A 1,153,433-nucleotide genomic window follows, 5' to 3' on the forward strand; every position below is an offset into this window, starting at 1 on the left:
TGACTCACAGGCCATGTGAATTCTTGCCTGACCACCTCGGCCTGTGTTTTCTTGTAAGGGTGAGCATACATCTCTGCCTGGCTGCCGGAGTCCCAACCCAGGTAAGCCCTGACACTGTACCACCTTGGTTGGTTGGAGTGATGATTTCGCTCTGTTTACGATGAATCCCAATGATTCCAGTAAGTGCACTATGGATCTCGTTTGAGAACGAAGTCTGGATGCGGTCTCGCAGAATATTAGGATGTCGTCCAAATATATTAGGCAGTGGATGCCCTTCTCCCTTAGGTATGCCATTACCGGCTTCATGAGCTTTGTAAAGCACCAGGGGGCTGAGCTGAGGCAGAATGGGAGACAAGTAAATTGGCATGTGAGGTTTTTCCAGGTGAATCGGAGGAAGGGTCGGCTGACGTGAGCTATCGGTACCGCGAGATAGGTGTCTTTTAAGTCTAGCCGGGTGAACCAGTCGTGTTTTTGTAGTAGGTCTCTGAGAAGGTGGATCCCTTCCATTTTGAAATGCCTGTAGGCGACAAATCCGTTCAGTTGACGCAGGTTGATGACCGGTCTGTAGTCTCCTGTTTTCTTCAGGACCATGAAGATGTTCCTGAAGAAACTCGTATCATCCGGGGCGATCTCCACAGCCCCTTTGTCGAACAGGGCTTGAATCTCTTTGTCTATGATTTTGGTGTGTAGTGCCGACGTTCTTATAGGCGGTGGGCGACGGTTCTGTACCGGGGTGTCTGAGAACTCGATCTCGTAACCAGCCACCGTATGAAGGATCCAGTTGTCCGAAGATATCTTTCCCCATTCCTGTGAAAAGAGAGGCAGCCTGCCTGCAGTCATATGAGAATACAAAGAGGTTGTGTTGGGGTTGCTCACCTGCATTGAAGCGTCCGCGGGTGCGGGTGCCTCTGGAACGAAATGAGCCTCGTGGGAAGTTGGTTCCTGTAGATGGGAAGAACGCTTGAGATGTTTGAGTTCTGGGGCCTGTAGGCCAGAATCGGCTGGTGGCTCGGCCCCTTTGGCGACCAGCCCTGCCAAAACTCTGTGGCGTGGTGTGGTGTTGCGAAATACTTGTTTGATGGCCGTCTGTGCTTTATTAAGCGCAGTGAAGAGGTTCACGTGCTTTTTTAGTTCTGTTATGAATGAGTCCCCGAAGAGCTGGCCGTTCGCCAGTGGTCCCATCTCTTTCTTCCCCAGTTCCATTAATTTTGGGTCCATTTTCAGTAACGCTGTCCTGCGGCGTTCTGCGCACATTGCTGCGTTAGTGTTGCCCAGGATACAGATGGCCCACTGCACCCATTCACGTATCACGTGGGCGTCCAGAGCGGTGCCCTGGGAGAGGGCCAGGTCGGCCAGGTATAGTATTTTTGCCAGAGGGCCTTGGATGTCCAGGGGTTTGTCCTGGGATTCCTTAAGGCCCTTCTCTATCCCTTTCCGTGGGTCTCGGCCTGCGCGGGACATGAACAGGGACACGGTAGTGTCAAATTCTGGGGTCTTAGCAATCTTGTCTGGTAGCATGGGTCTTGGGCATTCTGCCTGTAGTCTTGCCCTCACTTCTTTTTCCATTGGTTTTCTTAGCCAGAAGTGGATGAACTGGGCCAGATGTTCCAGCAAGCCCCATTCTGTCGATCTTGGATGTCGGATCGTGCGGCGGTCGAACATGGCAACCCCTTGGGAGTCTAGGAAGGTGCCCTCCTGACGGTTGTCCCGTGAGTGGTGGGAGTCCTCCTGTGCAAAGTACGTGTCCTGTTCATACTCTGTATCGTCCCTTGGGATGTCTTGCCACTCCTCATGTTCTGAGCGCGAAGCCTCCACTTTCCACTCGTCCATAATTTCGAGCGATGGCGGAGGGTTGTGGTCATCGTCCTCCGAGGACGGAGAGTATGGAGGGGATGGTTCCCTTCTGACTGTTGGACGGCTCCTCTTCAACGGAGCTTTGCCTTTTGGTTTCTGGGTGCCTGAGCCGGTGCCCTTCCGTTGCCGTTTTATGGCGGGGAAGTCTCCGGTGAAGGTAGGCTCCTTTGTTTCCATGGTTGTTTCCGTGGCAGTATCTGTTTTTGGGTTCTGCACCAGCAGCTTGGCAATAGCCTTTTCCATGGAGGCGGCCACCACCGAGTTAATCAGCGACTGTAAGTCCGCTGGTGGTGATTGTGGTGAATCACTCATCTTGACGCAGCTGTGGATTCTGTCTGCGGAAGACAGGAGAGTGTTAGGTACCAAAGTACGTGCACTGCAGTCTAATTTGGCTTCCACTTATGACTGGGGGTCACCCAACGTTGTTTGCCCCGAGTGGTTTGGGGAAGGGGTTTACCCTCTGTGCGACCGGGATGAGCGGTCGTATAATTGGGCCACACCCGTTAGGGGTGGAGGGCCTGTGAGGTTAGGGTCAAGGAGGGAGTCACCCTCTGTGCGACCGGGGTGAGCAGTCGTATAATTAGTGGAGCCCGATTATTGTCAGATTTTTCCTCCGTCCCTCAGTGAAGGGTATGGATCACCCCAGTCGTATTGTGGGTACCATATATTAAGGCAAATATATTGCTATGATGATGTAGCAGGGCGAGCTTGTGCGCTGCGCCTCCTAGTGATTATAGTAGGGCATGAGCCTGCTTGCACTGTGAATCATAATAATATAGCAGGGGATGAGCCTGCTTGCCTTGAGACACTTAATAATAGTATAGCAGGGGATGAGCCTGCTTGCCTTGATACTCTTAACAATAATATAGCAGGGGATGAGCCTGCTTGCCTTGAGATTCTTAATAATAATATAGCAGGGGATGAGCCTGCTTGCCTTGAGATTCTTAATAATAATATAGCAGGGGCCTGCTTGCACTGTGACTTTAATTGTACAACAGGGGATGAGCCTGCTAGCCTTGTAATTCTAATTGTATGGCAGGGGGTGAGCCTGCTGCATTGGGGGTGAGCCAGCTGCACTGTGACAGCCTGTGCAACGTGGCTCCGCTTGGGAGTCACCCAGTGTCAGGGGGTCACTCCTATAACTACAATTGCAGTAGTGGGGGTCACCCCTGAATGAGGGGTATCACTTTATGAATACACTTATCAGTGGTAATGTAAGGTGCCACTTAGACAAACAATTTGCACAGTGAAATTTCAGAGGAGAAGATAAACGATGTGGATGTGTGAAGAGTGTTGGGCGGATCGTGTGATTCACGACCGCCAGGGGCGCAAGCGGGCGTCGTGGGTCTCGCGGACGCGAGATCCAAGATGGCCGCCGTTTGCGGCAAAATGACAGTGCGGTCCTCGACCGCGATCGTGGCCCACCGTCACGGATAAGGGCCGATCAGTGAGTCTACCGGCGGCTAAATAAACCTTCCCTCCCCCGCCCCCACCTCCCAGAGAAACCCCAGAGCTCGTCAATTGCCTCAGATTGCGCGCGGTTGCGGTAAAAATGCAGCGATCGCGGGTAGGATAGAGTAGACAATGTGAAAGGGGGAGCAGTACAGGGTGGAGAGGTAGAGGGTAGAGGGGACATTAAAATAAATAGACAATTATCAAAATAGTGTAAGATAATAAGCAATATTAGGTGAAAGCATTACTCTGACCTGTGCCTGTCTGGAAGCAGTAAAGAAAGAGGAATAGACACGCCCATCAAGGACTTATATACAGGCTATGTTGGCCTATGATTGGTTAAAAAGTTTTGATTGATTGTCTTGTGCTGCTGGAGGCATAAGTAAAGAAAGTTATGCAAAATAGGAAGCCTCCTGTCATGTGATAAAATTACAAATAGCAGCTGCAAACACTACCAGTAATGAGCACAATCCACCTTCTTAACCCCTAACACTCAGTCCTTCTCCTTACTTCGGCTCATTCTCCTTTCCACTAATTACCTACCCATCAGAGCAATGCTCTATATTCTCCTCCTCTCCTTCTCTCTCATCTCCCTCAGGATCAAAATATCCCCTTCCACCTACTTCCCTCAACAACACACTCACATTTACTTTAATCCCTCTTTGCTACACTCCCCCCTTCTCTCATCTCAAGCCCTGCACTCATTTCTCTATTCTCTCTCTCCTGCTCTAACCCAATCTCACCCTAGTCGCCGCCCATATAAAACCCATTCACACCTCCTGTCACTATCTCTCCTCCTACTTCTGACAGCTGGTGACGTCTCTCCCAACCAAGGCCCCTCACCTCATCTGCTCACACTAAAATAACCAGAAACCATGCAAACCTCCTCCAAATACCCTGCAGTTTATCCTCCTCTACCAAAATTCAGTGTGCACTCTGGAACGATCGCTCCATTTGAAGTAATATCAAATCTACAGCTATACATCATCTCTAACTCACTCACAATACTGGCACTCACTGAGACCTGGCTGTCCCCATCCGATACCGCTACTCCTGCTTCTTTATGTTCCGGTGGTCTACTGTTCTCCCATACTCCTAGACTCGACTGTAAAGGAGGTGGTGTAGGCATCCTTTTCTCCCCTCAAAGTACCTTTCAACCTATCCTCCCTGCTTCTGCCCTAATCCTTTACTTCCTTTGAAGTTCACACTGTATGCCTTTTTAAGCCCACTCCTCTAAGAATTGCCATCATCTATCGCCCCCCCCGGTCACCCTAAACTATTTATTGAACACTTTTCCTCCTGGTTACCCCACTTTCTTCCCTCTAGCACCCCCTTTCTCATACTTGGGGACTTCAATATCCCTATCAACAAGCTCAACTGCCCTGATTCCTCTCGTCTGCTCTCTGTAACCTCCTTCTTTGGACTCACACAGATTTCTTCCTCAGCAACTCACACTGCAAGAAACACTCTTGACCTCATCTTCACCAATCTCTGTACCAGCTCTGATCTTTCCACTGTTCCATTTCCCTTGTCTGACCACCATCTGCTAACATTTAACATCTGCATACTCCATACCAAAATTTCACCACCATCAACTCTCCAACCTCGCAGAAACCTCAACTCCCTCGATCTCCAGCACTTCTCCACCAAACTCCAAACACTCCTTTTACCCATCTCAAATCTCAACTGCCCTAACTCTGCAACCTCACTCTACAACTCCACTATTTCCTCTCAACTTGACATCATGGCACCTCCTACAGTTAAACGCAGCAAGCGCCCCCAACTACAACCCTGGCACACCAAGCTGACCCGTTACCTCCAAATATGTTCCAGAACTGCTGAACGCTGCTGGAGAAATTCTCACTTTGCATCTGACTTTGTCCACTATAAATTTATGCTCCGCTCCTACAGCATGGCTCTTTCCTCTGCAAAAGTAAACTACTTCAACACCCTCATAAGCACACTGTCCCATCAACCAAAACACCTGTTTCACACTTTTGATGCTCTTCTTTGCCCTGTGACTCCCCCTCCTTCCACCACTTTGTCCACCACAAACTTTGCGTGTCATTTCACTGAGAAGATCTCTACAATCGGGAAAGAGATCTCTAATCTCTCTCCTACCCCTATCAGTACATCACCTAACCCCACTGCCCCTGCCATCCTATGCTCATTTGCACCTGCTACAGCACAAGAGGTTTCTGCTCTGCTCCTGTCCTCCTGCCCCACCACCTTTTCCCTCGATCCTATTCCCTCGCATCTCATCCGCACTTTGTCTCCCTCTCTTGCTCTTCCTCTCGCTAACATTTTCTATCTCTTCCTTTCCTCTGGCACATTTCATTCACCCTTCAAACATGCAACCGTAACCCCGATTCTGAAAAAGCCCAACCTTGATCCCAACTCCCCATCCAACTACCGCCCTATCTCGCTACTGCCATTTGCCTCCAAGATCCTCGAGAGAGTTGTGTACGCCAGATTGACAGACTTTCTCGAATCCAACTCTCTTCTTGACCCCCTTCAGTCTGGATTCCGCGCTGGTCACTCTGTCGAAACTGCATGAAAAATACAAATTGTCAAATTGAAAAAAAAAAAGTAAAAATTGTTTAAAAAAAAAGTAAAAAAAAATACATTAAAAAATGCTCATTACCACTACTCCTGGAACAAACTAGTAAAAAAATGATCCAACGTTAAGGTTCAAAATATGTGTTTTGAATTATTCCAGGGTGTTTTCTTTAAATAATAGTATGTGTTTGTGGAGAAGTTTGAATAACCAACCAGGTAAACTACTCCGAAATGAAACATAAACACAGCGTAAAACTTCAAAGTTAGAAAAAAACTGAATGGCTGTGTCTCAACATCCACATATACCTGGCAAAGGTACATACGGGGGTATTGTTGTACTCAGTCGACATAGCTGAGCAATATATGAAGTATTATACAGTCATAGCATACACAAGGTTTGCAAAATATACTGTGCAAACTCGTTTTGTGTGTCAAAAAGGCAGAAAAAATGCTTATTACCACTACACTTGGTACAAGCTAACGGAAAAATGATCGCACGCAAAGGTTCAAAATATGCCTTTTGAAATACCCTGGGATGTCTTCTTTAATAAATGGTATGCCGTTATGGGATAGTTGGAATATATAGCCTGCTAAAATACTCCAAAATGGGACACGGACACATCAAAACCCTCCATGAAAATTCACACTTAAAAACCTGAACTTGTCCTGTCTCTTTAAAGCTCTGTAAATTCACAAAATAGTGTCTAGGTCATACATTGGGCATAGTGTTTTACTCAGAAGATGTAACTGAGCATAATTTGGTGGATTTTATGACAGTGGTACATATCAAGTGTAAGAAATACCCTGCAAAAAATGCAGCATATATGTCAAAATGCAATGTTTCTTTCCTCTCACCACAAACATTGACATAAATTAGTGAAAAAATGGTGACAGGTTAAGGCACAATATACGCCATATAAGATACCCCTGGGTGTCTACTTTATCAAATGGAAGCCTTTTGTGGGGTTATTTGAATACTCAGAAAAAGATAAAGCGGAAACCACCTTCACAATAATAATAAAATACAACCTGATGAATATATCCAAAATTGGAATATTCTCTATGAATATATTATACAATCTGAAATAAAAAAGTGTATATCATAGCGTAACACAATAAGATAATAATAATAAAATGTGGAGTAAGTAATGCACTCACAAACAAAAGTGTAAATCAGGCCTCTCACCCCCCTGGGGTATATGTAGTATGGAACTTGATAGTAGATCCAGATGTAAAAATGTCTTCAAAGATATGTAAAGAAAGAGCCATACATAGTGAAAGTACGTAAAAAGTATCAAAAGAGAATTTATTGGTACACTTACAAACATGAAGTGGTTTTAGGCATGTCTCCACTCTCAGTGGAACTGGAAGGCAGAATAGTAGATACCAGATGCAGATCCAGTCAGAGTAGCAGAGTACAGGAACAATAAAGGACCATAAAACAATTAAAATCCAGAAACAGTCCGAAAAAGTTCAATATCCAACGCGTTTCGTCCGTGATAAGTGGAGGACTTCTTCAGGGATATAAATGGATTCGGGTATGAGGGAACTTTTATATCCGATTCAATCTTCCTTGATGCTGTTCACCGGCAGCGTGCGTTCCACACTGGAACGCAGAGTAGTACTTCCTGTGACGTCCATCCGTCTGAATTGCGCATGCGTAATCCGAAAAAGAGTTCTAAACATATTATGAGGATCAGTGCCTAAACGCGCATGCGTGGGGATCTAAATAATAAAGAAAAATACATACACCTGGCGGAATGTCGCCAAAGAGATTAATAAAGAGTTGAAATCAGCGAAAAGGTGGCGAATTAACGCCACAGAATGCAGTAGTAAAATCAATTAAACAATATATATTGAATATTACACAAAGATATGGTAAAAAAGGCAGACAGATGGGGCATGGGAATTCCAATGCTCCAAATGGATGCCATACTATCAATCACCACACTAGTGTATAAATGTAGTAAAAAGCTCCTGAAATAACATGGTATAAAGTCTCAATATCTTATACACATAACGATATATTTAGAGTCATAATGTGGGTGTATGAGACAGAGAAAACCAGCCAATGTTAACAATAACCACATTCCCATATTATATTCATGACCTGCAAAGGTCAGAAATACAAATTAATAATAATATTTTAAAAATGATATTTTAAAAAATAATAATGTTAAAAAACAAGAAACATAAAACCCAAGGCGAGAGAAAAAAGGGAATACCTATGATCCTACATGCTTAATAGCTGGATCAAATTAAATTAAACCTGACAGGTCTATTTCCGCATTAAGACCATAATGCAATGTTTTAAGGGTATAAATCCAAAATGCTTCCTGGCGTATTAATGTCTGTAATTTATCTCCTCCTCTACATCCTAATGTAATGTGTTCTATACCAAACACTTGTAATTGTTCCCACTGAAAAAGAGGGCAAGTACTGCAATGTTTTGACACACTGTGATCTAATTTACTTTTTTTGATATTATTGAAATGTTCCAGAAGTCTAATATGGAGTTTCCTAGTGGTGCGGCCCACATATTGGGCTCCACACCCACATTGGAGTAAATAAATGACAAAGGTGGTTGAACATTGAATGTGTTTTTTAATTACATAGGTTTTTTTGGTTTGAGTACTTGTAAAGCTAGTTATTTTCCTTTTTTGATATTTACATGTGGAACAATGACCACAACAATAGAAGCCCTTTAAAGGTTGAAGAAAAGAGTTACTGGAAGTAGGTACAGACTGTATAGGGAGAAGGCTAGGGGCCAGTTTATTTTTAAGGTTAGAAGCTCGTTTGTAGATAATTTTGGGTCTATTTGGGATAATCTCCTTAAGTACACTGTCTCTCTGCAGAATATACCAATACTTGTTTAAGATTTTATGGATTTTTTTAGCATGTGGATTATATTGAGTTATGAACGCGAATTGGAAATCGTTCTTCTGAGATCCTGAACCATTATCAGATCGCTTTTGGTTTTTATTCCTATTTATCAGAAATTGTGTTCTGTCTGTGTCTAATATGTTCTGTATATCCGAATCAATTCGAGCTTGGTCATAACCTTTCTCCAAATATCGTGCCTTAATTAACTGGGCTTGTTGTAAAAAGATAGAATCGTCTGAACAATTTCGCCTAAGACGAATAAGTTGGCTTCTAGGAATGTTTGAAAGCCAGGGAAGATGATGGGCACTGGACAAATCTATTGCGGTGTTACAGTCTGTTGGTTTAAAAAATGTTTTCGTTTTAAGTTGATCATTTTCTATATAGATAGAAAGATCCAAGAAGTCCAATGAGGTTGGGCTGATATTATGGGTGAATTTGAGATTATAATTATTAGAGTTGATAAATTCAAAAAACGTCTCTAGGCTTGCAGCAGAACCTTCCCATACCAACAACACATCATCTATGTAGCGTCGCCATAGGACCAAACTGCCCCCAGAATGAGCACCCAGCCGAATACAACGCTGCTCCCAATGGGAAACGTATATATTGGCAAAACTGGGGGCAAATTTGGTACCCATGGCGACGCCACACTTCTGCAGAAAATATTGGCCACTAAACCAGAAAAATTTTTTGGTTAATACAAATGAGATACATTGCATCAGAAATTGGATCTGAGTCGACGAAAGGAATTGATGGTGTTCGAGTGTATCTTGTATAGCAGAGGTACCTTTATCGTGTGGGATATTTGAATAAAGAGCAGTGATGTCGGCCGTAGCCAAAATATATGTAGATTTCCAAGGCATATTATTAATATCTTGTAAAATATGTCTGGTATCTCCAATATAGGAATCACTCATGCAATCCCACTCCGACGTTTTTGCAAGTTTTGAAAGAACTTTTGGATCTGGGCTTAGAAAAAGGAGTTCTCAATAGAAAAGAGTATGATTTTATCTTTAATCCTAAGTGTAAAACCGCTACCTTTTATTTTTTGCCCAAGATCCATAAAAATCTCCAAAAACCCCCTGGCCGCCCCATAGTCAGTGGTATTTCCTCTTTGTCTTGTAACTTGTCTGAGTATATCGATTTCTTTTTACAACCCTATGTTCCCTTGAGTGATTCCTATATTGGAGATACCAGACATATTTTACAAGATATTAATAATATGCCTTGGAAATCTACATATATTTTGGCTACGGCCGACATCACTGCTCTTTATTCAAATATCCCACACGATAAAGGTACCTCTGCTATACAAGATACACTCGAACACCATCAATTCCTTTCGTCGACTCAGATCCAATTTCTGATGCAATGTATCTCATTTGTATTAACCAAAAAATTTTTCTGGTTTAGTGGCCAATATTTTCTGCAGAAGTGTGGCGTCGCCATGGGTACCAAATTTGCCCCCAGTTTTGCCAATATATACGTTTCCCATTGGGAGCAGCGTTGTATTCGGCTGGGTGCTCATTCTGGGGGCAGTTTGGTCCTATGGCGACGCTACATAGATGATGTGTTGTTGGTATGGGAAGGTTCTGCTGCAAGCCTAGAGACGTTTTTTGAATTTATCAACTCTAATAATTATAATCTCAAATTCACCCATAATATCAGCCCAACCTCATTGGACTTCTTGGATCTTTCTATCTATATAGAAAATGATCAACTTAAAACGAAAACATTTTTTAAACCAACAGACTGTAACACCGCAATAGATTTGTCCAGTGCCCATCATCTTCCCTGGCTTTCAAACATTCCTAGAAGCCAACTTATTCGTCTTAGGCGAAATTGTTCAGACGATTCTATCTTTTTACAACAAGCCCAGTTAATTAAGGCACGATATTTGGAGAAAGGTTATGACCAAGCTCGAATTGATTCGGATATACAGAACATATTAGACACAGACAGAACACAATTTCTGATAAATAGGAATAAAAACCAAAAGCGATCTGATAATGGTTCAGGATCTCAGAAGAACGATTTCCAATTCGCGTTCATAACTCAATATAATCCACATGCTAAAAAAATCCATAAAATCTTAAACAAGTATTGGTATATTCTGCAGAGAGACAGTGTACTTAAGGAGATTATCCCAAATAGACCCAAAATTATCTACAAACGAGCTTCTAACCTTAAAAATAAACTGGCCCCTAGCCTTCTCCCTATACAGTCTGTACCTACTTCCAGTAACTCTTTTCTTCAACCTTTAAAGGGCTTCTATTGTTGTGGTCATTGTTCCACATGTAAATATCAAAAAAGGAAAATAACTAGCTTTACAAGTACTCAAACCAAAAAAACCTATGTAATTAAAAAACACATTCAATGTTCAACCACCTTTGTCATTTATTTACTCCAATGTGGGTGTGGAGCCCAATATGTGGGCCGCACCACTAGGAAACTCCATATTAGACTTCTGGAACATTTCAATAATATCAAAAAAAGTAAATTAGATCACAGTGTGTCAAAACATTGCAGTACTTGCCCTCTTTTTCAGTGGGAACAATTACAAGTGTTTGGTATAGAACACATTACATTAGGATGTAGAGGAGGAGATAAATTACAGACATTAATACGCCAGGAAGCATTTTGGATTTATACCCTTAAAACATTGCATTATGGTCTTAATGCGGAAATAGACCTGTCAGGTTTAATTTAATTTGATCCAGCTATTAAGCATGTAGGATCATAGGTATTCCCTTTTTTCTCTCGCCTTGGGTTTTATGTTTCTTGTTTTTTAACATTATTATTTTTTAAAATATCATTTTTAAAATATTATTATTAATTTGTATTTCTGACCTTTGCAGGTCATGAATATAATATGGGAATGTGGTTATTGTTAACATTGGCTGGTTTTCTCTGTCTCATACACCCACATTATGACTCTAAATATATCGTTATGTGTATAAGATATTGAGACTTTATACCATGTTATTTCAGGAGCTTTTTACTACATTTATACACTAGTGTGGTGATTGATAGTATGGCATCCATTTGGAGCATTGGAATTCCCATGCCCCATCTGTCTGCCTTTTTTACCATATCTTTGTGTAATATTCAATATATATTGTTTAATTGATTTTACTACTGCATTCTGTGGCGTTAATTCGCCACCTTTTCGCTGATTTCAACTCTTTATTAATCTCTTTGGCGACATTCCGCCAGGTGTATGTATTTTTCTTTATTATTTAGATCCCCACGCATGCGCGTTTAGGCACTGATCCTCATAATATGTTTAGAACTCTTTTTCGGATTACGCATGCGCAATTCAGACGGATGGACGTCACAGGAAGTACTACTCTGCGTTCCAGTGTGGAACGCACGCTGCCGGTGAACAGCATCAAGGAAGATTGAATCGGATATAAAAGTTCCCTCATACCCGAATCCATTTATATCCCTGAAGAAGTCCTCCACTTATCACGGACGAAACGCGTTGGATATTGAACTTTTTCGGACTGTTTCTTGATTTTAATTGTTTTATGGTCCTTTATTGTTCCTGTACTCTGCTACTCTGACTGGATCTGCATCTGGTATCTACTATTCTGCCTTCCAGTTCCACTGAGAGTGGAGACATGCCTAAAACCACTTCATGTTTGTAAGTGTACCAATAAATTCTCTTTTGATACTTTTTACGTACTTTCACTATGTATGGCTCTTTCTTTACATATCTTTGAAGACATTTTTACATCTGGATCTACTATCAAGTTCCATACTACATATACCCCAGGGGGGTGAGAGGCCTGATTTACACTTTTGTTTGTGAGTGCATTACTTACTCCACATTTTATTATTATTATCTTATTGTGTTACGCTATGATATACACTTTTTTATTTCAGATTGTATAATATATTCATAGAGAATATTCCAATTTTGGATATATTCATCAGGTTGTATTTTATTATTATTGTGAAGGTGGTTTCCGCTTTATCTTTTTCTGTTTTCTACTATTGGTGTTTAGTGAGGTTCACCTGGAACCACTTTCAATTCAGCAGCTTTATTGCTTTTGGTTAGTGGGTATACTATTGCTTTGTCACTTTGATTATTTGAATACTCACACTGATATAAATACCCCAAAATAAGACATAGGCCCGTCAAATCCATCTATGAAAATTCTAACTATAGAAACTGAAATATCCTTGTCTCTTATATGGCATTGTAGCTTCACAAAATAGTGCCAAAGGCATACAATGGGGGTATAGTTGTACTCAGCAGATGTAGCTCAACACAATATGGGGTTCTGTGCAGGAATTGCACACACCAGCTTTACGAAATACACATTACAAAAACCTTGTTATATGTGTATATGCCAAAATAGATAAAAATCACAATTTTACTCCAATATTTAGCAGAGATTGACGATGAAATGGCTACGTAATAAGTGTCAAAATAACCTTAGGTTAAAAGCCTGTGATGTCCACTTTATAGAAATATATACTTTTGTGTGGAAATTTTGTTTTCTGTGATGGCTACTAAACCTACAAGACAAACATACAGACAAGTCATTTTAGTCCTTGTATTTTGTGACCTGCAACTTTCAAAATAAGCTGAAATCCTATACAGATTATGTAGTCTATAAATCAAGACACATAAATTAATTTATTTTGAATTACTTTTGCTAAGCTGGACATATTATGCACACGCTATTATTGCCAAAACTGTGAAAATAATGTGTTTTTTTTTTTTCATTTTTGGCATTTGTTTTATAATTAATAAGAATTCATCTATGTATATGTCACATAAAAAAGCCCCTCTTGTCCTCTAAAAAACAGTATATAGTATGTGTTTGGTGCAATAAATAACAGAGATGCAAATTGCATTTGAACACAAACAGCAAAAAACCTTAAGGGTAAGTCCAGTTTTTGATGCTGCATCCTTAAGGGGTTAAAAGGCTTTGAAGGGCATTCAGTTGCCTAAACATTTGTTGTTTTAACCCTAACTTTTCTATGTGACACCCATTTGGCTAATCACAATATACAAATGCAGTTACACATCTTATCTAGTCATTAATTCTTTTAATGATTATAGCAGTATAAAGCGGTAATATCCTCATATTCCCAAACGATTCTTTCTTTTTATTTTTTGCCCTGTGTTCATCGTAGTGTAACACTAACAGTGCACTAAGCTATTTTTGAGGACATGACTTGTGGAAACAGGCTGATGCCCTGTTTGTCTGAGATAAGCACAGTCTGAGTCTACCATCAATATTATGAAACCAAGCTGTAGTGTGTCTGCTAGCAACATATTCTGACTCAGCATGGCAATGTATATAGTCTGTCTGCTTAACCCAGTAAGTCCCAAAAGAATGTTACAGAGTGGAATAAGTTCTCCTCTTTGGAAGGTATAAAAGCTCCCTGTCCCATTTTCATATATGCATGCTTCTAAATGTAACTTGTCAGATAATTATTGGCACAAGTGAGAGGGTTGAGCTGGCATGCAGAGTGCCAAATACTGACTAACGAACTTGAAATCTGGCTTCTCTGTTTGTTGTTCTTGGCATATTGCCAGTGCAGAGTATAAATCTATAAGTTGCAACTAACCTACTATCCTTATGATTCATGTGAGTGTGAGCCTTTCTGCTCATGAACACAGATTTGCATTGAAAAGCTGCACGGATCCTTTAACCCCTTAAGGACACATGACATGTGTGACATGTCATGATTCCCTTTTATTCCAGAAGTTTGGTCCTTAAGGGGTTAAACTCGACTTTCTTTCTTGTTTGTATGCAAAAAGTTGAATCTGTACATTATGCTAGACTGCACATTCATTGAATTCTAGCTTTGACCAGCTGCTCCTCGTAAGTGGAGTAAGTAGTGCATATACTATATAATAAGAGATATAGTAAAATAAAGTTATTAGCCACAAATCTTCATTGCTGTCATAAGGTACTATGCAGCTCAGACCCTGCAATCTTTTGTAATCTGTCCTAGCATGTGGTTAAATTTGGCAAAGCGCAGGTTTGTACAAAACGGCACGCTACTACTGAATGGCCAGTTCTAAACACTGTAGGTCATGCCTGTGTCTATGTGTATTAGGTTGCCAAAAACTAGTGGAAAGACAATTGGACAATTCCTGGTTTCTTATGGTGCTTGTATTTCCCCCACTTATCTCAAATTTGGGGGATACCCCGTTAATTGACATATTAATTAACTAATAACGTTAAAATTAAAATCCATCCATATGGAATCAATTAAAATAATTAGAAAAGAAGAAATAAGAATATGTGTATTCACATAGTCGGCTAAAGAGCTGCTTATTCCTTACACTTTGTATAGAGTATCAAATGGAGAGTTGCTTGCATAATTGTCTATTTCCCCAATAGATTGTGTACATATGTGTCTGATACTATAATAACTTTTCAAAGTGAATATAGCAAGTGTTCAGACCAAAAATCTAAATAGTGGCTTCCTTGTATACAGTTAAGCTAAAAAAATTGCATTCCCTGGCAGAAATTGTGAAATGTTGACATTATTTTGAAAATATGACTGATCATGCCCCAAAAAAATATTTTATTTAAGGATAGTGATGATATGAAGCCATTTATTATCACATAGTCGTTTGGCTCCTTTTTAAATCATAATGATAGAAATCATCCAAATGACCCTGTTTAAAAGGTTATGCTTGAATGTTCGGCTTGTTACAGAAATACAAGGTGACACACACACCTGTGGCTTTTTAAATTGCAATTTGTCAATGAGTTTGTCAACTCTCATGTGGATGCACTGAGCAGGCTAGATATTGAGCCATGGCTAGAAGAAAATAACTGTCAAAAGACCTTCATAACAAGGTAATGGAACTATCTAAAGATGGAAAAAGATAAAAAAAATATATCCAAAGCCTTGAAAATACCAGTCAGTACTATTCAATAACTTATTAAGAAGTGGAAAATGTGTGGATCTCTTGATACCAAGCCAAGGTCAGGTAGACCAAGAAAGATTTCAGCGACAGCTGCCAGAAGAATTGTTCAGGATACGAAGAAAAACCCACAGGTAACCTGAGGAGAAAATAGGCTGCTCTGGAAAAAAAACAGCGTGGTTCTTTCACAGAGCACAAAACGATGATACTTGAACAAAAATGAGCTGCATGGTCGAGTTGCCAGAAAGAAGTCTTTACTGGGTCAATGACACAAAAGAGCCCGGTTACAATATACCCGACAACACCGTGACAACATCTTACAGCTTCTGGCACACTGTAATTTGGCATGATGAGACCAAAATAGAGCTTTATGGTCACAACCATAAGCGCTATGTTTGGAGAGGGGTAAACAATGCATGTAGTGAAAAGAATACCATCCCCACTGTGAAGCATGGTAGTGGATTACTGATGTTTTTTTTGGGGGGGGGGGGGGGAGGTGTGAGCTTTAAAGGCACGGGAAATCTTGTGAAAATTTGATGCCAGCATGTTATCAGAAAATACTGGGAGACAGTTTGCATTTTTCTGCATGAAGGCTGCGCATGGGACGCTCTTTTCAGCATGACAATGACCCTAAGCGCAAGGCTAAGTTGACCCTCTAGTAATTACAGCAGAAAAAGGTGAAGTTTCTTGAGTGGCCATCACTGTCTCCTGACCTTAATATTATCAAGCCACTCTGGGGAGATCACAAACATGAGGTTCATGCAAGACTACAAAAGACTTTGCAGTACCTGGAGGCATTTTGCCAAGACGAATTGGCAGCTATACCACCTGCAAGAATTAGGGACCTCAAAGACAACTATTACAAAAGACTGCACTCTGTCATTGATGCTAAAGGGGGCAATACACAGTATTAAGAATAAGGGTATGCAAACTTTTAAACATAGGTAATTAAATTTTTTGCTTTGTTGCCATGTTTTGTTTTATGATTGTGCCATTCAGTTGTAATCTACTGTCAGTGCTGTATTTAGCGCAAGACTGACAAGGCATTTGCCTTGGGCAGCACTTACGGAGGTGCGGCAAAAAAGGTACCCCCCAAACGCCCTGGCAGATGCTTTGTCAGCCGCTTATCCTGGGGGGCCTAGGAGCTGGTTGGCTGGCCACCTTGGGCCCCCCTCGAGCCTGGCATCTGCTTGGGATTGAGGTGGGCGGCGAGGGAGAACTCTCCTCATGAGCTCTTCCTGCTCAGCTCCTTTGCATGCACCGCAGTGATGCCGGAGCCAGAACGCCAGCCCCAGCATCATTAAGAGGCGCGCAAGGGAGCCGATCAGGGAGATCAGAGCTCCCTTGTGTGCCTGCATTGACTGCTCACCCAGCCACTCAGCAGCCCCACAGGGATATAGAGACTCCATGCCAGCACTCCCAAAGCTGGGAGGCTGGGTGGAGTAAAATTAAAAAAAAAAAAAAATTGTATGTGTGTCTGTCAGAGTGTATGTATGTTTGTCAGTGAGTGTGTTGTGTGTGTGTGTGTGTGTATATATATATATATATATATATATATATATATACATATATATGTCAGTGTGTGTATATGTGTGTCTGTGAAAAAGAGTGTATGTGTGTGTCAGTGAGAGTGTATGTGTGTATATATATATATATATATATATATATATATTTGTCAGTGAGTGTGTGTATATATATATATATATATATATATTTGTCAGTGAGTTTGTCAGTGAGTCTGTCTCTGTCAGTGTGTCTGTCTGTTACTGAGAGTGTCTGCCAGTGGGTGTGTATGTCTGTTAGTGAATTTGTATGTCTGTCAGTGTGTCTGTCTGTCTGTCAGCTAGTGAATGTGTGCGTGTCTGTTAGTGTGTGTGTGTCTGACACAGAGTGTATATGTGTATGTCTGTGAGTGTGTATGTGTGTTTGTCAGTGTGCAGGGCTGCCATCAGGGGGTGACAACCGTAACGGTTGTCACGGCCCGGCGGCCCTGGGGGGCCCGGCAGCCCGGGCCCCACGTGTGGGGCCCATCGGGTGGCCCACACACTTATGGCCACCCGATGAGCCCCCTCCTTCAGGGGCCTGGTCAGCGCTGTGGCCGCGGTATAGCGCGACCGGGCCCCTTTAAAAAAAAAAAAAAAAGCAGCCGCAAGTGCTGCTGGGAGGAAGTGATCACTTCCTCCCAGCACACTGTGTATGTGTGTCTTTCTGTGTATGTGTGTCTTTCTGTGTATGTCTGTCTGTATGTCTGTCTATGTATGTGTCTGTCTGTAAGTCTGTGTATGTATGTATGTGTCTGTCTATGTATGTATGTATGCATGTATGTATGTCTGTCTGTATGTATATGTATTTGTCTGTCTATGTATGTATTCATGTCTGTCTGTATGCATGCATGTATGTATGTCTATGTATGTGTCTGTCGGTAAGTATGTGTATGTATGTCTGTGTGTCTGTATGTGTCTGTGTGTCTGTATGTATGTGTCTGTGTGTCTGTATTCATGCATGTGTGTATGTCTGTATGCATGTGTGTATGTATGTCTGTATGTATGTGTATGTATGTATGTATGTATGTCTGTCTGGATGCATGCATGCATGTATGTATGTCTATGTCTGACTGCATATATGTCTATGTATGTCTGTCTGTCTGTATGTATGTCTGTGTGTATGTATATGCGTGTGTATGTATGTCTGTATGTCAGTATGAATGTATGTCTGCATATCATTATGAACGTATGTCTGTGTGTATGGATGTCTGTATGCATGTATGTCTGTCAGTAGGTCTGTATGTATGCATGTATGTCAGTCTGTATGTATGAATGTATGTCTGTATGTCATGAATGTATGTGTGTATGGATGCCAGTGTCTGTATGTCTGTATGTATGAATGTGTGTATGTATGTGTCTTTATGTCTTCATGCATGTGTGTCTTTATGTATGTTAGTATGTGTCTGTCTTTTACTATGTATGCCTGTGTGTATGTGTCAGTATGTATGCCTGTATGCGTGTATGTCTGTTTCCGTATGTGTGTCTGTTAGTATGTATCTGTGTCCTTTTGTATCAGTGTGTGTGTATTCCTGTGGGTGGTATATTATAACAGCTGCTGCTGTGACAGAGGTAATGGAGAACAAACAAACAAAAGGTTAACCACCAGGAATAGTAATGTGCTTCCAGTCTAATAAAGAACTGACCACAACTGATAGTAAATGAGAACACTATTCTTATATACAGAACCTGTGTATATTCTGTGGAACAGAGACATTTGCAGTACAATGATTTGTGTTAAGATAGAGGGAAATTGTAGAGTTCGATAATAGATGAAGTAGAACTAGAAGCTCAAGGTGTAAAATCTATGCATGTCTCCCTAACCATTAGTTCATCAAGGGGACTAGAGTTGTCCCCTTTCTTGGAAAAAATCCCAGCTATGCTAAATTGCTTAGTTTAACAAAGAATCACATTTTTGCCTCATTCCATTTTAAACATGGATTCCTTTTAATCTGTGTTTGCAGTATACAACTGCTTGGAACACAATTTAGGAAAAGATGCAAAGCCAGTGAACCACTCATGGACAGCCGTTTCGTTGTTAATGCAACTCATCAGCATGAGGCAAAAATGTGATTCTTTGTTAAACTAATTTGCATATACCCACCCAGAATCCTTTGCGGTTGTAACATCACTGCAGATTTGGGATTTCTGTGGGAAAAGCAAGTCATATGGCTTGACTGGTGTGCAGATTTTTGTTTAACATTATATATATATATATATATATATATATATATATATATATATATATATATCCAGGAAGTGAGGAGAGCACTCCAGAGGACTTTGTTGAAACCATTTATTCAGTGAATAAATGGTTTCACTGAATAAATGGTTTCAACAAAGTCCTCTGGAGTGCTCTCCTCACTGCCTGGATATCTATTTACGCTTTGCAGCACCGAGGCTTTTTTCCTGCATTAATCTAAAGGTAGAGTGCCAGACCTTGTACATATTTTATATATATATATATATATATATATATATATATACATAATATATAATAAAGAAAAAAAATGTTTCGTTTCCCAATCTACAGATGCAATCTAGGAGGCACTTCAGAGTTGGCTTTAATTGTGCAAACGTTTGTGTTAAAAAATAAAATAAGAAATAATTTAGAACCTTCATCAGGAAAAGCTTAGCAAACAACAATGAAACCTATGTTTATGCTAAAAATATTACTCAACCCACCATTCACAATGTGAACATGATCTGAGGATGCGAGTGTACATCCCCACCCTTATTTAAAACTTCCGTTCAATTACCAAAGCTTCTGGTTACTATAACAACCCTGGGTTAACTATTGAACTCGGTGAGAAAAACTGCTGATCAGTGAAATAATGAAAGAACCTAGAACAAGAGCTATTTGTAATCGTTCTAACTTGTTCATAGGTTTCTGCGTGTCGCAGAAAATGTTTCTGTTTACTGAACCAATTTACTGAACTGGAAGTTAAGCCAGCTGATTTTTAGCGTGATATGCAAAAATACAACTGTTATCAGGAAACATAGAATGTATCAATACTTTGAGGACCAAAACACTGGAGATCAGTCATGAAGAAAAGTTTTTAAAGGAAACTCCTAAAGCACTTTGGCTTGCTGACATGCTCGTTGAAATGCAAATCAATTTATAACTTTTTTGACATTGGTTTTTCTGGATATTTTTTTTTGTTATTCTGTCTCTCACTGTTAAAATACACCTACCATTAAAATTAGAGACTGATCATTTCTTTGTCAGTGGACAAACGTTCAAAATAAGCAGGGATCAAATACTTTTTTCCCTCACTGTACAAGACTTACCTATGAGATAACACACAGCAAACTTTCCAGATGCTTCTAAAAATGCCTAAAATGTTACACCAGTCATGTTTGTATTCTGTTTATAGGGTACACTCTCACTATTATGAATGTGTAACATGAGGCACAATTATTCACCTCTGGAGTATTATTATTGTGTTGTTTTTTTGGTTATAACCCTTCATGGAGAATTGTCCCCAGACTGTTAATGTTTACTGTCAGGAAGGGGTTGTGGCCCAACACGCAGAATCAAGTCAATTAGAAAAACATATTACCGGGCCTTAGAATGGTCGGACGTAAAAAGAATACTCGGAAACAAGCCAAAGTCAGGGACACAGACAGGAGCATAAACGAGGAGTCAAAGCCAAAGGGTCAGGGATACCAGAAATACAGATAATCAGAATAGGCCAATATAAAAAACCATGTATAATAATGCCAAACACACTCTCGGATAACCAAATAAGTGGAAACCACAACAGGGCAAAGAATAAAGAAAGAAATGGGCTTATATAGCCCTTCCCTATCATTCATTGGTGGACAGGGATCACCTGACTCAAGAACATTTGTGTTCACTCCTTGAGTGGCCGCACACGCACGTGTGCATGACCTCTAACCCTGCTGGAGGCAGGGCTATATCTTGTGCTGCTTTTACAAGAGAAATTAATGTTGAAAATAATCTGACACCCAGCACATTCCTATACAACCAAAGTAGCCATTCTGGAGCTAAAATTAGCTATACTGTCTCTACTAAGTGATCTGGTCATGTATACACTACTCAAATTACATGTAATAGAAATATTGCTATAGTGTTACAATAAATTATGCTTGCTAGGTATGCGTAAGGATACACAGCCATGTGCTATGCCACTCACTAGGTGCCCCTACCTCCCCAAGTAGGCACCGTATCAGTTTCACACCCTCTAAAACATTTGCCAGTGTTTCGGACACCAGATGGTCTAGCTCTGCCTCCTTTAGGTGTTATTAAAATATGCCCACCTTGTGATGTCATCATACCATTGCTGACTTCACTCATGTTTTGGGGCTGTGGCTATCAAGGAAATGCCACAGACATCTAAATGCTTGAGCTTTTCATCTGTACAGTGCCCAGTTGCATTTTGCATTCTGGTTTTCTGAACGCACATTTTTGATTCATCTCTGATTCCTGGTTTGTTGATGGCTTGTTGTGACTAATCTCAATTCTGTATCCCTGACCTGGGCTAGTTTATCGCTTCTGTGTATTTCTATAGTTCTTGACTGGCTTGTTTTTTGATATTCCTATCCCTTGTATTTTGCACGTTATCCTGCTCACTGTAAGGTTTGATAATATGTATTTACTGTTCTCCTTGTGGTTTATTTCTGTGTGTTGGGTTGTACCTATCCTGACAGTATGACATGCAGAGCCAAGGCTCATCCTCTCCATCTTCCCTGATCAGGCTGCAGGGAGACTTGATTGGGATTTCCTAAGATCCACTGTCCCTCCCCCTGACAGAGGGAATTCCTGGTGTTGTCAGATATAACGTCACCAGGACCGTGGCTGAACGTTGCCTGTGTTCAGCCACATGTGGGGTTACTACCAGTAGGGCCAGACCAGACTGGTAACTAAGAGGTCCCCCAGAGGAAGGCTTCACAGCCAAAACGTTGGGGTTTCATTTCTCCTGCTCTTGGTCAATATACATTTTTTAATGGGCTTTTGCATTTAGTACTTTACTTACATTGTGGTTTTGGTACTATATACTGGTTTAGCACTATACTATGGACTTTCTCTGTGCTATAATGATGTCTTGTTGTATTTTCTATGCATGAATAAATACTCATTTTATGTGCAAAACCGTGGTGTGCCTTGGGATCATTTATTATTTTTTTTCATTTTGGTAACTAAAAGCAGGCCTAGAAAAAAAATTATTTACCAGCATAATAATGCATCACACCAGCATAGTGTGCAGGTGTAGAGTTGAAAAAGATAACTTAAAATTGAAAACTGTTACTCCAGAAAAAAAATCTGATTTATTTTAAGCAGAGGTGTATTTGCATATAATCAATATTTCAGTCCAACTACCTTGATATATTAAGGAAAGTTTGGTAATAAAACTGAAATGGTAAATATATGCTGTTGCACAACTGTAAAAAAATGAAGTTCTTATTTATTTTGAAGTCCTTTGAGTGTGTTCTTTGAGTATGTTATTGTGCACCAAGACTGGGTCAATACATGCTCATTGCATATATGTTCTATATTAATAACATTTCTACATGTATATCAATATATATATTTTGTATAGGTACGGATTGGCCATCGTACAAACCAGGCAAATGCCCTGTGGGCTGCTATGGCCATGGGCTGAGGCTGGCAGGGAAGATCAAAGGATCCCCACTGTCAGTCCAGGAAGTGCAGCACTATATGTGCACTTTAACCTCTATTCGCATACACACACACAATGCAACCCCCTGCAGCTTCTAGGTACACACACACACACACACACAACACCTCCTAGGCAAATACACTCTACAGGCCTTATAAACACGCAAACACATACATAATTTAAAGCCCAGAAATACACACACTACAGCCTCTAGCCACACATAGTACACCACAATCAGACCCCTTTACACACTACAACACAAACCATTTCCTCTACACACATGCAATCCTACAAACAACCTCCAAACACATACAAGACTACAGCGATCAACCCCACACATGCCTAACACACAATAACAGCCCTGTTCCAGTTTTGTTCTCTGGTGTCCCCTTAGGAATTTCCTGCCCCCTTTTGTGTTTCTTATCCCCGCCTATTGATTGTACTCTCTTTATTGTTTCTTATCTCCTATTTTCCCCTTTGTGTGTCTTACACCACCTTGTGTGTCTCTTACAACCCCCCTTGTGTATCTCTTACAATCCCTCTTTGTGTATTTTTATTTCTTTATACTGGTTTTATACTGTTTTTTAAAGCTTTGTGTGTCTCCTTTCCCTCCAGGCCCTCTGTGTATCTCCTTTACATTAGCCCCTCTGTGTGTCTCCTTTACCTTAGCCCCTATGTGTGTCTCTGTGACGGACCGCTGGCACTCCGACAGAGTACCTCCGCCAATCGATGCTCCTAGCGCTTGCCGAGGACTCCGAGCACTCCAACCGACACATCAGCACTGCGGACCCCAATTCCAGCGATGCAGCTGCGCCGGGGTCTCACCGTCTCTCACCCACCCCGGATCCACGACCAGGATCCAGCTACCAGTGGGTGAACCTCTCCTAAATCCAGAGAGCGTAGCAGGAACAAATCAAGCTCTTACAAGAGCTTACTCTGGGGAGTAAGTGATTATAGCAATCCCTAGAGTGTAGGAATCCCTTCCCCCAAGCATGAGCCAAGGCTTCAAGAAAGGTGCAAGTAGGTCTGGTTTATTGAGGGCTACCTGCCCGGTATTTATGCAAGTGTCCACCAGGTGGACACTCCCCTAGGGGACCTGATGGAACAATGGGACACATATTGGATATTACCCAATCACAGACAATACAAACAAAACACTCCCACAGTGACATCACAATCCCTCCTCCATATCCTGGATATAATTGCGAAGTAAACTAATTATCTCCCAGGACATAGTCAAGACTCCATTAACCACATGGTTACAAAAATACATAAAATTACACAATGTTACAATTACTACATAAAACATATACATGCAACATATCCCCAGATAGCTTAGATCTGAGCGCACATTATTACAGAATGGCGCTCAGATCACCTACATACAGTTCAATCGCCATGGAGCCAAAGTCTTTTCCATAGTCTTTCGTTACACGAATAGGCTCCATGGCATAGCTATCTGGGGTAGCATTACTCACATACTGAAAGTCCCGAACACCCCGGCAGAAATACACAAATAAACCTTTCTGCAGGGTAAAATACAGCTATCAGCACACGGGTCATAGTTGGAAGGCAGGAGGCTAGCCAGTAGTCCCCTCCAGGCAGAAGTGATGAAGGGCACTTCGTCACAGTCTCCTTTACCTTAGTCCCTATGTGTGTCTCCTTCGGCTTAGCCCCTCCATGTGTCTCCTTCCCCTTAGCCCCTCCCTGTGTATCTCCTTCTTCCCTGCCCCTCTGTGTATCTTTTCCCCATCTCCTCTGTGTGTTTCCTTATCCCCACCAGCCCCTCTGTATATCTCCTACCCCCACCAGCTCTTCTGTGTGTCTTTCCCCCATCCCTTCTGTGTGTATCATCTCACCCATCCATCCCAGTGTAGGATGGGAAGACTACGGTGGAGAATCTTCTCTATACTCTACCTGGACTGACAGGATGCTGTTTGTTGCTTCCAGTGAGCACTTCCTGTCGGACTGTAGAGGTAGAGGATGCAGAATATCCTGTACACATAGTCTGCTCGGGCAGCTCTATAAAATGACTGACAGGAGGGTGCACCCTAGACGGCTGTGCGTCGGCCCTACACACATTGTGTGTCTCTTACAACCCTCTTTGTGTATCTCTTACAATCACTCTCTGTGTATTTTTATTTCTTTAAAGCCCCTTTGTGTGTCTCCTTCCCCTCCAGCCCTTCTGTGTGTCTCCTTTCCCCTGCCCCTCTGTGCGTCTCCTTTACCTTAGCCCCTCTGTGTGTCTCATTTAACATAGTCCCTCTGTGTGTCTCCTTCCCCTTAGCCCATCTGTGTGTCTCTTTCCCCTTAGCCCCTCCATGTGTCTCCTTCCCCTTAGCCCCTCCCTGTGTATCTCCTTCTTCCCAGTCCCTCTGTGTATCTTTTCCTCATCCCTTCTGTGTGTATCAACTCACCAATCCATCCCATTGTAGGCTGGGAAGACTATGGTGGAGAATGTTCTCTATACTCTACCTGGACTGACAGGATGCTGTTTGTTGCTTCCAGTGAGCACTTCCGGTTGGACTTTAGAGGTAGAGCATACAGAATATCCTGTACACACATTCTGCTTGGGCAGCTCTATGGAATGACTGACAGGAGGGTGCACCCTAGGCGGCTTTGCGCAGGCCCTAAAGGTTTGCCGGTCCAGCGTCAAGTTACCTGGTACACTTGTGGTCCACTCTAGCCCTGCAGCAGTGAAACGCTCTCTGCTGGTAAAATAATATGCAACTTAATTATTTTGTCATTGGTTCTTAAGGGAAGGGCGTCCATGACAGAATTATACCTTCAACGATTGTTAATCAATTAAACCAAATTAAGTAAAATTGAGTAATTTCAGAGTCAAACTTATTTAAATTCTATTCCCTTTTCTCCATTTTTTTTTACTTGATATAGTCGTGCAAATTTAAGTTGGCAACAATCCATATTGTACATATGATGTATGGTGAAATGAGCCGATACACTATGTTTCACATACTCTTTAAAAATAGGATTTTATAGGTGAAGAAGTGAATATGTAGAAAGAAAAAGATAGGACTGTAAGGTCCTAGGCAGGAGAATAATAGAAATGTGGAAGAGTCCCTACCTTTAATAGTCCTAAGGAAAAACCAGTATAAAATGAACAGGAAAAAATAGGGAGACAAGGGAAGAGATGTGTCAAAACACATCCAAACCCAGACTACTATCCAGCTAAAAAATGCCCAGACTAGTCCACTTGATACTGTGCAGGCCTAGGCTACATTAAATCAAAGCTAAAGGATAGAGAAAAATCAGGTAGATAGAGGAAAAACACACGTCACTGGGCTGATTGAGGGTTATAAGTAAATACCTCTTAAAGGGGGATAACCTCCCCAAAACCCAAACCCAAGCAGATACCACTAATGAAAGTGTCCTGTCCCTGTGTACCTTGGCACTGTGGTAAACCACAAGTACCTACCTGCAACCCTCTCCCTTCCTGTTCAGATAGCTAAAAACGAATTGATTAAATTAAATAATTCATAACTCCATAAGTGCTACCAAGGTGAACAAAGCAAATGAAAAAAGAAAATAAATGTAAGCTCGACGTGCGTTTCGGCGTTCTAACACGCCGTCGTCAGGAGCAATAAACGTTGGCATAACCTTGTATCAGTTTATATACTGATTGTAGCAATCAACTTGTAAAATGTTGACTGCTGTGTGTGCCCCACGTGTGCTTGTACTGCTGTGTTTCTTGCCTTCTGGTTGGTCTCTAACCAATAGATACCAACCCTGATTTGCTACAACGTCTGTCACAAGACATGTGATCAGGGGGCGTGGCGGCAGAATATGCTGATTGGACGATGCCCACGTGGAGGGACTAGCCGTGTGGAGTGGGAGTGGTATGGCCGCGTCACATGGTGATGAAAGCCACACCGCCTGAAGACCTCCCACTAGAGTGATCCCGATTGGATGCTACAGTTTCTAATCGGCAGGAGAAGAAGTGAATATAACTAGGTAAAACCTATCCTATACAAAAAATTTCATTATTGTTATCTATGTGCAATGCACAATTAGGGACACAAGTAGTTGGGTGCAAGGCTCAAGGTTCCACCTTAGGCCCACACAGCATACAAATAAATAATACAACTCTGCAACACCAGAAGTGCCAAAACTGTTGTTTATTTTCTTCAATAAGAATAAAGTACTTATCGATTTCTGGAGTGGCTTGTCTGGCAAGTTTGCAGAAGTAGCATAACAAGACGCTACTTAGCTCTGCAATTCATTACATTCTACTACTAACCGTGCAGAAAGTTAAGCATTTGAACAATAGATATCTATCTATACACTTACAAATACATATAAATAGGGAGATATCTGTTTTTATGGGTTATTCGCTGTAAACTTCGTTTCAGGGCTATTCGCCTAACCAAGATTAGTCAGGAAATACAGTTGGAAAAATTTACCAACTCATTTTTTAAATAATCTATTTCAGCCTTAAATGTAAAATTCTCTGGATGATGCCCAACTATTTACAGGTTAGTGAATAACCCTGACCTGCCATGAAGGGGTTAACAGTTCATGTAGTTAATCATTCAGCTGACGTAAATTGGCACACTGAGCACATTTTCAAAGATGTTGATTTGGGACTTTGAAACAGGTTTACTTTTTCCCCCCATACTTATAAATGGGACACTCCAGACTTCTTAAGCACTTTAGTGAGACTTTTATGAATGAACCTGGTTACATCCTCCTGGCTTTCAAGCAGACAACTGGTCCTGATCCTCCAGGCACCCAGACCACTTCTGCTCATTGGAGTGGTCTGGGTGCCAACTCCCACTACCCTTAACCCTGCAAGTGTAATTATTGCAGTTTGCAGTTCCGTGTGTATAGCATTGCTGGACATCCTCACGCTATGTGAGGACCTCCACATAGTTGTTTCAAGGGGACTAACACCTGGACTGTGGCATGCCGGAGGGGGATCCATGGCAAAACTCCCATGGAAAATTACATGCAGAGTCTGGTTTTAATCCATAAAGGGCATAAATCACCTAACATTCCTAAATTGTTTGGAATAACGTGCTTTAAAACATCAGGTATGATGTTGTATCGATCAGGTAGTGTAAGTGTTACGCCCGCTTCACAGTGACAGACCAAACTCCCCGTTTAACGCACTGCAAACAACCGCAAACAGTCAATTTGCACAACCGCAAACTCCCCATTTGCACAAGGTTGGATACCAAGCTAGCCATGTCCCGTTCCATGTCCTCACTGATGTCATTGAAGGTCTCTTCCTCCACCCAGCCACGAACAACACCAAGGGTCCCCGAAAGGTGACAACAAGCCCCCTGGGATGCCTGCTGTGTTTGGTCTTCCACCTCCTCAAAGCCACCTTCCTCCTCTGACTCCTCTTCTTCAGACTCCTCTCTCTGTGTTGCCTCTCTCTGCATTATTATAAGGTGTGCTAAGTAGTACTTTTCCTATCAGTTTAATCCCTGTTACGTCCCCTATCAGGGGACGTGTATATGGCATCGATTTTAGGAACCGGGAGATGGAAAAAGATGCTTGGTCGGTCCTCCTACTTCAAATTTGGGGCACTGCGCGTGCAATCTAATGTGCCACCAGATAGGAGTGGTGTGTTAAGTAGTACTATTCTTATCAGTTTAATCCCTGTTACGTCCCCTATCAGGGGACATGTATATGGCATCGATTTTAGGAACCGGGAGATGGAAAAAGATGCTTGGTTGGTCCTGCTACTTCAAATTTGGGGCACTGCGCGTGTAATCTAATGTGCCACCAGATAGGAGTGGTGTGTTAAGTAGTACTATTCTTATCAGTTTAATCCCTGTTACGTCCCCCTCATCAGGCCTTTTTTAGTCGAATGTATCGCCCACTGTCAGTCCCTTCGGGATCCATCCCTCATTCATCTTAATAAAGTTGAGGTAATCTAGACTTTTTTGACCTAGGCGACTTCTCTTCTCAGTGACAATACCTCCTGCTGCACTGAAGGTCCTTTCTGACAGGACACTTGAAGCGGGGCAGACCAGAAGTTCTATCGCAAATTGGGATAGCTCAGGCCACAGGTCAAGCCTGCACACCCAGTAGTCAAGGGGTTCATCGCTCAGAGTGTCGATATCTGCAGTTAAGGCGAGGTAGTCTGCTACCTGTCAGTCGAGTCATTCTCTGAGGGTGGACCCAGAAGGGCTGTGGCGATGCGTAGGACTTAAAAAGCTCCGCATGTCCTCAATCAACAACACGTCTGTAAAGCATCCTGTCCTTGCCGGCATGGTCATGGGAGGAGGAGGATTACTTTCACCTCTTCCCCTGTTAGATTCCCGTTGTGCTGTGACCACCCTTATACGCTGTGTAAAGCATACTTTTTAATTTATTTTGGAACTGCTGCATCCTTTCCGACTTGCCGTAATTCGGTAACATTTCAGGCACTTTCTGCTTATACCGGGGGTCTAGTAGTGTATACACCCAGTACAGGTCATTCTCCTTCAGGCACGACAGCATGAAAGACCCCATTTGCACAAGGTTGGATGCCGAGCTACTCATGTCCCGTTCCTCGTCCTCAGTGATCTCACTGAAGGTATGTTCTTCCCCCCAGCCATGTACAACACCATAGGTACCAGATAGGTGACAACGAGCACCCTGGGATGCCTGTTGTGGTTGGTCTTTCTCCTCCTCCTCAAAGCCACATTCCTCCTCTGACTCCTCTTCCTCACAATCCTCTTCCAGCGTTGCCGCAGGTCCAGCAAGCGATGCGGATAAGGCTGTTTCTGGTGGTGATGGTGACCACAACTCTTCCTCTTCCTCTTCACGCTCATCTACGGCCTGATCCAGCACTCTTCGCAGGGCACACTCCAGGAAGAAAACAAATGGTATGATGTCGCTGATGGTGCCTTCGGTGCGACTGACTAGGTTTGTCACCTCCTCAAAAGGACGCATGAGCCTACAGGCATTGCGCACGAGCGTCCAGTAACGTGGCAAAACAATTCCCAGCTCCGCAGAGGCTGTCCTAGCACCCCGGTCATACAAATACTCGTTAATGTCTTTTTCTTGTTGGAGCAGGCGGTCGAACATTAGGAGTGTTGAATTCCAACGTATCGGGCTGTCGCAAATCAAGCGCCTCACTGGCATGTTGTTTCGCCGCTGGATATCTGAAAAGTGCGCCATGGCCGTGTAGGAACGCCTGAAATGGCCACACACCTTCCTGGCCTGCTTCAGGACGTCCTGTAAGCCTGGGTACTTATGCACAAAGCGTTGTACGATCAGATTACACACATGTGCCATGCACGGCACATGTGTCAACTTGACCAAATTCAATGCCGGCAAACAAATTTCTTCCGTTGTCACAAACCACTTTGCCGATCTCCAGTTGGTGCGGAGTCAGGCACTGATCCACCTGTGCGTTCAGGGCAGACAGGAGTGCTGGTTCGGTGTGACTCTCTGCTTTCAGGCAAGTCAACCCCAAGACGGCGTGACACTGCCGTATCCGGGATGTGGAATAGTACCTGGGGAGCTGGGGGGGTGCCGTTGATGTGGAGCAAGACGCAGCAGCAGAAGAGGACTCAGCCGAGGAGGTTATGGAAGAGGATCAAGTAGGAGGGGTAGAGGAGGTGGCAGCAGGCCTGCCTGCAAGTCGTGGCAGTGTCACCAACTCCTCTGTAGAGCCACGCATTCCATGCTTGTCAGCCGTCAGCAGGTTTACCCAATGCGCAGTGTAGGTGATATACCTGCCCTGACCATGCTTTGCAGACCAGGTATCAGTGGTAAGATGGACCCTTGCCCCAACACTGTGTGCCAGACATGCCATTACTTCCTTTTGCACAATCGAGTACAGGTTAGGGATTGCCTTTTGTGCAAAGAAATTTCGGCCGGGTACCTTCCACTGCGGTGTCCCAATAGCTACAATTTTTTGGAACGCCTTAGAATCCACCAGCCTGTATGGTAAAAGCTGGTGGGCTAAGAGTTCAGACAAGCCAGCTGTCAGATGCCGGGCAAGGGGGTGACTTTGTGACGTTGGCTTCTTACACTCAAAGATGTCCTTGACAGACACCTGACTGTGGGAAGATGAGCAGGAACTGCTCAAGGCGAGAGACGGAGCGGTGGATGGTTGAGAGGAGGCAAGGAGGACAGCAGTGGTTGACGTGGCTGAAGATGCTGGACCAGGAGGAGGATGGCGGCTTTGAGTTTGTGTGCTGCTTGTACTCATGTGTTGATCCCATAGGTGTTTGTGATGTGCGATCATGTGCCTTCGCAAAGCAGTTGTACCTAGGTGGGTGTTGGACTTCCCACAACTCCGTTTCTTTTGGCACAGGTTGCAAATGGCATCGCTGTTGTCAGAGGTAGACACACAAAAAAAAATTCCACACTGCTGAGCTCTGCAATGACGGCATTCTGGTGGTGGCAACAGCATGCGTTGATTGGCGTGCTGTCTGGCTGACCCTGGGTGCCGATGCATGCTGTCTGACTGTGCCACTAGCTCCTTGTGACGACCTCCCCCTGCTTCCAACTCGTCTCCTCCTCCTCTCTGTCTCCCCATCTGAACTTTCCCCCTGTTCTTCTTCTCTTCTAGCGGGCACCCACGTGACATCCACGGACGCATCTTCATCATCAACCGCTTCACTTGTATCTGACAACTCAGCAAAGGAAGCAGCAGCGGGTACAACATCATCATCATCACACCGTACGTCCATGTGTGTAATGCTGCCTGACTGAGACATATCCCTGTTATCTACATCCTCTGGCAATAATGGTTGTGCATCACTCATTTCTTCAAACTGATGTGTAAATAACTCCTCTGACAGATCAAGTGAAGCGGCTGTGGTGCTAGTGTTGGTGGTGGCGGCAGGCGGGTCGAGTGGTAACTTGAGAGGTGCCTGAAGCTAAGCTGGAGGAGGATGGCGTGTCAAGGTTCCGAGCTGAAGCTGAAGAAGATTGGGTGTCCTGTGTTAGCCAGTCAACTATGTCCTCAGAACTTTTCGAGTTCAGGGTACGTAGCCTCTGAACACTGGGCATTATTCTAGGGCCAAAGGGAATCACAGCACCACGATCACGACGGCCCCTGCGGGGTGGCTTGCCTCTGCCTGTCATTTTTTTTTCGATTAGTGGTACTATGCGTGCAAGCTACTGTGACAACAGATATGAGTGGCACTGTGCACTGGCAGATGTTGGCAGAGTAGACGCTGTAGGCCTGACACACACGCTTGCAGACAACTAACTGCTATTCAATCTATTACAGTCAAATTTCTATTTTTTTTTTAATGTACACTACTGTTACACCAGATATGAGTTGCACGGGTGTGACACTGTGCCCTGGCAGACCCTGAAACACACACGTGTGAAGGAAACTGACTGCTATTATATTACAGTCAAAAAAGTTTTTTTTTTTTTAAATGCAAGCTATTGTGACACCAGATATGAGTGGTGGCACTGGGCAAGTGGGCACAGTATACGCTGTGAGCCTGACACACACGCTGGCAGGCAGGCAACTGCAATTAGATTACACAGGAAAAAAATAAATAAAAAGCAGACTGATGTTCTAGCCCTAAAAATTGCCTTTTGGGGTGCTGTCCTTACAGCAGAGATCAGATGAGTCCTTCAGGACTATAGTGGACACTGAATACACTAGCCTAGCTATCGATTTCCCTATTAAATCAGCAGCAGCTACACTGTCCCTCCTCTCACTAAGAATGCAGCTTCCGGGGGGCACGGGGCCTGGCCAGCATGGTGGACGGACGTGCATGAAGTGAGCTCCCTGCATACAGCCTGCAAAGTGACACCCACAGAGGGAATAATACCTTTGGAGGTTGCTCATTGAACATTTACCTGTTCCTGAACACCAGGGAGCCTTCCCGATCAAGTTTGTAGCAGCCTATGACTACGCACTGTCCTGTGGCCTATCTGCTCTGGGGGTTCTGTGGCAGGGAGAAGCGGCCGATCTCCCGGCCTGGAGCTCTCATCGTGTCTGCACCTCATATCTACAGCCCCGTTTCCCCCCCCTGTGGACCGGTGGGGGTTATCCCGGTCCCCACCAGGGAAAGTCTAAAGTAACCCACAAGGCTAAATGGCCACTACTCACCCTGACAAAACGAGCCATCGTGTCACAGCTAAGATGGCCGCAACTCCGACAGAGCAATCAAGCCCACACTGGGAAGCTCCATGCAGCCTTTGATGCTCTCTGTGCAGCCTTCTGGAATTGGATTGAATCACGGCAGAGGGCTTTGCTACTCACCTCACCTAGGATGGAAGAGATCTCCAGAGGTGCCCCAGCATTGTGCTCTCCTCCGGAACAGAGAGCCAGGGGGGATGGCACACCAACCAGCCACCCACGACTGAACAGGACTGATCCCAGAACCTCACAGGTTACTTATACTGAAGCTGGAGGGCTGGGGGGCGACCAGGCATCTTCTTCCACAGTGGACTGGGCTTGGGGAGCAAGGGTGCTGATGCGCTGACCTGCTGACCCTCATGGTCTGAGCGATCCTCTGGTGCACCCGGCAGGCGGTGGAAGCACTACTAAGCGGCACATGGATGCGAGTAGAGACGACCACTCTCATGTCAGAGGAATTGGCTACAACATCTCTGCTGCTGAGAATCTAAAATGCCCTTGTTATGAGGTGTAGTCAGTTGTCTAGCATTTAACAGCACTCACTAAGAGGTTATTTAGTCTACTTATTTCTAGTTTTGATATTCTGATTCACACATGTTGATCTATAACTGGTGGTGTTAATCCCCTTACTCCTCTTCAGTTCAAGCATGTCTATTCAAATTTACGAACACTCTCAACATGTCTGACGATTTCCCTATGCCACTTATATCGAGACAAGTTTACCTAGCATGATTGTTTTATATTTTAAAAATGTGCAGTTCCTCTTGACATTTTGTTTCATAACTCTAAGTCTGTATTCCAACATTTTGCATTGCACCATATGTCATTGTCACTACGTGTATGTTCACTGCACTTCAAAAATAAAGAATTAAAAAAAAAAAAAAAGAATGCAGTTTCCGAATGAATCTAAAATGGATGCTGTCCAGGAGGTGGGAGGGTCTGGGAGGGAGGGTCTGCTGCTGATTGGCTGGAATGTGTCTGCTGACTGTGGTACAGGGTCAAAGTTTACTCAATGATGACGAATAGGGGGTGGACCGAACATCGCATATGTTCGCCCACCGTGGCGAACGCGAACAAGCTATGTTTGCCAGGAACTATTCGCCAGCGAACTATTCGGGACATCTCTAATGGCAAGTCATATCACAGTGTGGTATCAGTAATATCAGTGAAGGAATGTACATTGCAATATTGCAGTGCATTCTAAACATATAAACAGTGTGGCGAGACCACTGGCTGCCTGTGAATTGCCCTCTTCTATATTTGTAGATTCCCCATTATAAAATGTGTGTTTCCCCATGTAGTTTTATTTTAACTGTGTAATATGCCTTTTGACTATGTGGGGGCGCTCCGGCACACGGAGTCCGTGTGCCTCCCGAACGTGGACCACCCAAGTGCCCTATTAGAACATTCCCACTAATTAATCAGAACGTTCGCACTTGCAACATAGGTGTGAAACCGCAAGTGAAGTAATTAAAGAGCACTCCCCCCAGAATCTGCCTCAGTGGAGGCAGCCGCTGGGGAGAGGCATGAGCTTCACAGCCACAGAGTCACCGCTGGCGGCCTGGAAGTCCGTGCTGACCAATGGGAAAAGACGCTCTCTTTCAAACTAGGTTCGCACCATTCTCCTGATTGATCGACACGAGGGAGCATTGATTGTTCACTGCGGGGCGCAGGCTACCAATCAGAGAAGGAGCACGTGCCAAACGGGGTTTAGCTCCTTTTTGTCTGATTGGGTGACGAAACCCCTCTCCTCTCTGAGCGCCGATTGGTACAACCGAGTTAAGCGCCCTTTCTTCGAATTAGGTGGCAAAACTCCTCTCCTCCCCGAGAGCTGATTGGCGCAGTTTGGTTTGCACCCTTTCAGCTGATTGGACATTGCTTGGTTTAGGCATGAAGTTTGAATTCACCGGACTAAACCAAGCAACTCCCTGAAACTAATTTCAGGGATGTACAGAGCCTCAAGCCCCAGACTTTAGACAATGATTTCTTGGGCTCTGTACATCCGATAGCCCCGCTATTTGCAGGGATCCCAGTGATGTGTCTGATATGTGTGACCCCTTCTCTGGGCACAGAGACCCTAAGTGTCCCCCCTGTATGTACTATGTTTTAATGTGTGCAACTATTGTCCAGCTGGTATCTTCCAGAGCGGGAGATGGTTATCTGCTGTAAGCCATCCCCCACCAGCCTGGAACTGAGGAATTGTACTGAATGAATGGAGACCCCCATGTGGTCTGTGCATAAAATAAGCCTGTTTTCAATAAAGATTGTCAGAGTTGTACCTCCAGAACTGTGTCTTGTCCAGTTACTGGGGGAAATGGGTGTCTTTGTATTTTAAATGGTTCCTGATCGGTTGAAGGAAGGGAATTAGCGAGGTAACCGGTTGGGTTACCAGGTGGTCCGCTACAAACAGTAATTGATATTACACTGAATTAGTTTTGGACCGGACTGCAATTTTGCTGAATTTGGGATATCTGACAAAAATATGTTTTTTGAACTTCCAGTAATTTGATGGAACCAACTTGTGCGAGGCCAAATATGTTCAGCTCAGTTTTTGATTCTGATTGCCATTCATTGAACCTTAAAAAAGAGGGATAGAGAATAGACTGTTTTTTTTTTTTTGGTGGGACAAATAAGTCATTTAGTTTACTATAATGAGAAATAGGTCTGCCCAATCAAGAGATAGCAACAACAACAAAAAAGAAGATGATTGATGATTAGGGAACAGCCACTAAATATTGATTTTATTAACTGAACAAGTGAAGTGTAGTGACCAAAAAAGGAGAGCAGTAAGACAATTATACTTCCTAGCAGGATTCTTCTAGACAATTTGACTTTAGTTACTGAGGGAGACAGACCAGCAGGAATCCTTTTGTACCTTTTGTTGTGCATGTGTGGGAGATAGTCTGGGCCATTGGTTCTAGAGTGAGACTAGGTTTTGTTGTATGCTGTATCTAGCTAGCAGCTATTGCCAGGAGCACTTGAGACAACTTTGAGTGGGAGATAGGAGATTGGCGGGCATTTTGTCATTGATCCTAGTGTGAGCCTGGCAGGTTATTTACTAAAGTAAGAATTGTCTGAAATTTAAGTGAATTCCAAATCTAAGGTCAAAGTAACTGAACTAGAAGCTTATTGGAAGACTGTTTGTAGTTTGGCCTTAAATTTGAAATTCACCTTGGCAATTCTATCTTTAGTGAATAACCCTGTAGGTTACCAACATGCAATTGTTAAAAGTAGTTTTTTTTTCATTTGGTTAATTGTTCTGAGGAAAGAAAATCCTCCGTTTGAGAAGTATGGCATTAGGAAAAAAAAGCCCTTTCTCTAGCCAAAGCCATGGATCCTAATCAAATTTAGCCTTCTGCTGTATCGATCTATCTAGCAGATACTAACAGAGGCACTTGAAACAACTTTGAGTAGGAGACGTAATGTAAATCCACCAAACAACAACCCGTTTTACTGAATAAAGTTGTGTTAGTTTGCAAAATAAACAATAATAATATTGATCACTCCTGCCACATGCTAAAATTATAGATGAAAAACCACGCTTCAGCAAACATATTGCAGGCAATGAGATTAATATCAAATAAGTTAAAAGAGTAGGCAGGCACCAATTTGCATGTAGGATTTGTGTATCTGGAGGAGCTGCTGCCATGGTCAAAGCTCTTCAACATCAATCATCTGTAGTTCTGCTCTGTTTGGCACACATTCTACATCTTGTAATGAAGGGTGGAATTCCAGAAGCAAACACAAAGGTGTAAACCATACTTAAGTGAATGTTGCAGTAGGAATGACAAGCATTTCCACCATAGTTGGAGGGCTAGCTAACACTTGAGGCTGAAGCAGGTGAGAAGCGGTCTTCCCACATACTGTCTATGACAGGATGTCTGCACGCGGTGGAACACCATCTGCTGGAAAGTGGACATTCTGGCAAGAATTTGGCATCAGCTGAGGTCAATCCATAATATTACCACTACTCAGGCGTTAACTCCCTCCTGGTGCTTGCGAATAGGAAAATAATATGTCAGGAAAAGTCAGTTCTTATTACATTGAATGACATGACAGAAAATTTGAGCCACAGTAAGCCTAGCTTGTGATAGGCCATCCCCTTGTTCACCCACTGCATAAACATGATGGATGACTTCATGAAAACAGGGAATTAATTCCTGGTTGCACACTCCTCACCAATGCAGCAGTAGAGACCAGGAACCTTAAAGATCTACTCAATGTTCATCTGAGCGAACATGTTGCTAATTGCCCATGCTAATATTGGCATTACTGTGTGATTCTAGGATAAAGGGTAATGTGGCACTCTGATCCAACAACCTGATTTTCTGAAGGGACAAACTTATTAAAATGGCCTATGATTTGCAGCAAAACAGAGGCATGACGGTCGTGGAAAATTGAGTATTGAGCCTATCATGTTGCCATGTCTACTACTCACAGAGCAGTGCCGACAACATAACCCTAAGACAGAATAGTGGAGCAGCTACATTTTTGGATTATGCTCCTTGCACTTTGGGAAGGTGAAAGTGAATAAGGAAGTAGCTGAAAGCAGACTAGCTCCTCTAAAATGGTCAAAGTTACCTGTCTGACCATGTTTTGCCTATTACTGATGACTCTCTGAGCTAATGGAATGAAAAGAAGAGTAGGAAACCTGCTTCTGGCTACCCAGCAGGTATTGTCATGCCCACTGTCCAATGTGAGTGTTTTCTGTTACTGGGTACAATCTGAATCTCCAATGCTCACAAATGTCCTCACAACTGATGTTGGGTTATCCTGATCATTACTTTGAAACTTGAGGCATTATTATCGGCTGACTGAGATCTGATTTGCCACTCACCTCTCCCTTCAAAGTTGTTTCTAAATGTGTAAAAGTATTGTAAAATCTGTAAAAAATCTAAATAAAAAAAGTCAAACAAAAGTTCTGCTGCTACCGTCCCCATTTTTTTCTAATGCATTTACGCAGTGTGGTTACCTCCACAGAAGCAGCTGGAAGGTACCCGATAGGGCATTTTTCCCCAACTCTGAAGGACGGTCAGTGATGCACAGGAAAGCTCTGTTCTTTTACGGATGAAAGAGGTGAGCATGTAGTCAATTGCCCACAGACTTATTCCTTACTTATTACTTTCATTTTTGGATTTTTTATTAACTTAGAATGGCTCCGCAGTTTCCATAAAAAAAGATAGCAAAAGGAAAAAAGATTACAATCAATCATTATAAAACTATTTTTTTTAAATCCAGATATATAACAACTAAATTTTTGCAACTTAGAAATGGCATTGCAAAAATGACTGATATTGTCAGCAAAGTCATAGGCACCATTTTCCCTGCTGTTTTTGGCTTTTCCAAATCGTAAAAATCCCAAATCAGCGGTATGAATTCAATTCTGCTGTACTGAATTTTAATGTTTTCTACCTGCACTGGTCTAAAAAGCATTACTAGGAAGACCTAGAATTAGAATACTGATGTAGGTCTCTATTTAATAAGCTTTACAAATTATACCATACTGTTAGAAAAATGTACAAATGATATATCTAAAAAAATTCCCATACATTTTAATGGTTACTTCTCTAGATAAATCACACGGACACCTTTCTAACAGTATTGAATCATTTTGGAAAGCATATAAATAAAAAACATTATATACTGTAATGTAGGTATGTTAATGCTAGTTTTTCCTGCTAAAGATTTTTAAAACTAGCATTAATTTACCCTCGCCACCAGCAGAATCCCAGAATCCTTGAGTCACCAAAGACTTGCCTTGATTGAATGGTTAAACAACAACCACAAAAAAAACCTTAATGAACTTTATTCATTCTTAGTAAATAATTGTAGATTATGCTAGCTTTAGTGTACCTATAATCTTAATTTTATTAATGACAGGAGGCGAGTATTTGCTTAAGTCTCTCTTTACTAGAACTCCACAGCAGCACAGAAAACAACCAATCAGAAAAAAGTTAGGTACTATAAAACTCCCCTCCCCATGCATCATTTCCTCTTTCAAGCTGCGACAAAACAGAATAAAAGGCAGAGAACATCATGGGGAAGAAACTAAGTCCTAGATACGATGAATATAACGATGTCCACCATCCAAGTGTAACCGTCGAACTAGATAGTGTAGATGGACTGTAAACTGAAACGAGATAAAAAACAGAATCGAACAGGTTGATTATCCAATGAAATGTACTCCGAATAAACATGAAGGTACCCAATGTAGCAACCAAATTAACCTAATATGTAAATATCCCAACCCTATGAATGGAAAAAAACAGACATAAGGAACAAGCGACAGGTAGCAGAGACAACAAACAGAGTTGCATACTTACCTGATAATCTAAACTATAACATAAAACAAGGGAGGGACAAGAATGGGTGGGAAATACTCGCCTCCTGTCATTAATAAAATTAAGATTATAGGTACACTAAAGCTAGCATAATCTACAATTTTATAACATGACAGGAGGCTTCGTATTTGCTGTTTGAAAGCTCAGTTCACCAATCCAACGCTGTTTGTGTCGCTGGTAATTATTCCAGGAAATATCAGAGTAATCCTAATTGGACATTCCAATACGATAAATCACAGCCGACGGGTCAAAGAAGATGCCAACCGACAAGGTATCTCAAATACGGAAAAAGGCACCCTCCGTCGGTAAATCCATTGTACGTGGCGTAGCAAACTGTTTCCTAGAAGTCGGTCCATGAGCTGGCAAGCTGACCTATTAGTCACATTCCTGTAGTTGTATAACTTCAAAATCCGCTCTATGACCTAGGGTCGCGAGAAGAAAACTGACACCAAGTCTCAACTCATGACCCATAAGGCGGCTCCACCGATCGTGCCAGGGCCATTCGGCGATGCGGCCTTGCAGGGAGATCTCCAATCTCAAGGAATGCACCGAAGACCACCACCAAAATCGCAATAGAAGCCGAGGAGGATCTTCGTACCTTCCTGTCCTACCCGGTGGGGTGACTCATGCGAGCATAAATTCATAACGCACACAATGAGAGTGTGGCCAGACCAGCCGTATACAAAGTGATTCCAATAGTCCAAACAGACCGTGTAAACTTCGGACGCCGTAGAGAAAAAGCTCCAGAAGACGTCCGTTCAGGGTTCCGAACTGAACTTGAGTGGAGGAACGGTGGTCGACTATTCTGGGAATAGGGAATCCCAGAAATCTTCAAAGGAATGGGAAGTGCAAACAGGAACGCAGATTTCCATCCTGAAATGCCCTCGTCCCAGAGTGAAAGATGTCTGTGTGAGAGTCGGGGTATACCAGGTACCACCATAAGGTCTCGTAGGTCTCCTCGACGATAGTTGAAAAGTAGGGTAGCGCGAATCCAACAAGATGGCTCCCGTGAGGAATAACTAGAGTATAGACGGAGGGTCCTCCATCTCCGAACCCTGATCACCAGGTATGCGTTTCGAGGAGACGGGGCAGTCCTGCCATCTTATCCCAAGATCTGAGGACCGGGGAGGTCAAGACAAAACGGGGGTTTCCGGTCGTACCCTGTGAACCATACGTACGGCTTTTTACCTTCAGAGCGGGTAATAGGCTCTCCTTAATCCTGTTACCCGAGCAAGGTAGAGCCCATTTGCTCCATGAAGGTCCCCGTATCTCCTGCCATCTAAATATGGGAGAAACTGTCTGAGCAGTTGTTCACAATGGTCCGGATATCCAAAAACAGAAAGCAATCCTCTGCTTGTTATGGTGCAGAATATACCCAAACCTGCACTCACATAATACCTGAGTTCCATCCGATAGCCGTACCATCTCCAGGAACGTGTATAAATAAGTGGGAGTCACCCTTCGTTATACCACTGTGAGAATATCCCTCCATTACAGGAGATAGACTAGAGGGAACCAGTCTACCTATGGATATCTTGCATGACCAGGCAGTCCTCTATATCGAAATCAGTAGCACGGACGCCAGAACTACTTGAATGCAGGAGGGACGCCCCTCCATGTAGTCATCGGTGTCTTGCACAGGTACAAGTCTGTGTGATGAACAAATGGATGGCACCGTAGAGCGTCGAGTGCATGAGAGAGCCGCGCTCTCTACTAATGTGATCAAATACCATGCTAACGTCCGGCTGATAGCCTGAGCGGGCCGCACCCGTAAATAACCAAACAGTAGAGTCTGCATCCGTGACCGTTCCTCTCTATGAGAATGCTTCCTCCAAACATGACCCCTGTATCCAGCTCAGTCTCCGGCTGAGGTTGAGGCGGGGGCTGCGCCCTCTAAAAACAAATCAGTGTCCGGTAACGTCTCTGAGAGGGGTTCGCTCTCTGCTCCAGCAGATAAAATATTCTCGGATGGAAGAGATGGAGGGCCGCACCCTCCTGTGATCCAAGCTAGGGTCCCTAGGGACTCAGGGTGACCAACTAAAGGGTACACCAAATACGAGTATCAGCATAAGGCTGAGGGCAATCTACGGGAAAAACGATGGAAAAAACTATCAACTGACCGTCCGGATCCCGTGCGCGCGCGCGCGCGGGGTCCAGGCGAACCGTTGGTAGTCTGAGGAAAGCTGGAGACGTTCTCCGCAATCCACGAGCACCCGGGAGGTCGGAGGAGGTCAAGTCAGGCCTCTCGACGACCCGAGCGAAAGGAAAAGGAAGTCATGAAAACGAAAAAGACAACAAAAACGTAGAGACGAGTAGAACGCAAATTCTATCTCAGGCAAAAGGCAGGCCGGAAGGCAAGACAAGTAAGCCCCACTGAACAGGGCCAGGAGCTAACCTTACGCAGGAATAACTACCGATAGTTATATGGACACCTGGAGACAGATACGGAGTTAGTTGATAAAGACAAGAAAAACACAGCGTTCTCCTGTAGGTGTCTGAGTACCGGTCCTTGTCCTTGCAAAGTTCTCCTCGGAGAGGTGCCGTCGCCGGACTGGCGCAACCGCGGAAGTGTGTCCGGGGTCTTAATAAGAAAACTTGCCCTTCAGGTCTGAGGTTTAGGGCCTTCACCCTACCTACCATATTCAGATGGCCGTATATTGGTGTCCTCTTGGGTAGTATGGCAATGGTGCTTGTCCGGACACCCGCCCATTTCCATGTTACTGGTGGGCACTGGCTTCTCCTCAGTGATATTCCCCCAGGCCTGCGGCCAAAAGGGGATAGAGCAGGCCCAACAGGCCAAACTAATGGACACAGAATAGTTGGCCAAGCAAAAGGCACCGACATAGTAGGCCATACAAATAGGCACCGACATAGGAGGCCAATAAATGGGGCACCGCCATAGCCGGCCGAGCTTATGGGCACAGAGGCCGTTCTTATGGGCACAGACATAGCAGGCCGTTCTTATGGGCACAGACACAGCAGGCCGTTCTTATGGGCACAGACATAGCAGGTCGTTCTTATGGGCACAGACATAGCAGGCCGTTCTTATGGGCACAGACAATAGCAGGCCGTTCTTATGGGCACAGACAATAGCAGGCCGTTCTTATGGGCACAGACAAAAGCAGGCCGTTCTTATGGGCACAGACAATAGCAGGCCATTCTTATGGGCACAGACAATAGCAGGCCGTTCTTATGGGCACAGACAACAGCAGGCCGTTCTTATGGGCACAGACAATAGCAGGCCATTCTTACGGGCACAGACATAGCAGGCCGTTCTTATGGGCACAGACATAGCAGGCCATTCTCATGGGCACAGACATAGCAGGCTGTTCTTAAGGGCATAGACCTAGCAGGCCGTTCTTATGGGCACAGACATAGCAGGCCGTTCTCATGGGCACAGACATAGTAGGCCATCCTTATAGGCCCAGACATAGCAGGCCGTTCATAAGGGCACAGACCAAGCGGGCCAAACAATGGGCACCGACATAGCAGGCCAATCCTGGGTTGAATATTATATCATATGAGTATCTGTTATTTATATAGCGCTACCCAAATCCACAGCGCTTTACCATGGGTCTTGGAAGAGTAATGGGGATCTCCGTAATGCCGTGAGAAAAAACTGAACCGGGACTGGCGGTCCCTGAATGCCCAGCAGGCAAAAAGCGGTATCCCAGCTGTATTGTTATAAGCGGAAGTAGTTTCAGTGATTACCCCGTCCACGAAAGTAAGCAACATGAGCGATATTCTCCTTAAACTGTGAATTGGAATGCATCTGCACACACAGATCTGTTGATGTTTCCATCATCAATATAGATACCATCATCATATCTGAAAATATTGTATAGTATCCGTCTGTAATTCACAGCAATCCGTGATCTACACTGTCGGCGTGATAAACGCTGTCAGTAAAACTCCCAGGAAACTGCGATATACATCAGCAAACACACAGCAAACCGTGATATACACAGTCATGAAAACACACAGTGATCTGTGATATAACTGACAGTAAAACATCCAACAATCCGTGATATACACTGGCAGCAAAACGCGCAGCAAAACTGTTTGCCATAATAGGGTCTGGTGTACCATGCGAAAAGTGGGTCAGACGTAGGCCCCTGATACAGTAGATATGTATGCAGTGCACAGGTTCCCACTGGAAGTAAGGGTATGAAGTAAGGAGCCAGTGGTAAAATAAGGTCTGTGTCACAGACAGAGCATAAAATGGATATTGTCTATAGGAAGTACTACAATCCAGAAAAGATATCATATAAACCCATATCACAACAATCATACACACACACATATATACATATATATACAAATACATACACCCACACATACATACACCTGGATATAGACGAACTCATGGTAAGTGTCAAATACAGTCCCATGTAGAAGGGGTCAGCTCAAGGCTGCCTTAGGTCCCCCAAAGCAAAGACTAACGTGCAGTGGAAGACGCTGAGCTGGTGGAGGCAGACCTCCAACAAGAACGCACCGACGGGGGAGGGACCGCGAGCGGTCGCACTCCCTCCCGGTTGAACTCTCCCCCACCCGGTCGGACACACGCGGTCCGCGGGCGGAGGCGGCCGCGGCCACGTGGGGAAGAAGATCCGGCCGCTGGGGACTCGTGTTGCGTACGCGAGTGCCCCCGCGACCGGGAAACCACATGGGACCGCCGGAGATGAAAACTCCGCGGTCCCGGAGCTCGGGGCCGAAGGAGGCAGGAGTAGCCAGCCTCCTGAAGCCCCCCAAGCGGCACGCACAGCGCCAGGCAAGGGCACATAACCGGGAAAAGCAGGCATAAAAAGAAGTGAAACGGACAGGGGGTTGGGCACAAATCTAAGTTTGGAAAGACAGCAAGGACCCCAAAGCCCCCACAAAACATACACAAATAAGGGAAAATACAGTGAAAGCCTGAAGTACAGGCATTAGAAAACCCCACAAGGAAATATAACAGTACATTGGAGTAAAAACCCACACAGATATAAAAACAGTATATAGGAGTAAAAACCCACACAGATATCTAACAGTATATAGGAGTAAAAAACCCACACAGATATATAAAACAGTATATTGGGATAAAAAACCCACACAGATACATAACAGTATATAGGGAAAAGAACCCACAAAGATATATACCAGTATATAGGAATAAAATCCCACAAGGATATATGACAGAATAGAAAAGAATACATCTAACAAGGGCAAAATAAACAACTGGACATAGATTAAATCCCACAAGGGCAATCTAAAATATAGAAAATAAATTACTGAAAATAAGAACAAAGACCCAAAGCCACCCACTAAGCAGGAGGCAGAGGTACTCTGACCTGTACTGGTGCGGAGCAGCAAAGAAAGAGGAAATGATGCATGGGGAGGGGAGTTTTATAGTACCTAACTTTTTTCTGATTGGTTGTTTTCTGTGCTGCTGTGGAGTTCTAGTAAAGAGAGACTTAAGCAAATACGAAGCCTCCTGTCATGTTATAAAATTCCCTTTTTGGTCATTCTTGGCTCCTTAGTTCTGAGTTTTATTTGGCACAAAGCGCTTCTTTAAAATCTCTAAAACTGCAGGTGTCTGTTTTGTTTACCTGACCCATGGTATAAAAGTTCTGTAGCCAACCCAGACGTAATCTCTTGATTTAATCACAGATACTCTCCATGATAGATTACAGTAATGTACTCTGATCTGTTTTACTGAAGGTCATTCTAAAATCATTGCAATCAATCACAGGCAGCTGTAGGAGATTAATGCTTAACTTACCAAAAGTAATTACTGCCTTACTTCTACCAGCGCTTTGTTATTAACTTCTTTTTTAAATAAACTTTCTATTTACTACAGTTTTTAATTTGTAGGATACATAAAAAAAGGAATTGAAGTGTAACTGCTACTTTGAAATATATTTGAAAGGCAAAGTGGAGGAGTTTCCTGTAGCAAAACTTTATTAAAAAATATAATAAAAAGTACGTTGTTGAGTAAACTCATTATCAGAGAGGCATAAAGTGATTTTACAAAATATCTGATTCCAGAAAAAAAGAGAATCAATGAAAATACTGCATAAAATGAACACACAGACAACAACAACAAAAAAAATAACATTAGTATACTGCAGTGGTTATTGCTCCAGGAGTGTCTTGGCACCCTATCACAGTAAGATGCCAAACTGGTTTAGCAGATTGACAAAAACCCAGTAAGATAACATAGTTATTTTATTAGGGGAATGTTATGTAAATTGCAAAGTAAAAACTGTGCCCAATATCCTATTCTTGGCTATCAGGAATGGAACCCAGTATGGTCTTCACCTTTACCTCATTTCAACCTCTGTATAATATATATTTGAAAGGCAAAGTGGAGGAGTTTCCTGTAGCAAAACTTTATTAAAAAATATAATAAAAAGTACGTTGTTGAGTAAACTCATTATCAGAGAGGCATAAAGTGATTTTACAAAATATCTGATTCCAGAAAAAAAGAGAATCAATGAAAATACTGCATAAAATGAACACACAGACAACAACAACAAAAAAAATAACATTAGTATACTGCAGTGGTTATTGCTCCAGGAGTGTCTTGGCACCCTATCACAGTAAGATGCCAAACTGGTTTAGCAGATTGACAAAAACCCAGTAAGATAACATAGTTATTTTATTAGGGGAATGTTATGTAAATTGCAAAGTAAAAACTGTGCCCAATATCCTATTCTTGGCTATCAGGAATGGAACCCAGTATGGTCTTCACCTTTACCTCATTTCAACCTCTGTATAATATATATTTGAAAGGCAAAGTGGAGGAGTTTCCTGTAGCAAAACTTTATTAAAAAATATAATAAAAAGTACGTTGTTGAGTAAACTCATTATCAGAGAGGCATAAAGTGATTTTACAAAATATCTGATTCCAGAAAAAAAGAGAATCAATGAAAATACTGCATAAAATGAACACACAGACAACAACAACAAAAAAAATAACATTAGTATACTGCAGTGGTTATTGCTCCAGGAGTGTCTTGGCACCCTATCACAGTAAGATGCCAAACTGGTTTAGCAGATTGACAAAAACCCCAGTAAGATAACATAGTTATTTTATTAGGGGAATGTTATGTAAATTGCAAAGTAAAAACTGTGCCCAATATCCTATTCTTGGCTATCAGGAATGGAACCCAGAATGGTCTTCACCTTTACCTCATTTCAACCTCCGTATAATAGTGTTGTAATGTGTTATTTTAATTACTTTTGTCTTCTTATCATCTTGATGCAGTTTGACCATTCTCCTCTAAACCTCTTTTATTAACAATGGCCTCAATGTAATATTGATTTTTTTAAAGCTTTCCAAATTAAATAATATTATTGGATCAACTTTTGAAAAGATCTCATATTATTAAAAATATTTTTAATTTTGTAGTAATTTGATATTTTTTTTTTTTTTTTTTTAAATTCTTTATTTTTGCATGTGCATATAAGTTACAATCAAGCGTGCAGGGCCACGACAGAAACTGCAGGCATATTCATGGCATTTCAATGAGTGGCATTTTGATACAGCACATTTTTTTTATATGAAACAGCAAGTTTTGTTACAGTCTAAACATACATATGACAATCCTAGGTACTTCTAGGTTTAGTAATATATTTAGTGGATTATCATTTAGCTGTTAAGCTAGGGCAACATCATTACTATCCGATTATTAGGATTAAATAGTCGCTATGAAACCATGTTAGGTTAGGGTAAGCATGCTAGTGAGGTTGTCGCTTATAAACCTGTTATGCAGTATAGTACACAGAATAGGCCATAGTAAATGCTCTGTACTGTGGCGTTAAGGATAGTCGCAGCATGGCATTAAAGCAAGGCATAATTAAGGTGTATGCATAGTGGTAGTATTGTAAGCTAGAAAACCCTCCGCTCTGCTAGTATTAGGTATCGCCAGCAGGGGGGCATACGAGAAAATGCTTTTGGGTTACTTTAGAAAAGTTGCTTAGTAGGCTAGCCCCTAAAAACAGACAAATACAGGTGGAGTACAATAGTCCATCGCTTGAAAGTGAGTAGCTTTCGTCATGCTTTTTTCCACCCCAGGGTAACCCCCCCCCCAGCTGCCAGACAAAGGCCAGTGGTTTGTCGCTGTGGGTTCTGCCTGTAAAGCATGTGGGTTGCAGAGTGACGGGAGCCAGGCTGCTGCAGTTATGGACACAGTCCAGGCAAATGGCTTGGTGACGGTCCCCAGGCGGCATACTTGCGGTTTTTAGTCCTGTGTTTGCCTCTGGTGAAAGCCAGGACCCTGTAGCTGTACTGGTTGTCGTGTTGAACTTCGTGGTTGTGGGCTGTCGGTCCGAGTGTGTCGGTCTCCGCTAGTTGCTGTGCTCAGCTTGCAGGGCTTCATCGCTGGGTGTAGCTCCTTATTTGGGCTCGCTTGGGTGGTGAGGGCTGTGAGGTCCTCGCCGGTCGCGTACTTTGCCGCCCGCCCTAAGTCAGTGTGATTTCTGGCTGCTCTTGCACCGGGCGGTTTGACCCAGGATGGTTCGCAGCTGGTATTTGCCGGTGTCTTCGTGGTTTATGTAGGCTGACTGTTAGGCTGACTGTTGTTGTGTGTCCTCTTTGGTGCAGGCTACTCGCCATGCGGTCGCCGCCATTTTGGTGCGGCCTCCGAGTTTTGTATCCGCACTGACGCCGTCTGGCGCGTTGGTGTGTCCGCACACTGGTGGGCCCAGGGTGGGGACCGGGATCACCCCCGCCGGTCCAGAGGGGGGGGGAAACAGGGCCGGACCCCCTTAGCCTCATGCTATGTTCCGACCGCTGGTGGGCAGGATAGCGGGATGGCGGCCGTCCACTCCACTCACCGCCCGAGCACTCCCCATCACGGGAGACGGAGAGATTCTCACCGAGGGACTAGAGCTGTGCTACAAGCCTCTCCTCGGCACCAGGGTGTCCCCTCACACAGGGCTGCCGTTATCGGTCGTTTGGTAGGCGTAAGATTTGTTTTTAAGGAGAAAAACTGACAATATTTGCAGGAGCTGTTCAGTTGTGCGACCAGCCAGCATGGCGGTCCGGCCCCGCCCCCCGTAATTTGATATTTTTTGATATATTCATATATATTTTTATATATTGTTATTATTATTATTATTATTATTATTATTGGTATTTACATTGCACCAGCTTATTCCGCAGCACCTTACAATAAGAGGGTATATATATATATATATTTTTTTATTTTTATTTTTTTATATGTTGAAAAAAGTTATTTTAAACGTTTATCCAAAAATATTAATTCATTAAATCAAAGCGTACCCTTTATTCTCCACATTATTCTCATGAGATTATTCTCAACAGTTTTTAAAGAACTTAAACCATCATGTCTAGCACCATGGTCAAAGTCACTTTGATCACATTTCATCTCCATTCTAATGTTTGATTTGAACATCAATGGAATCTCTTGACCATATCTGCATTTTTTTTTTTGCAATGAGCTGCTACCGCATGATTCGCTGATTAGATATATGCATTCTTATATTTACTATATATATATATATATATATATATATATATATATATATATATATATATACAAAATCTGCGATTCAGCTATGCATCTAAAACAGGGATAAATGAACAACCCATAGTAAAGTATATCAAAATATAAGAACTTTGCGCTGTAGATGTGCACTCACAAGAAAGTAAGTTTTGTGCCTTGGGGTGCCTCCCCTTGTTCAGACTGGGGAGCTAAAACCTTCTTGACCTCCTCCACATCACAAGTCTGGCCCAGTGATGGGAATAAGTAGGAATAAATTAAAATAACAAATCCAAACATAGAAACAATTACTTATTGTACTTGTTTTATTTTTGTATTTGTTATTTTAATTTATTTGTAAGCAATGCATTTATGCAAGTTATTGCAAGATGTTTTTCCTTTTGGATCCCACATTTTGTGTGTGTATATATATATGTATATATATATATATATATATATCTATATATATTTGCTGATAAGAAAGGTGGTAAATTAGGAAACCACAAGGGTAGCTGCATCATTCATATAAACGTATCACTCTGTGTGGTGTGTGTTACATGCTTGGATAGAGTGACGCAAAGGTGTTGGTGGCACACCAAATAATCTTGTGTTTATATTTACTAAAGCCAAATGCGGTTGGAATTTCATCGGCTATCAATGGATGAAGATGGATTATTTTTATTGCAGGATTAATTTTATAGCATGTCCACCCCCTGGTTCAATCAGAGTCTTTGAAGAAAATCATCTTGATTTTTAATGTTAAAGTTTTCTATAACTTGCACAGTATGGGCACCCCTTTATTTTTTTTATTTTCTAATGTATTTTTACTCACCCTTTATCCAATTACATGCAGCATCTTGTTGGGTAACCACTTCTCTTCTGAGTTCATCCAGACGGTCTTTGGTTCAATCCAACGATGCTTTTAGAAAAGCATTAGGAAACTACTGGACATGCAGGGCAATTTCCATGCTCAGCCATTTGAACTCTTCTTAACGGGAAGCATTGGATATAAGAAGCATCATTCAGCAATACTGACAGTAAAGACTTTCCATTATTGAAATCTTCATGAGAAGGTGCCTCTATTGGCTATCTGATTCACAGCTACATGGGGTCTTCTAACTGGCAAACCTAAATATTGCAATTTCTCACAAATGGTAATGCTTACATATGCCAGACTGCAGGGACAGCATCTAGGCACTAAGATCACTGCATGGAAAGGATAGTCTGATCACCAAAACCAAACTGTATACCAAAACCACTTAATTAAGCTAATGTCCATGTAGTCTCACTACTAAATTATCTGCCTTTTAGATATAAATAAACACATTAGCGTTTAAAAATACAAAGCACTACATCCATTGTTTTGCTGTTTGTTCAAATGTATTGTTTGTGACTAGACATTATTTGTTGGTAATTGATTAATACACTTTTGGAAAAGCTCTGCCTTTTCTCCAGTTTAGCAATTTTGGTCGAAAATGGGAAATTCCTTGGCAATTTCTAATTTAGTGAATAATTATTTTTGACTCCGGTACCACATCATATGTTTAGTGTAAAATAGTTAATATTAGCATTTCCACATTTCTCATTTACTGACACCGACATTTTATTTTTCTACACAGGCCTGTGACAAACTCTAGGTGATGCCTTTAGAGATGTCCCATCTTATTCTTTATATTACTTGATAGAGAGATCAAGTGTATGGCTCAGATTCCTATTCCTGTTTTCGAGTTCAATAAAACACTAGTGTTTGCTGCAGTTAGCTGCATTTTATTATTTGGGTAAGTAAACACATCAGTATATATATATATATTTATATATATATATATATATATATATATATATTTTTTTTTGCATAATGCTATGTTGACTATTATGATACACTCATGACAAATGTTATTGTGTTTATATTTAACACAAACATATGGTTATAAGTAACAGTACACTATCTACCCTATACAAACATATTTTAGATGCCTTTTCCAATCTGCCCCCACCCACTAGTACCCTTCCCACTGCCTGCTATCTCCCTCTCTACTACTCTTCATCCGCTTTTTACTCTCTTCTTCTCTCCTTCTCCTTTCTTTCGCTTAAAGGGATTCTATAGTGTTTGGAATACAAACATGTTAAAACACTTTAATTATAGGGATGTGAGATGGGGTGATACCCACAAAGTATATGCATCTGTAAAATGCTCTCTCTCTTTATCCATCATAGTTATCCTGATTGTGTGTTATAGTTATGTATCTCCTTATTCTGCCCAGCTATGTGTGTTATTTCTCTGTATGTTACTCATGTCATATATATCCAAAGTCAAACAATGAAAAAAAACTACTTCATCATGATAATAGGCAACTAAAATAGCAATATTTGGACAAAAATATGCAATAATTATACATGCTACACATATAGAAAAAAGAATAATGCTAGTAACATCACATTACATAATTAAATAAAAGCAGAATAAGAGAATCAGATTTATACATAATCAAAACAGTGCAAATATCATAATATCTTAAATACTTTTCTTTGTAACAATCTTATAATGTACAATACATGTTATGCCTAATTAGAAAAGACCCCACACATTGCAATTATCTGGTTAGCTTGAAAGTGAATTTCCTATAAATCTCACAAATTTAACAACAAACGTCAACATTGACAAAGTATTAAAAATATATTTTATGTAATTAAAAAAGTTATATTTAATATTTATTTTTTCATTCATATTTTATTTTTTAATATTTCTATTCTTCACTTTTATATTTTTCAATTTTGTTTATTTTTTATTCTTATTTTTTATTTCCAATATATTTTCTCTTAAGCTATCAAAAAAAAAAACCTGAGGTAAATTCCAATCTCTAATCAGGCCTCTAGTTCTTTTCTTTTCTTTTCACTATAATTGTTTAATTGCTCAATGTGTGAATGGTTTGCTCATCAAATTGTTCACTGATATATAGTTTTGCATAATGCAATTGACTATGGCTTGATAAAGATACACACTGTGTTGAAACATTGCTTGGCCTGTCTTTTATGATGGCTGAACAAACCCACTTTGCACCTTTCATCACCAAGTGCTGAAGACTTCATTTTTCAATATTAATCATTTTTCATCGCCTGGACCAGGGATCCAGACCCTGGCACGTGCTACATATCTATTTCATGTGTATTGTATGGTTATCTCTGTATTATACTCAGCTCTGTGTATTGTATGATATAGATATCTTTGTGTTGTGCTTAACTCTGTTTACTGTATGAATATCTCTGTATTATGCTCAGCTCTGTTTATTGTATGAGTATTTCTGTACTGTATAGGGAGGAGTAACATTCTGTGGAAGGAGTATGGTGGCCCACAATCATAAAACGTCACCTTCAGCCACTGCCTATAATGTTATTAAATTGTAATGTAAGCGTTAATAAAAATATATATATATCCAGGTATTAATACTGAAATGTCATTATTCTGGATTTTGTTCAATAAAATATAACATCACTAAACAAACCGTAGACAAAAATGATACTTTTTATAGAAATATATAAATAGCTGTTTCAACCTTTAATAGTGTGAAAACTACGGGAACCTTTACCATTTTAGGAATAGAACTTTGTAGTAAAATATTTGTAAATCATGCCCACAGGATGTTTGTATTAGCTTTGCTTTTTGTTGGCTTTTATGACAAAACTATGTTTGTTGTTATATGCACACCATTTATCACCACTCAGCCATGTATGTCTAGTAGTATAGTGAATTGAAAACAGTTACAGAATGTAGGCCAAAAATTAGAGCTGAAAAAAATTACTCTGTTTCCAACTCATCTTTCTGCTTACTGCAACTTACTGAGAGTAGCAGAGAAAACAACTCATTTTCTCTATTTCTCCATTGTGCACGGAATTTATACCTCTTTTAGTTTCCTTCCCTTTCAGAAACATTCTCCATTTAATAAATCACCTTATTACAATGACATCAAACCTATGGCACAAGAGCCACCACTGATAGTCAAAGGTAGTGACACTCAGCGTCAGCCTGCAGGGCTTTGTTGTACTAATGAATGTAATACACCATGAGGTAACTTTTTAAAGCTAGAACTGATATCCTTACACATTAAGTACTTTGGTGTTACAGCAACAGACATATAAGGAGAACCATGCTTGGAATTGGGAACAGGATGGAGCAAATATTATTTTTTTTTTATATATATATATATATATATGTATATATATATATATATATATATAGTAGAGAGCACTCTGGAGTCTTGGTGAAGTAAATTCAAACTGCTGCTTTATTAAGCAAACACTGTGATTAACACAATAGTCAACGTTTCAGTCTATGCAGAGGAAGGAGGCGGACTCCATGGGCTCCCAGGTGAGTCCCCAGACCGCAATCGCTGGTGTGGGATCACCGGCGGCCTGGTAAGTACCCTGGACGGCGGGGACGTACCAATATATACCATATGATTATTATAGGAGGCACTTAGGGGATTCAGAGAACCTATTTTCTAATGTATTGTGGTTTATCTCTTGTGGTATTTTTCAGGTTATTGTGTGATGATTTACTTCATGCAAATATATCTTTGGTGTGTATTAGCTAAACAGAGAAAAGAAAAATATCTGTTGTAAAAAAAAAACATTTATTTTTCTCTTTTGTTACTAGTTTACATGTTAATTTATATCCATATTTTAAGAAAAAGGCCAGCAAAATAAAAGAATGCATTAAAAGGCTAATTGGTACCATGACTATTTTTGGAATTGTTTTCTTTCTGTTCTTTATTACAGTGTTACTTCAGCTACCGTCTATGACAGTATTCTCGAGGACATGAATGAGTTTCATAAGGTAAAAAAACAAACAAAATAACGGGTGGGGCGCTGCTCTAAGAACCTCCACTGTCTGTTATAATACATAGAGATTGAGTAAACATGTATTTGCTGGAATTTAGAGACACTAGCATAATATAAAGAAATTGTTCAAGCAACATTTCTTATGTTTTACACATAACTTTATTTTATTTTACTTTATTTTAGGAAATTAAGAAGACAACATACTGGAGAAATTATACTGTAAGCATCTTTTTCATAAAAACGCATTAATTGTACACAGGGTGTGTAGTGAAACAAAGTTATATGTCTTTTTCATTCTTATTCCATCATACTGCATAGTGAACATTCTAACCTTCAGATTAAGCACATATTGAAAAAATATAAAAATTATCTGTATACACATGTACATATAACAATCCTAGGGAGAGATGACTGAATATTTTGAGGCACCCATGATCCTAGGAAAACTCCACAATGTGCTTAATCTATCCAAAACTAGCTGAGCCCTAAACTCAGTTTTCACTCTGTGGATAACTGAGTTCCCTACCAGTCCACCAAGATAAAGTAGAGTTCATTTTTGGTATGGAGGTGAAGAACAAAATCACATAGTCAGGGCTTGAGTCCTGCAGGAACGCGTGTGAACAGCGTTCCTGCACTTTTTTTACAGCAGGAATGCTGTTCCCGTTGCTCCTGCAGGCACACAGGGGGCGGCAGAAAATGCTGCCCCCAAATGTTTCCCCTGTCATGGTCACCTGATGGACCCCCCCCCGGTGGGCGCCTGTCTCCCTGGTGAGGGAGTTGTGTTCTCCCAGCTCTGCTCCCTCAAGCGCCTTTTTTTTCCCTTATTCTGGGAGCATCATATTCTGGCTCCCGGCATCAGTAGGCAGCCCGCGTGGCGAGAGGGAGCAGAGCTGGGAGAACACAGCTCCCTCACTGCATCTGACAGGGAGACAAGTGCCCGCGCATTGAAGCCCCACTGGACCCCAGGGACAGGTCCACGCCAGCTCTCCAGGCTGGGTGGACAGGTCCACGCCAGCTCTCCAGTCTGGGGGGACATTTTTAAATTTAAAAAAATAATAATAATTTGTGAGTTTATGTGTGTGTGTGTGTGTATGTGAGTGTATGTGTGTGTGTGTGTCTGTGAGTATGTGTCTGTGAGTGTATGTGTGTGTGTGTCTTTGATTGTATATGTGTGTGTGTCTGTGAGTGTCTGTCTGTGAATGTGTCTGAGTGTGTGTGTGCACCTGTCAGTGTGTGTGTGCACGCGTATATATATATATATATATATATATATATATACGAGGAAATGATGAAACAGAGCACTCCAGAGGACTTGTTGATTCGTTTTTATCGGTGTTGAAAAAAATCGACGTTTCGACCCGCAGGTCTTTATCAAGATGAATTAAACCGTGAGACAGTGATATTTATAGCAAAGCTGATTAAGAGGTAATCACTTACCCTAAAGAAAAAGTGCAGCCCCAAAGCCATGTGTGAACGCTGTGAGTTGATTAGGTGGTGGCATGTGGAATTCGTAGCTGAGTGATGACGTCAGGTGAGCGCGACCAACAAAGGTCGTGAAAAGGCATCCAGTTGCCATAGGAACCTAAAGTGAGTGAGCATGCGTGATGTGGATAAAACATAAGTAAAACCAATTGGAAGACTATGTGAAAAAGTACAAGAATGGTGATCGAGATATATACCACTATGAGCATGAATTACTATATAAACGTACAGTCCAAGACATAGGAAACACAAACCTACCTAGGAGAGGGTATGCTAGGAGAAGAGTGTATGTAATCTAAAGTAGTGAGGCAATATGAAAGGGGTGTAAGACGTGAGAACCTAAGACATAGGGACAAAAAATGAGACCTAAGAGAGGAAAGGAAACAATGAAGGGAGAATATGGTGAATAAAACGAAAAGTGATAGCAAAAAAATTCATATGTAACGAGGTGTCAACACGGAGTGAGAAAACACACTAGGAAGGGAAGAGAAAGAAAATCTGAAACACAGACAGAAGAGAGAAGTATGGACTATAAGTAAGTGAATATATACAAATTTGCAAAAAAGTATCTACATATATACAGAGCTATAACGATCAATGGAATATAAGATGGATACACCAATAAAGCATATTATTGAAAGCCAGATAGGACCTAAACAGATGAATGAAAGGAGCAGGCAAATACATTTTAGCATGAGCATTGTAAGAGTTGAGAGTAGAATAATCCTAAAGAGCAAGAGCAGGAGCTGGACCTGGAGAAATGAGTAAATAGAGATGACAAAATAATGAATAAAAATAAAAATAATAATAGATATAAAAATAAAAATAAAAAGATAAAAATAAATATAAAATAAATAAAGAAAAAATGAAAAATAAATATGAATATAAATATGAACAAATGAAATGAAAATAAAAATAAAAATAAATAAAAGTGAAAATAAATATAAATATAAATATAAAAATAAAAAATAAATAATAAATTAAAAATAAAATAACATAACAATAAAAATAATAATAATGTAGCAAAACTGTGTAATTAACGACTGTCCAGAAACGGGTGAAAATAAACATATTCGTTGAGGCCCTTTAGATGTACTGTGTCCAGTGTCTTGATCCAATATACTTCATGCTGAAGAAGACTTTTGGATCGGTCGCCCCCTCTGGAAAGCGGAGGAATGTGATCGATGGCTATGAATTTGAGGGTCGGAAGCCGATGGTTCGCCTCTAAAAAATGTTTGGCCACCGCTTTCTCAGTCTTGCCGTCTCTGAAGGCAGTCATAATCCCTGACCTGTGACCTCGCATTCTGTCTCGTAATGTAAGGTCAGTTTTCCCCACATAATAGAGTCCACAGGGACACGATATTAAATAAACCACATGATCGGTGAGGCAAGTGATGTGGTGTTTGATAAGGTATCGTCTTCCTGAATGTGGATGACTAAAAGAAGGGCCTGTAAGCATATGGCCACACGTGACACAATTGGTGCATTTGAAGTGTGTATATTATTTTTTTGTGGAGGAGGGGTGGATCCCACACTTTATTCCCCAGGACTTGACCCCTGCACATAGTACATCCAGTTCTTAGAAAAGTTGAACTTAAAAGAACTACAGGATGTACTTAAACTATACAAAACTAGTTGAGTCCAAAAATAATATAAGAGGACTGACGAAGGTACCTAAGCACCGAAACGCGTGTCGGACGTTTTTTGTTTCTATTTCTTTGTTCTCACATGGACACTTGACACTATGGGTGTGGAGCACTTTTGAAGATGCTCTAATTTTATACTATTGATTTTCCCTTTCCTATACTTTATCTGTCTAGTTAGTTTTACAAGGAGAGAGGCTTTATAAAGTTATTGTCAGTACATTTGTAACTGACCCCTTATTTCACTTATACTTCTCAGTCCCTGACGAAGGTGCAATACCTAAGCACCGAAACGCGCGCCGGATGTTTTTAGTTTCTATTTCTTTGTTCTCACATGGACACTTGACACTATGGGTGTGGAGCACTTTTGAAGATGCTCTAATTTTATACTATTGATTTTCCCTGTCCTATACTTTATCTGTCTAGTTAGTTTTACAGGGAGAGAGGCTTTATAAAGTTATTGTCAGTACATTTGTAACTGACTCCTTATTTCACTTATACTTCTCTCTCCCTGTTTTCTATCTAGTTCCCTACCTGTATTATCAGGACTCCTGGTGTATATATGTATATATATATATATATATATATATATCCACCAATGAAGAGGAGCACTCAGAAGGACTTTACAATCGTGAGTTTATTATTCAAGTAGTTTTACATCAGCATGTAAATCCTGTGATTCAACGTTTCGACCCCTCAGGGTCTTTTTCAAGAACAATTTACAAGTGAACTAAGCATGTAATATATAGGAGTGAAAACAGTGCACTCACCAATCTCGTGTGTGTAGCCGCCCATTCAAACCCGGAAGTGTCACGAAACCAGCCCCACGTGGTTTCCATAGCGTGCGTCAGTACGTGCGACGTAATTAGCGTCGTTGCTAGGTAATGTTTTGTCAACAATATGTTATATTCGTGTATACTAGCAACCAGACTTGGCAATGTGTTCTAAAAGAGTGAAAGATGTCTAATCGCTCAGGAAGAGATCCCTAAGTATAGAGTAAATCTTAAGTAAGAGGATCTCAAGGGATGAGTGTGTGTCAATATGAGACATGTGACCGAAGTGCCAGAAGTGCCAGATAGTGCAAAATAAAGGGCAAAGAGTGTGCTAAAACTATAGTGCCAAACAGAAAAAATTAAAAACATAAGGCAACATCAATCTCAAATATTGCAATTTAAAAACAAAGAGGGAGAGAAGTTCCTGAGTGTCGAGACTAGAAATATAATGATATTAATTATAATATGCAAACACTTAGTGAAAATACTGTATGTTATATTATCTTAACTAATAGCAAATAATTAAAAGATTAAATAGCGGGATGATGATCTGAGAACCCAACATATTCTTATTGAAACGACATATGGTTTAGCGTTGCGTCAAAGGAGTATTTAACAGAACATAGAGAATGAGATACATTCATTGAGTCCCTTGGGCATAACTGTGTCAAGTCGATGTATCCAATACGTTTCTCGTTGGAGTAATGCTCTAGATCTGTCCCCACCTCTTGGATTCGGTGGAACATGATCTATGGCGATGAGTCGTAAAGTGGGCAACCTATGGTTGGCTTGGAGAAAGTGTTTGGCCACCGGCTTGTCTGATTTTTGATCCCTGAATGCCGTGTTGATGGTTGATCTGTGGCCTCTAATCCTGTCCCTGAGCGTGAGATCTGTTTTCCCCACGTATGAGAGACCACAGGGGCAAGTGATGAGATATATCACATGGTCGGTGGTACATGTGATATATTGTGTGATGGGGATCCGAATTCCACTATGTGGGTGGACAAATGAGGTATTGGTATTCATGTGACTACATGTCACACAGCCGCTACATCTGTAGCAACCTTTTTTGATGGATCCTCTCGGTTTTTGGTAACATGAAATTGGATCACTTTTCACCAATAGGTCTCTCAGATTTTTGTTTCTTTTTAAACTAATCGTGGGTTGCTGCTGGAAAATTGGTGGCAGATTCTTATCTGAACGTAGAATACCCCAGTATTTATTTACAGATCTTTGGATCTGTGTGGTTCCTGTGTGTAACGTTAAGGGTAGGTACATTTTTGTTGCTTGAGAGGCCCTGTTAGCAGGGGATGTCATCCGTTTCATGGCTTTCTCTTTCGCCTTGGCTAGTATATCTGGATTATATCCTCTCTGTTGGAATCTGTCCGTCATTTCATGCAATTGTTGCTCACGTTTCTCTGGGTCGCTGTTATATCTCAATACCCGCATATATTGCGATATCGGGAGGGATTCTTTTAGTTTCTGAGGATGGTAGCTATTGAACTGAAGTAGCGTGTTCCTAGCAGTCTCCTTACGATATAGGGTGTACCCTAATCTGCCGTTGTCCTTATAGATCGATACGTCCAAAAATTGGATCTCTTGGGTGTTTGATGATAACGTCAATTTCACTGGGCAATCGGCTTCATTCAAGTCGGAGACCATTGTGTCTAGGTCAGAGCTAGTTCCTGTCCAAATTAGGAAGATGTCGTCTACGAAGCGATGATATGTGAGTATATGTTCACTGTATCTTTCCAGAATGGATTGGGTTTCGAAAATTGACATATAGGCATTGGCATATGAGGGTGCCATGGCCGCCCCCATGGAAGTACCCGTCAGTTGAAGGTAAAAGTGCTCTTCAAATTTGAAATAATTGCATGTAAGGGCTATAGATAACAGCTCCATGATAAATTCAACGGGCGGTCCGCAATATTTTGAAGAGTTACTCAGAATGTGTCGTAATGCTTGTATACCTTCTGTGTGTGGTATAATGGTATACAGATTTTTTACGTCCAATGTAGCTAATATATATCTCTCTTCTATCGAAGTGAGGTTCTTAATGTGCTCCAAAAAATCATTAGTATCTCGTAGACACGTTGGAAGGTCCATGACAGTTGTTTTGATGTGGTAATCGATGTATTTCGTAATTGGTTCAAGTAGACTGTCTCTGGCTGAGACAATCGGTCTCCCTGGTGGATGTTGTGTATCCTTATGAATCTTCGGTAGTGTGTATAACACCGGATGTTTCGGATGGTCTACGGTTAGGAATTTGGCCATATATGTATCTACGAACCCCATTTGCATACCAATGGTAATGGTACTCTTTATCCGGTTCTGGAATTTTTTCACTGGATCGAATGTTAATCTCTGATAGGTGTTTCTGTCAGATAGTTGGTTACAAATTTCCTCCTTGTACTTCGCGTATGACATGACTACTATCGCTCCTCCTTTGTCGGCGGGTCGGATAATAATGCTCGTATCTGTCATCAGATCTCTTAGAGCCATCTTCTCGGCTTGGGATAAATTCTGTCTATTGTCGGTTGGATTTTTTAGCATCTTGTGTGACTCAGTTTTCACCGACTGCATAAAAGTTTTAATGGACATATTGGCAGTTTTCTGGTCTGCTGTGTTTTTGACTCTCAACGGGTTCTTGGGTAGAGTAGTGTTGTCAGGCATAGTCGATTTATCTTTCCATCGTTCATGTTTGGTCAAAATCTGTTGTATTCTAAAAAATTCAATATCTGTTTGGAGAGGTGCCGGTTTGGATACAGGGACGAAAGTCAACCCTTTTGATAGCACGGATATGTGATGTTCAGTAAGGTTTTTTTGGGATAAGTTGAATACTAATGTCTCTTCCCTCTTGGGGGTTTGCCCTTTACTCCTGTGCTTCTGGTGCCCCTTCTGTCCTCTTCTGGTGACTGTGTTCTTTTTCCTCCTCTGATCTGCATTTGTGAGGTTCCTGGAGATTCGTAGGGTCGCATATTGGCCTCTAAAAAAGGCTGTTGCACCTGTGTATCTCTCACTTCTTTATTTTCCACATCGGAGGCTGATTCACCTGAACTGTTGTCAATGGTTTGGAACGTCGGCTTTCTAATACGATATTTGTATTTAGGGAACGATTCCCTGTTGGGTGTCTGAGTGCCGCTTAGCCATCTATATACCTGATGACATTTGTAATCGTAATTAACTTTGTCCAGTTTTTGTCTCTTAAACCGAACAAGTTCGTTCTTATATTTGTTTATATCATCCTGTAATTTCAGCATATGTTCAGTGGCAGCCGCTGAGTGTAGTATATCTGTATTGATGTTTTCCACCTCTTGTATCGATTGCTTAACTCCAATCAGTTCCTTGCCGACTTCCTCCACCACGATCACCATCCAATCCAGAGAGCATTTGTTGGCGATATTCATCCATTTCCGACAGAAATCGGGATTTTGCCTACCTATGGTTGGAGAGTTGCGAACTCTAAATCCCCTCGGGATCCGCTTGGCTCTATGGTAATCGGAGATAAAAATACCGTGTAGATCCAAATCTACCTCTCTTCTTTTCAATTTAATTAAATCATTGTATAAATCTTTGACGGTATTCGAGTGTGACAAATCTTTGGCTGTTCTAGACCATAAAATCGCTTGTGCCTGATCTTCAGAGATAGACAGGGTTTCAGCAGTATCAGCCATCCCACCCGCTCGCACTAGGAAATCATCCATCGTGACTGGCTTGAAGGTGTGCCTGAACGCACAGTAAGTGAATGCGGTAACAATGTGATTTCAACTTCGGGGGTGCCCAAAATGGTGTGACGCCACCATAAATATATAAACAAAATAATCCTTTGGGCACTCACCCCTGAATGGTGTGTAGATAAAACTTGCCTCCGGTGCTTCCAGCGTCGTATATATATCCACCAATGAAGAGGAGCACTCAGAAGGACTTTACAATCGTGAGTTTATTATTCAAGTAGTTTTACATCAGCATGTAAATCCTGTGATTCAACGTTTCGACCCCTCAGGGTCTTTTTCAAGAACAATTTACAAGTGAACTAAGCATGTAATATATAGGAGTGAAAACAGTGCACTCACCAATCTCGTGTGTGTAGCCGCCCATTCAAACCCGGAAGTGTCACGAAACCAGCCCCACGTGGTTTCCATAGCGTGCGTCAGTACGTGCGACGTAATTAGCGTCGTTGCTAGGTAATGTTTTGTCAACAATATGTTATATTCGTGTATACTAGCAACCAGACTTGGCAATGTGTTCTAAAAGAATCTCCAGGAACCTGGAATCTACGAATCTCCAGGAACCTCACAAATGCAGATCAGAGGAGGAAAAAGAACACAGTCACCAGAAGAGGACAGAAGGGGCACCAGAAGCACAGGAGTAAAGGGCAAACCCCCAAGAGGGAAGAGACATTAGTATTCAACTTATCCCAAAAAAACCTTACTGAACATCACATATCCGTGCTATCAAAAGGGTTGACTTTCGTCCCTGTATCCAAACCGGCACCTCTCCAAACAGATATTGAATTTTTTAGAATACAACAGATTTTGACCAAACATGAACGATGGAAAGATAAATCGACTATGCCTGACAACACTACTCTACCCAAGAACCCGTTGAGAGTCAAAAACACAGCAGACCAGAAAACTGCCAATATGTCCATTAAAACTTTTATGCAGTCGGTGAAAACTGAGTCACACAAGATGCTAAAAAATCCAACCGACAATAGACAGAATTTATCCCAAGCCGAGAAGATGGCTCTAAGAGATCTGATGACAGATACGAGCATTATTATCCGACCCGCCGACAAAGGAGGAGCGATAGTAGTCATGTCATACGCGAAGTACAAGGAGGAAATTTGTAACCAACTATCTGACAGAAACACCTATCAGAGATTAACATTCGATCCAGTGAAAAAATTCCAGAACCGGATAAAGAGTACCATTACCATTGGTATGCAAATGGGGTTCGTAGATACATATATGGCCAAATTCCTAACCGTAGACCATCCGAAACATCCGGTGTTATACACACTACCGAAGATTCATAAGGATACACAACATCCACCAGGGAGACCGATTGTCTCAGCCAGAGACAGTCTACTTGAACCAATTACGAAATACATCGATTACCACATCAAAACAACTGTCATGGACCTTCCAACGTGTCTACGAGATACTAATGATTTTTTGGAGCACATTAAGAACCTCACTTCGATAGAAGAGAGATATATATTAGCTACATTGGACGTAAAAAATCTGTATACCATTATACCACACACAGAAGGTATACAAGCATTACGACACATTCTGAGTAACTCTTCAAAATATTGCGGACCGCCCGTTGAATTTATCATGGAGCTGTTATCTATAGCCCTTACATGCAATTATTTCAAATTTGAAGAGCACTTTTACCTTCAACTGACGGGTACTTCCATGGGGGCGGCCATGGCACCCTCATATGCCAATGCCTATATGTCAATTTTCGAAACCCAATCCATTCTGGAAAGATACAGTGAACATATACTCACATATCATCGCTTCGTAGACGACATCTTCCTAATTTGGACAGGAACTAGCTCTGACCTAGACACAATGGTCTCCGACTTGAATGAAGCCGATTGCCCAGTGAAATTGACGTTATCATCAAACACCCAAGAGATCCAATTTTTGGACGTATCGATCTATAAGGACAACGGCAGATTAGGGTACACCCTATATCGTAAGGAGACTGCTAGGAACACGCTACTTCAGTTCAATAGCTACCATCCTCAGAAACTAAAAGAATCCCTCCCGATATCGCAATATATGCGGGTATTGAGATATAACAGCGACCCAGAGAAACGTGAGCAACAATTGCATGAAATGACGGACAGATTCCAACAGAGAGGATATAATCCAGATATACTAGCCAAGGCGAAAGAGAAAGCCATGAAACGGATGACATCCCCTGCTAACAGGGCCTCTCAAGCAACAAAAATGTACCTACCCTTAACGTTACACACAGGAACCACACAGATCCAAAGATCTGTAAATAAATACTGGGGTATTCTACGTTCAGATAAGAATCTGCCACCAATTTTCCAGCAGCAACCCACGATTAGTTTAAAAAGAAACAAAAATCTGAGAGACCTATTGGTGAAAAGTGATCCAATTTCATGTTACCAAAAACCGAGAGGATCCATCAAAAAAGGTTGCTACAGATGTAGCGGCTGTGTGACATGTAGTCACATGAATACCAATACCTCATTTGTCCACCCACATAGTGGAATTCGGATCCCCATCACACAATATATCACATGTACCACCGACCATGTGATATATCTCATCACTTGCCCCTGTGGTCTCTCATACGTGGGGAAAACAGATCTCACGCTCAGGGACAGGATTAGAGGCCACAGATCAACCATCAACACGGCATTCAGGGATCAAAAATCAGACAAGCCGGTGGCCAAACACTTTCTCCAAGCCAACCATAGGTTGCCCACTTTACGATTCATCGCCATAGATCATGTTCCACCGAATCCAAGAGGTGGGGACAGATCTAGAGCATTACTCCAACGAGAAACGTATTGGATACATCGACTTGACACAGTTATGCCCAAGGGACTCAATGAATGTATCTCATTCTCTATGTTCTGTTAAATACTCCTTTGACGCAACGCTAAACCATATGTCGTTTCAATAAGAATATGTTGGGTTCTCAGATCATCATCCCGCTATTTAATCTTTTAATTATTTGCTATTAGTTAAGATAATATAACATACAGTATTTTCACTAAGTGTTTGCATATTATAATTAATATCATTATATTTCTAGTCTCGACACTCAGGAACTTCTCTCCCTCTTTGTTTTTAAATTGCAATATTTGAGATTGATGTTGCCTTATGTTTTTAATTTTTTCTGTTTGGCACTATAGTTTTAGCACACTCTTTGCCCTTTATTTTGCACTATCTGGCACTTCTGGCACTTCGGTCACATGTCTCATATTGACACACACTCATCCCTTGAGATCCTCTTACTTAAGATTTACTCTATACTTAGGGATCTCTTCCTGAGCGATTAGACATCTTTCACTCTTTTAGAACACATTGCCAAGTCTGGTTGCTAGTATACACGAATATAACATATTGTTGACAAAACATTACCTAGCAACGACGCTAATTACGTCGCACGTACTGACGCACGCTATGGAAACCACGTGGGGCTGGTTTCGTGACACTTCCGGGTTTGAATGGGCGGCTACACACACGAGATTGGTGAGTGCACTGTTTTCACTCCTATATATTACATGCTTAGTTCACTTGTAAATTGTTCTTGAAAAAGACCCTGAGGGGTCGAAACGTTGAATCACAGGATTTACATGCTGATGTAAAACTACTTGAATAATAAACTCACGATTGTAAAGTCCTTCTGAGTGCTCCTCTTCATTGGTGGATATATATACGACGCTGGAAGCACCGGAGGCAAGTTTTATCTACACACCATTCAGGGGTGAGTGCCCAAAGGATTATTTTGTTATATATATATATATATATATATATATCCTTTACCCAGGATCTCTAGTCCCTATCTGGAGTCTCTTTAGTAGGACTCCACAGGGGGGTAGGTTTGGGACCTACACACTTTTGCCTGGAATTTTGGCAGATACTCTCTAGGTCCCAACCTTACATCTAGCAGAGGGTTGTGTGGCTATAGGGACACTAGGGGGAAGGATACTTTGTATGTAGCTATTTTCAATAAAACTTATTTTTTTTGTACTATCTACATCCTGGATCCCCCTTAGCACATTAAGCAGTACAGTTGTTCCCTATACCAAGTAATGTGGTAGTGAAGGGATTTGGTACTTTGTATATACTTTATTTATTTATTCCTAGCCCCCCCCCCCCCCTTTTCTTTTTGGGGGTTATTGAGCTATCCACTATCATTCTATATATAGCTATTTCTATATCCAGGTGATGCACGGGGTCTCAGGTTTTGTTCTATATTGAGACCCCCCAGGTTTAGTATAAATGCAAGTTTTATTTTTGCATTGATTATTGCCCAAGAAATCTCTGAACATTCAGAATTTTTGGGAGCAGCAGGACGCTATTTATCTAACAAGTAAAGACAGCAGATTGCAATGGACACCATTACACTGTTTCTTTGCAGATTGAGGTCAGAGCTTTTAAGAAATAATTTATAAAATAATATTCTATAGCTCACTAGACCATTGGCTTTTAATGAACAGTCGACACAACACTTATAAAATAGTTTGTTATACTGCACATTATAGCTGTGACGATATACAGGGTAAAAATGCTATTTCATTGTTTAATAGACTTACCCGGTATTTAAAGAGCACATGTTTCTTGCATGACATCGGGACTTTGAGGGAGGTTGTAACTACGTATTATTTACAGAAAGTATATTAATTGTAAAAAAATTTAATTTCTCTATCTTGGTCCACTGTTCACTGATCTCTCAAGTCTCGGTCTGGTGTTCAAACTGTTTTTCTTACGATACGTTGTCAATTTATGAGCCACAAACTGCAAATTGAAAGCCTGACAATGTAATATGTGTATGGACGTGCTTATAACAAAGTTTGGTCTCTCTCCTCACATAGTTGTTCATTAACAGGCACTTTGACACAATGTATCTACCAACTCTATTCTGTTAAAGTGGTCATGGCCGTCTTTAAAGCGGGGCAAACGGGGCAGCTGCCCCGGGCCCACTCAATCCTGGGGGGGCCCAAAGCAGCTACCCCGTGGGCCCCACTGTCCGCCAATTTTTTTTTATTTGCCCCCTGGGCCCGCCGGTGTTGCGGCTGCACCGGGAGCCCACACACTAAGAGGACCCGGTCGTGCGCTGTGGCCCTTTAACAGCGTGACCGGGCCCCCTTGTTTTACCGCAGCAGGCTGGGAGGAAGTGACTGCTGTGAGTCACTTCCTCCCAGATAGAACAAAGCCGCGTGGGATGGAGGAGGAGGAGGCCGTCAGGAGGGAGCTGGAGTGCAGGAGCCTCACACTCCCAACAACCTCAGCCTGCCACTGGACCCCAGGGAACCCATAAGGAAGGCTGGAGGTTAGCTTTATAAATGTAAACATTGCATGTGTGTGTGTCTTACTATGTGTGCATGTGTGTGAGTATGTCTGTCAGGGTGTCTGTGTGTCACCATTTGTGTGTGTGTCAGTATGTCTGTCAGTATGTCTGTCAGTGTGTCAGGGTGTCTGTGTTTGTCAGTATGTCTGTGTGTCTTAGTATGTGTGTATGTGTGTGAGTATGTCTGTCAGGGTGTTTGTGTGTGTGTCACCATTTCTGTTTGTGTGTGTCTTAGTATGTCTGTCTGTGTGTGCCAGTATATCTGTGTGTGTCTTAGTATGTGTGTGAGTATGTCTGTCAGGGTGTCGGTATGTGTCAGTATGTCTGTCAGGGTGTCTGTGTGTGTGTCACTATGTCTGTGTGTCACTATGTCTGTGCGTGTGTCAGTATGTCTGTGCGTGTGTCAGTATGTCTGTCAGGGCCTTTGTGTGTCAGGATGTCTGTCAGTGTGCAAAAATGTAAACTGTGCATGTGTGTCAGTATGTGTGTTTGTGTGTGAGTATGTCTGTCAGGGTGTCTGTGTGTGTATCAGTATGTCTGTCAATGTGTATCTCTGTTGTCAGTATGTATATCGTTGTATCTGTATTTAGTATATCTATGTTTCTCTATGTGGTCTGTGTGTATCTGCATGTGTGTCAGGTTGTGTATCTGCGTGTGTATCTGTACGTTATCATTGTATGTATTTGTATGTTGTCAGTGTGTGTACCTGCATGTGTATATCTGTGTGTGCATCTGTATATAGTCAGTGTTTTTATCTGTGTATGCATGTGTGTCAGTATATGCATCATTTTGTCTGAGTATCCATGTGTGTCAGTGTTTGTATATATGTCTATGTATGTGTGTCAGATTGTGTGTCTGTGTGTCTGTATGTGTTAGTGTGTGTATCTGTGTCAGTCTGTATCTGCATGTGTATTAGTGTGAGTGTCAGTGTTTATGTCTGTGTATCTGCATGTGTTTCAGTGTGTGTGTGTGTGTGTGTGTGTGGGGCAATCTCTGTGTACATGTGCATAAATCTCATCATTCAAATCGCCAACACTACACACAAGTGCACCCCTGCATTCAACCTTCAACACTACATACAAACACAGTCCTGCATTGAAACGTCAACAATACATAAACACCAAAAATATATATAAACACACCCCAGCATTTAAAAAAACAAGCAAAAAAAACTACACATAGATGCATGCTTGCATTCAAACACCAACACCACATACAAACACACCCCTACATTTACACAAACATACTCCATACACAAACATGCTTCCACTCAAACACAACTCAGTGCTAAATACGACTCTGCAAGCATGGGAAAATGGTTCCGCTACTGCGTTGGGAAGTGGAGAGCGTGATTGCATGTCAGGAAGTGGGGGTCAGGGGGCCCCATCAAATTCTTGCCCAGGGCCAAATCAGTTTTAAAGATGGCCCTGAAAGTGGTCACTAGATCCCAAGAACATACCCTATTTCTAAGTCTTGTTACAGAGTTTATGCTTGCAAGGATAACCAGATCTAATCCACCTGGCTATCCACATAAATACTCCTATCATTTAGAGGGGTTAATTATATAATAACCATTGAACGCAATAACTTGGTTGTTCTTCCTGTGAAGTAATGAGAAACTTGCCCAAAAAGCATATTCATGGCTAGGACAAGATCATATAAATAGAGGTAATGTACTTCTAGCTTCTGAAAAGGAATATTGGTGGCCCAATATGGGAAATACTGTAGTTCATGTTATTAGTAATTGTAAGCATTTGCTTACTGGTAATTAGCCAACATTACTATTGTACTGTTTATTGAAGTATCAATACCTAACGTACCTCTTGAATTACTATATATTGGACATTTGCCAACATATCATGGTCTAAATATGTTTTTGTATGTGTTGATGCATGTACCAGGTTTACTTGGTTATATCCTGTGTGACGCGCAACCTCTACTACCACGATTTTAGATCTCACTTTCTTAGTATGCATTGGTGCCAGGACCATCCACATGGATGGTGGTCCTGTATTTACTGCTAAGGAAACCCAAAACTGGGCAACCACATTGGGTTACTTTGGGAAATCAGTGCACCCAACCACCCTTAAAGTAGTGGGGTTGTGGAACAGAAAAATGCTGAGGTAAAATGATTATTAACCAACTTACAAGTGACCTTCTCCCATTCACTGGTATCTCCTTATTCCTATGGTACAGATGAGCGTTAACAACATACCTGATAATACAAATGGTGAGACAATCGTTGACAATCCTATTTCTGCACCAGGGACAGATTAAAACTATTTAGGAATTTTTTTCCAGCCCACCACACCATGCACCTCCACCTACTTCCTATTGTTGGCCAGTTTGTCCTGATACGGTGACTCAGAGAACATTTATTACAGAGAACAATCAGAGCCAACAGAGAAAAGTAAGTTTTGATATTTTAAAATCTGCTAAATACTTCCGGGATGTTCATAGAACCACTGACTGACACAATGGATGCTGTTAAAGAAGGCAAGAAAAAGAAACAAACAGAAAATTACCGAAATGCCACCAGAATCAAAGCCACGTAACAGACTGAATTGTGATCTGACATCTAAACCTGCAAACATGAAGGTGAAGGATGAACAGACAGACGTGATACATTTACAGTTAACATGGAATATATGAAAAATGAATCATCAACATCATTATCAGAAACACTCTGGAGAAAACAGACTGTACTTGAATTATCTTATACAGTAAGAAAGAAATGCAAAGATGAAAGCAAAAGGATGCTAGAAAATTGGTTATGGTGTCTCCTTACAATCTGCAGCATTATCATAACATCAACCCTAGCTGTTGTTTTAAAACTGCATTGGGATTATGTTAACAACCAAGAAGCACCTGAACTGACTTGGACTGCACATAATACTAGTTCTAGAATCGTGAGGACAACCTCCAAGTACCATCTCAAAAGGTGAGGCACAGCTCACAGTGAAATGATTGCTAATGTGACCTACACTGGAACAAGGAATCTATTGAAGATCATCCCAAAAACTGATTATACTTAAGGAAGATGTAATTGGACTATTTCAAATCCTAATAATGGACTAAACAATGATGGCAAAGCATGTTGGAATCAGAAAAAAGACGGGACAGATGTTTGTGAAAGACTTTGGATGCACCTATGAGGGTGATGCAAGAAAAGACTTTCCCATATAATTTATCTTTGAATGATTACCGCAAATAGCCTTCTTATGCTAAAAAGAATTACTATGCTAATTTTGGACATTGTCACTATGTTTCCAGACAGACGATGACCGTAAAAAGAAATAAAGGCTGATAACTGTCAACACCCAGCTATTTCTGAAGATGGAACATAGTCCTGAGAATACCTGATTGACTATCAAAGCACCTCACAGTACAATACTCAGATTGTTACCTACAACTCAGAAATGTGGTTAATAGGAAGGAGCAGAAGAAGAGGAATATAGATTTCCTACTGGAGTGAGATACCATACTGGCACTATATTCTGTAATAATGACATTTTACAATGACATTTGGAGGACTGTGAATTTGAATTCTGAAGAAACACATCAATTAACGAAAGAAACCTTGATACAACCCCTTAAGACCGCATACAACCCTTAAGACCTTAAGACCGCAGGGCGTTCTATGCCGTCCTTATTTAGATGGCTCTGAACACCGCAGCAATCTTTTGTACTTACCCGGTCGCCGGGGATTGCCGTATGGGGACTTACCTGGGAGCCCAGGGAGTCCCCCTCTGTCCTCCTCGGCCCATGTGATCGTGAGGTCCTTGCGAGGACCTCACGATCACATGGACGGCATAGCCAGCAGGGGGAGTGCCTGTAATAAAAGGTACTCCCCTTGCTGCCTGGAAATAAAATGAAAACATGTTAAAACAGTGTAAAATTAAATTATATATACTTAGATCATTTATTATATATATGATCTAAGTGTATATATATATATATATAATGGAAAATTTATTCATACTTACCGTAATTTTCTTTTCCTGGCTATTATTCATGGCAGCATATACACATGGGTTAGCTCCTCCCCTTACAGCCGATAGGACAGGAAAACCACCAAGGTTTTAAAAGGAGGCTCCATCCCTAAGGTCCTCAGTCAGTTTACAAGCTCTACAGTACATAAATAGAGACATTAATGGGTGGGAAGTATATGCTGCCATGAATAATAGCCAGGAAAAGAAAATTACGGTAAGTATGAATAAATTTTCCATTTTCCAGGCTAATCATGGCAGCATATACACATGGGGAATACCCACGCTTACAAAGGGAGGGACAGAATAGCCAATCAAATAATCAGAATAATTCAACATAGATAGAAGAATGAACTGAGTTAAGTACTTGAGTACCAAATTGTGCATCATAGACTGTTTTAACGAACAGTATGAAATGCCAGACAAACGTGTCTAAAGAGGTTCAAATGCAAGCTTACAAAAAGTGTCAGCAGAAACCATTGCCATGGCAACCCATGATGCTGCAACAGCATGAGAGGAGAGTGCCCTGATACCTTCCAGCACAGGTAGAGAACGGACGTGACGTCCAAATTGTGCCTCACGAATTACTTCAATGTCCAATATGTAATGCAGGACAAACTAGTTCAAAGAGGTCCAAATGCCAACTTTACAAAGTTTCAGCAGAGACCATTGCCATGGAAGCCCACGAGATGCTGTAACAGTACTAGTGGAGAATGCCCCAAATCCTTTGGTACAGGTAGAGAATGGCATTGAAAGGCTCTCACTTTAGGCAGGATCTCTGGTGCTACCAGCAAGACAACCATATCCTGTTGAAATTCAGTGAATGGGGGTACACAGGATCAAGCCTGGAGTTCACCCATTTCCCTTGCTGGGGTACTAGCCACGAGCACTTTCTGTGCTACCACCATGAAAGCACCTTCTAGAGGTTTGAATAATGGTTCAGTCAGGGCCCATGAGAGCAGTGGTACGTCACACATTGGCTTCACCACACTCCGTGGAGGCATGATTTCATTCAATGCCTATATGAAGCAAAGTGCAGCTAAGTGCACACATTCACCTTGCTGAGGTACAAGTCACCAGCAACAGCAACGTCTGGGCTAAAATCATGGAAGCTCCTGCTAGAAGTTCAGTCAGAGTCTGTGAGACCAGTGGTACGTCACATATTGGTTTCAACACCCTCAGCGGAGGCTTGAGTTCAATTGTTGCTTACATGAAGCAAAGCACAAGGGATATCAACGCTCAATCGGTACCCTTCAGTACAGGTAGAGAATGACCTAGATAAGCATTCACCATAGGCAGGATCTTCAGATGCCAAATGCAAGATGACCATATCTGTTGAAAAGTAGTGAAAGGGGGTTCACAGGATCAAGCCTGGAGTTCACCCATTTTCCTTGCTGGGGTACCAGCCACCAGCACTTTCTGTGCTACCACCATGGAAGCTCATTCTAGAGGTTCGAATAATGGTTCAGTCAGGGCCCGTGAGACCAGTGGTACGTCACATATTGGCTTCACCACACTCAGTGGAGGCATGATTTCAATCAATGCCTATATGAAGCAAAGTGCGGCTAATTGCTCCTCTAGAGTGTTATAACACAGAACCTTTCAAGGCCTGAACGAGGAGTAATTCCAACAGACAAAAGCATGTCAAGCTTAGTAAAGCCTGTATAGGATTGTAAGAGGATCTCAATGACCGTCTCAGGGATGCCTATACTAATATGGACCCCTGCATCAACACCAGAACTTGGATCCTGGTGTGTCCTTGGGCCTTGTAATAGGTCTGGACATACAGGAATTTCCCTTGGAGGTTCCAGAATCATCTTATTCATCATAGGAATTTGAGTCGACACGGTCTTCCACTGTCACCTTTTGCATTGCCTTCTTAGGAAAGTCAAAAATAGGAAAATATGTACATCAGACTAAAATTCTAAATTTGAGTCAGTGTATCCTGAACCTGAGCATTCTGGTCCTAGCATGTAAAAAATACTTCTGGACCTGGTAGGTCCAAGAAATGGCCATCAGATCTATGTAGGGTATCAGACAATCTGCGTCAACCCTAAGGATATGTCAGGACCTGGTTGCCAATCCACCTTGTCCACAGTTATTCAGCTCTAGCAAACAGCCATTGTATTCTGAGCCACTGGTTGTTCTTCTGTGCCCTGATTATGGGCTGGAATTCCATCAATACGTATCTGTGAGACCCATCTTGGTAAATATAGGATACAGTTGCATTGATTTTTGAGCAAATTTGGACCCACTAATTCTTCAGCAAGCATCTGAAGTGAAGAAGAACCTTGAAAATGACTCTTAGTTCCATACAAATGAACGGAAATATTGTGCAACATGTTCCAAACACTGTGCAACCAATCTTATAAAAACTGGAATTCGAGCTAATAATCGACCAATGAGGTTCTGTTCACAGGAAACTCAGAGATCTAATCCCTCTTTCAGCTGCCAGGGAAGGTGTAACTCCACTGATGGGGGACATAGTAAGTGGCTGACTCCAATAATCTTTCTCTTGTTGGATCAAGATAGGAAGGATCTGTAAGGAATCCAGAGATGCCATTGGGCCCATCTGACAAGTCTGCTGGTGGAAGCTAGGATTCCTAGTAGTTGTATCTATTTTCTTGCTGTTACCAAGCAGAAATGAAGAAACTGGGAGAGAAAACCTTTACAATCTGTGGAACTGTTCCTGAGATAGGGAAAAGCAGAGCATAGAATTTTCCACTCGGGAATGTCAACCACTGAGCTGGTCTGAAACTGCTTTTCTTGATATTCATCAAGCAGCCAAACTTTAGGAGTTATGAAAGAACTATATACCTCTGTGTGCCTGCCTTCTGAGGGTCTAAGGCTATCAGTAGATCCTCCAGCTAATGGAACCAGGTGGAGTTCTGGACTCTCAATAACACTATAAGCACATATAAAGATTCTTGGGGCCACATTGAGGCCAAATGGTAGGTTCTCTTCTGAGCTAATGCCGAAGATCTCTGCAGATTGGACTGAAAATAAGCATCCTTGAGATATATAGAGGTAAGGAAATTATCCTTCCAGATTGCTTGAGATATGGATCTGCTTGACTCCATCCCGAAGACTCTGACATTCAGCCTCTTGTTGGCCCCTCTTATGTCCAATGTAGGCTTTCCTGTGCTTTTCCTCTAAGCACCAGAAGAGAGGCGAAACTTGTCCCTGGAACTGCTCTTGTTCTGGGACCTAAAAAAAAAATATCACCTCTTCGTCCAGAAGGCTTCTTCCTTCAGTGCTTTACCTTTTGATTCATTGGTCTTAATACTCCTGTTGGTATGGGGACTCCTGTGCCCGTTAAGAAAAAACTCCAGTCTATATCAATCTGGACCATGGATACCACACAAGCCCCCAGAGTATGATGAGCCCAGGTATGTGTGATCAGAAAAATGAGGCTCCTAGTACCGGAGGAGATATGTTCATTGCTGAAGAGCAAAACGACTGCGTTATAGCTCCATTAGAACCTTGAAAGGCAGGTTTACCAACTGCCATGAGTCACCTCTGGAGTATTCCCTGCAGGGCCAGTAGCTCCATGTATCTCAGAAACACTGGTCACTGGAGGTTCTCCGGTCTGACTATGACTATGAGGAGCTGGGATCCTTGGAACTTCCATCCTAAGGTACCAATATCTTGCAGCCCTCCTTCGCCTTTTCAATGGAATTATCCAAAGTTTCCCCAAACAGCACCACCCCTTCAAATAGAATGGTGTAGAGGGCAGACTTGGAGGATGAGTCATCATCCCAGAAATAGAACCATAATGCTTTCCTAGCTGCTATAGATAAAGCCATTTGATCCAGAGAATATCCTAGTTACATCTAGGGAAGTTTCTGTGAAGAAGTCAGTTGTAACCTGAAGACTTCAGACTGCCTCTTCAATCTTGGCTTTTAATATCTCTCTCCATAGTAGCCTTGAGATCTTTAATCACATATTTCATGTTTGTAGAAACAGCAGCGGAAGTCACAGCTGGCTGGCCTCCTGCAATGGTAGGCGTAAAATTTTGGATAGGTCTGCGTCCACCTATGATCCATAAGTGTGCAACTTAGGTGGTGTAGTTCTGGGGTTGGAAATAACTTCCTCCACAGGGTAAAGCCTGGCCTCTTTTCTTACCCCTAAGGCCTCTGGAACTTACTTTGTAAGCCCTGCCTGCATGTCATGTGGCTGCACAGTGATAGGTCATGCTGACGCGACAACCTTCTGGAGGAAGTTAGTGCATAACCGATTCCTTCCACTGTTTTCACCTCATAACCAGATCCTGGTGAAGAATCAGACACCTGACAAATAATAATAACTAAATATTACCTGTGGTAAGTATTAAGAAAAAATGTGCACTGTTAAATTCTATAAGAAACCAGCGAAACAGCTTTAAAACAGGCTGAAGACAGCACTTATCCATGTCTGGAGACACTGAAAATACTTACCAAATAAGTGTGGTAGGTTTACTGTACTTTTCCCTTTATTTTAGGCACTTTCTGGCAATTGCCCTTATCCAAGATGGCTGCCACAACTTGTATTCCCACAATGCAAGTCATCTGTATTAGGCCCAATAAGGCACAAACTGCACACATGTGGGCCTATTCCGAGTGTGTTTTCTGTTTAGAGACCAGGGAGAGGACTCCTTCTGAAGCCTACATGGCCCCTAAACACCCAGGGTACCGGGAATAAATCACTGGGACCGAGGGGAAGCAAAACAGATAACAAAAGTGCCTGCAAGGGAGTTGAAAAGGCAACCACGTGCAAAAAGTCAAAGTTTAAAGGCACCACAGTCTAAAGGCCTCAAGATATAAAAGGTAACACAGTTTTCAAAATGTATCAGTTTTAAATATATCAGTCTTCAAATGCACTGCAGTTTTCCAAATGTACTGCAGTTTCAATACATGCAAAAGTATTAAATGCAAATTTAAATGAAACAGTTTTAAATGCCACACAGCTGAAATGCAACACAGCTTAACCCCTTAAGGACATATGACATGTGGGACATGTCATGATTCCCTTTTATTCCAGAAGTTTGGTCCTTAAGGGGTTAAATGCTTCCTAGCAAAAGCACAACCGCATAATGTACCACAATCTTAAAAATAAGGTACAGCTGTATAATGCACTAGTTTAAAGATATCAAAGCTTAAATGCATCACAGCATAAAAGTACAACTGCATAATGTACTACAGTAAAACAGGCAAATAAAGTAATGAAGATAAAAAACATACATGTCCGTAAGTTAAGGGAGCAAATTGCTCACGTCCTAAGGGCTGTAGGACAGGAAAAAGACTGAGGACCTTAGGGATGGAGCCTCCTTTTAAAACCTTGGTGGTTTTCCTGTCCTATCGGCTGTAAGGGGAGGAGCTAACCCATGTGTATATGCTGCCATGATTAGCCTGGAAATATATATACACACATGCACATAAATATACATACACTGTCTACGTGTATTTTAATATTAATATATACATAATTATATATATATATTAATATCACAATACATGTACAATGATATTGATTAAATATATATATAATTTTCATTATATATATATATTTATATATAATAAAAAATAAATATATATATAAATACGTTAAAAAATAAAATAAAAAAAGTAATAAAAAATAAATAGAACGAAATTACGCATGTATATATATTTTTTAACTGTATTTTAAAATTAATATATATATATATTGATATCAAAATACATGTAGAACGAAATATATATATCTATATACATAAGTATATATCACTATATATATACCTATATATAAATAAAAATAATAAAAAAATGTATATACATATATATATACATATAATACACAAGACCACCCCCCATGTTCTATATATATATATACATACATATATATATATATATATATAATAATTATATGTATATATTTATGTAATAATTTTACATAATTAGGTCATTTTATTAATTACAATTTGCAGGACCTGCCAGACAACACAGGCCGAAAGTTCAGGGAATTTAATTTTCTAGCACTATATCTAACCCTGTAACTTTCCAAGAAACCATAAAACCTGTACATGGGTGGTACTGTTTTACTCAGAAGACTTCGCTGAACACAAATATTAGTGTTTCAAAACAGTAAAATGTATTACAACAACAATATTGTCAGTGACAGTGATTTTTTTTGTGTTTTCATACACAAATGTCACTTACACTGACGATATAATTGTTGTGATACATTTTACTGTTTTGAAACACTAATATTTGTGTTCAGCGAAGTCTCCCGAGTATAACAGTACAGGTTTTATGGTGTTTTCAAAAGTTACAGAGTCAAATATAAGGCTTGTGTTTCAGTTTTTTCACATTAAAATTCGCCAGGTTGCCTTTAAAACCGTACGGTAGCCCAGGAATGAAAATTAGCCACATGATGGCATACCATTTGCAATAGTAGACAACCCAGGGTATTGCAAATAGGGTATGTTCATTTTTTTTTAGTAGCCACTTAGTCACAAACACTGGCCAAAATTTGTGTTCAAATTAGCATTTTTTAAATATTAACACTAAATCTGGCCAGTGTTTGTGACCAAGTGGCTACTAAAAAAGACTGGACATACTCCATTTGCAATACCTTGGGTTGTCTACTTTTGCAAATGGTATGCCATCATGGGGGTAATTCTTATTCCTGGGCTACCATATGGTCTCAAAGGCAACGTAACCAATCTGGCGAATTTCAATGTGAAAAAACTGAAATATGTAACATGCTATATTTGACCCTGTAACTTCCCAAAACACCATGAAACCTGTACATGGGGGGTACTGTTTTACACGTGATACATCGCTGAATACAAATATGTGTATGTTACTGCAGTAAAAGTAAACAGTATTTTGACATTCACACACAGTTAAAATGTCACGTAGAACTAAAAAATTTTAAAAAATTCTAATTTTCTCCCATTTTTAAAATATTTTTTTTCATATAAAATTATGTTTCATACCTAAATATTTGATGTTAAACGAAAGCCCTGTTTCCCCTGAATAAAATGATATATAATAAGTGTGGGTGCATTTAATATGAAAGAGGTGAATTACGGTTCGACAGACATATAGCGCAAATGCCAGGTTTTGTTTATGTTTTGTTTTGATCACAACTTGTACATTTGGCTGTGGTCTTAAGGGGTTAATAAATAATAACAAGACTGGCCTACTAAGAGCAGAATCCCTGCCAAGAGAATGGAATATATAAGGCCAGCAAAACTTTTCAGAAACTTGACATCATGGCACACTTGTACTAAAGCACGATTTGCAGCTTTTCTCAAACTCTACATACTATGTACAAACCTGTAAAAGCAAGGAACTCCTGTAAACATAAACACAGAGACATTGATACAACAAGGAATCTGTAATTGTTCTATTGCAGATGTGATCTACCGATACACTCCTTGCTCTTTTGGTATAATTATACCAATCAAATGTTAAATGGCTCCCTAGAACCTTAGACAAATGATTCTTGCTATATTCTGGACTCCCAGGAATTTAGTTTGCATGGACAGAAAAATTATAATTACTAAAGCAATCACGCAATTTTTTTTCCCCCTGTATCAGAAATGTGTCAGTGACAATATGTAATATAATACAGTTACTATAATTAATGGTATAAAAACACATAATGTGTTAATTGCAAAGGTGGATATATATTTGTTGTGAATATCCGAAATTTTATTGAAAAATATTGCTAAAATGTCATATACAACTGCGGTCTGGCCTATGAACAATATCTGTTAGACATAAAGTATAAGCGCATACCAGTTGATTATCCAGATGAATATACATTAATGCCTGTCTTGAAACAAAAGGAAATAGCTAAACTATGCAGATTCCTTTATATCTACTGGACATTTACTTGTGGATTAACCCCTTCAGGACCGCTGACGGTTCAGGACCGTCAGCGGTAAAACGTGCGTTTGGACCGCTGACGGTCCTGAACCGTCATAACGGTTTTGGGCTACTTACCTGATCGCCGTCGGTCCCACGGCGGCGATCAGCTCTCCTCCCGGTCCAGGGGGACTGCCTGTCTGCCCGGGCAGTCCCCCCTCGGCAGATCAGGACCCCACGGCCATGTGATCACTCGATCACATGACCGCAATAGGGGTCTTTGTATCTGCCTGCAGGGGGACTGTCTGTGCTGACAGGCAGTCTCCCTGCAAGTGAAAAATCAGAAATAAAGTTAAAAAAAACAATCAGTGTAAAAAAAATTATAATATGTGTATATATATATGATATATATACATGTATTATATCTATATATATAATATATGTATATGTATCATATATATAATGTCACACTAAGTGTATTTTTATATTTATATATACGTATATTAATATAAAAATACACTTATATTTAAATTACACACGAATATATACAATATATATAATAACTATATATATGGTATATATATATTATTATAAAATACAAATAATATGTTAATAAAAATAAATAACAAAAAATAAAAATAATTTTTAATAATTAAAAAAAAATTATATATATATATTCAATTTTATTCTAACAGTATTTTGATATTGATATATATATATTTATATCAAAATACACTTAGAATGTAATGATATATATATCTATGTATAAATAAATAAATAAAAATAATACGAAATATACATATGTCCACATACAAAATTACATTAATAATTTCATAAATATACACGTAGACGTCAAATATATAAATATGTATATATATTAAAATTCTACGTGCATATTTATGTAATATTTTTACCTAATTAAGTAATTTTAATGATTGCAATTTGAGGGACCTGCCTGCCAACCCAGGCCAAAAGTCCAGATAATTTAATTTGCTAGCACTGTGCTTAACCCTGTAACTTTCTATGACACCCTAAATCCTGTACATGGGGGTACTGTTTTACTCGGGAGACTTCGCTGAACACAAATATTAGTGTTTCAAAACAGTAAAACATATCACAGCGATGATATTGTCAGTGAAAGTGAAGTTTTTTGCATTTTTCACACACAAACAGCTCTTTCACTGAGGATATTATTGCTGTGATATATTTTACTGTTCTGATACACTAATATTTGTGTTCAGCGAAGTCTCCTGAGTATAACAGTACCCCACATGTAGAGGTTTTATAGTGTTTGTGAAAGTTACAGGGTCAAATATAAGGCTTGATTTTTTTTATTGAAATTTGTCAGATTGGTTAGGTTGCCTTTGACAGCGTATGGTAGCCAAGGAATGAGAATTAGCCCCATGATGGCATACCATTTACAAAAGAAGACAACCCAAGGTATTGCAAATGGGGTATGTTCAGCCTTTTTTAGTAGCCACTTAGTCACAAACACCGGCCAAAGTTAGCGGTTTTTGCATTTTTAACACACAAACAAATATAAATGCTAACTTTGGCCAGTGTTTGTGACTAGGTGGCTACTAAAAAAGACTGGACATACCCCATTTTAAATACCCTGGGTTGTCTACTTTAAAAAATATGTACATGTTAGGTGTGTTTCGGGGATTTATGACAGATAACGGTGTAACAATGTCACTATTGATACATTTAAAATATATATATATTGAAACAGCAATTTCCTACTTGTATTTATAGGCCTATAACTTGCAAAAAAAAGCAATAAAGCATGTAAACACTGGGTGTTTTTAAACTCGGGACAAAATTTTGAATCTATTTAGCAGTTTTTTTCATTAGCTTTTGTAGATAAGTAAAAGATTTTTCAAGTAAAAGTCCAAAAACATGTTTTTTTTTTTATTTTTCACCATATTTCATTATTTTTTTTAAATACAATATATGACATAATATAAATACTGGTATGTAAAGAAAGCCCTTCTTGTCTTGAAAAAAACAATATATAACTTGTATGGGAACCGTAAATGAGAGAGCGGAAAATTACAGCTAAACACAAACACCACAAAAGTGTTAAAACTGCTCTGGTCCTTAACGTACAAACATCGCAAAAACAGGCCGGTCCTGAAGGGGTTAAATCCAAGCAGTGGCCAGATTATTTGATCTTAACAATGTATCTTTACATAATTGAATCATGATAGTTAGATATTATATGATTACAATAACAACTGCAATTATTAATAATGTTTTAAACTTAGAAGAAAATGCAACATGTTTTTAATAAATCATGAACTACTCTGTATTTGTTTAATTTGCAGAGTGGTATGATTAATATAATCTAATTAGTATGAAGTACTTCAACAGTGAAGTACTTCAACAGTTAAATTTTAACTGAAAGAGTAGAGATAGGGAGGAGTGAGATAATGAAGAGGGGTAAGAAGGGGAAAAGGAGGAAGATATAATTAAAGAATTACATGGGAACTGTTAACAAAAAGAGCGTTAAAATAATTCAATACAAAAAGTCTATATAGGATATAATCCAGATCATAATTTTTCCAAGACCTTAATTGTGAATATAAGAAGGGAGCCAAATAATTAAATACAATATTTCAGGTACAGATATAGCACACAAATGAGCACTTAAGGTATTGGGAAAATAATGAGAGGGTAAAATAAATATACTAATTATTAATGATAAAAAGCACAGATATTAACTTTCTCAAATCTTATATAAATACATTATAGAGATATTATGATATTATTATATTAGGTAATATAGTAATGATGAAATAGGAATGACACAAGTTTAGACACCAGAAACTAGATTAACAAAAAGGTAATTACTACTATTTATCATGATTAAAGGGTACAGTGATAAATATAATTTTAAAGAAAGAAATAATGACAAAGTATTAATGAAAAATAAGGGTATCATGGTTAAGGAAATTAAAGGATGGGGATTCCAACAGATTTTTTTTCTTTTCTTTCCCTTTCCCCTTCTTCTTCGTTCTCATTAGAAAAGGAAGGAAACTTTGAATGGATTGTAACAGGAAGAGAAATGTATTATGAGACACATTAGAACAATCGTTATGGTATCTTTATCTTTTTTTTTTTTTATCAATAGATATCTCTTTTGAAAAATACTAAAATATTGAATTAATGTGCAGCATTATTGATCAAATAATTCCTTATGTAACTAAAGTTTAGAAACCTTAATATACTAAGATTATTTGCATGTTAGGGGCAAGTTGTATATTCCCCTCTCTTTCATTTGTTTTGAAAAAAAATTTCCCCTCTCCCTCATATATGTGCCTAATTTTATCTAACGCCGTAATGTTATTTTACACCTGGGCTGCAACACCACACCGATAGTATCACAGTAAAGAAGATACTATCAAAAGGTCCCAGAGGCTGGGGATGGCCTCAGAATCCATTTCCAAATTCCTATCTTTTAGATGGGGAAAAATATAGTCGTACTAAGTTTGTTCAGTTTGTTTTTTGTATGTGTGTGAAGATACAAGTTATTTAGAGGCAGAGGGTGTGGAAGGGGGTGGGGAGGAAGGGGGTTGGGAGGGTACGGTTTGAGGGGCAGGAGAAAAAGAGACAATAGTGAGATTGTTGTCTCTTAACACTCAGGGCCTCAACTCCCCTCAAAAAAGGAAACTCTTGTTTGATTTTTTAATAAAAGAAAGGATCCAGATAGGATGTATTCAAGAAACTTATTGGAGATTAAAGGATAAGATTAATTCTTCCATGGATAAACAAATTAGCAGGGGAAAAACAATAGATAAAAATGTAATAAACCAAGCAGCTAGATTCTCTGCTTGAAGAAGTGGTTTTATCAGAGTCTGTTCAAACAGCAACTAGATGCATACTTGCAAAAATAGAATATTTAAGGATATAATTTCTCAATGTAGGGTAATAGCAGCTTGATCCAAGGATAAATCTGACTGCCATTCTAAAGGTCAAGATAGATTTTTTTTCCTAGTTTGTTGCAAAATAGTAAGTGCTTCAAACTGGGTTTTTTTTGCCTTCTGTTGGATCAACAGCAAAAAACAAATGTGAGGAAGGCTGAACTTGATGGACGCAAGTCTCTCTTCAGCTATGTAACTATGTAACTATGTCAGACCCTAAGGAGGGCATCCCTGATAGACATTTGGAAGATTTTTCATCCTAAGGAAAGGATTTCACTTGTTTTTCCAAAACGCATTGTGCCTATTCCAGAATTATTTTTTAGGTGGCGCTAGGGCAACAGAATTAGCAAAATCATCAAGGATAATAACCATACCCTGGTCCGACCATAATGCCGTATATTTGGAACTGAAACAACAATTTTGTACGATAAGACCAGACTGGAGATTGCAGGGCCGGTTACTTATGCCGGAGGGAAATAATAAATAGATTGCAGATATGATAGCACATTATTTCTTAGAAAACTTGAACTCTGGAATTTCTCCAGACATTAAATGGTGCGCATTTAAAGGATCACTATAAGGGCCCCAAAATGTACTATTTAGCAGATTAGCAGCAAAACAATTAGAATGTTTACAAGTGCGCAGTAAGCGCACTATTTGACGCTTCTATTTGACTCTCAGATATGAAGTGCACCGCAGGCCCCAAAATTTACTATTTAGCAGATTAGCAGCAAAACAATTAGAATGTTTACAAGTGCACAATAAGCACACTATAAGACGCTTCGATTTGACTCTCAGATATGAAGTGCACGCCCTAAAATGAACTATTTAGCAGATTAGCAGTAAAACAATTAGAATGTTTACAAGTGCGCAGTAAGCGCACTATTAGACGCTTCTATTTGACTCTCAGATATGAAGTGCACCCCACTAATGTACTACCCCACTAATGTACTATTTAGCACCAAAATAAAAATTACTTTTTAAAACTCCGATGTAACCGTGGTATTTGAAGCTTCTATTTAACTCTCAGATATGAAGTGCACCCCACCCCACTAATGTACTAGTTTGCAGAATTCTTTCCTAAGCTGTCCCTATCAGCGGCAGCATCCTCTCCCTACACTAATAAGACTGCATGTGTGTGCGGCGCTACGCGACTCCAGCTGATATATAGAGTCTGAGTCACATGCTGCACTGGCCAATCACAGCCATGCCATTAGTAGGCATGGCTGTGATGGCTTCTAAGGGCACGCAAGTCAAACGCTTGTTGATTGGCTGCCCTGCAGGCTTTCAAAACGCGCCATTAAATCGCTGAACACCGAACTCCAACCCAAACATACAGTGATATGTCCGTGTTCGGGTCCAAAAAACCTAATGTTCGGTACGAACCCAAACTTTTAAGTTCGGGTTCGCTCAACTCTATTCATTATCTATACTTCGAACTCTTTTTTTTTTTAATCTTATATGTATTCTCTCTTATGTAGTGTCTTGTATATATGCTTGTATAGTTTATAATCAGGTTTTTTTCACCTGTGGCACCGCCTCCCCCTCCACCTTATTTTGCTTTGTCTACTCTATAGGGCCTGTGAGAGAGCCCTATTTTTCAAGTGTACTGCCTTATATTTATCTCTGTAAGGTCTAGTATATTAGCGCTGATCCTTTGTACATATTTAAATCTTGAGCCTTGCCTGATTGTTTACATTTTACATTTAGCCCCCCATGGGTGGGGGATGGGGGTGGACAATAGGTCCCCCCAATTAAGCGGCTACAAGATGCAGCTGCGGCACAAATATAATCGGTATTTCATTAATTCAAATCAAATTCCGATCCGAACAAAAAATTCCAAACTGCGTCCTAACTGTTCTCATTCTTTTAGGACAAAATTAGGTAGTTTTGCCAGCGTTCAAATGCCAAATGAAACAGCACGAGAACACAGGAGGAAAGGTGAAGTACTGTGGGAAATTGCTTTGACCACAGGAAATGGAGCAGACTTCTCCCTTGGGTCAAAGCTGGGCAAGGGTAGGAAAAAAACACAAGACAAAATAGTCCCTACTTTGTCTTATGTTTTAAAGAAAACTAGATCAGATAGGAAAAAATGAAGAACAGAGGGAGAGAAAAGGAAGTGATTGGGGAAAGGTAATTTCAGCATGACTGTGCCGCTTTACTGACTTAGAATTATGTGCCTACAGGCACTTGACATGTAAATCTGGCCCAGTGTGTGGATGCAAGGCTATATATGTGTGATTGATGGCAGTTTATGTGTATGAAAATGCAGAAAGGTGTTTTCCATGTATGTCTGTAGATACATGAACTATCTGCCTCCAAAGCACACTATCACTTGGGTATCTCAGTATCTCACTCACCCTCCATTGTCCTTCTCTGCCTCAATCCCCAGTTATGCCTCTCCTCTGTCCTACCCCTTGCCAGTTCCAATATCCACCTTCATCCATGCACAGAGCATTCACACCAAAGCTACAGTAGCTCAGAGTAATTGAAGCTGGCTGCATGTGTGCAGTAAGCGGAAATGGCCCACAACTTTATATGGTGCGGACCACTTGTTCACATTATGTAAAACCTGTGATTGATACTTCTGCAGTCTAGAGTGCTCAGTCTGCTCCTACTTATCCAGTTATACCCAAGTTTTTTTTTATCATTTATTTATTATTTATTCATTTTTTGACTATTATTGACAAAAATACAAAAACAGACATAGAAAAATTTGACCGTACAAAACATAAAATCATGCTGAACAGTCAATTTAAAAACACTCCTACCTTCCGTAAGATCACACATTTCCAATATGCTGCTTTCCTTTTTACTAAAAAGGAGGAACATATAAAACATCATACATGTCTGGCAGGGCAGCTTCTATAGAGATTGAATATCATCACATCTTATTCTAGGGTATTTATTTATCATGCTAACTCAGGGATCGATTTTATCGAAAGGTCTCATTTGTAATTCCTCTTCAGAGTAAAATTTTGGTACTTCTCTATTCCTTTTTCCATATTTAATTGGAAGAGGAGTTGATTTTTAACCTCAATCCATAATGGCGGAATACAGGATTTCCATTTTCTAGCTATACTGATCTTTGCTGCCAGCAAAATATGTACCACTATGTGATACTCTGCTTTAGGCATTTTGTGAAAATGTAAGTGTAATAAATAGGATTCTGGCTTTAATGGGAGTTTGATGTTACTTATTGCTTGGATTTTATCCTATATCTGTCCCCAAAACCTCTGAATCGGTTCAGAGGTTTCAACCATGTATGTAATAAATCGCCTTTCTGCGATTCTCATCTCCAACACCTATCAGTGTGGCCAGACCACATCCTGTTTAGATGAGTAGGAACCAGATAAATGTGATTATTGATCTTAAATTACATTTCTGTTAAATTCAGGCATCTTACTGATTTACAAATCTTTTAAAAAGCTGTTATTAATTATGTTTGAGTGAATTTAACTTGAATGTCTCTTTCCCATTTCTCTGCGGCTTTGGTTGGGCTTATTTTCTCCCCCAGTCTTAGCAGATCTTTACATAAAGCTAGCGTACCTTTTGATTCAGTCTTTCTTTGGATTATTTGTATCTTTGTAATTATTTCTTTGGGTTCTAGGCATAGATGTTTCCTAATGTATCCTTTTATTCGTAAAAAAGTAAAAATGTCACCTTTAAGTTCATGTGCTTTTTCAGAAATGTCTGTCAAAGTTTTAATACGTCTATCCATTAATAGATCATTTATTGTCCTTAGCCCATTTCTATGCCATTTGTGCAAATTAATTTCTAATATATATATCTTATAATATATTGTTCACTAAGTTTCCAAGAGAAGTATTTATTAGGACTTTGTTGCTTAACTTTATTTTCTTCCTAAATTTCTGCCAATTAGTTAAAATGTGCCTCATAAATAAACACCATCCCACTATTGGCCTTTTTGATGTTTCTGTTGTCCAGAATCCATGCACTAAGTATTTCTGTTGTGTTAGGTCTTTTTCCACCTTGTACAAGTTTTCTTCTCTTGAAGATTCCTTTTGTGTCATAAATGCATGCATCAGCATGCTTGCTTTATGATATTCATATATATCTGGCATAGACAAACCCCCTTGGGCGGGTCTCAATTTAAGACAATCTAATTTTTAACCTTGGTTTTTCCCTACGCCATACAAAGTTCCTAAATGCAGCCTGAATCATAGATAGTCAGCTATTGGGGACAGAAAGTGGTACCGTACGAAAAAGATATAACCACTGGGGAGGACATATGATCTTAGAATATTTATTCTTCCCCAGAATAGGAATTCCATCTTTCAACTGATTAGACGTTTGTTTAAGAAGAGGTAAGAAATTTTCTTCTAATATTTTATACTTGATGACCAAACAAATCTATATTTATTTTTAAATAGCTCTTCAGTTTGAACCGAAACGTTGTTCTGAACCCTTTAATCCTATAATTATCTCTAATCTGAGAAGCCCGCGGTTCCAGTGACATTATTTATACAATGGGGGAGAGCGGGCAACCCTGCCTTGTTCCATTTGCCAGATCGAAAATCCCCTCTCCCCCCCCGAGTACCCTTGCAGTTTGAGCTGAATACAAGACCATAAAGGCCTCCAACATCCACCCATTCAAACCAAATTCCCTTAAAACTTCCCTGGGGAAAACCCACCTGACCCTGTCGAACGCCTTTTCAGCATCCAAAGACAGGGTCAGGTGGGGTATACCCTCGGATTGCACTGCGTCTAAAATATCTATCAATCTCCTGACATTATTTATAGATGATCTTCCAGGGACAAAGCCCCCCTTGTCCAGATGGATCAGTGTGGGGACAATCTGCTTTAACCGTGCTGCCAGTACAGCAGAATATATTTTAATATCAGTATTAATGAGCGAGATAGGTTGATAATTACTAATCAATTCAGTGTCTTTTCCTTTTTTTGGTATTGTTATTATATTTGCTTGCAATAATTCTTTAGGTACATCTTTTCCTTCCGCTATCAAATTAAATGCATTAGTCAGGAGTCCCTTTATAACATCTTTCATTATTTTATAAAACAAATGATTAAATCCATCCGGGCCTGGTGATTTCCCCTCCTTCATCTTGCCTATGGCTATTTCCACCTCATTCTCTGAGATCTTTGTATTTAATATTTTAGATTGATTTTCTGTTAAAAAGGGTAGATTTATTTTATCCAAATTTGTTATTTGTTATTTGTTCTGAAATAGGTTTAGTTTGAAGGTTATATAATTGGTAATACATTTCTTTAAAGGCTATCCCAATCTTTTCTGGAATCAATAGTATTTCGTTCTTTGACCTTATTACCGTAATTATTCTCTTTGATTTTATTTTTTTAAATCTCTTAGACATTGTTTTATTTTATTTTTGACAATCTTTATTTAGTTACATTTCCATGTCAAAGGTGGGTAATAAACAATAGGGGTATACCGTTTGCTTTCATCCACACGCAGGTGGTATAATTGGTGAACAAAGTGGAAGCATCAGAACAACAACTGTAACTGTCTGGTATATTCCAGAGTGGTGTCATGCATCGTTGCTTAGCAGAAAGACAATCATCGGCCCGCTAAACAATCTACATTTATTTGTATTATAAACTATTATGATTGTTATAAATGTTATATTTTTTTTGTATTTTTTTTTTTCTAAATTATTTTCTGTCGTACAAAAGGTAGTGTGAGTTTCGTCAGTCAGGGAAAATACATTTAGCATGAGCAGGTAGCGCAACCCGTACAAGGCTGAACCCCTGACATAGCACCGACCCGGCAGCAAGAGCCTTCCCGTTGGGTCCCCAAGCTTGTGAGGTGTGTGCCCGCATTTTCTCAGCCCTCTAACGAAGTCCGGGTAGTGTCCCAGGTCTGTGCGGTGGTTATCCGTCAGGGGCTATCCCTCCGGTGGTCTGAGCTGTTTGGGGTGTCCAGTTAACGTTTGGGCCAGGTTATCTAGTTTCCCGGCGTCCCTATAAGGACCTGTCGTCTTAAAGTGTACCTTCCCCTCAGCAGACTTCTGAGAAACCTGTTAAGGTAGGCTTATCCCCTTAAGGACCAAGCTTCTGGAATAAAATGGAATCATGACATGTCACACACGTCATGTGTCCTTAAGGGGTTAAGGGAGGACATCTGAGTAGCCCAATGTCTGGGGAGAGCCTCAGTTTTACGCAGTGTCATTCTGCCTGCTGTGCATGCGCTATGTAGGGCAAGTCACGGGAGCATCGGGATCCGGCTATGTGCCGGGGACCTAGTGGTTCTGTTTCTCAAAGCCTGTGCTGTGCTACCGGTTGATTCAGGTTGTCAGTCCTGGACAGTTCCAGGTCTCTGCAATATGGGTGAGTAGGTCAGGTGGGAGTTAAGTCGTCTCGTTATCAGTCTAGGTCGTGGGGAAGACTGTCAGCTGTCAGAGAGGGATAGGTGGTGGGTATCTATGTCCTTGAAAGGCAGGGTGAGTGTTGTGGTGTACTGCAGGTTTCAACTAAGTTGGTGTGAGGGCCACCGTTCTGTCAGCCACGTACGTGGTCCATGGATACCAGGTCAATGCACACTGCTCCAGTCTCCCGTGTAGGTCAGCTGTCAGGGACTCCATTGTGTGTATGTCTTCTACCGTCGCTACCCACTGCCTCAGGGTGGGCGCAGTTGGCTGTTTCCACATCCTAGGGATGAGGGATTTGGCGGCGTTGAGGAGGGGCAATTCCAGGGATTTTTTGTATGCTTTTAGTGGGCTACGGGTGTGATGCAAGAGCATCGGTAAGGGTGCCAGGGGAATGTCGGAGCCTGTGATGTTGTTGATCTCCCTTCTAATTTGTTCCCAGTAAGGGGCGATTACTGGGCATGACCACCACAAGTGGATGTAGGTGCCAGGGTGTGTACCGCAGCGCCAGCATACGTTTGATGTGGCGCATTGCATGCGGTGCAGTGTGTCTTGCGTTCTATACCAGCGTGTGAGCACTTTATAGTTCAGTTCCTGAAATTTTGAGCTAATGGAGCATTTGTGAGTGAGGGTGAAAATCTTGTCCCAGTCTTGTGTAGTGAGTGTGACTCCCGCATCTCTTTCCCAGTGGTCTTTAAACCTAAGCTCGACATCCCTAGTCGTCCGGGCCATGAGTAGTGTGTAAAGAGTTGAGATACCCCTGGTGATGTGTGTGCGGTGTACGCACAGGGTCTCGAAGTCGGTTAGGGGTCTGTGTATGTGCCCCTGTCCCGGCAAGGAGGAGTAGTATGATTTAATTTGGCAATACCTGAACTGTTCTAGAAATGAGGGTGTTCTGTCGGGGCAAAGCTCTCCGAGCGTTTTGAGACCGTTGGTACTGAGCCACTGGCGTCGATATGGCCAGTCCGACGGCTGAAGTCCAGCTAGGTCCCCGCGCGTCAGCGTATCTGCCAAGTCCGGGTTATGTGTGAGCGGGGTTAGGGGGCTGGGTGCAGTGGTGAGTTGGAGACGGTATCGGGTAGCCGTCCAAACCCTCAGGGTTGCGTCTATGAAGGGATTCTTAGTTTGTAAGTCTGCGTGTGTGGCCGTGTGTAACCATAATTTGGAGGGTATACGCCCCTCCGACTATTCTAATTCTAGAGTGACCCATTGTTTAGTGGGATGCTGTGCGTGCCAGTCTATGAGTCTGTGTAGGTGTGCCGCTCGGTAATAGGACTCTATGGAGGGCAGGCCAGTTCCCCCCCGCGGTTTTGGTAGTTCCAGTGTTGTTCTTTTGATGCGCGTAGGGCGTGAATTCCAGACAAATTTGCGGATGGCGGTCATCAGGGAGCGAAAAAACGCTCTGGGGACCGCGATCGGCACTGTCTGGAATAAGTAAAGCAATCTGGGCAGTAGGTTCATTTTGACTGCATTAATGCGTCCAAACCAAGAGATATACTGTGGGGCCCATTTTCTCATATCTGCCTGTATTGTTTGCAGCAGCGGGTGGTAGTTTTGATGGTACAATTGGGTCAAGTCTTTAGGTAGCCAGATGCCCAGATATTTCAATTTGGCGGGGCACCACTTAAAGCGGAATTGGGTATGCAGCGTCGAGGGTGGGTCCTGTGGGGCAGGCAGGTGGAGGGCCTCCGATTTATCTGTGTTGAGCTTAAGGTTAAATAGAAGGCCAAACCTGTGGAATGCGGCCAGAAGATTAGGGTGTGAGACCCGCGGCAGGGTGAGAAAAAACAACATGTCGTCCGCGTACGCGGCCACCCGGTATTCTCGATGACCGACAGTGAACCCCGTGATACCCCCATCCCGTCTGACCGCCCCCAGGAAGGGTTCCAGGGAGAGGGCAAACAGGAGGGGGGACAGTGGGCACCCCTGACGGGTTCCATTTCGAATGGAGAAGGGGGCGGACAATGCTCCATTCACCCGTATCCGAGCTGTCGGGCTCGTGTATAGGGAAAGGACCCAAGCTCGCATGTGTGGACCAAATCCCATATGTGTGAGCGTTTCCTCTAAGTACACCCAGTCAACGTGGTCAAATGCCTTCTCTGCATCCGTCGAGAGCAGGAGTAGCTCCCGACGTTGCGACCGGGCTACTTGCAGAATGTTGAGGGCTTTGATGGTATTATCCTGTCCCTCCCTCTCGGGGATAAACCCAACTTGATCCGAGTGTACTAGGTGCGGCAGGTGTTTCGCAATTCGGAGGGCCAGGGTCTTGGCGAACAGTTTGAGATCGGCATTGAGCAGGGATATGGGGCGGTAACTAGCGCAGAGCGTTGGATCTTTGCCTTCTTTGGGGATTACCTTAACAATGGCCGCTAGAGTGTCGGTGGGAAACCGCTCCCCGTTATGTAGTGTGCCAAGACCTTGTAGGAGGTTTGGCAAAAGGATATCACGGAACGTCCGCAGATATGCCAGCGGGAGGCCATCTGGGCCGGGTGCTCTGTGGGCTTTGGAGACTTTTAATGCCGCTGCTAATTCGTCTATCATGAGGGGTCGTTCTAAGTCCTCTACCATCTCGGGGGTCAGTTGTCGTACTATGTGTTGGTCCAAGTACTCGGCTATTCGGTTGCGGCGTTGGGCCTGTGCGGCGCCCGGTGCAGGCTGAGGGATGTTATACAAGTCGGTGTAAAAGTCCACAAAGGCACGTTGGATACCGTCAGGTAAGCTGATTCCGGTTCTCGTTTTGAGTGTGTGTATGTGGTTGGACCTACGTCTGTCCCGGAGTTGTCGGGCTAAGAGCCTGTCGCTTTTATTAGAGTACTCAAAGAAGTGTCGGGCTGACTTCCTCAGAGTGCGCAAGAATCCCTTAGTTAAAATGTCCCGTCTCCGCTTCCTAAGCTCCGTCAGTTGGTGGAACTCATCGTCCCTCAGGTTTTGTTTGTGTGCCTGTTCTAAGGTGGCGATTTGTGCGTGTAGGTTGGTCAATTGTTGTGCGAGCTCCTTTTTGCGATGCGAGCATATTTTAATGTAGTGGCCCCTAATGACGCATTTATGTGCCTCCCAGACGGTGAGGGTGGGGGGGGTGTCCGGTATATTATTGGTGTCGAAGTATTGGGTCAGGACTTGCCTGGCTAGCTCCCTATCCGCCAGGTCGAGCAGTAGGGTTTCATTCAACTTCCATTGTCGTTCCGCGGGTTTATGTAGGGGGGACTGGATGCGTACAGAAACAGGGGCGTGGTCAGAGTCCGTTATAAGCCCTTTGTGGGCTCGCTGGAGCAGTGGCAGGGCCTCCTGTGCCATTAGGATATAGTCAATTCGGCTGTAGCGCTGATGGACAGCCGAATAGAAGGTGTAGTCTCTGGTGTCCGGGTGCGCCACCCTCCAGCAGTCAGCCAAGCCACAGCGGGCCAGCGCCCTCCCTGTTGAGCGTATGCAGTGGCCTGGTATCGAGGTTTCACCTCTGGATGTATAACCTAGCGTCCAGGGGCATGTTGAGATCCCCTGCCACTATCAGGAGGCCATCCCTGAATTTGTTTAGTGAGGCAAGTGTTTTAGCTAGGAAGACGTGTTGGCGTCTGTTAGGTGTGTACAAGCAGGCAAAAGTGTATGTGGTCTGTGCAATTGTTCCCTTAATAAAGATGTACCTACCCCCTGGGTCTGTCTTCTGCTCTAAGCAGACGAATGGGACCGTGCTGGAGAGTAGGATTGCTACCCCAGCCTTTTTCCCGTCTGGGTGATTGGCATAAAATCCTGTGGGGTATCGGCCATTTCTAACAGTCGGAGCGTCCGCGCCATGGAAGTGGGTTTCCTGTAGAAATGCCACAGAGGCACGTTCAGTCCACAGTGTGCGGAGTAGTTGGGACCTCTTTTCTGGGATATTGAGGCCTCGCACATTGTTGGACCATAGGGTCAGTGGCATCGGCCTATAGTTGGAACCCATCGCTGGCGGTGTGTAGTGTGAAGTGTGTGTGCAGGTGGATGTGCGTAGATAATAGGAGGAGGGAAGGAGGGGTAGGGTTAGTCCGAAGTCTAGGAAAGGGGAAAGTCTGTCCGAGAATAGGGCAACTCTGACTCGTCTCGGGTTTTGTCGCCTACCGGTGCCAGGTCCCTAAGGGGAGAGTCACCTCAGTGGCCTCCGAGTATATGTACAAGTGAGTCCGTTACGTGGGGTATGTGGTCCCTCTGGTCTGGATCGTCTGTAAATGTCGTGGCGAGCTCTTCCCTTGGCTCCCAGCTCACCAGTCGCGTCGGGCGGAAATTCTGTCCGAGCATGCACCCGACCCCGGGAACCCCACCCACTCCAGTCGTCCCCCCCCTCCGCCACCCATGGGCGAGCTACCAAGATGACAAGGGCCCCCAAGTCTACGTCAGTGTGCTACTATGTCTAAACATTCCGTACATTGCCTAAGCAAACATTAACAAACATATTAAAACCATATAACATGTACAGTAAACAATTGTGGAGCGCGGGTCCCCAACCCCACAACCCCCGTGTGTTCCCCGTATCCCCGCCCCAGCGACACCCCCCCATCACTGAGACTCCCATAGCAGTCCAGAAGGTGCATGAGTCCGGGTTATCAAACAGGCCCAACCGGCTAAATCGGTATTAAATCTTCTCGGCGGGCCGCCCCCCAAAAAAAAGAAACAACAAAAAACTTTTGCTTGGTGGTAGACCCCCGGATCCCACCCTCACTCCACCCCCCACCCAAAGTTAGCTAGTGATCCCGGCCGTGGTGGCTGAGCTAGTCTTAGCGTGGCATGTTCAGGCAGAGTCTATCCCATGGGGGGTACCCCCAATGGATATGAGGCTGCGGCTAGGCCACCCCTTGCTTGTGTGGGCCATAACCCCGGGTTTCGGGTGCGGGTCAGGGGGTAGAGTACATACCAAGATGTGCCGCGGCTTCTGTCGGACCAGTGGAGGGTTGGGTCCGTGCAAGGCGTCCAACTCCCACAGGTGCTTCCATGGGTTGGTGGCCAGGCCACCGGAGTCGTCTCGTGGTTTCGTCCTGCAGTGGCTGGGAGGTCACCGACGTGGGGGCAGGACAGCGGTCGGGGCAGCAGGGAGGGTGATTAGTGGCCTGTAGAGTAGGGCTTCATTATACTTCGTGGCTGTCCGGGCCGCCCCGCCGAAACCCGCTGCCTGTGAGGCCCATGCCCGGCCTGTCGTTAGCGGACCGTGGATGCTGTGGTTGTCGCTCCAGGACCCAGTTGGGGACTGCCACTGCGGGTAGGCCAGTGGCTCGTATGAAGCGCGGTACGTCCGCGGGCCTGCGGATAATGTGCCAGGTAGAGCCAACCTTCGCCTGCAGGCTGAAGGGGAAGCCCCATTTGTAAGGGATCCTCCGTTCTCTGAGGATGCAGTTAGCGGGCGTAGCGCCCTCCTGGCCTCCAGCGTGAGCACGGAGAGGTCTTGATAGAGCGATACCTGTCCGTCTCTGAAAGCGATGTGCTGTTGATTTCGCGCCGCTCTCATGATGTCGTCTTTTAAGGCGTAGGAGAGCAGGCAGCAGATTGCATCTCTCGGTGGTCCCTCAGTGGGCATAGGTCTCAGCGCTCTGTGGGCTCGTTCGATGCCATATTCTACCGGGGCTCTGTCCCCCAGAATATGGGTGAACAGGTCAGTTAGGAGAGCGGGTAGCGTTTCGTCTGCGTTTTCGGGTAGGCCCCTTATGCGGATATTATTTCTCCGCCCGCGGTTGTCCAGATCTTCAAGCTGTCTCCTCAGGTCTAGGAGGACATTGCCCTGTCTGGAAGTGGCTGTGTCTGTGGCTTGTTGGTGCTGTACAGTCTGGGCTCTGTCTGCTTCCAGGGCCTCAACCCGGTGTTCAAGGGCTGTCAGGTCTCTCCTCACCTCCATCACTTCCTCCCTGATTGCAGTCCTGATTTCAGCCAGCCTTGTCCGCCGTGGACAGCATATTGGCAGTGATCTGGGCCACATCTGCAGCAATTTTGGTTAGGGATTCCCCTCTGGGCGAGCCCTGTGTCTGGCTGTCTGAGCTGCAGGCTCCTGGGGATGCCGGCGCCATTTTGGCTGCGGCCGGCGCGGACCGCATGTCTCACGGCGTGCAGACATAGCCGTCCATGGGGCCCGAGGTGCGACCCGGGGAAGCGGCTTGTTAGGGACCTGGCGTGTGGGGTCTCCGGGATTTACCCATCCCGGCTCGGTAAGTGCTCGTTGATGGGTGCAAGTGTGAGCTGGGGCCGCGGAGCAGGCTCGAGATGCGACCTACTCCATTCCCCTTCAGGCCACGCCCCCCCCTGTGTCGACATTGTTTTATTAACCTTATTTTCTATTAAGACGTTCTAAGCCTCTATTAACTCTATCTAGAAGTAAGTCTTTTCTGTTTTTTTCCACATCCACTTTTTTTTGTGTTAGCTCCCTATCTGGGTTAAGTTTGTTCTGTCTAGTTAGCTCCTCAAGTTTAATATAGTAATCTGCTAATCCATAAGGATTTTTTTCTTTTCTCTCGCTCCCATTTTGATCAATTTGCCTCTAATCACACATTTATACACACACCATGTCATGGGGGCAGCAACCTCACTCTCCCAATTTTCCTTAAAGAAATGTTCTGTTATTTTTTTCAATTGTTGTTGATCCTCTTTATTTAGCAAAAGATTGTTTATCCTCCAGTTGTTTCATCCCCTTTTTTTGCATTTCCTTTAGTTCCAACACAACAGGATTGTGGTCTGAACACACTAAGGTTCTGATTTCTATTTTTTTAATTAGCTTAGGTAAGTGCCTTTCTCCAAATATCATATTTATCCTTGAGTAACTTAAATGAGTTTTCGAAAAAAAGCAAGTGTAGTCTAAAACCTTGGGGTGTGTGATCCTCCACATATCCAACAGAGCATTATCCCTTATAAGTTCCCTCAGTCTTTTTGCGTTGTTAATCACATTCCTATCTGTTTTCCTACAGGTACATATTTTTTTTTATCTAACTTTGGGTCCATTGTACAGTTAAAATCCCCCATAAGTAGCAAACTTCCTTGTTTTATTCTGTCAATCTTAATAAACATATTCTTTATAAACTTAACTGGAGATTCATTTGGTACATAGAGATTAACCAAAGTAAAAGTCTCAATACCAATCCTACAAATCAAAATCACATATCTAGCTTTCAAATCACTTTCCTGATATATTATTTCCGGAGATATATTTCTTGAAAAGAGGATTGCCACTCCTCTCTTTTTCTTGTTCTCCAAGGCGGCACTAAATATCAGCGGGAAATCCTTAGATATCATTCTTTTGGCCTCACCAGTTATCCAGGGGGTCTCTTGGAGAGCACATGTTGATTGTTTTAAAAAGTGATATTTTTGATTGTTTTAAAAAGTGATATAGCAGTGATCTCTTTTGTGGTGAATTAGTCCCTTGAGCATTCGATGTTGCTATTCTAATGTTCCTTTAACCCCTGTTTACACCTTCTCTCCATAGCTGCACTGCCAGACTTACAAAAAACACCATAAAAAAACATTAGAGACAACACAAAATAAAAAACTTCCCTACTGACCATACACACCCCCAGTTGAGTTTGCTGACAAATGCCTGTGGAAATTAATATCATAGATCTATGGCTATGGAGCCAAGACAGGTGCACCATACCTAGGCTCGGGCGCTTCTCGATCTCTACCTCTCTTCATTACCAATACTTAATTGTTTAGAATTGGTTTTGTTTTATTTATTATAACCATAATTCTAAGTATCGCTTACTTTCCTTTCCATCAGGAAGTTACCTCTTAAATTCCCATATTTCTTTTTGAATTACATAGCATTATGGTTAAATTCAATCCTGTTTCGATAAATATCCCTTAAACTTCTCTCCTTTTCCTCCCTTCTATCTCCCTTTCTGCAATTTATATCCAACAAACTCTAATAATATCCTTCAATTATAACAAATTTATATATATATAATTTTTTTAATTTATTTTTTAAAATTTGTTATAATTGAAGGATATTATATATATATATATATATATATATATATATATATATATATATATATATATATATATATAAATGCTGCACATTCTTCTTTAATCGTATTTGTTTCAATCCCTAAATTCTTATATTCTCTCTACGTGCCAAATCTATTAAGGTTTTTCCTTTTTTTTTTTTCTTTTTTTCTCCCTTTATTATCATTATTGTGTTGAACTTTAATATAGTAAAGTTACTTAATTTTGTATGAACATTACAGTGAAATATATCTTAAGTATGTGTTGTACTTTATTTCTAGGCAGAAAAAACATGTGCAATCTTTTTATATTAAATATACTTTATCTTATTATTACAGTACTTTAAGTTAAGTGACCTATGTTGTGCTTTCTCATGAAATATGTGTTATGCTCTGTGTCACGTGGACTCCATCCCATTACTTTACCCCTCAATTTCATCTACATTGTGTATTATCTTTGTATGTTACATGCTCGTTATTACAATTAGAATATACTTTTTAAATTAGACAAACCCTAACCTTCCTAAATATCTTGCATATTAGCTAAAAAAAAAAAAAAAGAGAAGTCCATTGAATATCAGTTATGGTAGGTTAGAGATTCTGTTTTCTCTTATCAAAATACTTAGATGTTCAGATGTTCAGGAGAGTCAAAGGAAAAAGTCTTATCTTCATATGTAATAGTGAGCTTGGTTGGTACACTTGGTACACCCCATTTGTAACGGATATTCTTTTTTCTCAACATTCCAGTAGATATTGCATATAATCTTCTTTTAGATCTTGTGTAGAAGGAAAGGCCGGCATTACCTTGATCATATCATACGGCTCTTGTCGAATTGTCTCCTGTTTAGCTCTAAGTATATTATCCTTAATTCTCGATGTGGAACAACACACAAGTATGTTTCTTAGTAGATCTTTGGTTGATACAGGGGGTCTCCCTATTCTGTGATATCTTTCCCAGATATATGGCTGGTCTGCTTGTAAAACTCAAAGTTTGATGAGGATTTCAGAGAGGGCATTTTCCATGTTTTCTTTAGTTATGGATTTGGATATTCCACGTATTCTCACATATTTTCTTCTGGAACGATCTGCCAAACCGGCCATTTTCTGTTCCATTTCTTCCATTTTCTTTTCATTTTGTTTATTTGTTTCTTTATACTTCCTAACTTGGGCTTCCAATATCTCCAATTTGTCCTCTTGATCTTTTACTCTATTGCCTAGTATAGAGATTTCTTTCTTTAAGTCCTTCATATTAATTTGAATTTCCTGTTTTATTTTCTCAAGCTGTGTATCTAGTGCGGTTATTAATTGCTCTTGTAAAATGGATTGATTTACTGAGGAGGCAGCATTTCCATTTCCAAGGACCTCTGTCAATTGTGTTGTTTTATCTTCCATTTCACTTGCTGTAGATTTTTCCATTTCTGTACTTGCAGAATGAGGGTGAAAAAAGGATAATCTCTTTTCAATTTTAGTCTCCTTTTTTTTTGTTGGTATCTTATTTTCAGATGTTCTTTTACCCGCCATGTTAAAACATTTTCCAGGTTATTTTTTCTCTTTTTCTTTTGCAGGTTTCAGATAGGTTATTAAAAAAATTGAGCTTAATTTAGGAGATCTACCCCTTTATCATCTATTTCTATATTCAGTTATACCCAAGTTATCATGAAGATGAGTTGAATTTATATTTCCATTCTTTTAAAAGTGTTTATTCCTAAACAATTAGTGAAGTAAATTAGTTGATAATTAAAAAATGAGGCCGCTGTTTTCACTGCACCTACGAAAATAATTTAGACATCATGTTTCCTTTTAATATAAAAATGCAATTAATTCTTTTTGGCTGCTTTGGAGATATGGGCCATATTTTGCCATCTAGAGACACATTTACAACTTTTAAAATTTTTAAATTATGCAGTCATTATTTATTTGTGGATCTGCTCTAAAATAAAAAGTCACTACACAGAACAATATTTTTTATTCAGTGTGTAGTAAATAGTAGGGTGTTTTTGCCCTTTGTCCATGGTAGTTTCAAAAAGCACCAAGCAGTACAATTCTTTTGTTTAGCAGTTTAAAGTGACAAAAAGAATAGAAAAATGCATTACTTAAGTTAGAATTATCCTCTTTATTGCAATGATTGCATAACAATGGGATCATAAAACACCTTTTTTTTTTTTTAAATTCTTTATTTTTGGTGCATAGGATAAACAGTACAAATAATCTGGCAATGCCCCAACAGCTGTTGCCGAGAGATCGTTTAACATAGATCAGTGTTAGTGAGGCATGTGTAACAATGCACATTTTGGTTTTTTTTTAAGTAGTGTGAACATTAGATTGTTAGTACAGGCTATAAAAGTAAACATCAAGAGTGTATTTCTGTATGCTTAAATAAATTTAACCACCAGGGGGCAGCAGAGCGCTAGGTTTTCCACATGGTCTCGCTTCATATTTGCTCTCTATGGGGAATTACAGAAGGAGATTCAGCTGCAGTTTACACTCGGGATTTTTGTAAAGGTAAGGTGCTGAAACACAGGGTTTGCCATAGTCCACAACCTTATACATACATATACACATGGCACATATAATATATAATTAGCCTCCGCTTGATCCTCCCTGCCTCTGTGCTGGATCGGTCAGTGTCCTTGATGTAGTCAGGTCTCTTGCCAGGGAGGGGTTAATCTCTTGTTGTGCTAGCTGCAGCTTCTGGTGTTTGAGAGAGGGAGCTTGTGACACAGCAGGGTTAGAGTCCCGATTGAGTTCCCTCTGATCCTCCGGTGACCATGGTGAGAGATTGCCTCATGTTATGCAGGTGTGAGCCTTCCTTACTTTCTGAGCGTTTCCTCCTTAGAGTTATTTGGTGTGCAGCAAGAGTGTGTCTGTGCCTGTGGGTCTCCTGTTCTGCCGCTGGTGATTGATGCGGCGGCCATTTTGTTTTTCGCCATGCGGTCCCTATTTGCGCCGTTTGTCACTGAGGCTACATAGGAGATTGCTGCTTCCCCGGTGGGGTCCGGGATAACCCCCCCGGCCCACAGGGGGGGGTGAACGGGGCCCTCGTTAAGTGCATGGGAGGTCCCGCCGGACTAAGCACGGGAGACCGGCCGCATCTCCCGCCAGAGCCTCACGACAGGCCACAATCCCAGCCATCCAGCGATCATCCTTGCCGGCAGGACGGGGGTCAGTATTCACCCCTTAAGTTGTGCTCGGGTCCCCCCTCGCCTTCTTGTAGCAGCTGTTCGGGTATTCAGGAGAGATTAGGGTGTTTTGCGCTGGATATTGGGGATTCTTTGAGGAGCAGAGGTGCCCCACGTCCAGCCAGCTCGGCGGTCAGGCCCCGCCCCCCCATAAAACACCTTTTGAAAGAGGTAGTTTACTTTTTTTACTAAAAAAGACAGACATTAAGACAGAGGGTCACAAATGATACAAATACAGTTTTCCATTTTGTGTTTTTACTTAACTCCCTCAGCAAAGATTTTCAATAGTGGTTTTCTATTCATGTTAAATTTCCATTGATTGCAGAAAAGCTTGCCCCTCTTACACATTTATTTTTTATCTGAGCATTTGAATCTCTTGTAATTAGTAATCACTTCAATTCAAATATCAGTGGATTTTATATTCCAGCAGGGAAAGTTAAAATTGGATACAATGCTCTGTTATTAAGAATTCAGTAGTATTAACTTAGTGTATATATGCACTTGGCCAATGTAATTTAGCTAGTTAATAAAAATTAAGAGACGCTCTATGTGTGTTTTATCATAATTTCATCCTGAAAAAAGCCTCCAATCAGAAATGCATGGATTGAGTAGACTGTCTAGTCTTTAACACTTTTAACATTTTAAAATCACCATATGTTCAAATGTGGGCAAATGGGCACAGTATACACATCATTAATTTCCATCTTTACCACAGTGATTAGTGCTTTCCAAGTTATGTATATATATATATTTACGTTTTTGAGATTTTCCTTTTGATTCTCAGTTATGTTTCCTTTCCCGTGCATTCTGCTTTTAAAAGATTGGTGTATACTTTCCATAGTACCCACGTAATATACTTGCCAAATATGTTTTCATTCTAAAGTCTTGATTTAATGTTTTTGGATAAATTACAAATTATTTAATATTTTTGATAAACTTTTTAAATGATTTATCTACAGGAGTCACCATTAAAGTCTATAGGATGTTGTGGAGATAAATCATTTGAAAAATGTATCCAAAAATATTAAATCATTTGAAAATCTTATGCAAAAATATACATCAAGGACTTTTTTCTTTAAGCTCTGGTTCTACTCTTTCTCCCAGTTGTCCCAGTTTTATTGTCTGTCAGGTTCTCACTTCTTTGTCTATACAGAAATAGGGGACATGGCTGATCCTGGCACCAGTGGGCTGAGGCTGAAGAGGGCATTGTGGTGTATTAACAAACTCTATAAATTATTATGTACACATACACATATAAACTCTGGTCCGTCTACTTTAACAAATATGTATTCAGAGACAAAACATCAACAACATACAAATAATGACACACAATCTAACTAACTATACCAACAACAACAACAACAACAGCAACAACAACCTAACTAACAATAACAACTAAATCTTATAAAATCACCAGATCCCACTCACAGTTCACCATGATAAAAATTAGCACATGTCTGCTTAAGGGTCTGCTTAGTAGCACAGCCAAGAAGGAACAGGAAGGAATGGGGATAGGGGGGAGTGGCTATCTCTTTCCTGACCTGTAAAGGTATTGAATTACCATATCAAAGGTAAAGCTTATCCCACTGTGAGAAAGGCATACAAGAGCTTGGTCACATGACCCCTGGTCACCATATTAGTTTGATGACAGAATGTCACCACAGGCATGAATAGAGACACCTCTGCAATTAGGTGAGTTAAGTTGCTGCCCAAGGCCTTGCACTGACTGGGGCCTCGTAGCCACCTAACTCGCCTTAGGCCAGACTGATCCATCAGGTCTTCGGTCCTTGACCAAGGGCTCGACGCTGGGAGGGGGCCCGGCGACTTGCTCTGTGTGCTGCCGCTTGCATGGCCCATCTACTCAGTCTGCCTGGGGGAGAGAAAGCCCAGCACCTCTTGTCTGCAGTTCAGCCAGGTGCAGAGCTGTAGTCCATGTTGTAGAGTTCTTTTGAGCTCCGGTCATTCAGAGTGTTGTCGATGGTTACCATGGCAACACATATTATACTTTAACCGCTAGAGGTTGTGAGCTCTCTACCACATGGTTTGCAGCTGGATATCTATCCCTTCAAACCACCAGGGTGAGAGATCACTGGATTGGAAAGTCATCCTTTGAAAGATTATCTTAGGTTGCTTCTCTAAATATTGTTGTTTCATGTTCATTCATTGTTAGCCATAAGTAAATACTGTCATTGGCCTTAATTTAATGTTTTTGGACAAGCTTTTCAAATGATTATAATCTGTTAGAAAAACATTTCAAATGATTTATATACAGAGGTAATTATCAAAGTTTTGTAGATAATAATTTTAAAAGTTTTTTCATTTTTTATTTTAATGGACTGTCATTATTTGAAAAGGGCCATGTTAGCTGTAAGTTTCCACCACCCTTCGAGCAATAAATATCTGATAAAGCATATCAGTTATGCTTGTAAGATAGTACAATTGGGCTTTGTAATAAGTCTACTATTATCATGATTCTAAGCATTTATAGGATCAACATTTTCCTCAGCACTTAGCCTTTTCAGTGAATAGATTTTTGTAATCTAAGTACAGAATTTTTTTAAAGTAAGATCCTACTATTAGCAAGGCACCCTTTGTGCAGGGGGGTGGGATGGGTAAGCGTTTTGATGTTTGGTACAAACTCCTTTGTTTATGCTATGTGCAGTAAAATGGATGATTATTGAAAAAAAAAACATGGATGGATGACTATTGAAAAAAAAACAATGATGTCATCTGTCATTGCCGTGTGAGCACCCTACAGGCTGTCAGCTTTCTGGTGCAAGGATCATAAAGTTATACACTTGTTACTTTCTTCTCTATCCCTAAGAAGAAATGAAGGAACAGATCACTGTGATTGTAAATGAACATCAATCATAATGGCTATATACAGTGGGCAAAGGGGGTAAAGAATAGACCTGAATATTAAAAGTTAATGTGCTAATTGATAGAAACATAGAATGTGACGGCAGATAAGAACTAGATGGGCCGAATGGTTCTTATCTGCCGTCACATTCTATGTTTCTATTAATTAGCAATATTATGTAGAAGTTTTATTTTAACTCTTCCTCTTGTCTTATGGCATTGATTTTGAGTTCTTAAATTAATGCATTTGTATTTTATGTTTGTTCATGAGCAACCACAATTTTTATGTACTGTAGCACTTTTTTTTTATTTTATTTGCCTTTTATTTATTAGAAATGTTAATCACTTTTACACTTCACAAATATTGTTAATTCACAACCATCGTTATACAGAATATTATATTGATTGTATGTATGCAACTACATCTGGGCATCGTAGTGACAAGATCACATATGAGATATTGTGGGATTATGCATATTGGCCACAAATGTTAAGAGATGTAACAACATACTGTCAGGGATGCTTGATTTGTCCACAATATCAACCCCATGGTCCAACCCATCGTGCACCACTTCAGAAAAGGGGGATGTCATTACCCTGGTCTGATATTCAAATTGACTTTATAGGTCCTGTAACAAGATCTTCAAGAGGTAACAAATACATGTTAACTGTGACATGTATGTACACAAAGTGGATCGAATGTTTGTCTTGCAAAGAAAACACAAGTACCATGTGTGCCACTTTTTCTTTTTCGGTCAAAGAATTGAGTCAGACAGAGTTAGTCATTTTACCAGCGAAGTAATGGCTCGGATGTGGAAAATCCTAGGTGTTAAACGAAAGCTACATATTGCATCCCGCGCTGCGTCTAGCGGTGGGGGGGAGAGGGGTGGAGGAGAGTTGAGCGATATAACCAGTCTATCGTTAATATTCTTATATTCTTAAAAAGTATGTTAAGGAGTCTGGGAAAGACTGGAACCTTAAATTGCCCTGAGTTTTAATGGTGATTCGAGCTACACCTAGTACTGCTACCAAATTGTCACCTTTTGAATTGATGACAGGAAGAAAGATGGTTTTACCACAGCATTTACTATATCGTACATCTGATCATAACTTGATCAATGCTGCCACTACGCACTAATACTTAAAAAAATTGGCCCAAGCACTTACAGCATGTGTTTGCTTTTGCCCAAAATAATCTAGAAAAAGCAGCGGCAGGGGTTAAGACCTATTACGATTTAAAAACCATGAAAAAGGAATATGAAATAACAGATCAAGTATATCTGTAGAACTTTGCACAAAATCAAGTCAAGGAAAATACATTTTTACCTTCTTGGAAAGGGCCATATGTCATAATTGATCAAATTTCGTACAAGATAAAAATTCCTAAGGATGGTTATTTTGAAAAGTGGGTTCACATTAACCAGTTGCACGCTTGTCATCCTAAATCTCAATTAAGGATTATAGGTGTGGATTCGGATGCAGAAGAGTGAACGACTAACCTGGATGAATGCTTGATTCACGTGTTATCGTATGATGTGACATGTTGTGATGTGTCATGATCTCATGTATCTTCATGTCATTAACCATTTCCGTTCCATCCAATAACTACTTTTTTCTAAGCAGGTTACTAGCTTGTTCAGTTGCTATAGGCAAATTTCTGAGGAGTCAGTAAAAAATGTAGCGAGGGATGAGTTTATAAAAATATAATAAACAGAATGAATAAGGTTGATGAATCGTAAATAATGTGTTGTCCAAGGCCAAGTGATTTCACATTGTTATAAGTTTGTATGCTTAACAATCCTTAAATCATTAGTAGATAAGTCTGAGACGAGTTCTTGATCCGTGACTGTCGAAAGATGTCCAAGAAGGATGTGGCGTGTTTCTGGATCGTACTTCTCCTGTGCCAAGATCTATGGACCGTTCCGATCACAGAGATGGGACCATCCTCTGGCATCCTGATTCAGGAGATGCCAGGGTTAATTTTGACAGAGCAGAGGATCCTGACCCAACGTGTGTTTCCATCGTGAAGGCATACAACATTTCATCGATGCAGCTTCCTGAGTTACTAGCCTGGTACCAGATGCACCTCCAAAGAGCACAGGACCGCTTGCGAAACATCTTGGAGCACGCCTGGAAACCTTTTGTATCCAGTACTATTTAGATCAGCAACCGAACCAAAAGGTTCCTCACCGCTATAATTGTTGCATTGGTTTGTGCCGCTGTTGGTGCAGTTGTCGCAACTGGAATGTTTTCAGCTAACTCTATTTCAGTCCAAAAACTGGATATGGAAATCTTTGCTCTAAAGCAACACATTAACGACATTCATCAGGTGTTAAAACAGCAAAGAACACTTCTCCAGGACATGTTAATTATTGTGGAAGACACAGTTGTTAGAACAAATTTGCATTTGGAGTTAATTGCCAGGCCCACTGAGTTGCACCAAAGTCACAACTTATTTAAGCGTGAACTTCTATTTCTGCATGACCCAATATTGTTCCACACACTGGCTTTTCTTGACAAAGTGCAAATCGGAATGATTGAATTGGCAGGGGGACGCATACCTCTGTATTTTGTATCCAAGAATATCAATCATGCGATGCTTGCCAATGTGGATGGAGATACAATTGAACCTATGCAATTAAATCGGACATTTGAGATGGGGAGTGCTCTACCTCTCTTAATTGACCCGGAACGCATGGAGATTTGCTTTTCATTGGCCATACCGTATGTAACTCCCAAAAACATTTTCCAAATGAAAACAATTTACAATGTAGGTAAATGAAAAGAGGATATCCATGTTAAGGTCCAAACCCCAAATGTTTTGGCTTTCCAACCGTGGGTACCAGACTGGTATTCAATACCTATTTTGAATGATTGCTAGAACTTCAAAGACAATAATTTCCAGTGTGATGGAAAACCTTTTGTGTATGATTCTATCAATGTGTTGTGTGGGATTGAGTACATTAAACATGGCTCTGAAACATGTCACTATGACTATGTCCAAAACCAGTGATAATGTCTTAGTACATGCTATCTTAGTAAAAGATAAATGGTTGGTTAGCACGTGTCTTAAAAACAAGAGTGTTTTGGTCACTGTCAACTAGTGATGTGTAGAGAAATTCTCCTTTAAAAATTAAGGACAAAGGAGAGAAAGACACTCTCGAGAGATGGGCTTACCCCTAAGACCTAAAAGCTAGCATCTAAGATCTGACATCTAGAGCCAAAAGCTGGATGCACCTAATTATTTGTATATTTTCCAACTAACACTTAACTTTGAAATTCTTTAAAATTCAGAACTCTTAAAACTTTTCTATTTTCACACAATTCTCTATACTCATACCTGAATTCACCATTTTTTGGGATACATATACAAGCCTGAAAAAAAATAATTCTACCAAGAGTTGGTAATTGTAATTGTTTTATTTAATTGATTTAAATGAATTAATTTTACTAAAAACAGAAATATCACTGGGTAAAGGTTGGTCAGGTTTCTAACTTAGAACTCATAATTAGCTAAGGAATATATGGTTATAAAAATTCCATTTCTGCAGGTGGAACAATTAAACAATATATTCGCTGGTAATTTGGAAAAATTAGAATACTGAACTTTTACCCAGAGATATTGACTTATCTGGATTAGGGATAGTCATCTTTAATTAGGAAAGTTAAAATTATGCAAATGTAAAAATCTGGTTGGAATTACTCTTATTGGATGGAAATATGAATGATTACTTGATCTGGTGTGAAAAAGATTATATTGTCATTGCAATATAAAATATATTCTGCCTATTAGAATTGTAGCCAGCAGTGAATGAGTTAATTCAGCGTGATTTAACTGTCAGACAAAGTTTTTATTGCTTTACGCTGTGCTGCTGTGAGATGCTGTGTTCCGTGGTAAGGAATGTTTAGCAAACTGGTTTCAAAGTGAAGTGTCTTTTCATAAATCTGTTGAAATTGGATCGAGATGGATATAATGTTGCTATTCAGCTATCTGTAAACTGTGTTAAACCATTGCCATATTGTATACATTTGTTATACCTAAATATTCACTGATTATTGTCACTCATGTTACATATTATTATTAATATTAATTATTGTCACAATAAATTATATTTTTATAATTAGTTTCTGATTAAAATGTGTGAAATTAAAATCCGCTAATAAAACATACTCCAGGATATAGGAGCATTAAAATAGTAGGCAATTCTCAACTTTAAATCACAATCATGGGAACAGTGCCAGTATATCAAGTTTTGATATAATACAATTATTAAATTAACTTTTGATACTTTTTATGAAAATATTATTTTTAATATTTATCACCCCATAAATATCCTCACAGTATCCCAAATTAACCAAGTGGTTAATACAAAATAAGAAATAAAGGAAGGTAATAAAAGAAAATGCACAAGGGGATGAGTAAGGGGAACTGTTGGGATTGCTTATCTTTTACCCAAATCCCCCAGCATTCTCTGCGACATTGAATGCTTGCAAGCCACAGGGTTTTATGGGTAGTTGAATTCGGGTCCGAAGATTATGTAAATCAATCTAATGAAGTACCAATAGAAAGTAAGTACTTCCTATATATGCTTACATCTCCCACTCCTGCTGTGGTTCTAGTAGCCCAAGAGTGCATTCCTTGTATCTCCTGTTCCTGGTTTCTGAATTTGTTCATTTACTCAAATCTCTTGATCTCTGGTATCCTTTCACCTTGGCTTGTTATAACGTTTATCCATATCTCTCCTGTCCTTGACTTCAGCATCTGATTCGTCTCTAAGAACCGGTGTAAGGCTTGTCTATTAATAGTGTTATAGTCTGCACCTTTAGGTTCCATGCTGAGCCTGACAGGAACAAACTCAGACATGTACCTTAGAGGAAGACTGCCAAGGATTGTTTTTTAAAAAGTATGATGCAGTATGATGTATTGTTTGCAATTCAAGAAGCCTTCTCCAGTTGAAATGAGTGGTCTGCAGTAGTAAAGAGTCCAAACCATACAAGGAAGTGGAATTGACAGCAAGTCCTAGCGATAAGTTACCTACTGGCTTTAAAGACTAAGGAAGACAGACATTTAACTCGAGTGTTATTAATGAGTGCCACCACTCATATCTGGTGTCTCAATAGCTTAAGCTTGCATTTAAAAACAAATTTTTTTCACTGTATTAGATTGAATAGCAGTTAGTTTTCTGCAAGAGTCTGGGTGTCAGGCCTTCAGCGTGTACTCTGCCAACCTCTGCCAGTGTACTTTGCCACTCATATCTGATCTCTCTATAGCGTGCCTTTAAAAAGAAAAAAGTTTTTCACTGTAAGCTAATAGCAGTTAGTTGTCTGCAAGTGTCTGGGTGTCAGGCCTTCAGCGTGTACTCTGCCAACCTCTGCCAGTGTACTTTGCCACTCATATCTGGTGTCACAATAGCGTGCCTTTAAAAAGAAAAAAAGTTTTTCACTGTAAGCTAATAGCAGTTAGTTGTCTGCAAGCGTCTGGGTGTCAGGCCTTCAGCGTGTACTCTGCCAACCTCTGCCAGTGTACTTTGCCACTCATATCTGGTGTCACAATAGCGTGCCTTTAAAAAGAAAAAAAGTTTTTCACTGTAAGCTAATAGCAGTTAGTTGTCTGCAAGCGTCTGGGTGTCAGGCCTTCAGCGTGTACTCTGCCAACCTCTGCCAGTGTACTTTGCCACTCATATCTGGTGTCTCTATAGCGTGCCTTTAAAAAGATAAAAAAGTTTTTCACTGTAAGCTAATAGCAGTTAGTTGTCTGCAAACGTCTGGGTGTCAGGCCTTCAGCGTGTACTCTGCCAACCTCTGCCAGTGTACTTTGCCACTCATATCTGGTGTCACAATAGTGTGCCTTTAAAAAGAAAAAAAGCTTTTCACTGTAAGCTAATAGTAGTTAGTTGTCTGCAAGCGTCTGGGTGTCAGGCCTTCAGCGTGTACTCTGCCAACCTCTGCCAGTGTACTATGCCACTCATATCTGGTGTCTCTATAGCATGCCTTTAAAAAGAAAAAAAGTTTTTCACTGTAAGCTAATAGCAGTTAGTTGTCTGCAAGCGTCTGGGTGTCAGGCCTTCAGCGTGTACTCTGCCAACCTCTGCCAGTGTACTTTGCCACTCAGATCTGGTGTCTCTATAGCGTGCCTTTAACCCCTTAAGGACCAAACTTCTGGAATAAAAGGGAATCATGACATGTCACACATGTCATGTGTCCTTAAGGGGTTAAAAAGGAAAAGTTTTTCACTGTAAGCTAATAGCAGTCAGTGTCCTTAAAGCGGGTGTCAGGCCTTCAGCGTGTACTTTGCCAACCTCTGCAAGTGCACTTTGCCACTCATATCTGGTGTCTCTATAGCGTGCCTTAAAAAGAAAAAAGTTTTTCACTGTAAGCTAATAGCAGTTAGTTGTCTGCAAGTGTCTGGGTGTCAGGCCTTCAGCGTGTACTCTGCCAACCTCTGCCAGTGTACTTTGCCACTCATATCTGGTGTCACAATAGTGTGCCTTTAAAAAGAAAAAAAGTTTTTCACTGTAAGCTAATAGTAGTTAGTTGTCTGCAAGCGTCTGGGTGTCAGGCCTTCAGCGTGTACTCTGCCAGCCTCTGCCAGTGTACTTCGCCACTCATATCTGGTGTCTCTATAGCGTGCCTTTAAAAAGAAAAAAAGTTTTTCACTGTAAGCTAATAGCAGTTAGTTGTCTGCAAGCGTCTGGGTGTCAGGCCTTCAGCGTGTACTCTGCCAACCTCTGCCAGTGTACTTTGCCACTCATATCTGGTGTCACAATAGTGTGCCTTTAAAAAGAAAAAAAGCTTTTCACTGTAAGCTAATAGTAGTTAGTTTTCTGCAAGCGTCTGGGTGTCAGGCCTTCAGCGTGTACTCTGCCAACCTCTGCCAGTGTACTATGCCACTCATATCTGGTGTCTCTATAGCATGCCTTTAAAAAGAAAAAAAGTTTTTCACTGTAAGCTAATAGCAGTTAGTTGTCTGCAAGCGTCTGGGTGTCAGGCCTTCAGCGTGTACTCTGCCAACCTCTGCCAGTGTACTTTGCCACTCATATCTGGTGTCTCTATAGCGTGCCTTTAAAAAGATAAAAAAGTTTTTCACTGTAAGCTAATAGCAGTTAGTTGTCTGCAAGCGTCTGGGTGTCAGGCCTTCAGCGTGTACTCTGCCAACCTCTGCCAGTGTACTTTGCCACTCATATCTGGTGTCACAATAGTGTGCCTTTAAAAAGAAAAAAGTTTTTCACTGTAAGCTAATAGTAGTTAGTTGTCTGCAAGCGTCTGGGTGTCAGGCCTTCAGCGTGTACTCTGCCAACCTCTGCCAGTGTACTTCGCCACTCATATCTGGTGTCTCTATAGCGTGCCTTTAAAAAGAAAAAAAGTTTTTCACTGTAAGCTAATAGCAGTTAGTTGTCTGCAAGCGTCTGGGTGTCAGGCCTTCAGCGTGTACTCTGCCAACCTCTGCCAGTGTACTTTGCCACTCATATCTGGTGTCACAATAGTGTGCCTTTAAAAAGAAAAAAAGTTTTTCACTGTAAGCTAATAGCAGTTAGTTGTCTGCAAGCGTCTGGGTGTCAGGCCTTCAGCGTGTACTCTGCCAACCTCTGCCAGTGTACTTTGCCACTCAGATCTGGTGTCTCTATAGCGTGCCTTTAACCCCTTAAGGACCAAACTTCTGGAATAAAAGGGAATCATGACATGTCACACATGTCATGTGTCCTTAAGGGGTTAAAAAGGAAAAGTTTTTCACTGTAAGCTAATAGCAGTCAGTGTCCTTAAAGCGGGTGTCAGGCCTTCAGCGTGTACTTTGCCAACCTCTGCAAGTGCACTTTGCCACTCATATCTGGTGTCTCTATAGCGTGCCTTAAAAAGAAAAAAAGTTTTTCACTGTAGGCTAATAGCAGTCAGTGTCCTTAAAGCGGGTGTCAGGCCTTCAGCGTGTACTCTGCCAACTTCTTCAATTGCACTTTGCCACTCATATCTGGTGTCACTATAGCGTGCCTTTAAAAAGAAAAACAGTTTTTCACTGTAAGCTAATAGCAGTCAGTGTCCTTAAAGCGGGTGTCAGGCCTTCAGCGTGTACTCTGCCAACCTCTGCAAGTGCACATTGCCACTCATATCTGGTGTCACAATAGCGTTGATTTAAAAACAAAATTATTTTTTTCACTGTTATAGATTGAATAGCAGTTAGTTGTCTTCAAGCGGGTGTGTCAGGCCTACAGCGTGTACTCTGCCAACCTCTGCCACTGCACAGTGCCAATCATATCTGGTCGCACAGTAGCTTGCACGCATAGTACCACTAATGCCCCAAAAAATGACAGGGAGAGGCAGGCCACCCCGCAGGGGCCATCGTGGTCATGGTGCTGTGATTCCCTTTTGCCCTAGAATAATGCCCAGTTTTCAGAGGCCACGTACCCTGAACTTGAAAAGTTCTGAGGACATAGTTGACTGGCTAACACAGGACACCCAATCTTCTACAGCTTCCGCTCGGAACCTTGACGCACCATCCTCCTCCAGCTTAGCTTCGGGCACCTCTCAAGATACCACTCACTCGCCTGCCGCCACCACCAACACTAGCACCACAGCCGCTTCACTTGGTATGTCAGAGGAGTTATTTACACATCCGTTTGAAGAAATGAGTGATACACAACCATTATTGCCAGAGGATGTAGATAACAGAAATATATCTCAGGCAGGCAGCATTACACACATGGACGTACGGTCAGGGGCGTATTAGCCGCGAGGCAAACAAGGCATTTGCCTTGGGCGGCATTTTCCAGGGGGCGGCAAAAAAAGCCGCCCCCCAAATGCCCAAGGCAAATGTCTTGTTAGCCTTGCGGCTAACAGACATGCTGGGCTGCTGCTGGGCGGTCGGGCGGCGCTGCTGGGCGGGCGGGCGGCGAGGGAGCACTCCCCCTGAGCTGTCTGCTCAGCTCCCTCGCGCGCCGCACAGTGAGGCTGGGAGCCGGAATATGACGTCATATTCCGGCTCCGCCTCCCAGCCTCACTGTGCGGCGCGCGAGGGAGCTGAGCAGACAGCTCAGGGGGAGTGCTCCCTCGCCCCGCCCACCAGCGCCACCCGACCGCCCAGCAGCCACTGGACCACCAGGGAAAAAAAGAAGCCCCCCCCAGCATTCCCAAAGGTAAGGAGGCTGGGGGGGGTTAAAGTAAAAAAAAAAAAGTGTTAATGTGTGTGTCTGTTAGTGAGTGTGAGTGTGTGTGTGTATCTGTTAGTGAGTGTGAGTGTGTGTGTGTCTGTTAGTGAGTGTGAGTGTGTGTGTGTCTGTTAGTGAGTGTGAGTGTGTGTGTCTGTTAGTGAGTGTGAGTGTGTGTGTCTGTTAGTGAGTGTGAGTGTGTGTGTCTGTTAGTGAGTGTGTGTGTGTGTCTGTTAGTGAGTGTGTGTGTGTGTGTCTGTTAGTGAGTGTGAGTGTGTGTGTCTGTTAGTGAGTGTGAGTGTGTGTCTGTTAGTGAGTGAGTGTGAGTGTGTGTCTGTTAGTGAGTGAGTGTGTGTGTGTGTGTGTGTCTGTTAGTGAGTGAGTGTGTGTGTGTCTGTTAGCGAGTGTGTGTGTGTCTGTTAGCGAGTGTGTGTGTGTCTGTTAGCGAGTGTGTGTGTGTCTGTTAGCGAGTGTGTGTGTGTCTGTTAGTGAGTGTGTGTGTGTCTGTTAGCGAGTGTCTGTTAGCGAGTGTCTGTTAGCGAGTGTCTGTTAGCGTGTGTCTGTTAGCGTGTGTCTGTTAGCGTGTGTCTGTTAGCGTGTGTCTGTTAGTGTGTGAGTTTGTCTATTAGTGTGTGTGTTTCTGTTAGCGAGTGTGTGTTTCTGTTAGCGAGTGTGTGTTTCTGTTAGCTAGTGTATGCGTATCTGTCAGTGAATGTGTGTGTGTGTGTTTAGAATGCGGGGCGGGGTAAAGGTTGGGTGGGGGTGGCGCGCGGGGGGGGAGGGCGCCTGAGTTTTGTTCTGCCTAGGGCAGCACAAAACCAGGATACACCACTGCGTACGGTGTGATGATGATGATGTTGTACCCGCTGCTGCTTCCTTTGCTGAGTTGTCAGATACAAGTGAAGCGGTTGATGATGACGATGCATCCATGGATGTCACGTGGGTGCCCGCTCGGCAAGAGGAAGAACAGGGCGAAAGTTCAGATGGGGAGACAGAGAGGAGGAGGAGGAGACGAGTTGGAAGCAGGGGGAGGTCGTCGCAAGGAGCTAGTGGCACAGTCAGACAGCATGCATTGGCACCCAGGGTCAGCCCGACAGCACGGCAATCAACGCATGCTGTGTCCACCACCAGATTTGAAGTAGGAGGACCGACCAAGCATCTTTTTCCATCACCCGGTACCTAAAATCGATGCCATATACACGTCCCCTGATAGGGCACCAGCTCGTTATTCTCTTGGGCGCCAGCTCGTTATTCTCTTTTTCACTTCACTAGGGACACTTTACTGCACTATGGGCACTTAGACCCACTCTTTGTCTTGCACACTGTTATTCCTAGCCAGCATCTGTGATGGGAAATCAGGCATCTAAACGGTTAGATTGAGCTTCACCCTTGAAGGTGTTTAAGGAGATTAGGGCTAGTTTAGAGGATTCTTCTTAGACCTCTCTGAGTCTTTATAGCCCTTCTACTTATCCAGCATTTCTGGAAACTAGCTAAAAGAAAGGGTGGATGTGTGTCTGTGATACATTTAACTTTATATCACCTTATTGACACTTTATCACTCCGGTCTCCATACTCTCTGCCTATACCCATCTATTTAGAGGGAATTTCCTTGCCCTTGCCAATATTATATAATAGGTAATAGTATTACCATTATTACACAATTAGGTCTCTGAGAACAGGTGTCAATCCATATCTGTCAAGTGACCCTATGTAGGGGGAAAAGTCCCTATTCTGCTCTGTGTCAGTGTGTATCAGGGATCCTTAGGATAGGTGTCAATCCATACCTGCCAAGTGACCCTTTGTAGGGGGAACAGTCCCTATTCTGCTCTGTGTCAGTGTGTATCAGGGGCTCTGAGGACAGGTGTCAATCCATATCTGCCAAGTGACACTATGTAGGGGGAACAGTCTTTATTCTGCTCTGTATCAGTGTGTATCATGATCTCTGAGGACAGGTGTCAATTTATATCTGTCAAGTGACCCTATGTAGGGGGAACAGTCCCTATTCTGCTCTGTGTCAGTGTGTATCAGGGGCTCTGAGGACAGGTGCCAATCCATATCTGCCAAGTGACCCTATGTAGGGGGAACAGTCTCTATTCTGCTCTGTGTCAGTGTGTATCAGGGTCTCTGAGGAAAGGTGTCAATATGTCAGGTGTCAATCCATATCCATTGTGATTTAGGAATGTTAGGGGATTTATGCCCTTTATGGATTAAAACCAGACTCTGCATCAACTGTGTAATTTTCCATGGGAGTTTTGCCATGGATCCCCCTCCAGGCATGCCACAGTCCAGGTGTTAGTCCCCTTGAAACAACTTTTCCATCACTTTTGTGGCGAGAAAGAGTCCCTGTGGGTTTTAAAATTCGCCTGCCCATTGAAGTCTATGGCGGTTCGCCCCGGTTCGCCGGTTCGCAAACGTTTGCGGAAATTCGCGTCCGCCGTTCTCGAACCGAAAATTTTGTGTTCGCGACATCACTATTAATAATTAGATAATGAACAAAAGGAAATTAAAGTGAGTAATATTATTAATTGTAGAAAATATATCATCCCACAAGGAGTGAATCTCAGGACATTGCCACATAATGTATTCTGAGGTAAACTTTTTGTGATTAAAACCTGGCGGCAACAACCCGTAGCATATTTAATATATGAGAGAGAGAGTATTTTGTGTAATGTATTTTTATTTTTCTAAACAAATTTTATTAACTGTGGTGTATATCTGTTTGTCTGTTAGAATGATCCATATTTTAAGTAATACAATGTCATTCCATTAATTTGCAATAATTAAAGTATTATTTATTTCAGATGACAATGTAGACACGTTTTACTCATTCAATTTTTCTTACTATTACAGGGAATGGAAATCAGACTTTATACTGCACGGATCCTCAGCAATGTGAGTGTCTAGACTATGTCTTCTATTAGGGTTATTACTATGATGACAAGGGACAAGTGAAGAACATACTCCAATATAAAATGACAATAGAATAATCAAGCATTATTTTATATAAAGTAACAGAAAATAAAATAAAATAAAATAAGAAGTACACCACAAAAAAACACAATTCTCCCAACAGTTTACCATGATGTTAAATTGAATAACGATGATACAGTCATATTGTATTAAAATATTCTAATGGCTTATTTTGAATAACCGAGTGACAGAGGTATGACTCAGAAATAAACACAATGCATATTAAGGAACAGTACTAGAAAAATGCAATCCAAATTAACTAACAAATCTGCTGGGAGCTTCAATCTTATTTACATGATTATATCTTATTTAAACAAGTTCACTTTAGCTACTAAAATTAATTTAAAAAAATAATTTCACTCAGTGTCTTATTTAGACAATTCTAGGGGGCCTGGACAAAGGGCGAGCTGGACGTGTCCAAGTAGAGCTCCGCTCCGACTACACCGCAGACAGCTAATAACAGCGTGCAAAAAAGTATAATTCACCCTGCTGCTCCGGCACTATGGACAAACGGCCCTCCAAAAAACACCCCAAAAAGAGCCCGGATCCAGGGGTCTCCGTGGCAGAGTTATTTACTGCTTTGCGCGCTGTGCTGACAGGCCCACAAGATGGTGGCGAAGCAGACTTAGAGGCCCCAGGCTCACCAACCCGATCCGCGTCTGCATCTGGGGGAGTCCCACAGGCATCGGAAACAGTGCAAATTCTGGCAAAACTGGCAGAAGTTAAAACGTACCTAGCGGGAGAGATTGAACGCGCCACACACGTCCTGCACGGGGAAATTCAATCCATTGGAGACCGCACCACTAGACTGGAGCAATGCCTGGAAAACACGATGATAGCGTACAACACGTCTATAAATCGGGTGAACCTTCTCTCCACCAGAATGGTGTCTGCCGAACTGGCAATAAAGATATGGCAAACAGATCACGTCGCAACAACGTGCATCTGCGAGGCCTCCCAGAGAAAACGGGGGAAGGCCCGATGGCAGAGCTGGTGACCTCTGCCTGAAATCCTTGCTACCATACCTGCCGGACCACCTTTGGCATATAGAGCGAGCCTAGAGGGGCCCTGCGCATGAGAAGGATCAAACCAAATGTGCCAAGAGATATAGTGATCAGATTCCTACACTTCCAGACTAAGGAAGCTTTGTTGAAGAGAGGCAGGGAAGGCCCGATCACTTATCGGGGCACAGAAATCTCTTTATACCAAGACCTGACCCTAGCCACTCTGCAACGAAGGCGCGAGTGGAAACCAATCACAGATGGCTTGAGATGGGCGAACATTTGGTACGCATGGGGATACCACTTTAAGCTACTGGCTTTTCAAGACGGCAAGATACACATCCTCCAACCAGGAGAAGATGTGGCAACCTGTGGCGAAACCAACCTCGCCACTGTGCACTGGAGAAGCCTGGTTGCTCGCCTGCTCCCTTTAGACTATGGCCCTGCAGTTTAAACCTTTATTTTCCCTGCAGAAAGGCTGGTTTGTGCCTTTCTGCGGACTGTTAAAGCCATGCTACCCCAGATAGCTATGCCATGGAGCCCAGCCGTATACTGAAAGACTGTATGAAAGACTTTGGCTCCATGGCGATTGAAGTGTATATATGTGATCTGAGCGCCATCCGGTAATAATGTGCGCTCAGATCTAAGCTATCTGGGGATAGGTAGAATGTCTGTATTTTATGTAATACATGTAACCTTGTGTATTTTATTGTATTTTACTGTCTTTTTACTGCCATGTGCTTAATGGGGGTTTGCCTCTGTCCTTGGAGATAATTTAATTACTTCTCAATTATCTCCAGGATAGAAGACTCTGTGGAACTGGTTTTGGCCATGCTGCATTTGATCACAAAGGACTTTGATCTATCTTTTGAACCAATGGACCAATTTGGATGATTTTGACATATGTTTGTATTTGGAGTATGCTGATTCGGAAAATGTAAATGTGATGCATACTTTCAAAGTTATAAATATTGTGTAAAAACTGTATTCCTCTGCCTGTGATAATGAGATTACCCATTGTGTTCAGTAATCATATCACAGGCAGAGGGGAGGATTTTGTGTGGGAGTGTCTGTGTGTATTGTACGGATTGATTGGTTGTTCTGTAATACCCTGTGGGCTGTACTGTGGTTGTGGATTGGGAATAAAAGAGACTGTATGTACCAGTACAGCCAGTTCCTGCTTAACCCTCAAAGTGAAGTGTCGTCTCATTCTTGGGGGGGAATTTGATTGTATGCCGATTGCCAGGAGTGTAAGCTGTTCATAGGGCTTTTCCTGTTCGGCTGCTTCCAGTGTTCGTGTGTCTCTTGTTCGGGAGTTGGTGAATTTGTGCAGTTTACAGTTTGGGAGATTGGTGATTGCAGTAGCTGCTTGTCTATCTGGAAGGGGAATATCACCTAAACGTTTTTTAACCTCTGGTGAGCAAAACGGTCTGTTACACAACCCTATTTACCAACCTGGGAATCCAAGCGCCACTTCACATTCCATCCACGATGATAGGCTCTGGAGAGCTCCAAAGTCTACCAAGGGAGTGGCAGAACGCCGGTGAAGGTACTCTGGGTATGCTATTAATGCCCTGCGCGGCCTGCACGAGCTCCTATGGCTTACATAACTGCCACGGGGCGAGGGGCCCTCAAGAGTTGGGGAGGTGGGACAAGGGGATCTAAGGACACATGGAATGGAACTGGGGAGACCACGGCATTCTCAGCTTACTTTCAATGGCCAATTGGCCATCCGCTAGACCTCCCTCCACACTATTATCTTGCATATATGCTCCCAACACTCCCGACACCAACTTCTGGGAGACCTTAGCTGCCAAATTTAATGTGCTGCTGTATGGCATACTCATCATGGGGGGGGGGGGTGATTTCAATGCAGTGCCGTGTCCAGCCATAGACATAAGCTTTAAGAGGGGAAGGCTGAGGTCCCAGGGAAGGGGGAGACATGATAAATTACTCCATGAATTCATCCAATCCATCGGATTGTTGGATGTATGGCGAGCGCAAACACCCTAGCGATGTTGACTACTCTTTCTACTCCGCCCCCATGGGACATATTCCAGGATTCGGAAACACAAAAGAAACATATATATAGTGTAACACTGTATTATAAAAATAAATACCGCAGGCACAAATTGCACTATAAATCGCAGAAAGGTGCCTCCCCTGATGATTATGGGGGGCTAATCCAGGACTCCTCTTTCTGTAGCAGTTACTCTGAGAGTATGGAGAGCCGGACTCTGGTGTCAGGTAAAAAAGACTGCGAACGCGAACAAGCTATGTTCGCCAGGAATTATTCGCCAGCGAACTATTCGGGACATCTCTATTTACAATACTTGTTGCAAGATCGTTGGAAGATAATTGAACCGTGAAGAACACTTTTGTCCAACTTGAACATTTTCAGTTAACTATTTTATGCACATTGTCTTTAAAATTATATTCTAAGCACCGAACAACTTTAGCTTAATGAAGCAGTTTTGATGTCCCTGCAGTCTCACTGCTCAATTTCCTGCGCCGGGGCCCATTGGGTGGCCCACCAGGTGGCATGTGCCAGCAAGGGCCCGGTTTGGTGCTGTGCCCTTTTAAAAGCGTGACTGAACCCCTTCTTGAAGGCATGATAGTCTCCATGATAGACTGGAGCTGTGGCCCACATGGAAAGAGGAGGAGAGGACTGAGAGGAAAGGTGCTGGGCCAGGAGAGCCAGACCCTAACTCCCAACCAACCCAGCCAGCATACCCGACCCCAGGGAAGACATCCTCCTGCAAAAGGTAGAAAAATGTAAGATGTAAATAAAAGTGTAAAGTTTGCATGTATTTGCGTGTCAGTATGTATGTCAGTGTGTCAATCACAGTGTCTGTGTCTGTTTCAGTATCTGTGTCAGTGTGTCTGTCACAGTGTGTCATTATGTCTGTCAGTGTGTATATCCATATGTTGCAATTGTGTGTATCTGTGTATCTTTATGTTGTCAGTGTGTGTGTGTGTGTATCTATATCTGTATGAAGTCAGTGTATGCAGAAAAAGGAAAGAAGAGAACAATGATATAAAGATTTTAAATTTGTCACAATCGTTTTTTTCACCTACACAAAGACACATTTTAACAAAAGACTTTACATTTTCACATAGCTGTGGATAAACAAATTTGATACATATTTGGACATAAATAAGTTCAAAAATGTTTAAAAGCAAAGAAAATGTACATATACTACGGGATTATAATAAAAAAAAGAGCTACGGAAGAGTTAAAAATAAAAGTGTGTGTGGGAATGGTGGTATAGTTATTTTACTAAAAGATACCTATCTACAAATATCCATAGAAGGAGACACTCAAAAGTACTTAAGACTTAATAAGGATCCAACTAATGATATTAAGGTAAAATATTAAAATAGGGAAAAAAGACTGGCACAGAGGGAAACATACTGGATCCACGAATTGGGAACATTATCCCCAAGAGGTTTAAATGTAGATGTGGATCTAGTGTGCTATCTATGATAACCCAATATTCTGATAATAGATTCAACTATATCAGTGTCAGGATCGGGACAGGGATCCAACACGCAGCGTACAAACAGTAGCCAGATACGTATAACGGACCTTAGAATGGCCGGACTAACGTAAGTAGTACTGAGAGAATAGTCAAAGACAAGCCGAGGTCGAGGGTAACAGAAGGCAGGAGAGCGAGAGACAAGCCGAATCAAGGATACAGAGGTAAGCAGAGTAGAATAAGCAAGCCGGGTCAAAACCAAAGGGAATAAGCAGAACACAAGCACTGAGTGACTAGAACAAGCTAGAACCACGACAGGGCAATGAGCTGACGAGAGAAGCTCCGTTAAATACCCTGTTCCGAAAAGTAACCACGCCTCTGAGGCGTCCTGATTGGTCCTGCAGCATTTGACTGACAGGTCGTTCCGGTAGTCTCCTGACGACTTCCGGACGTGAAGCTGTAAAAGGCAGTCACTCCCTCGCGGCCGGCTTTGCACGACCGGATAGACCGCGAGGAAGGAAGCCATCAGACCGTCCGGATGAAGGAACCGCCAAGTCTCTACCTCTTTCGGAGGTAGAGACCACAGGTACCCTGACAGTACCCCCCTCTCAGATACGCCCACCGGGCGGAAGACACCAGGGCGAGAAGGGAAGCGAGAATGGAAAGCCCTGCGGAGACGGGGAGCATGCACCTCCTCCTGAGGTACCCAACTTCTCTCCTCAGGACCATAACCCTTCCAATCGACCAGATACTGCAGTCTCCCTCGGGAGACTCGAGAGTCAACGATGGAATTGACCTCATACTCCTCCTGACCCTCCACTTGCACAGAGCGAGGAGGGGCGATTGCGGAGGAGAACCTGTTACATATTAGTGGTTTTAGCAAGGAAACATGAAATGAATTTGGAATGCGCAAGGCATTAGGCAACGCTAAACGATATGCAACTGGGTTAATTTGAGACAGTACCCTGTAAGGTCCAATATATCGAGGAGCAAACTTCATGGACGGCACCTTTAACCGAATGTTTCTAGTACTTAACCAAACTCTATCGCCTGGAACAAACACCGGTGCTGCCCTTCTACGTTTGTCAGCGTGTTTTTTTAACCAGCATGGAATTGTGCAGAAGGATTTGTCGAGTCTGATCCCACAACTTCCTTAAATTGGCAACATGAATATCCACCGACGGTACCCCTTGAGAAGAAGACTCCGAAGGAAGGATGGAAGGATGGAAGCCATAATTCAAGAAAAAAGGGCTAGACTGCGTAGAATCACAAATGAGATTGTTATGTGCAAACTCCGCCCAAGGAATCAAACCGACCCAATCGTCCTGGTGTTCAGAAACGAAACAACGTAAATATTGTTCAACTTTTTGGTTAGTACGTTCAGCAGCTCCATTGGACTGAGGATGATAGGCAGAGGAGAAATTCAATTTGATGCCTAGTTGGGAGCAGAAAGATTTCCAAAAACGGGAAACAAATTGAGAGCCTCTGTCAGAGACAATTTGGGAAGGTATCCCATGCAAACGGAAAATCTCCCTAGCGAATATCTCCGCCAATTCAGGCGAAGATGGGAGTTTAGGTAAGGGAATGAAGTGAGCCATCTTAGTAAATCTGTCCACCACAGTGAGGATAACCGTCGGCTTTTTAGAGATAGGCAAATCAACAATGAAGTCCATGGCCAAACAGGACCATGGCTTTTCAGGGACCTCTAAAGGATGCAGAAATCCGCATGGAAGCGAATGAGGTTGCTTAGTCTTGGTACAAACCTCACAAGCCCCTATGAATTCTTTAATATCCTTACGTAAGTCAGGCCACCAAAAATCTTTAGAGACCAGAGCATATGTTTTGCGGATGCCCGGATGCCCCGCCACTTTGCTGTTATGGAGACAGCGTAGCACCTCCAGTTGGAGAGTGGCAGGAACGAAGTGTCGATCCCCAGGAGTCTGTTTGGGTGCCAAATGCTGAGATTTCATGATCTCGGAAAGCAATGGAGAGTGAATCCTAAGATTCGTGTTTGCGATGATATTTCCCTTGGGAACTATGGAGGACAGGACTGGTTCAGTTATAGTGGATGGTTCATATTGACGAGACAAAGCATCGGCTTTAGAGTTCTTAGAACCGGGTCTATAAGTCAGTACATAATTAAAGTGAGTGAGGAACAAGGACCAGCGAGCCTGTCTGGCGGATAAGCGCTTAGCCTCCCCAATATAAGACAAGTTCTTATGATCCGTTAATATAGTAACAGGGTGTAATGTCCCTTCGAGTAAATGTCTCCACTCCTTTAAAGCCTTAATGACCGCTAACAGTTCCCTCTCCACGATGTCATAACTGCTCTCAGACCCAGATAATTTCTTAGAGAAGAAACCACAAGGGTGTAACGGTTTATCCACCCCTAACCTTTGAGATAGAACAGCCCCAACTCCTGTCTCAGAGGCATCGACCTCGAGCAAGAAAGGCAGAGTTGTATCAGGATGAACTAGAATGGGAGCCGAGGCAAAAAGTTCCTTGAGAGTTTTGAAAGCAACAAGAGCCTCCTTAGACCAGACCTTAGTATCAGCCCCTTGTTTGGTCATATAGTAATAGGCGAAATGATAGAGGAGTATCCCTTAATGAAGCGCCTATAGTAGTTGGAAAAACCAATAAACCTCTGGATAGCTTGAGTCCTTTGGGCAAAGGCCAGTCTAAAATAGATTGGAGTTTTCCAGGGTCCATTTTAAAACCTTCCCCAGAAATCACGTACCCAAGAAAGTCTGTCTGAGACTGATCAAAACTGCATTTCTCCAATTTGCAGTATAGACCATGTTGCAGAAGTTTGTGTAATACCTTTCTGACCTGTTTATGGTGAGTCTCAATCTCCTTAGAGTGTATTAGTATGTCGTCCAGGTAAACAATAACACAATCATGTTGAAACTCCCTAAGTACCTCATTAATCAAATCTTGAAATACTGCAGGAGCATTGCAAAGTCCAAATGGCATAACCGTGTATTCGTAGTGGCCATACCGGGTATTGAATGCCGTCATCCACTCGTGACCATGCTGGATTCTCACCAAATTGTATGCCCCTCTAAGATCTAACTTGGTGAAGATCTTGGAGCCCTTAAGACGATCAAATAATTCAGTAATCAGTGGGATAGGATAGGCATTTCTGACAGTTATTTTATTCAAGCCTCGGTAATCGATACAAGGTCTCAGCGTACCATCCTTTTTCTTAATAAAAAAGAACCCAGCCCCGGCCGGAGAAGAAGACCTCCTAATGAATCCTTTTTCTAAATTCTCCCGAATATACTCCTCCAGAACCGAGTTTTCCTGAACAGACAAAGGATATACATGGCCCCTCGGAGGCATCGTCCCTGGTAAAAGCTTAATCTTACAATCAAATGACCTGTGTGGCGGCAAAGAATCGGCATTCTTCTTGTCAAATACTGCCTTTAAGTCTAGGTAAAGGTCTGGTATTTGTCTTTCTGTGGACTGAGTAGGATTCTCCGGTATGTTAATATTAGCTAAGGGAGAAACCTTGCTTAAACACCTCTCCTGGCAGCCCTGGCCCCACGAGAGTATCTCCCCTAGCTCCCAATCAATAATAGGGTTATGTTTCTTCAACCATGAGTACCCTAGAACTATGGGAACGGAAGGGGACGAAATGAGCATAAGAGATAAATTCTCAACGTGTAGGATACCAACATTTAAATCAATGGGTATGGTCTCACGAAAGATAACAGGGTCTAGTAGTGGTCTACCATCTATGGCCTCAACGGCCAAGGGTGTCTCCCTTAGCTGGGTTGGGATGTTGTTTTTACTCGCAAAGGCCTGGTCGATAAAATTCTCCGCAGCACCGGAATCTATCAAAGCCATAGCCCTTACTACTTCCCTCTCCCAAGTCAAGGAAACTGGTAGCAGAAGCCTGTGATCTTTATAATTAGGAGTAGAGGACAAGCCGAATCGAGAGACAAGCCGAATCAAGGATACAGAGGTAAGCAGAGTAGAATAAGCAAGCCGGGTCAAAACCAAAGGGAATAAGCAGAACACAAGCACTGAGTGACTAGAACAAGCTAGAACCATGCCAGGGCAATGAGCTGACGAGAGAAGCTCCGTTAAATACCCTGTTCCGAAAAGTGACCACGCCTCTGAGGCATCCTGATTGGTCCTGCAGCATTTGACTGACAGGTCGTTCCGGTAGTCTCCTGACGACTTCCGGACGTGAAGCTGTAAAAGGCAGTCACTCCCTCGCGGCCGGCTTTGCACGACCGGATAGACCGCGAGGAAGGAAGCCATCAGACCGTCCGGATGAAGGAACCGCCAAGTCTCTACCTCTTTCGGAGGTAGAGACCACAGGTACCCTGACAATCAGCACTTCTTCTGTATGGTTTTTATGACAATTAGTTATCTGGAACCACTAATATTATGATCTATATGATAAATATACACAAAATGATTAATAAAGCACTTTAGTACCAGATTAGATCAATGTAGATTATATATGTAATTGAAAGTATAATTAATGTATCAGCACAATATGGATATGTAGTATGGTATTCACTGTACACTGTTTTATTTATTTTTAATGTTTTGTTAGCATTAACTGTGAAATATATTTGATAATAAGTGTGTCAATAGACAAATAGTAATGTTAATAACACAATTTAAATAATTCACATAACTGGCACTTCATCACAGTTTCACATGAAAATTGACTGAGTGAAATATTTTTGTTGTTTATGTTGTTTATAAGTTTTTATATTAACAAGTGGGATACTTAGATAGGGAGCCCCATCTTGTTTTTAAAATGTTTGAATCTTTTATATATACAAATTAAAAGGACGTTTAATGTGTAAATATACTGATACTGCACATTAATAGGCTTTTCATTTAGATGTATTGGTGAAAAATTCCTCTGGCGACCAGAGGGGGAGCTCGTTAGCTTTTACATATCCTTGCCGTTTGGAACGCACAGCCATATCAATTGGAACGCAAGCGGAACAAGTGTACCAACACGGAAGTGTTGCTAGAAGATAGGACCGGAACGCTCATCAAGCCGGTAACGTTTTACACAGAGAAAATCCACGAGCGAATAACGGAGTTCCTAAGAAGAGACGCCCACCTTTTTCCACCAATGGATTGTAAGGGATTAGCCCTATTTAAAGCAGTTTATTGAAGCGAAATGTTAGATGTTTTTTTTTATTATTGCATTTTATCAATTTGTCCCTGAGGAAGTTCATATATAGAACGAAACGCGTAGGACCTGTGGACTTTTATGTTTCATTTAATTTAATGTTTTTATGCATTTTGTAATCCTTCATATTTGATTTATCAATTAAACCGTTTTATGGGAGCTGTTTGGTGTGGCTGGATCATTGGATCATCCTAGTAACCGGGGCACCCTGCGGTCATTACTGAAGGAGGATTCTCAATTACCCCCCATCTACATCTTGGGGAGGCACATCTAACACGCTTTTAATACTTGGAATTTGTGAGTGTAATGGAATATTTTGTTTTATAACTGGTTCCAGACAATATTGCACTACGTTTTTTGTCCTTTATTTTAGGCACATCAGTGAGATCCCAAAAAATCCTATCTTATATATATATATATATTTGTTTGTGTGGTTGCTAACTGGGAGGCAACCGTGGGATGCTGTGTACCTATAAGTTAAGTTGTTTAAAAATATTTGGTTTTGCACTGATCACTTTTACACTGGTGGTTTGCAAATTTGCTATTTAAAGCTATTCTTTGTTTGAGAAAGTCTGAACTTTATAGATGCAGGTCTTTTTTCATCCTATATAACTATGCAACTATGGTGCCACACATCAGTCCTATAATATATCTACTAAGAATGAGTGCACTCGGGGGCAATAATAATAAACTAACTTCTTTATTTTAATCAGGCGTGTAGCAGCATACAGTTTCTTTTTTTATATATATATATATATATATTTAAGACGTGCACATGTCTTGTATATTTATTTGTTTTATCTGGTACTTCTTGTTTCAGGCCTTGATACTCTTGTCATGATAAATATCTCCTCCCCATCTCCTCCCAGCACTAGTTCTCCTCTCTTTATTTAATATTCTCCATTCTTTATTTCTTAAGTTTGTGAGTGGGAGAGGTGAAGGAAACCGAGGGGATAAATTAATTGAACCCTGATTGTTCTCACTCCTCCCCCCCTACCCTAACTCTGGCTTCCTATTATAGATTCTTGTTTATAAATCTTTCTTTGCTGCCTATCCTTGGAGAGAGACACCTTACGTCTAATGTGATGTAGTTAATTTTACCGTTCTTTTTGTCTGCCCATTTCTTAGGATCTGCTTCTTTTAGGGACTAAGGAGAAACTTTTGCCCAGTTGTAATAGTTGTTGAATTATAGCTTCCAATTTGTTTATCCATGTGTCCCAATCTTTTATTTGGATGTATCTATTTCCTAGGTTCACCAATATACCCCTTTCCATTTTGCTTGCCATATGATGTGAGCTATAATTCTTGAGTGTATGAGATTTTCTCTGTTTTCCAATTACATGCTAAGAGTAAATTAGCTGCCGTAATGATGGGTAATGTTACCATTTGTACTTTTTTTTTTTTACATTTTATGCCAATTTATGTTTAACGGGACCACTTCAGGCTTGAATTCTAGTTTCAATTCTGTTATTTGATATATTACTTTTTATTACGTCCTTCCAATATTGACTTATGGGTGCGCCTTGCCACCAACTGTGAATCAAATTGCCTTTATTGACATTGCATTTCCAATACCTGTCTAATGGATCTGGGAAGATAATTTTTTTAAGCATTTTGGTGTTAGATACCATCTATTAGAGAGTTTAAATTGTGTTTCCGTGAGGTTTAGGCAAGGTATATGTTTGTATAATTTATTTCGGGAGCTTATCCACTCTTCTTCTTCTATGTGTACTTGTAGCTCTTTTTCCCATTTATTAATCAGACCTATAGGTTTATCGGGTCTCCATCCGAATATAACTTTGGCACACTTTGCCAATAGGTTTTTATTATTCTTTAGTTCGAGAAGGTGTCTGAGTTTTATGTTTTTCTCCTCCATATTTTTAAGTAAATATTCTGAAATAAAGCCTTTGATTCTCAGATAGTTAAAAGTTTCTTTAGTGGAGATATCCATAATTTGGATCAAGGGCTTAATTTTATTCTCCACTAATATATTTTTATTTAATTCTTTATTTTTGGTGCAAAGGTAAAACACTTTAACATTGCTTTCATTGCCCCGACGGCAGTTGACAGCAGTTCCCTGATCATATCAATACAGTGGTGAGGCATAATAAACAATGCACATTTTTGGTATTAAGTGGGTTAGGTAGTCGGGTGTGGTCAGTTTGAGGGCACTGTTTCGTCTATGAGGCTGACTAGAGAGTGGGGTGTCTAACGGCTGGTTCTCGGTTCTGCTCGTTGATGGGTGAGCATCCACGGGTGTCTATGCTTGCTAATCGTGGATTGTGGGCCCTCCGTGCTTCCAGATGGGCACCTTCCTTGGTCACCCTGGGTGTCTGTGTTCCTCTCTGGGGTGCGTCCAGTGTGTGCGGGGTGGGTGTCGGTGTGCTATGTATGAGTGGGTCTCGGGTGGGAGTGTCAGTGTTGGGGTGGGTGAGTGGTGTCGGTGTTAGATACGTGAGTGTCATCAGTGCGATCTTTACCCTGTGATGGCCAGGGGGCCTAGAGCCTCCGCTTCTCGGGTGGGTGGGAGTGTGATCCCTGCCAGCTGGGGCCTTTAGGTGTCTCCGGTCTAAGTCTGCCCTCGGAATATGTCCGTTGGGGGTCGTCCGGATGTGGTGGTCAGAGGGTGTCTGAGTCTCGCCTGAATAACCCTGAGGCATGGAGGGGGAGGGGGGGATGTATGGACGTCCGTGGCCTAGGTGTTGGGGGCCCAAGAGAACAACAGAGAACAAAAAGAAACAATCTTTAAACTAAGGTGGCGTATTTTCAGCTGGTCGTCAGTGGGGTGAGGCCAGGTTGCTCTCAAGTCATGGCCTTGGCCCCAGGGGTTGAGGCTGATGCTCTGGGTACAAAGTCACGGGTGGCTGCGGGGTCCCAGCCTTGAGGATTTGGGCCTTCCGCAGTCTGTGTCACCTGGCTTAGTGAGTCCGGTGGGAGGCCCAGTGCCTGTAGGAACTTTGCTGTATCTTTCTGGTCGCAGACGGTGATGGTGGTGTCTTCTCGTTGGATTAGCAGCGTGCGGGCCTGGCCCCAGCGGTAGCTGGTGCTCTTCGTGCGTATTAGGGAGGTGAGTGGTCGGAGTGTTCGCGCCAGGCACGAGTTCCCCCAGAGAGGTCTGCAAAGAATCCGAGTGCCATCCCCTCGAAGTTGTAGGGTGTGTGCCCTCTGATTGCGGCCAGCAGCACTGCCTTGTCCTTATGATATTGGAATTGTATCACCAGATCTCCTGGGGCTGTGGGTGGTGCTTTGGCCGGTTTTGGGATTCTAAATATCCCATCCAGTGGCACTGTCTTTGCCTGTTTTGGGGTCAGGATGGCTGTTAGGAGGCGTCTGGTGAAGTGGGGGAGTTCCTCTGTCGGTATGTTCTCCGACACCCCTCTGATTTTCAGGTTCTTCTGTCTCCGTTTGTCTTCCAGGGCATCAAATTTGCCCTCTTGTGCTTTGGTCAGTTGTCTGAGTTCGTCCACCGCCTGTCTCAGTCATCTGCCTTCCGTGTTCTCTCGAGGTATTCTCCACCACACCGATGTGCATCCGCCGAGATTTTTAGTTGGAGATTTGTGATGAGTTCCCTGATTGCGGGTAACGTTGCTGGGGCTGTGTCGGGTGTAGGGTGAACGGGAGCTGTGAGCACCGTCGGCGGCTCCTTCTGCAGTGTGTGGTCGTTTTCCTCCTCCTCCGATGCTCCGTCGGAGAAGTCAGAGCAACCGCCATGGTGGGACGCCATCTTAGGCTCGTGGGCACTGTAGGTCTGGTGCCAGAGGTCTCCGATGTTCATACCTTGCCTGGGCCTGTCAGGTTTTTGTTTCTTTGTTTTCTGCCCATTGGGTAGTAGTTGGGGTCTCCCTGGTTGTTTGTGGGGTGTGGGTCAACCTTATTTTTCGTTTTTTGTCGTTTGTAGAGCCGGAGCTCAGAGGCCATGCGACTGTCTCCTTCGATTGTCAGGCCACGCCCCCTAATATTTTTGAATTCCCTAATCCCCCTGGTTTTCCAGGTATCTATATTTATATTTTCCAACATATCTGAAATGATAGAAAAGGGAAGCACCGCTATTATTTTATTTCTAAATCCTATATTGATTGTGAGTTTACAGGGAGTGCAGAATTATTAGGCAAGTTGTATTTTTGAGGATCTCACTATTTTTGACTTTTCTGAGCCTGTCAAGTCCTTCTTTTGACCCATTTTGCCAAAGGAAAGGAAGTTGCCTAATAATTATGCACACCTGATATAGGGTGTTGATGTCATTAGACCACACCCCTTCTCATTACAGAGATGCACATCACCTAATATGCTTAATTGGTAGTAGGCTTTCGAGCCTATACAGCTTGGAGTAAGACAACATGCATAAAGAGGATGATGTGGTCAAAATACTAATTTGCCTAATAATTCTGCACTCCCTGTATCCCACCAGCTTGTTAATTCTTTGAGTTTCTGTGATATAATTCCTGAGTACATCATTAATAAAATCCTGGACTACGGCTGGTGCGTTGCACAGCCCAAAAGGCATAACAAGGTACTCATAGTGCCCGCATCTAGTGTTAAATGCCGTTTTCCACTCAAGATTTTACTTGATTCTTACCAAATTGTATGCACTCCTGAGATCCAGTTTGGTAAAGATCTTAGCACCCTGGAGTCTATCAAACAATTCGGAAATGAGAGGAATAGGATAGGCATTCTTAACAGTAATCTTATTTAATGCTATGTAGTCAATGCATGGACGTAATTCTCCATCTTTCTTTTCTACAGCCAAGGAAAGCCTAATATGATAGGGCAAGAAGGAAATGCAATAAGTTGGAATATTATATCTTCCTTATGTAAGGTACCAATAGACATGTTAATGGGCAAGGTTTCATGGGTAATTAAGGGTTGAGAGAGTGGTCTCCCTTCAATAGCCTCAACGGCCAGAGGTGGTATTCTCTCCTTGATAGGTATAGCATTCTTTTTAACAAAATGAACATCAATGAAATTTCCTGCTGCACCTGAGTCCATCAGGGCCTTGCATGAAAAGTTATTTTTGTCAACTATGATCGTAATATCAAGGAGAAATCTATTTATGTTATTCCCAGAGGACGTATCCATTACACCTAAGACCTCTCCCCTTAAGGTTCTGACAAGTACTCCTCATATGTGCTTTTTTACCACAGTATATGCATAGACCCTCTCTTCTCCTATGTTGTCTTTCTGCCTCAGACAGTCTAGTGACCCCCCAACTGCATAGGTTCGGGTTCAGACTGTATAAAGAGGTCAGGAACAACCGGTCTGGAGAAATGAGGTGCTAATGGCAAAGCCATACGTCTGGTTTTATTTCTGGTTCTGAGTCTACTATCAATTAGCATAATAAACGTAATAAACTCATTGAGTTTTTTTGGGTATTTATTTGGTAGCAATATCATCCAACATAGTCTCAGATAATCCCTTTTTAAATGCTGAGATTAATCCGCTGTTAGTCCAGTCTACTTTGGAAGCCAAGGTGCAAAATTCTATGGTATACTCCGAGATAGACCGGTTTCCTTGTCTAATAGGCATTAGAGCAGTGGAGGCATCATCCTCCCTGCCTAATGGTTCAAACGTAAGTTTAAATTCCACAAGGAATTCCTGGTAATTGTGTGCAATGCTCCTACTACTCTCCCATAACGCATTGGCCCAAGCTAAAGCTTTACCTTTAAGTTGGTTCATTAGGTAAACAATTGTATCTCTGTCAGTGGGAAAAGATCCTGGTGAGGCCTCAAAATGATACTCAATTTGGTTAATGATTCCCCGGCATTCTTGAATATTACCATTGAAATGCAAGGGAGGCGTTAGGGAGATAGTAGGTACCTTATGTACTACAAGAGGTACATTAAGCGGAGGTGACACAGTTGGAGAAGCCGCAGGTTGCAGATGCGCTGTTCGAGTAAGGGGCGTACTGAAATCCTGGGCAAACTGATCCATACGGTGATCATTCTCCACTAGCTTTCTCTCGCAAGCAGCTATGTGCTGACACAATTCTACAGGATCGATGGCCATGTTGTAATGTCAGGATTACTAGTTGATCCAGCATGTAGAATTGTGTCACACAGATGATTAATAGGTAATGTATTACCGGGCCTTAAAATGGCTGGACTTAACATACCAAAGAGTAGTCAGGATACTTGCGAGGTCAGGGGATACAGAAAGAGACACAATGATACGGGAAAGCCAGAAGTCAAGGATACCAGAATACAGGGAAGTCAAAATCAAAGCCAAAGTCAAAAACCAGAAGAAACTTGAATCAGTAACGCGCTCTCGGACAACCAGTAGGGAAACCACGACAGGGCACTGAGCAGGATGAGAACTGGGCCTAAATACCCCTCCTCTGGATCTGACAGGTTGTAATCGGCCTTTGACCCCAAAGGCCGGTACTAGGTTCCCATTTGCATAATTGTTGCTCAGCACAAACCCTCCTGTGGATTTGATTGCTGCTCGGCACAACTTTTCCTGTCAGGACAGTAATGTTGCTCGACACAACTTTTCCTGTCAGAACAGTAAATGTCATTAATCACATTTTTATTTGCGGATGAATACGTGACATTTTCTTAGTGTTTATTTAATGTGCATTTATCGTGTACCAAATAACCATTCAGATAGTGAAAAAAAGTTTATATATGCTCTAGATTGGATAAACACTTCTCTATGGGCATATATTAAAGTGGAGCTCAAGTGATATATATGATAATTTATGATATTACTTACACATAATGTGGGTATAGCATGAAATTCACATGAAAAGAGAGAAAAACAGGGGGAAAATCACATAGTATAATACTGCAAGATAAAACTATCAAATAGTCGTAAATAAATGGGTTCAACTCCTTTGTTAGGACAGGCTCAAATCGCATTCGTTTCTGTGGCGTCTGGTGGCACTTTACACTTTAATCTTAAAGGAAATGGTCCTGAAGGAAAAAGCATAAAAATAGAGAACTCTCTGGTGAAGTATGTTGTAACTGTTATGCATATAAAACTTCAACCAAATGGGGGGCGTGGCCTGGCTACTCGAGAGAGTGGATGTGTGAGTGACCAGCTCCGTCGAGGGTGAACGAAAAACAGCGATTAGCAGAGCGATAGAGACACGAAACCACTCAAGGTGACTATCGGATACCTACCTGAGATAGCCATGTCCCAAAAATCCACTAAAAAAGCGAAACTGCGCCAGCCAGCGTTACAAGTTGCGGCCTTAACATCGCCACGACGAATCCCACAAGATGGCGCCGACGGCCCTTCATCTCCTGCAGCATGCTCAGACAGGAGCGACAACACCTCTGTCTCCCTAGACAATCTGACTCCTGCATCAGAGACCGCACTATTCAAAATGCTCAAAGATATGCAGCATACTTTACAAGCTGAATTTGCTAAATTAGCTCGAGATGTACGAAATGACATTAAAGAAATCGGTGAGCGCACCGCCAAATTAGAAGATAAAGCGGATGAAATCATAGAAGCTCACAATAATTTAGCAGACACTTATGAATCACTTGCAGAAAAAGTGAATTTCCTCACTGCTAAGGTGGCAGACCAGGAGGACCGCGACAGGCGCAACAATATCCGCCTGCGCGGCATCCCCGAAACTGTCACAGCGATGGAACTCAAGGCCTACGCTCAAAGTTTCTTTAAAACTCTATGCCCGCAACTTGAAGATAACGACTTATGCATAGATCGCATCCACCGACTACCAAAGCCACGATTTCTGGCAGATACAGTACCGCGTGATGTTATTGTCCGAATACACTATTTTACCACGAAGGAAGCGATTATGCGCAAAATCAGAGATACCACGGACTTACCAGCGGAATACACTGGGATCCAACTTTTCATTGACTTGTCCGCGGCCACACTTGCTAAGCGGAAATCGCTCATAACCATCACTAAAGCACTTCGCCAAGCAACTATCCTCTACAAATGGGGATATCCTACTCGACTAATAGTGAGAAGGAACGGCATCGAACACCAGATAAAAACCGAAGCTGAAGGGATTCAACTCTTAACGGAATGGAAAATCCCGTTTGCTCAGAATACTGGAGAAGATCGCCCTATTGAACACCGCAAATCACCGGCAAAAATCTCGAAGGACTGGATTCAAGTTCCGAGGCCTAAATGAAAGACTACTGCGAACAAGGTCGATAGACCCGCTAGTAACTTGCCTGTCAGAGCCGACTTGATCTGACATCACGTGAGATTCCTACTGTATATATGTATATGAGGATTGGTTGTGATTATGTTGTTTTATAGCCCGTTTGGCTACTGTACTGTCAGGCATCGGCAAGTCTCCACCGATACCGATAACAATGCTAACTGATAGTTTAACTCACCTATGGTGAGAACTTAAGGTAATATCAATACAGTACTGGTATAAGTCCCTACCTATATAACACGTTCACCCTCCCCCGATTTGGCTACATGTGGCCGATACTTCCTACTAAGACACTGGACGGTGAGTCCTGGAGTGTCTTGTTGTACTTAGTTGCCTTCTGGCACCTCAAATCCCTTCCTCCCCTACCGTTTCTCCACCCTTCCCCCTCTCCTTTAAGGTCCCTGAATGACCACAATGATTCGAAAGTTGTAAATTTGCGATGCAAACGTATATGGGTCAATAATGTATTATGGCACTTACAATGGTTTAATCTTCTTTTCCTAAGCCCCCTCAAATATACAGAGCCACAAGATAACTCACGAAACCACAAACAAAAAAAGGGCAAGGTATTAATTCAATGTTACGGTTATAGTGGCAGAGCTTTTATTTTGGGTAAGGATGAAGTTCCTCTCTTCACTCTCATGACCACTAACATGGGTGTGTTGAGACTACAGACCCCCCCCCGGAATTACTCCCGGGTTGAATACATTTCACTTTCTAGTAGACACTTTTCAAATTTTTCTGATGCCTTTAAACATACTCTCCCTTAATACTAAGGGTTTAAACTCTCCGCATAAGAGGAGATTAGCCCTAACAGAAGCCACAAAACATCAAACAAATGTAGCGTTCTTCCAAGAGACCCACTTTTTGAAATCACACATGCCCAAGTTCTCCTCTAAACAATTCCCGATTGGTTTCCATGTGGGATATGTAAAGAAAAAAAGGGGAGTCTCAATCTTGATAGGTAAAGATGTGGTATTCTCATTTCACCATAAGGTCATTGATAGAGAAGGTAGATTCTTATTGTTGCAATGTTATTTGAACAATGAGCCCTACACACTGCTAAATGTTTATAGCCCCCATGACAATCAACTGCAATTTGCTAACAAAATGATCGCATTGGCACAAGCGCACCCATTTGGAACATTAGTTATAGGAGGGGACACGAACTTTGTATTAGATGAGACGATAGATACGACTTCAACCAATAATGTAACACAGGCCACAGCCCGCAAACGTTCGATTGTGGCGTCCAATCTCAGGAAAGCTATTCATTCCTCGGAACTTGTAGATGCCTGGAGGGTACTCCACCCCTCAGACAAAGATTACACATTTTACTCGCAAATACACAATTCATATTCGCGTATAGATAGATTCCTAGTCCATTCCTCCACGATACCAAAAATACATGCTGTAAATATAGGGATTATTACATGGTCGGATCATGCGCCCATCACTATCTCACTGCAGGAACGTTTCCCCTCTAAGGGACGCGGCACCTGGCGTCTCAACGAAACCTTACTGAAAGACCCACTTATCAAACACCAAATAGCAGAAGACCTTAAGACATATTTTGAACTAAACACCACCCAAGATACCACTATAGAATCGATTTGGCAGGCTCATAAAGCCGTAATTAGAGGATCTTTCATCAAACATGCTAGCCGAGCCAAAAAACAAAGGGACAAAGAATATTCCACCCTCATTAATGAAATTGCGGCTCTTACGCACGCTAACAAGATAAGCCCTTCTGTAACACGTAGTGACGCACTTAGACGCCTTCAAATTAAATTAAATGATATCGATATAGACAAAGCGAATTTTATTCTCCAACGCTATAAACATAAGTTCTTTGCACATGGAAATAAGGCGGGCTCTGTATTAGCGGCCAAATTAAAAGCTAGAATGGCCAACTCTAGGGTGGCCTGGATTTATTCCTCAACGCACAAAAAATTAATGAATCCACAGGATATTGTGGACGAATTCGCTCGCTATTACAGTACCCTGTACAACCTTAAAGACGATAAAACCACTCCTACTCCATCCCTTTCCCAAATACAATCCTTTTTGAATAAGGTCGATCTGCCCACTCTACATCAATCTGAAATTGATTCACTCATCCAACCAATCTCTGAGCAAGAATTGGGCCAAATTATCAGACAACTACCCCGACATAAAGCCCCGGGCCCAGATGGTCTCTCTAATATTTATTATCAGACGTTTTTTACTACCCTAGCTCCCTCCCTGACGGAATTCCTTAACCACTGCTTTACTAACGGGGCTATGCCACCCGAAATGCTACAGGCGCATGTGTCTACGTTACCAAAACCGGGCAAACCGGCCACATCGTGCCAAAACTTTAGACCTATATCACTTCTAAATTGTGACACCAAGCTCTATGCTAAAATCCTAGCTGATAGATTGAAAAACATTCTAACTCGAATTATTCACACTGACCAATCAGGGTTTGTGACATCTAGACAAGGATCTGACAATACGAGGAAAATTCTTAATATAATAGCCCATATGGACTCATCTCACATGGAAGGCCTTCTCTTAGCGCTGGACGCGGAGAAGGCCTTCGATAGATTGAATTGGCTATATATGGAGCAAGTTCTAATAAAATTGGGCTTCCCCGACCCATTTATTAAAGGGATTCTGGCCCTCTATGGCAAACCATCAGCCAAGGTAGCTAATGCTGGTTTTATCTCACAACCCTTCTGGATAACAAATGGCACACGTCAAGGCTGCCCGTTGTCGCCCCTTTTATTTGTACTATCCTTAGAACCCTTAGCAGAAAGGATAAGGAAAAACAAAGATATAACAGGGATATCCATTTCCAACGCGGAATGCAAACTCTCTATGTTTGCGGATGACGTTCTCATTACCATGTCAAACCCGACCCACTCCCTACCTCATCTTATGAATACACTACAAGAATATAGTGCCATTTCTTATTATAAGTTGAACCAAACGAAGACACAGGCCCTACCATTGAGACTTCCACAAACCACTGTCCAATCGCTGAAAGACAGATTTTCCTTCGACTGGAGACAGGCACATATCACATACCTAGGTATAAAGATATCTACCACGTTAAGAGAAATCATTAAACATAATTACTCGACACTACCACGACTGTGTACTCAAACGATATATAAGTGGAAAGACGTAATGCTGTCTTGGTTTGGGAAGATAAACGTAATTAAAATGGTACTTCTTCCCAAATTACTATATGTGTTTCGGATGATACCAATCCCGATCTCTCCGACTCTAGGCAAACAAATCCAAAGAACTATAACCACATATATCTGGGGAGGTAAAAAACCCCGTATGGCTTCTAGTCTCCTCCAAGTCCCGACCTCAAAAGGTGGACTGGGCACCCCCAATATAATACAGTACCAAAAAGCGGCCCTGTTGGAAACAGCAATTAAGCTCCATGCAGCTAAGTCCACATTACAATGGGTGGACATAGAAAACAATTATACCCCACTGGGGTCCCCAGTAGAGATCATGTGGACACCTAAACATTTGAGGAAACATACTCACACATTGTTGCCACTATCTAAATTCTCAATTCAAGCGTGGGATAGGTTACACCATAAACACATACCTGATCGTAAGTTTCTGCCGTGGGCACCATTAAAGGCACTAGCCGCGGTTTCTCCTTGGCTGTCTATACACAAATGGAAGCAGATGGGTAATCCCCGAATAATTGATATTTGTAGATACGATGAGATCATACCATTCCCAGAACTCCAAACTCTTTACGACTTACCCCATTCATTTATATTTCCTTACCTTCAATTGAAGGACGTCATAGCTACTAGAGTAGCCACACTAGTAGACCTAACCCCAGGGCCAAGCAAGAACCTTCTTAAACTATATGATAGATGCTATAAATTCCCAATAAAAAACAAGACTTTGTCCTTAAGCTATCTTACCTTGATTGAGCAATCCCCTGAACCGAAGGCTGCTTATAAATCCCAGTGGCAGAAAGAAAACCCTCAAAACTTCACGGACGACCAATGGCTCCATTCGCTCATGGCATTAAAAGGGGTTACCTCCTGTTACTCTCATATAGAGTCTCACAAAAAACTTATATATCGGTGGTATCTCACACCGGACAGATTACACAACATTTACCCTAACGCTCCAGATAGCTGTTGGAGATGTCTCCAATCCAAAGGTACCATGACCCACATATGGTGGGAGTGCCCCCTTATTTTACCTCTATGGGAAGAGACCCAAAACTTATGGAATGAAGTAGGCTTTCAGCCCTTAACTCTGACATCACGAATTGGTATATTTTTAATGACACCGGATACTCTGTCACATACGGATAAACAGTTATTAAGCATATTAATCCTAGCTACCCGTAGTCTTATTGCTGCTAATTGGAAACAGACCACATGCCCGCACCCTAACTTACTACACCATAAGACTAGGCAGTTTCTAAGGTATGAACTAATGTCAGCACACTCGGCTACACAAATATCTACAGCCCAATATAACTGGAACCAATGGAACTCAAATGCATATATAATACAGAAAGATAAGGGCTCGTAACACAATTGTAACTCCTATCAGATATGTAACAGGTCAGAGAGCATTGGACCATATGGGATCGTGTATAACACACTCCGGCAAAGCTCGAAGCTCCTCTGAACCGCTAGACGAGGCCTACAATAACTATACACAACATCTACTTTAACTGTCTTATTCAATGTGTGCAATTTATGTACTCCACTACCGCACTATGCTCAACAGGGAACTTAGTATACGAAGATCGATTTGTTGGACGATCACTATGCTTCGTGGGTCTTCACTCACTGTGTCAAGGTATCCTCTTGTAATGTACCGTTATACCATACAGTATTGCATACCGCAATCTCTCCAAGCAAGGAACCATAAGACACCCATACCGTAACAGGAGAAACTAAATTGTGCCAGTAGCACCTTCGGGTACTCAACACTGTTATGAAAATGTTTCTAATGTTATGTTGTCATCTAGGAATGCTTCCAATCCACGGAACCTATTGTAATATGCTGTATGACTTTATGACTTATTGTATGCCACTGTTATGTATTCTACTGGACCTTATATATGTTTTCCCCTCCCCTCCCTTCTCCCTCTTTTTTTCTGTACCCTAATCCCAATGAAAATCTTTCAATAAAAATTCAAATTTAAAAAAAAAAAAAACTTCAACCAAATGGTTGCTCACCTTTTATAGAGCCCTTATAGCCTGGCTCTAGGTATAATCACTTAGGGGCCTGTGTAAGGGACACCACCCTCCTTGGTTAGAAGCTGAAACGAAGGTAGCCAAAATGGTCCTTACCTCCTAGTCACTTCCAGTTCATAGAAACATAGAAACATAGAATGTGACGGCAGATAAGAACCATTCGGCCCATCTAGTCTGCCCAATTTTCTAAATACTTTCATTAGTCCCTGGCCTTATCTTATAGTTAGGATAGCCTTATGCCTATCCCACACATGCTTAAACTCCTTTACTGTGTAAGAGAGAGAGAGAAATTCATTCAAATTAAATAAATCAATAAATATATATATATGAAAGGCAAACAAACAAAGGGATGGGACTGCGCCGGTGAGCAAAGTAAATGGAATTAAAAGTCCTGGTTGAGGTAATAATTTTGAAATAGAGTCCAGTATAATGGAACTTTGGTCCTATGTTGGTCTCTGAAGTTGTAGAGTATCGCTCCTTGCAGATATATGGAGGAGGGCGATGAATGATGAAGATAATAATGATAAAGGGTGATCCAAAAGGTATCCAAATAAAGTAGAATAGATAATACTCACTTTTTGTAGAGCCATGTTGCTTGAGGGTGTCCGGACGCAATGCTCCTCACCGGAAGTTACATTTCGGCTACAGCCGCATGTTACATTACTTCCGCATTCACTCCTACTACCCGCCGGGAAATGTAGTACACCGTGTCTCTCCTGGTGGTATAACACAATCACTCCCACAGAGGAAAAAGAAATGGAGGAATAAAAGAAAAATATGAGAATTCATTAATAACCATCTTCCTATTAAAACCTCATTATGGATCATAAATAATGTTAAAGTATAGATACATTAACCCCCTAAGTGTGGCTTCAAACTCATATCTTTCTCACTATATTAATATCCTATATAATAAAACAAAATATATACTCCATTTTCCCTCATGGTAATACCTGCACACTTATATTAATTATTCGTCTTATGTAAAATTAGTTTTTCCTATCATAAGGTAGTAATCTAATAGTGACATATCATTCATCAAAGGAAATGACATAATTCAAAGTCATTATTATGACCTTCTGGGAGCACGGTTTCTAAATCCAGCGCATCTCGCACTGTCCCATTTTCCTAGTGAGATCTTCACCCTTCCAGTTGGTCCTAATTAATTGTAATCCCATAAAGACCAAATCAGTAGGGTCCTGGTTGTGTTTTTCTTTAAAATGGGCTGATAGAGTGTGTTTGGTAAAACCATTCCTAATGTTTCTCACATTCTCTTGTGTCCTAGTTTTAAGGGGCCTAGCTGTTCCACCTACATATCCCATGCCACAGGAGCATGTGTTCAGATAGGTCACTTTTTTAGAGTGGCATGTTATAAGGTCTTTGATCTGATATTTTTCTGTTATGTCTGAATGTTTACTAAATTCTCTGTAGTATCTTCTTTTGTTCTTGGTGATACTAAAGGCAATACATGACCCACACCCATAAAATCCTGTTGGTTCCTTAAAAGTATGGAAGGAACAGCCAGAGAGGAAAAAAACAGACAGAAATCACAAGGAGTTTTAACTAACCTGCTTAAAAACTGTCAGGTAATCAGCTCAGCACTATGAGCAGAATTAAATGGACTTTAAATCCTTTCTCTCACTAGAAACTGTGAAGAAAATAGCATGCCATTCGGGACTTTTTATGTTTTATTGGTTCGGTAGCTGTAACTACCGAACACCGACCACCCACCTGGCTCATTATCTTCAAAAGAAAACCATCAATTAAGCGCTCTCCCTGTGTGGCCACCGTTCTTATAGACGAATGCCACGTGCAAGAGAAAACGGCGGCCATCTTGTTCGCACGAAAGGAGGCAGCGAGACTTGGTCGTCAAGTGTCTGGAACTAAAATCGGACACTCGACTTTCCGAACACCGATCAAAGTATACGAACGCCTGCTTCCTTTTCCTGAACAGCCAGCGCTGTTCGGTAGTTTGGTTCCCACGAACCAGGGGAACAATTGCTACTTTGAGCCAGGGGGTTCCATTCATGCATTATTTAGTTTTTATGACTTTTTGAAACAGACCGACCGCACAGCCTAAATTCATGGAACTGTTTATGGGCAGGAGCCTCGTGTGTGTTCGGTCCAAATGGGACTTCCATAAAATTCGAAAGCCCCTGAACTGATCTGGGTGATATTTGGATATATTAGTCACCCGGATCAGGGCTATCAGGGTATATTACATTCATGGGGATTTTATGTGTTTTGGGGTACTTTTTACGTTTGATGAAAAATGTGTTTTTTCTGCCTGGAGATAATAGAGTTATTACTTTATCTGACTCAATTATCTCACAGGCAGAGAGGAGGGAATTATCTGTTTGTATTGGGAGTGTAACACTTTGTCACTGTGTTGTTATTGGTTGTAAACTTGTGTCCCTGTTCCCCACAAGGTCCATGTGGGAGTCCCCATAAAAGCCAGTGTGGCAACCATTAAATCATTCTTGTTGTACCCTTCATGAAGTCTAGGCTCATGTTTGGGTAACTGTCTACTTGCTGTGGAGAAACTACTTGGATGCTGCATTCGTCTGGAACCGTTTGAATCTACATCCGAACTGCAGCTATAATCACTCAGGCTCAGCAGTTCAGGAGGAAATAGGCAAACTGGGTATCTAATATACCAGCGTTCATAACAGAGACCTTTAGACCTGACTATACATTAAACCTTTTGCTACTTGTGCGTTCCCCTAATTGTTATAGATGCGCCTTTGTTATGTTAAACACTTGGCTTTTTGTTTGTAGTGCTTGTCATTTCCTCCTGGAGGAGCTAGCTGTGTTGCATCACTCTGTCCGGTGCACAAGAACATACGTGCTCACGTTACGTCATCGCTCCACCCCCGAATTCTCCCTCGGTGAACAGCATACAGTTTCAGCATCATTACGGGACTTTTCTCAAGTCTTGGGGCAGAGGTTTTTACTGTATTTTCTTGAATATTGTGTGCTTAAAGGAACTCGCCATTGTAGAAAAAGTAACAATTTAGAAGATATGCCCACAAAGAAAACATGGGTGTAATTCAATAAAGAGAGTCTGGTGTTGAGGAGAGGGTATTTCACTACTGAATTGTAATTTTTTTTTAGTTTTTCTTCCCAATTTAGGCAAAGACATGCATTGTAGGGCAGATATAATATTTTCTCAGGGCTGCTTTTTATTGCCAGTCTAGCCCTGCTTGGCGGGCAAAGAAAGGCTGAGATTTGCCAATGTTCTCAGTGATGCCCATCGCTGCTTAGGAATTATCCTAAGCAGAAGATTAGGACTGGGCTGCAGGTGCCATCATAATAATCTCATACTAAATAGTAGAATTGCATTAGTTTTAATAAGTAAGTACAATGGAACCTCGGAATTGGAATGGTCCCATTCTCGAACAATTTTGAAGACTAACTAAAATTTTGTGTAAAAAATGTCTCGGTACGCGAACGATCCTCGGGAACCCGAACACATCATGCGGCATTCACCTCTATGGTAACCTCTTTGTTAAACTCTTTGGTACCTAGTTAGTATGACGCATCGCCATTCCCTTCTGTTAGGAAACAGCTCTCTTCTCTAAGCAAACAGCTGCATTCTGTCAGCAGAGCTTCATTCTGTCAGCAAAAGTTTTATTCTGTCAGCAAACAGCTCCATTCAGTCAGCAGAGTTCCATTCAGTCAGCAGAGTTCCATTCTGTCAGCAGAGCTCCATCCAGTCTTCCAATAGAGTTCAATTCAGTCTTCAAATAGAGTTCCACTCAGTCTTCAAATAGAGCTCTATTCTGTCATCAAAAAGTTCCATTCAGTCTTCAAATAGAGCTCCATTCTGTAAGCACACAGCTCCATTCAGTCTTCAAATTAATGCTGTCATTTTGGTGGTCTGGAATGGATTAATCAAATTTACATTAATTCCTACGGGAAATGTTGATTCGATTCTCGAACAAATCGGAACTTTAACAACCTTTTGGAACAGTTTAAGTTCGAGTTCTGAGGTTCCACTGTATAGTTTACACCTATAGCATGTATCAAGGAAAGGAAGACCCCTGCCTTGCTTTAACTGGCAGGTGAAATCAAGAATCAACATAAAATCAACAGAAAAGTGGTCCCTTGTATTGCAACCTTACACGTGGCTACATTTTGACCATGTTCTGCACTTTCTCAACCTAGATTTCCATTATAAGACATCAAAGACCTGCCTGATATTTCCTGAATTGCCCACCAAATAACAGTTCTTAAAAGCAGTTATGTTCAGAATCTGAAATGAGAAATCCTGTAAATATTTGAGAAATCTCTCAACGTGGAAACAATGACATGTGCAAAACATAGATTTACTTAACTTAGATTTCAAAAATAAGTTTGAAAGATAAAATACGTGGCATTTTCAGAGGCAAATTATATTGGAAATCATAGTCCATAGTAATCAGTAGTACATATCCACTGTGTTTTCCGTTCTTATGTTTTTATCTACAAATTCACAAAGAGACAAACCTTTCTTAATATAGATACTGGTTAAAGACAAGCAGTTTTAATATTATGATCTGTGATGTTTATACATTTCATTGTAGAGCACTGTGTAGGCCCTTGACTAGACATATTGAGTAAGGTCTGTTTTCCTACTGCAATTATGGAGATGAAAACTTTGATCAGTGAATCTTATCACACTATTTTTTTTTTTAGGACCACTGCAGTACATCAGTTGTGCAATGTTATTTGAAGGAGTTACATACCGTTGTGGAAGAGCTTAAATTGACTGGGGAGGACAGTAGAGAATCAGAAAATCGTCTTAATCTAATGGAAGCTAATCACAAAGTACGTTTCAGAGTGTTTTCTATGAACTGTTTTGTTCTCTTCAGGTCGGGATTGCGTCACTTAATTCAGGTATATGTAATGAAACTTGGGTTTACCAAATTGCCATTTATCATTGAGGTGTGAGCAAGAACGTGATGTGTGAATAGGATTTTTTAGTTCTCTTGATATGATACATTGGAGAGTAGAGGTATTAAAATCACAGTTTGAATATGACTCCACAGAAACTGACAATGTACAAATGCTGCATATTTTAAATAAACAAACAATAATATGTGAAGTACTGGATCTTGGGAACCCTAGATACGTAAAGTACTACGGAATCTGTTGGCGCTATATAAATGGCGGTAGTAATAATAGTACGTATAACAATTTCTTAAAGTGAGAAGCAATACACCCTACTGTGCTATGCACATTTGGTTGATTATCAAAATCAGAGGCATAACTAGACACCACAAATCCCTTGTGTGAAAAAAATGCCCTGACCCCCATGCATCTTCCCCCAGCCCCTCTAATTGTTTCATTTACACCCCCCAGCCCCTTATAGTCTTATTCACACCCCCCATGTGTGTGAGTGAGAGCATTGGGAGAGTTATTGTGAGCGTGACAGTGTGTGTGTGTGTGTGGGTTACAGATACACAGACACACAGGTGGATACAGAACAGCACACTGGCATACATGCAGATACAAACAATATAACAAATTCTGATACACAGACACACAGAATGACACACATTCAGATACACCGAATGATACACATTCAGATACATGCATACACAGACATACATATAGACAAATACACATATAGACACACATGCAGAAACAGATACACATACAGACACACCAACACACAGACAGACACACAGACACCTATGCGGACATACAGACACACATGCAGATACACAGACACACTTAATGACAAACAGCCAGATACATGACACTCATACAATGTGTGTAGTGAACTGAATTTAGATGGAGACGGTTCATGGAGGTTTTTTGGGTTTCAGAGAGATTAAATACAGCTGAAACTGAGATAAAGATGATAATCTTGAATTTGAGTAACCTGCGCAGGTGGGGTTAATAACTTACTGAAGATTCTGAAACAATGTTTGGGCAAGTCAAGTATAGTGGACCTGGAGGCAACAGACACAATAAGAGTGCAGTGAGAGCCTGACTGGGAACATATATAGTGAATAGTTTGATGTTACATTCCTCGGTCAGGATCTCATAAAGATACATTATATCAAACTGATAAAATATTGTATAAAATAATGTATGGAAAAGTAAAAATATAGGTAAACAACTATTCCTTCTAATTCCAAAAAAGTAAGGGAAAGAGAAAAACGGGTAAACACCAAAACATCTCTCTCAACTGGAAAAACAAGCCCCAATTAAAAGCCCAAAATAACTAAAATAAATAATATGCACAAAGAACTAAATCCTATTGCAATTCCAGGCGTGGTGTGCATTAAAAGAAAAAACACAATAAAAGCATGTATCTATAAAATGTAAATAAATAGATAAATATACACAATTATCCAATATACGGTAGATAAACTTTATGTCATAAAGTAGTCCACAAGTGGCCTTATATTAGCAGATAATCCTCTCAGTCCTTTATGAATAGTCTGAGATTTTACAAACAGCCACAGTCACTGAGTCTGTACTATAGCAAAAGCTGTATGGCAATGTTATACAATGTAGCAAATGACAGGATAAGATGCAACAGCTGGCATATGAAGGCTCCTGCTATTGTTCCAGCCTCGAGTCACTTAAAACGGGCTGCAATATTATAGAACCAAAAGAAGAACCCACTTTTTCAATGTTGGTATATAAATCTCCCTCATCACTTCAAATATTGGACCACTATATCAGGTCCTAAGATGTTTCCTTCTATTGCCAATCTATGAAAAAAGATGTAGTAGAGCCATAGTAGAGCCATATAACTCTCCATTAAACAGGTTTGAAAACAGGATTTAAAAATAATAATGGGTTACTTCCAGAGTAAAGAACACAACTCAAGGATGGTGGTTTCTTCACACATTGGTAGAGGATGGAACTCTCTCAACTTCTATATTGCAGCCGGCTTGGAAGGAGATCCAAATATTTGAGCTATTCACCGCCGCCGATGCGCTGTCTTTTCGGTATCCAATTCGTGTTCTGATGATCATAGTCTTATGTGTTTTGTGATACTTGAATCACTTCTTCAGAGGCTCACATCTCCTATTCAGTAACTGGATTTATAAAGCACACAGTCCCTAATACATCCGGGCTATTAACCCTTAAAGGTTATACTCAATGTAGTTAAGTGCATCTTATATACATATGTTGTGGATAATAAAATACATAAACATAAAAAAATGAAATAAAACAAATTGTAAGGAAATAAAAAATATAAATGAAAAGAAAAACGAAAAATTAAATAAAATGGAAAAATTTAAATAACTACCTACATCAATCTCTAAAGAACTCCAAATTACGTGAAATTTGTAGATTAACATCTCATTGGAATAATCATGAAACTGTCTTAATTAAATGCCCTTCATATATTTGTAATAGTTTTACATTGGGCTAATTAGTAAGAATGGGTCCAATTATAAAAATTCTAAAAATATTAAAATAGTTTAAACATTTTACTTAAGAATTTGCTTAAAAAGCAGAATCTAAAATCTGTATGCAGTATAGGAATAAAACTATAGAGATAAAAATAAATGTAAAAGAAAATAGTCTATAGATATAAAAAATCAAATTAACTAATCAACGTGGCAAATATATAGGACTAAATTTGATTAAAAATATGAGTGAGAGCACACTTGATAAGTATATGAATAAAAATACATATAATGCTAACCATATAAACTTGCTTTGAAAACAAGTATAAAACACACACATGCTATTTTTGATCATAAACTTTATATACAACCTTAAATATAAACAGAAATTAGACCATAGTGTAATCTGTATAAATTGATATGAAAACAAATAAACACAAAATGGTCCTACTCACATATTGCTGAGCCGCTTAATAGTAGGCTCAGACTTTCAGCGCCTTGTATGATAAATGTTGTTGAGATCAGGTAGGTAGAATTCCCACAGGATAATGGATGCTGTATTTCCAAAACTCGATTTGTAAAAGCCAAAAAAAAAAAGTGTATCAGAAAGTAACCAGGAAAAATGTACTGAATTTAAAATGTATAAAAACTCAAAGAACCCACTGCACAACAGCACCAACGCGTTTCAACAATACATGTCTTTCTCAAAGTGTAGATAATGTTAATTTCTGCTATGTCTGCTATTTAAATCCATAAAGGTGCACTTTTCCCTGTCCACTTGGGCGTTTGAAGTCATCACAATGTCTCGGGTACGTCATTTCTGGGTTAAGGGTCGGGACTGCGTCACTTAATTATAGCGCGTTTCTGGCAATATGGATTGCCTGGCTGGGTCCGATAAGCTGACCCCACTGTTGTCTCCACCGACTTCCTCCACGTCACGGATAGATATGATCGGGCATTAGTCCTGTAGCGGAATGCAGTGAGCCTGTCCTGCAAAATGCCTGTGTGACTATGTTTGTATATGTTTTCCCTATGTTGAAATTGCTATTCGTGTGTGTATTATGTGAATTGTATGGTATTCGGTAGTTTCCATCCGTACTATATACTTATGGAAACTACCGAACGGAGGGACCACCCCAGAGAGAAGTGTGCCGGCTATTAAAGTTCACATTCCTTCCAACCGCAAGTTAACCGGCTCATTAGCATTGTATCTGGGTGGCCGCCATTCGGCATGCGTACACGTGGCGGCGGCCATCTTACGCATGAAAATCCCAGCGGTGTTTGGTCGTCGAGTGCCTGGAACTCCAATCGGACACTCAAACAACCAAACACCGCTGAGACCTCCAGAGCTCCGTAACTGCCGAACGGAGAAACATAACGAATCCCCATTCGGTAGTAATAAAGTACCGAATGAGGGAATCACTATCTAGGTGAATGTAAATGTGGATGGCAATTATAAATGCCTGTTTTAACTGCCGAACGGAGACCGACCGCAGGGCCCATTCTCGTGGAACCCTTTTCGGATACCAACTCGTGTGCGGTCGGTCAAACTTCCCCTGCCTGTAACTACCGAACCCCTGGTCCGATCTGGGTGAATTTTGGATATTATATTCACCCAGATCAGGGCTACCTAGCGGTACCCTGATATTAAGGATATGTGATGGTTTAGGGGTACATCCAAGTTTGGGGTAAAGTACTGTACAACTTAAGGGGATTATGACTCACTCTGAGGGGAGGAGATGTGTGGGAGGTAACAAGAATGGTATTGGTTACTGTCATAATTACTGTAGTTCCCTCCCTTGCATGGGAGCAGGCTTTATAAGAAACCTTGGAATAAACGATTGTCAGTTCTACTCCTGAAACTGTGTGTCGTCCAGTTATTGGGAGTGCTGTGGGGATTTCGCTGAACCTTTTTACCTGCTGGAAACTCTGCTGTGGATTTACTAATGACTTGTTCCTGAGCCTCCCTTGGATCTAAAGTGGAGAATAGCTGCGAGAAATCAGCTCTCCGCTACATTGGTTGGCAGCGCTGGGATCCAGACTCACAGAGGAACAAGGATTAATGGAGATTGACCTTTCTACGCTAAAAAGAACCACATTGAAAGACCTTCTGGAAGCGAAAGGTGTTTCTGCCAGCAGCAAATCCAAAGCAACGCTTATCACCGAAGTAATGGCAGAATACAGAGCAGAGGAGGTCCAGGCCACGGAACAAAGACCTGAAACAGAACAGGAGGAGTTCCAAAGGCAGTTACAATACAGACTGGCCTTTTATGGGGAAAACCCACCCACAGAGATCATCTCTAAAACCATGACAGAGGTGCAGGAGTTTGTGAAGAGAAATAGGAGACCACAAACACCAGAAAGAAGTACAGCAGGAGCTGTGGCACAAGAGGGTAAGCCCAAAATTCCCTATCAAGCTTTTAAAACGTATGTGGAAGCAGAGGAGGATATAGATGCCTTCCTCCAGGACTTTGAGAGACTGTGTACACTGCATAACATACCAAGGGAAGAGTGGGTACCCATATTAGCAGGACGGCTGTCAGGAAGGGCAGCGGAAGCCTACCGCACTGTACCAGATGTGGAAATTAGGAACTATAACCGGGTGAAAGAGATTATCCTGGCCCGGTATGCAATAACAGCAGAGGCATACCGGAGACGTTTCAGGGAATTGAAAAAGGTGGACAAAGATTCACATGCAGAGTGGGCTTGCCGACTAGAAAGGGCAGCTCTTGGGTGGATGCAGTCGAGTAAAGCGAGGTCCATGGAGGACTTGTTACAAATGCTGCTGTTGGAGCAGTTTTATGAGGGTATATCCTCAGAACTACAGGAATGGGTGAGGGATCGTAACCCCACCACCCTCACCGAGGCTGCCAAAAAGGCAGATGACTTTATGGATGCTCGCAGACAAACCAAGGCAGTGGGTACCAAACCGGCCATGCGGCCACTAGGGGTAAATTCATTTTCTCCTAACCCTCAACCCCCACCAAGACCCCTTCCTCCACCAGCACCAGCAGCAGCGCAGCAGAGATACCGCACACCTGCTTCTGTGCAATGCCACCGATGCCAGAGGTGGGGACATTACCAGCGAGATTGTCCGCAGTCCAGGGAACGCAACACCTGGATCCGACCAGGGCCTCCACCACCACCACCAAGAGCAGCAGCACATCATTACCAGGACGAGGTACCACTTCCCTACAGCTCTGCCGTTCCAGTCACGACTGTGGAACAGTGGGAAGTGCTGCATGAGGCCAACCCCTTACAGGCACATGCGGATAACCGCCAGCACCATAGGCAGACCGTATATCTGGAAGGGAAGCCTATGCAGGGGCTCCGAGACTCGGGAGCCACTATCACCCTGGTGCAAAGCCATTTGGTTTCGGACAAGGCCAAGCTGAATAAGACTGTGGCTGTCAGGGTTGCAGGGGGAGCCGTGTATCGGCTAGACACAGCCAGGGTACATTTGCATTGGGGTGCGGGGTTCGGGAATGTGGAAGTGGGACTAATGCCGCAATTACCTGCTGAGGTGGTCCTGGGGAATGATCTGGGCAAACTCACCTCCGCATTTGAACCACAAACTACTGAAGAAGCACACCCAGTAGTCACCAGGCAACAGGCCCGCACCCAACAAAACAACGCACTGCCGGAGGTCCAGGTAAGAAATTCCTCCCCTTCCCTAGACTGTATCCCTTGGGCCCCTCCTGACGAGTTTGTAGCCGAGGTAATCACTGACCCTACCTTACAGGTATACCGAGACAAGGTCACCTCTATCCAACCGGGGGCAGAGGGGGAAAGATTTGTATGGGACAGACAGCTATTGTACCGGGAAACAAGTAAACAGATAGATGGGTCAGACCCCATTGCTACAAGGCAGCTGGTGGTACCTCAGAGGTACCGAACCGAATTACTCCGGATAGCGCACGATATTCCGCTATCCGGACATTTGGGGGTCAGCCGTACCAGATATCGATTGACCCAAAGTTTCTTCTGGCCAGGGATTAGCCAGGAGGTACGCAGGTACTGTAATACCTGCGACACGTGCCAGAGGGTGGGAAAGAGGGGGGATAAGCGTAAGGCGAGGCTGCACCCCCTACCCATAATTGAAGAACCCTTTCATAGGGTTGCCGTAGATATTGTAGGCCCCTTCCGGAAACCTAGCCCCTCGGGCAAACGGTACATCCTGACCGTAGTGGACTATGCCACTCGCTACCCCGAGGCGGTAGCTTTAACAAATATACATGCAGAGACGGTGGCTGAGGCGCTGATGCAGATTTTCTCCCGGATGGGGTTACCCAGGGAGATCATCTCGGATCAGGGCACTCAGTTCACGGCAGAGGTTACCCAACAACTCTGGAAGTTCTGCAAAATTAAGCCTATAATTAGTGCTCCGTACCACCCCCAGACTAATGGGCTCTGCGAACGGTTCAATGGCACCTTAAAACAGATGCTCCGAACCTTCGCCGAGACTCACCGAGACTGGGAAAAATTCCTGCCGCACTTACTGTTTGCTTACAGGGAGGTGCCGCAGGAATCTACAGGATTTTCCCCCTTTGAACTGCTGTTTGGGAGGAGGGTAAGGGGACCCCTAGACTTGATTAGAGAGCACTGGGAGGGAGACCGTAGCGTGGACGGTACCCCTATTGTACCATATGTGTTGGCCCTCCGAGATCGCCTGGAAGCACTCACCAAGACGGTAAAGGAAAACCTACAGGCAGCTCAGACGCGTCAGCGCACCTGGTACGATAGGGGCGCCAGGGACCGCAGCTTTCAGGTCGGACAGAAAGTTTTAATTTTAAAACCTGTCCGACACGATAAGCTACAGGCCGCCTGGCATGGCCCTTATAAAGTGGTAGAACAACGATGTGACACCACGTATATAATTGGCCACTGCGCAGGGAATGGGGGGCGACGCATGATCCATGTGAACATGCTGAAACCTTACCAGGAGCGTTCAGAGGAGGTGACAGCTATCTGCGCCCCCACCTCTGAAGAGAGCGACAGCCTACCCCTCCCCGATCTGTTAGAAGATGGACAGCTGGCTGGGGATTTAGGAGCAGTTGTATTGGGGGATCGGTTGAGCCCACAGGAGCGTATCGAGGTACAACAACTCCTGCAGGAAAAGCAGGAGACCTTTTCTAATGTACCTGGATACACCCCTCTGGCCACCCACCGAGTAGACACCCCCGGTCAACTTCCCATGCGCCAGACCCCATACCGCATCCCTGAAGCGGTCCGGGAGAATATGCGCAAAGAGATTGAGGAGATGATACAGTTAGGAGTGATTGAGCCCTCAGATAGTCCCTGGGCATCTCCAGTGGTCCTCGTACCAAAGCGGGACGGCACGACCCGCTTTTGCGTGGACTACAGGAGACTGAATGAGAAGACCGTATCCGACGCATACCCGATGCCTAGGATCGATGAATTACTAGACCGGATGGCCAGGGGACAATACCTTACCACGATTGATCTGTGCAAAGGGTATTGGCAGATTCCCTTAGCCCCGGAAGCCATCCCTAAGTCCGCCTTTGTCACCCCATTCGGCCTGTACCAATTTAAGGTCATGCCGTTTGGGATGAAAAACGCGCCGGCTACCTTCCAGCGGATGGTGGACCGCCTCCTAGATGGGTTCCAAGACTATACCTGCGCATATCTCGATGATATTGCCATATTTAGCGATACCTGGCAGGAACACTTGGCCCATATAGGAGCGGTTCTAGACAGGATCCGGGAGGCTGGTTTGACCCTAAAACCAGCTAAATGTAGTATTGGGATGGCCGAGGTACAGTACCTGGGCCACAGAGTGGGCTGTGGTAAGCAGAAGCCGGAACCCGCCAAAGTAGAGGCAGTATCACAGTGGCCTACCCCGACAACTAAAACCCAGGTGTTAGCCTTCCTAGGGACAGCAGGGTATTACCGGAAATTTGTCCCCAATTATAGTGCCCTGGCCAAACCCCTCACGGACCTGACACGTAAAAACCTTCCCCGCCAAGTAACCTGGACCCCGGAGTGTGAGCAGGCATTCCAACACTTGAAAGATGCACTTGTTAATGCCCCTGTCTTGGCCGCTCCCAATCCAACTAAACGTTTTCTTGTTCACACAGACGCTTCTATGTTTGGATTGGGGGCAGTATTGAGCCAAGTCGGGGCCGATGGCGGAGAACATCCCGTGGCTTACATCAGTCGCAAACTTTTACCCCGGGAAGTAAGCTACGCCGCCATCGAGAAGGAATGCCTGGCTGTGGTGTGGGCCTTGAAGAAATTGCAACCCTACTTGTACGGACAGGCTTTTTCGCTGCTCACGGATCACAACCCGTTAGTCTGGCTGAACCGGGTGGCTGGGGACAATGCCAGGCTGCTGCGCTGGAGTTTGGCGCTGCAGCCTTTTGACTTTAACATTCAATACCGCCCGGGTAAGCAAAATGGAAACGCCGACGGGTTGTCGCGACAAACTGATCTGGAGAAATGATCCGTGAGCACCCCGGTCATCCCCAAGCCGATCCGTGTGGGATCAGACTGTGTATGCCGGCTTGTGGGCAAGGGGGAGCAGTGTAGCGGAATGCAGTGAGCCTGTCCTGCAAAATGCCTGTGTGACTATGTTTGTATATGTTTTCCCTATGTTGAAATTGCTATTCGTGTGTGTATTATGTGAATTGTATGGTATTCGGTAGTTTCCATCCGTACTATATACTTATGGAAACTACCGAACGGAGGGACCACCCCAGAGAGAAGTGTGCCGGCTATTAAAGTTCACATTCCTTCCAACCGCAAGTTAACCGGCTCATTAGCATTGTATCTGGGTGGCCGCCATTCGGCATGCGTACACGTGGCGGCGGCCATCTTACGCATGAAAATCCCAGCGGTGTTTGGTCGTCGAGTGCCTGGAACTCCAATCGGACACTCAAACAACCAAACACCGCTGAGACCTCCAGAGCTCCGTAACTGCCGAACGGAGAAACATAACGAATCCCCATTCGGTAGTAATAAAGTACCGAATGAGGGAATCACTATCTAGGTGAATGTAAATGTGGATGGCAATTATAAATGCCTGTTTTAACTGCCGAACGGAGACCGACCGCAGGGCCCATTCTCGTGGAACCCTTTTCGGATACCAACTCGTGTGCGGTCGGTCAAACTTCCCCTGCCTGTAACTACCGAACCCCTGGTCCGATCTGGGTGAATTTTGGATATTATATTCACCCAGATCAGGGCTACCTAGCGGTACCCTGATATTAAGGATATGTGATGGTTTAGGGGTACATCCAAGTTTGGGGTAAAGTACTGTACAACTTAAGGGGATTATGACTCACTCTGAGGGGAGGAGATGTGTGGGAGGTAACAAGAATGGTATTGGTTACTGTCATAATTACTGTAGTTCCCTCCCTTGCATGGGAGCAGGCTTTATAAGAAACCTTGGAATAAACGATTGTCAGTTCTACTCCTGAAACTGTGTGTCGTCCAGTTATTGGGAGTGCTGTGGGGATTTCGCTGAACCTTTTTACCTGCTGGAAACTCTGCTGTGGATTTACTAATGACTTGTTCCTGAGCCTCCCTTGGATCTAAAGTGGAGAATAGCTGCGAGAAATCAGCTCTCCGCTACAAGTCCACACACATAGTGGCTGTAAAAAGTCTTTTGGCAGGTGCCATTTTGGTGAAGCCTATCGCTTAGTCCCCAAAAAATAGGAGAAACACATTTATAGTCCACTTTTTAAAACAATTATGGTCAAAAGTATTATTCCCAAATTCTTTTTTGATAAATAACTTGTGTAAAAACTTACACTTACAAACAAGTTTTTTGAGAAGAAAGCCTTAAGTAACAATTTGCTCAATAATACGGAAGGTTTTTACTACTGTAGAGACTGTGTAGGATGTAGATTATGACAGGATAAAAATAGAAATAATAAAGTTTTTTCATCTAAAGTGACTAATAAAGAATATAAAATTAAATCCCTCATTATGTGTAGCACCACATATGTAAATTACTTACTAACCTGCCCGTGTGGCTATCAATATGTCGGAAGGACCACCAGGAAATTAAAAGTGCGTATTGGAGAGCATATCAATAACACTTTTTGGAATTCCATGGAGGAAACCCAGAAGGATTACAGTTTGCAGGGATAGAAAAAAATGTAATTCCATAGGAGAGGGGGTGTAGGGATAGCTTAATTAATAAAGCAGAAATGAGGTGATTGTTTAATCTTGAAACTGTTGTTTAACCCCTTAAGGACCAAACTTCTGGAATAAAAGGGAATCATGACATGTCACACACGTCATGTGTCCTTAAGGGGTTAAATGCTCCCTATATCTCCCAACATTTTTTAGTCAGCCACTTAGGTTGCAAGCACTCATATAAAATGAACAGAAAATGATTTGAAATTACTTTCATGCATGCTTTCAGACACTGTAATTATATTAAAAAGTGACATTTTCTGTTTAAAAAAAAAAACAAAAAAACATCACGAGATATGTTTGCTAATATATCCTACGGCTGGGGACACAACTAATTTTCAGCAATTGCAAGCACTTATATATTCGGTTAATTTTTTTCTGAATCCCAATGAATTAGTTACTAACTTTTGATTTAACTATTGATTATTTCCATTACCCCTTAACAGCAGTTTGAAGACTCTCATGGCTGTCCAGAATGTGAAGATTATGAAGAAAAATATTTAGAAGAATTTATCAATGAATTTAGAAACCAAATTCATAAAATTAACTCAATAAAAAAAAAAAATAAATAAAAAAAATGAAAGCATTGTGATTGCATCAAAACTCTGCTAGAAATGTTGCTGTTCATGCTCTATTGTCTAGATGTTAATTTTCAAATACATACAGGACTAACATCAATTATAAATGATTTGTTTCCTAATATGTATTATTTTTCTAGACTCAAATTAATATACTCTTGTATATTTGGTCATTGACATTCATATTTAGTAATGTTTAAATATGTATGTAAAAATATATGACATTCATCAGGTTTTACATTCCTCGTTCTGCATAGTCTGATTTTTGAAAAACTTTTTTTACATACAAAGCAAGTAAAAATGGAACAGAAAAGATTGTGTGATTCTATTGCCACCCAAGAGAAACCCTTTCTAGCTCTCCAGATGTCCCACTGATAAATATTAAATAATATGTATTGCTTATAGAGGGATTCCACTGGTATTATTTTCATTCAAGCATTTCTTGGACACTGAGCATTATTTGAATTCTACCTCTTTGTTTTGCCATCAACAAGTACATCAACAAGTGCATAGGGCTTTCTTCATGTGTACTATGTAAGTATCTTTGCCTTTTTTTATTTGCCTGACTGTAATTGTCTGTTATCCACCATATGTAAGTATTTTTTATTTTTTACTTTTTAAGCTTTTTTTTGTTTTGTTTTATATTACATAATTAAATATATATGAATGGAATGCTAATGTAAATAAGTGAATATATTTGGTTCAGTGAGTGCAGTATTGTTTCAGAGGAAGATTCTAAAGTATAACATGAAAACAAAGGTTTAGTGTGGCTGCTAAATTGATAATTTATGAGGCACATGGACTGCAATAGCTATTGTATGGAATAATAATCTATATCTATCTAGTCTATAGCTCTCCCCAGAATGCAGTTTGGTTGAAATTGTTTCATGCTCTCACTAATGTCAAAATAATTTGATAACTCAATTATCTATTAAACTAAAGAAACACATAACTTTTAAGTTAAGGAGCTTCAAAATCTTCCTCATTTAGTGCTCATGTACGGATTAGGTCCTCCTGTCCAAACTATTTATCTGCAATCATTCATGCCTATTACATGGTGACTTGACTCTGAATAGTTGTAATCTTTGCTTTTTTCAATATATGTGTCTATAAAAGGCTTTTTGTTCCTCATATTTATCGGTATTTTACCCAAAAGAAGTAGCTTTTCTTTTGTTGCTTATGTGGTGCAATAGTCAAGCTCTGGATCCCTATAGTGAACTGAAACATGTTGCCAGGAATGGTGCACACCCTTGCAAACTCTACTTCTTCATTACTTCCTAAAAAGGATTGGGCTTGGTGACAGATTGTCACTAGCATAATAATATACCACAATAAAAAAAATACATGATCAGGATTAGGAAGAAGAATCCAAATTGTCAAATCCAAACTAGTTTCTAACAAATGTGTAGTTTGTGCATCAGGCAGACAGTTGGGGCTCATATTTGAACAATAAGTCCAGATGTCATGAAACTCGATGCCCAAAAGATGAACAAGTTGACAGTAGCTTGGATTAGTTGCAGAAAAGAAGTTCAAGGGAAGGAGTTGGGCACCTTTGCTGGAACAAATTATGGAGCAGGATTAAAGCTGCATCTGGAGACTGAGCATTGGCATCAGAAGGAGCAGGAATGGGATCATAAAAAATAAATAATCATGCATGAAGGGAGTAGAATTAATATAGTTAATAGGCCATGACTATGTTACTTAGGCAATGCGGTTGGAGTAATACCTGCATAACTGTCCATTTCTGGACGTCATGGCATCATTTGGTGTGCACTACTGATGTTTGAAGCATGAATGCCATCGGTCTGTTGCTGCCAGTGCATCAGTGTAAAATTGGACTAAATTGCTTACATGACCAGAGCCCATATAGGCAGCCTGGAGCAGTCCATAGTTAGCACATCAGGTCATGACAATGCAATATGGCAAAGACCAAAACAGTGACTCAACAGCGAAAAATACTTTGTCTGTCTATTGGGTAATCACTTGCCATCCGAGCTTAGTATCTCTGTTTAAAGGGATACAGGTGAGGTTCAGAGAAGGACACATCTCACCAGAGAGAGTTTATTTCCATCAGCCCATTTCCATTTGGTTTACAGATGACTGCATCTCATCATAGAGACTATGGGGAAAGATGTGACACATCCTGACAGGAGGAGGCACAGAAAAATAAACTTGGTGCTCTGGACTGCAGCCAATTTGCATTTTTGGTGCCACTGCAGTTAAAAGGTTCCCCATCACCTGTGTCCTTTTCGTTTTCTTAAGCTATTTACAATTCTTAAAAGTAACCTGTGAAGTCAACAGCAACATTATAAAAAGTGCTGTACCTTTGGCATGTATTGATGACATTGACTGCTTAAGTTTGTATTTGCATTACTGTCATGATCAATTTACTGTTACTACGTATGCACTACAAAAATAAAGAATATATAATACAAGTTCCCCATCAAACACTTAAGAAACTGAAAGAAAAACACGATACAATGTTTACAAAATAAACCTCAAATTGTGATGTGCATTTATATAAAGAGAGAATAAAATAATACAAAGATTGAAAGAAATTGGTGCAAAAATGGCTGGCTATTAAATCTCCAAATATACCATACATCATATCCCGTAGTGTCTAATTTTGGTCATGGAGTGCATTTATAAGGTAATTTAAACTGTCAATCTCCTACATTGCTTCAAAATGCTACAATGGCCCACCAAATCCATCAACATCAAAATTGGAATTGTAAAACCTAAAATAGTCAGGTCTCTTATACAGCACTGTAACTTTACTAAATAATGGCAAAGGCACACATTGGGGGTATTGTTTTACTCAGAATATTTAACTGAGCATAATTTGGGGGAGTTTGCTCATAGTGCTAAATATCAGATTAACAAAACTCCATCAAAAACACAATGCATTTGTAAAAAATGCAATGTAAAATTTATCACAATCGTTGACATAAACTGGTGAAAATATGGCAGCAAAATAAAGCACAATATACACCAGGGGTTCCCAAAAGGTAGATCCTCAGATGCTGTAGAACTACAACTCCCTTGATGCTTCGTTCACCTTTGGAATGTTTTAAAACATCTAGGGATCTACCTTTTGGGCACCCCTGATATACATATGAGATACCCTGGCGTGTCTACTTTCTCAAATAGTAGGCCTTTGTGGGGTAATTTGAACATTCAAACTGCTAAAATACCCCAAAATGAGACATAGTCCTATTAAATCCACCTATAAAAATTCTAACAGTAACAACTAAAATGGTCAAGTCTCTTATATTACTGTAACATCACATTATAGTGGAAAAGGCATACTTGGCGATATGGTTCTACTCAGATGATGTAGCTGATCACAATTTGGGGGGTTTGTACAGTAGTAGCACACATCAAGTTTACAAAATAAATGTTAACAATTTTTTTTATATATGTGCATATAAGCAAAACAAAACAAAATATTTTAGTACAGAGATTGACAGTTAAAGTGACACTCCAGCTTGCTGAAGGGCTTTATGTGAAGAATGTGCTCTCTTTTTTCATTTTACAAAAAGTGAAGATTTAAATAGTACTTTTATAAATTAAGCTTGTTACACACCCCCCTGAATAAACAACCAGTTATATTACTTCCTGGTTTGGTTAGCTCAGTGTCGCTAAACTAAAGATCTGGACAATTGTCCAGAGCATCTGCCTTGCACAGCTTTCTCATTGTGGTGCTTTAGGAAGTATGTGACTGAAGAGCCAGAGAAAGAAATTTACAGATTTTGCAAGCTGTTTTTTGTTTTATATATATATTCTAGCAATTAAAAAATGAATAATTAAATGCATACTTGTTTTCATTGTGGGCATATCTACTAAATATTGATTTAAAAAATAAAAATTGTATTTGGGGATTGTAGTGTCCCATTAAAGAGCCAAAATATCCTTAGGTAAATACCCTGTAATATCTTCTTTATATAATCATATATACTTGTGTGTGGAAATCTTGTTTTCTGTGATGCTGTCTTAGAAGACACACATATAAAATCCTAAAATTGCTCCACAATGAAATTGTATTTTACTACTACTTTTGTTAATGATAAATTAGCATTTTCATATGAAAGAGACTGCAGGTGGTAAGAAACACTTACATTGTAGTTAGAGGATGGGTTACAGAGGTAATTTGGGCATGACTCGCTACATACAAATTGAGAAAAAGAGAACTGATGAGGTTAGATTTCTACCTGAATCAAGAGGAAATCCAACCCCACTGGGATTACTTCTAATTAAAAAATCATTATAGGATAATAACCTTTATTGTAAAAAAATAAACACACAAACAGAACGAATACACAAAAGTGAATGTGCAACATATTGTGAAATAATCACAAAAGTGCTAATTAGAGTTTAAAAGGAATGTGCCCTCAGTGATGTTCTAGAGGGCTAATAGGTATATGTAAGTACATAGTATATTATAGATTAGACTCTTAAAGCAACATGAATAACAATGTAGAACTATCTCCCTGAAATATATACTGTGACGAAAGTAACCTCGTCACTGGCTTTTGGAGGGGGCCTGTTTGTCAGCCTCCTGCCCTGTGATTATGGTCCTGTGACAAACTGAACCTCGTAAACGGCTCTTGGAGGGGCCTGCTGGCCAGCCTATTGCCTCAGGACTATGGACCCTGCAATATACCTTGCCCAATGCACTTTAAAAGGCTCTGTAATGTGAAGTATGTACTTTTGTACTCCAGACAGAGAGACCGACCGTTAGCCCTAATTCACTGGAACTGTTTTGGGCATGGGACCATGTGCACGGTGGGTCAAAAATAAGACTTCCAGGAATTTCCTGAACCCCTGCTCTGATCTGAGTGATTTTTGGTTATGTTGTTCACCCAGATCAGGGCTATCAGGGGATGTATGGGGATATGTTGTGTTTTGGGGTGCTTTTGGTGTTTTGTAAAATGTTTTTTTTTTTGCTTGTGGATAATTACGTTTATACATTATCTACCTTAATTTTATAAAAGGCAGAGGGAAGGGATTGTGTGCTGTATGTGGGAGTGCCAGGCATTGTTACATTGTTTTTATTGGTCTGTACAATTTGTGTCCTGTGCCCCATCAGGTCCAGTGGGTGTTCCTCTGGCCTGAAAAGCTGTATACAAATCCAACCTGTACCATTAAACTCTCAGATCATCTTGCACCTTCATGAAGTTTCGGCTCATGTTTGGGGGATTGGAGAACTACACTCTGGGGATTGCTATAATCACTATACTCCCCTGAGTATAATCACTAAGCTCTTGTAAGAGCTGTTCCTGCTATGCTCTCTGGACTAGGAGAAGCCTACCCACGGGAACCTGGAGCCTTGTTGTAGGTCCAGGGTGGGTAGTAGACGGCGAGAACCCAAACAAGCTGTGGCGGTTCGTGGGGTTTGCAGTGGTTATGGTGCTCCAGCACAGTGCTTATGGTACTCGTCAGTACTTGGAAGCAGCAATTGATTTAGGCACCCGGTCAGGGAGCAGTCGGTCCGTCACATTTGGTGGCAGGGGCGGGATGGCGTCCTAGTGCGAGGAGAGGCATCCTGGAGACACCGGTAACATGTTGATCATAGTGAGGGTAACGCTAGCATGCATGCAGTGCCGATGGAAGCAGAGGTGTCCATTGACTTGGAGCAGGCAAGTATGGCATACGCTGACTCTTGCAAAGATTTTCTGGCCAAGGTGAGGCAGCGAGTGGCCTGGTATAGACCTGATGTGTCCATGGATACCTTCCAGACGATCTGGAACCAGGTAAGCGTCAAAAGAGAAGCGAAGAGGGACCAAGAGTTCCTGCTGGCTAATACGAGGAAAAGAAGTCTCCAATGAAAGGAGGTTAGCCTCTCTCCCCAGAGGCATCCACAGGTACCCAAAGTAGGGGACCTCATAGACTGGTCCTGTCAGGAACCCCAACAGGTAGGTGGCGATGGGACCGAATTCTCTCCAGCTGCCCCACAGGGATGCTGGGCAGCCGGCCCAGATACCCAGCTGCAGCCGGAGCTACCGGGAGCGGAGGCAGGTGGTCCTTATTCCCAAGTTCTGGGGGACCTCATAGACTGGCACTGGGAAGAACCTCAATTTGCAGGTGGAGATGGGACAGAGGTCTCTCTACTGGCCCTACAGGGATGCTGGGCAGCCAGCCCAGATCCCCAGCAGCAGCTCGAGTTACAGGGAGAGGAGACAACCGGTCTCTCTCCCCAGCAGCAGTGCATCTCACAGGGAGAGGAGGTACCCGGTCGGGGTGCAAGGCGGTCTTCCACATATACAATGTAACAAACAACTGTGAAGAGTATCCCTTTTAAATATGGAGAGTAGATCATAAAGTTAGAGTAATTGAATTAGATATTAAATATGTTGATCAAATAGAGCCAGAAAAGGTAAATTTGAATATGGGAGTTTAAATAAAAGGAGTACGTTGCAACTTACTAACTTTTTGGAATTGTGGTGAAGATGTATTCACTCAAACGTTTTTCAAAATTAACTTATGTTCTCTAAAACTTTTTTAGTTTGGTGTTTAGTAAAAATAGCCATTCATTTTGAGATATGTGTGTGCTTTAGGACAGACAAAATGTAAGGGTTGGAAATTTGGTGATGATTTAGTTGAAGATAAAAAATGTGGATTTACAAGATGTTTGTGGATTTGGGCCTAAACACGTATTTGAACCTCATGACATTAATACAATATCTGTTATCATTTTTTGTGGTTTATGTGTCAATATATAAATGTTTTACTCTCTTCTTTTCTGGGAATGATAGTGAGAGGAATTTACTGAAGATCCGTGTCTACATTTCTAGCTTAATCTAAATCTTAGATCTTGTCAGCAGTTGTTGGCATGCAGCCAGGAGGGGCCAACATGCTGTTTTAGTGCATTTCTATTTTGCTCTTTATATTTATAAACTTTCATCCACATGGAATATGTAAAACGTGGTTATAACCGTTAAAACTACAATTTGTAATTTTTTCTAATAAAGTAAACCGTACAATAGCTTTTTTTCATTAATACATGTTCATATACTACACTAATAAAATAAAATACCTTTTTAATATGGAATATCTTTCCTTTGTAAGTTTAAGTATCTACAACATTTATTTTTGTCATATTTGTTTGTTTGATGTCCCTTTTAGTGTCTAACTGTCTCTCTCTCATGACAATTTGTTTTTCTTCAGGAATTTGTGATTTTCCCCTTAATCACATTTATTTATTATTATTTATTAAAAATTCTTAAGAAACGCAGTCTTATTACCCATAGGGTCTCGATGCGCATACCAGCAATAAAACAGACAAAACAATATCCAGCAAACAACAGCATTATAATCACATGCATTTGAACCAGGTTAAAAGTTTCATGTCATCCCATACGCCTGAGCAAATAAAACTGTTTTTAAGCTCCGGCGAAACTTCAGTAGATCATTCTCAAGTCTTAATGTCAGAGGCAGGGAGTTCCAAAATTGCGCTCCCTGAACATCACTCGTTCTCCCTCCGCACTTTTTCTTTTTAAAATTTGGAATCTTCAATAAGGCTAAATCAGCCAATCTCAAGGATCGACTGGGAGTATAGCGTGTGAATTTATCCTTCAGATAGTCTGGTCCCATACCATGGACTGCCTTATATACCAAGCAACCATTTTTAAACAGAACCCGTTCACGAACGGGCAACCAGTGCAAGGCTCTTAATGATGGAGTGATATGGTCATTACGGGCAATTACATGACAATCATACTATCCCCTTCACCTCGGCATTCATACCATGCAATCGTGTATACACAATTTGCATAACAGCAAATAAAATTTGTTTATTGCTAAAGGATTTTGTTTGCAAATTATGCCTGTATTCCAGTTTCTAAAGTTCAGATAATATATCACATCCCCATGCTGAGTGTGAAACAAGCAGGTGAGCAGCAGCTGGCAGACAATGAGGGGCAGCAACACACCAGAGAGCAGTCAGAGGGTGGCCGAAGGTGAGAGATGAGGGAAGTAAGCTGGGTTGCGGGGGCGGGGGGAAGGGCTCACATACTAATAAAACAAGCAGCATTGTGTGTGAAGGGTGAGCAGGGAAATACAACTTACAATTTAACCCACCACACTCTCCTTGTCACACCAGCTGCCTCCACCACAAACACATGCAGTCACATCACCCCTCCCCTACACTCATGCTAACAGAACACCCTTCTCCACTACACACTCATGCTGACACATCATGCCTCTCCTCCACACACTCATGCAGTCACATTACGCCCTCCCCCCACACTCATGCTAACAGAACACCCTTCTCCACTACACAGTCATGCTGTCACATCATTCCTCTCCCCCACACACTCATGCTGTCACATCACCACTCTCACAAACACTCATGATGTCCCATCAACCCTCCCCACTCATGTTGCTGTCACATCACCCTCCCACATACACTCATGCTGTTACATCACCCCATTCACCACACACTCATGCTGTCACATTCCCCCTTTCCTCCACATACTCATGCTGTCACATCACCCACCTTCCCCACACACTCATGCTGTCAACGCTCCACGCAACATATTGGGCTCACGAGAGTTGGAGGGAGTAGCTGCTGAAGATGGCCTTTGCTGGGGCCCCTCTTCACTGCACAGGCACCTGAAAATATGGCAGCTTGCAAAATGCCACATGATCACCAGGGAATGCAATGCCTCTTTGATTGAACCCAGGTAAGAGGAAGAGAGGGGGAAATAAAATGATACATTTTTAAAATAAATAAATCACAGAATGCAGCCCCTATCCTACTCCCCCACATATATACATATACATACACTATATCCACTACACACACTGCATCCACTACACAAATCCGCATTCTGCATTCACTATATACACAGCATCATTTACACACTGCATTCACTACACACACTGCATTCACTACACATACTACATCCACTTTACACACTCTACATCCACTACACACACACACAGTATCAACTATGCACACAGTGCATCTACTACAAACACTGCATCAACTGCACACACCACATCCACTTTACACACAGACACTGCATCCACTACACACACACTGCATTCACAGCACATACTGCATCTACTACACACACTTCATCCACTACACACACACTACATCCACAAGTACTCCTCACACACAAAGCAGCCCCTCCCATACACACAACATATTGCAAGCAGCTCCCTCCACACATATGCTCCTAGACATAGAGATACATGTGCACCCAGACACAGAGATTCACAGAGACACACAGACACATATTTGAATTGCAAGCACAGTTATGGACACATATACACACAGATGTACATGATTGTAACAGATCCCTTATACTCCGGCATAGTATATCTGCTGTAAGTCTCCTAAATCCCAAGTGATGCAGTGATTATAGCTCCCAAATCCCCAAACAACAGCCTAGACTTGATGAAGGGTAAACCAAATCTGTTTAAACCATTGCTTTTATACAATACAGGGACACAGTAAACACACATATGACACGCCCACAACACACCCATAAACACGCCTACAAAATGTCCCCAAAATGCCATGTCACCATTACTAAGCATAAAATGACAAAATATGCAAAACACACAAATATTTATATTTCCCACATAGGAACCCCCACTGTCCATACATCCCCAGGTAGCCTGGATCTGAGTGCCCAACTTTTCTGAAAAGTGCTCAAATCCCACGAACACAGCCGAAGCTCCACCGTGGGGAAGTTCTGATCGGCCGTACACATGGTCCTATGCCAAAAACAGTTCCAACGTCGGGATTTCCGTGCAAATCAAATACTGAATGCACACTCTGTCTTCTTGGTAGTGTTCTATGAACCATAAGAACAAACCTACCGAATGGCGCTATCCTGACGTGTGTTCATATGTGTTCAGGAGTTTCAGTGTCCGATTTTAGTTCCACGCAATCGACACCCAAACACCGCTACCTGCATTCTCGCGAACAAGATGGCCGCCACACAGTTCCCATGCGTTCGTGCATACGAATGGCGGCCACCCAGCCGCACAATTAGAGCCCACATTGGTTGAAGTGTCAGGAGAGGTTAACAAGGGTCAATAAACTCAGTTTGTGGGTTGGTTTGGTTTCCGAACAGTCCAAGGGAATCTCACGAGCCAAGTCTTTTAATAGCCTTTTAGCATGGCCCATAGTCAGTGAGCAGGAGGCTAGCCTCCACACTCCTCCAGGAGCCAGTGACGAATGTCTAAGCAAAGGGGCGTTCATCACAATGATATACACTTACAGATGCACAAGGATACTCACTACCAGACATACACTTTCAGACACATACACACTACACAATGCCAGACATGCACACACAGGTATCAATACACAATGTCAGACACACACTGTTGTTGGGTGATTGTATATGTCAATGTATGTGTGTGTGCCTACCCAGATGTTAAACATTCCTAATGGGTGGTGCTTTTAGGAGTTATATAAGGGTTGTGGTCAATAGCTTGGCTAATATAGCTTGGTTGCTACATCTAAGGGCAACTTCAAAGTGTGTGATTGGAGATATTCTGGAGAGTTTTACAGGATCTTCAACTGTCTAAGATTTTGCTTAGAGTCTTACAGTTACAGGTGAGATTCATCTATAGGAAAAGGGTAATGATTGCACAAGGTTTGATTTCCTGTTGGTAATTGGTAAGGCATTTGATTAGCTGGGTGTTTGCTATTGATTGTTGGTTAATCAGCTATTGTTTGCAAATAGGCATAGGCCCACCGAGGTGTTAAACATTCCTAGTGGGTGATGCTTTCATGAGTTATATATGGGTTGTGGTCATTAGCTTGGCTAATATAGCTTGGTAGCTGCTTCAAGTGTGTGCTTGGAGATATTCTGGAGATAAACTGGAGTTAATCTGAGGTATACAGGAGGGAAAAAAGTTGAGATTTGTTTGATTAAAATTACTCACCTCATTAAAATGGCAGACTTAATTCAGTGTAATAGTTGTTATGCATTTGTTTTACATTCCACTTTTTTAAGATTTGGATGCTGTCTAATCTGTAGACAGTTCTCTATATTGCGGCAGGAGATTGTATTTTTGAAGTCTGAGATTTGTAAATTATCTGGCAAACAAACTCAGACTGGAACTGCTGCAAACCCACTGCAGCAGAGACGTACTAGGAATGGCAGATGGATCACTCTAGGATCTGGTAAACTTAGAGTTGTGGATAAAAGGCACAGTCAGTTGCTCTACATAATTCATTTTCAGCACTTTCAGAGTGTTATGGTGTTATGGAGACAGGTTCAGGCACCAAGTGTAGTGGTGTTATGGAGACAGGCTCAGGCACAGAGGGTAGTGGTGTTGTGGAGACAGGCTCAGGCACTGAGTGAAGTGGTATTATGAAGACAGGCTTGGAGACTTGGTGAGGCCTAATAGAAAGCAGTTGTTTTTCGGGGATTCTATCATAAGAGGTGTGGTGCTGGACAATAGTGGTCTTGTGAAATGTCTTCCCGGAGCTACTGCTCACAGAGACAGGAGACTTATTTGTAATATTGTTAAGCGAGCAAAGCAGGAAGGGGAATTGGATGTACTTGTCCATCTGGGGACAAATGATTTGCCTGGCAATGAGGTTTTAGAGGTAAAGGAAGTTCTTTTGTGTTTTTGCCAATGATGTACAGCAGGTTGCTTCCACACTGTCATTCTCTGAAGTTCTGCCTGTGCATAACACTCAGAATGTCAGGCGGATGCGTATTAGGGACTTTAACTTGTGGCTTCGTGAATGGTGTCGGGAGCAAGGATTTGGCTTAATTTCTCATTGTAGCTCTGTTTGGAAAGGAAATAAACTGTACAAAAAAGATGGTTTGCATCTTTCTCAAAAGGGAACAAATGTTCTCAGTGAGCAGTTCAGAGGTTGGGAGGTATTTAAACTAGGAGGGGGGGGGCAAAAGGGTGATAAAACAGCAATCCAATTGCCCCCGCAAAACAAGGACAGAAGGTAGCAAGTGTGTTAAAAAATTATGAGCTTAGAGTCATGTCTACAAATGCTTGCAGTTTAGTGAATAAGATCCATGAATGTGTGGCAATAATGGAGACTGATAATGTAGATTTAGTCACTGTTATTGAGACATGGTATAGTGAGAAAAATGACTGAGTCGTAGCAATACCAGGGTACTCTTTATATAGAAAGGACAGGGAAGGCAAGAAAGTGGGAGGGGTGGCCTTGTATGTTAAGGATAGCATAAAATCTAGCCTAATAAAAGTTAGTGAGGCGAACATAGAGTCCATTTGGGTTATGTTAGAATTTGGTAATCACACAGTAACTCGTGTAGGTGTGATTTATAGGCCCCCAGGCCAAATAGAAGTGAGATAATCTACTAGTTGAGGAAATAGTTAAACTGACAATGGAGGGGGAAGTTATCAGCATGGGTGACTAATCTTACTGATGTGAACTGGAAAACCAAAATAGCTGCTTGTGCCAGGAGCACACATATTATAAACTCCCTACTGGGATTGTCTCTAAAACAAGTCGTTGAAGAGCCAACTCCCAAAGAGGCCATACTAGATTTAGTGTTAACAAATGGAGATTTGGTATCAGATATTACTGGAGGTGAAAGTTTAGGATCCAGTGATCATCAGTTAGTGTGGTTTAATATAAGAACAGTGACTGAGTCACACCACACAAAACAAAAGTTTTAGACTTTAGAAAAACAGACTTTTCTAAAATTAGAATATGTGTAAAGGAGTCATTATCAGACTGGTGCAATTTAAATGGAGTCCAAGAGAAATGGTATTATTTAAAAGTTGCACTACTGAAGGCAACAGAAATTGCAAATGTCAAAAGCAAAAAAATTCAAGAAACCACTGTGGTACTCCGCAGATGTGGCCAAAATAGTAAATAAAAAAAAAGTTAGCATTTAGTAATTATAAAAAAAACAGAGTAAGGAAGACAGATTTGTCTATAAGATTAGGCAGAAAGAGGCTAAGCAAGTGATAAGAGCTTCCAAATCACACACAGAAGAGAAAATATCACAGTCAGTAAAAGCAAACAAAACATTTTTAGATACATAAATGAGAAAAGGAAAGTAAAACAAGAATTAGTTAGATTAAAAAAAAGATGGAAGGTATGTAGAAGAGGATAAATGTCTAGCTGACTGCCTCAATGAATATTTTTTTTCAGTGTTTACAGATGAAAATGAAGGAAAGTGGCCTCAGTTAGGAAACAGGACAAATGAGTCATGTGTTACATGTGAGTATACAGAGGAAGAGGTTCTATTTCAACTGTCAAAAGTAAAGACAAATAAGTCAATGGGTAAAAACCAAAGGAAAAAAAGTTACCTGCGCTCTCTCCTTAATCTCTATGTATATTTAGACAAATGGATGTCATTTAGTTACTCCAATGGCCAGGAGGGAATGCCCACCTGCCACCTGCCAACGTCAAGGCAGACCCCACTAAGCGGGTCCTAACACTGACCCTTCACCTTGCTTCCTTGATCTTCTGGCAAAGATATCTCCACTGAGACAGAGAGGGGTATTTTTTATATACACCCCTATATACTTATTAACTCTTAATAGGGAACAAAATACCCCTCTCTGTCTCAGTGGAGATATTGTTGCAGTACTTTACAGTACTCTCTGTCCTATTTTTACAAGGTTAAAAATTATTAATTTTTTTTACACATTCCTGATTAAAGCCCCGATAACCCTCAGCACTGGCTTGCGCTCCTCCTCTGCTGATGTCTGCCGATTTGAGGACCTAATGCGTATTTTCCTTCCCCTTAGGAATGCCTTCCTTATAGTGCCTCAATGCTCTACTATGGGAATTTTTATGCAAAGCGTGAAGACGTCCAGTGTCATTTTATGGAGTCACACTGGTAGACAGCAACTAGAGGCAGTCTTAACTCTAACTCTTAACTTTTCAAAAACTGCAGTGTTTTACATTACAGGGTATAGAAAACAGGGACACTAAACCCAATGAGATGAAGTGGTCTGGGTGCCTATAGGGTACCATTAATAATACTTTACGGTACTTTATATAATATACTTTATTGTTATAGGATATATAACATATATACATACTATAGGAAAATTCATATGACAAATTAAAATATTATATTTTCTTAACCCCTTAAGGATTGCGGACATACTAGAAATGTCTGCCAAAAAACGGTCCTTTAAGGACCGTGGAAGTACCTAGTAATTCCACGTCAAATATGAGCGCTGGAAGCGAAAGTGTTCACTTCCAGCCGCTCGAAGGGTATTGCAGCGATGCCTCGACGTCGAGGCATCCTGAAATGCCTCTGACTGCTGGGCCGCCGAGTGATAGTCTCTGATGAAGTGACATTGTTGAGTCACGAAACGTAAGGCTTTACGGCATTTGCTGTATGATCATTGCGTTATCGGGTTTAAGTGTAGCCCAGGCTTTGGACAAAGCGGAATGCACGCGAAGACTTCACTATCAGTCTCTGCGCATCACCTCCTCTAAGCCAGCCAGAGGGAAGATCAGCACCGATCCACTTTATCCCCCTATCCTGCAGATCCAGATTTCTCTATACATGAAGGCTAGAAAGAGACATGTTCACCAAGTTCAGCCTCACATCTGTTTTTGCGGTTGATCCAAAAACAAAAACAAAAACAAACAAACAAACAAAAAAAAAAAACAGTTTGAATCGCTTTCTTGGAAAATTATCATGTGGGCATTTACATTTTATACATGCTGGTATAAAGACAATGCATGTCTTTATTTTTCCTGAATATATACTTTTCATACTTGGGAGAAAATGGGACCTGTGCACATTTCAGCAAAACATGTACAAGAAATGTTTTATAAAAAAAAAAAAGAAAAAAAAAAAAGAAAACAAGCTGTATACACTGAAGCAAGGTATATACACAATATGCATAAAAAATGCATTAGAATATGTCTCGTACAATCTAAAAGACTACCGGTCACATTATGTAAGCTCATTTGAATTCACTATAGGTAATTTATTCATAGATAGGTAATTTTTCACTGACAGGTAATTTAGAGTAAGTATTTTGTTACTGGAATGCTAAAAAATATCCAAAGCACACATTATGTACTTTATTTGGTGCAACAGCTCATACGTTATTTCCATTTGAGACCAATTCTGCAAAGATTAATGCAGTAGTGGATACAAATGAGAAATTGTCAGTATTTTAGTCATTTGTCACAAAGAGTATTTTAACATTTAACAAGGTTCCTGGTGCACAAATGTTTCAATGGCTCATTTAATATTAGCGTGGAGTATACATAAAAGTGTAATACTATGGTTTATGATATTCACAGCTGTTTATATTTGTTGATTAATTGAAAGTTCAATAATAATTGTGATTATATTTGTTTTTAATTATGCATTATTTATGACTACTTGTTGAGCACAACACTAGGCAAAAATGAAGGCATTATTATTTTCCTAAATTATTAGTTGATGTTTTTTCTCATTGCCACCATCTGTTGCAATTGTATTTAGATTCCTATCAAAACAGCATTTATGGAGCTACTTGGGGTGAATCATTCAAGACGAGAAATGCACAGTCTAAATATGTTTCCCATTTGACACAGGAGTAGGCTAAATCATTTCTATGTCTTATCTCAAACCGAGATGTCTGAGCAGTAGTAGGTATAAAGAACTGCTGTGATTAAAATGAATAAGTCAACATGATGCGTTTATAGACTTGTGTATACATGAACAAGAAATAAATAAATTACCATGTTAGATTTTTCATTCTGTTTAAAAATGGACTTTAAATGTCTATTAGCATTTATATAGTGCCAACATATTCAACAGTTTAAGGGGATATTTAGAGGTGAAGAAGGCTCTGCTCAAACAAGTTTACATTACAAAGAAATTTGTGTTTTGCACAGGGCCGGTAAGGTCTGACTTGTGCTAAGGCAGTGATCTTACCACCTCTCTAACAACCCAATTAACCCCTTAAGGACACATGACGTGTGTGACATGTCATGATTCCCTTTTATTCCAGAAGTTTGGTCCTTAAGGGGTTAAACAAAAAGGGATGCATTGTATATAGTAACCCCAATAGCCATAGACACAATCACTGATCAGTAATCTTCCAAATAAACACAAATAAAATGAAAAGGGCATTACAAATTGAATGAAAATAGGTGAATGATGGATAAGAGTACAACTGAAAGTGCAATAAAAACAACAACTTTAACTTACACACAGGTAGAAATAGATCTTCCCATTGTGTCTCAATATACAGTTGTGCTCAAAAGTTTGCATACCCTGGTAGAAATTGTGATATTTTGGAATTGATTTTGAAACTATGACTGATCATGCACAAATAAAAAGTATTTTATTGAGGGATAGTTATCATATGAAGCTGATTAACAGAAATCGCCTAAATGGCCCTGATAAAAAGTTTACATACCCTTGAATGTTTGGCCTTGTTACAGACACACACAGGTTAAAATGGCAATTAAAGGATACTTTCCCACACCTGTGATTTTTCAAATTGCAATTGATGTCTGTGTATAAATAGTCAATGAGTTTTAGCTCTCACATGGATGTACTGAGCAGGCTTGATACTGAGTCATATGGAGCAAAAAAGAACTGTAAAAAGACCTGCGTAACAAGGTAATGGAACTTTATAAAGATGGAAAAAGATATAAAAGATATCCAAAGCCTTAAAAATTCTAGTCATTACTGTCCAATCACTTATTAAGAAGTGGAAAATTCAGGGATTTCTTGCTAGCAAGCCAAGATCAAGAAGACCAAAAAAGATTTCAGCCACAATTACCAGAAGAATTGTTTGGGATGCAAACAAAAACCCACAGGTAACCTCAGGAGAAATACAGGCTGGTCCGGAAAAATATGGTGTGGATAAATGAAAAAAAAAAAAACGAACAAAAAAGCTGCCTTTACCACGCCAATGCCACAAAAATGTGTTACATTATGCCCGAAACCTTAACACAGCTTGTGGTCATAGGCATGCGCACAGGGTGTGCCGGATGTGCCTGGGCACACCATAATCCCCGCGGCACGTCTATGGATTGAGACCGGCAGGGGAGATCTCAGGATCTCCCCTGTCAGCTCATGCAGAGCCGGCGCTATCCGAGCTCCGGCTCTGCTCTAAGCCTCCATGGGCTGGTAAGGGGAAATCAAAGATCTCCCTCACCGGCCCACAGCAGCATGGAGGGAGGCAGGAGAGGACCCAGGGAACTCTTGCCAGCAGCTCCTCCAGGTTCCTCTTGCGAGATCTGAGCGTTGCCATGGGCCCGCATCAACGCTCAGATCTCGTGAGAGTGAACTCTAGCCCCGCAGGCTAGAGTTCACACTCCACTGGACCACCAGGGATGGCAGCAGCACGGTCCCCCCTCCCTACATAAGGTAAGAAGGGAGGGGGGATATTAACTAACCGGTCCCCCTATCTCAACCCCCACAATCACCCAAACATACAGTACACCCACAGTACCCACACACATACAGCACACACACAGCACCCTTACACACACAGCACCCTCACACACACAGCACCCACACACATACAGCACCTACGCACATACAGCCCACCCACAACACACACACACATACAGTACCCTCACACACACACATACAGCACACCCACACATACAGCACCCTCACACACATACAGCACCCACACACATACAGCACACACACAGCACTCTTACACACACAGCACCCTCACACACACACAGCACCCACACACATAAATCACCCACACACACACAGCACACATTGATTCTAAATGTATTTTATAAATAAAAAAAGTTTTTTTAATTAAATATTGGGGACCTGTCTGATAACCCTAGCAGAAACAGATAATTTAATTTGCAAGCCCTATATCTATGTAAACGTTCCAAAACCCCATTAAACCTGTACATGGAGTGCACAGTTGTACTTGTGAGAAGTATAATGACAATGACTTTGGCCTCACACTTTGGCCAGGATGTGTGTCTACTAAAACAGGCTGGACATATCACATTTTAAAAACCTTGGGTTGTCTACTATTAAAAATGGAATGCCAAGATTGGGGTAATTGTCATTCCTGGGCTGTCATCTGGTCTCAAAAGGCAACATAAGCTCTGCAAGCTCTGCAAATTTGAATGTGTAAAAATGAAAATGGGCAAGCTCTTTCCAAAGAGTAACTGTAACTTTCCAAAACACCACATGGTGAGCACCATTGTACTCGTGGGACATCACATCCTACAAATATGTGTTTTATTGCAGTAAAAGCTAACAGTATTATAGAATTTACAGTTAAAATGCAAATCAGAAAAAAAAAAAAATCCCCACAAACCCCAAACATTTAATATCTCACACTTTTTATTTTATTTTATCTATATTAAAAATATTTGACATTAACAAAATTACATTGTGGATAAAAGTGAAATTAAAGAGGTAAATCATGATTAAAACAGACAGGTAGCTCAAATTGTAATTTATGTTGGTCAGTACAATTGCATTTGTCCTTAACGGGTTAAAGTACTTACTGATGTCTGTGTGGCCTGCAGGGCCGTCTATAATATGAATAGGACCCTGGGCAAAGAATTTTGTTGGGCCCCCTCGGCCCTGCGACCCTCTCAATCCACCAACCCCCCAATTACGCCCAACCCCAATCACACTGACATATTGACACATACACACACAGACAGACATATTAAAACATTCACAGATACATACTGACACACACATACACTGACACACAAATATATACTGGCAGACATATTGACACACATTCAGACATACTGACACACACACACAGACGCACATACATACACACACAGACACATACACTGACAGATATAATGACACACATACACTGACAGAAGTATTGACACACACACACAGACATGCTGACACACACAGGCATACTGACATACACACAGGCATACTGACATACACACAGACATACTGACACACAGACATACACACACACAAACACACACACAGACACATACACTGACAGATGTACTGACACACACACAGACACATACACAGACATGCTGACACACACAGGCATACTACAGACACACGGAAACACAGACAGACGTACTGACACACACACAGACAGACATACTGACACACACATAAATACTGACACACACACTGACAGAAGTATTGACACTCACAGAAATACTGACACAACACTGACAGAAGTATTGACACACACACAGACATGCTGACACACACAGGCATACTGATATACACACACAGACACACTGAAACACAGACAGACATACTGACACACACACAGACAGAAATACTGACACACACACACAGACATACACATACAAACATACTAACATACATTTAGCCACCCTCCAACCACCCTTACCTTTTCTGGAGGGTGGTTTCCCTGGAGTCCAGTGGCAGGCTGAGGCAGTTGGGAGTTCCACTCTGAAACTCCCCTCCTCCCTGCCTTTCTCCTCCTGTGCGGCTCTAATCTCCGGTGGGAGGAAGTGACGCGCGGCACTCACTTCCTCCCAGCCGGCTGCCGAACAGGAAGGGGCCCGGTCGCGCTGTTTAAGCGTAACAGCGCCCGACTGGGCCCCTGCTGGCACATGCCCACCGGGTGGCCCTTTGTGCATGGGCCACCCGGGGGCCCTCTTTAGCATGCGGGATGGTGCGGCTCTGTGCAGCCGCACTGCCGGGTCCAAGGGGGGCTGCGCAAATCGCGGGGCCCACGGAGCAGCTGCTCTGGGGCCCCTCAGGAGCAACTGGGCCCGGGGCAGCTGCCCCGTTTGCCCCGCGCTAAAGACGGCCCTGGTGGCCTGAATGATGGTATAAACCAAGCTCCCTTGTAGATATTAGGGTGTCCAGAGCCCTTGCTTGCGAATAATGCTCACGCATGTAAGAATACAAAATAAAATACACAAAAATAAAATACACATACAAAAAGCAAAAAATAAAATAAAATTTAGAAACCAACACCAATAGTAGAGGCATGTATGCACATAAACCTAATACCAGTGAAAAATTTAATTCATTCTTACCACCAAAGGTGAACAATGCACAGACTTAATTGTGAATATGCATACAGATTTAAATGCATGCAACCTGACCCATAGGTAAATCACAAAGTAATAGAACTACAAAAAGGCCATAAAATAACAGGCCAATATATTATAGTAGTATGGTGGAGTCATGTTTTGGGCCGGAATCATGGGAAGAGAGCTGGTCGGCCCCTTTAGGGTCCCCTGGGGTGTAAAGATGACCTCTGCAAAGTATGTGGAGTTTCTGACTGACTACTTTCTTCTCTGGTACAGAAGGAAGAACTATGCTTTCCGTAATAAAATCATCTTCATGCATGACAATGCACCATCTCATGCTGCAAAGAATACCTCTGCATCAATGGCTGCTATGGGGATAAAAGGAGAGAAAGTCATGGTGTGGCCTCCATCCTCCCCTGACCTCAATCCTATTAAGAACCTTTGGAGCATCCTCAAGCAAAAGATCTATGAGGGTGGGAGGCAGTTTACATCCAAACAGCAGCTCTGGGAGGCTATTCTGACATCTTGCAAACAAATTCAAGCAGAAACTGTACAAAAACTCCCAAGTTCAATGAATGCAAGACTTATGAAGCTGCTATCAAGTAAGGGGTCCTATGTTAAAATGTAATGGGACCTGTTAAAAATTTTAAAATGTTGTTATAAGTTTGATTGAAATAGCTTTTGATTTCATTAAATATGCTGCAAACACAACAAATGACAATTTTCAGTTCTTTACAACTTCTAAAGTGTTTTGAAACTTACTGTGCATAATAATTTGGAACAGTGCATTGTAAGTTTTTTATGTTTAAAACAAATAGTGTTATCATTAGGAGGTTTGTTAAATAAAATTTGAATTGTACTCTTAATAGTTGATAACATGAGAATTATGCTGACTGTTATTTACATCAATTATTTAGGTAAATGAGAAAAATATAATTTGCATAATAATTTGATACAGGGTGTATAGGTATGGGTTAGCACTTTGAATGGACTCCTATAGGATACATGAAGCCAATGTAAGGACTGACACAGGGGTGAGGTGTGAGAGGACCGACTAGAGAGGAAAATCAGTCTGGCAGCAGCATTCATTAAAGACTGAAAAGGAGAGGGTTAGCGTTTAATAACTTAAAAAGGCAGCAACTTTAAAAGGGAATCCCTCAAAACCCTTAAAACACAATGAAACAAGAAAATAGTCAAAGCTGCGCCAAATAAAACCAATTAAAAAAAAGTCAACAGATAAAAATAGTCCAAATAAAAAAGAAAGTCAAAATAATATAAGTAAAGTCTTAGCTGAATAGGTCTTCCTTAGATAGGGTAGTCTATGCAATATAGAATCAGGAACAGTGTCCTTGCTGTCCTTCCTCAGATGGATCCAATGATATAAAAAGATAAAACAGATGACAAAAAATAGTGTAATATGTTCACTAAAGAGTAACAAGTGATATTGAAAGATTAATATTGCACTCACATTTAATAGAGCTATAGCTAGCTCTAGTGTGGAAAGCGTACAGCGGTTTTTATCCCCGCTTATAGGATATGATGCAGCTCCCTTTTCTTCAGGGGTAGAAGTCACTCAAAGAGAATAAAAAGATACAACAATAGTGTTCTCTGTATAAAATACTGTAGAAATAAAAATAAATGAAACGGTACTCACAAGAATGGAGCAGGCTGACTGCTCCTTGGTGATAGCCTAGGTGGAATAATCCCCACCAGTGATTGCTTGGAGTCCAGAGATACAAATTGCCAGATAGAAGTAGAGTGTATATAAAGATTATTGGCACAAACAAAAAAGTGACCAAAAAAATCTTTAATAAATAAAATACACAATTTAAATGTCCATAGACCATAGACCAATTTTTGGTTGTGCCAATAATGGTTTGGTTGTGCTCCAATACGGTTTTTGGGAAGACCAATTAGGAGAAGGTTACTATAATCCATGCGGGAAATTACTAGAGCATCTTGCGTAAGAACGGGGCGGATGCTGGCTATGTTTTTAAGATGGAATCTACGGGATTTGGTAACATGCTGGATGTGAGGCTCAAAGGTAAGGCCAGAGTCAAATATGATACCAAGACAGCGCGCTTGCAAGGATGAACGGATGTGCATACCACTGACTTCAAGGAAGAGTGAAAGAGGAGGATCAGTATTAGGAGGAGGAAAGAAAATGAGTTCAGTTTTAGAGGGATTTAGTTTTAGAAAGCGGGAGGACATCCAGTCAGAGATGGAGGAAAGGCAAGCAGTGACACATTGCAGGACGGCAGGGGAACGGCCTGGAAAGAAGAGATATAACTGGGTGTCATCAGCGTACAGGTGGTAGTGGAATCCAAATGAGGCAATCAGTTTGCCAAGACAGGTAGTATAAAGAGAAAATAGAAGGGGACCAAGGATGGAGCCTGGGGGCCTCCAACTGAAACAGGACGAAGGGATGCGGTATCATTAGAAAAGGAGACACTGATTGAGCGGTGGGAGAGATAAAAGGAAAGCCATAAGAGGGCAAAGTCACAGAGACCGAGTGATTGAAGAGTTTGAAGAAAGAGAGCATGATCAACGGTGACAGGCAGCAGAGAGGTCAAGAAGAATTAGTATGGAGTAGTGGCCTTTGGAGTCAGTAAGATAGAAAGCTGGCATGTAGATAAGAAACCCTGTCCTTTGGTTACTAACCAAGTAATTATTAATATAGGGTAATTTATACACCTTTGCTTTTTGCATATACTCATCTGATGTGGAATGACGGAGGAGGAGGTTGAGGGGCCCTCAACAATATTGGGGAAGGCACCCTTTATGTGGTTATATATACTTCCTCTTTGAGTGTGTTCATAACTATATTGCACTATGTTATATCTTTTTTTTTTTTTTTTTTTAGATATCAGCGGCCTATTATATATTTGTTATATAGAACAGTTTAATCAGGTTCACTATGCTGTTCTAAAATTATAAATTCACTGTGAATTTCCAAACATTATTGGATAACACTAGGAGTGTTACTTTACCCCTTTAAATCCCAGGCTCATAAATAAGCATTAGAGTTATGATGGTTTAAGCAAACGAAATCAGGAAGCCCTTCTGACTTTCAGTTTGATGGCTAGAGAGCATGCCTAGATCAATTCTTAAAATGGAAGAGAAATTAGCACTCCACTAATTGTGACATGGGTGGCATGTAGCTGACATGCTTAGGTGTCCCCTTAGTGTCCCTTTTTCTCTGTATGCTTTTTCTATGCTGAATGCCAGGTGCAAAGGACAAAGCATATAACAATGATTGACAGGGGGATAAGTTGGAGGAGTCAGTTGTAGAATAAAGAGGTGGGAATTTGTATTTTTAATTTTATTTTCTACAAATACCCATTTTTGTTATATATAGGGATAAATAAACAGACTATTAAAAATATTAATATTAAAAATATTGAGAAGTGAAATTTTCTCTTTAAATTAATAATTTAAAACAGCAAAGACAAACAAAATCTTCCTTGATAAAGAATACTCCATACCTGCTCCGTATACAAACAAAAGTCTCATTAGGTGATAAATATGTTTTTATGGACAAACCATGAAAAAACATAAAAAGTATTTAGGTCATGGAGATAGTAAGTGGACGAATATTTTCTGTAAAGCATTGTTTGTTTCTGTTTTGATGAATAAATGTCTGTAAGGAGTGCTAAGACAGATAACAACAAAATAAAAATGATTTGTGTGTTGCTTGATACATTTTCAAAGACAACTGGCGTCTACACTTTTTTCCTCACAAATGGACCATAATTCAGTCACAAGCTTCTCTTTTATAGACCGAGATGAACTTAAACACTCATCATATATCTCTATTTTTCATGCATCACACTTACTTGTGCATTTAGCATTGGAAGATATGGTAATGTGTTTTCCCTCCCATTTCAGTCTCTAATGTAAGATAAAAATTAATAGGAGAGATGCTTACATTTAGGTAGCAGTGCTTACTTAACCCTTTAAGTGCAGAAGCAATTGTCCAACTTCTGAACCAAAACACATTATTCATTTTGTGCTATGTGTTTGTTGCACTGTAATTTAAGGGTTTCACTTGTACCCATACCTATTATATATTGTTTTTCAAGGACTGAAAATACTTTATTTTAATACCTATGTGTATGCCTAACAGAACATTAAGTATGGATAAAATTGTAAAAATAAAACTATAAAATGGTAAATAACAAAAACAGACATTTTTTTTTCACATATTTGCTTATAGTAATTTTTACATATTTTACAATGTTAGCATAATGCTTTTAGATAGTTCATCGCCTTACATTCCAATCTGCGTTCCATTCTTCCATTATAGCTATTGTTCCTCTTTATGTTGCATTTCATTGTGCATTGCACTCATGCGTGGTAGCATTGGGAGGATCAGTTGGAAAAGGAAAAAATACAAGATAAAGCACTGGCTGGGGGATACTGAAAAGGAGGAGCAGGGATCATACACCAATAGGAGAAGGAGTGGAGTACATTTTTAAATGGCCATTGGGAGGGATGGATTATATTTGTATTTATTATTTGTTTTTAATGTTATGGCTGATATAGGACCTGAGGAAGTCTTGCATGTGTAATGACAAAATGCCTGGGACCGGCTGATTACATACATTATTATTTTAGGTCCGTTGCCCATGCCCCAATTTGGACATTTCCACTTAGGGGTGTATTCACTTTTGTTGCCAGCGGTTTAGACATTAATGGCTTTGTGTTGAGTTATTTTGAGGGGACAGCAAATTCACACTGTAATACAGGCTGTACACTTACTACTTTACATTGTAGCAGAGTGTCATTTCTTCAGTGTTGTCACATAAAAAGATATAAAATATTTACAAAAATGTGAGGTGCTTTCTCACTTTTGTGAGATACTTTTCAATTTGAGCGCATTTTTTCTCTGAGTGCAATTCATGTCATTGCAGAGATTTTCATTCTAACAATATTACACTACTGTTGTTCTTTGCATGATTTTTCAAGAATTTAGATGAAACTCTAAATCTATTGTATATATGCATTTGTAAAGTGGGTTTTAAGAAGGAACCCAGTGGTAACTGCCACAAAGCACATACAACCAAGAAGTTACAAGCTACGTATTTGTTTATTTAGATTAAAAATAAAGTGTCTCTTTATTTGCACATTTAATATAGTGAGAAAAAAATGGATTTAATTTGCAGTGCTCTGGATTTTTCTTGGTAAGATAACTGTATTTCAATGAATACAAGCAATATGATAATTGTATTTGTTGCTACATTGATAAACAGTTGTTATTGATTGAGTTCATGGCCGGCCTTAGGCCGTTAGGTGCCCTGTGCGAAAAATCTTCAGAGCAACCCCCCCCCCCCCCCCCCCTCAATCCTCCCCGGTCATACACCTTCATCCATGTTTGTGTGTGTGTATAGGGGTGTAGTGTTTTTATATGGGATTTATTACACTAATAATGATTTAAAAACAAATATTCATTCCCCTTTTCCTGTTACCTTGCAGTGAGGAGGGAATGTTGATCTCTGGTGTTCCAGTGTGCTGGGAATCTGGTCTGCACCCTTCACCAGGTGCAGACTATGAGTAACTGTCTCGTTGGCTCTAGCTTCAATGTCAAGGCTTCAATGCGCAGCATTGCACTGATTGGTCGGAGCTTGGAAGACACCTACTTATGGTCTGCAGCCAATAGAAGTGCAGGCCAGAGGTATCAGACTGCCTCCCATGCATTACACAGCGGCAGACTAAGTATGTCACATATTACTGTGATACCCAATTACAGGCATACAGTCACACACACTCAGTTGCAGGCATACAGTCACACACATACACACACACACAGTTACAAGCAGACAGTCACACACACACACTTTCACACACACAGTTACAGGCAGACAGTCACACGCACCCAGTTACAGGCAGACAGGCAGACAGCTACACACCGTTACAAGCAGACAGTCACACATGCTCAGTTAATGGCAGACAGTCACAAAGACACACACTCAGTTACAGACAGACAGTCACGCACACTGTTACAGGCATGCAGTCACACACACATAGTTACAAGCAGACAGTCACACACACTACAGGTAGACACTTTTGCACACAGGCAGAGACAGACAGGCTCAGACACACGCACACACTCAGTTATAGGCAGACAGCCACACACAGGTACAGACAGTGACAGACAGTCACACACACAGTTGCAGTCACATACACAGGTACACACAAAGGCACAGTTACAGTCACACACAGACAGTCACACACAGGCAAACAGTCACACACACACAGTACAGTCGCACACCGTTATAGTCACACACAGGCAGACACTCACACAGTTACAGTCACACATAGGCAGAAAGTCACACACACAGTACAGTCACACACAGTTACACTCACACGGTTACAGTGACACACAGGCAGACAGTCACACACACACAGTATAGTCACACACAACTACAGTCACACACAGTTAAAGTCACAAACAGGCAGACAGTCACACACACACACAAACACACACACACATACACAGTCACACAGGCAGACAGTCACACACACATGCAGACAGTCAGTCAGACAGACACACACACACACACACACAGTCAAACAGTCACACACACCCTTACCATTATGGGCTGGCAGGGGGGGAATGGAGGAAGTGCAGTTCCGGAATTCTAGATGTTGGGGAAGCAGGAACTCCTTCCTGCTTCCCCCATCTTGTCCAGCAGTTATTACCAGGGGTTTCTGGTAGATTTAAGCTGCACCTCCGCTGCTTGGCAAGCCCCGCTGCTTGCTAAGCCCCGCCACTTGGTAAGCTACCCCCCCCCCGCCGCTTGGTAAGCTCCGCCCTTGCTGCCTCGCTATTTTTTTCATATACCCTATTGGAGAATAGTGAAATCCTCCACCCGGGTACTTGCATTAGCTCCCCTTGCACTCCTGTCACCTGGCCATGTGTGAGCTGTGTCAGCCGCATGGCGTCCCCTGCTCCATGGCGCCAGAGCGGCCGCACAGCTCGCACACCCCTAAGACCGGCCCTGATTGGGTTTAAACTTGGGATGGACAGCAATCTACTCATTACAGCAACACTCTGATCCTTAGCTGGGTGTCATAATTTAGTACCTTGCAATTGCAGGACAAGCCTAGTATATGATGCACAGATATGCTATAATCATATAGCGAAAAACCTGCTAATAGAGAAATGGTATTTGGTGGATACCAAATGCCTGTCACTTGATGATTTGTAACATGCTTTAGATATGTGGTAGTTGGTGTGTAAGGGTTTAGCAGAAGGAGCCCACAATGCAGCAGATAGCTGGTTTAAAATACCAAGGTCGTAGGACAAGCAGCGGTCAGTAAAAAGCATGATAAGGAAATCAGAACCAGTACAGGCAACACAGGTTCAAACAGGCAACAGCCAAATACCAGAGATCAGATGCACAACAGGACTAGAAGTAAAAAACACTAGGAGCACAGCATAACTGAGCAAAGATATTTCAGCGAACTGCTGTTAAAAAGGGAGGAAGAAGCACGCCCCCCCATGTCTCTTCCATGGCCCTCACACACCTTCTTCCTTAGGACTGGCAACCTTCTATTCAAAAGAGGACCATTCCGGTGCACGTGCTCCAAAAGAGGTTGGAAATTGCAACACCCACCTGCCATGCCACAGCGAAAGTTGCTATCCCTTTCGATTCAAGGGTCATGAATGGAATTCCGCACTGTTTCAGGTGAAGTGGAAGAGGCCTGCCACCAGTCTGTGGCTACGAGCAAGCCAGACAGGGAGAACAGAGAGTCATGCATTGGCATGGCATCTCTTTGAGGAGAGGGGAAGATGTCCCAGAGTAGTGTAAACAGCTCAAACACCTGTGAGGCATCCCCTTCACCTTCACACATACATATAATACTATGCAAAAAAAATAGGTGGAGCTGTAAAATACTTCCCTCTCTTCAAAATACAGCCGACAAAGCTGAAACAGAAACAGAGGGAAACAGAATAGTGCAGATAATTTTTAAAATACAAAGTAAATCCGGTATCTTTAAATAGCACACTCACAAAAATAGAGCCATAAAATAACCTGGCTCTGGTCTGGATATCAGTAGGATCCTTTAGGGGAGATCCAAACCACATTTCAGATGATAGGGAAGGTTTTCAAGTATTATGTTCAGGAATAATAAATACTTAGAATATCTATAAAAGTATATCATTTATTCCAAAAAACAGGTTAGATAAAACACAAAAGCGTATTGGTGCATAATACGCGTCACCAATACGCGTTTCGCCTAATAGGCTTCCTCAGTTGGTGTATGCTGTACATCAAAGTTCTTATAATTCTTTTATATCCATCCATTTGTTGTGGATTCGCTGTATTTTTCTCTGTGGAACGCATCCTGCGTTCCACCTGGTGTAAGCAATTGACTTCTGGTTCCGCTTGGTAAATTTGCCATCCTGTGAGTGGGGGACATGGTGTAAACTTTTTCAGATTCTAATAAATTCTTTGTATTTTTATTATATATATATATATATATATATATATATATATATATATATATATATATATATATATATGTGAGTATATATATATTACTATATATAAATGAAATTAAATAATGGCACTATATATCAATAATGGTCAGTCAGGGCCATGAGATTGTAATTTTGCTCATCTGCACCAAAGTTCAGTTAGAATATATCTAAAAATATTTTATATAATATATGGGATTTCTCAAGACAGCAAGACCAAGCAAAATACTTTTGAAATGTAATTGTTTTCTTCAGATACTATTGTTGATTTGCATTTCACTGTTCCATTAAATGTACTCTAGAGATTAAGAATGCATGCTCTGTAAGACAAAAGAGCAAACAAAAGCAGTATAAACTACTTATTTTATTTTACTGAATAAAATCATTTGCTTCAAAACCTCTAGAAATACTTAAAAGTATGAAGAAAATGGATTTAGTTAAAGAATGCCATATCAGTTTTCCTTTTGAGAGTTTGAAAAAAAAAATGATTACCTAGCTCATCTATTTTCAACAGCCCACTATAGCTACAGGACATTATAATAATATGTCCTTCCCATCACCCTTAACCTTGTTAGCCTATTTTACACATCGCAACTACTAAATTCACTTAAATACAAAGCTGTATTCCTAGCACTATAATAACATCGACGCTGTGTCAGGCTCCGCCTCCACTCCTCCTGCGGCGATGTGGGGGACCTAAAGCACATGCACGGCATCCATGATCACACTAGGACTTACCCATAGGAAAGCATTGAATCAATGCTTTCCTATGGGGTTTCAGCAAACTCTGGTTTCAGCCAACGCTGTGAGGACGACCAGTGTCATTTAGTGGACCAAAAGTCAGCTAAGAAAAAAGATACCTTTGACGATACATCTCACTTGTACTTACTCTCGGTACATTCTTGTTATAATATATTCTTGTACACCTATACACTATTACTTGTACCTGTTTTTATACCTGTTTTTGTTTTTAAAAAAAAGCAAAAAAAACTGACAGACAATGAACACTAACGCCTGAACATTCGTCTTCTGCGCAAGCCACTCACGGAAATGCTATTGTACCATTAAACGTTCGGCTTCTGCGAAAGCTACCTACTGAAATGCTACTGTACCATTGAATTGACTGTCAGTGAACAAATAAAGAATTTAAAAAACAAAACAAAAGTCAGCTAAGGACCTGGAACTGCCTCTAGTGGCTCTCTGGTAAAATAACAATAATGTCCACAGTGTATTCAGATAAAAACACATTTCACTTCCAAAACAGGGTTCCTCAGTCCATAAAGCATCCCTGTATTGCTAGTCTTTTAAATATCCCATCATTATGTCCACCTTCCAATATAGGTCAATGTTTCATGCCTCCATCCAGTTCCCTTTAAATCAAGGCATCTTCCAATCCTCTTTCTGAAGTCTGATGGCACAATGGGTCCATTTCTAGTTTTGGCCCAGTGGCCATATGTATGCATTTAACTGCATTCCAGCAATTGTGGTGGCCATCTTAACTCTGAATTGTCCTCTCCTCTTTTTTGACTACCCCCTCACCCCCACCCACTGGGCCCATTTGAAGAGGAAACTCTGAAAACATATGAGCAAGCTTGTAGCGCAGGAAGGCAGGGCTTTCGATCATCGAGCAGAGCTGAGTCCGGATGACGGGAAATAGGACTTTAACTGTCTTAGTGATCTCCCATACCCAGGGTCGGATTAACATAGGGGCTGATGGAGCAGCATCTCCAGGTCCATGCCCATGGAATAGGCGAATTGTTAAACAAAAAAACAAGTTTGTTTTACTACTCTTCACATGCTCTTGCTTAAGTATGGAAACTTAAGAGGGATGTAGGAGAACAAAACTGGTGATGACTGTCTGACAATAACATTTGCTAAAGTAAAGCTGCTTTGCTGGCAAATGCTCTTCCTGCTTCAGTCTCTCTAACACTGTGTCATGTTCCCTTTCTGCTACACTCACTATATACACTTTTTCTCTGTCCCAAACTGTATAACAGAAGCTTCTGCCTGCTAGTAAGAAGGTTAGGAGAGGACTGGACAAGTAAATGCAAGGGGACAGTCCTTAGGAAGCGTGGAACAAGCGCATCATTAGACATATTTATGCCATGTTCAGGCTGCTGTATGCATGGTATGCCCTTTGATGGCCAGTCTGCATGATTTGCAGGCAGCCTTAAAAGCATTTAAACAAGGCTGACCTTCTAATTCTTCAAGCATACACAGCCCATTTGTTCGCCCCTTTGGGCAGTTCTGGTTACATGATGTGAGTCAGTGGCCCACCCTTTTACCCCACCCACCAAAATCCTGCTTCACTGGACACTGCTGTTAGGGGGTATGTATAAACGTGAAAGATAAAAGTGAGAGATTAGCATAGGGTATTTGTTTTCTGATAGCTATATCCTGTGAGTTTCCATCCAGCACCACCTACACCAGATACATGACTGTTGGGAGGTATGACTGTTTTAGTGTTTTCTGTAAGAAAAAAGATTCTGTAATTAGGCACCAGGCCCAATGGGCTCTTAATCTGGCCCTGCCTGTACCCAGAGTACAGCTACATGACCACACTCTGGTACACAGGAGGGGATCATAAAATACAGTAAAGGACCACTGTATATTTATAAAAAACTGTAATTACACTATAATTAGAGTCCCGAATTTGATTTTTTTTTTGCACTCCACTACGTTTCTGATTTTAGTCATTCTTGATGTTATGGAGGCACTTGGTAGTGTTCAGCAGCCTATTAATATTATTCTTAATTCTTATAATTATTAAGAATAAGGTATCTAAGCACTCTTATACACAATTCACAATTTTTTAAATAGATTGATTGTAGATAGATAGATATATTAATATATAAATTGATTAATTGTAGCTATATAGAGATAGATAGATAGATAGATAGATAAAACACGGTACTATATATTAACGTTAAAGAGCTAGTAAGGAGTATGATCACCATTTGCCTTCAGAACATGATCTATGTTTTATATGTCATATGTGGTGGTATGTTGCAGACTATTCAATGTGAAAAGCATTCAGTACTTTGAGGAATGAAGGAAGTGGATATATACTGTACACGCTACACTAGAACATCCTATAAAGATTAAATAATATAACATAAACATATGGTAATTCTGAATACATGGCAATTTTAGGGATCAAATACCCATTAATGAATTATTTTATGTCACGCCCCAACTTGTTTGTGAGGTTTATTTTCTTTATAATACAGTCAAGGTTTCAGATACCTCCTGTCCACAGTTGCACCAATATATGTGTAATAGCATCAGCGGGTAATGGGAATGTTATTGTACTTACTAAATGTTTGCGTAACTGGAATTTTCCATTGTTGAAAATTCATTGACCTCAACTGCCTTAATTAAATTGTGCCTCACACACACCTCATAGACCTTTTAATGGTTTGACCTTACTAAGAGCAGTAGCTATATTTCGTGATTATCCTCTGTTGACTTATCTTTTATTACTGTTTATTCTATCTTATATTTGTTCATGTTCTCAGCTTGTCTTGATTACACTGTGTCTGCTCTATTGGCTTGTCATACATGTACTCTGTCTTTTTAATTCCCTCACTACAGCTTGTCCCTGTTTGCTTAAGCTTGTTTTAGTTACCGCCTTTTTAGAGGTGTATGTGTTTCATTAACTCTGGCCATGGTAATGTCTCAAAATACTAATTTCTATTCCTGTTCAAACTGGAGAATTTCCACACAGGGTTCAACGGGTTCTGTAAAATAAAAAATGGGAAATTAAATAGATTTTAAAAAATCAGAATAATACAATTTCTTTGTGGCTCTACATGGAATTCTACCGGAGCAAAAATATATAATTTTAATTATACATATTTATCGCTTTTTTTTCTGCATGGAAATTATATCTACACTGGGTTTATGTGTTTTATTTTTGCGCTCCACTTATATTCTGATTTTTTTTTTACACTTTGTACTTATCTGTGTTCATTAACGTCTGGTGCATAAGCACTTGAGTGTGTAGCAGCATCAATCAATATTTTTTAAATCACTTTAAACACTGCTTTAAAATATTACGTATTTTATTGTTTTTTCCAAGGAGATATTTTCCCCATTTTTTTTTCTCCTTCTGAATCCTTGTTAGCGCTCTTACAATTTATCCTTTTTTTACGGGGAAAAAAAATAAGTGTTAAAGACTATCAATTAAAATTAGAACAACGCACAGCAAAAAAACAGAAACATCAAAAGTATAAAATGTATTCCCACTTTACAAGATACCAAATAAAAACTAACAGAAAAAGGTTGTTAAGCACTATGTTACCACCTTGAGATGTTGTAAAATAAACCTATAACAAATAAAAATGTTCATAGTGTAGTATATCTTAATTCTTGTGAATGTGATTTTGGTGATTAGATTAAACTCATTATTTTAAGAGACACTATTTTTAGGTTCTGAACGGTGTAATAGGATGGAAACGCCATTATCACTTTCAACAAAGAACTTCTCCTTCTCTCCAAGTCAAATGTAATATGTGGATAATTGATATCATGCATTATGTTAAAACACAATATTAATTGCAGGTAAAACAGAAAATGTAAGTGCTTACACAGTATCATATTGGAGACATATTCCAATATATTAGCTAAAACTCACAAAAAAACTTTAAGCATAAATAGATAAAGTTATTTCTGCCCTAACCACTGCATTATGTCTACTCAGAAAGTCCATTTTCATTATGTACTGCCAACAGCAAGAACTGATGGTTTCCTCCTACTCTATAGATAATCCAGTAGGCTATACAGATGTGGAGATATATATAGATAGATTGATAGATAGATAGATGAGATAGATAGATAGATAGATGAGATAGATAGATAGATAGATAGATAGATAAATAGATGAGATAGATGAGATAGATAGATAGATATATAGATAGATAGATAGATTAGATAGATAGATAGATAGATGATAGATAGATAGATAGATAGATAGATAGATAGATGATAGATAGATAGATGATAGATAGATAGATAGATAGATAGATGATAGATAGATAGATAGATAGATAGATAGATAGATAGATAGATGATAGATAGATAGATAGATAGATAGATAGATAGATAGATAGATGAGATAGATAGATAGATAGATAGATAGATAGATGAGATGAGATGAGATAGATAGATAGATAGATAGATAGAATGAGATGAGATAGATAGATAGATAGATAGATAGATGCATACATACATAATTCTTAAAATGGCAAGTCTTACACTACTAGCAAGTCCTTAAAAGTTACTCGCCACTGCAAACTTCCATAAGGTCCATTTCAAATTGTAAGGGGTCAATTTCCACTCTCCACAGCTTCTCACTTGCCAGTGTATGTATACTTGTTCTGTCATGGATTGCTGCAGGCTGCTTTGTGTTTTTAATTTGGGGTTATATGATTGAGATTAGTAGTAAGAAGCTGTCAGTTAAATGGAGTCCCCACCAGGGCATAACTAAGAACTGCTGGGCCCTGGTGCCAGAATCAAAATGAGGCTCCCCTTGTATCTCCCTTAAACAATGCACCTGGATAGAGCGTGATTGTGTGGTAAATGACTGTGTTTGACTATTTGTGTAGTGGTTGGATGAGTGTGACTGTGATGGTTGGTTTAGTGTGATATGTATCTGTGGCATTGGCAGAGTGTGATTGTGTGTGAGATTGTCTGAGTGTGAGTGTGTGGGGAGTTGTCTGAGAGAGAGACACATATACAGAGAAGGAATGCAGGAGACAGCTAAAAAGGCAATCCAGAGAGATGAGTGAGAGACAGAGAGACAGGGAGAGATAGAGATAAGCAAGCAGAAAAGGAGAACCAGGGAGATAGATGCAGAGAAAACAGAAAGGGAGGGAGAGAGACACGCTGATAGAAGGAGAGTAGGAGAGAAGTCGATATCCAGGGAAGGTGAGTAATAGAGAGATAGGGAGCGTGTGCCAGAGACAGAGAGGAAGGGAGAAAGACAGAGAGACTGAGAGAGACTCATATGTACAGGGACATGTTGGGTCTTACTTAGCATTTCTGATTCATAAGTTCAGATGCAGGCTGAAGCTGGGTTTTAGGATTCTGCTGTACTTGCTGTCAGCTCGTCCGTGCAGCCTATGGGTTGTGTGGCTTCCTTGGCACTGGGAGAGGCACTTTCTGCACCATGGTGAATTGCACACAGAGTTAGTGCTCAGCCACAACTCACTGCCTCCGCACAGGAAAACATGAGGTTTTGCAATAGGGACCCTGTCTGGACTGGGATCGTCTAAACACCGATCGCAATAGTGACCACTGTGACCCTGGTAGTTCTGCCACTGATTCTCACTACAATCCTTTGATTGGGCTTCCAGGTGCCCCACTTCTAAACTGCCATTACTCTACAAAATGAATGAAACAAACTCTTGGCATTCCAAACAAAAGCTCAAAGCCAACTGTTATGAAATACGAGACTGTCACAATAAGGTCCTTGTAGAGAGAATACAATGAACTATTCTGTTCGATTTGATGACATTTAAAATGAAGGAATTATATACAATGAGTTAGACTAAAGTTTGATTTAGGAGCATGTCATCCATTCAGCATCCAAACTGTACTTTATCACATCGTATCTGCTATCATTAAAAAGTTTCATTTTAAATTATTGTTTTTTTGTCCAGGTTATCCCTGATATTGCTAGTGTGTACTATGCAGGATAGACATCTGCATTATTAATATCTTGCAAATGTAGAAATAACCATTTTCTTATTTTCTGTACTGTTTTACTTATATTATTATTATTATTGCCATTTATATAGCGCCAACAGATTCCGTAGCGCTTTACAATGTTATGAGAGGGGGATTTAACTATAAATAGGACAATTACAAAAAACTTACAGGAACAATAGGTTGGAGAGGACCCTGCTCAAACGAGCTTACAGTCTATAGGAGGTGGGGTGTAAAACACAATAGGACATTAAAGTTCAAAAACTAAAACTAAAAATATATATATAGCCTTCATTTTAAGCAATCAATATGCGTTACAGAAAGTATGTCATTTAAAATATGCTTTCCCATTTTTTTGTTAATCTATAACACCGGCAATACAGTTTGGTATCCATTAATGTGCGCAACTAAAAAAGAGATCATGGCGATCTATTCATTTTACTCATTAATGGGCGACCCGGTTATAGCATTTGGTGTGCGAATGATGCATGTTTTGTTATACCTAGTATGTCCAAGACAGGAGGAGTCTTATACTACAATACTATAAAAATATAGTCTACATTTTGCCCCTTATAAAATGCTTCCACCCAATAACATAATGCTACTGCAACATGAAAAAATTCAAGTTTGAGAATAGTTTAATTGCTCAATAATCCCAGTGCTCAGTGTGTTCTATCGCCCCACAGGCAATACAGCACTAGCAGAATCTATATACTCTCAGAAGAAGAAGAAGATCTAGGCCGAACATCTTTACATTACGAAAAGTGTGCTAACTGTGTTAATATTCATCTGAACTGTTTAAATTACTATACCTTCCAAAAAAGAAATGTATGCCACTAAATCATAAGCTGATATGTGTGAAACTGCAATACCTGATTGCAGTTTATACGCCTATGCCTAACTGCCTTTTATCTACTGCTATTAAAGGGCTACTCCAAGCACTAAGTCAACTTCAGTGATTTGACATAGTCATGGCGCTTGGAGTCTGTGTATGCAGCGTTTCACTATGAAATACTGCACATACAAAGAAAATTCACATTGCTCCACCTCTGGCAGCATCATTACGCAGTTAGGAACAAGCTGTCTTATGTTATCACAAAAATAAAAGGTTATAGACACTACCTACAATATAAGCGAAACAAGGGGCAGCAGTGAATCCCACAAGGATTCCCAAACCTAGTGTATTGCAAAAGAAATAGAGAAAAACAAGGATGCACCGCGCCAGACACCTCACTTAATATGTACATAGAACACTGGGATATTCCAATTGAATTAACCTAAAAAAATAAAAAAAAAAGAACAGAACAAATAATAGTGCAGTACAGTCTAACAATGTAAATATGTTTGATCAAATTATTATAGAGAGGTCATTAACCGGCTGTCACTTCCTCCCAGCTGGCTGGCAATATAGGGGCCGGTCACAATCTTAAAGGACCGCGGCACCTGACCCGCCCCTGTTCAGCAGTAAAGGGAAACTTTCTGCGGCATCCCTGTGTGCCCTGGTGCGCCGCGGCACACAGTTTGGGAACAGCTGATTTATAGTGTTTGTAGTGTTTAGAGGTAATTTCTGGGTTGATAGATAAGACATTTTCTCTATCACACATATTAAAAATGATGGTTAAGAAATGTTGTATGAACCTCCTTTTAAGAACACAATGACAACAATGAAGGAGAAAACAGTGGGTCTGTAGTGTTCACGGCACCCAAATGGAAATCAAATTATAAAAAGCAGTGAACAATTTGTGTGCTGCCTAATACACTCCTTCAAAATGGTTTCATCTCGGAATTCAAAAACCATACCTAAATTAAAAATATTCCCTCATAAATGGGGAATCTAAAGAGAAGGATAAAAAAATTAAAATATACCCTTGACTGGAAAAACTAAAAAACTGTTTTATTTCTTTAGCTTTAAAAAAACCCACACAAATATGTGAAATTGCTGCAGTACTGCAGTAATAAGAACTCTCCCAAAGTATCAAGCCAGAGACACAACCTCAAAGACTTTTATATCCAATGGGTGTACATATACCTTTGGGAGTATCAATGTAGCTCAATTATTGAACGTCAAAACCCCTCTGGAGAATCCAACCTCCTGCTACAAAAAATAGGCAAACAAGACTGTGATGGAATGCCGTCACGGAGTACCATGCCCACAGGTACCCACTTGCTTGCCTGCTACTGTTTTCCGATCCTCATGCTGGGGATTGCCCTACCTGCTCCTAAAGGAGCTATAATCACTGTTTTTCCTGAGGAGATCCAGGAACTTCATGCCTGCAGCCAGACTGTCAGCAAGGCGGACCGCGACTGCTGGGCCTCCCTACCCAGGAGCTATGAGTCCAAGCTAGTAGCTGCCCAAAGCGAGCTTTATCCGGTGCTACCTAAGTAGAGATATCTACCGGAGAGAGGTGCGAGCCCTAGAAGACTCCCTGGAACTATGACTCGGCTTCAAAGTCGCAGAGTCCCGCCGGCTGCATGGAAGTCAGTGCCGACCAATAGGAGAAGGAGCTCCCATTTAAAAATTAGGTTTGCCCCCTTTCTCCCCATTGGCCAGCGTAACACCTCCCCTGCCCGAGCGCCGATTGGTGCAAGTGGGTTTCACGTCCTTTCTCCTGATTGGCCATCACGTGGTTTAGGCACGACTTTTAAATCTAACGGCCTAAACCAAGTGATTCCGTGGTACTGTTTTCAGGTATGTAAAGAGCCCCACACCCAGACTTTGCATGATGATTTCTCAGGCTCTGTACATCCGATCGCCCCGATATTTGCAGGGATCCTAGCTGGATCCTGGGGCTATCCAAGCATGTATGTTTGATGTGTGTGCCCCATTTCCTTCCCACGGCACGGAACCCCCTAAGCTTTCCCCAATGTTTATGATGTGTCTTACTGTATGTAATCGTTGTGCTGTTGGTGTCTCCTAGAGTGGGAGATAGCTATCTGTAAACCATCCCCCTCCAGCCTGAGACTGAGGGACTTGTGCTAAATAGAATGGAGACACCCTGAGGGGGTCTGTGTATAACTTGGCTGTACCAATAAAGCAGTTAAGTAGTGTTGTACTCCCATAACTGTGTGTCATCCAGTTACTGGGGGAATGGGTGTCTATATACTTTAAGTGGTTCCAGAGTTGCTAAGGGAAGGAATTAGCAGAGGTAACCAGTCAGGTTACCCGTTGTCCGTTACAAAGTCGATGGCTTTTTTTGTGTGTCTTGCAATGTAAGTGTGTTTTTGTGTCTTCCTGTCAGTGTGAGTGTGTGTATGTGTGTGTGTGTCTCTGGAAGTGTGCGTACCTGTGTGATGTGACATTTTGCAATTAAATGTATGAGTGGTGTATCTGAGTGCAGTCAGACAGTCATTGTCTTTGTGTTTCTATTTTGCAGTGTATATCAGAATCTTTTTGTGTCTGTGAGTCTTTATCTGTGTGTATATCTTCTGGTATATTGAACTATTAACTGAAATATAATAGAGTATTCATAGGGAAATGCTATGAAACTAAACGACTTTAGCTCAATGTTGTGGTTTTGGTGTATGAATTAATATATAGAGTATGCCCATGAAGTCTTACCGCTCAATTCCCTGCTGTATAAACAGAAAGACAAGTAATTCAGCTCATAAACAGCAGAAACTTGCACACTGAGACTGCGGGGGCATGTGCTATACACCAAAACTGCTTCATTAAGATACCAATGCTTTGGTGCTTAGAGTGTATCTTTGAATAAAACTAAAAAAAAAGTCCTGTGTTACATTATTAAGTCTATAAACAATTTTAAAATAGCTCCTAACGCAATAATTTTTTTAAGGCTGCCAATACAATGAATAGTTTATAGACACGCTGCCTAAGTATGCTATTCAGGAGCTACTCCTCACAAAAAGCATTCACACTTTGATAGAAAACTATTTCCCAAACATACAATCCCTGTGGCTGTTTAAATGGTTTAATACTGGTTACATTACAGGCCAGCGGAAAGGGACACGTAGAGACAATTAAACTGGCTGCAGTGCAATACATATTATGAAATCACTTTGCCAACAGCCTTTCACTTTTTGATGAAGAAAGTATTGCTGGTTAGACAAACTTTTGTTTTATTATTTATATTTTTTTTTGCGTGTTCTTCAATGGCATGCATCACTTTTGAAGAAAAAAAAAAATGACTTTGAAGCATCTCTTTCCTTCACATCATTACAAATGTAAGGATGGCAAAAAGGATTTGACTCTATCTGAATCCAACAGACATTCAGATCAGAAGAGGGATGTCATGCAGTTATAATGAATAGACGCGGCTGAAGGGGCTTAGCAGCATCACACGTGGGCTTGCTGACTATTGATAATAGTCTGTGGGGTTCTATTTTATCATTTTTCCTCTCGTTTTTGCTTTTAAAAAGATTTGTTCAAAATAATTAGTGACAATTGTCTGCTTTTAAAGACATTTTCAGCTCCTGGTAACATTCTCATAGATGGGTGTACAGCAAACAAGTGTCACACTAAAATCAAAGAAATCAAACAGAATATGAAAAACGAGAAAGGAGCATCCGTGATTGCCTGGGGGAATTATATTTAATATTAAAATATGTGTAGCACTAAAAAATAGGGATGATGAGGTGAGGACGGAGATAACATTGACATTCGAAAGATTTAAGCTTCATAGTATGAGCTCACAGAAAGAAAGGTGCCAAAATGTTTTTCAGAATAGTGTTAGGCTATTCTAACTATAAGATAAGGCCAGGGACTAATGAAAGTATTTAGAAAATTGGGCAGACTAGATGGGCCGAATGGTTCTTATCTGCCGTCACATTCTATGTTTCTATGTTTCTAAGTGTTATATTTTTATGTAGAATATACAACCGTAAACTAGATAACTTAATCTCTGAACCATTCATTTATGATACAATATTATGGAAGTTACACAACAACTAACCATTTGTGCTAAGTATATTTGAGTGCAATGTTTATGGCAGGGAGTTATCACCGCAATTACTACTTGCATTTATGTACTGTAGTGCTAAAACTTTACGGGAGAGCGCTTGAAGCTCCATTTGCTCTGGCTCTGATTCTTGATAGAAATCTATTTTAGCTGAATGAAACCAGTGATATTACTGATCTGGCACACATGGGCAGAAAAACCAAGAAGCAGAAGCCCGACAAGTGCTGGCTTAGCATGAATATAGGTGATATGCTTTGACAGGTTCATGGAGCGGCTCTTATCACTTGAGAAAGCCTATGTTTGAAATGCATTGTGATTATATAGAAGGAATTTTTTTTATCTGTTTTTATTTTGTGTGGTATATTATAGTAAACATTGCTTTTACCATCAAAAATGTATGTTTATTTTTAAGGTAATTTTTTCCTGCATTTTAATAAAAACCTCCACATCTACTACATCCTTGGTTGGATTCATACCACCCAAGCTGATATCATTAAGCAAAAGGTGCTCTTGAAATTGTGAGTAGATTTTATATATTTTTTTAAAAGTACTATTGTTTAAAAGAGTGAGCACTATATCTGTAGAATATTACATATTCTATATGTTCCTATTCAAATACATATTATGGTGTGGATGTCTAATGGGTTAAAAAGAACAGATGGTGTTTGCTATTCTGTACCATGAGGACTCTGGAATGTGCTGTATAGGGAGATTGGGGTAGGGTCCTTATATGGGGAGAGTCTAAATGAAAAGTTATGACGTAATTTTGCCTATAAAGAACTGAGGACAAAGGATCGCGCTCTGTCTTTCTCATATGATCCACTCTCCTCTCCTGGTGTGTCCCTGACTTGCTGATACAAAGACAACAACTTAAGATCTCTCACTCTCTGTAACGTCGTTAAGAAATAACGTCTGTTAAGTTTGCTTTTGAAGTAGAATAAATGCATATTTTTTTATAAAGAACGTCAGATTGCGTATTAGTACTTTTTGGTTAATATAGATTTATATTAACCTGGTGGGCCTTTTGTCAAAGAAGATATATATATATATATATATATGTGTAACGGACCGTTTCACTTACAAGAGGATAAAACCCAGTTTAGGCGATATCCCCCTTTTCCATAGACCAACAGCTACTGCAAGCACCAATCTCCCGGACTGCAAACTGTACAAATCTTCCAACTCCCGAACTGGAAACACACGAACCCTGGAATAGCTGAACAGGAAAAGCATATAATCCGCTTACACTCCTGGCAGTCAGCATACAATCCAATTCCACAAAAACGAGACGACACATCGGTTTGAGGGTCAAGCAGAATCTCAGGTCTGGAACACCCAGCCTGCTTTTTATTACAGTTGTGCACATACAGGACACACCCAGGGGGAGGCATAAAACAACCAATCAAGTAACAGTACAACCCACACATCCCCTCCCCTCAGATAAGCAGTTAACATAATTTATTACATACAGTAAAAATACAGTTTCCACACATACTCTGTAACTTTAAAACCATACATCACATTCACATAAAAATACATATCCACAATCAATCCATTCAGGGGAACAACATATTTAAAATTGGCACGAATCAGACCAGGGGTTCAAAAGTTAGTAAAAGTATCTTTTGGGCCCTGGCTGGCAGCATGGCAAAATCTGGCTCAAACAGTAAAAGTAAAACACCCCCACAATGCATCCTGGCTTCCTCCCTTCTGCCCTGGAGATAATTGGAGAAGTAATCCAATTATCTCCCAGGTCAAAGACAAAACTCCATTACACATGTGGGGACCTACATACAGGATTATGTTTTAAAATATATAAAGTCACTTTTATTACACCAAGCACAAACATGTTACATATCCCCAGATAGCTCAGGTCTGGGTGCACATTATTAGGTGAATGGCACCCAGACCACACGAATACAGTTTAATCGCCATGGAGCTAAAGTCTTTCCCATAGTCTTTCATTATATGAATAGGCTCCATGGCATAGCTATCTGGGGTATCACCGCTCACACAGGGCAAGTACCGAATGGCCCCACTGTGTTTAAAGGGCCAGAATGAGTGACATGCACTCTGTTAGGGCCGAATCCGTTTTGTAAAAGGGCCCAATCTGCCAGGGCCATAGTCCAAAGGCAAGAGGTGGGCAAGCAGCCCCCTCCAAGGACACGTGGCGAGGTCGGTTTCGCCACAATATATATTTATATATATATATGGCTTATTCAACTGAGAAAAAACAAACCAGTTATCACATTGGCGAGCTGAGTAGTACAGAGGAAGAGAGAGAGGACAGATCAAATTAGTCTTTGTGAAAGCAGCTTGAATTGAAGTGTGTGCAACAAGAAAAAGAAACAATCTGTGTGTGTTTGTAAGAAGAAAAAGATTTTCAAATCACAAAGACTGTTCCAAAATTATTTTCTACAACAGACAAAAGCACATGTTATAAAGAAAGCAGTACAAGATACAACGTGTGTTCTGTAAGCAAGCACGTGGCAGAGGTTGGCAAGCATCCAGAAGAAAATCCACAGTGCGCAGCTGTACGAGTGAAGGCAGGATTTTGTTACTGATATTGCAGAGAAAAGTAAACTTGATTTTGTATAAAATAGCAGCTCTACAGATAGTCAATTGTGGGCAGGTTTGTATGAGCAGTGTAAACAAACCAAAACAGCAATTGATAATAAATTGTTATGTTTAAATAAAACAAAAAAGAAGATTAGAAATGTTTTAAAATCGGTAGGAACATTTGACACAATGATTCTTAGAACAGGAGTGTCTCTGAGAAAATTGCAAGTACCAAAACAAGTAGAGGTGAAAGTAGAGGTGGAAGATTTAAAAAGTACACAGACAGACAGTAGAGATAAATCTGTATGTGTAGACAGACCAGTTATTACAATATCTCTTTTTATTCCTTTCATATGCCATTTATATTGTGAACATCAAAAGAGGACAGCTCCAGATTTATCCTTGAGCGGGGATTGTACCGGTACAAGACCTGCATAGAAGCTCTTTCCTTATGAGTTAATTTTATCTTAATTTTACCTAAAACGTTGTATATACTGGATTACACTATTGGTGATTTATTTTGTGTTTTATTTCATATGAGACAGAATTCCTCATCTGCACTAAAGTTTTGTCTACTTGAACACTAAGAAGGATAACAGACTGACCTCCAAAAAAACACTACCTTCCAAAGGTTCTTATATCCAAAAAATACTTTTTCTGCTGGGACACTTTATTATTGTATTATCCTAATATTTTTATATATTATATTGTGTATACATATATATCTGTATAAGATTATCTAGTATTTCTTATTTGGCGCAGTCTGTTTTTTTCTGTATTCTTTCATGGAGCAGCTGGGCCTAAGATGACCGACTATCTTGGAGAATGCTCATATTCCTCAGGGGAGATCCATTGTATGAGGTGGTTGTAGACTTACCTGCACAGGCCCCAGCCCCTCTGGTCCTACAGAACCCAGACTCCCAGCCTGTCATGATGGGGGCACTGAAGGAACTGCTACCCGATCTATAAAAGACTATTCAAACAGATGTGACTTACCTTTGTACTAGAAACCTCTTAAATAGCCGCTCTAAAGAATATTGCGCTGAGCCTGCAACAGCAACACTCCCTGACTGAGCAGATGTTTGCAACCCTAGAAGATCTGAGGCAGTGCAAGGACCTAAAGATAAGGGTCATCCCAGAGGATATACCAGTGGAAGAGCTTCAACATCTTGTAAGGCGCTTGCTATTAACACTTAAAAATACCAAGAATGTAATCATGGATGGAGTCTTCCATATCCCTAAACCTAGTTAAGCCCTTGACACAAGCCCAAGAAACATGGTGGAACACTTCTAAGGAGTGAAGGCTAAATTGTCGTTAATGGCTGCTCTTAAAGAGACCACCCAGTATGCAATCGAAAACATGACACTTATTTTATGCAGACATCTCTGGCAGTACATTATCATGGAGAAGATCGATAAACCATTCACCTTCCTTCTCCAGGAACGTAATATCCCATATAGCTGGCGTTCATCCCGTACTCTTCTGCTCACACATAGGAGTTCTACCTACACAATTCAAGATATAAAATTGTCAAAACTTGCACTTTATGACTATTTATTAGCACTTTATGTCCTTTAAGCATTTTAAATTACATTCTACATGAAATTGCCCTGTTTAATGGCTAGTACCTCTTTCATTTACGTATAAATGGACTTTTGAAATTCCCCTGGCGAACACTAGGAGGTGTCTGCTCTTAACACCTAATTATCATCAACGTACAACCATCTTGGTTTATGACAAACGAAAGTGATATGTTTGTGAGTGCAATTTATAAACGTGTAACTTTATCCACAATTTTAACAATATTACACTATTTTTTTTAATGAATTATTCTTAGGAACATCAGCTGTATCCCAGATTGTGTATCTTGTATTACAATTCAAGATTGGCCTGGAGAGTCTGACCTCCTGGAGACCCTTGGCCTCCCATAGGATTCTCTATGACCATTCAGGCAAAGGAAGGCCCATGCAGAGACCCACAGATGGAACATCACTCCTTTAATTCCTCAGCGGGCTGAAACGGATGCTAACGCTGCAGCCACTACCTGATGTTTCACACAGCCTGTCTCACATTGTCCACCTTCCATTTCAGGGCTGTAGCTAGCCCACCATCTGTTAATTTATTTTACCTGTGTTTTACTGCAATGTATGTTTGTCTCACTAGAGTATAATAGCCCACCGTCTGAACTCAGTGGAGTTGACCTCATAGCCAACATTCCACAATGATGATTTTAGGATAGAAAAAAATCAATGCCTGTTCAACTACATCCCCTGAGTCTAGAAATAATTTGTAACTTGCAATTTATTGGGTAGGTATAGTGTCTAATTAGAGAACCTTTGACTGAGGAAGCATTGTGATTTGTAGGTGTTGCATGTAAACCAATCATTATTGATTAAATGCTCATCAAGCTGACTGGGTTTTGTGCATAAAGCAACTGCAGGGCAATGTCACTGCTGACATCAACGTGATCATAAGAGACTACAGAGGATATTGAATAAAAAAGAAATTTGAAATAACATCATGCTAAGGCTTTCTATCTAGCAAGCTTAGAGACAAATTCGATTTCCTAGGCAACCATACAGGGCAGGCTCTCCAGAGATTCCCAATTAAAACAAACAGTTTTTAAAGTTGAAGACTGACTTTTTTACATTTAGACCTACAATAATTTTATCTTGTCATGTTAGAATATTATCACAGGCCTTGTCTCTTTCTCTCCATTGGTTTAATATACCCTCGAACCCCATGAAAAGGAATGCGTTTAGTGAAATGACGCAGTATATTCTGTTAACACTCTTAATAAGAATTCTCTTTTTTAATTAATGACATGTTCTGATGACTTTTTCCTCATTATTTGGACAAACAAATTATTTATTAAGAGAATGGTGTTACATGTGACTGTCATTTTAAGTTGTTCTCCAGAAGTGGTGAATTGAAGTATTATATTTTAATGTTTTGATGCCAGCAGATCTTACAATTTAATTTGTAGTCTTATTATGATTATTAGCATTATTAACAATTATGATTGATACTCATGTAACCCTGTGAAGTTACACAGGCTGCATTATCTGAAATGCCCAGTAGATGGCACATGGCCCCAGTATGTTGTTAATAAAACATTGAGCATTGATCACATGACTTGCTGAAATCAGTGGGAGGAGTGTGGCATCATCAGTTCCTGGGAGGATTTCCTGCACAGCTCTGGGGAAGGAGGGCCTAAAAGGATTCTAGAAGGATGACATGCTGAGCTGAAATGGAGGACATGTGAGAGACTGTAAAAAGAGATAGAACCTGGCAGAGAGAACTTGTTTCACCCAAGATCACACCAGATGAGAGAGGGACCTGCTGGCAAAGACAAGCATTGAGCCCAGACGTTTGGTGAATCCAGTGAGAGGAGACTGCTACTGACTACCTGGTTAATTGTGTTGTGAGGGTAAGCCAAACCTCTCCCTGTATCACCACAGGGCACCTGTCTTCTCACTCACAGTAAAGACTCTGAGGTCCCGTACAGACATTACACATCTGAGGCTGTGTCAGTGACTCTGTGGAGCAGGACTTATTAGGGTTGCAGGAAAAATAAGGTGCGCTACGACTTTAAATAACTTAATAGTGTCCAATACAATAATAATTCTCAATATTATTGTTAAAAGTGCATGTGCAATGTGCAACACGTGAAGAAAATGGGGTAGCAAATCCACACTCACAATTTCAACGCCACTGGCGTGGATCACCCCTCAGGGCTATGCAAATATGTAAAACAAACACAAAAAAAAACAAAGATCATAGAATAATATGTTTTTAAAACTAAAAGTATATGTAAGGGGAAAAATTCACACTTACAAAAGTAGAGCAGTAAAAGTCTGCTCTAACTCTGATGGCAGAAGTCCTCTTATCTCAGGACTCAGAGACCTTTAGTATTCAGGACAGCAGACAAATCCTTCTGAAGCACTTTATTTGAATAAAGAATTTAAAAAGTAATTCACACAAAGTGATAAAATGTATAAAAATAGCTTCTAAGTCACCAGTCCAAATGATTCTCCTCGTCCAGCGGTCACGATATGTGCTGTATGTATCCGCCAGTTGATAAGTATTATCCCCTCGAGTCAATACTTCCGGGTTTCAGAGCGATCACGTGGTGACGTCGTGCGTGATGACACGTTTCGCCAGATTGGCTTCCTCAGATCACATGTTGGATCCTGCTGTCCTGTCGGTTTTATGACGATCTTTCTGGGCGTGGATTTCTTGAGAGAAAAGTCTATTGGTTCTGGTTCACCTGATGACTCCATAATTAAAACGTCCAGTCTCTATTGTTTTGGGCATATCGCCTAAACGGCACATTTGTGTTGAAATGAAGAAATATAAAGGCTAATAATACTAGCATTTTCACACTTGTCTGTGTAGGAAATATTATAAACACAAGCTAAACACAACTAAATGTAAAATAGGTACATATATTATTATTTTTATAATACAATTAAATAGAAAACCTCATACCAGATGTAGTAGCAGCTATATTGTAATGTCCCACATCCTACTAATAGAGCAAAATAGATTAAAAAAAACACATTGTAAACAGAAGTACAGATAATGGAAAAGTTCAGAAACATCAAAAAAAAATTTTTTATAAAAAATTAAAAAGATCAAATTCAATGTTAAGACCCATTGGTTCCAGGGTTCCCAATTTATGGACCCATTTCATTTCCTCTCTACCTATGTGCTGTATATGGTCACCTCCTCGCCAGGATTTTTTTACTTCTTGTATCCCTACAAAGGTTAGTCCGCTCGGATCTTTATTGTGGTATTTTTTGAAATGCGCAGACACACTATGTAGCTCAAATCCCTTGCGTATATTGTTAACATGTTCGTAAATCCTTTTATGTAGCGGACGGATCGTTCTCCCTACATACTGCAATCCGCAGGGGCAAATCAGCAGATATATAATATTTTTGCTAAAACAAGTGATAAAATCCCTAATATTAAACTCGTATTTAGAATGTTTGCTTTTAAATTTATTAATTCCTTTAAGGGTCCTATTTACACTACATTTACAGCCCACACATGTCCCGCATGAGTAAAAACCTTTTTTATTATTACTTAAAAAAGTTTCTGGCACTTCTCTTTTGGGGTGGTTAAACGTGAGTATTTGTTTTAAATTAGTACCCCCTCTAAAAGTGATACACGTTTTTTGTGGAATAATATTATTTAATTCTTTATCCTTTCTTAGTAGATGCCAGTGTTTATTTACAATGGATTTAAGTTTTTGTGAATCTTTGTTAAAATCTAAAACTAGAGGTTGAAGAGTATTGTCTCCACTCATTTTATTACTGTTTTTATGAATTAGAACATCCTGATCTAATTTATTTACCTCCTCATAGGCTTTGAGTAATAGATCATTCGGATATTCTTTTTGGGAAAATTTCTTCATTACAGTTTTCGCTTGTTCCTCAAAAATATCTTTATCTGTGCAGTTTCTTCGTATGCGTTGCAATTGCCCTTTGGGAATATTGTTGAGCCACGGGGTGTAGTGTCCACTGTTATACAGTACGTAGCTATTTGCATCTACTTTTTTAAAAAAATTCTTTGTTTTTAAAACCCCTTCCTCAACATAAATCTCCAGGTCTAAAAAGTTAATGTTCCGTGTGCTAAAATTACTAGTTAGTTGTATGCCCCAGGAGTTCTGATTAATTTCTTTTAAAAAGATTTCCAAATCAATTTGGGAACCTCTCCATATAAAAAACAGGTCGTCAATATATCTTTTGTAGGAGACCAGGTTCGTCCCCCAGGATCTATGACAGTAGATGGCTTCTTCTTCCCACCCTGACATAAATAAATTTGCGTAGCTAGGGGCGAACCTGGTCCCCATAGCCGTACCCTGTAGTTGTAAGTAAAATTTAGAATTGAATAAAAAATAATTATTTTCTAAAATCCACTTGATGCTATCTACAATAAAAACAACATGTTCATTAGACAATGACTCCGATTTTTCTAAACATTTGCGTATTGTATTACAGCCTAAAATGTGAGGAATTGATGTGTATAAAGCGGATACACCTGAGGTAACCAAGATATACCCTTCTGTCCACTGTACACTTTTTAAAGTTTTTATCATATCTGTCGTGTCTTTCAAGTATGAGGGCATATCTTTTACTATATTTTGCAGCCATATATCTACATATTTAGAAAGGTTAGATGAGATAGAGCCTATCCCAGACACAATCGGTCTTCCGGGAGGATGGTCTAGATCTTTGTGCACTTTCGGCAAAGTGTAGAAAACGGGTATTCTCGGAGATTCTATTTTAATAAATTTGTACTCTTTTTCATTTAAAATTCCTTCTTCCTTTCCTCTGTCTAATAAAATATCAAGAGATGATTTAAAATCTATCGTGGGGTCTTTCTTAAGTTCCATATATATTCTTTTATCTCCTAATTGACGGTGACATTCTTTTAGATAGTCTGATGTATTTTGAATGACTATACTCCCTCCTTTATCCGCTGGTTTTATAATAATTTCTTTATTGCTTCTCAATTGTTGTAATGCTCTATATTCCCTGGGGTTTAAATTGTCTTGAGATTTTTTCTTACAATTATCTTTATTTAATTTTTCAAAGTCTTCAATGACAGATTTCTCAAACATGTCGATAGCACTGGTTCTATAGTTCTTTGGATAAAATTGTGATCTATTTTTTAACATGGTATGGTTATCGCTTTTTTAGTATCTGCAAATTTATTTATTTCAAAAAATCTTTTTATTGTGAGAGTTCTGGAATATTTGAGTATATCTATGTATGCAGAGAAGGAGTTAAAATTTCTACTGGGGGCAAATTTTAAACCTTTATTAAGAATTTGAATTTCGTCTTTATTAGGTACAAATTTTGATAAGTTAATCACTCCCTCCAGTTCGACGTTCTTCCTCTTTTTCCGTCGTTGTAACCTAATTCCTCCTCTGCATCCTCTCTGTCTCTCCTCCTCTTTAGGGGAGAGAAAGAGACTTTCCCTCTCGGTTTCTCTAAAAAAACATCCTGCCTTTGGGCCTGAGCCAATGGATCATACCTATTGCGTAATTCTATCTCTCTGTTTCTAAGGGAATTTCTATTTTTATATGGTCTGAAATTGCGTTTATTATGGGGTTCCACTTTTGTCCATTCATTTCTTCTATTACTCTCTGGTGTTTTCCATTTAGGGGTATTAAAATCTGTATAAGAATGGTTGTCATTCCTTTTTCTGTCATAGGTATTTGTACGATACCTGGAGTGGTCTTTTCTGACGTACCTATGTTCTCCTGTTGGTTTATGGAAATTTCTAACTCTATTGTATTTGTAATCGTCCATGTCTCTTTTGTATTTTTTTGTATTTATTTTGTTTAACTTGTTCTTCTAATCTATTTAGATTTTCTCTTGTTTGTTTCGTTAATTCCTCATAGTCCCTGGTTTCCACTGTTGGTTCTAATATTTTTTGAATATCCTTAACCTCTTTATCTATATCATTTAACGCTTCACTTCTACAGAGTATCACAATATTCATCATCTCTCTTGAGAATCTTTCTAGAGCTTCATTCCACATTGTGACATATTTTTGATTTTTTTCATTCTCAAAGGTCGGGGTTTTAGAGAATCTCAAACCTCTTGGTGTAATTTTATCTTGTAAGTATCTTTCTAGAGTGGCTATCTCCCATTTTTATTTAATTTCTTTTGTCAAAATCTTTTCCAAATCATTAAATGTAATTTCAATATCATCATTATTGGGATTGTGTATATTGTCATACTGTGCATTATTAATATCATCAAATCCACATCTCATTTTATCTCTATATTCAAAAAGTGACATAATTTAAATGCAGCCTTGCCTGTTAAGAGCTATATAAAGAACACAGTATAAAAGAAATATCTACAGGCAAACAGTAGGCGCTATATATTTAGTGATAGTGAACACAAATATTTACTTATTACAAGTGAAGCAATATTAAAAAGCTGCACCTTAAAGTGTAAAATAGCTCAAAAAACACCACTATACATACATTGCAGGAAAAATAAGGTGCGCTACGACTTTAAATAACTTAATAGTGTCCAATACAATAATAATTCTCAATATTATTGTTAACCCCTTAACGCCGTTACGGCGTGCTATGCCGTCACGGGTTAAGTGGGCTTTAACGCCGTTATGACGGCATAGCACGCCGTAACGGCTTGCAGCCCCAGGAGGTAAGTTATACTTACCTCCGCCGCGATCCGCTTCGGGAGGACTGCCTCACAGCCCAGGCAGCCCTCCCACGGCAAATGAGGCCCCCGGGGGCCATGTGATCGCTCTCAAAGAGCGATCACATGGCCCTCTATAGCTGGCTGTGGATCTGCCAGCAGGGGGACTGTTTGAAATATCAGACAGTCCCCCTGCTGGTGGGAAGTATAAAAAAAATAATTAGACATGTGTAAAAATAAAATAAATGCATTTTTATATATATATAATATGTATATATATTATATATATAATATATATACATATTATATATATGTAACGTCATACAAAGTGTATTTTAATATTAATATAAGTATATATATTAATATTAAAATACACTTAGAATGACATTACATATATATAATATGTATATATATTATATATATAATAGATGTACATATATATATTATATATAAATACGTATAATTAAAATAATAAATAAATTAAATAATAAAATAAATAAATAAAATATTGAAACAAAATTTAATATAAATTATATATGCATATGTAATTTCATTCTAACTGTATTTTGTTATCAATATATATATATCGGTAACAAAATACACTTAGAATGACATTCTATATATATCTATCTATATATAAAATGCAAATAACCGCAAATATATATATATAGATAAATACATATAATTACATAAAAGATTACATCAGTATACACGTAGAATTTAAATACCTATAAATGCATATATATTAAAATTCTACATGTATATTTAAATAATCTTTTAACGTAATTATGTGATTTGATTAATTAAAATTTGATTGACATGCATGACAACACAGGGAGAAAGTGCAGAGAATTTAATTTGCAAGCACTATATTTGACCCTGTAACTCTCCAAGACACCATAAAACCTGTACATAGGGGGTACTGTTTTACCCGGGAGACTTCGCTGAACTCAAATATTCGTGTTTCAAACTGGTAAATTGTATTACAACGATGATATTTTAAGTAAAAGTGACGTTTTTTGCATTTTTTACAAGCGAACTGCACTTTTATGGTCTATATTATTGTTGTAATATGTTTTACTGTTTTAAAACACTAATATTTGTGTTTAGTGAAGTCTCCCGAGAATAACAGTACCCCCCATGTACAGGTTTTATGGTGTTTTGGAACGTTAGAGAGTCACATATAAGGCTTGCATTTCATTTTTTTTCACATTGAAATTTGCCAGATTGGTTATGTTGCCTTTGAGAGCGTATGGTAGCCCAGGAATGAGAATTACCCCCATGATGGCATACCATTTGCAAAAGTAGACAACCCGAGGTATTGCAAGTGGGGTATGTCCAGTCTTTCTTAGTAGCCACTTAGTCACAAACATTGGCCAAATATTAGTTTTTTGCTTTTTTCACACAAAAACAAATATGAACGCTAACTTTGGCCAGTGTTTGTGACTAAGTGGCTACTAAAAAAGACTAAACATACCCCACTTTCAATACCTTGGCTTGTCTACTTTTTCAAATGGTATGCCATTATGGGGGTAATTCTCATTCCTGGGCTACCACACCGTCTCAAAGGTAACATTACCAATCTGGCAAATTTCAATTTGAAAATGTAATGTTCTATATTTGACCCTGTAACTTTCCAAAACAACATAAAACCTGTTAATGGGGGGTACTGTTGTACTCGTGAGACATCGCTGATTACAAATATGTGCATTTTTTTTGCAGTAAAACCTAACAGTATTATGACATTCACAGTTAAAATGTCAGACGGAAATGCAAATTTAAAAAAAAATCTTATTTTCTCACATTTTTTTTACTTTTATTCATAATAAATGATGTTCCATATATGAATAGTTAATGATAGATTAAAGCCCTGTTTCTCCTGAACAAAATGATATATAATAAGTGTGGGTGCATATAATTTGAAAGAGGGGAACTACGGGTGAACAGACACATAGCGCAAATTCCAGTTTTTGTTTACGTTTTGTTTTGATCAGAACGTGCACTATTGACTCCGTCCTGAAGGGGTTAAAAGTGCATGTGCAATGTGCAACACGTGAAGAAAATGGGGTAGCAAATCCACACTCACAATTTCAACGCCACTGGCGTGGATCACCCCTCAGGGCTATGCAAATATGTAAAACAAACACACAAAAAAACAAAGATCATAGGATAATATGTTTTTAAAACTAAAAGTATATGTAAGGGGAAAAATTCACACTTACAAAAGTAGAGCAGTAAAAGTCTGCTCTAACTCTGATGGCAGAAGTCCTCTTATCTCAGGACTCAGAGACCTTTAGTATTCAGGACAGCAGACAAATCCTTCTGAAGCACTTTATTTGAATAAAGAATTTAAAAAGTAATTCACACAAAGTGATAAAATGTATAAAAATAGCTTCTAAGTCACCAGTCCAAATGATTCTCCTCGTCCAGCGGTCACGATATGTGCTGTATGTATCCGCCGGTTGATAAGTATTATCACCTCGAGTCAATACTTCCGGGTTTCGGAGCGATCACGTGGTGACGTCGTGCGTGATGACGCGTTTCGCCAGATTGGCTTCCTCAGATCACATGTTGGATCCTGCTGTCCTGTCGGTTTTATGACGATCTTTCTGGGCGTGGATTTCTTGAGAGAAAAGTCTATTGGTTCTGGGTCACCTGATGACTCCATAATTAAAATGTCCAGTCTCTATTGTTTTGGGCATATCGCCTAAACGGCACATTTGTGTTGAAATGAAGAAATATAAAGGCTAATAATACTAGCATTTTCACACTTGTCTGTGTAGGAAATTTAAAACATTTTAATATGCAATAATATTATAAACACAAGCTAAACACAACTAAATGTAAAATAGGTACATATATTATTATTTTTATAATACAATTAAATAGAAAACCTCATACCAGATGTAGTAGCAGCTATATTGTAATGTCCCACATCCTACTAATAGAGCAAAATAGATTAAAAAAACACATTGTAAACAGAAGAAGTACAGATAATGGAAAAGTTCAGAAACATAAAAAAAATTTTTTTTATAAAAAATTAAAAAGATCAAATTCAATGTTAAGACCCATTGGTTCCAGGGTTCCCAATTTATGGACCCATTTCATTTCCTCTCTACCTATGTGCTGTATATGGTCACCTCCTCGCCAGGATTTTTTTACTTCTTGTATCCCTACAAAGGTTAGTCCGCTCGGATCTTTATTGTGGTATTTTTTGAAATGCGCAGACACACTATGTAGCTCAAATCCCTTGCGTATATTGTTAACATGTTCGTAAATCCTTTTATGTAGCGGACGGATCGTTCTCCCTACATACTGCAATCCGCAGGGGCAAATCAGCAGATTTTGTCAAAATATACATAGGGATTAAGGAGAAAGCGCAGGTAACGTTTTTCTTTTCTTTGGTTTTTACAATATATTGGGCCTGATGTGTGTTGTAGTCCTTGCTGCTTAAGCGCAGGACTTCTCTTTTTGTATTTGTATTTGTATTTACTTTGCATCACACAGCCTGGTTACAATGCTGCTATCCATCCCATGTGTTCCCTATTAAGGGTTAATAAGTATAGGGGTGTATATAAAAAATACCCCTTTCTGTCTCATTAGAGATATCTTTGCCAGAAGCTCAAGGAAGCAGGCTGAAGGGTCAGTGTTAGGACCCGCTTAGGAGGGGTCTGCCTTGACGTTGGCAGGCGGGCATTCCTCCAATGGCCATTGGAGTAACTAAATGACCTCCATTTGTCTAAATATACATAGGGATTAAGGAGAAAGCGCAGGTAACGTTTTTCTTTTCTTTGGTTTTTACTATATATTGGGGCTGATGTGTGTTGTAGTCCTTGCTGCTTAAGCGCAGGACTTCTCTTTTTGTATTTGTATTTACTTTGTATCACACAGCCTGGTTACAATGCTGCTATCCATCCCATGTGTTCCCTATTAAGGGTTAATAAGTATAGGGGTGTATATAAAAAATACCCCTTTCTGTCTCATTAGAGATATCTTTGCCAGAAGCTCAAGGAAGCAGGCTGAAGGGTCAGTGTTAGGACCCACTTAGGGGGGGTCTGCCTTGACGTTGGCAGGCGGGCATTCCTCCAATGGCCATTGGAGCAACTAAATGACCTCCATTTGTCTAAATATACATAGGGATTAAGGAGAAAGCGCAGGTAACGTTTTTCTTTTCTTTGGTTTTTGCCTGTGGGATCAACACATGAGTACAAGCAGCACGCCTACTCTAAGCCGCCATCCTCCTCCTGGTCCAGCATCTTCAGCCACGTCAACCACTGCTGTCCTTCTTGCCCCCTCTCAACCATCCGCCACTCCGTCTCCCGCCTTGAGCAGTTCCCGCTCATCTGCCCACAATCATGTGTTTCTGTCAAGGACATGTTTGAGCGTAAGAAGCCAATGTCACCAAGTCACCCCCTTGCCCAGCGTCTGACAGCTGGCTTGTCCGAACTATTAGCCCGCCAGCTTTTACCATACAATCTGGTTGAGTCTGAGGTGTTCAAAAACTTTGTAGCTATTGGGACACCGCAGTGGAAGGTACCCGGCGGGAATTTCTTTTCACAAAAGGCAATCCCCAACTTGTACTCGATTGTGCAAAAGGAAGTCATGGCATGTCTGGCACACAGTGTTGGGGCAAGGGTCCATCTGACCACTGATACCTGGTCTGCAAAGCATGGTCAGGGCAGGTATATCACCTACACTGCGCATTGGGTAAACCTGCTGACGGCTGACAAGCAAGGAATGCGTGGCATTGCAGAGGAGTTGGTGACACCGCCACGAATTGCAGGCAGTCCTGCTGCCACCTCCTCTACTCCTCCTACTCCATCCTCTTCCATAACCTCCTCGGCTGAGTCCTCTTGTGCCGCTGCTTCTTGCTCCACATCAACGGCACCCCCCCAGCTCCCCAGGTACTATTCCACATCCCGGATACGGCAGTGTCACGCCGTCTTGGGTTTGACTTGCTTGAAAGCAGAGAGTCACACCGGACAAGCACTCCTGTCCGCCCTGAACGCACAGGTGGAAAAGTGGCTGACTCCGCAGCAACTGGATATCGGCAAAGTAGTGTGTGACAACGGAAAAAATTTGATAGCAGCATTGAAGTTGGGCAAGTTGACACATGTACAACGCTTTGTGCATAAGTACACAGGCTTACAGGACGTCCTGAAGCAGGCCAGGAAGGTGTGTGGCCATTTCAGGCGTTCCTACACGGCCATGGCTCACTTTGCCGATATCCAGCGGCGAAACAACATGCCAGTGAGGCGCTTGATTTGCGACAGCCCTACACGTTGGAATTCAACACTCCTAATGTTCGACCGCCTGCTCCAACAAGAAAAAGCTGTTAATGAATATTTGTATGACCGGGGTGCTAGGACAGCCTCTGGGGAGCTGGGAATTTTTTTGCCACGTTACTGGACGCTCATGCGCAATGCCTGTACGCTCATGCGTCCTTTTGAGGAGGTGACAAACCTAGTCAGTCGCAGTTGTGTGTGTGCGTGTGTATGGCTGTCTGCCTGTGTGTGTGTGACAGGGTGAAGATTTCTTGCACATGGGTGTGACAGGGTGAAGATTTCTTGCACAGGGCGCCCAAAGGCCTAAGGCTGGCCCTGCGCATGGGTCAGTGGCTCTGCACCAGACTTCCCTCCAATTGATCAAAGTTAAAGGATTTCAAGTGGACTGATTACAATTACAGGGCCTCTAAAGAGTCCTGTATTGTTATTTGTCGTCACTACCTTCCCGCGTCGGGAGTGGGTCATTTGCGCCCCTGCTGCCTTCCTTGCATGTGGTAGCTGTTTGTCAGGGATTTGTCAATCCATATCTGCCAAGTGACCCTATGTAGGGGTAACAGTCCCTATTCTGCTCTGTGTCAGTGTGTATCATGGTCTCTGTGGACAGGGAACAGTCTCTATTCTGCTCTGTGTCAGTGTGTATCAGGGGTTTTGAGGACAGGTGTCAATCCATATCTGCCAAGTGACCCTATGTATATCTGCTGTCAGTACACAGGAAAAGTTTAAATATTTCTTGTTCTACGTTCTCTGCAACTCCACGCACCGACTCATCCAATACGTGAAGATCTGGGGTTTCTCTGACTCTCCTCAGTAGTGTATCAAACAGAGTCTGCACTGTGGTAACACGGACATCTTCAGGACATAACTCAACTATTTGCAGATAGGCAGTCTGCAGCTTCTCTTTTTCACCTGTTCTCTTCTTTCTCTTATGCGTATTCTTGTCTATATGCAGGTGGTCTCTTGCCTTTCTTTTAACCAATTCGTTCCTTCCATATGGTTTCAAAAGATCTCTGGCATCATTACTTTCAACGCAAATAACGTCATCATAGTTAGTCTCCTCATTATTCACCGGGAAGAGAGTGTTTGCACTGACTACCCACAGCATGCTCTTGCCATTGCCTACTCCACCTTCAACGACAGGGTGCAAGTCCCAAGGAGAAGGATCATTCACTTTATTATCTGTCTTTATTTCACAAGTAGTGCCTGGAACATCCTCATGGGTCACAAGATGTAAATCTGGACTAATGTCAACCCCAGGGTCTGGAAAATCACCAATTTGAAATTTTTCGAATAATCCCAGTGGGCTGCCACATTCTTCCTCCTCTGATGGTATTAAAGTTTGCAGAGATTCACTATGGGGTGGTGTCAAGCATTTTGGAGAACAATTAAGCATCTCCATCCCAATACGTTTCAGATGTCCTATCAGCTCTTCCACCCTATGCGATACTATGGGCAGGCTACCCGTGACGTCATTACTCACGGCCCTATTTCACGCGGACACTCTGTGTCAGTGTGTATCATGGTGTCTGTGGACAGGGAACAGTCTCTATTCTGCTCTGTGTCAGTGTGTATCATGGTCTCTGTGGACGGTGAACAGTCTCTATTCTGCTCTGTGTCAGTGTGTATCATGGTCTCTGTGGACGGTGAACAGTCTCTATTCTGCTCTGTGTCAGTGTGTATCAGGGGTTTTGAGAACAGGTGTCAATCCATATCTGCCAAGTGACCCTATGTAGGGGGAACAGTCTCTATTCTGCTCTGTGTCAGTGTGTATCAGGGATCATTAGGATAGGTGTCAATCCATATCTGCCAAGTGACCCTATGTAGGGGGAACAGTCTCTATTCTGCTCTGTGTCAGTGTGTATCAGGGGTTTTGAGGACAGGTGTCAATCCATATCTGCCAAGTGACCCTATGTAGGGGGAACAGTCTCTATTCTGCTCTGTGTCAGTGTGTATCAGGGGTTTTGAGGACAGGTGTCAATCCATATCTGCCAAGTGACCCTATGTAGGGGGAACAGTCTCTATTCTGCTCTGTGTCAGTGTGTATCAGGGGTTTTGAGGACAGGTGTCAATCCATATCTGCCAAGTGACCCTATGTAGGGGGAACAGTCTCTATTCTGCTCTGTGTCAGTGTGTATCAGGGGTTTTGAGGACAGGTGTCAATCCATATCTGCCAAGTGACCCTATGTAGGGGGAACAGTCTCTATTCTGCTCTGTGTCAGTGTGTATCAGGGGTTTTGAGGACAGGTGTCAATCCATATCTGCCAAGTGACCCTATGTAGGGGGAACAGTCTCTATTCTGCTCTGTGTCAGTGTGTATCAGGGATCATTAGGATAGGTGTCAATCCATATCTGCCAAGTGACCCTATGTAGGGGGAACAGTCTCTATTCTGCTCTGTGTCAGTGTGTATCAGGGGTTTTGAGGACAGGTGTCAATCCATATCTGCCAAGTGACCCTATGTAGGGGGAACAGTCCCTATTCTGCTCTGTGTCAGTGTGTATCAGGGGTTTTGAGGACAGGTGTCAATCCATATCTGCCAAGTGACCCTATGTAGGGGGAACAGTCTCTATTCTGCTCTGTGTCAGTGTGTATCAGGGGTTTTGAGGACAGGTGTCAATCCATATCTGCCAAGTGACCCTATGTAGGGGGAACAGTCTCTATTCTGCTCTGTGTCAGTGTGTATCAGGGGTTTTGAGGACAGGTGTCAATCCATATCTGCCAAGTGACCCTATGTAGGGGGAACAGTCCCTATTCTGCTCTGTGTCAGTGTGTATCAGGGGTTTTGAGGACAGGTGTCAATCCATATCTGCCAAGTGACCCTATGTAGGGGGAACAGTCCCTATTCTGCTCTGTGTCAGTGTGTATCAGGGGTTTTGAGGACAGGTGTCAATCCATATCTGCCAAGTGACCCTATGTAGGAGGAACAGTCCCTATTCTGCTCTGTGTCAGTGTGTATCAGGGGTTTTGAGGACAGGTGTCAATCCATATCTGCCAAGTGACCCTATGTAGGGGTAACAGTCCCTATTCTGCTCTGTGTCAGTGTGTATCATGGTCTCTGTGGACAGGGAACAGTCTCTATTCTGCTCTGTGTCAGTGTGTATCAGGGCTGGGCTTTGAGGACAGGTGTCAATGTTAGGTGATTTCTGCCCTTTATGGATTAAAAGTAGACTCTGCATCAACTGTGCAATTTTCCATGGGAGTTTTGCCATGGATCCCCCTCTGGCATGCCACAGTCCAGGTGTTAGTCCCCTTGAAACAACTTTTCCATCACTATTGTGGCCAGAAAGAGTCCCTGTTGTTTTTAAAATTCGCCTGCCCATTGAAGTCAATGGCGGTTCGTGCGGTTCGCCGGTTCGCGAACATTTGCGGAAGTTCGCGTTCGCCGTTCGCAAACCGAAAATTTCGGGTTCGCGACAACACTAGTCTACGTATAAATTTATGTAATCATTTTACATAATCAGGTCATTTTATTAATTACAACCCAGGCCAAAAGTCCAGGGAATTTAATTTGCTAGCACTATATTTAACCCTGTAACTTTCCAAGACACCATAAAACCTGTACATTTTGCTGAAAGTGAAATTTTTTGCATTTTTCACACACAAATGGCACTTACACTGACAATATAATTGTTGTGATACATTTTACTGTTTTGAAACACGAATATTTGTGTTCAGCAAAGTCTTCGGAGTACAATAGTACCCCCATGTACAGGTTTTATGGTGTCTTGGAAAGTTACAGGGTTAAATATAGTGCTAGCAAATTAAATTCCCTGGACTTTCGGCCTGGGTTGTCAGGCAGGTCCCGCAAATTGTAAAAGGCCTATTTCTTGGAAATATTGTTCACAAATCTGTCTAAATCTGTGTTAGTGAGCACTTATCCTTTGCCGAGATAATCCATCCACCTCACAAGTGTGGCATATCAAGATGCTGATTAGACAGCATGATTATTGCAAAGGTGTGCCTTAGGCTGGCCACAATAAAAGGCCACTCCAAAATGTGCAGTTTTACTGTATTGGGAGGGTCCGGCGGGGTCCAAAAACCAGTCAGTATCTGGCGTGACCACCATTTGCACTTCAGCACTTCGGAAATTCGGAACTTCGGCACTTTGACACTTCGGAACATCTGAATTTCGGGAATTCGGAATTTCAGGACTTCGGCACTTCAGGACTTCTATTGCAGCCTCTTAGTAGATAACTCCCTAATTCCCACGGTATTAGGGAGTTATCTACCAAAAGGCTGAAAGACCTAAATTGTTCTTTCAGACAAATTTACTAATAATAAGTAAAAATGACTTAGTATTAGTACATTTTGCCCCTACTCGCTATACCGCGAGTAGGGGCATGGCTAGTAAACAGTGAGCAGCCTGTGGCTGCTCACTGTTTAAAAAAAAAATAGGCCCCCCTGCGGGTGGGGTCCGTTAAGTAAAATGATGGGGGGGACCTATTGTCCTCCCCTCCGGCCCCCACCCCTGAGCGGTGGGTGGGGGCCCTAAATACTAATAAGGAGGGGACCTAATGTCCTCCCCCCTGGCCCCCACCCCTGAGCGGCGGGTGGGGGCCCTAAATTGGAATAAGGGGGGACCTAATGTCCTCCCCCCTGACCCCACCCCTGAGTGGTGGGTGGGGGCCCTAAATACCAATAGGGGGGGACCTATTGTCCTCCCCCCGGCCACCACCCCTGTGCGGCGGGTGGGGGCTCTAAAAAAAATGTCCCCCCCAGGTGACTAGGGGTCCCCAAACCCCTAGTCACCCCTCCCCCCCCCAAAAAAATGATCCCCCTACCTACCCCCTCAGGTATATTATGGGCATACACAAACTGGTACCCAACTGGAGAGGGGAGGATCTTATTAAACGTTTGGGGCAATTAGAAATGAGGTGGATTTTTAATTTGAACACACTGACACCTCATGGTCTTAATAATGACTTTGAACTTTGTCATTTTTTTATCATCTTTTTATGCACTTGTATCACTACCTCTACATGTGGTAGAGATTCCTTTCTACACATGTAGTTTTAATCTCTCTTTACACTAAAAGTATGAGGGTGTCAGATTTTAATTGGTTTATTATCCACTCACTATGGTTTTAATTATTCTAATCGTTCTTAATAAATAGAATCTAGAACCCTTTATGCACTTTAAATATACAGATGAAATACACCTGTCTAAGGATAAACATAAACATATATGTACCTGTATGTCTAAGAATTGAATGCACCTTTAAGATCGTCACAACATTTGGATACATTCAATATTTGTTAAATCTGTATCTAATAAGTTTTTATGTTGCCCTTATTCTCCTGCACTATATCCCTATGGGAGCATTACTTTCCTATTAGATCGCTGCCATCAAACAAAATGGCGCCAATGGACTTAACAGAAAATAGGACTTTACACTAGCGATACGTCACTTCCGGGCGACGAGACCAGCGTGACATCACTTCCGGTCGCCGAAACCGGAACGAAAGGGAGATAATCATAGCAACAGCTGGCATGGAACCGGAGGGCGCGAAACCACCGACCAATGAAACCCACAGACAGCATTTAAAAGAAGACAGGGAACCAAGAGAAAGACACCGATTGAAAAAGCCGACCAGGCGAAACGCGTCTCGGATCATCTCAGAAGTTTGGACATTGCTTCTATATTTATACTATTTGTTGTTTTTATAGTGCTATACGCATATTTTTTATCAATAAATATACTTTTATTATTTACTATCTGTCCACCTGAGATTTTGATTAGTCTACATCTACAGTTCCCGCTTCAACTAAAGAAGGGTATGTGTCCTCTTATAGACACATTTGCCGAATAACTTAGAGCCAAGTCTGAGGCTCTATGCAAGGTGAGCAGTTCCATTTATCTATCTGCACACACTGGTATCCGGAATTTATTGCACCAGATTTTGGTTTCTATCACATTTTACAGAGAGAAAACTTAGAGAACCATCCTTTAAAGGGTCCGTGTCTCCTTAAGGACACGCCTGCTCGAGAGATCTGAGCCTGTCCTGTTTAGGCTCAGAACCACGTGAGTGAACCATTTTTTGGTTATTTCACTCAGATTGTATTAAACACTCTACACTATTGTATTTTATTCCCCCCTTAGGTTAACTGAGAGCCCCAAGGGGGGTAAGTTATTATATAGCGCTCCACCTTACACTGGGTTTTGTCGAGTATAACACTCAGTAACTTCACCATATTGTATCTGTGAGTGCCAAGCTGTGAGAGGACGGCACTTTAGGTGGTAGCAGCTTTATACACTTGTACTTATTCTAAGCGCCATTGTACACAAATTCTATACATTTTATTTTAGTAGATAGCTCCCTAATGCCGTGGGAATTAGGGAGTTATCTACTTATTCATTCCTGTCATTACATTGACTGGCCAAGTAACTTACATTTTATATGAATGTATGTTACTTGATTGTTGTAAGTGTTGCAAATGCTTACAGGTGAATCCTGGCTATGTTTGTATACTTTTTATTTAAAATTGTATACGATGTAACATTCTTCTTCTTTAACTGGGTAAGTATATTAGTACTTAGGCAATACTGTGCTTCGGAACTTCGGAACTTCGGAAACTTCGGAACTTCGACACTTCGGAAATTCGGAACTTCGGGACCTCGGTAATTCGGAACTTGGGCAATTCGGCACTTCGGCAATTCGGACATTCGGAACTACCCGAATGTCCGAATTGACCGAAATTTGTCCGAATACATATTCGGACCGAAACGAATTGCACGTGTCTAATATATATATATATATATATATTTGTGTGAGGGGCAAATAAGGCCGTAAAGGATATAAAAAGGGGGGAATAAGTCGGTTGTGGTGTGCCGGAACCGACGTCGTGGTAGGGCCTGTAATAAAAGAGGGCCCACCCATGAGGTGTAATGAAAAGAATAAATAAAGGGAGTGGAGGGTGGGGACATGTGAATCGCCGGAAAACGAAACGGGACTGAGGAAGATGAAGAGGGGGTTTAAGAAGGTAACATGCCCCTCCCACAACTGCAGGCCCAGCCTTCACATTTGTGTGAGGGGCAAATAAGGCCGTAAAGGATATAAAAAGGGGGGAATAAGTCGGTTGTGGTGTGCCGGAACCGACATCGTGGTAGGGCCTGTAATAAAAGAGGACAAAAAGCAAACCTGTATAAAAGCAATCAACAACCTAAAAATCTATCTGTATGGAGGCAGCTGAGTGTGAAAAAATAGGTGCCCGGCGCTTATAATGGATCGTCTAACTAGTGCAAGGGGAAGTAAGGAATAAAACATGTATGGCCATCTATCGCAGACTAAGTGTGGGGGAGAGAAGGTAATCAATAGACTGCATTAATAGGTGAGAAACTGTATAGCGTCTTGACAACTAGACTACCTAGTTACCTAGCTGACGGGGAGTAGGGGGCCCCAAGTCTGGCCTACCTCATGTCTGTGATTAAAACGGTTGATCCAAAAGAAGGCGAAAAACCCAGTTTGATGCGCTTTCCAATTTGCAACAAGCTAGGGAAAAAATTCCTTCTTGACCCCAGTATGGCGGTCGGATTATCCTTGGATCAAGCAGATATCGCCCTACATAGAAAATAGATGCCTGGTTCGTGATGACAAGCATGATTAGGACTGATTGTGATCGAAATACTAGGATGTTGATGGGATAGCTGTAAATTGAAAATTCCTGGAACCTGAAATGCCCTGCGTATGGGAAAATCTGGTATGAGGAGATGAAACTGCGTGTGAATGAAACTTGAAACAACATGTGAAGTTGTAGACTGGATAAGTAGAGTTGAAGCAAGTAAGAGGTGGCAAAAAAAAGCGAAAATCAAACACAGACAACAAAGTCGACAGAGACAGTAACAGTATGTGTGGGAAAGGAGCCACAAGGGGAAGAGCGGACCTAACACAGGCACCGTGAGTGCTAGAAAAAATAGAGCCAGACGTGAAACAATGACGACCCCGAGCCACCGAGGCTAGCAGTCCGCGATCATGCCTCGAAACGCTGGGAATGGTATCGGCTCCAGGAGAGGCCGAAGGCAGGGCCACATTTGAAAGAGTAGGAAGAGGCACAGGACCGATCGCACGAAAAAAATAGGCGCAGGGGTCCGGCATTGGATCTAGCCGAAGCGGCAGGTGTCAGTTGCCCTTAACTACCATCCGACACCGCCCCAAAGGTGACAGCAGTAAAGATAACCCGGGGGGCGAACGACGGAGAAGAACGAAAACTCGTGGCCTCCTCCAGCAACAGCGTTACCCGTGGAGGTAGACAGACACTGAGCACAGCTGACCGGAAGGCCGCTGGGGGGAGGGGGGAGAATAAGTAGACTCGCGAGAACCGCAGCAAGCGAGGAGGTGCCCAGGACCCGAAAAGAAAGTAGGAGTAACCGAAAACTCCACAGCGCGATGAACCAGACCTAGCCTAAGAACCCGGGCTGAAAATAGCACACCTACGGTTAGCAGCGGAGACCTGCTAGAAAGGAGACTAACAACAGCCCACAAGCGACCCAATGTGCGCAGGAGAGTGAAAGTGTGTGAGTGTGTGAGAGAGCGTGCTGGCATACTAGCTAATGCCAAAAGGCGAAGCAATTAAAACCTAGGTTTGGTGACAGGTGAGGCCCTGCTAGATGCCAAGCGGCGTGAGAGGCTCTATCTATGCATTGGCGCGAGGGGATAACGTGGCCACTGAACGTCGTGGCGGGGTGTTGGCCTCTCGGTGACATTTAATCATAAGATAGAATGGGAGTGACAGGTGAGGCCCTCTCTATGCCACATGCGAGGCGACTAACTATGATTTGGCCCGAGGGGCGTAGTACCTCCGAGTATGAGGATGGGTGTTGGCCTCGCGGGACCACTAGCCTAAGGCGAAGAAGCCGGGGGGGAATTATCAACTAGTGGACACCTAGGACCCTGACAGCCAGCCACAGCTAACTAAGAGGGGAAGAAAGTAGTGTGAGAAGATAGATTTGTAGAATGTGCATAGGAGACGAGAGTGTGGAACAAGGTAAAACCGCAGAGCCGACCGTAACCGAAAGCAGAGCAAGCACGACAGAGTCCAGGCAGATGGCTGAAAGGAGCGAGCCCGGCAGTAGGGAACAGAAACAGAGTTGGGGCAAACCCCACTGGGGTCACGAGACCCAGTGCGAGTGGCAACTGCTAACTAAGAGGGGAGAGGAACGAGTGAGAGGGGACGTACAGTGTGAGTGAAAAAAAAAAGGGAGAGGGGGTGGGGGTACGAGGAAGAACCGTGGGTCGACCGTAACTAGAGGGCAGAGTGAACCCGTCGGAGTCCAGGTGAAACAGGCTGAATGGAGTACGCAAGTATGAAAAAGAATGCACAAACGCGTGCAGAACCCACCTAACCACCTCCCCACCAGCACTTTTTTTTCTTTTTTATTATTTCTTTATTAGAAATCCCACTGGCAATGTCTGGCGTGAGGGGGCACAGCCCTATTCTCTCCAAGCATGACAATGCTCACATGACAAAAGCTTGTGCACAGGGGTTAAAAGAAAAATAGAGGTACCAGAACATGGTGTATAACAGCAAGTTAGGGGATAGTAATTTGCGTGTATGGCATGTTAGGTTGCTGAGCATGGTGCCCTGTGTAACCCATGTAAAATACCTCAGCAATACAGCTGAGGAATGAAAGAGGTTTCGTAGCCACATAACAGCCTGCTATCTGAGGTAGAGAGTGAAGCTGTGAGAAAAACGATGCAGGCAGTGAGGGGGTTAACCGCAAAGAGGGCAAAAAAAAACCGGGACGTGCAGCAAGCTGAGCCGCCAGTGGAGGTGAGCAGCGCCGTAGCCGGGCTGACTTCCACAAGAGCCAGGGCGGAAAGGGGGCGACAAGAAAGGACAAGAGGCAGAGCACCGGACAGAGCACTAACTACCCACACCCAGCCCTGCAGAGAAGTGAGCCCGCGGACCGCAATTACCGGAAACGGGAACTAAGGAGCAGCACTCTCCGAAACCATGCCCCTGCCTGACACGCAACCACGATGGAGAGCACAGCCAAGGACCCCTTCCATGGCCAGGTAAGCAATCACCTACAAACCAACCCCCCCCCCCCCTCTCCCCGCCACGGCAGACGGGAGCAAAGCGGAAGGCGAGACACAAACCCCAAACACCCACACCATGCCTCCGCGACAGGCCAGACCAACGAAACAAGCAACACCTGCAAATCCAACCCCTCCGCACCACAAGACAACAGAAAGCAGGAAGAGAACAGCAAATGCCAGTGCAGAGCCCAGAAGGACCGCGGACAAAAACGAGCAGCAAGGAAACAGCAGGCCAGGCAATGGAGCCACGAGGAACAGGCAAGAGGGGAGGCAATGACATGTGAATCGCCGGAAAATGAAACGGGACTGAGGAAGATGAGGAGGGGGTTTAAGAAGGTAACATGCCCCTCCCACAACTGCAGGCCCAGCCTTCACATATATATACTTAAAATGATGATCATGCTATAGCATAAATTTAATTATTTTGACTTGTTCTGGTAAAAGGAAAGTTGCACTGATTTAGGGTAATTCCCTAAGTGCAACACTCAATGTGTTCATTCCTGATACCACTATGAGCTTATAGAATATCAGTGGATTACATTTTCACCGTTCCAAAGATAATAAATCAGTTACTTCTGGCAGCAAGCAGCGCTGTTTATTTTAAAGAACACTCATCTGAATTAATTCAAGCATTTATCACTTCAACTGAAAAACAAAATTGGCCTATTACTTTGTATTATAAGTGATGCAAAACAAAATAGATGAGTTTAATTTATTGCTAAGGCAATTAAACTGAAGTGACAAGCAATTTAATGTAAAATAAATCCTGCTTAAGTGAATGATGCTGAGAAGATATAATGAGGAAAAAAATCTAAAAAGGGCAGAAGTGAAACTAATCTAGGCTTGTACCAATCTAACATGAAGTTAAACAAACAAGACACAAGACCATATGGACGGTGCAAATTTAATTTGAAGAAATGTTTCCCATTCTATCTTCTTCAATGACAAAGTCAAGTGATGACTTCAGTGGTGCAGAGATATGTAAAGTGGGGCTTAATGTTACCAACATGAAAAATGTAAACAAAAATTGTTAAAAACATACTTTCTAAAGGTGAAGTCTAGGTTAACCCCTTAAGGACCAAACTTCTGGAATAAAAGGGAATCATGACATGTCACACATGTCATGTGCCCTTAAGGGGTTAAAATCACATTTTTTTTTTCTAATGCATTCCAACAAGGAAGTCAGAAAATATATTCATTTATTAGTATTTCAAAATTAGTTTACTAATTCCCTAAAATTCTACCTCATCTGTAAGTTGTGCAGGTAAGCTGATTCACCCCCTATTTTGCCCATCACCAACTTCAGTGTCCATGCTGCACAACGTCCAATTACAAGCTTCTCACAGACAAACATTGTGGACAAATTGAGCACATCTGTTTCGCAATGGTTTGCCATCTTACCTGGTCCTGCTGGGCACTAAGCTCTCCTTAAAGGCTGACTGTAATGGGCATTTGGCTTCTGCAAAGCTAGATTCTGATCCTGCCAGCCATGTATTAGCTGATTGTGTCCGCTGATCACTCTCATCTAATTATTACAATTTCATACATAGGAATATGCACAGAACTGACATTAGTCAGCCTGGAACTCTGAATGTAGACTAGCTAATGGCCCCCAGTGATGCTGCCAAAGATGAAATTACACCTCAGGTAGTTGAAGGTTTCAACTCTGTATGTGCTTTATTTCATAGAGAAACTCACCACATACAGACTCAAGGCGCCATGACCACGTCAAATCACTGAGCTGGTTATAATGTTTGGAGAAACCTTTAAGTAGCTTTGGTGCACAAAACTGTCCATTTTGCCTGGCACTGTAAAACATTGCCCCTTCAGATTATATTTTAACCAAGCCACACCTCTAGTGGCTGGCACCAGAGGAATTTTCATTATCTTAATTATTGACATTACTCGCTGCAAGATGATGCAAACTACTGTACTCACTGCATGATGATGCAGACTACTGTGACTGTGATTCATATAAGAAGAATCTGATTGGCAGGGAGCAGTGATTACCATGCATGCATCATACGTCCTGAATGCTTGACTTATTGGATAAGGCCGAGATCATCACTTGTAATAATCTCAGAACAGGAAGAGCAGCAGCCTGACAGAGTTAGTCCTGGAGCTGGGTTACTGCTGTGCAAAACAACAATTTTATTTTATGAGTGGGGGTGGGAAGCTGTCTATTGAGAAAAAAAGGATATATAAAATATATTTATTTTGAACCTTAAATTATTCATTTAACTAGAAATGTGCTACATATCAGATTCTATTTAAAGCTATGGTATTCAACTAACTTGCAAATATTTCAACTCGTGCTTTGTCTCTTGGTAGGCATTAAGATGCCAGCAATAAAGTATTCTAGCTCCATAAAGGGGATATTGAAAATCAACTTACATGTCAAGTTAAATGTATTTATCTGCTCAGTATTTACATTTATGTGGCTCCAGAGGAAGTAAATACAATTGTGAATAATTTTCCCAACAAAAATGTATGCTCCAGTGTGAGCTCAATTATTTTTGTGCTCAACATATTTTGATTGTATTCATGCGCTTTTTCTTGGAGTTTTTTTCTATGTGTATTACGTAAAAAATAATTAAATAAAAAAACATATTGATATGCCATTCATTGATATTGCTTAAAAGATATAACATTGGATTAATTTGGATTAATAGTTGCAAAGTGGTTTACAAAAGAATAATTACTATATCATTTAAATACTACTTAATTAACATTTTGAAATCCCCATATGGTTTAGCCTTGGAGATAAGTTTTGGGCAAAACTACAATTTGGAAGAATTTGGTCCAGTCAGATAACCAGCTGAAATTTCGATATCCAAGTTGCCACATGCCAGAATCTCTATGCCGAACATACTCAGTAGAGTTCTTGGGTCGGAGTGCTGTTTCCTCACCAGAAGAAAAGGGGATTGGAATAGAGAAGGCAGAAGAGGCTGTTTTTTTTTTCTTGTGGGGGCAAATAAGCATCTTAGTTTGACATTCTGAAAAAGAGGTCTACCCAATTGTATGGGCTAAATCAAGAGGTAGCAAAACAAAGATGATTAATGAGAGTAAAATGGAGGAGCAGTCACTTGTATTTAGTCCAGTGTGTGCTGTGCATATGTGTCTGTGCATATGTGTGAGCACAGGGCTTCTTAAATCTACATTAAAAGGAGTGCTCAAATAATCACTACAAATGTATGAAAATGGAGGACTCTGTAAGAACAAAAATAGTTATGATATAAAGCCAAATTAATGTAATGTGGGTAACACACAAATAAGCACTGAGCTAAAGCAAAGACGATTATATAACCAGATGTAACACTCATTTGTTATGGGCCAGCTGGTGGCACAGTCACTTCAGTAAAAACACATTGGCATATATAAATGTTGAACTGTCATTCCATTCAATGCCAAAGGTCAAAGAAGACACCCCACTAAGAGCTATATATTTTGTCCTTCTAAAGACTTCAACAAGTGCCTTAGAATTTTACCATAATAACATACTTTGACCATACAATATGCCACATATTAGCAAGTCTTAAAAGTCTGTAAGTAAGTAACTGTAATGGAGAATATGAGTGCATTTTGCATTTTTATTCCTACATGATTATTATTATGTGAAGCGGCTGCCAAATTAAATGTATTATCCTTAGGACTGGCATTGTTGTAAGGCACAAATATATCTTGGTTTACACTGGGTTCTTATAGACAATTTTCAGTTGTGATACAAGGTGAGTTTAGAGCAGTTGTTTGGGTTTTATTGTGGTTACTAACCTATTTAGTTTAGAAAAACGTTGCCTGAGAGGGGATATGATAACATTATACAAATATATTCGGGGCCAATACAAACCATTGTGTGGAAATCTATTCACAAACCGTACTTTACATAGGACACAAGGCCATGCGTTTAGACTGGAAGAAAGACGATTTGGTCTAAGGCAAAGGAAAGGTTTTTTTACTGTAAGAACAATCAGGATGTGTAATTATCTGCCTGAAGAAGTGGTTTTATCAGAGTCCATACAGATGTCCAAACAGCTACTAGATGCATACTTGCAAAAACAGAATATTCAAGGATATAATCTTTCAATGTAGAGTAATAACTGCTTGATCCAAGGATAAATCTGACTTGATGGACGCAAGTCTCTTTTCAGCTATTTAACTATGTAACTATGTAACAGGTCCTCCAGTGGAAAATAAAATTCATATGAACTTGACTGAATTGAGCATTCTAATTTTTTCTAGGTTAGTTAAAGGGAATCTCTAGTGCCAGGAAATCAATCAGTTTTCCTGGCACTGAAGGTTCCCTCTCTCTCCCACCCCCCAATCCCCGGTTACTGAAGGAGTGAAAACCCCTTCAGTCACTTACCTGAGGCAGCGACGATATCCCTCGTCACTCTCTCCTCCTCCGCGCAGCTCCTCCTACTGGCTCCGTTGGCCGGTTGGCGAGACTGATCCCGCCCACTGGCCGAGGAAACCTAATGCACATGCGCGGCAATGCCGCGCATGCGCATTAGGTATCCCCATTAGAAAGCATTGAAAATGAATTTCAATGCTTTCCTATGGGCATTTGAGGGACGCTGGAGGTCCTCACACAGCGTGAGGACGTCCAGCGACACTCTAGCACAGATAATCTGTGCTATAGAGCAGGAAGTGACCTCTAGTGGCTGTCTAGTAGACAGCCACTAGAGGTGGAGTTAACCCTGCAAGGTAATCATTGCAGTTTATAAAAAAAACTGCAATAATTACACTTGCAGGGTTAAGAGTAATGGGAGTTGGCACCCAGACCACTCCAATGGGCAGAAGTGGTCTGGGTGCCTGGAGTGTTCCTTTAAGTCAAGCAAACTAACCAGCAATAATACAATAATATTGACAAGAAGTTTTAAATGTATGATAGTTTAGCAGTGTATTTTAACCCAATAGAGTGCCATCCTGCACTGTTCCTGGCTATTCCCAATGAAATCCAGTTTGGATGGAGATTGCTGCCGGGTAGGGACGATGCTCATTTGCTTAGAGAATTCCGCTGATACCCTAAGCCAATCTGTAGCTCCCCATTCATTAAAATGTATGTACATTTTCTAGATAAAAACATTAAATTGTAAGTAAACTTACCTGGATTGCATCTCCTTGCAGTAGCCCAATCCTCCTCCCGTGCTATCATAACTAATCATAACTGTTCCTGTAGAAGCATTGAGGATAAAAGTCACCATGAAACACCAATCACAGAGAAGCATTGGGCACGCAGAGCATCTAGAATCATCTTACTTTGCTTGCTGCCTACATATATCAAACAGATTGTTTGTGCTGTATAATATGTAGCTAGGGCCTGTAGTGTATAGGTGTGTTTTTCGGCTGTAAATTGTGTGTGTGTGTTTGTGTGTGTGTGTTTATAGGGCCTTTAGAGTGTGTGCGCCTACTGGTGTGTTGTCTTTGCATGTAAGGACTGTATTCTGTGTATCTAGGAGCTGCAGAGGATGGCATTGTGTGAATGCATATAGGCAGGAACGTGTCTTCCGTGAGGCAAACAAGGTATCTACCTTGGACGGCACTTTGCAGGGGGTGGCAAAAAAAGCTGCCCCCAAACGCGCAGGCAGATCCCTTGCTTGCCTCGCGTCCTGGGGGGTTCAAGAGCTGGCCAGCTTTAAAATAAATAAAAATAATAATTTGTGAGTGTTGGGAGAAATATGTATGTGTCTGTAAGTGTGTGTGTATGTGTCTGTAAGTGTGTGTGTCTAAGTTAATGTGTGTGTCTGTAAGTGTGTATGTGTGTGTCTGTGAATGAATGTGTGTGTGTGTTTCTGTAAGTCAATGTGTACGTCTGTAAGTGTGTATGTGTGTGTCTGTAAGTGTGTGTGGCTGTGAGTAAGTGTGTGTGTGTGTGGGCAGTGAGTGTGTATGTGTCGGTCAGTGAGTGCGTTCATCTGTCAGTGAGTGCGTGCATCTGTCAGTGTGTGTGCATCTGCCAGTGTGTGTCCAAGTAATAGTGTGTGTGTATGTCATTGTTTGTTAGTGTATTAGAGAGTGTGTGTCTGTCAATGAGTGTATGCGTCTGTCAATGAGTGTATGCATCTGTCAGTGAGTGTATGCGTTTGTCAGTGAGTGTGCGTCTGTCAAAGTGTGGCAGGAAGGGGTGGGAAGGGGCGTCTGTCAAAGTGTGACAGGAAGGGGTGGGAAAAATTTAAATTGGGGGGGATGCCCGAGCAGCCCAAATCCTAAATACACCACTGCGTATGGGTGTTGTAGTGCACATGTGTAACCACAGCTGGTTCCCCTATTTACCACTATAACTTCTTAAAGCATATAACTTAGCAGGGCTAACCATACAGACATCTTAGCCATAATTTTATTTAGTTAGTAAGAGATCCTCTATTTAAAATATATAAATAATTGAGAATACAATATAAATTAAGGATTGTCTTGGAAGCAATACAGTTTTGTCTTTTTAGATATTTATTATATAAAAATCTAAATATAGACATATAAAATCCATTACAATAACTTATATAGTTTATAAGATTAAACTAGATGCTTGCAATATCTTAATAGATAAGCATACCCTCCTGAACATGTCATCATGTCAGCTTCTCTGTCATTATAAGATGGAGTGTCTGTCACCAAATCTCTCCTGTCTGTGTCTTAACATTTAAAAGGTACACATTTTTATATCTTAGATGTTTATTTTAGGACCTCCCTTAACTTGGCAAAGATACAAGGCCATAGCTAAAATGTAAGTGCACATGTCGTTGGACATTCCTCAACTTAGGACAAGATGTCGTATTAAAGTCTGAACATCTTATATATTGTTTATACTAAAACGTAAGTGCACACCTCATGGGAAATTCCCGGATTTGGGGAATTTCCACTAACTTGGGACAAGATGGCTTCCTAAAGTTTGAATATCTTATTCACTGAAAATGGGTAAGAGGTCATTTATTAAAGAAACATTGTATGAAAAACAATATGTTTCATTCTAACACCTCGTCAGTTTGCAATATTAAAGACAAAGTACACAGTTAAAAATAAAATTTCGCATTCTAAAACTTGTAATATTTGCATTTGCCCATAACACATGTGTGTATTGGTGTGGTAATAATAGGGGTTATAGTGTGTGTATAGGGGAGTAGTGTGTGCATAGGGGTACAGTGGGTGCACAGGAGGTGTATATGGGCATAGTATAAGTGGAGGGGTGGGGTGTTTATATGTGGTATAGAGTATATAGTGCATTTGTATGTGTATATGCAGGAGGTGTATGTGTGTGTTTAAAGGGAGTATAGAGTGTGTGTAGTGTGTGATTGCAGTGTGTAGTTTGTATATAGTGTGTGTAGGTGCAGGGGGTGTAGTGTGTATGTATAAAAGTATAGTGTGTAGGTGCAGGGGATGAAGTGTGTAGGTGCAGGGGGTGAAATGTGTGTGTACATGGGGGGTATAGTGTGTGTAGTGTGTAGGTGCAGTATGTCTATAGGGGGTGTATATAGGGGGGTGTAGTTTGTATATGGGAGGTGTATATATGGGGTGAAGTGTGTATATAAGCTGTATAGTGCATGTAGTGTTTAGGTGCAGGAGGTGTAGTGTGTTTATAGGGGGTATAGTGTTTATATAGGGTATAAAGTGTGCATAGTGTGTAGGTGCAGGAGGTGTTGTGTGTATATAGGGTGTAGTGTGTGTAGTGTGTAGGTGCATGAGGTATAGTGTGTATGTAGGGGTGTATATAAGGGGTGTAGAGTGTATGAATTTCTTATTTCATTATTTAAATTAAAATAAAAAAACCTACACATTTATTACCATTTCCCTTTATTACCTTGCAGGGGGGAAAGGGAGCACGCTGCTGATCATCCCTGGTGATCCAGTCGGCTAGTGATGTGGTCTGTACCTCCACAGGGTACAGACCATGCCTTTCTCTCGCAAGAGCTGGAGTTTCAGAGCATTGCCACGGGTTACCACGGCAACGCTCTGAAAATATTGGCGATCGCGAGAGGGTTGCCCTGCGTGCCGCCGGGAGGACCTTTGCTCCTTAACCAAATTCCCTTCCAGCCCATGAGAGAACTGAGCTGTTAAGACCCTCTCTCGGGGTCAATCTGCTATACTTGGGCCTACAGGGAAGATTATTTGATCTCCCTTGCCGGGCTTGGCCCATGGCCATTTGCCCGGTTTGCCCGATGACCAGTCTGGGCCTGGGTGGACTAATAGACAAGTGACTGTAACTGTAACTAGAGGAATTTGAAGCAAAGGAACAAAGGGCATTAAGGGCCCAGCTCAGATGAGCTTACGTCCTAAAGGGAGTGGGGTACAGCAACACAAAAAGGAAAGTGTAGAAATGTAGGTTGCCAGAATAGTATCCACTAAGGACTTTTATTTGTTTGTTTTTGGATGACAGTGGCAACAGAGGAAGCGTTAAATGAAAATGCGAGAAATAAATAAAATAAAAATTCTCTTTTAGAATCAGAATAGTTATCATCATTTTATTTTATAGCGTTTATGTAACTTTATAAGAATCAATACATACTGAAGTATAGTATAGTATGTAAAAGCACCTGGGAAAAAAACTTACAATTAATGTATTTACCTCTTCTTCATATATTTAATATAATTTTATATAATTTAGTAATTAGCATTTATTGAAGTCCCTGAAAGATAATGACAACATAAGCAAAATTTACTTTTAAGTTTAAATTTAAAATAGTCAGTAAGTTTGATGTATGGGACAAAATAAATTTTGGGGGAATTTTCAAAATAACTACTTGTCAAAATATAACTGTAGGTAAAAAGAGTTGGGAAATATGTTTCTGCAGTTTTTCCAAGCATTAGCCTACTGCCATCATATTAAGCGGTCTTGGGTTGATAATTCACTATTAACCCGCTTTCCCAATTTAATGTTTTCCTTTTTAATATATTAAATGTTTATTTCCTCAGAAGTGATTCAATTAAATCATAAGAGTGTCTGGAGACTACATGTATTCATGAGAAGTTAGAAATGAATGAAAAGGTAAACAGAAATGTATTTCATTTCTGTAGACATACTATTACAATATTACAATTTCCTTCTATCAAAAACAATGTGATGGATGAAGGGGAACATTTTCAAAGCACAGTTGTTGCCTTTGATACTTTTCACTGCAAAGTGGTATAGGCATGTGTCTAGAAAGGGCAAAGAATAAAAGAAATACAATTAATTAATTAATGTTAGATTTTATTTAAAGAAGGAAGTTTACTTAATAAGTGCAAGTTGTTGCTCCGCCACCCTTTCTCCCCAACTACCTCTCTCCTCTCCAGCTCCATCTCGCACCTACCTCCCTCTCTCCTTTCCAGCCCCACCTCTCTCTCACACCCAGCTCCATCCCCCTCTCCCTTCAAAGCACCATCTCCCTTTCTACCCCTAGTTTACTCTCCCACATTCTCTCCAGGCTCCATCTGCAGCATTACAAGGCACTCCCTCCTGAACACTACAGCTCCCATGTGGTATGATGTTATGAGGGAGCACTACTGAGGAAGGAGAGGCTAATAGCATAATTTTACTTCTCCCTCAGTAGCTTCTCTCCACACAGTAAAGCAGCTGATCTCTGTGGGCAGGTAAGACCAGCTCATACACAGATACAGGGACTAGGCAGCTATTATGGTGCTTTTACCCCTCTGCAAATCTGTGGCTGGTAGAAAAGCTGCTGACTGCTGCTGCTCCTTGCACCTACTGGTGGTGGTCCACTACAAACATAACAGGAACTCAGTGCATCTCTGAGGTTTACTATGCCTTAGAGCAGGGGTAGGCAATCTTTACACTCCAGATGTTGTGGACAACATCTCCCATGATGCTTTGCCAGCATTATGGCTGTAAGAGCATTAGGGGATATCTACTCCACAACATCTGGAAAGCCAAAAGGTTGCCTACACCTGCCTTAGAGGCTTGGGCCCTTGATATATGTTCTTGAGCATATAGAGTGGTACAAGATGATAAGAGCGCTGCAGCGCCTTATGGATATTCACCGGTCCAGATAATAGTAAATACATATGTAAAATAAAAGGACAGGAAACACAATATGGTGTAGTATGTTCTTGTATTCTGTGAGGAAAATTATAGAAACTCACTTACCGTTTACTGGAGCTTCTAATCAGCTCCAGGTAGTAGCGCCTGGGTGGAATGATCCCTGCCTATGGCTATACTGGTACAGTGGAGACATGGCAAGAGGTGTTTCAGGATTCAGAGGTATAGGAGGAGTCACAGCATGGATAGCAGCAATTCACCAATGTGGATTTTGGATAAAAAAATAGAAACAGACAATAGTGCTCACTGATAAAAACAATATAAAAAAATATAATAAATATTAAAAAAGTGGTAATCACAAAAGGAGAGCAAAAGGGGGTTTTGTTCAATACAACTAGCATAGGTGGTATATTCCCTACCAGACGTGGCTCTCTAATTAGGCGATTTAGGCGGCCGCCTAAGGCCTCGCGCTGGCTGGGGCCTCGCGGCCGCCTAAATTGCCTTAGGGCAGAGATACATGACCAAGGACCTAACATCAGGGGGGACCCAGCGGCTTGCCCTTCATGCTGCCGGGTGCGAGGCCCCTTCAGTACGCCCGGAGAGCCAGCCTTCAGTATGCAGCTCCGCCGGGTGTGAGCTGCAGACTGAAGTGTCTCGCGATCCCTTGACAATCAGAGCATTGCCCCTGACTTCTGGAGATCACAAGACTCCTATCACGTGGTTTGCAGCTCACACCCGGCGGAGCTGCAGACCAGATAGGAGGCCCACCGGATCACCAGGGAGCCAGGACTCTGGACCACCAGGGAAACCTGTAAAGGTATTTAATTACACCTCCTTCCCTCACACTGCCACCCCTTCCCTTACTGACACTTGTCACCCCTCACTAAGTCCCCTGGACCCCTGACACCCCTCACTAAACCCCTGTCACCCCCTCACTAAGTCCCCTGACACCCCTCACTAAACCCCTGTCACCCCCTCACTAAGTCCCCTGTCACCCCCTCACTAAGTCCCCTGTCACCTCCTCACTAAGTCCCCTGTCACCCCCTCACTAAGTCCCCTGACACCCCTGTCACCCCCTCACTAAGTCCCCTGACACCCCTCACTAAACCCCTGTCACCCCCTCACCATGTCCCCTGACACCCCTCACTAAACCCCTGTCACCCCCTCACTAAGTCCCCTGACACCCCTCACTAAACCCCCTGTCACCCTTCACTAAATCCCCTGTCACCAATCACTAAGTCCCCTGTCACTTCCTCACTAAGTCCCCTGTGAACCCTCATTAAGTCCCCTGTCACCCCTTACTAAGCCCCCTGTCTGCCCCTCCCTCCCTGACTCTGTCCTCTGTCACCTGTCACCCCCTTACTCTGGCCCTCGTCACCCCCTCACTCTGGCCCTCACTCTGCCACCTGTCACCCTCCCCTTCCCTAATTCTGACACCTGTCACCCCCTCCTTCCCTCTCTCTGTCACCCCATCGCTAAGCCTCCTCCCCCTCCCTCCCTGACTCTGCCCTCTGTCACCTGTAACCCCCTCACTCTGGCCCTTGTCACCCCCTTACTCTGGCCCTCACTCGGCCACCTGTCACCCCCCCTTCCCTAATTCTGACACCTGTCACCCCTCCTTCCTTCACTCTGTCCCCGGTCACCCCCTCCTTCCCTCTCTCTGTCACCCCATCGCTAAGCCTCCTGTCACCCCCTCCTACCCTCACTCTGACTTCTGTCACCCTCTCCCTGCCTGACACTGCCACCTGTCACTCCCCCTCAGCTGCCTGTCACCCCCTCACTCTACCACATGTCACCCCCTCTTCCCTCACTCTGTCCCCTGACACTGCCACCTGTCCTCCCTTCACTCTGCCTCCTGTCACCCCCTAACTGTCACCCCATCCCTCCCTCAGCGACCTGTCACCCACTGTCACACTCTGTTATTCCCTTCCACAATTTGTCACCCCCTTCCACACTCTGTCAGACCTCACCACACTCTGTCAGCCCCCTCCACTCTCTGTCATGCCATTTCACACTCTGTCATCCCCTCCACTCACACACACAGTCACCCCTTTTGAAACCCTGTCACCTCCCTCTACACACCCTGTCACCATTCCCCCCACACTTACACACTGTCAACACACTCCCACACACACATCACCCCTTTAACTCTGCCACACTCACTTTAACCCCTCCTGTCACACTTACCCCCCTACAATCAAACCAAACTCACCTCCTCTCACTCTGACACACACACACAAATTCTGTTACACTTACCTTTTCTCTCACTGTCAAACTCCCCACTCCTCTTCCTGTCACACTCCCTCCTCCAACCCTGCCACACTCACCCTGTTGCATTAACACATATAATCCTGTCACACACACCCATTACTCTGCCACAATTACCCTGTCAATTAATCCCCTTAATCCTGTCACATTCACCTCCCCTTGCCCTGTTACAATCACTCCAATAATACCATATACACCCCAACCCTGTGATACTCACCTCCCCAACCAAGCCACATTCACCCTGTCACATAAACATAGCTTCACCATAGACAAAGTGCACAAAGACCACAGTCACCCTTCCATATACACAAAACCGCGCAAGCAGCTACCACACACATATGGTCCCAGACACAAACATACACATGCTCACAGAAACATACATTCACATACAAGGGTACTCAGTGGCGTAGCGTGGGTTGTCAGCACCCGGGGCAAGGCAAGTCATTTGCGCCCCCTAACCCGTGGATTTTTAGACACACACACACTAACAGACACACACACACTAACTGACACACACACACACACACACTAACTGACACACACACACACACACTAACTGACACACACACACACTAACACACACACACACACACACTCACACACACTAACTGACACACACACTAACTGACACACACACTAACTGACACACACACTAACTGACACACACACTAACTGACACACACACACACACACACTAACTGACACACACACTAACTGACACACACACACTAACTGACACACACACACTAACTGACACACACACACACTAACTGACACACACACTAACTGACACACACACTAACTGACACACACACTAACTGACACACACACTAACTGACACACACACACACACACTAACTGACACACACACACACACTAACTGACACACACACACACACTAACTGACACACACACACACACACACACTAACTGACACACACACACACACACTAACTGACACACACACACACACACTAACTGACACACACACACACACACTAACTGACACACACACACACACACTAACTGACACACGCACACTAACTGACACACACACGCACACTAACTGACACACACACGCACACTAACTGACACACACGCACACTAACTGACACACACGCACACTAACTGACACACACGCACACTAACTGACACACACGCACACTAACTCACACGCACGCACACTAACTGACACACACACACGCACACTAACTGACACACACGCACGCACACTAACTGACACACACGCACGCACACTAACTGACACACACGCACACTAACTGACACACACGCACACTAACTGACACACACGCACACTAACTGACACACACGCACACTAACAGACATACACGCACACACACACTAACAGACATACACACACACACACACTAACAGACATACACACACACTCAAATTTTTAACACATATTTTTTTTTTAAATGTAACCCCACCAGCATCCTTACCTTTGGAAATGCTGGGGGGGGGGTTCTCTTCCTCCCTGGTGGTCCAGTGGCTGCTGGGCGGGCGGCATTGGTGGGCGGCAGGCTGGCGAGGGAGCACTTCCCCTGAGCTGTCTGCTCAGCTCCCTCGCGCGTCGCAGAGTGAGGTTGGGAGCCGGAATATGACTTCATATTCCGGCTCCCAGCCTCACTCTGCGGCGCGCGAGGGAGCTGAGCAGACAGCTCAGAGGAAGTGCTCCCTCGCTGGCCGCCCACCAATGCCGCCCGCCCAGCCTAGCAGCCCGCCGGCATGTCTGTTAGCCGCAAGGCTAACAAGACATTTGCCTTGGGCATTTGGGGGCGGCTTTTTTTGCCGCCCCCTGGAAAATGCCACCCAAGGCAAATGCCTTGTTTGCCTCGCGGCTAATACGCCCCTGGCGCCCCCCCCCAGATGTTGCGCCCGGTGCAGCCGGCCCCCCTGCACCTCCCACGCTACGCCTCTGAGGGTACTCACTGTCAGACGCACTCTCAGGCACACACACAGACAGACAATGCCAGACACATTCAGAAATACACAAAGCCAGATAAACACATTGTGACTGCATGTCTGTATTAGTCAATATGTGTGTCTCTGTGCATCAGTGTGTTTGTTTGTGTGTGTGTGTGTGTGTATGTATCAGTGTGTATATGTATTTGTGTATTAGTGTTTAAATGTGTGCGTGTGTCTGCAATGTGGTTGTGGTATGATATGGGCAATACACAGATAAAGTTGCAAGCAACATATGACCCCTTCACACTGGCACTTATGTATACACTACTGCCAGGCTTTACAACCATACCCAGCAATCGTGTATAAATGATTAGCAATTTATGCCATATCTACAGTCAAAGTGCTCACAACGCAGCAGCATAGGGAGCTGCAGCAATGCAAGCTTCTGAAGATGAATACAGAGATTACAACTTGTATCCAAAGCTGCAAGCTCGCCCTGCAATATAGGTACCGCCCCTTATGCACACACAAGCAGGGCCGGCCTTAGGGGTGTGCGAGCTGTGCGGCCGCACAGGGCGCCATGGAGCAGGGGGCGCCGTGGATTTTTTTTTTTTTTTACATTTGCAGCGGGGGCGGAGCTTACCGTGCGGCGGGGGCGGAGCTAAAAGCGCCGGAAAACTGCTGCAGGGGAAGCAGGAAGGAGTCCCTGCTTCCCCACCAAACAGTCACCAGGAGCTGCACTGCCTCCACAATGAACTCCACAGGTAACTGTGGGATTGTCAGGTGAGTGTGACTCTCTGCCTGTGTGTGTCTGTGTGTATGACTGTCTGCCTGTGTGTGTGTGTGTGTGTGTGGATGTCTTCCTGTGTGTGTATGGCCGTCTGACTCTGTGTGTGTGTGTGTGCGTGTGTGTCACATACAACTAATACACGCATATCACACACTGTTAATACACCCATTACAAATATCACACATAGCATACATATCACCCACAGTCATCACACCTACTATCACATACACAGACAACACAAACATTACAGCATACATGGATGACGGGGAGGGGAGGGGGGGCGCTGTGAAGATTTTTCGCACAGGGCGTCAAAATGCCTAAGGCCGGCCCTGCACACAAGGCAACCCCTATTTTTTTCACTAATGGTGTAAGTGGGGGGGCCTCATGCTTGACTTTCGCCTAAGGCCTCTCAAAGTCTAGTGCCGCCTCTGATCCCTACCAAGGATATTGCAGGATTCCTCATGATAAAATCTTCTAAATATCTTAAAGGTGAAATGGCGAGAGAGAAAGAGGATGGAGAAAAAGACAAATATAATTATTTAAAGTTAGGAACAGGAAGTAAGATGTGCAGAAGTAATATCAAGACCACAAGGTCTTGGTATAAAAAAAAAAAACTTAGGGCTGCACAATAGCAGAGACATGGCTTTAACCTGGCTTCATCCCGCCACTTTAACCCCGTATGTCATGGTATTGCTTTGGATATGCTGTACCTCAGTAGCCATAGCAGCAGAGCAGCATATACCTTCTGAGAAGCAGAGTATCTATGGTTATATGGAGTACATGAACGAGCAGCAGTTATACAAATACTCACCCACGTCTCTTGTGATCGCTCACGACAAACCCGAATCTAGTGAAGAAGCAGGACTCTCCCTGTAAAAGGGAACCTTTCACAGTCTGCTGGATAAGCTCAGTGGTTCAACTGCTTAAAATTTAGACCCTGCTCCGCAAGGGCCTACCATGTTAATGTTCCTTCGTACATGAGCTCATATACACGGGACATTATCTTTAATATGTGTACGTTTAAGTTAAGGCCACACTGCTAATAGCTAAGCTTTATTATAGCCTCATGATACCAGATGGAGGCACCGCTTTTACCATAAAGGGATTTACAGTTCTCCCGTTTGAAACAGCAATCACCTGTTTATATATTCCTTCACTTACTTTGCATATTATTATCAGCTCAACTTTTATTATGTTCCTACATTTGATGTTCATCTCTCCTGCGTAGATTGTTGTCCCAGGCCTACGCCATAGTTCGCTGGTCGTGACCTACCACAGCCTTGTGATGCTTCTACGACACATATACTTAGATATATTAAGTCAGGTCGCCGTACATTAACTGACATGATAGACGTGCTTATTCACGGGTGACAACTGGCCTAGGACAAGTGTTTACACCGCGCTCATGCAACCATGCTACTAGATATAAAAAGAGCTTTTGAGCCAGGCGCAATATAATCAGGCGCAGTACTGACATAAAGTAGGTGTTATCTGAAACAAAAAAAAAAAAAAACCTGGGAAGTTTCTATACTCTTGATTTACTTATTTGCATGTTTATTAAATTACATATGTGGCTACACACGCTGAAAGCGCCATCACACACGTAGTTAGACATGGGTATTGCCCAAATGACTAATAAGCCAGTAAAATGCATTAATATACATGTCTAATGCCTTTGATATACCATATGATGCAAAGTCAATGTACATCCAAATTATTCTTTTGCTTGATTACTCCGATTTATATGCCTCTGCGCAGGCAACCATTTGTTATTTTCAGATTCATAAAATGTCTGCTCACGCCTTTTTATTTGCGACATCAATAAACATATTTAAAAAAAAAAAAAAAAAAAAAAAAAACAACAACATTTTTTACCTGATTCCAGCACTGATGTCCCTCAGCAGTGGGTCATGCGTATATGGCCCTGGTTTGCCAGTGTGCAATATTGTGTTTATTTTTATTTTACAGGGGCCATAATGATCACTAGAGGCAGTCTTAGTATTGCAATGTAAACATTGCAGTTTCTCTAAAGCACTGGATTGGACTCAAGATCATCTGGATGGATGATTTCAGAAAAGAAGGAGCGGCTAATTGACTAAGATGATAGTGCTGTTTTGGCAGTGTATAATATACTGTTATTTTTATTTTTTACGGGTTTGTAAAATTTTGAAACACCAACATCAAAAATAAATATATTTTATTTTAATATTAGAGTGTTCATTTAAATAACTGATTCATTTGCAACAATATTTCTGTCTCTAGTAAGGCAAACTCGTATGATTGCTTGTATTTCTATATAAAAAAATTCTTAAAAAACTGCATAATGTTATTCATTTGTATGTGTATTAGTATTCATTTTATTTACAGATAAGTATCCTTTCAGATATATAGAAGTAATATTGGAAAAACTGTTTTCTTTTTACATCATACTAATACTACCCATTAACCTGTGTTGATATTTCGATCGAAGCATTTGGCAGTGCTGCTGTTCAAAATGGTTTCTAAACATTTTTATCTGAAATTGCCTAAATTAACCCCTTAAGGACACAGCTTCAGAAGCTTGTCTTACGCTTAATGACACAAGCAATTTTTGCATTTTCTTGCTGTATGCGTTCAACTTCAATTTGCTTCTCTCTCGTTTATTGCACCGACGCATATTATATACTGTTTTTTAGAGGACAGAAAGGGCTTTAATTTGATGTAACATATATATATATAAATGCTTATTTATTATTAAAAAAATACAGAAAAATGAAAAAAAAAATGATAATGTGTGCCTAATTAGTGCAGGTTAAAGAAAGTAATTAAAAATAAATTAATTTAGTTGTTCTGATTTACAGAATATATACTGTAACGGATCGCCTGGCACCCCGACTGGGTACCTCTGTTATGGGCAAATGCAAATATTACGTTTTATTAAGTTTTAGAATGAAATGTTGTATTTCTTAAACTGTGTACTTTGTCTTTAAGAGATATTGCAAGTTGACAAGGTGTTAGAAATGGAACATATTGTTTTTCATAGATGTTTCTTTAAGCAATAACCTCAGTGCATAATATGTTTGTGCCATTTTGTCCCAGACGAATTACAATAACAATAACGCATAAACAAGTTTCAAGGCTATACTACGACTCTTTCAGTACACAATATACTGTGGTAACCAGGGCCGGCGCTACCTGTAAGGCGGACTAGGCAGCCGCCTAGGGCACCCCTTGGGAAGGGGCCCCGCCAGGAGCGCCAGCCCCCCTCATGCTGCAGCCACCCGAGCGCTCTGTAGAGAGCCTCAGGCGGCTGCAGCTCTGCCCGGGCTGGTGCGTCCATGAGGGCGCACCGCCCGGACGCAGCATGAGGAGAGGGGCTGACAGGAGGGAAGCGCTCAGCACTCCCTCCTGTCACTCCCTCACTGTAGCGTGGCCGAGCGCTGTATGGTCCGCGGGTACATCTGTCTCCTGTACCCGACCGGACTAACAGGAACTGAACACTGAGTGTTCACTTCCTTTTAGTCCGGCCGGGTACAGGAAACAAAAGCTCCCTGTACCCGCGGACCATACAGAGCTCGGCCACGCTACAACATAGGTAGGGGAGGGGGGGAGATAAATTGAATGGGAGGGGGTGGGAATAAATGGACAGGGAGGGGGGTGGGAATAAATGGACAGGGAGGGGGGGAATAAATGGACAGGGCGGGGAATAAATGGACAGGGCGGGGGATAAATGGACAGGGAAGGGGGTGGGAATAAATGGACGGGGCGTGGGGATAAATTGAAAGGGAGGGTGCAAGGAATAAATTGAAAGGGAGGGGAAAGAAATTGACAGGGTGGGGGGAAGAAATTGACGGGGTTGGGAGGGGGAATGAGAGTGGGGAGGGGAGAAGAGAGTGACAACGGGGGAGACGAGAGTGACAAGGGAGGGGGTAGAAGAGAGGGACAAGCAGGGGAGAAGAGAGTGACAAGGGAGGGGGGAAGAAGAGAGTGACAAGGGAGGGAGAGGGGGAGAAGAGAGTGACAAGGGAGGGGGGAGAGATTGACATCCATCACACACACACAATGCACCCCTTGCACACAGAAAACACACAATGCATTACACACACATACAAGCAATGCAACCCTTACACACAATGCATTCCTTACACCAGGGACGGACTGACAGCTTTCTGGGCCCCCGGGCAAAATTACATCCTGGGCCCTTTAACCCCTTAAGGACCAAACTTCTGGAATTAAAGGGAATCATGACATGTCACACATGTCATGTGTCCTTAAGGGGTTAAAGACCAAATATTAACTATTAAATAGGACACTATAGTCATCAGAACGACTACAGCTTAATATAGTTGTTCTGGTATCCACAGCCAATCCTTGCAGGCTCTTACATTACTGCCTAGGAACACCTTTAGTGGGAGGCACTGATGTTCAACGTCTCCACGCTCTGCCTGTAGACTTGAACACTTCCTATAGAGTTTCATTGATTCAATGCAACTCTATGAGGAGAAGCTGATTAGTGCAGTGTCGTGTTTTGCTGCACATGCGCAATTGCCTCTCAATTCTTTCCTATAGGAAAGCATTGGATTGGCTGATATCATGCAATTTGGATAGAACCAGCTGCAACGAAATTGGCGTGGCACTGGAATAAAAGTGAGTAAAAACACCTTTTACTTCTCTGATGGGGGGCTGGCCATCGAAATTATGTTTTCAAAACTATAGAAATACACATTTGTATTCCTGACACTATGTTAAATATAACTTTCAAAAAACACTGTCCGGATTATTCTCTTTAATGTGTATTGCTGGGAAAAGTTAATTTCAAAATATAGGCCTAAATAGTTGTATTATAAAAATTCCCCAAGTCAATTTTGTTGCTCAATTTCATTATGTAGGCATTCAATTTGAAATTCAGTTTCAATTTCAGGCAATTCTTTAGTGAATGACCATGTGTATATTCCTTGTGTCAAAGTAGGAGAGTGTGTGTGTGTGTGTGTGTAAATCCTGCAATATAATTTGTGTAGTGCCAGATAATATAATGCAGGCGTGTATGCAGCGTAAATGCATTGTTCTATGAGTAAGTAGAGCAGATATTTGTAAAAGCAGAAGTGTATTTGTATGCAATGTTTATGTGTGAATGTAAGGGTGTTATATGTTGAATGTGAATGCAGGAGTGTATTTTTGTGGAGGACTTGTGTGTGAGTTTTGGTGTATAAAAGTGTATAAATGCCAGTGTGCATTAGTGTGGTAAGTCTGCATATGAATGCCAGGATAGATTTATATGGATTGTCAGCATGTAAACGCAGTATGTTTGAGCAGTGTGTATGTGAATGCTGGAGAGTATTTGTATGTGTGCAGAGTGTAAGCGTGTGTGTGTGAATGAGGGGTGTATCTAAAATCTGTGTCAGAGTATGCGGTTGTATTTGAAACTTGTATCAGTGTGTATGTGAATGAGGAGTACATCTGAAATCAGTGTCAGCATGTGTGTAATGAGGTATATTTATATGCTCCAAGTGTTTTTGTTGTCTTTTGACTCTCCATCTTCTTCTGAGTTTGTCTCGCTCGATCTTCACCAATCTGTATGTGTGTCTTCCCACTGACTCCCTCTTTTATATGTCACTCCTTGCCTCCCCTTTTGTTACTCTCTAACAACAGTTGTCACCCATCTGATCAATTTCTGTCCCCCTCACAACCCACTCAGTTGTGCCTGTGCTGCACCTAACACTTCTTCCCAAATAACCCACATTTGTCTTCCATCTCAATTAAAAGGGACACTATAGGCACCCAGATCACTTCAGCTTATAGAAGTGGTCTGGGTGCACTGGCCCAGGTCCCTTGAAGGGATCCTATAGTGCCAGGAAAACAAACCCAGAATCCAAACGGACTTTTGGTCCATTATCTGACGCTGGACATCCTCACAGACCTCCAGTGTCAGATTTTTCCCATAGAAAAGCATTGAATGTTTTCCTGAGGGGAGGTTTAATGTGCATGAGGGCAGACTTAGAGCTGCAATGTAATCATTACAGTTCTATGGAACTGCAATGTTTTACATTGCAGCACTAAATGCAATAGGGAGACAGCACCCAGACCACTTTAATGAGCTATAGTGGTCTTGGTGCCTACAGTGTCCCTTTAAACCTGTAAAGGTAATTATTGCAGTATTTAGGAAACTGCAATAAAATCCTTTGAGGGTTAACTCCACCTGTAGTGTCTGTCTACTAGACAGCCACTAGAGGGACTTCCGGGTTGTTAGGCGTCTTTTGGTCGCCTGACACTGGACGTCCTTACATCCAGCAACATGTAAAACCCTATAGAAAAGCATTATACATACTTTCCTATGGGGAAAGTACTAATGCGAGCGCAGCCATTGCTGCACATGTGCCTTAGGTCTCAAGAGTGGAGGCGGAGCCTGAACTAGCGTCGAGTGACATAGGTGCTGGAATCAGGAAATTACAGGGTTGGAAACCTGGCACCAAAGTTTCCCTTTAAATTTTTAACCCACCCCATTAATTTTTTTTTATTTTTTTTATTTCATCCTCATTAAATTTTATACATGACACATTTAAATATTCATAAGCATAGGGAATACACTTAAACAGCAAAATAAGCATTATATAAAGGCTTGTACAAAAATTATTATGTAAGCAGGCAAGCAATCAATATCAGGTAATGACACCTTAGTTAAATAATAAAAAAAAAAATCCCCTATAAGTGGAAAACCTCCAAATTTATGATAAAAACACACACAGCACAAAAAATACGAAAACATTAAGAAAAACAACAACAAAATAAACAAAAAAAAACAAACCCCATCTTACCCACACCTCTATAAACCCCCGTGTGCCTCTGCCTTGTCTCACCCCTACATATGTTTCTGCACTTTTAACTCTTAGCCTGCTTACCTGCACCAGCTTGGGAGGATCTGCTGTGCCAGGCTCCTGTTCTCACTCTCCATCCATGCTGTGAGTGCTCGTGTGAGAGGGAAGCAGGGGGTGTGATGTCACTTCCTGCCCCTTCCCATCCTCACACTGAGCACTGAGCACTAGCTGCAGGAAGAGAGAGATAAGGGAGACCTGGCAGTGAGAGCAGGTAAGCTGCCAGGTCTCACACTGAGTGGGGGAATTAATTTGCTGAGTGATATGTTGCAGAGCCCCCCTGTATCATCCTGGGGCCCTGCAACCTTCTTTCTCACAGTGGAGATCTCTGATCTCCACTTCAGAAAGGGTAATGCAGCCGGGCCCCTGACTGCCTCGGGCCCTCGGTCCATGACCGATCTGCCCGAGTGGTCAGTCCGCCCCTGCCTTACACACACTCAATGCACCCCTTACACAAACTCAATGCACCCCTTACAGACGCACACACTGCATCCCGTACATACACAGAAACACACCTTGCAGCCCTTACACATACAAACACAGATTCACACAATGCATTCCTTACACACATATCAGGACATCCCCTACTCCACCTCCTGTGAACAAACTCATTGGTGGAACATGAAGGTGGACCCTGGGACTCAGACCTTGAGCTGTGTAAAGGGCTGTAGCGGAATGCAGTGAGCCTGTCCTGCAAAATACCTGTGTGACTGTGTTTGTATATGTTTTCCCTATGTTGAAATTGCTATTCGTGTGTGTATTATGTGAATTGTATGGTATTCGGTAGTTTCCATCCGTACTATATACTTATGGAAACTACCGAACGGAGGGACCACCCCAGAGAGAAGTGTGCCGGCTATTAAAGTTCACATTCCTTCCAACCGCAAGTTAACCGGCTCATTAACATTGTATCTGGGTGGCCGCCATTCGGCATGCGTACACGTGGCGGCGGCCATCTTACGCATGAAAATCCCAGCGGTGTTTGGTCATCGAGTGCCTGGAACTCAAATCGGACACTCAAACAACCAAACACCGCTGAGACCTCCAGAGCTCCGTAACTGCCGAACGGAGAAACATAACGAATCCCCATTCGGTAGTAATAAAGTACCGAATGAGGGAATCACTATCTAGGTGAATGTAAATGTGGATGGCAATTATAAATGCCTGTTTTAACTGCCGAATGGAGACCGACCGCAGGGCCCATTCTCATGGAACCCTTTTCGGATACCAACTCGTGTGCGGTCGGTCAAACTTCACCTGCCTGTAACTACCGAACCCCTGGTCCGATCTGGGTGAATTTTGGATATTATATTCACCCAGATCAGGGCTACCTAGCGGTACCCTGATATTAAGGATATGTGATGGTTTAGGGGTACATCCAAGTTTGGGGTAAAGTACTGTACAACTTAAGGGGATTATGACTCACTCTGAGGGGAGGAGATGTGTGGGAGGTAACAAGAATGGTATTGGTTACTGTCATAATTACTGTAGTTCCCTCCCTTGCATGGGAGCAGGCTTTATAAGAAACCTTGGAATAAACGATTGTCAGTTCTACTCCTGAAACTGTGTGTCGTCCAGTTATTGGGAGTGCTGTGGGGATTTCGCTGAACCTTTTTACCTGCTGGAAACTCTGCTGTGGATTTACTAATGACTTGTTCCTGAGCCTCCCTTGGATCTAAAGTGGAGAATAGCTGCGAGAAATCAGCTCTCCGCTACATTGGTTGGCAGCGCTGGGATCCAGACTCACAGAGGAACAAGGATTAATGGAGATTGACCTTTCTACGCTAAAAAGAACCACATTGAAAGACCTTCTGGAAGCGAAAGGTGTTTCTGCCAGCAGCAAATCCAAAGCAACGCTTATCACCGAAGTAATGGCAGAATACAGAGCAGAGGAGGTCCAGGCCACGGAACAAAGACCTGAAACAGAACAGGAGGAGTTCCAAAGGCAGTTACAATACAGACTGGCCTTTTATGGGGAAAACCCACCCACAGAGATCATCTCTAAAACCATGACAGAGGTGCAGGAGTTTGTGAAGAGAAATAGGAGACCACAAACACCAGAAAGAAGTACAGCAGGAGCTGTGGCACAAGAGGGTAAGCCCAAAATTCCCTATCAAGCTTTTAAAACGTATGTGGAAGCAGAGGAGGATATAGATGCCTTCCTCCAGGACTTTGAGAGACTGTGTACACTGCATAACATACCAAGGGAAGAGTGGGTACCCATATTAGCAGGACGGCTGTCAGGAAGGGCAGCGGAAGCCTACCGCACTGTACCAGATGTGGAAATTAGGAACTATAACCGGGTGAAAGAGATTATCCTGGCCCGGTATGCAATAACAGCAGAGGCATACCGGAGACGTTTCAGGGAATTGAAAAAGGTGGACAAAGATTCACATGCAGAGTGGGCTTGCCGACTAGAAAGGGCAGCTCTTGGGTGGATGCAGTCGAGTAAAGCGAGGTCCATGGAGGACTTGTTACAAATGCTGCTGTTGGAGCAGTTTTATGAGGGTATATCCTCAGAACTACAGGAATGGGTGAGGGATCGTAACCCCACCACCCTCACCGAGGCTGCCAAAAAGGCAGATGACTTTATGGATGCTCGCAGACAAACCAAGGCAGTGGGTACCAAACCGGCCATGCGGCCACTAGGGGTAAATTCATTTTCTCCTAACCCTCAACCCCCACCAAGACCCCTTCCTCCACCAGCACCAGCAGCAGCGCAGCAGAGATACCGCACACCTGCTTCTGTGCAATGCCACCGATGCCAGAGGTGGGGACATTACCAGCGAGATTGTCCGCAGTCCAGGGAACGCAACACCTGGATCCGACCAGGACCTCCACCACCACCACCAAGAGCAGCAGCACATCATTACCAGGACGAGGTACCACTTCCCTACAGCTCTGCCGTTCCAGTCACGACTGTGGAACAGTGGGAAGTGCTGCATGAGGCCAACCCCTTACAGGCACATGCGGATAACCGCCAGCACCATAGGCAGACCGTATATCTGGAAGGGAAGCCTATGCAGGGGCTCCGAGACTCGGGAGCCACTATCACCCTGGTGCAAAGCCATTTGGTTTCGGACAAGGCCAAGCTGAATAAGACTGTGGCTGTCAGGGTTGCAGGGGGAGCCGTGTATCGGCTAGACACAGCCAGGGTACATTTGCATTGGGGTGCGGGGTTCGGGAATGTGGAAGTGGGACTAATGCCGCAATTACCTGCTGAGGTGGTCCTGGGGAATGATCTGGGCAAACTCACCTCCGCATTTGAACCACAAACTACTGAAGAAGCACACCCAGTAGTCACCAGGCAACAGGCCCGCACCCAACAAAACAACGCACTGCCGGAGGTCCAGGTAAGAAATTCCTCCCCTTCCCTAGACTGTATCCCTTGGGCCCCTCCTGACGAGTTTGTAGCCGAGGTAATCACTGACCCTACCTTACAGGTATACCGAGACAAGGTCACCTCTATCCAACCGGGGGCAGAGGGGGAAAGATTTGTATGGGACAGACAGCTATTGTACCGGGAAACAAGTAAACAGATAGATGGGTCAGACCCCATTGCTACAAGACAGCTGGTGGTACCTCAGAGGTACCGAACCGAATTACTCCGGATAGCGCACGATATTCCGCTATCCGGACATTTGGGGGTCAGCCGTACCAGATATCGATTGACCCAAAGTTTCTTCTGGCCAGGGATTAGCCAGGAGGTACGCAGGTACTGTAATACCTGCGACACGTGCCAGAGGGTGGGAAAGAGGGGGGATAAGCGTAAGGCGAGGCTGCACCCCCTACCCATAATTGAAGAACCCTTTCATAGGGTTGCCGTAGATATTGTAGGCCCCTTCCGGAAACCTAGCCCCTCGGGCAAACGGTACATCCTGACCGTAGTGGACTATGCCACTCGCTACCCCGAGGCGGTAGCTTTAACGAATATACATGCAGAGACGGTGGCTGAGGCGCTGATGCAGATTTTCTCCCGGATGGGGTTACCCAGGGAGATCATCTCGGATCAGGGCACTCAGTTCACGGCAGAGGTTACCCAACAACTCTGGAAGTTCTGCAAAATTAAGCCTATAATTAGTGCTCCGTACCACCCCCAGACTAATGGGCTCTGCGAACGGTTCAATGGCACCTTAAAACAGATGCTCCGAACCTTCGCCGAGACTCACCGAGACTGGGAAAAATTCCTGCCGCACTTACTGTTTGCTTACAGGGAGGTGCCGCAGGAATCTACAGGATTTTCCCCCTTTGAACTGCTATTTGGGAGGAGGGTAAGGGGACCCCTAGACTTGATTAGAGAGCACTGGGAGGGAGACCGTAGCGTGGACGGTACCCCTATTGTACCATATGTGTTGGCCCTCCGAGATCGCCTGGAAGCACTCACCAAGACGGTAAAGGAAAACATACAGGCAGCTCAGACGCGTCAGCGCACCTGGTACGATAGGGGCGCCAGGGACCGCAGCTTTCAGGTCGGACAGAAAGTTTTAATTTTAAAACCTGTCCGACACGATAAGCTACAGGCCGCCTGGCAAGGCCCTTATAAAGTGGTAGAACAACGATGTGACACCACGTATATAATTGGCCACTGCGCAGGGAATGGGGGGCGACGCATGATCCATGTGAACATGCTGAAACCTTACCAGGAGCGTTCGGAGGAGGTGACAGCTATCTGCGCCCCCACCTCTGAAGAGAGCGACAGCCTACCCCTCCCCGATCTGTTAGAAGATGGACAGCTGGCTGGGGATTTAGGAGCAGTTGTATTGGGGGATCGGTTGAGCCCACAGGAGCGTATCGAGGTACAACAACTCCTGCAGGAAAAGCAGGAGACCTTTTCTAATGTACCTGGATACACCCCTCTGGCCACCCACCGAGTAGACACCCCAGGTCAACTTCCCATGCGCCAGACCCCATACCGCATCCCTGAAGCGGTCCGGGAGAATATGCGCAAAGAGATTGAGGAGATGATACAGTTAGGAGTGATTGAGCCCTCAGATAGTCCCTGGGCATCTCCAGTGGTCCTCGTACCAAAGCGGGACGGCACGACCCGCTTTTGCGTGGACTACAGGAGACTGAATGAGAAGACCGTATCCGACGCATACCCGATGCCTAGGATCAATGAGTTACTAGACCGGATGGCCAGGGGACAATACCTTACCACGATTGATCTGTGCAAAGGGTATTGGCAGATTCCCTTAGCCCCGGAAGCCATCCCTAAGTCCGCCTTTGTCACCCCATTCGGCCTGTACCAATTTAAGGTCATGCCGTTTGGGATGAAAAACGCGCCGGCTACCTTCCAGCGGATGGTGGACCGCCTCCTAGATGGGTTCCAAGACTATACCTGCGCATATCTCGATGATATTGCCATATTTAGCGATACCTGGCAGGAACACTTGGCCCATATAGGAGCGGTTCTAGACAGGATCCGGGAGGCTGGTTTGACCCTAAAACCAGCTAAATGTAGTATTGGGATGGCCGAGGTACAGTACCTGGGCCACAGAGTGGGCTGTGGTAAGCAGAAGCCGGAACCCGCCAAAGTAGAGGCAGTATCACAGTGGCCTACCCCGACAACTAAAACCCAGGTGTTAGCCTTCCTAGGGACAGCAGGGTATTACCGGAAATTTGTCCCCAATTATAGTGCCCTGGCCAAACCCCTCACGGACCTGACACGTAAAAACCTTCCCCGCCAAGTAACCTGGACCCCGGAGTGTGAGCAGGCATTCCAACACTTGAAAGATGCACTTGTTAATGCCCCTGTCTTGGCCGCTCCCAATCCAACTAAACGTTTTCTTGTTCACACAGACGCTTCTATGTTTGGATTGGGGGCAGTATTGAGCCAAGTCGGGGCCGATGGCGGAGAACATCCCGTGGCTTACATCAGTCGCAAACTTTTACCCCGGGAAGTAAGCTACGCCGCCATCGAGAAGGAATGCCTGGCTGTGGTGTGGGCCTTGAAGAAATTGCAACCCTACTTGTACGGACAGGCTTTTTCGCTGCTCACGGATCACAACCCGTTAGTCTGGCTGAACCGGGTGGCTGGGGACAATGCCAGGCTGCTGCGCTGGAGTTTGGCGCTGCAGCCTTTTGACTTTAACATTCAATACCGCCCGGGTAAGCAAAATGGAAACGCCGACGGGTTGTCGCGACAAACTGATCTGGAGAAATGATCCGTGAGCACCCCGGTCATCCCCAAGCCGATCCGTGTGGGATCAGACTGTGTATGCCGGCTTGTGGGCAAGGGGGAGCAGTGTAGCGGAATGCAGTGAGCCTGTCCTGCAAAATACCTGTGTGACTGTGTTTGTATATGTTTTCCCTATGTTGAAATTGCTATTCGTGTGTGTATTATGTGAATTGTATGGTATTCGGTAGTTTCCAGCCGTACTATATACTTATGGAAACTACCGAACGGAGGGACCACCCCAGAGAGAAGTGTGCCGGCTATTAAAGTTCACATTCCTTCCAACCGCAAGTTAACCGGCTCATTAACATTGTATCTGGGTGGCCGCCATTCGGCATGCGTACACGTGGCGGCGGCCATCTTACGCATGAAAATCCCAGCGGTGTTTGGTCGTCGAGTGCCTGGAACTCAAATCGGACACTCAAACAACCAAACACCGCTGAGACCTCCAGAGCTCCGTAACTGCCGAACGGAGAAACATAACGAATCCCCATTCGGTAGTAATAAAGTACCGAATGAGGGAATCACTATCTAGGTGAATGTAAATGTGGATGGCAATTATAAATGCCTGTTTTAACTGCCGAACGGAGACCGACCGCAGGGCCCATTCTCATGGAACCCTTTTCGGATACCAACTCGTGTGCGGTCGGTCAAACTTCACCTGCCTGTAACTACCGAACCCCTGGTCCGATCTGGGTGAATTTTGGATATTATATTCACCCAGATCAGGGCTACCTAGCGGTACCCTGATATTAAGGATATGTGATGGTTTAGGGGTACATCCAAGTTTGGGGTAAAGTACTGTACAACTTAAGGGGATTATGACTCACTCTGAGGGGAGGAGATGTGTGGGAGGTAACAAGAATGGTATTGGTTACTGTCATAATTACTGTAGTTCCCTCCCTTGCATGGGAGCAGGCTTTATAAGAAACCTTGGAATAAACGATTGTCAGTTCTACTCCTGAAACTGTGTGTCTGTGGGGATTTCGCTGAACCTTTTTACCTGCTGGAAACTCTGCTGTGGATTTACTAATGACTTGTTCCTGAGCCTCCCTTGGATCTAAAGTGGAGAATAGCTGCGAGAAATCAGCTCTCCGCTACAAGGGCGTTAAAAAAATGGTGCTGCTTCCCGTTCTCCCAGAACATTGAATTTTGTGACCACAGTTACAAACAGCCTCCAGAGAGCCTGTTCTACACCAGACCAGTGGAGCCAGACTGCAGCTAGAGCCCATCATCATCCTCATCTGGTTGTAAGTAGGCAATCTAGTATATTATTCGTGGCACTAATCTCTAATTTACCTCACATTAAAGAAACACTATAGTCCCCAGAACCACTTCAGCTTAATGTAGTGGTTCTGGTGTCTATAGCCTGTCCCTGCAGGCCTTTTAATGTGAGCACGGCGGCACTGCAGCACTTGCGTTAGTTAACATGGCAGATCATATGGGTGGGGCATTGTGATGTCATATGGAGGGGGGGGGGCAAATTTTACTTTTGCCTAGGGCGGCAAAAATCCTTGCACCGGCCCTGGTGGTAACCCCAAGTTAATGGAACTTCCCCAAATCCGGGAATCTCCCACGACTGTGCACTTACGTCTTAGTATAAACAACAGATAAGCTATTCAGACTTTAAGATGCCATCTTGAACTAAGTCAGGAAAATTTCCATTACGTATACACCCTTTAGTTATGGCCTTGTATCTTTGCCAAATTAAGGGAGGTCCTAAATTGATTTAAAGTAGACAAGTTACTTTTTCATATATGAACTATGGTGACTCTAAAATGACGACACTTAAGGTATAAATAGGTGTACTTTTAAAATGTTAAGAAACAGAGGAGAGACTTGGAGACAGACGCTGCTCCATCTTAAAATGACTGAGAGGCTGACATGATGACATGTTCAGAAGGGTATGTTAACCTATTAATGATATTTGCAAGCATTTAATTTCATCTTATAAACTCTGCTATAATGGATTTGATATGTCTATATTTATATTTTTATATAATAAATATCTAAAAGACAAAACTATTGCTTCCAAGACAATCCTTATTTTATATTGTATTCTCAATTATTTACATATGTTAAATAGAGGATCTCTTACTAACTATATAACATTATGGCTAAGATATCTGTATGGTTAGCCCTGCTAAGTTCTATGCTTTAAGACATTATAGACATTATAGAGGTAAATAAGGGAACACCTCCGTTAAAGGATGCTCCTAGCGTTTCCTGAGGACTCCAAGCACTCTGGCAGACACCACAACCACCGAATCGGAGAAGCGTATAAATCCTCTCAAGCCTCTGAATGCTGTAGACAGTTGAATAGGAACCATACGAATAGGTTTGCACTCCTAGCAGTCAAACTGGAACAGCATGCAATAGATCCTCCCCCAATAATGAGACGACACTTAACTTTGAGGATTAAACAGGAACTCTGGACTGGCACATCCAGCCTGGCTTTTATTACAAGTGTTGAGAATACAGGACCGCCCACAGGGAGGGACAAAACCACCAATAGCATAATGGTTACAACCCCCAGGTTCCCTCCCCTCAGATAACCAGTTAACATAATTATTACAGCCAGGGAAAATACAGTTTTTATACATGTGCTATAACTTTAAAACCATACATCATAACAATTACATATTTGGAATCAGCACACTTTAAACATAAACCCTTCCAAAAATCAGCCAAATCCCTCCAGTGGATCAAAAGTTAGCTGGAGGTCCCTTTGTTAAATCCCTTTGTTTATGAACCCTAGTCACACCTCCCTGCATGTGACTTGCACAGCCTTCCATAAACACTTCCTGTAAAGAGAGCCCTATTTAGGCTTTCTTTATTGCAAGTTTTGTTTAATTAAGATTTTCTTATCCCCTGCTATGTTAATAGCTTGCTAGACCCTACAAGAGCCTCCTGTATGTGATTAAAGTTCAATTTAGAGATTGAGATACAATTATTTAAGGTAAATTACATCTGTTTGAAAGGGAAACCAGTTTTTTTTTTCATGCAGGCTCTGTCAATCATATCCAGGGGAGGTGTGGCTAGGGCTGCATAAACAGAAACAAAGTGATTTAACTCCTAAATGACAGTGAACGACAGTGAATTGAGCAGTGAAATTGCAGGGGAATGATCTATACACTAAAACTGCTTTATTTAGCTAAAGTAATTCAGGTGACTATAATGTTCCTTTAACTTCTGGGTGGTCCGCCTGTGTGGTACTTGGTTCAGTAAGCCCTATTTACTGAACCAAGAGGGAGAAAGCCAGGGGCAAGTTATTTTACAGGTCTGGGGACATAGTCTTAAAGGAGCATTGTTCACCAAAGTTACAAGATGTCCCCAGACGGTTCTTAAAGGGCCATACACACCGAATAAAAGTCCATACGTTTTCAGGGGCCATAGTCTTAAAGGGTATTGTTACCCAAAGTCTCAATATGTCACCAGACAGTTCTTAAAGGGCCAGCAGCAGTACAATAAAATACCATTCACTGCGCTTAAAGGGCCAGCAGTCGCACAATAAAATACAATATGCCCCAAATAATCCAGGGGCCATAGTCAGCAGGTAGGAGGCGGGCAAACAGGCTTCTCCAGGGCCCAGTGGCGAGGTCGGTTTCGCCACATATACTGTGTCTGGGATTTTCAGTTTTTTTTGGTAGTTACAGGTCACAAAGCACAAGGAGTAAAATAAACTTTTAATATGGAGCGATTTTAGAATTTGGTATGTTTGTCTTGTAAGCCATAAAAGAAAACAAAATTGCCACACAAAAGTATATATTTATATAAAGTAGACATCACAGGCAATTGTCCTAAGGTTGTTTTTTTTTTTTTTTTTTTTTTAAATTCTTTATTTTTTGTCGTGTACAAGTTTAACAAAACAGCCTTGGTCCGCCACAACAGTGGTATCAAGGTATGCATAAGTACGTTACATAACATAGGTTGTGACATTCGTTAGACAGGCACGTTTTTAAGTTGAGCATAGTGACATTGTAAAATTACACCGCTAATTTTAAACTGAGTTGGTGATTAATTGCCCGCTCCCAGCTTAGTTTTAGCAATAGCTGCCAAAATATCAGCACTTGCGTACCATTGGTTAGCATGCCTGGTATGGGGTAACCTGGGTTGACACATTAAGAGTAGGTCTGAGCTATTATCGCAGCAGTCTCCTGCAGGATAACCCGGTATGTGCAGGGTAACCTTTTCTCGTTTAGTTTGCTAATTCGCTGCAGAAATATTAATGTCAGCGCATCACTGGTCTTTATAGCTATGAGGTAACATATATAAACAGTAGGGGTAGGTAAAGAAGATTATTTCAGCATCCTCTAAACAGATAGCTAGGTAGGAGCAGATTAAATTGTACTGTGAACAATATGGGTTCAGGCAACATGAGGTTATGGAGCCCCAGGATGGTAGCCCTCACCCAGCTCTCCTTGTGGGATCTGTGCGAGGGGTAAGTATTGAGTGTTCCCATATAACCGGGAAAGGGCACCATGCCCGACGCATACCAGACCGGACACAAGGTCCCATCCCCGGCAGTCCGATTGCGTTCTGGCCATGCTGGGAGGCACGCAATTACTCAGTCACGCTTGATTAGCTAGAAAGATGTTACATATTAAGCATTTGCACAATACGGCATTTGAGTAATGGTACATTTGTGGGTAAATGGTTATTCAGCGTTCATACAGTACTGTACAGGTGAGTGATGAGTATATAGTACAACATTTTTGGCTATAGATGCACGGGGATTAGACAGTGGAAAAGCCCAAACCTAGTGTGTGGAACAGGCGTTGTGTGTAACGTGGATGGAACGGTTCCAGAGCAGTCAAGTGTCGGTTGGCCTTCCTTTCAAGAGGGCACTGCACTAGTGTGGCATAATTGCTAGAAGATGTGCGGGATAGCGTGCCTATGTATTAGGGCGCTGTGAGGGTCGCATCGATTGGCCCGTTCCTGTGCACTGCTCTGGCGGTCTGTTTAATAAAGGGGCCCAGTCGGGGTCTATACCCTTGTGGGTCTGTCAAAAGCGTCCGGTGAGGTTAACTGGGGGAGTGTATGGAGCCAGTTGGTTCCATGAGCGCTTGTCAGTGTGTGATGCCTTATGTGTGGGTCTCGGGTGAGATCTTAGTGGTTGCTTGTTTGATCAGGTGATACCTCGCTGTTGGCATACGGGTGTACGTGTCAGGTGGGCCTTTGCGGCCGCAGGGAGATGACGGCCTCCAGCTGGTCATGTGTGCAAGTGAGTGATTGACGGTATGGGGGTAAAAATGGGGTCGCTCAGTGTTGGCGTTGCAGTATTATGGCCAACAGTTTTCTGGGCCTTGGAGTCGCTATGGCCATTACAGAGTGGTCGTGTACGTGGTGCTAAATTGCATAGCTGAGGCAGTGGTGGAACAGATAGCTGAAGACCGGGAGAAAAAAAAAAAAAAAAAAGGGGGGGGAGGGTTGAAGTAACGACTGTACGCAGCCGTGGTAACAGGAGAGAGACCCCGGTAAACCAATATGATATATAACATTTGTGTTGAACATCAAAAACAGGCGTCTCAGTAAAATTAAGGAACCATATAAGCGAAGATAACCTGTTAGTCCTTTAGTCCTACGTGCGGTTATCAGATTGTCCTTATTTTTCTAGCACTGTAGGCCAGAGCGTTGTCTTGTCTCTGCTAATAGAGGCTTTAGGACTATACCTCTGTGTTTCTCCGGTTTGTGAGTATTCTATCAGTCCGTGTCCAACTGAAGGGATGGAGTCCAGGGGTGCTTGGGGCCATGTGTTGGTAGGGGTCATCCCGGTTTCGCCGGGTCGGCCCTCAGCATGATCAGGTTGCGGCCTCAGCTCGGGAGGTGTGGGCCTGGACCCTGGGTACAAAGTCCCGCGTGGCCTCGGGATTCCAGCCGTGAGGGTTTATTGGGCGTAGCAAGTCCAGTGGCAACCCCAGCGCCTGCAGGTGATTTGTTGCATCTGGCAGGTCTCGAATGGTGATGACTGTTTCTCCGTGAGGTATTAGAAGTGACCGGGCTTGGCTCCAGCGATAGCTGATGTTCTTCGTGCGTAGTTGAGAGGTAAGGGGTCGAAAAGACCGTCTCCAAGCGAGGGTTCCCCCGGATAAATCAGCGAAAAAGGTCAGGGCCATCCCCTCGAAGTTATATGGGGTTTGTCCCCTGAGGGCCGCCAGCACGGCTGCCTTGTCCTTAAGGTTGTGGAACTGCAGCACTAGGTCTCCCGGTGCTCCGGGTGGTGCCTTGGCAGGTAGTGGGAGTCGGAATATTCCCACTAGTTGCGTTGCTTTGGCTTGCTTTGGCGTAAGTATGGCTGTCAGGAGGCGCCTGGCAAAATGCGGGAGTTCCTCTGGCGGTACCGACATCCCGACTCCCCTGAGTTTTAGGTTTGTCTGCCTCCGCTTATCTTCGAGTGTGTCAAATTTGTTTTCATACTTGCGGCTCTGTAGTGTGAGCTCTTCTACTTTCTGCTGTAGTTCGGTGATTTGTTTTGTGTGGGTCTGAGTGGTGTGTTCCATCTCACCGAGACGGCCTGTCAGTCCCCGCAGGTCTTTACGAAGCAAGGCCACATCCGCCGAGATTTTCGTTTGGAAATCCGCCATGATCTCCCTGATGGCCGCTAGTGTCACTGGGGCGGCATCGGGTGTCCTGTGCGGGGGCTCCGGTTTCGCTGCTGGCTGCCTTACAGTTGCCAGTATGTGGTCTCCGTCTTCCTCTTCCGACACTCCGTCGGAGAAGTCGGAGCAGCCTCCATGAAGGGACGCCATTGCGGCCTCCTGGGCGCCGCGTGCCTGCTGCCAGAGGTCCCCGATGCTTCGCCCTTGTTGGGGCCGGTCGGGTTTGAGCCTTTTCGTTTTCTTGCCCATTAAATCTGTAGTAGGGGCTATTTGAGTGCCCTTTGCCTCGATTTTTAGGGTTTTTTGCTGATCGTTTGGTCGGAGCTCAGAGGCCATGCGACTATCCGCTCCTGTGGTTAGGCCACGCCCCCCCTCCTAAGGTTGTTTTGACACTTTCTAAGTAGCCATTTCACCGCCAATCTCTGCTAAATATTGGAGTAAAATTTTGTATTTTGGGGTTTATGGCACACAAACTTATAACAAAGAACTTCTCATGTGTATTTTGTAAAGTTGGTGTGTGCTATTCCTGTACAAGGTTTTATTATGTGTTTAGTTACTTCTGCTGAGTACAACGGTACCCCCATTGTATGTCTTTGGCACTTTTTCGTGAAGCTACAGTGCCATATAGGAGACCTGTCCATTTCAACATTTACAGTAGAATTTTGAGAGGCGGATTTAATGGGCCTATGCTTCCATTTGGGGTATTATAGCAGTTTGACTGTTCAAAAAAAAAACTCACAAAGGCCTACCATTTGTAAAAGTAGACACCTCAGGGTATCTCATATGGTGCATATTGTGCTTTAACATGCCCCCATGTTTTCACCAATATATGCCAAAGTATGTGGTAAAATATAATTTGGGGCATTTTTTACATATGGATTACATTTTTGCTGGGCATTTTGTACATTTCATATGTGCCACTAAGTTCAAACTCCCCAAATTATGCTCAGCTAAGCCTTCTGAGTAAAACAATATGCCCAATGTATGACCTAGACACTATTTTGTGAAGTTACACTGCTGTAAAAGAGACATAACAAGTTAAGTTTTTTAAGTGTGAATTTTCATGGAGTGTTTTGATGCGTCCGTGTCCCACTTTGGAGCACTTGAGCAGGCTACATATTACAACTACACTATAAAGGCATACCATTTCTTAAAGAAGACATCCCAGGGCAATTCAAAAGGCATATTTTGAACCTTAGCCTGGGATATTTTTTCCGCTAGCTTGTACCAAGTGTAGTGGTAAAAAGCATTTTTTCTGCCTTTTTGACACACAAAGTGAGTTTGCGCAGTATATTTTGCAAACCTTATGTGTACTACGACTGTATAATACTTAATATGTTGCTCAGCTATGTCGGCTGAGTACAGCAATATCCCCGTATGTACCTTTGCCAGGTATATGTGGACATTGAAGGGGCACATTTGAGACACAGCCATTCCAGTTTTTTTTCAAACTTTGAATTTTTACGCTGTGTCCATGTCCCATTTTAGAGTATTTTACAAGGCTATACAATCCAATTACTCCATAAAGGCATACCATTTCTTAAAGAAGACATCCCAGGGTAATTCAAAAGGCATATTTTGAACCTTAGCGTGGGATCATTTTTCCGCTAGCTTGTACCAAGTGTAGTGGTAATGAGCATTTTTTAATGTATTTTTTTACTTTGTAAATCTTTTTTTACTTTGTAAAACTTTTTTTACTTTGTAAAACCCGTTTTTAAACTTTTTTTTTACTTATTAAATGTTTTAAATTTTCTTAACTTTTTTTACACTTTTACATTTTTTTCTAAACTTTTCTTTTACCGTTAACCCCTAACTAGCAGTAAGCAGCACTAACAGTAAATTCACCATTTTCCCATAACTCCCACCCACCCCAGCTAGCAAAATATATAATTATACAATATTTAAATGAATTAATTAAATAAATTGAACCCCTGAGGGTTAAAAAAATAAACAAAAGTTAATCCTCAGGGGTTAAAAAAAATTAGATCACAGTATAATACTGCGATCTGTATGTTGATCACTGTAGGCAGTGATCAACTGGCAGGGAAGGAGTTCATTTTTATTTAGACTGGGTAAAGGGGGGGATGGTATTTTTTTTTTTACATAAACGTTAACCCCTAGTTAGCCTAACACCAAATTCCCCAATTCCCCACTATCTTCCACCCATCCCAGCTAGCTAAATATATAATTTTTAAATATTTAAATTAATTAATACAATAAATTTAACCCCTGCGGGTTAAAAAAATAATAATTAACCCTCAGGGGTTAAAAAAAAAAATCAGATGACATTAAAATGTATACCCTGCCAATTGATCACTGTAGTCAGTGATCAATTGGCAGGGAAGGGGTTAATTTTATTAAAACAGGGGAAAGGGGGGGTGGGATTTAACTTATTTTTTTTTTTTTACACAGGGGGCAGGATCAGTGAAGATCCGTCTCCCTGCACTTCACACAGAACCCGGAAGTGCAGGGAGGCGGAAGGTGAGTATTTGCAGCACATGTGCTCGCTCTGACATGCTGTCAGAGCGAGCACCGGTGCTGGGGCAGCCCGATCGGGTGCTCCCGGTCTGCCTCTAATACAGAGGCAGACCGGAGCACCGTTAACCACGCGATCGCCGCGATCTGGGGTTAACTTTAGTAAATGACGGAAATTTTCCGTCAACGGTCCTTAACTGAAGGACAAGGTTGATGGAAAATTTCCGTCACCGGTCGGGAAGGGGTTAATACAGAATATAAGAGAAAGATTTAACATACACCAAATACACTTTTTTATTTACTATAATATCATTAAAAGAATAATGCAATAATTATTTTTTTTACAATGTTAGCTTGCTCATGTGAATTCTTCAGACCCCACTTTTGAAATACAGGTGGTCCTCATTTAGCAACCTACCTGTTTTACGACGGATCGCACTTACGACCAGACGTAAGTGCGAGCCGTCGTGGGGATTCCCTGCTCTTGTGCGCATGTCTAGAAAGTTTCCCCGAACATAGACAAGCGCACCGGAGTAGGGAATCCCTCAAATCTATGTTTGGGCAAATTTCTCTGAACATAGATTAGAGGGATTCCCTGCTCTGGTGCGTTCATCTATGTTCTCGGAAGTTTACCCGAGCATAGACGAACGCACCAGAGCAGGGAATGCCTTGACTCCTCACTTACTGACCAATTCGTTCTACGACCGAGTAGTAAGAAAACTGCAATAATTACACTTGCAGGGTTAGGAGTAGTGGGAGTTGGCACCCAGACCACTCCAATGGGCAGAAGTGGTCTGGGTGCCTTGAGTGTCCCTTTAAGGTGTTGCAGACACCCTCCCTGCTGTTTTGAGCAGTTTGACCAAAACCAAAGGTTCTTAAGGCACTCTTGGCTCTACTTCTGCAGTATCAGTTTCGCCTATACTTGTGTGGCAGTGATAGACCAAGCATTTTATCTAGCAGTAGCACATTTGTATGTTGTGTGTGTAATTTATACACCAATACTGGCATTGCATATTTGTGTAGTTTTTATTGTTAAATATTTAAAGAGATTAAAATGCTAGCAGATATTAAAGGGACACTATATTCACCCAAACCACTTCAGCCTATTGAAGTGGTCTGGGTGCACTGTTCCAGTCCCCTATACCCAGCAAAGGTAATCATTGCAGTTTTTAATTAACAGCAATAATTACATTTATGGGTTAACTCCACCTCTAGTGGGTGTTTACTAGACAGCCACTAGAGGGACTTCTGGTTCGTTGGACGACTTTTGGTAAGGATACTGTAGCGGATTGGTACCGGGCTGTCCCACAACATGTATGAGAATAATTGTATTTGGTCATATTGCTGGTTTAATGTGTGTGAACATGTATAGAAATCATGGTATCCAGTTATATTGACAGTTGAATGTATGTAAAGAACTGTATTCCTCTAGTTGTTCGGTAGAATCATTCAAATAAAACAAGGGAATGAAACTACCGAACAACCAGACCACCCTGTGTAAAGTGTGCCTTCAATTACCGTTTGCAACAATGTTGCAAACAGGTAATTACCTATTCGTGCAGTGTGGTCTTTGTCCTCTGGGTGGCCGCCATTCGGGATACGAACACGTGGCGGCGGCCATCTTAAACTGCCGAACAGCAGTGTGTTGCCGTCGAGTGTCTGGAACCGAAATCGGACACTTGACTAGGCAAACACCGCTGAGACCTCCAGACTCCTAATACTTCGTGGGGAAACTACCGAACGGCCCGCCGTTCGGTAGAAAGAACCCCACGAACTAGGGGATTCATCCGAATCCCCGTCAGGCCACTTAACAGCAATATTTCACCCGTTTGTATTCGCCTGTTTGTGACCGACCGCAGGGCCAAAATGCATGGAACTGTTTTCGGATACTTTACCTCTGCGGTCGGTCCAAACTTCAAAGTCCCATAACTCCCGAACGCTTTATCCGAATGGGCTGATTTTAAAGTATGTTGGTCCTCCAGAATAGAGCTATCTGGGGATATTAGATTTGTGGATGTACCCCAAGTATTTAGGGTACATCCAAAACTCGGGGAAAACCATGTACAGGATAAGGGGATTATGATGCTAGAGGAGGGGAGGAGATCTGTGGGAGGTTACTGCTGTGGTGACATTCGGGGTCATGTGATCAAGTTCATGTAGATCTTTCTTACAGGGGGATAAGCTTTACCCTTTGATATGTTAAGTAGGTAATTCAATACCTTTACAAGTCAGGAGAGAGATAGCCACTCCTCTCTATCTTCATTTCTCTCTGTTCCTTCTTGGCTGTTCTACTGAGCAGATGTGCAGACGCCATGTGCTATCTTGGTGAACCATGTTATACTCTGTTGCTTCCTTTTCTTCCTTGGTGGATGGGATGTTGAACTTGCAGCAGTGAGCCATTACTAGATGGTGAAGGCCTAACCGTGGGTGAGATCAAACGTGTGGGGAAGGGGATTACTATATAGATAGATAGATTTAAAAGGGTTGTTGCTCCGTGGGTCTGGGCTGTGTGTTATAGTATTGTGTGTTGCCTTCTAAATAAATACCTTTTAATGTAGACGAACCTTGTGTAATATTTATATTAATTTGGTGTTACACCACATATGGCGACCAACGAATTTTAGACTTCTACAAAGGTTATTTATGAGGTAATAACACATTAATAGATAGTCAGATTTACTTTTTGGGGAGGAAAAAAAAAAAAAAAAAAAAAAAAAAAGTACTTTGTTTAATTATCCTCTGCATGGGAAATCCAGGGCTGATTGTGTTTGGAGTCTAGTTCAGGCCTCCATTTTAATGTACCAGATTAGGCATCAGGCCTCCATTTTAATATACCAGATTAGGCATCAGGCCTCAATTTTGAATATATGTTTCAAATATCTGAGTTGAGTTTTATTGGGTTTTTGGCTATCAGAGTACAGGCCTAGCCCTGCATTATAATAGGCTTGCATGCTGCTTCTTTTTTGTATTTGAATGCTGATTTGATTCTTTATACAAGCTTGGGCATCAGGCCTCAATTTTGAATAGAGTATTAGTCTTTTTGCGTGTTTCAAATATCTGAGTTTGTTGTGTTTAGACTACCATAGTTCAGGCCTAGTAGTTTTTAAGGCCTTCATTATCAGAGTACAGGCCTAGCCCTGCATTTTAACACACTATAGTAGGCTTCCATGCGGTTTCTTTTTGTATTCGAATGCGGATTAGTTTTTTTGTGTGTTTTCTCAGGCCTTCATTTTATTTTATTTTAATACACTACCAGCATAGGCCTCAATGTTGAACATACTATTGTTTTTTGTGTGTTTCATATATTTAAGGTTGAGTTTTGTTGTGTTTTGGCTATCATAGTACAGGCCTAAAAAAAAAATAAAAAAAAAAATGTTTAATTTTTTTCAGGCCTGCATTTTAATACACTATAGGCTTCCATACTTTATACTTTTTTTGTGTGTCTTGAATAATCTAGTTTAGGTACCTACCCTCCAAGCCTTGCTATTATATTTTAATATGCTAATTTGGGCTAATTTACTGGTTTTGAAGTTAATTAGCAAGTATTACCTTCACCATACTAAGGTAAATATAATTTGCATTGTGTTTACATGATAAAGGTATTGGGGCTAATACAGTGTGTTGGCTACTGTTTAGCCAGGTTAACATTTACATTTTTACACTGGAGTGTGTTTAATAGAAAATGAACAGTTTGTATTTGAGGTAAATATTATGAAGTAAAGGTGCCTATGTTAGATTGTTATATGGTTGGGAATTATCATTGTGCTGAAGTTACAGTCAGGTATTTTCCAGTTCCCATCTCTTCCTTTAAGTCATTCTGTTTATTTGTAACTCCCTCCTCCTCCCCCCTACTGCACTTAAACAAAGGCAAAAGGGTGGTTTTGTGTTTTGCTTTCTGTGGGCATTTGTTGTATTGAAACTGTGAAGTTTTTTTCTTAAAAGACAAGAGTTTGTTTGAATAGGTTAATGTAATTAAGTTTCTCAAATGGTTTAATCTCTTTGGAGCCAGTTTCAGTTTTTTTTTAAATTAATCCCATTGTTAAAGACTCAGGGAGAGCTCAGTTTTAAAATGTCATTTCTGGGTACTAAGTATTTTTCTGTAGAAGTACTAGAGTACTTCAAGAATGACATTGACAAACATGGTGGACCATATGAGCTTCCAGAACCAGCAGGCCCCAATTGTGGAAAATATAAAGGTTTTATGGATGTTTTGACACAGATTGTTACTAATAAAAAGTGCAATATTAAGAAAAGGAAAAGCTTGGTGGCACAAGCGGTTGTTGCTGCAATAGGGGGTTTGGCAAGCATGGTACTCGAATTGCAGCAAGCTAATTTAGTAACCACTAATAAAATGGAAGATGCTCTTGATGAAAGAAATTGTTTTAAAATAGCTGCCCTAAGAACAAACAAAATGATTGAGGGGTTGGAAAAGGAGTTAAGAGAAATAGAACAACAGAGAGATGCATATAGTGCTAAGATCACTGAACTCCAAGACCTAGTCATGGAATATAAAATGAAAATTAAAGAAAACACAAATAAATGGGATAAGGAGATTCCTAGAGTATGCCCAGGCCAGTCGTATTTTATTAAAGAACCAGTAGTGGGAACAAAACACAATGGAAATGTGCCAATTGTGAATTGTGTCCCACAAGCCCCTATAATAATAACTGAACATTTTAATGTAAGAGAAATGCCTACTAGCTTCTCTAGACAGACAAGGACTATGTCAATCACAGACAAAGATAATTTCCAGAAATGGTGGGGAAGTATGCCAACTGACGACTTTAACACCTTTACACATTGGTTTATGAGGGGAGCAAATAGAGCGAAAAAAGGAGGTCTTAACTTAGAAGAATGGACAGAACTGTTAGAATATGCTATGGGTCCTTTGGCTAGCATACTATTTGGATTTAATAACAGTGTGTCTGATCAGGCAGGAAGAATTGCTGCAACAAATTTCTATTTACTCAGCATTGAGAAAGAAATTGCGAATATTACGATGAGGCCAGCAGATGGTCCTAGAGAGGTAGCTCAAAGGATATTGTTCTGGTATACGCTACGCCAACCTCAGCAGCCTCTGGTCTTGGGCTCACCAGAACACATTGCTAAAGTAATGGAAGCCCTTCCCTGGGAGTGTCAAGAATTTGTGAGGCTTTTTGATCCAACATTAGCAGACTTAGAAATGGTACTAACTAGAGCTGACAATTGGTGGATCAAGCATCCTTCCTCAGAACAGGCCTTCTCTGTTTCAGCCATAAGAACATTCAAGGTTGACTCTGGTAGAGATATAAATGGTAAATGGAGAAGCCAGAGGTGGGATGTACCCCAGAACAAGAGGGATAATGAGAACTGGAGACCAAAACAGGACTTTGACAAAAGATGGAGAGATCCACAGAGGGACCATAGGAATAGGGACAGTGCTAATGGAAGTAATGTAATGGGAGAGAATTGGAGAAATAGATGGGAGGGGCCTAAGGTAATCAATAATAATTGGAATAATAAAAATACCTGGGAGAGGCTAAAAAGGACAGATAATCACAATTGGGGAGAAAAACGGAGAAACAACAGGAACAGTTATTGGGAGAATAATTGGAGAAGGAACCATAGATGGGATGAGCATCAGACCAATAGACGGGACTGGGATCATTGGAGGAATAAAGAAGGGAATAGAGACTACTGGGACCTAAAGAGACAGACTGAAAGATTGGAGGCAGATGTGAAAGCACTGAGGGAACAGATGAGAGAGGAGGAAAAGATTGTTCAATTGGGGGGTCCCAGCAATCAATAACTCTCATAATTTTTGTATCTCTCTACATCTGTATGTATGTTTGTTTTTCTTTTGTTTTGATTCTTTCTCTGAGTTTTCCAGTCTCCCATATAGCTATACATTTCTAATGATGAGATCTAGTGTTCCCACAGAGCAAGGCAAAGAGGATGATGATGTGTGTCAACAGAAGATTGTGGTGGATCCTTGTTACAGGATGGATAAGTATAAGCTGTATCACAGTAGGGATGGGAGACAGGCAATGCGGGCAGAAGATACTCCAAATAAGGGAGTCAGTTTAAAAAGATTAGTCTACATTTTAATAATCCTTCTATTCTTCCAAGGTGTCCGGAACAACGGCGGCAGTGGTTTAGGCAAAGCAGGGAGTCAGGAAAAACTGGACATATTTGCAGCCCTTCTGGGAGGAATCGGAACTGGATTAAGAATATGGAATTCCGCAAATATCACATCCAGTCCTACACACTCTACAAACTCTGCCACTAGTAAATTGCACATACATACATATTTAACACACACACACACACACACACATTGACCTAAATTTCTTTTTTTTGTTTTGTTTTGTTTTTTTGACAAATTTGTATAAAATGTGAATTGACAGCCATAGGAAAGTACAGGAGAACTTATGTCGCTGAGGGAACTATTCCGGAGGGACGGTGGGTTGAATTTCTCCTGTATATCAGGTTTTTGCTCCCACTAGGTTCTCTTGTACTAGAGGGATAACTAGATAACGGAGCAACATAGATGAAGAAAAAGTGGGGGAATGTGGGGTGATGCAACCCCTATTTGACTGTTTTCTTTTACCTTACTCATCTCACTCACACTAATTCCTGTGCTCCCCTTTCCTACTTCAGATCTCATAGTTTAGATAGATAAGAGGGAAATATTATTATTTTTAAATGTGCTCAACATAAGAGAAGAAAAAGTGAGGGAATGTGGTGACATTCTGTCATCAAACTAAGATGGTGACCAGGGGTCATGTGATCAAGTTCATGTAGATCTTTCTTACAGGGGGATAAGCTTTACCCTTTGATATGTTAAGTAGGTAATTCAATACCTTTACAAGTCAGGAGAGAGATAGCCACTCCTCTCTATCTTCATTTCTCTCTGTTCCTTCTTGGCTGTTCTACTGAGCAGATGTGCAGACGCCATGTGCTATCTTGGTGAACCATGTTATACTCTGTTGCTTCCTTTTCTTCCTTGGTGGATGGGATGTTGAACTTGCAGCAGTGAGCCATTACTAGATGGTGAAGGCCTAACCGTGGGTGAGATCAAACGTGTGGGGAAGGGGATTACTATATAGATAGATAGATTTAAAAGGGTTGTTGCTCCGTGGGTCTGGGCTGTGTGTTATAGTATTGTGTGTTGCCTTCTAAATAAATACCTTTTAATGTAGACGAACCTTGTGTAATATTTATATTAATTTGGTGATTACACCTGGTCACCATCTTAGTTTGATGACAGAATGTCACCACAACTGCTTGTAGATTGGATAATGTCTTAAGTGATAGAACCTCCTCCCTTGCATGGGAGAGGGCGTTATAAGGAACTGTGAAATAAAGCTTGTCAGTTCTACTCCTGAAACTGTGTGTCGTCCAGTTATTGGGATTGCGATGGGGATATTGCTGTATTACTCTACCTGCTGGAAACCTTGCCTGTGGACTTAACATCACCTTGTTCCTGAGCCTCACTGGGATCTCTAGTGGAGAATAGCTGTGCAAGATCGGCTCTCCGCTACATTGGTTGGCAGCGCTGGGATCCAAACTCACAGAGGAACAAGCGTAAATGGAGTACGGATGGAGATTGATTTTTCTGCGCTAAAACGCTCCACGCTAAAGGACCTCCTAGAGGCAAGGGGTATACAAGCCAGCAATAAGAAGAAAGCGGTACTTGTTACAGAACTCATGGCAGAGTACAGAATGGAGGGCGATTCAGCTCCGGCACAGAGGGAGCCGGGAGGAACACCACAAGGATCGGAATTCCAGAGGCAGGTTCAGTTCAGGCTATCCCTTTATGGGGAAAACCCCCCAGCAGAAGTTATTACCAGGACAATGTCCGAAGTACAAGAATTCGTCCTAAGGACACAGGCGACAACCGTTCCAGAACAAAGCTCTGCAAGTAGTGTGCCACAGGAAGGTAAGCCTAAAATACCGTACCAGGCTTTTAAAACATATGTGGAGGCAGAGGAAGATATAGACGCTTTCCTGCAAGACTTTGAGAGACTGTGCGCACTGCATAAAATCAACACAGAGGACTGGGTACCTATTTTGGCCGGAAGGTTAACCGGGAGGGCAGCAGAGGCATAACGGACTGTACCTAATGACGAAATAAGGAATTACAGTAAAGTAAAAGAAATTATACTCGCCAGGTATGCTATAACACCCGAGGCATACCGGCGGAGATTCCGGGATCTAAAGAAAGCAGAGAAGGACTCGCACGCAGAGTGGGCATGCCGATTACAGGGGGCAGCACTCGGGTGGGTGCAAGCTAGCAAGGCACGTTCTATGGAGGATGTAATACAGATGTTGCTGATGGAGCAGTTCTATGAGGGAATACCCAGTGAGGTCCAGGAATGGGTAAGGGACAGAAACCCTACTTCCCTCACCGAGGCTGCTAGAAAAGCGGATGACTACCTGGATGCACGCAGGCCACAAAAACCTGCAGCTCCAAAAGCAACCCTTAAAACATTCGGGGGAACCACCTACACCCCAGCTCCACCGAGACCACTACCACCACCACCACCACCCGCTGCACAGCCCCGGTTCCGACAACCCACCGCTGGCCCCTGTCATCACTGCCAGAAGTGGGGACATTATAAAAGGGAATGCCCACAGCTGCGGGACCGTTCCACCTGGATTCGTCCAGGCCCACCTCCACCCAGGGCGGCCGCAGCCCACCACTACCAGGACCTAGTTGCCACCCCGTATGGTTCCGCAGCCCCCATTACCACTGTGGAACAATGGGAGGTACTGCACGAGGCAGATCCTGTCCAGGCCAATGTGGACAATCTACGGCACCATCGACAGACCGTATATCTGAATGGTACAGCAGTCCGGGGGTTACGAGATTCGGGAGCCACCATCACGTTGGTACAAAGCCACCTGATTTCAGATCAGGCAAAACTGAACAAAACTGTTGCCGTCCGGGTAGCTGGGGGAGCAGTGTACCGGCTACCTACAGCAAGGGTACATTTACATTAGGGAGCGGGGGCAGTGGAGGTGGGGTTGATGCCGCATTTACCGGCGGAGGTTTTATTGGGGAACGATCTGGGGAGGCTCACTTCTGCTTTTGAGCCCCAGTCGCCCACCACAGGGGAGGTCAACCCTGTAGTCACCCGACAACAGGCCCGCATCCAGGACCACAACACACTGCCGGAGGTCCAGGTAAGCAACCCTACCCCCCCTCTAGAATGTGTCCCCTGGGCCCCCCCTAATGAATTTGTAGCTGAAGTTGCAACAGACCCCACGCTTCAGGTGTATAGGGACAAGGTTATCACGGGTCTCCCCGGGGCGGAGGGAGAGAGGTTTATCTGGGATAAACAACTTTTGTACAGGGAAACAAGCAAGCAGATTACGGGGTCAGACCCGATAGCGAGGAGACAATTAGTGGTACCGCAGCGGTACCGGGCGGAATTACTCCGGATAGCGCATGATATTCCGCTATCCGGACATCTAGGGGTTAGTCGCACCAGGTACAGACTAACCCAGAGTTTCTTCTGGCCAGGGATTAGCCAAGAAGTACGCAGATATTGCACGACTTGCGATATCTGCCAGAGGGTGGGAAAAAGGGGAGATCGCAGGAAAGCTAAACTTCACCCCTTACCCATAATATAGGAACCTTTTAGCCGAATAGCGGTAGATCTGATAGGCCCCCTCAATAAAGCTAGCCCGTCAGGAAAAAGGTATATTTTAACGGTAGTAGATTATGCCACCAGGTATCCAGAGGCAGTGGCTCTGACCAACATCCACGCTGAAACGGTCGCGGATGCCCTCATGCGGATATTCTCCCGGATGGGATTACCCAGGGAGATTATCTCGGATCAGGGTACCCAGTTTACCGCAGAATTCACCCAACACCTCTGGAGGATCTGTGGCATTAAGCCTATTATCAGTGCCCCTTACCACCCCCAGACGAACGGGCTCTGCGAACGATTCAATGGTACCTTGAAGCAGATGCTCCGAACCTTCGCAGAGACCCACAAGGACTGGGAACGATTCCTGCCGCACCTCCTATTCGCATACCGGGAGGTGCCGCAGGAATCCACAGGGTTCTCCCCGTTTGAATTATTGTTTGGGAGGAGGGTCCGAGGCCCATTAGATCTTATTAGAGAACATTGGGAGGGAGACCGGAGCACAGATGGCACCCCCATCATACCATATGTGTTGGCCTTTCGGGACCGCCTAGAGGCGCTGACCAAGACGGTAAGGGAAAACCTTAAGGAGGCCCAGACCCGCCAGCGCACATGGTATGATCGGGGGGCCAGGGACCGTAGCTTTCAGGTCGGGCAGAAAGTACTAATTTTAAAACCCGTCCGACATGATAAGTTACAGGCCGCTTGGCAGGGCCCATATAAGGTGGTGGAGCAAAGATGTGACACCACCTATATTATCGGCCCCTGCACAGGGACTGGGGGGCGACGCATGCTCCATGTGAACATGCTGAAGCCCTACCACGAGCGTACTGAGGAGGTAACCGCCATCTGTGCCCCTAACACGGAAGAGTTTGACAGCTTACCCCTCCCCGATTTGCTGGGGGATGGGCAGTTGTCCGGGGATTTAGGGGAGGTTGCACTGGGAGATCGGCTGAGCCCACAGGAGCGGATCGAGGTACAGCAACTATTAGAAGAGAAACGCGACACGTTCTCTAATGTACCTGGATACACGCCTCTGGCAACTCACCGGGTCGAGACCCCAGGGCAACTACCCATGCGCCAGACGCCATACCGCATCCCAGAAGCGGTACGGGCAAACATGCGTAAGGAGATCGACGAAATGCTCCAACTGGGGGTGATTGAACCCTCAGACAGTCCATGGGCATCTCCTGTAGTCCTCGTACCAAAGCGAGACGGTACGACCCGCTTCTGCGTGGACTATAGGAGATTGAACGAGAAGACTGTATCCGACGCCTATCCGATGCACCGGATAGACAAGTTACTGGACAGAATGGCCAGGGGCCAATACCTCACCACTATTGACTTGTGTAAAGGGTATTGGCAAATCCCCCTGGCCCCAGACGCCACCCCGAAGTCGGCCTTTGTCACCCCATTTGGCTTGTACCAGTTTAAAGTCATGCCATTTGGGATGAAAAACGCCCCAGCCACCTTCCAAAGGATGGTGGATCGACTCCTGGATGGATTGCAGGACTATACCTGTGCCTACCTGGACGATATTGCCATTTTTAGCAATACGTGGCAGGAACATTTAGCTCACATAGGAGCTGTGCTAGATAGGATAAGGGAAGCAGGTTTGACCTTGAAGCCGGCCAAGTGTAGTATCGGAATGGCTGAGGTACAGTACCTGGGACATAGAGTAGGGTGCGGTAAACAGAAACCCGAACCCGCCAAAGTAGAGGCTGTAGCCCAGTGGCCCACCCCTAGGACTAAGACCCAGGTTTTAGCGTTTCTAGGGACAGCAGGGTATTACAGGAAGTTCGTTCCCAATTATAGCGCCCTGGCCAAACCCCTCACTGACCTGACCCGTAAGAACCTTCCCCGCCAAGTAAACTGGACCCCGGAGTGTGAGCAGGCATTCCAACAATTGAAAAATGCACTGATAAATGCCCCTGTCTTGGCAGCTCCCAATCCAACTAAACGTTTTCTTGTTCACACAGACGCTTCTATGTTTGGATTGGGGGCAGTACTGAGTCAAGTCGGGGCCGATGGCGGAGAACATCCAGTGGCTTACATCAGTCGCAAACTGTTACCTCGAGAAGTAAGCTACGCCGCCATCGAAAAGGAATGCCTGGCTGTGGTGTGGGCCCTAAAGAAACTGCAGCCCTATTTATATGGACAGCCCTTTTCCTTGCTCACGGATCACAACCCGTTAGTCTGGCTGAACCGGGTGGCTGGGGACAACGCCAGGCTGCTGCGCTGGAGTTTGGCGCTACAGCCTTTTGACTTTAATATCCAGTACCGGCCGGGTAAACAGAATGGAAATGCTGATGGGTTGTCAAGACAAACTGACTTAGAGAAATGATCCGTGAGCCCCCGGACATCCCCAAGCCGATCCGTGTTGGATCAGACTGTGTATGCCGGCTTGTGGGCAAGGGGGAGCAGTGTAGCGGATTGGTACCGGGCTGTCCCACAACATGTATGAGAATAATTGTATTTGGTCATATTGCTGGTTTAATGTGTGTGAACATGTATAGAAATCATGGTATCCGGTTATATTGACAGTTGAATGTATGTAAAGAACTGTATTCCTCTAGTTGTTCGGTAGAATCATTCAAATAAAACAAGGGAATGAAACTACCGAACAACCAGACCACCCTGTGTAAAGTGTGCCTTCAATTACCGTTTGCAACAATGTTGCAAACGGGTAATTACCTATTCGTGCAGTGTGGTCTTTGTCCTCTGGGTGGCCGCCATTCGGGATACGAACACGTGGCGGCGGCCATCTTAAACTGCCGAACAGCGGTGTGTTGCCGTCGAGTGTCTGGAACCGAAATCGGACACTTGACTAGGCAAACACCGCTGAGACCTCCAGACTCCTAATACTTCGTGGGGAAACTACCGAACGGCCCGCCGTTCGGTAGAAAGAACCCCACGAACTAGGGGATTCATCCGAATCCCCGTCAGGCCACTTAACAGCAATATTTCACCCGTTTGTATTCGCCTGTTTGTGACCGACCGCAGGGCCAAAATGCATGGAACTGTTTTCGGATACTTTACCTCTGCGGTCGGTCCAAACTTCAAAGTCTCATAACTCCCGAACGCTTTATCCGAATGGGCTGATTTTAAAGTATGTTGGTCCTCCAGAATAGAGCTATCTGGGGATATTAGATTTGTGGATGTACCCCAAGTATTTAGGGTACATCCAAAACTCGGGGAAAACCATGTACAGGATAAGGGGATTATGATGCTAGAGGAGGGGAGGAGATCTGTGGGAGGTTACTGCTTGTAGATTGGATAATGTCTTAAGTGATAGAACCTCCTCCCTTGCATGGGAGAGGGCGTTATAAGGAACTGTGAAATAAAGCTTGTCAGTTCTACTCCTGAAACTGTGTGTCGTCCAGTTATTGGGATTGCGATGGGGATATTGCTGTATTACTCTACCTGCTGGAAACCTTGCCTGTGGACTTAACATCACCTTGTTCCTGAGCCTCACTGGGATCTCTAGTGGAGAATAGCTGTGCAAGATCGGCTCTCCGCTACAGATACTATGCATTAGAATGTCCAGTGTTACCCAAATCCCCATAGGGAAGCATTGTATAATATATACATGTCATAACATGTATATATTGTATAGCAAATATTTACACACAGCCATAGCAAATATGCGAGCACGGCCGTTGCAGCACATGAGCATTAGGTCTCCCCCGGTGCCTGATGCCGGCGAGGGAGGAGCGGAGGCGAATGCAGGCCAGAGCGGAGGGACATCTGTGCTGGACTCAGGTAAGTGACAGAAAGGGTTTTTAACCCTTTCTGCACCACGGAGAGGGAGGGGGCACTATAGGGAGCAATAGAGCCAAGAAAGCTGTTTTTCTGGCACTATTGTTTCCCTTAGAAAAAAGAAACAAAATGTAATTCCAGTATTCAGGTGAGAAATTCAGTATAACTCTTGGTGTTTAATTTTTTTTATGAAAACAGTCAAATAATAAGATATTCTAATTTTCATAGAAAAAAAAAACCCGTATCAAATTATGTAATTAAATGAATTTTTATTTTCTTGGTGAAATTCACATATATGTTATTATTAAGTAAGATGGAGGGAAACTAAAAGTTGGATTTTATAATTAAAACTCTCACGGTGTTTTAATCAAGAATACACATAAATGCAAAATGAAATTGCTTTTGACAGGAAATGTGTACAATAGGAATGAGTATTAGCTGAGAATCATACAGGAGTAATATACAAAGAGAACCTGAACCAGGCAGGACTGTAAGAATAATTATTAGCATATGGTGAGAGTTTCATGTCACAAGTTCATCTTAGATGGAGGGTTGTGTAGGTGTATGTGAACATGAATAACATTAAATGGTTTCACAGTTTTCTCTGTGGGGATTTATTTTTGAAATACATGTATTTACAAACTGTACCGTGCTTTTGAATATCTACATCACTGGTGAAGGTCTAAAGACAGCTGAGGAAAAGGAAATGACCTAAACATTTTGGAATTAAAGCTACAAGCTACACAAGTTTTTAAAGGAAACAAAAGTAAAAATAGTACAAATAATTACATTTCCTCGTGTCACCATCTTTCAGGGAGACATTTTCTGTCATCATTTCCTGTGAGTTCTCTTTTTCAGACTTTGGTTATTTACTGGATATTTAAAATGACAGATTTGTGTTTTTTTTTGTTTCAAACAAGCTTTATTTGTGTCAGTGCGATTAGCAAGTAACGTGAGAGACACGCAGGTCTCACGGAAACATAGATAATAATCTTATCAAGCATATGGTAAGAAATCGTCATTGCCATTAAACCATGTATAATGCTTTTAGTAGAGCATGCGGAAGTCGTCACCTCATGGTTCTACTGGGTGGGATGCCTTCATCGAGTCTGAGTGACCTGATCAGTGATATTATGGCTTGGGTCAAGAAGTTATCTCATACCATATTGGGAACGTAGATCCCAGTAGTATCATCTAGGTGCATAGTTAATGTAGTATGATCTACAGTACATCTAGTCTTAGAGCTGTATTCGTCTGACGAGCATGTCCTCATTTATGAGGGAGATTAAGGTTGGACCTCAGATGGGTCTCATTTTCAGTGGGCGTGTATATTATACCTTGTGGTATCGTGTGGGTGGTGTTGCCAGTCTTGCTGGTCTATAGGTGTAAATGTGCGGAGAATCTGTTAGTCGCCATAGGTTTGTTCATGAGGTATCTGCCCACCTCGCATTAAAGTGTGCTTGTATTTGAGGTTGGTATGGCCGAAGCCTAGAGAGAAGGTGAAGATAGTGTGAGGTATATAGGGACTAGAGAAAGAAGATAGCGAAGAGCGTAGAAAGAGGAGAAGAGAGAAAAAAAAGGGACAAGAAAAAAAAATTGGGGGGGGATGAGGGAGGTCTGTGGCCAGTGCCTTTGCTTACTGTGCGTGGTTTCTGTGATCCCTGGTGCGGTTGTTATTAGTGGCCGCGGTTCCGGGACACACTTACGGGCGCAGCCCTCCTCCGTGCCCCGCTCCGCTATATATGTCAACCACGGACGCCACCTCTCCACATGTTTCTCCTCTATACCCAGCAGCGAGTCCTGTTTCGATTCCGCTCTGTATATCTCTTCCACTCATTCCATCCAGTGCCCCATTGCTGGGGTTACGTCTTGCTTCCAGTACAGTGGGATCAGAGCCTTGGCAGCATTCAGCACGTGTCGAAGGATAGGTTTCCTGTAAGCTCCTATGGTGTCTGGTGTGGAGTGCAAGAGGGCTGTCTCCACATTGAAGCATCTGTCCGTCCCCAGGATCTCTTCTGTTTTTCATTTTACGTCATTCCAGAACGGTGTAATGCATGGGCATTCCCACCCCATGTGCAGTATTGTCCCTTGTCCTTCTCTGCACCTCCAGCATGTATTAGGTACTGTGGGAGAGATTCTGTGTAAGCTGTCAGGTGTTCTGTAGCAGAACGATAAAAGCTTGTAGTTGGTTTCCTGGTAGTTAGAACTCGATGAGCACTTATGATGAAGAATCAGGATCTTCTCCCATTGAGCCGGGGTGAATGATTTATCCAGAATGCGTTCCCAGCGACGGCGAAAGGTGGCGTTGTTTCCTAGATGTTCTACGAGTAAATGTTGGTATATAAGGGATATTGACTTGTCCAGGTTGGGCTTGTGGTCACAGAGTGCTTCGAACCATGACAATTCATGATGGAGGGCTTCTTTCTGTTGTTCAGTATCCTTTGGATGGGAAGAGAGTCCCCCCTCCCAGGAGAGACCATGACGTCAGCGGTAGCCCCCCCTCCCTATCTGGGGAGTATGTTGTATCTGGATCATTGGGCTTGGTAAAGGGGATAGGTGTGGGGCTCTCCTGATGCTATCCCATGGTTTTAGCGTCTGTGCCACAGTGGAAGAAGGGTCAAGGATCGACTGCGAAGGTCTCTTTGAGTTCCATACCGCTGTGAGAAGGGACGGGCATATGTGACATTTATCCAGGTTAATCCACTGTTTGTGTGCCGGGTAGGCATGCCACTCCAGGACTCACTGTAGCACTGTCGCATGGTGGTATTTGCGTAGATCTGGGAGCGCCAATCTTCCCCATGCTCGTGGCAGGCATAGGATTTCCTGTCAGAGTCTCGCCTGTCCCCCGTTCCAGTTGAATCTTAACATAGCAGAGCGAAGGGATGTAAAGTATGCCGTCGATAGGGCTAGTGGAATCGTTTGGTAAAGGTAGAGGATCCGAGGTAGTACGTTCATTTTAAGGATCACAATTCGGCTGAACCATGATATTTGCGGATAGGACCAAGTCTTCAGGTCGTGTTGTATCTTTTGTAGCAAGGGTATAAAGTTTGCCCGGTACATGTCTCCCAGATCCCTAGTGAGAGTTGCTCCCAGATATTGCATGTGGGCCGTACACCATCTGAATGGAAATTAGTGCTTCAGCGTAGCGGCTTGTGTCGTAGAGACTGTGATGTTAAGTACTTCACACTTGGATATGTTCAATTTGAATCCTGAGATCTCCCCGTATGCCTCAGACATTTCCACCAAGCGAGGTAGGGTAGTCTCGGGGTTTTTAATAAAAAATGTCATCCGCGTATGCCACTACTTTGTACTTAGTATCCATGTTGGGGAAACCCATGATCTCCTCTGATCTGTGCACTGCCTCAAGGAACAGCTCAAGGGTGAGGGCGTAGCATAGGAGAGAGTGGGCATCCCTGCCGTGTTCCATTTCGGATCTGAAAGGACTCAGTGAGCACTCCATTCACTCTCACTCTTGCACTAATTTCTGCATGTTCCCTCCAAAGCCCAGTTCCTTGAGGGTAGCCATGAGGAACGACCAGTCCACCCGGTCGAATACTTTCTCAGTATCTGTTGATAGTAGTAGGAGTTTGTCTTCCGTTTGTTTTGCCAGGTGTTGGATGGACAGGACTCTAAGAGTGCTGTCCCTAGCTTCTCACCCGGGGATGAATCCCGTTTGATCCGAGTGGACTAGTTTTGGCAGCATTTCTCCTATTCTGATGGATAGTATCTTAGTGAGTAGCTTCACATCTACATTAAGCAAGGAGATTGGCCTATAACTGCCACATAGATTGGGATCTATCCTGGTTTCGGGAGTACTGTGATGGTGGCTGTGAGTGACTCCTGGTGAAACTGGGCGTCCATGATGAGAGTGTTGAAGGTGTTGGGGAGTTTCGGGAGCAGGATGTGTTGAAATGTATTGTAGTAATCTAGGATGAAGCCGTCTGGGCCCGGTGCGCGTCCCATTTTAGCTGCTTTGATGGCTCCCGCAACTTCTGCTTCTGTGATCGGCATGTCTTAAGTTTTAGACTTCAAGTTAAAAGCAAAAGAGCTTCGGAAACACTTCAAAGAATGAGGATATCCCAATCGATGTCTAAAAATAGTGTACCAAAGAGCTTTGGATATGGATAGGGAGGTCATGTTAAAAAATACCCAGAAAGATTCAGAGAATCTGCAGATTAGATGCATTGCAGATTTTGATCTGGGGTGGGAACCGGCCAAATCTGTTTTGAATCAATTTTGGCCTACACTCACACAGGATATACATTTTAAAAAGGTATTGACTCCAAATGCATCACTAACAGCTAGATGGGGTAAAAATCTGCGTGACCTCTTAATACCTAGTCACCTCTCTTGTAAAAAATCTTCACACACCTGGCTTAAAAATTCATTGATAGGGACCTATCAATACGGTAAATGTATGGCTTGCAAATTAATTTTACAGGACTCCAAAGTGATTGAAGATACTGCACAGAATATCAAGATCCCAGTTAGGGATTTTTTCAATTGTAAAACTACAGGAGTAGTTTATCTCCTCATTTGTTCCTGTGGAAAGAAATATGTGGGAAAAACCTTCAGACAATTCCAATTGTGTATCCTGGAATACATTTGTGCAGAAAGATACAAAAATGATACACCCATTTCCAGACATTCATGGGAATATCACTCAGGTCGTTCACGTGATTTACGCTTTGCAGGAATTGAACATGTGAAACTGGATAAAAGAGGAAGCGATTTAGACCGCCTCTTAAAACAAAGAGAGTCCATTTGGATTTACAAATGAAAGACTTTAGCACCGTAGGGCCTGAATTAAGGGTTTACCTATACCCTATTCTTGCATTAACTCATCTGGATATATATAATTATCTAGAGTCTGTATTAAAGTTTGATAAGAACCCAATTTAGTCATTTACACCATCATAAATATAGAGTAAGTTTTGTTGGGTATTTTTATGAAGTCCCATTTTTTTCACTTGATTATACTATTTTATTTAGCTGTTTCCCAGTCTTTTTCTTTTCTTTACTCCATAGTACAACTAGTAGGCACTGTAATGTGCCCCTCAGGGTCTAATTAAGTTCTGGCATCACTAGAGACAAATAAGTAACTTTTTTTGAGATACTTTTATTATTATTACTATAATTATTATCTTCATTGAAATATAAAATTTACACAATGATTGGGATGGAACTGAAACGCTGAACTTGATTTTCCCATGGAATACTTCAGACTTTGTGTCTTTATACTTGTGTCTTTATGATCGGTAACATTGTCTTTTACAGTCAGCGAGCAGATCTTTGTGCTCCTGTAACGTCATTTAGATATTCACTAGAGAGGTGTAACCTCCTTTATATTGAGTAATCTCTAGACAGTAGTGTACCTGATACCACAGTCTAGTGTGATGACTAGATAGGTATATACCTTTTGGAGTGATTAGAAAAGTTGTTTATATATTTTTCCATGCCGCTTCGTTTAGGGGAGGTGTTTCTTTCCAAACACACCCCATGTTTACTGTGATTGGATGATTCTTCCAGAGGGGCATACCTAATGAATTGGCGCGGACATTTAAAAATGGAGTCTGCAGAGGCGATTTTTACAAGCCCCAGAAGCGCATTACAGTAGCGCAGAAACGCGCTTTGGGCGTTTTTATTTTTTCTAATATTATTTTCTTTATTTTTGGGCTTTAGGGTGATGGAACTTAAGAGTGTTTAGATGCAATTTTTTTGTCTTTATACTTCCTACAAGGGGGGGCTCGAGGAGCTCACTTTGACTGCAGGTAGCCTAGCGAGTGTATATGAGTCAGCCTTTACCTCTCATCCATAGGACCTCTTCGATTTATGCAATGCAATATGTCCAGTTAATAATTCCACTTTCTTGTCATTTTAGCAGACAGTCGAGTGAGTTATAGTTAATAAGTACCTCTCTCCCCACTTAGTGGTATTCAGACATAGTGATTGGCTAGAAGTCTGTCTGGTAATATAAAATACTTTGTCGCTAGCAGCATTTATGGTGAACACGAATGTTGGTTCTGTTCCTCAGATAGTATGTCTGTATGTATTTCTATTAGAGTAGACTTTATTGTTAGTTACCAAGCTGAGCGGATCATCTGAGTGTAACACGCTCCATTCTATACCAAATCCATATGGAGAGGTTAGAGTAGACTGACTCCGTGTAGGTTCGGGAGGACCCACACTTTGTCAGACTTTATTTTTGCTCCGCAGTTCACTGATTATTTCTTACAATTAGATACAATTAGGCCATAGACCACTCTGTTTCCTTTGTAGCAGATTAATCTCTGTATCTATTATTAAGGGGTTAAATACTTTGGATACTTTGTAGGATAAGCTATTTCTTAAACTCACATTTTTGCACTGTTTAGGGCCTACATGTCCTTTTATGAAGCATTCCTACCCTCCCCCCCTTTTAACATTTAGTAGACATACCAGGGAACATATGTTTTTCAGTGATAATAAAGCATTGGTTTTGTTATGGTATTGTCTTATATAGAATCCTATTTAGGCTTTGGGCTTATCACATACACCCTCCTATTTGCACGGTTATTATGTTGGGACTTTGTTATTTCATTTATTTTCCTATATCGCTCTATTCATAGGTGTCCCTCCAACACTTTTTTTTCCTTTCTTTTGGAACAAAACTATTTGATTTCTACTTTAGTGTTAGGCCCTCATAATTGGAGGACACAATTTAAGGACCTTATTTGTTCATTTTCTCTGTTATTAAATTTAAAGCACATACCATTTATTGCCTATAACCTTAAAATATAGTAACACTCATATAACCAATATCTGCAGAAAGAGTTCCTCCATCATATGTGTTTCGTGGTTGCAAAATAACTTGTTCAGGGCCTACAAACCCCTTTCATGATATGCAGGAATAAAAAAAAATACATAAAAACAATAAATATACAGCAACCTATAAATCTCCTTTAACATATGAACTGTATCTTCACTGGATAAAAAAAACATGTCATCACCAATCAGAGAAAGACTGGAGCCTCAATAGATGCCCTTCTTTTCCCAAGTGGTCTGTGGTCTTACATCATCTCATGATAAACCAAGTGACAGGTGGAATACTGTGATCCTGATCACAAGGATACATGGTACATAGTGAACATTCTGCACATGAGATGATGTCGTTATGGGATTGCCTGGATCTCAATTTTTTAAATATATGTTTTTATGCATATGCTGTAAAGCATTATTACTTTTTGTAATCAGTCTGGGATCTAGATTGTCTGTAATTCACCTGTTGTGTTTTGCACCATCTGTGGGAGAAGCTCTTGGAATGGAGTGACAGATATTATTACATTCTGATGCCAATGTGCTGGCAATGAAGTCAGTATGGTGGCATCTTTAGGGAGTATTGACCTGCTTGGGGAAGTATTTTCAGAGGGACAGGACTGGAGGGTGTTACAGTAGTGTAGAGTAGTTGATAATTACAACTATAACAGCTCAGAAACAAAATGTATATATAATTTGACTTTACGATAAATAATGAATGTACTGCCTTGGGAATTGTTGTAGCTCAAGCATGTTAAACTCAAAGGCTAACACAGGCCAAATAAACAAGGTTTAAGTTTATGTGGGCCGCAAAAATACAAAAACTTTAGTTTTCAACGTAGGTTTATTTGGAAAGGTATAGTATAAAAAAAGTTGCCTAACTGACACTGGACATCTTCATGCTCATAGGGCTCCCCAATTTTAAACACCGGCCCCCCTTCCTCCCCCAAATTAATACACTGCCCCTCCCCTCCCTCAAAGCAATACACCGACCCCCTCCCTTTCCAAAATGAATACACTGCCCCCTCTCTCCAATTTAACACACTACATAGGAAGGTCCCCCAAGCCCCCCTTCCCCTACCTTAACACAAGCTGCCCTCCAGTTCCAGCACTGCTCTTCTCTGCAAGCAGGCCAGACGCTCCTCTGGCACTGCAAGCAGGAGGGAAGGTGGAGTGGCTGGCCTGCCTTGCAACAGCACAAAGCAGCCCCAGGGCAGGCGGGCCACAAATATATTCATTGTGGGCTGCAAGTTTGACATGCTTGTTGAAGCTTATGGTTAGACTGAACTTTAAGGGAATACTGTAGACACAATAACCACTTTAGTGGAGTGCAGTGGTTATGATGCCTGGTGTCCACAGGCACCAGGCTCTGCATCAATATTAAAGGAATTACTCACAGTTTAGCAGATTCTAGGTCCCCAGTATCCTGGAGTCATCTTCCAATCACAGTTTAGCCACGGGGGAGTTATGCTCTCAGGCCTTATCAGCGTTAGTGCAAACTGAATCACTGACAGACAACACCAGAATAGATATCAAAAAGAGCTTTACTCACCAATGTGGACTTGGCAACAAATTGGACCCAAATGGTACTTTTGTAAGGTCTTGACAAAGGGTTTGAAGCATTGCCTGGCATATGTTTGTAGAATAAAGTTATTTTTTTTATCTTACATATCAGGGGTAGTGGGCAGTGATATGATGAGAGAGTCAGCTGAGTGCGCTTAACCCATCACTGCTGTGATCCCTGGTATGAACTAGTATATGTGTGAGATGGAGTATAACTTGTGATTTGTTTATGGTCCCCTCATCTACATTCACTTTACTCCTGGCACAGCGTATTGCCACCACATATAACATTTTTGTACATGGCAATTAACTATTATTTATAACTTTGTAACAAATACTCATTCTGCTGATGAATGTGACACTTGACATGTCGAATTGAATGAACAAATATGTGTTTATTTCACAAACTTTGAATGAGGAACAGAAAATCTTTAATACGAATAAAATCCATTAAAAAAAAGTACAGGTCTGCCTATTCAAAATGCACAATAAGAAAAGGTATTTAAATGTTAAATACTTCACTATGTGCAGTAACTCCTGGGATTATGTAAAGCTTGCTCTGGTCATTCCAATAATAATAGGTTATAGCCTTTTATTATATTGCTTTACAATTCTTTGTAGGTTAAAAGTGGAGCTAGTGCCATAATATCTGCTGTTAAGCAAAATCACATTATTATATTTATTCTAGAAGTTTATCTGTGAACCTCAGACAAACAAGTATTATGCTCAATTTGAATAGGGGCCATGGTGAGCAACTAAAACATTGATGTGCTTCTAGGACAGCATACTGGATAAAAAAAAAACAAACAATCACATCAGCAACCAGTAAACTTTTTCAAACAATTTCTCAAAATGTATCACTTTGAAAGAGGTTCTATAGTTCTGATTGGTAGCCATTTATTAAATGTTCAGTGGTTGACACAGTGTGACTTCAGGCTGTATTTAGCAAGATAACTGAGAAATCTACAGTCAAAGTGCTGTACGTAGAGAAGTCATCAGAGTGTAATGATAATGGAATGATCCCATTCATGCCCATCAAAAAATAATAATTCGAGAGCTTCTGAGTAGAGGAATATAGAGGGCAGACTATTTTGTATGTATCCTTTCTTACGGAGTGTGACATAGTATCATGGTGGTTATGGTGCTTAGACTACCACTTTGATCACACCATCCTAGCTATTACCTCAATACAGAAAGAAGTAACCGAACCAAAGCTTAAAGGAACTATTCTAACATCATAATGATGGTGGACTGGAAGATTACTGCACATAGACTGGCTGCTCTTAGATTACATATGATGATTGGAACTGTGGCTGATAAAAAAAAACTATTTAAAACAATCTACTACAGCATAAGAAGCCCATAGACAAGAATGAGAGGCTTCTGATTGATGGAGCCTGTCCCTGTTCAGTTGTCCCTGACACTTGTCTGTACATTAAGGACTTTAAAGGTAAGTATTTTTTGCAAAAAAATATAAGTAATGAGTTAACAAATGGGGGGAGAGACATTTGCATTGTTTAACTTTAACCCCATTAGGAGAAATGATGGAATAGTAATGGTTGTACATGCCATAAAGACGCATGACGGAATAATTACGTCATGTGCTAAAATTAGCATGTTTGCAGATGTCTGCAAGTCTGTGTATTCATTGCTTAACAGCAGGGGCCGCCCGATGGGCCCCTTAATGTGCAGCCCCGGCGGTTCTACATGGTGTGTTCAATAAAAACATGGCAACATTTCATTCTTTGTGTGTTATTAGTTTAAGGAGACTGTGGTTGTCTATTGTTGTGACTTAGATGATGATCAGATCACATTTTATGACCAATTTGTGCAGAAATCCATATCATTCCAAAGGGTTCACATACTTTTTCTTGCAACTGTATATACAGACATATTGTACTATTATTTCTTCTTGTTTTCGCTTGGAGATTGACACACTGGGAATGAAGAGAGGTGGCATGCTACCTTAAAAGGCATAACTGCATCGAAAGTGAGCCTAACATTCTAGGCTATACACCATGTGAGTGTATCTACCTGCTTTTCTATCTGTGGATCACCAAATATTACCTTCTGCACTATATATTGTCCTCTTATATGTTTTTACATATGTTACTACTCTGAACCTTCTGCAAGAATCATTGCAAGAGGGTACGATACCTTCTACCATACAGAAGTGCTCCACCTATATTTAGAAAAAAATTATGTTTCACTTGTAGTATTTATGATGTTGTTGTGACCTTCGCATTTATTTGTATTCATTCTTAATAATTTATATATATTTTAAGTATTTATGTGTTACCTTATTTATATTTTTGTCTAACAGTACATTGCATGCCAATTTAGATGTACAATACAGAACACAAACAGGAAAAGTGCTTTATTTCCTTTCCATTTTGACCATTTAAACTATATACAATTGTTTTCTCTGTCAGTGTAACCAGAATTTGAACGTAACTGCACATTCTTTATGTATGTAGGTTTACACTTCAGTGTGAATGTATTTATATGTGCATGAATTTACAAATAAATAAAAAAAAAACATAATATCCAATAGATAAGCAAAGCAGGGGGTTCTACAAATATGAATATATTTCTAAAAAATAACAAATTGACGATTGTCGGCTCATTTCCTTTCTCGACTGTTTAATGTATTTAAATTGCTCTGAACCATGAGTCGTGTGCTTTGAATTTGTCAGAATTCTTTTTGTAAACTCTCGCTGTTATCTGTTTATTTCTGTAGTTTTCAAGTGTTCCAAGTGGATTTAAATTGACAAAACCAATGGTAGAAATAAAATAAAATAAAAAACAATGTTTATTTAAAATAAAAAAAAGCATACACATGGTGTATAATGAAAACAGTTGCACTCAATAGAAAAGACAACACGATGCCCATAAAAAACAAGAAAAATCGAAAATCAAACATTCAAATATTTTCAATGTAATAGAAAAATAATGATGGCATTGAAATGAAGCAAACATAATATGAAAGCAAAACAAACTGTACATGCATTTTGAACATTATTCAAATTTCAAATCAATAAAAAAAATCACAAGAATACATAACTGAAAAACATGACAATCAAATAAAAATGAACTGTATTAACTGTAATTTTAACAAAAGGCATCACCTCATTTTATTGGTTGGTGAATGTGTGCATAATTTCAGAGGAAAATAAACTGTTTTACAAATATACAAAGTGCATAAAACAGTGTTCCGCTATTTGTGAAGAAAATTGTGTTTGTGAATAGTAATACTAATAATAACTAATGTGTATAGCACTCTATTTTATTGCATATTTAAAGAAACAGACTCAATGATTTAATTTATCGTTGGTGCAGTTATCAAAGGAAAGAATCAATGATTTGGGCAGCAAAAATATTCTGACACCTATTTTCAATTCAGGTAAGGAATAAGCATAGCATGTTTCTTTAATTGTCTTCCTAATGTACGTACAGCTGTTAATAGTGTAATATACCAATGACTTTATTTTACTTAAATGCCCATCTAATTTCTACCTTGAACATTAACTACTGAATAACACAAAAGACAAAGTCACATAGACTGCCAGTGTACAAGCAGTTCTGTTACATGATCATATAACAACATCATTATACCCTCAAGACAGAGTCTATACACTTACTTTAAACTGACATGATTGTTAGCATTTGTGAAATATGATATTAAATTAGACAAATAGTTTAAGCCTCTAGGGGGCTAAATTGGATGTTTTTGTGTGTGAATAAGACTTCTGAAACAATACCAAATGGAGGCGAAAGTAACCTCCAATAGCCTTTTATAATGGAAAATACAAGAGCATTACAAGAGTAGATATTTATTTTAGAGGTGTACATCACTTAACAGTGATACAAATGTTATGTAAATATACACACAAAATGTGAATTAAGAAGACACTAGTTTGATGAACAATTCTTTGTAACAGGATCAGCCCAAATTTCTCCCTTTTAAATATACCAATTTTATTTTATATGAATTAAGGGACACTATAGTCACCAGTACCACTACAGCTTAATATAGTTGTTGTGGTGTCTACAGCATGTCCCTGTAGGCTTTTATATGTAAACACTTCCTTTTCATAGAAAAGACAGTGTTTATATTCGTGCCTAGGAACACCTCAAGAGGCAGTCATTCAGACAGCCACTAGAGGTGCTTCCTGGCACAGTGTTTCACAGTGTGCAGCATGCAACGTCTCCACGCTCTGCATGGAGACACTTAATGCTCCCCATAGAGATGCATTGATTCAATGAATCTCTGTGAGGAGATGCTGACTACTGCAGTCCCACTCTGTACTTTGACCACTCTGCTAGGTAATACCAGGAAGGCTTGAAGGGACATTGTTAGAATGTTATTATATGTTGGTAAAACAACCTAGGACAGGCATAAGCAACCTTCGGCATTCCAGATGTTTTAAACTACACCTCCCATGATGCGTTGCCAGCATTATGGATGTAAGAGCATTATGGGGGATGTAGTCCACAACATCTGGAGTGCCGAAGGTTGCCTATCCCTGACCTAGGATACACATTTAGAAACTTTAACAGCAAAATTGAATGTGTAGGTGGATTGTGATGAGCTGGATGATGTGTTACTTAACGTAACACTATTAAGTGGTGGTGAGCCTAAGGAGTCCCCATACGTATTTTTTAAGACTGGACCTTGTACAGATGCTGGAAGAAGATAAAGTGAATAAGAACCAAACAACATAAAGTAGAAAGGAACATAGAAAACCAATTGTGTAGAGAGTGGGCAGTTGATGCTGGAAAGGAGGTGACATTTTAGGTGAAGGTTGATGGATGAGAAATAAATTACTGTGAGTCTAGTTACACCTTCATTTAACATGTTTAACATGGTGTGCACCCAGTTATCAAATATGAAAATGAATATTTTACTATATAAGTATTTTTTATTACAAGATAATTTCCTGTAGTTGTTGTTCTTATTTTCAATGTCTCCGATCTTTATGAATAAATTGAACTGCTACGTTTTTTTTCTTTTTTTCTTTATTTTGGTTTCCACCTGACCCTCTCAATACTCTTCACACAGCACTATAACCTGCAGTGCATACTCCAGTTAGGCTAATATTAATTAGTCTTGAGTAGTATGGCACAGTATATTCTGTCTCAATGCATTCTTGTTTAGTTTTTACCTCAGAACCGAGCAGGGTACAAGACAGGCCTTAATAACCAATATGGAATCAGTCTTTATACAGAGCAAGGCACAATATGCACTGGGCAGTCTCGGTAGTTGAGAATAGCAGTATATACTGGATAATCCACCTTTATATCTGCTATGCAACATACACCTTTTGGTCAGTTTATCTGCTTATGTTTTGTGTTTGTGAGTATTGTTGTGACTTAATACAATACAGGTCTGCTGTGTCTTTTAGCAATATGTCAAACTATTGCAAGCAGACACAGCAGAGGTAAATTTTGTAACTCGGCATCTTACTGGCCTATAAAAGTAAAGAACAAAACAAAAAACAAAAAACACCCTGCTTTAGTCTTAAAGGAATTCTCCTTTATTTTTTTAAGACTCTTTAGTAGATATACCACCAAAGAAAACAAGCATGTATTTATTTCTGTATGTTTTCTTTGGAGATATATAACACAAATAGCACTCAAATGCTTTGTACCTGCTTTCTGCAGCCTTTGCAAACCCACCCCTCATACCCTGGCAGAGACTTTCAGTCTGTCCCGGGAATCACTGACAAACCTTTGTGCTGGAGCTGCAAGCAAAATGGCTCAAAATTGCTGCCATGACCGAGACTCAATACTGCCAAAGCCAACCTACTGGTCTTGCCTATTCTTCTCAACCTCTGACCCATGTTGTGCCTGAGATTGCCCCACCTTCTTCCAGTCTGTGGGTCATTTTGGAATTATATTAAACCCGCCGTCCATTTACCTGGAAAGGTTTCCGGGATTTGGGCCCCCGATTCTACCAAATGCAGCAGGGGGATCCATGGATATAAGGATATAACTCCCACTAAGGCCAAGGCTTGAAGATTTGTTAAAGGACCAAAGCTCAAGACATGACCAGTGCCTGAAAAAACTGATTTTTCTACTGGGTCCCGAGCGTGCCAGAGGATGAATGCGGCATGGAAATGAACTCTCGTGTCCAAGTCATGGTGTCAGCTGACAGCTAGCTGCGGATGTTTTCTATAGTCTTCAGCATTACACAGTTTTGTTTTACATTGCATTTATTTTCTTTGTTCCCAGTGGTGTATATCAGGGCTGTCCAACCTGCGGCCCCCCAGATGTTGCTGAACTACAACTCCCATGATTCTCTGGCTATCTTTTTAATTGAAAGAATCATGGAAGTTGTAGTTCAGCAACACCTGGGGGGCCGCAGGTTGGACAGCCCTGGTGTATATATAGTTTGCTTAACATGTCAACTTAATTTTATACTTATCTAGATATCTTCTGGTCTGTTGAGTCATGCAAATAAGGGAAGCTTATAAGGGAAGATTTTGCATTCAGACTACTATGCCGAGGCTGTTTTTCTATATCCTCTTGTTCTTGACTACTCGGTTATTGAATGGACATATCTACTTAGTCTGTTTCTATTACTTTTCTTTAACATTTAACAATGAGGCCATCTTCAATAGGAGTTTACTTACTTGTGCTTTTTGAACTTGCAATGCTATTGTTTTTATCTATGTTAAACAAAAATAAGCAAAGGAAGGTATAAATAGATTCATATACCTTTACTTATTTATGTGTAATATGTAATATATATATATATATATATATATATATATATATATATATATATAGTATGTCCTGATGAAAGTTCTTTGAATTGAACTGAAACGTTGACTGATTGTGGGATCTTCGTATTATTAGATTATTTTCTTACAAGACCTTGAGTGCTGACTATCTACTTTTTTGTATATATATATATATATATATATATATATATATATATATATATATATATATGTGTTATATTCAAACACAAAAATGTTATTTTATTTATTTATCTTTTGCTATGTTCAATTATCTCAGCCACGACAGGTCCACTTTAAGAACTGTGTAGTAAATGTTAGGAATACAGTTGGTTGCCAATTGGTATTGTGCTATTCACTGAATGCATATGATGTTATAAACAATGTTTGCTGTCCTGTCTTACCCCTAAATAAGTAGTAGAACTAAAATTACCATTAATATTAATTACTAACAATTACTAATAACTACAATATAATTTTCTTGCTTTAAGAAGAAATGTAAACTTAAGCAATAATTTACTAGGCAAATATCTAAATGTAACTCTTTCTGAACTGCAATAGGATAAAATCTATACTTTAATAATTTTGGTTTAGCTACTGTGAAACATTGGTAATATGTTGTATTGTCCATAAAATATAGCCCACTACTTGTGACAATATGTAACCATGTCCTATGATTTAATTATGAATTTTTCCGTATGTCCCATCAGGAGGTCTGTAGTACTTTGGGAAAGTCAGCAGCTGTATCATGTTGAATGCATATTTCCTGCAATTCATATTCTTCAGCACATTCTCTATGCGACATCCTTCTCTGGCAAGAGGAAAAGAAAGGACAACTTCATGAAACACTACATAAGGAAATATCTTTTATTTGACAGTTGCAGTGTTGCAGTCTTTGAGTAAAAATAACAAAGTTTCAACTATACAGTTTTTTTTTTGTTTTTTTCACAAGTGATGATACATCTTACAGAATTAAATCCAAAGGCCAGACACATGGTAAATGCCCTCAGAATTCTCATCGAACATCTGCCTTTAATAAATACTCATAGAGATGGGAATTTATCAAACACACACACTAGTGGCAAGACAATTTTTCTAATTTCTCGTTACAATTTGCTATAATTCCGAACTTGGCAATGTTTTGGTTTTAAACTAGTTGGTACTCTAAGTACTATGCTTATTACATGGGTTATGGTATAAAGCAGCTGTGTCAAAATGTAGTTCCCCAGATGTTTTAGATCTACAGCTTCCATGATGCTTTGTCAGTCTAAAGGCAGGTAAAGGCATGCAAAGTATCATGGTAGTTGTAGTTTTAAAAAATATGGAGATCTACCTTTTGGTCACCCTTGGTATAAAGAGTTAATTTGCCTCTGTTTAGATTAATTTCAAATCATTACATCATTCCATCATTAGCATTGCCCACTCACTGTGTGTATGTTGCTTTTGTTGAGTCTCTCATCGTTTTCTATGAGAGAACCTAAACAACTGAGGCATGCATGTACTGCCACAAATATCTATCTCCATAAAATAACATGACTGACATTATTCAGGAAGCTAAGAGAAGGTGCTCCTGAGGAAGTCGCAAGACGAAACGCGTTGAGCCTACTAGGAATCCTGCGATTTGGTATCAGCAGTTTTATTATCATATGTGCTGGCTCTATCTTTTTGTGCAATATTGTGTCTGTTTGTGGACCATTAAGTGCTAATTCTATCTTATCATCTGAGCTTTCTATCTACTGTGCAATATTGTATGTGTACTTGGATGATTTATTTTGTGCACTTTATTTTTTTGCACTTTTGCATTTGCAAGTGCTTTTACAAGTGGTCCTATTTGTGCACTTTATTTCTATTTGCTCTTTTGCATTTGCACTTTATGTATCTAGTCCAGTATCTATTGTGTTAAGCTGCTATACCTATGGGTCTCAGGCCCATTGTGGCCTTTATATATATATTTTAATTGCACATGTTTTGTGCTGTATACTGTAGAGTTTTTTATGTAATAAATTCTTGTCCACTTTATTATTATTTTTTCTTTTGATCTCATTTTTTCCTTCTTTAACCCCTTATCCGTTATCTATATAGTGACTGTGTTTCTTTGTTTTTAGCTAAGAGAAGGTGTACAGAAAATTTTGTAGCTTGTAGAAAAATGTAATTCATGCCTTTTTATGACTGAAATTAAAAACTTTCTGGGTTGGGATATATAGCAAATAAGCAAAATGTATCCTGAATGCAATATGAGGATGTGCTTTGGCTGTGTACACAGAGCTAATTTCAGAGACAAATAGCTTTTGGTTTTTTATCTGTTTTTTAAGTTAATGCTTCTTCATAAAAAAATTTAAAAAGGGGTATTAAAAAAAAAAAAAAAGATCAGATCTAAAACTGTAAGTGATCTGATGGAAGGGACACTTTTTTGAATACATGTATTTCAAATGGCAATACAAATTGTCAAATCTTTGTTTCCCCATCAAGTTTATTTGTAAATTTTAATTCTGGACACCGTATTATAAACAAATTATAAATATAAATAGTACTGGTGTTCATGTATATTGCAATATTACCCTATGAATATATAAGTGCACACTAGCGTTGGATTGATAAATTTCCTCTCATGTATAATAACAAATACTAGCCAATACCCTCTTTTGATTTTTTTCAATATTATGAATATAACTATAATTTTACAATTATAATTATAATTTAAGATACTAGATATTTACATGTCACACACAGTAGTAAGGCATTTGATAAATCTGGCCATAAAGATTTGTGAATATAATTATTAACATTATTTTAATTCTCATTAATTCATTCTAAATGTTGCGGTCCATTGTATTTACCTATCATATTTTGTCACATTTTAAAAATTATTTTACAAAGAGTTAGTGCATATTGACATAAAATACAAAACATTTTTTGCACTTTCCAAATTTGATGCATTCAAAGGACAGATAAGTGAAAAAAAAATCAACAATTATAAAAGTGTGTAGATAGCAAACTCAATTTAAGTGATACAGATTATATTAATAACCATAACACAGAATTTGGCTTTCAGAATATAATTTAATCCACGATGAAAGAGATAGCAATACTTCTAAATATTATGTGAAGACAGACAGAATCAGAGCTGGATTAATATTTACACTGCCCTGGGCCCACCAGTTTGGGGCCCCTTCTAAAGCCTTGGGCTCTGTTCTGTGAGTGGGAGTTGTTGAGTGTGTTGGCTAAGGGTTGTATAGGGTTGCGTGTGGAGGAGACTGAATGCCTTGTACATGAGTGGTTGAGTGCTGTTTGTGTGAGAATGTGTAGTGACTCAGTAATGTGTGTAAGACGAGGCTGAAAGCTGTATGTGAGGGTAGGCTCACTGTGTCTGTGTGAGGTGATTGAGCGGTGTGTGTTGTGGCTGAGTTTTGTGTGTGGAGGGGATTCTGAGTGTAGCTGAGTGCTGAGTGTGTTGATGGAAAGGAGGTTGAGTGTGTGTGGGAAGTGTTATCACTGGAGTGCACTCTCAGTAGTGTTAACCATAGGGGAGCAGTGTGGTTTGTGACTATATCGGGTGCAGATCATTTTTAACAGCTCCCTCGTTGTCTTGCTGCTCAGTTAATGGCTCGTAGTGCTAGCTTGAGTTACAAAAATCAATGTTATCAAGGAAATGGCTGCCCTTTATACTGTGAAATATATATGGTGCCCTTATTTACATGCACCTGCCACAAAACATACAAGCCCTTTCTGACTCCCTTACTCTATATTTAATTTTATTTGCTTTCATCTGACAATGTGTAGTATGAAGATTTGTGTTAAAGTTAATTTTGATCAGATTTTACATGCAAACTGTGAATGGCAATAACATGCTCGACAGGTATTTAAAATTCTGATTTCTAAACTTTTGTCAAACAGAACTTTTACAAAACTTGTACTCTAACTCATATAAATTTTATATTGTGATTAAGTGTGAAAGCTATCTACTATGGCTAAAACAAGAGGCAATGGAAAGTAAATCTAAGATCACTGGGCTAAACATGGTTCTGTTCACTTGTAATGGGTTTACCATATTCTGTAAGTGGACTATTTTGGTAGTGGGTATAATACACTCAGTTGCTTAATATTTACTTAAAGGAACATTCCGGGCACCATAAATACATATCAGAATGAAGTTGTTATGGTGCAAGGAGATGTCCAGGAGTAGTTCAACCTTTAATAAGGCATTTAACAGCAACGTATTGGATCTGGCACTCAGTTCACTCAGCACATAAGCTGCTGCTGCAGTCTGAGGGTTGAATCAGGAGGCATCGGACACAGGCGTCACTGATAGGCTTAGAGCAACAACTGATGCCGTCAGCCTATCAGTAAGTCCCTATTAACAAAATGGCCTCAGAAAATTTACATTTTTCTTTTCCTCTCTTGGGAAAAAAATCATTAAAAAAAAGAAAATTCTAAATTACTCTACGTTAAGTAAAAGGGATTTTAAAAATAATATTGTATTTGTCTAACTAAATATGTTAGTAATTGAACTAACTAGTACCCATGATGTTTGTATATGTTTTAATCACACCAAACATCAGAGCAAATGCCTTTTATTTATTTTTTTTACAAACAAAATATAAATATATTTATCATATATGTTATATATTTATAATGAAAAATAAATAATGCACTGTGATATATTCACCGGAATCATGTATAAGCAAATGAATGAACATTGCAATAGTACTGCTAATGTGTTACTTTTACAAGGTTGCAATATATATTTAATCTGTATAAAATATATTAATGAACCCTTATTTTGTTTAGATGACAATAACTGAAAAATACTGGTAGGAAGCATTGTACCAAGGGCCAAAGATTCCATAGAATAACTAATGCATAAAGTCAAAGTAAGTTTACGTTGGACCTCTGTGGAAGGGGGCCCGCAGGCCACCAAGAACAACTAAAGTCCACAGGTGTCACAATGTAGGGTGTAGGCAAAAATATATATATATTTATTGGAGATCAAAAAGGACAGAAAAAATACAATGCTTTGGGCTGAGGACTTAGTCATGTTTAAGGCCTCTAGGCCAAAATGTTGTATCTATTATTTGTTTTGCCTTCACCTTATGTTATGATCACTATTTTTAGTTTTCTAAAATAACTGGGTGACTTATTGATTGAAAAGAACTATGAAAGCATAATAACCTGGTGATTTTCTGAAGGAGAGGCACCTACATAAAATATTTATATATTTTAATTTAGACTTTGTATTATGATATATATAATCCATACAATTGGGAGTGTTGATTAGTATTGACTTGTCCAACTTGGTAAAAAAAAAACCATTCTGCAAAAAGGGGGAAAACTACTGTAGAAATTATTAGTGTAAAATGAAATGTATAAAATATATTTCTTACTAGTGTTAATAGAGTTTTGTTTAGTTTATACTTTTTAAATATATCCTCCAAAATGCATCTTAGATCAACATCTACTTACCAAATGTACATTTTGTGTAAGATATATAGTAGCTGAAACAATAGCATAAAGGGTGCAAACCCAGATAATTAGGTGCCACTTTTTGTTTTGTTTGACTAAATAAGACTTATTTTTTTTGAAATAAGGAAAAAAGAAATGTATTTATTTATAAAATATTTTACCAGAAAGGATACATTGAGATATTTCTAGTTTCAAGTATGTCCTGGGTATCATTCACTAAAAAAAAATCCAGAAAGTGGATTTGCTAATTAACTTAAACAAGGTGGAATAAATCCAATTGATTTTTTTGCCCCTGCTATTTCCACTTCAGGGATTTGGCACACAATGTGCAAGTCAATTCTTATGTCACCGTCACCAAAACGCGCTATTTAAATACTTTCCATATTGGATGTCAACCACATTTGGCAACACTTTAAACATGCATTATTGACATAGTTTTTAGAGTTAAACTCAGGATTATAGTATTAAAAGTATTGTTTGGAAAAGGGGTGACTTAATTTACTTTCTGAATATAAAACGAGAACTGGGAAAACTTTTAATAGTAACTGCTACTTAAACTTTCAACTGCATAAACTGAAAGTTTTAATTTCAATTTTGATAAATCTGTCTATAGTTGTATCCAATCTTTGGAAGTGGAGTGCAGCAATTTTCCTGTTATTAAGAACACTTATTGAACAATTTCTGAGCAGGAATATAATGTAACACTCAAGGCTGAATTTAAAACAAGAGTTACTAAATTCTACAAAATGCTAGTGTGACCTTTAAAAGTACTCTAATACTGTCATTGATTTCCAAAAAATAAGTATTCAAATAAGACATTTGGATCAGAGCCAGTGTTGCTTTCACCAATGAATTGCAACCCAATCATGAAGGCTCATCAACAGCAAAGCAATAATAGAATATGAGAACTCCAAGAATGGATAAAAGCTCAGAGAAACGTCAATAGCTTATCATTCGGTTAGTTCCTGCTCAGGTCTAATGTCTCATTTGTGCAATTACAGTGAGAACCTATACCATTTGCAAATGAGACTGATCCTGCTCATATGGACAATTCCGATCTGAAATAACATGTTCCATTGGCATGAGAGATACAGCAATTAAGTGAGGTGTAGCAGACAGTCTTCAAGGCACAGTGAGCACAGAATCCACGTCTGGATTACTCATTTAACCTTAGGAGAGTCTAAGCAACAGTCCACTTATTGTCAGTATCCCCACAGGAACAGAATTGTGAAAATTCCTAAATCTTGGGCTGTTAGTGTATCTTGAATATTGAGCTGGCCTACATAATAAATACTAAAATACAGAGCGCGCTAACAACTGCAGTACATACAGTATTTCAATTGTATAGAGAGACAAGGACCCCAAATTGAATAGTATCTTAGTGCAGTTTATAAATATCAAAGGTTAAAAACTCTTACTTTAAGTAGTGGGTTTGCCAACAATAAACTCGCAACTTGACAAGCAGAAATCAAATGTACACAAACGGTAGCAGCTTGTAGTCATTTCCCAGTTTCGGCACTGTTCCGATCACGTGAGAATTTGGGACTGCCTTTCTATGACGTCATGTGTGAAGAAGCCCAGGGAGGTGGGCAAACGCGTCAAGCGTGACATCACGGAGAGGCGGTCCCAAGTTGTCACGTGATCAGAACATTGCCGAAACCCGGAAGTGACTACAAGCTGCTACTGTATGTGTATATTTGATTTCTGCTTGTCAAGTTGTGGGTTTATTGCTGGCAAACCCACTACTTAAAGTAAGAGTTTAATTAATTAATAAACTCTACTTAAATACTATTCAATGTGGTATCCTTGCCTTTCTATCCTCTTACACAGCACAGAAGTTCCTGGTATAAAATCTGATGAAAGGGAGACACCTGTCCTGATGTAAGCTGTGGGAATATTCCTCTCAAGTGGAGCTATTCAAACCCAGAGACAGGGGGTGATAGGGCTCTGGCACATGTGAGTTATCTCCCACATACTCCTGCAATTTCTTTTTAGTGTAAACAGATAGTGTGCGCTATATACTTTTATTATTTATTTCAGATTATACAATTGAAATACTGTGTTTACTGCAGTTGTTAGCGCGCTCCGTATTTTGGTATTTATTTTGATTATGTGTCATGCAGTGCCACTTTGGGGTAATGCAGCTGTACTGTATATATTTTACTGCTCTTAAGTGCTTTTACATTTTTTGTTTTTTTGACCTACATAATACTTCACAGTAAAGTTACTGTGAAGTGTATGACTTGAATTGAAGGATATCTGCAGAGGCAAGGAAAATTAAGAAGAGGTAGGCCCAATGTAGTGGTTTTGGTGACAGATTGCCCTAGCTCCCTCCCAGGGTAAGCAGTTAAACGGTTTCCAAATTGTTTGACCACTTATCTGGGGTATGTTGAGTGCCAGTCCTCCAGAAGAATCTGGCAATTCTGCACAAAGCTTCTGTTAACTATCAAAAGCTAGACACTGCAGTGCAAGACCAGCTCATTGGCTGACAGCATCAGCTGAGTGCTCTAAGCCGATAAGCTAGGACGGCTGGTGCTGGTGGCTGGTGCTCAGTGGACCCCAGGTAAGATGTTAAACCATTCACATGTGTTTTGACTACTTACCCTGGGAGGGTGCCAGAGCACTCCTAGCATCATAACCACTCAGCGGGCATTAATGGTTTTGGAGCTTAGAGTATTCTTTTAATAATCTGCATATTGCTATTTCTAAATACTACAGAGTGTACATAATCTTACATCTAAATTCTGGCAATAATGGGAGTTTTGATATTTGATATTTCAATTAATATTACTTGCTTTTGTGCCAAAAAAAAAATAATATATATTTTCCAGTTTCTATTAAAAAATAAATATATACTTTAAATTGACTGAGTTTAAACCTTTACATCTCCCCACTGTCTCTCTGAAAGAACAATCTGATTTATTTTTGGAGTGATTTTCCTAAAATCATTATATTGATACATTTGTTTTAATTAAGGCAACAAAGACAATAAGTAAATGGATATAAGTAAAAATGGATTCCAAATAATTAGATATAAATTAGTCTCTCTAATGGACAAATTAATTAAATCACTAGGACATATTATGTAGTATAGTTAAATAAATAAAAATAAGATTTGTTTTGTTTCTACAGACACGACAAATGGGGGAACATTTTGCAGTTATAATATAGAAACACAAGAATATTTTACAAACAAAAAGGACATTGCTATCTGTAGAAGGAGCAGAGGGAAAGTGCATATTATTGATATTTGGCTAATAGCAATGCAAGACTTAGAATAAGCCACACAACCAACAAATGTGAGCTGACAAGAAGCAAGGCGACAGGATAGAAGTGACGAGAGGTTGGCTTGTTATCTGTCACACAGCCTTTCTCTGGATCATCCGACTCATTCAGTACTCCCTGGGCTTGTCCGCTGTTAGACAGGTAAAGTTAGGAACAAACAGAAAGAATAGAAAAGTATTATAGAAAAGAAAGTTAGAAACAAGCATCTTTCTAACATTAACTCTAGAAAGCGCTAAAAGATAACATGCAGTGTTTAGTGAAAGATAAAACGCATCCATCGATCACAAGACCATTATTTACTCAATGTCTCTTGCCTCTCAACAGCTTATCTCTATATGTTTAATCATGCTGTAAGCGTAGTGGACTTGAAGGTGCACAGAGTTTAAAAGATGTGCTTCAGCTGTGCAGATGTTAAGCCTTACTTTTACAGAGCGCTATGCATGTTCCAAAGTATAAATTGTGATTATGTGTTAACTCCTATCTCCTGACAGCATTGTGGTTATTTAATCTGAAACAAAAAGTTCCTATAGTATACATTTTATCAATTTGCTTCAAGTCAACTTAAAGTTTCTCTGTTGTATTATTCTCTGTTTTATTATTCATGTGGGTTGCAATTATAAGCAATGTTGAACACTTTTGTCATTTATCATTTCTCTACATTGTATTTTGGGGAGGAATGAGATCTGGTACCTCACTCAACCCGATCTGTCGCTGCCTCTAGAAAGGGCAAGCAACCTTCAGAGCTCTAGGTGTTGTGCCCTACATTTCCCATGATGCTTTGCCAGCGTTATGGATGTAAGAGCATTATGGGAGATTGTAGTCAACAACATCTGGAGTGCTGAAGATCGCTTCCCCCCATGCCTATGAAGCAGGATTCATGAAGTAGAGCAATGAAGGCTAAATGCCTATCTTCACTCATAGGTTCACATTTTGTTGGGACATCACTGACAGCACATTCATATATGCTCTTAATGAGTATGCACATGAACACTCCCAAATGGACATACCCAGAATGGCTCTCTTTCCTTGACATGTGGCTCATTCATTGACCTAGTGAAATCGGAGGAAGCAGAGCTTCAAATTGGAAAGCAATCTATCTCAGTAAAATCTGCTGTTAGCTCAATGTGTTTGCTACACACTTCAAGAAAATCTACCTTAGATTATGGCCTTGGAAACATGAATCAAACTATGTTTTTATGCACATGTTAATAATAATAACCCTTCCCGAGTTACTTGTCCGGCATCAAATCTGGAAGAACCATGATATTCCTAGATGACATCCACTCATTCCATGCCAGCTCAGGTCATTAGTCATTCATTTTATCAATAGAAGGACCTGGAGAGGTTAATAGTCCTTCTACTGTCATCAATCATTCAGAAGCAGTCTTAGTAACTTATAGCAATTGATTACCAAATTCTTTACATAATATAGACATTTGAAAAGAACTATATTAAAGCATAATGTCTGATTCATTTGTGAGCCACAATGGTTTTTAGATGCAAGGTTGAATAAAGTTAATTTATTAGATCCATGAAAATCCGAATATTTAAAGATAACTATGCAACCCAGCAGTAAAATGTCTATGGTCATGGGAACCAGATTGGTTGAGTTCTAGTAAGTAGCTCCCAAAGAGCCTTGATTGAAAACTTGAAGCAAATAATCTCATATTTATCTTCCAGACTGGTTACATGAGAGAGTTTACTTGGGGATCAAAGTTCTGGGTAAAGAGGGTTTGCTCTAAATGCCATTAACCATTTTGGCACTGGCAAATTCAACAGGCATATATGCATGGGACTTGTATGAAACTGTTTGAGGCTTGGAACGTTAGATAAAACAATGCTAAATGAATACTATATTAAATAATCCCAAACACATTATTTTCTATAATAAAGCAAATCCATAAATAAAGTCAATTTAAATATACAGTATGTCCGCTGAGTCCTATTCAGCAGACTTCTGTGGTTTCAAATCTGTTTTACTAACTAGAGAAAAATCTGGATTTTGGACCATTTCCCTGTTTGGCAGCAACTTCATGGTGTAATGTGTAAGTACATCAGCATGCTGCAAGCAACATTTGTTCCCTACTGTTCTCCCATGCACATTGAGCAGAAACTGCTGATCCAGTTTTCACTATAATTCATGGCATTTCATTATAATTATATCGATCTGCATGCCTGCTGTGGATCACAGGACAAATCATTATTTCCCCTACAAGACCTAACAAATGTTTTTTTTTTTACTATCCTGAATAAGACTGTGCATGATTATAACTTGCCGTAGCAAAATAATATATATTCAAATCAAAGCTAAATGTTAAAAACCTTTAATTGTTAAGAAACAAAAGGAACACTTTAGTAAGGGGTGAAAGAAGGCAGGCTTAATTATGAAACGTCATTAGGCAGCTTTATAACTAGTTTCTAGGGCAGACCAATACAGAACTGTGTGTTCTGAAAAACTAGCTAGCTAATTTAGAAGAAAGGGCTAAATATATGCCTACACAATTAAATGTGCAGACGTTCACCTGGAACATGTTTCTTTTTCATTTAAGATTAAAAGAAATGCATTGAGCTACATACAGTATGCTGGACAGACAAACCACTCTGTCTAGATTGCCAGATTAGTTCAAAAGGAATAAAACTATTGGAAAATTGAATTATTTCATCTTTAAAAAAACAGGGAATGTTGCAAACGAATAAATATATTTGTTTGAATAGACTAAGATTATGAAAAAGAAAAAAAGATCAAAAACGCATATCAGAGTGTTAATGCAAACAAAATGTAGCACTTAAAGTTTATCTCATTTTTTTCCCTGTTTTCACCCTAAAACGAAAGGTATTTCACTGTCAGCACCTCATTTGTCTCTCTGCATCTTGGCAGAGAGACTGAAAATGGCACCTACATGCCTTTCTAACAAATATGTTACACTGCAACTTCCAAGATGCTTTGACAGACAAAATGTGAGATGGGGCACTAAAAAATCTGGATCCTGGTATCTACCTTTGGCCACGCTTGCTCTTTAACAACTTTTGTAGGTCAAAATTTTGGCTGCATTTAAGCACCCACTGAGACTAAAAAAAACTAATATTGGTGTATGACTACCCCAGAGATTATCTGCAGGCTACAAATTATCCACAATTTCAGATCTCCTTATACATATGTTTACTATTAAAATAGAATATGTTGACATATCATACAGATGGACTTTGATGTTAAATAATCTAAACAAATGGAAAAAAACACAAATCTCCTTAAATTATTGCTGCAAAAATAGGCTCCAAAAAAAAGGTACATTGATGCTTAACAAAACCAAAGTATAATGGAGGAGTATGGCAAACTTACTCAAGTACACAGAAGAAGGAATATAAAAATATAATTTTTTTTTTTTATTTGGTTCCCCTCACCTAGACTAGAATTCAAATGAATTCAACATATTTGGATACTTGGATATACGAGTGTTCTCCTTCTGAAATGTGAGATGTGAATGTAAAGTTCATTGGTTTTTTTTTTTTTTTACTGTTAGCGTACCTACATATTTACATGACATTGGGTACAACACTGGATATGTCACCATATATTTAGCTGGCTATGCTTCCCTTGAGGATTACAGAAACCTCAATTGCTAAATATAATCTATAATTACCAATAAAGGTTTGTTGAATCTTCAAGAATATAGAGATTGCAGTCTCATGCACACTCAAATATCTGGATAATAGGTAAGGTATGTCTTCTTGCTGATGATACTAAGATATGTAACAGGGTTGATGTTCCAGGAGGGATAAGCCAAATGGCAAATGATTTAGGTAAACTAGAAAAATGGTCAGAGTTGTTGCAACTGACATTTAATGTGGATAAGTGCAAGATAATGCATCTTGGACTTAAAAACCCAAGGGCAGAGTACAGAATATTTGATAGAGTCCTAACCTCAACATCTGAGGAAAAGGATTTAGGGGTGATTATTTCTGATGACTTAAAGGTAGGCAGACAATGTAATAGAGCAGCAGGAAATGCTAGCAGAATGCTTGGTTGTATAGGGAGAGGTATTAGCAGTAGAAAGAGGGAAGTGCTCATGCCATTGTACAGAACACTGGTGAGACCTCACTTGAAGACCGTATCTCCAGAAGGATATTGATACTTTAGAGAGAGTTCAGAGAAGGGCTACTGAACTGGTTCATGGATTGCAGGATAAAACTTACAAGGAAAGGTTAAAGGATCTTAACATATATAGCTTGGAGGAAAGACGAGACAGGGTGGATATAATAGAAACATTTAAATACATAAAGGGAATCAACACAGTAAAGGAGGAGACCATATTTAAAATAAGAAAAACTACCACAACAAGACAGTCTTAAATTAGAGGGGCAAAGGTTTAAAAATAATATCAGGAAGCATTACTTTACTGAGAGGGTAGTGGATGCATGGAATAGCCTTCCAGCTGAAGTGGTAGAGGTTAACACAGCAAAGGAGTTTAAGCATGCAGGGATAGTCATAAGGCTATCCTAACTATAAGATAAGGCTAGGGACTAATGAAAGTATTTAGAAAATTAGGCAGACAAGATGGGCCAAATGGTTCTTATCTGCCGTCACATTCTATGTTTCTATGTTTCTATGAATGATCTAGGATGCACACATTTTTTTTTCATAGAAATTGAACTTGGAACAGGATGATACCAGCAATCCACTAGTAACTTAAAAAGCTTAGAATTTGATACTGATCAATAAACTACTAAGATCAGCATGCAAGGATCAGGACCCCCGCTGCTATCTCCTGCAGAAACATAAGTCAGATGTGTACACCTGAACAGGCAAGCAATAAAGCAGTAGTATGGGAAGCAAATTACATCAAAGGGGAGGGGTGGAGTATGGGTGCTGAAGATTCAATAGAAAATAAAGAAAATTATAAGGATTTGAATGGTAAGGTTCTTATATGGCTTCCTTTGATCATTACACTCATCAATATTGGTGATGATGTATGATCATATTGCAAGGGGCTTCAAGCTTTTTTGGGGGGAGGTCGGGGTTGGAATTTTATTTTAAAACACTTGCTTCCCCAGAAACATTTTAAAATGGGATAATAAAAAAAAGAACTATGTCAGATAGTAGCAATCCAATGACTCTAATCAACATTTCAATATGTTTAAATATGTTACCATTCCTTCTGTTTAATATATAATAGCAGCTATTTTACATTTCAGTGAAATGTAATTAATTGTTATTTTAATACTAAATATATTGACTCCTCTAATAAGAACATATCTTAAATATAACCCTGTTCATAATAACTGTACATACATTTTCACCTCTAAATTTAAAAGTACACTCCAGGCCCCTAAAATACATTAGCTTGCTGAAGTGCTCTATTTGTGAAGATTGTGCCCTCTTTTTCATTTTTCAAAAAGTACAGATTTCAAAAGAAATACACACTTTTATAAATTAATCTTGTTACACGACCATGGCTCTCAATCAGACAACAGGTCTTGTTATTTCCTGGTTAGCTCAGTTGAGTTGAACTCAAGAGGCAGCAATTGCTCAAAGCATCTGACTTACAAAGACTTCTCATGGAGCTGCATTGGAATGTCTGTGATTGGATAGCCACAGAAAGTCTGGGCTGGGGGAGAAGGGCAGACAAAGAGAATTGCAGACAAGAGAACTGCAACTTTAGCAAACTGTATTTAGATATACCCCCCAAGTAAAATACATAAATGAATAAATAATTGTTTTCATGGAGGTGTATCTACAAAATAGGAGGCTTTTGGCAGTGAAGTGTCCCTTTAAGGCATTTCTCTTAGCTTTAATGTTTGAAGGAAAAACATGAAATTAAATTGAAGCAAACTCAAAGAAACATCAGTATAATCAAATGTTTCAGAAACTAGTTATTTTTCACGCATCGGCTTTTCCTTCTCTCTCTCTCTCTCAAAGTAGTAAGGTCTATATATGTTTCCCTTAACTTTGCTTCAGTTGAGCATACTAATTGTAAACACAAATTCTGGTTTGTTTTTAATGCTGTTTCTTTGTGCTTCTGTCAATGTTAAATAGTGTTTTTTTTACAACAAAATAAACACTTACTGCTGAGATAAATGGCTTTAGTTTGATGTTCTGACTTAGACTTTTGAAGAGTACCGTATAAAAGACCTGATTATATAAATTGAACTGTAAAAGTCAAACATTTTAGTTGGTGTTCTTAGCTATCGACAACATTCCATTGCTTCAAAAACAGAAAATAGATATTTTGTTGGTTTAAAAAAATAAAAAACGCAACTATTTTCAGGCATAGGAAGAATAAACACTATTAAAATCTACAAAGGTTCTACAGTGCATATATATATATATATATATATATATATATGTGTGGCTTTGTGATGACACTATAGTAACCATGCTTTACTGAAATGTTTGAAAATAAATTAACATTACAATATTCTTAAGTTGTTTTTTGTTTGTTAAAGCATGACAAATTTTAATTTATTTTTTAAGTTTTACATGGTGTGATGTGTAGTGTGGGATGTTTACTACAGTGTATACGTGCAATTAATTTTGTTCTGAATCAGATTTTTTCCAAATCCATCCGAATTTCCAAACTGATGGAAACAAAAATGAAACGAATACGAGCAAATTCAAAACAAGTTATTTTGGTTCCACACATTTAGATGAGGATAGAAAATTAGGCTAGTTATCGACTAAACAACTGAAAAGCAAAATTCAAAAAGGACATTTTTAGATGCGATAACATAAGAGGCCACATAGACAATGCAAGAGTCACAGTGTCCATGGCAAAAGAAGAGCAGCAGAGGAGAGAAGGAGCGGATATACAAGAAAAGAAAACTGCCTGCTGAATTATAATATCATTTATTCATAAAGACACAACACTGTATATTTGTTATGCATACGCTAGCATATGTGCACTCCTGGTTTTGATAGTATTATACTTGTGAGAAGAGGAAAAGTGTAACATTTGTCATATTACATTGTACTCCTAGCTATAGTAGCAAAATTAAAGAAATGTGATGAGTCTTCCCTTGGTATACTTCAAAACAATTTGGAATATTTTGTGCAGCTGCTAAAGATTCAGCGTTTACAGAATCTGTTATGATGTACATCTCAGCTAGACATGTATACCGAGTCATTGTGTAGACAATTGTAAAACATTTCTCTTTTGATAGCTAGAAATATGTTGACTCATACATACAATTACATGTCAAATTCAATATATTTATGCAGGGTTGAGATCATAATGGTAACATATACACAATAGGGAGATTTATCAAACAGGGTTATTTATTTACTGAGAACAGTTTGGAATTCCAAGTGATTTTCCAATAGAAACCACATGGATTTGACTCCTAAATAGCCAGAGAATAGAGAATTGAGGCAGCAGACGCACTATCTATACATAAAAACTGATTCATTAAGCTAAAGTTGTTTGGGTGCCTATAGTGTCCCTTTAAAGTGTTTAAGTATTAAATTCCACTTCTGTTCTCAGAAATTTCCATTTCAGAGACTGACAAATTTATCATGGTGGAAAAAAAGAGAAATTAAACAGAACCCTCTTTTGTCAAAAAAGTGGCAGACAGATTGATAAATCCATTGTGTAAAATATGGCATATGCTAATAAATGTGAGTGCAAAAAAGAAGCAATACAAATAAATTGATAAATAAATGGGAAAAACATGCCTATCGTATTTTAATACCACTTGCCTTTATTTATATTTCCTATCTTTTCTATATTGCGTTTGATCTTAATATCTGGGCACAGCCATTTTGTTTTAATCTGTCCATGATGCCAGCTGTTTGCAGTGCTATGATATTTTTTTCACTATCAGATTGTGGGAAACAGTGGATTTCTGACCAAGGTAGCAGTGGGCTCTGTCACCTCTGTGTTGGTGCCCGGAGTGTGCTTGGAGTGTACTTTAAGCTGTACCAAGTGCCAATGGTCACGCTACCTTAGTAAAATGTCGTCCCTAGTTTTATATAAATAAGAGATTATGGTGCAGTTAAAAAATTAAGCAGGAACAAAAAGGATTAATTTAAAAAGAAAACCTGTGGTAGGCCATCACCACTTCAGCTTACTGTGAGAGTATTATCTCTGCATTGTTATGTTTGACAAAATTGTGAAGAATAAAATAGGGTTTGAAAGCTGAACTCAAAGCTCTACATAGAAGCCATGTCAGTCAAAGAGCCTGGAATTACACTTCCTGGCTGGCATCTCAGCTAATACCAACAAGTTAGTATGTAGCTGATAATAAGGAGGCAAATGTAGTAACTTGTACATGCTGCTCTGAGTGCTCTCCTAGTCCAAAGACTGATGCTACCTTTTGAATTGTATGCTACCTTTAAATTGTAAAACATAATTTACAGGTCACTGCATGAACATACAGTGTGGCAGTGTGTAGTTATTGACAATGAGCATAGCCCCTCAGGCATTATACCAGCAACAGCTATCTTGGTAGAATAATTGGGTTCTAAGAGTTTACTAACAGTATCCACTTGAGGTACTCACTTGATGTTTGTGCATGTGCCTTAGTGAGGTACGTGATGTCATACTATGGTTTAGCAACAAGACATTATCAACATGTGGCTATTACTTCAAAACCATTATAGTAACTACATTTTAATCCGATTAAATGGCTTAACCTTTTTGGAGATTTTTAAAAAATCATATTTTACATACAGTTTTATTAAAATTGTGCAAACTGCGACCGAAGATGTTTATCCCTCCGTCACTCAGTTTGTGAAACAGCAAATGGAATGAACTATCATTAAAGTCTGTAACTCAAGACAGCTGTGATTAAGCTTACACTTAGAGAGGAAGTTTAAATAACACATTAAATGTACTTTCACTGCAATTTCTTAAAGGATATTCTGTATAATTTTTTTTTTTAAATACGAGTTACATCTCAAAGAAAAGTCTCAAAACCAGACATAGGCATCATCCTGTTCCTTGAGTAATTACATAAATAAGTGGCTTTCTGACTAACCTTATTTGCAGATTTAAAGATGTTGCTTATCAGTAGGCTGTACAAGCATCCTTAAAAGCTCAAAAATTCCTCCTGGATTACTACTTTGCAGATTATACTGATGCATTGGAGGGTGTATCACCTGTAAATTCTGTCAGTCATTCAAAAGTATGAGATGTCTACACCTGCTAACGTTGGAGTTCACATATATTGAAGAATTGGGGGAATAGAACATGCTGTACTTTTTATTAATGTTCTAATTGCCTTTATTCTATTATTGTAAATCTAGCAATTACCTAACAGATTGTACAAGTGGTGTGAATTTGTAGATATTTGTTACATACATACCTTCTCATACAGTCAAGGGCTCGGACAAAGAATTCTTTATGGAGATCATGTTCATCTCTAAGAATTGAGCATTGCTCCAATGTCACCGACATGGATGTTCTGTCCTTGGCACTTTTGCAACAGGTGAATCGAACGCCATTCATTTTACGGCAAATCTGTTGTAATCAAAATTGAATAAGCAAGCATAAATAAAAAAAAAATACATTATTTTCCACATATAGCACATTTTAAAAAATCATTGGTTTTAGATTCTTAAAATTAATAAAAAAATATTTTTTTTTTCTGCTAAGCACACTATCCACTCAATAATGGCATACTGCAAAATAGTTGGATACTTTAAAATGTGTGTATAGTTTTGGCACATATCTCAGGATACAGTGCAACAGGAGAGACAGACATCTCAATGTAGAATTTTACATATTTTATGTTCCTATTTATATTCATATTAGATATGGATGTCTAATGGGTTAAAAAAGAGCAGATGGTAGTTTGCTCTGTACCATGAGAAGTCTGGAACGTGGGTGTATAATGAGAGGATTGAGTGTCAAGAGCCTTTATACGTGATTTTCCTTTTATGGCCAGAGCTTTAGTTAACAGTTCTGACATTGTTATAGTCATAGCTATAAAGAATAGTGGACAAAGGACCATGAGGCTTGTTGTCTGTCCACTCTGACTTTGAAGACTCTATCTCTCTCTTTATAGTCAGCTATTAACATCTGCTGTTGAATACCCATTATTCTGTAACATTTTTGCTTTATTATATTAATTGTAAGCAGAATAAACCTAAATAAAATGTACATTTGATGCATATTGATGCTTCTGACACACAAAAGAATTACAATATATATGTATATTAACATCACGGCTAGCCATCCAACAAGAAGAAACAATATATTATATTATATTATATTATAAGAAAAATACTTTTTTTCTACACTCAAATAGGAACATATTAAAGTGGACAAAAGTATAAATTGTATACAATTAATGGCATATTTTACAAACTGATAAATAGCTTAAAAGGACACTGTAGGCACCCAGACCACTTCAGCTATTTGAAGTGGTCTGAGTGCAGTGTTCCTTTTGCCTTTAGTGCTGCAATGTAAAACATTGCAGTTACAGAGAACTGTAATGATTACATTGCAGCTCTTAGTCTGCCCTCAGTGGCTGTCTACCAGACGGCTGCTGGGGGTGCTTCCAGAATCTGATGCTGGACATCCTCACGCTCTGCATTGAAGAATGCTTTCCTATAGGGAGGTCTAATGCGCGTGGTGCGTGGAGGAGCGTGGGCAGAGTCTGATCCAGCGCTGAGGGACATCTGCACTGGATTCAGGGAAGTGGCTGTAGGGGTTTTAACCAACGGGGGTGGGGGGGTTTGCGAGGGAGGGGGAACCTATGAAACCTATAGTACCAGGAAAACAGCTTTGTTTTCCTGGCACTATAGGATCCATTTAAAATAGTTCAAAGACATATGGAGCGTGGATAATGTTCTGTAAATTAATAAAGGGTATTATTTACTAAAAACGAATTCTGGTGAATTGGAAACCAGGTTGTAAAATTTAAGCAAAAATGCTAATTTGGAAAAATTCACCACCTCACTAATAGCCACAGCTTGGCTATTTTTACTCTAACTAGAGAATTTCTGGAAAATAAAAGTGAATTAAAAGTGAATGTCAGTTTTAAAGGAACACTTTATGTACCATAACCACTATAGCTCACTATAGTTAGTGAGCCAGCTGATCTCTCTCAATCTGCACTACTTATGAATGGTTCTTTGACATTAGTAGTGGAGGCAGGGAGTGGTGGTAAGAAGATAAGAAGTCAAAATGTTCAAAAATTGTTTGACTCCTTACAATGGGGGCGCCAGGGCTCTCCTGGCACCATATACACAATAGCAAACTGTAGGGTTATGGTGTTTAGAGCTGTGGTTTCCAAACCAGTCCTCAGGGAAGGCATGCCTACCAGTCCAGGATTTAGGAATTACCCAGTTGTGTCTAAGGTGTTTTTAGAAAAAAAATAAAACACCTTGACACAATAGGTAATCCCTAAATCTTTGACTGGCAGGCGTGCCTTGAGGACTGGTTTGGAAACCACTCGTTTAAAGTATTCCTTCAAGGTCAAATTAGGGAAATTGAAAACATTATTTTCTGGTGGAGCATTTAGAATTTGTCTATTTTGACCTATATTTAAAAAATCCACTAAGAATGAATGACAATTCTCACTTTGGTGAATAAGCCTCTAAATTGTGCAATTGGGTTTTCAATTCACTAGAATTCAGTTTATAGTGAATAACTCCTTTCCAGTCAACAAGTCCAGTTTACTTCTAATGTGGTACGCTTGGCATAGCATACATTACTTCATCGTATCATAATCTGTTGGATTGAGATTACGTTTTATCACGTAAATAAAATGCTATATGCTGAAAAATACACTCTCTGGAATAAAGGAGAACTTTTAAACAATGTCAGAAGAAATGCAACCAAGTGACGAGGGGAGATGATAAAATAAGTGTATTTTGCACAGAAACATAGCTGCAGCACAGGTTGTTCTATTTCATAATCCTAAAGTGTTGTTTTTTCCCTATTGTTTTCTATTTGAATCCAGCTACATTGACTACACTTCCTAATAACTGCTGACCCAGAGACCTGGCACTTTGTATTTATTTGCTTCAGAAGATCAATCAGTCTTGAAGAGCAAAGGTTGGGTACTTTTGATCTACTTTACTTCAGAAGTTCAATTCTATACACTTCGGTAGCTGCATGCAAATACAAGAAGCTAATGGCATAGTGTACACAGCGAATTCTCTTCTCTCACAGGTATGTTATTAAAACCATTTCTTGAGGAAACCAAGACAGTAACGATACTGCCTTTTGGGGACTCACAATGTATGCAACTAACTACAGGCACCTTATTGAAGTAGTTATAGTGCCTGGGATCCCTTGTGGCACCTACCCATTCAGTGTTAAACCAAATTTCAAAGTATTAATGTTAAACAAGAGTCCCCAGCAGTCCATTCCCTCTGTGCTACTGGGATAATAAGGATGCATTAGCCTGAGTAGCACTTTAGGCATATAACCGTGGCCACAGTCTCTCTTTAATACAACCTCCACCAGCTTAAACTAGTAATTGTTCCTAAGCCTTCTATGCATTTACTCTGTCATCAGTGGCACTCCCACAGAAACTTTATACATACTAACCTAGGTAAGCAGATTTCCATAAACCTGTTATGTGCCAGAGGGTTGTGCATTGTGATGCTTCACCATTTTGCAATAGGGTTTTCAACTTAAAACAAGAATTACATTTAAAAAAAAAAAGTGTTGCATTTATTAGAGCATTGAGCATGAAAAAGGCAACAGTAGCATTGTTCTACAACCTGTTTATGTAGCGAGCAGAGTGGCAGGGCGTGCCAAAGTTTATTGCATCAGTTTTATTGCCACAGTCAGCCCCATAACACACAAGGTTAACCCCTTAACCCCATAACACACAAGGTTTGGTGCTGCCTAAAATGCAATTTGGTACCCTATATTAGACTTTCGCCGACAAAATTTTTGTTTTGTCTGAATACAAAGGAGCGAAGGAAAAAACAAAACCGTTTAGTCGGAACTGAATTTTGACCATTTGTTCATTCGTTTTTGGAAAAAAATTCACAAATTATTTTTGTTTCGGAATTTCTTTCAGATGAATGAAATTCCGATCCTGGACGGGGCTGCATCGTGCAGCTGTTTAGTAGATAAATCCCTAAATTTGTACGCTTGTGGGATTGCCATATTTAAGAGTACCTCATCTGGGAGCTGTTTAGTAGATACATCCTTTTTGGTATCATTATGGGAATCCCACAAGTATATTGACATGATGTGAGTAGGGGCATGTCTACTAAACAGCAAACAGCCAGTGGCTGCTTACTGTTATATAAATAAATGACTAGCGACTTGGCAGATAGCCCTCACTCGCCAGGCATGGGTGGGTGCCCAGGGGGAAATTTAATTTCTTCACAAGTAAGGACCATCACAGGTGCGTAGGGAAACGTTTTTTTTTTTCGTTTTTTTTAAACTGTTTAATTTTCAACAATGCTGTACACAACAAAATAAACATTGTGTGCATATGGGCTTTGGAAATAGGAAACAACAAAAACTCAAGCATTTTTGCTACTTTAAAAGGAAATTGGTTGCAGGTGAAGATATAACACAAACTGTTCTAAAATGACTATTCAGTGACTGCTTCATAATGAAAACCCACATGTAATTTGTCACTCTAAAGAAACCGGCATCTCCAATGGTAATGTAAAATGTAGTAATTGCAGCATAGCGCATGTTTAACAATCATACATTTTAATTTTAGATTATCTCTACGCAGGATTGCATGGGTTGAACTAGTGTGTGCCATAATTGTATTATAATTAGTAACTACTTTACTAATGCGGCACATTTGTAAGCTAGACTATCTATTATAAGGAATGTTCTGGCATGCAGAACTTCTCTACAGACAAACTTCACACAAACAAAGTTGTTGGGATTGGGGAGCAGATGACTAAGGTTGTCATGCTGGACTCCGTTCCGTTCAAGCAGAAATATGCATCTGGTTTCATCAAATTATGGTATGTAACAATTCCTTATTCATGAGTACATAGTAGAACAGAAGTAGGCAGCTAGAAAGTGTCAGTAGGCTTACATTATATCTAGTACATCTTAGGATCTGGAAACCCAGAATGTAAACTCTCAGTTACAGGAAATGGTTAATACCTTTTCTTTCCTTTATATCTTTTGTTGATATTCCCTTATTCATGCGACAAACACAATGTTTTATTATGCAAGCCACGGTTCAAAGGGAATATTTCCCGTACTGCTGCATTTATAGCAATTATTTTTAATAGACTTTAGATAATGCTGTCAAATGATTTATCCAAGAAGGGTACAATTAGCTATGATTAGTTTACATGTATGTCCTTCAGTATAGATGTTATCATGCCCCATCTCAAAAGTAGCTATTTTATCGATCATGAACGGATGAAAGATTGAATTCACTGTGCAATTTGGGGCATAGTCTGCCTCTGGGCAGTACAGGAGATATTTTCACTGAAGCCTTAACCACTTAGCTATCTCACTTGCTTTATTGTGAAAACTGCAGTCATAGCAACAGTTAAGACATTTTCTGATCCAGTGAAGGAACACAGATTTTGCACAGTATAGCTTGTAACTGAATTTAACCTAGATTAAATTGTCAATGTTAAGTATGTCCTAGAAATGATAACCTTACAATTCTAGAGTGTTATTTCACGTTAATCTACCATTTAGGACCCTGTGCATGGGGATATATGCCTTTAGCTGGCCCAGAAATAACCATGAAGGAAGCAGAAGACTTTATTTGTAAGCTCCCTAGGATAAAGAAGCGGACCCTGCAGGCATTCACCCTTAGAGGTTCTTAAAGAGCTTAGTTCAATTATTCGTAGAACATTTTCATTTTATCTTCAAGGATTACATTTCAGCAGGTACAACAGCACCACAATATTAGTACAAGAATTTGAATGTATTTTGCAATACAACTTGATCACAGTAAGCCTGTTTCTGGCCAGTAATGCTAGCATAAATAGTTAGGATGCTGCTTGAATTCTTTAAGGAGGACCATGTTTAGAATAAAAATCACCCGACTCAACTCAATACGTCTAAACCAAAGATGAGTACACCCCAATCGTATTTAGAAAAGGGGAAACAAAATTTACAGCTGTTTATAGCTAACTTAGAGATCGATCTAGTGGGGCAGCACGACAATTGTCCACAGCTGTAAGTACCAATAGTATCTAGAAGGAAAATACTTTATTGAGTAAAACAGGAAAGTAAAGATACAAATTGGACTTAAGCTGGGAAGCAAATGTAAAATTGTTATGTGTGTTACAACCACATTTCCCAATCCTTGTTTAATGGTATCAAAAAAACAGACAAACTCTATTGGGGCTATAATTAATCCCAATGATGGCCGGTAAGTCCAAAATAAACAGGATACGTTCACTAAATAGTGCTCTGGTTACTAAACATAACATTGGAAGCAAGAAGCAGGAAAAGAGTGTGGCAACAAGGCTATAGCCTAGACAGCTGGGTAATAGTAAGCCTAAGTCCAATTTGTATATTTATTTTCCTGTTTTACCCAATAAAGTATTTTCCTACTAGATACTATTGGTACTTACAGCTATGGACAATTGTAGTGCTGCCCCACTAGATCGATCTCTAAGTTAGCTATAAACAGCTGCAATTTTCATATTTTCTCCTTTTCTACATACCAGTACCGATTTCCAAACTCAATTGGGGTGTACTCATCTTTGGTTTAAACATATTGTTATCTTGGGTTCAAGCCCACCTAGTGGATCTGGTACCACCATACTGACCTCATTCATTGGGATTAGGTTACATAGCTTTATTTCTGATTTCTACTCAACTCAATACCAGCTCAGGTATTTTATCCAGATATCTGAAATTCCCTTGGCAATTCTTCACACTTTCCAGTCAAAAAAGTGATGTGTTTTTAAAAAGAAGAGTAACACAATAGCTGTAGAAGTAATAGATAAAATAGGAAATGCCAGGCCAGATTCTATTCTTTATAACATTTGAAAGGTAGGGAACATTGAAAACTCAGCATTTGCATGCATCTCTCCTTGAAGATACATTCTCTGCTCTGTGGACTAGTCAGATGAAGCAGCAGTGTAGCATACTTTGATGAGTATATAGATAAATATTAATTTGAGCAGTGGGTAATACATGCATTGCACTCTACTGGCACTCATAAAATGTATATATGTTTAACGATTTCCTTATGGTATAGCTTGTTATATTTCATCTCTGCATTAAACACATTATATACTAGACATATCCATCGTATTTAATCTCTACATATTATATATATATATATATATATATATATATATATATATATTACTACTACTAATTATAGAAATTTAAGCAACAGTTATTACAAACAATATCCAAATAGACAAAGAATACAACTAATCAGTTCAGACAGCTCCCCAGAAAAAGGGAGACGCTGTACCCCACCGGAATTACCTCTAGATTAAAAGATCATCTTATAGGTAATAAACGTTATTATAAATTTACATATAAAATAAGTGCAACAAAAAAGTGAAAAGTGATAATCACAATCAATTAAAAAGGAGGGTAAACCTACATAGCTCAGTGTCAATTGTAGTAAAAAAAAAATAGAAACAGTGTGAGCTACTAAAATGAAATTTAAGCTATATCCCAGATTTGTATGTATCAAAAACAACAAAATATCAAATTCAAGTGAACGGGATATAGTATTAGAAGGGAGAAGCACTACACATTTAAATCAATCCACCTCTACGGTAGCCACAAACAGCCATAGGTCTACAAAGAAATCCTATTGGGAAGTACTCAAGCTCTCAGGGGTTAAATTGAGAAAGTAGATGTAATTAGACTCTTGTTTATGTAGGAAAATCATGTGGCTGTAGTTTGTTGCAAAGCTGGAGGAGATAGAGACAATATAAATTAATTAGTTAGCTGAAGTAAAATCTATCAACCCCCACAATACTGAGGTAGATACTGTGGTTTATACAGAAAAAGTCCTGAAGATAACTCAAATCCCGATACTGGTGCTAAATGGGTTAAGTTTAACCTTAAGGAGGTCCTAGGTACTAGTAGTTCACAATGTATTGGTTTAAGTATTACTTCATATAGAAGACTTGTGAAAACTCCATATTAGATGCAGGAATAAAACAAAATACCTAAACATAAATCAACGTGAAATAGTCCTAGTGTGGCTATAGTTAGCTGCACAGCTGGAGAGATAGAAAAAGAGCAACTGAAATAAATGTTATCAATACCCAAAATACTGGGGTAGATTCTGTGGTTTATACAGGAAAAGTCCTTAGGTTAATTCCAAACCCGATACTGGTGCTGACTGGGTAAAGTATAATCCGTAGGATGCCCTAAGTACTAATAGCTCACAATTGATTGGTTTACATTTGATGCAAGGGTAAAACAAAACGCTTAAACATAAATAAAGTGATATAGTCCTAATGGGTTACTCCCAACAGCAGAAAGCTACTGTTTCCCAACATCAAAGCTTGTTACGTTACATCTCAATCATATCAAATTCAGGGATACTTATTATAAGTTACATATGCAGGCAATAAGTTTAGAGTAGAAATAATAAAATATATGTTTTGGGGTATTCTTAGATTTTCAGCAAATGTTTTTTGCGTCTCTGTTTTCTTTTTTTTTTTTTTTTTTAAAAGCTGCTTATTTCTCTCTGTCTTCCTAATGCCTTTTATAATTTGTTCAGCTGTATTACCGGTTTCTGCAGCTCTATATTATAGACTTAGATAAGCTCACATGTGGGATTACAAAGATAAAAATTGTGTATGACCTTTTCATCATTACTAATGCATCCAATCAGACTAGACTTGGAAATGGTAAGTAAGTGAGTGCTGATAGGTAAAAGAAAAGACACTAAGACATTTAGATAAGTTATTGTCCAGTGCACCCAACTCAGGCGGATTTCTTCTCATTTGATAGACAGATTCAACAGGGGTTGTGTATTGAAGGAAAATGTGGGTCACAGTTTAAAGAGTGGATGAATCACCATGGCAACCAAAATACCATATAACAACCAGCCTACAGTGTTTCCTTTTATAAAGTGACCTAATGTTATTGGATTTAAAGCAAACTGATATTGAATATTTCCTGATACATAAAAGGAATCAGTTGTAAAACTATAGCTGTAACATAATATTTAAATCCACTGCACCGTTCTAATGTTAGAAGCTGAAATACATGAAAAAAACTACTCAAAATGATACCACATTACACAGCTGAAATTGCAATAATTATTTATACCTGGAATTACTGTGTAAAAACTATGTAAAACAATATTTACGGGTCATTAGTATGGCCACCAGTCAGTTTTTTTTTTTTTTTGTTTTTTTTTTAAAGATTGCGTTGTAGCTCATTCCCGAAGACTGCAATCAGACTATTTTAAGCATTCCTTTATGCACCAACAAATCTAACAGCAATTAATATAATTTCATGCCTGAATGCCCATGCATATTGAACAACTCTTTATTTTAGAAAGTGTTTTGTCTTAAGAAATAACTATAGAGATACACTATATTGGGGCACATGACAATTACACCAACAAGTACTTCACATTCTAAATACATAGACAGCTATAACAGGTTCCACTCCTCGTGGGTGGCTTTCCACAAGATTTTGGATGAAAAGAGCTGGCTAGCAATTTCCGTTCCATTTCACACCAAATGTTTTTGGTGATGTTGAGGTCAGGGCTCTGTGAGGGCCAGACAAATTCTTCCACACCAAACTCATGCAACCATATCTTTATGGACCTTGCTTTGTACTCTTGGGTACAATCATGCTGGAATGGAAAAGGGATTCCACAAACTATTCCCACAATGTTGGAAGCATAGCATTGTCCAAAATGTCTTGGAATGCTGAAGCATTAAGATGTCTCTTCACTGGAAAGAAGGGGCCTAGTCCAACCTCTGAAAAACAACCCCATACCATTATCCCTCCTCCACCAAACTTCACAGTCGGCACAATGCAGTCAGGCAGGCAATGTTCTCTTGGTATCCGCCATACCCAGACTCGCCCAGCAGACAGCCAAACAGATAAGTGTTATTTGTAATTCCACCAAACATGTTTCCACTACTACAGAGATTAGTGTTGGTGTTCTTTACACCACCTAATCCAACGCTTGGCATTGGTGATGTGAGGCTTGCATGCAGCTGTTCAGCCATGGAAATCTATTCCATTAAGCTCTTGACATACAGTTTTTGTGCTGATATTAATGCCAGTGAAAATTTGGAACTCTTTAGCTAGGGAATCAGCAAAGCTTTGACAACTTTTATGCACCATGAGCCTCATCACTACGTGGCCCTTTTCTGTGACTTTACGAAGTTCCTAAACTCTTCCACTTTCCAATCATACCACTTACAATTGGCTGTGGAATATCTAGCAGGGATGTAATTTCATGAACGGACTTATTGCACATGTGGCCTATATTCAGTTAACCTGAATTAGGTAAAGCCAAGAACCAAAAAGATCAAAATTTCTGTTGATACTTAATATCTCTCCAAATACACCTGAAGAGCCCCGAATTAACCAACACATTGATTAGATTATCTTATTCACACCATAAGCTAGGGGAATGAGTGGCTGTGCAGTGTTCTGCCTTCCCCAGTCTGATGCAATTAACCCTGCTGCCATTGCGTGTTGGATTTGGGGAAGCCATTTTGCATCAAACCGCATTAAATGTTGTTGTTTTTTGAGTATTTATTCTATGACTGTAATATCAAAAACGCTTCTTCACCAACAATGATTGACCCAAACATGTCTGATCATGACTTACAGTAGCTGCTAACCACATGATTTCAACATTTTTCCTCTTTTTGGCTTGAGTGTTTTGGTGAAGGTTTTCAAGAAGCTCTTTCAAGTCATTTTGTTCTTGGAATAACTGAAGACCTTTTTGGAGAAAAATAAAAGATATGTTAACAGTTGTAAACTAGTTTTTATTTTGGAACATTACATTTTATGGTAAGTCTTGCTTCAAGGTCACATATACATTTCTTTCTTTCTGTATATGAAAAGCTTTACTCTCTCTGTATCTGGTATAAAAATAAAAAATAGTTGCGTAGGCAAAAGTAAAGTTTGGAGAGGATTTAATGATTGTGGTATAATTAGAGTAAGGTGGCAAGGTTTGCATAGATTTAGGGGAATTATAATGGGTCAGTATAGTATAGTGTGTCAGCTGCAGGCAACTTATATCTTGCACTGAACTCTCTCACGACTATAATGATCAATGAGGTGCACCGTGCCAGGTATAATTTATAGCAAGTGCAGTATGACTGCTACCAGTTTATAGAGCAGATCCACTCATCCTAAGTGATGGTTGGAACTCCTCCTAAGAGATAAACTGCTTCTTCCCCTTATATTTTACTTACAAACAGGTTTTCCTGACATAATAATGTTAAAAACACATTATAGCTTCCCCTTGTCCCCCTAAATAAAGTAAAGTTACACCTGTTTACTGGTGCTGGCTCTGCCCTTGATCTGCCTTCTTGGCTGACATCATCAGAAGTGGCAATCTCAGCCAATCACAATGCTTTCAAATAGGAAAGAATTGGATTGGCCGAGCTTGTCCAGGAGGCAGATCAGGGGCAGAGCCAGCACAAGCCAAACACAGCCCTGGCCAATCAGCATCTCCTCATAGAGATGTATTGAATCAATGCATCTCTATGAGGACAGTTCAGTGTCTCCATGTAGAGGCCAGAGACAATGAATGGCAGTGCAGCACTGACCCAGAAAGCACCTCTAGTAGCCATATGAGAAGTGGCCAGTGGAGGTATCCCTAGGCTGTAATGTAAACATTGCATTTTCTCTGAAAAGACAGTGTTTACAGCATAAAGCCTGAAGGGACTGATTATACTCACCAGAACAAATTCAATTAGTTATAGTTGTTCTTGTGACTATAGTGTCCCTTTAAATGTCCTACCTAGTTGTCTTTCAGTTCAAAATGTATTAATTTTAGTATTAGAAGTAAAACAAATTTAAGATCACCAAGAATATTCTATGCACCATCACACACCACTTTAAATCTGTACATATTATGTATTGATTGTTCTGTTGATTATTTTTTTTTAAATAACAAAACAAAAATAAACTTGAAAATAAAAAGGTTCCTGGCTATTACTTGCCCTATTGCGTAGAGTGAGCATTTGTCATTGTCACACAGATCAAAAGAGCAATGGGTGATATGTATAAAATGTGTTGTGTAATGAAAAGAGTGGTATAAAGTACTAAACGTGTGGTAGTTACCATAGAAACCAGCATATTCCTCTGCTTACACGACCCCTTTTCCATGCTTTTGCTATGTTTTCAGCACATGACACTTTTAGTACATAACCCCATTGTCTTTTTACTTAACATGAGCATACATTCCTTAAAGAATACGCTCTCATAATTTAAACTAGCACTAGTAATTTGCTACATCACCAGATTTACCAGCTTGGGCCTAAAATCTGAGGTAGGGCATATGCATGTAAATACAGCGCACCTTTATTTGGAGTTCTTTTGCATGTAAATATATATATATATATTGTAACAAACCACCTCTTTTACAGGTAGGGCTGTCACAGATCTTGCAGTAACCACCACCTTCTAGGGTATATAAAGTCCAGGACACAGTCAGCTCGATTTTCCCTTTTCTTTATTCAATAAGAAAACAGGTGCTTTAAATAAAAAAACCAAACAAAATCCCTTGCTCTTACTTGAGCTCTTACTAGACAGGAAATTGCTATCTGCAATTGGGTGGCTTTCCCACTTACCAATTTCCAAACAAAAGAAATGTCTTTGCAATGAACACAGTTGTCATTCACTCTCCTAGCTGTCTTTTTCTCCCTCCCCTGCAGCAGGCTGCCCTCTTCATTTTAAAGGCCTGTCTACTAATTGACTAGCTACAGGTGAGTGTCAATTAGTTAACTCTTAAGTCAAATCTAAATTGTGGTTTGTTACACAGTAATTAGTGCTGTTGGAGCATTGGCCCATCCTACTCTCCAAATACTCCGGCCCTGGGATCCATACCATGTTTTGCAGAACCTCAGCAATGTAGATTGCAAACACTAACATCTTCCCTGGGGCATTTAACTGAAAATTCTCAGGTTGCAGTTTAGCAAATCAGGCCTGATGTATCTTCCATCAACCACAATGCCACTTTTACGCTCACAATATATATATATATATATATATATATATTATTTTTTTTCCAGCTTTTTCTTTTTGAGAAACTAGTACATTTTAGAGTTTAATAGAGGATGTTAGCTAAGGGTTCAGTCATTCATAAATAATGAACCACGGTCTCTTAAAAAGATAAAACAGACAAGTATACTGGGAATAATATGCCAGTTTTTCCATTAATAGTTCACGTCAAGAATCTAAAATATTGATGTTTTGTAGTTCACAGACTTTCTGTTCAATGTTGGTGAACTTTGTACGTGACAAGTCAAGATGATCGGTTCTGATTTTTACTTTTAGAGTCATCACTGTGAAAAACACTGACAAGTCTACACCATAGGATTCCGCACTATGAGCTGCATTCTGTTTTACACTGTGATCTCATGTGGCAGCTCTGACATACTCTGATTTTTGTCCTGATCATTGGACATATCTTGTTCACCTGTCTGTAGAATGTGATGTTATATCTAAGGGCAGGCATTCTTCTAAAGATTATATCTTTGGGTGATGAGTTATTGAATGGAAATGAATGTGTTAGTGGGAAGTACTTGTGCTTTTTCTCTAGAAACAGTTAGTTCATTACAGGAATAAATGATATGGTGCTGACAAAAGTTATTGTAAGAATGGTAAGAAAAGTAATGAATATGCACTTACGATTTTGTTTTACTCAGTTTTCCCCATTCTAGTATAAGTACCATTTAACTTTAAACCAAAATAGCAAAATGCACGTGCTTTGCTCTGTCATATTTGACTTCTATTTTACTCAAATATTCACGTTACCTGTGGGAAACTGTCTTAAAAGACATAACCACTAACACAATAAAAAAAATACATTTAAAAGTATAGTTCTATAAACAAATGCTGAAAGAGTTCACAATCCTTTTCACAAACAAATCTAAAAATAATCTAGAAGGGCAGTACAATTCTGCTCAGATATTTTCTTAGATGAGCCTTGATTTAATGCTATTTCTTGAAAGAAAGTTGTTGTTCTTTTCATTTATTTTCAGCCATACTTCAAGCAGCTGAATCTAATAAATGGAATGGAAAGAACATTAATCTGACTTTTTTTAATGACTAATCCTGCTAGAAATAAAGAAAATCTAGAGGGGAAAGCAACAACATTTGTTGCACGAAAGCCCTCACTACATTAGTTCCACCACTAGTACACACTGTTCCTCTAAACTGACAGGAGTAGTTAATTGGCATGGCTATTCTCATTAAAACTCCAAAATGCCATTATCAAACTGTTGCACCCAAAGAACTACCAACCAATAGCTACATTTTCTGTGCTCGCGAGACTCGGTCAGAGTATTGCCGTGGTAACCCGTAGCAATGCTCTGCTTGGCCAGATCTTGCGAGACACATGGTCTGCAGCTCTGCACACTGCGAGCTGCAGACCAGCGGCCATGGGAACTCTCCGGCCGGGCAGCCTGGAGGGGCCTCGCACCTGGCGGCATACTGAGCAAGCCGCCGGGCCCCTTCCTGGTGTCGGGTCCTCTGTTACTAACCGAGGACCCAACACAGTCTGCCCTAAGGTGGTTTAGGCGGCCTTAGACGGCTTCCTAAACTTCTTAATTAGAGAGTGGCAGTTTTTAAAATAATTTAGGGCGACCTGGTGGGCAATTGCCTCCCTGCCTCCTGTCCCAGCCTGCACCTGATGATCAAGCCTTATTGAGGTCAAATAAATGGCTTCACATAGAGAAGCCTTTCATTGGAGCATTTAAGCTGGTCAGACCACATGTGCGAGTCAGGGAAGGGATGGAAAAGGAGAGAGAGGAGGGAGAGAAGGAGGGAGGGCAGCACAGTTAAGGATGGTTGGATGGAGGAAGTGGAACAGAAACTTCCATTACGCCTGTCATCAGATGTAAAATATGCTGCCAAATGTCAAGCGTTCCTGGGATGTAACTAGCAGAAATGCTGCACCTACAGACTCCTACCACCATGACCACTACTCAAAGCAGATATAGTCATGGTTGTTGGAGTAACCGTTTAATTTAAGAACAATTATGTCTCTTTTCTATGTCTACCCATTCAATTTATTGAATTGCAAGCTCATAAAATTGACTCTTATTGATTCCCCTAAAGATTAATAGATTCAGTTCATGTCTGATAAGAGACAGCTTAACCCCTTAAGGACACATGACGTGTGTGACACGTCATGATTCCCTTTTATTCCAGAAGTTTGGTCCTTAAGGGGTTAAAGGATCACTATAGTGTCAGGAACACACACATGTATTTCTGACCCTATAGTGCTAAACCCACCATTTAGGTGGCTTGCACCCACTTAGCTCCCCTATAAAAGTTTAAAACTCACCTTATTTCAAGCGCCGCGTGGGTCCGCGGCTCCACCCCCTTTGTGACATCATCAAAATTGCAGATTTTTTTTGCCAATCCAAATCGGCACGGGGCGGGCCAAATGCCGTTTTGGCCAATCAAGACCTCCTCATAGAGATGTATTGAATCAATGCATCTCTATGAGGAAAATTCAGTGTCTCCATGCAGAGCGTGGGGACGCTGAACGGCAGGGCTGCTTACTGTGCAACCCTTAGCCAGGAAGCCCCTCCAGTGGCCATCTTGGAGGTGTCAAGGAGTGGCCACTTGGAGGTGTCCCTAGGAGCAATGTAAACACTGCCTTTTCTCTGAAAATTCAGTGTTTGCATGAAAATGCCTGAAGGGAGCTATTATACTCACCAGAACAACTACATTAAGCTGTAGTTGTTCTGGTGACTATAGTATCCCTTTAATTCAGTCAGTCAACAGAGCTTGTGGTATATAAATGAATTCCATGTCACAGTGAAGTGAAATGATATGAAATATGTGCATGGGACTTCTTACTGAGCTCTCAAAAGATTACAAAAAATAAGCCAAATCAGTTTATGCTATTGTTTTCCATTACATAAAACACACTTGGTTGATTGTTTAACCCCTTAAGGAAGGAGGCAATATTCCAACTTCTGAACCAAAACAAAACCTAGAAAACCTAGGGCTTTTTTTCCATTGTATTTTAAGGGTTTCTCCATCCATCCATATAAATTATGCATTGTTTTTTTTTTTAAAGCAATTTCTTTTACTTTCCCTTATGAATATGTACAACATATTTAAGGCCTTGATTAATAAAGTTGGATAAGCTTTCCCAATTATTTCATATTTTTGGATATTAAAATAAAAAACAAATAATTAATCAATGTAGCAGATGGTACCAGGGCTGTCCTAAAAGACTGTAATAATATTGCAATTCGTGTGTTGTTTCTGTTTCTATGGTTAAAATGTATGTGCTATTCGTATGATTGTTCGGTAGTTTCCATCCGTACTCCATACGAATGTAAACTACCGAACCCATAGACCACCCCAGAGAGAAGTGTGTACCTTATTAAGCATTCACACTTCTCTAACCGCAGGTTAATCGGTACTTTAGTGATGTATCTGGGTGGCCATCTTACGCACAAAAATCTCAGCAGTGTTTGGTCGTCGAGTGTCTGGAACTCAAATCGGACACTCGATTACCCGAACACCGCTGAGACCTCCATGGCTCCATAACTCCTGAACGGGAAGGCTAATCAGCCTCCCGTTCGGTAGGTTCAAAGTACCGAACAAGGGGATTCATACGAATACAAGATTAATCGTGGATGGCAGTATTTTATGTGTGTTTTACCTCCCGAACGAAGACCGACCGCAGGGCCAAAATCCATGGAACCCTTTTTGGATACACCTCGTGTGCGGTCGGTCAAATTACACCCTCCACCTAACTCCCGAACCCCTGGTCCGATCTGAGTGAATTTTGGATATGTTAGTCACCCAGATCAGGGCTATCAGGGGGTACCCAAAGTATTATTGTAACTGCTTGTTTTGGGGTACATTCATAACTCAGGGAAAACTACAGTATGTATAATGGGATTAAGTGTCATACTGAGGGGAGGAGATGTGTGGGAGGTAACGGTTACACTATTGGATACTGTGCTAATTACTGTGAATCCCTCCCTTGCATGGGAGAATGCTTTATAAGGAGACTGTGCGGATTAAAAGTCAGTTCTGCTCCTGATGCTGTGTGTCGTCCAGTCATTAGGATCTGTATGGGGATATTTGTGGATTACTTGTTTGCTGGAATTATTGCTTCATGGTGTTTTTACTACTTGTTCCTGAGCCTCACTGGGATCTATAGTGGAGTTCACCTGTGCAATACCAGGCCCCGCTACAATCAATATAGCAAAAATATCAAAATATTACAGAATTAAAAAATTGTCATAATATTAAACCATTTTAAAAGCTTATTTGAAAATATAACATTATTTGGAAAGCTTATCCAATAATATTGAACAGAGTATGAATAAAATATTAGAAATGCAAATTATTTTTTTACAGCTTTGCTTAATTTTTATACATCAAGTGCAACTAAAGAAAAAGAACTCAAAATAAATTCATGTATTATTCCTGATTGTTAACGGCCACATGTCTAAACTTTCACTCAGAGCTCTGCATACATCTCATTAGATGTGGGGTGGCCCAGTAATCGATTAATACTTGTGTTACGCTGCTTGCCCCGAACATGCATAAAGTACCATACTGTGTTAATGGCTTTATAGTCCTCTATTTTTAGCAGAAGAAGGGGTTAAAGTGATATTTATTTGTTGAGATGATGTTTGATAAAATGGTGTGAAGGACTTCTACATAGTTCTCTTTTTTCATGCAACTCAATTTTACAGTTGTATGTGTCTATATGTCTTTGGATAGCTATGTTAAGTCAAACTCTCTGTGAATTCAATATGAACTGACTTTTTATGGTAGACAAAACAGTTGTGTATTTATATTTCAAGATCAATTAAAATACAAGTGTGCAAATGTCATCCTTTTTAACATGGCTTCCATAGGAAAAGATAAATAGATGTATTTTATTATGCTATTAAGGTAATCACAATCTACACCTCAAACCTGTGTGCTTGAATAATATACAGTTACCTCTATTAAAATAATTGGACAAAATGACAATAGAATATCAGGTCCCAAATTTGACTGAGAATTTATAATAAAACGGAACGGTGTTCCACCTCCGGTGTTCCACCTCCGGTGCACTTATTCTAAGTAACCACGCGAATAGAACGTATTATAATTATTTGATGTATGACAGGTCATTGATGAAAGATATTTTATTAATGCTACTCTTAAAGCAGGCTTGTCACCATAAAACTTGTTTACACCGAAGATGCAGCATATAAACTATACACTCACGCTCTCTGGGGAAAATAGGAAGAGAAGCTCAAGTGAGGAGTTAGTGAGAGAGACATTAGAGAGGCACATGTGGCAGGGATTTGGGGGAAAGACACACGTGGGGCAAGGCACAAGTAGAGAACGACAGCAGAAATAAGTGGCAGAGGCACACAGGATTGAGATCAATGTGAGAGAAATATAAATTTGATAAATAGAGATATTCCTAGTCTGTCGCTGTTTTGACTTATAGTAGTGGTTTAATGGGATGTTCCACCACTGCAAAAAAGGGTTTTGAGCCATCAGTTATATACAAAAAGAGAAGAGATAGTGGTGAGACACTAAATAAAAAGTGCAACCATCCCCCCATGTTTCATATATATCTATATATTTGGGAGTCTAGCCAACTCCTTGGTTTTGCACCCCTCCCTGTTACAGGTGCCTCATCTCAGGTCCCTATTTAGCCTTGTACTGCAGAGAGCCTCAGATGGAATTTTTTCCCAAGTAAGTGGGTTATTCTCATAAGAACAGACATTAGACTGTGAGAGTAGGACCTGCCAAAGATGGGGTACATTGACGTTGTGGCAGGCTTATGCAATGTATGATCATATAATGTAACTAAATCCCCATTATATTTTTTTGCCTAAATTAGGTGTTTTTTAAAAAAACTTTTAAAAACTAATAAAATCTGTCAACATTGAAGTTGCTGTTTAGTAGATAGGAGAGTGCGCTGGATCTTGTGTATTGTTTATTGACTAAATAAAAAGTACCTTTTATTGATAAAGTTTAAAAATAGTCCCCTGTTATAAGGATACTTAGACGAAAATGTACAGTGTACTTACTAATAAAGAAATACAAAATTTGAGTATGGGAAAAAAAGAGAAAATATTACTAAGTAATACTAGTAGTATGACAAAATAGTAGTGAATATCTTCAATATCTACAATATAGAATAAAGGAAATGGCTTCTCCTAGAGGGAACACTTAGTATATGAGAGAGAAAAGTGTCTTTTTTTTACTACGTGGATACCAATGTTGCTGGTATGCCTATACATGCCATTCAATAGTTATGTAAAGTTCTATATGAAATTGCTACATAGTTGCCAAATTTCTACAAAAGAAGTAAATAAAGTTTCCAATTTTAATGACCCTATTAGAGAGCCCTATAGAAAATAACCATAAAAAAGTACAAGTATCCCCTTGATCAGAGGTTAACACTATTAAAAGTTGTCAAATTCAAATGAAGTCTAAGAAGCTCCTGGTTCAGGAGTTACACCAGTATGCACCCGGCGCACGTTTCACCCGGTGGCCGTTGCCGGGATCATCGGGAGTGCAGGGAAGGCAAGAGTTGGGGACGACAGCAGAAATAAGAAATAAGTGGAAGGGAGAAACAGGATTGAGATCAGTGTGAGAGAGATATACATTTGAGGATATAGAGATCACTAAAGCAAATTGCTTGGATTATCATATAATGGAATATATTGTAATATGGAATGTCTGAGATGGTGAATGAGAGAAAAGTAGACTTATAAAGAATATGACTGTAGGAAAGAATACATTACATGTACAAGACTCAGGAAGGAGAAGAGTACTATTAGTCTTAGTTAGTACTAACTGTTAGTTAATAGTGTGTGTGTGTGTGTTTAGTCTGAGCAGGAGAATCTTCCAACCCAGTTGCCAACTACTGACTACATCCCACTGTGTAGTAGTACAAACTTAATATCACATAATATCTGGGTTCACTTCCACTAGTCTTTGTATGTGCTTCATTTTTCTTTTTTACAGTTTTCATTCATTAGTAGTCATTTGCTGACACGCAGATTTTTCTGTCAAAGAAGGAATCTGCTCCAGGTGGTAAATACTACAGATATGCTTCTGAACCCACATTTCCTGATACACATTATGTTACCTCTAGAAATATATGACATACATGTATACAAGCAGCGCACAAATTTTAAAGGTGTATCATCTTATGAAAGGCTGCCAGGAGTAGATGCCCTGCCACACTCTCTAATATCTAAAAAATAAAAAGCAACAAGCTCTTGCACTACTTAATACATGATTTCTATTTCTGTTCTGTAAGGGATACATGGTTTTATTGTTTTTTTTTTTTTTTAATTATACATTACATAAATTATCCAGAAAAAAAAATATTTATGCAAAAATTACAATCTGAAATACTTTAAAGTGCTAAAACTCAGATTCAATAAAAAAATAAAAAATTAGGAAATGTTTCAAAATGTCTACAATGTGAAGGGCAACATACAGGTTTATGCCGTTTTGAGCCTCTATTCCTCCTGTAATTGATGAGTGAATTCATTTACAATTCAAAAACCTTGCTTGCAACAATTTGAATTTCAAAAATCTTTTATTTATTGCATAATGCTGTATAAGATGCACTTCTGCACCTTAGTCGCCTGGACTGTCCTTAAATTTCTTTTAGTTGGCCGTTATGGTTTATCAGTGCCTGCAGTAATTTCAGATGCTAAATCCATGTGTTGCATAAGCTACCTGACTGACTTTTATTATATTGCTAATAAAGTACTTTTGCAATTTAATCAAGTAATATACGTCAATAAGTTCTACAGGGAAATTTGTCCCCACCATCAATATCCAATAAAAGGTAGGCTAACTAGATTTTTATCTAAAATATATTTATATCAAAGCTTGTTGGTCCTTCTGTTCAATAAAATGAGAATGCATTCTGCTTTTTTTTTTGTATGATATAAAAATGACTCTATTTCAAGACACATCTGAAGATCTGATAAGCTACAACAAAAACCAACATGATGGTTAATGTGATTTAAGACAAGAGAAGATTCCCTTTTCTGGCTTGGGTCCATTGGGCACCAATGGTGGGTAAAAAATGCATTATATAATTCATTTGAAAATGTATTATTTTTAAAATATCAAGTCGCTATGGCTATGAATATATGGGATTGTCACACAAATGCAATATAAAAAACATTCTTTCAAAGTGACTTTTTGCAAGTTTAGTTTAGGAGCCTATCTCCGTGAAACATGTCCCTGTCATAAGCTAATGGGATTTTTTTCTGCACCTACAAATGCTTCATGAGACAAAAGCTTTTTGCAGAATATCCATTTTATGGTTAAGTAGTGGCATTTATTTTTAAAGCAGGCAGTCATCAGATTGTCACAACATTTTCTTGCAATTGTGTCATACTTTTGCATTTAAATGGCAAATAAGAAATGGGTAATAAAACTGGTTGGTTCAAACGAACCATTGAATATATGACATTTCGTTTTAAAACTTCCTAGATTACAATCGTAGTTGGTGGGATTTTCTTATTCATTTTATACTCCTTTGTGCATCTGATTTTAATTTGATTATATTCGTGCTGCATGTAATCTACAAAGATAATTCTGGCTCGGAGAACAAATTAACATGTATTTATTTTATTTGTTCATAATTGTTTTGTAACAGCTGGCTGCAATTACTGCCTCCTGATTGTGACCTGCTGCGTGCTTCGCTCTACCCCTGAGGTCACTTGTTGCGAGCAACTTCACAGTGGATTGGAGTGGTGATTAATTATGCTAGTGAGACCATGAGTTGTAAATACCCCGTGTGGATTGGGTGTCTCTGGGAATTGTAATATTTAATATATGTATTAATATCATGTATTTTTACGTGTTGATTTATTTTAATGCAATTTGACCTATCGATCATCTTGGGTATTTATTTAAAATAAAAGACAACCTATAAATGTGTAAAAGTGGACGTGTCAATCTACAGTCAGTAGATCTACCACTTGGATGCTCTAGCAAGCTTTCGTGATGAAAACCTCCGATTATAATAACTTCCAAAAAATACAACTGTAATGAAAACTTTAAAACAGATAATGTGCCAACGTTCATGAGGTTAGCTCCCATAATATAAAATAAGTACAGAACTTGTGAATTTGGTAGTGTGAAAGCATTGTGTATATTTGCCCACATTAAGCCATGTTGAAAATACATATAAATTAATGGAAAATTCATGCTTTTAAAACTAGTGTTGGAAAGAGTATGTGAGGCAATCTTGTCTGTAATGCCTAAACTATTAATTTGCAATTTGTAACAACTAAAGGGGAATGCATCACTTCTCAATTTTTTTTTTAAACCAGAAAACACTTTTAAACAAATATACAAAGCAAAAGAAAAGCAAGAACTTTGAAAACTACTAAAGAAATGTTTGTAAACCAACAATAACTTGGTTAGATTGCATTGTTGGACACAGCTATAGTAGTTTCTTCAACCTGACACGCCCTCTTACCCACCCATCTCAGTTTCAGACGAGTCCAGTAGTGACAGAAACAGGGCATCATTGTGCAGCAAGAGAGTAAAACCCTGTTCTGCATTAATCACATGGTCAGACTTTCTCTCTTCTCCCCCTGTCAGGATGTTGCAAGATGAGATCTTCCAACTCAACATGTGTAAATCTGACAGGCATATCACATGCACCTTTCAAGCATTCCTAGGGATAGAACACTGATTGGTTAGATCAGTGCCCCCCTTCCCTTCCCCAAGAGTGGGTATGGAAGGCATAAGAAAGAAGAAGCAGGTAAATATGGGGAAAAAATCATATTAACCTGATTTTTTTTAGCCTATTCAAAGCTAAAGCATTTTTTAATGAGACAGTTTCCTCAAAGTGATGCATGTCCTTTTAATCTCTATCATGGGTATTCACTATGCTATGAACTGATGACATATCTAAGAAATTTCAGATTTTAAGTTACAAAAAAAAACTGAGCTGTAAACACTACTGTGAAATACTAGATATGACTAGCTACAGGCATTGCAGACACACTTAGTATGCGTACCTGTACGCATGTGGAATGTGTGAGTGCATGTATAATGGTTTGTCAATGAGTGAGTATATGTTTGCATGTATATATGTGTGTCTATGAATGTGTACCTGTGTGTCAATGATTGTCTAGCTTCATGTATATGTGTTTATGGATATGTGTATGGATGTATGGATATGTGTGTATGTAGTTGGGCATCTTTGTGCATCATGTATACAATGTATTTATATTTGTTTGCATGAAGGAACATTTGTCATTGTGTATCCTTGTAAATGTTTGCCCTTGACAAGCCATCCAACAGTCCCACTTTTGGCAGAAGGGTCCTGGTTCCGCTTTATTCCCTATACTTACATGCATGTGTGTGGCATTTTTTTTTTTTTTTTTGGGTGTTAGGGCTAATATATATTTTCATAGCACATCCAGTATCTGTCATTTAATTTGCTATTGCATTGTGCATAAACATAAATGCTATTAGTGAAATTAGGACCAATGCATTCTGGGAGCAAGAGCCAAGGGTTACAGCTGAATATAGAAAAACACACAAATACAAATTAAATTAGAGATTTTTCCCAACTCAGCTAAAAAGCGAAATATCTTGAACTCCATTTTTCAAGTCAGTTATCAGCTCACCATAACTCAACAAGTTGTTTCGAGAACAAACTCATTTTATAAATTATACATAAATTTAAATGAATAAATAAATAATTTTTTTTTTTAAATATAATTATTAACAGTCACTGGATTCTTTGTATACTCACAGTCTGGAGCTGCTTTATCTACACACAGCCTATAATATTCGTTTAAATGTTCAACATTCTCTTGATTAATGCTTTCTTGCAAAGAGGTGTCTCCAAACCTGCAATAGTTCAAAAAAAACGAATGAACATTTTCATCTTGAAATAGTCATGAAAGTCATGTGTCAGTGTCTGCGGATGTCACAAAACTAGGCGATAACACAGTCTTAATGTGGTATAACTTCAATATATTTGGGGGGCTGGGCAGGCAAGTGGCAGATGAGATTCAATACAGATACATGCATAGTCAGAAGTGCAGCGTAGAAAAAGGGGTGTTGATTCAAAATATAATTTAGCCTCTTCACAAAAGAATGGTAAGATCACACCTTGAATATGCAGTACAACTTTTGGCAACCGTTTCAAAGAAATATATTGCGGAACTATGTTATCTCATAGGGGATACGATAGCATTTTACAAATATTTACATGGTCACTACAAAGCAGTAGGTGCTAACCTATTTGTTAGCAGGAATATACAACAGACAAGAGGTCATCCACTGAGACTAGAAGAAAGACGTTTTTGTTTAGAGCAGAAGAAAGGGTTCTTTAGAGTAAGAACCATAAATATTTACAATTCTCCACCCAAATAAGTTGCCTTATTAAACTCTGTAGATGTTTATTTTAATTTTAATTTTTTTCCTTTTCTAGGAAAAACAGAATATTCAAGAATATAATTAACATGTATACGAAGAGGTTGTTTATTCAAGGAGAAATCTGATTGCTATTATGGAGTCAAGAAGGAAGTTATTTTTCCCTTCTGTAGCATAATTGGTTATTACCAATAGGGTTTTATGTCTTCTTTTGGATCAACAATACAGAGATTTGTTTTAAAGGTTGAACTTGATGGACTTGAGTATTTTTCAACTTAGTATTCTATGTAACTACTAGGTAACTATAACTACTTATCCTGAGAGGGTGCTAGGGTACTCATGGCACTATAAACACTACAGCTCGCTGTAGAATGGTTATGAGAATGTGAAGTGTTCCTTTAAAGATACCTATTGCAGAAGGCGTTCAGCAGTGGTAGTCAACCTTTTTCTTCCTACCGCCCACTAATGCATCTTTCTTGATGGAAAAATGTCCTTACCGCCCACCAGTTTTTGCGCAAGTGCAGAATATTTTTTAGAAAGGAGGGCGTTTTAAAAAAAAAAAAAAATGTACACACATCTATCTTTTTATTTCTACTTAATGCATGTTTATAATGTTTTTAACTTTATAAAGTTTAATGAGAAAAAAATAAAGTAAATTGAAATTAGCTTTACTAGTGATTAATGAGATCCTTGAGGTTGATGCTGCGAGACTAAATATTTGATATCTGGTTCGATTTTTGTAAGGAACAAACAAAGGTCTCCTCTTTCGGTGATATTCAGACAACTTCTCTGTTTGCGCATAATATGATTTCTCATCTGTGCGTCAGCTCCCCTCCTCTTCCTCCTCAATTCCCCTCCCCACCTTTTTTTCCCTCTTTTTTCTATTTTTTAACCTTACTTATAGCAATGTCCAGTAGGAAGGCTGAGCTAGGTAGCCCACTTACCATAGCCCACTATAACAGACAGGCACATATACAAGACACACATACAGACACACACACAAGACACACATACAAAGACACATACATACAGACACACAGACAGGCACACACATACATACAGACACACAGGCAGGCGCACACACACACACGACACATACATACAAACAGACACACATACACACACACACACACACACAACACATACATACAAACATACACACAGAGACACACATACAAAGGCACACACACATACACACAGACACAAGACACATACATACATACAGACACATACATAAGACACATACATACAAAGACACATACACACACAACACATACATACAAAGACAAGACACACATACACACACAAAATACATACATACAAAGACACATACATAAGACACACATACATACAAAGACACATACACACACATACAGACACACACAAGACATACATACAAAAAAACACACACACACAAGACATACATACAAAGACACACACACACACAAACAAACACACACATTATGTTTAAGTCACCCTCCTGTTTCCTACCTTTAAGGTGCAGGAGGGTGACTTTCCCTGGGGTCCAGTGGTGGCTAAGGTGGATGGGAGTCAGAGTTCCCACTCTGACTCCCTGGTCCTCCTCCCACGCGGCTCTCAGTGTTAGCTGGGAGGAGTGACGTGCAGTCACTTCCTCCCAGCTCTGTGATGTAACCACAGGGGGCCCGGTCGTGCTGTTAAAGCGCCCAGCGCTGACCGGGCCCCTTCACAATCCAGACCCATCAGGTGGCCCTGACAGCATGGGCCACCCGATGGACCCATTGGACGGCGGCCCCCAGCGGTTTGCCGCCCGGGCCGGGGCCGCAAATGGTGATGGTGGTACCCGGTCGCAGGGGTACCGCCGGCTCGCACCCGCCCGCCCACCCAATCTCTCCAAATGAGGAAATCCCTACTGCCCACCTGGAATCCTGAAACGCCGACTAGTGGGCGGTAGGGACCAGGTTGACGACCCATGCTCTAGAGCTTAGAAAAGTTATGGTAAAAAAAAAAAGCTATTCCTGTAAAGTATACATCCTACTGGATTACGTACTTGTTTCATTTGTTAACCTAGGAATTGCGGAGAATTGGTAACATTTTTGACCAATATAGAAAAATGGAGAAAAATGCTAAAATTCCCAGTTCATGAATAAACTTCTGTCAGATATATATTCTAAAAATATAATGCATGACCCTATGGATAGCAGTGGTATCATGAGCAAGCCCAAATAGCATATTCATCCTTAATAAATGGACAGGTTTAAGAAGCACTACCTCATCTAGAGGTGCAATCAAGACAGTTTACTAAATTGCATTACATTTTTATTAAAGGATAAGCATATCTCATTAGTAACCATCTCTATACAATCTCTATTCAAGAGTGAAAAGGTTTACATTAAAAAAAAATCTCTTTAGTAACAAATTTAACCTCTGAAAATGTTTGCTAACCTATTCCATGAGGTATGCATTAACTATAGGAAAGATCCCCCATTAACTCTGCCTGCAGGTTTCTGGGTGACCGGAGCTACTCTAAGCAGAAACGAAAGACCCAATGCTGCAAAAATTATTAACCCTCACTGCTCTAATCTGTGGCTTTAACAGGACATATTTAAACTAAAATTAAACTGTTGTGGGTTTACCAGAATTCCATTACAAGCAGAGGAGGCAGTGTCTTCTTTTCCTGACACGCTAAGGTCAATAGACCCAGGAAAACAATAACAATTCTGTTCTAATGTCAGGGAAGAAAACAAAAGATCCATACTATTTACTAGCACAGCTCGGAGTCGCAGGCTTAAACAGAGAGACATCTGAGGTAGCCTGACTTATTTCATATATCTAATAGGGACCATGTGTCCACAACTCCTAAAAAAGGGGTTTACATATGGAAATAGAACAAGTGGGCAGGCTATAGGGGAACATGTAAACAGGGTGAATCCATCTGTAAATGGTGTAGATCTATTCATTCAGTGGATAAGCCTCAGTGATAAGTGGGGCATATCAGTGTGCATGACAACCACTCTTCAAGGCAGATGATGTCCAGAATTTGTGTTGCTCTGCCCACTGTCTAAGTGCCCTAAAATTACTCAGCATGGCACCAGCACATCTAATGATGTGCTCATACTGCACTGATTGGGGCAGATGCAGGACATCAGGGGACAACTACATTATGTCGGGACAGAACCACCAATTTGAAAAAGTCCAGCTGAAACCAAGACAGTGAGAAGGAATATGATGCCTATTCCCACTAGTTGTAGGAATTCCATAAGAAAACAAAATACACCCAGAAAACCACAGTGCCATCTGGGATGTGGTAAAGAAGGACTGCTGTTAGAAAAGTATATGTGTTAACTTGTTGCTGTAAATGGTATGGGCGCTGCTATAGAAGAACCAACGTATGCTTGGAATGAGATAGCAAAGTGAACTGCTGAATTAGGAACATGTCTTTCCACTTATTACAACAGTTATCCAGAGCAAAAGGGGGCACTAACAGTGCAAAATGACAAGCACATAACCTGAATATACTAGGTCACGTGAATATTTTTTCTACCTTATTCTATAAATGTGTACATGGTTTAATCTAAGAAATAGAACAAACCTGTTTATTGTCCAAACAATGAATTGTAATGAGTTGAAAACTTAATTGAGACCCACTGATTTATTCACTGAAGTATTAACCTTACCTTTCTGCAATTGTTTGCTGTTCGTTAATTCCAACATTAAAAAATACTGGGTAAACACAGAGAAGCTTGCCATCTTTAATTCCTTGTGGTAGCAGCTCAAACATTTTAGTGGGAAGTTTGACCTCCACCACATAGTGCTCACTGGAAATAAAAAAGAAAATGGGACTTTAATAAAACGTATTGCAGTAGAATACGTATAATGACAATGACTTAAAATATAAATCTTCAAACTTCAAACTAATGAAGTGAATCTGTCCAAAACATGTGAGAGTCCTTCATAAAGAAAATTATACAGTACACAATAACAAGTTCACATGCCAAACTTGGAATAAGCAATCTACCATACTGGGGGTAAGTAGAGCGGGAGTTGTTGTGAATAGTTGAACTACAAAAAAAGAAGGCCTATAAGTCCTGTGCTAATATTTTGGTCAATGTGAGATATTGGGGTTACCTCAATGAACTCCAAAAATCATTTTAGCCATGTTTTTAGATTTATTGGACTCCGTATACTAGATGACATATTTGCCAGTGAAGGTCATCGAGGAAAATATGTATATTACAGATAGTATATGCTGTTTTTCTGTGATTAGCAGAGGAAGAGTAGTATAGAAGAGATGTCAGGTATAGTGTAATGTAACAATGGAACATGGGGAACACAAATTCTAAAGCTTGAACACGCTTTCTCATTTGGCTTGGTGATACACAACTTGTGCAACAGTAACATAGAGGTTTTATTTAGTAAAACCAGAGTTTTAGATACAGATGTGTTATAGATGAATCAAATTTGACTGAGCCTGCAGCGAGTTTCAATGATATTAATTCCATTCTGGTACAAAAACAGTAGTATTTTAAGATTAGAATGAGGCTACTTTTGGATTAGCTAAACCTCAACAAAATGTGTGCCAACTGGCACGTCAATAGTTGTTTAGAGTAGACACCGGACTGACTTCACGGTATTCTTGACAAATAAGGTCTACGTGAGAAGAAGTTGCCAAACATTATTTGCTGGAGAGTTTCTCACAATCCTGGAAACATGGGGATAATTAATCATTGTGGGCTATGCTACCAAGTTTATCTAAACTGACGGAAGCATTAAACAGGAATTCTTTTTACAATGGAAAAGGGAAACAAACATTTCTTTCTAAATAGAACGATCATTTTAAATGCCTTTAACTGTAATTTTATCCTACTGCAGCATAACCTCTCTGTCGCAGATGCTAAAGTTTTTATTATTTAATAGAATGACATATAAGAAAATTCAAGGCTTTGTTTTTTGTGTTCTTTGTAAATGAAAATGCCAGCCCTTATTTAAAAAAAAAAAGAAAAAAAGAAAGATAATTAAACCAGCAGCAGCAGCAGACAAGACACTAATATCACCTGTGATTTAATGCTAAGTAATTGGCTGTGGCAACTTCAACATATCAATGTATTCTAACATTAATTATTAATGAAAGATTCTGCTCTTTGAACAGTACATATTTTGCTCCCAAATCCAATACTTACTGGTGTGAGAAACTTAATTCCTGGCAATAGTATTTCTTACCGTCTTCCTGTAAGAACAGGCAGATAATCATCAGATGTGGCTTCTGTTATCTTAAACGAAACATGCCTTAAATCTGAAATACCGACAGCCATATCTTCCAGCATTCCAACTTCTTCACCTGAGTACAACAAGGGGAGAAAAAAATGGCAAAAATAAAAAAGTCTCTATGCACAAAATTGATAAAACACAGAAGGAGATTATATAGATACCAAATACCTTGATTTAATTATAACTGCAAATAGCAGATGATAATTATCGACTCTTTTCGGATTATATTTTTATTGAATTTTGTTTGGATTTACGGCCAGAAGATATTCAAACAGCCGAATTTGATAAACATAAAACCAATATAACATCTCTCATAAATGTGCTTCGAAAGCACGTTTAGCAGCCTTTAACCCATGTCATGTGTCCTTAAGGGGTTAATGAATACCCATGTTAGTACTATTTAAAAAAAAAACAAATAAATAGAAATATGATCCCACATTAGTATGAAGGAGATATAATAGCTTCTTTATGCCCCCACCTGTCTTGCCCACCTATTTCATTGATTCAAACCAATATATGACTTATTTGGAGCCGATAAACTCTTGATAAATATGATGAGCTCTAATTTAAACAAGGCCAAAGGAGGATGAGTGGCACCCACAACAATATGCTGGTACCTGGTCCCAATTTGTTACTAAGAAGATCGAATAATACTATAGTCAAAGAACAAGACACTCACAGGCTTGAATAAAAAAATAAAAAATGAAAATAAAAAAATAAAGCATTTGTTTCAAGAAAATACATCCACAGAACTAATATTCAAGCAATTCAAGTCTAAATGACTCTATTTCCTGTTATTTATACTATTAAGTATGTGTTTTTGATGACTAAATGTGTAAATATAAACTGAATGAAATAATTATATAATAACCTATATCCACCATACTACTGAAATACATATATCCCATTTACTAGGAAGTATAGAGTAAATTACAAATCCTGAGAATATTTACATTCCCATAGTAATGTTTTAGGGTCATGTAACCACATATTAACATTATTATTTATATTATATATAATATATTACTTGATGAGACCACCTGGCTTGATTAATTCTACAACAATTTATATAAATATGCATTAATGCTGTAAATTACATTTTGACTGTGATGTGAAATCAATATTTATTGTATTTTCAATACAGTAAGAAAAACATCAATATACATTGATTTAGCATTTTTTTTCCAAGATAAGAATTTGATGTGAAATATCAATTTTATCTTTTGATATATTGTTGTGACACAAAACAAATCAAATACCTGGTTTACTAGAGGTGAAAGGAAACAATTAAATAATGAGCTGCAATTATAATTGGAGAGAATTTGTAAAATTGGTATGTGCTGGATCCTGGGTCTATCTAGCATATCTTTTGGTATTTAAGACAAAAGTTATTTTTTTTTTTTTAATTTTAATTTTTAAATGTAAAATGCTGAAAGAGCTTGGTTGCTTCATCTAAGTGTTGCTTCTAAGTGTGTGTGTGGTTGGAGATATTCTGGAGAGTTTTACAGAAGCTTCAACTGTCTAAGAGCTGTGCTAAGAGTTCTTTTTTACTGTTACAGGTAAGATTCATCTGTAGGAAAAGGTTACTGACTGCACAAGGTTTGATTTCCTGTTGGTAATTATAAGGCATTTGATTGTATTAGGTAGCTACTTGCTATTGATTGCTATTTAAATTAGCTATTGTTTGCTAATAAGCAGAGGCCTACCCAGGTGTTAAACATTCCTAGTGGGAGGTGATTTTAGGAGTATATAAGGGTAGTTGTCATTAGCTTGGCTAATAGAGCTTGGTTGCTTCATCTAAGTGTTGCTTCTAAGTGTGTGTGTGGTTGGAGATATTCTGGAGAGTGTTGCTTCTAAGTGTGTGTGTGGTTGGAGATATTCTGGAGAGTGTTGCTTCTAAGTGTGTGTGTGGTTGGAGATATTCTGGAGATAAACTGGAGGTAATCTGAGGTATCCAGGAGGATAAATAAAAAGTTAAGGTTTGTTTGATTTAAATTATTCACCTCATTGGAATGGCAGACTTAGTTCAGTGTAATAGTTGCTTTGCATTTGTTTCACGTTCCACTTTTTGGAGGTTTGGTTGTTGTCTAATCTGTAGACAGTTCTCTATTTTGCGGCAGGAGATTGTATTTTTGAAGTCTGAGATTTGTAAATTATCTGGTAAACAAACTCAGGCTGGAACTGCTGCAAAGCCACTGCCGCAGAGACATACTAGGAATGGCAGATGGATTACTGTAGGATCTGGTAGACTTGGAGTTGTGGATAAAAGGCATATTGCACAGTCTGTTGCTCTACATAATTCATTTTCTGCACTTTCAGAGTGTATTGGTGTCGTGGAGAGAGGCACTGAGGCTAGTGGTGTTGTGCAGAGAGGCACTGAGGCTAGTGGTGTTGTGCAGAGAGGCACTGAGGCTAGTGGTGTTGTGCAGAGAGGCACTGAGGCTAGTGGTGTTGTGCAGAGAGGCACTGAGGCTAGTGGTGTTGTGCAGAGAGGCACTGAGGCTAGTGGTGTTGTGCAGAGAGGCACTGAGGCTAGTGGTGTTGTGCAGAGAGGCACTGAGGCTAGTGGTGTTGTGAATAGAGGCACTGAGGCTAGTGGTGTTGTGAAGAGAGGCACTGAGGCTAGTGGTGTTGTGAAGAGAGGCACTGAGGCTAGTGGTGTTGTGAAGAGAGGCACTGAGGCTAGTGGTGTTGTGCAGAGAGGCACTGAGGCTAGTGGTGTTGTGCAGAGAGGCTTGGTGAGGCCTAATAGAAAGCAGTTGTTGGTGGGGGATTCCATCATAAGAGGTGTGGAGATGGACAATGGTGGTCTTGTGAGGTGTCTTCCCGGAGCTACTGCTCACAGAGACAGGAGACGTATCGGTAATATTGTTAAGCAAGCAAAGCAGGAAGGGGAATTGGATGTACTTGTCCATTTAGGGACAAATGACTTGGCTTGCAATGAGGTTTCAGAGGTTAAGGAAGTTTTTAGTGTTTTTGCCAATGATATACGGCAGGTTGCTTCCACATTGTCATTCTCTGAAGTTCTGCCTGTGCATAACACTCAGAATGACAGGCGGATGCGTATTAGGGACTTTAACTTGTGGCTTGGTGAATGGTGTCGGGAGCAAGGATTTGGCTTTATTGCTCATGGTAGCTCTGTTTGGAATGGAAATAAACTGTACAAAAAAGATGGTTTGCATCTTTCTCAAAAGGGAACAAATGTTCTCAGTGAGCAGTTCAGAGGTTTTGCTAGGATGTATTTAAACTAGGAGGGGGGGGCAAAAGGGTGATAAAACATCAATCCAATTGTCCCCCAAAACAAGGACAGAAGGTGCCTGTAGCAAGTGTGTTAAAAAATGATAAGCTTAGAGTCATGTCTACAAATGCTCGCAGTTTAGGGAATAAGATCCATGAACTTGTGGCAATAATGGCAACTGATAGTGTAGATTTAGTCGCTGTTACTGAGACATGGTATAATGAGAAAAATGACTGGGACATAGCAATACCAGGGTACTCTTTATATAGAAAAGACAGGGAAGGCAAGAAAGGGGAGGGGTGGCCCTGTATGTAAAGAATAGCATAAAATCTAGCCTAATAAAGGTTAGTGAGGCGAACATAGAGTCAGTTTGGGTTACGTTAGAATTTGGTAATCACACAGTAACTCGTGTAGGTGTGATTTATAGGCCCCCAGGACAAATTGAAGAGTTAGATAATCTATTAGTTGAAGAAATAGCTAAAATGACAATGAAGGGGGAAGTTATCATCATGGGTGACTTTAATCTTCCTGATATAAATTGGAAAACAAAAATAGCTACTTGTGCCAGGAGCACACATATTCTAAACTCCCTACTGGGATTGTCTCTAAAACAAGTCGTTGAGGAGCCAACTCGTAAAGAGGCCATACTAGATTTAGTGTTAACAAATGGAGATTTGGTATCAGATATTACTGTAGGTGAAAGTTTAGGATCCAGTGATCATCAGTCAGTGTGGTTTAATATAAGAACAGTGACTGAGTCACACCACACAAAAACAAAAGTTTTAGACTTTAGAAAAACAGACTTTTCCAAAATTAGAATATGTGTAAAGGAGTCATTATCAGACTGGAGCAATTTAAATGGAGTCCAAAAGAAATGGGATTATTTAAAAGTTGCACTACTGAAGGCAACAGAAAATTGCATTAGGCTTGTCAGTAAAAGCAAAAAAATCAAGAAACCACTGTGGTACTCCACAGATGTAGCCAAAATAGTAAAAAACAAAAAGTTAGCATTTAGTAATTATAAAAAAACCCAGAGTGAGGAAGACAGAATGACCTATAAGATTAGGCAGAAAGAGGCTAAGCAAGTTATAAGAGCTTCCAAATCACACACAGAAGAGAAAATAGCACAGTCAGTAAAAAAGGGGGACAAAACCTTTTTTAGATACATAAATGAGAAAAGAAAAGTAAAACAAGGATTAGTTAGATTAAAAACAAAAGAAGGAAGGTATGTAGATGAGGATAAAGGTCTAGCTGACTGCCTCAATGAATATTTTTGTTCGGTATTTACAGATGAAAATGAAGGAAAGGGACCTCAGTTAAGAAAAAGGATAAATGAGTCATTTATTACACGTGAGTTTACAGAGGAAGAGGTTCTATTTCAACTGTCAAAAGTAAAGACAAATAAGTCAATGGGACCTGATGGAATACACCCAAAGCTATTAAAAGAGCTTAGTGGTGTACTAGCAAAACCATTAACAGATTTATTTAACCAATCATTGATAACAGGAGTAGTCCCAGAAGATTGGAAGTTAGCGAATGTTGTGCCCATTCACAAGAAAGGTAATAGGGAGGAGTCGGGCAACTATAGGCCAGTAAGCCTAACTTCAGTAGTGGGGAAAGTGATGGAAACCATGTTAAAGGATAGGATTGTTGAACATCTAAAAACACATGGATTTCAAGATCAGAGACAACATGGGTTTACTTCAGGGAGATCATGCCAAACTAATCTTATTGATTTTTTTGATTGGGTAACTAAAATTATAGATCAGGGTGGTGCAGTAGACATTGCTTACCTCGATTTCAGTAAGGCTTTTGACACTGTTGCACATAGAAGGCTTATCAACAAACTACAATCTTTGAGTTTGGATTCCAATATTGTTGAATGGGTAAGGCAGTGGCTGAGTGACAGGCAACAGAGGGTTGTAGTCAATGGAGTATATTCGAAGCTTGGGCTTGTCACCAGTGGGGTACCTCAGGGATCTGTACTTGGACCCATTCTCTTTAATATTTTTATTAGTGATATTGCAGAAGGTCTTGATGGTAAGGTGTGTCTTTTTGCGGATGATACTAAGATATGTAACAGGGTTGATGTTCCAGGAGGGATAAGCCAAATGGAAAATGATTTAGGTAGACTAGAAAAATGGTCAGAGTTGTGGCAACTGACATTTAATGTGGATAAGTGCAAGATAATGCATCTTGGACGTAAAAACCCAAGGGCAGAGTACAGAATATTTGATAGAGTCCTAACCTCAACATCTGAGGAAAGGGATTTAGGGGTGATTATTTCTGATGACTTAAAGGTAGGCAGACAATGTAATAGAGCAGCAGGAAATGCTAGCAGAATGCTTGGTTGTATAGGGAGAGGTATTAGCAGTAGAAAGAGGGAAGTGCTCATGCCATTGTACAGAACACTGGTGAGACCTCACTTGGAGTACTGTACACAGTACTGGAGACCCTATCTTCAGAAGGATATTGATACCTTAGAGAGAGTTCAAAGAAGGGCTACTAAACTGGTTCATGGATTGCAGGATAAAACTTACCAGGAAAGGTTAAAGGATCTTAACATGTATAGCATGGAGGAAAGACGAGACAGGGGGGATATGATAGAAACATTCAAATACATAAAGGGAATCAACACAGTAAAGGAGGAGACTATATTTAAAAGAAGAAAAACTACCACAACAAGAGGACATAGTCTTAAATTAGAGGGACAAAGGTTTAAAAATAATATCAGGAAGTATTACTTTACTGAGAGGGTAGTGGATGCATGGAATAGCCTTCCAGCTGAAGTGGTAGAGGTTAACACAGTAAAGGAGTTTAAGCATGCGTGGGATAGGCATAAGGCTATCCTAACTATAAGATAAGGCCAGGGACTAATGAAAGTATTTAGAAAATTGGGCAGACTAGATGGGCCGAATGGTTCTTATCTGCCGTCACATTCTATGTTTCTATGTTTCTATGTTTCTATGAAAAGAAAAATGGAAATATATGCACAGCAAAGTGTAGCTCTATTTTTTTTACGAGAGGCATGCAGGTTCTGCCTACATAGATAAAAGCTCCTCAACACAAAAAAAAAAAAAAGACATGGACAAATGACCTATATTCAAATAAAGTAGACATGTGGTAAGACATACAGGAGAAGTAGAAAAACCACCACTGACGCATTTTGAGTCTGCTGCCACTTCAGAGATTCTGATGAAGCAGTGGTAGGCATAAAACGCATCAGTGGTGGTCAGAGTCACTGATGAAGTGCCTTAGGCATGAAACTTTTTCATTGGTGGTCTTTCTACTCCCCCCTGTGTGTCTTAGTGAAATGTCTACTTCATTTCAATAAAGGTAATTCGTCCTTGTCTTTGGATCAAGGCCTTTTTCAGTTAACTGTCTGCCTACCTGTTACTTCACTTATAAATGTCTGTGCATGACATAAAATATTTGATTGGGCAATTTAAATACAATATTTTCTTTAGAGTTAAATTCTTAACTCTATCCACTAGCAGTGGTAACCTGAATGGGCAGGCAAGCAAACCAAAATCTGGTTACTTCAACCAGCAGATTACACATATACAGGCAATCAAGCCACAAACTTGTTCATATTTTTTATTTTTTTTTACTGGGCCTTTTAAGGACAACACAATGTGTATGAATCCACTACAGGATGAATTTAAAATTGTACAATTCTGCCTCTTGTGAGGTGTGAAAGCAATTTAACAGAGAAATATTCTGCCATCGTTTGTTCTTAGACTGACAACTGTATCACTCCCACTCGATATCAATGTAATTGAGACAAAAGCAATCCTACCACGAATGCAAGAACACAAATGCCTCAAGTTAATATGTGCAATAAATTAACATCTCTTTCCAAACCACAGTATTATCGTGACTCAAACACCCACAACATAGTAAACAAACAAGTAAAATACAAAATCTGTATGTCTCTCCTCACATGTGTTATTCTAAAAGTATCATTTTCTATAACATTTTCGTTTGGGATTGCATGATAATTCTGTAGACCTATAAAGCACCAGATGAGGTTTTTTAACAAAGATGCTTTGCAAATCCTTCTGGGACTAAAAAAAGAAAAATAAAAAGCCTGTGTTAATCAGGGCTGCCTGCATTCATCATTAATTTAATATGCTCTGCATGCAAAATAGAGGGACGTGCAAAACTGAGCTGGTTGAACAGGCTTCAGCTGACTGATTTACAGTTCTCTTCAGGCCTCTGATGTTGATGACTGATTTTCATAGCTGCTGGTTGAGTGGGTAAATCACAGCTGCAATAGCTTTGCGCAGGTATGAGAATCTAGCAAATTATGCATCCTTGTTCTTTAAGTGGCTATGCATCGTTTTCGAAGCAAGAGAGCCATAATAATTATTCTAGGAAAGAAATTACTCAGTATGTTGTGAGCAGTTAAGAGATTATCACTTACTGATTACGAAAACCAACAGGGAAGAATTGTCATTTTGTATGGTTAATTAAGTTGGGCTCAGAGTCAAAAGCTATAGATTTGCTCATAACTAATGCTAACGACTTCCACCTTTATTTATAAGAAATGCCAATATTGGATTTAAAATGTGACAGTATATCAAAATATAATTGTATGAGACAAGTCATTCTATTAGCGTCAAGCCATTGCTGTAAGTGTCAGAATTTAAGAGCTAAGATTAAACATATCAGAAAACATAAGGCTAATTTATTATGAGATGATATGAAAACAAATGAAAGATTTTGACAAAAAAATACATAGAACTGCGGAATAAGTGACAATTCCAGACTAACAAAAGGTTGCAAACTTTTCTGCATGAAATACTCGAATAATATGAGAAAAAACCCTACAATTTGAGAAATAAAATGCTCAAGAGCACTATTTGCTTAACCTATTACAGTTGAATGTGTGCTTAAAACACTTTCCAGATCTTGAAATGAAAGATTTTTTTTAAGAAAATGGTTATTACTGTAAAACATAAAATCCACTTTTTTTTTCAGAACACAAATTCTGCACAGATAATCACTGCTTAGTGCTGTCACAGCTCGCTCATAACATGAAAATTGCTGTGCAATAGCCAAAAGTTACTTGATTCAATGTATTAACTAACCCCTCCACTACCAACAATGTGAACATTCGCATGCTAAGGGTATGCAGTCACACGTCAAAATTGTGCATCTGTGATTGCCACTGCTTTGTTAACTTAAAAATGAATTTGGTCTGCAAATGATAAATTTACTATACATTATCTGCTCAGCTGCCTTTCCAGTGTATGGCATCACTAGTACTTTATAAGCTGACAGTGGCTACAGACTAAATCAGGAAAATGGCTAGTAAAAGAATGTGGTGGCAGGCAGAATGCTGACGATAATGACAAACGTAACCATCTCTAGTCTAAGTTTTACTGTAACATCCATAGCATTAGCCCCTTAAGGACCAAACTTCTGGAATAAAAGGGAATCATGACATGTCACACATGGCATGTGTCCTTAAGGGGTTAAAGTCAGTTGACAGAGAGCTTTCATGGCAAAGTACTTTATTTCTTCTTTTATTTTGCTGGCCAGACTGTGGAGGATCCATAGTTTTACAATGAATTTGCACAGTGGCACTCTAGGAGGGACTTGGCATAGGGGGAAGGAATACAAAATGTGTGTGTAATTGGTGCAGCAGATATTCAATAAGTGGGGCTGAAATAATATGAAGATGAATTTTCGCCCACAGACTGCAAAGGGCAAAGGCCGCACATGATATGAGCAATGGTCTATGTGTGATGCAATAACGTTTCAACACAGTAGTACGGTAATTGTTATAATGGGTGTTTGTAAAGTAAGGGATTGTTAAATATAAACTATTACTAACTGGTAACTATTTAGTGGCTAAAATAAGAACTAGAATGCACACCAGAAATCACAAGTAATAACTAACCTGGTTTAATAAACCAATACTAGGTTCAAGCAAAAAAATAACAGTAATACATAAAGTGACACAAAACAGGCACAAAGCATAGATAATAAACAATAATAGTTTACCAAAATTCTCACAAGCCTAATAGGGCAGAAACAGAAATCAAAAATAACCCTCCCCCCCGCCCACCCCAACGTTTCGGCACCTCCTGGCTGCCTTTATCAAGGGTGTTTATGAAACTATTTAGTGGCTGCCATAGTCTTTTACATTTCCACTTGAGAAGAATAGGAGACAAGAATACAGGGTATGTTAAGAATTGTCAAAAAAATCTGTGAATTCAAAGTAAATTTTAAATTTAAGGCCAAAGCAGCCAAACTTAAAGCATAGCTGACAAGCATAATGTTTCCAGTTTAGCTATTTTGGCCTTAAATTTGAACTTCACTTTGAGTTCCTGGCAATTCTCACTTTCGTGATTAATCATGTAGATAACACCCGGTGTCTATGCTGGATGATACAATTTACCACCAGGTCAGTTGTACTCAAAACTTTGAAAGGACAGGTCTCAAATTAATATTAGATACGCTTTCCAAACTATTTAAGATTTTTGGATAAACTTTTACAATGATAATGTGAAAACTATTAAAATGTTATAGTATTAATACATTTTGATAATTTAAGATTTGTTATATATGATATCTCTTTTATGGTATAATATTTTTAAAAAATTATTTAAAAAATGTATCCAAAATAAATAAGCTATTTGAAAAGTTTATCCAACAATATTTTTTATTAAGGCCTAAATAAGGGACTGCAAACTCCCAATACACTATATAGAAAAATGGCATGTATTTCATATTGTAGTACATGTATATACTATATACTGAAGCCTACCAAAAGTAATTGTCAATAAATACCTGCAAAATATCTCAAATGTGGTGTAAGGAAACACCAAAGGGGCTACTCATTAAACAGTGAATTGTAGTGTACCGAAAAGCTCGCTGGAAATATTAAGCTAATATACTCTTGTCTTAACTATAATTGAATTTGGGAATTTTTCAAAACCAACAGTTTGTGCTTACATTTTGCAATCCACTGTTTAGTGAACATACGTTTAAGGGAAACTTGTGATGATCACAGGTAATGTGTGTATGCACTGATTTTAAAGTTCCTCTGTGGAGCACAACATTGGAAGACACCACTTTTTGTCAAAATTTCAAAAAAGGTAAGCATTAACTGGTGGTCGGTATTGGTGGAGGAAGACGTGAAAATCATGTAGTTGTTTGAGATAGAATGTGACGGCAGATAAGAACCATTCGGCCCATCTAGTCTGCCCAATTTTCTAAATACTCGCATTAGTCCCTGGCCTTATCTTATAGATAGGATAGCCTTATGCCTATCCCACGCATGCTTAAACTCCTTTACTATGTTAACCTCTACCACTTCAGCTGGAAGGCTATTTCATGCATCCACTACCCTCTCAGTAAAGTAATAAACCTTTGCCCCTCTAATTTAAGACCATGTCCTCTTGTTGTGGTAGTTTTTCTTCTTTTAAATATAGTCTACTCCTTTACTACTACTACGGGCTTTTGTTATTAAAGCTGCTACTTTTAATAGACACAAATGGAAAGTAACATTATCTGTGTGCTCAGTTTATTAGTTCTAGCACATCTTAGAATATGGAGGCAGCATGGTCAATGTGGCAGCAGTGTGGCAATATTAAGGAGCAATGTAACAACATTTTTGGGGGGGGATTGGAATATGTGAAGCAATGCTGCAACACCTGGGGTTAATATAGCTGTTAATGTGCAAAATGTGAGAAACGATATGAGGCAATATGGCAACACATTTTTTTTATTATCATTGAATATATATCACCAATATTGATTTAATGTACACATAGTTATTAATATTTTGGGTGATGTAATTTGGTTGGTAAACTTTTCAAAGGTATACAACAAATGTTTGCTCTACCCACCCCCTATCTCTTTCCTTTGCACCTCCTAGCTGTAAATACCTGCATATAACTGTTTTATGTCCATCCCTGCTCCTTAGCCCTTCCATTCACACACCCAGCACCAAACAATACTGAATATCTCAATTTTCTGCTCAACATTTCCCACCCACCCAGGTTCCTACTAAATGTACAGCATGATCCTCCACCTGTTTGAAAGTCTCAGTCAATTGCTCCCTCAACCCCTGCTACCTCTTGTCTCAAATTCCAATTATATCCTTCAGATTGTAAGCTCATGGGCTATCTAACTTAGCACTTTGTATAAAAATGTATTCAATGGGGGGGCGGGGCCTGACAGCCAAGATGGCCGGCCGCATAATCTCAGAGCTCCTGCTACATTAGATCTAAGAGCAGAGATACTGGGCGACCCGACCGCGCTAACGACACGCGGTGACCAGCAAAGTTCACGGGACGACAAGAGCTTCATAATGATGCCAACCCGGCACCGGAGCGCCGAGGAAAGGCTGAAACCGGCCATGCGGCCTATGCAAGAGCGGGACCTGTGGTCTGGGGGAAGCGTCCGATCCCACAGCCCGGGACGCGTTCACCGGCGAGAAAGCATTGCAGCCCTACCATCCCCCCTATTGACCGATGGGGGATATCCCGGTCCTCGCCGGGGGCGAATACCCCCAAATTGCGGAGAAATCAAGCGACGAAAACCTCAAGCACCCAGGGCCTAACCAAGATGGCGGCTCAGAGGCAGATTGAAACAAGACAAGCACGCAGCAAACCGCCCAAGCATGTCCTGGATTTCTACAACCAGCTTTGTACTTACCTCTGGAAGAAGCTGCGTAAACGGAGACAACTCTTCAGGCGGGCATTAAGAGAAGCGGAGGCGTGGATTCGCCCAGCTACCAGGCGCAGACTGCGGGAAAACCTTACCCGCGACTATGGAACAGCATCTCCAGCGCAACGGAGCCACAAAACCACAAGGCGGGAAACGGCGTCATGTTCCCTGGGCAGTACTGCTCCTATTCCCGAGCCTCAAAGCAAGATGCACAATAGCACACAACAGGCTGATCAAGCGGCATCCCCAGAAACTGCTAAACGAAGACCAGCCAGCATACCCAAGCTGTCTACCACACAGGGACTTTGGAGACTTCCGACCTCCACGCTCACATCACCAGCTCCCCGAGCCCCAGCCTACGACAACATAGCCGGTCCACGGAGAACGAAGACAGCGGCTCAGACCTTACCTAACCAGGCACCACCACCACCGCTGACGGGGATCGGCTGATCCTGATGCTGGACTTGAAACTAGACCTCAGAGCTGCCAGAAAGGGACACTATGCGCTCAGTACACTGAGGGCCCAACTTTAACCCCTTGCTTACCGCAGCCTTAATGGTCATAAGCGTATATGCCATAATATACCAAAATTACGGTCATTATTGTCAGCCAACTCAATTTGAGTACAACGTGTTAAGTATCGCCTATGACGTAACCTGTTTTATGCCTGTTTATTCCTTTACAAATGTGTGTATTAGTTGGTTACATTTTGGCTAATTTTATGATTTATGTGGGGCAGGGGGGTGCCAGGCTCAGGGGGAACATAGCGCATTCTTTAGCTGATGCCCTGCTTACTCCCTATATAAGAGTTTCCATGGCTAGAATGTCTAATGCATATTCATTATGTGTGTACCTGCCGTTTAGAAGCGGCTGCTAGGCCAGACCACGCTACACTGCTAATCCACACGCATGTCCAGAAACTCTGAATGTCCTAACAGTAGGGGGTTAACCAAGCTGCATGTTTTCTACTCAATATCATCTACTGATGACTCCATGTTATAGCGTGAATACTACTTACACACCACTCTAAGTTACATCGTAGTTAATACACCATGTTATGCATGCTGATGGGGCTGTGTGTCACCCTGGTGACTCACTACCAAACGTATGTTCTATGCTTGTTTATTCTCATATATAACAACATTGTTTAAGCATCTGTTATTATACCATTATAAAAATGAGTGCAAGACTAACTTAATACCATATGCCATGTAAGCTATGTATCCTGACTTTCTTGTTAAAAGCTATTGTGGCATGACAAGCTGTATGTAACCACCTGCACTACAAAAATAAAGAATAAAAAAAAAAATGTATTCAATGGCTAGATCAAATACCTTTTTGTATTTGTCTTTGTACATTGTATGTTCTCCACTACCTCTACAGCTCTGCGTAATATGGTGGTGCTTTAAAAGTGCCAGTAATAAATAAATAATAAATAAACAAGTGTGGAAAATATATGAGTGAATGTGGAAATATTTCTATATAGGAGAAGTATACGTGCAATACACACAAGTAGTAACTTTGATTACCAGGCTAATAAATGGCAATTGTATATTACATTTAGGATGCTATTAGAGCCTAGAAATAAACCCTGATGCTTACACTTAGCACTTTGTAATTCTTCCTCCCTTTTAGCTAGTAAACAGCAGCACTGTATAAATTGACTTGCTCTGGCCCATGTTCTATGAAAAAGAAGTGACATCACTCATATAATATCCTGTTAGAGAGACTGACAACGGGCATGGCGGCTAAAATTGTTTGTCCAGAACATTTTATAAGCAACCAACATTCGATTTTTGGCATGTTTCCTGTATAGAGGTGAGGGAACAATATCTCCAAGACAGGAATGTTGCGTAGCAACAACACTTACTGTATGTGCTCAGCAGACCCTCATATTGCACAAGTAAGCCCACGGTATGAAGCTGCTGTAAAAAGCTTTGACTGTGTAAACTTGAATGTAGCTTGATTAGAAATCCACAGACTAACCCAGAAAGCTGAAAGAAGAAAACAAAACCGTATCACAAAAATTATAACTCAACATCCCATTACTATATAAACAGAATGATCATTGACTATTTTCCAAACATTCTGAGAAACGCCCAAACGGTATGAACCATAGACTATAATCAGAGTCAAGTTACATCTCCTGCCGTACCTTTATTATGGGTCTGTTTCCATCCCTTACTAAATATTGATCTTCTCTACAGTTTTGCCAAATTTGAAATAACCCATTCATGTTATTTATTTTTTTGTTATTGTTATGTTTCACCTTTTTACACTTTCACCACTTTCTCTTCACTTTATGTGTGACCTATTCGATGTTCTACTCTCCTAGTCATTTTAGCCAACGGCAAAAGTGTTGTTAATAATAGGCTAAATAATATAACTTTTTTCAACATTCTATTATGTGCATGCTCTACACATTTCATCCAAATATGCAGCACCCCTCAATTAAAATTTGGAGCAAATCATTTAAGCAGATTCCCAATCACCTCTTGTTCCTATATGCTAAATTGGTTTTATTACAATGAACAGTAGAATGTGTGGATTCTTCTTAAAGAACAATAGTAATAATAACAATTGACATGAAATACATTTACATACAACATATATTAAATATATTACATTCCATAACCATACATACATGTGTATTTTCTATTTCTGTCTTTATTTGTGGGTTTGAGAGAGTTAATAAGTAAAGCAATGCATTTCTCGGTTATTAAAAACAATGAATGTTTATTAGATTACGTTGCAATATACAGACAGGATTGAATAGAATTATCCTTTCTGTGCGATTACAGGAATAGCTCTGTGCTGCTCACAGCACTGCATAAGATCCTGGGACTCTGCTAATCTTAATGAGTGGTAATCTTCAATAATATCTAGATGGAAACAATGGTGGGTTTAGCTTATAACTAGAACTTACAGCTTGGCTGAAAACCATGTCTCGTCTAAAGGTGAGCCTCAAGCACTGTGGCAAACCACATGCCAACTCTTGAAAAACCACAAACGTCATTGATTTCTTTGCTCTATCAACCACTTCTTCCACGCAGTCTTTCAGTGTAATTATCAGAGGGTATAGCTGTTCGTGCCAGTCGTCTGCGTGATACAAAAAAAAAATTTGATCAAAGTAAATCTAAAAAAACACCATGAAAGGAGTGCCTGCTGCCATGCTGAGAAAACACCGAATACATGAAAAAATTAAGCACACTCTCACTGCTAAAACTGACAGTACATGTAGCCTTGACAAATTCATTAGATGCTACAACTAGTTATTGGCTGTCAGTCACTCTTACTGTGCCATACTGACAGGCTTATAAAACAGCAGCTGGCTGTTCAGGAAGTGCGTTTTTATGTTGAGAAGCAGGTGTGAGATAGAGACCAGGTTTACTCCTTTAAAAAGAAAAAAAAATATTACAATAAATATTCTATTAATTACAATCCAGATGTGCTTAAAATTAGCACAGAACTGCCAAATATAACACAGTATGTTTATTAGCTCTGGAATAGAGAAAGAAAACATACAATTAATAAACTAACAAATGCAAGATGCAAGTTGTCGTTTGTTTTTTTAGAAGTGCCTGTAGACCTGTCCAAGTTCCCCTTCCCTTCCTACCCCTAATACAATGTTTATATTCTTGTTGTTATATAAATATGTAAAACTTTAATAAAAATTATTTGAAAAGAAGTGCCTGTAGACCAAGATTCAAAAATGTATTATCAAGAAGCTATAAAAGAAATATTCCCAGTGATAAAGTGGTGGCTTAGCACAATACTAGGTACACCTCTAAAATTAGGGAAGATCCCCTTTACCTTTAAGGACAGCTTAAATTCTTCAGTTTCAATTGGAAGATGTTTATTTTGTATTGTGGTTTTTAATTTATGCCAACTCTATGGCATAAACATATCAGTTCTCAAGTTTACTAAGGCATTTGAGTAATACACATTTAAAGGGATAAAAACATAACAAAATCCCCACACCATTATGTTACTAGTCTGTATGATTAACACCACAGAAACAGGCTTATCTCTCATCATTACAAATGGCCACAGAGTGGGAGTGTGGCTGGAGACCTGACCAGGGCTATTCCCAGACACGGTAATTGATAAGGAATTGGGGAGTACTTTGCTCCAAAAGGTCTGCACTCACTGCCATCCATAATATACATATATTATTGTTCATAAGTAGTACATAATTATTTGTTAAAAATTGTAACATGGCATGTAAGTAGCAGGCAGAACTCATAAACAACAGGGCATCCAATATATATATATATATATATATATATATATATATATATATATATATATATATATATATATATATATATATATATATATAAAAATATATATATATATATATATATATATATATATATATATATAATAAGAATTAGTGTCCAAACCAAAAAATAAACATAAATGCAGTAAATAAAATAGAAAGCCAGCCTTGTGTCTGCTGGAGGGAGGCAGTTGACAAGATAGGTTAAATACATAAGAGGCCTCTGTGCGCATTTCACATCTATCCTGATACTTTATGATCAGTTGCCTATACTTTTAAAAGAATATGTGATGCCATCTCTTTTGGTTGCAACATGATATAAATGCAGACAAATTCACTCTTCAACTACATCATATTTCAATCCTGGGCAGTGGTCTTTCTTTTGTACCCACACGGAGTACTAATAAATTTGACTAGATCAAGGATATAAACCTCTTTTGTCGTAAACTGGCTTTAAATATGGTACACAAAAGGAGAAACCTAAAACTAGCCAAAGAAGCTGGTCTTTCTACTGACGATTATGAACATTATCAAACATTACTGTCCTTGTTGGATGAGCAGGACATTGAATAACCACTTACAACTCTAAAGCCAGAGAGTTGGTTCACACAGGTATCTAGTGTGGACCTCTTTAAAAAAAAATGACCACAGATGAAATTGAATCCTTGAAGATCCCAGCCATCAAACAAGATAATTTAACTTCCTTAGAATGGAAAGCCCTAAAGGAACTTGGCTGAGAACAAAACCTAATCATAAAACCCTCAGACAAGGGGGGAAATATAGTCCTTTTGGACAGGGAAAAATATATTGAGATCTGTATGGATCATCTGAAAGACCCGAAGTCCTACGGACCACTGCCCAATGACCCGACAACACAATTCCTCTTGGAACTAAAAACTATCTTGGAACCAGCAGTAGAGGGTGGCATCATTACAAGAGAAAAATATAAATGTATTCTACCGCACTTAACTCCAAGCATTGCCATCTTCTACTGCCTTCCAAAAATTCACAAAGACCCAAAGAACCCTCCAGGAAGACCAATCGTCTCTGAGAACAGACCAATCACGGAAAGAGGCAGCCAATTCCTTGAGAGATTACTACATCCATTTGTTACCAGTTTAAAATCTCATCTACACGATACAAAACAAACATTAATGCTCTTGGAAAATTTAAAAGTACCTCCCTCCCTACTGTATGCTGGCAAGTCTAGACGTGGTTGCTTATATACTTATGGCAAGATACTTCTACATACAAATTACATGTCACCATTTTTGGTTACAAATTGTTTTTAAGACATGTTATTTTCAAATATACAATCAGACGAGAGTGATACTTTTAAATCCACTTGTCTTTTTCGAGTACATATCACTATTTAGACAAGAACAAAACATTTTCTATCATTCCTTGAAAAGATCCATTTGAATCAGAGAATCAGCATAGCTATTATCATCCAGAATCTAGGTACAACTAAGTGGGTACCTTAGCATGATTGAAATATTTTATGATAATTTAGACACCATATACCGTGTTTCCCCGAAAATAGGACCTACCCCGAAAATAAGCCCTAGCCGAATTTTCGGGGTGGGCTGCAATATAAGCCCTACCCCGAAAATAAGACCTAGGCAGGGCCGACACGTGCCGGCCCTTTAAATGCCTCAGCCGCCTGAGCGCTCTATAGAGAGCGCTCAGACGGCTGCCGCACTGCCTCACCTCCCCTTCCCTGTAGCGTCGCCGAGCTCCTCTCCGGTCCGCGACCTGCCCGGACTGACAGGAAGTGCACACTGAGTGTGCACTTCCAGGTCAGTCCGGCCGGGTCGCAGACCGGAGAGGAGCTCGGCCACGCTACAGGGGAGGTGAGGAGAAGATGGAGGAGGGGGGATGGGGAGTATTACAGGGAGGGAGGGGGAGTATTACAAGGAGGGGGGAGTATTACAGGGAGGGAGGGGGGAGAGCATTACAGGGAGGGAGGGAGGGGGGATAATATTACAGGGAGGGAGGAGAATATTACAGGGAGGGAGGGGGTGTGTATTACAGGGAGGGGGGGAGTATTACAGGGAGGGAGGGGGGAGTATTACAAGGGGGGAGAGTATTACAGGGAGGGAGGGGGGATAATATTACAGGGAGGGGGGAGAATATTACAGGGAGGGAGGGGGTGTGTATTACAAGGAGGGGGGAGTATTACAGGGAGGGGGGGAGTATTACAGGGAGGGGGGGAGTATTACAGGGAGGGAGGGGGGAGTATTACAAGGGGGGAGAGTATTACAGGGAGGGAGGGGGGAGAATATTACAGGGAGGGGGGAGAATATTACAGGGAGGGAGGGGGTGTGTATTACAAGGAGGGGGGAGTATTACAGGGAGGGGGGGAGTATTACAGGGAGGGAGGGGGGGAGAGCATTACAGGGAGGGAGGGGGGATAATATTACAGGGAGGGAGGGGGGATAATATTACAGGGAGGGAGGGGGGAGAATATTACAGGGAGGGAGGGGGAGTATTACAGGGAGGGAGGGGGCAGTATTACAGGGAGGGGGGTGGGGAGTATTACAGGGAGGGAGGGGGGAGTATTACAGGGAGGGAGGGGGGAGTATTACAAGGAGGGAGGGGGAGTATTACAGGGAGGGAGGGGGCGTATTACAGGGAGGGAGGGAGGGGAGAATATTACAGGGAGGGGGAGGTGAGGGTCTCTGGGGGGGTTACACAGCGCGGACACCGGTTAACAGACTGGCTCTAAGCCCTACCCTGAAAATAAGCCCTAGTGTGTTTTTTGTGATTAAAATTAATATAAGACCCGGTCTTATTTTCGGAGAAACACGGTACAACTAAGTAGATATCTGTGTCTCATTTAAATATTATCATCCATTCCTTCATCATCCTTTCATCATTTTTTAATTTATGGTCCAGAAAGGGCTCTCTCGTCGACAAACTACTCATCTGGTTATGAAGAGATATATCCCTAATACTTACCGGTCTCTCCTAATTCAAACATTTTAAGTTTTAAAAAGTTCTCAGAGTGATGCACTTAAAATCCTTCAACTAAGCTAAGGGGCTAATATACATTTCCCATAATTACATTGCTCAGAAACACGACATTAGTATAATTCTAATACAATATTAGATACTCTTAATCAAGTCTAATATAATCTACAATTGTGCTTATTATGGCTATAATTAACACAACTATTTAAATAAACTTCAAAAGTACTGTAAACCCATATAAAATCTTGAGGATTATTCTGAAGGGGTTAAATTTCATATCGTCAGGATTCCCCTCCCAAGGGAGGAGGAGTATGATGTCATTACACTTAGAATCCCTATAGACCAATGAGAGAATTTACCATTGAGCCAATCAGATGTCACCCCCACTTTTTTAAACTTAGTGTTCAGTGCCAGCCAGTTCCCCCCCCCCCCCCTGACGAACCAGGTTGGGTGAAGCACGCGTCAGGGGCCTTGGTTATGCTGTCTTTCTACTGTGTCAGACAGCTAACAGACATGCAGCAACATTGACCACACTAATTATTTATCACACTTTTTCACTTAGTTATTAGGTTCTTTTAGGGATTGTTGTGATTTGGATCAAATCAAGTGTTTAATTATTTGTCTATCTACTCCTTTCTAAATTGATTGTGCGCATGTCTTCAAGAAGTAAATCACACCGGACACATTGCAGGTTATGAAGGACTTCAGAATGGCCTTTATTCCAAGGCGTGGGAGCCCCTTTTAAAGCAGAAATACGTCATGTACATAGTCACAGATTACACAAAGTATACTTTCAGCAATTGATTAAAAGTTAGGAGGTCTTGTCTAAACCCACCCTACAGGATGTAAAGTCATCATTACAGAGTTCTCCCACCCACATTCCAGCTCCATCTTGGTTACACGATGGGAGGGGGAGTGAGTAGTTACTGAACAAAGAGGGCTGAAGGGGAAACAGTTACTTTAACAGCGATTCTCCATTTTGTTACACGTGGCACATAGCTGTTAGTTGCACAAAGGAAGTGGGGGAGGAGTTAGTAAAGGAAGCTGTTCTTTTAACACAGGAATTTGTTACACAAGGCTTGCTCGATGGGGATGGGGGAGGGTAGCCGGATGGGAGGAATTGACAGAGGAAATAGTTACTGAGCACACATGTACAAAGTAAAAAAGACATTTTATCCATTCAAGTATTTTGTCCATAACAGTTGCAGTGTACTTAATTCTGAACGGGGAATAGAGACAGGTGCCCTCGAAGGCAAGGGGAGGGGGTAATTCAGTTTCACTTTGTTACCTTGATCTTCTACAACAACCTAGGCAGATTATTCCTTTCATCACCAATAACGACCTACTCTCCCCCTCCCCCCCCCTATATGCACTCAACTTCCCATGTATCGAGCATACTTTAGCTATATACTTAGTACACAGACAGGTAGCATATTTAGTACCTTATATCTGTTAGTCTTCTTTCTCTGCAGGGTGGATGGAGTTAAGTGCCCTTGTAGGCACAGGGGGTTAACCATAGAACCACATCGCTATTTCCATTCCCCCACAGTCCTGTAGCTGATTTAGCTGTAACCATAATACCAATACTGATTTATAACTGTTATGAGCGCTACCCAAGTAGCATATATTCCCCTGCACTAAATACTTAAACACACCTTTGGGATTACGCTCAATAAAGCACTAACAACAATTTTTTCTAATTTACAATTACAAATTGGCTCTACCTTTGTAGCATGGAGCATCAAGTTAAACCTTTGGTATTATGCTTAGGTTACTAATATAGCGGCGTGCATATGATATCAGCATACAGACGTGTAAGCAGATTATTTCTAAAGATTTTCGTACACGCTATTATTTCCTAGCAAGTACTGTGGACAGAATTATTTTGGACATCCTTTGAGTGGTGCCACTTAGTATGAAAATAATCCATTTTGGCAAGCAATTATGTACCTGAAGTCATATCACTCATTACGTACATGAGCACTTAGAGCACTTTTTAGTGCCAGCACCTTGAGTTTATTGTTAGCTTTTATAATATTGATTCAATAAAATGTATTTATTTTCTCTTTTTATTATTTTTGATCATGGTTTAGCATTTTAATCAGTCCCTGTCCCCTATGTCACTCCCTACGTCACTCTCTGATTCAGGGTCTGTCGCTGTCACGCATTCATCCGCTTATAAAAATGTGGTTAATGGAATTTACTGTCCATACAGGAAAAGTTTGCCGAGCAGCAACCAAATCCACAGATGGGTTAATGCTGAGCAGCAATTATGCAAATGGGAACCTGGTAACTGTCTTTGGGGTCAAAGGCCGGCTACAGCCTATCAGATCAAGAGATGGGGTATTTAGGCCCAGTTCTCATCCTGTTCAGTGCCCTGTCGTGGTTTCCCTTGTAGTTGTCCGAGAGCGCGTTCCTGATTCTAGTTTCTTCTGGTTTTTGACTTTGGCTTTGATTTTGACTTCCCTGTATTCTGCTATCCCTGACTTCTGGCTTTCTCTTATCGTTGTGTCTCTTTCTGTATCCCCTGACCTCGGCAAGTATCCTGACTATTCTTTGGTACGTTAAGTCCGGCCATTCTAAGGCCCGGTAATACGTTACCTATTAGTCATCTGTGTGACACAATTCTACGTGCTGGATCAACTAGTAATCCTGACAGTCGTCTCTGAGTTGGCAGCTAACAGGGCATAAGCCTCCTCTGCGCTATGCTTCCTAAACATAATAAACCTTAAAATAACTAAACTTTCCACCCACCCTAACCAACTAAATCACAAATTAATACAATAATAAAATTTAACCCATTAGGGTTCCAAAAAAAAAATAGATTTAACCCCTGAGGGTAAAAAAAAAAACAAGATCGCAGTAAAGTACAGTGATCAATGAGCAGGGAAAGGGTTAATCTTTCAGACAATTTATTCTCTTCAGGGACACAATGTAGCAACGATCCGTCTCTCTCCACTTCAAAAACCCACAAGAGGCGGAACTGATATCCCAGCAGCATTGTGACCGCTGTGACTGGCTGTCACAGTGATCACGTGCGCTGGGACATCGTGATTTGCTGTTGCTGGTCTGCCACTGACTCTGAGGCACCCAGCAACAGCGTTAATCCCGCGATCGCCAGCACCTCGGCGATCTGGGGTTAATTTTTAAGGGCTTCCCCAGCATGACGGACTGGGTCCATCATACGTCCTTAAGGGGTTAAATGACATGAATCTCAGAAGTGAATAATTACCAAAAAAAAAAGGCTAAAAATAATAAAAACTGAAAATGGGCTTCTGTTTCTTTACAGAGCCTAGGCTAACAGGTGCCCATTTTCAGTTTTTATAATCTTTAGTCCTTTTTTCATATTACAAAATGTTAGCTTTGCTAAAAAGCCTGTGCACTATAATGTGGTGAGCAGACAATTGAGGTGTATTTTGTGGCCAAAATTATTAAGCATTGAAACACTTTTTGATTCAGTTGAGCTGCAAGAATCTTGGCTTGTGTAGCCGTATATTTTGACATGGAGGTCACAATATCAAATACAAAACTTTATTATGTATAAAGAACACTTCTCATAAAGCTTGCAACACAGAATAGGAACGAGAAAAAGACATCATATAATACCGTATTGTATATATTAAAAAAAACAAAAAACTTGCATGGAAGTGGGTATTGGAACACTCGCTTTACAGAACCATGAATTCAAATGTCATGTAAACTAATTCTGATGCCTATTTAAAGTTGGCACCCACTCGTGCATCTCTATCCAAAGTGAATAATGCATTGGTTGAGCATCATTAAGTGTATTTTACACATCGTTTTGTTGAAGTTCTCAAAATTAAGTATTCATTAGGGACATTCAAATAGATTAGCGACATTCCAATAGTTACTATTATGATTCATCCACTTGGCTTCAGAGTTTTTCTTTTTACATAACCAACAACTTATTGAACCTTTACATGAATGTAATTACTAACAAAGGTACCCTTTCAATTAGATGCAAAGATACGCCGTCTGATTATATTCTCAGATACAGATTACATTCAACTGATAGCACATCTAATTTTTTTTCGCAGACACATTACAGACACACACATTCACAAGGCATGATGAAATTAATAGACATTCTATTTAGAATCATTCACACTCATAACTTGTCAGTGTTGCCAATGTTTCTGTCTGTCATGCAGTGAGTACTGACATCATGACAAGCTAATTAACTGCGAAAAAAGAACTGTGTGCTTGAAAATGGAATATGTATTAAATCATACTGCCACCAGGTGGCACTAGTTTGTAAAGTAACATTGATTGCATATTAATTATCTATTGTTTATTAGATAAGCAATCTATTTATTCTTTTTATCTAATCAAGCTAAGGGTCAAGCTGCAATGTATTATTCTGGTAGTTAAGTCAATGATAAAAATGCATTACAATTGAAATTAGAGATGCAATCTATTAATTTCCTATTAAAGAATACCTGTTCAGCTTTATCGGACATATCTAATTGTTTTAATAAATGTTTACCATATTAATTATCCCCTTCAAGTATAATCTCTTAGTCATCTATTTATTTCAAACATTAGATTATTAAGAGTCTCCTTGAACGGCCTTCCCTATTCTAACAACCCACATGTGAAATTAAAGCTGTTCCGAACCAGCCTGGAAATCATTTTCAGACCAGCTTTTTTAATATGTTTACTCATCCCTATACCTTATAAGCATGTTTGTAAAATCCACAACTCTTTGTCCCGTATGCCTGACAAACATTGTTAGAATTACTTTGCACCTGGTAGTCAGCATAGAAAAAGTATACTGCAAAACTGTGTTTCTCTCCCTCCTCTTCATTACTAATGCTTGCCTTGGCTTTGCTTTGTCTGGACTGGAGTATGATGTGATTTGATAAATGTTTAATAGAATTGAAAAAAGAGCATCTCATGATAAAGGTTAACACAAGTTATAAATTATTTTCAGAGGTTTTTTTTTTAAAATGGTAAAAAAATCCAGAAAAGTGATGTCTCCCCTTGAAATGTATAACGGCACTTTGCATTAAGTGGATAGACTACATTGAGTTAATACGCCAAGCAACCAATCAGAATACAGCTTAAATTATATTCTTCCATTCCATTCTTTCCTGTTTCTCTCACTTCAGCTCTCATTATCTCTCTCTAAAATGCAGGTTTTGTAGTGCAAGAAAAGGCATGTTTCATAACTTCTTCATATGTATGTGATCTTATCTTTTTGTGTTATATATTATGAAAGCCATTGGTATAGCATAGTTAACATCACAGATGATTCAAATTCAGTTTCAATCTGCTCGAACAATGTATTTATTTTAATAATATGCTAGGTTAGCCTGTGAGGTTATGAATTGAAATGCTTAATGTTTAAAGTTTATGGTATATTGTTACAATAGAGCTGTGTTCGCTCCTTGGCTATGCCTTTGAATGAATTGTTAATGAAGTCTGTGGGAATAAATAAAGATGTCACTGTCAGTGTTCTATTATGCTAACAAACATTTTCTGAGACATGTTAAGTATAACAAAATTGTAGATACCTTCAAGGAACACTCCCACTGTCCATGAAGTTTCTTTGGGGGCAATAGTCCCTGGTAGCCATCTAACCTTTGCGGGTTAAACCATAGGCCTGTACAGAACATTTCATTAGGGTGTATGCCTGGGAATTCTTTCCCTCTGTTATTATTTAAATTTATATAATTTGAATATTTATGAAATAAACACTTTAAGCACCATAACCACTGCACCCTGCTTTAGTGGTCATGGTACATGGTCATGTGCCCTGGAGCTGACTTACAAAGTAAGTAGCCAAACCATTTAATAACAGTCTGACAACTTACCTGGATCCTGCCCAGTTCATGCAGCTGCCTCTCCTCAACAGAGTTAAATCCTGCTGTGCACAGCTGACTCATTGGCTGCGAGCATTAGCTCAGAGCTCTAAGACACTAAACTAAGATCTGCACCACTGGACTAGCTCAAAGGAAAGACCTTCTGGCTTCGGAGGAGAAGGTGACCCCCGATATGTTGTCAAGTAGCTCACAAAAGGTTTGACTACTTAAATATCTAAATCCTGGCATTGAAAGAAGTTGACATTTATTACAAAATTTTATCTTATATCAGAAGATACTGCATGGCCAGAACTAGTTAAGTGGCAAGAGCTTCCAACAACATGGGAGGCAACAGTGGATGTCTCGCCGGACACAGGAAAGTTGCCAAACTGTTCTTGAATGGTTTGACTACTTACTCTGGGAGGGTGCCACAGTAATACTGACACCATAATCACTATAGCAGGCAGTGGTGGTTATGGTGCCTGAAGTGTTCTGTTAAAAATCTGTGTGTATGGTGGCAGTGGGTATATTGTGTGTGTGTGTGTGTGTGTGTGGAGGGGGATTTAAATGCTATAGCCATGTGTGTTGTGACTGTGTATGGATGCTGCATGTGTGTGTGCTGTGACGGTAAGTGTGTTATTTAGACATAGAATGGCTATAAGTGTGGTAACTGTATACACTTTGTGTGTTGCTGCTCTGTATGGCTAACTGAGTGTGTGTTTGAGGTGACAGCATGTGTGTAGGGTGAAGGTGGGTTATTTAGTTTTAGGGTGTCTGTAAGAACTTTAGTTGCGAGTGATTTGTGTTTCTGTGTATGGGTAAAGTGAGGGATGTGTGTGCATAACTGTGAATGGTGTGTTTGGCTGTTTGTGGGTAGCTGTGACTGATGTGCGTTAATGTGTGGAAATCTGTGAGCCATGGATAGTGTGTGTTGAGTGTAGTTAGCTGTAAATAATGTATGTGGTTGTATGTAGGTAGCTGTTGCTAATGTGTGTTGCTGTTTGTGTAGTTATAAGTGTTGTGGCTGTTGTGTGGTTAGCTGTTTGTGACGTGTGTGTGTAGCTGTGAGTGATATGTGTAGATGTGTGCAGCAGTGAGGAGTGAGTGGATGTGTGTGGTTATTTAAGTGTGTGAATGTGGAAAGCCTGTACTTGTTCCAGCTTACCCACTATTTACAATAAACATTAAGAAAAATCCCGATGGCACACTGAGGCTTGTGATCAAGCTCCCTTGTGGTCCTGTGAGAGAAGCTTGTGGTCTTCACCTTCAGTAAGTGCAGATCATTGTAAATTCTCCTTAATGTTTGGGTCCGCGAGGGTGATCTGATACCTGTGTCAGTCTTCCTCTGGCTGTTACAAAGTCCAAAAATGTTTGTATTGGCACCAGCACCCAGGGGAGAAAATTCAAACGTAAGATAGCCCCCAGTGACTCCATCCTCCATAACAACTTCATTGACATAAAGTTGTTAAGGGGACTGAAGTCAGGAGTGTATATCAATTATTATCTGCTATACATCCTGAAGTAGTTAAAGGAACACTCCAGGCACCCAGACCACTTCTGCCCATTGGAGTGGTCTGGGTGCCAACTCCCACTACCCTTAAACCTGCAACTATAAATATTGCAGTTTTCATAAACTGCAATATTAACCTTGCAGGGTTAACTCCTCCTCTAGTGGCTGGCTACTAGACAGCCACTAGAGGGCACTTCTGGTTCATAGCACAGATTATCTGTGCTATAGCATCGCTGGACGTCTTCAGACTATGTGAGGACCTTCAGTGTCGCTAAAATCCCCATAGGCAAGCATTGAAAGCATGTGCATGAAGTCTCACCCTGCCGGCGGCCGCGCATGTGCAGTCGGTCTCCCCCGCCGGATGATATCGGTGGGGAGGAGCGTGGGCGAACCCTGGACCAGCGCCGAGGAACATCGGCGCTGGACTCCGGTAAGTCGCTGAAGGGGTTTAAACCCCTTCAGTAACCTGGGATGGGGGGTGGGAGGGAGAGGGGACCTGAAGTACCAGGAAAACGGTTTGTTTTCCTGGCACCGGAGTGTCCCTTTAACTACAGCAAACATTTCTCCATTGGTTGCTAATAATATTTCTTTGAAGGCGGCATTTTCCAAACCACAGTGAGTAAGCAGGTTTTTGATGATAAGTTTATTTTTCTATCCTATGTCAAGTGAATCCAAAACTGCAAAATGTTCCAGCCATAGCAAACCATTTATAATGGCTATCTATTTAAAAATAGGACCACTTTTTCTTTCATAAATATTCAGATGTATGCTGATTCTATGTAATGACTACATAACACTAACTTACATGGAGTGCCATAAAAATGAGCTCATTTTACTCCATTCTGCTTGGCTGCTTGTATTTATGTTAAACGGACAGCAAATAAACTGCTTGATAAACAGAACCCGAATTTATTCATCCCTGCTGACCTTGCGTCACACCACTTGTGGCTCTGCTACACTTCACTGCGTATAATTTACTCAACACCAGAGGAGACCCATGAAGATATTTTTTTTTCATATATTTTTCATAACAAAGGTGAACTATACTATACTTTAAAAAGATAGAAGAAAACAATAGATAAAACAAAAAGTATAAGACTAGAAGTGTAACAGATAAAGCCAAACTATACATAAAAACAACAGACAAACCAGGGTAAAATATAAAATAAATAGTCCAACTGTTCTTCTGATGATTTCAAATCCTATCTGGTTCTCATAAGGAGCATATGCAGAAAAAAAGACAAACAAAGGGGATACTGATAGGGTAGTATGTAACACAAAACGTGAAAAATACAACATAAAGTGCCCCTCTATTCCTACCTACTACACCCATTAAAGCACTGGCACTGACCAAGTAAAATTTGGTCACATGATGTGGAAGCCCCTGTAGAAAAGCATTGATTAAATGCTTGCTCGTATGCACATATGCTTGCTCGTATGCACATCTGGTCCCCAATATTCACTAGGAGGAGAATCGGATTGGACATTGGTGGAGGAGGCAAGGACATTGCAGGAGGCAGAGAGGTAAGCAGCACAGAGAGAGCCTCAATGCTGGACAAAAGTAAGTATCATTAAGAGAGTATGTGTGCGTGCGCACTACATTGTTTATATATATATCATTAAGATGTGTGAGTGTGCACTACATTGTTTATATATATATATATATATATACATATATATATATATATATATATATATACACATATATATATATATATATATATATATATATAATGTACTGCACACTCACACATAATCTCTTAATGATACTTGCAGGGTCCAGCATTGAGGCTCTCTATATATAGTATGTTGCATAGAATTTATACACAGCTTTTAATACATAATAAACACAATAAACATATACATACATACATATACAGTGAGGGAAAAGATAATTTGATCCCCTGCTGATTTTAAACGTTTGTCTACTGACAAAGAAATGATCAGTCTATAATTTTTATGGTAGGTGTATTTTAACAGTGAGAGACAATAACAACAAAAAAAATCCAAAAAATTGCATGTCAAAAAAGTTCTAAATAGATTTGCATGTCAATGAGTGAAGGGAGTGCTCCTAATCTTAGCTCGTTACCTGTATAAAAGATACCTGTCCACAGAAGCAATCAATCAATCAGATTCCAAACTCTCCACCATGGCCAAGACCAAATAGCTGTCCAAGGATGTCACACAAGGCTGGAATGGGCTACAAGAACATCACCAAGCAGTTTGGTCAGTAGGTGACAACAGTTGGTGCGATTATTCGAAAATGGAAGAAACACAAAATAACTGTCAGTCTCCCTCAGTCTGGTGCTCCATGCAAGATCTCACCTCGTGGAGTTTCAATGATCATGAGAACGGTGAGGATCAGCCAAGAACTACACAGGAGGATCTTGTTAATAATCTCAAGGCAGCTGGTACCATAGTCACCAAGAAAACAATTGGTAAAACACTACACCATGAAGGACTGAAATCCTGCAGCATCCGCAAGGTCTCCCTGCTCAAGAAAGCACATGTACAGGCCCAGTAATAAGGTGTACAGTTTTGGGTGTATACTTGTAAATACTTGCAAATACCGTCCGATGTTTGCCAATGAACATCTGACTGAGTCAGAGGAGAACTGGGTGAAAGTATTGTGGTCAGATGAGACCAAAATCGAGCTCTTTGGCATCAACTCAACTTGCCGTGTTTGGAGGGGGGGAATGCTGCCTATGACACCAAGAACACCATCCCCACTGTCAAACAGGGAGGTGTAAACATTATGCTTTGTAGGTGTTTTTCTGCTAAGGGGACAGGACAACTGCACCGCATCAAAGGGACGATGGACAGGAACATGTACCGTCAAATCTTGGGTGAGAACCTCCTTCCCTCAGCCAGGGCATTAAAATGGGTTGTGGATGGGTATTCCAGCATGACAATGATCCAAAACACACCAAGGCAACAAGGGAGTGGCTCAAGAAGAAGCACTTTAAGATCCTGGAGTGGCCTAGCCAGTCTCCAGACCTTAATCCCTTAGTAAATCTGTAGACGGAGCTGAAGGTTCGAGTTGCCAAACGTCAGCCTCGAAACCTTAATGACTTGGAGAGGATCTTCAAGGAGGAGTGGGACAAAATCCCTTCTAAGATGTGTGCAAACCTGGTGGCCAACTACGTCTGAGAAACATCTGACCTCTGTGATTACCAACAAGGGTTTTGTCACCAAGTACTAAGTCGGAAGGGTCAAATACTTATTTCACTCATTGACATGCAAATTAATTTATAACTTTTTTGATGTGTTTTTTGGATTATTTTTTTGGTTATTCTGTCTCTCACTGTTAAAATACACCTACTATTAAAATTATAGACTGATAATTTCTTTGTCAGTGGGCAAATGTTCAAAATCAGCAGGGCATCAAATACTTTTTTCCCCTCACTGTATACATGTCCTATTTTTGTTGTTTAAGAGCTGTAGGTTGAAAAAGAAAATAGTTACACAAAAAGTTAATTTTTTTTCTTTTTTACTTTTCCCCCTCACTGCATATGTAATGAGGGCTTCACATTCAGTCTCCCCATTTTGTTTCCCTGGTGCCAAAATATAAAGAAAATATATCAAATGTAAAAAAGAACGCAAAGAACTTCAAAATAATGATTAAAAAACTTCATTTTAAGCAGTCGTGCAACAGCATAGAGTAAACATTTTGGTCCCATTAGCAGACTTTTTTTTCAAGGCATCAAGGTAACGGGGCTGATACATTTACTGTCTGCTGTTGCACATCTTTGATTACAAAACAGTAGTTCTATTGTTTATTTTGAGATCCCATGAGTGCATTTATTTGCGTTAGAGAAACATGTTGTGTTTTAAGGTTTTTGTCCACTTGTACATTGGTACACTTTTATTTCGGGGAGGGGGGAGGGGGGGGCAAAACATTTCCTGCAACAAGGCTATCTGTTTATTTGTTCTGCCATTGATTCAACAAAATAAATGGCTTTTCATCAGAGAGAAGTGATACTATTTAAAAGCTTGCTCTCAGCACTTCTAGTAGAAAAAGACATTGTCTGCTTTATCCTGTTCTGCCTGCCACTGTATTTTCATTCATTACACATGGGTTGGTGATAACATACCATTTATGTGCGATGTGATGAGATCCGAAGCAGAAGCATCCGTTCTGTCCCCATTTGTGCTGTTGCTTTGTTCAAGTAGTCTGTCCGTCATAGCAATAATGCAGTGTAAACTCTTCCCTACGTTGGCCCACACCCTATCCTGAAAAGAACATAAGTATCACAACTCATACACAACACATTCAATTATAAACAGAAGTAATATTAAATACTTTGAGAGAGTTTTAGAAAATACTACAGAGTAATGTACCTTTAAAGCAAATATGTTATTTACTAATCTCATTATTTCTTTCAATATGTTTATATAAATAACTGATTTCCCATCATTGCTATGAAGAGTTCTACATGGTCTGCAACAATCTTTAGGTGGCTGGTACAGGTCAAAGTAACATCCACGTGAATGTCAGGATCCAAGGTTTCCCAGCAGAACACATTGCCCAGAGCACAACACTGACTCCACCAGTACGTGGCTATTCAGACTTTAGTAAATAATCCTGACAGTGTATTTTATCTTGCAATATTTCACACAGAGTCTGAAATATTAATATACAATTATTATTTTTTTGTTATTTTCTCACATACAGGAAGTGTGACTAAATAGATACATAAGAAAGTAAAATACATTGCTTACAGGTATTTGTAAGAACCCTGAAGGCATTAGTAACAGTACAGCTTACTGAAAATAGCAGAATGCAAAAAGAATGTCTGCATGTGAACATGATGCCCACATATAGTAAATACAGTTAAATAATCATATATTTGAAAATAAAAGTGTTTAAAACCGCTATAGCAGTCTTTGTCAGTCTTTTGAAATACTAAAGTAATGCTAATAGTAAAATGATATTGTCTGTTCACTCCACCTCCTTCTATAACTGTAGGCATGATATGACCCATTGGAATTTTCTGTACTGTTTGAAAGCAGGGGGTGAGCTGATATTTTCACACCACAAATTTGCAGGCATTATACTTGTGACCTGTGACTTCTGATCGAGAAATGTGTTACTCCGCAGTCTGGTACTCATTATTAAATAAATTTGAATAAGGCTTAATAGAAAGGCAAAATACATGAAAGTAAACACTTTAGTAGTGAAGTGCTTAAGGAGTCAATTTTAACAGAAATATTAGACAAATTATATCAAAACTTGGATGAGAGCAGAATTGTATAGGAAACAGCTAATGCAGCATTTCCTTTTAGGGAATACTAGGTTTGCAGCTTGTAATAAGTGAAGAATACACGTTTGGATTTTGCAGCTCATTAAATGCTGGTGCACAATTGATTTGTGTATTATTTGCAGTGTATAATTCTGAGCAGTGCCTTCCAAAGCCAGTCACAGGGGATTTCGACTAAGCAAGGCTTTAGGACTATCGCTGCTTAATAACGTACAAGTGGGTCAGTCACTCTAACGGATCCCTAGGCATACCTGGTCTGTTTTGCAATTGGTATTATGCTAAGGTGAACAGCAAATACAGGAACCACTAACTGCCAAGACGTGAGTTTACTGAATCTATCTATGCTGTTGAATTGTTGTATGTGCTATATGGAGTACTGATACTTAGTATATAATTTAATACTTAGTATATAATTTAGCATATAACTAAATATAGGATGTTATTAAAGGCGACATCCTTTAAATGTTTGTTTTTTGTTGCCACACCAGTTCCTTTGCAATTTATCCTTTTTGTTTCAGAGTGTTCCCTGCACTAGCAGTGGTCTCATTCCTCTGCTCCTTTCCTTGCAGGTAAGTACTGTGTGTGTTTTATTGTTTTACTTTTAGTCATGGATATCTAGGCAGTGAGGACCCACCGAAGTTGGAGTACTTTGGCGCAGTGGTGGGTTGCATACATCTTGGACATTAAAGTATGTCTAAATCTCCAATGTTTATTACATATCTAGTACTTGGTTATTTCTCCTCTTGTTTTGGCTTGTATCTCTTGTCTTGTTTTATGTTGTCTTGTATTCTCAGTTCATGTACAGTTCTCCATGTCCTGTTCTTGTCTTCCTCATGTATTGTGTGCATGTTCTGGGTTCTGCTTTCTGTCCTGCTCCGGTTCTGGGTTCTTCTAGTCCTGTCTTGTTATCTTGTTTGGTGCCTATTCTAGTCTTGTCCTGTTTCTAGTACTGGATACATATCTGCATAATATCAAGCTCGTAGGATCTGCAGAAGCTGCATCAGGGCTCTATTATGTGGCCGCACAAACCTTGGTGCTCAACATCAGGGGGCATGTGGTTACCCTGCACCAGACCCTACCATCACCAGGCATACAGGGGTCCCAGTCTCTGGACCGCCACCCGTTACATAGAGAAGATAAAAAGCAATCTATAAGAGGCATATTTAACTGTGCATTACCATGGAAACCAGTAGATTGCAACTACTTTTTGTTCTTTGTCTGTATTCCTCTGATAATATGGTTGTAATGAAACCATACAAACATGAATTTCTAATGCTATAGTGCTCTCCTCACCATATAAATTCAGGGCTCCCACTGTCAACAAAAATCGGAAAAAAGGGTGTTACTTACCCTTTTTCCAGCACTGCAGTTTATTCCGTCCCTGATTCCAGGGAAGGGGCAGTGTCACCCCACAAATTGACACTAGGTTTACACACTTAGAGCCAGTTATCAAAATGCTCTAAATAAGGTGAGCACTTCAATTTAATTTTATTCTGAAAATTATTACCAAGGATGCTACACTTAGCTTGAAATATCTGTGGTGTTGGAGAGGGGTCGTGTGATCTACCCTAAAAGACAAAGATGCTGGGAAGTTTAGAGCCTTATTAACTAGAGAAGTGTGGATACATCTGTTACTCACACTTTTTTTCATTTTAGTATTCAACATACTGCACAATTATTTGTATATTTTCTTTTTCTGTTTCTTTTGTATATTCATTATACTGGAAATACTGAGAGGGTAAGTGTTTTTTAAACCATTTGGTAAAACACACTTTCCCCACACTCTATATAGCGCTGTACTTTAAAAACTGAAGACCTAAGGGGTTAGAACACCTTCTAGGTCCAAAGTTTTTTTGGTTTTTTTTCTTGGTGATTATTCCGTACTGACGTTCACTCTGCCTCCAGTGACATCTTCCTAAAGTCTGTTGTATTCTTGTCTTCTCATCCAATCCAAAGCTTCTCATACAGAAGCATTGGTGACAAGAAGCACATGTGAGCTGCACTTGACCAATTAAATGCTTCTGATGGGAATGCATCAAATCCAATGCCTCCCTATGATAAAACTTTGTTATAGCCATAGAAGCACCTTCTAGTGGCTGTCAGTAAGACAGCCATTAGAGGTGTGCTTAGCCCTGTATGTAAACATTGCCATACATTTCACGACTGAAAGGACAGGTCCTCTGGACTCGTTACCTATATGGTTACTTAATTGTAATTGGCAATTTTGTAAAATAATGGTATTGTTGACTTTTAAAAATGTTTGCCATGTGAATACATTTGTAGGTTACTGTAGATTCTACAAGGTTTTTCTTTATTTGTTGAAAAAAATTATTCATCCCTCTACCATTTTATTATGATAAAGGCACGCTTTAATAAATGATTCAATCCTGAACAAAAAATGAATACTCTTTCATTGAAACACTTATTATTCTGATTCATACAAGAATCCAAACGTTACGAAAAACAAAATGTCAATCAAAAACAAATAATCAAACAATTGCCTTTCTGTTTAAATAAATACAATCTGTTATGTTTGATCATCCACCAAATATATAGTCTGGATAAGGATCCCACATATGTGCCATGCATGGCATTTGAGTTGCTCGACAGACAACGCTGCCAGAGCCAAACAAGCTGGGGAGATCTAAGCATCTCCCCTATAAGTGTCCCAATATGGACTTCTTAATATATCTGCTATCACCATGTGAGCAGTAATTGCAGCAGGTGGTGAGAGACAATGATCAAATAATTCAATGCAGTACTTAGAGGAAGTAATCTCTGATCACTTCGTGCCAGTGTGTGTAAAGGGAATTGAAATAGAACAGCCAGCAGCAGCCTTTGCAGATTCTGCCCTTGGCCTGTACTTGACCAGCCTGGTCCCCACTGGACCCAGAGAAACCACTCACACAGCTAGACATACACAGTGCTGTAGAAGAAGCCCCCTACTCATACAAATAATTCAAACAACCCATACACAAACACACAGCCCCCCCCCCCCCCCAGCACAACACCACTAACAATTTCTATACAAGGACACAACCCACAAACAGCCTCCTACATACAGTACTCCAAGCAGCCTCACACAACACCACACACAAAGTGACATATCACCTACACACAATTCCACAAACAGCCCCCATACACAGCCCACTTTCACACACAAAATAATACACAGTCCACCAACAATACAACAAACTACTCATGTACATATTCAATATAACATCCCACATATGCACAAATACAACCCAAAAAAGAAGCACTCATAAATAGCACAAGCAGAATATGGAAACTGGCACACCAAGGGACTTCCAAGTCTTGTCCTGAAGTTGTCCCTTGTGACTGCCACCATATTCTTCCTGGAAATGTGTTCATTTCCTGGGGCTTCATCTGCCAAGAGTCAGTGCTGTACTGTGGTACATGCACAAGTGTACACTTTTAAAATCTATGGAGGAGACCATAGAAGGTTCTATAATAATGCCTGATTCACAGAAATTGACAAGATTTGACTGTATAGCTTCATCTTTTGTCAACCTCAGGTTTGCTCATAATGAAATCCAAGTATTACATAAAGATTTGGGCATTAGTGTGTGTGTGTGTGTGACTGTCTGCATGTGTGTGTATGTGACTCTCTGCCTGTGTGTGTATGACTGTATGCCTGTGTGTGTATGTGTGTATGTGACTGTCTGCCTGTGTTTGTGTGTGGGACTGTCTGCCTGTGTCTGTGTATGGGACTGTCTTCGTGTGTGTGTGTGTGTGTGTGACTGTCTTCCTCTGTGTGTGTGTGTGACTGTCTTCCTGTGTGTGTGTGACTGTCTTCCTGTGTGTGTGTGACTGTCTTCCTCTGTGTGTGTGACTGTCTTCCTCTGTGTGTGTGACTGTCTTCCTCTGTGTGTGTGACTGTCTTCCTCTGTGTGTCTGTGTGTGTGAGTGAATGTCTGCCTGTGTGTGTGTGTGCATGGCTCTCTGCCTGTGTGCGTGGCTCTATGCCTGTGTGTGTGGCAGTCTGCCTGTGTGTGTGTGGCTGTCTGTGTCTGTCTGCCTGTGTGTTTTTGACTGTCTGTCCGCCTGTGTATGTATGGCTGTCTGCATGTAATGGTGTGTGTGTGACACTGTATATGTGGCTGTATGTACGTGTCTGTCCATCTGTACCTGTGTGTGTTTGTAATTGTCTGCCTGTAACTCTGTGTGTGTAATGAAATCAATATTAGTTTAATTAATCCCCTATACAATCCTTACACTTCTATACACGGATGACAGGGGAAAGGGGGGGGGCGCTGCGAAGATGTTTCGCACAGGGCGTCTAAAGGCCTTAGGCCAGCACTGAGTGCACCCCCCACACATGCATACACTGCACCCTTCACACACACACACTGCACCCTTCACACACAAACACTGCATTTTTCACACATAAGGGCACCCATTGCACACATTACATTCTAGACACACACACTACATCCCTTATACACACACACACTAGATCCCGTACATAACTATGGATCCTCTACACACTAGAATCTCTATACACACTCTGAATCCTCTACCTACACACATACTAAATCTGCTATGCACACTCTGGGTTCTCCACACACACTAGATCCCCTACGCACACTCTGGGTTCTCCACACACACTAGATCCCCTACGCACACAATAGATCGCCTATAGGCATACAATGCACCACCTACACACACTACATTAATGACATACACACTCTGGATCCCCTGTAAGCAAACACACACTACTTTCCCTAAACACTTTACAACCTCTACACACACTACATCATCTATACACACATACACTACAGCCCCTATACACACACTTGCCACATCACCTATACTCACACTCTCTACAGCCCCTAGCCATACATATTACACCACAAAAACACAACACAACTGAAACCGACATTTACACAAAATACCACAGTGAACTAACTCTACACACACTCAATCCCACAAACAGGCTCTAAACACATGTAAAATACGCTTTCCTTACACTTTAGTCCTTACGTATACCACTTATGGAGACACCGGAGACATGTAACAAGCAAACACAGCGCAAGCATAATACTAAATTTGCTTGCACTGCATGGACACATTTATTAACATATAGGGCCTTTTTTCCATGCAAGAGCTCTTCGGCAGGGCTCTGCACATAGAACCAACATGCTCATTTTCAGAGGGGGTGTGCGTGTCATTGGTGATGACAAAACAACCTCCCTCTCTGGCCTGCCCCCTTCTCTGTGATTCAAAAATGCCCGGGCCAAATGTTTTCCCCAGTCTGGCCCTGCTTATTATACACATTTTTTTTTCCAAATTTCATCTGAATCAAAGAGTCCAATGGATGACAATTAGTTTGTACAAACTAAAATATTCCATCATGTACAAGTCTAAAGATTATATCTTTATGAAATACTCTTGATTTAAATAGCTGCTCTAAGTAATTTTGATAAGGAATAAAAAATGCATCTATCAAAGCCTTCAGCTGCCTTGTGATACAGTCTGCTTCTAAAAGAACACTAATCATTTATAATTTTACTGCAAAAAAAGACCGTTATGTCTGGTTTTAAGTCTCTGCTCCCAAATCTATTGGTGTCCCTTTGTATTGCATGTGTTGAGCAAATATTTATGTTAAAAAAAGAAATGCAACGTATATTATGTTCTCCCTGAAAACGACATTCAACATAGCAATGATCTTTGCTGCTTAACTTCACCACTGATAAATTATAGCAGAACACAGTTACTAAATCATCCAAAATCTTCTATAGCTCAAACATGATTTATTACGATAGCACAAGCAAGGCAAACTTAAAAAAAATCAATGCTCAGATTTATGTTCACCAGAATTTATTTTACAGAAGGAATAACATCATACATAATCACACATATTATCTCAAAAAGCAGACACAATATTTTTTTTCCTAGCCATGGGGATACTCATCAAATTTTAAGGGCACTTAAATCCTTTCACAAGAACTATCTCAAGCATTAGAGTGGGAAAAACAGTTCTTCCATTTAGTAGCTTTGTTTCAAAGAAATTGAGAAACTTTGGGCTGGATCCAATGAGCAGACTAAAAGTGTACTATGCTTCATGGAGGAATAAATCAAGCCAAGCACAACCATTATAAGTAAAGAGCTAATTTTATGCATATACATTGGTCTACACAAATTATTATTTAAATTTTTTTGCCACTTTTTTTCTTTTTATAAAGCTTTGTTTCCAAGGTATTTTTTTAAAGGATCACTATACACTATACAACCCTTAGGTGCCCCCCCTCCCTCCCCCCCTCCCCACCCTCATTGTCCTCCTCCCTTGGCACGGCAGAGGTTAAAACCCCTTCAGTTACTTACTTTAATCCAGCGCAGGTGACCTCTCCTCCCACTCCGACGTCGGTTCCGAGTGGAGCAGAACACGCATGCGCGGCAAGAGCTGCGCGCACATTCTAACAGTCAATAGGAAAGCATTTCTCATTTTTTTCGCATCCAGCGTCGCAGAAGCGCCTCTAGCGCTGTCAGGAAGACAGCCACTAGAGGCTGGATTAACCCTGCAATGTAAACATAGCAGTTTCTCTGAAACTGCTATGTTTACATCTGAAGGGTTAAAACCTGGGGGACCTGGCACCCAGACCACTTCATTGAGCTGAAGTAGTCTGGGTGACTATAGTGTCCCTTTAAATGTCTATTTCAGTAGAACAAGATTTGGTCACTGATCTGACTGATGTAGGTAAAGGTACAGGAAGACATTGTCCAACATGACCATTATTATTGAGACCACAGATCATGTCCCTGCAGTCTTACTGCTAAAATTCTCTACCATTTAGGAATTAAATCAATTTGTTCATCCAGCCCTAGTCACACCTCCCCTGGCACAGCCTCACACAGTCTCTAGCAATATTTCCATAAACAAACATTAAATGATAGTCAGCACTCAAAGGTCTTTTTTTCTGCTAAAACTTTGTTTTGTTTTTTACAGTGCAATTAAAGCTTGCTTAGCAGAAAACCAGACATTTGAGTGCTGGCCAGCCTTGGATTTTTGTATAGATAGATAGATAGATAGATAGATAGATAGATAGATAGATAGATAGATAGATAGATAGAAGATAGATCCACATAACATTACACATAAGCTAAGGAAAAACAGGTTTCCCTGTGGGGGGAGGCAGACAAAATCTGTCTCTCTTAGCTATTGACCTTCATCCAACCATCCATTGATTGATGGAATAAGGATGTGGTTGGCAGTGTTCCCACAATTATTTGTACTCAAGAAAGCTTATTAGCTGCTATGTGAGAATGGAAGGAAGAGACAAAAGAACTGAAGTGATAGATAATTCTCATAAATCAAACTTAAAGACCCTTCATAAAAATGGAAAGTTTCATTCATTCAATAATTGCATGGCTGTACAGAACTCTAAATGCAAAAGCTAGCAAGTCATTCCATGCTAGCATGTAGTCTTTAACGACCAGAATGTGGAAAGGGGAAAAAACATTACATTTTATATTTGAACCAGTGTTCCTATTAGGCAGATTAGGGGGCACCTATTTTCAGCACTTAGAATGTGCCTTTTTGGACCTTAAATGGGCTGTTGGAGACATAGCAGCTCAAGCCTCCTATGCTTGATAGCAGAGCTACGGGAACAGTTAGAGACTGTATAAAACTCATCTCTTTCAGTGTCTAACCCTAAATGTAACCCTTCCCAAAAATGAACAAACCATTTCTTTATTGAAAAATTTAAGCAATCAAAGCCTAAACCTAATTATAACTTTGTACCTAGGTAAATATATCATTGGTTTAACTCCTCTCATTGGCTTAACTCCTCTTAAAAACTAAACACCCCTGTGCCCCAATACTAAATACCCCACTCTAACAATAAACCAAATAATCTTAAACAGCCCTTACATCAATGTCCAATTAGTAAATGCATTAAAGGACCACTATAGTGCCAGGAAAACATACTCGTTTTCCTGGCTCTATAGGGTCCTTGGGTCTCCCTCACCCTCTGGGCCCCCTTCCCGCTGGGCTGTAGGGTGAGGAAGGGGTTAAACCCTTACCTTTTTTCCAGCGCCGGGCTCCCTCGGCGCTGGGGAATCTCCTCCTCCTTTCCCTGTCATCGGCTGAATGCGCATGCGCGGCACGAGCCGCGCGCGTATTCAGCCAGTCCATAGGAAAGCATTCACAGTGAGAAGCGCGGAAGTGGCCTCTAGCGGCTGTCAATGAGCCACTAGAGGCTGGATTAACCCATAGGTAAACATAGCAGTTTCTCTGAAACTGATATGTTTACAGCAGAAAGGGTTAATCCTAGATGGACCTGGCACCCAGACCACTTCATTAAGCTGAAGTGGTCTGGGTGCCTATAGTGGTCCTTTAAGCACTCTTTATGGGCAATTTTTTAGTAGTGGGAGCTTTCAAATTATGTGCCTACAAACACCTAACATGTAACTCTAGACCTGTTGACAGACTATCAGTATGAGGTATGTTAAACAAGCTAATTTTAGAGGTGGCTCAAATAATTTCATTATTTTTGCCCCAGAAAGCAACTTTTAATATCACTTGAAAAGAAACTAGGGTAATTTGATACAGATCCCTGCAAAATCATGAAAGTCATGAACTATATGAAAACATATGATATATATATATATATATAGCATTAACCAAGGTGGTTCCTAAATTGTTCAGTCTAAATTATTATCTAGTACAACCATTTCATTGATTATACTATTCTATCTAACACACTAAATATGTTTTTCTTCCATAGAGTGCATGTCCCCCATTTTCATAAAACCACTGTCAAATGTTGTGGAATGTCCGCATTACCCACAATACTAGAATGCAATGAGCTAGGTTTGTGTAAAACTCTAAAAATATCTAACTCCTGTAGCGATTTTTGTTAGTTTGGTGTTTTTTTTGATAATCGATTCCATCCACAACTTCAGTAGAACACATCAAAAAGAATTTTGAGCCAGAAATTCCTTATTTTGCCAATGGTTTTTGACATAACCTTTTAGCACATTAAATTGATATTCTGCAACATATAATTCAACATCACATATTCTTGCTGTGGCTACAGAATAGTAAGCGATTCAAAAGACTTTAATAATGTATTCCCTTTTGAAAAAGTACTGCAGTAGGCATGATTACCAACTAAAACTACAGATTATGTATGGATGATAAACACAATTTCTAATACCAATATTCAAAAGCAAACAGACAAACAGAGGCATAAATAATAAATTGCCATGTAAATGATAATATGGAAATAAAACTGTCAATTATCTAGGTATGCACTGTAGAGAAAACAATGTGTCAAGTTACAAAAATCTATAACCTTTACAAAAAAAATAGCGTTGAATATATCCCTATGTGGTTTACCTCTGAATCCGAAGCTTTAATGAATCATACAGACTTCAATTACCACAGCTAAAATTAGTCAACCCACATTCATGCTGGTCTTTAAAATAATGTTTCTCCAAGGTATTATTATTTTCTATAATTATGCGTAAGTTAAACAGTTATCTCTGCAACTCACAATTAATTTTACTTTGTAAATATGCCTGTTGCCTGCCAAAAAAAAACAAAAGAAAAGTCTCTTCTGATTCTAAAACTGAATATATACCATGGCAATCTGTTTATGCTAGAGGGTTGCATAAAATCAAAGTAATGTTAATATTACCTTTACTATATAATGCTTGTATTAAACATTCAATAAGATATATCCTTAAAGCAGGGGTTCCCAAATAGTTTTTCCTGTTTTAAATGTTACCCTTAATTTTTGTTAAATGGGCTGAACCCTGACTACTGCAATCCCCTTCTCAGTGGTCTGACGTGTTCCCAGATTGCACTGCTGAAATCTATAATGAATACGGCGGCAAGGCTAATTTTCCTGTCTGCCCGAACCTCCCACGCCTCCCTCCCTCTGTCAGTCCCTACATTGGCTTCCAGTTAGATGTAGTGCTCAATTTAAGATTCTGGTGCTTGCTTACAAGTCCTTACATAATACTGCTCTAACCTTCCTATCCTCCCTAATACACAAGTATGTCCCGTCGAGGCCCCTGCGCTCTGCCGAAGACCTACGTCTATCCTCTGTCAGTACTCCCACATCTGATGCTCGCCTCCAAGACTCCTCCAGGACTGCACTTTTTCTGTAGAACTCCGTTCCCTTCTCCGTTAGACTTTCACCCAGTCTCCACTCCTTCAAAAAATCTTTGAAAACTCACTTCTTCATGAATGCATATCATTTAAACTGTTAGCGGGTTTTCATTCCCCTCCCCATGACTCCTCTCCTGCAACTTTCAATAATAACCTACTAAGTTCTCAGTGATTACTTTTCTAGTAACCTTTTTCATTACCCCTACTTATACCCTTTGTGTCACTATACCCCACTCCCTCTAGCATGTAAGCTCATTGAGCAGGGCCCTCAACCCCTCTGTTCCTGTGCATCCATTTGTCTGGTTACACTTACGTGTATGTTAGTCCACCCATTGTACAGCGCTATGGAATTTGCTGGCGCTATATAAATAATAATAATAACAACTGAAATTCTATGTCATGCAAGGTGTGTCTGTGGTGGAGTTCAAACAATATGGCTTTAATGACTCTAAGCAGACATATAAAGGGGTGATATATCACAGTGTTGTCAATAGTTTTGTGGCATTTTTTGGAACAATTTGATAAAAACTGGCTCTTTTTTTTTCTTTTTAAACATACCATTTTTGCACCCTTCTTTCTGTTACTTTTCCCATTATAAAAAAAGATCTTTTTTTTTTTTAACAGAACTTTAAAATGGCCACATGCTTTCTCAACCAACATCTGTGCTAGGAAGGGCCCTCTAAGCACCAAAACAACTTTAGCTTAATGAAGCAGTTTTGCGGTGTAGATCATACACCTGCAGTATCACTGCTCAAATAAATCACTTATGTTTCTTTTTATGCAAATAGATCATCAGTCAACTGGGTCCACTGAATATGACCCCAGCTGACAGAAGGGAGCCACAGGTAACAACTGAAACCTAGATCTCCCCAGTGCGAGCAGTCCTTCCCCTGAAGGTTGTCTTGTAGGATATTAGCAAAGCAGGAAATAGGAAATTCTAAATTAAACAAGCCATTGAATAAGGGAGGCTATAAAATGTAGACTTTTTTTCCCAGGAAGTGAATAGGAAGACATATTTCAGATAACCTTGCTAAATTTCCCTGTCAACACTAGATCCATTAAGCAACAGCAGCAGTCTATAGTACATTCCATCCTGTAAAAGCAGGACATCCCATGGGCATTGGGTGTGTTTAATCAGATTTTTACAGAAACATAAAATATTGTTGGTTTTTAAGATGTTAAAAAGACAAGAGAGAGAAGCAATTAAATCTTAAAAAAAAACATGCTGACTATAAGCCACTTACCCATTCTTCTTCATCATATTCGGAATGGTGAGGTATCGAATCTTGCCGTGTTATTTGGTGTGCATGTTCTTGGTCCTGTGACTCATTTGTATCTGTGTCGTTTTGTGGCTCTGTAAGTTTCTTATTGGCACAACCCGGTCTGGCTGTGTATAAAGCCAAAAGAGCATTGCTCACTAATTGGTCCTTAAATGAATGAACAAATAACTCTGTCTGTTAAAAAAGCCAGAAATAAAAAGGTATGTTATATAAATTAGGAGTATCACTGTTTATCCCATAAGAAATAAACAAAACAAAAAACACCTAATTGGAGTAGGTCATTTTAACACACAAATTGTTGTGGGCTATTTTGTACCTTCTAAAGCTAAACTTCCAATCTATTTCATCACATCTGGGAAAATAGAAATAGTGAACATTCATTGTGTTACTCAACTGAGGGAATTTGGGACTTTGGTCCCATTAACTGGGAGTAAATATATTATTATTTATAAAATATTTTACCAGGAAAGATAAATTGAGATTTCTCTTGTTTTCAAGTATGTCCTGGGTCCACAAAACATTGCATTGTTACATTAGGGTACAATAAAATACAAAAACAATATTAACACACAATATATACAAAATGTAACATAGAACAGGTAGGAAATATGTAATCAACCATGACACATGATATAGAAATAAAGAGTAACCCATAGGTTTTAAAACACCTGTAAAAACTCAAAGCACTGTCGCTAGCCTGTAGAAGTAAATATAAATTGATCTTTTAGAGGTATGCTGGACTACTCTTTATTTATACTGTCTCTATTCGAGGTTTTAACTCACGTCTCATGTTGGGTTATCACATTTTTACCAATACGAAAAGGTTCAGTACGAAGAGATAAGCATTTCTTTAGAAATGATAAACATGTAATATGGAAATCTGTTGATCAAGAATGATACATCTAATAATGAAATCTGGTATCTTAGATTAAGGGTGTGAATTATTGCAGAAGGTGTCAAATGTCATGCGATTAAGGATGCTGTGTTAAGCCTTTGATGATTAGTGCTACGACCTGGATGACTCTTATAACTAAGATAAGACTAAGGCCTCGATTTAATATTGTTGTATACGCTTTTTAAATGACGTAATATTTTGTATGCACTTTTAAAATGATTTAATATGAAGAAAATATTTTCATTTTGTAATAGTTTGATATATTTTGATATATGAATATGTTGAAAAATTAATGTAAAAAAAAATTTACATCATAAAATATGAAATACTTTATAAAGCTTATCCAATGATATTAAAATTAGGCCTAAAGCCTTGATCTAACTTTTTTTGGATATTTTTGGGGAATTCCTGTAGATAAATCATTTGAAAAGGTTTCACAGATTATCTGGTATGAAATTGTGATGGATTGCTGAAATGCTCCATGCATGGTCCTAGTGCTTGCACTCAGCGATGTATCCAGCGCAAGGCTAACAAGGCTTTTGCCTTGTCAGCCTTGCTGCCAGCCTCTTGTCCTGAGGGACCCAAGAGCTGGCCGGCTGGCCATCTTGGGGTCCCCCACCGAGGCTGGCATCTCTTCAGGTGGAGGCAGGTGGCAAGGGAGCACTGTCCCCTGAGCTCTTCCTGTTCAGCTCATTTGCGCACCCCGCAATGATGCCGGAGCCGGAAATTGACATCACTGCGGGGGCGCATGAGGGAGCTGAGCAGGAAGATCAGAGCTCCCTCGCTACCCACCTCCACCGTTCACCTGCCTGCCTTACCGCCCATGTGTGCCAATCCAGCCCACCTGTGCCTGCCGAGTCAGACCCACTGGACCCAATGGGGGAACAATACACTCCAGCAACTTAAAAAGTGAGTAAAAAAAGTGTTAGTGTGTCTGTTAGTGAGAGTTTATAGTTGTCTGTCACTGAGAGTGTATGTGTGTTAGTCAGTGTGTATTTGTGTCTATTAATGAGAGTGTGTGTATCTGTTAGTTAGAGTGTATGCAATTCTGTCAGTGAGTGTGTATGTGTCTGTCGGTGAATGCATGTCTGTCAGTTAGTGTATATGTATGTCTGTCTGTCAGTGTGTGTGTGTAACTGTGAATGAGTAAGTGTGTAGGTCTGTGAATATGTATGTTTTAGTGTGTGTTGAAAGTGTGTGTTGGTTAAACAGTGTGTGTGACAATGACTGTATATGTAAGTGAGTGAATGTCAGTGCATGTATCAGTGAGGGTGTGGGTCTGTCAGGAAGTGAAATTTGGAGGGGAGGATGGTGCCCGGGTTTTGTCGTGCCTAGGGCAGCACGAAACCAGAATACACCCCTGCTCGCACTGTGCTGCCAGGACAGTTCCCTGGTGTCACCAGATGTGGTACACCAGGGAACTAAAGAGAACAGGACCCTGATATCTGGACTGTCCTGCTGAAAGCAGGAATGTTGTGAGGCCTGTTAACAGAAAATAATATACACCAGCATATATTGCATCTATTTAATTTTGCCCTCTTAGTTACAGTTCTTTTGCTTTTAATAATTTGGATAAAACTGTTATGGAATAGTGTTGTTATAGCTGAAATAGAGAAATGGAGAGACATGAGAGATGTCTCATTTGAAAAACAATATTTTACAACGAGCAACTAAAACAAAGCAGCCCAAATATCCCTTAGTCCCATTTTAAATTGAGGTTATGGTTACACAAGCATGCCTTGCCATGGTAGGATCAGGACAGTACAAAGTGACTATATGTATCTTATTGTACATAAAGTGATTAAATGTATAGAATGCAAGATGGCACTGATTAAAGAATGTTCCTCATAACACAAACACAGATACAGCGTGATACATGTTGTGATTCGGTATGATTTTTACAGAAGAAATGCTTATAAGGAATATCTAATGTGTTTTTATCCTTGAAATCCCAGGGGAACTTCAACCCCTCTCTAGAATAAATATAGACATATACATTAAATATATCTTAAACAATAATATTTAAATTGTATCAGCACCCTAATAAATACAAAGTGCTCTGACACATTGATGTAATTGAGATTTTTCATGAGCGTTTTTCATGACATTGCTATTTATCAAATGCAAAATTGACATTAGGAATGAGCATAATGCAATTTTAAGTAGGCTAAATTGGAACAATATCAATAACATAGATCTAGATCCTAACCATAACTATAGTAATAGAGATGACAGCTTTGCCATTTGTGGAGAACGGCTAAACCACTATCAGAGTTCAGAAAATGCAACAACATTCCATCATCTGTTTCAAAAAGCTAGTAACTGGACCTTGTCCATTGTCTTATAGTTTGTGTGTACTATTATACTGTACATTGAAGGCTGGATGGGTATTTATCATTTCTGACATGCATCTTTTGGCATTTATAGTATACAGAGCTTGCATCCTGAACTATGTCAGGTTTCATGAAATAATTGCAACCTCTAAAGACCTGCAATTCTAGATGGTATTCCAGAGGTAAGGGCTAAAGAATACCATCTGTCTGCATAGGTTTCTTTATTCTCATTCCAAATCTTGTCTAGCTGTTTTCTAAGGGGACACCTTTTGGAACAATTGCTGTTCTTTAAAGTTATTTTCGATAAATGTCACAATCAAAAAACAATGTAAATAAATAATGTGTTGGAAGCATAACGCATTTTACATACACCTCGGCCTCATCAATCCTCAATTAAAATAGTATATTAAATAAATGAATACATGTTTCACTCTCTGTTGGCCTAAGGCTAAAACAGTGTGATTTTTGAGGTGCCCCATTTAATCCCCAGCAGGACGCCTGACTTCAATATTCAGTGTATGATAGTTCAGAAGTCTTATAATTTCATAGCAAAGTATTATTCACAAGGAAGCCTAGATAAAGGCCACTGAACTTGTAATGTAAAGATTGTGAGTTCAATTTCTTCATTGGGTGGGTTTTCTTTACCTCTCATTCTGCACATATTATATTAATATTGTTACTGAAGTTACAGTACTGAAACGTGGACAAGCGACACATTATTTGCACTTATTGAGTTTATTTGTAGTGAACATGCAAGAGTGAATATGTTTACTATCTTATGTGTTGATCCATGTAAAATAATATAATTACTGCATTTAATATCTTACACAATTATAGTTTTTATCTGATTTAGCAAAAATCATAACAAAAAGAGAAAATGTTTCATACTCAACAAGATTTGAACTAAGTTTGGCAGTGCAAAAGACAAAACTTTAACCAAAAGGCTAAATTTTGAACAGCTTTATATATGATGAAAATGTGTACTACAAACCCCAACACTATGTACCCTCTGTTAATGTTTCCTCTAGACCAGTGGTTCCCAACCCAGTCCTCAAGTACCCCCTAACAGTCCAGGATTTAGGGATTACCCATTTGTGTTCAACATGTTTTTATAAGAAAGAAAAAAAAAACACTTTAGACACAACAGGGTAATCCTTAAATCCTGGACTGGTGGGGGGTACTTGAGGACTGGGTTGGGAACCCGTGCTCTAGACCCACCATACTGTATGTGTCTGTTCAAACATGCTGCCAGGCTATTCCAGGTTCCCAGGTATAGTTTCATTATTGTATTGTACTGTATCCACAAGTCTTTTTTAATTGGAAATTTCTGTGCTGATAATTGTACTATTTTTATATTTTAGCATAATGTATTGTATCAGAGCAGGAATAGTGAAGATCATTAGTCTAAGCAATTTCCTACACCATAAGTAGTACATAATTATATGCTTTCACCCTTTCAATGTCAGGGGTGTGCCACTCACATTTGCAATGTGCTGGTAACATCTTCTGCAGTCAAATAACTAAACTAACAAAATAAAGTTGTTGTTTATTACAGCCATTTTAATATTTCATGAGTCCAATAAACCAGGACGCATGGTCTCCAGAGTGAGGGAATGAAGTTAACTTCTATGGGTGCTGGTGCGCAGCAATCTTATAATGTCACCGACTGCCACTGGTCTGTTACATGTTTATTGTAGCAGAAAGCTATTTATGTTAGTACAACTTTAAACTAACTGTGTTTCTCTCTCCTGGTTGGGTATAACCATCAAATGGAAGTCTCAGAATACACTGAATGTTCTTGGGCAAACAACATACATGATAACATCACTTTTTGAGATCTACTGTTAGAGGATCATTATAGGGTCAGGAACACAAACATGTATTCCTGACCCTATAGTGTTAACACCACCATCTAGCCCCCATGGGCCCCTCATGCCTCCATAAATTTAGCAAAATCTTACTGTATTCAATCCTGAAGTTGTAACTCTGCATGCTGTCTGCTGACATCATCAGAAGTGGTAGCCTGATCTAATCACAATGCTTCCCATAGGATTTGCTGAGATTGACAAGGAGATCAGGGGCAGAGCCAGCATGATTCAAACACAGCCCTGGCCAATCAACATCTCCTCATAGAGATTAATTGAATCAATGAATCTCTATGAGGAAAGCTCAGTGTCTGCATGCAGAGGGAGGAGATACTGAATGTTTGGGTGCATTTTAGGCAGCCATGACCCAGGAAGGATCTCTAACTGCTATCTAAGGAGTGGCCAGTGAAGTTATCACTAGGCTGTAATGTAAACACTGTATTTTCTCTGAAAAGACAGTGTTTACAGCAAACAGCCTGAAGGTAATGATTCTACTCACCAGAACAAATTCAATAAGCTGTAGTTGTTCTGGTGACTATAGTGTCCCTTTAAACATATATGACACATATGTTTAAAGTTTCACAAATATTATTTAGAATAATAGAACATTCATTCATACATCTCATACATTAATAGAACAGTCATTCATATATCACATAGATTAATAGAACAGTCACTCATATATACCATAGAATAATATACCAGCCATTCATATATCCCATACATGAATAGAGCAGTCATGCATTTATGCTATAAATTAAAATAATATTTACATACATATCCCATTCATTATTAACCCCTTAAGGACACATGACGGAAATATTATTTTCTAAAGTTGTGTCCTTAAGGGGTTAAACAGCCATCCATATATTACACAGAACTTTACAAAATATGTACATATAGTAGGCTTTTAAATAACATAATGTTAATATCATTTTAATATTCTAAAATGTCATTTTTGCATTAGCCACAATATCATTCTGCTTCCTTTTCATACTTTAAATAAAAACTTATGTTGCATTCTTAAAGGGAATTTAATATACAGATATAAATCTAAATAAGAGGAGAAAATACAATTTAAAGATCTATCTTTTAGATGTGAAACATAAATGATTTTGTTGTGCACGGGCCGTGAAATTAATTATTGATAGAATGGTGTCCTTATAATACTTTACATGCATATATGCCTGTAGGAGGATGCTGACTTAGAAACAAGATGGAACGCTGAAATATTATGTTTAAATTAAAATTAAATCATCCATATTGGGTAGCTGTATAACCCTTAGCTCTACTTCTAACACCCGACCTGGGCCACATTCTAATAAGCTTTCCAAATGATATGTCTATAGAAGTCACCATTAAAGTCTATGGCAATGTATAATTTGTATAATTGTAAACTTTACTGTACTGCACACCCCCCAAAAAAATGTTACAAAAAATTATCTAAAACATACCCACCTCTCCAGTACCAAGCCCAAGTTCTTTGTCTTCTGCTATCGACACTCGCCCTTACTTCCGGGAAGGGATGTCAAGAAGGACAGGCTGAGAGGAGGACATGGGTAGCACAGAGAGGGGCCTTGCTGCCATTGGACACTTGTTGCCAGCACACTGTGCATGCTGACATCAGACGTCCAATATGCACAGAATCAACATTAGCCGGAACTAGAACTTTTGTTCTGTGTTGACTAATGATGCCCTAATCATGCTGTTGCAGGTGCAGTTACACTTCCGGTAGCAAGGGTTTAAACTTTGTATGTGCAGCATTAAGGGCCGGACTGGCCCACCAGGATACCGGGAAATTTCCCGGTGGGCCGCGGCACCTGGGGCTGGGCTGACAGCCCCATTCAGTGATCAGGCTCCTGTGATCCCGGCCGGCCATGTGTAAGCTCTGCAGTCCCCCCATGCAGTCCCCCCATGGGAGCAGGGGGAGCCAGGCGGCCGGCACAGCTCACACATGGTTGGCCGGGATCATTTAAAAAAAAAGAAAAGAAAAACCTGCGGAGGGGGCGGAGCTTGCTGTGCAGCAGGGGCCTGGCTGACTGCAGCATGGGGAGCAGGAGGGAGTCCCTGCTTCCCCAACAACCAGCCTCCAGGAGCTCCAAGGGATGTGGAGGTAAGAAGCAGGTCAGTGTGTCTGTATGTGACTGCCTCTGTGTGTGTGACTGTCTGCCTGTGACTGTCTGTGTGTGTGTGTGTGTGACTGTCTGTGTGTGTGACTGCCTGTGTGTGTGACTGTCTGCCTGTGACTGTCTGTGTGTGTGACTGTCTGTGTGTGTGACTGTCTGTGTGTGAGACTGCCTGTGAGTGTGTGACTGTCTACCTCTGTGTGGGTCTGTGTGTGTGTCTGTCTGTGTGTGAGACTGCCTGTGAGTGTGTGACTGTCTACCTCTGTGTGTGTCTGTGTGTGTGTGACTGTGTGTGTGTGACTGGCTGCGTGTGTGTGTGACTGCCTGCATGTGTGTGTGACTGCCTGCTTGTGTGTGACTGCCTGCGTGTGTGTGACTGCCTGCGTGTGTGTGTGTGACTGCATGTGTGTGTGTGTGTGTGTGACTGTCTGCATGTGACTGTCTGTGTGACTGCCTGTGTGAGTGACTGTCTGCCTGTGTGTGTGACTGTCTGCCTGTGTGTGTGTGTGTGTGACTGTCTGCCTGTGTGTGTGTGACTATTTGTGTGTGGCTGTCTGTGTATGACTGTCTGTGTGTGACTGCGTGTGACTGTCTGCGTGTGACTGTCTGCATGTGACTGTCTGCTTGCGTGTGACTGCCTGTGTGTGTGACTGTCTGCGTGCGTGTGACTGTCTGCCTGTGTGTGTGACGGTCTGCCTGTGTGTGTATGTGTGGATGTTTGCCTCAGTGTCAGTGACTGTCTGCCTGTCTCTGTAAGTGTGGATGTTTGCCTCTGTGTCAGTGACTGTCTGCCTGTCTCTGTAAGTGTGGATGTTTGCCTCGGTGTCAGTGACTGTCTGCCTTTGTGTGTGTGCATCTGCTAGTGAGTGAGCGAGCGATCATCTGTGTGTGTGTGTGTGTGCGCGCGCGCGCATCTGCTAGTGAGGGAGCCTCTGTGTGTGTGCGCCTGCTAGTGAGTTTGTGTGTGTCAGTGAGCTTGTCTGTAGTGAATCTGTGTGTTAGTGAGCTCTTCTGTAAGGAGCATGTGTGTGTCAATGGGCTTGTCTGTAGGGAGAGTGTGTGCGCATCAGTGAGCTTGTCTGTAGTGAGCGTGTGTGTGTGACAGTGAGCTTGTCTGTAGTAAGCTTGTGTGTGTATCAGAGTTTGTCTGTACTAAATTTGTGTGTGCCAGTAACCTTGTCTGTGTGTGTTATTGAGAGTGTCTGTCAATGAGCCTATTTGTGTGCATCAGTAAGATTGTCTGTGTCTGCATGTGCGTATGCTTTACTGTATAATTTAATTACCCTGAAAGAACTAATATTTTGAATTAGAAGAAGAAATGTATCAATATATATATCCAGGCAATTGAAACAGTTGGCTGCACTCTCAGATTTCCTTAAAACGTAACTTTTATTGCATACACACACACACACATATATATATATATATATATATATATATATATATATATATATATATATATATATATATACACACACACACACACACACACACACACACACACACACACACATATATATATATATATATATATATATATATATATATATATATATATATATATACACCCTACATAGCACAATGACTTATGGGGCTGGCATAGATTTTTTTTCCAGGGCTGCTTCGTATCCCCAGTCCGGCCCTGGCAGCATTTCACAGAGAAACACTGCACATTCCGACTCCAGGAGCATAGTGCTTACAGTAACCCTTTAGGATAACATATTCACAAAAGTACAATTCAAATGCCTGTAAAATCCTTTTTAACTATGTATGTCACGTCGTGACCGTATTGTATGATGGATAATAATTTGGAAAATGAAAAGAAAAGAATGTAAAAAAATATTTACTGTTCTTGCTTGTTATAAAAAGCTTTTTTCGGTTCCCTAACAAAACATTCTCATTCATTGCCGCTTCAATAATAAACTCTATCTCATGAATGCAACACATAGTACAATGAAAGAACGATGTCTTCACAAAACGGACAAGCTGCAGCATGATTTACTGATCTAATGTCTCTTAAAAGATATTTATGCCACATAAAATATCACCATGGGACAGTACTGAAATATTTACAAAATTTGTACTTGCTATATTTTGAAAATACTGTTTACCAGTAGGAAAGGAGTATTGTAGTGAATAAAAATAATAAAAAAAAGTTATATTGGAAATGGGTTAAGTAAATCATAGAATCTATTTCCTGTTGCAATTGTTTTCTTCGTTCATTTTTAATTGTGCATTGTAAATTTGATCATTCTAGGAGAACCTGTTAACTTATATAAAAACACTCTAGCAATATTAATTGTGAACAGAACTAGATAACCATGTTGCATATTTACTCATGCTTACTCACATACAATAACAACTTCAATACATCCATCACACATGGGCCTTTTCTTATTCTTTATCATCTACTATAGTTTTTGTGTTTTTCTTGGACATGTGTGGATTGATTTTTATTCATTATATTACTAATGCAAAAACATAAAAAATGGTATTGATCACACACTGTAAAGCCAGTTGAAAGGAGCATGGACTGTGGTCCAGTACTCTTTCTACCAGCAAATACCCCTTTCTTTTGACCTCACATGCAACAGCAACATTTTATCTCCATGTTCGATAAAGGCTCACACAGAGGAGAAGCATTGCTATCCAGTGTAAGGTCAAAATAGATGAATAAATGTTTGTCGAAAAATGCTGCACTATATTTTATTAAATATAGTGTTACTAATGCAACATATCAGTACTGATGTTAGTATTTTTCACTGTTTCAATCTTGCTATGAATGAATGAAGGAGGCACATCAGCTGGAGTCTAGACCACATTTTAGGAGGAGATACACACGGAGGGGAGGGTTGATAAACACTACAAGAAGTGAGCGGCCGTAGGAGAGTGCTTCCTCTCCTGCTGGTCACCTGGCGATTGCGCCCCCTGGACAATTTTTGCTGACAAGCTTATAAGTCGTGCACGATCTATTAAATCTATTTAATAAGGCAACACTTCAGATATGCAGTTAAGCATGTATGAAAAGTTATATGCTATACTATATTCCTGAGTCCTATTATATCTTTATATTTATTATATCTTTTTAATCCCACTATAATAGCATCTTTGTCTACATTTTGCCAGTTCACTCAAGCCATCACATGTCCCTGTTTCGTGAGTAGTCTCCATTGATGATCATGGCAGAATCACACAACTGCTGTCATACAATTCCAACTTAATTTATCATCATTCTAGTTCTGTATTTGTGGAATAATTGCCATGAACTAGAACTGCCAGAAAAAAAATCTTTCAGATATAAGAACAAAAGAAAAGATATTCTAGCTTAAAAGAACATTATCTGCTAGCACAATTATTAGCATTGAAAAGAACGGGCTTGTGACACTTAAAATTCAGATGCTGATTCCTGAAATAATATAACTCGATTTAACAATGGAGTCCTGCTGCCATTGAATCCATAAAAAATCTTTAACTCTCAAATGTCATGTATCCCTCCCCCCCCCCCCCAAAAAAAAAATTATAACTTTTAAAACCATAATATGAAGGTACAGAATAAATGTAATTGCTCTATATTTTATGCCTCCAAGGGAATCTAAAGCTCAGAGACCCTTTGAGTTGGCATTTCAGCTCTACAATTCAAAGTGGGCATATTTGTGATGCAAGAACAGTTAGGCTATGGGTAAACATTGTGATTATGCCTATTTTAATCCTTAACCATTGTGTGACAAATTGCAATCTTACCGTTTCTGTGAGAATCTTTAAAGAACTCTTTAGACTTTCCGCAGAGTGCTGTCTGGCTGAATTAAGCAGGAGGTCTGTATGGCTTGACATAAGAGGTTGAAGGTGATGAATACTACTAAGAATTTCCTTTGCCTTGGCTGTTTTCTCAGGTGAATAGTAAATACATTGGTACCCAGTGCTGAAACATATGAAAAGAAAAATTAAAACACATTCGAATACAGGTGAGCATGCATACATCTCCTATATGATGTTTGGCAAACCACAGACATATGCTACCTGTTGAGTTAAAAAAACAACAACAACAAAACTCTAGTCAATTATATTTATTTTAAACACACACACACATATATATTATATATATATAATTAATATATATATATATATATATATATATATATATATATACACGATACATGGATTCTGTCAGTGTTTTGATCTGTTCACCATCAACATTGCGTGCAGAAGCAACCACAGCCTCCCAGACACTGTTCAGAGAGGTGTACTGTTTTCCCTCCTTGTAAATCTCACATTTGATGATGGACCACAGGTTCTCAATGGGGTTCAGATCAGGTGAACAAGGAGGCCATGTCATTAGATTTTCTTCTTTTATACCCTTTCTTGCCAGCCACGCTGTGGACTATTTGGACGCGTGTGATGGAGCATTGTCCTGCATGAAAATCATGTTTTTCTTGAAGGATGCAGACTTCTTCCTGTACCACTGCTTGAAGAAGGTGTATTCCAGAAACTGGCAGTAGGACTGGAAGTTGAGCTTGACTCCATCCTCAACCCGAAAAGGCCCCACAAGCTCATCTTTGATGATACCAGCCCAAACCAGTACTCCACCTCCACCTTGCTGACGTCTGAGTCGGACTGGAGCTCTCTGCCCTTTACCAATCCAGCCACGGGCCCATCCATCTGGCCCATCAAGACTCACTCTCATTTCATCAGTCCATAAAACCTTAGAAAAATCAGTCTTGAGATATTTCTTGGCCCAGTCTTGACGTTTCAGCTTGTGTGTCTTGTTCAGTGGTGGTCGTCTTTCAGCCTTTCTTACCTTGGCCATGTCTCTGAGTATGGCACACCTTGTGCTTTTGGGCACATGTCTCTTGGCCTTTCTTACCTTGGCCATGTCTCTGAGTATGGCACACCTTGTGCTTTTGGGCACTCCAGTGATGTTGCAGCTCTGAAATATGGCCAAACTGGTGGCAAGTGGCATCTTGGCAGCTGCACGCTTGACTTTTCTCAGTTCATGGGCAGTTATTTTGCGCCTTGGTTTCTCCACACGCTTCTTGCGACCCTGTTGACTATTTTGAATGAAACGCTTGATTGTTCGATGATCACGCTTCAGAAGCTTTGCAATTTTAAGAGTGCTGCATCCCTCTGCAAGATATCTCACTATTTTTGACTTTTCTGAGCCTGTCAAGTCCTTCTTTTGACCCATTTTGCCAAAGGAAAGGAAGTTGCCTAATAATTATGCACACCTGATATAGGGTGTTGATGTCATTAGACCACACCCATTCTCATTACAGAGATGCACATCACCTAATATGATTAATTGGTAGTAGGCTTTCAAGCCTATACAGCTTGGAGTAAGACAACATGCATAAAGAGGATGATGTGGTCAAAATACTCATTTGCCTAATAATTCTGCACTCCCTGTATGTATATATATATATATATATATATATATATATATATATATATATATATATATATATATATATATATATATATATATATATATATATATATATATATATATTAATTAGGCATTCAAATACAGAATGGCTTTTCCTCAGTTCTAAAACTCTAAATAATTTCCATACACCATAGCAACATTTTTGTCTAATCAAAATCTATTTCAGTAATATCAAAATACACATTTGGAGATCTTATCACATACATTACAGATAACCAGCTACTATAAACATTAGCACACTGATTTAGTAAGTTGTCTCCAACTTGGCTATTTTGCTAATGTGTGACTAAACTAAATATAGTGGGTCAGATGAGTACCATGATAATCATAGTACACAGAATCTGGAAGTTCCTAGGCTGGCATTACGTATATTTGATTTGTATGTCTTGAAATGGGTATGATCAGAGACTGATAACTTATATAAATCTTGCTGAATGCTTGTGTAGTTGCAGAGGTCAAGGTGGCTGTTGTTGGTGAAATTTGGCAAGCAGAGAAATCAGGCTCTCTATTAATGTTAGTAGGTTATCTGGTAAATGTGTATACTGCCTGCAGTTGGTGCATAGGGATAATCACTGGACACTTAGACTGAAGGATAGATAATGTTAGGTGTGGAACTCTTTCTGCCACCTAGATATCCATGCCGTTCCCTCAATGAATCTAGGAGCCGTTTAAAAAAATAGGAACTGGACATGGTAATCAGCAAGTTCCCTGTTCCCCAGTTCATTCCCCAGGCCTGATTCTCAGCAAAGTAAAAATTGTCTGCAAGTAATCCCAAAAAGGATTCAGTAGGACACTATGAGACACCCTGCCCTACACCCCTTTATCTTTCATTTAACAATGCATATTCTTCCATAAAGATTAATTGGTCCTCCAATGTCATTCAAAAGAGGGGGGGCTAATGCTCATGTGTGACGAGTGCTGCAAGCACATTAGGCCCTCCCCATAGGGAACCATTGCTTCAATGCTTTCATATGGAGATTTTACTGATGCTGAGGACGTCCAGCATCATTCATGCAACCAAAAGTCGGTTATCCATCACAAAATGTCTGATAGACAGCCACTTGAGGGCAGTCTTAATCCTTTATTGTAATCATTGCAGTTTTTCTAAAACTGCAATGATTTACATTACAGGACAAAGGGGACAGGTACACTAGACCCAGACCACTTCAATGAGCTAAGTGTCACTTTAAAGTACCACTGACTAGAAGCTTACATATCACTACTTACAGTTTTGGCAAAGTGTTGTTTAAGTCTGACTCTGAATTTGTGCCCCACAGTCTGGGTTTCAGGGGTCCGTGCCTACCCTGCTCACTGCAGTATTCCAGATTCTACATCTTTATCAAGACTTCTCTTCTCGGAACAGTACAATAAAAGGGAAACTCCAGTGCCAGGAAAAAGATCCGTTTTCCTGGCACTGGAGGGTCCCTCTCCCTCCCACACCCCAATCCCCAGTTGCTGAAGGGGTGAAAACCCCTTCAGTCACTTACCTCAGGCAGCGACATGTCCCACGTCGCTGCCTGCTCCTCCCCCGCCGCTCCACCTTCTTCCTCCGTTGGCCGGTGGGCGAGACTGATCCTGCCCACCGGCCGAGGAGACCTAATGCGCATGCGCGGCAATGCCGCGCAAGCGCATTGGCGCACCCCATTGGAAAGCATTGAAAATTAATTTCAATGCTTCCCTATGGGGAATAGAGCGACGCTGGAGGTCCTCACACAGCGTGAGGACGTCCAGCGACGCTCTAGCACAGATAATCTGTGCTAGGAACCAGGAAGTTCCCTCTAGTGGCTGTCTAGTAGACAGCCACTAGGGGAGGACTTAACCCTGCAAGGTAATTATTGCAGTTTATAAAAAACTGCAATAATTACACTTGCAGGGTTAAGGGTAGTGGGAGTTGGCACCCAGACCACTCCAATGGGCAGAAGTGGTCTGGGTGCCTGGAGTGTCCCTTTAACCATTTTTTAGTTAAAGTATTCTGTAATGATTTAAAAAAATATTAATTTATAGGAACACTACCTGTAAATACCTACTTGTACACTTGTTAAATATCTTCTTTTGTGGTATATATATGAGTAACTTTTATGCAACTGTAATGACACACAAAATTATGTTTTGTAGAAAGGTTATGTTAAATACCCCTGGTATAGTAAATCTAATTTAGTTAATTAGATTTGACTAAAATCTAACTAATTTGGAAGAAAATTCTGATATAGTAGCTCTAAAGAAGAGGCACAATGTTTTCAAGTATAAAGAATGTTTAATTTGCTCCCAAATCCAAAATGATTAGGATTGCTCTAAAGCACCGAGATACTCAAATCTGTCTTCTTCTTAACTACCGGTAATATTATTTTATATCAGCACCTGTGAAAATCAAGCTTAAATAAAAATCGCAGGGACAAAAAGAGTAATATTTTTTTAGAAAAAGACATCTGAAATATTAAACTACAAAGTATATTTCAGTATGATCCAGAAGAAAAAAGAAAATACAAAAAATAGATAGCTAACTAACCTTTCACCAGCTTATTATAACAGCATCCCAGGCTGCTAATGGTTACAAAGACCAAGAAACATATCTCTGTTACATTTCCAACCTGGGAATCTCTAGGGAAAATATTAATGCTGTATGCTGATATGCCCCAATTTCTGCAGCTGGTGCAGTGTACATTTAAACCATCTAAGAAAAATCTGTCCTGCTTCACAGACACGGTTAAGATGACGTTTCATTACATTGTTATCTAAAGAGGCACACAATGGCTTTTAATTTTCAAAACCAATATGTGCACACAATATCAGCTATATTTCAATTATTCTTGTATGGAGGTGTAGTTATATGAAAGAAACAAACAGGAAATCGAGACACCTTTTGCCCATCTCATTCTAATCATTCTGTCTTGATAGGTACAGACAATGAAAGAATACACAAGGCCAGAGGGAAGTGTAGTCAGAAAAATGATGGTCAACGTGCATGTTCTGTGGAGGTTTAGGATATGCTAAAGTGTTAGCACAAACAAACTTGTTTAACTAGGCATATATGAAGACATATATGGGTTTCATTTTGTATAGTTCATTTTGGTGATTGCACTGAATCAGGGTGGCATGGTAATAGTTTCTCAATGAAAAGGATGTTGGAATATTTTTATCAAGGACAGCATGCTCACTTCCTTTGTTTAGAACAAATCATTCAAGTACATTTGATGGAGTGTTTAATTAACAAGATATAGTATACACTATTTATTTTTATGTCTCTGTTACCATGATTTTGATTATATTATATTAAATAGTGTGTACTGGGTCCATCTTCCAGTTCATCTGCAATAAGAATTTAAGTACTTTGCCATCTAACAATTCTATGGAAAATAACTGTATTCTATATAAATATATTATATATAAATCTTTGGAGGATGTCAGTCAAGTACCTTATACAAGCCTTCTCCGCAGTTACTAAGCAGGCGGTATCTGTACTTATTATTTCCTCTTATCCCACCACTTGTCCCCTTGATTCCCTCTCACAATACCAGATCTCTCTTCCACACCTTCCTTAACACACACACTTCCCCTAAACATGTTACTGTCGTATCCATCCTACAAAGCCTTTTTCTTCATCATCTAATTATCATCCTATATATCTTCTCCCTTTCTCCTCAAAACTTCTAAAACAACTTGTCTCAACCCGTTTAACACACTTTCTCAACTATCTCCTTGATCCTTTTCAATCTGGCTTCCATCTCTACATTCTACTGAGACTGCCCTGATTAAAGTAACACATTATCTATTATGATTGCCATTTATATAGCAAGATTCCATAGCACTTTACAATATTATAAGAGGGGGGATTTAGCTATAAATAGGACAATTACAAGAAAACTTACAGGAACAATTGGTTGAAGAGGACCCTGCTCAAACGAGCTTACAGTCTATAGGAGGTGGGGTGTAAAACACAATAGGACAGGGAATAGCAAGCAAAATAGGTGGGAGTGAAGCAGAGCTGGAGGAGAGAGTAGACTGCTGCCCTTCAGGAGAGAGATTATGTGAGGTAGAGGTTACTCTGGGAGGCCATAAGCTTTCCTGAAAAGATGGGTTTTAAGGCATTTCTTAAACAATTGAAGACTAGTCTGCTGGTGGTAGGTAGGCTGTTCCATAGGAAATAAGCTGCCCGCGAGAAGTCCCGCAAGCGTGAATTGGCTGTACGGGTGCGAGTAGTGGACAGGAGAAGGTCACGGGCAGAGCAGGAAGACCGAGAAGGGGCATACCTATGGATCTGTGAAGAGATATAAGAGGGGCTAGAATTGGTCAATGCTTTATAGCTATGGGTTAGCATTTTGAATTGATTCCTATAGGATACAGGAGGCCAATGTAAGAACTGACAGAGGGGTGAGTTGTGAGAGGACCGACTAGAGAGGAAAATCAGTTTGGCGGCAGAATTCATTACAGACTGTAGCGGGGCAATACGGTTTTTGGGAAGACCAATCAGGAGAGGGTTACAATAATGCATGTGTGAAATTACTAGAGCATGGACAAGCTCATTGGTAGCATCTTGCATAAGAAAGGGGCGGATGTGGGCTATGTTTTCAAGATGGATTCTATAGGATTTGGTAACATGCTGCATGTGAGGCTCAAAGGTGAGGCTAGAATCAAATACGACACCAAGACAGCACGCTTGCAAAGATGGACTGATGTGGATACCACTTACTTAAACCACATCTATGTCTAAACACCACTATTCCCCACTATTTGACCTCTCTACAGCTTTTGACACTGTTGGTCATGCTCTCCTTCTTGACACATTTTACACCCTTTGCCTTCGCTACACAGTCCTTCCATGGTTTTCACATCCTATCTCTCCCAAAAATCTTCAATTTTTTTCCTTTTCTTTTAACATCTCCCCCTTTCCCTTTTTCTCAACTGGAGTCCCCAATTGCTCTGTCCTCGGACACCTTCCGTTTTCCTCTTTATAATGCCTCTCTTGGAAGCTGAAATTCTAAATAATAATTTTTATTCAGTATATAGGGAAGAAAAATCTATGACTGCAGATTTGCTAATCCCTGTTACAAAAGCCTTACAGAAAACGGTTGATTGGTTAATGTATAACAATAGGATAAAGTGGTTAAAAAAGTAATTTTTTTAACAAAAATATCATTAGCAGGAATCAACATGGTTTTATGAAAGACAAGTCATGCCTAACTAACTTAACTGCATGCTAAGACAAAATTAGTAGTAGATATATAGATCAGGGTGATCCAGTAGATTTACTCTCTACTTGGATTTTGATAATGTATTTGATACAGTTCCACACTAGTGAAAGTGAAATCAGTTGGTTAACACAAAAAATGGATGATTCTTGGATAGAACACTGGACTAAAAATAGAGTGTGGAGAGTGATTGTAAATTAAAAATGTTCAAATTGGACAAAGGTAAGTGGAATGACTCAGGGTTGTATCCTGGGTTCACTTCTCTATAATCTGTTTATAAATAATCAAGTGAAGTGGGTAATGAAAGTCATTTGTCAGTGTTATGCAGATGACACAAAACTAGGTAAGAAAATACAATATGAACATGACATCACTTTTCTACAGAGGGATTTGGATAAATTGGGGGACAGGGCAGGCAAGTGGAAGATGAGATTCAATACAGGTAAATGCAAAGTTACCCACAAGACACTTAGAAATTAAATGGTAATTTGATAATGATGTGGCATAATTGGAAATAGCTACAACTAAATAACTCCCTTTACATCATAAAGTGATGTGGAAAAGATTGGTGCTTTATAATTGCCAATAATTATAATTTTAAAATAAGGGCATCACCATACTTACAACCACATTATATAAATAATTTCACATATCACATGCATTAGCAGTCACAAATGGTATCTGATTAGCAGTAAATACCAGTTTAAGACACTGTGAAGCACCTTGCTTAGTGCTCAATTAGTAAAATTTACTAAGGTTATTTGGAGACAAATAAACACAAGTCAATTCAACTGCATTGCAAACACCATAGTGCATACATAATAGCCGATTGGCTCAATATTTGGTATGTTTTAGTCTATTTGATGATTCTCTACACCGGTAGACAATGCTGAATGTAAACAAGCAGTCTGTTCATTAATTTTAAACTCCAGCTGTGTCATCACAGTGCACATCTACCTGATATCTGAAAACTAGAAACACCTATGAACTTTTAAAATACCACTGAATCCCTTGATAATATCAATCTTTAGATCATCACCTTAATGAGAATGCAAACAATACCATTCTGATAACCTGCTGTTACTTAAAATCTGAATTGTGTATCACCAATAATGTACTTAAATTGTCACATTTATGACTGTTATATAAGAAAATGTTAGATAAATAGATTCTAAGCAGTACTCCAACATCTTTTGGAAGATGCTAACCACAGTCAGCAATATGTACCAATTGGGGTATAGGTGCATACAACATAAGTGCTCTTACTGCATTTCTCTTCACAGATACTGCATTGAATAAGCCAAACTTGTATTCAATATTTCCCTGGAAGCAGAAGCTACTGCAGATTAACAATAATATTAACACGTTTTAATGAATCATGGTTTAAGGTTTATCTAGTATACAAGCATGGGGTATTGGGGACTATTGGCACCCAAATCAATTATAATCAAACTTGGTGTGAAAAGCTGAGTTGAATCAGATTGTAATCTAGCCTGTTATCCAGAGATTGAAACAGTGCTGCCTATACTGCAACTGGTGCACTAAACTAAACAACAGCTATCTGCCTTGGTATACTTATATAGTTAACATAATCGACCAGAATAAACAACAGAAACCATTGCTGCTTGAAATCTTTAGTTACGCAGTGAAGTCAGGTATCTTGATAGACACTGTAATGGTATAGTTTCCATGGAAACATCAGAGAGCACTGTCTCTTTCTTGACATAGTGGTCCCTTTGGGTTCGCCATGCTGTTGACAAACTTGAAAAGGTACCTTATCATATAATCATCAGATAAAGATGGTGTAACAAACGTCAGTTTTGAAACTGCACACTATTTTTTTCCCATAGAATTCAAAAGTTTCTTGTCTTAAATTACTTACTTTTTCTTTTCTGTCTCAAATCTACTAAGCAATCTTCTGAGACCCCCATTCTTAAATCCCTGAGAGTGTGCTGCAGGGGCACCAATGGTTATGACATCATACAGGGCATCTGGAAGAGAGGAACATAAACCAATATATTGAGCGCATCCAAGGGAGAGTTGAACTACTGTATCTTAATGGTCAAGCAAATGGGAATTACAAGTGTATCATTATCCAGATGATTAATTAATTGGAGCCTGGAAAGTTAGAGTAATCTATTTAATCTTCCCATGAAATTACATACACAACTAACTAGCGTTTAATAGTCACCAGATCCCTTGTTACATTTTTAGTCTATATCGCAGTGTGACAAAATATGCTACAGTATTCTGTGTTTATAAAGAAATGTTTGAATTATGCATTAATCAAATGTAAATGAGCCACATCCCGAAGTATGAATATTTGCCATTATGTACAATTCCGCCTTTGGACTTTCATAAAGCATAACACTTCTGTGTCAAACCATGATAAAGTATTATAAGAAACACAGGCAAAATAAGAAATTTACATTAACACTGTGTATGCCACAGAGGCGTAGAAGAGTTATAATTTGGAGAATCAGCTTTGTACATCCTTTGATATTGTAATTTCTTCCTTTGTTTTCCTTACAAAATCTTACCTGAGTATAAAATGATTTATTTATAGCTTTGTACACTAGCAGTGGAATAAAAATGTTTATTAAAGAACGGGCCGACTGTTCTATAAGGATGCATCAACTTAAATGGAATTGTAACTTACCAGGATTTTCAACATTTTCTCTCATACATTTAAAATATGTTATATGTGAGGTCTTAAAATAAAATTAAATGTAAAAATCTATACATGTGTATCCTGGAACTGGGCATCTCTATCTTGTTGCCTTGTCAGTTATCTGTTTGTGGCAGTTTTGACTCTTTGTCTCAGAATAGCTCAGAGTGAGTTGTGGCTAGAGAATGTATTTATCAAGAATGTAAGATGGAAATTGAATCATTTGAGCCCTAAGGGGCAAATCAAATATATTTATTTCATCATCTGCTATGGACTGGGAATAAAGGAGAATTTCTTAGGTTATGTACCTATGTTATTACTCCCTTTAAGCAGGGATTGATATTCCTGAATTCCCCTAAGGGCTGGGATTTTCTGCTGTTCACCACAGAGGTCTCATTGCATCCTGTGACTGTGGCTCTTTGTGTGAGTTAATTAACTTTTGTTTTATAAGTGCCCTGTCTGTCATTGTATATAAGCTCTGCTCTTTTCTTTGATTAAACTTAAGTGATTCAATGTGTGCCATGGATGTGGCAGGACTGAAATAGTTTGGGATGTCAGTTGCTAAATCTTTAATATACAGTTAAAAAGAAAACAAAAGCATTACATGAAAATAATCATGGGGTAAATCATGTATGTTATGGAACGTGGGTGGTCTGGGAGAGTTGCCGTATTGGGGAAGGGGTGATCCCATTTAATTTGGGGCACAATCCCTGGGAATTTTATTAACTAGCAAGGTCACTGAAGCTTCTTTTGTTGCCTATTCTGTGCGGGGCATGGCTGGGTACTCCACCTCGGTCACCAGGGGTCTTTTTATCTTCCGCTGATTGGTCATGAGAATCCACTCCCCGTACCTTCTATTTCCTACCTGCATCTCATGCTTTTTTCCATTTACTCTCCAAGCGTTAAAATAGCAAATATGAAGCCTCCTGTCTTGCCATAATATTAGGGATTATTCTAGCTTCAGTAACCGAATAATCTAAATTGTATTAAACACAGGAGGAGAATATTTTCCCACCCATTGGCTTCTTTAAATCTTTCAATGTCTCACCCCTTTATTTTATCCACTTGGGAATATTCAGGTAAGGTCTTAAATGCCTTTTATTTGCCTCGTATATCATTGGTTCATGGTTTTATTGTAATGTGGATCGGGGTCCCAGAGGTGGACCCCAGTGCTGCCGGCGGGGTGCTAGTTGCAGCAATGGCCGTGTCTCCAGGAGTCCTAATACCCATTTTGGCACCTCAATAGGGGGAAGGAAGGGGAGTTCCAGTTTGTGAAGGAAGGTGGTAATCTTTTTGGGCAAGCGGACATGCACCCATTCATTGTGGTGCTTTGCCTGTAGGCTAAAGGGGAATCCCTATTTATATGGGATGTTTTTGTCCCTTAGTGCTAGGGTAATGGGATGTAGTGCTCTGCGGGCCTCAATAGTCAGAGGGGAGATATCATTGGAGAGAAATACCTCAGAACCCTGGAAGAGCTAAGTCTTTTTGCATGATTTTCTCCTTGAGCTGATAAAAGTGCAGGCAGCAGATCAGGTCTCTTGGGGTGCCATCAGGCATGAGCAGGCAAAGTGCTCAGTGTGCCCTATCTGGGCTCTCTGCGTCTAGTATCAGCCAGAAAAGCATGGTAAGTAGGTCTTCTGGATCTTCATCATCTTGGGGATCAGAAACTCCTCACACTCTGATGTTTTATCCAAATCTTCAGTTTATCGTCTCAACATTAGGAGCATCGATCCCTGTCTGGTGCCATATTAGAGGCATTGACTTGGGCAGTAGAAGTTTGCACTTGGGCCTCCAAGGCCTGTATCTGGGTATCGTGGGCTGTTACCTCAGTCTGCAGTACCGTTACCACCATGGCTTTAGACTCGTGGAGCGTTGTAGATATCGCCTTCATGCTTCTTGAGGTCTTGAGGTCTGCCCCGATGTCTGATAGTGTGGGGTTCCCTGTGCCCGAAGCCATAGAGGAGGCCAGGGAGGAAGGCACCATTTTAGAGCCATGTGCAGCCTGCGCAGGTCCCGTTGGATTTTGCATAAAATCGCCCATTGGACCACTGTTATTGCTTGCCCTCTGTGGTGCTGGGAACACACGTGGTGACCACCCTCTTAGGTAAGTCCATGAAGTCTGCTGCAGCCATTGTGGTGTCACCCTGTTCAGCCTGTGAGTCAGGATAGCCTCCCAACGGTGGATCTCCAATAAGACAGGAATGGATATTTTATAAAACCTTTCACAATTAACCCTTTATAGGGCTTCTACACATACAATAAACTTTGCTGGTATCAGACATGAATGTTTTTTTTTTTTATAAACCCCCACATACTTATTAACCCTAAATATGGCTATAACACATACAAATCACCTTGCTGGTATCAGCTAAAAGGCAAATGTCTCTGTTGAGACCCTTCCTATTTTATTGGAGATTCTTGGCTGATATCAGCAAATCTAATGGCTAGTGAAGGACTCACTTTTTGAGGCTTGCCTTGATGTGGCTGGTGAGCTTATATTCAAATGGCCATTGGAATGAAACTAAAGAGCCTCCATTTTGCTTAAATGTACATAGGGAATTGAGGCAGAGCGCAGGTAACGTTCTCTTTGTTTTTACTATGTATTTTGAGCTGTTAGATACCAAGCCACTGCTACTGTAAGCGTGGTGCTTGCCTCCAGTAGGATAGACATAATTTCTTTGGATATAAGTTTTTGCTTGAAAATGTCCAAATTGCTATACATTTTGTGGAATTCAATTTTTTTTTCATTTTTGTAAGAGACAATAAACTGTTCCTAGTGAATTTTGCCATTCGAGAGTTAATCTCTCAGTTAATATCTCAATTGTCTTTAGTAAATAGTCAAATTGTACTTTTGGTCACATTTGGAGAATACTTGTACAATAAAGAAGCACATTCCAAGCTCAGAAAATAATGCCATTGCTTTCAGGGTGTATTAAAAGACTGAAAAAAATAATAATAGAAACCCTACTCTCTTGTAATACTCTCTTGTAATAATTCCATTAGTACCACAATAAATGGAATGTTGAATGAAATGTCGTAGCAGATGGCTTGTATTGGCCTAGGCTGCACAGAGATGTGTGCTTCTTATATACACACAATATGTCAGAGTGCACCGATGGGAAGAGAAGGAGGTTCCATCATTATCCATGGATTGTGCTCACAGCAGGTCCCTCTTTGCAAGTCATATCCTGAGTGGGACTCCCTGCAGAATTGTTTTGAAAGATTTACATTTCACACAGTCTAATAACCACAAGGGAACAACTGCTGAATATGTGACATCCAAACTGGATGCCAACTGGAGCAGCATTAAGGAACCCCCCACCAACACAGAGATACAGTTTAGAATTAAATACAAATGCTGTGTATACCATGCATCTTATATATGAGTTTATTACCTTTAAATATGTAATTTAATGGTTAATCACTAGTTTTGATGATAACTAATGATATGGTACTGCATCAGGGCCTATCTTATGGTTTTCGGCTGCAGAATTGAAGGTTTTTTAGTCCACATCCGAGGGTCAGATTTACACCAATATATAACAAGTTATATTTATATAGAATTATCTAGAGTTTATCCAATAAAACCACTTTTAAAATTCACGTTGATAGAGATATAACCATTTAGATAGTTGTTAAATCAAACTATCTGGCTCAGGATTTTCATCATGCATATGAGACGCAAACGGGTTTATATACTACATAGGAGTGTAGTTTGAAAGCAAGGAGTTGTCCACCACAACTCTATATTTATTGAAAGCACTCCCATTTTTCCCTCAGTCATGTTTTGGGGCTGAATAACTCCTAACGCTCTACTAACAACATGAATACTGATGTTAACATTTGGATTGCTTTACAAAGCTTCTCAAAATAAAATGTAGATTATAATGCCTTCACCTTTGCTTCAGTTTAATTTTGCAAACAGAAGAGGGGAAAAAATGTCCTGCTCTGGCCCTATTCTGTCCCTCTATAACACTGCACAGGGAATATAAATGGTCTGCCCCTGCCTTCTCCTATGCTCCACCACACCTTTTGTAAATCAAGCAGTAAATGTATGGGGATTGAGGTAGGCCTCTGAAGATGGAAGAAATAGACAACATCTAAAGGTAAGTATGACTTTTGTTACCAAGGTTTCAGATTTATTTCCCCCCTCATTATAATTAGGGTGTTAGGCTTTTATTTTTATTGAGGAGAGGTGGCTATGGGTTTCCCAAGTCCAGAGGGGAGGGGACATGAGCACAGTTTTGAGGAGTAGACAATGGAATGACCACCATCCCACTGTCAATTATAAACCCCACCTGAAGCCTACTGGTGGGGGGTATATTTCTATTGCCCTCAACCAAAACCCATGGGTGGGGCTTAGAGACACTATGCCCCAACCCTGATTTTACATCAGCAGCCTCCACCTGCTGTCCATTGGTGGAGCTGTTGTTGAACGCTATTTTCTAAGCTAATTTGATTTCTCAATAAATATAAAAAAATTGTAGATTATACTAGCTTTAGTGTAACTATAATCTTAATTTTATTAATGACAGGAGGCGAATATTTGCTTAAGTCTCTCTTTACTAGAACTCCACAGCAGCACATTAACAGAGAGATAAACACCAAAGACAAAAACATAAGGTATCTATATAAGGCTCCTCCTAAGCCACCATTTCCTCTTTCACGCTGCGACAACATAACGTACACAAGAATGACAAAAACTAAATAAAGAAAAATTCACAACATAACAATGAATGTCATCTGGAAAAAACTTCGGATAATGGATGAACTTGATCTTCATCCCGCCAAACAGCCGATTCTATGAACTGAAGTCGAACCATTAAACTGAAACGAAATAAACAGAATCGAAAACACTGATTAGTGAACGAAATGTACTGATAAAATATAAATCCCACGATCCAGTACTGATAGAATAAAGACATGAAATCCATCACTAATGACCGACAATACAATAAACATGCACTTCCCACAACATCACCCCAGACCACCAAATCTAGCCCAGATAAACAGACAAAACAACAAAAATACAATCAACGCAAACCATCCAAAACAAGGGGGGGGAGAAACCAAACTGGGTGGGAAATATTCGCCTCCTGTCATTAATAAAATTAAGATTATAGTTACACTAAAGCTAGTATAATCTACAATTTTATAGCATGACAGGAGGCTTCATATTTGCTGTTTTAACGCTCCGACAGCAAAGCAAAAGAAACATAGTCCGACGGTCCAAAATAAACTGGCGCAAACTCCACACGGGACCGGACCGCCACCTACAAGAAACGTCCCGAGGAGAAACTTCCATCAAGGAAAAACCCGGAAGCAGTAGCGCCGCTAACCGAATGTACTCCAAGAGTCGCATTCACCCCTGCCAGTGTCAATAACCATCTCCTCCATCGATATTGGACAGGGGCGGAGGATCGGACATCAGAAACACGTCTGAACGAAAAGAGGGCAAACACAATAGAAAAAACTGGCGAAGGGAAAAAACAAGGAACTCCGGCCGAATCCCGAAGAAAAAACGCTAAACCCTACTTACCTCCCAGAGGGAAGGGCATTTAGGCGCCGGAGGACGTGTCAGCCTCATCCCACGTAGAAATCTGCAGACCAGCGGGTTCTGACCGATGGGAAAAAACCTCCACACGGGACACGCGCCACCTAAACAAAAGACTAACCACAAGAACCAGACGGCACAACCGTCCCAAAACATCGAGGAGAGACAAGACACTCAGCAAGTAGGTCACAGGCCGGAAAAGGGTTCAGCATCCTGTCCTAAGCACCAACGACACTAAGAAGTCCATGTTGAAAGGAAAAACATCTCCTCGTCCCGGGAGCTCAGGGATCCCAGCGAAGGTCCCTGGCCGATAGTGACGACGCCTCGACATACCAGGCACTCCCGAAAGAGTCCAAGGGGAGTATTCGAGAGGACGGTAACAGAAGAAGACCCATACTGGAAAAATCCAGAAGTTCTGTGAACCTGACCGATCACGCCATAGAGGAGTCAACAACACTAAGGAGACACGTCGCCCACAAACTAGAAGCAACACCCGGGGAATAGAGGCGAGTGGAGGAAAACACCTATGCTACCTGAGAAAACAACCGCACCTGCCGAAGCGCGACCACCACCGCGCACGCTGGATCTGAGAACCAACCAAAGCACGTCCGATGGTCGTCCCAGAGGCGAATAGACCCACCATGAACAAACCCTAGCAACGCACGAGTACGATGAAGATGGGTCGAGAGAGCGCCCAGTCGCTGGCATTTTTCCAATGTCTGGAGAACCAATCCGTCGTCAGGTTTGACTCCCACGGCAGAAAAGAAAGAAAATGTGATTGACTGGGAAAGAGTGTGATGTGGGAGTCTAAGAGGCTTGCAGTTGATTCCAGGATGATATCCGGGTTGGTCCGAATACCGCCTAGCCGCTCCATGCGGCCATGCGCAGAAGCCACCAGCGCTGTCCGGCCTTCACGTCCGGGAACAGAGAAAACCATCCAGTCTGAGGGAGGTCACATGCGTAGGACAGAGGTCTTCAGCCGTTGCATGGTCCTGTAATGTAGTGTAGCGGGCCCGGGTACATTGCCTGTATCGAGGCTGAGGGTAAGACCCACCACGCGAGCAAACAATTGAAGGGGAATCCGAACTTGCCTCAATATCCTTCTCATCACCTCCTGGGCGGATGCCACCGGTGCCAAAGGTAAACGGGGAACGCCTGCCGTCGCATTGACCACGGCACCAAAGAACTCCACCGTCTAGGAAGGACCCAAAGCTGATTTCTTCAGACGAGCTACGAATCCCAGGAGCTCCAAGAAGGAGATCGCCGAACGTGTGTGACATCTGAGTCTGGAGGGGTCTTCGCAGAGGACCAGCAAATCCTTCAGAAACAACAGGGAACGGACTCCCTCCGACCCGAATCGGACGATCACAGGCGTCAGCAGCTCGGTGAAACACCAAGGGGCCGAGCTGGGACCGAAACTGGAGGCATGTGAATTAGCGAGGGGTGTCATTCCAGGTGAAGCGAGGCAATCCGCGACCACTCTTGTCCACCAGGACGGAGGGGTAAGCATCCCACCGGTCCAGTCATATGAACAAACCCCCGTCTGGGGAAAGTCCCGAAGGAGATGAGTGCCCCCCAGCTCGAAGAGGTCGCAGACAACGAAGGTGTCCAATTCCCGAAAATCGACCACCGGGCGGAGCTCCCCTGCCTTCATCTGTACTAGAAAAAACAAGCTGAGGAAGCCCCCCAAATCCGGGGCTCGCTACGTAGCGCCAGGGGCGAGCAGGGTCCGAACCTCCGAAGCTACCCAGGAACGTTGAACTCTCGCGATGAAGGAGCCGCTCGGAGGATCAACCTGCGTCGGCGGGGAGGCGAAATCCATGATACAACCTCGTGCCGACCGATGGCCCAAGCATATGAAAACACCTTCTGCCACCTGTCTCTGCAGTGAAACAATCTGTCTGTATGCAATAGAGGGGGATTGAAAATAGCAGGAGATGTACACACCCGTAGGAAGTCTTGCTCGTCCTCTGGTATGGTCACCACGACCTTTACCCGCCCTTCGGCTGCAGGGAGGTCTGGGCTGGTATGGAGGAAAAGAGGACGGGCCACGAGATCTGCGGGGACCGAAGACCAGCCGGGATAACAGTGAGCGAAACGCCTTTCGTATAGAGGACTGTGCTTCCTCCAGGGAAGCAAAGAAATTGATGCGTTTCTGCAGCTCTTTAAAGAAAGGTTCCCTGAACAGTAGGACTTAGTGCCAGGGGGGCCAAATTCTACGGATCCCAGTTCCGATAGCTTGGTGTCCATACGGAACAGAGCCGTGTACCTGCGTATAGTGCATAACCACATTAGCATCGCCAAGAAGGCAACTGGGGCGAAGTGTCCAATTCCGCATGATGGCCTGGTCTAGGCTCGTACCATCTGTGTGGGCCACGTCCGTCAGGGCCAACATCCTGCACAAAGGACCCAGCCTATCCGGCTGTTCATGTTGCGCCGGGCAAGGCGACGCTCGCCCCCTTACCTGGGGTCCCGAGCCGTACGATTCAAGTACGAGGCTACCTGGGGATCAAAATCCGGGTCCCCCGCCGCCTTGTCCGGCAGGACGTCAGGGGCATCCTGCCCGAAGTTACTCGCGGGCCTCCCTTTCCAGGGGTCTACGGACCCAGTAGCGCACGAATTGTGCTAAGTGGTCGGGCCGCAACCAACATGAGGACCTGGGGTGTCAGATAGAGCGAGGGTCAGACAGAGGTTTACCTTTAGCATCCAGAAAAATGTCGTCACCCGGCAACACCCTCTGTGCCCGGCGCGTCCTCATCCTCCTAGCGCCAACCTGGGTCAACACCACGGTCCTCGTCCCAAACATCTTCAGCCATCGAAGGGAGTTGGTCTGCCCGCCACTCATCCAGTACGGCCATGGTATGGGGGGGGGTAATGAGGCCTCCTCCCCTGCGCCCGATAGATGGTGGCGCCGGGCCGGCGAGGTAGACAACCTCGAACTCTGTCGCTTCGCCGGAGTCTTGCCTTCCGGGAGCGTGGACCAGGGCCTTCACCCTTCCAATAGCGCAAATGCGCACTTGCCTGCTCTCTCCCATGAGAGTCTGACTCAGCCGAGTCGTCTGCCAAGCGGGGGTCCCTCTTGCACCCCTGTCCGGAGGGCCCTCGCCAGGGCTGTCTCCACAGAGGCGGACCCTGCCGCATCCATTAATGCCTGCAAACTCTGCTCCTGTGCAGAGGCCTCCATAACGTCCGAGATGATGATACGTGCTACCAAAGGAGATAGAGAATGGGTAGCACTAGCAGGCAGTAGGGGCAGCACCCCTACATTTGGCAAAGGCAAGTAGTAAACGCATGCCGGCTCCTCAAACAGGGGTCCCGGTAATGGAGCCGCCGGCCCAATAGCATGCGTAATATGGCACTGACAGCACAGGCCAAATCATGGGGCACAGACAAAGCTGGCCAATCAAGGGGCACTGACAGAGCAGGCCAATCATAGGGGCACGGACGGAGCCGGCCAATATATGGGCACAGGTAGCACCGGCCCAGTGGTATATGGAGGCAAAGCGTAAATCCGTAGAGGTGACAGGCAAGCAAATCTCGGCACAGAGGCACGTTGGAAAGCTGTACCAAGGTCCCCAGGTCAGGCCCAGGGCAGTGTAAGGGATAGCGACCCAGCAGGGTCTCCTGTCGGAAACATGCAGATGTAATGCAGTAACCAATCCATAAATAGTCCAGGCAGCATGTATAGAATAAGCAGTAAGGGCACAGAACCCCTGCACAAAGAGTAACTGCAAACCGTAGTGTACAACGCAGACATGCAATGCACTGCTACCTGTAGTGAGACAGGGGGACACGCTCCAAAGAAACAACCTCAAATCACCTTTGAGAGGTATATATATACCTAGGGGGCAGAACATAGAAAATATGGAACCTAAAACCAGAAATGTAAGCCCCAAATATATAAGGGGGTCTGCCAGAAACAGACGTTCAGTATGTAATTGCAAAATGGCAATGAAGCACAGCATAGCGTAGCATGCGTCACAGGCCCAGATACAGGACATAGCCGACACTGTTAAAGGTGGAAACCAGAAAGTGTTTGCTTACAGTACATATAGTACATTGTGTCCTGTCTTGACCACAATGCACCTAAAGGAGACATTGTGCCCTGTCTAAATATCGTAAGCAATATAAGTAGTTTACAAAATCTACAGCGCCAAAGTCAAGCATTTACCCCACTATACGTTCCTGAATGAATCAGGTTTGAGAGGTGAAACAAGCACCTATGGAGATACAGTAGTGTGACACAAAGAAAACCCCGAATTGTACAGGAGGGACAGAAAAAATAAAAAGTGTGAGAAATAAAGCAAAAACAGCTTTAATATTATCTCCATTAATGAGCAAACCACCTTCAATAGGAGAAAACATTGCACATACCAGAAAAAATAAAAAAGTGTTCTGCGCCTTTAAGTGAAGGGCGCACACGCGGCAAGCACCTAGAAAGCCGCGCACCCCCGGACCCGGCCACGTGGTCACGGAAGGAGAGGGCTCATGGAAGCCGCAGCCCGCGGCAATACAGAAGCTCCCAGCATCCTCCCCACGCTGCCCGAGCATAGCCGGAGAGTGGCGCGGCGTGGAGGGGGGGGACCGGGGAGCAGGCAGGGGATTCCCGCTCGGCGGACGAAGCCGGCGGGCGGGAATCAGTACACGACGCTCGAGGGACCGCTGGAGTCTTTCTCCGCGGTCCCGACGGTCGGCGCGGGAGGCGGTCGGAAGACCGCTTCACGGCGACCGTAAAGGCAACAGGCACACATAAAAGCAGAAAGCATAAAAACGGAACGAAAACAGTCAAAGCAAGACTAAGAAGAAAGAAGTAAAATTACAAAATACCAATCAGTAGAATGAGAGAAAGAAGTAAGAATTAAATAGTTTGCAAAACAAAAGGGGTATATATACAATAAATACACAGCCACCCAGGAAAAACCAGGAGGCAGTGGTACTCTGACCTGTACTGTTCTGCGGAGCAGCAAAGAAAGAGGAAATGGTGGCTTAGGAGGAGCCTTATATAGATACCTTATGTTTTTGTCTTTGGTGTTTATCTCTCTGTTAATGTGCTGCTGTGGAGTTCTAGTAAAGAGAGACTTAAGCAAATATGAAGCCTCCTGTCATGCTATAAAATTCAGTATAAAAAAGTTGATAAATATCAACTCTTATAAACAGATATAATTAAATCAAAGCCATTGTCTGAAATATTGCAAGATAATGTATTTTATAGTCTCCGAAACATACTCATATCCACTATTTCAATAAAGGATGGACAAATAAAAGCAAAATTGTAGTGTTATCATACATTGATTAGTTAGCCATGCATCCCATGTTTCAAATAAGTTTCATGCTACTTTTATTTTAAAAGGAAAAGATCTTGACAGTGAAGGATTTAATGTGGAACAGCAAAATGTGGGACTAAAAAGAAATAAACATTTTAAAATAAATAACTTGTTGATAAGTGTTCTTCTCTAATTGATCCCTGAAGATTGACTTTTGATTGAGAATAGACGATTATCTACAGATAGATATATGGTTTACTGCTAAATGTATATTTTATTTACCGTATTTAGTTTCCTTGTAGAAATACTTAGCGCACATTCTTTGGTGTAGCTATCGTTGTTGTGCTTCTACTCTTGCGTGTATCACTAGTGACATTTACACCCTCATCACATGGCAAACCTACCAGTATGCATAGAGAGCACTATTATTTATGATTGTTACTTATTTCAGCATAAACAAACACATAACAGCCTATATTCATTGAAGTTATCTAAGTATGTCACATTTTATGATGCAGTGTCTAAAGAGTAATGTAACTATCAACAACTTTTGTCATGTGTTATAAAAACACAAATGTACCATCTCCAATTTGACGGGTGCTTTCTTCTTCCAGCAATATACTCTCCCGCGCTGCCGAAAGTGATCATATCTCTATGACACTTAAAGCCGCTGTTTCTCTTACATGTCATTTGCATAATGCATGAAGATGAAAGAAAAAATAAATAAAAGTTATTTGGTACAATCAAAACCATACCTAGCTAACGAAAGGATATTTTGCTTGTCAGCGGGATACAACATAACATAAGCCTGGCTCTTTTTCCTGGAGATTTCCTCATTACGGATTTGCATACAGTTTGTATTGCTGTCATTTTGTTCTTTGCTGAATATGTTCCCCTTTTGTACTCAAGAAACTGATTAAACTGAAAATGCAGGAAAATTATGTGCCGAAAAATAAAGTCTTTGCATTGCACATTGGCCTGTTTCGGGCATCACAAACCCTGATTTATTCCAAGTAGTCTTTTACAGGGCTTGTAGAAATGGAGATATAAAAGTGAAGCATGGTTTCAAGGCTGTGTAGCAAGTGAGTGCAATAAACTGGAGGCTTGTTCTATAGCTGTCCTGGGCAGCATTATTTGTCTAAGAATGCATAAGTCACTTCTCCCTGCTGACCACTCTAAAATACATTGTGTTTTGGAACTATGTTTTTTCTCCTTTATGGTCTCTAGGAGACAGTTGTTGAAAGTAGAAAAAAAAAAAAAAACCTGTATCCTTTTTCGAGCCTGGCCATGTGCTAGAAGTTATAAACAACATCATCAAGTCCCACAGCTCACAAGATGATGGGACAAATCCCAAAACGACGCAAGACTCCAAATCCCACACTGTTTTATGGAAATGAGTGTCACAAATCATGCAGACAGATACATACCTTCTACACTTCCATCAAATTACTTATGGAGAACTTCTCACTTAATATGCATACATCGTATAACTAAATGTAATATTTATTAAATACAGTAATAGAAAAACACACATATAGCTTCAAAAAATCTAAAGCTAATAAACTAAAAAATAAAACTAATAAAGATCATATACTGGCATTTTATATAGGTAATGTAATAAACAATCATTGTATTTTATCTCTAATTTACTGGAACAAGTGGTGTTATAGAGTTTTACATAAGAAATGCAGTGCATTACAAGAAGTGAATTTGTTTTGAAAGCAGAAATTCTTTGGATGAATGAATCACTGCATTTGTGGCATATTCAGAAAACATTTAGGAAATTTAATAAACCAGAAAAAGGTGGAAGGCTACATTATCTTGTCATATGCATTTCTAGGGACAGTTTTAGAAAAATTTCAGTAAAAATGATCTGCATTGTGCACAATACATTGCTAGCACGTATATAGGTGTAGAGAATGGTGCTTTTCTGACTGATTGTCCTGTATCTTCTATGGCATCTTTATGCATACCTAATATGAAGATGTATTACAAATAAATGAATCAGAGGCATTTGGCATTGCATCTGGTTTAATACAATTTCTGTGAGTAAAACCTGTGATGTTGCAATGGTGGGACACGTAACGGCAGTGGACACTTAGCCCAAAAAGCTTTTAGTACTATATTGTATTTTGGATGTCACCTTGAAACAAAAGGGCTTTCTGCAGAATAAAGTTATAGAGTTAAAATGTCAACGTTACTATTAATCTTCCAATTATTGACAAGATAAGTGCATCAGTTCACTACAAGTTGAAGCCACATTTTCCTGAAAATTCCGGTATTGTTTAGATGAAGAAAATTCAACATGGAGAGTTCAGAGATCTAGGACTGATTAACATTCTTAGGATGTTCTATAGATTTCAGTTATTTATAATAGCCATCTTGGCTCTCAATAAAATTAAGCCTTTTTTTCTGATATCTTGTATTCACTGCCAGAAGCTACATAGTCCTTGGATTACAAAGGTGCATTTCTCCATGCAGAGTCTATCAAGTAGCAGTACATCTTGAAGAAAAACGTGACGGATGGTAAAGGTCACTGAACATGGTGGATAATAATAGAGAAATAACCCACTGGGCCTTTTACCTATATCCAGTTTATTTTCTACTGGTTTCTCATTTTCTGCCTCTCTCTTAATGCTACTTCTTCAGGGTCTAGTTTGACTTCTGCTTCATTTTCCTTCCTAATTATTATTTTATTATTATTTTATTATTTATATAGTGCCATCAGATTCCGTAGCGCTGTACAATGGGTGGACTAACAGACATATAATTGTAACCAGACAACTGGACGTGCAGGAACAGAGAGGTGGAGGGCCCTGCTCCATGAACTTACATTAGGGTATAGTGGGGTATAGTGACACAAAGGGTAAAAGTAGGGGTATGAAGTAGGTTGTTAGAAAAGTATTCACTGAGGGCTTAGTAGGTAATTTTTGACAGTTGCAGGAGAGGAGTCATGGAGGTGGGGGATAAAAACCTGCTAACAGTTTAATTGATACGCTTTCTTGAAGAAGTGAGTTTTCAATGATTTTTTGAATGAGTGGAGACTGGGTGAAATTCTTACGAAGAAGGGAATGGAGTTCCACAGAAGAGGTGCAGCCCTTGAAAAGTCTTGGAGGCGAGCGTTAGAGGTGGGAGTACGGAAAGAGGATATACGAAGGTCTTGGCAGAGCGCAGGGGCCTCGACGGGACACTAATGAGTTGATAACTCTTATTAATCTTGCCTCTTTCCTGCATGCATCCTCTCTGCTTGCCCACTACAAAATGGTGGTCAGAGCACTTCCTATGAATTTGTGTCTGTGCACTGTAAAAGCACATCCAGTAATATCAAAAGATTTCATTGCTTCATTTTGTTTCAGGTAAACATTAATAACATTCAATGGCAAAATTACAAAATTTTTACATCAATATGCTATTAGTTAATTACTCACCCTTCAGAAAATTGCATAAGAAGAACATTTACGAGCAACGTTGTAATAATTACTATTTTATCAACTTTTAGTCAATTTACCAATTTAACTAATTATGTCAAAGGATATTTCACTTGCCCTTGAAGGTCATTGGCTTTCTATTTAGTTTTACAGAGAAGTAGGTAACTCAAAGAAATCTAGAAAACGTCAGCATGGATGAAAATTAAAAAGCAGATATAAGGCAGTTACCTGAACATTTATGCTTTATAAAACAAAAGCAAACGATTTGCAAGATAATCAAAACAATTAAAATTTCACTTGAAGCACAATTAGTTCAGGGAAACTAGCTACAAAGGCATTTGTTCACACAATTTTGTATATTAAGAGAGCCCTTTTAAACATAATATTCTTCTAAATCAGCAATTTTACCTTTCAACTTTTGACTGTGCACACGCATTCTTTGCAAATGTAGATTAATTGGAACAAACTCTAAACTTTTTTCGCCTTTACTACAGCTGGATTTGAAAGAAGGCCCTGGGGGTAGGAGGGGAGAGAAAAAAAAAAAGAAGAAATTAAACATTTTAAGCACCAACATGCTAACAGCAAGCAGATGGTTGTTTTCTTCTCTCCATTTTTTTCCAAGCTGAATATAAGAATTTTATATTTCTGGTTCATTCTTTCAATTTTATCACTCATTCGATTTTAAGAAATAAAAAAAAAAGGTTTTTATAGCTCTATCTCAGCATGCACTTTTGCGGTTAATCTACAGAGCAATATTTAATGTGCAGATATGCTAATGCATTTTAAGTGACAGATGTACCCTGCTGTCTGCAACAGGGACTCAGCGTGGTGAAAAATGATGCCCGTTTATCACACATTATGATTTGACTGCACTTAAAATATAGCATTAAATAAAGTCAAAAGCTGAAGTACAACTCATTTTTATTTACTTGTCAGAATAAGAGTAATGAATACACAAAGCTCTCTTCTAGATTTACCTCCTCAGTGTGCTGCCGTGTTGTTTGGAACCCTTGTGTGTTTTTTGTATTGTTGCATGCATCTTTTCTATTAAAGAAACATTGCTATCACAGTAGTTAATTGTTAAGCATCTACACGGCCCAATGGCTAATCTATGGCCATACTCCTACTGGCTCTGTTCTCAAATGGAAGCTGTCTGTAACAGTTAGAATTCCTTCGTAATGTCCACATGCTCAATGTGTACTTCTCTTTATCTGAAAGTTATTTCAGTAAAACTCATGCTCACTCAAGAGCTATTGACTGTAGAGTAGATCTTAGAGAACAAAATTGCCCATGAAGCAAGGATGAATACTGTAAAGGAAAATTTTGGATCAGAATATTTTTGATATATAATATTTTTTTTTACGACCAGTATTCCTTCAATGCAGAAAAGTTGAGTGCTTGCTGCCAGGCAGAGAATGGGACAAAACGCAATAGTATTCTAGAATTGTATTTTATGTGTTTGGAATTTTTTCTAACTGTAGAAGGCAGCATAATTTAAAATTAGAAAACAAAAGCACATGTAAAAAAATAAATAAAGAAAACGATGGACTGGCTCGGGCACAATAATCACCTTGGAGACAAATGAATCAAAAGCATGAAAACATTTCTGAAAAGGAAAATGTGAGTGACAGAGTTCTTAACAGCAGGCATAGCATAACTAGAAGCCGAGACCCCAGAGGAAGTCAAAGAGATTCTCAGTACAGATTATTTTGTTTTCCTCATGGAAATGCATTCAGCCGACACAAGCATACAATAGAAATATCTTATGTCTATGAGATGCCACAGTTACAAAAATGCCGGTCAATCTAAAAATCTAACTGCTTACATACAATTGCAGTTAAGCAAGGTAGATACCAACCCGACTGTATAGTTTCCTTAAATAAAAGATTGTCTAGAATTACAACTGTGAGACATTTAAATTAACTAATAAGATTTTGTAACCTGTGTATTTCTCTAACTCTGCAAGGTTTTCTTGGTAGACCGACACCATTTCCTCATAATGGGTGATGACGCTTCGACGCAAGTTGTCCCAGTGAGGTGACAAATCACCCAACTCTTTCAGCTCTTCAATTCTGAATAAATGAAAACACATTTCTTATAGTACGTGCTCATAAGAGATATTTTAATGAAGAATTTACATTGGTTCATATTAAAACTATTTTTTTTCTCTTTCTCTGATATAAAAAAAGGTGAGATGTTATCAATAAAAGTTGTGCAAAGGTGATTGCATTTAACTAAGATGGTAACCAGTGCAAGTATTCCGCACACAAAGGCACAGTATGGACAATAGCTTCCTCATACAGAGGACACTAATTAAACTTATTTATGAGGTCAGAGAAGACTTTTTACAAACAAAATATTGCAAATTATTTTCAACTCTTTAAAAAAAATGTAACACTTAATTTTAAAAAAATTAACACTTAATTTTAATATTTGTAAACATAACGCATGAGATCTAAAATTAAAATATCTGTATGTATGACACCATCTCATAGCATATTACATCACGTTGTCATAACCCAAGCACTATATGTGAATATAAATATATAAAGAAACAGAGCAAGAGAAATAGACAGACAGACAGACAGACAGAGAGACAGAGAGACAGAGAGACAGAGAGACAGAGAGACAGAGAGACAGAGAGACAGAGAGACAGAGAGACAGAGAGACAGACAGACAGACAGACAGACAGATAGACAGATAGATAGATAGACAGATAGATAGGTAGATAGGTAGATAGATGCATGCAATTGTAAATTAAATGTACCAATAAATATAACAACAATATTATAAAGGAGAAGCAAATGACAGCATATCTTACCAATAATATTATTGTCACCTTGAAGTAATGAAAGATGTATTGCCCTTCAACCCTTTCTGTATGTACATATATGTCTAGAATAGATGCTGCTATATATTTTATATACTAGCTTGACATTCTGTTGTACGTACAATGTTGATTGAATTGCTGAGTCTTTATAAAAAATAATTACTCCTAATACCTAAAATCTTAGGTTCTTATTTTTTATTTGATCATAAGTACTAAAATAAATAAATGCAGATTTTGAGTTATATAAATCTGAAAAATCAAGCATTGGCAGGACAATGAACTTCACTGACATTGCCCAAGTATTTAATCCTATTGGAATAAAGTCAAAACAGTAATGGAATTGGGCAGAATACATGGCGTAGAATTAGCTACACACTTTCAATCTTAGATTGGATAAGAAACCAAAACACCATTATTCAAACCATTTGTCTTGGCATAAAAAAACGCCACTATCGCAAAATTTGAACAAATTGTTTTTCCTGTCACAAAACAAACACATTTCTTCAAATGAACACAATATACATTTTATTTTCATATAAGTCTGTTTCAAAACAATACAAAAAATATAAAATGGCTTGATGTCACTTTTGGCTAATTTTCTGTTTATAATGTTGTGAAATAAACAATACACAAACAAGTTAACATTGTTGTATTGTTTATTCTGTAATGTTATTATGATCTAAAGAACCATTAGAGTCACCCAGACCACTTCAATCTAGTGGCTTGGGTGCAGTGGTCCTGTCATATTAACCATTCAAGGTAAAACATTTTGGTTTTGCAGAACCAGCAGTTTACTTTGAAGGGTTAAACACACCTCTAGTGCCTGTTACAATGAAAGCCACTGGAGGCAATACTGCTGCAATAATCAATTATAACTCAGTGACATGATATTGCAGCCCACATAGGGCTCCTCTACGAGGAGCTTTGGATTGGACCATGGTCAGAGGAGGCCATGCTTCCTCCATGATGTTGCGGGAAGTGGAGCAGTAGCACTGACTGAGCTACTATGCTGGAAAAAGGTAAGTAAAATCCTTTATTTCATAATTTTATGGCACACTGGAAGGGGGGAACCACTATAACTGTGGACAGAGACACTAAAGCATTAGGAATACAGGTCTGTATTCTTAACACTTTACTGTTCCTTTCATTTCTGAATTATAGTCACAAAATCCTTGTAATTTATACATTGGAAATGTAGCCATAAGTGAGACCCAAGATTAAATGCTACTTGAACAAAGCAAGAAAATAGTTCTAACTTAGTATTTTGAGACAAATGTTTTAGGAGAGTTTTCTTTAAATAGTACAATGAGTATGTAATAAACTAATAACAGTTTAGGTAAAAAGGTTCAATCAGGAAAACATGTTAAGTCAATTGATCATTTCTTCTAGATTTCTTTTGATCCAGTCACAATTGGTTTTTTTTTTATTTAAAACACCAATCTCCCCCTTCACCACCAACTAGATGCATACAAGTTACTGGCTTTAACTTGCAAAGGGTCCTATAAAATACAGGTATCTGGTTTAAGACATCAGTCTTTATATATGCATGCATCCTACAATTATACAGCAATAATGTTTGCATTCCTCAAAATGTCAGCAAATTTAGCTATGTACAACTACAAGGGTTACTCCAGCAAAAAAACAACAGCATTTTCTTTAAAAATTGCTTTTTGTTAGAGTAAACCGTGCTGTACTGGTATGCATACCTCCTAACGTCGGCATCCTGCAAACTGGGTGTGAGGGAGATAAAGGGAATGGCCAGTGATTGCATCACTGACTTCACCACCACAGCGGTGGAGCTGCCGGAAAGGGTGTGGCCAGGCCATGCTACCTGTTCATCACTCAGGCCAGGCCCACTGAGGGCTGACCCTGCAGGGAGCACAGTTTTAGTGCTCCCTGCAAGGTCCTAGCATCATAAATATAGCGAGAGTGCATCTATTGATATGCTCACACTATGAATATTGGGGACAGTTCCCTGGTGTCCCCAAAAGCAGGGGACACCAGGGAACTAAGGTGGGACCGGACCCGAAAATCATGACTTTCCCAACAAACTCGGGACGATTGGGTGGAATGAATAGGTCCTCTCTCCTCAAATGAAATAAGCTAAGACGTATCTTTATTTCAACACTAAGGCCAAATTCGCGCCTCAGTCCTATTGCTGGAGAGTCAGTAAGGGTAGGGTGATTGGAGGACATGGACATGTGGGGGGAGGGACATGCTGTCATTGGAAACCTGTCACCAGCATACTGATCGGGCTGACTTAAGGCATCCTAGATGCACAGAATTCAAATAAGCAACAGGTAACGTTTCTTATGAGGTGGCTAATGATGCCCTAATGATGTTGCGGGTATGGAGTGGTCATGGTGCTTGGAATAACCCTTTAATTTTGCTGCCGGACCATTTTTACATTGCTTAAAATATCCACTGTATATTGAAAAAATAGTTATATTTTTACACTAAAAATTAAAACTTTTATTTAAAAATTGCAGTTTGGTATAGAATATAGTTTTAGTTTTTTAGTTTATCTAGTAAAGTAAATACATAAAATATACAGTATAAAAATATGAAATGTATTTAGAAATAGCTGATTTTATAAACAAACTAAAGAGATAAAGAGGGATTTCTTTTTTTATGCAGATGTAGATTTGTACTTGGGATTATAATTATATTAGTATGCACAGTAAATTAGTATTCTGGGAAATCTACATCCACGGCAAATATTAAGAAATAGAGTATTTATCTCAGGTTAGTTTTAAGATCAAAACTGAGAACATATTTTACTTCAATTAAAAAACAAAACAACAACAGGGATTTCGCTCCACTTTTTTACAAATATATTCTGTTTTTCTTAATGTATTCACAGATATATTGTGTTTCTTTATGCTTGGGAGATGTATTTATTTTTCTTTCCCATGTATAAATTTTTATCGAGATCTTTAATAAGCAATGATAATATGTATAAGAGAACACATACATGTAAGTACATATTTTAAAAAAAATAACCTCCTTTCTAAATAATAATAAATAAATCGCACTAAATCGCAAGATACAAAAGTTTGACTACCCCTGCTTTGGAGCATCACATAGCTATCCTGCACTAAAACCTGCAGTGCCTGGCTAACTCATAGTTCGAGAATATCAGCTGATCACACTCAGCCAATGACAAGAGCCCTGCACTTGATCAGACAGTGAACTTCCTGCTCTCTGTTGGCTTTAGTGGAGGTGGGGAGCACTGCCAGGTGGTCTCCAGAAAGCAAATGGTTTACCTACTTAAATGGAGGGCAATCCTGGCACTATAATCACGACAGTGCACTGTAGTGGTTATGGTGCTTGTGGTGTGCCTTTACAATAAAATATGGCAAAATACTGAAAACTGGCCTGGCCATAAGTATGCAAATATGCAATACTGCCACGGGACTCAGAACAAATTGGAAGGGGTGGTGGGGGGACTATTGATATTATGATATTTACTTGACGTGAAAGTCATAGTGGATGAGAGGGGAAATTTAAGAGGAGAGGACATCACACAAAGTTAAATTCTGTAATGGTAAGTGCACGTATTAAAAAATATTAGCAGACCCCTTAAATCTGCTATTCTGTAGAATTGGTAATGACTAATAATCAATGAAGAGTTGTTATTGTGCTTATAGGTAGAATAACTGTGAATACACTTACTACAGAACACAGTGCTATGATTTTTTTGCGTTCAAACAGATAATGTAATGAAACACAATTGTAGGGAAAAAGCAATTGTGTCTGTAAAATTCCAACACAATGGAGAGTAATTATCATGTTATAAAGTAAATGAAGAGCTTTATAAAAGCAACACATTCTAACTCTACTGGAAAGTTAATGACCTTTCCTAAGTATTTAATTATAACCCTGGTAGACCTATTTCTTCAGCTATAATATTTTCTACAACTAAATTATTCTTCCTTTGTCATAGTCCTTTTGTTATCATACAAGCACAATATCTAGATTGCAATAAAACTCTGCACTGCCATTGTTAGATTATTATTTTTTTTTATATAAAGACCTCAGTCCTATTGCAATGATGTAGAGGTGGCATTGCTGATGCGGAGTAGGATAAGAAAAACAGTTGTATTTCTATATTGAGTTGCTCTATATAGAAATTGGAATAGATGAAAGTTTTGTGCAGATCACATATAATAAGGAAGCAAACATAAAGAAGCTTAAAAGTATTATGTAATGCAGCCAGTCAATTACATCAAATTCCATATATTCGGATTGAAACCTCTGTCCACTGTGCACCATTGCTTCGAACATATAGAAGAAACAGAAGTCATTATTAATATGTCATCCAGATCAATATCCTCTTGAACTGGATGACATATTTTGATCTACAACAGCCAGGTTTAGTTGAGGTAATCCCAAAGTGATAATTGAAAGTTATGGTTTGGTTCTTTAAATATAATGAACATAATCATTTATTGGGACGGATTAAGAATACTACGGATAAACATATCTCAAACAGATGCCCAAGGAACAACTTTACAGAAAGAAAATTAGGCTTATTAAAACCAAGTTTGGCTTCTCAATGAATTGGTTTAAATGAAAATGTATTGCTTTTCCAAAATACACTAAAATTACAGAACAGCTCTCAAGCTTGTAAGGAATGTGGCTTTGTTATAGAAAAGGATTGTGTAATGTAATACAAAAATATATATGACTTTTCAAAAGTTTTATTGCTGGCATTATATGACAGTGATATATATTAGAGAAACATTTATTTTAACCTAACTGTGATAATTTAATTTGCAAAAATAAGAAAAGAGGGAGGCTGAAGGTTACATTTCAGGTTTTTGAAAAATCTATTTTTAAAATAATTTAGAATGGTATCTCGGTCGATGTGTTTAATGTATCGTGATTGCACTAAGCTAGATTTACTGTCTGCATCCTCTGTCCATTTGTAAAAGCCTTCCAAAGTAAATCATTTTAATAATAAGTCTAAACAAAACTATAGATATTTTATTGCAAGAGCAAATTATAACATTATATCAGCCAATGCCAGGGGCAGACTGACAGAATCCTGGGCCCCCGGGCAAAATTAGGACCTGGGCCCCCTGCAGACATATACTGTATACAAGGAAAATGTCTACGGTGAATGCGGAAGTGACGTGGATAGAAACACCACGTCACTCCCGATCACCTTAATGGACAGAAGGTGCGGAAATCGACCTCACAATAAACAGAAACCGGATTGGAGGATGCGATTGACGGACCGCCCACCAGATGAAAAAAAACTGCACATTTAAAGAGCAGAAAGACGACAGAAACACCAATTCCGATTGAAAAAGCCCACAGAGCGTGGGCGAAATGCATCTCGGAGGCAGAGCCAACTACTGGGACATTTATACTTTATATACTAGCAATTGGACACTTTGATTTTATTCCTTTTGATTTTATATTTAAAGTTGCAATAAATTTATATTTTCTATACTAAGTCCCATTGGCTTTCTACTCTCTCTTGCTGCTAAAGAAGGGCAGGTGCCCCCCTCTAGAGGCACCCAGGTCTACCATCCAGAGCCAGGTTTTCATTGGCAAAAAAAAAGTTGAGCACAACCATAACCAATGTGATTTTCATTTATGCTGAAACATAGTACACTAGGAAGTCTCCCTTTTTCGTTTTTTTTTTTTTTGTTGAGAAAACTCATTCCAGTCAAAAGGGGGCAGTGTCTCCATACGACACTACTGTGAAAGCGATTTGAGCCTGTCCCTTTGAGGCTCTAATCCATGTGAGTTTGACTATTATAAACATCACTATAATATATCATCATTTGTGGATTTACACTATATTTTGTTGTATTCTTATGTTTCCTTTGTATGTACCAATATACATTTGAGTTTTAACCCTATTTTAGGGTAAGTGTATATCTTTAGCGCTCCACTCACTTGAATGCACTAAACTCACTCTGGTTCATATACTATATATATTGGTGTAGATGCACCATGTATTTGCATTTAAAGAGAATGTGTGTTTCTGTGTAAATTCACTATAAGTGTGTATATATGTACAGTTTCAAGAAAAAAGTATGTGAACTCTTTGGAATGATATGGATTTCTGCACAAATTGGTAATAAAATGTGATCTGATCATCATCTAAGTCACAACAATAGACAATCACAGTTTGTTTAAACTAATAACACACAAAGAAGGAAATGTTGCCATGTTTTTATTGAACACACCATGTAAACATTCACAGTGCAGGTGTAAAAAGTATGTGAACCCCTAGACTAATGACATCTCCAAGAGCTAATTGGAGTGAGATGTCAGCCAACTGGAGTCCAATCAATGAGATGAGATTGGAGGTGTTGGTTACAGCTGCCCTGCCCTATAAAAAACACACACCAGTTCTGGGTTTGCTTTTCACAAGAAGCATTGCCTGATGTGAATGATACCTCGCACAAAAGAGCTCTCAGAAGACCTACGATTAAGGATTGTTGACTTGCATAAAGCTGGAAAGGGTTATAAAAGTATCTCCTTGCTGTTCATCAGTCCACGGTAAGACAAATTGTCTATAAATGGAGAAAGTTCAGCACTACTGCTACTCTCCCTAGGAGTGGCCGTCCTGTAAAGATGACTGCAAGAACACAGCGCAGACTGCCCAATGAGGTGAAGAAGAATCCTAGAGTGTCAGCTAAAGACTTACAAAAGTCACTGGCAAATGCTAACATCTCTGTTAGCGAATCTACAATACGTAAAACACTAAACATGAATGGATTTCATGGGAGGATAGCACAGAGGAAGCCACTGCTGTCCAAACAAAACATTGCTGCACGTTTACAGTTTGCACAAGAGCACCTGGATGTTCCACAGCAGCACTGGAAAAATATTCTGTGGACAGATGAAACCAAATTTGAGTTGTTTGGAAGAAACACACAACACTATGTGTGGCAAAAAAGAGGCACAGCACACATCAAAACCTCATCCCAACTGTGAAGTATAGTGGTGGGGGCATCATGGTTTGGGGCTGCTTTGCTCCATCAGGGCCTGGACGCATTGCTATCATCGAAGGAAAAATGAATCCACAAGTTTATCAAGACATTTTGCAGGAGAACTTAAGGCCATCTGTCTACCAGCTGAAGCTCAACAGAAGATGGGTGTTGCAACAGGACAATGACCCAAAGCATAGAAGTAAATCAACAACAGAATGACTTAAACAGAAGAAAATACGCCTTCTGAAGTGGCCCAGTCAGAGTCCTGACCTCAACCCGATTGAGATGCTGTGGCATGACCTCAAGAAAGCGATTCACACCAGACATCCCAAGAATATTGCTGAACTGAAACAGTTCTGTAAAGAGGAATGGTCAAGAATTACTCCTGACCGTTCTGCACGTCTGATCTGCAACTACAGGAAACGTTTGGTTGAAGTTATTGCTGCCAAAGGAGGTTCAACCAGTTATTAAATCCAAGGGTTCACATACTTTTTCCACCTGCACTGTGAATGTGTACATGGTGTGTTCAATAAAAACATGCCAACATTTCATTCTTTGTGTGTTATTAGTTTAAGCAGACTGTGATTGTCTATTGTTGTGACTTAGACGATGATCAGATCACATTTTATGACCAATTTGTGCAGAAATCCATATCATTCCAAAGGGTTCACATACTTTTTCTTGCAACTGTATGTCTTTGTGCGACGTGTTAGGATATTAGGATTTATAGTACCGTATATACTCGAGTATAAGCCGACCCGAATATAAGCCGAGGCCCCTAATTTTACCCCAAAAAACTGGGAAAACTTATTGACTCGAGTATAAGACTAGGGTGGGAAATGCTGGTAAATTTCTAAATAAAATTAGATCCTTAAAAAATTATATTAATTGAATATTTATTTACAGTGTGTGTATATAATGAATGCAGTGTGTGTGTATGAGAATGCAGTGTGTGTGTATGAGAATGCAGTGTGTGTGTATGAGAATGCAGTGTGTGTGTATATGAATGCAGTGTGTGTGTATGAGAATGCTGTGTGTATGAGAATGCTGTGTATGAGTGCAGTGTGTGTGTATGAATGCAGTGTGTGTGTATGAATGCAGTGTGTGTGTATGAATGCTGTATGAATGCAGTGTGTGTGTGTATGAATGCAGTGTGTGTATGAATGCAGTGTGTGTGTGTATGAGTGCAGTGTGTGTGTATGAATGCAGTGTGTGTGTATGAATGCTGTGTGTATGAGTAGAGAATGCTGTGTGTATGAATGCAGTGTGTGTGTATGAATGCAGTGTGTGTGTATGAATGCAGTGTGTGTGCATGAATGCAGTGTGTGTGTGTGTATGAGTGCAGTGTGTGTGTATGAATGCAGTGTGTGTGTATGAATGCAGTGTGTGTGTATGAGTGCAGTGTGTGTGTATGAGTGCAGTGTGTGTGTATGAGTGCAGTGTGTGTGTATGAATGCTGTGTGTGTGAGTGCTGTGTGTATGAGTGCTGTGTGTGTGTATGAGTGCTGTGTGTGTGTATGAATGCAGTGTGTGTGCGTGAGTGCAGTGTGTATGAATGCAGTGTGTATGAGTACAGTGTGTGTGTATGAATGCAGTGTGTGTATGAATGCTGTGTGTATGAGTGCAGTGTGTGTGTATGAGAATGCTGTGTGTATGAGTGCAGTGTGTGTGTATGAATGCAGTGTGTGTATGTGTGTGTGTAATGCAGAGTGTGATGCAGAGCCTTGGTGGGGGGTGGGCATTTTTATTTTTTTATTATTATTTTAATATTTTTTTTGTTTCATTACATTTTGTATTATTATTATTTTTTTATTTTATTATTATTTTTTATTTAATTATTATTTTTATTTTATTATATTTATTTTTTTATTATTATTAATATATATAAATTTTTTCGTCCCCCCTCCCTGCTTGCTAGCTGGCCAGGGAGGGGGGCTCTCCTTCCCTGGTGGTCCAGTGGATGGGCACTGCGTAGGAGGGGGCTGTGGGGGCTGCAGAGAGATGTTACTTACCTTTCCTGCAGCTCCTGTCAGCTCTCTCCTCCTCCGCCGGTCCGTTCAGCACCTCGGTCAGCTCCCAGTGTAAATCTCGCGAGAGCCGCGGCTCTCGCGAGATTTACACTGTGAGCTGACAGAAGAGCTGAACGGACCGGCGGAGGAGGAGAGAGCTGACAGGAGCTGCAGGAAAGGTAAGTAACATCTCTCTGCAGCCCCCACAGCCCCTGTCTGTATTATGGCAATGCAAATTGCCATAATATAGACAATTGACTCGAGTATAAGCCGAGTTGGGGTTTTTCAGCACAAAAAACGTGCTGAAAAACTCGGCTTATACTCGAGTATATACGGTATATTTGATGGTCGTGTTAGGATATGAGGACTTTAAAGGGACACTATAGGCACCCATTGAAGTGGTCTAGGCACAGTGTCCCAGGTCCCTTAACCCTGCAAATGAGGGGGGCACTATAGGAAGCTGTAGTGCCAGGAAAAAAAAAACATTTTTCCTGGCACTATATTTTCCCTTTAAGTAGATAAAAACTGGAGGGTGGGGGGTGCTGTAGTGGGTGCAGGGGAATAAAGGTTGAAGTGGGTGCCCGGGGCATAGGGGCTGTAGAGGTTATAGGTGCTGTAGTGGGGGCAAAGGCTACAATGGGTATAGACGCTATAGTGAGGGCACTGAGTAATAGGGGCCATAGTGGGAGTAAGGGGAAATAGGAACTATAGTGGGGACAATGGGGTAATAGAAGCTATAGTGGGTGTAGGGGGGTGATAGGGGCTCTGGTAGGCATAAGGACTGTGGTTGTTGCAGGGGAATAGGCAGGGGCGGGCTGGGCCGGGGGGCAGGGAGGCAATTGCCCCCCAGGCCGCCCAAAATTATTTTAGGACCGGCCGCGGCGGGCCGGCCCTTTAACCCCTTAAGGACCAAACTTCTGGAATAAAAGGGAATCATGACATGTCACACACGTCATGTGTCCTTAAGGGGTTAAATGCTGCAGCCGCCGAGCGCTCTGTAAAGAGCGCTCAGACGGCTGCAGCTGCTTTTCCCTCCCTCCCCTCCCCTGTAAGTGGCCGAGCTGCACTCCGGTCCGCGGTCCCGGCCGGAGTGATGGGAAGGTGCACACTGAGTGTGCACTTCCTGTCAGTCCGGCCGGGTACAGGAAACAGAAACTCCTGTTCCGCGCGGAACAGGAGTTTCTGTTTCTTGTACCCGGCCGGACTGACAGGAAGGTGCACACTGAGCACCTTCCTATCACTCCGGCCGGGACCGCGGACCGGAGTGCAGCTCGGCCACCTACAGGGGAGGGGGTAAGAAGAAGGGGGGGGGAGGGGAGGGGGTAAGAAGAAGGGGGGGGAGAGAGAGAGTAAGAAGAGGGGAAGGGGGGAGAGTAAAAAGAGGGGAAGGGGGGAGAGTAAAAAGAGGGGAGGTGGGGGGAGTAAAAAGAGGGGAGGTGGGGGCGAGTAAAAAGAGGGGAGGTGGGGGAGAGTAAAAAGAGGGGAGGTGGGGGAGAGTAAAAAGAGGGGAGGGGGGAGAAAGAGGGGTGGGGGGAGAGTAAAAAGAGGGGAGGGGGAGAGTAAGAAGAGGGGAGGGGGGAGAGTAAGAAGAGGGGAGGGGGGAGAGTAAGAAGAGGGGAGGGGGGAGAGTAAGAAGAGGGGAGGGGGAGAGTAAGAAGAGGGGAGGGGGAGAGTAAAAAGAGGGGGGGGGAGAGTAAAAAGAGGGGAGGGGGAGAGTAAAAAGAGGGGAGGTGGGGGAGAGTAAAAAGAGGGGAGGTGGGGGAGAGTAAAAAGAGGGGGGGAGTAAGAAGAGGGGAGGGGGGAGAGTAAGAAGAGGGGAGGGGGAGAGTAAGAAGAGGGGAGGGGGGAGAGTAAGAAGAGGGGAGGGGGGAGAGTAAAAAGAGGGGAGGGGGAGAGTAAGAAGAGGGGAGGGGGAGAGTAAGAAGAGGGGGGAGAGTAAAAAGAGGGGAGGGGGAGAATAAAAAGAGGGGAGGGGGGAGAGTAAAAAGAGGGGGGAGAGTAAAAAGAGGGGAGGGGGGAGAGTAAAAAGAGGGGAGGGGGAGAGTAAGAAGAGGGGAGGGGGGAGAGTAAGAAGAGGGGAGGGGGGAGAGTAAGAAGAGGGGAGGGGGAGAGTAAGAAGAGGGGATGGGGAGAGTTAGAAGAGGGGAGGGGGAGAGTTAGAAGAGGGGAGGGGGAGAGTAAGAAGAGGGGAGGGGGAGAGTAAGAAGAGGGGAGGGGGGGAGAGTAAGAAGAGGGGAGGGGGGAGAGTAAGAAGAGGGGAGGGGGGAGAGTAAGAAAAGGGGGGAGAGTAAGAAGAGGGGGGAGAGTAAGAAGAGGTTAGGGGGGAGAGTAAGAAGAGGGGAGGGGGAGTAAGAAGAGGGGAGGGGGGAGAGTAAGAAAAGGGGGGGAGAGTAAGAAAAGGGGGGGGAGAGTAAGAAAAGGGGGGGAGAGTAAGAAGAGGGGGAGAGTAAGAAGAGGGGAGGGGGGGAGAGTAAGAAGAGGTTAGGGGGAGAGTAAGAAGAGGGGAGGGGGGAGAGTAAGAAGAGGGGAGGGGGGAGTAAGAAGAGGGGGAGTAAGAACAAGAGTGGGGAGTAATTAGAAGAAGGGGGTAAGAAGAAGAGGGGGGTAAGAAAAAGAAGGGGGGGTAAGAAGAAGAGGGGGGAGTAAGAAGAAGGGGGGTAAGAAGAAGAATGGGGTAAGAAGAAGAAGAATGGGGTAAGAAGAAGAAGGAAGGGGTAAGAAGAAGAAGGAGGGGGTAAGAAGAAGAAGAGGGGGTAAGAAGAAGTAGGAGGGTTAAGAAGAAGAAGGGGGGAAAGAAGAAGGGGGTAAGAAGAAGGGGGGAGTAATAAGAAGAAGGGGGTAAGAAGAACAAGGGGGGAGTAAGAAGAACACAGGGAGGAGGGGGGTAAGAAGAACACAGGGGGGTGAGAACACACAGAGGGAGGAGTGAGAAGAACACAGGGAGGGTGGAGGGGGGATGAGAAGAGCACAGGGAGGGTGGGTGAGTGTGAGAAGAGACCGCTAGGGGAGGGTGGGGGAGAGGAGAGACCACTAAGGGGCAGGGGAGAGCTCTAAGGGACAGAAGGGACAGCTCTATAGGACAGGGGGCAAGACAGGGAGCTCTTTAACACTACGCAGACACACACACACACACACACACACAATGCATCCCTATACATACACAGAAACACACAATGCACCCCTATACATACACAGAAACACACAATGCATCCCTATACATAAACAGAAACACACAATGCATCCCTATACATACACAGAAACTGAACATGCTTCCCTTACACACAGAGAAACACACAATGCATCCATTACACACACACACAATGCAACCCTTACACACAAAGACAATGCATCATTTGCACACATACACAGAAACATACAATGCAAACCCTTACACACACATGCAAACACACACACTGTTTTTCTTACATACACATAGAAACACAATGCATCTCTTACACTCAATGCACACACATACAGACACACACCTTGCATCCCTTATGCATACAAACACAGATTCACACAATGCATCCCTCACACACAACCAGAAACACATAATACATCCCTTATACACAAATACACACTGCTTCCACTACACACAAACACACTGCATCACCTGCACAAACTGGTATCCCTATAAACTACATACCATAAGCACACATATTAGATCCTCTACAATAACTCATAACACATCCCCTACACACTCCACTCCCTGTGAGCGAGCTCATGGGTGGGTGGAACATATAAGTGGACTTATGAGTGGGCCTTATGGGCATACTCACCGTCAGGCACTGGGGCCCAGACCTTGAGCTGTGTAAGAGGCCCCCAAAAAATGGAGCTGCTTCCAATTCTCCCAGAACGTTGAATTTTGTGACCACAGTTGCAAACAGCCTCCAGAGGTCCTGTTCTACACCAGACCAGTGGAGCCAAACTGCAGCCCATCATCATCCTCATCTAATTGTAAGTAGGCAATCTAGTATATTATTAGTGACACTAATCTATAATTTACCTCACATTAAAGGGACACTATAGCTTAATGAAGTTGTTCTGGTGTCTATAGCTGGTCCCTGCAGGCTTTTTAATGTAAACACACACTGTGTGCAGCACTGGCGTAAGTTCATATGGCAGATCATATGGGTGGGGCATTGTGATGTCACATGGGGGGGGGGGCGGCAAATTTATATTTTGTCTAGGGCGGCAAAAATCCTTGCAACGGCTCTGATCCTGGGCAGGTGCACCAGTCTACTGGTGACCCACAGGAGGGGAGTGCACTGATTGCACTGCACTCTCCTCCTGCCCAGACCCGTCTTGACCGCAGTGCAAGTGCTCTCTGCCCCTAATTTACAGTGGCTCACACTCACAACAAGCAGTGCTTGGAGCCCTTTGCAGAGACGGAAACAAAGAGGTTCTGCGGCAGCTGGCCGTCCTGCAAGCATTACATTAAACAGCTGTTCCCCATGCAGCCACAGGTGGCGTTGTGCTGGGAGACTGTGATTATTCTTCACTTCCTCCCAGCCTACAGAGCAGCGCATGGGGGAGAGAGGAGGAGGCATGATTTAATCTTGAATAAATCCTCTAAGCAAACCTTTATAAATTTGGGGGGATCAGCTCTGTTTCCACAGTTTATTGGTGTTTACTCTCATCTCTGTATTAATATTGAGGGATGTCTAAGTAGTAACATCAGTGTGTGTCAGCAGGGCCAGCCGTTGGGGTGGGCAAGCTGTGCGGTCACGCAGGGTGCCATGACAACAGAGGCGCCCGGCGGCCAACACAGCTCACAAGTTGGGTACACCAGCATATTTAATTTAAACGATTCGCTGGTGGTCCACTGGTGCGCACCAGCAGTAGGTGCAGTCAGATCATATCCTCTCCCTCGTGGTTCCGGCGCTCAGTTAGTGAGTCAGAGCACAGGCTCAGAGATTCTCAGCCTGTGCTCTGACAACATTGAAAGTCAGAGCCGTGAAGGAGCGGGTATGGCAAAGAGCTACTGATTAGCATAACATCAATATCCGTTATAAAACCAGAAAAAGGTGGGCATGGATGGTGAACTGATTTGGTGGCGCAATGGGCCACTTGACTGGTTTTGCCCCCCAGGCCTAAGGCTGCCAGCCCTCCCCTGGGAATAGGGACTGTACTACGTGCAGAAAGCAATAAAGGCAGTAGTGGGGGCAGGGAAAAAGGGCAGTAGCCAAGCTGTTACTTTCCTGCACAGCGGGCAGGCCCCCCAGAGCCTCGGGCCCTCGGCCCATGACCGATTTGTCCGAGTACTCAGTCCGCCCCTGGCTAATGATGACAAATGTCAAATCTTCTGCTATTAAGTCTCCATTTTAGTAAATTGCATTATGTTCAACAAAATATTTTCCTTTCACTTCTTCCATCTTGTCCTTTGGGAAAGGTGTTGTTAAAGTACATCTCAAAAATATTTGTTAATACAATAATCCTTTCATCAAGTATTGAAAGGAAATATATATATGTATAAAAATAAGAAAAACTCTTCCCTGTCTTTAGTATGTGAGAGGATCCTACAGCCATACACAGGCAACTTCATTTGCAAAGTGATTGAATCTGAAAATGTTCCCTGCTTTACTCCCTGCAAAGTGCAGCGACATCACCAGTTTTGACGAAGATCAACTACAGTGTGGCCAGTGAAAAAAAAGATGTGTGGGAATATAATCCCATTGTACAGCACTGCGTAATTTGCTGGCGCTATATAAATAATAATAATAATATAATTAGTAGGATTTGATCTTTATGTTTTTAAGGTATCTACCAAGTCTTCCATGCTTAATACATTGCACAGGGCAATGTCTGAAAATGTTGCTTGATTTGTGCATGAAAAAAAATAAAAAAAATTCTTCTGAACCACTTTGGAATTCGATTTTACTGTCCATGAACGTATTTAGCTTGATTGAATTTTTATACCAAAATGACTGCTGGATACGTAATATCAGCTATTTTTGGAATGCCAGAATTAAAGGGTATCTTTGCAGATGTTGCTTTATACCGGCACTAGTGAGCTGACCCCTCACTTGCATCCTACTCACTTCTTTGCTGCACAATTTGCACTCTGCAAGTTGACATTTCTCGAAGGTAAAGTGATCCCAAAGTTTGCTTTATTGACATGATACATTAGCCCCTTCTCTTTGCCTTGAGCATGCTTTGTGGCATAAAAGCTGTCACAACACTAGAATATACACTTGCACTTGGTTACATAAAACTAATGGAAATATTTATGGTGCCAGGATAGGTGGTGTTGATGTAGGTAGCAGTAGTGATGGTAACATTGACAGTGGGTGAACTAATTGTGCCTGTGGTGGCAGATGCAGCTGTCATAACTGTAACTGTTGGATGAGCCGAGTCTATAACAGGTGCAAATAGACTTGGAGATGACGGAGAAGATTCAGGGGGCCAGTTCACACTAGATGCACTAGAAAATGTCACTGGCTCATCATATGTATAGTCAAGTAGTTCCTGGGCCCCAGGGCAAAAGTACTATGTCTGTGGTGGTGGGGAAAACAAAATTATCACCACTGGATTTATTACCACTGCTAACACCAGACATTGGGGAAACTGTGAGCAAAGTCCTCACTAAAGAGTGACTCTGATGACCCCCACAAAGTAGACTCTTCTGAACTGTACATTTGTTGCTTCTTGGAGATGGGGGTGGAGGGGGCACCATGAAGGAATAATGCTTGAACTAACTGTGGTAGAAAGAGCTACAGTGCCAGTAATAGTGGCAGCACAAATTGTTGCAGCATGAAAGGGATAGGAAAAAACATTTGCCTCTTGGGTGTTGATTTGGACGAACAGACATACTGCTAATTCCATTATCCTGATGTTGAGTACTAATAATACTGGTGATGAAGGCAGCAGTGGAAGAGGTCACAGCAGTCTTCACAGCAAAGTGTTCAAACTCTTAGAAGCCATGGCACTTCTGTTGATGGAGACTGGGGACAAGAAACCTTTACCTACCCCCTCAATGTAATCTTGGGATTAGTATGTGACATTGATAATGGTGAGTTTATTTTTACAGTAAGATATATGAATGGTTGTGTACTTTTTAAACTAACACAAATGTATTCACCCGATCAGCCAAATTGCTGTTTGGACTGATACAAGGCTTTATAGCTAGATGTCTCTTTACCCTGTGCAGAGAGTGAAGCACGGAATACCATAGAGACTTACATGGATATTTTCTAATGTGAGAATTCCAAATTAATTCAAAGTGAATTTCATATTTAAGGACAGAGTAGCAAAACACAGCTGATATTTTTTTCCGTTTGAAATTCACTCTGAATTCACCATTTTGAAGTCTCATTTTTAAATATTAACGGAAAATAGTGATTTGCACAAAATGCAAAAAAAACAACCTTGTGGCTATCAGAAGGGGAAATATATATAAAATTATATAAATACCCCAAAATAGGAAGTGCGTAGACTCCTCAATGTCTTCAATATCATAAACAATAAAAAGCACGACCTAAAAGTACAAAGGGAGACCAATAGTGCAGACAGAAAACTTAAAATACATAAAAAAGGGAACTAAAAAACACTCACAAACATAGAAGTAAAAAGGCAGGGTATAGCCAGTCTTCTTTTAGTGCTTCTTGTCTTATTTTATGTGAAGATGAATACTTAAAACAAAGCACAAAAACAGAACATAGTGTATAGCTGTATGGTATTAAAAATTAGCTTTATTGTATGCACTTACAAAATAATAGTAGTAAAAGGGCTCATCATTCAAATCAAACTCGATGTCTCCCACCAGGAACAGATAAAACCATCAGGATATGGAGACAAAGTAGATAAGAAGGTCCACGGTAAAAAGTGATCAATCTCTTCAAAGATCTTTTGTGAGTCTGAATGGATCTTGGAGAGATCCTTCTTTTGTTGGGGTTTTTTTAGTTCCTTTTTTATGTATTTTAAGTTTTCTGTCTGCACTATTGGTCTCCCTTTGTACTTTTAGGTCGTGCTTTTTATTGTTTCATTTTTAAATATTGTCTGATCCTGTAGGGATGTATTTTGGATTCCTACATTGATAATTGTTGCAGGTATGGAGTAGGGTATCCTTCCTGATTAATATATGGCACTGGGGATCTCTGTGCTCACTCAAGGAGTGGAAGAAGCAATGGGAATGCTTATTGGTTGTCTTTTGATCTAAATGTTACATTTATTTAAAAGTAGGCCTCCCAACTGTCCTGATTTTGACTGGACAGTGTCTATTTTAGAATCCTGTCCTATTTTTTCTGGTGTCCTGCATCCAGGGACACCAGAGAACTGTCCACAGAGGCCAGAGTGCAATTGCATTATAACACGGGCTCATGCGGTGTGGCAGGTAGTAGGACCATGCAGAGAGCAGCAGATTCTGTATAGTCTTCCATGATTGGGGTTGGCTGGCCAGTATGGCACACAATTTCAATAGACAGGCCAATGACCTTTCCAGAGAGCTCATCTATTATAGGTATCACTAGTGACTCAACTTGCACCTGCCCTATCCCAATCCCATATCTCCCAGAGATAAGAGGTATGTAATTATGAAACTGTATTGCCAAAAACTTTGTTCGGAAAAAAATGGGGAGGGGTTTAATGAGAATTCTCTAAGGTTGTACTAAAAAAAGGGGATGAACGAGAAAATCTCTACCATTGGTGGTGTCTGTGTCTCAGTTTAAGGCATATGGTAATGGCAGCTGAGCTCTGCACTCTGTGCTGTGTGCTTATCCCTCCCAGGAATGATTTATTAATATGGAGCACTATAGGGTCAGGAACACAAACATGTATTCCTCACCCTGTTGGGTTAAAACCACCATCTAGCCACCCTGGTCCACTTATGCCTCCCTAAATATTGAAAATCTCACTTGTATTCAAGTCTGCAGCTGCATGCTTTGTGCCTGTTTCCTTTAGACCTGCCCACTGCCTACTGACATAAGCAAAAGTGGTAGCATGATCCAGTCACAATGCTTCCCCATAGGATTTGCTGAGACTGACAAAGAGGCAGATCAGGGGCAGAGCCAGCACAATTCAAACACAGCCCTGGCCAATCAGCATCTCCTCATAGATATACATTGAATCAATTAATCTCTATGAGGAAAGTTCAGAGTCTGCATGCAGAGGGTGGAGACACTGAATGTTTGGATGCATTTTAGGCAGCCATGACCCAGGAAGGATCTCTAGCAGCCATCTAAGGAGTGGCCAGTAAAGTTATCACTAGCCTGTAATGTAAACACTGCATTTTCTCTGAAAAGACTGTGTCTACCTACAAAAGCCTGAAGGTAATGATTCTACTCACCAGAACAAATTCAATAAACTGTAGTTGTTCTGGTGACTATAGTGTCCCTTTAAAACAATCATATACATGAGTATTTTACCCACTGCAGAAAAATATATCTCACATTTTTATTAGAAGGATTTTATATAAAGTATGGAGCTATTGAGTGAGTGGAAATGTTGTCCATTGTGATACAGAATATATTGGATTAATACAATCAGCAAATCCCAAATTTCTGGGTGACTTTTCTGTTTAAACAGACAGACAAAGTAAGCAACCTAAAAATCTCCCACTAAATCCTACCGGCTGAAAGGACATCAATAGAAGTGCGCACTGCCCCATTAAAATATAAAGAAACCCAACACAAAGCCTGCGCACCAATGGATATAAGACACTCCACAAATATAATAAAAAGCGACACAATTGAGTAAAAATGTATTTAATCTCATGAAAAAAACATTTAAAAGATTAAAACACAAACATAGAGTAGCTAAGTGTTTTCCTCCTTTTGTAGCACTGCAAAAAGAGGCACAATGTGCACTCACATGTATAGAGTCCTAAAAAAAAACCTGGAGTCTTGGTATGAAGCCTTTTTAATATAATATCCCTGTAGAGATCACCCATTCTCGCTCTACATCTTAGATCACAAGGTGATCAGGTCCTACTGGCAGTGGGTTCTTTCTCTGAACTGGCTCAATCATCGACTCCTCTGCAACTCTCACAGACTTGTTCAGGTCATATTCGCGCGTTCTCCCTTCAAACTGGCTGTTAATCGACCCCTCACCTAACTCAAAGGCTTATTATTCAGATCCCATTTGTGTCATGTTCACCCTCCGAACTGGCTATTCTCAGTTTTACAAATGAATAGTTTTTTGCCACAATCAGGGCTATGGTGTCCCATAAGTTCCACAAAGTATGTTTTGTCTGAAATCAGACTTTCTCAGAGCGAAGGCATCAATTAACGGCCAATTTGCAGGTTGAACACACCGCAAATGGAACCCAAACAAGCCTGTGAGAGAGGTGTTGACCAGCTTGCTCTAAGCTGCAGAGTGAGGCTGGTGGATGCCTTCAGGGATATTATATTTGTATATAAGGCGTTATACCAAGACTCCAGGTTTGTTTTAGGATTGTATACATGTAAAAACAAGTACTGCTCTATGTTTATTTTTATTTTTTTTAAAAGGTTTTGCATGGATTACATATTTTTTATATACAAGTAAGTGCCACTTTTTATTAGATTTTTTGGCGGGTCTTATACCCTTACGCAGAGTTTGTGTTGGCTGTCTTTGACTTTTCTGTTTAACATGTAGTTAGGAGTCTGAGTCTGAAGACTCTCAGAATATATTAAAATGTTTTAATAAATTTATAAAACGTCTGTAAATAGCATTAATGTGTAATCGCGTAAAAAGGTTATTACATTTGCCAACTCAAACATTAATACCTACATGTAATAATCAGGGCTATTCTTTGGATTATATTGTTTCTTTTCTACTTTACCTAAAGTAATTACGTGCATGTTTTATTGCTAGCTGTTAGTGCTCTTGTCTCTAGAAAGAGTAAGCACATGATTAATTAGATGATTACATAAGCCTCGGAGGCAAATAAAGTATTTGTAGTTTATCAAACCAAGAAAATTAAAGTAAAGAAGCAATACTTAAAAGTGATAAGAGTAGACTTATTTGACACCCATGCAGTTCTTTTAGGTAATCAACAAAAGTGCAATATGCATTATTATTGTAATTGTGCCAGAATCTTGTAAATGCAAATGATATAGTAAAACGATCGCTGAAATCATTGGCTAGATGGATCCTAAAGATTTAATTTCTAAACGCTGCTAATGAGCATCATAAACTTTGCTAGTAGAATAATGTTCAAACGTGTCAAGATGGCCATATGCAGAACAGGTTTTTCATTCTGTTGAAGAAAACACATGCATTTTGACTCCCTTTTAGTGGTTTATTAAGGAAATACCGAATGTAATGTTTAAAAATTTACAAAATCGTGCAGGAAATTCACTGTTTGTAATGAATGGAATAGTCTTTTTAAAAAGCTTTGCTTTAGAATGGATTCTGATATAAGAAGATGACTTGGTGGCATTAATTGCCTTAGCTGTATCTTGATAAGTATTAGACATATTTATTAGGATTTTATTTTAATGAGTAAATGATAGGTATAGGAAGGATACGCACCCTATGCTTACAAATATGCACATATGCAAGAGGAAGTAAGACGTAAGGTTGCACATGGAAAATTTACACTGGAGTGGTCATTGGCAGCCATAGTGCCAAAGAGTATGGCACTCCTTGGATCATACTTGGTTTTAGAAGGAGCACAAGAACAACTACTTTAATCCTTAGCAAATGTATGGAGGATACCCACACTTTTTCTCATAGTCAAGAAATGATAAAAGGGGTGGGAGAGCACCCACTTGCTCTCCTCCCAATCCCCCCCCCCCCCAACATTTTATTGGAAAGTTTGCTGATTAGGTTGTCGGGATTTTATGTATAAAAACACCCCAAAAGACAAATTTCATTTTATATAACCTTAAAATGTCATGCACTGCAATTATCTATAAAAGTGTTTCTTAATAGAGAGAGACGCTAATAAATAAAGTGTTTTTAACAAACGCCCAAGCCCACATCCCCCTTAGGTCTCATAAGCAGGCTGTATGGTAGTCTCGGATGCCTGTGTGACCAAATAAAGGTCTTAAGAAGATAAAGGATTCTTAGCAGGATATTCATCTTTAGGATGTTTATTCTGCTAAACCATCCAAAGTGAGGTACATGCCAAGCTGTGAGGTCTTTTGAAATTGCTTGGATCAGAGGGGGAAATTGCAGTCATATAGTTGTGTCATGGATATGGGGAAGTACACGCATAGGTATTTTAGGGAGACTTGCGCCCAGGTGAAGGTGAATGATCATTTCAGCTGTGTCCCCATTGTGTGTGTGATGTTTAGCAGCAATATTTCACATTTGCTTGGAAGTTGGAGATTGTACCATATAGTGTCATTTCTTGCAATATATGAGGGAGCGATTGCGTGGGTTCTGAAACTGTGAATAGCATGTCATCTGTGAATGCGTCTGTGAGTGAGATCTTATATTCCACCACTCCCACTTGGAAACCCTGGATCTGCGTGTTGTCCCTGATAGCCTCTAGGAAAGGTTCCAGCACAAGAACAAAGAGAAGAGGGGAGAGCGGGCACCCCTGACTGAATTTAATAGTTGGCCATTGATGCGTATTTTTGCAGTGGGTTTGAATAGAGAGCTTTTAGCCAGTGAATCCAGTTTGGACCAAAACCCATGAACTCTAACATAGTTAGCATCAGGGACCAGTCCACCCTGTCACAGGCTTTTTCAGCATCAATGGAGAGCAACAAAGTGGGCTGGGGAGAGTGTTTAGAAAAGTGGATCAGGTTAAGTAATTTTGTGGTGTTGTTTTTGGCTTACCTAACTGGTATGAAGCCATCCTGGTCAGGGTGGACAAGTTCCGGAAGGAGGGGACGCAGGCGATTAGCCAGAATTTGGGTGAATAATTTAAGGTTGATATTGATGAGGGAAATAATAATAATAACAAAGTATTTAACCAGGAAAGGTACATTCAGATTACTCTGGTTTTCAAGTACGTCCTTAGCCCAACATCCAGGGGTTGTTACTATTACCCAATTTAATGGTACTCATTTTATCTACCTCAGAAGGATGAAGGGCTGAGTCAACCGTGCTGTGATGAACCTGTGACCCAAGGTTTGAACAGATTCCAGTGATGATGCATTAGCCCACTGTGCTATCTCACCATATGGTAGGGTCTTTGCCTGGTTTGGGTAGTAAGGTAATCGTGGCGTCCAGTACTGCATGTGGAAGTGTCTGATTGAAGATTATAAGTATTAAATTAGTTTAAGAATGGGTTGGATAGCAATCGGGTGAAAGTCTTGTAATATTTGGCTGTGGAGTCATCTGGCCTTTTGCCTATGGTGAGTGCTTTGATTGCCACGTCAAGTTCCTCTTTGGAAATAGGGAGATCTAGTGATTGTTGTACATTGTTCGGTATGAATGATTTGAGTTGATTTGTTGTGTTAGGAAATTTCAGATATCTACCTGAGAGGGTGGATCTTCCCTAAGATGTCATAATTTTGTGTAATAATCGTGAAACACCTCTGTTATATCAGGCATCAAGTTTGATTTGATGCCTATACTGGTCTGTATGGTGAGTATAAATGTGAGTTGTCTCTGCTTTTTCACAGCCTGGGCCAAAAGATGCCCACTTTTCCCACCTTGGGCATAATATAAACTCTTCGTCAAGGGGAGTTTACGTTTGGTTTGTGCCCCCATAAGTATGGCAAGTTCAGATCTCTTTTCTGTTAGTTGTGTATATGTCTTTAGTCCTGCATCTGTTTTGTGCTGTTGCTCTAATGTCTTCTAGTAGTTGTGTCATTTTTGTTTCTTTTTTGCGTTTGTGGTCCGATGCGATATGTATAAATGTTCCTCTTATCATGCTCTTGTGTTTCCCAAGTGATCGGATGTGTGGTGTCTGGGTGTTTGTTAAGGGTGAAGTATTGTTGCAGGGCTTCTTTTATCTGTGATACTATATCATGATTGTTTAAAAGGGTGTCATTTTCCATTGTGCCCTAGAGAGATGAAGGGAGATGAAGGGAAGTGATGGTTACAGCAAGAGACAGAGGCAGGTGGTCCTACCACGTTATCGGGCCATGAGGAATCTGTGAGGTACAAAGAACATGTCAATACTGATCTAGATTCCCATGGTGTGAGTAAAATGAGTAGTCACATGTTGAGGAATGCAGTGTGCGCCTGCAGTCAAAGAGTTGGGCTAGTAGCTTTTGCTTCTGTCTGTCCGTGGTAGTTTGGTAGGTGTGAACAGTGGATGTGGAGTCTAGCGTGCAATCCAGAGATGTATTAAAGTCTGTAAAATTATCCAATACATTGAGCATTTTACGCAGAGAAGAGCATTGCTTTGTATTGGAGAGGTAGATGTTAGCAAATGGGACCAAATTGTTGCCCACTCACCCCTTGACAAATATGTATCTGCCATTTTCGTCTTCCTTATGGCTATTGTAGGTATAAGGGATGTTAGCTCCGAAAATGATCGCCATCCCTATGGATTTGGATGCTGTGTAGTTGCTGAAGTATCCCATGGGGTAGCATCTATTCCATAGAGTAGGTGCATTGTCCTTGCAGAAGTGGGTCTCTTGTAGGAATACTATCTCTGCTCTGCGGCGATGGAATTCGGTTAAAGCCTGGGATGCTTAAACTTTTCGCAATTAGTGAGAGCAACTGGATGTTGACCATGTGGTTCAATATGTATATGGGACTGTCCCAACCTATTTTATCAAAATGCCAATACTAGAAATCGATGGATATAACAGTTCAAAATGCAAACATATAATAACAAAAACTATATACAGTACAATTTAACACATTTTTGTAATATAACAAAGAGGTACACGTTATCATGTGTAAATTGCTGGTACCGATCCCGGAGATTTACCAGAGTCTTCAGGGAACTATGTGCAGCCGCACTGACATCACTTACATGTTTTTTTTTGGGGGGGGAGGGGGAGCTTAGTAATGTTAATGGTACAGTTGCTGTCTGGCTTTAAACCTGCAGCACTGTATTGGTGTGCGTAGGAACGGAAGTGGATGTCTGGGAGAAACAGATTTTTTATTTTTGTGGACGGGTGGGGGGGGGGGGGGGCAGAGGGGGAGGAGGGTAGTTATTAGACTTGCCACTGAACAGTTGTGGTAGGCGATTATGGAATCAGTGCTAAATATGTCTTGGATCAAGCTTATGGTTATGGGGAAATCCCCCCCAGCTTCGCCAGCCCCCCTCATGCTGCAGCCGCCCGAGCGCTCTGTAGAGAGCCTCAGGCGGCTGCAGCTTTGCCCGGGCTGGTGCGTCCATGAGGGCGCACCGCCCGGTCGCCGCATGAGGAGAGGGGCTGACAGGAGGGAATCGCTCAGCGCTCCCTCCTGTCACTCCCTCACTGTAGCGTGGCCGAGCTCTGTATGGTCCGCGGGTAGAGGGAGCATCTGTCTCCTGTACCCGGCCGGACTAAAAGGAAGTGCACACTGAGTGTGCACTTCCTTTTAGTCCGGCCGGGTACAGGAAACAAAATCTCCCTGTATCCGCGGACCATGCAGGGCTCGGCCACGCTACAACAGAGGTAGGGGAGGGGGGAGGAAGAGCATGACAAGGGAGGGAGGGGGAGAAAAAAGAGAGTGACAAGGGAGGAAGGGGGAGAAAAAAGAGAGTGACAAGGGAGGGAGGGGAGAAAAAAGAGAGTGACAAGGGAGGGAGGGGGAGAAAAAAGAGAGTGACAAGGGAGGGAGGGGGAGAAAAAAGAGAGTGACAAGGGAGGGAGGGGGAGAAAAAAGAGAGTGATAAGGGAGGGAGGGGGAGAAAAAAGAGTGACAAGGGAGGGAGGGGGAGAAAAAAGAGTGACAAGGGAGGGAGGGAGGGGGAGAAAAAAGAGAGTGACAAGGGAGGGAGGGAGGGGGAGAAAAAAGAGTGACAAGGGAGGGAGGGGGAGAAAAAAGAGAGTGACGAGGGAGGGAGGGAGGGAGGGGGAGAAAAAAGAGAGTGACAAGGGAGGGAGGGGGAGAAAAAGAGAGTGATAAGGGAGGGAGGGGGAGAAAAAAGAGTGACAAGGGAGGGAGGGGGAGAAAAAAGAGTGACAAGGGAGGGAGGGAGGGGGAGAAAAAAAGAGAGTGACAAGGGAGGGAGGGAGGGAGGGAGAGGGAGAAAAAGAGTGACGAGGGAGGGAGGGGGAGAAAGAGAGTGATGAGGGAGGGAGGGAGGGGTAGAAAGAGAGTGACAAGGGAGGGAGGGGGAGAAAGAGAGTGATGAGGGAGGGAGGGAGGGAGGGAGGGAGGGGGAGAAAGAGAGTGATGAGGGAGGGAGGGAGGGAGGGAGGGGGAGAAAAAAGAGAGTGACGAGGGAGGGAGGGAGGGAGGGAGGGAGGGGGAGAAAAAAGAGAGTGACGAGGGAGGGAGGGGGAGAAAAAAGAGAGTGACGAGGGAGGGAGAGAGATTGACATCCATCACACACACACAGACACACAATCATGCAACCCTTAAACACACAGAAACACACAATGCATTCCTTACACACACTCAATGCACCCCGTGCACACACACACACACACACACACAATCACGCAACCCTTACACACACAGAAACACACAATGCATTCCTTACACACACTCAATGCACCCCGTACACACACTCAATGCACCCCTTACAGACGCACACACTGCATCCCGTACATACACAGAAACACACCTTGCAGCCCTTACACATACAAACACAGATTCACACAATGCATTCCTTACACACATATCAGGACATCCCCTACACACTCCACCCCCTGTGAACAAACTCATTGGTGGAACATGAAGGTGGACCCTGGGACCCAGACCTTGAGCTGTGTAAAGGGCCCCCAAAAATGGAGCTGCTTCCCGTTCTCCCAGAACATTGATTTTTGTGACCACAGTTACAAACAGCCTCCAGAGATCCTGTTCTACACCAGACCAGTGGAGCCAGGCTGCAGCTAGAGCCCATCAGCATCCTTTATCTGGTTGTAAGTAGGCAATCTAGCATATTATTCGTGGCACTAATCTCTAATTTACCTCACATTAAAGAAACACTATAGTCCCCAGAACCACTGCAGCTTAATGTAGTGGTTCTGGTGTCTATAGCCTGTCCCTGCAGGCCTTTTAATGTAAACACGGTGGCACTCCAGCACTGGCGTTAGTTAAAATGGCAGAAAAATAATTGGAAAGGGTAGGGGGGCTACTAATAAGGATAGGGGGAGAGGGGTAGGTAGAAAAATAATTGGAAGGGTTTAAGGGGGCTACTAATATGGATGGGAGGAGGGGGGAGGTAGAATAATTATTGGAAGGGGAGTACTAATATGAATGGAAGGGGTAGGGTGGGTTCTAATATGCATGGAAGGAGTTAAGGGGTACTAATATGCATGCAAGGGGTAGGGAGTTAATATGCGTGGAAGGGGTAGGTGGGGTTCTTTTGTGCATGGAAGGGGTAGAAGTGGTTCTAATATTCATGGGAAGGGTAGGGGTGGTTCTAATCAGGAGGATCCCGGCGCTGTATCCGGGTAAGGAAAACCCCTTCCCTGTAGTGACCCTTTAATGTTATTATTTAATCATTTATATAGCTACTGCAAATTCCGTAGCGCTGTACAATGGGATAAACAACTCCTAGTTTACGGAATAAGAATATACCCGGCGAGTAAAAATGCTATCCCCCCAGATTTTTTGGGGTTCCTATGCCCATGGGCTTAGGCAAAAAAAATAGCCTAATATTTGCTGTTATGAGATCCACTCTTTTACATGCAATATCCATACAATTAGGCTTAGCGATTTTATTAGGGCTTGTAATGGGGTATCTTGGACAGGGAGTGGTACAAACTGGAGCGTTAATAGTGTGAATGAACCTTGGCCTTGTAGCCCTGGGTATTTTTTCACTGACACACACAGGCACCACTGCTCTCAGTACCCACTATCCTTAGATAGTAGTCAGCCAGGAGCAGAAATAGTGCAGTGAAGTAGGGAATGAGACATGATCATATTTTCTGTTTCTCTCTATTACTGTAGTGCTTCCTAACTGAAACTAACTGAGGAGAGTCTGCACGGATAGTGCACAGCAGCCTGGTTGAGGAAACAGGGGAGATGCACAATGAAGAGCTGGCCAACAGACTGCTGTTTGCACCTTTTAATAGTTACTGGTTGATTGTCTGCCTTGTTCCCATTCCTCAGGTGATGACAGCCTCCAAGGAACAAAGAAAGGAGTAGACTTGGACACCGACAAAATGTAACTTTTATATTGCACAAATTGAATTTGGTCTTTTTGTTCATTAATTTTCAGACAAAATTCAACCATTATTTTGTTTCAGAATTTTTTTGGGATGAATGAAATTCTAATCTGTGCCACAGACGTTATCTTGCAGCTGTTTAGTAGAAAACTCCCTAAATTGATACCCTTGTGGGACTGCCATATATACTGGATGCCAAGTTAAAGAGCTGTTTAGTAGATCCCTTCTTTTTGGTATCCTTATGGCAATCCCATAAGGATTATGGAGCCATCTGCTAAGAAGCAGAAAACTTAAAATTATGGTAATCCATTCTTTTTCGTAATTTTAGTCTTTTACACAGCTATACTAATTCTACATAAAAATACTTAGTATTACTAAATAAGTGAGGTTTAACCCTTAACTCTTTCCCCTAACTTAGCTGTGAGTAAAGGGGTTTGTCACTAAACAGTGAGCAGCCAGTGGCTGCTTTCTCTCATAAGAAAAGACTGCCAACTGGGAAGCTATTGCGGCTCATTCCCAAATCCAATAAAGAGACACCTGGCACGGGTTCCCCCATGGCACATTGATGGGGCACCTAATAAAATAATTAACTAGAGGGATAAAGTGTCTACCACATGCCCCCCACCCATACCCTGTGAGTGGGGGCTATTAAACTAAATGGGGTGGGGCCAATTGTTCCACTCCAGCCCTCATTTATTTAAAAAATTAAATGTGGGGACATAGCATCCCCGCAGCCACTTACCCATTGTCCCTCCTCTCCCTGTTCCTTGGAGGCTATCATCATATCAATCTGTATATGTGTGTACCTGTCTTTGACTACCTGTGCCTGTTTCTGTCTTGTCCTGTATGTACCTGTGTGTGTGAGTGGCTAACTGTGTGTGTACCTGTCCCTGTCTTTGTCTATGCCTTTGTGTTCCAATATACATTTTTTAATTAATTATTCACCAGTGCAGTCTGTGTTGATAGATTTAGTCTACTGCAGCAGGAGTGTCTTGTAGAATTGCTAGATAATTTATTATTTCTTTATTGGTGGTGTATTTATTTGATACAAAAATGCATGCCAGAGTTAATCAAGTTCTGGTTAAATACAGTTCAGATGTACTTTAAATATAAAATATTTCTTTGTTAATGATCATACATGTTTATCACAACTTCAAACAGTCTTTCCACAGATGAAAAAGTGGAGTACTAATAAATAAGCCTCAAAATCTGGGTTACTAAGTAATAAATATATTGAGTGTCCTTTCTGTGTTCATTAACCCCTTAAGACCGCAGCCAAATGTACAAGTTGTGAACCAAAAAAAATGTAAACAAACCACAGATTTTGACTATATGTCTGTTCAACAATAATTTACCTCTTTCATATTAAATGCACCCACACTTATTATATATCATTTTGTTCAGGGGAAACGGGGCTTTCATTTAACATCAAATATTTAGGTATGGAACATAACGTAATATGAATAAAATATAAAAAAAATGAGAGAAAATATGATTTTTTTAAAATTTTCTTAGTTCTATGTGACATTCTAACTGTGAATGTCATAATACTGTTTGCTTTTACTGCAATAAAATACACATATTTGTATTCAGCGATGTCTCACGTGTAAAACAGTACCCCCTATGTACAGGTTTTATGGTGTTTTGGGAAGTTACAGGGTCAAATATAGCATGTTACACTTTTCAGTTTTTTCACATGGAAATTTGCCAGTTTGGTTATGTTGCCTTTGAGACTGTATGGTAGCCCAGGAATGAAAATTACCCTCATGATGGCATACCATTTGCAAAAGTAGACAACCCAAGGTATTGCAAATGGGGTATGTCCAGTCTTTTTTAGTAGCCACCCTGTCACAAACACTAGCCAAAGTTAACGTTAATATTTGTTTGTGTGTGAAAAATGCAAAAAACTAATTTGAAAGCCAATTTTGGCCAGTGTTTGTGACTAAGTGGCTACTAAAAAAGACTGAACATACCCCATTTGCAATACCTTGGGTTGTCTACTTTTGCAAATGGTATGCCATTATGGAGGTAATTCTTATTTCTGGGCTACTATACGGTCTCAAAGCCAACGTAACCAATCTGGCGAATTTCATTGTGAAAAAACTGAAACGCAAGCCTTATATTTGACTCTGTAACTTTTGAAAACACCATAAAACCTGTACATGAGGGGTACTGTTATACTCAGGAGACTTTGCTGAACACAAATATTTGTGTTTCAAAACAGTAAAAAGTATGACAGCAAAAATATCGTCAGTGTAAGTGCCGTTTGTGTGCGAAAAAGGCAATAAATTTCACTTTCCCTGACGATATCATTGTTGTAATAAATTTTACGGTTTTGAAACACAAATATTTGTATTCAGCGATGTCTCCCGAGTAAAACAGTACCCCCCATGTACAGGTTTTATAGTGTCTTGGAAAGTTATAGGGTTAAATATAGTGCTAGCAAATTAAATTCCCTATACTTTCGGCCTGGGTTGTTAGGCAGGTCCCGCTAATTGTAATTAATTAGGATACCTAATTATGTAAAATTATTACATAAATATATATGTAAAATTATTATATATACACGTGTGTGTATATATATATATGTATATATATGTATATAATTTTTTTACTATTATTTTTATTTATATATAGGTATACATATAGTGATGTATACGTATATACTTGGGTATATACATATATATATTATTTCGTTCTACGTGTATTTTGATATCTATATATATATATCTATCTATATATATATATATATATATATATATATATATTATCAAAATACAGTTAGAATGAAATTACACACATATATATTTTTCATTATTTATTTTTTTATTTTAATTTTTTTTACGTATTTACATATTTTTTTATTATTATATATATATATATATATATAATTATAATTATGTATATATTTAATCAATATCCTTCTACGTGTATTTTGACATTAATATATATATATATATAATTATATATATAAATATTAAAATACACTTAGTGTATGTGTAAATGTGTGCGTATAAATATATATATTATATATAGATCATATATAATATATATATATAAATGATGTAAGTGTATTTTATTTTTAACTTTAATTTTTATTTTTTTTTACATTAAGGGGTTAATAGGGGAGGAGAGGGGCAGAGACAGTGTCAGCCAGTGATTTTACATCACTGGCTGACACACAGGATCAGTGATCACAGTGACAGGCTGTCACTGTGATCACCTCCTGCAGATCGCGGTAATTGGCCACAGGGGGAGTGCCTGGGTGGCCAGGCATGCCCCCCCACCGCGATCTGCAGGGGGATCCTGCCTGCAGTTACTATGGGTCAGCCAATAGGCTGACACATAGTAACTCTGATCGCAGTGACTGGCTGTCACTGCGATCAGATCGCAGGGAGAGGCTGTCTCTGCATTCAGATCGCAGAGACAGCCTCTCCCTGCGATCATACTCTGCAGATCGCGGTCACTGACCGCAGGGGGACTGCCTGGGGGGCCAGGCATGTCCCCCGACCGCGATCTGCTGCAGAGAATTCCGCCGGCTCCATGTGTCAGCCGATTTTAAAATCGGCTGACACATGGTAAATACCGATCGCAGTGACAGCCTGTCACTGCGATCGGAAGCTGCAGACCGCGGTCCCCAGGCACAGGGGGGCTGCCTGGGGGGCCAGGCATGCCCCCCGACCGCGATCTGCAGCGGCCATGTTCCGCCGGCCACGTGGGGGGTAAGACCGCCCAGGACGTACCATGCCGTCCTGCGGCGTTTAGAGCCGCCCAAATAAGGACGGCATGGTACGTCCTGCGGTCTTAAGGGGTTAAAGACAAAAGTAAATATGTCTGAATGTGTCTGCACATAAAGAAAATTACAAAACAAAACATAATATTCAGCAGTAATACATTATCAGCTCCAATGCACAAGAAGCAATTAAGATGAACTGATTAATTGTTACTTTCAGCGAAAATCAACCTTTGGAAATTGGAAATATCTGCAGTTTCTAGAAATTCTTTTAGTTTTTTTTTAATTTTGAGAAAAAAATAGAAAAAAAGTAAACACAATCCTGTTTATGATATTCGTCAAATACATTAATGTGTGAAAAGCAGCCTCAGGTGTATTCTGCCTGTGAGAGTATGTCTTGTGTGACTGTGCAGATGTAAAGTCTCAAAATAAATACTTGTCTAATAATAGAAGTCTCGAGACTTGTAATATGTACATTTAGAGCCTTGGACTAGATCAGAGGTAGTTGAATTTAATTTTGACTTCAGTAAGATGGTTCAGAGCCACACAGGGAAAAGTATCTGAATCTGCTGTGCTTATTTATTAGATCAGATTGCTGCTACTTCTTGTAGATGTGCACTAAACATTATGCATTCTACACATTGTGACATTCTGTGTGTTCATTTCGAACTTTACCACTGAAAATAAGATTAAGCATGGAACTCGATAGGGTAGGCATCTATTATACAAATGCATCCATTTGTAGTGCTCCTCAATTAAATATACATACTGAATTTTCCACCCTTTTAGTAGAAGGGTACTGCAAGACACACTGCCTTATAATACTCTCTCATAGTCATTTTACTTTCTGTCTAGTAAGTATGAGAAAGTATTATATGCCAGTGTGTCTAGCAGCACCCTTCTACTGAAAGGGTAGAAAATTCAGTACACAGGATAGTATTCTATGGGTTTTTACATTGGCTCATCTAAGTTCTAGGGCTAGAGTTTCCAATCACTGGACCTCCAGCTCATAGACAATATCCATTTGGCGGGTACCATAGCTGGTCTCCAACAAATCTTCTCCATGGCTACAGATGCTGCTTATCTTCCTCCAAGTGTAACTAGCTGTTTTAGATGTACCCACACCATTTACAGATGGGACTCTATGTTTGTCCTTGGACTGCCCAATCTCTATAAGCAGTGGATGTCAAAAAAGAAAACTCTGGGAAAATTATATGGACATTTTACATGGAAACTATAGTGTATCTAACATTTCATTACCTCTGAAGAAGACTTGGATTTTAGCAAGTCTTGCACTCTTTCAGTTGGTGCAATTCACATGCATTTCAGAGACAGGAAACTCCTACTTTAAAAATGTGGAACTGTTATTTCCACATCATCCGTAAAGCTGGGAGGGGAGCAATGTCTGGGCACCCGTAATATCCTTGTGTTATATCATACTGTTCCTAATTGGTTTTATAGTTAAACAAGGGAAGATGTTGAACACTTTAGGCAATGTGGTAACTACACTAAGCAGTAGTGGTTATGTGTCTTAGAGTGTCCTTTTAAATACAAGCATCACATATGCTAAAAAGTCAATGAAACCTGGCCTGAAATCCTTCCATAGTTTTCTCCTCTACCAATGTTGAGCAGATGAGAGAATTTGAAAAAGAAGAAGATATTTCTTCATGGTGCCTATTATCAAAAGCTTTAAACATATTTACACAGCACCATCTCATAAGTTTTGAAATGTAAAAACCTGAAGCTAGATGCTTGTGCTCTTCATACCAAAGTGATCAATAAGCGGAATGGTTAACAAACAGATGCTTACAAAAAACGTGTTCTTCCATCATTTTATATTCTCTATAAGAAAGAAACATACTGCAGATGATGTAATAGGACTAAGAATTCTATACTTGCTGAAACTTAGTGCGTAAGCCAACATTATCTTGTCTTTCATTTGTACACAGAGCTGGGATCAATTAAAAGTTGGCTAGGCAGTCACTTAAATGAAGTTCTTGCCAACAGGGAAGCTGCTGCTTTGGGAATGCTAAACATGCAGTGTGCCATTGCTGTAAGCTAATGAATGAATTGGAGATTTTGCCTTATGGTCAATGATTGCTGTGCAATTAAAAATAAAATATTCTAGTAGCTAATCATTTCAGCTGGGCTGAATAACATGACACTGTGCACTTGCTTTCTTACCTTCTGGTGTCTTCTTTTAAGTAGAGAGTAAGCAGTTGCTTTGGGATATGAAAAGACATACTACTCTCTGACATCTGCTCCCGGACACATATCCACTTGCTGTCAGATGAAGGGAATCTATAAAACTTATAGATGGGATTCTTTAGCACTGGTAAGGAGGGAAAAACAGTGTTAGAAAAACAAATATAAACTTTAAAAAACTATTCAGCATTCATGATATTCATCACAATAAGTACATGGAAAAATGTTTTTGTTTCTTTTTACCATTTTAGCTTCTGATTTCAGAAGTGGTTTAAGAGTAAGAATCAACATGCATAAAAATGCTTAAAGCATCCAAAGACTAGAAGGGTCTAGAAAGCTTGCTCCTTTTATCTATTTAGTTAATTTACTAGTCTAGACTCAAATACTTAGTATTTTAAAAGGGATTAATAAAACATTGTAAAGGCACGAGGCATAAAATGTAGGGAACTGGAGGGATAATAAAGCAATAGAAGAAAAATCCCCCAAATATACACAGTGTGTCATAATGGGAGCACAAAAACTATAATGTGAGAGGAAAATGAACGATACAAAAACAAGGTCATGATGTTGTGCATAGATGACCCAGCTCCAGTCCTAATGGAAATATGTAGAAAGACCTAAATAGGCCTGGTGCTCTCAATTTAATGCTTATGAATTCTCTTTTGTTCTTATTAAATGGTTCTAATTGGATGAAAGAAATGGAGATTTGATGATGATGTTAAGTAAAAGACAGGGTTTTTGAATACATAAAATCCAAACTACACAACCAAAAGGGCTACATGTTGAGTTTGATATGCTTTGTGTTTTTATAATTAATTTATTTTGTTGTGGATTTGTAGTTTTATTATGTCTAAAATGCCGATAACCTCACTTATGCTCAGATATAATGTTTAACATAACTTATTTATTCTTATATTTACTTTTTAATTATGGATTTGTGGTTGTCTAAAATATCCACAATTCTTTGTGTTCAGACCCACGTGTTTACTCATACCTTTATTATTATTTTTTGGGGGGTTTGAGTTTTGCACTGTCTAAAATATCCTTCTTATGTTTATGCTGCTTAGACATCAGGGAACACCATTATTATTATTATGTTATTATTTATATAGCGCCAACAAATTCTGCAGCGCTTTACAGTGGGTGGACAAACAAACATGTAGTTGTAACCAGACAAGTTGGACACACAGGAACAGAGGTGTTGAGGGCTCTGCTCAATGAGCTTACATGCTAGAGGGAGTGGGGTAAAGTGACATAAAAGGTAAGGATAGTATTAGTCTAGAGCTATTAACAGTTTAATTGATACACTTTTATGAAGAAGTGGGTTTTTAATGATTTTTTTTGAAGGAGTGGAGACTGGGTGAGCATCTAACAGAGGAGGGAAGCGAGTTCCACAGGAACGGTGCAGCCCTCGAGAAGTCTTGAAGGCGAGCATCAGAAGTGGTAGTACGGACAGAAGATAGATGTAAATCCCTAAGCGGGACATACTTGTGTATTAGTGAGGATAGATAGGCGGGATCAGCATTTTGTAGAGATTTGAAATCAAGAACCAGAATTTTAAATTGAGCCCTATATCTTACAGGAAACCAATGGGCGGTGGGCGTGGGCGGTGCGGGTGGACAGGAAGATGAGCCTCGCCGCTGCATTCATTATGAACTGTAACGGTGCAAGTTGGGAGGACGTAAGATCACTGAGAAGTGGATTGCAGTAGTCAAGGCGTGAAAGGACAGTGGAATGGACCAGCACCAGAGTCGTATCTGGCGTTAAGTAGGGTCAGATGCGCGCAATGTTTTTGAAATGGAAGCGGCAGGATTTGGCGATAGACTGAACATGAGGCATGAAGGAGAGGTCGGAGTCAAAGAGAACACCTAGGCAGCGAGCCTGTGTTGTGGAGCTGATGTTAGCACCATTGACTTGGAGGGAGACATACACAGGAGGAGCAACACTTGAGGGAGGAAAGACCAGAATTTCAGTTTTGGTCAAGTTGAGTTTAAGGAAGTGGGCAGCCATCCAGTTAGAAATAGCAGAGAGGCAGTCAGAGACACTAGTCAAGAGGGACGGGGAGAGATCAGGAGAGGACAGATAGATTTGTGTGTCATCTGCATAGAAATGATATTGGAAGCCAAAGGAGATAATGAGTTTACCAAGGAAGGTAGTATAAATGGAGAACAGTAGGGGACCAAGGACTGAACCTTGGGGGACACCAACAGAGAGGAGTTGGGGAGAAGAAGCAGAGCCAGAAAAAGAAACACTGAAAGAGCTTACTTTGTCTTCTTTTCTTTTTTTTTTTTTTTTATTGGCAATTTATAAAGAAATTTTACATTCTTAATACAGGGTAACCGGTTACAACCATGCATGCATCACAAAGGTTACAATACTGATTACATATTGCTTATCAGTGAACATATTCATCTTTCACGACAAGAGCTATACATATTAGCACTTAAAGCATTATTACATGGGGTAATGTAGAGCAATATAATTCTCATAAGTCCTTCTAATCACTGTATACCTACAAGCATTGTTTATAAAATATTCTGTCTCATGGTGACAGGAGAAAGGTTCTCAGTTGTGGGTAACCCGTAGTTCCCTAGTGCATAAGAATTGCTGACTTGAGGGTATAACAACTTGGAATAGAGAAAGGGTAACTTGGAATAGAGAAAGGGTAACGGGAGGTAAGGGAGGAGAGGGAGGGGGGTGGAGGGGAAATAGTCCCTTATTTTGGTCTTCTTTGTAGGCCACACCATGGCCTCAAGTGTTGCTCCTGTGGATCTTAACCAGTTAGTGTTGGGTATCTTCGTATTGTAGTCAGATATTTAATCACAGGGGAGGTACGCTCTTACTATTCCTTAAGCTTTATTCAATGGTATGTGATCAAAGGGGGGGGTGAACGGGCTGTTCTTTGGCGCTGTTGATACCTATCCCATGTTTCCCACGCCTCCATCCAAAATTTTTGCGGTGGGTTATTGGATCTAGCCATCTTCTCAAACTTTTTTGTGTCTTCAACTTGTGCTATGCAACTTTGAATGTGGGGAACGGTTTGTTTTTGCCAGTGTCTGCTGATGTGCAGTAAAACTGCTAAAATTATGTGATATATTAGATATCTTGAAGATTTCGCAAGGTCGAGTGGCATGTATTGTAGGAGGTAGTGCTCCGGGGCATTTGCGAGAGTTACTCCTGTGGTGTCTTTAATTAGGGACTGTGTGGCTGTCCACAGCGGGCTCAGGACATCACATTCCCACCATACATGTAGCATAGTACCCCTAGCTGAGTTGCACCTCCAGCACATCCCTGTGTGTTGGGGTTTAATGTGTTGTAGGCGTGTCGGTACTAGGTACCAGCGATATAACATTTTCCTTGCCAGTTCTAGATGGGCAGTGTTGAGTGTAAGTTTCCTATTGGCAGACATGATGTATGACCATTGCTCATTTGTTAGTTGTCTACCTAAGTCCAATTCCCATGCTTTCACAAATTGTAGTGTTCGTGGGTCTTGCTGCCGGTGGTGGTGACTGTACAATGTGGATATAAGCCTGGCTGGTTTGTTTGTCTGTGTACTGAGGTGTTCCAGTACCATTAAATTCCCCCATCTGTCGCCTGTCGGTATTATGGTTTTATTTTTTTGTAACCAAGAGCAAATTTGTCTGTGTGCAAATCCTGTTGCATTAGGTAAATGATAGGTGTGTTGCAGTTGTTGGAATGGGACTACCTCTCCTTGATCGAACAATTGGTGTAAGTGTTTTAGTCCCTTACCCTTCCAGGATGACATGTTTAATGAGGGTATTAGGCCGTGAAAGGAGTCTAGAAGTAAAGCGGGAGAAAGAGTCCCGCTGAGTCCTCTTTCCCTGTGGTATCTATCCCATTCCCGTAGTGTTGTCGCTGTGAGTGGTGACATGTCTTTGTATTTTTTCCGAAGGTGTGGTGGTGTCCAGGCTAAGTGCGTTATGTGATGGCCCCCGGTGTATTCTGCTTCTACTGTTACCCAAGTGGTTGGGCGGTCGTGTTGTTGCAACTCATTAATCAGTGGAGCAAGAATGGCTGATCTGTAGTATGTGATTATGTTTGGCAATCCCATACCCCCACCTTTATATGTGAGATACATAGTTTTTGCTGCTATTCTAGGTTTCTTATTGGACCAAACAAAGGCATTGACCAAGCGTTTTGCCTCTAGAAGGTATTTCTTAGGTAAACCTATTTGCAAAGTACGAAATAGATATTGCAGCCTTGGGAGCGTTTTCATTTTGACTACTGCTATCCTACCTATCCAGGATATATATTTCCCTTTCCAACTCATTAATTGCTGTTTTATGGATGTGAGAATTTTGCCATAGTTTTCCCGATGTAAGTTCCTCTCTAACCTTGTAAATTTTATGCCCAAAAAGGTTAAGTAATCCTGTCTCCATTCATATGTGTATTTCTGTTGTAAGGTCTTTTGTAGCGTTGTGGGTGCATGTAAGCACATTGCTTGCGTTTTGGCTTCGTTTAACTTATAATAGGAGCACTTGCTGTACTTCTGTAAGGTGGCCTGTAATTCAGGAATGGATGTGAGTGGGTCAGCTAAAGAGAGCATAACGTCATCCGCGAACAATGTTATTTTGTGTGTTTGATGTTTAAGTGTCACACCTCTAATATGGTTATTGTCCCGTATGGTCTGGGCTAAAGGTTCCAGTGCAAGGATATAGAGGGCGGGAGAGAGCGGGCATCCCTGCCTCGTTCCATTTGTAATTTGGAACGGCTTTGATACAAAGCCGCCATTCGCCACTTGCGCTGATGGGTTGGAGTATAATGCTGAGATGAGGGATAGGAATTGCTGTGGAAATTCTAATTTTTGTAGAACCGTCCTCAGAAAGTTCCAGTGCAACCTGTCGAACGCCTTCTCGGCGTCCAGGGACATAAAGACCCTGGGCTCGCCGGAAGGCGCACGACTATAGACAAGGCTGTGAAGTTTTCTAGTGCCATCAGACCCTTGCCGCCCGCGCACAAACCTCACTTGATCTGGATGTGTGAGGAAGGGGACAAGGGTTGCCACCCGGTTAGCGTAGATTTTGGCTCGAATTTTCGTGTCCGTATTTAACAGCGAGATGGGTCTCAGATTTTTGGGTTGGTTAGGTGGTTTCCCTGGTTTTGGTAACGTGGCAATATGAGCTAATAACATCTCTGATGGCATCTCCCCTGTGTCTACGATGTGATTCAGTGTACGCAATAGATGGGGGCAAAGAGCGTGCGAAAATGCTTTATAGTAGTGATTTGTGAAGCCATCCGGCCCAGGTGATTTCCCTGTAGGGAGCGAGCGGATAGTTTGTTGTAGTTCCTGCGGGGTAATCGGTGCTATCAGGGAATCTTTCTGTTGTTGTGTTAGTTTTGACAACTGCATCTGTGAGAGGAAATTGTCAATTTCATCTTGTGTCGGTTGATGTGTGTGCGGATCCTCCGCTAGATTATAGAGGTTTTGGTAATATGATGCTGTTTCGGCGTTAATGTCTAAGGGGTTGTATAACCTCCCTCCTGTGTTGGTGAGCATATATGGAATTTTGGAGTGGGTTAATTGCTTCCGTAGTAGCGATGCTAATTTTTTCCCTGCTTTATTCCCTTGGGTATAGTGCTTTAACTTGAGTGTTTGTAGAATGCTTGCCGTTTTGTGAAGCAGGATATCATTTAGTTGCTTGGTAACTTGTTCGATTTCCGCATTGAGTACTTGGCTAGGTTTTAAAAATTGAGCTGTGTTTAGATCACGCAGTTTAGTCAGTAGTGTGAGATGTAACTTCTGGGAAGTTCGGTGGAGAAAGGACGCTCTACTTATAAGTTGGCCTCTAAGGACTGCTTTATGGGCTTGCCAAGATGTGGTGGGTGAGATTTCGGGTTGATTATTGAGTCGGAAATATTCATCTATTACAGTTTCCAGTTCCTTTTTAAAAGTGTGTGTGTTTAGGAGTGTATCGTTCAATCGCCATGGGGCTTTTCCCCTGTGTTTGTAAGTGTCCCGGGTCTCGAGGGTCCCCACTATGTCCCCTATATTGCTGTTTACAGCGGAGGACAGCAAGTCTCTAGACACCAGTATGAGATCTATTCGTGAATATGTTCCATGTACTTTGGAGTAGAAAGTATAGTTTTTCTCGTGCGGGTGTTCTGTTCGCCATATATCATAGAGATTATGATCGAATAGCAGCTTAGTGAGGGCTTTGCAGTGTGGGATTAACGATCTATATCTAGGGGTGGATGGAGATACAGTTGTGTCCATGGTCGGCTGGAGAATATGATTCATGTCTCCGCAGATTATGGTAGCAACTTTGGACTGTTGGGGTAATTTGCTCAGTACTCTGTGTAGAAAGTTGCGCTGGTTGGAGTTAGGGCTGTATATACCTACTAAAATGTATACTGCACTATTGATGTGGCAATGTATTATTAGGTAGCGGCCTTGTGCGTCCGTTTTGACGCTTAGTAGCTCAAAGGTGAGCGATTTGTGAAACAAGAAGGACACTCCTCGAGTTTTGGATGAGTAAGTCGTATGATACTGTGTTGGGTAGTCCTGTTTCCCAAATTCTGGTACCCTCCCACGTACAAAATGCGTCTCCTGAAGGCACACAACGTCTACTTTAGCTTTCTTAACTTCCTCTAGGAGGACCCTACGTTTATGAGGGGTATTCAGGCCCCTTACATTATGGGAGTATATCTTCATAATTGATTAGTATATGAGGTTTGTGCTTGGTACTGAACTGACTCTCTCTTCCTGTTGTCTCACATGTGTACCTGTTAACGGCCCTTAGATTATGGAGGACTACTTCTACGGGAATGGTGATGATCCGAGCTGGTGCAATCAGTAGCGTGATCTGTCTTGCCCAATCGGGACTAGGGATGGGGGTGTAGGGTAACTTGAACCGGGGTAGAATTAAAACAAAGTATATACAAAGATAAAGCTTGGTACTGGTGGGGAGTACCGTGGGGGTAGAGGTGGAAACTGACATGTTTCCGTGTCGTGGCTATGGGTCTACCTCTGTCTCTTAAACCTGTATGGCGGTCAGACATACTTAATTTAGTCATGCATCAAGAAACAACAATCTTGCAATACCTCTGGCGAGTACATTTCGATTCTAGGGTGAGGTAAAATAGCATTAGGGTAAGTGAGATTAGACAAGGTTGCACACAATTACAAGTGCTCATGCGCATACGTTCTCATTTGCACTGTACATTGTCTATGAGAGTACATCTTATAGGATATTCTCTTGACCTGTAGACTTGGAGGGGGCTCATCATTAAACAGGCTTCTACTTTATATGAACTAGACAGGTCTCTTTTTTTTTTTTTTTTTTTTTATATATATCTATGATTTGCCTGTGCATTTGAGTAACCAGGGGTTTACACACCAGTAATCTCTAAATTTGCTGTACCAGGATATCTCATAATAGTCCGTCAGAGAGACACCTTAAAGGTTAGGTGTGTCCCTTACTCAACTTTATAGCCCCTATAGGTTGGGGTAGGCTCGGACAGACAAGGCCAGTTATTATCTGAGAATACCAGGTAATTACAAAAGCATACTTGACGCATCCGCCTAGGTATCATAACTGTGTAACTGAACGTGTAAAAAAAAAAAAAAAAAAACACGTATAATCAACATTAGACTTAGTGGCAGTCCTTGGTGATAGTGCAAGTGCACATATATGAACAAATATTATACTTGCGAATGTCCAGTAGTTTATGCCTTGTGCCAGTCCAGCTGAAGTCGTTTGGAAGGTGAGGCGCTGTTTTCTTGTCCGCGATCCATGAATCCCCATGCTTGCAGCTTGCGCAGTCCGTCTTCAGGCGATGTGATGACTTGGGTGGTACCGTCCTTTGTCACCAACATTTTGGTAGGGAAACCCCACCGAAACCTGAGGCCATGCTCTCTCAGGGCAGTAGCAACTTGAGCAAACTCTTTTCTTCTGCGCAAGGTGGATGCTGAAAGGTCAGCAAAGATCTGTAGATTGGGATAATTTTCCAGAGGTGTCACTTTATTTCTGCTTGTTTTAAGTATGTGCTCTTTAATATGAAAATAGTGCATTCTCAGCAGCACATCACGTGGGGCAGTATCTGGCAAAAACCGTGGCCTGGGCAAACGGTGTACCCTGTCCAGGAGTAGCATGTCAGTGGGTATATCAGGGGCATAGGCATGAAACATACCTCTGACATATGTCTGCAGGTTCTCCGGAACAACGTCCTCAGGGATCCCTATGATGCGCAGGTTATTCCTCCGAGCGCGATCTTCCAAATCCGTGATTTTATTTTCTGTGGCCAATAATTTTAGTTCCAGTTGCTCCACATGGGAGGCTGTATCGTTATGTGCTGTAGCAAATTCCGCCATTTTGTTTTCCATGTGAGAGGTGCGCTTGCTAAGTTCCTGCATATCTTTCCTCAGCGAATCCGCTGTATGCTGCCATGATGAGAGGAGTTTGTTTGACAGGGTGTCCAAAGCTTGTTGTAGATAGCTCTTTGTGAGCTTATCAGAGTCCCCTGCACTGTGTGTCTCCCTGGCCTCCGGGTTGTCCGCAACGGAGCCGCCATCTTGGGACAAGGCCTGAGCCTCCTCCGTCTCGTGGTGCATTTTGCTGCCGAAGAAATTAATTTTTTCTGCCTTAGAGGCAGCCTTCTTTCCCCTCTGCTGTGCCATCATATAATTTTCGTCGATTTCGCCGCCGTATTGTGCTGGATGGAGTCGGATTGCGACCCGCGATGCCGGAGCGAAGGGATCACACGTCCATTCCTCTCAGCGGTTAGCCACGCCCCCACTCTGTCTTCTTTTCTTTCTCTACCTCTCACTAAATTTCTCAATCTCTCTTTCTCCTCTGGCATATTTCTATCGCCCTTCAAACATGCAACTATAACCCCAATTCTAAAGAAGCCCAACCTTGACCCTAACTCACCGTCCAACTACCGTTCTATCTTGCTACTGCCTTTTGCATCCAAGATCCTTGAAAGAGTTTTGTATGCAAGATTGACAGACTTCCTTGAGTCCATCTCTCTGCTAGACCTGCTTCAGTCTGGTTTCCGTGCTAAGCACTCTGTGGAAAAACCACTGACCAAAGTATCCAATGATCTACTCGCTGCAAAATCTCATGGTCACTACTCTATCCTAATTCTCCTTGACCTTTCTGCGGCTTTTGACACTATTGATCATCAGCAGCTTCTTATTATCCTCCACAATATCGGTCTACAAGATATTGCTCTCTCCTGGTGCTCCCAATTGCCATGAATGGGTGTACTGTGGTCTGCAACATTGCCCAGAGCATAACACTTCCTCAGCCGGACTACCTTCTTATCATAGTGCATATTGCAAAAGTTGTTCAGGAATGGTTTGAGGAACATGACAAATAATTAAATGTGTTGCCTTGGCCTCTATGTATAGCGGCGTGACCCAATAATGCAATCTGAGTTAATAGTAAGTTTATCAATGTTTATTACATACTTTTCAAAAATTTGTCTTGCTTTACTTTGGTTTGCCTTGCTTTACTTTAGTTTTTATATTTGTTTAAAAATGTTCGCTTGCTGGTTTTAAATATAATTGGCATTGATGCATGTCCCTTTAACAAATTATAGAATAAATGTGAAAAACATTTTGAGTTGAGTTATTGAGTTGCAACATACTTATAATTAGAGGACAAATCATGTAATAATCACCTTAGAATCCAAAAAAGTAATCCATTTATACCTTGGTTTAGTTGAATTGTACATGACCAGGATTTCCCTAAGTCACTGTGGTGTTCTGCATCTGTAGTGACCTGCTAGCATTTTGGTTCTGAACTGTCTTTATGGGTGGGGTCAGTCTGACAACAAATTATATGGATTGTCTCTGTAATTATTTCCATTCCCAGTGTTTGCTCAGTGTCAGCACCAATTTTAGGCTCTCACGCAGTCCCCCAAGAGTACCAATTTTGTATCCTATACTCGCTTCCTGACTTCTCACTTTTGGGGACACAAGGAAACTATCCCCAACAAGCATAGCGCAAGTACATAAATAGACACACTTGGGCTATGTTCAGGGCACTAGGACCAGTGGACTGGCCTTACATGGTTTTCATTCATGCCAAGCTGACCTGCGAGTAATTTGGGCGTGTTTACCCTTTATGCCCCATTTGTGCCCTATTTTGGACAGAGCCAGTGATGTGACTGTATCATTGGCGTACCACCTTTACCCCCTTTACCATTTCCCGGGAAGCCAGAGTTGGAATTTATGAACATGGCTTGTTAGAAAACTTTTTGTGGGCCCGCTTTCAAGGCCCATTACATTTCAATTGAATCTCATATTTAATACAATATAATAGATGATTAGTGATAGTTTATTATGAGGAGGTCTTTATGGGTGACAAGCAAAATGTCTACTTTTAACTGATGTTCTAAAATTCTAGTGGGAATTACAGCCCAGAGTTAAGACTCTTAGCTTGGCAGTATGTATCAGCATACGTCCTACCTTTACATTTATACATAAATATGATATATAAAGTCTAAACTTTCGTAATGAAAGAAGAAATAAAAAAGACTTGCAATACTTCTGCCTGATTTATACTGCAAGGTATAATAAATGTCATGATTATGTTGTGTTTATGCCAGATATGTAGGCCCAAGGACCTTCACATAAAATCCTTTATTTAAGTAACCGTTAAAAAAACTTCCAGGAAGCACTACATGAATTTCTTTATTCCTCGTAAAACGGCTGAGTTACGACAGCTGCATTTACTTTTAAACCATTTCTTCTGAGCATCACTTGCAAAAAAAAAATTAAAAAATCACAACTCACATCTAGTTTAAACATAAAAATAGCATGGACTGCATTTACAGTGAGGGAAAAAAGTATTTGATCCCCTGCTGATTTTGAACGTTTGCCCACTGACAAAGAAATGATCAGTCCATAATTTTATTGGTAGGTGTATTTTAACAGTAAAAGACAGAATAACCAAAAAAAAAAAATCTAGAAAAATGCATGTCAAAAAAGTTATAAATTGATTTGCATGTCAATGAGTGAAATAAGTATTTGACCCCTTCGACTTAGTACTTGGTGGCAATCACAGAGGTCAGACGTTTCTTGTAGTTGGCCACCAGGTTTGCACACTTGATAAAGGCAACCAGTTGGTACCGAAACGTTGAGTGGCTTTGTGTTTTTGCCTTGGGGCTTGAAAGATTTTTTGGTATAGTACTTTTGCATTACTGTTTGCCTCTATTTCTGTTACTTTGTTTATTGTTTTTGTCTGATATTGTGATTTTTCTGCTGTGATTTTTCTGTTGTGATGATTGAAGTTGTTATAGTGTGCATTCTATATTATACATGGATCTCCACATTAACCCAAGCACAGGAGGAAAGATAGCCTAGACTGATGCCTATTAAAATGTTTGAAAACAGTTTAACACAAGAAGGTAAGACCAGGGGCTCCCATAGTGTTAACCACTTCATTAAAATTAAATGATTGTGGAGCTTGAAGTGTTCCTTTATATATATATATATATATATATATATATATATATATATATATATATATATATATATATATATATATATAAAAGTGCATTATCTGGGTTATCGTCCTTGAAATTACAAAACATTAACAAACTGTTAAAAGTTTAGGACAGACAAGAGTCAAAACAGCAAGAACACAAACATGCTATATTGATAAAGTTTTTGTTTTATCCCACTTTATTACTATGTTTTATGTTAATGATACTTAGCATTTTGTAAGCCCTTCATATAAACATTACTAAAAAAAATAATCTGAATCTGATGTGGTCATACTGCATCCCAATCAACCAGCATCAGTTCTGTTGATGGCTGACTTACTCTTTTTGCTAATACATACAGTCTAAGACTCAATTTTAGATATCACAGAGTCCAGTATATCAAGTTGTAGATCTCTCTTTAGGTTGCCAAGATCTGCTCATTTATATTAGATATTATATATTTTTTTAAAACATCTGCATATATGATAAATAATTAATTCCCAATGCTGAAGGTGGAAACGCTACTATGCATTTGCATCATATTATTATAATACTGTGTATAGCAACACATTGTATTATAGTTACATTAACTGCTCATTTTTAATATTGCACCAAATCAACTTTGGACAGATTGGGGGATGACTACACAGTGAAGTAAGACCTCCTGTAAGCACATGACAAACTTGAATCAAACAGCATGAATAGTAACAGATTGGAGGAAAACTGCCCAGTGGTGGATGTCAGGTGAGTAAAACTTTTTTAAATCCAGTTTTTAAGCATTTGAGGGGTGGTGGGAGAATTAGAATAATGCCTGATAGAGCATTATTCATAAATAATAATGATAATGATAATAATAATAATAATAATAATAATAATAACAAAAAATAAATAAAACAAAGTGACCTCCAATATCACTTATGAAAAGTTTATAAAAAAAGGTTTATGAAAGTTAAAAAAAAAGAGCATTGGTGCAACAAATAATATAACCTGTATTAGTACTGAGTCTGTGAGTAAGGCTCTAATAAAAGGGAGGTCCTGCCCAGCTGTTCTTTTGAGATGCCTTTGTTAAAGAAAAGTAAGCAATGTTTCATCTAGTTATGCTTATTAGAGCATGGTTGTGAATCTATGGTGGAATGCATCACACTTAGTGAGCTGTGTATTGCATGTCAACTTAGATGATGTTTAATTATAAAATAAACATTATTTTATCAGGATCCCAGGCTGCTGTATTGAAGTAGCTAGGATTTGTATTTATCTCATCCCAAGGCTGTCAGAATTGAAAGTCAACTTATCTACCTGTAAAGGAGCAGCAAGGGACTTCTAACATATGTGGCTTTGGAGAGCTGTCACTTTATTCTCTTTATTATTCGCTCACACCTATCGAACATGATTGAATTCTAATAAATCCATGTTTAAAATTAAAATAACCATTTCTATTAATTAATTTCAATTAATCACCAAGCACCTCTATCAATAGCATACTTTAAAAAAAATGGACTATTATCCATGATATTTTATATAGATGGGTTAAATGATTTGGACAGCATATTGGTGCTGCTATATGGTCCTTATTGCACTGCTACTGCTTGCATTTCATTCATGTTTCATTGGAGCTTCGATTGATCAATTTCTCATTGCAAAATGTTAGACTATATGATATGTATGAATGTTTGTATGTATGCAACCTATTGACAACTCAAACATTTACAGAAATCTCAGTAGAATTTATGTTTTTTAAAAGGTCATGGAAATGTTTATTTAGTTTGCTCATTAAACCAAGATATGTGGTGACAACTGAAAGGTAAATGTAAGCCACAATAAGAGCTGGGAAAACTCACTGTTACAGGTAATACATCTAAGTTTTCACTTTATTAGTCAATAAACCTATTGGATTTACTTGAATAGTATTACTGACAAATATATTTTAGATAACAAGCCTATTTTAATATATATATAAAACAATGTATATATGTATGCAGTCATTACTCATGTTATAGCATACTCTTTGCTTACTAGACCAACTACTTCCTAAATCCTCCTACTATAACATTAGGAATACCAACACATATTCCTAGTGTAATAGTGCTCACCTACTGATTTACGTGTGTGAACTCCCCATCCCTGTAAAGGGTTAAAAGATCATTTGACATGCCTTTACTCCCACGCCATTCTGACCTTGCCAGGGCGATTCCACTCCCCTTAGGGAAGCATTCAAGGAAAATCACCATGCTGCACCATTTAAATGCCCTTTAAAAGCAGCATTTTGTTTATTACAGGAAAAGTGTCTCTAATGGCTGACAAGAACATAGTCATTAAAAGTGTGTTTAACACAAAGAAAGGAAAAGCATAGCTATTTCTACATAACTGAAATGGAGTGGTCTGAGTGCTTCAGTGTACCTGTATACAGACACCAAGGTGCATATGTTGGTTATTCATTCTCCATTTGGACACAACATATGGCAGGGATGCTGACTGACTTGATTTTGTTTTAACTGCCTTCAAAGACTCTATTACACATACTAGTATTATCTCCGCGATACAAGACGTAGGATGGGGCAGTCAATTTATACAGTGGTGTTGCCTATGCAAATTATGAGATGTTTTCACCTGCTGACCAACATAGATTCCTCCCATCTCTGTTTAGCTTATTAGAGGATACACCTCTTTATCAAATTACAAGGTTAATGTGCTAATGTCTAGAGCCAGGCCAAAAGGTTTCCCTGTGAGTTAATCTCCCATATAAATCCATGTGTTGTTCAATAATTGAGCCTAAACCTGCCCAGTATCTAGGCATGTTTTAACTCCTGCTTTTTTTTTAACTATAAAAGTCAAACTACACATGTGTATCCTCATTCATGGTATGGAGACATCGGTACATGAATGCCAAATCATGGGATTAATCTGACAAGGTAGTAAACCAATGGTGGTGAGACACAATCTTGTCTAGCTCAAGTGCAGTGGATGATTTGCCTTTCCTCTCTACAACTGCCTAAATATTGCAAACCCTACGTAGCCAGATTGTCCTGAGTCCACACTTACCCCAATAGAGCCAACCTCAGATTTTGATTTTACTTCTCACGATACGTAGAACCTTGCATTCAGTGAGTGAAGTACCCAGCAGTCTCACACGACATAGCCTATGAGACGAGGTGGTCATCCCACATTCCTTAAACCTTGTGTCCCTCTAATGTATTTCCTTCCCTGTGTAATACATCTTTCTTCCAAGGTTTAGAGACTGTGCACTTTAAGGGTCTGGAGAGAGTAGGAATTCAAAGATTCCAGCATTATTTAAGAATCATAGCAAACAGAGAAAATCTACCCCAGGATAAAGAAAGGCGGACATTCTCGTCAAAACGCATGTTAAGCTCTATGCCGATGCACTACTTGGTTTTTTAACTTTATCCTTGGGTAGATTTTCTCTGTTTGCTATGGCTCTTTAGTGTCTTAACGCTAAGTTCAAGTCAGTACTTTGGGGCTTATTAGGTAGGCTGCCTTTAAGCAGCAGTGGTAGCTGGATAGTGACTATAGCCTTTAGTTTGCACTCTACAGGCTGCTGGTCAGTCTGCTGTTTGGGGGTTGAGAGCTTAGTATCACCTTGCACTAGTCAGAAACTGTTTCAACACTGCCATACTGTCGTTTATACAAGTTTACTCTTTCTTTGGTATCTAAGTTTCTCTTCTACTCGTTACAGTGTATCCTCTAAGACATTTCTACTATCCTCACTATTAGGACTATTCATATCAGCTACTCTTCTTTGCTAACAAGGTCTTTTTAGACCACTTTACTACATGCAGCCAAGATTAGTCATTTTTATAGACCACAGGACTTGGAGACCTAACATCACTTTTTCTATTTTCAAGTGTTGATGTTAATTGGTTTCATGTTCCCCCATTACCTCCTTGACCTGCTCTATAACAACAGTGTAGGGTTTTCCTACATCTGTGGCCCTATCTTCTCTTCAGTGATCCTATTTGATTAACTTTAATACTCTTTCTGTCAACAAAACAAAACATAAGTTAATTTAACTAATGTCACTTGTGTGTGCTACATTCAAAAATGCTACTTCTACAACTACTTCTAATAATAATAAAATGCAATCATCGATGGATTTGTTTTGAGTAAAGAGATTAATCTAACATTCAATGTTTAAGGAAAGCTTGAGAACAGTTTAAAAATTAATTTATAATTTGCATACAGTCTAACTTTTGATGTGCAAATTACGTTATTTGTAATTTTTTCCTTTATGTCCTATTATTTTGTCTGTCTTCATCAGTCAAATAATATCTGTATTTTAATTGTTTGCCACTGAAATATATGTCATCCGTCTCCATTTTAATGCTGCTGATTTAATCCTCTTAATCCTGAAATATTTGTTGCTGTGTAAAAATATCCAAGCGAGGCTAGTTAATCACTGTAACAATGAGTATCACTGCAAACAAAATTATACAATAAAATAGATTATGTCTAAGTCAATCATTTACAATACAACAAAAGAATACAGAATCGTACTGAGCATTAACAACATGTGAAAGAATTATTTCTTTTGGGAATACAACTGACAGGTAAAGAGTGTGGGTGTAAGCCCTATGATATATTTTGCGGTCAGCTAATGTGAAACCTGACGGGATATTTAACACCATCAGAAAAAAAAAACAGCTGATGGAGAATAATGTCTCTTTCCCAAATCAATGACACCCAGCAGCAGTTGCAAAAGTGGGTTAAAAGCTGCCAAAATCAATTCATTTTGCCTTTCACAAAGCCTTATAGGAGAGTGAAATGAATGATCTGTTCTATGCCTGCCGTTGGACTATTTAAGAAAAAAAATCATGTAGACACCTAAATGTATTTATATCATAAGAGTGACTAAAGATATTACAAACATCTTAATAAAGAAGAAAACAATCAAACATAAAGCCTCACTGCATATATGCAACAACGTTTACTTAACCATTCCCATTAACCTCTCACTTGATGTTAAAAGTAAAAGTATTTGGTGTCCTTAAGTGGGATTGCCCTATTTAGGATATCAAAATATGTCACTGATTAGTAGAGAGCTCCTGAACTTGGTCTAGCGGTTAGGATTCCTGGTTTTCACCCAGGCGGCCCAGGTTCGACTCCCGGTATGGGAATTGTCCTTAGCTTTTTTTCTGAGGACTTAAAGGTAGGCAGACAATGTAATAGAGCAGCAGGAAATGCTAGCAGAATGCTTGGTTGTATAGGGAGAGGTATTAGCAGTAGAAAGAGGGAAGTGCTCATGCCATTGTACAGAACACTGGTGAGACCTCACTTGGAGTACTGTACACAGTACTGGAGACCATATCTTCAGAAGGATATTGATACCTTAGAGAGAGTTCAAAGAAGGGCTACTAAACTGGTTCATGGATTGCAGGATAAAACTTACCAGGAAAGGTTAAAGGATCTTAACATGTATAGCTTGGTGGAAAGACGAGACAGGGGGGATATGATAGAAACATTTAAATACATAAAGGGAATCAACACAGTAAAGGAGGAGACTATATTTAAAAGAAGAAAAACTATCACAACCAGAGGGCATAGTCTAAAATTAGAGGGACAAAGGTTTAAAAATAATATCAGGAAGTATTACTTTACTGAGAGGGTAGTGGATGCATGGAATAGCCTTCCAGCTGAAGTGGTAGAGGTTAACACAGTAAAGGAGTTTAAGCATGCGTCGGATAGGCATAAGGCTCTCCTAACTATAAGATAAGGCCAGGGACTAATGAAAGTATTTAGAAAACTGGGCAGACTAGATGGGCCGAATGGTTCTTATCTGCCGTCACATTCTATGTTTCTATGTTTCTCTTATGTGAGATTGCCTATTTAGGATACCAAATTAAGTGGTGTTTAGTAGATAGCTCCTGAACGTAGTTCCCTTTACGTGGGATTGCTAGTGGACATTTGAAAGGTGTGACAGTGATGGTGTATTGGTCATGATGCCAATGTGGGGCAAACTGTTTAGCAACCAGAGTCCCGCCAAGCTCTAAGGCTTTCTGGTGATTAGTGACACAGTTCCTGACACGCAGAAGTCAAAAGCTGTCATCATCGTCACTGGCTGAGAGTGCCAATTGACTACTCTGACATTCTGTGCAATGAATAACACCGCAGATGATAACACAATGATGCAGAGGGGTTACACTCCATATGTACAGGGCCGACTTAAGCAGTGGAAGTGTAAGCATGCTCTCTCTACTGATACAAAAAGTGTAGCTTCCTCTCTGAGCAGTCCAAATTATTTGAAGGCATGGGCATGTACAGCCTGCCTACACTGTTCAATCCCTTTATTCACAGGAACTAGGCTGTGCATGCGCATGAAACAGTTACCTGCCTGGCTCCACCATATGACTTGAATGGTGTGAGTATGCCTATGCCTCCATATAGGTGGACAGATCAGGAGGAATTCTAGATTTTCCTATATCAGGGATAGGCAACCTTCACGCATTCCAGGTGTTGAAGACTAAGTCTTCCCTGATGCTTTACCATCAATATGGCTGTAAGGGCATTATAGGAGGTGTAGTTTACAACACATAGTCCATAACATCTGGAGTGCCGAAGGTAACCTACCCCTGCCCTATATGGTGTTCGTAGGCAGGGGTGGTACTTATGTGCCAAACGTAAACAAGAAAGTATTGTTTAAGATTTTGGAAGTTTCCATTTAAATGAAATGTAAATATATGGTACAAAAAGTATTATATATATTGTACACAAATCTTATTTCTTATTAGTCTCTATTACAACATAACAGATTGAAATAACTACCATCAACAATTTTCACATTATTGTAAATACCCAAAAAGCACATTGTACCTGTATTAAACAAAGGTAGATTGTCCTTCCCACTGATAACTTCGGGCGATGAGCATTCACAAACTAAAGCACACTGAAAAGATAAGAATATGTGAGGTTATCATCTGTGTGTTACTGTCGAAAATAGTATTAATACATGTTAATGTGTTAAAAAGAAAATGTGCAAAATAATGTTAACAGCTTATGTTATTAAATATATATGACCTTTCAGAAACGATATCCATATGTATCTGTTTCAGAAGGATTTCTTGTTATGATAAATGTAGGCATTTAAACGTGATTATCCCAAGTTAGCACCATTAAATAAAGCAAAGAATGTCTTGTTCATAAGTAAGTAATATAGATACATTAATTACATAGTTACATAGTTACATAGTTACATAGCTGAAAAGAGACTTGTGTCCATCAAGTTCAGCCTTCCTCACATATGTTTTTTGTTGTTGATCCAAAAGAAGGCAAAAAAAAACCCAGTTTGAAGCACTTCCAATTTTGCAACAAGCTAGGAAAAAAATTCCTTCTTGACCCCAGAATGACAGTCAGATTTATCCTTGGATCAAGCAGTTATTACCCTACATTGAAAGATTATATCCTTGAATATTCTGTTTTTGCAAGTATGCATCTAGTAGCTGTTTGAACATCTGTATGGACTCTGATAAAACCACTTCTTCAGGCAGAGAATTCCACATCCTGATTGTTCTTACAGTAAAAAAACCTTTCCTTTGCCTTAGACGAAATCTTCTTTCTTCTAGTCTAAACGCATGACCTCGTGTCCTATGTAAAGTCCGGTTTGTGAATAGATTTCCACACAATGGTTTGTATTGGCCTCGAATATATTTGTATAATGTTATCATATCCCCTCTCAGGCGACTTTTATCTAAAAAAGATTCCAAACTCTCCACCATGGCCAAGACCAAAGAGCTGTCTGAGGATGTCAGGGACAAGATTGTAGACCTACACAAGGCTGGAATGGGCTACAAGACCATCGCCAAGCAGCTTGGTGAGGTGACAACACAGTGTAATTATTTGCAAATGGAAGAAACACAAAACAACTGGCAGTCTCCCTCGGTCTGGTGCTCCATGCAAGATCTCACCTCATGGAGTTCAAATGATCATGAGAACAGTGTAGAATCAGCTCAGAACTACACGGGAAGATCTTGTTAATGATCTTAAGGCAGATGGGACCATAGTAACCAAGAAAACAATTGGTAACATACAACGCCGTAAAGGATTGAAATCCTGCAACGCCTGCAAGGTCCCCCTGCTCAAGAAAGCACATGTACAGGCCGTCTGAAGTTTGCCAATCAACATCTGAATGATTTAGAGGAGAACTGGGTGAAAGTGTTGTGGTCAGATGACACCCAAATCGAGCTCAACTCAACTCGCCATGTTTTGAGGAGGAGGAATGCTGCCTAAGACCCCTAGAACACCATCCCCACCGTCAAACATGGAGGTGGAAACATTATGCTTTGGCGGTGTTTTTCTGCTAAGGGGACAGGACAACAGCACTGCATCAAAGGGACGATGGACATCGAATCTTGGGTGAGAAGCTCCTTCCCTCAGACATGGCATTGAAAATGGGTTGTGGGTGGGTATTCCAGTATGACAATGACCCTGTCATGGGTGGCGGTCCGAAGACTGGGACCCCTGTGTGCCTGATGATGAAGCTAGGAGTCACAGTGTGGAAATGGAATATTAGGGTCTGGTGCAGGGTAACCACACGCCCCCTGGTGTTGAGCACCAGCGTTTGTGCGGCCACATACCAGGGCCCTGATGCAGCTTCTACGGATCCCAGGAGCTAGATAAAAATATGCAGACCTACCAGGATCTGGATAGGAAGTCTCTGCAGCAGAAATGTATCCAGTACTAGAAACAAGTCAAGACTAGAACAGGCACCAAATAAGATCACAAGACAAGACTAGAAGAACCCAGAACCGGAGCAGGACAGAAAGCAGAACCCAGAACATGTACACAATACATGAGGCAAACATTAACAGAACATGGGCAGGACAGGACTGTACATGAACTGGGAATACAAGACAAAATAAAACAAGACAAGAGATACAAAGCAAAACAAGAGGAGACAACCAAGTACTATATATGTAATAAACATTGGAGATTTACCGTAGACATACATAAATGGCCAATGTTTATTACATATATAGTACTTTGTTATGTCAGACTGCAGCCTGAGCCCATCATCATCCTCTTGTCCTCATCTGGTGGTAAGTAGGCAACCCATATATAATTAGTGGCACTAATCTCTAATTTACCTCACATTAAAGGGACACTATGGTCACCAGAACCACTACATCTTAACTTAATGTAGTGATTCTGGTATCTATAGCCTGTCCCTGCAGGCTTTTTAATGTAAACACACTGCCTTTTCAGAGAAAAGACACTGTGTGCAGCAATGGCATAGGCTCATTTAGCAGATCATATGGATGGGACGTTGTGATGTCACATGGTGGGCAAAGCCATATGGGGGCGCAAATATTTGTTTGCCTAAGGCAGCAAAAATCCTTGCACCAGTCCCTTCGTGGAGAGGATTTGCAAAGAGGAGCGAGACAAAATCCCTCATGAGATGTGTGCAAACTACAAGAAACTACAAGAAACGTCTGATTGCCAACAAGAGTTTTGCCACCAAGTAGGAAGTCGAAAGGGTTGAATACTTTTTTCACTCATTGACATGCAAATCAATCTATAACTTTTTTTGACATGCGTTGTTTTGGATTTTTGTTTTTCTTATTCTGTCTCTGACTGTTAAAATACACTTACCATGACAATTATAGACTAATCATTACTTTGTCAGTTGGCAAACGTTCAAAATCAGCAAGGGATCAAATACTTTTTTCCATCACTGTAGATATGCAGTTATACAGACATGTATGAAACTGTATGAGAACATATCTATTCCATAGGCGTGCACACGGGGTGTGCCGGGTGTGCCTGGGCACACCCTAATCACACCTCCGTGCTGCACTACCTCTGGGCAGACTGACATGTCGGGTCCTCGGTCTATGACCTAGGACCCGACACAGGAGGGGGCCCGGCGGCTTGCCCACAATGCCGCCGGGTGAGAGGCCCCTCCTGTCCGTCTGCCCTGATGGAGATCCAGCCTCAGTCTGCAGCTCCGCCGGGAGTGAGCTGCAGACTGAGGTGTCTCGCAATCTCCAGTCTGTCAGAGCGTTGCCGCGGCAACGCCCTGACTGGAGATCGCGAGACTCACCATGTGGTCTGCAGCTCACTCTCGGCGGAGCTGCAGACTGAAGAGAGAGGGTGCCCACTGGACCACCAGGGCAGGTATTTAAACCCCCTTCTGTCCCCTGTCACTCACTGCCCCCCCACCCTGCCTCTGCCCCCATACCCCCCATAACCCCTGTCCCTAGCCCTCTAACCCCTGTCACTATCCATCTACCCCCAACCCCTGTCACTAACCCCCTAACCCCTGACACTACCGATCTAACCCCAGCCACTACCCATCTAACCCCCTAACCCCTGTCACTACCCCCCTAACCCCTGTCACTACCCCTCTACCCCCCCAAACCCCTGTCACTACCCCTCTAACCCCCTAACCCCTGTCACTTCCCCCTGACCCCTGTCACTACCCCTCTAACCCGTCACTACCCCCTAACCCCTGTCACTACCCCTCTAACCCCCTAACCCTTGTCCCTACCCCCTAACCCTTGTCACTACCCCCTAACCCCTGTCACTACCCCCCTAACCCCTGTCACTACCCCCCTATCCCCTGTCACTACCCCTCTAACCCCTGTCACTACCCCTCTAACCCCCTAACCCCTGTCACTACCCCTCTAACCCCTGTCACTGTCCCTCTACCCCCTAACCCATGTCACTGCCTCTCCACCCCCCAACCCCTGTCACTGCCCCTCTACTCCCCTAACTCCTGTCACTACCTCCCTTAACCCCTGTCACTACCCCTCTACCCCCAACCCCTGTCACTACCGATCTAACCACTGTCACTACCCCCTAACCCCTGTCACTGCCCCTCTACCCCCCTAACTCATGTCACTACCCCCCTATCCCCTGTCACTACCCCACTACCCCCTTAACCCCTGTCACTACCCCCTAACTCCTATCACTGCCCCCCTAACCCCTGTCACTACCCCCCAACCCTTGTCACTACCCCTCTACCCCCAACCCCTGTCGCTACCACTCTACCCCCAACCCCTGTCACTACAACTCTACCCCCCTAACCCCTCTCACTGCCCCTCTACCCCCTAACCCATGTCACTGCCTCTCCACTCCCCCCACCCCTTGTCACTGCCCCTCTACCACCCTAACTCCTGTCACTACCCCCCCTTACCCCTGTCACTACACCTCTAACCCCTGTCACTGCCCCTCTACCTCCCTAACCCATGTCACTGCCTCTCCACCCCCTTAACCCCTGTTACTGCCCTTCCACTCCCCCACCCCCTGTCACTGCCCCTCTACCCCAACCCCTGTTACTACCCCTCTATCCCCCTAACCCCTGTCACTACCCCTTTATCCCCCTAACCTGTTACTACCCCTCTACCCCCTAACCCCTGTCACTAACCATCTACCCCCGCTACCTCCTGTCACTGCCCCTCCAGCCCCCTAACTCCTGTCCCTCTACCTCCTGTCCCTCTACCCCCCAACCCCTGTCGCTGCCCCTCCACCCTCCTAGAGCTTGGTTGCTTCATCTAAGTGTTGCTTCTAAGTGTGTGTGTGGTTGGAGATATTCTGGAGAGTTTTACAGAAGCTTCAACTGTCTAAGAGCTGTGCTAAGAGTTCTTTTTTACTGTTACAGGTAAGATTCATCTGTAGGAAAAGGTTACTGACTGCACAAGGTTTGATTTCCTGTTGGTAATTATAAGGCATTTGATTGGATTAGGTAGCTACTTGCTATTGATTGCTATTTAAATTAGCTATTGTTTGCTAATAAGCAGAGGCCTACCCAGGTGTTAAACATTCCTAGTGGGAGGTAATTTTAGGAGTATATAAGGGTAGTTGTCATTAGCTTGGCTAATAGAGCTTGGTTGCTTCATCGAAGTGTTGCTTCTAAGTGTGTGTGTGGTTGGAGATATTCTGGAGAGTGTTGCTTCTAAGTGTGTGTGTGGTTGGAGATATTCTGGAGAGTGTTGCTTCTAAGTGTGTGTGTGGTTGGAGATATTCTGGAGATAAACTGGAGGTAATCTGAGGTATCCAGGAGGATAAATAAAAAGTTAAGGTTTGTTTGATTTAAATTATTCACCTCATTGGAATGGCAGACTTAGTTCAGTGTAATAGTTGCTTTGCATTTGTTTCACGTTCCACTTTTTGGAGGTTTGGTTGTTGTCTAATCTGTAGACAGTTCTCTATTTTGCGGCAGGAGATTGTATTTTTGAAGTCTGAGATTTGTAAATTATCTGGTAAACAAACTCAGGCTGGAACTGCTGCAAAGCCACTGCCGCAGAGACATACTAGGAATGGCAGATGGATTACTGTAGGATCTGGTAGACTTGGAGTTGTGGCTAAAAGGCATATTGCACAGTCTGTTGCTCTACATAATTCATTTTCTGCACTTTCAGAGTGTATTGGTGTCGTGGAGAGAGGCACTGAGGCTAGTGGTGTTGTGCAGAGAGGCACTGAGGCTAGTGGTGTTGTGCAGAGAGGCACTGAGGCTAGTGGTGTTGTGCAGAGAGGCACTGAGGCTAGTGGTGTTGTGCAGAGAGGCACTGAGGCTAGTGGTGTTGTGCAGAGAGGCACTGAGGCTAGTGGTGTTGTGCAGAGAGGCACTGAGGCTAGTGGTGTTGTGCAGAGAGGCACTGAGGCTAGTGGTGTTGTGAATAGAGGCACTGAGGCTAGTGGTGTTGTGAAGAGAGGCACTGAGGCTAGTGGTGTTGTGAAGAGAGGCACTGAGGCTAGTGGTGTTGTGCAGAGAGGCACTGAGGCTAGTGGTGTTGTGCAGAGAGGCTTGGTGAGGCCTAATAGAAAGCAGTTGTTGGTGGGGGATTCCATCATAAGAGGTGTGGAGATGGACAATGGTGGTCTTGTGAGGTGTCTTCCCGGAGCTACTGCTCACAGAGACAGGAGACGTATCGGTAATATTGTTAAGCAAGCAAAGCAGGAAGGGGAATTGGATGTACTTGTCCATTTAGGGACAAATGACTTGGCTTGCAATGAGGTTTCAGAGGTTAAGGAAGTTTTTAGTGTTTTTGCCAATGATATACGGCAGGTTGCTTCCACATTGTCATTCTCTGAAGTTCTGCCTGTGCATAACACTCAGAATGACAGGCGGATGCGTATTAGGGACTTTAACTTGTGGCTTGGTGAATGGTGTCGGGAGCAAGGATTTGGCTTTATTGCTCATGGTAGCTCTGTTTGGAATGGAAATAAACTGTACAAAAAAGATGGTTTGCATCTTTCTCAAAAGGGAACAAATGTTCTCAGTGAGCAGTTCAGAGGTTTTGCTAGGATGTATTTAAACTAGGAAGGGGGGGCAAAAGGGTGATAAAACATCAATCCAATTGTCCCCCAAAACAAGGACAGAAGGTGCCTGTAGCAAGTGTGTTAAAAAATGATAAGCTTAGAGTCATGTCTACAAATGCTCGCAGTTTAGGGAATAAGATCCATGAACTTGTGGCAATAATGGCAACTGATAGTGTAGATTTAGTCGCTGTTACTGAGACATGGTATAATGAGAAAAATGACTGGGACATAGCAATACCAGGGTACTCTTTATATAGAAAAGACAGGGAAGGCAAGAAAGGGGGAGGGGTGGCCCTGTATGTAAAGAATAGCATAAAATCTAGCCTAATAAAGGTTAGTGAGGCGAACATAGAGTCAGTTTGGGTTACGTTAGAATTTGGTAATCACACAGTAACTCGTGTAGGTGTGATTTATAGGCCCCCAGGACAAAATGAAGAGTTAGATAATCTACTAGTTGAAGAAATAGCTAAAATGACAATGAAGGGGGAAGTTATCATCATGGGTGACTTTAATCTTCCTGATATAAATTGGAAAACAAAAATAGCTACTTGTGCCAGGAGCACACATATTCTAAACTCCCTACTGGGATTGTCTCTAAAACAAGTCGTTGAGGAGCCAACTCGTAAAGAGGCCATACTAGATTTAGTGTTAACAAATGGAGATTTGGTATCAGATATTACTGTAGGTGAAAGTTTAGGATCCAGTGATCATTAGTCAGTGTGGTTTAATATAAGAACAGTGACTGAGTCACACCACACAAAAACAAAAGTTTTAGACTTTAGAAAAACAGACTTTTCCAAAATTAGAATATGTGTAAAGGAGTCATTATCAGACTGGAGCAATTTAAATGGAGTCCAAAAGAAATGGGATTATTTAAAAGTTGCACTACTGAAGGCAACAGAAAATTGCATTAGGCTTGTCAGTAAAAGCAAAAAATTCAAGAAACCACTGTGGTACTCCACAGATGTAGCCAAAATAGTAAAAAACAAAAAGTTAGCATTTAGTAATTATAAAAAAACCCAGAGTGAGGAAGACAGAATGACCTATAAGATTAGGCAGAAAGAGGCTAAGCAAGTTATAAGAGCTTCCAAATCACACACAGAAGAGAAAATAGCACAGTCAGTAAAAAAGGGGGACAAAACCTTTTTTAGATACATAAATGAGAAAAGAAAAGTAAAACAAGGATTAGTTAGATTAAAAACAAAAGAAGGAAGGTATGTAGATGAGGATAAAGGTCTAGCTGACTGCCTCAATGAATATTTTTGTTCGGTATTTACAGATGAAAATGAAGGAAAGGGACCTCAGTTAAGAAAAAGGATAAATGAGTCATTTATTACACGTGAGTTTACAGAGGAAGAGGTTCTATTTCAACTGTCAAAAGTAAAGACAAATAAGTCAATGGGACCTGATGGAATACACCCAAAGCTATTAAAAGAGCTTAGTGGTGTACTAGCAAAACCATTAACAGATTTATTTAACCAATCATTGATAACAGGAGTAGTCCCAGAAGATTGGAAGTTAGCGAATGTTGTGCCCATTCACAAGAAAGGTAATAGGGAGGAGTCGGGCAACTATAGGCCAGTAAGCCTAACTTCAGTAGTGGGGAAAGTGATGGAAACCATGTTAAAGGATAGGATTGTTGAACATCTAAAAACACATGGATTTCAAGATCAGAGACAACATGGGTTTACTTCAGGGAGATCATGCCAAACTAATCTTATTGATTTTTTTGATTGGGTAACTAAAATTATAGATCAGGGTGGTGCAGTAGACATTGCTTACCTCGATTTCAGTAAGGCTTTTGACACTGTTGCACATAGAAGGCTTATCAACAAACTACAATCTTTGAGTTTGGATTCCAATATTGTTGAATGGGTAAGGCAGTGGCTGAGTGACAGGCAACAGAGGGTTGTAGTCAATGGAGTATATTCGAAGCTTGGGCTTGTCACCAGTGGGGTACCTCAGGGATCTGTACTTGGACCCATTCTCTTTAATATTTTTATTAGTGATATTGCAGAAGGTCTTGATGGTAAGGTGTGTCTTTTTGCGGATGATACTAAGATATGTAACAGGGTTGATGTTCCAGGAGGGATAAGCCAAATGGAAAATGATTTAGGTAGACTAGAAAAATGGTCAGAGTTGTGGCAACTGACATTTAATGTGGATAAGTGCAAGATAATGCATCTTGGACGTAAAAACCCAAGGGCAGAGTACAGAATATTTGATAGAGTCCTAACCTCAACATCTGAGGAAAGGGATTTAGGGGTGATTATTTCTGATGACTTAAAGGTAGGCAGACAATGTAATAGAGCAGCAGGAAATGCTAGCAGAATGCTTGGTTGTATAGGGAGAGGTATTAGCAGTAGAAAGAGGGAAGTGCTCATGCCATTGTACAGAACACTGGTGAGACCTCACTTGGAGTACTGTACACAGTACTGGAGACCCTATCTTCAGAAGGATATTGATACCTTAGAGAGAGTTCAAAGAAGGGCTACTAAACTGGTTCATGGATTGCAGGATAAAACTTACCAGGAAAGGTTAAAGGATCTTAACATGTATAGCATGGAGGAAAGACGAGACAGGGGGGATATGATAGAAACATTCAAATACATAAAGGGAATCAACACAGTAAAGGAGGAGACTATATTTAAAAGAAGAAAAACTACCACAACAAGAGGACATAGTCTTAAATTAGAGGGACAAAGGTTTAAAAATAATATCAGGAAGTATTACTTTACTGAGAGGGTAGTGGATGCATGGAATAGCCTTCCAGCTGAAGTGGTAGAGGTTAACACTGTAAAGGAGTTTAAGCATGCGTGGGATAGGCATAAGGCTATCCTAACTATAAGATAAGGCCAGGGACTAATGAAAGTATTTAGAAAACTGGGCAGACTAGATGGGCCGAATGGTTCTTATCTGCCGTCACATTCTATGTTTCTATGTTTCTAACCCCTGTCGCCCACACAGTGCACCCCTCACAATCATACACACTGTACCCCACACACACTGAATCCCTCACAATTACACAAACTGTACCCCTTACAATCACACACACTGCACCCTTCACAATTACACCATACTGCACCCCTCGCAATCACACACACTGCACCCCTTACACGCTGCACCGCTCACAATCACACACACACTGCACCGCTCACAATCACACACACTGCACCTACGTATATTTGTATTTGTATATATATATATATATATATGTATATATATGTGTGTGTGTATGTATGTATGTATATTTATGTGTGTGTATGTGTATATAAAAATACATATACACGCGGCGTGTGTGTTTGTGCTTTAGGGTGCACACCCTAATGCAACAGGCTGCGCACGCCTATGATGTATTCTATTTGTATGCATGTGTAAAGATGGACATATACATGCATGCACATATAAGGGTGATTGTGAGTGCTTACATGCATATATTCAGTGGTCATTTTTAAAACAGTCATATGTACCAGTGATGTAAGTTATTTCCAAAATATCCTTTACAGAAAGCACCCCATTTCATAAACTCTATTACAACAGATTTCAAATTCATATTTTTTTTTTTTTATAAAGAGCTGCTATTCTCACAGCAGGTAGAAAAGTTACAACACTGGCATTTTATCATTTTAATTGAATGTCCTTTCTTGGCAGCAATACTTCTCGTGCTCTTGCTTCTCTGTCTAGAATCAGTCAGCTGTCTGTGTCTGATACTACATTCAAGATGTAACATATAAGGAAATATCTGACATCACTAAACAATTATATCCGGTTTTTTTTTTGTCCAATAACTCTTTAATTACCATCTACTACTGCATTTAATTTCCCAATGCACTCTGTAAGCTTAAAGTATACATTTTCTCATTGTCTTAAAATATTTCACAATAGTAATTAATGGCAAAGAGGACCAGCCTTGGAGAAAGAAAGGAGTGATCTCCACCAGTAGGTAACTTGCTATACCACTGGGAGGCGGGAGCTAAACACTGGTATGCTTCACCCCTGCAACCCACACTAGTGCTTACACCAGAAGTGTTTATACAGCTTCATATGATTTGCAGACGCAAAGAGGTGAAGTGCCAAAGATTACCAACCACATGCATATCAAAGATCTTACTTGTAAAGCCAGAAGAAATAGAACATCTATTTGTTTCTCTTTGTTTGAGGCACTCTATTTCTTAGCACATCTCTCTATTCATCCAGATCAACAGATTATTTTCTCATTCTTAAAATATTCTAACCGGTTTTATTATTATGACAAAAATGAGGAGACAATGATTTTAATAAACAGCCCCAACTTTTTATGTCTAGTGCCCACACTGGGCTTAGTAAATAAAAGCTGTGCTGCTTTTTTTTTCCAGAAAGGGGTGCATTTTTCATGTAAGAACTGTAGTAACAGGTAATAAGTACAATTGTATAGAAAACAAACAAACAGAAAAAAACTACATAAATATACTTTTTAATGCTGTTCAGTCAGCTGACACACTGATTATCACAAACAATACCATGCAACAAATATATTACAATACACATGTCAAATCAAGTTCGATGCTTTTGTAGTTCTTTTGTAGAATTGTGGAAATAAAAGTAAAATATATAGCCTAATAATGTATGCACATGGTTTAACCCCTTCAGGACCGGACTGTTTTGGCCATGTTGTACGTTAAGGACCAGCGCTGTTTTAACACTTTTGTGGTGTTTGTGTTTAGATAATTTTCCTCTCTCTCATTTACTGTTCCCATACACATTGCATATTGTTTTTCTCAGCAAAAGAAGGGCTTTCGTAACATACCATTATTTTTATCATGTCATATAATTTTTTTTTTTTTTTTTAAATGGTGAAAAATGTAAAAAAAACATGCTTTTTGACTTTTACTTGAAAAATCTTTACTCATTGTCCCCAGAGAGTCAAGACAGCCAGGAGGGTCCAATTGACCATCTTACCCCCCTTATACGTGAAAGGCAAATGTAAAGCCAATTTCGCTCTCGCACATTTTTTTAGAATTTTACGCCATACCTAGAGCGCTTTAAAGGACCACTCTAGGCACCCAGACCACTTCAGCTTAATGAAGTGGTCTGGGTGCCAGGTCCTTCTAGGGTTAACCCATTTTTTTCATAAACATGGCCGTTTCAGAGAAACTGCTATGTTTGTGAATGGGTTAAGCCTTCCCCTATTTCCTCTAGTGGCTGTCTCATTGACAGCCGCTAGAGGCGCTTGCGTGATTCTCACTGTGAAAATCACAGTGAGAGCACGCAAGCGTCCATAGGAAAGCATTATGAATGCTTTCCTATGTGACCAGCTGAATGCACGCGCAGCTCTTGCCGCGCGTGCGCATTCAGCCGACGGGGAGGAGAAGAGGAGGATCGGAGGAGGAGAGCTCCCCACCCACCGCTGGAAAAAGGTAAGTTTTAAACACTTTCCCCTTTCCAGAGCCCGGCAGGAGGGGGTCCCTCAGGGTGGGGGCACCCTCAGGGCACTCTAGTGCCAGGAAAACGAGTATGTTTTCCTGGCACTAGAGTGGTCCTTTAAGGGGATGTATTGTTTGAATCCTAATTCCCTTTATATTTCACTAAGGATTCATCAATGGATACATTTTGTTGGGGAATATAAACTTCAGAAAATTTGTGCTGAAGATGGTCTACCAGTGGGCGTATTTTATGAAGCCTATCATATTGGAGGTGATCGGTGGGGTGACAGAGGGCATTTTCATTAAAATGTAAATATCTCAGCAGCAACTCATATCTTGCTCTAGACATGGTTAGGGAGTACACTGGCTTCATTGAGCTGAAGTGGTCTGGGTGCCTATAGTGGTCCTTTAAGTATGGAAACTTAAGAGGGACGTAGGAAACAAAATTTGTGGACTGGCTGATTATGAAATTAGTTAGGGTTAAGCTGTATTTGCACACTGTGCAAATGGTCTTCCTGCTTCAGTCTCTTTAACACTGTAGCATGTTCCCTTTCTTCTACACTCACTGTACCCAACTTTTCTCTGTCCCACACTGCATAGCAAGAAGTTAAGGAGAGGAATGAATAAATGAGTACTAGAGGACAGTCCCCAGAAAGTAGAGCAAGCACATCATTAGGCGTATATGCCCAGGGCACTGTCTGCATAACACACTTAGTTGGTTAGCAATGCATGACAGACTGCCTGACATGCATTCACGCCAAGCTGTCCTTCCTATTCTTTGGGTAGGCTTGCCCCCTCTCCAGGGCCGGACTGGTCCACCGCAGGGCCGGACTGGTCCACCGGGATACCGGGAAATTTCCCTATGACTGTGAGAGTCTGAGAGAAATATGAAGGGACAAGCATGGGGCCGGTGCGGAGGGAGCACTGGAGGGAGAGAGCTTTCTGGCACTCAAGCTCCGCCCCCAACTGCAAGCTCCATACCAATAACAAGCTCCGCCCAATGATTGCAAGCTCCGCCCCTATGTCAAGCTTCTGACCTCAGGGCAGGAAATGGAGTTCTCACCTCCCAGGGCTTTCACAGCAGCAGCCTACAGTGCCAGGTAGGCTTCAAATACACTGCACCTAGTGAGTGAGAATTATATAGTGTGTGTGTGTGCCTGCTGTTGTGAGCATGTGTGTGTCAGTGAACATGTCTGCAGTGAGCATGTATGTGTGCGTCAGTGAGCATGTATGTGTGTGTCAGTGAGCACGTCTGTATTAAGCATGTGTGTGTAGTAAGCATGTATTTAAGTGTCGATGAGCATGTCTGTAGTGAGCATGTATGTGTGTGTCAGTGAGCATGTCTGCAGTGAGCATTTATGTGTGTGTCAGTGAGCACATCTGTATTAAGCATGTATGTGTGTGTTAGTGAGCATGTCTTTTTTAAGCATGTATGTGTGTGTCAGTGAGCATGTCTGTGTATGTCAGTGAGCATGTCTGTATTAAGAATGTATGTGTGTCAGTGAGCATGTCTGTAGTGAGCATGTATGTGTGTGTCAGTCAGCATGTCTGTACTGAGCATCTTTGTGTATAGCAGTGAGTTTGTCTGTAGTAAGTTTGTGTGTACCTGTAAGCTTGTCTGTGTTTGTCAGTGAGCTTGTGTGTGTCAGTGAGATTGCCTGTCTGTGACCCTGTGTACCAGTGAACTTGTGTGCTTGTGTCAGTAAGATTGTCTGTGCCTGCATGTGAGAATGCTTACTGTATATATTTTTTATTTACCCTGAACGGACTAATATTTAAAAAAGGAACATACCAATAATAAAAGTATATATATAACATTAGAACATATAATATATAACATTTTTAAAATATGGCTTTGTCTTGCTACCCCAGATTGAGTAATTCTAATTCATGAGCATAGATTTTATATGTATATTTATAAAATCTATGGAAAAAAATGTATGCCAGCCCTCTAAGTCACTGTGTCACCATGGTACAATGACTTAGAGGGCTGGCATGCATTTTTTTCCAGGGCTGCTTTGCATTCCCAGTCTGGCCCTGCCCCTCACTGTACATTTCTACACCTTTGGGTGGTGCCGGTTACATGATCCGAGTCAGTGGACAACCCTTTTATCATTCCGACATTCTGCTTTACTGGATGCTTTTGTTATGGGGTACGGATTTCCTTGATAGTCGAAAGGGAGATATAAGCATTAGCTTATGTATCTTCTTTTAGCTGCATCCTGTGAGTTTCCCTCTAGCACCATATCCACCAGACAGATGATGCTTGGGAGGTATAACTGTTTTAGTATGTTCTGTTGATAATATTCTCTAATTACAACCATTGTAATTGTCAGCAACAAGCCCACCGGGCTCTTAATCCAGCCCTGGATAATACAGATTTGTGAGATGGTCTGGGGCATACATAACCCATTATACCTCTTTAACCCCTTAAGGACCAAACTTCTGGAATAAAAGGGAATCATGCCATGTCACACATGTCATGTGTCCTTAAGGGGTTAAACCCTTTTGTGGAGTTTTTAGTTTTTCGGCATGTTTTTTCTTGCATCTTGCTCACTCCTTATACTTCTCTCTCTTTCTCGCTATCTCCCCATCCGTTGACATTTTCTCCTTCCACCTACAGAGCACTCAGTGCTTGATTTTCTGTTCACTAGATTAACTTCACATTTCCAATAGATCATGATTTCGAGTAATTACAGAGCCTGAACTGATCCTTACAGCAAACAATGAAATGTAGAGCATTGAGTTGCGCATGTAAGCTTTCATTCTCTTTTTATTATTTATTTCCACAGTATGAATAAAAGCATAGCAAAAGGTGTGAACATGGAACTTTTACACTTATGAGAATTTTAAACTTTTTCAATGGTTCGTCACATGTTGTCTAAAGCTAGTTAGCAATTTTTTGTTTGTTTTAAAAGGAACAAAAAGATACCTTCCTGGTATGAATAGAACCAGCATTATCTTGTATTTTGCTTTTGAAGCTTGGATGTCAAACTCATTCCTCAAAGGGCTACAGATCTGCCAAAGATCCAGAATTTATCTAATTAACTCATAATCAAACAATTGTAATGGACATCACTGAGTAATGTGCTGAGAATTATCTTGAAGAAACAATGAGTCTGCGGCCCCTTGAGAACCGGCACTCAACATCTCTCCTTAAAAGAAGGTAAAATAACAGAGATGTGCGAAATTTCTTTTAATAGAAATTTCTTGGAACATTTCTTTTAATTAAAACAAAAGCAGAGAGAGGATATCTGTATTGTGAAACAGTGTATTGTTATTACTGGCGTATGTTCCAACATTTCTTAGAAGCCATAGGGAAAGCCTGTGGAAGCATATATAAGTGGTAAGGCATTATTGAGAAGAATATTTAAACAACTATCAGGATTATTTACTATAGTGAAAAGTCAAAGTAAGTTTTAACTTTAAGGCCAGAATAGCTGAACTGAAATGATCTGAATTTGACTATTTTGACCTTAAATTTAAAATCCACTTTGAATCAACTTGAATTCTCACTTTAGTGAATAACCCTGCCTGTATTAAAGATTTATATACATGGCAGGTTAATCAGAACAAGAAGAAAGTGTATTTAATTTACTAAATTTATTGCACGTTAAACTCACATTACTATAAATTGGGTTGCCATGGAACTCTGTGATATATTAATAAAGGAATGCTCCAGACCCCTAAAGCACTTTAGCTTTCTAAAAAGCTTTGTGTGTGAAAAGGGTGTCTTTTTTTAATTTTACAAAAAGTGATGATTTTAATAGAAATTTACACTTTTCTAAAAAATCTGGTTACCCTTCCCCCCCCCCATTACAAAAAGTGATGATTTTAATAGAAATTGACACTTTTCTAAAAAATCTGGTTAACTTTATATGAGTCGTATTTGTATGAACTCTGTGATATATTGCTCGTATCTATGTCACTGGGGCCTAGGTTCAGCGGTTTACGATTACCCTTAAGCCAATCTTAGACTCCTACTCTTAACCTCAAATTGATAACTCTCAATTAATACAAACAGCATACATTTAAATATTCACTGAAATTTATGAAGTTAAACTACACATACTATTGCCAAGGTGAAATTTGATCCTTATGTATTTTTGTACCACACTAATGTATAAAATCTTTTTCCTTATAGCCTTAAAAAAGTGCTTCACATTTCAATTTACAAGTTTATCTAAGTACTTAAACTAAACAATCCCCAGTCTCTAGATTACCTAAAGCGGATCTGTCACTTTCGCAAAAATCGCCAAACGTGACATCTCCGGTTAGCGTCTAGTGGTCATAGGGGAGTTGCCATCTTCATACTGAGGTCCCTCTTCAAGTCCTACTGCTTCATATGCCAAGATATGTGCCAGTGCTGCACTCTTGCGCATGTGTGAGAGTACAACGTTAAGGTCTATGGAAGATCCTGCAAGAGCCCGGGAGACATAGATTACGTCTTGCGATGAGGCAATGCCTGAATCCCACACCCATCATGCTGCCTTTTGTCAGCTACTGTCAACCTCAGGTCTATCCGGAAGACAAAGCAGTCCCCAAAATTACATCTTTATTAAATACTAAGAAGTGACAGAGCACATTGATTGATTCAATATACTCCATGATAAAGGAATTTAGACTTAATGGCACATTTACTGTGATTTTGTGGTATGAAATGGCACATTTAAAATATTTTAGGATATCACAATACCAGCAGGTGCAGAAAAAAAGCAGACTTTCATTACAATCTTTTCAGTATCCTAATTGCTATGCAAATTGACTTAACCAATGACTAGAATATTTTTTAAGGTACGTGCCAATAAAAGACATTTTACCTGTTGATAAAACACAGCTGTAGAATAATTTGAAAAAAATCAGCTTGTGCTGCTAGACATTCTGAACTGATATCCATGTCTGAATAATTTGAAAATGAAATTAAAAGCACATTTTGACAAGTATGCTATGGGTATATTTAATAAAAAGTTATTTAAAGTATTTCGAAAGAAAATGTATCCTACTTTGACACCAGACCATTATTAGTATGGAACACTGTTACAGTGTATTTGATTGAAAAAATATATATTTTTTTTCTCCCAAAGTGATCAGTCATTTGGTTCCTGCAAATCTTGACAGTTATGCTGATAGGAATGGCAGGACAATAAATAGCAGAATAAGAGGCAATAAAAGAACTGAAAATGACTGTATAGCATCTTTACAATTACCTATTGAGCTTACAGTGACGGATTGGCGAAATGATATTAAAATATTCAATTAACTCTATTTCTTATATAAATTTGAAGACTATATATTAATATTGTATTCTGATTTGGAAACTGTGACCTTTTAGAATGCAAGCCGTAGTTTATTTCTACTTTAACCATAATTGCCTCTGACTAACCATCATAATATCTAGCAATACTGTGTCATACATTGTTATAGTTATCTCACCATCTTGCTTTTTCTGACGTGCCGTCATGATATGTTTCATTAATAGGCTATACAATTTGGCATCTTTTCTCAATCAACTGCTCTGGACGAACAACTACCATTACTCTACCGTTGTTCTATAACATGATGGGGTTTATATACTAAACAGTGAATGGTGGTGATTTGAAAGCCAACGACAAATTGAAAGAAAAAAAAGAAAAACTTTTTTGTAACTATTTACTTTTTCAATCTACAGCTCTTAAACAATAAAAAATAGAACATGTATACATATAGAAAATATATATTTTATTATAATGAGAAACTTGCATACAGATTCCTGTGGATATTGCATACATGGCAATGACACTCATCTATCCTCAAATATAAGGAAAACGTTTCCTAGTTAATTTGTCCAAAATGTACATATAGATAGATTAATACTGAAATATATAATATTCTCTAATATAGAATATAGCCCTCTATTAAAACATAATTTATTTTTCTCAAAGAACATTTACACCTGTCTAACAGCGCCACCAACTGGTATCTCCCTCCTCTCTCCATGAGCTCAAAACAAGAAATTCAACAGCATCAAATACGACCAGTATCCTAGATTATTCTTTATTCTCAACTATATTGAAAAGAGTGATATTATCTGAAGCATATTCAAATCATTCAACAGTTCTATTAAATATTTCAAAATGTTTACATTATTTCATGCTGTTATTTTTTTATCCATATTTTGTCATACAGTTTGTCTACAATTAAATAATCAAGTTGTGAAAAATGTTCAACTTGGGTGAATTTTAGAATTTTTCAAATCGTGTGACTTTGCATCACAACTCACTTTTTGAGTGAATAGACAACTTTGTCTGAAAAGTGACAGTTATTTTTTTTATAAATAGATGTCTATAAATTATTATGGTTTATTATTATGTTGTTTTTTTTGTTCTTTTTCAGACGCGTACCTGCCTTATGTATGTTTTGATGATACTTATCTGTTTCAGGCCTTGGTACTGTGTCGTCATCAATATCATAAATATGTCAAATATATCTTGCAATTCTTATAATCTTACTAAACCCTCCCACCCGGATCCCCTCCTATCCCTATTAATTAGTTCCTAATATAGGTTTTTATCTATTTGCTTCGTTCATCTGGTCTTGGATAGAGAGAGAACATCTTTTATTGCATAAAGTCTCAATATTTTGTTATTTTCTTTATCTGCCCATTTTGGGGTTCTATTCTTTGTCTTTCTTCTCCCTTCATTTGATCTAATACTTCCCTTCCCTGAAACCGAGCATGCGCTCTCTCTCTATTGGTTATTCCGATCAAATTCTGTTATGTTATCCATTTTTTTTTATATCTATATGTCCCAGTCTTCTATTTGCTTATATCTGTTTCCTAAATTCACCAGGATACCCTTTTCCATTCTTGCTTGCCATATAACTTGTTTTCTTAGTTCATTAATGCATGGAATTTTCCCTGCTTTCCAATTTCGTGCTAATAGTAAATTAGCTGCCGTGATTATGTGTAGTGTTAACATTAATGTTTTTTGTTGTCATATTTGGCCAGTTCATATTTAGTAGGACCACTTCATGGTTGAGAGGTAGTTTTATTTCTGTTATTTGATATATTAACTTCATAGCTTCTTTCCAAAATGTGTTTATGAATGTTTACTGCCACCAGCTGTGGATCAAATTACCTTGATCGATATTACATTTCCAACATCTATCTCTAACTCTGGGTAAATTTTCTTTAAACGTTTCGGTGTCAAATGCCATCTATTTACTAATTTAAATTAAGTTTCTGTAAGGTTTGGACACTGTGTATGTATTTAGTTTGTTTAAGGAAATTATCCATTCTTCTTCTTCTATATGTTGTGATAAAGTGAAGGCAGAGAGGCTTTTAACATTTAACCCCAGGGGAAGTACGTGTTGTATGTGCGGTGTGCAACCCAAAGCTACATATAGTTATGGGCCCTTGGGGTGGAGCATTTGAAGAGCAGGGTGGGCCAATGCTCCAGTCCTCAGTTTATACATAACTGGGAGAAATAAGGTCCAGGCCAGAGTTTTTTGGAACTGTCTCCAACCCACTGCTCAGCTGCAGATAATCAGCTGTAGCAGTGGGAATAAACCCCTCAATGCTAGGCAGGTAAAGGGGGATTGCTGGCTTCCTCCCTTGAAGCAGGTAGGAGAGAGGCTGTTCTCTCCAGCGAGAGAGTCAAGGAGACTGAGCACTGGCAGTGCATAAAGGAAAGCAGTTAAGGCTGGCTTGGAGTACTGGGAGTGCATAAAGAAAAGCAGTTAAGGCTGGCTTGGAGCACTGGGAGAATGTTTGTTTTCTCTCTTGAAGAGCTAGAAGCAGCAGGCTGACTAAACACTGGAGTGCTGAGAGCTGACAAAGACACTAGGTTGGTGAAACCACTATAATTTTGTTATAGTTTAACCCCTGAGAGATAGGGAACCTGAAGTTAGTAAGTGCTCAGACAAGCTAGGTTTTTGTGTATAGGGATTTGTGTTATATTTATGTTTTAATTTGCTGCTGTCTCCTGTGTGGACTTAGAAAAAAAGTGCCTGGATTATATGAAAATAAAAGGACTGTGCCTGTTGTTTACCCTAGAGGACCATACTATCTGCAAACAAGGATCACAATGTATTTGAATTACTTTTCCCCATTTGTTAATCAATGCTATCGGTTTATCATGTCTCCATTCATATACAACTTTGGCACATTTTGCCAGTACATTTTTATAGTTTTTTAGTTCAAATAGATGTATAAGGTTTATGGTGTTCTCCCCTTTGTTTTTATATAGGTGTTCTGTTAAGAAGCTCTTAATTCACAGATAATTAAACATTCACTGGGGGAACATTAAATGCCTTCCTAATTTGGTTAAAGGATTTGAGATTATGTTCTACTACTATATCTTTAAATTCCCTTACCCGCCTTGATATACAAATATCTATTTTTAGGTTTTCTAACAGATCTTAAATACTTGAAAGTGGGAGTGCATCTATTATTTTATTTCTAAGACATTTATTGTTTGTAAATTTATCCCACCATCTTGTTAACTCTTCATTTATCTGAGATTTGGTTCAAGCCTCTCTAATATATTTTTTTGTTTACTTCTACAACCCAAAATAATGAGGATACATTTCCAACCCCAGTTTTAGCTTTTTTCCATTTTATACCAAATTTCTTGAGTTGTCACTTTACTTTGTGTGAGCATTACATGGAAAGTCTACTAGCCTGATAGCATTGCAAAATTTCTAGGCACCCCAAGCCTCCGTCCTGCTTTGATCTGGCCAGAACTTTAATTTTAACTCTTGGTTTCCTACCACCCCATATGAATTTAAAAAAAAGAAGAGTGTAGTAGTGATAACCAATTTTCTGGGAAGTTTTGGCAAAATGTATGCTTTTAGAATGTTGACCCTACCCGACCAAGAATAGCCCATGCTTTTCCAATCCCTTAGATATTTGTTAGTTTATTTTAACAAAGGAAGGAAATTGGCTTCTACTAAATCTTTTAAATCTGAGGTTATGGTAATGCCCAAATATTTTAGCCTGTTGCTTTTTTCAGGGAGCCCAATGTCTTGCACAAGAAATTTTATATTCCTTTTGTTAATATTTTTAGCTATAAATGTTGATTTCTGCAGGTTCATTTTATATCCTGAAACTTTAGAATAAGTATTTATATCCTTCAATAATTCTAGGACTGAAATATTTGGTTCTTTTAATGTTAGTCAAATTTCATCTGCGTAAATGTTTAATTTGGTTTGTCCTAGCAAATTCGTAAATCCTTTGATTTTTTTTAGTTTTGTCTTATTAAATTCGCTAGGGGTTCTAACACCATTATGTACAGTAGAGGGGAAAGAGGGCATCCTTGTCTAGTCCCATTTTTTTATATTAAAGTTTTGTGATGTAAATTCTGAGCCTGTTACCTTAGCTGATGGAGAGCTGTAGAGAGCGGACTTGACTTGTGAAATTGATCCAGTGATTCCAAACTGGTTTAAAGTGGCGAACATGAAACCCCATCCAACCCTGTCAAATGCTTTTTCTGCGTCTATTGGCAGGAATATTAGAGGGGTTCCATTGGGCTCTATTTCGTCTAATGTGTTTATTATTTTTCTAAGATTATTAATTGAGCTCTCCTTGGTATGTATCTGGCTTGGCCATTATTGATTAATTGTGGTATTATTATTTTTAGTATATCAGCAACAATAGAAGATAGTATTTTAATGTCTGTATTTATTAATGATATAGGTCTATAGTTGCTGATATGATCTAAGTCTTTATCTGCTTTTGGGATGGGAACGATGTTCGCTCTCAACAGCTCTCCAGGACAGTCTCCTGTTTCCATTATATAGTTAAAAATATTAGTTAGTTCCCCTTTTAATTGATCTTTAATTATTTTGTAGAATTTGTTTGTAAATCCATCTGGGCCTGGAGCAGTCTTTATTTAAAGTTTATCTACAGATTTAGTAACCTCTAGTTCTGTTATAGGCTCATTTATCAGTGTTAATTGGTCGGTTATCATTTTTGGCATGCACAGATTTTCGAAGAATTTCTCAATCTCTTTTTCTTTGCCAAATGTTTCTTCTGGTAAGCCATATAGATTCTGATAAAAGCTTTCAAATGCTAGGCCTATTTTTTTTCTGGGGTCATTAAGTAGGTATCCTTATCTTTTATTTTATATATTACTCTTTTATGTTTATCTTTTTTCAGTTTGTTAGACATCATTGTTTCTGGTTTATTGCATTTTAGGTACCATTTAGCTTGTAGTGCTTCTAGTTGTTTGGATGCTTTGTTCATTAATTGGTTGTTAATCTGTTTTTCTATTTCTGCAATCTTACTTGCTATTTGTATGGAGGGTGTTTTACTTTGCATTTTGTATTTACTTAGTGTTATATAAAATTTAAAAAGAGGTGGTAGATTTTTTTTATATTCAATGGCTGCCATTTTTATCAAATGACCTCATACTACACTTTTATAAGCGCAGCAGACCATAATGTCCAGTGTGCCTTTGTTTTTATTTTCTAAGAAAAAGAGATTTGTTATTTTTTAAATTTTTTCCACATTATTTTTTTTTATGTAATATAACATCTTTTATGCGCCATCTTTTTTTGTATTCCAACATGATAGGGCTATGGTCTGACCATGTTATATCATATATCTCAATTTTTTTGACAAGATATAACATGGTCACATTTCCCAAGACAAGGTCTTTTTCTGGAATATGAGTGGAATGTTTTCGAATAGCATGTGTAATCTAGATCGGCAGGGTGAAATGTTCTCCATACATCTCTTAGATTATGACTGTTCAGTAAGTTTTGCAGTCTGGTATGATATATTTTCCTATTTTTTCTATTGTTCTGGCTCATTCTGTCCTTTAGCGGATCAACTACATCGTTGAAGTCTCCCATAATTAATACCAACCCTTGTTTGATCTGCTCTATTTTTGTAAGCACTTTTGATATGCAATTTATTGTAGCTTTATTTGGTGCATACATATTGGCTAATGTGAATAGCTTATTATTAATTTCACAAAATAAAATAATATATCAGCCTTTTGGATCTTGATGTTTAATAATTAAGGAAACATTTTTTTGCAAAGATAAATGCGAAACCTCTTTTTTTTTTTTTCCTTTCTAAAGCTGCACTTATGATAATAGGGAGCCTTGATGAATTTATTGTATTTTCTTTGGATCTTGTACAATGGGTTTCTTTCAGGACGAAAATTTTTACCCGATTTTGTTTTATCAGAAAATCTGCAATTATAGACCTTTTACATGGTGTATCGATCCCCCGGGCATTTATTGAGATCAACTTAATTTGTAATCTCTTATTAGTTTTTGGGACCCTCTCTTTCCATGTGTTACCATACTTATGTAGAAAATACCCTTCTTTATTAGTGTTTACAGAAAAATGAGACGGGTTGATCCAAAACAATGGCATCAACCTAAAACAAACGTAGTGTATGGTGGGAAATCCCCGCCATACAGTATCTCGAGCAATAAAACACATTACTCAGATATAGGTCCCACATATCATGTGGGAAAAGCGTACTGAGGGTAGTCAATCTGTGATTAGCCTACGTAGAGGCACTTCTAGTAAAAAGGGTGAGGAGGGTGAGAAGGAGAGAAAAAATTAATTCCTGGTGTACAAAAAAAAAAAAAAAAAAAAAGTCTAACGAGTCATATTTACACTTCCAACACTATATTGCATAAATTATTATTTAAATATTGTTCTCACTATCTCTTACTTTTTTTTGACAAACTTGTGTTATATTTAAACTTATCACTCTTTCCCTTAACTTTCTTTCCTCCATATCTAGGTATGTGCCGATCTTATTTTATAGCGTCCTTTACTTTTAATGTAACTTTTTCTGTGTTTCTTATTTCATTTCCTTCTTATTATCGTGCTCCCCATAGGTATATTTTCCTTGTGCAATTATTCTCTTATTAAGTGCCTGTTTTATTCAATTTTAATGTGATATACTATTCTTTATTTGTTTCTTCATTTTCGTTAAGTTCCTATTTTTACTTTTATTTATATCACCTCATAAATCCCTTTATCCCCTAATGCTGATAATAAAAAAAAACAAGAAAAGAAAAATAGTGAAGAGAGAAAAAAAAAGAACCTTTCCCCTTCCCTTCCTTTTCTTTCCCCCTTCCTCCTCCCTCTCCTTCCTCTCTCTCTCCCATTCCTTAAGATATTTGTGACTTGTTGGCTGATGTCTGGCACTGATTTTTTTTCTTTCAGCTTCCCAAATTGTGTGACTAAGTAAATAGTCATATTCACTTCTTCCTTCTCTTTGACTTAAATCTTGAATTACCTCCATTTGTCTTTTGTTCGTACCTTCTTCTAAAGGGATATTAGAGAGAATCGATTCCTCCATGTTTGTTTTATTAATTGCTGGATTTGGTAAAAAGAACGATAGCCGTTTTTCTGTTTTATTTTACGGCTTTTTTTCTTTTTTTAGATGCTTGTTGTTTGATGCTTTTTTTTGTGGCCATTTTCTTTTAGTTTTCTTTTTCTACCTCTTTCTTCTTTTTCTTTTTCCTCTTTCGCTTTTTTCGCTTCCCTCTCTCCCCTCTTTTTTTGTATATTTTATTTTCCTTTCTTCCCCCCCCTTTTTTTTTGAGGTGTTGCTCCTTAAATACTCCTTAAGTAACAGGAATTGAGTAGAAATACCGGTATTACAGTTGTATGACGCCAAAGAATTGGAATACCAACTGGAGAATCTACTGAAGCAAACACACTAGGCTCTTTAACTTAGCACTCTACAGACCAGCACCGGTCTACTCCTTACTATAGGTACGGATTGACTTAAGTTGGATAGTCTTTATAACCTTATTTGCTCTCTGTATACTGCTCTCTATTTGCACTCCAATTCAACTTTTCTCTTATGGGTCTATTTGCTTTATGCTAGCCCCTGCATTGTAGACTGAAAATGTACAATTTTACAGCTGCTAATTTCGTAATGTTACTTGCTAGTAAGTACAGACAGCTATGTGGCAGTTTGTACTTATCTTATAATTGTTCGACCCAGCTTGCAGCCTGTGTATGCTCTCCCATGCTAAGTTCCTTTAGGACTGCCCGTTGTCAATCTGCGTCTTTAATGCGGCAGCCGGTCCTCCCTCACAGCGCTCCGAACGGCACCCCGGAAATCTTTGCTGGTGAGACGGGTTCAAACCTCTCCTCCTGTCAGGCTCTCCTGATCGGTCTGTCAACCGTGTTCCACGAGGATGCAGAAGCGCGTCCTACGTCATCTCGCTCCACCACCACCCTCCCATGGGGGCACCTGCCTAACTATTATTATGGTTTTTAATTAACTAATTATTATGTTTTTTAATTAACACAAACTTTCCGTTAAGTGAAGTTAGTACATTTGTTTATGAAGTTGGGGTTACATCATCAAGATACGGCTGAACGGTTTTGAAATGCTGTAAAATTCTGCTTCTGTGTTTTCATTGGCATGCAATAGATTGCTTATAAATTTGGTACTTCAAATGTTAAACAAAACAGATAAAATCGTTTCATCCATACAGCTTCAGAAACCTGTTCAATTTCCATAATTATTTTGAGCAACTGCAGTTCTTACCCAAAGCTAGAAGTCTATTTAAAATGGTTTGTTATTATTGTTTAGGCTATATATTTAGGCTGTATGAGGTAACAAATTAGTATCACAGAAAGCAATTATGATGTTCTGTTGGCAGAATTGCTACCTTTTGTCCTTGTGTGTCTGTCGTGATGTGGTCTGCTTCACCATTCTGTATCTCCCCCATCTTCATCAGACTAACTTCAATATTACCAATCTTCTTTCCACCATTTAAGGTTCTGAAAAAAAAAGTTTGAAGGAAAAGTGAGATAAACATATCAAACTCCTTGTAGGATTTAGGAATTGTAACTATGTATTGTGGCAGCTAAACGGTATATATTTGTAAAACATATTTATACAATAAAACCAAGCAACCAAGCAAAAATAATACTGGATTCACCAAAGAGTGAATTGTCTGGGATTTAAATTGAATAAGTACATTTAAAATTTTAAACCACAATCAAAGTTGTACTGTGGCAGAAATGTGGCTGAGGCATATAATAATAATAATAATAATAATAATAATAATGACAAATTATTTAACCAGGAAAGGTACATTCAGATTTCTCTGGTTTCCAAGTACATCCTGGGGATGTTACCTTTGTCCAATTTAATGGTACTCATTTTATATACCTCGGAAGGATGAAGGATTCTACTGATGATGCATTAGCGCACTCACCGGCAGAGCATTCCATAGTGAGGAGGCAGGACATGTCTTTTTGATGCCTTCCCGTGGTAGCCAATGAGGAAAGCCCTGCTGAAAAGCTTTTGCATAGGAAAAATGCATTGTGTTTGTTTAGTGCAGCGCAAGAAAATCTAAGGACATGCTTGTTCTGCATTTATTTCACAAGTGGAATACTAGAGAATAGGGCTGGTCTGAGACAAAAAAGTTATGGCATTGCCTCCTAATAGGAGGTGTGGGGTGGGGCCAGAAAGGTGGCATGATATGTCATCATTAATGACAAGCATGCCTGCCCCACCATATGAGTATGTTAGTGTCATGATGAGGGATCCAGTGCATTTGGATGGGGACAATGCCTTGATTCTTTTTTCTGCACAAACAGTTAGCACTGCATTTGATAGGGACTTGTTTCTGGTGTCCCCAACAGTGGGATATCAGAGAATACAAGTGAACAGGGCTCTTAGAGTGTGGGGATGCTACCTTTAGTGATGTATGCTTGGGAGGTTGTTTGTGGGATTACATTTGTGTAGAGGAGACTGTTTGTGTTGTAGTGTGTGTGTAAAGGGATCTGTTTCTGGCATACTATGTGTGGCTAGGGGCTGTAGTGGGTGTGTTTCTGGGCTGTAAAATGTGTGTGTGTGTGTTTGTGCTTGATTTTAGAGCCTGTAGAAAGTGTGGACTTAGGTGGTGTTGTGTGCATGTAACGACTGTGCTGTCTATGTGTGTGTATGTATCTAGGGTTTGCAGGGGGTAGCATTGTGTGTGTATCTAGGAACTTTAGTTTGTGTTTGGGGGCTGTAGTGCATGTGTGTATAGGTGGTTTAGTGTGCATGTGTGTGGGAGGAGAGGAAGAGACAGAGGCTGTTCGGAGGCTGCCTGCCTCCCCGGTAATCTCTCCCCTGGACAATGAGGGGCGGAGCTCCCTCTTAGGACCACTGGGCCAGCAAGGGAAATCATTTGTTCTCCTCTGCCAGCCTCGGCCCATGGCTATCATGGCCCAATGACGGTCAGTCCTGACCTGCTAAAGAACTAAAGAATCTATATTATATTTTTGAATATGAGAGATACATTGGGCATATATGCAGCAATAGTTAAGCATACACAGCACAGAAACCTATGTGAAACATTAACATTGTTGCTGCTCTCTTTTTTCATGGCTAGGCCTATTTTTCTTTTAATATCAATGTTAACATTTTTCTTTCACTTATAAACACAACTTGATTTAGTTTATTTTTTCTTCAGAACAACATGGCATTCAAGGAGATTAAAGTAGTTTGGCAATACCCGCTGATATGACAAAAAACTACTCGTCAGAAAAAATGCCATTTAAGTCATTTTTTTTTCTAAATTACAACACAAATTTATGGTTCAGCATTACGTATACATTTGAAAAAGCCCACTGTGGTGAAACGCGTTGTGGATTATATATGTTACATTTTAATTGTCTAAATAAAGGTTTTGGTATCTTTTATCACCAATATTAGTACCATATACCTTTTGCTTTTTCTTTTCCTTTTCTTACCTGGCATCAAGTTTTTGTCCTACGCTGATTACACTGAGTGGGTTATCTGCTCAGGTAAATGTGAGTATTACTCTTTTATTTCTTTTACTGGGTATATTTTATACAGAGAGCACTATATGTTGTACCTTTGTTCTTACCTTCACATATGCTGCTGACAAGATACATTTTGGTCTATACCTCCCATCATATCCCTGAAGTGGGGGAATAATACCACTGCAAGCGCTTCACACTAGAGCTCGTTTTAAGCTCTATTCCATGTGAGTAGGCCATTTGGATTTTTTTTTTACTCTAGCCTTTATACTTTTGGAACATATTGCACTATCAGATCTCTTTTCTTCTTTTATGTCCCTGGACCTCAACTATCTGGAAGACATACTCACCTGGAGATAAAGGCAAACTCTTATAGACTTGCCTATATACCTCATTTTGGACTGTGTTGGCTTGTTTTCTTTTAAGTATTACTGATTTTACATTATCATATTGACCACGTATTATCTGTTTTATTTCAGTTGTTTTTAGTATCACGTCATCCCCTACCCCCTGGCGCACCTTACAGTCTTGTATTGTTGTTTGTCCTTTTGGGGTTTTTTAGGAGAGCCATTTAGGCTTGCTGACTCCCTGTCCTTTTGACTTAGCGCTATTCCACTCTTTGTTTTTGTTATATTAAGTATACATTTACCTCACCTTGCAAATATACAAATATGTAAGATTATATCAGCAACAGAAAATAGAAGGTAATTAAAAGAGTACAGAAGACTTTTCTTTGCATTACAGCAAAGTTATGCCATTGACGGTTCAACACAGACTGAGCAGTGAAATGTGGAGAAGCCTTTTAAAGGAGTTTCCAAACTTTCAATGCTCAATAAGAACACTGAGACTGGTTGGCATAGAAGCCAACCAAAAAAGGTCTTCTGATGGGCAAGAGCACTGTGTAGAATGATAGATGGTTTTGAATTATTATTATTTTATATTTTTTTGCAGATCAGTCCTTTTTTATTTTACTGTATATTGTTGTTCAGCTCAGACATTCAGGGGCTTCCAAAATTATATTACCTTAATTGTATAAGATAGTACATAGTGAATAGTGCTTTGAATAATAAGTCACCACTTTTCTAGCTCTACCTGACTTGTACTGATCTGAGCTTCTCAGATATAAGTGACTTGCCATTAGTGAATGGATGACTTAGGCATTTTCTTCCCAGTCAGCTATTTCATCCAAACAAGATCCCAAGCGTGACCTTGGTGTATAGACTCCAGAGGGTTAGAAAGCATTTTGTAGGCTTTGTTATCATGAGCTAAAAATTACCGATTAATTTCTAACTTGTCATAACAGCACTAAATATAATATAGCAAGGTGTTTGCTCACACCCTGCACTCTTATTTTACCATGTTTTATTTTCTATATGTATCTATATGTATGGAATTGCAAATGAACGCATGCCATCAAGCCATCCAATCACAGTGCTCTGTGTCATTTTACACAGCGTGGGAAAGTTATTTGGAATTTTCCCACGCTGTGTAAAATGACAAAGAGCACTCTGATTGGCTTAAACCAGCCAATCAGAGTGTTCTTAGCCTAATTGCAGGGCGTGGCAGGGCTTTATAAGCCTTCCCCCGCCCTGCAGAGCTCAGTCGGCGCGGAGCCCTCCACGGGTGAGATGGATTTTTTTTTTTTGCGCTTGTTTTTTTATTTTTTTTATTGCGTCGGTTATTATTGTTTTTATTTGCCCCCCCCTTATTGTTTATTTACGGCCCCCACCCACCGCTCAGGGGTGGGGGCCGGGGGGGCAGTAGGTCCCCCCATTGTGATTATGGCCCCCACCCACCGCGCAGGGGTGGGGGCCGGGGGGAGAACAGTAGGTCAACCCCTCATTATTTTTATGGCCCCCACCCACCGCGCAGGGGGGTGGGGGTGGGGGGGGGGAGGACAGTAGGTCCCCCTCATGATTTTTATGGCCCCCACCCAACGCTCACGGGTGGGGGCAGGGGGGAGGACAGTAGGTCCCCCCCCATTGTGATTTATGGCCCCCACCCACCACGCAAGGGTGGGGGCCGGGGGAGAGGACAGTAGGTCCCCCCCTTATTGTTTACTTAATGATGACAAATAGGGGGCGGATCGAACATCGCATGTCTTCGCCCGCGGCGGTGAACGCGAACATGCTATGTGAACACGAACATGCTATATTCCCCGGAAACTATTCGCCAGCGAATAGTTCGGGACATCACTAGTTGCTACTCATTTAAAAAAAAAAATTTTTTATAAAGCATGAATTTTTTTCAGGCATAATTTATTTTATGTCTACATATTACAATCCATTTATTTTTCAGGACACCAAGAAACTAGTGACAAGTCACGGAACTAATCTGTGCATTCCAACTTGGTTTCACCTTTGTGTATTTTTCCTTATCTAGATACTGATCAGCTGCGTGATGTCATTAGCTGCGGCTATTGGATTCATCCTATTTATGTCTTAGCTGGCTGTTGAAGGTCATTGCTGAGCTGACTGGATGGAGAATGTACGGCTTTTAGTTAGCACTCTGCAGATTTATACAGCGTTAGTGAGATGATCAAAATAGAGGGATTCAAGGTTATTTTTTAACGTACATTTTTAGGAAAACAATATCACTCTCACCTTAATGTAAAACCCATTTATTTATTTCTTGTGCTGCGCTCTTGGAGTTACAAAATATTTTTCTATTTTTCATTAATATTCAGAATATGAACAAATTTTACGCCAGACATTTATAATCTAACTAGGGAGAATCTATTGCTTTGGGTGACAAATGATGAGCACAAATTCCAAATGTTCTAGAAGAAATCACATTATTGTCATTTACATAGAAATAATTAAATCAGCTGGACATTTCTAAGGTTTAATCGATTTTTATTATTGACCATAATAGAATTTTGAGTGTTATACACAATTCTGCATTTTATTATAGTTATCTGTACACCTGTGTTAATGATCCGTGGAGTTTAATAATGAAAATAGCCATCTTTAAGTTCTTTACTTTTATAACAATACATGCTCTCCCATTTATTATTTTAGCATTAGTGCTTGCAACCAACTCAGCTTTGCTGTCATTTAACTGCCCCTAGTCTTGTTAAGTGACTGACCTACTATATAATGACAAATTCAGTTAATGGTAATTTATAAACATAAACACATAGGGAGTACAGGGTCAAGCCTCCTTGAAACAGACAGGAAATAATTTATTTGTAACAAAATAATTTTTGAATATATTCTTATAGGAATGGTTTACTTTAGTTAGTAGCATAATATATTTTTGTGAAATATTACAATTGAAAGGATGCACACTGTGAATGTCTGACAAATTAGTACATTTAAATACGAGATGTGGGATGGGAGTGGGGGATGAAATGGGGAAAAATATCACAAAATGTTTGGTTAATAGTATCATTTACAGCCAGGAAGTATTTTGAAAACAAGCAGAGGCAAAATAATATACCCTTTCAGGTTATGCATTACATAGTTATTAATATACTAGTTAAAGTGGGTAGAAAGAGAGTATAAAAATACAGTTGAGATGTTGATTATGGAAACAAGGCAACAATGGGATGCTAAGTGTCAGATTAATTAAGGAAAGACCATTGATAATTGAATGCATAGACCAGCGCTCCAAGTAAGCAGCGAGAGTGGTTTAAAGGATCAAAGTTTCTTCCGTGACAATTCTAAAGAAGTCAAAACAGAATTCATGTGCAGTACACAAAGTCATAGGAGGGTGATAGAATATTTGCAGTTTATTTTAGTTAGAACGTTGGAAAGTGCGTGCTATATTATATGCAATAATGATTGGGCAAAATGTCGAGTGCTGGCCCTGGATAGTGATATATGTGAATGGTATCGGATACAAAAATATGTTACTGTATTAACTCAAAAGAAAAACATTGATGGAGAAAAAGGTAAAATATCCTATACAAAGTTCTTGTAAGGATAATACCATTTGTGAAGTGAGAAAGGAGGCATGAGCAGAATAAAGGTAGGGTATTGACATTATTGTATTAGAATATAATGACATAAAAAAGATAAAATAGAGAGAAAGATAGCATTCGGGTAATATAGAGCAGTGGACTTATTTTCTATTGTATAAACGACTGAGCAGGATTTCAGTGCAGTATTCTGTTCCTGAGAGGATATTATAGGAAAGGTGCACTGAGTGTCTGAAACCATGTGTATTGTTAGAGACATAAAACACACTTTGCACACAGTCCCTTTTAGCTTCATGATATTATATTGCAGACTGCACATTACCCCACATCCATGCACACGGAAACACATTTACAGGAGTTTATGTCTTCCCTAATTGTATCAGGATTTATTTTTATATATCCCCAGTAAGCTTTGAATTGGGTGGGTTGGCGGATGGATGGAAGGTTGGATCAGAGAATGGGTGGGTAGATAGACAGACAAAAAATAATTAGAATCATTACTTCTGTTGCTTCTATTTTCAAATTGTTCATCTATGCTTTGGAAATCTATTGAAGTAAATATGAATTAATATCGTATCATTATAAATATTATAAGATGAAAGCTGACCCATTGAACATTTACTCAGAAGGCATCAAAGAAGCCCAGAGGTATCACACTAAAATAATTCTTTAATATAAAGAAATTGGCACTTCAGCTTGTTCAATCACTGCATGTGTGGTTGATTTCAATTATTCACCCAGCATTTTTTTAAAATACAAACTCATTTTTTTATGCATAGGGCTTAAATCTTCTGGTTAACTTTGATATTTCAATCCCTCTTTACAAACTTCCATTAAAAGTGTTTGGCAACGTGAATCCACAGTGCGGAAATTAATCTTATACTTGTGAATGCTACCAAGCACACAAATCAACAAACAGCTCCATAAATGTCTGGGGAACAGCCATCATTAGCTGTGTCAGACGCTGTGAATGTAAAGTACCAGTGGTGCAGTTCTGCTATCCAAACAATAAACATGCCGTGCATTTAAAATACATAAACACAGATATGTAAGATTAATGTCCTGTTTTGTCAGAATCAAAGGAAGTGTCTCTGTAAAATAATCATCATGTCAGAATGCATTCATACAGTCTTAGATATAAGACTAAATTCTGGTATTTGGTTTGTTTGTTTTTTATTACTATAAGGACTGAAGATGTATCCAAGCATTTTACTAGTTTTGCAGCCAAGCTGTCTTAGGTGACATGCAGTAGAAGACATTTTTCTCACTGAATCTCAAAGAAACTCAGGCATTGCTTAATGTGAAGATATACAGAATATCCCTGAAAATGGTAGATTGCAAAATTAATTACATCTAACAATATTGTTTCTATTTTTGTGCTTAAAAAAAGTGTATTTAAAGCTATGAAAAGGGCTAACATTCTGGACACATCCATAGGCTGAAAGGAAGAAGCATATAATAATAGGGCTGCCCTTTTCCTGTGTGAAATATGTATTCCTTATAGTAGAGCAGGGGTGCCCAAAAGGTAGATCCCCATGTGTTGTAGAACTACAACTCCCATGATGCTTTCCGCACCTTTAGAATGCCTTTTGAATGACAACCCCAAAGCATATTTTAAGTACATAAATTCTAAAAAAAAACAAAAATGAAAGTGTAGGTACACTAAAAACTGAAACGGGGGTGTTAGTTAATGAAGACCAGGAAAAGGCAGGAATTTTAAATAACTATTTCTCCTCCGTATATATTAAGGAAGAACCCATGGCAACAGATGTACAAATGATTGCTACTAAAAACTTGCAGAATAATTGTAATTGGTTAACTCAAGACAATGTGCTGCAGCAACTAAAGAAAGATAATATAAACAAAGCTCCAGGGCCTGACGGTATCCATCCACATGTACTTAAGGAACTAAATGTAGAAATAAGTGAACCTCTGTTTTTAATCTTTCAAGATTCTTTTCTTTCAGGAAGTGTTCCGGAGGATTGGAGGAAGGCAGATGTGGTTCCTATATTCAAAAAGGGTTCAAAATCCTTGCCTGGAAATTATAGACCTGTGAGCTTAACTTCTGTGGCTGGTAAAATATTTGAAAGGTTATTAAGGGATAGTATTCAAGAATTCCTTGAGAAGAACATGGTTATTAGCAAAAAGCATGGTTTTATGAAGCACAGGTCATGTCAAACTAACTTGATTGCGTTCTACAAAGAAGTAAGCAGAAGTATAGATCAGGGTGTTGCAGTGGATGTGATCTATTTGGATTTTGCCAAGGCATTTGATACAGTTCCACACAATAGATTAGTGTTCAAACTCAGGGAAATCGGTCTAGATGAAAATGCTTGTTCTTGGGTAGAACATTGGCTTAAAAACAGAGTACAAAGAGTGGTCGTTAATGGTAAATTTTAAAGCTGTACAGAGCTGGCAAGTGGTGTCCCTCAGGGGTCTGTTCTGGGACCCCTTCTATTTAACATGTTTATAAATTATCTTGAAGACAGCATTGAAAGTCATGTTTCAGTGTTTGCAGATGACACAAAACTTTGTAAAATAATACAATGTGAGCAAGATATTACTTTGCTGCAGAGGGATTTAGATAGAATGGGGGACTGGGCACTCAAATGGCAGATGAAATGTAATGTTGAAAAATGCAAAGTTATGCACTTCGGCGTAAAGAATACACAAGCAACGTATACCCTTAATGGAAGCGATTTTAGGGATAACAACACACGAAAAGGACTTGGGAATTGTTATAGACAACAAACTATGCAACAATGTGCAATGTCAATCAGCAGTGGCCAAGGCCAGTAAGGTATTGTCATGCATGAAAAAGGGCATTCATTCTAGGGACGAGAATATAATTTTGCCTCTTTATAAATCACTGGTAAGACCACATATTGAATATGCTGTGCAATTTTGGGCAGCTGTTCTAAAGAAGGATATTATGGAACTAGAAAAAGTGCAGAGGCAGGCTACAAAATTAATAAAAGGAATCGAACAGATCAGCTATGAAGAACGGTTAACAAATCTAAACCTATTTAGTTTAGAAAAACGTCGCCTGAGAGGGTATATGATAACATTATACAAATATATTCAGGGCCAATACAAACCATTGTGTGGAAATCTATTCACAAACCGGACTTTACATAGGACACGAGGCCATGCGTTTAGACTGGAAGAAAGAAGATTTCGTCTAAGGCAAAGGAAAGGTTTTTTTACTGTAAGAACAATAAGGATGTGGAATTCTCTGCCTGAAGAAGTGGTTTTATCAGAGTCCATACAGATGTTCAAACAGCTACTAGATGCATACTTGCAAAAACAGAATATTCAAGGATATAATCTTTCAATGTAGGGTAATAACTGCTTGATCCAAGGATAAATCTGACTGCCATTCTGGGGTCAAGAAGGAATATTTTTCCTAGGTTGTTGCAAAATTGTGCTTCAAACTGGGTTTTTTTGCCTTCTTTTGGATCAACAGCAAAAAAACAAATGTGAGGAAGGCTGAACTTACATAGTTACATAGTTACATAGCTGAAAAGAGACTTGCGTCCATCAAGTTCAGCCTTCATCACATATGTTTTTTGCTGCTGATCCAAAAGAAGGCAAAAAAAAACAGTTTGAAGCACTTCCAATTTTGCAACAAGCTAGGAAAAAAATTCCTTCTTGACCCCAGATTGGCAGTCAGATTTATCCTTGGATCAAGCAGTTATTACCCTACATTGAAAGATTATATCCTTGAATATTCTGTTTTTTGCAAGTATGTATCTAGTAGCTGTTTGAACATCTGTATGGACTCTGATAAAACCACTTCTTCAGGCAGAGAATTCCACATCCTGATTGTTCTTACAGTAAAAAAACCTTTCCATTGCCTTAGACGAAATCTTCTTTCTTCTAGTCTAAACGCATGACCTCGTGTCCTATGTAAAGTCCGGTTTGTGAATAGATTTCCACACAATGGTTTGTATTGGCCTCGAATATATTTGTATAATGTTATCATATCCCCTCTCAGGCGACTTTTATCTAAACTAAATAGGTTTAAATTTGTTAACCTTTCTTCATAGCTGATATGTTCCATTCCTTTTATTAATTTTGTAGCCCGCCTCTGCACTTTTTCTAGTGACATAATATCCTTCTTTAGAACAGGTGCCCAAAATTGCACAGCATATTCAATGTGTGGTCTTACCAGTGATTTATAAAGAGGCAAAATGATATTCTCGTCCCGAGAATGAATGCCCTTTCTCATGCATGACAATACCCTACTGGCCTTGGCCACTGCTGATTGACGTTGCACATTGTTGATGGACGCAAGTCTCTGTTCAGCTATGTAACTATGTAACTTACCATGGAAGTTGTAGTTTAAAAACATCTGGTGATCTATCTTTTGGGCATCCCTGCATTAGAGTGTTTTCTACCTCCCCTTGCCCCGCCCCCCCAAAACAAAAATATGTTTTACTCAAACTTATTCCTTCAGCGAATGATCTCACTGCAGTCGCCACAACTGGTTGAGTTTTTTTATTTAACTTTTTTTTTTTTTTTTTATCCAGAGAGCTTTACAATTAATGCAAAAATAACATTGGTAATTATATAAACACAGAATATATAATTGGACAAACTCAAACAAAAGGAAAAGAGAACCATAAACATGAGTTATAAGAGTTTACATAAGCTTACCCTTTAGAGTCGAATTGTACGTTGAGCCAAATGGTTGAGGGGAGAAATTATAATTGTGAATTAATAGAAATGTATCTATGATTGTGCCAATCATGTAAAAAGTACTGTGTAAAATGTATCAGTATACCATACACACCGAGTATAACCCAATGCTTCTGCATGCTGCACCAATCAGCATCTCCTTTTAGAAATGAATTGACTCATTGTATCTCTATGGGATGTGTTCAGCTGTTTCAGGCAGAGAGTGAAGGTGCTGAGCATCGGTCCTGTAAAGATTGCAGGACCGACTAGGAAACCCCTCTAGTGTCTGTCTGTGTGGCAGCCACTAGAGGTATCCATTGGATGCAATGTAAATGACAACTATCATTGTTTACATTGCAGAGACTGCAGTGACGGTCTTTGTTCTAGACCCAGTACATTAAGCTATAGTGGTTTTGGTGCTTAGAGTGTCACTTTAAGGAAACACAAAAATATTAGGAATATAAAACTGTATTCTTAACACTATAGTATCCCTCTACATCTGTGCCTTTCAATTACCTCAGCAACGGATCAGGCTCCTCCTCCAATGACATCACGGAGATGGGGGAACCTAATGTGCATGCACGGAGAGTGCCACACACATTAGAACTCCCCATAGGAAGGTAATGAATCAATGCTTTCCCATGCAAAGCTTGAGTAAATCAAGCTTTGTTTCATGGAGTTAAACTCTGTTTGAATCGTGGAAGACAAAACATGCAAAACCACATAAGAGACCGCTGTGTTGTAAGAGTGACTACCCAAGTACCCAGTCCCCCATAATTAGGAATGTTTTGTAATATTAACAGATACATTTTCAAACATATTAAAGTATGCATTTATTTACTTATTTATTGAAAAAAAGAAATTTGATAAAATATTTAACAGTGACGGACTGAGCATGCAGCAATGTGCATGAATGATCGATGGTGCATTGAGAGTCACAATGTGCATTCACCAGAGAACTTCCCTGTACTAACAGCAGCCGGACAACTGTAGGCTAGTCTTGTCTACTATCATTCAGAATTGGTGATGTCTAACAACCATAACAGGGTATAACGTTCAAACTTAGCCTTTGGGAAGTTGACCTCTCATGGTATATGCAATGTAAAACTGTGGAGCATTTTATTCTTCTAATGGACAGCACTTAATAGCATTAATACCTTTGGTTTCTATAAATGTTAATATTTTTTCTAGATATTAAGAACATGGGTCACTTTTGTCATATGCTTATAGTTAGTGGTGCTATTTTATTGGAAAGTGAGTTACAGTTGTATTATGAGTTTTAAATAATCCATGTTCTAAAATAAAATATATTACCATTTATATATTTGGTTTTTTTTATTATGGTGGGAGAAAGAAACAAAAAAAGCATGAGCCTACAGGTGTCTGATATGTGAACTCAGCCCAGGGCAATTGTTATGGTTGGTGTATTTCTATTTATTCAGCATAAAAATAAAATCAAATAAATATCAAGTAGTATGCAATATTTGCCAGTGTTGATAAACTAGCATTCAAAATGTAGTAGATATTATATGGATATGCATTGCTTATCTCACACCAAACTGTGCAGAGAACATAAATAACAGTTCTGCAGAAGACTTTTTAAATTAAATATAAATTATTTACTTAGCTACCAACCTCTGGATCACTGAGTCTATGAGAGATAAAATGTTAATTTACTGAGGAATGGAAATATAGCAAATACCCAACTGTTTAAACACAAACAAATGAATCCTGTTTGTTGATGAATAAAAAAAAAATTGTATGAATAACTGCATCAGTTTAACTAAATAACCCATCCAAATAAATGATGATGTTGCCACATTAATTGCCTGCAAACATTTGATCAAAATTCATGCCTGAAAATATAGCTGGATTTTACAGGCATCTATTTTCCTACTGTAATATACAGAAAGAATCAGCTGAGAGACTTTGGGGTCTATTCTCTAAACATCGAATTCTAGGGAACTGATGACGGAATTGTAAAATAAAGACAGAAATAACAAAGTTGAAAAATATCTGCAATGCCACTTTTTTTATTTGGTCTAATTGTTGACCTTTTGAACCTAGATTTAAAGGGGCACTCTCTGCACTATAACCAACACAGCTCAGTGTAGCTGTTATGGTGCAAAGATTCTGTCGCAACCATACAACTTTTTTGCCAAGCCAATGGAGCAGTCTGACAAAAGACATGATTCTTCTTAACACCCGAGATCTGTCCCCCCACAGCCATTGCCAGGTAGTAAATAGACAAGAGGCTTCAGCATTAGGTAAATGTTATGACCCCTCCCACATAGGTTGACTTAAAGGATCACTATAGGGTCAGGAACACAAACATGTATTCCTGACCCTATAGTGTTAACACCACCATCTAGCCCCCCTGGGTCCCTCATGCCTCCATAAATATAGTAAAAATCTTACTGTATTCAAGCCTGAAGCTGTAATCTGCATGCTGTTAGACTCAGAAAAACAAGCAGTCTGCTGACATCATTAGAAGTGGTGACCTGATCCAATCACAGTGCTTCCCCATAGGATTGGCTGAGACAGACAAGGAGGCAGATCAGGGGCAGAGCCAGCATGATTCAAACACAGCCCTGGCCAATCAGCATCTCCTCAGAGATTAATTGAATCAATGAATCTCTATGAGGAAAGTTCAGTGTCTGCATGCAGAGGGAGGAGACACTAAATCACAGGATGCTGTGCACAGTGCTGTCATGTGCTCTGCTGACAGCAGATCTGAGTGGATGAGGCATATTATGCCTCCATCAACTCCGAAGTCCCTCGGGTTCACTGTGAGTGACTGCAACTGGAGGTGTTCCTAGCTTTCAATGTAAACACTGTATTTTCTCAGAAAATACAGTGTTTACATGGGAAAGGCTGCAGGGAGCAATAGTTCTCACCTGAACAACCTCAATTAGCTGAAGTTATTCAGGTGACTATAGTGTACCTTTAAGCCCCACCCAAATCCCCAAACTACACCACTCTCTTTGTCCCTAATCAACATGTTTTTTGAATCACATTATGACTTTAAATCTTAGTTAGTATCTGTCTGACAGCCATCTTAGTACACCCATTATGTTATTAGTACATGGTTGGCAGTCATCTTAGTTTGCCCGGTATCTTATAGTATCTGGTTGCCAGCTTCCTTGTACACCTTTGATTGCATTCTGAGGGGAATTCTTTTTTATTTAAAAAAAAATAATATTTCCATAAGTTATTGACAGGGCATTCTCCACTCCCTGTCTCTGCCTACCTTTCATGGTGTACTCTCCCTGGTCTCTTCTTTACTCCTTTATAATGGTGGCCATTTTGATATTGCGTTCCCTCCTTTTTTCTGTATAGTGTGTGGAGATTTGGTATGGTATAGTGCTCTCAAATCTTTGTTTTTTTCTCTGCGTGAGCCCCAACTGTCTTTTTTGTGTATGTGCTTTTGCCTCTCTGCCTTGCCTCTCCAACCAGATTAATTTACTACAGTTTGGTGAGTTCCACTAAATTTATAACTATAGGGTTAGGAGTAGGGGTTGGTGTAGGTTTAGGGGTAGGGTTAGGAGTAGTGTTAAGTTTGGGTTAGGAATAGGATTAAGGTAAGGGTAGGGTTAGGGTTAGGAGTAGGGTTAGGGTAGGGTTCGGAGCAGGGTAAGGGTACCTCTACCCCTAACCCTACTCCAAACCCTACCCTAACCCTAAGCCTAACCCTACCCTAATGATAACCCTAACCCAACCCTACTCCTAACCTATCCCTATTCTTAACCTAACCCAGCCCTAAGCCTACTCCTAACCCTACCCCTACTCCTAACCAAGCCCTAACCCTAAGCCTACTCCTAACTAAACCCTAACCCTAAGCCTACTCCTAAACTAACCCTACTCCTAAACCAACCTTAACCCTACACCTAACCCTACTCCTAACCCAACATTAACCCTACTCCTAACCCAACCCTAACCCTACTCCTACTCCTAACCCAACTCCTAACCCTAACCCTAACCCTAACCCAACCCTAACCCAACCCTTCTCCTAACCCAACCCTAACCCTACTCCTAACCCAACCCTAACCCAACCCTAACCCTACTCCTAACCCTTCCCCTACACTTACCCAAAGTTCCGAAAGTCCCAAAGTGCCGAATTCCCGAATTTTGTAAGAGCCCAACAGAACCGAATTGCCAAAGTCCCGAATTGCCAAAGTCACGATTTCGGAAGTGCAAAACCGAACCGAATTGCTGAAGTGCCGAATTTCGGAATGCCGAACCAAATCGAATTTATGCTAATCCCTAATGTTAAACAACAATAAGATGGAATGGTGATGAAGTAGGAACACTCACATTTGAAGGAGCCTGTGTATGAATGCTGGCTCCGTAATAAAACATGTATGCTTTTAACCCCTTAAGGACACATGACGTGTGTGACACGTCATGATTCCATTTTATTCCAGAAGTTTGGTCCTTAAGGGGTTAAGGCAGCATCACATCCTCAGTCCGGGGTATGGAGTATCTCAAAGAGAAAAACATGAACAGAAAGGAACCAATGTGCAGTCTGTTTGAAGTGATGAAAAAAAGGTGAAGTAGGTCAAATGCTCACCTTTTTCAGAGCCTTGTAATCCCAGCTCTGAGTTATAAAAGCTTGGTGCCAGTATATGAAGGGATGACACTACCCCTGTGTAGATTAAATAGGCTCCAGAGGACTTCTTAAAATGTATTAGGATTTATTTATACAGTGATAACATGTAGCATTATATATATATATATATATATATATATATATATATATATATATATATATATATATATATATATATATATATATATATATATATATATATATATATAAAATAAGGAAGTCCTGAAGTTTAAAATAAATGGATGAATGGGAGTGTTATGAGCTGGTTGTGGATAAGAAAGGATGGCTGGGAGTGATAGCAAGATGAGGATGGAGGGATTGGTTGCACTGATACTTGAGGAGGGAAGGATGGCTGGAAGTAATAAGGTAAGGAAGGATGGATTGCTGGAAGTTATAGCAGAGTGAGGAAGGAAGAATGACTAGTAGGGGTAGCAGGGTGAGGAGGGAGGGATGTGTTGGAGTGATAGAGTGAGGATTGAGTGATATGAGTATTGAAGAGAGGGAGGTATGGCTGGGAATGATGGGAAAATAGAGAGACACAGTGAGTAATAGTTGGATTAGGAATTTAGGAAAGAGGGAGTGGTAGGCAGGGTCAGATTTACATCATGTGCTACTCCAAGGCCAGTTTGCACAATGCAACCCCCTTTCTCCTTTATGGGCATTATAGAATATCATATATTAGGTATAATGTCTAATGGGTTAAAACGAACAAATGTAAATTGCTATGCTCTACCGTGAGAAGACTGTAATGTGGGTGGATGTGAGAAGATTGAGGGTCTTCACAGAGGCATAGTTTTAATGAATAGTTCTGACATCATTATAGTCATGTCTAAAAAAAAGGGCCATGTTTTACTTTTCTTCTCTTGTTTCCCTGACATTCTGGACAAACTTGAGAAGAACTCTCTCTCTGCAACATAATTAAGCTGTACCATCTGTTAAGTTTTTATACATGTATTGCTGTTTGCATTGTGAGTAGAATAAATGTATACTTTTTATAAAGAACATCAGATTGCGTGTAAATATGGTTGGTGATACAGATGTGTATTACGGCAAGCCATTAATACATAAAGACTTACTCCAATCACCCATATACATACTTATTACATTTGGCGATCCTAGCCAGGCTTTTCTGACAGGAGAGATCAAATTACATTTTTAAAACAGCTTGAATTGATAGGTGAAGTTAGCTGCTGGACAATAAAATAACTTTGTTTGTCAGAAAGATTAATCAAACCAGAAAGACTGTTCAAGATTATTTTCTGCAACTGAAAAAAGTATGCGTTATAAAGAAAAAAACACAAGCTACAATGTGAATTCTACAAGCAGGCATGCGGTAGAGACTGGCAAGCATCCAGAAGAAAATCCACAGTGCGCAGCTGTATGAGTGTAAGCAGACAGTGAAATGTATTAAAGCTTATAGTCTGGTGAGTAATAATGGACTGTGTAACTGAAATTGCACAAGAAGGTAAACTGCAGTTTGCATTTAACCTTCAGCTTACCCTACCGCTCTATACTTACCTACCTATATAATTTTATTCTTAGTGAATTTGTAAATATATCAAAATACACTTGGATTGAAATTATATATTACAGATGTAATTACAATTATTCAACCCTCATTTAAAACCAGGTTTATTGACAAAATTTACAGACTTTCAGCTGTTTGCAATGAACAAATCAAACAAAATAAATTGAAATAGCTCAACAGAATGAATGCTTCAAGTGGTTTCACCAAATTCAACTGAAAATGTGACATAACTTATACAATCTCAAAATGATTCAAACAGTTGTTATCTCAAGCACACCTTATGCAACTAATCAAGGGCTTCATTAGTTGCACCAGGTGTGCTTGAGCTGGAACACTTGAAATACCTGAACAAACTAGGAGTTTGTTGAGTGTCACGTTTTACTGCATGTTAGAAATATTGCCAGGTCAAAATGACTGGGTCCATAAAGTTAAGAGAACAGATCATTGCCTTTCATAAACAAGGAACAGTACACATAAAGATAGCAAAGGCACTGAATGGTCCTAGTGACACCGGTGGAAGCATAGTTTGCAAGTTCAAAGCTGAAGGAATGGTGATTTTTTGGGGGCTGCTTTGCATCCTCTGGAAACCTGCAGCATGTGGAAGGCAAGATGGGTTAATTGAAGTATCAGGAAATCCTAGGAGAAAATGTCATGCCATATATGAGGAAGCTCAAGCTTGGGCATCATTGGATCTTCCAACAAGACAATGATCCAAAGCATACCTTAAATTCCACCAAGACTTGGTTGCCGAAGAAGTCATGGAAATGTTTACAGTGACCATCAGTCACCTGACTTAAACACCATAGAAAATCTCTGGTGGGATTTGAAGATGGTGGTTGAAGCATGCAAACCCAAAAATATTACTGAACTTGAGGCCATTGCTCATGAACAATGGGCTAAGATTCCTAAGGAATGCTGCCAGAAGCTGTTGTCTGCCTATGCATCTCATTTGCAGCAGTTCATAACAGCAATTTTTACATAATTATGTGATTTTGATATTTACAACTTGAGTTATCTGCCTGACAACTCAGCTACAGCCAGCCACATAATCATGCCACAACAACCAGCCTGCCTGCCAGCCGGCCACAGCAGCCAGCCTTCCTGCCAGCGGACTACAGCAGCCAAACTGCCTGCCAGCCGACCACAGCAGCCAGCCTGCCTGCCAGCCACAGTTGCAATCCATTGCCAGCTTGTCTGCAAGCCACAGCAGCAATCCACTGCCAGCCAACCTACCAGGCACAGCTACCAGCCTGCCAGCCACAGCAGCCAGCTAGCAACATTAATTAAGGTGAGAAGAGCCAACTTGGACTGGGTATCAGAGAGCTATGTTATATTACTATATTGTGAACGAGGGCCAGAGTGTTAGAGAGACCCCTCTCCAGAGCCGATTAGACTCCATTGTAGTCTCTAATGGGGCCTTGAGGGACCCTTTCTAAGACACAGTTTTACAAATTTGTGCAATAAATATTCTTGAAATATTTTTTATATTGTTTTTTATATTTTAAAGACTACTGTAAATCTCGCATACACAACTCTTTCAAGGATGAAAAAGGCAGTAGCGAGATAGGACGGTAGTTGGATGGGTAGTTAGGGTCAAGGTTGGGCTTCTTTAGAATTGGGGTTATAGTTGCATGTTTGTAGGGCGATGGAAATATGCCAGAGGAGAGAGAGAGATTGAGAATTTTAGTGAGAGGTAGAGAAAAAGAAGACAGAGTACGGATGAGATGAGAGGGAATTGTATCTAGGGAACAGGTGATGGGCGGGAGGACTGGAGCAGAGCAGAAACCTCTTCCGCTGTAGCGCGTGCGAATGAACAACAGCAGAGGGAGTGAGGTTAGGGGAAGTATTGTAAGGGAAAGAAGAAAGATGAGAGATCTCTTTCCTGATTGTAGAGATCTTGTCAGTGAAGTGAGTTACAAAGTCTGAGGTGGTCAAGTTAGTAGGTGGAGGAGGAGCAATAGGGCGAAAAGAGAGTTAAATGCGTGAAATAGTCATTTGGGTTCACAGGAGAGTGTGGTTATGAGTGTATTGAAGTCATTTACTTTTGCAGAGGAAAGATTCAAGCTGTATGAGTGCAGCATAAATTTATACTGGAGAAAGGCAGATGCACAGTGAGACTTTCTCCAACTACGTTCAGCAGTTCTGGAGCATTTTTGGAGACATCGAGTCAGCTTGGTGTGCCAAGGTTGTTGTTGGGGGCGCTTGCTGCGTTTAAATGTAGGAGGTGCCATGATGTCTGGTTGAGAGGAGAGGGTGGAATTGTAGAAGGAGGTTGCAGAGCTAGGACAGGTGAGGTTTGAGATAGGTAAAAGGAGAGTTTGGAGTTTAGTGGAGAAATGCTCTAGGTCAAGACATTGGAGGTTTCTGTGAGATTGGTGTTCAGATGGTGGTGTCAATTGGGTCTTAGGCATGCCGATGTAAAAAGTCAGCATATGTTCGTCCGATAGAGGAAAAGGAATATTTGCGAGATTAGAGGCGGTACAGAGATTGGTGAAGGCGAGATCAAGAGTGTTTTCCGCTGTATGGGTTGCTAAATTGAACCATTGAGTAAGGCCAAAGGAGGAGGTTACAGAGAGCAGATGAGAGGCATCAGTGCAGTTGGGGTTGTTGATTGGAATATTGAAATCCCCAAGTATAAGGGAAGAAGTTCTAGATGAGAGGAAGTGGGGAAGCCAGGAAGATAAGTGCTCAATGAATAGCTTAGGATGACCGGGGTGGGGGATGGGGGGGAGTAGATGATAGCAATTATTAAAGGAGTGGGTTTAACTAGGCGGACAGTGTGAACTTCAAAAGAAGGAAAGGATAGGGCAGGGGGAGTTATGATTAGTTGAAAGGTACATTGAGGGGAGAGAAGGATGCCTACACCACCTCCTTTACAGTTGAGTCTGGGAGAATTGTAGCCCACCAAAACATAAAGAGGCAGGAGTATCTCTATCAGAGGGAGATAGCTCTGTAAGTGCAAGTCGTGTGAGTGAGTTTGAGATGAAAAAGTTGTGTATGGCTGTTGATTTGAAATTACTGCAGATGGAGCGGGCCTTCCAAAGTGCACATTGAATGTTGGTAAGTGAGGGTAAAGGGCAGGGTTTTGTGATGAGGTTTGTGGAGTTTCTGGTTTTCTTAGTGTGTGTAGAGAAGGTGAAGGGCCCTGGTTTGGGAGAAACATCACCAGCTGTTAGAAGCAGGAGGAGAGAAAGTGACAAGAGGTGTGAAGGGGTTTTGTATGCATGGGGTCTAGGATGAGATCGATTGTGGGTAGGAGTGAGAGAGTAGATAAATGAGTGCAAGTCAGGATATGAGAGAAGGGGGGAGTGTAGCAAAGAGGGGCATATGTAAATGTGGATGGGGATGAGTGAAGAGGGTGTAAGGAGAGATTTTTATACTGAGGGAGAAAGAGGAAATAAAGAGAAGGAGAAGACAGATCATTGTTAAGCTGTGAAAAGTAAATTGGAATATCAAGAGCAGGTAAAGTTGGGGTAAATATTAAGTTTTATGGGTTAAGAAAGTGCAGGAGTGTACTAATAAGAGGCAGTGTGCACACCTGTATTTTTTTTTTTTACTTATCTACTCCTACAGAAATTAAACATAGCATATCTGTAGTGAGTCTGTTCACTAAAATCATACTGAATTATGGGTTAACAATGGTTGAGATATAGAAATTATATATGTATAAGTTCTTTCCTGATAATAATTTCTGGTATTTAATCCCTTAGTGACAGACCATTTTTCAATTTTCATACCTTTAAGGACCAGGGCTTTTTTTACATTTCTGCATATTTATTAATACTTACCGTAATTTTCTTTTCCTGGCTATTATTCATGGCAGCATTTACACATGAGTTAGCTCTTCCACTTACAGCCAACAGCACAGGAATAAACCAAATTCCGTTAATAGGACCCTCAGTCAGTAACAAGCTCCTACAGAAGAAGTAAAACCAACAATGGGTGGGGTAGTATATGCTGCCATGAATAATAGCCAGGAAAAGAAAATAACGGTAAGTATGAATAAATTTTCATCTTTCCTGGCTAATAATGGCAGCATATACATGTGGGAATACCCAAGCTTACCAGGGAGGGACAGAAACATACATAACTGGCAATTAAATAACCAGAACAATTCAACATAGATTACAAGAAAGAACTGAGTTAAGGACATGACGTCCAAATTGCGCCTCATTGATTGAACTCGTTTGTCCAGCATTACATACTGGACATTGAAGCAAAGAGTTCTAAATGCCAACTATACAAAGTTTCAGCAGAGACCATTGCCATGGAAGCCCACAATGCTGCAACTGCACTAGTGGAGAGTGCCCCGAAACCTTTTGGTACAGGTAGAGAATGACATTGAAAAGCTTTCACTTTGGGCAGGATCTCTGGTGCTAAATGCAAGACAGCCATATCCCGTTGAAATTCAGTGAATGGGGGTACACAGGATCAAGCCTGGAGTTCACACATTCACCTTGCTGAGGTAGTAGCCACCAGCAACAGCACTGTCTGTGCTAACATCATGGAAGCTCCTGCTAGAGGTTCGAATGATGGTGTAGTCAGAGCCTGTAAGACCAGTGGTAGGTCACATATAGACTTCAACACCCTCGGTGAAGGCTTGAGTTTAATTGCTGCTTGCATGAAGCAATGCTCAATGGGTACCCATCAATGTGGAGAGTGCCAATCTGTGCTCCTCTAGAGTGTTATAATTCAGACCATATCAAGGCCTGATTGAGGAGTAATTCCAACCTCTAAACTCCCATGACGAGTAAGATGAATCTGGAACCTCCAAGGGAAATTCCAGTACATACAGACCTATTATTACAAGGTCCCTTGACACACCAAGATCCTTAAGCTCTGGTGTTGAAGCTGGTGTCTCTTGACGTATAGGCATCCCTGAGACGGTCATTAAGATCCTCTTACAGTCCTATACATACTTTACAGATTACAAACTTGGCATTCATTTGTCTGTTGGACCAAGGCAGATCGTTCATTTCAAGGCTCCTTCTCCCTACACTGCCAGACGACCACAGCCTTATCCCCCTTGATCAGCAAGCCAAGGGGGATTCTACACATGTGGAACATGTTTCTCGCATGTTGGAATGGGAGAAGCGTGTTCCTCCCCCAGGTATCTGTAGACTCCCCCACCATTTGGACTGATGCAGCGGCATCCACTGGGTTTGTGGCCATGTTCAGGAACAAATGGCTCTGGTATATGGGGTATACCTCCTTGAGATATACCCCATAGTAGCTGCAGCAGTGACATGGGGCCATTTATGGGCAGGGAGACCGGTGCCATGTTTCTCTGATAATTTGCCAATTTGCCACGTCATAAACAAAGGCCGATCTTCCTCCCTGATGATCATGAAATTTATCAGGAGACTGACGTGGTTGGCAGCCTGTCACCAATTTTATCTGGTATGCTATTATATACCAGCCATTTTTAACACTGCTGCTGAGCAGTTATCTCGTCTTCAAATTCAGGCATTCGTTTTGTATAATAGGTTCATGACAGATCCCCACCTGGCCAACTGGTTTGACACTACAACCTTGGTGGCTTTTGACACTTTTTGCCACCTCAAACTGAAGCTAACACCATCAAGTTATACCTCACTGGCATCCAACACCACATGTTTTCAACTTTTCCCAACAACCCAGGCTTCCTCAAATCCTACCCCATCAAAACCATTCTTAAAAGTATATACAAAGCAAATGGTCCTACTCCACAACGTAGGTTGCCTATTGACATACATCTGTTCAGTCGTATTTCAGGCTTACTGAATACAGCACCTTTTGATCCACATACAAACTCAGTTATCAAAACAGCCATATACTTGGCTTTCTACTGCTTTCTCAGACCACGAGAGTTCACTATCACTGTGCAACACGATAGTCAAAATTGCCTTCGAACCTCATACCTTAACAAGCAACAAGACCATTATGTGCTGAGCTTACCCAGACCTAAGACTAGTCAGATAGGTCAAACCGTCCTTATCCAATACTACCCCACCGACAATTCATGGTGCCCGGTGAAAGTTTTCGACGCATACCTACTTTCAGCACCCACTCACGCCTCACTCCCTCTCCTGTCACTTCACAAGGCTACCTTCACCACATCTAAATTCATGGTATATATACACGACTATTGATGACACGACTTGACTTGAACGCCAACAAATATTCGGGGCACTCATTCAGGATAGGGGCAGCATCCACTGCCTCAAGCCAAGACATTCCGGTACATGTGATCAAAACATTAGGCCGCTGGAAGTCATCAGCTTATGCTGTTTATATACCTCAACCAATACAGGAGATAAGAAAGGCATTTGTTAAGATGTCCTCATAGATATGTTGGTATGATGTCATGTGGTTTCGTAATAAATATATTTTTGAACAAAATTGGTATTCCTTTTGCCCACTTATTTACAGGCCTACCACATACGTCGGTATCGGCACACCTCAACCGACTTTGCTTATTAAAGGTAGATGACTTAATCTCTGTTTAATTTCCATTACTGAAATGCCCCGACACAAATATATAAATGCCGGGTGCCAGTCCTAGGACTTTAACATTTAAAGCAATAAAACAAATGGGCTGCACTCACGTTGCTCCTTAGAAAAGGTTTCCTTTATTCCAACGTTTCAGTCCACTCAGGGACTTTCCTCAGGATCAAATAATCATTTATTTATCACATTTATCAATTATTTGAACCTGAGGAAAGTCCCTGAGTGGACTGAAACGTTGATCTACAAGTTGGAATAAAGGAAACTTTTTCTAAGGAAGACCGTGAGTGCAGCCCATTTGTTTTATTGCTTTATATATATATATATATTGTAACAAACCACCTCTCTTCCAGGTAGGATTTTGTCACAGATCTTGTAACCACAGCCTTCTAGGGTAATGAAAGTCCAGGACACATCCAGCTCTGTTTTCAGATTTATTTGGTGATATATATATATATATATATATATATATATATATATACACAGGTGTTTCAAAAGTGAAAAATAAACAAAACAAAATTCCTTGCTCTTGCTTGAGCACTTACTATACACAGCAAATCCCTATCTGGAATTGGGTGGCTTTCCCACTTGCCAATTTACAAAAAGTATACCTGCAAGACACCATTCCTCTGGCTTTTCCTCCTCTCCCTCCAACATGCTGATCCCTTCTTTTTAAAAGCCTGCCAGCTTATTGAACAGATAAGGTGAGGTGCAATTAGGCATAAGTGAAACTATTAAGCAAAATAAAAGTTCTGGTCCGACTGTTACTTAGCAGCTGGTGCTATTGGAGCACTGGCCCACCCTGCTCTCCAAGTGCTCCGCCCCAGGGACCCATACTGTGGTTTGCAGAGTACCAGTACTGCATCTTGCAAACTTAACATCTCTCCCTGGGACATTTAACTCTCAAACCTCAGGCTGTTGTTCAGTAAATCAGGCCGAATATATATGCCATCAACTACCACACCACATTTCCTAAATATATATACACACACACATACACACACACACATATACATATGATACGTATATATATATATATATATGAGTGTATATTTCCTGTATATGTATAATATATTATAAAATAATTAAAACATTTTATAATATATTATGCATATATAATTTCATTCTAAGTGTATTTTGATATATATATATATATATATATATATTAATTTCAAAATACACTTAAAATAAAATTGCATATATATATTTTTCAAATTATTTTTCAATTTTTTTTATTTATTTCTAATTAAAAGGTATTAAAAGAAAAACACACTTATTGCATCAAATTTACAAAGCCAAACTTTTAAAAGCTTTCCTCATTTCTTTCTCGGGATGAGGAATATATCGGTTGTAGACTGAGGATTTCCATCTGCCCAATCTTGTAATAATATGCACTGGAGTGTCAGTGTTGAAGGAGACCGAAGCTGCCCCTATTCTAAATGAAAGACCCGAGACATGGATACAACCCAATCTTAGGAGTAGTGTTCTGATGTAGAAGATGAATTTAGCCGTAGTCAGAGGGATTCAGTGAGAGTAGTGGTGAAATGTGTGTGGCATGACTGAGTGTGGGTAAGTAAGAGTCAAGTATTTTAACTGGGCACTAGTTCTAGGTGGGATAAAGTGGTATAGCGGATGGATGAGTAGTTTGGTTAGTTTTAGAGGTTTGTAGAGAAAGTATATAGTGATTATGATATTTAGCGATAGCCAATATTTTTAAGGTGGTCTCAAACAAACATAAAATGCTATATAAAATTTGTGGGAATATCGAATAGTCATGTACAGTAAATCAGAGAGGGCTCAGAATATCGAACCATTGATCGGTAACCTGGTTGAAGTAGGGGGTCTATCTGTTTTATTAAATACGCGGTAATATGCTTTTAATGGGATAGGACGTTAGGAAAGGTGTGTGATTGGGATAAGTGGTTGTTGCTGTATTTACCTTATCCTGGGACCGACCTGGCTCCTAAGCTTGAGCCATGCGTGGCTGGATCACTCCTGCCTCCACACGAGCCGCATGCGGCTTGATCTCCTCTTCTGACTTTGCCGCGTGCACTGACCGCAGTGATCGGTCACGTGGCCCGCCTGGCACAAGGAGCACGGCTCGAGTCACGAGCTCGCTCTTAAAGGGGCAGTGGGAGCCAAAAGTTGATTCAGGCTCCCATTGGCCCACGTCATTCCAGCACCCCCACACACGAACGTTTTAGGGGCGTAGGCAAGACGTGGGCCAATCACTGGTGTAACAGTAGTGTACATTAAAAAAAACTAGAAATTTGACTGTGAAATAATAGCAATCAGTTTCCTTCACACATGTGCGTTTCAGGGCCTGCCAGGGCACAGTGTCACACCAGTGCAACTCATATCTGGTGTAACTGTAGTGTACATTTAAAAAAAAAACTACAGGGGGCATGTTGTCACCTTTCGGGGACCCTTGGTGTTGTACATGGCTGGGTGGAGGAAGAGACCTTCAATGACATCAGTGAGGACAAGGAACGGGACATGGCTAGCTTGGAATCAAACCTTGTGCAAATGGGGAGTTTGCAGTTGTGCAAATGGACTGTTTGCGGTTGTTTGTGGTGCTTTAAACGGGGAGTTTGGTCTGTCACTGTGAAGCGGGCGTAACCCTTACACTACCTGATCGATACAACATCATACCTGATGTTTTAAAGCACGTTATTCCAAACAATTTAGGAATGTTAGGTGATTTATTCCCTTTATGGATTAAAACCAGACTCTGCATCAACTATGTAATTTTCCATGGGAGTTTTGCCATGGATCCCCCTCCGGGATGCCACAATCCAGGTGTTAGTCCCCTTGAAACAACTTTTCCATCTCCATTGTGGCCAGAAAGAGTCCCTGTGTGTTTTAAAATTCGCCTGCCTATTGAAGTCTATGGTGGTTCGCCGGGTTCGCCCGTTCGCGAACATTTGCGGAAGTTCGCGTTCGTCGTTCGCGAACGGAAAATTTTATGTTCGCGACATCACTACTTGTAATACCTTTTTTATTGGACTAACAGAATGTTTTTAATGACAAGCTTTCGGGAGGACCTCCCTTTCTCAAGTCTGAAGCATTTCTGAGCAAGATGACACATAGCATTCAAAGTTAAGTTGTGATACAAGAGGTAAAACGAAATGAGTGCATATAAGACAGGTTTGATAGAACATAGACACCATTCTTGCAGAGGGTCGTAAATATCTCATGTGAAGATCACAGAGTGAGGGGGGAGAGAGAGAAGAAAAACAAGTGAACAGTGCAGAAGATGGTGCAAGAAGGGTTAAATATTAATATAAAGAATGCATGAATACCCATCCAAGAGTTACAGGATATGCATTAGGGCCTATATCCAGCATACACAGACACACTCACACTCATGTACATATATACAAGTAGCGTATATGTAAAAGTATACACAAGAACATACACACTATACACAAGTACATACAATATACATATAAATACAACCAAATGCCCAAATATAGGTACATGCACATCTACACATACATCCACACACAAGCACCAATACATGTACCTACACATATACAAATGCGCCTACACATACATAGACCCATATATATGTATATGTACACATACACCTATTCACATATACATACATTGTATTTCAAGTAGTTATGCAGTGTAAGATTAGAAAAATTGAAATACACGGAAATGAAAAGATTAAACAGAGGAAGACACAACCAAGGGGAACTTTAAGCTCAGTACATCAAACTTCTCATATATCAGGAAACTATGAACACATATCTTCTTATACCTAATGAATCTGATATAGATGTGATACAAATAATGTATGAATTGGCAGGTAAATAACATTTTGTTTTGGTTTTTAGACAAACCCAAAACAAAGGGAAATGTAGAATATTACACATTATATGTTCATATTCATTTTGATAGTAGGTATGGATATTTAATGGGTTATAAAGAGCAGATGGTAATTTGCTATGCTGTACCATGAGAAGTCTGGAACATGAGTGTATAATGAGAGGATTATAAGTAGAGAGTCTTCATATGTGTCCTTGCACGGCCAGAGTTTTAGTTTACAATACTGACATCATTATTGTCATGTCTATAAAAAAAAAAACAGTATTTATTTATTTAGTTATTTTTGGCATAGGGCATGCATCTGAAGTTTTGCAGCTCAATTTATTGCCATTTGGGAGTTAAATCACTTTTGTTTCTGTTTATGCATATCTAACAACACCTCCCCTGGCTGTGACTCACACAGCCTGCATGAAAACAAACTGGTTTCATTTTCAATCAGATGTTACTTACTTTAAAAGTTTTTATCTCCCGCTCTGTAAATTTTATGTAATTACAGACAGGAGGCTCCTAGAGGGTCTAGCAAGCTCTCAACAGAGCATGAGATAAGATATTCTAAATTAAACATAATTTGCAATAAAAGAAGTATAAAACTTAGTTGACTCTTTATAGGAAGTGCTTAGAAAGGGAGGTGTCCCTGTGGCTGCATAAACAGTGATTTAACTCCTAAATGGCAGAGAATTGAGCAGTGAGACTGCAGGGACATATTCTATATATCAACCTGTTTCATTAAGCTAAAGTAAGCTAAAATTGGTGGCTATAGTGTCCCTTCAATGCAAAATTAATTAAACTGATAACCATTTTAATTTTAATGCCCTTATCAAGCATGCTCATTTTCCATCTGGCAACAACTTACTTTTAGTTCCCCATTTACTGTAGACTTTGTGCCACTGCTCAGTGACTTACATCATTAGCTCCCATACGTCTTTTCAGTTGCATGCCTTAAAGAAACATTCCCACCCCATAACAACTTTAGCTTACTGATATTGTCATAGGGCAGGAGTAGGCAACCTTTGGCACTCCAGATCTTGTGGACTATATCTCCCATAATGCTGTCAAAGCATTAGGGGCGATGTATTTCATAACATCTGGAGTGTCAAAGGTTGCGTACCCCTGTTATAGGGGCAGGAGTTTTTTTACTTTAGGGGCTAAATCTTTTTGAATAGATTCACCCTAAAATTGATCCACAGCTTTCTTTAGTTTTCACCTGGCTACCTTCAGACTGTTATGGGAGTGTTCTTTTTAACTACCGTATATACTCGAGTATAAGTCGTGACCCCTAATTTTACCCCAAAAAACTGGGAAAGCTTATTGACTCTAGTATAAGACTAGGGTGGGAAATGCAGCAGCTACTGGTAAATTTGTAAATAAAATTATATCCCCAAAAAATTATATTAATTGAATATTTATTTACAGTGTGTGTATATAATGAATGCAGTGTGTGTGTATGAGTGCAGTGTGCGTGTGTGTGTGTGTGTATGAGTGCAGTGTGTATGTGTGTGTGTATGAATGCCGTGTGTGTGTGTGTGTGTGTGTATGAGTGCAGTGTCTGTATGAGTGCAGTGTGTGTATGAGTGCAGTGTGTATGAGTGCAGTGTGTGTATGAATGCAGTGTGTGTGTGTGATGCATAGTGTGTTTGTGTATGTGATGCAGAGCCTTGGTGGGGGGTGGGCATTTTTATTATTATTTTTTTTAAATTATTTTAATATTAATTTTTTTTTTGTTACATTATTAATATATATATATTTTTTTTTTTTAAATATTATTTTATTTTATTATTACTTTAAAAAAAATCCGTCCCCCCTCCCTGCTTGTTAGCTGGCCAGGGAGGGGCGCTCTCACTCCCTGGTGGTCCAGTGGATGGGCTGTGTAGGAGGGGGGCTGGCAGGAAGCGTTTACTTACCTTTCCTGCAGCTCCTGTCAGCTCCCTTCTCTCTCCTCCGGTCCGTGCAGCTCCCAGGTCAGCCACTTACTGTTAAAACCCCTTCTGCAACTTACTTTTACTTGACCTCTCCTCTCACTCAGACGTCAGCTCCCAAGTGGAGCGGAATGCGCATGCGCGGCCAGAGCAACACGTGCATTCAAACAGTCTATAAGAAAGCATTTCTCAATGCTTTCATATGGACGTTTTTCACGCTGAATATGATTTTCGCATCCAGCATCGCAGAAGCGCCTATAGCGGCTGTCAGGAAGACAGCCACTAGAAATTGGATTAACCCTGCAATGTAAACATAGCAGTTTCTCCAAAACTGCTATGTTTACATCTGAAGGGTTAACACCTGGGGCACATGGAACCCAGACCACTTTATTGAGCTGAAGCGATCTGGGTGACTACAGTGTCCCTTTAAGCTATCCTTAATTACACAAAATAGTTTGTTCACTAAAGAGTAAATGCGATATAGTGCCAACCACATCCACATCTTACTCTTTAATCCCCTTTATCTTAACCATAATACATTTACTACCAAAAATGATTAATTACAACTACCTGTTGTTATTATTATTATTGTTATTATTATTAATTAATTGAAGTGCGATAGCTTATCAAACACAATGAAGTGATTATTAAATACAATTAAAATTAAAGTAATTTGCTTCTATGCTTAGAGCAAGTCTACAAAGATAAAACTAGATAAATGTTTTGTCACAGCTTACTGCAAAGAAACACATTCTGGAAAATGCTGGACTGTAAGCATAATTAAAATGATATCTTGCTTGTGTGGGTGGATAGCTAAAAGAATGTAATGACAGCTATCAACAGCACTGTAACAGCAAATATATATTAGCAAAAAGAAGACACCATGCTGATTGGAAAGCAAATCAACAGGTTGTGTTATATTGTACACAAAGCATTTAAATCAAACTTCTAACCTGAATCCACACCTGCTGATTTCACAGCCTGTTCATTGTGTGTATAACATCAACTCATAACAGAATGTTTATGTTTACAAAGATTAGTTCTCATTATATGAAGGACCCAACATCACCAGTTTAGCAACTCCTGACATGGTTGAAGCTACAGAGGTAGATGCAAAACAAGTATACAAACATATTTGGGGCCAATACAAACCTTTTTCCAGAAATGTATTTATAAATAGGACGATACATAGAACAAGAGGGCACACATTTAGAAAGGAGATTTAGTCTCGGGCAAAGGAAATCGTTTTCTACAGTAAGAGCAATAAGGATGCAGAATGTTCAGCATGAAGAGGTGGTTTTATCAGAGTCTATACAGATGGATAAACAGCAACTGGATAAATACTTGCAAAAACATAATATTCAGGGGGGTTATAGTTTTTTGATCCAAGGAGATATCTGACTGCCATTCTGGTGTCAAGAAGGAATTTTCACAATTGAAAGTGCTTCAGACTGTTTTTAATGCCTTCTTTTGAAACAACAAAAATCAAATGTGAGAAATGCTGAACTTGATGAATGTAACTATAACAATATATAACACACAAGATAATAGAGTCAAGATATAGGTGGTGGTGTGCCACATGTGGGGAGTATATGTGGTACAGTTTACATCAATGGTAATATACATGGGCATAAAGGAATTGCAACATTTATGTGCTCATGCGCGCCAGGTTAACATGTTGATCAACAAGGTGGCAAACCAGTGCTGCTATGTTCTGTGCCCTGCTAAGGCCCTCTTATATGGGCAAAACTTGTTAACACTAGAACAGTTACTTAATATTCACAAACTATTAAAAACACACCTGCCAATCGTACACTCTCACACACTGCCACCTTGAGCAGACCATGCATAGAGTGCTGCTAAAGTGCTCCGTGCATGGTCCTAGTGCCTAGTGTAGAAGCATTTTGTAACCCACCGGCAGATTTAACATGCAGGACACTACCCCAAAATGTAGAACTGTCTCAGCAAATTCTAGACTATTAGCACCCATGCTAATTTGCTCTACTGAAGTCCACGGTCTTGTGATGCAAAGTATGCGCCACGCTTTTTCTGAACTCTCTAACACTTGCCACAAACCACTTTATTAAGCATTGCCTTATCTGTCATGCATGTAGTGGTGCATGACCCAGTGTGTCTATAACCACAATGATTAGGTTCCTTTGGGACTTTTGTCAAATCGGTTGCAAAGTTCCTCTCTTATCATTACTCATTTTGATAGGCAGCACAAATAATTATTGTCCAAGGTTTTATCCTGAAGACAAAGATAATTGTTAAAGTGTCTATGTAATCTTATGGGCTCTTTGCATATTTAACAATGCCAATTGGTATGTGGTGGAGGCACATTAGGTTTTACTTACCTAAAGCTGGTGGCCGCTCTAATTTCCTCCTGTGGGATCCTCTTTAGCTCCTGGGGCTTTATCTGCCAGAAGCCTATGTCAGTGCTATACAATAATATGTCTATGGAGGATCCTGCAAGACCATGAAAGCCTCCATAGACAATGCCCTTTTCCTCACAGATGACACTAGTGATGGCTGGATGAATTAAACCTTGATGATGGTAGTTCCATATATTGCCAGGTTTTGCCAAGCAGATGGAAAGTGTAGTTCTTACTTTTTCTTATATCTTTTGACTGCGTTGGATTTCAGCAAAATTCCAAAACAGTCAACCTAGCTGAACTTCTATGTCTGCATAGTGGATGCCTTTAAAACAATATCCAAGCTCTCCTTTTCTTCCCTGCCATGTATGCATCTTCACTTTTTCTAAAACATCTTGTAAAATATTTATTTTTTAAATTTCATTTAAATACATCATCTTAATCATTAATAGATGTTTTCAGTAATTTAAATAGGAAAGTTCTTAATTAGATCCCACGGCCATCACTTTCTGAGCATCCAGCACAAATAACAGGATATTTCCCTGACCATCTCTATTAATTATATATAAAACAGCGGAGAGGAAGCATGTAAAAGAAGTTGAATTATTTATTTGTACCATTGTGTTATACAAATTACTCCCCAATCATTTTTACATAGAATATGTAAATTAACAATGATCCAATAACAGCAATTGATTCTCAATGTGTTTTAACTGTAATGAGAAATCTAAGCTAATCATACCTATTATGTTTTATTAAGTAAAGGAAACTTAAAAAATATATCTTATATCACTGGTGGATGTGGATACATTAAACAACAATGTCAAGCTTAGAATTCAGCTGTCTAAATTCAATTATGTGCAAAGCAATCTTTTTTCCATTATTTTTTTATTTAGTTGGGAACTTCTGTAGTTACTGACAAATGAACGGAAAAAGAGGAGTTAGGTTTGTTCCAAAATGCAATAGACACAACTAATGCCCTATATTTATCCTCACTGGTTTGAAGTATTAAGTCTACAAGTAACAAATCCAATAAAATTGTAAGGTATATTGTAAGGTATATTGTAAGGTATCAATGTATTCCATCAAACGTCTGCGGGAGATGTCTATTCTTTCAGGTACAAACTTTTTGCATGCATGTCATGTCATTTATGATAACCACTCATCATATTTTGCCAGTGAAACCTGACAATTTAAAATATTTAAAATTTTATATATATATATATATATATATATATATATATATATATATATATATATATATATATATATAAAAGCACAGAAAAAAACAAAACTGAAAGTTTCATAACATGGAAAATTAACATAAATTTGACTGCTGTAGAGTTCTGAGATTTTACATCCCTAGCATAATCCCTCATTATATTGAGTTAGTCAATTACTTTGCTCTATTATTTTCTCATTGACTTGCAAATAAATCCGCTTACGGTATGTCTATGAGCAAAAGATGGGGACATGGGCATTGGTTGGCATCATGGGATTAAACTATTTTACATATTTCTGCTTAATGCTAATATTTGGGGAATACTCTAGTATGTCCACATATATTTTAGGATTTAGGATGAATACTGTATTCATTTATTTTTAATAACATCTAGGAAGGAGAAGATGTAATTTATTTACAAATCTGTATTCCTTGCACTATAGCACCCTCTGCCGCCTCCTCCCTCCCCTGCATTAAAAACCCTTTATTTACTTACCTTATCCCAACACCTATTTTTCTCAAGGGTGGGTAGCTGATTCACCCCCTCCTCCATCACGCGACGAGTGGGCACGATTGCGCATGCGCACCAAGTGCCACGTGCACATTAGACCTCCCTTATAAGAAAGCATTGACTCAGTGCTTTCCTACGTGGAAAAATATGACGCGGGATGTTTTCATGCAGAGTGTGAGGACGTCCAGCGTTAGATTGAAAACCAAAGGTTCGTTTCGATTCAGGAATTGCCTCTAGTGACTGTCTGGGAGACAGCCACTGGAGGCAAACTTAGTGCTGCATTGAAAACATTGCAGTTTTTCTGGTGCAAAAAGGGACATTGCACCCAGACCACTTCAATTAACTGAAGTGGTCTAGGTGCCTATAGTCTCCCTTAAAGTTTAGTATTTTATTTTAACCATTGGTCAAGATCTAAACTTGTCCTTTACAGTGGATCATATAGATTATTTATAGTCAAATGTGACTGTATTTCTAACCCAATAGTGAAGGAGAGTCATTGAAAAAAGGTTAACAGGGGTGTTTTGTTAAACTTATTTTCTAACACACACTATCACTTATGCCTCGTTTCCACTAGGGGATCGATTCAAGTCGGTTCGGTACGGTACGCTATTTTGAGTGTTTCCATTATGAAAGTGGCCCATACAACCGAACCATACCGCACCATTCATGGTCCTCCTTCAGATGTAGGGCCATAGGAAATGGTACGGTACGGTGAGGGTGGAGCTACTAGCTCACACTATACAATCCATTGAATAGCGGACAGGAAAACGTCAATGCTCACGACAGATGACACGTGTAAAGGATCCTGCTATCCGTGCAGCGCTGATCCTTGTAGCGTCTCCCGAAATCCAAGCTGAGTAGAGTAAAATAGTGATTAAAGCTCCCAATCCCCAAAACATGAGTCGAGACTTCATGAAGGGGTAAAACAATGTTTATATTGATGGCCAAACAGGGGACCTTGTGGAAGACTGTGACAAAATATACAGCACCTATCAGTGTACAGTACAATTAGTAAAAACACCCACAGTAACAGTGTAACCCCTCCTCTCTATCATGGAGATAATTAACTTAAGTGGTTGCAGAGAACCTAATTATCTCCAGGTAGAGAAAAACATGTCCTTTTTATATTTTACAAAACTGTATTAAAATCTACAACTTAGATTTAACCGAACATATTTCCCCTATTCCACATACCCCCAGATAGCTTGAATCTGAGCGCATATTATAGGTGAATAGCGCTCAGATCCCACGAACACAGTTCTCAATATCGTCGAGTAAAGTTTAAGTTCAACAGTTGTTCGTGAAATTCAATCCGAAGAGAGTTCCATAATGGTAGCTACTTGGGGTCGGTATGTCTTGGGTGAAAAGAAAGTCCTGAACGGCAAGGTGATTAACATGTTCGGGAGGTATTACCCGTATGAATGAGGACTCGGTACTTATCAGCGGTGGGTGGCGGAATAAGTGTCCGAAAATAGTTCCAGAGGATTGTTGTCTTTCCACCGCTGAGCGTTCAACGGTTTTAAAATTGCGACTGCCATGTGTTCGTCAAACGAACGAGGACCACCATGCCTCTCGTCAATTACCTTGCGGTTAACCGCAAGGTCTGGGAGGTAAATGAGGGGCACACGACCTGCACTTTGTCAAAGGCATTGTTTGTGGAATGCCCTAATTTCAAATGAAATAATTAACTGGCATCACAACCTAAACAAATCTATTGTATTGTAATTCCTGAACTCTTTTATCTATTTCCAAGCTTCCACCATTACAGTTAGTGGTGACATCCAGCTATACTGTGCCATTTTGCTTTAAATTATCTAGCTTTGGACATTTAAATAAGGTGAGCTGAGTCAAGATCTCTGAAGGATAGAAAATCAGTTCTGATGAATATTTGAACTGATATTCAGCATATTCCTTATAATCGTTATCGATCTAGTACTTACCGATATTACTGATAACATACCCACCTTTCCCAGTAACAATTCTCTCTCTTCCTCATTCAGAAACTCCAGCCACTGAGGTGGCACGTTGCGACCTCTCGTCACCCCTCCCCGTTAATCCCCACTCAGCTGGAGGGAGGTGAGACAGCGAATAATCTTTTGCATAGTCCTGGGATGTTTGACTGAGAGTGATAGGAATTTCATCGCTGTCAGCATGTTCAGTTAATGCCAGATTTGTGTAGAAATTGTGTTGCTTTTTCAAAACATTAAATGTAAAAAATATCTGCATCAGATATCGGCAACAAATAGTCTGTATCAGCATTGGCTATGGAAATATAATGCTTGTCGACCCCTTCTTGAGTATATCTGCACACGTTCTTTCTTTCATGTCCTGTATGATATGATAGCAAGATCTGGTTGGACTAATAATAATATTTTTGTAAGTGACATATGGGGGCATGGGATGCTTAGTTAAGCATAGCAGCTTGTTTAATCTATTCAAATTATGTGTTTTTTAACTGTGATGTTGCTGTGCCTGTAGATTGGCCACAAATTAACTAGAATACAAAAATGACAGTGCTTTACAATTTGGATTGTATAAAAGCATTCCCTGTTATTTTAGTGATTAGCTAAGATAAGTGCATTAAGGGGAAAACAGTTTAAGAATTAATTTAGAACATTTAGAAGAATTTAATTTTTCCAGAAATGTTCATATGCTACACTTTCAAAGCTCAGATCAAAGTTTCATTGTCCACCTGTGAGGAGTTCCGTTGGCTGGTTGAACACACATCTACTCTTGCCCTGTGCCTTCTCTTCAGCCAGACCCCAAGCATCAGGGAGAGCCAGGCTGTGATGTGCCTTGTTTCATCTCTTTGTACAGGCCTTCCTTTGTAAGCTATTGGATTTCACACATTAAAGAATGAGCCTTTGCTCTCTAACTTGGCTCAGGGCACCATTGTCACATTCCTCTGCAGCATCTATAGAGAGCCCATTGTTATAAAAAAACAGTCCTACATGAAAAAAAACAATGGAACGTTCGCAATAGAAAAAATATATATATATTATAGTATATAACCACACAGACAGACAGACAGACAGACAGATAGATAGACAGGCAGATAGATAGATAGACAGATAGATAGATAGACATACAGACAGAAAGCGTGAAAGACAGAGTGAGAGACAGAGTGAGATAGATAGATAGATAGATAGACAGACAGATTTATAGATATTCCACTCCACAAACACACTATATTTATATATGCGTGTGTGTGTGTTTATAAACTATAATGCAAATCTTTTTTATATGATAAAAACTTTCTTGGTTTGTGATCCGCAAGTAATTCCAAGCCTCACCAGCAAGCCAGTAATCAACCTCCTGCTGATGAGTTGCATTAGCAACGGAACAGATGTCCATGAGTGGTTCACTGGCAAAGCTGTTGTATACAGCACACATAAAATGAAAGGGATCTATGTTTAAAATGGAATAATGAGGCTAAAAGGTGATTCTCTGTTGAACAAATTTGCATATGTCACACTTTGTACAGCGCTACGGAATCTGACGGCGCTATATAAATAATAAAATAATAATAATATGCTTAACCAGGATCCCTTTCAGTAGTAACGTCACTGAAAATGTGAGATTTATGTGGAAAAAGCAAGTATTATGGCTTGACTGGTGTGCAGACATGTGTTTAACATTGTATTGACTATCCACTTCAGGTGAATGGGGTCTCAATACCTTTTTCACCACCATAGCTTTCTTGATAAATATACACATATTACCAACAAACACATGCTAGTGCTAGTCTTGTATGTCTTGTATAAGATCTTAAAATCTTTCTAAAGACAGGCTTAACATTATGGGTGCATTATTAGGCCTTAGAAAAGCCAGGCTTAATATAATAGCATCTGAAACATAAGGGATGGCCAGACATGGCCACAGGGATAAGTGTTGTCATAAAAAAGTTAAGACGCCGAAATACCCAAAAAAACTAAGCCTGGCCATATATACCACAGTGGATATTTATACAAGCTGTGTCAGTAGTACAATATATTGTAAAGCTGAAGCTAAGGGGAACGAAGCAGGACAAGGGCCACTGCCTTATATGTGCCACCGAAACCCTGATATTGATGCATGCATGGTTTCAGCATGAGAGTTGTGATAGACATCTTTAGATGTCAAATATATCATGCAACATATTCAACAATGACAAATCCTTTTTTTTTTTTCTATTTGCAATTATGTATTTTATATAGATGTACGAGGTTTGTACATGGCTGGAATCCCCTCATTCAACATTACTGATTCTTGTTATTAGTTTTAATTGCTCTTTCAGTTTGATTTGATTTTGGAGAGGAATGGCGGTAGCCTTTGCCAAATATGTATTGGTTAGTATTTAATTGGCTGAAATCATGTACAAGTAGCCTCTAAGTAATACTAATTATTACTAGAGTGCCAGCACGTCCTCTGTATCAAAATAATGTACTATTCTGCCCTTCCATTAAACCTGTGCTCAGTAAAAAGGTCCTTTGTCATGATCATTGTGGGTTAGCATATTGAAGACTCCTTGACTTGGCACCAGATTAGAACATATAACTTTTGAGCCCCCGAGATGTGCCGCAAATAAAGACCATGACAAGTTCTTTTCAAAGACACAGTCCGCTGCTGATGTCTCCTTACCTAACTAATACTGATTAAACTGTGGTACTGTAAAATCTACACGACCACACTAGATTTTCTACCAGTCTAATTGTGTTACTTGGCCTCATACGAACTGATAATAGCAGAATTGACTATATATTCAGGATAAAACCATACTCAGAAATTCTAAAAGCAGTGATAGAAATGTGGTACTTTTTTAAAATGAATTATTCTTACATTTATAGACTGAATTGAATTGATTTGACTAATCACAAGCTGGTTATAATGCATATAAAGACAGTGCTGCATTGTCAATTATAAATTCAACATCAGGAAAGCAACCATTACTGAAATGTGTTTTGCTTTGATTTACCTGCCATGGAACTCAACAGCTGATTTAATCATGTTTGTTTTGTAAAAAGTTAAAAATAATACCCTTGAGCTGGATGTAGTGCTGCGTCAAATACTGGGATTACAGAACTCTTAAAAAAATAATTAGGATCAACAAGAAATGAAATTTTACTGTATGTCTCAGTGTAAAATAACTTGCTATTAGCCTGGACATGGAAATTGCTACACCTGTGCCATCAAGGGATTTAATTTAAATTTTAATGGTAATTACATTTTTAAAACACTGAAAAGCTCACACTCTTTACGTTTAGAAAAAACAGAGAGATATTGTACATACAAGATATTTATATGGTAAAAATAAAATAATTTTGAAAAGGTTTTAATGTATTGTAATAGTAAACGTGTTTGTTGAGTTCACTGGATCTTGGAGAAGATTTATTTATTCAGACAAAGAGGATTACAATATTAATTCTGGATTTAAATCACTGTAGGGGAGGGGAGGTGTTCCACCTATATTTCCTTATATGAGCATTTACCAAATGGGGGTAAATTAAAATTCAACATTTTACTTACTCTCATCTTGCTGATCATACAAGTCTGCATTACTGGGTAATTCTATTTAGAAATTGCATGCATGAATTATCTGTTGAGCATCTGAAATCAGCACGAAGATAGTATATATCATTTGTAAGGATTTTTCCAAAAATGATGCCTATTTGAAACTATGTTCTATAAAAGCTAAGGATAATTTTTCTACCTACACCCCAATCTATGTCGATAAAAATTAAACAGCACAATTGCGTCTTCTTTTCTGCGTCCATTCAACACTGGCAAAATAAATATTTCCTATACATGTGATTGCAAGTTATTGTGATTGTTCTATGTTTATACAGAATTATACTATGGCAGTGTCTATTTGTATTACAAGTGGAATCAATTGATCTAACTTCCATTTAAGGTCAAGCTTCCTCACAGAGGGACCAGACTGCCCCCCACTGAGCACTCTTGTCAAGTGTTAAACAATTTAAAAACACTTTAATACTGAACGGGGCATGGCACCAGAGTAATCCCATTGCTATGAATACTTCAATGACATTAAATAATTGCAGTGCCTAAAACAGGGGTAGGCGACCTTCGGCACTCCGGCTGTGGTGGACTACATATCCCCTGATGCTTTGCCAGCATTATGAATGTGAAAGTGAGAGTGCCTTTAAGCACAGTATGTGATGTCTGTATCTTGTAGTTTCATACAATGTAATTTCTAAAGTTTTGAAGATTCTGATGTCCTTAAAGTAGTAACTGGTGCTGATATCTGCCTGCAAATCATGCATACTGCAAAGGCTGCACTTTTCACAGATAAAAAACATTCATAAAGACTGCAATTATGTAAAATTCGCTACATTTATACTGTGACTCTAGTTAGAAATGTGCTTATCCTAACTATGGCAGGAGGGATATGTCAGAAGAGACTTTATGCTTGTATCCAATTCATAGAATTGTGATACTATATTTAGAATACTGACACAAAAAATAATCCATAAATCAGTCACAGTAACGGAGAATTAAACAAATACGTTGAATATTGACAAATGGAAGCAGAATGTTTTGCATATAGACCCTCAATTTGCAGGGCTTATACGCAGGTGCAGATAATCTAATGTCTGAAATAAGCATTATTTCACACGTAGCACCCTCATCAAATAGGTTGCAGTTAGCCTTAAAAACCCTGCAGCTGTAGTTGAGGATCTGTCCCCCTGTTCACTTATGTAATACTACCCTCCTAGGTCATCTAGTAACAGCTTGTAGGTGGGGCAAATTACAGTTTGATCAATCACTTAGAACAGGTAAGATCAGAGTAGGATTAGCTATAAGGCCAACCTAGGCAACCACCTAGGGCCCATGAGTTAGACAGATGCCCCTGAATCATGAATTCAAATTTCCCTGTGTGAAGAATGAAGGGGGAAGTGTGTGTGTGGGGGGTGGGGGAATGCAGTTGGGAGGTTTGTTGGGGGGGGGTGAGAGAACTAGGAATCTGCATAGAGGCCAATTTAATTGTTATCCTCTGGACAAGATTGTCTTCAGTAAATGTCTTATTTTAACACACAGCAGGTGGTTTAATAAATAATCTTTCTCATCTGATCCGGTTAGGAGAAGATTTCAGAAAGAAACACCTGACTTGGCTGTCCCTATTCCATATTAAGGTAGGGTATGAGGCCTGTACAGCCTATCAAATGCATCAGAGGCCTAATGCCATCAGAAGCCAAATGGTGCAGGCTGAGTATGAACAATCTCTATCAGTCCCACATTTGGGTACACCAGGGAACCACCTGAGCAAGCACAATGCATGCACATCATAAGATGTAGTAGCACTGTGCCGCGGACACTAGAACCATTCAACGAGTGCTTCAGCAGCGCTGTTTAGCACGGTCTATCCTGACTGGTGCTGGCTAGGGGTGCTATCAGCCACTGTGGCAAGCATTCATGCCAGGCTTACATGCCTCTCCTGCCAGTGCCCCTGCCCACTGTCATGGGCAGGATCATCTATGTGGGCATCATACTTGGAGGGACAAACAATTACAAATCAAATTGAAATTAATCAATTTCTTACTATGTGTGCATTCCCTTCCCAGCTCCTAGGTAAGTAGCTGACTGCAAATATATGGAATGTGGAATCAATATGGAATAAACACTTCAAAATATATAATATAATCTAAAACATACATAGCAGTGAATGTAATATATGACATACAGAACAGTGAGATGAGAAATATATAGGACATATATTGGCGTTATGGAAAACAAAGCTATCTCAGTGTTCTGGAGAGATCCACCAACTAACTGACATTATGTTGTATAGTTATGACATGTGCAGAACTCATCTTTGGTATTACATTTTCAAAATATTTATTATTTTTATTTGTATTATTAGTACTGGCATAATACATTGTTCGCCATTATTTAAGCAAGTATCTTACCAGGTGTCAATCACTGCATGCACTAATTCACAAGAGACTTCAAGACCATTTCCATACAATTTTCTGGAATACTGGTCTACATGCTGCCTGAAACGGGTCAAATAGGACTATTCAGCAAAGTGAGTATTCAAAGTGAATAAAAAGTGATTTTTATTTGAAATTCGCTTTAATAAATAATCCTGAAAATGTCTTCTTGCAAATCATCTGTTCATATAGAATCAAGAGTTGCCCATTAACCTTTGTTGTTGTGTTTGCTATAGAAAAACTGATTCCTAGTGATGGACTCGGACAATGGTTTTCCAGAAATAAAGCACATGTTTCTGAAACCCCATATATTTTCTCTTCAACTGTATCTCTCTTAGTGAAGTTGTTTTCCTTCAGAGATGGATGAGCTGCAAGGTCAAGCAGTAAATTGTTGTTCAGTTCAGGATGAAGTACAAGTTACTGAATGTTGGATTGGCTGTGGGAAAACAGTCTTGAAGAGGAACATTTAAGCTGTAAAATACTTGCACCGGCTATACAAATAAACAGTACAACAAAAAGCATTACCAGCAATAGCCATATAGTTGAGGCAAATATTTTACTGTCTAATTCATCCATTGTAAAGCGTGTTCTAAATACCATACAAGGAACAGAATTTAGAAATGGAATTCAATATACATTTTATAGATTTAGTTACATTTTACATAAATATAGAAAAAATATTAGGTGCATTTAGTGTCATTTGGGTCTTAAAGATATATCTTAGTTTATTTAAATAATGCAAAATGTAATAAAGAATAACTCAGGGTTCTGTAAACAAAATACTCAATTGCTCTCTTAAAGTATTATAGAGAGTTTATTGATTAAACAATCGGTAGTTAATTTACATATGTTGTCAAAATGCTAACTTTTAAAAATATATTTCACTGTTTTAACACCTAGCTTTATGTGTGCAGAGTGAGTGCTCTTTTTTCATTTTACAAAAAAATAAATTATCACTTTTATACATTCAAATCACTCTCAAGGCACCCAGACGACTATCTCATTTTTGCAATGCAGGAATTAAATGCCTCCAGTGGCTGTCAGTGACAGCCACTAGAGGTGCTTCTGAAGAAATAGCCAAGTAAAACTCGGCTATATCAATAAAATTGTATTATAGAGATCATGTGATTGATGCAGCATGGTGTTTTGCCCATGCAAGCTCACTATAGGAAAGCATTGGATTGGCTGAGATAATCAAAATTGATAATCTCAGCCAAGGAGGCAGGCTAGCTGCAGTCAAAGCAGCGCAGTGTGGCATAAAATGTGAGTAAACTTGTTTATTTGATATCTGGGCAGTGGAAAGTGTTATTAAAATGACACTATTGAAGCTTTGAGATTTAACATATTTTTTGTACTATTCCTGGATGAAGTAAACAAAGAGTCACTCTCAAGTCTATAGAATTTACAGACCACAGAACAGAAGATAAGTCTGTACACACTAGTATTATAAAGAGAAAATGAAAAGGAGCCACACACACATAAATGAAAGCTGCTGACTGTTATTTTCAACTCTACAAACTAAACAGAAAAATGTGCAGGTAATTTTATCCCATTTATACAGGAAAATTGCTCAATGTCCACATGATGCAACACGTACATCTCCAGTAATTCTCACATATTAATGAACGGGTGGGAACAAGATAAGATAGAAGAGTCAATTCAGGTTACAGGTGCATGGTGTCACGACACTCCTTAGTCAATATGCCCTCGTGCAGTACTCGCACTCACCACTCTTTCTGTTTGGCACTGTTTCTCATTTCCTTTCGTTAGGCACTACACCTGGCCCTTGTTTAGCACCTATATAGTCTGGTTTCTCCCCTCACCCCCTGTCAGATCATTATCCTCTATCCTTGACCCTGTACCTGCTGTTTCCTGGCTCCCGTGATTCTGGCTCCTGGCTCCTGTGTCTTGTTTCCTGAGTATCCTGAGTATCTTGTGTTTCCTGATCCGGTGTTCCGATGTCCTTATGGTCCTGTGTCCTGTGCCTCCTGTTCCAGTGTTCGCCTGCAGTGTTCCTGTCTAGACTCCTTCTCCAGTGATTCTGACCTTGCTGCATTATTTCTGTGTGACCTGCTTAGGACTTTGCCCCTTGATGTTCATTTTGTACTTGGTGGCTGCACTAACCTGACTAAGCCTTTACCTTTGCCTAGGACTATCGTGGACTCTGCCTGCTCTATTGTATATATTGGGTTATTGTATATATTTATATATTTGTGGCATTGTCATATTTTGTTTTGTATATATTATATATATCTATATCCTTTTGGTTTGCCTTAATACATTTTCTTTATTACTCCATTTATCGTGTCCTAGAATTATTTCTCTGCTAAGTTGGTTCCCACACTTAAAGGGACAGTGCTGTTGCAGGGCAGCACCCCTTCATGTCATGACACATGGGGCATTGATCAGTGCTTGAAAACTGCTACACACTGAATGATGGCTGTTTTGTCATTGTTTTAATAATAAAAAATTTAAAAAAAATTACAATCATTGAGATGAAGTGGTCTGGTGACTGTAGTGGTCCTTTAAGTGAATTTCTGTTGATGCTTTTTTGTGGGAAGGAGAAAACAAGCTTGTCTAATGTATCTGAAAGCTGCTGTTGAATGTGGGGGGAACGGGGGTGGGGGGACAGATGGATGGGGTAATAGATGAGTGAGACATGGATACAAAATATGCATTTAGTTTAACCCCTTAAGGACCAAACTTCTGGAATAAAAGGGAATCATGACACGTCAAACATGTCATGTGTCCTTAAGGGGTTAAAGAGGAAGTAATACCTGTTTAAGTATTATGACGCTTGTGCTATTAGTGTTGTGCTGTATATCGATAAAAAAAATATCTATATACATAGAGTTTGAAAGATAGCAATATATGAAGTTATTGAGAATTTTAGGTGGCAGGTGAAGTAGAAAAAAAATCTGTGATTTTAAAGCAAAAACTGTTTGAACACCACCCATTGATGCACAGTAGGGCATCTAGAGAGGAATCTCTTAAGAGTAAGATGTGGTACTCGATTCTACTCTTGCAATACATTACTTTAATAAGCCAACTGCTGATGTCTTACAATTCTATTTTGCCTTTCACTAGTTTCAAACATCTTCTTGATGGTTATAATTGTTTGTTGTACCTGAGTGTGTTTTGAATTCCTCAACCAGACATCAGAATGAAGAATACTGCCTTTGATACATAAAGCTTTTTAATATAAAAGTTACACTAATTGGCTTTGCTTTGTCTGACAAGTAAGAGGAATCTTATTCTATATCCCCCCTCTCTGTGATGTTTCATTTTGCAGAATGATTCCTTATGCTGACCTGACATCTATTTCAAAAGACAAATTAGCTCAACTTAGATATTCACAAATAAAAGAAAAGCTGATTTTTGAACATATTTTACTAATTAGACCTCGCGACCAGCCATCATTTGACTTGCAAATTGAGATAGAAATCGAGCAAGCAAATTAGGATGGACAAATTTGGTTTCAAAAAGGGAATATCTAAAAAATATGTATCTATCTGGAGTCCTTCAAAAGTTTCCTTTCAAATACTTTTCAATCAAACTGTACAAAAAAAGGATACCGTTTTTTTTTCCCCTTTTTTATTTTTTAATGAGAAAGGGATGATTTCGTGAGTGAGGCTATGATTCTTCTTCCTTCTACTGAAATCTTGAAAGCAATCCTGTGCCCCAGTTTTACTGCTGTCTTACCATAGGGGATCGTATCAAAGTGTCAGCAACCTTTGCAGACCTATCACAGCTACATACTTGAATTCAATAATTGGAATTTTACGGTAAATTTACTGAAGAGTAGAAACAGGTGCTAAACCATCAAACAGGAGAAAAAATACAAACTGATTTAGAAGTTCTAAACCTAAGTAATGAACTAAACTGCTAGAGACTGTTCATAATAATGAACTAAATAACATTATTAAGAATTTATTTTTGCAGTGTAGCAAACCGTTATTGAGTGCTTCCAAATCTGTCTTACCTGGTCAAATATTTTTGATAAATTAACACCACAATAAACTGTAGTGGCAAAGGATAAGGTTCTTAGAGCACGATATTAAATAGGTATAGTGATTCATTGTGAGTTTAAATTAAATAAAACGTATAGGGTTATTTGCTAAGGAGTGCATTGTCTGGAATACAAAGGGAATTTAAAATGTAAGGCCAAAATAGCTGAACTGGAAAAATTCTCCAGGTCAGCTCTACTTCTAGTTCAGCTACTTTGGTCTTAAATTTGAATTACCTTTGAGTTCCCAACATTTATCACTAGTAAATAAACCTGCTAAGATCAATAATGTCACACTGGATTCTTGTGGAAACACAGCATGATCTGCCACATTGCAATGTAATCCATCCTGTGTAAATTACATGCTGCAATAGACCACTGTGCATTTAAACAAATTTATCATTTCCCCCAGCCACCAACAGTGATGGCTGTAGTGAAAAAAAAAGAAGCTATTCCTATGGATGATCCCGCAGTCTCATGGTTCCTCTTTAAAACTCACTGCTTTACTCTTATTAGTTAGATCGGCTCCTGGCAGCTGAAGGGTAAATATAACCCTCCGTCCTCAGCCACCCAAGGCCACCAATCTCCCCAGCGGAGATGTTACCAAAGTATGCAAAGACCTCATACAGTGACAGAGCTGTTTTAATTCCAAATAAAATGAGATAAGATGGCCCATTCCCTTTCCATATAATAACGTCTTAATATGGGGGCATATTTTATTGTTACTGATTATTCTGTTCATGGTGCAAAGACAATTTTAGGACAGTTGTGTAAATGTTGAGCAATTACAATGGAAACCAATAGAATCTTCCTGGTGATAGCAAACATTCAGGCACAAGTCATCTATATAAATATCTGTGATTTCCTTTTCAACAAATAACAAATATTGTAATTATCTAGTCACTTATTTTGTACAACATTACTACAGATTATTTATTAATTGTAGGAACATAAATGTTTGGGTAAAGTGAATCAAGCCAAACACCACTGATTCTTGCACAGACCTGAAACAAAATTCTTCTTTTGTGCAACAATAATTATTCAAAGCAGATCTCAAAATGCATAAATATTTTAGCACGATAACCATGAAATATATTAACTTGTGTTAACTGATTAAGTTGAAGCAAAAAGCATCAATTCCAGCAGTCTTTCAATTAAATGTATACATTAAAAAAAAAATATATATATATATATATATATTTTCAAGATTTTCATAAATGGAGCAAGAATAAAAATATATTACATAAATAATAAAAATAATGAAAAATCTTACTTGAGATTAAGAGACAGCTGTTGCTCCTTTGATTTTGTCAGATCTTTTACTTGAAAAGTGCTGCAGCCCAGGAGACTTTTCTACAATTTAAAAGAGAAAGAAAAAACACCAGTTCTTAATTAGTATCTGAACTGTGTAATTGGCTATATAACAAATGTAAAATGAATCAGTGGCACACCAAAAAGTCCCTGGTGACTCCCATAAAGTTTCTTCTAATTGTGACTACCTTTGCACTATGCAATCACAGGTTTACATTTAATTATAGCTGACCCACTAATGTACATTTGTAGTAAGCATGCCATCATTTTAATTTTCCATTTAGATGGTGTATTGTTTTGGCTATTTAATTATTAGTGGGTTTTATAGTACACATTCGATGCACAGATCAAACTATTTTTATTCAATTTTTATAAAGAAGGGGGCAGCAGTATAAAAATGTGACAGTGAGCAGGGGCGGACTGACACCTCACAGGGCCCTCGGGCAGTGGGTGATCAAGGGCCCGCCCTCCTGGTCCTGGTCCAAGGTTTTCTGGTTCCCTGCTATTCTTCTACCCCTTCTTTCTGGTGCTTTTACACATATATTATGTGTAGGCTGCCCAGCACACAGAATGGATGTGTGAGCCACAAATCCCTGACTCCCACATCACCGAGTGCCCCCCAAAATGGCCAGATTTACTTTTAAGGGGTTAATCCAACCAAAACCAGTGTTTTAATAAACACTGTTTTTAGATGGAGTAACCCTTGCTGGCGTGCCTCCCAAGCAATTAAAATAAAGCAAATTTAATTACACACTTCCACTAATTTTGCTTTGGACATCACAAGCAGCATCCTCCACATGTACAACCTTAAAACTAGCCACATGTGTTTGGAGTCTACTTGTGGGGTTGCGTGTGTGGGGGATGTGGATAGTGATGTGTTCCTGTATGTCAAAGTGTTGTGTTAGATTAATCCTTTCTCTTGTTTTACCTATTGTACAGCGCTGCAGAATATGTTGGCGCTTTATAAGAGATTGTAAAAGTTGTGTGTGTGAAGGCTGTGTGCAGTATTGCAATGGTGGGTATGCTGTTTGTAAAGTGTATGTGAAGGGAGGCTGCATGTCATTTTGTATGTGTGGGGATGCTGCTTGTGGTGTGTCTATACAGTGAGGCTCCTTGTGGGTTTTTGCGTGTGTGAATGGGGCTATTTGTAGTGCATTATGTGAGTAGAGAGGGCTGGCTGTGTTGCAGTGTGTGTGGGATAGAATCTGTAGTAGGCATCTGGTGGTTACTGGGGCTGTAGTGTGTGCGTGTTTGGATAATAGAGGTTCTACTGTGTATAAGTTGGATAGTGGCTGTAGTGTGTGTGTGTGTAGGGGGATAAATGCTGAAATAGGTGCAGGGAGGCACAGAGGCTGTGGTGGGCACTGTGAGGCACGGGACTGAGGTGGGCGCAGGGAGGCACGGGGACTGAAGTGGGGGGTGGGGCTGGACAGAGTATGAGATGGGACATAGATGTTGTGGTGAGCTCAGGAAGGGACATAGGGGCTGTGGTGGGTACTGAAAGGGATAGGAGCTATGGTAGTTGGAGGTGGCATAAGGGATGTGGTGGGAGCATAGGGGTTTGGGTGGAAATATGGATAGGTAGATCCTGGGGTGAGTGTTGGGAGGAATGGTGGCTGAGGTGAGTGCAGGGGGGTTGAGGTGGGTGCAGGAGCAGCTGTGGTGGATGCAGACGGGGCTGAGGTGGGTGCAGGGGAAGCTGTGGTGTGTGCAGAAGGAGCTGTGGTGGGTGCGGATAGACAAGGGGCTGTTGTGGGCACAGGATGGGACATAGAGACTGTAGTGGGCACAGGGAGGGACATAGTGGCTGTAGTGGGTACTGGAAGGCATAGGAGCTATGGTAGGTGGAGGTGGCATAGGGGCTGTGGTGGGTACAGGGATAGGTAGATCCTGGGGTAAGTGCAAGGAGGAATGGTGGCTGAGGTAGGTGCACGGGAACTGAGGCAAGTGCAGGGGGAGCTGTGGTTAGTACGGGGGGGCTGAGGTGGGTGCAGGTGGAGCTGCGGTTAGTACAGGGGGGTCGAGGTGGGTACAGGGAGAAAGGGGGCTGAGGTGGGTGCAAGGGGAGATGTGGTGTGTGGAGGAGGAGCTTAGGTGGGTATTGGGGGCTGAGGTGGTTACTGGGGGCGGAGGTGGGTACAGGGGGGCTGAGGTAGGAGCAGAGGTGGGTACTGGGGGCTGAGGTGGGAGCAGAAGTGGGTACTGGGGGCTGAGGTGGGTAAAGGAGGTTGAGGTGGGTAATGAGGGGTAGAGGTGGGTAATGAGGGGTAGAGGTGGGAGCAGAGATGGGTACTGGGGCTGAGGTGGGAGCAGGGGGGCTGAGGTGGGTACTGGGGGCTGAGGTGGGTACAGGGGGGCTGAGGTGGGAGCAGAGGTTGGTACAGGGGGGCTGATGTGAGTACAGGGGGGCTGATGTGGGTACTAGGGGCTGAGGTGGGTACTGGGGAGCTGAGGTTGGGGCTGAGGTGGGTACTGGGGCTGAGGTGGGTACAGGGGGGCTGATGTGGGCACTGAGGTGGGTACAGGGGGGCTGATGTGGGTACAGGGGGGCTGAGGTTGGGCAGAGGTGGGTACAGGGGGCTGAAGTGGGCCCTGAGGTGGGAGCAGAGGTGGGTACAGGGGGCTTAGGTGGTAGCCGAGGTGGGTACAGGGGGGCCGAGGTGGGTACTGGGGGGCTTAGGTGGGAGCAGAGGTGGATATTGGGGGCTGAGGTGGGTACAGGGGGGCTAAGGTGGGAGCAGAGGTGGATATTGGGGCATAGGTGGGTACAGGGGGGCTGAGGTGGGTACTGGGGGCTGAGGTGGGAGCAGAGGTGGGTACAGGGGGGCTGAGGTGGGAGCAGAGGTGGGTACTGGGGGCAGAGGTGGGTACTGGGGGGATGATGTGGGTACTGGGGGCTGAGGTGGGTGCAGAGGTGGGTACAGGGAGCTAAGGTGGGTAGAGGGGTGCAGAGGTGGGTAGAGGGGTGCAGAGGTGGGTAGAGGGGTGCAGAGGTGGGTAGAGGGGGCTGAGGTGGGTAGAGGGGGGCTGAGGTGGGTACAGGGGGGCTGAGGTGGGTACTGGGGGGCTGAGGTGGGTACGGGGGGCTGAGGTGGGTACTGGGGGCTGAGGTGGGTACTGGGGGGGCTTAGGTGGGTACTGGCGGGGCTGATTTTGGGTACTGGGGGGGCTGATTTTGGGTACTGGGGGGGCTGATTTTGGGTACTGGGGGGGCTGATTTTGGGTACTGGGGGGGCTGATTTTGGGTACTGGGGGGGCTGATTTGGGTACTGGGGGGGCTGATTTGAGTACAGGGGGGGCTGATTTGAGTACTGGGGGGCTGATTTGAGTACAGGGGGGCTGATTTGGGTACAGGGGGGCTGAGGTGGGTACAGGGGGGCTGATTTGGGTACTGGGGGGGGCTGATGTGGGTACTGGGGGGGGGGGGCTGATATGGGTACAGGGAGACAGGGGGGTGCTGACCTGAATTAAAATTATAAGAAGCTTACCTGTGCTGTTTGCCAGGCTGCTCCAGCTACCTATCGTCCAGTGCTCTTCAGGCAGGGCAGGAAGTGATGTCACTTCCTGGCCCCGCCTCTTCCTCCTCACACACAGCACCGCACGGCTGGAGACCTGGCAGCAAGAACTGAATACTCACTGCCAGGTCTCCCTGAGAGAGAGTAAACGGGTGAGGGAGGAAGGGGTTAACTACAGAGTGATATGCTGCAGGGGCCCTGCAGCATATCACTGGAATAACGGAGGAATCATGTTTTCTGGCTGAGGAGATCTCTGATCTCCTCAGCCAGAGCATGACTGTGCTGCCGGGCCCCTGACTGCCTCGGGCCCTCGGTCCATGACCGATCTGCCCGACCTGTCAGTCCGCCCCTGACAGTGAGACATGTAGTGCATACTGAACACAAATAAGCTGTATTTGTCAAGCAAGTAAGAAAAAAACATAACTACAAAAATGCACATTTCTTAAAAAAACATATTGACCTTCAAATCTTGGTTAACCTGTATGTTACATAAGAGAAGTTGCAAAGTGAGGATAAGATGTTGCAATACCAATAGAAACATTGTAATTTTGTCCATTTTGTTTGGCGTAAGTAAGGAGTAATTACTAATTAGATCATTATCCATTACAATATAGACACAAAGGCAACTATAAAACCAATGGATCAGATGCAGTGTTGCATGATTTTACCAGAGATTTAAGGAACATTATAGAGATCCAGACACACTTAATTTCAAAGAAGTGGTCTGGGTGCCAGATGCCCTTTACTTTAACGCTGCAGCTGAAAACATTGTCGTTTTTTTTTTTTTTTACTTTTGAGGGTGGGGGGAACCAGGACCGCAAGACTTATTCTGCCCAAAAACAATGTTTTATTAAAGGAAAATGCCGGGCACTATAATAATTTTGTCGCAGATGTTGTCTTACTTTAATGGGTTAAACCATTAATTTTTTTTTACCCTAAAATATGGAAGATGGTGCCCAATCACCATGCTCCACCAAACACATTACCAAACTAGACATTACCTCAAGTCTGAAAAACATTTAGAACCTTAGAATTAGCCATCACTTCCAAATTTCCCCTGCTACCTTTTGTTTCAATTCCCCACGGTATCCTTTAGATTGTAACTCACGGGCTATCTACCTATGCACTTTGTATAAAAGAGCTTAAATGGCTAGATTTCAGCTTATAGGCAGTGCCCTCTCTACCTTTTGTATTTGTGTGTGTATGTTGTATGTTCTCCACTAATTGTACAGTGCTGCGGAATCTGTTGGCACTTTATAAATATCAGTAATAATAATAATCGAATGGATGTACACAGTTCTGTGAATCTGCCTAACCTAACAGCACATTCCACAGCTTTGATACACACATCACTACACCCAAAATAATAAAGCTTTCTTTTTTTTTTTTTCTAGAAAGATACATAATTCAATCCATATAGAGCATAATTACAGGAAATGTCGAGCTAATGGTTGTTAAATGATGTGTAGATGAGATGATCTGATAGGGATCAGTGGTATTAACTAAGTAATGATAATGCCTGGTATGTACAGATGACTAACCCCCGACCCTACAGATATTTGTGTGCTGCATTTCCTATCACGGCTGGCTGAGCATTATAGTAAATGTACTCTACAAATATCTGTAGTGTTACTGTCACAAAAAACTGTCTGAATGCTTTACTTGTAAACCCATCAAGAAGTAAGAGTCATATGGATGGAGGAGAGGGTTTAGTAATAACTTATCGGCATAATCACATCATTTACATGAAAACAGCAGAATCTGAAATAGAATTCTCCAATTTTAGACTTAATTGTGAAAGCCAGCTGCCAACTAGCCAGATTCTGCCTTTCAATACAACCCTTGGAATTGTTGGCATGAATATATATAATAAAAATTCTGTGTTAATAAAACGTACCTTTATTTAGCACTAATAATAAGGCTCCTTCGTCTTGGGTGATTTGACAGATAATATCCCTTTTTGAGGGAAAATGTGTCTTATATTAACAATCCAACAATAATCACAGTAATGGGATGAATGGATGTTCACCCTGTTTATTTGATGCTGTATAAGATTTTCGTCATTTTGGCTGACAGAACAAATCAAAGCTGGCTGTTACTTAAAAGTCAGTTGCCAAGGCACGTACTGCAAGTCATTATAATTTGCACTATTCAGGTCAGTTCAGTGTCTCACTGCAGTCAATGTAGCTCTCTTCTGATTAAGAGTGGATATGGGGAACCATCACAATTTTTATAATTGCCCCCATCCCACAAACTACTTGCTAACTCATAAGAACAAAAGACCATGGCCTGGAAATCACTTGTTATCACATGATAATGCACATAGCAACCCCCCAAAACAAGCATAGGAACACACATGTTTTTAACACTCAATGCACTGCAACTATGCTTGATGTATAATGCACTTGCTTCCAGGAAGAATACAATACAAAACATAATAAGCTACCATTTATTTAACGGAAAACTCCAACCATCATAACCTATTAAGCAAGGTGTGAAGAATGTTGTGGAATCATCCTAAAGTTATCTATGAAATCATTTTTGAATGGGCCCTCCTTGCACCTTCACTGCATCTTGTCTTCTATTGCAGTAAGAGCTAGATATTTTATTGAGCTAAACCTGGCTAATCCAGGACTGCACTTATTGGCTTAGTATGCTCAAATGACGTTCTCAGCCAATGAGCACTGCCCTATATGATCCTGCTTAGCTTAGTGGAGCTAACTGAACTATCCTGCAATAAGCATCCAGAACCAGGCAATGCCCAAAAATAACATACATAAGTTGGCAAACTGTTCTAAAATGGTTTGACATATTACTCTGGGAATGTTGTAGTAGTTATGGTGTCTGGAGTGTTAAAAAAAAGTCTTAAACATTTAACATTTTTTGTTTACTTTATCAGTAATGTTACTTTTAATTTTTAATTTGTGCAGTCCACTCAGCTAAACATGTGGACACAGATAGAGTGCCTCCTTATACTAGCACAGTCTGTCAGAAAAGCAGAAGTACTTCAATGATGATGTTAATGCACATAAAACTCTCAATGGAAGGGTACGAAAGATACTGTGTATTGTATATCACATACGATATGGAAACGTGGATTGTAAATGTTCAATTGTTAATTAAAATAGGCAATATGTATCTCAACTAATGACTGCATATGTAATATTATCATTTGCCAATAAATAAAGAATTTAAAAAAAAATACATTTTATGATAATGTCCAACTAACTTAACATTTTTTAAGCAAATGCCACAGTTTGAAAGAAACAGTTTAAATATCTGTTGATTAATATTCAGCAACATTGTAAGAATACAGTGGTCATTACAGTGTTAAAATGTGAACAGTCCCCCAAGGCTCTGTCCTTGGTCCCCTTCTATTTTCTCTTTATACTGCCTCTCTTGGCAAACCTTTTACCTCATTTGGATTCCACTACCACCTTGCACTACCATCATTACGCTGATGACACCCAGATATACCTCTCTTCCCCTGACCTCTCCCCTGCCGTCCTGCAACGTGTCACTGCTTGCCTTTCTTCCATCTCTGACTGATTGTCCTCCCGCTTTCTGAAACTCAATCTCTCTAAAATTGAGCTCCTTGTCTTTCCTCCTCCTAATACTGATCCTCCTCTTTCGCTCTCCCTTCAAGTTAGTGGTATCCACATAAGTCCATCCTTGCAAGCGCGCTGTCTTGGCATCATACTTAATTCTGGCCTCACCTTCGAGCCTCACATCCAGTATGTTGCCAAATCCTGTAGATTCCATCTTAAAAACATAGCCCGCATGCTACCAAGGAGCTTGTCCATGCTCTAGTAATTTCCTGCATGGCTTATTGTAACCCTCTCCTAATTGGTCTTCCAAAAAAACTGATTTTCCTCTCTAGTCGGTCCTCTCACACCTCACCCCTCTTTTAGTCCTTACATTGGCTTCCTGTATCCTAAAGGAGTCAATTCAAAGTGCTAACCTATATCTATAAAGCACTGAACATTTCTAGCCCCTCTTATATCTCTTCACAGATCCATAGGTATGCCCCTTCTCGGTCTCTACACTCTGCCCATGACCTTCTCCTGTCCTCTGCTCGCACCTGTACGGCCAACTCACGATTACAGGACTTCTCACAAGTGGCTCCCTTCCTATGGAAAAGCCTCCCTACCACCATCAGACTCTCCCCTAGTCTTCAATCATTTAAGAAGTGCCTTAAAAAACATCTCTTTAGGAAAGCTTATGGCCTCCCAGAGTAACCTCTACCTCACATACATCTCTTGGTCTCTCCTAAAGGGCAGCACTTTAGTCTCTCCTCCAGCTCTGCTTCACTACCACCTTATTTGATTGCTATTTCCTGTCCTAATGTTTTTCACACCCCACCTCCTATAGACTGTAAGCTCGTTTGAGCAGGGTCCTCTTCAACCTATCGTTCCTGTAAGTTTTCTTGTAACTGTCCTATTTATAGTTAAATCCCCTCTCATAATATTGTAAAGCACTACGGAATCTATTGGCGCTGTATAAATGGCAATAATAATAATAATAACAGAGACATTAATTATTGCAAAATTCACTACCACAATAACAGCTCCTAAAGGACGCATTTTACTTAACAGCAATAAAATTCAGAATCCAAAATGATTAAATAATTATTGTATTTCAAGTCAATATAGCATTAATCTTATTTACTGAAATAGCATGGCTAGGAAACAAAGCTGGTGGCCATTCAAGTGGAGATGAGTAATAACAGATGTTTTTATGGACACGTTTCTCTGAATGAATGTCTAGTCAGGTAAGGACAGTCTAAATGCCATAGTTATTTTGAAACCCCATTAGTAACGTTATTGTATTTTAAAAGTCACATTTGATTGCTCAAAGAGCAATTTTGGCAGCTGGTATCCTTTGCCTACTGTGTTAGTTAAGTTCTAAGAAGAACTTAGAACTATATATAGATAGACGATTAGATAGATAGACAGACAAGTCATGGGAAAAAGAAAGTTCACCCTCTTTGAATTCTATGGCTTTAAATATCAGGACATAATAACAATCATCTGTTCCTTTGCAGGTCTTAAAATAAGGTAAATACAACCTCAGATGGACAACACATGACATATTACACTGTGTAATAAATAAATAAAATAATAAATAAATAAATAAATAAAATAAATAAATAAAATATATAAATAAATAAAATAAAGCGATAAATACGAGTATAACCTGGTCATGCGAGGTTGCAGCTTAACCCCTTAAGGACACATGATGTGTGTGACATGTCATGATTCCCTTTTATTCCAGAAGTTTGGTCCTTAAGGGGTTAAAGGAAAGTATTGAATTCAATGCTTTCCTATTAGAAGCATTATGATGAGCATGACGAAGACTGGATTGGCCATTGGCTCAAGAGCCAGAACGTTGCAGGAAGCAAATGAAGTTTTAGTGCTGCAGGAAAGTTGGATTTGACCTTAAACAAATGGTAAATAAGGCATTATAGCATGAGAAATACAGGCTTGTTTTCCAAATGCTATACTGTGCCTTTAATTATTTTGGAAAAGCTTTTGAGCTCTTAGAAAACTTTTACAATTCTTTAATAAATGCCAATATACTTTAACAGAGACTTTCAGTAGATAACTCACTTGTAACAGCTGTTGATCATTTGACTACCTTATTAAAATTAATTAAGTCAAGTCATTTATATGAAGAAAAAAATAATAATGGTTTCTACGATTTCTAGCATTTTCTATCTGTATTTACAAGCACTGCTATTTAAGCAGGGCAAGGCCTAGGTTGGACAGGGAGCTTCTGGCTCTCTGTCTGAAGCAGTGGAAGTGGGGAACAGAGCCTGGCTAACCTTAGGTAAAAATTTAAACCAATTAAAAAAATAATGCATTATTCTTTAAAACAACAACAACAACAAAAAAGTTGAAAAGGGTTGGAGTAAATGTTTGTATGTATACAAATGCTTGTAGCACTTGCAAGGTTGTGTTTATGTGGATTTTCAAGCCCCTCCCCCCCACTTCCCTTTTGCCATAGAGGTGGAATGAATCGTCATTAATCCTGGCATGTGGATCTTCCTGCAACTTCCATGGGTGCAGACCCACTCTGCCTCGGTCTCTATTCTACTACTTTTCCGGCAAGACAGAGCATTGCCATAGTAACTCGCAGTAAAGCTCTGAATCACAGATAAGCGCTGAATCAGGATAGAGGGTTCCTTTTGGTGTCTGCAGACCATAAGTTTCTTTGTGCTCTGGATGTTGGGGCAGTCTTGGCAGGCTGGGGAGATCAGAAGATCTGGCACATTTGGGTCTGGCAGCCTCTTTTGTCATGCAAAGGCACCCCTGCCGTAGCTCATCTAACCCTGATTTATCACATATTTATAGATGATTAGGTGGTCCCTGACAAAAGATTCACCTTGCAGACATAGGCACCATGCAATGCACTATATCAGTCACATGTCCTTCTGTATATTTATTTTGTATAATAAAGTAAATTTATAATTGACATGCAATTTTATATATATATATATATAAATATATATATATATATATATATATATATATATATATTCATAGTGTGCTTGTTTTGTGTACATAGCACTACCTTATATGACACTTTCTAGTTCTCTGTATATATAGGCATGCTCTGGATTATTTGATTTTTCTATCAATAGAGGTGGATATGCCAAGTGTTTTAGTATTTGAATTTTGCATGTTTATGCACTGTATAGTTTTATGCCATCATCCGTAGTGGCTCATTTAAATATAAATACACTGTATTTTTGCTGTCACTTTCCATACACATATGTGAATTCACAATGTGTTTGGTTTTATACACATTGCTTGCTGACTGTATGAATGCCAGCATTGTTCATTAATGTTGACACATTAGCTCCGGTACATGCCATTTCCGTCTGTATGAATGAATACACCAGGCAAATTACTCATCATACTTTGGCATTTTGGAATGTAAACATCATATGCTGTTTGTTGTACATGTAATGTTCTGTTAATTTAGAAGCAAATACATATTTTATTTATATGGAAAAAAAAAAACAGACATTTTGTTTCAACATGTCTACTTTTTGCTCAGCAAAAGGCTGTTCTCTACAATTTGATAAAATATACCTTGCTGAATATTGGTATGTGATTGATAGACTTGTAACACATGGGAAAGATAGCAAGCATAAAATATAGTAGAATGATATGAAAATTTGTGCATATACGGTTGTTCAGGGATATCTGGTAAATACATGACACCTAATAAATAAAGATTTAGTAAATATAAACATTGTCATTAAGGTCAGAATTGGGGCATTTTCACCAGACCAGATTTTGCCAAACACCTTATAATAAACCAGTGCACTGCAGAGTATTTTTTAACGAAAGTAATAGTACTAAAAATTATTGTTCGCTTGCACAAAAGTAAAGGAATGATAATTTGCAAATGTACATCCCGGTTCTATTAAAACCAGTGCTTTGTGACTCTTACGACTCCTATACGATATATGGGTTTTGGAAGCGAAAGCACAGGAAATGAACTGGATACTGAATACAAATTTGAACATTTTCTTTGAGGCCAGAATTCTCATTTTCAGCAGATTTTATCCATCCAGACAAAATCTGGTGTTGTGTGAATAACCCTGCTGGAGTTTGATTACCTTTGATTTAATCTGAATTAATGCTGGGGAGTATTGTACATCGCAGAGCTACTTACATTCCCTTTTTAAATATTGGAGTTTTTCCAAAAGAGATGAACATTCTAAGGTTTTCACATAGATTGGTATGTCTGCAATGGGGAAAGACAAGGGGGAGCGTGCCCAGTGTCTATGTATCCCTCTGTCTGCCTCCTCATCTGTGTTTTCTTTCCTTACTATCTGCCTTCTTTTTTACCTCTTTGTCTACCATCTGTAAGTTTGTCTCTGTCGATCACTTTTTATAGTTCATAGAAAAATTCTATACTTCTAAAAAAAATGCTCAGAAGATTCCTCCACACGAGGCGCCTAGTCTAGAAGCAACCAACATCTATTTAATTTCTCATTTCTAACTTTTTTCATGTTGTTTTTTAAACATTGTGTGAGGGGCAAATAAGGCCGTATAGGAAGTAAAGGGGGAAATAAGTCGGTTGAGGTGTGCCGGAACCGACGTCGTGGTAGGCCTGTAATAAAAGAGGGCCCACCCATGAGGTGTAATGAAAAGTATAGATAGAGGGAGTGGAGGGTGGGGACATGTGAATCGCTAAAAAACGTATGGGACGGAGGAAGGTGAGTAGGGGGGTTTAAGTAGGGTAACATGCCCCTCCCACAACTGCAGGCCCAGCCTTTACATTTGTGTGAGGGGCAAATAAGGCCGTATAGGAAGTAAAGGGGGAAATAAGTCGGTTGAGGTGTGCCGGAACAGACGTCGTGGTAGGCCTGTAATAAAAGAGGGCAAAAATAGATACCTGCCAGAAATGTAAAACAATCAACAAAGACCTTAATTGCCTAGCTGTATGGTAAATGCCAAGTGAGTAAATCGTTGCTCGGTACTTTAACCGGCATTCTTAATTGAGCAAGGGGAAGTAAGGAATATTAAACATGTTGGCCATCTAGGGTAGGCTAAGTGCCACCCAGTTCAGCCTTCGGCATATTTGTGTTTAAACGGTTGATCCAAAAGAAGGCAAAAAACCTTGTTTGATGCGCTTCCAATTTGCAACAAGCTAAGGAAAAAATTCCTTCTTGACCCCAGAATGGTAGTCAGATTTTATCCTTGGATCAAGCAGTAATTGCCCTACATTGAAGGTTGATGCCTGGTTCATAATGACCGGTCTTTAATAGGTCTGATAGTGATAGAATACTGGATGTTGATGAGAGAATTGTAAATTTGAAATTTCCAGAACCTGAAACAACTCGAGTATGGTAATAATCTGGTATGAGGACATGACACTGCGTATGAATGGTAAAACTGTACAAGATGTGAAGTTGTAAGCCAGATAGTTAGAGTGATGGTGGTGGCACAAAGAAGCGAAACCAATCGCAGACAACATAGCAACAGAGACAGTAACAAAGAGCCTCGAAGGGGAAAAAGGCCCTAACACATGTACCGCGAGAGCAAGATGTGAAAGATGATGACCACGAGCTAACAAGGCTGGCAGCCTGCGATTAGGCGATTAGGCAGGGAACGGCAGTGGCTACGGGAGAGGCAGTAGGCAGAAACCATGTGGAAGGCATAAAGGAGGCACAGGACAGAAAGGTGCAAAAGGTGCAGGAAGTCTGGATCGGAACTAGCCGAGGCAGCAGATGCCAGGTACCCTAAACCGCCATCGCCCCATAGACGACCGCAGCGAAGACAACCAGGGGGGCGAACAACGGAGAAGCAAGAGAACTTGGGGCCCCCTCCAGCAACAGCAGTACCTGTGGAGTGCGGACAGACACGGAGAGTTCAGCCGTCCGAAAGGCTGCCGGGGAGGGAATAAGTCGACCCGCGAGAACCGCAGCGTAGCGAGGAAGAGACCAGGACCCAAAAGAAGGTAGGAATAGCCGAAACCCCACAGAGTGAGGAGTTCCAGACCCAGCCAGAGGGCCTGGGTGGAAATAAGACGACAAAAAACAAAACAAAAACAGTGCATAAGCGACCCAATGTGTGTGTGTGTTTGAGTGTGTGCGAGTGCTGGCATACTAGCTAATGCCTAAAAGGCGAAACAATTAAACTAGGTTTGGTGATAGGTGAGGCCCTGCTAAATGCCAAGCGGCGTGAGAGGCTCTAACTATGCGTTGGCGCAAGGGGATAACGTGGCCACTGAACGTCGTGGCGGGGTGTTGGCCTCTCGGTGACAGTTAACCATAAGATAGAATGGGAGTGACAGGTGAGGCCCTCTCTATGCCACAACGCGAGGCGACTATGATTTGGCCCGAGGGGGTATGAGGATGGGTGTCGGCCTCGCGGGACCACTAACCTAGGCAAAGAAGCCAGGGGGAATTACAACTAGTGGGCACCTAGGACCCTGACAGCCAGTGACCGCTATCTAAGTGTGAGAGGGGACGTACTGTGTGAATGAAAGAAGAGGGGGCGGGGTATGAGGAAGAATCGTAAGGGCAACTGCACCTGGAGGGCAGAGTGAGCCCGTCGGAGTCCAGGTGTACAGGCTGTAAGGAGTACGCATAGAAACCCCCCGCCCCAGGAAATAGAAAGTGCATACACGTGTACAGCCCATGGGGCTCATAAGGGGCAGATTGTGTGCCCGGCAACAAATAAAAAACAAAACGCTCCTACAGGAAAAACATAGCACGGGTATGGCGGGCAGGAAAATAAATCTCGAACGAGACGCCCCAATTTTATTTTCATATTGTTTTCTATATAAAACAATGACATACACCATTGAACTGAGCCTATCCTTAGGGACAGGAAGAAGAGTGAAATGTATATGTGATGGCATGTGGGCCGTTTGTAACCTGGCTCTAACAAACACAATTAGATGCAGGTTAGTGATTCACTCTAGGCTATTGGCCAAACGATACAGCTAGTGATCCAGGGGAAGTTGCCATTTAGAAACACACTGGATCCCTACCTCTAGAGGTTCTAGGTATACACTGCATCTCCTATACTTATTTCACATAGTAACCAACATGTAATGTCACCCAACTAAAAGTCCCTGGGAGGTGTTCTAGGGGCCAGGTTTAAATCAGGAACCATTTACAAGAACAGTTAATAGGTCTGCTGCGGTTTTTTATTTTTCTACCTATTGTATAAGTTCCTACCTTCATCCTGATCAGCACCCAAACACAAGTTTGCGTGGCCACATGGACGCCCGACCGCTAGTGAGCGGTGAGGGGGCCGACAGCCAAGAATGCTAGAAAGAGAGAGGTGCAGCGGAGGTGATCAGCGCCGCAGCGGAACCGACCCCCCGAGAGCCACAGCCGAAGGGGGAGATGTGGAGGACTAGACAGATTCCTCCGGACAGCAAACGTCCACCTTTAACTCAGCTCTACCGTCTGCACAAGACCCCAGCAAGCGGGACGTCCGCGGGACCAACGCAAACGCACCGGACGGCAAGAGAGGGACCGACAGGCAGCACGCTGGGGCATGAACCAACAGAGCCCGCCCTCACGCCGGATCCGCCGCGGCTCCTACAAGAAAGAAAATGACACAAGGAAAAGATGAAAAGAAAAAAAAAACGAAAAAACAAGCAGAAGGAATATAGGTGGAAAGACCCAAGACAACTCACGAAAACGGAGAGCTGAGGCTTGGAGCGCCAGGGACAACCAGGGAGCCAGAGCAGAGGACCGGACAAATGAACAGCAGGGAAACGGCAAGCCAGGGAAAGAAGCCACGAGGACCAGGTGAGAGGAGGTAATGACGACCCGACATGACATGTGAATCGCTAAAAAACATACGGGACGGAGGAAGGTGAGTAGGGGGGTTTAAGTAGGATATTTGCAGTTATTTGTATTTTATATATAGATAGATAAATATAGAATGTCATTCTAAGTGTATTTTGGTACCAATATATATATATATATATTAATAACAAAATACTGTTATTTATTAAATGTTTTAAAAATATTTTATTTTATTTATTATTGTAATTATATGTGTATATATAAATATAAAATATATATAGATTATTATATATATAATATATATATCTTATATATATGTAACGTTATTCTAAGTGTATTTTAATACTAATATATATACTTATATTAATATTAAAATACATTACGTATCACGTTACATATATATAAGATGTATATATATTATATAATATATATATATATGGGGGGCGGAGCCTGACACGGACCGGAGCGGCCGCACATTACCGGAGCTCCGGTACAATCCACTGCAATCTGCAGAAATCAGGGAGAATCCACATCACCCGCAGCCACACAACCGAGCACTGACCTCGGAGGACCACACTGATCAGCCGATGCCGTTCCTCCTGACACCCGGCTCCAAAACTAAACGCCGAGGCGGCAAGGCCTACAGGATGGGAGGGCAACCCCAGACCCATTCGGGAACGAACTGGCCCTGGAACGTCCCGGACTTTGAGGACTGGTACCCCGACCCACTGAGCTCAGGTGAGATGGGCCGCAAGACGCAAAAAACGCCCCAAAACACCGCAAAGCCACAGGGCGATATAGGCCAAATGCTACAGGCCTCAAACGCAGCAAAGGCCCAAACTCCCTGAGACACTTCCCCACAGCCTTCAGAGGAAGGAGACACACGGGGCAATCCACACCCCAGTCCCCAGCACCCAACACCCACATGGACAGCAGACACTAGCGCACCGGCCTCCAAAAGTGAAATACAGGCCATGCTGACAGGCCTTCAGCAGAATCTCAGACAAATGTGGGAAGCAGATCTAGCAATACTCAAATTGGACGTACACGCGGTGTCAATGCGCACACAGGCAATCGAAGAAGAAGTCAAGGGACTGAGGGAGAACTACCTAGCCCTAGGGGAGAAAGTGCGACACTTACACACCTCACAATTGACAATGGCCAGGCAAGTTAATCTCCTGGATGACAGGGGGCGCCGCAAGAATATTAAAATTCGAGGGGTGTCGGAATCAGTGCCATTGGAAGAATTGCCACACTTCGCTAGACGCCTTGTGGCCACACTTTTACCAGCCAAACAGGCGAAAACATTCCAATTCGACGGGATCTATAGGATAGCTAAATCCCCACAAGCACCCACCTCAGCTCCACGGGATGTAATATTAAGATGCCAATCAATGGCGGACAAATTGGGGCTAATGGCAGCAATACAAGGGCAGACCCCATTCGACTTCGAAACATGCAAAATTTCCTTCTTCCAGGACTTGAGCAGAGCCACACTACAATGGCGCAAAAGCATGCACCCGATCACCAAGCAACTCCAAGCGGCGGGTATAGCCTATAGGTGGGCGACCCCAGGAACTCTCTGGATCACTAAGGACGACAAGCACTTCAAGGCCACCGAACCCACGGAGGGCCCAGCACTGATGACTGCCCTGGGACTGCCAAACATCACAGCGAAGATGGGGACACCACAAGACCCTCAGCCTGGGTCATCCGAAGTGGACATGATCGAGACTCCTGGAAGAGGCAGAGGTGCCAAACCCAAGACCTGAGGGACATATTTAAGCCGACAACCGACTAGGCTCCTGTTCGAACATTTTATTTCATTTACATGTTTTGTGTAGCTAACCCTGATTTTTAAACCATATGTTGTTCTTTATTTTTTCTATTTCTCACAATTGTTGCAGTACGAACGAGGCTCACTAGAGCCAACCATCTTTGCTCCGACGACACCTCCCCCCCCCCTCTCCCTGGGGTTATAGGGAACTGATATCGAGGGCGACATAATTACACGGACTGGTATCAGGCGGGTCAAATATGCTATTAACCATAACCTGTAACCACACGGGTTCGACCTGATCCTGTCATACTATAGCGATCTGTAATCGACTAGACATACTAGCCATAGCTGTGAACTGATTTAGCGACTATACGCAGCCACCAATAGACAGAAGGGGCACCTTACATGCCATGCACACAGGCGCATCTAATAACCTTAGTAAGAAGCGAACACGAGAGCGGTCCCAGACCTAGAAGTGACACCCACAGAGGGATCCCATGACCACCATGGTCTACTCTGGACCTATGTGCAGATGGGCCACATCATAAACCCACATCCTTGGGACATAGGGCGAGACGTTAGACATAGTACCCAGACTTAGTCTTTCCCACCCTCTCCCCGCAGCCCACGACCCTAAAATACAAGGGGCGATATTAGCAGTCAGGTACCCTTTACCATCACGATTACACGACTTACATTACTCATTATAACATTGAGACCAATTGTAATTATAAAATGTTTGTGAAAAGATTCTAGTCATACATGCGCACAATATTTCCTGTTTCGATGTGTACAGGCTTTTGTGACCTTACACATATGTTCATCATTTTCACATTCGAAAAATAAAGATTTACAAAAAAATAATAATATATATATATATATATATTTTATATATACATATATACACATTCAATTTATTTTAAAACATGTTTAATATTATTTTTTTTTTTTACACTTCCCACCAGCAGGGGGACTGTCTGACATTTCAGACAGTCCCCATGCTGGCAGATCCACAGCCAGCTATAGGGGGCCTAATTTGCTGGGGAGGGCTGCCTGGGCTGGATCGCGGCGGAGGTAAGTACCTCCGATCTGCTGCGGGCTTCAGCCGTTACGGCGTTCTATGCCGCCGCAACGGCTTTAAAGCCATTTAATGTGGGACGGCATCGAACGCCATAACGGCGTTAAGGGGTTAAAGAAAGTGGAGCTCTGCCCCCCTTCCTTGTTGGGCTCTACCCATTCAACATCATGCAATTAACCACTGACTAAATGGAACCAAAATCTTGCTCAAAACCACAATCCTATAGAAATATGTATGTGGGAAACAGCCACTTTAAAAAGATTCAACTCCACCTGCTGATGTTACCAACTGACAGTCCAAAAACACATGAGAATAAGTAGGCCTGTCTTTTAGGACATCCAGCATATAACACCTCATGTAATGCAGATGGGTGACATCACAAATCCCAATGATGTTTTTTTTTCACGTTTTGTTTCTCAGTTCCCAGTCATCAAAACTGCAGAGAAATTATAACACCCACAATATCTTTTTTTTTTTTTTTTTTCTAACACACACTTATCATTAGCCCTTATCACCCAACAGATTTGATTTATTACATTTTTGGCAACAAAAACTGTTGCAGCCCCACCCCAGCCTCCATAAATAAACATAATATTAAAAATCTTTGGAAGTCAAAGTTCATATTTAGTTGCTTAGAACTAGTTTTCATTTGCATATCAAGTCCTTTTTTCAGTGTTGAATTTGCTAACATAGAAACATAGAAACATAGAATGTGACGGCAGATAAGAACCATTCGGCCCATCTAGTCTGCCCAATTTTCTAAATACTTTTATTAGTCCCTGGCCTTATCTTATAGTTAGGATAGCTTTATGCCTATCCCACGCATCAACACATTTAAGGACCTAAGGGTCCTTAAATGTGTTGATTTTTTTAAAGGAAGGATTGTGATCACTTAAGTGTGGCTGCTTGATCTATGGTATACGGCACTTATTCACAGAACAAAATGATAATGAAGAAAGTGTCAAACAACATTGAAATCGAGAGACCGTGATCACTTCAACATCTTTAACTTCTCATCAGCAGGCATTAATATGTATAAAATCATCAAACGGTATATTTAACGTCCCCCCTAAATCCTATAGCATGTTCATAAAAATAAGCAGATCTGTAGTTTTATTGTTGTCCTTAATAGTATTAAACAGAGGAAACTAAGTAATTTAACTTATCCATGCCCTGACATGTGGAACATGATTTTAAATTGGAGTTAATCATCCCCCAGTGAAAAAAATTATTAGATATAATGGGGCATAATTAAAAAAAAATTATTTGGGCACCGGTTTGGAGCATTCAAAAGTACTATGTTTGATGTTGCTTTTAGATTTGCGGCTGGTACATCTTTAAAAAAAATTGCTAATCATGACGGGCAGACAATATTCTACATATGCTCATTAAAATTTGATCCTGCAGCAAACCATGGCTTTTTTTTTTTTCCGATTTATGTTTATATAGTACTTTTAATGGATTCAGTGCAGAACAGTTTGCCTTAGAGGGAACATTGCTTTTAAGTGGAAATTGATGCATATTCCTAGGGTTAAAGGGTTATGCAACATTAATCTGACTATCTTCTTACAGGCCTTTCATTTATACAGGGCTATAAATGTAGTATGCAAAGTTTAATGGTAACGTTTTTTTCTTCCTCATACCATTCATCCAGGGTAATACTGTCCACCACAGCACAATACAGTTAACGTGCACACTTCTGTAAAAGATTTTGTCAATACCATTTCTCCCAATAAATAAAAAATAAACAAAAAAAACAGCATCATTGTAAATCTTATAATATTTATGAGCCTACCTGACAAATATGTGAAGGCTGTGTAACTCTCAGGCTAGTTCAATAATGCTTTATGCAGGTTCAATAAAAAGTTATGACCTGCCACTAGCAGTAAAATCTAACAGGAGGAGGCTGTGGAGGCTTCAGGCTTATTGCAGGTGTTTACTTTTTGTAATGCACACTACTGCAGAGATATGCTCCTTGTGTAATTGCCTGATTTAAGTTGCAAAGTGCACCTGAAAAAAAAAGTATTTATTACCTTTGAAACTTTCAAAACACTACAGCTAAGCAGCAAGTCTCTCACATGGGGGATAGTGTTTGTGGTGTTTGCATACACAGAAAAGTTTAAATGAATCCACATCTTAACAGAATGTTGGTTATTTGAAATTACAAGGTGCTTGGTTCCAACAGGCTGAACGATGCTATTTTACTATCCTTGTGGTTCGTGAGAAGGATGAACATAGCAATTTATAGAAATTGAAAAATTGCTGGAAAGGAAAACACACAGGGTTATTCACTAACCACCAGATTTAGACTGGATGGACATAATCCGGTACAAATAGCCAAATTTTGACTGCAGTGACCATTCTAATATTCACTACATTTGTCTTATGGTATCTTTGGATTGCATTAGAACGTCAATGAAATTCCAACCCATTATTTCAGAAAGAACATATATGTTACAGATCCGCTTTATAATTTCTACTCACCAACTTGTTATTAGCAAGTGAATATTCAGCCCTAGCAAGTAGATATTCCCCCCTGGTAGCGTGCACATGCTCTCCATACTTGCAGTGGTCAGTATGTTTTAGGCCTGGCTATTAGAGTGAGCCCTAGCTCAACTCGTATCTATAGCAGTCTCCACACTCAAAGTAGGACAATCATGGCCATATTCAGGGATGGCCCTAGGTCTTTAGGCATCCTGTGCAAACAATCTTCACCGCTCCCCTCCCTGGTCACATATTGTATGTGTATAGGGGTACAGTGTTTGTGCAGTGGGCTTTATTAAATTAATACTTTTTAAAAATATTAATTCCTCCTTTCCCGTTGTTACCTTGCATTGAGGGGGCATACTGTTCTCTGGTGATCCAGGGTGCTGGGAATCTTGCCTGTGTCTCCACCTCCATGTGTGATATTTGTTACAGGTAGGCAATCACACAACCTGCCACAGGCAGACAGTCACACACACACACACACACACACCTACAGTTTGAGGCAGACAGTCACAGGCAGTCACACACAAACAGTCACAGGCAGACAGTCACACACCACATCCTGGAATTGTCTCAACTCCTTTCTACCACCAGAGAAATCCTACAATACCCCAATATAATTTACATTCTTAAAATAATCTGTTTTACGGTTAGCTGTTCACTGTAGCCAGATCAATAATTATGTTTCCTCTGCCTGTAAGGATTTACCTTAAATGATCTTGTTCTTCAGTTGTAATAGCCATATATAATCTTTCTGCATATAGTTCTTTCAGTGAATAAAGGTTAGACTATAGCTATAAGGAGGACAAATAGAAATGAAACACTGTTTCTTTTAAGTCACATAAGTCACAAATCCCTCCCTCTAATGAGACACCCTGCCATGTGTGAAGTGCATTAGGTTAGAACACTTACCTCTCCTGCATTTCTCCTTTCTCCTGCTTTATGTGATTTTAAACTCCTCTGTTTTCAATTCAATACTGGTGCTAGTTTTATTCTAGTCCTAGAGGTTTAAACAGGATTTATTTTGACAGCACATGCGAGTATTCTCTTCTCCGCCGAGCTTTTATAATAAGACTGGATTTCCTTTTGTATCAAGTTGTTCCCACAGCGCTTGAAATAGCCCACTCCTAGTGTAATATATAGCCAGTGTAATCGAAGGTATGTTATTAAGAAATGGAGGATTAGCTCGGCGTGAATTTAGGAAATTTTCCTACAAAAACACAAGCTTTAGGCCACTTTATTTTATGCAACAAAAGTTACATCCCCAGCATGTAACTGTGTCTCATTTACTATTGAATGATGTTAAAACAGTAAAAATATATTTTTTTTTTTCAAAGAAGTATCTTCACCGGAAAATTTGTAGATTTAAACCAACAGGATTTGCCTCTATTTTATTGCGTGTAACAGAGAGATCACTGTTTTTTGTTTTTTTTAAATCTCTTATATATACTGTTTACAGTTATATTAACTAGATGTGTGCATGCTGTAAAATGTTGGTTTGGCTGCACCACTTTGTCTTAAAAAAATATCTATAATTGCTCAGTTAGTCAAATCTTCGCCCATGTGGCAGTTTTGCTTTTCAAAATATCGCCCTATGCAAAAGATCTGGGAAAAGATTTGGGAGGAAAAAGGGGTGGGAAACTGTAATATTTCCTAGCCTAATAATACAGTCACGTAAAAAAAGAAAGTTCACTCTCTTTGAATTATATGGTTTTACATATCAGGACATAAAAACATTCTCCTGTTCCTTAGCAGGTCTTAAAATAAGGTCCAACCTCAGATGAACAACAACACATGATGTCTTACACCATTTCATGATTTATTTAACAAAAATAAAGCCAAAATGGAGAAGCCATGTGTGAAAATGAAACACACTCTTACTGCTTCAATAGGAATTAAGAGCCTAAGTAGTAGACAGGTGCTGCTAATCAAAGGCCCTTAATGAACTGATCATAAGCAAGTGCAACCACCTCTATAAAAGTCAAAGTTTTAGCAGTTTGCTGGTCTGGAGCATTCAGGTATGTGTTAATGGAGGACAGACCTCAGCAATGATCTCAGAGAAGCAATTGTTGCTTCCCATCAAACTGGGAAGGGTTATAAGGTCATTTTCAAACAATTTCAAGTCTATCATTCTACGGTGGGAAAGATTATTAAAAAGTGGAAAACATTCAAGACAGTTGCCAACCTTTCCAAGAGTGGATGCCCCAGCAAATTCACCCCATTGTCAGACCATACAATGCTCAGAGAAATTCTAAAAAGCCCAAGAGTTACATCTCAGACTCTACATGTCTCAGTCAGTATGCTAAATGTCACGACAGTACAATTAGAAAAAGCCTGAATAAGTGTGGTTTGTTTGGAAGGGTTGCCAGGAGAAAGCTTCTTCTTTATAAACAATGTGGCAGCACAGTTTGCAAAGTTTGGATAGACGAGACCAAAGTGGAGATATTTGGCAATAATCCACAGGGCCATGTTTGGCGAAAACAAATAGAGCTTATCCACACAAAAACCTCATACTAACTGTCAAGCTCGGTGGTGGAGGGGGATTTATTTGGGCTAGTTTTGCAGTCACAGGACCTGGGATCCTTGCAGTTATTGAGTCGAACTGATACCGGAGAAACTGACGGAAGCCAAGCACAGAGAAGTGGACACAGGTTTCTTCAGGAAGGAAGAGATTCTTTTTTCGATTCACCAACAAGGGCTCAGAGGGACTAATGTCACCAAAATACAACAAGATCTGAGCCCAGAACTGACTGTGTAAATGCATGATATAGACATATAGCTCCTCCTATAGTTAACTCTACCCACATATACTCTTTACCCAATCAGCTGAACAAAGCCTAACTTCCCTTAGATTAAAAGGAGTATATAATCTATATGACTCCAGCAATCTCTCATAGAAAGCACTAGGTGACTCGTTGACTTTCGTAAAGGAATTATGGGTCTTCCAATTAAACAGATCAGTCATGGTGAAAGGGACATAAACAAATACAGGGTCTGCCAACTGTAATTGACCATTAATATCAATGTGTGGTGGACCAGGGGTGAGCTGCAGTGGCATTTGTAAATGTCAAAGTTGGAGGGCACCGGTCATTTGTCAGGTTAGGGTGGGACTTAGATAGGGTTGTTTAGTCATAGGTTCCGGTCGGGGAGTGGTGAGTTAGGTGGAAATGGATAAATTCATTTTACTGGTCAGTAACTCGGTTAACAAAATGTTTCGGACAGGGCTAGGAGGAGCCTGACCAGTAACCAAAAATGGTAAAAGTGTATTCCAGCGTCCTATACCATTGACCATTTCATCCAGTTGTATTTCAAAACTAATTTACTGTTACTAAAGGCACACAAGGCTCAGTAATTATAGTGTTATGTCAGTGGTTATGGTGTTTTCAGTGATTATGGTATTGTCAGTGGTTATGGTGTTTTCAGTGGTTATGGTATTATCAGTGGTTATGGTGTTTTCAGTGATTATTGTATTGTCAGTGGTTATGGTGTTTTCAGTGGTTATGGTATTTTCAATGATTATGATATTGTCAGTGGTTATGGTATAGTCAATGGTTATGGTATTGTGTAATTGCTGAGAATTATCTGATTCAGTGGACTCAGTTAGTGTTATTAAGAATTCTCCTCACAATTTTGACTGCTAATAATAAAACTGAACAATAATAAAAAAAAAAAAACACTAAAATACCCTTCCACCAAAAAGGGCCTCAGGGTACAAAGAACCAGTTGGGGGGGGGGGGAGTAGGTAGACATACAGGTGGACATACCAGCTGCACCAGTTCTTGCTAAAGAATTTAGTTGAGGGATGGTCAGATGGGTCAGATTCCATTGGGGATGGACAAACCAGTTTTGGTAACCATCTAGTAACACAAACTGTTTTAAACAGTCAAAATATGGAAACTGGTCATAGAATTCAAGCATAATAGATACAGCCACATGTACACGCTGCACTAGATTTAAATCAAGACAGATTACCACAGAGGCCATTCTCTACTACATAAGGTAGTCAGGTGATTTGGAGCCAATTTAACCCCAAAATCACACACATTATATCCCTTTTTAAAGTTATTTAGCATACATTTTATGGGATCAACAACCTTTGAATTACGGCGCACCCATACTTAGCAACGGAGCGTCTAATTCAAAGAAACACAACAAACACACCTCCAACAGTCACACTCGTTTCCTTGGCAACCGCACCATGTGGCACAGTTACTAGGTCAAACTCATACAACAAAACATACAGGGAATTCCCGTACACACACAGCTGTTACACCAGTCACTAAATAACTAATACTGTGCCCTTTGGTGAAACTATACAGTCACCCACGCTATAATTCCCTATATCTTAATTACCCGTCTATAACATACCCGAGTAACATCGTCTTTACAAACAGTAGTTATAGTACGGTTAGCATTGGTTAGAGTACAAATTAAAGTCACAGTTCAATTAGTAGTGGTTATGGTGTTAAACATACAACATAGACGACAGTTATTAGTAGTTATTTACAATATCAGTAGTTATTATACATGGTTATGGTACCGTGCGCTATAATACAGTTACACACTATTCACACTCTCGCTAGACGGCAGAGCTCATGCTATCTAGCAAGATATACACTCTACTACAACAATCTTTAACACATTTACAATTCCCAACTAATCTATTGGCCAGTACCTTGATGGACTACCTAAAACTATTTACATCCGTTTTGGTTAGCCACACTGCCCAAGCACCACATATAGCGAACTAGAGGGCGGAATTTACAACAGAACCCTCTTAGTCTATATACTCTATCAATAGTCTAGTGGGTTCCAAATTTACACGCCTTTCCACTTAGCCAAGATAGGTTGAGATCTAGCGGACCGAATTTACACAGACGCCGCTTAGTCTCCCGGTCCCTCCGACCTAGCGAACGTAATATACACCCTAGAACGCTAGTCTAGACAAGACACCGGTGTCCGGCTTGGGCTATTTACACAGAACCCAGCCTGACTCCAAACCAAAATTAAACGGGCTGACTACAGGGCGTTTAATTGAGCGGTGCGCCTTTGCTCCTTCCCTCTACTGAGGGGGCAGATTCCATACACAAATAACCCCTTATGGGCCTACCGCACAATCTGTATCCAATACCCCTAGTGGGTCCACCGTCTAAAACAGTAGTCGTCTTACCTCCTCGTTCCTGAACCTGGGTTCACACTCATCGACGGGGGCACCCCAGCACTTACTACGTAGAGGTCGATGATCTCCTGGACAACAGACCAGTGGCGCCGAGACGAAAGGAGATCCACGCAGAAGTTCAGGGGTGCAGCCGTAGGGAGCGTGGGCAAAGATAGACCGTCTCACGCCTCTGCTTCTTAGCCACCGTTAATGATGAGCTTCCCGGCCAATTGCACCAAATGATACCGGAGAAACTGACGGAAGCCAAGCACAGAGAAGTGGACACAGGTTTCTTCAGGAAGGAAGAGATTCTTTATTCGATTCACCGACTGGGGCTCAGAGGGACTAATGTCACCAAAATACAACAAGATCTGAGCCCAGAACTGACTGTGTAAATGCATGATATAGACATATAGCTCCTCCTATAGTTAACTCTACCCACACATACTCTTTACCCAATCAGCTGAACAAAGCCTAACTTCCCTTACCTGTTAGACCACATGGCTCATCCAGTACAATGGAGGAGGGGAAGTGTTTTCAGTTTCTGCATTCCTGCACTTGCTCAGTACACTGTTGATTGTATCTTAGCTATGTGTAACTTACTAAATGATACACCAACATACACATATGCCACGTGGAAATCTCGGCCTACTAAATTTAATTTCTACCGAGCTTCCACCACAGAACATTAACTCCTCTCTATACCAAAGTATTCTAGAGTCAAATGTAAGACCATCTGTCTGACAGCTAAAACTTGGCCGCAATCATGAAACAGGATAATGATCGCAAGTAGACCTTCAAATCTACAACAGAATGGCTGATACAGAAAAGAATCAAGGTGTTGCAATGGCTCATTCAAAGTCCAGACCTCCAGAACTCGATTGCAATACTGTAGAGGGACCTTAAGAAAGCTGTGCATAAACATATGCCAGCAAACCTCTACATTGCAAAGAAGAGTGAGTCAAAATTCCTCCACAACAATGTGAGAGACTGATAAAGGCATACAGAAAATGATTACTTTGAGTTATTTCTGCTAAAGGTGGTTCTACAAGCAATTGAATCATAAGGTGTACTTAGTTTTTCACACTTGGTTTCTCCATGTTTGCTTTACTTCTGTTAAATAAATCATGACATAATATAATATGTCATGTGTTGTTATTCATCTGAGGTTGTATTTACTTAATTTTAAGATTTACTAAGGAACGGACGATTGTTATGTTCTGATATTTAAAATCAGAGAATTCAAAGACGGTGTACATTCTTTTTTTTCCCATGACTGTATATGTAATATCAGCCATTTTTTAAATTCTGAGATGTGGCACTATTTTGATGCTCTTTTTTATTGTAATCCAAAAGTATAGAAAACAGACAAATCAATAGGACAATAGTAATATGAGCATGTAGCGGTATCATCCCCACTATTGGATATAGGTGTAGGCAAAATGAATCTTGTTGATCCCAGTACAACATGACATGACAGATCAAAATTCATTAGTGCAATATTATAACTACAGGGCTTATAAAGTGTCAAAAGAATATAGAAGGTGCACTCACAAGTGTAGAGTTTTGCATTAAAGCTCACATTTCCAGGTATAAGTTGGTAAAAAAAATCCCACACAGGGATATATAATTGATACACTTGTCTCAAAGTGATGTTCAAAAATAAAGGAGAAAGGAAACTATATATAGTGTTCTCTGCAATAGAGTACATGTGGAGAACATTTTAAATGTACTCACAATTTCTAGGGCAATAGATTTGCTCCGTATTTACAGCTTGGGTGGAATAATTCTCACCGAGGATCTGATGGTAGTATTTCAGAAAGGTGTGCTTCAAGTAGTGGCAGGAACAATGGTTAAACAAAACAAAATAATGAAATGAAATAAAAATAACAATAAGGACTAGCAGGTTCAGGAATGGAGGAACATCAATGCTTTATTGGTATAAAAATAAATATTAAAATAATTCAACAAAGCAGTTAATCTGCAAAGACTTTTTCAAGTAGTACTTGAAAAAGCCTTTACAGGTGAAACGCGTTGCTGGATTCCTTTTCCATCTACTGGTTACTGTAGATCTCTCATCTTTATCTGTGAACCAAGTGGTAGGAAAATGCACCTCAGTGTACTGTAAAAATATATATAATATTTATGAATATCATCTGATTTACTTTACCAAATCTTTCCGCATTAACTAAATTCAGCAATGCCAAACCACATAAGGCTTTCCCCTTATTTTTTTAATTTTTGCTAGAAGATGGTTTAACATCTGAATGGAGAGGTAGTGCCAAGGCAGCACAGGCACTATAACCAATTACATGACATGAAATGGAAATAGTGCTTACAGTGTCCCTTTAAATGGATGCAGAGACAATTTATTTAAAGTGACACTATAGTCACCAGGACAACTACAACTTTTTGTATTTGTTCTGGTGAGTAGATGCATAACCATCACCAGGCTTTTTGCAGTAAGCACTGTCTTTTCAGAGAAAATGTAGTGTTTACATTACAGCCTAGTGATAACTTCACTGGCCACTCCTCATTTGACTACTAGAGGTGCATGTCAGCATGCAGACAATGAACTTTCCTCATAGAGATGCATTGATTAAATTAATCTCTATGAGGAGATGCTAATTGGCCAAGGCTGTGTTTGACTTGTGTTGGCTCAGCTCACGATCTGCCTCCTTGACAGTCTCAGCCAATCATATGGGGAAGCATTGTGATTGGCTCAGGCCAACACTCCTGATGACGTTAGAAGACAGAGACAGTTCAGGGGCAGAGGCAGCAGCTGCAGACTTGAATACAAGTACGATCATACTATATTTAGAGAGGCAAAGGGAGCCCAGGGGGGTTAGATGGTGATTTTAACACAATAGGGTCAGGAATACATGTTTGTTTTTCTGACCCTATAGTGTTTCCTTAATGCATTCTGTTTGTAATGCTACCAAATATCAATAAATATAAATAAACATATGGTCCAACCCCTCAGTTGTCAAACAATTCTCAACATGCATGGCTATGGTGACAGTATAGCGGGTATGACAAAAAAATTAGTGATGGGGAGAGCATAAATACACTCCTACAGGCCATTCTCCTGCTCCCTTTAACAGCAACTATAGAGCATGTGTTGTATTTGCTGTATATATTCCTATGGCAAGCAGATTTTATGCTTCACCATGCCAATATAGGAAAAGAGTGACACATATCTCTACAGATGCTGCTACATTGGCAACAAATAATAGGAGAGGTGAGCCGTATTTTTGGAAATGATACAAAGCAGGGCCTGTCATTTAGAACAGGGAAAGGGGGTAGAATGGGCAATGAGTATTAGCGTAACACTTACAAACCTGGCATGATGGTGGCAGAATCATCACTGGAGACACATTCATTTAATAGTTCCTACAGCAATAATATAGCTGACTTATTTCTATATCTGTATATTAAATTATATAATCAATGCTTAAGGTTATGTTTACAGTTGAGGTGAGCCTGTCATGACAGATTCACATTGAGGGTATATATATATATAAAACTAAACATTAACAACATCATTTAAATAATCTGTATAACCCCTTTGGGAATCTATTTGACACATTTAAGTGTAAACCAAAGTACAGGATTCTAACAATAAAATGCTAAACTATAATGTCACAATTCTGAAAAATAAGAAATAACAGGGATGTATTCTAAATATTTATTATTCATAAAAAGACCTACATTATATCCAGCGTATAACAACAAATTAAATTTTCAAAGCAGTTAAGCAATCTATATTATACAAGTTATATTAGTATATTTTATACAAAAACCCTTATGATCTTTATTTCCCAGCAACATAATTTACTATTCACATAAATGGCATTATATACAGTAATGCTTACTTTATCGTTACTGATGGACCCTGTTTATACTCACTTCAAATGACTAGCATCTTTCCAAAGAAATTTCCCATGTAAGATTAGTTGATGGGATTAACCACAAATGCACAATACATGACGTACATGCAGAGTCATAACCAATCTCTATTGAATTTTGTTTTGCATAACTACCAACATTGGCCTCAATTTAATAAGCTTTCCAAATATATCAGTTGTGTTAGAAAAAAACTTTTCAAATGATTTATCTGCAAATAATATTGACTTGGGTAGATAATTCATTTTGAAAGTTTTTCTAACGGTATTATATAATTTGGAAAGGTTATTAAATCTAGGCCATATTAAAGTCGGTGAGTGGGAAGGGCTAAATTGAATCGGTCAGTAAAACACCTGTGTCACTGGAACTGCCCAAAGATGGACCTGGCCAGAAGGGAGCAGACCTACCAGAAGAAAGTGCATGTTCTCGCAAGGCTGACAGTCATTCAACCTGCTGGCCCCACTAAGGAAGGACCATGCAGATCGTATGTTAAGGTTTTTGCAAATCATTAACTTGTTCATTTTACAACTTGCAAATGAAATAATATTTTTTTGCAGATTTTTATTTCACATAGGTTGATAATGTTAAGTAATATATATATATATATATATATATATATATATATATATACAGTGATACCTCGGTTCACGAACGCTTCTGTTCACGAACAACTCGGTTCACGAACAGAAAAGTTCGTAAAAATATGCTCCGGTTCACGAACTCCGCCTCGGTTCACGAACGCAAGCCGCGGCCATTTTAATGCTAATTTCAGGCTGTCACATGGTCGGGACTTCCTGTAGGAAGACCGTGGAGAGAAGAAGCAAGAATAAGAGACACAGAAAGAAGTACTCTGCAAGCATTATAAGTGATTATACTGTATTTTATCACATACAGTACATACTGTACACAGAAAGAAGTACTCTGCAAGCATTATACAGTACAGTAAGTGATTATACTGTATTTTATCACATACAGTACATACAGTACACAGAAAGAAGTACTGTACTCTGCAAGCATTATAAGTGATTATACTGTATTTTATCCCATACAGTACATACTGTACAGTTCACTGGACACCCAATATGGCTCCCAAGAAGCATAGTGGAAAGAAGAAAGTGCGGAGCAGCAATAAAGGTGACAAGAACAGCAATGCAGGTGACAATGTGCAAAGTGGAAATGCAAGTGACAATGTGCAAAGTGGAAATGCAAGTGACAATGTGCAAAGTGGAAATGCAGTTGACAATGTGCAAAGTGGAAATGCAGTTGACAATGTGCAAAGTGGAAATGCAAGTGACAATGTGCAAAGTGGAAATGCAAGTGACAATGTGCAAAGTGGAAATGCAAGTGACAATGTGCGAAGTGGAAATGCAGGTGACAATGTGCAAAGTGGAAATGCAAGTGACAATGTGCGAAGTGGAAATGCAGGTGACAATGTGCAAAGTGGAAATGCAAGTGACAAGAATGTGCAGCGCAAGCATGGTGGCAAAAAGAAAGTGCACAGCAGTAGTAAAGGTGACAGCAAGGTTGTGAAGAAAATAACCATTGAGCTGAAGAAGGAAATTATAGAAAAGCATGACCGTGGTATTCGTGTGACTGATCTGGCTTCGGAGTACAAGATGGCAAAGTCAACAATTTCGACTATTCTGAAAAACAAAGCCGCCATCAAAGGAGCTGATGTTGCAAAAGGAGTAACAATGTTAACCAAGCAGAGGACACAAGTGCTGGAAGAGGTGGAAAAACTTTTGTTGGTGTGGTTGAATGAGAAACAGCTGGCAGGTGATAGTGTAAGTGAAGCTATGATCTGTGAGAAAGCCAGGAAATTGCACAGTGATTTACAGCAAAGAAGCCCCTCTACAAGTGCAGCAAGTGACGAATTTAAAGCCAGTAGAGGGTGGTTTGAAAAATTCCGCAGGAGAACTGGCATCCACAGTGTGATTAGACATGGTGAGGCTTCCAGTTCTGACAAGGCCGCAGCAGAAGCTTACAAGTTAGAATTTGCAGAATTCATGAAGACAGAAGGATACGTCCCTCAACAAGTGTTCAACTGTGATGAAACAGGGCTCTTCTGGAAAAAAATGCCGAACAGAACCTATATCACACAGGAGGAAAAGGCCCTACCAGGGCACAAGCCCATGAAGGACAGATTGACCCTTTTGCTGTGTGCCAACGCAAGCGCCGATCTGAAAATTAAACCACTACTGGTGTACCATTCTCAGACCCCTCGTGCATTTAGGGAACAAAATGTGAACAAGGCCAGACTGCCCGTCATGTGGAGAGCCAATGCCAAAGCTTGGGTCACAAGGCAATTGTTTATGGAATGGCTGCACGAGGTGTTTGCACCCACCGTCAGAAAATATCTTTCTGATAACCAGCTGCCTGAAAGGTGCCTTCTTCTGATGGACAATGCCCCAGCACACCCTCCAGCCTTGGTGGATGATATGGATGCTGAGTATGACTTCATCAAGGTAAAGTTCCTCCCCCCCAACACAACACCACTTCTGCAGCCCATGGACCAGCAAGTCATCTGCAACTTTAAGAAGCTGTACACAAAGGCGCTCTTCACTAGGTGTTTTAATGTCACTTCAGAGACATCCTTGACTTTGAAAGAATTCTGGAAGAAACATTTCAATGTTGTCCACTGCATTAACCTCATTGACAAAGCCTGGGAAGAGGTCACTTCCCGAACCCTAAATTCAGCCTGGAGGAAACTGTGGCCAGAATGTGTCGCTGAACGTGAACATGACTTAGAAGGGTCTGATGCAGAGGTAGTGGAGGAAATTGTGTCCATGGGCAAGAATATGGGTCTGGACGTTGATGGTGCTGATGTGGAAGAGCTTGTTGAGGAACATAGGGAGGAGCTGACCACGGAAGAACTTTATGAACTCCACAGTGAGCAGCAGAAGGCACTTCTTGAGGAGCATTCCAATGAGGAGGAAGAAGAAAGGGAGGAGGTTAGCAGTGATGCCATAAAATCCATTATGCAAAAATGGAATGAGTGCCATGATTTCTTTGAAAAGCACCACCCCAACATTACTGTCACAAACAGAGTGTTAAATCTCATGAATGATAATGTGGTCTCTCATTTCCGGAGGGTTATGCAGCGCAGAAAGAGACAAGTGACATTGGACAGATTTTTCAGACAAACTGAGCCTGCAGCTAGGAGACAAAGGAGAGAGGAAACCCCTGAAGAAGATCTCCCTGATGTCCTTATGGAGGGGGACTCTCCCCCCAAACAATAACTGCCTCCCACCTTACTGTCCTCTCTTAATAAATAACTACAGTATACTGTACTTTACTAATGTGTATTGTCATTTGTTTCATATTTTTGGGCTTCAAAAACCCCCCAAAAAAAGTCAGCACGGATTAACCGGATTTACATTGAACCCTATGGGAAAATGTGCCTCGGTTCACGACCAATTCGGTTCGCGACCAGAGTCAGTTCACGAATTAAGTTCGTGAACCGAGGTATCACTGTATATATAAATATAAAACTAATACGGCTAATCCAAACACACATATATATATATAGCGAAAACCAAAATGTTATGGTGGGGAAAAATTTGTGATTGAAAATTTGTGATTGAAAGCCCTGAAGTCTGTGGATAGACAAAACAATGTTGAAAAAAAAAATCTGCACACCAGTCAAGCCATAAGACTTGCTTTTACCACAGAAATCACAAATTTGCAGTGATGTTATTACCGCAAAGGATTCTGGGTGGGAACATGCATCTTTTCCTAAGTTGTGTTTCAAAGCTGTTGTATACGGCATGTTTAAAATGGAGGCAAAAATGTGATTCTTTGTTAAACTAATTTGCATATGTCCACCCAGAATCATTTGCGGTAGTAACATCACTGCAAATTTGTGATTTCTGTGGGAAAAGCAAAAGCAAGTCGTATGGCTTGACTGGTGTGCAGATTTTTGTTTAACATAGTATTGACTATCCACAGACTTCAGTTGGAAGGGGTTTTCAGTCACATTTTTTTTCCCCACCATAAATGTTTTGGTTTTTGCTTTGCAAGCACTGCCAAGCCTCAATACCAAGCTAATAACCAACCTCATGCTGATGATTTACATTAACAATGAAACAGCTGTCCAGGAGTGGTTGACTGGCTTTGCATCTTTTCTTAAGTTGTGTTTTAAAGCTGTTACAGCAAACACAGACTTAAAGGAATCCATGTTTAACCCCTTAAGGACGGCGGGCATGCTATGCCGTCCTTGGGGACCTGGCTCTAAGCGCCGGCAGGCGGCAGAGCATATCCCTGCCGTCCTATTTACTTACCCACTCGCCGGTGATCCCACGCCGGCGATCGCGGTGGGGGGACTCATCTGGCTTTCCAGAGCAGTGCAAGCAGGGGGAGTGCCTGTAATGAAGGGTACTACCCCTGCTGCCTGTAAAAAGTTAAAATAAAGCTTTAAAAACTGTTTAAAATAAAATATATACTTAGATCACCTTGAGAAAGACTCGAACGGGCTCGAAACGTCTGTTATTTTTTTCAATGTAATACCTTCTTGAATAAATTATCCTTTTTTCACTTTCAAAGTGCTTCTCTTCATTTTTGCTTATATATATATATATATATATATATATATATATATATATATATATACACACACATCCATACATACATATATATATACATACACTGTCTTAGTGTATTTTAATATTTATATATATATATATATATATATAATTATATTTATATATATATATTATTATCAAAATACACATACATGACATTTTTGCTTATATATATATATACACACATACATACATATATACATACACTGTCTAAGTGTATTTTAATATTAATATATATATAATTCTATTTATATATATTATATTAATATCAAAATACACATAGAATACACATAGAAATATTGAGTATATATATATAATTATAATTATATATATGTATATATAATATAAAATAAATAAATATGTAAATACATTAAAAAATTAAAATAGAAAAATTAAAAATAAATCTTTCAAAATATATATATATGTGCAATTTTGATCTAACTGTATTTTGATATTAATATATAGTGATATCTATGTATGTATATAACATATTTTATATATATATATATATATATATATGTATATATATATTAATAATAATTCTACGTATATTTTTTTGTAATATTTTTAGCCTGACAACCCAGGCCGAAAGTCCAGGGAATTTAATTTGCTAGCACTATATTTAGTCCTGTAACCTTCCAAGACACCATGAATCCTGTACATAGGGGGTACTGTTTTACTCGGAAGACTTCGCTGAACACAAATATTTTGAATATTATTCAAAACAGTAAAATGTATTACAACAATGATATCGTCAGTGAAAGTGAAATTTTTTGCATTTTTCACACACAAATGGCACTTACACTGACGATATAATTGTTGTGGTATGTTCTACTGTTTTGAAACACTAATATTTGTGTTCAGTGAAGTCTCCCGAGTATAACAGTACCCCTCATGTAACGGTTTTATGGTGTTTCCAAAAATTACAGTCAAATATAAGGCTTGTGTTTCATTTTGTTCACATTGAAATTCACCAAATTTGAGACCGTATGGTAGCCCAGGAATGAAAATTACCCCCACAATGGCATATCATTTGCAATAGTAGACAACCCAAGGTTGTCCCAAAATTGGCATTCAAATTAGTTTTTTGCATTCACACACAACAAATATTAACATTAACTTTGGCCAAAGTTAGCGTTCATATTTGCTTGAGTGTGAAAAAAGTAAAAAACTAAATTGAACGCTAATTTTGGTCAGTGTTTGTGACTAAGTGGTTACTAAAAATGACTGGACATACCCCATTTGCAAAACCTTGGGTTGTCTACTCTTGCAAATGATATGCCATCATGGGGGTAATACTCATTGCTGGGCTACCATACGGTCTCAAAGGCAACGTAACCAAACTGGCGAATTTCAATGTTAAAAAAAATGAAAAATTCAGCATGCTATATTTGACCCTGTAACTTCCCAAAACACCATAAAACCTGTACATATAGGATACAGTTTTACACGTGAGACATCGCTGAATACAAATGTGTGTATTTTATTGCAGTAAAGGCAAACAGTATTATGACATTCACAGTTAAAATGTCATGTAGAACTAAAAGAATAACAACATTTCTTATTTTTCCCAATTTTTTTATAGTTTGTTCATATTAAATTATGTTTCATAGCTAAATATTTGATGTTAAATGAAAACCCTGTTGTTTCCCCTAAATATATATACCGTGTGTATATGTGTGTATGTATATATATATTTTTATATATATATATATATATATATATATATATATAATCTCTATAAAGCTGTCTTACTTTATGATTTATGCCCATGCAAGCTTGAATGAAAAGATAAATCAGCCCGTTTAAAATCTGTCACATTTAATGCTTAGATAAGCAAAGCAGTGGGTTGTATGAAAAACAACTTGACTTAGAAGCTCCAAGGCCTGAGCCGACCTGTCTACTCAATAAAGGTCTGATGCCAGGTTCTATGCTTTGCACAAAAATGTTTGTACACTAATTTGAATTTTGATGAGGCAAAGCTTTCCTCTACCAGACATATGAAGCAAGTGCTTGAAAAATTCTAAAGCTAAAAGAAAAGTAGACACTGCCAAAATAAAGCACAGATTTGAACAGTTGAGGATAAGAGAAATTCTGCAGAGACTACATTTATTGTAACATATTTTTCTGGTTCCATAAACAGTTTAGTTTAGTTTAGTTTAGTTAATACATTCCAACATCGGCCATGAAATAATGTAGAACAATTAAAAACATGCTGCTAATCAACCAGAAAACCAATCTACTTGGAAAATATGTTGTATATTCTCATGATAATCAGTTTCTTTTTATTGCCCACTTTAACACAGCAGAAATATTGACTTTGATTTTTCTCAATTTGAAGGGGTTCTACGATTATTCTACCAGGCATAAGCAACCTTCGGCCCTCCAGCTGTTGTGGCTTTAAGTGCATTATGGGAGGTGTAGTCCACAACATCTGGAGATCCAAAGGTTGGCTACAACTATGAAGTCTAGGTTAACTATGTGACAGTTCAAATGAATTTTAGAAGACCTGCCGTGAAGTTGTATCTACAAAAATATACCAAGTTATCTCTGGTTTTCTTTGGTCAAATGGCAAGTTATCCTGAACATGACATAGGTCTTGTATTTAGTGAACTTTCATTTATAATTTCTCAGAAATGCATACAGATACACAATATTAGAACATACTCAAACCCAGTGGAAATGAATCCACATCAGAAACATGTTAGAAAGTAATAAAGTATCTTATGTATATATTTTAATGCTGTTATATGGCATTGTTCTCAATATTTTGAAAACACTTTCAAGAAAGGTCAAGGTCGTAAGTAAAACAAACTAATGAACAAGAACGTACACATTAGTACAGAGATCTGTATTACAAATTTATTCAGCAGGGTTCATCAGGCAAAGATAATTCCTAATAGAATGCCCATTTTTTCAGGTAGAAAAACTGCACAGCTCTGCTTTTGTAGTATTACCTAGAACAGGGATAGACATCCTTTGGCACTACAGATGTTGTGGACTACATCCCCATAATGCTCTTACACCCATAACGCTGGTAAAGCATCATGGGAGATGTAGTCCAAAACATCTGGAGTGCCGAAGGTTGCCTATGCCTGATCTAGAAGTATGAGACATATAAAATAAACAAAAGCAAAGCAGGAGGCAACATGTTTGGTATATAAAACAAATATTTCCTCTCCTGCTTTTCATTTGCATGCTGATATATTTAGCATTGTTTGCCCTGATGTAGGTATGCACAATTTCTTTCTTTTTTAACATTTTTTTTTAAACCTCTGTTTGTACTCCCACCTATGATGCTCGCCTAAAAGACTTCTGTAGGGCTGCATCGGTCCTATGGAATGCCCTTCCCCTCTCTGTTAGACTTTCACCCAATCTCCACTCCTTCAAAAAAATCTTCTATCCTTACAACATACTTTTCTACCCGACCCTTACCTTTTGTGTCACTATACCCCACTACCTCTAGCATGTAAGCTCATTGAGCAGGGCCCCTCAATCCCTCTGTTCCTGTGTCTGCAACTCGTCTGGTTACGTGTCTGTTAGTCCACCCATTGTACAGCGCTATGGAATTTGTTGCCGCTTTATAAATAAAAACAATAATAAACTGCACATACATGTTTTGAATGTATACATTGAAAGACAGATGGCTATGCCAAGCTATTATGTAAGAGCAACTGGATGGTTCAAAAATATTCTTATTAACAACTATAACGTAATGTTGAAAATGAGTTTGGAGTTTGGTATTAATATCTGTGCTGAATGTTATATGGATGTCTGATACTGTACCTGTCTAAAGTTTCAATACAGTGCATTATGCCTCCCTACATTTCAAACGGACAAAGAGAAACACTTACATTTTAGGGGTGAAAGTGGGGGTGTGGCCAGAGATGGAGCTGTTCTGAGAAATTTTCTTGACTTTCTAATAACAATTTATTTCAAAAAAATGCAATTTAGGACAAGAATCATGTATGGCATTTAGACAGACTGATTCCAAAACACGTTTATTGCAGTTTAACATCACATTACTGTGAGTATTAGCGCTATGAAGCTATTTTATTCTCTTTAGACACACCAACAAGAAAAGTGGGGCAGAGGGAATTGGGCCCAAAATAGAGGCTGTTCTTCCTAGATAGGGACAGCAGAGATACATGATTGTACACAACATATCCTCACACTGTCTTTGATTTCTTTTCAGGTTTTTTAAATCCCAGCTCAAATGTTTTTTGTGTGTTAATCCAAACTAATCCATTGCAACCCTTGGACCTGCTATTTTGCTGGTGGGAGTTTCTGTGGTCACCCCTGATGAAATGTGCATGGCTGCATGCCAGGACAGGCATACATGTGAGGACATGTGTGAAATATATTAAGTAATTTTTGTTGCAAAGGACTATGTTTGACGCAATTAATATACCTTATTACTTTTAAAGTGTATGGTCTAATCATAGTGTTTGATTACATTTCAGCTCTTTGCAGTAAGTGAATTATACTATCCCAGTAATCCTATATAGTAGGATTGAAACAAGTAGTAGAATTAAAAAAACAAATAAAAAAATTCTTATGGCGAGAGCAAATTCAAGATGTTAATAGTGAGCCCACTGCAAACATCATATCCTTACTTTCCAGTACATAAGGAAATCAGGAAGCTTCTTTGGTCATGAACTACACCATTATTTGTTCGGAGACTGCAGTTTTCTAGAGATACTTTGTCTGTCGCAGCTAAAGTGGACATTCTTTATGCCCGGAGTTGTTACTGCGGCACGGGTACCCAAAAAATGCAGAGCTTCTCTTACAAAACCCCAACAAGTAAGAACTTAAGGTTCTACCATTATTTTTAAAAAAAAAAAAAGTTTTTTTGCTTGCAGTGGGCTCCAGAACGGTTTAACCCTTTAACCCCTTAAGGACACATGACATGTGTGACATGTCATGATTCCCTTTTATTCCAGAAGTTTGGTCCTTAAGGGGTTAAGCATGCTCTGCTTTGAAGAGGGATCAAACAACCATGTTGCTTTAAAAATTATATTGAAATTATTGTCAAATTTCAAGGCAGAGAGCAATTTTCACACAGAGGCACAACACGTTCCTGTGTACTTTCTTTTATGAAAATGCTTGTTTTATTACTGGCATTTCTGTAATAAAGGAGCTTTATGTAAAGTCGTAGACTCATAAACACTGCATTGATTCTCTGGAATAATTATTTCTTCTTTCAAGGTCAATCAAATACCATGCTTATGAAAAACAACTTCTCTATGAATGCCCTTTTTGCACTTGCTCTAATGTGTTTTTGTTACACAGCATTTAGGAATGATGCTTGAAATAGGTATATCAAAATAAATGTATTGGATGCGTTTCCATTTATGGGTGTTAAGAGCTAGAGCCTTTCTCGCCATTTCTTATCTCAAGCAGATAATACAAACACACTTTCTGCAGATAAATATGTGTTTGTTTCTCTAGACAGTGTTGGCAATGCACTTTAAGGTCTGAGACACAATCATGGCTCGCTGGGTTAATCATGTCTGTCAATCATGCCATTAGCTTAAGAAAATTGTGCTGTGGGCATGGTTATCATACATAGTTTTTTTCCATTTACAAGTTTCTTCAATGCTTTTTTTCCCCCCACTTTAAGTCCCAATACAACTTTGCAAGACATAATTCAGCTGAAAACCCAATGAAATCATTCAACCGTGTAACATCCTCTTGTTTTTAACAATTCATTTAAAATACGATTAATAGCTTTTGAAATTAGGGCCAAAAAGGCAGGCACCAAATAAAGCAACACATCATGAGCTTAGAATGAGATATACAGTTGTCAATTTGTTTTGTAATTATAGATAAATATAGGAAATGCAAGGATGTAATTATCAGACTGGAGTCTAAAGGCAAGCCTAATACATCTCTATGAGTTCTTTTGTTTGAAAGTTTCACAAATACAGGATAGGAGCACAAATGATTTCAAAAGCTAAAATACTGAGCATTTTATTGGAATAAGCATTAGTATTAAGCTTGAATTCCCATTTAAGTTATTTTAACCTCTTAAGAACCACGCTTACGTTTGCTTGTATTGTTCTTTTTGTGGATGTTCAAACAGAATTTCCATTTTTACATTTTATTGCACCAAGACAAATTAAATACAGTTTCTTAGAATATAAAAGGGGCATGACAAATACATGTAAGAACATTCTCAATTTTGGCAATAATAATAATAATGTGTGCGGAATTAATTCCGCTTAAGAAAAGTAATAAAAAAAATATTAATTTGTCCTGATTCACAGAGTACATGATAAAGATTACAATTTAGTTTTGGTAGCTACAGGTCACAATATACAATGAGCAAAATACAATTTCATTATTAAACGTTTTTAGAAGTAGCTATCTTTGTCTTCTTATAAAAGCAGGGCCGGACTGGGAGAAAAATTCGGCCCGGGCATTTTTTTATCCCAGCGGCCCACTAAGAAGGGGGCGGGTCAGAGGAGGTGTGTTTTGTCATCACTAATGACAAGCACGCCCCCTCTCAAAGTGAGCATGTTGGTTCAATGCTCTTCCAGGGCAGACCATGCGCAGAGCTCTGCTGAAGAGCTCTAGCATGAGAAAAAAAAAACTGTATTTGTTCTGCACAGTGCAAGCAAATTTAATAACATGCTTGCACTGTGTTTCCTTGCAACTTGTCTCTGGTGTCTCTATAACTGGATACCAGGAGACAAAAATGCCAGGAAAGAGTATTGTGCATGTGTTTGGAGTCTGCTTGTGGTATTGCGTGTGTGTAGAGTGAGCTGATTGTGGTGTGGTATTGTGTAATAAGGTTAGTTTTAGACATGTTGTGCCTGTGTTGTAATGTGATGCATATGTGGCTAGGGGCTGTAGAGAATGTATGTAAAGGGGATGTAGCATGTGTGCAAACAGGCTATAGAGTGTGTGTATAGGTGATGTAGTGTTTGTAGAAAGTGTGTGTTTAGGGGTGTAGTATGTGTTTGCTTACAAGGAATCTAGTGAGTGTGTGTGTGTGTGTGTGTATAGGGGATTCAGAGTGTATATGTTAAGAGTGTAGTGTGTGTGTGTGTGTGTGTGTGTGTATGTGTATAGGAGTCTAGTGTGTGTTTGAAGGACCCAGAATGTGTAGGAGATCTAGTGAGTGTGTGTTTATAACGGATTCAGAGTGTATATAGGGATCTAGTGTTTATATGTGTGTAGATGATCCAGAGTTGGGTAAGGGATCTAGTGTGTGTCTGGAATGTAATGTGTTTAGGGGTGCAGTATGTGTGAGGGGTGCTGTGTGTGTGTGTGTGTGTGTGTGTGTGTGTATATATATATGTGTGTGTTTGGAACTATTGTGTATGTGTGTGGTGCAGTGTGTTGGGGGGGGTTCTGTGTGTATGTGAGGGGTGCAGTATGTGTGCGTGATGGATGCTGTGTGTGAGGGGTGCTGTGTGTGAGGGTGCGGTATGTGAGGGTGCGGTAAGTGGTATGTGAGGGTGCGGTAAGTGGTGTGTGTGAGAATGCTGTGTGTGAGAGTGCTGTGTGTGACAGTGCTATTTGTAATGTGTGTGAGAGTGCTGTGTATGATAGTGCTGTGTATGATGAGTGTGAGAGTGCTGAGTGTGATAGTGCTGTGTGTGAGAGTGCTGAGTGTGATGTGTGTAAGAGTACTGTGTACGATGTGTGTGAGAGTGCTGTGTGTGATGGGTTAGAGAGTGCTGTGTGTGAGAGTGCTGTGTATGATGTGTGTGAGAGTGATGTGTGTGAGAATGCTTTGTGTGATGGGTGTGAGAGTGCTGTGTGTGATGGGTTAGAGAGTGCTGTGTGTGAGAATGCTGTGTGTGATAGTTGTGAGAGTGCTGTGTGTTATGTGGGTGAGAGTGCTGAGTGAGTGCTGAGTGTGATGGGTGTGAGTGCTGTGTGTGATGTGTGTGAGAGTGCTGTGTGTGATGTGTGTGAGAGTGCTGTGTGTGATGGGTGTGAGAGTGCTGTGTGTGATGGGTGTGAGAGTGCCGAGTGTGATAGTGCTGTGTGTGAGAGTGCTGAATGTGCGAGTGCTGAGTGTGATGTGTGTAAGAGTACTGTGTGTGATGTGGGTGAGAGTGCTGAGTGTGATGGGTGTGTGAGTGCTGAGTGTGATGGGTGTGAGAGTGCTGAGTGTGATGGGTGTGAGAGTGCTGAGTGTGATGGGTGTGAGAGTGCTGAGTGTGATGGGTGTGAGAGTGCTGAGTGTAAGAGTGCTGAGTGTGATGGGTGTGAGTGCTGTGTGTGATGGGTGTGAGAGTGCTGTGTGTGATGGGTGTGAGAGTGCTGTGTATGATGTGGGTGAGAGTGCTGTGTGTGATGGGTGTGAGAGTGCTGTGTATGCTGTGGGTGAGAGTGCTGGGGGTGAGAGTGCTGGGGGTGAGAGTGCTGGGGGTGATGGGTGTGAGAGTGCTGGGTGTGAGAGTGCTGAGTGTGATGGGTGTGAGAGTGCTGAGTGTGATGGGTGTGAGAGTGCTGAGTGTGATGGGTGTGAGAGTGATGGGTGTGATGGGTGTGAGAGTGATGTGTGTGATGGGTGTGAGAGTGATGGGTGTGATGGGTGTGAGAGTGATGTGTGTGAGAGTGCTGAGTGTGATGGGTGTGAGAGTGCTGAGTGTGATGGGTGTGAGAGTGCTGTGTGTTATGTGGGTGAGAGTGCTGAGTGTAAGAGTGCTGAGTGTGATGGGTGTGAGTGCTGAGTGTGATGGGTGTGAGTGCTGAGTGTGATGGGTGTGAGTGCTGAGTGTGATGGGTGTGAGTGCTGTGTGTGAGTGCTGTGTGTGATGGGTGTGAGAGTGCTGTGTGTGATGGGTGTGAGAGTGCTGTGTGTGATGGGTGTGAGAGTGCTGTGTGTGATGGGTGTGAGAGTGCTGTGTGTGATGGGTGTGAGAGTGTTGTGTATGATGTGGGTGAGAGTGCTGTGTATGATGTGGGTGAGAGTGCTGTGTGTGATGGGTGTGAGAGTGCTGTGTGTGCTGTGTGTGCTGTGGGTGAGAGTGCTGTGGGTGAGAGTGCTGAGTGTGATGGGTGTGAGTGATGGGTGTGAGAGTGCTGAGTGTGATGGGTGTGAGTGATGTATAAATGTTAGAATGGATTTTGTGTGTAGGGGGGGTAAACAAATAAAATAACAGGCATTATGTCCCCCCCTCCCTTCTTACCTTTAGCCTGGGAGGGGGGGACTGGTTCCTGGGACTGGGAGGCAGAGTGGCAGTGTTCCCTGGTGGTCCTCGTGGTGAGTGAACTCTAGCCTGCGGGCTAGAGCTCACTCTCGCGAGATCCGGTCGTTGCCATGGCAACGCTCCGGATCTCGCGAGAGGAACCTGGCGGAGCTGCAAGTTAGAGCTCCGCCGGGTCCTCTCTCAGTGCAGGCTGTCTCCCTCCCTCTCTCCCCGCCGGCGGCCGCATTGGATAGCATGTGGGCCGGTGAGGGAGATCTTTGATCTCCCCACCGGCCCGACATGGAATACAGTGGGGCCGGCGCTCGGATAGTGCCGGCCCTGCATAAACCGGCAGGGGAAGTCCTGGGACCTTCCCCTGCCGGCCTCGGCCCCACGGCCATCGCGGCCCACCGGGCATTTGCCCGGTGTGCCCGATGGCCAGTCCGGGCCTGTATAAAAGCCATCACAGAAAAAAAAATTGTAATACAAAAGTATATATTTATATCAAGTAGACATCACAGGCTACTTAACTAAGGATATTTTGCCACATTTTACGTCGATACTTAGCTTTCAACCTCTTCTAAAATATTGTAGTAAAATTGTGTTTTTGTTTTTTTTTCTAATTTTTAATGTGCACTCATAAAACAAGAGTTTTATTTAAAGTACATTTCATAATGTGTGCTACTCCTGTACAAAACCCAATGTTGTGCACAGCTAAATTTTCTGAATACAACATTATCCCAAATTTTAAGTTGTCGCCACTATACTGTGAAGGTACAGTGCCATATAGGTTTTACTATGTATGTTTTTACAGTTAAATTTATGACAGTTTGATTTAATGGAATGGCATATGTCTGATTTTGGGGCCTTATGGTTGTTTGACTTTTCAAATCATCCAACATAGGTCTACCGTTTGTGAAAGTAGACACTTCAAAGTATGTCAAAAAATTTTAAAAAATCTACCTAAAATTATTATTTATTAATTTATTTTCATTTTTTTTTACATACATATTACAATTTTGCTGAGCATTTTACAAATCTGATATGCGCCACTGTAAACAAACCCCACAAATTATGCTTGGATTTTTTTTTCTGAATAAAACAATACACCCAATATATGCATTTGCTATATAAGAGAACTGCCTATTTCAGTTTTTACAATTACCATTTTGATAGTTGGATATGATAGGCCTATGTCTGCTTTTAGGGCCTTGTAGCATTTTGACTTTTTAAATTACCCCATGAATGCATATATAATTTATGAAAGAAGACACTACAAAGAATATCATACAAAATATTTTAAGGCTTAGTATATAGACATTTAACCCCTTAAGGACTGAGGCAGTTGTACAAGTTGTGATCAAAACAAAACGTAAACAAAACCTTGAATTTGCGCTATTTGTCTGTTCGGGCGTTATTAACATCTTTCATATTATGTGCACCCACACTTATCATATATTATTTTGTTCAGGAGAAATGGGCTTTCATGTCACATCAAATATTTGTATATTAAACATAATTTAACATGAATAAAATATAAAGAAATTTGAGAAATTAAGAAATGTTGTTATTTTTTTAGTTCTGCATGGCATTTTAACTGTGAATGTTGCAGTACTGTTAGCTGTTACTGCAATAAAGTACACATATTTGTATTCGGCGATGTCTCACGAGTAAAACAGTACCCCCAATGTATAGGTTTTTTAGTGCTGTAGAAAGTTACAGGGTCAAATATAGCACATTAACATTTTCAGTTTATACACATTGAAATTTGCCAGACTGGTTATGTTCCCTTTGAGAGCATGTGGCAGCCCAGGAATGGAAATTACCCCAATGATTGCATAACATTTGCAAAAGTAGATAACCTAATGTAACACAAATGGGGTATGTCCAGTCTTTTTTAGTAGCCACTTAGTCACAAACATTGGCCAAATGCAGCATTTATATTTGTTGTGTGTGAAAAATGCAAAAAAACTAAATTAAATGCTAATTCTGGCCAGTGTTTGTGACTGTCTACTAAAAAAGACTGGGCATACCCGATTTGCAATACCTTGGGTTGTCTCCTTTTGCAAAGTGTATGCCATCATGGGGGTAATTCTCATTCCTGGGCTACCATACGATCTCAAAAGCAACATAACCAATCTGGCAAATTTCAATGCGAAATAAAGAAAATTCAAACTTTTGAAAACACCATTAAACCTGTATTTGGGGGGTACTGTTATACTTGGGAGACTTCGCTGAACCCAAATATTAGTGTTTCAAAATAATAAAACATATCACAACAATTATATCGTCAGTGAAAGTACAGTTTGTGTGTGAAAATTGCAAAAAAATGCCTTTTTACTGATGATATGATCGTTGTGATATGTTTTACTGTTTTTAAACACTAATATTTGTGTTCAGCGAAGTCCCCTAAGTAAATCAGTACCCCCCATGTGCAGGCTTTATGGTGTCCTGGAAGGTTACAGGGTTACAGGGGATTGTGAGTCAAATTTTCTGGACTTTAAGCCTGGGTCGTCAGGCAGGTCCCTCAGATTGTAATTAATAAAATTACTTAATTATGTAAAAATATAATATAAATATATTTGTAGAATTTAAATATATATGTACATGTATATATATATACATATATATAATTTTTATTATTTTTATTTATATATATATATATATATATACATATATGTATCTATGACGTCATTCTAAATGTATTTTGAATTTAATATATATGTATATTAATATCAAAATACAGTTAGAACAAATTAAAACATTTTTATTTTATTTTTTTAAATGTATGAATTATTTTATATATATATATATATATATATATATATATATGAACTAATTACTTTTTATTTAATTTCAAAACTGTTTCATAACTTTATTTAACTTGTAAAACTTTTTTGCAGGCATTAGGGGGACTGCCTGAGAGGTCAGGTAGGTCCCCTGCAGGCACTGCATAAGCCGGCTATTCCAGCCATGTGATCTCGAGGACCCAGCGATCATATGGCCGGGGGGGGGGGAGGCGCAGGGGGGCTGGATCGGGCAGAGGGGGTCCCGGTAAGTAGTAAGGACAACAGGGATGTTTTATGCCGCCCACCGGCGTTCAGCACCGCCCCTAAAAGGACGGCATAGAACGCCCACCGTCCTTAAGGGGATAAGAATCAATTTGTGCCAATGTTGGTGGTATTATTAGTTTCTTTTGTAAACTTGAAATGTGTTACTGTAATAAAAAAAATCAATAAATTGTGCTCAGCTATTTCTCCTGAATAGAGAAAGCATACGCTTGTCAAGTTTTTGTTGAAATTTAGGGCTGAATTTATAACCTGCTCAGTGCAGTTTTTTTTGTTGCTTTTTTTTAATGGCAAATTGAAGATGGGCATACGGTGCATTTTGGGGGATTTTAGTAGCTTGCATATTGAGTTACTCCATACATTCATACATGCATACAATTTGCAAATATAGATACCATGGAGACTCTCATCTGTGTATATTTTGATCTTTATTGAGGTGCCCATTTTTCAAATGTTTTTCAAAATTTGCATTATTAAAGGGAATCTCCAGTGCCAGGAAAACAATCCGTTTTCTTGGCACTGCAGGATTCCTCTCCCTCCCACCCCCCAATCCCCAGTTGCTGAAGGGGTGAAAACCCCTTCAGTGACTTACCTGAGGCAGCGACATGTCCCACGTCGCTGTCTGCTTCTCCCCCGCCGCTCCACCTTCTGCCTACGTCGGCCGGTGGGCGAGACTGATCCCGCCCACCGGCCGAGGAGACCTAATGCGCATGCGTGGCAATGCCGCGCATGCGCATTAGCGCACCCCATAGGAAAGCATTGAACGCGATTTTCAATGCTTTCCTATGGGGAATTGAGCGACGCTGGAGGTCCTCACACAGCGTGAGGACGTCCAGCGACACTCTAGCACAGAAAACCTGTGCTATAGAGCAGGAAGTTCCCTCTAGTGGCTGTCTAATAGACAGCCACTAGGGGAGGACTTAACCCTTCAAGGTAATTATTGCAGTTTAAAAAAAACTGCAATAATTACACTTGCAGGGTTAAGGGTAGTGGGAGTTGGCACCCAGACCACTCCAACGGGCAGAAGTGGTCTGGGTGCCTACAGTGTCCCTTTAATTAAAATGTTTTAATCTTTACATACATATGTGTTTTTGCTGTTGAATTTTAAGTCTCATGTTTGCCACTGTATTCAAATTATCCTAAAGGAACACTATAGTGTCAGGATTACAGATGTGTATTCCTGACACTATAGTTGAAAAAGTGATATTTAAGTGGCCGGCCCGCCGTGAGAGGAGTAAACGGTGATTTTGCTCACCTTCTTTACAGTGCCTCCCCAGTCTTGTTGTGGTTGGCTCTGCCTCCTTGGATAAGATCATCAAATTTGATGATCTCAGCAAATCCAAAGCATTGGGAGGCTTTTGCAAATGCGTGGCAACATGCCCTGACTGAGCCAATCTGCATCTGCTCATAGAGATGCATTGAATCATTAAGATTAAGTTGTTATGGTGATAGGTGTGTTTTTTAAAGCACTGCATACAGTTCATTGGTCAGTCTGGGGCAACTAATTGTTGCTCCAGTTGACAGAGGTGTGGCCCAGGTATTGGTTTATATCTCCCTGGTATTAGCATCATTGCAGTCTCATGATACCAGCAGGAAAACAGTACCTGCTGGTGAAATGCCATATGATGTAATTATTCCATCATGGGTCTTTAGGGGAAGGAAAACCATGATGGGATAATTCCATGATTGGTCCTTAAGGGTAATCGGCAAAATGCAACTTTAACAATATACAGAAGTTAAAGTACCACTATATGCATAAGACCTATTCAAAACTTAATCGCACTTTATACACTTTTTACAAAACTGCAACATTTTAAACTGCAAGGGTAAAACTACAGGTCACTGCACCCAGACAACTTGATGTGATGAAGTGATCTGGAAGATGTTAGTGGTCTTTTAATTGCATAACAATATAAATGGACTCAGTCTAGGAATAAAATGTAATTTATACATTTGTTAGTTATTTCTGCATTACAGACACTAAATTGATATTTAACCATTAAATGTTGCATAATGCATCACACTAACAAGCATTTATTCAGTCTTTACAGGGTATTAAACCTCACTAATTTCACATTAACAAATGCTTGAGTTGCTCAAAACATCACCCTTGCAAAATTAATCTTTTAACACATGTTCCTTTTTCTCTTTATTCATTTTTTTTCTGTATTGATCCTGTTTTGTCCTGTGAGACATCATAAGTATAACAGAACATTCCCCTGCAGCATGGTGGTTAAAGAACTTGGCGTATTGACACAAGAGTTCTCAGGTGTGATAGATGTAATGCTCAACAACGATTTGTCACGTAAATGCCAATACAGTCAATAGTTTTACGTCTTGATTCAGCAATCTGCCTATACGTCACTAATCCTTCAGAGGATTATTACCATGCCTTTAATCTTTTGACAAATATTAGAGATTAAAATGTTCCATATCATGCACATAAAAAGCAAATATAAATATATAAAAATAACGAGGCTCGCACAATATTTAGTTCTAGTGCTAGAAGTTTTATTTTAAAGCAGCTTAAAATCGTTGCATTTGTTAATTGTTGCCTGTGTAATGGATACAGCTTCATGTTATATGGCCTATTTTTCTAATTTACCTTTTAAATCATTCTGCAATTTTAAAGAGATTGTCCACAAAGAGCAGATATAAGATTTAAATTGCAATAACAATCTCCGTTATACTTCTGTAATCAGAACTTTCACTGTCTCCTAAATACTCGCAAAATGTTTTGCTTCTAATTAAAACTAAAAAAAACAACAATTTTTGCATCTTTAGAGAAGAAGTGTCGCTTCTGCAGTCATTACAGTTCTGTATTCACCCCAGTAAACACTCTTAAAGCATATGTCCCAACATTTAAAATGGACAAAGAGGGACACTTTAATTATTTTGATGTGAGTGGGGCTGTGACCGGAGGTGGGGCTGTTCGGAATTTTTTTAAAGTGACTTACTAATAACAAATTATATAACTAATATTTAATTTAGAACACAAACAGTGTAACATATTTCCATAGACTGATTTGTAAACACATTTATTGTGTTTAAATACATTATTGTGAGTAGTATTGCTGTGTAGCTCTGTTATACATTTAGTCACACCAACAATATAGAGCTCCTAGACAAGAGCTACTGAATAGGGACATTTGTGAGGTATGTTGTAGAATGTGCTGTGGTGAGTAGCACCGTGTAAAGATGAGGCAGTTGATTAAATTGACTATAGCTTCTAACTTCCAACCTCATTCTTGTGACACAAAAAAAGTCTGCTTTATAATTGCCTTGAAAAAGCTTATACTGGCTCCTATTTGCAGATCTTACCATTTACAGGGTAATTCAATAAACACCAGATTTTGTCTGGACGAACAAAATACACTGAATATGGCTGAATTCCAAAGAGAATTGCAATTCCCATATTTACTAAAGCCAAATCTGGTCAGAAATCAGCCCGCCCAACCAAACCAGCACTAACTGACTGGATGTATTCAGTGTCGGGGTATGGATTTTAGCAATCTGAGTACGGATTTCAGCTGTCCAGCAGTGTTCGATTCGACTGAAATATGGGCCAAATTCAGGCTCATGGGAGACATGTCATGTGAGATATACGTGGATGCTCTGGATTTGGTTTTTACCCTAATCTCAGGGCGAATGGATGGCTTTCTAGAGTTACACTACTTCTTACTTCCAAACGTATTTCCATTGTATACTGATCTGATGTTATATGATCAATTACAATTTAATCACTAACTAACCTTTAAGTTGGTGTTATTATGTTGCAGATTAAATCCCTACATGAATACAGGTAACCCACGTTTTACAAGTAGATTACTAATCAGTGATTTGTGCAGAAATGACTAGTTACACTGGTGATAGAGTCGTATTTATAACTCTATCCACCTTTAAACAGGCAGAAAATGCATTCTATTGGAAGTGGGTGGCTCTGCACCCGATCGTCCCTTAAAAGAACACTATAGGGTCAGGAACACAAACATGTATTCCTGACCCTATAGTGTTAAAAACACAATTTGACCCTTTGCTCCAAACCCACAGCTCCCTAAATATAGTAAAATCTTACCTTTATTCCAGTCTGCTGGTGCTGGCTCTGCCCCTAATCTGCCCCCTTGGCTGACTTCATCAGAAGTGGTGATCTCAGGAATCACAATGCTTTCCCATAGGAAAACATTTGACTGACTGAGCTTAGCAATGAGGCAGATGAGGGGCAGAGCCAATACAAGCCAAACACAGACACTGAATGGCAGCATTGACCCAATATGCACTTCTGGTGGCCATCCGAGGAGTGGCCACTGGAGGTATCCCTAGGCTGTGATGTAAACACCGCATTTCTCTGAAAAGACAGTATTTACTGCAAAAAGCCTACAGAGACTGATTATACTCACCAGAACAAATACAATAAACTGTAGTTGTTCTGGTGACTATAGTGTCCCTTTAAGGGAATAGGAGAAATTGTGTAATGTAGTAGTCAGGATGGTACAATGCAATATTTTGTAAATGTACCATAATATAACAAGCATAAAATATGTAAGCATATGTATTCATTTTTCTTCAGTAAAACAAATTACATTTCAATAATGCTCCAGAAAAACATGCCAGAAAAAAAAGGAAATACAGTGTCTCTACAATGACAAAAAAATTGGATTTCCTAGGGAGAAAATCATCAGGTCATTCAGAATTATCAGCTCAGTTTAAGTAATTTGCTGCATATAGGAAAGAGCATGGAGATTTCTGGATCTCAAAAAAATGCTGATTGTTATTTCAAAGACCCATAGGCTACAGACAGTGTTCTTATTTGACGTTGCTGAACATGATTCAAGATATGAATTAGATGAATAGATGTATGTAGTTATGGATCCTCATCTAAATATAGAAGCCACCCAATCCAGCATGCACGTGTGGTTTCGTAAGCATTCCCTGTGCACACATATGTATAAAATAGGACTAAAATTGATTTCTTGCAGTAATAAATTACTGTCAGTTTGCCAGGTGTCCTGTTCCATATTTGCAGGGAATATGGAATATATATTGTGTTTCAACCTATTTAACTCATTCTAGATAAATCTGGTTCAGGTTGAGCAATTAATCTGACACATCATTTATGTTTTGGCTTGCATGTTTCAATGTATTGGGTCATGTAAGTCACCTAGCAGAATGTATTAGTCATAAAAAAACTTTGTATTTAGCACTCGTCTTTGTATGTTTAGGGTTTTATAGAATATACTGTTAAAATATTTTGTACATGTACAGTGATTTTGATATATTCAGTGGGTAGAAAAATTACTTTGTGATTCAACAAACCTTTACGGACATCGAGCTTCATGCTATCAGGTGATTTTAAGCAGCTTGTCACCCTAAACATACCTTTTTTCTATCTGTTATATGCCGTATTTTTCCATGCATAAGACTAGGTTTTTTTCAAATAGTTTTTAGTCTAAAATTGGGGGTCGTCCTTTACACGGAATGTCACAGCATGGGTTAAAAAAAATGCCCTAAGTTGGCACCTGCCACATTTCAGTGGGCCACAGCCCACACACACACACACCTGACCCTCCCACCCGCCGATCCACTTCTGAATGCTGTGGCAAGGGGGAAGAGGTCCCTATATGTATGGGGGCTGCAGCAGACATCAGCACTTACCACCACCGGAGCTCCAGAGACATGCCACACCAAAAAGGAGCAGCCATATTAAAGTAACACTATAGTTACGTAAACAACTTTAGCTTAATGAAGCAGTTTTAGTGTATAGATCATGCCTCAATTCTCTGCCATTTAGGAGTTAAATCAGTTTATTTCTGTTTATGCAGCCCTTGCCACACCTCCCCTGGCTTTGATTGACACAGCCTGCATGAAAAAAAACTGGTTTCACTTTCAATCAGATGTAATTTACCTTAACCCCTTAAAGACCAAACTTCTGGAATAAAAGGGAATCATGAATGTGTCCTTAAGGGGTTAAACAATGTTATCTCTTGCTCTGTAAATTGAACTTTAATCACATACAGGAGGCTCTTGCAGGGTCTAGAAAGCTATCTACAAAACAGGGGATAAGAAAATCTAAATTAAACAGAACTTGCAATAAAGAAAGGATATACTTTAGATTACTGTTTACAGGAAGTGTTTAGGAAGGCTGTGCAAATCACATGCAGGGAGGTGTGACTAGGATTCATAAACAAAGTGATTTAACTCCAAAATGGCAGAGAATTGAGACTGCATTATTAAGCTAAAATTGTTTTGGTGACTATAGTGTCTCTATAAGGTTTGCTCAAACTCTGGTAGGTCTTTCTTTCTGATCTATATTTATGGGGGAGGAAATGGGGATCAGGGAGCAGAGGGAATACTACTATGATGTCCCAGCAAGCCCTCACACCACCTGCTGTATTGTGGGAGCTGTAGTCTCCCAGCATGCACTATGGACCCGTTAACTTTACAGAGTACCATAGCACAGGGAAGGCATGGGAATCAGAAGTGTGTTGTTCTCCTCAGAAATCAACTCTAAAATATCACAGATGTTCTATTTGATGTTTAAAATATTGATGGTGGGCGTCTTATACATCGTGGCGTCTTATTCATGGAAAAATGCGGTATAAAAACAAATTAAATCTTAATACTGCTCTAAAAAAACATGCCAGAAAAATATTAGAAACAGTGCCTCTACAATGACTGCTTGTCGCAGTGATATATATATATATATATATATATATATACACACACACACTATGTCATAGGTCTTGCACTCCTGCTTCCCTGTGTTGTCTGGCTGGTGCTCGGCTGCACAACTTATAGATCCAAAGCAAAGTCTGCACTCGAGGACTTAAACAACGGTAAGGTTTAATCCAAAGATAAACTACGCTCACAATCCAAAGATCGACGTTTCTGTTGTCACATTAGAATTTTCATCAGGACATCATCATGTTGTCTCTGACGGCAGGGGTCTCGCAAGATTTGGAGAAAGGAGCTGCTGGAAACTGAAGATGGCATTTGCTAGGCCTACCCTTCACTATACCGGCAACTGGAGGCCCACAGTGGCACATATATAGTAATAATCGCTATTTATATGTGCATACTGGAAAAGTGGGGCTGAGGCCTACCCAAGCAGTCTGGCCCCCCTAGGACCGACAGGCCATAGACAATCAGAATTTACATTTTCACATAAAATAGCTTGTTGCAGTGATACACTGTCAGTGGCACAGACTTTTAGTATGCTAAACATAGAGCTTCCCTGGCACATGATAAATAGGTTAATTTAACCTCAGTTTCTATAAAAAAAGGACATGGTCATAACATGTTTACTAGAGTTTTAAGTTGTAAAACAATTTACAGCCAAAAGCCTATGGGATTTTTTGTACAAAAATGATTTGATAAGTTTTTTTATTGTTTGTTTGTTTCTTTTAACAGGTTTTGATAATTTGAAAGGTATTCAAAAGAATTAACCCCTTAAGGACCAGACTGTTTTTGCGATGTTGTACATTTGCGACCAGGCATCTTTTTACTCTTTTGTGGTGTTTGTGTTTAGCTGTAATTTTCCGCTCTCTCATTTACTGTTCCCATACAAATTATATATTGTTTTTTTCAGGACAAAAGGGGCTTTCTTTACATACCATTATTTATATAATCTAATGTAATTAAATTTTTAAAAAATGAAAAAATATGATGAAAAATTTTAAAAAATACATGTCTTTTGACTTTTATGTGAAAAATCTTTTACTCATCTAGAAAAGCGAATGAAAAAAACTGCTAAAAAGATTCAAAATTGTGTCCTGAGTTTAAAAATACCCAGTGTTTACATGTTTTTTGCTATTTTTTTTGCATGTTATAGGGCTATAAGTACAAGTAGGATATTGCGGTTTCAAAACATACATTTTTAAAATGTATCAATAGTGACATTGTAACACTATTATCTGTCATAAATCGCTGAATAACAACCCACATGTACATATTTTTTTTAAAGTAGACAACCCAGGGTATTCAATATGGGGTATGTCCAGACTTTTTTAGTAGCCACTTAGTCGCAAACACTGGCCAAAGTTAGCGTTCATATTTGCTTGAGTGTGAAAAAAGTAAAAAACTAAATTGAACGCTAATTTTGGTCAGTGTTTGTGACTAAGTGGTTACTAAAAATGACTGGACATACCCCATTTGCAATACCTTGGGTTGTCTTCTTTTGCAAATGGTATGCCATCATGGGGGTAATTCTCATTCCTGGGCTACCATACGCTCTCAAAGGCAACGTAACCAACCTGGCCATTTTCAATGTAAAAATATTTGACCCATATATTTGACCCTGTAACTTTCAAAAACGCTATAATATGTGATATGCTTTACTGTTTTGAATCACTAATATTTGTGTTCAGCGAAGTCTCCCGAGTAAAACAGTACCCCCCATGTACAGGTTTTAGGGTGTCGTAGAACGTTATAGGGTAAAATACAGTGATAGCAAATTAAATTCTCTGGACTTTCGGCCTGGGTTGGCAGGCAGGTCCCTTAAATTGCAATCAATAAAATAACTTAATTATGTAAAAATATTACATAAATATGCACGTAGAATTTAAATATATATGCATATTTATATATTTGAAGTCTACGTGTATATTTATATAATTATTTATGTAATTTTGTATATGGACATATGAATAGTTTGTATTCTTTTTATTTATTTATATATATATACATAGATATATATACACAATTTCATTCTAAGTGTATTTTGATATAAATATATATATATATTAATATCAAAATACAGTTAGAATAAAATTTCGCATAGATATATAATTTTTTTAAAAATTTTATTATTATTTTTACATGTTTAATTTAATTTAAATTACTTATTATTTGTATTTTATAATAATATATATACAATATAGTTATTATATATATTATATATATGTGTGTAATTTAATTATAAGTGTATTTTTATATTAATATATGTACATATCAATATAAAAATACACTTAGTATGACATTATATATATATATGATATATAGACATATATTATATAGGTATTATATAGGTATTATATAGGTATTATATAGGTATAATATATGTCTATATGTCATATATATATATATACACATATATAATTTTTTTTTTATTAACTTTAACTTAATTTTTTTTATGATTTTACACATGCAGGGAGACTGCCTGTCAGCACAGACAGTCCCCCTGCAGGCAGACACTAGGACACCTATTGTGACCATGTGGTCGCCCTGTTGGGCGATCACATGGCCACAGGGGTCCTAATCCGCCATGGGGAGACTGTCTGGGCTGCAGGCAGTCTCCCCACACCGGGAGCACCACCGATCGCCGCCGGGGGAACAACGGCGATCGGGTAAGTAAATCTTAAAGTTAGGACGGTTCAGGATCGTCAGCGGTCGGCAATGGAAAAATGCCGATGACGGTCCTGAACCGTCCTGCGTCCTTAAGGGGTTAAATTGAGGCCTTGATTTGATAAAATTATTTTTTGTTGTTGTTAATGTTGGTATATTTGTACACCGCTACACACATTTTTATGACTGTCAACAACTGCTGTCAACTAATATGCTTTTATTTTTTATTTTTTTTAAATGCTAAAAAAGATTACTTTTCCATACCAATAAAACATAGTTAATGAGATTTTGCTGTATTTGTGGACGGTTTAAGCATGATAGAACCAAAATTATTCTGTTACCTCTTGTTTGAAAAGGAACGCCATTCTTCTTAATCGGACCACTAAGGAGTTTTTAAAGTCTTATTTAAAAAGAATATATTCCATGCATTAATGTGAGATACAACAAAATCTTATCTAAATGCCAGACACATAAATAGTCAACCCTAGTTATTTTAGTTTTGTATTTAAGCTCAGAAATATACATTAGAGGCAACAGCTAAATCATTTTAAAAACAGGTTTCCGTATGATATTTTTACCAATAACTGACCTCTTGTTGGCAGTAAAGGCCTGATGAACAAGACATTTGGAAACTTTGGGATTACAAAAGATATGCTGACCTCTTGATGGAAAAATATATATAAAAAAAATATAATAAGATTTACATACCCCAGTGTTTGTTCTTGGCTCAGTGGTTTCTGGAAGTACCTAGGGAAAAAAAGAAACACATTTTAACTCGTAAATAAAAATAATAGTTCTATCTTTCTAAATACATTTCTGCTGCTGCTTTATATTTCTTATACTGCTATTATTTTTTCAGTTTCGTCTTGGATTATTGATCTAACCCTTTTCACATTGTCTACTGACTCCTTGCGGCTACAGCATTGGCCTTAGTTCAATTCCCAATAGAGAAGCTAACACATGAATGAAATGATCAGAACCTGTACTAATTGGTACCTGATATGTCATTCTGGTCATTTCTGTGCTAGTACCAGCAGTTCTTCTAAAATATCACCCTCTACTTTATTTCCTTCTTATTCTAAAACAGAAGGAGCAAAATCAATACCACTGTAAAATGAATGAGAATGAATAGTTTATTAGAACTGGTTTAACCAGCTTCCCTCTGCAACAATAGTGAGTCACAAAGGTTCATCCCAGCACAACTACTGCCCTTATCATCAAAATAAACGCTTGCATAAAGGCTGGAGCTGAGGGTACATTTTCTGCTGTGATCTATTTAGCACAACTCATTAAAATTGAATTTCCTTTCACTGGTATATAGCTTTAAATGGATAAACTTCCAGATTATTTTCTTTTAATGTAGCCTTTTCACAACAGTAATGCTCTGTGGGGCTATCTTATTGTTTATAATGTTGTTTTGTTTTCTTTATGTGCTTACTAACGTTCAACATTAAGTTCAATTTGCATAGCTTAGCTTTTTTATTTTTACCAGAGCCAAAGAATTAAGTATTCAGACATAAATTGTTACATTATGAATGTATAAAGCTTTTCCACTTGGTTTTAACCCCTTAAGGACCAAACTTCTGGAATAAAAGGGAATCATGACGTGTCACACACGTCATGTGTCCTTAAGGGGTTAAATACCCCATATTCCAAACTTTGATTTAGATTATTAAAATGCATTGAATAGCAGGCTCCGACCTTTACATATTTCTGTAGTACCATGACACATTATGGATTGTTTGCTACAGACTGACAGGGTAGAGAAAGGTACACTGATGCTTGTGTTATACACGTAATATACAGAGGGCCGGCGCATCCTAAAGGAGACTTAGGAAGTCGCCTAGGGCGCACCGGCCTGGGGGGCGCCAGATTTGAGTGACCGGCAGGAGGGAAGTTCCCATACTGTGGTCCGCGCGTCACCCGGCCATGCTACATAGGTAGGAGGCATGAAAGGGAGGGAGGACCACCAAAGGGGAGGTAAGGAGGGGAAGGACCACTAAGGGGTTTGGGAGAGGCAGGACCACTAAGGGGGTGAGGGGAGAGGATGACCACTAAGGGCGGGGGGGGGAGTGAGAAGACCACTAAAGGGGGAGAGAGGGGAGTGAGAATAACACTCAGGGGAAAGTGGGAGTGAGAAGACCACTAAGGGGACTGAGGGGGGAGTGAGAAGACCACCAAGCAGGGACTGCAGAAGGTCAGGAGGGGAGGAGAGAGCACTAAGGGGCAGGAGGGGAGAACACTAAGGGACAGGAGGGAAGGGGAGATCACTAATTGACAGGAGGGGAGAGAACTATAAAAAAATAAAGAGCTGCTCCCTTCTCAGTCCCTATCCTACCCCACAAACCCTCTCTTGTACACTACACACATACACAATGCATCCCTCACACACAGAAACATACAATGCAGAATGCTCTCCTCGGCTATTCCCACCTCCTATAACCTCTGATCCAGTACCAGCACTTTATTTAGTCTACCTCAATACAAAAAAGAAAGTGGCTTGATCCTCCTTTTCCTACAGAATTATGGAACGACCTCCCACACACTTTAAAATTTTCCCCAAGCCTAAAGTACTTTAAGAGATCCCTCTCTACATACCTCAAAACAGAATGCACGTGTCATGGTTGATTATATATTTCCTACCTGAAGTCAGTTAGACATTCACAGTGGAGAAAAACCCTGGAAGCTTACCACCTGAATAGAAATATCTGAATATACCTGCCTGAGTTATATCAAAACTATATCTTACTATACCATATAGAACCACTCCAGATAAAAATCATGTTACATTTAGAGTCCAACATAGGGTTCAGCTGTACTCTGCTCCGATCTGGTTAGCTCTGGATGGGTATGGGCCTTTTGGTATGGGCCGATGTGTGCTTATATAGTGTTTGGTATATCGTCATCACAAAAACAGATGTAATTTGGTCCCTGTGGCTGAGTAGGGATATGTTTAAATAAAAGTATTGTAATTGGCATATTAACCTACTTCTATAAACCATAATGCAAACATTTTCCCCAATCCAAAACATAGATATAATTAATGATGGGAGATTAGTTCAGGGATGTGGCAATGCTGTTTACATATTTTATTGAAAGGATTCTAAACTACAGAACTATATGCATGCACTTCCATAGTATTCCTCAAATTTGTCCTAGGTAAAACAAAATCAATATATTTCCCATCATATAAGCATGGTCAATGTTTCTAAATTGCACTCTGACCCTCTTTATCTGAAGACAAAGTATACCGATTTTGCTTTAACTGGAATGATTGATTGCAGAGTGTATTCAGTATATTCAACAAAATACAATTATTAATACCAATACATTTTAAAGAAAAAAACATATTTAACTTACAATCTATGGTTGGGAACCACTACATTATAACTACGTATAATTATTAATGATGATTTTAAAGAATGACAACAAGATGTTAACTTGAAGACACAGTTGTCATAGATGATATATAACTTTAATTAAACCTCTTAATGGAGATTCTCAAAAGATAAAACCATTCAGATGATATTATAGCCTAAAATATGTTTGACAAGATAACCTTTATTAAATATTAAATCATTTTGTCACTAGATTTTTTAGTGATACAAGGGTCATGTCATGGTGTATGTACAGGTAATTAAACCGGTTTCCATGAGAGTTCCCTGATTATTTTTTTTTAATTGCTCCCAAAAATTCTATCATTTTAAGAATAAATGTGCAACATGTCTGTATGACATTGACATGATGTTAGACACGTGTGTTATTGCTGAAAAAAACCAAAATACACTTCCACCCTAGCAACCGCTTCCACCTTGTCATTTTCTTCCAACAGGAAATTAAAGAAAAATTAGCAAATGTAAATGAAGTTGTATTTTTCCTAGAAATGTCATTGCTCTACAAGAGGAGCCCCCCTAGATAGATTTACCATGCCTTATTCATTCCAGTAAATTATGAACACCAGCCTCTATCTAAATTTCAAATATATGAATTAGTCATGGCATCCTTGTTTGTTTCTTCATAGCCTTGTATTATACATTTACGAGCATGTCGATGTTTCAGACGACTGTTACATATGTTCACTAATTCTCCTTTACAAATGTTTAGAAGGTAAAGGATTGGCTAGGACAGCTCATTTAGTTCCTGCAAATCTTGAGGGACTAGAAAGTGGTTTGCAAATTAGGTACTTCAAGCAAGTATTAGCACCCATGCTTAAGCATGTGCATAATTCGACTGGATTTATCATAGTGTTAAAATGTTGTGCTTTTATTCCATGTATTATGTGAACATGGGTCTACATAAAAACTCCCAGTTTATAAACATGTACAAAGAAACCAACCAACCGTGTGACTATTTTTAAAGACATAAAAATCATAGAGAATAAAAGAGAAAAACGAAATTTTAAATTATTTTATGGACTACTTTGTTGATACTTAGACACGTGGACGGGGACAGAAGATGAGAACAATTTGTCCCATGTAGCCCATAATGACATCTGAGTATGATTTTGAAATCTTGTTTTTCAGCATTACCTTTAGCACATGCCAAGCAATCTTATTTCTGTGTTGTTTTAGCTTTAACATCTTCAACAGGAATATTACTGTTGGCTTTTTTCGGTACAGTAGAACTGTGAATCTCTTCCTGTAAATATTCCACTTAAGAATATGGTAGATGCCAGCAGTAGTAAAACTTAATATTATATCACAATATATAGGTTTATTCACTAAAGTAGGAATTGTACAGAATTGGCAAGGATAATATGTTAGTCCAAAAAATAAACACTGAATTCTGTGGAATACTGCAAGTCATCTATTTTTCCAGATCAAATATTTTTGCCCTAAAATTAGTATTTCCCTTATCTATTCTTTACAATTCCCAGCTTAGCGAATTAAATACAGTGTGGGGGCTTACAGAGAATAGTCACTGCTCACTGGTAGTTCACATAAAATAATTTTCAGACAACGTACTTAGGGCTTGATTCAAACCTTATCTGTAAATAGATGCTGTAAGCATTTGCTATTAACAACAGCAGCTAGTTAGTAGCGGTTGCTAAATAATGGTATTCAAACGTGTCACTTTTATTTTTTTTTTCAATCAGCTGGCCACCAATAATGTCTGCTCACAAAAATACAGACCACTCTCAGACTTGCCACTTGCTGGTAGAGACATGCTGTGTCACACCTTGCCAGTAAAAAAGACTCACCAAGAGATAGCAACAGTGTATATATGTAATATATTGTAATATATATGTATATATGTAATACACTGTGATTTTATGCTGTGCACTCAGGCCATGTTTATTTTTAAACCCTTAAGGACCGCTGATGGTTTAGGACCATCATCGGAAATATCCCCTTGAGGACCGATGACGGCCCTGAACCGTCATAACGGTAATATTTACTTACCCGATTGCCGCCGTTCCCCCGGCGGTGATCAGTGCTGCTCTCGGTGTGGGGGACTGCCTAACAGCCCAGACAGTTCCCCCTGTGCGAATTAGACCGAGTTAGGGACCTAACAGAGCGGACACATGGCCGCAATAGGCGTCCAAGTATCTGCCTGCAGGGCGACTGCCTGTGCTGACAGGCAGTCTACCTGCATGTGTAAAAAAAAATAATAATGAATGAATTAAAATATAATTATATATGTGTGTATATATAAATATAGTAATATAAAAATACACTTTGTATGACATTATATATATACATATGTATATATATATATATATATATAGTCATAAAAAGTGTATTTTTATATTAATATATATATATATATATATATATATATTTATCAAAATACACTTAGAATGAAATTATATATATCTATATATATTTGTGTAAATACAAATACATAAAAAATAATAGGAAATATATATATCCATATACAAAATTACATAAATATTTTCATAAATATACATGTAGACTTCAAATATATAAATATGTATATACATTTAAATTCTACATGCATATTTATGTAATATTTGTACATAATTAAGTAATTTTATTGATTGCAATTTGAGGGACCTGCCTGACAACCCAGGCTATAAGTCCAGAGATGTCAGGATCGGGACAGGGATCCAACACGCAGAGTACAAACAGTAGCCAGATACGTATACCGGACCTTAGAATGGCCGGACTAACGTAAGTAGTACAGTATAGAATGGTCAAAGACAAGCCGAGGTCGAGGGTAACAGAAGACAGGTAAGCGAGAGACAAGCCGAATCAAGGGTAACAGAGATAAGCAGAGTAAGGTAAACAAGCCGGGTCAAAACCAAAAGGGATAATAGAATACACAAGCACTGAGTGACTAGAACAAGCTAGAACCACGACAGGGCAATGAGCTAATGAAAGAAGCTCTGTTAAATACCCTGTTCAGAGCAGTAACCACGCCTCCGAGGCGTCCTGATTGGTCCTGCAGCAATTGAGTGACAGGTCGTTCCGGAGGAGTGTCCTGATGACAACTTCCTGCCTAGATGCTGTAAAAGGCAGTCACTCCCTCGCGGCCGGCCTTGCATGACCGGATAGACCGTGGGGAAGGGAGCCATCAGGCCGTCTGGATGGAGGAACAGCTAAGTCTCTACCTCTTTCGGAGGTAGAGACCACAGGTACCCTGACAAGAGAATTTAATTTGCTAGCACTGTATTTAACCTTGTAACTTTGTGTGACACCCTAAAACCTGTACATGGGGGTTACTGTTTTACTCTGGAGACTTCGCTGAACACAAATATTAGTGTTTCAAAATGGTAAAACATATCACAGTGATAATATTGTCAGTGAAATTGACATATTTTGCATTTTTCACACACAAATGGCACTTTCACTGATGATATAATTGTTGTGATACATTTTACTGTTTTGACACACTAATATTTGTGTTCAGCAAAGTCTCCCGAGTATAACAGTACCCCCATGTACAGGTTTTGTAGTGTTGTTGAAAGTTACAGGGTCAAATATAAGGGTCACATTTTTTTACATTGAAAATTGCCAGGTTGGATATGTTGCCTTTGAGAGCGTATGGTAGCCCAGGAATGAGAAATACTCCCATGATGACATACCATTTGCAAAAGAAGACAACCCAAGGTATTGCAAATGGGGTATGTTCAGTCGTTTTTAGCAGCCACTTAGTCACAAACACTGGCCAGAGTTAGCATTCATAATTGTTTTTTACATTTTTAACACACAAACAAATATAAATTCTCACTTTGGCCAGTGTTTGTGACTACGCGGCTACAAAACAAGACTGAACTTACCCCATATTGAATACCCTGGGTTGTCTACTTTAAAAAAACATGTACATGTGAGGTGTGATTCAGGGATTTATGACAGATAACAGTGTGACAATGTCACTATTGATAAATTTTAAAAATATTTTTTGAAACAACAATATCCTATTTGTACTTATAGCCCTATAACTTGCAAAAAAAAAAAAAGCACGTAAACACTGGGTGTTTTTAAACTCAGGACAAAATTTTGAATCTATTTAGCAGTTTTTTTTCATTAGCTTTTGTAGATAAGTAAAATATTTTTAAGTAAAAGTTTTTTTTCAAAATTTTCACCATATTATATTGGTTTTCTTTTAAAGTAAATTATATGACATGATACAAATAATGGTATGTAAAGAAAGTCCTTTTTGTCCTGAAAAAAAACCCCAATATATAACTTGTATGGGAACAGTAAATGAGAGAGAGGAAAATTACAGCTAAACACAAACACCACAAAAGTGTTAAAACAGCCCTGGTCCTTAACGTACAACATGGCCAAAACAGTCTGGTCCTGAAGGGGTTAAATTGCCTGGTGCCAGTTCAGTAGGCTAGTGTTATCCAAATAAAGTAAGAGATTTGGCTACACTCATAATATTTCCATTAATGTAATTCCTTTATTCCAAATACATATAATCCAAAGAAAATCGACGTTTTAGTCCACACTGGGGCTTTCATATGTATGTAACATTTGAGGTTCACTTCTGCTGTCCGAATTGTTCAGTTAAAAACACATGCACTTTACTTATCACTATTACTGGATCAACAGCAAAAACATATGTGAGGAAGGCTGAACTTGATGGATGCAAGTCTCTTTTTAGCTATGTAATTATGTAACTTATAGAAAGAATAATTTCATGTTTTATATGATATATCTGGCCGTTTTTTTATTTTATTGCACATGTTGTTAACCTCTACGCGCCAGGCCAGAGGTTAGTGTTGTTTCGAGTGTTAGCAGTTAAACAGTAGCGACAAGGTTGCAAGCCAAGTGGACAGCAGTCCCTAAGTAGTGATTGGCGGCTTCTATGCAGAATGGGACCCGGTAGATGCCACTTAGCAAGTGGTTTCAAGCGGCGGCAGTCGCTGACTGGTTACATTTTGAAATTTAGCAGCTACTAATTAACAGTAGAGACTGGCATTTTAGCGAGTAGAGTCTGTATAATAAACTGAAGTGACAAGATAGGAAACAAGCCCTTAGAATTTGTAGGGTATTATTTGATGCAGCCTGCTGAAAAGATACATTAGGTCTCAAAACCCTAGAGAATGCTAAAAAATACACTTTACGAAATTCAGGTAAATATTTCACAATAGGCATATTAAAAATACGAAGTGGTCTGCGGAAATGGCACTTTATGTTTAGTTTTTTACTGTTCCAGAAACCATCAGGTCAATAAGCACAAACTTTTTTTTTTTGCCACATTTTAGAATAGCAATATAAGACTCATCTTTCAGCCTTTATTTTACATCTGATACTTATTTTCAAATATAGCCTTGGGAACAATAACCTCTATTTGTAGCAAAATAAAACACATTATGTTTCTGCAGATGCAGCTCAATTCAAATTGATTCCACTGAATGGGGAGAAACAATGATTCAAATAATATAAACATTTCTAACATTTAGAAACTAAAAATTAAGCTACATTTGCACATTTGGCATTTGTTTCCCAGAACCATAAGAAAAACTTAATTGTGAACTTTATTACTAATAACAATGATTTTGTTTATTAGCCAACTACATATCTAATAAAAAAAATGCAGTTCTGCCTTCATTCAATTATCTGTGCACACATTAGTTTAATTATTAAAGGCAGTATACCCTTGTAGTTTGATACTAGTTTGAAGGTCAGTCTGGGCAGAGTGCCAAACTGAAAGGAAACTCTTAATATAACAACCTGTATTTTTTTATTTATTTTTTTTATTTATGGACACGAAAAGTAATTTTTGCTAAGAATAGAAGCCACAGGGGGAATCTCTCTTATTTGTTCTCCATTTCATTTTATTTTTAGATTGGATTTTAGAAATAATAACAAAAAAGTTGCCCAAAAATAAATGAAAATTGGATAGAAGTATTTTATTAATATAACAAGATTTCAGCTGCATATGCAAATTAGCAAACTGTGGTATATTCTCTAAAATGAGAATTATAAAGAGTTGAAAGGAGTATTGTAAATGTTGTGGCTCCAACTAGTTTTTCATCTCAGCTATATTGACTTTAACCCCTTAAGGACCAAACTTCTGGAATAAAAGGGAAGCATGACGTGTCACACACTTCATGTGTCCTTAAGGGGTTAATATTGTAGTTTTCATTTTACTATACACAATTCCCTATTTAGTAAATTTAGGTTATGTGCATATAATTAAAGAAAACACACATAAGACTGACCAAGCAGGGCCGACCTTAGAGGTGTGCAACCTGTGCAATTGTTGCCATAATGCCATAGAAGAAGGTTGGTGGTCAGTGGTGGAAAGTGAACCTTTCACTGATTGCCTTTACTCATGAATCATTTTCATTTGGCATTAATCTCCCGTAGGAACCCTGCCTGGGACTGCAAGGAGATTTCTCTATCACACAGGAGCAATGGCGTACATAACATGGTCACCGGGGGTTACAGCTGCAACCAGGCCCCTCACTCTAGGGGCCCGCCGAAGCCGTGACCCCTGCAACCATGGGCCGTCTGGAAAACGTATGGGCCAGTGCACAGCCGCACCGGCCCGGGTCTGTGGTTCCCAAAGCTGGCAGGAGGGGAGAGCTGTGCTGTCCTGCTCCTCTCCTGCCAGTGTGTAGCGTGGCCCGAGCGGTCTGACAGGAAGTGCTCACTGACAGAGCAGTCCTGGAAGGGAGAGAGAGAGGTAGGAAGGGAACACAGGGCGGGGAGAGGGCAGAGAGGGAATAATGGGACACATGGAGGGGAGGGGGAGAGAGGGAACAATGGGTCACATGGAGGAGAGGGAGAGAGGGAGAAATGGTACACCTGGAGGGGAGGGGGGGGGAGACAGGGATCAATAGGACAGATGAGGAGAGGGAGAGAGAGGGAGGGAATGGGACACAGGGAGGGGAGGGGGGAAAGATGGAGGATATGGGACACAGGAAAGGGAGGGGGAGAGAGGGAGAAATGGGACACCTGGAGGGTGGGGGGGGGTAGAGAGGTAGGAATTGGTCACAGGGAGTTGGGGAGGGATAAATGGGACACATGGAGGGGGCTGGGACGGAGGAGAGTATAGGAAACAGAGGGAATGGTACACATGGAGGGGCCAAGCGAGGAGGAGGATATGGGACACATGGAGGGGCTGAGGAGTTAGAGGGAATGTGGCACATGGAAGATCAGAGGGAATGAGACACATGAGGGGCTTTGGGGTCGAGGGAATGAGACAAATGGGGGGAAACTGGGCGCAGGAATGAGACACGGGGGGGGGGGGTGAGTGAATGAGACATCAAGGAGGAGGGGCCCCAGGGGAATTTTCAAACTGGGCCCCGGTGGATTCTAGTTACGCCTCTGCACAGGAGGTGTGTGCACTGAGCCCTGAGGCATATACCTCACACTGCTCCAATGCAGTCCTAAATATTAAACAGCAAAGAGTAGTATCTGGGAGAGCATTGACATAAAGGAATCGGTTAGTCTTGTGACTACATCCTGCCTTGGTTATCCAGCCACTAGACCACCAGGGACCCAGTAAGCTGTAAATGGGTGTCTGACCATTTTCTGAATTAATTAATAGGGGGACTGTAAATAGTTTTGTTATACACACAGGGGAGTGTAAATGGCAGGTTAATAAACACAGAGGAATGTAATTGGTGGGGGTTATAACGGGTGGAGAACATAAATGGTGGGGTTATAAACATAGGGGACTGCAAATGGTGGGTAATAATTGCAGGGGGATGTGACTGGTGGGGCTATAATGAATGATTTAGAATGTAAATGGTGGGGGTTATAAACATAGGGAATTGTAAATCGTGGGTCTCTATAAGGAGACTGTATAAATAGAGGGACCTACATATGGAAATGGTTATAAATGGAAAGAGCTATAAATGCAGAGGACTGCAGATGGAAGAGGCTGTATATGGGAATGGCTGTATATGGAAAATTATATAACTGAGCTATGAATCACAAACACACATATTGACATTTCACACACAGAGACACACTGGCAAACACACATACTGACACTAAACACATACACAAAACATGCACAGATATTGCACACATAGAGATACCATCACAAACACACAAACTGATATTGCACATATTGCAGTAGTGTTATGAGTGGCTTTTACAGCTAGTAAAATGGAATGATTATAATAATGATTGGGGTTGAAACTGAAGATCCTGCAAAGGATTCATAAAGGCTTCTCTGCCCAATAACCAGGAGGCGTTGATTTCATGTTTTGTAACCTGAAGCACAAACATAATAGTAACAGTAACAGTAATATTTTGTATTGACTTCAGAATCAATATATTAACTCAAATACACCAATATTCATGGTCCCATAGGGTGTGAATTAAAAAGAAAAAAAAAAAAAAAAGATCAAAGCTCAGCTCGCTTACAACATAGATTTTGGCTCTTATACCCAAGCCAAGATATGGACGGTTAGCAGATCTCATTAAAAGTACTATAAACCATTAACAAGCTTCTTAACAGAGAATAATCTGCATCACTTCACAGTTCAATTTTCCATGTCAGGTTTACTAAGTGAGTGATTGCCAAAGCATTTGCCTAATTAGGCTTATAAATCTGATTTAAAAAAAATCTCTTTCAGTTTAATACGCAAGTTTGAATAGAAGTAGTACATCGTTTCTTACACAATCTACTATAGGAATCTTTCGACATGTGATAGATGTGTTCTAGACTTAGGTGCTACCAAAGTTTTAGTTTCAATCGAACACACTTGGACAAAAAAATATTTAGTTAGTCTGAGCCAAATTTTGTCCATTTGATCATTAGTTTTCAGATGAAATTCGGTCATTATTTCCGATCAGAGCCGCCGACCGTGGCTGCATCTTGCAGCCATTTAGTAGATAATTCCTTCAATTTGTAACCTTTTGGATTGCCATATTTAAGGGTTTCAAATTATGGAGCTGTTTAATAGATAGTATTATGGAGTTCTCTAATAAGAAGATGATGACCAAAATCAGAACCAAATCAAAACCAAAACTTTACTAATACTAAATAAAAAAAATACAAATGATTAGAAAATAAGAGAGGTTAAATTGTGCTTCCTGCCCCTACCCACGTGCTACAAGTAGGGACATGCCTTCTAAACAGAAAGCAGACAGTGGCTGTTTGTTGTCATAAGAAAAGACTAGAGACTGGGCAGCTATAGCTGGCCACGTGCTATTCCAATAAAGGGGGGTCTCGGACAGGCCCCTGTGTACCGATGGTGGGGCACCTACTAACATAATTAACTGATTATGTTAGTAGGTGCCCCACGAGTAGGGCCTATTAAAATAAACAGGGGACTCCAGGGGTGGGGGCTATTAAATAAAATGAATAAGTAAACATAGTGTCCTCACTGTGCCATCACAGCTGAATCAAAGTAGATGAAAGAAAACATCTAATGGGAAGTATGAATATTTTATTTAGTTAATTGTTCCCCTTCTCATTATTATTAGGGTGAGTAGGTTCTTGTTCTTTGGGGGCACACCTGCTGCCCATTGGTGGTGGGTGTGGGGACACGGGGGTACACTATGTCCCACTGTTCATTTAATTTTGTAGCCCTCACCCATGGCCAAGGGTGAGGGTTGGAGACATCTGTTTATATTAATGGCCTTAACTCACTGGACACGGGTGAGACACTATGTCCCTCCCCACTAAATTATTTTATAAGGTGGCCCACTATGTGGGCATGGGCATGGGCACAGGTCCCGGTTTATTGGATTAGCAACTGGGCAGCAAGAGCTACCCAGTCACTAGTCTGACAGCGAGTAGTTACTGAATGCTCAATGTTGAGTAGATATTACCCTACTCATGGCACAGGGGGTAGGGGCAGGAGAGAGTATTTAATCTCTTTTATACTATTATAGGGGTAATACTGAAGGGGGCAAGGTGGGATTTAGGAAGCTTCTATTTTTAAATATTACAAGGAGGGAGCTGTAAGCCAGTAGCTTCCTCCTTGTAAGAAAATGAATGAACAAAAGAACGAAATGCAGAACTAAATTTTGTCCAACAAGCAATTTGTTCTTTCGTTTTGTTCACTGTAATTTGTGTTTGTTCATTAATCTTTAGGACAAATAGATGAAAAGTCAAAATTCGAACAAGAACATTTTTACCCAAAAACAAATCCCCAATTCTAATATATTCTCAATCTAATTAGACCTCTAAGCAATGAGATTTTTATATTGCCTAAAAACTGTATGAACTTAGACCAATGTTTTAGATACATTTTCATCAGTACATTGTTCAGTCTGAGTGCCCTGGGAAGAATAGACAAATACATTCAAACTGAAATAAATATTACATCAACAAAAGGTTTTGCGTATATGTTTTGTTACAATACACAATTCTCACAACAATTTAATTCCACACAACATAGAGCAGTATGCTTTAAAGTAAAGTGTGGATACATTGTTACAGGACCCTGGAAAAAAGAAGCAGGTGTTCGCTGTAATCATTAGTACCAGGTTTGTAACCAGTAGTACAGGACTTTAAAGGAGTAATATAGGGGCCGAAACACAACCATTTATTCCTGATCCTATAGTGCTAAACCCACCAATGGGGAAAGCATTGGATAGGATAAAATCGGCAATGGGGCGGGGCCAAAAGCCATTTTGGCGAATCAGCACCTCCTCATAGAGATGCACTGAATCAATGAATCCCTATGAGTCAGGAAGCACCTCCAGTGGCCATCTGAGGAGTGGCAACTTGGAGGTGTCCCTAATGGCAATGTAAACACTGCCTTTTCTTTGAAGGCAATGATTATACTCACCAGAACAACTATAGTAAGCTATAGTTGTTCTGGTGACTATAGTGTCCCTTTAATATCCATAGAGCCTTAGAACAAAGATATAGTAGGGTGGAGACATGAAAAGATTGCCATAGCTGTAAATGATTTAAGATAGCAACACATGCTGCATTTATGAAAACTAGAAACGTCGTAAATGTCAAAATCTTGATTTAATAATCTCCAAATTAATCCATGCCATTAGAAAAACCTTCTACATGATTGATATACAGATGTCACCATTAAAGACTACTGGACTTTTTGTAGATAAATCATTTGGAATGTTTTTCTAACAGTATTGAATCATTTGGAGATTTTATTAAATCAAGGGCTTAGTTGGAGAAAAGACATCATAATTTTACTTCCGTATGTCCAACTAAACAGCTGTAGGTCTTAAGCCTAGAAACCTAATGTGATATGACTAGATAATAACTGGTATCAGCAAATCACAGTATGCAACATACAATTAAAGGCCCAGATAAGGAAATGAAAGTCAACAGGAACCAAGCACTTTTTAAGACTTCCAGACTATATCTAGCCATCAATAATCAATCCTTCTGTTCCTGCGCGTCTGACTCGTCTGGTTACAAATACGTGTCTGTTAGTCCACCCATTGTACAGCACTGCAAAATATGTTTCCACGTTATAAATAATAATAATAATAATAATAATAATAAACTATATAAACTGCTCAGGGTTATTTATTAAGCCAGGAACTGTTGATACAAGAGAGTTGCACATTTTAGGCCAAAAATAGAAACATTTGAAATATTCTCCACCTGTACTATTTTTCCTATCAAATTAATTTTGAGTAAAGTTTTCCATTCTCTCATTAATCTCTCACTCATCCTCTCGCATTAATCTCTTTTTATATACGCTACTTTTATTTATTTAGTATAATAAACCAAAAGTCTGGGTCTTTTACATAGAACATCAGCGTTCAGAATGAGTCACCCCTATTTACAGAGCTTTCAGCACCAGTGCTCTTAGATCCTACCTCACTGATTAAAGGAACATTTTAGGTATTTATTTTTGATAAACCAATGCCAATGCGAGCTGTTCACTGACCAGTGAACCTAGAGTTTTCATAGATATAAATGGAAATGCAGTTTAACCACAAGAGCTTCTAATCCAGCCATGCTCATTCTGGCTTATCTGACAAAATTAAATTAATGTTAGAATGTGAAGAGCAGGAGTAAGGCCAAGGGAAATACTAATACTTTTCCTCCTTATTTTATCTATTTACAAAGGAAAACAACACATGGCATTTTTTCCACGGTTCTCTACATTTAATTTCCTAGATACAGCTAGTGCTTGGAATGTACCTTTAACTTGAATGTGTGAGGATATCTGTTCTAGTCAGTTCTCCCCTGCAACAAATGCCTGCATTTTAGCTGCAGACTCTTATAGAAGTGATTAACCTATGGCCTGTGGCTGAATCTAAATATGCTTTTTTTTTTTTTAATTTCTAATGCTGACTGATTAGAAAATATATGTTTGTGTGCAAAAGCTACCATAAGCATGCTTACAACGCACAACTGTGTAACGGAAAGAGACTAAGATGGATAGATGTATACATCACACAAAACATTATCTTCTATTAAAGTGTACATTGTGTACAGGCAAACATAGTACAATACTTTATTAGAACTTTAATGTTTTACTCAATCTGAGTGATGGAGCGGACACAGGGCTTTTGAAGGTTTACAAACCCCATTATCCTTAGCATTTTCCATACCTCTGCAGAGCTCCATTGGATAGTGATCTTCTATACTGAACTAATTATACGTCCTCTTTAGTGATGTACCGGACTGTTCGCCGGTGAATAGTTCCCGGCGAACATAGCGTGTTCGCGTTCGCCACGGCGGGCGAACACATGCGCGGTTCGATCCGCCCCCTATTCATCATCATTGAGCAAACTTTGACCCTGTGCCTCATGGTCAGCAGACACTTCCAGCAAATTAGCAGCAGACCCTCCCTTCCAGACCCTCCCACCTCCTGTACAGCATCCATTTTAGATTCATTCTGAAGCTGCATTCTTAGATAGAGGAGGGAAAATGTAGCTGCTGCTCATTAGATAGGGAAATTGATAGCTAGGCTAGGGTATTCAGTGTCCACTACAGTCCTGAAGGACTCATCTGATCTCTGCTGTAAGAACAGCACCCCAAAAAGCCCTTTTTAGGGCTAGAACATCAGTCTGCTTTTTCTTTTTTTTTCTTTTTTTTTCTGTGTAATGTAATTGCAGTTGCCTGCCTGCCATCTTCTATGTCAGGCTCACAGTGGATACTCTGCCCACTTGCCCAGTGCCACCACTCATATCTGGTGTCACAATAGCTTAAGCTTGACATTTAAAAAGACATTTTTTTTTTCACTGTTATAGATTGAATAGCAGTTAGTTGTCTTCAAGCGGGTGTCAGGCCTTTAGCGTGTACTCTGCCAACCTCAGCAAGTGCATTTGCCACTCATATCTGGTGTGAGTATAGCGTGCCTTTAAAAACAAAAAAAGTTTTTCACAGTTATAGATTGAATAGCAGTTAGTTGTCTTCAAGCGGGTGTCCGGCCTTTAGCGTGTACTCTGCCAACCTCAGCAAGTGCATTTGCCACTCATATCTGGTGAGACTATAGCGTGCCTTTAAAAACAAAAAAAGTTTTTCACTGTAAGCTAATAGCAGTTAGTGTCCTTAAAGCGGGTGTCAGACCTTCAGCGTGTACTCTGCCAACCTCTGCCAGTCCAGTTTGACACTCATATCTGGTGTGACTATAGCGTGCCTTTAACCCCTTAAGGACACATGACATGTATGACATGTCATAATTCCCTTTTATTCCAGAAGTTTGGTCCTTAAGGGGTTAAAAACAAAAAAAAGTTTTTCACTGTAAGCTAATAGCAGTTAGTTGTCTGCAAGCGTCTGGGTGTCAGGCCTTCAGCGTGTACTCTGCCAACCTCTGCAAGTTCACTTTGCCACTCAAATCAGGTGTGACAATAGTGTGCTTTTAAAAAGAAAAAACGTTTTTCACTGTAAGCTAATAGCAGTCAGTGTCCTTAAAGCGGGTGTCAGACCTTCAGCGTGTACTCTGCCAACCTCTGCCAGTCCACTTTGACACTCATATCTGGTGTGACTATAGCGTGCCTTTAAAAACAAAAAAGTTTTTCACAGTTATAGATTGAATAGCAGTTAGTTGTCTTCAAGCGGGTGTCCGGCCTTCAGCGTGTACTCTGCCAATCTCAACAAGTGCATTTGCCACTCATATCTGGTGAGACTATAGCGTGCCTTTAAAAACAAAAAAAGTTTTTCACAGTTATAGATTGAATAGCAGTTAGTTGTCTTCAAGCGGGTGTCCGGCCTTTAGCGTGTACTCTGCCAACCTCAGCAAGTGCATTTGCCACTCATATCTGGTGAGACTATAGCGTGCCTTTAAAAACAAAAAAAGTTTTTCACTGTAAGCTAATAGCAGTTAGTGTCCTTAAAGCGGGTGTCAGACCTTCAGCGTGTACTCTGCCAACCTCTGCCAGTCCACTTTGACACTCATATCTGGTGTGACTATAGCGTGCCTTTAACCCCTTAAGGACACATGACATGTATGACATGTCATAATTCCCTTTTATTCCAGAAGTTTGGTCCTTAAGGGGTTAAAAACAAAAAAAAGTTTTTCACTGTAAGCTAATAGCAGTTAGTTGTCTGCAAGCGTCTGGGTGTCAGGCCTTCAGCGTGTACTCTGCCAACCTCTGCAAGTTCACTTTGCCACTCAAATCAGGTGTGACAATAGTGTGCTTTTAAAAAGAAAAAACGTTTTTCACTGTAAGCTAATAGCAGTCAGTGTCCTTAAAGCGGGTGTCAGACCTTCAGCGTGTACTCTGCCAACCTCTGCCAGTCCACTTTGACACTCATATCTGGTGTGACTATAGCGTGCCTTTAAAAACAAAAAAGTTTTTCACAGTTATAGATTGAATAGCAGTTAGTTGTCTTCAAGCGGGTGTCCGGCCTTCAGCGTGTACTCTGCCAATCTCAACAAGTGCATTTGCCACTCATATCTGGTGAGACTATAGCGTGCCTTTAAAAACAAAAAAAGTTTTTCACTGTAAGCTAATAGCAGTCAGTGTCCTTAAAGCGGGTGTCAGACCTTCAGCGTGTACTCTGCCAACCTCTGCCAGTCCACTTTGACACTCATATCTGGTGTGACTATAGCGTGCCTTTAAAAACAAAAAAAGTCTTTCACAGTTATAGATTGAATAGCAGTTAGTTGTCTTCAAGCGGGTGTCCGGCCTTCAGCGTGTACTCTGCCAACCTCAGCAAGTGCATTTGCCACTCATATCTGGTGAGACTATAGCGTGCCTTTAAAAACAAAAAACGTTTTTCACTGTAAGCTAATAGCAGTTAGTTGTCTGCAAGCGTCTGGGTGGCAGGCCTTCAGCGTGTACTCTGCCAACCTCTGCAAGTGCACTTTGCCACTCATATCAGGTGTGACAATAGTGTGCTTTTAAAAAGAAAAAAAGTTTTTCACTGTAAGCTAATAGCGGTCAGTGTCCTTAAAGCGGGTGTCAGACCTTCAGCGTGTACTCTGCCAACCTCTGCCAGTCCACTTTGACACTCATATCTGGTGTGACTATAGCGTGCCTTTAAAAACACAAAAGTTTTTCACAGTTATAGATTGAATAGCAGTTAGTTGTCTTCAAGCGGGTGTCCGGCCTTCAGCGTGTACTCTGCCAACCTCTGCAAGTGCACTTTGCCACTCATATCAGGTGTGACAATAGTGTGCTTTTAAAAAGAAAAAAAGTTTTTCACTGTAAGCTAATAGCAGTCAGTGTCCTTAAAGCGGGTGTCAGACCTTCAGCGTGTACTCTGCCAATCTCTGCCAGTCCACTTTGCAACTCATATCAGGTGTGACAATAGCGTGCTTTTAAAAAGAAAAAAAGTTTTTCCACTGTAATAGATTGAATAGCAGTTAGTTGTCTGCCAGCTTCTGAGTCAGGCTCACAGTGGATAATGTGCCCACTTGCCCAGTGCCACCACTCATATCTGGTGTCACAATAGCTTAAGCTTGACATTTAAAAACAAAAAACTTTTTTCACTGTTATAGATTGAATAGCAGTTAGTTGTCTTCAAGCGGGTGTCAGGCCTTCAGCGTGTACGCTGCCAAACTCAGCAAGTGCATTTGCCACTCATATCTGGTGTGACTATAGCGTGCCTTTAAAAACAAAAAAAGGTTTTCACTGTAAGCTAATAGCAGTCAGTGTCCTTAAAGCGGGTGTCAGACCTTCAGCGTGTACTCTGCCAACCTCTGCCAGTCCACTTTGACACTCATATCTGGTGTGACTATAGCGTGCCTTTAAAAACAAAAAAAGTTTTTCACTGTAAGCTAATAGCAGTTAGTTGTCTGCAAGCGTCTGGGTGTCAGGCCTTCAGCGTGTACTCTGCCAACCACTGCAAGTGCACTTTGCCACTCATATCAGGTGTGACAATAGTGTGCTTTTAAAAAGAAAAAAAGTTTTTCACTGTAAGCTAATAGCAGTCAGTGTCCTTAAAGCGGGTGTCAGAAACTGAGTTGTGGGAAGTCCAACACCCACCTAGGTACAACTGCTTTGCGTAGGCACATGATCGCACATCACAAACGCCTATGGGATCAACACATGAGTACAAGCAGCACACAAACTCAAAGCCGCCATCCTCCTCCTGGTCCAGCATCTTCAGCCACGTCAACCACTGCTGTCCTCCTTGCCCCCTCTCAACCATCTCTCCCCCTCTCAAACCTCTGTGATACATTTAACTTTATATCACCTTATTGACACTTTATCACTCCGGCCTCCATACTCTCTGCCTATACCCATCTATTTAGAGGGAATTTCCTTGCCCCTGCCAATATTATATAATAGGTAATAGTATTACCATTATTACACAATTAGCCACTATAGGGGAATGAGTATAGTATCCCTTTGTTATTTATAAATGATACAATAAAGACTTTTGTCCATTACTCAATTTACTTTAACAAAGGGTACTAACAACGGTATTAGGAAGCATTACTCTGCTTTCCCTTTCTCCCTCTATTATACACCTATGCTCACTAGGATTTGTAGGTATCACTTTATTATAGTTGTCTAACCTTTTCCTATGCCAGTTTTAGATCTCCTTCTTGGGAGATTTTTTCTTTTTTCAGTTTATTAGCATACTTTCAGGGACCCTTGATGTTGTACATGGCTGGGTGGAGGAAGAGACCTTCAATGACATCAGTGAGGACAAGGAACGGACATGGCTAGCTTGGTATCCAACCTTGTGCAAATGGGGAGTTTGCGGTTGTGCAAATGGACTGTTTGCGGTTGTTTGAGGTGCGTTAAACGGGGAGTTTGGTCTGTCACTGTGAAGCGGGCGTAACCCTTACACTACCTGATCGATACAACATCATACAGTAGGTCCCCCCCCTCATTATTCTTATGGCTTCCACCCACCGCTCACGGGTGGGGGCGGGCGGGAGGACAGTAGGTACCCCCCATTGTGATTTATGGCCCCCACCCACCGCGCAGGGGTGGGGGCCAGTGGGGAGGACAGTAGGTGTCCCCCCCCTTATCCTTATTTACTGAATATTCCCCTGTATAACAATGTTTGGCATTTAGTGAATATTCCCTATTCTGCTCTGTGTCAGTGTGTATCAGGGTCTCTGAGGACAGGTGTCAATCCATATCTGCCAAGTGACCCTATGTAGGGGGAACAGTCCCTGTTCTGCTCTGTGTCAGTGTGTATCAGGGTCCCTGAGGACAGGTGTCAATCCATATCTGCCAAGTGACCCTATGTAGGGGGAACAGTCCCGATTCTGCTCTGTGTCAGTGTGTATCAGGGTCTCTGAGGACAGGTGTCAATCCATATCTGCCAAGTGACCCTATGCAGGGGAACAGTCCCTATTCTGCTCTGTGTCAGTGTGTATCAGGGATCCTTAGGATAGGTGTCAATCCATATCTGCCAAGTGACCCTATGTAGGAGAAACAGTCCCTATTCTGCTCTGTGTCAGTGTGTATCAGGGATCCTTAGGATAGGTGTCAATCCATATCTGCCAAGTGACCCTATGTAGGGGGAACATTCCCTATTCTGCTCTGTGTCAGTGTGTATCAGGTTCTCTGAGGACAGGTGTCAATATGTCATATGTCAGGTGTCAATCCATGTCCATTGTGATTTAGGAATGTTAGGTGATTTATGCCCTTTATGGATTAAAACCAGACTCTGCATCAACTGTGTAATTTTCCATGGGAGTTTTGCCATGGATCCCCTTCCGGCATGCCACAGTCCAGGTGTTAGTCCTCTTGAAACAACTTTTTCATCACTATTGTGGCCAGAAAGAGTCCCTGTGGGTTTTAAAATTCGCCTGCCCATTGAAGTCTATGGCGGTTCGCCCGTTCGCCGACGTTTGCGGAAGTTCGCGTTCGCCGTTCGCGAACCGAAAATGTTGTGTTCGCGACATCACTATTGAACATTATAATAGCAAAATTATGATAGTCAAATCTTACAACAGATTCAGCTCCAGAAGGACGGTTCATAATTGATACTCTTGTCTCACTCACCGTCATTTGTATATATATAAATATATTATTTTTTTCCGTGTTCTCTTGTACACCAGAGAAATGTCCTCGAAAAGGGGTAAGAACATCACTTTATGAGCTTAATGTGCAAGTCATTGCAGGATTCCTGCCTATTCAAGGATGCTTCATGTAGAACCCTGTTTATATGGTTGGTAAAATTGAATGGCTGTGAGTTTTTCACTCTACATAGCTCATAGTTCCTAATGTATTAAGGCATATTAATGGCACTGCAGTCAGCAGAGCACTGGGGCTGCACTGGTATATTGTGTAAACCTAATGGATCTTTGACTTTCTGTGAATGAGACAAAGGTTCACAGACATATTCCATCTGCTACAGGTAAGTTTATATGTCATATATTATTAGCTTACAAACAAACTATTGTGATGTTATGGAAGTCTTTAGAAAACTAACGACTCCACCAAAATGTCTGTTAAAACCTGGGAAGCATTTTGACTAGCTTAACAGTCTAAAACATTACATTGCCAGCTAGATTAAACTTTTTCATTTTCAATAATATCAATTGAAGCCACTGAAAGAACTAAATACAATTAGAAATCACTTTAATATGGCTGCTTAAGTATATTGCTGTTTTATCTTACTATTTTAATTAGTTCTATGCATCTTGTGCTCTCTATCTTCCCTTATCCATGTTTAATATACTGTATTAGATATATTTTTAAGATAGTCTATATATGTCAATAAAAGTTATCTTGGGTGGAAAACAGGGTGAATTAAACAGCACTCATCATTTTAATAATAATAATAACGGCAAGGATTTTTAGTGGATGCCAAATAAACACGCAAGTACACATGTAAAATAACTGCTATAATACACAGCTACTTACCTATGTAACATTGTATTTATCCAGATATTGATCAGAAATATCTAAACCACATTGCAGCATAGAAGAATATTGTTATGGTCTGGGTTCTCTTGTACATATTGCTATTTTTAGTTCTTATCTTTTATTCACACTGACAAAGTATGTGGAGTTCATTCTCAACATTGGGTTGCATGACATTACTACACATATTCAGTTACCAATTCCAGTAGGAACACAGATACATTAAATGATTCTTGCAAAATAAAACTGATCAATCTCAAATTCATTTGGCACAATTGCCATGTCACCACTGATCTCTGCATCTTTCGTAACTCTTAATGTCTTTGTATTGATTCACTTAAAAGTATTGAGATTTAATTTAGCATTACACTAGTACACCCAAACCTGAACTTATAAATAATTTTTTCAATGTGCATAGTGAAGGGAATAATTATCAGTAAGGGCTCATTTTTATTGTTCTCGCAATGGATTTTCTGTAGTCTGCATTGAGAGGACAATGAGTTTCACATCACTTTTGCAGATGTGTATTTTACACAATAAAGATATGTCATTTCTTGGTGCAAGCCAAGTTTATTTTGACAAGATAAAAGACTTACTAAAGCCCAGAAGCCATAACACATTTGTAATCTATTATGTTCTGAAATGTTCAATACTGCTCATTGGTAACCATGCCTAGATTCATTGATTGTCTCCAAGAAGACACAGATGTTTCTTGGACAACTGAACAAGCTGTTAAATATAATAAGGTTACACTACTTTGACAAATAAACATAGACATCTGTTTGTTGATCAATTTATTATTTGGCATTAATATGGATTTGGTCCTTCTTATGCTCCTTTAGTAACTTAGACTCTTCCAGGAAGGCTTCAATAAGAATTTGGAATAATGCTGTCGGAATATGCTTCCATTCACCATAGGATCATTAGTGGGATCAATTATTTCTATCTCACAGTCACCATTTAGATTCCTACCATAAGTGTTCAGCAAAATGTAGGTCAAAGCTCAGGGCAAGTCAGACATGTTCTTCATTATGAATCTCCGGAAACCATTTCTATCTAGACCTAGCTTTGTATAAAAATGCACTGTCATTCTAAATCAAAAAGGGCTAACCTCAAACATTTGCCACACAGCTTCAGGCGCATACACATTTCTATAGTGCTAAACAGGGGCGTTCCTACAGTATTTGGCAACCGGGGCGAATCCTGTGATTGGCACCTCCCCTCCATTAAAAGGTGAAAAAAACCCGCAATGTTTTATGATTTCAAGAATATATATATATATATTTGTGTTAAGGGCTCATGATAGTACAGAAGATACAAACACTGATAAGTGTAGGATGGTATTAAAATGGCAAGTCGGTTGTGGTGTGCCGGAACCGACGATGAGGTAGGCCTGTAAATAAAGAGGGCAAAAGTAGAAAATCAAATTTATTACATACCAGCAATATACATACTTTAACCAGACATGTCTTGAAAGGCATTTCTTACTTCTTGTACCGGGTTAGGTATGTATCTAGAGTAAGCCGATGATTTCCAGCGCCCTAGTGACTTGATAACATGAACTGGAATGTTTGCACTGGATGCTGTGGAGGCCGCTCCTATGCGGAAGGAGTGGCCCGAATAGTTAGCTGATTTGAGGCCCAGCTGTGTAAGTAAAGACCTGACGTGTGTCATAAATGTGGTGGTAGTGAGTACCGAACCTTGTAGACTGAAAGTGGTTGAGATGGTGGTTCGTTGTTATGCTGGGTATATGAGTCCAGTGGTTTGACAGGGCTCCACCTGTTGTGAGTAGGATAGTACTTAACCTCTACTGAAAGTGCATGTTGACTGGTTTTGGAGTGAGGCAGAGTCAAGATATAATAGTCCATGTGTTTTGTTAAGTGTGAATGAAGTAGGATGTGAGTTGACTGTGTTGTGCTGATGGCGGTAAATTCTCTTGGTCTCAAGAAACCATAAACAAGGCTACGTATATGGTGGTTTTAACGATGAGGTTTGTTTTGTTGGCAAAGGGTTTAAATCTAGTGAATTGTATAAGTCTTTAAAAATATGGAAATCTATGGGTAGCCTCTGGGCCGTACGTGGGGGTTCGGATCTCTGAATACCCCTAAGGATGTTCTTAATTGGTAGGAGGACACTTGATTTGTCTGGTTGTAAAGTTAGCATGTGATGTTGGATGCCTGACAGATATGGTTTGATTGTGTTGTATGATAGTTTGAGTTTGAGGTGGCAAAAAGAAGCAAAGCCCAACCAGGATGTCACGATGAAAGGTTGTAAGATGTTGTGTTCAGAAAGGAATCTTTAAATCAAATGAAAGCTCTATCGTAAGTATCCCGGGTATTAGTAGACAGTGCTAATTGGGACAATGTTCTGCTATGTTGCATAATAGCATCTAGTCCATTACTAGATGGTGGAATAGTGGGGTGTTCGTGGCTGTGAGTGCGGCTGACGGGAGTATTTGACGAAAAGCCTGGAAATTAAAGCGAGACAAATTGTCAGCAGCAGTGTTACATACACCTGGAACATGAATACAAAACAAGAGAAAATTATGACATGCAGCCAGCCAAGTGAGTTTCCTCAAGAATCTCATAATAGTCAGTGATTTGGATCGGCCTTGTTTATAATGTGACAAGTTACTTGGTTGTCTGAGTAGCAACGTACAGACGAACCTGCCCATAAATGCACCCATGCCACGGCAACCGTCACGATGGGATATATCTCAAACAGAGCTGAGGTAGTGGAAAAACCCTCCAGGTCCTGAACTTCTGAAGGCCAGCTGCCCCAAAGCCATTCGTTCCTGAAAAATTGCTGCAAAACCTGTGGTAGACGCCGCGTCTGACCAAATGGTAGGTGAGGAGTCAGACAATTTTGGAAGGAACATGCTTTTACCATTCAAGGTGGTTAAAAATTTTCTCCACATAATTACGCCTGCCGTGGCTTGGGTATCCAGGGGTGACCTGTGTCCATCATGTCTAAAAGTGGGAAACATGTAAAGGAGTTGTGAGATGAAAGCCCGGCCTTGAGGTATGATGCGAATGGCAAAATTCAGTGACCCAAGCAGAGACTGTAATTCTTGCGGTTGCAAGTACCGAGTTGTATGTAGAGATTATGTTGATCAGAATGTTTCCTACCTTGGGCGTGGCAGGCTAGCTTGCATGGTGGCTGAGTCTAGTATGATACCCAGGAATGTGATGAAGGTATCTGGTCCTTCAGTCTTGGTGGAGGAGACTGGGACACCCACCTGTTCGAATAGACTGATGGTTTCTTTTAGGCTACTGGGAGGGGAATATTCTCCTCGACCAGTAAGAAATCATCCAGATAATGTATAACTGTAGGGCATCTGGCTATATTTAATAAAACCAGCATAGGGTTTCGGCGAATACGTCGAAAATGGCCGGAGTACTTTGGAACCTAAATGTTAAACGTTAGCAAAATAGTAGTTCCCTGCCCACTTGATACCATGCAGGTGACACAGTGTAGGGTGGATAGGCAGTAACTTGAAAGCATTGTGATATCAGTCTTACTGAGCCATGCTCCGGCCCCTGCCTGCATGATAGCCGTAATGGCGTGATCTATGGTGGAATATTGCAGTGAAAATTCCTCAGAGGGTATGAGGGAGTTCAGACTAGGAGTGGCAGAGGTGTGAGGTGTTGATAGATCAATGATAAGTCTCTGTTTGTGAGAAGATTTCCCCGTGACAATACCGATGGGGTTTGTCCGCCATGTGGTGAACGGAGGGGACTGGAAGGGCCCCCATAGGAAGTCCTCTGCCACTTCCTGGCTATGAGTGTCTCCACCGCTGTAGGGTTTGTTGTGCGGATTGTAAATTAGGACATTCCAGGATTCCGGAAGGCATGTGTATGAGGCCTGTGTGAATCCTTCTGATAGACCCGAGATAATGAATTCCACCAAATGTCTAGATGGATGATGTGGCAGTAATGTCGTAAGTACAGAAATGTTTATTGATGTTAAGTATAGTTTGGGATACATTTTATTTGGACACAGATTTAGCATGTGCCCTGAAACAGATGGCTGGAGAAAGTGATTGCAACTCAACCAGTGCTGGAGGGGTCGCAGCGGCCGACCCAGCCATGGTAAGGGGTGTAGTGACCGATTCCCGAGGGGTGATACTGGCAGGCTAACTAGGCCTGAAAGGCGAAAAATTTATCTTGTTTTGTGACAGGTGAGGCCCTGCTAGTTGCCAAGTGGCTATGAGAGGCTCTGTCTATGAGTTGGCGCGAGGGGTTATTGAGGCCACCCGTCGTAGTGGCAGGAATCGTAGGCCTCTCGGTGATAGTAAAAGAAAACAGGGGGAGGGAGTGACAGGTGAGGCCCTCTCTATAATATTGCGAGGCGGCTAACTCACGTGTGGCCCGATGGCGTTTGCCTCCGAAACGTTGAGGCGGGGTGTTGGCCTCGCGGACCACTAAACGATAGGCAGAAATGCCAAGAAGGGAGGTACCTATTTGGGCCTATACCCCTAACTTGCCAGTACTCTATGGCCTAGAAGAATGAAACGTATGTGAACTACAACGTGAGCAGGCTTACGTACCTGGTAGTATGTATGAAGTTTTGAGATTCGACAGGTATGAAAACCTGGATAAACCTAAAAAGGGATAGAGTGAGAATGGATCCTGTGAGACCTGTGTAATCTGTATAGGCTGGGATTAGGGCTTCTAGCAGTATGTGTGGGAGGTGTAAAATCTATGAGTATGATAGTGACATGACTGCCCATGCTTAGTGACAAGCGTTACGCTGAGTCCGATACCTGGTAGCAGGGGATTGGCCGTGTAATGTGTATATATGGAAGGTGATCAGATGATATGCATGTCACTAAACTGATCTGGGAATGCAAGGGACTTTTTAATGTGAAGTGACAATATGCAGAATCATAAATGTTGCTGTAAAGTGACGTATGAATGTATGAACCAGAACGTGTGATTCAAAAACCGAAAGTCTTGTGAGACGTATATGCCGTGTTCTTGAATACTCGTGTTACGTCGTCTGAGTGTGTCAAGAAAAGGCCTGAGTTTGTAAATGCCATGTGAAATGACAATCTATGCAGAAAATGTTGTAACGTGACGTATGAGTGGTTGAACCAATGCGTGTGATTCAACCCGAAACCCTCTGTGGAAGGTAGGACCGTGTTCTTATATACTCGTGGTTTATCGTATGAGTATGATAAGAAATGGCCTGAATAGTTAGTGCCATGTAATCGTAATGTACATGGTTGTAATAACATCATATCTCCATTATACTCTTTGAAAATAGGACCGTGTCCTTGAACTTGTGGTATGTCGTACGAGCATGACAGAAAAAGGAGCCGTAATGTAGGCTAACCATAACAGTAATATACATGTAATATCTGCATTGTAAAATAAAATAGACTATTATTATTAAAACCATATATATATATATAATAAGCAAACTGAAACAAAATAGACAACCTAAGATCGTGTAAAATAAGTATTTGAAAGTTTAACCGATTACTGTGCAGGAAACGTATGATTGGTTGGATCAGTACGTGTGATTCAACCCGAGTATGCATGAAAAGGAATTAAATCCTTGTGTCATGGTTAACAACAAAGAAATGAGGCCTGTAACGTAGGCTGATTTAATTGTAATGAAATGGATAATTATAAAAAAAAACTCCAGTAAGCGTGGGAGTCCAATGTCTATACAGAAATGTTAGCTGGTTTTATACCCTTGATGTAATAAGTGATACCTTAAAAATAGCATGAAAATGGTCTGTCTATTTAACCAAGCAACTTTTTAACCAAATGTAAATACATGAAATGATGAAATGTAACTCACGAAAAAGATCTATGTGAATACATAGCAGAATAACCGAATCTTAGTATGAAGATAAACAGAAGTTAGCATGAATAGCTTAACCGTATGCATTTTAATGCGAACAGCAATCGTGCATAGAATATACTATGAATAAGTGCCAACCAGAAAACACAAACCGAAATGACAATCGTTTAAATGAAGCAAGGTTGGTTTTTACATGAAATGAAATAATGTCTGAGAAGCCTGTAGTACACTGAATGACCGATAGGGGTCAGTGTGTAGGCGAAAATGCAGTGGTTTGATGGTTTGTACATGAAATGCAATAATGTCTGAGAAGCCTGTAGTACACCGAATGACCGGTAGGGGTCAGTGTGTAGGCGAAAATGCAGTGGTTCGTTGGTTTGTACATGAAATGCGCTACTGGTTTAAACGAATGATATGCATGAACATGCAATGGTTTTAGAACAGACTTAGACAAAATGCAGCCGTAAAGTGAGGACCTGACCCGTGCATGGTGCCGTGGGACTGATGCCTGGCATAACGGGTACGTTGACTTACAGTTTGTGAGTCACTTGGACACCATCCACGGCGATGGATTGAAGAAAGAAGGTGGTAGGCCGGAAAAGCCTGTGGCTGGATTCCTGACACAGCTCTGCTTAAAAAACCTCATGGAGTAATCAGGTAAAATGGCGTCTGGATGACCCGGAAGTGGAAATGATGCAGCGCTGACCTCGAACGATATGGAGCCAGGTAAGGGGTGTCCCTTAAGTAGGGAAGAGGCGTGTCATACGCCCCTCCCACAATTACAGGCCAAAAGGCCTTAATACATATATATATATATATATATATATATATATATATCAGTCTTAATTAGAACTAAATAAATAAATATGCTTTTATATATATATATATATATATATATATATATATATATATATATATAAAAACAGGAGCACTCACTTGGATTTTCAAAAGTGTATTTAAAGCATCAACACGAATCTACATCAATGTGTTGACCCTTCAGGGTCTTTATCAAGATATATATATATATATAAAGCATATTTATTTATTTAGTTCTAATTAAGACTGATGCCTCCCTAGGCACAGTCACAATCTTCTGCCCCCCCTTCTACCAAACCTCCTGTCCCCCTTCAAAAACCCCTGCCCCCTCTATAAAAAATCCTGATTAAATCCCCCTTCAAAAAACCCTGCCCCCCTTCCAAACACTCCCCACTCTCTACAAACCCCTGCCCCCACTCTCTACAATCCCCTGTCCCACCCATAAAATTCCTGCCTGCCACCAGAAAACCCCTGCCACACTCTACAAATTCCTGCTCCCCCACCACAAAACCATGCCCATCTCTACAAATCCCTGCCACCCACAACAAAACCCCTGCAAATCCCTGCTCCCCCCTACAAACTCCTGTTACCCCCCCAGAAAATCCCTGCCCATCTCTACAAACCCCCACCCATTTTTACAAACCCCTGCCTTCCCTCAGAAAACCCCTGCCACCCCCCCAGAAAACTCCTGACACCCTCTATAAATCCCTGCCACCCCCACCCCCATCACCCGCTACAAACTCATGTCAGGCCCCTACAAACCCCTGTCATCCCCTACAAACCCCTGGCTCCTCTACAAACCCCTGCCCATCTCTGCAAGCCTCTGCCACCCGCCAGAAAACACCTGACACCCGCCACAAAACCCATGTCCACTCCCTACAAATCCCTACTCCCCCCACAAAACCTCTTTCCACCCGCTACAAGTCCCTGCTTCCCTCACAAACCCCTACAAATCCCCGCTCCCCCCACAAACCACCTTATCCATTCATTTATATCCATTTAAAAAACAAAAAAACAGCAGACTCACAATTAATGACAGACTCTGCCACCGCCCGCCCCCAGTGTCTGATGCTGTGTGATGAGTGTGAAGGCAGACTGGACGGAGTATGTCCGCATGGCGCAGCATTGCGCGCCTCCGCCCCTTCGCCCCTCTTCTCCTTCAAATAACTATGTTGTGCTGCTTGGCCACAGCTGAATGGCACTCCCCGAGCGAGTGGCACCCGGGGTGGACCACCACCCCACACCCTCTGGTTAGTACCCCTATGGTTAGTACCCCACTGGTGATGTATCTTGTTTGAATTTTAGGGGCTTAAACAGGCACTCTATAACTACTACAGCATGTTTTTCTAACAGTTTTACACAGAGCTGGACCCTCTGAGCTGCCAAACTTCGACAAGTCTTTACAGAGATAACAACAAGAGATATATCACTAATCCAACATTAGGAACATTAGTAATATCTTTGAAGAGAGTGTGGAGGGAGGGCGCCAGGTGAAACACATTTAAAATGATTTCATTCATAATAGTGGACTAGCACAAGAAATATTTGGCCCCAGAACCACTAAAGCACACTGTAGTGATTATGGGGCTTAGAATGCTCTTTTTAACAAATCAGATTTTTTGCATGGCCCAACAGCTAACTAAATGTTAGTAATAGTTTTGTTTCTATTCTATATATTTAATTTACACTGTATGGATGTTCTTAAAAGTGACGGTAACCTCAACAAGGAAAAATATGCCAAGACTACTATCCCTTCTACCAAATGTTACAGATGCTGCTACATGGTCAAACAGGAATGTTCTCCTATCAGTCACCTAACCCAGAACTGCCCTTGAGACTGTCACATGATGAAATGTGATTCATCAGTCCAGAAAACGTATGTCCATTGCTCCTGAGCCAAAAGGTGCTTGGCAGGGTGACATTCTAGTGAAATCCCCTTCCCAAGAACACCATTTCTTCTATCCAATACACAGCAAAAGGTACTATGGTTTTCAGACTTTCAATGGTCTTGACTGAATTTCAAGGTGGCCAACAGAATGATTTAAAATGTGAGAAAATGTGTGCATTTTTTTTGGAGAAAGTGTGTATACACAAAACACAAACTCTAGGGAATAGTTTCTTAAACTGATCAGTGGTGCACAGAATGTGTGGATTACATGACTAACATTGAGCCTGCTCTAAAGCATGTATACAAATAATCTGATTATAAAAATTTAGTGTGCTAAATATTTATAAAGTGCAAATTTAACTCACTGTATCAATAAAGTGAGGTAGTGCAAACAATTTATACCACTTCCTGATAAAGTGCAAAATGCAAGTGCTACATCCAAACACTTATACCACTCTTTATAAGTTAAATTTGCACTTTATAAATATTTGCACTTTATAAATATTTAGCGCACAAGTCTGTACAAGACTGTCCTTTTGTGGGTTCGTCTATCCGCCGGCTAAATCAATCAGTCCGCGCACCCTCACGATTGGCAAAGTCCACAGGATACTTCTGGGAGGCGTGTCGTGCGTGATGATGTCACATAGCCAATCAGAACGCGTTTCACCGAGAGGTCGGCTTCTTCAGATCTGACTCACTCCTGTCATAGCAGTCTTTTTATACCACCCATATTGTTGATGTTATGAGCTGATACACTTATAGGTGCTGCTTTATGTAATAAGGTCACAATCACTATTGTAAGCGCCTTTTTTTCACTTGTTTATTGTGGTTCTATAAAAGTATAGAATTATAAAATGTAGAGAAATGTCTCACAAAAATATGCACTGCACATACCTATCAAAGGCTATATATAAAAACCTAAAAAGATATTTAATCACCAGAAACGAAATATATTTTTTCTTAAATATCCTAATTTTTTAAATTTAATTTTGCTACAAGAAAAATTGTGTCTGCAGTCTCCAAGTCACGTAACACTTCCTGATGCTCAGTCTAAAATGTTTTTAAAAGTCACTGACCTGGAAGTTCTTATTGGCTCAAGTTCACATTGATAATAACACAGCTGCTAAAAAGTTAAGCCCATTGGGCGCGTAGCTGCCATGCACAAAGCAAGCAAGGACATACAAAATCTCAAAATAACAATACAGAGTTTATTTTAATCTCTTCTTCTCTGAGACAAGAGAACATTTGAGTTTACTTTTCAATTTTTAAGTGTTTTCACTGTCTCAAACGTTTCAACTGACTTTTGAAAGAATGAGGAAGAGAAAAATGTACTGATGAACTAACAGCAACAATGTTAAAAATGCTTTAACCCCTTCAGGACGGAGTCAATAGTACACATTCTGATCAAAACAAAACGTAAACAAAAACTGGAATTTGCGCTATATGTCTGTTCAACCGTAGTTCCCCTCTTTCATATTATATGCACCCACACTTATTATATATCATTTTGTTCAGGAGAAACAGGGCTTTCATTTCATATCAAATATTTATATATGAAACATAATTTATTATGAATAAAATAAAAAAAACTGTGAGAAATTTTAAATTTTTAAAAAAAATTGTAGTTCCGCCTCACATTTTAGCTGTAAATTTCATAATACTGTTAGGTTTTACTGCAAAAAAATGCACATATTTGTAATCAGCGATGTCTCACGAGTACAACAGTACCCCCTGTTAACAGGTTTTATGTTGTTTTGGAAAGTTACAGGGTTAAATATAGAACGTTCCATTTTTAAATTGAAATTTGCCAGATTTGTAATGTTACCTTTCAGACGGTGTGGTAGCCCAGGAATGAGAATTACCCCCATAATGGAATACCATTTTAAAAATTAGACAAGCCAAGGTATTGAAAGTGGGGTATGTTTAGTCTTTTTTAGTAGCCACTTAGTCACAAACACTGGCCAAAATTAGCGTTCATATTTGTTTTTGTGTGAAAAAAGCAAAAAACTAATATTTGGCCAGTGTTTGTGACTAAGTGGCTACTAAGAAAGACTGGACATACCCCACTTGCAATACCTCGGGTTGTCTACTTTTGCAAATGGTATGCCATCATGGGGGTAATTCTCATTCCTGGGCTACCATACGCTCTCAAAGGCAACATAACCAATCTGGCAAATTTCAATGTCAAAAAAATGAAATGCAAGCCTTATATGTGACTCTCTAACTTTCCAAAACACCATAAAACCTGTACATGGGGGGTACTGTTATTCTCGGGAGACTTCACTAAACACAAATATTAGTGTTTTAAAACCGTAAAACATATTACAACAATAATATAGACCATAAAAGTGCCGTTCGCTTGTAAAAAATGCGAAAAACGTCACTTTTACTTAAAATATCATTGTTGTAATACAATTTACCAGTTTGAAACACTAATATTTGAGTTCAGTGAAGTCTCCCGAGTAAAACAGTACCCCCTATGTACAGGTTTTATGGTGTCTTGGAGAGTTACAGGGTCAAATATAGTGCTTGCGAATTACATTCTCTGCACTTTCTCCCTGTGTTGTCAGGCATGTCAATCAAATTTTAATTAATCAAATCACATAATTACGTTAAAAGATTATTTAAATATACACGTAGAATTTTAATATATATGCATTTATAGGTATTTAAATTCTACGTGTATACTAATGTAATCTTTTATGTAATTATATGTATTTATCTATATATATATATTTGCGGTTATTTGTATTTTATACATAGATAGATATATATAGAATGTCATTCTAAGTGTATTTTGTTACCGATATATATATATTAATAACAAAATACAGTTAGAATGAAATTACATATGCATATATAATTTATATTAAATTTTGTTTCAATATTTTATTTATTTATTTTATTATTTTATTTATTTATTATTTTAATTATACGTATTTATATATAATATATATATGTACATCTATTATATATATAATATATATACATATTATATATATGTAACGTCATTCTAAGTGTATTTTAATATTAATTTATATACTTATATTAATATTAAAATACACTTTGCATGACGTTACATATATATAATATGTATATATATTATATATATAATATATATACATATTATATATATATTAAAATATATTTAATTTATTTTTAAACATGTTTATTTTATTTTTTTTACACCTCCTACCAGCAGGGGGACTGTCTGATATTTCAAACAGTCCCCCTGCTGGCAGATCCATAGCCAGCTATAGGGGGCCATGTGATCGCTCTTTGAGAGCGATCACATGGCCCCCGGGGGCCTCATTTGCCGGAAGGGGGCTGCCTGGGCTCTCAGGCAGCCCCCCAGAAGAGGATCGCGGCGGAGGTGAGTAGTTGCTGGCTCCTGGGGGCTTAAACCGTTACGGCGTTCCATGCCGCCGCAACGGCTTTAAAGCCCATTTAAAGCGCGACGGCATGGAACGCCGTAACGGCGTTAAGGGGTTAATAGTCACTCCAGACCCCTAAACAACTTTAGCTTGCTGAAATGCTTTATGCATGAAAAAAATACATTTGCACTTTTATAAATTAGCCCGGTTACACCCCTTGGCTTTCAAGCAGAGAACAGGTAATGTTACTTCCTAGTTTTGTTAGCTCAATGAAGTTGACCTCAAGAGGCAGCAATTGCCCAGAGCACCTGACTTCCAAAGACTTATCAATGAGCTGCATTGGGAAGTCTGTGATTGGACAGTCACAGAAAGTCTGGGTGGGGGTTAGAATGGGAGAGCTTGCAAAGGAGCAGAAAAGAGAACTGTAGTTTTTGCAAGCTGTTTTTAGATATTTCACAAGTGAAACAAATACATAATTAAATGAAGGCTAATTTTCATTTGGGGTATATCTACTAAAGAGTAGTTTGTATTTATTTTGTATTTAAGCAGTGGAGTGTCCCTTTAATTTATAAACACAAGAATAAATGCTCATTGGCATGAAGGAGTTTATAAAAGTGTAAGATAAAGCAATAACATGGCACATATACCCCAGAATCAATACAATAAACAGCAAAATGCAGTGATATTTAAAAATTGCAGAGTTGCACAATTCTTTAACTGCTTACACGTGGACAATGTTTTTGAATTTAGCTAGTTCACATTTTGCAAACTGACAATCAACAACTTGTCATTTAGTGAAAAGATCCTAGAATAAATTACATTAATAACTGTTATAATTCTAGAACTGGAAGCAAATGTGAAGAGTGTGGGAAGGCTAAATGTAGTAGGATTGATAACATTATACTGTGTAGAGGCAAGACTGGAGTAGTCAGGTTTGGTGACCGTGTATGAGGTAGGAAAACAAAAATATAAATACAATGAACCCAATAATCCAGGGTAATCTTGATGCAGTCTAGAAATAGACAATGCACATGTATGCAAGCGTGTAGAGCATTTGGCACTTTCATTGTAAAAGTAGTACATCATTTGTTTTGCAGATAACAGTACTTGCTCATATCTATACTCAATATGGCACATGTGCCTGTAGTCATTATCACAAACCCCACTACTCTCCGGCAGACACAAGATTTGTTTCAGTACGTGAAAGGATTAGAAAGCACTATTTGACTGCAAAAAAACGAAAAATAATGATACAAAAACCCCTTTTATCACCTATTAAAGCTGTCACCACGAAGACACGTTATAAACAATTGCACCTTAGGTAACCCCAACCAAATTAGATTAAAACAAAGTTTAGCAGCATGCCTATAAAATCACAGTACTATTCTATACGTCTCTTTGGTAACATGATTCTTATATCAGAGCAAGACAGATCTTAATAAAAGAAAAAACTTTTATGAACAAAAATCATGCATAATGGCAAAAAAACAAAAATAACATCTAAAATCACTTTCCCAAACTTTGAAACGAACCGTCATTGAATGTATAATATGCATTGTATGTTTGTCAATATCTGTCAAGCTCTCTCAGGTAGCACATCTAACAAGTTCTGGCAATAAAGATTACCGAATTTCTCTCCACTATATGTTTTAAAACAGGAATACAATATGCCTTAATTGCTTTACATTTAAGGTACATTTTGACACCAAAAAGGTTAAACCCATTGCTTCCCAGACACAGTCGACCTCATGGGTCTTAGCTAAAGGCAGCCAAATTAACCCTTACCAGGCTGCAATAGTCTTACCACCTCTATTGGGTAATTCCTCTATGCATCCACCACATACACCATATTAGCTAACCATTTGTTGACACTAAAACAATGAATACATACCACATTAACTGACAATATTTTTGTACAATAGATCACACCCATTGGGCATGACAGTTACTAAAACCCGCAATTTTCAATTATGCCAATTTAGTACAAAAGTCTATAAACAGGTTATAAGTGTCATTTTATTGACTTTACACCATCATATCAACTAGTTTTTATATGTTCTTCTGTACAAATTATTCTTAGCCTTTCTAATGCTTGTGGGATAAAGAATGCTGTGTAATCATTGTTAATTTGGAAACTGCACCATTCCCACAATTGATTGTCAAATCAAGTAAAATACATTTATGCAAATGCACCTGATTTTCGTTTTATTTTTTTCATCGCCCTTGAACAAGAAATGGATGTGTTGTCCTAATGTGCTGAGCTATCCATGCATATTCTATTTAAAATAAGTATCGCACATTACTTTCAAACACACGAAAATGACATTGGTTTTGAAAGAACTTGGTAGTGAAGGAGTTAACCTAGATTACATTGGACTCAGAATGGGCAATTTGTAACAACAAGCTGTGAATGTTCTGCAGAGGATATAATGGAGCGAAATCAATGAAGTTTTATAACGAACCCATAGGTAGAGGACATGTGTAAATCATCAAATTACAATGTTGAAATGGCACACAATAAGAAATTCATGATTTTTCAGCTGACTGTGCATAAGAGCAACATTCAAACCCTTGCATTAAACAAGTGTCACAAATTATCTGTCTTCATTATAACACTTCAAAGAAGACGTTTTTACTCCAAGGTGCCAAAATGATCTCGTCTATCTGACACTACCAGCGGGTTACCTGTATTTTTTTTAATCTCCTACAGAGCTTTGGCAGATAGAGCAGCAATCTCAGGAACAATCACTACCCAGCTATGTTATTAGGATCTCTAAAATATTCTGAAAATGATGTAAAAGTAAGACACAAGGAAACTTTAAATTTGCATTCTAAACATTATCAAGTACATAACAGGAATATAAATTAAATGTATTGCAATAAGACCTTGTTTGGAAAATATGTTTAGCTGTTTTAGTATACCTTTTCTAAAAATAAATGTTCCTCAGCTTTTCATTTTAAAATTGACTTTTCAGTTTTTATTTAATGGACTTCAGTTTCTAATGGAGATATTTTTTTTTTTTTTTTTTTTTTTTTAGAACTAACGGTATACTTGGTAAATTCACTTCTGTTAAAACATTATATCGAAAAACAGAAAATGCGTACTTTGTCTAAGGTATCATTCTGAAAAAGGTTAAAGGAAGAAGAGCCAGAATAATACAGGTAGACCTACAATTGACTCAAGGACAACCTCAATGCTTACACAAGACGATGAGTTTCAAACACTGCCACTGTTGTAAGCCTTCACATGCTATTTTCTATATGCCTCAATTCGAATTAATCTTGTTTTTATTCAGGGAAGAGAATGCAATGCCAGCAAAATGTCTGATAATAATGAATATCTGGGATTGAAGAAGGAAGAGCAGAAAATTTCAGATCAGGAATAAAATTCCAGTACTTAGATGTTTCTCTTTTCCTACAGGTTCAAGGAATTGCAAAAGTCACATTGATGGCAGTTTTGACATCATCGTGGATTACCTTTGCAGTTTTAGTTAAGTTGCATTTGGACCACAGTGAATGTGACGAATATAAGTGCATACTTTGTGCCTTGAATGAACTGAGTACTATTCGTTCACTGAGTGGGGCAAATCATGGATAAAGGGAAACTCACAGAATGTACGTCTTCATGAAAATACTATAGCTGTCTCTGTATACAATTTATTGGCAAAGATAATTAGAATGTTTTCAATAATATTCAAATGGCTGCTATATGTAGCCTCAATAAAAATGTATCAAGTTATAATCTATAAGATTTAACGTTTTTGTACATGTAAGAGTAATCAACTTATAATTTAACATACTGGTATCTCAGTATGCAAGCTTTCCCAATTATTGCTATTCAGAAAGAAAATACAATAATGTTGACTTGTATAATGATCCACAACATCATTATAATATATAGTAAATTACCAAACTGAAAGGAGCGCTCTCTGCATGGTCCTCTATGCTGGGTATCAGCAGGAAGCCTGATGTGTTTGATGCCAAGCTCACGCATACTTTAGTGGGCAGACCTGTATACTTTTTGGGTGACTGGCTACATCTCCTAGGAAGGCCCTCTTCTAGTTGGGTTATTCAACATTTCCAACACTTCAGATGACTTCATGACCAGTTTGTTCTTACTTAAAGGGACACTCCAGGCACCAAAATAACAATCTAAATTAAATTATTATGGTGACAGGAGGCCCCTAGAGGCACTCATTTTTTTTTGCGAGAGGTTACCCCGTTTTTGAACGGTTTAACCCCAAAATGCCTCCAGCAGCAATGTCCACTGAATTTTCAGATTCAGGAAGTGTGGAATGTTGATTAGCTTTAAGTAATTCAGAACAAGACCAACACATAAACAAACTTCTAAACAAACGTACTATATTTTAAATACACATTAATATTGCAACGAATCTATGTGAAACACTCATATACCAAATATTATTAGTTATTAGTAAAGAAGAATTGTTGGATTTCAAAAAGATATTTATTTAACAATTCTCATATAGAGTGAAATACAATTTCACAAAAAAAGTAATTCCTAAGTATGTGAACAGGGGGATATAATTAGACAAACTGAAACAAATGGAGAAGAGAAGCGTGCAAGTGAACCAGTGAGCTTACAATCTAGAGAAAGAGAGTTCAGACTAAGATTCTAGCGCTGCCTTTTTTTCACCTTTAATTGCATTTTGTACCTTTCAGGTAGAGGTATAAACATATCTTTGTTCCATATCAAGCAAATATCATTCTCATGCAGTTATAATGAATTTACTTGTGTTATGCAAACACAATGTGGCCATTATTCTCTGGAGAAAAAAAAACAAAAGGCTATTGCTTTTTCAAAAACATCACCCATTATTGCTAGGGGAAACAGATTTAGTTTTGTGATTACAATTATAACACAATATTCACTAAGTCGCTGCCAAGTTTCGTGCCAAGTTTTATTTTTAGAAACTTCCTCCAGAACATTGTCATAATAAACCAATACAACACAGAAGCTAAGTGGAAGATATACAATGAAACAAAAAAATAACATACATTAGTATAAGATGTGAGACACATTTATTTTAACTAAACAGGTCTCAAAAGGAAATAGTGTATTTATTTAAAATGAATTAAATTACCTTGCATTAGGAGTAAATGGAACCTATATTTTATGAATTCTGAGTAAAAGTAAGTAAAATCAAGTTTGAAACTGATGATCTGTTATGTTATTTTTGTTTTGCTTTGATAACTAAATTTGATACTACGAGACAGGCATTGTTTAACCCCTTAAGGACACATGACATGTGTGACATGTCATGATTCCCTTTTATTCCAGAAGTTTGGTCCTTAAGGGGTTAAAGGAATATGCCATATAGTGAGAAGTGCTACGTAGTGAGGACAATACCTGCAATATTATCATGAGCAACTTTAATGTACCTTAGAGTAGTACTTTTCAACTGCAAATATATGCCTCGATTTAATATTGTTTGATAGGCTTTTCAAATGATGTAAGATTTTTTTGATACACTTTTCAAATGACTCATAATATTAACAAATATCAAAAATATATCATATACAATTATATAAATATATCAACAATATCAAAATGTTACAAAATTTTAATATTTTTCATACTATTAAATCAGTTTAAAAGGTTATCCAAAAATATTAAATAAAGATTATACTTTGGTATTTAGAGAATGCATTTGCTTTGTGATCAAGGCACTTGGAAGTTAGTTCTAAGGAGGACAAGACTTACAAAATAAACTAAAAAAAGCCCAAACAATCATTACAAAATGCTAAGCTATAATTAGCATGGAATTAAACATAATATATGCAACATAGTAGGAACATGAAGAAAGAGTTAGTCAGAATACAATTTCATGGATCAATGGAGTTTACACAAATTTAGATGAAGTGAGACTTTTGCAAATAAAATTAGCATATGATTTAGTGTGCTGTGGAGTGTAGGAGGTTACAAATTACGCATTATCAGTGGTAGGAGAAAAATCAATACTAAATACCACATTGTTACGAGCTGGACGTATATTGAATATGTCTCCCAGTTTTGCTGAATGTTTGAATGTCCCATGATAATTATTTATTCTAAATGTTTGCCTTTCTAAACTTAGCAAGATCAAAGAGTAGAAATACAAAATTAACTCCAAGATGGTAAATATAAAAAAGCTAGAGAGCTACAATGTTGTAATTTTTCGCATTTTAATTTCATATTTTAATTTGACTAGTCTTAGATTCCGTAGTACTTATAAACAAATTATATTTCATTGGCACCTATATTCAGGCACACTTATTACAATTAGTTTTATTTGGTAAGCCCAGGAATAAGAGTGTGTGCCTTGCAGCTGAAACATGCTTAATGATGAAACCATATATGAAGAATTAGCAGTTTAATGGGAAGGACAAGGTACCCAATTCCCCACTTACGGTTTGCCAAAATCTTTGTTTGGCCACAGTTAGAAACACTAAAAAGAAGACACAAACAGAAATCAAAGCAAACATTACAAATTAGTCTGAACTAGGTTATAGTACTATTAATAATATAATCTGTATCAAATATTAGAGCAATTTATGATCAAACTGTTTATCCAGAACACAAGCCATAACTAATCAATTTCACAATTTAACAATAATTGCTTTTAATGAACTCGAGCCCTTTTAGGGTCTTGTATTACAGTACTACAGTCCCCAAATCACTATTGGTAATATTGGTAAACGGTCTGAGAAAGCAATTAATATTACTCACACCCCATTCATAATCTGCTTCATCAGTCTTAGCACAGCATATCTACTGTCAAAAATATAGATAACATAAATTGTAGAAAAAATATTATCAGTGTACAAATCACAGAGACATAAATTATAGCATTGCATTTGCAACCATTAGTTTATAGATATCATAATATTTTACAGCCTCATTACTATCAATATACAGACACCGCCCAGACACATTACAGCCTAATTATTATGATTATTAGTGAATTAATAACATTATTTATAAATAATACTATGCTTCAGAGTATAATTCCTTTTAATCTACAGATATCATGCATTATAAATAACCAACTCCCTACCTCCCTGTTGATAAACCATACTCTTTTATGCAAGTGCAATTTTTCTTCTTTGCCATTTTTGTATTAAAGGAACCCTGTAAGCACTATAATAACATTATCTTATTGATGCTGTTATAGTGTTTTAAGCTTTCCCACCCCTCAGTCCTTGCTTCCAAAATTACTTAATTTAATACATCGAATGCTTGGAAACATGGGTTTAAGCCAAATCTACAAAGTCCTCTGGATAGGAGAGCCAGGACTGTTACTTCCCAGCTCTCATACCCAGGCATACCGTGACATCACACGTCCACGTGTAACACTGTTCACAGCTTGTGATAGAGAATCATAGCATGCAATGATTTTCTATGGCAAGAATTTCACTAGTGGATCACATTGAGAGTCAACAGGATAATGTTGCTTTATTAGTAGAGGGCAGCAATGACAAGCGCGACTTGACTCTTTAAAAAAGGTAAATGACATATTAGATTTTACAATGCACATAGAGTGTGAGTGTGTGTGTGGGCGGGGGGGTAAAACTAACAGGAAGACCGAAGAATTAATAATACAGGTTTGTATTCTTAATGCAATATTGTCCCTTTAACATTTTTCTCTTTATGCTATCTCTCTATCTCTAGTTCTCTCTTTCATGTCAGTTGTTCCTCTTCCTTTGTCCCCTTCAACTTTCTGCACAACTTTCAGCAACTTTTCTCACGCTGTCCTCATCCATTTGTATCTGCCCTCCTCTGTTTCTATCTAATATCAGTTGCAAATTAATTGACACAATCCCAACTTAAAGCCTCTGTACCGCAAAAAGCAAGAATCCCAGGGCATTTTAATCTACACATGTGTGCTTCTGTAGCACTCTGTTAATGGGCAGACCTGTTTTGCTGGTGTCCTTGCTGGGCAACCTGTCAAACTGATGTACATGCAAGAAGAGATAACACAGTCCCATTATACTTGGGCAGTTAACCAATGATGATAAATGCATTAATGACTCTCTACCACATAGTCTCACCTTTACTAAATTTGACAAATATATACTTGTCATGCCCCATTGTGGGTTACAGAGTTTGCTGATCTGGTGTCCCCTTCAAATCTGTTACCATACTTCTTGTTCACCAAAACGGTTGGGCCAAACCTTTCTTACATTTTCACAGTGACAAGTTCTCAAATGATCACCATATGATCAATTGACAAATACAGCAATAAATGTAATAGATTTGAGAACAATAGCATCAGTTTCATAAGCAAAAGACTAGACTGGATCAAATTCACTAGATCCTGAATAGATGCTTTCCACAAAGATAAATGCAGTGCATCAATATAGAATGCTAGCTATTCATATATGAATATTAAAACATAAGTGCTAAAGATTAAAGGACACAAACATGTATTTCCGACCCTATATTGTTAACACCCCCCACCAAGCTCCCCTGGGCCCCTCATGCCTCCATAAATATAGCAATATCTTACTGTATTCAAGCCTGAAGCTGTAACTCTGCATGCTGCTAGACTCAGAAAAACAAGCAGTTTGCTGAGATCATTAGAAGTGATGGCCTGATCCAATCACAGTGCTTCCCCATAGGATTGGTTGAGACTGACAAAGAGGCAGATCATGGGCAGAGCCAGCATGATTCAAACACAGCCCTGGCCAATCAGCATCTCCTCATAGAGATGAATTGAATCAATGAATCTCTATGAGGAAAGTTCAGTGTCTGCATGCAGTAGGAGACACTGAATGTTTGCATGCATTTTAGGCAGCCATGACCCACGAAGGATCTCTAACTGCTATCTAAGGAGTGGCCAGTGAAGTTATCACTAGGCTGTAATGTAAACACTGCTTTTTCTCTGAAAAGACTGTGTTTACAGCAAAAAGCCTGAAGGTAATGATTCTACTCACCTGAAGAAATTCAATAAGCTGTAGTTGTTCTGGTGACTATAGTGTCCCTTTCAGTCATATTTCAAAATCTGGCACACACATAGGCACATATGTGTGTGTATGTCTATGCAGTTTTTGTATTTTAATTTCATAATTTAGCAAAATGACATATTGCTGGTTTTACAGATTAGGAGGCTCCAGGCTTCCTTATTCCAATTTAACAACATTCAATGCTAAAGGGCAGATCAGTAATTAATTGCTCTGCAATGCACACTAATCGTGCATTGGAGACACAAATATGGGAGGCATGCCAATCTATTATAGCTTTCACAGACACAGAAAAATTAAATCTGCACACATGTAGATATGAACCCAGCTAATAAACAAATATATTGGGTAGATGTTAATGTAACAGAGAAATCCATAATTTTTTCACAGATATGGGTATATGAAATAAGGCATTATCTTTTCGCTTCATGAAAGACTATTTTGCGTCATCTACAGTGGCATACTTGAAATTAAACAGAAGAACAAATGAACAAAAATAGGTTCATCTGAACTATTGGTTCCATTTTTTTTTCTTGTTTTCTGTTTATCCAGATTTTGTTTTGTTAATGAAATTCAGATCCTCAATACTATTAACCTCTCAAGTGATGCACTCATGCTACACTTTCTGGGGACAGTTCCCTGGTGTCCCCAAAAGTGGGACACCAGGACACAAAGCAGGGAAGGCAGGGCATAACCAGAAACGATTGCATGCTTCACAGCCAGGTATTCAATGCAATTACACAATGTTATGCTATGTAATTAATAGAGGGGTGTGCACCTCTATTCTCTAGTTCTGTTCTCTAGCAATACTGCCCACCCTCCCTCTGGCCCCAAACAATGCATATGTCAGCATTGTTCTCAGTAGCCTACCTGAAGTTAGAAATTATACATTCATCATTGCAAATTTTAGCCCAAACCGCCAACTCATGGTGTCAACATCAACCAGATAAACATTTCATCATGTAAGTAAAAAGTTATAAATAACATTCTATTGAGTAATGCTTGGGCCCAAACATTCCCTATGGAGCTTTTTTTTGTCTATAATCAGTCTACTGAGTAAATCCTAAAGGAGCGTGGTACCCGTATGGGTTGTGAAATTAATTTACAGCATGCACTTTAGCTTTTATCATATTAACGAGAGTAAACTTTTGACCCATCATGTAATATAACTAACTATGACAGTTCATTCAAGTGTTCTAAAGAAAACCAGGGAAGTCTAGCCATTATGTGATATATATCGTAAGCAACATTAAATGCACATTAACTGACTGCAAGCTTTCATTGTATAATAAATCTGAATATTGGACTACATTTTGTCACCTTATGCAAATTAAACACATTCCATATTCTATTTGGCAAGCAGATAGTGCCCTATAGGAACAATATTACATATAATAAATTGTTATTTAATTATTTAATTGTAATGTTAATCTATAATATTGTGTAAAGATATAGAGAAACAAAAATTATAATTTTATTCTCCAAATTATGATAAAAATATAGTTTGACAGGTGTTGCTTGTTTATTTGAACTTAGAAAAATAAATAAAAGCTAAATAAATTATGCTGGAAGGGTTTAATAGGACTAAATGAAAATGTGATTTATTATATGATATATTTTTTAAGTAGGCAGATGCAATTAAAGTTAAACCAGCATACAATAGTATACAATGATCAAGGTCTGAGCCGTCTTGTTTTAATTTTCTACAAACAAAGGAAAGGAGTAGACCAATGTAAAGGGAGGAGAGAGAGAAAGAAGAGGGGATGGGGTGAAAGAGACCTTGAAGGACTGCTCAAGTCACATGCTGGGAGGTGTGGCTAGGGCTGTGTAAACAAAGTTATTTAACTCTTAAATGGCAGAGAATTGAGCAGTGAGACTACAGGGGCATGATTGATACAGCAAAACTACTTCCTTAAGCTAACATAGTATTGTTGATTATAGTGTCCCTTTAACTCCAATACTTCAAGCATCAATGGGCAAATGGACTATAATATGTCAAGCATTGCTATGCTATTGGCTATCAATATATTGGCCCTAGATCTCTTGATTTGTACCTCAGACTTTGGCTGTTAGTTCATCCATTTTGTCAGTGTCTCTTATTTTACAGAGAACTGTGGAGGTATCAACTGTGGAGGTGTCAACCACAAGTCTGCAATATCTCAATGTACTGCTAATGTGATCAATTTGATCAATCTGTTCTCATAGGATGTGACAAACCTACAGGCTTAGAAAGGAGGAACAGTGAAGGGGACATGTCCATGAAAACTGTCTGAATGATAATACAAAACCTAGATTTTTGGGGGTAAACCATATTTTAAAAATACCCCCTATCTCCACATCATCTGCAGTAAACCATACATGATAACTTCAATGGAGGCAAGTACCACTTCACATGTGTTTTAAAATCTTTTTCTAGTAGTATAACAGAAACATTGGTTTCCTCTCATATATCAATCCAGTCATTTCCATCCAAGGATTGCTACTTCCTTCTTAAAAAACACAAAAAGTAAACTTAAAAAAACAAACAAACAAAAAAAACAAAAACAAACACCAGCCTCTGGCAACTATACTGGGAATTTAGCTACTATATGTGATCATACATTCAGGGGCGTACCTAGAGCATTTGGCACCCGGGGCGGATCCTTCTTATGGCACCCCCCCCCCCTTAAAATGTAAAAAAACACCCACATTTTTTTTACAATGAATGTAGCACTGAGCAGTGTTTGTGCATCTAAATGTAAGCATGGGTTTTTGTATGGAAAATGTGTGAGTGAATGTAGGGGTGTGTTTGTAGTGTTGTTTGAATGCATTGGATATGCTTGTGTGTAGTGTTGGCAAAATGCTAAGATGTATGCACATATACAAATATATACGCACAATCAGACAACACATTTGCATAGAATTCATACTAGCCACCCAGATTTCCTGTTGTGAGATTGCCATATTTAGATCCAAAGAGCACCCTAATTTGGCATATTTAAATATGGAAATCTCACATAAGAGCATTAATTTAGGGAATTTTCTACTAAACTGCTAAAAGATCAAAATTTAAAAGCCTTTTACTTAATTTTAATCTTTCAGTTGTTTAGTAGATAACTCCCGTATTTGTTATCCTTATGTGGGATTGACATATTTAAAGGACCACTCTAGTGCCAGGAAAACATACTCGTTTTCCTGGCACTAGAGTACCCTGAGGGTGCCCCCACCCTCAGGGACCCCCTCCCGCCGGGCTCTGGAGAGAGGAAGGGGTTAAACTTACCTCTTTTTCCAGCGCCGGGCGGGGAGCTTTCCTCCTCCTCTCCATCTTGATCGCGACGTCATCGGCTGAATGCGCATGTGCGGCAGGAGCCGCGCTCGCATTCAGCCGGTCGCATAGGAAAGCATTTACAATGCTTTCCTATGGATGCTTGCGTGCTCTCACTGTGATTTTCACAGTGAGAATCACGCAAGCGCCTCTAGCGGCTGTCAGTGAGACAGCCACTAGAGGATTTGGAGGCTGGATTAACCCTCATTATAAACATAGCAGTTTCTCTGAAACTGCTATGTTTATAAAAAAAAGGGTTAATCCTAGAGGTACCTGGCACCCAGACCACTTCATTAAGCTGAAGTCGTCTGGGTGCCTAGAGTGGTCCTTTAAGGACACCAAATAAGGGAGCTATCTACTAAACACATACACATTTATATACACACAGACTTGTACATCTGTGGTTGTGTGTGTATATAAATACACACACAATCCCAGACATACACCTAATCACAATAAACACACACTTAACGACAGAGATACACACAATCCCAGACACACACAATCCCAGACACACACAAAAATCACATTCTTACACACATTTAGTAATTAAGATGTCCACCCAGCTTCCCTACCTTGCTCTTGGATCTTCCCCATGGTGATTAAAGGTTGCTGCTGGGCGCTCTTCCTGCACAGCTCACTTGTGCTCCCAGTAGTGATGACGATGCCATCTTATCCCAGCTGCCGGTTCACTGCAGGGCGCGCACTAACCTCACTGCCTCCCAGAATATATCTGTCCTTGTCCCTTGTGTAAAAAAATATGTTTGTGACAGCGTATGTATGTGCATTGTGTGTGACTGCATATGTAATTTGTGAATGTGAGCCTGTGTGTAATGTGTCTATGTGACAGTAGGGGAACTGTTGTATGTGCCTGGGTGGGTCGGAGTAGATTGGGGTCTGGGACTTCGTGTGTGATATTGCATGGGGGAATAGGGCAGGGAGGGTGAGGGTATAATGGCACGGAGGGTGGGGGATATAGGGCAGGGGGTGGGGTTATAATGGCAGGGGGGTTATAGGGTGGGGGGTATAGTGGTACCTTACCATTTAGGAGGGTGCAGGAGGGTGCATTTGGTGGCTGCTCTGGGGTTATAATGGCAGTGAGGTGGGGTATAGGGCAGGAGGGGTGGGAGTATAATGGCAGGGGGGTTATAATGGCAATGAGGTGGGAGTATAGGGCAGGGGGTGTGGGGGTAAAGGGGTGGGAGTATAATGGCGGGGGTATAGGGCAGGAGGGGTGGGAGTATAATGGCAGGGGGGTTATAATGGCAGTGAGGTGGGAGTATAGGCCAGGGGGTGTTATAATGGCAGGGAGGAGGGGGTATAGGGCAGGGGGGATTATAATGGCAGTGAGGGTGGGGGTACAATGGCCGTGGGGGTGGGGTAGAGGGCAGGGAGGGTGGTGGTATAATGGCAGGGGGTATAGGGCAGGGGTGGTGGGGTATAGGGCAGGGAGGGTGGTGATATAATGGCAGGGGGTATAGGGCACGGGTGGGGTATAGGGCAGGGAGGGTGGTGGTATAATGGCAGGGGGGGTTATAGGGCAGTGAGGGTGGTGGTATAATGGCAGGGGGTACAGGGCAGGGAGGGTGGTGGTATAATGGCAGGGGGGTACAGGGCAGGGAGGGTGGTGGTATAATGGCAGGGGGTATAGGGCAGGGGGGTGGTGATATAATGGCAGGGGGTATAGGGCAGGGGGGGTGGTGATATAATGGCAGGGGGTTATAGGGCAGGGGTGGTGGTGATATAATGGCAGGGGGGTGATATAATGGCAGGGGGGTACAGGACAGGGAGGAGGGGTTATAATGGCAGGGGGTATAGGGCAGGGAGGGTGGTGATATAATGGCAGGGGGTTATAGGGCAGGGGGTAAAATAATGGCAGGGGGGTACAGGACAGGGAGGAGGGGTTATAATGGCAGGGGGTATAGGGCAGGGAGGGTGGTGATATAATGGCAAGGGGGTATAGGGCAGGGGGGGTGATATAATGGCGGGGGGGTTATAATGGCAGGGGGTACAGGGCAGGGAGGGGGGTTATAAGGGGGGTACAGGGCAGGGAGGGGTGGGGTATATGGCAGGGGGGTTATAATGGCAGTGGGGGGTGGGGTATAGGGCAGGGAGGGTGGTATTAAAGTTACTTACCATTTTTCATTTAGGAGGGTGCATGGGCAGCAGCTCCTTCCCAGGCAGGCAGCTCCTTCCCAGGCAGGCAGCTCCTTCCCAGGCAGGCAGCTCCTTCCCAGGCAGGCAGCTCCTTCCCAGGCAGGCAGCTCCTTCCCAGGCAGGCAGCAGGTGCAGGGGATCTGTACAGAGTGACCACGGGGGAGCAACCTGGCTCTGCGCCCCCTGCTGGTACACTCCGAAATAGCCTCCCTGCAGCTCAGTGTGTGAGTCAGAACACAGGCTGGGAATCCCCTCCTTGTGCTCTGACTCACAAACTGAGCGCCGGTCTGCCGGAGCTGCGGGAGAGCAGGAGGTACAGAACCTGGCACCCCCCTGCTGAGTGGCACCCGGGGCGGACCGCTCCCCCCGCCCCCCGCCTTAGTACGCCACTGCATACATTGCATAATCCTGCTAAAAAATCTAATGTAGCCCATTCTTGATCAGGCCCATTTTCAGGTCCTATTTTAACAATCTAATGTCTGTTCTTATGAGATTAACCTAAATACTTGGGTCATCCATCTTCCCTGGGCTCTCTGCTTTGCAAGACTAAATAGGGCCTTGGAACGACTTACCTATGAGAAGGAGGAGTACCTGCTAACTTCTAGATATAGATATAGATATTTCCAAAGAGGTAGCAGCACTCACAATCGATTTTCTAATGTATGTTTGTATTGATCCTGATGAAAGTCTTAGATGTAAGACTGAAACACTGATCGTGATTTTAAAGTATTGAAATACTGGACTTTTTAACCCCGTGAGTGCTGCTACCTCTTTGGATAAATGGATACTAAAGCCCTGGCTATCTAGCACCCGGCAACCAAGGGACATTTAAGCTTGAGTGCAAGAGATTTTTTTCATTTTTTTGTTTATATATATATATACACACACACACACACACACACACATATATATATATATATATATACACATATATATATATATATATATATATATATATATATCTTATGTCTTTTTTAAAGGGTTACTTCAACCATCATGACCAAATCTGCTTCTTAAAGTGGTCATGGTGGTAGGAGCCCGAATGTGCAGTGTTTCAGCTTAAAACACAGCACATCCAGAGTAATTGGCACTTTTGTACGATGGATTAGTTGTACCCCTGGCTGAAAATTCCGGGCTGCCTAATGTCAATTCTATGCACTCTGTGCATAAAAAAAATATGTCATCAGCGCGCACTGTGGTCAGATTCTCCCCTTCCAGGCAGAGTAAATTTTCCCTTGAAAGCGCTCTTCCTTTCTTCCTCCCTCCTTACAGTGCCTTCCAGACCTCCCCATCTCCCTCCATTGTAAAGAGGTTTGTTTAGATATATATATATTTTTTTTAATAGAAGTCCAGGCATGCCTGTCCGTCCACTCACTGGCTCCAAGCGCATGCATGTGCTCTGAGCTGGTGAGAATGGTCCAATCAAAGGTTTCTGTTTGATAAGTATTTAAAAAGCATATGGAAGGGAACATGTAGCTTCAGAATGGGGCATCGGGAGGAACACCAGGAGCTTCATCCAGCACTAGATTGAAGGTATGTTTTATGTTGGGGACACCTATTGAGCAGTGCTCATTAGGGCATTTTACACTAAATTAAAACAACACTTAAAAAAGGATTGAAGTAACCCTTTAAATATCTCTCTATTTTAAATCAGCCTTAAAATACAACAAATAAGTTCTTACATTTCATTAGAAATCACCAATTTTTCTTCATTGACAAAACATAAAAAAATATCTCTTGGTTAGAGTAATAAAAAATATTAAATAGTTTCAACATTTCCATCCACTTAAATGGGCAGGATGACACAGGATTGTATTTTGCTTGCCTGCTGCATCTCATTAGTTTGAAAGCATTAGCGTTGTAACTTGTATCTCAAGAGAGAACAGTTCACTTGCAATTTAAATGCCATGGAGCCAGAAATGACTTGCAGCTTACACGAAGCAAAGTGTTACTTTTTTTATGACATTTGGTGCAACCAAACTGCCTCCAGGGCAATAGAACAATGGTTAGCCTTGTAAAATATTACATCTTAAACCCAGGGTGTTAAATTATTTATAGAAATTACAAAAAAGGTTTTAGAATGACAAATTACACACGTCTACAACAGTGGCACTGAGTCATTGTGCTTTTGTAAGTTTGTTAAAATGAGTGGTCATATTAAAACATATGGTTACTGAAAGTAATGCAAAGACATGCTGCCTCAAAGGTAAACATGAGTTTCATTCACATGTTATTATTCACTACAATGTCAATGTTAATGTTAATAGAAAGAAATTATAGAACTTATCACTAAAGTTTAAACTCAACAAGCATTAAAGAAACACTACAGACACACAAAGCACTTGAGTATTTTGCCATATTTGTGACAGTTTATAAAAAAGCTGATGTCAATACTTCAAAACTTTGCAAAAAACCCTAACCAGCTGTCAGAGAGCAGAAGGGGGTTTCTTTCCCTTCCAGTAGAGCCACATTTGCCTACACCCCCTGCCTACTCCTGACCTGTACAATACAGCTCATTGAGAAGCATAGGAAAGTCACAATTGTGTATTCTTGTCGCTCCAGGAAAGAGACTTCTCAATGAAAGGTGGTCTGGAGAGCTGTTTTTTTTTTTTTTTTTTTTTTTTTTTTTTTAACACCCCCCAAACTTGAACAACAATACAACACAGACCACAACAATACACATAAATACAACACTACCTTCAAATACACTACTGCATTAAAAGAGTAACAGTACATACAAATGCATTACTGCATTAACACACAGATTCTCCATACAAAAACATGCTTACATTCAAACACACAAACCCTGCTCACAAATACAACTCTGCTAGGATGGGCAAAAGGTAGATCCTCAATTGACAGTTGCATAACAGTTTAGGATCTATCTTCTGGCCTCCCTTGAGCTAGAGGGGACCAGCCCTCCCTCCCCCACCCCCACCCCCACCCCTCTCCCTCTTTATTAGTTCCACCACTTCCAAGAAGATCTATTCCAAACATGACCAACATGATTAGGATATTTATAGATTGATGGATGTATCTAGTGGAAAATATAAAAGGTCTACTTTTTGCTGATATCACACTAATAGTAGGTCAGTATGGAGTCTGAATGCAGTATGATATTTCCTAGTTAAAGCATAGCTTGAGTAATTTCATCACACTATATACTACCATTTCTAAATTGATCAATCATCTCCCTGTTACTTTTAAGATCATGATACATTAATAATCCTAGTTTTATGAGGTAGACTTCAATGAAACACTCTAAATCAGGGGTCCTCAAACTCTGGCCCCCCAGATGTTGCTGAACTACAACTCCCACGATTCTCTGGCTATCTATGTAATTCAAAGAATCATGGGAGTTGTAGTTCAGCAACATCTGGGGGCTGGAGTTTGAGGACCCCATGCTCTAAATAATCTAACCAATACAGTGTACTGTAGTGGTTATGGTGCCAGGGGTGCCCACCTCACTGTAAATAATCAAACCATTGGATGGACCCTGTAGAGAAACACTACTGGGGATGTAGGTTTACAAGCTGAGGCTGTTACCAAGAACAGGGGTCAAGCCAGCAGCTACAGCTTCACCAGCTAGGCTAGCCTTTGGAAAGGCTTGTCCTCCCAGGCAGGTATCAACCCTCTGCTTGTTATTCTCACAGGCAGCATTTAACCTCTCTGCCTGTCCTGCTTTCAATTTATGGCTCTAAGGTTAGCTTTTTCTTAATACAATCCCAGGGTGTCATGAAGTATAGAGTGACCCAACACAAGGAATAACCCTCCGATAGGTAAAAGGACAATTACCTAAACCGGACCTTAGGATGGCCAGACTGAAGGGAAGAATAAAGAGGAAGTCAAAACAGGCCAAAGTCAAAGGAAACCATAAAAAAGCAAATACAAAATATCAGAGCCAACTCAAGGGAACCAGAAATCAGAATAGTCAGGGAATAAGCCGAGTCAAAACCAGATAAACACTAAACCAGATATAAACGCACTCTTGGGACACTAGCAATCTAGTAATCACAACAGGGCACTGAAACATTGGTTAAGTGAGCTTGTATATGTTTAGGGACATGATTAAAGTAGTCACACCCCCCAAAATGTAAGAGTGCGTTTGTAAATGCCGCCCATAATACTGCCCTTAGTCTGATGTTGTCATAAAAAGGGGCATGCGCACAGATCGGGTAGGAAGGCTGAAGGAGGCGGTCCGCTTGATCGGAGGAACAGCCGATCGGTAAGTATAGGATTCCTTACACAGGGATAGAGAAAAGTGTAGCCAACAAACAGGTTTGAAAACTCTGCTACTGAATTCCCTGAACACACCAGAGTGGATTCACAGTTTATAGTTGAATTTCCACAGAATGGTTTAAATTGAACAAGGACTAGCCTCCATCTGCATTACATTAAACCTATGGTGACATACTCAATCCAATACATAAAACATACATAACAAAATACAAGATTTAGAAAAAGAAATGGGGAAGACAAACATTGACAAAAAATACATCCCTTGCTGCCTTAACCCTAATATGCAAATCAACCTGAATATACAAATTAACAAGCATTGCTATACAGGTAGTGCACATAACTTTTACAACCAATTGGTGGCACTGAAAAGCCTTGCAACATCTTTCCCAACTAACAAGTGGCGCTGCATTGGCACTACAATATAGCAGCAGGACACAAGAGCACACAAAACATTTAGCAAATGAAAATACAATAATACACACCCTGCATCCATAATGTTTTTTTTTTAGCTAAGGTATCTTCACTTCGCTTTACATGTGCCATGCCTGTCATTGATCTAATTTTTAATGCATACCTGGTTGCCATATTTGACCTTCTACTATTGATGGAAGCCTCTCTTTTATTCAGGGACCCCTTAAAGCAAGAGGAGGGGGACATTTTTGTGTGTTAAGTATGAACATGCGGTGTAATTATATATAACTTTGGTGACACATTTCAGTTGTCAGAAGCAACAGAGTTCCAAAAATGTTATAACTGTATGCTAGTTATACTGGAACAAATGATCAGTGGAGAATTACACTAGGAAGTTGGCCACATGGAACCAAATGAAAATAACTCATGCAATGGTATTTAGATGCATCCATACACTTGTGGAAAGCACCATGGGTAATATATTGCTAATTTATAAGCAAGACTCATCTTTCTTCCACTAAAACATATGGACAGAGGAAGGCAGTTGCTTTAAGCAACACATCATTTTGTGCTCCTGTCTGCCAATTCTTCCCTTCAACCATAACATAAAACATTTTGACTAATGGGTGACAGCAAAATGAAAATTTACAGCATTTCAACATTTGAAGTATGCAAATATAACAACTATAAACATAATTGTTCAAATGGATTTGCAATAGAGAAAAAGCAACTTCATTTCACCTTGACAGTTTTGTTTTCACTCAGCCTTACAAAAGGTATCTCCTTGACCAAATGATTTATATCTCTAAAGCACAATGTTTCAGTACATCATCTGTGATATGTTGATAAAGTCTACTATACCGAATGTTAACCACCTTGAATTTGCTTAAACATAGGTCATGAACACATTTACCATGGTTATATGCAATAATCCTGCTTATAAAAGTATACATAAACGACAATATTTCTTTTTACAAATTGATTATTTTTGTATATATGCAAATGAATACAATTACACTATTTCACACCAAAAGGCAGTTTGTGCAAATGAACATACATTTCCAATGATTCTCTAGAACAATTACTGTGCATGCTTCGCTCCCTTTTGTGAACATGTCCGCACCGATTATCCCAGTTGAGTTCAATAACCAAGTTCCATTAAAGTCATGGGAGAAATTTAGAAAATCCCGCAAAATATAAAATACTGACACAATTTGAATTAGCCAAACCCAAGTTAGTTTACATGAAACTATTCGTCTGTGCCTTGTGATGTGACACAGAGCAATATTTAAAACATATTTAAAATATGTAACTGGTTTCATGAACAAGTGAAAAATAAAATAGTTCCTTTATAATATACTAAGCAAGTTGCCACAAACAAACTTTTCAATTGTTATTATTTATTTTTTTTAATCTCAGTTTTCTTCATTGCAAGGCTACCACTTACAAAAACAAACACTGCGATTGTCAAACTATTAAACACAAAGATGGGAAAAATAAGTAAGGTTTTAGATCACCTTTCAGAAAATAAATATCTGTATGAGCCAATTAAAACATTCACAAACTTGGTGTTACATTCAATCTTTGATAACGCGAAGCTGGAGGCATACTGGAGAGGCAATAGTTCTCAATTCTCTTGTCATGTACCTGCCTTGCTCTGCTTTTTTGAGACACAATTAATTGCTCTTTCCTGAGAGCGAAGAAACAACTGATAGGCATGATATGTCCTTTAATCCAACGTGTGTCCTACTCCGAAGAAATATACCTAATTAAGAAATGTGGTGTAAAACCAGCAGCAAGTTTCATTAACTGTGGGCATACAGGAAAAAGCTAAACTAAGAAATGTTTAAGCAATCACACGTATGCTTCTTGTCAGTTCTTCTTGGAAAAATAGTTAAATAAAAATGTTCAGAGATTGGAATAAAGATAACGGGTATGGTTGATGCCTAATCTAATACTATGGGGTGTCACAATGAAGCATACATGCAAATAATAATAGTAATATAATAAGGTGACCACATGATAAAACTAATATTCTGTGCTACTCTCTCCAATGGCACAATCTTTATATTTAAATAAATCAGCAGCTAATTAACAGCTAATACTAATGTTCCATTTCCTTTGCAATCTATTTAAATTGAAATAAAATTCCACTCTCTATAAGCTGCTTATTCCCTAACAAGGACAGTTATATTTGCTAAGGATCAGTCTTCTCAATGATTTCAATCAGCTAGCTCACATATAAAGCTGAATGGCTGACGAGCAGAAGCAGAAATAGACATAAGAGATCGAAAAATAAGTGGGAAAAATTGCCACATGGAAGAACACTATGAAGAAATGCATTAGAAGCAATATCACTAATATATATCATGTTCGATTTAGAAAGGAAAAGTAAGTAGACTAATTAATCCTTATTAGAAAACTTGGCTGGAGACAAAGCACAGCCAGATGGAGCTTCTGCCTGTGACATTTGAGTCTGATCAGCGTCACAATAGGTTCAAGCCCTGAATAAGTCATTTGTACTAATCAACTTGCCAAGATAGGTCACTGATTAATAACAATAGTAATGATGGATTTAAGGGTGATGCAAATGCAAGGCTGATTATCAGGCACTGTAGTTTATCATGGATTTCTTGGAACACAGTAATAAAGTCATCTTTGGCAATCTGCATGAAGTGTCCTTAGAACAGTAGTGATGTCACCTTGAGAATGCATTATGTTACACATAAAGCCATAGTACAGACGAAATCCAAGTACAATTATTCTGTTATTGATCTCTGCCTACTCTTCCTCTGTTACTCTCAGTATATACTACAGACAGGTGCTTGTGCATAATACTAATCTCAATGGAAAAACCATAGCTCTTATATCTCTACTTCTCACATTTCACCCCCAATACATTTTCTTACCTTTCTGCATCCTTCCTTGGTGCTTAATATGAACTAGGACATTGCTTTCAAGTGCTGCACATTTGGATTAAACAGCAAGCCACACTGCCACAATAATATCTCTCATGCAAGAAGAGCAATGTAGTGTATCACAGCAGCTGTGTACGGAGAAGACCAGAGCGGAAAAAAAAGCTTGATTTGTGTCAACACCTGCCGCCGCACTTTCATATAGAGCATGTAGGTTCTTAAGTAGAGCCAGTCATTCTATGATCCAGACCTTGCCTAGTGAATTGTTTGTTGGGTGAATCGGGATTAAACAGATAAGACAAAAGAGGGAGTGAGTGGCTTAAACTAGTTAACCTCCTGGTGCCATTGCCGAACAGCTGATACACCTGTCAGTTCCATTGCTCAGTGGATTTGATAAACATTGCACAGTGGATTCCTGTTATTATATTGTGCACTGCTATTTCAAGGAGGTTAATAAAGTACCTAAAGTATACAAGAAAGTTTTACTCAAGCAGAAGGAATTGAGGGCTTAACTCAGAACTTACGTTCTTGTACCATCAACCGATAGGAAAAATAGATTATCATAGCTATAATTGTAATAATTACAGGTGTATAGTTTCACCAAATTCTGTAGATACATAGATACATTCAGGTTGGTACACTAGTTGCAAGAAAAAAACAAACAGTGTATTTGAAAAAGTGAGTTACATCAGACCGAAAAGAGATCCATTCTATTTACTAGCATGATTTGTATGCTGACCTCTTAATGTAGCTCAGCATATGGTTTTCTAAGGTTAAGTACAGACATGGTATATGTGGAAAGGTACAGCTGCAAACAGAAATGTTTGCTGTATGCAGCCATAATACCACTCGGCTGAGTTAAAACATTGTGGTACACGAGACCACATCATGTAATAAAGAGCCATAAAAAACTCTCTCACCTCTTAAAAGAGATCATTAACTGTCTTGTGTATTTTTTTTACAAAACAAAAGTTTATTAGCATGGTAGGCGCATTGAATGGTTAAGTCCCCTATGCAAAATATGTTAACATTCTATCCCCTCCCTAGGTGGCTAGTGTGCCTACTGTAACAATATCAGACATGCCCAGTAATCCTGCGTGGCATCACACATCTACTGAATATGCCTGGTCCCCCTAGGTACAGCATTTACACCAATAATTAGGTGACATTTTTATACACACACACTCTCCCTTTAACTATTTAATGTAAACGAGATATAAAGAGAATTAAAATGCCGGGATTTAAATTGTAAGAAAAAAACTTCACATGTTAGCTTTGCTCCACTATAAATTTTCAAAAAAATATGTTTTTGTTTTTTTAATGTTTGAGGAAGATTTATTATGAAAAAAATCTATGGTGAGGCCAACTTTACAGAATTTGTTGATCTTTTAAAGATAATAATAGCAATAAAACAAATGACTCAGTAAAATGAAAAGATTAGTCATTTGGGTGCTTATGAAAAATGTTAGTTTTATAAGAAACAGTGCATGATTACACAATTACAAGTTTAAGTTAACGTAATTTAAAGTAATAACAGTTTATTGCATTTCAAGAATAAGAAGGTTTTCTAGATTGCATGAGTAATGTCATGGCAAAGGTATACTAAAAAAAATCAAGAAAAAGTATAAAGATGAATAGAAAATATATAACGCTATAGATATATTTAGAAGAGTTCCTGAGCAAAGTATTATCATTTTTAAATTCAGTGTCAGGAGTGGTCTTACAGTAAATATGAAGTTATTTAGATACTGAATTCAGAAGTGAGAATGAATCTCACATTGTATATAAGAAGGGTGCATAATGATCAGCTATTTTAAAATTTTAACTTTACTTGTACATCCATGAAAATGCAGATAGAATGGAAAACCTGACAACAGAAGGAATCACAAAAGTGCAAAAACAGGCACTCACACGTCAAGTCACTGTAGCTGCTTGCAATCTTGCAATCATACAGATTGCAACCACCTACAGACAGACTTATAGACATGCAGACAAGAGGTACCAATGGACATTAAAGGAACACTACAGCATTAGCAATACAAACATAGTCTTCACCTCCCTATTTGCATAAGAGGGATCCTTTAAATGTAATAAAAATAAATAAAGATTTTCTATTTGAATTTTTTTTCAGCACAGATATTTGGTGCTCCTCCAGCATTGTGATTCAGCAGGCAATGCTTTCAAGGCTTCTTGCCCAACATGATGACAATCAACATCCTGGTGCAATACGTGAGAATGTCAAATGTCACATGACCAAGTCAAACTCGGGTATGAGTGCAGAAGTGCCTTTAGGGGCAGTCAGAATCAAGCCACTAAAGGCATTTTTGATAGATACAGAGAGTCTGTGATAGCTAGGCAGTTAATAGTCAAATTAAATATAGTGTTCACTGCTACAACACTCATGTGGGTTCTTACCAAACTTCAAAAAACAAAAAATACATGCAGAAGGAAAAAAACTAGCTAGCACGTATGTGTAAATGGTACGCTTACAAACAATGGGGGAACACTTGCCCTTCTACAATATGGGGTATTCCAACGTAGTATGTTCAAGAAAACCAAAACATATGATGGGATACCATGTAAAATGTTACATTAAGAGCAGATGAGAATGGGTACACTCACATAACATAGAGCCTTAGTTCGATAAGCTCAAATCACAAAGGAGACAATGAGAAAGCAGAAATACAACCAATGGTGCAGTGTATAGAACCAGGGAGCCATTAAACAGAAATAAAACAAGCAAATCACCTTATTTAGAGTCTGCAGAGACCTGGCTCTGTGTATATCCAGCAATTCTTGTGCCAATAAGTGAGGCATTACCCCTTGAGGTCAGGACCAAGCTGATAAGAGGATTCCTGAGAACTCCGAATTGTAAATAAAATGAAAGAATATTTATTATAAGCAGTAACTATTAAAACCTAAAAATAAAACAAACTAAACTAACATAAACTGCAGAGGTTTGTGGCTCTTCTCTTTGAAACAAGTTTCAATTGGAAAGCACTGGGAGGCTAATACAGCCAGACACTGCACTTTGCCAATCACACGGCCTCTATGAGCTCTTTCTGTGCAGCTCTTTCTTACTCTGCACTTTCTGTGCAGGCATAGGCAACCTTCGGCATTGCAAATGTTTTGGACTACACCTCCCATGAGGCTTTGCCAGCATTATGCGTGTAAGAGCATTATGGGGGCTGTAGTCCACAACATCTATAGTGCCGAAGGTTGCCTACCCCTGCTCTAGTGGATATCAGTATGACAGCCACTAGAGGCATTTATACCCTGCATGTTTTACATTGCAGGGTTAAAAAGGGGGGACACATCACACAGACCACTTTATTGAGATGAAGTAGTCTGGGTGCCTACAGTGTCCAATTAATGATAAAGTTATAGGTTTTATTGTGAGTGTAAGGGGAACTAATTCATATATTTATAATTATTGAGCTACTGTTGACAAGTACATTGCACATATTGTTTTCTTGTTTATGGATATAATGAAAAAATTTCAACTCACACAAATTGTTGTAATTCGTGTTATATTTTTTCCTCTTTCCTTTGTTTATGTTTACTATAATGCCAGAACCATCACAGTAAAAGTGCAATGTCAGTGGAAGAGCCTGCATTGAGGCAGAACATATTGATCCGTAATCATACAGTAACATGTCATGAAATGTGATTTAACATCATTCTGCATTTTCAAGTAATGCAAGTGGATATAGAATTTTGCATAACATTGTATGTTCCATCTGTAGTTTCTAACTTGCTGGAAAATTGTGCATTATACTGTCACAGTGACATTCCTTTAAGAGCATTAGTTAAAAGCTACGCTCTCAGCACCCGAAATGCCGTTGAAATAGGTAAAGCATGAGTGTATAGGTAATTACTACAAAGGAAATTATCTTACATTTTGGGTTGTTCACAAGCACACAGAAAAAAAAGTGATACCATGGTAACACAGGTTTTCTGAGACAGACAAGCTTTTACATTTGTTCTTTCTTTTTTTCTTTAAACCTTTTTATTCCAAGCAATAAAATTAATTTCCCAAAATACTTCTTTTGTGAAAAGTAATCAATGATAAAGCCTATAGAAAGGGGGAAAGAAAGAGTAAAAATTCTGACAGAGGAATACAAAGTAGCGGCATGATTTTGCTGCATTTTGCTGCATCAAGTGCATTGACACACATTTTACAAAATTACACATGAGGATAAAACCAGTAAAAAAAAAAGTGAAAATGAGTCCAACATTTTTTAGACATAAACCCCCAACATTTTGATTTCTTAGATATGGAAGATTAAAAAAAGAAATTAGACATAGAATGAGCCTTCAAATGATCAGAAACATACTAAAATCCACACAATATATTAATTAAAATAAGTCTTCAGTTATAACATTTGCTTTCCTAAATTTCAACTGCTCAGGGGACCTTTGTATGACTTTTCCATGCTTTTTGCATCTTCTAAAAATTCAGGATTGCAATTTTCACGGATTTCCCACGACAGAGATATTGCTATCCGATATAATTATACTTTTACACGTAAAAAGTGCAGCCTTTCAAGTGCTGTTTGTGACTGAAACTAAATGAGCCTGTTGGGTTCATAATCTATAGTTCTACCTATTTATAACTCCATGAAGAATTCAGGGCAACTGTTTGCATAACAAATTAATACACAGGTATTTATATTGCTCTGTAAAAATATGCCATCTGCTCTATTGCAAATGGAATAAGCACAGGGAAAAATATTTCTTGCTCTATTTTCTAATATGTCATCAGTAAGAATATTTATCTTCTAATTCCCTTAGTTATCTTACAATGCTTATTTCGCATATCAAAAACTTGTTTTAGTGCATACAAAAAAACATACAAAAGTAAAAAAAAAAAATGGGCTAATGAGCATAAACAGATAGACATGTGTCCATGGATTTACACATAGTTTTCAATCGGATATTGAGAGGCAAAAGCCTAGCAGTCATGTGTAAACGGTGTGTTTTAAAAATGCTCCAGGCTATATATAAGTGCCACATAAGTGCATGCCTGAAAAAGGCACCTGCCCAGTTTAAAGCAGCCACCCTCAATGCTTTGCAGTCTTATCAGACATCAACCTGAAGTGAACTGCCATAATCTGGTATCACTGTGTTCAGTCTGAGAGAGCCTAACCTCTGCATAGCCCCACCCCCTGTGATTTAACACAGCGATCACCAGCAGAAAGGTAAGAGGACAGAGGCCAAAATGGCAGGTGCACACAGACATACACAGCTTCACACACAGTTACAGACTTATAGAGCTACATATTACTACTCAATACAGCTACAATATTATGCTTATCGTCTGTATCTGTTTCACCGCAACACGTATTTGAGGACACTGAAGGAGCTGCTTCCCTGCATCCTCTTACATACAGCTACATTTGTTGCTACCCACAAGTAATTTTACACAGACTTTTATTCATGTTCACACTGTAACAAACATATACTGCTACAGAAATATATATGCACACACACACACACACACACTGTGCTTATACTTCTTCTTTATCATAAGAATACAAGCTACTCTGGCCATATGATCGCAAGGACACCACGATCACATGGACGGGCAGAGCTCCCAGGATCGGGCTGAGCTCCCAGGCAGACCCCAGGATCGCAACCGCCGTCAGGGGAACGGTGGGGACCTGGTAAGTACAAAGGACGGCGGGGACGTTCTATGCCACACGCCGCCGTTTAGGACCGCCTAAAAAAAGGACAGCATAGAATGCCCGCCATCCTTAAGGGGTTTAATGGAATGTTTGCAATTCAGGTTCTAATCTTTAAAAATATAGATTAAGTGTCTGCAGGAAAGCAATAAAATGTTTTAGCTGACTAATTCCAGCATCAGTCCATTTAATACAAAACATCAGTCCATTTACTACAAAACATACTGCATGTGTGTGTTTGTGTTTTTATCTCAACAAAACCTTTTGCCACTGGAACCAAAGGTTCACTAAAAAGACAAAAGACTATTTAATAAAAACAAGACCTTGCAAACGATATTCTATAAAGATAAACCGCTATCTAAATATCGTAGCAATCTTTCCAAATAAACCTCAAGGTCACAACTGTGAAGTTAAATAAATACCCAGTTAGATATGCAATATAAACACACATATATTCATAATAATAACAATAATATTAATAATGACGCATCTCTCTAAACCCTGATTACCACAAACCGGTAAATCCACTGGATTGCATAAATCTGTTTGATCTGTATTTTCCCACAGTAGCTGCAGGAGGTCATTAATCTGAAATGTAAATCAGCAGAGGAGCCAGAAATATTTTGCCTGTTTATTGCCTGTCTATCTATATATATATTTAGGTGGGAAACAGGTCCTATGCATTTCGTCCTTGTTTGAGGACTTCCTCAGGGACCGCTATGCTTAAAAATAAATTACAATAAAGCAGTAAACCTCACAGCCTAAAAACCCCTTCCCACAGGAGAAGGAGGAGTCTAAGCCCCCTTTTGACATTGAGGGTGGCACCCATAAGGCGAATTTATCATCTTAAATCTGTGAGTGCAACTTAATATATGCCATTTTGTCATATCCTTGTTTTTAGGTACACCAGCAGGATCTAAACCTAAAGTTTTTCCTCTGTTGTATATATCTGTTTTTGGCTGGTTACCATCTGGGAGGTAACTCTGGGAGGCTGTATACCTATAAGTGAAGTGTTTTTATACAACTCACATATGTCACTGGTGTTATAGGTGGAATTGTTGTATTTATACTAGAAAATGAATCTGCCTGAAGTTCATGGCTCCCCATGTCTAGTAGACCTTTCATCATGAAGACCCTCTTTTGGAGGTGAAATACATTGATGTGCCGGGTGCATCTTTCTCCTATAACTAGATCCACATACACAGAATCTTCCCCATTGTGGACTAAAACATTTAGTGTATTACTTGTTTTGCCTGCCATACATATAACAATGAGGTTTTTATTGATCCTTTCAATCAATTTTATCTTAAACACTTTTTTTTTTACATTTTATTATTTTTCCTGTGGTCTTTGAGTAAGTGTCTTTAAAATCTAAATGCATCAAACAATCACTTGTGTTCTTTTGGTGTTTTTTTTTTTTTTTACTCCTGCTCTCTGCTTGAATTCTTTATCTATTAATGCAACCTTTAATCTTAAAGTGGCAGCTAAAGTAAACCTCACAGCAATAGTAAGTGCTTATTTAGAATATCAGTGTTTCTCTGTGTCTTTGCCTACATTGCTGTTGTCAATTGGCTCTTTTCATTTATTTATGTTTGGAGATAAACAGGCAAAATATTTCTGGTTCCTCTGCTGATTTACATTTCAGATTAATGACCTCCTGCAGCTACTGTGGGAAAATACAGATCAAACAGATTTATGCAATCCAGTGGATTTACCGGTTTGTGGTAATCAGGGTTTAGAGAGATGCGTCATTATTAATATTATTGTTATTATTATGAATATATGTGTGTTTATATTGCATATCTAACTGGGTATTTATTTAACTTCACAGTTGTTATATATATATTTATATGCCAATAAATATACTTTTGAAAAAACATCTCTGGCTGGGTATCTGGTTGCTGTAACATTAGGCAGTCTGGTGGCAAATATGAAGGAGGAGTCTAAGCCCCTTATTGACATCGAGGGTGGCACCCATAAGGTGATTTTATCATCTTAAATCTGTGAGTGCAACTTAATATGTGTCATTGTGTGCATTACAGGCAATATGTGATATCCTTGTTTTTAGGTACACCAGCAGGATCCCTAAAAATGTTCCTGTGTTGTATAGATTCATTTTCCATGCAGCAATTTTGCTGCAGTACAACCATCTGTACATCAACAATTTATTACAAAGTCATACAATTATAGGTTTATTTAACAACAACAATATACACATTCCACCATAATACCACAGAAAGTATTCTAGACTTGTGGACCTGGGAAAATTTAGGTTTGGGGAAAAAAATGTAAATTCAGTCAAATTGCATGAATGCAGCGATTTAGCTCGTTTGAATATCAGCCATGAAAACCATCCAGGGAAGAACTAAAAAGGTGTGGAAGGTGGGCCCATTGCTGTATGGCAAATATATAGATAATATGTATGTAGATATATATTTTGCAGTATAGTGATAGGCTTATGTTTACAAGCATTCAATGAAGCTAATTCCGGTTGGAATTTAGTCAACCAGATTCTGACCGAGTGAATTCTGTTTTGCCATTCAAAAACATCCCACTTTCAGTCAATATGAAACCCAAATGCACAAGTCTGTTTTGTACTGTAGCACAAGGATAAAACCAGTCAGTGGAGTTTTACCTCTGCAGTTTACCATCTCCCCAGCTTACTCAGTGATCCAGATAGATATAGTTTGTACAAGGACACACAATGAACCGTTTTAACCCCTTAAGGACCAAACTTCGGGAATAAAAGGGAATCATGACATGTCACACATGTCATGTGTCCTTAAGGGGTTAAACAAACCAACAGTAAATGCACAAATATAAAGGGTTATTATATTTAAACTTCAAAGAATTAGACACCACAGACATTGATTCTAAATAGAAGCACTTCATAATGATGGTGTCATCACAATCTGGTATCTTGAAGTACAGCTCAATAATGATCATCCTTCCTTTTTTACACATAGTGCTGCAAAATTATTCAGACCCCTGTGTATATCATTTATTTGCAAATGCCACAATGAAATAGATACACTTTACAAACAATTCTGAAGAGTAGCTAAAAACCGTCTTGATTACTGTGCTGATTTACAATAATGTTGTGATTATTTTTGATAGTTTATCAACCCTTCTCATTGTATCCAAGGAGGTAGAAGAAAATAGTTTATTACCCCGGGAACATGTTTTTTAGGGACTGACAATTAAGGGACTGCAAGAGAGGCTTGCTTTGTCTCTAATAGGGTTATTCACTAAAGTGTGAATTCAAAATGAATTGAAATTTTAAGGTCAAAATAACCAAACAGGAAAAATCATCTAAGTCAGCTATGCTTTCAGTATAGCAACGTTGACATTAAATTTGAAATATATTGGTGTTTATTTGCAATCTGTCTAATTTTCATACACTTGTGTAAACAGAAAGGTGTAAGAAACACCACTCCAAAAGCCAATCCTGTCACAAACTAATTAAATTGATATTTTAAAAAGGTAAATGTTGCACAAATCAGCTCATTCATAAACACACATTGAATTTAACTACTAAAGCCCACACACTGGATATAGCTGTCCCAAAACCTCATCCATCTAATGCTTTAAGAATTAAATTTTAACCTAATGGTTTAGTATAATAGGCAGACAAAAATGAAATAGACATGTCATTGTCTTTGATTATAAAAAAACAAACAAAAAAACATAAATAAAGATAGATTTAATTTCAGATGTTCTTCTGTCCCCTTTTATCTTTACTATGATCTTTAATATGATCTAGATATAGTCAAAAAATAACAGGCATTGTTTAAAAATATATATTTTTATTCAAAAATGATATTGTTAAAACAGGTGGAACAACAATTTTATATTATTATTAGGGATCTTTGGATCTCTAGAATACGCCTGTACACATAATTATAATTTCATTATATTTTTTTTTTATAAACGCATTATATATTTGAAGGGTTTGATTTAAAAAGTATTTGAACAACATTAAAATAAAGTTAAGTATATATTCCTTATATAACGTTCCACAGTGTTCTTTTTTTATTTACTTAAATGCATGTTCATCAAGACCAACAAGTAGGTTACTATAAACACTGTACCTCATGTCTGCAATTCAACTATTAAAAACAAAATAATTTTTTGTGAAAAAAGCTTTTATTCTTTGCTGACATTTAAACAATGAAAACAGGAGGACATACATGCTGATCAAGTTTGTTATAAATAAAGAACATTTTAATTAATCACTGTGTTCCGTGTGAGCCATTCCAAGGGTATTAAGCAAAACAAGATAAAATATCCGATATTTGGAGTAAAATCAGGTTCGCATAGAATTATATTTACATTTTTGTTTTTCTGATGTCTCTTTGGAACAATACGACACAATGACTGTGGAAGGCTTATGTGGATCAAAGTTAAGTTACATATATATGAAAATAAAATACAGGATAGGCTCTGCATGGCATGCTGAGAGGTCTCCTTATATGTCAGAACAAAGAAAATTTAAGTAGAATTTTCAGACAAGATACAAGGTGGATATCAGTGGTAGAGCTTGACAAAGATCCTTTCAGGGGTCGAAATGTTGCGCTGTCTCACTTGTCTCAATAAATACATTTGAAGACACTTGGAGTGTCTGTATCCTCTTTCTACCACTGATATCTACTCCCTGGGACTGGTGTGGGCCCTTGGTCCAGTTTAGCACCCGGATCTTCAAGTGATTAGAGTGCGATTCGTGTTTTTTTCAGTTTTTTCTCTTTTTGCAAAAACAAGGTGGAAGCAGGAGACAAAGAAACCAAGATGTAACCCTATTAAAGGGACACTATAGTCACCTGAACAACTTTAGCTTAATGAAGCAGTTTTGGTGTACATTACTGCTCAATCCTCTGCCATCCCTTTGTTTATGAAACCTAGTCACACCTCCCTGCATGTGACTTGCACAACCTTCCATAAACACTTCCTGTAAAGAGAGCCCTATTTAGGCGTTCTTTATTGCAAGTTCTGTTTAATTAAGATTTTCTTATCCCCTGCTATGTTAATAGCTTGCTAGTCCCTGCAAGAGCCTCCTGTATGTGATTAAAGTTCAATTTAGAGATTGAGATACAATTATTTAAGGTAAATTACATCTGTTTGAAAGTGAAACCAGTTTTTTTTTTCATGCAGGCTCTGTCAATCATAGCCAGGGGAGGTGTGGCTAGGGCTGCATAAACAGAAACAAAGGGATTTAACTCCTAAATGACAGTGAATTGAGCAGTGAAATTGCAGGGGAATGATCTATACACTAAAACTGCTTTATTTAGCTAAAGTAATTTAGGTGAGTATAGTGTTCCTTTAATGCCAAAGTAGAATGTTTTTTCTAAAAAGTGCTTCCACTTGTTTTTTGTTTTATTTGTCTCCAGCTTTTAATGAGACAAAAAATAATGTCTTAACCTTTAACAAGCCTTATTTAATTCAGAGGTGAAATGGGAAATTGCCTCATAGCCTTATAACGAAGGAATGATCAAGATAGTATCTAGATTTTGGATAGCAGATCAAAACATTTCCCACAAGGATCAAAAACGTTTGTGACTCCCAAAATAAAAGAGGATGTAGGCATCTAAGTTATTATGTCATATATTATGTTATATTATGTCTACACTGTCCAGTGGTATCTTTGGATACAGTTAGACTTAAAGATTACTCTCCCAAATGTTTGGCTTCAAACTATTTAGAAAAACAAGCCTTGTCTGTAGCTGATAAAATTTTAAATTTAAGGAGAGAGCTATTACAGTTTATGGCATAATCATAGTTTCTCATTTATGTTTCAATACAATTGTTTTATTTTTAACTAATACATAGCGAGATGTGTTTTTCTAAAAACCAATGCTAAGTGGCATAGGTTTATGTTATTATATAGCATACTTTACCTGAGTACATATACAAGAGCTATCACAGATACAGAACCCCCCACAAGGCATGAAGTCAGCCATCCATCCAGTTGCAGTTACTGGTATGGCCGCGTCAGAAGGAAGCAGTGCAGAGAGAAGTTACAAAAGTTTTAATTTGTGGGAATGTTTCCTACTCTAAAGGTCCAAGAGCAAACAGACTGGAATCTCTGTGGAGAATCTTTTTGAGCTTTTTGAGGAGAGGAGCAGGGTCATTTTTTAGTCATATACAATGCAGAACAAAAGCAACTAGGTTTACAGCCATGGGAAAAATAAAGTACACGCTATTTGAGTTCTATGGTTTAACATATTAGGACATAATCTGTTTCTTAGCAGGTCTTAAAATAAGGTAAATACAACCTGAGATGAACAACACATGACATAGTACACTTTGTCATGATTTATTTAACAAAAATAAAGCCAAAATGGAGAAGTCATGTGTAGCTATAGAACTAGAATTATAAAATTATGGAATTTGATGTACTAGAGTATAGCTAGTCATTTTACCAAGATGTAGTTTAATGTGCAATTTATGCAACAACGGTCATGCATGTACTGTCGTCGTTCCTCTGATGCTAATAAATGAGTACCCACTCCATCTCCATAATATTTAGGCACACCCCACAAACAGGTTTTCACCCTGTTCTGTTGTCTTGAAACTAGGGTGTGTGTAATTGATAGCCCTTGTTTACTGTTTGTATAACTTTGGCTCCTATTTTGACATCTCGGTTCTGTAACCCTTGACTTCGGGTTTTAATATTCATTATGTTGATCCTCTATAATCCTTTGACATCAGCTAATTTCTATTTGCAATCTGCTTGTCTGCCTATCTAGGAACCACGTCAAGCTCTGCTCTTCTAAGAACTGGTAATACGCTAATCTCCTGACCATTTTATTCAATTATTAGGACGGTTTGACCTATGTTCTGCATGTTGGGGTCAATAGTAATCTTGACACTGTATCATTTAAACTATTTCACAGAAATCTAGACTGTTCTTAAGTGTAAGTGGGATACAAAAATTGATGTCAGCGTCCCTTTCAAAATATAGGAGATCACTAAATGTTAATTGTGCAGTGATGCTGAAATACTCTCAGACTCACTAGAGCAGGGGTAGGAAACCTTTGGCAACCAGGTTACCTGTCACGGCACTAGAGCATGGCTATGGAAAAAAAGCCCTTGTTGAAATACACTTTCAACTTAATTCACTAAACTGCAAATTCTAGCAAACTGCAATCCACATGTTTCAGCTTAACTTTCACCATACATATTTCACATTCCTACAACCTGATATATGGAATAAACCAAATAATTTAAATTGTACTAAAATAGACATAAAATCTGCCAAAATGCTTAATTAACTAAAAAAAAAGTGTATAAAATGTAATTCATGGCTAAAATAGACATTTTACAATTATCCATATTGCATCTAATCCATCTTCCAATAAATAACGCTCGTGAAAAACAGACACTTTTATATTTCAATGTACTTTAAATAAAACTATAATAAAAAATCTAAACAAGCAAATAAACAGTTAATGATTCTAACAATATTTACAGTGTAGTTACTGGAGAACTGAACATTTTAATATGATTACTGTTGGATAATAAAATGCTTCCCCGTGTAACTACTTTTTTCTAGTAGTGGTTTGTTTAGCAATCACACCTCTCAATGTTACGAGCTAACATCAAAGAGCATTTGTATAACAATGGAGAGTTTATGACAAGGAGCCCCCAGGATAAGATCTTAAAGGACTTTAAATGAGAGTTTACATTGCTACATTGTTCATCAACATCATCTTCAGCTGATGTAGGAAAACCTGTCATGTATTAAGATATCAAATGAGAATTCCTGCTATACTGAATCAGTGAACTAAGAAAAACAACTGAATGTGCCTTCAAGTAATATAAAGAAAGATGGTGGAAAAATTGAGTTAGTCACAGATACTATGTAAGTTTGGGGTCATACGTCTTGTAATGGAGGAACATAAAATCAAAATGGAAAGCTGTAATAATGTTAAAGACACAAAGTAACTTTCCTATGGACAAACAATAGATGTTTAAATTAAGCCAGTATCTACTATGATATTTCAAGCACTCAATAAGATATATAATTAATGGTATATAATAGATCTACTTATTATACTTCATAACATCACCCGTGCTTCACAACAACAAAAATAATGAACAGTTGACTCAAGCAACCTTGTGGCTCTACAATGGAGCTTTCATAACAAGAGTTTTAATAAGAGTCCAAGAACTGACGTCTCAAGACTATAAATAAACTATGTATTTCCTACTTAAGACCATGGATATTCAGTTTATTAATGCTTAATCATTTCTTTAACATCCAGCTTCATCATTAGACCTTTTACCACCTGTTTATATTAATTGTATCCTGTCATATTCATTGAATGTTCTTAGAGATGGAAAATATATATGTACATCTGAATTGGGGAGTTTTCACCAATTTAAAAAAAATAAAATAAAAAATACAAATAAAAACTTTTTATAAACCCAGTATATGCATACAAACTCTTTTGTCTACAATTAGTGTTCTTATAGCAACCTAGTTTGTAAATTGGTTACTTATGTACATATAACTATAAGTATTAATTAATACCGCTGTGATCAGTACACAATTACACTGTCACTGAAAAATATTTTTACCAAAAAAAAACCTCTCATCATAGGACACTCTTTACTAAACTGTGTGCAAGTATTTAAGCATTCTCCACATTGGTTGAATTATAAGCCATTTGCCATGTGCAATCTGTGACACTTTTAAGCCTCTTCCTCTAGTCCTTAAACTGGTATCTGGCTCGGGCACATTTATGAACATTTATAGTAAAGCTTTTTTTTCCCAGGAGGTTTTTATTTATTTTTAGAGTAAATAAGACCGACTTAAGTACAATAAATACTGATTTTCAAAACAGTCCTTACATGACCATAACAAAACTTCAAGTCAATCAAACATAAAAAAGTGCATGAAATACAGGAAAATGTAACAAAATATTGTGCTAAGTAATAAACCTATTATAATGAACAATGGTGATGCCAAGCATCTTAGAACTGTAGGCAGCCGTGACTAGGTTGGCATTGCTAAACAATTACACTAGAGTAATAGAAACAATCCTGACTGATTTTGAAGTTTGAAGGGAGAACAAACGAATAAATTAATGAAATAAAAATAAAAATTAACAGTGCAAATCTAAATAAAATAATTGGTGAATTATTTCTTTAGGTGTAATGTGAATGTGGGCACAATTTTATTTGTTGAAGCAAAAAAGTGAAATAACAATAAGTGAGTGAAGACTATAACCGCATTGTTATTTATTTAGGGTGCGATGGGGTTGACTTTCACAGTGTGTATTTTACTATGCATGCGTCTCAAATATTTCTACGTTTTGGTCATGGAGTCATTACGATTAGGAGTTTATTTCTCCATGTCAAATAAATGTCATATTATTTATGAAGATGTTTAATGATGAAATGAATAGCATTTTGATATGCACATACATGCACACAGTACTGCAATATTTTAAAATCTACTAGTATTTTAGAAATTTTCAGGGGAAGAAATTAATAACACTAGATTAGTTATTACTATTTGGCATTTGACAAACACCTAATTTGAATGTCTTCCAAAACGTTGTGATAGCAAAGGCTCTAAAATGACATTTGGGCTTTCAGCACCATCCCTTATTTATTTCATTTGACCATTATGCAGTCATTCATTGGTCTCATACAGACAATGAAGATGGCAAGCATTAAAGGGAAAATATCATTAAACTTTTACAAAGTCTCAATTAACTCACAGCACAGATCTCCTGTGAAAGAGCTTGTTATAAGAAATATGTCCTATTTAATAACTATAAAGAAAAAAATTATGTCTTAAAACCTAGTCACCCTACTGAGATCGAATACAGTAGCTATGGTGAAAAGCAGCTATACAGGCATAGGTTTCAAGATACATAGAATGTAGAGACACTTTGATTTCCGTAAGTAATAAAAAAATATGTAAGTAATTAAAAAGGACACTACCATAAAATATGCATAAACTGCACATTGTTAAGTCTTGATGTTTCAAAACAGACATATAAGAAAAAGGCATTTAAAAAACACAAGTAAATTAAAATATATTATATTTAAAGAGATACCAAACAAATTTAAAAAGTACAACACTTTATTTTATAAAGATTTATTTTATAAAGCTGAGGCAATTTCACTGTCATCTACAGCTAAATGCAGCAATGTATCATGCATAGTTTCTGACTATTTCAGGAATACTAGACGTTCCTGGGGGAAATATCTGCTGTAAGTATCATTGGCCACTCTGGTGTTGTCCCAATGCACCATAGGAAGTATTTCAAGGCTATAGTAATGGTAGCCAGTAATCTTTCAGTGTGATAACTAGTCTGGTTACAATTATGTGTTTGTTTGTTCACCTATTTGTTGGCGCTATATAAATAATAATAATATTATATTATATCTATATAAACGAAGAAGGGAGGAAGCTGCACGCTCGATCTTCAATTAAAATCCAAAATGTATTCGATATGCTTTAAAATAGGTCAACGTTTCAGTCCTTTGCTTTTCAAATCATTTAATATTATTGAATTGTCACTAAGACAACAGCAGGTTCTAGATGTTATCAGGATAAACTTTTAAAATTATTTTTTTTTTTAAATATTAAAGTGCAAACAAAATATATTGTATATAAAAAGTAAAATATTGAAAAAAATTAAAAAATTCTAAATATTAATTTATTTTTAAAATGCATTAAAAATATGTAATCATTTAAAAAAATAAAAATGTATCCAAAACATTAAATCAAAGCTTTTACTGGAAAACATGATAAAGTATTTAAATTACCTGTCAATGTGCATTTAAAGAATGCAGATAGTGAACTTATTTTAAAAACATTCCTAGTATTTAGAGAGATGTTAGTTGCCCTGCTAAGATTGTAATATTGCACATCTAGAAGATAAAAGACATATACTGAATGATTGAGCTTGGCACCAGGGTCCTATAGGGCATCGGCTTAGAGAAGGAAATGAATCCATTTTTTATATTACATTTTATTAGTTGCTTCTGTACCATATACTGCTGATGCTGTCCTGCGGTAGTGTGTTCTCGTCCTACGAGTACAGTATTTTAGAGATTATTTCTGCACATTATTTTTTGCAATTGTAGCACCGATGTCATAATAAAACTAAATATACTGATGTGTTGGTACAAAGCAGGTAACTCATTGAAAAGAAAGTTGGAACAAATATTTAATTATTTTTAAAATCAGAGCAAGGGCAACACATTTTGCCACCAGTTTAATTGCATGTAAATTTCAACGCTACAAATAATACTTTTGGGTTAATTCACTCAGTCCATTGTGCTCTTTATCTTGAGTACCTATGCTACTTTTGCCAAAATGGCAAAATCCATTACTCAAATACTGAAAATTCACTGTTTAGTGAATGCCGCCCTCCTTATACGATGACATAAAATGTGCAGTAACAAACTAAACAATCTCAATCACAATAAAAAAATAAAATAAAAACTCTTCATTGGCTATCTTTTCAAAACGCACACTATTGTTATAATCTAATTATGCTAAGATTTATTCTCACCGTCATCTCAGACAGATCAACGGATTTCAATACGGATAACTACATATTCTGTTTTACGGATTTGAAGAAAGTGGGGTAAATATAATTCTGAACACAATGAGCTTCTAATGTTTTTGCAGCATCTGTTCTCACGGGAATAAAAAAATCGCATCTATCTTTTCACTCATGCGGCAAACACGTAATTATACCTATGAAAAACCAAAGATGTAATGTCTGCATGAGTCCTGCCTCTTTCTTCACTCAATTATTCTTCCGGGCTTTCTTTCTTTAACGATAAATTACATTATTTCAACAATGATGGAATATCATCTGCCTTTTTTTTGTTTTACTATTATTTTTTAAATTTTCAGTGCCAAGGTTGAACAATTAATTTGTCAGCCAGCCTAATTTTACTCAAAAAGTATATGAAACATATAACCATAAACTGCATTTAGATAGTCAGGCAGTTAATTTGTTAAAGAAAATTGACCTGTACAACACAATCATAACCAAAAGTATAAATCTAAATAAAAGATTGTTTGCTGACTTTATTGCCATGTGTGATGTCTTAGAAACTATGTCATGATGTCACATAGCAGGGAAATGTATTTTAAAAACTCTCTTGTCAGTGAGTACACAGTAGAGTTTCCCTTTTCACCTCTTTTAATGGAGGAACACATTGGTGCCGATCAGTTAAAAAGGGATAGGGTTGTTTCGAAGATGAGGTGCTGATATAAATGTTGACATGTTAGGCCCAAGTAGGAAGAATCTTACAAATATGAGGTTGATTGGAACTGTAAACACTTCCCTATCAGAGGAGATATATTTGCACAGGAAGGAACATTTGCAGTCCTATTCTATGCCTCACATTTAACTTTACAAAAACAGAAACATTGTTGGTTATTACAAATAGAAGCTATATGTGCCTTTGACCATTTCCTTTCTAAAAGCAGTACAGTCATAGCTTTGACAGCATTTCCATTCATTTATCTTATATTAAAGGGGCACTATATCTTCAGGAACACAAACATGTAGTCCTGACCCTACAGTGTTAAAACCACCATCTAGCTCCCCTGACCTCCCTAAATATAGTAACATCTTACGTGTACTCAAGCCTGCAGCTGCTGTCTCGGCCCCTGGTCTGCCTGCTTGGCTGACATCATCAAAAGTGATTCTGTGAACCAATCAGAATGCTATTCAAGAGGATTGGCCAAGACTGTCAAGGAGGCAGATCAGGGCAGAGCCAGCACAAGTCAAACCCTGGCCGATCAGCACCTCCTTATAGAGATGGATTGAAGCAATACATCTCTATGAGGAAAGTTCAGAGGAGTGGAAACACTGAATGGCAGTACTGCACAGAGTGCAGCACTTCCACAGGAAGCACCTCTAGTAGCCATTTGAGGAGTGGCCATTGGAGTTATCCCTAGGCTGCAATGTAAACACTGCATTTTCTCTGAAAAGACAGAGTTTACAGCAAAAAGCCTGAAGGTAATGCTTCCACTCACCAGTATAAATACAATAAGCTATAGCTGTTCTGGTGACTAGAGTGACCCTTTGAGTTAGACCAATTATGGAAAATGGGGTACACAAGAACATCGAGAGAGGACAAAAACTCACAAACAAAATGTAGAGACACACTAAGGCATTAAGAATACAAACCTATATACCTAACACTTTATTGTCCTGTCTCTAGGTAGGATGTCGACCAGTCCCCTACTGCTCTGCATCAAAATAGTAAGTAAAGGATATTTACTTTTCTCAGCACCACAGGTCCCTTGTGCTTACCTCTCCTCCTCCAGTGGCTTCACAGAGAAGACATGTCCTCCTCCTGAGTCGGTTCAATCATAGAAGAATCACTGCTTTCCAATGGGGGTTGCAGTAATGTGACCATGTTTTACTTGGTTACTGCAGCAGGAAGCGCCTCCAGTGGCTGGCAATGTAGCAGTTAATGGAGGTATTTTGCATTGCAGGATAAACCGACAGGACCACAGCATCCAGGCCTCTTCAGTGAAATGAATTTGCTGATTTGATGAAATCTCTGCCTTTGCCATATCTCCGGTGAAAGCAGCACTGTGGGCAGCTATGGACCCTCATTTAGTGTTAAATTGTTCAAAAACTGTTTAGGGCATCTACAGTCCATGTCTGTCATTTTAAAATCTGCCATGATGTACATATCTCTAGCATTCCCCTGAGTTATGTCTTTTTTTTTTCTTATTCACCAAGAAAGTATTTTGTCTTGTCCTGCTATTTTATAAAATCAGATTTTTGTAAAAAGATTTAATAGAAATAGAAATAGCTTGTTATTTTCTCTGCATTTATACAATATTTTAACCTGAATAACAGTATTAAAATCATAATTTACATTACGTAATTTATTTTAATCTCTGCCAAAACTGTATTATGGCACCAATACTGAAATCGGTTTAAGGAATACATTCTACAAGTTATTCTATGTCTTGGTACATATGGCTCGAAGACTTTTCATGTTGTTGTATCTAGGCTTAGAAGGATTTTCTTTTCAATATCCTTCCTGTAATACACACATCAGCATGAAAACATAATACAAAAATGATGGCTAAATTACAGAATAAATCCTGATCAATATCTTCCATAACACAGCTATCAGTGGGTATTTTGTCACGCTGTTCTTATTGCTTAGTTTGATTTTAACAGTGATGTGGATGAAACCAACCTGCCTTTAGTGCTATCTCAGAAATCCCTTCTTAGTAGCAGATTTATCAAATTGGTGGGAATAATAGCATAGTGAAATAGCATGTCTGATTGCCATGGGTTGCATGCAGGTTGAGACTAACTGTGGCTTTAACATGATATCTTAGATCATTTAACAACATATATCAGGTTTTCAATGTATAATGAACTATGTATTTTTTCTAGGAGCACATCAGATGCAAACTCAACTGTAGAAAGTAACACTGTACAAAGTAACACTCAAGTGTTAAACGGACACTATAGGCACCCAGATTACTTCAGCTCATTGAAGTGGTCTGGGTCCAATGTCCCCATTGCACGTAGTGCTACAATGTAAAACATTGCAGTTCTAGATAAACTGAAATGTTTACATTGCAGCACTAAGTCTGCCTCCAGTAGCTGTCAACCATCCAGACCCTGGGGGCGCTTCCTGGCTGCCAACAGACCTTTGGTCCGGTATTTGGTGCTGGACATCCTCACGCTCTGCACGCTTATTTCTTATGGGGAGGTCTAATGCGCGTGTTAGTTCCTGCTCATCACGGGACATCAGGGGACGCAGTGCCGTGACCCTGCTCTAGGGAGGGCGCGAGGGAGGAGGCAGAGGGAGCTATAGTATCACTTTAAATAAATAAATCTATTTATAATACTGCAGTGTTGATGTTTCTCCTGGGTACCCTTTCCTCCCACTATCTGTAAAAATAAATATAACTTATAACAAATCCAGCAGCTAGAGAGTCCCCCATCGCAGTTCCACCTACCTCACTAGGCGATCATCAGTGCTGACGATCTTCGAGCCAACAGAACGCTTCTCATGAAGAAGCATTGAGAGGCAGGATGCAATACTTCTAGAGAAGTATTGAATACAATGCTTCCCACTGAAAATGCTGCCTGCTGCTTTGTGCTAGGGTACAAAACAATCAGGGAGAGCACTCTCCTGCTAGTCTGACAACTAGGAGGGTGCAACTTAGCACCTTTATAAAAGTATTTATTTCTCTTGAAATCCGCACTTTTATAAGGTATGAAAGAGGGGATGTTATGTAAGTGCAATCTGAAGTGCTTTACGGGTTTGGCCTGTGCGTCTAAAAATTTTAAATAGATTAGCATTTGTTTTATTTAAAATCAATAATTGTGGAATTAGTGTATTGATATTATGTCATCTTTGCATTTACTTTAACCCCTTAAGGACCAAACTTCTGGAATAAAAGGGAATCATGACATGTCACACATGTCATGTGTCCTTAAGTGGTTAAACATGTGATGATCAGAGACCTTCCATAGTCAAAGATTTAAACATCTCATTCTATGTTATGCCAATGCCATTGAAAACTAAGATAAAAAAGTAAAATTGGTAAAAAAAAATCAAAAAAAAATCTATATAGACCATTAACTAAACAGATGTTCACATCTAAGGGCAGTGGAATGAAGTGTGAATGATAACATAAGCAAAGGTTTATGCTTTCCAAAGTAAATGACTTCAACGAGCAGAAGAATACATCTAGATTATTTTACATGGGTTTAAACTCGTTCCAGTGTTATGACTAACTAGATGTGATTTTCTAAAAATCCTCTTCATGCCAGTCCCAAGAGCACTATTATTGTTTCTCTTGATTTGCAAAGAGCCAACTTAGCCCAGAGCATTGTACGTTAGTCAATTAATGCTCAGAAATTTGACTTTAGAATATATACTCATTGACGTAAACATTAACTTTCACATTACGGCTTGCATTGAATAGGTTTTTCAAGAATGCAATAAGTGGATGGATTACATAATCAAACCTGTGTTTCTACCTTTTATCTAGATCAGTGGTTCCCAACCCAGCCTTGAAGGCATCCAGCAGCTCATGTTTTGTGCACCTTAAGGATTGGGTTGGGAACTACTCATATGGATCATCTAACTACACAAAATGTAATCACCACACTGGCTGTGCCTCCAGAGGCTGTGGCCTCAGTGGCCTTGAGGGAAATCCATTTCTACTTGGGGGTGTTTTTCAGTGGCAGGGACTGATAGACTGGTCAGTGTTGAGGGAGAGTTGAAGGCAATAAAATATAGAGACCTAACACTTGCCGATAACCCACGAAACACTTGATGCTGTAATTGCCAAAGGTGCATACGTATATCAATATGATATTTCATTTTTTTTGCTTGTTTAATACACTTAACAGTGTCAAAAATCATTTTTATTGCTGTGTGACATATATACATATTCTATGAAATGTACAGCCAATATGTTGATACATTGTTAAAGGTACTATGTCACATTTGGTGTCAACTGTATATGTAATATATTTCGTTAAATCATTTTGATGAGCATCTATGTGTAGTTTGCATTATGCATTAGTAATAGCTGTACTTCAAGATCAATGAGTAATTTCAAGGACTTAGAAAGAGTATAGCTGACCATACTAACAAAAGAATACAATACAATAGGGTATTGAAAGGCAGACATAATGTGTAAGCAGTAGGAACTGGGATGAAAGCAAAGACATTTAAATTCAATGTGAAGCAAAATAGAGCATTATGAGTTTGTTTTGTTGTTTATAACGATATCAACAAGGTCTATATGAATGTTGGATAATTTCAAAGCATGATGCTTCACACATTCTAAAGGCAGGTCAGAAAGTTTATAATTTTCTCAAATCAGTACTGTTCTTGCTCTCATTTAACATTCATTATATAATGAATGGTGAACAAAGGTAAGATCAGAAAATCAACTTTCTAAAAAGAATTCTGTAACTAATCTTCAAGGACCAAGTTATTATTACAGAAGCCGCAATGTAACCTCAAATTCACTAAAGTGTATATGTTTACTTAATTAACAATTAATCGATCCATTACCTTACTGAACAGTGCCATGATATGTATAATATGCATACAGAAACAAACAAAATTAAATAGTAATTAGAAATGTTCAGTTGTACATATGGAGATTAGACATGGTTTCTAGATACATAGACATAAATGCCAACTCCAGAACTGATTAAAGCCATTAGGTTGCAATTTGTGGTGTAATAACATTCTTCTCAAAAAGCCATTCTTCTGTATTGGATATCCATTTTTTGGACAATGTGTAATACATTATATTATAAATATAGATCTGGGGGGGATTGCAAGTAAATAATTCATGTATACATTCTTGGGAAATTTCGTTACAGTCCTACATGAGTCCAAGTGTCTGAAATCTAGCAAGACTGTTTGTCTAGAACATAGAAGAAAATCTGTAGAAATGAGTAAACCACACATCTGTGTAGTGTCAAAAAGTATAAATGCATCATCACGTAAGTGCCATGCCTTATATTCTCACCACCAATGCATTGACTTTATTAAAGATTACAATGTATTTGGATACTTTAACTTTTCACCTGAGATTCACCAAGCAGAACACCCTATTTCCACTAATGCCTCCTCCAAGGGCTTAGCTGATTGGCCAAGAGTGATGCTCTCAGCCATTAAGTCAAACATGAAATGCTAACAGAAGCTCATAAGGACAAGCTTCTGGTTCTCTTGTAGGCTTAGAGAAGGTGCCAATAACATAATTAAGACCTTTACAACAGGTAGATTACACATTGATTGAATGGCATCAAAAAACTCTAAATTATATAAACAGTCAAAGGTCTATTTGACCTATAGTGAATGCCAGGAGGGTCAAATTTGCATTGAAAATGTAATAGTGTGGAAAGTACCCCTCACAGTTAGGAATATATCAGCAGCAATATACAAAATCACTGCACCTTGAAACAGATACTTTAAAAGGTCCCAGTTTTACTTCCTCCTTTTTAGTATCTTATTTGTACACCACACATGACCACTTGGATGTACCTCTAATACCTCCTGGGAGAGCTATGAGCATTCATTTCCAGAACTCTGAGAAACCACAACATATAACTAATTTTGTTAAGCTGTATGTATACAAAACTGTGTAAGAACCAATAGCTACCATAGTATAAATTGATAAACTAGGATAAATTCATCAGTGCTAAAGAGTGTTTGGTAAGCATCACGATTGGTTGAGACACCTTCTGGTTTGGTGGACAGCAAATTCATGAGTTTCAAGTTCCATTTTAAATACATCTGCATAACTCAAATTCCTGTAGATTGTAAGGTCATTTAAATAGGGCGTTATTCGCCACTAACTATCCTCTATCTATAATTGTAAAGCATTTTAGAATATGTTTTAGGTAAAAGAAACACCACATTTACACACCTGATTGTACATATGCATATCACACATGACATTTAACAGCCATAATTAGGGAATCACAAAATATATGGTTATGGTAGTCATGAGTCCACCGATTTGTAAATGTCAGGTATAAATGTGAAGTGTTCATTTGCATTTAAAATCCTGCATGACATCTATGTGTAAACGTTTATGCTGGTTTCTGAAGGATTTTAATATGCACCTTTAATTATTGTAATATTTGTGTATTGGCTCATTTTGCTTAAATTATGCAACTCTGTTTTTAATCTAATACAATTCACTGTTCAGTGAATAAGGCCTCGTATATTTTATTCCTATTCATGGGGATTGTACTGCAACATATAACATGAAGAGTCTTCTCCTTGATCACTTTGAACCATGCTGAATTAAAAGCTATTTTACAAAACAAAAATTCCAATTGCTAACAAAGTATTTTTTGCTGGCTTAATGTCTCCCATTTGCACATTCTTTGAAAATGGTAAAATGTCACTGCACCTTTTAATGACTATATATTCAATAATTAAAAAAAAAAAATCTAATATGTCTTGTCTCTACACAGTACAGAAACACAATAGCATCTATAAGGGCCAAACGAACCTTATTATGAAACAAAATGTAGTATTAGATAAACATTGTTCTTTGTGAAAATTAAAGTAATTTAATATGTGTTAAAAAGAAAATTTGCATTCAATAACTGTACCACTAAAATTAGATGAGAACATTAAAAAAAAAAAAGAATAAAAGAAGGTATGATATATATGATATATAAACTACATTCTAAATAATAACAAAATATTAAAACATATTATATACGGCTCTCAATGGATACATTTTTTTTTATCACTTAAAAGGACTCTTCAGTCTTGATTTTACCAAGTCCTTCTTGTAATGTAATATATAACTAAACTGTTGTGCTGAAAAACGTATGTACGTAAAATATACTTTGATTGTCATTAGTTGGTCACTAGAGATCTGGGCAATAAATATTGGGCAGGAAAAAATAGAGAAAATCCTAGTTTGTTACAAATTACGGATATTTAATTTTCCATTCTTACATTCACTTGAATCAGATATCTATATCTGGCTTTAGGAAAACAAAAAGCTTACTACGAGAAAGATTCAACAAGTGCAATACTGATCTGCTCCAGTCATGCAGAAAAAGCAAATATAAACAGAAAAAGGTCTTCAGTTATAAAGAAAGAAGAAATAATAAATAAATGAAGAACTGACTGGTACTTGGGTCTCGAAAGCCGTGTTGGTATTCAGAGTTTCACCATGCAAACAAATCAGCATGGTTGACTGCATGAAGTTCTATAGCTCTATTTGACATAAGGCTGCAAATCTTATATTTGTAGTCAGGATTGCATTCCCCAGTCAGCAGAGTAGATACCAGATGCTATGTCAAATAGGGTGTACGTTTAAAAATGTATTCATTCCACACATACTGGATAAATATTTTAATGTGGTATATATTTATATATATATATATATATATATATATATATTTTTTTTTTTTTTTTTTCGGAAGGAAGGAGGTCGGGGTCTGATGAGTGTCAAGGCCACAGTCCTGGATGAAACACAGAGCATCCACAAGTACATCACGAAGATGGCTCCCAAAGATGAACTGCTAAGGGAATGCCTGAGACTTCCACAGATCGAGGATGCAGAAAAGGAGGAGGTTCCTTGGCAAGACAAACCTCTCCATGGGGTGTACCACCAGCAGATAGTGGATGTGGCTCACATGACAAAATCCTACCAGTGGTTGGAAAAGGTAGGACTGAAAGACAGCATTGAGGCACTAATCCTAGCAGCACAGGAGCAGGCACTCAGCACCTGATCAATAGAACCTGGAGTCTACCACACCAGGCAAGACCCAAGGTGCAGACTGTGCAAAGAGGCATCTGAGACAGTCCAGCCGGATGCAAGATGTTACCAGGAACAGCATACACGGAGAGACACAAGCAAGATGCTGGGTTGTGTACCGAAACATCTGCACAGAATATGGATTGGACCTGCCTAAGTCCAGATGGGAGATACCACAAAGGGTAGTTGAGAATGACAAGGCTAAGATCCTGTGGGACTTCAAGATCCAGACAGACAAGCAAGTGCTGGCCAACCAACCAGACATTGTGGTGGTAGACAAGGATCGAAAGACTTCAGTCGTGCTGGATGTGGCAATACCCAGTGATTATAACATCAGGAAGAAGGAACATGAGAAGGTGGACAAATACCAAGGACAGAAAGAAGAACTAGAAAGGATGTGGAAAGTGTAGGCAGTAGTAGTCCCAGTCTTGATAGGAGCACTCTGGGCTGTGAATCTCAAGTTGGGGGAGTGACTTCAACAGATTCCAAATGGGACATCTGAGATCGCTGTCCAGAAGAGTTCAGTTCTAGGAACAGCTAAGATACTGCGCAGAACCCTCAAACTCCCAGGCCTCTGGTAGAGGACCTGAGAATGAGGAATAAACATACCTGTCAGGAGGGGTGAGAAAATCAGTTATAATAACTGCTACTGCCTGGTCTTTGGCGGGTATAATTTCAGGGAAATCAATAATGAGAAGCAGTAGTAAAGATGGAACAATACACACAGCATAATGCATAGTTTTAACATAAACCCCTTGAAAAGGGAGAATGCAGTGATCTCCTCTATCTGCAGGCATTGCCGAAGAATAATAAAAGGTATCAGCCCAAGCCCCTCATAATGTCTTAAGGCTCATTACACATACTCAGTATTTATCTATCAATCCCAGAGCAGAATCTTGGTCTTACCAAGGCTGTTAGAGTCTTCTCTACAATCATCATTAAACTATATGGAGTCTCACTATTTCTTGAAATGGAAAGAGGCACAAGCACATGTACACGCACACACACAGTTGGTTGTTGGCTAGGGTACTACTGGGTCATACACAGAATTTACTGCTATCACCATAATTTTACAAAACTATGTAATTTACACAAAACATAATAACTGACTCTGGAGTTCTATATACAAAATGATGAATTCATGTTTTTGGGCTAAAATAGTGAAGACAATGCACTGTATACTTTACGTCAGGGCTCCCAATATGTTCCCCATATACATTACACCCTCACACAACCAACCATTTAACCAGTAACACAATCATTTAAACACAGGGCTTAATATTCCAGTTCTGCTAAAAAGTTACTTGCCATGAGGATCCACTGCACACTCTACAGGGGCAAGATTCACTTTGTACTTCCTGTGCTACATTTCCACTCACCAAAGGGTGGCATATAACCAATAAACATTGTTACACTTTGTGTCGGAATAAATGAAACTATTTCTACTCTCATACAATAAATGATGCTACACTATGAAATTATTACAAATCACAGCACAGGCAATAATAGTATAACCTGTAACTGGAAATCTGGGATAGTCTGTCAGCATGCTTTAACAGGCAGATGCAATGCTGGGATTGGGAGACACATTTTCAGTAAATACACACAGATTGAGATTACATTGTTATGAGGACTGGAGTCCCACCTGAGTATTCTTTTACTGTAGCTTGTCTAATTTGTAAGCAAAATATATTACAATATACAATACATGTGTGGGATTGGAATCTAAATTTGATAACTGCAATGCAAATTTAACAAAATAAAGAATTTAAAATTAGAAACATGAATGATCAGAAACCTTTACATTGCAAAGTAAGCTCACTACTAGTTATACCACCAGTTATTTACCAACAGATAGTAAGACCTTTTAATTATTATATATATATATATATATATATATATATATATATATATATATATATATATATATATATATATATATGATATCCAATTTAGATGCCTTGCTGGAGATTAAATGGGGCGCTCTAGGAATGAGTACTAGGAGCAGACATAATTTCTTAAATACATTCATCTTGGAAATTTTTCTGAAATTTCCCAAATTCTACATATTAAAATATTGGTATAAAATAGGCGCTCACTATAATCAGTAACTGGGGCCGCAGTGAATAAAACAAGCATTCCAAAACTCCTGTGCCAATACACAATAAACCAAAACAATAAATTGATATATCAAGCCAAGGAGAGTAGTTTAAATATTACCCTTAAGTGCAGTAGTGCGTAAAAACCTACACATACATAGATAAACAGGGATTTCTATTGTGAAATCAAATATCAGAATTAAAGCAATGTGGCAAAAGCTAACTCACACTTTTAGGAGCTACAATGTTACCACCCCTTATGCGTTTCAGAGACTAAGCAGGAGGATCCTGCTGAGAAAACCCAAAGGTGAAGTTGAAACGTGTGAAGTGTGGTAAAACAGCTTGTTTGGACTTTTTAATATTTTATATTGTTTTGCCTGTTTTATTGTTTTATTTTTCAATGCAATAAAGTTTAAAATCCTTATTTTTGGGAGGGAGAATATCCTTTATTTTGCTGCTTTCTGGTTCCACATATAATTGATGGGGATTATACCACCAGAGACTCACACTACCAGAGCAGGTCCATATCCAGGTCATTAGGACATGTCTGTTTACCTTATATAAATATTACAATACATACTATACTTGTTTCCTTTTATATCTCCACATACTGGTCTATCACTGGAGAAAACCTAGTGCGGTTGACCACCATATATCCTGAGATATCCTGGATCATACCATCCATGCAGTGAGCTCTTTTGTAAAATGTTTTTATATTTCTCGACATGTGACACTTTTAAATATTCAGTTGGACCCTTGTTTTCACACACATAAGAAATTATAGGAGTGATTCATGACAATTTGAATACAAAAATCCTATTCATTAAATTCTAAGCAAATTCTTAAAGAGTTATCATCTGACCTACACGACACCATTTATAAATTGCTTTGCAAGAGCCATATTTATCTTCCCCTCCCAACCCAACCCAGTTCAAGAATAATTTTAAATAATTTAAAATACTTCCAATTTCAATATAAAAGAATCAGGCAACAGAATGATTAGAAATACCTTAAATAGTATACCAGGTGGTGAAAGATAGAATAGTCTCACCTCACATTATAGATAGAAGTGTATGAGTTACTCATGTTCTGACAAGATATGCAAGAAACTTCATGTCCTCTTCTTCTTTCTTTTCATAACATGGCACGGAGGCTCATACAATCAACCAAGAAGGCCAGTTCCATGGGTCTCTATACCGTCCTCAAATCATAAGATTGGCACTTGAGGCAATTGTACAAGGACAAAGTATTATATTAAAAGCATATCTGATGCACAACATAACACTTTCAATTCTGTTAGCTGTGACCTGTGAGTCTCTCTTGTGTACATTTCCAACTAAAGCAGATTTATAAAAAATATGTATTCTCCCTTCAAGATAAATTCTAATCTAAAGTTTCTTGGAGATAAAATGAGCAGAACACAAGTTACCAAACAGTAGTTCTTCTTAACATATTAAGAATGTTTTCTTACCCTGCCTGCAGATAGTTATTCGTACAAGACCCTAATGTTTTGACAGAATAAGTATGCATAAAATAATTATTTTTAGGTTACCAGTCTAGACTACATAATTTAGACGTACCAGGAAAAAAGAATATGTCCTTGTTCTATTACATTTCAAAAGCAAAATATACGGAGCCAAACATTTTTTTTTGTATCTTTGGATTAGGAATAATGGTTGTCTAAAGCAATATATTCCAGTCTGGAGTCTATCTATCGAACAGAATAGCAGCATTTTATGAGGCTAAGGAAGCAATAGTGGAGATGAATATGTCTTAGAGTTCTTGACCTTTCAAGGTGTCATAGATCCCAGGTCATAAATTCTAGCTGTAGAAAGCTTAGATGTTAACACCATCATTTTATATAAAAAAAATGTTATCCTCTTCAACAAAAATGCTGTGTCTATAGAATTTTGATTATATAAGAGAACTCACATTAATTTTTTATTCCTTATTATGAAAACATGTATTTTTAATATGGAAGACCGCATTTCAATATTCTCATTTAGCACTAGGTGCTAGATCAACAGAATTATTTTCATTAGAACATTCAATCAATACAAGCAATTATTTAGCAGGATAAAAGACTGTTTATACCTCTACATTGCTCACAAAAGGAAAGCAAGAAATGTGTTTTTCTGTTTCTATACACTGTCTGCATTCATTAGTAATGACTCAGAAGCAGATATACAGTGCTGGGGTTGGGTGCCTATTGCTATGATCCATCTTGACTATGGATGATGTCATAGTGTGTGATGTAGTGATAAATGGATGAAATGCTTACTTTACACTCACTCACAATCAAAAACATGTGGAATTTACAAAACAGTGAAACATTATATATCTTCATCTTTTATCAATTTGATGAAAGTCCAATCCTGACTATGCTAAAATATAGAGGGGATAAATGCTTATCACACTGTATATTATTTATCAACATTCCAATTAATCCACTCTTAACCTAAAATCTTCTTTTCTTCGGCTATCTCAGTAAACTAATCCCACAAATGTAGCTGGCAATACCTCCAATCTTGTTTTGTACAGTTGCATACACAATCTCTAATCTCTGTAACACTCCACTTCCTCTTTCAGATCACCACCTGTTATCTTTTGTTCTTAAGAGGCCCCTCACCTAACATTCTCAGCCTAACCCTCCTCAACTCAGGAGAAGTCTGAATTATCTTAACCTCCAGCACCTGTCAGCTGATGTTCATTGTTAATTCTCATCTATTCCACCTTCTTCTGTCCCTCTCTGGCTATCTACTCATATAGTACCCTAACCTCTGCCCTGGACCTTGCAGCACCACTCCAATCATATACCTCAAGGACCACATGCCTCCAACTATGGAACACTAAGTTAACCCGCTACCAACAATGATGCTCCTGTTCTGCTGAACGCTGCTGGAGGAAGTCTTGCACCTGGTCAGACTTTCTCCATTACAAATTCATCTCAAATTCATACAGCACAGCCCTCACCCTTGCTAAACAATCATACTATTCCTCTCTCATTAATTCATGCTTCCACAATCCCAGGCATCTCTTTGATACCTTCAACTCTCTTCTTCGCTGTGCTGTGGCCACCTCACAAACTAACCTTTCAGCCGATAGCTCTGCATTCTATTTCACTGACATGATTAAACAGTTAAGAAAATAATTTTCCCACTTCTCTCTCAACCGCACTTGGGCCATCCACAATGCATATCTTCATCTACTCTCTTTCTTCTGGCATTGTCCCCACTGCCCTTAAATATGCTACTGTCATACCCGTCTTTAAAAAGCCATCTCTTGACTCGTCTTCCCCTTCTAACTACCATCCCATACCCCTGCTCTCTTTCTCCTCACAGTTTCTGGGATGATTTGTCATTACCCATCTGTTTTGCTCTTTATTCTATAGAGCAAGTCTATTTAAACATACACTAACCCTAAGCAATATACAATTATTAGATTATAGAGTCAAACAAATTACAAACCAAAGACCCACAGGAGAAAATGTCCAGTGACAATTATAATGCCCACAGCTTGATCAGATGTGCAGAGACCTTTAAAGAGGAGTCAGCAACTTAAGGCATGATGCCTTTGTATTGCACATGACTTGGCCTTCAATGTAAGCAATCCCATAGGGTAAAAACTGAGAGTGTTGCACCTCAGTGTCCCTGATATATTGTTGGTGGTGTGGAGTTGTGCAGGCACATTTCTAACATGTTCTAACTGCTGATTGTAACGTCAATACCCAATATGCAGAGTGAAAACCACCAGAACAACAGAGACAGATATAAAGTCCTTAAACCAGTCCTTACAATGGCTGGATAAAATGAAAAATACAAGAAATGCCAGAAACAAGCCAAGGTCAAGGGAAGCCAGAAATACACAATAGCGAGGAACGTAGCAGAGTCAGAGAAACAAGAACGAAGAATAGTCGGGTCAAAACCAAAGAACTATCAAAATGATGCAGGAATGCACTGAGGGGACACTAGGGACCCAAGACACATTAGGAACCACAACAGGGCACTGATTTGGGTGAAGACTGGGCTTTTATATGATTGGGGGCATGATTATCATAACCACGCCGCCAAAAGGTACGTGTGCGTTGAGCTCTCTTGTTTAGACCTCTTCCGACCTCATGGTGCCAGTAAGCATTCGCCGCCTCTTTAAAAGGGGCGGGCGCATAGAGGCCGGCTTCCCTGCTGCTTAATGCATCCTTTCCCGGCGTAGGAGTGGCGGTCTGACCGATCCAAATGTTGGCAGATCGGCTGACCAATAAGGTAAGTGGCTGAATGCTTACACTGATACCCATCTGCCCATGGTACATGTTGCCTGGACTCAGCCCTGGCCACAAGGCATTTTAAGAAGCAATCTCTAAAATATACAAGCAAACGGCAAAGGCAGTCTGGAAAAGTAAATATGAAAACTCAACACTTTATTAAATTATACATAATTATAAAGTCAGGGAATAATAATAAAAGGTACCCATGTAATCAATACCATCTAATGGAATATAAAGCTATTGTGTGATAAATACATGTCGTTTGATGCAAAACTAATAACAATAGCAGAAAAATCGAGACTGGCACATTGAACACGAAACAAATAGTATCCAAATATGGACACACAATATAATGTTTGAAACTATTTGCGTCAGAACTAGCCATAAAAGTAGCAGGAATGATAGTGGAAAATAACAGCAACAGGGAGAGGCAATACAAGAGGAGTGATATAGCATATTTTTAGCATAGGTATCTAGAAATGTGCTAACATTGCTCAAATAGAAACAAAAACACACATACAGACATTAACCATGAAAACTACTGTCATGCACACGAGCACAAACATACAAAGTTATTGAAATTGTAAACACACACAGGAACATTATCAAACACAATTACAGACATAGCACACACAAAATCTTTTATACACACACATAAGGCATTTTTACTACTGCTAAAGAACTGGTTGCACCATATGCTAAACCCTTAAACCAGTAGAGAATGAAATTGTCCCCTAGCTATGATCAAAAAGTGTATGCTTTTCTTAAATGTATGATTAAATCACGAGCCCACTGTTTAATGCTATTATGACTTATGCAGGGAATATAATATAAAATGTAAAACAGCTATGTAAAATCCAGTTCTGGAAATCTCTTCATTATAGCACACCTAATAAATAATAAATTCAAAATATAAACATAAAGTCAGAGACAATTTTTGTATGCTACAGGCAAATATTATAAAAGAGCAAAACAGGATAATAGAACTACAATCCTAAAATAATAAAGTATTTATAATGATATTATAATTAGCTTTAATGTGTGAAACCTAAAAGGTAATAAATGTACCACTGATGAGCATCTGGTCCTGGTACAATAAAAAAGCAGAGGAACAAAAAGCTTAAAAACACATCATAACAGAACAACAGTCTTATTATTGCAGTATGTTGTTACATTAATGAAGTATGCAGCTGATTTGGAATGTCATATTTGATATTATGGTTTACTGCATGACAAAGCCTAGAAATAAAGGATGCTAATGCAGTGTGACAATGGATGAAGTTCTTCATCCCCAAGGTAAAATAATTGGGTTGCTATAAATTTTGACACTGTTCTGAGAGCAGATCAAATTAGCTGACTTTTACAATCAAAATTACACTGCTGTAGGCTTCCAGTTCGTCTAACAATGAGACACAGTGCAGTAGAAATAATGTGAGCAGTGTATTTTTGAGAAGAAAATTAATTATTAAAATGAAGGGGAAAAAAACCATTTGTGTGAGAGCAATGCCTCACATTTGGTCACTCCAATTAATTTAAAAATAGTAATATTTGGTGTCTATTCCTTTGCATCAATAACTGAGCAAAAGCGCAATCCGTTCATATATGTTAGTGTGACATTAATACATTGAGGTCCCCATTAAATTATAAATGCATATACACATGTTACTCTTACTTTCAAAAAAAGGAACCTTAATGTTAAAAAACATATACTGTATTATCCAAATCAATTTCATATGCATTTGCACAGTACTTGGATTATCATTTAAAACTATCTCTTGTTTTAATGGGAAATTATTTGTATTCTCTCTGAATATTCACTGTCAGCCCAAACAAAAGGTTACCCCACAGAAGAAGGTATACTTTTCCCAAATCTTGTAGGTCCTGTCCTAATGTCACCTGTCCTTTAACTTTACCAGCTAGGTTTAAATGTGAAGCATTTACCTATTCATTTATATATGCATTATTATTATTATTATTATTATTATTATTATTATTATTATTATTATTATTGCCATTTATATAGCGCCAACAGATTCCGTAGCGCTTTACAATATTATGAGAGGGGATTTAACTATAAATAGGACAATTACAAATAAACTTACAGGAACAATAGGTTGAAGAGGACCCTGCTCAATCGAGCTTACATTCTATAAGAGGTAGGGTGTAAAACACATTAGGACAGGAATTTGCAATCAAATAAGGTGGGCTGCCCTTTAGGAGAGGGCAAGAGACAGGTATGTGAGGTAGGGGTTAGTATTGGAGGCCATAAGCTTTCCTAAAGAGATGGGTTTTAAGGCACTTCTTAAAGAGATACAAGACTAGGGGAGAGTCTGATGGCGGTAGGCAGGCTATTCCATAGGAAGGGAGCCGCCCGCGAGAAATCCTGCAAGTGCGAGTATATAGTATGCATATAATAATATACATACTATATATATATATATATATATATATATATATATACATATATATATATATATATATATATGCAGAAATAAGGGAAGCACTCTCCGGTCTTGATAAAAGGTCCTTCAGTATTTTATTTCCAAAAACGGATTTACATACTTCGATCGACGTTTCGACCCCTCAGGGTCTTCCTCAAGATGAGGAACATCTTGAGGAAGACCCTGAGGGGTCGAAACGTCGATCGAAGTATGTAAATCAATTTTTGGAAATAAAATACTGAAGGACCTTTTATCAAGACCGGAGAGTGCTTCCCTTATTTCTGCATATATATCCCTTAAATGTGGGATAGCACCAAGGCATCTAAAACTTTAATATTGAGATAGGGTGAGTGCCAAGCTATATTTGTTTTGTATATATATATATATATATATATATATATATATATATATATATATATATATATATATATACTGGTCAGACAACATTAAAACCACTGACAGATGAAGTGAATAACATTGACTGTATCATTACAATGGCACCAGTCAAGCGATAGAATTTATTAGGCAGCAAGTGAACAGTCAGTTCTTTAATGTCATGTTTTGGAAGCAGGAAAAAGGGGCAAGCTAAAAAGATCTGAGTGACTTCGGAAAGATCTAAATAGTGATGGCTAGATGCCGGAGTCAGAGCATATCTAAAATGGCAAGTCTTGTGGGGTGTCGCAGGTATTCAGTGGTTAGAACCAACCAAAAGTGGTGCAAGGAAGGACAAGCGGTGATCCAGCATGAGGGTGAGGGGTACCTAGGGCTTATTGATGTATGTTGGGGGGGGGGAGGGGATACTAGTCTGTCTGGTCCAATCACAAATAAATTTCTACTGCACTACAGTAGCTCAAATTGCTGAAAACCCTAATGCTGGCCATGATAGAAAGATGTCAGAATACACAGTGCATCACAGTTTGCTGCATATTGGGCTGCGTAGTCGTAGCCTGTCCACCAACGAAGGGCCTTCATGGGGCTGTCTGGCTGTGACCCCAGAGCTTCCTCAAGACTGCTAATTTAACTAATTTACTGCCTGTATATGAAACAGTTGTATGGGTTCTTCAGGCTGCTTAAGGGTTCTGACTACATTTTGTATCTCCCCAAATTCAAAAGGCTTTCATTGGTACATTGTCTTTTCAGACAGGAGAAGGAGTTGTTCTCCAACAAAGTCACTGATATTGATAAAAAAACTAAATAAGAGAGCGCAAAGATACAGTTAATTAGAAGGATGCAATAGAGTATCTTGAATCCTATGTGACAGAGCTGCCAGATACTTTAAATACCCTCCCAAGTATAAAAAAATTCAACAAGAATAAACAATAATATTAGTATCAGCGCTTAGCAGACAGTCCCTTGATTAACAGATATAGCGACTGAGATTATTAGCCTCTTAGTCTGATGATGGATTTTATATATTCAGTGTCCCAGAGTGAATATCAAAATGGCGATATATCCAGAAATCAGTCTCAATTAAGGATATCTCCACGCTGTGAGGGGAATTCTGCTGGTAAGAGAATAGGTTAAGTCTTCTCTAGTTGTGTTTCGTCTGCTCTGTTACTGTATCCAACCTTGAAAAAAGGATACTAACATAGCGTAAAAAAGTAACAATTTATTTTCCAAGCATAAAGAAACCCCCCTACATCAAAACAGAGCAGACGAAACGAAACACAACTAGCGAAGACTTAACCTATTCTCTTACCAGCAGAATTCCCCTCACACCATGGAGATATCCTTAATTGAGACTGATTTCTGGATATCTCTCCATTTTGATATTCACTCTGGGACATTGATCATCAGACTAAGAGGCTAATAATCTCTGTCCCTATATCTGTTAATCAAGGGATTGTCTGCTAAGCGCTGATACTATTATTATTGTTTAAAGTCACTGATACGATTGGATATGCTGGGCTTTGTGAGCAACATCTTCTTAGTACCAAAGAAGGGAGGTGACTCCCATCTCATGATCACTCTGAGACTACTGAATGTCTGATATCACCATTTCAAGTTGGGAAGGGACCAATTGATGTTGGGATATTTTGCTCTCTGCAATTGGATGGTGAAGTTTGACCTCAAAGGCACTTACGTCATGGTTCAGATCACTTAACTTCATCAAGATTTAATTAATTTTGTCTGGAAACAAGTGATATGGTGCATCACCAGCCACCAGTTGAGGTTGTGTCTGACCCATAGTATTTCACAAAGATAATGAAGTCTGTGTTGATTTCCTTTCTGTTAAGCAGGGATGCTAGTCTTATAATATCTCTCAATGATATCTTCCTGATGTCCCACTCTATACTTCTTTTTGAGACTCATCTTTCGTGGACATTGCATCTGCTTTAAAACTTTGAATTTAACATAAATTGCAACAAAACATTTCTGAATCCATCCAACAAATTGAATTCTTAGGATTTCTGATTGACTTGACCCATCAAATATCTCTTGTTGTCAAACCCCGGCGGGGGAGGCCTAATGCGCATATGCAGCAATGGCTGCGCTTGCATTAGGATTTCCCCATAGGAAATCATTATTCAATGCTTTCTTATGGGGAAAAATCTGACGCTGGAGGTCCTCATGCAGTGCTTGAGTATGTCCAGCATCAGATACCAGACCAAAGGTGCGTTTCAAACCAGGAAGCCATCTAGTGGCTGTCTTGTAGACAGCCACTAGAGGTGGAGTCAACCCTGGATAGTAATTATTGCAGTTTCTCAATAACTGCAATAATTACTATTGCAAGGTTAAGGGACATGCAACATTGCACCCAGACCACTTCAATGATCTGGGTGCCTACAGTTTCCCTTTAACTTTGTAAGCCCTATTTCCACCACTACGTTAGCTTGGTTGTTTAAATGACTTGTGTTGCTTGTGGGTATTGATACTTCTGTGTTCATTCCTCATTCTGTTAGTGACACTATGGCCTCCAAAGCCTCTAAGGTGGATTGTCCCTAGTCCTCAGAATCCACTTTTCAACATTTTTTTGGATCAAAGGCTGGTTCAGCTTTAAACAAGCATATTATGTGTATTTTAATTAAATTACCAGATTTTACTATTACCATGATGCAAAGCCATGACTTTATAAAGACATCGAGGTGAGTATTATTCTCACCCTACTCCCATGGGTTTCTTGGATCTCTTTTCTTTATACATAACTTCAGTTGCAGGTATTTTTTCTCATATTTATGCTTTACAGTAGTCTTTCTGCTGAATAACGTTATTTGTTGATATAACTTGATGTGATTTCATATGATTTCATTTTTTATACAATTTATTTGATTTTTTTTGTATTAGTTTGCATTTTAATAATTACTCGCCGTGATTTTTGTTTTCTCCCTAGTTTGAATTCTGTTGGAGCCTATACTCTACTTCTGATAAATAAACGTGCATGTTCTCATTGTCCTATTTTCTTTACGGATTTTGTGAGAGATTGTTCCAGATTCTGTTATTCTGGGTCCTGTTAATCATTCTGCTATTTACCCTTTGGGATTGCAAAGAAAGAGGAAGACGGTGGATGACTTTGGTCTTTTATAGATACTGGCCTATTCTGATTGGTTAATATGTTACCATGCTGTAATAGGTTTCCTGACATGTTCTTGTGTTTTTACTTTGCTGCTGATGGAATTAAAGAACTAGTGCAGCATAATATTCACCTTAGTGTCTTTAATAAAATCATGACTTTACATTATGATAACACTAATATCTGGTAATTATGCAATGTACATATAATTAAAGAGGCTCTGTCACTTATGATATACTCTTTATGAAATACTCATGCTGACTGCGTTGAAGTTCAATTGAAATCCCTATGCAATCAAAGACACAATAAGACAAAGTAGGGACTACTGAATTTTATGTTTGACCTGAGGTTGACAAAAAAGGATAAAATGAAGAATGTCACCATTAACTTTTGTCCAATCCCTGCAGCTGTCAAAAGTGGGAACAAGGCATCAGTTTTGCAGAATACTCCATAAATCTCAGAGTTGTACTCTTGTGCATGTGCTACAGTACTGATGCAGCTCCTGGCAGGTGAAGTCTGAGCTTGAGAGCCCCCTGGAAGAATATAACGGCAGCCGCAATGGATAGCTTCATGTTGGTATACCTACCTTCCACTGTACACAGTGGTCACCGGACACTAATTGGAGATGTCACATTCGGGAGTCACATTCAGGAGTTTTTGAAAAATAAATGACAGATCTCCTTTAAATAAAATTGTTTGTAATTATTTATCCCGGCGTGCATTGTCAGATACACCTTCTCAGCTGCCCCAAAGCCAGTTTCTTCAATGCCCCCCACTCTTCATAAACACATACATATATAAATACTGTACTCCACAATCATTGATGAGCCACAAGGGGCTCGGAACAATTCTGAAATGTTTACATTCGGACCACCAGAGTCCTTACACACAACTACAAGATACTTTTATACTACCATTTCAAACCTTGTGTGATATATTTCAAGATTAGGGATCCTGTATACTGTCTAAAGCTTTTCACTCCACTCTTATTTCTATAAAAAAATGACTAAACAAAAAAAATGCGTATTTTTCATTTTTATGTTTGACCAGCACTCTGCACAGAAAATTGTAGATTATACTAGCTTTAGTGTAACTATAATCTTAATTTTATTAATGACAGGAGGCGAATATTTGCTTAAGTCTCTCTTTACTAGAACTCCACAGCAGTACATTAACATAGAGAGATAAACACCAGAGACAAAAACATAAGGTATCTATATAAGGCTCCTCCTAAGCCACCATTTCCTCTTTCACGCTGCGACAACGTAACGTACACAACAATGACAATAACTCAATAAAGGAAAATTTACAACATAACAATGAATGCCATCTGGAAAAACTTCGGATAATGGATGAACTTCATCTTCCTCCTGCCAAACAGCCGATTCTATGAACTGAAGTCGAACCATTAAACTGAAACGAAATAAACAGAGTCGAAAACACTGATTAGTGAACGAAATGTACTGATAAAACATAAATCCCACGATCCAGTACTGATAGAATAAAGACATGAAATCCATCACTAATGACCGTCAATACAATATAACATGCACTTCCCACAACATCACCCCAGACTACCAACCTAGCCCAGATAATCAGACAAATCAACGGAAATACAATCAATGCAATCCATCCAAAACAAGGGAGGGGAGAAACCAAACTGGGTGGGAAATATTCGCCTCCTGTCATTAATAAAATTAAGATTATAGTTACACTAAAGCTAGTATAATCTACAATTTTATAGCATGACAGGAGGCTTCATATTTGCTGTTTTAACGCTCCGACAGCAAAGCAAAGGAAACCTAGTGCGACGGTCCAAAACAAACTGGCGCAAAAAACTCCTCATGGGACCGGACCGCCACATACAAAAACGTCCCGAGGAGAAACGCCCATCAAGGAAAACTCGGAAGCAGTAGTGCCGCTAACCGAATGCACTCCAAGAGTCGCATTCACCCCTGCCAGTGTCAATAACCATCTCATCCATCGAGATTGGATAGGGGCGAAGGAACGGACATCAGAAACTTGTCTGAACGAAACCAGACACAACAATAGGGCAAACACCGTAGAAAGCTGGCGAAGGGAAAAAACAAGGAACTCCGGCCGGATCTCAAAGAAAAACGCTAAAAACCGTACTTACCTCCCAGAGGGAAGAATATTTAGGCGCCGGAGGACGTGCCAGCCTCATCCCACGTAGAAATCTGCAGACCAGCGGGTCCTGACCGATGGGAAAAAACCTCCAAACGGAACACGCGCCTTCGAAATAAATGACTAATCACAAGAACCAGACGGCACAACCGTCCCAAATCATCGAAGAGGGGCAAGACACTCAGCAAGTAGGTCACGGGCCGGAAAAAAGGGTTCAGCATCCTGTCCTAAGCAGCAACGAAACTATGAAATCCATGCTGAGAGGTAAACATCTCCTTGTCCCGGAAGCTCAGGGGTCCCAGAGAAGGTCCCTGGCCGATAGTGACGACGCCTCGACATACCCGGCACTCCCGAAAGAGTCCAAGGGGAGTAACAGAAGCTCCGTGAACCCGACCGACCTCGCCCTAGCGGAGTCAACAACACTAAGGACACACGTCGACCACAAACCAGAAGTAACACCCGGGGGATAAAAGCGAGCGGAGGAAACACCTATGCTTCCTGAGGAAACAACCGCACCTGTCGAAACGCGACCACCACCGCGCATGCTGGATCCGGGAGGCACGATGAAGATGGGTCGAAAGAGTTCCCAGTCGCTGGCATCCTTCCAAAGTCAGGAGAACGAATCCGCCGTCAAGGTCGATTCACACGGTAGAAACTCTGCCTGTAATGCAATGTTGCGCTGGAAGCAGAAGCCGGAAATCTCCTTCGTCACCTCCAGTGTGCGAGATCGAGCTCCTCCCAAGCGGTCGGTATATTGTACCACTGAGACCTCGTCCCTCCGAAGGAGGACGCCACAGTCCAACAGGTGACTTGCCAGTCTCCGAACTGTCAACGAACTCGCAATCAATCCAGGCAATTGAAGTGGAATTCCGATTCCTTGTCCGACCATGGGCCGCCCGTGGACCCGGTCACGCACGTGGCACCCCAACCCAAAGGCGTACAGTCGATTCCAGTACGAAATCCGGGGTTGGTCCAAATATTGCCTTGCCGTTCCATGCGGCCATGCGGAGAAGCCACCAGCGCAGTCCTGCCTTCACGTCCGGGAACAGAAAAATCATCCGGCCTGAAGAAGGTCATATGCGTAGAACAGGGGTCTTTAGCCGTAGAATTGACCCGTAGAGTAGTGGGCCCGGGTATATTGCCTGTATCGAGGCTGCGAGGAGGCCCACCACGCGAGCAAACATTTGAAGGGGAATCCGGACTTGTCGTAATATCCTTCTCATCACTTCCCGGGCGATTGCCATCAGTGCCAAAGGCAGACGGGGAACGCATTCCATCGCATTGACCATGACACCCAAGAACTCCACCGTCTGGGAGCTCCAATAAGGAGATCGCTGAACACGTTCGAAATCCGAGCCTGGAGGGATCTTCGCAGAGGACTAGCGAATCATCCAGAAATAACAGGAAGCGGCCGCCCCTGACCAGAATCGGACGACCACAAGCGTCAGCAGCTTGGTGAAGCACCAAAAACCGAGCTGAGGCCGAGCGGGAGGCATGTGAATTGGCGAGCAGAGTCCGAACCTCCGAAACCATCAAAGAACGTTGAACCCTCGCGATGATGGAGACACTTGGAGGTCCAACCTACGTCAGTGGGGATTGGAAGTCCATGACATAATCCCATACCGTCTGATGGACCCATGCATTTGAAGACACTTCCTGCCACCCGTCCCTGCAGTGAAACGATCTGTCTGTACGTAGTAAAGGGGGAATAGAAAAAGTGGCAGGAGTTGTACTCACCCGCAGGAAAATCTCGCTCGTCCTCTTGCACGGTCTCCGCAACCTCTACCCGCCCTTCGAGTGTAGTGAGGTCTGGGCTGGTATGGTGGAAAAAAGGACGGGCCACGGGGTCTGTGGGTCCGAAGACCAGCCGGGATAACCGTGAGCGAAACACCTTCTTTATAGAGGACTGTGCTTCATCCAGGGAAGCAAATAAATCGATGTGTTTCCGTAGCTCCCTAATGAAAGGTTCCCCGAACAGTAGGTCTTATGGCCAGGGGGCCCAAGTCTATGAACCCTGGCTCCGACAGCTTGGCGTCCATACGAAACAGAGTCGTTTACCTTAGTTCGGTGCAGATTAGCATTGCCTAGAAGGCAAAAGGGGCGTAGCGCCCAATCCCACGGACCCAGGAGCACATGAATTGTGTTAAGTGGTCGGGCCGTGACCATTATGAGGACCTGGGGAGCCAGATAGAGTGAGGGTCAGACAGAGGTCACCTGTAGTATTCAAAAAAGGTGTCGTCTCCCGGCACCTCCGTGGGGGCCTCTGTTCCCGGCGCGTCTTCATCCTCCTAGCGCCAAAACCGGGCCAACCCTACGGTCCTCGTCCCAATCATCTTCTGCCACTGAAGGGGATTGGTTTGCCCGCCACTCGTCCGGTACGGCCATGGTAGGGGGGGGCAAGGAGGCCTCCCTCCCGCGCCCGATAGACGGTGGCGCGAGGCCGGCGAGGTTGATAACCTCGAACCATGTCGCTTCGCCGGAGCCTTGCTCTACCGGGAGCGTGGTTCAGGGTCTTCGCCCTTCCAATAGCGCATTAGCGCACTTGCCTGCTCTCTCCCAGGAGAGTCTGACTCAGCCGAGTCGTCTGCCAAGCGGGGGGTTCCACTCGCACCTCTGTCCGGTTGTGATTGAGGGAGGGCCCTAGCCAGGGCTGTCTCCACAGAAGCGGACCCCGCCGCATTAATCAAAACCTGCAAATTCTGCTCTTGTGCAGAGGCCTCCATAATATCCAAGATGATGGTACGTGACACCTAAGGAGATAGAGAACAGGTATCACTAGCAGGCGTTAGGGGCCGCACCCCTATAGTAGGCAGAGGCAAGTATTACGCGCATGCAGGCTCAACAATCAGGGGTCCAGGAGTGGAGCCGCCAGGCCAGTAGCATGCGTAAAATGGCACAGACAACGCAGGCCAAATCATGGGGCACAGACAAAGCTGGCCAATCAAGGGGCACAGACAAAGCAGGCCAATCAAGGGGCACAGACAAAGCAGGCCAATCATAAGGGCACAGACACAGCTGGCCAGCATTTGGGCGCGGGTAGCACCGGCCCAGCGGTATATGGAGGCAAAACGTAAATCCTTAGAGGTGACAGGCAGGCATATCTTGACACAGAGGTGTAGATTAAAGATGTACCAGGGTCCTCAGGACATCCAGAACCTCGAGGGATAGTGTCACCAAGCAGGGTCCAGTGCAAAAGTATTTAACCAGGAAAGGTACATTCAGAATACTCTGGTTTCCAAGTACGTCGTGGGGATGTTACCTTAACCCAACATCCAAGGGTTGTTACTATCCCCCAATTTAATGGTACTCATTTAATCTACCTCAGAAGGATGAAGGGCTGAGTCAACCCCATTAACCAATCCTAAGTAAGCCCAGGCAGCATGCGTAGTGTAAGCCAGAAGGGCACAGACTCCCTGCACCGAGAGTACTGCAGTCGGTAGTTTTATAGGCCAATATGTATTGTACCGCTACATGTAGCGAGACAGGGGGAAAAAAACTGCACCTGGAAATAAACCTCAAATCGCACCTGGGCGATAAAGTACCTAGGAAAATTGAGCAGTGAAACATGGCACAGAAAAAACAAAGTGTAAACCGCAAGGAATACCAGGTGGCAGTAATTCGTTACAGAAATGTATCTAGATTTATATAGGCACATAACAACAAGGTGTAAATCCCAAATCCTACAAGGTGGCAGCAATGTGTCACAGCAATGCATCCTGATTCATATAGGCACATAACAAACAAGGTGTAAATCCCAAATCCTACAAGGTGGCAGCAATGTGTCACAGCAATGCATCCTGATTCATATAGGCACATAACAAACAAGGTGTAAATCCCAAATCCTACAAGGTGGCAGCAATGTGTCACAGCAATGCATCCTGATTCATATAGGCACATAACAAACAAAGGTGTAAATCCCAAATCCTACAAGGTGGCCGCAATGTGTCACAGCAATGCATCCTGATTCATATAGGCACATAACAAACAAAGGTGTAAATCCCAAATCCTACAAGGTGGCCGCAATGTGTCACAGCAATGCATCCTGAATCATATAGGCACATAACAAACAAGGTGTAAATCCCAAATCCTACAAGGTGGCAGCAATGTGTCACAGCAATGCATCCTGATTCATATAGGCACATAACCAACAAGGTGTAAATCACAAACCTACAAGGTGTCAGTAATGGTACAGAAACTTATCCGGAATCATGGTGGTATATACAAAAACAAAAGAGTCCTGCGCCCTTAAATGAAGGGCGCACATGCTGCAGTCACATCAGCAAGCCGCGTACCCCTGGACCCGGCCACGCGGTCACGGGGGAGAGGGTGCATGGAAGCCGCATCCCGCTGCAACAGTGAGGCTCCCTGTACCCTCCCCACGCCGCCCGAGTATGTTAGAATGCGAGCGAGGCGTGGGAGGGACAGGGAAGCAGGTAGAGGATTCCCGCCCGGCGGGCGAAGCCGGCGAGCGGGAATCAGTACACGGCGCATGAGGGACCGCCGGAGTCTTTCTCCGCGGTCCCGACGGTCAGCACAGGAGGCGGTCGGAAGACCGCTTCTCGGCGACCGCAAAGCCACAGGCACACGGAAAAAAGCATAGCAGAAATGCATCCTGATTCCCATAAAACTGGAAAGAAAGAATTTGCAAAGAAAAGCAAGAAAGAAAAAGGGAAAAAGTGATAAATCAATCACAAAAACAGGAAAGTCAGGGAACAAAGGAAAAATATGCCTGAAAACAGTGTGTATAGACAAAAGGGATATACATATAATAAACCCACAGCCACCCAGGAAAAACCAGGAGGCAGTGGTACTCTGACCTGTACTGTTCTGCGGAGCAGCAAAGAAAGAGGAAATGGTGGCTTAGGAGGAGCCTTATATAGATACCTTATGTTTTTGTCTCTGGTGTTTATCTCTCTATGTTAATGTGCTGCTGTGGAGTTCTAGTAAAGAGAGACTTAAGCAAATATGAAGCCTCCTGTCATGCTATAAAATTGCATTATCACAGCAACTATGCAACCCCATATTAGTCTAATGTTTTATGATTTTAAAATTCCTGAATGGTTTAAAAATGCGCACATATGTTTAAATAATCGGGAAAAGAGTTAGGGATAAACTTGATGTACATCAATAAACTAGGCTGTGTGTAAATTAATATCATTATTAATGAAAGGTCCCATAATTGACTAAATCGGAATAAAATTGAAGTGGTTGATATGTTGCGGTTTTTAAGCTTTTCAGTTCAACAAACAATCCACAGGTACAATGCTGTTTTTAAATCATTGGTTGTTACTCATGCGACAAATGTTTTTCTTACTTAAAACTTTATAAATGAAATTCATTAAAGTCCATAAATCAATCAGTAGTGGAAGCTGGTCAGACTGGATGGTATTTGATCAATTATCGTGCAGTGGTATTAATTCACACATCGAGGAATTGATAAATGGATAGAAGTGTTGAAGAAAACAAACAAAGAAACCTGAATTATAGTCAATTCTGAATGTGTAATACGAATATGAAATATTGTTATTTTCATAATATGAATTGCAGTTAATGACATTTTTCTTCCCCATTAATCCAAAACGAGCTGCCACACGTGACATGGCTAAAGGCAACGTTATAAATAATTCATAATCTATGCTACGGCACTTATAGACAAATACTGAAATCAGCGTGGTGTAGTACATGTTAGCAAAGGTGATCTGGCAATTGAGGATTGGAAAGCCTTGTAAATGCTGCACTTACTTAAAAGCACAGAAATGATGGATGTCAGACTTCCTGTTTAGATTTCCATTACCCATTGTTCTAATTTACTACAGAAGCATAAGTGTTATTGTTCTGTAATGGTAACAATGTCTGAAATAAAACACTACAATGGATCAATGCTGAATCTGCAATTTAGATTAACAATCTGGGTATTGAATTATTTGATTAAACAAGCACACTAATAGAGAGGTACAATCTGCCAACACTGAATGGGCTACGTGGGCCCTGTGCATTGCCCTGCTTAGGGGTGAAACTAGAAATCACTGAGCCTTACAGCAAGATCAATGCACCTAATGAATGCCCATGTGCCCACATGCCTACCGAGATTTCAATTGGACACTTTAATTTTAGGGATGTGATTGGAGGTGTGGCTATTAAGTGACTTACTACTAACAATTTATGTAGCTAAAATATAATTTAGAACAGGTTATTTTCTCCACTTTATATTGGGTTGCATACCAAAGATTGCAGAATACATTGATTTAAACAGTAAACACTTTTCTAGGCCATCTATGTACTTGTAAGTATATAATGTACATATTAAGCCCTACTGCTTAGAATTAATTAACCCTACAGAGTGCCACCCTGCGTTGTGTTTTTTTTGGGTGGCTAATAGGCATTCAGCTATCACACCTTAATTTAATAAACTTTCTGAATGATTCAGTACTGTTAAAATAAACTTTTCAAAAATGACGGTGAAGCCTTAGTTACCAGGCTCACATTAAGTTGCTGTTGACAAAGGCTCTACGTAGCCAACTGTATATGTGGAATGTCCGTGTATGAATTACCGTATTTATCGGCGTATAACACGCACTTTTTCCCCCTGAAAATAGGGGGAAAATCGTGGGTGCGTGTTATACGCCGATATCCCATAATTACTTACCTGTCCTGAAGCGTGGGCCGGCTTCACAGCGCGCACCGCGGTACAGGAACTTTAATTTCAGGTTCCGGTTTCCGGCGGGACTGAAAGGAAGTGTGCACAATAGTGTGCACACTTCCTTTCAGTCCCGCCGGAAACCGGAACCTTAAATTAAAGTTCCTGTACCGCGGTGCGCACTGAGAAGCCGGCACACGCTTCAGGACAGGTAAGTAATTATGGGAGGGGAAGTACACTATGGTAGGGGAGGGGGGGAAGTACACTATGGGAGGGGAGGGGAGGGGGGGGGGAGGAAAGTACACTATGGGAGGGGAAGGGGGGAAGTACACTATGGGAGGGGAGGGGAGGGGAGGGGGAGGAAAGTACACTATGGGAGGGGAGGGGGGGAAGTACACTATGGGAGGGGAGGGGGGGGAAATACTATGGGAGGGGGGGAAATACTATGGGAGGGGAGGGGGAGAATACTATGGGAGGGAGGGGGAGAATACTATGGGAGGGGAGGGGGGAGAATACTATGGGAGGGGAGGGGGGGAGAATACTATGGAAAGGGGGGGGACACTATGGGATGAGGGGGGAACACTATGGGATGAGGGGGGAATACTATGGGATGAGGGGGGGGAATACTATGGGAGGGGGGGAAATTTCCTGGAATTTCTTTCTAAAAATGAGGTGCGTGTTATACGCCGGTGCGTGTTATACGCCGATAAATACGGTACTTTTAAATGTATTCATTGATTCCATGTGTTTGATGATGGTATCACCAATAAAAACTTAAGTCTAAAAAAAGAAACCCTTTCCAAATGATTTATATACAAGAACCATACACTTTGATGGTGACTTTTGTAGATAAATCAGTTTGCAAGTTTTTCTAACAGTTGTCTAACAATGTTGAATCATAAGCCTATTAAATTGAGTTAGTTAAGCGTAACCTATAGTCCCTAAAATAACAATAGTTTTGTAGACTATAGGTTTCTTTCTATCATTGCGACCACTGCCCACCTCTCTTTGCTAATAAAAAAATTAAATGAAATAGAAAATGCTCAACGCAATTCCAGCTCTGAGACTCCTCCGCTGCAGCCGCCTGCTTAATGTATTGCAAAAATCAAAATAAAAAAAATCTTCATTTTGGGTGTATTTAAAGTTCGATCTAATTGATTACCAACAGTACACAGTTTAATGAATAGCAGTTTCTGTACATCTGGAATTATGAGAAATGAAGCAAAGCTATACATTTCTTTATATTTCTGTGGTGGTCATGGCCAATATGTATGTAACTATGTATATATACACATAAGATCAAGACTGTCCTGAGGTGTACCCAATGACCTCCGTGAAGGTACAACTATAGTGGACATACCAAAGTGAAAATATTAAATACAATTAATAATAATAAAATTAGCCTGAAATTGTGGGTTTATAGGCCAGTGCTCCTCAACCCACTCCTCCAGACATACCCAACAGTCATGGATTTAAGGATTACCCAGGTGTGTGTAAAAAACAAAACAAAAACCTTAGTCTCTAAAAGTTTTAAGTTCCTTTTTCTAAACACCTTAGACACACCTGGGTAATCCCTAAATCGTGGACTGTTATGTGTGCCTTGAGGAGAGAGTTGAAGGGCACTATATGATCACTTACAATTTAAGGCTAAATTTATTAATTGTGTTAATTTAAAAAAGATATTCTGTGCTGGATCTTTAAAGAGATTGAATTTAAATGATTTCTCCATATTTCTGATGCCATTTTACCAAACTTGTGCAAAGATAGAACTTGGACATGTTTCCTTATGCTGTATGTTTATTTTTTATATTTATTTTTATTTATTAATTTGCAAAATAAGGATGGCTTTCTCTTCAATTAATGAATTCAGATATAGAAAAACTCTTTAGACACTAAACAGTGAATTGAATATTAAACAATGCATGGAATTTGATGGAAAAATTCGATGAAATTATGTCCAGCATTAGAAAAATGTGTTTAAACTCTCGTCAGCCTCATATGTCCCCATTTTTTTCAGCTTGATCTTGTATGCAAAATAAGTTGCCACTCTGGAGTAAGTGATTTGCATATGAGGTTACGCATATAATGATATGCGTTGAAGATTGTGCTAAATATATGCCCATTATTCTCTGAATCTTAGCTCAGTACTAGCATTTTGCTAGGGCAATTTATAGATACATTTGTTATATGCAAATCTGTCCTTAATACACTGTGACTATGCAATGCAAAACTTGATAGATGACATAGCTGTTAACCCAGAAATCATGACTAACAGAAACATATAGTGTATGCGGGTGAAGCATTATCTGTTATTGATAGCTAGATTTTTTAAAAGTCATTTTGCTGTAATGAGTCCTCAAGGAATCACATCCTGTTGCATTGTAAAGGAATATGTAGCTAGTGCCGGTTCCTGCTTAATATATATTGGAGTGAATTCTAATTATCCTAGCAAGGCCTAATTGCATATTACATTTGACAGTGTGCATTATATTGACCCACTCTTCATTATCAAAGTTTACTAGATGTCCGCACTGTCTCAAATCCAAGAAGACTAGAGCTCGATAACATGCTATCTAATATTCTCTGAGACGCAGGCCTTTCTTATTTTATTTCTCCCAGTTATTAAAACTTAATGTTACTTCAAAATGAAGTAGCAGATTCCGAGTATATTGCATGCAGTAAATGGAATAGAATCTTGCAGATGGCTATAGCTTATTACAATTCTGCCGTCTCTCTATGCATGAAGAAGTAGCATCTGTGTGAGTCAACAGTGCAAGACGTAGTGTTTCTCTGGGGCTATTGAGGAATCCACATTCGTTTTATTAATTGATTAATTATTTCCTAACATTACATTAATGGCCACAGACCTTCCATAGCATGCATAATTAGCAGCAGCATTCATTTATCTGCCCTGCTTTCTTGTCCTCAGTCTACACGAATCACCAAAATAAGCACATTAATAATCAGGATATTGGGTTGTCTAATTTTTCTTTAAATCCATTCACTACCAAGCTATTTGAAAAGAAAAAAAAATACTGAAGAGGATTTTTTTTTAGTAAGGTGTACATTATTTTTAGAGCACGGTATGCAATGCCAGCATAATAAGTAATGCCAAAACATAGCAATTTCCCATCCATTGTTCTGTACAGTCAATATAGGAAATAATTCTTAGTATATTATAGAATGCAGTACAGACAGTGACAAGTGAACATTAACGAGAACATGCTCTCTGATCAGATCCCTACTCATGACTATATTTTTGCAGTTACGCAGCTGCATTTGATTGCTTGTACATGTCAGCGCTAATTTTCCTGGTCTTTCATTGGTCCAAAACATATTGTAAATAATTTGCAGGGCACTAAAAAGGCGAAGCTAACGTCACATGCCATCTAAAAAATGTAAACGTTTAATTTATATTTTTTTATTATATTTTGTAAACCATGTCTATAGAAAGAATTGAAATGTAATTTTCACCGTACCCAGTTAACTTTCAGAGGCCTGCCTTCATTATTATTTTATTATTATTTTATTATTTATATAGCGCCATCAGATTCCGTAGCGCTGTATATCTACCTATTCAGCAAACATAAAAAAAGAGAAACTTCATTTTCATTAAGCCCTACTCCAAGTAGGACTGTTTAGGGGGCCTGGATATTTGCAAAGTAGTTTGTAGAATGATTTGTTTAAGTTAGATCCGCAGGCTGCTGGGTGGTGATTATTTCTGCAATTAGATTGTTATAATGAACTAACAGATGTACCTATTCAAACCAGACACTGATACAAGAGACTGGGAAACAGAAGGAAGATAGATCAGCAGAGGGGGAATCTATTGAGGAAAAAAAAAAGTTTGTAAAAGAGTCTGAAGGGAGATATGGGAAACATGAGGGCAAACTGGATTTATACCTAAGGCAGGTAGAATCCTTTCTGTGGCTGTTGAACTGTAGTTGCACACTGCTGTAGGGCCTTCATTGGATGCATACCTTCCAAGTGTCCCTATTTAACAGGGACAGAAACTATTTTGGACCCTCCATTCCTCTTTTCTATCTTTTCAAGGAGTTCCATATTGCCGTTGTGTCTGAGTATATAACAGAGCTTCACAGCAATAAAGGTCATAGTAATGTGTCTTTAAATTACAATAAATGTGCTAAGAGATCAGTCAGTGTAAATAAGGATACATTTTTCTTGTTCTAAATTACATTTTAGCTATATTAATTGTTATTAGTAAGTCACTTAATGCCCACACCCCTAATCACATCCCTAAAATTAAAGTGTCCAATTGAAATCTCGGTAGGCATGTGGGCACATGGGCATTCATTAGGTGCATTGATCTTGCTGTAAGGCTCTGTGATTTCTAGTTACACCCCTAAGTACGGCAATGCACAGGGCCCACGTAGCCCATTCAGTGTTGGCAGATTGTACCTCTCTATTAGTGTGCTTGTCTAATCAAATAATTCAATACACAAGTTGTTAATCTGAATTGCAGATTCAGCATTGTGCCATTGTAGTGTTTTATTTCAGACATTATTACCATTACAGAACAATAACACTTATGCTTCTGTAGTAAATCAGGAACAAAGGGTAATGGAAATCTAAACTGGAAGTCTGACATCCATCATTTCTGTTTACCTGGATATACTGTGGTTTATTCCTGTTTACCTGACTATCCAGTGGTATATCAAGCATTTACCATTATTTGCTGATTTAGATCTTCCTTGTGGTTTAATATACTGTATTCTGGTTTATGAGGTATTTGCTATGTGGTCCATTATATGATGGTTAAGTTTAGGTGGTAGGTAGGTGTTATTAGTATTCGGTACATTTAAACTCTTGTATTCAAACCGAGAAATATAGAACATGCAATGAAGTGGTTACCAATGGTATGTAGCTATGCAACCTGTCACCATACATGGTAACTGGAATTTTATTTCATATAGACTACTAATGAGGCGAGACACAGCCTTTCTATGAAGATATCATGAGGTAATCAATATACAATATTTTTTTCAGTTTTAATGTTTTCAATTTATTGCTGTTCACTGTTTATCTCTAGACGGTCAGTCAGTTTAGAGCTAATTATATTTTTCCAATCAGTTACAAAAATATGGGAACATTTTCATATGTTGTTGCTAATACATTTGAACCCAGAAATATACACATCACATCACTTTGTTTCCGATCTTTAAAATACTTTACAATAAGTGTAAACACCACCCCTCTAACCTTCACACATAGGGTACATCAAATGTAAAAATCACATCTTACACTCCACATATCCATTCAGACTACATTTTCCATGTACATCACATATTAACCAATCTATTTCCCTAGCCAAGAATGTAAAAAATGTTTCAAATAATTGTTAGCCTGAAAATCACAACTCTGATTTCTAGCTGATGCACTAAATGTCCTTTTATGCTGTTTTTATTTTCTATTCACAACACATTAGCTATTTGTGACCTATACAATGTAGGGGAATGAATCTACATCTACTTTATCAAGAATGAAACACGTTCCGGCAACTTGCCTCGGAATCCAGGCTCAGTGGAACAGCACAATTAAGTCATCTCAATGTGGTGTAGCAATTTATCAGGGGCTATGAACCAGTTAGACTATCAGTCACCCTGACACACTGATTTACTACAGGACCAGCACACGAAGATATAGGTTGCTTTTAATAATAATGAGAAAGGGGAAATATAAAGCATAATATCTTCATGATGACATCCATTTTAAGCGCAGTGCAAAGTTGATTTTCATGCTGGCAGAGGCATTTTCATATATGGAGAGGAAGTAGAGAGTAAAATGGCACAAACTAGGATGCAGGGCAAATTGATTTAGGAAGCCCTATTTTCAATGTTGGAGCAATAAGATTTATTGTGATTACTTGCAACCACTGCTCCCAATGTTGAACTTAAATCTTTCATTTTTCAACAGGAATTTAAAAAAATGAACTTGAATCATATCTAATGTCTGAAAAAAAACATCAGTTTTTAATGTCTGTATTCAGCTTCATACTGACACAACATAAACTTCAGCATCACAGACCTGGGCTGTTCTAGGCTTTCCGATGTTAATATTAGGCAAATGATCTGACATTTTGTGCTGGGTTCTTGGCGGGACAGTGCCAACTACGGGGTCCGGTTCCACCATCTTGACTCTGTTCCGTGGTGTCACACAAGCACTGGGTAGCGGCTTTAGAACCATGTAGACAGTGCTTCAACAGTGTTCTCTGCATGGTCATGTATGCTGACCGGGAGTCTGTCTGACAGCTGGTATGCCTGACAGAAGGCTAACATGTCCTTTCAGTGGCCAGACATGCCCACTAGCCAGGTAGTCAATATGGTGTTGACAGTGAAGACAGCCGAGTCATTGTCAATGGCCCCTCAAAGTCCATCCACCCATCCCGATTCCATATCTCCCAGATGTTGGGTAGAATTCATGTTCTATGCATATAAGCCTGTTTCAGATGTTTGTTAAGTGCCCTCCAGTCAAAGACACACTCAAGTCCCTGAAAATGGTTAATTAGCAATGTTTTATTGTATTTCATAAAAGTGCAGATTTCAAGTTAAACAAGTACCGTATATACTCGAGTATAAGCAGAGTTTTTCAGCACATTTTTTGTGCTGAAAAACCCCAACTCGGCTTATACTCGAGTCAATAGTCTGTATTATGGCAATTTGCATTGCCATAATACAGACTGGGGGCTGTGGGGGCTGTCAGAGAGTTTACTTACCTCTCCTGCAGCTCCTGTCAGCTTCTTCCTCCTCCGCGCCGTCCGTTCAGCACCTCGGTCAGCTCCCACTGTAAGTCTCGCGAGAGCCGCGGCTCTCGCGAGACTTACAGTGTGAGCTGATAGAGGAGCTGACCGGACCGGCGCAGAGGAGGAGAGAGCTGACAGGAGCTGCAGGAGAGGTAAGTAAACTCTCTGACAGCCCCCTCCTCCCCCCCACTGAACTACCAATGTCACTAGACCATCAGGGAAGGAGCCCCCCTCCCTGCTATGTATAAAGCAGGGAGGGGGGACGAAAAAAAATAAAATAATAAATATTACAAATAAAATAATAAAAAATAAATATTAAAAATAATAATAATAATAATTAAATAAAATAAAATAATACAAATTAATCATAAAAACATATTAAAATAATTAAAAAAATTGCCCACTCCCCACCAAGGCTCTGCAACACACACACACACACACTGCATTCATACACACACTGCACTCATACATACACACACACACTGCACTCATACACACACTGCACTCATACACACACTGCACTCATACACACACTGCATTCATACACACACTGTAAATAAATATTCAATTAATATAATTTTTTTAGGATCTAATTTTATTTAGAAATTTACCAGTAGCTGCTGCATTTCCCACCCTAGTCTTATACTCGAGTCAATAAGTTTTCCCAGTTTTTTGGGGTAAAATTAGGGGCCTCGGCTTATATTCGGGTCGGCTTATACTCGAGTATATACGGTATTTAAGACCACTCTGTAACACCTCATGGCTATCAATCACACAGCTAGCAGGGTTTCCATCCTCACCTATCTTAAGAGCTGATCTATGAGAAGAACTGGTTTTAACACATCTTTAAGAGAAGTATTGGATTGGTTGACAGATCATGACTATTGATAACCTTTGGAGGTGAAGCAGAGCTGCAGCAAGAGAACCTCTTACCTCTGGATTAGAAATAAATACTTTTTTTTGGAGATTAGGGGGCAGTAATCCAAAGCACACTCCAATAGCATAAATGTATTTTTCTTTAAAATATTACGCATGCCTTACACAAATGCTAAATGGGTTTACAAAATGAACTTACGTAGCTTCAGAATGGGGGTAAGCATTAGGCAGCTTCTTTGAATATATATTGTAAAACTCCATATTACTATAGTTAACCATAACATTCCCATCTTGCATCATTCTCTAAATCTGAATCAGGGATCACATTATTAAAGAGAGGTAAATTTCTAATTTAAAAAAAAAAAAAAATTCTAAACTCAGAGTTGCCTTGTTCTTCTATCACTGTCAATAGTCCTAAATCCCACGAACTCCTCGATAGATGGGTACATAAATTATAGCAATGATAATAGTAATAATAATAAAAATAGTATTTCCTATAGCATATTTACAGTCATGTACAGTGGGTAAACAAAATAGATATTTAGGACATTACTGGGTAGGTATACAGAAATAAGGATAGATCTGTTTTCTTCACGTGTTAAAAAAATTTCAGTAGCTGTCTATTACTGCGCTACACTTAGGGCAGTGCTGCAGGTCCAGATTTGTTGTTGTGGACTGAAACTGACGAACCGTGACAAATACCAGGAACCTAGGGCACTGATTAATGAAGTGCTGATGTCCTCAGCAACTTGTATTCTAATACTGCATGTCTAGTGTGACCACTGTGAGGGTTTAACAGAATGTCTGAATTTATAAAATAATTCAGGAAACATGTCTGACTTTCTAGTAAAGAACAGCTGCAGACCAAACATGTGCAAAACTCTACTACAGACTCCTGAAGACAGCTTGAATCTAACCCAGTGAAACATAAATAAACTGCCTGATGGCGTTAAGAGGAGAAAGTCTTTGTAATGTAAGAACAGATGTCACAGTAATTTACCCAAGTGACCTCAAGAACGTGCATTCAAGACCAAGAACCTATTAACTCACAACAATTATTTTTATGCATTTTTACGCTCTAATATTACTTAAAAATGTAAAGGGAAAAATATATTATAGTAAAACTAAAACAAAAGTTTGACCTTACTAAAAATGTATATACAAAATAATTAAGTATTGCATTAATATATTTTTATTGGACTAAAAAGAAACTGCAATACTTCATTGTTTTGCATTTACATTACTGTACTAATATGGCAACTCAAATATCATTACTTAAAAATGGCTTCTGTAACAATATCAGGTATTCAGTGGCGTACCTACCACGGTCGCAGGAGTTGCAGTCACAGCTGTGAACCCTGCGACCTGTGGGCCACCACAACTTCAGGGTCGGTGCACTGGACCGGTGCACTGGCCCGGACCCGCGTCTGTCGGGTGAGCGACAGGAGGGCAGCGCAGTGCTTCTCTCTTCCTGTCAGTCTCTGTGTGTAGTGTGGCGGATTGGATCACGGTCTGACAGGAAGTGCTTAGTGAGAGAGCACTTCCTGTCAGACTCGGTACCGTTCAGCCATGCTACTCACAGAGTCAGAAAGTACAGGAGGGAAGAGAGATGAAAGAGGGAATAAGACAAATTGAGGGGCTGGGGAGGCTGGAATGAGACAAATGGAGGGGCTGGGGGAGGGAATGAGACAAATTGAGGGACTGGGTGTGAGAGAGGGAATGAGAAACATGGAGGAGCTGGGGGCAGAGGGGCTGAGACAAATGGAGGGGCTAGAGGAGAGGAAATGAGACAAATGGAGGGGCTGAGGGAAATGAGACACATGGAGAGGAAGGGGAGAGGGAATGAGACACATGGAGGGCTGTGGGGGAGAGAATGAGACACATGGGGTGCTAGGGTTGTTGGAATGAGACACATGGAGGAGCTAGGGGAGGGGAGGGGTTAGTGTGGAAATAAAATACATGGAGGGGATGTGGAGGGAAATGAGACACATAGAGGGGCTGGGAGAGAGGAATGAGACACATGTCGAGGCTGGTTTTGGATGAGACACATGGAGTAGCTAGGGGGGAATGAGACACATGGAGGGGCTGGGGGGGATGATACACATGGAGGAGCTGGGGGAGGGAATGACACACATGGAGGGAGGGGAAATGAAACACATGGAGGGGCTGGGGCAATATTTGCACTGGCACCCTGGTAGTTTCTAGTTAAGTGTCTGCAGGTATTGATACTTTAAATAAAATTAACCAATACATATTTCAATAAAACAATGTTTTCTAAAGTCCAGTGTTCAGTTACAGAATCTTGTAATGTATGAATTACTTCATATTACTTGTGTAAGTCATTACATATTATTATATATTATAATATTATTAGTCTCTTATACTCAAGAGGTGAAAAGGATAGACTACAGTTTGGAATGAAACCAATACAACACATTTTAATATTAAAGATCTACCTTGTGCATGTTTATTTAGCTCTGATTTTCTTTCAATGTACCCCTTGCAAGTTAATATTTCACTTTATATTTATTTTCTACTTTTCCATTTTTACTTCCTAACCTCAATCTCTACTCTAATATATATATATATATATATATATATATATATATATATATATATCATGGTGTATTTCAAAATGGTGCTGCCCAAGGCATGACAGATCTTGGGCACTCCCTAATTTAAATTTACCTACCCCTTCCTGCCAAGGCCACACCTCTTCCTGTTAACACATTTTGACTGACAGACACACACTCACAGACCAGCACACACTCTCAGATACACTGACATACACACACACATACACTCAATGATTTGACACAATCTGACAGACACACACAATCATTCAGACACACACTGACAGATGCATACACTCACTGACAGACACACATAAGCACTGACAGACGTGCCCACTTATTGACAGACATGCACATTCACTGGACACACACACTGATAGAGTGACAGACAGACAGATTCAAAATTACTGACAGACACACACTCACACAATGACACACACACTAACAAACACACACACTCACACACATTCACTGACACACACATTCACTCACTCACAATCCCTGACACAAACACACACACTCACTCAAATTCACTGACACACAAACTCACTCACATTCACTGAGACACACACACACTGACACACATGCAAACTCACATTCAATGACACACACACTCACTCACTCACAGGCTCCCAATTGTATGGCTCTTGCAAAATCACTTCCATTACAAAAAGTGCATTAGCCCTTACAGACACATGCAGACTTCTAGGGTTACAAATTAAGCTGTTAAATCTAATTTTATTTACAAAGAAATGGTATGGAGAAGAGATGACACACACATCTGTGTGCCTTAAAATAAGTTTAATAAAATTGCAATACCATGACAAGCATTTCTCAAATTATGTAGTTAGGAATGTCAATTAAAGCACATTGAAAGATGTCAAAATGAGAAAAATAATTGTACAAATATTTCCACAGAGCTGTATATAGTGAAACGAGCCCCTATGAGTAAAAAAATAAAATAATGTTTATTTAGACCTGGTTAACCCCTTCAGGACGGAGTCAATAGTACACGTTCTGATCAAAACAAAACGTAAACAAAAACTGGAATTTGCGCTATATGTCTGTTCACCCGTAGTTCCCCTCTTTCATATTAAATGCACGCACACTTATTATATATCATTTTGTTCAGGAGAAACAGGGCTTTCATTTCATATAAAATATTTGTATTTGAAACAATTTATTATGAATAAAATTAAAAAAAACTGTGAGAAATTTGATTTTTTTTTTAAAATTTGTAGTTCCGCCTCACATTTTAGCTGTAAATGTCATAATACTGTTAGGTTTTACGGCAACAAAATGCACATATTTGTAATCAGCGATGTCTCACGAGTACAACAGTACCCCCCATTAACAGGTTTTATGGTGTTTTGGAAAGTTACAGGGTCAAATATAGAACGTTCCATTTTCAAATTGAAATTTGCCAGATTAGTAATGTTACCTTTGAGACGGTGTGGTAGCCCAGGAATGAGAATTACCCCCATAATGGCATACCATTTGAAAAAGTAGACAACCCAAGGTATTGAACGTGGGGTATGTTTAGTTTTTTTTAGTAGCCACTTAGTCACAAACACTGGCCAAAGTTAGCGTTCATATTTGTTTTTGTGTGAAAAAAGCAAAAAACTAATATTTGGCCAGTGTTTGTGACTAAGTGGCTACTAAAAATGACTGGACATACCCCATTTGCAATACCTTGGGTTGTCTACTTTTGCAAATGGTATGCCATCATGGGGGTAATTCTTATTCCTGGGCTACCATACGGTCTCAAAGGCAACATAACTAATCTGGCAAATTTCAATGTCAAAAAAATGAAATGCAAGCCTTATATGTGACTCTCTAACTTTCCAAAACACCATAAAACCTGTACATGTGGGGTACTGTTATTCTCGGGAGATTTCACTAAACACAAATATTAGTGTTTTAAAACAGTAAAACATATTACAACAATAATATAGTCCATAAAAGTGCCGTTTGTTTGTAAAAAATGCAAAAAACTTCACTTTTACTTAAAATATCATCGTTGTAATACAATTTACCAGTTTTAAACACTAATATTTGAGTTCAGCGAAGTCTCCCGAGTAAAACAGTACCCCCTATGTACAGGTTTTATGGTGTCTTGGAGAGTTACAGGGTCTAATATAGTGCATGCGAATTAAATTCTCTGCACTTTCTCCCTGTGTTGTCAGGCATGTCAATCAAATTTTAATTAATCAAATGACATAATTATGTTAAAAAATTACTTAAATATACACGTAGAATTTTAATATATATGCATTTATAGGTATATAAATTCTACGTGTATACTAATGTAATCTTTTATGTAATTATATGTATTTATCTCTCTATATATATTTGCGGTTATTTGTATTTTATATATAGATAGATATATATAGAATGTCATTCTAAGTGTATTCTGTTTCCAATATATATATATTAATAACAAAATACAGTTAGAATGAAATTACATATGAATATATAATTTATTTTATATTTTGTTTCAATATTTTATTTATTTATTTAATTATTTTATTTATTTATTATTGTAATTATGCGTATATATATATATAATATATATATGTAGATCTATTATATATATAATATATATACATATTATATATATGTAACGTCATTCTAAGTGTATTTTAATATTAATATATATACTAATATTAATATTAAAATACATTACGTATGACGTTACATATATATAATATGTATATATATTATATATATAATATATATACATATTATATATATATAAAAAGCCATTTAATTTATTTTATAACATTTTTATATTTATTTTTTTACACTACCTACCAGCAGGGGGACTGTCTAATATTTTAAACAGTCCCCCTGCTGGCAGATCCATAGCCAGCTATAGGGGGCCATGTGATCGCTCTTTGAGAGCGATCACATGGCCCCCGGGGGCCTCATTTGCCGGAGGGGGGCTGCCTGGGCTCTCAGACAGCCCCCCAGAAGAGGATCGCGGCGGAGGTGAGTACACCTCTGCTCCTGGGGCTGCAAGCCGTTACGGCGTTCTATGCCGCCGCAACGGCTTTAAAGCCCATTAAAGCCGCGACGGCATAGAACGCCGTAACGGCGTTAAGGGGTTAATACATCATCTGAATACATGTACACTTACTTTAAAATTAGGGGTTGTCAGAAAACACCTAATTTTGTCCAATTGCATGTTATTAGTTTACTAAAGGGCATTTTCTTCCTGAAGCAATAACGGATCTTTTCTGATATGATCATTTAAAACAAAATATCAGCATATTGAAATAATCTACTTTTAAAAAAGTTTTTTTTTTTATAAAACACAATTTATAGGTAGTTTGAATAAATACATATAATGATGCTGCTTCAATGTGGCAGATCCACTTAAACACACACACACACACACACACACTTTCCCCCAACACTCACATTTATTATTTTTATTTTTTTAAATATAAATCCACTCAGCCTCCCCACTTTTGGGAGAGCAGGGTGGATTCTTCACCTGGGGTCCAGTGGGTCTGCTGGGCAGGAAGGCGGGCGGGCGGCCACACTAAGCTGTCAGCGAGGTAGCTGTGATCTCGCTGCTCAGCTCCCTTGTGCGCCGCAGAGTGATGCCGGGAGCCAGAGTGATGTCATATTCCGGCTCCCGGCATCACTGCAGGTCGCGCCCGGGAGCTGAGCAGGAGAGCTATGTGAAAAGTGCTCCCTCGCCACCCACCCTGGAAACAACTTGCCGCCTAACCCGGGATGGGGGGGCCCAAAGGTGGCCAGCTCTCTGGCCCCCATAAAACAAGGCATTTACCTGGGCATTTGGGGGTGGCATGTTTTGCTGCCCCCTGGAAAGTGCTGCCTAAGGCAAATGCCTTGTTTGCCTTGCAGTAGATACAGCCCTGATTGTCATATTGTCCAATGTTGCATATATACAAAATATAGTCTCTAAAAATGAAAAGGAACAATGTTAAATTTTAGAATAAATATTGGCTGACGCACAATATTACAATAGAGTATGACACTCTATGTGCATTGTCTTTGAAACTGTATATATCTGCCATGAAACTTACATGATAGAAATCACTAACTGCACTGGCTATGTCTCCTATATCAAAATGCTAATTAACTTTTTAAAATGACAATGATGTATTGAGTGTCGGCACATTGAATAATATAGTCCTCTGGCTCTGGAGGATCTGATTTTCCCTGCTGACACAAAGCTTAATATATGAGTCAATATCAACGATTTAGGATCAAATATGAGAAGGCAAAGTGTTTGCACAACGCTCAAAAAGTATTGTCTTGTAAAATTCTGAATATAGCCCTGCAGCCTTCCAAAACTATAAAAAAAAGGAGCTACAATTGTCAACATGTTAATAACAAGTTAATAACAGAAAGTGATTAAGGTTGTGGAAGGAATAAATATTTTCTGCATGTGATATTTTGGGTATGGAATACGTAAGATGTTACCCATTATCGCAGTTAAAAAGTGGCCACAAATAAACATGTCAAGGATAGCAATATTTGATATGAGCTGCACTTAATTAAATTGTGCTTTATTTAATAGTCTAACTTAATTGACCAGCAGAAGAATTTTGTTGTTGTGAAGAGTTTCAATTTGTAAAGTCAGATTTGCCTTGCATCATCGACTTCCCTTGATGACAAACATTTGTCTGCGCAGACAAATAAGAGTCTTCGCTAGATTAATCTACTTATGTTGCTGCTTATTTGAAGTCTGGAGTTGATTTCCCCTTATAAATTGTTTCTAATATCCCAGCCTAGTGAATGTATAACTCCACAGCTGACTGGATGCTACAGCAAGAAGAAGAAGAGGCGATTTAACATGACATCAACTTTCGGCAATGCTGTGATTAATGACTCATATTGTATATTACTGTATGCGCCATGTCTATTAAACATTATACATTGGCATCATAAAGTCCTTCTGTTCCAAACAGGAGAGAACTCAAGATTGAACAAATGAAAACCATTCAACTTCTCTCTCCTCTTCATGCCAAGTAGATACATATCCAGGGAATACAGCTCCAGAAAATTAAACTACCAGTGCTTTATCAGCATATAATATATTGCCATTCATATTTGATTAATACTTCACTCTATGTCAGCTAAACGTTCCTACCCCTCACTGTGGCTCGCCTGTTTGCAAATTCTTTCACGCATAGTGACAATGTTCTGATGTGTACTCTGATTCATGTAGATAGAAGTCTCTTCCTATCACATTCCAGCAGCGCAGTACAGATTAGACCGGCATGTGCTCCTCATACCAAGTACATTAATGTATAGCCTTGTATGCCTGACTAATGACAAACTGTCTATTTAAACTGGAAACACAAACACAGAGTATCTGAGTGCACTATCACATATCAATGCAATTAACTGATCAAAAAGATCTGATAACAAAGATAAACAATAATCTACAACATAACAACATAACAAACAAACACTGTCTACAGCTCATTTAAATCTACGCTGAATATTTTAGCATGCAAATAATTAGTGTTTTTTTTAACCCATAGTGTACATTTAATACAATGAGAGTTACTTAATTAAAGGCAGCTAAATGGCACTCGAGAGGAAGGAAACATTCAGCTATGTTAATTTTCCTTGGAAACTGAAAGCGCAGTATTAAAATGTTTGATAGTTTGATAAATATGTACAATTTTTGAGCCACAGAGGGCTCCCAACAATTCTGATTTTGGTGGGACAGTCCTGATTTTGGGGTACTGTCATACCAATTTAGTTCCCTGGTGTCCCACATCTTGGGGACACAAGAAAAAACTGTCCTTAGGCAGAACGTAATGAGGGCATCATTACATATGCTTGTACTGTGCAGTGAACACTAGGACCATGCAGAGAGCCACTAGCCACTAGTGCAGTGAGCACTAGGACTACTTGACCTGCGCTTTTTGCATAGTCCTTGAGGAAAGGGGCCAGCCAAGAATGTGTTTGTCAGCCTTCAGCGAGCAGACATGCCCACTACCCAGGCAGGCCTGCCCGTTATGTATATTGCCAGTAATACAAGTTCAGTATGAAACACTGATAAAGCAAAACCATTAGGGACTATGGCAATTAGGTGACTATACTTTTAAAACACTGTAACAACTTTGTTATTCTGTTTCAGAAATACCATAAATTAAACCTCTTTCTAAACTTTCACAACCCCTTTCTAAACTTTCACACCTGCTTGGGCAACTTGACCGAATTTTCAATTATTTTTGCTTTTCAAGAATGATGCCAACAGAATGACATAAAGTAGATGTGATTCCCAAAACTAAAAAAAAAAATGGATCACAAGTTCAGCCTTGAATTTACAGTCCAATCTACTAGACATCTATGGCTTGGAGATTACGTTATTTATATTACATTTGTATTATTTGCACACATGAAATTCAGGAATATATTTTGAACAGTACAGAACCACTGGTAGAAGTTAGCACGCTTGTACTTTGCCTCAGTTTAATATTTTTGTATAAGCTTTTCATATTATTTAATATTTTGATAAATAAGAAAAAAGAAAAAATGACAATATTTTTCATATTACTATCTGTTTCACATTATTAAATAAATTAAGAAGTTTGTCAAAAAATATATATATTTTTTTATAATTTAGATTTGTATTTGATTTTAAACATATATATACATGGATGTGTACAGTTTATATAGAATCAAGTGATATTCTCAAAGTTAAAGTGCATATTTTGATCACAAGATATATCGCGTGATTCAAATAGTAATATTGGGCACTTAAATAGCTATCATTATGAAAACAGAGATCATTAAACATGAATTGAAAGCATATAATAATATAAAAACATAAAAAGAAATATAAAGATGTACATAAAGAATAATTAAATGATACGAGAGACATTAGGTACCTCAAAGGTACCGAGACACCAGTGGAGGGCAGGAAGAACTCGTCTAGAAACAATAATATATAATAAAGGATTGTGTTCTTGTAGGGGATCAACTTATGGGAAATAACAGGGGGTAGTAATATGTATCAATGTCAGGTAATATGTAGTACATATAAATAACTAAGTTCTTAAAATATGCAAACCAAACATCCCAGATCTTATTGTTTTTTGTAATATTGCAATCACTTTGATATATTGCTTTTTCCATTACTCCTTGATAGTTAATATGTGTCCTTATTTCTTGTATATTGGGAGATTCCTCCTTTCTCCGATATCTAGCTATACAAAGTTTCACTGCCACTAACGGTTAGATATATCAATGATTTTGATGGACAGGGGAGATCAAGATGAAAAAGAAACATCTCTGGAGTTAGTGTGATATCTAGTTTCAAGTCTATAAAATTTTTTGTAACTTCTGATTTCAGATTATTTAGTTTAAGACAATCCCACCAGATATGTTTTAATGAGCCAGGATCACTATTGCATCTCCAACATAAGCTGGAAGTATTTGGTTGAAATTTGCATAACTTTGTGGGAACCATATACCATCTGTGTGTAAGTTTAAGGAGAGTCTCCAGTATTTTCACACAATGAATAGATTTTCTAAGCATTTTAAAGGAATTTAGCCAGGTCTGAAAAGAAAACGTTTTCCCATATCGTTTTCCCATTCTATGATAGATCTTGGTTTTGTATTCTGGTTCAGGGAGTATATGGCTTTCCTGATCTTAGAAGATATATTTCCATAGTCACAGAGTAGAAGCATATCTAAGTTATTTATTATTAAAACTTTGCGTAAGAAGTCTAATATTCTCATATATGTACATGTAGTTCTTTATTATCGAGACCTGATCTTGTTTGTAAGTATGAGTGCTTGCAAAATCTACCAGCATAATAAATGTCCTTTATTCTTACTAATCCTGCCTCTAACCAACCAGTTAAATTCAAATCTTGCATGAATAATTTCAAGGCCATAAATGCATAGAAAGTTGATTACAAGAGGAAAAAAAATCTTCTTTATTGGATCTATAGAATGAAAAACTTGGTTAATTACTAGATTGTCTATGTTCAGATTCCTATAGGTGTTTTTAACAATCCAAGAAAGATGGAAAGGATCAAATTTTTGTTTGCCTAGGGTGGCAAAAATCCTTGCACTGGCCCTGCTAGTTGTCAGTTTTCAAGCGCAATTCTGGGTTTCTTTCCACCCCAAACGTATAGTAAGAACAATCTGTGGAATAACCTTAACATTTTTCTGGGGACTCTAAGAGGTATTGTTAAGAAGAGATACTCCAACTTGGGAAGCGAATAAGATCTAAGAATATTTATTCTCCCAAGCCAAGATAGCAGTATTTTGCTCCATTTATCGGACAAGCTTTTAAACTATTTGATTTAAAATATTTAATTTGAGGCTTTGTCACTTCTTTTGTTGGGCATGTTTCAATTCCACCCTTGTATGATTTTTTAAAAAAACACTTTAACCCCTTAAGGACCAAACTTCTGGAATAAAAGGGAATCATGACATGTCACACATGTCATGTGTCCTTAAGGGGTTAAACACTTTTTCCATGTTATACATGTAAGGACCTATTTTCCTTATGTAGAACCAGTACTTGACAAAAGTGGACAAGGGGTGAATCTTTAGTTAAGCTCCAAGCCTTTGTCATATTTGTTATTGGTCATGGATACACAGTAAAGGAGGAGACTATAGTTAAAAAAAGAAAAACTACCACAACAAGAGGACATAGTCAAATTAGAGGGGCAAAGGTTTAAAAATAATATCAGGAAGTATTACTTTACTGAGAGGGTAGTGAATGCATAGAATAGCCTCCCAGCTATACTGGTAGAGGTTAACACAGTGAGTGGGATACACATAAGTCTATCCTAGCTATAAATAAGGCCAGGGACTAATGAGAGTATTTAGAAAATTGGGCAGACTAGATGTTCTGAATGGTTCTTATCTGCCATTACATTCTAAGTTTCTATGGATACATGAACTCACCCCCCACCAATGCCACATCACATTCTGTCCTCTCAACCGACTAACACACCATCGTGAGAGTCTACTGAAGTGATCTAAAATCACAGGCCCCAAAAGGGGGTGAATTAAGCATATGCATAATTTTACATCAATGCCCAGCCATGGGCATAGCATACCATTTTCTGTTGCCATCTTAGATACGTTAAGATAGGGGCATCTGGAAAGAAGACACAGGGGGGATGGCAATCCATCAAAAACAGTAAATAAAGCTAACCCCTGGGTCAAACATGGTCGTGAGAGGGGCATCCGGGAGAACTGATGAACAGATCCCTCAGTTCTCAGCTGAGTGACCCAAATAGTGACAGATTCACTTTAAAAATATGATACAGAGAGCAAACCACAACAACCGCACACGGAGACCTAGTTCAGGGTCACACGCCCAAAACTGCCCCTATCCTCCTCCGTAATAAAAACCTCGACAACAGACTAAGCATTGATACCGGAGATGCCATTTGAACGGGACAACGTCCGCCTTAACATGGTAGGAACATCTGGGGGACCACCGGAAGCATGGGCCAAGAGACACCCCTATCACACACAACATTAGCCCATCACTACAGGACACCGCCAGCAAAGACGAGGGGCCAAACAGAACGATAAACACAGCCCATGGCTCAACAACCAACATAAACACCAGGAGAAACGCCAGAGGCACCAAACGAACACAACAACAAAAACCTGCGCTACCTACCACCCGCACGTACACACTCATAACACTAAATTAGGGCCACCACTGTCCTTGTGGCAACCCCCGTAACCCCACAAAAGAGTACAAAACTAACCAGACTACAGGACCAATGACGTACAGAAAGAGTCATACTGTAATAGACCGAAACGCACTCCCATAGAGAAAAAGACCACAAAACCCCATTCCCCACCCCAACGATAACCTCCCAAACACACATCCACTTACCCAACCCACCTACCTGAAAGACATGAACAAAGAAAAGCTGCTGGGCTGACAACAGTCGCGAAGGGGGACGACAGACCACTCATTCGTAACACAGGTTCATCAGGAACACAGACGTAGATACATCAACTAGGGATCATACCACGAAAGGAGCTACTTTCCCTCTCCCGCAGTTCTACAGAGAACTCCAAGGTTACGGAGTCTCTCTACCATACCTCTTGATTTCATGTTGTTTAAGGTTAAACTTAAATTTGTTTTGTTTTCTATACAAATGTAAAAACCCTGACAGAACAAGACCACAAGGAAGACCTCTGGTCAGTAGCATTATCATCTAACAACTCAATGTCTTTTTTCTGTATCAATGTGAAACTGCTATAAAACACAAATTTTGGCTTCTACGTAAGCCCAAGTACTGCACACATGCCTGAAATTTCTGTCACTGAAATAAAGAATTACAAAAAAAAAAAATATGATACAGGGTTATGATACACTCTAAACTAGAAACTCAACAGGAAATTTCAAATTCTAAGCTAAGATAATTGAGCAGGAAAGGTAAATGACTTGGAAATGTTTTCCAGTTCAGTAATTTAGGCCTAAAATTCGTAATTTCATAGTGACTTCCCTACAATTCATACTTTAATAAATAACCCTGATGGGCAATTAAGATGCGGTGCAAAAGTGGCAATGAGTGTTCCCTGACAGTTCTTTTCTAGGGCATTTTATTATCATTTGTTTAATAACCATCTTGAATGAGGACATTTAAACCATGTGCCAGTGTTTGAAGATAATGCAGTTGAGGTTAAGTATGTGCAAGGAGTGTATTTTCTACCCTTGATTTTGGAAAGAAATTAGGACTCAGCAAGGATGTGGCAGAAATAAAATATGTATATGCATTATAAATAAAATGTGGTGGTTATGGTGCCAGGGGAGTTCCCTGATGCTCCTCCATTGTATTTAGAGAACTTCTGGCTCTCCATACGATGTGGCGGGGGTGGCAAAACAACAATTAAGGAGTCAAACTCCTTTTGCAATTCCTCCATTTGCTAATGGTTTGACTTAAATGGGGTTTGCCAGGTGATGGTTACGTCCTCTATGGAGAGCTTGTGGCTGTCATGAGGAGGTTCTGTAGTAGTTATGGTGTGCTCCTTTATATATGTATTACAATTTAGCAAAATGTAATTGTGGAACTGGAAAGTGCAGAAATATGCTAAAGGATCATTAGGGAGTAAAAGAGATTTTAAAAAAAAAGGTAAGTTGAAATTGTCAACATTAAAAAGGTATCTTAGAGGGAACATGATAAAGTTATACAAAATCTGATCACTGCTTACAACTTTCTAAGTCTCTAATTTTGAACAAGTTGATGCACAACATGGACGGCGCACTCTCCCCTTCAATGTGTGGACTGTAGCTCTGCCGATCAGTGTTTGTAACCTGGTTCCCTATACATGGAACCGTGCGGTATGTAAACTAATAGCGGGCATGGTGTGGCTACTATAAATTTACAGAACAGTTTTACACCTCCTAAATTAATCTGCTGTTGGATTATGAATTACTGAATTTATAAAACAGAATGAGGTGCTCCTGATCAGAGCATCCCTTCCTTATAGAATGAGGGCTATCTGCAGCTGCAGGAAAATTGTGAACATTATAGTCATGCGGGATTATTCGTCCAAAATGACGATGTTAACAAATGTGTTTCAGGAGATATTAGTAGTATGTGTTTGCATCATCTCTTCACATCAGCCCTACTGCATCAGCCTGTGTCTAGACTTTTCACACATCCTGTCAGTCAAGGAAAGATCCTACATGTCTTCTTTAAGACCTTGCAAACCTGCACCAGCTGATAACTGAAGTTTTATTTCTGATCAAAGGGTGGCCCCAAAGTATCACTCAAGTGTCTACAAAATATAACAAACCAAAACAAGGAAGATTTGCCTTAAGTTCTGACAAACTTTCACATGACACAGTATTGTATTGATGAACAACCCACAGTATTTTGTGTTAACACTTTCCATTGATTTCCACTATTTTGTATGTACCATAAAATGATCTAACAAAACAGGGATGAAGAAAGCTACTGTGTCCTGAAAACAAACTTTATATTCAGCCAAGCATCATAGCTCCCTTGACATCAAAGTACATATCATACATACGAAACAATATATTATCAAATGTGCTTATAATTCCTTTGATAATTATACATATAAATAGAAGTAACAAAAAAAAAACTGAACAAGACAAATATAAATATGCATGTTTAGCTTTTTGGCCCCAGGGAACATTCAATCTACTGTGCTTTAGTATTGGCAACCCCTGCGTTAAGGGGGTTGCTACTTAAATGGTGAGTTGTAGTGATTTTACAAGTGAATTAAAGTCAAAATATCCTTCTTGAAAGTCAGTTATTACTCCACACAATACACATTTTTAACAGAAAATGCATTTTGTTAAAGCAGAAATAGGCAATTGAAGCAAACATCGCACATTCATATTATGGCTTCCTGAAGGTTAAAAAAAAAAAAAAGAAACACAGATAAAGCTGGGAAAATTACTATTTGAAATACACTGAATGAAACTTTCCCACAGGCTTAGTCAGAGATAGATGGGAATGCTAAGAATGATGAAGATTTCTATGAAACATGGTTTTGCTAAATGTTTTGTTAACATTGATATAACAGGTTAGCAGATTGCTGTGAAGAGGCCCATTTGTACGAGCCATATTTCTTGTAAGGTTATTTGCAGTCTTTAATCTAATCCATCTGTTCTTTTTCTCTCGCTGTACAAAAGCAAGATGCTCGCTTCAATGAGTTCTAAACACACCGACACTTAACCTCTTTTGTGCCATGCACATGAAAAAGCAGAGAGAGAGAGAGACTCGCTGTAACGCGTCTCAGGTCACATTCACAGCAAAAAGGCCATGTTCATAAAAAATGGATGTTAGAAATACATTTTTAAAGAACCATTGCTCAGTCAATGTAGCTTGCTAGAGGAAAAACAAAATCTGCAGCGTTCACCAGGCTCCAAAACCTCCACTTAATGTTTTTTAATGCATACAAGGGGCCAGTTTGGATACATAACGGCACATTCAATACACCTACCCTTTTAGCTGCTAGCTATAATTTTCCAGGAAGCCCTGAACTTGAACGAGGCAGAGAAAATGAAAAGACCAGTTTGATACTCACGGTTTCTTGAGACTTCTCCTTGACATCATACACCGTTAGTTTTATTTTGGTTTCCTCATAGATGGGATACTCCGAGGGAAACGTCACACCAGTCAAAAACAGTGGGTCTCTTGTTCCCTGTATAGCACAAGGAGACAGTCTGAGCTCAATGAGGTGGCAGCTGCTGGCAACACAGAAGGCAACTGACAGACAGGCACGCAGACAAGGAAGGGGGGGGGGGGGGGAATAAAAAGAGATATTGATTTCAAAGTACACTTTCTGTTGTATCCGAAGTCTAAAAATGCCAGCCTGCCTTAAACCGCCGTTTGGTTGTTAAAACACTTAATGGTGCTGAAAGTGATGCTCATTGATATTGCAAGGATCTAGAAGCCAAACGTGTGGATCATGTATATCTGTCATTAGCTAGTAGCTGTGTCATTAGAGTGTAAAAATAAACTGTTTATTTCCTATCTCAGACTGCTTTTCTGTGGGTTTTTCTTTCTTTTTTTTTCTTTTTAAAGAGTTTCCTTAAGGCCAGCTGTCACTGCGCTTTGTATCTCTTTTGAGGGGATGTGAACTATAATTTGTACAAACAGCCAGAAACCATAATGATTAATCAACATCAGGGAAGACATTGGTAATGACAGTCACATTTGGGAATTAAATGAATGAAAGTCGAAAATTCAGCTGACAATGATATCTGTTTCAGCAAACCCTGTTGCTGTCAGGTTCATGTACAGATTTAGACTTTGTTCTCGACAGTCGCCTTTTTATCCATTCACTCTGTTTTATAACACCCAGCTGACCTAAATATCCTACAAGAACATCTGTTTTAAAATACAGTTAATCACTTTCCCATATTCGTCAGGAAATTTCATTCACCTGAATGCCATTGATATAGTTTTAGAAAAAAAAAAAAAACACTTACTCTAGGATTTTTCAGAAAGCAGACCAAGCTCCAATTGTATTTATTTTTGAATGAAACAGGACATGGTTTATTTTAAAGCTAAAGCTCTAGTATAAAAGATGTCTTAGTCCAAATATCCCTTTACAACAGTCAGTATGCTGATTGCATTAGACGCACTTTGGGAGATATAGCAATATGCTGTCAGGAGTGGAGCTGCTGGCAGCCACATTGCTGGCAGGGGTATACAATTACTGGTACCCCTACCCTAGGCTCAGTTCCCTAATCAAATTAGCACAGTCACTATTCACCATGCCATAAACACAGACTTTTCCTAAGCTAATGCAACCGTTATAACAACCTTTTAGCTGCCAATTATCAGCAGGGAGTGGGATAAATTACAAGTTATTCGCCCCCTGCTGAATCAATAGAATAAAAACTAAAAGGATTACGGATTTTTTATAGAGCTCCAGATGCTACATTTAGGACAAGGGTTGGTGGCACTGTAATTATAGGAGATGTGCCGGTATTCTGAGAATGTCTGGATATAGTGTACCCCCCCCCCCCCCCCCTGCTAAAATACAGGGAGTTAAATAATTTGAAATACGTTTTATTAGAATACTTGTGTTACACTCCCATAACCACCATTGGCAGAGGAAGAACTAACTACACCTTTCTACTTTAATACAGTATTAAATCATATAATATTAATGTATTAACTCTACCATTCATTTGGTCATGGCAGTCTCTGAGTATGTCTCTATTCAACTTTCATCTAATTGTTCTTTATAAAGAGTAATCTAGTCGTGAATTGCTCAACCACAAAACAGCAACTGATTGACTTTTCATACTCCTACATGATCATATTATTAAAGTATCAGCAGTATTTATGTTGGTGTATTGCTGTTAATCAAAGGCGAGTTATGAGGATGAAAGTAAAGTCAGGGCACAGACAGGTCAAAGCTGGGCTTATATGAATTAATAAGATCTGCCTTTTACAGAAATTCATCATTAGAGAATTGCTCCAATTTCATCACACAACTACAGTTATATACAACAAAGCAGCTCTGTCATGGCCATGGGGGTGTTTCGCCCACCCCCTAACCACACCACTCTCCGCAATGTAATTTTTCTGCCCAATTTGCCCCCAAATCACCTTTTATTCATCTTATTTTACAGTCCTGAATCCTTACTGCATCTTCTAACTACTAATCCTTACACCATCTTCTAACTACTGGTAGTAATGTTTGGTCATTACCTTTCCCGTGCATGCCCGATGGAGACCTGTATTACATTTGACAATGTAGAGACTCTCTAGAGTTTTTATATCACACAATTAGAGGCTCTTTATAAGGCTTGAGGAGGTGAGTTATGTAAGATTGGGGCAGCATTGTAGTCATAAAACCAGTAAAAAACACAAATGGAACCAGAACATAGAACTACAAAAAGGAACATCCACAGACTTTAACAGGACATTTTTCCGCAATGTCGCAGAAAAGACAAAGAACTCTTGTGAGAAGTGTGAGGCATCTGTTAGGTTGATATGGAAACAAATGCGGCTGCACAAGCCCAGTAAGCCACAAGCGACAATAAATGGTACTGGTTATGGACTCAATGGAAAGGAGAGTATGTAGGGAAAGTTTACTTTACACAGGAAGTGAAGCTTCCTGAAACTCTACCCATTGCCAAGAATGTCAATGGTGGGAAAATTATGTTTTTAATGAGAAATAATTATGTTTTAATGTCATGTTTTTAATGAGAAATAGATCAGAAAGGAAGAAAAGAAGAACAGATTCTGAAAGAGGGGGAAAAAAGAGGAAACAACTGGAGAAAAATAAGTTTGAGGTGACAGCCACTTTAAAAGAAAGAAGGTTACTATTATTTTAAGTAGGAATAGGCACTAAGAGGTTTATACACAAAACAATGAATTACAGTGAATTGGAAACCAAATTGTAAAATGTAGGTTGAAATGGAAAACTGTGACAATAGTTGAAGATTTTTTTTCCTTCAAATCAGCCATTGTGCAATTCAACTTACAATTCCATGTTTAGAAAACACAGCCCTACACAGGACTACAAAAGTACAACAAGAAACAGTAAACGATGGTGCAACTGTAGGCAAGTATTCCATAGCTAGAAAAAAATAGTGAATTGATGAAAAAAAACCACCACAGACGGATGCTGTATACCAGCGGTTCTAAAACTGTGTGCCGATCCTTTAAGACCACAACCGGGCCCCTGTAATGTCGGCTGGCTGGGAGGAAGTGACATCCTGCAGGGAGACAGCGCGGGAGGAGGCAGCGGCAGCATGGGGGAAGAAGAGCACGGAGAGCTCTAGACCCCTCACTCCCACAGCAGCAGGACTCCAAGCCACCCTCCTGGCACATAAGGTAACTAAAGGGGGACTGGAGATAAAAAAAAAAAAAAAAAATCACTTGTATGTGTATGAGTGTGTGTATGTGTATAAGTATATGTGTGAGCATGAGTGTGTGTATGAGTATGTGTATGAGTGTGTGTATGTGTATGAGTGTGAGTGTATGTATGAATGTGAGTGTGGCAGCGTGTTCATCTGTGTGTGTATATATATTATGTCAGTGTGCTTCTGTGTCTGCACAAACATCTGTGTATGTGCATAGGTGTGTCAGGGTGTATGTTTTCATGTCAGTGTGTGTATCTGTGCCATGGTGTGGGCATCTGTGACGTACATACCGTGGTCGCAGTGGTCGTAGCTGTGACCGGGCCCATCACTTAAGGACCCCAGCCACCCTGCAGACCCCTGCGACTGGGTGCCCGCCTCCATGTGTTGTGGTATAACTGCTGAGGTTGCACGTGACGGGATCCATCGGGTGGCCCATGCTGTCAGGGCCATCCAATAGCTATAGATTTATAGGGGGCCCGGTCAGCACTGCGGAGCTTTAACAGCACTACCTGAGATGACATCAGACACTGGGAGGAATTTTCCCCTGTATGGGTGTGTGTATGTATGTGTGTGTGTCTGTCTGTTTGGGTGTATGTCTCTGTATGTGTATGTTTGTATGTATGTTTGTGTCTGTATATATGTGTTTGTGTTTATGTGTCTTTATGTGTGTGTGTATGTATGTATGTGTTTGTATGTATGTGTGTGTATGTATATATGTGTCTGTGTGTGTGTGTGTGTTTGTATGTATGTGTGTCGCGTACATACAGGGGTCGCAGCTGTGACAAGGCCCATCACTCCAGGGGGGCCGGTCGCCCTGTGGAACCCTGCAACCGATGAGAGGGGGCATGTATCAATGTTTGTGTATGTCAGGGTGCATATTTCTATATTTCAGTGTGTATCTATATGTGTGTATATGTCTGTCTCTATATGAATTTGTGTGCATGTGTCGGTGTATTTATATGCATCTGTGTGTTAATGTGCATGAATATCTGTGTAAGTATGTATGTATGTGCATACATCCAAGCAGTCAAACACCAGCACAACATACAAGCACACTCAGGCAATCTAACACAAATATTACATACAAACACACCCCTGCATTCAAACTCAAATACTTCACACAAATGTTCATCCGCATTTAAAAGTGAACATTACATTCAGACTCACCCCTGCAATCAAACGCAAACATTACATACAAACACAGCCCTGTATTAAAACACAATAAATGTATACAAGCATCCCTTCAAACACCAGCACTGTACATTACACTATATCACCAGTAAATGCTGCAGCGATATACAGATATGCAACCTAGAAATTTTGACTTGGGGTGCCTTGGAAAAATACTGAAATATTAAGGGCGCCTTGAACCTAAACAGTTTGGGAACCTCTGCTGTATACAGTAACTCACAGACAAGAAGGGAAGTTCAGAGTAATATGTAACCATCACTGTGCACAGTAAATACGGCACAAATGGTGGTAATACACAAGAGTATGGTATGCAATGTATAGCTATACTTAAATATATATAGTCCTTTAAACAGTCATTTAATAAAAAACAATCAATATGCTACAGTAGTATTTCCCCAACAGGAAGACAGGGAAGAATTTGCAAAAATGCAAACACTGCATACATGATAATTTAAAGACAATTATCTGATGGCACTATATAAATAATAAAATAATAATAATGGAAGAGGCTATAATAACAGAACAGGATGCAGTATGTATGTTCAGTTTTAGATAGACAAAAATGATATATAGTCATGATAAAAATATACTGCCATTCTCTTCATATTCTGGTTGATGTTTTGAGAAGTTGTATTCTAAAAAATAGCAGCAGAATTGTTAGAAATTTCCAAAAGCAGGACAACATTTTTTTTTGTCTCATCAACTCTATGTGCCTCTTTGAAAATATTGTTTATCTAGTCTGAAAGATTGCATGATAAGGCACATTTTATAAACTCAAATTCTTTTTATTTTCCTACTATTTATGTAAAGAAAATCTGAGTACATAAAGAACATACATAATGCAAATTTAGACGATGTCAATGTTTAGGCATCTTTGGACAAAATTATTATCTTGCCATATTTTGTACAGTTCGTAAAATACATGCTATTTTAAAACAAAAATGCAGTGCTTAAAACATGAAGCACTATGCCACTATTCAGGCCCTAAAAGTTACTAATCACTGCAAGCCTTAGTGTACTCACCAAGAATAAATATATACCAGGGTTACATTTTCACCCCCACCCCTCCCCCAAATAGCTAATTTAGATTTTAGTGAAGTGTTTTCGCAGTACAACACAGCTTATAAAATAATTCTAATCATAATTGTGCCTCTGGGAGGCAGAGGCTAACCATCTAACTGAGTGGACTTGTGCCAAACGAGCTTCCGCTCATCTTGTTGATTTTCGAGGATTATCCCCAGTCATCGGGCAGACATAACTGCCTCAGGGCACTACCCACATAGAGGTTGTCTCCATGAGCCGATTGGTACCTCATCAGAGGTTCTGAGCTACCGGAAGATGGGGTGCAGATGCTAGGGAGAGGAGGCCACTCTCCTCACTTTTGAAAATGCCTTGTGGACCCAATCCACACCCCCTTGGACCAGTGGGGTTGGACCGCTCTCCATTGGGATTGTTCACAAAGCCCTTTGTGTCAACAAGAACTGCTCCTGATTGCTGCTTGGGTGGCATAAAGCTACTTAAGATAGCAGATAAATCAACACATGTGTTGCAGAGCCCAACACTGGCCTGGGGAGATCAGCATGAATTTATGAGGAGATCCTTGATGAAGAGGAAGGCAATTTTTACAAGCTTCTGTGCTCAAATAGAGAAGGGATCAGTGGTCTCACCCACCCTGCTTCAGATGAAGAAGCACAAGAGAGAAAATCAGAGGCCAGATGGACCCTTTCCAGGTGCAACACTGAAGCAGGGACCTAACCCTCCCATCTTCTACCTTCCTGGGCTGAGGACCTCTCGGGACTTCACCCCACTATAACATCTACGCAAGCGGAAGATGGTCAGTCAAAACGGGCGAAAAACCAACAGAGCCTACTGTTACCTGCCATATGAGATGGACTTGGACTTTTTAGAGACCCGAAGTCTGTGGCCTTGAGATTTTGGCCTTTACAAAGACCTGGGACTGGAGAGATGTCCTGCCTTAATACTGCTAGGTTGGTCTACCATGTGGACTCTCAAAATCCCAATTCAGCTTAAAGAGCTTGGGGATCGGCTGATTACCTAGTCCCACACAGGTTGATGGCTACTGGCTGGGGTAAAGAGTCTATATGACCACTATAGCTGCCATATTGTATTATTTTATCTCTTGCTACCCGAACATCTTTAAGTTCTTTCTTTTATGTTCTTGTGAGCATTAACCTGCATGTGTAACCAATGCTATTAGAATCTCCTGTTAGTTATAATGTGGATCCCTGCATTTCTTATGCTTGATTTAAATATGTGGTATTTAACTTAGCATGTATCTACTTACCTTAGACTCACCAGGTCAGTACCGCTCATATGTCTGAATGCTTTGCCTATATCATGCATGTAGACATGTTTGTCTAGCTAGTCTTATATTAGCATGTCTATACTTATAGAGTAGTCCACATGTCTTGCATCTTTCCTGCAACAGAATGTGTATTTTTACCACGCTGTTAGACATGTTTACCTAGCATGAATTTGTATTGTTATATAATATTTTAAAACTGAGGCTGATTTAACTAGGAATTTATTCTATTGTGATTTTGACAAATTTGGTATATCTGTGTACAACTGCCATAACTCTTTTTTTTCTGTATTATATTATTCGCATGCATCAATAAAAAAAAGCTTGAGAAAAAAAAAAAAAAAAATTGTGCCTCTACATTGAGGCTTCTGTTCGAAGGAAATGGTGAACAAACATAAATCTATTTGTTTGTTACAATATTGTTCAAGGACCACTTCAGCTAATCCAAGAAAGGGCACCATTCTACATTTGTAAAGTTATTTTCCAATTAAGATTATACTGTGAATAGCTACTGGTATGCCCTTATGTATCAAAGCAGTGAAACCAGGACTGCCTCAGCATTGATCAATTCTAGAGAATTGCGTGTTTGTTTTATTTAGCTTTGCATACATAAATAAATGCAGTTGCAAATGTGTCAGAGGTTAAAATATTAGAAATCTAATATAGCAGAAGAATTTTATATCTAAAGCACAATTGTATAAATGTATAAACCCAAAGTAGCATGTAATTAAGCCACTCTAGTAATACATGTAATCATACTCAATTATATTTGTAACATTGTGTTTATGCCACTGAAACTATAGATTAAGGAACAGTGCATGCAAAAATTAAATACAGTTTTAAATCTTACAGGGCTACTTAAAATCACCTATCTTTGCAAACAAAAAAATGGGGTTCAGTTACAACATTTGGCCATATTATGTTAAGCCCACTGTACCCCAAAATGGCCTTTATAGTAGCACCATGGGATGAGGCGTAACTAGAAACCACGGGGTCCCGGTGCAAAAATTGCCCAGGGGGTCCCCCATACATCTGTCTCCTACCCCACACGCCCCATCCTCCCTCCCCCACACACATGTAGACAAACAGATACACATGCAGACAGATACATACAGACACACAAACACACAGACCCATACATACAGACATGCATACAGACATATGTAGAGACACACATACATACACTCATAAACTCAGACACACACACACTCAGACACACACACAGACACACATACACTTACAGACACACACACTCACAGACAAACACACATACATAAATTTACAGAAACACACACACTGAGACACACACACATACACACACTGAGACACAGATACACATACAGACACACACATACACTCACAGACAAACACATACACACACTCACAAACACATACACACACTCAGACACACACATAAACTTACACACTTACAGACACACACACATACACACACTGAGACACACATACACTTACAAACACACACATACTCACAGACAAACACATACACACATACACATTCAGACACATACACTTACAGATACATACACTTACAGATACATACACATCAGACATGCACACAGGGGAGGGCTTGCAGTCTTAGGCCTGGGGGGCAAATCCAGTCAAGTGGCCCATTGCACCAAGAAGAGAGTAAAACACCATTCCCAGGTGATTGAAAGGAGGGGGCAGTCAACTAAACAGACACTCAATGTCAGGCACACACACACTTGCTGATTTGGCACACATTAAAAAACACACACTCACTGACAGGCAAACGGACACACTCACTGACAGGCACACAGACACACACAGAAAGACACACTGTTACAGGCATACTGACTCAGACAGACAGACATACTGACACACACACACACAAAGACAAACTGGCACACACATAGACAGACATACTGGTGCACACACACACACAGACATACTGACGCACACACACACACACACACAGACATACTGACACACACATAGACAGATATACTGACACACACACACATACACATACACATACTCATACACACACACATACACCCAAACGTTACACTTTTAAAATCAGTAGATGGGGGCTGAGTAAAGGGACAGGGCTGTAGTGGGGTGGACAGGGGCTGTAGTGGAGGGTATAAGCTGTAATTGGGGGATTAGGAAATGTAGGGGGGATAGGGGCTGAAGTAGGTTGATGGCTACAGTTTGGGAAAGGGGCTGTGGTGTGGGTGATATGAGTTGCAATTGGGGGAGAGGAGCTTTAGTGTGGATGTTATGGGGCTGTAGTGGGGGGCATGGGGCTGAGGAAGGGGACAGGAGCTGAGAGGGGGAAAGGAGCAGCGAAAGGGTGGGACGGGGCTGAGAGGGGGGGACAGGGGCTGACGAAGGGTGATAGGGCCTGAGGAAGGGGATAAGGGCTGAAGAAGGGGATAAGGGCTGAAGAAGGGGATAGAGGCTGAAGAAGGGGATAGGGGCTGAATAAGGGGACAGGGGTGGGGAAAGGGACAGGGGCTGGGGAAAGGGACAGGGGCTGAGGAATGGGACAGGGCTGAAGAAAGGGAAATGGACAGGGGCTGAGCAAGGGGACAGAGGCTGAGCAAGGGGACAAGGGCTGAGGAGGGGACAGGTTCTGACTAAGGGATAGGGGCTGAAGAAGGGTGACAGGGACTGAGGTAAGGGACATGGGCTTACTAAGAGGACAGGGCTGAGGAGAGGGGACAGGGGCTGACTAAGGGTACACGGCTGAAGAAGGGTGACAGGGACTGAGGTAAGGGACATGGGCTGACTAAGGGGACAGGGGATGACTAAGAGGACAGGGCTGAGGAGGGGGGACAGGGGCTGACTAAGGGGACAGGGGCTGACTAAGGGGACAAGGGCTGACTAAGGGGACAGGGGCTGAGGAGGGGGGGCAGGGGCTGAGAAGGGGACAGGGCTGAAGAAGGGTGACAGGGACTGAGCTAAGGGACAGGGGCTGACTAAGGGGACAGGGCTGATGAGGGGTGTTTCCCCCCTCCCTAAGTCTTACCATAGGCCTGGGATGGGTGGGCAGCAGCCAGCAGGAGCAGCAACCAGCATACAGTAGCAGCCAGTGAAGTAGGCCTCTCCTGATGATGTCAGGAGGAGGGGGCGTGACTTCCTCTGCTCTTCTCCCAGACTCCCCAGTGGTCCTGTGAGAAGAGCAGTGAAAGTCACGTCCCCCTCCTCCTGACATCATCAGGAGAGGCCAGCCGACTCCACTGACTGCAGGCTGCAGGGAGAGTGAGGAAAGGTGACAAATCTGAGTCCTGAGGCTGGATGCAGACGGCCTCCCTGCCCCCCTTCCCAGCCCGCCCCTGCATACACATACACAAATTATTAATAATTAATGTCCACCCAGCCTCCCTACCTGGAGCACTGGCGTGGACCTGTCCCTGGGGTCCAGTGGGGCTTCAGTGCGGCGGGCGGCAGAGTTCCTGTGACATGCGGCGAGGGAGCTGTGTTCTCTCTGATCTGCTCCCTCGCGGGCTGTCTACTGATGCCGGGAGCTGTAATATGACATCATATTCCGGCTCTTGGCATCAGCAAATGGCGCGCAAAGGAGCAGATCAGAGAGATCACAGCTCCCTCGCCGCATGTGACAGTAACTCTTCCTCGCACCGGGGGGTCCATTAGGTGGCAAGCGGGCCACCTCTTGGGCCCCCCTATGACAGGGGAACACGGAGGGGGCGGCATCTAGGCGGCCCAGGGTCGCAGGGGTCGTGGCTGCGTCCGGGCCCCCTGCAGTGAGAGGCTGGTCACAGCTGCGACCCCTGCGACCATGGTAGTTACTCCACTGATTATGGGTGTGCTCCCATTCCCTTTTTTACCCATCTGCAACTATACTACTAATATATATGCACATACATATATACATATAGACAAACACACAAGCAATAAGCAACATCGTTTTACTCTATTTTTAGAAAATAGCAAGGCAGCATTTTTACCCATTCCAACCTTCACTGGTGTTTTTTTTTTTTTTTTTTACTAGTGCAAGTTAAGTTACTACAACATTTGTCAGTACTTCTTGTCTTTAACATAGTGTAATTGCATTCTAAATTAATTGTTTAGCCTCTTAAGAACCAATGCTATATTGAGATGCAACGTTTTTGTGGCCAGGGCCTTTTTGGCACGTTTTCCATGTGTTCATTCTACCACTATTTCACCCTTTCTATTTAAGTGCACATATTTAAATGCACCACCCGGATCTATTGTTTTAGTTACCCAATCAAAAAAATTGATTAGTTTGGCATGAAGTAAGCCCATGTTGTCTCTGATCTTGAAATCCATGTGATTTTAGATGTTCAACAATCCTATCCTTTAGCATGGTTTCCATTACTTCCCCCACTAATGAAGACATGCTTACTTTCTTGTGAATTGGCACAGCATTTGTTAATTCAAATCTTTTACCTTTAACTCTCATTATGCTTTTGACCCAGTCCCTTATTCTGGTAAAACTGAATAACAGAGTAGGCTGGGACATTCTGTAGCTACCTCTGACATATCGGCAATGATAGGTTAAATCACTGTTGAGAGGAAAAGTCTTCTCATAGTGGCATATCTTTTTTTTTTATTTGTCCTTTATGGTCATTTACAGATCTCTCTTTAGATAACCTAAATGAGCTTTATAAAATACTATTTTTTATTTTTTATGAAATGTTTAGCCTTTATATGTCCCCTTTCCATTAGACTCACTTTTTTAGTAAAAAATTAAGATGGTGTAACTTAGATTTATCACATCTATGCATTGTTCACCTGCAAAACTCTTCAAGTATGACCTCATATATTTTTCAGGTGTTTGGGGTTGTGATCGGTTGGTGATATATCTATTGCTATACACATTGATTTTTTTTATTTGTACTTATCTTTTTCTCTTTTTTTTAGTTGAACATTTAGGAGTATGCACTGATGAGATATTAGAGGACTCTGTTTCCTGTTTTTTTTTTTAATATAGTTGCCAGATTTGCTAGAGGTTGGTGACAAAATTAAAGGTGTTAAGATGTTCTAGTGCCATTAGAGTTATAGTCTCGGCAGACCAAAATTTGCAAAGGTTTAGCTTTAAAAGTATAATTCACTCCTTTCAATATTTCCCTGTAATTTCCCAAAAAAAACTTGCAATCTAGGACATAATGGACATTTAAAAAAAACAAGACTAATAAGTGATTCTATTTTGGGTTTTATTTTATTTATAATTAAAGAAACAGTATACGCACAAAGGTCGTTTTCCTATGGACGTTCTGCACGCCGAATGCGATTTTCGCATTTAGTGTCGCAGAATCGCCTCTAGCGGCTGTCAGGAAGACAGCCACTAGAGGCTGGATTAACCCTGCTATGTAAACATAGCAATTTCTCTGAAACTGCTGTGTTTACATCTGAAGGGTTAAAACCTGAGGGACCTGGCATCCAGACCACTTCATTGAGCTGAAGTGGTCTGGGTGACTATAGTGGTCCTTTAACATGAACTACAGCTAGCTAATGTATGTCAGCAGTATTTACTCTTATAAATAATGTTTTACAAGGAAATGTTACCAAACATTAAATAGATACACTATCACTTTCATTTTAATAATCATTGTGCTCATATTATTTAGATTGTAAAATGTGATTTTACAAGTCATTGTCACTAAATAGAACCAGAAAATAAAGTAATCGTGTACATGGACTGCCACTCCTCTGATACATCGGTAGAGAAGTCATTTCAGTATCAACAGTTCCATAATGCATTGCAACTCATGGCAACCTGGTGACCAAGATATTTTTAGCTTTCTGCTCCAACTTGCACTTATAGAGATTGTTATCCCTACAAGTTCTGTAAAAACCTGTTTTTTAAATAATTAGTAAATAGGTGTGTGCAGAGGGTGTGTACGGTGTACCTAGGCACACTCTAAAGTAGTTCTCTATGGGAACTTTTGCGTGCATTTTGATTAGCTTATTGTGCTTTTGAAGAAAACGTCTGTATTCAACTGTTTATCCATGATGAAAAATGTATATTTGCACATCTAATGCTACATTTTACATTTTAAGTAAGTTTAAGTGGCTTTATTTTTCTGGGTACATCATAAATTACATTTTATAACTCCAAGTCAATTACCCCTTAATATAAATAGTACGTCCTCTTTTAGGTAAAGTTCATTTTAATCAATAGAGCATTAGTTTATTTACCCAAATTAAAATCATGGGGAACTGCTGAGGCAATTGCAAATTTTAGGACAGAATTGCCATTCTGGAGCCAAGTTGAATACACTTCCTGATTAGACATTTTTGTGTAAAATGTTTATTTCTCTAGTAAACTATCCATAATACATGGTTTAATCCCTTAAGGACACAGCTTCAAAAGCTGGTCTTACCCTTAAGGACACAAGCCATTTTTGCATTTTTTTGTTGTTTGTGTTCAATTGCAATTTGCATATTTGTCATTTATTGCACCAACACATATTATATACTGTTTTTTTGAGGGCAAAAGGGGCTTTAATTCGATGTCACATAAACATGGATAAATTCTCATTATTATAAAAAAAATGGGGCATAAAAATGTGCATAATATTTCCAGCTTAGGAAAAGTAATTCAAAATAAATTCATTTATGTGTCTTGATTTATAGAGAACATTATATGTATAGGATTTCAGCTTATTTTGAAAGTTACAGGTCACAAAATACAAGGACTAAAATAAAATTTAAATGTAAAACAATTTTAGAAGTTGGTATGTTTCTCTTGTAGGTTTAGTAGCCACCACAGGAAACAAAATTGCCACACAAAAGTATATATTTATATAGAGTAGACATCACAGGCTATTAACCTCAATTTATTTTGACACGTTTTACGTAGCCATTTCATCACCAATCTCTGTTAAATATTGGAGTAAAATTGTGTTTTTTCTCTTTTTTGGCATATACACATATAACAAGGTTTTTGTAATGTGTATTTTGTAAAGCTGGTGTGTGCAATTCCTGCACAAGTGCACAGAACCCCATATTGTGTTCAGCTGCATCTGCTCAGTACAATGATACCCTAATTGTATGCCTTTGGCACAATTCTGTGAAGCTACAATGCCATATAATAGACAAGGCTATTTCAGTTTCAATAGTTAGGATTTTTATAGATGGATTTGATGGGCCTTTGTCTCATTTTTGGGATCATTTTTCTGCTAGCTTGTACCAAGTGTAGTGGTAATAAGCATTTTTTTCTGCCTTTTTGACACACAAAGTGAGTTTGCACAGTATATTTTGCAAACCTTATATGTCCTACGACTTTCTAATGTCAGGTATATCTGGATGTTGAAGTGGCACATTTAAGATCCAGCCATTCAGCTTTTTTCTAACTTTGAAGTTTTACCCTGTGTTCATGTTCCATTTTGGAGTAGTTTAGCTGGTTGTTTATTCAATTTACCCCACAAACACATACGGTCAGGCTTCCTACCTGTTGCCTCCCAATGGAGCTCTGGGTGCTGCTATCCCCGCTGGCATTCCTTCTAATGCTGCACGCTTGTGCCTGAATGAACTACCAAATTTGGTGTTTGCCGAACCGAACGCGGAACTCGGTAGACCGAATTTGGTGCATAAAAATTACGTCAAAGGTCAGATTAGGAAGGTCAAGTACCTTCCACAAATAGTCGTCAATTCCAAGTGGAATTTGACCAATCAGTAGTAAGTGATGCCTATTTATACTTACCTCTCCCATTCCTTGTTGCCCTGTTGTGGTTTCTTGGTAGCCCAATAGTGCGTTCCTTCCGTTTGGTTGTTTGGTACCTCAACTGGCTCTTGTCTCTCATTTATCCTGCTCTCTCTAATCCTTGGACCTCGGCTTGTTTAATCGTTATTCCCTACCTCTGTAATCTTCTGACCTCGACTTGTATTTTGACTCTGCCTATTTGTATAAACCGGCCATTCTAAGGACCGGTATTACAAATATTCTTGTTTGTGATTCTGTCTATGTGTTCTGGTTTCCGGAATCCTGACACATACTATTCATTAAAGAATACATCCCAGGGTAATTCAAAAGGCATATTTTTTTTTTTTTTTTTTTATAATTCTTTATTTTTGTAGTGCATTGCAGGTATCACAAAGTGACAAAAAATAAATTTCAGTGTTTAACATCATAGGTTGTCAAGGTGTGATCTGAGTACAATGCCCAAAATTATTGCACTATTTGTAAGGTATAATAGTAGTTGACATAAAGCATGGTAGAGATGAGTTATATAGAGCAAAACAAAAATGTAAGTTTAACCCATGCTAGCTAGTATAACATTATAGGCTGAGAAAACCTGTGGCTAAATGCTTGAGCACATTAAAAAGGATAAACAAACTTAGGAGGTTAGCCTAGGAAATCTAACAGCTGCAGTGTCATGGCCTTGGAGAGTAAGGTTTAGATAACTGTTACGGTTGCCTCCAGGCTGGCTGGAAGTTGGACCATAGAAAGGATGCTCCTAGCGCTCACCAAAGGACCATCAGCACCGTTGACACCATAACTACTGCGTAGCCACCATAAGTACTGCAGACTCCACGAACCACCGCTGCTGGGCTGGTATCTCGCCATCTGCTCTGCGCCCTGGACCTACGACCAGGCTCCAGGTTGCAGTAGATGAACCTCTTCCTTCTGTAGAGCGAAGCAGGATCAGGAACAAGAGCTCTTACATGAGCTCAGTAGCTAAGGGAGTATGAAGAGCATAGCAATCCCTGTAGTGATTATAGCTGTTCCCTACAAACATGAGTCAAGGCTGCAAGTTAGAGGGTCAGCAGAGGTCTGAGGTGCTGGAACACCCAGCCTGGTTTTTATTACCATTTTGTAAATACAGGACCCACAGGGAGGGACAAAACAACCAATCATACACGTACATCATTGAAAACACTCCCAGTAATTACACACAAAATCCTCCCCTCTGTCTGTGATATAATTATGGTTTAACATAATTATCACAGACACTACAAATACAGTTTCTACACATACACTGTAACTTTAAAACCATACATTCAATCTCCATAATTACATACTTAAACTCAGCATACATCAAACATAAACACTTCCAAAAATCATACAAATCCCTCCAGCGGATCAAAAGTTAAGTGGAAGTCCTTTATGACCGACCGCAAGCACAATTTCCTGCCCAAAACAGTTCCATAGATTTGGGCTGTGCGGTCGGTCAATTTCATGCAGAAAAACGACTAAGTCCCATCTTCGAACGGGACTTAGTCTCTGCAGTGGAAAGTTCAGTATGGGAGAAGGTAAGGGTCAGCGGTGTTCGTGTATTTGTGCATCCGATTTTAGTTCCACAGAATCTGTAGCATACACCGCTGACCGCGTTCGAATGAGCTAAGATGGCCGCCGCCACGTGTTCGACTGTCGAATGGCGGACACCCAGCGTTCGACAATTAACCTGCAGTAACCTCACAGCCTGGGAGGTAAATTGCCTGCACACTTTAACTTCTGGGAGGTCTGCCTGTGTGGTACTTGGTTCAGTAAGCCCCAAGCCAGGGGGCCCCAAGCCAGTAAAGCCAGGAACAAGTTATTTTACAGGTCTGGGGACATAGTCTTAAAGGGGCATTGTTCACCAAAGTCACAATATGTCCCCAGATGGTTCTTAAAGGGCCATACACACCCAATAAAAGTCCATAAGTTTTCAGGGGCACAATCTTCCAGGGGCCATAGTCATGAGGAAGGAGGCTGGCAAATAGGCTTCTCCACAATCCAGGGAAGCAGGGCAATTTTCCATTTAAAGGGCCAGTTACAAATAGCAGTTTGTAACAATAACCAATGGCTGAACATTAGTAATCAAGAAGACAGGCCTGAATTCAGAGTCCCGGTCAACCCTTGCCAGCCCTGGGCGAAATATAACCCCTTGGAAAGTCCAGTAGCCATATGCCTGTGGTTTGAACTTGGAGCTGTTTATAGGGCGATCAGGGTGCTTCCAGGCTAGTAGGGCCGCCAATTGCGTCGGTATCCACAGTAGTTGCTGCTCTTTGGGTTTGTGTGTGGCAGCCACAGGATCTCCTTCCAATCACAGGTGTGGCACACTTAGAACTCTCCGGGCTCCTGCATGTCATGGAGGCAAGGTCACTTCATGCTGCATCGTTGGTTCCGCCGCGGGAGCACACTATCCACTGTGGAGAACCAGAAGCCTTCGGCTTGGCAGAGACAGACTTTTTTAGGGGTGTGGGAGAGGTCTTCAGGTTCTGGCTCGCCAGCAGGCTGTATGTCTGCTTGTCAGTTGCTGGGGAATGTTGTGTGTGCATTAGCTTAGACCAAAATTCAGCGAACAATTGATCCAGCCTGGCCAGCGTGGAGCATGCCCGGTCAAGACCCTGTGGGCAGCTGCTGTCCGCCATAGCCCAGAAATGTCACTCATGCAGCTTGCTTGTCAGGATGCTCAGCTTTAGAGGTAAGTGCCGGGATATCCCTCAACGGCGGGGGGCGAAGGGGGGAGATTAGCTCCGGGCAGGTACTGCGGGTAAGAGAATCCAGTGGCTGAGGAATCAGCCGTCTCCCCCATGCCACTTCACTTAGGCCGCATGTAGGCCGCAGGACCACCGTGGGTGATAGCCACCAAACTTGATGAAAAGTGGCTAAACAGGTACCCACGAGATTGCTAGATCTCAGCAACCCGTGGAAGCTTATAGATGTGAGAAATATGCAGGTTAGAGCACAGATTTTCTGCGTTTCACTTGCTTGGTGGTCAGGCCCCGCCTTAGCGTAGGACCATTTTGTACCAAGTATAGTGGTAATAAGCATATGTTCTGCATTTTTGGCCCACACAGTGAACTTCAACTGTATATTTTGCAAATCTTATGTGTGCTATGGCAGTATAACACTTCATAGGTTACTCAGATATGCCATCAGAGTACAGGAATACCCCCCTATATACCTTTGCCAGGTATATGTTAACTAGCAGTAAGCAGCACTAACAATAAATTCCCCAATTTCCCATAACTCCCACCCCATCTAGCAATTTTTAATATTTAAATTAATTAAATACATTGAACCCTTGATGGTTAAAAAATAAATAAAAGTTAACCCTCAGGTTAAAACAAAATCAGATCACAGTATAATACTGTTATCTGAATTTTGATCACTGTAGGCAGTGATAAACTGGCAGGGAAGGAGTTAATTTTTATTAGGACTTGGCAAAGGGGAGTGGGATTTTTTTTTTACTTTTAAAAACTTTTTTTTTAACGTTAAGCCCTAGCTAGCCTAACACCAAATTCCCCAATTTCCCACTACTGACTTCCACCCACCTTAGATATATAATTTTAAAATATTTAAATAATTAATAAAATACATTTAACCCCTTAGGGTTAAAAAAAAATAAGTTAACCCTCAGTGGTTAAAAAATAAAATCAGATCACAGTAAAATACTGTGATCTGTATTTTGATCACTGTAGTCAGTAATCTGATGGTAGGGAAGGGGTTAATTTTTATTTAAAATGTGTAAAGGGGGGTGGGATTTTAAACTAACTTTATTTTTTTACAAGGAGAAGATCATCACTGCTGATCCGTGTCCCTGCACTTTACACTGACCGCGAAAGAGCAGGGTCGACGGATCAGGAGTCCCTGCAGCACATGTGCTCGCTCTGACAGCATTTCAGAGTGATCACAGCTTCAGGAGCAGAGATCTGGGTTTAACTTTAGGAAATGACGGAAATCTTCCATCATGCGTCCTTAACAGTGGAACAAGCATGACGTAAAATTTCCGTCTAACGTCGGGAAGGCGTTAACAAAATTAAGTATATGACATTCACCTTAAAAAGAGTTCAGAACAGATACACTTTATTCAGAAATTAAATGATGCCTTGCCTGTGACAGTGTAATGTACAAATACATTACAAATTAATTAATCAATGAAGCAGTTAGCTGTTCATTATATCATATCATATATCCTATTTAAGATTGCATAATACTAACAGAAAGAACACTGAGCAGAAAGCTATTCCATAATTCAAAGTGAATTCACTTGACTGTGTTTTTAAAAAGCTTTGAGCTTTGAAAGTAGGACTCTTACACAGTGAGATTTTGGTCCTTAATAAAATATAGGTCATAGAGGTTAAACGCAGAATGGTAAAACACTACAGTGCCAAGGGCTGTTATAACACATTTGTCACAAATATTTATTAGAGCAATGATTTTAAGCCATACTGTTACAAAACCCTGGCTTCAACAGGGCAAGAGAGTCAAGAAATGTAGCAGAATATGAAAGCCAGATTTATCTTGCCACATTACAGCTAATGCCTCTCAAGTGAAGGGAAGTAGCTTTAGATACAGTATGTGCCTGGTTTAGCAGATCTGTCAGTTCTCACTATTTATTTGAGCTTTATTTATTTATTTATTTTTTGCGCATGACTGGCAACATATTTAGTATCTGTGACTATAAATAGTCTATAAATTTAAGGGATTTTCAACATTAAAATAACTCTTTAGATTCGGAGCTTGGCAAGTTTTATATTTATTTTCACTTACAGGGTAACATCCTTGATTTCAGTGAAAATTTAAATAGGGAAATAAAATAAATCTGAAAAATAAAAGTGATTATCCTGTATTTCCAAGAAGCAATGGCTTGCTTCGTCCTACAAGTTGTTTACATTAAGCCAGCAGGATAATTCTAAACTACAATTCCCACAATGCAAAGTCAGCCTTACAGAAAAAAGCTTTAGCGAGATTTTAATAATATATGGCTGGCTGAGCATCACAGGAAATGTATTTCAGAAATAGCTTGGTGCCCGTAAAGCCATCAATTTTCAAAAGGGTAGAAGCAAAGGCACTCTATCACTCGTCTATCTGAACACGTTACACTAAAGTAAATAACACATCATGAATGTAGCAGCATAAAAATAAATAAATTACATATTCCACTGGCGTCAAGTATGCAACAACCGTTGTAGGATTTTAAACAGGTTATACAATCATCACATTAAAGAATTGGCATTGGTTAAATAGAAAGAAAATATCTATGTCATTCTTCATGTAGAATGTAAATCTAAATTTCAGTTTTTTTCTTCTTATTATTTTATTTTAATTTTATTTATTTTTTGCTGGAGTAGGCCAGGCAGCAGATGAAGCACTCAGATAAGAAGCAGGATGTTTAAACCATTCACTTGCAGAATAGCTAAAGGTTCAGATGCTGCCAAACAGATTATCAGTCAGCTAAAGAGCCTGCATCAATAGGAAGCATGCCGGGCGCATCTATCCCCCTTCGTATGCCTTAGGAATTGCAAATGTGCCTCGTAAAAATAATCTTACAGCTCCTCAAACGTGTCCCTATACCTTGCCCTTTTCTATCAATGTGTTTACTTTTCTTTAACAAGAGGTGCTATAATCAGTTTCCACAGTCCCTTCCTGTTAGACAGTATTCCCCCAGACTTCCTTGTTTCCCCTCCTTTTAGTTGCAAACAAAGCATATTATTCCTGCCAGGAGAATTGATGAATATACATACCCTGTTCCTCTTTTTCTGCAGTCGTAGGCACATCATATTCATTTTAATCCATTACAAGACTTTAAAAAAAAAAATATATATATATATATAGAAAATACAAGGGGTTTGTTTCTAAACCACCGCAATCTAATAGCCAAGAAGCAATATGTATACTGAAAGGTACAGCTAATCCTGCAGCTGTAGCAGACATGGGAATGAACAGTCAGTTGAATGCGAACAGCACTGAAATATGTAAGTCAAGAAGGAACAAGTCATTTTGTGACGATTATTCCTGGCAGAAAGCCGTAAACACACTGCTATCATAATTAACCTCGTTCATATGTGTTCTGACTTGCACAGCAACTTTTGTAAGGAAAGAGACAATAAACATACAAGAGAGAAAAAAAAAGAAAGTACGGTAACTCACCTCTACTACTTCGGTGTTCGCATATCTGGTTAAACTTTGCTCTGTAGGATGTGCCACTGAGACCTGCACAAACGTATTCAGCTTTCGATCACGAGCAGCAGACAGGAGATCCTTGCACGCTGAAAATAGAATAAACACAATAACTAGAGTTCGGAAAAAAAAAAAAAAAGAGAGAACAAATGCAAAGAAATTCTGCTACAGGATGAAAGAGCAGAAAGCATGGAATTCCATCTCTGGAGACTGAGCTCAATTTAACAGAGGAAGTCCCTTTGGAGTTACCTATGCAGACATAGGAAGTCACATGTTAAGGCTGGGTATTCATTTGCACTAACAGCTCCTGCAAGACTTCCCTGCCAGAGGCTAAATAGTGCCGTTTAAATTGTGAAGCATACCCATGCTGACTCACACAGACAAATACACCAGCAGATTCAGTAGAGAAGAAGTGTATCAGCTTTGACCTAATTCACTTTTAAAACTTGATCACTCAATGTCATTTACACAGTGTCCCTTTTGTAGAACCCCGTGCAAATTGCTCTAAAAGGAGTTTCTAAACAACAAACATTAAGTGAGTGTGTACAGTTGTAGTGGACAAAAAAAAAAAAGACAGTTTACACATATTTACGTGTGTGTTTAACCCCTTAAGGACTAAACTTCTGGAATAAAAGGGAATCATGACATGTCACACATGCCATGTGTCCTTAAGGGGTTAAATATAATTGTTTATATTGTATATACCTAAATCATCTGATCATCATGAGCTTTGCAAAAAAAAGAAAAGAAAAATGCACAATTTTACGTTTAATGCGTTTTAACAATAAAATTAACCCTAGGTACTTTCACTAAAGAGAATAAAAAAAAAAAAAAAATCCTGAACAGATAATCAGAGATAACCAAATGTTATGTACTTCTGCTATTACATGACACTGCATACAGGTGTTATAGCAATGCTCATGGTTTGCACTTACCCACTGTATACAAGGTAAACTTTAGTTCCAGGTCATTGTATGATTAGCACCAAGAGGTGAGTGTACTGTTTGATCTATGGCAGTGAAAGTCCGCCTCCAACTTTTTGTTGAACTAAAGGTTAGCAACCCCTTTCACTGCTGTTAGAATCAATCTAGTAACATTTGCTAACAGTGCATTGACGTATTAACTCTTAAGTGCCTGAGTAGGGATTATAGTTCATTATTGTTAAAGCTTCAATAAATTGTACCATATGGGGGGATTACAAGAGAAATCTGCAGGGATGACCCTTTACTTATTTAGTGTATTACTGCGCTGTGGGGATATATATATATATAAAACATACGTTGAGGCAGGCTTATGCAATATGTGATCATATAAAATGTAACTAAACCCCCATTATTTTTTGCCTTGGTGAGGTGTTTTTAAATGCTGGATTGTGTATTTTGTAGGTTGTATATATTGGCCCCAGCAGCACCCTATAAAGTATACATGTTCAGGTGAGTGCAGCCCTCTTGGTTTTATTGTATATTAAAAATATATTGATTTTCTCACCCCTCCTGGGTGGTATGTTTATTCTGCATTATCGGGTCCTCTACCAGAGGCCTGGGAGTTTGAGGGTTCTGCGCAGTATCTTAGCTGTTCCTAGAACTGCACTCTTCTGGACAACTATCTCAGAAGTCCCACCTGGAATCTGTTGAAGCCACTCCTCCTATCACAACTGGGACTACCACTGCCTTCAGTTTCCACATCCTTTCTAGTTCTTCTTTCAGTCCATGGTATTTGTCCACCTTCTCATGTTCTTTCTTCATGATATTATAGTCACACGGTATTGCCAAATCCACCATGACTGCAGTCTTTCGTTCCTTGTCTACCACCACAATGTCTGTTTGGTTGGCTTGTCTGTCTGTGTGAAGTCCAATAATATCTTAGCCCTGTCATTCTCAACTACTCTTTGTGGTATCTCCCATCTGGCAGGTATAATCCATATTATGTGCAGATGTGTTAGTACACAATCCCAGCAACTTGGTTGTGTCTCTCCGTGTATGCTGTTCCTGCTAACATCTTGCATCTGACTACAAAGGGCTGGACTGTCTCAGAGGCCTCTTTGCACAGTCTGTACTTTAGGTCTTGCCTGGTGTGGTAGACTCCAGCTTCTATTGAGCTGGTGCTGAGTGCCTGCTCATATTCTGCTAGGATTAGTGCCTCAGTGCTGTCTTTCAGTCCTGCCTTTTCCAAACACTGGCAGGATTTTGTCATTTGAGCCACATCCACTATCTGCCGGTGGTACACCCCAATGAGAGGTTTGTTTTGCCAAGAAACCTCCTCTGTTTCTGCATCCTCGATCTGTGGAAGTCTCAGGCATTCCCTTAGCAGTTCCTCTTTGGGAGCCATCTTCATGATGTACTTGTGAATGCTCTGTGTTTCATCCAGGACTTTGGCCTTAACACTCATCAGCTCCGACCTCCTTCCTTCTGGCAGGTGTACAGTCTCTGTGTGCTGGATTTTGGGTGGAATCCTCCATTCATAGTGAGTAGTTTCCTGGTCTTGACATCCATGGTGACCAGTTCCTCTCTTGGCCAGGTTATTGTTCCAGCTGGGTACCTGATGACCGGTAGGGCATATGTATTGATGGCTTGGATCTTATTCTTGCCATTGAGCTGGGACTTCAGGACCTGTTTGACTCTTTGGATGTACTTGGATGTTGCTATCCTCCTTGCCTCTTCCTCATGGTTGCCATGCGTTTGCGGTACCCTCAGGTACTTGTAGCTGTTCTCTTCTATTTGGCCTTATGGAACTTCAGCTCCTTCTGTCCTGATCATCTTCCCTCTTTTTGCTATTATCCGTCGCACTTCTCTAGTCCGAATGACATTCCGATGTCCTTACTGTATATACTAGTTAGGTGGATCAGTGAGTCAATATATCGCTCATTCTTGGCATTCAGCTTGATGTCGTGCATGTAGAGTAGGTGGTTGATGGTAGCTCCACTCTTGACCCTAGATTCGTATCCACTCTTCTTGATTATCTGGCTAAGGGGGTTGAGGCCTATGCAAAACAGCATTGGGGTAGCACATCACCTTGGAATATGCCACATTTAATGTTCACTTAATGCTCACATTATTTGGAAGCAGACTCTATTAAGTAGACTCTTTCAAGTAGGAGTTAAAAAACCAGGAGTTGGAACTAACTAGGGGTTTAAACTATCAAGGTAATTTTTAATTTTTTTTTATTTATATATATATATATATAGATTTTTTTTTTTTTTTTTTTCATCTGTATCTGGGGAAATGAGTGTTAGCAAGATTGTTAGTTTGACTCAATGCACATCTTGTTGCATGTATGGATGCCTGGATGTACCCGTCCATGGTCCATACCTCTGTGATGGTTGTGTGCGAGTGGCTTCTCTGGAAGCTCAGATTGGAGATCTTGAGAGGCAAATCGCAACTTTGAGGGAGATCGACAATCTTGAGAGGAGTCTGCTGCTGACTGAGCAGAGTTTAGTGGGGACAGGTAGTGGAGAGGGAGGAGATATGACAGATGGGGAACAGGCATGTAGCTGGGTGACAGTGGGGCGAGGAAGCAGGGGGGGAGGGAAGAGGAAAGGGCTAGCTAGTCCTGATTTGGTGCAACCTAGCAGGTTTGCCCGTTTGAGGGAAGATGTTGGGAGCATCAGCTCAGGAGTAGCTGTATTAGAGGAAGCTGTTACTTCTAACAGCCGAGGTGACAGCCCCTCTAGTACGGGTGGGGATCAAAATGTAAGGAAGGCAAGACAGGTTGTGGTGGTAGGGGACTCTATCATTAGGAGAGCAGATAGGGCAATCTGCCACTCTGATCGGCTCAACCGGACAGTTTGCTGTCTCCCGGGTGCTCGGGTCCGGCATGTTGCTGACAGAGTGGATGGATTATTGGGAGGGGCTGGGGATGACCCAGCGGTCATGGTCCATATTGGTACCAATGACAAAGTAAGAGGAAGATGGAAGGTCCTAAAGAATGATTTCAGGGAATTAGGTAGCAAACTCAAGAAAAGGACCTCCAAGGTGGTATTCTCCGAGATATTACCTGTGCCACGTGCTACAGTGGAAAGGCAGCGGGAGATTAGAGAGGTTAATGCGTGGCTGAAGTCTTGGTGCAGGAAGGAGGGTTTTGGGTTTTTAGAGCACTGGGCCGACTTTGCGATTGGGTACAACCTATATAGTAGGGATGGATTGCACCTAAACGGAAGGGGGTCTGCAGTGCTGGGGGATAGGATGGCTAGAAGGTTGGAGGAGATTTTAAACTAGTAGTAGGGGGGGAGGGTCATAGCAATCTACAAAATGGAGATAGGACAGAAAGGAGATGGGCTTTAGAACAGTATAAGGAGGGTGGAGACGGGGGGAGGGGCAAGCTCAGAACAGAGAAGCTATGTAATGTTGGTAATTCACAAAATAAACAAGAGACGCATGATATTAAATGTATGCTTACTAATGCAAGGAGCCTAAATAACAAAATGGGGGAACTAGAGGCATTAGCATACACTAAACAATATGATATAATAGGCATAACTGAAACATGGTGGGATGAGACACATGACTGGGCAGTTAACTTAAATGGGTACACATTATTTAGGAAGGATAGGAAAAACAAGAAGGGTGGTGGGGTATGTTTGTATGTCAACCATGATTTAAAGCCAAATCTTAAGCAAATTGAATGCGATGAGGAAAATGTGGAAGCTTTATGGGTAAATATCTGCTTGGGGGAAAAGAAGGGAAACCAACTATTGGTTGGGATATGTTATAAACCACCTAATGTTAATATTGACGAGGAACAACAGCTGTTTGAGCAAATTGAGAAAGCTGCAAATCTTGGTAACACTTTAATTATTGGAGATTTTAATTACCCAGACATAAATTGGGACATAGGGACTAGTAGCTCAGCAAAGGGAATTAGGTTTTTAAACTTGTTAAATGACAACTTCATGTCACAACTTGTACAAGCACCAACTAGAATGGACGCTTGTCTGGACCTGGTTTTAACAAACAACGTTGATCTTTTGACCAACATTCAAGTAGGTGAGCACTTGGGAAATAGTGATCACAATATAGTGTCCTTTGAAATAAACTCAAAAAAACAAAAGCACATGGGGTATACTAAAACATATAATTTTAAAAAGGCCAATTTCAATAAGATAAGGGAAGCTTTACAATATATTGACTGGCATAAACTCTTTAGTGAAAAGAACACTGAGGATAAATGGATCATCTTCCAACAAATATTAGAAAGGTACATTTCTCAGTATGTACCATTGGGAAATAAGTATAAAAGAAACAAATTAAAACCAATGTGGCTTAGTAGAGAAGTAAAACAAGAGATTAAAAATAAGAAAAGGGCATTTAAAGCATTTAAATCAGACAAATCAGATGCATCTTATAAAAGATATAAGAAAGCAAATAATGCGTGCAAAAAGGCAATTAAACTTGCTAAACTTCAAAATGAAAAAATGATAGCTAAAGAGAGCAAAACCAACCCCAAAGCATTTTTTAAGTACATAAATTCCAAAAAACCCAAAAATGAAAGTATAGGTACACTTAAAACTGAAACGGGGGTGTTGGTTAATGAAGACCAAGAAAAGGCAGGAATTCTAAATAACTATTTCTCCTCCGTATATATTAAAGAAGAACCCATGGCAATAGATGTGCAAATGATTGCTACTAAAAACTTGCAGAATAATTGTAATTGGTTAACTCAAGACAATGTGCTGCAGCAACTAAAGAAAGTTAATATAAACAAAGCTCCAGGGCCTGACGGTATCCATCCACGTGTACTTAAGGAACTAAGTGTAGAAATAAGTGAACCTCTGTTTTTAATCTTTCAAGATTCTTTTCTTTCAGGAAGTGTTCCGGAGGATTGGAGGAAGGCAGATGTGGTTCCTATATTCAAAAAGGGTTCAAAATCCTTGCCTGGAAATTATAGACCTGTGAGCTTAACTTCTGTGGCTGGTAAAATATTTGAAAGGTTATTAAGGGATAATATTCAAGAATTCCTTGAGAAGAATATGGTTATCAGCAAAAATCAGCACGGTTTTATGAAGCACAGGTCGTGTCAAACTAACTTGATTGCTTTCTACGAAGAAGTAAGTAGAAGTATAGATCAGGGTGTTGCAGTGGATGTGATCTATTTGGATTTTGCCAAGGCATTTGATACAGTTCCACACAAAAGATTAGTGTTCAAACTCAAGGAAATCGGTCTCGATGAAAATGCTTGTTCTTGGGTAGAACATTGGCTTAAAAACAGAATACAAAGAGTTGTTGTTAATGGTAAATTTTCAAGCTGGACAGAGGTGGCAAGTGGTGTCCCTCAGGGGTCTGTTCTGGGACCCCTTCTATTTAACATTTTTATAAATGATCTTGAAGACAGCATTGAAAGTCATGTTTCAGTGTTTGCAGATGACACAAAACTTTGTAAAATAATACAATGTGAGCAAGATATTACTTTGCTGCAGAAGGATTTAGATAGACTGGGGGACTGGGCACTCAAATGGCAGATGAAATTTAATGTTGAAAAATGCAAAGTTATGCACTTCGGCGTAAAGAATACACAAGCAACGTATACCCTTAATGGAAGCGAATTAGGGATAACAACACACGAAAAGGACTTGGGAATTGTTATAGACAACAAACTATGCAACAATGTGCAATGTCAATCAGCAGTGGCCAAGGCCAGTAAGGTATTGTCATGCATGAAAAAGGGCATTCATTCTCGGGACGAGAATATCATTTTGCCTCTCTATAAATCACTGGTAAGACCACATATTGAATATGCTGTGCAATTTTGGGCACCTGTTCTAAAGAAGGATATCATGGCACTAGAAAAAGTGCAGAGGCGGGCTACAAAATTAATAAAAGGAATGGAACATATCAGCTATGAAGAAAGGTTAACAAATTTAAACCTATTTAGTTTAGAAAAACGTCGCCTGAGAGGGGATATGATAACATTATACAAATATATTCGGGGCCAATACAAACCATTGTGTGGAAATCTATTCACAAACCGGACTTTACATAGGACACGAGGCCATGCGTTTAGACTGGAAGAAAGAAGATTTCGTCTAAGGCAAAGGAAAGGTTTTTTTACTGTAAGAACAATCAGGATGTGGAATTCTCTGCCTGAAGAAGTGGTTTTATCAGAGTCCATACAGATGTTCAAACAGCTACTAGATGCATACTTGCAAAGACAGAATATTCAAGGATATAATCTTTCAATGTAGGGTAATAACTGCTTGATTCAAGGATAAATCTGACTGCCATTCTGGGGTCAAGAAGGAATTTTTTGTCCTAGCTTGTTGCAAAATTGTGCTTCAAACTGGGTTTTTTTCTTTTTTTTTTTTTTTTTTTTTTTTCTTTTCTTTTGGATCAACAGCAAAAAACAGGTGTGAGGAAGGCTGAACTTGATGGACGCAAGTCTCTTTTCAGCTATCTAACTATCTAACTATGTATGTAACTTGAGTTGTTGTCCTGGAATTGTCTTCTAGAGTTGTTTTCCCATCGAGTTCTTGATGATGTCTTTTATTGTCTTGCTCACCTTGTAGAGAGCCAAGCATTTCAGTATCCATGAGTGTGGCATTGTGTCATTGGCTTTCTTGTAGTCAATCCAGACCGTACACAGATTGGTCTGTCTGGTCTTAGAATCCCTTGTGAACATAGACCTGCTTGAATGCTACTACAACAGCAGACCCAATGAGAGAGGCTAAATTCTATACATTCTATATATATAATTTTTTAATGACAAGCTTTCGGGAGAACCTCCCTTTCTCAAGTCTAAAGCATTGAGAATGCTTTAGACTTTAGAAAGGGAGGTTCACCTGAAAGCTTGTCATTAAAACATTCTGTAAGTCAAATAAAAAAGGTATTACAAGATACATATTTTATCTGGTTTTTACATCTACACTACTGGACTAATATGGCTACAGTCTCTACATATAAATATATATATAGCAACATTCAAATACTAAGTATAATAATAACTAATCATATGTATGTGTCTAAGCAAAGACATCATTGGCCACAGACACACCAGGGATTCAAGAAAATATTTATCATATTACAGTGACAGTAAAGCTAAAAGAAACAGCAAATTAAAGGAGCAGACTAAGCATTATAACCATTACACTGTCCCATGGCAATGAGTCAAACTGTTTTCTAAATTAGTTTGACCCTTACCAGGCCCCCCACGGTTATTCCTGTCTCCTCAGATTTTGCTAAAACAGAAGTTCCCAGTCTGCTTTAGCAATATCACTTTTGTTTTTATTTGGATGCCATGCATTAGCACTAATATCTGCATTGGAGATATCATAAAAGACTAGCATGACTGTGGGCACCTGGGGAACCCAAGTAAGTGTCAAACCATTCAAAAACAATGTGACACCTTTACATTGAACAGCGCCAGGGGACTCCAGGTATCACGGCCACAGCAATGCACTGTAGTACTTATGGTGCTTAGAACACCCTTTTAATAAAACAGGGTTTAATTGATACTTATTATTAAAAAGACAATCCACAAAAAAATAAAAGAAAGCGATTTATGAGTCTTTTAAATGTGAGCAAATGTGAAGTGTTTATGGACCAAGAATCTCAATGCATTAAGACAAAGCAGTTGTGATTCATGACATTTTGATGCACTGCTTCACATTCATTTAATTTTATGCTTGCATTGAAAGTGATAAGAGACTTCTTCTCACCAGAGGCAGAATAAAATTTATATCTTCAGAGCACTACCTCGTATTGTTGTTTTACTCATCAGTTATTTTCCAGTGACACGCTTCCAAGCCAAGGAGAGCAATATATTTCCATGGGGAGTCAAATATTTTTTAACAATGTAAAATGTAAAAAAAAATCAGACACCTATAGCAGCAGATTAGAAACTTGAAAATAAAGTATTAATTACTGATATTCATTGATATTTAGTGATTGGTGATCTTTAAAATAAAGTAAACAAATGTTTAATTGGGTAATTGGGGACGACCCATTAAACAGTGGAATGCTCTGAGTTGAAAGTTTGTTTGCAAACTTAAGACCATAAAAGCCAAGCTGGGAAAAGAAGCGAGTAATTTAGCTTTGTCTTATTTATCAGATGTATATACTCTACTTGGTTATTGCCAATTAGTCTACATGCAAACACACAGGCATCCATGTACACATTATTCTCTAGATCTCATCATGCACTGTCTGTGTAAATATAAAGAAAAAAAAATATTTTTTTATGCAAAAATGAACTCATATTGAAAAGTCAACTTTAAAAAGGTCACCATTATTATAGTGACACTTTAATGTTACCACATTAAAAAGTTCATGGCAGCATTATAGCCTTATTTATAATGAAAGTTGTAATAACAGTTCAAGGCAAACTGCTAAACCAGGGCCCAGAATGACACGGGGTGACTCATAATGTAGATTTAGGGGTAGTTAGGGATTGTTATAACTTGGGATTCAGTGAGACTTATGGTTGGTGATACAGTCCATAGTATTATTTTTTCCCTATTTAAATTTTTATTAGGTGCAATAACAATTTAATGCAAACGCTGCATACCAAGTATTACATTGACATCAATAAAAGAAACAACATCCAAAATATTATCATGATTGGCACACATTAATCAAGTCAGGGGCGGATCCAGAACCTAATCTTGGGAGGGGCACTTATACATTATTTAAAGGAGCAATCTAGACATAATAACCACCACAGCCCTCTGTAGTGGTTATGGTGCCAGGAGTGCTATGGTGCCCTACCAGATTAAGGAGTCATACCGTTAAAGAAGAGTTTGACAACTTGCCTGGGGTCTGCTGGAATAGGGGCTATTGTAGGCAATAGGGCTTGTAGTAGGGGGTCAGGGCAGGCTAGTTAGTGTATGTGTGTGTGAGGGGTGTAATGTGTGTTGTGCAATGCGTGTGTGAGGGGAGCAGTGTGTGTATGTGAGGGGTGCAGTGTGTGTATGAGGAGTGAAGTGTGTGTGGGGTGTAGTGTGCTTTTTTCATGGCATTTACAGAGACAAATATGAACTATACTAAACTACAGGTAAGCATGGAAGGCCCTAATTGCAAAAATGTACACACATTTCAAACTCTGTGATTGGACAAATACCTTTGTCACACTAGACCCATGAAGCAAAGAACAAAGCTCATGGTATGAGTGCATTGGTACCCAAACAGCGATACAGATCAAAAGAACAAAATATAGAAAAAACGTACTAAAGACAAAAAAACACTAAAGTACATACAATTGTCACATAATTCAAGAAAAAAGAAAGAGAAAATGTATACAGTAATCTGGTTCAATAAAACTACCGCCCAAAGGGTAAACAAAGAAAGTGTAATTCAACAAAAGGCCAGTAAATGACGACCTGCTGTCTCCCATGCAACCTTGGCCACTTAGGAATTGTGACAAATAATGTCTTGAACTATGATACCTTATATAAGATAACACTAACATACCTCAGATGAGACAGCCCAAAAAACAGATTAATTGTGTCATTTAAGTGGCAATATAACTAACAGAGCGATGCAATGCAATGTAATGCAAGAAAGTCTCTTTTTTATTTTGGTTGACTAAACCTAAAATTACCTCACAGAAAACAATGGGATTACCGATCTTTGTGAAAAGTATCATATGGTACAGACAGATACCGGGTAAACCAGTGGATACGATGAAACTAATCCCTTGCAGACATTTTTCTATTCTGTGGTATGAGTCAGAATCTGTGGGAACTCCTTTGTAGATGAGAATGGAAGAATTTCCCATCTCTGTAGGACACTCATGCCCTCCCCCAAAAATGAATAATAGTTGGTGAGCCATTTATGGTGTTTTTAAGGATTTCCACACTAGGTAATAGAGTAATTTGTTTTTTAGAGTAGTAGAAGATAAATCATTGAATTGAAATATATTAAAACATATTTCTGGTAAAGGTTAGTAGGGGACCTGCTAACTCATCGAACAGCTTCCTTAATATGAAAATGGAGTGTTCACCATTAACAATCATGGGAACTAGAAGGAGGTAAGTTAAAATCCTGCAGTATTTATTTATTTATATTTATTTATTTATAAAATATTTTACCAGGAAGGATACATTGAGATTTCTCTCATTTTCAAGTATGCCCTGGGTATGTTGTTAGCAGGGGATTTAAAGTGATCTATCATGAAAGTTGCATGGTCTTCTATATGTACAGATTCATACCACGCAATCTGAGGTTATTCTGATGGGAGCGATCCTTGCCTGAACAAAGGTTTCCACAAGCTTTCATCTATGTTTCCATCAGCTGAATTTTAGCAGCTAAGCTGCTAAAATCGTGGGCATTTAGGTATCATTATAGGATTTCCTGTTTCCATATCATGATTCTCTTTCTTGAGATCCTGCATCAAGGAATATAGTTTAGAAAAAAAAAATCAGACATTACAACCAGCATTTTCTGCAATAAAGATGGAGTGACCATAAATTAATTATCCATGGTTGTTTCCTTGTGGGAGTCCAGATAGATTCATCTTGGAGGCAAATGTCTAGGAATGGTGGCTTTGCAGAATACAAGTGGGCTTAAAAGAAAGCAGATTTATCTACCTGATATTTATGTTTGTGCTGGGATAAGCTGAAATTGGCAATGGTAAGTACATGTGAGAATGTGTAAAGAGAGTTCCAATCGATTATAGTGCCTTATTTCTGCAGAGTTCAGCTTTTACACCATCTTACTTAGAAGCGAATCCATGCACAATCAGTTCATAGTATGTTGATGATAGGAACCCCTAAGTCTGAGCCACATCCCTTTTAATGCTAAGCTTTCAAAACCCTACATACTCTTTACCCTAATGCTAAGCCTCCTAGTACCAACTACCCCTATGCTACATACCTCTCTAATCCTAACATACTCCACACCTAAGATACCTGCGCTATTCCCAAATCCCTATGCATATTTAAACAAATGAAGGTTATTTAGTTTCTCCAATTGTCATGAGTGACTTTAGCCCACCTGCCACATCAAGGCAAACCTCTCAGATGGGTCCTACACTGACCTTTCACCTTGCTTCCTTGAACTTCTGGCAAAGATATCTCTAATGAGACAGAAAGGGGTATTTTTTATATACATCCCTACACAGGGGCGGACTGACCGGTCGGGCACTTCGGACATGGTCCGAGGGCCCGGCCGGGAGGGGGGCCCGCCATCAGGGGGCCCGCTGCCCCTTTAAATGCTGCAGCCGCCTGAGCGCTCTCTTAAGAGCCTCAGGCGGCTGCAGCTTCTTACCTCCCCTCCCCTGTAGCGTGGCCGAGCTGCTGTGCGGTCCGCGGTGCCCGGCCGGAGTGATAGGAAGGTGCTCAGTGTGCACCTTCCTGTCAGTCCGGCCGGGTACAGGAAACAGAAACTCCTGTTCCGCGCAGAACAGGAGTTTCTGTTTCCTGTACCCGGCCGGACTGACAGGAAGGTGCACACTGAGCACCTTCCTATCACTCCGGCCAGGCACCGCGGTCCGCACAGCAGCTCGGCCATGCTACAGGGGAGGGGAGGTGAGAAGAAAGAGGGAGGGAGGAGGGGGGTGAGAAGAGGGAGGGAGGAGGGGGGTGAGAAGAAAGAGGGAGGGGGTGAGAAGAAAGAGGGAGGGGGGGTGAGAAGAAAGAGGGAGGGGGTGAGAATAAAGAGGGAGGGGGGTGAGAATAAAGAGGGAGGGTGAGAATAAAGAGGGGGGTGAGAATAAAGAGGGAGGGGGTGAGAAGAAAGAGGGAGGGGGTGAGAAGAAAGAGGGAGGGGAGGGGTGAGAAGAAAGAGGGAGGGGAGGGGTGAGAAGAAAGAGGGAGGGGGTGAGAAGAAAGAGGGAGGGGGGTGAGAAGAAAGAGGGAGGGGGGTGAGAAGAAAGAGGGAGGGGGTGAGAAGAAAGAGGGAGGGGGTGAGAAGAAAGAGGGAGGGGGGTGAGAAGAAAGAGGGGGGATGAGAAGAAAGAGGGGGGTGAGAAGAAAGAGGGAGGTGAGAAGAAAGAGGGAGGGGGGGTGAGAAGAAAGAGGGAGGGGGTGAGAAGAAAGTGGGGGGTGAGAAGAAAGAGGGAGGGGGGTGAGAAGAAAGAGGGAGGGAGGAGGGGGGTGAGAAGAAAGAGGGAGGGGGGTGAGAAGAAAGAGGGAGGGGGGTGAGAAGAAAGAGGGAGGGGGGTGAGAAGAAAGAGGGGGGTAAAAGGAAAGTGGGAGGGGGGTGAGAAGAAAGAGGGGGGTGAGAAGAAAGAGGGGGGTGAGAAGAAAGTGGGGGGGTGAGAAGAAAGATGGAGGGGGTGAGAAGAAAGAGGGAGGGGGGGTGAGAAGAAAGAGGGGGTGAGAAGAAAGTGGGAGGGGGTGAGAAGAAAGAGGGGGTGAGAAGAAAGAGGGGGGTGAGAAGAAAGAGGGGGGGTGAGAAGAAAGTGGGGGGTGAGAAGAAAGAGGGAGGGGGTGAGAAGAAAGAGGGAGGGGGGTGAGAAGAAAGAGGGGGGGTGAGAAGAAAGAGGGAGCGGTGAGAAGAAAGAGGGGGTGAGAAGAAAGTGGGGTGAGAAGAAAGAGGGAGGGGGATAAGAAGAAAGAGGGAGGGGGGGTAAGAAGAAAGAGGGAGGGGTAAGAAGAGAGAGGGAGGGGGGTGAGAAGAAAGAGGGAGGGAGGAGGGGGGTGAGAAGAAAGAGGGAGGGGGGTGAGAAGAAAGAGGGAGGGGGATAAGAAGAAAGAGGGAGGGGGGGTAAGAAGAAAGAGGGAGGGGTGAGAAGAAAGAGGGAGGGGGTGAGAAGAAAGAGGGAGGGAGGAGGGGGGTGAGAAGAAAGAGGGAGGGGGGTGAGAAGAAAGAGGGAGGGGGATAAGAAGAAAGAGGGAGGGGGGGTAAGAAGAAAGAGGGAGGGGTGAGAAGAAAGAGGGAGGGGGGTGAGAAGAAAGAGGGAGGGAGGAGGGGGGTGAGAAGAAAGAGGGAGGGGGATAAGAAGAAAGAGGGAGGGGGGTGAGAAGAAAGAGGGGGGGTGAGAAGAAAGAGGGAGCGGTGAGAAGAAAGAGGGGGTGAGAAGAAAGTGGGGTGAGAAGAAAGAGGGAGGGGGATAAGAAGAAAGAGGGAGGGGGGGTAAGAAGAAAGAGGGAGGGGTAAGAAGAGAGAGGGAGGGGGTAAGAAGAGAGAGGGAGGGGAGGTAAGAAGAGAGAGGAAGGGGGGTAAGAAGAGAGGGAGGGGGAGTAAGGAGAGAGAGGGGGTAAGAAGAGAGGAGGGGGGAGTAAGAAGAGAGGGGGTTGTAAGAAGGGGGTAAGAAGAAAGAGGGAGGGGGGTGAGAAGAAAGAGGGGGGATGAGAAGAGAGAGGGAGGGGGTAAGAAGAGAGAGGAAGGGGGGAGTAAGAAGAGAGGGGGTTGTAAGAAGGGGGTAAGAAGGGGGGAGGAGTAAGGAGGGGGAGGGGGAGTAAAAAGAGGAAGGGGGAGTAAGAAGAGGGGGAGGGGGGTAAGAAGAGGGGGAGGGGGAGTAAGAAGAGGGGGGAGGGAAGAGTAAGAAGAGGGGGGAGGGGAGTAAGAAGAGGGAGGAGGGGAGTAAGAAGAGGGGGGGGGGTAAGAAGAGGGGGTGGGGGTAAGAAGAGAGGGAGGGGGGGAGTAAAAAGAGGAAGGGGGGAGTAAGAAGAGGGAGAGGGGGAGGAAAGAGTAGGAAGAGGGGGGAGTAAGAAGAGGGGGGTAAGAAGAGGGGGGAGTAAAAAGAGGAAGGGGGAGTAAGAAGAGGGGGGAGGGGGGTAAGAAGAGGGGGAGGGGAGTAAGAAGAGAGGGGAGAGGGGTAAGAAGAGGGGGGAGGGGAGTAAGAAGAGGGGGGAGTAAGAAGAGGGAGTAGTAAGAAGAGGTGGGAGTAAGAAGAAGGGGAGGGGGGAGTAAGAAGAGGGGGAGAGTAAGAAGGGGGTAAGAAGAGAGTGAGGGGGGAGTAAGAAGAGGGGGGAGTAAGAAGGGGGGTAAGAAGAGGGGGAGGGGGGAGTAAGAGGAGGGCAATTGCCCCCTCCCCTGTCCGCAGGCACCGTGCGGGCAGCCTGCAGGGGAGGGAGGAAGAGAGGACCCGGGATCTCAGTCTTCAGCTCCTCTGGGTCCTTCTTGCGCGAGCACAGATCGTTGCCGCGGTTACCACGGCAACATTACGGCTCTTGCGAGAGTAAACTCTAGCCCTGGAGCTACGGGCTAGAGTTCACTCTCAACACTGGGACCACCAGGGATTCCTGGTGGTCGCAGTGGTGAGAGTGAACTCTAGCCCCATAAACACACTGCCCCCACACACCATACACATTCACACACTGCCCCCCATACACACACACCATACACATTTACACACATTGCCTCACACACACACACACATACAATGCCCACCCATACACACACAGCCCCCCATACTAACATTGCCACACACATACACAGCCCCCTCATACACACATTGCCCACACACCCTACACATTCACACACTACACCCCCTCACACACACTGAACCTTTCACACACACCGCACCCCTTACACATTGCACCACTGCTCCTATACCCTACTACAGCCTCATATCCCAGCAGACCCCAGGTAAGTTGTCAAACTGTTCTTAAACAGTTTGACTACTTACTCTGAAAGGGGGGCCCGGCTCTCCTGGCACCATAACGACAACACAGAGCAGTAGTGGTTATTGTGCATGGATTATTTCTTTAAATAATCTACAAGTGCCCCAGTAGCCAGCAAGCCAGCCAGCCCACAGGCCAGCCAGCCAGTCCATAGGCCGGCCAGCCCACAGGCTGGCCAGTAGCCAGCCAGCCCACAGGCCACCAGTTAGGCTTACAGCCAGCAAGCCCACAGCCTGCCAACCGCAGCCAGCAAGCCACAGCCTGCCAGCCAGCAAGCCACAGCCTGCTAGCCGCAGCCAGCAAGCCAACAGCCTGCCAGCCGCAGCCAGCAAGCCCACAGCCTGCCGGCAGTAGCCAACAGCCTGCCAGCCTCAGCCAGCAAGCCCACAGCCTGCCGGCAGTAGCCAGCAAGCCCACAGCCTGCCAGTAATTAAGGTAAGAGGAGCCAACTTGGCCTAGGTATCAGCGAGCTATGTTGTGTTGCTATATTGTGAATAGGAACCAGAGTGTTGGAGAGACCCCCCTCCAGGCCCCATTAGACTCCATTGTAGTCTCTAATGGGACCTGGAGGAAATTCTTTCTAACACACTCTCTAAAGGACACTGAGATAGCCTCTGCTAGAAAGACCCCCTTCCATGGTCCATTAGCCCTCAATTGTAGTCTCTACTGGGGTCTCGAAGGGATTATTGCACTTTTGTTCCTTGTGTCTAAAGATTGTGTAGGGTGTGGCTGGAGGCGGTGCATGGAGGCGGGACATGGGTGGCGCTTGCTGTGGAGTATGGGTGGGGCCTGTAAGGCGGCCCTTGATTAATTTTGCCCAGGGGCCCTGAGGGTTCTCAGTCCGCCCCTGTCCCTACATGCTTATTAACCCCTAATAAGGAACACATGGGATGGGCGGCAGCATTGTAATATAGCTGTGTGATACGAAAGTGAATACAAATACAAAAAAACAAGTCATGCGCTCAAACTCCCATCCCACTTTTGTATTTATACTCCACACCTAGCCTTATCTTGCCCTGGAATCACTTTTGACTTTTCCTTAATCAAGGCATTATCATGTAAAACTTTTCATGCTGACCAACTATGACTTTTATATATTTATTTTGCATTTCAGTCAGCCTTAGGAATTAATCAGTAGATGAAACATGTAGCCCGTGAACTAAAAAGGCATCCCTGACATAACTTAATAATAGTCCTTATGGAAAACTTGTTATGACCCATCTGTGTATAACTGTCCATCTCTCAGCTGTGATGTTGTGGGTTCTTAACCATGACACAAATTTTCCTGGCATTTCACTTATCTCTAAAATTGGAAAGAACTATGAATGATTGATGAGATGAAATGCTTTTTCCTGATCCACATTCACTAAATAAACACATGTACCTCTTTCTGTCTCTAACAGTAATAAGAGTTTGCATCCTGTCTTCCTTAGTTCTTCCATGTATGTCACATATCCATCTGACACTTTTCCCTCACCTGGTGTTTAGCGGCAGGAAGCTTGCAGTCCTGACTGTCTCAGCAATAAACCCACGCGCACGTGACCGCGGGTGCTGCACACGCATATTTTAGAGCCAAAATGACGGTCTGACCAATGGGAAAGGGAGGATGGGTATAAAAACCTAATCTGACTTCCACTCAGTGCCCTGTCGTGGTTTCCCTTGTGGTTGTCCGAGAGCACGTTCCTGTTTATAGTTTTCTTCTGGTTTTTGACTTTGGCTTTGTTTATTGACTTCTCTGTATTCTGGTATCCTGACTCCTGGCTTTCCTCATCGCTGCGTCCCTTTCTGTGTTCCCTGACCTTGGCTAGTATTTTGACTATTCTATGTACGTTAAGTCCGGCCATTCTAAGGACCGGTAATACGTTACTTATTTGTCATCCGTGCTATACAGTTCTACGTGCTGGATCATACAGTAATCCTGATAATGTATATAGCTTATAAGCAATTGGGCCACAGAATATAACCTGACACCTGGAATCTGAGCCAGGATTTATATATTATTATTTGAAAGCATGGATTTTTATATTGCAATTGGCATTCCATTAAAGGAACACTGTCTTCACTATAACAACTTAATCTAATTGAATTTGATATAGTAACTACAGTAGTTCCCCCTTCATTCCTCCCAAGCTTGATATATTAGCAATTTGTATGCTTAGAAATGTGGCTTCAAGCCATGCTTTCAAGCCTTCTGGATAGGAGAGCTGGGCATGTAACTTCCTGGCTCTCATACAGAGCCAAGAGGTTAGTTATACTGTGGTGACACAGGTGCATGTGCAGTGCTATCACAGCTTGATGTAGATAATTATTGCATTCAATAATTTTCAATGAGAAAATCATTGGCGCACACTGGGCATATAAGTTCCTGGCTCTCATACCTTGTAATACGTTGATGACACACCCGCATACGCAGTGCAATCAAAGTTTACCGTAGATAACCATTGCATTCAATGATTCACTTTGGCATGTAGTCGCCATGTGTTCCTCTATGGATTGCAATGTCATCCTGCAGAAAAGCTTCCGGGATAACATCATGCGTGAAGAAGTAGGTGGCAGCCACAAGTGAGACTCAGTGCTGGAGTATATTGAATATACTCTTCCCCTTACCACTTGAGTTAAACATGTTTTTATTTCTTATACTGCAAAGTGGGGAAGGTGACACTAAGAGGGGATATGGATATTATAGCATATGAATAAGGATTTATATTCCTAACTCTGTTCCTCTAATAAAACAAACACATGGAGTGTGATGGCAAGACTCCTGAAATTTAGAACAGAATCAGAATAAGCAGTTTACAGATTGTCTATTCCTTTTCTTGACCCCATAATAGTTAAAGGAATACACCCAGCATCATGGGTGCGCTCTGCCGACAGGGCTCTGTCACTGTCCCAGCTTAGTTAGTCAAACCACTTAGCATGGTTTAACATTTAAATGGACCCAGCTGGGCACTTATGTTGCTTACAGAAAATAATTCAGTTGTGCCAATGAATGTGGTGAATTTGTTCCTGTATTGAACACAACTGATATGCACCTTCAGCAATTCTGAGAAGATCAGATGCACGTGGTGCTTTGCAAGTCCCAAGTACGTGTCAAACTGTTCTAAATGGTTTGACAGATTACACTGGGATAGTGTCAGGTTATGGCGCTTGTTGTTTTTAAATATACTTTAATAGCAAGGTGAACTTCGCACACTTAAATTTGAAGAACCATAGGCTCACTATATTCAATCTTCATCATATTCATTACTCTTTGCATGTTGTATTTTACTATGAAATATACTACACTGTATTACGTCTTCTCCTCTTATCCCCTATATCGCCCTGGATCTGAAAACACTACCATGGGACTGATTCCCTGCACCTCATTTTCACATCCACTGTACTACCAGAAAGAAAAGACTCTGGTTTGGGAAGTTTAAGCTGTAAAACATTCAGGACACAAAAAGTTCCATCTCTCTCATCCAATGACTGGAATGTGCATATATTCTCATACTATGACAAACAAAACATCAAGATAAAAAAAAATGGTTTGTAGCTTGAAGCAATAAACATAAAATACATCCAACAAACCTACATTTTTAAATTTGAATATATGTTATTAACACCTCAAGGCACAACAAAGTATACTGCCATGCATATCATATTTGTTTTTTTTTAAAGGACAGAAAGGTGCTTCCTTTTAATATACATGTATACCTAACACAACACTAAATGTGAATAAAATGTTTAATAAACTTTTTTTCTTTAAATAATTCTCTCTCACATTTTTGCTTACCGCCTTGCATTAGGCGTGCGGCTCGCGTCACAAACGCGCTCTTAAAGGGGCAGTGGGAGCCACAAGTTAGTTCAGGCTCCCATTGGACCACGTTATTCCGGCGCCCCCACACACGCACATTTTGGAGGCTATTTAATCTCTAGCCCTACCTTTGCCCTATCGTGGTTTCTCTTTTAGCATCCTTTAGTGCGTTCCCTGATCTATTGAGCTTATTCTGGTATTGACCTTGACTTTGTTCCTGACTCTGAGTCTATCTTTAACCCCTTCCTGTCTTGTTTGCCTATCTGATGGTTTACCATGTACCTGACTCTGCCTAGTTCTTGTTTTCGCTGCCTCTCCATTACCCTGACCTCGGCTCGTCTCTGACTATGCTTTATGAGCTGACCATGTTGCTGTGTCTATGTTCATCTTGTGGAGATTGGTTAGATGGTTATGTTATAGGAAGAAGTAATCGATCCGAAAATAGGAGTAATTTGGGAAAGAGTAGAAAGTATAATGCCCGTTGTCTGGGCTACTAGTCAACTAGTTTGTGTGTGGGGCAGTTGCTAGTCTTGGTTCCAGACTGGTAAAGTCACCACCTAGAATTAGGCCACACTACATAAAGGGCAGAAGTTTGACATAATGCATGCACTAACTAGCCTTGTTTATTGCTTTTTATTATGTTGATGTTGAGTCCAGCCATTCTAAGGTCCAGTATATTTTATATCCTTGTCTTGTCCCTTGCTGTCCTAAACTCTGGGTGTTGGGGTATTACACTGTGACAATAAGTTAGAGTGTTCTGATTGGTTGGCTTGTAAGCCAACCAATCACAGCTCTCGGACAGGCAAGTCTCATTTCTCTCTATACTTAGAGTGCTCTAATGAGAACTCAAAGCATTAATGTATTTTTTAATATGGCAGCTCGGTAGCAAGTGCTGGCCAGCTGCCACATAATTAACCCTTGCATCGCTGGTACTGCCAGCAGGCAAATAGTTTGGATTTGTTTTTGTTTTTTATTCCAGGCTCAGTTTTGAAGCATTCAGGTCTGGATTTCAGCCATCCAGCAGTGTTGGTTGGGTCTTTATGTTTCAGTTGCAAAACCAGTACAGTGTTCAATTTTGCAGCCCAAACGGCCTCATATGCACCTGCATGATTTTACTCCATTTAATACTGGGTTATTTGCACTTTAGTGAACAGAATGTACATGTAGAAATCTACACTTCTTTATCCTGCAATTGGGCACCTTTGTATAGGCAAAAATAATGTGAGTTTAGTTACAGTATATGATCATAGATTACAAAAGCCAACCACAATGTCAATGTACAGGCATTAGGTTTCTAGGATTGGACCTGCCAAACTGATATAACAGTTATAGTTATACATAACAGTGAAATATGTCCTTTATCCTTACTTGGCATTTTCCAGCATACTATAACTTTCAGGGTAACATATAGGACAGATTCAGTAAAGCTGTCTGTATGGGTACTAACATCTTCCCTTATCACAGTCATCATTAAAAGGAGCCATGGTAGTGCTCCTTCTCCCTTCCATTCCCCCAAGCTCCCACTCTCATTTAATATGTGTTTGACCATTAATCATTCTGATCATTAAATGATAAATTGGTTCTCTTACTCTAGCTCATTGTTGAGTTGAGAGTTTGAGAGAGACATGGAGGTAAGTTCTCTTAATGCCCAGAATTCCACATTAGCACAACCCATGATCATTGCATTTTATAGTATTTAAGAAACAATTAAAGTCTGCCTCTACTTTAAGAATTTGATTGTGAGACAGAATTAGGTTTAGTATAAACATTAAACACCCATTTGCTCAAAGCTCCAAATTCCCATTAAATAATATCATAATTATTGCATTATACAGCGAACAAGGAGCCCTTCAGGTTTGGCACTCACCCAGCGAATGTAATCTTTGTGGATATATTAACATGCAAATACATATTCCTAGAAATGAGCATGATCAGTGCTTCCATCTTCAAAAGTGTCTTCACATTCCCCTTACATATGACATCACACTTACAAAAATGATATATTATGGAAAAAAATTTAGCAATATGTAACCTGTAACAGCAAATATAGGCCCAACAATGCGTTAACATAGGAGATAAAGTCCACAATGCATGTCCCCAACTGTCGCAATTTAGGTGGAACATCACGATTTTGGAGTTGTGTCCGGCCGAGACAGCCACCTATCCCGCTTTACCCTGCATCAGATTTACTGGGAAATAATATAAAGTTTGCCTTGGGACACAGTGTGCGCTGGGAAGATGCAAGAGTCACATATTACACTCAGTTTGACCTCTCTGCCCTTTTTCACAGACTCTGCAGGGAGGGGATTGATGACATTCCTGTTCTTGTCAGTCATTATGCATGGAGTGATGCAGGGTTTAGTTCATGTGGAGAGGAGAGACATACAGAGTTCACAGAGATAATCTGAACTCTGTTTGATATTACTGCAGAGTGGAGACTGCCACAGAACTCACAGTTTGGACCCAGAACAGGGCAATGTCCCAGTGTATGATATATGTACTATGCTCTAATGCAAGGGTTCCTGGTATGATCATTGTGATCGGGGCGTGAGCTGACCATGTTGCTGTGTCTATGTTCATCTTGTGGAGATTGGTTAGATGGTTATGTTATAGGAAGAAGTAATCGATCCGAAAATAGGAGTAATTTGGGAAAGAGTAGAAAGTATAATGCCCGTTGTCTGGGCTACTAGTCAACTAGTTTGTGTGTGGGGCAGTTGCTTTTTTGCCTGTGGACATGTCTAGTCTTGGTTCCAGACTGGTAAAGTCACCACCTAGAATTAGGCCACACTATATAAAGGGCAGAAGTTTGACATAATGCATGCACTAACTAGCCTTGTTGATTGCTTTTTATTATTTTCCCTTTGACCATCACATATCTGCCTGTTAAAAAAACCTACGGAAAATGGGGGAGCAATCATTGTGCTAAATACAACCGATTATGTGGCAGAAGTGCTCATACAGCTCTCTGACACTAGTATGTGCATCCAGGTAAACGTGTGGACAAGGGGGTGATCGTTGTGTTATATACAATCGATTATGTAGCAGAAGTGGTCAACCAGCTATCTGATATTAGTACATAAATCCAGGTCCCCTTTAATCCTACCAGTGATACAATAGGATTGATTACAGATATAGTCAATCAGGTAATAGAAGATAAAATCATGAATTCCAATTTAGCTTCCTTTCTGATTAACAAGGAACCTGTCATTCTTACATTGTACTGAAAATTCACAAGACTCTAATCACCCCACCTGGTCAGACCATAATTGGAGGGATTCACTCAGCCTTGTTCCCATTTCCCATTTAACTTAAAGTGCCAGACCTTTTCTTTTACAGATACAATCTTACTTGAATGACACCAGTGATTTTATATTGAAAATAGAGGACACGGGTTACTGAAGGTGATATTTGGCATTAACAGCTTGTATACATCAATTGTAAACTCATAGAGTATACAAGCAATGTATGAGTCTTTCACCAGGTTGAAGTCTGGTGGCTGGTGACTTTTGAAACAAAATAGCATTTTTGGTAACTTCTACATGCAGGTGCAGGGTAATGTGATGGGCTTGAATGTAACACCAACATATGCCAATATTTTCATTACTTTTTTCGAAGAACACTTAATTTATTCTCATCCGTTATTCCGTGACCGTATAATCTATTGGTTCTATTATATGGATGATATCTGGGCAGTGTGAGTCTCTCAAGAACTTCCATGTGGGGCTGAATTCTTTCTCTCAAGAGATTCAATTCACCATCAACTTACTGGACACTACATTCTACAAGAAAGGCTCAGAATTAATTACGGACCTGTGCACAAAACCAACAGATCGGAACACGTTATTGAAAGTGACCACCCAGATAATCTGCTGTGTGCCTTTCCATGCAGTCAACTGAATATGGTCAAACGTATTGTAACACAGGAGGAAGTATGCTCACTAAGATTAAGAAAGATGGTTGAGAAATTCCTCAAGAGGGGATATCCTGCTAGGCTTCTCTCCATGGAATGGTCCATAGTACGGAACATTGACAGGAAGGGTTTGTTATGGCCTAAACCAAGACTGATACAATTTGATGTCATCAGGTACTAGACTAACATTTGTCAACACATTTGGTGCAGATTCCAAAATGATACACAAATTCTTTAGGAAACAGTAGCATATTCACTAATGGCCATATCCAGATATCATAGATTTTCAAAAGCCACCTATGATGGCTTATAAGAGAAGGGAGTCTCTCCATGACCAATTGGTTAATGCAGAGTAAAAATCAAACATTAAATCCAAAAACCTTCTTTGTTGTAAGCTTACTTTTGTAATTTCTCATGTTTAAACTGTAGCTTTTGTAACTCATAAAAGTCATAAAAGGCCAATTATTTACACATTCTTATACAGGCAAATAATTCCACAATAGGAACTTTTATATATGCAAATAATCTTTTGATGTGTATTTACTAAAATATCCGGGTTCTCCTGTGTTAGGGAACAAAATTAGGGGAGGTTTTTCTAAACATCCCTCTGACATTCGAAATGGAAAACATGACAAACTAGCTTTGCACAGTTTTTTGAACACAAACACACACTTTCCCAGTTAAAATGGCAAAATATTTGTCCCCATACACACTGGAGGGCAAGATTGACAAAAACTCCTCAAAACACGTGAGACTTTCTAGATCCACACCTTCGATTCCTTGGTGCCCAAAGGATTGAGCAGGGAGTTTGATGTATCTATTTTCCTATGATAAAGTCAGTATATTTTCCACATATTATGTATCTATGTTTTTCTGCATTTGCTAAAACTGTTGTACCTAATACACCTTTTTGGCTGTGGTTCCCTGCCTTGTAGTATATGCACTAGAGGCATTTGAATTGAAGATTGGATTGCTATATAGTATCCAGCTAAGTGCTTGTTTGCACTGAATACCTTAAATGGCTACACTTGTCCTTTTCATGTAGTGTGATATAATGCAGGAAACACATTTGCTAATTTTGTTGAAATTATTTTGCCATTTTTTGATACATAGAACATAACATGCTGTGCTTCTAATATTGAGATACAGTTAGTTGTATTATGTATTTATATATGTTGGTATTTTATTGTGTATCTTTTTATCTTCTATTCTGGCATGGTAAAGATTCATCTTTCTATTTAACATATGCTCCACACTTTGGGTGTTTCTTGTAATTGAATAGGTATTAAAGCTGCACAATGTATTTTGGAACCTATGCTTGACAAAGCCAGGTCCACACAAATGGAATACATCTCCTTGACATTTACTCTGGTGTTGTGGCTCTTTATTGTTTTTTATACTGTTTGCTAGGTAATTGGAAGGAGATCAGGAAGATTGGTACCCAAATCTATACTGGAGTGCTGGCCCTCCCTATTTGCTTTATATCTGCCTGTTGGATCTGTAGGGCTGTATAAATTGTAATTTCTCAATATGGTCACTCCCTTTGACTTCCCCTCAATGTTGTTACTGAAGAACCCCGCCGTCTATATGTGATTTGTGAGTTTCAGGGCCTTGCCTTCCTTGAAGTGAGTTACCTGGATATATACAATATTAGCCTTTTGGGATTTAAAGTGGTGTAGAGAGTGCTGTCATTTTTTCTGGATGCTGAGGCCCATTGCATTGACGGAGAGTAAGGTAATAATTGCTTGTGAGTCTTTTATGATAGGGAAGCATGCAAAAAAAATCAAATTATTTACAGTTTAGGGGTGTATTTAGGGTAGGAGCGTCAGGCAAAGGCTATGCCTAAAACCAGTCCTGCTGATCTCAGAGGTTGCTTGCCTATCTCACAACACTCAAGCCTTTGGAGTTCGTGGTAGATAGGTACTTAGCACATGAGAAATCTAATATACAGTTGCCAAAGGTTTAACAACAGATTTCAGCTACAGAGTTACCCCACAGAGCTAAGATCCCACCACATACTTCCATGGCTTTGGCTGTCAAAAAACATTACTGCCGACAGTACAGCTGCACCAGGCCCGCATGCTAATGGAGCATTTAGTGCCACCCGATGGGCCCTATATCTTCAGAGGCCCGGTCAGTGTTGCGGCAGCATAAGAGCGCAACAGGGCCCCTTAAAAAAAAAATGCAGCCACAAGTAATGCTAGGAGGAAGTGGCGGACGGTCACATCCTCCCAGCTTACCTCGTGCGGGAGTGAGGAGAGACGGGCCGTGAAGAGAGGAGAGCCAGCCGACTCCCATCAGCCACCCTCCTGCAAAGAAAAAGTAAAAAACAGGAGTGTGGCTGATAAATGAGCTGTGTATGTATGTCAGTATGTATGCGTGTATGTATGTATTTCAGTATGTATGTATGTCAATATGTGTATGTATGTGTGTATGTATGTATGTCAGCGCACACTTAATGTCCTGGCTATACAGAGGAATAGGTGTACACAAGGGCCATAATCTTATGCCTCTGCCCCAGTGGAGACTACAGGTCTTCTAAAATGAGTGGTGGTCATCTTGTTTGCACAATTTGCAAGTCATCTGAATCTTTCAAGATCTTATGTGGTTCTCCATCCATTATAATCACCATGGGGTTTGCTTTATAAGCATCATTACTGCTCTGAGCTGATCACTGTCAGCCAATAAACTAAGCCATGCATTGCTGCGTCTAGATCAGTAGAGCTAACAGAAGATCCTACAGAACTATCCTTAATAGTAAGAGCTCTTACTTAGTAGTGGAGCTGTCCCTGGTCGCTTGGCTACTTACTTGGAGGGAAGGTCAGGGAACTACGGGCACCATAACCACTACATAATGCTTGTTAGATGGGCATAACATAATTTTTTTTAATGCAAGTACTAAAATAGTAGACTCTCCTTTGATTTATTTTAACTACTAAAGCTTTCAAATAGCCAGCACACAATGAATGCAGAAATGATACACTGTTTTCATTCTAGGCTCACAAGGGTTATTTTTATTTTAAACTACAAAACAAATCTGAATTTCTTTATGTCTTGGGTGTAATATTTAAGCAAAAGCTACCAATTTTGAAAGAGCTTGAGGAAGGTTCTTATGACCTAATTAAGTTCTTATATTCAGCTCTTCCCCCATAATTCTGCAATATTATTAATCAAGCTGCTTGATTTTTCCCCTCTCCCAATACAGGACTGATTAACAATTAAAATAAAGATGAAGGTCAAAAAGATTTGTGAGCGGAGCTTCACATGAAAATAACAACGTACAAACATTCACTTAATAGGTCATGAGGAGTGCAGGCTGTAAATACTCAGGGGGAATAAGCTAATATAATCTTCCTCTTATCTATAAGGGAATAGCTATGAGTAATATTTCTTCATTTCCCTTTATTAAGACTTTCATGAATAAGGAGTGTAGGCAAACACTGTGTCTTCAAAAATAAATTGGTTTTAAATATTACATTAGACTTTTTCTTCTCAAGTCTTTTGCAATTATCAAATATTAAGGTTAGTTTATTAAAACATTTATCCTCAGTGACATTTAAAAAAAAATGCTTGCCTTTCACCTTACATTGCTAACAGATATAGAGAAACAAATGGTAAAATGTTGTGTTTTATGTACTATCAAAATATTTTTTTATGGTCACTTTTCCACCTTTCATTTTTGGATCTTGATTTGGAGAATAAGTGAATTAACTTAAAATGATCTTTGAGTAGGTACATAATGACTGCTAATATCTGCTATGAACACGTGACATCATATTGATTTGTACAATTAGCACGTTTTAATAAGTCACATTTTGAATAAGATTCCATTATATATATATATATATATATATACTGCTCAAAAAAAAATTAAAAAAAAATAAAAATATATATATATATATATATATATATATATATATATATATATACTGCTAAAAAAAAATAAAGGGAACACAAAAATAACACATTCTAGATCTGAATGAATTAAATATTCTTCTGAAATACTTTGTTCTTTACATAGTTGAATGTGCTGACAACAAAATCACACAAAAATAAAAAAAAATGGAAATCAATTTTTTCAATCCATGGAGGTCTGTATTTGGAGTCACACTCAAAATTAAAGTGGAAAAACACACTACAGGCTGATCCAACTTTGATGTAATCTCCTTAAAACAAGTCAAAATGAGGCTCTGTAGTGTGTGTGGCCTCCACGTACCCTTATGACCTCCCTACAACGCCTGTGCATGTTCCTGATGAGGTGGCGGATGGTCTCCTGAGGCATCACCTCCCAGACCTGGACTAAAGTATCTGCCAACTCCTGGACAGTCTGGGGTGCAATGTGACGTTGGTGGATGGAGCGAGACATGATGTCCCAGATGTACTCAATTGGATTCAGGTCTGGGGAATGGGCGGGCCAGTCCATAGCATCAATGCCTTCATCTTGCAGGAACTGCTGACACACTCCAGCCACATGAGGTCTAGCATTGTCTTGCATTAGGAGGAACCCCAGGCCAACCCCACCAGCATATGGTCTCACAAGGGGTCTGAGGATCTCATCTCGGTACCTAATGGCAGTCAGGCTACCTCTGGCGAGCACATGGAGGGCTGTGCAGCCCCCCAAAGAAATGCCTCCCCACACCATTACTGACCCACTGCCAAACCGGTCATGCTGGAGGATGTTGCAGGCAGCAGAACGTTCTCCACGGCATCTCCAGACTCTGTCATGTCTGTCACATGTGCTCAGTAAGAACCTGCTTTCATCTGTGAAGAGCACAGGGTGCCAGTGGCGAATTTGCTCATTTTGGTGTTCTCTGGAAAATACCAAACGTCCTGCACGGTGTTGGGCTGTAAGCACAACCCCCACCTGTGGAAGTCGGGCCCTCATACCACCCTCATGGAGTCTGTTTCTGACCATTTGAGCAGACACATGCACATTTGTGGCCTGCTGGAGGTCATTTTGCAGGGCTCTGGCAGTGCTCCTCCTGTTGCTCCTTTCACAAAGGCGGAGGTAGCGGTCCTGCTGCTGGGTTGTTGCTCTCCTACAGCCTCCTCCACGTCTCTTGATGTACTGGCCTGTCTCCTGGTAGTGCCTTAATACTCTGGACACTATGCTGACAGACACAGCAAACCTTCTTGCCACAGCTCGCATTGATGTGCCATCCTGGATGAGCTGCACTACCTGAGTCACTTGTGTGGGTTGTAGACTCCGTCTCATGCTACCACTAGAGTGAAAGCACCGCCAGCATTCAAAAGTGACCAAAACATCAGCCAGGAAGCATAGGAACTGAGAAGTGGTCTGTGGTTACCACTTGCAGAACCACTCCTTTATTGGGGGTGTCTTGCTAATTGCCTATAATTTCCACCTGTTGTCTATCCCATTTGCACAACAGCATGTGAAATTGATTGTCACTCAGTGTTGCTTCCTAAGTGGACAGTTTGATTTCACAGAAGTGTGATTGACTTGGAGTTACATTGTGTTGTTTATTTTTTTATTTCTTTATTTTTTTGAGCAGTGTATATATATATATATATATATATATATATATATATATATATATATACATACATACACACATAAATACATGCATGATATTTGATTTGGCTGTTTTGTTAAATAGCAACTTTTACTTTTTAATGACTAGCTAATTCTCCAATCAAATACCACAGTGCCTAAAGGTTTAAAGTTCACCCCAAATATTCATCCCAGAGGAAACATGTATATGAACAAAGTTGATGTAATTAAATTTGGATTTCTGTAGCATGCCTGAGCATCCAAAATAATATTGATGAAATTCTATGTGACACATTTAGTTGAAAGTATATTAAACAGAGTACACAGAACAAAACCTTAACCAAGGATAATATGATTACGTAGCTGTACAGTAAATTGCCTTTAAATAAAATACAAAAATATGTTTCCAACAAAAATTAGATATTGAATTTGATTTGTGATCCTACAGCATGCATAATGTAAGGCTCGTTAACTAAATCATAGTTTCCATGGGAGAATATATGGTATGTACACATACAATAGGGTGTTTAAAGATTGGTTGTGGAACTTAAACCATATGAGGTTTCTGTCTTATTGTTTTTCCTATTAATGCATTCATTGCATGGACACAAACTATGGGAAGTAGATTATATTTCCAGGTTTTTTTAGTTTGTTGTACTGCAATTATCCGTTTAGAGATACTTTTCTAGTTGTGGTTGCAGTAGATTTATTTTTTTACGGACGTGAAATACAAAGGAAGCATCAGTACTTGAATAGGGTTGGTCATCATTTTATTAATTTAATGTTATCACTGCCATTAACAACATTTCACATTTCTGGATAGATTTGCATCTACTGCACAGGATCAAGCTCACCATTTACAAGACCTTGGGAGAAACAAGTATGTTGCAAGGTTCCATCCTTGTTTGCATTAACTAACACATACATACATATCCGCTTGCACACATACATAACTTGCCACACAACGGACAGCCACACACAAACTCATGCAAATGCACCTACACAAATTATTATGCCTTTACATACATACTAACTCACGTATGTATACACATACATATGTAATATATCCTCTTCCTCTTCTGCTGCTTTAGTGGGGAAGGAAGCAGTGGAAGACTTTTGGCTGCCCCTGGTGACCAGTGTTGAATGAGTAGGGGAGCGGTGTAATGGTAAGGAAGCCTTTGTTTCTCCAACCCCTTAACACTAGGAAGTCAGTTAAAAGTATTACAGGTTATTACAGGTAAAGGACCTCTAATCGCCTGCTGAAATACCATTCCAGCCCAGTTGAAATGGAAAATTGTAACCGTTTTCAATATGCAGGATTTCGAGGTAAGACCTCCAAGCACTTTTTTTTCTGTGCTATAATTAAGAGCTGGATATCTTCCACATATTTATTTGAATGTATGGAACTTTACTTTATCTAAATGCATGTTTTATATAAGCTGAACTTCATAATGAAAAAAGTGATTTTGGGGCAAAGATGCTGCCCCTTGCAGCCTTGCAGAGAAATACAGCAGTGCCATTTTTAATTGTCTCCTTGACAGCCACTGGGCAGTGGGAACTTCAGTCTAAAATAGATTCTATAATTTCAGTTATTTTATGTCTAGTCTGATGTCAGATTGCAATGTATTACATATAGTATAAAGCATTGAAATGGGCACAGATCATCACACTTGTTGATCTCACAGTAGGATGATTGGGTTGCAGTGTAGAATCTGTTTCATTGCTGGATTGCAGGTAAATTTAATCTCATCTAATACCTGTCAAGGGGAACAAAAATCCGATCCATGAAGGCCCCACCTCGGAACTTGCAGGACTTAAAGGAACTGCTGCATATGTACCAGATACCAGATATATACGAACACTTTATTGCTGTATTACATGGTCTACTTCTTTACGGCTCTCTTAATAGAGTGAATACATTGTATCAATTTACTGTGGGCCTGCCAGACAGTATTGATTTTATTTTTATTTCTCTGGTACACTAATCTTTACCACATATATTGATTATTTCTGTGGTTAACTGGGGTTATGATTATTTTTGACTATTTTTATTATTATTATTATTATTATTATTATTATTTACTATTACTTTCTATTAACACTCATAGGTGTTTGTGGGTTAACCCTTTACTCTCCTGATCTTTGTTTTCTGATCTTGTGTGTACCTATTGCTTCACCTGAGGTTGCACAGCCTCTTTTTCTTGGAGTCTCTCTCTCATAGTGCCTCTTTTTGAATTTCCCAGATTTAAACCCTAGGTTGTTTTGGGTTTACGGTCTTTAAAAAAGTATGTGAAAGGACTGAAATGTTGACCTAATTATGGATCAATAAAGGATTACTTCATACATTTGGAATGTCTGTGAGTACACTTGTTTTGGAAATATATAGTTTCACCTGAGTTTTGGCACAGTTGCAAGTGTAACGATCGAGTAATTGCAAGTGCATATATATATATATATATATATATATATATATATATATATATATACACAATTAAAAAACCTGTACAAAAAACCTGTAAAATAAATAAATAAATATATATATTTATTTATTTATTTTACCATTTTTAAAAATTGGATTGCTCCTTTTACTAAGCAAACCATTGCATTGTTTCGACTTCCACTTGAAAACAATGTTATATTAGCCTGAGGGATTTAAGGCTACGGCCAGAGTATGATTTGAAACCAAAATACATATTAGATGGTAAATATCGCCTGAGAAAAAAAAATCCATGCCACCAAGCATATTGACGTTTGTAGCTGCTCTTAAATTACATACCAATAATAGAGGACAAAAAATAAGTTTCCCTGCCTTATAATCTAATTGAACATATAAGGAGGAGATGAGCTTTTGAATCATGTTGTGGTTAACAAAATAATAGACCTCAGATTTCAAATACCTAATAAATGATTACTGTCTCCAAAACTATTTTCTGGGAAATGTGCCTTTGCCTATGATGGGGATATCAGTGCTGCTCAAATAAACTACATACTCCACACATCTTTTACTTGCAAACAATGGTGGTCTGTCAAACACAATTGACTGGTGATAGTTGCCAAAAGTCATGTTTCTTACTTTGTGTTTATGATTAAAAAAAATAAAAATAAAATAAAAAGCGACTTTATTCTCCCAATTTTTTGTCATGCAACTAACTGGGTTAAAGATGGAACCATTTTAGGTATTCAGATTGCTTAAGATTTAATTAATAAACAAAGGATTCCTCAAATCCTCACAAATAGCCAAAAAATACAAGATACACCTAGAAAAAATAAAAGCAGAGAACATACATAGTGTAACACCATTTAGTAGAGTAATCCCTGCTATAAGAATTACACTCACGAGATAGAAGTATGTTTCAAGCCCATCAAGGTATCTTAGAAATTCCTGTAGAGGGGTTCCTTATTGGTCAGACGTATATGCAAAAGAAAAACTGAACATAGTATAGGACTGTATGATATAATAAAAATGCAATATATATATATATATATAGTCACTGCAATCAGTGTTACTGTGTGTCAGCCAATCCATGAATTGACTGACACACGTGGCCGCCGCCAATCACACTGTGGAGACTCTCCCCCCTGTGCAGACCCTCCCCCTGCACATCACAATCTGGGGGCATGCCTGGCAACCCAGGCAGGCCCCCTGTGGCCAATGACCACGATCTGCAGCATGTGATCACAGTGACAGCTAGTTAAATCATTGGTTGACACTTTGTCTCTGCCCCTCTCCTCACTTTACTTCGACCTGAGAGAGAGAGAGAGGCAGAGAGATTATTGGTGATAGCAGCTCCTGTGGAAAAAAAGTTATAAAACTTTTTTCAAAGTAAAAAAAAAACCCTTTCAGTGCTGATCACAGCATTAACACTGATCAGCCTGATTAGGGCTTTTAGTGCTCTTGAACTATATTATTTTATTTTTTGGGGGTCAAAAAAAACTTTAAAATGTTTTTTTACCCTTTTTGTCAGTTGCAGCAACCCAAACCTCCCTTAACCCCTTCTCTGCTGTCGTGATCACTGTACTGTACACTCTATTGTACGGGGTACTTTATCATTGATCACTGTGATCAGAGGGCTCTCTGATCAGGCTGACCTTTTTTTAGGGTTATTTTTATAAAAAAATAAAAATAACCCTTTCAGTTCTGATCGCAGCCGACTAAACTGTGATCAGTACATTTATTTTGTTTTTCATGGGTTTTATGACTGTGGGTAGTGGGTGTTAGGCAGGTAGATAGGTAATTACCCCCTTAGTTTTTAATTAGTTAATTGTCCCCCTAGAATGGCACGTCGCTACTCAGCAGAGGAGGCATATGCCATTCTGGCAGGCAGTGATAGTGACACTCTGCAAGACATTGAGCCCCTGCGTGAGACCACAAGTGATGGTACCCCAGACCACCACCCACAAGAGGACACTTAGAATGCCCAATGCCAGAAGGAGACTGGGTGCCCCCAAACATGATGGCCGCAGAAATACCGCAGTTCACTGTTACACCTGGCATCACTGTAACAGTGTACGACTGCGAGCCAATTAGTTTCTTTGAGCTCTTTATGTCGGACGACGTATTTGAGCTCATGGTTCAGCAAACGAATTTGTTTGCCATGCAGTATCTCTCTGTACATCTGGGGTCCCATTATAGTCGCAGGAATATGTGGCGACCCACGGATGTTGCAGAGATGAAGTGGTCTTGGGCTTTAATCCTAGTCATGGGTATAATTAAAAAACCCAGTATCAGGTCCTACTGGAGCAAGCAATGCAACCTGGCTACCCCTCTTTTCCCTGAGGTTATGCAGAGGGATCGCTACCTGCAACTGCTGCGATTCCTTTATTTTAATGATAGCTCACTGTTTTCCCCTAGAAACGACCCACTGTTTGACAGGCTCTATAAAATTCAGCCCTTTATCCAACTCCTGTCAGACAATTTTTCTGAAAATTAAGTCCCCGACAAAAATATTTCAATTGACGAATCCCTAATAAAATTCAAAGGTCGACTGCTATTTAAACAATTAGCGGTCCCGATATGGTGTTAAATGTTAAAAATTATGCAAATCCTCTACTGGTTACACATGGGCATTTTGCATTTACCAGGGGAAGGATAGCAATCTTGACCCACCAGGATGCCCTGATTTTGTGGGTACAAGTGGCAAGATTGTTTGGGATCTAATCCTTCCCTTGTTAAATAGGGGATACAGGCTATGGGTTGACAATTACTATACCAGTATAGAATTATTAAAAAAAAATAAAACCGGTGGAAATTTTATTACCCAGGCTGCCATGCTCTCTGAAAAGCCACATAGGCCCAGAAAATCACTTTGTCAAACTTACAAGCTGAAAGGGCATCTAATATATTTCACCCTGTGACTTATCAAAAAAATCTGAAATAATGGTACACGGGGGTACTATTATATTCATAAAACAATGTGTAATCAGAATACCGAGGCTCTTTTGCACTAACGCAGATCAGGATTATGACATTTCCTGTGAAAATGCAATTCATGTGTGTAAAAAGACAAAAAAAAAAAGAAATCTCTACATGGGCCCTGCATTTCTGTTAAAATGGCTAGACCAAACATCTCAAATGATGCTATTTGGAATACTCTGGGTTGCCTACTTTTGAAAATGGTATGCCATAATGGTGGAAATGTTATTACCCAGGCTGCCATACTCTCTCAAAGGCGAGATAGACCCAGAAAATCACTTTGCCAAATGTCAGTGTGTAAAAAAATAAATGGACAAGCTGTATATTTGACCCTGTAACTTTCCAAAACCCTATAAAACCTATACATGGGGTTTCCATTGTGCTTGTGAGACATCACTGAACAGAACTAGGAGTGTTTCAGGGCAGTAAAATATATACTGACAATAATATTATCAGTCAAAGTACAGTTTTTATGTGAAAAATGCAAAAAGAAAATCTGAACTCTAACTTTGGTTAGGGTTTGTGCCCAAGTGGCTACTATAAAAGACTGGGCATACCCCATTTTGAATATCCTGGGATGTCTACATTTTCAAATGGTATGCCATGATGGGGTAATTTTCATTTCTTGGCTGCCATACGGTCTTAAAGGCAGCCTAGGCACAGCAAACTAATCTGACAAATTTCAATGTGTAAAAACATAAATGGACAAGCCGTATATTTGACCCTGTAACTTTCCAAAACCTGATAAAACCTGAACATGGGGATTACTGCTTTACTCATGAGACATTTTTTAATACAATTATGTGTGTTTTATTGCAGTAAAACCAAAAAGTATTGGGACATTAACAGTTAAAATGCCAAGCAGAACTTGGGGAAAAAAACATTTCTTAATTTTTTAAACTTTTTATAGATTTTTTTCATATAAAATTGAGTTCCATAAATGCATGTTTGATATGAAATGAAAGCTCTGTTTCCCCTGAACAAAATGATATATAATAAGTGTGGGTGCACTTAGTATGAAAGAGGTAAATTATTGTTGAACAGACGTATAGTCAAATTCTGTGGTTTGTTTACATTTTGTTTTGATCACAACTTGTACATTTGGCTCAGTTCTTAAGGGGTTAATATCCAATATTGCTATAATTCATTAAATTTGTAGCCTCGCTGTAAATTTGGAAATTCAGGAATAATCTATTTCTGTGTATGAAAAATTAACAGAAATAAGCAAGTAATAAAGTAATTGTGCTATATAAGTAATATAGGCTGTATCTATCTGGTAAATAATTATATAAATATTATTTTGAAAACGCTGCTGAAGATTGAAAAGGATTCCATTTGGCTAAGTGATTTGACCTGAAGTATGCATACTGTGAACTTGTTATATGAGTTTTGTACACATCAGAAGCATGCTTGTCTGGTCATTCTGAAGATAATAGGTTGTTACATAATTTGTACTAATGAGTTTATTGCAAATAGACAATCTTCACACCAGAAATAAGCAATAGACAAAATACCTTTTTTTTTTTTTTTATAGATCTTAAGATTTAGAATTCTTTATATTTTACTCATAATACGTGGTACACTTTATATGAAGATACCCAGTCTTAATTTGACTGAACCTCATACTTCACACACACACACACACACACACACACACAACTACACGCTAGCACATACACACACAGACACAGATACACACATTGGCACACACACCTTGACACACAGATACACAAACTGGCACATACACACACAGATTCACACACGTAGGCAGATACACACTGACACAGGTACACATGCACATTGGGAGATACACACACGGACACAGGTACACACACACATTGACAGATGCACACACTGACACAGGTACATACACACATAGACACATACACACACACACACACATATTCACACACATTGGCAGATATACACACTGACACAGGTACATGCACATGTCTAAATTTGCTGTTCACTTACCTTTTTTTCTGCAGGAGGATCTTCAGTGCTGCTGGCTCAGGTTGATGTGCTGAGTGTTTGTGTTAGCTTGATAAAGGCTCCTTTGTGAGCCAAAACACTATATAAAATCTGCCTTAACACCATCTATATGTGCCCTGCCCAATTTTCTTTATGGTTATTGCGCAGGAAAAAAACAACTTTGGCAATATGTTTTTTTTTTTTTTCTTTTCTTTTTCTTTGTGGTACAGCAGAACTTACTGGTAGTTCATGCTACTGTTTGGCCTGGAAATTTGAAAGGCAAGACAAAAAAGTAGAAACGATTGTGCCTCTGACTCACCTATAATGAGTAGTATCTACACAATGTTGATTTAGAGTATTACTAATAAAGTTATTTCTTTCACTGGATTTAAGGCTATGCATATATATATATATATATATATATATATATATATATATATATATATATATATATATATATATATATGTCTCTTTTGGTGATTGTTTTACTCTCTTATTTTACATACCATTTGCTGATTGTAGGCTTTGGGGATATATGTCTTAGCGTATTTGGTTTATTTTGGCTCTATTATGTGCTTAGGGGTGTTTAGGGAATGCTTAGTTTAGAGTAGTGGTTCCCAAACTGTTTAGGTTCAAGGCGCCCTTAATATTTCAGTATTTGTCCAAGGCACCCCAAGTCAAAATTTCTAGGTTGTATATCTGCACAGCCATGCAGCATTTACTGGTGATATAGTGTAATGTACAGTGTTGGTGTTTGAAGGGGTGCTTGTATACATTTATTGTGTTTTAATACAGGGGTGTGTTTGTATGTAGTGTTTGCGTTTGATTGCAGGGGTGTGTCTGAATGTAATGTTCACTTTTAAATGTGGATGTATATTTGTGTGAAATATTTGTGTTTGAGTGAAAGGGTGTGTTTGTATATATACTTTTTTAGTTTGAATGCAGGGGTGTGTTTGTATGTAATATATGTGTTAGATTGCAGGAGTGTGCTTGTATGTTGTGCTGGTGTTTGACTGATTGAATGTATGCACATACATTACCACATACTTACACAGATATTCATGCACATTAACACACAGATGCATATAAATACACCGACACATACACACAAATTCATATAGACACCGACACATACACACATATAGATACACACCAACACATACACACATATAGATGCACACCGGCATACACACATGCATCCTGACACACACAAACATTGAGAAATGCCCATACCATGACACAGATACACACACTGACATAAAAACACACAAACTCACACTCAGAGGCACACACACAGATGCGTGCGCACACACAGGCAAATATATACATACACAGACGCACACCCTGACACACACGCACTCACAAACACCATGACACACACACACACTCATACACTCATGCACACACTCAAACACACACACACTCATACACACTCACATTCACACACATTTATACACACATAGATACACATACAAACACACACTCATACTCACACTAATACACACACTTACAGACACATTCAAACACATACAAACACAAGTGATATTGGTTTATATCTCCAGCCACCCTCCTGTTAGCTTACCTTGTGTGTCCAGGAGGGTGGCTTGGTGTCCTGGTCCTGCTTGGGGGAGTGAAGGGGTCTGGAGCTCTTCGTGCTCCTCTCCCCTCATGCTGCAGCTGCCTCCGCGCCGTCTCTCTGCATGACGCTGGGAGGAAGTGACAGGCTGTCACATCCCTATATTGAATAAGAATGGACACTAGCCATCCTATTATTTTCCAATGTTCACACCCCAGTGACAAAAACAACAATGTCATATTAAGATGAACGCAGCAGGCTATCTCTACCATTTAAAGTTTGTGAGGGCCAATTTTTGCTTACAAAATAACAATTATTTTCTTTTAGCCAAATATTTAAAGTAAATAAATACATAAATAAATTTTTAAAAAAGAACTGTTTACACCTGTATATTACAAACTTAGTCTCATGATAGGATCAATGACAAAATGTCAATCTCCTGTCTCCAAGCAAAATGTTGTTTCAAGTGCCGCTGGCAGTAGCTAATAGCAGGATACAGCAGCAAGCTAAACCTGGTCTCACACTAGAATAAATGACACAGGATATAACCTACTACCACACAGGTCCAGCAAGCGTAAAACACACTGAATTACTGCTGGTATGTCTACTTCAGTAGCGGTCTCTGAAAAACATTAACTGCATCAATTAACATCAAGAACAGAACTTTGATAATTTAGCTGTCAGAATCCTACTGTAAAGTACTGATTCGGCTCAATAGTAATAATAACAATAAAAAGGAAATTAGCATTCCACTTCTAGATTTCCCTGAAATCTATATCTGTCATATACAACATGTATATTGATACATCATCATCTATTCTATCAAATTGAATAAAAGCTTCATAAGAATTGCATATAATTATTAGCATTTATATAGCGCAAACATATTCCACAGCACTTTATAATTTTAGAAAGGGTTTTTTGGAAAGTAAAGCAGACCCTGTTCTAACAAGCTTACAATCTATGCGGATTTTGAGTTAGGCAGATAAATAACTCTTATTTATTGTATTTCCCATAAAACTGATTGATCAGTGTTCAGTCATTGGGAAACAAGACAGAGAAGGTTTCTGTATAAGGAAAATGAGGAGCACAATATATTTTCTGCTGTTTGTTATTTTTTTTAAATGTTTTAAAATTCTTTATTTTTGATGGTCATTTTAAAGACAAAGCATGAAACAGTTTACACTCTGGAGACATCCATTGCATGCAGGATTAAGTATATAGCAAAGAGCATAGCAAAAATCAGCACATTTTTATACACAAGGAATAGAGATTAAGGAAAGAACATCTGAGATGATGCTATACTCCAAGAGTTTAAAGCCAACAGGATTATCTAGACATAAGTAGCAGAGGTTAAAAAATTGGCTTTTGTTGACTAGGCATGTAGAAAAAAATTATATGCCTCTCAGAAATAAGGGAGAGTAACTGATTTTAGGTGTAGTAGTAACACAGGCTTATCAAATATATAAAACAAATTAAATGTTGCTGCTGCTGGGTAGGTAGCGATTAAAAAATGCAATAAAACCGTAAGAGACCTGACCATGTCAGTTTTTACAGTTAGAATTTTGGAGACAGATTTGATGGACTTATGGCTTATTTTGGGGTGTTATAGCAGTTTAATTGTTCAAATTACCCCACGAATGCCTACCATTTGTGAACGTAGACACTCACGGGTATCGTGTGCCTTAACCCCTTAAGGACACATGACATGTGTGACATGTCATGATTCCCTTTTTTTCCCAGAAGTTTGGTCCTTAAGGGGTTAATGTGTTTTTTCACCAGTTTATGTCAAAGTGTGGAAAACATTTTTGGGCATTTTTTACATATGCATTACATTTTAACTGTTATATGTTCAACTGTGATCAAGCCCTCCAAACTATGCTCAGCAAACTCTTTTGAATAAAACAATATCTCAATGTATACCTTTGGCACTATCGTGCAAAATTACAGTGCTATATAAAGGCCTGACTATTTAAGTTTTTACAGTTAGAATTTTGACAGATGAATTTGATGGGCCTATATTTGGGGCATTGTAGAAGTTGGACAGTTAAAAGTACCCCATAAATGCATATCATGTGTGAGAGTACACATCACAAGGTATGTCATATGGTATATATTGATCCTTATTATACACCCATGTAGGGAAACTCTCTATACCCACGACTTGGTACCTCTGCCAAGGACTGCTTCCTAGCTGAAACCATGGGAAACCTCAGCGCTTTTGCCCAAAGTTGCCGTGGCTTGACTGGGGTCATCCTGGAGCATCTCCTTCCAGGAGCAAGATAGGGGACTAGCTCTATTCCCTCCCAGTGACTGGACGACACACAGTCCTTGGAGCTGTAGTCCTTACAAGGACTTTCCCCGCTAAATCCTCCACGAGCTGGAACAAGGTGCTGAGTAGTGACTAGCCCTTTCCCCTCCCAGTAACTAGACGACACTTAGTTCTGGGAGTACAACTGATTTTAATGAGCTAAACTGCACAGATCGCATGTCATGATTCTGAGTAGGTCAAATATGAGACTTTGGCCAGAGTTAATAGGTTCTTTATTGCTGGATCTGGGACATAAAAGAATAAACAGGATATCCTATAACGGAAATTATAGGAAAGAGAGAGAAAACAGACATATAGGGATTTAGGCAATATGCCCTAAATAGAATATAAACAGGAATGTAAGTAAATAATAAGAAAACCTATAGATAAAAGTATAGGTTAAAATAGAAGGACAAATAAAACAGAACATAATAGAACAGAACAATAATGTTGCAGGATTACAGGAAAAGGAGAACTTTAGTTAGTAAGCCCCCTATTTGAAGGAGTATTGCTCAAGCCGGAAAATAACACCATGTAATATTACTTTGAAGGCAAAGTCCAGAGTGGTGTTATGCACGCAGGTATAGAGCAGAGAGGTTGTATGGATTAAGCAGGAATAAATGAGGATGGTAGGATAAAGTTGGATAGTTGTGACGTTCAGGTTGGTATTGTGCAGATTGGAAATCAAGCAGGAATGCACAGTTGTTCACGTTGGTATGGAGAAGGTTAATAAGTAAAGCATTACTGCAGAGTTGTTCAGGCAAGTCTGGGGCAGGTTGGTATGGAGCAGGTTTGAAGCCATGAAAGTAAGTACAATGGTTAGTTCACAGGAGCCAGGATCTGAAGTGTTTCAGGCAAATCAATAACTTCAATGTAAAGGTGATGTGGTGAGTTGGGCATAGCCTTTTGTAGGATCTTAATTAGTCCAAGCAGGTGAGGATGATAAGGTAAGTTTCAGAACAAGAGGCAAGAGAGGTCACTAGTGGTGAAACATAATCAGTGTAGGAACTTGGTGTTAAAGGAACAGAATAAAAGGAACAAAAAGTCTTGTTTGTCAAGATAGGATCCTGACACTGCAGCATGGGGTCTCCATTGTATTCAACATAAGCCCGTCCGAGGAATCTCTGGGCCTGGAAGATAATTGCGTTTAAGACCGGTAAGCTAATTATCTCCCAGGAACAAAGAGGCAACCACAAAAACAAAAAACATAAAAATACCCCAAAACATTAAAAAAATATACCCCACAAATAATACATCCCCAAATAGCCATGATCTAACCACTTAAGTTCTTCAAATAGCGCTCTGATCCATGCAGTGTAGGGGTAACGCCACCATGTTAAAGTTCTGACGCTCATGCGGTCCTATGCCCAAAATAGTTCCAGGGCATTTGGTGCCTTTGCTGGTTAACCTTTGGGAGCTCCTGTGGCCCCAATATGGGGTATCCCGCCTGGCTTTCAGGTAGCGTTTGTTCCTCTTATTCTCAGGCACCTTCCCTCCAAAAAGCAGTTCAAAAACCCAGACCAAGTTGTCCGGGAACCGCATGGTCACCTCGTGCCGAAAACAGTTCCATAACATCCAAAGCTAAGTACCGCTGAGGAGAATTTGTTGGTTTGGTTCATGCGAACGGAGGCCAGGGAGCTAGCGTTAGGTTTTATTCGAATGAAGGGAAAGTGCCAAACCAGGGGCACCCAGGGAAATCTGCTAATGGTGGCTGGGCAGGGTAACTCCCAAACGGTGTCTCAGACCTGGACCATAGTCAGTGGGCAGGAGGCCAGCTTCCACACTCCTCCAGGAGTTCGTGGCAAACGTACATGGGAAAAAGAGTTTGTTACAAAAAAAGGGAGACCTTCCAGACCCTGTTCAGACACTAGGGGTCTCCCAATCACTAGATCCAGTAAATCTCTGTGACTATATCCAGTAAATCACTGTGACGGAGCTTGTTCGCTCATCAAAAAGTCCCCCCCACGACACCCCCACCCAACCCTTCCCCCCGTCCCGCCTTCTAAATACACACACACACACAAATTCACTGACAGATACGCATACACTAGCTAACAGACACACACACACACAGTCAGACACACACACTCACTAGCAGACACACACACTCACTAGCAGACACACACACTCACTAACAGACACACACACTCACTAACAGACACACACTCACTGTCAGACACACACTCACTGTCAGACACACACACTCTCTGTCAGACACACACACTCTCTGATATATAATATATAATATAATATATAATATAATGTAATATATAATATAATATATATAATATAATAATATATAATATATAATATAATAATATATAATATATAATATAATAATATATAATATATAATATAATAATATATAATATATATAATAATATATAATATATAATATATATAATAATATATAATATATAAATATATAATTTAATAATATATAATATATAATTTAATAATATATAATATATAATTTAATAATATATAATATAATAATATATAATTAGTTTAACCTACCCCCCAGCCTCCTTACCTTTGGGAATGCTGGGGGGGGAGGGGGTTTATTTATCTCCCTGGGGTCTAGTAGGGCTGCCGGTCGGGCTGCTGGGCCAGTTGCTCGGCTGGTTGCTGGGCGGGCGGCTGGCGAGGGAGCTCTTCCTCTGATCTCTCTGCTCAGCTCCCTCGCGCGCCGCAGAGTGAGGCTGGGAGCCGGAATATGACGTCATATTCCGGCTCCCAGCCTCACTCTGCGGCGCGCGAGGGAGCTGAGCAGAGCGCTCAGAGGAAGAGCTCCCTCGCCAGCTTCCCGCCCCGCCCAGCCCATCAGCCCGACCGGCAGCCCAGTTAGCCGCAAGGCTAACAAGGCATTTGCCCTGGGCATTTGGGGGCGGAGTTTTTGCCGCCCCCTGGAAAATGCCGCCCAAGGCAAATGCCTTGTTTGCCTCGCGGCTAATACGCCCCTGGCTCTCACTACATTCCTCTCTATGAGGATTAAAATACCCATTGAAAGAATTGTATGCTGATCTTACTCTGAGCTCCGCATGCAATTCACCTGTCAGTTTGGAGCCACTAAAAATGTCCCAGAGGCAACTAAATGACCCAACTGGCAAAAGGGAGCCGTAGGTATCCTTTGATACCTGGGACTCCATGGGGTGAGCAGGGATTTAACCCGGCTCATACCAAATATGCAAACATTTCTATGTCACCCTACAGGATTTAAAGCCCAATTTATCAAGGACAACATAGAACACTCTAACGATGTTACAGGGTTAAGCCTTGCAAGCTTTTCATTATAGAAAACTAACAAGATTTAGATCAACAATGTCCTCTCCATATCTTTCATTATCACGTAATCAACCATTTTTCCTAATTTATGTCAACAGAGAAATGTAAAAGCAACTTGTTCTAGCAAAAGTGTATCTGGTCCTAACAAGGTGGTGTATGTGGCACTCTCACTTTTCTGTTTCTCATGATTATAGATTTTTTATGGAAAACTCACGTCATGATTTTCACAAAAAATGGAAGATATACATGAGACATGAGGGGGTCTCATTTGTCGCATGTATGACCATTCAGTCATTTATTGTACTGTAAGTGTACATCACTATTTCATACCTCTTGTACAAGTTCAAAAGGAAAGTTCAAAGAAAATTCCACCCTCCTCTCCCCATGCACAACATAAAAATCTACTTGGAGGTAATAATTTCCATAATAAGATCCATGTTTAGTAGCAAGATCGGTTTGAAAAGAAGAGGAATGTAGATTTGCTATTTGATTTTGGTAGGACTATGGTTCTCCTTTAAATAATTCACTTTGGCCGTAAAACTATCTATACCAATATTGGTATATACGGAAACAGATGGGGTTAGTCACAAAAGTGCCAATTCCAGGTGACTTTAAATGGATTTTTAAATTTAAAGGGTCACCCCAGACCCATGTTACAAGAAGTGCAGATGTCATTAGAATTTGGCTCTCCTATTAATTAACTTTGTGACAGACAATCAGACCCGGTACTTCCTGGTTGTTTAGCTAAGTGGAGCTAAACTCAAGAGGTAGCAATTGCCCAGAGCACCTGCCTGGCAAAGACTTCTATCTGAGCTGAACTGGGGAGTCTGTGATTGGACAGTCACAGAAAGTCTGGGCGGGGTTAGAAGAGGAGTGCTTGCAAAGGCTTTAGACAATAAATCTGCAGCTTTTGCAAGCGATTTTAGATGTGCCTCCAATTAAAAAAAATCCTTATTAAATACATACAGTTGTGCTCAAAAGTTTGCATACCCTTGGAGGATTGGTAATATATGTACCATTTTAAAAGAAAACACGAGTGAGCAGGCAAGACAAATTTATTTTATTTCCAGTGGGATTCATAGTCAACTGTAGGCTATAACAGAATGGCACAATCATAAAACAAAACAGAGCAACAAAGAAAAAACTAATTAAATGACCCCTGTTCAAAAGTCTGCATAACATTAGTTCTTAATACTGTGTATTGCCCCCTTTAGCATCAAATGACAGAGTGCAGTCTTTTGTAATAGTTGTCTATGAGGCCCCTAATTCTTGCAGGTGGTATAGTTGTCCATTTGTCTTGACAAAATGCCTCCAGGTCATGCAAAGTCTTTGGTCTTCTTGCATGAACCTCATGTTTGTGATCTCCCCAGAGTGGCTTGATGATACTAAGGTCAGGACTGTGATAGCCACTCCAGAACCGTCTCCTTTTTCTGCTGTAACCACTGGAGGGTCAACTTGACCTTATGCTTAAGGCCATTGTCATGCTGGAAAGTCAAGGAACGTCCCATGCGCTGCCTTCGTGCAGAAGAATGCAAATTGTCTGCCAGTATTTTCTGATAACATGCTGCATTCATCTTGCCATCAGTTTTCACAAGATTCCCATGCCTCACAAAGTCTAGAGCCACCACTGCTAAACTGTTAAACTGTTTGACTACTTACACTGGTGGGAGGGGGGTTGTCAGGTACTCCTAGCACCATAACCACTACAGTGTACCTTTTTCAGGTGAACACACCCTTTTTGGTCTGAATAAAACATATTTTGTGGCCTGACCTGTCTGATACTGAGGATCAATACTGTTTCCTACATTGCCCTGGCACATATGTCAAGGGGCTGACATAGATGAGTTCACAAATAATCAAAGTTAAAATGTTCCATTATATATGTTTACAATGTCACAATGTTACATTAGACAAGTTTACAGGTATTGACATTGAAATAACTCCTGTGGATACATTTTATTAAACTATATCCAGTTGTATTAAACATTTTTTTTTCTTTTTAAATACTGCTACTGAACACCAAGGTATATGCTGGAGAGGTCTTCCATCAAAGCTGACAATTTCTTACTTTCTATTTGTACTGGCCATCATCTTAAAACCATCACTACTAATGTTTTAATTATATTCTTCTGTTTATAAAAATATAAAATTTTATGGCAATATTTTTTTCATTTCAACTTCGAGTAGTTTAACTTTTTTTCCTCTATGGCTCTTCTCCCAATTCTGCCATTATGTGCTCCACCTATTCACTCTCCAAGAAACTTTCAGCTTATCTTTGGTTTTATTTTATTTTTTTTAAATTCTATTGCCAGAATAGATCCATTAACACTCCTCACAGACTCTGAATCTCACTCTGCAAATGCAACCACTATCCCACATTGGTATTTGGGAAACATACAACACAATTCCTAGGTGACTGTAATCCTCAACAACTACCTTCATAATTAACTTTCAACCTAAACAGCTGTTGATTTGCCCCTATTCACGCTGGACATAATTTTAAGTTTTTTCTGCATCCTTCGATCTCTCACCCTCTGTCCTTTTAGAGTGTAAGCTAATGGGCTCACACGTGTAGCATTTTTTTTTTAAAGTGAACAATAGACTGAAGTCTACAGGCAGGATTACTAATGTTTTCATCTGTATATCTAATCATATATCTATATGTGTGTAACATTGCCTATTATTTATTGTTTAATGTTGTAAATCACTGTGGGCCAATGCAAAACAACAGCAACCGAATATACACTGTGTCACACACAGCATTTTCCATAGCAATCAGAAGAAGATTATACTTGAAATAAAATAATTTTAAGATGTGATATTGTGTATTGATAAAGTACAGGAACTCTCTACTTTAGAAATAATACCTTTATTTCTAACCCTGAAGTGCTCCATTGTTAGCTTAGATTTTTGGGTACTCTTTTTCTCTAAAAAATAAGTTACATCTAATTCAGCAGCAACACAGTGTCCTTGCTGCTGCCCCACTCTGCCTCAGTGGGATCCTCACTAGAGAGGACTGGGATAAAATAATACTTCTCGTATAGAAGCATTGGAGTCCTACAGCACATGCCTAGCAATTGCTAGGGTCTGCCAAAAGAATGTTGCATTTAATACGTTGCTTCTCAATGATAATAAGTCCATAATTCTGCTCTGAGCGTTTGCCCAAAGCGAGCCAAAAATAAAATTTTCTTGGTGTGTGATTGACAGCTGGGAGAGTGCAACATAGGCCATTTATAAATGTGCAGATATTTCTTGATACCAGCACTTTTGTAAAATAACAGAGTGGGAACATGCTCTTCACCCTTAAAGCACTATAGTAAGCTGAAGTGTTTTAGAGGTGTTGCGTGTTCGTTTAAATGGATGATTATATGGTAGAATAACATGCTCGAAAAATATAAGCAAACTGGAAAAAGCAGTTCTTGCAAAGACCAAGAGATTGGTTGTCTCCAGACAATAAAAATATTGCCATAGTAGCGACCCCTGTCATTTCACTGCCACTATGATTGATCAGGTTCTGTAGAACAGTGATGGGCTAATAATGACTCCAAAAAGGTTTACCTACATTTCATATGATGCAGAGCCATCCTAAACATTACATACATCTGCAGTGCCTAAAGGGTGCACATATCTGAAATGCAATCTGACTGAGCATCATGGGACATGTAGTTCATAAAGGTTATACATCACTGCATTGTTGGGTAAAATGGCAGATAAGAAGCAGACATTGATTGCTGGTGAGTCTGAACAGATCTATATATCCTTGAGGCAACTGGATAAGATGTTTTATTTTTGTTTGTGTTTTTATCAGAAAATGGTCAAATAAATGATTCAGTGTTTTCTTCACGGTTTTGTTTGTAAAAAAAATATACAGCACCTTTTCCACACCACCTACACTTTTTTTTTTAGGAAGAATATTTTTGATCTTTAGGAAGAATATTTTTACTAGAGGCTGCTAACATACATTGTTAGAACACCTTCATCAACTTTCAACCAAGCAGACATACCAAAAAATAGCCTTTAAAAAAAGTCAGATCAATTTATTATTTAATTTCAAAACTTTCCGTTAAAATAATTTATTTATAAAATATTTTACCAGGAAGGATACATTGAGAGTTCTCTCGTTTTCAAGTATGTCCTGGGCTGACAAATATTGCATTGTTACAAAATAGAATGTGCAATGTCTCAATTACTCATTTCATTAATTAATTAATTAATGAGTCCATATACAGTCGCTATATATACAGAGAAGAACCATATAATTTGCAGATACTGAAATGTACTGAATAAAAAAGGACTACATTATTAAGGAAGAATATTCATATGCAGATACAAGTTCAATGTCATCTAGCGGCCGTAGCACTTTGTAGACCCATTTAAAAAATAAGTGGAGGCTTGTCTTACGTCTGTGCTGAATCTCAAATGTTCCTTCCGCCTCTCTCCATTTAATCTCTTCACAAGCTATTTTGTTATTACCTACTTTATTCTTAAAGCCTGCCCCCCTGTAGCTGCTTATATTAAAGTCAGAACAATGAAAAAAAAAGTGCTTTCATAAAATGAATACAGTAATAGCAGATTAATTGTAGTATTCCTTATTCATTTTTTAAAAGTCACTGCAAATGATTTCCTATTTTAAAAGAGCAAGGTTTGTAGAGATCTGAAATTGAGCATATAATATCCCCTATTGTATGAATTCTTTTCTGTAGGTGTATATGTAAGGTTCTGGTCAATAGACAGCAAGTGTTAATGACAGTGCATCCATCCTATTAACTGTAGGGTGATATTATGGCTTTGTCGATTGTTCTGCAGGAACGTTGGAACTTTGAAGGCTAGTAAACTGGATGCTGAGATTGGCAGATGGCATCCCATTACTATTATTAAGGATTTAAGGATCAACATCATGTGTTTGTCTATAAACTATTGTGATTATTTACAGACAGCTCATTAGGGTTCATTAAGCATCCATCAGTTTTCATTGACTATAATGTCAGATAACATAAGATCACCATAAATGATCTCATTTATCTCATACCAGAGCTTGTATACATTGTATTTCAATGCAGATTGAAAAGGTAAATGTCAGAAAAATGTATCAGATATATAAGACCATTTGCTGCAGGCACAGTGCAAAGCTAATTAGAACGATCCCCTTCAAATAGTGAATAATGACAAAAGCTAAACGTGCATTTACGAGCCAAATGCATTTGAATAATTTTATAACCTTCTATAAGTATTCAGCCTCTGCCTGTTTCCACATTTAGTGTTCCGACCTGGACTCAAAATGGAGTGAATTGAGATTTTATATAGACAACACTTCCACTGTGCACAATGTTGTTTATTGAGACACAAATGCAAAACCAAAAGGGACAACAACAAAAAAAATAAGATATTTATGGGTTGATTGCACTGTTGCTATGAAACATCTAAACAGGCTCTTGTGGAACCAACAAGTCACATAATTACTTCAATAGAACCCATCTGTGTGCAATTAGTGTCACATGATCACTAAATAAATATACCTATTTTTGGGTGGACATGATGTTTATTATAGAGCATTTATAAACAAACAGCAATATGATGGTCAAGACCAAAAATCCTTTTAATTTAAGGTTGTAACATTGATGAATTTGGAAATGTCCAAGCGGGTGACTATTTAGGGAAGGCACTACATATAACATGTATTTGTGTATCTAGATTCCCATACAATTATATCTGTGGATTTATTAGTGCCCAAGATTAGTGGGAGTTACACTCTTAAGTGGTATCTCCTGCTATTTTAAAAATTGGAACTCTGACATCACTATGTCATGTACGTTCCAGTACCTTCTTTACAGTAAAGTCTTCCCCTTAAAGAACCACTCCACACCCAAAATGCTCTTCAGGAATATCCCATAATAATGGCAGTTCATAAGAACCACAGCTTTTGCACACTGGTGTAAAACATACATCCAATGAATATATATATGAAAATGCATGCATGTATTCATTGGGGGTGTATCTACTAAACAGTGATCTATAGATTTTTTTTTCTCCAAAATGGGCAGCAGAGTATTCCATGTGTGACATGTCATGATTCCCTTTTATTCCAGAAGTTTGGTCCTTAAGGGGTTAACCCCTATATTGCTTTCAAGAAACGTTATAGCGTTAAGGCCCTAGTCACCATTTAGCCTCCTTGGCTGAGATTAATAAGATCAGTGATCTCAGCCAGTACAATGCTTTCCCATTTAAAACACATTGGAGGGTAGGGCACATGTGTGGCAAAACACAGCTCTGCCCCAATCAGATAGGTTGTCTTGCTGAGACCATCTGATAGAAACTGTGGAATTTTACCCCACTATTTCACAGAAGCACCTCTTGTGCAGAACCGGTCTGACAGCCACTAGAGGCAGTCTATTGGTGCAAAGAAAACATGGCAATGATTTTGGCTATAGGGTTATATATATATATATATATATATATATATATATATACACAAATACACATTTGTACACATACATATATACCAGCAATTATCTACATGACACAAGCCATACATTTTGGTTACCCATTATTAAACTTGCCCTATACATGGCATATTTGAAAGATTTCACTTTCTATGTTTCTGTAAACTTGGCAATTTGTTATCTTGCGATTTCAAATTCATCCACCTTTTGGCTGATTAGGTGAACAGAATTTTTAATTTACAAACAGCCGCATGCCAGAATCTCTGAACAAATGAATCGCAGCATACAAACATACGCGCTTTGATTTATGATTTTGGGGGTGCCTTATTTGTCCTTTATTGTAAGGTCAAATAAGAAGCTAGTGATGGACAAGAGGTCTGTGAATCACGTGGACTGTATCTCTTGTCCAATCAAGCCAGTAACTGTTCATCTATTCACAGATCTGATAACTGGCCAATAGATGCAAAAATGTTAAAGCAGGGAAACAAACTATACTTCCAAGCAAGATTGTTTTCAGAAACTTTGACTGGAGATACTGAAGGAGATACAATATGTTTTACTCTTGCTGCGTCTTTGAAGGAATCAGAGCCAGCCAGCATCATTAAAGTCTAGGTTTAGCTTACTGTTGTATTTCCCTAGCAAGCTACTTCCAGTGGCCACTTGAAACAATTTTGAGTGGGAGATAAGAGATTGCTATTGTATCACTGATCCTAGTGCAAAACTAGGTTTAACCCCTTCCCGCCGTTACGACGTACCATGCCGTCCTGCATTAAATGGGCTTTAAAGCCGTTGCGACGGCATGGCACGTCGTAACGGCTTGCAGCCCCAGTAGGTGAGGTGTACTCTTCTGGGGGCTGCCTGACAGCCCAGGCAGCCCCCTCCGGCAAATGAGGCCCCCGGGGGCCATGTGATCGCTCTCAAAGAGCGATCACATGGCCCCCTATAGCTGGCTATGGATCTGCCAGCAGGGGGACTGTCTAAAATATTAGACAGTCCCCCTGCTGGGAGGTAGTGTAAAAAAAATAATAATTAACATGTTATAAAATAAATTAAATATATTAATATATATATATGTATATATATATTATATATAATATATATACATATTATATATATGTAACGTCATACAAAGTGTATTTTAATATTAATATAAGTATATATATTAATATTAAAATACACTTAGAATGACGTTACATATATATAATATGTATATATATTATATATATAATAGATGTACATATATATATTATATATAAATACGTATAATTAAAATAATAAATAAAATAATAAAATAAATAAATAAAATATTGAAACAAAATTTAATATAAATTATATATGCATGTTTAATTTCATTCTAACTGTATTTTGTTATTAATATATATATATATATATATATATATATATATATCGGTAACAAAATACACTTAGAATGACATTCTAAATATATCTATCTATATATAAAATACAAATAACCGCAAATATATATATATATTTCCTGGCCATATCCATGGCAGCACAACATTGGGTAGCTCCTCCCTATCCCCATTGGACAGGAATAATAATTAAGCCGTATAAGTACCACCTCCTGCTCCTCCTTCCCCAGTCTTTTTTTCCTGTCCTATCCCTAGGACATGTCGGTCTTTTCAGACTGCTAAATTTTCTTTTATGGCTTACCTGAGGATTAGTTCCTCTGGCCCCTGGGGAGTTCACGCTCTCTCCCCTGGGAAGTCTCCAGTATACGGCCCTGTGCAAAGGTGTCCCCCTGGAGAGAACCCCTTTAATGACCGGGGGTTTTTTCCTTCCAATTTCCCAGTGGTAACATGGGAAGGAACATGGAATTTGGCTGGGTTCCGGTTTGGTATTTCCCCACCAGGATCAAGGTAATATGGTTTGGTATTTACCTGCTGGTTTTTTCTTCCAGGAGTGGTTTGGTTTTCTGGAAGCGATATAGGTACACACTTTCTCTGTAAGGTTTGCTGTGGAAGCGTTCTGGGTTCCCCTGGGTACATGGTTCCCTGCACGGCGTTCGGGAGTTTCCTATGCGCCTGCGTGGCGTTCTGGGGTCTCCTGGGCACCTGCGCGGTTTTCGGGGACTCTGGGACGCATGCGCGGCATTCGGTATTTTATGGCGTTCGCGTGGCTTCATTCGCATAAACGCGCGAACGCCATTGTACGTATTAGCGCATTTGCGCGCAAAAACTGTTCGTTTGATTTCTAATTAGGCCGTTCGCGCGTCTTTTCGGTCATTTGCGCACACGCGATGACGTCAGATGCCCTTTTAAAGCGCCAGGCCTCCTTTTTTGGTCAGTTTGAATTTTCAGCTTCCTGGAGAGTTTCTGGCACCGTGGAGATCTAGGGATTGTTGGTTCTTCGCCTTTTCGGGTTCCTTTTTCTTCTAAAAGTAAGTTTTTTCCCATTTTTTGTTTGGTTTCTTGTAAGTTTTCTTCTTTGTTTTAGTTTCGCTGTTCCATCTATTATTTATAGATGGATTCGTGCTCAAGATCCAGGGAATCGGATTCTTCTCATCATAATAGGTCACAATCTAAGCGATATAGGTAAGCCATCCTTTTTGGACAAAAATTGATATTGATATTATAAATAAATAAAAGAGTGGTAATGTACTAATGTTCACGTTTGGTGTATTGCAGTGATAAAAGTACAAAGACTTCAGGATCGTCCAAAGGGAAGTCGCCCAAAGGGACGCTGTGTATATCCTGTGATAACAGAGCCATAGAAGGGAAACGTCTCTGTTCGAATTGTCTCTCAGCAGCTGCTGGACCTTCTCAGTCAACACCGGACTTTAGGCAGCTTATCAAGCATGCAGTTGCCCGGGGCATCAGAGAGGTTGGTAAGACCCACAAGCGACCTAGATATTCTGAGCCGTCAGATTGGTCTCCTGATAACTCGGAGGATGAGTTTATGGATACAGCTTCGCTGAGAGACTTGGCTTTTTCCTCGGAGGAGGATGCTATGCCTGATCCTGACTTCCTGGTACCTGCGGAGGTGGATCATTTGATTGCTCGGGTCAGAGAATCCCTTACCTTGAAAGAACCCTCAGAGGAGGAACCCTCTACATCTAACCGCTATTTCTCAGATCTTAGAAGGAAAAGAGCGGCTTTCCCTGTGCATACCACTATTAGTGACCTTATTAAAGAAGAATGGTCCAGGTCTGATAGGAGATCATCTGCAAAAGGGAAGTTCTCCAGGTTATACCCGTTTGATTCCAAAGATGCTGAAACATGGGATCTTCCACCCAAAGTTGATGCTGCGGTGGTTAGGCTAGCCAAGCGCACTACCCTGCCAGTGGATGATGCAGGCTCCTTCAGGGATCCAATGGATCGTAAGATGGAATACTACCTGTCTAAATCCTATGTAGCCTCAGGCACAAGTCTCCACCCTGCCGTTGCTCTCACATCTGTTTCAAGAGCTATGAAGGTTTGGCTGCAGGAGCTGGAAGGGGACATCAAGAGTGGCAGAAGCCGTTCCTCTATTGTTGATGCCCTAAAGGATATGCGTCTAGCGATTGATTTCTCTTCGGAGGCCGCAGTGGATCTGGTGAGAAACCTTGCTAGAAATATGTCCTTCTCGGTTTCCTCCAGGCGGGCACTCTGGCTCAGATCTTGGGCGGCCGATGCTTCCTCCAAGAATAGTTTGTGTTCTCTGCCATTTCATGGGAATATGTTATTTGGCAAGAATTTGGATGAATGCATTAAGAGGGCGGCTGAAGGAAATAAAGACTTTCTACCCCAAGAGAGGAAGTATAAAGGATCCTTTCGTGCCCGGAAAGAGTACCATTCCTTTCGTGACAGTAGGTCCTACAAGCCTGGTAGGGAATATTCCAGATTTCAACCGGGGAGAGGAGCCCCTTCTGTAAACAGAGGAGGCAGGTCACGCGGTTCATCTTCCTCTAAAAATCCGAGGAATCTATGACTACGTACTGCCCAAAACCGAAGGTGTCGGGGCTTGTCTTCTCCAGTATCTTCCGAGATGGACCGATTCCACAAGCGACGTTTGGGTGCTGGATATTATTCGGAGAGGTTACCTGCTAGAATTCTTCAAGCGCCCCCCCCCAACAGGTCCTTTCACCTCACAAAGTGGCCAGGAGACAAGGAAAAGTGCATGGCCCTACAAAACTTCATCCTTTCCTTGCAGAAGGAGAAGGTCATCATCAAAGTGCCAGCGGGCGAAAGAACTTAAGGGTTTTACTCCCACATCTTCTTAACAAGGAAATCCTCAGGGGGATGGAGACCCATTCTGGATCTACACAGGCTGAACAAGCATCTGCACATTCGCAGATTCAAAATGGAATCTCTGCAATCTATAATAAAGGTTGTGTCGCCCAACCAATGGATGCTGTCTATAGATCTATTAGACGCATATTTTCACGTACCCATTGCCCAAATCCATCAGAAGTTTCTGAGGTTTGCTGTAGAAGAAGGTCATTTCCAGTTCAGGGCCCTCCCCTTTGGACTGAGCACAGCCCCAAGAACGTTTACAAAGGTCCTGATTGTTCTCATCGCAGAACTCAGAAAGCAGAACATTGCTATATACCATTATTTGGACGACGTCTTGATCTTAGGAAACAATGTAGATTCAGTGACATCCCAGGCTATTACCAGCATTCAGTTTCTGCAAGCTCACGGCTGGAAGATCAACACCAAGAAGAGCCACCTCCACCCAACGCAATCTATGGTTTACTTAGGTGCCCACTTCGACACTCTGAAGGGTACTGTCCAGCTCTCATCAGTAAGAATACTGAAACTCAGGAGGCTATTGAGAAGAATGCTGAAATCCTCGGTTGCCCCTGCAAAGGCTGTAATGAGCCTCCTTGGTTCCATGTCCTCCACAAAAGGTCTGACCAGATGGGCTCAGTGGAGAATGAGACCATTCCAAGCCAACTTCCTGAGTCAATTCTCATCCGGAAACCTGTTCCAGCCCATCAAGCTTCCCCTGAATGTACGCCATTCTCTAATCTGGTGGCTAAACAGAAAACACCTATCCAAAGGTTTTCCATTAGGGGACATCGCATGGAGGACTGTGACAACGGATGCCAGCCAGTGGGGTTGGGGCGCTCATTATCTCCACGACTTTGCGCAGGAAGAATGGAATTTCAGGACGAGCAATGTTCATTCCAATCTGCTAGAACTTCTGGCTGTCCTCAAAGCTTTGAAGCACTTCTCAATCCATCTCAAGGGTCAATGGGTGAAGATAAGGACGGACAACTCCACCGTAGTATCCTATGTCAATCACCAAGGGGGTACCAGGAGCTGCAAGATGATGGAAATAATGAATCACCTGATGTGGTGGGTTCAGAGAAACCTGGCGGGCATTATAGCCATCCATCTCCCAGGGAAACAGAATCAACTGGCGGATTTCCTCAGCAGATCCAGAATAGATCCAGGGGAATGGTGCCTATCTCACAGGGTATTCCGCATGATTGTGGGCATGTGGGGTCTCCCTCAAGTAGACCTTCTAGCCACTCGGGCCAACAGGAAGGTAGCCCTTTTCTTCACGAAGGAAGAAGACCACCTGGCACTGGGAAGGGATGCCTTATCAAGCCCCTGGAGGTTCAGAATGGGCTATGCGTTCCCCCCGTTTCCACTAATTCTACCGCTCCTGAGGAAGTTGAGAACGGAGCAGGTGTCTCTCATCCTGATTGCGCCTTATTGGCCTCGGAGACCTTGGTTTCCTCTGCTTCTGAGTCTTTCGGTGGAACCTCCTCTCCCACTCCCCAAAGATGCGGATCTTCTGTTCCAGGGTCCTGTAATGCATCCAGACCCTGTCTCTCTCAACCTCATGGCTTGGAAACTGAAAGGAACCGGCTTTTGAACAGAGGATTCTCCCAGGCCGTTATTGATACTATGCTGAGGGCACGTAAGCATTCCACTTCAGCCACTTATTATAGAGTGTGGGAGGTTTTCTCCAACTGGGCCCTTCACAGAAATGTGGATGTTCAAGATCCTTCCTCCTCTAATATTTTGGATTTCCTGCAATCTGGCCTTGCTAAAGGGCTGAGCTATAACACTCTCAAGGTACACGTTTCAGCCTTGTCTGCCCTAACCAGTCGTAGATGGGCACTGGACTCTGATGTCATCAGATTCATCAAAGGTGTCCTTCAGATGAAACCTCCTATTAAACCATTTGTCCCATCCTGGAATCTCCCTCTGGTTCTGGATGCCATGAAGCTGAAACCTTTTGAACCATTTGATTCGGTTTCCCTACAGGTTCTCTCTATTAAGACTGCCTTGCTGGTTGCCCTAGCCTCTGGCAGGAGAGTTTCTGAGCTCAATGCTCTATCCATCAAGGAGCCTTTTACTATCTTTCACAAGGACAGAGTGGTCCTCCGTACGGTTCCTGTATTTCGACCTAAAGTCACCTCCTCCTTTCACATCAATGAGGATATTGTTCTTCCATCTCTGAGGTCGGACTCCCATAAAATGGGGAATTCTGCTGACCTGTCCTCTCTGGATCTAGTGAGATGCCTCCGGATGTATATTGATAGGACTTCTGCTTGACGTTCTTCTGACAGTCTTTTCGTCCTTCATAGCGGCTGTAAAAAGGGCTCACAAGCTCCTAAATCTGCCATTAGCAGATGGATAGTAGCGGCTATCATTCTGGCTTATCAGTCCACCGGATATCCGGTCCCTGTGGGTCTTAAAGCCCATTCCACTAGGGCTCTCTCTTCTTCCTGGGCAGCCGCAGCTAATGTCTCTCCTGAACTCATTTGTAAAGCAGCTACATGGTCTTCCTCTAACACTTTCATTAGGAGCTACCAAATTGATGTCAGAGCAGGGTTGTCTGATCAATTTGCTAAGTCAGTCCTGTCTGTATCCAATACCGGATTTCTGTGTCTTTCACTTGTTGTGGTGTTAATACACTTTGCATTTAAAAAATTTTTAGTCTGTGTCTCTTTCCCTCCCTGGTTTATTGCTTGGGTATTACCCAATGTTGTGCTGCCATGGATATGGCCAGGAAAATGGAAAATTTATTCATACTTACCGTAATTTTCTTTTCCTGGTTATATGCCATGGCAGCACAAGGGTCCCACCCGGGGCTATTGCTGGAACACGTGACTGGGGAAGGAGGAGCAGGAGGTGGTACTTATACGGCTTAATTATTATTCCTGTCCAATGGGGATAGGGAGGAGCTACCCAATGTTGTGCTGTCATGGCATATAACCAGGAAAAGAAAATTACGGTAAGTATGAATACATTTTCCATTATAGATAAATACATATAATTACATGAAAGATTACATTAGTATACACGTAGAATTTAAATACCTATAAATGCATATATATTAAAATTCTACGTGTATATTTAAATAATCTTTTAACGTAATTATGTGATTTGATTAATTAAAATTTGATTGACATGCCTGACAACACAAGGAGAAAGTGCAGAGAATTTAATTTGCAAGCACTATATTTGACCCTGTAACTCTCCAAGACACCATAAAACCTGTACATAGGGGGTACTGTTTTACTCGGGAGACTTCGCTGAACTCAAATATTAGTGTTTCAAACTGGTAAATTGAATTACAACAATGATATTTTAAGTAAAAGTGACGTTTTTCGAATTTTTTACAAGCGAACAAAACTTGTATGGTCTATATTATGGTTGTAATATGTTTTACTGTTTTAAAACACTAATATTTGTGTTTAGTGAAGTCTCCCGAGAATAACAGTAGCCCCATGTACAGGTTTTATGGTGTTTTGGAAAGTTAGAGAGTCACATATAAGGCTTGCATTTCATTTTTTTCACATTGAAATTTGCCAGATTGGTTATGTTGCCATTGAGAGCGTATAGTAGCCCAGGAATGAGAATTACCCCCATGATGGCATACCATTTGCAAAAGTAGACAACCCGAGGTATTGCAAGTGGGGTATGTCCAGTCTTTCTTAGTAGCCACTTAGTCACAAACACTGGCCAAATATTCGTTTTTTGCTTTTTTCACACAAAAACAAATATGAACGCTAACTTTGGCCAGTGTTTGTGACTAAGTGGCTACTAAAAAAGACTAAACATACGCCACTTTCAATACCTTGGCTTGTCTACTTTTTCAAATGCTATGCCATTATGGGGGTAATTCTCATTCCTGGGCTACCACACCGTCTCAAAGGTAACATTACTAATCTGGAAAATTTCAATTTGAAAATTTAATGTTCTATATTTGACCCTGTAACTTTCCAAAACACCATAAAACCTGTTAATGGGGGGTACTGTTGTACTCGTGAGACATCGCTGATTACAAATATGTGCATTTTTTTGCAGTAAAACCTAACAGTGTTATGACATTCACAGTTAAAATGTAAGACGGAAATGCAAATTTAAAAAAAAAATCTTATTTTCTCACATTTTTTTTTATTTTATTCATAATAAATTATGTTCCATATATGAATAGTTAATGATAGATTAAAGCCCTGTTTCTCCTGAATAAAACGATATATAATACGTGTGGGTGCATATAATTTGAAAGAGGGGAACTACGGGTGAACAGACATTTAGCGCAAATTCCAGTTTTTGTTTACGTTTTGTTTTGATCAGAACGTGCACTATTGACTCCGTCCTGAAGGGGTTAAGGTACTGCTGTATTTACCTACCTAATTAGCAATAAAGCTACTGTCTCTCAGTGGCACTTAAAACTATTTTGAATGGGAGATCGAAGATTGCTATTGTATCACTGATTCCAGTGCGAAACTAGGTTTAAGGAACGGATCTACCTACCTAACTAGCAATATATATTTATTTTTTTATTTATTATTGCCACTTATATAGCATCAACAGATTCCGTAGCGCTTTACAATATTTTGAGAGGGGGGATTTAACTATAAATAGCACAATCACAGGAAAACTTACAGGAACGACAGGTTGAAGAGGACCCTGCTCAAATGAGCTTACAGTCTATAGGAGGTGGGGTATAAACACATTAGGACAGGAAATAGCAATCAAATAGGGTGGGAATGAAGCAGAGCTGGAGGAGAGAGTAAAGCACTGCCTTATAGGGGAGAGCAAGAGACAGGTATGTAAGGTAGAGGTAACTCTGGGAGGCCACAAGCTTTCCTAAAGAGATGGGTTTTAAGGCACTTCTTAAAGGATTGACGACTAGGGGAGAGTCTGATGGGGGTAGGCAGGCTATTCCATAGGAAAGGAGCCGCCCCCGAGAGAAGTCCTGCAAGCGCGAGTTGGCTGTACGGGTGCGAGCAGAAGTCAGGAGGTGGTCACGGGCAGAGTGGAGGGAACGAGGAGGGGCATACCACCTCAATTCAAATATTACCTGAAATTATCTAAACAAATACTAAAAGGTGCAGGGCATTGTATTTGTTCACACTGAATGGATGTGAGGGAAAGCTTTGTTCTTCACAAGGTGGAAGGGTGAGTGGGTGGTTAATTGATCATTTTCGTAAATTTTTGTAAAAATCCAATTATTTCAACTTAAAGTGACTCGTGCTCCCTATTTTGCATTAATGCAAGATAGCAAACTATAATGATTACAATCATTAAACAAGTTTATCACTTCCTTGATCATGTATAATGATCTAATTTTGCCATCTCAGATTTCGCATTGCAAAAAAATAGGCATTTAGGTAATATTGTAGCCGTTTTTGCAAAAGGCACTTTTTTCCTGTTTTTTTTTTACCAATGGCATGGACTACATTTTGCCAACCCCATTTTTTTTTTTCTTCCCAGAAGAAGCGGTCAAATTATTTTGACTACATAATTTTCTGTGCAAGGTTTGCAGTCTGTAGAAAAACCCATTGCAGATTATAAGAAAAGCATGCTGCAACCCCTAAATTATAAATCAAATGCCTAGCAATGGACTGATGTTTTAGTCCATCACAGCCCTGGTTTTAGTTTCTAGTTACACACAGCTTTATTTAAGTCATTGACACTGTATACTAAACAATCGATTAATTGAAAATAATGATTTTTGTCTGCAAACAGGGAATGAGCTGCATGCTTGTAGTAGCAAGCTGATGTCATTACTTTGCAGGCAGAAGATATCTATAGATCACATGCATTTTGTGTAAGCTATAAAACTATTTAAACTGCTTACATTTATCCATCAGGCCATTTCTATGAAGAAAACAATCTCCATCTGACACTTAGATAACTTGGAAGCTATTATTAACTAAGCCACAAAGTTTTACAGCGTACAAAGTTAGAGAGAAACAAACTTTATTTTTACTTTTAATGGATACCTCTACATTGAGGTGTTACAGAAGGCAGCGGGGAGGCTCCCATTCATAATCCTACAGAGATTTCGAAGGCACTTGGATGGTGAAATGAAGAAGAAGCCAGCAGGTAGTCAGAAATGAATTTCTGCACAACATAATAGAATGCAAAAAAAGATCCAATGAGCTGCTTCAGCATTCAAAGTTTCTTGAGTATTGAAGAAGAGTAAATGTAGTTGCATGCTAGATCACGGAGAGTTAAAGGTACACTATAGGCACAATAACCACTTTAGCAGATTGAAGTGTCTTTGGTGCCTGGAGTCCACTGGTGCCAGGTTAAATGTCAATGGTTAAATGATTTACTCAGTCCTTGGTAATAGGCAGCCCTGCCATCAATGATGTAATGGTGCAGGTGCAGTTCTGATCTAAATAAAGGTTGACTAGATTAGTAATGGAATAGCTACAAAAATAGTCTGTAAAGAGGCAACTAAGCTGTCCGCAACAAGCAAACTGCTAAAATACGTACTGATGGTATCAAAATACTGTAGTGTAGCAGGACATGCAGCCTTGCCTCAACCCAGTATCTGCAGGAGCACTCCACAGCGGCAAAATTTGCTTCCTGTGGTGCAAGGCTCAGTGGTTGAGAGCGATCAGCTTGGCTTCGCTAAGGACAGCTAATGGAAGCTCCTTTCGCATTTTACTTTTGCCTGCAGGAAAGCGAGGAGGAAAACTGTTCTAAAATGGTTTGACTACTTATAATGAGAGAGGGCCCGGGTACTCTTGACACATTAACCACTACAGTGTGCTTTAGATGTTATAGGGCTTAGAGTCTTCCTTTAAATATACTTTAATTCTTGGGGTTTTATCGGTCAAGTGCGAGCTGGAGCCATGGAGCTTCTACTTATAACCTTGAAGACAAATTTGTCTATACTTGCTGTGCGATGTCCTGTTGGAGCCATTGTAAACACATAGGAAAAGTCCTCGTAGGTCAGTGGAAGTTGAAGGCTATAGCTCAGACTGAACTCATATCATGTTCTTTAAAGGAACACTATAGGGTCAGGAATACAAATGTGTACACACCCTATAGTCTTAAAAACACATTAGGTCCCTGCCCCCCCCCCCCCCCCCCCATATCCCTCTTAAATAAGTAAAAAAAAAATTACCTTTATTCAAGAGCCGCGTGGGTTTCCCCAGCACTGGCTCTGCCACAAATCCACCTCCTTGGCTAGAGTAGGATATAACAGTATTATACTATGTTTTGTTTTATTTATTTGTTTTAGTGATATCAACTGGATCCCTGTATGTTTGTATTTTGTATATTTTCTCTGAAAAGGTAGTGTTTACAGCAAAAAGCCTGTATGGACAGGTTATAGACATCAGAACAACAACATTAAGCTGTAGTTGTTCTGGTGACTACAGTGTCTCAGACTGAGCATCATGGATGTTTTGTTTAACAACAACTAAAGATGTATTTAAAATTTACCAGTGATGCAAATAGGAGAGTTTCTAGTTTCCAGAAACAAATCAATAAACCTCACACTAACAGAGAAGTGAGATGTCATGACATGTTCTTGCATTTCTATGGTATGCCCTTTCCTCTACCCGTGAACAAAGTGCTGCTGATGCTTTCCGGGGTGAAAGCATAGCTGGAACATGCTGCACAACCAGGTATTCATGTGACCCGACCATGCTACCTAACTAATAGAGGAGTGTCCAGCAAAGTTTTATTCCCAGTACCTCTTGCTGACATTCACCTTGGGAGGCTCTACCCCCTCTCCATATGTAGCCTTGCGGAGTACTATACTACAGATGTGCTTCCTATCCTACTATTTTAATATCCTCCTGCCCCTGTACTATCTGTAGAGATTTGGGGTTCAAAGAGTTCCACATCTGGACTTAAGCCCCCAAAGCACCCTACCCTTCAACAATGGCTATAAATGTAGTTCATGTGAATTTAATTTGTTAACCGTATGCAAGGTTTTCCAGATCCATAAGCCACTATTCGAAGCATATTACACAGATTACATAAGAAAGAGTCTATTACTTGATGTGCTTAAAGGGTTAAGTAGTCATGATGCTTTTTTGAAGTGGTCATGGTGACAGTAGTATGGACATAACATGTAGAGTTATTTTTAATTTTGTGCCTGGGGCTAGTGGCATTCCAGGCACAATTGACATAAGCAGCCCAGAACTGTTCCGAACTGCCTGATATCTATTCTGTGCATATATTTTACGTCTGCTGTCAGCACGCACTGCACATTGCAGACAGATGTAACCCACTTTGCTGTCACTGGCAGAGTCTGTCTGTAGTGTATTTTCTCCCTTTTCTCTTCCCGCCCCCTCCCCACACCCCTCTCTTTTATGCAGTTCATTTTCTTTCATACCATCCTTACTCCTGAATCTGCCCCTCCCTCATTTTCCCCCCTCCACTTGCCAGGTCAGAGTGCATGCACTCTGACCCAGCTAAATGGCTCTATGGGAAGACTTTGATTGGGCCCCTTTTTGAATCCTGTGACATCAGGAGGAGGTGTGCCCAGCGCTAGATTTAGGGAAGTCAAACTAATTTTCTGAATGTGTGATGTCCTAAAAAATAATGCCCAAAAGGGCGTTATTTGTAGACCAAAATACAAGGGTTGTAAAAACCCTTTTACAATTGTTATATCTTAAGATACTATATCCATTACCTGTCAAAATGCCTATAATTCAGTATGTGACTCTTCTTTTTACACATTCCTGTGTCGGGAAACAAACAAACAAACACATAGAAAGCACTGTGTGCTTCAGAGGCTTGGATACTGTTTTAATAATGAGATGTAACACTCAAAAAGAATCCAGAATCAGGGAATATTTGCATTTGAAAGAACGTCATTGGTTTAAATTACTATTGTCAACACCAGACAAATTCTATTCTCAAACTGAAATCTTCAGTTTATAGTTAACAACACTACAAGAAAGTATACGCTATTTAGAAATGTGACTACGTGCACTGCTGGTTGCTTAAATCTGTTTATCACAGACAACAAAATGTAAAATTGTGCAGTCAATATTAATAGATATACTGAGAATGAATGTATATGTGTGTTTGTGATAACAGCGTATACTGTCCAACTCTCTGTGACTATATGGACCATAGCACGTCAGGTACATCTGTCAGTCACTGCCCCTCTGAGCTCCAACAACTTCATGTTTGTGGCTTCAGTGACCTCATCTATCCATCTCCATCTCTGTTGTCCCCTTCTTCGTGTGCCTTTAATCTTTCCCAGCATCAGAGTCTTTTCTAGAGAATCCTGCCTTCTCATTAAAGGGCTTCCAGTGAACAGTTTGTCTTGATTTCCTGTAGTACAAATGTATTGGATCTTCTTGCAATCCATGGGATTCTAAGCAGTTTTTGCCACAGTTCAAAGTTCTACGACACTCAGCCTTCATTATAGTCCAGCTCTCACATTCGTATGTTACTACTAGGAATACCATAGTTCTGACTATGCGGACCTTTGTTGATAGTGTAATATCTTTAGTTTTTACCAGCTTGTCCAAGCTTGTCGTAGCTTTCCTCCCCAGAAGCAAACGTCTTTTAATTTTATGACTGCAGTCACCATCTGAAGAGATCTTGGATCCCAGGAAAATAAAATCTATCACTGCCCCCCCCTTCTTCCCCATCTATTTGCCAGGAACTAAGATTGTTGTTTGCCATGATCTTAGTCTTTTTAATGTTAAGCAGCAAGCAAACTTTTGCCCTCTCTTCTTTTACCCTCATTGACAGGTCCTTTAGTTCTTCCTCACTTTCAGCCATCAGAGTAGTATCGTCCGCGTATCTTAGGTTGTTGATATTTCTTCCAGCAATATTGATTCCAGCTTTGGATTCATCCAGCCCAGCCTTACGTATTATGTATTCCGCATATAAGTTGAATAAATAAGGTGACACTATACAAGCTTGTTGCACTCCTTTCCTGATCTTGAACCATTCTGTTGTCCCATGTTCGGTTCTGACTGTCGCTTCTTGGTCCACATACAGATTCCTCAGGAGGCGGATGAGATGATCTGGTACTCCCATCTCTTTAAAAACGTGCCACATGTTGTTGTGATCCACACAGTCAAAGGTTTTAGAATAGTCTATGAAGCAGAAGTAGATGCTTTTCTGGAACTCTCTGGCTTTCTCTGTTATCCATCGTACATTGACAATTTGATCTCTTGTGCCTCCTCCTCTGCGGAACCCAGCTTGTACATCTGATAATTCCCTGTCCATATATTGCTTGAGTTGAGCTGTATAGCTGTGCAAAGATGTTCTAACAATTTTGAGAATATTAATATTAATACATATTGATAGTTCAATATATGTGTCACTGCATACTGCTATACTATATTTAGGAACGTATACATGACTATAAACACATACACTTCATTGCCAAACCTAGTTTAATAACCCTTCTATCCATCAGATTTTCATTAATTGCAGTTACACCTATTACTAACAGTTGAATAAAATCAGCCACAGCAGTCCTTATAGACAAATTCTATATGGTACAGTGAAAATCTTATCAACAAGTCAGTTAATCAAAATTCTGCCCTTCTAGAGCTGCCCTATCATCTGATGCGCTAAACTGGCGAAACGCGCGCATCAGGGGCTCTGGACGCCAACACTGATTCACTATTAGTGCCGACTTTTTACTTACCGCTATTGAGAAAGGTTTTACCGACACAATTGTCATACAGCGTCCATGAGGATAGGAGCTTACAGTACTGTGTGGGGAAGAATCTCTCTCTGTACATATAACTATAATCACGTTCCTATTGAACTGTACTTTAGCAGACAGTAATTAGGGGGGTGTACAGTGACAGAGCAGGTTTTTGGCTAAGGGGTGCTCTACTTCTGACTTTAGGCAGAAGGATTTAATTAATTTTTACCTGTGTATACCTTATACTATAGCCTATACAAACTTAGATATACATATTCCTATGTCTCTGCCCTCCTACTGCTGCATCTCTAATCAGAAATATACAGGAATACTAAGTAGCTATACCCTCTGCTAAACCTCACAAGTTGCTACTTGTATCCATATTCTGCATTACTGTGAACGTGAATTACAACATAATAGAATATAATAATTATAATTTTCTAACCAGCAAGGACTGCACTCCTATTTTTTACACACAGACTCGATATATTTTTCTTTTGATTTCTGTTTAGTATATGTTTCAGTCTATGTGTTTGCATTTCTTCAGCAGAATTTAGATTAAAGGGACACTAAGAACAGCCACACACCATATCTTATTGAAGTGGTCTGGGTACAGTGTCCCTGTTCCCTTAATCCAGCAATGTAAAACATTGTAGATTTATATAAAGCAAAACAACACTTCCTGCAGTTTCTTAGAGTTTGACTTTGTGAAAAATGCAGGACATCCTCACACTTTGCATGAGGATGTCCAGCTTGTTGAAAACCCTCATAATAAAGCATTGAGTACTTTTTTCCTATAGGCAAGGTCTAAGTGTGCAGTGCTCGTCATGCATGCACTTTAGGCTCCCCCATGCACAGACGCCGGCGGAGGAGCCTGACCCAGCACCGAAGGACATTAATGTTGGAATCAGGTAAGTGAAAAAAGCTTTTTGAACCTTTATGATGGAGGGTAGGGGCATTGGGTTCCCATAGTATACATCTTTGTATTCCTAACACTATGGTGCTCCTTTTTAACTTCATGCAATCTGTAATCTGAATTAACCGTATACCTATCTGAGGATTACTTTGTCATCCACCCATTTTGTAGATGGCAGTTCCCCTTTTAATGTTCTACATTAAAATATAAAATAATCCCCCTCTACATAGTGAATAATATAAATATTAAACAACTTGCTTATCCCACCTACAGAAGTTATACCACATTTGTTTCTGTTTATGTGGCTCTAGCCACACCTCCCCTGGCAGTGCCTTGCAGAGCTTGCATGAAAAAAAATGGTTTCAGATTTTACTTACTTTATAACTTTTTATCTCATGGTCTGTACAGTCAACTTTAATCACATACATTAGGTTTCAGCAAGCTGTTAACAGTACAAGCTACTAACAGTATGCTAAGAAATTCTAAATTAAACATACTATGTAATAAAGTAAGTTTAAACATTAGCTCTCTGATTGCAGGAAGTGTTTAGGAAGTAAGTCACAGGAAAGGACTACATAAAGAAAGTGTTTTAACGCCCAAATAGTAGAGAACTGAGCTGGAAGACTGCAGGAGTATGATTTATAGACCAAAACTGGTTCATTAAACTAAAGTTGTTTTTGTGCCTAAAGTATTAAGTATTAAGGGTTAAGGGTTAAGGGTTTCTTTTTTAGTGGAGCCATATGTTTTACATATTATTTTTTTACAGGATGTAAATATATGTATATATAACACAACGTAAGTATGAATAACAAGTTATACACCGGTAAGAATATTTCCCCCCCTAGTTTTGCTTATCATAGTGTTTACACATCAAGAGCAAATAAAGAAAAAGAACAAAAAATAGATACATCTATCATGTGAATGTCTATGATCTAATTATTATTTTTTTAAATGATTAACACTATCCCCATACCAACTCTGCTCCTAATCATACAACAATCCTACGCTTACACTAACTCTAACCATGCACCTACCCTAACCTTATCGCTTAACCCTACACTATCCCTAAAAAGCATTAACCCTTACCCTACACTAACCCTAAAGATACATCAACCCTAATCCTAAATATACCACAGCACTAACTCTAAACAGTAACACTTACTGGCATCAATTGATTGCATTTAGGCTTTAATTCCCACTATTTTAAACACAGCATGGAATATCCTAATGTCATCAAAGAACTAACCAATATCTTAACTGCTTATAGAACCCAAACAGGAAACACCTGCAGTGTACTAAGGCACTTTAGGAGGGGAAGGCAGTGAATATAAAAGCAACCTTTATTGTATAACATGAGTTACAGGTAACTTAGACCAAAACATAAGTACATTATCACCCAAGGGGAAAAAGTCTTAACTAGTGCAAGGAAGCCACAATCTGCCAAACAAGGAAGGATAAATTAGGCTCAGAGAGATAAGTGATACCTGGGGAATAAGTATGGTGATATAAGCTATGTCTGCCAAAGGCTGAAATAAAGCCCAAGATTAAACTAAATACTATAGAGTCACCAGACAGGTTCTAGTATCAAGCTAATGTGTGTTGGAGAAAAATACAACAATGTAGATACGCCCCCAAATAGGGCTAAAAAAAATCCTTATAGTAGCTAAAGTTCCTAATGCTTGACAGGAAGAAAAGAGTAGTTGGGAAGAAACAAAATAAGAAAGGTCCCCCCCCCTTCCTCCTTTTCACCTTAACTGTCCAATAACAAAATGAGAAGAAAACACAATAATATAGATAAGCCCCCAAATAGGGCTAAAAGAAACCTAAATTATTGGTGCTTGACAGAAAGGAGGGAATGGTGGGGAAGAAACAAAGTAAGGTCTATCCTTTTTTTTTTTCTCTTTGCTATTGGACAGCTAAAGTATAAAGGGGAATAGCAAAGAGAAAAAAAAGGAGGAATCATAAGCCTCACAATCTTAGCCAAACAAACTGACCCTAGGTACTTCGGCACCGTGGGATTCCCACTAGCGCCTCCCCGAACCAACTAGCACTCAGGTAACTAAAAGTGCATTTAAAGTAATAAAAAAGTGCTACCCATAGTGAGGTGCAAAAAAGAAAGAACCAATACCTCAAAATCTCCCTGTCCTTGCAAATGAGCAAGACAAACACTAGAGGGGGTATTCAAAGTGAATTCAAAAAACAAACTAGTGAAAAGAGAAAAACTAGAAAAATGGTCAGAGTTGTGGCAAATTACATTTAATGTGGATAAGTCCTAGCCTCAACATCTGAGGAAAGGGATTTAGGGGTAATTATTTCAGATGACTTAAAGGTAGGCAGACAATGTAACAGAGCAGCAGGAAATGTTAGCAGAATGCTTGGTTGTATAGGGAGAGGTATTAGCAGTAGAAAGAGGGAAGTGCTCATGCCATTGTACAGAACACTGGTGAGACCTCACTTGGAGTATTGTACGCAGTACTGGAGACCGTATCTTCAGAAGGATATTGAAACCTTAGAGAGAGTTCAAAGAAGGGCTACTAAACTGGTTCATGGATTGCAGGATAAAACTTACCAGGAAAGGTTAAAGGATCTTAACATGTACAGCTTGGAGGAAAGACGAGACGGGGGGGGGGGGGGGATAGGATAGAAACATTTAAATACATAAAGGGAATCAACAACGTAAAGGAGGAGACTATATTTAAAAGAAGAAAAACTACCACAGCAAGAGGACATAGTCTTAAATTAGAGGGGCAAAGGATTAAAAATAATATCAGGAAGTATTACTTTACTGAGAGGGTAGTGGATGCATGGAATAGCCTTCCAGCTGAAGTGGTAGAGGTTAACACAGTAAAGGAGTTTAAGCATGCATTGGATAGGCATAAGGCTATCCTAGATTTAAGATAGGGCCAGGGACTAATTAAAAGTATTTTGAAATATTTGGCAGACTAGATGGGCTGAATGGTTCTTATCTGCCGTTACATTCTATGTTTCTATGTTTCTACACTGAAAAAATAGCTGACTTAAAGAGTTATTCCAGTTTGTCTATTTTTAAATTTGAAATTCAATTTGAATTCTCGCTTTAGTTAATAAAGCCCGCACTACTGCATTACTGGCAATAAAATAGTCAGTGATTTTACAAACTCTGTATAAAACTCAAAAAACCTTGTCAATCAGTTACGTCCACTGGATTGTAATATGCATCATAATCTTTTTTTTATTACAGGACACAAACAATAATATAATATATTCTCCTAATGTTTTTTTTTTCTTTTTTAAAAAAAGGTTAACTATGCATTTATAAAAGACGCACACACATTCAAGTAGCTAGACACTATAAATGCTATAACTACCTATGTTCCAAAGACACCATACTTCATTATGCCTTATTTATCTCTGTGGCATTATTAAATCTAAAAAAAACAAAAAAACAAAACACTACCACCATAAAAGAAAAGAATGATTCATACCACAGTGTAGTGATAATAATATGGTTCACTTGACCTAGAACTGAAGCAGTTAGAAAAGGTGCTTATTATGACTGTCACTTCTGTTTCCATGACCATTTTAGTTCTTACTTTGTAGAAAGCCAATGCAAATACATTTTAATATAAAAGAGATTAGAGAGGTAAACAACATCGAAGTGACCTTTACCAGAAGTACAAGTGCTCATTAAGTGTAAGAGATTAGCCATCTTGTCCTATTTTGCATGCAGTACACATGGGATTATATCAGATCCCAAATAAAAAGCTGGGTTGGAATTTTATTAAGACTTCAAGTGGAATGAACATTTTTTATGTTGTTATATCATAAGTTTCAGAGGAGATATAACTATTGTTTGTGAATTTTCCATCTAAGAGACAGCATTTCTGACAATCACTAATTTAATATATATAGTTGTAAGCAAGGTCAATTTTAACATATATATTTTATCACAAATCTTGAGGAATATCAAGAACTAATTTATAGGCTGAGGGCTGGCTTTAATCTTCGTCTATATGACCAGATAGTTTATGCCACAATCTAGAAGTTCCTTCTAGACATTTGGTAGAACCAGAGGCTCTTGCTTTATTTGGTTTCTAAGCAGAATAGAAAGTGGTATAAAGCACACTTTAGAAATACAAATTAAGCAAACAAACCTGTAATTACACATATGTTTCAAGACGTTCAAAATTTCTAAAAAAAAAAAAAAAATGATGGAAAGCATATCAAGTGTGGTATATGTGAAACTAATTCAACAGTGTAAAAATCTCACACAGACTCTATGAAACATATTTTATCGATGTCTAATAAGGGTATCAACAATTAGAGAACTCCCAAGAAATGGTGAGATCTTCAGTATATGAATAAAATATTAAAATATATAGCTGGCATAAGTTCACTATTTGTATGATCATATAGAGTTCCAAATTTGTATTTCCAATGGTTTGGATATCTTCTGTAAGTTTGGGATATTCTCTTTGTGGTATCATTTTCAAAGGTTGCCTTCCTCAAAATACATCACTGTAGTGCAAGAGGCTCCAGCTCCCTCTCCCACAGATTGCGTGACCCATTGAATCAAACATGGAACTGAACAAAGATGAATAAGGAATCAGTAACTCAGGAAGGACAGAGAAAATTCCCATGGTATGAAATATTAGTCAGAGCACTCTGATAGGTTGGGGTGGGGGACATTAGGTCTTGCATTATTATTAGAGCTTCCACCTGCCACCAATGGTATTATTATTAGAGCTCCCATCTGCCGTGTATAATTATTAGAACCCCAACCACGTCTAATGGGTGAAGACTGGGGCACTAGTTTCCCACCTTGTATAAGTATTTAACTGCCACCAGTGGATAGGAGCTGGAATGGAGACATTAGGTCCACCTTATAGAATGTAGCCCCACTTGGTGACCACAGGCAGGGGCAGGGATGTAGTAGAATGCCCTCCTACCATAGGTAGAGGCAGGGGCTGGACAGTTATCTTTAGTAAGTTGGTAGCAAATATTTCTGTGAAAATTCATAAATATCTGCCTTTTTTTATAAAAGAAAGTGGTCCATTTATTGCACTTGAACTCTTTAACACATTTGTCAGTCTAACTCAAACAAGTAAGAACTATTTTCTATTAATTCTACTGATAAAATTGGATTTCTGCTTACTAAAACAGCAAATATATAAGGTGCATTCATCATGCATTGTGGTAAAAGTGTATGATTAAGTCATATTGCTTTTATCACAGCTTCATGGAACACAATGTACTATCACACAGAGAGACAATCTCATATATTGGAAGACTGTGATTGTCAAAGTAGTGTTTCTATGAGTGAAGGAGAATGTTGCTGTGTGGCTATTGAGTGATGCAATATCACCCATAGCTATTTAGTATGATAGAAAAAAAGGGGAGGGGGAGATATATTTTTGGGGATACAATGAGCAAATCAGTCATTCTTATTAGTATCATTGGCAATTAGCAAGCAAATACATTTGGAGGGTACCCGTGTTTCATGCTGTTGTAGCCCCAAGAAGTTTAGTGACACTCATCAGTAGACATAGAAAAGTAAAACGTAATCCATCTTCTTTATAATCCATTTCAAAAGCAACACATACTGCAAACATAGATAGCCTGAAAATGCCTTATCAGTAAGGATTACACATATATCAATAAGTCTCTTCTGGTAAACAATTCAATTACAGTAATTTTTATAGCACCAGCATAGTCTACAGTGCTATGTAATAGGTTAAACAAGACAAAAAATTCTGACAAAACACATTGGACAAACAGACACAGCTTACAATCTAGAATGAAGAAACAAAAAACAAACACAGGACTTTTTTTTTAAATTCATTATTTATAAAGTACAAGAAGACAGCCAAAGTACAATACATATGTACATTCCAACATATTTTGTTAGTTTATAATACAATTGTTACATGTCTGATTTGAAGATACCAGTTAATGGCTTCCATGTATTTTGCTTAAGACATTGATATGTTCCAAGGGCAGTTTTTTTTATTAATTATGTTGTGCTACCTCTGTAAAGATAAAATATCCTAAGGATAGTCCTAAGGGTCCTAAGGGTACATATAAGAACATAAAGTACAAACCTCTTCTTTGGTATTAAAACTTACCTTTTAATAGAATAATGAATAATTGAGATGAAAAGCACCACCATGCACACGTGTATTAGATTAAATGTACAAATAAAATCAATACCTGTCTGAGACTAACAGCAAGATAACCAGTATAGTATGGGCATCGTTATCTAAACTGTGTGTCATTACGGTTTCAATACCCACAATTTTATGGAAATAAATTAATCTCAGTGTTGGGTCAGCACACGTCTGAGACTAACAACAAGTAGAAACACAATGAGGTATGTGGATTACTGTCTAAACTGTGCGTAGAGATCACCATGAAAATACATGTATAATGGATCTCTAACAGGAGCCCGTAATACTTGTCTGATAGCGGAATGCAGTATATGCACGGCGGTAAATGCTAGTCGGATAGCGTCTAAGGAGTGCAAGATATGCAGAGTAGATTCATCTCATGATTATACAGGATTATAGGACGCTATAGGGAGAAGAGGAGGAATCTATAAGACTACCAATCAGGTGAATCAAAGAGAGGTAAGTAGCTGAAATAGCTATGGTGTGATCCCTATGATAAGGTTTCCTATCAACTGTGCCTTCGAGGGCACCCCTTTAAGAAAATGCCTAATTTCCCCATTAACAAGGGCTAAAAAAACCTTCCTCCAAAACTCTGCAGAAGTGCGCTGGAATAGAGATTCAACCTAGGTGTCCGCACAAATCTTAGCGGTGTGGCTAATAGCCTTCCCAAGTATAAGTCTTATGATAAAAGAACTGCTGCTCCAGGCCTAGCCGCTCTAATAGTAGTGGTGTCTGGTAGTGAAGCTAGGGTGGTATGCCACCTAAACTAAATTTTACACATTTGCTCTTGAGAAGTTACACAAATCGAAACTTTAGCTGCGACCTCCCAAATATCTCCCCCAACATCACTGTCTATTTCTTCACATAAATCTTGCTCCCATTGTGATTTGTAACTCATAGTCACCCACACTGATGAATATGAGTATAAGTAATCATATATTATAGAACCTCTCCTGTACAAACCCTGTAAGAAAAGGTCTTCAAAGGGAACAAGGGCATGTTCTATTGTAGCCCTAACTGTAACTTATTATGCAAAGTCTCATATCCTCATATAGCTAGAAAAGTATTGGCATCCCAATGGATGCCTCTACTTTAACACTGAAAAAAATAATGAGTTATCCCAAAGACTAAGGTAGTGTTGTATGCCTGCTTCTTCTAGGTTCCCAAAACCCTGTGGGCACATCTCTGGGGGGAAGTCTTTGTTCCTAAGTATTGGGGTTATATGGCATGGGATGGAGCTTAGTTTACATTTGTGACTTATTTTGTCCCAGACAGAAAGATATGTTAAAATACCAGAGCACTGGTTTCCCCATCCACATGTAAAACATTGGTAGATCATAACCCATCATTCACATGATTGCATCCTAAAACGAATGGAGAAACTGTTCTCATTCAGTTAGGACGCAATTCGGTAGTTTTGCCGGCTTTCTGTCTAAATGACAGGACGTTTGGGGAAAGTGAAAGGAGGCTTTGCGGGAACACGGAGGAAAGGTGAGAATTGTGGGAAAATTGCTCTGACCACTGGAAATGGAGCACACTTTGCTCCTCCGCTGGTCATAGCTGGTCCGGCGTAGGAAACCTCCATAAGACAAATAGTCCCTACTTTGTTCTATGTTTTAAAGAAAACTTATGCAGACAGGAAGAAATGAAGATCAGATCCTGAGAGAGGGAGAGAAGAGGAATCGATTAAAGAAAGGTAAGTTCAGCATGACAGTGCCACTTTAGCCAGTAAGCTTGCAATGTCCTTTCAAATGCATAGTTTCTTGTTTTTTTTTCTACTTAGTCACTGTATCAACATTAACAACATACATTAAGTTACATTGTTTCGTTTTCTTTTTGGGACTATGCTCATAGTTTCAAATCATTGATATTTGAAATTCTGTATCCAATGTCCTCCCTCTGGGCTTTGTCTACTTCCAGGTTTAGCTCTATTTATTTATTTTTAAATAATTTATTTTTATTTTTTGATTATTTCATTCTTTTTTCTTATTACATTTTCTTCCCTTTTATTGTATTATTATTTGTAGAGGTGAGATTCAGCTACATAGACTATGGGTGGGATTACACATTTTATTTATTTTTATTTTTCGCTTGAGTTCGTTTTTTTTTTTTTTAAAGAGGATTTGTAAATAAAAGTTGCATTTTATAATGGGGTTTTTTGACTTGAAGTTTTTTTTTCAAGTAGTTTTTTCCTTGGTAAATGTGCTAAATTCTAGGGATTAGCCCCTCTCCCACAGTTTGATTCAGCAGCCTGACACATTCTCTCTTACCTAACTTTTCTTGTTTAACTTTAAAACGGAAGGTGGTAATTTAGGTAAATGTGTTTTTTGAATGAAGGCGATGTCCACATTTTAGTTCTCTAAATAGCAAGTGACTTTGGGGTAAGTTAAGCAGACACGTTTAGAACATGGGGCCTATAAACCACTAGGACCTTCTTTTTGTTTTTGGGGATGCAAATTGAACTGAAGATGAAAACTTAATGGCAACTGTTTCAGTCCCTGAGGCCTGCAGTGTGACTCCAGCCTAGGTAATGATATCTTCAGGTGGGGTGGGTCAGAGGCAAAGTCTCCCTTGTGGAGTATCATTATTTTGGTAGGTATGACATGATGTTTGGGGAAAGTGAAAGGAGGCTTTGCGGGAACACGGAGGAAAGGTGAGAATTGTGGGAAAATTGCTCTGACCACTGTAAATGGAGCACACTTTGCTCCTCCACTGGTCATAGCTGGTCAGGCGTAGAAAACCTCCATAAGACAAATAGTCCCTACTTTGTTCTATGTTTTAAAGAAAACTAAAGCAGACAGGAAGAAATAAGGAACAGATCCTGAGAGAGGTCCCAGTAGCGGAATCATAATCCCTGGATCCAGGCCCACAGACGACAAAACTTGAGGGGATAGCCAGTTTTTAGGAGGACTACTTTTATGAAAAGGAAGTGTTTGCATGAAAATGCCTGAAGGCAATGATTATACTCACCACAACAACTACATTAAACTGTAGTTGTTTTGGTGACTATAGTCTTCCTTTAGCCTCCTGCTGCCATTCTACTCATAAAAACAACCATTTTAGCAAAAGAAAACTGTGGCTTCAGATGTATGATTTATATTAAATCACTTTATGACAATGAAAAAACAACCAACAAGGATGAATTCCAGAAAAGTGGGTATGTGCATGGGCAAAAAATTTGGTTCGCTTTGGCACTTCCGCAATTCGGAACTTTGGCAATTCGGGACTTCAGCAATTTGGAACTTCAGCAATTTGACATTCGTAAGCATCCCTTTCTTGCCACCACAACCACTTAGACATCTGTAGGGCTTCCTAACCCTACCCCTAACCCTACCCTTAGCCCCACCCCTAACCCCTAACCATAACCACCACAAACATTTACACATATGTAGGGCTCCCTACCCCTAACACTATCCCTAACCCTAGCCCTAGCCCTAACACTAACCCTACCCCCTAACACTAACCCTACCCCCTAACCCTAACCACCACAACCACTTACACATCTAGGGTTAGGGGTAGGAGTAGGGTTAGGGATAGGGTTAGGTGCCTGGACTGTCACCACAACCACTTACACATCTATAGGCTTTCAGTGCCAGGAATTAGCTTATTGGTCTAGATTCCTGTCATAATTCATATAATTTTCTCTCCCTCTCTTATTTTGCCACTTTTCAGAAATCCGAAGCACTTCGGCACTTCCAAAACTCGGCACTTCGGCAATTTGTCACTTCAACAATTCGGTACTTCTGAAATTCAGCAATTCGGACATTCAGAAGCATCCAAATGTCCGAATTGCTGAAATTTGTCCGAATTTACATTCATAACGAAACTAATTGCACATGTCTACAGAAAAGTAGTAGCTATTTAAATCAGAATAAAGCTGTAGCAAAATTTATATTTTAATCTCTTAAAGATATTTAATGAATATTGTGCATGTGAGATAAATAAACTTTTAAACAATTGACTAAGAAACATCAACATTGTTTGTTAAAACGTTGAGATACGATATAATGTACCCTCAGATATGATATCATCAAAAGCTGACAAACACATTACAAAGGTAAGAAAGTGTTAGGCAAGTAAAACTGCCAGGCAATTGAATACCTTGAATATAGCTCACAAATTGTGGACATTTTAAGCAAATCAATGCAGAAACCTATGAGTATGAACTTTTGCTTCTACAAAAAGAGTAGAGTTTATTTTGTACATATAATAATTCACTTAGAATACATCAAGTACATCAGGCAAACCATAGCTACGTGTTTTCATATATTTAGCCAATGGTAAAGAAATAAATCTGGTGTGAAATTGTAAAAGGAAATTCAGCTGTATCCAGCCTTCAACAGAGGTTTTCCTGTATATTTTTGTGGTTTCCTCTTTCCTGGTTTCTCAGAACTGTGTGTTACAATTATCACTAGAGAAAGTCAAGAAGAGCAGGAAAAAGTAGCACAAAGGAAAAAAAAAAACACATGAGAAGGAGAATGCCAACAGTGAAGATACTGGCATTTGCGAAAAGGTTGAAATACCTCACTGTGAAAACACTAAATAATGCATTATCAAAGTAAAGGGCTGGATTCAGCTCACCGTTCACTTGAAGTAAGCAAGCCCTTTGCAAACAGAAATGCCTTTTAAGACATAACTCCACTAATGGTCTTTGAGAATCACTGTCTTGTAAACTAGAGTAAGAAATTAACCCCTTCAGGACGGAGTCAATAGTGCATGTTTTGATCAAAACAAAACGTAAACAAAAACTAGAATTTGCGCTATATGTCTGTTCACCTGTAGTTCCCCTCTTTCAAATTATATATCATTTTGTTCAGGAGAAACAGGGCTTTAATTTATCATTAACTATTCATATATGGAACATAATTTATTATGAATAAAATTGAAAAAAATGTTAGAAAATATATATTTTTTTAAAATGTGCATTTCCGTCTGACATTTTAACTGTGAATGTCATAATACTGGTTTTACTGCAAAAAAATGCAAATATTTGTAATCAGCGATGTCTCACGAGTACAACAGTACCCCCCCATTAACAGGTTTTATGTTGTTTTGGAAAGTTACAGGGTCAAATATAGAACATTCCATTTTCAACTTGAAATTTTCCAGATTAGTAATGTTACCTTTGAGACGGTGTGGTAGCCCAGGAATGAGAATTACCCCCATAATGGTATAGCATTTGAAAAAGTAGGCAAGCCAAGGTATTGAAAGTGGGGTATGTTTAGTCTTTTTTAGTAGCCACTTAATCACAAACACTGGCCAAAGTTAGCGTTCATATTTGTTTTTGTGTGAAAAAAGCAAAAAACTAATATTTGGCCAGTGTTTGTGACTAAGTGGCTACTAAGAAAGACTGGACATACCCCACTTGCAATACCTCGGGTTGTCTACTTTTGCAAATGGTATGCCATCATGGGGGTAATTCTCATTCCTGGGCTGCCATACGCTCTCAAAGGCAACATAACCAATCTGGCAAATTTCAATGTGAAAAAAATGAAATGCAAGTCTTATATGTGACTCTCTAACTTTCTAAAACACCATAAAACCTGTACATGGGGGGTATTGTTATTCTCGGGAGACTTCACTAAACACAAATATTAGTGTTTTAAAACAGTAAAACATATTACAACAATAATAGACACCATAAAAGTGCAGTTCGTTTGTAAAAAATGCGAAGAACGTCACTTTTACTTAAAATATCATCGTTGTAATATAATTTACCAGTTTGAAACACTAATATTTGAGTTCAGCGAAGTCTCCCGAGTAAAACAGTACCCCCTATGTACAGGTTTTATGGTGTCTTGGAGAGTTACAGGGTCAAATATAGTGCTTGTCAATCAAATTTTTATTAATCAAATCACATAATTATGTTAAAAGATGATTTAAATATACACGGAGAATTTTAATATATATGCATTTATAGGTATTTAAATTCTACGTGTATACTAATGTAATCTTTTATGTAATTATATGTATTTATCTCTATATATATATATTTGCGGTTATTTGTATTTTATATATATATAGATAGATATATATAGAATGTCATTCTAAGTGTACTTTGTTACCGATATATATATATGTATATATATATATTAATAACAAAATACAGTTAGAATGAAATTACATATGCATATATAATTTATATTAAATTTTGTTTCAATATTTTATTTATTTTACTATTTTATTTATTATTTTAATTATACGTATTTATATATAATATATATATGTACATCTATTATATATATAATATATATACATATTATATATATGTAACGTCATTCTAAGTGTATTTTAATATTAATATATATACTTATATTAATATTAAAATACACTTTGTATGATGTTACATATATATAATATGTATATATTATATATATAATATATATACATATTATATATATATATAAATATATATATATATATATATATATATATATATATATAAATATATTTAATTTATTTTTACACTTTTTTTTTTTTTAACTTTCCCACCAGCAGGGGGACTGTCTGATATTTTAGACAGTCCCCCTGCTGGCAGATCCATAGCCAGCTATAGGGGGCCATCTTTGCCGGAGGGGGGCTGCCTGGGCTGTCAGGCAGCCCCCCAGAAGAGGATCGCGGCGGAGGTGAGTACACCTCTCCTCCAGGGGCTCAAAGCCGTTACGGCATTCCATGCCGCCGCAACAGCTTTAAAGCCCTTTTAATGCGGGACGGCATGGAACGCCGTAACGGCGTTAAGGGGTTAAATCAGTAAGTTTTTCAATAGTTTACCACATGAGAAATTGCACAATTAGTTAGGCGGCACTATGTGTTCCAACACCCTTTGGATGATGTCTGGAGGGGGTCATCTTATATGTTGGGGATATGTATTTAATTAGAAAATATTATCCTCTCTCAGCCGGTAAACTCCTTTCTAAATGATTCCAAATTAAAACTTAATCAATTTACTAACGGCTTACTACTGTGCAACAAAAACCCATACAGGTTCCCTGCACATGTTTTTAGACATTTTTGGCTGCTACCCAACTGATTTCTGAGACCATACAAATATATTCCCTAGCCTACACCTTGAACTCTTTGTCATGTCAACAATTTTTGCAGTGTGGCACAGTGCTTTTTTCCTGCTGAAAGAGGCCAGGAACACAATTGCCATGAAAGGACGTATGTGGTCTGCAACAATCTCTAGGTAGATGTACATCCATGTGAATGCCAGGACCAAAGGTTGCTCAGTAGAACACTGCCCAGAGCATAACATTGCCTCGCCAGACTGTCTTCTTTACACAGTGCCCATGACTCTGGTTCACCGGCTGTCCTTCCTTGCACCACTTTTGTTGGGTACTAACCACTGCATACTGGGAACACTCCACAAGACTTGCTGTTTTGGAGATGCTCTGACCCAGGCATCTAGCATCACTATTTGGACCTGGTTAGAGTCACTCAGATTTGTATCGCTTGCCCATTTTTCCTGATTCCAACATTTGAAATCCATGACTGTTAATTTGCTGCCTCATATATCCCACCCATTGATTGATGCCTTTCCAACAATATAATCAATGTTATTCAATTCACCTATTAGTTATTTAAATGTTGTGGCGGATCATTGTTTACAACCTATATGATGCTGAAATTTCCACACACTACATATTGAAGTACTTTGTAGACAACCTACTTGCAAAATTGAGGCTAAAATAGCAGTTTTCTTAAAAAACAAACAAAAATGTCTAACCTGGATGGAATTGTTCTCCAAATTGGCTATTTTGAACAAAAAACAGACCTGTAAACTTGTTTTAACCCCTTAACGACGAGTGACGGACGAGGTCCGTCACTCAGGGGAATGCGTTAATGACGAGTGACGGACCTCGTCCGTCACCCGTTAAAATTAACCCCAGATCGCCGCAATCGCGGCGATCGCGGGGTTAATGGTGCTCCGGTCTGCCTCTGCATTAGAGGCAGACCGGGAGCACCGGATCGGGCTGTCAGAGTACATGTGCCCGCTCTGACAGCATGCCAGAGTGGGCACATGTGCTGTGTATACTCACCTCCGCCTCCCTGCACTTCCTGGTTCTGTGTGAAGTGCAGGGAGACGGATCTTCAGTGATCCTGCCCCCTGGTGGAAAGAAAATATAGTAAAATTAAAATCCCCCCCCCTTTACCCCCCCTTTACCCATGTTAATAAAAAATTAACCCCTTCCCTGCCAATTGATCACTGACTACAGTGATCAATTGGCAGGGATTACATTTTACTAAGATCTGATTTTTTTTTAACCCCTGAGGGTTAATTCTTTTTTTTTTAACCCTCAGGGGTTCAATTTATTTTATTAATTAATTTAAATATTTTAAAATTATAAATTTAGCTAGCTGGGGAGGGTGGAAGTTAGTGGGGAATTGGGGGATTTAGTATTACGCTAACTAGGGGTTAACGTTAAAAAAAGTTTAAAAATACGCTTTAAAAAGTTAAAAAATTAAGTTAAAAAAAAGTTTTAATAACATTTAAGTAAAAAATTTAAAAAAATAAACCCTTTACCCAGTCCAAATAAAAATTAACCCCTTCCCTGCCAGTCGATCACTGCCTACAGTGATCAAAATACAGATCACAGTATTATACTGTGATCTAATTTTTTTTTTAACCCCTGACGATTAACTTTTATTTATTTTTTAACCCTCAGGGGTTAAATTTATTTAATTAACTAATTTAAATATTGTATAATTAAATATTTTGCTAGCTGGGGTGGGTGGGAGTTATGGGAAAATGGGGAATTTACTGTTAGTGCTGCTTACTGCTAGTTAGGGGTTAACGTAAAAAAAAAAGCTTAGAAAAATGTTAAATCTGTAAAAAAAAGTTTTACGAAAGTTTAGGAAACTTTAAAAAAATGAATAATCAAAACAAAAGTTTAAAAAATAGTTTTAAAAAGTAAAAAAAGTTTTAAAAAGTAAAAAAATACATTTAATAACGCTCATTACCACTACACCTGGTACAAGCTAGCGGAAAAATGATCCCACGCTAAGGTTCAAAATATGCCTTTTGAAATACCCTGGGATGTCTTCTTTAAGAAATGGTATGGCTTTATGGGGTATTTGGTTTATATAGCCTGGTAAAATACTCTAAAATGGGACATGGGCACAGCGTAAAAATTTAAAGTTTGAAAAAAAATGGAATGGCTGTGTCCCAAATGTGCCCCTCCGATGTCCACATATACCTGGCAAAGGTACATACGGGGGTATTTTTGTACTCAGCAGACATAGCTGAGCAACATATGAAGTATTATACAGTGGTAGTACACATAAGGTTTGCAAAATATACTGTGCAAACTCACTTTGTGTGTCAAAAAGGCAGAAAAAACGCTTATTACCACTACACCTGGTACAAGCTAGCGGAAAAATGATCCCACGCTAAGGTTCAAAATATGCCTTTTGAAATACCCTGGGATGTCTTCTTTAAGAAATGGTATGGCTTTATGGGGTATTTGGATTATATAGCCTGGTAAAATACTCTAAAATGGGACATGGGCACAGCGTAAAAATTCAAAATTTGAAAAAAAATGGAATGGCTCTGTCCCAAATGTGCCCCTCCGATGTCCACATATACCTGGCAAAGGTACATACGGGGGTATTTTTGTACTCAGCAGACATAGCTGAGCAACATATGAAGTATTATACAGTGGTAGTACACATAAGGTTTGCAAAATATACTGTGCAAACTCACTTTGTGTGTCAAAAAGGCAGAAAAAACGCTTATTACCACTACACCTGGTACAAGCTAGCGGAAAAAAGATCCCACGCTAAGGTTCAAAATATGCCTTTTGAAATACCCTGGGGTGTCTACTTTAAGAAATGGTAGGCCTTTGTGGGGTAGTTTGAATTTAAAACCTGCAAAGATGCTTGGAAATTGCACATAGGCCCGGCGTCAAAATTCAAAGTTCGGTCAAAACTGATATGGCTTGGTCTCCTATATGGCACTGTAGCTTCACAAAATAGTGCCATAGACATACAATGGGGGTGTCCTTTTACTCAGAAGACTTAGCTGAGCATAATTTGGGGGGTTTGAACTTAGTGGCACACATGAAATATACAAAATGCCCAGCAAAAATGCAATCCGTATGTAAAAAATGCACAAAATTATTTTTTACCACATACTTTGGCATGTAATGGTAAAAAAATGGGGGCATGTTAAGGCACAATATGCACCTTATGAGATACCCTGGAGTGTCTTCTTTTACAAATGGTAGGCCTTTGTGGGGTGTTTTGAACAGTAAAACTGTTATAATACCCCAAATGGAAGCATAGGCTCATTAAATCCGTCTCTCAAAATTCTACTGTGAATACTGAAAAGGACAGGTCTCCTGTATGGCACTGTAGCTTCACGAAATAGTGCCATAGACATACAATGGGGGTGTCCTTTTACTCAGAAGACTTAGCTGAGCATAATTTGGGGGGTTTGAACTTAGTGGCACACATGAAATATACAAAATGCCCAGCAAAAATGCAATCCGTATGTAAAATATGCACAAAATTATTTTTTACCACATACTTTGGCATGTAATGGTAAAAAAATGGGGGCATGTTAAGGCACAATATGCACCTTACGAGATACCCTGGAGTGTCTACTTTTACAAATGGTAGGCCTTTGTGGGGTTTTTTTGAACAGTCAAACTACTATAATACCCCAAATGGAAGCATAGGCTCATTAAATCCGTCTCTCAAAATTCTACTGTGAATACTGAAAAGGACAGGTCTCCTATATGGCACTGTAGCTTCACGAAATAGTGCCAAAGACATACAATGGGGGTACCGTTGTACTCAGCAGAAGTAACTGAACACATAATAAAACTTTGTACAGGAATAGCACACACCAAATTTACAAAATACACATGAGAAGTTCTTTGTTATAAGTTTGTGTGCGAAAACCCCCAAAAAACACAATTTTACTCCAATATTTAGCAGAGGTTGGCGGTAAAATGGCTACGTAGAAAGTGTCAAAACAACCTTAGGTAAATAGCCTGTGGTGTCTACTTTATATAAATATATACTTTTGTGTGGCAATTTTGTTTTCTTTTATGGCTATTAGGCTTACAAGACAAACATACCAAATTCTAAAATCGCTCCACATAAAAAGTTTATTTTACTCCTTGTGCTTTGTGACCTGTAACTACCAAAAAAAACTGAAAATCCCAGACACATTATATATTCTGTAATTCAGAACAACTAAATGAATTTATTTTTAATTACTTTCCTTAACCTGCACTAATTATGTATACATTATTATTGCAAAAACTGTAAAAAAAACACACAAAAATTCATTTTTTTGCATATTTCTGTATTTTTTTTATAATAAATAAGCATTTATATATACATGTGTTACATCAAATTAAAGCCCTTTCTGTCCTTTAAAAAACGGTATATAATATGTGTCGGTGCAATAAATTAGTAAAATGCAAATTGCAGTTGAACGCAAATAGCAAAAAATGCAAAAAATGCCGTTGTCATTAAGTGAAAGACAAGCTTCTGAAGCTCTGTCCTTAAGGGGTTAATCTCTTCCTAAAGAACTTGTATATTTACATGTACACTGCAAACATATGCAACCAGATGATTTCCCTGAGACTCCGACTTGGCTTTGCCCATTTTAAGAGTAACCCTGTTTCTTCCCCCATGAGTGCCACACTTTTTTTCTTGCAAGTAGCTCTTGCCCACCTTTTTGCTGTAGTTTTTGAGGTGAAAGTAAGAGAGAGAGGAAGCAGAACAACACTGTGGACGGATAGAGAGTGTTTACTCCTTAAAATGCAGCAATTCATCACCTCCAGTCAGACTGCCACACAGTAAGGGTGGGCATACTGGACTGTATGGGATAGGGTGATATAGGGTGCTGTATTATCTGGGAGTGGGGTGATATAGGGTGCTGTATTATCTGGGAGTGGGGTGATATAAGGTGCTGTATTATCTGGGAGTGGGGTGATATAGGGTGCTGTATTATCTGGGAGTGGGGTGATATAGGGTGCTGTATTATCTGGGAGTGGGGTGATATAAGGTGCTGTATTATCTGGGAGTGGGGTGATATAGGGTGCTGTATTATCTGGGAGTGGGGTGATATAGGGTGCTGTATTATCTGGGAGTGGGGTGATATAAGGTGCTGTATTATCTGGGAGTGGGGTGATATAGGGTGCTGTATTATCTGGGAGTGGGGTGATATAGGGTGCTGTATTATCTGGGAGTGGGGTGATATAAGGTGCTGTATTATCTGGGAGTGGGGTGATATAGGGTGCTGTATTATCTGGGAGTGGGGTGATATAGGGTGCTGCATTATCTGGGAGTGGGGTGATATAAGGTGCTGTATTATCTGGGAGTGGGGTGATATAGGGTGCTGTATTATCTGGGAGTGGGGTGATATAGGGTGCTGCATTATCTGGGAGTGGGGTGATATAGGGTGCTGTATTATCTGGGAGTGGGGTGATATAAGGTGCTGTATTATCTGGGAGTGGGGTGATATAAGGTGCTGTATTATCTGGGAGTGGGGTGATATAAGGTGCTGTATTATCTGGGAGTGGGGTGATATAGGGTGCTGTATTATCTGGGAGTGGGGTGATATAGGGTGCTGCATTATCTGGGAGTGGGGTGATATAGGGTGCTGTATTATCTGGGAGTGGGGTGATATAGGGTGCTGCATTATCTGGGAGTGGGGTGATATAAGGTGATGTATTATCTGGGAGTGGGGTGATATAAGGTGCTGTATTATCTGGGAGTGAGGGGGATATAGGGTGCTGTATTATCTGTTTGTGGGGTGATATAGGGTGCTGCATTATCTGGGAGTGGGGTGATATAAGGTGCTGTATTATCTGGGAGTGGGGTGATATAGGGTGCTGTATTATCTGGGAGTGGGGTGATATAGGGTGCTGCATTATCTGGGAGTGGGGTGATATAGGGTGCTGTATTATCTGGGAGTGGGGTGATATAGGGTGCTGTATTATCTGGGAGTGAGGGGGATATAGGGTGGCTACAAATAAGTATTATTTACCTACTCCCTACCAAAAAATTATAAAGATGGCATAGAGATGGTATGAACTCTTCAAACTCCAAAAGAGGGCATGTGGGAAACAGAAAATTACATGACAATAAGTGCAGATTTAAAAGACCATCTATTGCGCTAGATTAAGTAACACTTACACACTAGAAGAGGTATTCAGGCATATAGTGGGCCCCTGTGGGATTTACATTTGTTTGATTCCATTTGATTTTTATTTGCTTTGATACACTTAATAAATTTTTATATACTACTACCAAGGAGTGACTTTCTATCTTTGGAGTAACAACCTTCTCAGACCACGTGATGTCTGAATACCACTTCTAGTGTGTAAGTGTTACTTAATCTAGCGCAATAGATGGTCTTTTAAATCTGCACGTATTGTCATGTAATTTTCTGTTTCCCACATGCCCTCTTTTGGAGTTTGAAGAGTTCATACCATCTCTATACCATCTTTATAATTTTTGACATGCCCACAATCAACCAATTTGTGTGAGTGCAACCTTGAACCATATTTGCTTATTGGTTTTGATATACTACTCTATGAGTTGTTTTATTCTCCCCTTTTGTAGATACCTATTTTGTTTGTATTTTCTGTGAGGACTGGGAGGAGTCCTTTATTCTCTACATTGTGGGAGATACATATAGGTAAATTATCCTATATGTTTTATTCACCCATTGGTGTATATTCTTTCCACTTTAAAGGGTACACACATTTTTTTTGTCAATAGGATGGTGGCTACAAGTATAAAAAGTATGACGCAGTGACATAGCAAGGGGGGCGGTCCGCCCTTGGTGGCACTTTTTCGGTGGGCATCAAGGTCCCTGTTCCCACCTTCTGAGTGAGACCTGGCAGCGATCCTGCTCTGCCTGGCAGAAACATCAGGTTAGTTCTTCCCTGCACAGCTTCCCTCCTCACTGCACAGCCCCCTCTCCCACTGCCATCATTACATTTCCCCCTCTCTCCCCTGCAGATATCCCCCTGCCTCCCTGACAGCCCCCCTCCCTTCACAGATCCCCTCCTTCCCCTGCACTTTCACAGATCCCCTCTCCCCCTCCCTCCCCTGCACAAATCCCCCTGCCTCCCTGACAGCCCCACTCAATGCAGAGATCCCCTCTCCCCCTGCCTCCCCTGCACACATCCCCTCTACACCCTCTCTCCTGCACAGATCCCCTTGCCTCCCTGACAGTCCTCCTCTCTGAACAAACCCCTCTAACACCTGCCTCCCCTGCACACAAAACCTTGCACTGCAGGTGCTGCTGACACTTATACAGCAGGTGGTGCTAGTCCTGTTGATCCTGATAACCATAACTTTCAACCTTTATCTAAAAGAAACACTGTTAAAATATCTAATGTAGAAGTTATTCTTCAAACAACTAATGCAGCACACTCTTAACAAACTAATTTGCTTGTTACAGTTTCAGAAATCAGCAGTAAAACAGGTTACTCTGAAAAGCCATGCAATTTTGCTAAAAATCACACATTTTATAAGAGGAAAACAAAACATCTAACAAAAATTGAACTAGACTTGTGCTTGGATGGAAAAATCGGCTTGTCCGATTTGTTATTTCCAAAATTAAAAAAAGAAATTTGGGCGAGCTAAATTTGGGGCATTCTCTAGTTTGGTTTGTCCTTTTATTTGAACATTTGCATTTCAAGCAAAATGCAGGCACACCAATTTTGTTTTTACTCTTGTATACATACTCGGCAAGTGAGGGATTAAAAGTGTGAGTTACCGGGATAAATTGGGGGGAGGGGGGGGGACAGGGGTCCCGTCCCTCAATCGTTGTCAGCAGGTAGAGGCTAAAATTAAAATCCACATGTATTTAAACTCTACATATATATATTATAATATTTTTACATAATTCGGTCATTTTATTAATTACACTTTGAGGGACCTGCCTGACAACCCAGAGAATTTGGTTCACAAGTGCTGAACACAAATATTAGTGTTTCAAAACAGTAAAACGTATCACAATGAAGATATTGTCAGTGAAAGTGCAATCTTTTTGCATTTTTAACAAACAATTAGCACTTTTACTGACAATATAATTGATGTTATATGTTTTACTGTTTTGAAACACTAATATCTGTGTACGACGAAGTCTCTAAAGTTTAACAGTACCCCCCACGTACAGGTTTATGGTGTTTTCAAAAGTTACAGAGTCATAAGGCTTGCATTTCCGTTTTTTCACGTTGAAATCTGCTAGATTGGTTATGTTGCCTTTGGAATGGAATTACCCCCATGATGGCATACCATTTGCAAAAGTAGACAACTCAAGGTATTGCAAATGGGGTATGTACCGTCTTTTTTAGCAGCCACTTAGTTATAAGCACTGGCTAAATTTAGCATTCAAAATTAGTTTTTTGCATTTTTCACACACAAACAAATATGAACACAAACTTTGGCCAGTATTTGTATCTAAAAAAGACTAGAAATACCTTTTACATACATTTGTAATACCTTGGGTTATCTACATTTGCAAATTGTATGCTGTCACAGGGGTAAATGTGGCAAATTTCAATGTGTATAAACTGAAAAATTTAACGTGCTTTAGTTGACCCTGTAAGTTTCCAAAACACCATAAAACCTGTACATGCAGAGTACTGTTTTACTCGGGAGACTTCGCTGAATACAACTCTGTGTATTTTATTGCAGTAACAGCTAACAATATTACGAAACTCAGTTAAAATGCCATGCAGAACTAAAACTAATAACAGCATTTCTTAATTTCTATTTTTTTTATATTTTATTCATATTAAAGTATCTTTAATATATACATATTTGACATGACATGAAAACTTTGTTTCCCCTGAACAAAATTATATATATTAAATGTTGGTGCATTACGGTTGAACGGATATATAGCGCAAATTTAAGGTTTTCTTTACGTTTTGTTTTGATCTAAACTTGTACAACTGCCTTAGTCCTTAAGGGGTTAATAACTAACTAGTGCCACCAGCAGGAAATAGTAAACTCTGAATCACAAGACAAACTAAAGTGTTCATCCATTGGCCATTTTGTTTGCATTGTGGTCGTATGGAGGCTTGGCATCTGGGTTTTCTGCAGATTCATTGATAATTAAAAATTCTATTAACTGTTCAATCTTGTCTGTAAAGTAACATGCAAAGTTATCAGCTGAAAGATTAGTTTGGGGGGTGGCCACAGCAACGCGAAGAAGAGAGTTAGAGGTATTAAAGAGAAGCTTAGGATTGCGAGAGCATGAACTAATGAGAGAAAAAAAGTTAGACCGTTTAGCAAGGGTGAGGGCTGCGCTGTATAAACGCTAAACACATTTACTATGCAGAAAGTCTGACAAGGTGCAAGACTTCAGCATTCAGCTTAATGGGAGCATCTCTGCAGGTAGTGGGTTAACTTAGTGTGCAACGGGTGGATGCATGCCCTACTTGAGGTGCGTACTTGGAGCGGGGCTGCAGAATCTAGGGTAGAGGTGAGGGTAGAATTATATGAGGAGATAGCCAGAGAGGGACAGGAGAAGGTAGGGGTTCGAGTACAGAATGGATATCAATTACGAGCTGCAGGAGGTTAAGAGAATTCAGGTTCCTCCTGAGTTGAGGGCGGTTAGGCTAAGCATACTGCATGCTGGGTGTGGGGGCATTTAAGAACAAATGATAGGAGGTGGTGGCCAGATATGCAGGGCCGGCACTACCATAAGGCGGCACAAGCGGCCGCCTTAGGGTGCACCAACCCGAGGGGCGCAAAATGTCAGAGTGACCAGTGGGAGCATGGAGAACTCCGCTCCCACCCGTCACTCTCTGCAACAATCTATCCAGCTGGCTGGGAAACGTGCAGCCACTGAGGGAAGGGGGTGGAGCAGCGAGGAGCGACCGCGGCCAATCTCTTCCTGAACTACAGGTCGCTGGGATATGTGACATCATATCCTGGCGGCCAACTGCTGTGGAGAGAGGAGGAAAGCTACAGCAGTGCAGTGGGACCTCTATTTAGCAACTATAAGAAACAGTAAGTGTGTGTGTGTGTGTGTGTGTTAGAGCCAGTGTATGTGTGTGTAAGAGTTAGTGTGTGTGTTTGTGTGTGTTAGAGCCAGTGTGTGTGTGTAACAGTTAGTGTGTGTGTCTGTGTGTGTGTGTAAGAGTTAGTGTGTGTTAGAGCCAGTGTGTGTGTGTAAGAGTTAGTGTGTGTGTCTATAAGCTGTGTGTGTGTGTGTGTGTGTGTGTGTGAGAGACTGTGTGTGTGTAAGAGACTGTGTGTGTGTAAAGCTGTGTGTGTGTGTGTGTGTGTTACAGCCAGTGAGTGTGTATAAGCAGTGTGTAAGAGACTGTGTGTGTGTGTGTGTGTCTGGTGGAGTCAGTGAGTATGTATAAGCAGTGCAAGTGTATAAGAGACTGTGTGCGTTAAAGCCAGTGAGTGTGTATAAGCAGTGTGTGTGTGTATAAGAGACTTTGTGTGTTTAAGCAGTGTGTGTAAGAGTCAGTGTGTGTGTGTGTGTGTATGAGCGAGTGAGTGTGTGACGCAAGGGGGTAAAGAAAAGTAGGATTAAGACACAAAAACATAAAAAAAAATGCCAAACAGGGGATACAATATACAAAAAGGGAAAACGAGAGAAAAAGGTGGTAAGATGCACAAAAGGGGCAACAAAATGGGTAAGAGTGGCAAAAGTGGGAATATTAGACAGACAGGGGCAGCAAAATGTGTCTTCGCCTGTGTAGACAGAAGTCCTTGCACCGGCCCTGAGGATATGGAGCGTTATAGAGATTGGAGACCGTGCATGCATTAGAAACAATAAGATCCAGGGTATTGCCAGCTACATGTGTGGGAGAATTGGCCCACCACGATAGTTCTATTGAGGAGGTAATTGAAATAAGTTTTGAGGCAACTGAGGTCATGGGTTTGTTAATGGGAATGTTGACATATTTAATAAAATGCATTTATGATGTAGGACACATAACTACAGAAAGAAAGCAAAGCAAAAAGTAGCGTAAAAATCATGGGCAATGTAGATGGATTAGAAAAATTCTCCAGTTTGGCTAAAACTTAATTTCTGCAAGTCAGTTACCAATCCAAGTTCACTGTTTAGTGCATAATCACCAATGAAACAATAAATGAAAATAATAATAATAAGTAGACCTTTGCAGGGTGGGAAAATTTGCCTAGGCTGAACCATTTTCCCCAAAATTAGATACTTGTTTGGCACACTGGAATTTCCGACTTATGTGAGTTCGGCTCGGCAGGATTTCAGTACAAAGAACCTGATTTTGGAACTTAATCAAATAGAGCACAAGGGTGCACACGGTCAATCAGCATATTGCAAAATGCATACATAATATGTTTTCCTGCCATTAGGTTCTCAGATCAAGTTAGAAAAATAACCAATAGAGGGAAAAATGGCAGCATTAAAAAATCTGTATTTATATATTATGTACTTATTACAGATATAAAATATAAATATAGATGTTATACTGCTTCTTTCTTTGTACTCTATTTTTCACTTATAAATTGATCTTTGAATAAAATGAACATTCAGTGACAGTACTCAGCCATCAATTATCTCTCTTTTTTTTAAAAAAAAAGAATCACCCGAAAGACCCGAAAAACAAACATGCTGGGCCATTGCGCATTTTGGTTGGTTCATTATTCGGATACATTTCTTCACATTATTGGATGAATTGCAGTTTGCACCAAACGATTCTCCTAGTGTGTAATTCAAAATGTAATAAGAATATAATATGTAAATATGCAATAAATGTTTCACACTGAACTATTCATACCACACATCAGAGATGGCATCAAATTGGTAGTTTGACTTTAAATACCTCCAGTAAAAGCTCCACATATAGGTGATGTGACTTAATAAATATTGCAATGTCATTATCCCGTTAACCATGCAATGTAAATCAATGCCGTTTCTGAGAAAGTGCATTCACTTCTCCTCTTGTAGTTGTCATACTGACATCCACTAGAAGCACTTCCACAGCACAGTCAGAGTAAAACTTGTTCACGTGATGCGGAAGTCCCATAGGAAAGCATTGTTTAAATGCTTTCCTATGGGGAATTTTGAATGTGCGCCGAGCGTTGGATTGTACCCTCACAGAAGAGGCAGGGCCTCTTCTTTGACATCGCAGGGTAGGAGCAGTCAGCAGCTTCAGTGAGCCTCTGCGCTGGAATAAAATAAGTCAAACTTTAAAAAAAGTGTTTTGCTCGGTGGGTGTTTTTTTTTTAGAGCAATGGAAATGGTCCCTATAACTTTAGAACTACAGATTTGTATTCCTAACACTATAGTGTTCCTTAATTATACAATAACTTAAATAGCTTAAAAAACATACAGGGACACCAACACTTTGAACAAATCAAAGCCTGAACAAGGATAGATGTACACATATACGCTAAATAGATTACATTTGTAACCAAACTCCATCTGCATAATTTCTTCCACCATTATGTTATTACTATTATAACGTTACAAAAAAAAAAAAAATAATAATAATCGCGACACATCAGTACAAGAGAACATATGCAGATGCTGCCGGAAAACCAACCAATATGAAAGTTTTAATGCTAGTTAATGTGATAAAACAGGAGTAATTCTTATTACAGAAATCTTTTACAATAAGTACATGCTTAACTGTTCTTCAGTTCAGAGACAGAGCAACTACTAAATATGTACATAGCAGATAAAAAAAAACACATGTGAAGAGGTGCTCAGCTGTAACACTGGGTAACACAGCTTCTGTTTCCTAGGTACAACACAGTCTGTTCTTTCTGAGATGCAAGATGTTCTTCAGTCCAAGGAGATGTCCTTGAACAGCTGAGGAAATATTTTACATAATGCTTTGATTAAGGGAGAGGAGAAAGCTGAGAAAGAATAAGGGCGATGGCAATCGATAGTGGTGTATATTATACAACAGATATAAACAACATTATATGAACATGTGTGTAGATAGACAGACAGACAGATAGTTAATTATATACACATATATACAGTGCATTCAGAAAGTATTCAGCCCCTACTTTTTAACATTTTATTATTTTTGATTTAGCCTTATGCTACAATTGTTTACATCATTTTCTTTTTTTTTTTATTCACATCAATCTACGCCATAATAACAAAGCATGAACCACATTTTTTTAAATCTCTGCAATTTAATTCAAAATAATTTGAAACTGAAATATCACATTGATATAGGTTTTCAGACCCTTTGCTATGACACGCGAAATTCACTTCATATGCATCCCATTTCTCTGGATCAAAATGTTTCCATGCTTTTATTGTATTTCATCTGTCGTAAATGCAATCCATAGGACATGATTTAGAAAGGCTCACATTTGTCTATATAAGGTCTTAAAGTTGTAAATGTATATCAAAGCAAAAAACCAAGCTATAAGTCCAAAGCAACTGCTTGCAGAGCTCAGAGACATGAAAGTATTGAGACACAGTTCTGGTGAAGGCTACACATTTTTTTTTGCTTCACTGAAGATTCTCAAGAGCCCAATGGGCTAATAATTGTTAAATGTCAGAAGATTGGAACAAAAAGGACTCTTCCTAGAGTTGGCCACCCGGCAAAACTGTTCCACTAGGGGAGAAGGGTCTTGGTAAGTCTAAACATGCAATGTTCAAGTCATCCTGGGTGAGCTCAGCCAACCATCACTGCAACATTCCACTTGTTTGTTAGTATGTCTGTATGTGTGTGTGTGTGTGTGTGTGTGTGTGTGTGTGTGTGTGTGTGTATGTATGTATGTATGTATGTATATATATATATATATATATATATATATATTTGTGTACGGGATTATGGAAGGGGCGCACATTAAAAACTGTGTGTAATTTTAATATATGAGAGTCGGTTGAGGTGTGCCGAAACCGACGTGAGGTTAGGCCTGCAAAAGAGGGCCCACCCAGGTATAAAGATATATGAAAAGGGTGTGGTGGGAGGGAATTTCCGAAATCGTCGCAGACAGGTGAGTGGGGGGAACGCAGGGTTTAAATAGGCATTAAATCCCTCCCACAATTTCAGGCATAACGCCTTCTATTTGTGTACGGGATTATGGAAGGGGCGCACATTAAAAACTGTGTGTAATTTTAATATATGAGAGTCGGTTGAGGTGTGCCGAAACCGACGTGAGGTTAGGCCTGCAAAAGAGGGCCAAAAAATGTGTGACATTTATTAGACATAACAGATCACTTAGACATATTATAGAAAGCGAGCCTGATTTCTTTCTGGATTTGGAATGAACCGGTTGTATGCCGAGGACTACCAGCGACCCATCTTCTCTATAAGATGAGTTGGAACTGGATGACTTGAGGCTGCTGAGGCGGCCCTAACACGGAATGAATGTACCGAGAAGGAACTTTGGATTGAGGCCAAGACTAACAAACAAGGAGCGAATGTATAGCATGAACTGTTTGAGAGATGTGCAAAAATTGTACGTGCAACCATTATAATCGGAACGCATTTAGCATCTTGAAACCACGCACAATACTTACACATATCGAAAGCCGTAGAGTATGTTTGCTTAGTATTAGTGGACAAATCTTACCTGCGTAGACTAACTACAGGCATAATTGATACCTTTTTTTACCTGCAGAGGAAATCTGGACTGCGTGTTCTTTTATCTCAACCGTTACGTTTAAGCAAGGTCCGACATCAGGACTTCGGAAGTGGCTAAAGCGGAGGAAACTGCAGGGGAACTTGAGATGTCAGGGTTAGTGTTTATTAAAGATAATACGATACCTGGAGCTATTTCTTGTAGCGTGCTGTGAGGAGGAAGGAAATGTAATAGGTTTAAATTATGCAAAACTCAGAAGCTCATTGAGCTTTCTCGTGTAGTTGAGCTGCTAGCTAATGGGAACCAATAGGTGAAGATAAGGACTATCCCGTAAGAGTTGAGGCCGTGCCAGTAGCCCTGTGTTTGAGAGAAGCCCTACCTACGATTTAGGCCATGTGGACTTGTACCATCTAAGCGTGGCAGGGTATAACCTCTTGTGGAAAAGTGATTAACCTGACCGAACACGTGCGATTACCTGCATTCAACCATAGCGAAAAAGGACTATAACAGGCGCCTAAAGAAACTGCCGTGACGTGAAACGAAGCATAGAATGCAAAAACCGTGACCCACCGTAGGGAAGTGTTTGCACGAGAGAGGAACCTGAAGAGGAGCTTTGACAAAATTTGAAGACGATATGTGTTCGTATAGCAAGTACCCTATAGCGGTTATTTGGTAGGCATGAGAACGTAGAGGATTGAACTACGGAATGCATGAGGTGATACGCCTTGAATCTGAACATCCAGCATGACCGAAAGTAACTCCCGATGAGCTACTTAAGCTTACATAAAGAGAAGCGTGAACGACAACAAATGCGTGACGAATGAATTGACAGCGCATGGAGGACCCCGTGAATGTCGGGCGTGCAGACAAGTCCCTAATTAGCAGATAAGGATTCGAATAATATTAGTTTGGCCAAAAATGGAGGCGGAGTGATGCCTCGGTGTACGATATGAAACAGGTGGGAATTCCGTTCACCTGGTCCGATCAGATCGCTAAAGCTTGTCCTGCATAGCTCGTATAAGCGACGCCGACGTGAAAACTGAGTAATAGTATGAGTCTGTGGCGAAACCGAACTCGCCACGTGTCCTTGGAGGGGGCTGCTTGCCCGCCTCTTGCCTTTGGACTATGGACCAGACTTTATGGGAATGTGATACCCCAGATAGCCATACCATGGAGCCTATCTATATAATGAAAGACTATGGGAAAGACTTTAGCTCCATGGCAATTGTACTGTGTGAGTAGGATCTGCGCGCTATTCGGTAGTTTTGTGCGTGCAGATCCCAGCTATCTGGGGATAGGTGAAATGTCTGTGTGTTATGTGTAAATGTGACTTTATGTATTTTAAAGTGTTTTATGTTGTTTTGCAACCATGTGGTTAATGGAGTCTGCCTTTAGTCCTGGGTAATTGGATTACTTCTCCAATTAACTCCAGGGCAGAAGGGAGGAAACCAGGGTGCATTGTGGGGATGTTTTTCTGCCAGCCAGAAAGGAACAAAAGATACTTTTAGTAACTTTTTAACCCCTGGTCGGATTCATGCCATTTTTTAATATGTTGTTCCCCTGAATGGATTGATTGTGGATATGTATTTTTATGTGAATGTGATGTATGGTTTTAAAGTTATGAAAGTTGTGTAAAAGTATATGTTACACTGTATGCATAATGGGATTATGTGTCACACTAAGGGGAGGGGATGTGTGGGAGGTAACATCTATGTCATTGGTTCTTTTATGCCTCCCCCTGGGTGTGGCCTGTATGTGTGAGTTGGAAATAAAAGCCAGGCTGGATGAGCCAGTCCAGAGTTCCTGCTTAACCCTCAAAATGAAGTGTCGTCTCGTTCTTGGGGGGGATTGGATTGTAAGCTGACTGCCAAGAGTGTAAGCCGATTGTATGCTTTTCTTGTTCAGCTGTTCCAGTTCGGAGTGTTATTTCGTATCCAGATCGGGAGTGTGATGTTCTGCAGTAGCTGCGCCCTGCCTACAGGGAGTACAGGGGTACAAGCCTATTCGTATGGTTCCTATTCAATGGTCTACAGCATTCATACGCTTGGGAGAATTTAAAGGTTTCCTGGATTCGGTGATTATGGTGTCTGCCAGAGTGCTTGGAGCCCTCAGGAAGCACTAGGAGCATCCATTAACGGAGGTACCAAGTCGGGGTGCCAGGTGATCCGTTACATTGGTGGCAAGCGGCGGGATCGTTCCTACAACCAGAGGGACAGCTACAGACAACACCATTCCTGGATTACAAAGTAAGGGCAACGCCAGTACTCGTACAGCGTCCCCACCAGCAGTCATGTTCTATCGATATGAAGGCGTAGAGTTTGCTACTGAGGTAATGAGGAGAATAGCCAAATATGGCCCGAATCCCCTGAAGGTGATTGTTGATGCAGCTATACAGCAACTGCTTGAAGAGAACCAGAGGTCGCGTGATCTCGAGCACGATTTCATCCTGTTAATGGTGAGTCGTGGTCAAGAAGATGAGGTAGCCGATATCCTCCTCCAACACAAACCAGAGAAACCCAAAGTAGAGGACTGCATGGAGTGGTACTGGAAAGGCCCCCAGCAGGCAGGTGGAGATGGGACCGAGGTCTCTCTACCGGCCCTACAGGGATGCTGGGCAGTCGGCCCAGATCCCCAACGGCAGTGTGTACCCCAGGGAGCTGATGGTGTCGTCCATCCTCCCCAGCGGCAGTGTGTACCCCAGGGAGCTGATGGTGTCGTCCATCCTCCCCAGCGGCAGGCTGAGTTACAGGGGGCAGAGGTAGTTGTTCCTGCCCCCCAGCAGCAAAGTGATATGCCAAGAAGGCAGTGTGAAGTGAAGGGAGAGGAGAGCAGCGTCCTCCCTCCCCAGCGGCAGTGTGTACCCCAGGGAGCTGATGGTGTCGTCCATCCTCCCCAGCGGCCGTGTGTGTCCCAGGGAGCCGAAGGTGCAGTCCTTCCTCCCCAGCGGCAGGCCGAGTTACAGGGGGCAGAGGTAGTTGTTCCTGCCCCCCAGCAGCAAAGTGATATGCCAAGAAGGCAGTGTGAAGTGAAGGGAGAGGAGAGCATCGTCCTCCCTCCCCAGCGGCAGTGTGTACCCCAGGGAGCTGATGGTGTCGTCCATCCTCCCCAGCGGCCGTGTGTGTCCCAGGGAGCCGAAGGTGCAGTCCTTCCTCCCCAGCGGCAGTGTGTAACCCAGGGAGCTGATGGTGTCGTCCATCCTCCCCAGCGGCAGTGTGTACCCCAGGGAGCCGAAGGTGCAGTCCTTCCTCCCCAGCGGCAGGCTGAGCTACAGGGGGCAGAGGTAGTTGTTCCTGCCCCCCAGCAGCAAAGTGATATGCCAAGAAGGCAGTGTGAAGTGAAGGGAGAGGAGAACAGCGTCCTCCCTCCCCAGCGGCAGTGTGTACCCCAGGGAGCTGATGGTGTCGTACATCCTCCCCAGCGGCAGTGTGTCCTGCAGGGAGCAGAGACAGTCAGTCTCGCACCCCAGCAGCCGGACCAGAGAATGAAAGGGGAGACAGCTGGTTCCCCTTTCCACCAGCAGAGAGAGTGCCAGGGAGAGGAGCCTGCTAACCCCTCTCCCCAGCGGCAGTTTAACATCCAGAGAGAGGAGCTTGTTACACCCTCTCTCCAGCGGCAGCCTAACCCACCAAGGGGAGATGTTAAGCCCCACAGCTGTGCAGATGGGACCGTAGTCTCTGCACTTACAGCACCAGGGGTAGGGACGGTCGGTCCTGTTCCCCAGCCACAGAGCGATATATCCAAAGGGGAGACAGTCGGTCTCCAGCAACCAGGCTCCAACCAGACTACTCCCGTGGTAGTGCTGGCAACAGGACAGAGTACCGCTGGTCTCTGCCCCCTCAGCAACCCACCAAGGCAGCCTACCAGCCCCCCACACAGCCGTGGTGAGGCACCTGAACCCGGACAAGATCCTCCCTCACCCAGGTGTAGTAACTATTTATTGTGGGTGGGCTGCTCTACTATTTCTGTTTTGTGGGTGGGTTGCTGGACTAACCAGGGCACTGACCGGCAGGAGGTCAGATACCCTGTTAGTCTAATTGGTAAAGGGGAGAAGTGTGGCGAAACCGAACTCGCCACGTGTCCTTGGAGGGGGCTGCTTGCCCGCCTCTTGCCTTTGGACTATGGACCAGACTTTATGGGAATGTGATACCCCAGATAGCCATACCATGGAGCCTATCTATATAATGAAAGACTATGGGAAAGACTTTAGCTCCATGGCAATTGTACTGTGTGAGTAGGATCTGCGCGCTATTCGGTAGTTTTGTGCGTGCAGATCCCAGCTATCTGGGGATAGGTGAAATGTCTGTGTGTTATGTGTAAATGTGACTTTATGTATTTTAAAGTGTTTTATGTTGTTTTGCAACCATGTGGTTAATGGAGTCTGCCTTTAGTCCTGGGTAATTGGATTACTTCTCCAATTAACTCCAGGGCAGAAGGGAGGAAACCAGGGTGCATTGTGGGGATGTTTTTCTGCCAGCCAGAAAGGAACAAAAGATACTTTTAGTAACTTTTTAACCCCTGGTCGGATTCATGCCATTTTTTAATATGTTGTTCCCCTGAATGGATTGATTGTGGATATGTATTTTTATGTGAATGTGATGTATGGTTTTAAAGTTATGAAAGTTGTGTAAAAGTATATGTTACACTGTATGCATAATGGGATTATGTGTCACACTAAGGGGAGGGGATGTGTGGGAGGTAACATCTATGTCATTGGTTCTTTTATGCCTCCCCCTGGGTGTGGCCTGTATGTGTGAGTTGGAAATAAAAGCCAGGCTGGATGAGCCAGTCCAGAGTTCCTGCTTAACCCTCAAAATGAAGTGTCGTCTCGTTCTTGGGGGGGATTGGATTGTAAGCTGACTGCCAAGAGTGTAAGCCGATTGTATGCTTTTCTTGTTCAGCTGTTCCAGTTCGGAGTGTTATTTCGTATCCAGATCGGGAGTGTGATGTTCTGCAGTAGCTGCGCCCTGCCTACAGGGAGTACAGGGGTACAAGCCTATTCGTATGGTTCCTATTCAATGGTCTACAGCATTCATACGCTTGGGAGAATTTAAAGGTTTCCTGGATTCGGTGATTATGGTGTCTGCCAGAGTGCTTGGAGCCCTCAGGAAGCACTAGGAGCATCCATTAACGGAGGTACCAAGTCGGGGTGCCAGGTGATCCGTTACAGAGTCGATAAACGGTAATTGAGAACACAGCGTACCAAAGTGCCGCCAAAACGTTGTGAACAAATAAACGGTATATCCGTGAAACATGAGTCCAGAAGCAGTCACTGAACGTCACGTCAGCGCCTGGAGGACCCGACGATGGTCCGATACGAGGCCAAATCTGTGCGACGTGCACTGCGGAGGGCAACGTGAGACCCAACACACCAATTTGACGGAATAGAAGCAAGAGATGCCCGAAACACGGTGTTGGAGGAACCGCTGGTCTTGGAGTCTCCAAGCTTGGACTGGGCACGTAGTGTACGTGGTACCTAAGGATCTCCAGCGAGCGACAGGTTGGGGTAACATATATATGTATATATAAATATATACAACCATATATACACAGGTATCCTCGAACAGCTTAGCACTAAGCGTCTAGCAGACCCATTGCCCGTAAGAGATAACGTATAGAAAGCACCGGAGTAGCCGAGTAAGATAGGACTGAAATACCGTTTTGCATCAATGTAGGAGTACGTAACGCACAATCGAACCTAAGGCGGGAAATAAAGCGCTAGGATACCTGAAGCGGTTAAGGGATCTAAAACATGGTGACTATGCTTGACGGGTCTGGGCTGTACCACCCCCCCCCCCCCCCCAGCTTGCTAGGAGCGCGAGCGTGAGTGCGTGCGTGCTGGCTGACTAGCTAGTGCCGCGATGCGGCGAAACGATTACACTAGGTTGGTGACAGGTGAGGCCCTGCTAGTTGCCAAGCGGCTTGAGAGGCTCTATCTATGCGTTAGGGCGAGGGGGTAGCGTGGCCACTGAATGAGGTGGCGGGGTGTTGGCCTCTCGGTGACAGTTAACATAAGATAGAATGGGAGTGACGGATGAGGCCCTCTCTATGCCACAATGCGAGGCGACTAACTATGATTTGGCCCGAGGGGCATAGTACCTCCGAGTATGAGGATGGGTGTTGGCCTCGCGGGACCACTAACCTATGGCGGAGAAGCCGGGGAGAATAACAACTAGTGGACACCTAGGAACCTAACAGCCAGCAGTTGCTAACTAAGAGGGAAGGTCGGGTAGAGAGAGAGGATACGCCACAGAGCGAAACGTGGGTAGCAAAGAGTTAGGATCGTACGTTCTGAGCGAAACTGGTGTGCCCAGTGAGTCTGTGGGGTCCTGATGGTCGGGACGTATGACCCGGAATGCGTGTATGATCGTATGTACGGCCCTCGGGGCTCGTGGTGCCAGACCGTGGCCTTGATTCGAAAAGCAATACGAATAAACGTGGATATGTTTTGTTTTCATAGATACATATGCGGATCTAGTTCGTAATATCGTTAAAAGCGTATTTGCCCTAGCCGAGGCTCGCTCACCAGAACTGCAATATGAAAGTAGACGCATTTGTCCAGTAACGTATGTGCTTGTCTGCGTAGGAGTACGCCGGGTATTACACGTAACGCAAATCGCCGCACTGACTGAGGACGAATTAGGGCTGGTACAGACAATGCTTCGTTTGCTGTGTACATACAGCGCTTCAAAGACCCTCACAACGATGAGCAGGTTAAAGAAAGTCAGAAAAGCCAATTATCCGAAAATTCAGCCACAACCAAGCGAGCAGGCAAATATCTGTAACCGTCAATGCGTGTCACTGCATATCTGTATATCAGTGGTTATGTTTGCGTATGTGTGCGTACGTGAACGTCAGGGATAATATATTAATACAATTACATAATTATTATATTAGCAAAAAATTTTTTTTTTTTTTTTTGGAAAACTTGTGAAAATTCACTTATGAGGGTGTCATACTATAGTCCTCCCAAAGCACAGTGGGGTACCACGACCCGCATTGACAGAGGCTAAAAAATGCGTGATATAGATAGTACGGTAAAACAAAGCAAAAACTAAACTAAACTAATCACTACGAAAACAAGACAAGAAGGACGGGGCCACCCTCAAAACAGGGTGGCCAGGCTTGCAGAGTATCCCCCCGACTCACCATGCACTTAGCGCTGCTGTAGCTCTGTGCGCGGTAATAGTGCGTGGCAGCAGATTACAAAATGCAGGACAGGTCTGTGCGATTTACTTCTGCTGTGGCAGTACAATGTATTAAACGACTTTTAAACCAGATACAGTTGCACCGTGGAACGGACCGGTAGCATCGTTACTCTGGCTGAACATGTCTCCCCGGCAGAAAGTATCTACAGGCTACGAATTACTTCTGAAATGAAACAGATCCAGTTGCGCAGACAGCCTCTTTTAAAAGGAAACTCACATACAGGATGTGAACTGCTGATAGTTCTAAGCGAAAGCAGGTGCGAATCTGGGGCAAAGTGCTAAGTAAGGTGCAATCACCGTGGAAAACAGGATGTCTCACCATTTAACGCCCTGCATGCAAGCACCCTGTTTGCCTTGATAAATATGTCCCAAAACTATAAACCATGTTAAAATGACAACAGACTCCCAAAATGTGAGAAAGCAGCAAAAAAACAATTAAATTCACAAATCTCTCACCCTTCAATTTACGCTGGCTTTCAGCCTTAGAGAAGCAAAGTTTGTGGGTCCCAGTCAGTCAATATATATACACATGTGGTGCTGGGGTGATTGAAAGGGGGGTAATCACAAAACTGGGAATTGGGGATAATTGACTAATTCTCAATTCGGTAAATGAAGCCTAAAAGCAGGCCGACTGCGCTGGAAATCCTAAAAACGAGGTAACGGGATGGAATAAGGGTGCACTGATTCATAGTAATAACTGCGTCTTTCGTTGTGGGCCTTAACGCTCTAAGGGTTTATCAAACAGAAGAAAGATTATGAAATGGCTCTGAACAGACCCAATTAATGTAGTTACAAATTAGCCATCAACATCATGCAAAAAGAAACGGGTGATAAATTTCAATAACGCTCCGGTCATAACATTACATTTATATTTAAAAATGTATTAATGTAACGTTTAGATAAGAACATATACGTTATATATGTGCAAACCGTAACATGGGCAGTACAAGGCAAACTCCTCCCGGTAACCACAACAGCTCTCTCAACAGACCGACAAAGACCACAAAAAGGGGGTACAAGTGTATTCGTGTACGCCGAACAGCAAATTGAGACGAACTGGCTGAACAGAGAATTGCATACCGTTGAAGGAAATATGCGCACGGAAAGCGATTTAGAATGAAGAGTACTCGCAAGGACTTACGGTTTGGATGAACCGACGAATGGTTTCCAGGCGTATGGAAAATACTCACGAAAAAACCGGCGGGCTGTGCACGAGCGTCGCGGCAGATTGACGTCAGAGGTCTGTGAAAACGGAAATGAAAGCGAATTTCCGAAATCGTCGCAGACAGGTGAGTGGGGGGAACGCAGGGTTTAAATAGGCATTAAATCCCTCCCACAATTTCAGGCATAACGCCTTCTATATATATGTCAGTATCTATGTATGTATGTATATATCAGTATGTTTTTGTGTTTGTGTCAGTATGTATGTATGTCAGTATGTATGTATGCCTGTATGTATGTATGTCAGTATGTATGTGTATATATGTGTCTGTATGTCAGTATGTATGTGTGTGTGTGTGTCTGTAACTCATTATGCATGTGTGTGTGTCTGTATGTATGTTAGTATGTGTATGTGTATGTGACCTTGAGCTGTGTTAGGGGCCCCAAAATTTCTGATGGCGGCCTTGATCACCATCACTCCCCGTCCCTCTCACCATCACCCACCCTCCCTCTCACCATCACCCACCCTCCCTCTCACCATCACCCCCCCCCTCACACCATTACCTCCTCCCTCTCACCCTCACACCCTCCCTCTCACCCTCACCCCCCTCCCTCACACCCTCACCCCCCTCACACCCTCACCCCCTCCCTCACACCCTCACCCCATCACCCCCCCCCACACCATTACCTCCTCCCTCTCACCCTCACCCCCCTCCCTCTCACCCTCACCCCCCTCCCTCACACCCTCACCCCCGTCCCTCACACCCTCACCCCCCTCCCTCACACCCTCACCCCCCTCCCTCACACCCTCACCCCCCTCCCTCACACCATCACAACACTTCCCTCTCACCATCACCCCATCCCTCTCACCATAATGCCCTTCTCTCTCTTACCATTACCTCCTCCCTCTCACCCTCACACCCTCCCTCTCACCCCCTCCCTCACACCCTCACCCCCCTCCCTCACACCCTCACCCCCTCCCTCACACCCTCACCCCCCTCCCTCACACCCTCACCCCATCACCCCCCCCCACACCATTACCTCCTCCCTCTCACCCTCACCCTCTCACCCTCACCCCCCTCCCTCTCACCCTCACCCCCCTCCCTCACACCCTCACCCCCGTCCCTCACACCCTCACCCCCCTCCCTCACACCCTCACCCCCTCACCCCCGTCCCTCACACCCTCACCCCCCTCCCTCACACCCTCACCCCCCTCCCTCACACCATCACAACACTTCCCTCTCACCATCACCCCATCCCTCTCACCATAATGCCCTTCTCTCTCTTACCATCACCCCCTCCCTCATACCATCAACCCCCCTCCCTCACATCACCCCCTCACTCTCGCCATCACCCCCTCCCTCTCGCCATCACCCCCTCCCTCACACTAACACCCCCTCCCTCACACTAACACCCCCTCCCTCACACCATCACCCCCTTTCCCTCACACCATCATCCCCCTTCCCTCACACCATTACCACCCCTCCTTCACGCCATCACCCCCCCCCCCTCCTTCACACCATTACCACCCCCCTCTTCACATCATCACCCCCCCTCTAACATGTGAGCTCCTTATAAACTGATCTGTGGTAACATATGTGTTTTTTTTATATATATATAAAATTAGAAACCATAGAGGTACTGCACTTTTGGTTTGTCAAGCTTTGAGCTACTTTATCTTATGAGTAGTCTTTCCACTTTTGATTTTTCTACATTTTGTATTTGTTTTGAAATTTAAAAGATAAATAATACTAAGCATAGAATATTTACTATTGATTAGAAACTTGAGTAAGAGAAACAGCTAGAAGGGATGTACATGTGCAAATCTATCTAATATTCAATAATCCAGCTAAATTTTAACTGTTAATACCATATTAAAAAAAAAAAAAAAAAAATATGATTTGATATAGTCCCAGCTTAATTTTGGATTGCAAGTGCCACTACAGAAGTAGCACCAGTGCAGTTTCAGAGAATTCGTGGCACAATCTGAAGGTTGGAAGGGATACTCCAAACAAGTCCGCCATAATGATTATAGTGTACTAGGGCTATCCCAGTGTAATTTGTCAAACAGTTTTTGAATTGCTTGTCAACTCACTAGCGTCTTAACGGGCACCTTCAGCCACAGTCCCTGCTTCTGGTCTTCTCTCTTAGGAGATTCTACTTAGCTTTACAGAGAGCCACATACAACTGCACTCATTAGCTAACTGTGTTAACTTAACACTCTCATCCAATTAGTGTGGACCTGTGTCTGCTGTGATTAACTCTACAGAGAGACATATGGCTACTCCTGCTGGAGTCAGGGGCTCCCAGGTAAGCTACCAAGCCATACTAAAATGGTGTGATATACTACACTGGAACAGCATCAGGGCACTTCTTCGCAGCATTATGTAGTGGTTTTGGTACTTGGAGTGCTTCTCTAACTGATTTTACAAAATACAACCACAACATAATGTAATGCTGGGTTACTTCTACGACATAAAAACATACCTTGAGTCTGTGCCTTTCTCTTGTACTCTTGTGTTTTCAGAATTGTGTTGTCTACGTTTTTTAGGGCCTGAGGAGTGAGCTATTAACAAATTTGAGGAATAGAATCTTCTGTAACTTAGAAGAGCCTTTGGGCTTTTCGAGAAAAGTAGTCCCTGTTATACTTTGGGCACAATCAGTTGCATCGCAATGCTCTGTATAGTCCAGTGCATACCATTTAAATCAGGACATTACACTGTAGTAAATATAGCGAAATAGTATGAAGCACTTGGTAAATTTATTCAAAAAAATTTCCCGCATAAATTTGAAAATAAACACTGAGCTAACATAAAAATTGGTTATTTATCTCATTACGGCAAAGGTGAATGCAGTTTTAGAGGTTTTTCACAACATAATTTGATGTCCTCATCACATATAAATATATTCATGAGTTTTCCAGTTGGAAGACTTATCATGTGGAATATAATCTATGACATTGAAGCTTTGAGAAATGTTCCTTTTTTATTTTACAGGCTGTCAAAGAACGGCAGAGAGGCCATCATGAAAATATATGAAACTTTGAGGTCTAAAATGAAAGCAGAGAATACTTCTAAAACTTGGAAAAAATGGCCAAGCTAGACACCTTAAACAATAGTCATCAGGACTGTGACTAATTGGGGGAGGGTTAGTTATTTTTTTTTTTAAATCAATGTTGTAATTTGATAATCTAGAAATGAAGGCCATTTTACATTTTAGTGCAAAAAGTCCATTCTGGAAAATAAATGTGCAGAAGAAATTTCCCAATTCGGTTATTTTGTCTTAAAATTTGTTATTTGGTTGTCACTTCTCTGCAATTTTCAGTTTAGTGAATACTTTCCAATATTTCTGGTAACCCTGTCTCTAGTCATTAAAAGGCAGGTTTCAGTAAGTAAATTGCTTTTTTGTAATAAAAAATAATAATAATTATATATTTATGATTATTATTTTATTAATATACATTGCTAGTTAACCACCACTTTGTTCATGACCACAATGTCTGCATCTTCACTAATCTATCAGATTTTTGTATGGGATAACAACTATGTATGAATTTCCATTACTTTAAGATAATGATAATTTATAAAGTAAATGTAACGGTTAAAATGGATATTACAGTATTCAAAGCTATATTCTTGGCACACAATCTTCAACTGCCTCCCCCCCTTCCTCACACCCCTTCCCTCCTCCCCATCCCCACCATGGTGAATAAAGGGTTAAAAACCCTTTATTTACTTACCTGATCCCAGCACCGAGGGACAGTGGCTCCACCTCCTCCAACGTTATTGACGTTATTGATGCAGAGCGTGAGGATGTCCAGCGTCAGTTACTGGACCAAAACTCAGTTAACATCCAGTGCCTAAAACTGCAATGTTTAACATTCCAACAGTAAGTGCAATAGGGACACTGTACCCAGACCACTTCAATGAGATGAAGTGGTCTGGGTGCCGGTAGTGTCCCTTTATGTTGCTGTTTAGTTGGTTTTCTTGCATATAGTAAGTGTTCAACTGTACACCCCCCCCCCCCCCCCCCCCCAAAAAAAAAAATAATGATAAAATATTTACACTTATAAGGCAGTTTGTACATTGTACTCTGAGAGGCAGAGATGCAATCAGTCACCTGTAGTCAGAAGGCAACCTGTGTGCACTTTCATTTTCTTCACAGCAGAGTCAGGAATCAGAGCCATTATCTGCTGCACCACTCCACAACATCAGTTATAAAACCACTATCCTGAAAATAGTCCAATCCCAGCAGTACCCTTTTAAGCTGTTAAATAGCTTTCTACATTTATACACTTATTTTTCGTTATTAGTCCATCTTTAACAGAAATGAACTCTTCCATAAAAAAATAAGTTAAAAGTGCAAAAAAAAAAAATATTTTAAAAAAATAACGTAATCTCATCTTTGGCTTCTTATTTTATGAAGGGAATGTTTTTCATGCCAGTGGTGGCAATGTCAATCTTCTGCCCTAGTGGCTGCAAACCTGACAGCGTTTCAACATACTGTGCCTAAGGTTTATTTGCAAATGTAAAGGCTAACAAGCTGTATTAACATGCAACAGGGGTTGGTGTCTGAAATGTCTGCCCTGTCTTAAATCTTGGTGACTGCAATTAATGATCTCTTAAATGTATTTTTTTTTTTTTATTATTAGACATTGGGGGGGGGGGGGGGGGGGGGAGGGGGTGGCTAGACAATCTGGAACCAATTTCAGGTGCAGGTGTGGGTTACTGATACGTCAAGGCAAACTACACACAAGTAATTGTCAGCCCTGGAGTTCTTATGAAATTAGCATTTTGAAGAATTATCTATTGATGCCAGGGATGGAAAGCAGATCTACAGAGATGACAATCATTTTTTCTTCCATTCTCACTGCCAAAAATATAACTTTCAGAAAGGTTCTGACTGATTTTAATTAGTTTGCTCAAGCTCTATTTGAAATGTTCATTAGGTCAGTGAAATAATCCAGTGATGTCTTGCACACGGCAGGTCAGAAATCTCCCTAGTAAAAAGACAGTCTTGGAAATTTCATTACAAAATACTTGTTAGCTTTCATACTGCAAGAAGTGAAAAGCTCAAAAAAAAAAGGACTGTAAAGTCAAATATTGAATTCCCACATAGCGTGGGTTGTGATGACAGAAAATAGGGTACAAACTACCAACTTTGGTATGTAAATTCTGAAATTCACTGTTGTGAATCATTTAAACTTAGAAAAAAGATTCCTCAAAAACTGCAACTCTAAAAGATCCTATTTAAGCAATTCATGCAAAATACAATGTATAATATGTAGATAAGCACAGGCAGCTATCTTTATCTTCTTTATCACCATGAAATAGCCCACATCCACACAATGGCCAATAACAGGCATAGGCAACATTCGGCACTCCCCATGTTTTGGGCTACACCTCCCATGATGCTTTGCCAGTATTATGGGTATAAGAGCATTATGTTGGATGTAGTTCACAACATCTAGAGTGCTTAAGGTTGTCTACCCCTGGCCTATCAGCGCTAATATCTCCCCATCAGCTTATTTAGGGACTTTTATAAATACATATACCAGGGCTGTATATCAACCAGGATAACACAAAAGTAGGCATTTTAAACAACTATGCATCATTAACAGAGCCCACTCTTTTCTTCCTTTTCACGTCTTGCAATGTTAAATCATCATTGATAGCAATAGCTATGAAAGAAAGCATGGCACTGTGTCTTTCCAGATTGATCAGTCACTGCACCCTCATAATGCACTGTTAAATGACATAGAAAGAGCTATTTCCTACATGCTCCATCTCTCTCATATTTAAAGAGATCCTACATTCCTTAAAAGCAGTTCAGTTTGCAAAATTCTTTAGGGGTTAAGTGCTTGTCCTCTTCCTGTACGTGCAGGTTGATTTTTTTAATGCTTCTCTAAGAGAGCCATTTTTGTAGGATTGCTGATCATGCACCATGTGCCCCAATGGAGAAGCATTCAGTTGGGCATAGGTCAATGATGACATCAAAGGAGGCGAATCAAAGTTGCAGCAAGGACAAATCTCCAAGTGCTGGAATGATGATGAGTTTCATAGTGAGATTAACATTTATTTTTTTTTCGCTTTTTTCAGGTAATGTCTTCAACAGGTTAAAAATTGCATATAATAGCTCAAGACAGAGTAAAACCATTTAACATAACGAAAAAAAATTACATATATATAATAAATATAATATAACATAACTAACATTTGCAATTAAGAGCATTGGGGTTACAAGGAAATCGCATTATGTTGTCGACTCTATACAATCTTAGTGTCTCATTAGTATGTCCGATACACTTCAAGTTTCATCTCTGAGTACCTTCGTGAGTGAGATTAACATTTTTAATGCTCGGATCTACACACAAACAGAAACCTACCTATTTAATTGGAGTGTTTTGTTAATGCGCTTTAGGTTAATTTACATCAAATGTTTGGTAGCAACAACACCAGTCTTATATATAGTTAATGTTCACCCTTACAGAGCCATGGCAAATAATCATTATAAATCTTATATTAATGATATTTATTTTGTTGGATGCAAAAGTTTAATTTGGCATGGGTGCATCTGGCCTTTTGTTGCACTGCACACTTTGGTAATCATTCTCAGAATAAATGTCTTGTGTCATCCATGCCAACCTAGAAGTTTTATGTACCCTCAGAGCTCTAAGAAAAGCAATCAGTAGGATTATACATGTAATTAATAATTATGTTGACTATGTGCTGCTGAGAAGCACTGACCATGCATTTATAAAAGCAAAACCAGCCCAATACAGTTAATATTTAAACTGTTTATTATGAAGTAATAAACTTTTCATTTTATATTTGTGGTTGGCATAGTATTGATTATGTATTTAGACAGCGGCTTGGTCATAATGATGGGGAAATAAATATGTTTATTAAGTCAAACACTCAGTATTTTTTTGCATTGTGGTTTGTACTGGCATTGAGTTTTATGTTTAGCTTGACAATGAAGAGGCCAATGTAATGTATAGTAGTGTATTTAATCATCCAATATTGACCAGTGCGTTATATTTAAAATAGAACCAACTGGTCAGGATTAGTATTTAATTTTTTTTTATATTTTTTTATATTTCAAAGTAGAATATTTGTGCTTTTTTATGATATTTCTATATATAAAATTACTTTAATTACTGGCTTAAATCATACAATTTAATACTATTTTGGGATTCTACACTTATGATGCCTGGATATCTAGTCCCACTGTAAACTAGCTGGCTTTAGCCATATGGCCTGTACCTTTTAATTGATCAGTTGAATTATGTGATATGTTAATGATCATTAGCTTTCAAGAAAGAAAAGCAATTCCAGTATCATATCCAAAAGAAACATTAATACATACTCACTGAATAATAATTGAGCCTCATTTTTGTTATATTTGGAATGGGACGAGCACAATCTTCTAATCAAGGCCAAACATTATTAGCGTAACTTAACCATAGGGGAAGGGATTGTGATGTCCGCTATATTGGGTCAAAAGTAAGGAGTATGCCATATCTATGGATTGGAAAAATGGTAATAAATTCATTTATGCAATTATTATTTCTGTGACAAGTACATAAGAGGAGATTGAACCAAATTTTTCCATTTGGATTGATGTTGGTCTGGAACACAAGGGGGTTGCCACTTACAGTTATTAGGTACGCCTTATCTCCACCTCTGAGCGAGGCCACAGGGTATATATCCAATGATACTGAGATGTGCATTTGTACTTGCTTGGGGGCCAGAATCTAATTCTAAGTGAGTCACCACCTTTCTTACCAGAGACCCCCTGGGTAGAAGTTCTACTTTGAAAACCTGAGTAAGTGATTAGGACTTACATTATTTTATTCCTTTGGTTTTTATCTGTTGTTGGTGTAACCAATTTGATGGTCATCTAAATTTTTGTATGCACTGTGACTATTTTTGCCCATAATAAATATTCATTTATTAAGTTCTGCCTTTGTCTGTTAAAGAATCACGTTACCTGAAGATACTAATTAGTGTTTTGCAATTGCTTAAATATTGTGTTATATTTGGTGGGTTTTTCTTATTAAGTTCCCTGGGGGACTAAGACACCGAATTTATAAATTGTCTTTGTATTAAGTGTGGGTGGTGTTAAGGGGGATTTTATCATTGTTTCCAGTCTAGTGCAGACAAATAGTTAACTTTAACACTTTCACCACCACAACTAAGTCATGCGCACTCTTGAAGTAGGGTGCATGTCAGGATTATAGTTGATCCAGCATGCAGAATAGTATCACATCTAGGACTATGGATAACGTCTAACCGGACATTAGAATGGCCAGACTTAACCTACCGCAGATTAGTCAAAATACTTGCCGAGGTCAGGAACACAGAATGAGACACAATGATAAGGAAAGCCAGAAGTCAAGGATACTAGAAATCAGGGAAGTAAAAATGAAGCCAAAGTCAAATACCAGAAAAACACAACCAGGAACACACTCTTAGATAACCAGCTAGTGGAAACAATGACAGGGCAAAGAACAAATAAAGAAATTGGCTTTTATTGGTGGACAGGGGTCACCTGACCCCAGAACGTGCATGTGCGCTCTTTGTGTGGCCACACACGCATGTCTGCGTGACCTCTTATCCTGCTGGAGGCAGGGCTATATCTTTTTATGCTTGTACAGTGGCTGGCGTCTATAGGAACGCCGCGCTCACTGGGGATGGATGCGCCAGCGGATCTGGCAGTGATCAGCCGCAGCTTAGGTAAGTTTTGTCTTTTAATGCAGAAAGATAAGTCCTGCGCTCACTCCCATCACTGGGCGGCTGCAAATGACTACAGTACACATCAGCACCAATATATAGTAAAAACCAAAGAAAAACAAGTTACCTGCGCTCTCTCCCTAATCCCTATGTATTTTTAAACAAATGGAGGTTTTTTAGTTACCTCCAATGGCCATGAGAGGATGAGCCCACCTGCCAACGTCAAGGCAGAGCCCCCTAGGTGGGTCCTAACTCTAACCATTCACCTTGCTTCCTTGAGCCTCTAGCAAAAATCTCTACTGATACAGAAAGGGGTATTTTTTATATACACCCCTATACATTATTAACCCTTAATAGGGAACACATGGGATGGGCGGCTGCATTGTAACAAGGCTGAGTGATACAAAAAATGGATACAAATGCAGAAAGATAAGTCCTGCGCTCACTCCCATCACTGGGCGGCTGCAATGACTACAGTACACATCAGCCCCAATATATAGTAAAAACCAAAGAAAAACAAGTTACCTGCGCTCTCTCCTTAATCCCTAAGTTTTGTCTTTTGTTTAAGTGGCCGCACCAATCGGGTGCGGCCACGTATTGTCGTGGGCCGGGGGCCATGACAGAAACATCTCTGATGGCGTGGCTGCTTAGTTTGAGTGCAGCCAAGCCGGCAGAGATGTCGGAAGCTGTGACAATGCACTCGTGACAATCACTGATAGGTATAAATCTTGTTTAACAGTGTTTAACCTATCAATGCTATACTAGTGCCAGTCATAATTTTAAAACAACACGTGTTTTTTGTCTTCCAATTTCCCATTCCTTATTGCCATTGTATCTTAATGGTTATACTCATTCGTTTGCCACTTGCCTTTATTTATATTTATTATCCTTTCTTCCTCACCAGTGCCACTTTTGGTAAATTTAAATGTATGTATATGTTGCAATTGCAAAGCAAAGTTTCTGGATGCTAATCATCTGCAACTGTTTCTTTTTGTGTACTTTACATTTGTGTTTGAGTGTCTGTTACAGGACAAGCTATGCTTGACTCAATTTGCAACTATTAGGAACAGCAAAATATTTTAATTTCAATCTTGCAACCATCATGTAATTTCCTGTCTCCTGGGCTTTGAAGCATTATTTCATTTGCTGAGGTTTCTCCCCAGTGAGGTCACTAGTTTCTCCACAGGTTATAGATTATGATGATAACCGTGTTTTTGCATTATTAACAAACTTTACCTACAGAACAAACCCATGATATTGAAAATATCACAGTAGATTTTAATGTAACGCATTGATGGCACATTGATAAGATAAATTTACAGAGGGAACTAGATTTTAATCGGATTACAAGCTGATTTCCTGTGTAGATGATGATCTGCCTTAATGTAGTTTGTATGTGGTTTCCTTTTTTATAGTAAAAAAAGATAAAAAAAAACACAAAAAACGAAATATTTAGAATTTCAAGAGTTTATTTCAATAAAATAGCAAACCTCAAAACATATTACAGTAGCATAGGTATTTATGTTGTTTCTCCTTGAGACATGATGGCTTTGTATTCTTTGCATTAAAGGGACATTACAGGCACCTAGGCCACTTAATCACTCCTGCAGAATGGCAATGTTTTAATTTTAATTGCAAGGTTTAAGTGCCTCTAGTTGTTACCACCCAGACAGCCACTAAAGGGCTTCAGAGAGAACATATGCTGGTGCAGCATGTTGTTTTACTACGCATGCACCCTTACCTCCCAAAGTTTTCCTATGAAGAAGCATTGGGTTGGCTGAGCTCATCAATCTTGATGATCTCAGGCAAGTAGGTGGGACCAGCCACAGAGACCAGCACTGCAAGAGAGAAAAGGTATGTAATACTACTTTTTCTCTACTTGTAGATGCAGAACCGGCCCCTAAAGCCATCAGGGAACTAAAGCGTGCAGAATACACATTTGAATTCTTAGCACTGTAGTGTTCCTTTAAGTAATGCTGTAGTAGTGTGACATCTTAACCTTGGGGGTATTTTGGGACATGAAGTCTCATTTTCCAGATGTATGTGTGCATGTATATGCAACTAATGTTAATTACTAGGCAGGACTTGTAAAAAAAATAGTAAACTGAGGAAGATGAATGGAGTTTCTGCTTCATTCCCACTAATGCAGATTGATCAGACTGGTAGGTGTACTTTTAGACAGCAGCATCACTTTTGAGTTTTTTTCAGAAAAATTGCATTGTTCTGTTGAAAAGGGTCCAGGGGCCCTTCACTGTGTTTTGAAATCTGCTGGGTAGATTTTAAAATGCAGGAAGGGACTAGGCACCAGGACCATACACAGAGCACTTTAGCCACAGCGCACTTTAGCAGCAATCCATGTATGGTCTGCCTTGCAAGCACAAGCTTGTCACCCTCTAAAGCAGGGGCGGGGAACCTTCTGCCCTCCAGATGTTTTGGACTACCTCTCCAATAATGCTCTTACAGTCATAATGCTGGCAAAGCATCTAGGGAGATGTAGTCCACAACATCTGGAGGGCCAAAGGTTCCCCACCTCTGCTCTAAAGGGACTTCCTTGCCATTTCATGGGTAGACTCACACATTTCACCTGCAGACACACCCCTTTCACATGCCCCATGCAGCTCTCTTGCCTGCCAACTCCATCCAGGAAGGCAGGCAAGATTGGCAGGCATGATTATAGCTCTCCATGCTCTGAGGAAATCTAAGTCTCCTACCTGTGAATCATATACAAAACAAGACGAAGACCAACAGGACAAACAAAAAAACTTTATCTTGAAGAACAAAGTACACATGTCCACAGACAGGCTTATTAAACTGGGGACTATGTAGGCAGAGCATTTAGAAAATGGAGTACTCATCATCTTCAAGGTTTACGCACAGGGTTTTGTATGATAGATCTAGGGGCATGTGTACAGAACATCACATGAGGTTGTTAACACTGTACAGTTGGAGGGCGGTATAAGGCATATTTTCCTTGGACAGGAAGAGTTTCACAGTAGTTTGTCCAGCTTTAAATTGACTGCAAGCATATCACCTTCCCCATCTTTACCTCACCGCAACAAACTCACTACAAAAAATGTAATGACCACTTGGGAGAGTTTTGTTGCTCGGGCTTAACATGTTCCTATCTGATAAAATTATGCCATGACAGTGCATCATGAACATCAACATGGGTCCACTTTACAGAAATCATAAAAAGTAATCTACACTTGCTCAAATATATATTTTACAATAAATACAAAATAAGGGATTCTACAAAAAAGAATATAGGAATACACAAATAGGAGCACACTGTAAAGATCTCAGAAAGAACTGGCTTATCTCCTGTCTAATGTGAGATATGCCCGTTAATTTTGAGATCTTGTGAGTTGTTTACAATCTTATCTTGTGTATTAAGTAATCCTTTTCTGTTGATTCCCTTATTTTGTATTATGGCCGTAGAAGATTGGTAGAAATCTTTTTTTTTTTTCTTTCTTTTTTTTTTTTTTCAGACAGTACCCGCCAGTAGATTTCTACTGCAGTTCCTGTAATTTAGGCCTTGGTACATTAGTCATCATCAATGTTTTCTCCTTTCTCTTCTTATTTTCTCCCTTTTTTCCTTCCTAATAATAGGTCCACATATCTTATTAAAGTATATAAAACATTGATCTATCAAAAGAAAAAAAAAATACACTACAAATACAAAGATGGTGACAAATTTTCTTTCTATTGGTCCTCTATAATGTTCCTATATTAATACTTGGGTTAGGTTTGTTATTACTTTTACTTTATTCTCCTTTTATTTCCTAATTTATTTGTTGGATTAAGTTACTACAGTCAGCTTATTTAGCCATTTATCTATATCAACAATCTTTTTTTTCTTCAGATTTCTATTTACACCTCCTTCCATTTTTAACTGTAGGATTAGCTGTTTTTTTTTACAGTTTCCCAGTTTGGTAATATATTAGTTCTCCATCTTCTAGATATAGAAATCTTTGCTGCTATTAAGGCATGAGTAAAGAAATATTGCAGTAAAGTAAAGTTGTATTGGCTAAAATTTAGGTGCAGTATAAGCATTTCAGGAGAGAAGGGGAATTTAGTTCCAGTTATTTCTAGAATTTTACTTAGAAACAATTTCCAAAATTCTTCTATCAGAGGACAGCTCCACCAAATATGTAACGAGTCTCCTCTCGCTTTATCACACCTCCAACAGATGTCTGATATGTTCTGATCTTTTTTATTCATACGGCTAGGGACCAGATAGAGTCTGTTTATTATCTTAAAATGTAACTCCACTAAGTTTAAACATTTAATATGTTTAGCAACTGTTAGCCATGCCTTTTTCCACTATTTTTTGTCAAACTTTTTAATTATTTTCAAATCTTTCTCCCATTTCTCTATGGCCGGGAATGTGAGATCTTCTTCCCCATGTCTCAGTATCGAGTTGCACTTTTTTAATAGATTTCTCATATCTTTCATATCTCATATCTTTATTAAGTTACTTAATTTACAATTAGCTTCTGATTTTTCTCTATCTAATACTTTATTTAGGTAGCTTTTAATCCTTATATAATTATATTTTTCATTTTCTGGAAGAGCAAATTTAGTACGTATTTGTTCATATGATTTGAGATTTTATCCTGTCATTAAATCTTCTATAGTTTGTATGCCTGCTTTGGTCCAATTTTTTAAATTTAGATCCTCCATGTTATTTTCCAGTATTAGGATCAGTAAAGTGTTGATAATACGATTTTTGAGTCCCAGATTTTTCTTATTTGACATTTCTTTTTCTATTGCATACCATCTCTCTAATTTAGACTCTGTCTGTTGTGAAATAATACAGTGAAAAAGTACTCGCTTGGTAATACTGTCTAATTATTGCAAGTCCTACTCCTCCATTGGCTTGATTTATCGCTAAGAATTTTCTTGCCATTCTTGGTTTCTTTGCTTGCCATATAAATTTGGAGAAGGATTGTTGGATCATTAACAGCCAACTATCGGGTATTCTCAAAGGGATCATTCTGAACAAATACAACCACTTTGGCTGGATATAAGATTTAATTATATTTATGCGGCCCCACCATGAAAATTCCAGATTTCTCCAGTCTTTTAGTAGCTTATTCATTTTGAGAAGTAATGGGAGAAAATTGATCTCAACTATTTTCCGTGGATCTGTACAAATATTTATTCCCAGATAATTAAATGATTTCTCAATCCAGACAAAATCAAACCTCTTTTTTATCTCTTTTATTTGTTCAATATTTACTTTACTCGCTAGGATAGTTGATTTGTCTGTATTTACTTTATAACCTGAAGCCTGTGAGAATTTTTTTATAATTGTCATAAGCTGTGTTATTGATTGTAAAGGGTTTTCTAAAGTTATAATCACATCATCAGCGTAAAGGTTTATTTTTATATTTTCTTTCTTATGATCAAAACCTGAATTTTTTTCTTCTTGTCTAATGGCTGATGCCAGAGGTTCTAAAGATATAATGTAAAGTAGCGGGGATAAGGGACACCCCTGTCTTGTTCCGTTGGACAATGGGAACCACTCTAATCTAAAGCCATGTCCCATAATTCTTGCTGTTGGTACGGTATATAGAGCTGAGATATTCTCGAGAAGTCTTCCCTCCAATCCAAATAACTGTAGTGATGGTCTCATGCACTCCCAGTTGACCCTGTCGAATGCTTTCTCTGCATCCAATGACAGGGTCAACATGGGAGTTCCTGTCTTCCAAGCGGAGTTCAAAATGTCAACTAGTCTTCTGATATTATGTGTTGATGACCTACATGGGACAAACCCAACTTGATCTCTATTAATCACCTCTGATATAATTTTTTTTAAACGTTCTGCTATCATGGCCGAGTACAGTTTAATATCAGTATTTAAAAGAGAGATTGGACGATAGTTCTTTATTTTCTCTACATCCTTTTCTTGCTTAGGGATTGGTACTATATTTGCTTACAGCAATTCTGCCGGTATGCTATTGTAGCGTTACTTACCTTATCCGGGGGCCGGCCGCGGTCCTCTCTTCAAGCCGCGCGCGGTCCTGCGGCTGCACGAGCCGCGCGCGGCTCATCCGACTCTCCTAACAGGAAGACGGGCAGTGACCGCGAGATGCGGTCACGTGTCCCGCCTGCAGCTAAGAGTGCGCCGCGAGTCTCGGGCGCGCTCTTAAAGAGACAGTGGGAGCCTAAATTGCAAAAAGGCTCCCATTGGCTCCTGTCATGCCAATCACCCCATACACTTACCTGTTGGGGGTGTGGAAGTGACAGGAGCCAATCACATTAGTTTGAATGCTACTTATACTTACCCTTTTCCCTTAGTTCCTTGCCCTATCGTGGTTTCTGCTACAGTTCCCTTTAGTGCTTGTTGTGTTCAGTTGTGTTTCTCCGTATTTGACCTTGGCTTTGTATTCTGACTTCGTTTTCGCTTTATCCTTGTCTGTTCTGTTTGCCGGCTTGCTGATTCCTGTGTACCAGACCCCGGCTAGTTCTCGTTTACGCTGTCTCTTTGTGCCCTTGACCTCGGATCGTTCCTGACTCTGTACTTCTATTACGTCGAGTCCGGCCACTCTAAGGTCCGGTAGACGTATCTCTCCTCTGTGCTGTCTTCTGTTTGGCTGGATTCTGCGTGTAGGGGTATATTCTCGTTACATTATGATAGGGCCATGGACCCCGCAGATTTAGCTCAACAGATGGCGTCTCATGAGGCTAGATTTGTAGAGCAGGATCACCGAATGGATCAGATAGCCCAGGCTCTTCAGACGCTCTTAGCTAGAACCATTCCAGCAACCACACCTAACCCTCCTACACCCCTTCTTCCTGAAGTATCGACTGTGCCTAATGCTACGGCCCATTTAACACCTCCTCCTAGGTATGGAGGGGATTCTAAGACATGCAGAGGGTTCATTAACCAAATAGAGTTTCACTTCGAGATGTATCCACGTTTGTTTCCCACAGAGAGGTTTAAAGTTGGGTTCTTTATGCACCAACTTACCGACAAAGCACTAGAATGGGCGAATCCTATTTGGGAAGCTAATGGACCGATGGTGCATGACTTTCACAGTTTTCTTACAGCATTTCGCAGAACTTTTGACACTATGAAAAGGTCTAAAAATGCCGCAAGAGCATTAATGAGAGTTAAACAGGGTTCTAGGTCTGTGGCTGATTACGCTATTCAGTTTCGTACTCTTGCCTCACAGGTAGATTGGACCAACAATGGGTTAACTACTGCCTTCATGGAAGGCTTATCAGACTCTATATTGGATGAGGTAGCAGCTAAGGAACTTCCTGTTGCTTTAGAGGACCTTATTGACTACCTCATTGATATAGATAATAGGATTCGTGACAGGCTCTATACCAAGAACAGAAATAGACGTTTTGTTACACCTATTCACCCCAGAGTTGATACACCGGAGAGTGTAAAAGTATCTGAAGAGGAACCTATGCAATTAGGGGTTGCCAAACTCTCTGATAATGAAAAATTACATAGGAGAAGGGAGGGACTCTGCCTATATTGTGGTAGGAGAGACCATATGGTAAAGGAATGTCCTTTGCTCCCGGAAAACTCTCGCACCTAAGACCTTATAGGGGACTGGCCTTGGGTGTGATTTCTAAGTCTCCTACATTGCCTCCTAACCGACTGCTTCTCCCTGTTTCTTTACATATGGGAGAGAGTTGTATCGTTGAAAATATATATGCTCTGGTTGACTCTGGGGCAGCTGAGAATTTTATAGACTCTAGTTTTGTAAAGAAAAACAACATTCCCATCAGGGAGAAGGAGATACCCTTGGCCGTTGAGGCCATAGATGGTAGACCATTGATATCTCCAGTTGTTACTCATGAGACTGCACCATTACACATGTACACAGGGGTTTTACACTATGAAACCATTCGGTTCCAGGTCATCACCTCTCCCTCTTCACAGTTAGTGTTAGGGTATCCATGGTTACGTGCCCACAATCCCATTTTTGACTGGGAGACAGGGCAGATAAAATCATGGAGTGAAGCCTGCCATGAGTCATGTACTATTTAAGTCACGCCTGTGAATTCTATTAATGTTCCTACCATTCCTCCTTTGTCTACGGCTATACCCTCTCAGTATTTATCTTTAAAGACTGTCTTTGATAAAAGAGAGGCTGACAAATTACCGCCTCACAGACCCTACGATTGTGCTATTGACTTGTTGCCTGGCACTATACCTCCAAAGGGCAGGGTGTACCCTCTATTGGTTCAAGAAAACCGTGTCATGGAGGAATACATTAAAGAATCATTAGACAAGGGATTTATTAGGAGATCCTCTTCTCCGGCTGGAGCGGGGTTCTTCTTTGTATCAAAAAAAGAAGGTGATTTAAGACCTTGCATTGATTATAGAGGTCTTAATAAAATCACCATCAAAAATGATTACCCTATACCATTAATAACAGAATTGTTTGACAGACTCAAACATGCTACGGTATTCACCAAATTAGATCTTAGAGGAGCATACAATTTGATACGTATAAAAAAGGACCACGAATGGAAGACAGCCTTTAACACTAGGTCAGGTCATTATGAGTATACCGTCATGCCATTTGGGCTTTGCAATGCCCCAGCAGTATTCCAAGAATTTATTAATGATGTCTTAAGGGACTTTATTCACTCATTTGTTATTGTGTACTTGGATGACATTTTAATATATTCTACAGACTTACACACTCATCACAGACATGTTACGACAGTTCTGAAGACCCTTCTTGCTAATGGTCTTTATTGCAAACTAGAAAAATGTCTATTCGACCAATCCGAGGTCCAGTTTTTGGGGTATTTGATTTCCGCTAAGGGTTTTCGGATGGATCCCCAGAAGCTCGCTGCGGTCATAGAATGGCCTCTGCCGCAAGGTCTGAAAGCCATCCAGCATTTTCTGGGTTTCTCTAATTATTATAGACGTTTTATCAAAGGTTTTTCGTCTATCGTAGCACCTATTACTCGTATGACTAAAAAGGATGGCAATACACGTGCCTGGTCTACTGAGGCACTTCAGGCTTTTGACTTTCTTAAGACTACGTTCGCCTCTGCACCTATTTTACAGCATCCTTTCCCCTCATTGCCATATATACTTGAGGTTGATGCTTCCGATATAGGGGTAGGTGCTGTCTTATCCCAAAGAGAGTCTCCTGACAAGCCATTGCATCCTTGTGGCTTCTTTTCTAAACAAATGTCCAAAGCAGAAAGGAATTATGATGTGGGTAATCGCGAACTCCTTGCTATCATTTTAGCACTCAAAGAATGGAGACATTTGTTAGAGGGCACTAAGGATCCTATCCTCATATTTACGGATCATACGAACCTATCCTACCTTAGCGAATCTAAAAGATTGTCTTCCGGGCAGGCTAGGTGGTCACTGTTCTTGTCTCATTTTAATTATATAATCACCTATAGGCCAGGTGATCGGAACACTAAAGCGGACGCTCTGTCCAGACAGTTCGAGACTATTGACAAACAGGAGATTGATGTTACTCCTGTCATTCCCCCAGACAGGATAATAGCAACTACTATATTGTCTATTTCCTCGTCCCTCTTGCAGGCCATACAAGCAAAACAAAGCATGGCACCTAGCGAGAGGCCTAATGATAAATTGTTCGTTGACGTTCCCAAGAGACGGGATATTCTGTCACTGTATCATGATACTAAGACTGCTGGACATCCTGGTATTTCCAAAACGGTGTCAGCCGTTTCTCGGTATTTTTGGTGGGATACCTTACGTAAGGATGTCACTGACTATATAAGTGCTTGTACTACTTGTGCATGTATGAAATCCTCTCGTAGAGTTCCTTGTGGGCTGTTGCATCCGTTACCCGTTCCCGAGAGACCTTGGTCTAATCTATCAATGGATTTTATTGTTGAATTACCCCCTTCGAATGGTAACACAGTCATCCTAATGATAGTAGATCGGTTTTCCAAAATGGCTCACTTTGTGTCTCTTCGCAAGTTGCCCACTTCCAAGGAACTGGCTCTTATCTTCGCTAGAGAAGTGTTTTGATTACATGGTATTCCCTTATCTGTTGTATCCGATAGGGGTAGCCAATTTATTTCCAGGTTCTGGAAAGCCTTTTGTTCGGAGATGGGTATTTCTCTCTCATTTTCTTCCGCTTACCATCCCCAGTCTAATGGAGCTGCTGAACGTGCCAACCAGCCTCTGGAGCAGTACCTCCGTTGTTTTGTGTCTCACCATCAGGACAATTGGTCTGACCTGCTTCCTTGGGCTGAATTTGCTTGGAATAACGCCACTCATGATTCTTCCGGCAAAAGCCCTTTTTACGTTGTCTATGGCCAGCATCCCGTTGTTCTTCCGGCTGCATTCTCCTCACAGGGCATGCCAGTTCTGGATGAACATTTGGCTGGTTTGCGTAATACTTGGGAGCAGGTTCAGCGTTCTTTGGTGGACTCTGCTGCCCGCCAGAAGGCTCAGGCTGACAAGCATCGCAGAGAGGCTCCTTCCTATGTTGTGGGGGACAGGGTTTTGCTTTCCATATGGAATATTCGCCTCCGGGTGCCTTCTATGAAATTGGCTCCCCGCTTCATTGGTCCTTATCGCATTATACATAAGGTTAATCCCGTTTCTTATGCCTTGGGTCTGCCTAAGAATCTGCGTATACCTAATGTCTTTCACACCTCGTTATTGAAGCCTTACGTACGCAACCGCTATACCCGGCATGCTCCCCCTCCCCCTCCTGTCTCTGTGGAGGGTCATGAGGAGTTCGAAGTGTCTGCTGTTCTTGACTCTCGTTTCCTTAGGGGTCGTCTTCAGTACTTGGTACATTGGAAGGGTTATGGGCCTGAGGAGCGCAGTTGGATTTCTGCGGATGCTGTTCATGCTCCCCGCCTTGTACGTTCTTTCCATTCGCGTTTTCCTGCCAGGCCTGGTCCTGCCCGCCCAGAGGGCGTGTCCTCAGGGGGGGTACTGTAGCGTTACTTACCTTATCCGGGGGCCGGCCGCGGTCCTCTCTTCAAGCCGCGCGCGGTCCTGCGGCTGCACAAGCCGCGCGCGGCTCATCCGACTCTCCTAACAGGAAGACGGGCAGTGACCGCGAGATGCGGTCACGTGTCCCGCCTGCAGCTAAGTGCGCGCCGCGAGTCTCGGGCGCGCTCTTAAAGAGACAGTGGGAGCCTAAATTGCAAAAAGGCTCCCATTGGCTCCTGTCATGCCAATCACCCCATACACTTACCTGTTGGGGGTGTGGAAGTGACAGGAGCCAATCACATTAGTTTGAAGGCTACTTATACTTACCCTTTTCCCTTAGTTCCTTGCCCTATCGTGGTTTCTGCTACAGTTCCCTTTAGTGCTTGTTGTGTTCAGTTGTGTTTCTCCGTATTTGACCTTGGCTTTGTATTCTGACTTCGTTTTCGCTTTATCCTTGTCTGTTCTGTTTGCCGGCTTGCTGATTCCTGTGTACCAGACCCCGGCTAGTTCTCGTTTACGCTGTCTCTTTGTGCCCTTGACCTCGGATCGTTCCTGACTCTGTACTTCTCCTATTACGTCGAGTCCGGCCACTCTAAGGTCCGGTAGACGTATCTCTCCTCTGTGCTGTCTTCTGTTTGGCTGGATTCTGCGTGTAGGGGTATATTCTCGTTACAGCTATTAGGTGTTACAAAAGAGTTGAAGACTTCGGTTAAATCCATTTTGATATTATCTCTTTTTAATTTGTTAATACAATAGATCAGTTCTTCTTCTTGAAATGCTTTATTGAGCGCATGTAATTGTGTATGCGTAATTTTTGGACTGTTAATGTTCCCAAGGAATTCGCTGATATTCGCCTTTTCAATTGGATCTTGGGTATTATATAATTCCTGATAATAATTCTTGAAGGCTTCTGCTATTTTTTCCGGTCTCAATAAAGTCTCCCCCTTATGGATGATTTTGGTAATGACTCTTTTCGATTTTTCTTTTTTTAGTCTATTTGTCATTAATGCTTCTGCTCTATTTCCGGTGTGGTACCATTTCTGTTTAAAGTAAATCAGAGCTTTATTAGCCTTTGTCATAAGATGTTCGTTTATTAATTTTTCAGTATCTGTTATTGAGTTAGTGATACTACACGATGGGTTCTTTTTATTTTGGTCAAGTAAGTTGTCTAACTTTATATACAGCTCTGCTAAATTCACTTTTTTTTTATTTAGTTTACTTTCTTTAGCTGATCAACTTATAAAAAGGCCCCTTATTACTGATTTGTATGCACACCAGATCATTGCTGGAGAGACTTCATTATTTCTATTTTCTTTAAAAAAAAGTAATCTGTTGTTTATTTAATTTGTTTAAGAGTATCTTTATTTTTCAGTATCCGATCTTTCATTCTCCAGTCTGCTCTTGTTCTTTGATGTTGTTCTTTTATATCTAAGATCTGACCAGGTAGTAGCTATTATAAAAACCTTTTTAATTTGACTCGCTAAATTTCTATCCCCCAGGAACAGATCAATTCTAGAATATGAACAGAAGGATTTTGAGAAACAAGAAAAATCCTTTTCCTTTGTGTGGAATATCCTCCAATAATCCAGTAATTGAGCTTGTTTAATTAGTTCTGAATTTTTTTTAGCATTCACCTTCAAGTTTCCATAATTGCTACTTTTTGTTTTGGAGCTCCGATCAAGCTCTACATCAAGAACACAGTTGAAGTCTCCCATAACGATAACTCGGCCCATTTTAACACGCTCAGTTTTATTAAGCACTTTTTTAATAAATGTAATTTGTGATTGATTTGGCGCATATATATTAACTGATGTATATTTTTGATTATTAATTTCTGCTACTAAAATAATGTATCTGCCTTCTGTATCTAATTCCTGATGTAGAATTTTTAGTGAAATATTTCTCGAAAATAAAAAGGCTACTCTTTTTTCTTTTTTTGACTCAAAGAGGCGCTAATTATAGTAGGAAAAAAAGATTTAAGATTGTTTTTTTCTTGTATTTTCCAATGGGTTTCTTGGAGAGCTGCTATCTGAATTTGTTCCTTTTTTAAAAATTCAAGGATTGTATATCTTTTAAATTGTGAATTAATCCCCTGTGCATTGATCGCTGCTAATCTCATTTTATTTTATAAATCCTATTTCATTTAATTGGAGGACTAAGAGGTTCACCATCCTTACTAACAAACATTTAAGACACAACAAAATCGTACATTTTCTGCCTTTTCCTAGGCTTAGACCTATGTACCTATTCCCTCCCTTGTCTTTCTCCCTTCCTGGGAGATTGGTAGAAATCTTAGTATATCTACAATTAATAGGTATATAATAGGGTAAATCATTCTTTTTTTTTTCAATTATCTCCACTGGTGTTATATTAGATGTGTTGAACATTTGTATATAGATATATTTTACAATGCATTCCTGAATTCTATGAACACTGCTAAAGTCATAGCATACCGAGACTGAGACATGATGAAAGTGGGCAACACAAGGGTGTACATGCATCTCAATGACTGAATTAGTTGTATGGCATACATCTATACAAGTGGAAAACTTATTTTAGCTTGAATTACAATCAATTATATATGCATTTGCTAACAATTTGGTTAGCACACTGTGTAGATAAACATATTATCTACGTATTGGAACGATGTTTGTTTTGAATCACAAGTACATTTATCTGCAAAATATACTGATAATGGTATAATGATATTTTATTTTTGCCAATAATAGTACTTGTGTGGAAACCTAACCGTCATATAAGGAGGCATTTAAAACAAAAAATAAATGGTGTTTATCTCAATTATATTACAATAGCAGGATGCAGAATAAAATTCCTGAGGGGTACCAGCAAGTTATGTTAATTGAGGTTTGCAGGCAATGCTGATGGACATTATCACAGCATGTTACTAACTGAGATGGAATACGAAGCAACTGCAAGAGAGAGTTATGAGAAATTAAAAATTAAAATGCAAAAAATGTTTAAAGAAACAAAAGTAATAATAAAATAACTATTAAAGAATAGCTTAGGTTATCAGGCTTTGGTCTTTCATCTTTTTCTTACTTTAATTTCTTGTTTATGTCCAATATTTCAATAAAGTTTCCTTATTTAAATTCTCCTCTTTAATTTCAATTTACCCACACCACTTTTTTTATATTACACTTCTACTCGGTGTAAGTCATCTTACACACAGTGTCTTAAAGCAAACCTTCTCATATTCCCACTAAGCCATACAGAGACACATGGCACACTACCACCAGACACACTTCATTCCTTACCCTCCCAACAACATTTTGTCCATTGCGTCATAGCCACAATGTGATCCTCACTCTTCCTAATTTTTTTTTCCCTCAGTTTATTTTCTGCTTCACCTCTCTTTGCTAATTATTATAGTGTGCTGCAGGGATTCAAGGAAAAGCCCTTACATGTGGAATGCAGGCAGTGAGGACAATATATAGTGAAGGAAAAACAGACACTTTATCAAAATATACAAAAATACAAAAAACAAATAAGAAGAGAGGACCCTTTGAGAAAAAGAACAAAAAACAAAAACAGGGGATCACAAAACATCCGAACTACAAAGAGGAAAAAAGCGGTATGTCAGCTAAATATCACTCTAGAAACTGTTCTGGGGGTTATTATACACATTCTCCAAATGTAGGTAAAAGCAGCAACACTCGTAATGAGACCAGAAGCTGATCAAATGAGTAAATTGATAAAAAGGATGATGCGAATTAAAAGTCCAGTAAAAGTCAAATATGTCAGTTAAAATACAATCCACTCTCGACACCATAGACTATAAAGTAATATAAAGTCCCAAATCTTCCATATTAGTTCATCATGTGGGTACCATAAAAGCAATTAGCTGAAACAGAGTCAATGTTGCAGTCTGTGCCTTAAGCTACAAAGTAGAAATATACTGTAGCAAAATAAAAAAGAACAGCTTGCTGTATATTAAAGTACATCAGTAGGAAAATATAGATAATGGATACACAAGATTCCAAAACCATATATAAGGTAGTTAAAGGCGATCAACAATTCAGCATTGTGTCAAATATTCAAGATGACCCTGAAGTCACAAAAACATATTTTTTTTTTTATCTCAACTACAACTCAACTGATACTGATAGGCTATATGAGCTCCATATTGATTTTCATAGACATAGTGATATTCACCTGATACCCTACTCAGTGGCGTCGCTAGGGGGGGGGGGGGGGGGCAGAGGGGGCCATGGCTCCCCCTACATCATGCTGTGCCCCCCCCTTGGGACCCCCAAATGCCAGCAACTTGTTGGCCATGTGTTTAAAGGATATTCCCTCGGGCTGTAACAGTGTGTGAAAGCCCGAGGGAATGCAGGAGAGAGGAGCTAGAGTGGTGCTGTGGGCTGTCTGTGACCGGAGGGAGCACAGGCCCCGCCCCCAAATGAAGCCCCACCTCCAGGACCTAAGCCCCACCCCTGCCGTTAAGCAGCAGCACTTGCTGCTACTGCAAAGGCCAGAAGATGTCTGACAGAAACAGGTAGGATTGATGTGCTCAGGTGTGTGTGTGTGTTTGTGTCTCTGCTAGTGAGGAAGCTTGTGTGTGTGTGTGTGTGTGTATGGACTCAGCAGTCTTTGTGTGTGTGTGTATGGACTCAGCAGTGTGTGTGTGTGTGTGTGTGTGTGTGTGCATGGACTCAGCAGTCTGTGTGTGTGTATGGACAGTCTGTGTGTGTGTGTGTGTGTGTATGGACTCGGCAGTCTGTGTGTGTGTGTGTGAGTGTGTGTGTATGGACTCAGCAGTCTGTGTCTGTGTGTATGGACTCAGCAGTCTGTGTCTGTGTGTGTGTGTGTGTGTATGGACTCAGCAGTCTGTGTATGTGTGTGTATGGACTCAGCAGTCTGTATGTTTGTATGTACTCAGCAGTCTGTCTGTGTGTGTATGGATTCAGCAGTCTGCGTGTGTGTATGGACTCAGCAGTCTGCGTGTGTGTATGGACTCAGCAGTCTGCGTGTGTGTATGGACTCAGCAGTCTGCGTGTGTGTATGGACTCAGCAGTCTGCGTGTGTGTATGTGTATGGACTCAGCAGTCTGTGTGTGTGTCTGTGTGTATGTATGGACTCAGCAGTCTGTATGTCTGTGTGTGTGTGGATGGACTCAGCAGTCTGTGTGTAAGTGTATAAATCAGCCTGTGTGCATTTAGCAACGCCTGTGTGCATTCAGGAGTCGTTGTGCATTCAGAAAGCTGTGTGTGTGTGTGTGTGTTTGTGTGTGTGTGCGTATGTTCAGCAGTCTCTCGGTGTTCGTATTCGGTGTACTGTGTGTATGTACTCAGCAGCCTATCAATAATTAAAAATGTTATTTCTGTGAGTTGTTGTGTAGGAAGGGCCCAGGTGCACTGCTTTGCCCGGGGGCCCTTAACGCTGTTAAGATGGTACTGCTTCTGTGTGTCAGTGAGCTTCTATTTAGTGAGCATGTGTGTGTCAGTGAGCTTGTCTTTAGTGAGCTTGTGTGTGTCCCTGAACTTCTTTGTAGTGAGCCTTGTGTTTATACAAGTGAGTTTGTCTGTAGTAAGCTTGTGTGTGAGTCAGAGAGTTTTGTCTGTCAGTAAGCCTATTTGCGCATGTCAGTGAGCTTGTGTGCTTACTGTACAATATATACATATTGACTTGTAGAAATGGCACACATTTTTTTCCAGGGTTGCTTTGGATTTTCAGTTTGGCTCTGCCAGAGAGTGCGCTTTACAGCTGAATAATCTGTGTGAGCTGCCGCACACTTTAGCCCTGTTCCACACGTCTGGGAGCTGCTGTTGACAGGTACTAGTAGGCTAGAGATTGGGACATGGGGTATATGCTCAGCTATCTGTATAATACTATAGTGCTGTTCTCTGTATAATACAGATCTGTGTGTGTATAATATCCCGGGATAGTCAGTGTTCCTGTATAGTGCTGCTCTCTGTCTTGGGATATTATACACAAACAGACCTGTATTATACAGAGAGCAGTACTATACAGGGAGCACTGACTGTCCCGGGATATTATACACACAGCCATGTATTATACAGAGAGCACTGACTGTCCAGGGATATTATACACAGACAGTATTTGATAGCTGTGCTGCAAAATGTCCTTGGAATTGTTTTTTCAAATGTTGGCAACTATGGCACTGTATCAAAGGAAATGTGTTTGTTTTTTAATAATGCCTGGTGGAAAATAATGAATCCTCCACCAGGGATTATAAAAAAAAAAAAAACAACACATTGTGTCGGGGGCGGGGCTTAACATGCGGCGGGGGCGGGGTCAAACTGCGGCGAGGGCGAGGTTGAATGTGCCCCCCTACTTTTGTCCCTGGTCCACCATGTGCCCCCCCTAAAAATGAATCCTAGAGACGACACTGACCCTACTCACTGCTGTGTGTAAACCTATAACTGTAACACAGTTTGTCAAGATAAAGGCAGATGTGCTAATTATCGAAAAAAGCAAAGTGCTAATTATGGAAAAAAAAACAATAGAATGCTCTAAACTTTTAACTTTTTGTCACAAAAATGCACCTTTTTTGCCTTGCTAAATCTCGCGCCAAAATAAAATGATTGACCTGTAGGCTAAAAAGACTACCTGCTCTTTTACAGCTCATTTAAAAAGTAAGTTTGTGATTGTTTAATATGTGTGTACATTTATATGTGTGTGTTTGTGAATGAGTGCATCATGTATATAAAATATATGTGTAAGTGAATACCTGTGTATCAGTTTATATGTATATAAATGTATAACTTGCATGCATTACTATGAATTTAGAGCTATGCAAAATATCTGCATAGATACTTTTGTGTGGATGTATGTGTGTATAATGTGATTAGAATGTATTCTTTTGCAAGCATGCGGGAAGGGGTGGACAGAACCCTCAGGGGACATCGTCAGTAAAGCGACCGTGTCACTAGTTATGCTCATAATAGGCAGGTCTAGACCACCCCATGACAGGCTCCTTGATTGCGACCAGTCTTCAACATCAAACAGGAAGTACTGCTGAAGCACTACAAGCATGGTCCTAGTGCCCACTACACAGTGCAAGTGTAGCTAATGTCTACGTGGGGCACCAGGGAACTGAAGCGGGACAGTGAGACATGACCTTAAAATGCAGGACTGTTGGGAGTCCTTTATGAATAATTCTAACCTTAGGGCCCACAGAAGGCAGCTGGCTGTGAGTTAAGTGAGAATATACATCTGCTTATCCGTGCGGCAGGTGTCTACTCTGCATGAGTACAGTGTCCTGAATTGACGTCAAACATTTATGATGGATGGCGAAAGAAAGCAAGATATATACTGCACACAAGCATTCACACACAACATACATTCATTCACACACGTACATACATGCAGTTATGGTTTCACATATATATTAATACATCTTTTCACACACTCCCCAAGCATTCACACATAAATCTCCATGTGCATCTACATTTGCAAACACCAACTTCATGCGTTCATGCACCACAAACAAATCCATTTAACTGTAGAACACAGTTCAGAAGACTTACCACAAATACTTTTTGAGTGATGATGTGTCCTAGGAAGATAACGTGGTCTTATAAAATTCAGGGGTTTTAAGTTTGTGTCTAGTAAAATGATTTGGACATAAGTTGCTGTGAGACAATGTGGCCCACACTGTATGCTATATGAATTTATTCTGGTGAAGTTATGTGGCATACGTGCACACCACATATTACATTGTGTGTTTACTTCTTTAATTTCAAACTCTGCTTTATAATATTTTACACGGCACACTGCTGTGAACGTTATTGATAGGGAGCTCTTTGGAAAAGTTTTTCAGGTGGTTTAATAAAAAAGTATTTAGAAGACTACTGCTTTCATAAGAGCTCTGACTAAAAAATGGATTCCCAGAAAAAAAAAATATTCAGAAAAGAAGTGTGTAGATTTTAAAAGAGATGAAGGCAGTTTCTTCTGCTGTCAAGTTTCCTCATACCAATTCTTACAAATGTTCTATTATCGCTGTTGACAGATCTGAATATACAGAAGGTAATTTTTCCTCAAACTGATAAAAACTTTTTCACAATGATGTTATGATGGCAATAACTGCAAGTCTTGTATGTCAAGATAGTTTTACAGGAATAGCTCATGGTTTTCCAAAAGCACCACAGTTCTAGTATACATAGCTGCATAACATAAAAACCTGCAGTATTAGGAAATTCCATGTAGATCAAATCACATGCATACAAGCTGAGCTCCATCCTTCACCCTCTTTAATATTAACATTGTGTACAGCCCAGATAATATCAATATGTTGCTGTACTTAGACACAATCCATTTTAATTAGACAACAATGACTTCCTAGACATCACAATCTTATTACACATTTTTCGTAGATTAAACTTTATCTTCCTCCTCCCTTTTGTCCCTTCTCTCCACCTTGAGTGCTCTGTTGTACAAGGACAAGAGTTTGGTAAAAGAAAATCGTACATTCCTACAGGTGTCAAGGAAGTTTACAATATTATTTATATTAATTATATGTAATGTCCACATCTATGCTTAGTTTTAAAAAGACTGGTTGTCTGGAGCTTTATTCTGGATTTGGCTGTGTTATATTTATCACACCCACTCAGGTTTCCAATTCAAAAAATGTTGCAACGTGAACATATTTGTATTTTTGGTATATAAAACATGAATGCCGATTGTCCTGATCTTTGAGCAATGTATGTGATGGTAGCCACCATCACTGGAACTATATGAATTCTGTCCAACTCTCCTAGAGTTCCTCCTCCTTGGCTTGTATTATGTGGGACTGGGTTTACTGTTGGGAGTTATGGAACTCTGTTTTTTTTTTTTAAGTCAGACACATCATATGGTTCTCAGATGGTTCATATGTCTAAGTCACACTGTGCAGATTACAGGTGCAGGATGAGTATTATTATAATATAATTTGATAAAGGTCTTCTGTGCCCTCCTGTTCTGCTGATGTACCAACTAGGTAGGTTTAGCTGTGTAGTGCCACCTGTTGGTTATGAATAATCATGCAAGCCAGAGCAGCAGCACCAGTTGGCTCTTAACAGTCTAGAAACATGTATGTGTGCTACCTAAATAGGAAGGTGCATTAATTTGCATATTCAAGTAGATTTGCATATCATGGATTATGGAGGCAAAAGGCATATTTCTGTGTTTGTCTTTCCCACTCCATGGTAAATGTTTGATTGTATTATGTGACGGCCTGCATGATTTCCCATATGCTTATGTTTTAAGTACTGGATTGAGGGTGTCACAATAACTATAATGTAATGCAGATAGTGGCAAGTGTTGAGTGGAAATAAAGAACGGTGTAGTAGTTCCATTAGGGACAGTGAATCCTGCCTGCTTTATTCCACAATTCCAGAGTCTTTGGCTCTGCTTTCTAGCTGCACTATTCCTTGTGACTGGGACTTTTCAGGAGGAGCTCTTCCCCAGTATTTGGTGTTACTTCCTGGTGGTGTTTGCGGCATCTCATTTCGATCTGCCAGCATTGAGCTAATCACTTGGCTGAGGGAAAGAACCCTCCCTAGAAAAAGTTTTAAATATATTATTTTTAATAAAAGAGAGAGAGCTGACATTAACCCCTTAACACCGCAGCCAAATGTACAAGTTGTGAACAGAACAAAACGTAAACAAAACCTGGCATTTACGCTATATGTCTGTCCAACCGTAATTCACCTCTTTCATATTAAATGCACCCCCCTTATTATATATCATTTTATTCAGGGGAAACCGGGCTTTCATTTAACATCAAATATTTAGGTATTGAACATAATTTAATATAAAAAATTTATAAAAAAATGGGAGAAAAAAATAATTTTTTAATTTTTTTTTGTTCTATGTGACATTTTAACTGTGGATGTCAAAATACTGTTTGCTTTTACTGCAATACAATACACATATTTGTATTCAGCGATGTCTCACGTGTAAAACAGTACCCCCTATGTACAGGTTTTATGGTGTTTTGGGAAGTTACAGGGTCAAATATAGCACGTTACATTTGAAATTGAAATTCGCCAGATTGGTTACGTTGCCTTTGAGACTGTATAGTAGCCCAGGAATTAAATTTACACCCATAATGGCATCCCATTTGCAATAGTAGACAACCCAAGGTATTGCAAATGGGGTATGTCCAGTCTTTTTTAGTAGCCATTTGGTCACAAACACTGGCCAAAGTTAGCGTTAGTATTTGTTTGTGTGTGAAAAATGCAAAAAACGCCAATTTTGGCCAGTGTTTGTGACTAAGTGGCTACTAAAAAAGTCTGGACAAACCCCATTTGCAATACCTTGGGTTGTCTACTATTGCAAATGGTATGCCATCATAGGGGTAATTTTCATTCTTGGGCTACCATAGGGTCACAAAGGCAACGTAAGCAATCTGGCGAATTTTAATGTGAAAAAAATGAAACAAGCCTTATATTTGACGCTGTAACTTTTGAAAACACCATAAAACCTGTACATGTGGGGTACTGTTGTACTCGGGAGACTTCGCTCAACACAAATATTTGTATTTCAAAACAGTAAAAAGTATTGCAGCAATAATATCGTCCGTGTAAGTGCTGTTTGTGCGTGAAAAATGCAGAAAACGTCACTTTTACTGGCGATATCATCGTTGTAATACATTTTACTGTTTTGAAACACTAATATCTGTGTTCAGCAAAGTCTCCCGAGTAAAACAGTACCCCCCATGTACAGGTTTTATGGTGTCTTGGAAAGTTATAGGGTTAAATATAGTGCTAGCAAATTAAATTCCCTATACTTTCGGCATGGGTTGTCAAGCAGGTCCCGCTAATTGTAATTAATTAGGATACCTAATTATGTAAAATTATTACATAAATATATGTGTAGAATTAATATATGTATATATATACATATGTGTATATATACGTATATATATCATTTTTTTAAAATATTTTTATTTATATATAGGTATATATATAGAGATATATACGTATATATTTATGTATATAGATATATATATTATGATATATATATTATTTTGTTCTACGTGTATTTTGATATAAATATATATATATTAATATCACAATACAGTTAGAACGAAATAACACATCTATATATTTTTTAATTATTTATTTTTAAATATTTTTTAAATTTTATTTTTTTACGTATTTACATTTTTTTATATTATATATAAATATATATATAACAATAATTATATATATATATTTGATCAGTATCAGTCTACGTGTAATTTGATATTAATATATATATATATATATATATATTAATATTTAAATACACGTCGTGTATGTGTAAATGTGTGTGTGTGTGTGTGTGTGTGTATATATATATACTTAGATCATATATATATAATATATATGATCTAAGTATATCTTATTTGTAACTGTAATTTTTTTTAACTAATATTTTATTTTATTTTATTTTAGGACAGGGGGGCAATGACAGTGTCAGCCAGTGATTTCACATCACTGGCTGACACAGGATCAGTGATCACAGTGACTGCCTGTCACTGTGATCACCTCCTGCAGATTGGGTAATTGACCACAGGGGGGAGTGCCTGGGTGGTACAAGCACTCCCCCCTTCCAATCTGCAGGGGGATCACTGTGCCAGTTACATGTGTCAGCCAATAGGCTGACACATGTAACACTGATCGCAGTGACAGGCTGTCACTGCGATCAGAGAGCTCTGAGATCGCAGTGACAGCCTGTCACTGCGATCTCAGACTTCGCAGATCGCGGTCACTGACCCCAGGGGGACTGCCTGGGGGGCCAGGTAAGTCCCCCGACCGCGATCTGCAGAAGGGGAACGCCGCCGGCTGCATGTGTCAGCCGATTTGAAATCGGCTGACACATGCTGAATACTGGTCGCAGTGACAGCCTGTCACTGCGATCAAAGACTGCAGATCGCGGTCACCGGCCACAGGGGGGGTTGCCTGGGGGGCCAGGCATCCCCCCCGACCGCGATCTGCAGCGGGCGATTAGCGCCGGCCACGTGGGCGGCCATTATGGCGAGGACGTAATATCACGCCCGCCGGCGTTTAGAGCCGGTTCCTGCAGGGCGTAATATTACGTCCTCCGGACTTAAGGGGTTAAATGTCAAATATTTTATTATGGAAATATAATAATATTATTGGGAATCATACATAAAAGTTAACGTGTTGATGTGAAAAATAAGTAGCACTACTGGCATATCACTAATTTAAACTCTTTGATATCGATCTAGTGAGATTGATATAAGGCCAGCTTCTCTAATATAAGATCAGCTTCTTTAATGAATTTGAGATCTGTACAGATTTTACTCACAAAAACAAATGTTTTGCAGAAAGCAGCACCATTACCCTCCCTCCTTAGCCAGCCCCTCTCACACTTGAAAAAGACTTCCTTATCAAATGTATGTGCACAGCTCAGTCATATGATAGCAATGAGTGATTTCCTGAACTACCAAGCAATTAGCATCAGATTAAGAGGACATCCAGGGAGACAAGGATATCACTCACTGTTTATCTGTAGTTTGTGTGTCTGTCTGCAGACAGGTTATGAATTAAAAGCTCACTCAGTGGGGCCAGGGGCTGAGTTGTGTGCATACACCGATGTGAGCATGGAAAAAATACAGCATATTAATGAGGCCAAAACCTATAATATGCATTAAAGTTGTACTGGTGCTTGAAGTTACACCGTACTCAAAAAATTATTATTAAATAGTATGAAAAAATATACTGATTTAAGCAAATTAATAAAAAAAAAGTAAAACTAACTTTAGCCATCTTCAACTAACCCTTTGTATGCTGAATCTGTGTGATATTGCTCCCAGACAGTCAATTTTAGGGATGTGCATTGGCAAAATATTCTGTTCGGTTTGGCACTTCCAAAATTCGGGACTTTGGCAATTCGGAACTTCGGCAATTCCCTAACCATAACCCCTACCCCAACACCTTACCTCTATTCCTAACCCCTAGCCACCACAACCACTTACACATCTAGGGGTAGGGTTAGGGGTTAGAGGTAGGGTTAAGGGTAGGGTTAGATTCCTGTCATAATTCCTGCAATTTTTCCCTCCCTCTCCTGTTTTTCAGAAATCCAAAGCACTTTGGCACTTCCGAAATTCGGCACTTCAGCAATTTGGTTCGGCACTTCCGAAGTACGTCACTTTGGCAATTTGGACATTTGGAAACATCCGGATGTCCGATTTGCCGAAATTCATCTGAATTTAACCCCTTAAGGACACATGACATGTGTGACATGTCATGATTCCCTTTTATTCCAGAAGTTTGGTCCTCAAGGGATTAAATTCGGAACAAAACAAATTGCACATGTCTAGTCAGTCAATTTAAAACACTGGCTGTGGAGACATTGTGAGCAAGTACTAGAAGTCAGATCAAGAAAAAGGTTCACTTTTAACATTAATTTTGTATGCACGTGTATCGAGGGAAGATATGGAAAAATAAATCCTTTTAGTTTTCCACATCCTCTATTTACCAAGGAGGGACCCAGCACATTTCTATCCTCATTCTCTCACCTGTATTCAGTGCTGAGTGTTAATACAGTTAGATGCCCATCAGACTGACTCACTCCATCTCCAACACATGGGATTGTGTACGGGGGTACCTACATATCTTTATGTACTGGTCATTAAAATATTGATTTGCAGAGAAGTAGAGGCTACTTACAGTGATTTATTAGTCCTTTTAATCTACTATCAGTAGCATCCTGGATCCCCCAGGGTGATAATCCTTGAAGATCAAAGCGGTTTAACAGAAAAAGGAAGTGGGCACTCAGGATGTGTTACCACAGGCTTTAATAGGAACCAGATACAAAATATTTCAACCACACAATGTGGCCTTTATCAAATCTCACAGACATCTAGTTATTAAAAATGAAAAAACACAACTTTAAATCTAAGAGTCCTTAAAATCAAACTAGCAAAATGAATCATAGAGCAAAAGCATTTCATACAAAACAATATATTTAACAGGAAATCACAACATTTCGCTAAAAGCTGGTGTGGAACTTTAATAGACTGATAAACATTGGGAAAATAAGAAGATATAGACTGTGATAATGCTGGATTTAACAAGACAGGGCAAGATTAGGTTGATAGTTTTATTTGTAATAAGATTTATACAAAAACTAAATAGCATTCTGAATCTTAAAATTGACCGTAATATCATAACAGGAGAGAGAAGTGAGCGGATCCATTTAAAATTTTATTTTTTTAAATAAAATTCTTATATGTTCATCGTTTTATTTTTTTGCTGTGCGTACCAACAGTACATAAACGCTTGTCATGCCCCAAAAGCATTAAAACACATTTAGGACATTTAGATAATACGTGCACATTTTTAAGGAGTTATTAAAACATGAGTTAACAATTGCTAGAGTGATGTTGAATAAGTGTGTGTAAGACTAGGTGGCTTTGTTAACTGGCCTATGAGTTGTTTTAGCATTAATAACAGTAGTATGCGTCAACGATGTAAGAGAGTAGAGTAAGTCGTGATAAACGTAAACTATATATATACTGGACTATTGAATTACTAAAGTTGTGCCACATTATAGTAGGTGCCTCAGGACAAGTTATCATGAAGCGGTAGCTAAACAAGTGTAAAGCCAAGTGAGGGTTATTAAAACAGGGGTATCGCCATTCCTCTCAGCGCTGTTGGTAGCAGGCATTGTGGGTTTTTGCCTGTCAGAGGGTTGATATGGGTTAAGTGTATGGCTAGTATTAGTTGCTTAATTTCTATTGTCCATGCAGTGATTCATTCAGTTGCTGGTTAGTGTAAATAAGCCCTCTGGTTGCGAGTGAGGCAAGTCCACTGGGAGGGAAGTGGGCCCTTCAGCCTATGCCCATGGCAGGGGTATGTCTCTTATCTTTGTGGCATGTCTCTCCTATGGCTTCCCCGGTTGAAGGCTCAGTCTCAGTGGCAATCCATGATGTGTGCGCCCGTGTGGCCCTGTGGCTCGCATCCGCGAGTGGAGAGCATGGAGATGATCCATGCCGTGCGCGGGTGCACTGGTCCGGTGAGTTGCACGCGCATGCGACTGGGCTGGTAGTCCCGCTCTCATGTGTGGGCTATTGTTTGCACTCAAGCAACAGGAGTCTCCGGTGGGAGCTGTTGCCTGCGCCCAAGTGGCTGGACTTTCTTTCTCGCCATGGCGGCTTTCGGTGCCCACGTGGCCGGATGGCCGCCTGGAAGGCCCGTGTTGGGAGTTCATATAGTCGCCTGCGGGTTGTAGGACGGATCCATGAGGCCACCGTTTGGGCTGCTCGACGATAAGGCACTCCCTTGCTACACAGTGTTGTACAGAAGTGCAGGCATAATCGGTCCAGGGTTTCCAGAGGGTGGGAGGGTAGGTGACTGCTCGTTCACCCTCTCCCTGGCTCTTGCTGGACGGCCATCTTGGAAGTGCCTCGGCGGTCCCGTGCCCCTGCGTGCTTTGTGGCTGACATTACTCTTCTGCCGTCGTGGTCCACTTGTCCAGTGGCGACTGGGATAACCCCCGCTGGTCCTGGGGTGGGGGTGTAGGAGATCATCAAGGTGTCCTGGGGGGTCTGGTGACGGTAAGAGCGGCTGCCTCTCCTCGGCTCCAACTACATTAGGCCGTAGCCTGCTTTTCGGTTGCGTAGCTCCGACGGGCTCAAGAAAGGTATCACCCGATACAGGAGTGCACCCCCGACGTGGGTATTTCCCCCTAGGTGGTCTTTGGACTTTATAGCCGCCGTTTGTGCCTATTATGCTGCCCGCCCAACAAGAGCTCCTTTACCACATGTCTGTTCAGCTTGGCGGTCAGACTCCGCCCCCTTATATGTTCATCTTTATGTTTTATATTAATCAGGTTAGAAAACAGGTAACACTTTGTTTTAACAGTTTTTGTTAACATTCTAATATCCACATGAAAATAATATCACAAAAGTAACTTATACACTACACACAGAAACTAATAATATATGTATGCAGAAGCAGGATAATATTTAAATACCTATAGAAGTGCTGTAGACAACAAGTAAGCTGAGAAAATGAGATGTATCAAAACATTATGATTGTGTGTGTTTACACTTGTTTTTACTGTGTTTAAATAGATAAAAAGGGAATGGCTAAGAACAATTTATTCACAATAGGTCTGAGACAGACAGCATGGCAGATGCCTTAAATAAGTTAATTATAAAAAAAATAAAATTAGTTAGTAAAAACACAAACAAATCCAGAACAGTACATTTTTCATGTTTATTTCTCTTTTCAAAACCAGTGATCCCAAGTCTTCAGTACCTATGTGTTCTACATACATATATTGTGATTGTGTGTGTATGTGTTTATTTTAAGGAAATTGTCACAATTTTTTTTTTTTCTCTTCAGTCTGGTGCTGTATCAAGACCCGCTACCGCTCTGTGGTGCTGTTGTAAGCTGCATCCAGACTGAAGAAATCTGTGACTATCTTGTAATTATCTTTTCCCTATTTAGTTTAGACTTGCCCCTTCTTGTTGGCCAGTTCATTAATTTTCTTTGAGTCTGGTCTATTTCATGCGTTGACATTAGTGTTCTAGAGCTTACTCTTTTTCTATGGTATGCTCATTGTTTGAGAGCAGGCCGCTGTCCTGTGCAAACCCCCAGTGTTCCAGAGCAAGCTGCTTTCCTATACAAACCACTCAGTGTTCCAGAGGTACTGCTCCCTTCTTTGTATTAAGTTATCGGTTTTACATTTTTGTTATGCTTTTGTGTTCTTGCATGTAATGCAATAGTTTTTTTCTTAAAATGTTGTGCATATTACTAATATTTTTTTCACATTTTCACACTCATTTATTTTAGTTGTAGAAAATTTGTAAATTATTTTTTTCCATAAGTTTTGGGATATTTTTTGTTCTATTATTTAAATCTTCCTTTCATTTTCCTATCATGAATTATTTTCTAACATAGACGATAAAAAATATACATCAAGTTTCCGGTGGTGCATTTTATGAATTGAATCAATCAAAATATATAACCCAAGCTTATTGGAAATCCGTCACATCGAGTGCCTTAGATGAGAATGAATAAGCCAGATTATAGAATTCTGCTGCACATTCTGCCCACCACTGTGTGCTATGTTCTTCTGCTTATCTTTATGTAAATTGGAATACATCATTTCAATACATTTGCAATAACCTAAATAACTTGATTTAATTTTAAATTCAACCTACATCAAAACACTTTTGATTTAAGAATGAAAATGGATTATGTCTAGTTGTAGCTTCCTTTTAACTAATGCTTAACACATATTTTGAGATGTCAAATATTTGATAAACCACCACAAATTGCAAACACAGAACTATGTGGAGGCAGCTATTGAAAGAACAAATGACTGTTCACCGGAGACAACTTTCTATTGATGATTTGAAACCATTTATTTATTAGTGATTCAAAATGTCAAATACATTCCAAATTAAAGAATCTTTTATGCATCATCTCACAGCCTTCCCTTGACAGTCTTCGACTTGTGCTAAGGCAGTTTCTAAAAACTATTTATTGGCAATAAAAATCAAAGGTTTATTGCTAAATCATACACTGTTTGAAAATATAAGAATGTTATTCTTTCTGTAGCATTTCTGTAGCATTTATTAATTTATTTATAGCGGAAAAAATCATCTTATAAGAAAGTGAGTTAGAGAATACAATGCTATGAGAATAAAATATTAAATGTTCGGCAGCGATGCTACTCCACCATACCACCATACCCAGATCACGCTACAAAAAAATCTATGACTATTAGAATATTAAATGTAGCAAAACAGGTCCTTCCCCAGCTGTGGAAACAGAAGAAAACTCCGTCTCTACTAGTCTGGTTTAACCAAATGGAGGGACTCAGATCGATAGAGGAGCGGACTCTGACAACCACGACCAATCCAACGACTTACACCGACATATGGACACACTGGATCCTAGAGACAGGAAAGGAAGACTTCCAACGTACGCTCCGATACGACCACCAACCTGACACTGACCACTAGAAATTCATGTCGACTGAACAGAACCCAGACATCAATAGACAAATGACCTATCAGGACACCACGAAGCATCCCAACCCCCCCCCCCCAAACCCACAACAACGCCAGACCTGACAACTCCTCACCCCTACTCCGCTACACCAACCAAACCGACCAATGGGGATGGACGGGGGAATAGGCGTCCCCGATCACCCGAAGGGCTAGAGATACAGGGGGGAGACAGAGACTAAATGGGAGCGAAGAAATCATAATCGACCTACAAGCGCAACACAATTGGGAATGTGATAAGACCATTTGAAGGGCGACACACAACCTACCCAACATCAATTGCAGGGAGGACTGATCCGATCCTTGACACAGAGGGCCACAAGAGTTACCCTCCCCAAAACACCAGCCACCCACAGGGTTGATACCGATAACATAAAAACAAAGTTACTTAATACACAGGCAACTCACAACACACAGGAAATACCTTAGAGTAAAACACGCGAAAAGACCTGTGAACCCTTATGCTGGGGGGCGGAACTCGGCGGAGGGGGGGAGAGGAACACGACACCCAATAAGTGAATGAACCATATCTTGCAATTGAGGCCTGCTGTCAGGGACCAGGAACCAGACAGAGACAGAAGTAGATGCAAACACACCTTTATTAATAAATAACAAATAAATAACAAAAGCAAAGTCCAGGAATCAAGCAGGGGTCAGTCACCAGAGCGGGTAGTCAGACAAGCCAGGATCAGGAGCACGGAGAGCAGCGGAGTCAGGAACAGTGCCGGAGTCAGGAACCAGGAGCAAACAGGAAACACAGGAACAAGGAGACTTCTGGGGAACAGGAAACCACGCAAGGGCAAGGAGGTTCTGGGCTTAGCTGCTTAAATAGGCAGAACTGATTAGCAGCAGGGTTGATTACTACTCACAGGTGAGTAACCGTGGCAACAAGCAGAAGGAGCTCATAGTGATTGCAGCTGAAACTCAATCACTGAAACAGAAAAGGGTTGCTGTTAAAAACAGCAAAGAAACCCTGACAGTACCTCCCCCTCAACGACTCCCCCCATCTCTGTTGGTGGGCCCGGGCTTCATGGGGAAGCGGGCGTGATAGGAACGAAGGAGGGATGGTGCATGGACATCAGAGGCTGGAACCCAGGAGCGTTCCTCTGGACCGTATCCTTTCCAGTGCACCAAGTATTGGATCTGTCCTCTGAAGACCCGTGAGTCAATGATGCTGCGTATTTCATATTCCTCATGATTGTCAATCAGAACAGGACGTGGACGTGGCACTGAAGTGGTGTAGCGATTACAAACCAACGGTTTCAAGAGGGAAACATGGAAAACATTTGAGATGCGCATGTTAGCAGGAAGGTCAAGTGCGTAAGCTACAGGGTTGACCCTTTGAAGTATACGAAATGGACCAACGTATCGAAGTGCCAGTTTTTGTGAGGGAACACGGAGGCGTAGGTTGCGGGAAGACAGCCAGACCCTCTCTCTGACCTGATAGGTAGGTGCAGGAAGGAGTCTGCGGTCGGCCTGGAGTTTGTAGTTCTGCATTGCGCGTTGCAAAGAATTCTGAACCTGCACCCAAGTGGAACGGAGTTCCCTGAGATGTTCCTCCAATGCCGGTATCCCCTGTGGCAAGAACGTATCAGGTAACATGGACGGCTGAAACCCATAGTTTGCCAGGAATGGGGATAGCCGAGAGGAGGCATTAATCGCACTATTGTGGGCAAACTCCGCCCAGGGAAGCAGATCAGACCAGTTGTTCTGGTGGTCAGAAATGTAGCAACGCAGAAACTGTTCCAGTGTTTGGTTAGCTCGTTCCGCTGCACCATTGGATTGCGGGTGGTAGGCCGAGGAGAAGGAAAGCTGAATTCCCATTTGCGTACAAAAAGCTCTCCAAAATCTGGACACGAACTGGCTACCCCTATCTGAGACTATCACTTTGGGTAACCCATGCAAACGAAAGATCTCCCGAGCAAAAATTGTTGCAAGTTCCTGGGAAGTTGGTAGTTTTTTCAAGGGAATGCAATGCGACATCTTCGAGAATCGGTCAACAACCATGAGAACGACTGTATTGCCACGGGAGACCGGAAGATCTACGATAAAATCCATGGACAAGTGGGTCCAGGGTCGTTCACCATTAGGTATGGTTTGCAGGAGACCCACTGGAGGGCGTCGTGGGGTTTTATTTTGAGCGCACACAGGACAGGCAGCTACAAAAGCGGTGACATCCGAACGGAGACTAGGCCACCAAATTGCCGGGAGACGGACCAGAATAACTGTTTTTTGCCTGGATGTTCAGCTGCTTTGGGGTCATGGTATGTACTCAATAGTTTCGTACGGAGGTTAATAGGTACAAAACAACGGCCATTAGGTTTCTCTGGAGGAGCATTACTTTGTGCAGCCAGAATCTCCTCGCCTAGGGGTGAGGTGAGGTTAGTACGGATGGTTGCCAGTATATGGTCCGGAGGAATCACAGGAGTAGGGGTTATCTCCTCTCTAGATGGAGGGGAGAACTGTCGAGACAAGGCATCAGCCCGAATGTTTTTAGTACCGGGCAAGTAAGAAACCACATAATTGAATCTTGATAGGAAGAGAGCCCATCTAGCTTGCTGGGGGGAAAGTCGCTTAGCTTCAGAAAGATATGTTAGATTCTTGTGGTCTGTGAGTATGAGGATTGGCACTGAAGTACCCTCAAGAAGGTGCCTCCATTCTTTGAGAGCTAAAATTATGGCTAGAAGTTCTCTATCACCAATCTGGTAATTGCATTCCGCCGGGTTCAATTTCCTCGAGAAATACCCGCACGGATGCCTGGAGCTCTCTGGGTTAGGACGTTGGGACAGGAGGGCGCCCACTCCTGTCTCAGACGCATCGACCTCAAGAATGAATGGTAAGGCAGGGTTAGGGTGTGCCAGTATAGGAGCAGCAGCAAAGGCGACTTTGAGAGACTCAAAGGCAGTAATGGCTTCCTGTGACCAATGCTGTGGATCAGCATCTCTCCTGGTCATGTCCGTGAGAGATTTAACCAAGGAAGAAAAGTTGCGTATGAACTTCCGATAATAATTGGCGAAGCCCAGAAAACGTTGTATAGAGCGAAGACCGTAGGTCGAGGCCATTTTAGTACAGCCGAAAGTTTCTCCGGATCCATAGAGAATCCAGCATCTGAGATAACATATCCCAAGAATGTGACCTGTTTGCAGTGAAACTCACATTTCTCCAATTTGCAGAACAGATTATTTTCTCTAAGTCTCTGTAATACACGAGAAACGTCTGCGTGATGGTTCGAGAGATGTGGAATGGATCAGAATGTCATCAAGATAAACCACCACACATTGCTGCAGCATATCTCGCAGGACGTCATTTATAAATTCTTGGAAAACCGCCGGAGCATTGCAAAGACCAAAGGGCATTACTAGGTATTCGTAATGGGCGCTCCTGGTGTTAAATGCGGTTTTCCATTCGTGGTCCTCTTTTATCCGGACGAGATTATATGCCCCTCTCAGATCAAGTTTGGTGAAGACCGTTGCTCCCTTGAGGCGGTCAAATAACTCCGTGATTAATGGAATGGGGTAGGCATTCTTAATAGTAATGCGATTGAGACCCCTATAGTTGATACAGGGTCTGAACTCGCCATCTTTTTTCTTTACAAAGAAAAAGCCGGCCCCGGCAGGAGAAGATGACTTCCGAATAAAACCCTTAGACAGTGCATCGGTAACATACTCCTCCATGGCTCGATTCTCTGCTACAGACAGTGGGTAAATCCGGCCCCGGGGAGGATTGGTACCCGGTTGGAGTTCGATACCACAGTCATACGGACGGTGTGGTGGCAGAACGCTGGCTTGACCTTTGTCAAATACATCTTGGAATTCTTGGTACTCAGCGGGTAAGGAAGAGGCAGAACATGCGCCCAAAACTTTGACCGGTTTCTGGAGACAGGACAATGTGCATTGCCGGGACCATGATAATATCTCAGCTTTGCGCCAATCAATTGTGGGGTTATGCTTCTGTAACCAAGGGTATCCCAAAACAACCTGGTAATATGGAGAGGAAATGACCTGGAATTGGATTGTCTCATGATGTAGAGCCCCTACAGCCAGAGATATGGGCACGGTTTCCTGGGTCATGTGGGTTGGCTGTATTGGTCTGCCATCGATGGCTTCGAAAGCTAGTGGAGAGTTGCGAGGCTGTAAGAGTATGGAGTGCTTCGATGCAAATGCACAATCTATAAACAAGCCTGCGGCCCCAGAATCAAGCAATGCCCGGGTTTTAATGGATGAATCAGGCCAGGAGAGGATAATAGGCACCAAGGGTTTGTCCTCATATATCTCTGGGTCTGCAGAAAGACCACCCAAGATCTTCCCCTGACAGTATCTTGGGTGCAGGCCCTTTGCCGGACGAATCGGGCAAAACTTTAACATGTGACCGTGGTGTCCGCATTATAGGCACAGGCCCTCCCTCCTCCTAAAGGCTCTCTCCTCAACCAAGAGGCGTGAGAAGCCTAACCGCCTTGGCTCCACACCGACAGAGGACTCAGGACCAGGAGGCATGGGAGGTTTGGGTGGGCAAGAAAAGCTTGGTGCCAAATATACAGGAGGCCTCCGCAGGCGCTCCCTGGATGAGGATCTCTCTCGGAGTCTGATGTCAATGAGGGTGACAAATGATATCAGTTCCTCGAGATCTTTAGGTAATTCCCTGTCTGCAATCTCATTCTTAATCACATCGGAGAGCCCCTGTGCAAAGGCAGCCACGAGAGTCTTGTTGTTCCAGCCACCCTCTGCTGCCATGGTATGGAATTCACTGGCATACTCGACAATAGTTTTTGTGCCCTGAGCATTAGACATGAGTAGTTCGGCAGTAGGGGTGGAGCGAGCTGGAATATCAAAAACCCCTTTAAAGGACGCAACAAATTCAGGGTAATTGTAAATGATAGGCCTCTCTGCCTCCCAGAGAGGTTTTGCCCAAGCTAGGGCTTTTTCAGACAGCAAAGAAATCATGAAGTGGACTTTGTCGCTCTCTGTAGGAAATGCCTAGGGCAGGGTTTCAAGGTATCCTTTAACCTGATTTATAAATTCTCTGCACTGTGCTGGGTTGCCCCCAAAATACTGAGGGAGCGGGACAGACCCAGTCATTTCTCTAGCCGCTACAGGTTTGGAGGCTACAACCGGTGCTAGAACAGGAAGTGAGGCAGAGGCGGCCGCAATCGCAGGCTGGCCGGGTACTGGATCCAGATGGGCATATTGGTCCAAATGGTGGTTCTGCTGGTCCCACCGGGTAAATAGGTTAGGTATAGGTGTCTTGCCTGTACCATCTGTATTCATGGCCCTTGCGTAATGTCAGGGACCAGGAACCAGACAGAGACAGAAGTAGATGCAAACACACCTTTATTAATAAATAACAAATAAATAACAAAAGCAAAGTCCAGGAATCAAGCAGGGGTCAGTCACCAGAGCGGGTAGTCAGACAAGCCAGGATCAGGAGCACGGAGAGCAGCGGAGTCAGGAACAAGGCCGGAGTCAGGAACCAGGAGCAAACAGGAAACACAGGAACAAGGAGACTTCTGGGGAACAGGAAACCACGCAAGGGCAAGGAGGTTCTGGGCTTAGCTGCTTAAATCGGCAGAACTGATTAGCAGCAGGGTTGATTACTACTCACAGGCAGGGGCATATTAGCCGCGAGGCAAACAAGGCATTTGCCTTGGGCGGCATTTTCCAGGGGGCGGCAAAAAACGCCGCCCCCAAATGCCCAAGGTAAATGTCTTGTTAGCCTTGCGGCTAACAGACATGCTGGGCTGGTTGCTGGGCGGCCGGCGAGGGAGCTCTTCCCCTGAGCTCTCTGCTCAGCTCCCTCGCTCGCGCCGCCCGCAGAGTGAGGCTGGGAGGCGGAGCCGGAATATGACGTCATATTCCGGCTCCCAGTCTCACTCTGCGGGCGGAAGAGCTCCCTCGCCGGCCGCCCAGCCTGCCCGCCAGTGCCGCCCTACAGCCACTGGACCAACAGGGAATGGGAGAACCCCCCCACCCCCAGCATTCCCAAAGGTAAGGAGGCTGGGGGGGGGGAGTAAATTAAAAAAAAAAATGTGTGAGTGTGTGTGTGTGTGTGTGTCTCTGACTGTGTGTGTCTGATAGTGTGTGTGTGTCTGTTAGTGTGTGTGTGTGTGTGTGTGTCTGTTAGTGTGTGTGTGTGTCTGTTAGTGTGTGTGTGTCTGATAGTGTGTGTGTGTCTGTTAGTGTGTGTGTGTGTGTGTGTCTGATAGTGTGTGTGTGTGTCTGATAGTGTGTGTGTGTGTGTCTGTTAGTGTGTGTGTTAGTGTGTGTGTGTGTCTGTTAGTGTGTGTGTCTGACTGTGTGTGTCTGACTGTGTGTCCGACTGTGTGTGTTTGTTAGTGTGTGTGTCTGTTAGTGTGTGTGTGTCCGACTGTGTGTGTTTGTTAGTGTGTGTGTCTCACTGTGTGTGTATGTTAGTGAGTGTGTGTCCGACTGTGTGTGTTTGTTAGTGTGTGTGTCCGACTGTGTGTGTTTGTTAGTGTGTGTGTCCGACTGTGTGTGTTTGTTAGTGTGTGTGTCCGACTGTGTGTGTTTGTTAGTGTGTGTGTCCGACTGTGTGTGTTTGTTAGTGTGTGTGTGTCCGACTGTGTGTGTTTGTTAGTGTGTGTGTCCGACTGTGTGTGTTTGTTAGTGTGTGTGTGTCCGACTGTGTGTGTTTGTTAGTGTGTGTGTGTCTGACTGTGTGTGTTTGTTAGTGTGTGTGTGTCCGACTGTGTGTGTTTGTTAGTGTGTGTGTCCGACTGTGTGTGTTTGTTAGTGTGTGTGTCCGACTGTGTGTGTTTGTTAGTGTGTGTGTGTCCGACTGTGTGTGTTTGTTAGTGTGTGTGTCCGACTGTGTGTGTTTGTTAGTGTGTGTGTCTGTTAGTGTGTGTGTGTCCGACTGTGTGTGTTTGTTAGTGTGTGTGTCTCACTGTGTGTGTCTGTTAGTGTGTGTGTGTCCGACTGTGTGTGTTTGTTAGTGTGTGTGTGTCCGACTGTGTGTGTTTGTTAGTGTGTGTCCGACTATGTGTGTTTGTTAGTGTGTGTGTCTGACTGTGTGTGTTTGTTAGTGTGTGTGTCCGACTGTGTGTGTTTGCTAGTGTGTGTGTGTCCGACTGTGTGTGTTTGTTAGTGTGTGTGTGTGACTGTGTGTGTTTGTTAGTGTGTGTGTGTCCGACTGTGTGTGTTTGTCAGTGTGTGTCTCACTGTGTGTGTCTGTTAGTGTGTGTGTGTCCGACTGTGTGTATTTGTTAGTGTGTGTGTCCGACTGTGTGTGTTTGTTATTGTGTGTGTGTCCGACTGTGTGTGTCTGACTGTGTTTGTCTGTTAGCTAGTGTATGCGTATCTGTCAGTGAATGTGTGTGTATTTAGAAGGCGGGGCAGGGGGGAAGGGTTAGGTGGGGGTGGCGCGCGCGGGGGGGGGGTGTCTGAGTTTTGTCCTGCCTAGGGCAGCACAAAACCAAGATACACCACTGCTCACAGGTGAGTAACCGTGGCAACAAGCAGAAGGAGCTCATAGTGATTGCAGCTGAAACTCAATCACTGAAACAGAAAAGGGTTGCTGTTAAAAACAGCAAAGAAACCCTGACACCTGCGCACCAAAAAACTATACACCTAACCATGGACATGTGAGTCCACTGTAAGCTAAAAAGTAATGTATACCTATTCACATCCCATTGTGCTTAACCATGTATTTTCAGTATACTGCATATCCCTTCCTAACACACTTATGTAAATGGAATTCACAAACATGTTGATACAATATAAAAACAAAATTCTCAATAAAAACGAAATTTACAAAAAATAAAATAAAATATTAAATGTTTCTGCATTTACATAACAATTTATCAAGTAAAACTTGCGTAAAGAACATTAGCATAACTTAACACACAAATAAAGTCTTTGACTAGAATCCACATGCACATTACATTACAATAGATAAAAGTATATACAGTCATGGGAAAAATAAAGTACACCCTCTTTGAATTCTATGGTTTTACACATCAAGACAAAATAACACTTATCTGTTCCTTAGCATGCCTTAAAAATAGGGAAATATAGCACCAGTGAACAACAACACATGACAAATTAAAAATTATCATGATTTCACAAAAATAGAGCTAAAATCGAGAAGCCATGTGTGGAAAAACTATGCTATTCAATAGCTTGTAGCAATAACTTGAAGTAAGCCTTTTCTGTATGACTTTATCAGTCTCTCACATCATTGTGGAGGAAATTCTTCCCACCTTTTCTTTAACCCCTTAAGGATGGCGGGCATTCTATGCCGTCCTTTTTTGGGTGGCTCTAAAAGCTGGGGGGCGGCATAGAATGTCCCCGCTGTCCAGGGGACTTAGTGGGTCCCCGCCAATCCCACGCCGGCGGTCATGATCCTGGGGTCTGCCTGGGAGCTCAGGCACACCCCCACTGCCCTATCTGACCCTACCAGGCCATGTGATCGTGGGGTCCTTGAGATCACATGGCCGAAATAGCCCTCTTATGCAGTGCCTGCAGAGGGACTGCCTGAACTCCCAGGCTGTCCCCCTCATGCCTGCAATTTTTTTTTTATAGTTGTTAAAAAGTTTAACAAATTAAACAAAAGTACGTATATACATACGCACACACACATACACATCCATAAACCATTATTCTAAGTGTATTTTAATATTAAAATATATATATAATTGTATATATTAATATAAAAATACACTTAGAATGATGTTAATTATAATCATATATGTCACAGGAGATGGGACTCCTTGTACGTGTTCCCTTATTTGTACTTTGTTTCATCTGATATCCTTCTGCATTCTAATGGAATCCCTACCTGATAATTGTCCCCTTGTGTTCGGCTATCCATTCCCTTCTGTTCGGTTACCGAACAGACTATGTGTGGTCCCCCTTGTTAACACCTCGTAATCACCGACCACCCCTGGCTGTTAACCACAAACAAGCAATCACCTCAAGTGGCTGCCATTTACATATACGAACACACGTGCTATCAGGACTGGTGGTCATCTGGTCTACCGAATGCAGGCAGTGGTACATGGTCTTCGACGGCATGGATCTCTGAGTCGACTATGCAAGCTTGCGAACCCCGCTGAAACTTGTACCCTTGCCCGATCAACTTCCTGACCAGCTAGGAGAACGGCGTTCGGGAGTAAGAAACTATAGACCAAGGGAAGCATTAATTTCTTAAAAGCCTGGGAGGTGTTCATCGCTGTACGCATAGGAAACGAAAGTCGACCGGCCAGCCTGACCAATTCTCTGGAACTGTTTTGGGCTACCACCTCATGGCCGGTCGGTTAAAACTTTATTTTAACCGAACGTTCTACTGAACCGATTTGATTGCTTTTTGGATATGTTGTGCGCTCATACCGGGGCTATTCAGCAATATAATTTGTGTGTGGTTCCTATGCGGTTTTCATGTATTTTAGTGATATGAAAAAAATTGTATGCAAATGTTCCTATTTGAGAGATAATTGAGTTATCTTAATTGGAGCTCAATTATCTCTTCAACACAATGGCTTGTCGGAAGGAAACCTCTGCGATTTTGTCTTAGAAACCCCATGCTAGGGGCACTGTAAAAAAAGCAGAGTGTGGCCTAATAAAGCTCAGATTGCTTCTTCTACCCAATACGACTGGTTGTGTCCATCATATTGGGGAAATTCTACACAACGATAGTATTACCACCATATTCAGCACATCTGGAATAAGGACTAGTGGAGGATTGAAGGAATAACAGCAATAGACTAGCGAACTTGTGACAATAAATATATATAAAATAAATGAATAAATTGATAAAAAAAATTACAAAAATAAAATGAAAAAAATTATAATCATATACTGGTTTAAATTTGTTCTAACTGTATTTTGATATTAATATGCATATATATATATTACATTCAAAATGACGTTATAAATACACATATATATATATATTGTGTATCAAGCTGTTGTATGCAGCAAACACAGATTAAAAGGAATCCATGTTTAAAATGGAATGAGGCAAAAATGTGATTCTTTGTTAAACTAATTTGCATATGCCCGCCCACAATCCTTTGCGGTTGTAACAACGCTGCAGTTATGGGATTTCTGGGGGAAAAGCAAGTCTTATGGCTTGACTGGTGTGCAGATTTTTGTTTAACATTGTATTAATTATCTATATATATCTATATATATACATATACACACACACACATTATATATATATATATATATATATATATATATATATATATATACACATACACATATATACATATATACAAAAATGATGGGAGTTGCACTCCAGCTCTTCTTCGGATTCTGCCGGTGCTCAGCTGCACAAATGTATACAGTTCAAAGAAAGACAGCACTCAGGGACTTTAAATGTTGAAAAAAGTAAAAAAAAAAACTTTTATTCCAGAGATCGACGTTTCAGTCCACCGCTGTGGACTTTCATCAGGACATAAAATACATTATACAATATTCAGCTTAAATAAGAAAAAGACTAACTTACCAAACTTCCTTCACCTGTGTGCCGGCGTGGTCTGCTCCCCATTGCGCATGCGTGTCAGATCACGCTACCCCTTCCGGTGTGAAAGTGCTCACAATCCATCACCATGGTGATCTAGTAAACAGATTGCGAAAAACGGCGATCTGTGTACACATACTCCTGTGTACAGTGTCAAATGATGACTACTCAGCTCGATCTAAGTGTCGAGCTGTCATAAAGAATCTCTAGTGAGTCTGTTGAGAATCTGTGAGAGAGATCGAAAAACGAACCACTTCAAAAGTGTGCTTATGTGAATGGATGTAATTAAAGTGCCTTATGCAAAGGTCTATTCTATAGATTTCTATAAAGGTGCCAATCACAGTATATGTGAAAAAGTGTATGAAGTGATAATAAGGTAAAGATTAATTTACCTGAGGAATTATGCAAAAAAGTGCCAGTGCTCCAAAACACAAAAAAGACGTGCAATATTGTGATGACCTCTTAAAGTGACAAGTGCATAAATTCATAGAGCATTGCCTGCAGATAAACTCTAGACAATAATGTTGGAAGGGGAGACACTTTACTAATTAAGGGTAGCAGTGTGACATATGCTAACTACATAAAAAAATATTATTGTTGACATTACATATTAAAATATAATTGTCTGCTACATATCAATAAAATAACCAAGTTCAGGAGTTGTCATCACTGAAATAACTTATGGGTTAATTTGTCTCCATATATCATGATACTTACTTACAAACTCACTGATCTACATATGGACAATAAACAAAGTAGCGAATAAAGCAATGATCCTACCAATAGATCTATATGCTCATAATTTCCCATTGAAATTTGCCTGATTGGTTATGTTGCCTTTGACCCCGTATAGTAGCTCAGCTCAATGATGAGAATTACCACCATAATGGCATACCATTTGCAAAAAGTAGACAACCCAAGGTAGTCAACCCTTAGTCACAAAGACTGGCCAAAATAAGCATAATTGTGCCACGGTAGTGTTTGTATGTATGTATGTATATATATATATATATATATATATATATATATATATATATATATATATATATATATATATATATATATATACACACAATCTAAGAAAATTTCACTCACAGGACTCTATAGATGATATCCCAATTCTTTTATTGTGCAATATATATATATACGAGAATATCATTTTGCCTCTCTATAAATCACTGGTAAGACCACATATTGAATATGCTGTGCAATTTTGGGCACCTGTTCTAAAGAAGGATATCATGGCACTAGAAAAAGTGCAGAGGCGGGCTACAAAATTAATAAAAGGAATGGAACATATCAGCTATGAAGAAAGGTTAACAAATTTAAACCTATTTAGTTTAGAAAAACGTCGCCTGAGAGGGGATATGATAACATTATACAAATATATTCGGGGCCAATACAAACCATTGTGTGGAAATCTATTCACAAACCGGACTTTACATAGGACACGAGGCCATGCGTTTAGACTGGAAGAAAGAAGATCTCGTCTAAGGCAAAGGAAAGGTTTTTTTACTGTAAGAACAATCAGGATGTGGAATTCTCTGCCTGAAGAAGTGGTTTTATCAGAGTCCATACAGATGTTCAAACAGCTACTAGATGCATAATTGCAAAGACAGAATATTCAAGGATATAATCTTTCAATGTAGGGTAATAACTGCTTGATTCAAGGATAAATCTGACTGCCATTCTGGGGTCAAGAAGGAATTTTTTGTCCTAGCTTGTTGCAAAATTGTGCTTCAAACTGGGTTTTTTTTTTTTTTTTTTTTCCTTTTGGATCAACAGCAAAAAACAGGTGTGAGGAAGGCTGAACTTGATGGACGCAAGTCTCTTTTCAGCTAACTATGTAACTATGTATGTAACTATGTAACTATGTAATATAGATACACCACATCTGTGTCAACGTTTCAGTCCTCTATGGGACTTTTTTCAAGACAAGTGTAAAACTCCTAAAGCATGGTTTAAATAAGGGGTGTACATGTGATAAAGTGTTTGGGAAACAGATATAGCTGTGTGACGTAACACATGTCACTACAGACAAGCTAACTGACAAACACACACCCAAGCTCACTACAGACAAGCTCACTACAGACAAGCTCACTGACACACACACACCCAAACTTACTACAGACAAGCTCACTGACATGCACACATGCTCACTACAGACAAGCTCACTGACACACAAATGCTAACTACAGACAAGCTCACTGACACACATAAAAGCTCACTACAGATACGCTCACTGACATACACATATACATGCTTACTACAGACATGCTCACTTACACACACATATATGCTAACTACAGACATGCTCACTGATATACACACACATGCTAACTGCAGACATGTTCACTGTAGCAGATTGCATTGGGCTGTCTACAAAATTTTGAGTTACAATGTGCTTTCGTTTAATTTCTTGCTATGTGTATCTACATTGTATGCAGCATTCAACTGGATTGTTCGGTAAAATCACTCCATTCATCAAATGCATGAAAATACAGAACAATCAGACCACCCCAGGGAGAAGTGTGCCCCTTGTTTACCCCTTAATTCATTGTAACCACAGGCTAATTGGCAATTGACTAAATACTCCGTGTGGGTTTTCTCTGTGGTCGCTGTTCAGCATCCGAATACGTGGCGGGGCCATCTTGCATACGAACGCTCAGCGGTGTTTGGCCGTCGAGTGTCTGGAACCCAAATCAGACACTCGATTACCTGAACACCGCTGAGACCTCCAGAGCTCCGTAACTACCGAACGGAACAACCAGCCAGCCCATCATTCGGTTAAATGAATCCCTGAAGAAGGAGATTCATACAAACCCTAGCTCAGCCCTGGATGGCAATGATTTTCGTGTTTTTTATCTCCCGAACAAAGACCGACCGCAAGGCCAAAACACATGGAAGTGTTTTTGGCTACTGCCTCGTGTGCGGTCGGTAAAATAACTACTTCCACCTAACTCCCAAACCCCTGGTCCGATCTGGGTTATTTTTGAATATGTTGCTCATCCAGATCAGGGCTACCAGGGGATATAAAAAGTATAATTGTATCTAGCATATTTGGGGTACATCTGAAAACCGGGTAAAACTAAATACTGTATAAGTGGATTTTGTCTCATACTGAGGGAAGGAGATGTGTGGTAGTTAATGGGTACATGATTGGTCACTGTAATAATTACTGTAGGTACCTCCCTTGCATGGGAGAAATGCTTAAAAGAAGGATGTGTGGATTAAAAGTTCAGTTCTGCTCCTGATGCTGTGTGTCGTCCAGTCATTGGGAAAGGTGATGGGATATTCTTGGATTACTTTATTTACTGTGGATACTATTCTCTTGGGTTTTACTACTTGTTCCTGAGGCTCACTTGGATTACCAGCAGAGATAGTCTGTGAGAGACCAGCTCTCCGCTACACTCACTGACACATACATGCTCACAACAGCAGGCACACACACACACACACACACACACACACACACTCACACTCACTCACTCTCACTCTCACTCATTAACTGCAGTGCATTTGAAGCCTACCTTGCACTGCAGGCTCCTTCTGTGGAAGCCCTGGGAGATGAGAACTCCATTTCCTGCCCTCTTCCTGCCCTGAGGTCAGCAGCTTGAAAAGGGGGGGAGCTTGAGATCAGTGGGCAGAGCTTGTGATCACGGGCAGGTCTTGAGTGCCAGAAAACGCTCTCCCTGCAGTGCTCCCTCCGGCCGCCGCATCCTCAAGCCCCAAGCCCCTCCGTCCACAATTCCCTCGGACTCTCACAGTCTGAGGGCAAAATTACCAAATGGTATTAGTTATAGGTATTAGGGCTCTCTTCCCTGCCCCAAGTGCTGTGGCCCACCAGGACATTTCCTGGTATCCAGGTGGGCCAGTCCGGTCCTGCAAAGGGGTTGTACTTTCTTTTTCCCATGACTGTAAACATGGTAAGGCATTACAGTAAAATAACATGTTGACAGTGCGCTTGTGAAAATATGAGCATACAGCTAATAGTGCTGCAGAGTTGAAATAATTACTTTAACAACACTTTCGACAGGGTTACTTACAAAGGTAAGAATGGTTGAGAATTCAGAGAATTCAAAGTGAATTTAAAATTTTAGAGTAATACAGCTCTTTTTGACTTAATTTTGAAATGCACCAACCCCAAATAAGAGTGGAAACATTGGTGTGCTGAAGTGGTAAAATGTTTAGAGTGCACCTTTAAAGAAGCAAGTCTATACTATTTCTCGCTGACACAAAAATACACACACACACATATAGCTAAATACATTTCTATATACATTTTATTTCCCTGGCTGGAAAGTAGAAAGTCTACTTTCATAACGGTTTAATACTTTGTCTTTAAAATGTGCTTACAGATTTTGCCTAAATAGACCTTGACAAAATATTAAACAGAGTTTGAATCTTTTCCCCTAAATGACCCAGTAATTAACAATTTGCATTTAAATTTAAATTATACAAATTCATTGAGCTCTAAATTTGCTCGAGACTTTTCCCAGGTGAAGCAACTTGGCAAAAGTCAAAGACTCATGGAAAGTCTCCAAAATGGAAGTTTGGCAAAGAGTTTTCTCCCCCAAAGAACTATCCTTTGGCTTGAATATAATTTTAGCTAACAAACTCAGACTTGGCTACAGTTCATAGTCAAAACACAATGAATAAATCACAGCCCGGGGACTGCCTCTATTTCTACATTTTCTACTTACAAATGCAGCGATGCAAATAATTATGAAATAATACCATGTGCATAGAGAAAGGCAGTAACGTATCCCAACTTATAGGAGATTATTGCCAGTGCCTTTCTTTTGCATGCTTCTTTTTTCTGCGTGGGAGGGGAATGGGAGGGGTTAATTGGGTTTCTATTCTATTTCTGTTCACCTAAACAGTGTCGAGATCTTTTTTTTGAAAAGTGAAAGCATGTCTACAAACCAATAAGGGCATGTCTGCTAAACTGTGTGTGCATGCCTAGTAAACAGTCCGGATATGTCTGGTCAACAGTGAGCAGCTAGTAGCCGATTACTGTAATTATAAAACCACCATCCTCTGTAACCAAAATCTATATGGTGCAGACCATGGCAGGTGCAGTGTATGTCAATGGTGAGAATTTATCTTTGCTAATTTCATAGTCGCTATAGTTAATGCAACATAGCCTATTAAGTGTAAAACAACAATAGAAACAACTATATGTACACAAGCGCAACAGCAAGACTCATTCTTACAAACATTTAAAAATAAAAAAAATCATACAATCACTACACATTCTTCACATGAAAGTAAACCTACAAATGTGCCTTATTGAAAAAAGTCACCATTGAGCTCATCAATACCCAATAAAGGAAATCAGTATTGTCATTTCATTGAGGAGAGGAGCTATGTTATTACGCAACTTTAGCAGCATCGAGGACACTAGGGCTGGGCTGGGAAGCTACGCAGACCAATTAGGAGATGCAGGGCCCCAAACCTCATACGCAAAAAGTTTTATTGGAATCCTTGAGAGACGTGTAAGTAGTGGAGAGATTGCTTAACCCATGCAAGTCACCTGAGATTGTTTGACATTCCCAAGGATGACTTAGAGCTAGTTAGCTAATAATTTTTTAGCATTTTTTTGAAGAATATTAAATTTACTCTGTCTGTCTACTTGATTTTTCAATTTTGCCTTTGGAGGGACTGTGTTGCCTCACAACTACCACTGAAGTGTGTCTTGATCTTTTCATCTCCAACCACTCAATTTCAATAGCCTGTTCATACCACCATCCAGATGCAATTTGTACTTGTGTAGTCCATCATTCTCTTGCCATTTTTTTTTTCTGCTTTAGGCCTTGTTACAAATTTAGTATTCACTTTTCCATTTTATGTGTGGTTTTAAATCTGTTCCTACTGTCTCTTATGGTGGTGTTGTATTTAACTTTATTTTTACTCCCTTGACAATACGGTTTGTTCCAGAATGTCATTTTGTTCCCTGTTTGTTGTAGTTATATGGAAACTCAAAATAAGGTGAAAAACCACCAATAAGTGAAGGACAAATAAAATCTGTACAATTCCGATAGAATACAGTATCCCACACACCAGATAGGTGCTAGGTATATGGGTCTATACGGATAATATGCCAGATGTTCCAACATGTGAGGGATAGGAACCCAATATTGTAGACCCCCACCCTGTTGGAAATAAAACACTGCTGCAAATAACAAAAAGGAGAAAAAGGGAGGACAAACACTAATAGCAGATATAATATTAGCAAAAATTGGCAAATAGTGCCATGGGAACAAAAACCTCAATCAAAGGATCCCTAAAGCCATAAATAAGGTGACAGATTGTTAATTAGCAATCATGGGTTAATACCCCAATACATAATAGCCCTAGAGAGAGGTCCTGTTCAGAAGTTTTCAGTGTCCTCTCTTAGATACCTATGTGCAACAGAGCAGTAATTTTGCACGTAATAAGTGAATAAGAACAGCTGAGACCTCTAGTGTATGAGGTATCAGACAGGTCACATGAACATACCGTGGTCAGGATAAGGGTTGTAAGCGGTATGCCTAGATAATAAGAGCAGCCCTAATCGCAAATAAAACATATAATAAACACCCCTCAATTATAAGGGAACCCTAAATGCCTGACACATATATGAACGGGTAGCACACTCAATAATGTGCCCTAAGTGACAAACTCCTGATAAGTTACAGAGAGACTTCAGCAAATACCCGGGAGACACTGGGTGCAGCCAAATCAACACAAACGTTAGTAATAACGAGGTAAATGGGCTGCTGCAATATCCCAGTAAACCTTAAGTAGCTCTCCGGGTTTCGCCTGATGGGAGTTGAAGTCCACTCCACACTGTTGCAAATAACAAAAAAGGAGAAAAAGGGAGGACAAACACTAATAGCAGGTATAATATTAGCAAAAATTGGCAAATAATGCCATGGGAACATAAACCTCAATCAAAGGATCCCTAAAGCCATAAATAAGGTGACAGATTGTTAATTAGCAATCATGGGTTAATACCCTGATACATAATAGCCCTAGAGAGAGGTCCTGTTCAGAAGTTTTCAGTGTCCTCTCTTAGATACCCATGTGCAAAAGAGCAGTAATTTTGCACGTAATAAGTGAATAAGAACAGCTGAGACCTCTAGTGTATGAGGTATCAGACAGGTCACATGAACATACCGTGTTCAGGATAAGGGTTGTAAGCGGTATGCCTAGATAATAAGAGCAGCCCTAATAGCAAATAAAAAATATAATAAACACCCCTCAATTATAAGGGAACCCTAAATGCCTGACACATATATGAACGGGTAGCACACTCAATAATGTGCCCTAAGTGACACACTCCTGATAAGTGACAGAGAGACTTCAGCATATAACCGGGAGACACTGGGTGCAGCCAAATCAACACAAACGTTAGTAATAACGAGGTAAATGGGCTGCTGCAGTATCCCAGTAAACCTTAAGCAGCTCTCCGGGTTTCGCCTGATGGGAGTTGAAGTCCACTCTGGATCCATTGTATCCCTGTTGCCATGATGTGCTAAGAGAGTAGGAGATACAGCTGGATCAAAGGCCCCTGACGTGCACGTTTCGCCCGCAGCTCATCAGAGCTCACTAGAGGTCTCAGCTGTTCTTATTCACTTATTACGTGCAAAATTACTGCTCTTTTGCACATGGGTATCTAAGAGAGGACACTGAAAACTTCTGAACAGGACCTCTCTCTAGGGCTATTATGTATCAGGGTATTAACCCATGATTGCTAATTAACAATCTGTCACCTTATTTATGGCTTTAGGGATCCTTTGATTGAGGTTTATGTTCCCATGGCATTATTTGCCAATTTTTGCTAATATTATATCTGCTATTAGTGTTTGTCCTCCCTTTTTCTCCTTTTTGTTATTTGCAGCAGTGTTTTATTTCCAACAGGGTGGGGGTCTACAATATTGGGTTCCTATCCCTCACATGTTGGAACATCTGGCATATTATCCGTATAGACCCATATACCTAGCACCTATCTGGTGTGTGGGATACTGTATTCTATCGGAATTGTACAGATTTTATTTGTCCTTCACTTATTGGTGGTTTTTCACCTTATTTTTTACTATTTACTATTAAAAGTTATATTTTATATTGCAGGGCACTCATCCTATGTATGTTTTTTCTGTAACTACCTTGGTAGTTTTTTGAGGGTTATCCCCTACTGTCAGAGTGCCCGTCCAAGTCTTCCCTGTCCTCCCCCTTTTTTTGTCTGCTATATGGAAACTCAGTTCTATTGTACCTGTGTTCTGGAACATTCAGTTAATATTCGATAATTAGCCTTGAATTCTGACCTGAGCAATTGTAAATAGAGGGTCTTGTAATATGAAAATGATATATACTCCATTGCAATGCATATTCAATGTCAGTTTGACTGCAATAAGCTATGCAAGTGCACATGGCGCTAGTCTTCAGTGTGGCAAAATTTTAGCATGCAGATAAAGTTTTAAAAATCATCATGGGCATACATACCAGGTTGTTGCTTTTTTCATTCAGAATAGTTATAATTGATGTTTAGATAGAACCCTCACACATAGACATTACTTCTTATACATATATATGATATAAGATTGAATTCAAAATATCAACTCATACCTACAAAGTTCTCAACAACTCTACTGCCTACAACATTTCTTTACTAATTCATATGTACATTCCTTTTTGGCCAATCTGCTGTGCGTGCCCTTCTCGTCCCTAATCCTTCTCGTGCCACTAATCCTAACTCATGAACAAGTGTTTACAGGACTTATGGTGGACAGCTCTATTTCTACTCCTTCCAATTATCCAAATTTTAGCAACACAGTACCAATTTTTGGGTCCTGTACCACCGTCATGCAGTGGCATACCATGGGTAGCCAGTCCCCCTATCTCATGGGTAGCCAGTGCCCCCTAACCCGTGGACCATTACTACCCCCGAATCTATACACATTACTTTAGGAATATGGTGGATTTAAAAATTACACAACACAGAGATGAGGCGAGTAAGAAAAGAAGAGAGAGCCTGTCTAGGCAATGACCTGTGTAAGAATGATTGTTTTTCATAATTTGCAATTCACAGCATGTACTTTTTAGATTAGAATACTTTGGCGAATGGATGGTTTTTAGATTTATTTCGGACATGTAAATTTACATATACAGCGATTATATTACACAGAATGTTGCTCACCTGTTTTGGATTTTATGTTCTCTTAAAACAAATCAATAAAAATTATATTCACATCAACAACATGCATATACAATGCTAAATACGTAATCACGTCTAGATTTTGTTTCCTAGGAGAAAGTAATAGCAGCATAAACACTGCATGCAGCTTCTTAAATGAACACTTTAGTTACCCAGACCACTTTGTCAATTAAATGGTCTGGGCGCAGTGTACCTGATCTCTCAAACCTGTAGTATAGCACTTTGAAGTTTGTGAAGAACTGCAATGTTTGCATTGCAGGGTTAAGTCCACGTCTAGTGGCTGTCATCAAAAACTTGGTCTGACTGAGCAAAACCTGGTCACATGATGCCCCTAGCAATGCCCTGATTTAATGCTTTCCTATTAAAGTTTAAATGTGTTTGCGGCATTTGCCATGCATGCATGTTAGGTCCTTAATTCTCCTCTATGAGGAACATTGGATTGGACACTGCCAGAGGAGGCCATGCCTCCTCTGTGATGTCACAGGAGGCAGAGAGGTAGCACCAAGAAAGTCTCATTGCTGGAAAAAGGAAAGTAAATCTTATATTTTATTAAATGTGAATGCAAACAGGGGGAACGGGGCAGAATATGAGTAGAGGCAGTTATACTTTAGTGTTAGTAATACAGATTTGTATCCCTAATGCTATTGTGTTCCTTAAACTGTGATGCTTTTAATATCTTGATATAGTGAATTAGTCTGTAGCAGGGCAGCGTGCCACAAGCAAATTTATTTTCATAGATGGTAGACAACTCTCAGACATTCATAATATGCTCTCGGGGACTCCAAGCGGCTTGTATTGTAATGGCATTGTCACTAAATGGGTTTGTAAACTTAAAGCAGAATGAATTTGTGGCCAATACATACTACAGAATCAAAAGCACATCCTCTTAGGAAAGTGAGTTTTCCATTGTAGGATATACTGTAATCTAACTGATGCAAACCTGCTTTATTTTTTTTTTTTATTCAAGATAATTATATATTAAAATGAAAATGCAAAATATGTATTGCTATGCGATATCCACTTGTAATCGCATGTTCAGGCTTACATTATTTACAGAGTTCAATATTATGAGAGCAAAATTCCTTATGGTGTAGAGAAATGTTTGTTGCTAAATAATTTAGTTTAATTTAGAAAATTCATATATGTCACTCAGCATATATAAACTAAATGAACTAGCATCATGCATCTTCTGTATTATGAGAGTTTAACTGTTTAAAAGGAAACCATCACCACCACAAAGTTTATTTTCTTAAAGAAACTGTCCTATCCCATGGTTTTCAATGTCGTATTGATTTGTATATTTAATGAGTATATGTATTTGTGAGGTGTGAAAAAATAAAATGAAATGTGGTAATCCACACCTCTTTCTCCTGTAACTGGGTACCTCTATCTTAACGCACTAAAAATAGTGAAAAAACACAGACAAGAGTATTTACTAAACTGAGAATTGTTGGAAATTCAAAGTAAAATTAAGACCAAGATAACTTCTCCAAATCAACTATGCTTCCAATTCAACTATTTTGTTCTAAGATTTAAAACTTGTTAAATTCACTTTGAAATCCTGAATCCTAAATAAATATTAAAGAAAACGTTCTACATATACAGAACACTGGAGCATGACAATAGGGGTTGTAAAGTCTAAGAGGTCAATTTAACCTGATGCTTCCAGGCCTGTATACTGAACTAGAACTGTGACCCTTTATACGTGCTACTATGTTAAGTGTAGGGGGCCAACCCAAACCATCTTGAAAATCATACCTACAGTAAAATAAATTAATCTTTGTCACTTTCATGTCCTTCTGGCCATGTGATAGGCTGGTAACCAGTGTTAATTTTGGCTGCAAATTTCAATTTAGTTTGTCATCTGAATTGTTTTAGTTTTAGTCTTTTTAATAGACTAAGTCTCCAGTAGATATTAGTTGACTTGATCTCCCTTAGATTTTAATCGACACAACTAAAATCTAATTGGTTTAGTTAAGGCCTCTATCTGTCTCTTTTGCCCCTTCCCCAGCGCCTCTGTGTCTCTTTGTCTCTTTAGTTTTAGTCTACTAAATCTCAAAAAATGTTGTTGAAAAATGTAACTAAAATTGTTCGTCGACACAATTAACACTGCTGGCATTTAGTCAAGGCAATGAGAATAGAGGGAGCAGCAAAGCCTTACTTGCAAAGGTATAACTAGTAAAAACCTAAATCTATTGCCTTAGATTTTGTTCAAGGCCTGTGATTTATGTTCATACATATGACAAAACTGTAGCAGTAGCCTAATTAAGCAACCAATATCAATAGTTATATATTATTTTTACATGCACTTGTCTGAATCTTTTATTTATCCACTTCACAATATAATTAATCTTTAAGAGGGTTATCATTTCTTACACTTGAGAGTATATTATGCTGAATATGAGATAGCAAGGCTACATAATGTATTAACAATTTATCACTTTTTGTGATTTGTATGCAAAAAAAAATATTTCATTTTATATGAAAATAAACATCAATATTCTCCAGTGTAGCGTATAAAAAAATAAAAATAAATAAATAATCACTGTCATTGACAAAATCCAGGAAATGAAATCTCCTTATAAGACAATTACTTTGTACTATATGAACAGACAAATGGAAATTTCACACTTCGGAGCTGCCTTTGTAATAAAACAATAGGAAGCCAAAACGGTGAACGCTCATAATTATGGATTATGTACTAGAGTACATCCACAGAATCCCAAAACTGAACACACATCTTTAACCTCTCGACCCTAATCAGGAAGAATAGAAATTTCCACAGAGCAGAACTTAGTCACAAATAAGTTTTCTTTCATGCAACTGAAATTTTAAAGAGACAGTAACAACAACAACAACAAAAAATATTGGCACAGAACGACCACTACAGTGAATAGCAAATGTGTGGCTTGCATGTGGAAATATGCATTGATCTGAATAAAATCAATACATATTTTGGTTATATGAATAAAACAAACCTGGCATATCGACATTTCATCACAACAAAAACTCATTATAAGGACAGAGTAAAAAGAAAACTGTATTTTACCTTTTTTCCCCTGTCCTGATGAACACCCAACTTGCAGTCAAAATGTTGACTAGACTTGTGCACAGTAAAAAATTACTTTCAGTCAAACCATTCCACCATAAAAAATAATAATAATAATAAAAAATTACGGGCAGTTGAATTTTAGACACACGGCAGTTCAGCTCTGCTGAATTTTTAAAGAAGAAATATTTGGGAAAACAAATCACATCAACCAAAAGGTTTGAAAAGGGAAAATGGATCAATGTATTTATTTTCTTTATATATATTTTACAGTATGCTGATAGGTGAGGTTTCCTGCCATTTGGTTCACAGATCAAGTGAAAGAGGTAATAATCTTTTTTTTTCCCATTAATCATTAATCATCTCTTTTTTGGTGTCACAGACAAAATTCTAAATTTCATTAAACCTGCTTGTTTATTGCGCATTTCCCTTTGTTAGTGATTGGACTTGGGGTGCGGGAATTTGAAAGAAAAAACTATTATATATATATATTTATGTTTGTTATACATAGCTTATGTTTTCTTATTTGTGCACAATAAACTATTATAGGAAAATAAAAAGTGGTGTTTGGACTGGCTCAAGACTCTAAAAAGCCAATTATTATGTAGCATATATATCAATTATATATAAATTATCAATAGATCAATTAAATGCATTTGTTGTTCTTTTTGTAGTACTGAATTCAAAGGCTTGAAATTTGCAGTCATGTGCTACCAGACAGACCTTAAAAGATAATCATCAATGCAAGTCTTAGTATGCCATCCAGAGGTGATTTTATACTTACCAGGGGTAAAATGTCACTCACCAGTGAGTAGTGTTGAGTGGACACTTTGAGCATTGCTCTATTCACTGTATTCTATATGTGATTTAGATTTTTTTCTGAAATGTAGCACGTCTTGCAGAAGTTAAAGGCAATGTAATCAAGTCATATATTTGCTTGTGCATACTCACTTGCGCGATACACACACATTTAACTCTCACAACTTCCTCTTTGAAATCTATAAGAAAGCAGCTATTCCATTACCAGATACAAACTTAACTAGTTAAAAGGACACTCAACAAGGTGGTCTGATTGCCTTGACCCTGTCATAGCCCTGGAAGAAAAACACAGCAGTTTCAGATAAACCGCAGTATTTAATTGTCCAGGGCTTACTCCACCTCTAGTGTCATCTATATTTAATGCAGGCAGCTGTTAAGTGAGCACACCTGCACTGAACCCTATTATGGTGGAAGCCACTTAGAAAAGCATGGATGAAGCGTGAATGTGCATGCCATGCTCACTGTGCATGTGCATTAGGTGCCCAGTGCTTCTCTATGAGGAGCATTGGGTTGGACCATTGGCTGAGGTCCTCCCGGACATTGTGAAGAAAGAGAGGTGAGCAGGAAAATTAAAGTAAATGTTTGATTTCCTTCATTTTATATTTTTTTTAGCAATTGCAGGGGCTAAAGAAGATTATGGACAGGAACACTATAGCACTCATAACACAGATTTGTATTCTAATTCTATTGCCTATGGCAACAATGCCTTTTCTAACTCATCAGTGTTCTGTCATCATGTCACATGAGTATAGAAATAATCTGATCCAAAGAAAATATGAATGAGAGTAAATATGGTATAATCTGATGTGATTGAATAACATATTTTTCTTGGTATGGCTTAGACAATGAAAAATTACAGCTATTATAGTTTTCAGCCAATATATAAATTTGTAATCACTATACAGGATATCTGAAGTATTTCTGAATGTTAAAAAAACAAACAAACATTCATTCAAACTTGTCCACGAAAACAAACCTGTCTTTATTGTAAGAATGTAAACAATATAAACTGAAGTAGAAAATTACTTTACTCACCAAGAGCGAATTCAAGCTTCGGGTCAGCTAAAGTTCTTTCAATCCCTGTGGATAGTAAAGCAAGATAAATTGTAATTAAAAATAAAGACTTCACTAAACAGCATTTCATTAGCAGTTCAGCATAAATTCTTGTCAGAAATACACATTAATATTTTATTTTCTGACCAGGCAGGTTAGAGGAGAGAAACACTTCTGTGTTTTCTTTTATCTCTTTGTGACAGGAAAGTAGATACAGCCTTGTGGTAATGATAGAAGTGCAAGTCAAACCTCAGTTCTGAATACAGTACAGACATGTGTGTGTTCATATTAAAGTAGCTGCTGATCTTAATTAGATAGTTAACTGGTAGAACTATTTTACCAGTTGGCCATGTATTCTAGCAGAACTGCATTAAAGGGCCACCAATACCCTAACCAATATAGAAGGAACACTCCAAGTACCACAACATCTACACTTCACACTCCTAGAAGAGCATGAAGATGACCGCACATCTCCACACTGGACCCCAAGGAAAGGATCTTCACTGGACCCCAGGCTATGGATCCCTACTGGATACAAGGAAAGGATTTACACTGGACCCCAGGTAAAGGATCTACATTTGACCCCAGAAAAGGGTTCACACAAGCTCTCCCAAAGATAGGGAGGCTGGGTGGACTTAAATAAAAATAATAACAAAATAATATTTTTTGAGTGTGTTAGAGAATGTATGTGTGTCTGTTGTTGAATGTGTGTCTGTCAGTGAGTATTTTTCTGTTAGTGTGTGTCAGTCAGGGAATGTGGGTCCAATCAGTGTGTGCCAAATCAGTGTCTGTCAGTGCGTGTGTCAGTTTCCTCTGTGTGTAAATGCATGTGTGTGTGTGTCAGTGTCCTCTGTGTGTAAGAGTGTCAGTGTCTTCTTTTTGTAAAATGTTTGTCACATCATCTGTGTGTAACTGTGTGTGTCAGTATCCTCTGTGTATAACTGTGTGTGTCAGTATCCTCTGTGTGTAAATTGTTGTGTCAGTGTCCTCGGTGTGTGCCTTGTACCAGTGCTGTACATGACCTACTGTCTTGGTTACTTCACTGCTATCTCTTCATGTAATACTATCCTGGTTATAGGTGGAAATGTAGGGTAATTGTCTGGACTGGAAATTTCTAAAGGGAGGAGTGGCTAAGATGACCATGCTCATTTATGGCCCCCCCAAAAAAAATTCATCACCCAGGAGTCTGAGACCCTAGGATCGGCCCTGGCCAGCATTTACTAACCAACCACCACATTATAAAGTCAAAAATAAAATTACATTTAATAAAAAAACAAAAACAAAAAACAACCCTAAGGGGGTCAAAAACTAATAAAGTAGTCCCTATAACACAAATTAATTATTCGTACCGTCTGTGTCTTCTTTCTTGTAAATCTTCTTATCTTGATATACAAAATGAGGGAGAGGCAAGATACCTGCCTGCACTGATTTTCAAGAAAACAACAAAAAAACTTTACACAGTGCTGCAATATCTCCACACTGTATCAACATATCAACATTGATAAAGGGCCACTGCCCGAAACGTTTGTACTTTATCCTTCCTATTAAAGGTGGTAACACCAGGGGGTGCATTTAAAAATCAAGTTGCACAAGACTCCAATTTTTCTTCTTATCTTGAGCTTTAAAAAAGGCCAAATAGAAATCCATAATGCTGCAATGCAACTCTTCAAAATAAAGAAAAAAAAAGACAAAACATAAGACAAATAGTTCTCCAAATGATCAATTCATTTGGAAAATGAAAAAACAATAATGTGTGAATGTCTCAAATTTGAGTAAAACTGGTGCCTTGTGAATCTTCTGAATCCTATACTGAAGTTTAACCTAGACACATGTTAAAAGCTTCATATGTGGATCAACAATGTTATGTACAATACTGCATAAGTTCCCATTATCATTTTTCTTGCGTCTGGACAGTAAGTATAAATATGTTTCAATGTGATGCCATTTTCTTTTATTAAGGTAAGTAAACATTCCTTTATGTGCTGGAATATATTTATTTGTAATTCTATAAAGAAAGGGATTCATCATTTGCATAATGAAGACTTTTTAAAAGAAAAAAAACAGGACCTAATGGGTTACATTTATCCAGTCCTTTAAAAATTATATTTTATCCCCTTAAGGACTGAGCCAAATGTACAAATTGTGAACAAAACCTGGCATTTGTGCTATATGTCTGTCCAACCGTAATTCACCTCTTTCATATTAAATGCACCCACCCTTATTATATATCATTTTATTCAGGGGAAATAGGGCTTTCATTTAATATCAAATATTTAGCTATGAAACATAATTTAATATGAAAAAAATGGGAGAAAATAAGATTTTTTTAGTTCTACATGACATTTTAACTGTCAATGTCATAATACTGTTTGCTTTTACTAGAATAAAATACACATTTGTATTCAGCAAAGTCTCACGTGTAAAACAGTACCCCCTATGTACAGGTTTTATGGTGTTTGGGGAAGTTACAGGGTCAAATATAGCACGTTACATTTGAAATTGAAATTCGCCAGATTGGTTACGTTGCCTTTGAGACTGTATAGTAGCCCAGGAATTTAATTTACACCCATAATGGCATACCATTTGCAATAGTAGACAACCCAATGTATTGCAAATGGGGTATGTCCAGTCTTTTTTAGTAGCTATTTGGTCACAAACACTGGCCAAAGTTAGCGTTAGTATTTGTTTGTGTGTGAAAAATGCAAAAAACGCCAATTTTGTCCAGTGTTTGTGACTAAGTGGCTACTAAAAAAGACTGGACATACCCCATTTGCAATACATTAGGTTGTCTACTATTGCAAATGGTATGCCATCATAGGGGTAATTTTCATTCTTGGGCTACCATAGGGTCTCAAAGGCATAGTAACCAATCTGGTGAATTTTAATGTGAAAAAAAATGAAACACAAGACTTACCGTATATACTCGAGTATAAGCCGACCCGAATATAAGCCGAGGCCCCTAATTTTTCCCCAAAAAACTGGGAAAACGTATTGACTCGAGTATAAGACTAGGGTGGGAAATGCAGCAGCTACTGGTAAATTTCTAAATAAAATTAGATCCTAAAAAAAATATATTAATTGAATATTTATTTACAGTGTGTGTATAATGAATGCAGTGTGTGCGTATGAGTGCAGCGTGTGTGTGTATGAGTGCAGCGTGTGTGTGTATGAGTGCAGCGTGTGTGTGTATGAGTGCAGCGTGTGTGTGTATGAGTGCAGTGTGTGTATGAGTGCAGCGTGTGTGTGTATGAGTGCAGCGTGTGTGTGTATGAGTGCAGCGTGTGTATGAGTGCAGTGTGTGTGTGTATGAATGCAGTGTGTGTGTGTGTGTATGAGTGCAGTGTGTGTATGAATGCAGTGTGTGTATGAATGCAGTGTATGAATGCAGTGTGTGCAGGGCCGGTGCAAGGATATTTGCCCCCCCCCCATATGTCCTGACCTCCCCTCCTCCTCCCTCAGTGGTCCTTACCTCCCCACCCCCGTGTTCCTTCACCCCCCTCCCCCAGTGGTCCTGACTCACCCCTCCCCTAGTGGTCCTTACCCTCCCCTCCCCTAGTGGTCCTTACTTCCCCCTCCCCTCCCCTAGTGGTCCTTACTTCCCCCTCCCCTAGTGGTCCTTATCCCCCCTCCCTCCCATAGTGGTCCTTATCCCCCCCTCCCTCCCATAGTGGTCCTTATCCCCCTCCCTCCCTCCCATAGTGGTCCTTATCCCCCCCTCCCTCCCATAGTGTTCCTTTTCTCCCCCCCTCCCTCCCATAGTGGTCCTTATCCCACCCCCCTCCCTCCGTTAGTGGTCCTTATCCCCCCCTCCCTTCCATAGTGGTCCTTATCCCACCCCTCCCTCCCATAGTGGTCCTTATCCCCCCCCCCCTCCCTCCCATAGTGGTCCTTATCCCCCCTCCCTCCCATAGCGGTCCTTATCCCCCCTCCCTCCCATAGCGGTCCTTATACCCCCCCCCCTCCCTCCCATAGTGGTCCTTATCCCACCCCCTCCCTCCCATAGTGGTCCTTATACCCCCCCCCCTCCCCCCTCCCACAGTGGTCCTTATACCCCCTTTTTATTATTATTATTTTTATTATTATTATTATTATTTTTTTATTATTATTTCTTATTTTATTTATATTTATTTTTCGTCCCCCCTCCCTGCTTGATACATGGCAGGGAGGGGGGCTCTCCTTCCCTGGTGGTCCAGTGGCAGTTCAGTGGGGGGGAGAGGGGGGCTGGCAGAGCTGTAACTTACCTGTTCTGCAGCTCCTGTCAGCTCTCTCCTCCTCTGCGCCGTCCGTGCAGCTCCTTCTATCAGCTCACACTGTAAGTCTCGCGAGAGCCGCGGCTCTCGCGAGATTTACACTGGGAGCTGACCGAGGTGCTGAACGGACGGCGCGGAGGAGGAGAGAGCTGACAGGAGCTGCAGAACAGGTAAGTTACAGCTCTGCCAGCCCCCCTCTCCCCCAGTCTCCCCCAGTCTGTATTATGGCAATGTAAATTGCCATAATACAGACCTTGACTCGAGTATAAGCCGAGTTGGGGTTTTTCAGCCCAAAAAATGGGCTGAAAAACTCGGCTTATACTCGAGTATATACGGTATATTTGACGCTGTAACTTTTGAAAACATAATAAAACCTGTACATGAGGGGTACTGTTGTACTCAGGAGACTTTGCTGAACACAAATATTTGTGTTTCAAAAGAGTAAAAAGTATCACAGCAATAATATCATCTGTGGAAGTGCTGTTTGTGCGTGAAAAAATGCAAAAAACTTCACTTTTACTGGCAATATCATCGTGGTAATACATTTGACTGTTTTGAAACACTAATATTTGTGTTCAACAAAGTCTCTCGAGTAAAACAGTACCCCCCATGTACAGGTTTTATGGTGTATTGGAAAGTTATAGGGTTAAATATAGTGCTAGCAAATGAAATTCCCTATACTTTTGGCATGGGTTGTCAGGCAGGTCCCGCTAATTGTAATTAATTAAGATACCTAATTATGTAAAAATATTACATAAATATATATGTAGAATATATATATATAAATAAAACTTAAAATATTATATATGGAATATTATATATTAATATCACAATACAGTTAGAACAAAATAGCACACATCTATATATTTATTTTTGCAGCAGGCAGCTAACCCGGCCATGTGATTGTGAGGTCCTCGCAAGGACCTAACTCTCACATGGTCGGGGGGGCTGCAGGAGGCAGGATCTGCCGCGGGGGACTCCCTGGGAGTCCCCCCAACCGCGATCGCTGGCGTGGGATTGCCGGCGACTGGGTAAGTAAAAAAAAAAAAACAGAGGGCGTACTATTACGCCCTGCGGCACTTAGAGCTGCTTAGAATAGGGCGTAATAGTACGCCCTCCGGTTTTAAGGGGTTAACCTCATTGGAAGTAGAGAAATCTTGTCATATTTTCATATTTATTTGTTTAAGCATCCTCATAATCCCTATAGGAAAGCACCGATTCAATGTTTTGCTTTGAGGAAGGCCTAATGAGCTCGTAGTGCTTTCACACATGAGCATTAGGTTCCCCCTCAGAGCTGACCTCGGAAGAGGCAGAGCCAGTACTAAGAGATTTTGACACTGGAATAAGGTGAGTGAAAGAAAGGGGTATTTGACCCTTTCAGTACCGAAGAGGGGGGTACAGAGGAAAAAAGTGTTAGGAAGAAAGTATTTTATTTCTAACACTATAGCGTTCCTTTAACGAACTAACTATTGCGTTACCATATGTCACAATTCACGAACTATAAATATCGAACTATTTACATTAAACCCCCTAAGGACAAAAGGTAATTGTCCAAGTTCTGAACCCAAACAAAACCTAGAATTTGTGTTTTTGTTTATTCCACCATAATTTAAGGGTTTCTCTTTATGTGCCCCTATACATATTTTATATTGCTTTTTAAGTTACAGAAAGGGCTTTCTTGTAATATCTCAACAAGAAAACAAAAAGAGCATAATCTATCCTAATGAGATCACTAATATAGTAAAGCTGTCACATATAAAATAAAACATTTAATAGGTATAGTTAAAAAGGTAAAAACCTTTAAACACAGGAAAACAAGGGAGGGTAAATAAGTACAAAAGATTTTGCTATATATTATAAATATATTTGCTAGAATAAACTGTTAGATTGCCCTACACGAAAGATAAAAAACAAGAGATAGTTACATAAAAGTAGAGTCCATGAGTGGAAACATGTAACTAAATAAAGACATGTAACTGTCTGTAACCACTCTAAGATAGGTAAATGTATCTTGTAGGTCAAAGAACACACATGGAAGAGAAAGGAAGATATCACCTAAATGTATAATTTTGATGAGTCCAAACTGGCTGATAAAATGCCTATCCATACCATGGTCTAACAATCAGATAGAAGCGAAATTATAATAATAGTGCATGAGTATAGTAGGATATAGTATAGTTTAGGTACCTTTAATAAAAATTAGAAGGTTAACAGAACTAGAATGTAGGGTGTTAGGGTGTCCACTGAGTCAATGTCTGACAGTGGAAGGATCCAATATCGATCGGTGATCCAATATTTTGCTTATGATAATTATTACACATCCAATAAATAAAAAGAACCCAAAACAGATTCATATATCAGTCTTGATTGTTAAATGCCTAATATGTATAGGATATAAATGAATTGTTGATAGTGAATGCTACCCCAATGCTATACCACTTCTACCCCTTATAATATTAGCCTTATACCTACCCTACCCTAACCCTAACCCTAAAACAGTACTAACTTAAGTCTGGCAGTATCCATTACCTTAATCTAACAATACAACTAACCTTAACCCTACTCCTTCCCTTCAGCTTACTCCTAAGGGTAATTTATCAGCCAATGGATTTCCTAGTTAAAACAGTACAGAATGGTATGTAGCCACCATCTGTTTTCAGTATTACAAAAAGAATTCCCTGTAATACTGAATGGAGCTTTCTTTCCCAGCATACTACACTGTGATCATTGCTGGACAGCTGGTAAAGCCCAGCAATGATAACAATCAGCTTTGGGACATACCAGGAGACCATGGAATTTCTTTTTGGCAGCCTGCAGCCCTAGAAATCCCCATGGCTGAGCACGATTTCTCAACTGTGGAGATTTCAATGGATTTAAAATAGCTGTATTCAGTGCTTACTTTAAGTGCTTCATACAGCTCATTCGATAGTCTGGGACAACAGCTTACGGAAGGGAGTCCCAGGTATTCACTGAAAGGTAGGTCCTACTAGTGTGGGCAGGGTTTTAAGCCTGCTCATACCACATTGCAGCAACAAGCATTTAAAAGTCACTAAAAATAACCCCAACTGACGTAGTGGAGCCCCAAGTATCTACTGATACCTGGGTATCCTGGTGTGAGCAGGGATTTAACCCTGCTCTTACTGTAATACAGCCGATGAGGATTTAAGTGCACATGTAAAGATCTGTAGACAGTGCTCACTTTGAGGGCTAGTTCATATCTCTGCTGGCAGAGGGGAGCCTCAGGTATCAATTGATTTATCCCTGCTCACACCAGTACTGCAGGATGTCCCATGCTGCCTTAAAGGCATTAATACTAATACTGTGGACAGAAATGAACATCCTAACATCAGGAAGGAGTTAATTATATATTTACTGATCTTTTTGACTACTATAAAGTGCTAAAGATGAAAATACATAACATCTGTAGGGCTATTCACTAAACTCTGAATTTTAGCAAATGATATGCTTAATTCTATGCCAAAATACTCAAACTGTGAGTAGAGCAGAGTTGGAGAATTTTTCAAGATCAGCGATTTTCACCTAAATTTCGTAGATTTATTTTTCTAAACTGTGAGCTTCAATGGATAACCAGGAAAGGAGACAAAGCAGTATATACTGATGCTATTTATATCTTATGACAGTTTCATCAAGTAATCACATGCACTGAAATGCTTGGTAATGGATGCCCAATATTGGTTTTCATGATGCAGTTTGCATGAAGGCACCAAAAGGATAGTAAAGGAAAATGTGTTTTTGATAACTGTACAGCTTTCTAAAACTGGTTCATTAAATTACCTAATTGTATTTTAAAATTGCCTTCTACAAAATGTTCATAAATTCAACTCTATACTATCTATATATACAATTTAAAAAGTCAGACTTTTCCAAATGATCTTTGTGTTTGTTATTATAGTTGCTATGGCAAGATAAATACATTTAAAAAAAAAAAATCTATTTTACAACGTACGATGCAATAGGAATTCTATTCACTAAAAAGCACAGTTTTCTTTCATCAGCTCATTCGCAGGCATTTGAAACCTGCTGAATGCTACAGATGTTCTTAATCAGTTCTGTCTCAAGTGCTTTAAACCTGCTCAACACTGCAGCTTTAGTATCAGTATGCCATCTTCATACAATGACTGTTACTACTGCTCGTATCAATAATTATTTTAGCTCATTTAACCCTCCACAGTATCTCAATCCAAATTTTTTTTATTTATTTTCCAATGGCTTCTGATGTTCTTATACAAACTATTACTTTTTTTAAAAAAAAAAAGTATTACACCACTGACCTTGGGTCTCAGGTTATTCTGAATGTTCATGTACTGTATATACAAAAATGTTTCTGCTCAACTGTTAAGCGGCAATTCAAACCTTCGAAAAGCATCTAAATGTTATCTTTTTAGACTAACCACTCTTTTCAAAACTGTTTCTTTTAATTTGTTTTGTGATTCAGCCCTACTATTCATCACAACTTCTCATGATAAACCTTGAAATGTTTCCTAAATGCTCATTAACACCAAATTAATGATTGCATTAAAAACTGAAGCAAAAAATTATACTACTTATCAGCAACCTCACATCCTTCCGATGCTCCCTCTGGAATGCCCACTCTGTTTGTAATAAACATGAATTCATGCCTAACTCATTTCTTCCATGTTTCCCAAACCTTCTAACTATCAAAGAAATCGTACTTTATCCACATGACATTGATTCCCCAGATCTTTTTGACAGCTTATAGACCAACTTCACCCAATAAACAAGGAGGTATAGGCTGTATGTATCTTCCAAATGATACAGACTACTCGCTCTCTCTCCTTCTTTGATGTTCATGCAAGTTTTCTTTATTCTCTCTTTCCTTTTAGGTTGAGATCAACTATTGCCCTTTAAAATCAATTGTGTTTTTGATCATGTCTCCGCATTCCTTCCAACTTTCTCTCCTTGAAATCTCTAGTTTCATTACAAGTGACTTTAACATTCCTATTAAGCACCTGAATGAACCATCTATCTCTAAACTCCTTACTCTAATTTCCTCTTTTTATCACTTTTAATTGAATAGTCCCTCCACATAGAAATGGAAATTCTTTGAACCAGTTTTCATAGTAGCTTTGAACATAAATGTCTCTGTCATAATCTACTCTTGCAGAAACAGCATTTGTAACACACGGTGGTAGGCAAGTGCCATAATCTAAAATTCCCAGCCTTTTATATTTAAAGGGACACTATAGTCACCAGAACAACTACAGCTTATTGTATTTGTTCGGGTGAGTAGAATCATTCCCTTCAGGCTTTTTGCAGTAAACTCTGCCTTTTCAGGCAAAATACAGTGTTTACATTACAGCCTAGTGATAATGTCACTGGCCACTCCTTAGATGGCTGCTAGATGTGCTTCCTAAGGCAGTGCTGTGCAATGTGCAGCACTGCCATTCAGTGTCTCCGCCCTTTACATGGAGACACTGAACTTTCCTCATAGAGATGCATTGATTCAATGCATTTCTATGAGGAGATGCTGATTGGTCAGGGCTGTGTTTGACTTGCGCTAGTTCTGCCCCTGATCTGCCTCCTTGACAGTCTCAGCCAATCCTATGTTAAAGTATTGTGACTGGCTCAAAGAATCACTTCTGATGATCTCAGCCAACCAGGAATATTAGTGCCAGAGGCAGCCGCTGTAGACTTGAATACAAGTAATATTGTACTATATTTAGGGAGGCAAGGAGAGGTGCGGGGTGCCAGATGGTGCTTTTAACACTACAGGGTAAGAAATCCATGTTTGTGTTCCTGACCCTTTAGTGTTCCTTTAATACTTCCTTGACTACACTTAGTAGAGTCTTTCTACAACATTCTTCCCATAGTCTTTAAAGCAGCTCTGTCACCAAAAATAACAATGTAATCTGCTTCTATATAGCACCCTGCATCTGAACCTATTTATTTCCTGAGATCTCTAGTTTTCATTAAATACATAAATAAAAGTTGGGACCACATTTCTTTGGGTATACCATTCAGTTTGACAAAACATGACAATGGACATAGCGTAAAGCAAGGTTCTGTTTCAATAGCCAATCAAATTTACCCATAATACATCAGTACAATTAATCCCACAGAAAGGAAACTGCAGACACGATGTACAGAGGAAAACAAAATGGCTGCTCTAAGATATAAACAAAGTCAAGTAGCAAGGAGGGGAGGATAATCATAAAGCTACACGGGATATTAGAAAAGGAAAACAAAAATAAAATAAAAATGACAGTTGCACTTTAACAAACTCTTGCATTAACAGTCATAGGCAATACATAAAACTCAAATACATAGGAAACAAATAAAAATAAATATTTAGAATTCCAGTGCTCAAGATAATTCCATTCACATGTATATATTACAATCCTACAATTGCTACTATTCTCCTACTTGCAATACCATTTTATTTCTCTACACTAATCTTTTTCCATTCTATTCTAATTTCCTGCTATTCCACTTATGGTTTGTGATAGCTGAAAAACATTCAATTAGCTGAAAAGATGTACTAAAATGTAACATTTTGGTAAAGCTCATATGTATGTTTTTTTTTTTTTACATTTATTCCAAATAATTTAAAAAGCCTAGAGTACTAATTATTAGAAGGTTCAGAGAAGTATCTACCCCAGTAGCTGCCATTACTAACTTAGAAATGGAGATACTACTTAGCAGGTTTAAAACTTTCTCCATTCACATGTACTCCTATTTCCAAAATCATAATAAATAAATGCCTGGATAATTAAAATTTCCCAATTAAAACATTACTAAAAAATGCAGACTTTTGAATTTATAGTAGAAGATGATCTTCCTCAGTAATGCTAATGTTTGAAAGGTTTTAGCAAACTGAAATAGCTACGATTAATTATGCCTCCGGCTGAACACATTTTTAATTCAGATCTAAAACATAAATATACCATTCTTCCATTTTTGCTTACTCAGTAACTTCATCAACTTAATTTTGGATTAACTTAATTCCATCAAGTAAGTGCATAACCATTTTTTTCCATAATGCTGATCATATTATTATTATTAATATAATGATATTATTTATATAGCGCCAACAAATCCCGCAGTGCTTTACAGTGGGTGGACACACAAACATGTAGTTGTAAACAGACTAGTTGGACACACAGTAACATAGAAACATAGAATGTGACGGCAGATAAGAACCATTCGGCCCATCTAGTCTGCCCAGAGGGGTTGAGGGCCCTGCTCAATGAGCTTACATGCTAGAGGGAGTGTGGTAAAGTGACACAAAAGGTAAGGATAGTATTAGACTAATGACAGTTGCTAGAGAGGAATCAGTCGGGAGCTATCAATAGTTTAATTGATATGCTTTTACAAAGAAGTGGGTTTTTAATGACTTTTTGAAGGAGTGGAGACTGGGTGAGCATCTAACGGAGGAGGGAAGTGAGTTCCACAGGAACGGTGCAGCCCTCGAGAAGTCTTGAAGGTGAGCATCAGAGGTGGGAGTACGGACAGAAGATAGACTTAAGTCTTCAGCAGAGTGTAAGGGCCTAGATGGGACATACTTGTGTATTAGGGAGGATAGATAGGTGGGAGCAGCATTATGTAGAGATTTGAAAGCAAGAACCAGAATTTTAAATTAAGCTCTATATCTTACAGGAAGCCAATGTAGGGACTGACAGAAGGGTGAGGCGTGGGCTGTGCGGGCGGACAGGAAGATGTGCATCACCACCGTATTCATTATGGACTGTAACGGTGCAAGTTGGGAGCACGTAAGACCACTGAGAAGCGGATTACAGTAGTCAAGGCAAGAAAGGACAGAGGAATGGACCAGCACCTTAGTCGCATCTGGCGTTAAGTAGGGTCAGATGCCTGCAATGTTTTTGAGATGGAAGTGGCAGGATTTGGCGATAGCCTGAAAATGAGGCGTGAAGGAGAGGTCGGGATCAAAGAGAGCCTGGGTGGTGGAGATGATGACAGACACAGGAGTAGCAACAATTGAGGGAGGAAAGACCAGAATTTCAATTTTGGTCAAGTTGAGTTTAAGGAAGTGGGCAGTCATTCAGTTAAAAATAGCAGAGAGGCAGTCAGAGACACTAGTCAAGAGGGACGGGGAGAGATCAGGAGAGGAAAGATAGATCATATAACAATGTTCACATTTTTTTTTAATCTAGCTTTACCACGCACAACTCTACACTAAGACTAGGAACACATATTTTTTTTTTTCAATGTATATTTTTTTATTAGTCGATATAAACAAAGGAAGTTCATACATAAAGGAGACATCAATAACAGATGCAAGAGTTTACATTGCATAATACAGAAATGAAAGACAATGATACATAAACCATATTGTTTCTCGTAGATCATAACATAACAAAAAGGCATGTTGGTACATCAAGATATTGAAGAACCTATAATCTTCATGCCCTATACAACCTTAACAAAGCGCTTTATCAACTAAAAGCAAAATTTGGTGAGCTTGCTGTGGTTGCGGCCATAGCCCCATTCCTGGACATTACACGCAATGACATTTACCCTAGTTTGTTGTAGAATGACAAGAGCATATATACAGTTGGTAGCACAACAACCTGGAAATGAGGCGATAATTCTCCTACTGTGTTTCGCCGTACCAAATTGCTGAGGAGATGTTCTGCAATCGTGAGCTAAAATCTGACACAAATTTGCAACTTTTATAAAGCTCTTGTGAATAGTATGAACTTCGGAGATAAGGATACTAACTTAATTTTATAGACAGGGAGGGAAAAGAAGGGGGGGAGGGGGGGGGGGGAGTCACAAAGTTATACGTTATTAACATTTACAGTAATGCAAATTAATGGAAGTTAACTGCAATCGTTTCCCAGTTATGCCATAGTTTACAGAACGTTGGGTTTTTACCTCTGTGAGCCCACTCTCTTTCGAAGATATAGGTGTTATGGACCCTATGCACGACTTCCTGAATATTGGGGCATGCTGGAGTTTTCCAGTGGGCGGCTATACTTGCTTTAGCCGCCACAAGGATATTGAGCACTGCTGCTCTTGAGGGGAGGCCGTGTAATATGGGAGACAGGTGGAGGAGATAGGTAGCTGGTGAGAGCGGAATCGTGTGGTTAGTAAGTGCTGTAATTAATTTTTGGATTTGTAACCAGTAGTTACTGAGGGCTTCACAAGTCCAAAATATATGCATTAAAGTACCGTTTGATTTGGCACATCTCCAGCAACAACCTGTTGAGCCAGCATATATCTTCCCTAATCTGAATGGGGTCATGTACCATCTCATAAGCACTTTGAAGTAAGCTTCCCAATGTGTAACACATTTTGAAGATTTTTTGGTGTATGCTATTGCGTCAACCCAGGTAGCCATAGGAAAAGTTTCACCTAGGTCCCTTTCCCAGCGAAGCATATAAGGTAGTTTTAATTCATCCCCATCAGTGTTCTCTACCAGTGATGCATAGCAGAGGGAGAGGGGTTTGAGGATAGGTGACTTTTTGTGGGCCGTGAAACAAATACACCTCAGGTTGCACATTTTTAAAGAGCTAACATACTGAACGGACCTAGTTTGCAATATGTGTTTGATCCTTAAATACATAAAGAGATCCCCTGAAGGTAGAGCAAAAGACTTTTGTAGAGTAGGGAAGGGGTTTAAGCCCTTGATTGAATATAGTGAATGCACATGGGTTATGCCTTTAGCTACCCAATGATGCATGGGCAAGTCAGGAGATATGACCGTAAGAGCCTGTATGGGAGCAGCGAAAAGCAATTCCGGGCTTGGACATATCAGGAGACTCCAGGTCTTCCATGAATTAATTAAAAATTTTGATGCCGATAGCATACCTGGCGAGCTATGGGATACGTTTGACCAGAGATTATGAGACATTTGCTGTAGGTCGCCACATTTTTCTTCTAAATGGAGCCATACTGGGCTGGATTTGAGTGTTAAAATATCAATACCTTGCGCTAGTACTGTTGCTACATAATAGTTTTTGATATTGGGTATCTAGGAACACATATTAACCTCTCTGGTCTCTTTCGCTCTGTTTACCATAATAAATGGTAGACTTGTGCAAGGCAAAAAAAAAGTTGTTCATCCAAATGGATTGTGCCCCCTCAAAAAGAAAATTTAATTTGTTTCAGGAGATATGAATTTTATCCATGTGGAGTTTCAGTTTGGAAGAATTTCATCCATACAATCATTTTGAGAAAGACACTGAAGACAAAGCAAAATGGTGGGACAACTGGCCAATTGGTGTACTTCAAAATATAAATATGTTTATATTTTGCTGTACATGGATATGTGCATTTTCACACCATTTGGTTTGCAGATCAAGTGAGGAGAAGCAACCTATAGAAGGATAAGAAAGGAGGACCAGTAAATTATTTTTACTGCTACTCCTTTTCTCTCTAGTGGTCACTTCATCTGTGAACAAAATAAACATTTAGTTGAGGTCTCCAAACCATCAATCATCTTTTTTCCCCCATCAATTATCTTTTTTTTTTATGGTGCACAGATGGAACTCTGAGTCATAAATCAAGCTAAATGGTTTCATCCATTTTCCTTTTTTCACTTGCTTCTTGGGTAATCCAGATAGAATTTCAGAGTTCTGGAGTTAGGATGAGTCACAGATTGTCCAAAATTCAGAAAAAAAAAAATCACAATTCGTTTAAAACCAAATGAACAAGTCGAAAGTCGAAATGAACGGTATCTCAGAACATATATTAAATACGCTTGGACTTACTTTTCCAAACTTTGCATCTTAATTCTCTGAACTAATCTTTTAACAGACCCCATCATCCACTGCTTTTATAAATGGTACCAGAATGGGCAAATCTGGGATACAAAGATCAGATTCTTAATTTGTGGATTTATAAAAAATGCATACTTCAGGGATTCACTATAATCTAAAATCAATATTAATCGGTATACTCTTTAATTTTATAAGCATCCCCTTTAAGAAGAGCTATGATCACAGTGTCATAAAAGATGCAGAGTCAAAAAGCATGCCATTAAAGGGACTCTCCAGGCAGCCCCTGTTTACTCACCTGGTTCCAGCGCCAGGAGCCTCGTGAAGCCGCGCCCCCTATTTCGTCAAAATGACGAAATAGGCGGGCGCGAGCAGGGAACAATCAGACGCTTCCATTTGGAAGCGTCATTGCTCCCTTGTGCGCATGCGCGGCTTCGCCGCACATGCGCACAGACTTCAGAGGGCGGCATTCATGCTGCCCTCTGAAGTCCTCAGCGCACTACCGCGCATGCGCACGGTGTGAGCGGCCGCAAGCTGAGCTGACTGACAGCTCAGCTCGCGGTCTTTGCCTGCCCCCCTCCTCTGCTGACAGGCTGGAGAGAGAAGGCGCGCAAACAGTGCCTTCTCTCTCCTGCACACGTCCAGGGCCGGCCTTAGGGGTGTGCGAGCTGTGCGGACGCACATGGCACCATGGAGCAGGGGGCGCCGTGCGGCCGCACAGCCGGCCGGGATTTTCAAAAAAAATAAATAAAATTTTTTTTTTTTTAATTTGCAGCGGGGGCGGAGCTTACCGTGCGGCGGGGCGGAGCTAAAAGCACCGGAAAACTGATGCAGGGGAAGCAGGAAGGAGTCCCTGCTTCCCCACAAACAGTCACCAGGAGCTGCACTGCCTCCACAATGAACTCCACAGGTAACTGTGATTGTCAGGTGAGTGTGACTCTCTGCCTGTGTGTATTACTGTCTGTGTGTGTGTGTATGACTGTCTGCCTCTGTGTGTGTATTACTGTCTGCGTGTGTGTGTATGACTGTCTGCCTGTGTGTGTCTGTGTGTATGACTGTCTGCCTCTGTGTGTGTATTACTGTCTGTGTGTGTGTGTATGACTGTCTGCCTCTGTGTGTCTGTGTGTATGACTGTCTGCCTCTGTGTGTGTATTACTGTCTGTGTGTGTATGACTGTCTGCCTCTGTGTGTGTATGACTGTCTGCCTCTGTGTGTCTGTGTGTATGACTGTCTGCGTGTGTCTGTGTGTATGACTGTCTGCGTGTGTCTGTGTGTCTGTGTGTATGACTGTGTGTGTGTCTGTGTGTATGACTGTCTGCCTCTGTGTGTGTCTGTGTGTATGACTGTGTGTGTGTCTGTGTGTATTACTGTCTGCCTCTGTGTGTGTCTGTGTGTATTACTGTCTGTATGACTGACTGCCTCTGTGTGTGTCTGTGTGTATTACTGACTGTCTGCCTGTGTGTGTGAGACTGTCTGCCTGTGTGTGTCTGTGTGTGTGTGTGTGTATGACTGTCTGCCTGTGTGTGTATATGTCTCCCTGTGTGTGTGTATGGCCGTCTGACTCTGTGTGTGTGTGTGTGTGTGTCACATACAACCAATACACGCATATCACACACTGTTAATACACCGATTACAAATATCACACATAGCATACATATCACACACAGTCATCACACCTACTATCACATACACAGACAACACAAACATTACAGCATACATGGATGATGGGGGGGGGGGAGGGGGGCGCTGTGAAGATTTTTCGCACAGGGCGTCTAAATGCCTAAGGCCGGCCCTGCACACGTCAGACGTATTTTCAAACGTCTGATGTGTACAGGGCCTTTTTAGGGCCCTGCATGATAGGAAGTGCCTCTAGTGGCCGTCTGAGTGATGGCCACTGGAGGTATTCCTATCAATGTAAACATTGTATTTTCTCTGAAAATACAGTGTTTACATTAGATTGCCTGCATGGAGCTATAGATCTCACCTGAACAAATACATTAAGCTGTAGTTGTTCAGGTGACTATAGTGTCCCTTTAAGATTCTACCCTTCTCCTCATGTATCCTGTTAACTCAATCAGAAATACTTCGAGCCCCAGCACCCAGGGGACTGCAAACGGTTTAGTAAATACAAATCTAAGCAGGAGATTACCTCAGCGGTTCCAATGGATGTTATAAAATCCACTTCTGATCTTGCACTACAAGCATTGTAATTTAACCCCTTAAGGAAACATGACATGTGTGACATGTCATAATTCCATTTTATTCCAGAAGTTTGGTCCTTAAGGGGTTAAATTCAGGAACCAAAATCAGGACATCCCAAAGTCTTACCAATTCCTCTCAACATTTGGCCATGTTTACATGTGCCTCAGCAGTACAGTGTGCGTCTTGGAGTCTCCAGTTTCATCTTCCTTCACACTTTATGGTCCAGTGTGTTTCAAGCTTAAAGGGACACTATAGCCACCAGAACAACTACAGCTTAATGAGCAGTCCCTACAGGCATTTTCATGCAATCACTGTCTTTTCAGAGAAAAGGTAGTGTTTATGTTAAAGCCTAGAGACACCTCCAGTGGCCACTCCTCAAATGGGCAGAGGAGGTGCTTCCTGGGGCAGTGTTGCACAGTGTGCTGCACTGCCATTCAGAACTTTCCTCATAGAGATGCATTGATTCAATGCATCTCTATGAGGATATGCAGATTGGCCGGGCTGGCGTTTGGCCTCTCCCCTACCTCGCCTCTTTGGCATCTCAGCCAATGGGAAAGCATTGAATCGTCTGAGATCATCAATTCTGATAACGTTATCCAAAAAGCCAGATCAAGGGTAGGGCCAGTACCAGCGCAGCGCTTGAAATAAGGTACGTTTTAACCCCTTCTAAGGAGGCTAAGAGGCGGGGGGCAAGCCACCTAAATGGTGGTTTCAACACTATAGGGTCAGGAATACATGTTAGTGTTCCCGACCATATAGTGTTTCTTTAATATTACCTCCACACTCTGTTCCCCTAGGATTTCTACCAATATTACAAATTATGCTCTTCTCTATACTATCTTATCAAATCTACCCTGTACCTTTAATGAGGCTTTTCAAGAGCATCCCATATATCACTGCTAAATGAGCTGAACTATTCTTCATCATAGTTAATAGGGCACTCTAAGAAACATAGTCATTACAGATCAGCACAGTTATTAAACCAAGTGTCTGTGGGTGTTGTCTCTCATTTTTCGCAAAAACATTTAGTTTTTTCACATAGAAGTATGTCTCCTTACCACTTGAAGGCTACCCCCCTCTTCGGCCACCTTGATAATATCAAATTTACACATGATCAATCTCCATTCTATCCTACCTGCATGGCAGTGATAGGCTGAGAACACTGGCATAATCTGGCTCAGCACTCTCAGCCAGGTTGGGTGAAATTGATAATGCATATGTTTAAACTCTGCATAACAAAGTCAGCAGAAGAAAGAGTGGTCTATGGATGCCAGGGGGATTCCTGTTTTTTTATGGCAAAAGGCTAACAATGTGACAGTTGGCAAACTCCCCCAAACACTAGGCCAAATTCTGTTTTGCACATAAGTGTAACGTTCTCAACCTATTACTGCTTTACTGCTGTCTGAGCAAATGCTTCCGCATTTGTGAGCAGGCAGATGAGAAAATGGACCAGTGCCTAGAGGACTCCACCTCACTGTTAAACCATCTGAAAACAGTGTTACAAGTAAAGGCAAGAAGGTATTGATGAACTTCAGGCACAATATCTACTTTATTGATATTTATTGACATGTTTTTGGAGCATGAAGAAGGCATTTAACCTTTTAAAAAAAAAAAAAGTAAAAAATTGCAAACCATCACTGGTTGAGAAAGATAACTTTTGAATATGTTTCTTTGCAATGGAATGTTTAACCAACTACATCTCACCTACATCTCTTGTGGAATAGACACCACTGTAAGAAATAATATATATATATATATATATATATATATATATATATATATATATATATATATATATATATATATATATTCTTTAAATCATGCATTAGGCTGCTTCTCACCAGAGCGGGCACAAGAAATCTATTTTCTAAACAAGCTGTGATGAGTTAATAACCAACCATGGGCTAACACAGAAAAGTTTACAAAACAAAAAAAACTTATTATTTTTTCCCTGTAGTGTTATTTTGGCCTATATATTGGAAGACAGTTCTCAACTCAGCACAACTTGATGTTTAGTGATTAGACCCCCCAGAAAGCTAATCTTAACTCGGCAGGTGGCAAGCCAAGACTTATTATTTACAGTTTGATATCATAAAAGCCTGCATGTCAAATATGAGTTTCAAGACTGCAGACTGCTGATAATCTATGGTCTTAGAATTTCAGAGACTTTTATGTGTTTACTGTTATGGTTTTCCTTGAACTCTGGAAAACAGCATTTCATTTATAAAGGAAAACACCTTAAAATAATATCCAGGTACACAGTGGGCTCATCAGTGACCTTACGTATGCTATGTTTTGATTCAAAGGTGTAAGGCAAAGGAATATGTCTGAGTATACTGATTATGATGCTTAGCCAGGTTTATTTGTTTGTTTGTTTAATGTTTATCACATCCAACATTAAATATGATATTGTGTACAGAAATTTAAAGTACCAGGTTTACATCCTAGAAAACTGATGTTGCAAAGTATAGTGAAAATGTCTCACTATATATGTAATCTGTAAATCAAGAACAATATTCATAGAATTCTGCACAGTTTCTCTCCTCATTATTAGTCCTAGGAAGTAAACCAATTACTTTATTTCTTATACAATTCAGTCAGGCTGTGTTCTTGTAAGCATGCTGATTCTGTGGAGTTCAAGTGGTCTCTAATGATGTAATGTGAGCTCTGCATGTGACACAGGATGCCACCTATATGCACAGTGGTTTTATAGGCAACTTGCTTACATGAGCAGAACAACACTCTGTCCATACTTTTAGAAAAAAGATTTATTCACGGAGACCTGTATAACATCTTCTTTTACCCATTCACATTAGAAAGAGGAAAGATTAACTGCAGGAATACCCGACAGCACAATCCAATTTCTGATTGCAACAGGACAAAAGCTCCAGCTTACTTGTATATAGTGTATGTTGAATTTAATAGTATTGGACCCAGTAGCTTTATGCAATGTTCCTCTGCCAAAGTGTGTTGCTATGGACACTGGATAAGTAGGGGCTGAGACAGAATTAAAACAAAATGTGCAAAGCAAAGATACAGTAAAAATGCTGGGGAAAAAAAATAATTACCTCCAGTTAGTCACACACACCAGTAAGAAAGAAACCGGTAGTAATATAAGCAAGCATATGCCAAGACTGGCCCTGTAAACATGCCAACTGCTATCACATCTATGATGCTAACACTAACTGTAAAATAGGCTGTGACTATTTTCGCATAGATACATTCACTTTAGAAGATATGTCTGTGCGAGGGCTACATTACTAATCAGGTTAGAAAAGGTCACAGAAATCAACTCTTGTCAGAGCTGTGACAAATGAGGTTTTCAGAACATATCATATGCTGAATACCACAGAAAGCCGTATTATGCTGAGCATCCGGACTGTGCTAAAGTATAGTAAATGTTTATTGGATTACTACCTACACCATTTCACATATTATGACACAGCTTCCTGTAAAAGCATACTTGTTATATTAGCTTCTGAGAAACATTGCAGGCTGTATCCAGTATACTAACAGGAAAGCTGGGACAACAAGCTATATGAAACATTGCACCAGGCAGCAAAATGACAAGAACTTCACAACTAACCATTTTAATGCAAAGACTATATGTACTAAATTTATTTCAAGGAAGAACCAGAGAAAATATAGGGTAGGGGGGCAATGTGAATGTATCCTTTGGAGGGCTAGAGAAGGAGTTGCACAAGGATGCATTAAAATCAATACATCTATTCTAACATGTATAACATTTTTCTAACAACTTTTATTGAGATACTGTTTAGAGAAGAGAGAGATGCATATACTATTCTTTGTAAAGGGCTGCATTGCCAAATTAGGAAAAACACAATTAAACTGTTTTTTGGTTATCTGTATACATTTAGAAAATAAGAAATAAAAATGGGTATTATGAATGTCCCTGAAAAATAGTTTGACAACATAATATGACTGTAGTGTCAAAACACACAGTAAATAAAGTTATACAAAAAATGATGCCACTAACATATGTTTAGGTTTCAGGGGGCAGGAATGGGTTGCTTTTCCGAGTTAGGGAGGTTTGAGAGATGGGGTAGTGTTAGTAATAGGGTTTAGGTAAATGGGGTGTTTAGGGTTAGGTGGGAGTTAATATTAGGGGGATACTTGCCTTCAAGGTCCTGTACTAAATCACTCATGATTCTAACGAGGACCACAGATTGACTATTGCATCTCATTTCTCATCAGCATGGGGTGTATTCACTAAACTTCACATTGATGAGAGTTAGCGAGATATTCGGATAACAAAACTGAGATTAAAAATACCAAGCTGTGACTATAGATGAACTGTAAAATGTTTCCAGATCAGCCATTTTCACCTACATTTTGGCATTCGGGTGAAACCCAAGGTATTTTATGCAACTTTTATTTTTTTTTTTATTTTTTTTTTTATGTGTGAAATGATTTAGTTACTTACACTTATGCAAATATACCCATGGGCACATTAAATTTATATTCTAAGGGAAATGTCCATATTTTACAGATAAATATATACAAATATAATATAATAAATATTAGGAAAGAATAGTGCTTCTTGTGATCCCTGCACAAACTTTTTAACTTTACAAGTGCCTTATAATACTATTATACAATCCACTGTGTCTGTAATCAAGATGCATCTGTCAAACAGATCCGAGCTCTTTATACCCGCTTGCATTGTGTCTGCAGCATTAGTAATGCATTCAGAATCGCTCCATCTATTAACCCCCACCCTTCTACACAAAACAAGTGCTAAATCAGAAAAGGGCTCAGGTGGTTTGGATGATCACCAGCACCCCTTCGAAACCAGCACAAGATCGAGAACGTCTCCCTAGCACTTATATGGTTAAAGAGTGCTCTTAGCAGAACATGTTGTTGGGGTATAGCGCATAATGTTTTCCAACCACAATGCACCTGCACATCTTCATATTAGCTGTATATGTGACGGAAACTGTATCCTCTGCTAGCAGTCTGTTTCCCTGTACTGCAATGCACTACCAGCCCTGCTTGCAGGAAGCATAGTTTTAAAACTGCCTGCACATGACATTAATTATAGCATGATGTTAAGTGAGAACTTGCACTAACCTCCAGTCTCTGGGTCACCATGAGTCTCCCCTTCAGCCATAGACATTAGATTCTGAGCTAAGTCAGAGGCACCTTCATCTTGCATCTCCATGTTGATGAATTGTCTGTGCTCTTCAATATGTTCACCTTGCAACCCGTGTGGAGTTTGCCAGCCCTTGTGCCAGAGCCCAAGATGTGCAAAGCAGCCCAGCTCCTCTGCAGCTTCCAAGGTAAAGTCTCCCCCTTCACTGTGGAATGTTGCAGGATACAGAGAGGAACCTTGAGCTACCTCCACAGGGGCAGGTAGGAGATCGCAGCAGAACTGATGCTGTTCTTCACACAGACCATTCTACATGTATCTTCTGTGTCACTGAAACGTACACCTCCAGCACCACTCCAGAATCAATCCCCTGTTGCTTCACGTTCAGTGTATTGAAAAGTCCAGAGTCCACAGCACTGCTCCTGCAAGCAAGTAATGCCTGAAAAAACTAGGTGGCAGAATTATCAAACTGAAATGTGAAATTTCTTTCTTTGCTATAGATTTTTTATCCTTTGCAGCTACTGAGGCTGCGAACTTTAACAAGAATTCAATACATTAACCTAAGCAAGCAAGCAGTCAGCAATCTGACAAACAGGAACCAGAAGGACCAGAGGGAGTCACCGACGTGCATATGTCCATCATTTCCTCTATTAGACCTGTCCTTTATGCTAAGTCTCCCATCCATTCACGATGGCAGAATGCAGCTCATCAGAACGTGGAGACAATTTAGAAAGGCACAGCTTCTCCCTCAGTTAGCAACAGGTTGTATATGAAAGCTGCAGACCTCATTGCTACCTATGGTGGCTGTTACTGTTATGTCTCCTAAAAGTCCTAATTGTTCCATGATTGACCTTCTGGGAGAAATTCTCAGGCTCTAGAATAAAACTAGTACATAGCAACTGCCATTTCCATTTGAGATGCAAGGAGAATTTTCTATCTTGCTTAGTCAATGAGCCATCGTTAAAGATGTGAAAACCAAATTCATTAGAATTGGGGGTGGGATAAAGAAAAGGTAAAACACTCAAATAAAATAGCACTGGGAAAAGCAGAGTAATGAATGCTAAATATGTAACTTACCCCTTTTTTTCCACTCAGGCTCAAGCGTTTGCTAGGAAACATAAAAATCACATTTTCTAAATGTCCTATATCAATATAATAAGGTCAGAATATGTAAATTTCTAATTCAGTTCTAGGAGGCAATTTCACATGCTCCTGGTTTCAATGCATTATAAACATATTTATATATGTTCATTGGTTTTATACAATAAAGAAATCAATATTTTCTGAATACATTGTTTCATAAGTGTCTTCCATTAGTATACAGTCAGTGGAACAATTTTTAAAAATAGAGTTGTTACCACATAAGCATGCTCAAATACAAATTAGTAAAGTGAAATCAACTTCACTCTTACATAGTGTGTGCATGTATATGTGTGTGTGTGTGTGTGTGTGTGTGTGTATATATAGATATACATTAAGCTTGAATATTAATTTTGTTTCAAACTGCAATACATCTGAATTGTGTACAGTGCAAGTGTCAAAGCACTGTGCATTGCAGAGTAATCAAACACAACAATTTTACAGTAGTAGTAAACAAGATAAAACCACTACAATGTCAGGTATCTTAAAAAAGTGGTAGCAGCCCCTCCCTTCACTACTACCACTACTTAGGCAGTACAGGGGAGATGATGAGGATGGTGCCAGTAATTCGTAGAGGCATGTAGAACAGGCACTGTTGGACTCTTCATCATCCCATGGAAGCATCTACTATCCTACTCTTGAATATTTTATTGGTGGTCTTCCTTCACTGCACACTGGTGGTAGCCACGGTGTCTGGGTATGGTGGTGCAGCTTGATTGCTAGGCATTTAAACTATAGTGTGAGTACTGGCCAACTCTTGCGGTAGGAGCAATAGAAAAGAGGGCATCCACAGATCATCTACAACAGGATATCAGCACACAGTGGAACTCCACTTTAGACACGGCTGAAATCATTTTGTAACAACAGAAGGCAATAAATAGTATATCTTCCCACCACTTTAATGGGCAAGTTTACCCTTTTGTTCACCCATGTTATTAAAAAGAAAATAATAAACTTAAATTGTTCCTGCTGCTTCCATTTAAAAAAGAAAATTTTTTGGTTTTGCCCTACCGTGCTGAGTCTTGTGGTTTCTGCTACTGCTGCATACTCAGTTGGTATAAACTAATTGGGCATTGTTTTTCCACTGATGGGTGGTTAGTAATGCTACATCCTGGATCTGTTGGAAAGATTTGTTCTTCTCAGGGTGGAAGGGGTGGGTTCGGTGTCAGTTGCCCATTCAATTTTTCTTATACCATGGCTGTTTGTGAGGGACAGTGCAATAAGCAGAATCTACCACAATTGATAGGTTGTGGAAGAAGGTTTAAGTAAGGTACAACTTTGGCAGACGCAAGAACTGGTATGCCATCTTCAAAGACAATGTGATGTCATTATGCCACTATGAAATTAATTATGGGATGAATCTGGAGTTATAGTACAAATAGTTTCTTCTTTTCTGTGGGGACTTCCTGGGTCCCTTCCATCTCTGTCCATCATTACGACAACAGCCCAGTTCATTTGTTAAAACACAATTACTACCGTTTAAGATATGACAAAGCTAAAATACCCATTGTGCAGAGTTTTTCAAAACAAAAGTCCACTTATTTAATACAAATTGGATTTACCAGAATGTCAAATAGTGTAGGGACAATATGAGCATTGGGACAAGAAGCACCAACCTCCAATCATCCAGAGAAACTAGGACAGTTACCCGTAGATTTGTCTTCCAGGCATTAGGTAAGACAATGTGCAAATGTGTAAAAATAAGACACTACAAAAAAAAAAAAAACACTAAAAAGACTGTAAAAATAAATGTGATAAAATAGTCCTATGTGTTTTGGCCAAATGCAAGGACTTTTTCAGGGAAAATTAATACAGAGTCTCTCAGAAGCTGGCATAATCCACTGCCCACCTCGCGTATCTTTTTAAATTCAACAGCCATGTGGGGCTTGTAATCTCCTGAGTGTGCTCCAAGCCTGCCTTTCAATCTTTCTGAATATGCTTTTCAATATGCCCATTACCTTGTATTCCACCTCGTAGCATGCATTCCAGATATCTGGAACCTCCACAGACAATATGCATTTCATACATTTGGTACATACTCGGACAAGGGAGAAAGTCAAAACGGCCATCAGTGTAGTTATATGAAAAGTATAAAAAGTTGGGGAGAGAAAAGGCACCGTGGACCAAATTCCTTCCATCATTATAGGTACACAGTACCTCAAAAAGTAAAAAAAAAAAAAAAGAAAAATCTGCAATCTTATAAAAGGTCCATACCAAGGTGTCAAAAAATCATAAAAAATATATTTTTTTAAAAAAAAGAAGTAAAAATAAATACATTTAATTACAAGAAACATATCATAATGAAACCTACATTTAGTCCTTTGGGTTGTATTCTCTCCTCCTCAATTTCATCATCAAATTTCACCTTATAATTGAACCATTTCAACAGCTACACATGAAAAATTATGACATTTGTTAAATTTATTACAATGTTCTGGTACAGAATGAGAAACATTTATTTTTTCATGTTATTTAGATGTTCCATAAACCTAATTTTAGCTTTTAGCTATATGTGTGAAGACAAGGAGGAGTCTTTTTATATCTACATTTGTAAGGGTGTAAAGGGTAAATATTGAGTTTTTATTTTTTAATCCCTTCAAATAATATATTTTTTCCGCTGGTGTTTTGGGTGTCTTAAATGTACAACATTGTTAAGAACAAAAGAATGCCTAATATTATGAGCTTTGAAATTACTGTTTTTAGTAAATCAGTGAGTGTGCTGGATCTTGTATGTTGTATGAATTGGCACCTTTTATAATGTATGCATGTTCAAGTGAGTGCAGCCATCTTGGTTTCATATGTACATTTATTTGGGAGTCCAAGACAGCTCTCCAGTTTTGCACCTTTCTCTGCAGAGAATCCCAGGAGGAAGGTGTTCCCAAGTAAGTTGATTTATCTCATAAGAGCAAGCATTAGGTTGCTAGTACAGGACCTGCCAAAATGAGGTTTATTGACACTGTGGGAGGCTTATGGAATGTATGATCAAATACTGTATCAAAACACACATTGTTTTTTTTTTTTTCTAGGTTAGGAGCTTAAAAAAACCCAAAAAAACAAAAACCATTACATTATGTGAGCTTTGAAATTGCTATTTAGTGAATGAGTGAGTGCGCTGGATCTTGTATGTTGTATAAATTTGCCCCAGCAGCAGCCTGAGGTGATATATATATATATATATATATATATATATGGATCAGCCACAACAAAGGTGAGTGCAGCCCTCTTGAGATATATATATATATATATATATATATATATATATATATATATATATATATATATATATATATATACTGATCATCGACAACATTAAAACCACCTGCCTCATATTTTGTAGATATACCTCGTGCTGCCAAAACAGCTCTGCTAAGTTGAGATGTGGACTCCATAAAACCTCTGAATGTGTCCTGTGGTATCTGGCAACAATACATTAGCAGCAGATTCTTTCAATCCTTCAAGTTGTGGGATAGAACCTACATGGATAGGATTTGTTTTTCAATCGGATTGAGATGTGGATGAAAGAAGCCATCCCCATGAAAGGGTTTACATGCTCTGCAACAATCTCTAGGTAGGTGGTACATGTCAAAGTAACATCCACATGAATGCCAGGATGCAAGGTTTCCTAACACATTGCCTCCGCTTTCTTGCCATCTTAGTGCATCCTGCTGATATCTCTTACCCAGGTAAACAACCGACACGCACCCGGCTTTCCACCCTATCTAAAAGAAAACATTATTCATCAGAGCAGACGACCTTCTTTCATTGCTCCATCGTCCAGTTCTGATGCTCACATCCACATTGAAGGCACTTTTGGCGGTGGATAGTGGTCATCATGAGCACTCTGCCCAATCTGTGGCTGTGTAGCCACATACGTAGCAAACTGCGGTGCACTGTGTGTTCTGACACCTTTCTATCATTGCCAGCATTGTGATTGGACCAGCGGTCTTGCCTTCACTTCCAACATGCATCAATGAGCCTTGGGCGCCCATGACCCTGACGCCAGTTCACTGGTTGTCCTTCCTTGCACCACTTTTGGTAGTTACTAACCACAGCATACAGTAACACCCTACAAAACTTGTAGTTTTGGAGATGCTCAGACCCAGTTGACAAACCATCACTATTTGGCCTTTGCCAAAGTCACTTAGATATTTTCATAAGAACTGAATGTTGACTTGCTGTCTGATATATACCAACCCTTGACAGATGCCATTGTAACAATATAATCCATTTTATTCACTTAACCTTATTCACCTTGAGCATATTTCTGAATATGAAAATCCACAAAGGCAAGATTAGCTGTGAGGGAATAATGGGTCTCCACAGATTAGACACCTATCATCTACTAGAAGGGGATTCTACTAAAAAATACCAAGTTGAGCTCACTTCTAAAGGAGGCACTTAAAAACAATTGAATTTCTCAATAATTCTTTATAATGAATTTCCAATTTTACCAATATATCTCTTCTTACTAAAGGTGCATAAAAAAAGAGAGGAGGCCTCCTGGGAGATCCATCATTAGTGGGGTTGATTACCTCACAGCTAATCTTTCTGACTTTGTGGATTTTCATCTTCAGAAATATGCTCAAGTCAACATATCATACATTTAGGATGCATCCTATGATTACTGGTGTTGAATAATATTGAATGGAGGATGGATTATAGATGGACCTCCATGGATGTCTCTTCTCTTTATTCTGTGATTCCTCATGATAGAGGTCTTTTGACAGTAGAGAGAAAAATGAGGAGAAACCCAAACATGTTGTAACAAATTAGTGAGTTTATTCTGAAGTCAATTGAGTTTATTTTGAAACATACCGTATATACTCGAGTATAAGCCGACCCGAATATAAGCCGAGGCCCCTAATTTTACCCCAAAAAACTCGGAAAACTTATTGACTCGAGTATAAGACTAGGGTGGGAAATGCAGCAGCTACTGGTAAATTTCGAAATAAAATTAGATCCTAAAAAAATGTATATACTCGAGTATAAGCCGACCCGAATATAAGCCGAGGCCCCTAATTTTACCCCAAAAAACTCGGAAAACTTATTGACTCGAGTATAAGACTAGGGTGGGAAATGCAGCAGCTACTGGTAAATTTCGAAATAAAATTAGATCCTAAAAAAATGATATTAATTGAATATTTATTTACAGTGTGTGTATATATAGAGTGCAGTGTGTGTGTGTGTGTGTGTGTGTAAGAGTGCAGTGTGTGTGTGTATTGCAGAGTGTAATAAGTGGGGGGATGTGATTAACAGCCAAACTGTATGCCAATGAAGTGTTATTGTGTTCTAATACAGGGATTCAAGCCCCCATTCTACCCTTAGGCAATAATGGAGTTCTCTGTGAAGCACATGGCCTTTCACCAGGCAAAATCAGTTGGGTTGTTGATAAACTCCTCCTCCAATCCCTTCCAATGCAATCCCCCTTCCCCCAGGAGGCACTCTGGTTCTGTTACATCCTAAGGGATTGACTTAGAGGTTTGTCCAGCAGAAGGAGGGCCTAACCTGTTTAAAGCCCTGTGAATAGCACATTTTCTGTCTCTTTGAATTACCTCTCTTTGAATTCACCCTCCTCACCTTCTCTCTCTCTCCCCTCTCCCCACTATACACTCCCTCTCTCTCTTACTCTCAGCTGCTGATCGATGGAGTGTTAACTGTATCATGTGTCTATGCCTGTTTTGCTATGTTAATTTAGCCTACTTTCCATTCAGTCAATGACTAGTTTTAGTAGTAACATATACTAGCCTATTTCAAATGTATATGTATTGTTTATTTGTTTAATTTATTTGTCTTAATAAATATTATTGAATTGCCAAAAGCAAGGATTGTGGACTCTGAATTTACACTCAGTTTTTAAGTTATTATTTTAAGTTATTATTTTTAGTTATTAATGTTATTATTAATTCCAAGTTTATTCCAACTTGCGAGTTAAACGTTTATTACACAGAGCCTTGGTGGGGGGTTGACATTTTTATTATTATTATTTTTTTAAATTATTATTTTTTTTTTATTTTTTTTTAAATATTATTTTATTTTATTATTATTTTTTTACATGGCAGGGAGGGGGGCTCTCACTCCCTGATGGTCCAGTGGCATTGGCAGTTCAGTGAAGGGGGGCTGGCAGAGAGCGCTTACCTCTCCTGCAGCTCCTGTCAGCTCCCTTCACCTCCGTGCCGGTCCGGTCAGCTCCTCTATCAGCTCACAGTGTAAGTCTCGCAGCCGCGCTATGACCCCGCGGATCTCGCAAGACTTACACTGGGAGCTGACAGGGGAGCTGACCGTACCGGCGCAGAGGAGAAGGGAGCTGACAGGAGCTGCAGGAGAGGTAAGTAAGAGCTACCTGCCAGCCCCCCTCCTACACAGCCCCATTGTCTGTATTATGGCAATGTAAGTTGCCATAATACAGACATTGACTCGAGTATAAGTCGAGTTGGGGTTTTTCAGCACAAAAAATGTGCTGAAAAACTCGACTTATACTAGAGTATATACGGTAATTCATTTTTCTGCCAATATTTTTGTTGGATGTGGGCACAGGCATGGTGACTAGGTTCACCCTTAGTAATGCGAACATTTTTGTGGGTGATTTCTAAGATATCTGGTCAGAACAACCATGGGGGGTGAACCTGGTCCTATGGTGGCACTTCATTGATTATGTGATTTTAATTTCTAAAGAAGAACACAAGCTTTTGGGAATTTATGGGACATATACATTTCAATAACTTATTCCAATAACAATAGTTTGTTTTTCTTTGGATTTCCATAACACTCAGATTATTATCTACATATGACACTGTGGCGGAACCAGCCTCGTCACTGGGCATTGGAGAAGACTGATTGCCAGCCTCCTGCCCTGTGACTATGGCCCCATGTTAAAATGCTTGATTGTCCCCTGCAAAGACCCGAAAGCCGGGTCATTCTGTACTTTCCTTATGTGAGCAGTGTTACCCCAGATAGCTATGCCATGGAGCCCATTCGTATAACGAAAGACTATGTGAAATACTTTGGCTCCATGGCAATTGAACTGTATGTATGTATACCTGTTTTATGCAATAGCTGCACAGTTATATATTTTTATGTATTTTGCTACCATGTGGCTAATGGAGTTTTGCCTCTGTCCTTGGAGATAATTGGATTACTTCCCAATTATCTCCAGGATAGAGGACTCTGTGGAACTGGTTTTGGGCAGAAAAGCCATGCTTCATTTGGTCAAATAGGACTTTCCCTTAACTTTTTAACCCCTGAACCGATTGCCCTGATTTTTGAGTGTGTGTATATTTCAAGCATGCTGATTCTGAAAAGGAATGTGTTGTGTGAATGGCATGTAATTTTGGAAGTTATTAATATCTTGTAAAAACTGTATTTCTCTGCCTGTGATAATTAAATTACCCATTGTGTTCAGTAATCATATCACAGGCAGAGGGGAGGATTTTGTGTGGGGGTGTCTGTGTGTATTGTATGGATTGATTGGTTGTATTTCAAAACCCTGTGGGCAATACTATGATTGTGGATTGTGAATAAAAGAGACTGTATGTGCTAGTACAGTCAGTTCTGCTTGACCTCAAAATGAAGTGTCGTCTCGTTATTGGGGGAATTGGATTATATGCTGATTGCCAGGAGTGTAAGCTGATTGTATGCTTTTTCTGTTCATCTGTTTACAGCATTCATATGCTTGAGAGCATTTGCATGCTTCTCCGGTTTGGTGGTTGTGGTGTCTGCTGCAGTGCTTGGAGTCCTCTGGAAGCGCTAGGAGCATCCTTCAACAGAGGTACCCAGTCGGGGTGCCCATCGATCCGTTACAGACACTATCCGTAGAAGCTGAGAACGATCAGTCAGAGTGTTATTTTAAATCCACTGACAGTAATAGTTATGTTCATTTAAAAGCAAGTATTATAAGCCATGGTTACAAGGAATACCTAAAAATCAGATAGTCAGGATAAGAAAAAGTGTTTAAAATATTCTAATTCTGAGGAACAATTTAAAATAATCCAATGGAAACTAGTGAAAAAAGTTCACATGAATACAATAGAAAAAGTTATTAAAGAGGAACAGTTAAATAATAGAACTATAAGTAACAACAATGAAGCTTTTACATTTTTGTTTATTACAATATTTAATGGCTTATAATGCTTCTAACATTTAACATTTAAAAAAATATTTAAAAAGCACTGGAATATCTGCTTATAGGACCCAATTTTAGAGAAGAAATTACCAATTAGTACATCAATCATTTATAAGAAAGCAAATAATCTAAAAAGGTCATTAGCTCAAAGCAATGTTCTAAAAAAATAAATTATATGGAAATTCTAAAGATAATTAATATCAAGTTGTATTTGAGAAATGTGATAGGTGCACTGCATGTATTTCTCTAGTTCATAAAAGTATAGTAGAACTTCAAAATACTGTCACAAGGGAAACAATCAAGTAACCCTTAATTGTCTCTCTATGTTTTGTGGTGTACATACTGGGATGCCCTTGTGGCTTCAAGTATGTGGGTCCAATAATTCATAGACTTAAGGATAGTATCTTAGAGCATCAAAATACTATCATAAATACAATGGATAACCACTCGGTTCCAATACACTGTAACCTTTGCCCTCAAATTTAAAATATGTAAACTAATATTTATAGCCATAGAACAGATAATGGAGCATTAAAGAAGAGGTAATAGAGTGAAAATGTTCCATAGGAAGACCTTTTGGATTCAAAGGCCAAAAACACTTTCACCAAGAAATGTCAATATGGAGATGGATGTGTTTTATGTGAAAGCTGTCTAATGTTCAATTGTACAACCAGGGTTATTATTTAAAAAAAAACAAAAACCTTGTATTTACAAATTATTTTTACATGTTTCATACATACATTCATACATTCTCTCTCTCTCTCTCTCTCTGATTTTTCCATTTTTATTTATATATGGTTCATTTTATTTAATGATTAATTTTATTTATCTTTAATTAGGATGAGGCACCATAAATTAATGAGTATCATGGAATATATATATATATATATATATATATATATATATATATATATATATATACACACACACAATTTGTCTCTAGTTAGAGATTTATTATATGTAATATTTTCCACAAAGAAAGATGTCGGGCCAGCTATTTAATCTAAATACCCAAAACACTTCTGCCATTTAAATGTGGTTTTGGAGGATCCTCTAATAATAAATGGTAGACCTTGACCCACATGGTACGTGATGACATTGGGAAACCTCATTATTCAGGTGCTGAGAAAAGACATCGATCGAATGAGCTGGCAGTCACTGTGGTTGCAAGGGTGTCAGCGTGGACACTCCCCTAAAACTGATTGGCCGAATACTGCAAATTCTGGAAATGGGGAGGGAGGGATATTTCAAGTATGGTGTTTAGGGAATGTTTGTAGGCATAAATATAAAGTGTCTCGATCTTAATTTTCCTACAGAGTACTGCAGTTATGGAATAACCTCACAGTCAAAGCTTCAATCTAAAATCGTTTAAGAGATCCATGGCAACATGGAGACGTTGTCCATGCGCAACCGCATGCATGCGCTGACCGTTTTAGTCGCAAAACTCCGGATCGTGAAGAAGCCTGCCAGGAGTTCAGGAGCATTGATGTGGAGACGGGATTTGTCTGCCTACCAGCGTCCCCCGGTAGTCACACCATTGCAATGGGCACCCCAGCCATGGAGTCTCCATCTTGCATGGAGTCCACCGTGAACTCTGGTTAGGAACCGAAGATGGCCTTGCCATTCCAAGCCGAGAGATTGTGGATCCACCAGGTCAATTTGTCCCGAGTTTCCGAGTCCAGAGAGACCACTTCCGCATAGGACGCCCCACTGGCAAGGTGTGCAATCTTCAGGCGTTGGAGGGCACAGTAGTGGAGAGGGGCTGGGAACACCGCCTGGATTGATGCTGCCAGTAGGCCTATGATCCATGCCAGATGGCGCAGCGATAGCTGGAGGCGCGCTAGAGCGTGGCGCAATTCCTTGCAGATGGTCCGTATCTTGGACGGAGGGAGGCTGAGTGATTCCACTTCGGAATCCACAGTGAATCCGAGGAACTCCATGCGTTGCGAAGGGGACAGGCAGGATTTTTCTCAGTTGAAGAGGAAACCCAGGTGAGAGAGGAGAGCCGTCGTCCATTGCAGATGCTTCAGGAGGACCAAACGATCTTGTTCCATGATGAGGATGTCGTCCAAGTAGACGATCAGCCGAACTCCTCGACTGCGCAACCAAGCCATGGCAGGGCGCATCAATTTTGTGTAGAACCAAGGAGCTGATGAGAGTCCAAAAGGGAGGCACGTGAAGCTTCAGGTGTCGCCTTTCCAGAGGAAGCGTAATAAGTCCCTGGACGTCTCAGCCACTGGGACCATCAAGCATCCAGTCTCCCCGAAGGAGCAGTCTTGCAGGAGATTGATGCCCTCCGTCTTTAAGTGGCGGTAGTGCACCAAAGGGTTTAGGGCCCAGAGGTTGGTAACTTCTTTTCTACCAGGAAGATGTTTTGTGTGGAGGGCCGAAAGTTCCACGGCTATCAAGGTGCGGTCGGTCGCTGAGAGCAAAATAGGTTGAGGGGGAGGAATGTGACATGGAGTGTCGACCAATTCGATGTGAAACCCCTGAACGGTGGTCAGAATCCAAACATCTGAGGTGATGGTTGACCAGGCGTGGAAAAAATTACGGAGTCTGCCCCCCTGAAAAAACTTGAGGTAGATGGAAACTTACTGTAAGGGCATCTGGAACCGAAGTTCCCTCTGAAGCCTCTGGAATGTCATGGTCTTCCGCGAGGGGAGAAGAAGGTAGGGTCTTCTCTGGGTGTAGGAGTCTCGTCCGGATCCACGGGCGTGGTAATTGGAATGGCCGGACAGATGACCCCTGAATCTGCCGGCTCTGGTAGAGACCCGCCCTTGAAATACCCTATTCATGGAGGATTGGGCCTTTTCTAGGGCTGTAAAAGCACCCACAAAGCATCCCAGGTCCTTAAAGGACCACTCTAGGCACCCAGACCACTTCAGCTTAATGAAGTGGTCTGGGTGCCAGGTCTCTCTAGGATTAACCCTTTTTTTTTATAAACATAGCAGTTTCAGAGAAACTGCTATGTTTATTATAGGGTTAATCCAGCCTCCAAATCCTCTAGTGGCTGTCTCACTGACAGCCGCTAGAGGCGCTTGCGTGAATCTCACTGTGAAAATCACAGTGAGAGCACGCAAGCGTCCATAGGAAAGCATTGTAAATGCTTTCCTATGCGACCGGCTGAATGCGCGCGCAGCTCTTGCCGCGCATGCGCATTCAGCCAAAAGGGAGGATCGGAGGCAGAGAGGAGGAGGAGAGCTCCCCGCCCGGCGCTGGAATAAAGGTAAGTTTTAACCCTTTACTCTCCCCAGAGCCCGGCGGGAGGGCGTCCCTGAGGGTGGGGGCACCCTCAAGGCACTATAGTGCCAGGAAAACGAGTGTTTTCCTGGCACTATAGTGGTCCTTTAATAAAAAAGAGTCCCCAAATAACAGGCCCTGGGCATCCTTGCCCGCTTCTGCGAGGGCGAGGTTGGCTAGTTTGAGCTAGATTTTAAAAAGAATTAAAAAAGACATTCTATGGACAGGGAGGTATTAACACTGCCCTCCATGCAGATAGCCCTCTGCACCCAGCTACGGAGCTCCTCTGGGTCAACCTGCCTGTTCTCGGCTCTGGCGATTTCAGCCAAGTCAAATAGTTTGGCCAAAGGACCAAAAATGTCCAGGTGTTTATCTTGGCACAATTTTAGTGCCCAATCTAGGCCCCTGCGGGGATTCCATCCCAATTTGGAGATGAATTGGGTCATCTTGGGGTCTACTATAGGGGTCTCATAGACTTTGCTAGGCCCTGAGCTTATTACGTGCTGAGGGGGTACCGGACTTAAGTGTCTGGATTTGGCAGCCGCCTTTTTAGGTGCATCCCCTGTAAGGCCAGGAGCAGGATGCCCTAAGCGCGTCGGTGTGGCCGAGCCTTCTGCGGCCAAGGGTTGGGCGAGTAAGGCCTGTGATATGGTCTGAGAGAGGGCAGAGCACATAGAGCCCATAGCAGCCATAATGGTGTCAGTGACTCAACGCTGTAGCGCCAGGGACTGGGCCTCAGACAAAGACATAGGGTCCACTGCAGGAGAAGTGGAATTAGAGTTGGAAGAGGGGTTCCCCAAAACTTGGGGTATGTCCATCTCCCCAGGGAAAAGGGGGCTGGCAGACACTTTAGATTTTGGCATAATAGTGCTGTGAGATATCCCCAACAAAGCATAAAATGAACTGAAGCAGTTAGAGACTAAAAAACTAAAATAGAACAGACTAGCAGGAGTTAATCACCCCAAACTAGTTATAACCTTAAGAGGGTAGAGATAGGGAGCTCACCAGGGTCCAGACCAGCAGACAGGAAGAGACACGAGGCAGAGCACAAAGCCAGAAAGACAGGATGCCAGAAAATGTCAGCCAGCAATCTCGCGAGATTTGCAGCAAACAATCCTGTGAATTCGCCAAATTAAAGAGCCGAACGTTCGGCAAAAAAGAGACAAATTTGTGTGAACAAATAGACGAATGGAATGAATAGAAAAACAGACAAATGAGCAGGTCGTTCATATAAAATTAGTCAAATGCGGCAAACAGATGAATCATGCTGCTAAAACTAACAAATGGCATGTGTTTGTGATGAATTTAGCCGAACGAGCTTGATTCATTCACGGAAACAACCAAACGGAATGGAGAAACAGGCACAAAAGGGCGCCAAATAGACAGGGAGAGGGAGCAATGGAGCCAAAGACAGCGAGAAGGAGATAAGGAAACGGAGAAAAGATAAGAGCAACAAAAGGAAGCTCAAGGGAGAGGGAGACAAATATTATACCAAAGAAGGTCTGGAACCCTGGGCTCAAAGGTAACAAACATATGCATTATACTAAACAACCATAGAATAAGAAGACAGAAGACATCCTTAATAATAAGATGAAATCAAGCAATAATTAATGAATAAGAACAATAAAATAAAAATAAATAACATCAATAACATGAAATCAATATATAAATAAGCAAGCAATATATATATAAGAGAACATTTTTGTGTGGAGCAGCAAAGAAAAAGAGGAAATCTGTGGGGAGGTGCTGACTATTATACTGTGACTTGGTATGGGAGTGACCTATCACTATGGTTATCATTTTTTCTTACTGTTATATTCTTTGCTGCTATTGGTGGACAGTAAAGAAAGGGTTAAGCAATATGAGCCTCCCTGTCTTTACATAAAATTACATTCCTGCTTTCACAAAGTGAAAGGTATTACTATCCATGATTAAAACCTGTCTTCTACAGGGACAGTATCTAATAGAAACTAGATTCTTAAAAACAAAAACTGTATCTATTTGAATTCAGTCTGCAGTTTAAAATATAAATCTAATCCTGTCATGTCTGATACAACACACCAATTAACACTCTACACAAGTCAAGAAATTAAATCAACTGATGACAAACACAGACTGCCAAAAAACATTGCTACAACATATTTTGGGCTCTTAAATGTACCCACAATGAGCATACAATGTAACAACACACGCTAGACAGAACACAAAACCGATGACTGTACTAAACCACATACATATTATGTATACAGGAGAATTAATGACAGGCTCATCATGGCTTATCAGGGCGATTCAAGAAGCTGATGCTGCACCTCGGCAAGGTGCCAGGAGATCTCACAGGCATCATCAGTCACATGCACTGTCTACTCCTGCAATTCCACGACATCAGGATGCTTGGTCTGCACAAAATGCTCCTGTCATACATTTTTCACTCACACCTCTGATACATGGGAGGCACAAGAAAAAAATCATTCATGGATGGATGGTTACTGCTTGCCCTATAATGATCTCAAGGATGGCATTGATCATATATCATTTGGCAATGATGCCCACCCAAACTTTGAAGTGACAGTGATGATAGCAGCATTCATCGGATATACATTTTAACAAAATCATGTTTAGGGGAAAATACCTTCTATGCACTTGTTGGCACATCTAATAACATGGGTGCTGTTGAGTCACTTAAAACAATTCTAAAATAAGAAAAGGTTGCCATGCAATCAACCTTTATATGCAGACATGTTCAATTTCTACTTCTTGTTCCTGTTCCTGAAATTGTTGCATTACATTTTATGTCTTGACACATTGTTCATGAACAGTATGCTATTATTTATAAGGCTTTGATGTCCTGTACTACAAGTCAGTAGACATTTTTGGCTGAATACGCATACATTTGAAATTTAAGCAATTTTACCATTCTTCAGAATGATTAAAGGATCACTATAGTGTCAGGAAAACAAACCCGTTTTACTGACACTATGTAATCCTTGGGGGACCCTCACCCTCAGGGTCCCCCTCCTGTGGCACTAAAACCCCTTCACCAGCTTACCTTAATCCAGCTCTGGGCTCCCTTGGCGCTGGTGACCTCTCCTCCCCCGCCGAAGATGTCGGCTCCCGAGTGGAGGCGAATGTGCATTAGCCGCGCGCATTCTAAGAGTCCATAGGAAAGCATTTTGCATCCAGCATCGCAGAAGCGCCTCTAGCGGCTGTCAGGAAGACATCCACTAGAGGTTGGATTAACCCTGCTATGTAAACATAGCAGTTTCTCTGAAACTGCTATGTTTACATGTGAAGGGTTACAACCTAAGGGACCTGGCACCCAGACCACTTCATTGAGCTGAAGTGGTCTGGGTGACTATAGTGTCCCTTTAACCCCTTAAGGACTGGAATAAAAGGGAATCATGACATGTCACACATGTCATGTGTCCTTAAGGGGTTAATGACTGAATGCATTACACAATGAAAGAAACTACAACAAAATTGCTTGTTGGGCAAAATGTCGCTCATGCAATTTGGTTGTTTGTTTTATTGTTTAATTACAAAGGAGGTAATTACTGCCTCCCTCCTTGTAATGTGATTCATTGTCGCAAAAGTAGGTGTGGCTAAGTCGCTTTATAAATCCCTACATGACTTCCCTCACCCAATGATGCTGGTGAGGGAGAAATTAAACAAATTAGGACTAAGGGGTTGACCCCAGAGGCCTAAGGAAGATTCAAAGGTTCAGAGGTGGAGACCATCTCCCAATTGCCCCGACAATGGATAAGCCCAGGTTTATGGACACGTATGTTAAATGTCTTTTTGATGTTTTTGCCTATGTACAAGTCTTTTTAGATAGGGTGCCCCCTCTGGCTGCTCTTATTTATATTGGCTCTTGAGCCTCTAGTACATAAAATTAGGAATTTGCATGAAATAAAGGATGTTAAGGTGGCTCATGAAGAATTCAAAGTATCTGCCTACGTGGATGGGATCGTGTATAGGAAGGTTGCACTATATCAAGATGAATTTGTTGCCAAGATTATATTATTTGTATTCTAGGCACTCAAAAATGTAAATTAGCAAAAAGCGCTATTTAGTAGATATATCTTATGTGTAATATACAAAATGCTAACTTTTATACCAGCAACTTTACCACTACAATATGCAACCTCTCATAGCATATGACCTAACCAAACCATACAATCAATAAGTAGTGAAGCACTATAAAAAAATATGCAAGTAATAAAGTGTATAGTGGTACCACATATAAAGTGCAATAATAGTGCCTAAAACATTTGATGTACGTATACTTATCTTAAATAGAGAGGACTTATTTTATACACCTTAAAAATGGAAATACACAATAGTTTGAAAACATGAATTAAATAAAATGAAAAAGCCTAAAATTGGAACACTTACAATGTTCAGAGATAATAGATCTATCTCTGGTGTAGTAAACCTGTGGGTCCATTCAGGCGACCATATCCTTTCTTCGATATATTGTGGAGAGTTCATTATCCTGAATATGCTTGTGCAGATTGCTCAGAAAAAATAGAAAAAAAAATATATAGTACAATATTGTTAAGTAAACAGATTCACTGTGTCTTTAACCCCTTAAGGACACATGACGTGTGTGACACGTCATGATTCCCTTTTATTCCAGAAGTTTGGTCCTTAAGGGGTTAAGTATATATACTAACAAGTGTTGAGCCTGTTTTATGGCTGCTCTTTGACAGCCTTGTATGGTTAAGGACCAGACACTCTCTTGAATGCAGGAACAACGGATCACCATACATATCTTAAAAAGTATATACTTTATTTTAGTGTATCCAAATTAAAAACAAACAATATAAAATGAATGAATACTTGTTTAAGTCCAATAAAATATCCAGATACACGCTTCACCAATCCTTCTGGCTTCCACAGTCCTGTAAAAGAATGTAGTATGTGGTCTTCTGTGTTCCTTCCTGCTTATAACCATACTTAATTGCTTGATTGTAGTTAGGTTGAACACTATTAGAGAGCTTGCCGCGTTCCAAACCTCACTTTTGATCATGGCCTCCATCTTGTTTGATGTCACTTCCGTTTTCTTATTGTTTGTGCCATGTTTTTTCTAGGCAAAAACAATAGGACTTTACACACTTGCAAAGAGTGATAGATGATTTTATATGGGCTTGGAAAAGACCTAGGATATCAAGAAATGTGATGTACTGGCCCAAGATGACAGGCAGGCTAAGTCTTCTGAACCTCTATATATATTATTTATCAGCACAACTAAAACAAATTGTCATGTGGCATTCCCCAGCCTAACATAGCTGGGTCGACCTAGAGTCCATTACCATGTGCTCCAACTTGCCACAATTTTGGATCTGTGTACCTAGACAGGATCAACCACAGGTTCGCACCTCCTGCCATCTTAAACTCGATACGAATTTGAGAACTTACAGCTCTCAAATTCGATCTAACACAATCGCCATCCCAAATTACAGCCTATTTGTGAAAAAAAAAAAGCTTTTGAGCATTTGATTAAAAGCGAGAGATTTTCAGGGACTTGAAAGCACAGGCATGCAACTCTGTATGCATTTATATGATTATGGTACATTTCAAAACCTGAGGCAAATAGCCCAATTATTCACAGCTGACTTTTTCTTCTGATTACAATTGAGAGATTTTGCAAAGTGAGATATAGTTAAAAAAACAGAGCAGCCCACTGACTTTATTTGAGAAAACACCCAACAAAAGGGTCTCATCACTGTCTTATATGCTCATCTTAGTGCCCTGGGTGGGGAACAAAGTATACAACGATATGTCACAATGGGAAGAGGATTTACTGCATACTTAGAAGGGTTAGAGTGGGAAGACATATGGGAAGCGGGAACAAAAACATCCAAGCAAGAATAGTAATTTAAGACCATGATGAGATGGTATGTCACCCCAGTAAATTGCATCATATGGGCAAATCTCCAACAGATGAATGTTGTAGGGGCTACAGACAAAAATGTACTTATATACATTTGTGGTGGAATTGCTCTAGGGTGTGTCAATATTGAGAGATGGCGAGAGAAACATCTCAGTTGACATTCTACACCGCAATATAGATGTTGAGCTATGTTCCTTCCTACTAGCCCAACCTATAGAGGGTCTTCCCACGGATGTTCAAAAATGATTGAACAAGATCATGTTGGCAGTGCATAGGTCTCTCCGGCAGAAGTGGTTATGCACTGAACTCCCAAATAAAGAACAAACTCAAATATACATATGGACAAACTAATGGCACAGGTGTGCAATTCCATGCCCAAATTTACTAAAGTCTGGCAGATGTGGGAAAAGTATAAGGAGAGTCATGGATACGAGTTCATGGGATAGTCGTGGGAACAAGGGTTGCAAGTGGGGATGACGTTATGACGTTGGACTACTTTTCAGAAAATGAAAAAATTCATTAAAAAAAACTGCAATTTTTACATTTTCCTTTTAATTTGCAATGTTTGTCCTGGCTTTGCTGTTTCTGAATTTTTTTTTATGATGTAATTTGCTAAATCTTAAATATCCATTTAAAATAAATTGAAGCATCTCATGAAAAAAGGTTAAAACAAGTTGTAGATGATTGTCAATTGTTTATCATGTGCAAATTGGTTTTATTTGAAGTTGAATTTATTAAGTTATGTGATCCATCCATTATTTAACAGGCACTCATAACTATCGTTGGGAGAAAGGGGTTTAATATGTAGTTATACTCCCCTTATTGCTTTCATTCAGAGATTACGGTAGTAAAATGCCATGTTAAAAATGAAAAAAAATTATTCATGTCTGGTCCAAAAAACAGTTTTATTTATTAAACAATGGATTGCTATAACTTCCCTAGTAAATTTCACAATGTTATTATTCGTGGTATTTATATAGTGCCAACATATTCTGTGGCACTTAACAAGTATAGAAAGGGGACACATAGACGATGAAGGCTCTTCTCAAATATGCGTACAATATTTGAGGATTTTGGTAGGTTGATAATCTTTAGGTGTCTTGCCCAAGGACATTTACTGGTGAGGTGGTCTGCCTGGGATTCAAAACTGAGTTTCTTAGTTCCAAGACAGTGATGTTTAACACTGCTTTAATCTGCTGATAAAATGTCAAAACTGGAAAAAAAAAATCCAGGTTAGCTATATTTCACCTTAAAATTCACCAGTAATATGACTACTTCATCCCAATGATCTGGTTATGGTGCAACGATCTTATTCCTCCAACCTTTTTTAAAAATGTTTTACTTTTTTGTGTAGGGCCATCTACAGTTGCAAGAAAAAGTATGTGAACCCTTTGGAATGATATGGATTTCTGCACAAATTGGTCATAAAATGTGATCTGATCATCATCTAAGTCACAACAATAGACAATCACAGTCTGCTTAAACTAATAACACACAAAGAATGAAATGTTGCCATGTTTTATTGAACACACCATGTAAACATTCACAGTGCAGGTGGAAAAAGTATGTGAACCCCTAGACTAATGCCATCTCCAAGAGCTAATTGGAGTGAGATGCCAGCCAACTGGAGTCCAATCAATGAGATGAGATTGAAGGTGTTGGTTACAGCTGCCCTGCACTATAAAAAACACACACCAGTTCTGTTTTTTTTTTTTAACAAGAAGCATTGCCTGATGTGAATGATGCCTCGCACAAAAGAGCTCTCAGAAGACCTATGATTAAGAATTGTTGACTTGCAGAAAGCTGGAAAGGGTTATAAAAGTATCTCCAAAAGCCTTGCTGTTCATCAGTCCACGGTAAGACAAATTGTCTATAAATGGAGAAAGTTCAGCTATACTGCTACTCTCCCTAGGCGTGGCCGTCCTGTAAAGATGACTGCAAGAGCACAGCGCAGACTGTTCAATGAGGTGAAGAAGAATCCTAGAGTGTCAGCTAAAGACTTACAAAAGTCACTGGCAAATGCTAACATACCTGTTAGAGAATCTACAAGGCAGAGGAAGCCACTGCTGTCCAAACAAAACATTGCTGCACGTTTACAGTTTGCACAAGAGCACCTGGATGTTCCACCTAGATGTTTGCCAGTACTTGCAAAATATTCTGTAGACAGATGAAACCAAAGTTGAGTTGTTTCGAAGAAACACACAACACTGTGTGGCGAAAAAGAGGCACAGCACACCAACATCAAAAACTCATCCCAACTGTGAAGTATGGTGGTGGGGGCATCATGGTTTGGGGCTGCTTTGCTGCGTCAGGGCCTCGAAGGATTGCTATCATCGAAGGAAAAATGAATTCCCAAGTTTATCAAGACATTTTGCAGGAGAACTTAAGACCATCTGTCTATCAGCTGAAGCTCAACAGAAGATGGGTGTTGCAACAGGACAATGACCCAAAACATAGAAGTAAATCAACAACAGAATGGCTTAAACAGAAGAAAATACGCCTTCTGAAGTGGCCCAGTCAGAGTCCTGACCTCAGATGCTGTGGCATGACCTCAAGAAAGCAATTCACACCAGACATCCCAAGAATATTGCTGAACTGAAACAGTTCTGTAAAGAGGAATGGTCAAGAATTACTCCTGACCGTTGTGCACGTCTGATCTGCAACTACAGGAAACGTTTGGTTAAAGTTATTGCTACCAAAGGAGGTTCAACCAGTTATTACATCCAAGTGTTCACAAACTTTTTCCACCTGCACTGTGAATGTTTACATGGTGTGTTCAATAAAAACATGGCAACATTTCATTCTTTGTGTGTTATTAGTTTAAGCAGACTGTGGTTGTCTGTTGTTGTGACTTAGATGATGATCAGATCACATTTTATGACCAATTTGTGCAGAAATCCATATAATTCCAAAGGGTTCACATACTTTTTCTTGCAACTGTATATGGCGTGTTGATCAGTTGGTCAGTATGTGTTCTTCCTGGTTGGCAATATCTGTTTTGGGTAACTTTAAAAGGACCCTCCAGTGCCAGGAAAACAATCCATTTTCCTGGCACTGCAGGTCCCCTCTCCCTCCCACCACCCATCCCCGGTTGCTGAAAGGGTGAAAACCCCTTCAGTGACTTACCCGAGACCCCCGCCGATGTCCCTCGGTGGTGGTTTGTGGGTCGCCGCCGCTCCTCACCTTCATTACGTCAGCGGCGGGGGAGACTGATCCCCTCCCGCCAGCTGAGGAGACATAATGCGCATGCGCAATAGAGATCTCCATGGGAAAGCATTGAAAATGTTTTTTTCAATGCTTTCCTATGGGGAATTGAGCGATGCTGGAGGTCCTCACACAGTGTGAGGACGTCCAGCGACGCTCTAGCAGAGAAAACTATGGACCAGGAAGTGGCAGTCACTAGAGGAGGAGTTAACCCTGCAAGGTAATTATTGCAGTTTATGAAAACTGCAATAATTACAATTGCAGGGTTAAGAGTAGTGGGAGTTGGCAACCAGACCACTCCAATGAGCATAAATGGTCTGGGTGCCTGGAGTGTCCCTTTAAGTCTGCTGGTAATATACATGACATGCTAATACCAAGATACCAAGTAGGCTGACTATACTGTTTCTCTTTGTGGCTGTCACACACAACAAGCAGTAGTTTAGTACTAACAGTGCCTTTAAGAAGTTGCATGACCCCAAATGACTATGACTCCAATCATCCTCAGCATGGGAGAGCTGGCAAATGTTTAGGTACCCCCTGGGTCACTAGAATACACAGATTATGAGCTGTAGCGAGAGTACCATTTTTATCCTGAATAAAAGCTACTGACAGTGCATTGGAATCACGGTTGCCAGAGTACTGCACAAGTAAAGTGTCAGGCAGGTATTCTACAGGGCCCTACCGAGACCAATGCTGTGTGGGTTTGTGCTTGGGTTGATAGACTAAAGTCTGTATGTCCTCCAGGGCTGGCCTGGCCAGCTGTGATATTTTCAGTATCTTTGACTAAAAGAGCTGTCACACTATATTATTATTTTTATTGTTATTTATAAAGCACCAATTAGTCTGCAGCACTGTACAATAAGTGGACTAACAGAAAAGTATTTCCAATAAGTTGAGTTGGATACATAGAAACAGAGAGGGCCCTGCTCAAATGAGCTTACATTCCAGAGGTAATAGGGTAAAGTGGCACAAGATGTAAGGGTAGGATGTATTTCTGTTTACAACGACTATGGCTAAGATGAAACATTACGGTCAATTGAGTAATGGGAAAGAAAGTCAAAAATGTTTTGTGAATGCTTCATCTTGCTTTACAGCTTAAACTGATGCAGGAATATATTCAAGGTTATTCACTAAAGTGAGAATTCAAAGTTAATTTCAAATTTAAGGTAAATATAGCCAACTGGAAAAATTATTAAAGTCGGCTATACTTTAAGTTTGGATACTCTGGCCTAAAATTTTAAATTCATACTGAATTAATTTTGAATTCACACTTTAGTAAATTAACCTTGTGACTTCAGAAACTCCCAACAATTAAGCCAATATGTTATTTGCACGGCGTGGGTAGGACCATCCACACAGAGATCTGTAATATTTGCATGCAGAATTGGTCAGTAGTTTGCACTTGCCCTCAGTGGAGAAGCAAGACCATGAGAAGAATGGGAGCAATGTATTTATTTTCACCACTAGACTTAAGTGAAATTTAAATAATAAAAAATAATAATATTACAAAATAAAAATGTTGAGACAACTGCTTCTTTAAGAACATCCCAACATACCTCCTGGAATTGCCAGGTCTCTTTGTGACAGTAGGAAACCATTTTAAGATGTTACTGAAGAATCAGCTAGTAAAGCAGATATGTGTTTGAGGCTGAATAAAAAACTGACTGAAATCCATGTTCTAGACGCAGGCATAGGCAACCTTCGGCACTCAAGATGTTTTGGATTACACCTCCCATGATGCTTTGCCAGCATTATGGCTGTAAGACCATTATGGAGGATGTAGTCCACAACATCTGGAGTGCCCAAGGTTGCCTATCCCTGCTAGAGTTTCAGATTTATTGGACACAGTTACTGACACAAGGCAATGATTGAATATTTTAATTATGAACTCTCAGGAAACATAATATCTGACCCTAAAATTACTCTTTTTGGCAACTTGCCTCAGGGCTGGCCCAAGACATTGTGCTGCCAAGAATAAAATGCTGCCAAAACAACCAAAACAACAACCACCAAAACATGCCAACATCCATTATGTTATGCAGAGTTTATAGTGAATAAAGTGTCTGTGTAGGAATCAGTGTGTGTATTGTATGCAATGTATGTAGTGAATGCATTGTGTGCATGTGTATAGTGGCTGCAGTGTGTGTAACAAATGCAATATGTGTATAGTAGATGCAATGTCTGTGTTTGTGTAGTGGATGCCTTCTATGTAGTGAATGCAGTATGTATGTGTATAGTGTATGTAGAATGTGTGTTTGTGCAGTGGATTCAGTGTGTGTGTAGTGGATGCAGTGTGTGTAGTCGATACAGTGTGTGTGTAGTGGATACGGTGTGAGTGTTTGTGAGTGGATGCAGTGTGTGTGTTTGTGAGTGGATGCAGTGTGTGTGTTTGTGAGTGGATGCAGTGTGTGTATATTTGTGTAATAGATGCAGTGTTTGTGTAGTGAATGTAGTGTGTATTTGTGTAGTCGATGCAGTGTGTGTGTAGTGGATGCAGGGAGTGTGTAGTGGATGTAGTGTGTATATCTGTGTAGTGGGTGCAGTATGTGTGTAGTTAATTAAGTGTGTGTATTTGTGTATGGGATGCAGTGTGTGTGTGTAGCAGTGGCGGATCCGGGGGGGGGTTTAACGGGGCTATTGCCCCCCCCCCCCGATAAAATGCCGAGGGTCTCCCTCTCTGCTGCTGGCTAATGCAGGGCTGGCACTGTCCAAGCGCCAGCCCTGCAATGTGCCTTCAAGGACCAGAGGGTAGATCAGAGATCTCCCTCCCCGGTCTGCAGGCAGCCAGCAGGAGAGGGAGTGAGAAAGGACCCGGGAGCTCAGCATGCAGCTCCTCCGGGTCCAACTCTCGCGAGCACGGAGAGTTGGCGTGGTTACCACGGCAACACTGCGGATCTCGCAAGAGTAAACTATAGCCCTGAAGCTATGGGCTAGAGTTCACCTCACCACCACTGGGACCACCAGGGATTACCCACTGGACCTCCAGGAAACGAGAAATGTCCCCCCCTCCTCCTCAGTAAAGATAAGAAGGGAGGGGGGGACATAAAGAATATTTGTTTTAATTAAATTTAAATTAATACAAAAAACACATATAAGAAGGGTGTGGGGCTTTTAATATTTTAATATAATATGTGTTTTTTCAATTTTTTTTAGTTAATATGTATGTATGGGGGTAGCGTATGCGTGTGTGTGTGTGGGGGGGCAATGTGTGCGATAAGAAGGGTAGGGTTTTTTTTTTAAACACACACACATTGCCCCCCTCCCCCCACACACACACATACACTGCCCCCATACACACATACACTGCCCCACACTCACACATACACTGCAATCCTCACACACACTGCAAATGTCACACACAAATACTGACCCACACATACACTGCCCCCCTAACACACACACAGTGCACCCCTGACATATACTGCCGCCCTCACTCATACACTGTCCCCATCACACACACACACACACAACACTGCTCCTATGCCCTACACTGACATATACTGCCACCCTCACTCACACACTGTCCCCCTCACACACACCACTACTCTTATGCCCTACTACAGCCCCATTTCCCAGCAGACCTACCCTACTACAGCCCTTCATTTCCCAGCAGGTAAGTTGTCAAATTGTTCTTAAACGGTTTGACTACTTACTCTGGGAGGGGCTCCCGGCACTATTGACACCATAACCGCTACACTGAGCTGTAGTGGTTATTGTGTCTAGATTATTTCTTTAAATAATCTACAAGTGCCCCTCCCGAGATCAGGCTCTGGATCAGCCACAGGTGTGTAGTGGATGCGGTATTTGTGTAGTGAATGCAGTATGTGTGAACAGTTTTATTTTTATTTTTTTAGTTAAGTTCATTCCCGCCTCCCTGTCTGTGGTCAGGAAGGGGGGATACTGGATTCCCTGGTGGTCCGGTGGCACACTTCATTGTATTATAATGGGTTGACCTGGGAGTCTATTTTCATGTCCAGCATCATTAACACCTCTTTTCTCGCAAGCCGCGAGAGCGTGGCTATGGGTTACTGTGGCAACGCTTCGCGCGGCTTGCAATGCATGTTGGGACATTGACATAGCAACTCGCAGTTACGCTCTTACGGCTCGCGAGAAGAGGTAATGCGGCAGATTAGCGGGCCTACTGATTGCATAGATATATACCGATAGTCGCTATATCTGTATGCAATAAGGTGACCAGGGCTACAAGCAGCAGGTTAAAGTGTACAGGGGCAGCAAAATACCGCCCCTATCCAGTTGCTGCCTTGACTGTTTTTGCACCAAACACAGAAAAATAAGACACATTGGTTGAACTATGTTAAATTGCATAGGAGCTGATAAAGAGATTATTCAGGGCCGTCTTTAACAAGGGGCAAAAGGGGCAGCTGACCTGGGCAGAGTTATTCCTGGGGGGCCCAAAGCAGCTGCCCCTTAAACCTGCAACAATATAATCAGGGACCCGTGGCCCTTTAAATTTCACTTTGTTCTCATGGCCTGCTGGGAGGAAGTCAGCTTCGGACAGGTCACTTCCTCCCAGCTAAAAGAGTGCAGCACAGGTTGGAGAAGGCACCACATGCAAAGGAGGAGAGGAACTGAGGAAGCCTGGTGCCTCAGACTCCCATCAGCCTAGGTCAGCCAGCTCCCACTGGACCCTAGGGAAACCACCCTTCTGCATCAAAAGTAAGTAAACAGGAGGGTGAGTTTGTGCATATCTGTGTGTGTGTGTGTGTGTGTGTGTTAGATGTCAGGCACCTGTGTGTCTATGTTTGTGTACCTATATGTCTGTGTACTTGTGAGTAAATGTGTACCTGTGTGTCTGTGTATGTATACTTTTGTATCACTGTTTACCTATGTGTCAACGTGTATATGCACCTGCTTGTATATGTGTACTTGTGTGTCTGTGTATGTGTACTTTTATATCAATGTGTACCTGTGTGTCAGATTGTATATGTGTAGTTGTGTGTTCATGTGTACCTGTGCGTATGTGTAATTGTGTGTCTGTATGTATGCACCTGTGTATGTGTACCTGTGTGTCAGAGTGTATGTACATGTAAGTATGTGTAAGTGTGTGTCTGTGTAGGTGTACATGAACCTGTGTGTCTGTGTATATGAACACACACACACAGTCACTCCCCCCATTCACCTTCACACCTCCTTCACTCTTACATACTCACATTAACTCACCCAATCCTGTCAAACTTACCCATGCCACACTCATGTCCAATCAATCACCAAATCCTGTTGCTGCCATCTCAAAAGCATAGCACGCATCTGCCCCTATTTAACGCCGGAAGCGGCTAAGGTCCATGCTGTTGTTCTCTCTCTCGCCTTGACTACTGCAATCCCCTTCTCAGTGGTCTTACGTGTTCCCAGACTGCACCACTGCAATATATAATGAATGCGGCAGCGAGGCTCATTTTCCTCTCCACTCGCACCTCCCACGCCTCCCCGCTCTGTCAGTCCCTGCATTGGCTTCCAGTTAGATATAGGGCTCAATTTAAAATTCTGGTGCTTGCTTACAAGTCCCTACATAATGCTGCTCCAGCCTACCTATCCTTCCTAATACACAAGTATGTCCCATCGAGGCCCCTGTGCTCTGCTAAAGACCAACGTCTATCCTCTGTCCATACTCCCACCTCTGATGCTCACCTCCAACATTTCGCCAGGGCTGCACCTCTTCTGTGGAACTCCCTTTCCATATCTCCGTAAGACTTTACCCAGTCTCCACTCCTTCAAAAATGAATTGAAAACTCACTTCTGCAAGAATGCATATCAATTAAACTGTTAGAAGGTTTTTATCCCCCACCCCCATGACTCCTCTCCTGCAACTGTCAAAAATTACCTATTAAGCCCTCAGTAAATACTTTTCTAACAACCTATTTCGTACCCCTACTTTTACCCTTTGTGTCACTATACCCCACTATACCCCAATGTAAGTTCATGGGGCAGGGCCCTCCACCTCTCTGTTCCTGTACGTCCAGTTGTCTGGTTACAATTATATGTCTGTTAGTCCACCCATTGCACAGCGCTACGGAATCTGATGGCGCTATATAAATAATAATAATAAAATAATAATCACATTAAACCCTCCAATTGTCATACTTATCCCCTAAACCATGCTACACCTGTCACATTAAGCCCCCTAATTCTGACACTCTTACCTCCTCTCGCCCTATCACACTCCCTCCTCCAACCATGTCACGACCACCCCCCAACCCTTTTACACTCACTCTTTCACATTCTCCGCCCAACCCTGTTTCATTCACCCCGCTGGCCCTGTCACACTCACCATTCTACAATTTACCCTTTACCCACCCTGTCAGAGTCACCCACTGAAGACAGTCATCATACACACAGTCATGAAATATTGCTGCGCCATAAACACAATGCACAAAGGCCACAGACAGCCCTCCATACACACAACACATTGCAAACAGTTACCCCACACACATATGGCCACGGACGCAAACATACACATCGTCACAGAGATGTACATTTGAACACAAGGATACTCACTGTCAGACTCACTCTCACACACACTGACTGTGATATTTATTAATGGCCAAACTTGAAGTGATGTTTATTAATTGGAAAACTGACTGTGGTATTTATTAATGGACCCACTGGCAAAGGTATTTTTTAATGGGCATCTGGCTTGGCATATGTTTAATGGGCAAACTTACTGTGGTATATTTTTATTGGGAAAACTGACTGTGGCATTTCTGTGGGGCAAAACCACACTGGCAATAGGCAAGTTTTGTGTGTTGTTAAAAATGTTAAAGGCAGTGTGACCTTTTGGAAAGTGTGCTGGTGCATGGTGACCCTGTGGCCATATATTGTTGCTTGTGGTGTGCCCCAGACTTCTGGGAAGAGCTTTGGTGTGTCTTGGGTGAAAAAAGGTTGAGGAGCACGGATATTTAATGGTTTTTTTTGTGTTTTATTTTGGTATGTTGGGGTGGAGGACGTAATTGCATGCTAGGTGTTGGAAGGGCAGGGGGCCCAAGCAAATGCTTGCCCAGGGACCAATCTATATTAAAGACGGCCCTGAGATTATTGGAAATTATTTAACTGCTGATATGTGATATGTGTGTGTTGGGACCGATTGACTTTACAATACAAATAAGACTGTTAACAGAAGATTACTTGACATTAAAGTGTCAATAGCAAAGCTATAGTTATGGAACTTGCTATGAAAGATGCCCAAATGCTTCATGCCTCAGCTCAAGCAAGAAGTAGATATTTTTTCACATCAGCATGCACCTAAATAAACACTATGAAGCTGGACAACAACTGCCTCAGACAGCGTGTTACAGATGTGGTGAAAAAAGCCACACAGCAAACCTGCAGGTTTAAAAATAGCATCTGCTATGGTTGTGGGAAGATTGGTCACACAAAAAGAGTATGCAGAAGTTCCTAAGAAAGATAAGTCATGTTCAACTTTTCATGTCAAAGTTAATAAACCACAAAGAGATTCTCAGAGAGACATTATACATATTATGAATCTACAGTCTTGAAAAGACAATTCCAGATCTGCAATTAAAGGATTATATCGGAGAAGTCAACCTTTTAATACCTACTGTTGATGGTAAAATTTCCTTACCGCCCACCGGTGCCACAGTAACTCGATTTTTTTAGCTCAGATTGCGAAAGATTATATAGAAAGAAGGGTTTTTAAAAAAAATTATTTCTACTTTATGCATGTTTATAATGTTTTTAACTTTATAAGGATAAATGCAAAAACAAGTAAATTGAAATTACTGTTAACTGCTGAATAATGAGATCCTTGAGGCTGATGCTGCACAACTAAATATTTGATATCTGGTTCAATTTTTGTAATGAACAAAGGTCTCCTCTTTTCTGTATTTTTAATTGTATTCTATTTTTTGTTTAACATTTTTTTCCTTTTATTTCTATTCTATTTTTTTTTCTCTATGTGTGAGGGGGTGTGTGAGGATTGCTGTGTGTGTGAACAGTGAAGTGTGTGTGTGAGGGGTGCAGTATGTGTGAGGGGTGCAGTATGTGTGAGAGGTGCAGTGTGTGTGAGAGGTGCAGTGTGTGTGAGGGTTGCAATATGTGTTTGGTTTATAGTGTGTGAGGGGTACAATGTGTGTTGAGTGGTGCTGTCTGTTCTTGAGAGGTGCTGTGTGTGTGTCAGAGATGCTGTTTGTGTGACAGGTGCTGTGTTTGCGAGGGGTGCAGTGTGTGTGTGTGAGGGGGCAGTGTGCATTTGTGTGAGGAGAGTAGTGTATGTAGGGTGCATAGAGTATGTCGTATGTGTGGGTGGGTGAGATGTGAGAAAATGTATCTTGTCTCCCCTTCCCTTCTTCTTACCACTGGCAAGGTAGGGGGAGGGGGGACTTAATGCTGCAAGCCATGGTGGTTCTGTGGTGGCACGTTCACTTTAGCCTGCAGCTCCTCTGGCTGTCAGCATGTAAACATATTGAAATGAGATAGTAAAATCTACTCTGACTCTTAACCCTTTCCCGACATTAGGGCATGCAATGCTGTCCTACAAAAGGTGGACTTTAACGCTGTTAGGGTGGCATAACATGCCATAAAGATCTGCCCTCCCTAGAGTCTGGATAATTACCCTCTGCAGTGATCGTGAGCTGGGAGACAGCCTGGCAACTGAGGTAGTCTTCCTGTAGCCAATCCAGGTTTATCAGAGTCATGTGTTCTCGATGACACCACATGAGAACCCAGGCAGAAATACCATGGAATTTACTTTGCAAGCCTTGTATTTGACCCTGTGAGTTCCCAAATACCCATAAAACCTGTACATGGGGGGGTACACTTTTACTCTGGAGACAACTCTGAAACCAAATCTGAGTAACATATGTAAAGGCTTGGCCTGCAGTTGTGGGAGGGGCATGTTACCCTGTTTAAACACCCCTACTCACCTTCCTCTGTCCCATACGTTTTTTATCAACTCGCATGTAGTTTTGTCCGGTCGCCATCTCTTCCTTGCCAGCTTCCTCGTGGTGCAACTTATCTGGCCTAGTGTTCCCCTGCTGTTTTAACTCGTCTGGGGTCTGCTCCGGTCGATGGTTTGTCCGGTCTACTTTACTGCTGTTGTGAGTTACTTACCCTACCGTCGCAGTCCCATGGCGTCGTATCGGTCTGGGTCTATTCTCCCCTTTTCGTGTGTGGTTTTAGTTTCCTCCTGTCTTTCTGTTACAACTCCCGAACGCATTGGGCTCTACGTTCGGGAGTTTCTCCTTACTCGCGTGGTTCGCGTTGGGGTTTGTGGGTATCTGACATTCGCCTGTTTTTTCCCGCGAACGTCCCACTGTTTTTAATGTCCGGGTTTCCCGTTTTACTTTGGTCCGTGTGGATGCTGTCGATCTGGCACTTCATGTGACACTCCGTATACACCGTTAATCTCATGGTAGGAGCACGCAGTTAGGAGAGGGGGGTGGGGGGGTTGGGATATACATTTTTGTATGGTCTGTCTATCAATCACAACTATTTCAACAGAATGGACATGACAAATATCACTAACAGGATGTATTTTAATGTAGCCGAACCTCAGATTGTAGCATTCAATTATCTCTTCCAACAAACCAACTGTTGTCAGCCTTTTTTTCCCATAAGAATCTGTCATTAAGACCTTACATTACATTCTAGACAGGAGCAGCGTAATTAGAGATACACGTGCATATTATTTTGGCTCCTCGTGTTCCTTCATATCTGCCAAATGTCCCAAATCCAGCAAAAGAGTCCTGATTTTAGATTTTTGTGCCTCTGAGAATTAGGTACCAGAGAAATAACCAAGAAAATTATAAAGAATGACACCAAGATAATTTCTGAGGATTGGTATGTTCTAAACTCGGCTGGCGGGTTATTTATGGGTGTTTAGTTTTCAATTTTGTTTTTTTTCTCTCTCATATTTCCTCACCATTGCTGGCTGAAGATTATGGGACTCGTAATTGTTCTCCATGGCGCAACATGCTGGTCACTGCTCATGGTGCATGCTGTTATGCTGGCAAGTTATACTGTGAGGCTACCTTCCATAGTCCTTCATTGTTTTCGCAGTATGTTTGTTCTATTCCCGGTTGGATGATTTTGTTTCTCTTCCCACAAGGGGATGGCGGGGGCCAACGCACGTCTCAGTCCTTGGCTATCTTCGCTGTGATTTTGCAATCGACTCAGTATGGTGGGATTACAAATTAAGTTTCCCTGCTTGGCTGGGCCACGTCTGGCCACCATACTTGTGCTACGTTATTTGCCGGAAGGGACGCTATGTTTGTTCCGGGCACGTGGTTCTGGCCCTTATGAACCCGTGGGCTAGGCACGCGCATATGCTTTCTATTCTCCGTTTTTCCATGCGTACTCCATGCAGCCTGTCCACCTGGTCTCCGTCAGGCTCACTCTGCCATCCAGTTACGGTCGGTCAATGTTTTTTCCTCTTCCCCCACCCCCCCTGCTGTCATCACACAGTACATCCCCTCTCTCACTCGTATCCCTCCCCTCTTACTTAGCTGTTGCTGGCTGTCAGGGTCCTAGGTCTCCACTAGTTGTAATTCCCCACTGGCTTCTTTGCCTTAGGTTAGTGGTCCCGCGAGGCCAACACCCATCCTCATACTCGGAGGTACTATGCCCCTCGGGCCAACTCATAGTTAGCCGCCTCGCATTGTGGCATACAGAGGGCCTCACCTGTCACCAGGGCCGCCATCAGGGCATGACAACCGCAACGGTTGTCATGGGCCCGGCGGTCCTGGGGGGCCCGGACTGCTCAGGTCGTCCGGGGCCCCACATTCAGTGGGTACATACCGGGTCGCAGGGGGCCCTGCGACCCCGGTATGTACCCACTGGGCCAGCCTCTTCTCCTGGGGGGCCCAGCAGCCGGTCACCTCAGGGCCCCCCAGAGGCTGGCCATGCTGACAACCGGCGGGCGCGCGAGGGAGCACTCTCCCTGGCTGAGTGCTTCCTCTTCAGCTCCCTCGCGCACCGTACTGATGCCGGAGCCGGAAGATGACGTCATCTTCCGGCTCCAGCATCAGTACGCGAGGGAGCTGAAGAGGAAGCACTCAGCCAGGGAGAGTGCTCCCTCGCGCGCACGCCAGGTGTCAGGGAGGAAATTTGAGTGAGTGGGGGTGGGGGGGGGAGAGGGAGGAAATTTGAGTGAGTGGGGGAGAGGGAGGGAGGAAATTTGAGTGAGTGGGGGTGGGGGGGAGAGGGAGGGAGGACATTTGAATGAGTGGGGGGAGGGAAGGGAGGAAATTTGAGGGAGGGAGGGAGGAAATTTGAGGGAGTGGGGGGGAGAGGGAGGGAGGAAATTTGAAGGGGGGAGAGGAAGGGAGGAAATTTTGAAGGGGGAAGAGGAAGAAAATTTGAGGGAGGGGGGAAGGAGGAAGGAAATTTGAGGGGGGAAGGAGGAAGGAAATTGGAGGGGGGAGAGGAAGGAAATGAGAGGGAGGGGGAGAAGAAGGAAATTGGAGGGGGGGAGAAGGCAATGAGAGGGAGGGGGAGAAGAAGGAAATTGGAGAGGGGGGAGAAGAAGGAAATTGACGGGGGTAGGGGGAGAGATTGACATCCATCACACACACACACAATGCACCCCTTGCACACAGAAAAACACACAATGCATTACACACAGACACACATACACAAGCAATGCATCCCTTACACACAGCAACACACAATGCACCCCTTCCACACACACTGCATCCCATACATACACAAACTCACCTTGCAGCCCTTACACATACAAACACAGATTCACACAATGCATTCCTTACACACATCAGGACACCCCCCCACACACACACACCCCTGTGAACAAACTCATTGGTGGAACATGAAGGTGGACCCTGGGACCCAGACCTTGAGCTGTGTAAAGGGCCCTCAAAAAATGGAGCTGCTTCCCGTTCTCCCAGAACATTGATTTTTGTGACCACAGTTACAAACCGCCTCCAGAGAGCCTGTTCTACACCAGACCAGTGGAGCCAGACGGCAGCTGAAGCCCATCATCATCCTTATCTGGTTGTAAGTAGGCAATCTAGTATATTATTCGTGGCACTAATCTCTAATTTACCTCACATTAAAGGGACACTATAGTCCCCAGAACCACTGCAGCTTAATGTAGTGGTTCTGGTGTCTATAGCCTGTCCCTGCAGGCCTTTTATTGTAAACACGGCGGCACTGCAGCACTGTGTTAGTTAACATGGCAGATCATATGGGTGGGGCACTGTGATGTCACATGGGGGGCGGCAAACTTTACTTTTGCCTAGGGCGGCAAAAATCCTTGCACTGGCCCTGTAGACACTGCATCCCTGTGGGCGGACTCGGGGGGGGGGGGAAGGGGGACTCGGGTGCAGGCGCGGGGGGGACCAGACCTTGAGCTGTTTCAGGGGCCCCAAAATTTCTGCCTGTCACTCCCATTCTATCTTATGTTTAAACTGTCACCGAGAGGCCAGCACCCTGCCACAACGTTCAGTGGCCACGTTATCCCCTAGCGCCAACACATAGATAGAGCCTCTCACGCCGCTTGGCATCTAGCAGGGCCTCACCTGTCACCAAACCTAGTTTTAATTGTTTTGCTTTTTTGGCATTAGCTAGTACGCCAGCACGCACACACACACATTCACCCACACGCGCACATTGGGTCCATTATGTGCTGTTCATTTGTCTCGTTTTCTATTAGGTCTCCGCTGCTAGGCGATTGGCTTGTTTTTTCTCCGCCTGTCCTCTCTGGCTAGATCTGGAACTCATTGCGCTGTGGAGTTTTTGGTTACTCCTACTCTCCCGTAGCCACCGTTTCCCTGCATTTTAGGGCCCGACCATGGGCTGTCAGGCTTGTTAGCTCGTGGTAGTCATCTTTTTCACGTCTGGCTCTTTTCCACGCTCGCGGTACCGGTGTTAGGGCCTTCTTCCCCTTTGAGGCTCCTTCTTCACGTATACCGATACTGTTTCTGTTGCTGTGTTGTCTGCGTTTTGGTTTTGCTTCTTTTGCCACCTCTAACTTGCATCCACTCTACCTATCCGGTACAGGTTTACAATTCATACACAGTTTCATGTCCTCATACCATACTCAAGGCGTTTTAGATTCCGGGAAATTTCAAACTTACAGTTTTCACATTAACATCCAAGTATCTCAACCACTATCAGACTTATTAAATGCCTGACACAACAAACCGGGTATCAACTTTCAATGTAGGGCAAACACTGCTTGATCCAAGGAAATCTGACTGCCATTATGGGGTCAAGAAGGATTTTTTTCCCAGCTTGTTGCAAATTGGCAGTGCTTCAAACTGGGTTTTTCGCCTTCTTTTGGATCAACCGTTTTTAAACATAAATGTCAGTAAGGCTGTACTTGGTGGGAACTAGTCACTTCAACTATGTAATCTAGTTTTTGAGCCGCTATACCTGCTTCCACAATTTCTTGGGTATCACATACATTCCCACAGCCACCACATCCTTCTCGTAGCATTATCTCAGGAAGTCTCACCTATTCATGCAGTCTATTGTTTACCTTCTCTACCCCCACACTTAGTCTACCCTAGAGGGCCAACACGTTTAACATACCTTACTTCCCCTTTCACAATTAAGAGTGCCGGTTAAAGTGCCGGGCAACTATTTACTCGCTTGGCATTTACCATATAGCTAGGCAATTAGGTTTTGTTGATTGTTTTTCGTTTCTGACAGGTATCCAATTTTTGCCCTCTTTTATTACAGAACTACCACGGCGTTGGTTCCGGCACACCTCAACCGACTTATTTCCCCTTTAATTCCTATACGACCTTATTTTGCCCCTCACACAAATGTAAAGGCTTGGCCTGCAGTTGTGGGAGGGGCATGTTACCCTATTTACCCCCCCCCCTACTCACCTTCCTCCGTCCCATATGTTTTTTAGCGACTCGCATGTCCCCGTCCCCACCCTCCACTCCCTCTATCTATACTTTCATTACACCTCATGGGTGGGCCCTCTCTTATTACAGGCCTACCACGACGTCGGTTCCGGCACACCTCAACCGATTTATTTCCCCTTTAATTCCTATAGGCCTTATTTTGCCCCTCACACAAATAATGAGGATGATTACTTCAGTGAAGGTGATGTGTGAAAAATGCAAAAAAAATTAATATGAACACTTTGGCCAGGTTTTGTGACTAAGTGTCTACTAAAATAGACTGGACATGCACTATTTTGAATACCCTGAGTTGCCTACTTTTGAATGCCCTGAGTTGCAAACTAATCTGGCCCAGCAAAAACTAGCACATTTCAATGTGTAAAAAAATATAATGGATGCTATATTTGACCCTGTAGTTTTCCAAAACACCATAAAACCCATACATGGGGGTCACCATTGTACTTGTGGGATATCACAGCATACAAATATTGTATGTCTGTTTTATTGCAGTAAATGATAACTATTATGACATTGACATGTAGTGAACTTGGAAAAAAACATTTCTTAATTTCGTTAACAATTAATTCATATTAACTTTGTTTAGATTTTATTCATATTAAATGGTATTCCATATATAAATGTTAGATGTGAGGGGGGCGGGGCCTGTCCAGCATGGAGGACAGACGTGCTTCAGCAGAGCTCCTCAGAAAACAGGGCAATTAATGTCATTTCTAGCCCTAAATAACCTGAAACTGGCAACAAAACTTACCTGACCCACGAGGGGGCACAGAACCGACACTGAGGTCTGCGACCCATCTGAGGCCGGCTAGCCAAATGACTTGTGACATGAGGCCTAGTGCCAGTCGGGCGGGAGAGGCGGCCTTTCTCCCGGTCCGGCACCACGGAATGCCGACACATTACAAGCAGGAGCCCCGTTACTCCCCCCCGGACCATCGGGGGTGATCGCGGTCCATCCCAGGGAGGCAAACCTGGATCAGAGAGAGTGCAGTGTGGGGCAACGCCGGAATGCCTGCTACAAGGTGCCTTCTTTTATGTGACCTATTTTTATGTCTTATGTAATTTTATTATCTTGTGTTCTCTTATGCAGGTAGCAGCAGTGGGGAGGCACTTCTATCTTTAGTGACATCTGTCCCAGCGAAGACCTAGATTGGTATACATGTCAGATAACATACATTGTACAGTTTCCACACTTATAATGTCTCATGCATGTTGGAACCGTTTTCATCTTGAATGTAGCCAAAGAAGCTTCACACTGTCACTTGCCCACACGCATGGATTAGAGACTAAGCAAGATAATAATGGCATATAGTTTTAAGCAGAGGCAAGTTTAGTTAGCCTGCTTATTTTAATTTATTATTATTTCTGGAAACGTGTGGCCTCCTGAGATTCCATGCAAGAGTACCTTCAGGCTTGCTGCCTGTTATTTAGAGCTCAACCCCCTTCTCTGCCGCCTCTGAATCCTGCATAAACACGACATAACTCTAACACGTTCTATCTGCCACCAACATAAGACCTCCCTGCATCCATACTCATGTCTCCAATTGGTAGGACTATTCTTACTGTGCGTACATTATAAATCGTTGCGGATGCATTACTAGAAACGCTCAACTTCTATAATATGCGCAGTATACTTGACACACATGCTATACCTATATGATAATTCTACGCAATACTGCCCTGAGCAATCACAATGTCAACCGCACACTCATGCAGTATGTTTCAGTTCGTCCACACACTGCAGTACTAAGCTTACCATTATCATCACTATGTCTTTGACCTTTCAAATCAAAGTTATATATGTTCTAACTCACTGTTACTAAGCAGGTCTTGAGATGTTTTGTTCAAACTCTTCTTAAATATAAAATTGTGCAAGCTGCAATATGTACCTCAATGTTACAAATGACTATAATGCGGTGGAGGATTGCCGTTGGGGTACATCACACGCGATACATGAATATGCAATGCAAAAAATAAAAATAAATGTTTGATGTGAAATGAAAGAATTACTGTTTGGGACCAGGGCTGTTTTTACATTTATGCAGTGTTTGTGTTTAGCTGTAGTTTTCCTCTTACTCATTTACTGTACCCAAACATATTATATACAATTTTTCTTGCCATTAAATGGTCTTTCTAAATACATCATTATTTTCATCATATCATGTCATTTACTATAAAAAAAAAATATATATATATAATGAAAAAAAAACACACTTTTTCAAACTTTGACCCCCCCCCCCCCAAATATGTTACGCATGTACAACTGCCAAAAAACACCCATGCTAAATAGTTTCAAAATTTTGTCCTGAGTTTAGAAATACCCAAATGTTAACATGTTCTTAGTTTTATTTTGGAAAGTTATAAGGGAATAAGTACAAGTAGCACTTTGCTATTTCCAAACCATTTTTTCCCCCAAAATTAACGCAAGTTACATTGTAACACTTGTATTTGTCAGAAAATCCCTTAATAACCCTGCACATGTATATATTTTTCAAAACAAAACGACCTAAGTTATTAAACTTGGGGTATTTTGACTCTTTTCATGCAACCATTTTACCACCAATTTATGCCAAAAAAAAATAACACATAGCAGTTTAAGAATACATGTACTGAGAACTTAAAGGGGTTACTGCCAAAGAACACCCCAATATGTGTTCAGCAACATCTCCTGAATACCGTGAGATCCACCCATGTACAGGTGTGTCAGGTTCTCTAGGGGCTAAAAGACCTTATTTGGAAAGTGCGCATTCCAGTTTTCCAACTTGGAATTTTCACAGCTGGTCATCATGCACCCATGTCCTATTTGGGACATTTTGGAAGCTGGCCAATGTAATTTACCCCCCATCAAAACATATATTTTTAAAATGTAGACACCCTAGGGTATTTCAAATGGTGATATTTTGACCCTTTCCATATACTAATTCTACCACCAGTGTTTGTCTAACTTTTGGGTAGTCGTTTTTTTATGTTATTTTTCTCTCACATTGTACTTTAGGCATGGATTCTCAGTTACTATTATGTGTTACTGACAAAGAACACCCCAATATGTTTTCAGCAACATCTTCTGAGTACAACAGTGCCCCTGATGTACAGGTTTTATGTTTTTTGCAAACTTACAGGGGTCAAAAGTAGGGCTTTCCCCTTTCCCATGTTTGCACAAAAATGTTGCATTTGAGACAGTATAGTAGCCCAGGAATTAAAATTAACCCCATCATGGCATGCCATTTGTAAAAGTAGACAACCCATGGTATTCAAAATGGGATATGTCCAGTCTTTTTTTAGTAGCCACTTAGTCACAAACCCTGGCCAAAGTTAGCGTTTTTATTTGTTTTTTGTTTTTTTTTCCACAATTTTTTTTTTAAATGCACTTTTACTGTTAATTTCATCGCTGTGATAAGTTTTACTGTTTTAAAAACTCATATTTGTGTACAGCAAAGTCTCCCGAGTATAACAATACCCCCATGTTGTAACAGTCACCAGGGGACTTATGGAACAGTTTACCAGGAGTTGGAGCCCAGTTGCAGGAGATGGCACAGGAAGCAGGCAAAATCCAAAACACAGTACAGATTAAGGGAAAATCCAAAGGCAGGGTCAGGCGAGAAGCAGAAGTCAGGGCTGGCAGCGTAGTAACAAGGTCGGTAAGTCAGGCAGAGGTCAGAGTCCAGGAAATCAGTCAGTAGCAAATCAAAGATCCTGCAGGAAACACCAAACAGGCAAAATAACCAGATACTAGGTTTCAGACAGGGCTGGATTTTACAGCCTGTTAATTAGATGCAGCTGACCCTAATTGGAAAAGGGCTGCAGGTGGGTCAGCACTGCTTAATCCAGGCAAGGGGGTCAGGGAGCAGAAAAATGCAAACAGAAACTAAAGCGCCTTGGTGGATGTCATGGCAGAGAACCTGACGGGGATGCTGGAGCTGTGAGTTCAAATCCAGCCAGGTCTCTTAAAGGGGCAGTCACGCCTTGCTGTCTGCAGGGCTGTCTGCCCCCCACCCACAAGGAGCAACCTCTGGGGGTGAACAGACATGGCGTTAACTAGTCCAATTCAGGTTCAGACAGGAAATCCCGGTCTGTATAGGCATCAGGATCTGAAAGGGTTGGAACATTTTGCAGATTGTTATTCTTTGAGAAGCCAGTGGAGTTCAAGGAGGTGAGAAGGGGATGCAGCTCTGGCCTTAAGAGCCTGCTCAAAGACCTTTAGATCTTGCCTGCGGACCACGGTTCCATTGAGGCAATTACACAGTCTGGGGACAGATCCTCTGTGTTAGAGCAGAGGAAACTTTAGGGGAGACAGAAGCTGAGGATTGGAAAGTAGCCACAGCAGCCTCCTTTTGAGGCTCTGGAACAGGAGCAGGGTTAGCCAGGACTGTGATGGTGCCATTGGTCTGGTTAGGTGGTCTTTGCGGTCCAGTAGCATGCAGAGTTGAACAAAAAAAGAGGCCATGATGGACTTGTAGTATGGTGACACAGAGTCCCACATGGCTATGTTTAGGGCGAGAAGGACGTATTGGGCAATAGCTGATGTAGTGGCCTCCCTTGCCACAATAGAAGCAAAGGCCTTTGGCTCTCCTTCTGGCTTTTTCATTTACCGTGAGCATGGTATTCAATGTTCCAATTTGCGTGGGTTCCTCTGTGTCCATGGTAGGGATAGGGGTATAGGTCTCACCAGCAGGATTGGAACATTGATGGGGCGAAAAGCTGGTTTCAAATTGCTCCTACTTTCTTTCTCTGAACCAGCGATCTAGTTGGGTGACCAGAAGGAACAGATTTTCCAATGAAGTGGGTACCCCAACTCTGGCTAGTTCATCTTTTAATGCCTCAGACAGACCCAATCTGTATTGCTCTATTAGACCAGGCTCATTATAACCGGTGTCGGCAGCTAGCTCCCGGAAATCTGTAGTATAATCCTCCACTGGTCTTCTCCCTTGCCGGAGGGAATGGAGGGCAATGCATGCAGCAGAGGGTCTCATTGTATAATGTATGCATTGCTGCAGCAAAGTAGTCCCATGAGTCCAGTATTGGACTGTTTGAGTGCAGGAGTTGGTGTGCCCAGGTCTTGGGTTGCCCGGGTGATGACAGTTCTTACTTTAACAAAATCTGTGGCATAGGTACGTGGTTTAAGTACAAACAAGATTTCACAGTCAGTGATAAAGGAGCGGAAAGAAGCCCTGCGACCAGTGAATATTTCAGGCAATGCAATATCAGGTTCAGGAGCATGGTGTGTGTTCCCATTTAAATCAGTATAGCCACGCTGCAATTCACTTATGGTTTGAGACAGGACGGTCACTTGCCGTGTGAGGGTACTCAGGACATTCATCATCTCTGCGGGCTCCATGGTAGTCGATCTGGTCATTATGTAACAGTCACCTGGGGACTTTTATAACAGTTTTCCAGGAGTTGGAGCCCAGTTGCAGGAGATGGCACAGGAAGGAGGCAAAATCCAGAAGCGCAGTACAGAATAAGGGGAAATCCAAAGGCAGGGTCAGATGAGAAGCAGAAGTCAGGGCTGGCAGCGGAGTAACAAAGTCGGTAAATCAGGCAGAGGTCAGAGTCCAGGAAATCAGTCAGTAGTGGAATGGATAAGAGGGCTGTAAATGAGCTCCTCTGATATCTTTTAAATGACCAGCTGTGTGCTAATTCCTAGTCTCCCCCCAACACCTTCAAGGGTGTTCAAATCTGTAACACTAACCCACAGAGATAAAGTTACCACTTATTGTCAGAAGGAGGTGTAAATCAGGGGACTGAGAGATCAATCATTTCCAGGATTAAATGGCAGGTTCTCTTTCCAGTTTACCTAACGCTTCCAACTGGTGTGTAGATGCTGACATAATCTTCTCAGAAGTAAATTTACCCCCTGATGAGTCAAATTATTTCCTAACGGCAGGCTTTAACTCCTTGACACAGTTATACAAACAACAAATCCGAACAAGCTGGGAGATAGCATCTTTAGAAAATTACCTAAAGAAAGGACTAATACCCAGAGGACTGAGAGTCCCAACCACATCAACCTCACATTTAGATGAGGAAGACTTTGTCAAGGAGTGGGAAGAGGCAGCAGGACACTGCTCGGCAAAATTTATGGAAATAATTTGTAAACATGAAAATAAAAAACTAAAGGAAATAGAGAAAAAGGTAGAAAAAGAAGTAGAAAGAGTACAACAATTTAAATCAGACCCTACCTTTAACTTGAATGAAAATAAATTACAAAATAACTTGGAAAAATTTCAATCGACTATTAAACAACGAAAACACCACAAATTTCTAAGGGATACCAAAGATTTCAAAACAGGCAACGTATATAGGAGATCTCAAAGAAGAAGAAGAGTTAACAGGGATCAATTCTCAACCTCTGAGTACGAGACCAGCGAATCAGACCCTGATTCTCAAACCTCCACAGGAGAAGAACAGAGTGGGGGTATCCTCAAAAAAGGGTCACTTTTTTAGAAAAACAGGGGGAAGGTCGCCCCCAACTAAGACCAAGACCCAGGAGACAGTACAATCGAAAGAGTCAGTTCTAAATAGAAACCAAGTGATTAACTTATCTAAGTACAAGTTAACACGACCAGAACTAGACCTACTTAACAAGGGGCTATCATTCATACCCACTCCGCATCTTGATAAATTCACGTGGGTGAAAGATATTCACCTCTTTGCCCGCAAACTTCTGCTACATAAAAACTTTCTCCTCATTGAGGATAAAAAAGCCAATACATTAGGCTTAGACCCCAAGGACTACAAAATGACTATGTTATTAGTACAACTCCTAGAGGAAAACGAATGTGGAGACCAAACTCCACATCCCCTAACTAACTTGAGGAGAAAAAGTCGCTACTGTCCCAAATTAGGAGACTCCAAATATATCGAGACCTTCGTCGAGCTAGTGTGTAATGAGATTGAAAAAATTAAAACAACTGACTTGGATTTTAAACCAAACTCCAATCTCACCACAGCAGAAGCCGGCGCACTGAACTCCCTAAGAGAGAATAATGAAATCACCATCAAACCATCAGACAAAGGGGGTAATGTAGTGATCATGGACACCACCAACTACGTCAATATGACAAAGAAAATATTAACCGACGTTAAAACCTACAAGATAATTCAACAAGACCCTACTAGAAAGTTTCAGGAAGAACTAAAAATAATTCTAGATAAAGGTCTCAATCAAAAACTAATCTCTAAAAATGAATATGAGTTTATTATAGGTGAAAGTCCGCGTATCTCCACTTTCAACAGCCTCCCCAAGATACATAAACAACACAGCACCCTAACAGGAAGACCAATAGTCTCTGGCAATAACAACTTAACTCAAAATGCCAGCATATATCTTGATCAAATTCTGAAACCACTAGTTACTCAATTTCCCTCATATCTGAGAGATATCAAGCAGACCTTAGCAGAATTAACCAAAATAAGGATGCCACCACACTCCACACTATGTAGTTTGGATGTAGAATCCCTATACAGCTCCATTCCTCACCCCTCAGGCCTAGAACATACAGGCTATTTCCTATGAAAAAGAGGTCCACACCTACTTGAACATAGCAACTTCACAGTACAATTACTGAAATTCATTCTGACACATAACTTCTTTCTGTTTGACGGTGTATACTATCACCAGGTGCAGGGAACGGCTATGGGGACATCTTGTGCTCCCTCATATGCCAACCTGCACCTGGGATGGTGGGAGGAAAAAATAGTGTTCGCTGATCCAGGAAACCATCTAGTCCAGTGTATCCATTACTGGAAGAGATACATAGATGGCATTGTGATCATCTGGACAGGCACACCTGAGCAATTCTCAGATTTTGTACATTTACTGAACACTAATGACCTTAACCTCAGGTTCACAATGGAGGTTGGAACTCCAAATCTGACCTTCCAGGACCTTACCCTGATCCCCAATTCTAATGGGACAATCAAAAGCAACTTGTTTAGAAAGAGTACGGCCACAAACAGCCTACTAAACTGGGAGAGTCATCACCCAGTCCCTCAGAAAAAGGGGATTCCTATTGGCCAGTACTTACGCCTCAGACGCAACTGCACAGATGTAGATGACTTCAAAACTAAGGCCAGGGATTTAAGGACCATGTTCAGAACAAAGGGGTATCCCAACAAATGCCTTAAAAGGGCCTATCACAGAGCCCTACTAACAGACAGAGACAGCTTAATAAGAGAGGACTCCGCTCCAAACAATAAAAAAACAGTAGGGCAAGAGAACAAGAAATTCAGCTGTATAGCCACATACGATGCCGGATGGAACTGCGTAAGATCAATTATGCACCGATTTTGGCCGCTGTTAAAACAGGACGAACAGCTGAGGGATATTATCCCGGCACAGGTATCCCTAGTAGCGAGAAGAGGAAAGAATCTTAAAGATTCCTTAGTTCACAGCCACTTTCAGAGACCTTCAGCACCGACACATTGGTTATCAAATAACCTTAAGGGAACCTACAAATGTGGCAGGTGCAAGGCATGCACATTTATCAAGAAAGACTCAAAAACCTTCACCAATAGTAGCAAAAAACAGCATTTTGACACACGTTCCTTTTTCAATTGTAGCTCAAAAGGCCTGGTCTACCTGATCAGCTGTCAATGCCATATGCTGTATGTGGGAAAAACTTTCCGCCCCTTCAGAAGAAGAATTCTTGAGCACATTAATTCTGCTAAAACTACAAGACATATAGAAACCCCAATCTCAAGACATGTCAAAAATGTACATAGCGGAGACCCCACAGTTCTGAAATTTCAGGGCATAGAACTTATTAAACAGGACCAAAGGAAGGGCAATTGGGACCAACACATAAGAAAAAGGGAATGTTATTGGATTTATCGGTTGAAAACTCTGTCTCCAAATGGACTAAATTAAGGTTTTACCTATATCCCTTCATCACATGATCTCTACATAATAACGATAACAACTTGTAACTTTTTACCAGCACTGTAAATAAATTCACTGTATATAACTTAGTTAACCACTTAAATTTGGTAAAGAAATGAATAGATTGGGTAGCGTCTCCCCCTTAGAAAAAGAGGGGGGAAAAAAGCTCCCAATCAACCTGGTATAGAGTAAAAAAAGGACAGTTATGGTGCTATACCTATAGATGTGTCCAAATAAGGATAAAGGTATCAAAAATAACGCATACTCGTATTAAGAAACTAGTGAGATGTGTATCCTGGCAAACACAGTGAACACACTGTAACTTTATTAAATCAATTAAACAAAGGATACAAAATCTCAATTCCTAGGAGATGCTTAGTTACTGAGCGAATTTCCTGTGGATGTATCTTAATGTCCAGCTAAACCGTAAGGCATATTGAACACTGGAAACTCCAGGTGTGCCTTTTGGACAATCCACGTAGGAAAAAACCAAAAAAGTCGAGGTTGATACCTTTAAATTTTAAGGAGGTTCAGCAGGTGGGACAGAGGCAGACTTTGAACATTATAGAGAGGGACATGAAAGTGTCCATAAATAAATGTCTAAAGGATAGACTCTAAACTTATCAAGAAAAGACAGGATAGAGTATATAAAAAATATACAATATATATATATATATATATATATGGAGGGTCAGCAGGATACTGATAATAGGTAAAAGATTAGATTGATAGTAGGATAAGGAGTATAAATCCCCACAAGTAAACACTGTATCTAATCTTTCCTATACACTCCCCCCAACACCTTCGTGGGTGTTCTATCCTTATTCTGTTGCTAAGCTCTGTCCCATAAGACACTGCCGTTACTGCACTGGTACTACTTATTTGAACAGGTACATGAACGTCAGTCTAAACAACGAAAAGAAGAAAAAATAATAAATGAATAAGTGATGTATCAAAAATGGAATCCCTTGTGCATAGTGCCGGGTGAGTGCTCAGTGAGAGAGGGATCCAGTGGTTAACCACTTACACTCATCACATAATCTCAACCCCAGGCCAACCTCCTAGAAGCCATTTGATGCAATAATATTCTTGAACATTATCTAATTAATATTATGTTTATTGAATTTCGAATATGACCCTTACCACCCCTACACAGCCCATGCAGCTTCCAATTAATGACAATATTTAAGGATTTACTGCAGGGTCATACTCTTTTGTTCCACAATGTCTCATCACTAGCTCCTTATTTCTGGAGCCATTAAAATAGAGGAAGAGAAACAGTACACTGTATGGTCATTGTAAATAATTTTATTTTTATATACACACAGCTCAAAATAGTAAAAAATACAAGGAAGGGCTGCGCTTAGATAAAACTTTAAATAGTACAAAAAGTCCGGATAAAATCAATAAATAAAAAGAGAAAGTCTTATCTGACAATGTCTTTTGGAATCGTATTGTATAATGATGCTTGATCTGGAACGGCAGACTTTCTTTCTATCTTCCTTATAAGGCGTCTCATATACAGGGGATAAAAACAAATACAAAGCCACAATAGTGCAGTATGTTTGGAAATTGAGGAATTCAAAATGTAAAACTTGATTGCAAACTCACATTTAAAAGAGCTAGAACCAGCTCTGGTATAAAGGGCGTACAGCGGTTTGGATCCCCGCTTGTAGGATATAGGGTAACTTTCCTTCACGTCCTTCCTCCTTCCGTAATACGAGAGGCACTCAAATAAAAGAGGACAACCAACAGTGTTCTCTGCATATAACTTCAAATAAAATATATAATAAAAGTGGATACTCACAAGACAGGAGCAGATCAACTGCTCCTGATAAATCGCGTTGGTGGTATAGTCCCCACCTGGGATACCTTGGAGTCCAACGGGTAAAAGGGAATGATGCCAGGTAGCAATAATAAATATATGTGTATAAAAAGATAAATGGTACAATAAAAAGTTACCAAATATACTTTAATATTAAAATTTACACAATATAAAAACCATAAACGCGTTTCGCCAATCGGCGTTATCAATATGGGTAGAGAACCTGATACCTGGCAGTGGATCCTTTAAATAGCATATGCATACATTCAAAAATTGGCGCCAAAATTTGGGCAGCCAATCAGAAGTTCAATTATAATTACATATGTAAAAACAGAATAAAAACAAATAAAATACAATACATGTGGAACAAGGAATAAGTAAGTGTTTAAAAGGTCTCATTCTGTATTAAAAACGAGTAATGCAACGTATAAAATAAGAAATAATAATTAGTCACATGATCGGCATACAAGCCGAAAAGGGTGATGGGACATATAGTCAGCGCCGGCTCGGCACTGCGCAGCTGCCGGCGTCATAGAGGTGGGCGGGCAACTGGCGTCAGCACACAGAAACAATGCGGCCGGTGCCAGTGGGCGTGGAGATGGGCGTCAGCTCGCAAGTGGTGCGGCTGACGTGGAAAGGGGGAGTGGTGATAATGATGACGGCGGCACGCACGGAGCTGCGGCCGTCGTCAACGGGAAGCAGAATATAACTAGACAACGGCTGACACGAAGCTGTAGCCGTTGTCATGGAAACAAAATAGACAACAAAAACCAAAAAAAAAGCCGGTATAAATGTTGTGGCCGGCTCTGGAACAAGAAAGGGGAAAGGATATATATATAAATTAAATAAAATAAACACATGTAGAAGATAGTAATGGGGAAAGTAATAATAAAAAATAGTAAATAAAAAATAAATAAATAATCAAAAGAAAATAATAATTAGAAAACAAAAATAAAATAAAAACGAAAAAATAATGAAGAGAAATTAACAAATAAAAGGGGTGGGCTAAAATAAGTGGAGTATTAAATTGTCACAAAAAGTTAAACAAATCAAAATCAGCATTTAAGCCATAAGGTGCAAGAGTTTGGAGTGTGTAAACCCACTCCATTTCTTTCTTACCTAGGATATTTTTAATATTTCCACCCCTCCATGGAACAGTACATTTTTTATAGCAATACATTTCAGAATTCTCGGGTCTTTATTATGTATAATAAAAAGGTTTGGAAACTGAATGATTCAAGTATCCATTTTTAATGTTTCTGCAGTGTTCGCTCAAACGTGTTTTTAAGCACCTTGTGGTCATTCCAACATATTGGAGGCCGCAAGGGCATTCAAGCAGATATATCACATTTTTTGTGGAACAATTAATAAAATCATTTATTTTGTAAACCTTGTTTGTCCTTTTTGACACGAATTCTGTTACTTTAGAGGGAACATCAGGATTGGTAGTTTTACACACAATACACAACTTACACTTACAGAAACCTTTAATTTGTGGGAAAAAAGATATGGGAGGGTTTTTTTTAATTTCTCTTGTAAAATTGTTGGTTAATATAGATTTAAAATTTTGGGCACCCCTGAATATAATATTTGGATGTTCCGGTAAGATTTTGTTTAAGGTTTCATCTTGTTTCAGAAGGTGCCAATGTTTGTTTATAATCTTTTTGACATTATTGCTCTTATTATTAAAATTAAAAATAATCGGTAGGGTTATTTCTGTATCTGAAGTTTTGGGTTTATATTTTAGGAGTTCATTCCTGTCTTTTTTTTGGATCTCTGTGATGGTGTTTTCTAATTCTGATTTTGAATAATTTTTTTCAACAAATTTGTCTTTTAGAAGATTTGCTTGCATGTCAAAGTCTCTTAATTCTGAACAATTTCTCCTAAGTCTAAGTATTTGACTTTTTGGGGCGCTATCCAACCATGGTTGGTAGTGGCAACTATTCTTGTCGATAGCAGTATTAACACAAACCTTTTTAAAAAAGGTCTTTGTGTGTACTTTTCCATCTTTTATAAAAATATCAAGGTCTAAAAAATTAATTTGTTCTCTGCTATACTCGTGGGTGAGGATTATACCTCTATTGTTAAGATTAAGATTAGTGATAAAAGAATTAAGTGCTTCTTCAGTACCATCCCAAATGAAAAAGAGATCGTCTATATATCTAAAAAAGGTGACCAGGTTTGCTCTCCATGCGTGATTACCGAAAATGGCTTCTGACTCCCAGTCGGCCATAAACAAGTTTGCATAACTGGGAGCAAACCTGGTCCCCATAGCTGTACCTCTTTTCTGTAGATAAAATGAGTTTAAAAACCAAAAATAGTTGTTTTTTAAAATAATATTGATACCTTCTAAAATAAACTCTATCTGTATACCTGCCATTTTTCCTTCTTTGGTTAAAATATCTTTTACAGCCTATATCATGAGGTATAATAGTATATAGTGACTGAACATCGCATGTCACCAATATAAAACTAGATTTCCATATAAAATTATTTAAAAAGTTTAAAAGAGCCATGGAATCTTGAAGATATGACCTCATGAGTTTGACTGAAGGTTGTAAAACAATATCTATATATTGAGAAAGATTACTTAAAAGGTAGCTCAACCTCTCCACTGGAAGTGATAACCCCAATAGACATTAGATGGATCAATAGTTTCCAAGGATAGTAATGTTCTACACAGCATCACACTTGTATCTCACTCACAGATGTCCCCCAGCCCATGATTGGTGATTTTCTTAAGCCTAATTCGTCAACTAAATGACGCTCACCATTCAATCTGACTATTCAGTTGATTTACGGCCAGTCATATGGGGCGATGCGTCATCAGTGACGCTAGGAGATTGACAAGTCAACCTACCAACTCGCCCCTCTCGCCCCGCCCACAGTTAAGTCACAAGGGGCGATACGTCATCAATGACGTCTGGGCACCCCGGACACGTGATCGTGTGACGCGGGAGGAATCCCTACATCTGATTGGCCATAGTGGGGTTTAAAAGTCCCGGCATTTCGTCGAGGCTTTCCCAGCCCCTGATGAAGGTGTTGCCATACACCGAAACGCACGTCGGGCGTCAGCTCGTCACTCTTTTTCACAGCACTTGCTTTCTCCACTTTAGGGACACTTTTCTCACGATGGGTATTTAGACCCTCATAGGTTAATCATTTCTTTACTTTGTACAGTGCCGTTCCTACAGTGAAGGTGATGATTTACTAGGCAGTAATTTGCTCTCTATATAGATTAAAGTTACAGAATAGAACACCCTTGAAGGTGTTTGGAGGAGACTAGGGACTAGTACATAGCCTTCTCTTTACAAAGATAGTGGAAGAGCTTTCTCTCAGTCCCCTGATTTACACCTCCTTCTGACAATAAGTGGTAACTTTATCTCTGTGGGTAGTGTTACAGATTAGAACACCCTTGAAGGTGTTAGGGGGAGACTAGGAATTAGCACGCAGCTGGTCATTTACAAGATATCAGAGGAGCTCATTTACAGCCCTCTTATCCATTCCTATGTCTGTACATCACTTATACTAAGGGGTCACTCGACTTGCACTATTGATTGCAATGTTGTGGCAATAACCCCCCCCCCACTTTTCCAATTTTTACTGCTCTAGCATATCTATGGGAATTTATGTGTCTCCCCTTTATGGTAAATCTTGAACTGGTGTTATCTTGCAAATTAGGGCTTAATAAAGACTGATGTCAGTTGATTATTTTGCAGAAACACCAACATACAAGACCCTAGGGAGCCTTTCTCCTTTCTCTTTTCCATTTATACACACATCACATCACTGTAGGTTTCTGTAGGTACAAACCTCCAAGTTGTTCAACATATCACCTTGCCAGCCTAAACTTCTAATCCATATATTTATCCGGGTACAAGCCCTTTGGTGGAGTGGCACCACCTCCTGACCACAAAGTATGTCTATCTTTCTCCGACACCTCTGGTTTCCATCTATATAGAGGTCGGGGATCACTAGACTATCTAGCTATTTTCAGTTAATTAGCAGTTCCAGGATGATCCAAATTTGTGAGTTGTCAATGTGTTTTGTCGTTATGTGTTGGTTACCTCTGCACTGTTGGCTACCTCTGTGACTTGTTCCCAGTAGTGATGTCCCGAACTGTTCGCTGGCGAATAGTTCCCGGCGAACATCGCTTGTTTGCGTTCGCCACGGATGGCGAACACATGTGCTGTTCGGTCCGCCCCCTATTCATCATCATTGAGTAAACTTTGACCCTGGCCTGTACCTCACAGTCAGCAGACACATTCCAGCCATTCAGCAGCAGACCCTCCCTCCCAGACCCTCCCACCTCCTGGACAGCATCCATTTTACATTCATTGTGAAGCTGCATTCTTAGTGAGAGTAGGGACAGTGTAGGTGCTGCTGATTTCATAGGGAAATTGAATACACTAGCCTAGCTATCAGTGTCCACTACAGTCCTGAAGGACTCATCTGATCTCTGCTGTAAGGACAGCACCCCAAATAGTGTGAAATAAAGAAAAAACATCGACCCAGGAGCCATAAGTTTGACCCATGGGTCAGTGTTTGAGAAAAAAAAGCCCCAATAACTCTTCCCAACAGGGAATAACCCACAAGTTAAATAATAGAAAAGTATTGAACCAAAGGTCCCTAGTAGAAGAGTTATTCAGAGAAAATCCCTAATAATAATCCTAAAGGTAAAGACAGGAAAATTAGACAGGAAAAAGTAGAGGAGCCAGGGTAGAGGGGGTGAGTATGACTAAATACACACAGACCCTAATAGTTCCTTAACAGAGAAATTGGTTAAGCCTGATAATTAAGCCTAGACCAAATAACATACAAAAACTGTAAGGAAATTAAACTAGGTAGAGGAAAAAGTGGGTAAGTAGAGGAGAAGGGGGAAAAACCCCTCTAAAATAGAGGAATGAGAAACTCCCACCGAAACCTAATCCCATAAGGGTCCACTCACTAGGAGATGATCCTATAACTAAGTTGGTGGTTATGGTTGTTTTACAAGTGTCCTGTCAAAAAGGGCCTCCAGTGCAGCAGGAGGTATTGTCACTGAGAAGAGAAGTTGCCTAGGTCAAAAAAGTCTAGATTACCTCACCTTTATTAAGATGAATGAGGGATGGATCCCGCAGATACTGACAGTGGGCGATACATTCGACTAAAAAAGGCCTGATGAGGGGGACTGGTGGCAAATTAGATTGCATGCGCAGTGCCCCAAATTTGAAGTAGGAGGACCGACCAAGCACGTTTTTCATCTCCCGCTTCCTAAAATCGATGCCTTATATACACGTCCCCTGATAGGGGACGTAACAGGGATTAAACTAATAAGAATAGTACTACTTAACACACCTTATAATAATGCAGAGAGAGGCAACGCAGAGAGAGGAGTCTGAAGAAGAGGAGTCAGAGGAGGAAGGTGGCTTTGAGGAGGTGGAAGACCAAACACAGCAGGTGTCACAGGGGGCTTGTTGTCACCTTTCGGGGACCCTTGGTGCTGTACGTGGCTGGGTGGAGGAAGAGACCTTCAATGACATCAGTGAGGACAAGGAACGGGACATGGCTAGCTTGCTATCCAACCTTGTGCAAATGGGGAGTTTGCGGTTGTGCAAATGGACTGTTTGCGGTGCGTTAAACGGGGAGTTTGGTCTGTCACTGTGAAGCGGGCGTCACCCTTATACTACCTGATTGATACAACATCATACCTGATGTTTTAAAGCAGGTTATTCCAAACAATTCAGGAATGTCAAGGTGATTTATGCCCTTTATGGATTAAATCCAGACTCTGCATCAACTATGTAATTTTCCATGGGAGTTTTGCCATGGATCCCCATCCGGCATGCCACAGTCCAGGTGTTAGTCCCCTTGAAACAACTTTTCCATCACTATTGTGGCCAGAAAGAGTCCCTGTGGGTTTTAAAATTCGCCTGCCCATTGAAGTCTATGGTGGTTCGCCCGCTTGCGAACACTTGCGGAAGTTCGCGTTCGCGAACCAAAACTTTTATTTTCGCGACATCACTAGTTCCCAGTCCTGATAATTCCTTGTTTTATGTGAAACAGTGTAAACTAGTGAAGACTATGACACTGGCATGGTGATTTAATTTGATTTTGTCTTTTGTGGACTCGTTGTGTGATGCAGTGAAATTTTGTGTGTTTCTCTTAAGGAGCTTTGGTAATTTATATTATGCATTTGGAACATTGGTATCGTGAGATGACCTTTGTTACTTTGTCCTACTTACCATTCATTTTTTTTTGCCGTTGACCAAATTTTAAGATAGCAAATATGAAGCCTCTTGTCATGTAATAAATTTGCAGATAATGCTATTTTTAATGAAGAGATTATTTTAATAATGATGGGAGGTAACTGTTTCCCTCCCTTCCATATTCTATGCTTTTAATTCTATTCCTGGGTTAGCTTTTGTAGTTATTATGCTTTATATGATTTTGACTTATTGGTTTTATTGCCTATGCATTTTTTTTGTTTAATATCTTTTTATTGTTTTCCTCAAAGGTCAGGATTAAAGGGGGTACAGAAGAGAAATGAGGATGTACACAAGTATAACATAGTGGGGATCGGTAAGATTTCATACGACTGTTAAACCTTGCATTGCATTCCGTATTACCGTGTCGTGATACCAGTGTTGTGCTTGTGGTATATGGTTCTGGGTAGGTGTGACGGAATTGGGAGGTATTAGGGAAAGGTGGGAGGTAGGAGGGTTGGGTGCCCTGCTACATTCCGAATCATGTAGAGTTTTATCTACTTTAGCAGAGGCATTAAGTCATGTCTCGTGGCTACGTACAGTATTCTTAGTTTCCCTACAGGTGGGTAACCTAGGGTGATATTCCCTATGAAGGTGTTTTCCAGAAATTGAGCCATGGGTCCCAGGTTCTGAGATATCTGTCCCTCTTCCCCAGATTTGACCAATGTATCTCTTCCAGTTCCCTTGTCCTTTCCACCCGTGGTACCCATTGTTCCCTAGACGATATGTTGATTTGTCGCCAGAACATTGGGATCAGGGCATTGGCTTCCCCTATGAGTATGTTCAGGAGTTGCTATTTAGATGTTTCTTTGAATGATCTGGGCCATCCCAATAGTACCTGGGAAGGGGATAGCTGTGATCTCAGGAGCATTAGGTTTACAATGTCTGCTAATATGTGTGTCCAGTATGGCACTATGTTCTTACATCCCCACCAAATGTGCTCCATGTCCCCCCGTGCTTCCCTGTATCTCCAGCAGGTGTTGCTTACTGTGGGCCTGTAAGAGTGAAGCTGTTCTGGTGTTCTATACCATCTAGTGGCTCTCTTGTAGAAGGTCTCTTTGCGAGCTATGCTAATCGTGGTTTTAATCCCTGAGATCATAATGTGTGACCATTCCTCGTTGGTCAAGTGAATGTGGAGTCCTCTCATCCATTTGCGTTGGAATGGAGGTCTGGGTTGATCTCCCGTTTCAGCCTGTAGAATGCGGTATATGGCCGACAAGGGTCGTCTGGTTTTGTTTCCCTGGGTGCACAGCAGTTCAAATGGTGTTTTGTCTCTCGTGCGCCAGATCAGGAAAACCGAATGGGTCAGAAAGTTGGTCAGTTTTGCCCTACCCATAATGTCTAGGAGCTTCTCCCGTCTATTAAGTTTGGTGAAGGCTTTTAATTTGGGTGGGATGTCCTCTGTTGTGATTTCCGATATGGTAGGACTGGGGGTCCCAAAGAATCAGGCCAGTATGGTGCTACCTTGTCTATTTTGGAAGTCTGGGTTACCTGCTATTGGGAAGTACAAAGATAGTCCTGGGGACAATCCCCACTCCTCCCTGTGCCTTCTCCAGATTTGAAGTATGTTGTGTATGAATGGGTGGTGTGTGGGGGACAGTTTTTTAAGTTGGCACGTCTGCCAGGGTAGTGTGTGGAGGGGCACTGTTGCGAAGTTCTGTTCCAGCTCACACCAGGACTTTTTCTTAACCGAATCTGTCCATTCCTTGATGCGTGTAAGTAAAACCGTGACATAATACTTGTATAAGTGGGGGAGTCCCAGCTCCCCATCCCAGGTGTGGATGTTAAAGTGGAATAAGCTAATCTCGCAGGTTTGTGGCCCCATGTGCAGTTCGTAATTATGGATCTCATGCGTCAGAAGAATTCTCCCGGGAGAGGAACAGGTAGGGCTTGAAATAAGTACAGCACCTTTGGTAGGACCATCATCTTTGTTATATTAACATGGAGAAATGAGGTAGGTCCCATTTTTTTGAGATCCTGACTAATGTTATCTGCGAGGGGTGGGTACCCCTGTGTGTATAAGCTTTTGGGTGTGGAGGTTAGGCGAATCCCTAGGTATGTTAGCCCTGTTTTTGTCCAGGTGAATTTGTGGAGCTGTTGGATGCGGGTCCGTAATGTGGGGGGAATGGAGATCCCCAGCATTTTTCAGTGTTAATTTTGAAGTTTGATAAGGCCCCAAATGTCTCTATTTCTGCCTGTACATGAGGGAGTGTGTGGAGTGGGTCTGTGATGGTGAAGAGAACGTCGTCCGCGAATGTGGAGACTCTCACCTCACCCCCAGGGTGTTGATAGCCTCTGATTTTAGGATTGATTCGGACAGCTGTCAGAAATGGCTCTACTGCCAGAACAAATAAGAGGGGTGATAATGGGTAACTTTGCTGAGTTCCATTGCTTATTTGAAAGGGGGCAGATAAGTGGACGTTTACTCTAATGGTGGCTGTAGGTCCCCTATACAGTGTGTGTATCCAATTCCTGAGTTTCGGGCCGAATCCTAGTCCTTCCAACACTCTAAATAGATAGGTCCAATCTACCCTATCGAAGGCTTTTTCTGCATCTATGCCCAGCAGTAATGTCGACGTTTTAGTTGTGTTCGCTCCATGTATGATATTTATTATTCTCGTAGTATTGTCCCTGGCCTCGTGGCCAGGCACAAAGCCTGCCTGGTCAGGGTGGATCAGATCTGGCAATAGGGGTTTGATGTGATTGGCGATTAGTTTGGCTATTAATTTTAGGTCTAGATTGATAAGGGATATGGGCCTATAGCTACCGGCCTATGCATTTTTATGTGATGCATTGCTTATGTGCGTTACACGTATTAAAGTTGTTACACAGATTGTTATGGTTGTTTTACAATAGTTGTGACTTCATTTCCTTTCATATATATTCTCTTCTTTTCCAGTTTCGCATTTTCTGAAGGCTTTTTATACCCATGATGATGCCTCAATGGTTTTCTTCAGGCTTCAAACTGCTTCTTCAGTTGCCATTTCTTCTCTGTTTATTGTTATGTTTCATCAAATAAAGAGGGAGTCCTATCTGTGGGGAGGCATTTTATAACATTGTTTCTTATTTCTGTTTGGTTGAATTTTTCTGTCATATTTTTATTGGAGATACAACAAAGTAAAGCAAATATTTGCCTCCTGTCATTACAATTAAGATTATCTCGTTACTAAAGCTAGGATAATATGCAATTTTTTTTAAAGGCTGCATCTAAGTTTTATAGTTTGATAACATATAATTTTGTTACTTTACCGGCAATCCCTGGAAAAGTTCACTGTCCATTCGGCTCCATCTCTTTTTACAATATTTGATTTACTTTCTCCCCATAGTCCCTCCGTGTGTCTCTTGTCTTCCCCAGCCCCACTGTGTGTCTCTTTGTATCCCCAGACTCCCTTCTATGTGTCTTTGTCACTACCAGCCCCCCTTCTGTGTGTTTCTTTACACCCCTCGGCTTTCCTTCCGTGTGTCTTTGTCACCCCCAGCCTTTCTTCTGTGTGTCTTGATCATCCTCCAGTCTTCTTTGTGTTTCTGTGTCACCCCAGGCCTCCCTTCAGTGTGCCTGTGTCATCCCAATACCCACTTCTTTATGTATCTTTGTCACCCCAGCCTCCCTTATGTGTGTCTCTGTCAACCCACCCAGCCTACCTTTCTTTTCTGTGTGTCTCATTGTCAACCCCGCCTCCCTTCTGTGTGTGTCTTTGTCACCTGCCCAGCCCTCTCCTATGTGTCTTTGACAACCCCCCCAGCCCTCTCCTATGTGTCTTTGTCACCCCCCCCCCCCCAGCTTCCCTTCTATGTGTCTTTGTCACTACCAGCCAAAATGTTTTCTGGATTCTGTTAACAGATTGTTCTTTAAAGGGATTCTCCAGTGCCAGTAAAACAAACCCGTTTTCCTGGCACTAGAGAACCCTGGAGTGCCCCCCTCCCACACCCCATCCCACGTCACTGAAGGGGTTAAAGCCCCTTCAGACACTTATCTGTGTCTGGTAGACAACCACTAGAGGAGGACTTAACCCTGCAAGGTAATGATTGCACTTTATAAAAACTGTAATAATTACACTTGCAGGATCAAGGGTGATGGAAGTTGCGACCCAGACCACTTCAATGAGCTGAAATGGTCTGGGTGCCTACAGTGTCCCTTTAATGTTTTATGTTTTGATTTGACATAGTCCAGGTTAGGACAATTGCCAAAAAAAACAGGTAGCCATGGCTACTGAAATTTGATTTGTATTTTAGATAGATCTCAATACATAAGTTTGTTCTTGGCTCCTAATAAAATTATGGCTTTGCATTACCGACAAGCACATAAATGTACCGAATCAAGTGTTCGAGAATTTGAAATCACCATTTTGATGGTGTCCCTCTATCAATTCCATTATTATAAGCACAATAATATCTTAGCATTATTTTAAAAATTAAAATAGATCATTTAGATCAGTATCCTAATTAGTCGAGTTGTCATACTAATTGCAGGAGCAGGAAAGCACTATTATGTAATATTCTTTCAGGGGCTTCATGGATGCACCATGGTTTTGTGGAAAACAATTTTCTCTGTACAATGACAACTTCCAATAAGCATTATTTACCAAGCACTATGGTAATTAAAAATACTCTATATAACTCAACCTATAAATAGGCATGTAAATACATTACACATAAGATTAAATTAGTGCACAATTTATTTTAATTAGCAAGAGGATAGTTTTTAGCATATGTTTTTTTCCAGCATTACTCTTTCGATCTTCTAATCCATAGTCTATTTAAAAAAACACTACTTTTTCTCTACTGATATCGATTTGGAAAAACCCTATCTTTTTTAAAGAAAACATTGTTTGTTGCTCATTAATCTTTGTTAGGCATTATAAACAACCCCTCTAATCTTTCCTAGTCAATTTCTTTTTTCATGTTGATGAAAGTGTTTTGGTTTTTTGCTTTTAGCATTTTTTTCTTATATCGTTAAAATGTAACATGCTTTGTGTCCCAGGTGGGTAAGTAGCATGGGAGTATGTATTGTCATGCTTATATGGTTACATAACATTGCAACAATTAAAAAAATAAGTAAGAGATGTCTGGAAGTTTGAGGATATAAGGGATTATATATGTTTTATAAATTTAATCTACTGGGTTATTATCTAAACTGGTTGTGAGAAAAGTCATGATATTTGTCAGCGAAAGGCCAACAACTTTTAAGCATAGATGATAATCTAAACAAACATACAGTTTGTGGACCTGCATGGAAAACAACTTGTGAATGAGAGGCAGCACTAACATGACAGTATCATTCCTCTCTGCAGACTTCACACCTTACAATATGAGCAGAAAATATTGTAATACACGCAACATGTTTTCCATACATTGTTCTAAGAAAAAGGGTATAAATTACATGAGATTTGCACATTTAGTTAATAATAACTAACTGGAAATATTCTCCAAGTCAACTATATTATCAGCTTGGGTTTTGGCTAACATTTGGAACATTATTTCCAACTCCTACTTAGTCTATGTTTAGTGAATAACCAAAATAACAACTAATATTTCATCAGGGCCAGAATGGGTCACAACATCATCCATATATTTCAAAACTACCACTTTTACTCTTTTGAAATCACAAATTATGTTTAGGAGAGTTGCAATTATAGTATGGAGAATTAACATAATTAGGATTGTGAGGGTAACGGTTAGAGTGTTTTGGGTTAAGAGAATTAAGATTAGAGATTTAAGGTTAGGATAAATAATGTTTGGATAGTTACATGACTCCCACCCTTGAAAAATGTCAGGTCCTGTCCCACCACATTAACTTTGTTCCCTGGTGTCCCGCTTTTGGGGATACTAGGGAAGGATCCACTAGAGTGTCGTGCGAACACATTATTAGACACACTCACACTGCACTCAGTGTGCTGGCATGCTTGTTGGCTTGATTGCATTCGTGCCACATCTGATCTGCCAGTACTTCAGGTGGACATATCCCGTTTCTATGTGAGACTGTTGCCTTTCCCAGAGTCAGTGACCCGATCACATCATTGGTCCACCCTTTTTACCCGCTTTCCATCTGTATTCCACTTCTTGGCCAATGTTGGATGTATGTATTTAGGGATAAGAATGTTTAAACCTTCCTATCATCAGCTCATCCTCTCTTTCTACCTTGAGGGCAGCATCATGCTGTAGTTCTGGAATGCAGCAATCACCTCTGCGTTGTTTCTTTCTTTGTCCTGTTCGAGTACGAGAATTGTATGTGAGGTAGGGATATGATCCACACCTCTCACAAAACAGCCTCCAGGGAGAAACAATGTCTCCAAGCCATGCTACACAATAACTAAAAGAATGATGCTGCCCTGCCATTCCACACAATTCTCAGCCCATGATATTACATTTGTGTAGTCAGCTCAGCTTTGCCATACACAGAACATTTTATATTAAATATGTCGCTTAAGTGGGAACGAATTGGCTAATTTTCTAACCCAAATGCAAATTACTGTAATTTTAATTTGCTAAGCTATTGCCTGATTACAATGCTTTTATTTGTGTTTTTATTTTGGATGTTATTGCCAATAAATGTCATTATATATCTTAATGCTTAACTTGGAATGGCTTGAATCTGGTTGTTATTTTATTACCAATGATTGTATAAATCCCATCTGTCAGAACATTTATTCACAATAATCTGTGATTTAAAATTAGATTACAAATCTAGAAAGTAAATGATCAGGATATAATTAACTATAAATACTCATACAAAAGGAAAACAAAAGAATATATAACGCAAGGTCTAATTAGCAATGCATATGTTTGAAGATTGGTTTGGTCGGTTATGAAGAAGTATCTATTTATGTAAAAAATATTATAATATTACAATTTGTAAAACAAATTAAACAATACATATATAATTACTGTTATTGTGAGCTCCCAGAATTTAGAACATCAAGACATTTTTACCCCAAATTTACAGCCATTTAAAAAATAAAATGTGACCAAGCTGATTAAATGTGATAGTACAACAGACTTAAAATAATTTCAATTAAATATCAACTGCTAAATATTAGACTTGTGCACAATGAACAAACTTGGTTCTTCCAAAGGCATTTTTGCTATGACAATTCTGAGTTGACAAAATCAGATCATTATATATTTGGATTAAAACAAAAATAAGAAGTGAGAGAACTGAGTTTTAATGTTGTAATGCTTTTCCTTTTCTGTTTGATATTTTGTATTGTGAAAAATGTGGGGGGGAAGGGGAGGGGGGACCAGGAGTCTTTTTAAGTTGAGAAAGGGGGATTTATCGAAAATCATAAGGAAAACGTCATGGGGCAATTAACCACCCACTCACCACTTCAACCCCTGACAAAACAAACATTTCACACACCTGTTTGACTGTTTTTCAGTGTAGGAAAACCATTGCCATATCAGTTTATACCAGCTGTGTCTGTTGAGGTAACAGGCATCCAAATACCCAGTCAGACAGGGCAAAACCACTAAAGCGAAAGGCATTTGTAAAAAAGGGGGGCAATGGCAGCAGTAATTACATTTTTGTGTGGTGGGTGAGCAAGAAATGACAACTATTGACCACATTTTTAGAATACTTTTCTACAAAAGTTAAAAAAGGCTTCACTTATGCAGTAACCTGAATCCACACACTGTGTATATTTCTGAGATAAAAGCTTGCAATTTCCACAGCACAAGCAATGGCACATAAACACAGTACAATTCAATTAATCTGTCTCTTACTAAATAGAGAATAAACAATAAACCACAAATTAGAATACAATTCTGAAGTAGTGAATCAAAGTGGGTGTAAGAGCCACTGGCAGTAGCAGCTATGTAAGTGGAACATTTTCTTTCTTAATTCACCAGATGATGAAGGGTCTGACTGTTCCTGTACAACTTGGCTTTGTCAACTGCTTTCACTATCCCATCATCCCCCTGCTATGCTTAAGGGTGGTGGTAGTAGTAGTGGTGGAGGAGGTACCGCTACTGGTAGGTGATGACAAATGCACATATATATTAGATAGAGCACTAGTGGAGCCTGCCCTACTGCGTCTTACTCTACTTCTTCTCTCAGTAATGTAGACTTGTTAGAATTAATACATAATTAGTGAGATAATCTCTCACTTACCCTGCACTCACTTCCTTGCTGCACATTTTGCAAGTCACATCTTCTTGGAGAAACTCAAAATTCCAAATTTTGTTCAACAACAATGCCTTTGCTTCAGTATATTTGTTGTCACAACAATAGCCTACACACTAGCACTTAGTTGATTAATGCTAATGGAAATGTTAATGGTGCAGATGAAATTGATGGTGGTGGTAGTGGTGATGCTGGCAACATTGAAAGTAGTTGACCTATTTGGGCCAGTGATAGCGGTGCAGTTGTCACAACTGTCTTGTTGGATGAGGTGGTTCTAAAGCAGATAAGGACTTAGAGGATACTTAGAGATGGTGGACAAGTTGCAAGTGCACACTAGCTACCAAAGATATTACTGGGCTTATGCTGGTCCTCTCCACAGCCTGTGGCTCATCATACTCATAGTCGAGAAGCTCCTGGGCCAGATGTATATTCCTATGTTTGTAGTGGTAGTGGAAACACAATTCAACACTGCTACCAACACCTGACATGGAGGACACTGATTTGCTACTCTGTGCAAAGTTCTCATGAAAGAGTGGCTCTGATAACCCCACAAAGTATATTCTAGCTTAGCTGTTTCTCTGGAGGCACCAATGAGGGTATAACACCTGAACTAGCTGTGGTAGAAAGAGTGGCAGCACAAGTAGTTGCAGCATTAAAAGGATGGGAATAAAACAATTGCCTCCAGGATGTTGAATAGGACATAACGGACATGCTGCTAATCCCACTATCCTGAGGATGAATGCTACCAACAGTGGTATTGGCCGTATTGGAGGCAGTGGTGGCAGAGATGTCAACATTACTTATGCCTAAAGTGTTCAAACTCTCAGAAACCATGGTCCTGGCAGTAGCTAGCTAGATACAGCAGCAAGCTAAGCACACTAGAATCAATGACCCAGAATATCTCCCACTCCCACACAGGCACAGCAAGGATAACACACACAGTATCATTGTTGGCCTGTCTCCCTGAATAGGCCATTTGCCCTTTTTTTCCATTTTGGCAAGCTAAGCTACTACTTTGCCCCACCAAAAAAAAAAAAAAAAAAACAACAGCATCTTCTACAAAATCTCCTACATAATCAATTTTTTTCTGGTGCCAGAAATGGCACTCTCAACCAAGAGCTAAAGTGAGCATGCTCAGGCTTGCGGTGGTTGGTTTCTCCAAGATTCTGGCATGTGGTGACTAGGACATTGAAATTTCAGGCAATCGCCAAAAACAAATATCCAAGTTCAGTAAATATGCTTGTCCTTGAATTCAAATTATTTTGTGTTATTAAAACAAATCAGTGCAAAATAATAGAGGATGAGACAAGATTGTACGGTTGGTGGCTTTCAGCATTCATTGTGTTCATAAATAAATATTAATGCTCAGTGCACTTCAAATAAGTATGAACATTAACACTTATAGCATCTTCTTTTGCTGCTTAGTACTGAATTTCCGTATCAAGTAAAATGTAATCATGCTTATAATTCTTATTGTCAACACTTTGATTATACAAATTAAAAAGACAACATAGCAATGTTAGAGCAAACATAATCTAATATTTAATAACCATACTTTTATTGTGGCTATATCTAGCCCTTTTGCAGCCAGTGTCCATTCATAATTTTAAGTGGTTGTATATGTGGTTGACCTGGTTGTATACTGGTAATAACTCAATTTAGCTGCTGTTTCTACAAAATAAAAGAGGGACTGATGCTGGCTCTCTTCTGTTTAAATTAAGAAAAATATGACTGGCCAAATAAAAATACAAATAGAAAAAAAAAGAAAGAAAGAAAGAAAACGTTACCTGCGCACTATCCCAAATCCATATGCACATTTAAATAACTGGAGGTTTATTAGTTTCACTCCAATGGCCATTAAAGGGTAAGCTCACCTGCCATTTCAAGGCAAATCTCTTAGGTGAGTACTAAACTAACAATTCAAATAAGTGTGCAGGTAACTTTCCCTTATGTTTTTATTGTATCTATTGGGGCTGATGTGTACTATAGTTGTTGATGGAGTAGTGGGAGTTTGAGTGTAGAACTTAATTTTATATGTTTATAAATATATAGAAATCTCTATATCATGGATATACCCAAATAAAAAAAATAAAATAAAAAAAAAACATTCATTTGATTATGCATTTTGTTAATTGTGGGTATATCTAAAACATCTTGCAAAGGCTTCAGAACTCTGAAGCCTTTGCAAGCCCCTTACCCCCTTCTTGCCCTGACCAGACCTTCTATCACTGTCCAATCTAAGACTTTGAAATGCAGGTCAGGTGCTCGGGGGAATTGCTGCTTCTTTAGTTTAGTCGCATTGAGCTAAACTACCTGGAATAACAGGACTGGCTTTCTGATTGACACTCATTGGGGTGTAACAAGGTTAATTTATAAATGTAAAAAGATATGGAAGGGCTGCGCCAAATAAGGGTAGATAGTCCAGTAAAGTATTGATAGGGTGCCAATAGATGGTCTAGGATACTTGATAGAGTTCCTTGGGGATGCGTCTAGTGTAGACCGTTCCGTATATGTAAATACAAGAGAGGTAGAGGCGACTAATGGTATAGTATGAAAGTTCAGGGTGTGATAGGTAACAAAATGTAGAGAACTCACATTCAAGAGAGCTATGGCCAGCTCTGGTGTGGATTGCGTACAGCGGTATAATCCCCGCTTATAGGATATGTAGGGAGGGGGTCTCCGTCAACACCGTCTGGTAGTCCAGAACTCGGAAAAGAAAGACAGAAAGCGACAATAGTGCTCTCAATTTTGATGTGGTTCAGTGTGCAGATAAGAAGAGGTAAAAACTCGCATTTGAGGGAGCTATGGCCAGCTCTGGTGTGGATAGCGTACAGCGGTATAATCCCCGCTTATAGGATTTGTAGCGGCGATACGTCCGTCAGCACCGTCTGGTGATCCAAGGCTCCAATATAGAAAAATAAAAAGCAGCAATAGTGCTCTCAATTGTGATAGGTTAAGAGAGTAGTAGAGGAAATAAAATAATACTCACAAAGATAGAGCAGAGGTACTGCTCTATGGATAGGCGCTGGTGGTATGATCCTCACCTAGGATTTCTTGGAGTACTGGAACTTTAAAATTGCCAGTGGAAGTAAAAGTAACCAGGAAAGGTTAAAATGCCAGGAATAGGTAAAAAAAAAAGTTTAAAGTGCATAGAGAGTGCAATAAAAAGAGGATTGGTACAATAAAGTAGCCAAAAATCTTTTATTGATACTATACCATTAGTCGCCTCTACCTCTCTTGTATTTACATATACGGAACGGTCTACACTAGACGCATCCACAGAGGAACTCTATCAAGTATCCTAGACCATCTATTGGCACCCTATCAATACTTTACTGGACTATCTACCCTTATTTGGCGCAGCCCTTCCATATCTTTTTGTATCTATCCACCGAAGGACCCGAGGGGTTTTCCTTCATTTCGGTTGCTGCCTACCTTGACTAATTTTGTGATTACTAGCGCTGAATTCTTTTTGTGTTAATTTATCAATGTGCCTATTTCTATTGAACTCTGCACTTTTTGTAAAATTTAAAAGCAAGGAGACACACTACACATAAAGTGTTTTGTTTGGAGTGTTCCTTTCATTTGTCACAACATTTTAAAGTATTTTTTTTACATTTTCTTCTTCAGAAACATAAGCATCCTTCACCACCATGTAGATAAATTGGCTAATTTGAGATAGGGACAAAGTATTTTCTCATCCATTTGAATCATAGTAAATACAGTGATTTTTGTTTAATTGGTGGCTCTGGTCTGCTTCATTCTGTGGCTGAATTTGCTACTTGGGAAATACAGAATAACAATTGTTATATTGTGTGAGGAAAAGAGGGGCTTCTTGTAGCCCAAGCTGTTGCCAACCAAAAATTCTTGTAGTTTGATTTTATTTTTATTTTGGTCTGCCATGGTTAAAAACAGAGGTGCTGCTAGGAAGCTGACAGGGGACAACAGCCCCATGTGGGGCCCTGAAATACCCAAATTATGGCACCATTACATTGTTTGCCACAAGTCCTATGTAATACTGAGAGATAAATAACATCTCCAAATATATAATTTTTGACAGTGCCTCCTGTGCCATATGAACCATGTTTGGAGTTAATTATTAATGTTGGTGACACAATAGGGTTCAGTGTAGGACCTAGGGTATAGTGATGGTTTTAGGAGCCATAAAATGTACCTTTGGGCTGAAGTCACAAATCTTTTTTGTCACCTAGCAACGCCCCTGATTGGGAGAAAAACTATGCGGCAAATGGCACATTTACCATATATTCATTCTCCTGTATCCTATTCATCTTCGAGAAATAGATACATTAAATATGTCATAAAAATTAGGAAAATATTTGCTGAAGAATACATAGTGCTGGTCAGGGCTGCCATCAGAAATTGTGGGGCCCCTAACACAGCTCAAGGTCTGGGCCCCTGTGTGCCCGCCTCCAAGCCCCGCCCACAGGAATACACACACACACAGACACAAAAGGACACAGGCACAGAAAGATACACACATACTAACAGACACACACATAGACACAAACACAGATACAGATACACACACACACACTGACGTACATACATACTCACATACTGACACATACATACTGACAAACAGACATATATACATATAAATACATAATGGCATACATACACACACACACACACAGATAGATATATACATACACAGATATATACAGACATACTGACATACACACATGCATACTGACATACACAGATACATATATACATACTGACAAACACACACATACAGATAGACACATACACACGTACACAGACATACATACTGACATACATACACACACACTGACATACACAGGCATATATACATACTGACATACACACACACACAGACATACACCTCATTTATCAGCCACCCTTCTCTTACCTTTAAGTTGCAGGAGGGTGACTGGGGATGATGGGAGCGAACGGATGCCTCTCCTCTCCTTTTTGCCTCCTTTTAACCCTAATCTTCTATGCTAGCGGTGTATGCATAGGTATTTATCATCCTCCTAAACATTACAGGTGTAGGTATTTTAATGTATGTCTTATATCTCCTGTCTTTTCCTGGGTATTATGTAAGCCAGTCATGGCCTCTAGCCTTTTTCAGTCACTATGGCATTCTAGAGGCCTCGGTTCCCGTTTTGATTCAGTCTTCCAACACCTCATTTTATTGGGCTAAGTACATAGGTATATCACAATTAAACTGGATGAATATTCGTAACTATCAGATTCTCTACCATCTCATCATCAACATGTCTTAGCTACATACACAAACTCCACAACCTTTCTCCGAGTCACATCCTACCTTCACCCGCATTAATCCCAACACAGCCCGCGCAGCCACCCTGACACTTGGGATACAATCGGGATACGCATATTTCCTACACCTGGCAACACAATGCCATTACCACGTATGTTCACATGCCTTGTAATGGTGAACCCCCACAGGCTATGTCGTCATTGAGAAATGTTTTGGAGTAAGAATAAGTCTTGGTTTAGGTTCTGGGTAGTCCATTTATAGGCTAGTATGGATATCACTATTTTTTCTGTTATATAACTATAATATTTCCTCAATCTGATTACCACAATGCCACAGACAGGTATGACCGTTGATGAGTCATATTAGTGGAGTTACGATAGGCGACATGCCTGGACCACACTGTCTATACTTACATATGCATTTCTGCACAATCTACGGTTTACCTACAAACATATTTAGGTGGTATGTCTAATCATATTTCGTGATTTCCCTAAATATGATGGTATGGCTAAACACAACAGTTCCTGTCTGCGGATATTTGGTCTTGGGGCTTTTCACTGGCCTGTACATGGGGGGTATTAACAATGTCTGGCAATATGCATTTCCTTATGTCTTATTGAATAATATTTTACAGGTTTTCAGTTCGGAGCATCATTTGCTTTTTAGACCTTGCACCCATTTGTCAGTGACAGTTATTTTCATAGGTAATAGGCCTGCCTTCTTTAGGGGATACTGAAGTTTTCAGTTACAACTATACCATTCAGAACTACATAGACTTTTAGGCGAATTCAGGTATGTTTTAGCCATGATGGCTTCCCCGCAATATAGACCTTTTTAGTGAGGAGGTTTTACAGGCTTATAGGGATCTAGGTGACCAATAGATGTTAAGTTTCGGGCATCTCTGCCTTGGAGTTAGTGGTCCCACGAAGCCAACACTCATCCTCCACGCATGAGGTATTACGCCCCCCCCGGGCCAAACATAGTTAGCCGCCTCACACAATGGCATAGAGAGGGCCTCACTTGTCACACCTAATCTCTCTCAGGATTTAAATGTCACAGAGAGGCCAACACCCCGCCACGATGTTCGGTGGCCACAAATCCCCTCCCGCCAAAGCATAGATAGAGCCTCTCAAGCCACTTGGCAACTAGTAGGGCCTCACCTGTCACCTACCTAGTAAATTGCTTCGCCACTTGGCACTAGCTAGCCAGCAAGACAATCCTGATTCAAGCTAATTATTAATATATTGCAGTATGTTTCAGAACCCTGTAAAAAGGTTATGACTTGTCAACCCCTGGTACACCAGTCTTGTTCACTACACCTACACGGAAAGGTGACACCTTTCGGGTTCCATCAGGTCATGAACCATGTCTCATATTCAGGCGGCACTACGCAGACACAATGTTCCTTTCCCAGTAACAGGCAAGAAAGCAGAACAGTTCAGACTCACACGTACCAATATGGAAATGCTGATGCTGGGATAGGCACGAGTTGCTCAAGCAACAACAACCTCCATGCAACGTTCTCAGCCCTCGTGTTCTCTAAGGTGTAAATAAATGAGAGACTGGAAAGACTAGAAATACGTTGTCGAACCATGCCATCAACAGCACGCTGACCCTCACAAGGTCCTCCGTAAGCCTTACGATCATAACTCAATTCATATTGAGCACTTGCACCTGTACGTTCAGATATCCAACGTGATATTGACTTTTGGTCATAGGACTTTTGGTCTGAAAGTTTTTACACTAATAGGTGAATTAGGAAATAGATAAGTTGTGATGCCACACCTCTCAGACACATTGTTACATCATTATTATACGAAAAAGGTCATCTTTAAGTTGAGCTGGCCCTACCTTGTACTCATAAAAGTCACCATGGCCTGCCATGGCTGATTTAATCAGTTGTTACTAACGGTATGTTTGTTCTTTCAGGGTGAACTACTATCATAGTCAGTATTTCAGTAATACGTAGCTTCACGATGATGCCTACATCAGCTTCCGGTATAATGCACCTTACGGGATCAAATCGACTTATATTTTAGGTCTTGGCCCCCTACGCTAAGGTGGGTTTCTACAGTAGTGATACTTTGCCGCTTCTCAACCCCTTTCTACTCTATTAATTCCCCTATATAAGTTGGTTGGTCAACTTGGCCCTCGCTATATTAAGCACTTATCTATGTTCATCACTACGTTACACCATCGATCATGATAGATTGATAGAGAGACTACTCACTGTGGCTGGTGTGGATGACAGGGCCCTGGCTTGGGTGACCTCATTTCTCCACTACAGGGTTCAAAGGGTAAAATTGGGAACATTTTACTCCTCTAACATCGCCCTGACGTGTGGAGTCCCCCAGGGTTCGGCTTTATCTCCAATCCTGTTTAACATCTATATGAGGCCACTGACCCATATCATCCGCCGCCACATGCTTCCCTATCATATCTATGCCGACGATACCCAGTTGTACTTTCGCCTGGCCAAGAAAAAGGAGGATCAAATCAATCTTTCCTCCTGCCTACAGGATATCCAGTCGTGGATGGGAGCCAATTATCTAAAACTCAATGGCTCCAAAACTGAATGTATCATCTTCAGTAACCAGGAGGTGAATAGTATCTTTCCCTCATGGCCGGACTCGTTTTCTCCATCTCTGAGTCCTGCCGCCAAGGTCAGAGATCTGGGAGTCATCCTCGACTCCAGGTTGACACTGAAGCCCCAGATTAATCAGGTGGTAAGTTCTTGCCACTACCACCTGAAACTTCTGAGGTCTACTTTTAGATTCATTGCCCCCTCCGATCAAATCTCGGTGGTCAACGCCATCATCGGTAGTCGATTGGACTACTGCAATGCTCTGTACCTTGGACTGCCCCAGAACATCATACACAAGCTCCAGTTGATACAGAACGCAGCTGCAAGGCTACTTACGGGTGTGGCCCGCAATGACCATATCACTCCATCATTAAGAGCCTTGCACTGGCTGCCCGTTCGTGAACGGGTTCTGTTTAAAACTGGTTGTTTGGTATACAAGGCTATCCATGGCATGGGACCAGACTATCTGAAGGATAAATTCACACGCTATGCTCCCAGTCGATCCTTGAGATCGGCTGATTTGGACTTATTGAAGATTCCAAATTTCAAAAAGAAAAAGTGCGGAGGGAGGACGAGTGATGTTCAGGGAGCGCAACTTTGGAACTCCCTGCCCCTGACATTAAGACTTGAGAATGATCTACTGAAGTTCCGCCGGAGCTTAAAAACAGTCTTATTTGCTCAGGCGTACGGGATTACATGAAAATTTTAACCCTGGTTTTAAATGCACTTGATTTTAATGCTGTTGTTTGCTGGATATTGTTTTATCTGTTTTTATTGCTGGTATGCGCATCGAGACCCTATGGGTAACAAGACTGCGTTTCTTAAGAATTTTTAATAAATAAATAGAATTTTTAATAAATCTGTCTCCAGGCTTTCCCATTATTTTCAGGCAACAGGGGCTTATACATGTGACAGGTTCACGATTCAATTACTTTACAGAGTTTCTGCATTATTAGAATTTTGCCATATGCCTTAATACTAGTCAGTTTAAGTTTGACATCACAGGCCACCTGGTTTAGTCTAAGTCGCTCGTGTTACTCTTCAATTGTTGGCAAGGTATATATTGGTTGTCACTTACAAGTTTACAACTATTTCCTTAGCCCTCGTAGGGCTCACGTGTCTAGCAGATTCCGATATTTCAATGTACACGGTATTACTCCTCCAGATTCTAAGGTATTTCAAGTTGTGCCCTTAGTGGTCTCTCAGCAATTGCTGTCACCAAGTCTTTCCATTACTATTCACATCCTTCATTACGCAATGTTGGTGTCTTACTATGTCTCTGGTTGTGTTCGCTATCTTATTTTGCCACCTTCAATTTAGGCTATCTCACTATACCATCAAGTTACGCCTGACTGTCATCCAACATCACATGGTTCTCTACTTTCCAACAAAGCCATTTTCCTTTCATTCTATCCAATCAGGCTATACTTAAAGGTATCCAAACCTGTCTAATTTGCTAGATTCAGCCCCTTTCAAATCCCTCACTAACTCTGAAACCACTATTTATCTGGCCTTTTACGGCTTCCTGAGGCCACGGGAATTCACCATCAGTAGCCAACACAATGCACTATGTTTCTTTCGAAGCGCCTACCTAATTAAACATCAAGATCATTACATACTGACTACCTGCTACCAAACTAGTCAACTGGGTCAACCCGAATATATGGTGCAGGTGAAGGTTTTCGATCCCTACCTCCTTACCTTACGGTATATCGCATCTCCTCTGCCACTGTCACTTCACAGGATTATCCTCACTACCTCTAAGGCATGTTATACGTACGGTTATCATTTAACATGGCTTGGAATGAACCCTAGACTTTATTCATGACACTTGTGTTGGACAGGGGTCGCATTTACGGCATCAAGCCAGCACGGTCTAGTCCATGTCATTACACTCTAGGTTACTGGAAGTCCTCAGCATATACATCATACATACCCCAACCAGTACAGGTAACATGAAGGGCATCCGTGGAAATGTCATCTTAATGTACTTATATGGTATTATGTACTTTACTCAATAAATGTATTTTGAGCATGATATGTATTCCTTTTTGCCCACTTTATTTACCGGCCTACAGCACACGTCAGTTTCGGCACACCTCAACCGACTTTTTCCTATCACAGGTTTGCTAACTACAATCTTATTTCATATCATATTTCATGTAGCCCCGAACACAAATTGGAAGGCTTGGCCTGAAGTTGTGGGAGGGGCGTATGGACCTTTAAAAGGGACTCCCCCCTTCCCTACCCTACTGTGATTGGTCTGCCGAGCTGCTACCCCACCCTCCACTCCATCTATTCACTATACTCTTCTAATGTAGGCCCACTTTATTTACCGTAGGCCCACTTTTTATTTATATATGTAAAATAATGACTTGCACTCACTGTCTTTGAAGATAAATAAAGTTCCTTTATTGAAAGTATTCCATAAAAGATCGATGTTTCAGCCCTCGTCCGGGGCTTTCCTCAGGATCAACACGTGTAGTAGGAATCAACATTTTGACCTCCAGGGTCTTTTTCAAAAACAAATAAAGCATGCTCTAACAGAGCACCACTGGTCAATGCATATCCTCTTAGAGCTCATGAGCTGCCACTTTAAGCTCATTGACCTACTCAGCTATATTACTAAACTTGTTGAAAGCAGGACATGCATGATAAAATTTTTATTTATTCCACAAATAGGAAAAAAATATTAAAAAAGGATCTTAGTAGCTCAAAAACATTAAATCTGTGTAGCTCTTGGCCAAATAGCAGTAATGGAAAATCAAGAAAGGAGTAAAATGGAGGAGATGCATCTTTATTAGGAACCTTGAAAGGATCTTTGGAAATGGTGCAGACTATATCTAATAAACAATATATCTTTACATATTAGCAGTCACTCAGTAACATTGAGCTATGACATGAGGGAAAATTGGGATCATAGCACGCCAATTCAAGGGGTTATCAGTTTCTTTTTTTATGAGAATCATGTTTTCAACAACTATATTAATGGTACTGATTTGTCATGCTTCCAATCACTAATGACCATTGCAAAACAAGCTGATGTTTATGTGAATATATAAATGAAGGATTTCATCCCAGTATAAAAAGAAAATAAATGAGCATGTTATCATACTACAATGAATTCTGTTGTAAAATGAATTAAAGTATCATATTCTATTAATTTCAGATGCCTCTAGGCACTCTTTGTGCGGTTCTCAAGGGGCATCAATTGGCATGATAATGGAAACTTATTAGTTTACTCTGAGCATTGTAAAATCATACAAAAAGAGGCACTAGAGATAAAAAAATTTAATTAAATTCTTATCTTGGACTAGAATTTTTTTCTTTCACAAAGAGATTAACTCTGCATCATCTGTAACCACAGGACGATTACGGTACATAATTTCTAATTTGAACATAAATTGCATCAGAATACAGAATTCCGAAAGCTCCATGCAGCAGTGCCTCTGATGTCTATATTATAAATATCATACAGGAACAATAACTTATATATCTAACCAACTCTTGAGTTTTTCTTTTTTTATCATTAACATTTGTAGTATCTTCTACAGCTAAGAGGGCAAAGATCATCTTTCTAACGTGGATTAAGAAGAATGCTGTGTATAGTTATGTATTCTGTTATTTTATTCATGGTTTTTTTTTTTACGCTAGAAATAACATACATAGTCAAGTCAAATAAACAAAATAATTACATCTGAAGGTTGTCTAAATATCAGCTAAATTATATATTGTGTAGCATGAAGTAACAAAAGATAAAACAAGGCAGTGAAATGTGCCATGTAAAATATACAAAGATTTTACTTAACTTGGAACAATAAAATAAAATGTAGCTTAGTTTCACTTAGATGAATCACAGCTTACAAAATAGAAGATGCATTCAGCGTTAAAAACATAATTATATTTTAACACCACACTCCATGATATATTACTGTAGACAATTTTATTAGCAGTCATGGTGCATCCTGTAAGCAATGAGTGATTTGAAGTTGGTCATGTCGCTTGTAGCCTGTATGTGAATTTTAACGGGTTGTAGTGGAAAAAGCAGGATTATTTGATGAATTAAAGTTATACATTATAATTTGCCCAACTCAACACATGCAATTTTTTTGACCAAGTGATGAACAAACAGGATACATATGAAGATCAAGGACAAGAGGGATTTAGGACATGCAGGTTAATTGCAATAATGTGTCATTCAACACAAGCCATAAGAGGTAATTGACTGTGTCTCTGTTAAATGAAGAAACGTGTAGTCAACATATGACACAAGTCAGGTTGTAGGACATTTCTTATGGAGCAGGACTACTAGAAGATTTGATTTGTCCGGAGCTTGGATAGGGATGCTTGGATGGTTCCAAATGTTCAGCTGGTTACTTGTCCAGGAAAGGCACAAAAACACAAACTCTGAATATATAGATGAGTTCTGGGCTGCAAATTTAATCAAGTTCTCAAAGTAGAGGCCAGTCAGGCAATCAGGAGTGAATACCATGAATGGTTATCACATACAGATTCTGGCTACCTTAGATATAACCGTGTATTTATAGAATTGTATATAATTTCATATAGAGAGAAAGTTGTTGAAGTCCACACTGGTAAAGCTAGAAATGCAAGTTAAATACAAATAAATGCAGAACTAACACAATCCAAATGAATAAACTGTAGGGATTAATTTTCATTGAGATTTTAGGATCATGTTACAACAATAAGAGACACAAATCATATGGTAGGGTTCATGTGGATATCTCTAACTAAGGAGCATCAACAGGTCCCACAGTAGAAATACACATTTCATAGTCTGGTACATGCTTTACCCTAGTTGTTGCAATTATCTATGTGGCTTGGAAAGGAAACATCCATTACATGTCTTCTTTATCTCTCTAGTTCTGTCAACAGGAGGGAGCCCAATGTATGTGTAACATGGATTACATACAGGGTTATACTATACAAACACCTATAATAATTTTATCTGAAAACATCTGGCAAATAATTGATACAGAGATGCATGGTTTTGCTATATAATCAGACCGCTGCTTCATATGTTTATGCAATAGATGATTTACATGAAATGGTGTGGATTCCAGTTCATGTGAAGATATGTAGCTATACATAAGCAAAATGCAGACTGAGTGAAACTTTGCACACACCTCCTAGTTCACTTATGAAAGCAATATCACTAACGATTATGTATATTCAGGGGCGGACTGACACCTCACAGGGCCCTCGGGCAGTGGGTGATCAAGGGCCCGCCCTCCTGGTTTTCTGGCCCCCTGCTACTCTTCTCCCCCTTCTTTCTGCCGCTTTTACACATATATTATGTGTAGGCTGCCCAGCACACAGAATGGCTGCGTGAGAGCCACACATACCTGAGGTGGGAGCAAAGGTGGGTACTGGGGGCAGAGATGGGCACAGGGGGGCTGATGTGGGTACTGGGGGGCTGAGGTGGGAGCAGAGGTGGGTACTGGGGGCTGAGCTGGGTACTGGGGGCTGAGCTGGGTACAGGGGGGCTGAGGTGGGAGCAGAGGTGGGTACAGGGGGGCTGAGGTGGTAACAGGGGGGCTGAGGTGGGAGCACAGGTGGGTACTGGGCACTGAGGTGGGTACAGTGGTGGGTACTGGGGGCTGAGGTGGGAGCAGAGGGGCTGATGTGGGTACTGGGGGCTGATGTGGGTACTGGGGGCTGAGGTGGGAGCACAGGGGGGCTGAGGTGGGAGAAGAGGTGGGTACTGGGGGCTGAGGTGGGCACAGGGGGCTGAGGTGGAAGCAGAGGTGGGTACAGGGGGCTGAGGTGGTAACAGGGGGGCTGAGGTGGGAGCACAGGTGGGTACAGTGGTGGGTACTGGGGGCTGAGGTGGGTACATGGGGGCTGAGGTGGGAGCAGGGGGGCTGATGTGGGTACTGGGGGCTGATGTGGGTACTGGGGGCTGAGGTGGGAGCACAGGGGGGCTGAGGTGGGAGAAGAGGTGGGTACTGGGGGCTGAGGTGGGCACAGGGGGGCTGATGTAGGTACTGGGGGCTGAGGTGGTTACAGGGGGCGGAGGTGGGAGCACAGGTGGGTACAGGGGGGCTGAGGTGGGAGCAGATGTGGGTACTGGGGGCTGAGGTGGGTTCAGGGGGGCTGAGGTGGGAGCAGAGGTGGGTACTGTGGGCTGAGGTGGGTAAAGGGGGGCTGAGGTGGGAGCAGAGGCGGGTACTGGGGGCTGAGGTGGGTACAGGGGGGCTGATGTGGGTACTGGGGGGTTGAGGTGGGAGCACAGGTGGGTACTGGGGGCTGAGGTGGGTACAGGGGGGCTGAGGTGGGAGCAGAGGTGGGTACTGGGGGCTGAGGTGGGTACAAGTGGCTGAGGTGGGTACAGGGGGGCTTAGGTGGGAGCAGAGGTGGGTACTGGGGGCTAAGGTGGTTACTGGGGGCTGAGGTGGGTACAGGGGGGCTGAGGTGGGAGCACAGATTGGTACTGGGCACTGAGGTGGGTACAGTGAGGCTGAGGTATGTACAGGGGGGCTCAAGTGGGAGCAGAGGTGGGTACTGGGGCTGAGGTGGGTACAGTGGGATCAGAGGTGGGTACTGGGGGCTGAGGTGGGTAAAGGGGGGCTGAGGTGGGAGCAGAGGCGGGTACTGGGGGCTGAGGTGGGTACAGGGGGGCTGATGTGGGTACTGGGGGGTTGAGGTGGGAGCACAGGTGGGTACTGGGGGCTGAGGTGGGTACAGGGGGGCTGAGGTGGGAGCAGAGGTGTGTACTGGGGGCTGAGGTGGGTACAAGTGGCTGAGGTGGGTACAGGGGGGCTTAGGTGGGAGCAGAGGTAGGTACTGGGGGCTAAGGTGGTTACTGGGGGCTGAGGTGGGTACAGGGGGGCTGAGGTGGGAGCACAGATTGGTACTGGGCACTGAGGTGGGTACAGTGAGGCTGAGGTATGTACAGGGGGCTCAAGTGGGAGCAGAGGTGGGTACTGGGGCTGAGGTGGGTACAGTGGGATCAGAGGTGGGTACTGAGGCTGAGGTGGCTACAGTGGGATCAGAGGTGGCTACAGTGGGATCAGAGGTGGCTACAGTGGGATCAGAGGTGGGTACTGGGGCTGAGGTGGGTACAGTGGGATCAGAGGTGGGTACTGGATCAGAGGTGGGTACAGTGGGATCAGAGGTGGGTACTGGGGCTGAGGTGGGTACAGTGGGATCAGAGGTGGGTACTGGGGCTGAGGTGGGTACAGTGGGTACAGTGGGATCAGAGGTGGGTACAGTGGGATCAGAGGTGGGTACAGTGGGATCAGAGGTGGGTACTGGGGCTTAGGTGGCTACAGTGGGATCAGAGGTGGCTACAGTGGGATCAGAGGTGGGTACTGGGGCTGAGGTGGGTACAGTGGGATCAGAGGTGGGTACTGGATCAGAGGTGGGTACAGTGGGATCAGAGGTGGGTACAGTGGGATCAGAGGTGGGTACTGGGGCTGAGGTGGGTACAGTGGGATCAGAGGTGGGTACACTGGGATCAGAGGTGGGTACTGGGGCTGAGGTGGGTACAGTGGGATCAGAGATGGGTACAGTGGGATCAGAGGTGGGTACTGGGGCTGAGATGGGTACAGTGGGATCAGAGGTGGGTGCTGAGCTGAATTAAAATTATTTGAAGCTTACCTGTGCTGTCTGCCAGGCTGCTGCAGCTCCATATCTTCCGGCTGCTCTTCAGGCAGGGCAGGACGTGATGTCACTTCCTGGCCCCGCCTCTTCCTCCTCACACAGCACCGCGGCTGGAGACCTGGCAGCAGGAACTGAATACTCACTGCCAGGTCTCCCTGAGAGAGGGTAAACGGGTGAGGGGGGGAGGGGGTTAACTACAGAGTGATATGCTGCAGGGGCCCTGCAGCATATCACTGGAATAACGGAGGAATCATGTTTTCTGGCTGAGGAGATCTCTGATCTCCTCAGCCAGAGCATGACTGTGCTGCCGGGCCCCTGACTGCCTCGGGCCCTCGGTCCATGACCGATCTGCCCGACCTGTCAGTCCGCCCCTGTGTATATTCCCACGTTTTGCTTTGCTAAGAGATGGAAACAGCGTGTAGATTTTTCTTGTGAATGAAACTGATCATTGTAGGCTAATCGTAGACCCAGTAGTACCATTGCTAAGAAGCAGCTTTGTCACCCATTACCTCATCTATTTTTAATTATTTTGAAAAAATGTTTTGCACACTTCAATACAAAATGTATTGCTGGCAGTGAGTACAATAAAACTGACATGTTCTGTTCAAAGTTTTGGAAACAAATGCTACACATCTCGTTTCAGTTTTACCAAGAAGTGTTCTTATCCAATCTTTCATTCTTAAGCAGAATCCAGTGGACTAAAATGATGAAGCAGACACAATCTTCACATACAGAGGGAACACTACACTCAGGAAACTAGATTTACTGCAGTCCCTGCGATGGCAGATATATTAGGCATATACTCCCTTTCTGGTTCTACACTATTGTCAATGCACTTAATCTGATCATCTGGTCATAGATCATAATGCTCTAATGGTACCAAACTTGTGGAGGTGGCAGTAGTAGCAACAGTAATGGAAACGTTTGGAAATTTCTGTCACAAGACAGCTAGGATGGACTGTGAAGGAGAGTGCAGTGACTAAGGGGACCAGTAGTCGAGGAATGAAGTGTGTTGATATATATTCCTAATATGCTCTCAATAGTATTTAATTCCATGGTACAATACAGTTTATGACCTGCCTCTTCCCTTTGAGTATGTAGCTTTGAAGAGATAAACATGTGTGTTGTGTGGTTCCTCTGTTATTGTGTGCACTTTCCCAGTTATCCTATCCTCAGTATGCAGATTTCAACAGGTTATGAGCCCAGAAGGGATGCTGGAAACCGATAAAGCAGGCTTTGCTTTGACTGAAATAAGAAAAATGATGAGTTATGGGATACAATGTTCTTGGGACATCTGCAGTTGAAGAATCTCAAAGAAACCATCCTGAATAAACTGAATTGAACTGAATGATAACGGTGATGAGGATGAAGATATATGTAAGAATGAGAGAGCATATGCTGAGTTAATTCAATTCTTTGATGATAAACATCTGTCTTTAATCATGAAGGAGGCTGCTGGTGATGGAAGAAAGACACTTCAAATTGTGAGAGATTATTATGCAGCAAGGGAAATCCCAGAACAGTTTTGTTAGTACACTGAGCTAATGTCCCTTTAGAAAAGTGCAAATGAAAGTGTGACAAATAATGTTATATGTGCTGAGACAGCCACAACAGCATTTAGAAATGCAGGAGAAAGTTAAATGATGGATTACTAATTGTGATGATTTTGAAAGGTTTATCTGAATTTTTCAAACTGTAGTCATCTTCATTATGCAGGGTGATGGAAGAGTACCTTTTTCTAAATTTCAGATGATAGTTGAGAAAATTAAAAATTACTGAGAAATACTGTGCTAGCTCAAATAATGATATAGTGTTAAAAGTGAGTAATGTGACCTCTAGATTTAAAATAAAAGACCACTCTAATATTGTCTGCTACAATTGTGGCCAAGGAGGGTATAGGGCCAGCATGTGTAAATAGTCAAAATGGTGACCAATTACTATTGTGTTATTTCTCTAGTAGCCCCCCACACACACAGATCCAAGCAGGCACAAACAAAGGTACTATTGAACAAATGTCAGATAATGATAGCAGACACACAAAGTAACGGTAGTAAACAAATTCACGAATGCACTGATAAAGTAAAATGAGCCGACATTATTGAAGCAAAGTTTCAACTCAGCTATAGAGACTTTATTAAAATTAGAGATGACCGACTTGACCAAAAGGTTAATAGTTTTCAATGGTGCAAAAGCCACATAATTACTGATATTGCAAATATTTAAAGTTTTGATAATACCTTTAAACTAAAGAATCTCTTCATGTAGCTTGCAAATGGGAAATAGACAGCAAGTGTGGCACTGTGTAGAAGTGATGCAGAGATTTACCCACTTGTCAGTAAAGGAAAGTGTTAACAACCCTATAGAAAGCACTGTATATACCTTCATATCCTTAAGACACATTCTAGATAGAGGCAGCAACAAACAGTAGTGCATCAGTTAACAGCAAAAAAATAATTGTTTGTAGAAACAGCACCAAATTCATAATCCAAAAATATAGTAGAATTTACTATCTAAATACTTTTGCTAATAATTAAAGATGGCTGTTATGGATGTAACAAAATATTCAAACTTGGCACAAAATTCTAGGTCATTGTAGTTACGATGAAATTGCAAAGTTACAGAATGCTGTAAAAGGAATGGAAATGAAATTGATAGATCTGACCTAAACTGCAATGCCAGAGAAACAGCAGCACTAGAACTGGTACCTACTAACTTACCAAGTCTTGTAGGACCATGCAGCAGGAGTGTTTGTATACATCCTGAAAAGTAAGAGTGATGCAGTGTTAGCCGCTGAAAAGTTAATTGCCGACAAAGCCCCATATGGAAACATAAAGTATACAAGATCTGACAATAGTACTTAGTTCATGACTGAGAGTTTTTGGTCATTACTAAACAAACAAGTATCTGTAAATAGAAAGTAAGTGGCCAAAGATATCATGAACATATATACATATATAATGACTGCTGCTCTGATCTGAAAACATGTGCTTTAATAACTGTCTAGTATAAACTCCATATTATCTATTAACTGGTTCTAACCTTTCTAAAATGAAGATTTTTTTTTGTCAGAATGTTTCGCATGTAAGTATGCTAGCAAGAGGTTACATTCCAAATATTATAGATTAATATTTGTTGCATATGTTAGCAACAGTCCTTATCTAGTGTATTTTCTTGACACCAGAAAAGTTCTCAATCACAGGCTTGTGAAATGTGTTACAAAGAAAGCTGTTGAAAAACGAACCCAAACTGATCTATTGCATAATGAAGAGAACTGCAACAGAGAGAGAGTAATATGTCATATGTACTAAAAACTAATAATGCTGAAGTAGAGTGCTCAGAAGAGATCCAAATCTCTAAAGGAGAACCTCAAGGAGTTAGGAGAATGGTCAGGCAAGTAATAAGTATGGTACACATTATCCTAAAAGAGAGAGAACAATTTCCCAGTATTTGGTAGACTTTGTCTCAGATTTCAGAATGAATGCCCATGTATTAACAAGAACTGATTATTGTTACATGGTGTTTGACGCGTCACAATCCTTTGAAGACTACATTAACTTACCTCAGTCACAGTTCGGGCTTAACTCCATGTAAAAGTAAATGGATAAGAGAAAATGACACACTAACCCTGACCACTTTATCAGAAAGTAAACTTGAAGTGCGGTCAATAGGGTATGCAATAAAGACCCAAACTAATGGATTAAAAACATATAAGGCCAAATGTGTTGCTAAATGTTATAAAGAAAAGGGAGTTGATTATGAAGAAATTCTTCTGAAGTGCAAACATTACTTACATACAAATATTAATGCAATTAGCAGCACAATATGACTCACTTCATCAAATGAATGTGAAAAAAGCTTATTTACATGCTCTGATTAATTGTGAAATATATGTAATATGTGGAAAAGCCTGAAGGTTTTGAGGTCAATTCCAAACAGAATGCAAAGCTAATTCTCAGACTGAACAAGTCATTGTGTGGTTTAAAACAGTCAGGTAGAAATTGGAATCAGTGGCTTACACACAACCCATGGGGCCCAGGTGCGAAAGCTGATTCGTGGGCCCCCCGTCCCCCCGCGCACACTTACTCTGCACGGGCTGGGGCAGCAACACATGGCGGCGGGCACCTGGTGCAGGGGTCGCAGGGCTGCGACCCCTGCGACCGCTGTATGTACGCCAGTGCATGCAGATACACATACACTTAAAGGACCACTACAGACACCCAGATCACATCAGCTCAATTAAGTGGTCTGGGTGCCAGGTCCCCCTAGTTTTAACCCTGCAGCTGAAAACATAGCAGTTTCAGAGAAACTGCTATGTTTCACTGAGGGTTAATCCAGCCTCTAGTGGTTGTCTCATTGACAGCCGCTAGAGGAGCTTCCGCGATTCTCACTGTGAAAATCACAGTGAGAAGACGCTGAACGTCCATAGGAAAGCATTGAGTAATGCTTTCCTATGGGATGTTTGAATGCGCGCGCGGCTCTTGCTACGCATGTGCATTCGGAGCTGAGAGGCGGATTGGGGTGGAGAGATCCCCAGCGACAAGGGAGTCCGGCGCTGGAGAAAGGTAAGTGCTTAAGACACACACACACTCTCACAAACAGACGCATACACACTAGCTAACAGACATACACATTTACTGACAGACACACACTCAGTGACAGACATACATACACACTCACTTACAAAACACACACTCACTAACAGACGCACACAAACTAACACACTCAGTAACAGACACACACAGTAACACACTCACTGACACACTCTAACACTAACATACACACTAACACTAACACACACACAAACAAACTTAATACTAACACACACACTAACACACACACACTCTAACACACACAAACACACACACACACACACACACACACACTCTAACACTAACACACACACACACACACACACACACACACACACACTAACACTAACACACACACTCTAACACTAACACACACTCTAACACACACACACACACACACTAACACTAACACACACACTCTAACACACACACACTAACACACACACTCTAACACACACACACACTCTAACACTAACACACACACTTTTTTTTTATTTAATCCCCCAGCCTACTTACCTTTTGGGGAGCTTAGGGGATTCCCTGGAGTCCAGTGGTATCACCGGGCGGGCAGGCAGGCTGGCTGGCGTGCGAGGGAGCAATCTCCCCGGAGTGCGTCCTGTTCAGCTCCCTCGCGCTCTGCATACTGATGCCGGAGCCGGAAGATGACGTCATATTCCGGCTCCTGCATCAGTACGCGGCGCGCGAGGGAGCTGAAGAGGAAGCACTAAGGGGAAAGTGCTCCCTCGTGGGCCCGGTGACACCAGGGCCAGCCTCGGGGGGCCCTGAGATGGCCAGCTCCTGGGCCCCCCAGGAGAAGAGGCTGGACACACTGGCATACATACCGGGTCGCACTGCGGTATGTACGCCACTAATTGGAATAAAGTGCTACATGACCATTTAAGTGAAAATTGGTTTAAGTAGAATCCTGCAGACCACTACATGTACATCAAACAGTAAATAAAAAAGCAATACTGATAATATGGGTAGATAATCTCATCATAGACCAGTAGTACAACAATAGTAGTACAGACCAGTAGTACAACAATACTCAAGGATATAAAATGAATTTGTTATGGCTAAATTCAAGATGAAAGACACAGGAAGAATCAAACATCTCCTAAGCATTGACTTCAAACAAAGTGACGGTATTGTAAGGTATAGTAAACATAGACCAAAAGAGGAACATATTAAAGATTCTGGAGAAGTTTGGAATGACACATACAGGGAGTGCAGAATTATTAGGCAAGTTGTATTTTTGAGGATTAATTTTATTATTGAACAACAACCATGTTCTCAAAAAACTCATTAATATCAAAGCTGAATATTTTTGGAAGTAGTTTTTAGTTTGTTTTTAGTTATAGCTATTTTAGGGGGATATCTGTGTGTGCAGGTGACTATTACTGTGCATAATTATTAGGCAACTTAACAAAAAACAAATATATACCCATTTAAATTATTTATTTTTACCAGTGAAACCAATATAACATCTCAACATTCACAAATATACATTTCTGACATTCAAAAACATAACAAAAACAAATCAGTGACCAATATAGCCACCTTTCTTTGCAAGGACACTCAAAAGCCTGCCATCCATGGATTCTGTCAGTGTTTTGATCTGTTCACCATCAACATTGCGTGCAGCAGCAACCACAGCCTCCCAGACACTGTTCAGAGAGGTGTACTGTTTTCCCTCCTTGTAAATCTCACATTTGATGATGGACCACAGGTTCTCAATGGGGTTCAGATCAGGTGAACAAGGAGGCCATGTCATTAGATTTACTTCTTTTATACCCTTTCTTGCCAGCCACGCTGTGGAGTACTTGGACGCGTGTGATGGAGCATTGTCCTGCATGAAAATCATGTTTTTCTTGAAGGATGCAGACTTCTTCCTGTACCACTGCTTGAAGAAGGTGTCTTCCAGAAACTGGGAGTTGAGCTTGACTCCATCCTCAACCCGAAAAGGCCCCACAAGCTCATCTTTGATGATACCAGCCCAAACCAGTACTCCACCTCCACCTTGCTGGCGTCTGAGTCAGACTGGAGCTCTCTGCCCTTTACCAATCCATCCATCTGGCCCATCAAGACTCACTCTCATTTCATCAGTCCATAAAACCTTAGAAAAATCAGTCTTGAGATATTTCTTGGCCCAGTCTTGACGTTTCAGCTTGTGTGTCTTGTTCAATGGTGGTCGTCTTTCAGCCTTTCTTACCTTGACCATGTCTCTGAGTATTGCACACCTTGTGCTTTCGGGCACTCTAGTGATGTTGCAGCTCTGAAATATGGCCAGACTGGTGGCAAGTGGCATCTTGGCAGCTGCACGCTTGACTTTTCTCAGTTCATGGGCAGTTATTTTGCGCCTTGGTTTCTCCACACGCTTCTTGCGACCCTGTTGACTATTTTGAATGAAACGCTTGATTGTTCGATGATCACGCTTCAGAAGCTTTGCAATTTTAAGAGTGCTGCATCCCTCTGCAAGATATCTCACTATTTTTAACTTTTCTGAGCCTGTCAAGTCCTTCTTTTGACCCATTTTGCCAAAGGAAAGGAGGTTGCCTAATAATTATGCACACCTGATATAGGGTGTTGATGTCATTAGACCACACCCCTTCTCATTACAGAGATGCACATCACCTAATATGCTTAATTGGTAGTAGGCTTTCGAGCCTATACAGCTTGGAGTAAGACAACATGCATAAAGAGGATGATGTGGTCAAAATACTCATTTGCCTAATAATTCTGCACGCAGTGTATAAACCCAGATTAACACCATGTAAACAAAGGCTAGATCGTGATGGTCACAACAATCCAGACAATGGATGAGCATGTTCACGTGTTTCTTGATTCGGAGTTATATCATATATTGTGCCAAAAAAGATGTAAAGATATAATCGATGGGAAAAGATTATTTATGGTTTGGGGACAGCCACAAAATATTGATTATATACACAGATCAAGTGAGGAAATAAAGAACCAGTAAAACATATTGAGTGTTTACTGTTGCTCCTTTTCTCCCTCTATTTATTACTTTTTCTTACTTGATCTGTGAACCAAATGGCGCAACAATGTATACTGGAAAATATAAGCATAACATTTATATTTTGTAGTAAACTGTCATATTCACTCCTGTTCCTTACAGATCAAGCAGGAAAATAGTGTATCACATTTCAGATGCTTATTTTGGCATTAATTGGCAAAAATGAGATAAAAAAAACATGAATGTCTTTTTTTTTTTAAATTCAGGTAGTCAGGCATCTGAATCAGAACCTGATTTTGAACAATATAACACAAAAAAGAAAGCAGCCCTTGCTAAATCAAATAGGTTGCTTCATGTTGTAAATGAATTAGCCAATTAGTAGTAAGAAAACAAACAAAGTTCATGGCAGGTTGTTCAAATGTAAGAAAGTAACACAAGTGGGGATTTACCCAAGTATTGAGGCAAGTCAATGATTTCTGCAGAAAGCAATTCCCACATGGAAAAAAACAAATATGCATGCAGGTAAACTGACTGGCTGTGTTTGAGTGCAAAAATATAATTTGATTTCAGCTTCCAGCAGCTGAGTTGGAAATAGTTGAAGTCCAATAGAGAAATGTAGGAAACAAGGTGAGTATAAGGATCGAATTCTTAAATTCTGAAGGAATTTGTGGTAAGGGAACTAGAAAATCAGTTCTGAGATGAGCTGGAGATTCTGAGACCTAAAAAAATGTTAGTAGAAACATGCAAGGCACAGGGGCATGACATGAGCATTAGGAGTGCACATGTTCACTGACAGGGCTGTCCTAAATAGGCTGTTTATTGTCAGAGGACCTGTGAACTTAAAGGGGAATTACAGAATTATTTAAAGAGACAATAAAATTAAAAAACATATTCCTTTCATACACACTAATTAGTTCATATTCATGTCCTTTTTTTATTTGTTTGAATCATTTTCCCAAATAATTTGCATGGAAGAATATCATCCATGCAAAATTGCCACATGGTCAAAGATTGTACTACCTGAATCAAATTTTTGTTTTATATGAATTGATTTGGCCAAAACCACATTTTTCCTCTATAGTCAAGTCTAATGTACATTTGTATTTTTATAAAGATTTATATAAAAAATAGCAACTGTATCTATCAGACTAACAGTTAGGGGTGGGTTCTTCTTATATTGTATCACTATATGCATTTATTGTACATTTCAGTTTCTATAAATGTAAATTGGTGATTAGCAAAATACATTTGTCAATATAATAACACTTGTTGAGCATTATACATATTGGAATGCAATTGGTAACTATTTGGTTTCCTTATACACTGATCAGACAAAACATGAAAACCACCTGAGACTAAAGAATAACCTTTCCTCTGCCATTCTGTCTTCTTCCCATAGTTCACCCTGCCGCCATCTCCCCAGAAAACAACACATACCTAATCTAAAAGAAAATATGATTCTTCAGACCATGCAACCTTCTTCCATTGCTCCATAGTCCAGTTATGATGCTTGCATCCCTATTGAAGGCTCTTTTGGAGGTTGACTGGGAAATCATGGCCACGCTGATTGGTCTGCGTCTAAGCAGCCCTATACACAGCAAATTGGGATGCACTTCTGTGTGTTCTGACACATTTCTATCAGGGCCAGCATTTAGTTTTTTAGGAATTTTACCTACAGTAGCTCTGCTGTATGATTGGACCAGATGGCTTAGTCTTTTCTCCTGAAGTTCAATTCACTTTGTGCTCCCATAACCCTGACACAGGTTCACTGGCTGTCCTTCCTTGCACTACTTTTGGTAGGTACTAATCACTGAATCTTGGGAACACCACACATACTTGCTGTTTTGGAGATACTCTGACCCAGTTGACTAGCCATTACTATTTGACCCTTGTCAAAGTCACTCCTATCTTTTTGCTTGCCCATTTTCCTTCTCCCAACACATGAAATACAAGAACTGACTGTTCACTCAGTGCCTAATATACCCCACCCCTTGACAGGTACCATTGTTATGATATAATCAGTTATTCACTTCACCTTTAGTGTTGTGGCTGATAAGTGTGTATGTTTGCATTCTGATTTTTGAAACCTGCAACCCCAAACATATCAATATGCTTCCCATAAAAAGTAGTAGCCCAATATGCCTATCACTGGTATATTTCTTTGACAGCATTCTTGTTTCATAAAGGATGGCTGATGTCTAGTTGCAGCATGCCTATCTGGATCAGCAAGCAGTGTACTCACTGTGTTTCTTAACACTCTGCGAGGATTAAGGTTGATTATGGTTAGCTAGGGTTAGACATAGCATGAAAGTTTAATGCTGGCAGTATAGTGACACAAATAGAATCATTTCAAGCTTCTGATCATGGCCATGATAGAAATATAGTCAGGGTTGCTGTTTAGTTCTAAAGAAACACTTTTGAGACAAGAATCAATTTGTGAAAATTGGAAATTTGCAAACTGATATTGGCATGTCTGTAATTTGACCCTATAACTTGTAACAAAGGTTTGTATTAGGTTTAAACTCATGTGCAGTCAGGGCCGGATTAACATAGGGGCTGTTGGAGCTGTAGCTCCAGGCCCATTCCCATGGAATAGGTCCATTGATTTAAAAATATAATAATATTTTTTTTATTTTTTACTACTCTTCACATGCTCTAACTTAAAGGGAAACTCAGTCTTTCCTGGCACTGCAGGTCCCCTCTCCCTCGCACCTCCCATCCCAGGTAGCTGAAGGGGTGAAAACACCTTCAGTTCACTTACCTGAGACCCCGCTGATGTCCCTCGGCGGTGGTTTCTTGTCGGCGTCGCTCCTCCCAGTAATTACGTCAGCCGGTGGGCGAGACTGATTCTGCCCGCCGGCTGAGGAAACCTAATGCGTGTGCTTTTTCAATGCTTTCCTATGTGGAATTGAGCGACGCTGGAGGTCCTCACATAGCGAGAGGACGTCCAGCGACGCTCTAGCAAAGAAAATCTTTGCTATGAATCAGGAAGTGCCCTCTAGTGGCTGTCTAGCAGACAGCCACTAGAGGTGGAGTTAACCCTGCAATGTAATTATTGCAGTTTATAAAAAAATGCAATAATTACAGTTGCAGGGTTAAGTGTAGTGGGAGTTGGCACCCAGACCACTCCAATGGGCAGAAGTGGTCTGGGTGCCTGGAGTGTCCCTTTAAGTATGTAAACTTAAAATGGATGCAGGGGAACAAAACTGGTGTTGACTGGCTGACAATGAAAATAGTTAAGGTAAAGCTGACTTTGCGCACTATGCAAATACTCTTGCTGCTTTGGTCTAACACTGTGGCATGTTCCTTTTCTTCTACACTCACTACATACACCTTTCCTTTGTCCCAGACTATATGCCAGGAGCTCCTGCCTGCTAGTAAGAAGGTAAGGAGAGCAGTAGACAAGTGAATGCTAGGAGACAGTCCTTAGAAAGCGTGGAGCGAGCGCATCATTGGATGCATTTATGCTAAGCTCTGGGTGCTGTCTGCATAGTATGCCCTTAGTTTGACAGCCTGCATGATTGGAAGGCAGCCTGACATCCATTCATGCCAGGCTGGCCTTCCAAAGAAGACACACTCTTTTTTTGGGAATATTCAACCCTTTGGGCAGTTCTGATTATGTGACTTGCGTCAGTGGCCCACCCTTTTGTTCCGCCCACCAACACTGCTGTTAGGAGATATGGATTCATGTGAAAGATGAAAGTGAGAGATTAGCATAGAGTATGTGTTTTCCCTCCAGCACTACCAACTACCAGATACATGACACTTAGGAGGTATGACTGTTTTAGTGTGTTCTGTTGATAACATTCTGTAATTAGGAGCATCATAATTGTCAGCACCAGGCCCAAATGGCTTAATCCGGCCCTGTGTGATTTATGAGAATACATACGCAGGGTTTTATGGTAATGGAATGACAGAGATTTATCAGAGTTTCTTAAAAAAACTGTTCCAACAACTGGTACAAAAGGGGGAGGAGTGATCAATAAAATGTGTCAGTTTGATTCATTGTTTTGCATTATGATATCCACATTGAAGTTGGTTAGACTCTTGTGAAATTTCCCACAAAAAAAAATGTGTGATAAAATGAAAATAATGAGATGTAGCCACTGTATTTGGCAGAGATTTGATAATAAAATGGTTACATGAAAAGTATCAAGTTTTTAAATAAATATTGTAGGGGGTCTACTTTCTACAAATATATATTTTGATGCACGTTTTGGATATTTTAACTGCTATTAATGTTATAGTCTCTGCAGACCAAATTTTGCAGAGGCTTAAAACCATTATAAACTAATTGCAATATATGTTCTATAACTTTAACAAATTAATTGATATCATAGCCATATGAACTATTTTATTAATCAGGGCTAATAAGTTTATGCATTTGAAGTTATAGTTCTTTGGCTTATGATTATTTCTGCACAACTGTCCCCTCCGCCTAATTTTTCCCTTTAAATATTTAATTTATACTTAATGGGACACTATAGGTACCAAAACAACTTTAGCGTAATGAAGCAGTTTCGATGTTTAAATCATGCCCCTTCAGTCTCACAGCTCAATTCTCTTCCATTTAGGAGTTAAATTACTTTGTTTATATATTTATATATATATGTGCACTTAAAGAGCAGTTATTCACTTAAAGAGAAGGTTTTAACTAAAGGGCCTCGATCATGAATGCATAAAATCTCAAAAAAAGCTTTAAGGGGTTAAGGTAAAATGTTTGTATTTTTGCATAAACAAATTACCATTTTTGTTACTGTTTTCACAGTTTTTCTTTTTTTTATCTGACATTACATTCTTACATATCAAACATATGGTCTCATCAGGGATCTATATTATCAGCGGTAGTGATGTTATTGATGACACTGCTCACAGTGTGATTGCAGTGAGACAGAAAGAAAACACACTTTTATCCCTGTTAGCAGCTGAACGTGATATGTGAGATGCTGTCACAAGTTTGATTCATTTTCCCCTCCTGGCAATGGTTACACACAGAGACTATTCCCAGTTTCCACATTAAGTCTGGTGCTGAACACATTTGGCCTTATCCGTACTGTGCTAGAGAGATCCAATTAGAACCTTTCGAAACCCTGTTGTACCAGCTTGTATTGACTCAGTGCTTGTCTTATTTGAGGTATTTGGATAGGTGGGGTATTTATTATTAGAGTCTAATAGATTTGGTACAATCTGAGTCTATGTTAGGGCTAGGGGATTGGACATTTTCCTGTCATTATTTGGCTAGGGGCCCTGAGGGTCCACTAGATACATGAACCCCACCATGTAGTCAGTAGAGAAATGAGTAGGGGGTAGCTCAAGGGGCTTCTACCTAGCCTTTGTATGCCAGGTGTAAATTTGCATACCAGGGGTAACAATGAGGTAAAATTAGATAATGAGAAATGAGGACAGAGATGACCTAAATGAAAAGAGTAGAGTCAGGGTATTTGTTCTTAGGCATTACATGTGTCTTATATTAGTTAACCAATCTCCATCCTCAATTAGTGCAAGTGGATAGAACAAAATACTTCACTTGAACCCACAGTTTTGCCAAAAAGGCATTGACCATTCCATTATGCATATTTCTGGAAATCTGGCAAACCCAAATCACCTATTGTTTAGAAAGAGTTAATATCTCTAAAACTATTTGAGGTATAGTACTTACAGGGCTGAGTCCCCGTTATTATTAGTAACTTATATTTCCATAGAAACAGCAAGGATTTAGCTCCTGTAAATTAAAGAACCATTAACAATCATTGTCAAAAACTATTAACAGGTCAATTAAAGGGACACTATAGTCACCTGAACAACTTTAGCTTAATGAAGCCGTTTTGGTGTATAGAACATGCCCCTGCAGCCTCACTGCTCAATCCTCTGCCATTTAGGAGTTACATTCCTTTGTTTATGAACCATAGGCACACCTCCCTGCATGTGACTTGCACAGCCTTCCATAAACACTTCCTGTAAAGAGAGCCCTATTTAGGCTTTCTTTGTTGCAAGTTCTGTTTAATTAAGATGTTCTTATCCCCTGCTATGTTAATAGCTTGCTAAACACTGCAAGAGCCTCCTGTATGTGATTAAAGTTCAATTTAGAGATTGAGATACAATTATTTAAGGTAAATTACATCTGTTTTATTTTCATGCAGGCTCTGTCAATCATAGCCAGGGGAGGTGTGGCTAGGGCTGCATAAACAGAAACAAAGGGATTTAACTCCTAAATGACAGTGAATTGAGCAGTGAAATTGCAGGGGAATGATCTATACACTAAAACTGCTTTATTTAGCTAAAGTAATTTAGGTGACTATAGTGTTCCTTTAAGTATAGTAAAAAAAATTTTTTACATAGCATTTATATATTGCTAAGATAGTTTCCTTGTGAATGGTTTGTGTAGAGGAATATTTTTATTCTAATTTGTACAACATGATTGTGAAAGTATACATGGCTTGACAATATAATATACAAATTTTACCTACTACAAAAATGTATATCCTCACTCATGAATGCCATCTTCTCACTTCTGTAATTATGATTTAAAAACAAACAACAACAAAAATAAATAAACTATATGTTGAGATGTTTACACATTTGGACTTTACAATGGTTAGTAAGCTTCTTATATTTATATAAAGTTGTGCTCAAAAGTTTGCAAACCCTGGCAAAAATTTTGAAATTTTGGTATTGATTTTGAAAATATGTATTTTATTAAAGTATAGTGATCATATAAATCCATTTATTATCACATAGTTGTTTGGCTGTTTTTGAAATTATAATGATAACAGAAATGCCCAATACATACTTTTGAATGTCTGACCTTGTTACAGACGCACAAGGTGATGCACACAGGTTAGAATGGCAATTAAAGGTCAATTTCCCACACCTGTATCTTTTTAAATTGCAATTAGTTTATGTGTATACATAGTCAATGGGTTTGTTAGCTCTCACGTGGATGCACTGAGCAGGCTAGATACTGAGCCATGGGGAGCAGAAAAGAACTGTCAAAAGACCTCTGTAACAAGGTAATGGAACTTTATAAAGATAGAAAATGATATAAAAGATATCCAAAGCCTTGAAAATGCCAGTCAGTACTGTTCAATCACTTATGAAGAAGTGGAAAATCGTGTGTGTGTGAGGCTGCAGTGTATGTGACGGTGCACTGTGGGATGTGGTGCAGTGTGTGTGAGGTGGTGCAATGTGTGTGAGGGGGCACAGTGTATGAGGGGATGCAGTGTGTGAGGTGGTGCAGTGTTTATGAGGTGGTGCAATGTGTGGTGCAATGTGTGGTGCAATGTGTGTGTGTGAGGGGGTGCAGTGTGTTTGTGTGTGTGAAGCTACAATGCGCGTGAGGGGGTGCAGTGTGTGTGAGGGGTCCAGCGCATGTGAGGGGGTGCTGTGTGTTTGTGTGAAGGTACAATGTGTGTGTGACGCTGCAATATGTGTATGATGGGGTGCAGTTTGTGTAGTGGTGCAGTGTGTTTGAGGGGGTGCAGTGTGTGAGGGGGCGATGTGTGATAGGGGTGCAGTGTGTATGTGTGTGAGGGTATGGTGTGTGTTTGAGGGTGCAGTGTGTATAGTGGTGTAGTGTATGTGAGGGGTGCAGTGTGTATGAGGAGGTGCAGTGCGCGTCTTGCTTCTCACCTCAGCACCTCTACGTGTTTGTTTCCAGCTGCTATGTGTACCTAGTGGTTGCACCGACCTTGTAGGAAAATGGGGTAATTGTAAGGTAGATGGGCAGAAGTACTTATAAGTGGTAATTTAAAGGTAGGCAAGGGTACTAAGGTTAACAGAAGTACTTTTAGGCACGGTAGGGGTACTTGAAAGAACGGTGGATACTTAGAAATCAGGCAGGGGTTCTTGTAAGGTAGGCAAATCTGGGGGTCCTGTAAAGCAGCCATTGGTAATTATAAGCAAGCCAGAGTATCTATAAGGTATGTAGACAGAATTACTTTTTTATATTTTTTTATTTTGCCAAGACAAACTATACAGAACATAAAGTTGTGCTCAAAAGGTTGCATTCCCTTGGAGAATTGTTAATATATGTACCATTTTTAAAGAAAACATGAGTGAGCAGGCAAAACACATTATTTAATTTCTTATGGGATTCATATTTAATTGTAGGTTATAACAGAATGGCAAATTATAAAAAAAACCATGGCAACAAAGAAAAAATGTAAATGACCCCTGTTCAAAATGATGGTATTCTTTTCACTATAGGCCTTGTTGACCGTTCTCCAAACATTGTGCGTATGGTTATAACCATAAAGTTCTATTTTGGTTTTGTCATGTGAGGCGTTTTAAGGTGTTGTCAGGCATATTGTAACCAAGCTTTTTTGTGGCATTGGTTCAGTAAAGGCTTCTTTCTGGCAACTCGACCATGTAACTCATTATTGTTCAAGTATCGTCGTATTGTGCTCCTTGAAACAACCACACCATCTTTTTCCAGAACAGCCTGTATTTTTCCTGAGGTTATCTGTGGGTTTTTCTTTGTATTCCGAACCATTTTTTTGGTAGTTGTTGCTGAAATCTTTCTTGGTCTACCTGACCTTGACTTGGTATCAAGAATTTTCCACTTTTTAATAAGTGATTGAACAGTACTGACTGACATTTTGAAGGCTTTGGGTATCTTTTTATATCCTCTTCCATATTTATAAAGTTCCATTACCTTGTTACATAGGTCTTTTGAAAGTTTTTTTCTGCTCCCCATGGCTCAGTATCTAGCTTGCTCAGTGCATCCACGTGAGCGCTAACAAATTCATTGACAAGCATACACAGACACTAATTGCAATTTAAAAAGCCACAGGTGTTGGAAATGAACATTTAATTGTATTTAACCTGTCCGTGTCACCTTGTGTGTCTGTAACAAGGTCAAACATTCAAGAGTATGTAAACTTTTGATCAGGGCCATTTGGGTGATTTCTGTTATCATTATGATTTAAAAAGGAGCCAAACAACTATGTGATAAAAAAATGGCTTCTTATGAGCACTATCCTTCACTACTTTTTTTTTTTTGCATGATCAGTCATATTTTCAAAATCAATGCCAAAATTTGACAACTTCTGCCAGCAATATATATCTTAATAATATTTTGTAGTATGTGTTAATATAGAACATACATTATTTTTATTCTATTTATTTATCAAAGTAAGATTTCCCATTCTTTGTTGAGCATAATCATGTATTGTTTGTTTGTTGTATGTATGTTTGTTTGATTTTTGTTTTTTTTTCATTGTGGATTGCGAAAACTATAAATAAACTCATCCATACATACCATTCATTTTGCAGGGGGTGACTGCGTGACTTTTAAAGTAGGCAGACAGGGTTAACTGTAAAGTAGACATGCTAAGGTACTTGTAGGCAGGGGTACCTGTAAGTTCTGGAGGAATTGCATGAAACAGGTCCAGCACATCCTGGCTAAGACACTTGAAAAACACTTGTAAGTTTGCTAATAGATGCAGATAGGTTGACCTTTTCTATCATGTCGGTGATTGTGTATGGCTGAGTACTTGAAATATTAGATTCTAAGTTCCGTCTATGAAGCTGGCTTGCAAATATATTGGTCCCTTTATTTAATTTGTCAGATTAATCCTGTATAATGCAGGCTTGAGTTACTGTCTTCTATGTGTATTTCAGACTTGCATGCCTCTGTGTTTCAAATGTTGTTATGTAATCACTTTACTAGGCACAGTGCTCCTCCTCCTTCTGTTGTGGTAGAGAATCAGGAGGCATTTGAGGTGCAGTCTATAATTGACTCCAGATTCTCCAGGGGTGAACTTCAATATCTAGGATTGGATTGGACCTTAGGGGAAATGTCCTGGATAGATGCTGTTGATATTCATGCCCCTCTTTTGGATCATGGATTCCATGACACTCTTACCTGTCCTTGTACTGCCCTGTGGATGGTCCTGAAAGGGATGGTAATGTAAAGTTTACCCATCACATGGTGCTCCAATCCAGCAGACGGCCATTTTGCCAGTCCATGCTTGCTCCTTTGGTCTATCTGACACTGTGCCCGTGCATATTTTAATGATGCAGCATGACCTCATTGACACCAATTTGCATAATTTTTGTCACCCTCTCCTGTTTTGGCAGCATGGTAGACATCAAAAACGCCCCCAGCCTATAAAAGTGAAACCTTCCAGGTGAACAGTGCACTATTTTGGTTTCTCTTTGACCCTATAGTGCATTTATACTTATTTGATTAACTTTGTTACTCACCGTGTTCTCCATTTGACTATTTTTTATTTTGGTATTCTTGACCTGGATTTGTCTAAGTGTCTATCTGATTTCTGGTATCCCTTGATTCTATATTGTCTTGATTATTCTGTCTTTCTGTTCTATGTAAAGCCTTCCCACCTCTAAGGACCGGTAACATGTCTATTTACTGAGGTCATACTCTTTGTGCTGGGGTATTTATACATATTCGTGACAGAATAGGTCACAAATCCATTTCATCCATTTCTCCTGCACGGTGGGTGGGGGATTTATTAATTTTATATCCAGCACATTTTTTTTATATTCAGTAATGATGCTGACCACGTTGTTATTAGGATGTCACATTAATGCTGAAAATAATTTATCCTCATGGTTTTCACTGCAATAATTTGTGGATTTTATATTTGAAATTGGTCCTTTTGATATATATATATTCTAAATTCCATTACACTTTTTGTCCAGTAAAAGGAGTTAAGTAAAAAAAAAAAAAAAAAACTGTACTTATATACGTATATTCTCCTTTGACATTTACTTCTGTCACATTCTATGTTCTTCTATTCCAAGTTCCAGACAGACCCAGGACAATGTTACTGAAGTTGGGCAGTGAAGCTATTTGCAATTTAAAAGCAGTGACAGATATTAAACAATGTTTTCATTTTTAATGCTCATGCAGTATTCTGCCAGCATTCCTTACTTAATGTTCATTTCTTTCTTACTCTTTGGTACAGGACTATGGACAACCTGTTTGAAACAAAGTGACATGAGCTGCTGTCATATTCATTATATTACATAATTGTGCATTGGAGTTAATTGCATGTACAAAGCCAATTTATCTTATCTGTTTTTGATGCATGAAATATTTTTACATACATTGTTAAAGTGCAAAATAAGTTAATAAATAGTTCTTTAAAAATGATTACAAGAATAACTTTAAAAAATTGCAGCAACCGTGTAAGTGCCAAGACTCCAAAACCTCTCACAATAAAAAACAAACAAACAAAAAAAAACTAAATGCATCAGGTGCACTTTGCCTTAAAACAAAACAACAAACCATTTCAAGGATGTGGATGCTAACAATTGGGTTATGTTTAAAAGTGGTAATTTAGAGCCATGACTCAAGAATATTCCAAAAGGGCAATTTCAAAAGAGTCAAAGATTAATTGATTAGGTATTAACAGAACAATCCATGACCCTTTTTTAAATGTTCAGACAGAATTAATTTCCGGACAGACTAGTTAAGGGTGCTTTTAAATAGGTTGAGACTAGCCTTACTTTACCTAGGGTTTTTTTAGGTGATAATAAAACTGTGGATTGATATTTGATTTTAATGTTAATTTTAGAGAAATACAGCAAGTAATAAATAGACATTGGGGTTTACTATCAAAAGTTAGAGAATTATTTAGTAGTATTATTATTTAGAGAAACCGTTTATTACTTTAAGGGTGGCACCTAATCTTAAGACTATCGTAACTCATGATATGTTAGCACAAGAGATTGTGGTTAATTTTTTAAGTGCAAGGTTTGTTTTTTATTCCTAATAAATTTCATGGGTGCATGTAGAGCAAAAATAGAACATTGAAAGGAGGCAAAATTCAATAATAAGGAGTTCATTATTAAAGATTTTATTACATCTTTTACTAGGAATATAGTTTAGCTTTTAACATGCCCATGTGGTTTACATTATATTGGACATACTATTCACCCCCCATAAAAAAGAAGTAATGAACAGATTAATATTTTAAAAGCTATAAACTATATTATCCCATATTAAGAAATTTCATAATAAGGCCCAGCAGGGTTAATTTTCCTACTATACAAGTGGTTAAAAAAAACCTTGGAGAAGGGGTTATTATCAGCATCAGCGATGAATACATTAAATGATTCTATTTATTGCATATATTGGAACCACATGATTTAAATATTGAGTTTCATTTTTGATTCTGATTACACATGTATTTTTTATGTATGTAGATTTTAATTTTATGCAAGACAAGATATCAATATAGTTCTCTGTTTTCCCTGAATGTATTCAGTGTCCATTTGTGGACTCACAAACTCACCATATAATCTTGTTTGTTTATTTTAAGGCTCTATTTGCAAATCTCTTCTGTTATGTGCTATGTTTATATGTGTGATTTACTCTGCTGGTCTTGTTTAGCAATCATTTATGGTTCCTTACCAATAAGCTTTTGATTATCTGCATCTAGACTGGTTTTTGTCCATTTATCGACTTGGTTGCTTAGTAACACTTATGGGGGCATTCCTTGAGAAGGTACCAGTACAGTGAGTGGGACAAGCTAATTCGTATATATTATATATATTTTTTTGTAAACGCTTGGGAACAAGTATGTGCCCTTTATATATTATATATCTTTTTGTGGATTGGTATACTTCCTGTTTTTTATAGGCTTTGGGTAAATAACCAATATAGAGAAACTTGAATTATTGATATCATGTTTTGGGATGTTACTGGTGCACTGAGCTTTTGCAACATAGATAATGTAATGTTATCTGCTAGAACTTTAGTAATTTGCATCCATGTTTGCACTGTTAAAGACAATTACAACAGTGAACACTGCTCTCCTTGACCCTGGACCCTTAGACTGCTGCCCTCTTATGCCAATTTGTTCCTTCTGGTTTGTGCATAATTCTGATGGCACAAAGATGATACAACCATATTCAATGCACATGGATGTCCTGGAGACACAGAAGTGAGACAATCTTTATCAACAAAATACATCCCTTTGAAGTTCCTGTTTGGCAAAATGGCTGGTAGTCCTCTATTTTTGCTGTTCTTTTGTTTTGACCTGACCTATCTTTGTGTTTTAGGCTTCATAGTCTCCTGTTATACTGCCGATGTGCAATTATCTTCTGTAAGAGAGGGAGAACAAGCCTTCAGCGTATGATAAAGCATATTGCAATGTATCATATCTAGTGTTGTCGCGAACCCGAAATTTTCGGTTCGCGAATGGCGAACGCGAACTTCCGCTAATGTTCGCGAACCGGCGAACCGCGCGAACCGCCATTGACTTCAATGGGCAGGCGAATTTTAAAACCAACAGGGACTCTTTCTGGCCACAAAAGTGATGGAAAAGTTGTTTCAAGGGGACTAACACCTGGACTGTGGCATGCCGGAGGGGGATCCATGGCAAAACTCCCATGGAAAATTGCACAGTTGATGCAGAGTCTGCTTTTAATCCATAAAGGGCAGAAATCACCTAACATTGACACCTGTCCTCAAAGCCCTGCCCTGATACACACTGACACAGAGCAGAATAGAGACTGTTCCCCGTCCTCAGAGACCATGATACACACTGACACAGAGCAGAATAGAGACTGTTACCCCTACATAGGGTCACTTGGCAGATATGGATTGACACCTGTCCTCAAAACCCCTGATACACACTGACACAGAGCAGAATAGAGACTGTTCCCTGTCCACAGAGACCATGATACACACTGACACAGAGCAGAATAGAGACTGTTCACCGTCCACAGAGACCATGATACACACTGACACAGAGCAGAATATGGACTGTTCCCCCTACATAGGGTCACTTGGCAGATATGGATTGACACCTATCCTAATGATCCCTGATACACACTGACACAGAGCAGAATAGAGACTGTTCCCCCTACATAGGGTCACTTGGCAGATATGGATTGACACCTGTCCTCAAAACCCCTGATACACACTGACACAGAGCAGAATAGAGACTGTTCCCTGTCCACAGAGACCATGATACACACTGACACAGAGCAGAATAGAGACTGTTCACCGTCCACAGAGACCATGATACACACTGACACAGAGCAGAATAGGGACTGTTCCCCCTACATAGGGTCACTTGGCAGATATGGATTGACACCTGTCCCCAAAACCCCTGATACACACTGACACAGAGCAGAATAGGGACTGTTCCTCCTACATAGGGTCACTTGGCAGATATGGATTGACACCTGTCCTCAAAACCCCTGATGCACACTGACACAGAGCAGAATAGGGACTGTTCCCCCTACATAGGGTCACTTGGCAGATATGGATTGACACCTGTCCTCAAAACCCCTGACACACACTGACACAGAGCAGAATAGGGACTGTTCCCCCTACATAGGGTCACTTGGCAGATATGGATTGACACCTGTCCTCAAAACCCCTGATACACACTGACACAGAGCAGAATAGAGACTGTTCCCTGTCCACAGAGACCATGATACACACTGACACAGAGCAGAATAGAGACTGTTCACCGTCCACAGAGACCATGATACACACTGACACAGAGCAGAATAGAGACTGTTCCCCGTCCACAGAGACCATGATACACACTGACACAGAGCAGAATAGAGACTGTCCCCCCTACATAGGGTCACTTGGCAGGTATGGATTGACACCTGTCCTCAAAGCCCCTGATACACACTGACACAGAGCAGAATAGGGACTGTTCCTCCTACATAGGGTCACTTGGCAGATATGGATTGACACCTGTCCTCAAAACCCCTGATACACACTGACACAGAGCAGAATAGGGACTGTTCCCCCTTCATAGGGTCACTTGGCAGATATGGATTGACACCTGTCCTCAAAACCCCTGATACACACTGACACAGAGCAGAATAGAGACTGTTCCCTGTCCACAGAGACCATGATACACACTGACACAGAGCAGAATAGAGACTGTTCACCGTCCACAGAGACCATGATACACACTGACACAGAGCAGAATAGGGACTGTTCCCCCTACATAGGGTCACTTGGCAGATATGGATTGACACCTGTCCTCAAAACCCCTGATACACACTGACACAGAGCAGAATAGGGACTGTTCCCTGTCCACAGAGTCCATGATACACACTGACACAGAGCAGAATAGAGACTGTTCCCCGTCCACAGAGACCATGATACACACTGACACAGAGCAGAATAGGGACTGTTACCCCTACATAGGGTCACTTGGCAGGTATGGATTGACACCTGTCCTCAAAGCCCATGATACACACTGGGGGGAGCTACTGTCCTCCCCAACCCCTGCGCGGTGGGTGGGGGCCATAAATCACAATGGGGGGACCTACTGTCCTCCCCCCCCTGCCCCCACCCCTGCGCGGTGGGTGGGGGCCATAAATCACAATGGGGGGCCTACTTTCCTCCCCCCCGGCCCCCATCCCTGCGCGGTGGGTGGGGGGCATAAATCACAATGGGACGGACCTACTGATTGGAGTGGAGTATTGTTCATATCAGTTTAATACCTTCCGCGTCTACTATCAGTGGACGTGTAAATGGCAGAGATTTTTAATTGTTGAATCACCTCCCCTTTTTAGGCCAAGGTGGGAAGATGCTTGGTTTGGTTTTTGAAGCCACAGTGCTGCACCAGTGGGCCTAAAAATTAGGCATGTACACATGCCTGAAAAATTTGGTATTGTTGCAGCCGCTGCTGTAGCAGCGGGCAGAAAAATTTATGTTTGTTTCACAGGCAGAAAGTGCCCTAAAACATGGCGGCTTGAACCCTAGTTGGTGGCGGATAAGTCACGCAAGTCAAACGTCATTCAGAGCTAAAATACAGCAGCGTGTGGACCATTTTTAGCCCAAGGCAGCTCATCTCATCAGGCCTTTTTTAAGCGAATGTATCGCCCAGTGTCAGTCCCTTCGGGATCCATCCCTCATTCATCTTAATAAAGGTGAGGTAATCTAGACTTTTTTGACCTAGGTGACTTCTCTTCTCAGTGACAATACCTCCTGCTGCACTGAAGGTCCTTTCTGACAGGACACTTGAAGCGGGGCAGGCCAGAAGTTCTATCGCAAATTGGGATAGCTCAGGCCACAGGTCAAGCCTGCACACCCAGTAGTCAAGGGGTTCATCGCTCCTCAGAGTGTCGATATCTGCAGTAAAGGCGAGGTAGTCTGCTACCTGTCGGTCGAGTCGCTCTCTGAGGGTGGATCCCGAAGGGCTGTGGCGATGCATAGGACTTAAAAAGGTCCGCATGTCCTCCATCAACAACACGTCTTTAAAGCGTCCTGTCCTTGCCGGCGTGGTCGTGGGAGGAGGAGGAGGAGGATGACTTCCACCTCTCCCCCTGTTAGATTCCCGTTGTGCTGTGACATCACCCTTATACGCTGTGTAAAGCATACTTTTTAATTTATTTTGCAAATGCTGCATCCTTTCCGACTTGTTGTAATTCGGTAACATTTCCGCCACTTTCTGCTTATACCGGGGGTCTAGTAGCGTGGACACCCAGTACAGGTCGTTCTCCTTCAGCCTTTTTATACGAGGGTCCCTCAACAGGCAGGACAGCATGAAAGACCCCATTTGCACAAGGTTGGATGCCGAGCTACTCATTTCCCGTTCCTCCTCCTCACTGATGTCATTGAAGGTATGTTCTTCCCCCCAGCCACGTACAACACCATGGGTACCAGATAGGTGACAACGAGCACCCTGGGATGCCTGTTGTGTTTGGTCTTGCTCCTCCTCCTCCTCCTCAAAGCTACAATCCTCCTCTGACTCCTCTTCCTCACAATCCTCTTCCAGCGTTGCCGCAGGTCCAGCAAGCGATGCTGATAAGGCTGTTTCTGGTGGTGATGGTGACCACAACTCTTCCTCTTCCTCTTCACGCTCATCTACAGCCTGATCCAGCACTCTTCGCAGGGCACGCTCCAGGAAGAAAACAAATGGTATGATGTCGCTGATGGTGCCTTCGTTGCGACTGACTAGGTTTGTCACCTCCTCAAAAGGACGCATGAGCCTACAGGCATTGCGCATGAGTGTCCAGTAACGTGGCAAAAAAATTCCCAGCTCCCCAGAGGCTGTCCTAGCACCCCCGTCATACAAATATTCATTAACAGCTTTTTCTTGTTGGAGCAGGCGGTCGAACATTAGGAGTGTTGAATTCCAACGTGTAGGGCTGTCGCAAATCAAGCGCCTCACTGGCATGTTGTTTCGCCGCTGGATATCGGCAAAGTGAGCCATGGCCGTGTAGGAACACCTGAAATGGCCACACACCTTCCTGGCCTGCTTCAGGACGTCCTGTAAGCCTGTGTAATTATGCACAAAGCGTTGTACGATCAGATTACACACATGTGCCATGCACGGCACATGTGTCAACTTGCCCAACTTCAATGCCGCTATCAAATTTTTTCCGTTGTCACACACCACTTTGCCGATATCCAGTTGCTGCGGAGTCAGCCACTTTTCCACCTGTGCGTTCAGGGCGGACAGGAGTGCTTGTCCGGTGTGACTCTCTGCTTTCAAGCAAGTCAAACCCAAGACGGCGTGACACTGCCGTATCCGGGATGTGGAATAGTACCTGGGGAGCTGGGGGGGTGCCGTTGATGTGGAGCAAGAAGCAGCGGCACAAGAGGACTCAGCCGAGGAGGTTATGGAAGAGGATGGAGTAGGAGGAGTAGAGGAGGTGGCAGCAGGACTGCCTGCAATTCGTGGCGGTGTCACCAACTCCTCTGCAATGCCACGCATTCCTTGCTTGTCAGCCATCAGCAGGTTTACCCAATGCGCAGTGTAGGTGATATACCTGCCCTGACCATGCTTTGCAGACCAGGTATCAGTGGTCAGATGGACCCTTGCCCCAACACTGTGTGCCAGACATGCCATGACTTCCTTTTGCACAATCGAGTACAAGTTGGGGATTGCCTTTTGTGAAAAGAAATTCCGGCCGGGTACCTTCCACTGCGGTGTCCCAATAGCTACAAATTTTTTGAACGCCTCAGACTCAACCAGATTGTATGGTAAAAGCTGGCGGGCTAATAGTTCGGACAAGCCAGCTGTCAGACGCTGGGCAAGGGGGTGACTTGGTGACATTGGCTTCTTACGCTCAAACATGTCCTTGACAGACACATGACTGTGGGCAGATGAGCGGGGACTGCTCAAGGCGGGAGACGGAGTGGCGGATGGTTGAGAGGGGGCAAGAAGGACAGCAGTGGTTGACGTGGCTGAAGATGCTGGACCAGGAGGAGGATGGCGGCTTAGAGTAGGCGTGCTGCTTGTACTCATGTGTTGATCCTATAGGCGTTTGTGATGTGAGATCATGTGCCTACGCAAAGCAGTTGTACCTAGGTGGGTGTTGGACCTCCCACGACTCAGTTTCCTTTGGCACAGGTTGCAAATGGCATCGCTGTTGTCAGAGGCAGACACACAAAAAAAATGCCACACTGCTGAGCTCTGCAATGACGGCATTCTGGTGGTGGACACAGCATGCGTTGATTGGCGTGCTGTCGGGCTGACCCCGGGTGCCGATGCATGCTGTCTGACTGTGCCACTAGCTCCTTGCGACGACCCCCCCCTGCTTACAACTCGTCTCCTCCTCCTCTCTGTCTCCCCATCTGAACTTTCGCCCTGTTCTTCTTCTTGCCGAGCGGGGACCAACGTGACATCCATGGACGCATCGTCATCATCAACCGCTTCGCTTGTATCTGACAACTCAGAAAAGGAAGCAGCAGCAGGTACAACATCATCATCATCACACCGTACCTCCATGTGTTTAATGCTGCCTGCCTGAGACATATCCCTGTTATCTACATCCTCTAGCAATAATGGTTGCGCATCACTCATTTCTTCAAACGGGTGTGTGAATAACTCCTCTGACATACCAAGTAAAGCGGCTGTGGTGCTAGTTTTGGTGGTGGCGGCAGGCGGGTGAGTGGTATCTTGAGAGGTGCCTGAAGCTAAGCTGGAGGAGGATGGTGCGTCAAGGTTCCGAGCGGAGGCTGTACAAGATTGGGTGTCCTGTGTTACCCAGTCAACTATGTCCTCAGAACTTTTCAAGTTCAGGGTACGTGGTTTCTGAAAACTGGGCATTATTCTAGGGCAAAAGGGAATCACAGCACCACGACCACGACGGCCCCTGCGGGGTGGCCTGCCTCTGCCTGTCATTTTTTGGGGGATTAGTTGTACTATGCGTGCAAGCTACTGTGAGACCAGATATGATTGGCAATGTAAACTGTAACAGTTCTGCAGAGCACACACTGTAGGCCTGACACACCCGCTTGAAGACAAGTAACTGCTATTCAATCTATAACAGTGAAAAATACATTTTGGTTTTAAAAGCACGCTATAGAGACACCAGATATGATTGGCAATGTGCACTGGAACAGTTCTGCAGAGCACACGCTGAAGGAAGGCCTGACAGAGCCGCTTGAAGACAAGTAACTGCTATTCAATCTATAACAGTGAAAAATTAATTTTGGTTTTAAAAGCATGCTATAGAGACACCAGATATGATTGGCAATGTGCACTGGAACAGTTCTGCAGAGCACACGCTGAAGGAAGGACTGACACACCCGCTTGAAGACAAGTAACTGCTATTCAATCTATAACAGTGAAAAATAAATTTTGGTTTTAAAAGCACGCTATAGAGACACCAGGTATGATTGGCAATGTGCACTGGAACAGTTCTGCATAGCACACGCTGAAGGAAGGCCTGACAGAGCCGCTTGAAGACAAGTAACTGCTATTCAATCTATAACAGTGAAAAATAAATTTTGGTTTTAAAAGCACGCTATAGAGACACCAGATATGATTGGCAATGTGCACTGGAACAGTTCTGCAGAGCACACACTGTAGGCCTGACAGAGCCGCTTGAAGACAAGTAACTGCTATTCAATCTATAACAGTGAAAAATAAATTTTGGTTTTAAAAGCACGCTATAGAGACACCAGATATGATTGGCAATGTGCACTGGAACAGTTCTGCAGAGCACACACTGTAGGCCTGAGACACCCGCTTGAAGACAAGTAACTGCTATTCAATCTATAACAGTGAAAAATAAATTTTGGTTTTAAAAGCACGCTATAGAGACACCAGATATGATTGGCAATGTGCACTGGAACAGTTCTGCAGAGCACACGCTGAAGGAAGGACTGACAGAGCCGCTTGAAGGACACTGACTGGCTGCTATTAGCTTACACTGGAAACCTTTTTTCTTTGTAAAAGCACGCTAAAGAGACACCAGATATGATTGGCAACTGTCAAAGCACGCTGGCACAGGTCTGCAGAGCACACGCTGAAGTAGGCCTGACACCCAGACGCTTGCAGACAACTAACTGATCTTCTATTACAGTGAAAAAAAATGATTTCTTTAAAATCTAAAGCTTAAGCTATTGTTAAAACAGATATGAGTGGTGGCACTGGGCAAGTAGGCACAGTATCCAATGTGAACCTCACACAGAAGCTGGCAGGCAGGCAACTGCTCTTCTATTACAATGAAAACCAATTATTTATTTAAAATCTAAAGCTTAACCAATTGTTAAAACAGATATGAGTGGTGGCACTGACTGTGCAAATGGGCAAGGCATCCAACCTGACACAGAAGCTGGCAGGCAGGCAACTGCTCTTCTATTACAGTGAAAACAAATGATTTATTTTAAATCTAAAGCTTAACCAATTGTTAAAACAGATATGAGTGGTGGCACTGGGCAAGTGGGCACAGTATCCAATGTGAACCTCACACAGAAGCTGGCAGGCAGGCAACTGCTCTTCTATTACAGTGGAAACAAAATTTTGGTTGTAAAAGCACGCTATAGAGACACCAGATATGAGTGGCAACTGTCAAAGTACGCTGGCAGGGTTGTGCAGGGCACACGCTGAAGGAAGGCCTGACAGAGCCGCTTGAAGGACACTGACTGGCTGCTATTAGCTTACACTGGAAACCTTTTTTCTTTGTAAAAGCACGCTAAAGAGACACCAGATATGATTGGCAACTGTCAAAGCACGCTGGCACAGGTCTGCAGAGCACACGCTGAAGTAGGCCTGACACCCAGACGATTGCAGACAACTAACTGATCTTCTATTACAGTGAAAAAAAATGATTTCTTTAAAATCTAAAGCTTAAGCTATTGTTAAAACAGATATGAGTGGTGGCACTGACTGTGCAAATGGGCAAGGCATCCAACCTGACACAGAAGCTGGCAGGCAGGCAACTGCTCTTCTATTACAGTGAAAAAAAATGATTTCTTTAAAATCTAAAGCTTAAGCTATTGTTAAAACAGATATGAGTGGTGGCACTGGGCAAGTAGGCACAGTATCCAATGTGAACCTCACACAGAAGCTGGCAGGCAGGCAACTGCTCTTCTATTACAATGAAAACAAATTATTTATTTAAAATCTAAAGCTTAACCAATTGTTAAAACAGATATGAGTGGTGGCACTGACTGTGCAAATGGGCAAGGCATCCAACCTGACACAGAAGCTGGCAGGCAGGCAACTGCTCTTCTATTACAGTGAAAACAAATTATTTATTTTAAATCTAAAGCTTAACCAATTGTTAAAACAGATATGAGTGGTGGCACTGGGCAAGTGGGCACAGTATCCAATGTGAACCTCACACAGAAGCTGGCAGGCAGGCAACTGCTCTTCTATTACAGTGGAAACAAATATTTATTTTAAATGTAAAGCTTAACCTATTGTTAAAACAGATATGAGTGGTGGCACTGGGCAAGTAGGCACAGTATCCAATGTGAACCTCACACAGAAGCAGGCAGGCACCTACAATTACATTACACAGGAAAAAAAAAAAAAAAGCAGCCTGATGTTATAGCCCTAAAAAGGGCTTTTTGGGGTGCTGTCCTTACAGCAGAGATCAGATGAGTCCTTCAGGATTGTAGTGGACACTGAATACCCTAGCCTAGCTATCAATTTTCCTATCTAATCAGCAGCAGCTAAACTTTCCCTCCTCTCACTAAGCATGCAGCTTCAGAATGAATCGAAAATGGATGCTGGGAGGGAGGTTGGAGGGTGTGGAAGGGAGGGAGTGCTGCTGATTGGCTGGAATGTGTCTGCTGACCGAGAGGCACATGGTCAAAGTTTGCCCAATGATGACGAATAGGGGGCGGATCGAACTGCGCATGTGTCCGCCCACCGCGGCGAACGCGAACACGCTAAGTTCGCCGGGAACTGTTCGCCGGCGGACAGTTCGGTACATCACTAATCATATCTTCAGTACTCTGCTTCTAGCATTGTAATAGCACAAGATAAAGCTAAAAGAATGATAAAATGATCAGTTCACATTTCTTATTCAGATTAATTATACAACATTTCTTTTCTGTATAGAATGTGTAATCTAAGGTAGTGGGTAGGAGTTGTGCGTTACTGCACTAAAGTGACAGAGAACTTTTAGATCAATTGTCTCATTAGCTATTGAAGTAGAATGGTAATATCCTCACTGGAAAGCAATGGAAGAGTTCAATACTAGAAAACAAATAGGAGAGGCAGATAATTAGAACTATTAAAACATACATTGCAATACTTTCCCAGTAGCTAATTTCAGAGTATTGAAAGCAAATACAATGGTGATTACAAATGGAAAAATTATACAACATAAATTGAAGAAAGAATATTGCAATTAAAATCAGTAACTGTTAATGGAAATCTGCAGAATGTTACCTTAAAAGATCATCCCTCCATTAAACACAAATACACATGCATAAACAGAGGTAATATTGTGTCTGCATATCTGTGTCTGTCTTTCAGGTTATGCCCCTGCCAGATTGTCACAATCTCTTCCTAAAAGTAAGTCTGTAGAGCTCTAGATTTTTGTTCACTAAACATTTTCAGATGTATCCACTGTCAAAGCTTGATCCAGAGGTCCCTAAAACGGCAGAAGAGTGCACGAAAACCCTCACTCCTGATCAAGGTGACACAGAGGCAGGCATTAAAACGTTCTACTGCTGCACCACAGGAGGAGATTGCAGAACTGGCGGAACTCCAGACCTTACCCCTTGAATGTACCAGCACATCCTCAACTCTACTCGGATGCCTGCAATATTCCTTCTTGATGATGCGGGACTGTGTTCTGCCCAGGAAGGGTATAGGATGATCTGGGACTGATGACTGACCCAAAGACCCAATCACTCACCTTTCCCACCTTGTTAAAGCATTTTGGGAAAATTATCTGACCTGTTGTCTACCCCTCTACCCATACTCTTAATCAGCTGTAGCCTTCTGTACCTCTGACCACTCACCCACTCTCACCTGCCACTGTGGTGGGAACCTATGGGAAACACTCTGACCAGCTAATCTATGTTACCTCTCATTTTCCCAACATTCTCACTATATAGACCAATTTCAGTGCAGAGAGCATGCTCAATCTCTGGCTTAACGTCTAACTCAATCTGTAAGTTTCCACTTACCTTTTCTGTACCTAAAAATGTGCTGCTTTGCTATACATATCTATGCTCTGACATTTTCTATTGTGGAAAATGTTCAGTATATATTGTAGTTGCTTTGATATACCCTTGCACGATAAAAAAAAAGAGGGATTTAGATAGATTAGGGGACTGGGTACTAAAATGGCAGATAACATTTAATGTAGAGAAATGCAAAGTTATGCACTTCGGGGTCAAGAATGCACAAGCAATTTACACCCTAAATGGTAGTGAGTTAGGGATAACAGCACATGAGAAGGACTTGGGAGTTGTTATAGACAACAAATTAGGCAGCAATATGCAATGTAAATCTGCCGTTGCTAAGGCCAGTAAGGTTTTGTCATGTATAAATAGGGGCGTAAATACTCAGGATGAAAATATAATTTTGCCTCCTTATAATTCACTGGTAAGACCACACCTTAAATATGCTGTGCAATTTTAGGCACCTGTTCTAAAGAAGGATATCATGGCACAAGAAAAAGTACAAAGACGAGCTACAAAATTGATAAAAGAAATGGAGCATTTTAGTTACAAAGAAAGGTTAAAAAAATTTAAATCTGATTAGTTTGGAAAAAAGGCGCCTCAGAGGGGATATGATAACATTATACAAATATATTTAGGGCCAGTACAAACCATTATCTGGAAATCTATTCATAAACAGGGCTATACATAGGACACAAGGTCACGCATTTAGGCTGGAAGAAAGGAGATTTAATCTAAGGCAAAGAAAAAGTTAAGGATATGGAATTCTCTGCCTGAAGAGGTGGTTTTATCAGAGTCCATACAGATGTTTAAACATTGGATAAATACTTCCTAAAACATAACATACAGGGATATCATTTATAATTAGTGGGATAATAGCTGCTTGATTAAAGGAGATATCTGACTGACATTTTGGGGTCAAGATTGAATTTTTTCCTAGTTCGTTGCAAAATTGGAAGTGCTTCAGAATGGATTTTTTGCCTTCTTTTGGATCAACAGCAAAAACATATGTGAGGAAGGCTGAACTTGATAGACACAAGTCTCTTTTCAGCTGTGTAACTATGTAACTATGTAACTTTTAAATAGCAAACACACATACACATATGATTCAGACTGAGTGTGGAGATAAACTGTTAATGTTAACTGGCATAGGTATTTGAAATCTATGTCCAAAAAAGGTAACATAAAAATAGCAAATTAAGAGAATTTTTCTAGTAAAACTAAAACTGTGGCATTTTCCAGTCAACGAACACCATATTGTTTCTGGTATGAATATTCTATGGGTATATATTTTATATTGAGTTTTCTAGAAATAATGGCCTTTATGCTGTGTTTCTAGACATTTTTTTATAATTTTTCCCTGATATTGTGTCTGCCTATCTCTGTCTATGTTCCAGGTTAAGCCCCTGCTAGATTGTCACAATCTCTTCCTAATTGTAAGTCTATCGCTCTGGGCTTTTCTTCACTAAACAGAGCTTTGCACAGCATCACAGACTCAATATAGTATTGAAAGACAAAATAACAAAATTAAGGTAAATTGTGATCATTTGGAAATATTTTCCAAATTGTCTACTGTCATGGCTCGGACATGTTTGCCTAAATGTTCCTTTTTGTATTTCAGATCACTAAAATGTTCTGTTTTGTGAATAAGATCAAGATGAAAATGTATTATTTAAATAATACATAAATTAACTATAAAAAAGCTTTACCTTGTTTTTTTTTCTTCATTTTTTTAAAAATCCTTAACACTTTTTATATTAACTGTCTGAGCCTGGAAGACATCATCAGTACTCCATTAGCTACAAATATCTTCACTAATGTCACACTGTTTCTATGATGTCAACCCTATACATACATGAACACAATCATGTGAAAATGATCAAACTCCAACTGCAATAGCCTTCTCATATTTACTAAAGCCAAATAAGGAGTCGAGTGAATTTGCAGCAATTGCTTCAGACAACTTTCAATGTTTAATAAATAATTCAGACAGTAGCTAATTTTCCCCCTCTATTGGTCAGTTATCACTTGATCTGTAAACAAACTCAACGTGGTGGTCCACTAGCCATCAATCAGCTTTTTTTTTTTAGACCTTGATTGAACAGGAAATGCAGCTCACATGATTTGGCCAACCTCTTATCCATTAAAGCAAATTATGCTGCTTATTTACACATACACACAAAAGAAAATGTTCTTCTCCATTCAATGTCCCTTTTTCTCTAGTGCCAGAAGTGGCATTCTGAATCAAGAATCAAGCTGATCATTTTTTGGATTCTGTCAATCCTCTGAGATTATGGCACATGACAGGTCAGAAATCAAAAACATTTGAACCTCTCCCTCGATCAACCGAAATTTGACCAAACTTAATTTTGACTCAAAATGAATCTCTAAGTTTACTAAAACGTTTTACCTTGCTCTAAAAAAATATTTCCTTAATGCCATATATTAACTGTCTGTGCCTGGATAACATCACCAGTGTTCCATTAGCCACAAATATGTTTAGTCATGTCACACTCTGCTTAGGTCAGGGGTAGGCAAACTGTAGATCCCATGGTGTTTTAGAACTGAAACTGCCATTAATCTTTGACATTCTATAGTCTGGCAACGCATTACAGTAATTGCAGTTCTATGGAATATTGGGATCTACCTTTTGCCCAGCCTTGACTTAGATCCCATGAGTCCATACTTGCCTGTGTCAGTCTTGGACATTGTTCCCCTACTAGGCTGTCACAATCTATCACTCTAGAGAATGTTTCACTGAACAAAACTTTGTAGTATTTAAAGACCCGAGTAACAAATATTAAGTAAATGTGGTAGGTTATGTACTGATTTGTAAACATTTTCAAATATATTTTTACGATGAAAGCTTGAACATTTTAGTTCAAATGGTGCTTTTCAGATTTCACACTACAATGTGCTGTTTTGTAAATAAACCGTAAATGTGACTTTTCAAAGACACATTTGCTTAAAGTAAAAAAAATCCTTTAAAAAGATTCACCTTTCTCTAAGAAATTAATTTTCTTAATAGCTTGAATAAATAACTGTCTGTAACTAGATTACATCTGCAGTGTTCCATTAGCCACACCACACATCTCTTTATTGATGTCATGCTGTTCTTATGAAATCACTGACCAAATACCCAGCACAGCTCAGGTCTTAACCAGTCTACATAGAAACATAGAATGTGATGGCAGATAAGAACCATTCGGCCCATCTAGTATGCCCAATTTTTTAAATACTTTCATTAGTACCTGGCCTTATCTTATAACTAGGATAACCTTATGGGAGCAGGAAACAACAAAAATACAGGGTGTGCTAGGTGAATGGGAGGTAGTAAAAGGACAAGTCTCTGAAAATACACAAGGGGGTCTTGGGTAGGTCTTCTTTGGTTCTTGATGAGGTCCTCAGTGGTTGATATGAAAAACAAAATTAGACAAAAAGGAAGACCAATAGTGCACAACCATAAAGGATAATGTCACGGACAACACAGAAGAGAAAAATGCCAACTCACAATCAGTAGAGCTATGCCCAGCTCTAGGTAAAACAGCATACAGTGGTATTTGAAACTCGCCACATGTAGGATATAGCTGGACAATGAGTCGTTGTACAAAGTCTTGAAGAATCACCTATTGTCCAGCTATATCCTACATGTGGGGAGTTTCAAATACCACTGTGTGCTGTTTTACCTAGAGCGTTAAGAGGTTAAGAGTTTTTCTCCACTTGATGCCATTACAAAAGGTTTGCTGACTTTTTACCATGGTTTTCTGTGTATAACTTTTTTTAAAATATGTTTTTAATAAAGTGTGCTGCATTTAGTCTCAAACTGGTCAACAGGCAAATGGCCATGGGCCGAGGCCAGCATGGGAGATCAATAAAATCAATTATATTTTCCTATGATATTTCAAATTATATATAATTGATTTTTTATTGTATTTGTCTTAAAAAGACTGATGTTATGAGCCATCAATTCTCAGAAATGCAATTTTTCTAAAATATTTTCCCAATTTTGGCCACTAGTGTACATTCGGAATCTTTAATTTAAATATTTTGAGTAATTTTTATTTATATTACTCAAAATAATTGCCTGTTGGCTTGTCAATATTGTCATCTGTTTTGCATTTCTACAAACTAACAGGCTCCTTTTTTTCCTGCTTTTTTCATATCCAAATATTTTCCCAAATATTTGTTTTATGGATCATGTTCAGCTGAGTGGAATCATTGCATGTATGAGTGTTTGTCCTGAATAAAATTTCAGTTCCAGAAAAATTGTTCAACTGAACTGAAAAATCACAACACGCACAAGTACAGATTTATCTTCATTGTGTTCCCCACTATGAGCCTTATTAAGGAAAAGGAAATTGGGAGAGATCTGTTCTGCATGAAGGCACATATTTTCTAATCCTTAGGCTATACTTAGGGGGATGGATAGAGGAGAGCTAAAATTGTGGTGGACTATTGCCTAGTTTACATGGACTGGACTTTCCAGTCAATTTGTTTCTCTGTTCATTATATGTCTTCATACCTGTTAGTTGGTCATTTCTCTTGAAGCACAAAAAAGACTAAGCAAAATAAAAAAGAATAAAAAATAAAAATAGAAATGCAGTCATCCATTGCAAGAAGTGACAAGTCCTCTTTTCTTCTCTCCAGTAAACACTATTTCGGTATTTACTTGGATGTGTATTGCTGTGAAGGGAAATAAAAAGATGTTCTTACCTGCACTGTGCTTTTGTATTATTGTGACATTGCTGCCCCATGATGCTGCTGGTGTGCAAGTAAGTGCTTAGACATCAAAAGGGAAAAATGCCATGTTTGCCCGTGTGCTCTTAGCATTTTATCCAAAGTGCCGTATGGGCACATACAAATGGCTCTGCAGGCTTTAATTAATTTGCATACTATAGGTTTTGTTAGTTATTAGGTTGTGCATAAATTGTAGAAGTGATACTTTCCTTCCAAGTGGGCAAACATTTAAAAATACATCATAAAAATACAAACAAATACAAAACATGGGTTACTCAATAAATAATCAAGATGCACGAGGGAAAAACAATAACAACATTATTGAGAAACTTAATCGAGCAATAAGTTATCAATTAGTTATCTTCTGTGGGTAACTCCAGGAATAAACTTCTCTGGATCACACAAACTGGGCAACCGTGAATTCAATGCAAATTCTGTGTTTTTGTGAACTTACCTCAATAAATCTTGTAATGACATCACAAACAAGAATAACTAAAAGGTCGATTTTATGGAGTAAATTTATAACAGTAAATCCAAGACAATTTTTTTGTAAGATACACATATTTATATAAAAAAAATACATTATTGCATTTTTCTTCAAAATATGTACATTTTGTCAGCCTTAAGTTGCTAATATTAATTTATAATGATTTAATGTGTAATTTAGTTCTTGGGAAAAAAAATGTCACTCTTTGTTTCTTTGACAGCATACTATAGTTACCCTTTTCATATACAGGATTCTTATTACAATGGCAGTAATGAAAAATGATTTCTACCAGGCAATGGTTTTGTCATAATAATCTGTATTCTAATGGATTATCTTAAATGCAGATAAGGAAATGTGTGTTAAGTGAACATCTATGAAACTACTAGTATCACTTTAAGCAATTCTACAGGGTATCTTTAATCCTTCATAAATGCATAGCATGACAAGAAAATAAAAGCTACAAGCAACAAAATTCTTTCAATTTTTTTAATACATATATATATATATATATATTAAATCTTGCTTATTTATTTTCAGTGTCAGCCTAAAACATATGCTTATGAAAATAAGCAGTTACACCTCACAGCATGAATTGAAATAATACCTATAATTTAATGCATAGGGAAATGTAGTTGACAGTGGCACATCAGCACAATATTACACAAGCACATTTATTTTATGATGACAGGAATATGCCTTGAAGTGTGCATCATTAAAATGTACTCATATCACTTGCACTTCTTGTACATGATGCCTCATTCAGTGGAAACCATTAGATTTTTCATAAAATATTGAAGTCCAAGATTTATCTCTATGTCCTACATGAAAAATACATTGCTAGAGATTTCTTAACTGCATCAAAAACAACATCCTTACCAATAACAGGATATTATTATTTTATCCTGGTAATATGACTGTTTGCAATTAGTGGTGGGACACATTTTGTCTGAAACAGATGGTGGTTTCACCATACATTCTAAGTACAAAAATCACTGCAGCTTAAAGGACCACTATAGTGCCAGGAAAACATACTCGTTTTCCTGGCACTATAGTGCCCTGAGGGTGCCCCCACCCTCAGGGCTCCCCTCCCGCAGGGCTCTAGGGGGTGGAAGGGGTTAAACGTACCTCTTTCTCCAGCGCCAAGTGGGGAGCTCTCCTCCTCCCCTCCCTCTTCTTCCGTCACCGGCTGAAAGCACATGTGAGAAGCGCGGAAGCGCCTCTAGTGGATGTCAGAAAGACAGCCACTAGAGGCTGAATTAACCCTCAGCATAAACATAGCAGTTTATCTGAAACTGCTATGTTTACAGAAAAAAGGGTTAAACCTAGCTGGACCTGGCACCCAGACCACTTCATTAAGCTGAAGTGGTCTGGGTGCCCATAGTGGTCCTTTAATGTAGAGCAGGCTTCCCCAAACTCCGGCCCTCCAGATGTTGCTGAACTACAACCCCTATGATTCTATGAATGAAATAGATAGGATGAGAATCATGGGAGTTGTAGTTCAGCAACATCTGGAGGGCCGCAGTTTGGGGAAGCCTGATGTAGAGGCTCTGGCGAAAAGAGAATGAAGTGTCAGCAATGCAAACACTGCCTTTTTGATACGTTTGTAGTCCCAATGTTAAAGTGTTCCTTTAATAATGTAATTACGGTGTATAGATGCCCTGCTTTCTCACTGCTCAATTCTCTAGAATTTAGGAGTTAAATCATTTTAATTCATCCTTATGTCAACCTAGCCACACCTCCCCTATAGTAACAGACACATTTAGAAGTTTTTATCTCCTGCTCTGTTAATTGAATGTTAATTATACATATGAAGTGTGTGCAGGTTTAGCAATCTTTTTACAGAGCAGGAGATAAGACATGTAATAAGAGTTGCTAAAAACTTTAGACTTTTTTTCTGGAAGTGGTGAATGTGACTGTGTGGGTTTCACCCAAGGGAAATGGGACTAGGGCTACATAAACAAATTGATATACCTCCTAAATGGTAGTGGACTGAAGAGTAAGACTACTTCTACACCAAAACCACTTTATTAAACGAAGGTTGTTTTGGTGCTTAGGATATCCCTTGAATAGGATCTGGAATTTTAGAAGAGGATAAAGTGAATCAATTACCATACCCCTGGAACAGTTCTCAAAAAATGAGAATGTATTGAAAAAATATGTACATACATTTATTGATTTATAGAACGAATGAAACAAGCCAGAAACGTTTGACCTTTTGTTTTCTCCCTGTGGCCAATAGCCTGTTTATACGATTTATGGATCAATAAAAGTATTTATAATTTTTTTCACTAACTTCTCCTGGTGAATGCTCTATTTGACATTCCATTTCACAGGTCCAGCAATCTACTCACAGTTTTTTCACAGTTAGAGGAGAAGACCTCACACCTGTCTCTCTTAGGACACATACAGCCAAGAGATAACAGTGTAGGTGCTAATTTGCTTATATGTTAAGCTCAACATTGACATTTATATATTCTAAAAGTTCCGACATATGCATGTTACTATATCTTATGAGTATAGAAGAAATGTAATCAGGAATTTTAACTCCTTCACTAACAAGTTTTCGTTTAGAAAATAATGTCTTAATATGTGTTTGAAATATGGTATGTAAATAATTAAATAATTGTAGTTTATTTGTGCTAAAATGTGCATTTGCCACCAAACAAAAACAAAAAAATAAACATGGCAAAATCCATGTCCCAGTTGACAGCAATTCAATATAGACCAGGGGTACCCAAAAGGTAGACCTCCCAGATGTTTTAAAATGACAACTTCCATGATGTTTTGTCAGTCTAAAGACATCCTAAAGGCATGCAAAGCATCATGGGAGTTGTAGTTCAACAACATCGGGGGATCTACCTTTTGGGCACCCCTGATATAGACTATAAGGGGAATCCAAGGTTAAACATGCAATGTGAGCGGCAGTAGTCTCCCCAAATAACACATTGCCATTCAAGATAATATAACCACTTAACCCCTTAAGGACGCTGGACGGAAATTTTCCGTCATTGCAGCACTCCCCTTAAGGACGCTGGACGGAAAATTTCCGTCCAAAATGAAAATTAACCCCTGATTGCCACAATCGCGGCAATCGTGGGGTTAATCTTCCTGTAGTGTGTCTCCCTATCGGAGGCACACTAACACAGGCAGTTTCACTTTCACAGCCCATGTGATCGCTCTGACCGGGAGTCAGAGTGATCACACATGCTGCAGTGAAACCCGATCTGTTTCCCTGCAGCTCCGTGTGAGCTGTGAACAGCAGAGAGACAGATCGGTGCTGATCTGTCTCTGGCTGTAAAAAAAAAAGTGTTTGTTGCAAAATCCCACCCCCCCTCACCTCTTTCAAATAAAATTTAACCCCTTCCCTGCACTTTGATCACTGCCTGCAGTGATCAAAATACAGGTCACAGTATTTCACTGTGATCTGATTTTTTTCTTTTAACCCCTGAGGGTTAACTTTTATTTTTTTTAATCCTCAGGGGTTAAATGTATTTAATTAATTCTTTTAAATATTTTAAAATATTTATTTATTTAGCTAAGGTGGGTAGAAGTTAGTGGGAAAATTTGGGGATTTACGGTTAGGCTAGTTAGGGGTTAAAAGTAAAAAAAAACCAATAAAAAGTTAAAAAAACTTTTGAAAAGTTTAAACAAAGTTTTAAAATAGTAAAATAAGTTGTTAAAGGCTAAATAAAACTTTTTAAAAGTTAAAAAAGACTTTTAAAAAGTTAAAAAAATGTTTAAAAAAGGGGGTAAATGCGTATTACCGCTACACTTGGTACAGGCTAGCGAAAAAATGATACCACGCTAAGGTTTCAAATATGCCTTTTGAAACACCCTGGGGTGTCTTCTTTAGGAAATGGTATGCCTTTATGGGGTAGCTGGAATAATTAATCTACAAACACACCTCCAAAGTGGGGTATGAACACAGCGTAAAAATTTAAAGTTTGAAAAAACTTAAATGGCTGTGTCTCAAATGTGCCCCTTCAATGTCTGCATATACCTGGCAAAGGTACATATGGGGGTATTGCTGTGCTCAGACGACATAGCTGAGCAAGATAGGAAGTATTATATAGCCGTAGCACACATAAGGTTTGCAAAATATGCAGTACAAACTCATTGTGTGTGTAAAAAAGGCAGTAAAAAATGCTTATTACCACTACACTTGGTACAAGCTAGCGGAAAAATGATTTCACGCTAAGGTTCAAAATACATCTTTTGAAATACCCTAGGGTCTCTTCTTTAAGAAATGGTATGCCTTTATGGGGTAGCTGGAATAATTTACCTACAAACACACCTCCAAAGTGGGGTATGGACACAGCGTAAAAATGTAAAGTTTGAAAAAACTTAAATGGCTGTGTCTCAAATGTGCCCCTTCAATGTCCGCATATACCTGGCAAAGGTACATATGGGGGTATTGCTGTGCTCAGATGACACAGCTGAGCAAGATAGGAAGTATTATATAGCTGTAGCGCACATAAGGTTTGCAAAATATACAGTACAAACTCACTGTGTGTCAAAAAGGCAGAAAAAAAATGCTTTTTACCACTGCACTTGATACAAGCTAACGGAAAAATTATCCCACGCTAAGGTTCAAAATTTGCCATTAGAAATACCTTTGGGCGTCTTCTTTAAGAAATAGTATGCCTTTTTGGGGTAATTGGAAAAAGCAGCCTGCTAACATATTTAAAAATAGAATAGGGACCCATTAAAACTCTCCATGTAAATTCACACTTAAAAACCTGAACTTATCACATCTCTTTCACAGCACTGTAACTTCACAAAATAGTGTCTGGGTCATATATTGGGCATATTGTTTTACTCAGAAGAGGTAACTGAGCATACTTAGGGGGAATTTATGACAGTGGCACTTATCAAATGTAAGAAATACCCAGCGAAAATGCAACATGTATGTAAAAAATATTTTTTTTTTTTCTCACCACAAAATTTGAAATAAATTTGTGAAAACATGGCGGCAAGTTAAGGTATAATATATGCCTAATAACATACCCTTGGGTATCTGCTTTCTCAAATGGAAGGCCTTTATAGGGTTATTTGAACAGTCAAATGGCTATAATGCCACAAATTCAGACATATGACCATCTATGAAAATTCCAACTATAGAAACTGAAATAGCATGGTCTCCTATATGGCACTGTAGCTTCACAGAATAGGGGCAAAGGTATACAATGGGGGTATCGTTGTACTCAGAAGATGTAGCTGAACACAATATGGGGTTCTGTACAGGGATAGCACACACTAGATTTACGAAATACACATTACAAAAACCCTGTTATATGTGAATATGCCAAAATAGAGAAAAAACACAATTTTACTACAATGTTTAGCAGAGATTGGCGGTGAAATGGCTACGCAAAAAGTGTCAAACTAACCTTAGGTAAATAGCCTGTGATGTCTACTTTATATAAATATATACTTTTGTGTGGCAATTTTGTTTCCTGTAATGGGTATTAAACTTCCAAGACAAACATACCAACTTCTAAAATTGTTTCACATTTAAATTTTATTTTAGACCTTGTAGTTTGTGACCTGTAACTTTCAAAATAAACTGAAATCCTACACATATTATGTACTTTGTAAATCAAGACACATCAATGAATTGATTTTGAATTACTTTTCCTAAGCTGTACATATTATACACACATTATTATTGCCAAAACGTGGGGAAAAAAGCGTTTTTTTTTATTTTTCCACATTATTTTGCATTTTTTTTAAATAAATGAGAATTTATACATGTATAGGTCACATCAAATTAAAGCCCTTTTTGTTGTCTAAAAAACGGTATATAATATGTGTTGGTACAATAAATGAGAGAGATGCAAATTGCAGTTGAACACAAACAGCAAAAAATGCAAAAAATGCTTGTGTCCTTAAGGGTATGTCCAGCTTCTGAAGCTGTGTCCTTAAGGGGTTAAACAATGAACAAAGTACATAGGAAGGATATTATCATAAACAAAACATAAAGATAACAAACCATTTGAGGAGTAAGGAAATTAAAGTTGTGTACACAATTATCATTTTACTTACTCATCCTTAACATTGGATACAGTGTTCTACAAATTAAATAATTCATTTTATTGTAATATCAGAATTATAAATATGTTGTTTTTTATGCAGGAGATATCAGACAATCTGCTGATCTGTTTTTTCTAAGGAACTTAACAGAATTTCTTACGTATTTTTCTAAAATTGTCAACAGAATGTAAAGAAATGGCTGTAGGTTAACAAAATACGGAAAGACCCCTGAAAGCTTCTTTAAATGTATGAATCCAAGTATAATGTGATTATTGTTAGCTTCACTGCTGTATATGTTTGATATTAATTACACAATGAAAATTCAAATAAAGAAGGAAAGTGCTTAAATATCAGATGACTAGTGATGGAAATTAGTTATCTGCTGAAAAAACAAGATAGCAGCACCCTATAAAGTATGCATGTTTAGGTGAGTGCAGCCCTCTTGGTTTCTTTTATATATTTGGGAGTCCCAGGCCAACTCCTTGGTTTTGCACCCCTCCCTGTTACAGGTGCCTCATTCCAGGACCCTATTTAGCCTTGACTTGCAGAGAGTCCCAGTGAGGAAGTATTTCCCAAGTAAGTGGATTAATCTCATAAGAGCAAGCATTAGGCTGCTATTAGGATAGGACCTGCCGAATATGGGGTACTTTGACGTAGTTGGCAGGCTTATGCAATGTATGATCATATAATGTAACTAAACCCCCATCATTTTTTGCCTAGGTGAGGTGTTTTTAAATAAAACTATTACAATCTCTAAGATTTGAAATCACTGTTTAGTTAATAAGCGAGTGCGCTGGATTCTGTATTTTGTATATTTTGGCCCCAGCAGCACCCTATAAAGTATGCATGTTTAGGTGAGTGCAGCCCTCTTGGTTTCTTTTATATATTTGGGAGTCCCAGGCCAACTCCTTGGTTTTGCACCCCTCCCTGTTACAGGTGCCTCATTCCAGGACCCTATTTAGCCTTGACTTGCAGAGAGTCCCAGTGAGGAAGTATTTCCCAAGTAAGTGGATTAATCTCATAAGAGCAAGCATTAGGCTGCTATTAGGATAGGACCTGCCGAATATGGGGTACTTTGACGTAGTTGGCAGGCTTATGCAATGTATGATCATATAATGTAACTAAACCCCCATCATTTTTTGCCTAGGTGAGGTGTTTTTAAATAAAACTATTACAATCTCTAAGATTTGAAATCACTGTTTAGTTAATAAGCGAGTGCGAATCCAGTTCTGTATTTTGTATATTTTGGCCCCAGCAGCACCCTATAATGTATGCATGTTTAGGTGAGTGCAGCCCTCTTGGTTTCTTTTATATGTATATATATATATATATATATATATATATATATATATATATATATATATATATATATATATATCTTGTTTTTTCATCTATTTACCTTATGTGTATATATATATATATATATATATATACACACACACATACACAAGGTAAATAGATGCCAGGGTTTTTAACCTAGGTCATTATAATGCTTATTGCACATCAGTCAGGTTTCAGATAATAAGCAATTAGTAACATTTCACATGAACAGTAATTACTCACAAATCCAACAAATATCAGCAAATTAAAATAAATATTTAAACCCTAAAGAAATAATTGTATAGAATACAAGTGGCTGTAAATAAGCTGAATCAAATACAATAAATTCTAGTAAAGATTCTTTTTTTTCTTGTTTTAAAATGTGTCCGCAAAAATATCGGAAAAAAATCTAAATGTCTCCTTATTGGCTAAATAATTTGAAATGATAAATTACTATTTAATCAATAGAACACCATCCAATTCTCCGCTCTAGGAGTTGCGATTCAAATGACTTCAAACGTATTTGCGATTTTGGACCGTGGTCTATAAACCCCAGTGTAAACTAAGCTGTTATCTGTCACTATTAATGCTCCTGTAGAATATGCCTATGATTGCTTTCAGTGACTTGCTTAACATGTCCCTTCCTTAGTTTTCAAAATCAACAGACTAATGCCACTAGAGTGTACTTGTGCACACATGCACATCATGTCACTGTGGTGCTGCTTTCATCTGTCATGGTCAGAGATCCTTAATTGGATTCTCAGTTTTTGTACCCTAAAGCAGCTCACTAAAAAAAAAAAAGCTTTGAAGAGCAGAGTAATTTGTAAAAATGTTTTCGTGGAAGAATGGAATAAACTTTATTCCGTTTATTACATTAATAAATTACAAGCTCAGTGCCACTTAGCACAACATTTAAGATCACTTATTTAAATGTATCTATAGTAGCAGTCACTATGGGATCGATAAGATAAAATCAGATTTTACCTCTATGCTGGTAGAGTGTCAGACAGGAAAAGTGGAATAATGGTAACAAATACATATCTGCAATCTTGTTGTGCAATATACCTTTTATTTTCAATAACCTCCCAGGACTCTATATACATATAAAGTGTTCATGGTTATTCAATAAACTTGGAATTATAGAGCATTGACCTCAGTATTATACATTTAAACCTAAAATAGCTGAATTTGACAAATTCTTAAATTGGCATTTCCTTTGTCGCTGCTTTATAATTCTTGGATTTGTGAATAAACCCCATATAATTATGATAACATAGTATAACAATTTCATGATAATTCTGACATAATTTTTAGCCATTGGCTACAACAACATATTTGGTCAAAAACACATTTCTCCTTTCATGTGTTTCAGTATTGTACCCAAAAGCACTAACAGCTATTGTCTCTTATGACTTATGAAAACCCTTGCATGTATTCAGTTTGAGAATGTCCACTTTAATACTGGAATCAACTCCAGGCTTGCAAAAGTGTTATTTACAAATCAATTGTCCAGAGCCACAGAAAAAAAAAAAAAATATATTTACAGACAATTCAAGCAGTGAAGCAATATCAAAATCCTAGCAGCAAACATATTTTAAATTGATTTTTTTTCCTGAGAAACAATCCAGTTCTAGTTACTTTAAAATGATGTTTAAACATATTTTCTTGGCACTCCATTGACTTCCCAGTGTGTTCGAATGCCACCCCTTATTATCCTCTGTTTCCTAGTATTATTGGCTCCGTTGAGGGGGTGGATTTCTGTTTCTGTTTCTGGACGTTTGAGCTAGCATTTGATTTTTTTAGACTGAACTATCAGAGTTATTCAGTAATTACTGGATTTTAATCTGTTAGAAGAACTTAAATAATTTGTCTACAACAATACCATAGACTTTAGTTGTGTCTTCTGTATATAAAAAATTAGAAATGTTTTTCTAACAGATTTTGATCATTTGAAAAGTGTATCCAAAAATATTATGCCTTTGTCTGAATGGACATAATGCAGTAAAAAAGGCCATATTCTGACAGCAATGTCAATTTTCATAATTACTAAAGCCAGATATGGTCAAAATTCAGTCGGCCCGAATGAGTCTGCTGTAATCGCCATAATGTATTCAGTGTCTGCATTAAAATAGGTGCTTTTGCATTCAAACCTATACAAAGCATAGGATTCCCAAATCCCAAAGATTCCAAAAGCACGGGTTTAACTGGTAGAATGCACATTTGCAAAGTATTGCAAATGAATGATAATTTTGAGTACTATTTGCCCTCGAGAGGGCAAAGTGTTGAAAAACCATTGGAAGTGCGATGGTTAATTTAGTTGTGGCTGGTCAGTGCTTGCTAGTAAGTCACTACATTTAAAAAGTGAATAAATAAATAAATAAATAAATAAAGCTCCCTGTGGGGGTCAATAAGGTTTAAAACCTCCCTATGCCCACATCTGCTAATGGCCTGGGTTGTTAAATAATGTGGAAGGGGACACTGTGGGCACCAAGTGGGGGATTTTTAAATTAAATAATTATCTGTCCACACCCCTGCCTCCACCCATGGCCACATTTACCTAATTATAATTTAACCTTATTTCCTCCCCAGTTGCCAACCATTGGCAGTATGTTAAGAACATTCAGGGAGAAGGACCTAATGTACACCCCACAGCCCCCACTCAGGGCAAGCAGGTGTAGATTATTATACTATAACACTCCAAGTCAACCCCCTGTGGTTGTGAGTGGCAGGACCTAATGTCCACTGATATACCCCCCCCCCAGCCTCAACCCATTGGTGGAGGGTGTGTACTCTATGTATAATATACAGGGGGGTGGACCTAGTGTATGTGTCCCAGCCCTTACTATTCAAATGGCCACTGGAGGTGCTTCCTTACTCATTGCTGCACAGTAGTCACGCTCTGCATGGGGATGCTGGATTTACATCATAGAGATACATTGATTTAATGGATCTCTATGAGGAGGTGCTGATAGGCCAAAACTGTGTTTGGCCCCACCCCTTGCCAATTTTAGCCAATCCAATGCTTTCCCCAATGATGTCCCCACGGGGATGGGGCCAGCGGACCTGTAGAGAGCTGAAAATAAGGTGAGTTTTAACCCATTCTGAGGGAGCTAAATATAACTTTATTTTAGTGAACCAGTTTTTGTGTCTTGATCATGAAGAGGACCCACCAGAACAAAATGGCTACACTGCAAAGGGACAAGTTCAGGTAAATTAATCTCACTTTTATCTGTGGCGACGCCACTGTGGGATGTCTTTGCCAATTCGGCTAGGTCCCCAGACGGTGACAAAGCTGCTTTAATATAGATAGCCCTGTATAGAATTAGCTAACAAAAGCTTACACTCATCCAACACATTTGACTTGCTTTAAAATGTTGTGATTTTCCCATAATCTTCTGGGAGCAGGCCCGGACTGGCCATCGGGCACACCGGGCAAATGCCCGGTGGGCCGCGGTGGCCAGGGGCCGAGGCCGGCAGGGGAAGGTCCCAGGATCTCCCCTGCCGGTCTATGCAGGGCCGGCACTATCCGAGCGCCGGCCCCGCTGTGTGCCATGGCGGGCCGGTGAGGAGATCGGAGATCTCCCTCACCGGCCCACTTAAATAGACCTGCGGCTGGGGAGGGAGGGAGAGGACCCGGCGGAGCTCTATCTTGCAGCTCCGCCGGGTTCCTCTCGCGAGATCGGGAGCGTTGCTATGGCAACGCCCCCGATCTCGCGAGAGTTCACTCACCACTGGATCACCAGGGATCGTGTGCGACTGCTGGTCCCCCTCTCCCAGGTACAAGTTACAACCATGCCTGTCCCCCCCTCCCAGGCTAAAGGTAAGAAGGGAGGGGGGGATTTAATGCCTTCTTAGTTTTTTCATTTGTTTATTTACCCCCCTAGTTTTTTTTATTTGTTTATTTACCCCCCAATTTTTTTATTTGTTTATTTACCCCCCTTAGTTTTTTATTTGTTTATTTACCCCCCAGTTTTTTTTATTTGTTTATTTACCCCCCTTAGTTTTTTTTGTATTTGTTTATTTACCCCCTTAGTTTTTTTTATTTGTTTATTTACCCCCCTTAGTTGTTTTTATTTGTTTATTTACCCCCCTTAGTTTTTTTTATTTGTTTATTTACCCCCCTTCGTTTTATTATTTGTTTATTTACCCACACAACATTTACACACATCACACTCAGCACACTCATCACATCACACTCAGCACACACATCACACTCAGCACACACATCACATCACACTCAGCACACACATCACACTCAGCACACACATCACACACATCTCACAATCAGCACTCTCACAATCAGCACTCTCACACTCAGCACTCTCACACTCAGCACTCTCACACTCAGCACTCTCACACTCAGCACTCTCACACTCAGCACTCTCACACTCAGCACTCTCACACTCAGCACTCTCACACTCAGCACTCACACACAACACACTCAGCACTCACACACATCACACTCAGCACTCACACACACATCACACACAACACTCTCACACACATCACACACAACACTCTCACACACATCACACACAGCACTCTCACACACATCACACACAGCACTCTCACACACATCATACACAGCACCCACACACACACCATACACCGCACCCACACATACACATCACACACAGCACTCTCACACACAGCACCCTCACACAAATCAATCGCACACACTGCACCCTCACACACACACCACCCTCACACACACCACCCTCACACACATCACACCTCACACACATCACACCTCACACACATCACACCTCACACACATCACACCTCACACACATCACACCTCACACACATCACACCTCACATACATCACACCTCACATACATCACACCTCACATACATCACACCTCACACACAGCATCCATCACACACACACATACTGCACCCCTCGCATACACACACAACCCCCCGATACACTGCATCACACACATACACAATACTTCCAAACATATTTATATAATATAGCACCCCTCACACACACAGCACCCCTCACACACATACTGCACCCCTAAACACATTACATTCCAGACACACACTACATCCTTTACCCAACTCTGGATTATCTACACACATACAGACACTAGATCCCTATATACACTCTGAATCCGTTATATACGCACACTCACTAGATCTCCAACACACATTCTGGGTCCTTCAAACACACACTAGACTCCTATACATACATATATATATATATATATATATATATATATATATATATATATATATATATATATACACACACACACACACTCTGGATCCCCTATACACACACCAGATTCCTTGTAAGCAAACACATACTACACCCCTAAACACACACTCTCTACAAACACTACATCACCTATACACACACACACTATAGCCTGTATGCACACACTTGCTACATTCCCCTATACACACATTCTCTAGAGTCCCTAGCCACATATGCATTACATTACACCACAAACACAACACGACTAAAACAGACCTTATTACACAATACCACACCACAATCAGCTCACTCTACACACACGTAATACCACAAGCAGGCTCCAAACACATGCACAATACTCTTTCCTTTTTGTCTCCTGGTATCCATTTATAGAGACACCAGAGCCAAGTTGCAAGGAAACAGTGCAAGCATGTTATTAAATTTGCTTGCGCTGTGCAGAACAAATACAGGGCTTTTTTCTCATGCTAGAGCTCTTTAGCAGAGCTCTGCGCATGGTCTGCCCTGGAAGAGCATTGAACTAACATGCTCACTTTGAGAGGGGGCGTGTTTGTCATTAGTGATGACAAAACACACACCCTCTCTGCACCGCCCCCTTCTTAGTGGGCCGCTGTGATTAAAAAATGCCCGGGCCGAATTTTCTTCCCAGTCCGGCCCTGTCTGGGAGTATATTTTATTTAACTTCCTTCTACCCATTCCCCTTTTTATAAAAAAAAAAAAAAAAAAAAAAAACCATTTTATCTTTATCCTTTTTATATATTTATGATTATGTATACACACTTAACATGATTTACAATGTATCTGGGACTTATTTTTAAATTAAATGTTTTTGTATTACATGCACTCCTAGTTTTGTAAAAAAAAAAAAAAAAACACCCACAAAACATCCAAAATACACTGGCATGAAGAAAAACAAAGCTGGGAACAAATAATGCTGAATGTAATGTCTTTCCAGAATACATTACGTGAATTTTCTCTTCTGCATGAGAATCCGTTAAAGATATTTGTAGACAAATTGATGTGATATTAGTCATAGTAGCAACTCTCTCATCTAAAGCTCTTTGATGGAGGAGCATAATTTATCTGACTTTATCTTTTTAATCGACTTAACCAGGCACCTTGTTGACAGAGTTTTGATTTATGTTTTGGGATAATTCTCAACACAGAAGTAGGATCCTCTGTGCGTAGCATCCAAATCTCTTGTTCATGCAAATATTACTCACAATTCTTTTTTTGGCTGTTCAGCTATTCATCCGATTGTGCTTCACAAGAGAGAGGCAATGAGGTGTGCAAACTATGGTTTTATTGCACTAAGATAATGATAGCACAATATACAAAGAAGCTGCATGCACATGGTATCTTTAAGCTTATTTAGGAAAAAAACGAAAATTTCATTGTTATAATGATTTCTGACATCCACTATTAAGTGTGCCATATAAATTTCACAAGAGCTTAATTATGTGCTTGCAGGCTGGCTAAGCATCTTGGGAAATGTAGTCATTAGCATTTGCAGTTCCAAGGTTATCTATCAGTACCATGCAGTTTAGTATTAAAACGAAGCTTGTGACAAAATAAATCATTATAAAACATCAAGTTCTGAAAAGTGATTATGCTCATTTTTAGCATAAGAATATCAGAAGTTCATTCTAACACAGAGAAATCACAAAATATACTTTGCTTTTCCTACATGATTCAGATTCTTTTTGAACCCTTTCTACAGGGAGTCTGCATTGTGACTTACTGTCAGGATCATCATTGTGTTTTACACAATATTGTGTATTTGGCTCTGGCTGGGATCGAACCTGAGTTGCCTGCATCCCAGTCAGGATCCTTACATTGGTCTCCACGCATCTTTGACTGTTTCTAGATGTTCTTGGTATCCTGTAGCCTGAGCCTGTTTGCCTGGGATTTGCACACCTGTTCCTGGTTCCATGATCATTGCTTGAGACTCCCTATTTAAACCTCGCAAGTCTGGTCCTCGTTGTCAGATCGTGTTTCCTGTTCCCTTTGGTTTCACTGCTGTTTATCTGACTCCTGGTTTTGATCCCCTGCTCGTCTACTGTTTTCGCCTGATTGCCGCCAGCCCTGACTTCTGTTTCTGTTACCGACTACTCTTCTGGATTTCCCTTGTCTGTACTGCGTTCCAGGAAGCACTGGTTATTTCAGCCCCAGTGCACTGTGTCACACCCTTGGGGATTTCTGTCCTGAGTCCCCTCGGTCTGTGCTGAATTGCAAAGGGTGCCTTAACTCTGCCTGCCGGACTCCCACTCCAGGTAAGATCCCTGACACTTACTGGAGTGGGTGACACATGTAGCAGCTATGTTAATATGTATCCAGGCTCTGGGACATGGTAAATAAGCAAATAACTAAATGTAGTAGTCATTCTTCTCTTATGTTATATATTATCAATCAATAACTTATATCAGAGCAGATTTAAAGGAACATTACAGTGTGAGGAATACAAACATGTATTTCTGATACTATAGGGCAGAAATCTCAGTTTACGTTCCGAGCCCCCCTATCCATGGAGATGAAAGGGTTCAAACTGACCTTTACACTAAAAGCTATTTGCGGCAGGACCAGCCTGATCCTGCCTCTGTGGCTGTGATGATCAATCTTGATGATCTCAGCCAATCCAATGCTTTCTCATAGAAAAGTATTGGGAGGCTATTGTGCATGCATGGAAAAACAACATGCTAAGACAATCAGCGTCTATTTGTAGAGATGTATTGAATCAATGCTGAACACCAGTGCTGTATGACTAGGAAACACCTCTAGTGGCTGTCTGAGTGACAGCCAGTAGAGGTGTTACTAGGCACCGATGTTAACATTGCTAAGACTTCAGGGACATGCTTTAAACACCAGAACCACTGCATTAAGCTGTAGTGGTTCTGGTGATTTTAGTGCCCCTTTAGGGAACCTACCGTGGGTTTAGCACTGTAGTGTTAGGTAAAAATTTATATTTTTCTACCTAATAGGGCATGCAAATTGACGAATTATTAAACACTCAGCATGTTGAAATATATTTGCTTACTTGTACACAACCTATAGAGTTGGGAAGTTATACATATTTGCTTTGAATTCCTGCATTTTCTGAGAAACTGCAAATGGACAGATACGAATGAAAAAAATATGAATATCTCTTTTTGTCTGTTTACCACATCACATTGTCTATTTTCACACATTATAGGTCCCGCAACCCAACAGACATATCTAAATGCCCATGTGTTTAAGGTTTGCAGTAAAGTTACTGGGGCCTAGTAGCCCATATGTTTGACATCTCTGCTGTAGAGCAACATTATCTGTTTTCATACAAGATATAGCTACTTAGTCCTTATTTGAATTTATCATTACTCAACCAGAACAGGTACAATAATACTCACCTGATTAATATGACCGAACCCACCTTGGTTCTTTTAAAAACCATGCTTAAGTGTTTGGTTCTCAATTAAAGAGACTTAGATTACAAGATCTAAAATAGATGGTTATGGCATTTTGCACTCTAGAAAAAAAACAATGCTGAAGAGTCATGACACACAAATCCAAACTTTGAAGAGATCCGTGTGCCAAACGTATGGGTTAAAAAAGTCAAGATATAGAGTAGAGATATGTGACAAACTCATCCAGGAATATGTCACATGGTTTTGGAATGATAATATCTACTAAAATATCTTGTGCTCCATTACATTTTAAAGAACATCAACTAGAAGCTATGATATCTATGTCTGTGAGTTTAGGATTCTAAATATAAACACAGTTGATTATGTTGCTTATTCATATTTCTATACCATAGCAGCCTTGACATATGTCAGTAAGCAAAGCTAGGGATTTGACCAGAATCGGCAGATCACAGTGACCATTTTTGTACCTATTTTGCTTTTAGCACTTGCATAGGTCAATTATCCACTGTGATTAAATAAACAATTCTAATATATATATATACTAGTGTTAAACTATTGATTTTGCTATATTTATGCAATATATGGATTTTGTATGACTTGATTACAGTGGAAAATTACTTTGTCCAAGCACACCAGTGAATTTCCACCATGTTTCCATGCTCAGATGACCATAGACAGTATTAATCCATCCACTAATATTTTTAAATCCAATTTACGGATGTGCCTTGTAAAATATGTTTCTTTATCTGTTCTCTATTGTTACAGTTGCCCCAGGCTAACTGAGGGTTGGACTGTAGAAAGGATGCTCCTAGCATTCACCAAGGACCATCAGCACCGTAGACACCATAAGTACTGCAGACTGCACGAACCGCTGCTGCTGGGTTGGGGTCTCACCGTCTTCTACCCACCCTGGACCTACGACAATGCTCCAGGTTCCAGTGGGGGGACCTCTCTTCCTCCCAGAGAGCGAAGCAGGATCAGGAACAAGAGCTCTTACAAGAGCTCAGTAAAACTAAGGGAATATGCAGAACATAGCAATCCCTGTAATGATCATAGCTGTCCCCTCCAAACCCGAGTCAAGGCTGAGAGTTGAGGGTCAAGTAGAACTGGTTTAATGGGCACAAAGGACTTTCTTATATACACATTTTACACAAGATTATCACCCACGTGGACCTTGTGGTACACAGGACACAAGGTTACAACAGCCAATCAACGCAGTACAGGACAGTCAGACACTCCCAGCCAAGGGACACAAACCCTCCCCTCTGCCTGTGATATAATTACTAAACACAATGGGCTAACTTAATTATCACAGGCAGAAAATATACAGTTTTACCCCAAAACAGCAACATATCCCCATAAATCATACATTATGTGACTGACCACAAGCATGGCTTTCATGCTCAAAAGAGTTCCAAAGATTTAGGCTGTGCGGTCGGTCTATTTCACATAGTTCAGAATGCAAAGTTCCACTTCAACCACTTCGACAGTTTAAAAGGAGCATTGTGCCAAGTCTCAATATGCCCCAATAATGTTCTTGAAGGGCAATACACCCCACGGCCATAGTCATAAGGCAGAAGGCTGGCAATCAGGCTCCTCCAAAAGCCAGTGGCAAATGGCAGTTTGTCACATCTATATTTTAACATTTTTTGCCAGAGTCCATTGTAGGTGAAATATCACTAACATACAATATATGAATATGATTCAAGATAAAAAAAAAAGAACACCTTATTTTTATACACAGATTAAACTTGCTGCAATGGATCAAGTAGATGAAGCAGTGCCCAACGCATAGGACCTGCAATCATATTATGTGACACCAGAAAAGGGGTTATTTATAAGTATGATACCAGTAGAGAGACACTGTACTGAATATAGTCAAGTGCACAAATCAATATAGAAGGATTTTAGGAAAAACAACCTGAAGAGACAAATGGCTTACTGAACGATCAATGTCTGGAGAAGGAGCCCTAACTCATTACGATATAGCAAACTGAAAAACAAGGATGAGCAAGAAAAAGTGTTCCAGGAAAATAATTTCAAAAGATTATTATTTTTTGTTACCCTATAGGTAGCTGCAGTACAAATAATACTCAACAATTTAATTACCTCCCAACTCTGAAATAATACAAAATTAATGAGTGCCTTTCTATGCATTACTGCACATAACTTGAAAAAAACATTTTCTTCCTATAATTACTTTTATTTCTCACCTTAACTGAATCCTTTGCTTTATGTATAGTACTATGATGCTGTGGCATACTAATGAGGTGATCGGGAGGGGAAGATTGCCTCATGTAACAAGCAGCAATATGGTGGTGCATAGAGAACCACCCTTTTGTCAGGACCAGTGATATCATACACGCATGTTGCTGATTGGGGTGCTGCGCAGGTGTTCTGTCATGTCGATATCATTTTGCAAGCTGTGTAATGGGTGCAAGAATCTGCTGGGATCAATCCTTACACTATTTGCACAGCTCCCTTGCATGCCCCGTACTAATGCCAAGGGCAAGTGTGTGGGATGTGTCTCTGCTACAATGATTGCTGTGATGTTTATGGCATCATGTCTTTAGTCTGACCGGTCTAAAACCAGCCAGTTGTCCAACTCCACTTTTTCGATGGAGCAATACAATGAACTCCACACAATACTATTATTATTATTATTATTATTATTGGCATTTATATAGTGCCAACAGATTCCGTAGCGCTTTACAATATTATAAGAGAGGGGATTTAGCTATAAATAGGACAATTACAAAAAAACCTACAGGAACGATAGGGTGAAGAGGACCCTGCTCAAACAAGATTACAGTCAATAGGAGGTGGGGTGTAAAACACAATAGGAAAGGAAATAACAATCAAAATAGGTGGGAGTGAAGCAGAGCTGGAGAAGATGGGTTTTAAGGCACTTCTTAAATGATTAAAGACTCGGGGAGAGTCTGATGGCAGTAGGCAGGCTGTTCCATAGGAAGGGAGCTGCCCGCGAGAAGTCCTGCAAGCGTGAGTTGGCCGTACGGGTGCAAGTAGCAGACAGGAGAAGGTGATGGGCAGAGTTGAGAGACAGGGCATACCTATGGATCTGTGAAGAGATATAAGAGGGGCTAGAATTGGTCAATACTTTATGGGTTGGCATTTTGAATTGACTCCTATAGGATACAGGAAGCCAATGTAAGGACTGACAAAGGTTAGTTTGAGGGGTGGCCACAGCAGGGTGAAGAAGAATGTTAAAGGTGTCAAAGAGAGCATGAACTAATGAGAGAGGAAAAGTATGCCTGTTTGGGGAGGGCAAAGGCTGCGCTGTATGAACACAATGTGAATCTATAATGGAAAAAGTCTGACTGAGTGCGAGACGTCCACCAGGAACTTTCAGCACATCTTTGCAGGTAGCGCGTTAATTTAGTATGCCACGGTTGGGGACATGTCCTCGTCGAGGTCCATGTTTGGAGTGGGGCTGCAGCGTTCAAGGTAGAGATGAGGGTAGTGTTATATTTGGAGATGGCTAGTGAGGGACAGGAGAGGAATGGATAGGAGTTGCAAATCAATATCAGCTGACAGATGCTGTAGGTAAATAGAATTAAGGTTCCTCCTGAGTTGAGGGGGTTTAGGCTTAGGATGTTGGATGAGGGAGGAATCAAGAGCAAATGATAAGAGGTGGTGGTCAGAGAGAGGAAATGGAAAGTTGGAGATATTAGACACTGTACATGCATTAGAAAAAAAGAGGTTGAGGGTATTGCCAGCTATATGGGTGGGAGAATTAATCCACTGTAATAGCCCAAGGGAGGAAGTAATTGAAAGTAGTTTAGAGGCTGCTGAGGTCAGGGGTGGGTTAATGGGAATATTGAAGTATCTGAGAATTAGGGATGTTATGTTAGAGGAGAGGAAGTAGGTTAGCCAGGCAGCGAAGTGGTCAAGGTGAATTTCAAAGGAGGAGAGTGGGAATGGGGGGGGGGGGGGGGAGGTGAAAGGAGAAACCCTACTGTCAGACTGTCTTGGGTTGTGTGTAAACTGTAGACCACCATAGGATAATGAGGCAGGGGTAGCTGTGTCAGAAGGAGAGAGACAAGTTTCTGTTAAAGCAAGTAAGTTAAGGAAGTGTGAGAGGAATACATAATGGATGGAAGTAGATTTAGTTATGTTGCACACAGAGCATGCATTCTAGAGGCAGAATGGAAGGAGGGCTTAAAGAGAGAGTTACATGGGATGAATATAATATTGGAGAGGTTCCTATGGTGGACACAAGGTAGGTGAGTAGAGGCAGGACCAGGGTTTGGAGAGACATCGCCAGCTGCCAGGAGTAGAAGTGTAGAAAGTAAGAAAAGGTAGGAGTAAGATTTAAATGTTTTGGTTGAATGTCTGTATTTTGAGGATTTACAAGGAGTTGGAGGGGAAAGGGTGAATAGGTACGAGTATAGTGTATGGGATGAACAAAGAGAGTAAACCAGGAGTAATGAAGATGGTGTCAGTAGGGACAGGTAAGCAGAAAGAGAGAGATTTTAGTAATGAAAGAAGTGAGGTTGAAACAACAAAATATTTGAGAGAACATTGTTAAGTAGTATTTTGTTATAGATAAGGAAATTATAAAGGCAGCTAGTACCATAGGAGAGTGTTGAAGGATGAAGGGTTAACTTGTCTGTGTCATTGTAATGGAGGTATTACATGTGAGGAGAGGATAATGAACATTATTGGTGTGTTGGGGCGTGGGGCAGGGAGGGTGGGAAAAATTATCCAGAAATGCTGCCTCAGTATAAGGCTTTAGTGCTGCGAGACATGCTGTCTGTGAGTCCTGCGCAACCCTTAAATGTGTCTGTTGGGCTCTGACTGAAATAGAAATTCTGAAATAATAAAATAATTTATTTTGGATTAACCATGAAATGCCGTTTGGCCTTCTATGCCATCCTACATAAAGTGGGCTTTAATGACTGTAGGGTGGCACCTGCAGGTTTGGTGTGTGCAGGGTTAAATCCCAGCAATGTGAGGCAGGATTAAATCATTGCTCATCACGAACCCCACATATCAATGGATACCTGGGGCTCCCCTTAATGTGCCTGAGCCAATTTTAGTAGCCTGAACTTCTTGCAGGGCTAGAATCCAGCAACTCTTTAAACAAGCATTTAAATGTCTACGTATGTAAAGATCGCAGTCTGTAGGGTTAAATCCTTGGGCTCACACCACTAACCCTAGTTATCAATGGATACCTGGGCCTCATGTTAGTCATCTGGGACAATGTTTAGTTGCTCCAGACTGACTGATGAGCTCTGTGCAGCACAGGAAGTCGTTTAAATGCTGCATTAAAATGATGCGTTCCTTTGGGTATTTAGATGCTGGGCATCCTTATCCAAAGCGTCATTTCATAGAGTCAAACTCTGTTGCACTGCAGGAAGCACTTCTAATTGCAGTCTGATAGACAGCCACTAGAGACAGTCTCCCCCCTTTTTCCCACCTATACATGTTAGATGGAGAGGCTATGAAAACTTTAAAGCTTCCCAGGAAGTTACATCAGTATAAGTCAGATGACGTATCTGTAGCCATTATGAATAATGTGAAAAATTGAGAGATGATGCTCGAAGCAGTGTGGAGAAAGGAGAAGACAAAGAGTCAAAAGAGTGTGTGCAAATAAGAAATTCATTTTTTGAGCATTTTAACAAAATACCACAGATGGAGCAAATTAAACACACACAGATCTATTTCAATCACTCATGAACCTAAATAAAGCACACAGTGACTTGTATATAGTGTGCAGCAGAGGTAAACATAGAACTCAACATTTCCTTGTGGATTAATAATAAAACCTAAATCAGTGAGTTGGTTTAATTTTTATACTCCTTTTCTGGACTTGTGCATTTACTTTCATCTAAATTGCGATTTAATATGAATTTAGACCGATCAGTGGGTCATCCGAATTCTGTAACTCTACAGCACCATATGGAGTTATAATGGAACAAACTGCCAACAAAATAGACAAGCACATTCATTCAATTTGTGATTCGGAGTTCTGCCTCCATGCCACCAAAAAATAGATGATTGATGGAAAAATTATGATTAATGGTTGATGTTGATTTTATTCTCAAATCAAGTGAATAACGTTGATTTTATTTATAGATCAAGTGCCAATTGATGCATTAAAGTAAATAAAGCAGGAGCAGTAGAAATATATATTCATATAGATTTTTTTTTTTTTTTTTTTACTACTCATCCTCCTTTTCCCTTACTGTTTACTTCTTCTCACTCGATCTGTGAACCAAAGTGTGGAAAATGCAAATTGTATATTATTATATAATAAATATATTTTTCAGTACATGATTGGCCCATTGTTGCACCATTTTGTTTCATCCAAATAGTTTCCCCGAATATTTTGCATGGACAAAATTGCCATTTGGGGCATGAACCAACTGACACATGGGAGGCTATCAGACTGTCTATATGTTTTTTGTTTTTTTGGACAAAGTGGTGGTTAAACAATTTTTTTTTTTTCTACTCTTCATTCAATGCATCCATAGTTACAAAATAATAGTATAATTTAAGTATAATTTAAGTACATTATAATATTAATACTACTTTTGAGAAATAACATTTCTTTATGTAGTCCTTCACAACTCTAATAAAAGTTATATTTCACAAATTATGTGAAAATGTTATTCAGTAGATAAACATTTATATTCATGAAACTCTTTTTGCACAGGGTTGCAGCAAGCCAATTGGAAAACTATGCATATGAATAGAGGATGTTCATTGAAATTCATTTGTATACTATTCTAATATATTCATTTATTTCTAAGCAAGATGCGTGTTGTTTGCTTTTTTTTTTTTTTTTTTAACCACAGGACAACAATGTAGACTTCTAAGTTGGCTACAAAGATTTGAATAGGAAGTAGGTCACTGGTGCAGCACATCTAGGTTTTTAGTGTAGACCGGTATGGTAGTATATGAAAGTGACAGGTTTTGTGTATAGAGAGTACACATCCAGGATCAAGACTGGAGTATCATCGTTACATATGCAGAATACATATTTTACATATGTTGGTATTTCTATGCACATTGACTCATGAGAATATCAAAGTTACGTGAATGAATAATGTAGAACATTTTGAATTATGAAACTAAGAGAATAAATCAAACATTTAGCTAAAAGGCCGGTTTACTCCATAATGCAATTTCATGGACTTGAGACCAAGCTGAGCTGGCATTGTGCTTAGGACATCTAACTTGGATGGTAAAAATGGAATTCCTCTCTATATTAAATGGCAGTTTTACCATGCAATTAAAATGCTAAGTACATTTTGAGATCATCAGATAAATGAGATTGAGTGGAAACATTTATGTTCTCCTGACACTTAAAAGAAGTAAAGTACACACCAGGGGTAGCCCCTCTTTTATGTAAATTAGCCAGTATACAGTAGTTATGTTCCAAATGATGATAAAGCTATCAAACAATATTCCCCATCCCCCACGGGTGATTAACACATGCTACATTAAGCAGACCAATTTAAAAGAGCACCGCTGATTGGAAATATGCTACCTTAAAGAAAATCTTAATTGATATCGTAATTAGGTGAGCAGTCCTAAAGCTGTTTTTAACTCTGCAATTTTGAAACAGAAATTCTCTAATGTAATTGGTAAAGGGAAAACACTTACTGTATATTGCTGCTAGATTCTGTTTCATTGAGTCTATATGTTCCAAAAATGTTCCGCATTTCAGGCACATTATTTGCATATTTGAGCAATGAAATTGTTTTAATTCACCCCCTAGGAAAACAGACTTTTATTGTAGAAAACCTCTGAAAAAAATATTTTCTATCTTAGAAGATATGTTTCAGTTATGCTGCGTAAAATATTCTTCATACTAACTAACACACTGCCATTAAAATATACTAACATGCTCAGACAATTTACAACAAACAAAAAAACACACATTATATGGACAGCAGCTCTGCAGAAACTCAGAATTTAGAGAATAGTCAAAACAAATAAAAAAAACATTACACCGAGAGTGTACCAAAAAAAAAAAAATGTTATAACATTTTTTGTCTACCACTGTAGTTACCAAGCAAAGGAATTAAACATATTCACTACCAAAACATGCTTTAATACTTTTCACTTTAATTTGTTTTGCGAATTGAACTTCAGTCCATAAAGTGTCACATACCTACATTTATACTTCAGTTTTGATTACCAGTTTGTAGAGGAAAACACTTCTGCTAGGAACCTATTCCATCCATTTAATGTCTGCAAATTGGATGGAAATGGCAGCCCACTCCCCTGCTTTTTTCTAAACTTTAAAGTATGCTTCAAAGATATACCACTCCTACAGTCAGAAGGGTGGGATAAGTGAATGAGTTATTTTATATGACTTTAAGTATTTCATTAGCAATACATTTTCAATTACACACATTTTTACATTCTGCTGACATTTTTAAGAAGCTGTTCTACTAGTAATGCCATCAAGGTGCTTAAAATACTTTTAACAGGGCATTATTATTATTATTATTTTTTTTATTTATATTATTCAGATCCCTTGTACAATATTCCAAGTTAAGGTTTACAGTATATGTTGATACTCAAAAAGAAAACCTTATGCAAACAGAGTAATGGGCCTGAACAGTGATATAAAAAAAACAGTAAAAGTGTTTGTACTTTACTACCGGTAGATGTTATATCACTACTAAAATGAAACAAAGTAGCACTTAGAGTTTTAGTAGTTTATCATTCTGGTATTGGTACGATAACAATATTATACTTGTACACAGGAAGAAAAGTTGGCACAGTCAAACCACTTTTCCCAAGAAAAGAACATTTTTGGGATAACTGAATTTCAGCTAAATGTTGGTTTTTCGCAGCAGATTTTAAGTGCTGAAAACCATGTTAAGGGAACGAAATCAGACAAGCCAATAGGGAATGAATATGGGCAATAAGTGAACGTCAGAAGATATAATATATAAATATATACACACACACACACTTTTTCCTGCTATTTGGTTCCCAGATTAAGTGAGAAAAAGTAACAAATAGAAAGAAAGCAGCAATAAAAAAAATGTAAAAAAATAAAATCTATATTAATTTATCTTAAATATCTTTCTTAAATATAGATGTTATTTTACTGCTCCCCCTTTTTTCCCCTTGATTGCTCACTTCTCACTTGATCTATGATTAATATCAACATTTAGTGGCTATCCCCTAGCCATCAATAATCCCCCCTTTTTTTTTCTCACAGGCAGAATACAGAATAATACAAATCCAATTAGAAAGGTAAACCCCAATATATCTGCAAATGCTAACACAAAATCAGGGTGCTCACTCAATGGTTCTGTTCCCCAAGGAACCAAAAAAAAATATCAAAATACATTCAATACAGAATGAGGAGCACAACCATTAAAAAACAAATAAACTTTATTGTATAATTTAAGATTATGCTAGCTTTAGTGTACTAATAATCTTAATTTTAATAAGGACAGGAGGCGAGTATTTTGCATTAACTCTCTTTACTAAACTCCATAGCAGTAAAGAAAAAACGTAAAGTAACAAGTAAATCACTGAGCAGCACAGTATATAAGGGTCATACAGTCTGCATAACTTCCTCTTTCTTGAAGCGACATCCAAGTCCAGATAGATGCTCGAACTTCCAGAAACTCAACGAAACTGTAACAGTGGTCTCTGGCGAGCGGAACTTGAGTAGACTCCTGATAACGAGGTAGGAGATAAGACCAAAAACGAAGTCGTCATCCCAACTTACGGAGTCGTGAGGTTAATCAACCAGCGATCAGTGGAGGTCCTGAAGAGGGTTACACTGAAAGGAGAGTACAAAATCGGTTAGGTACTGAACCGGAACTGTTCACACCTGTGTGTTGTAACGGAATGGAGTAAGTCAATTCAACAAAGGCTGATTGTAAACTGATTATAGAGTAAAAAAAATGGTGTGAGATGTAAGTATGTTGTATGACTAGAGTGTCTGTCTAGATGGCCGTACAGGTATGGAGGTGGAGAGATACCGAATGTGACCAGTTGGTAAGTAATCACTAAATAAATCCCAATATCCGTCACCTTCAGATCCACTCCCCCGAAGAGTCAGGGTGGGGAACAGAAGGGAGGGAAAATACTCGCCTCCTGTCCTTATTAAAATTAAGATTATTAGTACACTAAAGCTAGCATAATCTTAAATTTTATAACATGACAGGAGGCTTCCTATTTTGCAATTTTAACGCTGAAGAAGAGACATCCCAGCAGAAGGGGGAGTGCGAAAATAAAATGTACGGAAGGTGGATTCCCGAGACCAGTCCGCTGTTCGGAGAATATCCGAAAGGGACGCCCCTGCCAGGAAGGCTGATGATGCCGCCGCACCGCGGACGGAGTGGGCGCCGAAAACGGGGTCTATACCTGCAAGGGAAAGGATCCAGCGGATCCATCGGGCTAGTGTGGTGACCGAGACTGGTGCATGAGGGCGTACGTAGGAGACTAGGAGTTGACCCGACGTAGAGGGGCGGAGTGAGGAGGTGACCGAGACATACCTACGGAGGGTGGACACGACGCAGAGCTGCGGGTCGTCGGGGAAGAAGGGGTAAAAAACCGAAGTCGATCCCGACTTAGTGCGACGAGAAATGCGGAAAGTGACCCCTTCAGGGGCCACCTCAAAGGCGTCAACATCGAAGGCCCGAACATCGGAAACCCGTCGAAAGGACACTAGGCAAAGGAGAAAAGCGAACTTAGCGGATAGTTGGCGTGGGGAGAGGCGGTCATTTGGAAGCCAATCCCTGAGAAAGCGAAGGACTAGACCCACATCCCATAGGTGAGGGTATTTGGGGGCCGGGGGGCGGCGGAGCCGCATACCGCGGAGTAGACGGCAGACCAGAGGGTCTTTGCCGACCGGGAGGTCTCCGACGGGGGTGTGAGCCGCCGAAATCGCGGAACGAACGACGTTGATCGAACGGTAGGAGCGGCCAGCTAAGAACAAGGAGGAGAGAAAATTAAGGATCATGGGAATAGGTGCTGTAAATGGATAGGAGTCCCGTTCCATGCACCAAGTAGACCAGGAGGCCCAAGCTGAAAGGTAACATCGTCTAGTTCCCGGGGCCCATGAGTCCCATAAGAGGTCCCTAGCCGCCTGCGATAGTTCGCTGACTCGCCAGGAACCCCGGAAAGAGACCAAGCCACCAGGGGTAGCCGGTCTTCCAGGAGGAGAGGGTGGAGACACCCTTTGGGATCCGTGAGAAGGTCCGGGAAGGATGGTAGGAGAAGAGGGTCCCTGTAGGAGGAGGCCAGGAGGTCCGGGAACCATGGTTGGCTCTGCCACAAGGGTGTTATGACAACTAGTTTGATCCATTGCGTCCGCATCTGGTGTAGCGTTCCGCAATCATGGAGAATGGGGGAAAGGCGTAGGCTCCTGTCGTCGGCCATTGTTGGAGAAAGGCGTCCGTCGCCTTGCTCTCCGGGTCCGGGAGCCAGCTGAAGAATTCCGGAGTCTGGTGATTGTTGCGAGAAGCGAACAGATCCAGGTGAAATGGACCCCTCCGGGCTGCCAGGGCCCTGAAAATTCTCGTGTTTAGCTTCCAGTCGCTGACGTCTCTCCAGTGGCGAGAGAACCAGTCGGCTGTGAGATTGATCTCTCCCGGTAAGTATTCCGCTTGCAGAGTGATGTTGCGAGGAAGGCAGTAGTCGAAGATGTCCCTCGTGATGTCCGACAGCAGGCGTGAGCGAGCGCCTCCCAGGCGGTTGATGTACTGGACTGCGGACACGTTGTCCATGCGTAGGAGGATGCAGCAGTTGGTGCTTTCCCGGGCTAAGCTGCGGATCGCGAATGATCCTGCCAAGAGCTCGAGGCAGTTGATGTGCATGGAGAGCTCGTGCGCTGTCCATGTTCCTCCCATGGAGACGGTTCCGTTGGTGGCACCCCAACCCCACAGACTGGCGTCTGATTCCAATACGAAGTCTGGGGTGTCTCCGAATATGGCCTTGCCGTTCCAGGCCTGCATGCTGTCCAGCCACCATGAGAGTTCCTCGCGAACCTCCGTCGTCACCGGGACGGGTTGGTCGTAAGTAGGCCTGTGGCGTAGGTATTTGGTCTTGAGACGTTGCATGGCCCTGTAGTGGAGGGGACCCGGAAATATGGCCTGGATGGAGGCGGATAGGAGACCCACAATCCTGGCCAGGTTGCGTAGTGGAATGGAGTCGAGTCGGAGAACCCTGCGAATCTCCTTGCGAATGGCTGTGATCTTTGAGGCTGGTAGTGCAAGTCGTCGAGTCGATCTCGAAGCCGAGGAATTGTATAGTTTGGGCAGGGGTCAGCTCCGACTTCTGTTGGTTTACCACGAAACCCAACGATTCCAGGAGGGACACTGACAGGCGAGTGTGTTGGCGTAGCCTGTGTTCGTCGGAGCAAAAGAGGAGAAGGTCGTCTAAGTAGATGATGCATCTCACGCCCCTGGATCTTAGGTGGGCCACCACTGGCTTCAGGAGTTTGGTGAAGCACCATGGGGCTGAGCTGAGTCCGAAAGGGAGGCAAGTGAACTGCCAAGGGCGTCCGTGCCAGAGGAAACGCAGGAGTGCTCGACAGTCCGGGTGTACCGGGACTGACAGGTAGGCATCTTTTAGATCGAGCCTGGTGAACCAGTCGTGACTTCGAAGGAGGTCTCGTAGGAGGTGGATGCCTTCCATCTTGAAGTGGCGGTAGACCACATATGCGTTGAGGGCGCGTAAATTGATGACGGGGCGGTATTCTCCTGACTTCTTCCGAACCAGGAAGATGTTGCTGAAGAAGCCACCCCTGTCGTGGGCCGGTTGGATAGCCCCTTTGTCTCGGAGCTCGCGAAGCTCCGCGTTGACAAGGTTGTGGTCGGAGGCTGACATGTGGATGGGGCGAGGGGGCTGAACCTGAAAGGGAGTCCCCGCTAGGTCTATGACATAACCCTGTACAGTCTGTAGAATCCATGTGTCTGAGCAAAGGGCGGCCCAATTCTGGAAAGAAAGGGAAATACGGCCCGCAGTGCGGGTACATGTAACAGTGGAGGAATATGGGTTCTTACCTGCGGCAAAGCGGGAACGTCCGCGTCCGCGGGGTCCGCGACCTCTATCTGAGCCTCTTGAGAAGGGTTGTTGTCGGTAGTCCCTTGTCGGGTAAAATGGTGTTGGCTGGGTGCGGGAGCCTGAAGGCCAAAATCGGCTGGCGGCACGGCCCCGTTGCCGGCCAGCCCTTCCAAAAACCCCTCTGGTGGGGTTGCTTCGGAAAACTTTGCGCATGGATGACTGCGCCTTATTGAGGGAGGTGAACACGTTTACGTGTTTATTGAGTTCCTTGAGGAACGGTTCACCAAAAAGTTTTCCTTGTGCCTGGGGCCCAATCTCCTTTGTGCCAAGGTCTGCCAGTTTGCCGTTAATACGGTACAACGCTGCTTTTCGCCTCTCCGAAGAGAGCGTAACATTGGTGTTTCCGATGAAACAAAAACACCGTTGTGCCCATTCACGAACATCATGTGCCCATTCCCTGATGTCCTCGGAGGAGAAGGAGTCGGCTTTTGCGTAGGCGTCATCCGCCAGATACATAATGCGTGCCAGGGGGCCTACGGAATCCAGCAGGTTATCTTGGGCACCCCATAGGCCTTTCTCCACCCCACGGCGGGGGTCTCTACCACTACGCATCATGAAGGTCGACATGACCTTATCGAATTCCGGGGTCTGAGCGACTTTATCCGGCAGGGAAGGGCGTGGGCATTCAGACCTGAGTCGGCTGCGGACCTCCTTCTCAAGAGGTTTGCGAAGCCACAGGTGCATGAACCTGGCAAGGTGTTCTGGAGGCGACCAATCACCCGATCTGGGGTGCCGTATGTTACGGGTGTCGAACATCGCTTGACCCGAGGGGTCCAAAATAGTGTCTGAGTCGCGAGGTTCTGCGTCCGCAGTGTCCTCGGTACCTCCAGACTGGGCAGCACCCAGGAGGGTCTCTCGCATGAAAGCGGAGACAGACTTCTCATCCGAGCCCCAAGCGTCGTAGTCCGAGTCGGAAGCATCAGCCTGCCACTCATCCAGGACTGCCATGGACTGGGCAGGGTCCTGCTCTTCATCCGAAGAGTATTCCTGACGCGGGGCCGGGGTGTGTAATTTAGAGGGCTTGCGTTTGGCAGGTGCCTTACCCTTCGTCGATTTTGGTGTGAAACCTTCGCCTTTGTCATGGCGCTTTTTAGGGCGGGGATCGTCCCTTGACTGGTGGTCGGATAATTCAGATTCCGATTCGTGGCGGGAACGTCTGCGTTTTGGCACGTCAGGAGCCGCGGCTCGGGTCTTAGAGAGTGCCTTCTCCACAGAGGCAGCGACAGCTGCGTTAATCATGGCCTGAAAGTCCACAGGGAGGTTCTGGGAATCTTCCATGGCAAGGGTAGGCAAGTACGTCACTGAGGGCACAGTAAAAAATGGGCACCCAGGTCTTGGCAATAGGCTTAGGGTCAGATTGGTATAATGGTGGGAACAAGCCCAGAATAACCCCAGCAGGGTATGATAGTGACCTTATAAACTGGGGCTCACCCAGTTAGAGAGAACTGCGACAGCTAGTCTCCCAGTAAGCAGCGTATTTATAATGGGGGCTCACCCCGGTTGCACAGGGTTAGGACCCTTAAGTGCAGATCACGGCAATAATAAACAGGCAGCAGCACTGACCTGACTGACCCAGCCACAGTATCTCTTGATAGAAGATGATGAGACAGCAAAACAACAGCATATAGAGGTGATTGAGCAGGTAATCCTTCTGTTCAGACACAAAGGGTGTGAAAAACCGCAGTGCAGGCTGCAATAGCAGGTGAACACAGGCACACTGAGTCCCCAATGAGGTGCACAAGGCAAGGCTAAGATGGCCGCGAAATTCTCGCGAGATTCGCGATCCAAAATGGCGGCCGCGAGGTAGGCCGCAAAGCCGGGGACTAAATTTATCAGGCCGGCCGCGAGTGGAAGCGAGCCGGCGCGGAACCGGTCGCGAATGGAACCGGCCGCAAGGAGGGAGCCCAGGAGGGTACTCCAGGTAGGGGGGGGCGGTGGGGAGACCTGGGGGACCGGGGTAAAGCCAGGGAAGGGTCCCAGGAGGTGTAAAGGGGCAGAGAAGAGGGCCGAAAGGCCACAGAGAGCCCCTAGTCCCACAGCCCACTAATAAGTACAAAGGCAAATGTAAATAACATTCAGGCTAATGTAAATAGCAATTCAGATGACATAAACAGATAAATAGGACGAAAATGAAAATAAATATAAAAGCTCCAGAGGAGCAAATATTCTGACCTGTCTGCGATGGAGCAGTAAAGAAAGAGGAAGTTATGCAGACTGTATGACCCTTATATACTGTGCTGCTCAGTGATTTACTTGTTACTTTACGTTTTTTCTTTACTGCTGTGGAGTTTAGTAAAGAGAGTTAATGCAAAATAGGAAGCCTCCTGTCATGTTATAAAATTCAAGTTTATTTAGTATTCATGAATAGCATCAAAAGCAATGAGTAGTAGTATAAAGATAACAATCTATGCATATATTCTTGCAAGCAAAGGCACAAAATCACTGATAATATACATATTATTAAGCTCATTCATACAATATGGAAAACCTGACCAACATCCAGATAAATACCACAAAGAAGCAAAAGCCAAAAGGAATAGTGAGAAAAGAGGGATAATCAAATAAATGCCCAAACTTTCAGTGAAATAGCCTTTATCAAAGGATCAAGTATAATATATGTAACTTGAAAAGAGACAATGGCTTATCACAATCTCTCTGGGCTATTTAAGCTAATTGCTCACATGGTACTGTACCATGTTGTGGTTTGTGCTTGTGGTGATTCAAAAGCATTTTGCTGTTCTGACTAATAATTGGGTTTTTGACCCTAGCTAGTACTTTGGCTATTCTCCACTCTATTATACTTGCTTACTTGATTATGTTCCAGACCTTGGCTTGTTTTCAATTATTCTGTTTAGGGTTAAGCCTGGACAATTCTATGCACTGGTAATATGCCTCTGTCTCTCTCAATACCTACCTTATTATCAAACTCCTGTGCATACTTAATTGAAGATTATACTAGTGTTAGTGTACTAATAATCTTAATTTTAATAATGACAGGAAGCATCATATTTTGCATTAACATTCTTTACTAACTCCATAGCAGCAAGAAAAAACAAGAGAAATAAAGAACTAATCAGAAGCAGTCAGAGTGTATATGAAGGAACACATCCAAAGCACTTCCTCTTGACAAATGCAACATCACAATTCCGTAGTAAAACAGGAAACATAATACAACTTCAGCCTTGAAATTGAAAAGGCAAACAAATTCGTCCCATAAACCACAATAAGGAGTTAAGCTGAAAGAATAGAAATTAGTTTCAGTCATACGGAACTGAATGTATGAACATATAACAATGAGCTTATGTTGTTAGATATTAATATAAACATAGATATTCTAAGCATGCTGTAACTTAAATTCCATTTAGTACGTAACCCAACACACGTTAATAAAAAATAGATATCTTTACTACAATCCACAAATAACGTGAGATCCCACACTTACCGTATACCAGGGTTGGGAAGAACAAGAAAAGGGGGGGAAATATTCGCCTAATCGCCTCCTGTCGTTATTAAATATAAGATTATTAGTACTCTAATGGTAGTATAATCTTCAATTTTACAACATGACAAGAGGCTTCATATTTTGCAATTTTAATGCTTAGTAAGCAGAGAAAACACAGTGTTAGATGACGGACGGAAGTAAAATGTCCGAAATGTGGACTCGCATTACCAATCTGCCACGTAGAAAATGTCCAAAATGTGTCTGCCGAAAAAGCCGACGATACCGCTGCACCCAGAACGGAGTGCGCACCAAATGACAGTTCTATCCCGGCCAACGTAAGAAGCCACTTAACCAATATAGACAGAGTGGTAACCGAAACCGGACTGTGAGGGCTGACGTATGAAAGCAACAGTTGTTGGGATGAAGGTGACCGCAACATCGCCGTCACATTCGCCCTTCAAGCGGTTACCACACAAAGTTTTGGATCCGAAACAAAGAATGGGTAGAAGACTGACGACAAATCTGATTTGGTCCGTCGAGAAATATGGAACGTGACTCCCTTCGGAGTGACCAAAATGCGTTCACATCAAAAGTGCATACGCCTGAGACTCGTCGGAACAATACAAAGCATAGTAAAAAAGTAAACTTGGCCATCAATTGTTGTAAGGATAGAAGTCCAATATGTGGCCAACCTCTCAAGAAACGGAGCACTACATCCACATCCCATAGATGTAGGTATTTGGGAGCCGGAGGACGTCTGAGCTTGATCCCTTATAGCAATCTGCAGAATTGACCGACCGCCTTCCCTTGAAGAGGTATGTATGCTGCAGATATAGTGGACCGGACTATGTTGATGGTGCGGTATGAAATACCTTCCTCTAAGATTGAAGAGATGAAATTCATTAATGTGGAAATAGGTGCTGTAAAGGGATCAATAGACTTGTGCACCAGTAAAATTTTTATTTTGTACGAATGAATTTGTACTAAATAAAAATTTAATTCGTCCGTTTTTCAGATGTAATTCGGTAAAAAATAATTCATTTTCATCCATTAAAATGAAAATAACACTGCGTATGTGCAAAAAAAAAAAAAAAAAGGGAGGAGGGATTCCCAAGCTTCATGCATTAAAACCTATGGGGAGCACTATGACCCCTATATAATAATGAAAGGGAGGTTAAATCTTTCCACATGCCCCAACTCACGGCATGCCGCAAGTAGGGGCATGTCACCTTAACAGCAAACAGCCAGTGGCTGCTCACTGTCATTTAAAACTACTAGTGAGTAGGCAGCTATTGCTGCCCAGTCGCAAGTGCAATAAGGGGGGACCTGGCACTGGAACCCAAATAACTAAAATGGGGGGACATATCCCCCCCCACATGTGACTCGCAGGTGGGGGCTATTAATATAAGCAGGGGGATCTAGTGTCACCCCAGGAGCCACCGTGGGGTCATCATTTATTAAATAAAGGGGTCCCCACCCATGAGTGGCAGGTGGGGATCCTAATTAAATAAAGGGGAGGGGGCACCTAATGTCCACCCCAGGTCCCCACCCAAGACCATCGGGTGGGGACCTTAATTAAATAAATAATGGAGGGAACCTAATGTCTACCCAGGTCCCCATCCATGAGCGGTAGGGGGGTCCCTAATTAAATAAAGGGCTTACCCCGCTCTGCAAAGTTCATTCAGGTGAATATGGATTATATTTTTTGTTTTTGGGGTTTTTTTGCAGCTTTTTTTGCGCTCTGGTTCTTTTTTTATGTTAACAGTTGCGACGGGACAATTATGGATTTGTATTTTACCTTTTTTGGGGCTGAAGAAAGAAAAGAAAAAAATAAATCTAATGGTAAGTATGGAATTTTATTTTACAGGGTGTTAGTTTATTGCTCCCCTCACTATTATTAGGGTGAGGGGGTAGGTAGGGTATTTTTTTGTTGGGGGGAGTAACTAGGGGCTTGGAGACCCCTAGTCACTTTATTATTTGTGGTCCCCACCCACCGGTCATGGGTGGGGACCTGGGGAGGACGTTAGGTCCCCCCCATCATTTATTTAAGGTCCCCACCCGACGCTCATGGGTGGGGACCTTGGGGGGAATAAGGACCCCCCATTATTTATTTAATTAAGGTCTCCACCCGGCAGTCATGGTTGGGGACATTAGGTCCCCCCTCTTTATTTAATTAGGTTCCCCACCCACCGCTCATTGGTGGGGACCTGGGGAGGGGGGAAATTAGGTCCCTCCCATTATTTATTTAATTAAGGTCCCCACCTGCCAGTCATGGGTGGGGACTTGAGGGGGATATTAAGCATACCCCCTTTCTTAATTATTTATATTTCGTATGTAGGTACGGGCCATATTCAGAGAGGAGAACACGTTTACGTGCTTGTTTAACTCCTTCATGAAGGCCTCTCCGAAAAGTTTTCCCTGTGCCTGTGGGTCTAGTTCTTTCAGCCCAAGATCTGCCAGTTTGGCATCAATGCAAAAGTGCTGCACGGCTCCTCTCAACCAAAAGGGGCACAATAGTATTGCCCAAAAAACAAAAACATCTTTGGGCCCACTCTCTAACATTGTGTGCCCATTCACGCACCATGTCTGCATTAAAAGAGTCTGCCCAGGCGTATGCATCATCCTCCAGGTACATTACATGGGCCAGTGGCCCAATAGCATCTAGGAGCTTATTGTGTGCTCCTCTGAAGCCCCTTTTGACCCCTTTGCGAGGGTCACAACCTCCTCTTGCCATAAATGCCAGCATGAGCTGGTCGCATTTGGGTGTAAAAAACACCCAGCTATGCAAATCTTTTTACGGCCCATTGAGAAATATTTTATATATTGCCAGCATGACTGGGTTGCAGACCTGGTCCTCTATAGACGATACATTGATGATATTTTTTTCATTTGGAAGGATAATAGGGCTTTAGTTTTAGATTTTGTATCTTTTTTTAAATAACAATACATGGAACATTAAGTTGACTCATGAAATTAACAACAACGAAAAAAAAAACATTTCTTGGACCTAGAGCTTTATGTCGAAAAAGATAAAATAAAAACTCAAAATTTTTTAAACAGGTGGATGTCAACAGTTATGTCGATACCGATAGCTGCCCCTTCCACCCATGGTTGGAAGACATTCCAAAAGGGCAATTCCTCAGATTGAGGAGAAATTGTTCATAAATTGCCTAGTATAACAACCAGGCTAATTTTCTAAAAAAAAAAACCAATTTTTGGAACGAGGTTATCCATTGGATAGTCTTAATGAAAAAAATCCAGGAGGTCAGGGAATTGGATAGAGATACTCTTTTAGAATATAAGTCTAGAAATGACACTGTACATACAGAGAAGATTCCTATAATTTTTGACTATAGTAATAATCATAAAGAATTACTGAACATTATAAAAAGAAATTGGCACATTTTACAACAAGATCCTGATCTGACCCCATTCCTGGCAGATAAACCCATGCAAATTTTTAAAGGGGCCCTCAACCTAAAACAGATTATTGATGTCAAAAATACAGATTTGATTAGCACACATAGAGGACAGATGAAAGGTTTCCACTATTGCGGGAATTGTATGGGTTGTAAAAACTCCAAACCTAATACTAAGAAAATAGAGGGTTTTAAATCGTCTACATGACAAAAGAAATTTCAAATAGGTTAATTTAATACTTGCCATTCAAAAAAAACTTATATATGTTCATGTGTCCTTGTGGGCAATATGTGGGCAAGACCTCTAGGTTCCTAAAAATGAGGATACGTGAGCATATGTACAACTTTAGGAGAGGTTTTTTAAACCACAATGTGTCTTTGCGCTTTCTAAGATGCCATAATAGCGATCCCGCTACCTTGCAGTTCTTCGGTATTACCGTACGGAGACACTGGAGAGGTGGAGATTTGGAGTCCACGTTGAGCAAATGTAAGATGAGGTGGATATTTGATTTAGACACCTTGTCTCCAAACGTACTCAATGTGGACTTCGAAATGGTAGTCCTAATCTAATTTTAGAGAGTTCAATAAGTCTATTTTTTTTTTACATTTTTTTAATTCTTGCACTTTATTTATATATATCACATTTATAGTTATTTAAGTTTTAAAAACAAACAAAATGTGATATTATATTTCATCTCTCTCCAACATTTATATTATATTTTCTCCTTTTATAGATTTCTAAGTCAAAGGTTACACTAATATCCCATTTTCCTGTTCTTTGCACTTTACTGAAGTAAATTCACCATCTGAGAAAAACATCAAGTCTCCTGAATATTTGTGTAGGAAAAGAACTAGAGGATACATAATCTATTCCAGCAGCTTCATTTGCTGAAAAACCATAATAGCCAGAGCCTGCTAAACGTGAGTCTGGGAAGAGTGAGTGATCCATTACCTCTGTGTATTATATTGTCTGTATATATACACACAGGGCCGGATTAAGAGCACACTGGGCCTGGTGCTGACAATTATGATGGGCCTAATTACGGAATCTAATCGACCAAAAACACTAAAACAGTCATTCCTCCCAAGCGTCTTGTATCTGATGGAGATGGTGCTGGAGGGAAACTCATAGGATGCAGCTATAAGAAAAAACACTCTATGCTAATCTCTAATTTATGCTTTCATCTTTCAAGTAAACCCATAACCCCTAACAGCAGTGTCCAGTGAAGCAGGAAGTCAATGGGCGGGGTAAAAGGGTGGGCCACTGGTGCGAATCACGTGACCAGACCTGCCAAAAGGGGAGAACATGCCCAAAAAGGGGGCATGTCTGTCCAAAGAATTTGAAGGACAGCCTGGCATGAATGCATGTCAGGCTGCCCGCCAATCCTGCAGGCTGTCCAACTAAGGGCATACTATCCAGGCAGCACCCTGAGCTTGACATAAATGCATCTAATGATGCGCTCACTCCTTGCTTTCTAAGGACTGTCCCCTAGCACTCGCTGGTCCACTTGTCTCCTTACCTACCTGGTATATAGTCTGAGACAGAGAAAAGGTGTATGTAGTGAGTGTAGAAGAAAGGGGACATGTCACAGTGTTAGAGAGACCAACGTCTGCATTACCTAAACTAATTTTATTGTCAGCCAGTCCCAGTGGCGGATCCAGGGGGGGGGGGCAACGGGGCAATTGCCCCCCCCGAGATTCTCCCCTGCCGGCTAATGCAGGGCTGACATTGCCCAAGTGCCAGCCCTGCATTGTGCCTGCAGACCGGGGAGGGAGATCAGTGATCTCCCTCCCCGGTCTGCAGGCACATTACTGACAGCCAACCGGCAGGGGAGGGAGAGAGGACCCGGGAGCTGTTACCAGCAGCTCCTCCGGGTCCTCCTCTCGCGAGATTTGGAGCGTTGCCGCGGTTACCACGGCAACGCTCCAAATCTCGCGAGAGTGAACTCTAGCCCTGGAGCGCGGGCTAGAGTTCACTCCTACCACTGGGACCACCAGGGAATCCCCACTGGGACCACCAGGGAAAGAAAGATGTCCCCCCTCCTCCCAGTAAAGGTAAGAAGGGAGGGGGGACATAAATTATATATTAATTTTAATTAAATGTTAAAAAAAAAAACACACACATTAAAAAAAAAAAAAAGCCCCCCCCCTATCCTTCTTCTACACACACATTGCCCCTGCCCCCCATACACACACATACACACACATTGCCCCTGCCCCCCATACATACACACACACACATTGCCCCTGCCCCATACACACACACACACACACACACACATTGCCTCTGCCCCCCATACACACACACACACACACACACACATTGCCCCTGCCCCCATACACACACACACATTGCCCCTGCCCCCATACACACACACACATTGCCCCTGCCCCCCATAAACACACACATTGCCCCTGCCCCCCATATACACACACATTGCCCCTTCCCCCCATACACACACATTGCCCCTGCCCCCCATAAACACATTGTCCCCACATACACACACTGCCCCCCATAAACACACTGCCCCCACACACATACATTGCCCCACACACACACTGTAACTGTCACACACACATACTGACCCACACACACACTGCACCCCTGACATATACTGCCGCCCTCACGTACACACTGCAACCTTCACACACACACACTGCTAATACACTGTCCCCCTCACACACACACACACACACACTGCACCCCTCACACATTGCACCACTCACACATACCACTGCTCCTCTGCCCTACTACAGCCCCATTCCCCAGAGGACCTCAGGTAAGTTGTCAAACAGTTCTTAAACAGTTTGACTACTTACTCTGGGAGGGGGTCTTGGCATTATTGGCACTATAACCACTAAACTGAGCTGTAGTGGTTATTGTGTCTGGATTATTTATTTAAATAATCTACAAGTGCCCCTCCCGAGATCAGGCTCTGGATCCGCCACTGGCCAGTCCACCCAAGTTTTGTTCCCATACATCCCTCTTAAGCTTCCAAACCTAAAAGGGACACTATAGTCACCAGAACAACTACAGCTTATTGTATTTGTTCTGGTAAGTAGAATCATTCCTTTCAGGCCTTTTGCAGTAAACACTGTATTTTCTGAAAAAAATAACTCCACTGGCCACTCCTTAGATGGCTGCTAGAGGTGCTTCCTGGGGCAGCACTGCCTAGTGTGCAGCACTGCCATTTAGTGTCTCCACCCTCTGCATGTAGACACTGAACTTTCCTCATAGAGATGCATTGATTCAATTTATCTTTATGAGGAGATGCTGATTGGCCAGGGCTATGTTGGACTTGTGCTGGCTCTGCCCCTGACCTGCCTAGTTGACAGTCTCAGCCAATCTTATGGGGACGTATTGTAATTTGCTCAGACCACCACTTCTGATGATGTCAGCAGACAGTCAGTTCAGAGGCAGAGCCAGCAGCAGACTTGAATACAAGTTATATTTTACTATACTTAGGGAGGCAAGAAGGGGCCAGGGTGGTGGTTTTAACATAATAGGGTCAGAAATACATGATTGTGTTCCTGACCTTAACACATTTAAGCAAGAGTATGTGAAGAGTAGTTAGGGTTGCCACCTTTCTTGGAAAAAAATACCAGCCTTAATCATTTGTATAATCACAAGGAGTGACATCAGAAAAAAATCTGTAAAATCACCAACAAACTACTCACAGTTTGATTCTGCTGTATAGATGGATTGCTCTCAGTGTCTCAGTCTCGCAAGTCACCCAGTGTCTCAGTGTCCCTATGTATCACAGTGTCAGTGTCCCCATGTCGCCCAGTCCCCTAGTCTCCCAGTGTCTCAGTGTCCCCATTTCTCCCAGTGTCCCAATGTCTCAGTGTGTGCCCATGTCACTAGGATACTGGGGACACAGAGCTGCAGACCGTGTAATCTCGCGAGATTTCAGAGCGTTGCCGTGGTAACCCACGGCAACGCTCTGATTGGCCAATTCTCGCGAGTCACATGGTCTGCAGCTCTGCACACTGCGGAGCTGCAGACCAGTGTCTGCGGTGGCCGGCCTGGCAGCCAGGAGGGGCCTCGCACCCGGCGGCATACCGGGCAAGCCGCCGGGCCCCCTCCTGGTGTCAGGTCCTCGGTCGTCCCTGGACGATACTCTGCTGCTCACCCAGAAACGTCTCCCTGACGAAGGCGTTCGAGCCCCAATCAGCTTCATTGGAGTCTGAGACCTATGCCTGCCACTTGTCCATAATTGAGAGGATTGAGATGAATTCCTCATCCGAGGAATCATCCTGAATTGGTGGTGGGGCATAGGTGGTGCACTCTTATTGTGCTTGCCAGGGCCGGTCCTGGAGCCCTCGCTCTTCCAATGGCATTTTGCAGGGTGTGCTCTCTCAGGAGAAGTCATCCGACTCATCAAAGTCTTCTCTGCATTTTATAGGTGGCTTGATGGGATCAGAGGCCGTCGGGAATACTTTGGCCATAGCCTTCTCCAGGGATGCGGTCACCCTGTGCTAATCATAGCCTGGAGATCCATGGGGTTCTGGGTATCTTCCATGATAAGGCTAAAGCAAAAAAACAGGCACAGGTATGAGGGGTAGAGGGACTGGTAGGGAGGGATGCGAAATAGGCTGTGTAGCCCTAAACTTATAAACAGCCTAACGGTGTGGTAAATTATGCAGACTATTACAATCACTGGGGCTCACACAGAAAACCAGAATTACAAAGCAAGATTCCACTCAGCAGCACTCTGGTACATACCCAAATGGGGGCTCACCCCATGCCAGAGTAATAGGTAATACATGACTGGCAGTCCCACTCCACAGGGGTATATCACCAATCTGACTAGGTCCCTGAAAGCGTGAACAGCTGGGTACTAAAACCAAAACCACAGAGAGTCTCTTCGTGATGGGAGTAAAATCTATGACCAATAGCACCAACAAGATGACAGCGCCGGGTCTAGCGAGAACCTGGGCTAAAATGGTGCCTGAAAGCCCACGAAACACGTTTGTGGGAAACCGTACAAATTTTGAAGTGAAATGCAGTTTGACACGAACAGAGAAATCTGCGAACAATCTGTTTGAATGACACTATCGAACGATGAATGCTGGCTGTATGCAAATGGGAAACCCACAAATGGAAAGCCACGAACGTCTTGTTTATTTCCGAACTTAGCACTTGAGTAGGCGCTAATGGGAAAAAAGTCACTGACGGACCATTCGTCCCTATATGCACAAAGCTACAGTATTCCCTGCCAGAACGCACTGAAATCAATGCGAATGGCGCGGGAATGCAGGGGAAAGTGGCGTCTTTAGACACGGGGGAAGAGGAGGGAGGAACAGGCCACACTCAGAGCAGAGGGGGCCTGGGAAGAGAGGGAGCATAATCCCAATAGAAAATAGAAATATACATCCCCTTTCTTTACTGCTTTGAAGTTAGTAAAGAAAGTTAATGCAAAATACGAAGCCCCCTGTCATGTTGTAAAATTGATAGCAGACTTTTATTATAACTATGTTTCGGCTTAGCAAAGTTTGACAAAGGCTCTATTGAGAAGCCAAAATGTTTCTATAATAAAAGTCTGCTCACTAGCATAATTCAGAGTGCACAGGAGATTGCTGATGATTAATGAGATTTTGGATCACCTACCCTACTTGGCTGCACCTGGAAACTTCTCAGCTGCGTGCTCGATCTCTATTGGATTAAAATATATACCTACATTAGTCAGACACACCCTTTGTTTTGCATGGTGGGTTCTATGGTACCATTACAGTACAAATGGTTGCATCACATGAACCTTTGCAATATTAAAGAAGAGTCATCAAATATTTCTTAACATATTATGTTACAGAGGAAAGTGAAGACATTAAAACAGTTCTAAAATATAAAACATAGCAGAATGGAGGGAAAATTATTGATCTGTACAAAAAAAATATATATATATATTTAAATAATTGACTATGCCAATTGGGGGTAAGAGTAAGACAAGTGCCCTGCAAACAAATGTGGATAGGGAAATCACTTAAAATAACATAAAAATTAAAAATACAGCTGAGCCATAAAATAGCACTAGATGGAATCTTTGATTTTAGCTTTGGAAGAACATAAATCAAAATCTAAAGCATGGCTGTCAGGAGGATCAACAGAATTATCCATTTGAGAGAGGGTTGGAGTGCAGGGTATTTTCTTTCATTGTTCAAACTGAGCTCAACTCTTGATGCATGGAGAAAAGGCCTTCACAAGCCTCTGCTATTGTGTACATAGTTTATACTAAGTGACCCATAGGTTGAGGAGGCGGTGACCGTGGCGGTGGCGGTGTAGGTGGAAGCGGCGGTGGAGGAGGAGGAGGTAGCCAACACTGTTTTTTTTTTTATTAATTGCGGTAGCCCCAAAAATATTGGGACATATAAAAAAAGAAAACTCTGTTCAGCAGAGTGTCTGACCCGTGCGTGCTGCAGCTGAAACTCCACTATCGCCTGCTGCTGCTCATGAGGCGGTGAGCGGGAAGGCCGAAGTTACGCTGTAGCACAGACAGGCAAGCAGCAGCAGGGTGAGTGCCAAAAGCGCGCACAGACATTCCACACTTTCTGCAGCAGCTCTGATATATATAGGTATACATCGTGGCGGTGTAGGTGGAAGTGGCGGTGGAGGAGGTAGCCAACACTGTTTTTTTTTTTTTTTTTAATTGGGGTAGCCCTCAAAATATTGGGACATATAAAAAAAAGAAAACAAATAATAAGTGCACATGAGTATAACAATGGCTGGGTGAGGCAGGTATACATGTCTATTCTGCACAAGGTACAGATAAGTCTGGTGGGATCCATGCCTGGTTCATTTTAATAAACGTGAGCTTGTCCACGTTGGCTGTGGACAGGTGGCTGCGCTTGTCTGTGATAACGCGCCCTGCCGTGCTAAACCCACGTTCAGACAATACACTGGCTACAGGGCAGGCCAGCACCTCCAAGGCATAAAGGGCAAGCTCAGGCCATGTGCCCAATTTGGAGACCCAGAAGTTGAATGGGGCAGACCCATCAGTCAGCATGTGTAGGTGTGTGCACATGTACTGTTCCACAATGTTGCTGAAATGCTGCCTCCTGTTAAGATGTTCCATATCAGATGGTGGTGTTGGTTGTTGTGGCATGCTGACAAAGCTTTTCCACATTTCGGCCATGCTAACCCTGCTTTTTGAGGTGCTGGCGGTGCCCCAGCTGCGTTGGCCACCTCTTCCTCCTCCTCTGCCTTTGCCTTGTGCTTCCACTGAGCCCCTGGTGTCAGATGGGAATGCCCTCAGCAGCGCGTCTACCAGCGTGCGCTTGTAGTTGCGCATCTTCCGATCATGCTCCAGTAAGGGAATTAAGGACGGCACGTTATCCTTGTAACGGGGATCCAGTAGGGTGGCCACCCAGTAATTAGAACAAGTTAGAATGTGGGCAACTCGGCAGTCGTTGCGCAGGCACTGCAGCATGTAGTCGCTCATGTGTGCCAGGCTGCCCAGAGGCAAGGACAAGCTGTCCTCTGTGGGAGGTTTATCATCTGTGTCCTCCGTATCCCCCCAGCCATGCTCCAGTGATGCCCACGAGCTGCGTTCGGTGCCACCCTGCTGTGAACACGGTTCCTCCTCCTCAACCTCATCATCCTCCTCCTCCTCATCCTCCAGAACTGTGCCCTGGTAGGACAATTGTGTACCTGGCCTATGCTGGTGCAGGAACCCAGCCTCCAAGCCACTTGTGAATGACTGGCTTGATAACCGTGGAAATTACTCCTCTTCCTCCTCCTCTTCCTCCTGTGCCACATCCTCTTCCATCATCACCTGAAGCGTTTTTTCAAGGAGACATAGAAACGGGATAGTAAGGCTGAGAACGGCGTCATTGGCACTGGCCATGTTGGTGGAGTACACGAAACAGTGCAAAATGGCACACAGGTCTCGCATGGAGGCCCACTCATTGGTGGTGAAGTGGGGCTATTCCGCAGAGCGACTGACCCGTGCGTGCTGCATCTGAAACTCCACCTTGTGGGCACATCGCATATGAGGTGGTGAGCGGGAAGGCCAAAGTTACGCTGCAGCACAGACAGGCGAGCAGCAGCAGGGTGAGAACGCCAAAAGTGCGCACAAACGGCCCGCACTTTGTGCAGCAGCTCTGAAATATCTGGGTACATTTTCAGGAATTTCTGCACCACCAAATTCAGCACATGCGGCAGGCAAGGGATGTGCGGCAAACCGGCTAGGCCCAGAGCTGCTACGAGATTTCGCCCATTATCGCACACCACCAGGCCGGGCTTGAGGCTCAGTGGCAACAACCACTCATCGGTCTGTTGTTCAATGCCCGTCCACAGCTCCTGCGCGATGTGGGTTTTTTCCCTCAAACATATGAGTTTTAAAACAGCCTGCTGTCGTTTCTCCCTGGCTGTGCTGAAGTTGGTGGTGAAGGTGTTATGCTGACCGGATGAGGAGGTAGGTAGAGGAGGAGGAAGCGGAGTAGGAGGAGGGGGCAACAGGAGGCAGAAATGCCCTGCAATCCTCGGTGGCGAAAGGACATGCGCCAAACTGCTATCCGCCTCAGGCCCAGCCGCCACTACATTTGCCCAGTGTGCAGTTAGGGAGATATAGTGTCCCTGCTCGTGCTTACTGGTCCCTGTGTCTGTGGCTATGTGGACCTTGCCACAGATGGCATTGCGCAGTGCACACCTGATTTTGTCCGCCAATTGGTTGTGCAGGGAAGGGATAGCTCGCCTGGAAAAGTAGTGGCGGCTGGGAACCATGTACTATGGGACAGCCACCGCCATCAGGTTTTTAAAACTGTCCGTCTCCACCAGATTGAATGACAGCATTTCGAGGCCATGACTTTTGAAATGCTGGCATTCAGGGCCAGGGATCGCGGATGGCTAGGGGGGGGTACTTCCTCTTTCTCTCCAGTGTTTGGGAGATGGACAGCTGAATGCTTCCATGGGACAGCGTGGAGATGCTTGGGGACGTTGGTGGACGTGGTGACGTTGCTGCCACATCCTCTGTTTGCGGGGTGGCAAGTGCCACTCTGCCTCCAGAGGTGGAGGAAGAGGCAGAGACAACAGTAAAAGAGGAAGCAGGAGGAGACTGAGACTGTTGGGGTTAATTCAGCTATACACGAAACTCTCTTAGTTAGATGGATATTTTGCAAAATGTACTATTTAGCAGATTAGCACCCAGAAAAAAGGAATGTTTACAATTGCACCGTAACCGCACTATTTGACTCTCAGATATGAAGTGCACCCCACTAATGTACTATATAGCAGATTAGCACCCAGAAAATAAAAATATTTACAACTGCACTGTAAGCGCACTATTTGACGCTTCAATTTGACTCTCAAATATGAAGAGCAAGCCCCAAAATGTACTATTTAGCAGATTAGCACCCAGAAAATAAGAATGTTTACAACTGCACTGTAAGCGCACTATTTGATGCTTCGATTTGACTCTCAGATATGAAGAGCACGCCCCAAAATGTACTATATAGCAGATTAGCACCCAGAAAATAAAAATATTTACAACTGCGCTGTAAGCGCACTATTTGACGCTTCAATTTGACTCTCAAATATGAAGAGCAAGCCCCAAAATGCACTATTTAGCAGATTAGCACCCAGAAAATAAGAATGTTTACAACTGCACTGTAAGCGCACTATTTGATGCTTCGATTTGACTCTCAGATATGAAGAGCACGCCCCAAAATGTACTATATAGCAGATTAGCACCCAGAAAATAAAAATATTTACAACTGCGCTGTAAGCGCACTATTTAACGGTTCAATTTGACTCTCAAATATGAAGAGCAAGCCCCAAAATGTACTATTTAGCAGATTAGCACCCAGAAAATAAGAATGTTTACAACTGCACTGTAAGCGCACTATTTGATGCTTCGATTTGACTCTCAGATATGAAGAGCACGCCCCAAAATGTACTATTTAGCAGATTAGCACCCGGAAAAAAGGAATGTTTACAATTGCACCGTAACCGCACTATTTGACTCTCAGATATGAAGTGCACCCCACTAATGTACTTTTTAGCACCCAAAAAAAATTACGTTTTAAAACTGCAATGTGACAGCAGTATTTGATGCTTCTATTGAACTCTCAGATATGAAGTGCACCCCACTAATGTACTAGTTTGCTGAATTCTTTCCTAATCTGTCCCTAAAAGCGGCAGCATCCTCTCCCTACACTAATAAGAGCTCATGTGCGTGCGGCACTACACGACTCCAGCTTATATATAGAGGCTGGGTCACATGCTGCACTGGCCAATCACAGCCATGCCATTAGTAGGCATGGCTGTGATGGCTTCTAAGGGCACACGAGTCAAACGCTTGTTGATTGGCTGCCGTGCAGCATTTGAAAACGCGCCATTAAATCGCCGAACACCGAACTCCAACCCGAACATACAGTGATATGTCCGTGTTCGGGGTCCAAAAAACTTAATGTTTGGTACGAACCCGAACTTTACAGTCCGGGTTCGCTCAACTCTATCTAACATATTTTCCATAATAGTGCACAAAACTGTATATGCAACATAGTAGATAATTAACATAAACAAGACTCGTTTGAGCTGGAGGCACATGTAATCAGTAGCTTCTCTTGCAAGACGCATGGGACAAGCAGATGGCTTTTACCTTCTTTAAGCCTTCTATATTAAATTAAAGAAGTGATGAACAAAATAACCAATACTGTTCATATAATCCCTAAATACTGAGCATACATTATTTATACCAGCCAGACCCAATGGTTTATTTGATTTACTACCCTCGTTTATGGCATGTCCTCCACTGGTTTAACAGAAATTCTCCACGTATTTATTCAATGTGTTCCAGCTATTATATTGGTTGTTCTCCATTTAACCCAGGCTTGAACCTACTTGTGAATTCCATTAACCATTTAAATTCATATGCCTACTGGAAATGCCAAACTCAGAGTTTCTATCCTATTCTATTAATGTTTTAATATCATCTTATTTCAGCTCCAGAATAAAAATCTTCTCTAACTACTTTTCATTTAAGTAAATTAGGTGGATTTGCATCTATTCCCTATCTCACATGAGTAAATATGGACTGAATCCAAGTAAAACTGAATGATTAAAATTCTGCATAACTTGCTATATTAAAAACAAAAAATATTTTAATTAAGAATAAAGTGTAGCAAACTAACGTACATTTCCATGTTCTTGGCTTTTAAACAAAATAAAAGAAAAAGTATTAAATCAAGAGCTATGATTTCTGTTTTGTTTTGAAGGATAGTTGTCTTCTACTTGTCCTTCAGATCAGTGGCGTACACACAATCCATGGGGCCCCGGTGCGAAACTGATCCGTGTTTACGGTTGGACAGAGATGTAGTGCAAATGCCAGGTTTTGTTTACGTTTTGTTTTGTTCACAACGTGTACATTTGTCTCAGTCCTTAAGGGGTTAAAATGAAATAATATATACAAAATATGAAGATAAAAAAAAAACAATACAACTGTGTTCACACAAACACATACTTAGTATAATAGATTGAATCCAAAAATATGTTGACCACTGCTCAGCTGTTTGCATACAGTATCCAAGTCATATAGAGCTATTTCTAAATTAAAACAAAGGAAAATCCCATAGTGCAATCTGTATGAAATAATGAAGAGTGTAAGAGATAGGAATCCCACTCACATTAGAAAGAGCCATATCAGGCTCTATATAAATCACCAAAGGTTATTCATGGAACAGGAAATGTAAGCAAGTATTTAAAATATGTATTTATTACACAAAACACATATAGAATAAATAAAATTAAAAAAATACAAAGAGTTGAGAAAAAAAACACATTAATTTGTGGTATTGGAAATGGGCAAAATAGCTCAGCATATAATAGTTACTGCTGGTGCCCCATAGTTTGTACTGAAAAGCAAATGCATTTTTACTTAAAGGGACACTCCAGACCTCTAAAGCACCTTAGCTTCCTGAACAGCTTTATGCGTGAAAAGTGTGTCTTCTTTTTTCATTTTGCAAAAAGTGCAGATTTCAATAGAAATTTGCACTTTTATAAAATAACCTGGTTACACCCCCTTGCAGATAACAGGTAATGTTACTTCCGAGTTTCATCAGCTTAGTGGAGCTAAACTCAAGAGGCAGCAATTGCTTAGAGCACCTGTCTTGCAAAGACTTCTCATTGAGCTGCATTGGAAGTCTGTGATTGGGCATCCACAGAAAGTCTGGATTGAGTTAGAAGGGGAGGGTTTACAAAGGCAGAAGAGAACTGATGGTTTAGTAAGCTATTTTGATATATACCACCAATGAAAGAATCCATAATTAAATGCATGCAAGTTTTCATATGGGGTACCTCTACCAAACAGTGATTTTTATTTATTTTGTCTTTGGGTAGTGGAGTATCCCTTTAACCCCTTAGCGACCGAGGACGGTTCAGGACCGTCATCGGCATTTTTGCATTGCCGACCGATGACGGTCCTGAACCATCCTAACGGTCTTATGTACTTATCCGATTGCTGTCGTTCCCTCGGCGGCGATCGGCGGTGCTCCTGGTGTGGGGAGACTGCCTGCAGCCCAGACAGTCTCCCCGCGGTAGATTAGGACCCCTGGGGCCATGTGATCGCTCAACACAGCGATCACATGGTCACAATAGGTGTCCATGTGTCTGCCTGCAGGGGGACTGCCTGTGCTGACAGGCAGTCTCCCTGCTAGTGTAAAATCAAAAAATAAATAAAGTTAATGTTAATTAAAAAAAATACTAATAATTATATATGTGTATACATATATGATATATAGACATATATTATATCTATATAATATATGTCTATATATCATATATATATAATGTCATGCTAAGTGTATTTTTATATTCATATGAACATATATTAATATAAAAATACACTTATAATTAAATTACACATGTATATATATATATAATAACTATATATAATGTGTATATATATATATATATATATATTTATAAAATACAATTAATTAAATTAAAGGGAAAAAAAATAAAAATAATAATACATTTTTTTTTTACAAAAATTACATATCTATATGAAATTTTATTCTAACTGTATTTTGATATTAAAATATATATATATATATATATATATATATATATATATTTATATCAAAATACACTTAGAATGAAATTGTATATATATATGTATATATAAATAAAAATAATATGAAATATACATATGTCCATATACAAAATTACATAAATAATTATATAAATATACACGTAGACTTCAAATATATAAATATGCATATATATTTAAATTCTACGTGCGTATTTATGTAATATTTTTACATAACTAAGTAATTTTATTAATTGAAATTTGAGGGACCTGCCTGCCAACCAAGGCCGAAATTCCAGAGAATTTAATTTGCTAGCACTGTATTTTACCCTGTAACTTTCTATGACACCTTAAAACTTGTACATAGGGGGTACCGTTTTACTCAGGAGACTTCACTGAACACAAATATTAGTGATTCAAAACAGTAAAACCTATCACAGCGATGATATTGTCAGTGAAAGTGACTTTTTTCCGCATTTTTCACACACAAACAGCACTTTTACTGATGATATAATTGTTGTGATACGTTTTCCTGTTTTGAAACACTAATATTTGTGTTCAGCAAAGTCTCACGAGTATAACAGTACCCCCTATGTACAGATTTTATAGCGTTTCTGAAAGTTACAGGGTCAAATATATGGGTCAAATATTTTTACATTGAAAATGGCCAGGTTGGTTACGTTGCCTTTGAGAGCGTATGGTAGCCCAGGAATGAGAATTACCCCCATGATGGCATACCATTTGCAAAAGAAGACAACCAAAGGTATTGCAAATGGGGTATGTTCAGTCTTTTTTAGTAGTCACTTAGTCACAAACACTGGCCAAAATTAGCGTTCAATTTAGTTTTTTTACTTTTTTCACACACAAACAAATATGAACGCTAACTTTGGCCAGTGTTTGCGACTAGGTGGCTACTAAAAAAGACTGGACATACCCTATATTGAATACCCTGGGTTTTCTACTTTTACAAAAATATGCACATGTTGGGTGTTATTCAGAGATTTTTGACAGATAATAGTGTTACAATTTCACTATTCATAAATTTGAAAAAATGTATGTTTTAAAACCGAAATATCCTACTTGTACCTATAGCCCTATAACTTGCAAAAAAAAAAAAAAAGCATGTAAACACTGGGTATTTTAAAACTCAGGACAAAATTTTGAATCTATTTAGCAGTTTTTTTTATTCACTTTTGTAGATGAGTAAAATATTTTTCAAGTAAAAGTAAAAAAAACATATATTTTTTAAAAATTGTCATCATATTTTTTTAAATTAAATTACAAGAGATTATATAAATAATGTTATGTAAAGAAAGCCCTTTTTGTCCTGAAAAAAAACAATATATAATTTTTATAGTAACAGTAAATGAGAGAGCAGAAAATTACAGCTAAACACAAACACCACAAAAGTGTAAAAAGAGGCCTGGTCGCAAATGTACAACATCGCAAAAACAGTCCAGTCCTTAAGGGGTTAAAAGTCTTCTTCTAGTGTTTACTCCTGGAGCCTGTTGTGCTGCTTTTATATATATATATATATATATATATATATATATATATATATAATATATTTTCCCGCTATTTCTCTGTCTTGATTCATGTGTGCAAGAGCGCCTTTCGTCACTTCCAGGTTTTCAATTCCAAGTGTGCAATACATAATTTCTGTCCTCAATGGGTGACATATAGAAGTGCATACTGATTATTTAGGTTGAAATATTTAGTTTAAAATAAAATGCTTTCCACACATATAAACTCATGGATAGATTATTGCTATAAATACACCACACAAAAAACAAAACAAAAAAACACTAGAATACTTTCATTAAATGCAATAGCAAAGGAATACAAACCCCCAATTGATCTACTTACCGATTCTGCACAACTACTCTTTGAGCTCTAGATAGAGCTTATCTACCTCAAGGTAGCCAGTTAGAGTGGGGAATGCACCTTTTCTCAAATGAACTGCTATGAATTTGGAATATGCTCTACTCCAGGGCCTGACAGCTTTCATACTAATATGGAGTTATAGAGCTATAGATATGGTAAACAATAGCATTAGTGTGTCTGCAGCACAATTCTGCTCCACAGATTGCTTATATATTTACCCACCAGCGTTCACTCATACTCTGCGAAAACTAATATGCATTAGCAATGTTTGTGAAATGAACTAACAAACTAACTTGTAGCAGCAGCAGCACACCCATTAATGTTGTATCCACTACATGACTAGTAATTACTCCAACAGTTCTGTCCATGTCATATACTCAGTGTCCACCAGAGAAGCAGGGATGAGGCTTCATCATAGAATCCAGCCAGGCACCCAGCTTCCAGGCTCAGTTTAACACATTTTGAGTGGCTTGTTTGACAGATGGAAGGATTTCTCTGTCTATAGCATAGCTTGCCTGGCAATATTTGCAGGAACAAATAGTGTTTCCCTGCACTGGAGGCAGCTGAACAGGGACTCAGGGCAAAATAAAGTTCAGCCCACACAAATCACTTGGAGACTTCGCCTTCCTAGCCCAGCTGTACCAACAATAATAGATACATTGGACTATTTGGAAACTATTAAATGCATTAAAAGATATTAAGGTGAAGTTTACCTTAAATGGGAGTTAAAGATGTGACTCATAAATATCCCTCTTCCGGCAAGATAGTTCCAGTATCGGGATTCTATCCACTTTCCTGATTTAAATCCCTAGTGTCCCTTACCTGGGCGGCACAGTACAAGTGCATGCTTTCTGCATTTTCCTCTATGGTAGAGGCCAGCTGGGAGGCAGACTAACAGCCTGACTTACTTGACACACGCACTTCCCATTATTGATGTCTCCAGTGATGCAAATTGCATATTTGGTGATGCCTCATTGAGACCCCATCCACCCATTATGATGCCATACCTCCCAATGTTCATAAGTATTGTTTAAGATGGAGATAATGCATTGAAAATGTAAGCTGGGGACATATTTGCTTTACCCCCCCTCCCCTCTTCTTCTAACCCCCCTCCCCTCTTCTTCTTACCCCCCCTCCCTCTTCTTCTTACCCCCCTCCCCTATTCTTCTCACCCCCCCTCTTCTTCTTACCCCCTCCCCTCTTCTTCTTACCCCCTCCCCTGTAGCGTGGCTGAGCTGCTCTCCGGTCCGGTGCCCGGCCGGAGTGATGGGAAGGGGCACGCTCAGTGTGCACTTCCTGTCAGTCCGGCCGGTTACAGGAAATAGAAACTCCGCGCGGAACAGGAGTTTCTGTTTCCTGTAACCGGCCGGACTGACAGGAAGTGCACACTGAGCGTGCACCTTCCCATCACTCCGGCCGGGCACCGCGGACCGGAGAGCAGCTCGGCCACGCTACAGGGGAGGGGAGGTGAGGCAGTGCGGCAGCCGCCTGAGCGCTCTTTACAGAGCGCTCACGCGGCTGCAGCATTTAAAGGGCCGGCCCGCTGCAGCCGGTCTTAAAAGGATTTAGGGCGGCCTGGGGGGCAATTGCCTCCCTGCCCCCCGGCCCAGCCCGCCCCTGACATAAAGGCACCACAGAATAAAGGCACCCTAAAATAGCAAAAATAAATAAAGTAATGAAGAGAAAAAAACATACATGTCCTTGAGTAAAGGGAGCAAAATGCTCACATCCTAAGGGATGTAGGACAGGAAAAAGACTAAGAGACCTATGCAGGGATACTCCTTTTAAAGGAATTTGTTTTATTTCTGTCCCATCGGTTGTAAGGGGAGGAGCTAACCCATGTGTATATGCTGCTATGATTAGCCAGGAAATGTTTTTATATATATATATATATATATATATATATAAAAAAAAAGATACACATAAATATATTCAGAGGTGGCAAGTGCCATATATATATATATATATATATATATAGTTTCAAAATCAGAGTAAAAATGGTACTATGGGGATATTCAAAGAGCACCCATGTTTGCTGAAGTTGCAAACAACAGCAAAAATGTCTGGTGCAGCAACAGCGACGAACACTGGCATTTCAAAATGAAAAAATTCAAATAACCGCAAGAAAAGCTTTATCAGTGAAGCTTCTTCTGCCTCTGTTTGGATTTCCCTTTTGTAAAAGTTTGTTGCCTTTGCACCAGTGTAACCCATTTGCATGGGTTCGCTCTCCGCTATAACAGGGATCACGTTGTGCACTAAATGCACAGCTCCCACGTTGCCATACTGATTCTGTAGCTGGGATGACATCAAAACCCACCTCCTGGCATGAGTACATAGTGTGTGCAAACAGTGCAGAGTGATCCCTCGGTGCCGCTCTGAAGCATATTGCAGAGCAGACATTTTTCACAAGGAAAAACAGGTTGCACCAAATAATAGTACAAATACAAATAATCAATATTGTCCTGCATGACAGTCACTAGAGAAGGATTTAACACGGCAAAGTAAACAATGCTTTACATTTTAGAGTTAAAAAGTCAGGACCACCACACCCAGTCCACTTCACTGTTACCAAAGTAACTTTATAGTATTTGCTTTTTCCATGAACCGGGGCAGAGTCATGTGATTACTTTTAATGTTAATAACATTGGTTCTGGTTTTTTTTTTTTATACCCGTATATACTCGAGTATAAGTCGACCCGAATATAAGTCGAGACCACTAATTTTACCCCAAAAAACTGGTAAAACTTATTGACTCGAGTATAAGACTCGGGTGGGAAATGCAGCAGCTACTGGTAAATTTCTAAATAAAATTAGATCCAAAAAAAATTATATTAATTGAAAATGTATTTACAGTGTGTGTATATAATGAATGCAGTGTGTGTGTGTATATATAATGTAGTGTGTTTGTATGAATGCATTGTGTGTATGAATACAGTGTGTGTGTGTATGAATGCAGTGTGTGTGTATGAATGCAGTGTGTGTGCATGAATGCAGTGTGTGTGTATGAGTGCAGTGTGTGTGTGTATGAGTGCAGTGTGTGTGTGTATGAGTGCAGTGTGTGTATGAGTACAGTGTGTATATGAGTGCAGTGTGTGTGTGTGTGTATGAGTACAGTGTGTGTGTATGAGTGCAGTGTGTGTGTTTATATGAATGCAGTGTGTGTGTGTGTGTTTGTGTGTGTATGAGTGCAGTGTGTGTATGTGATGCAGAGCCTTGGTGGGGTGGGCATTTTTTTTTATTATTATTATTATTATTTTTATTTTATTTTTTATATATTAATATTTTTTTTAATTTTAATATTATTTAATTTTTTATTTATATTTTTTTCGTCCCCCCTCCATGCTTGTTAGCTGGCCAGGGAGGGGGGCTCTCATTCCCTGGTGGTCCCGTGGATGGGCTGTATAGGAGGGGGGCTGGCAGAGAGCTGTTACTTACCTTTACAGCAGCTCCTGTCAGCTTCATTCTCCTCCGGTTCGGTCAGCTTCGGTCCGCTTCTCCTCCACTGTAAATCTCACGGTCTGACTGCCGCGCGGAGCGTTGCCACAGTAACCTGTGGCAACGCTCTAAATCCGCGGCTCTCGCGAGACTTACAGTGGGAGCTGACCGGACCGGAGGAGAAGGGAGCTGACAGGAGCTGCAGGAAAGGTAAGTTACAGCTCGCTGCCTGCTCCCAACAAGACCGCCGGGCTTGTAATGAGCCCGGTGGTCCTTGTCTGTATTATGGCAATGTAAGACATTGACTCGAGTATAAGTCGAGTGGGGGATTTCAGCACAAAATGTGTGCCGAAAAACTCGTCTTATACTCGAGTATATACGGTATTAGTTTTTATATTAGTTATAATATATTAATTAATTTCAATCAGAGGGTGAAGTATGCGTGCTCTGGATGAACTTTTATTACTGGCAAATTATGGCTGCGCCTGCTAATGGTCGTAACATACACAGAATATGTTTGTTTCCTTTACCAGTGAGTTACTAATCTGCAAGTATCTTTGTGAGCAGATGGTAAAGTTGGTAAGTCAATTAAAACATAACTGACAATCAGTAATTAGTAAATGCTTCTAACTCCTCACTGTTCTTAATAGTGACAGCTTACAGCAAGCATGTCAAATTCACGGCCCGGGCTGTATGCGGCACACAAGGACCATCTTTGCGGCCCGGTGAGCCACGAGTACATGCCTAATGTTCCAAGCAGAGTAAGCACCTGCTTTCCCCATATTGCAGGTGCCTACTCTGCTATCATTTACCCGGCCGGAGAGGAGAGGTCTCTGATGGCAGCAAGGGAGCTCAGTGTACCTGCTCCTCACTGCTCCCTCGCGCGTGCCGACTGAAGTGAAGCCGGGCGCCGGAATATGACATCATATTCTGGCACCCGGCATCACTAAACTGCGCGCAGGAGCAGTGAGGAGCAGGAAGGACCCCAGGGAAATGCTCCAAAAGGTAAGGAGCAATAAAGAAAAGTATGTGTGTGTAAGTATGTGAATGTGTCTGTCAGCAAGTATGTGTGTGTGTGTCTGTCTGTCTGTCAGTGAGTATGTCTGTCTGTCTGTCTGTCAGTGAGTACGTGTGTGTCTGTCAGTAAATGTGTGTCTGTCTGTCAGTGAGTGTGTGTGTCTGTCTGTGAGTGTGTGTGTGTCTGTCAGCAAGTATGTGTGTGTCTGTCAGTGAGAATGTGTGTGTGTCTGTGTGTGTGTCTGTCAGTGTGTGTCTGTGAGTATGTGTGTGTGTGCCTGTCTGTGTGTGTGTCTGTCTGTGAGTGTGTGTTTGTCTGTCTGTCAGTGAGTATGTGTCTGTCTGTGAGTATGTGTGTGTGTCTGTCTGTCTGTCTGTCAGTGAGTATGTGTGTCTGTCTATCAGTGAGTATGTGTGTCTGTCTGTCAGTGAGTATGTGTGTGTGTGTGTGTGTGGCCCACATAAACTTAAACCTTGTTTATTTGGCCCGTACCACACTTTGAGTTTGACATGCTTGGCTTACAGCAACAATTTATGGACAAGGTTGAAAATGAGACCTATGTTACACTTCTAATTTTTGTTTGTATTCCGATGTGTAGCTATGATATATAGGCTGATGTGCTAATGACTGTTGAGGCACTAAATACAAAAATATTTATAGTTTTAAAACGTATTTTATTTCTAGATTTAAAAAAAACATAATAGTTTAGTTATCTAACGTTCACAGGTTTCGGGCTTGTCCCTAACACCTGTGAGTAGGGCAATCGCACTGGTAGAAAGTTCTAACAATCTTGTCGAAAAGATCTACGCAGACACACTGTAAGAGATTTTCTGTAGTTCAGTACTTACTCTAAGAATAAAGAAAACTGCCTGATCTCATTCAGAAATCAATTAAATTTAAGGCAATGTATACACAATAAAGAACCAGACAAACTAAAACAAATGGAAACATAAAAACACAAAATTAATTGAATTACATAATTTAGAGGAGATCGTGCTTAAATACCTAAAATGCATTATTAATTATAATAATAATAATATTAATAATTCCAACACTTTAGTATTTTATTTATTATTGTGCAACACAAACTGATTTTAACAATAGGTAATGCCAGACATCACTAATTACCATATGTAAATGAGTACATTGGGATATTAGCTCAATAATGGGAACACTCGGGGGCGGGGCCTGACCGCCGAGCAGTCTGGTCGCACTGAACCAGAGCTCCGTGTGAGAATCGGCAAAAAACAACTTTTACCTAATATTACACACCAAAATTACTAGCCTGGCGCAACAGAGGAGCGAGATTACCCTGAGACTCAAAGGGCTGGACCACCGGGTTCGGAGAGGCACTCAGAAGCGGAGACAGAGCTGCGGCCTACCAGCGGGTGCAGATGGGGGAGAGGCGGCCGACCTCCCCGCCAATTGCCCTGCGGGAAAACGCTGCAACACCTAAGACCCCATTCACCCCCCCTCGCCAGTGAGGGATATCCCGGCACAATCAATCAAGCGACCGATAAGCTGACAGGCTTTGCCTTGAGACGGCAAGCGAAACATACCTGATCCAGGCACGACGCACCGCATCAAAGCCAAAATGGCGACTGCCATGCCGACCACATGTGGCCTGCTGGAAAACTATGAACAGCGGCTGGACGCACTTTTTACAGACTTCTGGCGGAAACTGTGGCACAGAGGCGCAAAGCCTAAGGAGTCGACCGACAAGCGACAGCACTTGCACCCTGGTGGTGAGAAAAATGAGGCGGGAGAGCCTCAGAGAACCCGACCGGCCCCCAAACTAAAGAAACAGGGAAAGAAGAGAGACAGCCTAAGAGCCACAGCCTGCTCAGTGTCACCCACAGCTGGCTACTGTCCTGCGCGGCTGAGAGCCCGACATATGAGAGAACCGAGAGGTTTGCGCCCAAAGAGAACCAATAACACCACCAAGCAACTGCGACTCAAGAGAAGGCCCTCTCATGAAATCCACAGCAGAGCCGCAAGGGCCGTGGGGCACTTCTCAGATCAGAGCACCCAGCTGCGACACCCCGCAGACCCAAACAGACCACCCACAGACCTCGACCACTCACGGCCTGGCCGGCTCCCACTCCTGCAGGAAGACTTACACGATGCCACATTGGGAGACACAAACATGCCAGGTGGACATTATACACAAGGAAGGTGGAAGACCAGCCAGGGAATCGGCTGACTGCCTAAACTTTGGGAGCTGGCTGCCGGCTGAGATAAGTCTTCGTACAGGGACTCTAACCGAGGCTGCAAACAACCCAGCGACACAAAAGCAAGAAAAATCATACCAAGTTAAAAATGTTATTATATTGATCTCACTTTAGATTAGAAAAGCCTCCTCTACTCAATATATACTGCATAATTGTTTAGCTTTAACTAGTACTACGTCAGAGGCATATCAGTTGCATGCATGTTACCTTACAATATGAAGAAAAGTGTAGTGCATGACTTAGTAGCAAGCATGATATAATTTGTCTATGTAATCACCATGTTTATAATATCTTCTGCATACGTGACTTAACTCGTGCTCCTCTTATAGGAACGAGCATTTACATATACTTTTTAGCCCATTTTAAACGGCGATATTTTATGTTCGTAAGCTTTTTCTCATGTCCCTCTCAAGCTTATCTTTTAGCTAAATATATTTGTGTTTTCAGATAGGCTCATAGCCCACAAGCCTCCTCATGTCGATTGCTGCAATGGGTCAATCCTTCTCGAAAGCTAGGCCCTGGGGAGATAGCGCAGCTAAGCGGACAAGGGCACATGTAGGAGTGTGGGGATAGATGCATAGGATTGGTTGGGAAAGAGTCTGTGGGTGGGATTATGTTCTGTGTAAGACAGTGTGGGGGAGGTCTTACCTCAGTGCCACTTGGGATTCGGGCCAGCAAACAGCTTCCTGTCCTCCTGCTCCTGTTTGCCTGGGCCTGCAGGTTACACAGCTTGATGGTTGAGGCTTTCTGGCTTCCCTCAGGGCTGCTGCAGCATGGATGGTGGCCGGCACCTGTGGGAGCAATTGGCAATCGTTAATGAGGTATGGCTACCGGTGTGGGCCCCCCCCCCCGCAGCCTACCTCCCCCTGGAGAACCCCCTGCTGCCTCCCCTGCGGGATTTGCGGCCTTCCGAGGCTGCGCGCGTGGCGCAGCCTGCTCCCTCAAGGCCTGAGGTCAGGCCTTCATCTACCGCGCACCCTGCGGCCCGGAGGCCTGGTGCGCGGCCTACCCGGCGGGCTCCGCATACCCGGCCGGTTCCCCTGACAGTGAAGAAGGCTCTACTCTCTTTCCTGTGCCCTACCCCTCCCATGTGGCTGCTGCCAGTGGGTCCCCTGGGGGGCCCAACTTCCCACTGTCAGGGCCCCCGGGACCCTCTCATCCTTTTCTGTCCTCCCCCCCTTTCAGCTCTGTGGGTCCTTTTCCTTCTTTCCTGCTCCCTCCCTTCCCCTCTCCTGGTTCCTATCCTGCCCCCCCCTCCCTTCCCCTCCCTTCCCTCCCCCTTCCCTCCCCCTTCCCTCCCCTCTTTTCCCCTCTCTCCTCTATCTGGGTCCCCTCTGTTCTCCACCCCCCCTCCTTCCTTGCCTGGACCCCCTCCCCACCCTTGCAGGTCACTTACCTCGGCCATCTCCTCTGGGGCAGGGGATCGCGTCTTCTCCACTGCTCTCTTCTCAGGACTCTGCTGCTGTTTCAGGACATATCCAGCAGGTGGCACCTGGATCACAGCTGATGGCTTTTCTGGATGCTGGAACTGCTGTTTCTTTGCCTCAGCCTTCTGTGAGCACAGTGCCGGGTTTGGATCGCCAGGCTGCGACCGGTAAGTACATTCCCCCCCTCTTTTTAGCGCTTCACATGCCTACGTTGTTCCTTCTTTTCTTCAGTCCAGTCCTTTTAGCACAAAAAAAACCATAACTAAATATAGAAATTACTACATAAATCAATACATACATACATAGATTGCAATACAAAAAAAAATATATATATTTATAAGACAGAAATAAACTGTAAATTCCCGAATGGCTTACAAAAAATAAAAAAACAAAAATAAAATAAAAGAGAGGCGGTACTAGTCTCCAAACAATTGGGTACATGGACGCAGCTTCCCCTCCCCCACCCCCCTTTTCATTTTCAGTATGTGTCATGTGTTTCGGTATGCTTTCTTGCAGTGTCCGGCGCTGCTGATAGCGCCGGCGATGCCTCCCAGGTTCACATGACCCTGGGTGTTGCTGAGCTTTCATGGCCCGCTTGGCTTGCACGCGATGCCAGGGAGCAGATGGGGCAGGGGCTTTTATTTCAGGTATTTTCCCTCCTGCCACGGGGGGTCCATTGCCTAAGATGGACATTGGGGGGCTCCGGGAGGGTCGTGGGGAGCATGCTGTGGTCAGTTGAACCCCATGGCGCATATTCGGATGCACCCTGTTTTCTGGATAGCATGGTTGGGGAGAGGGCTCCCGGGAATGCGCTGCGTGGTTCTGCGGTCAGGACACTCTCGGGGCGCATGTCGTCCCTGGGATGAGCTGGGTTGGTGGAGGTACGTTTTGCACTTTCGTCGACAGTTGGCGGTGCGGCCCTTCTTGGCCCGGGACCGGATGGGCTTCGGCCTCTGGTTTTACTTGGGGCTCACTTGGCGCCTCACCATGATGCGTTTTCGTCCTCTCTGCAATCTGTCGGGATGGGGGACGTGGGTGGTCTCGGTACAGGACCCTCAGTCCATGTGAGAGCTCCATCGGGCGGGTGGGTCCAGTTTACCAAGGACACTCGATGAGCTTACTTCCTCAATCGTTTGGTGTGCCCCTGAAGTCCGCTCTGCGGGTCCCCCCTTTGGGTTGAGGTGTCCATGGAGGGGCGAGGTCGATATCGCCAGATTCCTTATCTGCTCAGTTGTCGTTTCATTCCAGGGGCTAGGTTTGGGATGGTAGCTCGGCGCAACGTTCTGAGTGGGTGGGGCACTGGGACTTTGCTGACGGAGGCGGCTGTGGAATTTGTTTTCCGGCTGCTGCCGGTACGTCGGTCGGGTTATTGCTTCCGGGCTGTTTTTCTGACGGTCGGGTTTGGTTGGCTATGTGCCTCCAGGGGAGTTGCTCCCGATGTCGCTTATGTCTGGGGCCATCAGTGTTGGACGTCCGCACTCTGCTGCTGCAGGGTTTTCTTGGGGTAGTGTTTCGGAGTTTCGGGGTTCCGTGGCCCAGGCCATGTCCGTGGGTCGGGATACATGCTGTAGTCTCATGGATAGTGGAGTCGATTTCTGCAAGGGGAACATTGGTTACCCATGGCTGCGGTTTGGGTCGTCAGGCAGGAGGCGTCGGGGTTTTGCGGGGAGTTGTGGTTTTTGGCTGCGCTACCCATGGGCTCTCCAGGGTGCGCTGGGCTTTGCCTGTTGTGGTTGCCCTTGGGACTGTATGGGGTTCCTTCTGGGCCTTGACAGTGGCTTGTGCAATCTGGCCCCCTAACTTCTTTCCGATGACTTCCGACTGTTTGCCGTGCAGCAGGTTTGGGGTTTTGGGCCATGTTGGGCTCTCAATGGTGTGTTGACTCCTGCCCGTTACGGTGGCGAGCATTGTTGCTATGGCGGACTCTGGTGTTCTTGGAGCTTCCCCTTCCTAGGGGCATGGTAGGCATGGGGTACCCAGCTCGCGAACAGGTGGGGTGGTTTTCCTTTGGGACCATCGTGGGGTGGTGCTGGCTGTCTTTATCATGTGACAGTACCCTCTACCCCGGTTGTGCTCTGGTTGCGGTGCCTGGCTCGGCACTGTTTGAGGCTAGGGGCGGCTGGTCAGGGTTTTTTTTTTTCCGTCCGGGTATTCCCGATGGGATGGCCGATGCTCTGTCTTGTTCACTATAGGGCGTGCTTCGGGCGGAGGTGTCGCGGGGTCGATTTATAGGGCAGTGGAGGTGTGGTCGCTTGGTCCAACGGTCTGATGAAGCTGGTCTGTGGGTTGATCTCTGAGGCAGCGTGGGGCCCTCTCTAGTAAGGTGGGAGTGATCGGGACGGATGGGAACGTTTCCTTGGGGTTTCTGGGAGTGGACTGCTCATTTACATTTTTGGTCCCGTCTATTACGGGCGTTGGGGGCGATTTCTGTGACTAGCAGGGCTCGGCTTCCTGTTCATGTTACGGTCGTCGGCACGTGGGTGGGTGTTTTGGTGGAGTTGGGTAAGCGTAGGGTCGGACTTCCTTCAGGTGTCGACGCTTAACGGCTGTTGTCGTTGGGAAGGGTAAGTCGGTTGCGGTTGGCTGATTCGTCGATAGAATCTGTGCAATTCTTGGATGTTGCGGGGTTGACTTTCTGCATCCTCCTGTGGTAGGTGGAATGCAAGGGGTAATGGTTGGGCTCCTACCATGCTGTAATGGGTTTCCAGGATAGTCTGAAATATACCGTTCCGATCGGGGGCGGTGCCGGTTTCCGTCATTTGCCTGTTTTCATTGGGAGTGCTGTTCCATCCCCTGGATTATTCGGCCTCCTCACCCTGTTTGGTTCTCGGAGATGGGTTTTCACCCCCACGTCCATTTAGTTGGGGTGTTCCTTTTGGGGGCTCGAATTCCTGGATAAGGATGGTGGGGAATTCAAGGGGCATTTATTTTGGTTGGGGCGGCTACGGACACCGCCAGGCTGGGCGTGCCTGCGCCAATGGTTCAGAGGGCTCGAATGGTGGGAGTCAGGGTGGTGGGTTTCTTGGGTACGCCTTGCTGGTCTCTGACTGGATTTATCTCCGCGGTTACGGTCCCCCCCCCACCCCGGACTGGGGAGGGTGGGATTTTCGTGTGTAATTTGGGCCAGGAGGCAGGGGCGAGTGGTTGGATCTTCCACCTTTGGGAGCGGAGGTTTGGTGGTCTGGCACCGGATACGTGAGGGGGGTGTGGCTCCTCCTCATACGGGGTCAGCTGTCCCGCCTTATGGGGTACCAGGGGTTTTGTCATCCCTGGGTGGCATGACATGCCTTTTCCTGTTGGCAGTGTGCTCCGCAAGTGAGTGCCCTGGTGCACTGCTGTCGGTCATCGGACTAGATGTGTTTCTAGGTTTGTCGTGGCCATAAATATACTAAAAAATAAAAAATAAAATTTAAATTTAAATTTCCAGTTCGCCTTTTGGGTTTGGCCGAATGTGGCCTAGTTATCTCGAGGGAAGGGTGCGCTTGCTGGAGGTCGGACTTGACCTCTGTTACTCTAGCGCTGCGAGAAGTGGTGGAACAGGCCATGGCTGGTTGTGGTGGGGTCCCCCGCTGATTTTAGGCGTAAAACAGCGGGGTTGTGGCAGGGGTATGTCCTTGCCAATTGAATTTGAGGTTACGTTTAAGTATATGGAATGAGATGAACAAGTTTTTTAAGGTCTCAAACCTCCCCTGCTCCAAAGGTTAAACTTTAGGTTGCCTGAGGTCTCGTGCCCATCGAGCGTGGATAAGGTCGGCTGATGGAAGGCATTGGAAATATATGATTTTTATAACGAGGGGGGAGGTGAGAGGGAGTGGTGATTAGGAACCACTCCAGGTTTTTATTGGCAAAGACAGTTGGGTCACTGTATAACACTATGGGTGGAATTATATATGTATATATTTTAATTTATGCTTATTTATGTCTAATGTTTTGGTTACAGAAAAGAAGAGATTTAATAAATAAAGTTATGGATGTGTTATGCAGTAATTTAGTTTGTGATAATAAATGCTGTGGCCTGTTTCATCCATACTAAGTGGTCTGTCGTTACTGGGGGGTTTAATGGGGTTCGATTTTGTTCTAGGCTGCATCGCGATTCCCCACTAAGTACATACATGATACTGCTAGTAATAATACTATTGTTAAAATTTTCATAAAAAAGAGGCCGTTATTCTTGGGAGTACATGCAACCATTGTGTAAACCAGTTATGCAAAACTTATGTTTTACATGAATTAACCCATTGTTTTACTTTCTGTACTGAGCCATCATACGCCTCAATAAAAACAAAGATTGACAAAAAATAATAATAAAAAAAAAATAATGGGAACACTCAAGATGCATGGGTTTACTTATTCCAGGTTTAGTGTAAAGTAGCCTAGCACTGCATATGAAATTACAGAGGAAATACTTGCATGAGTATTAAGGGTTAATCATATTATTTAGGTTAATCAATCCAGATTTTAAATGAACAGCATTCTTTATACATATTCTTTATACACAAGTGATGGTGGTCACAGACACATGCTTAATGTTCTTCTATATTTGTCAGTAGGGAATGATGTTGGTAATGTTATACATACATCTCTTGTTACAGTGAGTAATGGATCCAGCTCTTGATAGGCTGCTTTAAACGCTGTTACAAGAGCCTGGGGATATTTAAATAAGCTAAATAACAGTTTGAGGAATGTGCAAATTAGAGCATGCCATAATAAAGATTCCCTCAAAGTATTAAAATGAGCTAAGCTATGATCAAAGATATTTTTAATCAATAACAATCAATACTTAGCAGCTTAACAGCATCGGCTAAGGCATGGTGCCCACCCGTAGTAATTTGCAACTTTACTAGTTGCCTCTCTAGCTTACAAATGCTACAGGTTAAAAAATGCCAGACAAGTTTCCTTCACATGAAGAAAACAGTGCAGATGTGCAAACACGTATTTATTTATCTTGTATAGAAAGACAATAAGGAGGTACATTTTATAGTGAAAACTGTTAATACTTTTCCTGCCCACATAGTAATATGGTGATGCATTATCACTGTGGGGAAACCGTAAAAGTACTCTATGTGTAAAGAACAGCTGGAATCAGGCATACCACTCTTTCATCACATTGTCTTATTGACAGACAGACAAAAGCTTATATTTACAAATACGGTATGATTCCCATAGTGGTTATCTGAAATAAGCTATACTGATATACGATTTAGCACATTAGCCCCTATCTAATGGCATTAGGGCACCTGAGGAAATTTTTTGTAACGTTGCTAAATGTAATCCATTCTGCCCAGTGTATTCACTATTATATATTTATCTCTGTCAGTGGAAAAAAATAAATGTCCCTCCACTGCTAGCATAATTATTGGATTGTCCAAAACAAATGGATTTCGCATTTTTGTGTTCTTCTTATAATGCAGTCCACAGGATGACTGGCATTATTAACTGCCTGGCACATTTTGGCTGGCACTGTCATTAAACACAATTTATTCTTTCTGATGTTTATTTCACAGCCATTCTCTTTATTTCCTTCCACGTAATCTGTTAGTTTTGATTATGTGACTTACACGGAGGGCAGGGGGTAAAAACAAGCGATTTTGCTACTCATACGAAAAGGGAAATGCAGGGTGATAGTAATTCCAGTAAGAAGTGAATAAGGAAGTGCGAGTGTATGCACATGTATCGTACACATATGTGCATATTTCTCTGGTATATTTCTCTAGTCGGACTATAAGCAAATGATTTAAATTACAGTAAGGGATTGTAGACATTTAAAAGTAATTGCCAACTGTTTTAATGAGTGCTTCTACACTTGTTTGTGGATATGTGATGTTTTAGTTGGAGATGAAAAATAATTTAAAATTCTGTTATTACTTATGGCAGTCGTTTCCACGGTGCGTTTGTTAACCTTTCTATTTACTTCATTGGGATATTGTCTTCAATCATTTGAAAATTCTACCAGTATAGTCATATATAGGATTTATGTGAGATGGTAGCTTTGAAGAATACGGACGTTGTCTGTCTCAAGCCTGAAACAAAATTGAAACTAATGGATGTAGATAGTTTACACCCAGGGTCCATGGAAAACATAAAGGGACACTGTAGGCACAGTAATGGATCCATCTTATGAAAGTGGTGATACTGTCTGAAAACCCCTTGTGCCATGCTTTCACTATGTGATAAACCATTTTTTTTTTTTTTTAAATTCTTTATTTTTGTTGTGCAGGTTGTTACACATAATCGACAAACGCCACAGCAGCGTGTTCAAAGATGTACTGAAGATCGACAGTGGCCTGATGCAGTGCACAGTTTTATATAATTGTAGCAATAACAAGCATAGCTAAACGGTGAAGTTAGTAAAGTGGTATACAATAAGATAATATAGCGTTTAACAGTTCTAGATTAGTTATGGAAATAGTATGGTTTGTGCTAAGAGCCTGGGGTACATTGCAGCATTACTTGGCTTATGGGTGATAAGCAAACGGGTTGCATTGCTCCTGTAATAGCAGTTGCAGAGTGAGAGACAGTTCTCAGTAATACATTACATAGAGCCACTTCCCAGCGAAAGTTAGACTTGGGTAAGTAGGGTAATGAACAGTAGGGATGGACCAGTGTGCTGTGATCGAGGTGGCGTAGTGTATGGAGTAGACTATGTGTTGGCTAAGTGATGTCGTGTGTATAGGTGAGTGTCTTGTCTAGCCGTCTATGGTGGATATGGCATTCCGCTTGTCATGTGTGTGTGGTCTGTCTACGATCTTAATGCGGGTAGCTCCTTTGAAAGGATGTCGAGTGCCTTGTTGTCTGCCATGTGATTGGAAGTCCCCTGTGACCCTGGGGAGGGGGGGGTTATGGGCGTGGGGGTTGGGGAGTGAGTGGGCTCCCTGTGTCCTGTGCTTGTCGGTGAGCCATGTGAAAGCGGGGGTTAACGAGGCAGTGAGACCGCCCAGTATGTAGCAATCTCGAGCCCGCAAGGCTAGTAGTGTCCTAGATTGGTCTCCATAAGGGCTAGCATTGCTGGTCTAAGGCGGCAATATTAATAATTAAGAAGAGCAGATGTGCATGTTTGAAAAGGAAAGGCCAGTAACACATAACCGAAACATAAACAATAAAAACATTAATACTTGGGGTCAGTAAATAAGAGGTGGGTGTGGAGCCTCCTCGACAGGTCCCTCATGCATGCCCCTAGGGCTAGTCCGAGACCAGGTTGTTCACGCTGCGTCGGGGTTGCCTTCCTTTGCTGGCGTTGCATGGTGAGGTTGGGGAGAAACAAAAAAGCCCAATCAGGGTGTCAGTCCCGTAGTGCAGTGTCCCGTAACGGTGGAGAGTGTCCCGGTATGGGTGCTCAGCCCTCATGTGGTGGCTGCTACGTACTCTGTGTTCCCTGGTCCCCGCGGGATAAAGGGGATTGTCTTCGCTGGGTCCCATCTCGGTGCCGTTGCAGTCGGTCCCAGTGCAGCGATGGGCGGCAGCTCCTCCACAGGCAGGCCCAGCTGTCTCAGCAAGGCGGGTGCTTCACTAATGTCCGAGATGGGGTAAATCTTGGAGTCATGTTGGATATGCAGTGTGCGCGGTGTGCGCCAGCGGTAGGTGATCTGTTTATCTCGGAGCAGCTTAGTGACGGGTAGCATGGACCTTCGCCACTGCAGAGTTTCTCCTGACAGGTCCGTGAAGAAGGACAGAGTCATAGCTTCAAAGCTAAAGGTGGCGGATCCCTTCAAGGCTGCGAGGACTGCCATTTTGTCGGCTGAGCTCCTGTACTTCACTATGAGGTCTCGGGGAGCTGTCTCAGGTGCTCCCCGGGGTTTCGGGATCCTGAAGGCTGCTTCAAAGCCGATGTTCCTGGCTTGTTTAGGTGACAGCAGGGCCCCCGTGAGCCGCCTTAAGAGGTGTGGGATTTCCTCCGCAGGTATATCTTCCGGGATTCCGCGGATTTTCAGGTTATTGCGGCGCCTGGTATCTTCCAGTGCCGCGAAGCGTTGGTCAGTCCTGGCCTGCTTTTGCTTAAGAGCGTGTAATTCCTGCCTGAGCTCAGAGATATCTTGTGTTTGCCTCGTGGAGGTTATTTCGACCGCTTCGATGCGGCCTACCAGGCCTGTGAGGTCTGAGCGTAGCTGTGCTACATCTGCCTGGAGAGTCTTCTGCAAGTCTCCCAAGAGAGTTTTCAGCAGTGTCGCCGTCACCGGTTCTTCTGTCACTGGCTTTGGTGCCGGTTGTTGGGGCCTCACTGGAGGTAAGTTAGTGGCGGCTTCCTCTGGATAGAAATCCCCCGAGGAATCAGAGAAATCCGCGAGGTCGGCGGCCATCTTGGGGCCATATGTACCTTGTGCCTGGTGGAAAAGATCTCTTATGCTTGGTCCCTGTTTGGGTCGGTCCGGTTTTGGCCTCTTGGTCTTCCTTCCCATTGTTGTTCTGGGTTGCTTGGGTGTTTTTAACAGCGTTTGCGTAGCCAAAAATTGTTAATTTGCTCTGGGTAGACACAGAGCCCATCTACCCTGCGTCCGCTTGGATCGGCTGCTAGGCTCCGCCCCCCGTGATAAACCATTTTTAATGGACTCATGCTAAACAAGAGTCTGCAGCAGTCCATCCCCTCTATGTTGCTCAGGTTAATAATGAAGCCTGTGCAACAATGAGTGGTGGTGATTGGCTGAGAGTTTCTGTTATGGATGTTGTTTTGTTGATTTGCAACTAACTCTATGGTTTATTCTCTATTGCACGAGTTTCCTGTTGGGGTGTGTACTTCCTTCCTGTATCTCCTAAAACATGGCTGCTATACACTAATAGCTTGCAGTCTCTTTATTTATATTACTGTCTGCCTCTGTGTGTGTCTGTGTGTATTACTGTCTGTTTCTGTGTGTATGACTGACTGTCTGCCTGTGTGTGTCTGTGTGTGTGTGTGTATGACTGTCTGCCTGTGTGTGTGTGTGTGTGTGTGTGTGGATGTCTTCCTGTGTGTGTGTGTATGGCCGTCTGACTCTGTGTGTGTGTGTGTGTGTGTCACATACAACCAATACACGCATATCACACCTACTATCACATACACAGACAACACAAACATTACAGCATACATGGATGACGGGGGGGGGGGGGGCGCTGGGAAGATTTTTCGCACAGGGCGTCTAAATGCCTAAGGCCGGCCCTGCAAGAAGGTCAGCCAGTTGCATTTGCATCCAGAGCACTCTTTTCAGCTGAGCAAAATTATGCTCAAATTGTTTTTGCCTGTCAGGTTTCCATCATTATCTCTATGGCCGGGATGCAATCATTGCTGAAACTGATCACAAACTGATCACAAACCGCTAATAGCCATATTCAAGAAGCTGCTTTTATGTGCTCCAAAGCGTTTGCAGAGCATGATGCTTACATTGCAGAATTACAATCTCAATGTTGTGTACAAGCCAGGATTTGAAATTTACATCAGTGACACCCTAAGCAGAGCTACAACGGAACATGTGGCACCTGGAGGTGAGCATGAGCATCTTGCAGTTTGTTTGTTGCAGCAGGAACAGAATTTCTTTCAATCAAGCAGACTATCTTAATGTCACAGATCAGCGGCTACATCAGCTCATACAGCACACAGAAAGTGATGCAACTTTGCATGCACTGAAGTCTATAGTTCTGTTTTAGATCAAAGAAAACTTTGATTATTTGTCTATCTACACCTTCCAAATTGATTGATTAATGCATGCACACTTTCCCTAGAAGTAATTCACAACGGAGACAAAGTTTCTGATCAGTGAAAAACTAAGGAATGCTTTATTCCCCAAAGTGGGAGCTCCTTCTTAAAGCAAAAATACATCACAGTTTAAACATACAGTATACATTCAACAATTGGTTAACAGTCTAAGGGGTCTTGTCTAAACCCACCCTACAGGATGTGATGTCATCATTACAGAGTTCTCCCACCCATATTCCAGCTCCATCTTGGATGGATACACGATGGGAGGGGGAGTGAGTAGTTTCTTTCAGTGATTCTCCATTTTGTTACACGTGGCATATAGCTGCTAACTGGCACAAAGGAAGTGGGGGAAGGGAGTTAGTAAAGGAAGCTTGTTCTTTTAACACTGGAATTTGTTACAGAGGAAAGAGTTACTGAGCACACATGTGTAAGACATTATGACGATATTAGGGAATGTGTGACACAAATGTACAATAGTAAAAAAAAATACATTTTAGTATTCTATCCATAACAGCTCTGATGGGGTGGCCAGATGAAAAGGATGCAGCACCTGCAATTGTGAAGGAATATTGGTCCTTCAAAATGGTATCTTGTACAAAGGTCCAAGGGTCATACTGCCGAAGTCACTAACAGCAGAGATGTTATCGCGCATACACTCAAGCCACATCGGAGGTGAGGCTTGCTACAGACAAGCTCGGGATACTCTTTACTGGCCCAACATGCAAGGTGAAATCAAAGACTTTGTCAGCAATTGTCACACTTGCAATGAATATGCACAATGAATATGCACACTCGCAAAAAAAAGAAACCATGATGTCACACGAGATACCTACACGTCCTTGGCAGATTGTAAGCATGGACTTATTCAGCCATGCTGAAAAAGAGTACCTGGTCTTAGTCGATCATTACTCAGACTTCTGGGAAATTGAACTGCTTCCTGACCTGTCCACTGAAACTACAATTAATCGATGCAAGGTGCAATTTGCACGTCATGGCCAACCAACTAAAGTGATTTCAGACAATGGTCCTCAGTTTGCAAGCTTACAGTTCAGGAAATTTGCTACTGAATGGGAGTTTGAGCATGTGACTTCTTCACCACGTCATCCACAAGCTAATGGCAAAGCTGGATCTGCTGTGAAAATAGTGAAGAATTTATGCAAAAAAGCTAAAAGTGATGGTAGAGACCCATGGAAAGCCATCTTACATTGGAGAAACACTCCAACAGAGGGTATGGATAGTAGTCCGGCACAGAGACTGATGTCAAGGAGATTAAAGAGCTCCTTACCAGTAGTCAACAAGCTACTTGAACCCTCTGTAATACAAGGTGTACCAGAAAAGTTATGACTTAAGAGTCAAGTGTTTGACACTGTTGCACATAGAAGGCTTATCAATAAACTACAATCTTTGAGTTTGGATTCCAATATTGTTGAATGGGTAAGGCAGTGGCTGAGTGACAGGCAACAGAGGGTTGTAGTCAATGGAGTATATTCGAAGCTTGGGCTTGTCACCAGTGGGGTACCTCAGGGATCTGTACTTGGACCCATTCTCTTTAATATTTTTATTAGTGATATTGCAGAAGGTCTTGATGGTAAGGTGTGTCTTTTTGCGGATGATACTAAGATATGTAACAGGGTCGATGTTCCAGGAGGGATAAGCCAAATGGAAAATGATTTAGGTAAACTAGAAAAATGGTCAGAGTTGTGGCAACTGACATTTAATGTGGATAAGTGTAAGATAATGCATCTTGGACGTAAAAACCCAAGGGTAGAGTACAAAATATTTGATAGAGTCCTAACCTCAACATCTGAGGAAAGGGATTTAGGGGTGATTATTTCTGATGACTTAAAGGTAGGCAGACAATGTAATAGAGCAGCAGGAAATACTAGCAGAATGCTTGGTTGTATAGGGAGAGGTATTAGCAGTAGAAAGAGGGAAGTGCTCATGCCATTGTACAGAACACTGGTGAGACCTCACTTGGAGTACTGTACACAGTACTGGAGACCCTATCTTCAGAAGGATATTGATACCTTAGAGAGAGTTCAAAGAAGGGCTACTAAACTGGTTCATGGATTGCAGGATAAAACTTACCAGGGAAGGTTAAAGGATCTTAACATGTATAGCTTGGAGGAAAGACGAGACAGGGGGGATATGATAGAAACATTTAAATACATAAAGGGAATCAACACAGTAAAGGAGGAGACTATATTTAAAAGAAGAAAAACTACCACAACAAGAGGACATAGTCTTAAATTAGAGGGACAAAGGTTTAAAAATAATATCAGGAAGTATTACTTTACTGAGAGGGTAGTGGATGCATGGAATAGCCTTCCAGCTGAAGTGGTAGAGGTTAACACAGTAAAGGAGTTTAAGCATGCGTGGGATAGGCATAAGGCTATCCTAACTATAAGATAAGGTCAGGGACTAATGAAAGTATTTAGAAAACTGGGCAGACTAGATGGGCCGAATGGTTCTTATCTGCCGTCACATTCTATGTTTCTATGTTTCTATGTTTAAGGCTAGATATGACTCATCTGCTAGGGATTTACCTGAACTGAATATTGGGGAACAAATCCGTATGAAACCACTTCCTGGAGATCGAACAGGTCGCTGGAAAATGGGAACCTGTCTGCAAAAGATTGCACCATGCTCTTATCTTGTGGATATCGAAGGAACGCTCTACCGACGCAATCGCGTGGATCTGCGAGTGGCTGAGAAGCCCAATTCTCAATATCCAGTTGACAAGCCAGACACACCTGGTATTCCAAGGACACACTCACATGTCGGCAGTGAAGAAGAAGTGATACCACAGACTAGTATTAATGACAGCCCTGAGCAAGCAGGACCTGAGAGCAAGTTCAAAGCATGCCAGTAAGTGGTGGGAAGAGTCCAGTAACCACAGAGAGGGCTAAAAGACTATTTGCACAACCTGGGCCAGTCGTCACTCGTAGTGGCAGACATTCACAACCACCTGAGAGTCTTAGCCTCTAGAATTTTATTACACGGACAGTGTTTCACAATGCTGATGTATTAATACTAAAAGAGGGAGATGTTATGCATGTTATGTTTTGTTTACATGCAACTAACTCTAGTTGCACGAGTTTCCTGTTGGGGTGTGTACTTCCTTCCTGTATCTCCTAAAACATGGCTGCTATACACTAATAGCTTGCAGTCTCTTTATTTATATCTCCTGAAACAGTTTCGGCTGACCACTTTCAAGTTATCACAGCCACTCATTGCTGTTATTAATCTGGATAGCAAGAAGGAAGTGTGTAATCTCTGTCTTAGACATGCATAGAGTGGAGACTGTGCAGTGCATGACCAGGGATCGTCAATGTTAAATTGCTTGAAAATGGTTTAAAACTGGATTGTTGGACAGTGCCAGGATACTCCATACACTATAACCAATTGAGATATAATGGTTATAGTGCATAGAGTGTCCCTTTAAGTAACACCATACTACACTAAAACCACCAAATAATTTCTCTTTTACTGTAGTAGGATATTTCAAAGTGTTAATGTGCTTCCATGAATGCCATGTTCATGGGACTGCAACTCATCCAGACAGAATATCCTCAAGATCCGTCTGCAAACAAGTGCTATACATCAAATTATATCAACATGTTCATAATAAGGGGAATGGTAAATCCCCCTTAAGGGGAATGGTAAATCCCCCTTAAGGGCAATGGTAAATATCCATGTTCTCAACCAAAACAGAACCTTGAATTCAAGTTATAGGTTTGCTCCACTGTAATTTAAGGGCTTCTCTTTAAGTGATCCCATGCATATTATATATTTACTTTTTTAGAGGACAGTAAGGGCTTTCATTTGACATTCTATATGTATACCAAACACAACACTACATGTGAATAAAATGTTAACAATGAAAAAACAAACAAAAACATTTCTTCAACGTTTTGCTTGTAATTTAACTGTTAAAAAAATGTTTAAATTTTGTTATTTTTGCACTGCATAGAGATACATCCAGACATTGTCATGAACCAACAACAAATAACAAGCAAGTCAAAATGCAAAGCTTTTGTGTTATATGTCATTTAGAGGAAACATAGAATTTTTTTAAAGTGACAATATAGTCACCAAATCAATGTTATCTTAATGAAGCAGTTTTGGTGTATAGATCATGCCCCTGCAGTCTCACTGCTTAATTATCTGCCCCTTAGGAGTTAAATATCTATGTTTATGCAGCCCTCATCACACCTCCCTGCATGTGACTTGCACAGCCTTCAAAACTCTCCCTGCAAAGAGTCATCTAATGTTTACACTTCCTTTATTGCAAATTCTTTTAATTTAGAATGTCTTATCTCCTGCTCTGCTAATAGCCTTCAAGATCCTGCAGAAGCCTCCTGTGTGTGGTTAAAGTTCAATTTACAGAGCATAGATATATATATATATTTTCATGCAGGCTGTGTCAATCACAGCCTGGGGAGGTGTGGCCAGGGCAGCATAAACAGAAACAAAAGTGAACTGAGCCGTGAGACTGCAGGGGCATGATCCATATACCAACACTGCTTAATTAAGCTAAAGTTGTTTTGGTGACTATAGTGTCCCTTTCAGATATAGTAGTTAAAATGACATTTCTAAGTAATAAGCATTAGTTAGCTCGACAACAAGCAAACTGGAATTACTCATCCATTGCAACTAACTAAAAAAATTAAATAAAAATAACTCTAAATTGATACACATATCAGCTCTGATTGTTAAATCCCTAATGTGTTTAAGATTTAAATTAATTTTTGATAGTTAATGCTAACTGTATAACAATCCCCACACAAACACAATACCAGACATACCCTTTGCCCATTACATGAAAATATCTCTAACTGTATGCCTATCCTAACATTACCCTTAACTTCAACCATATACTATCTTTAGCCCTAAAACAGCATTAATCCATACCCAACATGAACCCAAACCTTAACCCAACCCTACACTAACCCTAACTTTACCCTAACTGTACTTCAACACGAAGTGTAACCCTACCCTACTCCAACCCCTAAATCTAACCCTACCTTAAAACTATCCTAACCTCAACCCCAACTCTAACTCTAAGTTCACCCACTCCTAATATCAATTCTGATATTAGAAATTGATTTTACTGTATTAAATACAGTAGATGGTGGTACACTGCCACTATCTACTGGCAATTTTCAGAATTGCACTTGTAAGTGTAATTCTGAATGGGCCTTGTTCCCTGCCGAATATACAGAGATCGGTTCTGGGAAGGACTTTGACTGGGGATAGACTTGGAGAACTTGCCAGGGTTTATTCAGACCCTGTAAGATCTCCACTAAGCTGCCTGAACTCCAGAAAAAAACATGGCTGAGCAGTTAAAAGGCTCTGTGCATCCCTGACTTCCAGCACTGCACAGAGCTCATCAATCAAAATACTCACACTGCAATCACTATGTAGCCATTTAAATGCCAATTTAAAGAGACACTTGCAGTGCTTTTTTCCCAGCACTGCAAGGGAAAAAATGGATCCAGAAGGCTCAGAGGATTGATAAATAGGGTTAGTGATTTGAGCATGGATTTAACGTTGCTCACACCGTGATCTTTTACTAGGCATCTAAATTCTTCCAGTGCTGCAAACAGCTCATCTAAAAGTCTGGGGCCACTAAAAATGGCCAAAGCAGACAGAGGAATTTAACCCTGCTCACACCAAATGTGCAGGACATTCTATGCCACCCTACAGCCTTTAAAGTTCACTTTATGTAGCAAAGAATGTCCTAACGGTGTCACGTGAGCTGTTTGTTTACACATATTACTGTAAATGAAATGTTTATCCAAATCTTACTATTCCTCTCACATCTCTAAAAAATAGTATGCTCCAACCTTTATTTCCACCCTACTCATCCAGTAATTAATTCTGTCCCGAAATACATATCTTCTTGAGCCTGATCAATATTGTGTTCAATGCTCCTAAACATTGCTAACCTCAGTGGCATATATTCACTCTACCCAAATGTAGTAATGCTGAGTAATATGTTCTGCTTTAATTAAAAACAAAACAGTAATAAAAAGAATAAATTCAGAATCAGTATCATTCAACAGATAGCATTTACTCAACTTGCATAGTTACAATGATCATATATAACAATTTAACACTTCTAGGATTTCATTCGAAAAAAAAAAGGCCATCTTCACTCAATTGCTCTCAGCACCTATAATGTGAACTGAAGTGCCAGGTGCATATAATTTGGTCTTCTCACTTTATTTGCTCAGTTCTCATGTCCTTTCCTCTTCTCTGTGCTTTTTAATGGAGAAAACGTAGAAGGATCAAGAGAACACTTAAATAATGAAAGTGATAATGTGAATTTCTAAATGTATATTTGATTCTGCAATAAATTTATAATATCATTTTCATTATTTAAATGTGTTCTTGCTCATTCTGGTGCGAGAGCTGCTTGCTCATCTGAGGAATACCAACCACGAGACCTTTTTCATTTCTATGCATGCATGAGTCTACATTCATTAAGGGTCATTAAGTCAAGTTTAGTAAGTAATTCTAGCCGAAGCAATAGCAGTCGTCACATTCTACAACTTAATGATCCATTTACCAAGGTAATGATATGCTTACATAACAACTAGTGTTATACTAATTTTCATGCCAGTAATGTCATGTTAAGTTAGGAGAGCATTGCTGTGTTGATTTAACATAATCCATGGAAATATTCATGTTATCTGTCACTCTGTCTTTCATATAGCGTACATAATCATTGTTATGGATTCCAAATCAGTTTCAAATTATCCTAAGTTTTCTGAGCTTTTTGATTTTTACCAAGTTTGTCCACATAACATAAAAATCATAGTTTCCATGATATAAATGAGTTTTTCCACATAGACACACACAGACTCACTCTCTCTCTCTCTCTCTCTCTCTCTCTCTCTCTCTCTCTCTCTCTCTCTCTCTCTCTCTCTCTCGCTTTAGCTTGCTCGCTCTCCCTCTCTCATACGAAGGTGTTAATTTAATGTGGATTTTGTATGTTTTTGTAAGACTGCTTTAATTCCCAATACCAAAGACATTTTTTTTACATATGCAGTGCTCTTAAGTACTTGAAATTCTAAGCAGCTAGATTCTCCCTTTCTCTCAACAGCTGATATCAGCCAAGCGCTAATATTATGTTATCATAACATTAGCTATCAGGCTGATATTAGCTGTTAATGAGGACTAGTGGATAGATAGCGTGTGAGGATAAATAGTCAATATCTTCTTTTACTCCTAAGATTAGCATTAGTTAATGGGTTTCAAAACACACTAATTCACAGGTGATATAATGTCCTTGAATTTTAGGAAATAATTCACAGAGATTGCATTATCCTTGTGATTACTTGTTTACCGGTTTTAAACCAATTTGTAATATCACTCTTAGCAATTAACTCTTAGCAATTAACTTAATTCAAGCTTTGATTGCCACATCCAATAGTGGTTTATACACTTTTATCACCACTTTTGGCATCAACTTTGTCTAAGTGTATATTGCTACATTTTCTAGTGATTGATATACCATGCAGTGAATGGGCCAGATTTTCTGATGAGTCCTAAAGCTATTTGTTTTTTTATACCGTTATTTTCAATATAATAAAATGTATTTATTTTCTATAAGATGTTCACAGTGGGGTGGTTTGAAGGAGAACGGCCCGTCTTGTTACGAGGTGGTTTCTCCTTCATTCTTTATTTCTCGTATAAGTTAGGAAATAATTCATTTTTTTTTCTTCGATAAATATGACATAATGAATATTGTCCTTGTTAAGTCAAACTTGAGTCTCTTTTTTTTTCCTTCACTAAAATTGCTTTGCTTGCAACAGGTTCTGTGGGACCTGGACTAAAAGATGCAGGTCTGTTAGAACTCTGATGACACCCATCAGATGGTCTCCAATCACAGGTTAAATATTTATATTAAATTTGCTGGTAATGGGTAGCTTTTGATCCACATTTTATTATGCCACATTGCCCACATACAACATTGCTGCCATTTTTTATTCCCACATGATCATCATGTAATGCTGCCTCCATTTGTTTATGCCCACATGATCACCCATGCCACATTACCCAGACATATCACCTTGCCCACTTTTTGCCACTTTGCCTGCATTACCTGGGCTATGCAGATTGCTCTGACGTGCCACTGCGCTCCCTTATGTGCACTGCATGGCCCTGTGATACCTCATAGTAGTGGCTGGGCCCACAGTTGGTGTGCTTAAAAATATTTGTTATGTGTGCTGCAGGCTAAACATTCTGGTGCGAGAGCTGCTTGCTCATCTGAGGAATACCAAGCACAAGTCATTTTTATGTCTAAAAGACACCTCAATCAGCATTAAAAGCACAGCTTGGGCACCAAAACAACTTTAATGCATTTGGTAGATCTTGGTCTCATTAATATGCTAAAAAACTTTTTTAATGCTCAAATCTTTATAGTGTTTGCACAAAAAAATATGTTTTGCTGAATCCTGCAGCATATGCCTGCCTCCTTTGCCACACCCACTCATGTCAAAAAGACCTCCTTGTTAAATATATGCACAAAGTCCCAGTCCCATCAGCACTGAATGAGTTGCTTTTAATTCACAGTCTGGCTGCGGAGAGTCAAAGAAACTTTAAACACGTAGTGATATCCTTACCATATGTCTCCTTGGGTGTCTCAGGCAGATTGGTTTGTTGTTTATATCATTCAGTAGTGTTAGTGACTAAGCTGTGTGCATACATTTGATAATAAAGTGTTTTCCTTAAGTAATAAAGCGTTGCTTAAGGCTTATAAATACAGCATTCTGCAAAACATTTTTTAAGCAAAATCAATGAAAATTTGAGTATGCAAGAAATACAACATATTAATAAGGCCAAAATTCAAATGCTGTAGTTGGATTTGTGTCCAAAGAGTTCCTTTATGTTTTTACATAAAAGGGATATAATACAGACATTGTTGATGGCATTTTACAAGAAACAAATATGGAACCTCTGAACTCCCACTTAGCAGGATGTATCCAGCAATATGCATTCTCGGTCTTTTCATACATCCTGTTTGTTGTTTTTTTCTTTTGTTTTTTAAATTATTTTATTTTTTCTCCTTCAATTCTTTCAGTAGTATAAAAAATACAAATTTTGTGGATTGAGTATAGTGTAATGTTACTACAAACATAACAAGCGTGGTTATAATTCACACATACATATATATTCTCCTATTTTTATTTTCTTTATACAATTAACATATCTATTTGTTAACATTTCAGGCACCTATGGAAGCAAGTGAAGGATCACAAAGAGACACTCAAGTGGTATCAAGTGGTATTATCCCCATGTAGAGTATATTTCAGTGTATTTAAATGGGTCTTGGATCTATAATCAGTGTATATAATAGGCAAAAAGCAAGGGACTAGGTAAAAACAAAACATTCTATTTGAACAAATATAAAATACATAGATGTATATTAATATGTATTATACAAATAAAACCTACTTCTGTTAGCTTACTAACTGTTTCGTTGTTTGCCTATTTTTTCCTTGTTCACAATAATAACCCTCAATAATATTTGCCTTCTTCTCATCATCATGTAATTCAAAGCATCTCTCTCTCTCTCATTTTTTTGTTTCTTAATATTACATTCAAGTTATGTATACTTGACAACTACCCTAGCTTCCTTAAATCATTAATCCATAATTACTGAAAAAAATGTATTCTAGTTGTCATTGGTTAAATGCCCACCCCAGTAAACCAGACACAATGCATTAAAACAATCTAAAAAAGAAAACATACAAAAATGCAATTTATTAAGCTTAAATATCGCTGATCAGTTAATAATTACATTACAGCCAAGCAAGTGCTTGTTATTTATTTTGTAATTTGTAATATTGAACAATACAGAGGGCTTGACTAGCTGAGGAAAGCAACCTATCAACAAGGCTTGAGTTATTTTTGCCAGTCAGCAAAAAGTTTGTTATACAACTTTGATAGATTTCCCTATTTGAGACCTTGTGACAACCAAGTACTTAGTCACTGTTTCTGTATGACAGGATTGTCACTAAAGCAGTTACACACCATTAGGTTCCTAACAAAATCTACACATACTGGTTTTAAAGGTTGGCATGTCCCTAAGGTAACATTTTGTTCCTACAAGCAGACCACATCAGCATTATGTCACTTTAAAATGCCTTGAACATTTTGTTACTCTACCAGTGCATGACAGTCAACACCTGCAGTTTAGCAAACCACTGTAGCAGAGCAGTGCAAACTAGCCATGGTTGCATATTATACTCTAGACATATACATGATTCCAGCAGCCACATTTCTCCTCCAAGCCCTTCATGATCCCCTGGCCAATGAGCCTTGGAAGAAGAAAAAAAGATGATCAGAATGAGTTCTGTACAGATGGCTTGGTTTATGGAAGAAAAAAAAATAGAAAGTAAGGTCAAAAATGTAAAACATAGCACACACAGAACCAATATTTTTTGGGACGTTTCTCTAATCTATGTGATATATAAGATGCTCTGCTTGGCACGCGAGAAAGATAATGAGAAATGTGTTTACAAATGAAATGACAAAACTGTAATCACGGGAAGCAGAGAACGTGCCTGATATAGATCATGTTTGTTTTTGAGTGTCTAATGCAGCAAGACGATGGTACATTTTCTTCTTCAATCTGCATAACAAACACATTCATATCCCAAATATTTATCCTGAATACTAATGATTGGTAAAAATAAGAAGTTTAAATATTCACTTTTAAAAAATTACTATAATTTATTTTTTAAATATTCTAAAAAGAATATATATTTTTTTTAAATTCGTCTCTACTGTCTTCTCACAAAACCAAGGATATATACTATCTCACATATTAATTTATATAGTACTTAACCATGTTATTATTTACATCATTTTCATTAAATTTAAAGCACTTTCAATCACCATAACACTTCAAACACCATACCACTACAGTTTGCTACAATGGAGGACACCTAGGCACTCCTGACACAATGACCACTAATGTGAGTTGTAGTGGTTATTGTGTTTAAAGTGTTCTTTTCAATATAATAAGAGTGATATTCTTAATAACATGTATAACCCCATTAAGATCCAAGTCTCTTTTCAGATGCAACGTGTTTGTGATCAAGGTGTTTTTTTGCACTTTTGTCATGTGTTCATTCTACCACAATACCACCCTTTCTGATTAAGTGTACCCATGCATATTATATTGAATTTTAGAAGTGGCAGTAGGACTTTCTTTTGAAATGTAAATATAACACATATATAAATATCAACAAAAACATAAAAAACAAAAATGGAAAAAAGCTTTAAAGATGCACCGGTCATTCCCCCATCTTGCAAATTGAGTATTTCATAAAGATAAAAGGTTTATGAAATACTCATATGGACTGTGTGTTGGAATTTAACTGAAATTCCAACCCAAACAAAATAAATACAGGGACTACTTTGTCTCAGTATTTTTCTTACGCCTGACACATGTTGACATTACCACCATCAAAAGCTCTCGCCGTCAAAACGTGTCAGTTCCCCAGCCATCACCAGTGATGCCTGCAGGGGCATTGACTCTCTCTAAGGAGAATCCCTTGGCCAATGTTGTACTCTCACACATGCAGAAGAGAACAGGCTGTAAGATAATGGTGGTGCCCACGAGGGAGAGGTTCAGGTAAGCTAAACTAGCTAAAAGGTATTTAAAAAATATTGTACAGAGTGAATTATGGATTTAAAAATAAAACTTTGCAAACTTTTACATGCTGAGATTACACTTTTTATAGTAGTCACAGAAACCAAAACTGCTACAAAAAGTATATATTTGTAGAAAGTACATTCCCCATACTAAATAACTAAGATAAATACAAGAGTAATAAAAATAATTAATCTGTGCCCCATGAGGGTTTGGCGCATACTGAGGTTTTAAAGTGAACAAAGCTCTTTTAAAGGGTTTTTCACACTACGTAATTTATTACATTTCACACAAAAATTTCCCATGCTACGCAATATCAGTAAGAGAACTCAGATTCATTAGTTTGTAAGCCAACCAATCAAAGTGCTCTGGCAGGCAGGTTTCATGTCTCTCGAATCAGTTGCTAATTTCAAACATTTAGTAAATAGAGATGTCCCGAATAGTTCGCTGGTGAATAGTTCCCGGTGAACAAAGCTTGTTCGCGTTCGCCACAGTGGGCGAACATATGCGATGTTCGGTCCGCCCCCTATTCGTCATCATTGAGTAAACTTTGACCCTGTACCTCACAGTCAGCAGACACATTCCAGCCAATCAGCAGCAGACCCTCCCTCCCAGACTCTCCCACCTCCTGGACAGCATCCATTTTAGATTCATTCGGAAGCTGCATTCTTAGTGAGAGGAGGGACGGTGTAGCTGCTGCTGATTTAACAGGGAAATCGATAGCTAGGCTAGTGTATTCAGTGTCCACTACAGTACTGAAGGACTCATCTGATCTCTGCTGTAAGGACAGCACCCCAAAAAGCCCTTTTTAGGGCTAGAACATCAGTCTGCTTTTTGTTTTCCTGTGTAATCTAATTGCAGTTGCCTGCCTGCCAGCCTGTGTGTCAGGCTCACAGCGTATACTGTACCCACTTGCCCAGTGCCACCACTCATATCTGGTGTCACAATAGTTTGCATTTAAAAAAAACCAAAACATTTTTTTGACTGTAATATAATAGCAGTCAGTTTCCTTCACACGTGTGCATTTCAGGGCCTGCCAGGGCACAGTGTCACACCAGTGCAACTCATATCTGGTGTAACAGTAGTGTACATTAAAAAAAAATAATAGAAATTTGACTGTGAAATAATAGCAGTCAGTTTCCTTCACACGTGTGCGTTTCAGGGCCTGCCAGGGCACAGTGTCACACCAGTGCAACTCATATCTGGTGTAACAGTAGTGTACATAAAAAAGAAAAACTAGAAATTTGACTGTGAAATAATAGCAGTCAGTTTCCTTCACACGTGTGCGTTTCAGGGCCTGCCAGGACACAGTGCTACACCAGTGCAACTCATATCTGGTGTAACAGTAGTGTACATAAAAAAAAAAAAAAAATAGAAATTTGACTGTGAAATAATAGCAGTCAGTTTCCTTCACACGTGTGCGTTTCAGGGCCTGCCAGGGCACAGTGTCACACCAGTGCAACTCATATCTGGTGTAACAGTAGTGTACATTTAAAAAAAAAAAAAAAAAAAAAAAATGTTTTGACTGTAATAGATTGAATAGCAGTTAGTTGTCTGCAAGCATGTGTGTCAGGCCTACAGCGTCTACTCTGCCAACTTCTGCCAGTGCACAGTGCCACTCATATCTGTTGTCACAGTAGCTTGCACGCATAGTACCACTAATAAAAAAAAAAAAAGACAGGCAGAGGCAGGCCACCCCGCAGGGGCCGTCGTGATCGTGGTGCTGTGATTCCCTTTGGCCCTAGAATAATGCCCAGTGTTCAGAGGCCAAGTACCCTGAACTCAAAAAGTTCTGAGGACATAGTTGACTGGCTAACACAGGACACCCAATCTTCTACATGTTGTTGTTTGTAACTCAGATTTGCAGCAATAAATCACACAATAATACATATGTGAAATGTGATCTAAATTGATATGTGCATATAATGTATTTTAAACTTGTATGAAATGGACCACTTGGGCCAAATTCAACATATCCTATGCAGAAGACATTTATTGCTACAATATCATACTCCTACATTAATTACTATATTACTTCCACTTCCAATTAGATATATTGATATATCCACACTTTAGAAAGTTATTTACACTTTCACAAGGGGGTGAGGGGGGAGGTAAATTATTTGACCCTTAATTTTGTAAACCAAAGCAAAACATTTTCACAAATCTTACATTAATGCATTGACTTTAATATTTCATAGAGTATGGTATGTTATATTAGATAAATGACTAGAGCATGTAAATCTTCTACAATAAGCTATGTGACTACCACAATCTACTCCTTAAAGTATTCCCTTACACTGACAGAATCAATATCTCTGAAGGGGGCTTAATTATTTCCACTTTTGCCATCTGCTGCTCTAAGCAGGACCGGACCATTTAAATTGTGGGTGGACAATTATCTGGCATTATATATGTATATATATAATGCCAGATAATATATATATATATATATATATATATATATATATATATATACACAATAAACAATACCCCAGCAGCACCCCATTTAAGCATGTTCAGGTGAGTGCAACCATCCCCCATGTTTCTTATATATATATATATATATATATATATATAGAGCAAGAAGAAAAGAGATGCACTCTCAGGTCTTTGTAGAAAAAAATCAATATTATTTAATAACAGGTAACATACATCTGATCGACGTTTCGCCCTCTTCAGGTCTTCCTCAAGATCAGTATACAAACATATAAAACACAAATATATAGGCAACATAGGAGGAGTTACTCACCAAACAAACAGTGCACACCGGTTTCCATTAGTCCGAACCCGGAAGTGCAAGTGGAGCGTCATGTGACGCGTGACACGTTACGTATGGGCGCGGCCATTACTATAACGTGGTTGCTAGGAAACGGGTAAACTAAACCCGAGCAAGTATGTAGTGAACGTGGAACAGCTCGGATTAGGCAGCGACAAATCAGTAGCCAAACATTTTTTGGCTTTAACACATAGACTACCATCATTACGCTTCACAGCGATTGATCATATCCCACCTCCTCCGAGGGGTGGTGACAGATCAAGAATGTTACTTCAACGGGAAGCAAAATGGACATACCAACTGGACACAGTAACGCCCAGAGGATTAAATTAGAATATTGTTTATTCAGTTTTTCTCTGATACCATACACCTTCCTTATCCCGGTAGTCTAGGATCATCTCTCTGAGCCTCTTCTCCTGTACATTTTTGTATCATAGTGTATATGTATATTGTATATAGCGTGTCTTGCCTACTCTTTCCCTTTTTTGGGGGATACTTCTTTATACTCCATCTACCTGTAGGGACTTAGTTATAGTGATCAATTAGGTCCTACGACACTGGCATATACAACTTTGGCAGTGTAGATTTTTTATTTTATTTTATTTTATTTTTTGTATACATTTTTCTGTATAGTCTGTATATATATATTTTTTTGTATACATTTTTTGTAAATTTTTCTTTATCCAGTCAGTGATTGATATCGCAATAGATTTTTAGTATTACCTCATATGGCTATATTTCAATCACTCTCAGTGATTGTCCAAAATATATTTAGCCTAACTGGCATTTCCAACCCCCTTTCCTTGCTACTATAGACTCTGCAGTCTTTATTTGAAGTATCTATTTCCTTGTATTTACATGATATACAGAGTATATGAATTAGTCCTTTTTTGCTCTGTTTTGGCTTGAATGTGGTTTCAGTCCACTACCTATAGATTATCATTGAATACCTAGTTTCCATACTCTCCTGCCTAGAGCCTATGGCCATACCAGTCTGAAAATGCCTGATCTCGTCAGATCTCAGAAGCCATCCAGACTCAGGCCTGGTTAGTACTTGTATGGGAGACCAACTAGTAACCTCAGGTGCCATAAGCTTTTGTCTTAATCTTCATTTATTTTTTAAGAATCTCTAATTAAAGTCTTCACATAGTATACTCATTTGAATACCCTGTATATTTTGTGCCCGTGTTATGCTTGATTTAATTATATGTGTTATGTATTATACATTTGTTCTTTGTATTGTTCCTACTGGGTGCATGTTACACTACTTTAGATCCACATACATATGGTCACTTTAATTGGTGTATGTCAGATACTGGACCAATATCAATATAGTCTCTTTTTTCATAGAAATGGACCTTTGAGTCCTCACTATTAGTGGTGATCACTGTATTGCGTGTATACCATGCTGGTAGGTATTATATTCCTGTATACTCCACAGGGCTTTATGCCCTTTCACTTTATTGCACAGATAATTCTCTGCCTAATCTGAGCGGTTCCACGTTCACTACATACTTGCTCGGGTTTAGTTTACTCGTTTCCTAGCAACCACGTTATAGTAATGGCCGCGCCCATACGTCACGTGTCACGCGTCACATGACGCTCCACTTGCACTTCCGGGTTCGGACTAATGGAAACCGGTGTGCACTGTTTGTTTGGTTAGTAACTCCTCCTATGTTGCCTATATATTTGTGTGTTATATGTTTGTATACTGATCTTGAGGAAGACCTGAAGAGGTCGAAACGTCGATCAGATGTATGTTACCTAATAATATCGAGTTTTTTCTACAAAGACCTGAGAGTGCATCTCTTTTCTTCTTGCTTTACATACCCAGCGTGGGATTGCACCAAGGCAGTTTTTTACTTATTCATTGAAAGGGTGAGTGCCACTACACTTATATATATAGGAAACATGGGGGGATGGTTGCACTCACCTAAACATACTTAAATGGGGTGCTGCTGGGGGCCATAATATACAATAAACAATACACAAGATCCAGCGCACTCTCCTATCTACTAAACAGCAACTTCAAAATTGACAGATTTTATTAGTTTGTAAAAGTTTTTTTTTAAAAAACACCTAATCTAGGCAAAAAAAATAATGGGGATTTAGTTACATTATATGATCATATTGTTTATTGTATATTATGGCCCCCAGCAGCACCCCATTTAAGCATGTTTAGGTGAGTGCAACCATCCCCCCATGTTTCCTATATATATTTGGGAGTCTAGCCAACTCCTTGGTTTTGCACCCCTCCCTGTTACAGGTGCCTCATCTCAGGTCCCTATTTAGTCTTGTACTGCAGAGAGCCTCAGATGGATTTTTTTCCCAAGTAAGTGGTTAATCTCATAAGAGCAGACATTAGACTGTGAGAGTAGGACCTGCCAAAGATGGGGTACATTGACGTTGTGGCAGGCTTATGCAATGTATGATCATATAATGTAACTAAATCCCCATTATTTTTTTGCCTAGATTAGGTGTTTTTTAAAAAAACTTTTACAAACTAATAAAATCTGTCAATTTTGAAGTTGCTGTTTAGTAGATAGGAGAGTGCGCTGGATCTTGTGTATTGTTTATTGTATGTATGTATGTATGTATGTATGTATGTATGTGTGTATATATATAGTTTTTAGAAGTTCATAGTTGTTACATTTCCTGTGAACCTAAAATACCTACCAGTACAATACGTCTCTAAAACCAAGGTATACCCGTTTGAACGTTTGATTTGCGTAGACTTCTACTAGAAAATGTTCTGGTTGATTGCTTCTGGTAGAGCAAAGATCAAATTGTACTTTTCTTTCTGCAGTCGGTATGAATCAGAGAAATTACATAAATAAAGTATATTTATAGGAAATATGTTCTAATGGTCACGATTTTTGTGTGATGAAACATAATTCCCATCATCACTTCACTTGTTTTTGCTGTCTCTTTGCTTGGCTAAAAGCAAAAAAAAAAGTAAAATATAAAAGCACTTTATATTTCAACTAAGTAAATGGCAAACTAACTTTTTTTAAAATAAATAAATATCTAAAATTTGAAAATTGTGATAACTGGAAATGCACACTCATTTAGTAGGATACCTGTACATGTACAAAGTAAGCATCAGATTTGGAAGCTAATACTCTGGATAATTAAAGTATGTAGACTAGGCAGTATATACATAAAAACGTGTAGCATAAAGGGTAATCTCCAGGAGTAGCAGTATTTAAATGGAACTGCCATTTTGATTTTTAATATTATGTTTTTTATCCATGGTATTTATGTTATTGTAATACTTAAAAATTTAAACTGCCAGTTGAATATAGTAAAAAAAAAGGGGAGGAGAATAAAACATTGTTTTATTTTTGCTTTCTGAATGTATCTGGACTGAACACAATTGTGATGTCGCTTTCTAAATCTTTAAAATGTAATTTTAAAAGAAAAAAGAGCATCACATAAAGACGGTATCAAACATCATAAGTGATTTTCAGTGTTCTATTCAATGGTGTAGTAAGATAAATTATAAGTGTTCCTTTAAAAAAATGCATTTTATTACATTTTGAGAAAGTAGACCAATAATAACACAAATTGAACGTTTTTCACCATACCAGATGGCCATGTGGCATGCTCCTCATTAACAATATATTACATAGAGAGTGCATGTCCCTTAAATATTGAATAAACAATCACCCAAAGATTATTTAGTACATCAGAAATTACCAGTACAATTAACACATTTTTGGAAAGTCTTGTACCTGAATATATAACCATCAGGGACAACGGACATCAGCCGATAATGGTCAAATAATCTTATATGTAAGAAGGAGAGGTACAGCTTTTCCAGGATCTTAGAAGAGAGTCATTGTTGTAATTGAATGTGTAGAGCTGAAGAATGCTGCATGCCCAAAACCACAGCACCCATGATGCATTGTCAACCGTAGAGACCTGAAGATATACCTTTGGCTGTCCCTGGTTTAGGTACTATTCTGGTCATATATACCTTGTTACTGTCATCCAGTATGCTTTTCTGTTTTTAGGGTGTGATTAAAAAATTACTTGACACTTAAACACACTTATGGTAATATTAATACTTATAAAAAAAATTCAGTAATATATCTGTTATCATCATATCCATATATATCATTAAAGTATTGAAGGACAGGCATTGTAGATAAAATTAGTAAATGCTTTTATTGTGTTAGTTAAGAGCACAGTGTCCTTCTGACTTCCAAACGTAACACCTTTTATGAGATATGGTGATTTGAATTAGCAAATTGACCCCAAAGTTAATAACTTTTATTGTAAACTTTGAAAGGCATCCAGAATGAGGCCTATAGCAACATTATAAATGCACATTTTTATTTAATATCTCTTTATTATAATTATATTTTGCGTACAAAGCGCATTAAGAATAAAAATCAGATGCAACATGCATCTATTCAAAAACATACCATTAAGCACTACGTTATGTATATTGCATTTAGTAATTACAACATTTCAATTCTTACATAGTGCCAAATAGTGCCAATTAGATGTACCCAAAAATAGTAATAATAATTAAATTAAACCCTCTCTTTATATTTCTCCTATTCTATTTGTCTCATCTCTTCTTCATGTCATTCAACACTAATGTTACAAATCTATATACAAATTAATTGGTTCTTTTTTTTTTTCTTCTAGGTTTTCTTTATAATCAAACCAGGGTATCCATCTTTTGTTATGTTCTAAGATTTTACCTTTACTTATACATGGTATTTGCACCAGTTCACAAATTTCATCTACTGCCCTTATCCATTCATTTATAGGAGGTGTTATAGTTTGTCTCCAATATTTGTGGATAAATACTTTAGCTGCATTAATCAGTCTAATAGCGAGAGAATTTAGATATTTGTATATAGATGATGGTGTATTATGAATCAGTACATATGTGGGGTCCCATTTAACTTCCAACTCCCCTAGATATTTTATTATATTGAATTTGTTTTCCCAAAATTGGACTACGAGTGGGCAAGACCAACATATATGTTCAAAAGTACCGACGTTGCGTAAACATCGCCAGCACTGATCTGAACTTTCAGGGTGGAATTTATGTATCATATATGGTACTCTATACCATCTCATTAATATTTTAAATGAGTTTACTTGAATTATTGTGAGACAACAAAACTATCTTATAGCATTGTTCTGTAAAGTTTGCATTGCAATCAGCTTCCTGTTTTTTAATATAATGTGTTTTTTCCCTTGATTTCCTCTCCCCTATTTGTTTATATATTCTTGAGATAATCACTGTCTGAGATTCCTTAGAACAGCATACATTTTCAAAAAATAATAAAGATTCCCTAAAAATACCCCTACTCTTCAAGGAATTTATGTAATGGTGTATCTGTAATTAAAAAAACAACAACAAAAAAATAATTCACTTCAGTTGCGGTCACAGATACTCCCATATTTTTATGTCCTCCCAGAATATGTCCTCTTCTAGGATTTGAGATCTCCTGGGGGAACAGCCTCTCAATGTACCATTTTTCTATAAATCAAAGGAGTCATATGGGGATATTTACATATTAATTCACCTTTTTTATTCAGTTTTTTTTAATTACTTACAAGTACTCATTGCAGTTGGGTGAGTGTTTTCCATTAATATAGGTTGAATATTACATAACCATGGGGCTATTTCTATAGGGACATTAAGAGACATTTGTTCCAGTTCGACCCAAGATTTATTTAAGTTACTCCATGTTACTACTCAAGATAAATGTATTGACTCAAAATATACTTTTAGATCTGGAAAGCCTAAACCTCCTCTGTTCTTTGGTCTGGTTAATTAAGTATATCCCAAGCGTGCACTGTTACTTTGCCATATACATTTCCTAATTAGATCTTCATAAGTTAGAAAAAAAATTAAGGGATATCTATTGGAAGGGTTTGCATGATATATAATATTCTTGGTGTAATATTTAATTTAATGGTATTAATACGACCAAGAAATGTCAAGTTTAGATATTTTTTGAATATCCAGGTTACCGTAATTGCACCCAAAATTTTAAGATAGTTTAATTCATAGAGTTTTTGTAGATTATCAGAAATATAAATAACCAAGCTTTGAGTTTATTTTTAACCCATCTATAGGGACATTTTTATTGTAGTAATTTGGTATTATTTTCCAGAATTTATATATTACGAGGTCTCTTTAAAGAAACATCCACTAGAGATGTCAGTACAGTCAGGAATAATGTAATAATATCCACTACTAATCTTATGGATGGATATGTATTCCGTAAGTGCAGCATAATTTTTAAGCTGTTAATATCAGATCGAGAATAAATTACCACTATTTGTATTAGCGGTAAAACCTGTTAACCTTCTCCTGATTTCTACATGCAAATAATAGTTAACAATACGGGGGATGTTTTAAATGTTTTAAATTTTTAAATTTATTCTGTTTAATTTCTTAGCTCTATTTTGTGCTATATTAAGAAATATTGACATCACAAGTCAATGACCGTTAAATTTTGAACGTAATTACAGCGGGAGTAACTATGGTTACATATACCCATCTAAAATGTAACTTATTATATGTGATTAAGAATGAGAAACTGATACCATTTGTAACCACTGAAACATACCGCTTTGTATGTACCATGTTTTAAAAATAATGTTTAGTTATATGTGCAAATTGAAAAGAGAAGCCGCTATATAAGCGGCAAAATGCCAGAGAGTCCATATCCATTGAGAAAGCCGTTGTTACGGAGGAACGCGTTTGGAGGGACTGACTGCTGATCACTAAAAGTCAGCATCTAGGATGCATCCTTTACTACATCCAGCTACATAACAGCTAAACTGCTGATCCGGGACACCGTGAGCACAAAAAGTCGGCACCTAGTATGCATTTTGTGAACCAGCCTACAGACACTCGTCAATGAGGCCTGTACTTGCAGCATTCTATTTGAATGTTTTACTGTGAGATTTTTATATTGATTTTTAGTTAAGAGCCTAGATTCTAATAAAGCTATTTTTACTTATTGCAATGGATTGCATTTCATGGATTTCTGCCGGTACTAAGATCAACTAATTAATTGTTTTTTTTCTCTCTGTGTTTCCACATATATTCATTTCCACTGTGGAGTACCATTATCCAAAGGAATATTTGAATCAAGGAATCTGCACAGACACTATTGGACTGTTTATTAATAGTGATGTCGCGAACATAAACTTTTCGGTTCGCGAACGGCGAACGCGAACTTCCGCAAATGTTCGCGAACGGGCGAACCGCCATACACTTCAATGGGCAGGTGAATTTTAAAACCCACAGGGACTCTTTCTGGCCACAATAGTCATGTAAAAGTTGTTTCAAGGGGACTAACACCTGGACTGTGGCATGCCGGAGAGAGATCCATGGCAAAACTCCCATGGAAAATTACATAGTTGATGCAGAGTCTAGTTTTAATCCATAAAGGACATAAATCACCTAACATTCCTAAATTGTTTGGAATAACATGCTTTAAAACATTAGGTATGATGTTGTATCGATCAGGTAGTGTAAGGGTTAGGCCCGCTTCACAGTGACAGACTAAACTCCCCGTTTAACGCACCGCAAACAACCGCAAACAGTCCATTTGCACAACCGCAAACTCCCCATTTGCACAAGGTTGGATACCAAGCTAGCCATGTTTCGTTCCTTGTCCTCACTGATGTCATTGAATGTCTCTCTTCCTCCACCCAGGAAGCGGGAGATGGAAAAAGATGCTTGGTCGGTCCTCCTACTTCAAAGTTGGGGCACTGCGCGTGCAATCTAATGTGCTACCAGATAGGAGTAGTGTGTTAAGTAGTACTATTCTGATCAGTTTAATCCGTGTTATGTCCGCTATCAGGGGACATGTATATAAGGCATCGATTTTAGGAAGCGGGAGATGGAAAAAGATGCTTGGTCGGTCCTCCTACTTCAAATTTGGGGCACTGCGCGTGCAATCTAATGTGCCACCAGATAGGAGTAGTGTGTTAAGTAGTACTATTCTTATCAGTTTAATCCCTGTTACGTCCCCTATCAGGGGACGTGTATATAAGGCATTGATTTTAGGAAGCGGGAGTTGGAAAAAGATGCTTGGTCGGTCCTCCTACTTCAAATTTGGGGCACTGCGCGTGCAATCTAATGTGCCACCAGATAGGAGTAGTGTGTTAAGTAGTACTATTCTTATCAGTTTAATCCCTGTTACGTCCGCTATCAGGGGACGTGCATATAAGGCATCGATTTTAGGAAGCGGGAGATGGAAAAAGATGCTTGGTCGGTCCTCCTACTTCAAATTTGGGGCACTGCGCGTGCAATCTAATGTGCCACCAGATAGGAGTAGTGTGTTAAGTAGTACTATTCTTATCAGTTTAATCCCTGTTACGTCCCCTATCAGGGGACGTGTATATAAGGCATCGATTTTAGGAAGCGGGAGATGGAAAAAGATGCTTTGTCGGTCCTCCTACTTCAAATTTGGGGCACTGCGCGTGCAATCTAATGTGCCACCAGATAGGAGTGGTGTGTTAAGTAGGCCTTTTTTAGTCGAATGTATCGCCCACTGTCAGTCCCTTTGGGATCCATCCCTCATTCATCTTAATAAAGGTGAGGTAATCTAGACTTTTTTGACCTAGGCGACTTCTATTCTCAGTGACAATACCTCCTGCTGCACTGAAGGTACTCTCTGACAGGACACTTGAAGCGGGGCAGGCCAGAAGTTCTATCGCAAATTGGGATAGCTCAGGCCACAGGTCAAGCCTGCACACCCAGTAGTCAAGGGGTTCATCACTCCTCAGAGTGTCGATATCTGCAGTTAAGGCTAGGTAGTCTGCTACCTGTCGGTCGAGTCGTTCTCTGAGGGTGGACCCCGAAGGGCTGTGGCGATGTGTAAGACTTAAAAAGCTCCGCATGTCCTCCATCAACAACACGTCTGTAAAGCGTCCTGTCCTTGCCGGCATGGTCGTGGGAGGAGGAGGATTACTTTCACCTCTTCCCCTGTTAGATTCCCGTTGTGCTGTGACATCACCCTTATACGCTGTGTAAAGCATACTTTTTAATTGATTTTGGAACTGCTGCATCCTTTCCGACTTGCCATAATTCGGTAACATTTCAGGCACTTTCTGCTTATACCGGGGGTCTAGTAGCGTGGACACCCAGTACAGGTCGTTCTCCTTCAGCCTTTTTATACGAGGGTCCCTCAACAGGCACGACAGCATGAAAGATCCCATTTGCACAAGGTTGGATGCCGAGCTACTCATGTTCTGTTCCTCGTCCTCAGTGATCTCTCTGAAGGTATGTTCTTCCCCCCAGCCTCGTACAACACCACGGGTACCAGATAAGTGACAACGAGCACCCTGGGATGCCTGTTGTGGTTGGTCTTCCTCCTCCTCCTCAAAGCCACATTCCTCCTCTGACTCCTCTTCCTCACAATCCTCTTCCAGCGTTGCAGCAGGTCCAGCAAGCGATGCTGATAAGGCTGTTTCTGGTGGTGATGGTGACCACAACTCTTCCTCTTCACGCGCATCTACGGCCTGTTCCAGCACTCTTCGCAGGACACACTCCAGGAAGAAAACAAATGGTATGATGTCGCTGATGGTGCCTTCGGTGCGACTGACTAGGTTTGTCACCTCCTCAAAAGGACACATGAGCCTACAGGCATTGCGCATGAGCGTCCAGTAACGTGGCAAATAAATTCCCAGCTCCGCAGAGGCTGTCCTAGCACCCCGGTCATACAAATAGTTGTTAATGGCTTTTTCTTGTTGGAGCAGGCGGTCGAACATTAGGAGTGTTGAATTCCAACGTGTCGGGCTGTCGCAAATCAAGCGCCTCACTGGCATGTTGTTTCGCCGCTGGATATCGGAAAAGTGAGCCATGGCCGTGTAGGAACGCCTGAAATGGCCACACACCTTCCTGGCCGTTTTAAGGACGTCCTGTAAGCCTGGGTACTTATGCACAAAGCGTTGTACGATCAGATTACACACATGTGCCATGCACGGCACATGTGTCAACTTCCCTAAATGCAATGCCGCCAACAAATTTCTTTCGTTGTCACAAACCACTTTGCCGATATCCAGTTGGTGGGGAGTCAGCCACTGATCCACCTGTGCATTCAGGGCGGACAGGAGTGCTGGTCTGGTGTGACTCTCTGCTTTCAGGACAGTCAACCCCAAGACGGCGTGACACTGCCGTATCCGGGATGTGGAACAGTACCTGGGGAGCTGGGGGGGTGCTGTTGATGTGGAGCAAGATGCAGCAGCAGAAGAGGACTCAGCCGAGGAGGTTATGGAAGAGGATGGAGTAGGAGGAGTAGAGGAGGTGGCAGCAGGCCTGCCTGCAAGTCGTGGCGGTCTCACCAACTCCTATGCAGAGCCAAGCATTCCATGCTTGGCAGCCGTCAGCAGGTTTACCCAATGCGCAGCGTAGGTGATATACCTGCCCTGACCATGCTTTGCAGACCAGGTATCAGTGGTCAGATGGACCCTTGCCCCAACACTGTGTGCCAGACATGCCATTACTTCCTTTTGCACAATCAAGTACAGGTTAAGGATTGCCTTTTGTGCAAAGAAATTTTGGCCGGGTACCTTCCACTGCGGTGTCCCAATAGCTCCCAAACGCCTCAGACTCCACTAGCTTGTATGGTAAAAGCTGGCGGGCTAAGAGTTCAGTCAAGCCAGCTGTCAGACGCCGGGCAAGGGGGTGACTTTGTGACATTGGCTTCTAACGCTCAAACATGTCCTTGACAGACACCTGACTGTGGGCAGATGAGCAGGAACTGCTCAATGCGAGAGACGGAGGGGCAGATGGTTGAGAGGGGGCAAGGAGGACAGCAGTGGTTAACATGGCTGAAGATGCTGGACCAGGAGGAGCATGGCGGCTTTGAGTTTGTGTGCTGCTTGTACTCATGTGTTGATCCCATAGGCATTTGTGATGTGCGATCATGTGCCTTTGCAAAGCAGTTGTATCTAGGTGGGTGAACCCACGACTCAGTTTCTTTTGGCACAGGTTGCAAATGGCATCGCTGTTGTCAGAGGCAGACACAAACAAAATGCCACACTGCTGAGCTCTGCAATGACGGCATTCTGGTGGTGGCAACAGCGTGCGTTGATTGGCGTGCTGTCTGGCTGACCCCGGGTGCCGATGCATGCTCTCTGACTGTGCCACTAGCTCCTTGCGACTACCTCCCCCTGCTTCCAACTCGTCTCCTCCTCCTCCTCTCTGTCTCCCCATCTGAACTTTCCCCCTGTTCTTCTTCTCTTCTAGCGGGCACCCACGTGACATCCACGGACGCATCGTCATCATCAACCGCTTCACTTGTATCAACTAAGCAAAGGAAGCAGCAGCAGGTACAACATCATCATCATCACACCGTACGTGTGTAATGCTGCCTGACTGAGACATATCCCTGTTAGCTACATCCTCTGGCAATAATGGTTGCACATCACTCATTTCTTCCAACTGATGTGTAAATAACTCCTCTGACAGATCAAGTGAAGCGGCTGTAGTGTTAGTGTTGGTGGTGGTGGCAGGCGGGCGAGTGGTAACTTGAGAGGTGCCGAAGCTAAGCTGGAGGAGGATGGTGCGTCAAGGTTCCGAGCGGAATCTGTAGAAGATTGGGTCTCCTGTGTTAGCCAGTCAACTATGTCCTCAGAACTTTTCAAGTTCAGGGTACGTGGCCTCTGAACACTGGGCATTATTCTAGGGCCAAAGGGAATCACAGTACCACGACCACGACGGCCCCTGCGGGGTGGCCTGCCTCTGCCTGTCATTTTTTTTTCGATTAGTGGTACTATGCGTGCAAGCTACTGTGACAACAGATATGAGTGGCACTGGTGTTACACTGTGCCCTGGCAGGCCCTGAAACGCACACTCGTGAAGGAAACTGACTGCTATTATATTACAGTCCAAAATTATTCTTTTTTTTTTTTAAATGTACACTACTGTTACACCAGATATGAGTTGCACTGGTGTGACACTGTGCCCTGGAAGGCCCTGAAATTCACACTTGTGAAGGAAACTGACTGCTATTATATTACAGTCCAAAAAGGTTTGTTTGTTTTTTAAATGCAAGCTATTGGGACACCAGTGAGTGAGTGGTGGTACTGGGCAAGTGGACACAGTGTATGCTGTGAGCCTGACACACACGCTGGCAGACAAGTAACTGCTATTCAATCTATTACAGTCAGAATTGTATTTTTTTTTTTTTTAAATGTACACTACTGTTACACCAGATATGAGTTGCACTGGTGTGACACTGTGCCCTGGCAGGCCCTGAAACGCACACTAGTGAAGGAAACTGACTGCTATTATATTACAGTCCAAAAAGTGTTTTTTTTGTTAAATGCAAGCTATTGGGACACCAGATATGAGTGGTGGCACTGGGCAAGTGGGCACAGTATACGCTGTGAGCCTGACACACACGCTGGCAGACAACTAACTGCTATTCAATCTTTTACAGTCAAAATTGTATTTTTCTTAAAAAAAATTACACTACTGTTACACCAGATATGAGTTGCACTGGTGTGACACTGTGCCCTGGCAGGCCCTGAAACGCACACTCGTGAAGGAAACTGACTGATATTAGATTACAGTCCAAAAAGTGTTTTTTTTTGTTAAATGCAAGCTATTGTGACACCAGTGAGTGAGTGGTGGCACTGGGCAAGTGGGCACAGTATATGCTGTGAGCCTGACACACAGGCTGGCAGGCAGTCAACTGCAATTACATTACACAGAAAAAATAAATAAAATAAAGCAGACTGATGTCCTAGCCCTAAAAAGGGCTTTTTGGCGTGCTGTCCTTACAGCAGAGATCAGATGAGTCCTTCAGGACTGTAGTGGACACTGAATACACTAGCCTAGCTATCAATTTCCCTATCAAATCAGCAGCAGCTACACTGTCCCTACTCTCACTAAGAATGCAGCTTCACAATGAATGTAAAATGGATGCTGTCCTGGAGGTGGGAGGGTCTGGGAGGGAGGGTCTGCTGCTCATTGGCTGGAATGTGTCTGCTGACTGTGAGGTACAGGGTCAAAGTTTACTCAATGATGACGAATAGGGGGCGGACCGAACAGCGCATATGTTCGCCATCCGTGGCGAACGCGAACATTTCGCGAACATTTCGCCATTTCGCCAGCGAACAGTTCGGGACATCACTATTTATTAATCAGTCTGTTGCAGCTAATACATTTGTTACTTCTCATGTCAATTATAGTACATGATTGCTTGAATATTCTGTACAGATAATTTCAAAACTAGCACTACACTTAAAGCCATTTAAGCCAGAGATTTAGGGTATTTGTATTATCATTGTGTGTATTTTGTTAATAAGTTGTTAGGTCTCCTATTATATATACCCTCTTGTTTGATCTCTGCCACTTGTCCAGCGTTCCACTCCCCAAGTATTTCTTATAGAGAAATCTAGTCTATTAATCGTTTCATTGTCTAATCTTATATTGAGATGATTTTTGCAGATATATTTTAATATTTTTATTATGATTTTTTCCATTATTTTGGGGATTTTTTCCTGATAAGTTCTAAAGATCGTAATAATATTGAGCAAATAAGTCTACTACTTGTTCCATTAAGTTAATTACTTTATCTCCTTTTTTATTTTATTAATATCATTTTGTGTTCACTTTTCCCTTAAAGCTCTGGCTAAAATTGTATTAGGTTTATTACCTTGTTTATAAAATCGACTTTTTGTTTTCATATAATGTTTTTGTATTTTTAAATTAATTGTTTTAGCCAGTTCACATCTTAATTTAGTTAATTGCTCTGTAATTTCATTTGTAGCATTTAGTTTGTGTGTTGATTCTAATTTATTAAACTCATCAATTAAATTCTCTATTTTTTAAGATTTTTTTTTTTTTTTTAGGTGTGTGTCCCAATTTTTAAATTGACCCTTGACTACTGCTTTGTGGGCTTTCCATAATACTGGAATTGATATTTCCAGAGTGTTTATTTCTTCAAGATATAGATATTGAAGAATTATTGATCTAAATTTCTCTATTGATTCATCAGTTTTCAATAGCGTCTCATTTAGCTTCCAGTTGTATGTTCTTTTTTTTTTTAAGTGAGGGAATATTTAAATTTAGAATGATAGGGGAGTGATCGCTCCAAATTGTAGTTTCAAATTTTTACCCTATTTACCAAATGCATAAATCTATGGGTTAAAAAGAAGTAATCAATATATATATATATATAATATATATACACATAATATATATATATATATATATATATATATATATATATATATATAATGTGTATATATATGCACATTTAATGATATACAGGTAGAAACTATTGAAAAATGTTGTGGATGACTAGACTTGGAGATTCATTTATTTACAAACTACCTTTGTTCAAATTTGTTCCTGCAATCATATAAATTCCGAATTTCGATACAGTCTATTTTGTTTTGAGTCGAGATTTTTGAATTTAACAGTGGCACCAAAAAAAAAAAAAAAAAAGGAGATTAATGTAAAAAAAAGACGATTGATGGCTAAGGTGACAGTCGCTAAATGTTGATTTTATTCGCAGATCAAGTGATAAGTGAGCAATAGACAAGAAAAAAGGAGGAGTGTTAACAAATAAAAAACTCTGTATTTATGTATAATATATTTAATAAATATAATACATTTATATAGTTGTTTTTTTACTGATCCTCCTATTCTTTCCCCTATTGGTTACTTTTTCTCTTTCTTGATCTGTAAATCATTTGGCAGGAAATTGCACTTATCATGCATTGCAAAACATGTGCAAAATAATTATATTATGTGATTATTTTGCAGTACACTGAAAAGCCCATTTTCCACTTTTCGTTTGTATGATTTGTTTTCCCAATTTATTAATACAATTCATATGAGCTAAATTACCATATGGGCAAAATTGAGGGTATAATACCAATAGGAATAATGTAGATACTACGCTCAACCATAAAAAATGAACAAATGTAGGATATGCAAAAAAGGTTTTATTAGTAGTATCTGAGTTTAAATGTGATTTAAAGAGATCACTTTACAGTATTAAAAAAACCCAAAAAAAAAAACCACTGATAACCATAGCTTCCGTTGCATGAACCTTGGTAAAATTCCAACTGTTAAATAATGGGTCAGATTTGAAAATTGAAAAAAATGGAAAAAACTAAGCAAAAAAAGGAGAAAAAGAAAAAGATAGTGGATAAAGCAAAAATGTCTATGTTGATAAAAAAAATCAAACAAAAAGAGAGAAAAAAGGGAGAAAAAGGAAAGAAATTAGATTGCCTCTGCAAGTAATATTTCTGAAGACAAAAAGTATTTTCATATAACAGAGGTATATATAATATAGCCAATTACATCAAGTGCCTCAATAAACATGCACAGAGCAAAAATAATGTATTCCTATTGGGAGAAAGTCTTATTTTGTAGCAAGACTTCAGGTCCTTCGTATGGATATTTTGCCCTGATTGTGCAGCTTTGGTTTCCATGTGAATTCTTGCTGGACTGTTTAGAATACTGGTGATCTTAATTCAGAACACAGGGAAAGGGTTACATCATTTTATACCTTATATTGATTTTCACTTAAAATCTCAAAGTGGGAGAAAAATAAGCTTCCTAAACCTCCTAAACAACTTATATTAAACCAATTAGTGTGTTATGGAGGACAATGACAGCAGTCCATACCATTTACCACTCTAGTGGGTTGGGGCACAATAATTATGTAACCAATAGACTAAAGTCCTAATCAGACCAACTTTTCAATTCGTACTTGAACCTGCTTATATATAGGGGCCTAAAGTGACAGTGACCTAAAAAAAGCCCAGTAGAGATGTTAGGAAGGATTTTGAGAGATGCAATAAACAGTCACCTTGGCAGTTTGTAAATAATACAAGTACCTGTAAGAACCAAAGAAAGCCAGACGAGGTAGGGAAAGGGGGGGAGGGGGATAGGGAGGGGGTGGTGGGGTGTTAGAGCGATGACATAGTGACATTGCATGCTACATATTGTCCAGCTTGTTTTGGCTCGGCCAATATTGGGTCCAAAACTAGCCCATAACCAGGACCAAAGGAGTCAAAACTGAGTGGAATTGAAGGCACCCAAATGGGTTCATTGAATGAACCACAGAGTGTGGGCAACTGATGGCAACTGAGAGGAGGGTGGTCTCGGATAATGGCTAGTAAAAATACCTAAATATATAGGCAGAGGTCAGGAATTTTAAGAGTCACAATTTATTTTTGTGTTCCCTGAACATAAAATATGTTTTTGCTACATTTATTGAATATTAGGAAATCTCACAGTTTTAGTTATATTTAACAGAGATTGATTGCTGGTTAATTCTCTGATGCATTGTAATATTTTATAAAATATTATTACCAGCTGCTTAGTAACAATATAAATATTTCCATGGGGGTCTATTAAGTTTTGGTGGCGTAATAAATCTCTCTACTACTGCCCACATATATAAGCTAATGTAAAATATTTTGTGGCTATTTTGAGCAACAGAATAGTTTCAAAGAGACAGTCATACCTAATCAGGTCCATTACATTGAAGAACTGATACATCCCTGAGGTCTGATCACTTACCTACAAAAATAAATGTATTTAGCAAATTTACATTACATGAGGAAATTATTTTGAAGATTTAACAATTTTCTTTGATATAAAAAAGAAGGGAGGAAAAAAAGGAGAAGGGATAAAGTTAAGAAGCTCACTGTATAGCAGCATCTGACTAAAGGAACAATAGAAAATATTTAAAGTACCAAATAGTGTAGACATTAGAATGAAAGCTTGCAACATCTCAGATGTTCTCTAAACCTCAGAAAAAAGGCATTTTTATTGTCTGTATTGTAGGGATACAATAGAAAGGTTGTCTTGGACCTGGTGGAATAAGCTAATTTCCAACTGTAGCGTAGGTACATAGAATTAGGAAAGATTGATTTTAACCATTTTGAGCAACAAAAAAAGTCTTAAAGTTACAGTCACACTTAACCTGGCCCATTGCAATGAATGGCTTTTCATGAAGTCTACTAAATTGTTGACAAAAATGTATTTATTTTGGAAATTTATATACGACAAGGAAAAAATATTGACAAATTATTGATTTCTTCTTGATATAAGAGAGTAAGAAAAAAGTAGAAGAATGCAAAGTTTATTTGGAAACTTGAAATTGGAGTAAATACATTGGATTATTGACCCCTGTATACATCTTCAAATTAAGAAATATGCTTGCAGGATATACTTTTTTTTTTTTTCTTCTATCCTCAGGTCCTCGTACCCTCACCCTTATTCCCCACATTTCAAGTGGGGGGTGAGGAGAGGAGGAGCGAGTGTATACAGGAGTATATAAGTTGTCTGCTTCCTTTTTCTTTGGAACCTTAAAAATTGGTGAAAATACAGTGGATTAATTGACCTCTAACCATAGGTTTTTGAAAATGCAAATGTTGCATAGTCTGTAAAACTACAGACCCCATGGTACCTTAAAAAGTACTCGGGAGACTTCGCTGAACACAAATATGAGTGTTTACAACAGAAAAACGTATCACGATGAAGAAATCACCAGAAAAAATGCAGTTTTTTCACCAAATATTTAATTTCTTTTAAAAATTGGAATAGATTGTTGGTAAAATGGTTGCATGAAAAGATCATGAAAAGAGTCAAATACCCCACATTTAACACCTTAGGTTGACTTCTTTTAAAAAATATATATATGTGAAGGGTCATTTATTGATTCCTGACAGATATCAGTGTTACAATATAACTTGCGTTAATTTTGAAAAAAAAAAAATGGTTTGGAAATAGCAAAGTGCTACTTGTACTTATAGCCCTATAACTTTCAAAAAAAGCTAAGAATATGTTAACATTGGGTATTTCTAAACTCAGGACAAAATTTTGAAACTATTTAGCACAGGTGTTTTTTGGCGGTTGTAGATGTGTAACAGATTTTGGGGGTCAAAGTTCGAAAAATTGTAATATTTTACATTTTTTTCCATCATATTTTATATTGTTTTTTTATACTAAGTCATATGATATGATGAAAATAATCGTATCTTTAGAAAGACTACTAGAAAGATCATTATCAGACCATGTAATGTTTTCTATATCGCAGTGGACCACTTGATTGAGCATGGATCCCTGTATGAGGAACCCATCTATTCAAGAATATGAATTGTGTACCTGTGAAAGTATGTATAAGATTTCTTGTCTGTGTGTGATATCCTCCAAGCATCATAATAATGGTGCAGGGTGAAGAGTTTTTGTATTTGGATACATTGTCGCTTGAGGAGTTTAAATCTATTGCTATGCTGTGACAATGTCGTGTCCAATATTGGATCGAATATGTAGTTGAAGTCACCGCAAATAATGGAAATGCCTTCTGGCAGTTTAGCCAGTTTGTTTAGAACACCATGTGCGAAAAGTTGTGTTGATTGGTGTTGGGTGAGTAGATATTGGTGATTGTGTATCGTATATTGTTGATCATGCATCCAAGGATAACATACCTCCCATTTGCGTCTACGTTCAGAGACTCAAGGGTGAATGCCACATGTTTGGAGATTAAAATAGAAGCGCCTTTGGATTTAGTAGGGGAAGTGGCGTGGTATTGTTGTGGGTAATCTAACATTGAGTGTTGTGTGAAATTGTTTGTTCTATAGTGTGTCTCTTGAAAGCATATTATGTTGATGTGGAATTATTAAAAATTACTATTGTACTTGTATTGAATTATTGTACTAACTCCATTTTAACCTTATACTGTGACTTCCTCCTCCATTTTGTCCCCCTAACCCGACTTCTTCAATCCTCCATTTTGTCCTCATGACTTAACTTGTTCATTTTAAAACTACATTACGTGACTGAACTTCTCAACCCAATTAGTACAGTAGACAAAGACTGTGTTTTCCTACAAGGACAAATACCAGGAGGTGCTGGTTACTCCTTAAGACTTGCCGGCTACTCCTTAGAATTTGTAAGATAGTATAGTTTGAAGGCCACAGAACACAGTAGTAATGAAATGTTCTATTCATAAGAGACCTTGCACCTGGACATGAAGCCTGATATCATTGACCGTGTAAAATGACGTTTAGGACCCCCTTATCCCCACCCGTGTCCAGAATAATCCCACCTCTGATGGGTGGGCACGGGACTAACCTTTTTTATTTTTGAACCAATAGGTAAGACACTAACACCGACACTTAACAATTAATCCAATTGATGGTGTTTATTTGCTGATATTCTAATAATCAATGATGACGCAAAATGCCTCTTAAAAGGGCCTGCGCGCCCGCTTTTTCTTCACTTGCCAATAAACTTTCTCGAAGTTATTTTAACCTGAACCTCGTGTGTCAGACTTAATTACTTCAGCGTATATACGCAATTTAATTTTATTGATTTGGACAGGAACAGATAGACATTTGAACATTTTGGTTTACTTTCAAAAAGTACCATAACAACTTGGCGCCCAACGTGGGGCATCGGGCTATGTCCGGCCGGTGAGCCGTCCTAAGGAAGACAAGGGTGGACGGAGGAATCCGGGGGGAAGGAAAGGAGACTGATCACCTCCAGGTACACGGTAGAGACTTCTGCAGAGCCACCGGTATGTTCCGGCCCCTTTGATTGACCCGTCCACGTGTCTGTGACTGCTTCCCGGGAGGACATCAAAGACAGGTAATATCTTGCCCGGTGCCTCGTTACCCACTTGTTTACCTGCATTTTAGTCTATCTGTTGCCTGGGTGTGTTTGAATTGTGTTTGAATTGTTTGCCTGTTTCCCCATTTTGAGATAAAGGGGGGGTGGACCTGCAGGGGTTTTGCCTGGGGTTCTGTCTTGCTTGTTTTCCCCTTTTTGGGATAAAGGGGGGTGGACCTGAGGGGACTTGCCTGGGTCTTCGGTTTGTCTGTTTATCTGTTTGTATTTTACCTCTTTTGGGATAAAGGGGGGTGGACCTGAGGGGATTTGCCTAGGTCTTCTGTTGCCTGTTTTACTCCTTTTAGGAACCACGGTGCTGTGGTTGTAGGGAAAAAGGGGGGTTGACCTGTGGATGTGTTCCTGGGGGTCTTCTTTGCCTGTTTACTTCTTTTAGGAGCCTCGTGGCTGTGGCTGTATGGAAAAAGAAGTTTGTGGAACTGTGGGATCTGTGTAGAATCATAGTTTCCTGTGATCCAATTTTGTGTCACTTTGATAGCCTAGCTAGCTTCACTGTGCGCTTTCGGACCAACCAGCTCTAGTTGAGTTGGGGACGTCCTGACCCGGACCAACCAGCTCTAGTTGAGTTGGGGACGTCCTGACCCGGACCAACCAGCTCTAGTTGAGTTGGGGACGTCCTGACCCGGACCAACCAGCTCTAGTTGAGTTGGGGACGTCCTGACCCGGACCAACCAGCTCTAGTTGAGTTGGGGACGTCCTGACCCGGACCATCCAGCTCTAGTTGAGTTGGGGACGTCCTGACCCGGACCAACCAGCTCTAGTTGAGTTGGGGACGTCCTGACCCGGACCAACCAGCTCTAGTTGAGTTGGGGACGTCCTGACCCGGACCATCCAGCTCTAGTTGAGTTGGGGACGTCCTGACCCGGACTATCCAGCTCTAGTTGAGTTGGGGACGTCCTGACCCGGACTATCCAGCTCTAGTTGAGTTGGGGACGTCCTGACCCGGACCATCCAGCTCTAGTTGAGTTGAAGGTCCACTGATTATTTAATTGTGATAGTGAGACTTGAGGAAGTCATTCTCCGAGCGGGGACACTACAAGGTTGAGGGAGGTGACTTTGGAGTAAGCACATGTAAAAGGAAAGGGATTATTGTTGATTTCATTTGTACTGTGATGCATGCACTGTATTTCAATTATATTGTTGTCTTGTTTGTCTAATTAGGAGTCTCATGAACTCCTGTGTCTGTCTCTAAGGATTTTCCTTGCCTTTCATCTTTTCTATACTTCCTATATTATTATACTATCCACTCCCATTCCTCTTAAAAGAGAAGTGATTGGTCACACACTTCTCACCTCGCTCCAATCCGTGTCTACCACCCCGGGTAGGCGGATTCAGTGACTGGTCTACGTTTTGGGAAGACGCACCTGAGAAAGTCCCACGGTTCTCGGGTGGCAGTCGAGCATTGTAGACCTTCTTGTTCAGTTTTCTCTCTCTCTCTATATCTAGGACGCTGGTATAGGGGTAGGGGGATTATGGGGCAGGATTTGGGTAAGCCCAGTAAGGGCTGGTTAGCATGTGATTTGGTAGAAAACAGAGAGGGTGAGGAGATGGTTAAAGGTGTTGTAAAGATTGCAAAAGTATGTAAAATTGCTGTACCGACATGTGGAAGATTGCAACCAGAAAGTTGGCGCAAGTTACTGGCAGAAATGAAAGGCAAGCTTACAGATAATGGTTTATTAAAGACTGCTGAAGCATGGTACAGAGTAGCGAAGGCTATTCAGCTAGAAGGTTGGGTTGAGGAAGAAATAAATCACAAAGGTGTGAAATTGTTTGTGTATCATCAGAATTGTGTTGCTGGGGTCTACCCTCAGCCAGCGCCCCAAAGTGGCGCCCAGGGGACGTCTATCCCCAAGGTTCAGTCAGCAGTGGGTGATAGCCAGCTGACTATGTTCCCCACTCCCAATCCTCCTAACACCCATCCCGCCACCTCCCCTGTCTGCCCGGTCCTGAATTTTGATGGATCTTTCTTTTCCCCCTCCCCGTCCCTAACATTCCCATCATCCTCATCCATCCCTACGCTACCTGCTGAACCTCTCCCTAACATTTCATCTGCCATTCCTTCCCTACGCTCCCTTTCCGTTCATGATCCCCTCCCCTCCTCATCCGCCCAACTAACCACCTCTTCCACCCTCGCCCCGACTCCTCCCCCTCCACCCACCCCTACCAATCCCTCTCCGTCCCCTCCCATCTCCACCCCAGTCCAATACCCCACCTCCTTCCCCTCCCCAGCCTGGCCCTACCCCTTCCCGTATCCCATGACTCTGCCCTATCCCGGATATCCACTACCCCTTCCCCAAGCCACTCCCAGATCCCGGTCATGCCCAGTCCAACACAGTCTGTTCCGGATGTGCCCACATCCAACATGGCCGCCATTTCTTCCCTTAACCCTAATACAATACCCTTTCCGGCCACTAATATGGCGGCCCCCAGTACAGCCCTGATGCCGGTAATTCCCGGTGACTACCTATCCCCCGGTTATGACTCGCTAGCCACCCCCGCATCTGGGACCCCCGCTCATCCTCCGGTCCTGTCACCTTACCCGGGACCTGCACGAAAGAAAGCTCAGATCATAGAATTAGATGAGAGGGATGAGGATAGTTCATCCCAGGACTCGTCGGAGGCTGCAGGAGCCGCTGCAGGAGCCTCAACCCATCGTTCCATCGATGATCCCTTTGGACACAAGGGTCGGGGAGAGCGGGCCCCTCCTAAGTATGTTGCTTTTAACCCTACCCAAGCTAGCGCGTTAATGAAATCACTCCCTGACCCAGAAAAACAGCCTATGCCTTTTTACCGAGGGATAGTTCAAATTCAAAAGACCTATTCCGCCGCATGGCGTGATTTGCTGAGCATTTGTGCTATTAAAGCAGGGGATGCATACTGGCCGAGCATGGCCCGTCACCTCAGTACAGATCTACTTTCCAGTGATGTTGATTACCCCTCCGGGGTAACCTTTTGCACCCAATTAAGAGAATGGGCTAAAGACAAACTTGCAGATCAGGCTGCTGGCCTCACTGATGTTATTCAAGACAGAGGAGAATCAGTAGAAAGGTTCCATGCAAGACTGTATCAAATGTTTACAGATTTGGGATTTGATCTTACAGACAAAATTCATTCACAAATGCTGTCAGGTGCGTTTGTCCAAGGTGTTAAAGACTCTATACGTAAGGGAATCATTGCTGCACGCCCTGAATATAAGGTTGTTCCCCTGGATACCCTGCTTCTAGTTGCTAGAGGTTTGGAATCTGTTCAGACCCCAAGGAGATCCAATCCAGCTCCCCTCATGGTGGCCCGCGCTACCCCCATCACCTCTGGCACCAAGGGAGTCAAGTTAGAGGATGTAATTTGTTTCAATTGTGGAGCTCAGGGACACTACAGAAGTAACTGCCCGGAACCTATAAGGGAACCAGGGGCACCCAAAAAGTTCTCCAAGCCTGCCCCAGGCCCCAAGACCGTGAAAAAGGTTCCAATTGTTGAAGAACCGGATGATTAGGAAACTGGCAAGCCTGTGTCTGTAACCCCTGTAATGGCAGTGTCTACAGGGGACAAGGGGGGGCCACTTGCCACAGTGACTTTACCCATTGAAGGCCACCCCACCACATTTCTAATTGACACAGGTGCAGCCCGTAGTGTTCTGCGAGAACAAGACCTGCCAGACCCATCCTTCCTGTCCAATATTGATGTCTCTTGCGTTGGAGTGGATGGTCAGCCAAGACATAGCCCTTTAACAACTCCACTACGAGTTGGCTCTAGTCTGCTTGCTCGCTTTGTGGTATCCTCCACATGCCCAATTAACCTATTAGGTGCTGATGTCCTCTCACGCCTGCAAGCATCCATCACCTTCACCCCAGACGGGCAAGTAGAAATGTTCACACCTCTATCTGTATCAGATACCTCAGCCCTGTGCTCCTTGCCTCTGATGCTGCATTTAGATAAGCCCCGTGAGGAAGCAGCAGAATTAAGGTCCAATTTCCCAGAGGAATTAAAAACACAGGTGCCCGCCAAGTTATGGTCCTCAGGCCCAGAGGACATAGGTCACCTAAATGTTCCCCCTGTGGTGGTAAAGCTTATTCCAGGAGCTAAGTTACCAAGAAAACCACAATATCCGTTGAAACCAGCCCAGTCTGCTGCTATTTCTGTCCACATCAAGGCACTCTTGGAGAAGGGTGCCCTGGTGAAATGTAAATCTGAATGCAACACCCCATTGTTTCCTGTGAAAAAGAAAACTCCAAAGGGTGAGCCAGAGAAGTACAGGATGGTTCAGGATCTCCGTGCTGTCAATGAAGCTACCGTCCTGGACACCCCTCTTGTACCAAATCCCCATACTCTGCTCTCTGGAGTCCCACCATCTGCCAAATTCTTCACAGTTATTGACCTGGCCAATGCCTTTTTCAGTGTTCCACTGGACCCATCCTGCCAATACCTGTTTGCCTTCACTCATGAGATGCAACAGTATACCTGGACTGTCATGCCCCAAGGGGCACAAAATTCTCCAAGTCAATTTGCAAAGGCCATGGGTACCATCCTTGACCCATGGCAAACTGAGCACCCAGAAGTTGTCCTGCTTCAGTATGTGGATGATCTACTGCTGTGTGGAGATGATTCTCCCACTACTGAAAGGTGTTCAATCAGCCTTCTTTCCTATTTGGCAGAACAGGGATGCAAAGCTTCACTCATCAAGCTACAATTCTGTCAATCTTCGGTGATCTTCCTTGGACATTGCCTATCTCAAGGTACCAGACATCTTACTCGGGACCGGGTAAGGGCTGTTCTGGACATTCCACCTCCAAGGACTTCAAAGTCTATTCATGCCTTCCTAGGCCTCATTTCCTACTGCAGAGCATGGATCCCAGAAGCCTCTCTGCTTATGCAACCTCTCTATGATGCTCTTAAGTCTGACCCGTTCTGTCTGACCAATGAAGCCCTGGCCAATTTCGATGCTTTAAAACGTGCCATTGCTTCTGCTCCTGCCTTGGGCCTACCTGACTACTCCAAACCCTTCAAATTATTTGTCTCTGAAAGACAAGGCCACGCAACAGGAGTTCTCACCCAAACGAATGACTTAAGAGGCCGCCAGAGGCCTATTGGATATTTCTCATGTCAACTAGACATTGTGGCCAGAGGGACTCCTTCCTGTCTCATGGCTGTTTTTGCCGCAAGAGAGCTCATTGAAAGAACCTCAGACCTGGTCCTTGGCCACCCTCTGGTTGTTTTGGCCCCTCATGACATTTCTGCTATTATCAACCAAGTCCAGCTCAAGCACGTGTCTCCAGCCAGACACCTGCGCCTACAGTGTCATCTTCTTTTGCCTGACAACATTTCCATCCAAAGATGTCAAGTGCTTAATCCGTCCACTCTTCTTCCACTCCCTGAGGGGGGTATCTATTATGGATTTATCACAGATGAAACCTACATCTACCTGCTCTGTGGATGTATCAAGAAAGTCATGCATCCACATTTGTCATTTCATGAAGATGAGACACCTCTTTGTGAAGGCCCGGATTACGCCTTCTGTACCATGTGGTACAAGCCAAATATTACTCCCGAACCTTGCTATGAAGATGAGCTTTACCACTGGACCGATGTAAAGCTCACTGCACAAGACTTTTATTGTGACTCTGAAGGTAATAGCATGGTCTTGTTCCAGCTACCTCAACAACTTAACTACCTCTACCGCCATTGGGATACCGCTATCCCACATATTCCTGTTACCAAGTTGAAGACAAGGTCATGGAATGATCTTGGGCCCATGGCAAAACTATGGGCCACCATGAATGAAGAACAGCTACAGGAAAATGGTATTGCCAAATACCCAACAACTGACCTTCTGGAAGCATGGCCACGCCATTTCCTGGAAAAGGAATTTCAAGACCTGGTCATAAAGAATGATTATGACCCAGAAACACCTCATGACTGTTTTGAACAGATGAAAATGGAAACAGTGCACTTACCAACTGTGCATGAGAATCCATTACCAGATCCGGATTTTACCCTGTTTGTGGATGGATCAAGATATGCCGATGAAGGAGGAACATATCACACAGGATATGCCGTAACCACAACAGACGAAGTCATCAAATCATCATCCTTACCGCCAGCAATGTCTGCACAAGAAGCTGAATTACAGGCTCTGACTTCAGCATGCAAAATTTCCGAAGGAAAACGTGCCAACATCTATACAGATTCAAGATATGCTCTGGGTGTGGCACATGACTTCGGCCTAATTTGGAAGACAAGAGGATTTCTTACCACCGCCGGTACACCAGTCAAACACAGCACTGCAATCAAGGAGCTAATGGATGCCCTCCTACTTCCCGAAGAAGTGGCCGTTTTGAAAGTCAAGGCCCATGGGAAATTGGATACAGATGAAGCAAAGGGCAACCATTTGGCTGATCAGGCTGCTAAGTTAGCGGCCAGGGATCTGCAGGAAGTGGATGAAGAAGTGTCCGGACAAGAAGAAGAAGAAGTCCCTATTTTTGCTCTGCAAACTCTTCCTACTGATTTGCGAATTTTACAAGAACAGCAAGCTGCAGTCACTCCTGAAGAAATCCAGAAATGGAAAAAGAAAGGAGCTGTCCAAAAGGACGGAATATATTACAACAACTTCAAATTTTGTCTTCCCAGAAATTTGTATCCAGCAGTTGTCCAATGGGCACATGGGCCTGCACACCTGTCAAAAGAATTGATGGCCGCCCTCATACAGAAGTATTATGAAGCACATGGAATCACAACATTGATCAATAGCTTCTGCAAGGCCTGTGTCATTTGTGCAAAATGCAATCCAGGAAGACCAGTTAAAGTACCTGCGAAACACCTGGCAAAGCCCATGTACCCCTTCCAGCGGATTCAAATTGACCACATCCAAATGCCCAAGAGTGGGCCCCATGAATATGCACTAGTAATAGTGGACATGTTCTCAGGCTGGCCAGAAGCCTACCCAGTGGCCAATATCACTGCAAAAACAACCGCAAGACGCCTACTTACAGATATTGTATGTAGATTCGGACTCCCAGAAGTCATTGAGAGTGATCAAGGCCCAGCCTTTACAGCAACTGTGACTAAAGAAATTTGGACTGCCCTAGGGGTGACTCTAGCCTTCCATACCCCTTACCACCCACAAAGTAGTGGTAAAGTGGAGCGCATGAATGGCACTCTAAAAACCAGAATGTTAAAAATGTCACAAGAAACAAAGATGCCCTGGCCAGAAAGCCTACCAATAGCTTTATTTAGTGTTAGGCACACACCTAGAGGGAAGCATTCACTGTCCCCATATGAGGTTCTATTTGGGACAGCACCCAGGCTAGGTTGTTATTATCCGCAGCAGTTGCAACTCCAATCAGATGTTTTAGTAGACTATGTAACTGAACTTGCAAGTGTCCTAAACAAAATACATGCCCAAGTTTTCTCTTCAATTCCAGATCCCGTATTGGATACAGGTTCCCATAACCTACTTCCCGGAGATTGGGTCCTGGTCAAGAAGTTTGTGCGGAAAAATACCCTAGAACCAAGATTTGACGGTCCATTCCAAGTTCTCCTGATTACCGCAACCTCCGTCAAATTGGCCGGTAGGCCAAATTGGGTCCACGCTTCCCACTGCAAGAAATCTCCTGCCCCAGAGGAAGCGAATATCGCACAAACATGTATCTCTGGTACATCTTCTCCTTAATTAGCCTTATGAAGGCCCAGCAAGTAGCCATTACCAAAGATACTAGTGGGTACACTTTCTGGTATAATTCATCGTGCACCCAGGTGGCTACTTATACCTTTGACTACTGTGATATTGTAGAATGCCCATTTCCCACACCACAAATCCAGAGCATCTATAGAGATATCCCTCATTCGAAAGACCCATATGTTTGTGTAGTTGACAGGCAATGGGGGCACAATTGTGACCATTGGGGGGCGGCGGGATGGAATGCCGGGCCTGCCTGGGGTTACAAACCAAAAAGTGCCGTATCTAAAGTAGATGATCATGGTAGATCCCTCCTCCAGAGAATGACTTTGAGAAAGCCCGGGGGGAGTACACCAATGAAACTAATCCTTAACATTGAGCATCCAAGCCCAACAGATGCAGACCAGTATGTGATGGGAATGTATTGGAAAAAGGGTTCCTATAAAAAGTTAGGGCATTTCTACCTCAAAGATATGTGCAACTCTTCTGAGTGGCAAGGGGCCACCCATATGGTCCCTAACCCATTAAAACCTCATATCCAGACCTTTCAAGACATGATGGCCATTGCTAACCCCACTTTTGAAGATACCATGGCCGCTGAAACAGGTTTTAATGATGTAAATCTATGGTTAGAATGGATGAAATATAATGCTAATAAGCATAATAGAACTGCATGTTATGTGTGTGGCGGTGCCCGGCCCCACCTGGGTACCGTGCCTTTAATCCTACCAGTAGATATAGAAGAATGTGTTTTAAGCCTTTTTGCCTATCACTATAATTTTAACAGGTCCATATGTATTGCATGGACAAAGGAGTATCCTCTCCTAACCCAGGATGTCAAACCCCCAGATGGTATTACCGTGTATAAAGGTAATTACACTTGTTATGCTAATTACGATGGAATAGGTAAATTCTTGGGTAACTTCTCCAAGGGGTATTGTGCTACCTACAGAAATGTCTCTATGGACTTGTTGCAGTTTCACACCAGGTCATTAGGGGATATCTACTGGTTGTGTGGGGATTTACAGCTAAGATCCAGAATGGACAAACAGTGGTGGGGGGAGTGTACTTTGGCTAAAGCTATTATGCCTATACATATCATCTCTGACACACACCTCGTCACCCATGGGTCCAAACACACTAAGGTTAAGCGTGACGCCCCAGTGAAAGGAAGTTTTGATCCTCATGTGTATATTGATGCCATTGGAGTGCCTAGGGGGGTGCCCAATGAGTTTAAAGCAAGGGATGAAGTTGCCGCAGGATTTGAATCAATTTTTACCATAGTTACCGCAAACAAGAATTTAAATTGGATAAATTACATTTACTATAATCAACAGCGTTTTGTTAATTACACCAGAGACGCCCTCCAGGGGTTGGCCGAACAGCTGCAGGCCACATCCCAAATGGCTTTCCAGAATAGAATGGCCCAAGATATGATCTTAGCCGAAAAGGGAGGGGTTTGTAAAATTTTGCCCGACACCATGACATGTTGTACATATATCCCAGAAAACACAGGCCCTAATGGTAAAGTTACATTAGCCATAGAAAAACTAAATGACCTGTCTGAAGAGTTAAAAAGGAATTCTGGGATAAAAGATCCCTGGGAAAGATGGTTTGGTTGGATGACAGGATGGCAAAAGGCTTTAATGCAGATTGGTATGGCTATACTAATTTTTCTTTTTATCTTTGCTCTTCTCTTTTGTTGTATCCTCCCATGTCTGAGAAAATCCCTCATGAAGACTGTTGACCAAGCGGCACCCACTTTCACCCATCTCGAAGTTGATGACCAAGAATTCCAAGACATCAATTCACCCTGTCTGCCGCTGCAAACATTCCCCTTTGTTGATAAAGTGCAGGAATTCTAGGAAGGGACTAGCTTAGGGACAGCATCTGTCAGTGAATGGTAAAGGCCCCGTGTTGGAGAAGTGGTGGATTAGCTGCCATGGGATACCCATGGGTGTGAAGTGTTCGAGAGCCATACTGACGGATGAGTTAGCCTATCAGGGTCAGATCTAGGGACAGACTTGCACTTTGCATTAACACCTAGCTAGCGGCCATGGGGTTTCTGTGCCTTTGGGTTAACACGTCTTCTGATACTAACATAATAAAGTTTTTATCTCTTAGAATCTAACATTTCATAGGGGGGACTGATGTGGAATTATTAAAAATTACTATTGTACTTGTATTGAATTATTGTACTAACTCCATTTTAACCTTATACTGTGACTTCCTCCTCCATTTTGTCCCCCTAACCCGACTTCTTCAATCCTCCATTTTGTCCTCATGACTTAACTTGTTCATTTTAAAACTACATTACGTGACTGAACTTCTCAACCCAATTAGTACAGTAGACAAAGACTGTGTTTTCCTACAAGGACAAATACCAGGAGGTGCTGGTTACTCCTTAAGACTTGCCGGCTACTCCTTAGAATTTGTAAGATAGTATAGTTTGAAGGCCACAGAACACAGTAGTAATGAAATGTTCTATTCATAAGAGACCTTGCACCTGGACATGAAGCCTGATATCATTGACCGTGTAAAATGACGTTTAGGACCCCCTTATCCCCACCCGTGTCCAGAATAATCCCACCTCTGATGGGTGGGCACGGGACTAACCTTTTTTATTTTTGAACCAATAGGTAAGACACTAACACCGACACTTAACAATTAATCCAATTGATGGTGTTTATTTGCTGATATTCTAATAATCAATGATGACGCAAAATGCCTCTTAAAAGGGCCTGCGCGCCCGCTTTTTCTTCACTTGCCAATAAACTTTCTCGAAGTTATTTTAACCTGAACCTCGTGTGTCAGACTTAATTACTTCAGCGTATATACGCAATTTAATTTTATTGATTTGGACAGGAACAGATAGACATTTGAACATTTTGGTTTACTTTCAAAAAGTACCATAACAATGTCTGCCTTGAGATGTTTTAATTCCCTGCTCAGTAAGTGTCTCTTAACTGGTAAATGCAATCCTCTTACATTTAGTGTACATATTTTCATGGGGGTTTAAACCTAAGATGTTTAAGTACTCTGTTCAGCTGTTGAAGAGGGTTGTGTGGGTGGCTCACTTGTCCCAGCGGCATCGTGCTGAGTGCCCTACCTCTATTAGCAAGTGGGTCACTGCTCTGCAGCCCCCGCATCCTATAGAGCAGCCAGGGTTCAAGAGGCAATGACTTCCACTCCAAAGGGTGGCGCTGTGGTCATCACATTGGTACCCCAGGGGGTATTGAGAAGGAAAGCATGAAGTCAGGTTAACCAGGGTAAGTATAAAGAACATGACATAGAAATTAAAAGCAAACATTAACAGCATTGTAACTTGAGACAAAGTTGCCATAACTTGGCTGGGTACTGAAGAACAGTACCATGGGGGTAGAAGCTAGGCTTCTTCCTGGAAGGGTGATGCACCGTAGTGTGGCCTATGACATAGGATTCGATTTTGCCTGGCTCAATATAGAAGTAGTTTTTTTTTTTTTTTTTTTCTTGTGTGCGGTTGCCTTCATAACTGTTATAGCTAGTCTGGCCTCTGATCCAGTATTTCTCAGGGGTGGGGCTGTAGGGGCCCCAGGGTTCATCTTTCTCAGGGGTCTAATCCCACTCCCAATCCCCTTGTGGTGGAGCTTCAGCAGGCTCTATGGCGTGTGTCAGTATGCCCCAAACAGCCTCTCCCCCCAAGGTTTTTCTCAAGCCCCCTGTCACCTGCCAGAAATTTAGGTTGGAGGCCCGCAGTACTTGTCTATACGACAATTATTTATACTTGCGACAGGAGGTGTGTATGAGCCAGAATTCAGTCTGTGGGTCACTGACTACTTCTAATGGCATCTCAATTTCTTCCAGTCAGGCGAGATGTGGTCCCTTTTTGGTGAGTGTTGAGGTGAGGCTTGATCTCTGAGGCCCAGGAGGATGCGGTTACCCTCTTCTGGTGAGTTGATCGTGGTGGTCTTTCCCCCTTTCGTCACCAGCACTTTCACAGGGTATCCCCATCTGTAGGGCACATTGTGGTAGTGTAGTTGGTATGTGATCTCCTTAAACGCTCTCTGCTGTTTCAACATTGAGGCTGAGACATCCGCATACATGGAATGGCCATTGTAGGGCTCAGGTAATGATTTCATTGTGCGGTTGGATTTGAGGACAAGTTCCTTTGCATGGTAATAATGCATGTGGATGAGAACATCCTGCGGAGTGTCAGGAGGCAGGAATTGCGGTTTGGCAGTTCGATGGCATCGAACAAGCAGAAGGAGGTCTTGAGGTAAGTCTGGTACCAATAATTTTAGTAGGCCATGGATGTGTGCCACCATTTCATTCTGTCCCATGGATTCCTTAACTCCGGGGATCCAGAGGTTGTTGTGGTGGGCTCTATCCTCGATGTTTGTTCACTCACTTCCTCTGGGTGCATAAGCAGGTAAAGGTGGCCGCAAATTCCTTACATAGACCGGTGGAACAGGGAGGTCTTGCCCTACCTAACGTTAAATTGCACCACAGAGCAGCCCTGCTGACACCGGTGATAGAATTAAGCTCTTCCCATACCCCCCCAATGGACTGATATAGAAAACTGCTGGGCTCAAGGACTGCAATTACAGAGCCTAATATGGGTACCCAAACAAGCACGCCCTTCATTAGCAACCCTGCTCCCAACTACGACAACACTCCTGACAACTTGGGATGCACATCAAGAAGCACTATGCTCCACTTCCACCTGGTCACTAGCTGCACCAATACCCAGCTTTCACATAGCCAACCAAATGTTTGACCCCCGGGCGTGGGTTGGAGGACGGTGCTCATATGAAACACCTATTTCAGGAAACCACACTGATACAATTTCCGATCCTCCAGGAGAAATTCAACCTCCCCAGTAGAGAAATATTTTCATACCTCCAGATCAAATTAGCCTTGACACTATTGGCATGGACCTGGAAATCAGTGGAGGTGCCCTCAAGACACACCTTAATGCAACAAATCTCTATCAATCTAGACTACGAGTATTTTGCTAGATGCCAGCTGGGCACTAACTCACTCTGCCAAAGAGGTGTGGGATACGTGTATATACACATTGGATCAATCAACAGATCC

The 1,153,433-nt window shown here is 40.4% G+C and overlaps 1 protein-coding gene and 1 pseudogene across 1 annotated transcript; one reads left to right on the forward strand and one right to left on the reverse strand.

Moving 5' to 3' along the window:
- Window positions 1-285,772: 285,772 nt before the first annotated feature.
- INPP4B (inositol polyphosphate-4-phosphatase type II B) lies at window positions 285,773-925,898 on the reverse strand. The gene is made up of 23 exons (XM_063458461.1): window positions 925,837-925,898; window positions 903,555-903,599; window positions 739,765-739,883; window positions 719,119-719,235; window positions 593,026-593,064; window positions 536,930-537,009; window positions 490,530-490,641; window positions 465,043-465,115; window positions 446,746-446,893; window positions 412,871-413,001; window positions 411,338-411,442; window positions 395,898-396,006; window positions 387,131-387,308; window positions 376,135-376,344; window positions 363,586-363,724; window positions 347,828-348,000; window positions 346,772-346,895; window positions 332,931-333,048; window positions 331,388-331,528; window positions 327,106-327,203; window positions 313,963-314,075; window positions 303,574-303,728; window positions 285,773-286,339 (listed from the first exon to the last, which is right to left on the reverse strand). Exons 1-23 carry the CDS (start codon window positions 925,880-925,882, stop codon window positions 286,207-286,209), a joined length of 2,706 nt encoding a protein of 901 aa, XP_063314531.1. The 5' UTR covers window positions 925,883-925,898; the 3' UTR covers window positions 285,773-286,206.
- A 196,109-nt stretch (window positions 925,899-1,122,007) lies between these two features.
- On the forward strand, window positions 1,122,008-1,122,126 carry LOC134566239 (5S ribosomal RNA; annotated as a pseudogene).
- Window positions 1,122,127-1,153,433: the final 31,307 nt, after the last annotated feature.

Source organism: Pelobates fuscus, chromosome 6 (genome assembly GCF_036172605.1).
Source record: "Pelobates fuscus isolate aPelFus1 chromosome 6, aPelFus1.pri, whole genome shotgun sequence".
Lineage (NCBI taxonomy): Eukaryota > Metazoa > Chordata > Amphibia > Anura > Pelobatidae > Pelobates > Pelobates fuscus.

Coding starts and splice junctions, on each gene's coding strand:
- INPP4B (XM_063458461.1), bottom strand. CDS start 925,882: ATGTCTATGGCTGAAGGGGAGACTCATGGTGACCCAGAGACTGGAG. Junction 903,600..925,836: donor TGGTGACCCAGAGACTGGAG/GTTAGTGCAAGT, acceptor TACTATCCACAG/GGATTGAAAGAACTTTAGCT. Junction 331,529..332,930: donor CCTGTTCTTACAGGAAGACG/GTAAGAAATACT, acceptor TTTTATTTCCAG/TGAGCACTATGTGGTGGAGG.